This window comes from Triturus cristatus, chromosome 6 (genome assembly GCF_964204655.1).
Source record: "Triturus cristatus chromosome 6, aTriCri1.1, whole genome shotgun sequence".
NCBI classification, from domain to species: Eukaryota; Metazoa; Chordata; class Amphibia; order Caudata; family Salamandridae; genus Triturus; species Triturus cristatus.
Genome location: NC_140589.1, coordinates 1,014,205,489 through 1,015,200,849, shown reverse-complemented (window position 1 = coordinate 1,015,200,849; position 995,361 = coordinate 1,014,205,489). Strand labels below are relative to the sequence as shown.

Genomic DNA, 995,361 nt, shown 5'->3' with positions numbered 1-995,361 from the left:
TACCACTTGCTTTGGGCTGCATTCCCAAGCAATCCGACTCTGGGAAGACCCGATCCCGGAGCGCCGGGGGGCGCTACTGGCCTAACACCGTCCACGGGATGAGCTTCGCTCAGAAGGACTTGGGCCCCCTGAGCGATGCCAGGGAGTCGGTCTTTTGTATGCCACATTTCCCACGCCCGCCGCCGGGCGGGGATTCGGCGGTCGGCTCTTCCCTCTTCACTCGCCATTACTGGGGGAATCCTGGTTAGTTTATTTTCCTCCGCTTAGTAATATGCTTAAATTCAGCGGGTCGCCACGTCTGATCTGAGGTCGTAGTCGGAAGAAAATGCCGGAGCATCGGGGGGAGCTGCCGTGGGATGCCAGGCCCCTGCCGGAGCAGGGGCCTGGCGTCCCGGCAGCACGTGCGCCCTCTTTCCCCAGATCGGATCTGGAGGGGGTTCACCCTGCCCAGGAAGTCGGCTGTGGAGGTGGTCCCCGAGGTGCGTGCGCGCGGGCAGCCAGCGGGATACTACAGACAGCCACACAGCCAGGTGCCCCAGTACAAGCCCGGGGCAGACCGGACGCCGGACCCCCCCTCCCCGCCGAGGTGGGGAAGCGGGGCTAGATGGCAGGACCCGGTGAGGGACCCTGCCACGGGCGATCGGTGGGTCTGACCTTGTGGGGTGACGAAGGGAAGCAGAGCTAACCCTGCGACGGCCCCAGCCACATCCCAGGGAAGCCCCAGGGCGATTGACGATCGGGCGACCCTCAGACAGGCATAGCCCCGGGCGGAACCCGGGCCGCAAGGTGCGTTCGAAGTGTCGATGATCAATGTGTCCTGAAATTCACACTAATTCTCGCAGCTAACTGCGTTCTTCATCAACGCGCAAGCCGAGTGATCCACCGCCAAGAGTCACAGGCAACTTTACGAAAATGTTCGTCCAACTGCGGGCGCAGGAGAGGCGCGAGGAAGGCCATGCCATCCATCCACTACCTGCGTGGCGAGACGGCCCAGGAACCCCGTTCAAAGCTTTCCCTCTGGGAGTCAGACTGCACCGTTGGGAGAAAAAAACATTACCAGGCGCTCAGCCTGGGAGTCCACACAGGTGAGAAAGGGTGCTCCCGGTGCGACAGGAGCAGACAGCCTCGCAGCCGCCAGTCCCTCCAGGAGTATCCGGGAGGGACCGCGCGAGTCTTCAAACCCCTCGGCCCGGCCGCACGGGACCGGGTCAAACCAGATACCTGAAAATAAGGGAGGGTCGCTCCACCTGCACATCAGCCGTCTGTCACCGGGTGGCCCCAAGCCATGCTGGTGGACTGGCTTTGTTCAGCCCACCCCACCCTTGCCTGGGTCAGAGGCGCTGGAAGGGAAGAGTCAGGTGGCTCCCCATCCCGCACGCCTCCCACCAAGAGGAACCAGTGTCCCCTCGCAGACCCTCGTCGCCTTCTCTTCCAGGCCGCCCTGTCACGCAAGAAGGGCCACTTCTCGGTCACCCAGATCCCGGTCGGGCCAGGACGTGGGTGCCAGAGAGCCCAGCCAGCAGCAGAGCCTTTCGAGGGGGGGTGGTACCAGCCCAATGATGCACTGCCAGTCAATTTTCCCCCACTGTGGGTGTCATGCCGGGTGAGCTTAGGTTCCATCTCGGGAGGGTCTACCACTGTGCCCCTCCCAGAGAGGGACAGGGGCCGCCCCCCCATCCCCGGTCCCTTGTGCGTCAGTCGGGTCCTACCCGGTTGAAGAGGCCCGCCGAAGGCCCGGTCCTCACGCAAGCGCCCCATGCAGCCACGGACCGCTCCACCAGCTGGGGCATGCCAGGGCAGGGTCGGGTCCTGTGCCTAAGGTGTGTGCTTGCAGGAGGCAGCCGAGGGCTTCAGGCTGGCGCAGTTGGTCGCTCAGGCCGCTCCACCGGTAATGATCCTTCCACAGGTTCACCTATGGAAACCTTGTTACAACTTTTACTTCCTCTAGATAGTCAAGTTTGATCGTCTTCTCGCCGCTCCACCAGGGCCGTTGCCGACCCCGGCATGGCCAATCTGAGGACCTTACTAAACCATCCAATCAGTAGTAGCGACGGGTGGTGTGTACAAAAAGGCAGGGACTTAATCATCAAGAGGTTATGACCAGCACTTACTGGGAATTCCTCATTCATGGGAAATAATTGCAATCCCCAATCCCTATCACAAACGGGGTTGAGCGGTCTACACACACCTGTCGGCGAAGGGTAGACACGCGCTGATTCATTCAGTGTAGCGCGCGTGCAGCCCCGGACATCTAAGGGCATCGCAGACCTGTAATTGCTCGATCTTGTGTGGCTGAACGCCACTCGTCCCTCTAAGAAGTTGGACGCCAATCACTGGGGGTCGCGTAACTAGTTAGCATGGAGGAGTCTCGTGCGTTATCGGAATTAACCAGACAAATTGCTCCACCAACTAAGAACGGCCATGCACCACCACCCACAGAATCGAGAAAGAACTGTCAATCTGTCAATCCTTTCCGTGTCCGGGACGGGTGAGGTTTCCCGTGTTGAGTCAAATTAAGCCGCAGGCTCCACTCCTGGAGGTGCCCTTCCGTCAATTACTTTAAGTTTCAGCTTTGCAACCATACTCCCCCCCGGAACCCTAAAGACTTTGGTTTCCCGGAAGCTGCTCTGCGGGTCATGGGAATAGCGCCGCCGGATCGCTAGTCGGCATCGTTTATGGTCGGAACTACAACGGTATCTGATCGTCTTCGAACCTCTGACTTTCATTCTTGATTAATGAAAACATTCTTGTCTTGCACCGGGCCAAGAATTTCACCTCTAGCGGCACAATACGATTGCCCCTGCCGTCCCTCTTAATCATGGTCCCAGTTCCGAAAACCAACAAAATAGAACCGGAGTCCTATTGCATTATTCCTAGCTGAAGTATTCAGGCGACAGGCCTGCTTTGAACACTCTAATTGTTTCAAAGTAAACGCTTCAGACCCCCAGGACACTCAGTCAAGAGCATCAAGGGGGTGCCGAGAGGCAGGGGCTGAGACAGGCGGTAGCTCACCTCACGGTGGGCTGCCAGCTCGATCCCAAGATCCAACTACGAGCTCTTTAACTGCAGCAACTTTAATATATGCTATTGGAGCTGGAATTACCGCGGATGCTGGCACCTGACTTGCCCTCCAATGGATCTTCGTTAAAGGATTTAAAGTGTACTCATTCCAATTATAGTACCTCGAAAGAGTCCTGTATTGTTATTTTTCATCAATACCTCCCCGAGTCGGGAGTGGGTAATTTGCGCGCCTGCTGCCTTCCTTGGATGTGGTAGCCATTTCTCAGTCTCCCTCTCCGGAATCGAACCCTGATTCCTCGTTACCCGTGTTCACCATGGTAGGCACAGAAAGTACCATCGAAAGTTGATAGGGCAGACATCCGAATGAATCGTCACCGTCACAGGGACGTGCGATCAGCCCGAGGTTATCTAGAGTCACCAAAGCGGCTGGGCGAGCCCGGATTGGTCTTGGTCTTATAAATGCACGCATCCCTGGAGGTCAGTGCTTGTCGGCATGTATTAGGTCTAGAATTACCACAGTTATCCAAGTAACAGATGGAGCGATCAAAGGAACCATAACTGATTTAATGAGCCATTCGCAGTTTCACTGTCGCGGCCGTGTGTACTTACACGTGCATGGCTTAATCTTTGAGACAAGCATATGCTACTGGCAGGATCAACCAGGTAGCCGCACCGGGGTAGGTTCGAGGGGCCATGTGCCCATCTCCCCGGTCGGCAACCTTCGCACACCTCCCTCTCGGTAGCCTGCTGGGGGGAAGGAGCCCGCCCACCTGGGCAGGATGGCTGGCTGGAGGGGTGTGGAGAGGTGTGGTCGCATGGGCAACGGCAGGCCCAGCCGTCTCCCCTGGGAGGGAGAGGCAGGCCGAGGTGCAGCCTGAGCGAGAAGCAGAGGTGCCGGGACCTTGTGGCGGTGGCACCCCTCTGAACAGTCCTTCTGAGCTTCTGAGGAAATGTGCTGGGCGGAGAGGGGTGACGGCGTGGCACGCGGGGCCTACAGACAGCAGCACCCGAGGGCCTGGCACCACCCGACCCCTTCCGCTCGGGTCAGACCACTGGGGGGCACGAGCTGCCGGGGCCGCTCAGCCTTCACTCTGCTGGGTAGGGTAAAGTGCCTCCCGCCAGGCAGCAGGCCCTCGAGTTGGATGGTCCATGCGGGGTGGAAGCTCTGTGCTTGAAACAACAGCCGAGGCTGGCAAAGCAGTCCATCCCTAAACGGACCAAGAGTGCCCAATTGATCGGAGTACGGCTGGGGGATGCTGGCTTCGCGTCCCTGCCTGCTCCCGGGGCGAGCTGGCTCAGAGGAAAGGCCCATCGGGAAAGGGCTGAGCGGCAGGCACAGACCCGGGCCCCTGGGGGCCCCGGTGGGCCCGGATGCTGCCTTCCCCGGTCTCGGAATCGCCAGACCTCACGGAGGTCTGACTGAGCAGGCTCGAAGGAAAAGGACTATCGGGAAGGGGCCGAGAGGCAGGTGGGTACCCAGGCCCCTGGGGCCCCGTAGGCAAGCCCGCATTCTGCCTTCCCCTGTCTCACAGAGGTAGGTCTGACTGACCCTCTCCCTAGTAATCTGGAGGAAAAGTACCCCCCTTTCTTGCAATCCGTGCACACAAGCTGACAGAGGGGACCCAAGGCGCGAATGTGCCCCACCTCCTGGAGATCACGCTGGGATCGGGGAGGCAAATGAGCCCTCATCGGAACTTCCAGGGAAGCCCGGCCATCTGGTCGCCCCATAGGAAAGCATTGTGTGCAACCAGATGGCCGAGGGGATAGGTGCGACCAGATGGCCGAGGGGAAAGGTGCAACCAGATGGCCGGGTTTGAAAGGGAAACCATCTGGTCGCTCTGTGCCCCAACGAAAGAGTGAGCAGGTGCCGGGGCATAGGGGACCGAAGGCCCAGGGCCCCAGCTGGGCCCCAGCCATGAAAGATGCGAGGGGGACCCAACGGGCCCTCTGACCCGGGGCCCGCGTACACCTTGACAAGCAAGGGAGGCCTACATGGGACCAACCAACCCCCTTCCTGGGCCCTTGGTGGAGCGCCAGGCGACGGGGCCCAGGGCCTGAACATCTGACCCGAGACCTGGCGGGGCCCCTGGACCCAGCCTGGGCTCCCAGGCCCAGAGGCGCAGGGGAAGCCTCCCCGGGCCCGCCGGACGCCATCCTGGGCAACCTGCACGCAGCAGAACCAAGGACAGAGCCCAGGGTGGGAAGGCTGCCCTCCCGGGGGCCCTCAGGGGCCCTGGCCAGAGCTCCTGAACCCAGCCAAGCAAGGGGAGGCTCTCCGGGCACAACAGAACGTCCCGGGCCTTTGGCAGAGCGGCAGTGTAGAGATCACACTACAGCAAGTGTAGATCCAGCAGGCAGCTCCTTACATTACACTGCCAAAACAGTAATACCAATTATTTTAGAACATTGATGGACAGGCACTCTAGGTTCTACTTGGAGATTCCATTTCATTACATAAGTGATTAACATTACACATCTTTTCCTTTATAGAAAAGAAAATAGAAACAAATTAAATCATAGACAACTTAATAATAACAATGAATAGAACTTAACACTAAATCATTTTCAGCAACAATGGGATAATTACAATGCATCACTTTGAAAGAACAAAAATCATTACAAATGCATGACTTTGCAGACATTTCCAATTCTCCACACCGATCCATTCTCCAATACATCCTCGTTACGTTTGACTTCAACAACCTTCAATGGAGTAGAAAAATTACTGTCTCCCTCTATTACTACTCCACACTTCTTAGTAACAACCCAATCACCCACAGCAATGATAGGTTATTTTACACCTTTTCTTATGTTATAATACTCCTCCGCACACCTGTTTCACCGAAAACTCCAGCTTTAATAGCTTGATGATCCACCCAGACACGATCTTTGGAAACTAACAGACAGGATTCTCCTTCCTTCCCAGTTCTCTACCCTTCAAAGAAACAAAAGGGGAAACTCAAGTGACAACATGAGGTGTGGTTCTGTGTGCCCAGACCAATTTCTTTAACTCTTCTTTCCGTGATAGTCCATTGGCCAATGACAACTGTATGTTGTCCATAATTAAACGGTTAATTCTTTCAACCATTCCATTTGCTTGTGGTCTGAATAAAGCTACTCTCTCATGAACAATTCCCCACTTTTCCATAAACTCTTTCATTTTTCTTGAAACAAACTGTACACCATTGTCTGATACAATGGTCTTTGGCACACCTTCTTCCAGAAAAACATCTCCTAAAAATTCTATCATACCCTTAGAATTAACTACACTCAAGGGTTTTAACACAAACCATTTGGTATGGTAATCAGCAAGCACCATGATAAACCTATTTTCACTACCCTACTTACTTACAGGACCAAGAAAATCCATTGCCAGCCTTTCCCAAGGCCTTGCTGGTATTTCAACACACTTAAGAGGGGGTTCCCTCAACGTTTTCACTTTATCACTGTTGGCACAGGAATAACAATGTCTGACAACATGTTCAACCATACTATCTAACTTAGGCCACCAATATGTTTGTCATATTCCTCCCAGGATGCCCCTCATGCGCTAGCTGCACAATTTGATCCCACAGTGCCATAGGAGGTACGATGCGACTCCCCCTCATCACCTTGTTGTCCAGAATGCTCAACTCTTCTCTAACAGTCCAATATTCTTTTACCAGCTCATTTCGACTCACATCAGGTTGCCATCCATTCCTAATATTTTCTATCACCTTTCTCAACACCAAATCTTCTTCCATGGCAACATTCCACTCTTCCTTCTTTAACGCTACACATTCATGAAGTGCAAATTCAACATTCACATCAGCTTCTAAATGTACCATTTCAACTATTTGGTTTTTGGTAGGCAAACGTTATAAACAATCTGCTACTACGTTCTTTAGACCTTTTAAGTATTCTAATTAAAAATTGTACTCTAGAACAAATAAGATCCATCTCAAAATCCTCTGGGTAACTCCACCTTCTAATCCTCTCCCTCCCTTGAACAAATGCACTAGTGGCTTATGATCTGTTCTAACTTTGAAAGGCAAACCCCAAAGTAAATATTTAAAATGTTTGATTCCCCAACAACATGCAAAGGCTTCTCTTTCAATCACCGAATAAGATCTCTCAGCACCTTGCAATCTTCTGGAAGCAAATCCTATAATTCTTTCATGCCCATCAACAACTTGAGTCAATACCACTCCTAACCCCACGCCCCTGGCATCCGTTAGTCAGGTAAGTTTTTTCTGTTACTTTAAAATGGCTCAAGCAAGGAGCACCTATAATACATTCTTTAATTTTCTGGAATGCACCTTCACATGCATCGTCCCACACAAATACTACATCTTTTTTCATCAACAATCTTAATGGCTCCACTATCTCAGTAAAATTCTTTACGAACTTTGAACAATATTCAGCCAACCCAAGGAAGGACTTCAATTGGTCTTTACTCTCTGGACAGCGTGCATCACTTATGCCTTGGACAATACTCTGTTTAGGTTGTATACCATCGCAAGATATGACATATCCTAAATAAGTAATACTTTTTTTTCCAAAATTGAAATTTTTCACATTTAACAGTCAACTCATACTGCTCCAAATACCTCATAACCTCAACCAGCAATTCGTCATGATGTGATTCATTCTTTCCAGCTATCATGATATCATCTTGGAAATACCAGACATCATTTAAGCCCTCAAATATTTTCGTCATCACCCTCTGAAAAACCACTGATGCGAGCCCAAATGGCATTTGTAGATAACGGAATACACCTAATGGAGTGACAAAAGATGTCAGGTGTCTGGAATCCTTGTGCAAACTAATTTTGTGATACGCTGCTGTCATATCAACGACCGTAAAAATGTTCCCTCCTGACATGGCTGACAACATCGCAGAAATATTAGGGAGTGGTTGTCTGTCAACCCAAATATTTTGATTAAGATCTATATTGCATAACCTGATCTTACCACCCTCCTTGGGAGCTGCGACAATTGGAGCCAAACATTCTGATGATTCAATGGGCTCAATTATTCCTTGGTTCAACAATTTATCCAACTCCCCTTTCAAAGATTCTTTCAGCAGAAGAGGGCCATTGCGTACCTTATGTACCACAGGAATTGCTCCTTTTTTAAGAATGATTTTATGAGAAAAACCTTTAAATAGACCTAAGTCATCACTCAGCACACGGGGAAATTTCTTCACCACCCACTCGTCAAATATATCCACGGAATTCACATTTTGCGACTCAGGTAGTGACACTATGACAGGGTCCTTTGCATTAGGATTTAAAATTATTCCCAAATCCTTCTGATGACGCCATCCCAAAAGGTTAGACCCATAATCAGTTAAATACACTCGACCATATACTATTTGTCCCTTGCATGAAATATTCATCCACCTCATATCTAAAATTTCTATTTTTTTTCCCCCATAACCTACTGCTTTATGTCTGGTTCGGACCAATCATCATACAATTCTTTAGATAATGTGTCTTTTGACACCAAGGTATACATACTCCCTGATTCAACCAACATTTTCACATGTAATTTATCCAAACCCACAATGCAATGTGATTTCTCTAGTTTCTCATCACTTTCTTTGTTTGCAGCATTAAATTTGTTGCATGTATATCATTATTGGAAACAGCACATTCTTCATCATGAACAGGTAAAAATATTTCAGTAACACTTTCACATACTTCCTCAACCTCTTTAACGCTACTTTGTTTATATCTAGTTCTACACATTTTAGAAAAATGTCCTTTTTTCCACAATTACGGCATACAACTCCCCTTGCTGCACATTTAAAACTCGTCGCAATATGCCCAGGAGCTCCGCAACGGTAACATTTCACCTCTCTTGTAGCAGTTTCTTGCTTTCCAGCATTATTCAATACATTCTTCTTTATTCCATCAGTGTCATTCTTTGCAAAGTCTTTATATACTGGTTTTTGAACTTCATAAATAGGAGAGCACTCTTTTTCAACTTTAGTTCCAACTTTCGACGAGGTATCCATTTCCTTCAACCACTTAGATGCTTGCTCCATTCCTTTGACAACTTGAGTAGTTCCCTCAAGATTGAGATCTTTAGTTAGCAATTTTTCTCTTACCCGTTTATCATTGGTACATCTTACAATCTGATCCCTAATGAGGGAATCACTCAAATTCTCAAATGTACATGTCAGAGACAAACCATGTAAAGCTGCTACATATGTATCGATATCTTCTTTACACGTGTAAAGAACTTATGTCGCTCCATGACAACATTAATTTTAGTAATAAATCGTTCATCAAACATCATTATGAACATTTCATATACATTGTTAGGTTGCCCATCTCCCATACCCAGGGATATTTCTGGTAAATTTTTATATAATCTTCTTCCCTCTACCCCCAGATGGTGTAACAAAATAGCTTGGCGCCTAACAGGTCCATATCAATCACCAACAATAGCTAATATGTAAGAAAAGAACAATTTCTTCCATTGTGCCCAAGGAACAGGTGGTGACCCTGGAGTAGCTAAAAACGTCGGTGGTGAAGCCATGGCTTGGTCAGACATGTTGACTGCAAGAGAAACTAAAATAAAAGACTAAAACAACTAACCAAAACAAAAGAGTAAAACAAAAGATTAATAAAATGAACTAACACAATGGACTAAAACAATAAATATTCTAATCCTTATGTGTGTTTATCTTGAGTCCATCTTCTGTGTTTCTTTTGTTGATATTAATTTATTTTTTCTTTTTAGTCTTTCTTCTTAGTTTATTATTAAACCAGTCTTATTTTTATCACTACAGCGCCCCAGTTGGACGTGAAGGAAGGTAGGTAATGTTATCTTTAGTTTGTACTTATATAACCTCAATGACATATACTCAGTAGAATTAGATTTGCACTTGTTAAATATAGATCACACATGCCTTTGAAAACTTCACACAGACATCTTTATATGATTTATAATGTTGAGGATGTACTGTGTCTTTAAGTCTTCACACAATTTCAACTTCCCATATGTCAATATTCCAATGACACACAGTTCATTATTTTTCACTGCTTTCGCCAGTTCAAAAGGAGATGAGGTAAGCTCGAATACTTTACACTGGGAGGAAATGCGAGAGTGAAGAGTTTGTTATTATTTTATTTCAGTTATTTGGCAGAGTTGCGCACTCGAGGAATGAAGGATTACTACATTGCGGGTCGCATGCTGCATTCGCGACCGCACTTCTGATCTTCTTTTAAATGCGTACAGCTTTCCTTCCCTCATGCAGTCGCGTGTTGCACTCGCGACCGCGCTCCCGATTTCTTTTTAAATGCGGTTTTCTTCACTCACGCCTGACACTTGCGTGTTGCACTCGCGACCGCGCTCACAATTTCTTTTTAAATGTGCTCTTCTTCGCTCGTGCCTGACACTCGTGTGCTGCACTCGCGCTTTCAACAATGCCGAGAGCTTGTCACGTGCTAAAGAGGGCAATTTTCAAATGGCCACAACCGTAATGATGGGTACATTTCCAAAAGAAGACAAATTATCTTCCATCCACAACTTTTTTCAAGGCAAGGCAAACGTTTAAATCTCCGCCACGTTTACTTAATTAAAATAACACGAATTAGGCGATCTTACCGCAAATGTAGATCGTTCGTTCAATTTAGTCCAAGGTTGAGGATACCAGTAGTCTGCCCCCTGCGCAGACACAGCTCGTCGCCAGAAAATGTAGAGATCACACAACAGCAAGTGTAGATCCAGTTGTATTTATTTCAAAAGGGTTCCTCAGCAGGCAGCTCCTTACATGACGCTGCCACAACAGTAATACGAATTCTTTTAGAACATTGAAGGACAGGCACTCTAGGTTCTGCTTCGAGATTCCATTCCATTACATAAGAGATTAACATTACAGGCAGGCTAGGGGATGGGGCCCAGGGCCGGAGCACCTGAACGGGGCCTGGAAGGGCCCCTGGACACAGCCGGGGCTCCCAGGCCCAGAGGCGCAGGGGAAGCCTCCCCGGGCCGGCCGGACACCATCCCGGGCATCCTGCCATGTGGCAGGACCGAGGACTGAGCCCCTGAGAGCCCCTGAACCCAGCCAAGCAGGGGGAGGCTCCCCGGGCACGCCAGAACCCCATCCCGGGCATTCGGCGGGGTGGCAGGGATGGAGCACCTGACCTGGGGCCCAGCAGGGCCCATTAACCCAGTCGGGGCTCTAGGGCCCGGAGGCAAAGGGGAAGTCTCCCCGGCCCGCTAGACCCTGTCCCGGGCACCCTGCCACGCAGCAGGACTGAGGACAGAGCCCGGGGTGGGAAGGCCACCCTCCCCGGGGCCCATGAGAGCCCCTGAACCTAGCCAAGCAGGGGGAGGCTCCCCGTGCCCACAGGATCATATCTGTGGCAGCCTTCCACGGGGCAAGCCCGGGGACGGACCCCAGGCTGGGGAGGCGTCCTGGCCCGTCCAGCTGCTGGCTGAGGACATAGGCCGAGAGAGGTTCTGGAGTACCCTGTCCCTAGTAATCCGGAGGCAGGCTACCCCTCTTTCTGGGAACCCGTGCACACCGCTAGACTGACTGGACTCCCATCTGCCTGCCCCGAGCCGTCGTGATTGGGCTCCCACCTGCCCTTGCAGGGCTCGGGGTATCCGCTTCCTGAGGCCTGAGGGATCCTGGCTGGGTCTCAGGCACGGGGAGTACCGCGGAGCTCTCGGGCCCGGACGCCCGGGGTAGGACTGCCCATGACCCATGGAGCCCTTTCCGGGCACTTTGCCACGCGCGGGCCGGAGGAGGGCGCCCCGGACGGTGGGGTGGTGTTGTCAGGGCCCAGCCTATCTGGTCCCCAGCTGAGAACCACCAGCCCGGTAGGGGTGTTCCAGCATACCCTGCCCCTAGTAATCTGGAGGAAAGCTACCCCTCTTTCTGGAAACCTGTGCGCACCGAGTGACGGAGGGGACCCAGGGCGCAGAGGCACCCGACCTCGTGGAGCCCCGGCTGGGATCGGGGAGGCAAATTAGCCCCCATCTGGACTTCCAGGGCAGCCCAGCCATCTGATCGCCCCATTGGAAAGCATTGCGTGCGCCCAGATGGCCGAGGGGATAGGTGCGACCAGATGGCGGGGACCGAAAGGACTCCTATCTGCCCGCCCCGAGCCTTTGTGGGAGGGCTCCCACCTGCCCTTGCAGGGCTCGGGCGCTGCACATCCTGTGGGCTCGGAGACCCCAGCTGGGCCTCAGGCACGGGGAGGCCTGCAGGAGCTCTCGGGGCCCGGACGCCCGGGGAGGACTGTCCAGGACCGATGGAGCCTGTCCCGGGCACTTTGCCACCTGGCAGGTCAGAGGAGGGAGCTCCGAACGGTGGGGAGGTGTTGTCCGGGCACAGCCCATCTGGTCTTCGGCTGGGAACCGCCAGCCCGGGAGGGGTGTCCCGGCATACCCTGCCCCTAGTAATCCGGAGGAAGGCTACCCCTCTGTTATAATGAAAGATGTCTCGTAGACAGGTCACGTAGAACAAGTTATAGGTTTATTGGTTAGTCACAAAGTCCATGTAATGTTCATATAAAGCCCATGTAGAACTCCTGTAAAGCCCCAACAGGAGCAGCCTCCCTGCTGCTCAGCCCATCTCTTCCAACTGCCATCTGCTCCAATCCCACACACTCAACATTCCAAGTGACATCACTCATGGCTGAGCAGCAAGGTACAGAACAGTAATCAGGAAGATGCACCAACTAACAACAATAGGTTATAGCACATCTCCCTTCCTTAGGAAAACTAAGCAAAAAGATATAAATGCATTAAGTCAGGATAGCACAAAATAACTTAGCTTGCATAAACAAGAATAAACATCCTGAAAGAATTAATAAGAAAATACATCAAGCAATTGAATATACATAAGGCACTCAAATTAGAAAATACTCGCAAGAAAATATAATGAGCCCCATCCCCCTCCCTAGGGAAACTAATTCGATGGGTACTCCCCACCAACAAACTAACAGTAATAGGGTAAACACACCACCCTATAGGGGAAAACACCTCCCTTAGAAACTACAACAACGTAATAGGGGAATCACACCTCCCTATAGGGGAAAACACCTCCCTTAGACACACAGGACATTGTAATAGGGGAACTCACCTCCCTATGAAACTCAGGACATTGTAATAGGGGAACTCACCTCCCTATGAAACTCTGAACACCGTAATAGGGGAAAACACCTCCCTATAGGGGAAAACACCTCCCAAAAAAACTCACCGAACATTGTAATAGGGAAAATGCACCTCCCTATGATACTCCAAAATTCAAAATACTGTAATAGGGGAAAAACACCTCCCTATAGGGGAAAACACCTCCCAAAGACTCACCAAACACTGTAATAGGGTAAATACACCTCCCTATGATACTCCAAAATTCAAAGCACTGTAATAGGGGAAAAAATACCTCCCTATAGGGGAATAAACCTCCCTTAGAAACTGAACATCAAGATCTATCCACACTATAAAAGGAAAACACACTACCCTAAAAGGGGCAATACCTCCCTAAAAAAAACTCAACTCCAGAAATGGCATTTGTAGTTTAGAAAACAGCAAAATTAGTAATTCCAGCACAAGCAAAAATTGTGACATCATATAACATTACTACAGAATCTACATAAATACAAGGACACTCTGTTACATTGAATGTTACATCCACAGCTGCTTCTATGTGAGAAACAAGAACAGTCTTACCGTAGAGTTGCTGCAAAATGTCCCATAAATATTTGAACTTGGACCCAGATGTCACCCTGCATTAAAGCGATTACACTGAGCAATTACCCTTGCTCAAAAAAATATCCTTCTTATAGCCCGTAGCGCGTAAAGCATAAGTGCATCAAACAAAACTATATCTTGAAAAAACGGATGCACAAGGATTCTACGATGTGAAGAAAGTACATTACCACCACTGTTGGCCACAGACGGTTGCACAAGGATCCCACGACGTAAAGAAAGTTCAATACCATACAAAGTTGGCCGCAGACGGTTGCACGAGGAAAGTCAGGTTGTAACCGCAATGAAGCAAAAGAATCACCGATGTTGAAACAAAACTTCCACATGCTCCGTGACAGAGACAGAGGAGACTGTCAACTCTATGAACAATGGTGCCTCTATGAACACACCTACCTAGGAGGAAAACTGCAGATTTCAAAAGTACGAGAGTAGCTGTAAAACGTTGCTGCCCGTTAATGACGAGATATTCATCAACTTTATCAGCACGATGCGTGGTTGGCAAAGCAGGAGCATTATCAGCTTGTAAAACGTTGCAAACCCACAAAATGGTGGCACGCAATACGACGGTAAGCCGGGTGGCCGCCGGCACGTCCGTGCATGCAAACGTGTAAACGCAGGCCAGAAATGCAGCAATGACGTGAACAAACAGATCTCAAGAAGCTGCGCGTGTACAGTAACAGGTGAGATTGCTCGTGCTATATTTGTATATTTGAATGAAAGAGGTGTGCGCGCTCGTAACGGCCACAGTCTCGTCCAGGCTCAACTCAACCCAAATAAAAATGCCAAAAATGCCAAAAACGCCTCACCAGGGGCACCGGTGCCCGTGCTCATGTCTCCTCAGTCAGCAAAACATCACATAGCAAGAATCACTGCACGAGAGCCGCAACTTTAGACATGCAAAAGAACATGTTGACCGAAAGGCACTCTGGGCACACGCAGCGGGCGAAAATCAATTCCAAATCACCCAACTGTTCAAATATGTGACACATCGATGTTCACGCTGTCTGCAGATTCCGAGGCACGACTAGCCTCTACTTCTTTAAATTAGAGTAACGACACCAGGGGTTTTCTCAGATTACTGCTGTCAAGCACCCCATCAATCCTCAGGGTTCTCGTAGGTAGGCAGCAGGAACTAGCACTTAAACAGTAGGGCGACCGATGGAGTGGTCACTGGTGGGGCTCTTAAATGTCAGCTTCCCCAAATACACAGCTAGTTCCAGTTCCAGTTAAATTTATTTACTTACATCCTTAGTTCCAGTACAGTTTCCATCAGCAACACACAGGTTCCTTAAATACCAGCTTTTAATTTCTCTTGAAGATCCTTTTTTCTTGTAAATCCTTTAAGCTTCACAAACCATTAACCTTGAAGTAGTACATGCGTTGGTTCCTCCAAATCGTCGCCAGTGTTATAATGAAAGATGTCTCGTAGACAGGTCACGTAGAACAAGTTATAGGTTTATTGGTTAGTCACAAAGTCCATGTAATGGTCATATAAAGCCCATGTAGAACTCCTGTAAAGCCCCACCAGGAGCAGCCTCCCTGCTGCTCAGCCCATCTCTTCCAACTGCCATCTGCTCCAATCCCACACACTCAACATTCCAAGTGACATCACTCATGGCTGAGCAGCAAGGGACAGAACAGTAATCAGGAAGATGCACCAACTAACAACAATAGGTTATAGCACCCTCTTTCTGTGAACCCGTGCGCACCGCAAGACTCAGGGAGCCCTGGCTGGGATCGGGGACGCAAATGAGCCCCCATCGGGACTTCCAGGGCGGCCCGGCCATCTGGTCGTCCCATTGGAAAGCATTGCGTGCGACCAGATGGCCAAGGGGGAAAAGGTGCGACCAGATGGCCGGGACCGAAAGGACGCCCATCTGCCCACTCGAGCAGAGCCATCCCGGGAGGGCTCCGGGTCTCTGCACCAGGGACTCTTGTCCCAGGCAGACGAACCCTTGGCATGCCGCAGGAAGGGGGCTCCCACATCGCAGGCCCTGACCGAAATCCAGGCCCCGGGCCGGTCCCTGCTTCTCAACCCAGCCATACCGGGGAGATCGGGGAGCCTGCCCGGGCACATGGGACCCCTGTCCCGGGCACATGGACCCTCAGCTGGCGGCAGGACGTGGGCTTGTTTTCCACACATTTTTTCCATAATTCCACGTAGTGGCATTATGCCAACTCTGCCCAGCCCTAATATATGGCTGAAACCAACCCGCCAATGCAAAGAGCTTTCTTACATCCTTTCTGCTTAAAACAATGGGCTTTTATTTAGCTAGGTAGGACCTGTCTGAGAAAATGCCCCTTTTTGTGTAGTCACCCCCATTTTGTTTGCTGAATTTATTTCTGGGTTTTAGTGGTCAGTGTACGTGCTCTGACCTCTGAGACACATAGGAATTGGCTAATTCCTGACTGGTACACTTATCTCTTCAATAAGGCTATAGTATATGTTGTTGAAACTACAAGCATAGCATGGAAAGTTAAATGTCACCTGTGGGCTGCAATACATATTGTGCAGTCTACTTGACTAACAGGGAAAACATTGCTTCAGGCATACCAGTGTAGCCTTATTGCTGTTGTTTAAACCTATAGCCATCCCTGTCAAGATAACCCTTTAAACAGTGCAAAAATATTCCTTTTAAATATTAATGTCACCCTCATGTAGGCCTTTCAGCCCACCTGTAAGGTGCATAGGTTTTAAAAATGGGGCATATAGAAATGTAGTTCAACCTTGTTCCAACAGTGACAAGGTCCAAAAAGCTATTTTCACTGTCGAAGGCCCTGGCTGTCATATGAGAAAAATAGAGTACAGATTAAAATATTAATTGTATATCCTAGAGTTGGGACCAGCTAGTCAAATATATAACCCATTCTTTTTTATTTTTAATAAAGGCCCAATTCACAGGTGAAGTTGAATTTCTAATAAGTATTTAGGAAAAGTAACTTTTTTAAGTTTACCTTTTCCCTGCCTCAAGCCTCTGAGGCTAATTTAAATTAGCAATCCAGTCGCTGTTAATAAATAGCTTGACATTAATGAGGTGTGAAAACTGCTCCCAGAGCAGGGACAATGTCCTGGGATTGGGGGTGTTTTCTTCCCTTGACAGGAAGACATTTGGAGCTGGCCCAGAGACTTAACTAGTTCCAAAGGGGCTTGCCTTCTCACAAGTAAATGCCAAATTACATCTGAAAGGCCCCAGCCTTTCTCATCGTAGTCAACCAGCCTGGCACCAAACCCAGTGGGAAGAAATCTATCCTGAGAACTGCATTTAGTGACCACGGAGAAGAGGACTGGTCATTACCCTGGCCACACCTCCAGTTGGGCACACAGACTCTGCACAAGGGGAGAAGGGTTTCCCCATCTTGGATTTTGAGAATAAGGTGCATTGTGGGATTGTTTGATGTAGGGCAACCAGGAAGTAATAAAAAAATGGGTAGGTTACCCATGGGAACTTCTACTTCATCGATTAGGGAAGAGCCAGGAGTCACCCCCACCCGCTAGCTGGTGTCCCAGGCAAATCATCCTCAGAACACTTTCGGGACCTGTCGAAGAACGGAAGAAGGGCTGCACCTTCAGTTTGGGACCTGAGAGGAAGCCAAAAAGGCTGAACCTTCTTCCACTTAAACCCAGGGGAAAGAAGTGGGCTCGAAGGGTCAATTGGCTGACCTCATTTATGACTACAGGGACATAAGTTGTGTGCGGTCTTTTCACTGAAGTGCCCAGTTGACCAGTGGCTATTGGACCTGCACTGAACCATGCTGTTGGCCTCTACTTGACACCCTGAGAGTCTCTCAGTGCCTTCACTGGGGTACTGGGGGGTTTTCTTCAAAGAACACTCCTGTGTTTGTTTGTGCACCAGAAGAAAGTATGGAAACTTTTGAAAACTTTTCCTCACAAGCTTCTGCAGGGTTTGCTGTAAAGAGTATACAACTGGCATTTCCACAGAGTGGGATTGAAGTTCAGTTTAGTAACACTCAAAGGTACCAGGACCTCCTAAAAAGACAACTAAGACCCATTGAGCTTTGAGACCTAAAACATTTTCTGGGAGAAATCGCCAAAGTCCCAGAGCGCCAGCAGAACTAACCTGCTTCTGGTATCTGGCCTATGGTTCCTCAGCAGCAGCAACAATTTCAGCAGCGGCCTGAGGATTTTTCCTCTCAAAAAGTGAGAAAGTTCCATTGTACATTAAGATTTATAAGAAATCTCAATACTTTTCTTGAAAAAAGTGACAAAGTCCCATTCCGACGTGGAACTTCTAAACGTTTTCAAATGTTTTGACTTCCAGGCTTTCTCCTCGACTAATCCACTTGGTGTCTTCGAATCTGGCTCCATTGCCTTCAGCCGTAAAGTAGTGCACCCCAGTCTACAGCTTCCATACACTATCACTGGCGCTCAGTGGCATTATTTTTCACTTCAATCTTTTTTATATCTCCAGTTCCTTTCATTGAGTTTTTGTCATTTTACTTATTCAATTTTTCTAAATTTTTATAAATTGAAGTCGGATTTTTATTTTGTATGTTATGTTTTTTACTTTTTATTCGTTTTGGTACTTCTAAATGTTTTACACATTTTCTTTACGTTAAGCCTATCTGTTCTGTGCCATAGCTACCAGGGGTTGATTCCAGGTTTAAATTATTTGACCTATGACAGGACCGAAGAGGTTAGTGCCTTTTTTACTTGTGGTGGACAATCATCCATCCTGTTCAATAATTCCCTTTCTTAAATCCAGCTTAAGCACTTCCCTGAGTTTTGCACGGACGATAACTGTGAGGGAAGGAGAAATTCACCAACCAAACCCAAAAATGATATAGAAAGATCAGCAGAACAGCTACTAAGAACCTTGAGCCATTGCCTCTGGGTGCTGTGCCTGAAGACTGTATGAGCAGGATGTTAGCAGAATCCACTGTGTTGGTCTACCAGCAATGTGCAAGGCTGGATTATTTGGCAACATTGGCTAGGAAGAAAACATATCATGATTATCTAGAGTAAGCCAGAACCATCATTAGCAGTTCAGACCTCTGTTAATGATTGAATTGGATGCACCACTCCCAACCTAGCAGATGAGCATGACCTTCAGACCTTCCTGAAGAAGAGAAAACTTTATCACAAGGATTCTGAGACTGCCCTCAGATAACTTCTCTTATTAGTTCAGACCCTTAATACTGCAACCTCGATCTGAGGTCCCAAGACCTGCCTTGAAACATTGCACTGAAGGAACTTATGAGCTCATTCTGAGTCCTGCATTCATTTTAAAATCCTCTGAGAAGTCAAACGCAAATTGAATTGTGATTATTTTTCCTGGGGCTGTATTACAGAGAGGGCACACTGTCACATAGCATGCCCTATCATAGCAAACACTCTGTTCACATGGCAGGCACAAACACACACCTGCACTGTGAACTGTGTATTAATGAAAGGGCAGACAGCTGTTTGGAGCAGCTGGTCGGCCTTCCACTGCAGTCGAAGACACAGCAGAGGCATAAATATCAAAGGTTCACCAGGTGCAATTGCACTGGGGTCCAGAGGTTTGAGGGACCTACTATACTCTTCATATTGCTCCATCTTACACCTCAAACAGCAGATATGGTGGACAACTTTCAGGCATACTGGAAATATACGGCAGGAGAACACCACATTATGCGGTAATAAAAGACAAAATATGCAGCAAATGCGGCACATTCTTTAATAGTATATTACTTCACACATGGTAATTAATACTCTCTGGGAAAAGAGTTCACCTCTTTGGTACCAGTTTAACAGCCAAACGCAGAAATAAACAACTGAAAGATGATCAGTTAACCTTGGCGAAGGCCCTTCCACTGTGTGCCAACATATGTCCCAGCGTGATTAGTATTGTTTGATCCGTTTAAGTTGCAAACATTTTTTTTTGTTAAAATCTGCAGACTATGCAGCAGATAATGGATTATGTGGCCAATCCATAAATGTGCAAAGAAGACCACTGCTGCAGAATCAGATCATTCCAGCAGCCCTGCCTATTTTCCTTGCTTGCACCAAGGCCCATGGGACCCATGCTATCCCACTGAAAGGTAGGCAGAGATCCCCTTGCATGTGGGTGCAGTGATTACATACACCGGCATAGGCTTGCCTGGGCATCGTTGGAACAATTGATCTCTCCATCTTTTGGAGGTGCACTGACATAAAAGAGGCACAATCAGAGCGCCTCCTGATAGCTTCTTTGCCATTAGCACCCACATCTGACGGAAAAGGATTTCTATATTTCAGTGCTTAATTTGAGTCTGGGTTGTTTGGTGCTCAGCGCCAACACTTAATCATCTGCACCCGCGCTTTTCATGAGCACCAGTTAAGGACACATTCATTTACAGGGAGATTAAGTGATTTGCCCAAAATCATGAGATGTTGGACTGATGCCGAAACTCCACCCTAGTTGCCCAGAAGTCGGCAGCTCTGGCAATTATGCCACATCCTCTCCCTACTTTCATGGTTAGTGTTGGTTCTGTTTTAGGCAGCGCTAACAGGAAAAATGGGCCGGTGCAAGCTGCCTCCTGACGAGAGCTCCGGTACCTATTTTTTACAAATGAACCACTGCCTCATTTGCATGGGGCCACAAACCCATGCAAATGTGGGGATTACTCCTTGGGGCATATTCACAAGGAACTATCGCTGACTTAACGGCACTTTATCGCAGTCAAAGTTGCGATAAACTTATTGCCCCAATCACAAGCTGATACTAACAGCCCACAGCACCAGTTTACCCATGATAGCAGCAGAAAAAAACATTGCCACGGATGACCCCCGCAACTATCGCTAATGAGATGCAGAGTAGGCGTTCCCGTGCCAAAAGCCACAACAACACCAACGAACAGCCAGAACTGCTATGAGAACACAAAACAGGTGATAGGGCATGTTAGCAGCAGGAAAATAACACCTGTTCTGACCTGGTCCTGGTGCTAAGTTGGACCACAGCCTGCACCACAAAAGAGAGCCCAGCCCACAGCCACATCGGAAGGGCAGAAGATGCCATGGAGCCACTGGTCATGCAGCCCAGACACCCAAGAGGGCCACAACACCCACCGCCACCACCCCAGGACCCCATACAGCACCCGGAACACCCCCTCCAGACAACCACCCAGGCAGCGCTGACAAAGACAGCGGACCCCCAGGAAACACACCAGCCTCACAGACCCAACACCTGACAATGTCATTGCCCAATACAGGCTCAAAAGGACAACCATCGCACGCATCATGACCAACAACGCCCAACAGGCAGACGGCACCAATACATTAAACAACCAACATCCCACCCCACACAAAGCTTCTGGCTGTGCTGCACCTGTTGGCCCCTGGTACCTCCCAACCAACACCCACCACAGTCCGAGAAGTCACCCAGCTAGCCACATCCCAGTCCCTCACACCTCTTCTGGACATCACCATCAGCCTGGTACCCCAGTCCCCATACGTCCAACATAATGCGCAGGATCCGCTGGAGGCCAAGCAAGGACCATATGCCATAGCTGGATGAATGCACGTGTTGGGGGCAATCCACAGCTCACATGTCCTACCTGTGCCCCCTGGTGACACAGCACACAATCACGGCAACAGAAAGCACACGTCTCACATCAATGTGCAGGCAACAACCGAACACCATGGAACCTCCACCGATATCGGCTACAAATTCCCCGCCAATGTGCATGATACCTTCATCCTCCGACAGTCCATCAGCACCCAGCGTTACCAGGGTGGCACCAAGGGAAATGCACAGGCCCTTGGCAAGTACAAAATGAACACCCCACCCACCTCAACTCCACAACCATGCAACTCACAACATTGGCAATGCAGACGACACAAAATCACAACCAACATGCAAAACAACATGCCCACCCACCGGACACAACAGAACAACTCGCAACGGTAACCTGGGCAAGCCGTGAACATGAGCCATCAACGGCATGGCACCCCAGCCACACAATAGCCGAATGTGGGGAGAGGTGGCAACCAGGCATGTGTGGAGGAGGCAAGTCACCCATGAATGGGAAAGTACACAATGGCAAGAGTGGTGGAGATGTGCTGGACAGACTGCAACATGCGGAACACACCCATATCCATGGCAACATACACCGCTGGTATATGGAGTGTAGTAGACGGAGGACGCAACCATGTCACCCCAGCCAGTGGGGGAGTTCGCGGAAATGTTGCCTGTTACGTCCCCCCATGAGTGTGAGCAGAGTGGGATGGCCCGGGGTACGCCAGGCCAGTGTAGGGGTGTGAATAAAAGGCACGTAGTCCTGGGCGTAGTCCTCTTCTGGAATGTCTCTGACAGGGCGGCGCCACTCACTAAGCCACGAGGCCGACGCCATCCTCGTGAGCGGAGTTGCCTGCAATCCTGTGTGCCTGCCATACCCCTGCCCGCTGGACCCCGAAGCCGTCAGGCCCACCCCTGTGCAGTCAGGCCACACTGATCACCTTCCGACACCGGCATGTATAAAAGAGGGCCCACCATGTGCCTGTGCAAGCTCCAAGTCAGAGGGCCGCGTCATTGGCAGCCTCTCAGTCCATCACAGCCCCCACGATACAGGCCAGCTTTAGACCTTTCTCATTAACGTAATCTACTGCCACGTCCGGCCTACACTACGGTCAAGTAGGTCACACATTTGGAACTGAGTCTTGATTACACGATGGCAGAATACATATGTTCATTGCAGAGTTTACATCAGTGTACTCCCTTCGACGTGGTGCCACCAACTCGGTGCATAGCATCACAACCACACGTGTCTGTGGGCCTTCGCGGGCTATTGCCCTCGGCCTACGCTGCACACGAGTAGGTCACAGAATTGGAACTGAACATCGATTTTTCAACGGCAGATTACATATCTTCGCACTCAAGGAGATGCGTGAGAGGATGACGCGTTGCAGCCCGGAGGGAATAGGATCATCGTTACGGTGGTGATCGAACACTACCGACAACTGCCCTGTTGCCACTAACTTTGTGCATCGTGAGCCAACGACAGGTGGCCGTGGGCCCTTGCTGACCACTGCCCCCGGCCTACACTGGGGTCGAATAGGTCACACACACCTTCTAATTCAGCCTTGATTTGTTTATGGAAGACTTCATGTCATTGTACAGGTCTCATCACAGACTGCATCCCCTTTCAGCCCCGGTGCCAAGATGTCTGTACCCCGAGACCCATGGTCACTTTCTGGTTGGACTTTGGGGGCGACTGAGTCCATGGACTTGGGGTTTTCGTCGCCATCATGGCAGTAATACTGACTTTGTGGCAAAAACGAGGCCGTGGTATTCCACCCCACCATTTGCTGCTTCCGGATAACATCAGACCTTTCTCCTCATGACCTGGAGGACACCTTCCACTGTCCTCCGCAATATACACCTTGGACATTGATGAGGACACGCTCAGGTCGCATGGCCCATCTGACTGCACCGCAAGTCACCGTACCGTGGCAGGGTGCCTCTGCTGGCTGCTGTGCATCCGGGGCCACTAACTCTAAGCTGGACATGTCCGGGACTTCTTCTTCTGGGGTATTGGATGGTCTATGAGGCGATGGCCTTAGTGTCATTAACACCATGTGTCTGTGGCCTCTGCGCTGTCCGCTGCCTCCAGCCTAATCTGCGGACCACCAGGGCTCAGACATGAAATAGAGTCCTGACCGGCCCGGACGTCGCATCACCGCAGGAGGCACATGCCACCTCCGCCAGGACAACCTTCAACCGCCATCTGCAAGAGTCGAAACGGTGGTCCTGACACACCTACGGAGTTGCAAAACACCTGTTGAGGATGCCATCATCAGACTGATACCTTACTCAGCACTCCAGGTGCCACTGACTCAGTGCCCCGCAAGCCATCGTCTGTTACTGATTGTGGTTTGTGCTGTGGAGAGGCTGCACAGCAATGTCATCTCAAGCAGTGTGGGAGACCTGGGACTTAATTGAGGAAGCTGATGCAGGTCTAACACACCACACTGCATCTGCATCAGGAATATCTCAAAGGGGCACAATCCAAGACGTTTTTCTTCACATGAGCGCACTCATCTCTAGTGCCCCAACCACAGTGCACTGCAACTCATAGACACTTCTGGTTGCATGTTGTATGTCCTCTGGACTTTCTCTGTCTCCCTCCATGGTGCTCAGCAGTTGACTCTGTTATGCAAGTGTTTTCAGTTCCCGTTGCACTGGTGTCCACTGTTCAAGTGGTTGCCAGCACCAAGCACTCCGTGCGTGCTGGCTTACACTCACCCCACACACATCCAGCATAGGCGTCACTGTACATGTGGCCCTGCCAATAAAGGGGAGGGGCGCATGTGCCTGTAGCCAGTTAAACATGATATCTGCGTGTGTCCCTGTGGTCTTGTATGCATGAGGGCCCTGGGCCCTACGACATTACATTGTGCTGTGTACAGCGGATGCAGACATGTCACTGCAGGCAGCGGTTTGGAGCTTGGACATGTAGTTTTGTCGTCACCCACTCAATTCGTAAGGGGAGTGGGCTGGGCCATTGTAGGCAGAGCCGATGTGGGTGTGTGACTGCTATTTGCGTGCCCCAGGGCATGGTTCTGTACTGTAAATGTGCATCTGCATGTGTCTGCATGTGTCTCTATGGCTGTATGGGTCTCCTTTGTGGGGTGTGCGTGGTCCCTGAAGTGTAATGGACACCAACGTATGTGATCTAGTTCACCTTCCATGGGTTCGGACCCCAACCACGCCTGTTCGGCCACCTCCTTTTGGCAAGCTGACACATGGCGGCTTGCCATGTGTGGGTGGCTGAAGTGTCGTGAGCCAGCTGTGCTTGTGGGTGCTTCCTGCTGTGTGGTCTGTTGTAGGCTCTGTGTCCTCCTCTGAGTAGCTTGGCTGACCGGGTCCTGGTGGTGGGTTGCGTGGGATGTCCATGGTCTGTTGTAGGGCATCATTGTCGAAGGTGTGGTGGTCCTCTCCGGCATCACAGATGGGTTGTCTTGTGTGCTCTGCTGGAGGTGTTGTGTGCCAATGTGAAGGGGAGATGCATGTTGACATTATATCAGTAACAATATAAGATGCTGGAGGCGATATATTGATGATATTTTCTTCATATGGACAGGTATGGTTGCAGATCTAGAACTGTTCATCAAGTATCTGCATGAGTGTCAGTGTGCTCTGACCTTTACCTTCAATATGGATAGAGAGACGATTCCATTTTTGGATCTGAAAATCAGACATAATAATAACCAACTGAATGTAACTCTCTATCGTAAACCAACAGATAGAAATACTCTCCTACAATACAAAAGCTTCCACCCTAGAGCTCTTAAAGATGGGCTGCCTTATGGGCAATTTCTAAGACTCAGAAGAAATTGTACTGAAAAGGTGGACTTCTTTTGAGAGGCTAATATACTGAGTACCAGACTGAGAGAGAGGGGCTATCCGAAAAGATTGGTCAAAACCTCTATAAAACGAGCATGGTTCAGCCCTCGTGAAACACTTTTGGAAAACACAGTGAAAACAACCACCACTCAAACTGTCTGTGTAACTACTTTCTGTCCATTGAGTACACAAGTTCAAAAGACTATCAAAAGACATTGGCCCACACTTAATACTCTTAAAGTTGGTCAGGAATTACCAATGTTCTCCTTCAGAAAGGGCAAAAATATAAGAGACCATTTGGTTCATTCTGATACGAGTATTATTAAAACCCAAACCACCATCTATGACCTTTGGTCTCTTCCTCCAGTAACAGGTCACTATAAATGTGGTAGCTGTGTCGCGTGTAAGATTATCATGGAAACCAAATCCTTTTCCCATGAGAATATAAATCTTACCTTACGCGATTTTTCTAACTGTTTGACATCTAATGTTATCTACTGCATTTGGTGCCCATGTGGCCTGATTTACATTGAACAGACCACCCAGCCAGTGAAAGCACGCATTTGCCAACATCGGAGTAGAATACGGTGCTTGACAGACAATGCCCCTCTGGTCGATCACTACAAAGAGAAAGCTCATTCACCAGATGATATAAAATGGCAGGTGATAGAAAAAGCTAGGTTGCCTTCCAGAGGTGGTGATATTTCCTTACTTCTACAATCTTTAGAATGCAAATGGATTGATAAATGTCAATCTACACACAGAGGATTGAACAGCCTAGAGGAATGGCGAAGGTTCATTAGTCTGCATTGATACACATTTAAAAACTTGAGTAGGGCTCTGCTCAACTGTGTATCTATATTCTCACTGTCTAAAAATAATTGTTTTCATTAAAACGATGGAATAGACCGAGATTAATGATGTAGGCTGCTAGCACAAAAGCTGAGGATCATATCTCTCTCTTGTCTTAAATAATTATCACTGTATATATTGGCATTCTGACTTTGATTTTTATTAAGAATGATTTCCTCTTTTTATATATAAAACTGTTTTATTATTAATCAATGGTTAAGTAAAAATCGAATGCGCAATATGGCAGAATTGTAGAATCATGTTTACATATACACTGAAAAATTGTAGAATTTTCATAACAGTGATATATATTATTTGTGCAATATTCATTGTAAATTAATTGTTAACCAAACCAAGGTGATTCTAATTATATCGCTCTTGAATTGCCTTGATGTAGAATATTTTAAATTGATCAATGTCGGTATTGGTCGCTTTGTCATTCAAAGATGGCCGCTGATGAATCTTTGTTGCCGGCTCCCTTTGCGCATGTGCGAGGAGACTGGAACCACAATTTAAGATACTTCCGGGTTGCTGTTAACCTTGCAGCTCAATTGAATTCCTACTGAGTATTAGATCGTCTGACGATTAATTTGTTTCTCCGCGTATCCTGCCTTCCAGAGTCATCCTACCTCCGTGAAGAGAAGCGCTAAAATGTGAGTGGCGTCCTATTGTATTGGTTTTCCCCCCCGTTGCGTAATGCTGTACGAAATAAATCTGCCATCAGCTATGTAGCCGTTAGTAATTCCCGTGTCCTTGTTTCAGCGTTCTATTCCATACACGCTGCCTGATTGAATCTACGGGCCCACGCCATTCCGATCGTGTAAGTGGCAATTCTGTTGCTATACACCAATTTACTTTGTGTCGTAGTATGAGGCGCGCTTAATCATTAATGCCCCTTTTTAAGGTTAACATTACCGTACTCTCAATGGGTTATCTAGTTCCATCATATATAGTTGAGTTGCTCTCTTGTTCTGGTTGTAGATGTCCCAACCTGAAGCCATCGTCAGACCGTCATAGTCCTGCATAGAAAGGAGCGACTAGTAAGACATGTATACAGAGCTAGCAAGTCCTCTATGAGTAGGTGTCATTACGATACTTCCGATGAGGCTTTACTTAATTAGTCTCCTTTACGCACCTTACTAGTCTGTACTCTTATTTTAGATTGACATCACTTCTCTAATTAAGGTTGTACATTGTGTAGGTACTTATTTGGCAATGAGTTATCAATGACCTTTTTCTAATATAGGCCCCCTTGAATACAGCCAAGTGCCTTCCATCGCCCTGCCTTGTCTAGTGGTTCCGGTACATAACATTGTGGATATACAAGAATAATCGATAGGTAAGCCATTCAGTACCTTGGAGCCCAGTAATTAGTGTTTCACGTTTTACTACTTGCACTGATAATCCCCTTACGTTAGTCCCCAGATAAGCTGTCCTGAAGAGACCCCATACCAAGAGTGGGTAGAAACGCCGTTGAAACTGACAAAGAGGGGGCAAGAAAGATTCATCGTATTATTGGAAGCCCCTCGTTGTTGTTTTAATGACCTTTTGGTTCAATTTCACTTAATTTTCACCTTTTTTATGCTATGATCACCTCACTGGGACGCACTGTTTCATTGTTCACTATATTGTGCTTGTAGTATAACAATATAATTGTTATTGTGGTAAGATTGTTAATCACAGTCTCGGAATATTAAATAAATTATATTTACTTCGGCTGAAGTAAATAACCTTTTCTGGGTTCCTTTAATATTAATCTACAGTTATCTATGTTAATCGATTTTTGCAGATTTCAACTTATCTGAAAAGTTCTGTTGATTTAATCAGATGTGAGTACTTTCTGCTCTCCATTGACAATGTGGTATACTTAATAAGTTCCTTGTGGACATTGTTTCTTGCTTTTCGCAAAATACCCAGTTCACAAGGACATATGGGTCGCTCTTGTGTTTTGAAATATCGTTGTGCATGTGTGCCATTGTGCCCATCTCCCCCTGTCCCCCCAGCCCCTGTTGGTTACTCTCCCTGTTGATGTTGTGTCAGGTCCTCTCGAGTTGTGTCCGTACTCCCTTCTCCTTGCACCGTCTCCAGACTGATGACTGTGGCCTCGGTTTCCTCCAGCTCATCCTGTGGAGCAGGACTGCCACCTCCTGTCGTCGTTGCTGCCTTCCTATTGGCAGCGAGTTTGTGCCTGGTTTCGCTTGTCACGTCATGCCGGCGCCTCATGGCCTCCTGGATTGGCCCCCTCGGCACTCCGACTGCATTCCAAGTGGTCTGCTTGTGGGTCAGTTGCTGGTAGTGTTCTGTCGCCTCCCTGATGCTGGTCTTGTTTTCTTGCGGTCTGCACCCCGTCTTCCTCTCCCTCTTCTCCTTGGCCTTACCCGACCCCGTTGTTCCTTGCTGGTGGTCTGTGGGAGTTGTGGGTTTGGCGTTAGCCTCTGCGCTGGGTCAGATTGCATCCATGTTGCTACATGCTTTGGCTTGTTTCTGGTGTGTTGTTTCTGTGTTTTTATGGTGCATTTTCCAGCCAGACGCATGGTATTTGCAGGCCTGTGGCTGGTTTTAGCGACGTTTTGTACCGCGATTGTCCTCGTCGCATTTTTTGCGTTCGCGTTTCGCATTTTTGCGGCGTAGTGTTGGATTTTGCTCAGCCACTTGACGCATTATCTGGTGACTATCGCATGCTACCGCCACATTGTGAATACTTGGTTGGCAAGGCGTCATTTTCCCGCGTTGGGCTGCGATGTTGAGAGTTGCGTTAGGCTACTCTTGCGGTAGTTATCACACGTTCTTGTGAAAATACCCCCTTGTGTTTGTGCTAGCACACAACTTGCACGGCGTGATTTATTACTGAAGTGGCCATGCAAGCCTCTCAGGCCTTTTGTAGTGCTATAAATGCCTCAGAGGCACAACTAAGAGCTGCACATGCCCTGGGCCACTTATATGTCCCTGTGTCCATATTCATGATGACGCAGTTCCCAGTGATATCTTTTGGTGGAAGACTTCCCCAAACTTTCCTCTGGTAATTTCTCTTGAACGTGTCCCACTGTCGGGAAATTCAATCCTGAAACTTGAGAGGAGATAATGAAAAACAAGCATTTACAATGCAATGGTCTCGGCATTGTTAAAGTTAGAGCTATTGGCATTGCTCATGACATTATTTTTGTTTATGTTTTTGTTTTTAAAACATTTAAAGAAACGGCATTGTTATTTACAATGTCAATAGCTTAATCTCTCTCAAATGCGAGACCTATTTTTGTGCAGGTTTCCTTCCTGCCCACAAATAATCATCCCCTCAACGCAGGCACCCTTGCACCATGGTACAAAGGTACCTGTGTTGGCACACGGCAGCGCATCATGTGCCAGTGCAGGCGAAAAGGACAGGAATGCGTTGTATCTGATAGATATAGTGCATTCCTGCCCTTTTCGTTTGCCATAGGGCAGAGCAGCAAAAGCAGCTAACAGCAAAGCACATTCGTAAGACCTCACGTTGCTGAGTCTGGCCATCAGGGAAGCAAGCACGCGTTGTGTGGTCATTCTCCGCTTGAGATATTCCACCCTACCAGCCAACTCACAAGGTGCCACCGTGTGACACGATATCGGCGCCCATCGGCGATGAGCCGATATCACACGGTGGCAGAGAAAACGAGCTGAAAACCAATGTAAGTTGTGGTTTTCCAGCTCGTTTTCCCAGGCTTCGAACTCCGGCGTACATTGAGGGGTGTTGATACACCGAGGACATCGGCACCAGCCTCAGAAAGCTTTATGGGGGTGGGGTTCAAAAGTATCCCTACAGTACTTCTCGGCACGCTCCCTCTTCCTCACACGGTGACATTTTTTGTGCAAGTTGGCAGGACGCTTCATTAGGTACTGTGCTTGTGCAACTCTCCTGGCATACTGGCGGCTCAGAACTGCATGACTGTGACGGCATCTGTTACCCCGGCACAAATGTGCATGTCGTTTTTACCAGTCTGCTTGGCGCGAGTCTTACCTCTGTCTTACCGGCCAACCCGGTGTGAAGCAGCGCTGATGAATGTGAACACTTGGTAAATGCATCATGTTGGCACCGCACTCGACAAACCACTAAGGGAACAGAACATTAGGGAGTTGGAAGCTGCCAGCGATTGAAACTGGCTAGCAATATGCTTAGTGCTGCTATAAGTGCAGAAGGTGCCCCGGCACCGGAATCCGCTGCTGGATCCCCTTCATGAAGGACTTTGAATATATTACCGAGATGAGGGAGGAGGGCCGTGCTACACCACTGAGCGAGAAATATCCAAATGTATGCAAGAGACGGGTATACAACCTGGAGCTGTGAACACCAGCCCGCATTACTTATTCGAAAAGAAGGACGTTTCGCGAGCAGTACCTCGTTGGGTGAAAACCTGTGCCTCGGGATTTAAGTCTAGACAGCCCACTGAATTGAAAATGCATCTATCCGCACATCGGTATTTTTGAACTGTGAAAAGCAAACCTAAAAAAGTATTTTCAAATATTTTTTTGTAATTTCAGAGTATGCCACGTGCAAAACAATTTAGTGCTCGGAATTTTTAAATGAGTTTGCACCTCTTACCCAGTTGTCTCTACACACAGCTAAACACATGAAAAGCTTCGGCACTTGAGACCACGCACAGTCTCCATATACCCGACCTCACGACGGGCCCAAAGGACTCGGCCTCAACATACTTCAATTTTCTTCATCTCTGGTGCACTTCTTGGCTCTCCATGAGCACTTAGGCCCAGGTTTCTCACGATGCACGTCACGTTACACGTACGATGAGTAGCGAGAGGGGACATGTGAGCCAACTGCCTGCAAAATGAGCCCCCACCACGGCTCCCCAAAACGTGCATTAATTCTCCACAAACAGCGGCCGCCTCGCGCACTCTCCTGTTGCGGCGTCTCGCAGGCCGGCGCCCGTTAGGCTCGGGGCCCGGCAGACGGTGCAGGCATCTTTCTCTTCCAGGGAAGTAACACATTGACAAATGCTGCGCCGGCTCCGAGTAAACTCGCAGCGCTGAGCCATCCATCCAGCTCACCCCGGCTCCCGGAGGAGGGCGCGCTGCTCGCGGGAGGCGGGAAGGAGAGGGCTGGGGCTAATGCTCCACCCCGCTGAGGCGAGGAGACAGGGCGCGCCAGCAGGCTGGGGTGAGGCCCGGTATGAGGGAGGCAATGGGGAGCATGGTGGTAACGGGAAAGCACCAAGCCGAGGGAGGAGTACACGCCAAGACATAAAGGACGGAGGTCTGTGGTGCGTGAGAAACATGTCAAAGTAGGAGAAGGCGGAGCAACACACGACAGCCGGGGGAGAGGACGAGCACACCACCGCCTTTCTCCGAGGTGAAGCAGAAATGCCTCGGAGAAACGCAGTGGCGTTTTCGGATTCGGGGGCGTGTTTTTCTTTTTCTCTCCTCTTGCCATTGGCTGGAATGTTTACATTCCAGAGGAGAGAAAGAATTGAAAAAACACGCCCCCGAATCCGAAAAGGACGGGGCTTGTTTGGAGAGACAAACCTCTTCTCCAATGGCTGACCAGCATTTAAGAGGCCAGCCAATGGAGAAGAGGAGAGAAGAGAGGCGGGTTCAAGCCCCTCTTCTCCAAGTCATTAAATCTCATGAGCGAGACTGCGCAAGCGCAGCCTTCGCTAGCCGAGACCTAAAGAAAGGGGGTGGAGGGTTCATCTAAATGAATGACCTCACTGAGCAGCAGCGCCTTGAGGCGGGATTACCCCCGCACCTCGCGTGTCAGGCGGGTTTCGCCGTTAGTCCTTGCCTGCTCTGCGGCGCTTTCGGTGTTGTGACAGGACCGTCCGCAGAAAAGCTAAGGTTTGACAGGAAAGAGCGCTGCCCGAGGTTTCCCTCACCGCTTCTGTAAACAAGTGCTAGACCTCCTCGCAACCCTCGAAAATACTGGAGGGGAGACAAAGGCGGCGCGCTTGGTCCCTCAGAAGTGTCCCTCAATTGTAATTGGTTTTACTAAAAATAGCACAGTGTCTCCTACAAAGAAAATATCTTGACTTAATTGCATAGGGCAGGAACTTTGCCCCTCTGACGCATCAAGTATTACTAAGCACCTGCTGAAGGTATCGAAATTAAAGCTTTAGCTCCTAGGTTGCAGTCCCAGTGAGGCAGCACAGTGGGTTCAACTTTGCTGTGGTTATCTGTGCCTAAAATAAGGATCACAGGCAGGGTCACTGATTTCTGTGCTGCGATGTTTCAACATATTTATGGATTTACTACACTACCCAAATCATTCTCCACGAGCTGCTTAATTTGAATATTTCAACTGTAAAAAATGTTAAACTGCAGAACGTGCCACAGGGTGCAGCGCACTGGCAGATCCTTGCTGCACTCTGTATTTAGGTGTTGAACTGGTACTAATGAGGTCCAACTTTTACCCAAACATTACCAATATATGCTAAATGTTGAAATAGTGAAATAACACTACCACACAAAGTGTTGCATTACATTACATAATTCCAGTGGCCCTACTAACAAGCTGCATGCTGGTTAAATAGCAATTTGGATAAAAGTGTGTGAGCTAAAATACGATTTTAAATGTGGAAGTCATAGATGAAATGCGAGAAAAGCTGTCTCAACCTTTCATCCTGATTATTACAATACAATTGGAACCTCTGGTTTAGGTAATACAAGATTTTAATCAAGCTCTAATACATTTTAGTTTGAGGTCTGCCCAGAAACGGCAATTCTTCTTGGTGTTGTAGCCACATGCCCTTCCACGAAGGAGAAATAGACTTTGTACCTTCCAGGACTGGTACACTGAAGACAGCAAGGGGCCTTAGTCCTCCATCTTGTACTGACCATGCCGATGAGGCGCGTGCGGGGTTACATTCAGCTTATATGAGTTGAACCATCAGTGTCTTCACTCTTTCTGCTGGCACATCCAGCATGCTCAGGTGTAGCCCAAAGTCACACCTTGCCTCATCGTCATCCTCTTGACAACGCTACTCATGCTCCAACCGGTAGCAGGAGCACCCACGTCTTTGTAGGAGATCAAGTTTTACCGCCGGGATCGCGGATGCCGCAAATCTTCTAGTCTGAATATCGCTATATTGCGAAATAATATTACCGCCTATTCCATTGAGGCCTTCGGATGGTCCAAATGTATGGACTTATCATTCTTGAATTGTACGGACGTTACCTCTATTAGATCCGGACCGTGTCATCTGCAGCACTGGCAGCACGTTATCTCATAACTATATTCCAATAGATTCTTGCTGGTTCTACCACCCCAATACGGGCGCTATTTTTGACTTAAAATCCCGCCTAGGACATTGACCCAACTACTATTCTATTTAAGACTGTTCTATAAACATACATGTAGAAGTCATCTCAGGCTTGGTGCCTGTATTGAAAGATTAACCCTCCAAACCAGCGGTTGTCAATATTGAAATAATACCAGCACCTCCACTACATGACGTTGGAAATGAAGTTGTGTTTAGTACTTGTCGCCTTCTGAAATATCCATCTTGTACGCCCTGAGGAAGGAACCTATATAAGTTATATAGGATCTCCGAAACGCGCGTTGGCGCCTGTCTTGTGTTTTATTTTTTGCCTAACTGCTCTGTATATTTTGCTTTGTTCTGGTTTAAATTCTTTTTCTCATTATTGTCTCCACTGTTTTAGTTTTTGTATTGTATTATGTTTTGGTGCTATGTATTAATGTCATCATGGTGTGTGCTGTTGACGATATGTTTGATTTTTGTCTTATTATTGTGATTTAATATGTATTACATTTTACTAATTACAGAAATGGACATTTATATGTCTTTCAAAAAAATGAAAAAAATTATCCAATAAATGAATTGATCAATTTTTGTACACCGTTGGTCGTGGGCGTTCCTTATTATATGGACATACTGCCTAATATTGAAATATATAGGTGTAGGAAGTCCTGTTGTGTTTAATAATGCAAGATAATTGACTGCATAATGGTCTCTCAAATACTTTGATGGGTTCTGATGACAAAATAAACTAAGGTACTAAAAGCCGTGTGGTTTGTAAATGTCACCACAAACTCTCAATGCCTTTGTTGCATCACAGAACACGTCAGCCAGTATGTATTTTTTACATTATATCTTTATTTAGTTTAAGTTAACTCGAAAAAGCCGTTTTTTAAACAGGAAGATGTATGTTCTCTGGAATACATTGTTTGGAAATCTTTAGTGAAAGGAAGAGCAAAATGTTTATGCTCTTGAGAAGGCGTGGATTTTGTGACTTTAAGATATGACGATCTATTGAGAAGCGCAAGTGTCTGCAAAATGAAAGTTTTGGAGCTGCCATCTGCAAAGTTCATCTACTAAATGCCCCTGATTGCAATTAGAACAATCAGATTCTGTTTACCGTTTGAAGAAAATAATTCTGAACAAGTAAAGATTAATGTTGAAGTTTTGCAGCGGGTTTTGACGCTTTTGTCAAGCAAATTAGTTGTCCATCTTAAAACAAATTAGACTCAGACGGAAACAAGCCCTCACATTGTCTAAAATCCATAATTTACATGAATTATGTCATGTCCCGTCATATATTCCATAACACAATTTATATTACAAATAAGTTTCCGAGTGGAAATAATATAATAATAACATAATATCCTACGGACAGTACAAGAATAAACAATCATTGACAAAGCCAATAGGTCTAGTCTTTCAAAGACCATCCAAAACCATTTGGCCTTAGCAGTGGCAATAGAAACAAATCTTCTCACCACTACAGAACAGCATTGGCAAAAACAGTGCAATGACATAAGTGCACAGATGCATAATCATGCCACCAATCATTACTTATAAGTTAAAAAATGGCCTCCGCTACAGCCATTTTAAAAATAAATTTAATTTATCATTCCAAGATGGAAAGTGGTAAATTAAAAATATATACGTTAAACACTTTAAAGATAAAGGAACGGTCAACTAGCAAATTGCAGCTGCTAAGCGCTCCAAAAAAGCAAAAAACATCAAAAAATGATGGCGTGGGGCAGAAGCAACATGAAGTCGAAAGGACTGAGGAAGAAAATGGTGGAGCGCTGGGGAGCTGAAAAGCAATATACGAGCTGGAGTGAGAAGAGGAGCAACATGGAGAGTGTGTGGGCTAGTGATGTGAGGGTTATAATACACCCGGAGGAGAGAGCAAGGGAACACATACACTACCTTGAAGTGCTGAAAACAAAAAGGGAAAGTAGATCTCAGGTGTAAAGCCTTGGAAGGACACAAGTCAACCTTCAAAAGGATTGCAAAGAAGCTAGAAATGTGATTTAATAAAATCAGAGCAAGTGAGATTGGGAAGAAAGCGCACCCATAGCAAGTGGAGGTCTGACACAAAACCCACTGTAAGGGTAAGTATTTGTATTGTCAAAAAGCTGGCTATAGGGAATACTGTCTTTTTGACAATTTTGCAATATGAAGAAAGTCAGTCTGCCAAGATTTTATTTTGGAGAAAAGCCAAACCAATGAAATACCTTTTTCACCCCAAACATTTTTTGTGGGAAAGCTAAACTTCAAATAGTGAAAAAGGGTCATTGTAGTCTTTCTTCTATGTCTACCAGGTACTCAAAAAACAAAACAGGAAGAAAAAAGAGGAAGACAATACAAAGCTTAGAAGGCAAAAGGGGGATGGTGTTTAGATGGGGGAAGCATTGGTGAGGTATGGAAAGTAGTTAAACCAGAGAAGAGTGTAAACAAATCAGAGGGGGAGATAGGAAGAGGAGAATGGAGAAACAAGAGAATTCCCTCCTGTATAAACAAATAGAAACACATTGAAGAAACAACTATTTTTTCAAGGGAGACTTTCACCAGTTCGGTTTCGTAAAATTGGTTAAAGCCATTCTAAAAGAAAAAATTCAATGAGAAGGGTTTGAATAAATAAATTAATCAGAACCATTTTCTTTATGTTTGTTTTTCATGGAAATCACATACCACCATCTGTAGGGGAGACTTAACAATGAGCTGATCAAGCTTTTCTCGATACTGGGTCTACTTGTATCAAAACCTCCACTATGTGATTAATCAGAATACCTGAACAGCTTTAGGACTGAATATAAGGCAAGTTGGATTCACTCAGCCACTATATATCCTATTCAAGACAATGGCATAACCGTATTTATGCATTTCACTGTTCCTTTGGAAAGGAGATTGGTCAGCCCTTTGAAGGACAAGAGCTAGAAATATCCTTCAAAAGGAAAAACGTCTGAAGAACATTTTTGGTGGAACTCTGAGAATGGAAGATGCAACATACTTTACCAATGAACAGTTCTCTTGTACAAACTGGATCTCATTCACTCACATACAAATAAGGATTATCTTCATCTTTCAAGCATAACACTTTTAACAGTTTTACTTAATCTGTCAGAAATCTAGTCTGAACCTCTCTTTCACATGTCCCGCAATTATATGTTATCTTAATCTGCAGTGTAACAGCACTCATGCGCCAATCAGATTTTTACGCTTGGTGGAACAACATGCACAGAACTAAGCGAGGCTTTCTATGTGCTAAAAGGTTACTTTTTAAGTGCTTGGCAAAAACTAGCCATGGTGAGCGGTGGGCAGAGAATTGAGTTCCAGATGGTGGGGATGAATATAATGGATTGGTGGCCCCCGATTTAAGCTTTATCAAATATAAGCAACAGAGGTTGAATGCACATTATGGGGTCAACTACAATGTCGGTCGTAAAGCCTCCAACCTTGGGTCGGAAGCTTTACGACCAAAATCATAAGGTTCAATTCCGACTGGCTGATTACGATACATCCGATCAGAATTGAAACCAGCCAGTCATCCCGGCTAGCTTCCGACGGGCTCAAGGAGCGCATCAGCCAGTCGGAACCAGCCCATAATCCATATGGACTGCGGTTTACGGAGTCCGGATTATGATGCATGGTTTTCGGCAAGAAAGTGTGTTTGAGGACCCTAGCAGGGCCCCCTTTCCCTAGCGGCCTCCGGTTGGGGGCCGAGGGGCCACCTATGAGCCCCCTGTTAATCACCTTGAGGTGCCTGCCACACAGTGCAGGGATTAACACAATCTCTCATTTTTCTTTGGGAGCTTGTGTTGCAGCCAGTTTATGACAGTAACACAAGCTTCCATAGAGAAATGTCGAATGTGACCACACCATGTGCAGTGGCACCATAATTAGGAGGTCGAGACAGCAGACCGGAGGTCGGTTGGACACGTTTTGGCCACGTTGTCAGTCGAAGGAAACTCCAACCAACATCGTAATAGGACCCTAAGTCTAGAAAATAAGGGGGCAGACTCTTTTCAATGAAAATAGAAGTGGGTCCGAAGATGGATCTATGGATAATACTTTTATCACAACATGGATGCAAGAAGGCCAAGAAAGACTAAAGGAAGTAGCAAGGTGACGCAAGGGGCATTAAAGGGAGATACCTGATTCTATACAGCTTTTCACACAGAATCAACCGTTCTTCTACTTCCAGTAGAGGGCGGGCCAGCGCTTGTCTCACTCATATGGCACACCCTATGTGAGTTTATCTCACAAAGTAGTTAGTAATAACTTCAGAGCAATATTTAAGCACAAGAGTCCAGTCTCTGGGATACCAACAGCACTCTCTTCGTTTCAGCTGTGCTAATTACCGTAATTTGCAGTTAGTTTCTATTTCTCAACTGATTCAGCAGTCATTGTGTTCCAACATTTTACCATGACGAGACAAACAGAACAGCCAATCAGATGCTCATGCTGCAGGTACATGCTCTCCCATATACGTCGGAACAACACGTTCAAATGGGCACATTGACCATTACAATACCTCTTTTCTAATTTTGAAAAGGAGGTTTTTTACTCTTAAATTGAGTTATTTATATGAAGATTCTCATGTGAGAAAATCTACAAGCAGGCTGGGGAGCAAGGGCGTAGCTATTAACAGTGTAGCAGGTGCAATGACACTGGGAACCAAGATTCCGAGGGTTTCTTCACACCAATTATATTTGTGCTTAAATAGGTAAACAAAAGGACAGGAAGGCCTATTGTGCTTGCTGGCACCAGGGCTCCTAGCATCTTTGTGATGCCACGGGTGAGGAGTGGGCAATGAGCGGGTGCTACATAGCAAGAGTATCATCTGATGCCACGGATGAGGAGTGGGCAGTGAGTGGTTCCTCCATAGCAAGAGTATCATCTGATGCCACGGATGAGGAGTGGGCAGTGAGTGGTTCCTACATAGCAAGAGTATCATCTGATGCCACGGATGAGGAGTGGGCAGTGAGTGGTTCCTACATAGCAAGAGTATCATCTGATGCCACGGATGAGGAGTGGGCAGTGAGTGGTTCCTCCATAGCAAGAGTATCATCTGATGCCACGGATGAGGAGTGGGCAGTGAGTGGTTCCTCCATAGCAAGAGTATCATCTGATGCCACGGATGAGGAGTGGGCAGTGAGTGGTTCCTACATAGCAAGAGTATCATCTGATGCCACGGGTGAGGAGTGGGCAGTGAGTGGTTCCTACATAGCAAGAGTATCATCTGATGCCACGGGTGAGGAGTGGGCAGTGAGTGGTTCCTACATAGCAAGAGTATCATCTGATGCCACGGATGAGGAGTGGGCAGTGAGTGGTTCCTACATAGCAAGAGTATCATCTGATGCCACGGATGAGGAGTGGGCAGTGAGTGGTTCCTACATAGCAAGAGTATCATCTGATGCCACGGATGAGGAGTGGGCAGTGAGTGGTTCCTACATAGCAAGAGTATCATCTGATGCCACGGATGAGGAGTGGGCAGTGAGTGGTTCCTACATAGCAAGAGTATCATCTGATGCCACGGGTGAGGAGTGGGCAGTGAGTGGTTCCTACATAGCAAGAGTATCATCTGATGCCACGGGTGAGGAGTGGGCAGTGAGTGGTTCCTACATAGCAAGAGTATCATCTGAGTTTTTGAACACCAACAAACGTACCAATTTGTGGATATAAACATATGCTCACTGACCTCTTCTCACCTGAGAAAATTATGATTTACTAATGTCAAGGGCAGAAATAAATCCCTTCCCAGGGTCAGATTGGAAAGGGGACATCCTCAAAATTAGTGGAAGTTCGTGAAACATATTTTGTCCATGGGGGGAACATGGAAAAACCAAATAACAATAGGATTTATTTTGCAGTGGTACAACAGATTTTGTCATGGGAAAAATATGTGCATGTTAACACATGAGAACATTGAATTCACAAATGTTTTCCAGCAGCGCAACAGGAATCTTTTGAGTGGTGTAGTTTCAGGAGTAAGCTGGAAATATGTTGTAATTCCCAACATTTGGAAATCTGCACCCCTGAGAAACTGTAAACCTGCGGGAGCAGTGTGTGGGGCTTGTTTGGGGTATGGAGGCTACTCCTTCTGCTCAGTCCATCTGCTTGAATGCACTATAAATTAGCTTTGCATTGGAATACTTTTTGAAGGAATCTTTTATTCTCTGACAATTACAGTGGCCATCACAGCTCTCTTGTACATTAGGACAAAGGTGACACTGAAAATCACATAATAATCACACCTCCACTGCCAGGACAGTAGGCATCACAGAGACCATGATGCCAGTTGTACGTCAGCCAACCAAATAGTCAAAGGCAGATCAATGATTCACATCTGTCATTGGTGTCCAAAAGTGTTGGTAAACAAAGGAACCGATCTCAAACTTGTAACTAGTAGTGGCTGCCCCTTATTATCATTTCATCTTTCCCTGCTGAGGCAGTTTTGCGGGGTGGGGCTGCTCTGCTCACAGAGGAGCAGGGGAACAATTGCTGGACACTCTATAAGTGTGCATGACAGCTTGGCTGGCCGTCTTGGGTCAGCCAAACACTCATGAGCAGTTAGCATGTTCTCCACCATGCTGTATTACAGCCTGGGTGGAGAACATGCACAGGCCCATAGTCCCCATCTTAGCGCCAAACCGCGGCATTCAGACCAATCACAACGCTGCTATCAGCAGCATCGTGATTAGATAGTGGAGCCTGTGTGTTTCCTTGCTTCCTGCTTCCATTCCGGCTACGGAGAGGCGACGGAGGAGGGATGTAATATTTTTCTACACCCCCCCCCCCGATCCGTACCAGTCCCCGCTGGTAACGAGTGTACTGTAAGAGGGGTTCACATGCAAATGGGTGTTAATTGAAAATCCAGGCATCACGTCAAATCGGAGCCCACCACATTTCGTCACCATAGGGTTTGATATGGTATGGATTTACTGTGGGTATCCTGTCTTCTGTACGGAATAGAATCGTATATATTTCTGTTAATACATGGTTACACCATAACTCTTCACAAAAATGATTTAAATCCTTGATGTCTTGCTCTTTCAAGTTCATTGCAGATCAGAATAATAAAAGCTGAGTTGCTACTGCGAAAATAAGCACATCAAACAGCATTTAGACATTCTCGCAAAACGATATTACAAGCAATTTAATGTAAGTCAGGGTTTGAAATATTGTGGCTCAGTTTGTGTACAACCATTTAGAGATTCAATCTTTCCAGACATGACCTATAGCATGGAAAAAAACTAAACATGTTGCCATAAATATCTTTAGGCGTTCAAATAAGGCACAAATCCAGATTACGCGTTGAACAAGTAGGTTTATTTAATAATGCAGACTCCAGCCACATCCATGGCTCCATCTCTTCTCAAGGGAAGGCCTCAACTGACCCCTTAATATTCCACACACCAAGAGTAAACATGCAGAACACTGCCAGCCATACATTCTACATTCCAGTGCACCAGGAAGGAGGCCACATACCTCCTTTCTGCTGATCATTTTTTGTTTTTAGAAAAACATACCAGAATAAGGAAAAGACAGTTCCAGTTTCCCTTGTTTAAACTGCATCTGTAATGATGCTCCACTACATGTCTTTCACCTTGACTGCTGGCAACAGGTATTGTGATGTACAGTGGCAGGCATTATGGGTCAGAATAAAAGGACAGGAAGCTTGCAGTGATTATTGTTAGATTCTGGCTGCTGTGACATCAACTTTCATGTCATATCTGGGTCTGCTCAAGGTCAAATCTTCAAACTCTCACCCAGGCAGGGGACCTCCACAGTGTTACTTTTCTTCACAGTCATTTGTAGAGCAACCACTCCAGTATCGGCTGCTACTGAGCGTGGGTGGTGAGACCAGTGGGGACGGGAGCAAAAAAACACTTACCTGGGTGCCAGCGGGTACCGCCCCCTCACCTCTGTCGTCTTATGGCAGCAACAGGAAGCACACAGCTTGGCACATATGGCCAGATTAAGGATCTTGGCGCTCATTTTAGGGGTTCCTCCTTGCTATAAAATGTTACATTGAGTAGGGAAAAGGGGATGCGGATAAATTGAGATCGAAGATGACACAGGCTCATGCATGCTTTGCCGCTTTATTAATCTGTTGCTGACTGTACAAACATACATCCTCACATAAAAGGACATTGTATTTGATTTCTCCTGGACGTACTCCTTAAGGAACTGGGAGAAACAATGGGGCATATTAACAACTGCCAGCGTAATTATCGCTGGCCGTGCTTAGCGGTAATTATATTATCGCAGGCTATCTCTGGTATTTATCCCCCTGGTAGCGCGTTATTAACAACGCGTTACTCCAGAGATAGCGAGGTTATCGCCCTTTTGCAGGGAACATCGCTGGTTTTCCAGCGATGTTCCCTGCAAAAGGGCGATAACCTTGCTGATACGACAACAAGGTCGTATCAGCATAATCCACCCCCTATGTTAGGAATGGCTAAATTAGGATTTTAGCAGACGTTAGGTGCTAAAATCATGTGGGCTGCCTTTTAAATATCGCGATGTAAACATCAGCGATATTTGCAAGGTAGTCCATCTTGGGTACGCCCAGTAACGCCCACTTTGCATCTCATTAGAGAGGCAAAGTGAGGCGTTGAGAAAAAGGGTGCTAACATGCGATTATGCATGTTAGCAGCCTCTTGTAAATAGGGCGCTGGTTTTATCTCCGCTTTTTCGGCTTTGAAAGCCAAAAAAGCGGAGATAAAGCCCTTGTAAATATGCCCCAATGTTCTTTATTTAAAAACAAATAATTATAAGCTATCTTGCTTTTGTACCACATGGTTAATTTTTCAGCTGCAGACTCACAGTGAGTCACACTTGCAAACTTTTACTATCAAATCTGGGACAGAAAGGCTGTCACGTGCTCCCTATTCCCAGCAGCTGCGGAGGCCAGCTCCCATATCTGATTTCACGCACGGCTGCTCCTCTGCAGAGCAAAAAATGTTTACCAGCTTGTCGAGTATGACTGGGGTGCAGGAACCGGTGAAGGCGCACAACAAGTAAAGGGTTGCTGCAAACCCTTGGGGAAGCGGATGAGTCCTATCGAACATTCATTCAACCGACAAAATACAGAATCACAAACAACTGTGTGAAAACTCAGATCCTGTCCACTACTTAAAAACATAACGTCATTCCTTCTATAGCTTCTGCTGCCACGGTATTGTGCCTTTGTACTTATTTAAATAAAAGTTACCAGTTATCGGCCACATTAAACCTACCTGTAATAATCATAACTTCCATTTAAAAGAAAAGTGTACTCGGATATCTTTCGTGAAACTGTTGGGGCTGTGATTAGAGCTACAATAGATTAACACAAGTGCCATGTACAATGTGTAAAGTGTGGCTCTCATACTATGCTGAAGTGGCATCTGCAGTTTTAATTGGTGGCATTTCTCTTACAAAAATGCTAAATCCAAAGTGGTATACCCCAAGGGCCTACCTTTTTAATATTTACACATCTCCTTTGGCTGAGCTGTTTTGACTGTTCGAGTTTAAAAGCACCTCTTATGCTGACGACACACACATTTTCGTCTTCATTCCCAATGATCTGATCCCAACTATGGGGCATATTATCAAGACAAGCGATAAAATTATCGCCGCTTTAGCGGCAGAAAACTGCCGCTAAAACGGCGATAATGGGCTTGATAATATGCTCTATGGAATTCCAATTGAAGCTCAGGTTAGATGTGAAGGACGTCTAACATGGGCTTCAATTGGAATTCCATAGAGCATATTATCAAGCCCATTATCGCTGTTTTAGAGGCAGCTTTCTGCCGCTAAAGCAGCGATAATTTTATCGACCTGGCTTGATAATATGCCCCCTAATTTCTTCCTGTATATATACAAGGTGGGGGCCTAGATGTGCCTAAAGTGTCTGAAGTTAAATGAGGACAAAACAGAGATCTTTCTGCTAGGCACACCCTCCATTTCTTGGGCCCCCATCTGGTGGCCCAGTGAGCTGGGTTCTTTTCCTGATACTGTTAGGATTGTGAACAGCCTGTTAATTCTCTTTGATAAGATCTCTTTTTCCAAAGTCATATCCAAGGTGGCATCTAGATGCTTCCTACTGCTGCACACTCTTCGGTAAATCATTTCTTTGCTGCCAGCCATTCACCAGAGACCCATCATCCAGGTTCAAATTATGTTTTGAATGGATTATGTCAACTCTCTATACTGCAGGCTCCCTTCTTATCTGTTACATAGGCTCCAAATCATACAAAATGCCACTACCTGACTGCTTCTCAGCCTTCAGCATGACTAGATATCTGTACGCTGTGCAATGGTTCCTGTACAAAGCGGTCAAAAGTCAAAGCCCATTGTAGCATCCATTGGGCTCTCTGCATCTACAGTACTACCTACTTTTAAAACAAGTTTTCCAGATATGAGCCTTCTCGATCTTCTGCAACTAAGGCTGTGGTCTAACTCCTCAAAATTAGACTTTCCAAGCAAGGTGGCAAATCCTTCTCCTATTTGCTCACTAGAAAATTTTCAGGAGGTGCTACAGTCACAGAGGAGCTGCTGCGCCTCGAAAAACAAATCGATTGTGGTAGTAAAGACATCATAGATACAAAGCTTTCCAAAGAAATCAATAAATTAACAGGGAAACAGTTATTGTATCAAATGGAAATTTGGAGCAAAAAAATTCAGGCTTTAAGGAAAAAAGAAAAGATGATGCCTACCTTACAAATGGACATTACATGATCAAAACTGGATTGCCTTGCATCAAGCTGCAGCTATCAGAAATTCTAGAAAATATTGAAGTCTAGTGACCATTAACTTCGGGTTCAAAAGGAATGCAGGGTGCTATGCTGCGCCAGACATTTTAAAAGTTGACTAGTGACATTCTGCTATTGATTGCTGCAAGGTGACAATTCAGTCCACATAATATAAACTTTCACATTGATAGACCGGGAAACAAAAGAGACAACAACATTAAATACATGAATTTATTTCAAACTATGAGGATAGAATAATTCCTTCTTTGTCATTTAAAAAAATGTGACTATCGCATAAAGACAAACTTAAGTTCACGTCATACCCGCTGTACTCAAAGCTGCAGTTCTCTGACTTTAGTAGAGCACACACATATGTTGCACCTTCTTCTACTTGAATGCTGCGGTACCTGCTAGTTAGACAGGTTCATAGTAAAAATGAAACATACTATAGGGATCTACAGAACTACTTTTCAATTGGAATAGGTGCAGCACAATTTAGATTTCCTTGCCTCATAATTTAGTCAACCTGAATGCATAATTGGCCCTTGACTGTAACATAATTCTAAAGCCCCTGGTTATACGGTACAAATTATATTCTACAAATCGATCATTTGTGTAAGGGTCTGTGTCATTGCAGAACAAGTCCTTACCTGCATGGCAAGGAGGTCCTCCTTCCAGGCGTCTTGTTCCTGAGCTCCATTCTTCCTCGCATCACAATCACTCTCTTAGGAAGAGGGCGACTCTGGCAATGTCAGTGGCTCCTTCCACCACAATTGTCACAGATGCTCCACACATTTACATCCCCCACCCATTCCTTTCGGGACAGCTGGCCCAGTCACATGCCTTGATCACTGCAATGAAGGTGGGTCAGGCACACACTCCGGATCCCGGGCAGTGAGCTTGCACAACCTGAGTAGAGCTGGGGTAGCCAATACCTCCTACCTAGACTCAGCCTACAAGGGCCACCACCAGGGCACTAACACTCAGACAATGATGGTGAGCTCACCCCTGGCCTGAAATCAGCCAGGGACTATCTAGCAGGCCTTACAAGGATCAAAGCTGAATTCCTGCTCACCAAAATAGGCCTGGCACTGACTTTCATAGATTACATATTCAGTAAGCATCAAGGCCACTTTTCCAACTGTTTATTTTGGACATTGGAGAGGGTCTTTTTCTGCAAGGGTGTATGATTCTTCGCCTACGGCCAGGCTCGAGTCAATGTATTTACCCCTACACAGTACTGTCCAGCCCTAAAAGGTTTAATAAGCCCTGGTTACATTGAGGAGAGGACACTTTGGCAACCTTCTTAGTTGGGCTTGCAGCAGCAGAATTTTGATCCCAACCTGCAATACTGTAGGAGTGCATCATAACCATGCATAGTCAGCGCTCGAATATATTCTGTTTGATTAAATGTTACTAAGAAAAGATAGGGTATTGCATATTTAAAGTACTCCATGTGAAAATTAATGAAACTTATGACTGTGTGCATAGAAAATGAATAATAAAGGTATTTGTAACACATACACCTTGATATTTTAGAAGAAGTTAACGTTTAGATGTGTCTCATTGTGATCATTAATACAAATATGGACTTTTGATAAGGTCTCAGCCTGGGATCATCATGGTTTTATAAATGTTAAAGGATGCTTCATGTGTTCCTGCCAGCAGTTTGCTGCTCCTGTTTTTCATGACCCTCAGTTTATTATGATTGTAAGCCAACTTTTCATGAAAAGACCTGTCAAAACGGATGCAGCTGGCTTTCACACCAGTAACTCTATCCAAACCATTTCATCACCATCAGCGGCAAGTTTGGGTCCCATTTCTCTGCCACTGTAGACCTTTTCTTATCCATGCAGACACTAGCTTGTTTTGTTTTGCATCTAGTCCATCTCATTGAATATACATTTGTGATGCAATTACCAGGTTTCCCGATTTCATCTTCGCCACACTATGATACCCTCAGCAGAGCATGTCAATATGCTGCACTCTTTATGACATTATGCATTATGTGCTATCTTTGGCGGTGTGGGATTTGAATGAGATCGGCTTTAAATTAACTATGTGTGTGTGTGTGTGGACTAGGAGTGCTCATCTGCAGGAATTGTGTTTACTGTCTCAGGCAGTGATCCTGTTCATGGTTAATTGTCGTTCAGGTTGTATCAATGCTGTATTCCTTATTTTTGATCCTGCGCTGGAGTTCTGTTCAACAATCATATGCCTTCTATTTCAGTGTCCTGTGAAGAAACTGAGAGGAGTAGGAACACACAAGGTTGAGGTTCTCTTTTTATAAAAATGTCCCTTGTATCGCCCTCATGAAGCACCACACTCTCTTCTCCAGAACCCAGATACCTAGAGTTACATTTAGAGGTGGACCAGAACATCCATCAAAAATTGGTAAAGGCTCCATTCACCTACCTCCCATAACCCTGCCTCATGCAAAGGTTGGGAAATTATGAATGCTCGATGGCTGAGCCTGCCCTCACTCTACCGTTCGGGAGAACTTCTGCACAGCTAGAACACCAGTATAGATGGTGTCAGAATGCCTCTCCCTTTTATGCTGAGCCTTCTATGCCACACGCACTGGCTTTTTTCTTGTTTGGGACTGCCACCTCTAGCTTGGTGGTGTGAGAGAAGAAAAAGCAAAAATGTATCTCATGCACTGTGAGAAAACTCTAAGAATTTAAGGCATTTTAATGTTTTATTTTCTGAGGAAAACCTACCTCTTTAGTGGTCTGTTTTCAGAAAATACAAAATGGCTCGCCAGTCAGACATGCTGCCATTATGTAGCAGGCTTGATGATACTCGGTTTTATGTGGCAGCTCCTCCAGCCATCATAGCAGGAGTGGTTTTGGTGAAACAAACCAGCCAATCCAGTGGAGTACTTCAAATAGTGCGGCTGGAGGCATGCACCAGCCCTTTGACAGCCATCTTGCCAATGCCAAGCTCTGAACGAGGGCCTTAGCCTTCGTCAAGCCTGGAGAGTTGGCCTATATGACAAACCCGTTTATTGTTAATCTCCTAAAAAAAGTTCCACTGCACCTATCAGACATTGCATTCTTTGCAGATCTCTTACATGACATGCCACAAAGAATCTGAAAATCTCAATCGAACAAAAATAAACACAAAGAACAAAAATATGTGTGATAGTCTTACCAATTCTAGAGAAGTCACAAGTGAGAAAAAAACGACGGAAAGCGGTGAAGCAATTTCTGAACAGAATAATTCTATTTTTAAGGGTAGAGATTTCCAGAACAGAAGATCTAATACCTTAAGCATGTGCTTACCATACTTTGAAAACTGACCAATGAGAAGCTTATTTAGTTAATCCACAACACAAGGCCGTTTGTGTTTCCCAGATACATTAGCCAATAATGCTTTGTTAACCAGCGATTCGTATTAATCTTTTTAGAGAAGTAGACGGTTAATGTGCGAATCGAGACAGATTTTGCTTTCCACGTGGCCGCCTTCCCTCCATCATGCTGGTCTAAGCCCCTTTCAAGAATAAAGCTATTACTGCTCAGTGCTGGAACGCGTGCTGCTGCTGTGGTACTATGCACCGCTATCCAGTGCAGTTTACTATCTCTGATTCTGAGGCTTATATGAATGGAACGGGAACAGGTATAAAAATATATATAATATATATAACTACTTTATTAGAAATTGCCTAAAGTAAGACCACCTTTGGCGATAATGTGAAGAAAGTAGCTAAGTGCAGTTTTCAAGTAACTGATGAATTTGGATCAGTTTAATTTATATCAACATCTGTACGTTTTTCTGTTTATTCAAGGGATAAACCATAAAAATGCATTTTTAAGTCAAATAGAGCATATTAAACAAATGTTGTGGATTGAATAATATTGATGCCATGTTGTTTTGAATATTTCCAAGGTGCTCAGGGCCAAATAAGCCATTTTTGCACTAAGTCATTTTGACGGTGCGCTGCAGACGAAGGGGCTGATTTCAAAGCACGATCAGATGTCATGACCAAAGCATGTCCCGTTGTAGTCGTGTTATCCTAAATTGCACATGCCTACAAAGCTCTCCACGATCAGAATATCTGAACCACCGCCTCGCCTTTCACATAGCCACCAGACAACTCCGCTCCGCCCAAGTCTTTCTGGCCTCCGTCCCACAGATCCACAAGACCAGAACCAGAGGAAGATCCTTCTCTTACCTTGCAGCCAAGACCTGTAACACCCTGACCCTCCACCTCAGGCAATCTGCATCGTTGACACAGTTCAGGGAGGACCTCAAGACCTGGCTCTTTGACTGAAAACCCACACCCAGACGGATCAGCAAACCCCCCCCCCCGCCCCTCCCGGTCTCAGGGCCAAAAGACCCTCACGGATGAGTAGCCATGCTCTACGAACTACTGATTGATTGATTGATTGATTGATTGATTGATTGATTGATTGGTTGATTGAAGGTGTATTGGGCTGGTTTGAACAGTTTCATGAGGCTTGATTTTGGTTCCCAACCCAGCCCTCGAAATGATGACTTTACTTGATATGTGTCTGGGTATGGAAAGTGTTTCCTTGGGATCTCAATCTCAAAATTACCCCAGATTATATTTCTTTGGAGGGCTTTGGGGAGAGAAATGTATTAGAGATATTAGGAACTGTCTTCCTTTCTATGACCTCAGCACAAAAGGTATCCTATCACCTGACCAAAAGATTCCACTATTGTGAAAGAGGTACCGTAGGAAAACGATCCTTACCAACTATATTAGTGACATACTTCATTCAGGAGTGGCCGGTATGCTGGAGGAGCAGGGACTGTAAGGGGCAATGCGGATCATTTTAGACATTTGCCATTGGAATTTGTACTTTTATAATTAGCAGTTTTATTTGGTTTTTTTGTTTTATTGTAAAGGGCGAAATGTGTTTCTACAGGGTCTTTTGGGGGCAAGTTTGGTCACTTTATTGCTGTACAACTGGGTTACTTGTCTCCTATTTTGTTTTTATTTCAAGTCATGCCATATAGCCAGAATTGTTCATACAGTTTCATACAGTTATTACCACTATGCTAGGATGTGTATGTATGTGTACTATTAACAATAGTGCAGGTTCCTTGGTCGTGGAGATCATTTCTGATTTTGCCAAGTTGTTGTATAGCCACTTTGGATGACTGTGTGTGGGGCTTGGTAAAGGAGATACACCGTTGTTTTGATTCTGCATACTGTTCGTTTTGTGTCTTGTTACACCGTACCTACTGGGTAAGAGTGAAGGGTAGAATTTGTTTCGCCTTTTTGCGGGTGTGTGGAATTTGTTATTCTTCTTCCACCCTACCTATGGCGTGAGGGTGAAGGGCGTGTTTAAGCCAAATTTTGTCAGTGAGGTATTGTTTTTCTCTCACTGTGTTTAGGGTGACGGGTTGTGTTAGCCCCTTATGTTTCCTTGAATAGTGTTTTTTTCTTATGCTTGGTGTGAAGCCAGATTTTGTAGAGTGAGTGTTTTGCTGTTTTTCCCTTACTGCTTGATTTGGTGTAGAGTTTTGCATTTTTACGTGTTCCGTGTGGAGTGCCTTTCCACACGTCCCACCCTCACTTCGGGTTTGGGTGAAGGGTTGAGTTGAAGCCAGATTTTGAAGAGGGAGTGTTTTCCTAGTGATTGCTGTTTCTCTTACGATTTTATTGGGTCTAGAGTATGCACTTTTCATGTTCCGTGTGGAGCGCCTTTTCACACGTACCACCCTAATTTTGGGATTGGGTGTAGGGCAATTATTTAATGCCATAGATTGTGTGTGGAGTTGTGTTTCACACGTATCACCCTTCCAACGGATAAGGGTGGAGGGCATCATTTTTATGCCATTGGTGTCTTGTGGAATGATTTTCCACATTTTCGTAGTTCTTGTTAGACTGGTTTCCTACCACGCCTCTCAGTCGTTACCCTTTGTATCTCTTTCTTGTTGGCCTGGCCAGCCAGCTTGTTTTTTGGTATCTGGGTTTAGTTTGTGTTTTGTGGTGTGGTAGTGTGTGCATTTCCTTGGTTTGTTTCAAAGGGCGATGATGTGTGTATATTTCTTCTTATTATCTTTATTTTATCATTTGTTGCACACATGCATGAAATGTTTCCATCTCTCATCTGCATGCTTTTGCATCTGCAGTTTGCTATAATATTTATTGTCTTGCATTTGTTCTGATGTCATTGTGTTGCATGTAATAGTTTTATTGTCATCCTTTGTATGCACTATTTTTAATGGCTCCTTTGTTATCTGTGTAAAGAAAGGAGATATGTTATACCTGCTGCTTAGCCAGTGTGTCTGTTGAGTGGAATGTTGGTGTGAGAGGTGGCAGTGGAATGTTAGATGAGAGAGGGTGTCAGTTGGAGGATGGGCTGAGCAGCAGGAAGGCTGCTCCTGGTGGGGCTCTGCTTAACAACTAATCCTGAATAAATCTACTTGAAGAACATAATTGGATTGGACCATCTATTATTTATTACAGCGGGTTCGGGCAGGGTGGGGGGAATGAGCCCTAGGGTTTGCGGGGGGGTGAAAAAAACTTACCTGCAGTCGTCCCCTCGCCATCTTCTGCTCTTCTTCACCGCTTCCAGATGGCACAGGCTCCCAGAATGCCCTGCGGCCATCCTGCAGCTGATCCTGAGCATAAGAGCAGCTTCAGGATTGGTCTGAGTGCCCTCGATTTACACTGCAGGACAGACTGAGAGTCTGTGCCTGCTCTGTCCATCACAGCTGCATTGCTGAGTTGGAGAGAGCTTTCACTGCGCATGATGGTGTGGCCGGCCAGAGACGGGAGTGCACTACCACTTCCCTCAGTGCCTGTGACCGCCAGGCCCCGCCCCCAAGACTCATCAGGAAAGGAAAAATAAAATAAGTGTTGTTTTCCTTTTTCCTTTCCTGCTGTTTTTGGAGGGGCGACACTCCAGGAATTCCAAACATCTAGGCATTTCATTTATATGTTTACATTCATTTATATAATAAATGCCTGGATATTTGGAATTCCAGGAGTGGCTCGTGTTATTTTTGGAAGCATACATATATACATATATGAATGTAAATTCGTCTTTTGTATTCCTGCCTTGATTCGACGAAAGAACGGACCCAAAACTTCGGTGCCAATCACTGAATCTTTATTCCATTAATTTCATACTCTGTACCAGTCCGCCATGACGCGTTTCAGCCCCCACTCGGGCCTTGATCACATACATATATACGAGCACATGGATAAACCTTGAATGTTTCCGTCAGTGGGAGCATAAGGATTGATGAGATAAAGGAAAGATAGCCCATTCTGGGCGGTATGGCTAAAAATAAGCAAAATCTCCCAAAAAAGAATAAATTATAAGAGATTTAAAAATATGAAACATAACAATAGGTGGAATTGCACTATGCTCCAATGTATGAACTAAATATACTAATATGAATTTGTAAAACATTGAAACCTTTGTACATATGCATGTTATAAGATGGTGCCGACATTGGAATTAAATGATTGTCTGCTTTCACTGTTGCCAGCATGACTAAATGGGTGGGTATAAAAAAAAGTGAAAATATGGCAGCTGCCACCATCGAAAAAGGCGCATTGCTGCAACGCGTCTGTGTATTAGTGCACAAGGAATCCAATAAAAGGAATTTCTTTTTCCCGCGAGTGCTGATCATAATTTGTCTGAGCCGAATATAAATGTGAGTGCACACTCGCACGACCCGGCACCCGCCCGCGAGTGCAGAAGTCTTGGTGAAAAATGAGTTGGAGATATATATATATTTCATGGACAAACAGCTACATCTCAGCCCACCACCGTCACGATTCGACTGCAAGACTTGCTCATGGTCCACTGTTACCAACCCCTGAACCCTAAAAAACAGTTTAAAACCCTTACCACCCGAAATCCTTACCCATCCCTTGAGCTTTAAATTCCATTTTTTAAATCACATAATTGGGACATTAAAAAGCATAACTGGGTGGTAAAGAACCACATGGTAAAGTACCAAAAGAGGCCTGTGTGGTTCTTACATGCATGGTAACGTCCCACGCAGTAAAGACCTCAGGGTAAGCCCTGTATACAATGAGACGGTGCAAAGTCTGTCAAACAACAGCGTCTCATTATATTTTATCAAACGTCTGTAGCTCTACCAAGGGTGGGGCAGGAAGCATTGGAGAGCTGAACTTCCCCACCCTGTGCTTTCGTTTTTCCCCACTCTACCTGACAATCATGCAAGTCCACATACAGCTCTCTCACTTAGTGATTGACAAAGCTAAGGTAGGAGCTTGAAGGGCCAAGCAACGTGCCACCCTCTTTGAAAAACTAGCTATATCTTTGTCTACGCAGACTCTGAGAGACTGACAGACCTGGCAGCGCACTTCTAGTGGGGATTGACACATTTCACATTTGATCCTCTGGTGAAATACCCACTGGCATTCCAAATGTAAAAATTCTGCTTCTCTTCCCTTCTCAGTTTGTGACAAGCAAGGATGGTGTCAAGTGGGGTTCTGGTTTCAAGTGAGGTTCAGCATTTGTGACCTGGTGAATATCACTATATTATGGTCGAAATATCAACATTCATATATTTCAGGATCATGTATTAACTAAGAAAACTAATTTGGAAGTCACTCTATATCTGTAGATTAATGTTTTGACCACAATATTGTAGTACACTGCCAACTTGCTGAGTGATTAGCGGAACCATTGAACTTTGTGCGTGTTTTCGACATAATGATGGAAAGCTTTGTATAATGGCTGCTCAGGTCCATGCTGAACCTGGGGGTCTGCATGGTTTGCCTTCCTATTTTACCTGCCCTAAGATTTTTGCTCCTGAGCTAGTGAGCTGGACACCAAGATTCTGCAATGGAGTGAGGTTATTGGGTCTGGTGGTGCATTTCACATAACTCTCGAATCAAAGACCCTCACAACTCACTGCACTGGGAGCAATCAATTCTGTACCCACTGCATACCGGAATTATTGCATTTTGGTAAACTCCAAAGTGCTGGAAGGCAATCGTCACTGTAACCATTGTGCTGGCTTTTTGCCTCTGCAGACTTGCAGACCCATCATCTGCTGAGACCAGTAGGAGAGGAGATTGATGCCAGCCAGTCCGTGAGAGCTGGGCGCTGTATCAGGATTTTGCAGCTTACTGGTGGGAACTAATGCTGTTCCCCAGAAGGCCCTGGTGGGAGGTGCCATGATGGCAGCAGTGGAGGAGACTGTAAATGCTAGTGTGGGACAAGCCGATTCAGCAAGACCTGTGCAGTAGTTGCTGGGGCTGCTCAAGGCTCAGCAGCCATGGGCCAAATGAGGAGGGGGACAGAGAAGTCTGCCTAGTGGGCATTGGGGTCTAGAGACAGTGCAGCTCAGAAGTACGATGGTTTGTTGGCAATGATGCCACAACGCTCAGCAGACGGAAGATTCATGAGTATCTAGAAGACCTGCAGGAAGCAAGTCCTCTAAAAGTGTGAGGGAAAAACACAGTCTGTCACTTAATGCAAGACTGAATGAATGTCAATTTTCATTATGGTGGGGTGAGCAGAGGAGCTGATGCCTGCAGGATGGGTGCACTCGTGATTACTAGCCATTTTTAGGTCTCGGCTAGCGAAGGCTGCGCTTGCGCAGTCTCGCTCGCGAGATATAATGACTTGGAGAAGAGGGGCTTGAACCCGCCCCTCTTCTCCCCTCTTCTCCATTGGCTGGCCTCTTGAATGCTGGCCAGCCATTGGAGAAGAGGTTCGTCACTCCGAACAGGCCCCGTCCTTTTCGGATTCGGGAGCGTGTTTTTTGCAACTTTTCTAATTATCTCCTCCAGCCAATGGCAAGAAAAGAGAAAAGAAAAACACGCCCCCGAATTCGAAACCGCCACTGCCTTTCTCCGAGGCATTTCTGCTTCGCCTCGGAGAAAGGCGGTGGTGTGCTTGTTCCTCTTGTGTAATCCGTCGCTGGACCCCCTTACTGGAGTAGCTCTGGCAGTTGTGGCAGTTGTATCGGGGACTCTGCACTATCCCTGGTGCTTGAGCCAATCTCTGCCTGCTCACAGCTGCAGGCTCCCCCGTAGTCGATTGCCCCGTCCCTGCCTCAGCATGGGGTCAATTGCTGTATGTAGCAGGAGTCTAAATAAGAAGCGCTCTATAAAAACAGACCTAATTAAAACATGTATATACACATCGATTCTGTATTTTGTATGTGAGAAAGAAACAAAGCACCCTTTTAAATATATGTTTTGTGTTGTAAATATTCTTGATTCCTTAAGAGCGTTCCGTTTCCTTAATATAGATCAAGACAATCGTTATGTTCTGTTTCATAGTTTAAGAGATCCATTCCGTTCTCGTTCAGTGGACGTTGTGCCATTCAAAGATGGCCATCTACTCTACACGGAGCTGCATTCGGTGAGTGTTTACAAACGTGTCCCTTTTCCATGTCGATTACCCTTCTGTTCTGTGTTATGATGATTGCAGATTAACAAGTCGTCGGTGACAGTGGAAGTCTGTGAAGCTAGGCTAGTTGTCCCATGCCCATCTTCTTGCAGTGGTGATGGGCACTCGCCTCCTTTAGGCATACTCCGCGCGCCACCCACAGCACCAAGCTGGCGACGGAGAGATCCCCGAGGGCAGGGGCAGCAGCGGCGCCCGCAGTTCAGGCAGCGGCGCTTCCCGCCCTATTACGTACAGCGCAGCTTCAACCGCCGCCCACAGGGGCCTTGGCCAGCACCCCGGCGCACAGGTAACTACTGCACTCCACACTGGGGTTCGTGGGTGTCCTCCCTCCCTCCCAGGTGGGAATGGTCCCTGAATGTTGTGAACTGCCGTCAAGGCGCAGCAGCATCAGCGCAACCCTCGCTGCTGCACCCCACAGAGCCCGCGTGGTTGTGATACAGGGAATCCTTTACTACTAACAACTGAAAATTGCTCTAGCTTTAACTGCACAATTTCGAAAAGGCAATTAGTGTGTCTTTTTTTTCCCGTGTAACTTTGTGGAAGAGTGCTTTAGGATGTGGGGAAGAATAAAACTCAGTCTGTTGTTTTTTGGGGGAGGGGGCAGTGTCACTCTTACTGTAAAACCATTTCGACATGGAGTCCATGTAGCAGTATTTATTTGCTGTCTAATACTATTGGAGGGTTTGTTTGAGCAGTACAGCTTATTTTATAGCGGAAAAGTGATGGATGGTTAGGTAGTTGGAGATGTTTGGTGGGATAACGTGGAAAATAGATTGCTGAGCTGTTCGCCAAAGGGATATTGGGAAGCTATCAAAAACCGCTGGTAGAGTTTAGGGTCTAGAAACAAGGCGCATTAGATCTAAAGAGGATGAAAAACAGTTCCTACCCTCCAGTATGTGATAGTAAGACAATATGAGTGGGGCTATCAATAGTGTTAAATGCAGCATACCAGTAGAAAATAATGATTTATTGTGGAGAGGTGATTGACAGTCTTTATCAACAAATTAACATATTTTTGTCAGTTTTCATTAATATAAATAACAGTTTAGAAAAAACTGGGTTGAATACAGAAAAGCAAAGTCAAGTATCTGTTTTAAATTTGAGTTTTGATGATCTGGATGGACTGTTTCTTTTGGCACCCAGCTAGCGATCACTTTTGAGTCTTGCTATCTAGCATTCAGCAGTGGTACAAGCCTATATGATTAACCGGATGCAGCATCCTTGCTTATAGACCAATCACAGTACTTGTGGCCTACTGTTACAAAATATAAATATTTTCTGTAGGAATAACTGCCTGGCACAGCAGATGTAATGGGGCCATAATCTGAGGGGAGATAATGCAGAACGTGGACAGAAACCGGTTTCAGTGCGGGTCCTTTTATATAATAAAAACATCCTAGTTGCTAATCTTTTGTGGTACGTGAAGTAAATCCATAGAGAAAATACACTAGAATCAAATCATTCCAGTTGTTCTGGGATTACACAACATGAAGGATGCACGAAATATCCAAGTAAAATCCAGTCTCTTTTTTTTTCCAGTTTAATTTCAGGCACTTCTTTTGGCATGTAGGTGATTAGTCTTCAGGATGAGTCCTCTAAAGCATAACAAGTCCTTCTGTTTGTCCCCTTAAACCCAGGAAACAAAAATAATGTCATGAGCAATGCCAATAGCTCTAACTTTAACAATGCAGAGACCATTGCATTGTAAATGCTTGTTTCTCCTGACTGTCAGTGGGAAGCTGTCCTGGATCTGTCATACTTGTCAACTTGAAGAACAATCTCACCGTGTGAGGAGGGGGTGGGGCCTTGAAGGGGCAGGGCCTCGTGCCAAGAAGTACCTACGAGGCACTTTTGACACCCACCCCACCCACATGCACCCTCCTCCCCAAAAGAAGAAAAGAAAAGCTTGCTGAGGCTGGTGTGAATGCCCTGGGGTGTTTTCACACCCCTTAATGAAAGTCGGAAGTTCAAAGCATCAGAAAAAGAGCTGGAAAACCACTAATTACAGTGGTTTTCATCTAATTTCCCCGCCACCGTGTGATATCACCTCCTCACTTAGAGACCCTGTGATCTGAGAGACCCTGTGATAGGAGCCGATATTGTGTGCCACACAGTGGCACTGTGTGAGTTGGGAGGTATGATCTGTAGCCAGGGTCAGCTCTAGGGCGGTGCGGCCGGTGCCATCACACCAGGTGCTGACTTCAGGAAGCACCGTGTTTGTAAGCTTATTTTGGTTTTGAAAGCTCCTGCTGCCACCCTCCCGCAATTACCAGACAGCAATAAAGATATCAAGATAACTCTGGTGATTAATGTTCTTCCTGGAGAGAGATTGGAGTTTTGTCTAGTTGAAGTTTTGACTGATCATAAAATAGCACAGAGGATTAATGTGCCTGGTGCAAAGAACGTGTACCATGCACATCACAAAGTGCATATCATGTAAATAGGTAGGTCAGTGGATTACTACTATTTTTCTAGGAGACATTATTTTGTTATTTGCAGTTTATCAGTTAAAATCCTGATATATAGAACAGTGAATTATTAACAACCATCGAGGAACTGCATGCACACTGCAAAGTATAGATTAGAGCATAGATTAATATTGCAAAAAGGGTTCCTTTGGGTAGAAATCAATTCTTATTATTGAAGAGAACCCTGAACTGTGGTGTTCCGTTTTCAATTCTGAGTTTGTGCTTCTCCAGACCAAGCACTCCTAAACTATACTGCCTACCAGTATGGATGACCTGTCGCTCCTACACCTTGTATTCCTCTGGTTTATGCAACATTTCCTATAAGCTGATTGACACACGTGATTGATTGTCTCTGTGTAATGTGCGTGTGGTGCAAATTGCTCTGACACCCTGCACTGGTATGAGTGGTGCGATATAACAAATTAAATGCATTAAATCCCTGGCAAGCTTTCATCATGGCAGGCCTCAGCATTCAGAACATAGTGTAACCCTCTTTCCTTTGCCCAAGGAGCTATGCGTTTCTGCTTTCTTGTCATTTCTCTGACGTTCACATTCTCCATTCTTGTCCAGTCTGTTCCTTCTTTTTCCTTTCATTTCTTTCCCCTCTGCTCCTTCCTAGTTTAATTTTGTTCTAAGTTTAAGGAAGTGTGATGCTGGTGGGTCTGATCAGGGCCGGCTTTAGGGCAGTGCGACCGGTGCCACCGCACCGGGTGCTGGCTTCGTGGGGGCGCCGTGTTTGAAAGTTAATTATGCTTTTGAAGCACCTGCTGCAGCGTTTCTTTTCCCAGCAATTACCAGGCCTCACATAAATGTCAAGATAACTCGTGTGATTAATTATCTTCCTGGAGAGAGATGAGCATTTTGTATAGTTGAGGTTTTGACTTAGGTGAAGTTAGTGCAGAGGGTTAATATGCCTGCTGCAAAGAACGTGTACCAAGTGAATTACAGAGTGGGTATGATGTAAACAGATCAGCAAGTTACTGCTTTCAAAAGAGACATCCTTTTGTTACTTGCAATTTATAACTTAAAGTCCTAATATAGAATAGTGAGCTATTAACTTTCATCCTAGAACTGCATACACACTGCAAAGTATACATTATTAGAACATTGATTAATGTTGCGAAAAGGGTTAATTTGGCTAGAAATCGATTCTTATTATTAAAGAAAACTCCCAACTTTGCTGTTTCTTTTTCGACTCTGAGTTTGTGCTTCTCCACACCAAGCACTCTTAAACTATACTGCCTACCAGTATGGATGACATTCGACTCCTACACTTTTAGTCCTTTGGCTTATGTAACATTTCCTATACACTGATTTACACAGGTATGATTGTAACAGCAAACTAAGATGTGGGTTGTGACTGCTTGGGGGTGAAGGAGTCATCAATATGTTCAAAGTAGGTCATCTCACCACCCCTAATCTGTGGTTGGATCCGGTGTCTGGCACTGGTTACTCCCAGCATTTGCCATATTTTATTTGCATATTTCAATATGTTGCGAATGAAGAAAAAAACAATTCTTTACGTTTGTTTTGGAGTACGGGGTGGGTATATTAATCAACGATAGGGTTGTCAAGGCAGGCGGGGATGGGGAAGGGACCACAGTACTAGCTCCATGCAAATTTTGTGACAACGTATATGAAATCTACCTTGCTGGGGGGCTGCATGTAATGGTATGCATGACACAGGCCATGCAAATGTGCGGAAATGTATAGGTGTTCTAGGGTATTTTGATAGACAAAAGATTGGTACGGCCTTTCTTCAGGAGACAAATCTGAACTGTGAGGTAGAACTGAATATTGCAAAGGAATGCCTACATGATACTTTAAAGATATAAATAATAACTGCAGGGAAATGGTCACTACAGACGAAAAGACATGGCGAGCTACTAAGTTGTACTTTCACTCTTGAACACATACCGGCAAAGCTAAAAAAGCAAGAACTACTGTAAAAATAACAGAAACAGAAAAATCGCATCGTCAGAAAATTAGGCAACATAGTTTTGTGAATTGCCTGAGCACAAGCTAAAATACCGATGAAGAAAACTCATCTGAGCAAAATGGGGCTCAGAAAGGAACAAATCTATTATGCTCGAAGAATTCCTCAGACGTTTAGTGGTGTTTTCCAGCCAGTAAGGACTTGTTTTGTTTTAAAGGTAACGTGTGCAAAACTGTGAGTAAAAAGGAGCACACGACACATGATATGTAAAGGTTATTTAGATTAGGAATTATAAAGGACTCAATTTACATCTGTTATTCATCTTATTTTGAAAAGAGGTAATCTGATCTTCTGGCTGCCGTAAAACTAGACTTCCTAGGCAAGGAATACTTTCCAATGTGTGATCGAAAGGGGGCAAGAGGAGGAGGGACTTGATGGGGAGGGGCCTGGGAAGTAGGCAGGGCTTTGGAGTCTGGGCACCACCTTGGCAGCTGAACAGGATGCAGCAAGCTCTTGAGCTTTCTTGTGATCCTTAAAGGCAAACGCACTTTCCTCAACAGCACAAACAAAGCAAGGCATCTGGGGAAATCTCTCCAGTCCAAAGGAAGTTGAAAAATTGCTATGGATATTCAGGGAATCCACACACGAGCTAGAAAACTAGTGTGAGTATGTTTTTCTAGCTCACCTTAGTATGGTCAAGTCGCTTCACGATGTCACTATGCAGTTTGCAGAAGCCATGTGGCCTATGGGACATCATATAAGTTAGCTGGTTTGAAAGACTGTAAATCATCTAATTAGTCTATAGGATAGCAATTGATTTCCAGAGGACGCAGATTGAATCCAATAACAAGAACTGACATGTGAGATAATCAGACAATGACAACACACACAATTGTCAATGCTTCTGCCCAGGGCCGGCCTTAGTGCTGGTGGTTCCCTGTGCAACAATGTTTGTTGGCGCCCCCCATGACCACCTCCACCACGGATTCTCTCACTAGCACCTTTTAACAGTGACCAAGTCTCCATAACCACACTCTCTCAGATGCATTGATTTAGTTATATAGCGCCACTCATACCAGTGTAGGGTGTCCGAGCACTTTGCATCACAAACACATTGCACAGAGACAATCAATCATACGTGTGTAAATCCGTGTATAGGAGATGTTACATAAGCCAAAGGACTGAAAGTGTAGGAGTTGAATGTCATCCATACTGGTAGGCAGTATAGTTTAAGAGTGCTTGGTGTGGAGAAGCACAAACTCGGAGTCGAAAAAGAAACAGCATAGTTCGGAGTTTTCTTTAATAATAATCGATTTCTAGTCAAATTAACCCTTTTTGCAACGTTAATCAATGTTCTAATAATGTATACTTTGCAGTGTGTATGCAGTTCTAGGATGAAAGTTAATAGCTCACTATTCTATATTAGGACTTTAAGTTATAAATTGCAAGTAACAAAAGGATGTCTCTTTCGAAAGCAGTAACTTGCTGATCTGTTTACATCATACCCACTCTGTAATCTACTTGGTACACGTTCTTTGCAGCAGGCAGATTAACCCTCTGCACTAACTACACCTAAGTCAAAACCTCAACTATACAAAATGCTGATCTCTCTCCAGGAAGATAATTAATCACACGAGTTATCTTGACATTTTTGTGAGGCCTGGTAATTGCCGGGGAAAAGAAACGCTGCCGCAGGTGCTTCAAAAGCATAATTAACTTTCAAACACGGCGCCCCCAGGAAGCCAGCACCCGGGGCGGTGGCACCGGTCGCACCACCCTAAAGCCGGCCCTGCTTCTGCCCACAGCAACACCAACGCACGAGGTGTTGAATATGGGATTCATGGAAGAATAGTTTCTCCTCCAAGCACCCTGGACATTTAAACCATATGCAAGGCTACCAGATTGCGCTCAAAATTCAAATTAAGAGAATCACCTACCCTGTTGAATATCTTCAAGTTTGCAAAGGCAGTTACAAAATTAAGTTGACCACTGTGATCGTCTGTACTGGACGAAGTAAATGTCTTATACCTTTGATCCCCTTAGTAAGCCTCTACCAACCTTCCACAGAAATGTACTTTCTTTCACTCTGGATGTATCTGAAAGTTTAGTCAAGATATGTCAACAGACAAAAAGGGCTCTGGAAACCCCCAAATTGCATTTCCCGTTCATTGCTCCAGAGGAATTGACTGGACTCACATGACAGGAAAAACAGCAACAAATTGCAAAATGTTACAATCTGAGGGCAGTCAGCACTTAATTCAATGTTGGTCTTTTTGAACAAGGTGTGAACCTGGGCTGTTTGTTCGGCATTTGCAGTAAAAAAGGAATTAGGAAAAAGTGACCTATTTGGCTACCATTATTTGTTTTAGGATTTCTATAATTAAATAGTCGTTTGTTTAGGATTTTCTGTAAAGTGCTTCAAAAACCCTGTTCAGCAAAGGCCGTGTCTTTTTGTTTTATATAATAATTTATTTAAATTACAGCACTATTGCCAACATAGGAACAAGAACAAGCACTCAAGCCTTTTCTCCTTTATCCATTTTCAGTTCTCCATAGGGACAGTTATGATTGCTGCTTTAGTCATCCTTGGTTCCTGGGGTAGAAACGGAAGATCAAGATCCTAGTCCCAATGGCATCTTCATTCTTTATAACCTTTAACTCTGCCTTTTCAAGTTTGAGCCCACCTCATTTAATTTAATTAGTGAAGCAAATTCTGGCCTCGCCAACCCTTCACAAGTCTCCATACACGCCGGACCACCCTGCAATGGCCTTAGGGTAGGTTTAGGTGTATCTGAAGTGTGTCATGGTCTCCTTGGCTTGGTTTGTGTCTTCCTTATGAAGACGATGACATAGCTTTCACTTCTTCATTATAATAAGACGCTTGCCTGCAGTAGCAGCCCATGGTGTTGATGTTTTTTGCTTTCTGTACCCTGGAACACTCTATCTCTGGTGCTCTCCTGACAGACTGATCTGTCACTAAAAATACAAAGTGGGGTTCTGACCTGCTTGCTAACTATCATATGTCAAAGAGCAAGCCTGAACAATGGATTATATTTCAGGATATAGATAGATATAAAGAATCTTCTTTCATGTATATTTGAAAATCTATAATAGCTGAATATAATAGCTGACTAAAATGTGATTTTGGATTTAATGTGCGTTTAGGTGGCATTCAGTGCTTGTATAATAAATGAGTGGTATTCTTTTTTTAGGAAGATCCCCTGATGAAGGGCCCCGCCCAAAATCCATTGGGGTCTTTGTAATTGGTGGAATACTTACAATGCACTGTGAATTGTAATGTGAGAAGAACTGTAAACATCACTCACCCTGCATTCGTGACCCCGCATGTTATTAGAACGCGGCTGTTACAATGACCGTGTTGTAACAGCGCAATACAATTACCCCGTAAGTCCAAACCACGACTTGCAGAGGGGGGGAAAAGGTGTTGGATTTAAAATCCAACACCTTCCCTACTGTCCGCACCGACTGGTGTTGGAATAGCAAATCTTACTATTCCGACATCCAGTACCCATCTCCGAAAGCTGTGGTAACGACCTGCGGGGTAATGGTATTGCGTTGTTACAACGCGGTCGTTCTAACGACCGCGTTGTAATAACATGCGGGGTGAGGGAAAGCGGGAAAAAGGAGTGCTATTCGAGAAGAACATTACCTTTGTGAATCTGATTAAGAATAAAAAGAAAAAATCGGGTCACAATTTGATCTACTATAATTACTAAATATAAAGAACATACTTGAGGAGTGCCAGGCTTTCCCGTTTTTTCCTGGTTGGAGAATGCCTATCCACACGTATTTTGGATTTAACACACAGTTGCATGTGTACTTATTGGATAAAGAAGAAATGGCTGGTGAGGTTTAATTGAAATTCACTCGCTCATTTTATCGGACATTTCAAGAGACTTTCTACAGGTAGAAAAATGATTGGTAGAGTTTTCTGCTACCAGCCAAATGCTATTTAAATATATGAAGAAGGTAAAAACTATAGTGACTGCCAGCTTGCCACCGGTAGCTAGGATGTGCAGATTAAACTGGAAATTCGACCTGTGAAAATAAGCCCCTTTTAAATATTAAAACATCACCTCTAAGTTGTTCTTAAATGCCCATAAGGCAGTAGGACGTGTAAAGGTTTAATGTTAATAATGTCTTACCATACAAAAGCCCTCAGAGGTATTTTCACTCTAGCAGGGGCATCTGTTCCATAGTAAAGCATTGGGATACATTTTCAAGTTTAATATTTACTTCCTCTACTTAGGAAACAGCTAAGAGTTCATATTTGGACTTTTTCAAATATTTATTACAAGCCCAATTCATTGTAAAGTCAGATTTGTAATAAATATTGTAGAACAGGTACTTTCACAAAAGTTACCTTTTGGCTGCCCAACTCTTCTAGAAGCCCATATGCATTAACTACCAACTGTCACCCAGGAGCTGAATAGCTCACCTGATAAGGTGTGAACTTGCTCCCAGAGCTCTAACAAAGGTCTTGGGTGTGGGAAGGTGTTCTGTTTCTCTGGCAGGCTTAGCATCTGGGATGTGCCCAGGAACTTAATTAACTTCAAAGGGGCCTACCGTGTCATAAGCAGATGTAGCTGCCACCTTCATGTACCCACCTAGCCAGTCAGTCACCCGGGGCTTTGCACAGCGGGAGATTCTGCCATATTGGTTATGGGCAGAGAGGGGCACCGTGGGATTGTTCACAGTAAAACACACAGGAGGAGGTACAAAAGTAAGTAGGCTCACACCTGGGAACCTTTGCACAATTGGCTAAGTAGTGGTCAGGAGTTTCCACCACCCACAAGCTGGCACTGGGCATAAATGTGACACCCACGGAACCCTCCTAAGGTCACTTCTGAAGCTGTGGATGAGGGAAAGAGAACTGGGCCTGTTCTCTATGACCTGAGAAAAGCCTTGAAGACTGGACCTGCTCTCCCTGTTGTACCTAGGACAAAGATGTGGACTTCAAGTGTCATAAGGCTGACCTCCTGTTTAGATCACATGGACACAACACATTTTAATAGGCATTATCGTACATTTCCATCAGACCAGTTACAACTGGGCCTGTCTTGGAACCTGCTGGTGCCCTATACTGGAGTGAGTCTTAACTGCAAAGTGCTGTCCCCAAGGTTCTGTACCCTTGACTGCTGACAAAGTGTACTAATCCTAAAACATCCATTAACAAGGGACGTAGACACTTTTTGCAAACTTTTTGCTTTGAGAACTGATGTGGGACTGGAGCCAACCTGCCAAGCCGATCCAACAAAAGTGCATTTCCACTGGGCTAAAGATTCAGGTTGCTCCCGGTATGTTCTTCTCCAGAGTAGCAAATCCGATTCAGCGGGACCTGGCAGAGAAGTTATCTAGCGTTGTGGAGCCCTCTTCGACTACAGCCTTGCCTTACACTACTTGCCCCACTGGAAGAATCTGAGCTCCAACGAAGGGACTAATTCTGAAAGTGGAAAACTTTTTAGATGAAGACGCGAAAGGTATCTGGCTGGTGAAAGATCTTTGCTGGGTGCAAAATTCTAATTTCTTCCACTTAGAGCTTTCCGTGAAATGTCAATGGCTTCACAGAGGCCTCGTCCAGTGGTTCTCTGACAACACAAAGCCGTCTTTGGCCACAGCCTGCTGCCTTAACCCACTGAGGATTTTTGACTTACATTCCAGAGATTAAGTCTGAAAGTAAAGCTCTTCTCCAGGATGAACCTGGTCCTTGTATCCAACCCACGTGTCATTGCAGGTGGCCTTAAATATAACCCATGTCAAGTGGAACCAGATGACTGCAGTTGGCGAATAATGTTTTTTGAAGCTATTTTGAACCTTAAGCTTGAAAAATCCATAACTCTGGTACTACGTATTCGATTCATTTCGTTTTGGTGTCATTTTTTTTTATTTTATTGACTATGTTTCTAAATTGTTTTGAGATTAGTCTTGTGCTATGTTTTGCCTTTATTCATGTTTTGGCTCGGGATAAGTACTTTACACATTGCCTCTAGTTAATTTTAGTGTTGTTCATTTTTATCCATGCCGTAGTTAAATAAAATCATACATGAAAAATAAAACAATATGAGTAAAAGCAACTGTAAAAAGTTCTCATTAAGGTAGCAAGTACACTAGATGATATATTTCAAGCATGGACCAATAACAACACGCAAATAATTTGTCTGATTAAATGTGCTGAGAACTAATAAACAGGAAGTTATGGTGCATAGTGCATTTTTGACTGGTAAGTCGTTTTCCTAATTAAAGTGCAACAGTGCTGTACTTAATGTGCACATGCAGAAGAAGTGAGGGCCTTGTATTGTCTCCAAAGACAAGCCTGGGCCCTTTCCGGTATTTAACAATCATTTTCAGCTGCTGCCCTCAAGTTTTTTTCTGCAATGAGGATAAAGTTCAGGAAAGGTGCTGCAGGAGGAAGATACATCACTTGAAGACATGCCATTACTGCCTGCCTGCTAGAGCGAAGAACCAGACAGGTGAACAGAAGTTTCCCAAGGTGCAACTCTCATTTATTAAAGTCTTGCAAATGCAGGATATGTGTATGATGGATCCCCTATTTTTGCTGCACAACCCGCAATTAGTACCGGTTGTATACATAACCCTTTCGGGGTACATTCTAGAGTGTGAATCCTCCTGTCCTCTGATACTGCAGTGGGCCCTAGCCGTTAGTTTCTACCATAATATGTTCCTGTGGGCCATTATACTTTTATACAGCATACACTGCCCCTCATCGGTTGTATACTGTGGCCCCTCTGACGGTATCTTTGAAATCCGTACTTTATGAAAGTCAATGTAGAGATTTAAAAAAAAAGAATGCTCCTGGGAATAGAATCGAAGGCTGGTTTAAAATCCACAAAGCAGAAATACAACATGATTTTCCTTGTTATTGCTTTATTAGTAAGGGTTGCAAGTGAGAGGAGATTTGTTGAAGTTCCAATCCCTTCTCTAAAGCTCCTTTGGTGCAGCAGAACTATTTACTACTCTTTTGCCCATGTCCCTAGGTCTTTTAAAAGAAGGCCTGCAAAGTATTGTGCCTATTTGTCAAGCAGGGATGTTTGGTGGTCCTCTTTGTTTGATTGGTCAACTAGAGCCTCTGGACAACAAATGTGGTATAAGCCAGACTGGCCTGAATTGTAAGAGGTTCAAGGCTTGTCTCATTGCAGCCATGGACCGTTTGCTCATGTTACATTACATTTTGGCCAGGCTTGTTGTATACTGCTTCTGGTGACGCTGTGGTGCCAATGTGTGCCAGCTTACGTCGGCCACTCTGTTGCGGCCCTATTGATTTTGCTACTATGCCTTGCTGTGCTAATATATGCCTTACAGTTCAGGCCAGACACAATGATGTTCCATGTCAATCTGGCTTATACCGCATTATTTGGCTAGAAGCTCCAGTTGAACAATCACTTGTACAAGGCCACAAAGTGTTGTTTTCCACAGGCATTTTGTCTCAGGCATAACTTCTTATGTCCAGATGATGATCCTTACATCTAGTTAAAGGGATCGAAACGTCATCGACTACAGTACCATGACTCAAATTGTTGTAACTGTCTATTTGTTCATGTGAGCATGGGCACTTAATTATTTGTGTCATGACTATTGTGTTTTCATTTCTAGTCAAATGGAAACGCTCTGAGCTTAGAAGTTGTTAACTTCTCTCTCGTTTGTAATTCCCCCTTCAATGGTTTTTACTTTAATTTAATAATTGCATGTAACTTTCCATTTTGATACCAAACATAAACTTCATTTTATCTCTATGTATCAATGCTTTCTGGTATTTTGCAAGTAAGGGACCCCTGTTCCTTTAGAAATACTTACACCCTTGGTCCCTTAGTACCCCTGGGTTTCCCTTGTCTGCCAAAATATATCAGGTAGGATTCATGACCCCTTAAGGTATACACTGATCACATCTTAAACAAGCATTGGTAGCCAATAGGTCTCGCCTTTGGGACCTTATAAGTGTTTAGCCATGCAACACTTGATGTTGTTGCACCAATGATATTGTGTTGGATAACTAAACACTTATAAAGTCCCAAAGGTGAGACCTATTGGCTATGCCAATGCTTTTTACTATCTGTGGTTCATTCATCCCTCTGTGTGAGTGAGCCCTTAATTTACCTGATTGCATCCATAATTTAACAAAAAAAACTTACGTTGAAATTATGCTCTGGTTATGAATCAAAGGTAAAAGGCCACTAAATTTCCCCAGTTATGATAATCGACCCAGGTCCACTCTCATGACCTCAGACGACTCAGATAACCTCCTCAAAGACCTCACTATTTTAAAAGCGGTTGAACAACTGTTAGCAAGTAGATGCCATGACGTTATGGAGGAGAAATGCTGCTGCAGTTAATCACTAGCAGTAAATGTGCTTTTACTGTGAGTAAGTGAACTTGTAGGCACATATGGCCGAAAAACTCTTGACGTGAGAACTGCATTGACCAGTTGTGTGACATTTGTTGCCAATATTCGTTTGTATCTGACCAAGAGGGGGTTTAACAAACATTGTTTTGCAAACAGTGCTGTCCCTGCACGTTTAACGGTGTGAATATGCAGCTACATGCATGTTTAACAGAGTATTTCTGCTGCAAGCTAAATTCAGATGGGCACACATTTGACAGCTTGTCCAGTCTGAAGTTACCAGATGTCTCCGTCATAAGGACGCAGGGCTTCAATCCTGGGTTTTTAATTCAACAATCTAATGCATTCTGGGAGTTGCAGTCCTGGTTCTGTACACTTGACCTAATAGAATCAATTTACCTGAAAATAATGAAGTATAGGTAGTGGTGTAGCAAATCATCCGTGGGCCCTAATGGAAGCCCCACGTCTCCAGGGTTGATAGTACAAGATAGCCACAGTTGAGGTGCAGTAATTCTCTTACAGCTCTGGGCCCCGTCCTACTGCACCTGCTGCACAATTGATAGCTATGCTGCTCTGTGTAAAAGAAAAGCCGAGGACTTGAGCATTGTGTCCTCGGTTACTGAGTCATTTGGTAACCATACCAGTGCCTCTGTTATTTCTGACAGGTGTAATTCCCTGGGTTTGTGTTAGTTTTAGATAGTAATCTTGCGTTAATCTAGCTGTTTTTACATTTATTTCTTTATAACATCGAGAATATAGCATATTTGATTTTCACTGGACAAAATGCGAGCATTATGTTGCACTGAAAAACATTGGAGATAACTATTTTAGTAGAGAGTAAAGTAGAGAGCGCAATTAATGGGAAATGTTAAGTGTTGTTGTTTTTTTAAAAATCTTTCTGCATTTTGTATTGAGTAAAACATAAACCTTTTATATTTTTCCGCGTGCCTCTGCGCACTTATGATTAAATCTGGCAAATTCAGGTTGACGCCTGATTGAGGGATGCTCTGGCGGGCTGCAGGAACTTGTTAGAGTGGGAATGCCGACCGCTAAGTAATGTTAATGGTACCAAATGACTACGGCATTGCCAAAGAGAAACCCGATGATTTCAACGACATGCTTCGATTCAAGGGAGGTTGGAGGTCAGCGTGCGTGTATTTGCAGGGTCCCTCTGCTAAATTTATACCATTTATAAGTTACAGAGTGAACTCTGAAGAGCATCTTGCTTCCTGAGCCTATCTGTAGTGCCAGAGACATATTTCTTGCACACTTTGTAAGCTACGCCGCCATTGTAAACCCGAGTAATAACAGCAGCCAGTAAAAGGTTTAGACAAATATCTCAAACAGAGAAGTCAGCTGTTTGTCCCATTGAAAATGTTTATTTGCGTTCTCACAGACTAAACAAACCGTAGCACCTTCTGAACTATCATACACCCTTTTGTGACGCGATGGCAAAAGGGAAAGCAGGGGTGGGCGCGCGCTACGGCATGCACGCGAGTGGTGCGCATGCAAAAGTGAAAGTAATCGTGCTCCAGATGGCGCCTCAGGTGCTGAAAGCTGGCGGCTGCGCGCGTTCACGCGCACATGCATGCAAGTTTGAAGCCAGCAAAAAGCCTCTGCTAGCACTTTGAAAACCCCCTTACTAAAAGTCGAGCAAGCAGCTCATGCGCTGCTCTAGGCTCAACCTAAAAACTGTCTCCTCTCTACAGATGGCCAGATAATGTGCTCCTCCAAAACCACACAGGTTTGCCCAAAGTACAACAACTTGGACGTAGAACTGAGAAACTAACCAAGTCTGCATTTGTCAGGGGTTGATTTGAATAAATGCATATTCAGACTTCATTTGACTAATAGTTCTACTCAATGGAACTCCCACCACTCTAGACACAGACACCAAGTTCTACAGTCCCTTCAGGCCAGGCTTTCAGTCCTACTGCAACTTGCTCAGAAATTTACCAAATTCCCGTAAGAGAGCTATGGCTCATTCTCCAGGATAACCATTTCCAGAATACCCTAAAGTAATGACGCAACACCTCTCTCATAATGTTCCTCCCACTGTATGGATGTGACATTTCACCTAAGAGTGGTCAAAGTGCATGCGAGAGTACATGTAAAACTGTGTCCTGATTTGCAGTTAACTCCTTAATTAAATAAATACATACATACATTAAAAGACGACTGACCTGGAGGAATTAAAACAAGGAATAGGGGTCTTTTGTTAACTTTACAGTATCCAGATTGTGTTTCCTATTTGCCATTGACACAACCAAATGCTATTTCAAATATGTGAGTCTCTCTTTACAGTCTACATTTGAAATGTACATTCAATTTCGTGTCAGTCTGCTTTAAGTGAACAAACATTGGCTTTGTGGCAACTGCAAGTGACTAATTTCTTTATATATGTGAGATTCTTTGTAATAAACAGAAGCTTTAGACATTTTAGCATTTAAGATATCTAGTTATGACCCAGTAGAAGACTCATTTCTCATTGAACTGACGCCTTATCACTTTAACCGAGATGGTGAAGGTGCAGTCACCCTGGACACTATTTTGAATCAAAGCGACTTAAGTGCTAAAAAAGCAGACTTCTATTAAAGGAGACACATGACTATTTCGAGGAAGGAATGAATATCAGGTACCAGGAACTCCTCACTGATTTACCTGAAGAAAAGATCATAAAAATACCTGGAAAGGCAATCAGGGATTGGTTCAATGTGCAACATAATAACAGATAGTGTCTGTTGTATTTGGCGTGCCTGGACATGCCATCAATAAGACTGACATAACACAAACTAAAAACACATCTGTGGAATAATAGAGTTTCGAAGAAGACCACGTTCTTGGTAACTTAAGAGATTAGTCTCTCAACTCTTGTACCAACTCGCCAAGACCGAGTTAAGTCCGCTATTGTCCTTACTCATATGTATAAACCTTCCGTGTTTTCATACAGCCAGAGATCCTCACTCTCAAAATGCATTTAGAGGCCACCTTTAATTTTAAAAAAATCCTCAGTTAAGGACCAAAGACAAAGGGCCAGGGGCCAGATGTACAACCGTTTTTAGCGGTAGCAAACAGAAAATCGGTCCGTTTGCAACCGCCAAAAACAGTTGTAGTATGTACAAACCCTATTTTGCGAGTTGGTAACCTATTACTGACTTGTAAAATAGGGTTTGCGAGTCGCTGTTAGGAAGGAGCCTGCCAAGGGCATCCCTGCCTAATAGCAAGACGCACTGGTATGTGCGATTGTTTTGCGATTGCAAATGCAGCTGCAAAACAATCCCAGTTGCCACCTACTTCAAATAGGTGGTAAGCCAGTCACAAACGGGAAGGGGTCTCCATGGGACCCCTTCCTCTTTGTGAATGTATGCGAAAATATTTGTTAAGATCAGGCAGTGGGCCCAAGAACCACTGCCTGCCCTTAAAAAATGTAATGAAAAACTTTCATTTGTTTTCTTTTAAACACATCCAGTTTTCCTTTAATTACTGATCCCCAGCACACGCAATATATAAATTACATAAGTTGCATTTGTTAGTCACAACAAATTTTCAAAAATAATCAGTCCAAGTTATTTCTTTGCCCTTTTATTCTTTCTTCAAGCTTTTCTTTGTGAATAGATTCCAATCCAACACGTGTTTCGTCGCATCAGTATGGTTGTACATGCAATTTTTTCAAGGCTAGGTAGAGATATGATACACAGTCACTAATATAGTTACAGTAAGGGCTAAATAATGACAATGTTATTCTTGTGGAAGACACTCCACCGTGACAGGTTCACCTGTTGTTAATTTTGCCATTTCTTGCTGTGTTGGTACATGCATATAAGTGCAGCCATGGTTTGCAAATCACACAAAAGTGAGGTCGCAACAAAAAGGTCTGAGGATGCTCCATTCCTGGACATCTAATAATGATACCCTTGTGATACGATATGTGCTTGAATATAATTCTATTTGTATATTAGCTAATCATCCGTTACGCACCAATGTGTCACAAAGTGACAGAAGAGAGAACCAAAACCACTCGTGAAAAGCAAGTCACACGTAAGTGAGATACGGAAATCAACCGACCTTCATTATTCACTGTTACAACGTCTGTAACCAAAATCAAGAGAACACAAAACACATCAGTATATATAGACCGAACTAAATCCTTTCAATAGGTCTTAAGCCATTGCCATTTTAAACATAGAATTTCCAAAATAAACCTCTCAGTACCCCGGCAATATTGTCAGATATGTCCCTTTACAAAATCGTTTAACTTTGCAGTTAGAGAAAGAAAAGTATACACCAGTCTTAAAAAAATTAGAAACAATTTGTCAGAGGCATATCCTGATATTTGAAGTCTGTCTTTGACAGCACAGCAAATGTGAGAAGATAAAACAACGTTAGTGGTCATCACACACGACATGATAAAAATTCCTACTTATGCTCAATACAAAGAGAACGCTCTCCCAACATATCCTATGCAGGGTAGCATGTTACTACTGTAGGCACTTAGGGCTTATAAGCTTTATAAATGCTGTAATATAAGTGATGAAGTCAATTAGTGCAGCCTACAGTGTATGAATGCTGTATGTTTTTCCTGACAAAATCATTAATGTAACAGATTTTTTGCAACGTTTTGCATTTTTATTTTCAAAATAAAAGAATACTTCAGGAATGCAGCTAGGGAATTCAGCTTCCATGGGTAGACAATGGGGCTTATTTACAAGCCCCTTGTGCCACCGGTACGTCACTTTTTCCCATGTATGTGCTTTAATTAGGAACTGTGGAAGGTACTGATCCATTATTTTTAAAGATTTTTTTAGTTATTTATTCACTGTAACTTCAGGATAAATATATTGAGAAAACCAAACATTTAGACGAGGATGAAGAATCGTGTAACATCTTTGTAATATTAAAGCTAATTGAATAACAAATGTGGCTTAGCTTGTTAGTGCCTGGCTGAAAGTATGCTGGCATGACTATGTTCAAGTGTGGGTGACAGAGTAGTTTAATATAGTGCGTATGGCTGGGATTTCTTTGATTCTATCTATGGCTCAACGTTTTATGATTGTGTTCAGATTTTTTTTCTTTTTTGTTTTAAGGCTCTCCTCAGTTGCTTCATTGGGGACGCTCTGTTCATGGATTTAATGCAATGTTTACGATTTGTAAGAGATCGGTGAGTGGTGCAGCCAGCAGGATCTCTTGTACAGCACATTCCTATGAACTCAGGGCAAGACAGAGACCAACAAATCTTGAATTATAGATAGTGAATTTGGCAAAATTTCTTACTATCTGATGCCAAAGAATTTAACGCTTCCATAGAGACTAGTAGGCCCATTATCTCCACTGATCCGGAGATTGCTACCTCGGACTATCATGTCTGATCCAACTCTGTAATAAATAGCATAGTGCCTTTAAAAACCTGCAGCTTTCGACAGAGCCACCCCATCACACGTGGAGGCAGAATAATGCTACTCCTAAAAAACAAATTTATAGAAAAATTGTTACAAAAAATATAAAGAGCTGATTTTTAATGCAAAGACCATCTATTTTACAGACAAAATAAAGTCTGCACCAAATGGTCCCAAAGAATTATTTGCCACAGTTCAGGAACTAGCTATTCTCCCAGATAAAAAATAACTCATCCTTAGACCAAGCTTTCTGCAACTTGCTAGCTTCTTTCTTCCAAGAAAAAGTCTGTGACATCTACAATACTTTCTCAATGAATCAAAATATGAGAGGTTTGTCTGATAACACTGTTAGCTCCTCCACCTGTGGCAATCGCACCAATAGGGACCAATGACTTCCAAAGGGCATGTCTGAAGTTAATTCACCAAGAATAATCCACCTGGCTCCTGAGATCATAGCCCAACATCTTACTGACTTCATTAATCTTATTTTGAAGACGGAGACTTTCCTAAGCAACGGAAAAAGGCCTCCAACCTTGATACATCAAATACCAGCAACTATTGCCCTATTTCGCGTCTCCCACTCACTGGCAAAAATCATTGAAAAATTGATAAATCAAGAACTTACCACCTTTATCAATAATAATCGCCTTCTGGACCCAACTCAAAATGGCTTCAAGAGCGAGCACAGTACGGAGCTGGCCCTGATCACCGATGCTGGGGCGATCAGATGTGAAATTGACAAAGGAGAAAACGCAGCATTACTACTATTAGACCTCTCTGCAGCTTTCAACATGGTCAACCATAGCCTATTGATAAACCGTCTCCAACTGATATGTATGAGTGGCTCAGCTTTTTCTCTCTTGAAATCTTTTCTATTAGAATGAGCACAATCCGTTGAACTGGGCAATTTTGCATCACCTCCCTTCAGACTACCTTGTAGTGTTCCTCAGGGTTCTCCGCTCAGTCCTTCCCTCTTTAACTTATATGTCACACCCTTGGCAAGTCTTATTACATCTTTCAGCATTGCTATGGAGTTCTATGCCGATGACACCCAGATCGTTGTCTCAGTGGCTAGCAACATTAAGGATACAGCAGCCAGGTTTCATAACTGCATGCAAGTGGATTCTGGATAATTGCCTGAAAATCAGCTTGGGTAAGACCGAGGTTCTTCACTTTGGATCAAACAACTCTTTTTGGTCACCCAACTGGTGGCCTCACGAACTCGCATTCTCTCAACACCACCTACAAAAGCAAAAACTCTGGGAGTAATCTATGATACGGCTCTATCCTTTAAGCACCAGGAAAATGCCACCACTTCCTTCACCTTCTAAACCCTAGAAATGCTCAGGAAAGTCTTCCCATTCATACCCAATGATCTTCAAAAAACAGTGGTCTCCGCTCTTATCCTCTCTAGATTAGACTATTGCAATACTCTCTCTGTCAGTCTACAGAAAGGTCTCCTTAGGAAGTTACAGGTTCTCCAGAATGTGGCTGTCCTACTTTTGACAGGAATTGCCATGCATCAGTCTGCCAAGGAGGCACGTGCCTCCCTTCATTGGCTCTCCATGAAGAAACTGATAGATTTTAAAGCCCTATGTATCGCTTTCGGGGCCTTACACAACTCTGGACTCAAGTACCTAAAGCAGCGGTTCCATCAGTATGTACCACCAAGAACTCTCCGCTGCTTCACTTCCAATCCTGTAGAGGTTCCTAAGGTTCCTACATTCCGGTTATCGAAATGGGGAAACAGATGTTTTCTTACCACTACTTCCAAACCATGGAACATCCTTCCTGCACATTTAAAAAACTCCTCAAAGCTGCTCCCATTCAGGAAGGCTTTCAAAACATGGTTATGTACTCTTTAGTCACTGACTGCAACAAATCATAGGACTCTGCTGTATTTCCGTATCTCTGTCAAATTTATCTCCCATCAGGCTAATGGCAGCTAGATGCCTTGGGCATTAGTTTGCGCTTTATAAATAAAAAATCTAATCAAATAGAATAAAGCATTCCCTACTACCTCACACTTCTGTTTAAACCCAGCAACAGGAGGCGGTCAATGTAATTTTGTGTCGATATTTCAGTACAGCAGCATGGCACAGTAGCTCTAGGAATGAAACACCAGCTAACTAAAAACAAGCATTGGCATAGCCAATAGGTCTCGCCTTTGGGACCTTATAAGTGTTTAGCCATGCAACAGTTGCATAACTAAACACTTATAAGGTCCCAAAAGCGAGACCTATTGGCTATGCCGTGCGGCCCCAAAAGTGAAAGTGATCGCGATCAAACATCAAAGCGGCCGTGCTGCTGCGAAAGTGAAAGTAATCGCGGTAAAAGTGGTGTGCGCGCCTGCGCACACGCACTGCAGCTCCAGGCTGGCCTGGTAGCACTTTTTGGAGCCCTCTCAATAAGTCTCGCCAGACCAGCGCATGCGCTGGGTCAGGCGAGACCTAATGACCCTGATATGGCTTAGCTAATGTGCACTGTGCAAGTACAGTACTAGAGTAATATCTGAACCAGGCTAGCCCTTTCCAGCTCAGTCATTTTGAAAGTAAGACATCCACACTACAGACAACAATCGACAACCACAGATCGAACCTTCCAGACTGAGCTGACGTGAGGCTCGAGTACTGGGAGTACACTCTAGTTTGGTCTTCTCTGCTGTTTTCACAGCTCAATCTCTTTGTTGGCCACCTTTAGTACCTACGTGACTGGCAGGGTGAGCTTTTGGAAAGAATGCTGTCTTCACAGGGCTAGTCCCCACCTACGTAGTTGTAGTTTCATTTTTGCATGTTGCCAAAAAACAAACGGCAGGTCAATTTTCAAAATGTCTTCCTGTTATTGGTATGTGTGAACATCTCTCTAACGTGCGACAGATATTAGTTCATTTGTTTCGGCACCAGGTAAGATTACTAAAATGAGAGCACTGGAAGCCTAGCTATTGTAAATTTGATATTAAATTATTATTTTAACAGAAAAAAATGTCATTTCTGGTGAGAGCAATTTTAGGCAAGTTTAATATTATTTCATAGGTGTCTTTGTTGTAAACTATGCGTTTTTTTGAGTCAGTGGTTCACAAAAAATAGCTGACATTTTATCTGTCACATAATTGGATTTCTTCAGGTCAGGCTGTAACAGCACAAGAGCTCCTCCTTGAGGTGGAGTTCTACCGAGGACACAGAATGCTGAAAACTACAGTAGTAGTATCTTTGAGGTTGTGTTACAAAGTTTAGATATGGCTCCCTAGGTGGGACCTAAGTCGTTTCACCCTCCATTTGCTTATTTGATAATTCCAAGAACCCAGTGGACAACCCCTTGCATATTCCTCACAAACTATTGTAAATGTTGTTGTTGCTATTATTGTCACTCAATTTTTTTTATTAGGAATTTCATATTTCAGTTTTTGGTCATGTTGAGATTATGGTAGCTCAGTATTTTTTGATTGTTGTGAGTATTGACTTGGCAATGGAGTAAAATGAGCAGGCAGTGGTGTATCAAAACTTAAGCGGCCCCCCTGCAAATTACATGGAGGGGGCCATGGGACCCAGTGAGAAGCTCTCAGGCCATGGGACAGCTTCCTATGCACAGTGCCCTGGACAGCGGCGTAGCTTGGTCAGTAAGATTGGGGGTTGGATCTTCTGATTTTCTGACAATCACGTCAGCATATCATGTCAAAATACATAAGAGCACATAAGAGAGGATAAAGGGGCAGTGGGAAGGGAGACGAATGTGGATTGATAGGGATAGTAAGTGAGAGAAAACAATATTTAGCAATATAAGCAACATTTTTGAAGACTTTCAAAGCGAAGAAGGAGCTGGAGTGTGTGTGCTTTTTTGTCAGCGTTTATGTAAAAATTCTTTGTGAAATCCGAAAGACATCTCAACATACCCGACTGAAAGCACCTGTACCCAACTATTACCTGAAAGTACATTTCTTAGGGTGGGGTAACACACCAAACCCCCGCCTGAAGCAATGTCCCTGCCCATGGAGCTCGGGCTACCCCCGCACCACAGGGGTTGCGGGGGCTATTGTAAAGCCATTGTTGGCAGGGGATTTCCTTGTTCAGAGACCCACCTTTAGAGTCTACTGTCTCCGGTGGATTAACCTGCTGATGCAAGCACTTAATGATAAGGGTAGATTATTAGTGCATAGTGTTCAGTCACAAGGCGCGGGGTTTCTTCAGCATGAAGGATTCTCTTCAGTAATGCTTGCAAAAGGTCAGTGCGCTTTCACATGAAAATACATAAGGAGCCTGGTGTGGTACCAGAATTTCATTACCACTATGTTGTCTGACAGAAATATTGTGTCCTAAATAATTTATAAAAAGGTCGCCCCATTGGAATTAAAATAGAACATCTACAGCCAATACGAATATATTTTGGAAAGGATATTTAGAAAACGGTAATTGTTGCCGACGGTATTGTGACACACTGGTTTTTGTTACGAGATGGGCTGTGCAGAATTACTGTGTGGAATTCTGCTGCATCCAATCACAAGGAAGCCATTGTTCCAGGACCCATTTTCTGGTCGCAGGAACACCAGATCTGATTTTACCATCCTTAAACATCAGCCGACAATATCAAGTGAGGCTTTGGCTTAAACAGCAGCCAAACCTCTGTCTCCGTCTCAGCCAATTTTGATTCTGACAACAGCGAAGTATGTAACGCACCCCATGCCAGGGCACCTTGATCCCCTTCACTTTCAATCACCCTTCCTCCACCCATGCTCAGCTCCTGCTCTCCACTCACATTTACTCAGGGCAGGTGGGAGATATTAGTATTATAACCCACCAGATTTGAATTCTGTGCGATTTTACACCATGTAATATTGGGACTGTATATTATTCCCCATTTCTATGGGTTTGACTCATAATTGCACATATTGGCAGGGTATTACCATATGGCACTGGTAATTATGGGTTCAGAGTTTGTATCCAACAAGTAACATGCAACTTTTAATAAGGTCCACAATTGTTGCCATAGAGCCACCAAAAGTTGTATGACAGAATTATTAGAAACATTTATAGAATTTTAACAGGAATATGCAAATTGGGTGGTATGTACTTCAGCCGGTACTTTAAATGGACACTTACTGTCTGACTTCTGGTGCTCATTTTAACAGGATTGGGAAACAGGGCTACATTATTATAGAAAGAGGAGAGCAGGGCAGCAGATTGTTGTAGGACCATCATATGTGTTATTTGGAAAATTAACAGATATCAAGAACAAATCCTTCATTTTTAGGTTGTGCTATGCTTGTGAAATCTCTTGTATTTTATGTAACTTAAAAGGGGGATCTTTTCAGTTCCCATAGCTGAATTACTATGCTCATTTACTTTTGTGTGGAAGTGTTTTTGTTCTTTCCCTGGCTGCACACATTTACCATACTTCTACTAAAGCCGCTCACACTGTTTATGCCCCATTTACTGTCAAGATAGGATCTCTTCCCAGGGAAAAGGCTGACGCTTCTATGTTGGAATGCTTGCTTTTTAGGTCGAGCCTAGCGCAGCGTGCATGTACTGCTCTAGGAGAAGGGCTTCTTGGAATCCCTCCAGACTTAAATAAAACTCATGCGTGTGGCTTTAGTTTTGCCACACATTCTAATGGCCTTTGCGTGAAAATATGCAATTGGCCAAAGGAAGGTGCATGTCCCGCCTTCTCTCTAAACGTTGACTCCCATGGCCTAGCGGCCTCGGGAGCGAGCAGCAGCGCGGCCGGGTGCCTCCTGCCTTCCTTAAATTCGTTGCAGCGCACCACTCGCAGGCTTGTTTAGGTTGGTCACATTACGTCCATTTTCAGTGCACAGTCCAGACGGACCTAAAAAGGATAGGACAAACTCTCTGCCAGCAATACTGGCTGAGGCAGTGTGGTCTCCTTCCACTGTTAATATATTTAACCGTTGGACATTAGCACCCCCTGATGTCAATGACGAAAGACTTGACTTTTGTGACACTTGGAGCACGGTGGCATTTGGGGTCCGTGCACTGAGAGCTCATTAGCCCACAGTACAGCTATCTTGTGCGGCCTGCCGAGGAGACTCGACTACAACTGTAACAATTTTGTGAAAAGATGTGATTTATCTCGGTTTTAAATTGCGCCAATCCCTTCCGGCCACTGGCAGCACCAGACGTATGGTCGGTCAGGCCAAGATGGCTGCAGCTCGGCCACTATTATAAGGTATGTAACAATACCTCGGTGGCACATTAGGTAGAGCTTCGGTGAGCAACCAGATTGCAGTTATGGGTTGGCACCCTCGGAGGATTTTTTAATGAACTTTTTTTCAAGGTTTGCAAAAACACAAACTATATATAGACTAGTACAATACGCATAACAATAATTTAAAAAATGAACAATAAACCCCCAAAAATACGGAATGCAACCTACCTCGGTTTGTGGACAATCGCTGGCTAGGCCACGCCAACAGCACTCATGGCAGTTGTGGTAACGATCAGACCAAAGGTAGTTGCAGACCAGACCGTGCCTACGACAACCAAGGTAGTTGCAGCCGCTAACTGGGTCTACAATGATCATGGTAGTTGCAGCCCCTGTCCAGGCCTACGATAATCCCTGCAGTTGCAGCTCACCTCCCAGCCCTCGATGATCAACACACTGGTCAATTCTAGCTCACTCTCAGGCCATCAGGTTTCGCTGGATGTCCCTCAGACATCGGGGACATGCTGGGTCTCTCTCCTCCTGGACAGTCTCTCACTCCTGCATAGCCAGGTGCTCTCCTGCCCTCTCCCGCAGGCAGGATTCTAGGTGCTTCAGGCTCCTTCAGGAGTAAGTTCAGACTTCAGGTGATGTCCCATCGCCTCTGGGAGACTGGCTATCAGGCAGACACCAACCCTGGTTGCACATCAATCGTTGAGTACTCTGCAGAGCACTCCCTTGACTTGGTCATAAACAATTCAGAGCTAGAACTAAGCTGGGTAGGATAAGATTCAAGGTTATACACAACTTTGAAACAGGCAATGGGTATCCACTGTCTCAAACTGCAGAACCAGTTTGGGGCTCAGCTGTCTTCAGGGTGCTTCACAGCCTTTGTGAAGTGTTATCTTCTCAGAGTAAGTAGGACTGGTGATATCTCCAATTTGGTGCACCCACAAAAGAGGAACAATGAGGTGTGAGGTATCGGCAGCTGGCAGTCATCAGCCAAACTGAAGGAGCAACCAGGGACTGATGATAGGGCAGGCCTCAGAAACGTTCTCACTGCTCGCAAGAGAAAATGGATCCCACCCCTTACGCCTAGCATCCACCAAATGGAAGGGCTCAAGAAGACCATTCAGAAGTTCCTTGCTAACAAACCAGGTCATAAACTTTCTAAAGGTATTGCTGTCTCTATCCTTCTCACTTCAGTGCCTGGTCCTCCTCTCTCCATCAACATGCACGTAGGATGTACACTTCCACTATCTGGGAGAACAGTCCACATTTTACATCTTATGCTATGCCAGGCCAAGGGCATTCAAAATGGATACCACTGGCCTCCATTATTCAGCTTCACTCACACACACAGTTTATCAACACACATGCTACATGCACTACACGTTACTGACTACACATATACACAATACGCCAGACGGGGGAGCGTCGTCCAAACCGCGTGCATTGCCGCCCGTGCACAAAAGCAACAAATGTGCTGAGCGCACCGGGCCCTGCCAGAGAGAGCGGAGAGTGGGCACCAGATCACGTTACCCAACCTTACACGGCTGCCTGACTGCCACAAACAATACGGAGCGAAAGGTGAATTCCGATCCCTGTGATTTCAGAGTATGTTGGTTTGATAAATATCACACTCTTTTCCTGGTTGACTATGATTGGAGCTCAGCTGGTAGGTAGACACAAGCATTGACAAAGCAATTCCTGCGTGAGAGTTAGTGCACGTCAGTGTGTACCAACGAGCCTGTTGGCTTTGCTAATGCTTGTTTCTCCGGCAGCATAGGTGTTCCATAATGTTCCTCTCCCACTTACCATGTACGCGAGCCCATACTTAGTGCATCAGTACCCTCAATGTGAATCCGTGCTCATGCTCACAAGCTCATCTACCTCTTTCCTACCCTACCCTCGCTGCATGACTAACCACTTATAAGGTCCCAAAGACGAGACCTATTGGCTATGCCAATGCTTTTTATTACTTAGTTGTGTAAGTTTAGCCTTTAGACCATTTGTGGCATTTCCTATTCATGGCTCAGTTCCTTTCTTTGCACTTTGTAGGCATTATTGGATTGTGTTTTTTCAACGTAATCTATTTGGTAATTATGATCAAATTCTAAATGCTGTAATAAACATTGCACGGTGAAAATTAATATACAAGAGCAATGCTATATTTTAGTACTAAACAGGTAGCCACAAGTGCAGTTACTTTGCAGACAACAGGGTCGTGAGTTGAATGGTGCAGCTGGTGCAGAAGCACCGGTCCCAAAAGTTGTCAGAACTCCTCTAAACACATAATATTGCTATATTTGACTATGAAACAGGAAGTCACAATTCCAATTACCTTGCAGTTAAAAGGGACTTGATTTGAAGGGTGTAGCAGGTGCAGTGCCACCAGGGCCAAAAGCTCTAGGGAATGCACTAGACCCAGATTATTGCTACAATTTTAAACTAAACAGGCAGTCAAAAGTGCAATTATCTTGCAGACAAGAGTGCTATGACTTCAGTGATGCAGCAGGTGCAGTGACACCAGGACCAAAAGCTCTATGCACCCCACTAAAAACCTGCTATATTTTACTACTAAACAGTCAGTCACAAGTGCAGTTACCTTGCAGACAGCATGGTCTTGATGTGAATGGTGCAGCAGGTGCACTGGCACCAGGCCCAAAAGTTGTCAGAACTCCTCTAAACACCTTCTATTGCTATATTTTACTACTATACAAGCAGTCACAATTGCAGTTATCTTGCAGTTAAAAGGGGCTTGATTTGAATGATGCAACAGGTGCAGTGTCACCAGGGTCAAAAGCTCTAGGGATCCCACTAAACAAAGAATATTGCTAAAGTTTACTACTAAACAAGTCAGCCATAAGTGCATTTTTCTAGCAGGCAATAGGGTCATGATTTGAATCGTCCAACAGGTGCAGTAGCACCAGCCCAAAAGCTCTAGGTACCCCACTAAACACTGAATATTTGTATATTTTACTACTAAACAGGCAGTCACAAGTGCAGTTACCTTGCAGACAACAGGGTCATGATTTGAATGGTGTAGCAGGTGCAGTGGCACTGGGCCCAAAAGTTGTCATAACTCCTCTGAACACCTAATATTGCTATATTTCTCTACCATACAGGCAGATGCAATTGCAGTTATCTTGCAGTTAAAAGCGGCTTGATTTGAATGGTGCAGCAGGTGCAGTGTCACCAGGACCAAAAGCTCTAGAGGCCCCACTAAACACAGAAAATTGCTACATTGTACTACTAAACAGGCAGGCACAAGTGCAGGTATCTATCAGGCACTAGGGTCATAATTTCAGTGGTACAGCAGGTGCAGTGACACTGGGGCCTAAAGCTCTAGGAACCCCTCCAAACACCAAATATGGCAATATTTTACTACTAAACAGGCAGGCACAAGTGCAGGCAATAGGGTCATGATTTGAATGGTGCAACAGGGTCAGTGGCACCGGGGTCAAAAGTTGTCATAACTCCTCTAAACACCAAATATTGCTATCATTTTACTACTAAACTGGCAGTCACAAATGCAGTTATCTTGCAGGCACTAGAATGGTGAAGCAGCTGCATTGGCACTAGGCCTACAAGTTATCAGAACTTCTCTATACACAGAATGTTGCTATTACATCAATTAATAACATTATTTCCCTCTTTCAATTTTGCTATTACTTACAAACACTATACCACTAGTCACAGCACAATATATTGCCTTTTTGTACATAAACATGTCTTAACACTTAAACAGACTCTCTGTAACTCATATTGTACTACTACTTAGCAAGCTACAACTTACAACAAAAAACTGCTTATTATTAATCACATAGGTGAAACCTAATGCATTTACCAATGCTTGTATCTGGTCCAATAAAAGCCTACCAATATCCCAGTTTTAAACAGGAAAACACTACTTATGCTTTGTTAGACACTTGGTAAGGAATAGTGACATTTCAACCATATTAGGAACTGTATAAGGGTTGTATGATGGAACCACGCAGGCGTTTAACACGCATGCCAGTTCCACACAGGCGGAACAATGAAATTCTTAACCACGTATATGCCTTTACCACGCCTGCCTTTACAACGACTCATGCGTTGTTAAGGCATTTATGGTAAACACATATCCTAGGTTAAGAATTCACAGGTAAGTCTTAACCACCCAACCCCGGCCCCCAGTCTGAGTTCCTAAACTACCTCACTCCCCCCAGCCCTAGTAACTTTTTCGCCCCCACCCTCCCCATATCCCTAAAAACGACCCCCTAATCCCTAAAAACTACCCTGCCCCCTCTAAGCCCTAAGAGGTATTAAGATCCCTGCCCCCCACCCTGAGCCCTAAAACGGCTCCCAAGCCCTGAAAACTACCCTGTACCTCCCAGCCCTAAAAACTACCCCGAACTCCCCTAGCCCTAAAAACGTCCTCGAACCAACACCAACCCAGAAAACTACTCTCGGCCCACCCCACTCACCCTTAGCCCACAAAACAACCCCAACCCACCCCTCAGCCCCACTTAAAACAACCCCGACCCACCCCGGCCCACAAAACGTTCCAGACCCATCCCCCAGCCCGCAAAACAACCCGACCCCCCAGCCCACAAAAGTATCCCAACCCACACCCCCAGCCCCACTTAACACAACCCCGACTCACCCTCAGCCGACAAAAAAACCAGCCCCACTTAAAATAACCACGATCCACCCCTCAGCCCCACTAAACTCACCGCAATCTCTTCCTCCTTTCGTCTGAATGTAAGCCCTACCTCGCATATGCCTTAACCACGCACATGCATGGTTAAGGCACATGTGCGGTAGGGCGTGCGTAGTTCAGCCTTCTTTGTAAAGGCTGTTCATTGTTCAACCTTTGTGGTAAAGACTGCTTCCCCTTCATCAGAGGTGCAACAGTGCCTATTCGCAATGGCATTGGAGGTGGGAGGGAAGAATCGAGGCAAGTGCCACTTAGATGCAGAGTCAGCAAAAGGCACGACTGACCCTGGTGCACCAGATAGGCTGTTGCAATGTACGAGTCATATCAATCACACATGCTGCTCTCACCACAAATACGATTGGCTCTTGCCACATATACAGTGGGTGGACTTACTTCACTAAAATCAATCTTTACTTTTGTATCAACCTTGGAATGTTAAAAGGCTGTGTCTGCCCTATCAGGAATTCCAACATGTGGATTCCACACAGCTTTTGCTCTGCCTCCAAAGGAGGTATGCCAGGCTCCCTCTTAGCTCCATGTCAGCTCAAGAGGTGATGCTACAGCTCTCATCGCCATTAATAGCCCTACCACAGCCAATAGGTGCGAAACTATCTTTGCATTATGGGTGTTTTCTAGGGGTGGGCGGAATTTGCGAAATCCACTTTCGCAAATTATCGCGAAAATGTTAAAAATTATCGCAAACACGCGGAAATATCGCGAAGATGCGGAAGTTTTGTTCCCGCATGTTCGCGAGATTTTCTGCATGGTTGCGGCTCGCCAACTTACCCATGTGGTTGCTCGCGGGCGTGGCAATCTTGTTTTCAGTTGTCTCGCGGTGCATGATCGTGAGAAGAAAGACGTGATCGCGCGACGCATGACGTCACTGCGGGCGCGAACTGTCGCGAGACAGCGCAAATGGCTAAAAACAATACAACATCTCATGGAGAACGCGACCGGATCAAGAAAACTTGTCGGCGAACGCAGGGATTCAGGTAAGGCGATCGCGCGCACGCGAGAATGTATTATTTTACAGCGCGAGCAAGAACCAAATTATCGCTAAGCTGCGGAATGCGGAAATTTTGACATTTTCACGCTTTCCGCGGAACGCGAAAATGTCAAATTATCGCAATTTCCGCGAACGGAACGAAATTTTAGCCCAGGCCTAGTGTTTTTTCAAACTCTTGGACATGTAATCATAAATGCCCTGAATATCTACACATATGGCATATCTGGGCTCAAATGGGAAAATGAAGAAGGAGCAGCGAGACAATGACACAGTACAAAACAACAGTGCTGTAGCAGTCATCCCAGTTTCCAGCTCTTCCTCTCTCAGAGAGAGACAATGTGATTAAACTAGTTTACTAAATGAGCCATTCTGGGTCCCAATATCACATTATACCTTGTTCTTCTCTTTGCTGAACAATTACCCATCACCCTTCTTCAGTCCTGCAGGAAGGACCTGGCTGAGTCCATCTGTGAATACATAGAGGGCATGCCCGGGTGTTCCACCCTAAGCCGGGCACCCCGACATAGTTTCAAAGGTGCACTCTGTAAGATGTTAAGTCTTGGGCATTCAATACCATATTCTTTTTTCTCTCCACCAGGGCTTGCACAGGGCATGCTAACCTTCCCTGCTCATTATCCATTGTTCTCATTTCTCCAGTTAGGACTTTCAGATTTTGTTCTATAGACTTCACTATACTTTCCACTTTGTCTGTTTTCATCACTAGCTCAGTGTGTAATTCTCTAATGGACCAGAAAAGAATCTTCTTATGTGCAATCAAGCCAGCTTCCTTGAAGAAGTCCTCTATTGCTTCTCTTTGAGTCTTTCTCTATCTTCCACCCTTGGGTTCGAAAATGTCCCCTTTCCTGTGCATCCTTACTAACATGGCGAATCTCAGATTTTAAACAGCGCGAGCAGAGTTACTGTACCTGGATTTCTCAGGTATCCCTCCTGTCTCTCTCACATGGCAAAGAGGTTCTCCGTGCAGAGGTGCTAGGTTGTCGATCCTGATTTACCCTTTGCTGACTAAGAAATTGCCCCTGAGCTAGTTAGATGTCTTTAACTCCCTCTCCTGCTCAATCGCCCCCAGTGAAACCACCAAAAGATCGCTATGGCCTGTCGCACACGTAGAAAAACAATCCTCTTCTCTCTGTCTCCTGGTGCCTTAGATACTCTGGCATCTCTTGCTAGATTCATGACTATAAGCCAGCATGCCTCAAACCGCCACCATGGACACTGATGGATTCATGGGTTACATTTGGGTTGTGGGCTGGAGTTGTGCAACACCCACCAATAATTACTGTCAGGCGGGAGATATGTCCAAGGTGACTGTTCAGGTCCGGTATGTTCAGGTTGACTGTTCATCTTTCTGATGAGTACGATGATGTAACAAGGCTCAGGGCAGGGTGCAGGTGTGATCTAAAGTTGGCAATCTTTGACAAGTCTCTTGTTTGAGCTGGATCAAATGAGTCCTTGGTCAACGCATCCATCCTTTTTGCAATCATTTGGTCAAACATTCAATGAGGTCTCCACATCCCCAAGTACCCTGCTGCTTTCATGCATTGTCAGGAGGGGCCTGCATAGTGGTGCCAGTGGATGATGATGTTGGGTACTACTGTGCTGTGTGTGCAAAAGTATGTGAGAGTCCGTGAACATGAGTATGGGTCTGTGCGTGCACATGGGGGTGCCTGTATCTGTCACAATGGGTGTATTAGCAAAGCTATTAGTTTGCAAGTCATGAATGCCTATGCGAATTACTTCTTTGTGTTGGGAGTTAGTTGGAGCATGTGTGGCTGTGTATGTACCAATCAAGTCTTTAATTGTTGGAGGCTGCCCTTCAAATGACTTTTCGCAATGCTTCTCGTGAATCATTGAGGCATGGAATACAGTGCTGCCCAAGAGGACTACTTGTCCGACAGCAGTGACAGGAGCATCCACATCAAGTGATGATTCCAGGGATGCCTGCCCGCTTTACCTCACACCATGAAGACTGCACTAGAAGCTTAAGTAAAGGAAAGTGATGGCGGTGGAGCTTAGCCAGTGGTCCATGTAATGAGCACTACACTAGTTACTCTGTCTGGAGAGTTTGCTCTAATGCACCAGCAAAATACATTTTGAGCATTATTTAGAGTTTGGTGGTTGCAAGACATTCACCAAAAACTTGCGGATGTTCCACTCACCTAATTTAAGTTTATACAAATGTATATTTATAGCATTTAAAATCGTATATACTACCCTAAATGGGGTGGATGGGACATCTGGCATATTTTTGGTGGATGTCCCTCATCATCAAACTGTAAATAACCCCCTGTACCCTTCCACCCCCACGTAGACTCCCATACTGAGCCACAGTCTTCTTACCTGCTTGAAACCATGCTTAGGTATTGATATCCTCTCCAAGGTGGGCTTTGAGGGTATCTGAAGGCACAGGGGAGTTGTAAAGGCTTTAGAAGTGTAGAAAGTGCGGCACTAGGGACCCCCTGCAAGTCCTGAACAAAAGAGTAATGATGTATTTTGGCAAGTCCATGCTCTCTTGGCTTGGAGGCCTTTGAATCTAACCAGAAGGGGCCATAAACTCCTAAAGACCAACAGACAAAGACAAAGTAACTATTTCATCATGACCATTGATTCCCAAAAAATTGTGCTTTGAAGATTCACCGACATGTCTCTCCTCCCCCCTCCCCATTAGCAACAGGACAACTGGAACCGCTAGACTCCGAGGGCCCTAAACAGTTTAAATCAAAATCGGAGATTTGAAAAAATATGAATTGGTGAATGTCTAAGTAACTGGGGGTGGGGGGGTTTGGGTTGGAGTTGGAGAAGAGACCATGAAAAAGCACAACTACTAGAGGCCATGTTCAAGAGCTACTAGCCTTGAATTCCAACTGGTATAATATGCAGGATGAAATTCAATGCTCCATCTACCTTGCACATAGTCTTCCAAAGGAAGGAGACATTTCATCTGCAAATGTTACCCTCCTTTTATGTAACAATCATCAGCCTCAGGTGATATAACACCCTTATAATCTGTCAACCAATGTCACAGAAACCATGGGTCAATGCTTGTCGAGAGTAAATGGTGTGAGGCTCTGGTGTGCTCTGGAACCAACCCTGAGAGGATAGCCAGCTGCCTTGCTCTTCAAGAAACTATTTAAAACGGACTTTTCAAACAAATGTTTTTCGCTCAACTAGAAAAACACAGACCACGGTTAGGGGCACCCCCTCCCTCTGGTCTAGGGCCTGCACCCTGGTTCATGAAAATGTTAAAATTATGCCATCAAACATGTATTTACTGACGAAGAAAAGCTGATATTTCAGGACAACAGCTATGATTTTTTTCCATGAAAAGTATAAACTATTGTTAAGGAAAATGAGTTTTATTTCCCATAATGCAAATATTGTATTTGATAACAGAATATGTGATTGTTAATATAAACTGAATAGCTGATGTTTAGGAGCACAATGATTATGCTGGTGCTGCCTGAAAGTGCATAAATGTAACCTAATCTAAATGAGTAGATTAGGATTCGGGATTAATTCCCTGCAGAGGGTTGTGGGGGCTGTTCCATCATACTCAAGCACATGTCTTATATCCATATATTCATTTGAAATGTAATGATAGTTGGTGATAATGGTGGGTGCAGTTTTTCTTTGTTTTGCCCCGGCCATCCATTGTAAATCATTTTTTGAGAAGAGTCTTAACTGTCTGCTGTTTGACCCTGTAAATTCTCCATAGCTTGAGTGACAAGAGCTGGGGCGTTGTGAGATGTGATACTGAATACTTAGGGTGGATCACACATGGCAAATTATTACTTGAATTGTCCGGGGACTCAGGCAGTGCATTAAGAGGAGTAGAGTGTGTTCGTATCAGAGGACATATGGGATCTCAGTGGCCTTCCGTCACATCACCGTTCAGCTACTCTTAGTAAAGAAGCATTGTGAAAACCATTGGGCCTAGCACTGGCCACCAGGTTGCTGTATTTGTCAATGCTTGTTCTGTTTTTTGTCATGTGTTTTGCAAAACAGTATTGTTGGGGAAGTTGCCGGCCCCCTGTCAGTCTAAAAACAAATTGGCTAAAAGCAAAAATATTTTTGGGGTCTTAAAAGCAGAGGTAGCCCCTTGCACTCAATGAAAGCACTTTGTGTGAGGATGTGCTCCTTGTGAAAAGGTAAAATGCTGTCACCCATGGTGAAGTTGGCAATGGCTGAAGAGGGTTAACGAATTACCACATCATTTATGCTGTAGTGGGTGTAAGAAAAAGGAATGGCACAATAACAGAACAATGGAAAAAGAGGGCTGAATGAAATCCTCTGTAGGTATTTTGCACATATCATTTTAATAAATCTTGGCTAATGCCAGATGCAAACATGTTTTCAGAGGTAAATACACACTGGAGGAAGTCGTATTTGCGCATTTTGAGAAGTTCATGGCTCACCATTTCTCAAAGTTCATCAGCCACATGGCATTGTGATACCTCTGTGGATGACTCTGTGGTATGAGAACTGAGTTATATTAAACCAAAGTATCGTTATTATTAACTGACTTAACAATGGAAGACTGAATGAAAACTTAGACGTGGGCAGGTGTCACTTTCAATGACATTTAGTAAACAGCAATTGCTTAAAAAAGCACTTCGAACTGTATGGGCCCGATTCACAGAATTAACTTAAGACAAAATCCTAAACTTACTACTTTTGGTATTCACAGAATGCACGTACTACTTTTGGTATTCACAGAATGGATTTACGACTACTAACTTTACGTCCGCACTCAGGCCGGAAATTCTGGCCCAGAGGCGGAGCTTCCTGCCCGGAGGCGGAACTTCCGGCCCAGCGGCGGAGCTTCCGGCCCGGAGATGATTTCGGTCATGGCTAAATCTCCACCACCAGCCGGAATCCCCACCTCTGGGCCAGAAGCTCCGCCTCCGGGCCGGAAGCTCCGCCTCCGGGCCAGAATCTCCGCCTGCGGGCTGGAATCTCCGGCCCGAGTGCGGACGTAAAGTTAGTAGTCGTAAATCCATTATGTGAATACCAAAAGTAGTAAGTGCATTCTGTGAATACCAAAAGTAGTAAGTGCATTCTGTGAATATCAAAAGTAGTAAGTTTAGGATTTTGTCTTAAGTTAATTCTGTGAATCGGTCCCTATGTGTCTGGGACACAATATTTTAAAATGCATTTTGTTATTTGGGCAGTGATGCTTCGAGTTCTAAAATTCAAATGTGAACGTAATATAGGTGAAATATTCGGTAAGGACTGATTGAGCTACTAGCCATATCCTTTCTCAAAAATTTTTTTTTCAGATACGACCCTAGTGACGATTGAGTCAGATGGTCTCTTGTTCTAGCTCTTCTGGAATCTCAGAGTGGAATGTTATATCTTTCCTCTGTCCTCAAATGTCTAGCTGTACTCAATCACCCAGTGCATAAAAGAGGTAAGGCCAAAGCACACCAGGAAGTAGTGAAGGAGGAGGAAACTATTGCAAATTTTAGCATTACGAATGAAAAAAGGAAACTGGTGACGTTAAAATTTTGGGGTTTTAACTCTCGACATGACAACATTCTTCCTTCACTAGATGGCTTGTGCCCACAATGTGAGACAGTACACAAGAGACACCACAGAGATCTCACCGCTAGCCTACGCTTCGCTCTCTGCACACTTCTCGAGTTTGACCGACATGCTGAAAGCCAAACAGCAGAGTGAACTCATCTGGGCTTGCAATTCAATCAAGAGGTTTATCAAATTTTGGGGCACATTTGTCAAAGTTTCACGCAGTGCAACTCACCAAGCCGCCTTGCTGTGCTGTGAGAAAGGGAAAGGGCAGGAATGCGCCATATTTAACATTATTTGTCTCATTCATGTTCTTTTCTTGCACTGGCTCCCTATGTGCTGCCTAGTGTCAACACAGGCCCTCTTGCACCACGGTGCAAGGGTGCCTGTGTTGTAGGCAGGATTATTTTTGTGCCGGAAGGGACACCTTCCTGCACATAACCAATTATTTAAGGCATTTTCCTCTCTCCATGTGTGCTGCAGAATGCAGCACGCATAGAAAGAGGAAAAATTTGAAGAAATAAAGGTATTTCCTCTAATTACGCATCACCTGGGGAGGTGTAGCATTTTAACTCATTCTCATGTCTTCCACTAAAGGTTAATATGGGAATGCTCCAAAATCCATGGGTGGATGCTTGGGAACACACACGCTCCACCCATGGAACGCCTCCCTGGGGAAGAGTGACGCACTGCCTTGCGTTACTCCACATTTATCAAGCCATACAGGGCGAATCAAGGTGGCCCTTCGTGGCTTGATTAATCTGGCTTAGTTGTTGCATCGCCATAGCTCCCTCTTGCGTGGCACAAGGGTGACACAGCACAATGATATACTGTTTACTTCATTTTGGTGACTATCACTATCGTTTCACACACACGCAATTACGTTGAGCACGTTATCATGTGACTCAACCTCCAAACACTTCCGCATAAATACAAACACGCTTCACCAACGCGTAACTCCCGGCAGAGTCCTTGAAGCAGCACAACGCGTTGTTCTAGTAAGTCACCATTGAGAAGTTTTTTGCTAAGCTTCATTTCTGCCGCGCTTGTTGCACTTTTAATTATTTTAATTATACAATAGTTTTTACGATTGCCGGCACCATTGCCTCCCGAGAACCTGTCACTGTTTACTGTAAGAGTCCCTATTACGAGGTTGGCAATTAGGGACTACAGCCATCGCAATTATGATTGCATGGTTCAGAATACAATAACAAACAGTGCGTTACCACTGGTGATAGAGTATTTGTTATGTGATTCAATATAGCCATTTGTGCTGTCTTGTTGAACATTTATTTTTACACAAGTAATGCAATCATGAAGGTGTGTCTTATGTGATGGTGTCTGTACTATGAGCTAGACCTAATAAGCAGAGGAATACATTCATTTTAATTTTAATAGCATATCGAGCGTGATGTAAGACTCTGAAGTCGGTCGAGTTGACACACACGAAGTATGCTTTAGGTAAGACAAGAGTTCTTTCTAACTACATGATTTTTACCACCATTTTGAGCAATGGTCACATGGGTGAATACTATTTGAAGAGTATTATTAGAAGTTTTGTTGTTTTTCAGAGCCCGCTGACCTATTACGTTGAACGATTGTCCGTTTGAAGGTCAAGAATTTGAGGCCTAAGTATACACTTTTATTATGATTTGAGCACTGATACCGCAGAGTGACTATCTTTTGATCCTCAGGAATGCCTTGAACAGCTATGTCACCTGGGCAGAAACATGTTGATCAATAGATAGGGTACATTCAACCCTATACTCACTTGCTTTTTAATTACCATCATTTAGGCAGGAAGAATAAAATTGTTGTCCCTAAATTGAAAGTTTTTAACCATCACTTCTTTTCAATTTATTATTTTGCACTCTGCTCCTCCTCACCTTTTCGAGTTGGTAGATCCAACGTGTGCTTTTGCACTCCTGCTCCTTCCCCCTCGGGTCAAGTCGTAGCCCACACGGGGTACCTTGCGGTCCCCGTGTGCTGGAGGAACCCAATGATGAAGCATGTCACCCTCGGGTGAGTGAGGGTTTTCGTCCATAACTGGCGCATGCCCAAGCTAACAGTTGGTCCTTAGTTTTCATTGTGCTACCCTGTCTACTGTTTGTTTGTAAACAGTTCAGGTGGTTGGTGCAGTGAATGCAGTTTGTATGATTCTCCCCAGATCACGTTTTGCTAGTCAGGGGGAACCACCCATACTGCATAAAACACCCAGTCGACTTGTTTCCCTGGTCAGTCTGATCAGCAAAGAGGGGCAGGGTGGACTGGCTTTAAGGGCAATCAGGCAGTGCCTGGTGGGCTGGTCTGACAGATCAGTATGTGGGCTCTTTTTTTCAGTTTTGGGCCAGTTTTATGGCCAGGTGGGCCAGCTTTTAATGTTTATTTCATATATATTACCACTTGTTTTATATATATATGCTTTGGTAATTTGGGCCACTTTCATTATAGTGCCCAGGCCTATTTTTGTCCCAATCTGACCCTGAAGTGGAGCAGTTTTAACTGTGTAGTTTCGCTCCACAAGTGGGTTGACAAAAAGGTAGACTATTCCCTGTTTCACATTGACAAAATGTTTTAGCCCATTCCTGTTTACGTGTGCACTTGCAAAGATACTGGGTCTCATTTTACACTTACTGGTACTTCAGTCAGACTTACACAAGCATGTGGAAACAACCCATTTATTGTAGCACAACTAGTTTGAATCTATATCTATATATTACAGTGTTGGGGTAACAACTCTGTAGGTATAGTTAGGATGACCAGAGATAGTGATTTGTTTGATTTTTGTCCCTTAATAACTTTGTACCCGTTTGACGAATGTCTGTGAAACTTTGCAGACCTGGAGCCCCCGTTTCAATCTAGAAGTCCTGCGGCATTTCATCATAGGAGTGCAAAGAAAACAGGTCGGTCTCAAAACTGGTATAAAATCCAATGTAGTTTACATAGACTTTTGCATTTAGTGTCGTGCAAAAACCGTCATTTGGATTTTGACGAGATTTAGAAGGGTTATACATTATGATGCTAAGGTAATTCTGCGGGTAAGTAGGGCAAGTATTTCATAAGTTTTAAGTGCTTTTAATTTAGTTATAACTGTGGGTGAGGTAGCACCTGGGTACTACCTAAGTATATAGCGATGACTGTCATTAGCTGATTGGCTAATGACTGCCTTTACAAAAGTTAAAGGCAGCAATCTTGGCTTTAGCTTGAGATTCCCTGTGTTTTGTGTTATGCTACTCAATGTAGGTAAGTATTAGGTTTGTTATTCTTCCCATACCTATTACTAAAGTGGCAATAGGTAGAAAAGAATATTTATAAGTTTATATAGATTTTTTTTAAAACAAATACGGAGCAATGCAGAAGTGTTGTGGTACCCCCAAAAAATTACTCCTTAGGTACCCCAAAATATTTTGGGGAAAAATACTATGAAAAACTATATTTTAATACTAGAGTGTGCTAAAGTGTTTTTTCTTTTTTCCCATATTTAAATATGCACAAAATAGGTGTACAGAGTAGCACGTTAATTCGTCAAAATTACCACGTTAGCACGTTACTTAAAAAAACGCAGTTCACTGCACACTGTTCTAAAAATATAGGGAAAATTTAACAACAAAAATGTCAACCTCAGAAAAATATTTTGGGGTACAGCTACACTCCTGTACTGCTCCGTAGCTCTCAAAAAAATATCTAGAAAGTTATGAATAATTTGCGCTACCTATTACCACTTTACCAAAGTGGTAGTAGTAGGAGTAAACATAAACAAACCTAATACTTACCTACATCAGGCGGCGTAACACACAACACAGGAAGATTGTATCTAAAAACAACATGGTTACCTTTAAATTCTGTAAAGGCAATGATTAGCTAATCAACTAATGATTTCTAATAACTATGTACTGAGGTGTTACCGCAAAATACCCCCATATTTTGCCACAATACCACAATAACAAATATTACTAGCTTTAAACACATTTAAACTTATAATTACATTACTTACCTGCACTACACAAAATAAATGTGTGCACCATAATATGTAATCCTGACAAATCTAAACAAAATACGACTTCCCCTTCAGCCAACCCCGCAAAACGTTTAGTCCTCCGACAATTAAACTGCTGGATGACGTCATACCTATACTATTACAGCATGAATGTGTACACCTACAATTTGTATTTTCTTATAATTTGAAGCTATCAATATCTTGATAGATGTGTACTTCCTCGACACACTCCTCTACTGAATCGCAATTAACACTGTAACACATGATACTATTGTATGGTGTGCTGTGCAGAGAGGCCTAGGAATTCTAGTGCATGAATATGAATGCTTTCATGTCACAACGAAGGTTTGTTAGAAACTCGCACTACCTTCAGCCTCAACTTCAAAGTTCAAAATTGTTATGATCTCTCATTCAAATTACAAACTCACCCAGAAACCTAGAGGAGACTCATTCCACAATATGTGCCATACAAGACTTCTGAGATATTGCACGAAAACAAAACTGCAGAGTCCCAAAATGTGTTATAGTAAACTGTATGAAATGTCAACAGGGACTGTATTCCTGTCTTGAAATGCCTAATGGGTTCTTCCTTTCATAGTCAAGAAAGAGAGCGGGAGAGGTGTGTCCTGAAAACCCCTACTTTCCATTGCTCACAAACCTGCCTGTTTCTAAAGCTATGACCAGTGCTTAATTTGTGCTGGGTTTGCTGGTGCTCGGCACTGGCACTCCATTGTTAACAGCGGCACTTATTTATGACAGTCCACCACATGGTGGCACTTTCTGTCTATTTTTGAGAAAAGCACATCAGTTTAAGAACTAAATACCTTCCCCTTCCTTCCTTTCTCCTCTCTTCTCCTCTCCCTTCCATTCCCTTCTCCCATACTTCTCCCCATTTCCTCTCTCATTGTCCTCCATACATCCCCCACTCCCCACCCTTCCTTCCTCTTCCCTAATTCTCCCCTCTACACAGTTCTCTTCTATTCTCACCCATCTCCTCAGCTCCTCTCCTCTCGTCTTCTCTCTCCCATGTCCATCTTTCCTCCCTCAAATCTCCAGCCTCCCTTGTTTTTCTCATTCTCCTCCCTCTTCTCTTGCTTCATACCTAACACAGTACAATTCAGCACTTATCTTACAACACTATTATAGCACATCATTCAGGATCAACCAGGTAGTCACACCTGCCGGAGAGAGAAGGACCTGTGTGCCTGTCCCTGACCTACCTTTGCATTCCTTGGGAGCCTGATGTGGGAGCCCCTACTTGCCTGCAGGGGGGCTGGGTGTACAGGGCAGTCACATGGGCACCGGTGGGTCCAGCCTGCTCTGCGATGACAGAAAGAAGCGATAGGTACAGTTGCAGGCTGAGCGAGGCACAGGGTTGCCAGTATGAAAGGCTGGGACATGCCAGGGAATGATTGTTCTGAGATGTGCTGATGAGAGAAGGGCAAAGGCATGGTGCACAAGGCCAGACCACCAGGTGATATCTAGGACTGATGTCACCCAACCCCATACACTCTGGTTAGACCAATAGTGGGCCAGTTGTCAAGCTACTTAGCCTTCACACTGCTGGTTGGGGGGGTCCCCTGGGGGTACAGAGCAGGGAAGCACAAGGTCTCATTTCACTATGAGGGAACGATGATGTACCTTGTTCCTATTAATCCGGAGGAAGGCCACCTGCCTTTGTTGTAATCTGTGCACACCAAGTGACAAACAGCGCCATCTGAGTGAATGCATCTGACCTCCTAAACCCTGGCTAGGGTTAAAGAGTCATAAGCTCCCATTGGGGCTTCCAGGACAGTACAGACATCTGGGAAGGCCATGCATTCTTATGGCGAGCGCAGAGGTGTGGGCTTGAAGTGACCAGATTTTGAAACTTGAAGGACGGCCGGGGACTCTGGAGACTGGGTTCTCATACCCCAGCTGGACCTCAGGCACCGGGCTATGAGGGGCGTCATGGAACTCTGACCCAGAGCCTTGACACACCTTTTTATCCCAACCAAGCAGTGGAGCTCTGCGGTGCCTATGTGACCCCCATCCCTGGTGCTTTGCCACACATTGGTCTGGAGAATGCAACCAAGAACCAAGGGCTTCCAAACCCCAGGGCCAGATGGAGCTCTGACCCAGGGCCTGGTCAGAGCTTCTTAGCATAGCATGCAGGGGGGGCCAACCGGTGCCCTCAGAACAGCATCCCAGGCACTTTGCGACACGGTGGGCCAGAGAGTGGAGCCTACAGTCTGGTGGCTTCTATCCTCTGAAGTAGCTGGAGCTCGGACCCTGAGCCCAGTAAGGGCTTCTTAAACCTGTCCCTGGCCTGCATGACCCAGTCCCGGGTACTTTGGGGCATAGTGTGCTGAAGAATCGAGCCTATGACTAGGGCTGGTCAGTGCTCTACTGTGATACCCAATGAGAGCCTCTTCACCCGGTCAAGCAGGAGAGCCCTCCCCAGGCCTGCAGGGCCTTGACCAGGACACGCTGTGATACAGAAGGCCAACCAAGGGAGCCCAGGGCTGTGAGCTTGCACCTCCTGACTCTTACATGGGGCACAGTCAGAGTTTCCCGGACAATGTAGCTCATGGATTACAGGTGGACCCCAACCAGAACTTTGACCTGGGTCCTTGGCAGAGTTTTCCATCCACTGAAAAGAGAGACTTGCCATCTGGTCTCTGGTATTGGGCTACCAGGATCCATGCACCATGCAGGGAGAGCAACTGATGGACATCTGTTCACCCATACCTTGCCCTCCTGATTTGGAGGAAGTCCATTAGCCTTTCATGTAGTCCGTAAACACCGAATGACATTGGGACATTCAAGTAAATCCCTGACTGGGTCTGAAGCTTCAAATGAGCAGTTACTGTGACTTCAAGGGCCGCACAAAATCCTGAACTCAGTCTCACACCTGGACGTGGCATGTTTTATTTATTCAGTTTAAGTACTGAGGGGCATATCAACAACAACCGGCGATAATTATCGCTGAGCGCACTTAGCGCTCGGATAATTATCGCCGGCTAGCGCCGATTTTTATCGCTGAGATAGCGTGCTATTAGCAACGCTTATCTCATCAGCGATAAAAATCCTAGCGCTAACTGGCTAACGTGAGATTATCGCTGGAAACCGAGCGATAATCTCACGTTAGCTAGTTGATAGGGACTCACAAACTTAGCCATGATATCCACCTTCCATAGGATATCATGGCTAAATCAGTCCTGAAGCAGGCGTAAGGAAAGTAGCGATAACAGGGGTTATCGCTACTTTTCCTGACGCTATGCTTCATAGCGTTAGGCTTGCTGATAGGAGAAATGTCGCTTAGCGACATTTCTCCTGTCATGCCAGGTCAGGAACGCCCACTTTGCATCTCATTAGAGATGCAAAGCTGGGCGTTAGGAATCCTGACACTAAAGCAAGGTTTCACGCGTTAGCGTGGCCTTGCTGATTAGGCGATAAAATTATCGCCGCTTTTCGGCGATAATTTTTTAGCGCCTGCTTGTTGATATGCCCCAATGTTCGCATGGCACCCACGTGGGTGTGGTAAACGTATCACGTGCATAATTTTGCACCCCGTCACTTACAATATCTCATACCCCTAATGGTTAAGCCGCTGGGCCTCACCACAACCAAAAGAGGATGCCTATGTAAAGAAAGTAATGTGACTGACATACACTGACTTCCTTGACTGTGTTCCCTGGAACAGGCCGTGCACATAAAAAAAGTTTTGGCAGAGCTCCCTCCACGAGAAAGAAACGAATTTTATTTATCAGGCCAAATGTTTCTTAGGCAATAAAGTGTCTGTTTTGTTTGGACATATAAATATAGCCGGCTTCCTAAGTGGACCGGGCAGCCGGTAAATGTGGGCGGAGACTGTTCGGGGCTGGGAGCCTGGGGCCTTTCCCAGGCGGATCCTGTGTGTGCGTCATGCATTGTCTCCGACGATTACTCTGTTAATGTCAAATCCAATACCAGAGGGATGCACCAAGGGACAGACGGAAAAGCGCCATACCCCCTCCCCCCCACACACACACAGGAAATGGACGTCTCGCGCGCATCGCAAATCTGGCACCGGGCAGCAGAAGGAAGCAGCAGAGCGTGTCAGCGGTTCAAAGGTCAGCTCCAAGATCACAATTGAGAACTTGTTCCACTTTATAATTAACCCCGTCTTTTACAGCTCTTGTTCCCCACTCCCTTGTTGGAACCATTAGAAAGATAAGCTGATGCAGGGAAGTAAATTGACTAGCTGGATACCAAGAAGGACGCACCATGACTGTTAACCCTTTCCCTATGCATTTTTTTCTGCAGTGTTTTTCATATAGAGCGAACACGACAGGAAGGTATTGGAACGCTTTACATAAGCACCAGTTACATTACACAAGGACACATTCATTTTTGGTAGGCACAAGGAGATTTGCAGAGAATCACACCTGGTTCCCCACCTGGTTCCCCAGTTCCAAAGACGGCGGCTCTGGCCCTTAAGCCACACCCTCTCCCACTTTCTGAATCTACACGAATTCTTTGGTGCATCTTCCCCATTATTCTCCTGGACAGTGAACTTTACTGGAATGACTGGCTAAATAACCATGAGCATCATTTATTTATGGAAAATGTCACATATTTATGAATTACTCGGTTTCTACGTGCCATTCCTGTCTAAATGCTTTCACAAAGGAAGAGGGAAGTTATATTCTATAATTCTCTCAGCAATATACTTTACTTCCGTTTTAATGTTCCTTGTGCATTTTTTCTCCTACGAATATCTTAGATTTTAGTCTAATTTGTTCTCGATTCATTATATCTAACTCTTTCTAGGTATTTTGTTTATCCCTACACCACCAACTAGTGACGCGACTGCACAGCGCAGTATGAATCAGTACAACAGCAACTAGTTTCAGTGTTTACATTTAAGAGTTCAGAATAGCAGCTCCAAATTTTCAATATCTTAGTTGGTGTGAGTTATTGGGGCGCAGGTTAAATGCTGTCATTTTATGTAAATGGATACTTGTATAGCGCACTACTCACCCGCAAGGGTCTCAAGGCGCTTGTACGAATACCGCTGTGGAACCCATCCTGGCTTTCCCTGTGAGGCGTCCACTCCTGGGCACCCCCAAGGTGGAGGCCAGGCATCCTTTAGCGTTGTGGGGGCCGTTGTGGAGATTAAGCAAGCTATTGCCCAGAGTTGGACTCCATGATTGGAATAGGCACCGAGGCGAGAATTATGAGGTCCGTGAAATTTTGAGCCCAAGACCCGCCGGGGCGAGGAATTGAACCCTGGCCCCGGGCCAGACCTCTGCATCAGGGTCTGCCGCTCTAACCATTGAGCCACACTTCTCTCTAGGTATTTTGTTTATCCCTACACCACCAACTAGTGACGCGACTGCACAGCGCAGTATGAATCAGTACAACAGCAACTAGTGACAGTGTTTACATTTAAGAGTTCAGAATAGCAGCTCCAAATTTTCAATATCTTAGTTGGTGTGAGTTATTGGGGCGCAGGTTAAATGCTGTCATTTTATGGCACAGTTCTTTCACACCTAGTCAGTGCTTAATTTGTGAAAAAAGTGCCAGGGCTCTTCTCCAAAGGCCACTGCAATCTGCACCACCCTTTGCCCCTTCCACAACTACTAACCGTTGCACTCCTACAAGTGTGACAGTTCAGACTATTTCAGGCCACCCAAAGGTATAAGAATGGCATGGGCGTCATGTATTAGTCATTTTTGATGGATATTGAATTTTAAAACTCTGTTGTGCTCATCTACAAATTATTCAGACAGCGCCACCATGTGGTGGAGTGTTGTTCATGCCAGTGTTGACAATTAAGTGCCGGTGCTGCGACCTGGAAAACACTGACTCAAATTAAGCACTGCCAGTTACATGGACTGGCCCGAATGTTTGTAAATAATAGATATTACCTAGTACAGTGATTCTTAATCGATACTCTGGGGACCCCTGGGGACCCGCAAAACCTACTCAGGGGGTCTGCGACTGCTTAGGAAACAAAATATATATTAACAGATTAATAAAGTAAACATAAAGAAAGAAGCAAAACGTACAACTGAAAATTGAAAAACCTTTCTGTAAAGGGGATGGAATTTGAAATTGGAGGCTAAAAGTTAAGGTAGTACCCTCAAATTGATTTGTGGAAGCAAATGAAGAGCATCAAACAGAATATAATATGGGCAATGAGAGGAATTTAGAAATACTCCAACCATCTATCCTTCTAAACTTTAGATGTTTTAAATATTTATTTGTGAATTAAATTAAATATGTTATCATTTTTGTATTTGTTTGCTGAAGGCTTGCTTCTGTATATTTTGTGTATTGTTTTGTGGTTCAAATCATTGAAAATATTTAGAGCGGGGCAATGATTTAGTGGGGCTCCCAGGATACAATAACAATTTATACGGTGTTTCCGATTTCCAATAATAATTAAGTGGGGGTCCTCAGAAGTCAAGAGGTTTAGAAACACTGTCCTAGTATTTTACAGAGCCGTTCAAGCTGGTGGTTAATATATTTCTAAGCACTCACAAAAAGGAGAACCATGGTATGCTTTTATAAGAACCCAGGTTCTTCAGGTTTAAACATCAACAACGCAGCTTCTGCTCTCTAAAAAATCTTTGCTCCCTCCTCAATTAATGTTTGGGGAGACAACAATGCCAATACGAAAGACTGGTTGAGGGCAGAAAACATACATTGTGGCAAAGATGAGTATGAGGAAAATCTGACTTAAAAGAAAGCTAATTGGAGTTGAAAGCTCATCTTTTTAGAGAGCACCAACTCCTACCCACTAGGAACCAACATATAACATACCTCCTGTAAATACCATAAAGTAGATTACATTGCTCACATCTGCTATTCAGCGCTCCATCGCCATCTAGCTGGGTTTGTACTGTATAAGGACCATTACACATTGGTGTGCGGTCACATTATAACATGCAATATTGCAACCACGGAATCGAGTGCCACAAAATCTCCAAGGTAAGCAGACATGGAGTTAAGAACAGGAAATAAATACCTGTCTTGATGATTTCCCGATAGACAATAGCCTGGCAATATTTTTGTACAGTGGTATTGTTGACCGCAATTGCAGGTAATCGTACTTACAACATACCAATTGTGTAAGGAACCCAGAGGCTATCTTTTTGGTATAAAAGAACCACACCGAAAACTAGATAGTCAGAAAAGAAGCTTCCACACTGACATAAGATGCTGAGATGCCTGCACTCAGAAACTCCAGCACGCAGTGGTCTGGCACCCCTTGCGAAGTGTCCAACTTGAAACTAAGACGTGGTCCTTCGTTCTCTCCCATCAGGTAATGGGGTTTGCTCTTTCCTGTGGGATTCTTGGCTTTAAACCCACATACGTGCTAGGTACACTTAGGTACACTTAGATAGGATCTGCATAGTAGGAGTACGCTTGATTACCTTAATCTCTATATGCATGCATATATTCACTGTTTTAGCACCATGGAATTCTACCTTTTATTTACTCTGTTGGTGCTTATAACCGTATGCATCTGTTTCTGTCTAATGATTGTCGCAGCAAACATGTTTTATACTAGAATGACGCTGGTTCAATAATTGCTTATGGAAACATCCCATCATTTATTCCGTGTATCTCTGTGAGACCAAGTGAGCACCAGTGGCTGAGTGAAAAGTAGTGTACTGTTTCCACGATCCTTGAAGGATCAAGGGTTGTCATGTTCGATAGTTTCCAGAAAGTATTCGCACCTTGGTAAGGTTAGGGTGCTTATCGTGATACTGTGAGATGGCTGGTCTAAAGGCTAACATATCCTTTGAGGGTGTCTGGAATCAGTCTGGACACCAATCCCTTAGTTTATGTTGTCTAAATGCGCAGATCCTACGCATTTTTAGGAACTACACAACAATTTAAAGATAGACACGCAAATTATAATCATAATAAAAGCTAACCAGCTTAGCCACGGGGCAGTGCAGTGCTTTACGCCCATAGACCAAAAAGGGGGTAATCAGAGAAGGCCCAATAATCCATACAGTGACATGCACCAGGCAGAGATGCATTTGAATGAGTAAAAGGATATAAAAGGGCAAGAATGTGAATTGGTGAAAAAAATTGTAGAAATGCACCATTTTAGTTTATTTCATTTGTATTATATTGTCAACTGCTGGACAAATACTTCCTATGAAGGAGGAAGGATGTGGAAGAGCAATCTAATCTGGCAACCTGAGCAGAACCTGCACAACTTTAAAAGGCCCAGATTCCACCTACTCCTGCTAAGCTGAAGGAAGGCAACAATTTGAGCAGGGTTCGTACCCCAAGCCCCACTCAGGCTCTTGAAGGCGGATGAGCACCTGTGAGGCAAACCTAGTTGGGACGTAGCTTAGACACCCCAGCTAGAGTCTGGCAATATGCATATAGGTTTTTGCCCTGACAGCACAAGAACAAATTGACTTGCCTTGTGTTACCCAGCTGAAATTAGCCCTCCATGTGCACCCTATGCTTGTAGACCATTTTCATTTCTAATTTAGATATTGAGGCCGCCTCCTGTCTGGGAATTTTCTCCCTGAACAACTTTCAGGTCTCCACCGAGACCTGGATTAAACCATCTTCCACCCCTGCCATTGCTTTGGCTAACCCAATTTTAATATCCATAGCGAAGATGTCTCTAATCAGGATGCAAGATTATGTTTGCAAGATCTGACGGCCTGTGGACTGGTTAAAATCAATTCTGCTCCTACCCATATAGCGGGTCATACCTTGGATCTTATCCTCACCAATTCACAGGACATTAAATGTGGTGAGACTTACCCGCTCACCTGGTCCGATCATTCATTAATAAACTTTCAACTTTTTAGTCCTATTAATTATTTTCCGGTTGCAACTACTACTCCGGCCACTCGTCAGTATAGACCTTGGCACAAATTGACTCCTAATCATTTTTCCTTGCTCTTTTCGATGTGGGAAAGGGATACTATGCTTTGTGATGTCAATCAGCTGCTCGCCCTTTTTAATTCTACTGTGTTTAATTTGCTCGATAAAGTAGTCCCCATGAAACCTCTCACTCATCCTCCTAAAAACACCTCTACTGAGTGGTATTCGTCTGTATTACGAGAGGAGAAAAGCTCGTGCAAGAAGCTGGAGCGCGTATGGCGTCGTTCGCATAATGGGCAAGCTAAATCCAACTATAAGGCTGCAATATCTAATTATCACAATAATATTAAAAAGGCTCGTAAAATGCACATTGCATCTGTATTGGAGCACGCAGGCAACAATTCCAAAATGCTTTTCCAAATTGTAAGAGATTTTACTAACCCTAAATCCTGCGAAACTAGAGATATCTCCTCTCAAACTTTATGTGATGATATTTCCTCCTTTTTCATACAAAAGGTTGAAAATATTTATCAAAAAATCACTCTATCCAATACTACCTTTCCAGTCTCTATTGCAGCTTTACCAGATTTCGTCAGTGAAAATTCTCAATTACTTGTTTTTCCCAATATTACCATCACAGAAGTAGTATCACTCCTGGAATGTACTAAATCTGGATCCCCGCATGATATCATCCCAGCTAAGATTGCATCTAAGCTTTCGGTTCAGCTTGCTCCTCCCATATGCTCTATCATCAATAGTTCTTTGAAATCTGATAGTCTCGCCCAAAGTTGAAAACATGCTCAAATTATTCCCATCCGTAAAAATCTAAAAATCCCTCCTGCTGAACTGACTAATTATCGTCCGATCTCTTTGCTCCCTCTACAGAGTAAGCTTATTGAAAAACATATTAATAAGCATTTATTGGCATTTATTGAGTCCACTTGTGCACTCGATATCTCCCAATCAGGCTTTCGTGCTAAGCATAGCACAGAGACTGCTCTAGTGGAAGTAACGGACAATATTAGGATGGCTCTGGATCAAGGTCAAGCGGCACTTTTGGTGCTGCTTGACCTTTCAGCAGCATTCGACAGTATCTCTCATCGAGTATTGCTGTCCAGATTACAGGGGCTTGGGATCAAAGGACTTGCATTGAAGTGGCTGTCAGATTTTCTGACTAACAGAACTCAGGCTGTGACATTAGGTTATTTTACTTCCGCTCCCTCACAAGTCACCAGGGGTGTCCCCCAGGGCTCATGTTTGAGCCCCACTTTGTTTAACATCTACGTGACCCCCCTGGCTAAACTTATGAGGAATCTGGGGTTTAACCCTATTTCTTATGCAGATGATACCCAACTCCTCTTCACCTTTGACAAAAAAAGATCAGACATACAACAAATTTTCTCCCAGGGTATGATGGCAATAGCTTCTTGGATGAAAATAATTTTTTTCCAATTAAACTCTGATAAATCTGAGATTATGTTGTTTGGGGGTGCTGCTATTAGTTGGGCACCAAATTGGTGGCCTGAGGAGTTGGGTAAAGCCCGTACTCCTAAGGAGGAGGTAAAAAACCTGGGCATTAAACTCGATATAAAACCTACTTTGGACACTCACATTAACACAACTGTTGGCACCTGTTACCATATTTTGAGTCTCCTTAGGAGAATTTTTCCATTGCTCCCTATTTCCACTAGGAAGACCCTGATTCAGGCACTGATTATGAGCAGAATTGACTATTGTAATGCCCTACTACTTTCTACGCATGCAGCCTCATTGGGTAAATTACAGGTCATACAAAATACGGCAGCTCGCCTGGTAACTGGCTTACCTTCTAGGACCCCCTCTTTGCCTTTGTTATCTAAGCTCCACTGGCTACCAGTAAAAAAAAGAGTGGAATTCAAAATGGGCTGTATGATATTTAAGGCCTTAAACAAGCTTAGTCCCTCCTATCTTGCCAGGAAACTTACTATCTATACTCCTGGATGTCCACTCAGATCGGGTGCTAAAAGACTTCTCTCGATACCGAGAATCAATAAGGCCCGTACTGGTGGCAAAGCCTTCTCTTATCTGGCTCCAAGTTTTTGGAATAGCCTTCCTCAATACCTTCGCGCTGAAATGACCCTTCCCCAGTTTAGAAAGTTGATGAAAACCTATCTTTTCTAATCTTAGTGCTGGGATAGTCATCTGTTACAAGCGCAGAGATACCCCTTGGGGTGATTCAGCGCTATATGAAATTATAAAATAAATAAAATAAATAGCGAATGACATTGTAGAGTAAGAAGAGAGAATACACTGAAAGGAGACTCACAGAGCTTCTATATTGTGGCTAGGACTGCAGCTTGGCACTGATATGATAGTTTTCAGTTTTCTAAATCTTAGTCCACCTCTTTTCTGGCATGTGAGCCGTGTGATTTTTGTATATATATGCCCTCATTACTTACTTCCCTTCCAAACTCATTTGTCTGATCTGTTCTCACTGTACTCCACCCCCACCAATTAACTCTGCTTTCTCCTCTAGCTAGAGGCCTTTAAACTTAAAAACTAGTAACCAGTAGGTGTCCTTTCCTGGACAACTCCTAATTCAATATCCTGAATGCTGGCTCCAGCCACCTCGGTGCATTCATTGGGTCTATTGGATACTGAAGCTTTGGTCTAGTCTGGTAAAGCGAGCCTTTGCCTGCCTTGTTCATGCCAGAACTTTAGTCTGGGTTACAAGGGTACATTGCAGGGAAAAATCAGACTACTACTTTATGGCTGGTCGTTATGTTTCGGTCTAGTCTTGCTGGTTCCTGGACACTTAATCCCAGGCTGCTGACTCTTCGCATTGCACAGATATGATCTGCAATCTGCCTTTCTCATTATTAAACAATGCAAGTACGCTGAGCCCCGCTAGTACGCCACACCACATTGATGGTTTGTTGCAATGTCTCGGGCAAGTCTTGCTGAGTTCTAGGGAATTGGTCCCGTCCTGCTGACCCTTTCCATTGTGACGATATGATCCGCAACCAGTCTTTAGCAGCATTAGAAAAATAAACTATGGTGAGCCCTATCAGCCAGGGAAAATTGAGATTGGTCGAAATGACTTGTATCTTTATGTTGAGTCACAGTTGTTGAGACAGACTTTGGCCCCTTGGATCAGTATACTTGCAATTATTGAGTGGAGATTTCAGGAGGGCCTGTGCAAAAACAAATGTGATATTCCTTATGCCCCACGGCTACTTCTCTGGTCATTCCCACTGTAGGAGGGGTAGTACCTTCCGCAGCATGTTATATTGATATCTGGTTACTTTAATGTCTGCATTCACCTTGTGCGGAACTTAGAGCAAAGACTATCCTTGCACATTTTTTTTACATTTTGGGCCAACATGAAGCTTAGTAGGCAGACCCTGTCAGTGAAGTATTGTATGTTTTTCTCTATAGCAATACAAACCTTACGTGCTGGACCAAAACAAACTCAGGTGACCTTCATTCCAGCATTCATCAGTGGATGTGGTCCAGCTCCCACGGCTATCAATTTAATGGAAGATCACCTGCATGCACTCATGTAGTATGTAAAGAAAGCTCTCTCTGATGGCTTCCAGAGATATGGTTATTGTGTTTGAAATATTCATTGTATTGCTTGGTTATCTCACTCTCCACAATCTTGCTGCGATCTGGGAGGTTTAAAATGAAAGAGTAATCAGCTGACTCCCAGGGATCAGACAAAAAACTTTTTCAGAAGGGGGATTCCTATGGCATTTTTCTTGGCCATTAGTTCTGAGATCTGGCTAGGGCTGGCTTTAGTGCCGATGGCTTCCAGAGCAACAACCTTTGTTGATGCCCTCCCCCCATGACCTCCTTGGATGATGGAGGGAGCAAATGGGAGTATTATTATTGGAGTGTGGGGCCATGTTTATAAAATAGACCCTCATGCACTTCAATATACCACTTAATAGGAGGTGGAAGATCACCCACCAACTGCCAATAGTATGAGGTGAGACAATAAATAGCCTTTTAGCTGATCTAAGTCATTGCTTGGAAGATGCAGATTACAAGCCAGTGGTGGTAGGTAGTTGACCCAAAGTCCACTCTAAATATATTGTTAACAGTGAATCTTTTGACAACAGACAACTAATCCTGCCTGTAGAAAGACCTAGAAATAATAAACTGAAAACTTTTTTTACTTTTTATATTTTTTAAGATTTCTATAGTTTATTTCAAACATTATATCGCCTATCTCATAACAAAACAAGTGTAGACATAGTTTGTAGGAGTGCTCATTTTCATTTTTAATATGCATAGAACAAGTGTCATAGTTGTATCAAACTGGGGGCCTGGTTTTAATCTTGGTGGAGAGGAAACATCATCGCAACAGCACTTGTGTTCCCTCCCTGCCAAGACTATGGTCCACCCCCTGGATTTAAATTCGGTGATGACGACAGAAACTGCTCCATCTCTGCCATGGTCAAACTCCTCCGACGGACTGATAGAGTAAGGGCTGCACTGGGATTTTTTTTAATTAAAAAATGGAACTTTAACATATGCTTTCATCATGCTTGACGGAGCCGTCCAGCAGTTACAATGCATTGCCAAGAACCGCCATGACTATTAATTTACTCCATCGCCTGGCGGAGGAGAGTCCAGACGCCAAATGATAAATCGGGCCCTGAGACTTTTAAACTTACTGAGTAGTTGAGTGTAATTTTAAAACACGAAGAGATTGCATATCACATGTTATCACACTGTTATTTACCCTTAGTGTCTCTAGTCCTCAGACACTGCTGCAATCCATTGTAGCTTCCTTTGTACAATTGAATCTACAAAGACTGCTAATTTGTGCAGTGAAGACTTTTTCCAGATGCTGTCAGTAGGTTTGAAACTCAGATTCAGGATCTAAGAGTAATCACACGTTTTCTTTCTTTTTTTAAAAATATTTCTTTATTGAGCATTTAAATAAGTTGTTCAATGGATAAAGTGAAATGTCACCACTATGCAGTTTGTGCCGAGAAACCCAAACATAGGAAACTCAGAGTCTAAAGAGAAACAAAATCACCACAACCCAAGAATGCCTGGTTCTCCACCCACAGCCTCATCTGATGCCAAGTCCCCTCCATGACAGTTCCTCACTCATTATTCTCTTTTGGTTCAGCCTAATAGCCTCCCAATCCGTCCTTTCCCGACCCTTATCTCCCTGCACCCAACAACTGACCAAGTATGGAATTGGTAGTGCTACATGCGAGTGTCTCTAAGGATTGTAGCTTGTACACATGGCCATCTGTGGGGTCTTGAGTCTTCTGAATGAGCAATAGAGCTGCTATCTGTCTCCTCCCCTCTACCACTGTGATATCTCTGTGGAGTAGCCAGTCCGCCATTCTATGGTACTCCCGTCTCTTGTGGTCCCTGAGGTGCACACGTAGTGTGAAGTGTAAGACCCTCTATCACAGGAATGCTGGAAAGCCCCCTAAGTCTATTTGCTATGGTTTAAGGAGGTGAATAAACACCTCCACACATCTTCGAATGTCTGGAGTCGGTCTTTATAGCTTATATTTGCATTTTTCATATGTAGCTTGGCAGAAGAGTTCCGTCGGCCATTCTACGTGCGCGGGGGTATGAGTGGTGCACCAGTGTCGAAGAATACATATTCTGCTGCCATGAGAGCTGTTGCCATCCACCGCATCCATGAAGAAGAGGCATCATCAACCTCTACTAGATCATGTAGAAGGGCCAGTTTGTCAGATTCTGTAAAGAGAAGTTGGTTAGTGTTATTCAATGTGTGTCAAATGTCTGCCCAATTATTATGGAGCTGCCCACAAGACCACAGAATATGCTAGAGGTCACATCGAGGCTGGGCACACCTCCAGCAGTGATCATCCACTATCAGTCAAGCTCTCATAAATGTAAACTGGATCCAATACCAACTGTGGAGCACCTTCAAATAGGTATATTTCATTCTGGCCTCCCGAAGTGCTCAGTCATGAGACATCGAATTCTAGAGCAGCATGTTGAGTCCATGAGAATCTGGTACAGGTTTGTGATCATGCCTCTGGATTTTCCCCAAGTAACCATTTATTTATGAATTGGTGAGTCCTGCGGCAGGTCGGCACCTGGGCCAAGGAAGGTGCATATGCAATTTCGTAAAGGACCAGATTAGTGATTTGTGGGGTGCATAGTCTGCGCAAAGTTCTGGAAAGGATTTAAAGGTATCCTTGCCTTAAAGGTCCCCTATATCCCTGTTTCCATGTATATCCCACGAAGAATATCTGACCATCCATGACCCAATTCTGATGCATGTGTTCGATCATATAGGGGGTCCCTGGTGTAATGCTCCATTGGTCTTTAGGGTCCTGTGAGAGTCCCCTCCAAGGACAACCACTTTGCACTCATCGGGGCAGGCACGTGATGGTATTCTGGGGTTTCCCCACAAAAAGTACCCTAATATGGATGGGGCTGACGCTATTGCACGTTCGATTGATACCCACTCTGGCTGCTCTGTGTCGTCTGCCAGCGAGTGGACTAACTGTGACAGATGATGGTCCAGGTACAATAAATACATGTCCCATAATCAAAGTTCTCTGGCCAGTTTGTCCGCATAGCAACCTAGAGGGTTTGAGGTGGTGTTTTCTTTCTTCCCATGCAAACTGTTTTATCTTCTTATTGAGTGTTTGGAGCAGATTTTTGGAGAAGGGGAGCAGCTTGCTGAACACAGTTAAATCATGGAGTTATGACCATCTTTTTCATGTGGACCCTTCCCCACACTGAGAGGTGTAAGGAGGATCATCAGTCTTGGTCAATAGTGGGGTCAGATTGTCACAGAACCATGTTTTACAGCCCTCTGTTAACAACAATGCCTGGATATTTCAGTCTGAAAGCTTTCTAGATAAAGCCAAATTTGTTGCCAGATTGGATTCTAGGACATTTGGTAATGGGGAATGCCTCACTCTTCCCCCAGTTGATCCTGTACCCTGAGAATGCTTAATAGGCATCAGTTGAGGAAATGTTTCTAGAAGAACGGCTGGGTAAGAATCCCAGTCAATATGGGAACAGGTGCCGTGGACACCCGACACATAAGTGTAATCCCTATCTCTGGGATGAGTCAGCCGCCATAGACCTATCAGTCCAAAGTCCATCATAATATCAGTCAGGATCACATGGCTCCTGTCATTGGGTTTATCACAACTGCTGGTCCGGTCAATAACAGTATCTAGCGTAAGGTTCCAGTCCCACCCACCACCACCCTGGTGTGCCCAATTTCCACAAAAAGCCAGGACAGAGTGGATAGAAAGTGGGTCCTATCCCACATTGGATGCATACGTGGATCCCAAGACTACCATCTGGCCCATCATGCTAAGCTTGACGAAGATGTACCATCCCCGCCATCTATCCGGGTCCTGAGACATATGCACTGTAGCGTTCTCATTATAAGTATGGTTGTGCCACACTTTTTAGTAGAGTGGGACTCAGCTGTTGTGTCAGCCCTGTCAGCGTGATTCATGCTAATAACCGTCCCCACCCAGTCCTTTTTTAATTTGTCAGATGCCACTTTGGAGAGGTGAGTTTCCTGCACCAATAATGTCTCCCTCTTTACCCTGTTGCATCCCCCCGCGTGCCTAATAACTATCATACAATAGTCCTCAGCAGTTGCAGACGTAAAGGCAATCTGATTCACGAGGTCAGTCGGGTAGGGGGCCACAGAGCTACCGCTCAGAATTCAGGTATCTTGAGGGAGAGCTCGCCAAGCAAGTCCCACCCACCCTCACCCTCCTTGCAACACTTTCAAGGAATGTAAGGCAGTGCCTACTCCCACGTCCACAATGCTGGCACTCCCACCCTGCACGCTTGCCCTCTCACCTTGTGCCGCAGAGCAAACGCAGTTCAAACCTTAAAGGGGAATCGAGACTTGTCCCTGTCCCTGGAATTAGCTGGAGATGAAGCCTACTCATCCCTACCCTCCCATTACTTCAACACCGTCTCTAGGCAGCATCTCTCCAGGACAGGATCATCGTGGCTGGCCGTCTGAGTTGGAGAGCTGTCCACTTCAGATTGGGTGGCAGCAGTCGGCCCCTCTCTGGAACTTTACATTTTCATTGCTCTAGAATCCAAGGTGTCTAGGAACTGCTACACTTCATCCAGGTCCATTAATTCCCTGTGCACACCATTAATGGTGAGCAGCATTGTTGCTGGTACCAAAAGGCAATACTGAATGTTCAGTTTCTTGATCTGTGACCTGAGAGCTAAGATTTCTTTTCCTATGGCACGTGGTATCACTGAAGTCTGCCATTATGTAGATTTTCCAGCCTTTGTAGAGGAGCGGACCATTTTGTTTCTTCGCTGCCGAGATCAGTTGCTGAGCCTGTTGATGTCTCAAGAAGCCCACTATGATAAATCGAGGGATCGTTTTGTGCCTGTCCCCTCTCAGATGGATGTGGTGGACCCTCTCAAAGTCCAGTGGAGGGGAGAAAACTAAGCCCGTTAGTTCAAGCAGGAGATTGGATAAGAAGCTCTCCATATCATCCACCTTAGCACCCTCTGGCACTCCTGTGGAGCAGACCCGGTGTGATCTTCGACATCCACTAGTTTTCTCTGCAGCATCCACAGCTCCTCGTCCACCTGGTCCACATCTGGTTCCTGCTCCAATATCATTACACAATCTTCTAAAGCCATCACCTTGCGATCGATCATTGCTAGGTGCATATGAAATGTCCCCAGGTCTGTCAACAAAGATTTGAGATTGTCAGCCATGGACTTAGGGTCCTCATGAGGTCAGCTCCCTCATGAGGGTGTCTAGTGTAGTATCGGCCATGTCAGCGCAGCAGGGGTTCAGCTCACCCTTTACAGCTTCTGAAAAAAAAGCTGCTGTGTCACTTTAATTTTATTGTTTACTCTAGGAGATTTGGCCTTCAGAGGTCTCAAGGTCGGGGGGAGAATGATGTGGGAGGGGGTGCAGGAGAACCAGGAGGTCTGGAATCCTGCCGTGTATGGACTTCCACAGAACCAGTGAGTGATAAAATGAAGATGCTGAGACAGATCGTAATATGACCCCGGTCACTGAGTCCCCCCCCACCCTGAATGGCAAAAGAGTGCTCCAGGATTCAATGTAAGCTGCTCAGATTCATGGCTGCCCAAAGACAAAGTTCTGCAGGTAAGGGATCACTCTCTGATGTGGAGTTGAGTTCCATAGGCGAGGGACCATCTTCTGATTTCAAAAGCCGGGACAGTGCCTGACTGTCAGTCTTGGTGCACCGTCAGTTCTAGGGAGGGGTGCCGTCATTCAGCCAATAGCACTCCCTCTGCTGTTGTTAACTGCCTTCCTGTGAAGCTGTTGTCCCTGCCTGGGGGCTAAGCGAGCATCAACCAGATCTAGGCCTGGTCTTAAAGAGTTGCGCGCCTTGGGAACTGTACTGCCTATGGCACCTTGTCATCCTCGTGCAGGGTCTGGCCCATTAGCACTTAAACCCAGCCACTGAGAGAAGGCACTTATGCACAAACTCGAGGGGGCTGGTGTGTGTGTGTGTGTGTGACAGAGTCCTCAATTCCCTACCTCCTTTACTCCATCCTGGTCGGACCCCTGTCTTTGTGGGTGCAGCCTTTTCCTGTGCTCCTGCCATGGTGCGGTCCTTTGGAATGCATGGTTGCAACGACCCAGGCACCTGCAGTGGGTATTAGGGCGTTGTTGTACAGGAAATGAGCTGAAGGGCTAACTGTGAGTGGGGGGGTGGGGGGATAGCAGCTCCTGACAGGTTCCTTGCTATGGAGGCCTCGGCTCCTCCACGGTTTTACCCTCACAGTCGGAACTCTCACAGCATGGGCCCCGGCCTACTGCATGTTCGGCTGCATTGGCCAACAGGCCAGATACAGCCAGAGATAATTCAGGTCACACCAGAGTCTGCTAGATGCAGTTTTGAAAAACTCGGTGCCAGGGTAGTGCGAGTGGGAGCTAGCTATCCTGGTCACGGTCAGACTGTGCACTTAATCACACACTTTCAAATTAAATAACCAACCAGAGCTATATCTTTTACAAGGGAGAGGTCTTTATTAACATTAAAAATTTATAGCAGGTGAAGTGCTGGCCTTCAAAAACAAACCAGATGGTTCTTGCACTTTCTGAAGGTAGTTTTTATGCAAAAAATAATTTAATGTGCTTAGCTCCAAGCAATTCAAACAACTATATATATATATATCTGGATGGTGTTATAGTGTGGAGCAGGTTCGTGATGGCTATCTCTAGACTCGTTTGGCTGTCAGTCCATATACTATGACATTGTCTACAGGGTCTGTTTAAGTCATATTGATGGCTTCATTTTCACTTCGGTGGAAGTTGAACGCTCCTATAAATTGTCAGTGCTCCCATCCTGTCAATCTTGCGGTTCCCCTCTATCATTTAGCGTCAGAGGACTCAGAGGGTTTCTGGAAGCTAAGACCTCAACTTCTTCCGGGCACAGAGACCCTTGACCTTACACAGAGACACTTTAAGGCATGGGCAAAGTGGGCTCTAGCCCAGGGCCCCAGCCTTTCTGGGGCCCCCTGATAGAGTCAGCTCTGCCCTGCAGAGAGTCGTGCCCTAATGACCTTGAATAATTCTTAAACAGATTGTTTCAAATATGGTTTTCCTTTAATTTATTTTAATGTGGGTGATGTGTGAGACGAGTCTGTTAAAGACATTTTGCAGAGAAATGTTGTTTTCCATGTTTCATGCAATACCCAATCAAAAGTTTCTTTTAGATCAAAACAGAACCTTCATATGTCAACAGAGATTATTTGTAGTAGTATTAGTGAGCTGTCACAATATTAAAAACACTCCTCACTATCTCTAAATATTAGATGTAAACACAGTTACAATTTGGACCAGTGTGCCTGTTCACTGTCAGTGACCTGGCCAAAGAGGACATGAAAGAGCTGAAACTGGATCATGAATTCAGAGCTCTTCTGAGCGGGGTCCAAAAAATACATCTGGCCCAAGGCCCCAATAATTCTTAAAATGTCCCTGACCCTTACTGCTCTCAGTCACTGTGCTTCCAGGTCACATTAGCTCTGACCCCACCTCATTGAGAGCGGGACGACCATCACTGGAAGTGCCTGCCTTGGTCCACTAGGCTAAGCAAGGAATACTCACAACGGCCCCCAACACAAGGACACAGTTCCCGGCATATGAAGGCCATTGATTTTTACAAACAGCCACTTTTAGAACTTGTTTGTGTAAAAGAAAAAAGAATGCAAAGTGGGTGAAAAAAGATTATATCTGCTCAGAATGCAACCCTGTGTACAGTGACAGATACTCCACAGGCAGAGAAAGGCTCACAAGGTGGCCAGGGATGCATAGATATGGTGGGAGGTCCCCTACCAAGGTGAAGGAGACCAGGATACTCATGTAAGACTGTCCTGACAAGCAAGCCGACAAATACGAGGTGAGAATGAGACTGAGGGAATGAACAGGATGCGCAATACTTTAGGGTGACTAAATCCTTCTCCATGTTCCCTAGTTTAGACTAGTGGGCAGTCTTTAAGTATCCTAGAGAAATTTATTTACAGCCACAATAGTAAGAAAAGTTCCATAAGAATTTAATGTATTTCCCAGTGGGAAATAGTCAGGCCTCTGTGCCAGAACATCAGAGTTCTGGGCTTCATGTTCTAGGCTTCATCAAGGCAGCTAATGTCCTTTTATTTTTAAAAAAGAATGCCAATACCAGCTCCCTGAAGCAAGGAGTATATCTTTGCATCAAGGACATGTGTCTAGTAGTGAAACGTAGTAAATTTGAAAAGAAGTTTTTCATTTCAGGATAAGGAACACTACAGGTTCACAAGATGGTCATCCTTCCCTTCACTCCAACCGCTCCAGCTGCACTGCTTCAAAGCTCCAGAACGTGCAGACGAAGAGATGGAAGGAAAGAAAGGTTACATACAGTAATGATGCACGCGAATACAAAGAATAATAACAAGAGAACACAACAACATGTTATCTAAGTGAACTGTTGTGAAAGCCAGAACATCTCAAATGTAATGTATTCTATGTAGTTCTTGAGTACACAAAATCTTCCATCATGAAAAGGAAAGGGTGAAATGATTTGTTAATTTGATTTCTGATTTAAGGTTATTTGCTTATTAACTCCTTGAGTGCTCTTGACGGCTCCCGGCCATCATGAGTCACAGTAGGCGTGTGCTCATGACGGCCGGGAGCCGTCCGAACGTTGCCGCTCCGCCCACACGGTATTAATTCCCCGCCTGTGCGAGAGAATTAATTAGTGGGCGGAGTTCGGACGGCTCCCAGCCGCCATGAGCACACGCCCACCGTGATTTACGAAGGCCGGGGGCCGTCCTGAGTACAGGAGCACCACACCCAACCCCGCCCCCTCTCGCACCGCGGCCGAATTTGCCCCACGGCGAAGGGGTTAACTAGTTTTAAAGTTATAATAAACAAATATTATTGGATACCTAAAACACACAAGAACACAGGCCACTTATCTGTATTTTGTTGAGAATCCACTCTCCTATTTCCACACAGAACCACTTACACCATTATAACGCCAAGTAATTGCCATGCATGTAGACCTATCAGTAGTATACACACGGCCACTAGACTTATGCTACAGGATAGAATAAATTGTGCGGCAGCAAAGGGTAAATTATGTGGCAAAATGCAGCACATTTTCAACCAGCATTATCTCATTAGTTAGTCATTTTTACACATTAACACTTCATGGGCAAATGTTTCAATTTATTACTATATAGAAACTTTCTAAATAAAATAAATAAATAAATAACAGAAAGTAGACCTCCCTCTACCCAACCAAAGGCCTGCCTCTGCACGGCAACACATACAGCAGAGTTTTTAGTAACTTTGGATGCGTTTGAACTAAAAAAAAAATGTTAAAATATGAAAATGATGTAGGAGACAATGGATTATGTGGCAAGGGCAGCAAATATATAATAATGTGAAAAATACTTCAGATGCAGAATTGCAGAATTCTAGTGCCCTGGCCATATCCAGTATGAAAAGGAAAGAGTGCTACACCAGGTCAATGGAATTAAAGATGCCAATTGGAATAATATGCATCAAGCACATTATAATACGTCTGTCATTTGTCCTGGTAGTAGTATAGCAACAATAGGCTCAGGGGGTATATCTCAGTGGGTATGAGCACAACTAGCTGAAAACTTATCACCCAAAAGTGACATTTTACCTCACACAGAAAATTCAATTTTAGCACACCATTGAACCAACAATAATGGAGGAAGGGAACTGATCAGAGTTTAATAAGGAATCAAGTACTGCTCTAAGTCTAGCCCAAACCCGAGTTGAATAAAGGACAATTATTTGTATTGGAAATTAACTAGCACGCACGGTTAATCCAAATGCTAAGGGTCTGAATCATATAAACAGATTGCCTCAGAGGGGCACTGGGATCCTCTCCTCAATCAAGGCCTCTCTTCCGGGGTTCTAACCGTGCGCCTTATGGTGAAGAAGCTGTACCTGGAGAAGGCCTTCGGTTTGCTGAGCCAATCACAAGAACCCTAACCCTCTTTCCAGCAACTCAATGACATCATAGCCAAATGGACAGAGGCAACAATCAACAAAAAGGAAGTGTGTTTCGCCTTTGCTCATGGAACATCAATGGCCTAGCCTCAAAAGCTTCTGATCCTGACTTTCTGCAATATTTCAAAACGTTCAATATAATCCTGTTGCAGGAAACATGGCTGACTGAACCATTACATATACACGGGTTCCACTCCTTCACCATACCAGCTACAAAAGGCGGAAAAAACGGTCACTGTTCAGGTGGGCTGGCAACTTATATTTTGACAACTACCATACCTACAGCAGCCACAGTCGATCCAGGAACAGAGGTTGCATTAGCAACCAAACTCACTCTCTCTCTGGCAGACACACAGAAAAGAAGTAACGATTGTCAACACATATATCCACCCTAAACGTTTAGCAACAGATTTGGTGAAGCTATTTGGCCAAATAATTACTTATACAGGCAGCACTGAATCATCAAATATCATTCTGTCGGGGGACTTGAATCAATACCTATTGGGATCATCAGACGAATATGAAGCAAGATTCCAAACTTCAATGGAAAAACCAACAAGACAAACAGAAGCCTTCTCGAGGACCAGGAACACGCCAATCTTAAGGCCCTTAACGGAAGATTCGCAGGCGACACTCCTCCTGTAGCCAGTTATTATACTGCAACAACTTCCTCGATTCTGGACTATACCTTTACTATTCTCTCGTTGTTTTCTTTCATCATCAATTTCAGAATGGGGACAAGGGAGATAGGGATCATCGCACACAAGAAATAACTTAAGTCGCAACTGCTCCCTCTGGTATCCAGTTTGCCTCAGTCTTGTGCACCATCTATACGTCAGACTACAAGAGAATTAAATTCACGGCAAATAACATTGAATCCCTGTCAGAATCGGCATTAAATCTCATACTCTCATATCTGACCATTATGGACTACATTCAAATCTGGGAACGCTTCACCAACATGCTCAGCGAGCTACACGCGCCACAAATAAAAATAAAGCAAACTCTGCCATTCGAGCAAGCGAAAAGGTTAACTGCAGCACAAGGCGCGCAAATTAAAAGCCTCGAAAGAACCATAAACAGCTCAATAAGATCCTTGCACCATGATCCTGGGAACCTCTTGCTACTCTCCTCTGTGCGTCAACAAAGAACTAATCTAAAGAAGTTGAAATGGGGCATTACCAAAATCCCTGAAGATGACACCTGGGCCAAACTTCTTCAAAACCTAAAACAAAATGACAGCGCCCGTTTCTGGAAAATGGTGAACACAATCATTAACCCGCAACGTGGGAGAATTCCATCACTCATATTAGAGGAAACCTGGGCCATTTATCTGCACACCCACTTCAACTACTTTACAGCAGGCTCCCTTCACCAGGACCAGAGCAGGGCAGCTTCAACTGACCGCGATGCTGCTAATCTAATAAACAACAGAGTCTCATATATTTCCTCAAACGCAAATCAACTTCTGGAGGAAACGTCAGACAAAGCTGCGCATCTGTTAATTAAGCAGCAGATCACAAAGGGAAGAAAGGAAGGGGCACCAGGCCTGAATGGAATCCCGTCTGCTCTGTTTAAACAGAGGGCGACAGAGTGGGCAAGAATACTTCATCCAATATTCCTGGAAGTGAGACAACGTGGCGTCAACCCTGATTCATGGAAAGGCTCCACGATCATTCCTATCCACAAAAGTGGCAACAAGACTTCGCCCGGCAATTATCGGCTGGTGGCACTAATCGATAATAAGGCAAAATATTTTGCGGGCACGTTGTTGGAAGAGTTTACAGCCTGGGTGGACACAAATGATATAATTCCACTAAATCATACAGGCTTTCGTAAGAAAACTGGCACAACAAAGAACATCTTGACATTATCCCTGCTCATAGACGCCACAATTTCGAAGAAAATGCAGCTGCACCTTTGTTTTATCGATTTTAGCGCCGCCTTTGACAATGTGGACAGATCAAGACTATGGGCGAAAGCTGGCAAGCAGGGGGATCCCAAATGCTCTCTTAAAAATGATAATGCTCCTCCATACCGATACCTGGGTACAGGTTAAACTTGGCACAGGAATGCATTTGACAAGGAAAGTAAAAAAAACGAAGGGCCTCAAAGAAGGCTGCGTGTTATTCAACTTATTCATGGAAGACCAGCAACTCTCACGCAGCCAGGATGGGGGGCACAACTCTGTCCAATATCCTTTACGCGGATGACGTAATCTTGCTCAGCCACACAGTAGTAGGCTTGCAACATCTTCTCAACAGCATGCAGGACTACGCTGAAGCAAACAAGCTGTCAATCAACTTAAAGAAAACTAGAACTATGTCAATTAACAACAAAAGGAAGGCAGAGAGAAGCTGGCAACTGGGCGGCACACAAATAGACTCAGCGGGAGTCTATAAGTACCTAGATGTTTACATTGACAAAAAAGGAACATTTGCCCGACACCTAGAGGAGATTAAAAGAAAGAGGTTGGTGCTAGCATTAACCATGAAAAGCTTAACATCTAAACTACTGGGCCCAACATTAAGTCCCCTACTGAAAGTAGTAGCACAGGCGAAAATTCAACCCACAATTACTTATGGCAGTGAAGCCTTAAGAGGTAGAGATGCAAAACTGTTGGACACAACCTTAGTAAAATCATACAGAACCACGTTTAACCTTCCAAACTACACTTCCCCGGCGCAAATTAGGGTGGATTTCGGCCTATTGAAGCAATCATGGGCCAGATATGGTGCATATATCAACTGCTGGAACAAAATTAGACTATCGGCCCTCAAAACTCTAAATCAGCTTCTATGGCAAGATCTTCAGCAGAGGGAGGATTCTCCTGCAAGAAGCTATCTCCAGGAGGCTCTAACATGCACTGGACTCTTGGCCCTTTGGAACACCCAGATCCACCATTCAGCTTTTAGGAAATTAGTGTGGAAATCCTAAAAAAAATTGGCGTTGGTGGAGGACAAAGCAGCTTTTTCAGCAAGATCGCATGTCTGGATGACTGTGAACAATTACAAAGTCTTGGCCCCTTAAATATATTTCAATCTGGGCTACCCGAAATCACAGAAATTAAAATTCTTAAAACTTCGCCTTGGCTTGATCACATGCACTCAGAACCTTCCAACATGGAAGAGGGAGACATCTCGAACATCTTGCAGTCTGTGCAAAAATGGCCAGGGCGACATTACCCATTTATTATGCTCCTGCAAGGAGCTGATACAGGAAAGGAGACAGCTGCTAAGAGTCCCCCTAAACCAGAGGAATATTCGCTCAAGGAGACAAGCAGTTTTGGCATGCTTTGACCCAGCAACACCTCAATTAAACTGTAGACTAGTGAGATTCCTAGATGCAGCCGAGAAGAAAATGCAATTGAATGCCCAAACTCCACCTAGGCTAAGGGGAAGCCGCGACTACTGTGTGCACTCTTTTAACTATGACATGAGACTGCCACCAATAAGGTCAACTTGGGAAACCTCCATATAAGCACTTGAACTGGACTCTCAATAACGTCCCCTTTTGGATAATAGCACTGCCCAGACAGAGTAATGAAGCCGGGCAGAACGCATAATTTACATTGAGAGCTATGTGTATGAAGAACAAAGCAATTTTTATTTGATAGTAATTTAACTGTTTTAAGCTTTTAAGGATACATGAATTTTGTACATGTGTAATTATTATCTTATCATGATTTGATTGTATTATCTGAAATTCGTACTGCAATGGTTTTAAGTAACTATGCAAAAATAATTAAATTAAAATAATCCAACCATGAGGAACATAAATTTAGATTGTCATGATCAAGATTTTTAGGTGGCAAGGAGCACCAGCGAGGCCTGGAGCACCCATTGTATCCATTGAGTCTCAGTGGCAACCAAGAAATTGGAATTTGGGCTTACGATCCAGACAAACCTTTAAAGTGCGGAATCTCTGAACTATATGAGTTAGACAAGTTGTCCAAATGGTTCTGGAATCATGGCAGACACCCCCCACATATGAAATTTATGTTAAATAGGGAAACCGTTGTGTTTCTTTCAGGCCACTACACATAATCCAACTCCCTTTAAACCGAGCAGTGCAAGTCTTAGTCTTGGCCTGCTCGCTATCCCTTGGTACCTCCTTTTCCCGCCTCTACCCTTATGTCCTCCCTCCTGGTGCTTCTCCTGGCTTTTGCCAGGTGCCAACTGGCAGCCTTTGTGATGCCCTCGATATTGTCCTGCTGCACTTCTATGTGCTTCTTTTTGCCCCCTAGTGTTTTGTGTTTTGTCTCCCTCCACCGCCACTCCTCTCTCGAGCGATGGTAGTAACAGCTGCGGGCTTTGCCAACACCAGCTTTTAAATTCTGGTAAAATTGGCAAAGCTAATAACAGAGATTGTTTCTTTATTTTCTTTCCAATATAGATGTAGTGCTGTACTGCCATGTCGCATCACACAAGAAAGTACCCATGTAGTGTTGCATGGATTCTGCACATACACAGAACTATGCGCAGGAAACCAGGACCTCGGTGTGTAGTGGTGTACCAAAAAACCCACCTCGGTGCCCAGAACCCCAGTCCGACTAGCTATAGTGTCTCATTCGTTCTCCGTGCTACAGCGAAGCTACCAATGATTAGACATCCTAGAACATGTCACTTCGACCCTCTCAGGAATCGCGGGAACAAGAACACTCTTTTGTTCAAACACTCATACTTGTCCACAACGTGAGTAAACAGAGACAAAGTATTAGTTTAAAATGTTTATTTCAACTAACGTGCTCTATAATGCAGTACACGAGCCAATACTAGCAGCAAAATGCATAAGCACAATATAAACAACATTGTTACAATTCCATAAAGCACGAAAGGTGAAACCATATTATAATGACGGTGGAAACAGGACTACAGCGCATTACCACCCTCCTCGTGCTACAAGCTAGTTTATTATAATTATAGAAGACCTCTAGGCTTTGTCAGGGGGACCCCATACCTCCAAGTGAGATGCAAGGATTTACATCTACAGACAAACACAGCTCTTCTTTGTTGGAATGATTTACTCCAAGTGCCTTTTCATGCATGTAATGCCATAGTAAAAGCACCTGAGTTTCAGTAGTGCAGCTGTGTTCTATGTTGTGTCTATGGGCGTGGGACTGACCAAAGTGAATCAACGGCATACATTGTTTTTCGACCTTGAACACGCTGTGCAAACGAGGAGCACAGTGTACAGCTAGATGTGTGAAAGGCAGACAGTTCTCATGTGAAAAAAGCGCAAGCAGAGTATTTACGAAAACAGAGCCATGTAGGTACGTATGCAAAAAAGTGGCAAAATGGCGGCCAAGCATATACTAACTTATGCTAACTTAGCAATGTCCACTGGTAACCCCAAGTCCTCACTACAGTAGAACTCATAGAAAGCAATGTTTTCTATTCCTTCAGAAGGGCCCGCACATCGCATGGCACTATGTGACAGCACACTATTGCAAATATTGCATTTTGCCACATGGCCGCCATCTTAAAAGTATTGAAAAAAAATTCTCTACTTCATCGCACACACACTATTGGCAAATGAGTTGGATTAGCTTTGCCAATGTTTGTTTTGTTATTGACATGTCACTCAGGTTTAAAAAGTAAACATTGTACATTTTCAAATCAGTGCATTTCTAATAGGGCTCTGTAATACCTGCGAGAAAAACTCTTCTTTTCAACTAACTCATGTATGCAGCTAGTAAGACCATCAAGTACCTGGAAACATCAGGACGCAACAATCACTTTAGTGAACCTTTTCCTCGTATACCGCTCAGATCTGGCATTCCTTATAAGCTACCATCTACATACTCCCAGAACATGCTAGCTCCAGGAAAGAAGACAACTTAATAGAGACTAGAATCTATCGACTGAATTTCATCTACAATACTGTCCCTATGGTGTAGAAAATTCAACCTGTGGAATCCCCTCCATATTTAGAGTGCCCTCCAGAAATTGTAGGATCTTCACGTACCACTGAACTCCAAATCAGGCCTGTAGAAAATGGATTCTGCCCATTTAAGCCCCCAGGATTTTTCACATTTGTCTACCTAGTTTTTGGACTTTTACTGTGAGAGTGTCTCACTATCTAAGTCGCACTCAGTAAATTCATGCTAAATCGACTGAGAGTGCTAACCACCAGTGTCTGTCTATTATGATAAGGCTGCTGCTGTACGGCTAGGCTCTGTGCTGGTTACACTATCATCTTGCGCAGCCTGGTATATGCACACAGGTAGCCTGTTGCAGAGGGGTTGCTTCAAGTATTGGTACTGAGCTTTGGTCGGCCTTATAATATGAGTAGGCATTCACAGTGTAGGTCTGGTGTTTACTGAATGTGTGTGGCGCTTACAATGTATTACATATTATATTCAATATCTACCCTAAAGTAGATTCACTCCACGTATACCTACAGTGTCCACTAAGGTATCAATTTGGGGGTAAACAGGCACTCAGAGTGTAGATTTACAGTCCCTAACATCATATCTACATAACATATGACACTTTAAGAATTGTAATACTTTTATTACAAGACCAGAGGCTACCATTATGCATAAACATTTTATTGCTGCCCCAACATGCAGCCCCTTAAAGAACATAAGACACATCATAAAGAAAACATTCCAGTTTAGAACTTTCAAAACAGTGTGTAGCTCCATGTCACTAAGCATATTCCTCTTTTATATGCTTCTCCTTAACAAGTTAAGTACTATGATTTACATGGAATTTGCTATGTCTTTACTTTGTGCTTTATTTGTTATGCATTCCCTCCGTTTTCACTGATCCAGAGAGTACTGTTAAAGGTTTGGAATGAATGATGCTGCATCATTCTAGTAACCCCCTTTTGGACCTCTAAGGTTTGGTGTCCTGGGTTAATGAACTAGCAGTAGAAGTCCCCCGTCTGGTGCCAGTGAGTGTGGTGCTTTTAGAAGGACCAGAAGGAGAGGAGCATCCTTTAGTAGTAGACGGAAACTTGAACCTTCTTGTTTGAAGGATTTCAGGGGATCTGGCCTTCCCTGAGAGGCTAAGAATCTGCTGGGTGAATCACGGGCACCAGGTACCAGGAAAAGATACAGAGGAGTGTGGAGGAAGCGGTGTAGTTGGTTCCTGGAGAGGAATTTGGATCTCATGGAGGTTCCAGCGATAGACGTTGCAAATTACCTTGCTGAGTTGTTCAATTCAGGCTTGTCCTCTAGAACGGTAAATTGTTACAGATCAGGTGTCTCAGCAGAACATTCCTTGGTAAATAATTTTGCTATTGGCAGTGATCCTCTAGTCCACAGGGCGATGAAAGGAATAAGACTTAGACGGCCACCTAGAGCTCGGTATGACTCCTTATGGAACATCAATCTAGTTTTTGACATTTGTGTCTCCTGGCCAGATAATACGTATCTTTCTTTGAGATAAATATCCTGGAAATTAGCTACTTTGCTCTGTCTAATTTCTTTTAGAATAGCCTCACACGTTAAGGCTCTAGAGGTTTGTAATAGGTTTTATTCCCCAGACTGAATCTAATTTGAAATCTGGAAAAGGGCCAAAACCATCTCTAATAGTATTTTCTATTCACTTTTTAAAGACTGCAAGAAGGTCTGTGTGGTGAACTGCATGAAAGTTTATGAACAAAGAATGCTGGATTTTAGGCCTGATGGAGAGGATCAATTGTTAATTTCCCATGTGAAACCTTATAAAGCAATATCAACAGCTACTATTTCATGGTGGGTAAAAGCAGTGATATCCACGGCTGGAATCATTTTGGCTAAATTTTAAGCTTACTCCTCTAGAGGTGCTGTACCTAGTTAAACATTTTGGGCAGGTGGTACACTTGCAGACATTCTAAATGCAGCATATTGGTCAAGTGCTAGTGATGGAGCAAGGACCCGTAAAGACGAGACTTGCTCGGAAATAATCCTCTTGTCTAACACACTAACATGTTATTAAATACGTTTTGTGAATAACTAATACGCACCACACAAATACAAGGGTTAGCGAAGCTTGCTTATGTGTTTACCAATATGAATAACATGAACAAAGGATTAAAACTGCTTTAAACGGGGAAATCTTTGCTGCGCATGCGTCAACTGCATCTACGCAATATGACGAGTTAACACTTGGAGGGAAATTCTTGTGCATGAGCAGAAGGCACTAAAATGCAGTCTTGAAGACTCGCGTGCATGGCACCTGCTTAGCTGAAGCGAAAACCAAACTATTTTACTAATGCTAATGTGGGGAATGTATTAATAAGTAAAGGGGAATAGAGTAGAGGTAGGTGATAAACAGTGCGACCATTTATTTGTGAAAGTAACATTTGTTCTTTTGACCTTATTACTAGCGCGCATTCGGGCCTCTCATGTATAACTGAAGTAAGATGAGTCATGTGACGACTGCACATGTCAACTGAAAGTGAACCCGGAATGATGACTTGGAGTTTGAACAAAAGTCAAGGTCGCAAAGTGTCTTAGCCTGGGAACGGATGGTGAAAAGTTCAACAGAGTGGACTTACATATTGGACTATTAACAAATGTTGCAAATGAAATGTGAATGCGGGTGGGAAATAAAAATAATGAATAGAAGTTAAGGGATGGGTTTGTGAACAATGGTTTAACTGAATTAGATGACATGTAAGCATGGTGTGATGATCTTGCCCCCTTGCCTGACCAATTAGATTTCGTGTTTTTACGATATTGAAACTTTAGTGGGTGGTACATGAAGAACGAAAGGTATAATTGAGATAGCTTTAGGTAGTTAGTAAACACAAGAGATGAAGAGATGCAAAGCTCTGGATGCTGTCTGTGGAGCGGGAGATGCTGATGCTGGGAGAGATGCTGTGAGATGCTGATGAAGAAGCCAATGCAGAACCGTCTATCCTAATTTAATTGGGTTAGATAAGAAGATCGCGGAAGAATCTCGAGGAGGAGGAGAGTGTCAGAACTGAGTTGGCCTCAGGCCTGTATGGAGACGAAAATTTGACCTGCACCCCCAAAGACCTCATGGTGGCGACGCAACCGTCGGTATTTTAGAGAGGTCTACTATCCTGTCCTGAATCCTGTTCTGAAGTATTTGTCTCCCGACCTATCCCGGGAGACCCTTACCAGCCCTTTGGCCAGGGGGTTGGTCTTCACACCATTCTTGGTAACTATAATTTCGTGTTATTTGTAGATGTTCTTTTCTCTCTATCCTCTCTTTTCCTTTGACATCGTTCATTGAGTAAGATCGTGTTATATTTGTTTGATCATTTAATTGAACTTTCTCTCCTAAGAATGATGGTGAATGCACTGTGTATTTGAGATGGTTCACATGAGTTTGAAATTTAGATAAAGATTTAAAATGTTCCCGAGTCTGTGGTTATTTCCTCTACATGAAATGAGAGAGTTAGTGTTAATTTTCACCATCAATTAGTTCAACTAATGGTCCATCGACAAGAGGAAAGAAATTTTTGATCAGTGAAAGGTTAGTTAGGAATAAGATGTAACTAATCCTAAAATTGTGAAAATCCTAAACTTTGACTCCATCGGTTTACTCAATTGTGTGTGTTTATGGGCCCAGGTGAGTATATGGTATTGGAGTATCTGTTGTTGGTACGCCGCTGGATCAGTTTTCTGGTAGCAGAGTTATGGTTATTGTTGACTAGTTTGGTGAAGAGTATTGATTATTGATTATTGATTTATGTTTAACAAAAGGGTTAGCGTCTTTGTTTTATGTTGTCCAGAATTCTCGGGAAATTAATAACAGGTGGTGACAGAAGCCATACTGCAGTGAGGTTACTTGTCTGTTGGAATAATACTGAGAAGCTACGTAGGGCTGACAGTATTAAACTAGGGACTATTTCGTATAAAAGTTGAGAGTGAATGATAGCAGAAGGTTCGCTGTTGAAACTTTGGTCTTATTTCCTAGTAAGGGTAACACTGAAGGAGTAACAGGTTCTCTCGAGCTTGAATGAAGGGTAAACAGAGGCTTTACTCGCAGTAGAAGAGGAGCAATTGTGAGACTGCAGAATAAGTCGAAAATCTATTCTTTGTTTAGTGGAACAGGCAGAGTTGCAAATGTTTTTATGTCGTTTCTAACAGATTTTTTTTTCAAGAAAAGTAAAAGAAATAAGTTTTCGTATTAATTTATGAAGGGAGAGTCAGGCGCCGGAGTTGTACTGATGTCACAGAGATGGGATTGGTTGAAACAGCGGGCGTGAGACAGAAGCTGATTTTAAAGGAGAGGTCAGTAGTAAGGAGCAATACTGATGTAATAAAAGGCCACACTGGCATTGGTCAGACCATGAGTGTGAGCCTAAGTCTGTTTGGATGATTGATAGAAGCCGCACTAGGATTGGTCGACTAAATTTTGTATGTTGAATTCTGATTTGACTGCTGGTGTGAGTCGCACCGATAGAAGAGTTCAAGGGTTTGCGGAATATTCTTTCATATATCGTTCATCTAGAATGTATGGAGAAAAGAGAAAAATGTTGTTAATAAAGAAAATTAAGAATTTCTTTGAGAAAGATAAGCCTGTGTTGACTGGAGAGGGAATTCCTATTCCGCCACCGAAAACACCTGCTTCCTTTATGATGATGGAAAGAGGATATCATACTTGTGTATGGTTGGAGAATTTGATAGAATACACAAAAGGTGATGGAGTTTTCGCTTTTCCTGAACATGGTACGTTTAATGGGAGAATTCTTCAGAATTTGAGAATGAGGATGAATGATTTGGAACCAAGACCTAGGTTAACTCAGAATGAGGCTTTGGAAAGAATGGGAGACTGAATCATATGAACAAGGTATTGGCATGAGTCACATGAAGGTCAGATGAAGCAATGGTGAAGAGCTATGGTGAAGAGCTATGGTATCAGAAGGTTTATACCCAGTGTTATTGGCTGAGGAACAGTTGGAAAGCAAGTGTAAGGAAAAGACAAAACACATGAATGTAACAGAATGTGGTGAGTCAGATGACAAATTTTTGGAGGACATTTTAACTAAAAATCCTCCACCGTATCAAGAAGGACCCAGTAGAGTCACGCTCTGTGCACCGGTAATGGGAACAACCTTAATCCCTCAAATTTTACACAATACATCGGTAAATAGGGTGCTGCAAGATAAAGATAAAGACATAGAAGCATTAAATAGAAATAGAGAGGAACTAATACAGAAAATAAGTCAATTGAATTTAAACCCTGAAGCATTGACAGTACCAGTGACTATAGGTCCTGTTATCCCAAACCCCAAGCTGTAACAACTCCTTCGAGTAATCCTAGAAAAGAGATAGTAATATCTGATGATCAGGCCAGTGAGTGTGATTCAGTCATTTCATTAATGGACCTTCCAATAAGAGAACCCATAATTGAAACACCAAAAAGAGCCACACCTGGAAGTTTGAAAGAAAAAGGGTCTATGGTGCCTTTAGGAACCAGAAGCTCAACAGCGGTCACTCCAGAGGATTTAGAAAGATGGGCACAGGGAATAGAAAAGCTAAATTCAACACCAAAGATCTTAGATATTTACAAATTGGAAGAGATGATAGCTGGAAATGTGGGAATAGAAAGGTCGAACCATTACAATGAAGAAGAGTTGTTGTTTATATGTAGGAGTATATACCAGAAATTCAAAATTGTTTCATGAGAGATTGACAGAGCTTGCTTCAGAGATTGGAGTAGATATAGAGAAATCAAAATTATTACAGGACCCATATTGAGTGGAGTTTACTGACAAGGATGTGGATAATATTAATGTGTCTGGTAAGCTTGCTTATGTGTTTACCAATATGAATAACATGAACAAAGGATTAAAACTGCTTTAAACGGGGAAATCTTTGCTGCGCATGCATCAACTGCATCTACGCAATATGACGAGTTAACACTTGGAGGGAAATTCTTGTGCATGAGCAGAAGGCACTAAAATGCAGTCTTGAAGACTCGCGTGCATGGCACCTGCTTAGCTGAAGCGAAAAACAAACTATTTTACTAATGCTAATGTGGGGAATGTATTAATAAGTAAAGGGGAATAGAGTAGAGGTAGGTGATAAACAGTGCGACCATTTATTTGTGAAAGTAACATTTGTTCTTTTGACCTTATTACTGGATAATATTAATGTGTCTGGTAAGAAACTACATGTAAAAGAGTTAATGAATATGTTGCAGAATTGGGGAGACATTGACAAGTGGAGGACTAGGTGGACAAGAAAGAAGGAAGAAGCACAAGCAAAGGAAGCATCATCTGTATTTTTATTAAAAGAATCAGAAAAGGCAGAAAGATTGTGTCCCATGAGAGAGGTTCATGGAGGTGGATATGTTCATGTTCCATGGAGTAGACAGGATATTTTGTCATTTACAATCTATTTCCCTAGTTTGAGAGAAAAGCCTGTTGAATGGTACAAACAGGTTGAAAGATTTGTAAAAGTTTCAAAGGTTCTGTTGAAGGCTCTCGATGGGTTGTTTGATATCGTGGTACCAGCTGACTTATGGACAGAGTGTAAGATCGTAGTTGATTGGCCAAGTGAGGCGTATGCTTGAGAATCAAAAACAGGAGCACCATCAGAGGAGGTGATGAAGAAATATCACCAAGTAATTACTTTTCTGAAAGGGAAAATCCCTCCTAAAGAGACAGATTGGCTAAAAATAGATAGAACAACTCAAGAGCCAAATGAGTCTGTGCATGCATATTATGAGCGGTTATTGCAGGTGTTTAAGCAGTATAGTGGTTTTGAGAATATTGGTGATAAGGATATAGGACATTTTGTGCATCGGGTTTGTGTATGGTCTGAAACTGGAGATTAGTCAGATGATTCAACAGCACATGTTGTGCTGGCAGAGCAAGACGATTGACGAGATTTTGAAATATGCCAAATATTGTGGAGATGACATTGAGGCAAGGCATAGAAAGCTAAAAGAGAAAATGATGTGGGCACAAGTGAAATTGGCAGAAAAGCAGGAAAATAAGTTGAACACCCACACTGATAGTCAGGTGAAAGAGCAGAATCAGAATGATCATGCTGCGAATGGTGGTAAAGTAAGAGAACAAATGAATAGAGAGGAAGCAAAGAAGAAGTTTCCTTGTCAAGCGTGTGGAAAGCTTGGACATTGGAAGAACGAGTGTAAGAGTATTCAGAATAATAATGGGCCAAACCAAAATTTAAATCCACAGATGCAGAATGAAGTGATTATAAATCAGCCGCAACAGGTATCAGGTGCCACCAGCTCCTATGCCCAACTCTGTGAACCCTCAAAGACACAGTGCGAATGCCAGATTTCACGGAGAAAGTGGTAACACAATATTTGTTTACAGAACAATGCTGACAAAAGGGACTATGCGCAATGACGGTGCCTGAGGGGAAGGAAGAGGAATACGTACTTGGCGCATCCTTGCCGGTAGACCAGTCAGGTCCATTTATCGATGGGAAAGTGGAAGGTAGTGATTTCACTTTTTTATTGGATACTGGTGCTACCTGGTCTACTGTGAGAACAGCAGACATCCCAAACCTACCCCTCTCGGGAGAATCTAGCCAAGTTGTAGGAGTATTGAATCAACAGATTAGATCCCCGATCACAAAACCAATGGAAGTGCATATTGGAAATGTTAAAGATACACATCGGTTTGTAGTTTGCGATTCCAGTCCAGTAAATCTGTTAGGAAGGGATCTGTTGTGCAAAATGAATTGCACGATCTACTGCACACCGGATGGTGTTGCTTTCCAAACCCTGATGAAGATGTTGTGTATAAAATGATGCCTGCTAAGCAAGGTACTGAGGTAGATGAGATGTATTCATTGATGACTGAACATGAATTACCAGAAGAATTAAGAGCAACAGTAAATCCAGAAGTGTGGGATTTTACAGGAAAAGGTATTGGGCTGATGTCAATGTAGATCCAGGGAAAGCAACAGTGAAAGAAGGTGTGGTTTATCCAAACAAACCACAATACAAAATGAGTCCAGAAGTGAAAGGAAAGGAATTGCCGCAGAAATTGATCGAATTATTAAATAAGGCATTTTAAAAGAAATAATGAGTAGTCCTTGTAATTTGCCAATAATGGGACTTAAAAAGCCTAGCGGAAAATACAGGATAGTGCAGGATCTGAGAAAGAGCAACAAAATTGTAGTGCCTTGTTGCCCCGTGGTGCCAAATCCAGCAGTGATTCTTTATCAGATACCCTGGAATGCAGACTGGTTTACAGTTTTTGATTTGTGCCAAGCCTTTTTCTCTATTCCTTTGCACCCAGCCAGACAATATTTGTTCGCCTTTAAGTTCAAAGACCGTGTCTTGGCATGGTGCTGAGTTCCTCAAGGGTATACAGAGAGCCCCTCGATTTTTAATCAAATCCTGAAAAAGTGTCTAGAAAAATTGGTCATGCCCAGAAATTCAGTCCTGGTACAGTACATTGATGACCTACTAGTGGCATCAAAATCACGAGAAGATTGTGTCACTGACACAATTGCATTACTGAACCATTTGGCTGATGGAGGACACTAGGTGTCTCCAGAAAAATTGCAGTTTTGTCAACAAGAAATTAGGTATTTAGGCCACAAAATAGAAAGAGGAGTTAGAAAAGTTACCCCAGAAAGAATAAAAATAATCAAGCAAATGCAACTACCTCAGACACAAAGGGAGGTGAGAATGTTTCTTGGAGTAGTTGGGTACTGTAGGCAGTGGATTATTGAGTTTTCCCTGCTGGCAAAACCATTGATTAAGTTAACTCGGAAAAGAGCGAAGGACCCGATTGTCTGGAATGATGAGTGCGTGAAAGCATTTGTGAAATTGCGAAATTGTCTGTGTGAGGCCCCTGCCTTGGGCATGCCTGATTATACGAAAGAATTTGCACTGTTCTGTTGTGAGAGAGAAAGTTGTGCACTTTCAGTTTTGACTCAAAGGCATGGATTAAGCCCACGTCCAGTAGCATAGTTTTTCTGCTACTTTGGATCCTGTGGCCTCAGCTTTACCTGGCTGCTTAAAAGCAGTAGCTGATACTTGTATGAGTCTGGAGCAAAGTGAATCGATTGTGATGGGACATCCAGTCAAAGTTTACGTCCCACATTCAGTTGAGATTCTTTTGACAAGAACTCGAACAAAGCACCTTACCCCTAGTCGAATGACTAATTATGAAAGAGTGATTTTGGGAGCGGAAAACGTGACAGTAATAAGATGTACGATGATGAATCCTGCCATATTTTTGCCAGACCCATGTTGTGAAGAAGTGAAAGATGAAGTGAATCATGATTGTTTGGATGTGACTGAGATGTGTACCAAACACCGTCCCGATATAAACGAAGAGCCCCTGAAAGAGCCAGATCATGAACTATTTGTAGATGGCTCATGCATAATAACAGAGGGAGGAGGACTCAGTGCAGCATGCGCTATATGTAAAGTATCGGGGTCATTGAAACATCCTGTTTACCGGGAGTCAAGTCTGCACCAGTAGCCAAATTGGTGGCTGTTAGACCTGGTACCATTGGCGTGAGTCTCCCTTCTATTTTTTCTGATTGTCTCCTCTGTTTTTGATCTGTTTGCTGGTTTTAGATGCTTTGGGCACTGTGCCACTGCTATTCAGTGGTACAAAAGGGGGTGGTGAGGGACGGAGATCAGAACCAATCAAACACTCACACCCAGTCAACAGATCTGGGTTTGATCCATCACCGTTCTTTAGCCCACTCTGCCACCCCAGTTCAGACATGGCCATATGCAAATCAGTCTGACCCTGTGCCTCATGGGAACAGTCCAGCCCGAACTGCCAAGCCATGCCTTCCCTGGACCAGAAACAAGCTTCCTAGGACCGGTTTCTGGCATTTCAGCCATCTTCAGCCAGGCTTGCTTGAATCCAGTGGCAAAGTGAGCAAGGGACTCACGTCTGAGCATACCCTGCCAACTTATGGCGAACAAAGCGGTACAAAAGGGGGTGGTGAGGGACGGAGCATCAGAACCAATCAAACACTCACACCCAGTCAACAGATCTGGGTTTGATCCATCACCGTTCTTTAGCCCACTCTGCCACCCCAGTTCAGACATGGCCATATGCAAATCAGTCTGACCCTGTGCCTCATGGGAACAGTCCAGCCCGAACTGCCAAGCCATGCCTTCCCTGGACCGGAAACAAGCTTCCTAGGACTGGTTTCTGGCATTTCAGCCGTCTTCAGCCAGGCTTCCTTGAATCCAGTGGCAAAGTGAGCAAGGGACTCACGTCTGAGCATACCCTGCCAACTTATGGCGAACAAAGTGGTACCAAAGGGGGTGGTGAGGGACGGTGATGGATCAAACCCAGATCTGTTGACTGGGTGTGAGTGTTTGATTGGTTCTGATGCTCCGTCCATCACCACCCCCTTTTGTACCGCTTTGTTCGCCATAAGTTGGCAGGGTATGCTCAGACGTGAGCCTGTAAAGTGCGTCTAAGGGCTGCCATTGCAGAGCCTGTGTGCAGTCTAGTACTGCCATGTCAACTTGGTAAGTTCACCCACTTGCCAGTCCCAAAACCTTCCCTTTTCTTCCTATCAGACACCCCTAAGGTAGACCCAAAGGCAGGTTGCAGTGTAAGCATAGGGTAGGACATGACCTGTAGAGTGTTGCATGCCCTATAGTGAATTACAGCCACTTCCGTTTTTCACTATTGTAAGGCTACCAGTCACAATAGGCCAGAATGGGCAGTTTGATTATAACACATTATAATCCTATCTGACCCAGGGAACATGGTAGAAATTCGAGTTTAGTATGCCTAAACTCAGAATGATAAGTGCTGCTCCGACTTGCAACGTAGACCTGCCATTGGTCAGCGAACGACATCGTAAGCCTGCCATAGCCGTGAGCGCTGCTCCAACTTGCGACGTCTGCCCGATGCCGGCTGCTCTGCCGCATATACTCCGAAGCTGACATAATCGCCGAGCCGATCGTCGACGTGGGTGGTCATGAATCCATCGACATCGTGACATCGTACGAAACCGTGGTTTCGGTGCCATCGTGACGTCACCTCCTCTCCGGTCAGCAACCGACGCCTCCCCTGCCTGCGCAAGCATCCAGGTCCCGACGCATCATCTCCCCCGAAGCAAGGAACCAACGCCGCAACGCGCCAACGACGCCGCACCTCCCCGATGCCGTGAGCTGTCTTTGTTCTCACTTTTCCAAGGTACTGTTCTTTGTGGGTCTGTTTTGACTCCGGGGCCGACGCGGCGCAAATCGCGGTCGGCGCCATACTTTGAGATTTCTTTGACATTGACGTCGTGATAAGTCCAGTTGGGGGTAATCTGTTGCTAAAGACTGCTTTTAAGTGAATAACCTATTTTTTAATTATTTCTACCATCTTGAAGAATTATTATTGAGTACAGTATTGTGGATTTTTGTTGTTTATGGTCTCGTGATAAGTCTATATAAAGAATACTTATTTTTATAATACAACCTGTGTGGTGTCTATCTATAGTGTTGTCACAGTATTACTGTATGTTTTCACGAATGCTTTACACACTGCCTCTGAGATAAGCCTGTCTGCTTGTGCCAAGCTACCAAGGGGGTGAGCAGGGGTTATCCAGTGGTGTAATCCCCTTTCCTTGACTTAGAAGCAAGGGTCCCTATTTGGCCAAAGGTACCTACATCTGCCAACTAGAGGCCCCCAGTTCTAACATTGGTGGTCAGCGGTGAGGATTTGGACCTGCATTTGTGACTCACATACAGTAATTGGTGTACTCTACTAGTGAGTGCAGACCAAACGTGACGGCATATTTTTTGGTAGATTTTTTTTTCCTTGGACTTATTTTTCCTTAGAACTGCCACTTCTTACTGCCATGAGTAGACCAGCATCTCTTGCATTTATGGATCTAGATTTTGAGGAAGAGAGGTTGGAAACCTTCACTTTGAAACAGCTCAAGCATCTCTGCAAGAAATTGAAAGTTGCTACAGTAGGCATTTCCAATAATGATGACTACCAAAAGGCATTGAGGGCCTGGGCAGAAGCAAGAAATGCCCCTGAGTTGGTGGTGGAGACAGCTGGGGATGCAGATGGGCAATTGGATAGGCCAGAGTTTCCAGCCAGGGAGGGTACAGTCCCCACTTGGCAGTAGCATCTCTTCCAAAGACCTGTCCCCCAGAGAGCTGGAAGACAGGGAGAGAAATAGGGTGCACAAGCTGGAGATGGCTAAGCTTAAGATGGAGAGTCAGAGGGAAATAGAGAATAACACGATGTCCTTGGAGAGAATGAGAATGGAGCATGAGAGGATGTTGAGGGAGTTATAGATCAAGGCAAGGGGCTTAGAGATCAATCCCTCTGGTGGCAGCGCACCATCTGTGCCTTCCGAAGGCAGGGTATATATCCCCAAGGATGTCATCAAAGATTTCCATAAGCATGAAGATATTGGGCAGTGGTTTGCAGCCTATGAGATAGCAATGTTGGCCCACCGGGTCACTGAGAAGGATTGGGGAGCTGGGTTGTGGGGCCGCTTTGTGAGTGAGAGGAGGGATACATTGTTAGGCCTACCCAGTGAAAATAGGATAGCTTATGCCCACATGAAGGAAGCCCTGATGACAACGTATGGTTTGACCCCAGAACTCTATAGATAGAGGTTCAGGAGTTGCAAGAAGCTGGAGGCAACCACTTGGGTAGAATATGTATCTTTCTTTTGCAGAGCTATGGATGGTTGGGTGAAGGGTAGCAAAGTGGATACTTTTGAAGCGCTCTATGATTTGATTGCATGGGAGCACTTGTCTGCTAATTGTTTTCCACAGCTACGCCAGCACCCTATTGATAGCAAGCTAACTAACCCTAGGAAGCTTGCTGAGGAGGCGGACCGCTGGGTCAGTACCAGGGTCCACAAGGGTCATGTGGGAAATTCCGCCAAAGGTGGGCAGGGTCCCCAGCAGAAGAGTGAGAGGGACAAGGATAAACAGAGGGAGTTCCAGAAAGGGACCCAAAGTAATTCCCAAGGGAAGGGTTCCCAGCCTCCCCCTGAGAAGCAGGAGGCCCGACAGGTAAACCTGTTCAGAAGGGCCCCTACAAGTGCTTTAAGTGTGGTCAGGTGGGCCACCATTGGTATGATGCACAGTGTCCCATGAAGGATTCCAAAGCACCACCCCGTGCACCACCCCGTCAGATGGCGAGTGTAGCCCTAGGAGGGGAGGAGATGGATGCCCAAGGTGGGTGGGGTCCCGCAGAAATGTTGAGGCTTTGAGATGGTCCCTAAGACCCAGCTGCCTGATAACACTAAGAAATACAAGCAGAGGGTGACCATCAATGGTCATAGGATGGAGGCTCTGAGGGACACCGGGGCTAGTGTGACAGCTGTCAATTGCCGGTTGGTGTCCAAGGAGCAGGTTATACCCTTATGTATTCTTCCCTGTAGTTGCCGCGGACAACTCGCAGAGCCAGTGTGAGGTGGCTCAAGTTCCCTTTGAGTGGGGGGGGTCTCTGGTACTCTTCAAGTAGCTGTGAGACCAGCCATGCCTGTGGATTGTCTGTTGGGCTAAGGTGGAGAGGAAGTCTCATTTGGAGATGTTGGGTCAGCCTGAGTGGGCGTGTGTGACCACTCGGTCTATGGCAGCCAGTAAGGGTGTTCAAGAGATCCTGGAGCCTGAAAGTATGGCCCAGGAACCTGCCTTAAAGAGAAGAGGTAGGGGGCGTGGGAAATCAGCCCCCATTGTTCCCACGGTCCAGGAGGAGGCAGACCTTGAGGGGGATGGCCTGGAACCTACAGGAGAGCAAGTTGCTGAACTGGGGGACCTGCCTGAGCTGACCCATTGGCAGCAAGAAGGAGGTAGCTCCAGGGAGGAATTTTGTGCAGAACAGAGGAAGTGCCCTTCTCTTAAGGGTTTGCGGCAACAGGCCACAAACCAGGCGGCAGGTGATCAGTCTGGAACACATTGGATCTACTGGGAGAACGACCTCCTGTATAGCGAGCCTAAGGTTGCTGAGCCTGGGTCAGCCCGTGTGCTGGTGGTACCCCAGCGCTTCAGAGCCTACCTACAGGGGTTGGCTCGTGATGTGCTTTTAGCTGGACATCTGGGGCAGGACAAGATATTTGAAAGGCTTTTCACCCACTTTTATTGGCTCCAGATGCGGAAGAGTTCAGACACTCATTATAGGACATGTCAAACTTGCCAGGCAAGTGGGAGAAGTGAAAGGCCATTTATGGTCTTGTGATAAGTCTATATAAAGAATACTTATTTTTATAAAACAACCTGTGTGGTGTTCATCTGTAGTGTTGTCACTGTATTACTGTATGTTTTCACAAATGCTTTACACACTGCCTCTGAGATAAGCCTGTCTGCTCGTGCCAAGCTATCAAGGGGGTGAGCAGGGTTTATCCAGTAGTGTAATCCCCTGTCCCTGACTTAGAAGCAAGGGCCCCTATTTGGTCAAAGGTACCTACCTCTGCCAACTAGAGACCCCCAGTTCTAACAATGGCCTAAACAAAGGCATGCAAAATTGGGCAAAATTGGAGGCTAACCATATTTACAGATAGTCAATATTTTTTCGGGGTTGTGCATGACTTCGGCCAGCTCTGGATGCAGATGGGATTTCTGACTTCTTCAGTATCCCCTATTAGAAATTGCAAAAATGTAAAAGAATTGTTGGAAGCAATACAATTGCCAAAAGAAATAGCAGCGGTCAAGTGTGCTGCTCACCAGTCAGGAAATGACTATGTGGCGGCAGGTAACAGATATGCTGACCAAATTGCTCAATATTGTGCAAGAAAGAACATGGCACTAAAGAGAAATATTGAAACAAATGAAATCACCTGCCAACTTTTTCTCACCTCTAGAGACATGGGATGAGGTTAGACAGTTGCAGGATGAAGTAGAGGCAAATGAAAAGGATATCTGGATGAAATGAGGTTGTGAAAGGAGGACAGAAGATGATGTATGGGTATACACCGATGGCAGACCAGTTATGCCAGACTGCCTACTCTCTTAAATGGCAAGAATGTATCATGGAGACACACATGTTGGTAGGAATGCAATGATCAGACTATTTAGACAGAATTGGTACAATCCAAAGTTTAGGGTAGTCGCAGAGAGCCTTTGCCAAAGATGCTTAATTTGTCAGCAGCAAAATCCAGGCATGATGACAGTGGTCAGTTGGGGAAAAATTGGAAGGCAGAAGGACCATTCACAAGACTGCAGCTTGACTTCATAGAGTTGCCTCCGAGCAATGGAATGAAGTATGTCCTTGTCATAGTGTGCTTGTTTTCACAATGGGTAGAGGCATATCCCACTAGGAGAAATGACAGTCTCACAGTTGCTAAGTTACTGTTCAGAAAATTGATTCCTCGTTTCGGTTTCCCAGTCACTTTGAAATCAGATAGAGGACCTCATTTTAATAATGAAATAATTTGATTAATCTGTGAAGCATTCAATATTGAACAACAACCGCACTGTGCATACCGCCCAGAGGCTTCTGGAGTGGTTGAGCAACTAAATGGCACAATCAAGTCAAGGTTAGGAAAAGTGTGTGCATCAACATCACTAAAATGGCCAGATGCATTGCCTCTTGTGTTAATGGGAAGTATTCCTGACAGAAAAACAGGATTGAGTCCCCATGAAATACCTATGGGAAGGGCAATGAGACAAGCATTTATTCCTGGACATAAATTGATGAGTGTAACTGATGATCTGGTATTGGACTATTGTAAAGTATTGGCTGACCTAGTGCGTTCTGTCTCTCACCAGGTTGGAGAAGACGCAGTTGCCAGGCAGCCAGCACAGGCACATGATTTGAATCCTGGAGACTGGGTGGTAGTGAAGAAACATGCCAGAAAGTCGTGCCTAGCACCCAGGTGGGATAAAACATGTCAGTCATACTGGTCACTACCACAGCAGTGAAGTGTGCAGGTTTACCCAATTGGATTCACGCTAGCCATATCAAAAGAGTTCCAGGCCCTAATGAAGAAGAACAACAACTGAGTGAACCAGTTGAAACAGCTGAAGGTTGTGAAGTCGAAGAATCTAGAGTGATAGATTCTAAAGTAATAGACGAGGAACAACCGAGTACAAGTCAGGAGGAATGGACACCAGTGATTGACATACCTGAAGTTGTTATTCGGAGAAGAAGAAGAACCAGATTAGAGAGACAGAAAGTAGTGAGGATCAGCTAGGTGTAGAAGAACACGCTCGGGAAGAAGTGAACAAAGCTACTCGAGACCCTGACCAGGACCAGACAGGGAAAGAAGAATATACTAAGGCAAAGACAAACAGAACTATTCAAAGACCTGAGCAGGGACAGACAGGAGAAGAAGAACACGTTCAGGCAGCAGAAGAACAAATTGCAGAAAGACCTGAACAGGATCAGATAGAGGAAGAAGAACAGGTTCAGGCGGATGAAGTAACAAATATAAGACCAGAACAGGAACAGGTAGAGAGTGATTCAGAAGAACAAGAATAGATTGTGCCTAGACATACCGAAAATAAGAGAACTTTAGAAAGAGACGAGGAGGGTGTAAGTGCAGTTCAAGTTAAAAGGGTCAGAAAAGGTGATAACTTGCCAAGTGGAGTGAAAAGACTGAGATACTATCTGAGAAAAACAAACGAAAGACCTGAGCAAGTGAATGAGGTTACTAGTCAAACTCAGTCTAAACAGTCAACTGTGAGAAACACACGAAAAAGCCCAAGACTGAGAATTTTGAACAATAAATACAAGGCTCCTGAGTGGACCTATGTAATATTAGAAGAGTTCGAGAATTTAGATTTAAGTGAGGAATCAGAAGAAGTAGATGCTGTACAGATTGATGAAAGAAAAGTGAGATCACCTTAAAAATAAGAGTGAATTCCCACGTGAAGAAAGAAAGAGGAGAACATATCTTCTCAAATGAAAATGGCAAGAAATGAAGTCACTGAGCAACCGAAACGAAGTTTAGGACGAAGATGTTGTAAAGCTTGCATATGTAGTATTTTAGCAGTGATCTTTGTATGGTTATTTTTAACAGTAGCAGTACCTTTACTAATGATAACAAGTAAAAAGAATGATACAGATACTAATGAGAAAGCAGCTATAATAAAAGGAGATAGAGTAGAATTAGAAGCAGCAGACGAAACAGATTTTCATCACACAGTATTAGATAATGACACGTCTTTAAATGTTTTCACAACATTGTTATTTCAATATATAGATACAATGGAGATTAGTGATTGTTATGTCTGTATGAAATTACCAGCTTCAGTATCAGAGGGAGTCACATATCACAATTTACCGTTAACATATGGTATATCATGTAGTGTTTTAGCAAGTCTGTTTTATGCAACGGGAAAACTTCAGTATTATTATTCAAACTTAGATGTAGTATTTTCAGAGCTTCCTATTCGAAAGAATATGAATCCAGTACTTAGTAGCCAAGATGCACAGTTTATGGGTGAATGTTTCTTAACAATGAAATAAATAGATATAGTTAAGGCACACAAGAATAATTTAACATGTATATTACATGAAGAAGAGAAAGTTTCTTTGAATTTAGTTGAGAAAAGGAGACAGGATTTCCAAAAGAAAGCTGCTGAATAGAAAACCTTTGTACCGCCATGGGCTGAGAAAGAGGGTATTTATGCAACTGGCAAAGCTCATGCTACGATGTCCCTGGACTTTGTGAAGAAAGGGAAAACCTGCCTCCATAGACTAAAGATAGATTATAATAACGTATTTAATGGTTCCAGTGACTGTGAACACAACTTCCTAATTTTGGGAGGTTGGGGACTAAAAGGGGGAACTGATCCAGTTTTTCCTGGGATTTACTACGTGTGTGGAAATAATGATTGTTATAAGTTACCTGCATAGTGGTATGGAAGCTGCTACTTTGGGATAGTATTTCCGAAAATTTACCATGTAAAAAGAATCACTGGAAACAATGAAAACACTAATGGACTAACACTGAGAAAGAGAGCTGTTTTTTCAGAAATAGTAGGTGACATATTTGGTGCATTGATACCTTCAGTGGGAGTCATTCTGAATTCACATAGAATGTGTCAATTGTCAACAGTAGTTGACCGTCTCTCGACTGATACTGCTGGGGGTTTCTTGATGATAAATACAGAGATGGTTGCAATTAGGTCTATGGTTTTACAAAATCGACTTGCGCTTGATATTTAATTAGCAAAAGAGGGCGAAGTCTGTGGAATGCTGAAAGTTCAACATTGTTGCACTTACATTCCTGACAAAAGTAAGGAAATTAGAGGGTATATTAAGAATATTACAAAACTTCATCAAAATGTGAAACCACTGGAGGTTGACAGTGTATGGGAAAGACTAACAAAGAGTATTTCTTCAATAGGGACTTGGTTTTCTGATTTAGGGAAAAGTATTTTAGGTCAAATAATTTATTCAGTAGTTAGTATAATGATGATAGTTGTAGCAATAATGATTTGGTGTAAATGTTGCAGAAACAAAGGAAAGGGAAGAAAATATGAAGTGAATGGGAAAGGAAAGAAAAGAAAGAGGGAATACGAGGAGATCCAAATGGAGGAAGTGAAAGGGATGATATACAAAAATATGAAAGATTTAGAAGATAAATATGAAATTAAGAAAGAAAAAGAGGAAAATGAAAATGAGAAATACTGAAAGTTGCCATCTGAGAAGGGATGAGTAATTTTGTGATGGCTCAAAATGCCATCAGAGAGGGGATTGATGGAGCAAGGACTCGTAAAGTAGAGACTTGCTCGGAAATAATCCTCTCGTTTAACTAACTAACATGTTATTAAATACGTTTTGTGAATAACTAATAGGCATCACACAAATACGAGGGTTAGTGAAGATTGCTTATGTGTTTACTAATATGAATAACATGAACGAAGGACTAAAACCACTTTAAACGGGGAAATCCTTACTGCGCATGCGTCAATTGCATCTATGCAATATGATGAGTTAACCCTTGGAGTGAAATTCTTGCGCATGAGCAGAAGGCACTAAAATGGAGTCTTGAAGACTCGCGTGCATGGCACCTGCTTAGCTGAAGCGAAAAACAAACTATTTTACTAATGCTAATGCGGGGAAAGTATTAATAAGTAAAGGGGAATAGAGTAAAGGTGAGTGGTAAACAGTGCGAACATTTATTTGTGAAAGTAACATTTGTTCTATTGACTTTATTACTAGTGCACTTTCGGGCCTCTCGTGTATAACTGAAGTAAGCTGAGTCATGTGACAACTGCGCATGTCTACTAAAAGTGAACCCGGAATGATGACTCAGAGTTTGAACAAAAGCCAAGGTCGCAAAGTGTCCTACCCTGGGAACGGATGGTGAAAAGTTCAACGGAGTGGACTTACATATTGGACTATTAACAAATGTTGCAAATGAAATGTGAATGAGGGTGGGAAATAAAAATGATGAATAAAAATTAAGGGGATGGGTTTGTTAACAATGGTTTAACTAAATTAGATGACATGTAAGCATGGTGTTATGGTCTTACCCCCTTGACTGACCAATTAGATTTTGTATTTTTACAATATTGAAACTTTAATGGGTGGTACATGAAGAACGAAAGGTATAATTGAGATAGCTTTCCTAAGTTAGTAAACGCAAGAGATGAAGATATGCAGAGCTCGGGATTCTGTCTGTGGAGCGGTAGATGCTGATGCTGGGAGAGATGCTGTGAGATGCTGATGAAGAAGCCAATGCAGAACATTCTATCCTAATTTAACTGGGTTAGATAAGAAAATCGCGGAGGAATCTCGAGGAGGAAGAGACTGTCAGAGAGGGGTTCGACAAAACCGTTGGTATTTTAGAGAGGTCTACTATCCTGTCCTGATTCCTGTTCTGCAGTCTATGTCTTCTTACCTATCCCGGGGGAACCTAACCAGCCCTTTGGCCAGGGGGTTGGTCTTCACACCATTCTTGGTAACTATAATTTCGTGTTATTTGTAGATGTTCTTTTCTCTATATCCTCTCTTTTCATTAGACATCGTTCATTGAGTAAGTCTGTGTTATATTTGTTTGATGATTTAATTAAATTTTCTCTCCTAAGAATGAGGGTAAATGCACTGTGTATTTGAGATGGTTTACATGAGTTTGAAATTTAGATAAAGATTTAAAATGTTCCCGAGTCTGTGTTTATTTGCTTTAAATGAAAAGAGAGAGTTAGTGTTAATTTTCACCATCAATTAGTTCAACTAATGGTCCATCAAACAGAGGAAAGAACTTTTTGATCAGTGAAAGGTTAGTTAGGAATAAGATATAACTAATCCTAAAATTGTGGAAATCATAAACGGTTTACTCAATTGTGTGTGTTTATGGGTCCAGGTGAGTATATGGTATTGGAGTATCTGTTGTTGGTACGCCGATGGATCACTAGCATCTTTGTGAAATGTCACCTTAAATCAGTGGAGCATGTGAGCAGTCTAGCACTGGGGAGCTTTAAACATGCATAATGATAACCTCAGTGTGGTATCTTCTATTTCTATCGTAGTTACCGTGTATGTCATACTGGTGTTGTTGCCACGTATGACATACTTGAGTTCTGTACAGTCTAGGTGTGAGGGAGTTCTTGGTTAGCGGTTGGAGCTGATGGGTTGTCTGTTGGATAGGATCTTTCTTTGAAGAATAAAGACATCTTCTTCAACTTGACTTTGTGGGAGCCTGCTTTAATTACCACACTTGCGTAGTCGGCAGCCCTTTCAAGAGGAAGATCCTAACACGCGTCATTCTCCTTGGTGATGGTAAGACTGCAAGTTATATGGCTGCATCTATTTTCTATTTCATTGACAAGAATCTCACTTTTGCGTTAAAAAAACGAGCTATTTTAAAGCGGTAGCAGTTTCCGACACACAGCGCTCACTTATCATCTCTGGGAGGATCAGAGTGTGAGTTGGGAGCCATCGGTGTGCCATCGTTGTGTACTGTTTATTTGCTCGTGTCTTTGGAACCTTCAAAAGACAGAAAAGGGTCCTGCATTTAACTAAGAGTGCAGGTATCGTTTGATGTTTTTTTTGTCTTTGCCGTTTTGAAGTAATCAATGCGCAATCAGTTAAAAAGACTTGAAAGTAAACAAGGATTCCAGTGAGATACTTACTCTGCACGCGACGTTCCAGTTCCTTTGTGGCGCGTTCGTCACGAAGAGGAAGATTCAAGGAAACGTGCAACGCGTGATTCTTGACAACGTAGAGTGCGTGATGACCTGTTTCGACGTGGTTGCTTAGCTACGGGTCTTTGCGTCTCCGTTCAAGAATCGGTAACGAGGAAGTGTTCTTCAGACGTGATCTTCGCATTTGGGGTTTTGCTTCAGCGATGCGCACGCTACACTTGTAGGTTGCTTAGCTACGGGTCTTTGCGCTTCCGTTCAAGAATCGGTAACGAGGAAGTGTTCTTCAGACGTGATCTTCGCATTAGGGATTTTGCTTCAGCGATGCGCACGCTACACTTGTAAGTCTTTGAATTGTGACGTGTTGCCCAAGCGATACGCACGCTATGAACTTTGAATACAAATTTATTGAGGGGAACTAAACCGGAGTTTCACACTTGTAAGTCCTTGATTTGTGACGTGTTGCCCAAGCGATACGCACGCTATGAACTTTGAATTTATGCATCTACATAGTAGATAAACATTTCTGCGCTTGCATTACTTTGAGTGCAGCATCAAGTTAGTGTCACAGCATGCAATAAGACTAAGATTTTTGGTTATAATATTGATTTGTATCTAGCATGTTCTAAACTCGTACTGTACAGTTTTGTGCGTTGTCTTTATAGCTTGGTGCATTGCTTCTGCATAGTGGATGCCCATTTCTGCGCACGTATTGATTTCAGTGCAGCAACACGTTGGTGTCGCGGCGTGTGATGACACTAAAATCAATGGTTACGACATCTATAAGACCTTGACTCCAACCTGCGATGTACATGTGGTTAAGGTTAAGTCAGTGACTAACGTGTTTGTTCTTGTGATGCTGAGATAGTAAAAAAAAAAAAAAGAAGGGATTTATACATCAGGTGAAGCATTGGAAGTGTGGAGCAATGCAGAATGTCACTGCTGTCCCATTTTTCTTGGCTTCTCCGGGTGAACCCCCAATAAAGTGGAAGAAATGGAAAAAAGTTTTTGAAAGATATGCGAGGGTATGTGGTGTGTCTCTAAGTGCAGAAAGGAAGACGTCGTTATTGCTCCATTGTTTGGGGTCAGAAGGGCAAGATGTTTTTGATCATCTACCTGAACTGTCTACTGTTGAAGAACGAGGTTTAAATGATTATGAAATTTGCATATGTAAATTAGACAAACATTATCTACCTAAAATAATTACAATCTTAGAAAGGTATCACTTTGGCAAAAGAATGCAACATGATGAAGAAACTGTGGAAAGATACTTAACTGATCTGAGGAAGTTAGCTTCTTCGTGCAAATTTGAGGGGCTAGTTGATGAGCATTTGCGTGATCAATTCATGTTGGGTTGTAACATGGACAAAGTTAGGGAAGAACTTTGGCTTAGGGATGAGCCTAATTTGGATGAGGTAATTGCTGTGGCAAAAATAATTGAGCATTCGTTGAAATGTGTTGCCATTATTAACAAAGATAAGTCAGTTAACTCCAAGGTACAAAGTGTGAATGAAAAGAAGGCTGCTCTCAAAACAGAAGACAGGGAGAAGTTTGTTAATAACAAAGGAAGGATGAATAGCTCTACTTCCTCTTTGAGATGTTATAGGTGTGACAAATCAGGTCATCTTGCAAATGATAAAAAATGCCCTGCTCTAAATAACGTCTGTAGCAAATGTAAAAAAAAAGGGGCATTATCCATCGGTTTGTAAAACTAAACCACCTCCTACAGTCAAAAGAATAGATGTATGTGAGGGCGATGGTGCTTATACGAGTTATGATGAATATGAGTGTGGTCAGATCATCTCGGAAATTGGTGGTCTTGCTAATAAGAGGTCATGCCCGTATGATGAAATTTTAGTTGATGGCGTTTCAACCCGTGTCCTATTCGACTCTGGTGCTAAAATAACGATTGTGTCCAATGAATTTTATATGAGCAAGTTGAGACATAAGGTGAATTTGTTGAAACCTGACATAACGCCAGTGGCTTACGGAGCAGAAACAATAAAGCTACATGGTTATTTTTTGGGTATGATTGAATATAGAGACAGGATGACTTCAGGAAAGGTTTATGTGTCAAAAAGGGGTGATAGTCTGATAAATTGGATTCATCAGGGTGAGCTTGGTGTTTACTTAGATCCCAATTCTGTTCCTCAAATATTGTTGAAAGACCAGGTGTGTGTTGTTGAGAAACCTAGTGATTGTGAATTCACGAGGAAGTTGAAAATGGAGTTTCCAAAGGTATTTAATGATGGTCTAGGTTGTTTAAAGGGTTATAAACATAGGATTAAACTTAAAAATAATTCCATGCCTTCATCTTGTAAAGTCAGGGGAGTACCTTTGTCTGTTAAGGATGAGATGGTGAAGGAATTGGAGAAGCTAAAAAAAAATGGGATTATTGAAGAGGTGGAAGGAACTGAATGGCTTTCTCCGGTGGTCGCTGCAAGGAAAGCCAATGGGGATTTGCGTCTATGCATAGACTTGCGCCAACTGAATAAGAATGTAGTTGTGGACAGATATCCTTTGCCTAATATCAGTGAGTTACTAGTATTATTGGGTGGAGCTAAGGTTTTTAGTACGATCGACCTAACGTCAGCGTATCACCAAATTGAACTTGAACCGTCTTGCAGAGATCTTACGGCCTTTTTAACGCCTTTTGGAACATTTCGTTTCATTAGGATGCCTTTTGGTCTTGTTCTGCGTCTTCAGTTTTTCAAAGGGTTATGGAGAGCTTGCTTAAAGGCATTGAAGGCGTGTGTATTTACCAAGATGATATCCTGGTGTTTGGTAATGACACGGAGCAACATGATACTCGTCTTAAAGATATTCTTTCTAGGTTGAGCAATGGCAATTTGACTATAAAGATCGAAAAGTGTAAATTTAGAACAGATTATTTGAATTATCTTGGACATAATATTTCTGGAAAAGGAGTTAGACCAAAGGAAGACTTGGTTTGTTCGATTCATAAGTTGTCCGCACCTAGCTCTAGAGATGAGCTTATGAGTTTTCTCGGCATGATTGAGTATTATGCAAAATTTATCAAAGGGTTCTCAGAACTAACAGCAAATATGAGACTTCTTCTTAAAAAAGGAACTCATTTTGCGTGGTCTAGTGCAGGTCAGGAAGAATTTTTATCTATTGAAGAGAAGTTAGCGAGTGCGCCGTTCTTGCAGAGTTTTGATTCTAATCTGAGGTCGATTTTGACAACTGATGCAAGTAAAAAAGGGCTTGGTGCCGTGTTACAACAGATGAGTCCTGAAGGGATAAAGACTATCATGTTTCTTTCGCGTGGCCTGAAAGAACCAGAAACTAGGTATTCGGTGGTCGAGCGTGAGTCTTTAGCAATCTTTTGGGCTATAAAGAAATTTAAAAAATTCCTGTGGGGTGTTGATTTTGAGGTTAGAACGGACCACAAGCCATTGGTGGAGATTTTTGAGAATAAAGGTTTGGATTTGATATCAAGTAGAATTACTAAATGGATAATTGGTCTGCAGGAGTACTCTTTTTCAATCAAATATATTCCTGGTGCGGATAATGTGGTTGCGGATGTGTTTTCAAGATTGGTGTTTGAGGATGGTAGTGAGTGTAATGATTTTGATGATTGTGGTGAATGGGTTTGTGCTGTGGAACCTAGTCACATTTCTCAAGAGAAATGGTCTGATGAGGTAGCAGGAGATGAAACTCTCAAAGAGGTTAAGAATCTGATTCAGAGTAATTGGGTAAGCGCGAAATGTGGTTCGGATGGGACTAAACCTTTCTGGTATGTGAGGGATATTATTCAAAGGTACGAAACTGATTCCCCCGGAGAAACTTAGAAGTGAATTAGTAAATTTGGGTCATGTTGGACAAGTTTATTGAGAGACAAATCCGTGACTGTGTTTTGTGCAATGTGAGTGATAAATCCAAAGTACCCAGGGTACAACCCATGGTTGTTAGGTCTCGACCCAAGTCACCATGGGATGATATTTCCTTGGATATATTAGGACCAATTAACATGTCAGATTTATCTCTTGGTCATAATTGATATGTACTCTCGTTGGCCTGAGGTTTTTTTTTTAACTAGTATTGACTCTACGAATGTTATTAAGTGTTTGAAAAAGTTGTTTGGTAGAGAGGGGTTGCCTAAATCGATTTTATCTGACAATGGGGTACAATTTGTCTCCAAAGAAATGGAAGAATTTTTAAGTTCTTGTGGGATTTTGCATAAAAAATGTGCTCTCTATCATCCCGAAGCTAACGGGATGGTGGAGAGGTTTAAATAGAGTTTTAAAAGAAACGATTACTCTTGCTAAAGCTCTAGCTCTGGATTGGAGGAGTGAAGTTCTTAAAAAAATTGAGGAATATAGAAGAACTCCTCATTCAACTACAGGGAAACCCCCATTTAGAATTCCAAACACTAATTTGGAGCCGAGTTGGGTTAATGAGTATAGTGTGAGCAAGGGTAGAGTGGATGTGTGTGATGAAGATGAACTGAAGGAAAGGGAAGATAGTAAAGTCAATAGAAGAAAGATTCATTTTGACAGTAGGAATTGTGTCAAACTATTAAAGGTAAAGATTGGTGATTTAGTGGCGATCAAAAAACCTGGACAAAGTGGAAATGCAAATCTAAAGTATTTTAAACCTATGACTGTTATTAAGGTATTTAGGAGTGCTATCAAGACTCAAGACCACCGTGTATGGAATCTGAACAGAGTGGTAGTTCTAAAAGATGGTCACGGCAAGACGAATGAGAGAGATGTTCACAGAAACTTAAAAGAGGAAACTACTCCTGCTGTGGGTGTCTGACGTTCTTTGAGATCTTCTTCACGGCCTAATAATTTAAAAGACGGCGACCTGGAGGCAGCAACATCGGCATCATCGGTGGGAGTCCGTGTGAAGTGTGAGCTGCTAAACACCTCCCGCAGCCGTGAGCGAGAGTCTCAGAGGTGATAGGCGCAGGTGGCAGGCGTGCTCTGAAGCGTCGATTCTCCTAGAGATTCCCTCAGCTGTAAGAGGGTGCGAGCGGGAGCAAGGAGTGACGTGGGCCGAGAGCCGCGAGGGGCCAAGAGAGCCACCCAGGGACCGTGGTGAGGCTCCAGAGGTCGTGCTCTGTGCACTGTATACTGAGGATACTATGGGAAATCAGAGGTGAGTAGGGAGTCTACCCCAGGCTGTGAAAGTTTCTGAAAGCAACTGCATATCAAGTTGTTCACCCTATTCAGACACCAGAGGGAGTAATTCTACTTGCACTGTCCTTTGTTTTGGAGTATTTTCTCGGAGCACTGCCTTTGGGCTGCCCTCGTTCTCTGGCTCTCCTGTTGTCGGTCGGCACCCCCTGGTTGGAGCTGGGGACTGGGAGCCGGAGCCGGAGCTGGTGCCGGAGCTGGGTGCTGGGATCTCATGTTGGACTGTGCCAGTGCCAGTCTGTGCTTAACAGCGCGTCGGTGGCAGCGCAGCAGCGGGGAGCAGGAGGGCTCACTAGGTCTACCAGGGTCTACAGCAGCCCGCTGACGGAGAAGCTCTACGCCAGTTACAGTCACCCCTGCCACCCCTGCCCGCCCACTCTGGCACTCCATTTGCCCTCACAGGTGACTGTTTTCATCGCCTTTTTCTGTGGAGTCCTGCGGAGTATTTCTGGTTGTTCCTTTTTCTTTCTTTGCCCTTTACCTTGCTCCTGGCTCTTCACTCTTCCTGCCGCCGCCAAAGCCTTTTCCATCTTGGCGCGGCCGCAGAGACGGGGGAGACTTCAAGGTCCAGGCTGCTCTACGGCAGGGTGGGGGCCGCCAAAGCTGACCCACGCACCTGCAGGCATTCTGAAGACGGTCAGCCCCCACGCTGGGGCACGTGCGGGTGACACCGGACTAAAGCTTGTGCAAAGGGCGGGCCCGTTCGAGATCAGTGGAGACCGGACCGGGCCACTTCTCTTTGCGTGTCACTTTTTACACTTTTTACATTTGAAATAGCTGGGTTCATTTGTAAGTAGTTGCTTGTATTGTAAAATGTCAGCATGCGAAAGTAGAAGCAAGGTAGCAAACCCAAGTGGGAGCTTAACAGGGACATTGGACAATTTCATTATTAGGGCAAATTCAGTTATTGACCAGGGGATCATCTTAATGGAGCGCCGGGTTTCTCAAGACCTTGCCCTGGCAAAAAGATCTTCTATGGGACATTTTGCTAACGCCCGCACCCCAGATACGCTTTTACGATCAAACACCTTTGTCGCCCCCGTACATAGTCCGCTTACCCCCCAAGCCCATTGCCCCATAGCACCAACTGATCAGCTTCAATCTTCTAGGGATACAGCGACCACTTTGGTGCCCACTAGCAGTTTACCTGATGAATCAAATACCAGGCAGACGCAAGGGAGGCGTGAAGGGGCTATATCGAAGAGGAAGCGGGGGTCAAATGCTGCTGCTGCTGGAGGCAGGAAGCTTAAACCTGCCAAACGAGTTAGCATCGGCAATACACCTCCAAAGGGTTTAGGCGCCGAGGATGTGCATCAAACAGAGAAAAAAGGGTAATCAACGCCGTCTGAAACTATCACAGATACGATTAAATCTGTTGATGCACCACTGGTACCGGAGGATTTAGTTCTTGCTAATCTGGGATCGTTGCTAAGGTCATCTTTTAAATCATTCGAAGATAGACTGACACAGATTGAGCAGCGGTTGCTCAACATTGAGAAAGCTACATTGGAAATTATGGACAAGATCAAGTTAAATGTGCTGTCTTTGGGTAATGTTCAAATGAATCCCGTACAGGAGGGGGCTGTAACATATAAATCTACCCCACCTCTAGCACCACCCACTCTAAATGTATCTACAGCTGAACCACCTACTCCTGTGATATTACCCGCTAACAACTCAATAGGGGTCAATGCCATTATGTCTAAAGAAACCTCGCAGGATTTACCCGATGCAGGCCCCTCTGTGGATCTTAGAATTGATTTACCTCCAGAATCGAGCCCATACCTGGTGGTTTTAACTGGGGTCCCTAAATTAAGCAACCAGAAGGAGGAATCATTTTTGTCTTTAAAAAATAAAACCATTGATTGGCTTAATAGAAACAGACCACTCCCCCGTAATATCTCCAGCGAAATCCTGATGGTGCGCAGGTTGTCCTGGGTGGGGCATGGGCCAAAAACTATACAAGGTGATTGTGTGCTGGTGAATTTTAGTGACCCACGCACTGTGTGACATATCTGTAATTGGAGTCATCACAGTCTTGGCTCTTCGATTCAACCCCTCCCACTGTCATTTTTCTACCCTGCACCACATCCCTCAGATTCGAAAAGTGAATGGACCTTAGTAAAGCATCATGGTGCGGGGAGGGTGGTCGGGGGTCGGTATGTGAAATCGCATACACCTAGTCAAACACACACACTAAATAGGTATAGTAGTCTAGAAATGGTTGATTGACTCCACCAATCCAGGGATGAAATTTACGGGGCATTAGAAAGTGGAAGCACTATAGACCACAAGGTAGCCACTGAGTCATGTAGCAGCCAAACATCTTGTGCCCCCTTATCGCTGACGAGGTTCGCCATCGCAGGCTACAATGCCAATTCATTAGGGAATATGACCACAGCCCGAGTGCTTAACTCAGCTGCAAGTAAGGAATTAGCCTATAACGTTATTTCCTGGAATATTGCTGGGCTGGCGGGTAAGGTTAAAAATCCAGAATGGGTAGGATTTATAAGATCATTCCCGGTGATCTGCTTGCAAGAGACATGGCTGGTAGAGAGTGATATATTCTTAGAAGGCTATAAATGTTTTTTTGTGCCGGCTGAACCGTCACGTAGCGGCAGAGCAAAAGGGGGTTTGGCCTTGTACATTGACCTAGCCTTGTTCTGTGTTGTTAAAATAATAACTACTAACAACACTGACATACAAGCAGTGACAATAAAAAGAGGGAATAAAACGGTGACCCTGATTAACTTTTACAATGCTGTAAGTCCAAGAGGGGAATGTAGGATCGTTGAACTGGGTGATTTCATTCGGAATCACTGTGAAAGTCTGTTCCACCAGATCCTCATTATGGGGGACTTCAATGTGCACCCTTGTGGGAACTCTATGAATACTGCAATGGGAACTTTAGGTTGCCATAGGATGGGGGGTATTCACTTTGAACACTCTGGCCGGGGAGACATGCTGAACCAATTATTAAATGAAGTTGATTTAATTTCAGCTATGTCTTTGGTTGATGTTTGTAGTTATCAGCCTGTTCCCACATTTAAAGGACATTTTGGGTTTTTTTTATTGATCACATCCTTCTCTGCAAAGGCCTACAATCAATAATTTCAGGCTTTAAAATCCAGGAAAACGCATATAGTGATCATAACCCTGTATGTATCTCAATGGTTGGCAACCTCTTAAATTTACGGGAAAAGACGCCAACCTGTGGTGTCCTGAAATGCACGGATGGAAGGCGTCACCTAAAATGGTCTAAGGTGAATTTGAATCAACTATATGATAAGATCCATAAAACCCGTGCCCCCGAGTTATCATTATGTGTGTCTTCTGTATCCCTTCCCCCAGATATTCTCTTAGCATTTGACGGGATTGTTTTAAAAGTAGGTGAAATGTTAACTGTACCAACGTCGGGCCCTCCTTGCAGGGACTGCAAATGGTTTGACCATTCCTGTTCAAAAGTTGGTCGAGAGCTAAAGGCGGCTTTGAAGATTAGCCCTAGGGATCCCACATTGATCAGGTTGTTACGCCTGTCCTATAAAAAGGCCTTGGCAAAGCGCAAGGCAGAAATAAAGGACAAAATTTGGCAAGATCTGTTAGACCCCAATACCCTTTGTAACAGCGAAAGATTCTGGGGTATTATCAACAAACCCGTGTTTGATATGGTAGGGGATGATGAGTGGGTATCCCACTTTAGTTTCATCTTCAACAGCAATATTCCTCAGATAGAGGTAGACAGAGGTGATCAAAGTGTAACCCTACCACATTTTACAATTAGCGAGGTTGCGAAGGGTATCATGGGGTTAACAAGTAACAAAGCACCTGGCCCAGACTGTATGCCCCCGGATTTATTTAAATCCAAAGTATCTCTTTGGGCGCCAGTTCTTACTGCTGTGTTTAACGCAGCTGCAGATCATGGCTGCCCCAGGTCTTGGGGGATATCTACGATAGTGCCAGTATTTAAGAAAGGTGACCGTAATAGACCTGTTACAGGCCGATCTCGCTTATCGACTCTGTGGTCAAGGTAGTGGGTGGAGTAATCCTGAACAGGTTAACAGCCTGGGCCAATGAGCACGGGATCATCTCCAGAATCCAATATGGGTTTCGGCCTTGCCACTCAACAATAGCGCAATGCCTTAACCTGTACATGGTCCTAGGGAAATATACCATGGCTCGGCAAGGCACCATCCACATGGCGCTCATGGACCTTTCCTCCGCGTTTGACTGTGTCAACCGGGGGAAGCTCTGGGAGGCCATGGGCGCCATGGGGGTGGAGCCTAATTTGGTTAACCTTCTGAGGGACCTGCATCAGGATACCAAGGCCAATGTGAGGTATTCACAGGATCTAAGGGTGTCGAGGGATTTTAGTGTTCATAGGGGTGTTAGGCAGGGCTGCATTTTGGCCCCCTTTCTCTTTAATTTATATATTAATAATTTGGAGGAGTTTTGAATGGTACCGATTACCCCTATTTTGGCCGCAAGGGTTTGCCTGTATTATTATATGCGGACGACGCCGTCCTCTTGGCTAGGACCGTAAGAGGTCTCCAAACCCTATTAAACTCTTTTCATAGTTTCATGGAAGCTCGTGACCTATCGATTAACAACACTAAATCTTTTATAATGCAGGTAGGGCAGCGCCCTAAGAAACCGTATTTATTTAGGGTTAATGAGGAGAAGGTCCCCACAACGAGAACATTCTCTTATTTGGGAGTGTTATTCGATGACCAGTTGAAATGGGGTCCACTACTCCAAAGGAAAAGGGGGGAGATAACTCGGGTTAACGCTGCAATATTTAATTGTGCCAGGAAAATGGGTAATCGACCTATTGCTGCACTATTAAAGATTTATCAGGCAAATAGTGTGGCAATAGGGAGTTACGGCAGTGAACTTTGGGGGTATGCGGCAGTTAATGATATCGTGGTGGCAGAAAATATCTTCCTGAAACAATTGTTGGGGGTTCCAAAGGGGACTCCCAACCATATAGTGCATAAAGAAACTGGTACACCTTTTATTAGTGACATTCTAGCACTACGGCCACTAACGTTTTGGTTAAAATGTTGGCTAAATAAAGATCTGGTTTTAAATCACCTACTCCTAAGGGAAGCAATATCAATGGATAATATGCTTAAAATTCCTTGGCTAAAATATCTGAAAGACTGCTTTTCTGTTATGGGGCGCTCAGAACTTTTTTTTAATCCTGAGTCGATTAAACTTGCTGATGTAGAGTTTGTGAGGAAAACCTTTTTCTTATCACGACAAATGAATCGTGAAGAGGTGGAATTAAACAAACCGAGTGTTTGAAAACATGCCATGTTGAAAACTACACTTTTAATGGAGCCTTATTTATCATGGCCCTTGTCGGGCTTTGAGCGATACCTGTTAATTAGGTTCCAGCTGGACTATTTCATCTTCTTTTAACTGTTCCAAGGGGTTGTCCTCATGGTCAAGTGTTACCAAACTGCGGCTGCGACAATGAGTCTCCGCAGGATTTGGTGCACTTTTTATTTATTTGTCCCTTTTACGATTTACCCCGGAGGTTCTATCTAAAGCCCCTTTTAAAAAAACAGAATTTTACCCGGGTTAGACCAGCCCTTTGTTATTTACAAATGTTAAACCCCGAAAGTACATTATATTTGACTGGTTTTCTAAAAACTGCCTTAAAACTCAGAAACAGCAGGGCGAGATAACTGTCTAGAATTGCTGCTATTATGAAATATGCTTAATTGTGTCTGTTGTTTTTATTACATATTTTAACACTTGGGTATTTTATCTCTGTACATCAAGTTTTTCTTTTGTGCATTATTTTTTATCTGTCATTGTGCTTTTATGGTTCTTTCTGTCTGAAAAACCGAATAAAGATTCCTATCTATCTATCTATCTATTAAAGATTATGTTCAATAACGTTGTCATTTTCTTATTTTTTTTAATGTTCTTTTGCTTACATTGTTTTGTAGGGAAGGGAGATGTGTGGTATCTTCTATTTCTATCGTAGTTACCATGTATGTCATACTGGTGTTGTTGCCATGTATGACATACTTGAGTTCTGTAGAATCTAGGTGTGAGGGAGTTCTTGGTTAGCGGTTGGAGCTGATGGGTTGTCTGTTGGATAGGATCTTTCTTTGAAGAATAAAGACATCTTCTTCAACTTGACTTTGTGGGAGCCTGCTTTAATTACCACACTCAGGTCTTGTAATAAGTTGGCGATTCTCCAATTCCCATACTGAGAGATTCTTGATTTTATTTAAGACAATGGAGGCGAACATTATATAATTCCCACCACTCCTAATTCGCACATTTTTTCAAATGTGCAATTAGAGTTTGTTGACTTGGTTTATTGTAATTTTATCATTAACCTGATATTACTTTACAGAGGTAAATGATTGTTTACGTCATATCACTTGGTTTTTCATATTACTTGGTTTCTTCTTTCTTTCAGATAATTCCTTGCAGGAAGAACCTTTTCAGTCAAGCCAAAGGAGAATCTTTCATTTCGTCACAGCCTAAAAGAGGAAAATGATTAGTGTCATGGAGCTCTATACTGTTTTGAAATTTCTAAAGGGGAATGTTTTGTTTATGATGTGTTCTATGTTCTTTAACCCTTTCGATGCGCATGACGGAGCGGTTCCGTCATGCGCGTCGGTTGCGCTGTGCGCATTACGGAACCGCTCCGTCATGGCCCCGCCCGCACACAGAATCCGCGCCGTGCTGAAGGGGTTAAAGGTCTGCATGTTGGGGCAGCAATGAAAGGTTAATGCATAATGTTAGCCCCCATTGTTTTTAATGAAATCAATATTCTCTCTGTATGGTAATTGGAGAATCACCATTCCCTGGCTCAGCTCAAGTTAATTACTCTGCTCTCAAGTTGGAGAATCAAAGACCTCACCACACAATAAAGCAGTTAACAGTAAATTTGAATGTTAATCAGCTTTGACCTAAAGACAATAAGGCCAGACTTCATATTGAGCAGGCCGAGACTCCATTTTCTGCCAGGTCATTGGTATGTCTCCCTTTGAAGTAGATGCTGTCTATCCTAATCTTTCTAAGAACCTGTGAAGGTGTCAAGTCATCCCGACAATGTCATCGATAAAATCAGCTAATCAGTCTGGGACAAGTGTCTTGTTATCTTTATTTCAAGGTCAGCTAACGATAATAGAATAAACAATATAGTCTGAATTGATGTGTGTTTAATATTTTAATTTATACAAATGCATCTCAGACTAGTACATTGATGCACACAAGTTATGTCCGTAATTCCTCAAAAAGCCCCCATTTAACATAAAATTATCAACAGTATAAAAGGCTCATTAAGTGGCCATTGGGTTTGAGAGTTCCCTTCCTCCCAGATTATCGCACGCAAAACTGCCAGAATAGCCTGACAAAGATTACCAGATTGCTATACAGTCACAACATGCCGTCTTACGCAGAGAGATGATACCATGCCAAGTCCCAGTGGAGGGGAGCTCAGCCTAGCTGATGTTTGTTTTCCCTTCAAGGGAACACTGTCTTGCAGCTACTGAGCTTCTTACTGTGAACAAGTATGAAGTGACCTAAATCCTAAAACACTGTAGATGCAAGTAAAGCTACTCCATGCTCTCATATTATAGTGCATAGGAGTAGACTTTAGGGTCTTACGTTTAAATAATATTCTGTGTGATTATTTTACATGAACTAAGCAACAGGATTAGACGATTGAAATAGAACACTTTTAAGCATAAAGTGTGCTTCTCTTACTGCGGTGCTGGTGTGTGATATTATAAAGGATAAAATTGGGTTTAAATTACCACTGCGTCGCTGAACTCTTTGTTAAGAATGTTGAAAAGCCTGACGAAGAGTGAATATTTGTTCATATATTGATTATGACATTACATTTCACACATTCTCCTAGTTAGGAACCTTAACGTCAAACCAGGATAGCACAGCGGAATGTAACTAGGGGTGTTACGCACCGAGACTCTATTTCCCAGATACCCCCGCACCTCCAGATCGGCTTCCCCATTAGCAGCTGGCACACCACAACAACGCTCTCTTGCATGCCGCGATGACATATCCACACGCGCCGCACAACTAATCGACGACCTCAGATGAAACAGGGAGTAACATCAGAAGCAGGTAAGATGTGAGGCCCGGAGGATATGAAACAGGTATTCTCCAGGGCGAGAACTCTTGATAATGTACGACTCTGTGGTACATCTCATGAGGTTGTTTTTACCATGGCTATTCTGTTAGTAGTACCTTCCCTGCTCCCTATGAAATTAACCAAACAATTAAATATAACCACATGCATACTTTTCTCTTCTTACAGAGTTTGGCTACAGGATCTGCCATCCCCAAGACCTTATGGATCCATAAAATATACTTGGGCTCTGTAAGTCTTAGTACTTATCCGTCTTGCATGCGAGTGTGTACCATGCCTCACACTACACTCTTCATGGTTTTTGTTATATGAGTGCTTACAGTAGAGTGTATCTACATAAATAAGTAGTGGAGTGATGGGTATTCACTATTGCATATGACTTGATACATGCACAGTGTACTGATAACAGCAATGAATACGGTACACAACAGCACATGTTTGTGCAACTATGTGAAGAATGACAAATGTGTCTCTTTTTCCGTTTAAGACAACCAAGGGAAATCCCTGATCTATAGTTTGTGAGTATGTGCATGGTTTCACAGAGTGATAATTTCACACCGTCAAGCTATTTTGTAGAATGGTAAAATACCACTGAGAATAGGGATTAAAAGAGAAACCGGTCCTGTAAAAAGCCCAGTGACCCAGAGGGGCAATAAATAGGGTTGAAACATGTGGACCTCTGATGTATGGGTCATGATATTTATAACTGTTTAACCTTGCCATAGGTATCCAGGATAAAGAATAGACTAGAGAAACTTGCTGGTAATTTTACTTAGAGATTCCTTCATGGTAAGAGCTCCGCTTACAAATTGCATCAAGAATACCCACTCACACTAGGTGCAGTGGGTAAGGATCCAATGATGAAGCATGCCACGGGGTGGTGGTTGTGGGTGAGGATCCTTTTATATTATCTAATAGATTCCAGGGTCCCACTATTCACCACCCATACCTTTCTGGGGGCAAATAACATAGGAAAACCCTCTCACCTTGATAGGATTTGTATTGACTGGGAAGCTGAGGGTGTCCTAGATCTCTTGCTTTTCACTCCCCTTAGTGATACATTGTAGTTACTTTCAACAATTATGATGTCCATTCCTCAAAAGTAGAGACAAGAAATATTAAAACCCCAGTCTGGCCTGATTCCCAGTGTTGTGATTTAAAAAAGAATATTACAAAACTAAGGCAAAAAAGGCCAAATCCGAAATTAGGGTTAGAGTAAGAACATCAGAGAAACTAGAGTAGCATATTCATCTTTAATTAGGAGGAATAATATGTTCTATTATAAATCTAAGGACAACTAACGATACAAAGCATTCTGGAGATGTGTCCAGAAATGAGCTGCTAATATTAGTTCCCCGGGTGCACGGTCCCAGAAGAAGACTGGGTCAGATATTTGAGTGAATCACATGCAAAGAAAACATTTTTATCAATCACCAAAACAAATCGCTATCCTGAAATCTAGACAGATGCAGTATTTAAAGCAATTTTAAGAGAAATCAGTCAATCCATCAGTCAAGATTGGTAGAGCATGGCTAATCACCCGTACAGTTATCCAGGCGCTAGGTTCTTGCTGGGCTCAGTCGAAAAGCCAGGTCTTGAGTCCCTTTCTGAATTCTGGGAGAGAGGAAACTGCTCGTAGGTGGATGGGAAGGTCGGTCCAGGACTTGGCGGTGAGGTAGGAGAAGGTATGTCCTCCACTGCAGCTTTGGCAGATGCGGGGAGTGTGCATCAGGGAGATAGAGCACAGGTGTCTGGAGGGTTGGTGGAAGTTCAGGCGGTGGTTGATGTATGCTGGTCCTTGTCATGGAAAGCCTTGTATGCATGTGTCCGCATCTTGAATTGGCATATTTTCTGGATGAGGAGCCAGTGGAGGTTCCTGAGGTGAGGGGTGATATGAGTCTATTTGGGGAGGTCAAGGGTGATTCTGGCAGCCGAGTTCTGTATTGTCTGGAGTCTCTTCAGATGTTGGGTGGTGATTCCTGCATAAATCGCAATGCCGTATTCCAGCTAGCTGGCTGGTGGCTAGGACTTGAGTGACGGTTTTCCTGGTGTTGTCGGGGAGCCATCTGAAGATCATTCGGAGCATGCAGAGGATGTGAAAGCAGGGGTAGGAGACTGCATTGATCTGGCTTTTCATGGTGAGTTTGCTCTCCAGGATGATGCTGAGGTTGCAGGCGTTGTCTGTCAGTGTGAGTGTGGGTGCAAGTTGTTTCCAAAAATCAGCACTTAAGTCTTGTCTGTGTTGAATTTCAGGCAGTTGGTCTTCAACCAGTCGGCAACACTCATCATGCAGTTGTGGAAGTTAGTCCTGGTTGTAGAGCGGTCTTCTGAAAGCAACAGGATGAGCTGGGTGTTGTCTGCATAGAATATGATGCTGATGCCGTGAGTTGCGACGCTGTTCGAGATGGGCATCATGTAAGTGTTGAACAGGGTCGGGCTGAGGGATGAACCTTGAAGGACACCGCAGACAATGCTCTTGGGTTCCGAGGTGAAGGGTGGTAGGCAGATTCTCTGGGCTTGTCCGGTGAGGAAGGATGCGATTCATTTGAGGGCATATTCCTGGATCCCGATGTGGTGGAGTCTCTTGATGAGGGTGTGGTGAGATACGGTATTGAATGCTGCTGAGAGGTCGAAGGAGGATCAGGGCCGCTGTTCATCCTTGGTCGATGAGGGGTCTGATGACGTCAGACAAACCTTCATGTACACTTTGCATATTCTCCATGCAGGTTGCATTACAGCCTGCATGGAGAACATGCCCAGCCTCCCATTCTCTGGCTAAGCGCTGAACCACGGCGTCAAGACCAATCACAACGCTGCATTGCAGCATTGTGATTGGCTATCGGGAGGCTGGGAGCTGGATGCTTTCTGCCCTGGAAGCGGACGAAGAGAACCGAGAGAAGGCTACGGCGGCAGACAGGCAAGTGTTTATTTTATTTTTTTCATCATTCCCTTCTCCACCCCTTTGCCCCTTCCCCTGCTCCCCCACCGCCGTTAAATGCCAGCCGCGACTGGAAAAAAATGCCGATCTTTCACATGGTTGATTGGGGAGAAGGTCATGTACATATTTAGACATGATTCTTAAAAATAAATTGGAAAAAGCATCTTCACAACTTAAAGAAACGGGCATTGACCACAGTAGAAGGCCTAAAGAAATTCAATGGGGACTTTTGGTGCCGATCGTTAGATTCAGAGTACATGGCATATCAAGCGGTTGGTCTCCCCACAAATGTCATATGATGCTGAAACTTTATGCCTGGGTTTAAGGCGAGACTGAGATAAACAGTTATCTGCTCCCAAGTTGCAGGTGTTGTCGACCTTTGCTCCAAGGAAATATGCCAGAGTGTATTAATGTGGAAAAAAATCTAATAGAATACCTCAACGGGATTGCTGAGTATTTTAAAATAAATGATTTAAAGATTGAGAGGCCCCACTCCTATCTAAGAAAGAACTCAACAAAATAAGTTCTAGACAATCTAGGCTTAGTGATCTAGCCACAAAGTACGCCTGGGAGTTCTCTGGCAAGACAAAAAGATATACCCATGCTTCTCATAGTTACCTAATTCTGAATTATGCATGATAATATTGAAATTTCAAAAAGGTCTAAACCTATTTTCTGCCCACCACAATGCACTAAATTATGTTTGAATTGAGATTGTACTTGTCGTTGTGGGTTAGGGGTATGCTGTTCCAATGTATATGTATTGATTTATTTATATATTTTATAACCTCAGGGCGTATATTTTATTAATCTGTTCTTATTGAGTGGAGGATAAAATCCCTAGCCTGAATAATTATCCCTTAGAGGGGGTCCCCCATTTTTTGCAAGAGATGCTATACAGTTCCTACCTGACATGATGTAATTTTTATTGGCTGCCATGGCATGGGAAAATGAATTTTAATGAGATTTTATGTGAACTTGTTGTTGGTGGATGAATTAATATCTCGTTGTTCAATAGACGACAGTCTTAATAAACATTATTAATTGTATCTGATTGCCTGATTCATAAACCTTTCCCCAATGCACATCACAGTTACCAGTCATAAGGCAACAGCTGCCATCAAAAAGGTGTACTTATGCCTATTTTTCCTATGCCTGGTTACTCTACCCACTGTGTGAAGTACATATGTTTGAATCATGATACTCATATCAAAAATTAACTTTCGTAAATCTCATGTTTTATGTTTAAAATATTTCTTTCGACCACTTGTGAAAAAACTCAGTGACTGGTGCACTCTGACACACTTTCAGCATCACCCACAAATGGATCTATCAGGAGCAAGTTACAATGTGCCTAAAAGTGTTGAGAATTAATTTAAATCTTTTGTGGGAATCAGTGCTGGAATGAAGGGGGATCCAGCCAGATCCCGGATATAGCAGCTATTAATGAGCCAGATTGGGAATCCATCTGGCCCCAGTGAAATTTGTGGTGCTGAATTTATCCTGGTGTAATTTGCCAACACTAGGACCCAATTCAGCAGCACCCGCATGATGTGTGCTTTTTCTTTGAAGTAGCAACATGCAGGCGGAAGGAGGGGGGGTTCTTATTTTAGATTCCAGCTTGGTCCAAAATAAAGGCAGAATTTAAAGCGCCACCAGCCCTTCTTTTGTTTGAGTATAATTGTGATTGCGGTTCTCTGTACTAATAAGACTTTGTTGCTACCCAAAAAAACTATTTTTAACGTCCTTCGAATAATAATAGATTGAGAAAAAAACAATAAGGTTCTAAACCCATGCCTTGCAGTTTGCATTCAGATCCTTAATGCCAATTCATTGCTCACTGTTCTACATTTGAAGGATTGGAATTTATGAACTGCAAGTCATAAAGGGATCTCCCTGTCAAAAGTATGAACCCATTTACCTATCTACATAAAATACAAAATTAACCATCTATGCTACCTTATGAGTCACAACTCGTATCTCTCCAGAAACTACATTAACGACCAGAGTCATCACACCATTATTATTATTCCCTGAGATTTACTGGGCACTCACATTTCTCTGCAACAGGTGCCTTAAACCCATAAGATGTTTTAAAATGCGGCCTTTGGAACCAGGTAAGCCAGGACACATTTACTGTCACATTTCTCCTTGTTGTCAATTTCTTTGTGGCAGAGTTTTTAAGATGAAAACGCATAAGTTGACTGTCGAACTGCTTTTCATAACTCCACCATGCGTGACTCCACCCCAGTTTGTTGCTACACCTTGACTCCCAATTTATGGTTCTCAGAGTAAAGTTTTTCCATTTGCACAGCTAGTGTGAACTCACTAAGTTATGGACACTCTTCAAATTGTGCATTTCAATGGGTAAAAGTAAAAAAAAAAAAAATTCTATCCAGCACTTTGAAAGAACTGAACAGCAGTAAAGAGTTCTATATTAATAAGCATTGGCAAAGCCAATAGGTTTCACCTACGCAAGAGCTATTGGCTTTGCCAATATCTTTTAGCCATATTGTACAGCAGCGTGGAGTGGATCAGAGTAGAGTGGAGTGCAGTGGCATAGCGTAGAGTGAAGTTGAGAAGAGTGGCTTCAAGTGGAGTAGAGTAGAGTAAAATGGTTTGGAGGGGTGTAGAGTGGCATAGAGCCATGTAGAGTTGAGTGGCATAGTGTGGAGGGGCATAAATGAAGTGGCATGGCGTAGAGTGGTGTGGAGTGGTGTGGAGTGGAGTAGAGTTGTGAGTAGAGTTGTGTGGAGTTGAGTGGAGTGGCTTGGAGAGGCGTAGAGATGAGTGGCATAGAGTACTTGAGTGCATGTAGAGTAGAGTGGCATAGCGTGAAGTGGGGTGGAGTAGAGTGATATAGAGTATAGTGGCTTAGAGTGGCATTGTGTGGAGTGGGGTAGAGTGACATACAGTGGCATTGTCTGGAGTGGCATGGCATAGATCACAGTGGCCTAGAGTGGACTGATGTAGAGTGCTGTGGCATAGAGCTCAGTGACATAGTGTAGAGTGGGGCAGAGAAGAGTGTAGTGGCATAGAGCGCAGTGACGTGAAGTGGCATAGAGTGCAGTGATGTAGAGTAGAGTGCGATGGCTTAGAGTTCAGTGGCATAGGTTGCAGTGGGATTAACTGGTGCAAAGTAGAGTGGCATATATTGAAGTGGTGTAGAGTGGTGAAAAGTAGAGTAGAGTGTCATTGGGTGCAGTATTATAGATCGGAGTGGTGCAGAGTAGAGTTGAGTGGGGTAGAGTGCAGTGGCAGAGAGTGCAGTGGTGCAGAGCAGATTGGTGTAGAGTAGAGTGGTGTAAAGTGTAGCGGCACAGAGAGGAGCTACATAGAGTGGTGCAGAGTGGAGTAGAGTTGTCTAGAATGCATTGGGATAGAGTAGAGTGGTGCAGACTACAGTAGAATGGCATAGACTGTATAATGCAAGGGCGCAGAGAGTAGTGTTGTAAAGTGGTGTAGAGTAGAGTGGCATGGAGTACAGTGGCATAGAGTAGAGTGGTGCAGAATAGAGTAGCGTGGCATAGAGTACAGTGGCATAGAGTGCAGTGACCTAGAGTAGAGTGGTGTGTCATAAAGCACAGTATAGTAGACAAACAACAGGAGTATAACCCATATACCAGGTTGAGATCTGGGTAGATAAACGAAAACTAACAACAATGTCTCAACTGGTATCATTAAGGAAGACAATTATATATACATGTACAAGACATTACAGGAAGGAAGACGGAGACTTGTGTTGTTTTTTAGAAAGTGCTCTTAGTTTTCATAAAGCACAGTGGCGTAGAATGCAGTGGCGTAGAGTGTCATTGAGTGCAGTGGCACAAAGTACAGTGTTGTAAGGTGCAGATGCGTGGAGTAGTACAGTGTAGAGTACTGTAGATTACAGTGCATAGAATGCAGTGGCCTTGAGTAGAGTATTGTAGAGTGCACTGTCATAAAATGAAGTGGTGTAGAGTGGTGCAGAGTAGAGTGCAGTGGTGCAGAGTACAGTTGTGCAGTGTGCCATGGCATAGAGTGCAGTGACGTAGAGTAGAATGGTGCAGAGAAGAGTGGTGTAGAGTACAGTGATATGGAATGCAGTGACATAGAATAGAGTGGTGTAGAGCAGAATGGCATACAGTGCAGGAGCGAAGTGTAGAGTGGTGCAGAGTAGAGTGCAGTGGCATACAGTAAAGTGGTGCAGAGTAGAATGGCATAGAGTGCAATGCGTAGCGTGCATTGGCATAGAGTAGAGTGTCATAGAGTGCAGTGGCACAAAGTGAAGAGTTGTAAAGTGCAGTTGCGTGGAGTGGTGTAGTGTAGAATACTGTAGATTACAGTGGAATAGAGTGCAGTGGCCTAGAGTAGAGTGGTACAGAGTAGAGTGCCGTAGAGTGCAGTGGCATAAAGTGCAGTAGCGTGGAGTGCAGTGATGTAGAGTGGAATGGTGCAGAGAAGAGCAGAGTGGTGTAGAGTGTAGTGGCATAGAGTAGGGGGTGTAAAGTGTAGCACAGAGTGCAGTCGCATAGAGTAGAGTGGTGCATTGGTGTAGAGTGCAGTGGTGCAAAGTAGAGAAGAGCGGCGTACAGTACAGTGGCATAGAGTGTACTGGTACAGAGTGCAGTGGCATAGAGCAGAGTGCAGTGGCATACAGTGCAGTGGTATAGAGTGCAATGGCATAAAGTGTGCAGAGTAGAGTGGTTTGGAGTGCAATGGCATAGAGTAGAGTGGTGCAGAATAGAGTAGAGTGGCATACAGTGCAGTGGCATAGAGTGCAGTGACCTAAAGTAAAATGGTGTGTCATAAAGTGCTGTAGCGTAGAGTGCAGTGGCGTAGAGTAGATTGGTGTGGAGTAGAGTGGCATAGAGTGCAGTGGCATAAAGTTCAGTGTTGTAAATTGCAGTGCATGGAGTGGTGCAGTGTAGAGTACTGTAAATTACAGTGGAATAGAGTTCAGTGGCCTAGAGTAGAGTGGTGCAGAGTGGAGTGCCATAGAGTGGAGTGGCATAAATAGCATTAGCTATATAGAGTGCAGTGACAGAGTGGTGCAGAGTAGAGTGCAGTGCTCCAGAGTACAGTGGTGCAGTGTGCAGTAGTATAGAGGCAGTGACATAGAGCAGAGTGGTACAGAGTAGAATGCAGTAGGATAGAGTAGAGTGGTACAGAGTAGAGTGTAGAAGAGTGGAGTGGCATAAAGTGCAATGGCGTATAGTGCAGTGGTGTAGAGTGGTGCAGAGCAGAGTGCAGTTGCAGAATGTTCAGTCACGCAGAGTGCAGTAGCATAGAGTAGAATGGTGCGGAGAATAGCAAAGTGGCATAGAGTGCAGTGGCCTAGAGTAGAGTGGTGTAGGGTAGGCTGGCATAGAGTGCAGTAGTGTAGAGTAGAGTGGTGCTGAGTAGAGTGCAGTGGAGTAGATTGTAGTGGTGTAGAGAACAGGGTAGGGAGGGGTAGTAGAGAAAAGAAGAATTATGGAAGGGGATTGGTGGGAGGAAATAGAATTTACATGGACACTCATATGGAGTGCTTGAACACAAAGAAAATGTAGCTCCAAAAAGGGAACAGTGGGTGGATACAAGTACTTGCTCAATGCTCCAGGGGAGGGCCAAACAGTAGAAAAGGACATGACGCTGGCATGGCATGACAAATGAGGATGAAGGAAATGAGAGCGATGCAGCAGCTACAAAATGGAAAGCTATGGACGGCTATAAACCCACTATATGTAAACAACATGTCTCTCAGGGAGGCAAAACCTAATAAAAACTATCACTGTTTCTCTCGTCCATAGAATACAAGAGGCCTTAAACAACTAAAGCAAGCGCTTATCATACAGGATTCATCCCGGGCTTCTGCCAAGCCACGGTTAAAATGTGGAAGCGAATACTATGAAACTGGTTCCCCGCGAAAATCAAAACAAAATTCTGCATAAAATTAAACTGTAAACTGTTCAAATCATCCATGACGTCTTTCTTATCTGACAGATTATCTGACAGCGGTGACGGCGCTGCACCATAAACCTTTAGACTCTGCTCGAGTTACGCTTTCAGGACACATCGAAAAGCCAGCTTTACGAAATATAATACGTCTCGAAGGAATAATAAATAATAAAAAGCATAACAAACCGCAACCGACCAAGAAACTAAACATGGGATAGCATGAGGCTGGAAATGAGTTTAGGTGGCGTGCACGGTCATCATGAAAGGGTCTGAAAACAAATCAGAATTATATTGCCACTATGTCTGTTTGCAGATCAGGAAACCTTTACTACAAAGAAAGCGGTGACAGCATTTTAAGGCAGGAAGAGGGAGCAAGGGAGGACAAAAGATAAGAAAAAGTGAAGAAAGACAGGAGTGAGGTGAAAAACCTGGGAAGAGACGAAGTTGGGAAAGTAAAGAGGAAGAAAGGAAAGAGGAAAGTAAGAGAACGAGGGAGAGGGAAGCGAGGAAGGGCATGAGATACAGGGGAAGAAGGAGAGGAATTTCGAAAGTGAAGACACTGAAAGAGAAAAGCACAAGGAAGTGGCTAGCGAATGGAATATGGGAACGAGGGAGGGCAAGGGAAACGAAATAAGGGTGGGAGGCAGTACAGAAATATTGAGAATGGAAGAAAATACAGAAAAAAGGAGGTATAGAAAAAACACATAAGTGGGTAGAGTAGGGGAGGAAGGAAGGTTAGACGTAAGGAAATCATGGAGAAAGGAAGAATCAAAGATGAAAGGAAAGAATAGGGAGGGAAAGGAAGAAGGGTTCAAGGAGGAAAGTACTAGTAGTGAGTTATGAAGTGTGTAAAGGATGGGTGGATTCACAAACGGGGAAAGGAGGGATTTGGAGGTGAGTGAGAGAGGAAGTGGAAACAGAGATGAGAATAAATGGGAGTTGGAAGGTAGTCAGGAGCCATTTTTTGGTATTTTGGAAACAAACTCCCCTTTGTTTCTGCAAAGTAAAAAAAAGTAAGGGTCGCGGTGGGGCCAAAACGGCATGGCGCGGTGTCAAAATCTACCCAGTGATAACAACTTATAGGCGCAGGGCCTCTGCTGACCTGGCAGTTTGGCGGCATTCTAAACGACCTCTTCAGTGTTTTAATCTTACGGTTTTCATGTTCTTACAATGTGACCAGCTCGATTCAGATGATAAAGAAAGAACTGCTGACGTGTCTTATTATAGTCACACATTAAGCAGGCTTCAAGAGTCACCTTATGTAAACAGTAGAAGTGGAAAGACGCTATGTGTCTGGTTTTGAGGGACACAAAGTAAAACTCTGTGTGGGGCATGTTCGCGAAGTCCTGTCACCATCACTCACAGAGCCTGACTCAGCGGTATTTGCAGAGCCGCGAGCGCCTCGGTGAATGAGTCACGCGCCGCAGCAACTCCTCGAGGTCAGAGTGCAGAGCCGCGAGAGTGCCACTTCCTTTGATGACCAGGTGTACAGAGCAACAGATGAGAAACGTTATCCAAATTATCGCCAGCTGTTAAAAAGAAGGAAAGTGATGTAGTTCAGTCAGGTAAGACCTTAGGATCCGTGTGAAACGGAGTCAATTGCGATTGTTTAAATACACGATGGAGTCAGACCTTCCTAAAATAAGCAGCTATTCAAAGAAAGCTCATTCCGAAACGCCTCTTTTGGGGTCAGTTTTGGTCTCTCCATCCACTCACATTAACTCATTCAGGGGCATATCAGCAAGCAGGTGATAAAAAATTATCGCCGCTTTTGCGTCCGTTTTCGGACGAAAAGCGGCCATAATTTTATCGCCTTTTCAGCAAGGTCACGCTATCGCGTGAAACCTTGCCTTATCACCATTCCCCTTATCGCCCATCTTTGTATCTCTAATGAGATGCAAAGTGGGCGTTCCTCCCCAGGATAACGAGAGAAATGTCGCTTAGCGACATTTCTCCTATTATCAAGTCTCACGCAAAGCAGCATAGCGACAAGAAAAGTAGCGATTACCTCTGTTATCGCTACTTTCCTTATGCCTGCTTTGAAACTGACTTAGCCATGATATCCTATGGAAGGTGGATATCATGGCTAAGTATGTGAGGCCCTATCAGCAAGCTATCGCCAAAAGTTGTGTGATTATCGCTGGATTTCCAGCGATAATCGCACATTTGGCAGCTTGCGCTCTAAATTTTATCACTTTGGAGATAAGCGTTGCTAATAGCACGCTATCTACGCGATAAAATTCATAATTGGCCGGCGATAATTATCCTCCCGCTAAGAGCGCTGAGCGATAATTATCGCCGACCTTTGCTGATATGCCCCTCATTTCCTTTACTCTTTTTAGCCCATTTTGTTTGAATTTAAGGAAGCGCTTTTCAAAACCACCATTTATCTCTTAATGCTGTTCAAACGGCTATCTCGTGTCTGTGCGAATTGGTAGACATACAAGTATGCTCTGTGATATTGTCTTTTGTTCTAGGGGCTTTGCACGAGAGAAAGTGTGTCACTCATTTAGAGATTTTGAATTAGGAATCAATGGTACCAACATTTTAACCAAGACTGTAAAATATATTATGAATTTTTAAATGTTAATTTGTGATGCACTTTTATTGGTTTAGTTTGATTATACACTGAATAAAGATAGATAGATAAATAGATAGATAGATAGATAGATAGATAGATAGATAGAAAAATAGATAGATAGATAGATAGATAGATTGATTGATTGATTGATTGAACTCATTCATTCATTAACCAATAGACATACAATTTGAGGCATGGAGTTGTTGTAGAAGGAAAAGGTAGAGTGGGCATAGCTTAGACTTTGATAGGTACTGGAGGGATAGTTTTTAGCAGCAGGGAACTTCCTGGATAGGGCCGAGCATAACCCTTAACTCACTCTCTCATTAGCAGCAACTACCCCGATGCCCTACCTAACTTTTGGTGGATATGGTTTCCACTCAGGAACGGGCTCGTTGATGGAGCATGCCACTAATCAGTGAATGATTGTTTAATGTCTCGGTTATAACAATATTCACATCTCCAAACCATTCACTACCCAGTTGGCTCCAATCTTCGGTAGAATGAAAGGGAGCAGCATTACCTGGGATGGTTACTAAGGTGTGAATGGCAAATTACCAATAAGAGCCCTTACTAGTAGATGGCACCCATCGACCAGCAGTAATTGTCCAGTTTGCTCTGAGGAGCTGGAGAATGATATCCATGTTATATTCTTTTGTCCTTCCTATGTAAAGCCCAGGAAGAAGTGGATCATTCCCCTGTGTAGAAACTGGGGGATTAGGCATTGCTCATCTTCTTATCGAATATTAAAAACTGACCTATCCCCACTAACTGTTTTTGCTGTTAGTAAATTCTTAGCTGCCATGTGGAACATCAGAAGATCTCTTGTGGCAAAATGAGTTTGGTCCATCAATGTTTAATACAAGGGGCTCGAAGGTTATAAATGAGGAGTGCCATCTCCGTAGATATAATGTATAAATGAGGAAATTGTTATGATTATTAATTATGAGCGGAACTTTATTATAGATTTTATTTTTTCTAAATGTGTTAAGATTTGCTGTGTAATGCATTGTAATCTCTTTTATGACTTTCTAAGTCGAAATAAAGATAATATCAGATCAGATCAGAATGGCAAATCACTATTATCCAATGGATTGTGCACATTGTGGGTAAGCCACGTTACATTTGTAAGCTCAGAGATGACTCAAACAAAATAAAAGATTTGCCTGAGCATGGATATTCTGCTCTGTGGCTAGCAAAACCAATCACATTTAACCCATAGGAAGCTGGACAAGTTGAGGCACAATGAGGTACCTTGACCTGCAGCAGACCTCCCTAAAGTGGAGGCAAAGACTGAACGATATAACTTTTTACTCTAGGCTTTCTTGTTTACGGCAGTGGTGTAACATTAGCCAACGCAGGCCCTGCACTGCGGGGGGCCAAGAAGCTTCAGGGTGCCCACTGTGGCACTGTGCATGAGCGGCGGGCCCCTACTCTGAAAGCTCCTGCCTGGTTTGGGGGGGGGCCCTGTACTTTGCAGGGGGGCCACCCTCATGTTTCGTTGTGCCACTGGTTTGCCATGCTTTAATGTGGTTCAGCCCACACACAGAAGTTTATGAATAAGTCACTCACTCGAACACATCACAACTCGCCTCATAGTAGTTCAGTTATGCAATTAACGCTGCTCCTGATTGAAGTTACTGTAGCTAGTCATTGTTGCTAACTGAGTTTCTTCGCTGGGTTTTCTGAACCAACATTTCCCTCTGTAAAACCACATAAAACCGCACACAAGCAAATAGTCTTTTTACTAGTGCAAAACCACGTCTGTTGGACTAAATAGGTGACTCTACAGATATGCAGGCATTTACTCAAATCAATGTTTTTGTGTGCTTGAATCGACTCCCAGAAACAGGAAGGAGGTTTTCCAGGGCTGGAATACTCCAAACGTTTTGCATACCAATCATCACAGGGGCAAAATGGTTCCCTCACTTGAAACGCCTCAATTTTCCCCTTATGAAGCTAGAATTCAACTAAAAAGTGCATGGATGACGCACAAAGCTCTGCATTCCAACAGCCCAAGTTATCGCACCAATGAGCTGGAGCTGTCTGGAGGCTTTAGACCCTCTAGAAGCTCCAGTACCTTACTGCTAAAGCCAGAACATTTCATCAGGAAGGAAACCTACAACAGAGCTGTCTCTGGCCTCGCCCCTAGAATCTGGAACTCTCTCCCCCCTGAAATAAGACTGACCCCTCCACTACCCCCTTAAAAAAAATAAAGTCAAACTCTTATTTATGAACACATTTCTGGTATAGAGCGTCAGAATTCTGCTTTTCGAGCATATTGTTCTCCCATGAGCCTGATGAACATTTACTATGCTTAAAGATTTGTATGTTGTTGCCTCACCTTACTTGTAAAGCGCTCTGATACCTGCAAGGGTCACGTTTGCGCTATGTAAAACTATTCAAATAAATAAATACCCAACCATTAGTCATACATTTACCCCTGTCAAGGAATAAATCACCCTACCACGGTGCCAATTTATTTTTCTCCGCAGAGAAAATAAGGAACTATGCATTTGCAGACTCGGGAATGCATTTTGTCACGTGCAATTGTACCATTGTGCATGTGTAAGTGACTGCTTCAGCATATGATGACGTTCTCAAACTTTTTCTAGGACTACGTCCGAGTCCTGGACAGGAGTACGTACCTGTGATTGTTACAGGTTTTCATGCTCACTCTGGTTCACCTAAAATATCGAAAAACTGCACCCATGCAGAGGTAAAACCTACATGTGCAGATTTTTAGGTCTCGCCTGACCCAGCGCATGCGCTGGTCTGGCGAGACTTATTGAGAGGGCTCCAAAAAGTTCTACCAGGCCAGCCTGGAGCTACAGTGCATGTGCGCGGGCGCGCGCGCTGCGCTTTACCGCTATTACTTTCACTTTAACGACCGCTTTGATGTTTGATTGTGATCGCGATCACTTTTACTTTCGCGGCCGCTATGCATAGCCAATAGATCTCGCTTTTGGGACCTTATAAGTATTTAGTTATGCAACTTTTGCATGGCTAAACACTTATAAGGTCCCAAAGGCGAGACCTATTGGCTATGCCAATGCTTGTTTTTATTTCTGTAAGTGCTGGTTTTCCTTTGGCCACAAGTAAGTGTTAATTTACTCTTAACTACTAAAGCCAATGGCCACATGGAACCCTGAATAAATGAGAACATGCAATATTATTTTTCTCTTATTATATCTACTGCATGCCACACCCAAACACAGGAGGCTTTTCAAATAAAGTGCAAAAAATCTTGGGGCATATCATCAAGGGCTTGCGATAGACTTATCGCCGCTTTTAGCGTCCGTTTTCGGGCGAAAAACAGCGATAACTTTATCGCACTATTATCAAGCAAGCGCTAAACTGCTTTAGCGCTTGCTTGATAATGTTAGCGACCGTTTTCAATCACGCCTTGCATGTCATCGCTAATGACATGCAAGGTAGGCGTTCCTGACTTAAAGTCCATGAAAACGGTCGCTGACACAACATTGCCCTATTACCAATGCAGTCCGAATCCAGTGACGTGATAAAAAAACGTGCACTAAGCGCGTTTATCGCATTTTCCTAACGCCTGAATAAAACATGACTTAGCCATACATTACATGGGAGGTGGATAGTCAGGTTACGACCACGCTTGCCTATTAGCAGGCTTTTTTTTATCGCACTGGGTTTATCGCAGGATTTTAGCCGCTAAAACCCGCTATCGCTGGCTTTCACATCGCATTTTACCGGCGCCTTGATAATAGGCCGCTAATGATGCGATGTGAACCAGCGATAGACGGCGATTAAAAAAAAATGCGCTACACGCGCTTAGCAATATGTATCGCGTTTTGTTGGTAATATCACCCCTAGTTCTTGCTAACTCGTGCAAGTAGGAAAGGCCGAGTGGACTCTTTTGGTCCAAAGTTCATGCCTTCTGCAGAATCTCTTTGCACCTCTCCCTCCCTTCTCTCTGTCAGCACAGGGTGTTGTTGCCAGCTGGCAGCGCTTGAAGAAAAGAGAAGCAGAGGTAGCATTTCAGGCACTCTGGAATCCCAGCAAGGGATTTCCTTTTAACTCCAGGATTACCCAGGGACACATCGAGGCAGCTCCCGGGTTGTCATGACCCCACTACTCATGATAGTTTTCCTCTAACTGGGACTACAATCCGGAATTTGAGACCCCTGTTTATAGCCTCTACTCCCAGCCCCCTATTTTCACCACTGCCACTATCTGTGACGCCTTACCATATTTTGTGATTCTTCCTCCATTTCCCAAACCTCCACTTACACCCCCCCCCCCCCCACCCTGCTTCTGCTCCAGGGCTGGACTGATAACCACAATCAGCCCCGGCAAATTTTGTCAGACCTGCCCCCAGAGTGCACGTGCAGAGCGAGTTTCAAGGGGTCAAAGGGGAGGGCTGAGGAAGGAGTGGGGGTTCCCTCCACAAGAAATTAAAAAGAAATGTAAATATGGTACGTTTTACAAAACATTTTCCATCATGGTACCTTGTCAGATCATTGAATGGTTAGACATTGGCGATAGGGATCTTTGGCCCGGTGAATGAATAGTTGGTGTGGAGGAGTAGGTGGATGAATTCAATTAAAAATGAATGACAATGGCAGTGAATAAGGGGGTATATTCACAAGAACGTGTGCTAAACATCACCGAATGCTAACGCAACTTTACACATCACAGTCTATCGTGGGAAAAAAACCCTGTGTCAACGTGGAATTCACAACACGGCGGTACCATGCTCTAGTCCGCCGAAAATGCGGCCAATGTCCGCGATCAAACCACCTCGACGGAGATAAAAACACAAACCCCAATGCTAAAAAACATGCGATGCGCCAAAGCGCGATGAGGAAATAAGCAATAAGCAGCACAAGGCCAGCAATAAACACATGGCAGGCGGGAAAAATCACTATAAAAGTAGAAAAAACACTCAAACACAAACTGACCAAAACCCAAGCACCATGGAGGAAGCCGGAGCATGCGCAGAGGACGAGCGCAACCCCACAAGCATCCCGGATGACCAGCCTGGGACCTCGGGGACAGGGAAGGGCAAGGACAAGAAGAAGAGGAAGACAAAGTTCAGTCCGCAGGAAAACAGGATCCTAGTCACAGAGGTGATGGGACACCATCAACAACTGTTCGTTACCTCCAACGTGTCATTGGGCACCAAAAATGGAATATGGCGGGACATCGTGGGCAAGGTGAATGCCGTCAGAGAGCACAAGAGCTTAATGGACGAGGCCAAGAGGCAATAGATTGACATCAAGTGGAAGACCAAGGAGAAACTCGCAGCCAACCAGAAGGCAGCAATGCAGACTGGAGGTGGGAGCCCAGCACCAAAGCTGGTGCTGGATGACATGGACGAGCTGGTGTCGACAGTCATTAGTGTGTAGACTGTGGCCGGAGTCTGGGAACGTATACTGCTCGACAGGAAACAACACACCCGCAACAGGGTGAGTGACCACCAGGTACTGGGGGGCCGGGTGGAGATGGCCACAATGGCACACATGCACAATCAAGCAGAGCACAGTGCACAACCACAATGACTCTGGGTCATGGCCCTGATCCACAGACTATCACAATGTAATATGCCATGCTGTCTGAATGTCAATATGTAACATGCGGCTACATACATAAGGACACATTGTAATACACCATCTCCCCTTCTGCAGGGTCATCGTCAACATCTCCTGCAGAGCAGTCCCAGCCACTCTTCACTGATGACGAGGAGGACACCCCCAGCATCGACACCCAAGCCCTCCAAGACATCATTGACATCATCCGCAACTCACCTCCAGGATCAGGGCAGCCCAGCTACATCGAGGAGACCCCATCCACTACCCAAACCATCTAGCAGGTGGCACCCATAGCCCCGGCAGTCTCCCAAGACCCCCAGGAACGAGAAACAGCCTTAATAACGAAGCCTTTACAACGAATGACCTGAACAACGAATCCACAACAGCGACCTTTCTATGAACCACGACATCATTAACCACGACTTACACGAACAACGACTTTCCTGAACCACAAACTCACTGGCCACTAGATGGCACTATTGTTATGTTTATTTTTGTTATTTTTCGTAACCATGGGAATCCCAAATAGAACGAGCCTGGTGCATTCCGTCAAGCATAACACAAGAAAAAGCAAAATTAAGGAAAAGCCTTTCCCCAAGTAGTGACACTGACAGAGGAAAAGAAATTGTTATGTTTATTTTTGTTATTATTTTTCGTAACGATAGGAATCCCAAACGGAACGCTGGAGCCTGGTGTATTCCATCAAGCATAACAAAAAAAAGGAAAATTACGGAAAAGCCTTTTCCCCAGGGGTGACACTGAGAGAGGAAAAGAAATTGAAATAAAAGCAGTACGTTGTACGAAGTCGGCACCGTCCCCACTGGACGTAGAAATCTGGGGAACATAAGAAAAAAGCAAACAAACAAGCTCCTTCCTCCTAAAACGTTTTAGATTTGTATGCCCTGATGCACTGCCTGTAATCTCCCACAAATGATCATTAGTTAAATATATGTCTAAAGAGTCGTTACAGAGAAAATAAGAAATCTATGGACCATGTCTCCTCAAAGACAAATATATGCAACGTATGTGTATTTATTTAAATATATGGTGATGAAAATCTCTGCTTTGCGCTTCTATGTGGACACTGGGGTATGTTCAAAGTTTCTCCTTGCATCGCCATCTACCCGGCAGACAACCCCGCAAAGAGGCTGTTTTCTCTGTTCAAGGACTCACCCATGAAGAGAGCTACCCACCAAGCTCGTAATTGTTAAAGGCTGTCAGCGAAATGAGCCCCAAAACTCGGGAGAGAGATCGGCTACAAAAAAAAGGAAATGCGGGCATTTGATTTTCTGTCCTTTCTGTTTCAGAGCAAAAGGCTGCATTTGAGCGAGGCTTTTAAATCCCTTTTAAATATCACAGCTTTGTATTCTTTGCACAGCGTTCATCTGTTCAAGCTGTTGCATCTGGCGTAATTGGATGGTTTCGTTTTTACATTATCTGTGAATGGTATATTCAGGAAATGAGCAAATAGAATAATTTTCGTTGTTTAGGAAGTAGTTGTTAAAAATGTTGTGGTTTGGAAATGGTCGTGGTTTAGCATTCGTGGTTTAGGAATTCGTTGTTAAAGTAGTAGTTGTTAAATCATACATCCCCAGGAACAACACATGGCCTTCCAACGCCGTATGCTGGAGGGCCAGAGGGTAGATGGCTGAGCAGGTGTAGGTGGAGTTCGGCATTATGGCTACCAAACTGGATGCCATCCATGGATGTATAGGCCCGCTCCATGGTCTTCAACGAGCCCTAAATGACATTGCTGGAGTCATGACACGGAGAGAAGAACACCTGTCCGCTCAGAGTGGCTCCAGCGATGCCAGCCGTGAGCTGGCACACGTGCAGAGGCTCATGGAGGACATGGTGCAGATGGAGGCAGAAAGATTGGCAGCCACCGCTGCACATCAGCGAAATGTAGCTGGGATCTACCATGCCCTTCAGATCCTCATCACGGCATTGCTGCCACAAGGCGTGGCGCAGATGAATGCTGCTGCCCCCACACCATCCACATCTCCGCCCCCTGGTGTGTCAGTGCCTCACAGTGCGGCAGGCGCATCAACTCCGGCACCTGATGTGTCACTGCCACACAGTGCGACCGACAATCCTCCTCCGGCCCCTAACGTGTCAGTGGCACACAGTGCCGCAGCCGGTACTGCAACACCCACAGGTGGGGAGAGCACACAAATCCGAGGATGAGGACGTGGATGGGTTTAAGTTCAGAAGGAGGCACTAGCATTCATTTCCGCCACCTGGCCTGTTTCTGCTTGGTGCAGCACATGGCCCCATGACCTTCTACTGACCACCAATACCCTCTGTTGCACTCACCTTGGCCCGCGACATGGACTGCCATTTCCTGTTCGATGACCAATGACATGGCGACCAGACTGCGGACTGTACCCTTCCTCTTCCGTGTACTTGTCATCCCCGGATGGACTCTGAGTGACCCTCCACGGGCCCATATTGTGTGGTGTGCTTGGCATGGCCCTGTACCGCTCCAGCTGTAAAACTCCACGGGATGTGCAATAAACATCCAGAAACGCACTGCTGTGTCATGTCTTTCACCATTCATGTATGAATGCGTGTATGGATGTAGGGACAGTGATTCCCCTTACCCCAATGATGCTCATCTAGTGGGATGCCAGTCACAGTGTGCTACATTGCCTATTGTGTTCTGGGTGCAGTGGACACTACAACAGGGACACACGCATTAGTCACTTCCTTGTCCGGAGCCCCCGAATCATTGTTGCAAGCCCTGCGCTGGTCTGGCGTACGCTTACGTTCCGAGGGGGGGCTCACATAGTTACCTGTCACAGGCGTACTCGCTGGTGGTGTGCAGGTCACAGGTCTAGTTGTCAGCATGTCACGGCCACAGGTTTGCACACACACCACACCCATCCGGCACAGGTGTCAGAGGCCATGTGACCCTGTAAATGTAAGGGGCAGACAACGTCACATTCCCCTCTGCCGGTGGTGACTGGATGACGGACGCTCCACGGTTCTCAATCATAATGGGCCCATGAAGTTAGTGGCACCCGAAACCTTGCGGCCGTCACGGGCCTGCCACCACGTGGCGCTGACTGGGGTTGCACAGGGTTAGTGGCACCCGAAGCCTTGCGCCCGTCACAGGCCTACCACCACGTGGCGCTGACTGGCATTGCACAGGGTTAGTGGCACCCGAAGCCTTGCGCCCGTCACAGGCCTACCACCACGTGGCGCTGACTGGCATTGCACAGGGTTAGTGGCACCCGAAGCCTTGCGGCCGTCATGGGCCTACAGCCACTACCAAAACCAAGGTATCCCGACCCCCTACTGGCCGATTTAAAGTACCAAGAAGGAAACCTCGGTCATGAACATTTGAGCCCACGACTTTTCTCAGTTCTGCGAGGGGCACGCAGTAAAAGCATAGAGCACAGGGCAAACGGAGAACACAATGTATTGAGGGTACCCGTGGACAGAAGCAGGTCCACACTGGAATGGAGCAGGGTATCCAGGACAATAAACACCAAAACTGGAAGACCATGACACACTAAGCACAATGAAACCCCACATAAGAACTTATTGAAAATCTGTTCCTGGAACATCAACGGGCTGGGAGACAAGACTTCTGACCCAGAACTGCTAGCCTATCTGCAGAAATTTGATATAATTACGCTTCAGGAAACATGGAGCGAACTACCTACGGCTCTGCATGGTTATAACATGCTCCATTTACCGGCAACTAGAAATGCAAAATTTGGTCATAACAAGGGAGGCCTTGTTACATACACTTCCATAAAAAGCATTTACGCAATAGAACCCTTACTATACAATCTAGCGCCACCAAATGAAATGCAAGTAAACCGAATTACCCTACAGGGGAAGACAAGTAAAGAACATATAATACTTGTAAATCTCTACCTACACCCACGTGACACAAATAAAGGGAGCCAACAACTAAAGGAGGAGTTGGTGAAAATTATAACAGGAGAGAAGACAAACAATTGGGTAATCACCGGAGACTTCAATTTAAACATGCTGATGAGACGAGCTAACGATATCTATCCAGAGGAGGATCCATTTGCGTGGGAGGAAATGCCCCAAGACGTCAGCACAGTTGGAAGAATTACTAACACCTCGAAAAATCTACTATCGTTCCTAGAGCAACTGGGTGTACGTGCATTAAATAGCAGATTCCCGGGAGATCGCCCGCAAACAGCAACATTCAATAACACTGCAACCAGGTCAACAATTGACTACACATTCTGCTCTTGCAGCATGTTCACTAAAATAAAAAACTTTTGTATCGGGAGCGAAGATTTTAGCGACCATCTACCCCAGGAAATCACGGTAGAAGAGCCATCACTACATAAACTGCCCCCAGCAAAAACACTCTGCTCAGAATTTACCAACAATGAAAGAAGAGTAAAATGTAGTACTAAAAACCCTGAAGGTCTACTCTCTCGAGCAAAACAACTCTGGGGAGAAGGGAAGGCATCCACCCCCGATATAATTGGATGCTGGGAGGCATTCACAAACGCCCTACGTAATAGCTATGGAGCTATAAAGGGTAACCCTCCAAATGAGAGAGAAAAACAACAGCAAAATCCCCGCCCCGGCCCCACTATACGGAATAACATCAAATTAAAAAAGTTAAAAACACGGATAAATTTCACACTGCGGAGACTGAAGAAAGATCCTTCGGCATTGCAAGAGCTGAGGCAGTTGAAAGAGACTCGGAAAAAAATTATCTGGCAAAATAAAAAGGAAGCCGAAGAAACTCTTTGGGCCAAACTTCTGCATGACATTAAGAACAACAACAGCGCCCAATTTTGGAAGAAAATTAATGCCCTATCTAATCCTCAAGGACAGTGTATCAGTTCTAACGTCACAGAAGAAGCTTGGACTACTTTCCTTGAACCACATTTTAATAAAAATCAGACCCCCCAAACTGGCTCAAATACTCCTGTGTCCAGCATGGAAACCCAACCGTCCCAGCTGAATCTGATTACAGAAAACGTGCATAACTGTACAATTACAATAACAAACACTCAAATTCACAAAAGTATCTTGAAGGGTAGACTTGAAGGAGCTCCTGGACCTAATGGGATTCCGCCGATATTATTCAAACAAGACCCTGAATTTTGGGCTACTGCCCTAAAACCGGTTTTTGATAGAATCCTGCAGACGTCAATAGTACCAACATCATGGAGAGGCTCAATAATCTCTCCTACCTACAAAAAAGGCAACAGGAATGATCCAAGGAGCTACCGATTGGTAGCCCTTTTGGACAATGACGCAAAATATTATGCCGGGGTGCTCCTCCAAGAATTAACAACATGGTCTACAGAAATCAAAGCAATACCTTACAACCAAACCGGCTTCTGTAGAGACATGGGCACTGTTACGAACATCTCTGTCCTCTCACTAATGATGGACGCTGCACTTCTAATCAAACAACCTTTATACATCTGTTTTATCGACTATATCTCCGCATTTGACCATATAAACAGAAACATTCTGTGGCAAAAACTAAAAAAGCTAGGTATTCCACCATTGCTATTAACACAATTAATCCTTCTGCACAGTAACACCTGGGTACAAGTAAAGTTGGGGGCAGGAGACCATCTATCAAAAAAGATGAATACAACCTCTGGATTAAAACAAGGGTGTGTATTAGCCCCGACACTATTCAACCTATTTATGGCCGAGCTCTCAATCAAACTTAATGGAAGCAATGCGCATGCCCCGAAGTTGGGAGGTTGCCAGTTATCTAACCTCCTATACGCAGATGATTTAGTTCTCATCAGTCGGACACCCATAGGATTACAACGCCTGCTGGACATCACATCTCAATACTCAGAAAACAATAAATTAAGTATTAACCAAGATAAGACAAAAGTCATGTGTGTAAATTACCGGAAAATAAAAACAAAATACAACTGGCACCTGGCAAAACACAAGCTCAAAGTCGTCCATGACTACAAATATCTGGGGGTTATGATAGACAGCAGAGGCAATTACAAAGCTCAGTTCGATGCAATAAAAAAGAGGGGGTTAATAACAGCAGTAGCTTTAAGAAACTTGAAGAATATAACCGCTGGACCAAGTTATCTCCCACTGACCAAGGTGATTCAGGCCAAATTGATACCATCAATCACCTATGGAAGTGAAGCCATGAGAGGGGGGGATGCGGAAATATTAAATGGCACCATTACAAGAGCACTGAGAATAATTTTTGGGTTGCCTGGATTTACCTCTCCGGCACAAATGAGGTTGGAATTTGGGATACAAGGGCAGGAGTTAGCCAGAAAAGGAGCCTTTGTTAAAACCTGGTTCAAAATAAAACAAGCATTTACAATGCAATGGTCTCGGCAATATTATAGGTAGAGCTATTGGTATTGCTCTTTTTTTTTTATAAATGGCATTGTCATTTCTATTGGCATTAGCTTTTTTTTTGCATATGTGATACCTATTGCATTAGCAGAGAGAGAGTGACTTGCGGTGAGGGATGCAAAAAGAACAACTGACGGACAGAATGTTTCACAATGTCAAACATTCACCCCAGTACAGAGATCTGCGCCTGAAGCCATCGTTTTTTTTTGCTCCCCATGCCATTCCAGTGCTAGGTCTTGGCATCAAACACAAGCAACATTTACACAAACACTCTTTTAGGCATCGCACTGTAACTCGGAACAGGTAAAGAATCCATTCCAAACACCATCGACTTAATAAATGGTATACTGCCACCACTGCTCACCATACATGTCTCTCCTTGGCCTGGGAGCCAAGCTCTCATGATCAATATCGCGTTTGGGCCCAAGGGTATACACAGGATTTCATGGACAGAAAGAAAGCAGGGGTGCCAGATTCTTGGTTGCTGAAATCCACGGTTCACCGCCAGTCAAAATTAAAAGACGGAAGAATGTCAAAATATCATTACAATACCATTAGGACTTATTTTATCCTAAAATTAAAGAGCATGGCGGGATAAGAAATAGGGCTTTTATATCATTGTTTTCCACCGAAAGAAACGTCCTTTATCACTGAAACTACTAAAGACAGCGATGAATAATAGGCATTGTTTACCATTGCACACATGCTCCTTAGTGTCAGCTACCATGAAGCCCCTTAGGGGTACGGGTGCTATGCTGAATGAGATTTGCATATAGGTCAGAGGCACAACTAGAGTCACATTTCGGTGGGGGGGAGGGGCTTATTCTTCCAGCAATAGGCAGAGTGGAGTGTGGAGATGAAGGGGTGAAAAAACATCAAAGCCTCGTTAACACGTAAATGGTCTTTTAAAGACCTGTGAAGTACTCGGGTGCGGCTGCGATAAGCTCAAAACCTGACTGTGTGTCAGGTCGTGAAGCTGTCTCAGCCTTAAGCCCTCTGAGTCCTATGGGCACAGCAGGGTGCGAATCAAGCAAGTGTCGTGAAAACAATACCCACATGGATCTTAGAGAACGGTCACCACATCTTTCCAGGCTCCGGTTACGCCAGGTATGGCTGTCACAACCGACTTGAGCAGAAGCTAGGAGGGCCTCCCTATCAATTATTAACAGACGTGATACAGTCAAGATATAACCCCTCCGCCCATAACATTCCTCCCGTCAGGAAGGACAGAGGATAACGAAACAAACTGCCCCTGCCCGGTGCGTAACCACCCATCCTAGGAAGACCTCCAGCCAAGCCAAAACACCGGCAGGCAGCACCAAAAAGTGCAGACAGACTCACGGGCAGAACGCACAGCCAATAGCACTTTAGAATTCTGTGTAGCGCGCTAGGATTGGGTGAGGTGCCCCCCGATCCTCCAATCTGAGGTCATTTTACAGATTTGCGGAGCCTCCCGCTCCAATTCCAAACCGACTCATAGAATATGTTCCGCCTAGAGATTAACGACTCGGAAGTTCTAAAGTTATGGCCAAATGAATCCGTTAAAACATCAACAGCAGCTGTAAAGCTGAACTCCGTGTGAGTAGCGAACATGTGTTCACTTGAAGAATGAGGACATTGGGGATAGAAGAAGTTTGAGTGCGTTAAAGTGAAAGCATTCGGGCAGTTTAAAAGCATGTTATGTTAAATCGTTCACGAGATGCTACAGTCCCAACCAAGCATCTTTTAGTATTGTAGTACTGTTTACTTACAGTTAACTCGTGCACCCCTACCAAGAGCAGGGGTAGAGGACACCATGAACACCGCCGCCTTTCTCCGAGGCGAAGCAGAAATGGTTCGGAGAAACGCAGCGGCGGTTTCAGATTCGGGGGCGTGTTTCTTTTTCTCTCCTCTTGCCATTGGCAGGAGGAGAGAAAAACACGCCTAAAAAAGGGCGTTGCTAAAAAGTGGAAAGAACAGCAAGAAACACGCCCCCGAATCTGAAAAAGACGGAGCCTATTTGGAGGGACGGCTTTCTCCTCCAATGGCTGGCCTCCGTTTAGGAAGCCAGCCAATGGAGGAGAAGCAAAAAGAGAGGCGGGCTAAATAGCCACTCTAGGAAACATTAAATCTCCGACTTCCGGTTCTGCCTTCGGCAGACCGGTAGTCCTCGACCTAAAAAAGGGCAGCCAGGAACGCTGAATTTTTACTTGTGGAGAGAAGTGGAAACAACAGGATCTTGCCCAGCCAGACATTACTTGAACACTGCACTGGACCAGCTGGGGCTACGTCAACTCTGGGCATGGCTAGCTTCAAGAAAATTGTAAACAAGATAGTCAAAAAAGAGTCCATTTTACAAGATAAAGCGACCTTGACAAATCGCTCATACGGCTGGCTTACGATACAAACCTATAGGAAAGCGACTCCTCAAGCCTACCTCCTTTCTAACTTCTCTAGAACTACTAAAGAAAAGTTTTTGAAATTTCGGCTAGGCCTATTACCGACGGCATACCATCTGCCTCCTTGGCTGCGCCCTCCTAAACCGGCAACGTGTCGTCTTTGTGGTGAAGGAGAGGAGGACATAGTTCACATTCTAACGATTTGCCGTGAGCTGATGCGAGAACGCCGGTTACTACTTAGGCCTATTTTTAATAAAAACCAATTACGGTCGTGCAGACAAGCGGTGCTTGCAAGCTTCTCTGGTGAAGACATTCAGCTAAGTTGTCGCCTAGTAAAGTTCTTATCTGTAGCTGATCTTCGTTTTAAAAATAAGTGTACTGTAACAGTGTTTTAAGTTCATTACCTCAAGCTTTTTAGCACAAGTAAGTGCCCTAAGAAAATCATCAAAAGGTCATTCAAATGGCCATCTTTCATCCTTATGGCGGCACTATGCACTTTAAATATGTATTTTAAACTTGCACACCATGGCCTGATATCATTTTGCAGTTAAGACTCTGTTTAGGGGGGTAATTTTACCTAACAAATTGCTGCTAATATTTCCAATAGAAATGAAGAAATAAGATTATGGGCTACAAATGCAGGGGGAGTGGATATTCTGTGCAATTTTAAATGTGTGTTTTTTATTAGCTGTTTATCTTTCCTTTTTTATTATCATGTTAATAAGAGATGGTCAATTTTTTTTTTTTTTTTTGTAATGGTTTTAATTAACTGTACAATAAACATATTACTTACTTACAACCACGTGGCACTGACTGGGGTTGCACAGGGTTAGTGGCACCGAAACAGCTGAGCAGGTGTGCAGCCTGCGATGATGATGTGTGCACTGATGTGGTCTCCGCCATTGATGACTCAGGACTCAGTGTCATATGTGGGACCTGCTGGGCCGCGGGGCAGGTCCGCATTATGTGGACCATGCCATGGTGGCGAGACCGGGCCTGGAGCTTTCACGGGCACGTGGTGTGCCCACTGATGGACACACTGGTGGCAGCAGATGAGCAGTGGGGCCTGGATGCTCAGGGGTGGCGGTGTCTCTCTCTCTCTCTCCCTTCTCTCTCTCTCTCTCTCTCTCTCTCTCTCTCTCCCTTCCTTTACTTCCCTCTCTTTGGCTTTCTTTCCTTCTCTGTTTCTCTGTGTCTCGCTCCTTTGATTTGTGCATGACACACGTCCTAATTTTGTGCTTTATTTTCCAGGCCGTGACGTCGAGCTGTCCCTGACGGACCCGACGAGAGTCTTTCGCATTGGTGTTTTGTGCTGTATTTCAATAAAGTGTTTGGTTGTTTCTTCAGTGCTGTGTGTTTCTTGATCTTCTGGCCACACATGTGTGTTTATTTTTGGTAATGTGCGTCATCATGTGCTTTTTCCAGCTCTTGTGTCGTGCACGGTATGTGTATGTCCTCCGGGGGGAGTGGGAGGTTGGGGAGGTAGGCTGGGGTTGGTTGCGGTGGGTGTTGTGGCCCTCATGGGTATCCGCATTGCATGATCATTGTCTCCATGGCATCTGTGGGTCTTCCGGTGTGGTTCTTGGCTGGGTTCCCTCTTATGCTGCAGGTGGTCGTCCTGCTTAACACCAGCCAAAGGCAGGTGTTAATTCCCTGGTGCTACCGCAGCTTATCGCCTATTTTTGGTTTGCATCGCAGATCTGGCAGTTCGTTGTGAAAGTGGTGTTGTGGTTTTTTCGTGTGTTTTTGCACGAGAACGCCTACTCTGCATCTCATTAGGGTTAGTCGGTGGTGTCCACCGTGGAGATACAATTTGGGGCAGTTATCACAGGAATAATGGCGATATCTGCAGTTTGCACCAGTTTGTAAATGGGGTGTTAAATCTGTCACCACTTTTGATGCGTTAAGGTGGAGATAAATCGGAGATAAGTCCTTGTGAATATACCCCAAAGACTTTTAACTATGTGGAGTGCATGACCTCAATTTATATAGCGCTTACTACCCCATAAGAAAAAAAAGAAAAAGGATAAAATTTGAAATAGAACAGGAGGAAAGTTGAAATAAACCACGTAAGAATACAGTTAAAATAAAAGAATTACTAAGCATGAAGATAACACCATGGTAATGAAAAAAGGTGGAAGCGGCAGAAACTGGGGAAGAAAATGCTGTGGAAAAAGAAGTGTTAAATATGGAAACAAAAAGCATGAACTAAATGCACAAAAAGTTTTCCGGGCATTGAACGAGTCAATAAGCAAGTGGCAAGGGATCTGGGTGGAGGGGAATGGAATGACATAGATGGCCTTCAAGTGCTGAGGCGGGCACAGAGCGACAAAATACTAAGAGGAATGAAGCTGACCAGGGGGAAAGTAAAGACAACAGGGGACACACAAGTTTAAGAAATGAAGCAGCATGGGAAATGGCTACGGTGAATTCAACCTTTGTTGAGAATTGGAGCAAGGAAGAAAATGGGAAAGACCATGCGTTATGGACAGAGATGCAACTAGAGCCAAATTTCGGGGGGGGCTATTAAAAATGTTGGGGTGGGGGGGCTAATTCTTCCAGCAATAGGCATAGTGGAGATGAATGGGGTTAAAAAACAACAAAGCCTTGTTAACACGTAAATGGTCTTTTAAAGACCTATGAAGTACGTGGGTGAGGTTGCAATAAGCTCAAAAACTGTCTGTGTGTGTGTCCAGGAAGCTGTCTCAACCCGGGCTGAGACACACGACTGGATGTGGGGGGGCTGAAGCCCTTTGAGTCCAAAGGGCGTTGCGCGCCTGGTTATGGACACTTAATAAACAAGCATTTGTAATGCAATAGGTCTCGAATTTGCGAGAGTTTATGCTATTGGCATTGTAAATGACAATGCCTTTTATTTATCTGTTTTGCTAATCAACACATAAATAAAAGACATTGTCATTTACATTGCCAATAGCTCAGACTCTTCTAAATGTGAGACATATTCAAAGAAGCGGCCGCCATTGTCCTGGGCTGCTCCGAAAGTGAAAGCGCGCATGGCGCTCTGAATGTTTAAGGAAAGCATGTAGGAGAAACTTATCAAAGAAAATAGTCCTTACAGACTATAAAAAATTCGTACCATGTAACAACCGAAGTAAAAGGGCCAGTCCTCAAGGGAGGTTACAAATGAAGACAAGGGGGTACTAAGGAGGGACTAACAAGCCCATTAACGAATCAGAAGCCAGCATTTATGAAGGCCAATGACACAAGCCAATGACAAATATGGGCAGAGATTGGGCGGGGCTTCTGTTCCATGCTCCAATACAGCATGCCGCAGAGCAGCACATGCACTGGCCAGGCTTGACCTACAAACAAGCAAGCTGAAATTAAGAGGTACAGTGAAGGAAGATGTGCCATACACAGCAGTACTCGCCCTAGGTAGGTCTAGCAATGTCACCGAGTGGAGTGCAAACATTTGCAAGAGAAATCACCAATTCTGGAACACCGGCTTCAGAGAAAAAAACGGTGCACTAAGCAAGTGTGGGTTCTCTGGTTTTCATTTTCATTTCTGAGTTAAAACATCACCCTCTCCAAAAGCTACCATCACCAGTCCTTATGAAACATAGACATGCCAGGGTGTATTTAACTCATTTAACTCATTTACTGCCTCAAAGAATTATACGGAAATCACTATGCTTTGATTGAATAGGGAGAGAGAGTGAGATAACCATGTAGTGGGTGAAATGCATAATGTGAAACCAGGAATTCTTGCATAAATCCCACCTTCCACTTGACTACACTGTGTGATGCTATGCAGTTACTTTTTTTTTTACAGCACCCCCTTTTCCTTCATCATCACATAAGGTTGCCACCTTTCCCTGAAAAATACTGGCCTAAAAAATAATGGTGTGAAGTGTTTTTCCCCTTTTGTCAGCCAGCCAAGACATTAAAACCATGGTCATGCTGGTAAACAATTCCAGCATCTTGAACTAAAATCAGTTTGAGGTGTGCACTGCACAAAAACAAAAGACTATAATTTCATATAGTAACACCCTAGTCCACGTATAGGGGGCAAAAGACAGCTGACTTTCCTCTTGGTTCATTTACAGCATTCTATGTAACTAGAACATATTGCTTTAAGTAGGGGGCGCTAGAGGGCACACAGCAGAATGGCTGACTGTTAAGGCAGCTCCGCCGGTCAGGACCATATCGCGGCAAATGAGATCGTAATGCAGGTCACCTACCTTTCTTAAAAAGAGCATGAACGCGTCGGAGGTGCTGGGACCTGGACTGCTGGCACGGTGAGCCTGGGGGACTGCTGCAGCGATCGTTATTTTTACTCCAAGCACCGATCTATCTGACGGCGGGACGATCGCCAATGCAAAATGGCGGCGCCCTGCGGCGGAAAACTCCTCTCCTACTGGCTGCGATTATAGAAACCTAACCGCAATATACAAGGTTGCAGTTCGGCCCCTGCGTGGTCGGAGCTGTAGGCGAGCCTGTTAATGTCGCCCAACCTGCTGCTATTCACAGCGTGCCCCCTGAAGTGCCCGGAGAAGGTAACGTGATGGATCAGGGTAAAATGGCGGCTTCGCTCTCTCAATGAGGCCGGCTGCGGGGCTCCCAATCAGACGGCGATTACGGATATGACTGCGCAAAGGTTGTGTTGCCAGTCGGAGGTGCGGATGACTAAGCTGCGCAGAGCCTGTGTGTGGTGGGTCTGACAACAGCCTGGACGGGCATCCCCGTTGTTGTACTGTGATATGTGCCCATGACCCACCCTCCACAATCACACTGTAGCAGTCCTAAATAGCATAAAGGAGACCCCTTCTCATGTGAAGCACCGTTCCCTCTTCGAGCTGCATCTCGGTGCCAATCAGCGCGTGAAATGGTGGGAGAACGTGGCACAGTAATTGCGACCTCGCGACGGATGAAGGCTGGGGAGGCGACGACTGGTGGCGCTGCGGCGGTCATCCAGACTACCGCGCTACTCTCTTAGCGACAGTGGATGACCACGGGCCTCGGCGGAAACGTGCTGTGAGTAGCTTTTGAGCGCAGGTAATAACATTGGGGGTAATCATCGCGGGAGCCAAAGCGACCCCGGCTGTGCAGGCTGACAGCCAGCGCTGGCGTAGCTTGGAGGCGCGACACCCACTGAGGCACTATCGCGGACTGCTGCCAAACTGTAGCAACTAAGGGATCTGAGGTGCGGCAACAACATAGTAGGTGGTGTCAACGGCTACCAGGTGTGGGATCGACCACTTCCAACATGGGGAAGTCGGAAAAACAACAGTCCAAACTTTCCTTTGATGCGAAACGCCCGGCGAAGAGCGTGCCGGTACCACTGGATGCTGCAATGGAAGGGGGAGCTGAGGCAAATCACCCTATGGAGCAAGCACTGAAGGCAATACAAGAAAGCCTGCAAGATATCAACGGTAAGCTGGACTCTTTAACAAACCACGTAGATAATATATCATCAAAGCTGGACAAGCAAGGTGAGCGACTGGATGAGGCGGAGAAACGTATCTCGACTGTGGAAGATGACTCGCAAACCACAGCGCGCAAATGTGCGGATATGGAGAAAGTGGTGGAGACCCTCAAATCAAAGGTGGAGGACTTAGAAGCGAGATCACGCCGCAACAACATCCAAATCGCTGGAATACCAGAATCCACCAATAGTGGGCGCATGGAGGCATATGTGGAGGGCCTACTACGCGAGGTGTTTGATGCTACACAGTTATCGGCAGTCTTCATAGTGGAGCGCGCTCATAGATCGTTGGCACCGAGGCCCCCACCAGGCGCCACGCCAAGACCAATAGTGGCCAGGCTTCTGAATTACAGGGACCGTGACGCCATATTGCGTATGGCGCGAGATAAGCAGCGAGTAATGTATCAAGGTAACAAACTGGCGTTCTATCCAGACTTCACCATGATGGCGCAATTGGCGTGCAAAGAATTCAATCCTGCGAAAAAACGACTGAGGGAACTGGGGGTGGAGTATGCAATGCTCTACCCGGCTCGACTAAGAGTAACAATGGATGGCAAGTCATCGATGCTACACTCACCTAAGGCCGCGCATGACTTCATTAAACAGCTGGCTGAACAACGCAGGGAGCGCAGACACGCCGAACAGACCCGCAATTCCGAGTGAGCCTCGCAGGATAGATCTCCTGGTATGGAACATGCGAGTCCACATAGCAGGAATGCCGACACTGGTTTGACTTGGGAATGTAAACTGCTGGGTGCCTGCTGTGCTCCGCTAATGCTTCCTGTAAGGTCAGTATGCTTTCCATACTATCCAGGAAATGCTGCGGGAGATTCCAGACGGGGAGTAACTTGTGTGATGGAAGCTGATACTAGACATTGTTGGCCTGTCTGATGCATCGCAGCTCTGTATATAATGGGTGGTGGTGAGCATCGCAGATGGTCCGGTTCTGGTGGCAATGGTGGCTGTGCCGAGTTGGGATGCGGCGGGGCCCTGTTGTATTTGGCTAGACGTTGCTGTGGAGCATACGGCAACTGATATAAACTATCACCTACTGCGCTATGCGCCGTGCTCCTTCACTCCCTAGCCTACTCCAGACTATGACATATGTATCTATGGTGACATTGAAACAATTGCCCACTCCTGGGCTCTATATCACCTGCAGTTGTAATGTGCATCTGACCACATCCATATTGTTGGATGGAGGCGTGTGCCCTCAGCGGTACCCTCATGCGGGTGCTCCCCACAAAATGTTCTTGAGATGTTGGTTGTCTCTGTTAGGGATTTGGCTTTGGCAAAGTTGGGGTGCTGAAGTGGGTGGGGGGAGGATGGGGAGGGGGATTGTTATTCAGACTGTCGAGTGTGTGTTTAAGTGTAGCTTCTCAGCAGAGCAATTGTATGAAAGCGATTATCCGCATTTTACAAAGTCCCAGATGAAGTACCTGCAGGCGGCAGGGAATTTGTTTTTGGATGATGTTTTAATGTGTGCCAATGTCCGCAGCTAGCTCACGTACCGCCCAGCTTAATCTAATGACATGGAACGTAAGGGGGCTAAATAACCCCCAAAAAATACGACAGGTATTTGCTTATTTGGATAGGCTGCATATCGACATAGCTCTACTTCAGGAAAGTCACATCGCCCCTGACGCTCATAGCACCATTGGGCAAAAAATGGGCGGAGGCGATATATAAGTCATCATATTTTTCCGATTCTAGAGGGGTCGTTATACTGGTGAAAAAGGGAACGCAATTTCAAATAGATAATACAGTGAGGGATGAGCTAGGGCTCTACGTCATCATAACTGGAAAGCTCCGAGGCCAGCATATTGCCGTTGTTAACACCTATGGCCCGAATGTAGATGACCTTGATTTCTATAGAGAAATATGGCGGCAAATACATGCGCTGAAAGGCATAATTATACTCTGGGGCGGGGATCTCAACGCTGCTCTGTGCGACAACTTGGATAGATCAGGCGCCTCTAGAGAATCGCACCAGAGAGCTGTGGCAGTATTGCACAACATTATGAAAGAAGAGGGACTAATTGACATTGGTCGCACTCGTTACCCAGAAAGGAGAGAGTCCACACATGTTTCAGCAGCCCACAACAGTTGGTCTCGTATAGACTACTGGTTGGGGACCAGTGACGTACTGCTATGGACTTGAAGTGTGAGTCACATCCCTAGAACATTATCGGATCACAACCCTGTGTTGCTGTCTATCGACATACAACACTACATGCCACCACCATTCACATGGCGTTTTAATTCTAAAGCACTGCTGGACACCACATTCACAGATACACTCAATAAGGCCATAACTGAATATTTTGATTTGAATACACCTAGCACGGATGACCCGGGCCTATTGTGGGAGGCTTTTAAAGTTACGATCCGGGGAGTGTGCATCAGTACCAGCGCAGGCATCTTAAAGGATATACGCAAGCAGCTCAGTAAAAGGGAAAAAACTCTGCAGGCACTGGAGCGGGAATACACCAGCACACAAGAGATCAAACTTCTGGGGGAGATTAGGACAGTACTCTCTGAATACTACTCATATGCTGAAGACGAACTGAAGTATATCACAAAGCGTCATGTGGCACGGTCATATGGTGAGGGTGGTAGGCCGGGTAAGATATTAGCAGACAAGATATGTGCGCATAGGCCACAAGAGTCCATATTAGCGCTCAAGAATCAGAAAGGGGAGTTGCTGCAAGAAACGCAGGGAATACTGGGGGAATTTATGAGAACATAAGGGGATTTATATTCAGCGCGTAGATCTGCTGAGGCGGCGGAAGTTCAAGAATACTTAGAAGATATTGCGATTGCATGGTTATCTGATACGCATAGGGAGTATTTATCTTTAGCCATCACTGTGGAGGAAGTTACGGTGGTTATTCACTCCCTGCCTAACGGCAAAGCCCCCGGCCCCGATGGGTTCACATGCGAATTTTATAAGGCGTTTGCAGGACAGCTGGCACCTCACCTAGTTGAAATGTATGGTGATGCGCATGATAAATTAACACTCCCACCAACGTTACGAGAGGCTGTGCTGATCGCACTCTTAAAACCCAACAAAGACCCAGAGAGTAGCGACTCATACAGGCCACTGTCCCTTATAAATGTGGATACTAAAATACTGGCCCAATTGCTTGCCACCAGGCTACAGCCCCTAATGACAATACTGGTACTACCGGATCAGTCTGGATTTATCCCGACGAGATCGACCACACACAACACCAGGACACTGTTTGTGCTGTCGCATTATTTAACCCCTAGCACAAAGGCTGTTGCGGTACTCCTAGATGCGGCGAAAGCGTTCGATTCCATTGAATGGCCGTACTTATATACTGTATTAAGCCGTATGGGATTTCCGCCTATCTTCCTGCGCTGGGTACAGACTTTATATGCGAATCCTACGGCACGGATCAGGGTGAACGGGTACATATCTGTGGTCTTCCCAATAGCTAGAGGGACGAGACAGGATTGCCCGTTGTCCCCATTGATATTTGCGCTGGCTCTAGAGCTCCTTGCTTGTAAGATCCGGCAGGGCCATCACTACTCGGCGCTTCAATTCCCACAAAGACCGCTGCATATCTCCCTTTATGCAGATGACATGATGTTATACGTGAGGGACCCGGAGACGAATCTGGCCCCACTGCTGAGAGAATATATCCGGTTTGGTCTACACTCAGGTTTGCAAATTAATTGGCCCAATCATTAATAATACCGCTGACGGACTCCACGGTCCCACATTCAACTGAATTCCCGCTGGAATGGCAATCAGAACCTGTTAAATATCTGGGGGTGTGGTTTCATCGAGATCCCGAGGTGGTGCTCCGCTATAACTATGGCCGGGCAATTGCCACCCTGGAAGACAAAATCGGGCGATGGATTCAGCTGCCTCTGACATTAGCGGATCGCTTAGCTATTGTCAAAATGGTTATATTACCGAAATTATTATATCTGTTCAATAACATCCCAATTACTCCCCCAGCACAGGTTTTCAAAAGTATCTCCACCATGGTGACAAAATTGATTTGGGCTGGCAAGCAAGCCCGTATTAATTGACATACACTAACATTGCCATACGCGCGTGGTGGGTTCACGGTTCCGGACTTCCTGTTGTACTTTTTATGTGCGCAAGCACAATTTGCACACTACTGGTATCATAGTGTCCCGTTTCTATCTCATGTTGCAATAGAGGAGGGGGATGCGCTCCCAATACCATTGAAAGCAATTATCACGCATCATAGATCTCCACTCCATGGCCGTGACAATAACACTGTAGACACAACAGTCGCTGCATGGCGCAGAATGGGGAAATTGGCAGGCAAATACCCGCTATACGCACAGGCATTGCCATTGTTATATCATCCCGAGCTATCAGTCACGCAAGAATAAGTGGGTCAGAAACAGCTGCGACAAGCAGGCATAGACAAGATGGGGGAGCTTCATTGTAATGGATCTTTCAGAACGTTAACTGAGCTCTCATATATTAGTAACCAAACAACTTTATTTCGATTCACATATTATAGGCTTCAGGAGACGATCAAGACACTGTACCCCTCTTACCCGGAGGAGCCATCGCAGATGTCAACCCTGCAGTGGTTGCTCACTACGCCCAATAACAAACATATGGTTTCCAATCTGTATACTAAGCTACAGGAGGACATTGACAGCAAAACGGCACAGGCGATGGGGAAATGGAACGCAGTACTTGATATCCCTCTCACAGAGGAAGAATGGTCCAAGGCATGCGCTCTGACTAGTTTGCTTACGCCTAATGGTAATTTGAAAATGATACACTATAAATATCTCCACCAAACATACTACACACCAGCTAGGTTGTATGCCTATGGCCTGCGATCAGAGGCGACCTGTAAGCGCTGTAGAGCAGATGGTGCAGATTTCCTACATCTGGCGTGGGGCTGTACGGAGGTGCATGAGTACTGGTTGCAGGTTACTGTGGAATTGGGGAAAATGGTGGGTGGAAGCATTGATTGCACGGTTCGCACATGTTTGTTGGGCCTTGTTCCAAGTTCGGAGACGTAAGTTCTGTGTGGTTGCCTTGTTAGTGGCAAAACGTAGAGTATCCTTGTGTTGGGACAGTAAAGTGTTTCCAACGATTCGGCAATGGCTCCGCGACCTGACATACTGTAAGGACACGCTCCACACTTACATGGAGGAGTTGCCTACCGATGCCAATCCAAAAGATTATTGGACATACCTGACTGACTATTTGAAGGAGGTTACCTTGGATTGATTGGGTCTTCCGTAATGCCTGGGGTATATGTGACTTGTGGATTAATTGCCAGATCTGCTGACACTGTAAAACACTTGCTGATGTGCTACAGTCTGAAAGTTTGTTTTTCTTTGGTTCTGTATATTGTATGATTTTTTTTCCTTTTGAAATGCCAATAAAAATAAATATAAAAAAATAAAAAAATAACATACTGCTTTAAGTATGGAATGTTGCCTGTACTACTCTAATATGGAAAAGGTAATATATAAGGAGCAGAGAACTGTTGAAGCGTCTCACTCATGGGGTCTTGATTAGGCCTGGGTGGAGTTCTGCTACACGGAACTCTGCAAAGTGGCGAAATAACGTTGCTCTGCTACGCGGACCTCCATGTGCAGGCGGAGCTTGCCAGGCACTTGTTCGTGTTGCCATGTACAACCCAGAATACGTCTTCGCATTGCAAATAACGTACTAACGGCACCACACAGTTCACATGGATGCAGCCATCTTGTTATTCTACTCTCTGCTATGGTTTTGGGTTTATTTTCACAATTCCTCTTAAATTCTTTAATCCTCCCCATTATAAACTTATCTACCTCTCATTTTTAGGTCTCACCTAGGCAGCGCTTACGCTGTCTCTTCGAGACATGCTGTATTCAGGATATGTGCAAAAAGAACAATTGATGGACAGAATGCAGAACAATTTCACACATTCACCACAGTACAGTGAGATCTGGGCCTAAATCCATAGTTTTTTTGCTCACCATGCCATTCCAGTTTGAACCCAGCCATATGCAAATCAGTCTTGACCCTGCGTCCAATGGGAACAGTCAGGCCTGAACTGCAGGCCGGGTCCTCCCTGGACTGGAAATAAGCATCCTAGGGCCGGTTTCGGGGTTTCACCCCTCATCAGCCAGGATAGCTTTACTCCAGTGGCATGGAGAGCACGGGACCCACATCTGGGCATACCGTCCCACCCGGGGGGGGCAAATGCAAAAAGAACAATTGATGGACATATGCAGAACAATGTCATACATTCAACACAGTACAGCGATCTGGGCCTAATTCCATAGTTTTTTTAACTGCAGTCTGTCCATCAACTGTGTGTCTTTGCTTTCTTGCCCTAAGTGCGCCGGGGATGAGAGGTGAAACCCTGGAACCAGTCCTAGGATGCTTGTTTCCTGTGCAGGGAGGACCTGGCTTGGCGGTTCAGGCTGGACTGTTCCCATGAGGTACAGGGTCAAGACTGATATGCATATGGCCAGGTCTAAACTGGGGTGACATGGTGAGCAAAAGAATTATGCATTTATCCCAGATCTCTTGACTGCGGGTAAATGTTTTGATTTGTTCTGCATCCTGTCCATCAGCTGTGTGTCGTTTGCTTTCTCGCCCTAAGTACGCTGGGTATGCCCAGACATGGGTCCCGGGCTCACTGTGCAACTGGATTCAAGCTATCCTGGCTGATGAGGGGTGAAGGCACTATTTTCTTAAATGGCTTCAGGCAGGCCACACACTTGGTCCTAAGCTAGGTTGGCAGTGGTTACTTCACTCACTAGAACTTCTCACATTTATATGAGACCATCTATAAATTTCCCTTCACCAGCTCCACACAGAGTACAACCTAAGTTGAAATGAATGTAATAATTCTTTTGTCACATTTCAAAGCTACTAATTGTATATATGGACATAGCTATTTGAATATACTTGTAGAACGGTCTTGCATGCAATGCATTATGGGTAGGGTGGATTTACCATATCTTCTGTAGGGTGCAGAACCATATGTGACCAAAAGAGATCCCCTTTTGGCCACATATGATACTGCACCCTGCAACATGGCTAGGTAACAAACATTGCCATTTATAATGCCAGTAACTCCAACTTTGTAGACATGTAGTGCTGGTGCCTTGCTCACTAGGGACCTCTAGGTGCAGCTTGCGGTACTGCACCTAGACATGCAGTGCTGGTGCCTTGCTCACTAGGGTCCTCCAGGAGCAGCTTGCAGTACTGCACCGAGACATGTATTGCTGGTGCCTTGCTCACTAGGGACCTCTAGGAGCAGCTTGCGGTCCGGCACAGAGACAGGCAGTGCTGGTGACTTGCTCACTATGGACCTCTAGGTGCAGCTTGCGGTACTGTACTTAGACATGCAGTGCTGGTGTCTTGCTCACAAAGGACCTCTAGGAGCAGCTTGTGGTACTGCACTGAGACATGCAATGATCCTGGCTCACTACACAAGCATTTGCAATGCACTAGGTCTCGCATTACTAAAAGTATGAGCTATTGGTGTTGCATTATTATTTGCAACGCCAATACCTCAAACTATCAGTGATGAGAGACCTATTGAATTGTAAATGCTTGTTATTATATTAGTGTGTGTCTATGTGTTGGTGCATTTTACGTTTCTTAGGGGGAAGGTGGCTGTGACGTGGAGTTGAATGACAGGTGGTCCATGTTGGAAGATGATGTGTCCGTGGATGTGGTGCAGTTGATCGTTTTGCTTGTGGATGACGGTGATTCTGCCTCCAGGCTTGTGAAGTTTATCTTGCCTGGAAATCTTGTAACCAGGGGGTGAGGGGGCTGTGGTGATGTCAGGTGCCGATGCAGGTTTCTTCCAGGTTTCCATGAGGAAAAGCAGGTCAGGGGCATTGGTTCTCACTGGTTCTCATTCTCACTTACAAATGCACTTTCACACATAAACCGTTTCACACTCACTGACACTGGGTCCTAGTGCAACTGCTGCACCACTGATAGCTATATTGCTGACTCACTTCCATTTCCTCATACAATCTCCATTCACTCCTAAGCACTCACACAATTTAACTCACTCCCTCGTACTCACTTTTACTCATTCATACATACTCTCAAACTCTGACTTCTACTCACTTACACTATAATTTACACTCACAAACACGCTCACACAGCAAACACACTCACACAAACACATTCACTTAGTCCCATTCACTTTCAATCACTCACAAACACATACATACATGAACAGTGAAGAAAACATTTGTTTTGACTTACCATGTTTCCTTTGCAGCAGAGTCGACATTTGGTGCTGGACATTGGAGCCAACAAGCAATGAGTCCTAACAAGGAGCATGCCAGTGCAGCAAAGGCAGCTTTGAAAGGGAAAAGACCCATCTCAATCCCTCTCCCGGATTCTTCATAGGACTGGAGACAAAGCCCTATAAGAAGCTGGGGCAGTGCTGAGGATCCTGCCCCTTCTGCCCTGTGTGGCTTCTCATTGGACTCAGAGAAGGTGATCTGCACCCTGGAAGCCACATTTTAGCTGATATACTATGCTGCCTGAGGTATGAACAATATGTCTGCTAAATAAAATGGATTGTACCTGTGTGAGGTGACCATATTTGAATTATGCCCCTCAGAAAATGCGCAATCCAGCCTTCAACCAACAGAGTGTTGAGTTTTAACAGCACTCTGTAGTTGGGTCAGGACACCTCAGGAGCCTGGAGACAAGGTCAAGAGGACTGACCTGAGCACTGGCAGGGCTCACAAAAACATGAAAGTTGTCTCTTCATGAACACTGCTAAATTAAATAACGCTCAGTGTATGGACTCAGATGGGCAAGGTGTAGAATGAGGAGGCTCACAGGAGGCAGGGGGGTTGGCCTTGAAGCCCCTGACAAGTAGCCACCACTGCATGTACATTCCCCTGTAATGTTATTGGCCTTGCAGTGTTTTTAGCTGGATGTTTGTTACCTTGGGTCCAATCTCTGGCTGAAGAAAAATGACCTTGAACCTGATTGTTTCCTATTGAAATATCAGATGCAGCACCAGTTCTAAGTGGATACTAAACTTAACACCAATTGCCAGGAGCGGCCCGTGCACGTAAGAGCGGTAGGGTGGGGTGAGGGGAGATTCGACAGACGATGACAAGGGAAAATTAACTATTTATTTAATTTTCTCTCGTCATCGTCTTTTGAATTTTCTACACCCTGCCCACCACTCTAAACTGCACGGGCCGCTCCTACCTATTGCCACTGCTGTTGAATATTAACTGGACCTGTGAGCCCGATATCCAGGCTAAACATTGATTTCAAGCTCTGGGCACAAGAGAAAAGAGTAGGCCAGGGGCAGGAAATCTATTGACCCTTCCTTAGAGTCGAGACCAGACTCATGGAATGACTGTGACCACTGTGAAGTTCTGACAGCACCCAACATCAAGTAAGGCTAAAAGTAGAGCACAGAGACACATATTACAAATGGAATCACATCAAGAGAGAGTTTTTGGGGCATATTATCAAGGTCCGCCGTTAAAATGATCGCCGCTTTATCGGCAGAAAGCTGCCGCTAAAGCGGCGATAATGGGCTTGATAATATGCCTTTGAGAATTCCAATAGAAGCCAATGTTCTGGTGTCAACATGGGCTTCTATTGGAATTCTCAAGGGCATATTATCAAGCCCATTATCGCCGCTTTTTTCTGCTTTTCCGATAAAGCGGCGATAATTTTAACGCCGGACCTTGATAATATGCCCCTTAGTTCTTTAAAACCTATGCATATACTATCTCGTCTCCTTCTGGGCTCAATGCCAGACATTGTCGTTTAATGTGGAGTCTGGGAGTCCTCACAATTCTTAGGCATATCCAGTAAATGGTCTGACATTTGTAAGGTGCTAAAGTTGTTTAAAATATGTGGTACTGAGCCAGAGACACTGTATCATATTACTGTGGACTATCTTCCTCTCAGGAACTAATGAATGTTTTTTTCTTACCATGTTGTATGACCCAGCGTTGTTACTGGTGATGCTAGGCATGCTGTGTTTGAGGCATTATCCAACATAGGAACTTGTTATAAGTGTGCTGTCGGGTAAGGTATCATGAGAAGCTGCTGTTTTACAAGAGCCTAAAAAAATGAGAATTATGGGGTTGCTGACCAATTGCATAAGGTTGAGCATGGCACGTGTGCAAATTTTGTCATTACTTTTACTTATTGACATGAGAATAACGTATTATCAAAAACTAAAAGAGAATCACATAGGCTAGACCCTGAATTTGATTTGCAGATCACTCTGGGGTTTCTTTTGCCTCATCAAAACACAAAAATGACCTGCTGCAGCATTCGAAAAGTGAAATTGTCTCCCACTTGGGGTGGTACCAACATTTCATTAGTCAGAATTTCGCCTGAGTTAAATATTGTGCCCCAAATATTCTTCCCAAAAATGTCACTCTTTTGGAGATTATTTTAGAAAACCTGCGCCAAGTAGGACGATATTCTTTTAAATGATAATGAGGACACTATTTATGGCAGACAATATTTTTGACAAATAAACTTTTGGCTTACAACACTCCCTCATACACATGCACAGATATAGTTGCGTATGACACAGCCATAAGTCTTTTTACCATGGTACTTAACCTTAAAGTGATTGAAAGTTTCCTTAGATATAGCAAAGCATGGACACTCGTGTTCTTGTGTGCTATTTACCCACATTACCCTCCAGGAGTAAGCCTTGACTGCGTACCTCATGATCCATGCATTACCCGAACCCCAGGTGGAGTACCCAAACTCAAGCCAACAGCCTGGAATAATGGTAAGAAAGTCAGACCTCTCTTGGGCATAGGTCCTCCCTTTTTAACACAAATCTTTCTTAGTGTCCACTATATCTTTAATCATTGACAAGATTGAATGTATCAGACTTTCCCTCATGGGTACCCTTGTTTATTATTCATCTTCTTCTGGCCCATGATATGTAAAAGGCAGAAGGAGATGAGTGAGGTCATGTGTTCTTCCTAAGAATTTAGGTCAGTAAATTCTAATACTCACAATCTGACTCTTCTTGGTCAAAGTACTCCTTCAAATGTGACCATACTCTTGAAAAGGCACCATACTGGGTACCGTAAAGAACCTTTTTGTTTATTTATAAACATCCTTAAACAGGTTATGTTGTGAAGGAACCCCCAAAACACACTCATCCTGTGTGATGCCAAAGCAGTGCCACTCAACTAGGTTGGGATTCTTCCACCATGCTGGATAGAGGGAAGATCATTTTCATTGAGGCGATGAAGATTAAGAATTAGAGTTGTGAAGATTACTAGGTGTAGTGAGGTCATTACCTGCGCTGCATTCTCCTGGGAAACAGCTGTTACAACGCAGTTGTTACATCGCGTGACTTTTACAATGCAATGCCTTTACATCGCAAGTCATTAGATCGACTTGTTCTAGATGGCACTCCAACCTAAGGAATAGTATAATTTACTATTCCAACACCTTCCCTACTGTTGCGCAGTCGATCTAATGACTTGCATTGTAAAGGTATTGGATTTTAGCAATGCGGTCAATGTAACTACCGCGTTGTCATGGAACGCGATGTTAAAGCATGCATTGTAGCATGCTATAATCCATTCTCCTCAACATAGCATTTCATTCATGAGAAAATAACCACACGATATTCTATCATTGTGGAATTTTGAAGCTTTTATATTGGTGTACTAATGACATACAAAATGCAATTTTATACATGATCCTACATGTCTGCATATATCTCCATTTTGAACAAGATGGTTACCATGTCTGCCACTCACTCCTGCTTTGAACCTACACACATCCTTCCTTACCCTTAGGCTTCACAGAACACAGTTGAGCTGATGTGATAATAAACCATTATCTCATCAGCTCAACTGTGTTCCTCTGCAGTAGTTGCCTTGCTCATGTTGTATGTGCAACAAGTATCTATCTCATTTGGTTTCTTCACTGGGTTCACAAATTCGGAGAAAGCTTATTGTCTAAATGATTCATATTTGTTCCAAAATCTCCGGATGGCATTGAGGGTGTTGAATACCTTTTTCATATAAGAACCCTTTGTTTTGGGGGGTGAACCAGAGATTTTCTGAGCTCTCCTATACTGCTAGGGATGCTGCCCGATTTTCTTATGACTTTATTGCCCATGGAGACTTAGAATTTTTCTTGATTTCTACATATGGTGTATAATTTTGCATTCCGAAGCCTCCAGGGCGTTGACTATGTACCCCTTATTTAAAATGTTTGCAATAAAACTCTTTAACTTTTAATTGATCTAGAACTCATTTATTGAGTGGGACCCAGTACTTAATGAACTGTTTTGCTTTGCTAATTGATAGTCGGAAAGGGTACCTGAACGCGGAGAAACGTTGTCTTATGAAATTGACATTTAGCACCACCTCTGATCCAGTAAACCGTGAGAGACTACAAAAAGGTGACTTTTGGGGGGTCCAAATTTTGAAGAACTGTTTTGCCCCCACAAATCTTGGTAGCAGAGGATGGTGCATGTTAAAGAGCACCTCCTTTTTGCTAAGAGGCCCTTGTTCCTTTTATCACTGATGCTCAGTACAGGGAATAGTGGGTTTTCCGGTGGAGTTCCAGGTGTCTAGATTTTTACAGAGACATCTGAATTGCACTGCTGTTCCTGAACGATTTGGAGTGTAAGTATAAATAGGGTGTAGTGTAAGTATGAATTGTGAGTTTCTGAGGTTTTGTGGTGTGCTACTGATGTCTTGGGTTTCTGAGATGGATTATTCTGCTGTATGTGAGGTGTGGAAGAGGTTGACCATGACTGTCTCAATGTTACGTATTTATGCACCAGGCCAAGACCCCACATTAAGGATGAACCCCTTGATGAGCCCAACTTTGTAATCTTTAGAGACAGCTCAGGTTTAAAAGATAGTGAGGAGAATTTGAGAGCAGCTTACACTGTTTGTACAATTCAGAAGTGGTAGAAGCCTCCTGGCTTTGAGGGGTTTCTTCTGCCCAAGTAGCAGAATTGATCACCCTTACATATGCTTGCTATCTTTCCTCACAATTGTGAGTGACTACATATATGGAGAGTCAGTATGGCTTTGGTTAGGTCCACAATTTTGGACAGTGTGGTCACAAAGGAGATTCATGTCTTAATTCAGATCACCAGTCCAGAATGGGGAATATGTGATGAGATTGTTAGAAGCATTACAATTGCCACATGAAATTGCAGTAGTTAAATGTGAAGGAGTGGAAATTATAATGTTACTGTTGCAAACAGATATGCCAACAAAGTTACTCAGTATTGTGAAATTGTAGCATGTGCATTTAATGAAGAATCCACAACTGAATCTGATGAGGACACCATCTTTTCAATGCTGTTGTCAGTAGCTGATACTTGGGAGGAAATCAAGAGATTGCAGGAATAGGTTTCTGACGTAGAATAGCCAGGATAGATCAGAGCACGATGTGCTAAAAATGCAAATAACATTTGAGTTTCATCTGATCGAAGACCTGTGCTACCAGATAGCCTGTTATTTCTCATGACAAGACAGTTTCATGGCCCCGGACGCATCAGAAGGCATACAATGGTGAGATTATTTAGGCAGAACTGGTTTAATCCCCAATTCAGAGTTTTGGCTGAAGAACTATGCGATAGGTGTGTGCCATAACAGAAGATGAATGTAGGGAGAAGAACCCCTGTAACAGTGAGACACATAGGACTATGAGGAGGACCTTTTAAAAGAAGCAAGATTGATTTTACTGAAACTCGTGTTTGTCATGGGCTGAGATATATCCCGGTTATACTGTACATTTTCTCTCAATGGGTGGAATCTTACTCAAAACAGAGAAATGACAGTCTCATACCAAGGCTTGAAATTCTGGTTTCTATCGAGTCAGACCAAGAACCCATTTTAATAACAAGGTCCTCAGATTGCAGTGTGTGGCACTTTGAGTGGAACCGAGACTGCATTGCTGCTACTGTCCAGAAGCTTTAGAAAATAGTCGAACAGTATAATGGCACACAAAAATCATGTTGGCCTAGAGTTTATGCATCTACTTACCTGAAATGTCCAGATGTTTTACTATTAGTATGGATTGGTCTTCGAAGCACCCCTGACAGAAGGACAGTATTGTCTCAACAGGAGATACTAATGGGACATGCTATGCAACTACCTGCTGTGCTTGCACATGCACTTGTAAATATCACAGATGGCATGATTCTGAATTATTGCAAGGGGTTAGCTGATGTGGTGTGTTATGTTTCTCACCAGGTTGGCGCTGTCACTGCCACTCCGAGTCAGGAGCAGTGTCACGACCTTAACCCCGGCAACTGAGTCCTTGATAAAAAGCATGTTCCAAAATCCTGCTGAGAGTCAAAGTGGAATTGACCCTATCAGATGATTCTAATCACTAACACTGCTGTGAAATGTGCTGGGATACCCAACTGGGTACATGCATTTCACACCCAGAGAATGAAGTGTCCGCTTGATGATGTGGTGACATTTGAGCCAGGTCCAAGACATCCTGTGTCCATATGTCCTGAAGGCCTAGAAGGGGGTGATGTTCAGCAGAATTCCACACCTGCCCAATATCGTGAAATTTCCAAAATGAGATGGAAGTATCCCATCAAAATGAAGATTTGAGAACTGATAGTAGAGGAGCTGCTGGATTGCCACCAGAACAAATGAACAATCCTGGTGCAGAAACAAGTGTGAGGGAGGAAAGACTGCAATTGAGATCAGAATTTTCAAATAGTAGGAGACAATTGAAATCTAGTGTGTCGTTTGAACAAATGCAACAAACCATGATCGCAACAACAGTATCTAGTGATATAAGTGACACAGACGAAGATCAACAGACACCAAGGAGATCCAAGAGAGCAAGAATACCTTGTCGTAGGTATTCAGCACTGGAGTGGACCTACTACACAGAGAATGTGCCTAATGCAATGGATCAAGATCCCAATGAACTGAGATCAGAATCAGTTAAACCTCCATGACATGTCACACTAAGAGAGCTTTTGATTCAAACACTTGAGACAATACTATAAAATAAGGCTTGACAATTGATGTCGCACAATGTGTATTTGTAAAGCACACGTTCATCCAAGGGTATCTTGGCGCTGAATAGCAGATGTTTATTGTTAGCCAACTTAATGGTACTTATTTTAACAACCTCAAAAGGATGAAAGGCTGAGTGGGCCCGCTGGGGTTTGAACCTTTGAACATGAGGTCAAACACAGGCCCCTTCAGTGGACACATTCGTTGACTAAGCTACCAGACCCATCTGATATCTAGTTGTGTCAATTCAGCTAGATCTGATTCTACAAATAATGAACCGTGTCTAAATCAAACTATAAAGATTGTGATAAATGAGCATGACAACTACTTTATAACAAAGACAATAGAAAACAATTAAGTAGAATTTCCTAGGTCCAAGGTTGTAGTAGAAGAGTAGGGTTAACACATTTAAAAGAAGACAGGGTGGGGCTAGGGATGTCTCACGGAGACTATTGTATATAAGGTGAATGAAAGAAACACAGGTTTGCTCAATTTGCATAAATAGAGGTCAACACAGAATATTGAATCTGCCAACTGCGATATTCTACTAAAGGTCTGACTGTAGAAAAACGTGCGCCATTACCAAGGCTCAGTGTAGTATACTAATTGCTGTTACATGAATAGTTGTTATGTTAGTAATTGTAGTTATTTTAGTTGGTAGGGGTTTCACCTTAGAGCTGGAATCTCTTAGATCTACACCTGCACCTACATCAACTGCACATACTGTTGATAAGAGAAAATTAAAAGCTTCGTTCATAGATGCTTTAAATGGAGATTTCACATCCAATGTTTGTTCTAGGTTAGTTCATTAATGCACCCAAGCTTTCGATGCTAAAGATTGTTATGCTTGAAAACATTTACCTTTGTCAACTCCAGAGTATGTACCCTACCATTATATTCCACTTTCATATGCAGATACATGTAGAATATTGCTTAGTTTGTTTTATAGACAGGAATGTTTTGAATATTTTTTTTTTCTTCAGATTATGACCTGATCCTTTCTAAAGTACCCCTTCGGGAAAGAGTGAACCATCATCCACAAGTTAAGAATATGGACGTAGCTTGGTATTTCTTTAGATCCCCTACAAAGGAAGCCATTAGAAAATACATTTTTCCAAGCATTAGACAACAGGAGAGCTTGTGTGTTTCATTAGGCTAATAAGGAAGAAGATGTATTGAAGAATGTTTGGAAGGAAGAAGAAGATGAATACAAAAAGAAAAGGATATATCTCAAATTAAAATTAGAAGACAACAGAAAGGAAAATTATGTGTTTATAAAAGGAAAAGTCAGTTTAGGAAAAGACACATTAAGATAAGTAGCTGTGAACATATATTGGAAGATCTTGGAGAGCCTTTTCAAATTCAAAGTTATTCCTGGAGTCTATTTTGTTTGAGGGCAAGATGCATATTTTGCTGGTTGGGAGGGTGCCTGTTAATTAGCTTTATTGTTTCCTAAAGTGTAAGATGTAAATGGCATAGATGCTCTAACAAGGACTTCTTCTCACAGACATTCACGCAGTACCATTGAGGGAACACAATTGTAGATATTTTTTAGAGAAATCATTCCCCCAGTAAGAGTAGTTCTAATGACAAGACAATTAGAAAGCTCGCTACAGTAGTAGATAAGTTACCCCACTACCCCTCCCACCCAGTCCCTCCACCGCCCCACCTCACCGCCCCACAGCGTTACCTCTGTGAGCCACCACAGCTGGATTGAAACTTTAGAAATAACCAGTGTGTTAGGAACCTTAGGCAAAGGAGCTTCTGCTATAAGTAACTGGCTTGGAACTACCAAGAGTGGATTTTCAGGGGTCATATTTAATCCTATATTAATTATTGGCATTTGCCTAATATGCTTATTTGCTTTGTGCACAGGATTTAGATGTTACCTAACAAGGAAGAAAGAAGCACAAAGAGAAATACAAAGAAGAGAGGAAATCGAAATGGAAGAAAGAAAGAATAAGGCATTCAAGAAGCTGAAGAAAGGGGAAACTTTAATGGGTAAGATGGGTGACTCAGCAGGGAAGGAAGGATTAATTTGTGAGAAAATTATGACAGCTATTCTAACCATCGGTGGGGGACAAATATTTATTCATTTGGAAAATAATGATGAGGACTAAATGATTATTGTTTCTGAATAAAATTATTTAATCTTAGTGGAGTGCCACTAAAAACCATTAACTCATTCAAATTCTCTTTACTAACTTTTATACTCTTATAAAGGCCTAAATAAATTCTGTTGATATTGAAGGTTTGAAATAGATGATTGCTCCTTTTAAATTCTCTTTGCTGACAAACAAAGGTCCCTACGACCAGTGTCGGGGGTTATGTAATGATCACACCCAACGACAGAGATTCAAGCATTCCCGCGCTTTCAGCTGTGTCCAATCGCACAAAGGTAAATCACATTCAAGGGGTGAGGAGTGGGAGGTTCAAGGTGTGGTTTGCCTCCAAAGTTCATGAACGCCCACACACGCATTAATTTGTTGCCATTGAGATACTCCTCTCTAACCTCTTTTCACAGTGGAAACCGTCTGTGGTTATTCCAAGAGAGGGCCGATGTAACTCCCTTTCCAGGGGTGAGAATGGCAAATTAAACGTCCCCTAAACTTTGTGGGTTGTAAGGGAAGGGTTTCAACAAGGACAATATTTTCTGCTGTCTGTGCCTGCTACTGCTAGTGTGTGTTGGGGGGCGTCACTCTTTTTTCAATAATCCACAACCCTCACTTTTTATCCGGAGTGCCAACTCACATCATTTTACGATCACATTAAAAATCCAATATGGTAGAAAAGCGTCCCAGGGATTTTGCTCTGCGACCTATGCCTGCGGAAGTATTTTATCCTGTTTTCCACTCTCCGTCAAAAACCCAATAGAGAATGTCAATGCACCTACAAAAAAGAGAAAAGACCCAAAGCTGGTGTGAGATTTGAACAGAAGTGCATGTTAAATTAGATTGCATGAGTTCTGCAACCAAACAACACAACCGTAAAACAATACTATCACCAAAGTATCTCATGCATTACATTGTAAGACACAAATATCTCATGTGCTGCTTCACAATGTAAGACTAGCTAAGTAGATGTAAAGGTACTAATATCAATATTATTACCTTCACCTCTAGGTAATATACGATGGAGTGGATGTGATATTATTGTAGGTCAGTATTATCGACCTTGATATAGTCTCATACAATCATAAAGTGGGGGGTGAGCGAAATTATAATTTCAAAGCCAAAGTTTTGGGATGTAGAGAAACTGCACCTTTGAAAACATGTAAAGTTTGTCACCTTTTGAAAACTTTACATAACATACGGGTACAATTTGAAGGGCAAAATATTTTGTTGAAAGATAATTCCTGCAAACTTTTTATGGGAGAATTCTACTGGAAAAAATAAGTCTTCTTTTTTCTCCTGCAAAACGGGCCATCGCTAATGACGTTTTTAACAAAACTTCGATTAGTTGACTAAATTAACTCAAGCAAAGAAAACTGGACCAAACAGAAAACTGGAGATCAGAAGATCGACTGGAACAGCCAAGCTGTTCCATTTAGTGAACAACAAATTTCCAAAGGTAATCTAGAAGGACATGTCGCCAAGACCCTCAATGAAAAAGGTGAACACTCGCAAAACACTTTCACTTGAGGTGAGCAACAATAACTTGAGGACTCACAATTGCTAGCTGTCATACCACATTCATATTCAACATGAATAACGCCTATTAATGGACTGACTACTACTGTCATTAGGACACCAAAAAGCGGGAATTTTCACTAAAAGTTAGCTGTCTCAAATATTGGTCAATGTCCTATGAAAGCACTTGATTCCATATATCTACCAGCACTTGTGCACTATGATGATGTGCCAAGAGCCAGCAGAACCAAGAAAGAGGACTGAAGTAGCTGTCACACTTCTTTTCTGAAAGAGTATTTAAACTCTACCCTCAGTAGCCCAGTGATAGGTTCCCTGCTCTCACTGGCCTACCTAAGGCTCCACAAAGACAGCAACAACCACTTGATGATCACTACTTCCCACCTCAACCTGCCAAAAGTTACAGTATTTACAGCAACAGTGAGGCACATCAACCAATCAAAACACTGACAATTTGAGATCATTTATTCATTAAAATCTAGGTTTGTCATGTTGTTCCTGCCCCTTAATCTAGGCCCTGTCTCGGACAGGGAGCCTGCTGCTCGCGCACTGCAAATGAGGAGATTCTCATGCTGGATCATTGGGGTGTACTTGTGCTCAAGCACACCGAAAAGTCTCTTTCAGTCCCCCTGCGCTATCAAGTCACAGAAATGAAGTGACACCATTTCAGCATCGGAAATATGACATATGTGCTGACGTCAAAGTAATCATCACACGCATTTCAAAACAAGCATTGGCATAGCCAATAGGTCTCGCTTTTGGGACCTTATAAGTATTCAGTTATGCAGCACAATTTCCTTGGTGCAACAACGTCAACTGTTGCATGGCTAAACACTAGTAACATTAGTAAAATATGGATGCTAAAATAAAGAGAGCAAAGAATCCCAGACTAAAAAATAGAGGCTAAGAAAAATCATAGTTCATTAAAATAAAACTTATACCATGGGCTCTTAAACTAAGGTCTTGTTTGAGGTCACTGTGTTTCAGTGTCAAATTCCTCAACTCATGAACATGTTTGCCATTGAATATTCAGGGACTGATATTCATGGAATATTCAGATGTTAACAGTGTCTATTAAAGTGCACTTCCTCTTCTGGCTTCTGCTTCAGATGGATAGATACGTTGATGCTTAGCTAAATTAATGTTTATTAAAATATTTAAATCTATTAGATATGATGCTCATAAATTTGCCAAACCGAGCTATCTCAGACGTAATGTGGGTATTAAACCCTCTGAGAAATATCCCATTTTTGTTTTTCTAGAAACATTGGTTTAAGGATAGTTTGCATGCTAACAAGAATTCTGGCACAGTAGGTGCAAGATGGATTAGCTTCTATAGTTGCAGAATCTAAAATGATGGGTTTAATAAAAATAATAATAATAATACTTTATTGCGTGATTTGAAAAAACCATTGCAAGTACAAAATTAAAATGTCAAGAAAATTTCATTTAAGATAAGACTAGTTTAATCCTGTAAGCTAAGAGATGTCAAATTGTGCCTGCCAGGACGTTATGCCGACAGGGTTGCTGACTGGGGATCCCTCACAAAGTTTTTTTTCAGCGTAGGCCATGAACCTTACCAGGGCACAGTTTAGTTTGGTGTTCTTGGGGTCAAAGCAAGCCAACACTGCTTCTCTACAAGTTCTGATCTTTCTTGTGTTCCAGTAATTTTTGAGAAGGGCCCGTCTGTTGGTCAGTAGTTTTGGGCATAGACATATGATGTGTGTGATGTCTTCTTTTTGGTCCCCACAGAGTCGGCAGAGAACTCGTCCACGTTCTTTTTTCCATTTAGGCAAATGAACCAACAAGTTAATGACTCCCAGTCTCAATTTTAGGAAACTTAATTTTGTTCGTACAGAAAAGGGTATGATTAGATACTGTTGTGAGGTCGACAAGGCGTATGATTGCAGCGTCAGCCACCCGTGACTTCTTTTAGCTAGACGAGCCTTGTCTTCCACTATTGAAAGATGTTTTGTACTTTTTTTCGCTAGCCGTTTGAATTCCTTCTGGCTTATGTGCATATTCCAGAGATCGTTTAGACCTAAAGTGGTTAGGCCTTTTGCCAGGTAGTTGTGTCCTGCTCGCCATTTGTTTGTGTCAAGACTAGCCCACAGGTGGATGCCTAGACTTCCCTCCTTAGATGACCGTAGCTTGTGACAGCACACGAGGAAAGTCATAGCTCTTGCAAGTGTTTGCTGGCAGATTCCAAATTCCAGCCTGATTTGTGCCGGAGATGTTTGAGGAGGTAGCTTGAACACTGATCTGTAGATCTTTGAGATTATTTTTTCCAATTGGCAGCAGTCTAGTCCTTTGAGGACTTCACTGCCATAGGTTAGGGTAGGAATGATTTTCGCCTGGGCGACCTGTAGTGTGGGTGCAAGAGTTGGACCTTGTAGTTTCTTTTGAATTGAGCCAATTGCGAAGGCAAGTGCAGCACCCTTCCTTTTTTGTTCTTCTAATTGAGATTTATATTTCTCATTGTTGTTGTATGTGACTCCAAGGTACTTATGGCAGTTGGATTCGACAATGCTTTCCATATTCAGGGTCCAGGACAATTTCTTGGCTTTCCCTGGACAAACCACCAGAATTTTGGTCTTTTTGTTGTTGATCACAAGTTTGTTCTTTTTTTAATATTCAAAAGTGGCGTCCAGGAGCCTTTGCATTCCGATCTTTGTTTTACTCAGCAAAACCACGTCGTCGGCGTATAAAAGGTTTGACAACAAGAGGCCAGTTACTTTGGGAGCGTGGGAATTTACCTTATTTAGGGCTTCTGGAAGATCGGATAAAAATAAGTTGAAGAGTGTCGGGGCCAGGACACAGCCCTGTTTTAATCCTTTTCCCGTTGGAATTGGGAGGGATAATTTTGAGCCGTCCCCGACCTTGATCCTGACCCATGTGTCCTGATGTAAAAGTTGTAAAGCTCTTAGGAGGTTGGCTGGAATGTTGAGACTGGACAACTTCTTCCAGAGCTTAAATCTGTTCACATTGTCGAAGGCCGCTTGGAAGTCAATGAATCCCATGTACAGTGGGCAGGAGCTGGACTTGGCTTGGTCAATCAGACAGGAGAGGTTCATAAGATTGAAAGATGTACCTGTGTTTTTTGTGAACCCAGTCTGATTCGGTGGAATAACAAAATTGTCATCCGCCCATTCCCTAAGTGAGCTAAGTAAAACTCCCGCAAAGTACTTAGCTTCATTATCGATGAGGGCGATGAGGCGATAATTCCTCGGTGATTGTTTGTCCCCACCCTTAAAGATTGGTACAAGAATGGATCCCCGCCAAGAAGGCGGTATGATGTTATTCTGCCAAATTGAATTGAATAAAGTGCTTAGCTTCCCAGCCCAAAAGGATACATCGTCCTTGAACAGGGCTTGAGGGATTCCTCCTGGGCCTGGAGCCCCATCCTTCCGTCCCTTTTTTATCAGTTTTTCAATCACTGCCTTCTCGATTGTTATAATTTCTGTACCGCTTTGAGGCGGAAGGCTCTCTTTTATTGTTTTCATTTTGGATTCATCATTCCGGCATACTCTCATTTGCGAATTAGTGATGTTCGAAACAAGTGCCCAATCGGCTTCTTCATTTGCCGCTTTGTGTTTGACTTGCGGCCTCTGATTTAGGATGATAGCATCCTGATTGTTGAAATGGAGATGGAGAAACGCTGCCCATTCAGATTCCAAGATGCCTGATGAAGCAACATTCGATGCACGCCCAGAAGCGTTGTTGATTGTCCTCCAAAACCTTGCAGAGTTATTCGTTTTAATGTCATGCTGCAATTTCACCCAGAACGAGTTCCATTGATTTCTGCGTAGCTCTCTTTTAGCTTTCTTTAAGTAGCTGCGGGCCACTCTCAATTTTGTTAGTTTTGTTAGGTCCGTTGGATCGCTTTTTAGCGCCCGCCAGATTTGGTTCATGGATCTTGTTGCAGCTTGTATTTCACGATTCGAGTTGGGCATCTGCTTCAGCCCAGTCTGGATCGCGTGTTTCACTGGTTGAGCATGTTTTTCGGAGAGGTCAGTTGCAAATGTTGACCAGTTGGAGATTATGTCATCCGGGCGTCTATAATGGTGCTCGATAAGTCCTTTGGCCTCTGTTGCTACTTGTTGCAGATTATTGAAGGAACATTTGATTCGTTTTAGGTTGATTGTAAAACTCTCAGATGGCAATGCCCTTCCTTCTTCAAGTTGCATGACCCTGGTCCTCAACGATATTACTTGGGGACAGTGGTCACTTTCAGTTCTGCTCCCTAGACTGAAATCTGTTATTTGTTGGAAAAGAGAGAGGGTAGCGAATGTGTAATCTATTAGTGAGGTGCCTTTTTTCGATATGTAGGAGAAGCGAGGAGGCTTGTCTGAGGGAAAACGACCATTAAGTGTTCTGAGGCCCAAATTTTCGAGATAGCCTTGGAGGGATCGTCCCTTTGGATCGTTCTTATGCCTTCCTGGATGGACCAACTGTGGTATCTCCCAAATGCTGTCGTGTGATTTGGTGACCTCGTTTTTCTCTAAATCTGACATTAGCCACATATTAAAATCACCTGTTAATAAGATTTCTGGATCAGAGGGTCCAGTTTTCACTCTAACTATTGTCGCAGTCACTTCATCTATGAAGGAGTGCCTTGATGCTGTAGTTGGACGGACGTAGGCGTTCATTAAGATCAAGATCCGGCGTTGGCCATTTCTAGGGATATAAGAAATTCCCACACATTGGTGACCATGTGATGAGCCCGGAAGATCCCAAGAGGTAACTGTGTTTTTTATTGATATGTAAATTGCAAGGCCGCCGCTTCCTCTTCCCAGCCGATTCAGTTTTTGGGCTGAAATGTGGTGAGTTTTGAAACCTTCATTATGCTGTGGTTCGAAAAGCCATGTCTCTTGTAATAATAGTATGTCAAATTCCTGAAAGTAGGAAATTGTAGCGTTGTCCTCAAGTTTGCTTGTTAGACCATTGATGTTCCATGAACAAATTCTTAGGGAGGGCGTAACGTGGCGGTTGTGTTCAGTGTACCAGCCAACCATGACCATGTTGCGGCCTCTTCCGGATCCCTGAGTGGTGAGGAGCCGTCATCTCTTTGTTCCCTCTGTTTGTGAGCAAGGGTGGGAGTTTTGTTACGGGCACCCCTGAGGACCGAATATACTGCGCCCCTCCCTGGGCGTGTGTGTTCCTCGCCGTGGCTTGCCTGCAGAATGTGTGGGTAACCCGTTACCCTGCCTGGTTTTATCTGTATGCCCCATTGCTTGAAGGTATCAATTTGCCCTAGGATGTTATTCGTTACCTCTGCTGAGCTCCAGGTGACCTTTGTTGTTTCATTTGTTTGGCCCGGACTCGGGTGCAATAAATTCTATTGATGTTATGTCGTGAGTGGTTATTTGTTTTGACAGACCTGATGCTTGGATCAGCTTCATGATGTTGCCACGATTTAAGACGTCATGGCTACCTTTTGACTGGTATTCAGGATAGAAATAAGTAAAGCAGGTGTCCCCCCTCGCTGCTGTAGTTAGCGTCCTTGGGGTTGCCTCTATGCTTTGTGCACTAGACGTGTGATTTGTTTTTCGCAGAGGGCCCATGGCTTGGTCTTCATGTGGTGCTCCTGCGACCTTTTCTTTTAGCCGTTGACCGTCAGCCCCTTTGCTGCTAGCTGGAAATGCGCCCTGTTGGTTGTTGGCGTGGCTGATTGTAGATACTTGGTTTGAGGACATGGTATAACCGGGAGAATTTGTCGTAGGGCAGGCTGTTTGGCTTTGATTCGTGGTGTTCTGCTTAGTAGGTATGTGTGGGGAAGCCGGGTGGATGTTTGTGGATTGCTCTTCTGTCCCACTGTGCGCCCTTTTACCTGCGGGTACCATTACTGGGTCCTTTTCCATTGATGGTGGACCGGTGCCCCTCTTCCTTTTTTTACTGTCTGGCGGAATTGGTTGTTCTTCCCTTATAATTGATGGCATGGCAGGGTGTTTTGGAGTGTCAGCCCCTGTAGCAACCGGCCGTCTAAGAGAATTGAACATAGGGTAGAGGCTTAGGTCTTGTTTCCCCCTACTCATTTTATTTCGTCCTTTCCGCTTCCTTTGTTTTTTCCCCTTCCCCAATAGTACTCCCTGCTCTTGTTCTGTTGAAGTAAGGCAGGAAGAATTTGCTTTGCTATTAACCGGGGATGATTGTTGTGCCCTCTTACGGCTCACAAGCCCAGGGGAATCTAGGGGTTGGGGGAAATTGGTCCGTTCAGCCCCACTTAGTCTTGAGTTGGGAGCTGTTGTTACTTGTGGATCTTCGCAAGGGTCTCCTAAGTCAGCGTCACTACCTTTTCCGGGTATGGATTTGGCATTTGTGATTTCTTTAAGGTCTTCCACTAGCTTTTCCATTATCCCTGGGAGTGAGCTGAGTTTCTCTACTATTGGTATACAGTCACATCCTTGTTGCGGACGGTCTGCCGCTTCTTGGGCGCGTCTTATCAGGCTGTTTAAGTTTGAGATCCTGTCGTCAATTTTGACTATGTACACGGCTAGAGTGTTTAAAAGGCTGATTTGTATGTCCATTTTGTTCGCCTGATAAGTCATGGCATCGGCTGACTTTTGAAGAATGTCAAGGGCGGTGGCCCATGCCTTTTCTTGTGAGGGGCCCGCGCATTTGTCCTGCCTTGGTGATACTGATGGCGGCGGGTGTCCAAAGGTGGTGTTCCCATATGAATGCAGCATATTTTCCCATTCTTTTGACTCGAAGTAGGAGAGTTCTTTGGTGCTGCCATCTACCTCGAATACATCCTCTGTAATCCCAGTGGGATCTGATTTCCTCTCTCTGTATTGATCCTGGTTGGCTAGGTCTGTTGCCCCGTCCCCGGGGGTGGTAAATACTCCCTCCGTCCTGAAAGCCGTGGGACTCGCCATTTTAAGGTGCTTTGGAGATTCGCCGTTTTTGCTACGCGAAATACTGAACTTAACTTTGTTTTGCGAATAGCTAAGTTTGTTTGAATCGTCCAAGTTACTTTTTTTTTCATCCATTTGTTCTACTTGTCGGTCCAGTGACTTGTATGCAACGTTAGACTTGGTAGCGTGAGAAGGTGCTGAATTGTGTTCACACACTTGCTTAATTGGAGAGGATTTGTTTGCTTCCTCTTCATCTTCTCGTTCTTCGGTTGGTTCTATTTGTAGGTCTGGTGACTTATGTGCAGCGTTGGGTTTGGCGACGTAAAAAGGTGCTAAGTTATGTTGACACACTTGCTCAATTGAAGAGGACTTAAGTGCTTCCTCTGGTGGATTAGTAGTGACGCTAGGTGACGTATAACTGCTTCGCAAAATCCTAGACCCCACATTTGCCACTGAGCTTCCCTTGATGACTGTCACTAAGGGACTTAGGGGGGTTGGGAGGCCAGCGATGTTCATGTTACTTGAGAAGATCGCTGAACCAGCATCTTTTAAGAAAGTAAATTTTGACGGTATCTTGGGCTGTTTGTTAAAGGTTTTACAGGCCATCCTATCAGGGTCCTTACAGGTGGATTGGGGCGTGCTGTCAGTTGTGCTGTCAGTTGTGGGTTCTAAATCACACAACAACAGATTAGATACAGGCTCAAGGTCTGTGTTAACAGTGGTTTGTTTTCCTCTGCTTTTCTTTTTCTTTTGTGGGTCCAGAGCCCTCACTTTGCCAGATCTCATCTCGGATGGGCCAGGTGTGGCAGGAGAGTGTAGCAGGAGGGTGAGTGAAGTGCGGGGCCCCCTACCTGCAGATCGACTTCAACTTCAACTTCCTTTTTACTGCCTTTCTGCTTGTTACAGGTCACTGGTCACAGTCAAAGGTCGCAGGTGCTTGCTAAGCCGGCAACACACAGGGCAACGGGGCTATGGGGAGCAGTGCTGGTAGATAAAACACCCCTCGCCCTGTTCGCTTCCCTCGTCTTTACCAGTCTCGTCTCCCCACTCCACTCTCCGCTCTCCACCTGCTAATGGTAGAGAGCACCAGTGTTGTTGCTCAGCCTTGCTCAGCCTTGTGCAATCGAGTGCAGACTAATGTGGTGACTCGTGAGGCCGATCTTGACCACCTGCTGTCGTTCTATCACCTCCTCCTCCTCCTCTGGTGTAACCTCTTCTGTGCTCGAACCCTGTGGTGGCACGGACAGAATCTGACCTCCCTCAGACCTCCCTCACCAGGGCAGCAGCACAGCGGGACACGGCTGCTCCTCTGCTCGCCGCTATCACCTCTCTCCTCTGTGTCCTGCTCTGCTTGTGACACTCACGGCTCGCTCGGCTTGCTGCCAACTTCGCTGCGGCTCACTGCGTCGGGTGATTTTCGCGTCCGTGAACAGGAGCTCCTTTGCTCCCCGCCGCTCTGCAGGCTCTGTAAGCGCCCCTTATGGTGGGGAAACGGGTACGGATATGGCTCCTACACCGCTGCGGTACAGAAAAACCAGAGCGGATCCAAAACGGAGAGCCTCACCGCCACCTTACCGCCGCTGTCGTAGTTAGAGGCTCACCGCGTAGCTCACCGATGCGTTGCCGTGGTTGTAATTACGGCTGCGGTGGTGGCTCAGCAGTTGGCAGCTAGGCAGCTTCGGTGACAGCTTCAGCTTCTGCGGCCTCGGCTCGGCGATTTCCCCGGCCGTTCACAGCCTTCACCTCCGCTCCACGCACTCCACGCACTCCACGCACGCACCTCGCTGCTACTGAGAAACGTGGACTGGATCAGCCTTTTCCGTGGACTGGACAACCTCGAGTGCAATGAGAGCGCAAATGAGTGGTTGCAATGGCATTGTTCCTTCAACCATAAGTAGTGTGAAGCAAGATGTCTCAGCGAGTTAAACACTTCACTCAGTCTTCCATCCTTCAGGTGTCACTACAAAAACTACCATGAAATAGAGGAAGCAACAGAGATAAGGAGTGGTTACACATGGCAGAAATGCGTTATCTATCGCTATATTAAAGATATCAGTCATTACATCTTACATCTTCGTGATGGCCACATTGGAACTAGCCAAATTAGTAACAAACTGTTGTGTAATGTATGAAAATAGAAATCAGGATCCTGCCTGGTTGCACTTAAGGACCTGGAGTGATAGTTAACAAACCCTGCATTTTTTGTTAGTAAGGTGAGCTTCATGCTCAAGGGCACGACTTACCTCTGGCATGCAAAGGACATTACAGGTTTTAACAGATGCAGGATAGAAGGCCCTTTCAGTATCACTATATAGCAGAATTAATCTTTTGGGAACAAAGGCAGATCAGAAATGTCAGAAGAGGTTTACAAGCGGTGGGGCTGGTGCAGCAAGGGAGTGTACGCATGTATATTCCATTGGTCAGTGGTCTGACAACAACTAGCTCTATACACGAAGCAGGTTATTCTTTGGAATATAGCATTACTACGCGAATCAAGCAATACTTGTTACCCAACAATTGAAAACTGCACATATGCAAATTATACTCCTCTCCTATTAATGTGTTTGCATAAAGAATACTCTGCCACTAAGAGCACGGAGAGTGAGGCTGCACTGACAGAAGCGAAACCCCGAAAGCTTATCAAGCGTATCGGAAAAGACAGAATAACAGAGACAGTCTGGACTTCAGGCACCAAAGCGAGCGCGTTCACCGAATGTCACCCGTCCTTACCAGACAGTGAGAGAGCACTTCTAGCTAGAGGAAACATGACTGCACAGAGAGCAAGGACACCGGGTGCACTTCCCACTATAGTACCCTTGCAAGGAGTGAAAAGCAAAATGGCCACTATCCTCCACCGGAACTTCCGGCAGCGGAAAACAGGCTGAAGTGGAAAGCTCCGGGTACGGCCTTCAAATCTGGCGGCTCTGTTGGATACACAGAGATACTGGTGCAGGGAAAGGAAAACAAACGAGTTGTATGTCTCCGAAGGTCAAGCTAAGAACAGGGACTGGTTGAAAGGAACCTGGTGAGAACCACGGGCTGCCTGCGGGTACTTGTTCTGTTACTGGCGGGGGGTTGGAACAGATGACTGGGGAAGGAGTTACCGCAAAGCGGCTTGGCCGCAGAATGAGCCTTGTCTCTCTTCGTGCCGCCGCCTTACCTGAGGCTGGTAGTGGCTGCCCCCTACATGAGCGAATGATGGGCTGCACTGCTCCGAAGCCTGAGGCACCTTTCTCCCCCTGGGTGCCGGGCGCGTTGCACGCAACTAGGAGTGGTGTGCCAGAGCTAGGCGGCCCGGTGAGTGACAGGCCACGTCTATGGAGCAGCAGTGAGTTTCCTGGGAGTGAGAGTTGGCAGGCTGCTCCTCGGGCAGCACGCTAGGCTCAAGCTGCTGCCTGCTCCCAACAAACGGTTGCAATTGTCCCCATGTATTTGAAAGTGAAAACGCGCACATCATGCTCAATGTAAACAAGAAAGTCTTGTGAGACCCTGGAAAGATTGGTTTGCGTAACGAATGTCTCAGCGACACATTTAATGTGTGAACACTGGTAGGTTGCATGACTTCTCACAGCGCTCACATAAAAAAACAAGTGGGAGGGGTGGGGGAGTGCGGTCGAGAGCACACACAGCGTTTCCCTTGTGGGAGCGAGCAGGGGCACCATCTGGTTGCAAGTTAATTACAAACAGATGGTTTCAAAGCTCGCTCCCGCAAGGGAATCGCCAAACGTGCACGCGTTGCCATTGAAAGCAATGAAATGCATGCACGTTTTAAAGCGAAAAACCGAATCGATTTCAAGTGGTCGCCTCCTGTGCAGCACATGCGCACTGCATAGGCGAGACCTAAAGAGGGCATTCTTTCAACAAGAGTGCCCAGTCTACTAACAAGCTTTTAAGGGGAAACTAGTTTCCGGAGGGGAAAGATAATACAGCGTTGAGTGTGTTTTCAGGAGCCCTTTCACCACTTTGAGCATCACATCCACGTACTACCTTATCAGTGTGCAGGACATGAACATAATATCCTCTGAATGATAAATGCTCAACGCTGACTGACTCACTCTGATGTAAGTCCTTTTTAAGATGCTGTCGCTGGAAACCGATAAGTCTCTCAGTCTGCGTCGGGGAGCATATCTCTAACCAGATATGCCAATGTATGAGTGAGGCATGTTGGAAAGGAGAGAATCTACTGCCCACTGTCCCCAATTAGGATTCCCTCACTAGAACACCAAGGATGTTTTTGGGGGTGTTGAACCCTCTTGGCAAGGGGGCGAGCCCTCATTGGTGGCAACATCATTTTGAGCATTTTCCCTTACCCTGTGGACCATGTGGGTTAGGCTTTCCCAGGAAAGGGAAAATGGAAGCCACCATTTACAGTCTGGCATCAGTGCCCACGGGCCTTGAACTGCCACTGGGTGATGATAAAGGCGACAGTCTCTCTTCTCAAATGGGACCCCTCTACATAGCGCTCCTGTTCAGAGATTGCAGCACATCACATGCAACGTCCTTAAAGCACAGACACTTTCATTTTCCACAGCTCTAATTATTGTTGGACCACATAAGTTGTGTGAATTTGCTCACCCACAAATTTTCAAAAGTGCAGGATGCTGAGTTAGGGTGTGTGCATTTTGCAGAGGATTATAGGCCGTGCATCACAAAATAGGAATCACATGAAATTTGCACATGTTGACCACTGGACGTGCAAAACCATTGCTGCACTCTTTTCTCCCATGTGTGCCAACTTCTCTGCCAGAAGAATTTTGCCCATGAACTGTAATCCTATTTAAAAAGCATATTAATGCCCAATCACAATTATCATCTGTATTGTTTTGCTTTGTTGCTTCTTTAAATATTTTAACTGTAATTGCATTTCAGTTAGCCTTGAAGATGTGTGTGTTGCAAGTTGAAGTCATTTTATTCCTCATCTGCCCCTGTAGGTTTATTTTCCCCAGTCTGTGCAGCCCATGCTTATGGATTGGTTTGAATTTGTATTTGAATTTATTAAACATAAGTGATTCTAGACTACAATGCTGTGGAAGATGCCATAACCGCCAGATGCTGTCAGTTATATTATAAAGTTCAGTTATCCCAGTGGGGAAAAAAAGGTAAAATGACAAGTGGGCAGAATCTATGAATAGAATACTCCACAAGACAAAAAAAAAGATAAGATAGCAAGGGCAGCCGTGGAACTGCTTACGAGCTCCGCTGTGCACAGGCACAGGCGAGACCCACCCCCATAAAAGGTGGTGGCAGGATGGCCAATGCAAGGAGGAGATCACTCCTATGGGTGTATCAGAAAAGTTGTACCTAAGAGGGGGGCGGGGAATAATAATGTTCTGTGTACATGTAAGAGATGTATAAGCGGCGCCCGGCAGGGCGAGCATATGGCTACTTGTGCTCTGAAAGATTATGTGCAGTGATCCTATTTTGCCTACTGCCAATAAAAGTCTATATTTTTAAAAATCATTGAATGCTTGCATTATGTTTTGCCTCAGGTTACCTTTTTCTGCTTTTGCTACATTTGTACATCATTCTAACTTGCAGAGCATGGCATCCTCATTCTCTGGTCATATCACACACACTTATCAGTATTCTCAGTGCATAAACATTTTTAAGAGTACCTCTGCATACTACCTGGCACACAGTATTTGAGGAGTCAAATTTTAGATAAAAAAACAGACATGGCCCCTCCTTGGATGACTGCTGCTCAGGTCTTAAGTCAAATAATGGAGGAGTGCGCCCGAGCTGGTCCTGATGGTGAGATCAGTGACACCTTATAGATTTGTGAGGCGCTCTGTTTGACGTACCATTGAACTTATTAAGGCTTTTGTGCCCTCATGATACCAAACAATATTGATTGTTTGTGAAACCGCCAAAATCGATGCACACAAAAACAGACATAAGCTCAAGCTGGCTGGTATCCACCAGCCCAATGGTACCAAGTGAAAGTGTGAACAAGTATTGATAAAGAATTTTTTTAATGTTTGGATCTAGATTGCTTCTCTTGCAACAACATCTTAAATGGAATTCACTAGAGAACGATCTTGTTACTCTGAAGGAAAACATGCTAAGGGCGACCAGCTAGATGTTTAGTGGACTACTGTATAATATAAAAGTAAGAAATGTGCACTTAGCACTTGAAAATGTAGCTTTAGTGGCTGAATATCTATAGTCACCCTTGTATTCCCCTTTACCACTGGCACTCATACTGCAATAGTGAAAATCAAAGCTCTGCTCTGAAGATTTTCATCATTCCATTGGTTAAAATTTAATAACTTTCCCCTAATTTCTCTTCCCCTGCCTTGTCTCTCAGTTACTTGGGCCTTGGTGAGTAAGCAAACAATAATGAGGAAGGATACAAGAGATGGGCAGATGCATAAAGAGGACAGTACTGCAAAAAACGTGAAGTGGAGGGAGAAGGGAGTAGGTGACAGAGATGATGTAGAAAGATATGTGAGGTGGGGAGAAAAATAAAGTAAATACAGAAGGGTGAGGCCGATAGAAGGAGAGATAATGAGAACTAGAAAGAGGAAGCAGCAGATAGTGAAAGAGAGACATAGTAATAGTGTTAGAAATGGGGTTTCTGGTTCACTAGGGTGTGCACCTAAGCCAGGCAGAACCCACCACTGTAGTCAGGGCAAGTAAGTTACAGACCAAAGATAACCTGTGCTCACCCTCTGGTAGCTTGGCTCAGAGCAGCCAGGCTTATCATCAGAGGCAATGTGTAAAGCATGTGCGCAACACACTCACACAGTAGAACAATGAACACATCACAAAAGAGACTCCTCACAGGATTTTATAAATAAATAATGCATAAATTGTACGTAAATCATAAACCAAAAGATCATGAATGAATAATTACTTTGCCCATTGGACAATTATCAAAACATCACAGTTAGTGCAATAATATAAAGACTTATATGTTGCACACGTCATGAAAACACCATCTCTGCGCATACAAATGCAAATTCTGAAATAATACTCTTTATCCTGACAATGCAAGGCAAAACGACAAATATCATAACATCAAGGCATGAAAGCCAGCAGTTAGGTTAGGGGGAAAAACCACGACTCACCAAACATCATTGTAGTACATAAACCCCCAGTATTAGCGACGCTCTGATCATATACATACTCCAGGATAACCCTGTTTATCCACTACAAAAGGAACTCACAATGATTAAAACCGTGTGAGGTAATCTAGAGATAGCCATCAGTATTCTGCACAAATCCTTAACAGAACGATATCCATACCATCTGTACTTTCAAGGGATATGCCCTTTTACATACCACAATTCTTGAGGGGGCAGTGCTGCCGAAGTTGCCGCGGGTCCCTGTAGGGAGCACACGACAACAAGTAGAAGTGCCCCAACCACGAGGTTTCCCAATGCGGGAACCCCTTCTCGCTGTGCTGGACAATGAGGCCCATTCCAGATACAATCAGCATATACAAGCACTCGACAATCAAAAATAAAACAGACAGCTGTAAGGTGCGGCCCTCTTCTCCAGACTGCTCGGGCCAGACCGTGAAGGGAATGCCAGCAAGTAGCTGCTTGCGAGGGGTGCTGAACCATGTTGAAACCATGTGGGTCCGGGCAGCTGCAGTGCTGTGCTGTGCAGCAGGCATCACTTTGTAGAAGGTTGCTGTTGGGGGCCTCGTAATCAGGGCACCACTCACCTGATCTCTCCTCTAGTGCAGGGGGGTGTGGTAGAACAGTGCTGGAAACCCCGCAGTAAGTCCGCAGAGAGATGCACCGGTCTGTGGGGCACACAACGGATTCCTAACAATTAAGGAACCCCGAAGTGGATTCCTGCTTATGGCCCGGGGAAGCTACTGAGTATACATCAGGATAGAAGCACTCCAGTAGGTCCCTGCTTGGGCCCCAGTGCACTGCACAGTGCACAATGGATCAGAGCAAAGGACTAAACAAAAAGGCACGCTGAATGCCACAATCCACACAGTGCGCTGACAAGGTCACAGGAGTCTTCCTGGGCCCCTGAACCCCTCACAAGAACAGGGGGAGGCAAGCCTACAAAACCCTGGCAGACACTGGGGCACACAAGCAGGAATATAGGCAGCAGGCCAGCACACAGGATCATTGTAGTAAAGAGGCAGTCCTTCTTCTAGCCCAGCAGGACACAAGTCAGCACAAACAAGTGAATTCAATGGTGGTTCTTCCTGGCAGCATAACAGTTCCTTCTGGCAAGGTGCAGTCTGTAGAGCCAGCAGCGTCTGGTGACAAGTCCATGTGGTGTCTACCACCATGGAGATCATTCAGTATGCAGATGAATCCAGATGCAACCCTGTTATACCCCACCCTCCCTGTGTGGTAGCTGTCTGGAAGGTATGCACAAAGCCTAGCTGTCACTCTGCCCTACACGTTAATTGGAGTCAGGCTGCAATGCACAAAGTGTCATAAGCATATAGAAATACCCACTTTCTAAAAGTGACATTTCTAAAATAATAGTGAAAAATCGACCTACAACAATAATCAGGATTTATCACCACTATTCCAAACATGGCAATGCTACTCTCTACAGATCAGAAATTACCACTTAAAGACATATGAGGGAATTCCCAATGCTGACCTGTGAGAGGAGCAGCAATCACTATAGTGAAAAACGAAATAGGAAGTTTGTCATTACCAGGACATGCCACACAATAAGGGCACATGTCCTACCTTTTACCTACACAGACCCCTGCCCTTAGGACTACCAAGTCCCTACCTTAGCAGTAACCTATATGTAGTAAAGGGGGAGTTTCTGGCTTGGCAAGTAACTTTAAATGCCAAGTCAATGTGGCAGTAAACTGCACATGCAGGTCCTGTAGTGGCAGGTCTGAGACGGGTTTTTAAGGTTACTTCTGTGGGTGGCGCAAACAGCACTGCAGGCCCAGTAGTAGCATTTAATTTACAGGCCCTGGGTACACGGGATACCACTGAACAAGGGACTTACAGGTAAATTAAATATGCCAAACAGAAGTGAACCAATCCCTTCAAGTTTAAAGGAGTGAGCACACGCACTTTAGCACGGAATAGCTGTGGTAAAGTGCCCAGAGTCCTAAAGCCAACAAACACAGGTCACACAAAATACAGGAAGAAGGCAAGACATTTGTAGATAACCCTGCAAAAAGAGCCAGGTAAAATTTCAGAGTGCAGTAGAGAGACAGAGATAAGGAGAAGGAAATGTAGAGAGAGACAGAGAAGTACTGTATTCCCTGGGGTGAGAAAGACCGAAAGGTAATGTAGAAAAAAAGGTGAATTAGAGAGAGGTAAACGCAACAAGAGTAAGACATAGAGAGACTAGGCGAAAGCAAAAAGATGCAAGGTAGAACGCGAGTAAAAAGAGGAGAGGTATAGAAAACGATTCAGGTAAATAAGGTAGAAGGGAAGTGCAAAACGTAGAGAGAGGGGTGACCGGTAGAAAAAAGAAAAGTGGTGAGAGATATACATGAATAGAGAAAGAGAGTTGAAGTTTACAGAGAGCTAAACAGATGTGAGATACAAAGGGGTGAGGTAGAGGTATCTCTAAAGAAAGAGTTAGAGAGAAATAGGTGAGGTGGAGTGGAAAGTGGAAATAGAGAAGGAGTTGCAGGGTGTTTGTGTAAAAGAGAGAGAGAAAGAGAGAGAAAGAGAGAGAGAGACAGAGACAGAGAGAGAAGGGCAGATGGGTCAATGATACTGAAAAAAGGGACTGAGGTAGTGGAATAAAGGTAGGCAGAAAGCAGTAAGATATTTATAGAGGTGAAACAACAGTCACAGGGGTAGAATGAGAGAAAGATGAAGTGGAAATGTGAGGTTGTGAACTAATGGTTAGGTAAATTAAGATATAAGTTAGTGAGAGAGAGAGTTGGGGCATAAAGTGATGAGGTAGTGAGCGGGATGAGAGAGAGAGAATTAAAACAGAGGTGAGGGGTAGTGGTGAGGTAGAGAGAGGGTTGAAAAAGATAGAGAAAGGTACGGTTGTAAAGACATGGAAAGAGAAAGATAAAGAGCTGAGGTAAAGATAGAGATGAGGTTTTATGCGAAGTAAGTACATGGAGGAGAGATGCAGCGAGGGCAGATGTAAAAAGTGCCGTGAGGTACAGAGTGATGGCCGAGGTAGAGAGAGAGAGTTGTTATTCAGAGAGGGGGATCAAGAGTGATAGATATAGATAGAGGCAAATAGAGTAATAGAATGGGGCAATGTCCTGAGAGAGAGGTAGAGAGAGATGAGGTTGAGTGAGCTATATTAGTTATATTGAGAAAAAGGTGAGGTAGACAGAGCTGCGATGAAAAGAGAGGATGGATACATAGTGAAGTATAACTAAAAAAGAGATGTTAAAAGGGAGGGTTATGGTAGAATAGGTGGAGTGAAGTAAGGAGAGATATAGCATACAGAATGCATTTTTTTCAATTTTTTTTACACCAACTGCCTGAAAGTGTAAGTGCTATGGCTGGGCAGCCCAGGCATGCACACTAAGAGGCAGCTGCACAAGAAGGAAAAGCAGCAGTCATATTTATGAAAACTGGGCTGCTGCTGAACACTACCCCTGCACTAGTGCACACACATGCTGCCTAGCACACCGTGCAACCTTTGCACCATGCTACAGAAAAGTAGGTGGGCTGTCTAGCATATGATTTGCAATGTGTTGAATGTTTGCAGAAATTAAACATTGCCCCTTCTTTGTGCATGCTTCAAGGAGGTGTTCTTTCTGATGAAAAGGCCAGTTTGACTATATTTGTAGATCGGGCTTTGCATCAAAAGCTATGGGTGCTTGCACTACTCTGCCCAAGTTATACCCAAGTAAAACTCCTTTGATTCAGAGTGGCACACAGCAATGCAAAGCACTATTTTTGCTTTGAAAGGGCACTTTTCCATTGCAAAATAACTTTTCACTTTAATGTAAATACCCAGAGTTTGATCTGCTTTGCATTACTTTGAGTGACTTTCCTTGGTGCAAACCCTTTGGAAATGCAGCCTTAACTTTCTGTTAAACATGTCAGGAATTTTGACTCTCCCACTCACTTTACCCACAGGACCAATGACCCCCTTTGCCCATTACTTAAAATGTCTCTAACTGAGTCTGCTGCTGAGGGAGAGGGTCCTGGATATGAATATGGAAGTGATTTTCAGTTGTAGCACCAGGAGATAATGACTCATCTTCAATTTGCTGTGATGAACATGAAAGACAGTGTCATAGTAGCACAATCTAGAGTGCAAATAGGTGCCATACAAAGCACATCAAGGATGCATACTTGGCAGTCCTGTGATAGATTTAATCTTTGAATTGTTCCTTTCATGAAAGATGCTGGTTGTAAATTCAATACTGCAAATGTTATGCACATTGACTACTTCCTACTTTTGTTGGATGACATGTTGCTTGAGGAAATTGTATAGCAAACAAATCTGCATGCTCAACAGTTTTTGAGGGACCATAGAGACACCTCACTCAAGGGCCCCTGCTGGACTCCTGCATCACTTGGAGAGATGAAAACCTTGGGGGGTCCTTGGATTGCTCCTGGGGATATTGCATCAGATCAGTTTTACAGGTCTGCAATGGCTTGGGCAACACCCAGCTTCCCATCTGCCTTGAGCTGAGACCTTTTTTTCCTTTGGTTATGTAACATATGCTGCATTACAATGGTAACTGTAACATTGCCACTGAACCATCCAGACTATGACAGATTTTTCCAAATTTGGCCTCTCATTTAACACTTCCTCACCAAGCTTCCTGGGATTTGTGCTCCAGGGAAGAATATAGCAGTTGACAAATTGTTGTTCCTTTATGAAGAGAGGCAGCGTTTCAGGCAGTATATAACAAGTAAGAGAGTTATGTATGGCATCAAGCTTATGTTGTATGAGAGTTGCTCTGGTTGCATGTACAGCATGAGTGTATACTGGAAGGATTTGCGTGTAAGTCCTGCTGATTGTCCTTCCTGATTAGGGTCTGGTGAAAATAGTGTGTGGAATCCTGCTCAGTCACTTTTCCAAAAAGGTTATAACATTTATGTGGGCAATTGCTATACTGGAATACATCTGTTGAGCAGGCTATACAACCTCTGCACTGTGGCATGTGGGACAATTCAAGGTCAAAGTCAGGATTTCCTCAGGAGCTTGTTTTTTAAAAAGCTCCACACATTTCAGTGCAGCGCATTTCCTTGCATTGCGTTGCATTGCAATTATTACTGCGTATGAAATTTTCAGACAGACGGGAAGTTCATGTGCTCACTGCAATCCATGATGACAGCATTTGTCCAGTCACAGTTTTGCATCAGTTGGCAGAAGTGTATGTGCCAAACTGTATACTTGATTATAAAAAGTACATGACTGCAATCGATAAATACCAGCTACTCCAAATGTATGGTGCGGCTCGTAAAACTTGCATATAAAAGTTGTCTCTCTACCCTACCCATGTGGCAATGTACAATGCCTATGTTTTCCTCAGTATATAAAAGGAAAACTGATGTGTTACTTGGCAAGGAATGGGGCAGGACACTCATTGCTGCTGTCCCCAGTAACAATCTAAGCCAGACCTGTGCCTTCCAACTTATTTCACTTTATATCACACAAAGGTGAAGGTCTGGGAAACTGACTAAAATAGAGAAGTCAGTTGATGAGTTAGTATGTGACTTTTAACAGTCATGAATGGACACATACCTTTCATGGTCTATTACTTAACTTGGCTAGGCAGCATTTTCCATTGTTTCATGTAAGTTGGAAAATCTTTCTAATAGTTCTCACTCAAATAATCACCATGCCTATACCTGTTTTTCTTCCTAGCTTAGATATGACCCACTGTGTCTTCCCTCACTCTAGTATATGGGTACACATTGGTCATACTGTTGGCCTCCTTGATACCTTCATGCTCCTTCACAATCGGGCTGATGTTCCATCTGCCATATTACAGGTGCATTTTAGTTAATGGCAAAGTCTAAGTAAGGTCTTAAGTCTTTCGGGAACTGCTGTTAAGAGAACTTAGGAGAGTGTGCCCCAGGTTTCTTTAGCACTGTATTCAAATGTAGATATGCTCACACTCTCCCAGTAATGATTTATAGGATATTCGCCACTACCCATCAACTTACTACCACGCAGTGGAAGGAGTTGGCTTTTGGCCGTTGTCATATGGATTTTTGGCGGTCACATTTCCAGCCAGAAGACATTTCCAACTCAAGGAAGGTTCCTGACAAACACAGTGAGTGTGCAAAAGGAAAAAGAAAGACAATCCCTACTGAGCTGAAGCAGGCCATGGGAGGCTTTAGGAAAGGTTTACCTGGGTACCCACACAATATTTATCAGGACTCAGAACAAGAAAGAGATATGAAGAGATAGTCAAAATTTAGCCTAAACTCATTTTCATTGTGATCTTGTGTAAGTAGAAGGCAGAAAGTCAAGACAGGAGTGTCACACAGATAACTAAATTCAGCACTACTCACATAGGTAATTCTTCAAAAACATACCTCTCCAAACTCGCATGGAAGCACTTAACGCTCATTGAACTCATGCGCTGTACAAATGCCAGATGCCACAACTAAAGGAAATTTACCAGTCCTAGATGGAATGATCTGATGATTAAGCATACTACACTATGTGGGTGAGGGTCTACCTTCCTACACAACTTCTCTCCCATAGGCTCGAGAAACAAAATAAAACAAAGTGGAGGAATGTCATGAGTTCAACTAATAGTAGAATTTTGGTATCTGTGCTGTAAGTCTCACATTGCCTGTGATAGAAGAACGCTTCATGATACATACTTCTTCAGACTAAAATCATACTTGACATGTATGGATGTGCTTTCTCTATGGGAGAGGAAAGGTCTGAGACCAATTGTGACTTCATACAGGGTGTGCCTGGAGTATTTGGGCCCCAATCAGAGACAAACTAAGGAACTCTAATATTCCCAGCTATATCTTACAAGAGAACACTTGGTTGAGTCCAGGTTAATGGTCCTTGTATAGACTGAGCACATATTTTCTTACCAAGATCACACAGCAAATGTCAAAGTATGATGAGGCAGAAAAACTCAGGAGCATATGGGGAGTCGCAAACTTCTTACCATCCTTCACTTCCATACTTCTCCTGATAAAAACTGCACCCCTCAAGTGTGGGATAGTCTATTGCTTGAGATACAAATGGTTCAAAACAGTAACTGTGAAAGGACTGCTTTATAGAGCATTGACTTCAGGTTGTCATCTTTTTCATTCATTCTTGTCTGGTACAATAGGCCCAGCCCAAGAGTGGGGTACAGTTTTCATCAGAAGTGGTGTGTTGAAACACTAGGCGAAAGGACCATTTGAGGCTCCTCACAGATTCACAAACGTGCCCTTAGAAGTGAGTAAAATCTGTAATTTTAGCTAAAGTTTGATTTTTTGCTGGACATTCGTGGTTAGAAATGTTGCATGATCTACATAAGCCACCCTACCCAGGACGCCACCAGAGGCTACTTTTCTGAAATGTCTGTAGTTGGTAGGATTCCCTGGGTGCCATTCGATCATGGCCTAAATACCACAGCTCTCCACATCACCTAAAGAATTTAAATTCCAAGGAAAAATGTTGATGTCACCATGTTGCATGTGGGGAGATTTCCTCTCACGGGTGACTGACCCAGCCACACAAGTGGGTTAACATATTTTATAGGGAGACAAGTGGGATTGTTAGATGAGGGGACTTTTGTAAATCTCTGCAAACTCCGGAACTTACTTCTAAGAAATATGTGGAAATTCTATCACTTTAGCCAAAGTTCGATGTCTGCAGGGCATTCTGGGTAAGAAAAAGTGGTGGGATCCTTGAAAGCCACATCACACTGGAATCCCTGGGTTTCCAGTTTGCAGCAATGTCTGATGTTGGTAGGTTTCCCATGGTGCAGGCGATCCTGGGCCCAAAATTTGCAGCTACCCATTTTGACCAAAAAAATTAAATATCAAGAATACATTTTGATATCTGCATATTGCATTTGGAGTCCTTTCCTATTACAGGTGATAAACCCAGACACACAAGTGAAGTGCAGACTTTGTTATGAGAAGTGTGGGGGTGACAAGACTTTTGTGGATCCCCACAGAACCTGGAACTTTCCCTTTGAGAAATAGGAGGACATTTTTTAACTTTAGCCAACATTTGATGTTTGTAGGGCATTCAGTACAAGAACAATTTGTGGGATCCACATAAGCTACAATATCCTGGACTCATCGTAATATCTGGGTTTTAGAAGCATCTAGAGTTGATAGGTTTCTTTTGGGTACTGACTGACCCGGGACCCAAATACCATAGCTATCCACGTCACCAGAAAGAATGAAATTGAAAGAATAATCTTAATGTCTTCCCTATTGCATTTGTGGATTTGATATTATGGGTGACTGGCCCAGCCACACAAGTGGGGTATCATTTCTATTGGGAGAAGTGTGGAATAGGTGTGTGGCATGACTTTTGCTGCAGCGTGCAGATTCCAGGTCATTGTATCTCAGAAATCTGAGGTAAATTTGTAATTTTAACCAAAGTCTGATATTTACAGGGCAGTCAGCTTACAAAGAAGTGGTGGTATCCATATAAACTACACCTACCTGGACTAACCTGGGTGTCTTGTTCTCAGAAATATCTGGGGATAGTAGATTTCCCTCGGTGCTGGGTGACCCTGGGCCCAATACAGCAGTTTCCCACATCACCATAAAAATTGACATTCGAAGGAAAAATCTTAATGTCTCTATGTTGCATTTGGGGACCTTTCCTCTCAAGGGTATTTAACCCACCCACCCAGATGGACTAACCGTTTTAATTTGTAAAAGTGTGGGAACACAGAGTGGTAAACCATTTCTTATTACCTATCGAATTTCAATCCACTTTTCGGTTTCAGATGTAAATCAGTGTGAAAGAAAGAAAATATTTTGTAAACCTCTTTCTGAATCAGATGATATTATGGACAACTCCAAATTCACAGTTCTACAAATAACCACTATTCCAAAACCCAGATTCTTGGCATATTTCAACAAACATTGGCATAGCCAATAGGTCTCGCCTTTATGACCTTATAAGTGTTTAGCCAGAGCTATTGGCCTTGGCAATGTTTTTAAGCTATGATGCTTAGTGGTACTGAGGTGGTGGTGCTGTATTGGTGCTTAGGTGTAGTGGAGTATGCAGTGATGCTGAGTTGTTGTTTTGCTGAAGTGATGCTGATGTGGTGCTGCACTGATGCTGAAGTGGTGCTGCGTTGGTGCAGAATTGCTTTTGTGGTAGGGTTGTGCTGGTGCTGAATTATGGCTGCGCTGGTGCTGAGGTGTGGCTGAGGTGGGGCTCTTTTGACGCTCAGGTGATGCTGCACTGTTGCTGAGGTGGTACTGTGCTGAGCTGATTTGGTGGTGCAGTTGGTGCACTGGTGGTGGTGAAGAGATGAGGAGGTAGTGCTGTGCTGCTGCAGAGATGGTGCTGCTTAAGTGGTGTGTGCTGATGATGAGGTGGTGCTGAGTTGGTTCTGCACTGGTGCTGAGGTGGTACTTAGTGATACTGAAGAGGTGCTGAGCGATGATGAGGTGGTGGTGCTGTCTTGGTGCCTGTGTAGTAGAGGGATGCTGAGTTGTTGTGGTGAGGTAATGCTGATGTGGTGCTGCGCTGATGCTGAAGTGGTGCTATGTTGGTGCTGAAGTGTGCTGAGGTGGTGCATTGGTGCTGAGGTGGTGCTGTGCTGGTGTAGGAGAAGGTGAGGGATTTGTGTGCTTTTAACTAGTGGGAGAGAGGGCCAGGGGAGGAAGCTTGTACTCCTTTGCAGATTGCTGTACATTAAAGCTTTGGAAAATGTTAGATGGGCTGGGGAGAGGTTACCTTGCCTTAGACCTGCACATTATCAAATACACGTATTGTGTGCGCTTGTAACAATCTATAGGCAAAGGTGAGGGAAGGAAGCTTGCAGTACAATACGATTGTTGGGGATCCGGAGTTTAAATATGTTAGCTGAGTTGGGGAGAGGTCACCCTTCAGTGGTAATGTGCAGTGGAATTAATAGGGATAGGTCACCCCTCAGTAGTAGTCTGTAGTGGAATTAACAAAACCTGTGGGTATTTATTTATGAAATATTTACATCCAAACAGTAAAGTGGTGTTCTGGCACTAAGTATGAACACCGGAAAGCTTGCAACCTTGCACGCTCCAAACTGCAAAGTCTTAAATTGTAAAGTTTGAAAGTGCACAATACGTTAGGGCGCGGTTTAGCTAGCTTGAATGAAACACCGAAGCGATCCCAAAAAGAAATTAAACGATTCCAAAAAGAAATTAAACTTGAGGTGTGCTGGGGAGAGGTCATTATAATTAAAAAATCCTTGTTTGAAAATGTTAGCGATGCTCTGTAACATGAAAGCAATGCCTACATTAATAACCATGAATACAAAACCGCTCCAAACTGTGCAGTTCTTGGTGCACAAAGCAGTTGTGAACAGTATAATTAAACTACTGTAGGAGGCCAAAAAAGCCAGAACACTCCGAAGTGGACAGGTTTATTATTTAGAAAAAGGGAGTCATTTAGGGTGTATTTACAAAGGGTTACTTAAAAAAGCAAGCATTTACAATGCAATCGGTCTAGCATTGGTGAAAGTTATAGCTATTTGGCGACGTAAATGAGAACGTTTTTTACTTCGGTTTTGTGGTTTGGAAGCATTTAACACTGCTGGGCAAGCTACTTAAATAGTTTGAAGCTTATAACCTACATGGAATGCTGACAAACATTTACTTCTGCGCTTGGAGGAGGGTTGGCAGTGGGGGCTGGCAAGTAGAATTGTGGGGGGGCGAAGGGTTGGGCTGGGCTGGATGGCATTGGGTGAGTAAGTAACTCCCAAGTTCACTTGAGGTATGTTGTGTTAAGAAATAAGGGGCATATCAGCAACAACCGGCGATAATTATCGCTAAGCGCACTTAGCGCTAGGATAATTATCGCCGGCTAGCGTGGAATTTTATCGCTGAGATAGCGTGCTATTAGCAACGCTTATCTCAAAAGCGATAAAAATCCTAGTGCTAACTGCCTAACGTGAGATTATCGCTGGAAACCCAGCGATAATCTCACGTAGTGTTGCGTTAGCTTGCTGACAGGGACTCACAAACTTAGCCATTATATCCACCTTCCATAGAATATCATGGCTAAGTCAGTCCTGAAGCAGGCGTAAGGAAAGTAGCGATAACAGGGGTTATCGCTACTTTTCTTGCCGCTATGCTTCATAGCGTGGGGCTTGATGATAGGAGAAATGTCGCTTAGCGACTTTTCTCCTATCATGTCAGGTCAGGAACGCCCACTGGGCGTTAAGAATAGGTGCGCTATTGCGTTAGCGTGACCTTGCTAATTAGGCGATAAAATTATTGCCACTTTTCGGCCGAAAACGGCCACAAAAGCGGCGATAATTTTCTATCGCAGCCTTGTAAATATGCCCCTAAAAATCCCTAGGAAACAAGCAAGGTATCCAAATATGTATTTTTGTAATGAGTTTTGATCTGAAAGTGTTTGTCCACTGAGGAAAAACTAAAGAGGGGGAATGCTCCCAGCTCCTGCTGCTTGAATGTTAATTACTTGATGCAACTGCTGGGAAAGGAAATGTGAGATCGGAGGACACGCCCATTCTCGAGGCCACGCCCATTCCGGGGCGACGCCCACTTCCCTTGACCTTTTATAATCGCAGCGTAACTCTAACGCGCCAACATTTGAAATACTCCTGAGGCGGAAAGCCGGGAGAACTCTGGCCGATTATTTTAAAACTGTGATTTTACTCTGTGTTTTTTAAAAAGTACTTTGCACTTACCTGAGCTCCTCTGACCTAGTTGCAGCTAGTTGCAGTTGGGATAGCACTAGCTCAGCTGATTCGAGCGTTGTTGGAGGTGGAGAATCGCGCTGCGGCCTTCGCGCGCTTGACCCCCCAGACACGCCCATTCTCGAGGCCACGCCCATTCCGGGGCGACGCCCACTTCCCTTGACCTTTTATAATCGCAGCATAACTCTAACGCGCCAACATTTGAAATACTCCTGAGGCGGAAAGCCGGGAGAACTCTGGCCGATTATTTTAAAACTGTGATTTTACTCTGTGTTTTTTAAAAAGTACTTTGCACTTACCTGAGCTCCTCTGACCTAGTTGCAGCTAGTTGCAGTTGGGATAGCACTAGCTCAGCTGATTCGAGCGTTGTTGGAGGTGGAGAATCGCGCTGCGGCCTTCGCGCGCTTGACCCCCCAGACACGCCCATTCTCGAGGCCACGCCTCCCGCCCCTATATCAATGCGCCTTCCCCGGTCGCGCAGCGGGCGAGCGCAGCGGGCGCGCCGTCATCGCGCCGAAGTCGCGCCTAAGTCCAGCCCGTCTGCGCCCGTCCGCGATCGTACTCGGTCCAGGGCCTTATCCCATGCCCCTCGGGACAATCACATACGGTGGAGTAAGCAGGAATTACTTGCCTTACGCCGTAATGTGAATGTTTCTTGCAAGCATAAACTCCGAGCAGAAGACAACATAGGCTGCGAACACTGCCACTTCTCCTATGATCTTGGTAGGAATACGAACAGTAAGGACTACATCATGCACTGCGGACTGCTTAATGTACGCTCATTAAGGAAACACAAGTTAGATCTATATGACTTACTCACTGAAAAGAACTGGGACCTTGTATTCCTAACAGAAACGTGGTTAGACAATGAGTCTACATCTGATGCCCTTGAGGCACTTCCAGTAGGATATACAATACACAGACAGGACAGACCCATAGGCAGAGGAGGGGGCATTGCAATTGTAACTCGAGAAAGCTTACAATGCCAATTGGACAGTTCTCCCACCCTGGATTGTGAGGCAGGGAGTTTCACTATTAAAGTGACTAATAGCCATACGATAAAGGGCATGCTAATCTACAGACCCCCAGGCCCTATAGCCAAGTTTGAGGAAAGTCTGGTTGAAGGCATTATGGAGACTGCTTTACGCAATGATAAATTCTTGGTACTCGGAGACCTTAACTTACACCTCAATAACCCCTTAGATCGCGCCAGTAAGAATTTCAGTCAGGCTTTAGGTGCCCTCCAACTGAATCAAATTGTTAGTGGTCCGACACATCAGTTGGGTCACCTGCTGGATCCCATATTTGTAAACTGGGGGGAAATAGAAGCTAAAACCCCTATTCCCATCCCCTGGTCGGATCACTATCTAGTCCCTTTCTCCATTCGTATTCCTGGAAGCACACCCCCGCAGCCAACATTATTGTATCATCTTAGGCGGAATTGGGCTACTTTCTCCCAGCCTAAATTCTGCGAGGCACTGACTAAGGGGGGGAGCCCGGGGGGGGAGGACGCCGACACAGCTAACACTAATCTTTGCAATCGCATCTCTGAGGCACTGGACTTTACAGCTCCTCTTCAAAAAGCCAAATCCGGGGGTCGTGTTCAAAAAACTGCCCCATGGTTCAACGTGGAATTAAGAACCATGAAAACCACACTGAAAAGAGCCGAAAGAGATTGGCGCAGGACTTTCTCCAAAGAATCTAGAGCCACCTACTTGACTAACAGACGACTTTACCATGGTCAAATCAGGAAATCCAAAGCAGCATACTATGCGTCTAGAATCAGTGAAGCTGGTAACTCAACGAAAGAGCTGTTTTCACTCTACAAAACTCTTTCGAGCGGAAAATCAATCAATGCCCCAGTTGATTGTTCCCCCGAATCATGCAATAAAATTGCAGATTTCTTTTCAGAAAAAATAGCCAAAATCTATTCAGCGTTCCCAACGCAGCCTATAACTGGGACAGAATTTGTCGAAAGCCCCAGGGAATGGGGAGATAGACACAGACTGACCCACTTTTTCGTCCCGCCCCCAGAAGATTTCCTAATAATTTGTAGATCTGTGAGGTCGGGTTCTCCACGGGACCCTACCACACCTAAACGTCTAGCGGATAGTCTGGTGGTATTAGAACCCTACATCAGACATCTACTAGACGTGTCTTTTAGTACCATGACAGTACCTAAAGACTGGAAAAAGGCGGTGGTCCTACCTTTAAGGAAGAAACCTACCATTAGTTTTGAGAAACTTGAGAACCTGCGGCCAATTTCTCTCCTACCATACTTAGCCAAAGTAGCCGAAAAAACGGTCAATCCACAACTGATGGATTTTGTTGAAAAAGCCACATTATTACACGATACTCAATTCGGTTTTCGTCCCCGTCACTCTACAGAATCTGCATTACTGACGGCGGTGGAATCCCTACGTCAGGGGGCGGATGAGGGTCACACCATGGCCCTCATCCTACTGGACCTGAGTGCAGCATTTGACACTGTTGCTCATGCCAACTTGCTACAGTGTTTGAATAACGGAGGAATATCTGAGGCTGCACTTCAATGGATCCAATCGTTCCTGACTGGGAGAAGCTTCCAAGTCCGCCTGGGTGATCACTACTCTAGAGACATAGGTTTGGGACAGGGCGTTCCCCAGGGATCGTCCCTGAGCCCAACTTTATTTAATCTTTATGTCTCTCCAGTGGCTTCAATTGCCACGAGTCATGGATTGGAAATCGTGTCATATGCCGATGACACACAGTTGGTTATCTCCCTCTCTCGAGCGCCCGGACTTGCTATGGACAGTTTCAGAGCTTGCATGCAAGATCTTGCAACCTGGATGTCCACTAATTGCCTGAAATTAAATGGCAACAAGACCGAGGTACTCGTGGTGGGGGGGAGTCCTTCCGCCTGGTCGTCGGCATGGTGGCCCCCAGGCTTAGGGCAGGCACCTATGCCCCGTCAGGAAGTTAAAAACCTGGGCGTATGGCTCGATGCTGACCTGTCTTTTGGACCCCAAATAAACCGAGTGGCGGGTGTCTGCTTTAGCGTTCTAAAAATCTTACGCACGGTCCTTGCTCTCCTTCCTATGTCCGCCCGGAGAACGCTGGTACATGCCCTCGTGACATCGCGCCTAGACTATGGCAACCTTTTGTACTTAGGAGCCACCTGTAAGGCAATAAACCGCCTCCAGGTATTACAGAACGCGGCAGCCCGCCTCATCCTTAAAACTCCTAATAGATCGGATTCGAAAGCTGCCCTTCACACTCTCCACTGGCTGCCAGTGAGAAGCAGAGTGGAATTTAAAGCCCTCTGTACCTGCCATCGCATTCTTGCTCGGAAAGCTCCTAGACCACTCCTGAACCTTGTTATCAAGTATGTACCTTCTCGCGCTCTGCGCTCTTCTCATGGAGGTCTACTTGTGGTCCCTAGGGTCAGAAAGGCTCGTATGGGTGGACGCTCTTTTCGCCATTTGGCAGCGAAGCGCTGGAACGCCCTGCCTCTTAACCTCCGCCTAGACCCCTCGGAATCCAGCTTCCGGAAGAATTTAAAAACTCACCTTTTTTCAAAATAGTCGTGCCTACTCCTCACTACTGCTCTGAGTCTCTCAGCTGTAGCGCGGGGACACGCTTCTAGCGTAACCAAGCGCTTTATAAACCTCCCTAATAATAATAATAATAGGAGGACGAACAATGTATGGGCTCTGCACCACAATAACGTCTGCGAGAACAGAGAGGTTGGAGAGGAGTGAGGGCACTGATGCAAAATATGCAGAGACAAATGTGGCAGGCATTGGAGCTTGCACCAAACTTTTTATATGTACGGACACTTGCTATACTTCTTCATGCGAACAACAAAAGGTGCGCCCCCTAAACAAGGCTGCTCTATTCCTCTCAGTGTTACCGTCGTTCATTACACAAAAATCTGGGTAAACTGCCTGACCTGTGCAGGTTGTTACTGTATGTCTCAGAATTACAAAGAAGAAATAAAAACAAAACGCGATACGATAGGCAGCTATTTACTGGGATTTCACTCCCTGTGAACGCCCTTAAAGCAGAGCAAAGCAATGCAGAGAAAGATACACGCATCCGACAGCATGGAAACTAGCAGCTGCTGCCCATCAGACGCGTGCAAGAAGTAGAAGGGGTTAACGGCTTACAAAGCGGCTGCTGTGCGTTCTCGTCCATCTGTCTGTCCCGCGGCCGCCTCTCAGTGTTGCGATAGAGCTCAGCCAGAACTCCGGCAGAGACTGAGCATGCTTAGTGCAGGCAGCCGCCCGCACAAGGAACTGCGAGTGGTGAGCTACCCGCCTCCGCCAGCGTCTAGAAAGTTGGAGCTGCTTGGAAGCACAGCAACCAAAGCAGGCTGTAAATTATGGAAAAAATGCTACTGGCCGGGGATGCAGGTCGAGGGATTATGTAAAGCAGAGGGTGTGAGTGAGGGAGCGGCGACGGACAGGTGTGGGTGGAAGGAAACAAGCAGCCGATAGAGAAAAAAACATTGTTAAGCGCAGAAGGACAGGCACACTGGATATATTTGTAATGTGAAATGTTTAAAAATCACAGGAAAGCATTCAGTGGGCATGAAGCACATCGGTGCATACATTTATAAAAGATCTGTAAAACATGTTGCAAAGGTGCAGGAAACCTGAGAATTGATACAGGACATATAGGGAAACAAGTATTTCGAAAAACAAATGGCCCCTGCATGCGCCGCTGTTTCGGAACGCCTGAGCCGGCTAGAAACAAGCGTGTGCATGAAAGTTCATTAAAACAAGTGTGAGGGACAAACACCCGTGCTTGTGCTGCCATCCACCTTGCGGGAGCGAGCAGCATGGCGCGAGAGACATATGTTGTCAATTACAACGCACACCGCTGCTCGCTCCCGCAAGGTGGATGCCAGCACAAGCACGAGTGTGGGGAAAAGGAGCAGACCGATGGCTAAAGGCCCTCCTAGAGCAGCGCATCGCACTGCGTAGGCGAGACCTAAAAATGCCTATATTGCTTTCGTGACCTTTTTTTATTTCTTAGATTTTACCTTTTAAGTTGATGCGTGGTCGGTATGAAATGAAAAATAATTATAAGATGAAGCTCAGTTGATGGCTCTAGGTATCACTTGTTTTGGAACAACCAGCAAACACTATAAATCCCTACAAAAAGAGAACTCTAAAAGACGTATCAGTATGTTACGATGCAAATAGGCAATCAGAGCAAAACATTTCTCACCAGTTACTATCACTGTTTTTTATGTCCATGATTAGTTTCTTTGAGAAAACCTTGAGCGATCCACACAAATGACTCCTTGCTGAATTCAGAGGTTTTTCTACTTTTCTGACATGTACAGCTTTCACACTCCATCCATGGGTTTACACCGCACATACCACTAGGTAAACAGCAAAAATAGAAATCATTGACTGCCACGGGCGCCACTACTATTATACGACAGAGGAGGACCAAGTTATCTGGCAGTGTTGACTAAATTATTGTGCAAGAAAAGGAAAATTGCACAATATAATGTAGTACATTTTCTCATAGCTTTACTTCATTCATTTGTCAATTTTGCACATGATAATACTCTCTAGGCAAAGGTTTTCACCTCATTAGGATCAGTTTAACACCCAAATAGAGCAATTATGTGACCATTCAACCTTTGCCAACGGCCTTCCACTGCGTGGCAACACGTGTAGCTGTGTTTTTACTAACCTTTGATCTGTTTAAAATAGAAATCTTTTCTTTTATTAAAGTCTAAATTATGCAGCAGATGATGGATTTGGTGGCAAATGCAGCAAATCCATAATTATGTGGGAAACACCTTGGGCCCGATTCACAAAGGTAAACTTACACTTTATGTAAGTTTATGATTTTTTCCAATTCACAAAGGTATTTTACAAGTAGTATCTTTACGACGCTGCTGTTTCGACACACCGTTTGGTGAATGGGTCTACTGGTCGTGACGTCAGATTGTGGTTGACCCTTATGCACGTTAGCTGTCAACACTCCACCAGAACAGTAAAAGAGGCGTTTTTCTCTTCCTGGAGACTTCTGATGAAGAGGCAACCACTCCCAGGTGTAATGCCTTGCTCTGAAACGCTATGAGTCAACAGTCTCAAAACGAAACTGTGAGAATTCTGAGCACAGCAGAAACGAAAAACACCTATAGGAAATGCCTAACGCATCAGCAACCTGTGTAATGTCTATTTATGGTGTATTACAAGAATTAACTTCCATTGACAATGCTGTTTAAAAAAGAAAGAAGAAAAAGTCGACCTTCTTATCTGTAAAAATGTCATGCACGTTAATGGAGTTAAAAGGGTAATACTGTAAAGGGAGCTTAGGGGAATAGGGTAAAAAGAACACTCAAAAGGCTGCAAACAAAGCCAAATCGAAGTCTAAGGCCCACAGTCACGTAACTGACAAAAGAGTCAGGAATACCAGGGGAACTGGACAGGAAGAAAATAATAAAGGTGAGGGATGAGACGGTGAACAAACTCTGCTGCAGGTGGAGAGCCAACCCAACATTAAACCTTGCCAAGCAAAGTCTATTTGCCTAGCTGGTGTTTAAATAGCGCCTCTGCTAGTCTCGACATGGAAGCACGATTCCTCGACCTCAGAGTCTCTGTCTGCCCCAGGGCCCGAGCCTCTACAAGCCAGTCTGTTACAGTCTTAAAAGAGTAATAGCACAGAAAGAGTCCAACATTTAATTTACAGTACCGGTTCAACCTGTAATTACAAGAACGGGCGCCAACTTTGCGCCAAGGCGACAGATCTTTGCCACCGTTTTTCGAATGGAAGCTAATTTAAATCATCAACGTTAATCAGTTCTTCAGTGTAGTCAATAATGATACTTTTGAATTGGTTTCAAAAACCCTTCATTCTCATAAAGAGATTAGTAAAAGTCTTTGATCTTTTTATTCAATTAATAAGTCAGATAAACTCAGTTCACAAAGATGTATCAAGCAAAAATATGGTTAGAGTCATTAGTATTGCAAAAATGACAAGCATGTTCCATAAAGTAAATAATCCCTCTTCTAAACAGAAGTTCGGAATCAAAAGTTAATAGAACCCATCCAGAGTGTGAGAAAAGAGTGAGATCAAAGGACCATTAAGTAAAATCAAATCAAGTAGTCAAACCCCCTTAAAGAGCAGTTCATGAAACTCAGCCTAGTCTCAAAATCCAAAAAGCATCAAAATACAGTTGCAGGCTTGGCATGAATAGCATTGAACTCCGGATATAACACAGTGCAATTAGACAAATCAAGCCTCAAAAAAGGAAATATATGGGGCAGCAGATGCAGCAGTAGCTGCAACCATCAAGGATAATAGATGAATCTCTTCATGAGAGTTTCTGGGTCTCTCGCTCCTAACTCCTCATCCCCAACTGAAATCACACCCTAAACAAGAACACATGTAAACAACATTGTTGCAGGTTAGATCCCTTCGGTCCAATGGAAAGACAATGAGCAGGCTTCATTTGTGTTCCCAAGGAAGCTAAATGCAGAGTTTATTCTACCATTTATTCAATGTTTCACTGCATGACAATTAACTATACTACAGACAGAAACATTTACTTGCAGATTTCTAGTTATGCACTGCTTTTCGTATTTCGTGTAAGGGAGAATTATTGTAAAAATATACAATTCTCTATTCAGTATTATAAGAACACAAGATAGATAGGAAGTTCAAGCTTGGTGAAAACAAGAACATTTAGCTTAAAGAAGATAATACATTTTATAAACCCAGAAAATTCTAAGCAAGTCATATCAAGGTCAAGCTATCAAATACATGTGTGCATAATTCAGCTATTTCTAACGCTTCTATTTGTTAAACAGAACTATAACTAAGGCCTACCAGTGAATAAGACTGCCTGATGCATTTTGCACATTTTGACTACATCTCATTTAACAATGTGTGCTCACGCTAATATCTATGGCCACAGATCAGCTATGTCTCTTCTTACAATGATTACACACCTGGAATATCGAAGGGCAACTTTTATTATTCACCATGTGATTGAAGCTGCCACATATATCACAGCCGCGCTTTCTCGTATCTTGCACACTTCCCTTTGTTCTTCGTATTGACTGTTTGGCTACATCAACTACATTTGATATTGCATTCAAATCATTCTTTGTGCACCTCTTGAACATACTTCTCTCATTCCTTGATAATCCTAGCAATACCAATCACCTGTTTCAACATGGTGTCTCAATCAGCCGACTATCATTCCTGTCTTCAGCAGAATACAATCTTGTTGCATCTGCTTATATAAAATGTGTTCATATTCACAAGTTACAGCCAGGGCCCTTATTTCAGCCATCTACAGAACAAAATATTCTCCTCCCTTTGACTCCTACAATAAAATGTGTGCCTTTCTAATACTACCTTAACTTTCTTCTTATCTGGTACACATTCACACTTGCCCAAATTTCCAATGGTGGGTCATTTTTCTCTATCTTTTAACCCTCCAGCACCTATAAAATCCTTCAGTACAGTTGTGGAGTGCATTCCTTTTTTCATAATATTAGCACATGTGCTTGGAGCAAACTTGCATTCATCTCTCGTTCAATGTTTGCATCTCATGGTTCAGACAAGAATGGGAGGGTGACTGTACATTAGGCTTTTGGTTTGTTTGACAAGGTAAACAATGAACAAATGAAGGACAAATTAAACCGGAGTTTCCCTCAGTATGGTAGAATGTTGTGAAACTCATGCTGGTGCTCACCAGGCTCCAATTACTCTGTACACAGCACTCATACTCCTCATCGGAGCTTGAAAATGTGCTTGCACCACCACAATACCAGGCCAAGTGTACTCTCTCACTGAGGTAATGCTGATTTACACACAGATTCACATGTATCCAGGATCATCTAGAATATTTGCTGCTAGAACCCTTTGCACATAAGTTTCATGCACCTGCATTGGCACTTTAGGATAATCCAATGGCCGTTAATACAAAAGGGTTCAGCACTATACAATGTAATATAAACGTGCCACATCAAAGTTCAAAAACAATTAGCACACAAAAAGACTTCCGAATCCAAGATGTGTGTTTCTTGTAGTACTTTCTCTTTATTTTTCTTAAAAGGATTTTTCTTTATTTTCCCAAGAACAAATGATCATAACCATAGCCAACGCGTTTCGGCTCACAAAGAGACTTCTTCAGGACTTCACAGTATGGCATAAAGTGTGTTCATTGAATGACTGTACAATTCAGACGTTTAAAACTCCAATGTTCGGTAAGCTTCTATTCATTGTAAAATCTCAGCAGTGGCATGATAACCAGCAGCTTGTGGGGACCTCGGGTTTTCTGCTCGAAAAAGTTTCATGCACCTGCATTGGCACTTTAGTATAATCCAATGGCCGACCTGCAATGATCAAACATCTGTTTCTCTTAGCACCCACTCTTCACCAGTTTGATCTGTCCTGAAGAAACTCAACAGATGTTGGTACATGAAAAAGCCTTTATTCAAGAACACCTAATTACAGCAAAGCAAACAGCACCAGGCAAGACTCACATTCAGCATCCAAGTGCTACTTTTTCAAACATTCACACACCACATTCTCGTGGCACATATCAGTTCCACGTACCACACAGTCCTCATCCCACACCCATTGTTCCATCTTTCAAAAGCATGCCACAGAAAGGTTCTTAAATAGGTAGTGTCGGTTAGTAAGACAATGCTATAATGTGTGCCAGTGGTTGCAGACGTTGGGCACTGGCACTCATTTTTGGCAGCATGAATTCTATTTCATCATCAGACATTGAGTAAAACAGAAAATGGCAGAAAAGAGATAAGGATGAAGAAAGAAAAATGTACTAAGGACCAGGAGGAAGACTCAGAAAATATCATCTGAGTTGGATGTTGTAGTACTCAGCAGAAACAGAACTCAAAGCCAACGTGCTATGGAACAAATAGGAAGGACAGAAGATCATGCTGTTCAGAAGTGGGTGAGGTAGGATTTACTAGGAAGGAGTTACGTATAGTGTTCCTTGGTGCAATTTCATTCACTCATTCAAAAGGATTGGCAAACTAATTTTGGAATGATTGGCAGCCAAGCCCATTGGTGTTTAATGAGTAAAGGTCATGTTCTAAATCCGTCCTCTAGGATCCAGTTGTGCCCAAAAGTTTGTATAAAACGTCCTCCTGGTTTTCCTCCAGAAGAGCAAGACTCACACCTAGCAGCCTACTCTTGGAAGTGGAAATAAATTCATTCATAATCACTTCCCTCCACAATTCACAAATGAGGCTCCTAAGGTACTGCACACCCAATGTCCTCTAACATCCAAAAAGTCAGTAAAATACAGCACCAACCTGGTGTGAACATGTGGTACAATGACAAGATGCCTGGTCTCTGAAGAGTAAAATGTACATGTGGTAAGATGTAAATTTGTATAATAAAATGGCAGAACCAAGGAATCATTTTACTCTCTTCTTCTTTACTCATCACTATACTTCCATCAGCATACTGTCACCTTCTAGGCTCAACTAACGCTAACCTCACTACTCTTGCCTACTGTACAACTCTTCTGTCACTTTCTCAGGTCTCCCAATGCCATATCAATCTCCTTTCTCACTCAGGACCTCTTTCTTTGAACAGCCACAGCTAATATGTGACCATACCAACTCTCTCCTCGCACCACCTATACTCTCTCCACCTACACTAAACATTCATACCTTGATCTCCCTCTTCTTCCACTCACCTTCACCACTCATACTTGCTTGCCAAACCTATCCAAACATACCCCGTTTGCCAAACATTCATCGGTCACATACCATAAACCTATTGCCATTCCTAGCCACTTCCTCTGCTACACCCCATCAGTTATAGGTCCCAGCATGACCCAGTCTCTTCCTGCACATGATATCACAAGCTAACACTTCAGCAAGCTGCCCCTCTCTGACTCACAGCACACGCTGACCCCGGCTTCACATCCACTTGCCCCATTCCATCACTCCTCTTTTTGCCACACCTCTCCATACACATACACATACCATGCCATCTCCATACTCTTCACAGTGGATGGATTCTTTCAAAGTTAAGTGAGCACCCAAAGTTGAGCCAAAGAAAAGTTAAGAGGGGTCACACTCACATATGCAAACACACACACACACACACACACACACACACATACACATACACATACACACACAATTTAGCTCAATGTTTACTTCTCATTGACCCTATTTCTTCAAATCTAAGTAAGTACCTGGAGGTGTGCTAAAAGCCAGTCGAAATAGGGTGACCTTGTGTAGATAAGGTTTGTTGAATAAACCCACATGTACCTGAGATTTAGAGATGATCCATAGACAGTGATCTAGGGTATAGTTGCAAGTCATAAGTACTAGCACTGCCTTTAGAGCTCCCCCCAAAGGATCTCAACACTAGGTTGCAAATTTCACACAAAGATCAGATGACACAACATTTGCCAACCCAAATAAAACCACTGCTGGCCTGCATGTACATGAGTTTGGAAGGTCACAGGTCCCCTCTATTTGGAACACTCTCCATGTGGACTAGCCACTAAAGACAAATAGACCAACCAGATAAACGCGCTATAAGTTGGATGATCAGATGAAAATTTTTACTTTGGGAACTAGCCCAAATCCAAAGCTACAACTTTCAGATTGCAATTTTAAACAACACCACTAAAGTGCCAAAACTCCACATAATTACTGTATGCTGCGACATACAATTTATCTGAATTTTGATTTACTGTAGGAAGATGGATAAATTAAGCCTTCCTAAAGAAATGAAGGAATGTTATAGTACTTATACCCATATAGTTTGGTGTCCATACAGTGTGAGGTACAACAGGAATCTGTTCTCTCCCTGAATTTGCACACCAGTCTACACGGAGACAATCAAGTGAATAGCAAGAATGTGACAGATGGCTAAATTTACAAACTATTAAGGCTACACTGACAGCAGATCCCAAGAGAAAAGACTATTAGGGTTCGACAACAAGCTGTAACTGGAAAACCTTTCTGTGGCATATTCTAAAAAGAGTTTCTCAAACTACAACCCAATCCTGATGCTAAAAACACAATAATCCTGTCTTTCTCTGTCATAAGATGGTATAATATTGTGAGCATTATTACTTTATTTTGGTTTCCTGTCTTATCAGGAAGGAGCCTAATCTTTCAGGTTCTCATCTTGCTGGATAGTGCTGAACTGCCACCTACAGTATAATCTGTGTAAATAATATTTTAAATGATGAATTCCTTTGTTAAATAAGCCTCCATTCATCTTCCTCTTCACTGGATAACAACACAATTGCTGTATTGTATGATTTTATTCCAATTCTGCTTAAGGGTTGCATAAGACTTTTGCTGAACACAACACTGACAGAGCGTAGAAATCTTACCATTTAACTGAAATAGGGGTTTCCTTGTTAACCCCTATCTTTAGCACCGTCATCTTGGGTTGGGGTGAGGGTAACACACTACTTAATCCACTATAATATATCTCAGGGAAAGCTGCATGTATGTAAAGAGCACATGTTTGGCTAGATCAAGAGTCACATTCTGTTAACTGCTGATACCATAACTGAAATTATGCTAACCTTACATGCAAACTGAATTCTCAATGCACCAATCTTGCTATATCAGATTTTTATAGATTTTGAGTGATGGTCTTTGCCGTTACACCTATTTCTGAAAGTAAGTTAGTGGTTCTATTTTATTCGCTAACCATTATAATATGTTTGTGCTACATGGGTTCTGACTAACTGGTGAACTCCGCTCCGCTCATGGAGTTTGCAGAGTTTTCTGCACTCCGTGTTACACGGAGCTTGCGAAGTTCCGAAAATCCACCTCCCATCGAGATTTTTCTTCGTTCTCGATCGTCCACATCAAGTTAGCGAGCGCGAGAATGGAAAATCAACCTCCTGGTGAGATTTCTCAATGCAGGCGGTCAGATTTCTCATTGTGAGTGGTCGTGTATGATCGCGACCGCTCGCGTTGAGAAACCATCCGTTCACGTTGAGAAAGCTGCTGCACGAGTAAAGATCTAATTGAGCTGCAGAAAGGAAGCAGTGCCCACTTGCGCTGCGCAGTGTGACGTTTGCGATGATTGCACAGTGCGGACAAGCACCTGGCACTGAAAATAACCACAAACAGCATTTATCTAACGCACTCCGCTGCTTGCAGTGCTCCGTGCAGTGCGGTGGAGTTTTTTATGCGAAACTCCGCAAACTCCGCCCAGGCTTAGTTTGACCTGCTAAATCACCACAGATTCTTTTATTTTTGGCCTAGTTTTTAGATCTCTTCTGTGAATGTCTAACCCACTGTAAGCTACTGTGAAAATGATTTTGTGATGTAGCCACCAATGCCTGCATTTTAAAATAAGGCCCACTGCTACACAGCTTGGGTAGAGGCAAAGCGTTGGTTACAAAGGAACATGTGTGCACACATGTGGATGACTGTTGCCTTACTGTGGCTGGCATTTGTGCACAGGTGGCTGTGTTACACATGGGACCCAGAGTAAAATGGATATGCCCTTGCAGCCCATATAATTTAGTTGGGCATTCAAAAAGAAAAAGCTCCATTTCTTTTTTACTAAAGTGCTAGTCTGTAGTGCTGTATGTGCACTTGAGGTGAAAACTGAGCAAAATATAATTTTGGAATGGCTCAATGTAGAAAAGTGACAGACTTGACTTTTCTATATTTCCATGGGTCCTGAGCACATATAAAAATGCAAATGTGCTAATATATGCATTCATGGTTGAACTTTCACATTTATTTTTAAGATTCAGGTTCTGAGCTATCCTGTTAATTATCTGTTGGCCAGATGGCATTTCATAGCATCTTCCTCTACAATAGGCCCATTTACGAGGGATGAGCAGTCTCCCAGGCAAGGAGGAGAGTGGGGGAAGACCTGAAATACTGATATACCTGTCACATAGGGTATTGGGGGAACAGGCAGAACCTTTGAACCATTCAAGCTAGGGCCTTCATTCAAAGGGGTGGGTTTCAGATACAAGGAGTCTTCTTTCGAACCACCACTTGATTCTGCCACCTTTACAAATCCCAGGATGCTGCGCAAGGGTTGGCTCTTGAGATTTCTACAGCTCCCTGCTGCTAGGAGGAAGCAGCTGTGTCCAGGAGCTGGGTAAAAGCCCATAAAAAACATCCAGGAAAGAACAGCACAATTCTAGAAGTCAAGAATCCCCGGATAAATACTCATGGTTGCTTGAGAACACCATTAATAGCAGAAACCTGAAAGCCCAACAAAAAAAATGCCTAGGGATGAGAAAGCTGAGATCTTTTGTGCCACTCGTCCTTAGTATACCCAGAGATTCTAGGCCAGAAAAAACCTTTACCACACGCCGATGTTAATTTCTACTGCCCCTAGAGGGCATTTGGCCACCTGGGTATTGCGGGCGCTAGCCAGAAACAAGTGTGTTTGCTCTGCAATAAAGCAGAACGTTTTCCCTCAACAGGGTCCACACTTCCTGCAAACAATGGGTGCAGGGAGTCCCAGGACTTGGCTGAGGTGGCTCAGAAAGTTGGAGGCTCCACAGGTCTTTAGGGCACCAATGCTCTCTCTGCCTCCATCATTCCCTGCCACTGCTCCCTGTGCCCCTGGTGGAGCAAAACTGGCACCTGAGAGCTGGCAGAAAGCTCAGGAGTGGAAGGTGGCTCCCCCACTGGCACCTGTGGGAGTGTGACCAGCCGGCATGAAGCCAGACTAAACGGGCAGGGTAGCGCCCCTAGGCAATCTCTGCGTAAGTTCCTCACATAGGCTCCAATAGAGAAAGCACTGCAGCAGGAATCTTTAGTTAAAACAAGAGGAAATAAGCATTGGCATAGCCAATAGGTCTCGCTTTTGGGACCCTATAAGTATTTAGTCAGAGCAATGTCTTTAAGCTATGTTGTGGAGCAGCAGGGGTGCTGTGCAGCATGTTGAAAAGTTATAATAAAAAAGTTATATAAGCATGCAGAGGAGCAGAATCAGCATTTAAAAGTGGATGGAGCAGGGTTTAAAGTGTGCTGGGTCACGTAAGTCTTAGACCCGGTAGTAAATTAAAATAGACATTGAAAAGTGGCCCTATATTCATGTCCTTAAGTTCCCCTGCAAAAACATTGATCCAGTGTCTGCACAATGAATGGAAGTTCTGAAAAGCAGGTGATGAGACGGGCCTGCTCTCCATTTTGCTCTCACACTCAGAGTGAAAAAACAAATCTTAACTCTGCAGCATTGCCACCCTTCCCTGCCTTTGATGCAACTTTAACGAGGCTCGTTATAGTTCTTTCACAGTCTCATTATGTCAGAACTGGAGCATTTTAAATCTTATCTACAAGGAAGCCGTAGATGTTGCTTATTCATCTTATGCAACTAATAACCTCTGTTAAAGCCAATAGTACTGGCTTGTTGTAGGTATAATTTTACTTGTTGTAATATTTATCTGGAGGCAATGACAGAGGCAGCAAAATACCAGCCAGGCGGCGCACTATGCTAAGCACAGATTTATATAGCTTACATGTTTTTAAGCCACACCCTTAATTACATTAGCCATGCCCCTTTGAAAGACCACCCCAGTTTTTTCATCCCACTTAAAACCTTGCTGTCAGGTCAGTATGTAGGCCGTTTTTTGGGCTAGTTGTTGACCTGCTTTATGGTCAGGTGACCCATTTTTTACTATTGATTTTTATGATATTAAAGCAAACATTGCCTGCAGCAAACTCAAATCAGTGCGGTCTTCCATACCTTACAAAAAACCTATATAGCATGTCTTTTCAAGTTTAAAATTGCCCTTGTTTGCAAACATGGGACACTTTTCTAGCTAACTAACTCACTAATGGGGGCCCCTTTTATTTTGGTACTGGGGCCTATTTTCTTTCCCAGTCTGATGCTGCTTGTTAGGCAGGGCCACTAGAATTATTTGATTGTGTGGCAGCGGCGATTTCTGCATAATGATGCATTTGAGGCATTTGCCACATAATCCATCATCTGTTGCATAATCTATAGATTTTAACAACAAAATTGCTTTCTATCTCAAACGGTTCACAGGTTAATAAAATGCAGCGACACGTCTTGCCGCATGTGGAAAGGCCCTTTGAAAAGCTGGAAAAGTCAACCTCCTGTTTCCCACTGCTAAATTTGGGTGTTAAATTGGTACTAATGGGGTGAAACGAGCGCCCAAAATTGGCAAAAAAATGAAGTAATACTATTCCAAAATGTGCCGGATTATGCCACATAATTTGTCCTTTCGCGCCATATAATTTACACACCCTACCACATAATTTAGCCCTCTCCTGCCGCATAGTTCCAGTGGTCCTGATGTTAGGGTAATCCATGGCAGTGATATTGTTACTGTTTTCATTTCACATGCTTTACTCAATCTTGCATTCCCCAAGTGTGCTAGCTATTTCCAGCATGTGTGTTTCTATAATTCATTTCACAGCATATTACTCTTGGATGATGCACCCTTTGTACTGAGTCACCTCCATGTGTTTATAACGGACTACAGATGAGCACTTGGAGTTGAAACTGCAGGCAGTACAAATTTCACACTGTGCTTGTCTGTGAGTTAAAAAGGTGTTACATGATCATTCAAAATATGGCCTCTCTGCAGAGCACAAAGAGCAATGGTCCTGCATTCCAGTTATGATTCTATGTAAATGTGTGTGAAGGAGCTACTTAGTGGTCAAAGCAACAAGGTGAAAGGAAAATAATGTATTGTTGTTACTCATTTAGCTTAAACAGCTAACAACCAATGACAAAACCCAGTCGTGCCCGGCTTGACCTGGAGTTGTGGGGGTGGGGGTTTGGTTTAAATTTTTTTTATTTTTTTTTAAACTTTCCTCAGCCAGCCCAATCCGATCCTGCGTCGTCTCTGCTTAGGGGGTCCTTCACTTCGCCAACCTCAGGCCTTCCATTTCCAGACTCCTGTTTTCTTCCACCCACAATACCTTACCAAGCAGCTCACCAAGATCCTGGCTCTCTGCATACCCAAACAATGCCTAGTTTCCATCCCCCTGCATTCTGGTCCTGCATTTTCAATATGTAATTCAAACTACGATGCAATGCAAACTACGATGTTCATAGGGGCATATCAGCAAGGGCCGGCGATAATTATCGCTAAGCGCACTTAGCGCTAGGATAATTATCACCGGCTATCGCTGCTTTCTATCGCAGAGATAGCGTGCTATCAGCAACGCTTACCTCCAAAGTGATAGAAATGCAAGAGTTAGCTGGAAAACAGTGTGATTATCGCTGGAAATCCAGCGATAATTGCACTGTGACCGGCGATACCTTGCTGATAGGGCAGGGTGGTCTTAGCCATGTAATCCACCTCCCATTGGATTACATGGCTAAGTCAGAACTAAAGCAGGCATGAGGAAAGTAGCGATAACCATGGCTAGCGCTACTTTTCTTATCGCTATGCTTCTTAGCGATTCCCTTGATAATTGGAGAAATGTCGGTTAGCGACATTTCTCCAGTTATTTCGGGAAGGAACGCCCACTTTGCATCTCATTAGAGATGCAAAGCTGGGCGTTCAGTAAACAGGCGCTAAGGCAAGGATTCACGCGATAGCGTGACCTTGCTGATATAGCGATAAAATTATCGCCGCTTTTCGGCCGAAAACGGCGGCAAAAGCGCCGCCTTGTAGATATGCCCCATAATTCCTTCTGTTTAGCGGAAGTCTCTCTAGAAGTTATTAAAGGGGTGTAGATAGAGGGACGCAGATAAAATGGTGAAACCACTGGAGTGTATGCGTACAAAAATATTAATATCAACCGCCTAACACCAGCCACAATCCACTGATAAGGTTAAACCACTAACAGTTGACAAATATGGTTGCTAGAAAAAAAATGTTTCTGTAACGAGTTTCAGTACACTTTGCCCCACATCTTTTATTTCATTAAACATTAGTTGAAAACGTTTTGAATTAAAATGGCACAATACAGTGATCTAAATGTAAATGGTGGCTGTCCCAATATCTTTGCTTTTTCGGAGTTAATGTGAAAGCAGTGAAAGTGTTGAAATGCACCACTGGAAGTAGCATGAAGACAATGTACACTAATATTCAGGGATTCTAAATACTCACGTCCACCTACTGTAAAGAAAGTACAGAATAAACAGTAAGACGGATGACAAGTTGTTTTTTAAGTTTTTTTAGTTATTGAACGAGTTCTGTTGTACTTGGTGTATTAAATGTTGTTAAGAAAAAGCAATAAAATGTTTGAAATAAAATAGGCTTGAGAAAAGGGGGCAAAGAGTTGCATTCTCGAAATAACTTCAGAGCAAATATTACAGGGAAGACTGTGAAGTGAAACTAAAAGATATGCATCAACACTGAAAAGATTCTATTGATTAACAGTCACCCGCAGAAACAGGACAGAGAAAGAATGCACCCGGGTCATGGTATCCTCGGTGTAGTCTGCTGCCAAATTCACAGTACGCGTTTTGGGCTACTCCACTTACTTAGATTTAACTTGGCTAAAACCTGCAGGAAACCTGTTGCAGATAATGCATTTTCATCACAAGTGACCATAGTCAGGTCTGCGCCTACACCTGCTCCAGGTGCCACAGAGGTACAGAGGGAGCAGTGATGGGTCTGCAGCGGTCGGCACTCTGGTAGCCCTCGGGTGTGGGGGTCTCTGGGTCTTCTGCTGCAAGTTCCTCCTTGGGGCCCCCCGGCACTAACGCTGGCCCGTGCACACAGCGCCCTGATCAGGGCTCCCCAGTTTCTCTCCTCAGGTCCCACCCATAGCACTTGCGGGAAGGGCACCATCTCACCCAGGTAAAGGTTATTGCGAAGAGGGAGCATCCGGTACCGGCCAGGCACCTGCGTCAGCTCCTGTAGCATGGAAGGCACTGCAGGGAAGTACATGGAGTACCCCCCTCGAGCCTTCATAGCTGGGCTACAGTGGAGCCCAAGTAAGTTAGTCGAGTGCAGAGCCACCGAGTCCGCAGCCACCAAACACAGGTTTGCAAGTCAGGCCCAGACTCACTCGCCGAGCCCATAGCAGTTGAGCTCAACTTTGGGTGAAATCCAAATAAAGGCTGGCTAGCTGAGGCCAGAGCAGTCTATGTTAGCTGTTTAGCTAAGTCTTGAGAAGCGTTCCCCTGCAGAGTCTTTTTAAAACTATTTTAGTAAACAGTAAAATTGTAAACAGATATGCTGTTGCCTGTGCTGCTTCAAATTCCCTAAGACTCAGAGACCCTTCAGAGCGCTTTCCATTACACAAGGAACTCACATCGTATTGGATGCCACCCAGTGAGTGATCTTCACATGACTCGTGAGCAAGCTGTTGCTTTGCCCTGGCACGTAGAAAATAACTCTACTCAAATTTACCCCGGAGAGCCAAATAATTAATAACAATAGGTAGTGGTGGTTGTCATAGCAGCTTTGATCAGAGCACAACAGCTGGTCTTTTCCGGCTTGGTAAGAGTAGGGAGGGACCAATGGTGCAATAAAATGAAAACAGCTATATGTCTGATTCTGAGCACGCACCCACAGTGCAACACAAGCAGGAAAGAAATAAAAAAATTGTCCACCAAGCAATAGATAAACAACCAAGGTGTAAAGGTACAGTACTTGGTCTCTGCTCCATAGGACGAACAAAAGAGAAAAAGGAGGGACAAAGAGGCAGGACTGACCACTAGCAAACGAGGATTTTTAAAGGACACAATCGAAAAGCAGGGGTATGGCTTTAAGCCCACAAGAGAAGTGTTGTGTAGTTCCTAAGAATACATAGGATCTGCGCGTTTAGACAACATAAACTAAGGGATGGGTGTCCAGACTGATTCCAGACACCCCCAATGGATATGTTAACCTTTAGACCAGCTAGCTCACAGTGCCACTATAAGCCCCCTAACCTTACCATGGAGCGAATAGTTTCTGGCAACTATCAAACCTGACAGCCCTTGATCCTTCAGGGATTGTGGAAACAGTACAGTACTTTTCTTTCAGTCACTCATGCTCATTCAGTCTCAAAGAGAAACACAGAATAAACAATGGGGAACTTTTCAATAAGTATTTATTGAACCAGCGCCATTCTAGTTTAAAATTTGTGTGCTGCGACTACCACTAGACAAAAACAGATAGATATACGATTGAAAGCACCAAAAGAGTAAATAAAAGGTAGAATTCTACCATGGTGCTAAAACAGTAACTATAAAAAAAAAATGCAAAAAGAACTATTGATGGACGGAATGCAGAACAAATCAAAACATTCACCCCCAGTCAAGAGATCTGGTTTAAATCCATCATTCTTTTGCTCACCATGCCACCCCAGTTTTGACCTGGCCATATGCAAATCAGTCTTGACCCTGTGCCTCATGGGAACAGTCCAGCCCGAACTGCCAAGCCAGGTCCTCCCTGGAGCGGAAACAAGCATCCTAGGACCGGTTTCGGGGTTTCACCCCGGATAGCTTGATACCAGTGGCATGGAGAGCACGACACTCACATCTGAGCACACTCGTCCCACTCGGGGCGACAAATGCAAAAAGAACTATTGATGGACGGAATGCAGAACAAATCAAAACATTCACCCCCAGTCAAGAGATCTGGGTTAAATCCATCATTCTTTTGCTCACCATGCCACCCAAGTTTAGACCTGGCCATATGCAAATCAGTCTTGACCCTGTGCATCATGGGAACAGTCCAACCCGAACTGCCAAGCCAGGACAGTAAATATATGCAGGCATATCCATACATAGCAATAATCAAGCGTACTCCTAAAATGCGAACCCTAGCTAGGTGTACCTAAGTGTAGCTAGCATGTATGTAGGTTTGAAGCCTAGAATCCCCCTAGGAAAGAGCCAACCCTATTACCTGAAGGGAAAGAATGAAGGACCCCATTTTAGTCTCAAGTTGGACACCCCATAAGGGCGTGCTGGAGTTTCTGCGTACAGGGACTTCAGCGTCTCATGTCGGCATGGAAGCTTCTCCTCTGGTTTTCTTAGCGAAGATGTGGTGCTTATATACCCAAAAGGTAGCCTCAGGGAGTCTACCTAGAATGATACTGTGGGCCTGTCGTTCAAGGATGATGATAGAGGTGACTTTTGTACAGTTATTATACAGAAGATGGTAACCCTGCTGTGATACTAAAAAATTTAATTTTTTTACACAAAATATTCTTTTACATTCAGTTGCTCCCTTCCGATTCTCATTCCGTTTTCAGGAAAGATGAGTGTGATTGTGTGACCCATTTATGAATGTATTTGATGTCTAAGAGGCATTCTCTTGATGTGTTGATCTGACTACCCTGAGAGTCAAGTGCTAAAAAGAAGTACCTGGTTCCCATTTTGGGGGTGTGGGGACACTAGAGGCAAAGGCCTCAGTTGTTAAAACTGGAGCCTGTACCTTCTTACTACCCTTGGATGCTCCAATCTGAGGTTCTCACAATGAAAATAAATTAATTAATAAATAACCAAAGAGTCAAATAAATAAATTCCTGCATATAATTAATTTTAAAAAAAGGTATGGATTGCCAAACAATTTGTCCCCTTTTGAATAAAACACCACATTGATTCCTTTATTTTTATACAAACAAGCAGTGCGCTAGTCTTTGCGAGTCATTGCACAGTAGTGTTTTCAAGGTGAGTATGTTTTTCATACTGGCAATGTTTGATATGAACTTTATAATTTAGCTCTGGGATTACATGATGGGGGCATATTTAATAGAAAATGACACAGCAAGGCGCTCCAAGCCATTTTGCTTCGCCATTAGGAAAGCACAAGGATGCGTCGTATTTACAGCAATTTAACGCATCTCTGTGCTTTCCTCTGCGCTGGCGCACAATTGGCTGCCTAGCGCTAACACAGGCACCCTTGCACCATGAGGATTGTTTTTGTGTAGGAAGGTGTACCTTCCTGCACAAAAACAATCATTGATTATGTTGTCCTCCTTCTATGTGTGCTGTATAATGCAGCACACATAGAAAGAGCAAAAAACTAGGAGAAATAAAGGTATTTTTCCTCGTTGCGCCACTTTAACACCTCCCCTTGAGGGGCGTTAGACTGTAACGCATTGCCAGGTTTACAAAACTTTGTAAATTGGTGAATACCCCAGAATCCATGGGTGTTGCGTGGGAACACCCACAGCAGCACCCATGTAATGCCACTTGCACGCAGATTAATGCATGGAAGGGGGCTATATTTACAAGGCCATAAAAAGCCACGCAGGGTGGCTTTGCGTGGCCTTGTAAATATGGCTCAGCACTGTGCCCCGCCGGAGCGTATAAAAACGGGACGCTCAGGTGGCGCAAGGGCCTTGTAATTATGCCCCATAGTGTTCAGCACTGCATATAAAAAAAAACATCTAATTATTTTACCCTTCCTAGGCCCGATGAGCAGTTTCCAGCCTTTGCTCTATTAAGACCATCACCATTGATGACAAACGACGGGCGCTACAGCAGAGATGTTAGTGACTTTTGGTCGTTGGGTCCAAAGCCAAGGCCCTACTGTTTGGCGATTTTGGGTCTGGTTAACAGAAATGTGGGATGAGGCATTTTTACTGAGCTCATCATTCTTTTATCACTATGGTTACCAAATGACTGTATGTCATCGCGGGTACCTTGATTCCAGCCCTGGCCTTTTAATCGCTGCATTTAAGTATTTGGTCGAAATGGAACAATTCCAGCAATCTGAGATTCCTTCTCTCAGAAGGCTTTGAGCTGTAAAATGTTAACCAAAGGCAGGTGAATGGCTGTTTTCAGTTGCACAAAGTCATCCATAAAATCTATTTTTCTCAGAACCGTACCTATAGAACTTCTCCCACACTAAGTTGAGCACAGGGCGACGAATCCGATTCATAAGGCAACGAAATTCTTTAAAACATCGAAATAAGAAGCACATAGTGGGGAGGAGAAGGAACTCTATAACCCCATCAAGCAGCAGGCATTGTTTACAACATAAGTCCAACACGTGCTTCAAACCGGGCATGAAATACATCACTGTGGGAGATTAACAAGGGCGGCTTAACAATAGCATGTTTAATAGGAACAAGAGCCATGACTGATTATATTGAAATTGCCTGAGGTTTGGTGAAGGTTCTCTTCTTATACTGTATGTTTAACAAGCACTGGCAAAGCCCATCAGTCTGGCTTTGAATGACAACCTTTATGCTTTGTCATGCTTTGTATAAAACATTGTCCTGGGAGCTGCTGGGCCCTCAACAATATTAAAATAAACATTGGGAAAAAAAGAAGAAAAAACATTTGGGGCTCAAAAATCACATATTGCCAGAGGAGTCTGTAGCACTTACCGGAACTACTTTTTGTGTGAATATGTGCCTTGTGAAAGAGTAGACTGCCATAATTTACAGTGAAGTTAGCTAATAGATGGTGTGGGTTGACTCATTGCCCTGGGCTGCTTGCTGTATGTGGTGAGAGAAAAATGTAAATGACACTACAGCAGACAATGGATAACAAGGAAAAGCCACTATAAGTATATTATATATTCAATTTTCCTAAAATCAAAAGGTATTGGCTAATGCAATAGGTCTCACATTTTTACTTAGAGCAGTTGGAGTTAAAAATAATGTTTTTTACTTTTGCTTTTTTTACTTGCAGTGGATTTATTATATTTGCCTATCACTGTTGCTAAAGGTATAAAAAAAATTGTCATTTTCAGCACCAACAGCTCTAACTTTAACAAATGCACGCTCCTTAAGCAAGCACACGCTTGAGTTTGCCGATTTTATGGACTCAGAAGCAATTGACATAGCGTTTGTAACGGAGACCTGGGCAGATGAATCATCAAGCCCAGATCTAGCTATAGCCATCCCAACAGGTTTTACATCTTCAGGCTAGATGAAGTGGGTAAAAAAGGTAGCAGCATAGCAGTGATATATCGGAGTAGCAGGAAAGCAGCCTTTTTTAAGTCAAAGTAATACCATAATCGTAGGAGCCCTGTCCTTTAAGATTCAAATGAATAATCAATATACATTTAATGGTTCACTCATCTACCGGCCCCCTGGTCCCAGGGCAGAATATTTATATACGCTGAGCCAGTCATTGGACGTCATTTCGCAGTTGCCCGATTTTACATTTTTAGGCGGCTTCAACTTACATTTAGAGGACCCTCAGGATAGGGATGCTGTCCATCTTACAGATATTATGGAAAGCTTAGGTCTATCCCAATGTGTAACTGATGACACACACTCAGCAGGTCATCTGTTGGATGGGGTATTCTCTAATAATGACTTTCTCCGGAGTCTACCCTCACTGCTGGTCTTACCAGAAAGTAGTTATGTTCACTCTTAACCTTCAGCAATAACAATCTGAGAGTGAACCGAAAGTGAACCTCAAACGGTTTTGTGCTTGGAACTCGATTTCTGCAGATTCCCTGGAAAGATCCCTGACCCAGAAATCTCTGCTGTTTAGCAATGACCCTAACGTGGCGGCAGGGGCTTTTGCGCAATGGGTCTATGGCTCAATCGATCATTTAGTACCTGAAAAAACACATCTAAATCGTAGATCTAAAACTTCTGAACCATCGTTTTCAGAACAATTGAAGTTACAAAAACAAGAGTGCCACCGGTTAGAGAGAAGATGGAGACTCCACTACAGCACTAGTGACAGGGAGCCTTACAAACATACCTTGATAACTTATAAAGGGCTAATCTGTAGGGAAAAAACTTGCAATTACACCACTGCCATAGAAGCATCCAAAACCTCTTCCAATAAACTGTTTGCCACAGTAAGAAAGTTAGCTAAACCCCCAGAGGTTATAAATACTAACATGAGTCAAGGTTTCTGTGACTCTTTAACCATTTTTTTCAGGAAAAGGGTCAAGGCAGTTTACAGCAATTTCACTGGGACCCCCTCACCGGGCGTATCTCCAGCTCAGTGCCCACTGGCCATCGATGACATCCTAAAGGATGCTCAAGAGACCATCACTGAAGCCCGCAATTCCCCTACCATATAATCTTTTTCACCTTTGACTCTGACAATTGGTCTTGCATTAGTTTGAGTTATTGGCCTTATAAATGCCAATATTGTTTACCTAGCCATGTTGCAGGGTGCAGTACCATATGTGGCCAAAAGAGGTCTCATGGGACCTCTTTTGGTCAAATATGGTACTGCACCCTGCAGAAGATATGGTAAATCCACCCTACCCATAATGCATTGTATGCAAGACAGTATCATGAGTACTTTCAAACAGCTATGTCCATATATACAATTAGTAGCTTTGAAATGTGACAACATAATTATTATATTAATTCTGGATTAGGTTGTATTCTGTGTGAAGCTGATGAAGGGAAATGTATAGAAGGTCTCATATAAATGTGAGATGTGCTGGTGAGTAAAGTAACCACTGCCAGCCTTGCTAAGTCCTGCCTGAAGCTCTCTAAGAAAATAGTGCTCTGAGGCTGTAATTAAAACTTAGGGAGTAACAACACATGTAACAGGGTGTGTCCTCATGGGAGGTTACAAGAAGAGACAAGGTGGTACTAAGGAGTGACTACCAAGCCTATTGACCAATGAAAAGCCACCATTTTCAAAGGACAGGGGCAGGAGCCTTTATGCCCATTTTCTGAATACAGCTTGGCTCAAAGGGACAGCGCAAGTGCTGACTAGCCCAGACCTAAAAAGAGCACAACCATACCAGGGGAAGGGTGGAAACTATTTGATGTCTTTGTGTTTTCCAACCTGTGTTTAATGCAATACCTTAAGCAGGTAATCTAGAGACTAGAGAAATGGTGTTATTGTGTGCCACACCTATAGCACTATGTACAGTTCAAACTCTTTTCTCAGCTTCTTATTTGCTGATGAACTTGGGCCTGGTATTTTTAAATTTCATGAGGCACAATCCTGTATTGAGACTATGCCCACATTCTTGTCAAGGCCTGGCATCCTGTGTAGGGGTCTTTGTGCTGGAAGTAGGTGAAGTGGTTCAAAGTGAAAGCCAGTAGTGAAACAAAGGCCCCCGCAGCCCCTGCAGTGCGGGGGGGGGGGTGAGCTCCAGGGTTGCCCCCCAGCACTGCACCCTGCCCTTAGAGCTCCTAAGTGAGTCTGGTGGGGGGCCCCTCCATGTACGTTGCAGGAGCGACCCTCAAATTTCGTTACACCAAAGGTGAAAACCTGTCTCGCACTCTTGCATTCATGTGCACGTGTACGGTTATATCTCTGCACCTATGTGATAGGACCTGCGGCAAACCTTTACATTGGCCCTTCTTTCATCACTTGGTTCCACATTCTGTTCAATGTAACAGGCATGGATAATCAAACTTTTTGGGTCTATATGTTACTTTGTGGGTGCAAAGGTGGTATGGTTAATTGTTAATGCCACATGGTTCAAATGGAGAGGGTTTCGGCTAGTGGTCTGATCCAAAGTCCGGTAAGAAGTGGCAAAGCCAGGGCAGGACTAGGAAGCCAAAGCAGCCCTGGATATTTTCTTGGATCAGCCCCTGCCTGGCCCTGGGAGGCTAAAACCGCTTGTTTGCTTGCTGCTTTTGTTATTGGGGGCCAGTAACACAGAACTGTTGCAAAACAAAATTGGCCCCCACTGCTTCAAAACCAGCCTCCACCATTCCAGCCTCCCGGGGAAACACCCAATGCATGGTACGGCCAGTCCGGCCCTGGGCGTACCAGGGACGCCATAAAATGGGCCAGCAGATAACAATAGGCAAGGAAACACAGTCATTATTTTGCTGCGGTGCTCTAGTCACACACTGGGCAAAATGCAACTGCAGGTGCTGCACTATTGATAGCCACGTCCCTGCACGTCACAGTCCTATTTAGTGACCCTCTAGTAACACCAATTGTGGCATGAATGATTTACCTGGTAAATTTGACTGTGATGGAAAATACACTTGTGAAACTAATGGGTAACTTGCCAGGTAAACCATGAAAAAGCTGCCATGCAGCACTATTTTTGTTTTTCAGAACTCAGAAAGCCTGCTTGAACATTTCAGAGTTATCTGTAATTCCTCTTTTAATTGTTACAAAATAAACTATCTGTAATTGCTATTGGTCAACTAGTGAAGCATAACGTATTGGCCCAGTCAAGACAATAGTAAAGAGAGGCTACTACATTTCTTGGTATCCAGTTACCTATTTGTTTGTAAGTTAGTCTTTAGGCAATTATAGGAAGGAAATATCTATTCATGCCAAGATGAGGCAAACATCTTAGTTCTCGCTTATAGAAAGCTATAACATTCAGATGTCGAAAGACCTATTGCGTGCAATATCAAAACTTACTTTAGGATTTAGTTCAATTTATTGAGTCATTTTGGTTGGCTTTCTTTTCAATCGTATTAGCTTACTTCCTATGCAATGGCTTCCCTTTCCTTTTCTTGTGTTTGTCCTTTTGTGGAGCTTCTTTAAAATCTGTTTGATTAGATGACTTATGACTTACATTGGATTTTTTTTTCTTTTGCTTTTAGTACCAGTGGCATAGCTAGACCTTTGGCCACCCGGGGTGATCCCTGTGTTTGCCACCCAGTGACAGTCAGAGCAGGTAAGGAGGGGCTGGCGACAGATGCCGACGAGCAGGGGGTGCAGGTGACAGACGATGAGCAGGGAGGTGCTGGCAACAGACAATGAGGGAGAATAAAAAAAAGAAAACTTACCTTGTGCTCGCCACTGCCCCCCAGCTACGCCACTGTATAGCGCACCATCGGAGAACATGTGTTTTATTGCTTTCCTCTCCTCTCCACTGTGTTGTTTCCTGCTTGAAATCCCCACCCCCGCACTGTCTGTGTTTTTTTCTCATCCCTAGCTCGTCTGTTGCTCCTCCTACCTATCACTATCCCACTTTTTGATCTCCCTTCCATTTCTACCCCGCTCAGAACCACCGCTCATCATCGGCATTTACATGCTCCCCCATTTACACAGCTCTTCTGTTGCTCCCCCACCTCTCCTGATTTCTCCTTTTTGTTTACACTTGGATTTTTTTTTTTTTTTTTCACTTTTTAGGAGGGATTGGTATATGCACTTTGCTACTGGGTCGTCCTTTATGTACAGGCATTTCCAACTACCTTTTATTTTACTTTTGTAATTTACTGCTCCTAGATGGGCATATGCCACCATAAAAGTGTAAATAAAAAACAAAATGGCCACTGTGTCATCATGTATGCATGTGCATATGTGATGATGGATGCACACACATACATCATTATGCGGTGGCCATTTCAACAAATTTTTTTGCAGTACTAGTCAGCATCGGCAATGAGCACTGGCAAAGTCAAACGGTTGACTAACACCTTTCAAATGTGAGATCTATTGGCTTTACCAAACTTGTTAAAGCAAATAGTTATTTCAGCTCAAGAGATACAGTCTTTGTTTTTATCAGTCAGGAGTCTCATTAGTAGAAGGCAAGTTTTTCTGTCACAAACAAAATGGTTGCCTGTACTTGTACAAAGTCTGGTCACTTTGAATATGCGTGCTCTATCTGTTGAATGATATCATTTGATATTTTCATCTGTGTGAAACTGTGCGTATCAATTCCCTTTAAAAAAACACAGTAAAAAGAGGTTATGATTACACTACAAACCACAAACTACTAAAATGCAACGGTAGTGCTGAGTTGTACAAGCCATAAAAGTGATGTTCACAACTTCACGCATCAATGGACTGGAATGTGGCCTGAGCCTTTTCCAGTGACTCAAAGCTTTACAAACATTTCACCCATCACATCTGTGTTATCCTCACACATGACATCACTGATGATATTTGAAATAATATCAATCATGAGATGTGACTGATAACATTGATATAGTCAGGGTAAGAACAATATGTGATGTGAAGTGTGTGAACAGGAATAGAGCACTGGAAATGTTTCACGATCACACTCTGTACTCCCAAGAAACTGATCAGGAACCAATGCTGCATGCAGTTGATTCTGGGAGGAAATTATACAACATCAAATATGACACTTATCAAAAGTATGAGCACACAGAGGGCAATGCTCAAGGCCGTAGGCCACACAATGTGAAGCCTGAGCCCAAAGTGTGCCTTTGACCACACAATACACTCATCCCCAGTTCCTCTCAAATCTACTCTGCACGGCCTTTGACCAAGAGCAGCTGGTTTAAAATCTCACATTTCTGGGAGATCTGCACAGAGCTTTTGGCCTTATGCAGCTGTCCCAATTTTCTTTTTAAATACCAAAAATGGAAGTCCAACCAACTGATTATGCAAGTCCTTCGGCCATGCAATGTGTGGACTGAGCACAAGTGTGGATTTCGCCCCACCTATAATAGTGATGTCTTTTAAAAATTATTAGGTGGGGGTAGAGACTGCTGTTGGGTTTCCCAATAGCTGAACTACATGGCATGCCTGTGCTCTGTCGGATGTGTGCTAGACATTCTAACCAAAGGTGTTGTGATGGCTATTAGTACGTGGTCAGTTTCCAGCCCCTCCTCTGCTTCCCATATATACCAATATGGTGTAAATCATTACCCTCGCTCAAACATTATGCACATCTCACGCCATAGTGTGGCTGCAGAATGTGCCCATGTGGCTAATACAATACAGCAATCCGTACCTTTCACAGAACACACTTATGCTGCAAATTGAAAGGTTTTTTCCAATTTGGTAAGCCCAGTGCAGATAGTCTGTGGTCTCTCAGAGCTTTGAAAACAGACAAGAGCCAAGTCAGTGGTCAGTTTAAATTTGCTTCAGACCTGCCAGAAACTCTTTCAGGCTTATGTGTATACGTTTGGTACCCCACTTGGGAGTGTGAGATATCAATAATATTCAACAAAAATATTGTTAGAAGAATTTATTGTACACTAAACTAGTGCATGTACCATGGCTGGCAATTATGGCAATAATAATAAAGCATTAGCACGAGCAATTATTACAAAGTTGAACAAGTACATTATCCCTAACATTTTAGGCAGGGCGAGTAGAATCTTCTATTCTTTTCTCTAAAGTTTTCTAGAAATATATCCCAATCCCTTTACTCGGGCTAGCACGGAACAGAGCAGCCTGTATGGTGCCAGTGTTCTGACTTCATCGCCAGAGCTCTCCATAGAAACAAAGCCACCAGCACCACCCCTCCCAATAATTTGTTTTAGGTTTGTGAATGGGGAAACTACATTTCAAATAACAGCAAACATTTCCTGCCTAACATGTATTTCTTCAAGCCAAGATTTAACCATACAAATAACTAATGACCCAGCTATATTTTTCATACATTTATTACATTTTTATGATTTTTATTATCTCTTTTTGTCAAATTTCAGTTGTTTTTTCTTGTTATTATGTCTCTTCTTTGTCTGCATGTGATTATGTTGCTGAATGTGGGGTTGCATGATCCATTCTTTAATATCCAATTTTCTTGCCTATTTTTTCATATTGTTCTGTAGGGTTATTCACTGGTTCTATTGATATCTATGTAATTCCATTGCACACTTCCAGTGACTGGCTTGGGATTTCAAGACTGGGCTGAAGTAGATTTGAGCGTCCCATGGCTGTGTTGTGGATTGAGATTTTGTCCTTTCCCTCCAACTCTAGAATAGATATTCCCATGTGCAGTCACTCCCACATTTACATCTGCACATCCCACATTTTTCCACACACAAAGGATGGGAAAGACTTATGCACAGAATTCTAACGGAACCTTTGTGAATGACCATTCAAGAATATATACGCTAGTACCACTGTAATACTATTCCTGATTGTCGTAAATGAATTTGTTACTCTGCCAGTAAGATTTACAGCTAGTTTTGAATGGTGTTTAATGTCATTCATTATTCAATATGTCAGGGACTACCACAGTACCAGATAAACAGTTTTTCTCCAACGCATAAAATCATAAATGTCTCAACAAAGAAATAATGAGCCAGTCAAAAAGCTGAGCCAGGCAGATGCCTGTTCCACAGAAGATACAGTGCCTCTCTGATGTAGGGATCTAACTAAATAAACGTTCATATCATATCCCCCACAAATATCAGCACCTTTAATTTCCGTGCCAGTGTGTCAAACAACCTATTAATGCAACCATGCCAGTCAACAGGCCATTTCTGCTCATTATGACAGAAGACATTTCACAGTGTGTGATGGCTGCTCAGGGTGCCTAAGGCAAATTTCTGGAAGGTCTGACTAACGGAGGTAACTCTGCTGTCTGAGGCCTGGGTCTCAGGCGCTGAAATTCTCAGTTAGTTACTGGTGGTGTCATGGTGCCAGCTTCTACATTGCTCGAGTATTAAAGGCCCACATTGCCATGATAGTTTTCTTATTGCTACAGGGTGTGAAACACCACTGACAGGTCAAAAGCCACACTGGCATGGTACGTATAGCTCCAGAAACCAAACTGTACCTGTATGTAAGGCAAAAATTCAGTGCAAGCTTCCACATTGCCTTGTGTCTACAGGATTCTTGGCAATAATGACAGAATCCACATTGTCCATGTATGTACAGCATCATTGTCACGCCGGAATTCACAGTACACAGTACACAGTACACAGATATGTACATTACCACCGCCCTCTACACCGGAACCACCGCCAAGCTCCAGAAGAGACTCCAACGGATCCAGAACGCCTCAGCCAGACTCATCCTCGACATCCCACGACACAGCCACATCTCCGGACACCTAAGAGACCTGCACTGGCTCCCGGTCAACAAGAGAATCACCTTCCGTCTCCTCACCCACGCACACAAAGCTCTTCACGACCAAGGCCCGAGCTACCTCAACAACCGCATCAACTTCTACGCTCCCAAATGACACCTCCGATCAGCCAGCCACGCCCTCGCCGCCGTCCCCCGCATCCGAAGAACGACAACAGGAGGAAGATCCTTCTCCTACCAGGCCGCCAAGACCTGGAACTCCCTCCCGACCGACCTGCGCCTGACCCAGGACCACCTCGCCTTCAGGAAGAAGCTCAAGACCTGGCTGTTCGGGCAGTAGCAGCACCCCCCCCCCCCCCCCCCCCAGCGCCTTGAGACCCTCCGGGTGAGTAGAGCGCTCTATAAATGCCTATGATTGATTGATTGATTGACCACCACCCAGTGGTTAAATTGTAAAAAAATAAGTGCTTGGGCTCTCCTTGGGTGGCACCTTGCACCAGCCCATTTCTCCTGTTACGCTACCTAAAATGGAACCAACTACTTACCATAAAAGTGGGGATAGGATGTGGCGCAATAGCCAGAGCTACCGACTTTGGAGCTGGGGAACCAGGTTCGAGTCTCGTTGTCGGCTTAACATCCTGTGATTCTGAGCAAATGACTTAATCTCCCCACCAATGGATTAATGTGTCCTCAACTGGTGCTTATGGAAAGCGTCAGTGTTGATGATTAAGCACCAGTGCTAAGCACCGCAAACCACAGGCTCAATTTAAGCACTGCCACCACGCCAGAAACCAAACTGCCCTGGTATTTATAGTTTAATTCCAATGCAAGTGCCATAGATAAGACCATTGCCCACTCAAATCCCCATCCCTGTGCATTGCCTTCTATGCACCGTCTTCCACTTCCAGAAGTCTGGACTGCAACGTGACTGCTGGTCATGGGTGGCACCCACCTGAGGGTACGTTCACCCATGGCTGACCTATGGCCCGCTATTCTGTACTTGTATGCAATAATTCACAGAAGCCCTAGATTCCTTCTTCCTCTATTAATCCCCTCAATTAATCACCAAGGAAATAACGTTTGTGCACATTTCACCCACCTTGAAAGATATGCATTGCCTCCTTCTCCCTGCCAGAATGCACATTAAAGTTGTTATGTTATCTGCGAGCCACTTCACCCAAGAAACCTGATTACCTTTCCATTAAACTCGATGCATCTGATGAAAAGTACTACAAGGTGCACATCCCTTGCAAGGTTGGACAACCAAATGACTTATAACGAATGCATAGGCTAACAGGCTTTTTGGGCATTTGGACCTAGACATTCGAATAGCCTTCCTTTACACATCCAGCTTTCTCCCTCTTTATGACCGATCTCACACTCAGCAGTCGTCCTACAATCCTAGACAATTTCCTCTTCCTCTCGTCTTTCCTTGGAGATAATAGATTTCTGTTCTGAGCTATTGCATATTATCTTATGTTACCTAGATTTATAAACCGCATTGCTACCCAATCTCGGCTTCCCAGCGCTAGTAGACATAAAAACAAGAGGTCTTAAGATGTCTAACTGAACAGGTGCGTCTTTAATTGCTTTCTAAAGCTCAGAAGATTGTGGTTTGCTCTCAGATGTATAGGGAGGGAGTTCCATAGTTTAGATGCCAAGAATGTAAAGGATATAATGTTTATGTGTATTGTGAACATACCTACATGACTATCACATGTGAGATATGTATTGCGCTTCCTATGAACAGGGCTCTTGCGCCCTCCCTGGCTAGGGTCAAACTTTATTAACCCCTTCCATGCTGCGCAAATTCCGCCGCTGTGCTGACGGTTTCTTGCGCGGGCGTGGTCATGACGGAACGGTTCCGTCATGAGCACAGCTCAACCGTGGCTCATGACGGAACCGTTCCGTCATGAGCACCGAAGGGGTTAATACATCCAATAAAAATAAATACTAATAGAGTTCCTCCATGGTTCCCCATGTTCCGCCTCCACTCCAGTCTACTGCTCCCAACACCAACAGGTCAATTTACTAACTGATTGCTTTATCGGGTCCGAAAAACTAGCTACCCGAACGAAGGGCGCTGCTTTGAGTCAGGGGATCTCTGTGCATGCACTTGCATGGTGTCCTGACCAGAACAGAGCCATAGGCACATGCAATCTAAAAACTGCCCCTTGCAGAACAAAAACCATAATCTTTAGGTGTTCCAACTCTTGTGTAACTTTCTGCATGGCATTTAATCATCAGATTCTGAAGGATATATAAAAGTGAAAATCACGGTCTGGTTTAGGTGTGGATAACTTCCCCAAGAATTGGAATTGAGTCTCCAGAAATGCAAAAGTGGGTCCATCCCTAGGGATGGAAAAAAGAATAGCATGACGCACAGCGCAGCGCCCACATCAAACCATCTTCCATTCTGTCGGTGAAATATGATGAGCCACAACTGAGAGCAGAAACAGGAGCAAGGCGCCAACCAGTAACTTTTGGGGCTCCTTCCAAATCCCACCCTTTTCCAAGTCAGACGAAAATCCTGACCTTCAAGGATAAAAAGAACAGCCAACGTTTCTTCCAAATGCCACGTTGACCATAAAAGTACTCCAAAGCATGAACTTGATCGAGGATAGGGGTTTTCTGAGGTACAAATGTTCACATTTTCTGAGGATGGCAAACCATTTAGTCATCGCATCACTTAGAGCATTAAATTAAACCGAAGACAAGAGTCAAGCACTCATAACACAACATGACAGCCACATTTTGGATCTTGGAGAATACAGATCTGAAAAGATGCACTGATCTAACACAATTTGTGGTTAAATTGGCAAATCTCATGTGCAGTACCGCCAGTTGAAACTAATTTGGATATGCTCTGACAACAAACAACGTGCTAATCTTTTTAAGGTCTGTGTCAGTAGTTCCTGAGGTCTGGTCTAGAAAGAAGGCAAAAACCATAAAACCTGGAGCAATCTAAGCCCTTGAGAAACCTGTAACCAAAAAAGACCATAAAAGGCTCAATGATTCACAGACGACCATCATTGCCAAGGCATCCATACGACCTCTTTGTAACCGCATGGCCCCCTCTGCACTATTCAAGGCTCTTCCATATGATCTGTTCCCTGCAACTTCACATCTTGTTATTGCAACAGACCTTCACTGACAGCCTAATAATCTATCATGGCCTCACATTCCATTTTGAATCCTCGACTGATCTGCAAACAACTGTAAAAAAATGTTGTTAAACTATTTCTTTTGTATAACAGTTAGTACAGTCCACATCACATGACAATAAAATGTACAGGCCCATGAAATACATCACCTCGCCCCCATTTAAGAAACCTTGAACCATCATTTCCCGCTGGAACTGTAAACTTTTAAGAATGTTCAAGGCAACAGTTGCTGTCTGTCAGTCACCTGAAACTGTCTATATACTGTGTGGTGGTCATACTAACCGCTTGGTGTTAAAAAATTCTCAGGGATGTCAGACAAAATGTTGATAGAGTCATCAGCATCGGGATCAGGACTATCTCGTTCTTCACAAAGTTCAAAAAACAGCTTAAAGTCCTTTTCCTCAACCGCTCCCTCCCGAATGGATAGCTGCCATCTATCCGCTATCCCTGTTCGTAGTCTCTTCCTGACATTGTAGCCCTAAAACTTACCTCCTCCCTGCTATTTGTCCCCCAACTGTTCCCCCCTCCATTAATTGGTTCAACCCCAAGACAACGTGCACTCTATGAGGTTATCTCAGGATTCACGGACTACCTCAATGCTGCTCAGCACACTTGGACTTCTGAACCTATATGTAGAATACTGCTTTATTGTATCCACCCCAAGACAACGTGCACTCTATGAGGTTATCTCAGGACTCACGTACTACCTCAATGCTGCTCAGCACACTTGGACTGCCGAACCTATATGTAGAATCCTGCCTTATTGTATCAACCCCAAGACAACGTGCACTCTATGAGGTTATCTCAGAACTCACACACTACCTCAATGCTGCTCAGCACACTTGGACTGCCGAACCTATATGTAGAATACTGCTTATTGTATGAATCTTGGTCAAAAACTGTTGTGAAGTGCTCCGATACCCTCGGGTCTGGCTAGCGCTATATAAAACTCCTTAACCCCTTCGGTGCTCATGACGGAATGGTTCCGTCATGACCCACGGTTGAGCTGTGCTCATGACGGAACCATTCCGTCATGAGCACACCCGCGCAAGATTCCGTCAGCACAGCGGCGGAATCTGCGCAGCATCGAAGGGGTTAATAATAATAATAATAATAATAATAATAATCAGCAATATAGTTAAGAATTGTATGTTCACTACTTATGTAATCCCAGTCATTTCATTTTCTTCTGGGGAAGGATCCTCTTGCCCGGGTTATTTAATCTCTACTTGGGGCTTCCACCTTGACTTTTAGGTTATCATTGCTCACCAGCATGCTGAGGCTACACAGCACACCAGAATGTGTCATCAGCTCGCGGCCTTAGATAACTGAGGTGATGTTCAAACACAAAGAGAACTAGTTTGGCCTTACTCTTTGTCTCATTAACTATACTTAAAACCCATGCTCCTGGCCTCCACGTCCTGTTATCTAGAACTCCAAGCTTGGCTATCGAAATTGAAAGAAACCAACATCAATACCTCAAATGTTTCCAAAGGAAAATCATTAGGTTCCCACTGAACTTGACACTACTCCGATATGTCAGTTTAAACAACAATGCAGGTAAAATCAGTGGCGTAGCAAGGGAGAGGGGCGGGGCGGGCGGCAGACCGCCACGGGCGACACAAGTTTTGGGGGCGGCGATCTCCCTCCACCCCCCACTAGTACCTGCTGCCATCGCGGGGCGGCAGACGTGTGGGAATTGCCAGCCCCTTCCCCCTGCTCTTACATGTAGGCCGCCGCTGGAGGCAAACACCTGGGCTGCCACAGGCGGCCAAAGGTGTACCTATGCCACTGGGTAAAATAGAGAAGTAGCTCGTGACTCAGACATCCAGAACCTGGTACAGACCATACTGATATCTAGGATAAAGCATGCGAATTTACTGGTCCCCAAAAAAGCTTTCCTCTAGTCAGGGAAACATGTGGTAGGTCAAGTGATCACTGGAGCCTAAAGACCGGCTGTACCACTTTGAAACAAGTCTAGTGCACCACAAGTGACGCCTCCCAGATGCTAATTTAATCTTTAATACAGATTGCATCCCCTACAGACCAAGCAAACCAGTCTACCCTTCTTGCCTCGTTGAAAGGCATCATGGTATTCATATACTCTGAAAAAGACACGCATGATGCTTGGATACACCTGACTTGAATGAAACAAATACTCATTTAATCCCCCAATCTACACCCTCTAAGTTACTCTATAGCAGTGGTTTTCATACCTTTTCTGCCTTTTGATCAAACAAGATTTTGGTAGGACCCACAAAAAGAAAACAAGCATTGGGAAATCCAATAGGTCTGCCTTGGTGTGCTGGTGCAATAGTTATTTTTTGTAACTTTTTTTTCACTATTGCAAGCAGATGCCACAGAAAACAAAAATAAGAAAAGAAACAAGAGCGCCACCGGAATGTGTTCACCACACGCTTGTATTAATAATAAAGAAGTCTAAATGTAAAACACATTCACTGGTGTGACGGTTTCACTAGTGATGTTTTTTGTTTTAGGTCTCGCTGAGCCAGCGCATGCGCTGCTCTGCAATACATTTAGTGTGTGGGCTTTTAAAAGTCCTACCACACGCCTTTAGCTGGCATAGAGCGTGCGGTTACGCGCACAAGCGCGCGCGCCTCGCTCCGCCTCTCTGTCTTTCTCGCGCTTTAAAGCTCCTCCCCCACCACAGAGCGCGTCGGAGCCTGTTCATTCACTTTAAGCGCGCCTTTAATTGTTTAAGTATGGCACCGCTTTTCTTTTCATTTCTTTCCCGAACGCACACAGATTTCCGCTGTATCTTTAAAGACATGAGTGATGCAGTTTAACATATAGCATGGTCTAGCACCTTCATTTGTATATGAACGGCACAACATTCACTTTAAGCGCTCCTTTAATTGTTTATGTAGGGCGCCTCTTTTATTTTCATTTCTTTCCTGAACGCACACAGCAGCCTGTAATTGTTTAAGTATGGCGCCGCTTTTATTTTCATTTCTTTCCCGAATGCACACAGATTTCCGCTGTATCTTTAAAGACGTGAGTGATGCAGTTTAACATATAGCATGGTCTAGCACCTTCTTTTGTATATGAACGGCACCACATTCACTTTAAGCGCGCCTTTAATTGTTTATGTATGGCGCCGCTTTTATTTTCATTTCTTTCCCAAACGCACACAGCAGCCTGTTCTTCCCCCATCCCCCAATCAGCCCCTCCCGCTGTTCACTGTTGAGAGATCTCGCTGTCCTGTCCGACCCTCATCTACCCACCCCTCCTCCACTCTTAACTATTTGCCTTGCTGCTGTCTCCTGAGCGCCCTTCACTTGTCACAGCAGACAATCTATAAGATATGTAACCTTTTAAAACCAGCATCTACAATGCAATAGGTTTCCCATTACTGAAAGTTTGAGCTATTGGTGAAGCAGTAATATTTGCAAAGCCAGTATCTCAAACTTTCAATAATGCGAGCCCTATTGCATTGCAAAACTTCTGATTTAATGTGGAGTGGGAAGCAAGATAACGACTAGCGCCATCTTGCGAACTGTCCGCGGGCTCCTTGTTTACCTTTTCCTCCTTAAAGTGTTCACCTGTTATTAACTCATAGCTATCGCCTTGCTATACTTGTGAGATCCTGCATGACTGCGCAATCGGCCCACATCTGGAAACTCCTAACAAGCTCTATATGCTTTCGCTTGCTTAGTTTGCTGGAAACCTTCATGCTGTGTTTTTAATATAAATCTAGAAATTCGGTATTTACAAGCGTTAGGCCGCATACGTATCTAGACATTAACAGCGTCACTTAGAAAACAGCTCCAACCCTTCTCAATCTGAGACGCTGGTGGGTAATGAACTTTTATATTTGTTATTGATATGATTAAAACAAAAAAAGGTTGGGAGAACTCTTAAAGCCCTGGGGTTTGTGTAGCTCATCATTGAGCTCAAACATGTTCTTTTAGCAGCATTACAGTCGTGCCAGCTTTATGAAAACCGATGAGAGATGTTTTATGAGGGCAAACATGTCAAATAGACAAATTAGCTTTTCTCCTAAATTGGGACAGCTGCTCTCCTTGCTTTTAGTTTTGTTAGTAAATGTTACAAAGATTTATAAACTGCACTCCTTTTTGTATACTTTTCCTACTGTTTTATTAAGTCAAACTCCAAAGACATGCTCAAGTTGAATGTATGTTTGTTTTTAGTTCTTGGTGAATTGGTGGACAAGGTAAGCAAGATCTACCTTGTTAAAAGGAGGGTTGATTGGGTAAACCTCTGCAAATCCTCCTTAAATGTTCTTGTGGCTGGCCTAATAGTGGATCGCGTTCCACAGCATGGATCCAGTCAAATACAGGCTATGTGCTTGGCACTGAACTTTGAGGTTACCCTCATGTAAGGGTGTGTTTGGAAACAGCCATGCAGCTAACTTCCATAAAGTGGTATCGTCTGCTGCTGGGCATGAGCAGAAGCTAAGCACAGCTAGCATTCACTTTAAGCGCCCCTTTAATTGTTTATGTATGGTGCTGCTTTTATTTTCATTTCTTTCCCAAACGCACACAGCAGCCTGTTCTCCCCCATCCCCCAATCAGCCCTTCCCGCTGTTCACTGTTGAGAGATCTCGCTGTCCTGTCTGACCCTCATCTACCCACCCCTTCTCCGCTCTTAACCATTTCCCTTGCTGCTGTGCCCTGAGCGCCGCTCGTTTGTCAAAGCCAACAATCTCTAAGACATGTAACCTTTTAAAACCAGCATCTGCAATGCAATAGGTCTCCCATTACTGAAAGATTGAGCTATTGGTGTAGCAGTATTATTTTCAACGCCAATAGCTTAAACATTCAGTACTGCGAAACCTATTGCATTGCAAATGCTTTTTTTAAATTGCAAATGGGTAATGTCCGCTCTATATAACAAGCTTTTGCAATGTAATAGGGCTCGCATGTACGCGAGTTTGAGCTATTGGCATTGTACATGACAATGCCTTTTATTTATGTTTTGGTTTTTAAAACATAAATATAAGGCATTGTCATTGACAATGCCAATAGCTTAAACTTGCATGAATGCTAAATACTTATAAGGCCCCAAAAGCGAGACCTATTGGTTATGCCAATGCTTTTTTAAAGTGTTTCAGTTGTGCCATGTTTTTTTTTTTTTTTTTAGATAGCGACAAGAAATCTTGACCCAACCGAGCACTCAGATTGCAGGTAGCTTCTCTGTCACAGTGTCTCTTAGACAGTATAGGACATCAACTTTAACAAGCACTGGTAAAATCAATAGGTCTCTCCTTTAGGACCTATTGACTTTGCCAATACATGTTGGTGAGGCTCTACAGTTTCAGGCGTCTTCCGGATGCACTGCTGTTACTGTATCGTCAAATATAAATAAATACATTTGTAAAAGACGCCATGAATCGGCCGCTTCTGGCCAGTTCGGCATTCCACTGGTTCTTGCATCCGTGGTGATGTATGTGAGCAGAAGCAACATGACACGGACACCCCTTTCTTTAATATCTCATTTACTGATCCAGGATAATGGATGCCACACGGCTCGGTAAATAAAACAATAAATATTTTTTAGAGTAAAGTGCACTGCAGAGGGGTTAAAGGAAGCACGAATGTGGGGAGCAGGTGGGGCGCGGATGGTAAAAGTATTGCACCAAGAATAGAGCAACAGGAATGAAAGGAGGAAAACCCCACATGGAGATAAGAACACAGAGCACGCGCGCGGGCTAGAGGAGAACATGGCGCGCGTGGGCTTGAGAAGGAGCATGGAGAGAAGGAGAAGCACACACAAGTGACAGGGACACGGAGAACTGGACATGACACACAAGGAACATCATGGAACGCGAAGGGTGAGAAATACACGAGAGAAATACGCAGAAGGCAGGAGTGGGCCTTTGGGGGTAGCACCAGGCGCGCAACACCCACTGGACTCAAAGGGCTTCAGCCTCCCCCCTGTCGTGTGTGGCAGCCCGGGATGAGACAGCTTCCTGGGCGCACACACAGCCGCACCCGAGCACTTCACTGGTCTTTAAAAGACCATTTGCATGTTAATGAGGCCTTGCTGTTGTTTCACCCCCTTCCACTCTGCCTATTGCTTAAAGATTCAGCCCCCCCCCCCGAATTTTTTTTTACCCCCCCCCCCCCCCAAATTTGGCTGGAGTTGCGCCTCTGGGTAGCGCGTGGGGGGAGAAGGCAAGAGAACATTCGCACACCTGACCCTGCTCTTAGCTAATACTTCGGGAAAGCAATTGCACAAACCAGTAAGGGCGACCTCCGCACTGAAAATCGACTTGCGGTTTTCACTCCAGTGCCCTAAACCTTGTGTTTTTTTTGTTATTCTCCCACATTCCTTTTTTCAAGCACCCGCTTGTTATTTTTTTATCAAAACTATGTATACATACAGACGTCTATTTTAGTTTTGTATCCTATCCTCTGTTCTTTATTCTGTGATACAACAGGCAAGTGGTTGAATGCAAATACAAAAAAAAAAAAAAGAAAACCTAGTCTGTGCAATATACAACTGTGGAAATACATTGTTGCAAATTCAATGTATCGGATTAGCATTGCGGCCGCATACAAGTATCTCGACCCCTGACCCAGACGTTATGTTTTAAGATCGCATTACAAGAAGACGACTTCATAAATAACACATACGTATGCTAAATGAAGAACATTCGCCCAGGGAGCCTGCTCGAAACTCGACCCCTCTGGAGTAGTGTCATCCCGTCGCTCTGGCATTTAGAGTCGGGTTGAAGGACGGCTACGAACAGCTACTAACAAAAGAAGAGGCGGCCTCCGAGGGCGCAGTGTCAAGCTGACGTGGGCAGTTGAAAGAGAAACGAGCACTGCTAATTAGCAACGGAGAGTGTTCTCCTGGGAGTTCACCTCAAAGAGCAGATACTCAGATAGAAGACGGACAAGGAAGCAACCACAGTTGAAACGGTGGGGGTGTTGGAATTGCAGATAGTAGATTAACATACAATTTCAACACAACAAAACTGTGGCGGCAGAATGTTGTGACCAGGTCACCTTTGTGATCATGCCTGTCCAAAAGTGGCTTTGCACTTAGCATCTCATCTCAGTGGCACAGATATGGTTAATACAGCAAGTGGAGTGGCACCGGACACAGGGGCATAATCCCCACTGTTGTCCAATCTTCATTTTCTTTTTAATACCCGAGTAGTGGGTAGGAAGACTATTGTGCTTGATTGCATCATGTCACTGGTACATCCAGTGGTGTGCTGGTCAAAAGGAACCAAAAGCTGTTTGCTGGGCAATTCAACACTGTGGTGCAAGTGACCAGTCTACTCTCAACCAAGGGCGGAACCCGCAGACAGGGCCTCCAACCCTTCAGGGTGGCCCCAATCCCTTTATGGGTCCCGTTCAGCCCCCAGTCTATAAATGTTTGAGAGATATTCTAGACAAGGCTAGCTTGCCCCCCAAGTTACAAAGTATTCCATAAACCTAGGCTAAGCGGGAGAGGAGGAGGGGTGGGTGTGATAAATAAAGAGAAATGGAACTTTGCCCCTATAAATGTTGATGAAGTGGAAGGCACTGAAATGTTAGGATTCTGCCTCAAAGATGCCAAAGGACAACTGTTTTCTGGCTTAGTGTGCTATAGACCCCCCGGAGGATTGAACCCTTAATACCAAGCTCTGATTGACACTATATATAATATGTCACTCACCCATTTCAGAATGATTATTCTGGGAGATTCCAATCTCTGTGAAAATGGGAATCTTGACTTGGCCTTGAAAGAATTATTACAAGCATGTGAGAATATAAACATGCAACAATTGGTGCGACAACCAACACATCATGGAGGCCATGTTTTAGACTTTAGGGGGCAGATTTATAAGCCCTGTGCGTCACTTTTGCGCCGCCGTTGCGTCACTTTTGTGACGCAGCGGCGGCGCAAAGCCAGCGCCATGCTGCCGCAGATTTACAACGCGACGCATCTAGGGAGATGCGTCACTTTTTAAAACTTGCGCCACATGTGGGGGTACCTTCACAGGGGGGGGCGTTCCGGCGCAGGAACGCCTCCGAAAAGTGGCTGAGTGAAATCTACAAGATTTCACTCAGTCACTTTTCCGGCCATGCTGCGTCAAATCCCTGCGCCTGCTTGAAGCAGGCGTAAGGATTGACGCAGCATTGTACCGATAGGGCACCCCCGAGCCTTGCTGGAGCTGCGTCGTGCTTGCGACGCAACTCCAGCAATGTGCCACCCTTCTGCCATCAGATGCATCACGCATCTGTTTATCCTTGCGCCACGATGCGCTGCATTGTAAATGCGGCGCATCTATTGTGGCGCAAGGGTAAACTTGCGTGACGCATCTTCCCTGGCGCATCCATGCTGATTTGCAGGGATGCGCCAGGGAACATAAATGTGCCCCTATATTTGCAAATCACAAGGAGGTAGTGGTGGTAGAAATACTACAGCTGTGTTGGACTGATAATTTTTTTATTCACTTTTCGTTAATGCCTCCCAAAGTGAGTAATAAAACGACTCACTCGGGTAATACTCGACAGGGAAGGGAATGGGCTAAGCTGCTGAAAATGGAACTATTCCTGTTACGCACTAAAAAGAGCTCTTTTGACATTAGTAAAACGGTGGAAGAAAATTACCTTCATTTTTGTGGCCAGATTAATCATACCCTGGACCATCTGGTACCAGGGAAAAAGCTAAAATATAGGGACAAACCATCAGCCCCATGGTATAATGAGGAATTAAAGGTACAAAGGAAAAAATGCAAACAGGCAGAGAGGAAATGGCAGAAACTCTATGAGGAAAAGGATAAAATAGCCTTGAAAATAGCATTGAATACATATAATGGAACAATTGCTATGGCTAAAGCCGAGTATTATGAGAAAATTATCCTACAGGCACCTAATAGAGTTAGAACCATATTTAACATAGTGAAGGATCTATCGAAACCCGATTGTGCGAAAAATAAGTTCGTAGCCACGCATGAGCTTTGCGATGGTCTTGCAGGGTTCTCCGAGGAGAAAATTAATAAAATCATTGATGGCCTGGAACTTAACAAGGTAGCTAGGATGAACAATGAAAACAGTTCATTTGAATCAGTGACAATAAGGAAGCAGAATGAGGGAGTAGATAAAGATAAACAGGCAACTCTGGATCAGTTTCAGGTCCCCACACAGGAACAATTTAGTAAAATAGCTTTAAGTATCTCCTCTGGATTGCCTCTGGACCCTCTTCCGCATAGGTTGTGGAAATAATTCAATCTAGAGCTATTTCCTTGGCTTTACCAAATCCGCTGTCAGTCTCTGAGTAGCGGTATGGTCCCTGGTTGCTGGAAGAAGGCTGTAGTGACCCCCTTATTGAAAAAAGCCACACTTGGCCCTCTTTGCCCAGAGAATTACAGACCTATCTCTTTGCTGCCATATCCAGTAAAGATCCTTGAGCGGCTAGTCAGCAAAGCTCTCTCACAATTTTTAGAAGAAAATCATATATTAGATGAGGTTCAATTCGGGTTTTGGCCTCCACACGGAACGGAGACAGCTTTGGTGACAGTCCAGGATGGGCTACGAATGCGGGCTGCCATAGGCCAAGCGGTCATATTAGTTTTACTGGCTATGTCAGCCGCATTTGATACGTTTAATCATAACATTCTACTCAAAAGGCTTAAGGGATTTGGAATCAGCAGCATGGTGCTCAATTGGTTTCAGTCATACCTGTCAGACAGACAGCAGGCAGTGGCTACTCCAACCTTTGTATCCAGAAATAATTCCATACAGCACGGACTCCCTCAGGGATCAGCAATAAGTCCGATCTTATTTAAGATTTACTTACGCCCACTTAGCTCTATTATCAAATCCTTTGGAATTGAAGTAGTGAACTATGCGGATGACACACAGCTTGTCTTCTCATTAAAAAGGCCTCAAGCAGTATCATTGGAAAGATTCCATGAGTGTATGTTAAGAACCACAAACTGGCTCAGGGACAATTCACTACAATTTAATGGAGATAAAACAGAAATTGTACATTGCACAGCGAACAAAATACCTCGCCCACTCCCAGTTGACTTCTGGCCTACTCCAACAGACAACCCACTGACTTATCTAAGACAGAGCGTAATCTGAGGGTATTATTTGATAGTAGTCTACAATTAGACTCACAAGTAAATAGAACCATTGGCACCTGCATGTCTTTGATCAGAGCTTTACGGAAAATACTTCCGCTACTACCATCCTCCGCTAGGTCACAGGTGGTGAGGAGTGGCATCTTGAGCAGGCTGAACTACTGCAACACCTTGCTACTTGGAGCAACAATATCTCTGATCAAAAAGTTGCAGCGAATTCAAACAGTACATAGAGTGGAACCCAGATCACTGCAGAGCAAATTCTCTTGGTATGCTCCAGCCAGAAACCTCCGTTCATCATCAGCAAAACTGGTGTCCATAGCCAGATTTAAGAAAACCTGGATGAGAGGCAGATCATTTAGCTCTGTAGCCTTGCGTCTGTGGAGTAAACTACTGCTCGATCTCAGGCAAACTGAGAATCTGCTGAATTTAGAAAGAAGCTGAAAACATGGGTCTTTCCCAGGGACTAATGTAGCTATGCACAGCGTCTGTAGGTTAATCTCAGCACCAGAATACCCGTTGGGTGACAGAGCGCTATACAAGTCCAACACACAATACAATACAAGGGAGCCCTTATCACATTCTGCAGGTAAGCCCCATCATTTTGCGTTACACCAAATCTCTCAACTTTTCTCACAGTCTTCCTCAGGTCCATCAGTGGATGCAGAATGATTAGCTCCACCAAAAAAGCAAAAAATAGAAATCCTGCTCTTCGACTTTGTTAATTAAACCACCTTCCCTAAACCTAGGTCTGAGAACCAGGAAGCTCTGCCCCTACTTCCAATCGCTTGTAAAAAAAAGCAAGCAATATGTGTGTTCTGTTTGAGAACAAACTATTCTTTACCTCCAGGTGAATGCATCCATCATCTACATTTGGGAAAAAGGGATTTTGCTGATGCTCCACTGCTTTCAGAACATTTCCCGAAGCCTCACTGTGGTCATAGCACAGCTTGAGTGTTGAAACAGCGTCTATACCATCTTCCTTCCACGTCGTTCTCAAAACTCAAGAGCATTCCAAGCTATGCAGCTCAATTGTTATGAAGCCTGAAGTAACACAAAAACACAAAAAGGGCACTGAAATCCCACCGCTGGTCCACTTTGCACTGAACACAATCTCCTTCATGGTCACCCACCACACTTTCAAATAAAAGTGTTTGTTAACACCAAAAATGAAGCCTCAGATCCACCAACTAGTGCCTACTGTTGATCTGACCATACACATAGCAGAGATGTGATGGTGGATCTCTCCATCTCCAGCGCTTCTCCCTGTGGGAACCCCTACCTCTTAAATTGAGACTGAAAAATGACTAGCTCAGTTTCAGAAGATCCTTAAAGATTCATCTCTTCATCGTATCATTTGGATAACCATGGACTTTTACAAGAGCCGTCTACAGTTGGCTTCTGAGGTCACTTCTGGTCAGACACCTAAGAATGACTTCATATCTTCGTCCAAGCTCTAATGACTAATGCGTATTCAAAGCTTTGGACCTGATTTAAAGTTTGGCCAGCAGAGTACAATACATCAGGGCGGAGAAGGAACATTACCTCTACCACCATGACAGACTACCGCCTGCCAAATGACTGCTGGCCAATCAGTCATCTTTGTACATTGAGGGGAACTGCCTTTGCGGGGGTTCCTTACAATGCGCTACAAGTTTAGTGGACAGCCCCCATCGCTGTTCAAGTCCACAACTACTTTTTATAAACTTTTTTTTAAAAACAAATTCCCAAAGTGGAAATTTGTGTTCAAGAATCAAAAACGGAGTGAACGCACACCCTGGGAATTTTCCTCCACAATGTGAGGGTCATTTTTGTTTATGGTCTGGTACGGCCTACCGCCCCCTCCTCCCCTCTGCTGTGACAGAAATCAACTTAAATCTTTGTTTGGAATAGGGGGTCGTAGACCCCCGATCGTATTTATTAACAACACACACATATTTGCAAACAAATATACAATTACGCAGAAATGACAAGACAGGATTCGGTACATTTGATTCATTCCTAGCTTTAACAAAACTCTAATACATAATGTTCCTATCCTAGTCTAAGAATATTGCTGATCACATTTCTGCGTATTCCTTTGGGCCTACGGCAAGGTCAACACGCTGGCCCCTCCCCCTTTAATCCAAATTGTCCCGCGCCCCCTAACCAGAGTGCGCATGCGCAGGGGGCCCAGCTGACCCGGAAGTACTTCCCACCAGGCAACCCCCATACGTTCAAGACTTACTCCATAAGGGGGCCATGCAGACAGCGCAGCTCACTTACGCCCGCGTGCGGGGTGGCCAACCAGACAACGGAAAGCGTAACCCCCCTTTGGCCCCGCACCGTTCCAACCACCGGTTGTAACTGCCCCTGGAGTCTGGTGAGAGCCACATGTCCCTCCCCTCTGGGCGCCCCACTTAATAAGGCGCTCCAAAAGATTAGTAAATTTAGTCTGTGATTGCCTTTTTAGGTCTCGCCTGAGCCAGCGCATGCGCTGCTCTGCAAGACATTTAGGGCCATATGTAGGTAAATTACATTTACCGATTCTTAAATACCGAATTTTACCGATTCGGTATTTATGAATCGGTAAATGTAATGTAGGTAAAAAAATACCGATTCGGTAAGTGTCGGTATTTTAGAATCGGTATTTACCGATTCGGTAATGGTAACTTGTATCCCATTGATTCCTATGGGCCAGGAGGCCCATAGGAATCAATGGGAAGCCAGTTACCATTACCGAATCGGTAAATACCGATTCGGTAATGGGGGGTGCACAATCAAGGGTGGCAGGGTGTCACAGTGACACCCTGTTGCACCCCTGATTCCTGCATGTGGGCACATGTGGCACACATACATGCCCTAAGGTCATGTGTGTCTGCCACATTGCACACATCTAAGGGCCAAATGATGCATTAACTAAGACATTCGTCATTTACCACCAACTTTCAGTTGGTGGTAAATAACGAATCCACACTACACCCACACACTCCCCCTACATCCCATTTCAGGATTCGGTATTTACCGAATCGGTAAAATTACCGATTCGGTAATTTTACCGATTCGGTAAATTACCGAATCCTGAAATGTCCCCCATACATACAGAAAGCCTGAATACCAGTCGGTAACGTGATTTTTACCGAAAATCGTCCGTTACCGACCGGTATTGGGCTACCTACATATGGCCCTTAGTTAGTAGATTTTCAAAGTGCTACCAGAGGCTTTTCCTGGCCTCAAGCTTGGGTTCACGAACGCGTGCACGCGCACAGCCGCCATCTGTCTTTCCTCCGTCACGGGTGATCACTTTCACTTTCGCGCTTGCTGTCTGAGTGCATAGCAATGATGGCCGCTTTTATATGTAGCCCGACAACACACTGCGTCTTTAAAGCAGAGCCTTAGCGTGGCGTCCACCCTCCCCTTTGGATTTTAAATATACATTTTTTTACGCAGCCCAGCATCCGAGCTTCAGCATTGGTGGCCGCGTATGTTATATATAGGGCACCCGGTTTTATGGTATTTATTTTTTTGCCATTTCCGTCTGTATTTATCCATATTTATTTTTTTCTAATTTTATCTGTATTTATCCATATTTGTTTTGGGTTTTGTGAAAAAATTAGGCTGAAATTAGTATATTTCCACATCTATTTAACCAATATATATGCACTCATGCTTGAATGTCTGCTATGTTTCAGTGCTGTGAACACTCACAAAAGATAAATCAGTGCACTTATATGAAAATAAGCAAGTTTCGGTATCTACCTTGTGCATATCTTCTGCTGTTAAAGCCTCTTTACTAAAATTTCTTTCTTTTTTAACCCCCTTATCTATCACATCTACTGGCCTGGCAGTTATGGCAGACAGTATTTTGAATTACTCAAAAAGCAACCCAATTTCCATTTTTATCCACATTTAAAAATAAATACAGACAAGAAAATGAATGTTTTCTGTCTGTATTTATCTGTAAAAATCTGTAAAAACGGAAAACAGGGAGCCTTAGTTATATACAGCCCCGGGGACGCTGCGCTTGTTTTTATTTTCAGCATGCCATGTACACATTCACAGTGGCGGGAATGCACCTTTGTTACTGCATGGCTCGCTTTTTTCCGGTCCAGCCACAAGGAGCAGAGGCAGAGTCGGCTCCTTCATATGTGAGGAGGTAGGCGGGGCGTAACGCAGCTCTTTTCGCTCCCTCAATTGCAATGCAAAAGGTTTTGTTTCCAAGATGGTGTCTTCCCAGCTCATCAGCACTGTTGCAGATGGCTTTCCTCGAGGTATCCAGTTGTCCTGGTAAGTGTGGGGATCTCCCATCTGCTCGAGTGAATGGTGTCACTGCCTTCTGTCAAACTGGGTGCGCGAACCATGTCACCTCGATGTTAACTTTTTTCTTTTAGGCCGTTCTCTCGTCACGTTCATTCAGACAGTCTCCTCATTTCCTCTTACCCAATATTTTTACTTGCGTGTACCGAGCTTCTGCCGGTCCGAATGTTTGTAGATCATTTTACATTGAGTTTGCAAAAAGTTCAATCACAAAATCAAACAAACCAAAAACATAAATGAAGTGGGTTTATGCCGGCCACGTTCCCGGGGAGGGTAACACGGATTACTTTCATTCTTTACAGCTTTCCCCAAGGGCGCGATATAAAACCTTCCAATAGACTACAAATATATTTTGCAATCCTGCTCGCAAGAAGCTCCTCGCAGCCCAGGTATAAAGCACTATCAAACACCCCTGATAATTAACCCCTTCCTTCCTACCTCTCCAAACAAATGAAACAAGCATTGGCATAGCCAATCGGTCTCTTCTTTGGGACCTTGTGAGTAAAAAAAAACTGAAGTGTAAGACTTCACGTTTACATTTACTGCGTCCTAAATACGAAGTAACTGTAAACGTGAAGTCTTATACTTACTTACAAGGTCCCAAAAGCGAGACCTATTGGCTATGCCAATACTTGTTATACTTGCTTGTAATATGCCCTGCTATCGCAGTACCAGGGTATCCAAAGACCTCATAGAATTTATTTTCATCCTGATCGCTAGTGCTTTTAAAGTAAATGGCATCCACAGCATTCTCAAAATGAGCCCCTACCTAGCACTGCTGCTTGTACCTGTGCTTCATAATTAACATCCACAGACATCTCATAATACGTGCTCCTCCCGATGTGTCAGGCACCGCGATACAGACACAGGACGCCAATGGAGCTCTCACAGTGTGCCTCATGTTGACTTGCATTATCCAATGGACTTCCAAGTACTGAAATATCCATCAAGCTCTCACGTTGGGGCCTCTAACTAGATCTGCAGTATGAAACAGGACCGCAGCTGTAGGATACCAACAGAGCTCCCATAATGTGACATTCTGTGGTCTGAGTATGGTTACCTCAATACTGGGACACCCACAGAGTGCTCGCGAAGCGCCACTACCCTGAACTGTATTACAAATGAGGCATTACACCTAAATAGGGTGCTCTGAGCGCCACATAGTCTAAAATATACAGTATAGGTTGCTTAATAGTTATTTCTGAACTACTTAGAATGGACTGCAGTGATCTGTGCCCCTGCCAGGCTATTTTTCCTGGCCTTGAATAACACTGCACGGGAGCAGGCTGCTCCTAGCAGTACCGAAATAGATAATAAAAATGAATGAACATGTTTAGGGTCTGTTTTGGAGGTGTTTAGCATGTTGGTTTGTGTTGTTTTCCTCCACAAGAGATCCCTATTTTCAGCGACCAATCCGACCTGTGCATGGCGACACCCCATCACCAAGCCCATCACCCTACCCCTCGCCTTTTCCCAAACCTCTGTTCTCGCTCTCACCTACTTGTGCCGTGTGTTATTTGCAGTGAGGAACAGACATAAGCTTGATCCTAGTCCCTGCCTTCTTGCCTGCTGAGCCCAACCCTGATTGACATGGCATAAAAAATTGTGTTGATATTAACTGATTGAGGTCCTTTCTTGAGAACAGCATTTGGTTTTGAGGTATTTCCCTTCAAAGGTATCTGATCATCCATTAGTTTTTTCTGATTTCACTGTATTACACCAAACAATTCCAGGTGGGACCTATACACCCATGGACATGTGGTGTCTGATCACTCCTTAGATCTGTACAATTTACTTGGCTAAAATTGTGTACTCTCGGGATGGGTCTCCCAGACCCATATAATGCGGTCTCTTGAAAATCATTAGGGAGGTAGGGTAGTGGTTAGCTGTCAAATCACTATAACTCTTTCTATATATTGGAACAATGTATGCTCCTCCCTATGACTCAGGAGGTGTACTGGATAATGAAACTGCATTAGCTATTTGTAGGATGCACCTTAGCCAGGTCATTGGTGAGTTAAAAAAAATATCTGCAGGCACCTTACCTTCACCAGGTGGCTTATTATTGCGTTGAGCTTCTAACGCCACATATTCTTCATGAAGGGTGGAATGATTATCCTTAACTGGTAGGTTAATGGGTACCCTGCATCTTATTTCTTCCTCCTGGGTGGAATCATCAGCATTGGACTGACACAGAAGAGCTCAAATCTTTGAGAAGCACTCAAACCATTGTGTTCCATCTCTGATAACAATTACACTTCTATCTGATCCCAGGGTACCTTTGGACACTATCTCCCAGAATCCTTTCAGATCTAATTTTCAATTCATCTCCATTAATATTTCCCAGTTAGCTTCCATTAACTTAATTTTCTTTTTCATCAATACATTTTATAATCTTCCTTTCTTTATATTGCTTCAGCCCGGTCATTCTTATGTTACCTAATATCACTCAATAACATAAAAATTTGATTTCCAACATTCCTCACACTTCTCATTATAACACACATGATGCTGGTGAATTTTTGATTGCCTTCCTGGCTTAGACAATTTAATGTGAATGTTCTCATTGTAATTCTCATGAAATCTTAGAATTTTGCGTGGGGGTGGGTTAATTCCCTCTAGTATCCGCATTCAACACCTAATAACATTCCATTAATATTTCAGGTAGCAAAGAATCTTTATCATAATAACCCATTTAAAGTCTGTAGGAACTGCACTGACCTTGGTTAGCTCAAGATTCAAAAGCAACACATCCCTGACTGAGAACTCTGTTATTGAGAGACAGCTCACACAGCTTGATAAGTACAGTATAATCCATGCTGAACTTCAAGATAGCCAGCAACTTCATCTGTGCTTCAAGTTGTCCTTGCAAAGAATTGTTATTGAAATTGTACATGTATTAATATAGCACTTACAATCCATGACGAAGCATTAAAGTACTTTTTAAACAAGTTGCACGCTACTCCAGAACACAAGATTAGTGGCTAGAAGGTTAGTTAAGTTATGTTTGGTTTTTATTTTTGCATTAATTTAGTTAGGCTTGCGCTCTTGATTTCTTGTGTGTTTAGTAGAGTTTGGAGTAGGGATGGAATTATAGGAATGGATTTGAAATGGGAAGTTTTGAGTATGAATAGAACGATAGGAATGGATTTTAAAAGGGGAAGTAGTAAGTTGTTTGTGTAAGTAGTGGCCAAGTGTGCTTGTTAGTTGGGAGGCATGGCTAAAAGGGTGGGGTGAAAGTTTGAGAAAGATGTTGAGGAGTTTATAGTAGTCAGAGAGGTTTGGGATGAGTCAGAGGGAGGAGGGATGAAAAGGACAGAAAGTTTACAGGTACGGTATAGTTAGATTTAGATTTCACTCATACAAAACCATTCAAATTCAGCAGTTTTAGTTACCTGAGCTAACTATAATTTATGCCCCAACAATGTACTGCTTATGACCTCACAGATTGCATCACTCATGACATGGTCAATGATATCACTCATGACATCACTCATGAAACCTCAAATGGCATCACTGATGACATCACTAATGACATCATCAAGTGAGTGCAAGGGTTTTTAAGAGTTTATTGGTGCTAAACATATCTACTAACCTACTACAAAGGTTAGATTATAATACTAGTTGTACTACTAACGTGTGATCTCAGTGGGTGGGTGACTGTATCTGTGTGTGAGTGGGTGTGTGAGTGGCTGTATGGGTGTGTGAGTGCATGCATGGGTGACAGAATGGGTGAGTGAGTGGATTCCTACTAGGTCTGTAAGTGAGTGTGAGGTTGTGCCAGTGGTTGTATGGGTGTGTGAATGGATATCTGAGTGGTTGCATGATGTGTGAGTGAATGTGTGAATGGTTTTGTGGGTGAGTTAGTGGTTGTATGTGTGTGTGAGTAGCTGTATGGGTGTATAAGTAGGTATGTGAGTAGATGTGTGGGTGAGTGAGTGGGTGTATGAGTGACTGTTGCTGAGTGAGTAAGTGTGTCGGTGGCTGTATGAGTCAGTGAGTGACTTTATGGGTGATTGAGTGGGTATCTGAATAACTATATCAGTGACTTATTGGGTGTGTAAAGGGCTGTATAGGTGACAGAGTGGCTGTTTCAGTGAGGGTTTGCTTACGTGTGTTGGTGTGTGAATGGTGTTGTGGTTGAGTAAGCAGATATGAGAGTTCTTGTTTGGATAAGTGAATGGGTATGTAAATGGTTGTGTAGGGGTCTGAGTGAGTGTGTGAGTGCTTATATGGGTGAGTGAGTGGCTATTTTTCAAGGCTGTATGGGTGAGTGGGTGGGCATGTGTGTGACTGTAGGTAAATAAGTAGGTGTGTGAGTATCTGAATGGGTGAGTGTCTGGCTGTGTGACTAGCTGTATGGGTGACTGGTTGTGTGAATTGCTGTATGGGTAGTGAATAGTTGTGTGAGTGGATGTACGAGTGAGTGGGTGGGTGTGTGAGTGGCTCTATGGAAGAGTGAATGAGTGTGTCAGCACTGGTGTGTGTCTGTGAATATGTATGTTAGTGGTTGTGTGGGTGTGTGAGTGGGCATACAAAAGGTTGTATGGGGTGGGAGTGGATATGTGAGTAGTTCTGTGGATGATGTCATTACTGATGTCATTTGAGATGTCATCAGTGATGCCATCAGTGGTGTCACTGACCAGGTCATGAGTGATGTAATATGTGAGGTTATAAGCAGTGCATTGTGGGGTGTAAGTTATAGTTAGCTCAGGTAAGTTTAACGGCTAAATTTCAATGGTTTTGAACAAGTGAAATCTGAGTCTAACTATAATGTCCCTGAAACCTTTGTTTTTTTTCAGTGAATTTCTATGTTTTTTAAAATTCTATTTCCTAGCTATACCGTCCCTCTAATCTTTGTTTTTTTCACTGAATTTCTAAGGTTTTTCAAATTCTATTACCTGACTAAAAGGTCCTTGTAACCTTTGCTTTTTAAGTGAATTGCTATGGCTTTTTAACTAGTAGTCATGTTTGCAGAGTGATGGACAAAGGGGGGGTCTCTGAAGACCTCTCCGCAATCCCCCTGCGTGTAACTTACTGGAGGTAACAGGAGGGCTTTTTGATCCCAAGCACCCTCAGCATTCAAGAGTACTTTATCTCCCAACCAGTAGTGCACCAGGAGGTGCATTTGCAGAGTAGTGGAGAAATGGGGCAGGTCCTCCGACTAGCTCTCAGTAATCACGATGTGTGGGTCTTACTAGAGAGAACAGGAAGGATTATTTTCCCCCAGTGACACTCTGCATCGAAGGAGACTTCATCACCAATCCAGTAGTGCGCCATGACGCACGTTTGCAGAGTGTTGTAGAAGGGGGCAGGGCCTCCAACCACCTCACGGCAATCCAATTTTATTGGAGGTAACAGGAGGGGCTCTACACCCCCAAGGACCCCCAGCATCCAAAGGGGCTTCATTCGACAACCAGTAGTGTGCTCGGAGGCGCTGTTTGCAGAGTGGTCGAGAAAGGGGGCGTGGCCTCCGAAGTGCTCCCTGCAATACCACTGTGTGGGCTTTACTGGAGGTAACAAGAGGGTCTGTTGGCCCTCAAGGACCCTCAGCAGCCAAGGGAACTTCATCCCCCAACCAGTAGTGCACCAGGAGGCACATTTGCAGAGTGGTGGAGAAAAGGGGGAATGGCCTCTGAAGACCTCTCAGCAATCCCCTGTGGGGGACTTACAGGAGGTAACAGGAGGGCTTTTTGGCCCCCAAGGACTTGAGCAGCCAAGGGGACTTCATCGCTCAACCAGTAGTGCACTAGGAGGTGTGTTTTCAGAGTGGTGGAGAAGGGTCGGGGCCTTCGACCACCTCGCAGCAATCCCGCTGTGTGGGACTTACTAGAGGTAACAGGAAGGCTTGTTGGCCCCAAGGACCCTCAGCAGCCAAAGGGACTTCATCCCCCAAACAGAAGTGCACTAGGAGGCGTGTTTGCAGACTGGTGGAGAAAGGCGACGTGCCTTCAGAAGACTTCACTAGAGGTAATAGGAGGGCTTGTTAGCCCCCAAGGATCCTCAGCAGCCAAAGATACTTCATTGCCCAACCAGTAGTGAGCCAGGAGGCATGTTTGCAGACAGGTGAAGAAAGGGGGCATGGCCTCAGAAAACCTCTCAGCAATCCCCCTGTGTGGGACCTGCTGGAGGTAATAGAAGGGTGTGTTGGTCCCCAAGGACCCACAGCAGCCAAGGGGTCTTCACCCCCAACCCGTAGTGGGCCAGGAGGTGCGTTATCAGAGTGGTGGTGAAAGGGGGTGGGCCTCCGGTGTCTTGCGACTGCTTTTTTTTCTCCATTGGTTAGGGGAAGGGGCCGCCCCCTTCCCTGGGGGGATTTTGGCCCTTGGGACCCACCCTCCATGGCCAGACCTTTTTGAAATGGGGAAGAGGGGGCCATGCGGCCCCCTCCCAGGTCAAATTTGGCCCTGGGAACTTAATTCCCTGGGGCCTGGCCTATATTTTATTTTCAATGTTTTATGTTTTTATGCCGGGAGCCGACGTTGCTTTTACACATTAGGTGCTGCTAAAAATGCAGAGCCCTCTGTGTAAAAACAAATCTTCTCCGCTTCCAGCAAACAGGAGCATTTTTGAATGCTCCTGCTTGCTGGAAGTGGAGCGTTTGCAGTGGCTTGGTGGGAGCGGTAAAGCTCCTGCCAAGCCACAGCAAACAGCTATGTCCCAGGGTGAGCACACCAGGGCATAGCAGGTGCCGGCCCTGGGGGGTGGTGGTTCCAAGGGCCATCTATGCCTCCAGAAGTGGGACTGCGGGCCACCTCCTTTCTTTTGTTTTTGGCCCGTCATATGGAAGTTGTGGACCCCAGGGCCAAGAACGGCCTGGGAGAGTGGCAGTGCTGGCCCCACACAGTGTTTAAAAATAAGATGGCCCTGGAGAGGTGTTGGTCCCCTGGGCTTGGGGGGTCCCTGAGGCCCCTTAATACATATTCATTTGTGCCACAGGGAGGTAGGGGTCCCTGGGGCCGGGGGGGCCAAGTGGCCCCCTCCATATTAATGCACTGTCCCCAGGAAGGTGGTGGTCCCTGGAGCATGGGGGGGTCCAAGAGGACCCCCATTTCTGTTTGGCATATGGCCCCGGGGAGGTGGGGGTCAGAGAGGCCCCCCATTTGAAAATGAATGAGCACCGGGGAGGTGGTAGTCCCATGGGCATTAATAAACCTCAGGAAGGGGGCCTGTGCGCCCCCTACTTTATTAGCAACAAGCCCATGGGATCTGGCCCACCCAGGGCCAAATAACTAACGAATAGCGGGAGCCCGCGCATCATTTAAAAAAAATGTTTTTGAGAAAAAATGCTTTGTTGGCCCTATGGGGTCCATGTGGAACCTTCCCAAGAGGCCTATGGGATGCAGCTCAAGCCGAGTCTGAAGATGGCTGCCAACATTTCCTTGTTTGAAGCATACGCAGCCAATCAAATATCAGCACAAGGTCGGAAGGGGTTGCGGATCCTCTGAGTCCCTGTATATATATTTGAAAATTTCTTTAAATAACTCAGTTTCCACTGAACTGATTTACACCAAATTACAAAAAGGCATTTCCCTGAACCAACATCTATCTTTCTGCTAGATTTGGTGTAATTCCGTTCAGCAGTTCAAGCTGTAGACGTGTATCAGTTCCTATGGAAATTAACATGCGGAAAACGCATTTGGGAACCCTCCCTTTTTCTCGTTCCCCACTTGACGTATCACCCCGAAACCAGACAAGTGAGCGCCAAACTAGTTTTGAAATTTTGTGCTGATTTATCATACAATGGCAAAGTTATTGGCAAATGAAAAAACACTCTTCCTATGGAAACTACATCCTAATTATAACTACCTACTGGTGACCGCCATATGGGGGTGTGTGTGTATATATATATATGTTACCTACTGGTGGTCACCAGTAGGTAGTTATAGTTAGGACCATCAACAACAGAGGAAATTTAGAGAAATGCCCACGCTAGTTCCCAGATCCCTGTTTTCCCTTCAGGGAATAGTCACACATTAGGTTATACACTGAGAAAAGCACACTCTTTGCATCTTAAATGTCCATGCAAAATTATTTTATTATCGTCCATCCTTGTTCAGACACGAAACAAGTTATCTTCAACTTTGGTAGAAGTAACATTTGAAGTACATCATATGCTTGATCACAAAATTCTCTTTACACAGTAGTGGTACAGAACAGCCAAGCCAACACGTGTTTTGCAAAATTAATTTGCTTCTTCAGGGCTTCAGAATTTCAGTCCCTTCATAGTAATAGTCTTCTCAACTCTTGATAAAGGGATCCCAGATTTATCCTGGCAATATGCACTGTATAATATAGACTTCCAATATCAGGAAAAACCTGAGAGAAGAGGTGCAGCCGCTATTATGTTCATTGGGCCTCGATTTCCAGAAATTTAAAAAGTGATGAAAGGGATCAGGTTAGAGGTCTCCTGACCCCATGGGACTAATGGCGGGGTCTGTGAGAGACCCCTCATGGGCAAGAAATTGTCCAACAAACCAGTTTTTTCCATGTGTTTCTTGCGGATCCTCACAGATTTGGGTGGATTTGGGCAGATCTGCAGATCCAAACCCCAATTTTAAAAAAACATACACTCACTCACAGACCCACACACTGACTCAAACACGCACTCACACACGCACATAACCACTCACACAGACACTCACATACCAATACAGCCACTCACAGAACCTCAAAACCACTAACTCACCCACTCACTGACCAACACAGCTTTCACACACACACTCACACACCCACTTACACAGTCACACAACTGCTCAAACAGCCACTCACACACCCACACTGCCACTCACACACCAACTCACAGATCCACAAAATCTCTCACACTACCAGACAGGCACTCACACACCTACTCTCATACCCACACAGCCTCCCCACACCCACTCAAAGACCTACACAGCCAGTTACACATGCACTCACACACCCACCACAGTCACACACCCACTTACACACCCATACAACCACTCACACCCTCCTTCACACAATCCTTCACACACCCAGGTTACAGGGACATTATAGTTAGGAAATTGCATTAAAAAACCATAGCAATTCACTGAAAAACACAAAGGTTATGGGAATGCTATAGTTGGGAAATAAAATGTTTAAAACTTTAGAAATTCACTGAAAAAACAAAGGTTACAGGGACATTACAGTTAGGTTCAGATTTTACACACACAATACCATACAAATTCAGCAGTTATGGGTAGAGTTATCTCAAGTAACTATAATTTGGGCCCTAAGGTAACTATAACTCATGCCCTTGCCACGCACTGCTTATTACCCCACATATTACATAATTCATGACATCTCCTATGACATCATTGGTAATATTACTGCAACATTTACATTATTGATGAGAAAACTGTACATGCAGGGGCATGAGTTATAGTTACCTTTGGGCACGAGTTAATGTTGGCTGGGATAACTATAACCATAACCACTGAATACATGTTCTCCAGTGCTGGGCTTTGACCTAAAAATCACTGGTATTGATCTAATTCAATGGGATCGGATGAAAGGACATTTGGCTCCAATGCTTTTTTGTGGCATCCGTAATTTAACCCCGGGGAGGATTACAATAAACAAAGTTTGTTTTATCTGGTTTTTATCTGTATTAACGTGCATTAGATTCTTGAGTGTGTGTGGGCCTCTTGACCCTTCTCAGATGCATTGCAGCAAAATATATAGTGTCAATACAAACATCAAGCTTCAAACAACAGCACGCGCCCTGGCTACAATAAAACAACATGCATCAGCAACACAGGCTAGGGTGTGTGGGGCTGGAGAGTGGGGTGTGTTCTAGCATACAGTGTTCTAACCGGAGGTAGAGGGAACAAGATTAAACAGTGACACTGACAGCATATGAAGGATAGCTGAGCTCCAAATAGGGACGACGGCAACCTGAGGAGTGTTTGTGGCGGGGGTTCTGGGGGTAGACGCATCGTTTAGCTGAATTCTATGGTTTATCAACTTTGTATAGTGGACACCTAGCTGCAAAGAGCTGTCGAGCACATTACAGAGAACATTTTCTTGTAACCCAGGCATTGAAACCATCATATGTGAAGGATATTAAAACCGCTCTCTGCAGTCTGCAAACCTCACGGTGTCATGGGTTGGGATGAGAGGGGGTGAAAGTCAAAAGGAGGGTACTAGATAGTACCCACACAATTTCTTCTCTCATTACTGAGTTAGAGTAAGAATGAGCAAGAGTGAGTTAGAATGTATTTAATAGTGAGTGCAACATTTTGCCACTGGGATGTTGTATGGATTTTTTTTACAAAAAGGGGTCAATGGAGATAATTTTTGAAATATGGGGGCTTTGCATATTTTGACAAAAGGGGGTCTGCTCCTGGGGAGCAGCAGGTTTTATTATGTTGGCACACCATGAAAGGACTTGAATCTCTAATGAGTGCCATTTTAGAGTCATGGCTTTTTAGCACATTTATATGAAATTTGTACTTCAAAATCACTATTTGATCTATTTTTTCAAACGTTTCCCTAGACGGTAACCCCCAGGGCCTCCAACAAGGAGGTCTGATTTACTCACTTCACATGCATGTCAGAGCCCTTTTACAGGTGGTATTTAAAATAGACATTTGCCTATGATGTGTTGTGTTGTTATATCAATCATACAGCTATTACAGAACTTCAGCGATCTCAGTTATTGTAACATCACTGTCAGCTCAGAACACGGGCATCAGTTCCAGATATAGGATGAGAGGTCATATGATGTCACTTCCTGTGATGTTATTAAGGCTAAAGGGGGTTTGATTTCACTTGTGCTACCCCAGGCATTTTGGTGACCTGGCGTTCATGCTGCAACCATCTGCTCACATTAAGTAGAGTGGCAGACTAAGTTTGTCATGCCCAGTAGGAGATGAGCCGCTGCCTTGTGGAAGACTGTGTGTACTAAATTGAACTTTGGTGTTGTGTGTCATTTCCACACAGTGAGAATTCAGTGTTATAGTGCATTTGTTGGAAACCCTATACAGAGTCATTCCATACCAGTCTGTACATGACTATCCTGATAAGTTAATGCTTTGGCGTAACATAGGCCCCTGCAGTGCGAGGGGCCCAAGCTCCGGGGGTGGGGGGGGGGGGCATCAGCACAGTACCCTGGCCTGAGAGCTCCTGCGAGGGGACCTTCCATGTAGTTTGCAGGGGGGGGGGCTCAAGTTTTGTTAGGCTAGTGAGTTGATGGCACACTCAACAACATTGTAAGAGTATTATTCAAGTACAGGATGCAGTCTCCCAAATTCGACATGATCCGCAAGGGTCAGTAGCTGCATATACTTGCCTGGGAGTTGTGTGTTGATGGTTGTATTTTTTTAACACAAAACTAACATGGATAACAATAAGTTATCTTCGACTAATTATTCTTTACTTATTCTTTTTTTAATAATGGATTTCACAAGGCTCACAAAATCACCCACTTGAACTTGGAAGTAAATACATATTTGTTTCTTCCTGTTATTCTTAGTTTTGAGTCTTTTAAGGCAGAGGTTCCCCACTTACCCCCTTGTCTTATTTTTCTTTTTTAAGGGGAATATATTCTCCCTTTCACCCTCCCTGATTCACCCTCTCACCTGTCTTCACTACCCCAATGCTGCTCCTTCCCACTTTAACCAGTATTTTCTTTCCACCTACCAAATCCCTCCTAGCAACCTTCCCCACTTCATCCATACCACCCTCTATCCTGTCAACCCATCCCCTTTTCCCTTATTTTATCTTTCCCACAAATTATTTTGTTTTCAAGGAAAAGAGATTTCTTCATCGTGATATTTCTCATGTCAACCTGATTTCATCAGTCTTTTTCCATTTTGGAAATTCGTCCAATTCCGGGTTCACTGTGCCTACCCTCAAAAGGCGGGCTCGCAGAACCCCCCTGGCATGCGCACCTGCATAAAAACGTGTTTAGAGGACGTGTTTTCTTCGTTGCTGTTGGAGAATTAAAGATGCTGAGTTCGTTTTTTTTCTAAAGAAAGTAACAGTTTTCGTTTTCAGTTTTGCTTGGCGCCACTCCGCCATTCTGCTTTGCCTTCGGTGGCTGCTCATGAGAATCTTTGATGGTGGAGATATATCTTTTATTTATGAAAAATAAAAAAAAGACTTTGAAAGCAGATGACGGCCGTAGGAAGCTGCCTGGAAGCTTCCCTGAACAGAGCCATTGACCGCTATGACCTATATCAGGAATATTGAGTAGGAGACGCAAAACGAGCAACCACCCAGTGTGTCACCAGGCAACAAGGACATTGATGAGTCATGTAAACGTGTACATAGGCAACTCGGAGAGTTTCGAAGTCATCCTAGGTAAATTACAGGGTTTGGTAAGTTACGATTTAATGCTTCTTTAGAAATGTGTGCATCTGTTTTTTCTATGTAGGCCTGCATCTGTGCGAGCTTGCGTGCCAATTTTTGAGTGCCTACATGTGGTTTGTCTCAACTAGTTTCCTCAACAGAGGAAAGAGGAGCGGGGGGCGGGGGGAGGGGGGTGGGGCTAGGAGCTAGATCGGAAGGTCTAGAGCCCGTGCTCCTATGGATAGATCAAAGTCTCAACAATGGGACTTCTGTGGTTTGTGCCTGTCGTGTGGTAGATTTGTGACCATGTTTGTCTACGTGTATTTGTAAATGTATGAGGTAAAAATAGCAATTTAGCCCCCAGCAGTTGTGTGCGTCTCTTAAATTCCAATGTTTCATGTTAAACATCCAGGGGCAGATTTACAAGCCCCCTTGCGCCACTTTTGCGTCACTTTTAACATGGGAAAAGTGACGCAAAAGTGGCGCAAGGGGCTTGTAAACCTGCCCCCCAGTCTTAAACAAACCCTGGCTGTATGGGATTGGGTTACTGATTTTGTACATAATGAAAAGCATAAAGCTTCAGGTCAATGTTCACTATGCTAGTTGCAATGCATCCAGGGTAATACTGCAAATCAATCATCAGTCGAGCTGTGAGGAAGTATGTTTTGATTCTTGTTTAGGATTTTAGTGGTTAATTCGCCGGTGTCTGACTTTTCAGGCAAAAAACTCAAGCTTGTAACCTCTTGCGAAGAAACAACTGAAATAACCGTGTGACACTAGTGCTTGCACTTTTAAAAGGTGTCACTGGTAAGTTATGAAACTTACTTAAGACACACTCTGGTTAAAAGTATTTAGACAGAGAAATCTTACAAAACCATTCCAAAATTACTAGAGAAAATAGTCATTTTTAGATCGAGCCTACCCGACAGCACAAGCTGATGGTTGTGAAAGGCATATTAGGGGCTAACCAAAAACACACACAGGCTTGCAGCCCATTGATTATCATTGATTGGCTTTACTGTCACTCTTGTTTGCCTGATCCTAATTTGATCGCTTGCCTTGTGCATTTTATGCTGTTCCTTCCCCTGGAGCATCGCCAATTTACTTGTGCCGTTCCACTGCTCCCTGTCACGGAACTCAGTTTTCCTATTGTTTTAAGCGCTCCACAGGAGTGGATGTGTTTTTCAGCTGCCTCCCTAGTGTGCTTCTCATCACCCTCTTTCATGTTCTACGGTGCTTTCTCTCACCTGTTTGCTTCTCCCCAGCCCCACTCCATGATGCCCTATCATCATGTGCTTCACCCCACATGTTGCTTTCTCGCCTGTGTGCTTCTCCTTCTCTGTGTTGCTCTTTCTCTTGCCCATCTGCTTTTTTTCCTCACATGCTCCACATTTTGGTCTCTCTTTCGTACCTTTTCCACTCATGTCTTCCATGTTGGTTACCCACTAACTCCACCCTCCATTTTGCGTCCCCCCACCTGCACCCCCCATGTTGCTTCCACCCGTGTTGTTTCTGCACTCCATGTTGCTCCCCCCCACGTGCTTTAAAATAAAAATAAAATAACAAATTTTCTAGTTATTTACCAATACAACTTGGATCAGTAAAGGAAATGTGTGGCGCTTGCACATTCTGCTTTTTTCTTTTTTAGCCATCCTGCCCAGCATTGGGTATGCAGTACAGCATCGCAAGAAAACAATAGGTCCCAAAGGCGAGACTATTGGCTTTGCCAATGCTTGCTGTATTTGACCCTATATAGAAGGTAATTCATACAAGTTTCTCGAGGCATTGCATGAAGTAGCTTGTGATGTGCAGGTTACACAGACCGCTGCGGTAAACATACAACCTCCTGAGCTATTTCAATTAGATTGGCAGTTTTGGTGCCATGTGCCCTACTCGCCAGGAGTCCTAACTTTACTACTCCTAAACTGAGAAAAATCCTAACTTTCAGACTTTCGGTATTCACGTTAGGCATTTAGGAGTCCTAAAGTTAAGACTCCTAACTTCTGTGAATACCGAAATGAGTAAGTGCCTTCTGTGAATACCAAAATGAGTAAGTGCCTTCTGTGAATACCAAAATGATAGTAAGTTTAGGATTTTGTCTTAAGTTAGTTCTCTGAATCGGGCCCTCAGTGCCTGGGGCCCTCTGAAGGACTCAGTGCCTGAGTTGTTGGCTAGTGCAAGTCAGGAAAGAAGCCTCCTGAGAGCCACATGAATGCCTCAGTACTTGGATATTAGTGCATGAGGCAAGTCAGAGCTCCAGTGCATTGCAAAAAAACTCTATGAGTGTCCCCACAGTAGGGCAGCAGTGCATGTCAGAACAGATGCCATCATAGGAGCTCTGCAAATGCCATCAATGCATGTATTGTAAAGCGTTAAACGATATTATTGTTGCTATATCATGTGCAACACAAACAAAAATAGAGCAGCAGCTCTACTGCTCCCTGTAAATTCATAATTGATATTAGAACATTCATTGGAGTGGTGAGTGGGTGCGCCTATGGAATCACCAATAATGCAGCCTGTCACTACTGGTATAGACTCTAAACTGCAACTCTCACAGCAAGCAACCAAATATTCATTTGGACCAGAGAATGAGACTAGTGAGCGACCTGGCACATTTATGTGCCAATAATATTACTTGCCTTCGAGCCAGTCAATAACCTTACTTATTGCACCTAGCCTTCCATTTTTGCACTGGCCTATGTCTTGTGAACAGGTGACACTTAATGCCTATTCCGTAGTGGTACTGACTTGTGGGGGAAGCAATTTTACAATCTGACGGAGCCCTACATCCATTTATGGTAGGAGGTATGGGGTGAAGAAGATGGGGATTATTATGATGCAGGCCCAACAAGATGGCAGCTTAAAACCTGGCAAGCTCTCTTTTCTAACACACGTTGGCAAAGTCAATAGCAGGAGCTACTGGCTTTGCCAATATGTTTTAGTTATGTTTTACACAAATGTGGCTGCTGTTCAGCATGGCTAAAAGTTAGTGGGGTAAAGGAGAGTGGCGTGGAGTGTAATAAAGTGGAGTAGAGTGGAGTGTTATGGAGTGGTGTAGAATGGTGTAGAGCAGAGTTGAGTGTCATGGAGTGGAGTGAAGTGGAGTGGGGTGGAGTGATGTAGAGTCTTGTGAAGTGTCATGGAGGGAGTAGAGTGTTGTAGAGTGACTGGACGTAGAGTGAAGTAGAGTTGAGTAGAGTGTAAGAGTGGAGTAGAGTGTCATAGAGTGAGGTGGCATAGAGTGTCATGGAGTGATATAGAGAAGAGGGGAGAGGTGTAGAGGGCCTTGCAGAGAGTGGAGTAGAGTGTTGTAGAGTGGTGCTGAGCAAATAGATTGTACAGACTGGAGTGGCATAGAATGGAGTAGAGTGGTGTAAAGTGGATTAGTGGAGGCATTTCACTTGAACATAAATGCCTACAAATGTTGTTTATATCACTTCCGGTAATGAAAAAACACCTTTTAAGACCTCAAAGTGTGCAAATTGGACATTTTCATTCACTTTTAACCCTACCCCAAATCTTGTATTTAGTCTCTCTGAAAGCATGAAAATCACTTTAAACATAAACACTTTTAATGTAGAATGGGGTAGTGTGTTGTAGAATAGAGTGGAGTAAAGTTGCAAGGAGTGGCATAGAGGGAGTTGTGTATAGCGTTGTAGAGTGGAGTAGTGGTGTAGAGCAGTACAGAAGGGAGTGTCATAGAGTGGAGTAGAGTTTAATGGAGTAAAGCATCACAGGGTGGAGTATCGTAGAATGTGGTGTCATAGAGTCAAGTAGATTGCCCTAGAGTGCAGTGGCTTAGAGTACAGTGGTGCAGAGTAGATTAGCATAGAGTGCAGTAGTGTAGAGTGCATTGGTTTTGAGTAAAGTGGTGCAGAGTGCTTTGGCGTAGAGTGCAATGGTGTGGCATAGAATAGAGTGGTGTAGAATAGATTGCAGAGGCATACAGTGCATTGGTGTAAATTACAGTGGCGTAGAATAGATTGTTTCAGAGTAGAGTGAAGTGGCATACAGTGGAGTGGTGCATGGTAGAGTAGAGCAGTGCAGGGGAGAATGCTGAGGTATAGAGTAGGATGGTGTAGAGTTGTGTAGAGTGCAGTGGTGCGGAACAGAATAGAGTGGTGTGGAGTGATGCAGAGTTTGGTGGCATAAAGCACAGTGGTGTAAAGTGCAATGGCGTAGAGCAAAGTGGTGCAGAGTAGAGTGGTACAGTGAGCAGTAGTGTGGAGCTCAGTGGTGTAGAGTAGAATAGAGTGGTGTAGTATGCATGAACACAGAACGTAATGGTGTAGAGCGGTATAGCGTGCAGTGGCGGAGAGTGCAGTCTTGCAAAGTAGAGTGTCGTAGAGTGTAGTGGCATAGAGTGCAGAGGTGTATAGCAGAGTAGTGCAGAGTTGAGTGGTGCAGAGTAGACTAGAGTGGCGTAGAGTGCAGTGATGTAGAGCACAATGGTGTAGAGTAGCATATAGTGTTGCAAAGTAGAGCATAGTAGGGTAGAGTGCAGTGTGCAGAGTAGCTGGCATGGAGTGGAGAGACGTGCCTTTCTGTTTTACTTCTTACTAAAGTAGTGTCGAATGCATTGGCCTAGAGTGCAGTGGATTAGAGTAGAGTGGGGTAGAGTGGCATAGAGCACAGTGGCATAGAGTAGAGTGCTACAGAGTAGACTAGAGGGCATAGAGTGGCACAGCATAGAGAGCAGTGCCGTAGAGTGCTGGAGTGGCGCAGAATGGAGCAGAGGAAAGTGGCAAAGAGTGTAGTGATGTAGAGCAGATTGTTTCAGAGTAGAGTGAAGTGGTATAGAATGGAGTGGTGTAGAGTACAATAGCATAGAGTGCAGTGGCATAGAGTGGAGTTTCCTAGAGTGGAGAAGAGTGTCGTAGAAGACAGTGGCATAGACTAGATTGTTTCAGAGTACAGTGGCATAGAGTGGAGTGGCGCAGAGTGGAGGAGAGTATCGTAGAAAGTAGTAGAGTAGATTGTTTCAGAGGAGAGTGAAGTGGTGTAGAGTGGAATGGTGCAGGGTAGAGTGCAGTGGCATAGAGAAGTGGCATAGAGTGCACTGGCGTAGAGTACAGTGGCAGAGAGTGCAGTGTTGCAGAGAAGAGTGGTAGGGGTGGCATAGAGTGCAGTGGCCTAGACTGGGGTAGTGTAGAGTGCAGTGACAAAGAGTGCAGTGGTACATAGTAGAGTTGGGTAGAGTGCACTGGCATAGATTTGAGTGCTGCAGAGTAGAGAGGTGTAGAGTGAGGTGGTGTAGAGTGCAGTGATGCACAGTAGTATAGAGTGGCATAGAGGGCAGTGGTGTAGAGTACAGTGGTGAAGAGTGCATTGTTGTAGAGTGGCATAGAGTAGAGTGGTGCAGAGTGGAGTAGAGTGGTGCAGAGTAGAGCACAGTGACCGAGAAGGAAGTGGTGTTGAGTTCAGTGGCAGAGAGTGCAGTGGTGCAGAGTAGAGAGGCGCAGAGTGGAATGGCGTAGATAGAGTGCAGTGTCATAAAGTGCAGTAGTGCACAGTAGATTAGAGTGGCATAGAGTGTAGTGTTGTAGAGTGCAGTGGGGTGGAGTAGAGTGGCATAGAGTGCATTGGTGTAGAGTAGAGTGGCATAGAGTGCAGTGGAGTAGAGTGTTACAGGGGAGAATATAGTGGCGTACAGTGCAGTGGTGCAGAGTAGATTGGCACAGAGTGCAGTGGCACAGAGTGTATTGGTTTTTAGTAAAGTGGTGCAGAGGGTATTGGCATTGAGTGCAGTGGTGAAGAGTACAGCAACATAGAATAGAGTGGCATAGAGTAGTGTGCTGCAGGGTAGTTGCAGTGGCATAGAGTGGCATTCAGTAAAGTGGAATGGTGCGAAGAGGAATAGAGTGGCATACAGAGGATTGTCTCAGAGTAGGGTGCAGAGGCGTAGAGTGCCTAGGGTAGAGTGCAGTGGTGCAGAGTAGATTAGAGGGGCTTGGCATACAGTGCGGAGGTGTACAGTGAAGCAATGTAGAGTAGAGTGGTGTAGAGTCTAGTGGCGTACAGTGCATTGGCATAGAGTGCAGTACAGTGGCGTAGAGTGGTGCTGAGTACAGTTCAGTAACAGAGTGCAGTGGTGTGGAGAGGAGTGGCATAGAGTTCAGTGGCAGAGAGTGCAGCATTGCAGAGTAGAGTGGCATAGAGTGAAGTGGTGTAGAGTAGAGTGGAGGGGTGTGGAGTAGAGTAGAGTGGTGCAGGGTAGAGTTCAGTGGCATAGAATGGAGTGATGCAGAGTGTAGTGGCATAGGTGTAGAGTAGCGTAGAATAGAGCGGTGCAGAGTAGAGTGCAGTGAAGTCGAATGCAGTGGCATAGAGTGCAGTCTCATATGCCATAGAATAAAGTGGAGTAGAGTTCAGTGGCAGAGAGTGCAGTGTTGCAGAATAGACTGTCACAGAGTGCAGTGGTGTGTAGTAGAGTGATTTAGAGTGCATTGACATGCAGTGCTGTGGCATAGAGTGGTGCATGGTTGAGTGTGATAGAGAGCAGTGATATTGAGTATTGTGGCACAGAGTAGAACAGAGTGGAGCAGAATGCAGTGACATAGAGTGCAATGACACAGGGTGGGCATATGGTGCAGTGGCGTAAAGTGTTGGAGAGTAGAGTATAGTGGCATAGAGTGCAGTGGTACAGAGTTGATTGGCATAGAATCCAGTGGCATAGAGTGCAGTGGTTTTGAGTAAAGTGGTGTAGAGTCCATTGGCGCAGATTGCAGTTATGCAGAGTAGAGTGCAGTGGTACAGAGTAGAGTGCAGCCGCGCAGAGTAGAGTGGAGTGGAGTGGTGCCAAGTGCAGTGGTGCTGAATGCAGTTATGTAGAGTAGAACGTTTCCGAGTAGAGTGACTTGGTGCATGGTAAACTGCAGTGGCATAGAGTAGAGTGTTGCAGAGTAGGATACAGTGGCATACACTGCAGTAGTGCAGAATAGAGTGGCATAGAGTGTATTGGTCTTGATTTGTAAAGTGGTGTAGAGTGCATTGGCATAGAATTGAGTTGCCTGGAGTAGTGTGGCACAGTGTGGATTGCAGGGGCGTAAAGTGGAGTGCCATAGAGTGGAATGGTGCACAGTGGAATAGAGTGACATGGAGTGCAGTGGCGTAGAGTGCAGTGTCACTGACTGCAGTGGAATAGAATGTAGTGGCAGTAGAGTGTAGTTGTGCAGAGTACATTAAAGTAGCTTGGAATGGATTGTCATATAGTGCAGTGGCATAGAGTAGAGCAATGCAAAGTAGAGTGGCGTAGAGCGTAGTGGTGTAAAGAGTGCTGTAGCGTGGCAAAGCGTAGAGTGGTGCAGAGTAGAGTGCAGTAACAGAGTGCAGTGATGAAGAGAAGAGTGGCATATAGTTCAGTGGTAGATAATGTACTGTTGCAGAATAGAATGGTGTAGAGTGAAGTGGTGCAGAGCAAAGTGGAGTGGTGCAGGGTATAGTGGAGTGAGGAGGAGTGTAGTGGTGTAGAGTATAATGGCACAGAGTGCATTGGTGTAGATTGGCATAGAGTAGAATGGTGCAGAGAAGAGTGCAGTGGCATAGCATGCAGTGGTGTAGAGTCCATAGGCATAAAGTAGAGTGGAGTAAAGTTCAGTGACAGAGAGTGAAGCATTGCAGAATATACTGTCATAGAGTGCAGTGGTGTTTATTTGAATGGTGTAGAGTGTATTGGCATGGGGTGCAGTGACGTAGAGTGAGGCAGAGAACAGTGGCGTAGAGAGCAGTGGCGTAAAGTACAGTGGTGCAGAGTAAAATAGAGTGGCATAGAGTGCAGTGACGTAGAGTACAATGGTGTAGAGTGGGTGTATAGTAAAGTGGCGTAAAGTTTTGGAGATTATAGTGTAGTGGCATAGAGTGCAGTGGTGCAGAGTAGATTGGCATAGAGTCCAGTGGCATAGAGTGCATTGGTTTTGAGTAAAGTTGTGTAGAGTGCAGTGATGCAAGGTGGAGTGCAGTGGTGCAGAGTAGAGTGGAGTGGCGCAGAGCAGAGTGGTGGTGAACAGTGTTGCGCTGAGTGCACTGGCGTCAAGTAGATTGTTTCAGAGTAGAGTGGAGTGGTGCACATTAGAGTAGAGTAGAGTGGTGTTGAGTGCACAATACATTAGAATGGCGTAGAGTGGATTTTCAAAGAGTGCACTGGTGTAGAGTGGAGTGGTACAGAGTAGAGTGCATTGGCGTAGAGTGCAGTGGCGTAGGGTGCAGTGTTGAATAATACAGTTGTGTGGGGTAGAGTGCATTGGCATAGAGTAGAGTGGTATGGAGTGGAGTGACACAGAGTGAGGGGTGTAGAGCACAGTGGTGAAGAGTGCAGTGGTGCATTTTAGACTAGTGTGGGGTACAGCGCATTGGCATTGAGTAGAGTCATGTAGAGTACAGAGGCATAGATTGAAGTGGCTTAGAGTGGAGTGGTACAGAACACAGCGCACTTACACAGTGTGGAGTGGCGTGGAGTGGCGCAGTGTGGAGTGGTGCAGAGTAGAATATAGTGGTGTAGAGTAGAGTGGAGTGGGTTAAAGTGAAGTATGCATGGTGTGGTAGCATACTGCCATTGCAGACAATACATCTTAAACTGAAATGACCATTACATTTGTACAGACATACAATTTTAATGATAAAAGAATACAACGCACAAAGAATAAAGTGTGGAAATGCCTTTTCCTAGTGTACTGATTTATTTTGATTGAATTGAAATATTTGTTTCCACCACACTTCAGAATTACCCAAAATGTTCCTCATTTGTGCTTTTTTAATTCTAAAATACTCTGAAATATCTGCACAGTTCATTTACAGATATTTAAATCTTGTTGTACGCTAAAAATAAAATAACATAGTACAGCTTTCCTCAAGCAGTTTCCCATTAACCAGCATGACTGTCTCATAAAACCTCTCACTTTGAGGTCTGAGAAAGAAAAGTAAACACCAATTTTATTTGAAGGACAGAGCCTGACATTTGGCCTATGTCTCTGAATGCACAGCAAACGTGACACGATAAGAACAAGATTTAAAGGACTTTTTACAAAAATCAAGCACAAGTGGAAGAATACAGTAAATATGGTTTGGGAAAGGGAAGGGACGAACTTAAGCTGGTCAGCCCAAAATAAACAGAGCCTGCAAATAGAAAGCAAGCAAATGTGAGTTACAAAGCCAGTGGTAAGCAATGGCGGAATGCATTCCCAGGCAAGCTTTCCCAAACTCCCCAAGATTTTGTTAGCCAAACCAGATAGCTGCACAGACTGGTAGACTTCGGCCTAAAAAGTGCATGAAACAGAACAGAATTGAAGACCAAAATAGGTAAGCCCACACACTATGGATGAGAAGCAGGCAATCTCTTTTGAAGAGCACATTGTTTTTTCCTCTACATATTTTGTGGGCTTCAGAGATACCTGCATGCACAAATGTGCATGGACAAGACTTTAACTAGAGCACCAAAATTAATACTGAATTAATGTAAGTGCAAAGTATTCAAATTCATATATATGAGCTTGAGGGTAACAGGGTGAATCAAAAATGCCATAGCTATTACACCCATACTGCCTAATGCATCCTATAGCTTAAACATCAAGGCAATGTTTGCATGTACCGTAAGTGATGTTTATGCTTTTAATGCTGTTCTGATGACTGCTACACAGCTTGCAGTACTTATACTATAAACAAAATGAACAACCAGAGCTCTGTGCATTCCACTGTCCTAGATATTTTTGTTCTGAGGAAAAATTGTTTTGTTATGGGAGGAACAAGGGGTGGGATGGAAAAGATAACTTGAAAGTACTGTTTGTTCTTATTCTTGTTTTACATTGTTATGTTTTCTTTTTCACTTTAGTTTACACTTTTAAGTAAGTTTACTACTTTTCGGTATACACAAACTCCATGTGTAAGTTACTAATGAGAGAAAAAGTATTAAGTCCAGCACTACACATGGCCAACTACTGGCACTGCAATACCCTCCACATTCAAAATAATATCCTCCCAGTATAGTTGCCCATTTGCGACCCAGCCGCTCTATCCGCTCTCCCCTGTACTATCGTTTTTAGTTGGATCATCAGTTGTTTCTTGGGAAATCTCAGACTCACATGCCCCCCCCCAACTGTTCTGATCACAAAGTATGTAAATAACACCCACTCAATGATTTAAACCACCTTCTGGTCTATATTTAATATATATAAATGAACCTTCATATCTGTCACTATAAAGATGTATTCACATGTATAGTTTTGCAAGATTACATGTCCAAAGAGGATATGGGTGTGGTTTTGTGGTTCAGTTGTTAGCATTACTTCCGCATTTTAGCACGCTGCGTGATTCTTGGCAAATCACATTTTCTTTCTGTGCCCTAGAATCTATATCCAACAGAAACTGGGAGTGCTTAGAAACGGGTGGTTATGACCTACTTTATTTTTAAAGACTGGTGGTTTTACTGGTGCCGTACCTGTATTTCCCAACAGGATATCATCCATTTCAAAGGGGCATTTACCAAAAATGTTGCCCTCTGCTTAACTGCAGTGTGTTGGAATTTCTCAGTACAACCACCTTGTGTGTTTTTTGAACCTGTATTCATCACAAGATGACTGTACCTATCATGGCACACAACCACTTGTCCTTGCTACTGTACTTCCTTAATGGGAGAATGCCTCACTAGTAGGGTGAGTATACTTTTATCGTCACCTTGACAGCGTAATTAAGAAGCCTGCTGCACCATTGACAGTACAGTGCTCGCATTACTCATCAGGGCTCCACACTTTTCAGGGGACGGACAGTATTTCTCTATAGAGCTTTGACACTTTTAATATCACAGTACTGATACTTGTTGGCAAGGGTCCTTTCCCACTACAAAAGCTATGCTTTATAGAACCCGCACAGTGCATTGGCGCATGGCAACCAGAAGTGTGCCACTGCTGGGGGAGGGAAAATGTGCCATATATTACTAAATCAAAAATCAAAAATAATTATTGATTTTGGTTCCAGATCTGAGACATCCACATATAGTAATCACCTTATTTCTTCACCACTAACTTTAGGGGGCGGGGGGGGGACTTGACTTGATGTGAAGGCTGCTGGTAAGTCATAGACATGCCATGAAAACAGCATTGGGGCTCGCAAGGAGGGCCGGACTGGCCGTAGCGGACACCGGGCATTTCCCTGGTGGGCCGCCAGGGTTAGGGGCTGGTTTTGGGCCACCGGGGCCGATTCTGCTACAGTGCCGTTTTTGCAGCATAGCAGCAATATCGGCCGCTGTAACAAAATCGTCTGAAACCGGCCGTGGCAAACAGCTCGGCCGCACCCCCAACACCCGCGTGGTCCGGCCGAGCACTTTGCCAGGGCCAGTTATGGTTCCCAGTCCGGCCCTGCTCGCAAGCACCCCTGTTTTAGCCCATTATTGGTATCCACCTTTAAAGAGAGACCCAGCTTTCCTCCCGGCAGGACTTTACATCAAGTAGAAGAGTGCAGAGTGACTATTAAATGCAACAAACATCGGAGTATGCCAAGAGGTGTTCCGTTCTTCCAAAGAGTGGCTGGATCTGTTGACCAGGTTAAATGCGGTGGAGAAATCAATGAAAGCTTCTTGTACATATTGCCTTCTTGTACACACATTGTTATGCGTGAAAAATTGCAATATTGTCAAGTGTGGCACATTCCCGTCTGGAACCTGCCTCCTCCCTTGGCAGGGTCATTTTTTCACGGACCCAACTTTGCAAGTGAACTAAAATGCTTTTTGCTAATATCTTACCACAGCATCAAGCAATGCTATATCTCAGTAATTAGATACCTTATGGTGCATTTTTCTCTATCCCTTTGATGCGAGGCAGTGCAACAGCTTTGGTTGCTGTGCTCCTTTACGTCACAGAGTAGTAAACCTTAGCCCCGCTCCTCTTGAGGTTTAGAGCGTCACATTACTTGAAAATATGGGAGCATATTAGCAAGGACATGCGATATTTATCGCAAAACGCGGTTAGCGCATTTATTTTTATCGCTGCCTATCGCTGGATATTTTAGTGGAGAAAACATGCTATTAGCAACGTTTATCTCCACTGTCCTAAAATATCCAGCGATAGTGGCGAAATGCCTGAAAATTACTGGAAATCCAGCGATATTCACGCATTAACGCCGTGGTGGACTTAGCCTGAAGATCCACCTCCCATTGAGGAATACAGGTTAGTTAGGTTTCCAGCAGGCGTTTATTAAAAGTGATAATCGCGCTTAGCGCGATTTTTGTTATCGCTTCGCCTGCGTTGGTAAGAGGCGATAGCTGTGTTATCGACTGCTTTCAGTCGTTAACAGTTTGGGTACGCCCACTTTGTATGTCATTAGCGAAAAATATCACTGACATGCAAAGCGGGCCCCAAAACGGACGCTATCGCCTGAAAGTTGTCGCTAACTGCTGTTAGCGACAGCTTACTGATAGAGCGATAAAAAAATTGCCGCTTTAGCGGCAAAAAGTGCCGCTAAAGCGGCGAAGAAGCCCTTGCTAATATGCCCCATGGTGTTTAATGATTGGAATGACTGGAAGTGCCTCAAATCTCACTGCAATTCTTTTTCCTCACATTGGCAAATTCATGTTTGAAGCAAGTGATGTATAACTGCAAGAGGGCGAGATATTAACACGAAGCACTTAAGCCTGCAAGGGTCTTACTGGTTCGTTAAATAATTGGACACTCCTGATTGAGATGTTTACAGTCACAAAACATATGATGATAAAGGAAACCAGATAGTAGTACCGGTATTTCGCATATTATTAATATTGGGACCTCTAAAGACTCCCGTTAGCCATTCTTCAGAGATAAATGCCTCCAATTCAATCCATCTTTTACACATGCAAGTGTCTGCCAGAATTATTACACAAACGCTGGCAGTGCCAGTTGGTCTGGTATTTGCTGCCAGCCGTTTGGTTGCTTTGTTTTGATATGTTTTTTTAATAAAACATTACTGTGGGAGGTGCCAGGCTCTTGCCAATAATAAAAAAAATGAAAAAAAGCAAAATTATTGTTTTGGTCTTTAAAAGAACTTTTCATTGCCTCAGTAGTCCCTGACACAGAAGGGAAATACTTTTAGTGTAGTTGTGCTCCTTGTGAAAAAACTAAATATTGTTACACTCAGGGATATGAGCCAATGCCTGAAGTGGGCTGACCCACTGCTCAATTCTGTATGCTGTGTGGAATTAAGATGTGACTGACACCACAATAGAACAATAGATGAATAGGTCTGGTTGAAAGGACATAAAAAAATGCTAACAGTATGATTGCACTAAAATCAAAGGTCTTGCCTAACACCAGACCTAATAAAATAATAACTCACAATGAAACTTCGACAATGTGACATTTTCTTCTTGGACCTCAAAGACCATTACAGTTTCACCCACCCCAGCATGTCTTCAGAAAATCCCATGCATTACAATATAGGCAGCAAGCCAAATTTTTGCTTGGAGTTGAGTGGCTTGATAAGTCATGAGTGACGCAACTTAGCGCAAATCACAGCATTGTGTTACTCTGTCCTAAGAAGATGTTCCATGGGCGTTGCGCGGGTGCTACCACACAACTCTCATGGATGTTGACGAATTTCCAGATTTACCATTACTGGTAGACCTGGGAATGGGTCAAAATGATATGTCTACCCAGAAGAGGTGTAACAAGGAGAAATATCTTTATTTCTCCTCGTTACTTCCTCTTTCTATTTGTGCTGCATTCTGCAGCACACATAGAGGAATATGCCTCAGGGGATTGTTTTTATGCAGGAAGGTGCGCCCCTTCCTGCACAAAAACAGTCCTGCAAGCAACAGAGGCAGCCTTGCACCATGGTGCAAGGGTGCTTGCGTTGGTGCTAGGCAGCCCATTGTGCACCAGCACTGGGGAAAGGATAGGAATGCACCATCTTGATCTAAATATGGCACAATCCTGCTCATCCTTTATAACACAGAGCACTAAGTTGATGGCTGTGCTGGGTTACATTTTTATTAATATGACCCTAAATGTTTTAATTTCACATTGACATTGATATGTAACATGCAAACTAACTGATTGTGCATTATTCCTGTTTAGATTGACTAAAGCAAATGTAGGCCTGTATTTTTAAATGGCGATCGTCTAGTTGCCATCTTGCTTCACACAGTGTGTCTTTCTTGTTTCTAGGAGAAGTTGACTCCACGTGTACTATTTTGATGTCACTTTGGTTTTCTTTTCTCATGTGACATTGGCTGATGTGATCCATGTAGAATGCACTAACAAGCAGCTGTTACAATGCACCGGTAGAGTACAGCCTGGTTCAATGTATCTCATTATGTTAGAGATAACTGTAAGTTTGAAGGACACTTAGAAAATCATAATTGTGTAGCAGTTTGAGAAAATAATGAGTTTATATTTTCTAAGTGTGCCGTAACCTGATTGGTTAATTATATTGGAACCATGTGTAGGTCCTAGCAAAAAGTGTATGCATTTCCTAAAAGTGGAGAATGAAAGAGGGATCACCAAAAATGATAGGTTGTCCTCTAGAAAGGAAGGGAAAGGGGAATCCCTCCTTTCGGAATTAGAGCCCTCATACACCCAGCACGCTGGGTGTCATGCTTCACCATATGGCATGCTCCTCGTCAAGTCGGTGCTGCAATACCTGACGGGCTCCCTATGAAGGGGCTCTATGGCGGAGATCTTGTATTCCTTTACCGTTTGGTGCCATGGGTGTGAGGGGCCTACAAGTGTAGATGTGTTTATTGTGAAGGTCAATAGACAGTGCAGATTAAAACAGGGAATGGAAGGTCAGGCAGAACAATTTTAATAACCCTGGCTTCCAACCTGATTAAAAAACGGAGTGCGACTGCCTGAAGTAATGTTCGAGGGTGTTGCGCTCAATCTCGTATGGTCGACATGTTTCGTGCCTTATAGTCATGAAGATCTGGCGGCAATTCCTCAGGACCTAGTGAGAAAGTAACTATCTACACTAAAAATGTGGTGTTGTGGTGTACTGACCTAGATGTACCACATGTAACACCGAAGGTGAAGTACCTGTCGATGTAGCGGCCAACCTATTCAGACCTATTCGTCCATATGAGATTCAGAGCAACACTCTGGAACATTACTTCAGGCAGTCGCCACTCCGTTTTTAGGTCTCGCGTAGCGTTAGCAGCGCGCATGCACTGCTCTCGCCATGCGAGGGCTTCTTGAAATCAATACAGATTCCAAAGTCGTGTTTCTGCACCGCCTGCAATTTTCATTTGTGCGCGTCGTTTGGCCTCACAAATTATGCAAAAGACAGTGCAATGATTGCACTGGAGGCATTTCAATCCCTCCTGGTTGCCACCCTGTCCTCTTTTGGCCACGCCCACCGGGATTGGATCTTTTACTTGCGGCGTTAGACTCTTTCCTTCAAATTAGTTGGTAGGCACTTTCTTTTTCTCATTCGTCCACGAAGTGCGATGCTGCAGCACGCGATGCTGCAGCACTAGGCCCTTTAAATTGTATGTTTTTCATTTTCTTTATTTCTTTAATGAGCACGGAGCACTCACTTTTTTATTTATTTATCTTTTCGCAGCGTCCACTTCAGGGACATCGCGCTCTGGTTTTTTTTTTTTTAACTTTAACACTGAGCACAGCGCCCACATAAAGGACACCGCGCTCGGTGTTAAAGTTAGAAAAAAACGAGCGCAGTGTCCTTCAAGTGGCGCCGCGCTCTGTTTTAAACTGAAGTCCCGTATACCGCCTATTGTTGGCGTTCTGAAAGCGCCTCCTCATTGCCTGAGTGTCACATGAAAGCAAAACATATAATACCTATTATTACACGTTATTTTCAGCCATTGTGAGACGGGTGTCTCTCGCGATCTTGAACGAGTAACTGAACAAAAACATTTTAAAACAAATGGCAAGTTACCGGGCTTAGCATTTTCCCTGCCACTGAGTAAATAAAACGTGCAAATTGCGTTTCAGGCCTGTTTTGTACGTTACGATTAAGGGATATTGTGGAGCGCTGCGCTTTATTCGTCTCATTCATAGTCGTTCGCGTTCAAATGCTCTTTGAGGAAAAGACTCCCGTGCAGTAATTTGTTTCCTCGGATAGAAGGATTTTGTAGCGGTGCCACTTGGGCAGGTTCCAGGCGCCAAGATGGACTGATCCAAAAGAAACACTGACTATACAAATTAACCCTAGAGAGACTTGTTGCATCTCATGTGGCTATGCTGAAAACCTGGCATAAACTACACTCCCCCTGCTGCTCGCATTTATTTTTTGCAGTTTTATATAGCGCAAACTCAGTCCAGAAGTGTTTAAATGAGAACCACATTTAGTTACACAAGGTCATTCATATTCATGTTTTTCTAGGCACGGGGAGATTAGTGATATGCCCAGAATCACAGGGTGTTGAGCTGACGCCAAGACACGGCCACGATTTATGTACCACAAGTCATGGCCCATTAACCGTGGTAATACATCTTGGTTTGTTTAGTTTGCAGCAGTTAATTTATTATGAAAATAACAAGTAAACCTACTCAGTAATAGAAAAGTACAACAGTAAGTGTTAAGTTATTGTAATTATTTTTTTTATCAATGCGTCTACAACTACCGAAAATAACGTTTTGTAAAGACCACAGGGTGGCAACATCAGGTATAAAATTGAACTTTGTTTTTTGTGGTTGATGTATTATTGCCTTTACAATGATAAGAAAAATACCAATTCCACAGTTTCAAAATGTCAGAGCTGCTGGCGCTGTGGTTAGGTTTTTTGGTAATGTAAGCTTTCCCAAGGTCGCAACCCACGGGTTTAAATGCCGTACAACGAGGCAAACAAATAGCTTCATCTTCCCATGCCTAATAAATGTAAACAAGCGGTGCCCTTGTAAAGCGCCCTGAGGCGCTTGGTCAAGTTCGCACTGTATAAAAACAAAAAAATAAATAGAAAAATTAAACAATTTCGTAGGAGCAGCGCCATCCTTGTTTACGAGTTCTGGCAGTTGACTTAACCTTTGGTAAGACTCCGGCAAGCCAGAGGAAACCAGCAAACACCTGGAGGACGGAGGGGGCAGGTCCTAAGGAGGAGGCACGAAACAGAGCATTGTAGAAAAAAGACAAACTCTGTGTCTGGGTAGGGGCGTAACGCGGGGCGATGCAGCCCCCGTGGTGCGGGCGTACCTTCCAGGAACCTCTGTTTAGCCTAAAATCTACGGGGCAGATTTATGTTGCACTTGCGCCACTTTTGCGCCGCCGTTGCGTCACTTTTGTGACGCAGCAGCGGCGCAAATCCTGCGCCATGGTGCGGGGTATTTACAACGTGACGCATCTGGGAGATGCGTCACGTTGTAAAGCCCTGCGCCACATGTAGGCGTTGCAGGGCAGGTGGGGGCGTTCCGGCACAGGAATGCCTCCTAAAAGTGGCTGAGTGAAATCTACAAGATTGCACGTACTGAGTACCTGTGCATTTTCAATCTGAAAGGAAGAGTATCTGCACTACCCTGCAGGGGTGCAGAACTTTTAACAGGAGAGTACTTACACTTCTCAGTAGGGACCAGGCATCTGAGGACGAGTACCTGCACTTCTCTACTTCCACTTAAAGTATTGGTAGACATGACAATAGAAAGCACACCTCTCTCCAAACAGGGCAGATGGATGTGGCTAAATAATGCTTGGTGAGATTAAGCTGAGTGGGCTAAGGTTCCTGCTGCCAGTCTAATGAATTCAGAACTCCTCACGCAGGCCGGGATCAGATCACCCCCATTCCTTCAAACAGCCATCTCACACCAGAGGAAAAGTGCAGCAGACACTACTTGACCGGGTGAGTAGTGCAATCAAGATTCTGTGGCAGCTAAAAGTTGAAACTAGATTGGGAAATAACTTGCCTGTGTGGAAAACGTTTAATACTTTAGGGATTGGTAAAGTACCAGTCAAATTCGGACTCCTGAGGAACACATGAACATGTACAAGTATTATCCCCAAGCGAGGCTGTCCGCATAGGTGTAAGTTCCAGAGGGCAGGAATACCGCTCGTGAAGCAGCAGTTTCAGTATTTCCTCTGCTGTTGTGTGGACGGCCTGTGGGTGTCCTCGCCAGCCTCTGCCAGGCGGTGCTGTGATGCCCTTATTAGGTCTCGCCTGGTGTTAGCAGTGCGCATGCACTGCTCTCGCCATGCGAGGGCTTCTTGGAATCAATACAGATTCCAAAGTCGTGTTTCTGCTACGCCTTCAGTTTTCATTTGTGCGCGTCGTTTGGCATCACGAATTATGCAAAAGACAGTGCAATGATTGCACCGGAGGCATTTCAATCCCTCCTGGTTTCTACCCTGTCGGCTTTTGGCCCCGCCCACCGGGATTGGATCTTTTACTTGGGGCGTTAGACTCTTTCCTTCAAATTAGTTGGTAGGCACTTTCTTTTTCTCATTTGTCCATGAAGCGTGATGCTGCAGCACACGATGCTGCAGCACTATGCCCCTTAAATTGTATGTTTTTTCTTTTCTTTATTTCTTTAATGAGCACGGCGCCCACTAGGGACACCGCGCTCACTTTTTTATTTATTTATCTTTTTGCGGCGTCCACTTCAGGGACACCGCGCTCTGTTTGTTTTTATTTTTTTAACTTTAACACTGAGCGCAGTGCCCGCATAAAGGATACCGCGCAACGGTGTTAAAGTTACACCGCGCTCACTTTTTTATTTATTTGTCTTTTGCGGCATCCACTTCAGGGACACCATGCTCTGTTTTTTTTTTTAAGCTTTAACACTGAGCGCAGCGCCCGTATAAAGGACACCGCCGCGCTCAGTGTTAAAGTTAGAAAAAACGAGCACGGTGTTCTTCAAGTGGCGCCGCGCTCTGTTTTAAACTGAAGCATTTCAAGGCAGCGCCTGCATAAAAGACACCACGCTAAATGTTACAGTTAAAAAAAAAAAGAGCGCGGTGTCCTTCAAAACTGCGGAATACTTTCACCAGAGAGAAACTGACGGCAACAATCCAAGAAAATCTGGTAAGATTTAAAGGCTTTCACAGCCCATGTTAAAAATGACCCCTAACGTGGCTGCTTAGTATGTCCCGGAGATGATCAAATGCTCCAGATAAGCAGCAATGCCCCCTACCCTTAATAGTGGAGGACTGACAGAGGCGCTTGTAATATCTGAATATTATGGTATTTATGTTTGTCTACAGCAACATACTATTACAATTAAGTGTGACATTTCTGACTGTTGTGGCTGCTGGCATTCTGTCCACAGACAAATTATTTCCGGCGATATTAAAGGCCATTTGCCACATTTACCATAACTGCTGCTGCTTTGTTTGTGCTACTCCTATTCTTGCACCCACAGTTCATAGAAGTTGGCCTCATCAGGATGTTCTGTGCTCATAGCTTAAATATACTGCTCTGTTGGTAGTGTTCTGCTCACTGTGGCTCAGATCTTGCTGGTTAGTGACATTCTGTACAATAGTCCCAGCCTCACGAGTGGTTGAGAACTGCTAGAAAACAAGCATTAAAATGCAATAGGTCTCGCCTTTTTTTAAGTTAAAGCCATTTGCTTTGCTATACAATACCATTAGCAAAGGAAATGACTTTAACTTAATAAAAGGCGAGACCTATTGCATTTTCAATGCTTGTTTAATCAGGTTGGAAGCCGGGGTTATTAACATTGTTTTGCCTGACCTTCCATTGCCTGTTTTAATCTGCATGGTCTATTGACCTTCACAATAAACACATCTACATTTGTAGGCCCCTCACACCCACTGCACCAAATGGCAAGGAATAAAAGATCTCCGCCAAAGAGCCCCTTCATAGGGAGCCCATCAGGTATTGCTGTGCCGACTTGACGAGGAGCATGCCCTATGATGAAGCATGATACCCAGCGTGCTGGGTGTGTGAGGGCCCTAATTCTAATTCTAATCCTAATTTCTAGAGGACAACCTATCGTTTTTCGGTGATCCCTCTTTCATTCTCCACTTTTAGGAACTGCATACCCTTTTTTGCTTGGATCTTGACTGGGCACGTATGCTGGGCCTCTTAAAAGCCCTCAGTCCCCCTTCTTTGATTGAAACCATGTGTAGGTGTATCAACTTTCAGAATTTGCTGCCACACTTTTAGATGGGGCAGACCAGGTAAAAGTGTCAGAGACTATTTTCATGTTATCTATTAACCCCTTCAGTGCCATGCCCTTTCCCCGCCCTGTGCCGGGCGTTGCATTAGCGGGCGGGGTTCATGACGAGATAGTCTCGTCATGGGCACAGCGCAACCGCGCTCCATGACGAGACCATCTCGTCATAGGCACTGAAGCGGTTAAAGGAGATATTTGTTGTGGCAGCCAAGAAGAACCCTTTCCTTTGATGAAGTTAAGGTTATGAGTTGAGGTTGGTCTCTTCCATCAAAGATGAGCATCTGCTCCAGTGACACCGCTGGCACTGACGTTTTCAGTTTGGACTTGATTTATTTACCTCCGATTTCGATCTGTTTTTGTCAACAGGAATTACTTGGAGGGAAACTTGATGGAAAAGCCTTTACACATTTCACTCAGCTCCAGTTTATCTGCCATCTTCATTAGATGCTTTTTCCAACTTCCAACTACAGAAGGGTTTGTGACTCGACCAGCACCTCAAGTAGAATTGGATTTTGTGATGGCAAAATTAAACTGACTCATGCACACTCCTTCTGCTGTGAATATTTAGGACAGATCTGTTTCTAGGATGACATTTGGTGTTTCTTTGCTTCCTAGGTTTTCTCTTAATCTTTAGGATCCTGCCTGAGACAACGCATGCACTGTTTCTTGCAATGTATTGTGTATGCATACAGGGGGGGCCTTAGAGCCCTCCCATTGCATATCATTTGTTGACTTCATTTCCGTCTTATTTGCTGGCTCTTGTTTGGTCAGTGCGAGCAGGCTTCACTTTGGCTTCACTTTTTGTTTGTGTGTTTCCCCGTCCCAACAACATGAACCAAGTATGGCTTGTGTGTTTTTTTAAGGGGGGCGGTTCCTTCCGTAGTTCCACTTTCAGTCTTGGACTAATACTTTCTTCTGCTTGTAGCTCTTTGTAAGTGTGTATGTGTTATTAGGTTGTCTTGTTTCTGGTTTTGCTCAAAGCTTTTGCTTTCACTACTCTTTTCTCATGTTCGTCCGTCCCCTTTTGCTTTTCATCCACCATTCGCTGCAGCATAACAATACCAGCAGGCCACAGGTTGTTAGCGTCGCTTTTACCAATGATTTTAAAATACATTAATGGATTCGCGCTGACGCTTCTTGCTAATCACTCATTAAGGGACATATCAGCAACACCCGGCGATAATTATCGCTCAGCGCTCTTAGCGTGAGGATAATTATCGCCAGGTAACGAGGATTTTTATCGCTGAGATAGCGTGCTATTAGCAACGCTTATCTCCTCAGCGATAAAAATCCTCACACTAACTTCCTAACGTGAGATTAACCCAGCGATAATCTCACGCAATGTGGCGTTAGCTTGTTGATAGGGACTCACAATCTTAGCCATGATATCCACCATCCATAGGATATCATGGCTAAGTCAGTCCTGAAGCAGGCGTAAGGAAAGTAGCGATAACAGGGGTTATCGCTACTTTTCCTGACGCTATGCTTCATAGCGTGGGGCTTGATGATAGGAGAAATGTCGCTTAGCGACATTTCTCCTGTCATGTTAGGTCAGGAACGCCCACTTTGCATCTCATTAGAGATGCAAAGCTGGGCGTAAAGATTCCCCACGCTAAAGCAAGGTTTCACGCGTCAGTATGGCCTTGCTAATTAGGCGATAAAATTATCGCCGCTTTTCGGCCGAAAACGGCCGCAAAAGCGGCGATCATTTTTTATCGCCTGCTTGTAAATATACCCCTTAGTTTGTAACAAAGTTCTTTTTTGAAACGTGTTTCATGATCTATAGGATGTCTTGGGCATGATTAAAAAGAAATTTGCAAAAAACAGGGTTTGTTTTAAATTTGTTCATGCTTGCACAAGTAAGGGTTGGATAGAACATTCTAACAGGAAAATTATATTCGAAAACACTTTTTGGCTTGGTAGGCCGCTTTGCTCTGTAGATTAGTGTGTACACTGTAACAAAGATTACTATCAATAAACAACGAAGCCAGTGTATAATAAGGGGGCACTCAAATCAATGTGGTACATCAATCAATCGAGCCACAAGCCTCAGATTCCCTGTGAACCGTTATGTTCATTTGGAATATGCTTGGCAACAACAGAATAATACCCAGTGGGTATGAAAAGCCCTCACTCACCAACCTGGTCGGTGACATGCTTCATCATCGGGCTTCCACTGGGACGACCGAATGTCATCCCAGTGTGCTGCGACGCCAGGTTACTGCGGAGCTGGGTTGGTTGTGTGGGGAAAGTGAATTTAAAATAACCAATTAAGTCAAAAAGGAAACTTTATTAATTTTGCTTAAAAGGCAAGGAATAAAAAGGAGTGAGGGTCAAAAAAATAAAGGACCTGGTTCACTCCGTGGCGGTCAACATGTTTCTGCCTCAGAGATTGTTAATCGGGCATTCGTCAGGACCAGGGGGGGATGTGCGTAGACCCGGTGGTGTGCACGCTCTAAGGTACACCCAACCGTGGGCTAATGTGTGAAAAATCAAAAAAAGCACACTAAATAGTGTGACCTCCGCCAGATAGGTTAATATGGGGAGAGGAACGAGTTTACTCTGATGGTTACAATTGACAAACAAACACAAAGACAAAACATAAAAGAATTATTAATGTCTGTCACACAAAACGGGCTCAATGGATCAGCACAATAAAACTGATGTGCTCAAAGGACAAGTGAGTGCCTTTAGGTCTACCACAGGTGCAGTAAATTGTGAGAAATTGTGCACCTAGGTATAGTAGAATATCGGTGTAAGGACAACGGTTCGTCGTCCTCTCAGTAGTGACTAGTAGTCAATGATCGGAACGCAGGTGAAATGTAGTGGTGACACTCAATGCATAAAATCGCGCTAGGGATAGAGTTGACTGCACGCGATGCTTATATGCAGAAGAAAAGGGGACGGGTCTTACAACGAGGCCTGTCCGTTGGAAGCCTCATGGGTCCCGGTAGGGGGGTAGGAGCAAAATGGCACACCCTGCATCAAAGAGGAGAAGGAAGAAAGACAGAGTTCGTGTCAGTATCACGAACGAGTGAGAAAGCGGAAAATCGCTTACCTTGTTGGTTGAGGAGCGGTTTAGTATTACTTACACCCTTGCTGCTCTCAACCCGCGTTATGCCTAAACAGCCTCTTGCTGCCGGGCCCGGAGAGTAATGCACCCTGAGCGGGCGTGTTCTTAAAAGGGACCTCGAGGTGAATCCCCGGTGAAGTGGAGAGATGAGAGCTTGACCCTGATAGGGTGAGTAGCTCAGGCTCGCTAGCTGATTGGCCCATAGGGAGCCAATCAGAGCGGCGAAAACGAAAAAGGCAAGAGAGTTCGTTGCGCTTAGTAGCGATGGCAACGAAGGGATCGGAGTGTGAAGTACCGTCAAACTTTATTGACACCAGCGCTATGGGGGTCTGAACAGACCGAGAGCAAAACCCCGTGCGTGTGCAGCTTAGCTTAAGTAAAGAAACGGATACCATAGACCGTTATTGGCACAGGAACTGGGGAGTCTAAACGGACCAGAAACAAAGCCCCGTGTGTGTGCAACTCAGCTTAAGTACAGAAACGGAGGTGAAATTGACTGGAGTGATGTTATGGGCACGCGCAGGAATTCAGAGATATCTAGTAATGCGTGCATGGACAACCAGTGGTGAATCATATTTAGCAATGGAACAAAAAGATTACCAATTCGTAATCAATTAAGAAGTCATCAATTAAGACGACATATACCCCTAGGCCAAATGGTGTTGGCAGATGGTGGAGAAAGTTGGTAAAAATAGGGGGTATTTTTTATAGTGAGTGGTGATAAACAAGAAAGTGGGGGACATTAAAGGATATTACCCCAAGGGACATTGTCATTGAGTCCGTGGAGGCTAGTCCCCAAACGGTACACCCACCTCTGTTCCCTTTCAAACAGCACTTTGGGGATATTATAACCGCTTGATATCTCTTCTATCACTGTCCATCTCAGATCGTTGGTAGTGTGGTTTGCAGAGAGAAAATGTTCGCTCATTCTGGTTGTGGTGCGTTTGCACCTAATGTTACTGCGGTGTTCACATATCCGGAGTCGCACCTTTCGTGTCGTCATCCCTACATATCGTAGGTCGCAGGGGCAGGTAATGAGGTAGACCACATTCATAGTGTTGCAATTTGTGTGACCCCTTTGAGTCCAGGTCTTGTTAGGTTCTAGCTCAAGGGTTTTGCTATGTGTGGTCAGGTGGCATACACTGCAGTCAGAGCAGGGGAAATGCCCAGTGACCTTAGGGAGGCCCCAAGCTTCCGTTATAGATCTCATTGGGGTCTCACGTGGCAGCAGTGGTCGTGTGTGTACTAGATTGTTGCGGAGGCTTTGTGCGCGTTTAAATGAGAAGAGGGGTTTGTCCCAGTTGCGGTTTGCGCTGTTGATTATACCCCAATGTTTGTTGATGGTCTTTTTGAGTTGATTAGAAAGGGAACAGTATGTGGTGACACACGTAAGTGGGATAGAGGTAGTATCCTTTGTGTAGTCTGTTAGGAGTACATCCCTCGGTTGGTTTCTTGCACGTTTGTAGCTTCTGGATAGGAGGGGTGAGGGATACCCTCTCATACTCAGTTTAGTAGTTAAATCCTGAGATTGGCTCTTGAAATCACTCAGGGTGGTGCAATTCCGACGTAAGCGGAGATATTGTCCGTAGGGTAGATTTTCCCTTAGTGGACGCGGGTGAAAACTGGTGAAATCGAGGAGATTGTTTCTTGAGGTGGGTTTGTAATAGGTCCTGGTTTGAAAGGACCCTCGTACTTTTGTTATCACCACGTCCAGAAATACAACCTCAGTGTCGTCATATGTATGGGTGAACCTCAGATGTGGGTTCAGGGTATTGATCCATTGTAGGAAGGATTGGAGGGTATTGTCACTACCTTGCCAGATCAGGAGCACATCATCAATGTAGCGCTTCCATAGGGCTATGGAAGAGCGATAGGGGTTTGAATTAGGGAGGATGAACTTCTGTTCAAAAGCATAGACGTACAGTCCCGCTACACTTGGAGCAAAGGTACTCCCCATGGAAGTACCCGTGGTTTGGAGGAAGAGTTGACCCTTGAACTCAAAGAAGTTTCTCTTCAAGGCTAGAGTGGCACACTGTAACACGAACTCTTTAGTTGTGTGGTATTCCCAGGGAATCGAGTCTAGAGATTCTTCCAGGACCCTGATGGTTTCGTCCTGGGGAATGCTTGTGTATAAGCTCTCTATGTCCAACGTTGCCAGTATAGTGTGTTCTGAACATGTCGTGTTATTGAGTAATTTCAGAAGGTCCTTTGTATCCTTTAGATAGGTGGTCGATTTCTGGACCAAAGGTTTTAGAAAATGGTCACAGAACTGGGAAAGAGGTTCAAGCAGAGAGTCGATCCCCGAGACAATGGGGCGTCCGGGTGGAGGGACTCTCTCTTTATGAATTTTAGGGAGTGTATAAAAGTAGGGGGTCTTCCCCGGGCCTTCTGTAAGGAATCGTGCTTCGGCTCTGGTAATGACACCCTGTGTTTGTGCCTCTTCGACCACATTAAAGATCTCTCTTTTAAGCCCCTCAGATGGATCATTGGGCAGTGGTGTATAGTTGAGGCGGTCGTTCAATAGGCGGAGGCATTCCTGATCGTAATCGGTAGAATTGAGGAGCACCACCGCGCCTCCCTTGTCTGCTGGTTTTATAGTCAAGGTTTTGTCCGCACGGAGAGAGGTGATCGCTCTATACTCTTCCGCTCTCAAATTTTTAAAGGTAGTTGGGCTGATAGTATTCTCAATTTCAGTAAAGACTGCTCTTTCGAAGGTAGTGATCTCCACAGGGATGGTGTGTGGAGGGGGATTGAAAGTCGACGGTGGTCGGAAGGGGGTATCCCCTACGTCCAGGTCGTTATCATTGTTCACTCGACTTTCGAAAAAAGCTTTGAGTTTGAGCTTCCTAAAAAATGCTGCCAATTCGCAGTGAAGGCGAAATTTGTCAGGGCGGGCTGAAGGAACAAAACCCAATCCCTTTTCCAAAACCGACCTCTCAGGGTCTGTCAAAGTCTTGTTTGACAAATTGACGATCAGGCTGTTGAAGTGCTCGGTCCCGAGGCCAGCAGTTCCTGGGCTTGTTTGCTCCGTGTGTGGTTTCCCACTGGATCGTCTTGTACCCAGTGTACTCTTTGGTTGTTCCCTCTCCGCCGGCCTTTTCCCCTTTGGCCCCTCTCTAAAAAATGGGGCTGTGGAAAGGGGTTGGGGGGGTACATTGGGGAAGTAAACCCTGGATTCCAACCCATCTGCGGGCCAAATGGGTAATTGAAAGGTATGGGTTGTGGGCCCATAGGACCTTGTTGTTGGGGGAAGCTTACCCAGGGCGCTTGATTAGGGAAGGGACGTGACCTTCCTCTTTGTCTACCCCTTCTTGATGGTCTGATGCTGCCGCTGCTTGAGCCACTGCTGTTTGAGGAATCATCGTCTGTCCCGTAGGAGTTCATTTCGGTCCTACGTGTGGACACAAAGGCCGGGTCAGCATAGGGGTATACTTTGTTAAATTCAAATTTTTTGAGGTCTTTCTGAAATTGGTTAATCTTACTTTGTGTGAGGTTGTCTTTGTACTCGTTGATGTCTTTGTTAAGTTCATCAAGTCTTTTTTTGAAACCAGTGAGTGTTGCTTTAAATTGTGTTTCAGTTTGAGTAATCTCAATCATAATCGCCTCAGAAAGTCGGACGGCTGTTTTAATGATTAAGACTAACCAGTCTCTAGTACAGTGCCATGCTATCATAGCCCAGTCTTTTCTGAATGTGGGATCTTCCAGAAAGATGCGTGGGGCGTTGGTAACTAGTAAGCCCCTTGGGGCTGTGTTGGTCCGTAAGTACTCCGTCAGGATCGTACCATGAAGAATTGTGCGGATTCGGTTTTTCTTCAACTCAGAGAGTTGTTCCCATTCACTAGCATGTGTCACTGTTTGTGATATGGATGGGTCCGCGAAAAGTGAGGGGCGTGCTAGAATAGCATCCACCTCAGAGTCAGAGAACGTGCACACCACCGGGTCTACGCACATCCCCCCCTGGTCCTGACGAATGCCCGATTAACAATCTCTGAGGCAGAAACATGTTGACCGCCACGGAGTGAACCAGGTCCTTTATTTTTTTGACCCTCACTCCTTTTTATTCCTTGCCTTTTAAGCAAAATTAATAAAGTTTCCTTTTTGACTTAATTGGTTATTTTAAATTCACTTTCCCCACACAACCAACCCAGCTCCGCAGTAACCTGGCGTCGCAGCACACTGGGATGACATTCGGTCGTCCCAGTGGAAGCCCGATGATGAAGCATGTCACCGACCAGGTTGGTGAGTGAGGGCTTTTCATACCCACTGGGTATTATTCTGTTGTTGCCAAGCATATTCCAAATGAACATAACGGTTCACAGGGAATCTGAGGCTTGTGGCTCGATTGATTGATGTACCACATTGATTTGAGTGCCCCCTTATTATACACTGGCTTCGTTGTTTATTGATATTTAACCGAGGGGACTAGCCGTGTTGATCCCTTCCTCTCCTGTTGTTTTTGACAAAGATTACTATGCCATACTATACAGTGACAGCCCATATCATGCTATACCATATCAAACCATGACAGTTCATAACATACCATTCCATGCCATACTATACCATGACAAGCCATACCATACCATGTGATACCATACCATAGTATGCAATGACAGGCCATACCATACCATGCCATATGTTGACATACTTACCATACCTACCTATGCCATGCCATACCATTCTACACAACAGCAGGCCATATCATCTAATACTTTACAATGACAGGGCATATCATACCACACCATATCATATTACACAACGACAGGGCATACAATATCACGTTTTACTGTACAATGAAGGTCATTCCACAGCAAACCATATCATACCATACATAAAATACCATACCATATCATGCCATAACAGACCATACCATACCATTCCTTACCATACAATGCAATGAGACAACACCCCATGCCATACTATACAGTGACATACCATACCATACTATACCATGCTAAACCATACTATACCATACCGTACCATACCATACCATAGTATACTATACCATACCATACCATACCATACAATGCTATACCATACTATGCCATACAATACTATGCAATGACAGGCCATAACATACCACACTATACAATAACCGGGCCATACCATAGCATAGCATGATGTCTCATATACTATACCATACCATACCATACTGTACAATGACAGGCCATACCATACCATACCATTTCATACTATACAATGGCAGGCCAAACCATATCATACCATACCATATTAAAAAATGAAAGGCACACCATACCATACTGTAGCAAACTATACAATGGGAAGCCATACCATGCTATAAAAGGACAGGCCATCCCATATGTTAAAAAGGCCTGAAAAAGGCAGGTGTTAAAACAGTGCATGAACAAATATGAAGCTTAAGACCAAGAAGACCAATAGCCTGTATCAATCAGTAATCTTTATCTGCTATAAGCCTCAATGTAACTGTGAACAGTTTATGGAGAGAGCAAGGGAGTAATCATCCCAAAACATTGACAACAAGCACATGTTGGAAAGTTGTAAAGATTGGAGAAGTGTTTTAACATGTGGCTACACTGAATGTGACTCGCAGCAACTCGTTTTATTTCTTCTGGATTCTTTCTCTTTTTTTCTGTTCCCTTTCGCTTTGTAATCATTTAAACATTATATTGTACCTTTCATTGAAATTGTTGTAAAACGCTTTAGTTAGAAGCATTATAAAAATACCAATACATATGTAAATAAGACGTGCGAGTAAGGCATTCCTAAAGTGTAGCCAGTTGTCATTGAGTACCTTAGACGACTTCTTCATTTCTACAGCATGCACTCTTCTACGGCTCAACTATCCTTCTCAATCCAAATAACAGACTAAAATATCCACAGCTCAAATTACTTCATATTTCTCTATACTAATTCAACACTAATCCTTTATGGGTTCCGGAGTAGCGTGCTACTCACCGAAAATGCGCTTTGACGCCTCGTCAGGGGTAGTAAGCGCTATATAAAGGCAATTACAATTACAATACAATATGTTACTATATTATACCACGGTATACAATGACAAGCCATACCATACTATATACTGTACAATGACAAGCCATAGCATATCATACCACATCATACTACATAATGTCATGTCATACCATACCATACCATACCATAACATACCATTCCATACCATATCATACCATGCCATAACATACCATGCAATAATAGGCCATCCCATTCCATTCTATACAATGACAGACCATACTAATCCATACCATACAATACCATACCATACCGTACCATATCATATCACATTATGTGAGCTATACCATACCGTACCATACTATAGAATGATAAGCCATATCATACCTTACCATATAATATTATACAATCACAGGCCATATCATACCATACCATATAATACCGCATTATACAATCACATGGCAGAACATACTATGCCATACTATACAATGCAGGCCATAGCATGTCTTCCCATAATATACAATGACGGGCCATAACATACAGTATAATACAATGACAGGATATGTCATACAATACAATGACAGGCCATACGACACCATACCATACAAAATATACAATGACAGGCCATAGTATAGTCACAATATACTATACTATGCAATGACAGACCATGATGACAATAACAGGCAATACCATACCATGCCATATTCTACAGTACAATGATAGGCTACATTATACCCTACCATACCATACCATACTATACTATACAATGACAGGCCATACAATACCATAGTATATCATACCACATATCATAGCATACCATACCTTGACAGGACATGCCAAACCATATAATGCAATGACAGGCCATACCAAACCATCCAATAGCAGCTGCTTTACCCCTTCTCTGTACTCGATGCTAACGTGTTTAACAGAACAAAAGAACAGCCCCTCTCATGTGTGTCCACCATTTGTCCTTCAAAGGCGGCTTCCCCTTTGAAGCTTGCCTTTTGGGTTCACACTCTGAGTGGCTTCCTGTCAAGGAGATGTAACGCCTCTTCCAACAGCAGGCCTCTATTGTGTCCTCTCCTGGAAGTGGTTCACTCCTTTCCCCAGGATGGCAGAAGGTTGTCTTGTGGTCAGAATCTGAAAATGAATGGCCACTGGAAAGCTTCTGCAACTAATTGGCAACTTTCTAAAGTCGCCTTTTACTCGAAAGTTACATTAAAGTCGACTTGGGCCTCTAGTCAGGTTTAAGGTAATGATTCTTTTGATACCTTGAAGTCAAGTGGATTTGTCTGCATGTAACCCTGCACTTGTCAATGGGGCTACTAGCCTTTTGACGTTAAAAAACCTGAGGTTTTTACTGTTAGAACATATAAAACATATGTCCTGCATTTTAATATATAGCTTAGGGATCGACAGGCCTACCTTAGTGGTGACTTATATATATATTAAAAAGGGAGGTCTGGGCTTTGTCATTAGTTTAAATGGCATCGTTAAGTTAGCAGTTCTAAAACTACCCAACCAGTCTGCTGTGGCAGGCTGGGAGATATGCTTTACTTTGCCACAATCATGGTGGCACAATAATTGCTGCAGCCCATGGGGGACACTTTAACTTATAGGCCCTAGGTACCCCTGGTACCATACACTCGGGACTTATAAGTAAGTTAACTTATGCCAATTGGGCATAAGCCCATCAAGCATAAGGGTCAGAGCACTGGCACTGGGTCTGGTTAGCAAGCGACAGTGCACTTTCAGAGTCGGAAAACCAGCAGCATCAACCCAAAACGTTGGAGGTGATTATGCAAAAAGAGGCATTTCCTTACCATGTCATTCTTGCCAATAGTAAGAGAAACTTCCAATTGATGTGAGTCCAGGAGTCACTTTATTAGTTGGCTTGTTATTTCCACAGTAATAGGAAGATTTATTCTACCAACTGTCATGGAGCTATTCATGAGCATGTATTCACCAAAAATGCCAGAAGTAGTTCAAGTGACATCACACACCCATTGACCTTAATGACATCACAGCAAGTGATATCATTTGACCCTTGACCCTGATGTTTTCCAGGATGGAACTCTAACATCACTCTCACACTCTCTTACACTCATTCTTATTCATTCTCACGCACTCACTCGCTTTAAATTTTAATCTCACTCATACTCAATCTTACTTAATGACACTCAGGCCCAGGTTTACTAATGCTTTTCACGTGTTTGCATCACTTTTGCGATGCAAACCTGGCGCAAATTGTTAGGGTGGAGTTTGCCATCTAACATAGGTCCTGGTTTGTGTTGGATGTTATGCCAAAGTTACACAAATTGTGCGATGTGCTGCTTTGCATTACTTTGCATCAAAGGTAAGGGTGGGCGGAGTTGGTGGAGTGCCACTACGCAGAGTCCCACGGAGTTGAAAAAAACTCTGCTCCGCTCCCCTCCACCTACAATAAAGATTTCAAAAGTAGGAAATAAGCTCTTACCTGCTCTGGGGTCTCCGGGCTGCACTCCTCCTTTCCGTGGTCTCCTCCTCGCCAACCGCCATCTCGCCAGTCGCAGGAGGAGAGACCACGGTGAGGAGAAGGGCAGCCCGGAGACACCAGAGCAGGTAAGTGTTTATTTCCTACTCTTTTTGGGTGTGGGGCCTACTCCGCTCCGCCGGGTAGTTGGAGTTTTTCATAGAACTCCGTGGTCCCAACAGAGCGCGGAGTTGCCAAAACTCTGAAAACTCCGCTGGCGGAGCAGAGTTTTACACCCAGCACTAGTCAAAGGGCATTCCAAAGGTAGACTCCTTGAGGCAGGCCTAACAAGGAGAAATATTTTCATTTCTTGTTTTTATGACTGCATTTGCTGCACTATACAGCACACATACAAAGTGGGGTAAGCCTTGAAGCATAGCTTTTTGACTGTCATATACACACATAACATTCATTAAAACCATGTTTACTTACTAAAGCTGTCACCAAAGGTTCTGTTTCAGCTAAGTGTGCCCCATTTTTTTATTACACTAATAATGAATAAAAGAATATTATTCACTATTAGTATAATGAAAAGCAAGCAGAATATAAGGAATGCAGGGCCACCCTTGTGCTCTTGGCACTTATTTTACCACCTCTGAAGCCAGAATTGGAAAACACAGTGCCAGGGGTTGTGAGGGGCAAGCCAAGGTTCACAGCTGCGGCCCCTGGTGCCCCCAAAATGACATCCAAAAAAGCCATTCCTGATTGCTTCAAACCTGTTTTCCCAGGTGGTTCTGTCGTAATCCACTGACACAGTGTCCTTTTTCACCTGGCATTTCTTAATCATCCTCTTCCGTCTCCTCGCTTAGTTTCTATGCCATGTTTAAAGTTAATCTTACTTTTGAACTTGATTTAAATTACAGTCAGATTAAAGAGGATGGGAGAACAGGCAAAAAGACCGTTGACTAATTCCTCTAGATCAAAGCTGTTATTGAATTTTGGTGAGAACAGTACAAACTCTGGGTCAGATCTACTAACATTTTGCGTCATGGTTGCATTACTTTTGTTGAGCATCCATGACGTAAAATGCTAGAAGATATTTAAAAAGTCAAACAAGGGGCGATTTGCACTGTCTTGTGTGCCTTTGTAAGAAAAAATGAAGACAATGCAGAGGCTTGCACTGCATTGCGTTACATTTCATTCTGGGAGGCATTCCATGGTTGGAACATGGGTGTTCCCATGCATCCACCCATAGATTCTATGCAATCCCAGATTTACAAAGGTTTGTAACAAGGGGATTTCATGAAATCACTGCTCCTCCCAGAGGATGGTGAAACGAGGAGGAAAATCTGTTTATCTCTTTGTTATTTCCTCTTTCCCTGTGAGCTGCATCCTGCAGCACACATAGAAGAAGAAAATATCTCGAGATATTGTTTTTGTGCAGGAAGGTAACTCTTCCTGCCCAAAAGCAAGTCTCCTTGTAATGGAGGCAACATTGCACCGTGGTACAAGGTTGCTTGTGATGGCACTAGACTGCCTGAAGTGAACCATGGTTATGAGAGAGCAGAAGCAGATATGGCACATTTCTGCTCTCTCCCTTTCATGTAATGCAGCACAGCAAGTAATCTTGCTATGCTGCGTTGTGGGAAAGGTTAGCATATCTGGTCTTCTGTCTTTTTTGGTCTGTGTTGTAGATAGTTTTTGGTTATCCATATTTGCTTCTTTTTCTGTTACAACCACCAAACTAGGACCCTTTGATCATTGGTGGCTCCTCTCTTGACCATCCCTTCTATTACAAAACAAAAATAGAGTGGTGGAAGACCATTTTGAGTTCACAAGGCTAAGATATGTAACTCAATCACTGCTAGGACAAGAGTAATTTACAACCATCTTATGTTTCAGACAGCATTAAATACTTAGCTCTCGTTAGGCTCATAACAATTATATGATATGATATCATTAGCTTCTAAATAATTTATCTTGCCTCATCTCACAAGACCTAAGTCACTTTCAATAAATATGTAGTTCTTCACACCCATGTCGTGAAGCATTCTGATTCGCATAAGGTTCCTGGGGACCAATTCAGAGTGCATGGTACCTCTTTGCTCTTCTTAAAGCGTAATTTATGCTCCAAACTCATTTACAGAATAGCCATCTAACACACTCCTTTTCTCCCTGCCTCTCTCCTTTGAGAAATTACACCACTATGCATACCCGGGTAATCCACCTTATGCATCGTGCCCATCCTAACACCAGTTTATCCCCTTCATTATGTCATTTACGCTAAGAATGAGTTTCTCAGCTCCTCTCACCCGTAAATATTTAAGCAAATGAAAAATTGCCCCAAACTTCAGGCCACCAAAAAAAGGGGAGAGTTTCTCCTGACCCTATTTTAGGGAGAACTGGGGAGGGATGAGAGGAAAGAAGAAGGAGATGGGGTAGGTGGTGGTGTATGTTAGTATCCAAAACCAAACGGAAGTCAATGTGTCAAGTATTCACAACCTCACGATCACGACAAAGCTGTATGAGAATCTATTTGAGGCCCTAAACCTTACCTCTTTAGGCACTTTAAGGTGGCACCCTTGAACACTTTATACCACGTTGCACTCTGTCAGTGCTCACAAACATTCAATCACCACATCACTACATGTGTCTGCTTCTATTAAAAGGAACTAATGTGTCTTGTTCCCATCTTTTAGATTACTTCTAGCCTATGTACAGCATATACCAATGCATTAGTGTCATTTGGACACTGGCACATTACCCTAACCTGACCTGTGCTCATTTCATTATGACTACAAGTCAAATGCGTTCTATGGTTGTCCATTTTGGTTTGAGCCATTGGGCTTCAGCTTTCAAATTCTAAAGGGGAGAGGATGTAGCCTAACAGCTAGGCCAGTCGATCTCAAATCTGGGGAACTGGGTTCGAGTCTCGGCAATGACGCTCAACATTCTGGGATTCCAGGCAAATCACTTAATCTCCCCGTGCTTAACAAAAGTGAGTGTGTCCCTGAGGAACGCAACTGGTGCTCATGTAAAATGCTCTGATACTTGATGCCTTCAGGTCAAGTTTGCGCTATATAAAACTACAGGGGGAAATAAGCAGCAGTTCATCATCACCGAGAAGGTTCTTGTGGGAAAATGTTGGCATGAAGTTCACTTAATAAGTTGTGCAAGCCGTGTTTCTTTCACCTGTACCAGCATCACAGACACTGCAAGAAAAGGGAAGTGTGGAAAGAAGGGCGACAGGTCCTGCATATACAAACATCAAGAGGCAGAGACTTCCCACCTCATTGTGAGCCTCGCAAACCACCAGTTCCTCTTTTAAAGGTCACAGCGTTCACCCATTTCAGCAGCACTGAAAATGTAGTGTTCTGTGTTTTGAAAAAGAATATCATGCGAATATGTCATCCGAGATTAAAGAAGTATCTGTATGAGGCAGTCATCCCCACTTCCCTAAATGACTTGCAAAGTGGTCGTCTGCTTCAAATAGGCCAGAAGTGTTGCATTCTGCCCATTATTAGGTCTCACTACAGACCACCTTAGCTGTCTGGGTTACCCCATGGTATCAGTTATTGAAAAATTACAATAAGAGGAAGTAGTGTCAGAGAGGGGGTTTGGGGTCAGTCCCCTTCAGCCATTGGCTTTCATGTGTTTTTCATGGTTTGTGTTGAACGGAAAAGTATCTCACACAGTGCAGGGTATGCATGCCTGCCCTGTGTGCCCCAACTGTAATGATATCTGGATCCCTAATGCTGATTTTTGTGGTCATGGTTGAAAACGAATCATGGTTTGTACTATGACATAGGCCTGTCTCATGGATTACTTTTTTTTGGACCGGAATGTGTGCCCAAAGTGCTATCTTCATAGTGGTGAATGGCTACTGCCTTTACTAGGATTTAAGCAGCACAGGCGCAGAAGTGGCAGCATACTGTGTAGTGATCTGTAGGAGTGAACAGGTCCTTTTACCTGTGACACTGGAGTGAATCCTACAGGCTCACTCGTTTATAGTTTCGCTGCTGTATGCCTAGCTCACCTTTGGCCTACATCGGTTTGGTGTTGAGTGCTGTGTGGTGCATGTGTGGTATACATGTGCTGAGGGTCTGTGAGCCTGTGAATGGGACAATACAGGAATAATGCAGTGCTGTGCCGTGCATGTATGCTATAAGCATGGGCTGGGTAAATGTGTGCCTGTGAATGGTTCAATACATGAAGGATGCAGTGCTGTGCAGTGCATGTATGCTACATGCATGTACTTGGTGTATGTGTGCCTATGAAGGGCAAAACACATGGAAGACTCTGGGTTCCATTTTGGGAGACCCAGGCCTGACTAGAGGAAATATGAGGAGAGGAAGAAGTGGAATCTCCCGAGACAGATTTGTGGATTGCTGCATTTCTATAAGCTGGGTGGGACACACTGGAGGAAGTGAGAGCCAGGTTCTTCAGTACACTTCAAAGGATGCTCTTTGATTTTGAGAGAGGTCACGGGGAAGGGGCCTGGGCACATATCAGGAAGAAGGTTGGGCTAATAAGAGAATCATAAAGACTTGGGCTGAGCCCCTGTGGTAACTTTTTGATGCGTATATCGCTATGGCTGACATCCAGGTGTGAACCTTTAGTCACTCCCATGGTCTGTGTTGTAGTGCTATCAGATTTAGAGTTACTCCTGCAGTGACAACCTGCTTTCTGGAGGAAAGGTATGGCAGAATGGGGGATATTTCAAAAGGAAGTAGAGCCCCAACATAATCTTCAAAGACTCAGACTCCAAACCACATTTGGTGTCTGGGAATAGACTATGAGAAGGGGAGCTTAAGTCCCCTAAAATTATCAACTGTCAAGCAGCCAGTCGAGCTGTGCGAGGAGGAGAAGCTTTGCAAGACTTCTGCCAGTGACCAGGACTGGGGGCCACAGCCTGCTAGTTGGGTCAGGGGACATCACCCAAGGAATCCCAGAACACCTGACCTTGGAGCCTTTAGCAACCGGTGCCTGCCTTTTTGCCAAGAACAGTGTGCTCTGTGAGGGAGAGCAGAGCTTTGGAGGGAGCGAGGTTCAGTGGGGGATCCTGGTGTTTGAATTCCTGTAGTGAGGTATAAGAAGACGACTGCTGAACTAATCGGGTGTTTGCCAGTGTGCAGGAAAAAATCAGTGACCCCGTATGCCAGAGGATGGCTGTCATGAAGTGATTCGTGACCATTGCTGCACTGATCAGGTCATTGCCCATGTGCATTTACTAAGTCGGGGACCCTGCATGCCAGGCGGTACACCCATGAAGATTGCTGCGTTGGCAATCGGGCCATAGCCTGTGTGCAGGACCACGTCAGTGACCCTGTATGCCAGGAGAGGCTGCCATGATAAAAATGCTGCCGTGCCAATCAGGCCATAGCCCATGCACAGAGGAGGAATGGTGAGCCACATGCAGGGCAGGCTTTAGTACTGGTGGTGCCCTGTGCGACAATGTTTGTTGGCGCCCCCCCCCAATGACCACCTCACCATGGATTCCCTCACCACCCCCCTTTGACAATGCACCCCAAGTCTTCAAAACCACTGTCCTTTAGATTCATTTAGTTTTATAGTGCCACTCATACCAGTTTAAGGTGTCAGAACACTTTACATCAAACATACATTGGACAGAGACAATCATACGTGTGTAAATCAGTGTATAGGAAATGTTACATAAGATAGACGGCTACCATGTGTATGAGTCACAAGCCATCCATACTGGTAGGCAATATAGTTCCAGAGTCCTTGGTCTGGAAAAGCACAAATTCTGAATTTAAAATGTATTGCCATTGTTAGCGGTTTTCTTCAATAATAAGAAATTATTTCTACCCAAATGAACCCTTTTTGCAATATTAGGATAAGGAAAGACTGGGCAAAGAACATGTAGCTGTAATATATTCCTTGAAGTTTGCATGCAACTCTATGAGGATGGTTAATAGCTCACTGCTCTATATTAGGATTTTAACTTTTTAACTGCAAGTAACAAAAGGATAGCTCTAACAAAAGCTATAACCCATTGACTTATTTATAGTGTATGCACTTTGTGATCTGAATGGGACACGTTCTTTGCAGCAGGCATATTAACCTTCTGCGCTATGATGAGTCAAAACTTCCACTACTGGACAAAGCTATGGTCTCTCTCCAGGAAGCACATTAATCACCTGAGTTATCGTGACATTTTTATTGATGCTTTAAAATTGCTGGGCCAAGAAAAGTGGCATCTGGTACTTTTAAAACAATAAACATGGCGCCCCCACCACAAGTCAGCTCCTGGCGCGGTGGCACCGATCGCACCGCCTTAGAGACGGCCCTGGCCACATGTCTGGGGCAACCGTGAAGTGTAAAAGAGCACGGTCCGGTCAAGACTGTCATTAGAGGAAGAAGGCTGCTGTGATGATATGAGTGGACCCAAGCCATGACAGAGGACACGCACCAGGACCGCCACGCCTCCCTCCCCCTACAGTATGATAACAAGCATTTACAATGCAACGGTCTCGGCATTGTTAAAGTTAGAGCTATTGGCATTGCTCATGACATTATTATTGTTTGTTTTTGTTTTTAACAATGCCGTTTATTTAAATGTTTTGAAAGCAAAAACATAAACAAAAATAATGTCATAAGCAATGCCAATAGCTCTAACTTTACCAATGCCGAGACCATTGCATTGTAAATGCTTGTTATAGATGCGGGTGCACGTCTTTGAATGTATGTGTAAACCTTCATTAGTGTCGGTTGCTCCTCTCTAAGACACACAGACCTCACTCTCACATGGACAGACAGACGTAACACGTTCACATATCCACCCACTCCCACACTTTTAGCGACAAAGTCCCACACATCAGACACATACACACACACACACTTCCAGACATCTCAGCGCTGCTAACACATAAATACACGCAGCAGACATGTGACATATAACATAACACAGCAAACAACAAAGGTGCACAAATATACAATTGCCAGCTATAGTACCCAAACATACCAACTGTGCATCAGCAAACCTTGCACAGAAGCTAATGTTGTGCACAAACATGCAGGCAAACACACTCATGTGGAAAGAACTCCTACAAATGAGCAAACGCACACCCACGTTAAGTGCGCCCAGCTAATCAACAGAACTGCCCATGCCAGAAGACACAAAAGTATGTCACAAGAGCCACAGTCAACCATATTGGCGTCGCTCCACGAAACGAAAGCAAACAAGGCTGCTCTGATCACACACAGATAATGCAGCACTTTAGTCTGTCGAGATGTGCTGAACCCTCCGTTCCCACCCCTCGACCGAGCCACCACCCACAGCACAGACCAGAAGGAATGCAGGCAGCAGGGGGTGAGGGGGGGGGGACCCGCAAAGTACAATATTCCGAAATTCTTCCCAATTACGAAGAAGCTTAATTTGTTTCATTGTGCAGCCAGCCGGTGACCCTGGCAGCTGACACTTACAGATCCATGCAGCAGGAGCCACGTGACCCGCCGTAAGCATGGCAACTCTAATGAGCTTCATCCGGCTGCTCCAAAAGAGAAAGAGGGTGGGGGGGGCTTCTCTCGATGCCTCGCGCATACAAAAGCGGAAACAAGCCCATCAACTCTGTTCTTCGACCAATGAGAGCTGCTCTGAGAAAGCTCGAGGGTGTGAACGAAGGCGCGAGACAGAGAGTGTCGAGCGAGCTTCTTGAAAACATACCCTACACCCTACACTGGAACCCTGGATGATGCCCCGCCCTGGACAAATAACTTCTAGTAACAACCACTTCCCCCACAGCTCTCCACCCCCTGTCAGATATGCGACGCTCTGGTATCGTTTATCTGGCTGTTTTATAGTAGCAGTGTGTTTGTTCTTTCGCGTGCGTGACGGTGAGACCGGTTACACCTCAATTAATCTCACTAACAGGAGCAAACAGTGCGAGCCTCGCTTACCATGACTTGTATCAAATTCGTATGCAAGCCTTTAAACAGCTACGAGAAATACCGAATTAAACAAGCCGAGGGCACCGGAAGACACCACCGCCTTTCTCCGAGGCAGAGCAGAAATGCCTCGGAGAAAGGCAGCGGCATTTTCGGATTCGGGGGCGTGTTTGTCTTTTCTCTCCTCCAGCCATTGGCTGGAGGAGAGAATGAGACTTCTTGCAAAAAACACGCCCCCCGATCCGAAAAGGACGGGGCCTAATCGGAATGACTGACCTCTTCTCCAATGGCTGGCCAGCATTCAAGAGGCCAGCCAATGGAGAACAGGGGAGAAGAGGGGCGGGTTCAAGCCCCTCTTCTCCAAGTCATTAAATCTCGCGAGCGAGACTGCGCAAGCGCAGCCTTCGCTAGCCGAGACCTAAAAAGCAACAGGAGTATAACCCATAGACCAGGTTGAGATCTGGGTAAGTACATGTAAATTAACAACAATGTCTCAACCGGTATTATTGAGAAAGACAATTTAACAAGTATGTACAAGACATTACTAGGACAGAAAAAGGGAGATTCGTAGTTCGTTGTATAATGTGCACAGGGCATCATATATTGAAAATGGGAAATTAATTTACACAAACAATCCAGAACAGTTGTATCAGCACTGTAGGCAAAAATTGCAAAGGCAACCCAAAAACTTTGTGCACTAATGTGCTCGTAACACAAAAAGGTGACGGCGCAAGTGACAAGTGAAGGAATACAGCGGAAGGTGCAACGTGAAAAAGTGACTATTATGTACAAGAATATATGGTTCATCAAGGGTTATTCACAGTAATTAATCTTATTTTACAGTCATTTGGAATGAACCAACGGCGTTTCGATCCTAGTGATTTAGGATTATCTTCAGGACAGGGTTGCCGGGTCGAGGGTGCTGGCTAGGTAGCAAGAGGCAAGCGAGAAGGGGCAGCGTAGTATGCCCGGGTGGGGTTGGGTGGCGATCAGGTCCACCGGGTACAAGGTCCGTGGAAGGAGCGCAATGGTGATGGCATCCTCAGTTGGTAGGGAAGGCGCAGAGGAACCAGAGGACCTGGAGCCGGTACGGGTGATCCAGAAGCGCTGGCGGTGCTGTGGTCCCAGCAGTCGTGGCAGAAGATCTGCACTGGGTCCTGGGGACAGGGTCGGAGCCCCGATCCACTGTCAGTGAGGGTATGGGAGAAGTGGGTCCGGAGGGTCTGTCAATTGACAGCTAAGGACTTTATTCTGAGGAATGACTGGATAAATGAGTGATTACATCACTACTGTTCAGCCAAGCAACTGGCTCTCACTGGCTGTGTATCATTTGTGCATTAATATGTCCTGTAATCTATCAAACCCATGTTGAAATTCTGTATTTTGAGCAGGCCCACGTGGCACCTCTTTTCTCTGAAGCTGTTGAATGATAAGATAAGTTGGAAATCTCACTGCCTCATGTCTTTATTATTTTTAGACTTCCGCAGTAGTGCTTTTGTTAGACCGATGCTCTTTAGATTACAGGGGTGACATGTATCTTGAAAGTCAGTGTGTCTTCTCTGATGTGTTTACTTTACTTAAAAGACAACATTTAATTTGCTAATGTATGGCTTTTTTGTTTAGGAGCTGCTTGCTGTTTGGATGGCTTTGCGTCTCATATAGGGACAGTGCTATTCGCTAAACGCCATTGCACATTTATTTGTTCCACTTTACAGTTCTGATAACATTCTGGGTTTATGGCTTTTTTGTTTTCAAAATAAAGAAACGCATACATACAGGATTTCGCAAAGATGCAACACACTGTCCCTTTTTCAAAAGAATCTGCTATGCAATAGTTTACTGTGCCTGTCACTTATGTACACCACCAACAGCAGAAATGCTATTTTCTGCCTCCTTATACTAATATTTCTCTTTGAGGGTACAGGTCAACTTTGCTAAAGCAATCTCTTCTGCAATCTGGCGCTACTCCCAGCTTCCTCCTTGCGGTAGCCCAATATTTTGTTTCATAATGAGATTTTCTTTCTAGGACAGATGAGCATAACACACACAAAGTTGCCCAACTATTACCAAACATTTCCTCTAACAAAAAGTCTGACCTATTTGCTTTGTCATTGTTTGTTATTATGGCAGCTGCACATTAACATTTTCATACAGGTTATTTCAACCACGACGAAAAGGGGAACCCCTGTATGAATAAAGGTAGAGCAGCAGGGGATAAATCACAAATAAACACAAAAGACTCTTCTGTACCTATATGTTTTGATACCTCGCAATAAAGTTGATTATTGAAAAAGACCACTCTTGCTAGACCATGCCGTCAAATTATAACGCGAATCTGATATCAGGTTTGCGTTATAATTTGACGGCATGGTCTAGCAAGAGTGGTCTTTTTCAATAATCGACTTTATTGCGAGGTATCAAAACATATAGATACAGGTTATTTCATGCAGGTGTTATGTAGTTCATCTCCACCTTTCCTCTTGTAACTGTAGGTCTAGCCATGAGGCTAGCATCAATGTAGAGCTTGCTCCACCTAAAGCATAGAAAAGTATTAACGCGCAACGAAGCTCAGAAATAGAAGAGCGCCATGGAAATAGCAGTTGATTTTAAAAAACGATTTGATGTCCTCAGTGGTCAAATCCTTTCAGGAGATGTTTGCAAATTAGAACCTCTCTCTGAACTGCAAAACACTGGTATGAAATTGCAGTGATGGCCGCCATAAGCAAAGGGTGGTGAGGCGGGTGGGGTCATCCGGGAGGGAAAAAGACAATAAAAAAAAATACTTACCTTTTGCTGCTGGCCGCCTCAAGCATTGCGTCCCGCCGTGCCGCCTCTCCTCTTCCTGCCTGGTCCCAGCAGCCCCTGGGTCTGAGCAGGCAGGAAAGATGCCCTGCTCAGATCAGGGAGTCTGTGGGGTTTCTCCAGCCCAGCAACTCAATGCAGCTAGACTGGAGAAAACATGAGTGTTTTGGTCGGCCTGAGAACACACATGAGCACTGAGGGAGTGGAGCGAACTAGCACTCCTTCACCCTGCTCCCATGCCTCGGCCTTATCCCTCCCAACACCGCTGGCTAAGGGCCGGCAAATGTAAGAACATCGTTTTATTTTACATTTGCTGGCTCTGAGCCAGGCAGTGGGGCGTCGCTCTTCCGCCATTGTGGAGGAGCCACCACTGTGAAATTGTATGTCCTGCATGATAAGCATTCTCAATTGATACGCAGAATAACCATTTTTAGGCAGGCTAAGTAAGTTAGAAAGTATGGGGCATATTATCAAGCACGGCGTTAAAATTATCGCCGCTTTCGCGGCAGAAAACTGCAGCTAAAGCGGCGATAATGGGCTTGATAATATGCTGCAGAGAATTCCGATAGAAGCCCATGTTGACACCAGAACATGGGCTTCTATGGGAATTTTCAAAGGCATATTATCAAGCCCATTATCGCCGCTTTAGAGGCAGTTTTCTGCCGCCAAAGCGGCGATAATTTTAACGCCGTTTCTTGATAATATGCCCCCATGTCTTTTTCTATTCCTTATTTGCATTCTTGCTTCTTTCCCTGTTCTCTTCTGGTCTTTCCAGCTTACTCTTGCTTTCGACATGGGTGCATAACTTCGATGACATGTTTGATCCCGTTCTTTCCTTCCCTATGACCCTATGAAGCTATCTTTGAGCTCTTGCACATGGCAATATTAACTGTGTTATAATAACATAATATATCAAGTCCTCACCTTTAAAGTAACCAGCAGTCGCATTTTTAAGCCTTTGTCTTTTTTTTGTCCAAATTTGTGCTCTTCTGGCTTCTCAACAATGCTGTGTAGAGTCTCCCTTAAGTTTCTCGTCAATTCTTTAAATTATCTCCACACCGTGCCCCCTCTTCTCCTTGTGCTTCCTTCTAGCTGTACCTAAGCCCTGAAACATCCTTTCTGCACCCATGTATGCTGTGGCCATTCAGATATATTTTTTGCATCCTGCTGAAAACCCATCTATTTTCTAATTCCCTTTATACAACTGGCAGCGTTTGCAGTGAGACACCTCCTGTACCCGCTTGCAAAATGATGTTTTGTGACATTGCTCAATTGACATCGTACTATTTTGCTTCAGCAGCGGCGCGCAAGGGCCATCTGGTTTTCATCAGCGTACATTTTTCCTTCATTTCTTCCTCCCGCCCCCCTTTCTGAGTCTCCTTCCCTCTCGCTCTCCTCCTCCTCCTCCTCCCAGTCCAGTCCATCAGGCTTCATCACCTCTGCTCTCCATGCTACATTATACACACTTCCCCCACTCGTGTTTCTCACTCCACCCATTCCCCTTATCCGACACAACTATCTGATCTATTTTACTTGAGATGTTTGAGGGAGGGGCGGGGCAGTGCACGAGGGCGGGAGCAGCAGCTGTGCTCAGAGCACTTTGCTGCCGCTGTCAGCCTGCATTACGGTGACCCGCAGGGAGCAGCAACAGTTTGTTTTCATTTATTTCTCCCTGCGACCACCCTTCTGGAGCTCGTGGTATAGTACCATGGGTTAATGTGCCTGCTGCAGAGAGCTGACTGCTTTCCTCGAGGCAAACCACTTGCTCGACCCGTCCCAGTCCGGATTTCGAGCCAACCACAGCACCGAGACAGCCCTCATCGCAGCCACCGACAACATCAGGATCCTGATGGACAACGGAGAAACAACCGCCCTCATCCTCTTGGACCTCTCGGCAGCCTTTGATACCGTATGCCACTGCACCCTAATAACCCGCCTCTTCAACACTGGGATCTAAGGAAAGGCCCTGAACTGGATCACCTCGTTCCTCTCCGACAGAACCCAGAGAGTTCGCCTCCCTCCCTTCCGCTCAGCGGCCACTGAGATCATCTGCGGCGTACCCCAAGGCTCCTCGCTCAGCCCAACACTCTTCAATATCTACATGAGTCCCCTCGCCGCCATCGCACGCAAGCACAACATCAACATCATCTCCTATGCCGACGACACCCAGCTGATACTCTCCCTCACCAAAGACCCAGCCACCGCCAAAACCAACCTCCAGGAAGGAATGAAAGACGTCGCAGAATGGATGAAGCTCAGTCGCCTGAAGCTGAACTCAGACAAGACGGAGGTCCTCATCCTCGGACAATCCCCATCCGCCTGGGACGACTCCTGGTGGCCCACAGCACTGGGCTCCGCGCCGACACCCTCGGACCACGCACGCAACCTGGGATTCATCCTGGACTCCTCCCTCACGATGACCAAGCAAGTCAACGCCGTGTCGTCCTCCTGCTTCAACACCCTGCGCATGCTCCGGAAAATCTTCAGATGGATCCCCACCGAAACCAGAAAGACCGTCACCCAGGCCCTCGTCACCAGCCGACTGGACTACGGAAACGCCCTATATGCAGTAACCACCGCCAAACTTCAGAAACGACTACAACGCATACAGAACGCCTCCGCACGACTCATCCTCGACATCCCTCGCCACAGCCACATATCCGCCCACCTGAGAAACCTGCACTGGCTCCCTGTCAGCAAGAGGATCACGTTCAGGCTTCTCACCCACGTACACAAAGCGCTCCACAACATGGGCCCCGAATACCTCCACAACCGCCTCTCGTTCTACACTCCCACCCGCCAACTCCACTCCGCCAGCCTCGCCCTCGCCACCGTCCCACGGATTCGTTCTCCTACCTGGCAGCCAAAACATGGAACTCCCTCTCCTCACACCTACGACTGACCCAGGACCATCTAACCTTCAGGAAACACCTCAAGACCTGGCTGTTCGAGCAGTAGCAGCACCCCCCCTCCCTTCAGCGCCTTGAGACCCTCACGGGTGAGTAGCGCGCTCTATAAATGTTTTGATTGAATGATTGATTAATTCAAATCAGCCCGGGCACATTCAATCCTACTGAAGAATATGAAATGATGCAATATATTCAAGTGCGTAATGTTGGTACTGGGTGTATTTAGGCTGAGGTTGAGGCAGAGCAATTTGTAGATGACCTTATGTATTATAATGTCCACTTTATTCTTCTGCAGAGCTTTGTGGGCCGTGTAATATTGAGGAGATATTGCACAAGTGCACTTTCAGATTTTCACAGCGTTTCTGACTTTTTAGCCGCTGCTAGAAATGCAATATATTTTTTAGGTTTGCTTTCTATTTTATTTTAGTTTTGGGAAAACGTGGTGAGGATTCGTAAACATATTTACGGAAAGGCAGCGCAGTCCTTAAACATTCTGCACAAAAATATGCAGAAGATTGGCATAATATGGTGATTGATGAGAATAGATTGCAAAAGGCCTGCCACCAGAGTAAACCCCAACGCAACCAATGTTGACAGAAATCAGCGCATATTTTTTGAAAAGCCCCTTATGCAAAGAATTGTGCTCTTTATAAATGAAGAGAAAGTCGCCAAGATGAGAATTCTATTTTATATGCCACAATGAGTATTAACTGATTCACATGATGATTTTGTTACTACCTGAGCATGTGGCTAACACCTTGTAATCTGTCTGTTATTTCATACCTATGGTAATTGTGATGGATTTTAATCAGTTTTTAGTTTGATAAACTTTTAAATTATGAATGCTTATTTGTAAATGTTGAATGATATTTCTTGTGCTTTTATGACTTAATACTTGAATCGAATAAAGCAAATATTGATTGATTGATTGAGTATTACAAAATCAACGCATGCTCCCAATTGTGTTCTTATTGGTCGGGCCATGGTGAGGTTGAATGGATCACAGAGTTTTAGCAAAGCTGATGGTCTGGCTTACAGCGGTGTCTGTTAAGGCTACGATCAGCGTCTGTGTTGCGCAATGGTCTGGCGATGTTTTTTTGGGGTCACGTAACGTTAACGTAAGCCAGGATTGGCTGATGGTGGTGACTGATGCTTGGTGAGGTTATCTTGATGTTCTATGGATGTTGATATGCACCAGAATGAGTCACTGTGTGCCAAGCGTGAGTTGTTTTCAATCACTATTCTTCGGATTTCCTCAGCAGCCCCGGTAACCTGGTGACTTGAACAGGATTCTATTTATTAAGGATTATTTAACCTGCGCGATCACAGGTTGTGCCCTCAAATGTTGCACAGGCCTTCATCGCAATTGCTGCCCCATGGATGAGTCCTAAGTCTGCCAACCATGCCGTGGAAGGCAGCTTTGCAACGCAAAGTTGTTATTGATGCCGATCTAGCGGTCCCACTCATTAATTTGGCAATAATGCTGTATGGGTGTGCAAGGAATGACTGACAAGGATGGAACGCAGGTCCCTGCACTGCAAGGTGGCTCCTCAATCCTTCAAAGGGACCTGTGGTGTTTCGTTGAATCTAGAATCTGGAACACTGACTGTGTGTCAGATTCTAGAGGAGACGGTTAGACCCAGGTTTACTTGTATGGATGATTTCTTTGAAGCTCTGTACTAATAAAGCTTCCTATAACAACTAAGGCGTGCGTGGAGACATCATTATTACATTGGCGACGATCGGAGAACAAACGGAAAAGAAATGGAAAAGTAAACCTGGAGTCCTGTGAGCTGCAGATCAAGCGACCGTCAATCTTCGAAGTGAGTGAGCCGGTACCGCGTCTGATGCAAGAGAAGCATAGCGGAAGGCGGTTGTCGAAAATCCGGTGTCCACAAGAGCTTCGGTGAGGCACATAGTTATTTTTAACTATTTCGCTCGAGTTCAGGGCTGGAGTGAAGCTCTGCGCAAGCGCGCGTTCTTGCGTGATGAAGTCATAGACTGGCGGCCATACTTTGGGACACATTCACGTAACGTGTCGGCCATTTTAAGGCTACTACGAGTGAAACTGTACGTGTACATCGCTGATGTGCACAGCATCTGTATTAGAAACAGGATTTTGGTGAAAATACGAGCGGAACATTACATGTACATCACTGATGTGCAGAGCAATTGGATTTTGAGTTAAAATGTTGCGAAGAAGATAGTTAAGGTGCAAAATTTTAACACCAGTTATATACATTAAAAAAAGTGATATTCAGTATAAATAAAGCACCAGTGAATTCTTGGCTAAAATACATTTAATTTGGTATAAATGGAGGGTTTTAGTACTCCCACTCCATTTTTGACATCTCCTGTTGAACCAGTGTTGGAATATACTGATAAAAGGAAACTGGCCATATTAAAACATTGTTTGGGTGCTGAGGGAAAATATGTGTTAAGCCATCTCCCACCCTGTTCTAATAGCATTTCATCATCAGAAGAGGATGCTGATGTTTATGAAGAAGCCATTTCGAAATTGGATAAACGTTACATAAAAAAAATCAACGAAGTAGTGTCACGTCATAAATTTCTTAGCAGAGGTCAGCTGGTAAATGAATCTATAGACACATTTGTAAATGACTTAAGAATTCTGGCATCCAAATGTAACTATTCTTCATTTCATGATCAAATGCTGCGAGATCAAATGGTGCATAAAGTTGTCAATGTGAAACTTCAAGAAAAATTACTGGCTGCTGAAGATTTGACCTTGGATAAGGCCATGGATATTGCTCATCGTTTCGAAGATATGGAGTTGGGTTTAAAAGAACTTGCTGAGCAAAAAGCATCACAAGTTAATGCGGTCAAGGTTATGAATGCTGCGGATTCGACAGCTAGCAAAGACAAATTTAAAACTCAAGTTACGCAAGAGAAGAAAGAGTATATATGCTTTAAATGTGGTATATCAGGTCGCTTGGCTAACGACAAAAGGTGTCCTGCTATAGGTCAAGTGTGTAGATATTGCAAATTAAAAGGGCATTATACTAGGATGTGCAGAAACAAAAATAGGATACGAAATAAAAGTTTTGAACATAAGACGCAGAAGGATGAGCATATAAAAGAAGTTGAGGATGCCATTAATGATGATGAATTCATGTTAGCGGTTTATGAAATTAATAGCAATTTGAAAGATGCCCCATTATGTACGGTGTCCATTGGAGGAAAAGATGTGAGGGTAATGGCTGACTCTGGTGCTAGACACACACTTATAGGAGATGAATGGATTAAAGAATTTCCTGATGTGTGTCTATCACCTCCTGATATCAAATTGGTTGGCTATGGTAAGAAACCCATTGATGTAATTGGTTATTTTACTTCCACTCTTACATTCAAAGGTAAAACCATTACTTCAAAAATCTATGTGGCTAAGGAAGGTTCGTGCCTTTTGGGATGGCCTCAGCAAAGAGATCTGATGATTAGGTTAGACCCTAATCATCCGGATCAGGTTCGGGGTTATTCGGATTTGATTGGGCAGATCGACATTGATCTTGCGTCTGAGTGGGAGAAAAGATTTCCTAGTGTGTTTTCAACAACAAAGTTGGGGCTTTTAAAAAAGTTTGTGCATAAAATATTGTTAAAACATGATGCTGTACCTAAGGTCCATAAAGTTAGGAATGTTCCATTACATTTAAGAGAGGCTGTTAAGCTGGAGCTTAAAAGGCTCTGTGATTTGGATATCATAGAAGAGATTGAATCATCTTTGTGGTTAAGTCCAGTGGTAGTCGTGCACAAACCTAATGGCAAAGTTAGATTATGTGTGGACTTGAGGGATCTAAATGACAGTGTATGGGTGGATAGACATCCGTTACCAAATATCGGTGAGATGTTCACCAAATTGAAGGGTGCAACTATATTTTCTACTTTGGATTTGTCTAATGCTTACCACCAGATTGCATTACATGAGGAAAGTAAACATCTAACGTCTTTCATTACATCTGAAGGTGCGTTTAGATACAAGAGGATGCCTTTCGGGATAATTTCGGCATCCTCTGTATTTCAAAGATTGATGCACAAGTTGTTTAAGGACATGGATAATGTGTTGTATTTCCAAGACGACATTTTAATTTTTGCTGCCAATTCCACTGAACATACGGACATATTACATAAGGTTTTGTGCATTCTCCAAGATAATGGGTTAACTTTGACTAAAGAAAAGTGCAAATTTGGTGTAGAGTCAGTTGAGTATTTAGGGCATTCAATTGACAAACGTTGGGTGTCGCCCAAACAAAATTTAATCAGGACTATTGAACAAGCTCCTGATCCACAGAACAAAGATCAGTTAAGATCTTTTTTAGGGTTAGCTGAGTACTATGCTAAATTTATACCATTGTTTGCTGACAAAACGGAGCACATGAGAAATTTATTAAAAAAAAATGTTTTTTTTGTTTGGGATGACAATTGTAAAAATGAGTTTAAAATGTTAAAAGGGATATTTCATCTGCACCTGCTTTAGCCACATTCAATACTGCGTTTGATTCAATAATTGTTTCTGATGCTAGCAATGTTGGGTTAGGCGCAGTGTTGATGCAAGATCAGAATGGGCATTTAGTCAACATTGGGTTTGCATCAAGACCATTGAAGGGTGCAGAATGCAAGTATTCTACTTTGGAAAAAGAAACACTTGCTTGTTGGTGGGGGATAGAGTATTTTCGGAAGTATGTCTATGGGACCACATTTAAAGTCAGATCTGATCATCGTCCGTTGGTAGATCTTTTCACAACAAAAGGTTCACCCCCGTACCTTCATCTATCAGGACCACGAGGTTTAGCGCTGGGATACTTTTGGGTGACTACGCGCTCTATAAAAACCTAAAATAAATAAATAAATAAAAATAAAGCTACGTCTAGGATTGCCAGATGGCAATATAAATTACAAGATTTTCATTTTCATGTCGAATATATTCCAGGCGTGAGGAATATTTTGGCAGATTGTTTGTCAAGGTTGCCAGTTGTGGATGACAATGTTGTAGGAGAGGATTGCGATCTGGAGAAGGTGGTTTCTATTTGTGAGGTGTCTAATGGTTGTATTCAAGAGAAGGAGTGGAAAGTTGCATGTGGGAAAGATGTTGTTCTTGGGGAAGTGATTAAATACGTCAAATCCAGGTGGCCTAAGAAAGCCGAGGTGTCGGAATGGGTGCGTCCATTTTGGCAAGTTTCTCATGAGTTGTCTCTTAAAGAGGATATTTTAATGAGGGGTCTACAGTTAGCGGTCCCAGTTGAGTTACAGCAAACAGTTTTAGACATGGCCCATGAAGGTCATCCGGGAATGACAAGCATGAAACGTAGAATTAGGAGTGAATTCTGGTGGCCAGCCATGGACAAAGCCATTGAGCGCAAGGTTAGGGATTGTGTAGAATGCAGTGTAAGTGATAAATCACAAAAAGGTTTGACATATGATCATCTACCAGTGTCTAGGCCAACTAGAGTTTGGCAGTCTGTGTCTTTGGATATTGCGGGTCCTATTTGTTTAGGTCACAATCCAGTGTTTGCTATTGTGTTAATTGATCAATTATCACAATGGCCAGAAATTAAAATTGTGCCTCAGGTGACTTCTAGTGTGGTTATTAAATTTTTGACTGAGGTATTTGAAAGGGAGAGTTTTCCAGAAATTCTGGTGACGGATAATGGGGTACAGTTGATTTCTATGGAAATGAAAAGTTTTCTTGAGAGACATGGGATTAGTCACAAACGTGCTTCTGTTTATTATCCTCAAAGTAATGGGATTGTTGAAAGGTGGATCAAAGTTTTTAAGTAAGGGTTACAATTAGTAATTTCTAATGGAAAAAATTGTAGTCAAGCTATCAGTGAAGTCTTGTGGAGTTACAGGAATACTCCTAGGAGCACGGGTGATGTGTCACCTTTTGAGAAGATGAGGGGGAGGAAGTGCATATCTAATTTGAGTCAAGGCTGGATGAGAGATATAGGTACTTACAAGGGTGACAGGGTTGGAATGGATAAAAGTGGTTTGAGTAAAGATGTTATCTCTCCAGTTAGAATCAACGATTGGGTTCGCGTGAAGAAAGGGAGGTTGGTTAAAGCTGGTGAATCGCGTTATTCTCATCCACTAAGAGTACTTCGGGTTGGTCGTTAGGTGGTTGAGTTATCTGATGGAAATGTGTGGAGTCTATCCAAAGTGATTAAGGTACCACAATTCTTGTGGCCTGATAAAGAGGCATCTCGATCAGATGATATTGTATTACCCAAATTGTCTGACAATATCACCAATTGGAGAAGGGGTGTTTCACCAAAAGTCAGTGGTTTGGTAAAAGACCATGTGCACAGGTCAAGACAAATGCCTGTTAGATATAGGGATTATTATGTAAGTAAGAAATAATCATCTTCATGTTATTGTGTTAATTGATGTAGGTTATTTTGGTGCAGTGTAAATATTGATCAAATTGTTTGCATAATGGGTGTGTAATAATATATTAAAATGTTTGTTTTTTATTTTTGTTTTGTATTTCTAAAGGAGGGAAATGTGTGGTGTTTCGTTGAATCTAGAATCTGGAACACTGACTGTGTGTCAGATTCTAGAGGAGACGGTTAGACCCAGGTTTACTTGTATGGATGATTTCTTTGAAGCTCTGTACTAATAAAGCTTCCTATAACAACTAAGGCGTGCGTGGAGACATCATTATTACAGGACCCCATTCAGCGAAAGGCCAAAAATATCTGTGAGATACGGGAGACTCTGCAGCTCCTCTTCACATTCTGCAGGAGGGCATCGTTTTGCATTACAACACTGGTTTACAGCACACCCGAGGTAAGTAGCCTAGATGGCAGGGCATTGAAAAGCTTGTTGTGTACGCCTAGTGGGTGTTTTGTTTTGGTTATGCTCCTACAATAGCCTTAACAAACCAACTTGTTTCATTTGTGAAGCAAAGGAATTTCTGTGTTAAATCCTTTAGATGACTTGCAGATGATGACGCCATTGGACGTCTGTAAAAGAATGTAGGCCAGAACCTTATATTTAACAGAGGCAGACTGGCCCGAATGGAAAGTGGGTCTTTCCCAACAAGCAGGTGCCTGTAAAGTTCAAGCAGGGCTGGGGAAGAGCCAGACCTGTGAGGGGACTAGTTCTGGGCCTGGTTACACAATCTGGACCAATCACTGGGTTGTATTTTATCATTCCAAGGTCCATACCAAAATAATGTGCAGAAGTGAGTCAGTCTGAATTGCGCTGAGATCCTAACCAAACGTTGGTGAGCTTTCCCTAGTTAAATCTTAAAATTGTTAGGTGAAAGCACACTAAGAAGTATAACAAGCATTGGCATAGCCAATAGGCCTCGCCTTTGGGACCTTATAAGTATTTAGTTATGCAGTACAATATCCTTGGTGCAGCAACATCAACAGTTGCATGGCTAAACACTTATAAGGTCCCAAAGGCGAGACCTATTGGCTATGCCAATGTTTGTTTTATATGTAGTCAATCTAAAATAGCCTGCAGGTTCAGAGGCTGCTGAGGAGTTTTAAAAAAGAAAACAAGGGTGCTAAGATAGCTCATAAAAGGAATCAGCATACAGTGCCATTCTGATAGGAAAAGCAGTTTTTAAATCCTTCCCGTTTCCTTGCAAACGCTTGAATTTCTCAGAATGACCTGCATTGTTTTTTGATAGTTGTGTTAGGTTACTTCTGCTAAAATAAAAAAAGGTGTACAGTTCTATGAAGTTGATTGTTTGATTAAAGAATGTATGTATTTACTGGTCTGAATATCACAACTGTAAAAACAAATCCAAGCAAACTGAAAACCGGTATTCTATGTTAAAGGTGGACATCAAATAACGTAAGAGGCAAGGCAAAACATTGGCTATTTGTTTATACGGCTTAAACTGTACAATGAGGTATATCCATTGACAATACGCATGGAATTATGATGCATAGATACTAGTCTTACAGTGTATCCCGAAAGTCACTCATCATAAAAATCATTCTGCACCTATTCCCTTCCAATTTAGAGGCTCAAAAAGAAGACTGCAATGAGAGAATGAAAAAAGGAACAAATAACCATAATAATACCCCCCAAATAACCCCTTTGGAAGATCTATATTACCCTTCTGGGTGCAAAACTGGTCACTTTACATATTCATTTGTCTTGTATGTAAATCCAAAGAAAAACACAATAAAAGAAACCCATTTCTGAGAACCCAAAACAATCGCATTCAGTGAAACAACAATGTAATAGGAATAATAGGTTAAAACATAATGGGAAAAAACAAAGTGCATTAATATTCATTAAAAAAATAATAATAACCTTAAATTAATCAAAAACAAATTGTGGACCCATAGTGATCCCTCTTACAGAACATATTTTTAATAAAAAAGATTGTTACCAAAGGTAATAAGGAAACAGAGAGGGAGACAGGGAATGGAAAGGGTTAATAAACAAATGAGCATACATAATAAAGGTCCCGCAAAAAACAGGAGCATTGGGAGGGAGAAAATTAACTAATTTCAATAACAATGGCAAAAGAGTGAATTGAGTGGTGAAACCTGAAAAACACAAGAGAGGAGAGAAGAAAGAGAAGGAGAGACTGGAAGGAAAAAGGAACATCAGAGGTAATGAAATAATGCAGAGGAAAGAGGTAAGGCAGGGGTTAAGTTATACCGTATACCCAAAGAACCGGCAAAAAAACAAATTGATACATCACCATGTGACAGCATGTGGGAAGAACAGTAGAGTGAAGGGAAAAGCATCTATGCAAACCTTGTAGAAATGCCAACAGAGAGAACCCATTTTCAAGATTAATGGCAGTCACATCTACAGAAAAGCATGTAAAAGACGATATGAAATCAAATCCGTTATTCTTTCTACCACATGGCAAATTACATCCATGTTGAAAATTCTGAACAAATAGTTTAGGTGAAATGGTTTTTCAAAGTTGGCATTCCATGAATATAAAAGAACAAAGGTACCCAAGCACACGCAGAAATAAAGTTTACATAAATTATTGCGTCAAGTAGAACATGTAACACAATAAGTGAATCTCCGTTTCTTTCTTCAATTTAATATTCTTGATCTCATAGTAATTTTGCAGTCTTCACAGTGGTTTCCAAGCCAACACGTGTTTCGTCGCCTCTAGTATTATTGTACATGCGACTTGTTCACGGCTGAACACTGTCTAGTTATCAATCATTTATGTATGACGATAATTCCAGGTCATACAGACAATCGACGGGGGGGGCCCAATCCTAGTAAGGTAGACGAATTTCTTCGGTAGCTGTGCTCAATATTTAAGGAAGAGTTCACATCTCCGAGTAGTGGAGAATGTATCTGTTGTATGCGACTGCCCCCATCCGCGTCTGGCTCCAATTCGAGTTCAAAGAAACGGAGATTCACTTATTGTGTTACATGTTCTACTTGACGCAATAATTTATGTAAACTTTATTTCTGCGTGTGCTTGGGTACCTTTGTTCTTGACTTTTGTGGCTCTGGCCACAATCCTTTTGGGAGGCTAGTGGTTCTCCCCTACCCTTGAGCACCGCCACTGATTTAGAACGTTACTAATACCAGGTGTACTCACTACAAGCGCCTAGTCTCTATTAAAAATACCACTGCCTAGTTCAAAACATTCCATGAATATATTTTTCTAAGAAATCACAAACAACCATATCTGTCCACAAATAACTACAAGCGCCTATAAAAATAAATTTACTCCAAAGCACGGCTGGGGAAGGCTTGTAAAGCAAACAAGAAATGCATATTCTTACAAAATGTTCCTATGTCCACTGATTGGAAGGGGGCACCAAATGATGGACAGACTAGGGGCAAAATTGTGGAAAGGTTAAGTTGGACTTATGCGGGAAATCTAATTCATAAACAGCTTTGACACAGCATTAAATAACTACAAACAATGACATTGCCACAAGAATGTCTGGCATTTCCTTACCAAAATTACATATTTAGACTACTCATGTACTCTGTAGTGCCATACCACTTATATTTTTAAATCTGAATATAAGACCATTTTGCAAGTGTGGCACTTGAATGTATTTTTCGTGGGGCTGCATTTTTATTGAAGGGAAATGCCATGCTTAAAAGGGCAAGGCTTGTTGTCCAAATTAGTGGACAGGTACTGAAGGTGCCAATTGGAGTTATTATTTCATTTTTCATCTTAGCTATTCACATCCCTCTGTTCAGTTCCTTATTTTTGTGCCTCAATCTGCTGCCTGCAAAATCCAATTTCAGTTCAGAAGGGGGATAGATATTACTGCAGGGTGTTGAGTACATGTGCAGATACATACTTGGGAGAATTTCGTAATTCGGTATATGTTTGCTTTAGCTGTTACATGCAATGTGTTTCCTGTCTTATAATACTGCAAGTTCAGCTCCCATTGTATCCCATTTTTCTTCATAATTACTATCACTGTCACAGTTTACAGATGTTCAGAGCAAAAGAGGAAATAATTTCTTGAGTACCGGCAATATATAATCATTTTCTTCAAACCAGAATCTCCTACTATATGTTCTTCTAAAAAAGTAACTTACCCAAGGAAATCTGAGCATTGTGGTGGGTATTCTAAAGCCACTGTAAAGTTGTACTGGATTTCACAGTTTAAAACAATGTTTAATGCGTGAGAGCATCTTTAAATGATTGACTCACCTATGAAGGGGCTTAAAGAATATTTCCGACCCTTCTCTATGGCCGCAGGTTATGGGTGAGCAGTTGTTAGGGTGTTTTTATTAATTAGATAAATAATTCAGTTACGTTTAAGCTAGCATTACTAGGCCACAGCCAGCTTGCATTGTCGTCTATTCACATGTGCAGGAAGAAATGTGCCCTTTGATTTTATGTGAACAAACTTTTTCACATGCATGTGTTTCTATATGTGCTTTTTCATTTCAGAAAATCAGTGAAATAGAACCCTAATCCACGGTCTCTTCATTTATATACTTTATTAATTTGTCTTTGTCTCAAAGAAGCTATGTCCACAATGTTCCTATCTTTTCAAGGTCCTTTGCTCGACCCTTTCGTAGGGACCATTCATTAGTTGAACTGTCTATTGTATTTCCGTATTACATAAACACCATTTCATTGCTCTTCATTTGCTATGCACACCTCATTCATTAATATGAAGAAGTATGTGTTTCTAGATGTATCTTATTGAATATATCTTATGTATTAGGATATTCATTGGCTTACTAGAATGATACATTGCTAGTTCAACCATATTGTGTCACATCTCACCACCAAATGTGTGTGGCTTTTCTGCCTAAAACCCTATAAAAGGTTATGTTTTGAGAAAATGTGCCAGCCTTTCTCTTTCCATGACAGTATCTTCATTTGTAACATTCTGCAGACTCTATGCTAGTCTGTCAGTTAATTTATACTACATTTTTTCTGGCTTTTCTTTGGAGGAAGACTCTACGTGGGTCCTCTTGTTGAACTATAATTAGTTCTGGCTGCCTGCTTTCTTTAGAGGTAGACCTTATATTGATCTCACATTATTTCTTGTTAATTTCTATTGAGACATTGACTGCAAATGATTTACCAACCACATTTTGCCTTCTGTAATGATTTTAATTTTGAAAACATCTAGAAGGTATAACTTGGAACTCTGTCTTGCATAAGTTTATTTGATTGGCTTGGACTTATTTTAATTAGAGCATTGATACAGTCAAGCGCAGTTGTGACTTATATATTGTACCTGCTGCATAGGAGAGAGGAGAATTCTAAGCTCACTGTGTTAGGAACATCACTCTCAGTGCTGGTTCATTCCATTGAGAGATTTTGCACACTAGTTTTGCATAGCTTGAGAAGTTTTCATTTTGCTTAATTGTGACATTTCCTGGATTTCTGTGTTCTGATGTGTGACATTTTGAGGCATTATGTGTTACATTTTCATGTTTGCAACACAGTACCTTGTCTGCCAAACTCTAAATCCACCCCTAAGTCCCTGCTCTAAGCGAATGGCTACAGAAACTGTGGGACATTATACCAATGGAGAAACTAACTGCCTCTCTGGAAACCAGGCTGCCTCAATTTGACTGAGTACCGGCACTTCTCAGTTTTCTCCCCCTGAGTACCGGAACTTGTTTTTGGGCAAGGATAGTACCGGTTCTCCCAGAAGCAGCAGGGCTCAGGCCCTGAAGTACCGGTACGTGCAACGCAAAAATTACTGAAAATGATCCTTTCAGATGAGCGTGTTTATGTGCAGCTCTGGCAGGCAACGGGTAGTGTATTCCTGTGCTGGGATGCTCCTGCAGTGTTGGGTTCTAATTGGTATCACAACAAGAATGAGGATGTGGCCAGAGCTGCCGACAGTGGAACTGGGGAACCAGGTTTGAATCCTGATGGCGGCTCCGCACCCTGTGATTCCGGGCATCTCACTTAAGCAACGATGACCGGAGCTTAAAAAAGTATGCTTCGATGCAAATGTCCTGATTGTCATGTAGAACGTAGTGATGCCTATGGGTCAAATTTGCGCAATATCAAACTGCCAAAAATTAGGCCATGCACGTATGACAGTCATAGAAGCTGATGCTTGCCATTTCTCCTATGTACGTGTTGGGAGCCGAGGGTTCGGTGACCAGGCTGAGTAAGGAGGTAGTGAGCTGAGGCACAGAACACACAAACGGGACTGCAGCCACATGTATAACAAAGAAAAAATTGAAGGTCGCCTCAAATGCGCACTTTAGTTTTCTTGAATGTATACGTATGTGCCTATGTCCACTGCCACATGCCCACATGTAGTGGCAGAGCTGGAAACCACAAGCTAGCACTTACTGCCTCTCACGCCCAATTCCAGAAGCAGAAGGATTAGAATTTGAGTCTCATGGTGTCAGTTTGCAACTATTGAAACTACACCCTTTCAGCAGTGCTACATCTTTAACTTTTTGTTGTACTATACAGTGTTTGTTTGAATGGTTTAAAGTTCGCCAACCCATGATCCACGCCAATTTTTTTTTAGCTTTTGTTAAATGCCTGTTTCACAGCCACGTCCCCAGACACACCCCTAACTGCCCACCCAGTCTAATTAGTGAGTAATTTCTCATTTAAAGCACTGCGTGTATGCGCTTTCTGTCCCACGAGTTTCGTGAACTCTACTGCCTGACCAACCTTCAAATTCTTCACTTTACCCCAGGAACCCCAGTGACCCATACAGATGATGGAGCTGCTGGTGCGACTGCCAGGTCTCCTACCCCTGATGCCAAACCCGGACCATTTTGACATCGCAAGGGTATAGTGTCTTACCTTCCATTTAGAACTGTTCTAGTCTCTTCCTTCCCTGTGTGCACCCCTCCGCTTATTCTCCATTGTTATGCCTCAATGGCAATTGATTGTAGGTGAATGTGTGTGTTACCTCTTAAAAATAATAAAACAGATTTGAACCATAAATCCGACCCTAAGTAATTTTCTTATAAAGTCGGGGGGTAATCATAATTCATCCACCTTTCAATTTCTAGTTCATCCACCTCTAAATTTCTAAAATAGTGAAGTGATGAGCTTCTGGTTCTGATCATAGCACCCAGTAAGCACGAAGACTACCTGAGTTTCATCTGTGTTGTTGTGATAATACATTCCCATATCTTTTGAAAAAGTTTAACAAATCTGAAGAACAATTATAGGATCCTGTGGCCTGTGTTTGAAGTATGCTTGCTTCCTGTGGTTCTATTACTCAGGAAAGGCTTAAACTATTAACCTGTAGGGTCAAACACCACCATCACATGTGGTACTATATTCAACATGGTTCATTGGCATGACTGCTGAAGGCTGTGGACAGGGCTGACAACATCAGCACATCTACATATCCATCAAAGACATTCAGTTGAAGACTCTATGTCAGTCCCGCTGTTAGGTCTCACAGCCGACTGTTCATCAACCATAATGGCATGACCCTCAAGATAGTCTTGGAGTTGTATCACAGCAGCATTCTCCAAAGATTTTAGACGAATAGGGAGGTGAAGCGATATGGTGATTTTTCAAGTGGTAAGAGAGGCCCAATGTGGATTTTTTTAGGAATGGTGGGGCATATTATCAAGACGGGCGATAAAATTATCGCCGCTTTAGCGGCAGAAAACTGCCGCTAAAGCGGCGATAATGAGCTTCATAATATGCTCTATGGAATTCCAATTGAAGCCCATGTTAGATGTGAAGGACATCTAACATGGGCTTCACTTGGAATTCGATAGAGCATATTATCAAGCCCATTATCGCCGCTTTAGCTGCAGTTTTCTGCCGCTAAAGCGGCGATCATTTTATCGCCTGTCTTGATAATATGCCCCGGTGTTTGTTATGCCTTTCTGAGTTCCTCAGAAACGATAACTATGTGAAAGGAACCTTTAATAAATTCCAAAATAATTGGCAGGATCTTCTCTACACAGTCTCATCTGTTCCAGAAGGATACGGATAACTTTCACAGGTTATCAAATTTAACAATGAAATGATCTTACTTACACTCCTTGAATGAGAAAAGTGTGCTCAATCTATGCAACATCTCTACATATTACAGTGACATATTTTACAAATCCTGTTTGATTTCTGTCTCATTATCCAGCCTTATTACTGAGAATTTGTTGTTGAAAAGCTGTTGCAATTCTTCGCTCAAAGCAACTGTTTTCTTCACCGCAGAGCTGTCTAACAAAATGTTTCCAGCATTTACAGGACTGCTTGGAGCCAAATGAGCTATAACAGGACTAACAGTTGTAGGTGCTGCCAGCATGTAATACTGAGCCCATGGCCCACACTAACTGTAGGGAAAATCTGATCATAAGCAACGTTCACTTTATATCAAATTTATTCAAAGAAGGAAATATTCTGAATCCATGCAGATCACTTGTAACACTGTGATCAGCTTTCCTAACAAGTGTGACTTTTAGGGGGATTGTTATAAGTGTTGTTTTGAGATCCAAAGTAAATTCTGCAGACCTTGATATTTGAACATTTACCAAATGCCACCAACAAATTTGCCAACCAAAGGAGTCACTGGATTAACTTTGTTTGGGTTGCTAAGAAGCTATGAGAATTTGGGATAAAAGTAATTTTAAACGAAAGGTTAGGACAAAATTATTCTTTTCAGTTGTGTAGAAAACATTATAGGCCTTTACCTGAAAATAGACCAGAAGCAGATAGCACGTTCCATCATGGGCACCCTTGAGATTAGAAAAGTAAAACTAACAGTTCCAAAATCAAACAACACAATTGAAAACAGCACAAAATGTTCTTGGTCAAGAGGGATTACCTTCATGTCATGGACAAGTGATAAAGGGATCTATGGAAGCCTAAGGGAGTAACTCCACCAGGGGGCAGATGGTGGAGGTTCAGGAAGGAATCCTAGGTCCTCCGATCAATTCTCTCCCACCACAGAGAGAGGAAATAGCTTACAGCACCGAAAACTACAGAAAGAAGGGCATACGAACAGATCGGGCCGGTGCAGCATAGAGCTGCTGGCTCACCAAGCAATGGCAGTGCACTAATGCTCCTCTTCAGACCTGTTAGTGTTCAAGCTTCTTGGTTGCAATAGAAAGATGAACCTCTAACCATGGCTGTGCTCTTTCTACTAAAACAGATTCTCATAGCTGCAGGTGTCTTAGCTAGATCTGCTGCTCTGCCCATTATAGTCATGTTGCTGCGGCACTGATCCTTCTGGATCTCAGTGCCGCCTCCAACACAGCGAACCACTCCATTCTGCTTTTTAGACTAGCAGAAATGGGTATGAAGGGCACAGCCTTGTCTTGGCTGAGCTCCTTCCTACATGGCTGCCCCTTCCAGGAGCATACACACCAAAACAGGTCCACATCACACCATTTAGTTTCCGGGGTGCCACAGGGCCCCACCCTAAGCCTGATTCTATTCAATTCCTATGTAAGACCTTTACCTGAGATTGTGGAATTTCATGGGCTTACATTGTTTTTGTATGCAGATGATACCCAAATTGGGGTATCCCTTTCATTTAAGGAAAACCACAAGGCAGAGTCCCTCAACACCTCTCTTGCCCAAGTTTCATCTTAGATGAATATGAACTCACGGCAACTTAATAGGGACCACACGGAGGTTCTGCTGGTGGACAACCACCCCCACCTATGGGGTCCTCATCTGTGGCAATCAACTATGTGTATAACCATTCTACAGTTCAAGTAGTAAAAGATAAAGGGGTTTGGCTTGATGACAAGTTATCTATGAGCCAACAGATCGATAAAGTAGCTGCCCCTCGTTTTGATATTCTTAAATGGATAAAGAAGATTTTGGTATGCCTCCGGTCCCTCTGCTCAAAGGACTGTATTCCAGGCCCTGATGATCTCCAGACTGGACTACCTTAATGACTTGTCCCTGGGTGCTGCAAAATCTCTGCTCAAAGGGGTTCAGAGATAACAAAATGCAGCAGCACACCTTCTCCTTCACCCACCCAGATTCACCTCTTCACCCAGCATGTTACATACTCTTCACTGGCTGCCAAATGAATGTCTGGTCCAATTCGAGGCCTTATGCTGTATGCAGAAGTTCTTATCCAACACAGGACTATGTATCTGAGACGTCTAGTGTGTCTTGGTATACACCAAAACGCTTGATCAGCTCTAGTCATCAGGAGCAGGCAGTGGTTCCTAGAGTTAAGAGAGCCTGTCAAGGTGGACGGGCATTTGCGTATCTGTGACCAAAGCTGTGGAACACCTTGCCACAAACACGGAGAGTTTGTAAATAGCTCATAGCCTTTCGCAAATTGCTTAAAACATGGATGTTACCAGCTATTTAATAATAGCTAACCTTCGGCTCTGTAGAAATGCTGGTTATTTTTGGATTAGTTAGGAGGCTAGCACTACAAAAACTTTTTTGGGTAGAATGCGTTTTACAAATCACGTAGATTTTAGCATTATAGAACAATGTCACAGGCAGGCCATCCCTGCTCTGGGATTTTTACTAAATTGGGGGTACCTGTATATATACTAATTTGGGGCTTCTGAAGGCAAATAAATGTGTCAAACCACAGAGGAGTCACTTTTAACAAGCGAGTGGCTGTCCACTTGATTCAAATAAATTATTTTTGGGCTTTCTGCAAGGGAAACATTGCAGGGACAAAGGGACAGGCGGAATTTGCTTGTGATGAGTATTGGGACCAAATATCCCATTGTTTGTTCAGGCCCCTAATGCTGGGGTTGGGTTGAATTTTCTGCCTATGATCCTCCCCATTACTTGGGTATCCAGATTTTCTCAGAGCTCTAGGGGCCGTATTACGCACTGGCAATGTTTTCATCCGGCGCACCTTTCAAAAGGCGCGCCGTGCTCAAACAATGCCAGTGCGCCCTATTATGATCTGTGCTCTGCCCCCAGGCCAGCCGCGAACTCGCGCTGGCCCCAGGGCAGCGCATTCATGTGAAAACACGAGCAGCTGCTCCGTGTTTTCACAGTGCAGGTGGCACCTGCCTGCACTTTCAAAGGGGATGTCTGATGGGTCCATGGAACCCCCTTTACCCCCTGCAGGGCTGCTGTCAAGAGGCGCACTGACAGTGCGGCAACTTTTAAAGGGCGCACTGTCAGTGCGCCTCCTGAGGGCTTCTTTGACTCATCACCAGCGTCTGTAATATGGCGGTGGGTGCAGTCAAAGGAATTCCCTCATTTGCATAGGGCACGCCCCTATGCAAATGAGGAAACACCCTCTGAAGGTAGCGCTGGCGCATTAAGTATTATGTGCGCCAGCGCTATTGGTATTATAGAAGGGAACGCACAAGCGTCTGCGCCCCCTTCTATAATACCAAGGTGCCCTGGGGGGGCTGCAAAGCAGGCGCAATCGCCCGTTGCGCCCCCAGGGCACCTTCTGTAATACAGCCCCAGGTGTACTGTTGCAAAAGTACACAGAATTCTACAGCCAGCAAAAATACAGGTTCCATCAAAAGGCAAAAAGCCCAGCGGTAAAGGCAGATTTTCTACATACAGTGACGTTATTCAGGCTATGTCATGACAACACAGATATTTGTGACCAGTTGCAGTGTGGGTGGGGAGAAGACTGCGAGAAATCGTGGGGGTTGAGGAGTGAGAGCGACACAGTGTGCATATATTTCACGTATTCAGCTTTAAAGAGATGGCAAGCCTATGCACATTCGCAGGCAGCAAAACCTATATTGTAGTGACAAAATGCATTTCTGTTTTCCACTTACAGCAATTCTGGAAGCATTCCAGTTCCCTTGGGCACATGGGCAGAAATCAAGTGCTCATGATAACACCCTATTTGAATGGGCACACTTATTTATTCCTACTGCTAAGAACTTCACCCATTCATTACCTCCACTGTCTTTGTAAGCAGATGGGGTATCAAAACTTTGGTGGAACCGTTCCGGTTATCCAAATAGAAGGAAGGCTAAAATGCCAGAGAAAGGGCAACTGACGATGATCAAGACTTTATAACAAGTGAAATCCCTCCACACTGAGAAGTGCATATTCATTCTTTAAATTTCTTTCATTGGGTCACAACAAAAAGGTTATATAACATGAATTGTCCCGCAAATGTTAGCATTGATCTAAGCAGTTACAAGCTCTTCTATCAATACTTCTGCATGAAGGTTTACACACTATCTGCTCACTACACAGAAGCACAGTATTGATATAACTATCAACAAAGCAGGAAGGATGTATCACTTGTGATGTTAAGCTCAGCAGCTATCCATATGATTGTCAGTGGACCATTGCTTGCGGATGGGTGTTCCTACTATCCAAGGCATTGTTGCATATCTGTTGATCTAGGGTAGCATTCCCCCCACAAGCCTTGCTGTTTGCTTATACCCATCATCCCCTTTTTCTGAGTGTGTAGGCCTAGCACACACACTTGTAGTGTTCACTTTCAAGGTTTGTTGAGTGTTTTATCAAGGTCTTCCACCATCACTTTCAAATGGGATTTCAACACTTAGCAAATTAAGGCTGAAGAATACCGCAAGAGTCTTCAAATCTGACGCACTTTTTGGAGATAAAGGGGCAGATTTACAAGCCCCTTGCGCCTCATTTGCGCCGCCGTTGTGTCACTTTTGTGACGCAGCAGCGGCGTAAACCTTGCGCCACGTTGCGCCCTATTTACAACTTGACACATCTAGGGAGATGCGTCACAATGTAAAGCCCTGTGCCACATGAAACCTGCGTCAGGTTTCATGTGGGCATTACGGCGCAGGATGGGCGTTCCCTCGCAGGTACGCCTCGTAAACGTGACGCTGTGAAATCTACAAGATTTCACGGAGTCACTTTTACGGCTATGCTGCGTCAAAACCCTGCGCCTGCTTGAAGCAGGCGCAAGGAGTGACGCAGCATGATAGGCATAAGGCGCCCCCGAGCCTTGCTGGAGCCGTGTCGCGCTTGCAACGCGACTCCAGTAATGCGCCGCCTTTACGATGGGGGATGCAACACGCATCTGCTCATCCGTGCGCCACGGCACGCCGCATTGTAAATGCGGCGCATCAGTGGTGGCGCACGGGTGGTTTTGCCTGTCGCAAGTGTTCTGGCGCATCCCTGCTGATTTGCAGAGATGTGCCAGACCTTGTAAATATGCCCCCTAGTTCTGTGCAACTTAACTGGGGTGGTGAACAATTTGTGCAAAGGTTTTACTGGTTCAGTTTGAAACTTGCTGTACAGACAAAAGTACAGGCAATGTGTTAATAAGTACGCCACTCTGCTTTTGTGTCCCTCTTTATCTACTGTTCTGTAATTGACTTAAAGCCCATGTTTGCGCTACAGTTCTTGTCTTTTGGCCCTTAGGTCTGAACTTCAGCTGTGGCCAGCTATACGGGTCTGCACTGCTGTACGCTACGCAAAATTACATTTTCCTTCACTCCCAATGCGATCCAGCTACTCCCCCTAACATGAAGACTGATTACAGGGCTGACACTGGTAATTTTACAATAATAATATATAACATATGGCAGGGCCACTGACTGTAAATGTCCAATTGGATATGTGATATAGGTATGGGATTGTGAAGTACGATTTTTAAGATCAATGTCCAGAAATATGTTGCTTTGAATTTCAGTATCACTCTGTAGGCTGTTGACCTGCTATAGTTTACTCCTATATATGGAATTCAATAGTAAATGCTCCATTTATCACCAGGAGTAGGTGGCAGCAATTAAGATCTAATATACAGTTCATTGGTTGTTTTGACTGAAACACATCAATCAAAAACCACACTATGAAAACTCATGTTTCCTTTGGGAGATCTTGAAGTTTGCATTTTTATAGTTTCCAGATAGTTAAGAAATATTTGGGAAATACCTGCAAATTCGTTGTGATATTTGTGCTTCTTGTGACACGCTAGACTATGAAATTCCTCTTTTTTTATCTTTCCTCAATAGGTACTGGGGTTTTGTTCTTTCTTGGTTCTAATCCTACCTCCCCAATGATGTATCATGGTGGTTTATTCCACCCTTTCATGATTTTAAAAAAAAAATGAAAATAAAAGTATATATTCATACCTCCCCAAGCATACAATCTATATCTCCTGGATGGTTTGGTTTCTTCCAGTCCCCGGTGTAGTACCAGGTCCTACAAGGCTCAGTACTTGTCATGATTCTTTTTTACTTTTTGTACGAATCTATTACTTTCTATCATGTCTGTTCACAGATGTGCTCTCCCTTTTACACTGATAGCTATCAAATCTTTTTTAGTTTCACCTCATTTTTTGCCTCACTCCAGGAATGAGTCTTTTTTGACATTTTTGGGCAGAAGAGTCCTGTCTCAATGCTCAGTATCTAACACGTTACCCCAGTCAAACTGAGGTGTTGGTTTCTCTCCTGCTTTTCCTGCTTGCCCTGCTGTACCTTTGGCTTCCTTCCCCACCACACTGGCCCACTCAAACATCGTACATAATCTAGGTTTCATATTTAATTCCCCTTAAAACTTTTCACCTCAAATTGCTTCTGCGATTAAGACCTGTCATTTTCTGCTTTACAGTATTCGTGAGCGTAAACATTTCATTCCCTTCTGCTTGAGACACCGTTTGCAAAGATATTCTGATTCTTTGCCACCTCAATAGCTGTGCATTTCTTTCTGCTGGCCTACCTAAAATGTTTAAGAACCCTGCTTCAGATAACCCTAAATTCCTGTTGCACCCTCAAAGGTAGAGTATATTTTCTATACATGTAGTTATTGGCTACGCCATTTGAACTCCCTTTCCCTTTCCAGAACAATGTAGTGATATTGGCTTGCTATGACCCCCTCTTGTAGGAGAATTCATTGAGGTCCCCCCACCGCCTAGCTCCTGAGTCCAGTCCAGAGCAAGCAGCCAGACCTCCTAGTGTGGACACATACAGATCCAGATGTGACCTAACAGAGCCCAGGTTTTCCTTAAATCTAGAGCTTTTCCTTAATCTATAGCCAATCTAGTAAACTCTCCTATAGATGTGTGTTTCACCACTTAAGAAGATAGTGACTGGATGTAGTATTGGGCCTAGCAACATGTGGGTAATAGTGCTGCTAGAGCAGCAAGATGTTCCTTAGAACACGGAGCATGTTGCAGGGCTCGAGGAAGATAGTGGTGGCAGTTAATGGTTGTGTGGGACAGGTGGGTACTCCCGCGTGTTTAGTTCATAAGTTAAATAAAATTATTTTGAAATTTGCAACAACCACGCCCTGTTTCACCCGAGCAGTTGTGGACTACATTAATCCTTCCTCAGTACAATGGATAGATGACTGAGTTCATTTCCAACCACTCTCTTGGTTAAAGTGGATTTGGAAACTCATATTCTATTGTGGAGGTAGCTGCTTCAAGCCAGCCTCGCTATATGAGCCCAGGGGAGTTATGATAGCTCTGCCCTTGGGGAGAGATTCAGTCAATAGATGCCACTAGAAAAGCATCGCCACCATTAGCCTCCACAGCCCATTTGCAGGTGGCCACCTACCGCACTGCACGCCTGAGGTCTAGGCACTACAGTACTCTGTTGGCATGTCGCCTGGCCACCTACCGCACTACACGATTGAGGTCTAGGCACTACAGTACTCTGTTGGCATGTCGCCTGGTCACCTATCACACTACACGATTCAGGTCTAGGCACTACAGTACTCTGTTGGCATGTCGCCTGGCCACCTATCACACTACACGCCTGAGGTCTAGGCACTACAGTACTCTGTTGGCATGTCACCTGGCCACCTATCACACTAAACGCCTGAGGTCTAGATACTATAGAACTATGTTGGCATGACGCCTGGCCACGTATCACACTACACGCCTGAGGTCTAGGCACTACAGTACTCTGTTGGCATGTCTCCTGGCCACCTACCGCACTACACGATTGGGGTCTAGGCACTACAGTACTCTGTTGGAATGTCGCCTGGTCACCTATAACACTACACGATTCAGGTCTAGGCACTACAGTACTCTGTTGGCATGTCGCCTGGCCACCTATCACACTACACGCCTGAGGTCTAGGCACTACAGTACTCTGTGGCATGTCGCCTGGCCACCTATCACACTACACGCCTGAGGTCTAGGCACTACAGTACTCTGTGGCATGTAGCCTGGCCACCTATCACACTACACGCCTTAGGTCTAGGCACTACAGTACTCTGTTGGCATGTCGCCTGGTCACCTATCACACTACACGATTCAGGTCTAGGCACTACAGTACTCTGTTGGCATGTCGCCTGGCCACCTATCACACTACACGCCTGAGGTCTAGGCACTACAGTATTCTGTTGGCATGTCACCAGCCCACCTATCACACTAAACGCCTGAGGTCTAGATACTATAGTACTATGTTGGCATGACGCCTGGCCACCTATCACACTACACGCCTGAGGTCTAGGCACTACAGTACTCTGTTGGCATGTCGCCTGGTCACCTATCACACACACGATTCAGGTCTAGGCACTACAGTACTCTGTTGGCATGTCGCCTGGCCACCTATCACACTACACGCCTGAGGTCTAGGCACTACAGTCTTCTGTTGGCATGTCACCTGGCCACCTATCACACTAAACGCCTGAGGACTAGATACTATAGTACTATGTTGGCATGACGCCTGGCCACCTATCACACTACACGCCTGAGGTCTAGGCACTACAGTACTCTGTTGCCATGTCGCCTGGCCACCTACCGCACTACACGATTGAGGTCTAGGCACTACAGTACTCTGTTGGCATGTCACCTGGCCACCTATCACACTACACGCCTGAGGTCTAGGCACTACAGTATTCTGTTGGCATGTCACCTGGCCACCTATCACACTAAACGCCTGAGGTCTAGATACTATAGTACTATGTTGGCATGACGCCTGGCCACCTATCACACTACACGCCTGAGGTCTAGGCACTACAGTACTCTGTTGGCATGACGCCTGGCCACCTATCGCAACACACGCCTGAGGTCTAGGCACTACAGTACTCTGTTGGCATGACGCCTGGCCACCTATCGCAACACACGCCTGAGGTCTAGGCACTACAGTACTCTGTTGGCATGTCGCCTGGCCACCTATCGCAACACACTCCTGAGGCCTAGGCACTGCATTACTCTGTTGGCATGTCATGTTCTACACTGCCCCTAGAAACTTTAACGCTGCATAGGAAGCAGTGGGGGGGGGGCAAGGGCAGCATTCCCTTTCAAGCCGGTGGGATGACTCCTGTGGTGCTGATGGGGGCGGTACCCTCTTTTGCAGCCATGCAGCATTCCCTGCTTCCACCCTCCAGGCATGCCCACCTCCTGCGCCCGCATGGTCACTCCTGTGCCATCAGTCAACACTGCAGTCGGGGCCCGACTGAGGAGTGACCTCAGAAAAACATTTCTCGGATGACGTGTCAGTGAAAGGTGCTAGTTTTACTATATATCCTTGCAAAGAATCGTGTCCTTCGTCGGTGTCTACAGTTCTTTCATGCAGACCAAACCCCATTGTTCAGATTTTAAGAGATTATGAAAGCATTGGAGCGCCCATCTTATATTCTCTTTTTTGTTGTTGCTCCTGGCCACACCCCCAACGGTAGAGTCTATTGTATATTTGTTTGGTTATTAATTTTGCTATAGTGCGGACATAAACCAGAGATGCTGTAGCACTTGACAAGGGCAGCCATGAATTATGGCGTTACATTCAGCCTGTACAACCAGAGGGAGAAGACAAGGTATATAAGATTTCAAAAAAAGTCCAATAGCATTAGGCGAGGCATTTTTTAGGCATCCAACCATCTTGCAGACTAATTCACTAGCTAATACGCAAGAAAGTTATGGGAAGAACGGAGACACCCTCTCCTACCAAAATAAACATGCAAAATTGAAAGATATGAGATACCATCACCACACATAACCTAGACTCTGGCTATCCAGCAATATGCAGATCAAACCTGATACTTCAAAAAGAGACTCGATCAGATGTCAATCTCAGGTCCCAAAAACACCCACACACGTGCCTCGCAGAGAGGTGGCAACGGTAAATTAACAAAATCTAAATACACGCACTACCTAATTATATGCACCCACCTGTCTTACGTTTAAGCTCTTAACAAAAGTCGAACCTTTCGCATAAATTAAGAACTTACACCGGTGCCAAGCTCCTTAATTATAGCTTGGTCACGCTGTACAACAAGAAATCAGGGCCCACAACGCATGCACTTTGAAAGGGCCCATTGATCGGCAGAAGCGCTGTTCTGAGGCGTGAATCATCATGCCGTCTAGATCCCGGCGCTTCAAGATGTGCGCTGACTCACCATCATCTGTCTAGCCCCAGCATCAAGTGATTTGGCTGAAAAGACGTGTCCCTGCGCTCCCTGCACCACACAATCTGTGAGTTCTTTAAATTGCGCATGTTTTTAAACCAAAGGCAGATTGCCACACAACGCTGGTCACATAAAAGGCCCCGCAGACAGCTCCGCTTACTGGAACTAGGCCGCTCCGGAAAAAAACAACACAAGGTGGCTTCGGCGAGACACCCGCACCTCCCTTGAAAGGGACTTCAAAGCGCGGCCAGCGCGCGACCGCGCAAACCAAGACTGGATTCCCGCAGACATTCGTGATAAATCAAAGTGAGGTTTAGGGGCGCACTGATTTACAGCGGCGCCGCATTTCGTGTGACACGTCTCCCTATGGTATAGACAGCGTCTTTCTTGTCCTATAATTCCGCTATGAAAGTAAAACGGCCTTTCCAATCCTAGATAACCCCACAGTCCCGCCCAAACCCACAAACAATGCTCGGAACACTTAATGAGGTTTTTCTTCTCAAACATGACCTTGTCACCTTTAATCACTAGCACAGCGAACAAAGCACAACGCCAATCCACCATGCATATATATAGATGAGATAAAGTACCCTCTGCAATACATTAATAGGGTAATGCAAGTCACAGAGGACTTTCCTTACATGGTCATGGAACTCCCATGTGATTTGCAATGTCCTTTTGACATATAGCAGTGTGTATATTATTTCCTTATAATACATGGTTACACCCACTCTTTCCCGAAAAAGATTAGCAACCTTCATATTTTGCTCATTCATATGGAGAAGTGTGGTTGCAAATGTGTAAAATAAATGTAAAATCTGTAGAGCAGAATTAAACACACTGAAGTGCAGCTCGTAATTGGTTGCAGAGCATATTATACACTGTAATTTAAGTCACTTTACAAGACAAACTATAGTTCACAATGGGCCTCATGTAGGTAGCATACCAGTTACCACTTCTAAAATACCGAACGATACCGAATCGGTATTTTAGAAGTGGTAACTCGTATGTAGGTAATGAGTCGGTATTTTTTACCGATTCGTTACTATTCGGTAATTACCGAATCGGTATTTACCGATTCGGTAATGAGGCATACCTTCCTATTGAGGGGAAGGTATGCCTCATTACCGAATCGGTAAATACCGATTCGGTAATGGGGGGAACACTTGCAAGGGTGGCAGGGTGTCACATTGACACCCTGTTGCACCCCTGATTCGGCCATGTGTGCACATGTGGCACACATACATGCCCTAAGGGCATGTATGTATGCCACATTGCACACTGCTACGCGCGTAAAAATGCATAAATACATACTGTCATTATTTACCACCAACTAAAAGTTGGTGGTAAATACCGACTCTAAAACACACCCACACACTCCCCCTACATCTCGATTTTGGTGTCGGAATTTACCGAATCGGTAAAATTACCGAATCGGAAAAGTTACCGATTCGGTAACATTACCGAATCGGTATTATTACCGATTCGGTAATTTTACCGATTCGGTAAATTCCGACACCAAAAATTGTCCCCCTACATACCATTAGCCAAAATACCGGTCGGTAACGGTAAAATTACCGAAAATCGGCCGTTACCGACCGGTATTTGGCTACCTACATGAGGCCCAATGTGTGGTAAAATGTGCAGAGAGATTCTGCTTTCTTGTAATGACCTACAGCTGTGGAAAAAATAAACATGCTGACATAAGTGACTGCTTTCTGCTAATGATTGTTCTTTTCAGGAAAACATCTCAGAAGTTATAAAACGATAGTTATACGTTTCATTGGTTAAACAGTTGTGATTCTATCTGTTGCCCTGACTACCCCACTGTCTGCCGGCTCTGGCAACGGGTACTGTACTGTGATATCATAACCCACCGGTAATAGTTTATTACAGTTGAGTAGCTATAGCATGTTCTTATTACAGATGACTAATGATGTCACCAGTGGACTGTAATGAGAGAACGAAGTCAGGTTCTCATTCAAGGATTGCAGACTTCCGTGTATTATAAGAAAACGTTTCTTAAAATAAGACCACGATAAAAACCAATGAGGGTAAGGGGTACAAGACCACCTAGGAGCCTACGTCAAACAATGGGATACAGTCTCTGTGACAGTCCACGTTGTGTCCATTCCCTTCAGAGACATTCTGCTCTGTTAGGGCAATGAGATATTTTCACCCCAAAATAGTTTTCCCCAAAATACACCATTTGACCACATTGATGAAAGTGACATCATCACATGCCTGTGAGCTGACCATAGGCCATTATATGTTTCTTCAACAACACTGAGAACCTGAAGCTACGAACAAAAAGTGATTGGTATCAAAACAACTGCTACCAAAACCAGCATAACATATGCCTGACTTGTAAATGACCGGAAGCCAGACTGATTAAATCATGTGTGTTGCAACACAGCTCAGTGGCATAGGAGGGTGCCATGGCTCCTAATGCAAAGAATGGCCATGGACCCCCCCCAGTGTTTGGTGTTAAAAGTCAACAATAACTTTGTGGCCCTCACTCACCTGACCCCTGGCGTCATTTCACCTGCTGCTCTGATTGCCACGCCCCTGCCTCGCGAAGAGCAAGTGTTTCTGTCAGTTGCTTTGACAGCGCAACACAGCCCGCTCTTTTATTCACGTAGTGACAAAAAGGAGTGAATGCCTCCGTAAATCCCGGGGGCGACTCCAGTTCTATGCGCAACACTCCTAAAACAAGCAGGGAAGGTACTCACCAGCTACAAGCGGTGTCTATGCTACGCCGAAGCGGCAACATGCACGCCAACGCGACATGTAATTCAGTGCAGTGCAGTGTTAGGCTTAAGCAGTGTAAAGCTTTCTTTCTGTTTTATTTTCTCTCACAAATATATAAATTCGAGCTCTCTTCGTTCATTAAGCAAAATGCTGCAAAATTACCTCTCCACCCCCAGTCTTTAATTGGAACAAAACTGCGAGTGCTGACTCACCAACCGCAGCTTCCTCCCCTTGCATTTGCTTCATAACTTCTGAATAACTCGAGGGGGCTGGTCCAGTTCCCACGGCCTCTGTTCGTCTCAATAGTAACTCTTCCAGGAAGCATATACCCTCTCCTGATACCAGGGGTGGTTCATAGAATTATTTTTAAACAGGCCCTTTCTGCTGTTTCATCCTTTGCTTCAGAAGATTCGCAGTGCTCACCTGCAAAATATGAAAAAAAAACATTTTAATGACAGAATGTAAATTAAATTGGGCCTCTGGTGTACGAAGCTGCTTTTTTTCCCAATCAGCCTTTAGCAGGGTGGGTTGAGCAGAGTGTTTCATTTTCTCTGACAGGCATCAGTATTTGCACAATTACCAGAATTTGTTCTGAAAACTGCAACAAACTGAATCTACACACTTTGGGGGCTGAATCACAAAAGCATGTGTGACTATGGGAAGCAGTTCTACAGGAGTACACTCTTTTACATACTCTGGTAAAGCTGCAGGGCTTTGTAAACTGGGCCCAAAATGTCCAACTCCCCATTAATGAAAGTGCAAAGCGGGTACAGTCCTTTCTATTTATATGAATATTCACCCTTTGAGTGTATTTGTGAAGCAATATATTTGCACCTGATTAACATGCATGTACCTATGCCCCTTGAAGTAGGGGATCATATGTCACAGTAAGTTATGCACTCTAAAATGTATAAATAATGACCAGGGAGAGTAGGGAAACAGCTGAATTAGCTTCAGTAGAGAGGGCCACTCTATATAAAAATACAGGAAAACTTCCACACAAACACCAGCAAAGCGCATGCACAGAATATCTGCCCAGAGGTTTTGTTGCAAATTTCTGCCTCAGATTTGCTTCTCTTTACTTACACTCCACTTATCCATGTGGCCACTCAACATACTGCTGATAACATTGTTTCCTTAAGTTATACTCCTGACATTCAGAAGTTCTCACCATACACTTCTGGAACCTGGGGTCAGGCCACACTGATTAGGTACAAAGGTTCATCAGATTACTTTTATATTTTTTAAAGTTTTACCTTCCTTATGTCTCTCTTCCATATTTCCAATACCCAAAGATAACCTACAGCTGCATATTGCGCCTGTCCCATAAGGAATCAGCACCTCCAACTTAATAGGCTTCATGCATAATCATGTTAGGGCCACCAAATATGGCAATGGCAAGCTAACCTAAAACACACAAACCACAGATGAGGATGACTCTTGCATCCTGATAGTTCTGGATCTCTCAACTATCTTTGACACTTTCGACCATTTCATCCTCATCTAGACCCTGATGTCTCAAATGGGATTCAATGGCAATGCCTTTCACTGGTTCTGCTTCTGCATATCCAATTGACACCCATTTGTTCACCTGGTCACCTCTAGGTCCCAGAAGATACCTATTACTTGCAGAGTCACCCCAGGTTCCATCCTGTCCCCATCATCTTCAGCCACTAGATTATGGCGCTGGGAGCACTACTCACCGATGATAGCATCAAACTTCATGAATATGCCAATGATACACAACTCTGCTCAAAGTCTCCTTTGTTCTTAATGACAAATGCCTCAAACAATGCCTGCATCACATGTCAAGCACCTCCACGAAGTACAGGTCCACCATAACAGCACCCCTGGAATTTGCTAAGGACAAAAAGCAGCAACTAGCCAAAACCTGGATCAAGATCATGAACCTTGGCAGCTTTGAACCCAAACTTCATTTGAACTCACCTTGGACACAAACCGACCCTCTAGAACACACTTCAAAGAAAATTAAGATGACCTGATACCAGAAAGTCAAACCACAGCCCTAAAAAAGCAACTTTGGAACTCTCATTCTAGTTCACCTACTGCCTCATAGATCCCACACTGGTCCCTGTTAAGGGCTTCCTACATGCCACAGCACATCTCATCCGTGGGTAGAGGAAATATGACCACATCAACCCCATCCTGATGGAACACCTCTGGCTTCCCTTGTTGGCCTGCACCACCTTAAAAACCATCTGCATGAATTACAAATCCATAACATCCAGCACCCACTAGCATGCAAGGCCACCATCTTTGTTTGCTCTCACACTAGGGATAAAGAAGTGTAAAAAAGAAAGACAAGACAACAGGGGCGGTATTACACATAGGGCATACTTTCCCTGTTTGCATCAGAGCGCACCTTTAAATAGGTGCATCGTGTGCAAACAGGGAAAGTGCACCCTATTACAGTGAATTTACTGCCCCCAGGGCAGGTGCAAACTCGTGCGGCCCTGGGGGGGGGGGGGGGGGGGGGCAGCGCATTCAAGTGAAATATGGAGCAGCTGTTTCAAAGATGCTCCGTGTTTCACTATGCAGACGGCAACCCACCTGCACTTTAAAGAGGGATTAGAGAACCCTCTGCAGGCAGGAGCAGTGAGAGACTGGACCCGCTCGCAAAGGAGTACTTGACCTGTGTTACCTGCAGCCTTCTGGAGCACAGCACGACATTGGCTTCATTCGTTGGGCATTGGAATCTGACCGGGGAGCTGCTGTATAGGAGGACGGGACTGCGAGGACCAGCAGGCTGTGCGTGTTCCATCTAGCACACCTGCCGCCTCTTCCCGCGACTCCGCCCCCTCTATCCATAGCCAGTATAAGACCTGAAGGTATTACGCGTCAGCGGGACGCGTGTGCGGGACATCACCCGGGACACAGCCCGGACTAAGGGCGGACCCTCTGAGACCCTCCGAGGCCGATCGAGGCTGGGCTGGGCCAGGAGTGACTCTGCTGCATCGTGGTAATTGGGAGTTTCTTCTTCTTCTTTTTAAATATTGCCATGGCCTCTAGTGAGAATGTTATGCCTGGGGAGAAACCAAGCCCAGTGGTAAATGGCCCCCTTGACAGATATTTTAAAAAACCTCTCATAACGGATAAGGAGCTGGACACTACCTTGGAGGAGCGCAGACTAGAACGTCGTCGCTCTATTGATAACATGAAACGTAGAGCTCCAGAGGTTGCTTCCCCAAACATTCCTGTTGTCGATAGTGGTAGTAATGGTGTAAACGACACCCCCCTCTCGCAAGAGGGTGTTCCGCTATTGTTACGTGATTGTTCGCCCACAAACTGTGTCCCTAGTGTTCAGGTTATTAGCAATTCTCTCCCCCCACATGCCATAAGTCATTCTAAAATTCTCAATACGCGGCTTGTGGGACGGGGGGTAGGAAAAAAGGCTAAGAACCCGAAAAAGGGGATTATTCACGGCCCCCCTCCCAGGAAAAAAAGGCGGAGGGTGGGGGTGATCAATGGCCCCAGGACACAGCATTCTGAATTTGGCCACTATCTTTCTAATGGGTCTGTTTCAGGGTCATTAATTGGGCCAGATCATAGCCAGATGGCGGCCATTAGTACCTGTTTAATGGCTGTGAACCCTGTCGTGACCCCCCCAGAGCCTGTTCTATCAGCTGTAGATATCCCACAGGCGCCTATTCCCTTGGATTTTTTACCCCAACTGGGGGACATGATTAGTATTCTCCTTTTACCCATTACTGACACCTTAAGGAAGCTGGAGTACAGGCTAGAGAACATCGAATCTACATTGAGTAATATGGCCGTTGTAGGTAAGGTTACAACGGATGGTACCAGTAAACAGGCTGGAGCCCCCCTTATAAATCCACCTAGGGAACTTCCTGATCTCAGTAGGAATGTAATGCAGACTGTGGGCCACCTAGCCCCGGATCAGGGCAGAAATGGACCTTTGTTGCATAAGGGACATTTAGTTAGTAAGCCCGTTATGGATTTGGTGGAGGAAGCCAGTATTGCCCCAGTAGGGAGTACTGTTCAGGCGCAGGATAATCCAAGGTTGGAGGGGGTCCCTGGGATTCATGGTCTTCGGGTTGATTTACCCCCAGAAGCTGCACCCTTAGTGGTGGTGTTGACTGGGGTTCCTGTTTTAGCTGATAATAAGAGTGAGGATTACGCCCAGCTAAAAAACAAAACTATCCACTGGTTAAGAACATATAGACCTATAAATAGGAAAGTAAACAGTGAGATATTGCATGTTAGACGTCTCCCATGGCTTGGTGGAAGGAATAAAGACGTCGATGGAGATATAGTTCTGATTAATTTCAGAGACCCAGAAGCGGTAGCTCTTATATTGAACTGGCCCCTGGGCAATGGTAATAGCCAAATTCGCCCTCGATCTTTGACCTATTTTTATCCCAGGTCCTTGGTTTTCCCCACATCCTATGTAAGGAAAAATCATTCAGTTTATACAAATGACCCCACTGCCCTTTATGCATCAAATCAGCGAATCGATCACCAAGGTTGGAATATGGTTCCCTTTAGTGGCCACAGGAATAACAACATTCGGAGAATGGAGCACCTGAGGCCTTTTACACCTTTAGAATTAGGGAACAGGTTTGATGTTCTTTCCAACATGGATGATTGTGATTGAAAATTACAGTGCGGGCAGGGGAAGAGGGAGAGTCAAATTGGAGGTGGAGTTGTGGGGAACGTTACTGTGTTACTCAATGTGGTTGATGACCCTCAAAGCAGTGATGGGTCTCTTCAGGATGTGGAAAACATTACTATAAGAACTTCTAATGACCCAACTGTGTTAGATACCACCATATGTACTGCCGAAAAATGCATGATAAATCCAACTATACCATCGGCCACAATAGTTATTAACTCATCCCAAGTAGCCTTAGAAGAGAACCTTAGGGCTATTACGTGGAATATAGCCGGGCTAGCCTCTAAGGTAAACACCCCCATATGGGCTGACTTTATCAAACAAGGTTATGATATTATTTGCCTGCAAGAAACTTGGGATAGGGCTGAAGTACATGTTGAGGGCTATACTTCCTTTAACGTGCAGGCTGTGGCATCCCAAGCCGGTCGAGCCAAGGGTGGACTCGTGACCCTGATATCCACTGCACTGACTGAGTTCTGTGTTAGTGATCATGTAGTTCTAGGTGAACATGCCTCGGTTCTGCGTATGATCCATAGTGGATACAGAGACTTAATAATAGTGAACTTTTATAACAACATTGCCGGGCACAAACAGGGAAAGTTTATTTCTGACATAGAGCAGGCCATTGATGCCTTTTTATTGAGTACACCCAAACCTGCTGCCATCATATGGGTGGGAGATTTTAACATTAAATCATGTACTTATGCACTCAAGGGGGCGTGTGGCCATAGGGAGGAGTACTCGGGAAGGGAAACAACATGTGTATATAATCATTTCCCGCATAACAACTATGGTAGTGCTCTGAATAACCTATTGGCCAAATATGACCTGGACCTCCTAGAATGTAATAAGAACAAAAACAATGTTAGATGTCCGACATTCCATGGGAGGAACAGCCAATCATTTATTGATCATATTATGATATCTTGCTCTGTAGCTTATATCAATGTTTGGGTGATTGAACAAGAGGTCAGTGATCACAATAGTGTAACCGTTGAACTATTGGGTTGGGGAATCAAAAGGAATACCTTTGGTCAACCAATTCAGGATATTGTTGCAGAAAGACCGAATGGGATGAGAGTGAAATGGACAAAAGTTGACCCCACTAAACTTGTTGCCAATGTGATCACAAACTGTTATGGAGAGGTTGAGTATTGTTTATTGCTGGACCCATGCCCACGAATTCTGTTATCCAAATTCCTAATTATTTCAAAAACCATTGAGAAATCCCTGACACACAAACCTCGGAATCCAAGGAAAGTTACGGCGGTGTGGTTTGATGACCATTGTGCTCAGTCATTAAAAAGGCTAAAAACCTCACTTGATGCCACTCCAAGAGACGTTTGTAAGATCAGGGAAGAGCGCCATAACTATAAAACTGCACTTTCTATTAGGAAGAAGGAATTGCAGGATGCGGCATGGGAAAAATTAGATCTGGCTGCAGATACTAAAGATCATAAACTTTTTTGGGACACCATAAATAGTCCATTCCTGAAGAATGACAACGTCCCTGAACTAACCTCGCATGTCAGTTGTCAGGCCTGGATAGCTCACTTCACTGGGATTTTTAATTCCGATTTTACCTCTGATTTTACTTCCGTTCTTAATTCTAATGTCTTAACTGATACTCCAACCTGTTTTAAATGGGAGAAATTACTGTTCTCGGTGACTCTAAGTGAGGTGACTGTGGCAATTGAAAAGAGTAAGGGGGGGAAAGCCCCGGGTCCAGATGGGGTCCCCGTGGACTTTTTCAAATCTGAAATTGTTTTATGGGCCCCCATTTTAACCCGTTATTTTAATGCAGCAATCGAGGACGAGTTACCAACCTCATGGGGTCAATCCATCTTAGTACCTCTTTTCAAAAAGGGCTCTAGGGCCGAAGCACGAAATTATCGCCCAATTTCACTTTTAGACTCGTCGTTAAAGATTTTGAGTCGTATACTTCTGGTGAGATTAGAGACCTGGGCCGAGGACAATAATGTTCTTTCGCCTATTCAGTTCGGGTTCCGAAGGGGTCTAGGAACTATGGAGCAGTGCGTGAACCTTGAACTTATCATCGGCAAGTACACTAAAGCCAAGGAGGGGAATTTGTTTATGTGCTTTGCCGATCTAAGTTCTGCATTTGATTTAGTGGAACACGCACTGCTCTGGCCAGTACTACTTGACATGGGTGCACCACCTGAAATCATCCACCTCTTGGCCAGAATGTATAGTAATCTTTCAAGTAAGGTTAGATTCGGAACAAATGGCGAATGCACCCCCCTTTTTAAAATTGGTAGAGGGATCCGACAAGGGTGCGTGCTTGCCCCCCTTTTATTCTCACTTTTTATAAATCAGGTTGATCAATTTTTACAAGAATCTTATGCTGATGCTCCCATCATTAATGGAAAGCAAATACCCGTCCTATTATATGCGGACGACGCGGTCCTGATTTCCAGGACTGCGAATGGGTTGCAAAAGTTAATTGAGAAGTTTCATATTTTTATTCAGGGCAGAAAGCTTAAAATTAACAAGGGTAAGACTATGACTATGACTTGTGGCAAGAAAATATCGAAAAACAAGTCATTCTTTTTAGATGGGGATAAACTTGAAGCAGTCCGACATTTCTGCTACTTAGGTATTACCTTTTCAGGTGATGGGAGATGGGTAAACGAGCAATCCTGTGTTGGTCTGAAGATGACCAGAAATACAAATTGCATCTTCAGATTCGCCTCCAAATTGGGGGGTCGTAGAATCCGAGAAATGATTTCCATCTATAATTCAAGGTGTATGTCCTCTGCCTTGTATGGAGCAGGGATATGGGGATATAATCGTCAGATTGCTCTGTCCATCCAGCAAGAGGAAAACAAGTACCTGAAACGATTATTATGCCTCCCCGCTTCTGCCTCAAACGAGATTACCCACAGAGAGCTAGGCATAAATTATGTCGCAGATCTGATTGCATTGCGTCCCTTGTCCCTATGGCGGTCCATATGGGCCAAAGAAGAAACTAGGTTTACCCAGGAAGTAATTTTGGATTGTATTAAACTAGATTGGCATTCGAAAATCCCCTGGCTAGAACATATTCACTCCTGGTATAAGACTCTCTTTGGCCAGGATATTTTTAAAGATATTTTAACAACATCGGTTTTAACAAAGCGTAACCTTAAAACCACCTATTTGGACCATGCAAAAGGGACCAGAACGAAGGAGTATGCAATGCAAAGTACATTCAAATTATACTTGGAGTACAACCTTAGTACAAGACTCCCACCCTATCTTACATTTGTTAGTATTAATTCTCATCGCTTCGTTCTAGCACGCCTGAGGCTGGGAATAGTCCACCATTTGGTGGCTTTCCCAACTGTAAAAAAACCCGGGTTATGTCTGTGCCCATGCGATGGGAAATCTAAACAGAGCATCTGTCACTTTTTACTCTTTTGTAATTTTTATACTGGTTTTAGAAAGTTTTATTTGAAGCAACTATTTTTAGAATATAAGATATACAACACAAGAGCCGCAATACAATTGTTGTTTGATTTGGCTTCCCCGAATGTGTGCTATCGCGTGGCCACCTATATTTTAAAATGTACCTGGCACAGGAAATCAATTATTATATGATTCCCTCCTTTCGCTATCCCCGTTCACCCGCTGGCTATTATATTTTACGACTATTGGTGATTTACTGTTAATTACACTGTTGTTGTGTATTTATTTTTGTATTGGCATTTGCACAAACTTTTATTACAAACAAACTGCTGCTAAATGTCTAAACTGAATTAACTCCCCCCTTAATAACTACTACTAGAATGTACCTAATGATTAAATTTAACCCTGTACACAAAGTGATATACTTTACTGATTTAACAATATTGGCATGGATAGTGATGTAATTTTAAATGTTTCATTATTTAACTTTCATAAATTTGATTCTTTACCGTTTTAATGTATGTTGCTATATGGTTGTACTTGTACATACCGAATAAAGCATTCAACTAACTAAGAATATGCCAATGATACACAACTCTGCTCAAAGTCTCCTTTGTTCTTAATGACAAATGCCTCAAACAATGCCTGCATCACATGTCAAGCACCTCCACGAAGTACAGGTCCACCATAACAGCACCCTTGGAATTTGCTAAGGACAAAAAGCAGCAACTAGCCAAAACCTGGATCAAGATCATGAACCTTGGCAGCTTTGAACCCAAACTTCATTTGAACTCACCTTGGACACAAACCGACCCTCTAGAACACACTTCAAAGAAAATTAAGATGACCTGATACCAGAAAGTCAAACCACAGCCCTAAAAAAGCAACTTTGGAACTCTCATTCTAGTTCACACTACTGCCTCATAGATCCCACACTGGTCCCTGTTAAGGGCTTCCTACATGCCACAGCACATCTCATCCGTGGGTAGAGGAAATATGACCACATCAACCCCATCCTGATGGAACACCTCTGGCTTCCCTTGTTGGCCTGCACCATCTTAAAAACCATCTGCATGAATTACAAATCCATAACATCCAGCACCCACTAGCATGCAAGGCCACCATCTTTGTTTGCTCTCACACTAGGGATAAAGAAGTGTAAAAAAGAAAGACAAGACAACAGGGGCGGTATTACACATAGGGCATACTTTCCCTGTTTGCATCAGAGCGCACCTTTAAATAGGTGCATCGTGTGCAAACAGGGAAAGTGCACCCTATTACAGTGAATTTACTGCCCCCAGGGCAGGTGCAAACTCGTGCGGCCCTGGGGGGGGGGGGGGGGGGGCAGCGCATTCAAGTGAAATATGGAGCAGCTGTTTCAAAGATGCTCCGTGTTTCACTATGCAGACGGCAACCCACCTGCACTTTAAAGAGGGATTAGAGAACCCTCTGCAGGCAGGAGCAGTGAGAGACTGGACCCGCTCGCAAAGGAGTACTTGACCTGTGTTACCTGCAGCCTTCTGGAGCACAGCACGACATTGGCTTCATTCGTTGGGCATTGGAATCTGACCGGGGAGCTGCTGTATAGGAGGACGGGACTGCGAGGACCAGCAGGCTGTGCGTGTTCCATCTAGCACACCTGCCGCCTCTTCCCGCGACCCCGCCCCCTGCAGACCGCTGAAAACTCCTCGCGGCCCCCGCTTCGCGGGAGCCGCTCGCAAAGGAGTACTTGACCTGTGTTACCTGCAGCCTTCTGGAGCACAGCACGACATTGGCTTCATTCGTTGGGCATTGGATGACCGGGGAGCTGCTGTATAGGAGGACGGGACTGCGAGGACCAGCAGGCTGTGCGTGTTCCATCTAGCACACCTGCCGCCTCTTCCCGCGACTCCGCCCCCTCTATCCATAGCCAGTATAAGACCTGAAGGTATTACGCGTCAGCGGGACGCGTGTGCGGGACATCACCCGGGACACAGCCCGGACTAAGGGCGGACCCTCTGAGACCCTCCGAGGCCGATCGAGGCTGGGCTGGGCCAGGAGTGACTCTGCTGCATCGTGGTAATTGGGAGTTTCTTCTTCTTCTTTTTAAATATTGCCATGGCCTCTAGTGAGAATGTTATGCCTGGGGAGAAACCAAGCCCAGTGGTAAATGGCCCCCTTGACAGATATTTTAAAAAACCTCTCATAACGGATAAGGAGCTGGACACTACCTTGGAGGAGCGCAGACTAGAACGTCGTCGCTCTATTGATAACATGAAACGTAGAGCTCCAGAGGTTGCTTCCCCAAACATTCCTGTTGTCGATAGTGGTAGTAATGGTGTAAACGACACCCCCCTCTCGCAAGAGGGTGTTCCGCTATTGTTACGTGATTGTTCGCCCACAAACTGTGTCCCTAGTGTTCAGGTTATTAGCGATTCTCTCCCCCCACATGCCATAAGTCATTCTAAAATTCTCAATACGCGGCTTGTGGGACGGGGGGTAGGAAAAAAGGCTAAGAACCCGAAAAAGGGGATTATTCACGGCCCCCCTCCCAGGAAAAAAAGGCGGAGGGTGGGGGTGATCAATGGCCCCAGGACACAGCATTCTGAATTTGGCCACTATCTTTCTAATGGGTCTGTTTCAGGGTCATTAATTGGGCCAGATCATAGCCAGATGGCGGCCATTAGTACCTGTTTAATGGCTGTGAACCCTGTCGTGACCCCCCCAGAGCCTGTTCTATCAGCTGTAGATATCCCACAGGCGCCTATTCCCTTGGATTTTTTACCCCAACTGGGGGACATGATTAGTATTCTCCTTTTACCCATTACTGACACCTTAAGGAAGCTGGAGTACAGGCTAGAGAACATCGAATCTACATTGAGTAATATGGCCGTTGTAGGTAAGGTTACAACGGATGGTACCAGTAAACAGGCTGGAGCCCCCCTTATAAATCCACCTAGGGAACTTCCTGATCTCAGTAGGAATGTAATGCAGACTGTGGGCCACCTAGCCCCGGATCAGGGCAGAAATGGACCTTTGTTGCATAAGGGACATTTAGTTAGTAAGCCCGTTATGGATTTGGTGGAGGAAGCCAGTATTGCCCCAGTAGGGAGTACTGTTCAGGCGCAGGATAATCCAAGGTTGGAGGGGGTCCCTGGGATTCATGGTCTTCGGGTTGATTTACCCCCAGAAGCTGCACCCTTAGTGGTGGTGTTGACTGGGGTTCCTGTTTTAGCTGATAATAAGAGTGAGGATTACGCCCAGCTAAAAAACAAAACTATCCACTGGTTAAGAACATATAGACCTATAAATAGGAAAGTAAACAGTGAGATATTGCATGTTAGACGTCTCCCATGGCTTGGTGGAAGGAATAAAGACGTCGATGGAGATATAGTTCTGATTAATTTCAGAGACCCAGAAGCGGTAGCTCTTATATTGAACTGGCCCCTGGGCAATGGTAATAGCCAAATTCGCCCTCGATCTTTGACCTATTTTTATCCCAGGTCCTTGGTTTTCCCCACATCCTATGTAAGGAAAAATCATTCAGTTTATACAAATGACCCCACTGCCCTTTATGCATCAAATCAGCGAATCGATCACCAAGGTTGGAATATGGTTCCCTTTAGTGGCCACAGGAATAACAACATTCGGAGAATGGAGCACCTGAGGCCTTTTACACCTTTAGAATTAGGGAACAGGTTTGATGTTCTTTCCAACATGGATGATTGTGATTGAAAATTACAGTGCGGGCAGGGGAAGAGGGAGAGTCAAATTGGAGGTGGAGTTGTGGGGAACGTTACTGTGTTACTCAATGTGGTTGATGACCCTCAAAGCAGTGATGGGTCTCTTCAGGATGTGGAAAACATTACTATAAGAACTTCTAATGACCCAACTGTGTTAGATACCACCATATGTACTGCCGAAAAATGCATGATAAATCCAACTATACCATCGGCCACAATAGTTATTAACTCATCCCAAGTAGCCTTAGAAGAGAACCTTAGGGCTATTACGTGGAATATAGCCGGGCTAGCCTCTAAGGTAAACACCCCCATATGGGCTGACTTTATCAAACAAGGTTATGATATTATTTGCCTGCAAGAAACTTGGGATAGGGCTGAAGTACATGTTGAGGGCTATACTTCCTTTAACGTGCAGGCTGTGGCATCCCAAGCCGGTCGAGCCAAGGGTGGACTCGTGACCCTGATATCCACTGCACTGACTGAGTTCTGTGTTAGTGATCATGTAGTTCTAGGTGAACATGCCTCGGTTCTGCGTATGATCCATAGTGGATACAGAGACTTAATAATAGTGAACTTTTATAACAACATTGCCGGGCACAAACAGGGAAAGTTTATTTCTGACATAGAGCAGGCCATTGATGCCTTTTTATTGAGTACACCCAAACCTGCTGCCATCATATGGGTGGGAGATTTTAACATTAAATCATGTACTTATGCACTCAAGGGGGCGTGTGGCCATAGGGAGGAGTACTCGGGAAGGGAAACAACATGTGTATATAATCATTTCCCGCATAACAACTATGGTAGTGCTCTGAATAACCTATTGGCCAAATATGACCTGGACCTCCTAGAATGTAATAAGAACAAAAACAATGTTAGATGTCCGACATTCCATGGGAGGAACAGCCAATCATTTATTGATCATATTATGATATCTTGCTCTGTAGCTTATATCAATGTTTGGGTGATTGAACAAGAGGTCAGTGATCACAATAGTGTAACCGTTGAACTATTGGGTTGGGGAATCAAAAGGAATACCTTTGGTCAACCAATTCAGGATATTGTTGCAGAAAGACCGAATGGGATGAGAGTGAAATGGACAAAAGTTGACCCCACTAAACTTGTTGCCAATGTGATCACAAACTGTTATGGAGAGGTTGAGTATTGTTTATTGCTGGACCCATGCCCACGAATTCTGTTATCCAAATTCCTAATTATTTCAAAAACCATTGAGAAATCCCTGACACACAAACCTCGGAATCCAAGGAAAGTTACGGCGGTGTGGTTTGATGACCATTGTGCTCAGTCATTAAAAAGGCTAAAAACCTCACTTGATGCCACTCCAAGAGACGTTTGTAAGATCAGGGAAGAGCGCCATAACTATAAAACTGCACTTTCTATTAGGAAGAAGGAATTGCAGGATGCGGCATGGGAAAAATTAGATCTGGCTGCAGATACTAAAGATCATAAACTTTTTTGGGACACCATAAATAGTCCATTCCTGAAGAATGACAACGTCCCTGAACTAACCTCGCATGTCAGTTGTCAGGCCTGGATAGCTCACTTCACTGGGATTTTTAATTCCGATTTTACCTCTGATTTTACTTCCGTTCTTAATTCTAATGTCTTAACTGATACTCCAACCTGTTTTAAATGGGAGAAATTACTGTTCTCGGTGACTCTAAGTGAGGTGACTGTGGCAATTGAAAAGAGTAAGGGGGGGAAAGCCCCGGGTCCAGATGGGGTCCCCGTGGACTTTTTCAAATCTGAAATTGTTTTATGGGCCCCCATTTTAACCCGTTATTTTAATGCAGCAATCGAGGACGAGTTACCAACCTCATGGGGTCAATCCATCTTAGTACCTCTTTTCAAAAAGGGCTCTAGGGCCGAAGCACGAAATTATCGCCCAATTTCACTTTTAGACTCGTCGTTAAAGATTTTGAGTCGTATACTTCTGGTGAGATTAGAGACCTGGGCCGAGGACAATAATGTTCTTTCGCCTATTCAGTTCGGGTTCCGAAGGGGTCTAGGAACTATGGAGCAGTGCGTGAACCTTGAACTTATCATCGGCAAGTACACTAAAGCCAAGGAGGGGAATTTGTTTATGTGCTTTGCCGATCTAAGTTCTGCATTTGATTTAGTGGAACACGCACTGCTCTGGCCAGTACTACTTGACATGGGTGCACCACCTGAAATCATCCACCTCTTGGCCAGAATGTATAGTAATCTTTCAAGTAAGGTTAGATTCGGAACAAATGGCGAATGCACCCCCCTTTTTAAAATTGGTAGAGGGATCCGACAAGGGTGCGTGCTTGCCCCCCTTTTATTCTCACTTTTTATAAATCAGGTTGATCAATTTTTACAAGAATCTTATGCTGATGCTCCCATCATTAATGGAAAGCAAATACCCGTCCTATTATATGCGGACGACGCGGTCCTGATTTCCAGGACTGCGAATGGGTTGCAAAAGTTAATTGAGAAGTTTCATATTTTTATTCAGGGCAGAAAGCTTAAAATTAACAAGGGTAAGACTATGACTATGACTTGTGGCAAGAAAATATCGAAAAACAAGTCATTCTTTTTAGATGGGGATAAACTTGAAGCAGTCCGACATTTCTGCTACTTAGGTATTACCTTTTCAGGTGATGGGAGATGGGTAAACGAGCAATCCTGTGTTGGTCTGAAGATGACCAGAAATACAAATTGCATCTTCAGATTCGCCTCCAAATTGGGGGGTCGTAGAATCCGAGAAATGATTTCCATCTATAATTCAAGGTGTATGTCCTCTGCCTTGTATGGAGCAGGGATATGGGGATATAATCGTCAGATTGCTCTGTCCATCCAGCAAGAGGAAAACAAGTACCTGAAACGATTATTATGCCTCCCCGCTTCTGCCTCAAACGAGATTACCCACAGAGAGCTAGGCATAAATTATGTCGCAGATCTGATTGCATTGCGTCCCTTGTCCCTATGGCGGTCCATATGGGCCAAAGAAGAAACTAGGTTTACCCAGGAAGTAATTTTGGATTGTATTAAACTAGATTGGCATTCGAAAATCCCCTGGCTAGAACATATTCACTCCTGGTATAAGACTCTCTTTGGCCAGGATATTTTTAAAGATATTTTAACAACATCGGTTTTAACAAAGCGTAACCTTAAAACCACCTATTTGGACCATGCAAAAGGGACCAGAACGAAGGAGTATGCAATGCAAAGTACATTCAAATTATACTTGGAGTACAACCTTAGTACAAGACTCCCACCCTATCTTACATTTGTTAGTATTAATTCTCATCGCTTCGTTCTAGCACGCCTGAGGCTGGGAATAGTCCACCATTTGGTGGCTTTCCCAACTGTAAAAAAACCCGGGTTATGTCTGTGCCCATGCGATGGGAAATCTAAACAGAGCATCTGTCACTTTTTACTCTTTTGTAATTTTTATACTGGTTTTAGAAAGTTTTATTTGAAGCAACTATTTTTAGAATATAAGATATACAACACAAGAGCCGCAATACAATTGTTGTTTGATTTGGCTTCCCCGAATGTGTGCTATCGCGTGGCCACCTATATTTTAAAATGTACCTGGCACAGGAAATCAATTATTATATGATTCCCTCCTTTCGCTATCCCCGTTCACCCGCTGGCTATTATATTTTACGACTATTGGTGATTTACTGTTAATTACACTGTTGTTGTGTATTTATTTTTGTATTGGCATTTGCACAAACTTTTATTACAAACAAACTGCTGCTAAATGTCTAAACTGAATTAACTCCCCCCTTAATAACTACTACTAGAATGTACCTAATGATTAAATTTAACCCTGTACACAAAGTGATATACTTTACTGATTTAACAATATTGGCATGGATAGTGATGTAATTTTAAATGTTTCATTATTTAACTTTCATAAATTTGATTCTTTACTGTTTTAATGTATGTTGCTATATGGTTGTACTTGTACATACCGAATAAAGCATTCAACTAACTAAGAATATGCCAATGATACACAACTCTGCTCAAAGTCTCCTTTGTTCTTAATGACAAATGCCTCAAACAATGCCTGCATCACATGTCAAGCACCTCCACGAAGTACAGGTCCACCATAACAGCACCCTTGGAATTTGCTAAGGACAAAAAGCAGCAACTAGCCAAAACCTGGATCAAGATCATGAACCTTGGCAGCTTTGAACCCAAACTTCATTTGAACTCACCTTGGACACAAACCGACCCTCTAGAACACACTTCAAAGAAAATTAAGATGACCTGATACCAGAAAGTCAAACCACAGCCCTAAAAAAGCAACTTTGGAACTCTCATTCTAGTTCACACTACTGCCTCATAGATCCCACACTGGTCCCTGTTAAGGGCTTCCTACATGCCACAGCACATCTCATCCGTGGGTAGAGGAAATATGACCACATCAACCCCATCCTGATGGAACACCTCTGGCTTCCCTTGTTGGCCTGCACCACCTTAAAAACCATCTGCATGAATTACAAATCCATAACATCCAGCACCCACTAGCATGCAAGGCCACCATCTTTGTTTGCTCTCACACTAGGGATAAAGAAGTGTAAAAAAGAAAGACAAGACAACAGGGGCGGTATTACACATAGGGCATACTTTCCCTGTTTGCATCAGAGCGCACCTTTAAATAGGTGCATCGTGTGCAAACAGGGAAAGTGCACCCTATTACAGTGAATTTACTGCCCCCAGGGCAGGTGCAAACTCGTGCGGCCCGGGGGGGGGGGGGGGGGGGGGGCAGCGCATTCAAGTGAAATATGGAGCAGCTGTTTCAAAGATGCTCCGTGTTTCACTATGCAGACGGCAACCCACCTGCACTTTAAAGAGGGATTAGAGAACCCTCTGCAGGCAGGAGCAGTGAGAGACTGGACCCGCCTGCAAGGGAATGCCCGGGGGTCCAAAGGACCCCGTTTATCCCCCTCCAGAGGGCTGCCATCAAGGGGCGCACATGACAGTGCAGGATCATTTTGTGGCGGAATTTCAGTGCGTCTCCAGACAGCTTCTTTGCCTTTGCGCCCGCATCCATAAAACAACACAGGCACAGAAATTCCCTCAGTTGCATGGAGTCATGCCCCATGTAAATGAGAGAACGCCCTCTTGCAATAGTGCTGACGCTAGATGTGGACCAGCGTTATCTATATTACAGACAGGCCGCACAAGCGCCTGTGGCCCTTTCTGTAATACCGAAGTGCCCCGGTAGATGCACAAAGCGGGAGCACATACCCGTTGCACCCCCGGAGTACTTTCTGTAATACGGCCCCAGGCCTTCTCTATCTATGCACCAGGATCTCCATCTATGCTCGCAACATTTGAAACAACATCCCTGTTCCATCAAGACAGCCCAGCAATGCACCAATTTAGGAAATATTTGAAGAAGCATCTCTTCAAAGAATTCTAGATGAAGATACAAAAACAATCCACTTCTACCCAGCTGCTTATTCAATAATTTGTTGCCTGTATTTTTGCTTTTGACCTCTTACAGCACTCCGCTGCCTTTTGGCTAGATTTGCACTTTACAAATACGTGCTTGCATGAATGTATACAAATAGAGTTTCATGAAAGGCCAGAATCTGTGATGAAGGCAGCAACACTTCAGTGATCCTGTTCTTCCCTTGCCTATCAAAAACTGCCCTCAAATACCACAAACATCAAACCCTGATCTTAGAGAGGACTACATTTAATGTATTTACATCATAGATTAGTGTTTAGCTCACAAGACAGTGGTTCAATTCCAAACAGGTTCCCTTTGAATGTTGCCCTTATTCAGTTGGTTTTATGTTAAGGGCTTCCAGAATGCAGGTATGTGGCAGGAAACATCATATTAACAGTATTTTGTTAATCATACCCCGTCATGAAAATGTTTTGTGCATTCTTTGTTCTCTTTTTATTCTGTCTTCCGTTTTAAAATAATGATCCCAATGTAAATACATTTATTTTCTCACAGGCCCCCTTCCGAGGTGTCGTATCATTGAAAGGAACAGTTACCTCTCTTGTACACTATCTGTGTCTTCTTTGTAAATGTCCACTTTTTGTTTCTACTAGCTCCCAGATTTGGCATGATAAGGAGCAGTGGCACATAGACAGACAGGGGCATATTTACTAGAAACTGGCGGAGCGCGGAATTGGTAAGTCAGTTTCAAAACGCAGGGATGCGCAGGATTTAGAAGAAAGTGGCGCACCCCTGCATTGGCGTGGTGAGCAAAATAACGATGGATTAAACCCAGATCTGTGACTGGTGGCTGAATGTTTTGCCAATGTGCAACATTCCGTCCATCATCTTGTGTGTTTTGCTGTTCGCCCTATGTGGGAAGGATATGCCCAGACGTGGGTCCCGTGCTCACCACGCCACTGGAGTCAAGCTATCCTGGCTGAAGAGGGGTGAAACCCCGAAACCGGTCCTAGGATGCTTGATTCATGGTCCAGTGAAGACATGGCTTGGCAGTTCGGGCTGGACTGTTCCTATGAGGCACAGTGTCAAGACTGATTTGCATATGGCCATGTCTGAACTGGGGTGGCGTGGTGAGCAAAATAATGATGGATTAAACCCAGATCTGTGACTGGGGGTGAATGTTTTGCCAATGTGCAACATTCCGTCCATCATCTTGTATGTTTTGCTGTTCGCCCTATGTGGGAAGGGAATACCCAGAAGTGGGTCCCGTGCTCTCTACGCCACTGGAGTCAAGCTTTCCTGGCTGAAGAGGGGTGAAACCCCGAAACCGGTCCTAGGATGCTTGATTCCGGTCCAGAGAAGACATGGCTTGGCAGTTCTGGCTGGACTGTTCCCATGAGGCACAGTGTCAAGACTGATTTGCATATGGCCATGTCTGAACTGGGGTGGCGTGGTGAGCAAAATAACGATGGATTAAACCCAGATCTGTGACTGGGGGTGAATGTTTTGCCAATGTGCAACATTCCGTCCATCATCTTGTGTGTTTTGCACCCCTGCGTTTCCCTTAGCACTGGCGCTAAAGAAGCATGTTGGCAAGGGTGCCTGCTTTTCAGAGGTGATTGTTTAAGTGCCGGAAGTGACACCTTCCTGCACATAAACAATCTTTACAGACAATTTGCTGTTTCTATGTCTGCTTCAGAATGCAGCACACATGAAAAGAGCAAAATACAAGGAGAAATGAAACATTTCTCCTCGTATCGCCTGCTTAAGACCAGGTATTCCCTGGCAATTTTTTTGGTGCTGCCTCATTCCTTGTGAATATGGGTCTTCGTCAAAAAGCACTGGGAGTTGCGGCGGAATGCCCAGCACTACAACACCCATTGCACGCCCCTTTCACACTAAGTGCTGCGTGAATAGAGGCATTATTTACAAGGTGACGTTGAGCCAAGTTAAGTGGCTTAATGCCGCCTTGTAAAAAAGGTGAAGGACTTGACACCACCAGAACGTCGGAAAAAGTGATGTTCTGGTGGCGTTAACTCCTTGTAAATATGCCCCAAAGTGATTAACCCAGGATCACACAGTTAGGTTATGGAACAAGAGTGTGAGTACATCTCCAAGCATATTCCCAGCCCAAAATTTACTTTCTTGATCACCCCCCCTTCCTCCCCCGCCACCAAGACACACACAAGCAAAGTGCCTATAGTCATCCTGGCCCTGATGATACTAAAAAGAATAGCAGACTATACGTTCCCAGAATGCAGTATAGCGTTAAAGCAGTGCCCCTACCTTCATGATCCGTCCTTCTCCACACGTCTAACCGAATAAACAGAGAGCACACACTGAAGCCGAGAGGCCACCACAACAAGCACAGAGCAATGCAGATGAACGCCGCCACTTGAGCGACCTCAAGATGGCTAATCAAGATTGTTTCCCACGCTAGCACTCTAAAATAGCACTACAGCCTTTTGGCAGTTGCACCACCCAGAAATGCTCTAGTCTCTGTCACAGGAAGCAAAGCAAGCGTCCCCATTAGAAGACTATGTGAATACAGGCTCCTCCAACCGGAAGAGCATGGGAGCCAGATGACCTTTCTCAGAGGGTGATGGGAATCTACTAATCAGAGACTACTGTAATATTGACTGGACATTCAGCTTCATTTAAGGATACTCAAAAAGGACAAATACGTTGATGTAAACTCTTGAGTTAAAGCTATGGCTGAGATCTGTTAAAAAAGGTGAAAATGCTGCCTCACGTTACTCCCTTGGGGGTCAGTTACAGGTACTAAGGGGTATCAGTTGCTTCCCCTGACTTGGCTTTTGTTTACCTCCTGGACAGTTGAATTGCAAAGAGAGCAATCCCTCCGATCTATCAGAATGTGTTGTAACAAACCAACTTTATTTTTCTAAAATCCTACATTTTAGATTACAAAGTGATTTTTCTTGTTTTCTTTCTACTGCCAACCAAATAGTATAACCCAATATTAGACTTATGGCTTTCAATAGATATTTCTATTTTTGAAAAAAAAGGTAACTTTTGAGGACTTTAAGTGAACTGCAACACATCTGCGATTGAAAAGTACACAAAGGGAAATGTATAATACGATCTTATATTGCCATCGTGGAGGTAACTATAACTCGTACCCTAGAGTAACTATAACTCGCTCTGCCGCCATGCACAGTACTGTTAACATTGATGTCATTTCAGATGGTGCAATCACGTTATCAATGATGTCATAGAACATGTCAAGAGTGATGTAATATGTGAGCTGATAAGCAGTACATGGCGAGGGTGCAAGGTATATTTCTTTAGTGCAAGAGTTATAGTTAGTAGAGATGACTATAACTAGTGAATTTCAATGGTTTTGTTCATTCAAAAAGAAATGTTCTAACTAACATTTTCACCTAACTATAACTCTCCTTAACCTTTGTTTTTTAAGTGAATTTCTGTTTTTTTTAATGCAAAGTAAGATGTTAATACCATACCTAACTATAACATAAAATAATATTTTATTACCATAAATAATGCCAACCCCATGCTGTGCACAGCCCTTGTCTGTGTGCAGCATGGTGTTGGCTGCGGCCAAGCCCTGTGTCCAACACCTCACGGTGGGCAACTCCACACCTCATGCTTGGCATGGGTTAGTTTCAGGGGCGGCCTGCAAACAGGTCCTACGGGCAACCCCTACTGAGGAAACAACCCCACACCGGGAATGGTTTTGGCTGTGCCCCTTATGGAGTTGGCCGTAGGGCCTGGCCTATTGCCAAGCTCTGCGTCCAACCACTTGTGGGCAACCAACCCCAAGGTGTGCACGGGCTGCAGCCAAGCATAGTGAAGGATGTGCTGCAGGTCTGGCCCTGCACCCAATCCAAATAGTGTCCAACCCCCCCACTGCGCATGGATCGTGCATGCACAGGGCCTGGGTTTCATGTGGGGGCGGAGCCAGCTGCCATGTTGTAGGTCGCCAGGAGCCAGAGTTACTCGCTAACCCATGAACCCCTGGCCACTCCAGACACCCGCATCTGATTCTACCAGCCAGCCTGCGTACCTCAGGGACCTGGGAGTCACTGGGGCCCTAACATAATCTTATCAGAGCCCGGATGTCACCATGAGCCCATGGGGAAGACTGTGATCAACAGGCTGGAGGCCGCACCCAAGATGACGACCCCATAGTTGCGACCGGACTGCAGGGCCTAAAACAGAGCACAGCACCCCTTGCTGCAGTAAAGACGTGGCAATTTGGGGGCCCAGTGACTGCTTTGCCCCTAGGGTGCCCCGGGCGGTATCATCGGGAGTCAGCATGGGATGAGAACCCCTCCCTTTTCTGCCCTGCACATCATAGCTGCAATAGCTGGCATAGCGGAGGTGGAGATCTCTTCTTCCAGACTTCCTCTCTTTCCTGTATCAATTAAGGGGCTCGCTGCATCCCTTGGGGCCCTGACTGTGGATTGTTCGCCCGACCGCTAACTGGGGCCCGCCGCATTGCCTATCTGGTGCCAGCCTCATCACTGTGAGGTGCCTCTCTGGGCCAGCAAAGGTTTGTGACTGAGGATCAGCTCACCTTGCATAGAAGCCCCTTTGGGCTTCAAGGGCTCCGAGGATATCCGTGCAAACCCATTGTGTAGTCTGCGGCTGGTAAGACAGGGGACTGGTGCAAGCAGGCCCCCTTACTACCTCTACCGGGGCTAGACACACTTGTTGGTTGTAGGGCCCCTGAGAGGGTCTTAACATCGGGAGCAGCTTAAGTGTCCTTGGGGGAGCGGCAAGGTCAGCATTTCCACGCTCCCTGGCGAGGTGAAGCCTAGTTACCTGCCCTGTTCACTTGCTGCCCCATTCTCACTTCTCTCTCGTTTGTCTAGGTGGGCAATGGACTGCATGCAGCATCATAAGGATGCCGCTCCCCCCTGGTGCCTCTTATGAGAGGATCAATCCATGTGCTGGGGAGGGGATGCCCCTACCATGGACTCTAAGGTAGACGGACTCCTGGTGGCGATTGACGCCACAGAAGAGCGCCAGGAGGGCAAAATGGACTCTATTGCATGAGCTGGGCCTGCTCTTGGAAGATGTCCAGAAGGTGGCTTGGAACGGGTTAGCACCCTGGAACCTGAAACCGAGGTCACAACAAGTCTCCTAACTGATCTGGAGGCACAAACACAGTGGTTTGCTGCCCGACTGGATGATTGGGAGGGAAGGGCCCGTTGCCACATCAGGGTTGATGAACTGTCTAAAGGAGTAGAGAGCACTGATATGCTTGTTCACCTAGAGGACTCGCTACAGGAGGTAGTGGCTCCCGAGGGCTTTTCTAAATTCTATGTCCTGGAACGAGCGCACAGGTTCCCGGCCTCGCTTCCTAAGCCCGATCCCCACTGAAACTCGTGGTGGCCCGCCTTCTCAATTTTTGGGATACAGATTTCCTCCTCCAGAAGGTCCGAATGCACAGCCCACTTGCAGTGGAGAATGCGAGGGTATTACTGTACCAAGACTTCACCCTCCAGGATACAGACGCAGCATGTTTCATTCCTGTCTGTCAAGCGTCACCATAGAGAACTGGGCCGGCCATACAGGCAGAGGACAACACTCACTTCTTTGTCAATCTTTCTGCAGTGTGTCACTGGCTGGAGAGCTATGACACAGGTTCAACACACCCAGATCAATCAACTCCTCACCAATCGACTCGCTGAAGTCATGTGCGTTCTAGATTCCGGGAACCAAACCAGCCAACTAAGTAACAAGCGACTGTGGAACGAACAAGAGCGGTGGAGGTGGTGGCTCTATGCGATCAGGTGGAAACTCCTTGCAACTGGATGCCCAGTTTCCTTGGAGCTCTCGGGACTCTGTAATACCTGGGCTGGGGGATATCCTGCAAGAGGTTACCCATGACTCCGTGGATGACATTGTTTGATTTCCTGGGGGCAACGGTTCTTGTTTACTTTGTACAGTGGTGTGGTTATGGGGGCCTAATTCCCAATGTCTTTGTACTATGTGCAGACTCTGTATCATAAACTGGCTCAGGGGTCCTGGGCAGGGGTGGAGGACTAATCCTCATGCTGTCTATTTTGCAGAACTATGGGGCATATTCTCAAGAACGTATGATAATCATCACAAAATTAACTTAACGCAACCTACAACATCGCAGTTAATCGCGGGAAATTTACGCCGTGTTAACCAAGTAGTCACAACATGGCGGTACCATGTGATAGTCACCAGATAACGCGTCAAATGGCCGCGTTAAAATCAACGCCACGCTGCAAAAATGCAAAACCCGAACGCAAAAAAAGCTGCGATGAGTCCAAGAGCGATACAAAAAGCTGCGAAAAACAGCCACAGGCCTGCAATTCCCACGCGTCTGGGGGGAAAATGCACTATAAAAGCTGAACAAGAAAAACACACCAGAAACAATCCAAAGAGTGCAGCACCATGGATGCACCCTCACCCAGTGCAGAGGCCAACGCAAACCCCACAAGCCCCACAGACAACCAGCAAGGTACAACAGGGTCGGGGAAGGCCAGGGAGAAGAGAGAGAGGAAGACGGGGTGCAGTCCACAGCAACACAAGACCAGTGTCACAGAGGTGACAGAACATTACCAGCAACTGTTTCACAATCAGACTACCTGGAATGCAGCCGGAGTGTCGAGGAGGCCAATGGATGATGCCAAGAGGCACTGGCATGACCTGAAAACCTAAACCAGGCATAAACCCGCTGCCAACAGGAAGGCAGCAACGGTGACAGAAGGTGGGAGTCCTGTGCCACAGGAGGAGCAGGAGGAAATGGAGGCAAGTCATCAACGTCCCCGGTCTCCCACTCTGCATCAGGTGACATTGCTGCGCAACCTCTCAACAGCACAAAACTCAATCAGTAATGGTCCATGTGTTGCGGTGCACTGAGTCATTGGCACCTGGAGTGCTGAGCAGGGGATCAGGCAGATGATGGCATCCACGACAGGCCTGAGCAACTCTGTTAGTCTGCCAGTACCACTGTTTTGACTCTGGCAGATGGTGGATGGAGTTGGCCTTTGCGATGGTGGCGTGTGCCTCCTGCGGTGATGTGACATCCAGGCTGGTCAGGACTCAATTTGATGTGTGAGCCCTGGTGGTCTGCAGTTGAGGCCGGAGGCAGCGGACAGTGCTGGGCCACATGCACATTCATTCAGACAGGATTCCTGACGTGAACTGCACAGAGTTAGTGGCCCCAGATGCACAGCGGTCGGCACAGGCACACTCCCACGGGACGGTGACTTGCAGTGCACTGAGGTAGGGCCACGTGGACTGGGCAGGTCCTCATCGATGTCCGAGGTGAATGTGGTGGAGGGTTGCGGGGACAGTGGAAGGTGTCCTCCAGGGCACGATGCAGAGGTCTGATGTTATCGAGAAGCAGCAAATGGAGGAGTGGAAAGCGACAGCCTTGTTGCCACCACCAATTCAACAGCCACATGAGGGTGAAAACTACCCCCTAGTCCATAGACTCAGATTGCACCAATGTACAACCAGAGATTGTCCATGAATGTCGAGAAACAGACTTAGTGGCACCGGGGCTGGGAGGGGGTGCAGTCTGCGATGATGCTGGTACACTGATATGAACTCCGCCATCGCTAAATCAAGACTCTGTGACCTACTGGACCGCAGTGTAGGCCGGAGGCAGCGGTCAGCAGTGGCCCACAGCTACATGTCGTTGGCTCGCAATTCACAGAGTTAGTGACACCAGGGCAGTTGTCGGTAGTGTTCGATCACCTCCGTAACAATGATCCTATTTCCTCCGGACTGCAACGCGTCATCCTCTTACGCCTCTCCTTGCGTGCAATGATATGTATTCTGCCTTTGAATAATCGATGTTCAGTTCCAATTCTGTGACCTACTCGTGCGCAGCGTAGGCCGAGGGCAGTAGTCTGCGTAGGCCCACAGACACGTGTGGTTGTTATGCTATGCACAGACTTGGTGGCACCACATCGAAAGGAATACACTGATGTAAAATCTGCCATGAACATATGTACTCTGCCACAGTGTAATCAAGACTCAGTTCCAAATGTGTGACCTACTTGACCGTAGTGTAGGCCGGATGCAGCAGTAGAGTACGTAAACGAGAAAGGAGTAAAGCGGGCCTGTGTCATGGAGGCCGTGATGGTCTGAGGAGGCTGCCAAGGTCACGGGCCTCGGGCTTGGAGCTTGCCCCGGCACGTGGTGGGCTTTCCTTGACACATGCCGGTGTCGGTAGGTGATCAGTGTGGCCTGGCTGCGCAGGGGTGGGCCTGACGGGTTCGGGATCCAGCAGGCCAGGGTACGGTAGGCGCACAGGATCACAGGCAACTCCACTTATGAGGACGGCGTCGGCCTCGTGGCGGGGTGAGAGGCTTCGCCCTGGCAGAGATGTTGAGCATTCCGGAAGAGGACCACTCCCAGGGCTACGTGCTTTTAATTAACACCCCTATGCTGGCCTCGCATACGCCGGGCCATCCCACTCCGCTCACGGTTACGGGGGGACATAACAGGCAACATTTCCGTGAACTCCCCCACTGGCTGGGGTGACATGCTTGCATCCACTGTCCAATACACTCCATACACCAGCGGTGTATGTCGCCATGGATATGGGTATGTTCTGCATACTGTGGTCTGTCCAGCACACCGCCACCACTCTTGGCATTGTGTACTTTCCCAATCATGGTTCTCCTGCTTCCTTCACACATGCCTGGTTCCCACCTCTCCCCACATTGCTCTATTGTGTGGCTGAGGTGCCATGCCATTGATGGCTCTTGTTCACGGCTTGCCCAGGTTACCATTGTAAGATGTTCTGCCGTATCTGGTGGACGGGCATGTTGTTTTGCATGTTGTATGTGATTTTGTGACGTGTGCATTGCCAGAGTTGTGCGTTGCATGGTTTTGGAGTTGAGGTGTGTGGGGTATTCATTTGGAACTTGCCTAGAGGCTGTGCATTTCCCTTGGTGCCATCCTGGTAGCTCTGGTTGATGATGGACTATTGGAGGATGAACGAATCATGCACACTGGCTGGATATTTGGCGATGACGTTTGTGGAGATTCCACGGTGTTCAGATGTTGCCTGCACATTGATGTGAGACGTTTGCTTTCTGTTGCGGTGATTGTGTGCTGTGTCACCATGGGGCACAAGTAGGACATGTGTGCTGTGGATTGCCCCCAACACGTGCGTGCATCCAGCTATGGCGTATGGTCCTTGCTTGGTCTCCAGCGGATCCTGCGCATTGTGGTGGACGTATAGATACTGGGGTACCAGGCTAATGGTGGCATCCAGGACAGGTGTGAGGGACTTGGATGTGGCTGGCTGTGAGACTCCTCCGACTCTGGCGGGTGTTGATTGGGGGGTACCATAGGCAAACAGGTGCATCACGGCCAGCAGCTTTGTGTGGGGTGGGATGTTGGTGCCGTCGGCTTGTTGGGTAATGATGTTCAGGATGCATAGGATGGTTGTCTTTTTGAGCCTGTAGTGGGCAATGACATCCTCTGGTGTTGAGTCTGTGAGGTTGGTGCGTTTCCTGCGGGTCCGGTGTCTTTGTCTGTGCTGCCTCTGTGGTGGTCCGGGTGGGATTCCGGGGGGGGGGGGGGAGGGTGTTGTGGTTCTGGGTGTGGTGTGGGTGGGTGTTGTTGCCCTATTGGGGCCCCCGGCTGCATGTTCAGTTGCTCGGGGGCATTTGTTGTTCTTCATGTTTGCTTTGGGCTGTGCTCCCTTGGATGCTGCCGGTTGTCATCCGACTTTATACCAGGTCTGAGCAGGTGTTAATTTTCTCTGCTAACACACATTATCGCATGTTTCGTGGTCTTTTCGCTGATGTGGCTGGTCGTTGAGAATGTTGAGGAGTGGTGTTGTCACGGCTTTTTGCACAGGAACGCTTACTCTGCATCTCATTAGCAATAGTTGCCGGGGTCATCTGTGGCGATGATTTTGCGGCTGCTATCACGGATCAACTGGTGTTATGGACTGTTTACACCAGCTTGTGAATGGGATGATACATTTATCGCAATTTTGGCTGGGATAAAGTGCCATTAACTCAGCAATAGCTCCTTGAGAATGTGGCCCAATGTCTTATAAATTTACTGGTTTGGCTGGTCTTTGGTCCCGCTCAATTTCTCCAGTGTGGACTGGGATGGCCTGGGATATTTGTTAGGCATATTGCCTCTCTTGCTTGGACAGGACGTGTATATGTCTTAGTCCAGGGGAGGTTACAGGTGGGTTTTGGGTTTGTTATTGGGGGGGTACTTCCCAATGTTGTTCTGCTTGTTCTGGTTTTGACAGGTGTGGTTGCCGTATGGATCTGTACCTAGAGATACCGTGTGGCGTCAGTTGTGGGCATCCTGTGTCTAGCCCTGGGTGGCAAACTCCACTTCGTGGGCAGAGTTCAACATATTTATGCCACTTCACCCAGCAAAAACTCTGCCTACGCTGCGTGGCGGAGGTTACTGGTGCTTGGCTGCTCACCCCCTACAAATGTTGTGTTATCCTTTAGTTTTGATTGTCTGTGCAGTCCCACCCCCCAACATACAGGCTTAAGGAGCTAGCTGAATTAAATCACTAATGGAGGCATTTAGCCTGATAGCCTGTGGCGGTGGGCTTTTTAGTATCTCGTTTTTAAGAATGTTGGCTTGTTCAGAAAGCAGACTTATGTTTTTCTTTTTACACACAGCTGTGTTTTTCCACACACGTAATACAGAAAGTGCACAGCGCCATGTGCAAGTCACACTCTAATGTTCGGAAAGACTGTTTGCCTTCAGCTTCCGTCCTCATGTGTCCAGTTGGTGGCCAAGTCACTTCCAGACTTGGATGTTGTAGCAAGCACTATGCTGCAGCACCGGTGGAGTTTGGGGAGGTTGTTCTGCAGTTTCTGTCCTGATCCCCACCAGCCATCAGCCCAGCAACTGGACAGCCATGCTGGTGGGCCAGTAGAGAGGACCCGAGTCCGGGGTTGAGAGGTCACAGGGCCCACTCCATACTCTGTGGCGCTGGTAAGCATCGCTTCCTTTTCCCTTCTGCTGTGGTGGGTGCTACTCACTCAGCCTGACCTAGAATTCTGTGCCGCCCGAGCACACACGGTTGTGTTTTATTGTGCATGGATATTTAATAGTGGGTTTTTCCAAAGTATTTCCTAATAGCTGTTCTTAATGTGAGCTGAAAACTAAAATGTGTCCAGCCTTATTGGTGATTACTGCAGTGTTATGTATCTTCTGGTTGTACATACAGAAGAACTTGTTTCTCTTTTAACTGGGGTGGATGATTTTCCATTGCGAAGCCTGGGTATGCTGTTCTCCAGGGGCAGAGCTCCCCCTCTTAGGGCTTCCAAATGCCCGGGTACCACCACCCCCCTGGGGTTTGTTCTTTTTCAAAAAAGCGGGGAGGCCCGTATGGCCTCCACTGCTGCTCCAGGAACCACCACCTCCCCAGGGCACAAATAGATTAATTTAGGGGGTCTGTTGCGGATAACTGGCCCCGGGGACCACCACCTCCCCGGGGGTAAATACTTTAAAGAGTGGGGCCACATTTGGCAGGGAGGTAAATGTTGGTTCAAGGAAGTGCATTTTGCCTATTTGGTGTAAATCCGTTCTGTAGTTGTTGAGAAATGTAAGAAAAAAATTATAGTGAGGTCTCTGGACACGGAGAACGCGAAAAAACAGTTGAGCTCATGCAGGGAAATGCACAGCTCTGATTGGCTGCCAAAACTTCAACCAGAAAGTGTTGGCAGCCATGTTAGGATTTAGCTTCACCGAGTCTAAATAAAAAAATTGAAAATTAAGAAAAGGGGACAGGGTAGGAATACCCTGACCCCCAAGCCATGGTCTTCGGGTCACCCTGGGACACCGCCATGGCATAAAAGCACTAAAAAAAAAGTTACAGCGAAATCGCTCCCGTGCTTGCTTTTAAATAACCCCCGGATGGGCCAGGTCACGGGGGCATATCATAAATATAGAGGGGGAGCACAGGGCCCCCCTCCTAGGGCTTATCGAAACCCTGGGGACTGCCACCTCCCCAGGACACTTTTTATAATGTCGGCAGGCGGGCCCATTGGGCCTGCCCGCAGCCACGGGGAGTGCCACCTCCCTGAGGCAATGACAGTAATATGGGGTGACCTCGTAGACCCAACTTGCCCCGGGGACAGCCTCCTCCCCAGGGCTAATTACAATAATGGGGGGGGCTCGCAGACCCCCCTGCTCCGGGGACCACTACCTCTCTGGGGCTGTTTATATTTGGCTTTGGGGGGGGGCCTCATGGACCTCATCGGGCCCCGTGGACAACCACTTCCATGGGGCCAAACTCTAAAATGGGAGGGGGGCTGCGTGACCCCTCCTCCTTGGCCGTTCTCGGCCCCAGGGACCGCCAACCCCAGGACATTGCAGTTTGTTATAGCTTGGCGGGAGCACCGCTCCCACCAAGCCATAGTAAAAAGTGCTTTGTTTTGAGCAAGCAAGAGCATTTTGCTCTCGCTTGCTCAAAGCGGAGCACACTTTGCTTTTACACATAGGGAGCTGCATGTTAGCAACTCCCTATGTGTAAAATCAATGCTGGCTACCGCGGGAGGAAGGGAGCCGGCCGAAACGGGGGCCATTTAGTACTGAAGACCAGGCCCCGGGGAATTGGGTCCCCAGGGCCAAAATCGTCCCACCTCCATTTCAAAAACGTTTACTCTTTTTCTTTTAAAAAGGGCAGGCCTTGGGGGATGGTGTCCCTGGGGCCAAAATAGGCCTAGGAGGTGGCCGCATTCCACCCCTCCCTTTAAAAGTAATTTTAAAAGCAAGGGAGGGCCCCGGGGGATCAGGTCCCCTGGGCTGCATGGCCCCCTTCTCCATTTCATAAAGGTATGGCCTCGGGGCATGGGGTCCCCGGGCTGTAATCCACCCAGAAAATGGGGGCTACGCAGCCCCCTTCCCTAAAAAAAGAAAAAAGCTCGGCAACTCGCTGGAGGCCAGGTCATGCCCCCTTGCTCCACCACTCTTCAAACTCGCCTCTTGGGGCGCTGCTTGTTGGGGGATGAAATTCCCTTGACTCTAGAGGGGCAGAGGACTAAAGTGGACTTCTTCCCCCAACCATTAGTGCGCCAGGAGGCATGTTTTCAGAGTGGTGGAGGAAGGGGGCATGGCCTCTGACAAGCTCTAAGCAATTCAGCTGTGTGGGCCCCCAAGGATCCTCTGGAGCCAAGGGGACTTCATCACCCAACCATCAGTGCAGCAGTGCAGCAGAAATAGTGCATGCTGGTAAACACAGTCCCAAAATGTAAATCACTGAGCAATGCTGCTTCAAATGTCACATAAATATATTCAAACCCTTGATAAGGTGGATAGAACAATGCGCCTTCGTCAAACCTCATGAGAGCGACCCAAGAGTCCACATGGCTTCACAATCACAAAGCCACAGAACCGCCTTGTATGATCGGCGGCGATGCGCTTCAGCGGCCAGACCAGCCGTAATATTTCTTTTTCACGTTTGTCCACAAACAAAGCGCACTCCTCACCGGGACAAATAATACAGGCTCAGCTTCGTGCACAAACACAGCTGTGTAGCCCATTGGAGGGCAAACATAAGTATTTATGGGCGTGTCACGTACACAAGCCTGTTGTCGAAGCCTCTGAAGACGAGCTATCAGCTCAGAAACGCGTCAGGCTTTTTAATGGTTGACAAGAGAACTGTAACCTTATCGGGAAACAAATCACTACCTTACCTGAACAACGCCATTGTGCGAGACGCTGGAGAGTGCGCTTTTGCCTGTGGGCATTCAGGAGCTTTGAGATTACATGCGGGAGCCCAGCCATAAAAAGCACACCACCCCGAGATGTACGGGGGTCCTGGGGCCCAAGATCTTTCTGAGCCACGTAAAGGAACCAGCGCCCTGTGGGATTATGTGTAAGGACAAGCTTCCGAGGCCCATTCAGGGCTTTTAATGACAGTTTTGAATTATTGTGTATCCATCCTGGATTAATCAACGTGACACGGACTACAAGGCCCAGAGAACATTGCGCACAAACACAGCTGTGTATCCCATTGGAGGGCAAACATAAGTATTTATGGGCGTGTCACGTACACAATCCTGTTGTCGGAGCCTCTGAAGACGAGCTATCAGCTCAGAAACGCGTCAGGCTTTTTAATGGTCGACAAGAGAACTGTAACCTTATCCGGAAACTAATCCCTACCTTACCTGAACAACGCCATTGTGCGAGACGCTGGAGAGTGCGCTTTTCCCTGTGGGTATTCAGGAGCTTTGAGATTACATGCGGCAGCCCAGCTGTAAAAAGCGCACCACCCCGAGATGTACGGGGGTCCTGGGGCCCGAGATCTTTCTGAGCCACGCAAAGGAACCAGCGCCCTGTGGGATTATGTGTAAGGACAAGCTTCCGAGGCCCATTCAGGGCTTTTAATGACAGTTTTGAATTATCGTGTATCCATCCTGGAGTAATCAATGTGACAAGGACTACAAGGCCCAGAGAACATTGCGCACAAGCACAGCTGTGTAGCCCATTGGAGGGCAAACATAAGTATTTATGGGCGTGTCACTTACACAATCCTGTTGTCGAAGCCTCTAAAGACGAGCTATCAGCTCAGAAACGCGTCAGGCTTTTAAATGGTCGACAAGAGAACTGTAACCTTATCGGGAAACAAATCCCTACCTTACCTGAACAACGCCATTGTGCGAGACGCTGGAGAGTGCGCTTTTGCCTGTGGGCATTCAGGAGCTTTGAGATTACATGCGGCAGCCCAGCCGTAAAAAGCGCACCACCCCGAGATGTACGGGGGTCCTGGGGCCCGAGATCTTTCTGAGCCACGCAAAGGAACCAGCGCTCTGTGGGGTTATGTGTAAGGACAAGCTTCCGAGGCCCATTCAGGGCTTTTAATGACAGTTTTGAATTATTGTGTATCCATCCTGGATTAATCAACGTGACACGGAATACAAGGCCCAGAGAACATTGCGCACAAACACAGCTGTGTAGCCCATTGGAGGGCAAACATAAGTATTTATGGGTGTGTCACGTACACAATCCTGTTGTCGAAGCCTCTGAAGACGAGCTATCAGCTCAGAAACGCGTCAGGCTTTTTAATGGTCGACAAGAGAACTGTAACCTTATCGGGAAACGAATCCCTACCTTACCTGATCAACGCCATTGTGCGAGACGCTGGAGAGTGTGCTTTTGCATGTGGGCATTCAGGAGCTTTGAGATTACATGCGGCAGCCCAGCCGTAAAAAGCGCACCACCCCGAGATGTACGGGGGTCCTGGGGCCCGAGATCTTTCTGAGCCACGCAATGGAACCAGCGCCCTGTGTGATTATGTGTAAGGGCGAGCTTCCGAGGCCCATTCAGGGCTTTTAATGACAATTTTGAATTATTATGTATCCATCCTGGATTAATCAACGTGACACGGACTACAAGGCCCAGAGAACATTGCACACAAACACAGCTGTGTAGCCCATTGGAGGGCAAACATAAGTATTTATGGGCGTGTCACGTACACAATCCTGTTGTCGAAGCCTCTGAAGACGAGCTATCAGCTCAGAAACGCGTCAGGCTTTTTAATGGTCGACAAGAGAACTGTGACCTTATCGGGAAACAAATCCCTACCTTACCTGAACAACGCCATTGTGCGAGACGCTGGAGAGTGCGCTTTTGCCTGTGGGCATTCAGGAGCTTTGAGATTACATGCGGCAGCCCAGCCGTAAAAAGCGCACCGCCCCGAGATGTACGGGGGTCCTGGGGCCCGAGATCTTTCTGAGCCACGCAAAAGAACCAGCGCCCTGTGGGATTATGTGTAAGGACAAGCTTCCAAGGCCCATTCAGGGCTTTTAATGACAGTTTTGAATTATTATGTATCCATCCTGGAATAAACAACGTGACACGGACTACAAGGCCCAGAGAACATTGCACACAAACACAGCTGTGTAGCCCATTGGAGGGCAAACATAAGTATTTATGGGCGTGTCACGTACACAATCCTGTTGTCGAAGCCTCTGAAGACGAGCTATCAGCTCAGAAACGCGTCAGGCTTTTTAATGGTCGACAAGAGAACTGTAACCTTATCGGGAAACGAATCCCTACCTTACCTGAACAACGCCATTGTGCGAGACGCTGGAGAGTGCGCTTTTGCCTGTGGGCATTCAGGAGCTTTGAGATTACATGCGGCAGCCCAGCCGTAAAAAGCGCACCACCCCGAGATGTACGGGGGTCCTTGGGCCCGAGATCTTTCTGAGCCACGCAAACCAACCAGCGCCCTTTGGGATTATGTGTAAAGACAAGCTTCCGAGGCCCATTCAGGGCTGTTAATAACAGTTTTGAATTATTGTATATCCATCCTGGATTAATCAACGTGACACAGACTACAAGGCCCAGAGAACATAGCGCACAAACACAGCTGTGTAGCACATTGGAGTGCAAACATAAGTATTTATGGGCGTGTCACGTACACAATCCTGTTGTCGAAGCCTCTGAAGACGAGCTATCAGCTCAGAAATGCGTCAGGCTTTTTCATGGTCGACAAGAGAACTGTAACCTTATCGGGAAACGAATCCCTACCTTAACTGAACAACGCCATTGTGCGAGACACTGAAGAGTGCGCTTTTGCCTGTGGGCTTTCAGGAGCTTTGAGATTACATGCGGCAGCCCAGCCGTAAAAAGCGCACCACCCCGAGATGTACGGGGGTCCTGGGGCCCGAAATCTTTCTGAGCCACGCAAAGGAACCAGCGCCCTGTGGGATTATGTGTAAGGACAAGCTTCCGAGGCCCATTCAGGGCTTTTAATGACAGTTTTGAATTATTGTGTATCCATCCTGGATTAATCAACGTGACACGGACTACAAGGCCCAGAGAACATTGCGCACAAACACAGCTGTGTAGCCCATTGGATGGGCAAACATAAGTATTTATGGGCGTGTCACGTACACAATCCTGTTGTCGAAGCCTCTGAAGACGAGCTATCAGCTCAGAAACGCGTCAGGCGTTTTAATGGTCGACAAGAGAACTGTAACCTTATCAGGAAACGAATCCCTACCTTACCTGAACAACGCCATTGTGCGAGACGCTGGAGAGTGCGCTTTTGCCTGTGGGCATTCAGGAGCTTTGAGATATATATATATATATATATAGTTTAAAATATGAAAAAACATTCCAAAATAAATTAAAACCTGTAACTATGAAAAAATATTTAAACTTAAATTGCCCAGTACAATCAGTGCAACAGTAGGAAAAGTGTTGGATAGCAAAATAATAAAATTTACTATTGCAACTCCAGTGAGTGCAACAGTAGGGAAAGTGTTGGAAAGTGGAGGTGTAAAAACTACTATTCCCACTCCAGTAAGAGCAACAGTAGGGAAAGTGTAGGATAGCGGAGAGGTAAAAATTACTATTCCCACTCCAGTGAGTGCAACAGTAGGGAAAATTCTGGATAGCGGAGGGGAACAAATTACTGTTCCAACTCCAGTTGAAGGAAGTGAACCAATTATGGTCACCCGGGTCACTCTCAGCCTTCCATACAAATGAAGAGGCGGTCAGACAGGAGAGAATACAACGTAAGTAAGCTTTATTCAGGATACACTCGAGTGGAGTCCAGTCTGACCAGCCTCCTTGGATTGCTGCAGAGGGACTGACTTCAGCAAGCATGATGATACAATAAGTATAGTTCAAAACCAATAAAGACCCGCCCTGACTGGAAATTTCCAGTTGGTAGCTGGTAAACAAAGGAGATACTGAAAGATGGGTTTCGATCCTGAGACCGGGCACATGCTATCTCTGCACCAAGGTCACTCTGTCTGCACCCGCCGCTCTAAGGGTGGGAGCAGGCCTATGTAGTGGGAAAGGTATGTACAGACAAAGACAGTGAATTCATTAGTACAGCGAAGCTCAGCCTTGGAGAAATGAAAACGATTGCAGCTGCTTTCAGCTGGGGCAGAGCATGAGAGAGACAGTAAATTTCGATCAGGACTCAAAATGGCGGCTGGAAATACAATGGTGACGCGAATGCTGTCTTAAGACATACAATGCATGGATAACTCAGCTGACACATTTTCATTCCAACACAGTGAGTGCAACTGTAGGGAAAGTGTTGGATAGCAAAGAGTTAAAATTAACTATTCCCACTCCAGTGAGAGCAACAGTAGGGAAAGTGTTGAATAGCGGAGGGGCAAACATTACAATTGCCACTCCAAAGAGTGCAACAGTAGGGAAAGTGTTGGATAGCAGAGAGGTAAAAATTACTATTCCAGCTCTAGTGAGTACAACAGTAGGCAAAGTGCAGGATGGCGGAGAGATACAAGTTACTATTACCACTCTGGTGAGTGCAACAGTAAGGAAAGTGCTGGAAAGCGGAGGGGGTAAAAATTACTATTCCAACTCCAGTGAGTGCAACAGCAGGGGATGTGCTGGATAGCGGAGGGGTAAAAAAATGTATTCCCACTCCACTGAATGCAACAGTAGGATAAGTGTTGGATAGCGGAGGGGTAAAAAAATGTATTCCCACTCCAGTGAGTGCAACAGTAGGGAAAGTGCTGTATAGCAGAGGGGTAAAAATTATTATTCCCACTCCAGAGAGTGCAACAGTAGGGAAAGTGTTGGATAGCAGAGAGGTAAAAATTACTATTCCAGCTCCAGTGAGTGCAACAGTAGAGAAAGTGCAGGTTGGCGGAGAGATACAAGTTACTATTACCACTCTGGTGAGTGCAACAGTAAGGAAAGTGCTGGATAGCGGAGGGGTAAAAATTACTATTCCAACTCCAGCGAGTGCAACAGCAGGGGATGTGCTGGATAGCGGAGGGGGTATAAATTACTATTCCCACTCCAGTGAATGCAACAGGAAGGAAAGTGTTGGATACCGGAGAAAAAAAAATTCTCTTCACACTCAAACACTTAGAAAAAATATATGTATATATTAAAAATTATAAAAAATAATAAAATCTGATAAACACATTTTTTTAAATAAATCAAAAAAATAATAAACATATAAAAGGACATATATTATAATATTAATTACATTAAAAAAACTACAAATAGTATGTAAAATAAAATAATAAATACATTTCCCAAAAAATAATTCTTTTAAACTAGAAAACATTTACAAAACAAAAAAAATAATTAAAACATAAATGTATTTATTTTATTTCCTACTCTATAACACCACACCAATAACAAAACACTTCAATATTTTTAAATAAATGTATTTACATAATTAACATAATTAATAATGAATTCAAAAATATTAACAATAAAAGAGACTAATAAACATTAATTGACTACACACACTTTAACACTATAATATCCACAACACACATCTAAATTAAACTATAAAATAATAAAACACAATTAAAACTTATTTTAAAATTAAAAATTATTACTATTACAACTAATAATTAAATAATTAAAATGGATTTAATACCCACCCTTTACCCCTTTAAGAGTAAAAACAACACACAAAGAAATATACAATTACCCAAAATAAATATTGAAAAATTACCATTGATTAACAACTAAATATTAATTAACTAAACACAAGTTTCCCACCCTTTACTCCTATAAACACCACAACACACAACTAAAATTAATTACACAATTACCATAATTAATTACAAATTAATTAATTAAAAATAATTAACAACCAATTATTAATTCATCAATTAAAAATAAATTACTTCACACCCTTTACACCTATAAAAGCCACAACACATACCTAAAATGAATTGCACAATTACCACAATTAATTACCAATTAATGTTAAGTGTGTGTTGTGGTGTTTATATGTGTAAAGGGTGGGAAGTAATTTATTTTTAACTTATGAATCAATAATTGGTTGTTAATTAATTTTAATTAATTAACAACCAATTATTGATTCATAAATTAAAAATAAATTACTTCCCACCCTTTACACATATAAACACCACAACACACACCTAACATTAATTACACAATCACAATAATTAATTACCAAATAATTAACTACAATTAATTAACCACCAATTATTAATTCATCAATTAAAAATAAATTACTTCCCACCCTTTACACTTATATAAACCACAATACACACCTAAAATTAATTACACAATTACCATAATTAATTACCAATCAATTAATTAAAATTAACGACCAATTAATAATTAATTAATAATAAAGTACTTTACACATTTAACACTATAAGATCTCGATTTAACAAATATTAATGAATACAAATTAATCAATAAATTTAATATAATTATATTACTTCCCACCCTATTCTCCTATAAACCCACAACCTGCTACGGAATTAAAAACCCAAAATTCAAACAAAAACATTTATAAATTTCATATAATTAAATTACTTCTCACCCTATAAACCCACAACCCGCTACGAAACTAAAAGCGCAAAATTCAAAGATTTTTTTTTTTATAACTACTAAAAATTTATCACCCCTATATTAAAAATACAAATAATTCTTTAAAAAAACCATAGATTACATACATATAAAATATATACTAAATTACATTACAATAATAAAAATAATATTTTTAACAACTATGGTGCCGATTAGGATCCTGTAAAAAAATTCCCCGTACGACTCGTATCCGGTCTTTTTACCGTACGAATCGCACAAGTGCCGTACAAACTGCCAAGTACGATTCGCAGGGTAAAAAGTCCATACGAATCGCATTGGGAATAATTCCCCACACGTCCTCGGGTCGGAAAATGTGTCTGACACATCCTCGGACGATTTACCGTACAAATGTGAAAAGTGAAGTCCGACCGCGCAAGTACGATCCATCCCGTGCGTCCGATGTTACAACCGGATGGAAAAAACACCGTCCGCACCGAACTCCCATAGCAACCATGGACACATGTGCCCGCATACGCGCCCAACACTCCCCCCAGCCCTCCTATGTTCGAGTCGAATCCCCACCCGTGTATGTACGAGACGTACCCCCACCCGTGAATGTACACCCGTGTATGTACACCCGTGTATGTACGAGACGTACCCCCACCCGTGAATGTACACCCGTGTATGTACACCCGTGTATGTATGAGACGTACCCCCACCTGTGTATGTACACCCCCGTACGTACGGCCCGTACCCCCACCCGCGTATGTATGGAGCGTACCCCCACCCCAACCGTGCATGTCCGGCCCGTACCCTCACCCGCGTATGTATGGAGCATACCCCCACCCCAACCGTGTATGTACGGACCGTACCCTCACCCGCGTATGTATGGAGCGTACCCCCACCCCAACCGTGTATGCACGGACCGTACCCCCACCCCAACCGTGCATGTCCGGGCCGTACCCTCACCCGCATATGTATGGAGCGTACCCCCACCCCAACAGTGTATGTACGGACCGTACCCCCACCGCAACCGTGCATGTCCGGGCCGTACCCTCACCCGCGTATGTATGGAGCGTATCCCCCACCCCAACAGTGTATGTACGGACCATACCCACACCCCAACCGTGTATGTACGACCCGTACCCTCACCCGCGTATGTATGGAGCGTACCCCCACCCCAACATTGTATGTACGGACCGTACCCCCACCCCAACCGTGTATGTACGACCCGTACCCTCACCCGCGTATGTATGGAGCGTACCCCCACCCCAACAGTGTATGTACAGACCGTACCCCCACCCCAACCGTGCATGTCCGGCCCGTACCCTCACCCGCGTATGTATGGAGCGTACCCCCACCCCAACAGTGTATGTACGGACCGTACCCACACCCCAACCGTGTATGTACGACCCGTACCCTCACCCACGTATGTATGGAGCGTACCCCCACCCCAACCGTGTATGTACGACCCGTACCCTCACCCGTGTATGTATGGAGCGTACCCCCACGCCAACCGTGTATGTACGGACCGTACCCCCACCTCAACCGTGTATGTCCGGGCCGTGCCCTCACCCGCGTATGTATGGAGCGTACCCCCACCCCAACAGTGTATGTACGGACCGTACCCCCACCCCAACCGTGCATGTCCGGCCCGTACCCTCACCCGCGTATGTATGGAGCGTACCCCCACCCTAACCGTGCATGTACGACCCATACCCTCACCCGCGTATGTATGGAGCGTACCCCCACCCCAACCGTGTATGTACGACCCGTACCCACACCCGCGTATGTATGGAGCGTACCCCTTCACCCAACATCGCGCATGTACGATTCGTACCAAGCCAGAGACAAGGACAGCACTGTACAACAAAATGGCCGATGTACACACCGTACACACGGTAAAAACACACGTGCACAACCAGGACAAAGCAAAACAACACAAGAATACACTATTCGAATGGCACAAAGCCACAAAACATGTCCAACAAGCACAAATACAACACATTCACTGACCTGCAACTGCCAAACTCCCAAACAGAGGCCCAAAACACAACCACTCCTTATAACACACCCACCCAAAGTTCAAACACAGCCACACCCACCAATGGACCAATAAAAAGGGCCCACACACACAAACCATGAGCCTTTGCAACAGACTCACTGCTGCCAGACCCCACAGACAACCTACAGCACCATACTTGAACCTTTACTACACCTTACACTTGCACACCTTCACACACCCACCTTCACAAACACCCCCTCATCACATTCACACACACACCTGCACAACCACACCCACACACCCACAACCATCTTCACCCACACCCCCCACAACCATCCACACCCACACCCCTCACCATGCCCACTAACAAGAATCCAAAGTTCACTAGCCAAGAGTTGGAGGTCCTTGTCGACGAAATCCTCAGAGTCGAGCCACACCTCTTTGGAACATTGGTCAGACGGACCAGCATCTCCGAAAAAACTGCCATGTGGCAGAGGATTGTCGATGCTGTGAATGCTGTTGCGTCCACCAGAAGGACCAGGCATGAATGCCAAGCCAGGTGGTACGATCTGCGGAGGAGGGTCCGAGCCAAAATGACCGACGACCACAACCAGGCCAACATCACTGGAGGAGGGCCGCCCTGTAGACGCGTACAATACCATCCCTGGGAGGAGAGGGTGATGGCCATACTGCCGGTGGTGTCAGTGGACGGAGTAGAAGGACTCCGAGAGCCGGGTGAGTACACAAACAACTCACCTCACATGGGGGGAACGTCTTCCACAACCAAACACACAATCATGCACGCAACCACCCCAAGCTATCGCATGACTCAACCACACTCCATGAACACGCACATGCCACTAGCGCCACCATGCCCCATGCACCCAGCTGGACAATGCCAAGTCACAGGCCACAGAAAACACCAACACAAGACACGGTAAGCCGGATGGCGGGAGTGTGGGCCCCAATAATCCCATAGTGCAACTCAGAAGCAGACAACAATGCCCTCTGCCCATATGGCCTAGGACACAGCCAGACAAACAGTGTGTCCCCACACAGGAAAGACTTGCCAGCAAATGGCGGACGCCTTGCATTAAGACATGGGGGTGAAGGCACTTTTTGCACATGACAGCAGCTAATGAACAGCCAACACTGTGAAAGAGTGGCAGCACACACCACCACAGCAGCAGCGCAGACACAGACACTACACCCAATGGGTTCCTGGAGATCAGAAACAAACTCACATGAACAAGCCAAGGGCCATTCAAAGATCTGCAAAAAGTGTGTGCCTAGGAAGCTGGGCTGAGGTGACAGAGGGTGACACACAGAGGGAGGGAGAGGGGGAGAGAGAGGGAGGGAGACACAGGGAGACGGACAGAGGGAGGAGGCTGACACAGGGAGGGAGGGAGAGGGGGACAGAGAGGGAGTGAGAAAGGGAGACACAGGGAGACCAATGCAGCCTTGGGTGGTGTGGGAATGTCTGCTCGTCAGCAGGTGGACTGCATGCATGTAGACAAGGGTGGCCAGTGCCTGAATCCCCCTCTCTACTCCATGGCTAAACACTGGGCCATGTCTCAACCTGTGCACCAGCACAACGCCAGCTACCTGCATTATATAAGTGTGTAGAACAACTCCATGTACCCACGTACAGTGCAACACGGAAGGCGCCAATGCATGGCTTGCCACACCTGCTCACTCCACTGCTGACTGCAGTCACAATTGACGCAGCAAGTAAGACTGTGTCACACATAGGTAAAGTCTCAAAAGCTGTGGCCAAGGGACATACTCATGCACAAGTGCACTGTCAGTGGAATGCAAGACATATCCAAATACCCAGAGGAAATGTGCCAACTTTGAAACCAATGAAACATGGATGTTGCATGGAACATAAATAACATTGTCTCTCTCACACACAGGTCAACGTCGTGGATCACCCCCCAACACTGGGGGGGAAGACTCACAGGACCCGGCTCTGCGGGATGACGCTCCCACCGGCAGCGATGACTCTCACCACTCTGTGGATGACCCCGACCAACCTGGCCCCTCTGGTGTCCAACCACCTGCAGCACCTGCGTCAGGTACAACTGGGCCAACCACCACCCCCACTCCTGCCACATCCCAGGAGACACCCAGGATCCCTGCCCCACCACCAAAATGCAGCCAGGCTCACCAGGAGGGACACGGTGTACCGGGCACCCAGGAGGAGGCAGGCGACAACGCTAATGCCACCCCTCAGGGGTCCCGGAGACCCGATGTGCCCACAAGGGCGGGCCAGGTGCAAGTGGGCAGGGGTGGTGGGAGTGGAGGACGGCGGAGGCAAGAGCCTGACCAGTTGGCTGCGGAACCGGTATATTCCCATGTCAGAAACATCCTGGACACATACCGGCAGGACACCATGGGCATGGGCCAGGTTGTGTCCACCCTCAACGAGATGAAGGGGACCCTCGAGGAGATCAAGACCCAGCAGGCCCAGCAACATGCGGAGCAACATGCCTGTCTACTGCGACACCAAGGGCGGATGGAGGACAGACAGGCTGAGCTTGTGACGGTGTTCACGGGAATTCACCGTACACTCCGTCGGATGGCCGACAACATGGGCAACCCTCCCTGTGCCACCAGGCCAAGAACATCACCACCCACAGGGAGGGATCAGGAGGAGGAGGAGACATCCGACGGAGCATCCCAAACATCGTCACGGCCTGCTTCTGAGGGTTCCCGCAGGAGGGCGGGTCATCCACGGAAAAGACCGTGAGGGTCGGCGCAACAGCACCATCTCCCAGGACACCTGGCCTGGCACCTGGCCCACTGGACCAACAGCAGCACATCAGCAAAAGACATTCTCTGCCACATGGACTTGCTGGTCACTGTCTGACCAATGTTGACAAAGACTGTGGCATGGACTCTGATAATTTCCAATGGCAAGGACACCAACTCCCCCAGTGAACTTTGGATTCCACACACCCGGAAAGCCCCTCTTGTCATACCCCCCCCCCCCCACGTACCCCAACACAAATAAAAACTTACACGATCAAGAGATGATGCCTACATTTTGCATTATTACCTTACATGTGTCTTGTAAAGTCTAACCATGCCTGAGTTCTCATATGACTTCAACCATCCATACCCTGGGGCCTGAGTCTGGCACAGAACACACATGGGTCACAATGTATTAGGCAAGACAGACATGGAGCACCATACACACCCGTGATGGGCCCAACCAGCTGAGGGGGTGGCCGCACAACCGTGCCGACAGACATATTGAGTACAGCGACGGTCATGCGCAGAGGTCAGGGATCATGTGGAGTGTCCTGGGGGGCACCCAGGTATGTGTAGACAGGTGGCAGAACCATGTCCTGCAAGCTTGAGTCAGGTGGATGCAGAGAATGGTGGCCTGGCCAACGTTGGATGCATGGGGATGGCACATGTCACAATACACACACAGTCATGAACATCATGCACAATACAGAGTCTAATCCCACACAAACAGCTTGCATCTTGCTACTCTACACATAGACACATAGCCACTATCACGGAAAACCATGCCAGACATGCCGTATGCCCCGTGGCAACACACCAGCATTGACTGAGAAGAGGCACCTTGGAGGCATAGGGACACCTTTATTAGTCATGTATTCAGGAATGCAGAGGCAACTCGGAGTAGACATACACAGGTCATGTGGAGTAACATGTGGGTCCAACACTGGAACCCCCCTTCTGCAGCACAAATGCGTGATAGCCATGGAACTGGCACACAAGTGTCGGGTAACAGCTAAACAGCCCCTGCTGCTCACGGAGAGGCTGCCATACACCATTGATCCTCTGATGTGGAAGTCCCACACCATGTCAAGCCAATGCAAACCGTATGTGTCCGAGGGCAGTGTTACACACATTGATGCCATCATCACAATCCACTATCCCATCACAGATGACTGTCAACAAGTCTGACCATCTATTCAGGTGTACCCAGCTACATGTAATGTGTCCCATGGTGAAGCGACATGTCTGCAGAGGAAACAAACATCGACAGGGGCAGTGTGCACACATCGTAAACAACTGCCATACCCAATACACCCCTGATGCATTCCTTACCCTAAGGAGACTTCCAAACTTGTCCGTGCGTGTAACGCTGAGTCAGCACACAATGACGTGTCCATGAGGAATAGCAGTGCCACAACAATGCAACCAGCAGACGGTATGCGCAAGTACCTGGGGATGAGAGACACACAAAAAGTCAGCCACAAAAAGCACAGCCACTTGCATGTGCATGTACTCGACACATGTAAGGATGACAACATGCTAGGTCACAATTATGACTGGGGAAATACACACATCACTGGCACCATCACTCGAGTGACACATCCACACGCACCTCTGACTCACGTGGCATACATGCAGATGGACACACACATCGCAACACATGCCACACGGGGACCAATGCGTGCACACTCAGACACTGGTACTCACCACTATGCAAAGAAGTCGCATATGAGCCGACTCCGGATGTCCTCCTGTGGAACCACATCCTCCACATCACTAGCCCCATTGCCAAGCCCTTCGTCCTCCACGGGTGGATGGTCCTGATCATCTTGATCCAGGATGAGTGGCACAGCTTTCTCAACTGCCATGTTGTGCAGCATGCAGCAGACCATGAAGATTTTGCAGACCTTCGCCGGGGCATATGGGAGGGCGCCGCCGGTCTTGTGGAGGCATCTCAATCGGCTCTTCAGGAGGCCAAATGTCCTCTCTATCACTCGCCTGGTCCGGCCATGGGCGGTGTTGTAGCGGAGCTGGGCCGGCGTGCTGGGGTTGCGGAGAGGTGTGATCAGCCATGGCATGTTGGGATAGCCATACATGGAAACCACATGGACATAAGTATGACAGGAGAAGCGGTCGGGCTGGAAGTCTACGCAAAATACAGGACAGACAGACTGTACCCACCAACAACACATGCTCGTTCGTTGCGCAGCTGCGTCATCATTTCAGGCACCCTGCTACGCCTCATGATGTAGGCATCGTGTGCTGATCCTGGAAAACGAGCACAGACATGTGAAATCACCATGTTGGACAGACACACCACAAGGGCATTGATGGAGTGGTAGTGCTTGCGATTCCTGTACGCTACCTCCTGTGCCTGTGTGGTACCAAAGCCACATATGTCCCATCTATGGACCCAATGACATGGGGCATCCCTCCCAGGGCATAGAATCCACGCTTGACCCCAGTCAACTGTTCAGGATTTGGGAAATGGATGAACTCATCCAGGTGAAGCAACATGGCCTCTAGGAAATCATGCAGCACACGGCTGAACATGCTCTGGGACATGCCACCAACATGAGCTATGGTATATTGAAAGGTACCCGTGGCAAGAAAATGTAGGGCTGCCATTACCTTCAGCTTGGGTGTCAGTGCCGTAGGATACCTGTGCAGCGGTTGCAGGTGTGGTGCCAGCCTTGCCGTCAACTCCTCAATCAATGGTTGGGGGAAGCGGTAGCAGCGTATACAGTCATTCTCCCGCATGTCAGCCAAGTCCGGAATTGGTCGGGGAAGAGGCGGCGCTCTGCAGTAATTTGGAAGTGACAAGGAAGAGTGAGTGCACTACGACAACAATTTATATGTACTGAGCACATGTTAATCTGTCAATACACATATGCTACATACGGAGTCAAGTATGTGCTACATGCCCTGGACACGTATGGCTGCCAGGTGACACTCCTACCAAGACCCAGCTACACACGGAGATTGTGAACCTCCACATGCCATGGCATGGGACTAGCTGTGTCCCAGTGTGAGTGAACAGCCAGACGCAACACAGGAGTGACATACATCAACAAATCAGCAGAAGTAGGATGTCGATTGCAGAGACAGGTAGCGGAACACTAGAGCCACAGGTCACATGACATTACACTAGGACAGCCCACACACCTTGCCATTAAGGTGTACATGTCATGACTCACCACACATACATTGAGAGGATGCAGACAGGTCCTTGTTACGCCACTCCGTGTCCCATGCATACATACACACCTCACATCCGATACCACATGTGGCTTGGTGTGCGTAACAGTGTGCCATGTCCATCTACACACAGACACATGTTGGTTGCTGCAGCAGCTGATGCTTTTGAGGGAACACCAACATCAAGCTAATGGGAACACACCACACATACATGACATAGACACATCGTGCACCGTGGGTAGTCACGTGTCTGGGAGTGGTATCCCCTGTAGCGGGCATCAGGGGACACTTGCGTGTGTTGTTGACTGTGCCATGCCAGTGACGCTCATCCCAAGTGTGCAGTACGACATGCACACATGTCAAAGGTGTGAAGGGCATGCCTGGCACATATTGCACCGTCACACATGACATCTGTACACATCTCATCATACATCTATTGCCTTCTCGACTCAGGAGTAATGTGCCACATCACAGCCTTTCACACCTGTGCCCCACACATGTAGTACTGCCCATACAATGCCTTGATGTCCATCCATGGACATGTATGTCAGCTCCATTCCTTCCTGTGTGCTGCCTGTCACCACTGTGATGTGTGAAAGGCACCGTACATTCGCTCTGAGGGCCGGTGTACGTTCCCTATCACTATGCGAGTGCTGCCGTAGGCCTACCCATAGTGATAGTGAGCGTACAGGCGCGTGTACGGTCCCTATCACTATGGGTACGCATACGCGAGCACACCCATAGTGATACGGACCGTACACGCGCCTGTACGCTCACTATCACTATGGGTGTGCTGGCGTATGCGTACCCATAGTGATAGTGAGCGTACAGGCGCGTGTACGGTCCGTATCACTATGGATACGCATACGCGAGCACACCCATAGTGATACGGACCGTACACGCGCCTGTACGCTCACTATCACTATGGGTGTGCTGGCGTATGCGTACCCATAGTGATAGTGAGCGTACAGGCGCGTGTACGGTCCGTATCACTATGGGTACGCATACGCGAGCACACCCATAGTGATACGGACCGTACACGCGCCTGTACGCTCACTATCACTATGGGTACGCATACGCCAGCACACCCATAGTGATAGTGAGCGTACAGGCGCGTGTACGGTCCGTATCACTATGGGTGTGCTCGCGTATGCGTACCCATAGTGATACGGACCGTACACACGCCTGTACGGGCCGTTGCTATGCATTTGGGGTGCCCTAGGGCCCCGGAACGCACCGTACCTGTGAGTGAATCTCCAAATTACATAGGGGACACATGAGGGACAAGTATAAAGGCCTACATGCATGCTGGTTGTCATGGAGACCAAGTTTAAAGTATGAATTTTTATCTGCAGGTGCACAGCAAAAGTCAGTTTGAATGAATCTACTTTCTTGCAATGTGGTTCTGGAGTTGACATCATGCTCAAGAAAAAAAAATACAAAACCCACTGACTGTGCTAGGTTTGAAGGGATTGGAGGAAACATAGGATGCAAATGTGAGTGACCAATCACTCTGTACTCCTGAAACAGGCCAGCAAGGCAGATATAAGGCAGCCAGGTCCCATGAGAGAGAACTTGCCTGCACATCTTTGGATTCTACGACCCAGCTGCTGCTCCTGATTCCCTGGAACCATGTCAAGGTCTGTGGAGAGGGCACAGCCTTTCACCCTGTAGGAGAACCTGGCATTGCTGGATGTGATCCTCCCACAGTACTCCCTGCTGTATGGGCGACCAGGGTATCAGGTGAGTGCAGAGTCCACTAGCACAGACTGTGTCCCTTTTTTGTGACTGTGACTTCTGGCATTGTGTCCAGGTGTGACACACATGCAATGTACTGTAGGGGGGGTCGCAGGGGGGGGAATGCCTGATGTCTCCCAGCCAGAGCATGCTGTGGTGCATGTCTACCGTCCTCACTTGCATTGTGTTTACTGTGACAATCACTGCATGGTGCATGCCACATTCTGCCTGTCTTATCCTCCTGGGAATGTAGCCTCTACAGTCCTCATGTGATTCTGTGGTGAGCCCAGTGTGATAGGTGACTGTACCCACAGATGTGTGTTAGTTCTGTTTACCTGTGCTGAGAGTGTCCACATGATGTGTTCGTACCCTGGACATCGGTGTGTGTGTAAGTCCCCTGTCATGTGGGTGGGTGCATATGTGGAGTGTAGCACCCAAGCTACATGAGGGATGGTTATACCCTGCCCATCTGATGTGAGCAGGGAGCAGTGCTGTGTGTCTGACGTCCAGAGCCAGCCCCACACCTGTGAGCCCCCCCCGTCTAGTGGCACATGTGCAGAGTGAGGTTTGTAGCTGCATTTGGCAATGGCAGGTGAATGTCCTGTGCCTGTGTGTGTCTGTGTACTCTGCTGAGGTAGCGTCAGTGGCCTGTGGCATGTGACTGCTTTGAGGTGCTGCACATAATCCTGGTGTAGCTTGTGATGCACAGTGTGAGCCTGGATCATTGATTGTGTCGTTGCCCTCATTCCACCTGTGTACTTTCAATGGCACGTACTGCTTTTGCCCTTCCCCAGAGGATCATGTCCCTATCACAAAGGTGCAATGCGTTGGATGCATACTATGCCTTGTTGTAAACAGCAAATTTGTTCTAATATGTGTCTCTGTGACATGTGCCAGGTGTATTGATGTAGTGTCACTTGTTCATCCTCACAGGTAGGCGCCTCTGCAAAGAAGCAGATCTGGATGAACGCCGTCAGTGCCGTGAGGAGGATGGAGGGTCGCAAGCGGCGCCTGGCCCAGGTGAGGAAACGCTGTCAGGATATCCGGTGCTGGCCGCGGAGGATCGCACGGGTCCTGCTGGGGGACTAACCTGAGACCCATAAGAACCGCGGGCGCCGCCGTCTGACCCACATCCACAAGCGTGTGCTGGCGGTGGTCTTTCCAGACTTGGACAGGCGCTTACAGGAGAAGCAGCAGCAGGAAGGGGGTAGGTACATGTGTGTTTGTTGTGTGTCACCAGCATTTGTAAGTGCACAGTTGCATGGATACACTGCCAGGGTTTAAAGGTGCTGTGCAGATCCTGTTACCCACAGTATAGCGGTGCTCTCCTGCCTCCTTTCCCCTCCTTGCAATGTGTTCCCTGGTCTGTGTGTAGTCACTCCTTCACAAGGTTATCTAGGCTGGCAGTTTATCCACGTGAACAATGCCTGTAGCATCATGTGTGGGGGTGGTGTGTAACAGGTTTTGGGACCTTGCCTGTGCCCTGTCCAGTTCAGTACTTGTGGGTTCCATGTCAGGTGGCACTGATGCTGAGTCCAGACATGGGAGTTAGTCTCTCAAGTGTCATGCCTTACAGCACGCATGTCCTATGTTGTGGCCTGTGACATGATGTGCATGAGTGTGCGATACGCATAGTGCAGGGATGGTGGCGTGTGTTGCAGTCATTCCCATTCAGGACCATGGAGTTGTGTGGCCACTACTGTCCCCTGGGGCATGTTTTCCTAGGTGTCATGTGTGCCATCACAAAATGTGGACACTCTCAGTGTCTACAGCATAGGTTGTGCTCTGTGCCATTGTCCCCTGGCACCATGTATATTGACGTCAAATGTAGTACAAGTGTCCACTGTACAGCCTGACCTGATTTTCCTTGTTCATACTCACGGTGGCCAGTGCCTGTGTGTCTTGTTACAATCATCTGATGATGACCATTTGTACATGATTATTTGGACAGGCGCACCTTGGGTATTTGGTGTCCAATCTTGCATTTATCCAGCCCATGTGTATTTCACCCAGACTAAGAGATGTAAGTGCTTCCTGTGTCTCAACAAATTGTCTCATGTAGGGGGTGGTTGGTGCGGGCAAAGCCTACATGTCAAAACCTGATATCTCCTTGCTAGTTCTGGCCAGTGTGTGATGTTTGTCTGGACATACACTCAAGGTGCAGTGAGCCAGTCATGGTGGGCATGTTTTCTGTATTACCTATGCAGCATGTGCCTAAAGTTCATGGATATGGTCCCTGCTCATCCCTATTTTCGACAACGCTGTGTGGTGCAGATGCAGTGCTGGATTGTCCCCACAGCCTGGCTCCTCTGTCAAACTCCATTTCATGTCATTTGCTATTGTGTCATGCTCTCCATAGTTTTTCAGTGGCATGGTTGGTCAACCAACTCTGTGTTGCAGGGCCTACATATGTACCTTGTTTTGTAGATGTTACTCAACTTTCTTTTCAGGCTATGCACTGTAACCTATGTAGATTGGACTCATGTGACATATGTATACAGGTGTATGATTAATTGCTGTCTCTTCACCTTGCCCACAGCATCATCGGGGGACACGGAGGGAGACATCAGCACAGACGGAGCGGAGGGACCGAGCACCAGTGCCAGCGGTGACATCTTGGCTGGCACATCGAGTGGAACTGAGGCGGAGGGGAGTGAGGCCGAGGACCTGTCCACTGCCACCACAGAATATGAAGCTGACGGGTCCGAGGATGAGCTCTCCGAGTGGGCGGAGGCTGCACCAGCAGCTGACAGCGGCACAACATCTCTCCCCGCCCCCTCCATTGCCATCAGCCGCCTCCCACTTCCTCGTGTCCCTTCCCAGCGTGCCCAGTCACCGCATGTCTCCTTCCTGCCAGGCACCGCACCCCCTGCCCCTGTCTCCACTGCTGCCGCCAATGCCGAGTCTGTGGACATCCAGCGGCAGTTGCAGGTTGGTCAGGCTGCGATGCTTAATGTCCTCCATGGCCACAGCCAAGTGCTGAACAACATGGAGGCATACTTGGAGGGCATTTTCTCATCGCAGGCTGACCAACGCAACTTGCTGAGGTCCATTGACTCGACACTGACTGCAGCAGTGGGTCTCCTGCAGCGCTACGTCCAACCCCCTACCCCTGACCCATCCACACTTCCCACTCCCATGCCTGTCCCATGTACACCCAGACGTCAGCATGCACCCACCACAACAGACACAGGCACCACACCAGCAGGGAAGGTCAAACGCACACCTCCTGGCACGCACACACAGGGTGAAGTAGGCACACCCACTGGGTCGGGGGCCAAACGTAAGACACACAGCCAGAGTGGGAGTCCGCATTCCACAAAATCCACTCCCTCCAAATCCCCTCCCCTCAGCTCTCCTGGCCACAAATCCAGAAAAGACTCCTTCATGGCCGCTCTGTCCCTGAGCCCCACAGTGACACCACCCCGCAAGCGGTCAAAGGAGTCCCCGGTCAGGGTGGTTGAGTCCCCCCCCTGTCCACACCCTCCCCCAGTGGTGCTGCGACCCATCCCTCCGACCCCCCCCCCCCTCCTTGGGGCCTGTGGTTCCTTCGGGTGCAGGGGAGTCGCTGGAGGACCTTGCTAAGGTGTGCAGCGCCATCCTGACCTCCGCCTTTGGTGCTGCCCCACCCCCTGTGGTGGAGTCCTCCGTCCCTGCACCCACGACGCCTACCCTTCACCCTCATGTCCCTGCGGTGCCTGGTCCTTCCCCCCCCACATGATGCCCCCCCCCTGGAAGACAAAGGAGTCTGACTGTGCAGGCAAGCTAGGGCACTGCTGGGAGCACTCTGCACACACCCCTCCTGTGTCTGGGCACTGCTGGGAGGACTCTGCACACACCCCTCTTATGACTGGGCACTGCTGGGAGGACTCTGCACACACCCCTCTTATGACTGGGCACTGCTGGGAGGACTCTGCACACACCCCTCTTATGACTGGGCACTGATGGGAGGACTCTGCACACACCCCTCCTGTGTGTGGGCACTGCTGGGAGCACTCTGCACACACCCCTCTTATGACTGGGCACTGCTGGGAGGACTCTGCACACACCCCTCTTATGACTGGGCACTGCTGGGAGGACTCTGCACACACCCCTCTTATGACTGGGCACTGCTGGGAGGACTCTGCACACACCCCTCCTGTGTGTGGGCACTGCTGGGAGCACTCTGCACACACCCCTCCTGTGTCTGGGCAGTGCTGGGAGGACTCTGCACACACCCCTCTTATGACTGGGCACTGCTGGGAGCACTCTGCACACACCCCTCCTGTGTCTGGGCAGTGCTGGGAGGACTCTGCACACACCCCTCTTATGACTGGGCACTGCTGGGAGGACTCTGCACACACCCCTCTTATGACTGGGCACTGCTGGGAGGACTCTGCACACACCCCTCTTATGACTGGGCACTGCTGGGAGGACTCTGCAAACACCCCTCCTGTGTCTGGGCAGTGCTGGGAGGACTCTGCACACACCCCTCTTATGACTGGGCACTGCTGGGAGGACTCTACACACACCCCTCCTGTGTCTGGGCACTGCTGGGAGGACTCTGCACACACCCCTCTTATGACTGGGCACTGCTGGGAGCACTCTGCACACACTCCTCCTATTTCAGGATATGTACGCTTAGAACATACACGGGTGTGGGTTTGCTCCATGCATATGGGGTGGGGGTACGGTCCGTACGTACACTGTTGGGATGGGGGTGCGCTCCATGCATACGGGGGTGGGGTACGGTCCGTACATACACGGTTGGGGTGGGGGTACGCTCCATACATACGCGGGTGAGGGTACGGGTCGTACATACACTGTTGGGGTGGGGGTACGCTCCATACATACGCGGGTGAGGGTACGGCCCGGACATGCACGGTTGGGGTGGGGGTACGGTCCGTACATACACTGTTGGGGTGGGGGTACGCTCCATACATGCGGGGGGTACGGTCCGTACATACACTGTTGGGGTGGGGGTACGCTCCATACATACGGGGGGTACGGTCCATACATACACTGTTGGGGTGGGGGTACGCTCCATACATACGCGGGTGAGGGTACGGGTCGTACATACACGGTGGGGGGTACGCTCCATACATACGGGGGTGGGGGTACGGTCCGTACGTACACTGTTGGGATGGGGGGTGCGCTCCATGCATGCGGGGGTGGGGGTACGGGTCGTACATACACGGTTGGGGTGGGGGTACGGTCCGTACATACACTGTTGGGGTGGGGGTACGCTCCATACATACGCGGGTGAGGGTACGGGTCGTACATACACGGTGGGGGGTACGCTCCATACATACGGGGGTGGGGGTACGGTCCGTACGTACACTGTTGGGATGGGAGGTGCGCTCCATGCATACGGGGGTGGGGGCACGGGTCGTACATACACGGTTGGGGTGGGGGTACGGTCCGTACATACACGGTTGGGGTGGGGGTATGCTCCATTCATACGCGGGTGAGGGTACGGGTCGTACATACACTGTTGGGGTGGGGGTACGCTCCATACATACGCGGGTGAGGGTACGGCCCGGACATGCACGATTGGGGTGGGGGTACGGTCCGTACATACACTGTTGGGGTGGGGGTACGCTCCATACATACGGGGGGTACGGTCCGTACATACACTGTTGGGGTGGGGGTACGCTCCATACATACAGGGGGTACGGTCCGTACATACACTGTTGGGGTGGGGGTACGCTCCATACATACGCGGGTGAGGGTACGGTCCGTATGTACACTGTTGGGATGGGGGGTGCGCTCCATGCATACGGGGGTGGGGGTATGGGTCGTACATACACGGTTGGGGTGGGGGTACGCTCCATACATCAGGGGGTGGGGGTACGGGCCGTACATGTCCGTACCCACGCTGTTGCATGCTTGTGCGGGCCGTACCCAGGCCTTTGCCACGTGGGTACAGCCGTACCGCTATTGTTGGGGTGACGTAGGTGTGGGCGTGGTACGACTCGTACCCACGCTCTTAAGGCGTGGGTACGGGACGTACCTGTATTGTTGTGTTACCGGTTCGCGTCGTCAACCACTTCCGTTGTGGCGGACGCTGGCTTTGCTGGACACGCCCCCACCCCCTCGTAGTGACCAGGGCCTGGGGGTCAGGTATGTCCAGGGCATGTGTGCTGTGTGACTTGGGTGGGGGTTTTGTGGCCTGCCCCTGCTCCTGCCCCCCCCTCCTTTCCCCTCTCCCTTTGTTGTTCTGACCTTCTGCGGCGTCTGCGTCGTAACCTGTAGAGGAGGTCGACTGCTATGAGGGCCGGGATGTCACGTAGGTTCGGGTCCATGTCTGTCCGTCGCGTGCAGGTACTCCTTGTTCGCGTCGTCCTGATTTCCCGGCAGTTTTTGGCTGCCGGAAAATATTCTCCGTGCGGGATGACGTCGGTGCGAATCGTACTTCCTGGTTCGTGAATGGCAGGCTGCGCGCGTCCCGACGTGACGTCGGCACTTTCCCGGGTCACATTTATATGTATATTTTCGTCGGTCGGTGTTTTGTACGATTCGTACGGAAATAGTATTTCCGTGCGAATCGTACTTCCATGTTTGTATCTTGTTCCAAACGGGTACGCGTCGGACGGAGAATATGCTCCGTCCGACGGTTCGTACCCGGTTTTTACAGGATCGTAATCGGCACCTATATTTTTACAAACGATATAAAACACTGTGATAGTTTTAAAATCGATATTACTTATCTTAAGTCGATATTCTTGACCACGATATTCTTGCTGTCGATATTTCTGACCCACGATATTAATGACTCGATATTTGTACAACTATATATTTTGTACTCGATTTTCTGTCTCTGCACCCCATTGGTTGTAAGGGTCCCACAGGAGTACAACATGAGTATGGCAGGAGCATGGAAAGTGGAAAAACATAATAAAATTGATAACATACATTCAGTTTTAACATTAAAGCATACTACTGAAAAGTCACTGCAAAATCTAAAGTCAAAATTTACATTATGCTTAATTTTGCTTATTATATTTTACTTTACATTAAAAAAACTAGAGGTGGGTGGAACTAACAGAGTTTCACTCCACGGGATTCTTCTGAGTTACATAAAAACTTTGCAAGATTCCATGGAGTTCTGCGAAGGGTCAGAAAATATTCATGTTGGACTGCTCGCCCTACAATTCAGCGCCAGTAGCATGCGCAGCGCTGAACAATCAGCACAAACGGCACCATGCAGTGTGCAAGAGTGCGCGGCTATTCAATTTGATTTTGCTGTCACTCTAGTAGAAAATCTACTCTAGCGGCAGCATATCTACTCTAGAAGCAGCCCTCTGACCACCCACATTAGAAAATCGCTCTAGTGCACGTCAAATCTCACTCGCCACCTCGAATTTCTGACGTCGTGTGGGACAAAAATTATACCATGCGGTGATTGGCCAATTTGGCCGGAACTCTGCGCTACTAAAGTAACGTGGGGTTACCAAATTCCACCAAAACACAGAGTCACCAAATTGTGACAATTCTGAGGGTAGAATGAACAATTCCACACACCAAAATCCCTAGAAATTCACTGAAAAAAACCAAAGGTTAAAGTGATGGTTAGGTATACAAAAAATAACTTATCTTACTTTGTTTTAAAAAAACTAGAACCAAAGGATAAAGAGACATTATAGTGAGTTGATAATGACAGTCGTAGTGTGGCATTTGAAATTTAAAAAAACAACTGAAATTTGCCAGTTACATACAGTTCAGCAAGATAACTATAACTTGTTCCTCCGTTTGCACTGCTTATGGCCTCACATAATTCATCGCTCACACAAACAACGAACAGCTTCTGCCTCCTCATCTCACTCCACCTACCTTCAACGTTTGACACGGTCAACAATGACTGCCTCCTAGACTTACTTAAATACAGAATGAGGTTTTCTGGAAACCTAGGAAAATGATTCACATCTCTTCTTCGAAACCACCAACAATGAATCAAACTAGGAGGATGACAATCTAAAGTGTCCCTGGTAAGAAGGCATGAAGCGGTATGATACTGCCATGAAAAAGACAATATGCTTTCCTAGCAGGGACTGGAAAGGTCTGCTGAGGAAAGCCAACACTTCCCCAATATTCCATCTTGAAGGTTCCTTTGACCCGGCGAAACAGGTGGAGGATAACTATGCCACCTTCTGTTCAAACATTAATGACCAACTCGACCAGCTTGCCCCTCGGAAAATGATTGAAAGAGGTGGCAAACCCACAGCGCCCTGGTTTAATACTGATCTGCAAAATCTAAAACTTGGTTGTAGACAGGCAGAGCAGAAGTGGAGTAAGGGGTACTCTGACATAGACAAAGCTACCTGGAAAGAGAAAATGTCTAGTTATAAGAAAAGTATTCTCTCTGCCAAAGTTTAGTATTTTGCAGATATAATCCTGAGGGCCCCTAATAGCTCCAAAAGCGTCTTTAAAATATTGAATTATATTGTCAACCCCGCCTGCACTAAAAATAAGGTCCTCCCTACGCAGGAACTCTGTGACAGTCTGGCTGCTTTTTTTTTTACAATAAGATGAGGAAAATCCTTGAAGGGCTAGTGGAGAACTGTATAGTTGATGAGGCTACTGGCCTCCCACAGGATGGGCAGGAGGACCTGAGAGTGATGAGGAAGACCTCGGTTCAGATGCCTCTCCTAGATCACTTTGATATTCCTTCTGTTGAGGCTTTTGAGCAAATCGCTCATGGGGTTTCTTCTGGCTCATCTTTAAGACCCTTTTCCTCATAGGGTCTGGAAAGCGCTAGGCTCTGAACTTTTTCCTCCACTACGGCAGTTGTGTAATCAATCCCTGTGTAGTGGGGTGGTTCCCTCTTGTTGGAAACAAGCGGTTGTTTCCCCCTTATTGAAAAAAACCCTCACTTGACCCAGCCTGTCTTAAGAACTATAGGCTCATTTCACTCCTTCCATATCCAGTGAAGATCATTGAGCGCCTTGTGAGCAGGGCACTCTCCCAGTTTCTGGAGGCAAATGGTCTACTGGATGATGTTCAGTTTGGATTCCGCCCAGGACATGGGACGGAGACTGCCCTGTTGACTGTTTTCGATGATTTGCGTTTGCGTGCAGACAAGGGTCAACATGCCATCTTGATCCTATTAGACCTGTCTGCCGCATTCAACACGGTCAACCACAAGGTCCTCCTCGAACGATTGGAAGGAGTAGGGGTAGTTGGCCAGGCACAGAAATGGCTCCATTCATATCTATCTGATAGATGTCAGGCCGTGGCTCTCCCCCATTTTCAGTCAAAGTTTACCAAGATCCACCATGGTGTGCCGCAGGGTTCTTCAATTCTATTTAACATATATATGCCTCCCCTGGTGGATGTTATTAAATCCTACGGTGTAGGCCATCCACATTGGAGAACTTCCATGTCTGTATGCAGAATGTGGTTCATTGGTTAAGAAACAACTCTGCAATTTAATGCAGATAAAACTGAAATTCTCTGTATTGAGGGTGGGAGAGTGCCCTATTCTCTTCCGGGATACTTCCGGCCTATTCCTGCTGATCCCCCATTGGTACCATCCAAGTCGGTTCGCAATTTGGGAGTTTCTTTCAATGGGAAGCTGACTTTGGAAACTCACGTTAATAAAACCGTGGGGAGCTGTTTCTCCCTTATCAGGATTTTGAGGAAAATACTTCCTCAGCTCCCTGCTCACACACGCTCCTTGGTAGTTAGTAGCGTGATTGTGAGCCGGTTGGATTATTGTAATTCTCTACTGCTAGAGTCTCATAAGTTTTTAACTGGGAGACTGCAGAGAATTCAAAATATGGCAGCTAAGCTGGCTTTGACACGTCCACACCAATCTTCTTCCTCTCAGGCCCTTGCGGAGCTGCACTGGCTCCCTATAGTGCAGAGGATTCATTTCAAATCCTTCTGTGTTGTGTTTAAGGCACTGCACGGTTTGGGGCCTATACCATTGCAGAGTAAATTTTGCTGGTATGCCCCTCCCCGCTGCCTTCGGTCCTCCTCAGCTAATTGGGTGAAAGTACCCCTGATTAGAAGAGCTAAGCTGGGGGGGCAAGCTTTCAGTGTTGCTGCCGCAAGACTTTGGAATAAGCTACCCTCGGAGCTGCGACAGATTAAAGATCTTTTGCCTTTTCGTAAACAAATAAAAACCTGGCTCTTTCCCAGAGTTTAATGCCTACGTTCTGTCATAGACATCTTTATCGTCGTTTTTTTTCTCTTTAGCGCCAGGATGCCCGACGGGTTGCAGTGTACTCTATAAATATGCTTTACATTACATTACATTAAAAGGGAGTTCCCCCAGGACCCAACATCTCCCCCATGATTTTCAACCTGTATATGAACCGTTGACAGAGATTCTCTAACAAGTGAGCCTGACATACCACATTTATGTAGATGAGGCTAAGCTGTTCTAGAAGATTTCCTTCATGGAATATATCACCCGACTAAATGACACTCTAATGAAAACACAAACATATCACTTTAAATAACACAAAAACTGATTTTCCGCCGCCTCTTAGCTCCCACCCGAAACAAGAATGGATTAAACAACTATTCAACCTCTAATGCCCCCCTGTAACCAATAACAGGAACTATAAGCTTCAACCACATCATATGTTCTCTCAATTGGCTCCCACTTGAAGCTAGGATCAAGCTGAAGATAGCATGCTTGAAACATAAAGCCCTGCTCTATAATCCAACCAAGTACCTTACAAATGAGATACTTGTAAGTTATTATGAATTGTAAAAATAGCACTTGATCCCAAATGTTTATGAACCAACCCTTATTTAACAAAAAAAGAATTTCTAGTGCTGCAAAAAACCACCATCACACATATTTCTGAAATGGGTACACATGTTGATGGTCAAATTTCATAAACGGTTAGGAATATCAGGGCATATTTCATGCCATCCCATGCAGAGCAGCACAGCAAGTGAGCCACCTTACTGCGCTGCACTGCGTGATAGGGAACGGTGCATTCCAGCCATTTCCCCTGCGCTGGCGCCCTTTTGGCAGCCTATCGACAACGCAGGCACCCATGCAATCTTCCAGAAAATGTCATTAAAACCATGAAGGATGCATTTCTCAACACCACTAATGTCAAACAATGCTCTTCTAACTTAAATGAAAAAAGGACAACATGAACATCATCTGCTACCCCATGCAAACCTTTCTCCCTATACTGTGTCAAAGTGGACAGACAATGCTGTCATCACTTTGATGTTCTGTACCTCAGTTCTTCGCAACCAAGGTCCAAAATGCACCAATTTTGATTCTCCAACGACTATATCATTGGCACTCTCCAACCAGATGCCACCTCCTAAGACAGCTAAACAGATGACAGCATTCAGCTCCATGTCCTCAACATCACATTGCAAGCCAGTGTGGTCATCCAAACATGCTTGTAGTCCCACTCTTCAGAAGCCAAGTGCTAATCCCCAGTCATAGTCCCTAGATTTTATAGAAAGCAATTATGCCACTCAGAGGCAGGAGAGGAAATAGTGACAATAAAAGTGCCGGATGATCTCCTGTTGATGAAGATACTTCGTAGAATCCAAAGAAGAGGGATCATGGAAGCCAAGGGAGGATACTATACCAACATCATAAATACAGCCTCTAGCAGGAGTATGTAGGAGAGTTGGGTCTGCTATCCTATGGTCACCCCAAATTTTTGCTTTTTGCTTCACTGGTTTTTGACATATTGAAGCTGTGGGCCTGCTAATCAGACCCCCAGCCTGCTGTTCTCTCTACTAAATTCACACTATGCACTTTAGGTGCATAACCAATTGGAACTAGATCACCCTGTGAGCCCCTTGTACCAGTGTACACTAGGTACCCAGGGCATTGGTGTATCTAAGGCCTACCAGGGGCTGAAGCATGTATTATGCCACCCCTGGCCTGGCCTAACAATTTGACACAACTGGCTGATCACTCAGCTGGGGTAAGTTGGTGTAATCACCTCTTACTTAGGTGTAGTATACCTATACCTAACCTTAAATGGGACACATATTAACCTATAAGTCACTCCTATGGCAGGCCTTAACAATCCTGAAAGCAGAGTGCTTGGTTTCATGTGAGATGGTGCTCTGGCATGAGCTGAGCCTGTCTGCAGTGATCGGAACCACTTCCTTTTACTGTTTCCAGATATCGCCATATACTCTTAAGTGCATTATGAACCTCGCGGTTAAATGCTATCTTTGGTTTGGCTTTATCAAAACATGTCGAGTAAGGTGTCATACGAATTGGAATACTAACCCCTCGCAATTCTGGCGACGGGGTTAGCATTCCACCCTTCTAGAGGGACACGACATGTACAGTACCTGAAACCCGGGTAAAATCAGACATAGCCTCAGCTCCACAAAATGGATGCTGCCACCACAGACACAAGTCTGCCCTCCTGCTGCTGGGAGTCCTTCCAGCTTGGGAGACGTGGACAAAGGGTTTCCTGCCAGGGGAGGTGCATGCACCACCCCAGACAGGATTTTGTGTATTGGTCAGGTAGGGCTTGAATAGAATGAGACATGCCTGAGGCTCACAAGGAGCCTCGGTGCATATGCCAGTTCAAACCGGTCCTGGGGCACACCAGCCCCGGACCTGGGGCGAGCTGGACAAAGGATTGGGGGTGTAACCACCCCCCTTCCTGGTCCCACCCATAGGGAGGGACCTAGCAGGTAGTCCGGCCCCTAGAATCCGCTTAAAGGTAGGAGCTGGGTCCTAAGACTTCAGACATCCTGGAATCAACTTAACCACAAGAAGAAGACGGGAACTTCGACACTCTGCTGCACAGAGGACTGAAGGAAATCTCCCCTGTGGTCAGGGAGTGACCATCTTGCTAACGCAAGCACCAACCAGCTATCCAACGTCTGCTTTGCCGCCGCCTCCTGCCAGAGCCCGAGCCCAGAGCCCGACAAGAACTGGACCTTCAGACCTCTCACCGCCCGATCCACAGTCCCTGCAAAGAAGGAACCTGTGGAGGCACCGAGACACGTGGAGCCAGCCATCTTGGAAGACCGACGACAAGCTGCAAGCGCAATGACAGAGGCTCCCTCCAAGTTGTGCTTTGGGTCCTGAGAAGCCCAACACCCGAGCAGCATCTGCACCAAAGGTGAGCCCTCCAGCATCTCCACGATCTGCGTGGGGCCCCTCTGCACTTTGCATCTCGACGCGCCTGCCCGGTCCCTGGCCCGTTGGCTGGTGGCCATTTTGGCGACCTATTTGAAAATCAACGACACTGGTCTGGTTGCTCCAGACTGGCCCTAGCTGCTCTCCAAAAGAGCAGCCCCTCTGACCTTGCTGGTCAGAACAATCAGCTTACATCTCTTTCCACGACTCCTGCCTTTGCCAAGGCTTGTTTGCTTCTTTCGAGTCGCCGACACCGCCGACAGCGAGAACCTGCGTGGGACAGCCCGTGAACCGACTCCTGGACGTCGTCGACCTTCAGGGACCACGTGGCTGCGGAGACAAGCTACCCCTCATCACCTGTTTGCACCCGACATCGCCTGGTACCTACCTGGTGCCACGCCGGTCACTGGCTAGTGACTGTGAACACTGTCCCCTCTGCTTTCAGGTCTTCTACAACTCCGATCCACCCTTGGATCCAACGCATCTCTTCTGGACCGACCGCCTGCAGCATCTTTGTCATCAGGCTCCATTGAATCGATAGAAGAAACCCAACGCACTTCGAGACCTATGCACCCGCTTCCTGTGGGTGAGGTAAAGCTGGCACTCCGGTGCCCAAGTGTAGAGAATCATCTCTAGTGTCTGTGTTTCAAATCTTAAGATCGTAGTCCACCCAGAAGATCCTTTCTGCAGTAACTTTGTAACTTTTACGCACCCATTGAAAACCTATGGGAGCACGCGTGTGACTTTACACACTGCCCACGCGACCCGTGGACCTCCTGGTCACTAACTAAAGTTAGCTCCTTGTAGGACCAGCGATTCTAGAGGCCCTAGGCCTTTTCCCTTTCCTGTTCGTGGTACTTATACCACTATTTTAGTATATGGTTTGAGTGGCCACCAGGGCCCATCCATATAAAGTGCAACTTCTGAATATTATAACATTGTCTTGTTTAACGATTTGTGCTCCTGTGCTCATAAAGAGTCTAGGGGATACTTTGAGAAATAAATACATATATATTTTGAATATATATCTGTGTGGTGTCCTTTCATTGGTATAAAAGGGGGTTACATTTGGTAAAACAGCCTGCTTAACACGCTTTAACGAGTTTAGCCTCAAAGACTGCTTAGCCTACGCTACCACTAGGGCAGCTAGTCTGAAAAGGTTGACTTACAACCACACCATAAGGGTTGCTTGGCATGGTACAAGGTGGTCACTTTAACTAGTGAACATCATATACCAGGCCAACTTCTCACATTGGTGAGCAGCGGTTGGATTTGAGCTTGCTGTGTTTTACCATTGTAATCTCTTGGTTACCAATTGAAAGATCACATAGGTACCTGTAGGTACATATAAAACAAGATAGATATACTTAAGTTCTACTGAACTTAGTTGTTGTAGAGCAAAGGGAGTAGCACACCCTGACTACAACTACTAGATAGGTTTAGTAGGTAAACCCAAGTGTAGGTAGATTGCAACACATCCGCCCACACTTAAGAGCAATGGAGGGGGCAGAGGGGTCCAAGGTACCCATCTCTGTCGAGAGTGACCCCCAGAGGGCACCAACTCTCTTTGCTACCCTAAATCAAAATGAGCTCAGGCAGTTGGCAAATATCAGGGGCCTTAAACAGCCCAAGAACCCTACTTCTGCTGAACTCAGAGAGCTTTTGCAAGCTGATGAAGATCAGAAAGCTCTCAAGAAAGCCTCCCAGTTAGGCCCCTCAGGGACTGGAACAGGAGGCCCCCCTTCTGAAGATGCTACTGAGGTACCCCTTTCCAATAGTCACCCCTTAGATGAGATTCATACTACAGAGGATGAAAGTGATAGGGATACAGATGGTAGTGAGGATGAAGGGAGAAATAGCCCAGTGCCAAGTGTTATACTTGGCCCAGCTAAACTAAGGCTATTGGGGACTGACAATGGGATCATCCCATTGGATCTCCCCAGTGGACTTAACCAGGGGCTTGGGAGGCAAAGGAATCACTCAGGTGACTCTAATGCTTCTCATGCCTCTAGAGGCTCTCAAGGTCACTCCAGGAGAAGAATGACCACCCCTCAGAGGAGGGAGCATGAGGCCAGAATGCAGGAAGCCCAGCTGAGGATCAGGAAGCAGGAGCTTGAGGTAGCCCTGATGGAAGAGAAACTGAGTAAGGCTAGGCAACCTAAAGAGAGTCGGTCTATACCCACTGGTGGCAGCATTGTCCCTAAGGACAAGGATAGGGTCTTTGACAATTGGAACCTGTCCAAGGTTGTGCCCCCCTACAAAAGTGGGGATGACATCCACAAATGGATGACTGCTCTTGAGAGAGCCTGCAAAGTGCAGCAGGTTCCTGAAGACCAGTGGGCAGCAATCTTATGGCTCTCCTTTGAAGGTAGAGGCAGAGATAGACTCCTCACTGTTAGGGAGGAGGATGTCAGAAACTACAGAGTCCTGAAGAGTGTCCTAGTTGATGGGTTAGGCTTAACCACTGAACAGTACAGGTTAATGTTCAGAGACACCCAAAAGACACAGACTCAGGACTGGTCTGAATACATTGAATGTGCCACTAAGGCTTTGGAGGGTTGGTTGCTGGGAAGTAAGGTATCTGATTATACAGGATTGTACAATTTGATGATGAGAGAACAGATTTTAAATAACTGTCAGAACCAGCAACTGCATCGACACTTGGTTGACTCAGATCTGACCTCTCCCCAAGAATTGGGAAAGAAGGCAGACAAATGGGTCAGAACCAGGGTTAAGCAAAAGAACCAGAACCAGGGCCAAGGGGGTGATCAGAAGAAAACAGACCAAAAGGGTGGAGATCAGAAACCTAAAGACCAGAAGTCTTCAACACGGCCCCAAACTAGTACTAACGAGGGTGGGTCCCAGCCTAAAGGGAAGAAGAAAGAAGGTCCAAAGAAACCCTGGTGCAAACATTGCAAGAATACAACTCACTGGACTAGTGATTGTAGGAAGGGTGGAGCCCCCAACACTGTTGCCCCTAAGGCACCTTCTCCCAGTACTACTGTTAGCAGTGTTGGTCCCCAAACAAAGGGTGTAGTGGGAATCACTATGGGAACTGAAGGAGATTCTGACTTAGACAGAACCCTGACACAGGCAGTCTTGATCTGTGATGGGGACATGGATTTGTCCCTGACTGTGAGCCCCAGTAACCTGGGCAAGTACAGACAGACTCATTTAATTAATGAAAAAGTGGCTCAAGCCTACAGGGACACATGTGCCAGTGTCACTATGGTGACACCAGGCTTTGTGGACCCTGGACAGTACATACCAGGTGAGAATTACCTGGTGACCAATGCCAGCAATGCCACTACTTCACATAGTGTGGCAGTTGTTAACTTCTCATGGGGAGGGGTAACTGGCCTCAAAAGGGTTGTGGTTAGTGCAGACCTCCCAGTAGAATGTTTGTTGGGCAATGACCTAGAGAGTTCTCTATGGTCAGAAGTGGAGTACAGGACACATGCAGAGATGTTAGGTATATCACCACATGTCCTTGCTGTGACCAGGTCACAGGCCAAAAAGTGCCTCACTGAACCTCAGGTCTTGGATCCTGGAACAATGGACCAAGCACCTACCAAGAAGAAGAACAGGAGGGTTAAGGATGTGCCTTCCCCCCTGCCTCCAAGTGATGATCAGCCTTCCCAGGAAGATGATCTAGAGAACCCTGAAGGAAGTGTCCCTGAAGAGCTTGAACCTGATCAGGTTGAGTTTCTGGGGACAGGGGGGCCTTCCAGGGCTGACTTGGGGCAGGCTCAGTTAACCTGTCCATCTCTTGAACCCCTCAGACAGCTGGCTGCTGCTGAGGCTGCTGGGAATGCTCAAGGTACCCATAAAGTGTATTGGGATGAAGGGCTCCTTTATTCAGAGGCTAAAGACCCCAAGCCTGGTGCAACCAGGAGGTTGGTTATACCTCTGCAATTTAGGGGCTTCCTTCTTACCTTGGCCCATGATATTCCTCTAGCAGGACACTTAGGCCAGAACAAGACTTGGGACAGGTTTGTCCCTCACTTTCACTGGCCTCACATGAATGAAGATACAAAGGAGTTTTGTCGCTCCTGTGTGACCTGCCAAGCCAGTGGCAAATCAGGTGGCACAACAAAGGCCCCCCTGATACCACTACCTGTGGTGGGGGTCCCCTTTGAAAGAGTGGGAATAGATATAGTGGGTCCCATGGATCCTCCCACCGCATCTGGGCACAGATTTATACTGGTGGTAGTGGATCATGCCACCAGGTATCCAGAGGCAATTCCCCTTAGGACCACTACAGCTCCTGTTGTGGCCAGGGCCCTGCTGGGAGTATTCTCCAGAGTGGGGTTTCCTAAGGAGGTGGTTTCTGACAGAGGTACCAACTTCATGTCAGGATACTTGACAGCTATGTGGAAGGAATGTGGTGTCAACTACAAGTTCACCACTCCTTATCACCCACAATGCAATGGGCTTGTTGAGAGATTCAACAAGGCCCTAAAGGGTATGATCAAAGGATTAACTGAAAAGCTCAGGCGAAGATGGGACATCCTTCTACCCTGCCTTCTGTTTGCTTACAGAGAGGTCCCACAAAAAGGAGTTGGCTACAGCCCCTTTGAATTGTTGTTTGGGCACCCTGTAAGAGGCCCACTGTGTTTAGTGAAGGAAGGATGGGAGTTACCTCTCAAAAAGCCTAAACAAGACATAGTGGACTATGTACTTGGTCTCCGCTCCAGGATGGCTGAGTATATGGAGAAGGCATCCAAAAACCTTGAGGCAAGCCAGGCCTTACAGAAAGCTTGGCATGACCAAAAGGCTGTCTTGGTTGAGTTTCAGCCAGGACAGAAGGTATGGGTTTTGGAGCCAGTCTCCCCAGCAGCACTCCAAGACAAATGGTCTGGACCCCATACAATCCTGGAAAAGAAGGGAGAGGTTACCTAATTGGTGGACCTAGGAACTCCCAGGAGTCCCCACAGGGTACTCCATGTTAACAGGTTAAAAGCATATGTTGACAGGGCAGACATGGGCTTGCTCATGGCTACAGATGAGGGACAGGAGGAAGAGAGTGACCCTCTCCCAGACCTGTTGTCTCAGAACCCTGAGGATGGTTCAGTTGAAGGAGTGACCCTTGGAGGCAACCTCACTGAGCATCAGCAGATTGAATGTAGACAGGTTCTACAATCATTTCAATATATGTTCTCCTTGATACCTAGTCAAACTGACTGGTGTACCCATGTGGTGGACACTGGTGACAGTCTGCCTGTGAAGAACAAACTTTACAGACAACCTGACCACGTCAGGGACTGTATAAAGGCTGAGGTACACAAAATGCTGGAACTGGGTGTCATTGAACCCTCAGAGAGCCCCTGGGCTAGCCCAGTGGTTCTGGTCCCCAAACCTCACACCAAAGATGGCAAGAGAGAGATGAGGTTCTGTGTGGATTACAGAGGACTCAATGCTGTCACCAGGACAGATGCACATCCTATTTCAAGGGCAGATGAGCTCATAGACAAACTAGCTTCTGCTAAGTTTTTGAGCATATTTGACTTGACAGCTGGCTATTGGCAAATCAGATTAGCTGAGGAGTCCAAGGCCAAAACAGCATTCTCAACCCCAGGTGGGCACTATCAATTTTTGGTGATGCCCTTTGGTCTGAAGAATGCACCTGCCACCTTCCAAAGGTTGGTGAATCAAGTCCTTACTGGGTTGGATGACTTTTGTGCAGCATATCTTGATGACATTGCTGTCTTTAGCTCCACCTGGGAGGATCACCTGATACACCTGAAGAAGGTACTTGAGGCTCTGCAATAGGCAGGCCTCACTATCAAGGCTACTAAGTGCCAGATAGGGCAGAGTAAGGTTGTGTATTTGGGCCACCTTGTAGGTGGAGGCCAAGTTCAACCACTGGAGAGTAAGATACAATCCATCAAGGACTGGTCTCCTCCAACCACCCAGACTCAAGTTCGAGCTTTCTTGGGCTTGACTGGGTACTACAGGAAGTTTGTTAAGAACTATGGGTCCATTGTGACTTCTCTTAATGATCTGACATCCAAGAAGATGCCCAAAAAGGTTCAGTGGACAGTAAGCTGTCCAAAGGCATTTGATGACCTGAAGAAGGCCATGTGCTCTGCACCTATCCTGAAAAGTCCTGACTACTCCAAAGAGTTTATTGTCCAAACAGATGCTTCTGAGTTGGGTGTGGGAGCTGTGCTGTCACAACTTAATGTAGATGGTCAAGACCAACCCATTGCTTTTATTAGCAGAAGGTTGACCCCAGAGGGAAGAATTGGTCAGCTATTGAGAGGGAGGCCTTTACTGTGGTGTGGGCCCTGAAGAAGCTGAGGCCATACTTGTTTGGCACTCACTTCAAGATTCAGACCGACCATAAGCCCCTCTTGTGGCTAAATCAGATGAAGGGTGAAAACCCCAAACTGCTTAGGTGGTCCATTTCACTACAGGGGATGGACTTTACAGTGGAGCACCGGCCAGGTACAGACCATGGGAATGCAGATGGTCTCTCCAGGTACTTCCACTTAGGACATGAATACGAGACTGGTCAAGGCTAGTTTAATGTCCCTGCGTTTGGGGGGGGTTGTGTAGGAGAGTAGGGTCTGCTATCCTATGGTCACCCCACATTTTTGCTTTTTGCTTCACTGGTTTTTGGCATATTGAGGCTGTGGGCCTGCTAATCAGACCCCCAGCCTGCTGTTCTCTCTACTAAATTCACACTATGCACTTTAGGTGCATAACCAAATGGAACTAGATCACCCTGTGAGCCCCTTGTACCAGTGTACACTAGGTACCCAGGGCATTGGTGTATCTAAGGCCTACCAGGGGCTGAAGCATGTATTATGCCACCCCTGGCCTGGCCTAACAATTTGACACAACTGGCTGATCACTCAGCTGGGGTAAGTTGGTGTAATCACCTCTTACTTAGGTGTAGTATACCTATACCTAACCTTAAATGGGACACATATTAACCTATAAGTCACTCCTATGGCAGGCCTTAACAATCCTGAAAGCAGAGTGCTTGGTTTCATGTGAGATGGTGCTCTGGCATGAGCTGAGCCTGTCTGCAGTGATCGGAACCACTTCCTTTTACTGTTTCCAGATATCGCCATACCATATACTCTTAAGTGCATTATGAACCTTGCGGTTAAATGCTATCTTTGGTTTGGCTTTATCAAAACATGTCGAGTAAGGTGTCATACGAATTGGAATACTAACCCCTCGCCAATTCTGGCGACGGGGTTAGCATTCCACCCTTCTAGAGGGACACGACATGTACAGTACCTGAAACCCGGGTAAAATCAGACATAGCCTCAGCTCCACAAAATGGATGCTGCCACCACAGACACAAGTCTACCCTCCTGCTGCTGGGAGTCCTTCCAGCTTGGGAGACGTGGACAAAGGGTTTCCTGCCAGGGGAGGTGCATGCACCACCCCAGACAGGATTTTGTGTATTGGTCAGGTAGGGCTTGAATAGAATAAGACATGACTGAGGCTCACAAGGAGCCTCGGTGCATATGCCAGTTCAAACCGGTCCTGGGGCACACCAGCCCCGGACCTGGGGCGAGCTGGACAAAGGATTGGGGGTGTAACCACCCCCCTTCCTGGTCCCACCCATAGGGAGGGACCTAGCAGGTAGTCCGGCCCCTAGAATCCGCTTAAAGGTAGGAGCTGTGTCCTAAGACTTCAGACATCCTGGAATCAACTTAACCACAAGAAGAAGACGGGAACTTTGACGCTCTGCTGCACAGAGGACTGAAGGAAATCTCCCCTATGGTCAGGGAGTGACCATCTTGCTAACGCAAGCACCAACCAGCTATCCAACGTCTGCTTTGCCGCCGCCTCCTGCCGGAGCCCGAGCCCAGGGCCCGACAAGAACTGGACCTCCAGACCTCTCACCGCCCGATCCACAGTCCCTGCAAAGAAGGAACCTGTGGAGGTACCGAGACATGTGGAGCCAGCCATCTTGGAAGACCGACGACAAGCTGCAAGCGCAACGACAGAGGCTCCCTCCAAGTTGTGCTTTGGGTCCTGAGAAGCCCAACACCCGAGCAGCATCTGCACCAAAGGTGAGCCCTCCAGCATCTCCACGATCTGCGTGGGGCCCCTCTGCACTTTGCATCTCGACGCGCCTGCCCGGTCCCTGGCCCGTTGGCTAGTGGCCATTTTGGCGACCTATTTGAAAATCAACGATGCTGGTCTGGTTGCTCCAGACTGGCCCTAGCTGCTCTCCAAAAGAGCAGCCCCTCTGACCTTGCTGGTCAGAACAATCAGCTTACATCTCTTTCCATGACTCCTGCCTTTGCCAAGGCTTGTTTGCTTCTTTCAAGTCGCCGACACCGCCGACAGCGAGAACCTGCGTGGGACAGCCCGTGAACCGACTCCTGGACGTCGTCGACCTTCAGGGACCACGTGGCTGCGGAGACAAGCTACCCCTCATCACCTGTTTGCACCCGACATCGCCTGGTACCTACCTGGTGCCACGCCGGTCACTGGCTAGTGACTGTGAACACTGTCCCCTCTGCTTTCAGGTCTTCTACAACTCCGATCCACCCTTGGATCCAACGCATCTCTTCTGGACCGACCGCCTGCAGCATCTTTGTCATCAGGCTCCATTGAATCGATAGAAGAAACCCAACGCACTTCAAGACCTATGCACCCGCTTCCTGTGGGTGAGGTAAAGCTGGCACTCCGGTGCCCAAGTGTAGAGAATCATCTCTAGTGTCTGTGTTTCAAATCTTAAGATCGTAGTCCACCCAGAAGATCCTTTCTGCAGTAACTTTGTAACTTTTACGCACCCTTTGAAAACCTATGGGAGCACGCGTGTGACTTTACACACTGCACACGCGACCCGTGGACCTCCTGGTCACTAACTGAAGTTAGCTCCTTGTAGGCCCAGCGATTCTAGAGGCCCTAGGCCTTTTCCCTTTCCTGTTCGTGGTACTTATACCACTATTTTAGTATATGGTTTGAGTGGCCACCAGGGCCCATCCATATAAAGTGCAACTTCTGAATATTATAACATTGTCTTGTTTAACGATTTGTGCTCCTGTGCTCATAAAGAGTCTAGGGGATACTTTGAGAAATAAATACATATATATTTTGAATATATATCTGTGTGGTGTCCTTTCATTGGTATAAAAGGGGGTTACATTTGGTAAAACAGCCTGCTTAACACGCTTTAACGAGTTTAGCCTCAAAGACTGCTCAGCCTACGCTACCACTAGGGCAGCTAGTCCGAAAAGGTTGACTTACAACCACACCATAAGGGTTGCTTGGCATGGTACAAGGTGGTCACTTTAACTAGTGAACATCATATACCAGGCCAACTTCTCACAGAGTACCAACGAGCAATGTCAACAACACAATTGAGCCATGTCAAGAAACACATCAATGATAGTTGACACACCAACTGACTCCCTGACCGCACAAGCCTGCAACACACTTGAGTAAATGCATTGCAATACTCTCCCTATCGATGAACTCTTAAGACTTCTCAATTCGCTCAGGCCGCATAATGAGAAGATATTATCATTCATTCGTCATTAATGACATCTGTTACAGGTGAGGCACCCTGATAACTCCACAAGATTATTAATGATTCCTTCATAGAAGGCATAGTTCCTGATTCCCTCAATACCGATCAGAATTATTCTTTACTAAAAAGGCCATTCTCAACTACAAATACTGTGCCCGCTAGTGTTCAGACACCAACATCTTTCCCCGGACAAGGTAATCAAGAAGGAAGTTTCTACTTAATAACACAAGTAAATCAAGACTGTCGTCCTCTTTCAATACAACTGCGCTGAGCAAGGACCTTAATAAATATATGGTTTATGATTCAGTAATTGAGTCTCAGCATACCTGAAAAATAAAGTCCCTGCTCTTATATGGCCCATAGGCTCTGGACCTTTGACGCAGGTGAGAATGAATCAGAGGCTGGAAATCAAAAGTCAAATTACCCACCACAGTCAAACAACCATGTATAAAATATGGGGAGTTAATGATGAGATTTTTTATGTGAGTTTAAAGGGTTTTATTCAAATCTTTAATAAGTATTTCTTTATTAAGCATCTAAATGCATTCTCAATACAACTGGGAACATATAGCATAAATTGCGTTCCATATAAGGAAAGCCCTATGCTAAATTTTATTACGAGAAGAGTATCTTGAACCCATAAAGAGTTCACATCAAGAGAGGAACACATAAAGTTTTAAGCAATTCAATTAGTACTTCTCATGAAGAGAAGTTCAGAATTCAGTGGAGTCTCAGAAAATATAGCATAGGTTCTGGTATGGAAAAAATGTCTGGGTTAAGGTCTGCTCAGAGCACAGGGCTTCATAGCGCAGAAAGTCCGAGAACCTGTTCATCAGTGGAGAGTCTGATATTGGCATCTGCAAAGAAAACTCTCTCTTTCTAGTCTAGGAACACACACTAATATAACATGTTGATATCTACAACTAATACAATTGTTGCAGTAGTCCAGCTTCTTCAACCATTGGGATCGCAATGTCTTCATGGGAAAGGAAAGCTTCCACCACCTCCGTTGTTTTGAAACAAAGACTTACAGATTATTACATTTTAAATGCAACACTTCAGTCAACATTATACAAGTCGTGGTTTTGCTCCCATCGATTTTCACCATGCATAGCAAAACAGTGCATGGTTTGTTGCAGGGATTCTGCCCAAAACCAGAACTATGCGCAGGATTATAGAACCTTGGTGCTTAGGGACTGAGTAATCCTACTACCTTAGTACCCATGAGCCCAGGACCGACTAGCTGTTGTGTCTCACTTGTTCTCCTACTTACTCACCGAGAAACAAGTGATTAGACACCCCAGAACACAACACTCCAAGATCGCTCAGGAATCACGGTATTAGGACACACCCTCTTGCTCGCACACTTGTACTTTTCCACAATAAGATCTGACAGAGACACGAAACAGTTAAAAATATTTATTTTAACTAACGTGCCCTAACATGCAGTATACGTGCCACAACATGCAGGAAAATGCATAGTACAAATACAGACAGCATAGCAGCTAATCCATATATCATGAAGGGAGATGTCATCATGAAATGACAATAGAGAAAAGACAACAGACCTTAACCTCCCTTCCCTTGCTAAGAAGCAGTATTATTATATATTAGAAGATCTCTGGGCTTTATCAGCAGACCCCATACCTTAGCCTATAGAGAGTAGATCTACAGCATAGGTGCTGTGTCGCTCTTCTCCCTGGAAAAGTCCCTCTCAAGTGTGTGCTACCTATTCGTGTATTCCACTAATACAAAAGTAAGTTGTCCCCAACAACAGCTGCATCGGTGTTTTGTCTAGGTGCTAAGGCCTGACCAGAACAAAATAACAAGGGGCATTGTTTATCGACCTTGCTCACAATGTTCAGACTAAATCCCAGGAACCTGCAGAGAGTAAACACACCGATGAGCCCTCATGTGAAAACCTCTATAGAAAGTGTTACAAAAACAAAGTTGTGTAGTAACGTCCGCAAAGCAGTGGGCAAGCTGCAGGGTGCTCATGCTAACTTAAAGAAAACGACAATGTCCCCATGGGCCATGTGACAGGTTAGGTCTGTCCTTCTGTAAACCAAATCATCCCTTTCTCACATGTTCTAACTTATACATTTTCTTTCTGAAGAAACATTTAAGTAAAACTTAACTACATTATTTAGTACACTATTGTATTGTATGAGTAATATCTCTATGGCAGGTCGAGAACTATCTTTTCTTTAGTTAAATCATTTGGTTCAGAACATTTTATCAATGAGCTCTTCACATCTTCACATTACCAAGAATGCTGACCTAAGGACAGTAAACATTTAAAGAAAAACTGAATTCTAAAGTAATTCTAACTTGACATATCTTGCTATGAAAGCTTAGTGTTCCCATTTGTCATTTTAAAATGTGGCTTCTCGTTTAAAGGCTACACGTTATTTCTACACATTAATTGCATGAATTTGTGTTTATTAATAAAAAGGTTTATCACAATCATTCAGGATTCAGACCACAGTGCAATATCGAGCCAGCAACCATCCAGGTAGATAATGACATCCTCCGCATTACCAGCAATGGTAATCACTGAGTCGACATCCTTTTTGACGTATCTGCAGCATTTACCGTTGTCAGACATTAAGCCCTGTCCGACAGTCTCTCCTCTTGAATAAGTTTTGATGCCATTGCACTGCAGTGATTTGCTTCATACCTGGCCAACAGATACAGACTTGTCCAGATGAGCTTACCCTTCAGGTTTACCCTGTTTCCAGTATTTTTCATCTTGTACATAGAATTCTTGGAGCACTGCTGACTTGCAACATTATCAGGATCCATCAGAGTGAATTTGTTCATTTGTTTTTGCCCAATTTCGCGGTGCAGGAGAATTTAAAAAACAGGTAGATTTCACTTATTTCTAGTTTCGCTGAATAAGTGCTCTCACCACTACCCGTAAGTACAATTACTTCCCTCATTTACCTTGTTCAGCAGCCCATTATATTAGTTGGGTTTATGTTACTGTGGTAAATGAAGATACAGGGTAGCCAGTAATATAGGTGAAACAGGATAAGGTTATTCTCAAGCTAGGAGTCTTAGCTTACAGGTAAACATGGTAGTAAGGAAGCAGGAAGGACCCACCGGGAGCAGCGGCCGTGCTGCTCAGTCCACGCATTCCGACTGAAACCGCTTCAAGCCATGCACACATCAGCATTCTATTACATCACACTCACACTGACTGAGCAGCAGGGGGTATATAACTAAGGAGAGACTGCATGGCAAGGACATGAAGATACCACAGTTACGTATGCAAACATACATACATTTATACATAAGTAATGAGTCCAGCATTCAGTTTCGTCCCACCCAGACATCAATGTGTACTAATGCCTTCCAAGCCACAAACTTCAATTTCCTTGGCATACATTCTGTGAGCATGGAGAGTCCTTCCATCGTGGCTTGTACCTAGCCCCTAACAGTCACGATGGATTTAGCAAAAACATTAGACTCTGAGCAAAACAACATTGGAAAATCAATTTCAGATTTAAATGGGAACTAACATGAAGACACTTTTTTCTACTTTTAACAGGAATTGATTTTTTTACAGTGAAGTGGTAATATATTTTTGATGTGATGAATTCCAAGTTTCTTTTAAAAGACAAATGAAATTCAATTACTACAGATACAGGTGCCGATTCCGATCCTGGAAAAACCGGGTACGAATCGTCGGACGGAGCGTTTTCTCCGTCCGACTCGTACCCGGGAAAAATACCTTACAAACATGCAAGTACGGTTCATAAAGAAACACCATTTCCGTACGAATCGTAAAAAACACCGACCGGCTAAAAAATACATACAAATCAGATCCGGGACACCGCGTATGTGACATTCGCACGGAGTCAGGCAGCGTTTCACGGATCAGCAAGTACGATTTGTACCCACAGCACTTCGCACGGCAACATTTTTACGGGACCCAAAAAGTGCCGGAAAAGCTAAGTACGCCGCGATGCATGACGAAAAGGGGGCCCGGTACGCACCGTACCCCCATCCCTACACGTCCGCACCGTACCCACAGCCCCCCCATGTACGCACCGTACCCCCACCCCACCCCCGTATGTACGGCGTGTACCCCCACCCCACCCCCGTAGGTACGGCGCGTACCACCACCCCCATAGGTACGGTGCGTACCCCCACCCCACCCCCGTAGGTATGGCGTGTACCCCCACCCCACCCCCGTAGGTACGGCGCGTACCCCCACCCCACCCCCGTAGGTACGGCGCATACCCCCACCCCACCCCCGTAGGTACGGCACGTACCACCATCCCCGTAGGTACGGCGCGTACCCCCACCCCACCCCCGTAGGTATGGCGCGTACCCCCACCCCACCCCCGTAGGTACGGCGCGTACCCCCACCCCCGTAGGTACGGCGCATACCCCCACCCCACCCCCATAGGTACGGCACGTACCCCCACCCCACCCCCATAGGTACCGCACGTACCCCCACCCCCGTAGGTACGACGCGTACCCCCACCCCCGTAGGTACGGTGCGTACCACCACCCCCGTAGGTACGGTGCGGACCCCCAGCGCGTGGGGTCCGCACCGTACCTACGGGGGTGATGGTACATGCTGTACCTACGGGGGTGGGGTGGGGGTACGTGCCGTACCTACGGGGTGGTGGTACGCACCGTACCTACGGGGGTGGGGTGGGGGTACGCGCCGTACCTATGGGGGTGGGGTGGGGGGTACGCGCCGTACCTATGGGGGTGGTGGTACGCGCCGTACCTACAGGGGTGGTGGTACACGCCGTACCTACGGAGGTGCGGTGGGGGTACTCGCCGTACCAACGGGGGTGGGGGTACACGCCGTACCTACGGGTTGGTGGTACGCGCCGTACCTACGGGGGGGTGTTCGGCGCGTATGCGGGCACATGTTTGGACGTCTCCATGGTTGCCATGGGAGTTCGCTCCATACGGTGTTTTTTCCATACGGTTGTGCATTCGGACGGACGGGGCGGATCGTACTTGCGCGCTCGGACTTCAGTTTACCGATTCGTACGTAGAACTGTCCGGGGACGTGTCGGACACTGTTTCCGACCCGAGGACGCGTCGGGGAATTTTCCCAGTGCGATTCGTATGGATTTTTTAACATACGAATCGTACTTGCCAGTTTGTACGGGACTTGTACGATCCGTACGGAAAAAAATACGGATAGGATTCGTACGGGGAATATTTTTAACGGATCGGAATCGGCACCATAATGTGATTTTTTTTACACTTAAGATAAACTTAAGGGGCCCTTTTCATGAAAAAAAACCACAAAAGTAGGGGCGGAGAATTACGTTTCCAAATGTGCATACATTTACATTTTGGTACTTCTGCATATATTACTTTGTGAAATGCTTCACCTGTGAATATACACAACTGGGCAGCACAATTCTCGCCCTGTCCCTCACACCAAATCAGCACACTACTTTCAGACTAGTCTTCACTGTTGGAGAATAGCGGCCTACTGAGACTATAGACTATGTAGCGCAAAGAACACCTACCTCAACTTTGTTGTATGTGCACGTTATTACCGTAGTTTAGTTATGGAGTGTCTAGGGAAAGGCAGGGCCACTGTGCGATAAGCTCAGAGCTCTAATAAATGTACAGAAGTCTTTTTCAGAATTCCTCCAACTTTTCTATAATTTTGCCCCATTTTTCTTTACTAGAGTACCAGTAATTGACCCAGAATTCAACCTAGACGCAAAGGCCATCTCTTTGTTGTTAGCCAGTGCTTGAAAGTGGGTTGACCGTTCCGGATACCAGTTTTGGCTCCTACTTCTGAACTGGATCTGGGATCCGTCCGATCAAGGAAATATGCTGAATCTGTCCTGCTGTCATTTTCCGTCAGCAGGACACAGTTCTGCAGTGCCTGCATATCATCAGCATTCTGTTTGGTGCATCAACCTGCAGACAGTAAGGGGGCTTTCTTATTTTACCTTTCAGGCAGGCACAAACAAAAGTCTGACTTTGAGGGCCATAAGCCCTTCTTTTGTTCAAGTATTACCTTGGCTGTGAGTCACCTGCAGCTGAATATCTAGATGCCAATGTAATGGTGGAAAACAAAGGCACATAGCTGATCACTTCTCAAGTACTTTAGAGAAACTATGACTTGGAAGCAGGTTTTTGACACTGATCAACGCCTCTGTAGGAGATATGTATGCACTGTAAGAATTTAAGATTTATCTCTGTACTAGTAATTGCACTAATAATTATTTAAATGGCACCTACCAATTTTTAATTTTGTTCTTTTATAGTGCTACTAATTCCGGTGTGGGGTGTCAGAGTGTTTACATAACACAGAGGCACAATAAATCATACAAGGAGAGGATGTGGCTTTACGGCTAGAGCGGTCGACCTCGATACTGGGGAACCGTGTTCGAGTCTCGGCAGGGACGCTCAACATCCTGTGATACTGGGGAAAATCACTTAATCTCCCCGTGCCTCACAAAAAATGAATGTGCCCTTCTGTAAGCAGCGGGTGCTCATGTAAAGCGCTCTGATACCTTCGGGTCAAGTTCGCGCTATATAAAACTTCGGGGGGAGAAAGTGTGGAAATCAATATTCAGGAAATGCTACACAAGACAATGAGGGTTATAACTTGCAGGAATCACATATCATCCACGCTTGAGGATATGTTAAGAGTGAACAGGCAGGAAAAAACTAAATTCAGATATAAAACATAACACAATGATTGGAGGTGGCTGCACAAATAAGACATTATTAATTTCCAGAGGAGCTCTTCTTTGAAATCTTTGATCAACAGCAGATTGAGAAAAAAATAAGTAAGGATCTAAACCCATAACTCACGGTTTGCATGCAGCTCATTGATGTTGGTAAATAGATCACTTGGCCTACATTAGAAGGATTGCAGCTTATGAACTGAAAATAAATATGATCTCAGTGTCAAAAACAGTAGCCCACTTACCTATCTAAATAAAATAAAAATCTGGGATCTGAATGTTACACAATGTGCTTTGCAGCCGGCACATTAACCCTCCACACTACTTTATAAGTCAAAACTGTGATTGGACAAAAAAATAGAACTCTCTCAAACTATCTGGCACACAAGGATCTATGCAGCCAAAATACCCAGTCAGATATTTTAAAATGCAGCCTATTTGTGACTATTTAAGTAAGCTAGAACAGATTTGTTATCATGTGTCCTAGCTTTCAATTTCTTTGCAGCAGATTTAGTTTTACATAAATGTAACAAATTGAATGTCAAACTCTGCTTTTCAAGCTTCACCCCTTTACTCTGCCACACTCTGACCCCCAATTTATGGGTCACAGGAGTAAATGTGTTCCAGTTTCAGCACTGCTGATAGCAATCATTGCAAATACTCTACATCAACTTTTATGCACAATGTCCAACGTACGTTTTACGAGTAATATGTGTAAAATCAGATTAATGTGCAACCGTCTGAGAAATGTCTTATTTTAAGACGAATGTCCCGGGCTGACCACCCCGAGCAGAAGTGTGAACTTCTCATGCCCTCAGCTATGAATGCGAGCACCGCGGACAGCTGTGGTAGCGGGGTCTGGGAATGCAGTTCGTCGATAGCCATCTCAGAAAAGGATTGGCCAGTGAACGCCCCAGACACTGTGCACGCGTTACTAGCCATATCAAATGGCCGGAGTTCGGTTTCTGTAACGCGATCGGCAGTAAATCTCATTGCGGCCTACCCTGCGTTTGGCTCTCGGCGCAAGGAAGTGGCCAATATTCCGGCCGAGGAGAAAGGGGCGGCGCGCGCCTCACAGGAACTATTGTAACGCGGGCGCGAGACGTCCGGAGGGCCAAAGGAGAGTCTCGTTCCTCCAGACGTGTCAGTGCACGCAAAGGGACAGCCGTGGTTGTTGTCGCCTTTGATGACTAATGAATAACGAGCGGGTGTCTGGATCCACGCACTCAGTTCCCGCTGAGTGAGGCCAGCCAGCTTCGTGTTACCACCGATAGTCGCCGCAGCTGGTGGAAAATCTTGTTTTTTAAATGTGCTAAATCTGCACTGCTCCACCTAACAAGGAGCATACCGACGCAAAACATACATGATAACATGTTAGTGCAGTGCAGGGAGTCGGGAGAATGTATTTTCCCCACTGATTTACATTAAAGCAGAGGCAATCTAACTGAATCAGGTATTTATAACAGACAATCAGCATTTTTTGGCAGTTTAATAACATATCACAAACAAAAACAGAGTTCTACACTAGGGCAAAAAAAATTGTAAACTCTGTTTTTGATTGCGCTATGTAAAAGTACCAAAAATAAAATGTGGAGGCCTGTCACATGAAACAGAGTTCTACACTCCGGCAAACAAAAATTGTAAACTCTGTTTTTGTTTGCGCTATGTAAAAGTACCAAAAATAAAATGTGGAGACCTGTCACATGAAACAGAGTTCTACACTCGGGCAAACAAAAATTGTAAACTCTGTTTTTGTTTGCGCTATGTAAAAGTACCAAAAATAAAATGTGGAGGCCTGTCACATGCTCTAATCTCCCCTCCAACAATTGAGAATAAAGAGTTGACTTTTGATGACAGAGAGGTAGATTGGAGCTTGCTTAACAGGTATCGACATTTGATTTTATGCTTTTTTTCAAAACTGAATCAGGTTTCTGGATGTAGGAATTGTGGAGGCGGGAGACTAGCCTTGAAATCTGTAGTCTCTTGCCTGAATCAAGAGGGTTGGCATGTATGAAAACAGGTCTGCGTACAGGCCGAGTTGCCATGTGAATCGACTTTACAGTCGGTAGTATGCGATTTTTTGGGATTAAAGGGATAAGTCCCTGTTCCAATTCCCCATTAGCACATTATTATCTAAAAGGGGCACAGCTGGAAAAAAACTTCTCTCATTAAGTCCTCCTCTGCATTTAGGTCCACACGAGAGGCCTAAAGTGGCACAAGGCAAAGAACCTGGTTCACTCAAATAAAGGCTGCTTGTGTTTAAATCGAACCTTCCAGACAGTGTTTACCAAAAGACCTATTGTGGGCTTAGCAAGAAAATACAGGGGTTTCCAGTCCACTCGTGATTGGTTGGCATTGCCCCCACTCTCATTTGTTTGCTTTGTATTATTCAATGACTTTCCTTGTTCCAGCTTGTCCATCTTGTAGGAGGGGGGTGGGCGCACACCAGGCGTGCAACACCCATTGGACTCAAAGGGCTTCAGCCCCCCCCCCCGTCGTGTGTGGCAGCCCGGGATGAGGCCGCTTCCCGGGCACAGACACAGCCGCACCAGAGCACTTCACAGGTCTTTTTTGAGTTCAAAATATTTTATTAAATTTTTCCATAATATTAAACAAATACAGACAATACAGAAAAAAATTTGATCATAAGCGAAAATACCTATGTAAAATAAGAAATTTCAAAAAACAATTCTAAATACAATAGGTAAAGAAGTATAAATAATCAAGTAAAGGAGGGATGACAAACTAAAAAGAAGGGAAGGAGCCATGAAAAATTGCGATGTCAACTTATTTAGAAAAAAGAGCTATAATCATCATAGAAATCTTGAAGTAGAATGACTGTAAAACGGTGGATCAAGTATAAATAAACAATTATAAAGATAAGTATATATCAATAGGTAACCAGAAAGAGTGAAACAACTTAGAATTATGATTGATCCCTTGCCGGGATAATTGAGCACCTCTTCTTGTAAAAATGACCCATGACCACCAAGCATGAACCGATAAAGACGAAATATCCTTCCAGCAAAAAGTAATGGACTTTAAAGCAGCTGACAGTAGGAAATTAAACAGTTTACCTTCTAATTCAGATAAGTTATGCAAAAGACCAACAGATTTACATATTAATATTTCGTAAGAAATAACATCATGAATATGAAATATTTGTTGAATAATATCCCAAACATCAGACCAAAATTTAAAAATTAATGGACATTCAAAAAGCATATGTCGTAATGATCCAGGAAGTAATTTACAATGCCAACATAGGTCGTCTTGCATCAATTTAGCACGAAATAAACGCACTGGGGTCCATAAACAATTAAATAAAATATAAGAATTGGTTTGGTAAAGTGAAACAGGCAGCCATCCTGAAATACTATTAAGCCAAACAGCCATCCAAGTATCGTTGGACAAAGAAAGTGAAAGCTCAGCATTCCAGAATGTTGAAATAATATTTAAATTGTTTCCTATAGAACTAGATAATTTCTTATATAAAATAGAGACAGTATGCGATGACATAGAGATAGTTCGAATATATAGTGCTAAATCTGCTTTAACATTAAACGGAATACCATGAGGGAAAGAGTCTAAAATTGAATTACATAAAGATTCATATTTAATCAAATCAGAATGAGGTAAACTAAATTTCATTTGTAAAGCTTCAAAAGAAATAAAAACATTGTCAAAATAGATATCTTTAAGATACAAGGCACCAGCTTTAATCCAAGCATTCCAAAAATTAACATTTCTATTCAATTTAATCACATTACTATGCCACAGTGACAGATCTTCAGTATGATTCATAGGGGTCAAAAAAATTGAATCTAGGTCTTTAAAAATGAGTTTAGCGGATTTAATAATAACCGACTTATGCACATATGTTGACCTATTGGACATTGTTAGTAAGGCAGTCAATGGAAAAGGAGCCACAAGAGACTGCTCTATATGAAGCCATGTAGGTTGGTTATTTAAAGAGGAAGGAGGAAACCATATGGAACTTTGTTTCAGTATAAAGGCCTTGTGATATAGAAAAAAGTCAGGCACGCCAAATCCAGCATTGCATTTAGGTATTTTTAATTTCTTATAAACAATACGAGCTGGTTTATTGTTCCAGAGAAATTTGGAAAGAAGTCTATCAATGTCTTTATAGAATTGTAATGGAAATTGAATAGGAATCATAGCAAGTGTATAAAAATTTTTAGGAGCAATAGTCATTTTAATGGAGTCCATTCTACCCCACCAAGAGAGGTGCAGTGAAGCCATTTAGATGTTTTATCTTTGATATAATTCAGAATAAAGTTACTATTTAATGTTAATGTTGCTTTTATGGAGGACGCAAATAGAATCCCAAGATATTTTAATTTATCTTTTTGCCACACAATATCAGCCATGGGTAACATATCAGGAGTACAAAAAATGTTTAAAGGGAAGAATTCAGTTTTATTAATATTAAGTTTATAGCCAGAAACCATGGAATATTTTGCAATAATGTCTAATAAGGCAGGCATTGAGGATATAGGTTCACTAATAAATAACAGCACATCATCAGCATATGCTAAAGTTTTGATATTAATCTCCTTAATCTTAATACCTTTAATATCAACACATTGTCGTATATGAGTAAGGAAAGGTTCAATTCCAATGAGAAATAAAAGTGGAGAGAGGGGACAGCCTTGTCTCGTGCCTCTAAAAAGAGAAAACTGACTAGATACTTGGCCATTGATAAATAAACGAGCAGTAGGGGCATAATACAGAGCAGAAATCATGCGTATAAACGAAGTACCAAAATTAAATGATAGTAAGGTTTGAAATAAAAATTGCCAGTGAATTTTGTCGAAAGCTTTCTCTGCATCCAAAGCCAAAATTCCTGCAGGGGAACTTAAAGTGGAACTCTGTTCAATAACATGTAATAAGGTTCTTGTGTTATTTGTAGAATATCTATTCTTCATAAAACCGGATTGATCAAGATGTATAATAGAATCCAATACAGGAGCCAGTCTGGAAGCAAGTATTTTAGCATACAATTTACAATCTTGATTAATTAAAGAAATAGGGCGGTAATTTGAAACAAGAGTGGGGTCTTTATCTGGCTTAGGAAGAACAATAATTAAAGCATCAGTAAAGGAACCGGAGACCGTTCCCGAAGAACCAAAAAAAGTAAAAAGTTGAAATAAATAAGGCAAAAGTTGGGATTGGAACTCTTTATAAAACTCAGCTGGAATACCATCTGGGCCAGGGGATTTTTTTTTTTAATAGATTTAATAGCAGCTAAAATTTCATCTGTAGTAATGGGTAAATCTAGCCCAAGCCTGTCCGAGTGTGAAATTTTGGGCAAATTACATGTATTTAAAAAAGAGTCCAAAATGGAGGGATCATGAGGATCAGGCTTATTATATTAAGTAGAATAAAAATCCAAAAATTCCTTAACAATATCATTATGAGATATTGCAATATTACCATTAGGGCCGTGAATTGAGGTAATTTGCGTTTTATCTTTTTTTATGCGTAAGTAATTAGCTAAAAGCTTCCCAGACCTGTTGGCATTAAAACGGAATTTAGCCTTAGAGTTAGAAATTTGGATGCCAGCTCTTGTACTAAGAATTGAGTTAAATTCATATCGAAGTTTTTGAAGCTTGACTTTATATTGAGGATCATTTGATGAAATAAAAAGCCTTTCAAATTTCGCAATTTGTTTTTCCAAACATCTAATACGAGCGTTGAATGTTTTATTTTCATAGGCCATAATTGAGATAGTTACACCCCTAATATAAGCTTTAAAGGCGTCCCATCTATTGACCATAGAAGTGGATCCTTCAGGATTGAGTAAAAAATAGTCTTGAATAGCATTTAAGATTTTAGGCTTATTATGTTCATTAAGAATAATTCCAGTATTCATACGCCACCTAGTTTGGTTTGCAAAAGTTGAAGTTAAGTTCAGAACAAACGAAATCAAGGCATGATCTGAGATGTCAATATTACCAATCTTAGGAGACTTAACAGATTGAACTAGTTGTGTGGAAATTAAAAAATAATCAATTCTAGAATGTGAATTATGTGGATTAGAGAAAAATGTAAAACATTTTTCCGTAGGGAAGTGCAAACGCCAAATGTCAACTAACTTGGTGGTATGAATAAATGATTTAAAAGCATGAAAAACCTTAGGAGGGCGAAATTTAGTACTGGACATTCTATCCAATAATGGGTCAATAATAACATTAAAGTCACCTCCAACAATTAAAGGAACTTTTCCCAGTTTTAGAACCTCAGTGGTAATATTAGACCAAAAAAGAGGGTCATCCGCAGTAGGACCATAAACATTGAGTAAAAATAAGACTGAATCATGAATTTTAATTTTGGCTATAATATATCTTCCATCTGTGTCCGAAATTTTGTTTAAGACTTGGCAATGTAACTTTTTTGCAACAAAAATAGCCACCCCATTTTTTTTACCAATAGCAGGTGATGAAACAATAGTATCTACCCATTTTTTCTTCATATAAGTTAAGGTTTTGTCATCTATATGAGTCTCTTGAAGAAAACAGATATCTGCCTTACAACTACCTAAATAGTCTAAGATTTTTGTACGCTTAACTGGATGACGTAAACCTTTAACATTTAGTGAAACAACTTTAATATTGTGATTATCAGCCATAATGAAGAAAGAAGGAATAAAAAGGATCAAGAAGAGGAGAAAAAGAGAAAAAGGAGAACAATGATAAGAGAAGATAGTAGCTCCAGAACAAATAAAAAGAGGTGGAAAAATTAAAAAAAAAGAGAGAACAACAAACAGGGTACAAACATATCAAAGATGAGACGCACATACGCTCAACAAGCATGACCGAACCGTTGGAGCCCAATGTAGCATTGATCCATTAACCTGTCAGAAAATTATGTAAATTAGCTGTAATCAAGTATTAGAGTCATGAGTATCCATGGACTGCTGTGAACGCTGATCCAAAAACTGACGTAAGTCATCAGGATGTTGAAAAGATTTTGACAGATTGTCTTTCCAGATACGCATTGTTGAAGGGTCAAAAAGACCATATTTGAAACCAAGACTTCTTAGCTGAGGCCGAAGAGCAGAAAATTCCTTGCGGATTGAGACTGTTTCCTTGGCAAAGTCTTGGTGAATAAAAATTTTATTCCCATTAACCATCAAAGAAGGAATATCTCGTGCTGCCTTGCGAATCAAAACCAAATGATGATGCCTGAGGACTTTGAAAATCATTTGACGAGGTTTTGTATGTTTAGGATTGCGGTGTGAAGGAATTCTGTGGGCCTTGTCAATCTCAAATTTTTCTGGAAATTTAATTTGTAGAAGCCCAGGAATCAAATTTTCCAGATACAATCTACAGTTACCATCCTCCACATCCTCTGGTAAATTAAAAATGCGTAAATTGTATTGTCTGTTACGATTTTCTATTTCTAGAAGTCGGGTAGACAAAGGAGATATTTTAGCTATCAGTGGAGCGAAAGTCTCAAGCTTAGCCTTATTATCGTGTATTCTAATTGTGTTATCAGAGATTTTCATTGACAGACTCGCCATTTCCTTTCGAACATTTTTAATCTCTGAGGCAATGGAATCTGTGTTGACACGAAGCGCTTGAATTTCCTCTAAAATTAAGGCTAATGAGGGTTCTGTAGACTATACCGCCTTTGATTTAATTGGCGGAGGCGAAACCTGTTGCTTCCTTTTAGGATGAATATTTTTATTATCCATGTTGATGTAGTATAGTAATGATAACTTATAAAATAAAATAACAAAATTGCGAAAATAATATCCACAAAGCAAGAAGATGAAGGAAAAAATATTGCAGCAGTGAGAAAATCCTTATTAAAGCTGGTGCAGCAGCTATAACTGGCTATGGGAGTGGCTAGGCCCAAACCAGGCCCTTTCCTGAAGGCTTGCTCCGCCCCCTGACAGACCAGGCAGGGAATACCTGAAGGTAGAACTGGAAGCAGAGGCTGGACACCGAAAAAACGCCTCCAACACCGTCCAAATCCAGAATAAATCACAGCAATCGGCAGGTAAGACTTTCAAAAGCCAAGCGACCTCATTTGCGCCGCAAAACTGACAGGATTCGTCGTTTTTAATCAAAAAACGGGCGAAAAAGCGCCGGAGCTCTCTAAACGGCGGCCATCTTGTTTCGCGCGCTCGCGCAACTCCCCACTTCACAGGTCTTTAAAAGACCATTTGCATGTTAATGAGGCCTCGCTGTTGTTTCACCCCTTCTAAGAGCCCCTGCTGCTCCACGCTGCCTATTGCTTAAAGATTCAGCCCCCCCGAATTTTTTTTTTAGCCCCCCCCCCCGATATTTGGCTCTAGTTGCGCCTCTGGCGCACACTACCTCACACTCCAGCACTCAGTTTGCCCCGATGCATCATAATAAATGCAGTGCATGATAACACTTTCTTCGGTGTCAGGCTTTAGTTTTTCACCCTTGTTGGTGCAGCCAGTGCTGTGTATCCATAGACACGTGTTTCAGGATAATTTTCCATTTATTATGATGCATCGGGGCAAACTGAGTGCTAGAGTGTGAGGCAGTGTGCGCCCACCCCCCTCCTATTTGAAAAGGCCCCCATGAACTAACGAACTGACGACCTCTGGTTGATGCACCTGCGCCCAGCGAGTGGTACTGAGACCTGAGAAGACTTTGGGCAGCAGCTGCAGCACCCCCCAGAAAGTGTTGCTCTCTACTGAAGAAGGACAATTATCCTGAAACACGTGTCTAGAGATACACAGCACTGGCTGCACCAACAAGGGTGTAAAACTAAAGCTTGATACCGAAGATAGTGTTATCATGCACTGCATTTATTATGATGCATCGGGGAAAACTGAGTGCTGGAGTGTGAGGCAGAGTGCGCCCACCCGCTGCTATGTGTCCATCTTGTGTTTGTCCTTCCCCTGGAGCATGTGCAGTTTTCCGTCTCTTTGACTGACTGGCTTCGATCCTTCCACAGTTCGCTATTAGGGGATTTTTTTTTCTTAGGCTTTCTGTGAGAGTTCATGTCTTTTCCAGCTCTCTCTTTCAGGTGCTTCTCCCTCACAAAATACCCAACCACTGCGCTCCATGTTGCTGTTTCCCTCGTGTTGCAAGCATTCTCTTATGTGGTTCGCTCCCACAAAACATTCTTGGCCGTGCTCATATTGCTTTCTAGTTTATTAGCTTAAGCACTTCTCCCCTTCCCCTTTGGTGCTTTCCCACACGTGCTTGCTGCTTTAATTCTCCCCCTGCCTACCCTCAATTGTTTGCCTCACATACTCTTCTGGCTACCATTAAAAAAAAAGAAAATCCGTAGGAAAGGAGCAGCAAATTGCCCCTACCTAACAAAAGTTTGCGCTACTTCTTTAAAAAAAATTAATTAATCTATAAATAGTGGAAAATTAGATTACAAAAATGGCACTCATGTCACTTTGCAGGTGCACGTTGGTAATGACGCTTGCGCATGACAACAAAATGGCATAGCCACTGTGGCCATATTATCACTTGCTTTGCTTCTTTTTTCGCATTTGGCTAGACTCCACATCATCTTGCCGATGCTGTACAGTTTCGCTAAAGTCTTTGGCAAAGTCAATTCATTCCTAGAGTCAAGGTTGATTGGCTTTCCAATGCTTGTTTTGTACAGCTGGAAATTAAGGCTCTCTGTAGATTTGTAATATTATCACAATTTTCAATTGTGTCGCTGCTGGGGGTTTACTGAGATAGGGAATAATTTTAAATGGAAAAGTAACTTGCAGAAACAGCTGTCCTGCAAGTTTTTCCACATTTATTGGTGCCGACAGTACAAACTTTGCACTGGTGCTAACATGGACATTATTGTCTATGCAGCAATGTGATAATAGCACACATTTGCAATGCAATAACATCCCATCACATTTACTCAGAATAAAGAGATAAGCGTGCAATAATCTATTAAACACACAATGATCACTCAATAAGGACCAAATAGCAATAATGGGCATCACAAATTTAAGTTCAGGAATGGGGACTAAACTGCTGGCTCTCGGATAACTGGGTCCTTATGCACAAATTGTCCCTGATTCAAAGGAGTTTAATCAAGATGTTTACACCTGTTCTGAGCAGGTCTTAAATATCGGTGTGGAAGACCGTGGGAGTCAGTGTTGTAGGGTGTGATGAGGCAGGGAGAGTACCTGGGAATGTTGAGGCTCTAAGTTCTCTGAGTGAGCATTGTCTGCTCCTCCCATGGTGCCCGAGGGTGCCCACACTCTGCCTCTGCCCTGCCCTAGTTTTTCCAGATGTGGATCCTCACCAGATTGAACTGGTCTCATGATTCCAGACCTGAGAATTTCAGAAGAAATACCCAGAATTGCCTAAAGCAAAATATGGCCGTTGGGACACCACTTTGGGTAGGGTGATCAGGCGTCCCTGATTTGCACGGACAGTCCCGGTTTTTCGGCAGCTGTCCCGGCAGATTTCAGGAAATTAAGCTCATGTCCCGGTTTTTTGAGAGGGCCGGCTGAAAAGGGTCGGAGGTATTTTTTTATGTTTCGCAAAGCAGGGATAGTTAGCAGCTGTTATAGGAAAGCAATATAATTAACAGGCATGCATCTGGCTTTAATAATGGCATTTTTAATGTATTTTATTACTGCCTTGTCAGTAATTTTCTGCTAAGGAGCACTGTCATTCTGTGCACTGTGTTGAAGTAAAACTGTAGTCCTTCTTCTATTTTTGGGAAATGTCTCAGTTTTTTGCTTTAAAATTCTGGTCACCCTAACTTTGGGTAACTCGCAATTGAAACACTATTGACAACAGGGCTGCGTTCTCACTCACCTTCTTTGCAGTTGTTAAATTCACGTGGGATGCTTGTCATGCTCATTGAAAAGTTTACTTTTCATAAATATTTATCGTATTACTAGTAAATAAATGCAAAGCATGTCCTGGGCAAACACAGATCTTGTGTGTGCCAAGTAATAGCTGTGTCTCACAGATTGTTGTCTGTTTGTAATGGCAGGGGTGCCCAAAGGGCTACCTCATAGTGGTGAAAGGATACTGCCTTTGCCTACAGTCGAGCAGCACAAGTCGGTGGTGGCAGCATACCGTGTAGTGCTCGGTAGAAGTGTACAGACTTTATCACCTGTCACTTGAGTGAGGCCTACTGGCTCACTCATATAAAGTTCAGCTCCTGTGTGCTTAACTCACCCTTGGCCTACATCAGGTTGGCATTTAGTGATGTGCAATGCACATGTGCATGTGCTGGTTGTATGTGGGCCTGTGATAGGTACAATACAAGGAAAATGTAGTAATCTGCAGTACGTGTGGATTATATGCATGTGGTGGGTTCCTCTTTGGGAGACACAGGGCTGACTGGAGGAGCATGGGAGAGTAGAGAATACCCCCAGGCCGACTTGTGTACTGCTGCATTCCTGTGAGCTAGTGGAATACACTGGCAGAAGGTAGAACCAGGATATTTAGTATACTCTAAAGGGTTCTCTTTGATTCAGTGAGAGGTCATTGGGAGGGACCTGGGAACATCTCAGGTATGAGATGGTGCTGATAATGCAATCATAAAGAGTAGGTCTGAGGCCCCGTGGCAACCTATTGGTACACATGTGACTGTGGTTGACATCCAGGTATGAACCTCTGGTCATTCCCATGGACTGTGCTGTGGGGCTATCAGATTTGGAGTCGCTCCTGCTGTAACAGACCACTTACTAGAGGAAGGGCAGGGCAGAGGTGAGGGCACTTCAAAAGGAAGCAGACCATCAACATAAAGTTCAAAGACTCAGACCATAAATCACAATCAGGACCTGATTACAACCTTGGCAGTCGGACCGCCAGGCCGCAGCGTCAGTGATAGGGAGAAAGCCGCCAAGGTAGTGGCATCCTGACGGACATATTTTAAGTAAACCACCTGGCTGGCGGTGGGCCGGCAGCTGTCCTGCGGAGGTCTTGCCGCGGCAGCATGCTTCGGCTCACATAATGAGCCTGAAGGCAATGCTGCCGCACTTCAGCACCTGCACTGTCATGTGCACACTGTTGCCATGCACCATGTCGATTTGCAAAAAAAGGGGTACCCCAATAACGTTTCCTAAATTAGGGTCTACATAACATGTGTGAGAAAACATTTAGGAAACATAATAGAAAGTGGACTTGTAAATATACATTTAAGAATATGCAAACACCCAGACATTAGTCAATATCAAAATTCACATTTTTATTATTATTTTCTAGTAGTTCATTCTATTATAAAAAATTGAGAATTATTATATAGAAAATTATACTTTCAGTTGTATATCCATCACATGATTTTTCAGACAATTGCTAATCTTTGTACTTCAAACATGCTTGTGCATTCATACTTGTCTGTCTAATATCGCAAGTTTTCTTTAGAATTATGATTCTTCAAAGCAAATACTGTTTAGGAATAGAACAATAATCAGTTGTATCAAAACAGTCAAATCAATGAGTTGGATGTAACTCTATTTGATGCTTTTTCTCTAGACAGGCAGTATACTCTTATTCGAATCATTATCACATCTTTTGACATCTGAAATTACATAAGATGAGCAAGGACATTCATATATGCCATGGCTAGGAATGGAGTCCTATGCGCGTTTCGGCATTACGCCTACATCAGGTAGCCATGTACGATTTGAAAACCTGAAATCAAAGATTTAAAAATGTTGGGGTTACATGATATCAGTCCTACTTGGATTCATACATCTCAAAAAGCTATTGTTTGTTCCAAGTGGTTCCATTGTCACAGAAAAGATTTGCCCAAGCCTGGAGGAAATTCAGGTGGAAGTTCTATAGAAGTAAAAGTATTTAAGAAGGAAAAAAAGGAGCTTAAGGTAATGGTGTAGGAATGGTGTTCACCCATGCATGTGACTGCCATGATACAAAAGGGTTCCAAATTATAAAGTGCCTGTGCAGTAGTGCCGAAAAGTTAGTATCTGAAGTCATGCATGTACCTAATAATTTCAGAATTCGCAGTTACCTTATAGTGGTCAGAGAGTTCATGGGTCAAAGACTGCTCATAGAGCGTAGTGTAAAATCAAGACTTGAAGATTTGTCCTTCTGAATTTAATTATCTTTAGCAACAGAACAAAGAGAGGAGTTGGTTGAAAATTCTCTACATATTCTGAAAATGGCACTAAACTGCTAAGAAGTATGAGATTAAAAAACCCTACCCATAAAATGGGACATGTTGGAATCTCTGTCTTGGTATTGGCCCAATATTGGTTCCCTAAAAAGAGTATATATAATTGACTGTTAACTAAGGCATATCAATATTTTTATAATAAAATAATTTAATTTATTTTATTTTATTTATTTCTATTTTTCAGGGTTAGGGTGGTATAGATCTGCCTCAGATATAGTTAAGATGGTCATCTATTGATTTTCAGGAGTTGCTCAATTGTTATATACACCGTAAAACAGGTTATAAGCTTAGCCCTTCGTATTTATTAGCTGTTACTACCGAGTCTGGACAGACGCCTACTTTCTTGTGGGAGTGCCACTAACTGTAGCGGATATCTCTTACCCGTGGTCTAAAGATGCACAGAGTTCCCGGGTCTCCGAGGGAGAGGCTGCTGCATCAACAGGCCAGAAATACAGGTGCTCCGGTGCCAAGCATACTTCGTTGTAGTGTTCAGAAGCTCGTCTGAGCTTCTCTCCGCGTCTGTATAGGTTCTCTAGATTTGTGGGGAACGGATCATTGTGTGTTACGGAAGTCGCTTTTTTATTTAAAAATGTGCAGCGCACAGCAAGTGCCAATTCCAAAGCAGACTCCTGATTGGATGACGTAAGGGTTAACGTAACGTGAAGGGCTGCAGTGCTCTGTAGATTATTTGGGAAAAGATGGACACCATCTTAGACACCATCTTAGTGGTATTGCGGGGTTATATCCAGTTGCCTCCAATGTAGAATTCTTGGTAAATCGCTATTGCGGACAACTTAGTAATGCATCAAAGATATCTTAGACTATACATGAGAGTAGTTTTTTGGTCAGAATTTACAGCATACATCATGCGTTATTTTCATAGTGGCCTTCCGTTGGTTGACGTAAAGGTTAACTTGATGGTTGATTAACGTAAGGGGCTATAGTGCTCTGCAAGTGTTTGGGTAAATATGGCGGCCATCTTGGTAGTGTTACAGAGATATATCAAATCACCTAAACTATAGATGTCCCAGTAAATCGATATTGTGGCTATCTTAACGGTATAAAAAAGATTTTGTGGCCTAATTATGATTCTTCAAAGAGCTCCTCATGTAAAAGCGGTATAGCTATATTGAATATTTTAGTATTTAAAACCGGTGCTATTTAGGTAGTATCTCAAGAAGTCTGAAATTGACATACCGTTATATATAACTGTTGGGGCCATCTTAAAAATAAAGATGACATATAGAGATTGATTAAGGCTATTTAAGAGACTCTTGATTCAATGACATCTTGAACTGAAGCGCACTATAAATTGTTTAAGTGAAAATAGTATTAAGATGGTATCATGGGATGCCTAAAGTTTGGATGCCGATGGCAATAATTATGTCAGCCATCTTAACGATGTGGCATATGGGCATCCTAGGTCTAGTTTTAGGACAACTTTGTTCTCTGTATGGTTTAAAAGATGTTTTTATTGTTTAGCAGATAGGTGAGTCATAAGTAATCTGTGGTCAAGGTCTATACAACAGGATGTTCCAATTTCCAATATTAGTTAATCATCTGTGTTGATGGACTCTGTTCACTTAATAAATCAGACTGTAAACGACTATATCTTTGTCTTATTGTAACATATTGAGTCATCAGGCGTTGTGAAATCTGATTGCCTGGTCCCAAGGAATTTCACTGTTCATGCCATTTTGATGTAAAAATCCAAAAGACTTCCCTATGTTTTTGTATTTCTGTACTCGGGGTGCCTTTAATATGGATTTTTTCGAGGATAAGCCATCTGATGTCCTCGGTAGAATGGTTTGCATCCATATAGTGTTTTACCAGGGGGCATTTACTTTTTTTGTTCTGATGGCAGATCTGTGCTCAGTAAGGCGTGTTGTCATCGGGCGTGAGGTTTCCCCCACATATCCCTGATTACAGGGGCACAAGATTAAATAGACAATTTTTGTTGTTTTGCAGTTCGTTAGAGATTTAAGCGAAAAACTCATATTATTCAGAGTGTATGTCTTTGTTTCTACGGCAAACTGACATGCCACACACAACATGCATTTATAGTTTCCTATCGGTGGTGTATTACCACAAAGTGTTCTTCTTGTAGGTTCTTTTTGGGTATTTGTTATACGTGAACGCACTATTAAATCTTTAAGATTTTTATTCTTGCGATGAGCAAAAAGAGGTTTTGGAATTAAGATGGTTCTATCTCTTGTGGTATTTAAGATGTGCCAATTCGAATTTCCAATATAACGGATTTTGTCATTTATTGTAGAGTGGCGTGTAAGAAATACCAATCTGTTGTTCTCTTTAGGATTTTTAGGAATAACAGATGCTGCCTATCGTATTACCGTGCTCTCGTGTAGGAGTCACGTACTAATCGACTAGGTTAGCCTCTGGCTATGAACTTAGCTTTCATCTCAACTGCTCTTGTGTCATAGTCTGTCAAATTGGTACAGTTCCTGTGTAGCCGCAGGAACTGTCCAAAGGGAATACTGTTTTTTTGTGTTTTAGGATGGCAGCTATTGAAATGGAGCAATGTATTGCGAGCCGTAAGTTTTGTGTAGAGATCATCTTCCAGATTTGGCCATTCGCTTTGATCATGATATCTAGAAACTCCACGTTAGTGTTACTGGAGTTTGCTGTGAAGAGTATGTTTGCATCACAAAGATTTAGCCAGGTGATAAACTCAATAAGTTCATCTGGCTCGCTTTCCAGATAAAAAAGACGTTGTCTATATATCTGGACCAGCTATTGATGGACTCACTGCATAGGGCGATTTCATTGTAAATAAATTTGAATTCAAAGAGGGCCATATATATATTGGCCACTGTGGGGGCGCAAGAGGTCCCCATACTGACTCCCTTGGTTTGTTTAAACAAGGACCCATTAAACTCAAAAGTGTTTTCCTGTAAGACAATGGTGAGACATTCCATGACAAAGATCTTGGGGCAATCGATTTTAAAGGTTTCAATAAACCATATGACCGCCTCTATAGCCCCAGACTTTGGGCTATTACTGTATAGGCTTCTATGTCCATAGTTACCATACCGTGTCTCATTTCATTGAAAGGAAGATGTTCTACTTTGTTAATGATGTCTCTAGTGTCCGGTATGTATTACCGTATTTTGTGGACACGAGGTCTCAATATGGCATCCACAGATTTAGAAAGGGGTTCAGTAACAGACCCAATGGTGGTTACTATGGGTCTGTAGGGGGGATTTGTGCTATGCTTATGAATCTTTGGGACCCGATAAATAGCTGCCATTCTTGGTTTGTCTACATTTAAGTGTTGCCATTCTTGCTCACAGATGAAATTCTTATCGAGGGCTTGCGTAGTGGTCTCCAGAATTAGTTTAGAGACACTCTTCGTGGGGTCCACTTTTATTGGTATGTAGTGTGCTGTATTAAAAAGCATTTGCTGCATATTGGTGACATATTGGATGGTATCCATGAGGACAATGCCACCGCCTTTATCACAACATTTGATTGTTATGGGGTCTATTAGAATGGCGGGCGGTGGCACCATCGCGGTGCCTGCGGTGGCAAAAAATGCCTTTTTCCACACGCCAGCAGCGGGCCTCATGCCCGCCATATTAGTATGGCCAAACACAGCCCTCAGAGACTCACCTCCATGCGGAATGACGTGCCGTCCGCTGTACAAATCAGGATGCCCCAAAAAGCCAGTCGCACTGCAGCAGAGAAACCGCCCAACTAGAGACGGCCGAAGCTCGACAGCGGAGCCCGAAAACTGATTCCCGGTCCCGACCGCAATGGATCCAGCTCTTCACGTCTTTCCGGTGCTGTACCTAATACATCACCAGCAACTCATGGACCATCGCGGACGCCGCCGCAGGTACGCAACAACACAATCCCGCACACAACCACAACACACAACTCATGGGCTGATACAGGGTCCCTGGTCACACCAGACACCCTGGTGGGAACAGGAACACATCCACAAGTGTACCCACACATGTCCTACCTGCCACCAAGTCACTCTTCCACAGCCAGGTCACACATCACCGCGATCTACAAGTAATGTCCCGGTCATGTCACCGCAGCGGTGAAGATAAGAGGAAAAATGCACACAATGCAGAAGGAAGGGCCAGTGCCAGGCATGGGCAGGGCATAAAGTACACAGGGCCACACCTCGCCACTCCACACACTGCCCCCCACATGAATGGACATGCCATGTGCACCCCCCTGTGCAACCCCATGGTCAACACCAAGCTTGGTGAATCCACACCCTGCACCACACAACAAACAACCAGGGAGACAGCCACAGCAGGAGTGGCTGCAGAGGAACACACAGCACAGAAGCACTGGCCGAGGGCAACCCACACACCACAACAACACCACATTCATGGCATGAAAGCTGAGTACAAGCACAACATGAACACACACACATACAATGAAAAAACATCCTACTGGACACACAGACATACCCCACACTGACACACAGCCACATACACAGACCACATGCCACCAGCAATGGAGCAAAACATATAGGAAAGCCAAAGTGAGGTGCACACAAATGGAAGGCCAAGGAGACAACCAACAAGCATGTGTACATCACATGCAAGACAAGGAACAGAGAACAACACCCTCACCCCATCAAAGCACACATGGCTGGCACAGTGAGTGAACCCAAACCACAGTCACCTCAGTGCAACAACTCAGGGAGACAGCAAGGCAACCCATGTATAGGCACAGGGATGAAAGGAAGGCTCTGAAGTCAAAATGTGAACAGCCACACATATGTACACAACAACTTCACAGGAGTATGCCAACAACACACAGGGCACATTGACACACTCCATGACTGTCAAAACACAATTAGGATTCTTCACACATACCCCCTTCACACCTGCAGCACGCAACCCCAGTGTCAGACACACAGAAGGGTGTCAATAATGTCCAGACAAACAATCACACTCCCTGTGGGTGTCCACACACAGGGATGCCAGAACCAATGTCTGCACAAAAACAACAGCCAAACACATAACTCAACAGAAACACACACAGAACCACAACAAGACCACACATGACCTGTGCAGCAAAACTGTGGGAAGGCTATGAGAGCACAGACACAACAGGAGTGCATAACCTCATCAGTCATGAACAATGCACAGACAACATACCACAACACAGACATGAAGTGCACCATCACAAAACAACACAGCCACATTAAACATACAGCAGATGTACATGACAATACATCACATAGCAAACACAGCAGGACATCAGGGGATGCACACCAGGCCAGGACAAGGCAACATACACCCACAGCACTGCATGCACAACAAGCAGTGTGTGCACACAAAACATAACAGTCCCACACAGCCATGAGTGACACACCATAAACACCCACAACAACAATCAAAATAGCACACTGACAACATCACAAGTCAAGCAGTACCCCAGCATATACACATACACCAAACACAACACCCACAGATGCTCAAGTCTGGGTCACAAAAGTGGAAACAACTTGACCAGACGACTGGGCAGCACGACCAGTTGAACTGCGCATGAGCAACCATGACTGCTGAACAGTACTACAACAACACAGATAACTAATTGAGGTAATGCCATGAGTGGCACAGTGCTCCTGGACAAAGATCTGCATCACAAAGCACAGTGTCAAAAAAGAAGTGATGGGGAGGCACACACACATCCAACACAAGGGGGCAGCTGACATCAAAGTGAAGTGGTGTGCACTTCAGTAGTGGACATGGCAGGAGTGCACCATACACAAATAGAGGGAGTGCAGACTTACAATGTTAAGGCATCTGAAGCACAGATAGGGGATGGTATGACACCACACACCACATGCCACACTGGAGGCAATAAAGCACCATGTGACAGCAATGCATGAACACATCACACCCACGATGTCAGTGTGGTTGAGCAGGTATGCACAGTGAGTACACACAGTATCAAGACACACAGCTGTTCAACAAAACAAAACCCTGACTTGCCAGTCACACACTCTGCGTACTCACAATTGGCAAAAGCAACAAGTAGGAGTCAGCCAGAACTGCAAGGACACACCAACACACTGCACAATGCACAACATACAACTCACACATGTGCACACAATCACAATCACAGGCCTGAACAATCACATAAACAGGCACTCTACTTCTGGGTGACACATGTGTGTAGTTGACATTGCACAGGCACACACACAATCACACTTACGACAAACACACCCCCTTCACACTGCTCACTTCTTGACCACCCAAGTGCACACATTGAAAGTAACCCATGTGACTAGGATGACTGCCCATCACAACATGACCATACACCTACACTACTGGGCACACAGAAAGTAAGAACACACATACATGATGACCCTGGCCAGCTTGCCTGCAATCCTGTGGAAAGAATCCCACACTGTGCTGGCAGTGCCCCCCAAACCTGACATGTGTACAATATAGCTAACATGAACAAAGAATGATAATGATAACGGTATTTCATCGAAAAACCACCATCATTGCACCCACAAGCATCAGAGACAGGAGGAAATGAAGTCCCTATCACAACTGTAAAAGCTAGAAAAAGTGAGACAAGCCATTGGCAATGTTGAAGTGGCATACAGAGCATGTAAACCATATACACTAATGAAAAACTGTATTCAGTAAGGAAACTGACAAAACAGACAACAGGAACTGTCTTTATTCACAAATTGCACAGATAGGTCCCATTAGAGAAGAGCAAGGCACAAAATGCAGAGCTTGTCCATGAGAAGCTGCAGAGGCAGGAGGCAAACAGCAAGGCCAGTGGCCAGTCCAATGTGCAGATGAAGTACAAGAGAAGCTGCACAGGGAATAGTTCAACACAGCAAGGAGCAACAAGGCCTGTGGTCAAGTGCAGAGCAAGTCCATGAGAAGCTGCACAGGCAGGGGGCACACAGCAGTGAACGACAAGGCCAGTGGGCAGGACAAAATGCAGAGCTTGTCCATGAGAAGCTGTACAGGCAGGGGGCAAACAGTAAAGGCCAGTGGCCAGTCCAAGATGCAGATGAGGTACACGAGAAGCTGCACAGGCAGGGGGCACACAGCAGTGAACGACAAGGCCAGTGGGCAGGACTAAGTGCAGAGTGAGTCCATGAGAAGCTGCATAGGCAGGGGGCACACTGCAGTGAACGACAAGGCCAGTGGTCAGGACTAAGTGCAGAGTGAGTCCATGAGAAACTGCACAGGCAGGGGGCATACAGCAGTGAACGACAAGGCCATTAGGCAGGAATAAGTGCAGAGCGAGTCCATGAGAAGCTGCACAGGGAATGTGTGCGACTGTACCCTGCCATGGTCAACAACACAGTCTGGGGTGTCACGATGAGCAGCACAGGCTCCGCTGTGGGAGAGACAGGTGTGTGAGGTTGACCAACATTCAGACTTGGCTGTCAGTCGGACTGGGAACTGGCTGTGTGTCTGGCACAGTTAAAGCACTTAACTGGGGAGAGAGAGGCCCAGCTGAGGTAGAGCTATCAGTGGCTTGGCAAGCTGGAGGGCTGCTTGGACCAGGTGGTGTAGTGGCACGAGGAGGTGGAGTCATGCAGACGTGTGACACAGTGTGGGTGGGAGATTGTGGAGGGGTGCCTTTCCACTTCTTGGGGAATCTAACTGGCTTGCCTGACTTTGGATCAATGGGAAGTGGTGTGGACACAACAGGCACACTCAACACCAAGGCTACAGCAGGTGCAGACGGTGGCCCTCCCTCTAGGGACGTGCTGGATCCAGCGGTACGCTTCGCATGGCCTTGCCTTTGACCCTCCATCCCCTGTATACCAGGTGTTCCCCCTACAGTGCCTTCCTTTCCCTGCCTCACTGGGATTGGAATGGGAGTCGAGTTAGTGGGTATATCTGCCTTGGAGCCCTTCTTATGTGTACCCTCGGCAGACACCACCTACTCAGTGGGCACGGAAATTGTCTGCTTGTCTTTGCGAGACGCTTTTGGGACAGGAGAGTCCTTGGCTGGGGATGGCTCTGAGCTATGTGACACTGAGGTCTGCTTCTTTGTTTTTTGGCCCCTGGTGTCGCCTAACAGGCTTTTGTCTTTGCGCTCTGGGGTGGCTTTGGTTTTCTGTGGGGATGGTGTCTGCGGCCTGGACTGCTTGGGCTTCTGCTGTGTACAACGTGTGCTGTATTGTGACCTTGAGGTCTGTGGAGCGTGGTCAATATCGCCAGACGTGGCCACTGGCATGGGGGTGGATAAAGGGACTGGAGCTGGACTCCGAGATTGCGCCAGTTGAAGGGCTGCAGTCACTGCGGAGGACAAAGACTGGACAGTCCGATGCAGCCCACCCATGTCTGAATGTATGCCCTCCATGAAAGCAACCACCTGAGCCAATTTTTTGTCGTAGTCTATGAATGCATTGAGGAGAGCTGTCTGGCCTACACACAGCTGGTGCAAAAGGACCACAGACTTAGCACTGATGGCAGCAGGGGGGACAGGAGCAGGGGCTGCGGTGCCTGGTGTGAAGGACACTCTTCCCCTCTTACTGGTGTGAACACGGGCAGCACCAGAGGAAGTGGCTGGGAGGGTGGGCGCTGTGTGGTGGAAGATGATGCAGAGTCTCCCTTCCCTGTGCCCACCAACATGGCTGAGTCACCGCTGGCATCAGATGACTTTGAACTTTGCGTCTCAGGCTGTGATTCCTCCAGCAGACTCCTGTCCCCCTCTGATGTGCTGGTCACATCTGTGTCACTGGGCTACTGTGCAGCTGTTGTGCTTGTTTCCCCACCACTGGTGTCCGTCCCCTGTCCCTCCGTGACCACGGGAGATGCTGCACAAGAGAGAGAGATGTAGGGTCAGTTCAGTGGCAGCAACAGAACAAACATATGCAAGCAACGCAACCATGAAGATGACTAAATCTAGATTTTGCACGTGTGATGACCACACAGCAAAACATCCTGCATGTGGCTCAGTTCAAACAGTAACACAAATAGCGCAGACCTGAAGGCCACCACCCAGAATGCTATTGAAATGCCCAGTACTCGAATTCCCTTAGGAAGTACAGGTAGGACAAATACATGATAGCTGCACCCAGCACAGAGGCCACTTACAAGCCACTGCATCACACTACCAACATCACATAGCCCAGCACTGGCACAGGCTGTGTGTACATGCAGCCAAACACAGCCAAAGTCACCCTTCCCAGAATACTCACCCCTAAGTTGCTGCTGATGCTCCTTCAATCGTGCATCCAGCTCAGGGTGTGTCATGGCCAAGATGCAGCACATTAGTGGTGTCATGCTGCGCTATGCCAACCTGCCAGTGTGAGGGAGCAGCCCCAGTGTCATCTCCGCAACGTTCTCTGCCAGTTGTGAGATGTCGTCCCACCTCTTGTGGCAGTGGGTGCGCCATCGGTTTGAGACACCCAGAGCCTGCACCTTGCTCGCAATGGCCCTCCACCTGGCTTTACGCTGGTGTACTTTGACCTGCAGGCATGGGAGACAAGAGGGGACAAACATCAGTGACACTTTGTCATGTAACAAGATCACTCAGGACAGTAGCATGAAACTGACTCATCCCAAATCCACAGATATGTCTTGCAGAGACCGGAATGCATCTCACATGATACATCTGCATGTGAGAAGTACACGTAAATGCATGCACAGGTGAGGGGGGACACAGTACCTGCACATCTCATATACAAGCAGGATGTCAGCACAGAAAGCCATGTGTATTCTGCCCACATCTACTGTCCATTTCTAGGTAGAGCAGGACCTACATCACATATCAACATGTGTTTGGGGGAGACTCACTGTGTCCAACACTGCGCAGGCCTCAACGACCTTGCCCTGTGAATAGCTCACTGTGTCATGTATGTCACATTGAGGGACATGATCTCACAAACCCACACCCTTCTCACAGGGCCAGTCGTGTGCAATCTACAGGGCTGAGATGGCTCATTGATGGAGAGTCCTGCAAAAAACACACATGTAACACTCTGTACATTCAGTGATGTGTCCTTGTCAGATTGGGCGGTGACTGTGCAGGCCAGGTGGGCTCACACTGAGATGGACAACAGGGACCCACACAGCCATTCACACAAGCAATCACTGTCCTGACTCCTGCATTACCAACTTGCTGTGTCACTGTATGGCTGACAAGACAACACATGTCCCTCCAATCTTGATGTGCAGGCAGGTAAACGTGTGGAGTAGGGCACACCCCCCTTCACCCTAGGAAACAGCATGTTAGGCAGTGCATGACACAACCCCACACTCTCAGGCACATACTGCATCAGACCGACTACATGTGTGCCCCTCCTGTACTCTCACCCCCACTGTTGAAGACTTACCATGACATTTGGGGCACCATATAGCCTTGGGTACTGTGCGAGCACCTCGTCCACCAGGACCTCCACCTCCTCGCTTGTGAAGGGACTGGCACGGATCTTCTCAGTCCTTGCCATCACTGTGAACATGAGATAGCAGCGGCGGCTGTGGGTGGTGAGGGGTCTCAGGCAGCAGTCCCTGGAGGCAGCAGCAGGTGAAGGGTCTCAGGCAGCGGTCCCTGGAGGCAGCAGCAGGTGAGGGGTCTCAGGCAGCAGGCTCTGTGAGCAGTGGAAATGTGGGGCTCTCTCCCACACATATATAGCCCCCTGGTGTTGTTTCAGTGGTTCTAAGCTGCTGCAGTTGGTGTTCCAGGTCAGCCTTTTTCAAATGCATCCAATGACCGGCTCCGCGGTGGTGGAGCACGCCTACCGCGATTTTCAAAATTGCATCATGCTACCGCGATAGCGTATCCCATTGGCTGTAAGGGCATGGTTCATGGCGGTGACACAACGCAGGGGCCAGGCGGCCGCTACTGCGGTGGTGCATCTTTCAATTGCATCCAATGACCGGCTCCGCGGTGGCGGAGCACGCCTACCGCGATTTTCAAAATTGCATCATGCCACCGCGATTGCGGTATCAATTGGCTGTAAGGGCATGGTCCATGGCGGTGACACACCGCAGGGGTCAGGCGGTAGCTACCGCGAGTTGGGTGCCATACAGTGACATGTGTGACCGGGATTTGGGTGGCGGAGCATGCCAACTGCCATTTCACCATGTGCATATGCCTATCACTACCGCGATTGTGTCCCTGGCATTGGCGGTGACACACCGCAGGGGCCAGGCGGTAGCTACCGCGAGTTGGGTGCCATACAGTGACATGGGTGGCCGAGATTTGGGTGGCGGGTGACTGTGACAGCACCAATGGACACATCATGCTGTGTCAATGGCCATCTGGCAGTCATCCACAGTGCACAGTGGCCACATGGTTGATGGCACGTCATAGTGCACACAATGCCAATGTGCCATGTACCCACTGCTGACTACACATGCCGTTTTTGTGTATGTGATTTCATTGATTGGCATGTACTCCATCACATGTTATTTGTGATATTGATGGGCCTGTACACAGGACAGTGTTGTTATGGACTCCCCAATGTGTACACATGTCAAGGTGTAAAAGCGCAGGGAAAATCACTGCAATGTTTTTCAAGATGAAGATTGTCCATATGTGCCTGTTCGCTTATGTTTGACCATACACACACTCGTCATGTACGCTCAGCCTGTGGTCATTGTGTTGTTGATGTGTGCCAGGTTCGACTAACGCCTGAAGGTGTGTCAGGTGCAGCAGCTAGGTGTGAGACAGTGGTGTTGCATTTTTACACTAATGCTGGATGATATACTCCCAGGCGTGCCCATGGTGAACATGGAAATATCCATGTGTGCATTCTCATATGGCGAGTATGCTTTGGAGGTACTTGCTGTGTGTCAGTTGACGGTTGAGCGATCAGTGTAGCTGAAGGAGTCCCTTCATGTCAGCTAGTCTGTAACAAAATTTTGATGACAGTCATTGTTGGCGTTGTGTCCGCCAAAATGTGGGATGCTGTGCCCATCTCATGATGTATTGCACTGACATATGTCCACTTTAACCTCAACTAGGAGGAGACCAAATCTGCATCGTCCCTTCACAGTGTTGGCAGACATGGAGAATGAGGAGATCATCCAGAAATTCCGTCTAGATAGAGCCACCCTACTGACCCTTTGTGCTCAGTTGGAGCCCCACCTGCAGCCTCGCCGAACATATCCAACAGCTTTCACCCCCACGTCTAAGGTGATGGCGGCACTGCATTTTTTTTGCCACTGGATCATTCCAGCACACGGTGTCCAGCGCAGGTGGGATGTCACAACCTATGTTCAGCAGAAAGTATATAGCTATACCGCTTTTACATGAGTAGCTCTTTGAAGAATCATAATTAGGCCACAAAATCTTTTTTATACCATTAAGATGACCACAATATCGATTTACTGGGACATCTATAGTTTAGGTGATTTGATACATCTCTGTAACACCACCAAAATGGCCGCCATATTTACCCAAACACTTGCACAGTACTATAGCCCCTTACGTTAATCAACCATCAAGTTAACCTTTATGTCAACCAACGGAAGGCCACTATGAAAATAACGCATGATGTATGTGGTAAATTCTGACCAAAAAACTACTATCATGTATAGTCTACGATATCTTTGATACATTACTAAGTTGCCCGCAATAGCGATTTACCGAGAATTCTACATTGGAGGCAACTGGATATAACACCGCAATACCACTAAGATGGCGTCCATTGTTTCCCGAATAATCTGCAGAGCACTGCAGCCCTTCAGGTTACGTTAACCCTTATGTCATTCAATCGGGAGTCTGCTTTGGAATTGGCACTCGCTGTGCGTGGCAAATATTTAAATAAAAAAGCAACTCCCGTAACGCACAATGATCCGTTCCCCACAAATGTGGAGAACCTATACAGACACGGAGAGAAGCTCGTACGAGCTTCTGAACACTGCGGTGACGTATGCCCGGCACCGGAGCGCCTGTATTTCTGGCCTGTTGATGAAGCAGCCTCTCCCTCGGAGACTCTCTGCACTCTGTGCATCTTTAGACCACGGGTAAGAGATATCCGCTACAGTTAGTGGCACTCCCACAAGAAAGTAGGCGTCTGTCCAGACTCGGTAGTAACAGCTAATAAATACGAAGCGCTAAGCTTATAACCTGTTTTACGGTGTATATAAGAATTGAGCAACTCCTGATAATCAATAGATGACCATCTTAACTATATCTGAGGCAGATCTATACCACCCTAACCCTGAAAAATAGAAATAAATAAAATAAAATAAATTAAATTATTTTATTATAAAAATATTGATATGCCTTAGTTAACAGTCAATTCTATATACTCTTTTTAGGGAACCAATATTGGGCCAATACCAAGACAGAGATTCCAACATGTCCCATTTTATGGGTAAGGTTTTTTAATCTCATACGTCTTAGCAGTTTAGTGCCATTTTCAGAGTATGTAGAGAATTTTCAACCAACTCCTCTCTTTTTTCTAAATTAAATTCAGAAGGACAAATCTTGATTTTACACTACGCTCTACAAGCAGTCTTCGATCCATGAACTCTATTACCACTATAAGGTAACTGCGAATTCTGAATTTATTAGGTACACGCATGACTTCAGATACTAACTTTTCGGCACTACTGCACAGGCACTTTATAATTTGGAACCCTTTTGTATCATGGCAGTCACATGCATGAGTGAACACCATTCCTACACCATTACCTTAAGCTCCATCTTTCCCTTCTTAACTCCTTTAACTTCTATAGAACTTCCACCTGAATTTCATCCAAGCTTGGGCAAATCATTCCTGTGACAATGGAACCACTTGGAACAAACAATAGCTTTTCAAGATGTATGAATCCAAGTTGGACTGATATTATGTAACCCTGAAATTTTGAAATCGTTGATTTCAGGTTTTCATATCGTACATGGCTACCTGATGAAGACGTAATGCCAAAACGCGCATAGGACTCCATTCCGACCCTTGGCATATATGAATGTCCTTGCTCATCCTATGTAATTTCAGATGTCAAAAGATGATATAATGTTTTGAATAAGAATATACTGTCTGTCTAGAGAAAAAGAATCAAATAGAGTTACATCCAACTCATTGATTTGACTGTTTTGATGAAACTGATTATTGTTCTATTCCTAAACAGTATTTGCTTTGAAGAATCATAATTCTAAAGAAAACTTGCGATATTAGACAGACAAGTATGAATGCACTAGCAGGTCTGAAGTACAAAGATTAGCAATTGTCTGAAAAATCATGTGATGGATATACAAGTGAAAGTATAATTTTTTATATAATAATTCTCAATTTTTTATAATAGAATGAACTACAGGGGTTCCTGCCATGAAAAGGTGGGCACAAAGGCAATTTGGAATAGGCACAGCCGGGCTGGCATTGGCACTGCCTCCATTCCCTGCCACTTTCCCCACCGCCGTACGATACAGGATCCTGGCGATGGCAGTGGTCTTCTGTTGGTCCAACCCCCATTTCCGTAATCAGGTGGTCGGACCGACGAGGAGGCAGCATTCGGACCCCCACTGCGGGTATGGCAGATTTGGAACCGCCCTTCTTGGAATCATGTCCTTAGTGTCGGGAAATGGGCTATAAGAAAGGGAGATCAAGGCCCCAAAATGTGCCAACTCTCAAGTGACCAGTTAGGCTGTGTGAAGAGGAAAGGCTCTGCAAGACTTATGCCTGTAACCAGGACTAGAGGCTAAAGCCTGCCAGTCTCCCAGTTAGGTTAGGGAACATCACCCAGAGAATCCAAGACCACCAGACTTGGGAGCACCTGTGCCTGCCTGCTTGCCAAGACCAGTGCCCTGTGAGGTAGAGGAGAGCACTGGAAGGAGCGACGTCCAGAGGGAGTTACTAGCAATTAGATATCTGAATCAAGGTGTGAGGAGACAGCTTCTGCATCGATCGGCTCATAGACCTGTGCAGAGGAGAGTTAGGAACCCTGCATGCCAGGTGGGGCTGCCTCTAAGATTACTGCATGCCGTTCAGGCTGTAGCATATGTGCAGAGTGATGTCGGCGACCTATGTGGGGAAGATCCAAGAAAACTTACTGGCAGTGAAGGAACCTCGAGGACCCAAGCTGTTGACCCACAGGAATGCGCATGATGAACTCGAAGACACCCAACTGCTGACCCAGCAGGGCTGCATGTACAGTACTCACCGGAGACAGCCACTGCAGCTTCCATGCCCGCAAGGGAATGATCTCAGAGACTTTAGTAGTGCAGGTCCTGCTGGGTAAGACTGATTAACAGTCTAGGAGGTCAAGGGGAACCTTGCCGGTACTATAGCGCGTTGGCGCTGGGACACTTCTGACTTTAATTAGAGTCACAGTGGGACTCCTGAGACTCGGACTGCTAGTGGGGCTTAACCTGCATGCCACCTATAGTGATTAGAGAATAACAATACCACTAGCTAGAGGGAGTGAGACTCAGGAACCACCTATTGAAACACTAGAGCCCTCACCTCGGTGTACTGTGTGTGTTGCTTAAGAATGCTGTATTTTACTTTGTGTTTGTATATAAATACTCTTTTTTTTTTAAAGCAAGGATTTGACTGGACAATCATTTAATGCTGCTATTGAATGTATTTTGGGTTGTGAGCCTGTGTTCACCCCATGTCTACCCGCCCACCCCCCAAAAGGATTGGGTTCGTCAGCCTACTCTACCACTTAGAGTCATTTCATTTGCTGAAGGGGTACTTGGCCTAGTTGCTCATGATCCATAGTCAGTTGCTCCGCGGGATATCTGGAGTAAAAGACAGTAGGGGCCCGTATAGGGCGTGCTACCGGGCGGTGACGTGGGGCGGGGGGTAGTAAAATGCGGCATACGGCCGAATTCCGGTAAGTAAAGAAAAACAAGCATTGGCATAGCCAATAGGTCTCGCCTTTGGGACCTTATAAGTGTTTAGCTAGTTCGCTGGGTCAGGCGAGACCTAACAAGAGGTATTAAAGCACACCCAATCCTGTTATTACTTGTGTGTTCTTGTTTTGTTTTTGAGAAAGTAAAGTATTCAAAATGTATAATAAACAAGCATTGGCATAGCCAATAGGTCTCGCCTTTGGGACCTTATAAGTGTTTAGCTATGCAACAGTTGCATAACTAAATACTTATAAGGTCTCAAAAGCGAGACCTATTGGCTATGCAAAGCGGCAGTGTGGCTGTGAAAGTGATCGCGAAAACGATCAAACATCAAAGCGGCCGTTTGGCCGCCAAAGTGAAAGTAATCTCGGTAAAGCGCGGCACGCGCGCCCGCGCACATGCACTGTAGCTCTAGGCTGGCCTGGTAGCACTTTTTGGAGCCCTCTCAATAAGCCTCGCCAGACCAGCGCATGCGCTGGGTCAGGCGAGACCTAAAAACAGAAATTCGTTGTGCGAGCTGCATCGCATTTGGCGATGCAGCTCGCGCAACAACATTTGTTGCGCGAGGCCGCTACTGGTAAAAGACCTCAATCGTCACGGTTGGGCCCAGGACTCCTGCTTGCCCCGTTGCCCTCTGAACGGTGTTCTGACAGAGCCTTACCAGGAAGCCTCATTTATTAGCTACAAATTAACTTCAAAATTCATTATTCTGAATTGTAATTATGTGCTTCATAACTTTTTGTCGCCAGAGTACACTTTTCACTTGTTTGTGTATGATTGTACTTTTATATTTACATGATTGTACATTTCTGTTTTATGGATCTTGCCCTTCTGAAGTGCAACTATGGTTCTGGTAAACAAATAAACTGTCTTCAATACGAATACGAAATACAACAAAATTGAAGTTGATATTGAAAAAAAGTTTTAATTAAAAAGAATATTATTAAAGCCCATAGCACCCGTTGTCTGGAAGTTTCAATTTTGCGATATGTGCTTATTCTTGCAATTATCTTAAGCAAATATAATCATTTTGAGTTCTCAAATAAGCAGATTTGGATAGTAAATCTGTTTGCTTGTTTGTGGTCAGGCTCTTACATGTCAATGCTGTTTTAGACTGAGTTTTTTTTTTAATTTGTACAGTTGGGTGTCTAGAAAAAAAACTGAGGATTAAGTTGAATGAAAAACAGTGATGTGTTGAGACAAGTGGAAATGATTCAATCACCAAAGAAGTACTTGGCTACAAGATTTATGAGAATAGAGATAATTATATGAGTGCTCTACCAATTAGGGAGTACAAAGTAAATTGATAATTGCTTTGAGAAGTTGGATATATTTCAAGCCGTAATTTATAATATATACTTTTGGGATTCTATTTTTCTTGTTTTTTTTTTTAGGAATCTAAATCCACTAAGAACTATAAGTGAAATCTTCTATCTATGGTCTTGATTCATAAAACTCTAATAGGGAAAATTGAAAACTTATTTCCTTGGGATTGCACCAGCTTTTTGAAGCCGATTTCAGTGTTTTGGGGATTACCAAAGCATCCCATCAGTAGGCCAGGAAATCTATCATGGTCAGAGATTTCCTAGAATATTCCATACTCCAGCTTTGTACAGTGCAGATTTTTCAACATTTAGTAGAAAGGTCTGCATGAGTACATTTTTAGCACACATAATTGGTTTACCTTTCCCATAAGAAAATGTGTTTGCAGGATAGCAAACTACCTGCAAGAGGAATGCAAATACACAAAAGTGTAGAGTTTATGGGTGATTACTTAATGTTGCAGGATGGCAAACACACAGATGGCCACAGTCCTGCACACAGTCCTTAATTTGTAAATCAGCAAATTCTGCCATAGTGGTCGAATTTCAGCATTAGTAAGCACCTTCACATTCAGAATTCTACTGTTCCTGATTCTGTGAATCAAGTTGCAGAATTTACAAATACATATTGTGTACAAATAATAGTGCAAGGATGTCTTTGTGTAGAATCTGAACCCCAGTATAGACTGCGCCCCAATAAGCACTAATAAGAAAAGTCACCCGGCACATGTTAGTTTTGCTGCATGCAAGTTGTAAGGGGAAAACAGTAATTATTAGCTAAATAGCATGTCAAGATAATGCTATCTCTTTCATGGGCATGCATGCATGACCTAAATTGATGTGTGCATCTTTCAAATTCTCTGTTCTTGTTGTACTAGGGTGAATGTTTGACAAAGTGCAACATTCTGTCCATCAATTGTTCTCTTTGCATTTGTCAGCCCGAGTGGGACGGGAATGCCCAGACGTGGTTCCCGTGCTCTCCATGCCACTGGAGTCAAGCTAGGCTGGATGATGAGGGGTGTTGCCCTGAAACCGGTCCCAGGATGTTTGTTACCAATCTGGTGAGGACCTGGCACGCAGTTCGGGCTGGACTGTTCCCATGGGGAACAGGGTCAAGACTGATTTGCATATGGTTGGGTCAGAATTGGAAAGGCATGGGTAGCAAAAGCAGTATGGATTTAGGCCCAGATCTCTGTACTGGGGTGAATGTTTTACATTGTGCAGCATTCTGTCCATCAATTGTTCTTTTAGCATTTGTCACCCGAGTGGGACGGGTATGCCCAGACGTGGGTCCTGTGTTCTCCATGCCACTGGAGTCAAGCTAGCCTGGCTGATGAGGGCTGATGCCCCGAAACCTGTCCCAGGGTGCTTGTTTCTATTCTGTGGAGGACCTGGCCTGGCAGTTCGGGCTGGAATGTTCCCATGGGGAACAAGGTCAAGACTGATTTTGATATGGCTGGGTTTAAACTAGAAAGGCATGGGGAGCAAAAAAACGATGGGTTTAGGCCCAGATTTCTGTACTGGGGTGAATGTTTGACATTGTGCAGCATTCTGTCCATCAATTGTTCTTTTTGCATCTTTAAAATAGTCTGTTCTTGTTGTTTGTCTTAACTTAAAAACACGCAAAGACAAGGAGTAGAAAAAGGCACTACCACGTAAGGCTAATTTTTACTTAGCCTTCTTATATAGGAAGCGGTTGGTCAAAATTAAAGTTCTCCATATATGGCACCCCTGGGAATGCATAATGCAGAGCAAAATGATCCCAACACACACCATGATTAATATGTATCATAATACACTGAAATGTAAACCAACTACACCCAATGACACGTTCAAAAGAATATGGCACTCAATGAAAGGAAAAATGTGTGTCAAGGGGAATATGACGTGTTGAAATAAACATGACATATGCCGAAATTCATATATCGTCACTTATCTACGAACAAACGTTGGATCAGGAATGGAAAGTTTTAATAAAAAATAAAATGTAGGTTTTCCTGAATATCCTTGGAAATCCTGCACGAAGTACCCTTGAGAAACAATATGTAGCAAGAAAATGTTATGCCGTGCATGTGGATTAGCCAAAGAATGAATACATTTGGGGAATGTATTTTAGCTCACGAAAGCACACCCCCAGTTAGTAATTCATACCATTAACATTTGATGTAATAATACAGAATTGCTTTACCATCTATGACCTCACCTGCCATGCTCAGTTATAAAAAGTGCTAGTAAGTGACTGATGGATATGCCAGTATATATACAAAAGCTACAAAAACACAGCTGCCTTGTTTCAACTCCAATAAATCCCCCCAACACTCTCTCTACACTTCTAACTAAGAAGAATCTATTATCCATCCCTGAGTGCCTTACATCCAACATGAAAAGCTACAGCATCCATAAAGAGTCCTAAAGGGTACCACCCGCAAACCCTTCCATGAGCCTCGCCTTATTTCTGCTTTTGAGCCCCTACAAAGTATGCATTTACTTGTGATTTTATTATCATTTACATATATGTTAAAATGCATGATTTTATCTATTATTTCATTTACGGGGAGTGGCGCAACCAAACTTAAGGGGGGCCCACTGCAAAGTACATGGAGGGCACCCCTCCAGAGTCAGGAGATCTCAGGCCAGAGTACTGTGATGAGGGGAGCCCCCATACCGGGACCTATGTTACGCCACTGTTTACGGGTATTCACAATATAGTGATGCTTTCTTATAGGTTGATAGTATATCAATGAGTTCATATGCTATACATTCACATATTATAATATTTAGCTAGAAACACAGTAATCTTAGACAAATGTACAAGAGAATTCACACTTTTCTCTTATTATTATTATTATTATTTATAAGTTTTATATCGCACTAGCCAGACCCGGGGGTAACAGAGCGCCTTACATACATAGGTGCATAACATAGCATGACAGAGGGATGCATACAGATAAAAGCCAAACATTATAAGTAGTCGTACATTGCATAGCAGGACATAATGGTGCATGAGGATATAAGCAGCACATTATAATTAGGCATGCAGTGAAGGGGTTGAAAACAGTCCGGTCTCCCCTTATCCATGATGGATCACATCGTACATCACAATTTGCAAGGCTTGTTTCACTCTCAGTAATGCTGAGAGATAGCATATAAGGTATGAGCGAGAGCCCGTCGAGGATAAGAAAGCTTCAGACATTCTAGTTGGACCATCTCTTCCCATAACAGTCTGCGGCATGGGCACATACTGGTTAAACTGGCGCTTGCTGGTGCTAGCTCTCTGCTTCTCAAAAGAAGAGCAACATAACATAAATGAAGATTGGCCTTGCTTCTCTGAACATGCTCCAGACTGGAAAAATGCTGAATTATGAGCATGAGTAAGTATATATATTGTTGAGAGCCATTGCGGAAGTTCATATTTCTGGCAAGTTTCTGCTGCTAATGCACACATTAACTAGGGCTAGAAAGGAAGGGATGATTCCAATCATATATTTCTTTCAAAGATTGCCCATCTTTATACTCTGAAAATATGTTGACAATTTTTACTGTTTTTCTATGCGTTGCCTTTATTTTATTGACCATAATGTTTATGTCTGCAATATCTTTATTCATATACTCTACACCACAGCTTTCCAAACTTTTCATGTTGGTGACACACTTTTTCGACATACATCATTTTGTGACACGGTAACGCAGTGTAGCGAGCGAGCTGGAACCCCCTAAAAGGGGTTCCGCGGGTCCTTCCCCCGAGAAAAATTTGAAAAAAAAGAGGGCACATGGTGCATTTTCAAGCAAATTTGAGAAAGCAGGAAGGTTAATAAAGCAATTTTGAAACGGTTGTTTCCCAAATCTATCAAACATGATAGTTCTTTGTTTCAGGGTTGGAAGTGAAAACGCAAATTTTCCAAGCCTATGAAGGGCCATATTATAATTTTACATTTCAGTTTTGAAGGTTAAAATGACACATTTTCAACTTCCAGTATTGCTTGTGAAAATGGTCCATTTTCAATTTTGAATAATTGTTCTAGGTTTGAGTACAAATAAAATATGTATGCAAAGGTACGTACATTGCATAAACCTTACGAGGGAGCAAAGGTGTGTTACTGCCTCTGCTCTTCCGGCTGTTGGGCTAGTGCTAGTTCTTATTACTGTTATGGTCTGTTTGGGATGTAACAAATGCATTTGTCCTAAAATGTAAAGAAATTAATGATTTCAGGTTGGGTATAGGAAGAGAAGAAGTTAGATTTTCCGTGTTGGAATAAGTGGCTTTATTAGTGTTAAACGTTGAGAGTTAACATGATTACCTCAAATATTTCGTCTGTAATGCAACTGGTGCTCCTCTAAATCGGTATGGTACCTTTGGGTCGAGTTTGCGCTATATAAAACTACAACAACAAAAAAGGTTCTTTTATGTTTAGTTTGAAGTGAGATGGTCTTGGTCAGGGGTGATGTTCCGATTTTGTGTGGATTCGTGTATTTCTGGGATCCCGGCTTCCTTTGTTCAGACCCAGATTCTTCATCCTCCGCCCAAGGTGAGGGCCATGTTCCTACTGTTGCTCACAGGAAGTAGGAGTGTTGGACTTGCGTTCACGCTGAGTGAATTCTGAGGGACCTGGGAAAACTCCAGCCAGTGTTGGGAGTCTCCCTTCCCATCTTAGGTTCCATCTCAGTAGCCCATCCCATTTTAATTGGAGACAGCCTCGTTAAGCCCATCTGTTCCCTTCAGCCCTGTTGTCCCTGGGATGCTGGGAGACCCGCTCTAATTAGAAAACAAATTGTGCTGCTTGTGGGGCCAGGGCAGGGGGTGAGTTGCAGCCAGGTGCTCAAAAGGCAAGCACAGACGCATTGTGATGGCACAAGCTCTCTGGAGGCAGCTGCACTCACAATGGCAGACCCGGCTTGAGTATGCACTCGAGGACGGAATGAACGGAGGCTGGACTGGAGCACAGCGCCAGGATCTCTCTCACTGTTTCAGTTCAATGTTGGTAAGTGTTATTGAAAGTCTGCAGTCAGTCAACTTTACTGGGCAGAGAGTAGTTTAAACTACAGAGCGCCAGCCACGGGGCAAACAAACACTATTAGTGCTGGTCAGGGGTCAACTTTTAACCGCATCCTTTTTATCGAACGAAGCTGCGCTCTTCGGAAATAATGTCTTCACACCAATGCCTGTCTCTCGCTTAAGTTTACTCTCTGATATCTTTTCTGTTTTCCCATTTCAATGCCTGCCTCTGTCCCACTTGTTTTCCCCATCTTCTCCTGTCCCGGCCAAAATGCAAACGATTCTCACTCCCTTCTGTCTCTGAGACTCGCCCCCTCAAATCACACTCTAACCTTCAGCTCTCCATCCGAATCGTACCCCACCATACCATGGCATATAATAATGCTTATCGCGTGACTTGTAGATTTAGAAATATTGCCGAAGCTAATCAGATTATTTTACAATGCCGCCCTTGCTGGCCACTTGTTGATGCCCCTCGCATTTCCCAAATGTTCAGAGTTAAATTAAATAATTTAAGTGGTGACATTGTTTTTACCCGATGGTTGCGGGAGCACCTGGGCTGCCACTCCTGTCAAAACTGCGCCGTACCGAGCGCATGGAACGGGGAGCAGAGGCGGCTCTGAGGACTGATAGTGCATTTGACGCGCACGGCAAAGGGAACGCTCTCCCTCTCCTTCCTCCGCTTACCGTACTGCGTCACTGACAAGCGCAGTCCTGTTCAAAAAGTGAATTTTACCGCATCTGGTCGACGTCGCGCGACACACCAGCACATGGCAGGCGACACAGTACTGTGTCGCGACACAGAGTTTGGAAAGCTCTGCTCTACACTAATGCAGGGCTTTAACATATCAGTAAAGCATTCTAAATTAACTGTGGATTTCATGAGTGTTTGCATCTGTCATGGAAAGGTGTTCCAGCAAATCACAACAAAATAAATGCATTCCTGGCATCTAAGATAGGATTGGTCGTTACCCAATATGCTTTCTCTCCAGGTACGTGACGGAAGATGCGTGGATCACTGCCTGTCTGTCTTTTCTGGTCAAGCAGGTAAGTTGGTTCGAAGCTGTGCTGCTTGAGAGCTAATAAAAGTTTACTGGGCTGCATTTACAGACAGACCTCCAGAACTGGATTCCGGACGTTTACCCGGTGGGCCGGGGGGAAGGGGGGCAGACTTGTACCCATGGGGGACAGTTTTGTTACTGGGGTCAATTCTGAAGCAGTGCTGTAATATCAGCCCACTGTAACAAAAATGAGAGTGGTGCTTCTCACCAGGACCCAAACTCCTGGGGCAGGTCGAGCAGCAATCTGCCAGGGCTGGTTGCTGTTCCCAGTCCGGCCGTGCAGACCTCTAAAGTCATATCAACCTCAACTCAAATACAACAGAAATGGCCACAACAGCAAAACAGTGCCCCTAAAATAGATTTTAGAAGCACAAGTTGAATGCCATTATTAACTAAAGCAAATGAAGCCAGTTTGCGATTTATAGGTAAAGGAATTCCTAAGGAGTCTTTTCGGGATCTATTCTACCATCACTGTACATCAGAGACCGCACTCAGCAAGATCTGCTGATCTCTTTGGGATCATACGACAACAAATTCTCTTTATCAGAGCACTCCCTTTTAGTTTCTGGACTCAACTTTAACCCCCGAATCCTGCCAATAATGCTCCTCTGCAAGGACCTCCTCATTGAATGGGGCCGCAATGCCTCCCGCAGAGCTCTGGCTGGATCCACCAAGTATTATAAAGGCAGAACCTGTGAGGTTTGGGCAAAACTGCGCCTATGTGCATTGGCACTGAGGAGCAAATGGCTGGTGGAAGGGCCTACAAACATAGGAGGTCTGCACAGTGACGACGACAGCACAGTGAATAATTGCTCACAACATTATTTTGTGAATTACAAGTAAGCCTAAAGAAGGTGCTAGTTGTTTAGGGTTGTTTAGTGCATGCTCAAGAGAACGCCTAAAAGAGGTATAAAAGCTGATCTGAAAAGCATTTCCAGGTCAGGAACTCTAAAGGAAGATGGTTGCTTGGAAACCATGCCTGCCTCGGAATTGGTCTGTCTCTGTTTCATGAAGCTCTTCAACGTGCAGCTGTTTCCAGGTGGTTGTTTTGCCCCTAGGAAGGCACACTTTGTTAAATCTTTTAAGATGCCTTTCATTAGTCAGGGACATCTCAAGGAGCTTCATTTCACTCGCTGCAGCCAGTCATCCAGATTAAATTCCACGACGCTCTGAGGGAATCATGAGCTAAAGACAGCTTCCTCTTTGGCCACTGCATGATTTGTGCTGGGTAGTGATCCTTAGGCCAAGATTAAAATTCTGAACACTTACATAGCAGGAAGGGCCCTAAGAGTATTGTCCACAAAAACCTTACTTAACAGTGATCCTTTTCTTGTACCCCTTATCTGGTTTGCAGAGTAACCCACTAAATTTGGTGTGCATTCAAACTTAACAACATAGGGGCGTATGCATCAAACGATTTTTTAATCGCCCACGCTGCGATTCGCAAAATTACAGCGTTTGCGATTAAAAAATCGCTAATCGGAATGTATGAGCCAATATCCCATCGCAAAATTAAGGAATTGCTAATTTAGCGATTTCTTAATTTTGCGTAAGCATTTAAGAAATTGCAAATTGCGATTTCTTAAATGATATGTAAAAAGCACCCAAGTTGTGCGAATTTTCCTCAAGAAATCGCAAATTACCACCAACTTCTAGTTGGTGGTAATTTGCGATTTCCTTTCAAAATGCACTTTTTTGAATTTTACAAAGTGCCACGTGGCGCTCATACATGCCCTTAGGGCATGTATGTGCGCCATATGCACACACATGCTCATTTCAGGGGTGCATCAGGGTGTCATCATGACACCCTTGCACCTTTGAAATTATTCTCAAATTGCGATTAGCAAATTGCGAATCGCTATTTGAGAATTACTTCCCATTCATTCCTATGGGTCTCCTGGCCCATAGAAATGAATGGGCAGGTATTCCTTAATTGCGATTTCGCAATTTGCTAATCGCAATAAAGGAATTTTAAGAAATCGCTAAAATTTTGCAATTTTTTAAATACATCCCGTTTTGCAATTCTCAAATAGCGATTCTTTAAAAATCGCTATTTGAGAATCGCAAATGGAGATGTTGATACATATGCCCCTTAATACCTTACTATGCCTGACATTTGTCATTTGAATGTATGTGACGACCATCATTTTTAATACGAATCTTTCAACATTTAAGGGCTGGCCCTTCTCCATGACAAGGCATACATTTTTATTGCAAACACATTCTGGATTTCAATACTTTCTATGACACAGTAATTAAGAATTTTAAGCCAATGCTGTGCCATAGCAGGTCTTACAATTAGGTAAAAACTAAGACGTAAACCAACGGATTCTTTACAGCAGACCGGTTTTAGTACTGCCCATGCTTGTATCATTTTTGTGGTACCACAGTGTTTCCAATACCTTACGAAGATGTTTGTAAATAATTTTTCAAGCTCAATTGCATGAAGGTACTTAGTTAAAAAGTGAAATTGGGTGTGTTATAAAAATCCTCACTGTATTTGACCTCAAAGACATGGTTCATTGTAGAGTTTACCCTCCTCTGCGTGAGAACAGTTAAACACCAAGGATGTGACCCCCTCTTTTTGGGAGAGAAGTTACAAATTATGCGGTTCGCAATTCATTGTGGGAGAGCAATTTGTGGAATTGCCTAACCTTGGAGAAAGAAGCAGGAAGCAAGTGTTGCCGACTACAGGGGAGGAAAGGATCTCCCACCCCTAGCCACCTTCAGCAATTAACCCGAGAAAGCGGTGGTGCTGGAACACTTTTTAGAGTGGGGGTGCTGTCACTAATGTTAAATCCCTGTAGTCATGGGGATTGTGAAAAATCCAAGTGTCACACAAAGTGAAGAAAATGTACCATTCCCATTCAGCAGGAGAGTGGTAAGGGTGTGGTATGTAGCTAGTGGTGCATTTTGCATCACTGGTGAGGTAGTACACTGTCATTTACAGACAGCACATTTTCTGTTGAAATGGCCAGGACATAGACATACAGTTTTACTGGCAAAACTATATGGCACAAAAAATGACAATGTGTGGAAATCGGGTTTCAGTGAATATTTATTGTTTGCTCATCACCAAGTAAAGGGTCTTGATTTGTTTTGATCCTATTAAAGTCTTTAGGCCAGATTACAAGTAAGGCGGTCCATTTGACAACAGTACCTGTGCTAGCGGTCCGAGGCCACCACACTGCGGGATCGCTGGCATATTCTGACTGCTGCAGACAGACCGCCAGACGACCTTCTTTCACCGATACGAATATGCTGTCGGTGCTGCAGCCATCATCACCGAGCATATTCTGAGTTGCAATTTCACCGCCCTTTTCAGGGCGGTGAACTCGTCATGAAAAGGGTAGCGGAATGGCAACAAACGGGGCCCTTACAGAGCCTCTTGACGAATTTGGCTCTGGGGTGCATGCGGGGGACACATGTAGTGCCTCCCTGGATTTGCACCCCGCCTTCCTGCATGGTGTGGCATAAATGCCACACCACACAGGAAGGTGCAGTTGGTGTTCTGACTGCTACTATGAGCCTAGAAGACCACCGTCCTCAGACCAGTGCAGGACTGCTTGCCAGACCAGGATTTAACTCCTAATCTGGCAGGCGGTCACACCACGAGTTTGGCAGTCCTACAGAGAACGATGCGTTGCACCGTCCGCTGTCGAACCACCAAACTCGTAATAAGGCCCATTGTTTCCATCAGACTTCAGAATTTAAAAACAAACAGCTTCATTTGTGCTTTCCTAATTGCTAATGGCTGATTTAGTTTGAAATATGTGTATAGGTCATTCTCAATATGTAAATGTTGTTGTGTGTTTAGAAAAAACTGACATGCTACAACCTTTCCTTTGGATTCCTTGGATACTTGTACTCCAGTAGAATTGTCACCGGGATCACTTTTACAAACTCCTCTCACTTTGCAGCCAGAGAAATAGAAATAAAAGTACACTCTAGTTTCCAAACATGCAGAAATGTGTCAGAAGACACAGCATGATATTTGTCCTTTGCCATTGACTGTCTGAACATGCAGCAATGAGACAAGATAAGCACAGCATTTCAAGGCATCTTTATTGCTAATGAACCTTCGGTACTCCAGCATGATTATTTCTGGGGGTGCTGCAGTGCCCCCAGCACCTCTACTTCCAGCGCCTTTGAAAGCTGACAACCCTGCGCCCTAAGGAGACCCACTCACTGGCAAGCACTGGACTTCGGCTGCTGACAGGCAGCTCTTCACTCGGGGCTGACTCCCAACACGGCTGAGACAGGAGAAGGATTCACTCAGACAGTGGCGTAGCTGGGGAGGGGGCCATCCACCCCGGGCGGCCATATTTTTGGGGGTGGCGGGAGTCGTGTTTTCGACTGCCGCCATCCCCAGGCCCCGAGAACACGTCGTCCGTCGGCCGCCAGCCACTCCCCGGAACAAGTCATCCATCGGCTGCCAACACCCCTCACCCCCCTCCGCTCTTTCCTGCACCTGGGCAGCAAACGTGGGGCCACTGCACTCAAAACGTGCTTATCGTCTCCGAGCGAGGGAGCAATGGTACGAATGTTTTCTAAACAGGACTGTCTTGTACAGTTCCCACCTCTGAAGTGTAAAAGAGAATTGGGGGGAGGGGGTAAAGATGAAAACGAAAATTAGGGAAAAGGAAAAGAAGGGATGCAAGGAAAAGAGAACAAAGGGTAGTGAGAGGATATTAGGGAGGAGAGATGCCTGAAACGGATGGGAGGTGGGGGGGTCATTGGTGAGGAGCATGTGAAAGGAAAGAAGAGAATAAAATAGGAAGAAACACGGAAGTGAGGCACAAGAGATGAGGCAGGTCTGATTTTCTCTTAGATAAAATCTTTAAAAACTGTAATCATCAGTTAACCTTCATTACATGCATTCATCAGAAGTGTTATTGGTGCTGAGGGCAGATTTACTAAGGTACAGTGCAAGGTTCCTGTGCTGTGCAAGGAAGAGAGAGAAGCCTACTGCCATATTTACTAAATGGTTCCTGCTTCCTCCTGGTCTCTTCCCCTACAGTGGTGCACATAGGGGCAGTCTTGCACCACACACAAACCTTTGTGCCATATTGCAAAAGTGTGTGTGTAATGTCTAGCAACGGTTTCATATTGGAAATAGACCATTCCAGTGGTTATACAAACTTTAAACCATTTCACCCATTGGATGTGTTCCTACAGTGCATTACATATGCAATGTGTGAACTTGTTGGAGAAAAACATATATTTCTCAAGCTTTGCAAGAAAGATTTATTTTTTGATGCACAGCTTGTCTGACAATTTTAATATTTTAACAACAAAGATCTGGCACAAATAGGCACTCTTCAATTTTGCCAAGGTTGGGAAGAGGAAAGATAATTTTATCAAAAACCTCAATCACCTAATTAATGTCTTGGTGTGACCCAATCTAGCGTGCCTCATACTCTAAAACATAAAGGAAACAGATAAAGTGAAAGACTGAACAGTCAGTACTTTGAGAACAATTTCTATTTTATTTAGTTTACACATACCACCAGCTTCCAATGTATATGTGTAAAAAAGTGTGTAAGAAAAGAGAAAGTATCTCACGTGCGCACCACCAGAGGAGCTACTGGCAGGTTCTCACCAGCTTGCCCACGTTTGTTTCAACATTGATAACTTTCTCAAAACAGAGTGATGTGTCCAGTGAAGAGACTAGTTTAATAGACAGGGCTTTGTAAAAAAATATAGGTACTTGTACCACCCATGTAAAGTCCCCTTGACACAAAGCGAAGCACGGCAGCACAGAGCACTACTTGCGCTGAGAAGGGGGCTCTTTTTCAGGGCACAAACATTTTGTGCTGGAAAGTAATTGCCCTTTCAGCTTTTTGTAACTTTGGCACAAAGGTTTGAAACAGCTGCCCCTCGCTGTCACTACCACCTTCAATACTGCCACATTCCACTGTTTGAGGTAACCGCAATTAAGACGCCGGCTGTACCACAGTCACTCCAAATCATGTATAGCTGTTGGGATTGATATAGCCGTATCTTTCTATAGTATGGCTGTAAAGCTGTGTTCATTCATTTAAATGATCCACAATATTTCTACAGAAAGTACAAACAGGTTTAATGTATTTTTTCAGTAACAATGGAGGAGATCGCTTCTGCTTCCTGCAGCCACCTAGAAAAGTGCTAGTGCGCAGGTAGATAGGTTGGCAAAAGTGCAGTGCATAAATATCATGGCCATTCTTCCATGTATCTTTCAAATATGCATGTACATCTATGCACTTTCAGTTCCTGTTTGTGTTGAAATCCTGCCCCCCCCCCCCCCCCCCCCAGTAAAGGCAAACTCAAATGAGCCTTTATTGCTGTCATTGCACTCAATTGCATCTTATATTGAGAAAATTAAAACAAGAGACTTACAAAGACAGTGGCGAAACGAAACTTGAGACAGCCCCCCTGCAAAGTACAGAGATGCCCCCCGACCCAGTCATAAGCTCTCAGGCCAGGTGCCTGCTGCCCGTGGACAGTGCCGGCCAGTGCGTGGTGCGTGATTGTGTGCAGCCGTGCATGAGTGCATTAAACTAACTGGTCCCAGACCCAGTGAGTGTACTGTGCTCTGCGGAGGCCCCTTGCAGCTCGGGCCCTCCTGTACCGTGGGGGCTGCATGGGCTAATGTTACACCATTGAACAAAGACGGTTAAGGGCCTCATTTATAAGGCCATAGCGCCACCGGTGCATCACTTTTTTTTGGCTCCCCGGCAGCGCAGTGTGCCTGTCCATATTTACAAGGCCTTGTAAAGTCACCTTGCGTGACTTTTCCTGTCCTTGTAAATATGGCCTCTTTCACACATTACTTTGCATGAAAGGGACATTCCATGCGTGTGGCTGTGGGCGTTCCCACACAACATCCATGGAACCGGACATAGTCCCAGATTTACAAAGTTTTGTCAAGATGGGAATGCATCAGAATCCTATGCCTCCCCAGCTGAGGCGTAGAAGTGGCGCAGCAAGGAGAAATACTTTTATGTCTCCATGTTTTTTCCTCTTTCTATGTGTGCTGCACTCTGCAGCATGCATAGAAATAAGAAAATGTCATCAATTATTGTTTTTGTGCAGGAGGGTACCCCTTTCCGCACTAAAACAATCACCCTCACAACGCAGGTACCCTTGCAACATGATGCAAGGGTGCCTGCACTGGTGTATGGCAGCCAATTGTGTGCCAGAGCAGGGGAAAGTACATGGATGCTTCGTATTGATATTAATACAACGCATCCTTGTGTTTTAAAATGGAGTGCAGCGCTGCACTGCGTCATTTGTTTGTAAATAGGTCTACAAGGGCTGCCGGTGCATTCACATATTGAAAGGAACCAACCTGCGGCGCAAGGGGCTTGTAAATAAGCCCCCAAATGTCCTGCTAAATAAGAGGTGCAACAAACGCTCTCCCAAGCCATGCCCTGTTGCCTTGTTGCATAATGTGAATCTGCAGGGCAGCAAGAAGCATTGACTGTTTTGCTCTCTATCCTTTTTGTGTACTTTTATAAAAAATAAAATAATAATAATAAAGTCCGAAATAGACAACATTTCTCTAAGTCCACTGAGTACCTCTTCGGTTTTGCGAGCCTAATTTTCGGTCTTCTCGAGTGCCCCGGGGACACAGCAAACAATTCTAATCAACAATCCTGTGTGTTCTTATGGCCCCTTACCAAGGTATATTCCTCAAAAGGTGCACAGGTGTGTGCAACGTGGGATTCCAGTAGGGCGGCCAAAGGCAAATGTGTGTGACAGAGTAACAGGCTGGTGTCTTTTCCCACAATGCCCTTATTTCGTTTTCAAGTGTTTGCTGATGAACAGGTTTGAGTTAATTCTCCGCACCGTGCACACTTTTAGGCCAGGGTTTATTTGATGATGGAGACGAACATGGTTCGAGCCTCGTAGGGCTGACATTAGTGGGTATTTTTAAGAGGCACTTTAAACATCACCCCAGGCTTATGCCAGTCACAAGCAGAGTACACTGGCACATGACACAGAGAGCCTTACCACTTTAAGCCACAAATACAATATACAGGGAACCCCACTTTCTTCGCACTGATGGCAAGCCTCCCACACAGAGGCAGGCATAATAAGCAAGCAAGCAACATGATGCAGTGATGGTTTGGCGTCTCTTAAACTACTACCTACGAGCCACTAACAGGCTTTTTTGACTTTTTAAGACTTAGGCCCTCACTACAAGTGGCCTTTTATAGTCTCAATTGTGTGGTAACTGCTGATACCACACATGCCGGAACTAAACGTTTTGCGGCTAACACCACTCCCTTGTGTTTTCCCAGATACATTTTGGCAGGCCAAACTTGCCGACATTTACTGGGGAAAAATACCTACTATTTACCAGACGATGCAGATGTTGGTGCAGCAAGCCCCAAAAACAATATTTTAATCTCCAAAAATTTGCAATAGCTGATATATTGCATGAGATGACCCTGTGGAGTTAGATCAGGTGTCTCCAACATTTTCTGTAATAAGAGCTACTCATTTTCACTTAAAATGATACGGAGCTGCTGATATTGTGAGAGTGCTAATAGTGACCAAATCATGCAGGATTACATTAGTGGCCACACCATGCAAAATTGCCAGCAGTGATCACTTCAGTGCATCAGGCAGGGTTGCCAGCAGTAATGTGAAGAAGCCATTACCAATTTGAAATGCCAACTCTACATGGTTAACACCTGTTAGCTGTGATGCCCCTAGAACAGAGGTTATATTTTTGGTAATACATCCACATGCCCTCATGATTTACCACTCAAATATCACCTTAAATATATTTTAGAAATCCATCTGTTTTTCTTTAAACATCAGCTTATGAGTCACAAAACCACACACACCGTCATCTCGGATACACGCTTTTCAATTCTGGGATGCATATGTTAAATTCATCCAAGCAAAAGCTTCTTATTTAGTAGGCTGAGGTGCACACAGGTGAGCTACTAACAGGTAACTGGAGAGCTACCAGTAGGTCACAAGCTACTTGTTGGAGAAGCCTGAATTACATTTTATTGGGAGCAATAAATATCACACCAAACTACGCTGGTAAGGAGGATTTAAGGTGGTACTACTTTTTTCTTTTAGTTTTCCGCAATGAGCATGCTGGTAGGGATAGAGGCCGCACAGTGGTAAGAGCAGGATAGGGAAGTTTTGCAGGTGACGGTGAGGCCGACTGGGCCCAGTGCACATTAGAAAAGGCAGCTGCTGTCTCGGGAACCAGTGATGTACAGGAGGCAGAAGCTGCCAACCACTAGGTAGGGGAGAATTCCAGCATCAAGTGAAAATCCAAGAGTGAAGAAAATATTGCACAACTGCTTGAAACAGAACTAAACCCAACTCATATGCATACAAAAGCAGCATTTCCGCAATTTCCTAGGCTGGGATTGAGAATCACTCCTGGATTGGTTAACCTTGCCTCCATGGGTGAGATGGGCAAAGGGTCCATATGGGTCCTCCCTAGTGAGCAGGAGGGAACCAGAAAGGTCTTACACTCTCTGACGACCTGCAGGATGGGTTGGCATGGCAGCATGCACAGAAGCACATGATGGATGGGGAAATTGGCATGCATCTAGTTCCAAACTCCGCAGTGCAGTGATAGACCCTTTTAGTGTAGTACCAGGGAGGTCACGTCCTCTCAGGCACTTTTAGTCCTCTAGATCCGAAACATTCATTTAGGCCTCCCGGTCTACCCTAAACCAGCTCAAATGAACATCTCTCAGTTGGTGCACAGGAACTTAGAGTTTGGATCCAGTCGGTTGCTCCCTGTTTAATGGTGCCTTTCAGACATCTTTATATATGTTGCTGAAGTTCACCTTTAATGATAAACACTGGGAGACCATATCAACCACCTTCCTTGTGACAACTCCTTATCCTGACCCTTTTCCGCCCTTTCCTGAGTTTTCTAATTTATGAAGATTCTCTTATAAGGACTTCCTGACCCTTTCAATCTCTATTCCATCCCCACCCTCTACCTTTTCTAGTGTTCTCATCTATCATAAGTTTGTTTTGTGCTCTTTGACCTGTATTTTTCATCCTCCCCTTTCACATGTGTTACCATTTCCATTCTGTGAGCTCCTGTTCCTGATCTCAACGATGTTATGAGGATTTTGACCTCCAAAGAGAGCCCTCATCTGATATTGTAGGATATCAATTTCTTTCTATGGCTGCCCCAGGTCAGCTGGGAAGGTTTGATCCGAATATTCCGGAGGAGGTACAAGAGATATTACTTAAAGTTAAGTCAGGGTCTTTGGGAGATCCCTGTGAGCACAAATATTTTGTGTCACTGTTATTGGTGCCATATGCCTCAGATTTGTTGAATCTGTCTTTGGAAACGGCTAAGGTGCCAATAGCCTGGAAGTTGGCATATGTCTCCCCTATCTTAATAAAACCTACAGCAGAGCTGGCTCATTATTCTAACTTCTGCCCGATCTCGCCACTTCCTTTTCCTATTAAGATCATAGAGAAACTGATTAATAGACAACTCTCCCAATATTTCAAGAACAATCACTTCTTGGGTCCCTCTCAGTCTGGGTACAGAGCAGCCCATAGTACGTAAACAGCTCTTTGGCCACTACTGACACTATTATGACCAGTTTGAATGAAGGCAGATCAGCGATGCTGATTCAGCTAGACCTTTCTGTGGCATTCGATACAGTGTTATTCAGAGACAGTATTGTCTCAGGGTGCATGCTCACGCATTAGCTAGGCTGAGTGATTTTCTTAAAGCTAGAGAACCCAAGTGGTCTCTATTTCTCTGTTCAAATCAAGGAATGTGATCAACAAATGTGGGGTACCCCAGGTTATCCTCTCTAAGTCTCACACGTTTTAATATTTATGTGGCCCCTTTGCAACGATTGTGTAATCCTTTGGATTCTAGATCCTGTCTTAAGCCGATGATACCCAATTAATGATTTCATTTGGACAAGAATGATCAGAAGATTGGTGGCCTTGTGAGCTGGGAACCACCCCTTGCCCACAAAAGGCAGTACAAATTCTGTGCACTCTTTTGGGTGACAGGCTTTCTATGGCTGATCAGGTTAAGCCAACTTGTAACTCTTGTTTTTGAATTTTTCACCTGCTTAGGAAAGTATTCCCTTGGCTTCCCAGTTGTAGAATATCCATTTCTCAAGCCCTCATAATTGGTCAATTAGAGTATGGTAATGCTCTACTGGTTGACACTAACGAGGCTCTCTTTTCAAGGTTGCAGGTGATTCAAAATACGGCACCCCGCTTGATGTACATACTTTCTCCTGGTTCCCTTTCAAAACCTACCTTAAGATCTTTACATTGGCTTCCGCTTAGAAAGTGCTGTCATTTTAAACCACTTTGCCACTCCCACAGAGCTCTGCACGATGAAAGCCCAGCCTATCTCCATGTCAGAATTAGATTCTACCATCTGGTTAGGAACCTTAGATCTGCCAGTACTGCACTGGCATCCTCTTGTGAAATGTGAACGTCTGGCAGCAGGGGGTGTTTATTATCTTATCTGGCTACGCATCATTGGAATATGTTGGCAACCCAAAATTGTTCCTGTCAAAATTTTATACTATTTAAGAATTTGCAAAAAATGTGGCTATTTTAAGGTTTTAGTCAAACAGCACCCTCTTCGGTGGTAGCATTAGCGCTGGGATACTCCTGTGGGAGTGAGCTGTCACATTTTATATAAACCATTAACATAACATAATAGAACATAATATAAGACAACACATCATAAGATAGCATCCTTCACAGGTTGTTTCCCCCACCACTTGCTGTCCATCAAATCCCTCCTTAATCCAGTGAGAGGCTGAAGTGGACACATATTTCATCTTTCTTCTAACAATCCAAACCCTCCTGTCAACTCCCTGTTCAAGCCCTGTCACCATAATCACTTGTCACTGCTGATGACCCATCTATCAACCTCTGTGTGGCCTAAATACCAAAACCCAATGGATGCTGAAACAGTGAAATTGAAGCTGTTTACAATTGTGAGTTGCTCTGTATTAAACTGTAACAGAGATAAAGACCCTGGCTGTAATGTTCTAACTAGACACTTCTTCGAAGAGTGACGGCTGTGGTGACGGCCACATCTCATAGCCAGTGATAAACCACTCAGATGTAGAGTTCTGGATAGGCTTGTTGATGTCAAGGAATTACTTGGCATCAAGGCACAATCAGGGCAATCTACCAGGTCTCCTTTACATGCAAGTTGTTTTGTTGTGGTGAGCCTACCCTCAGTCTTGGTGTTTCCCATATCTGGCTTCGGTGGGTAGATCCACTACCCACACAGTGAGCTACCTTGCTGGTGAATTACCCCATCCTCTTTTGATACCGACTGGAGCTGCGCTGGTCGACTTGTTCACCCGCTCAAGAGCACGGAATAAAGATCCATGGAGCAAGAGCCAAAGACTCACTGCCCTGCCTAGAGCCAAACAGGCTAACTCCGACTCACCAACTGCCCCTCCCACTGTAAGCACGCCACGATACTACAAAAATAAATAATAACTTTGACCCTGTAAATTCAATTCCACATAATGTAAATGTTGTAGACTTGTAAAGCGCACAGCTGCCCCAGCATAAGTCTATCAAAATTCAAAGAATCAACCAAAACCTAAATCTGGTAAAATTGGGGAAGTGCAAGATGTGGCAGCATGAATTACCCACTACTCTACGATCGGGAGAGAAATCCCTTCTTGTGATTCCCCGTTTTAGGAAAGCTCGTACTGGTGGTAAAGCCTTTTTCTACCTAGCTCCCTACTACTGGAATCATCTTCCTTCCCACCTTCGGAAATGTTCGGACTATTTTCCTTTAACGGAACTACTTCAAACTGAGCTTTTCTCTAATTAATCCGCTCTGGTCTGTGCCATCCTCTCCATTGGTGTGGAAATACCCCTTCGGGGGTGATTAAGGTGCTTTATAAATTAAATAAATAAATAAATACTTAGGGTCAAGTAATTACAATGATCCTATTTATGGCTGATTCTAAAAATAAAAAATTAAAACGCATACTCCTATGAATTACAAAATGTACTTATTTTTCAAAATTGTAGTGTGCCTGGCTTATACCTGATAGCACTAACCCTTCTACTGCAAAATGCCCACAAAGTGAAAAATGTACAACCGTAGAGTATGCTTAAATGTGTGATGCAATATTTATTTTTCTTCCTCTATTTTTTCACCACAATGAAAACACCTTTCCAAGAAGAGAACACCCCCACAAAATATTGCGTTCCTATCCTAACTGCACCACTAACTTCTACCATTATTGGTGTAAATTAGGGTGTGCCTTTAAGTTTGGAAATGCATCTTTAAAAAGTTAGTCAATCCCCCAATGTGTCTAACGTATCATATGTTATGGGGCAGTGGCTCTTAAAGTTTTGTCTTCTGTGGACCCCTTCTGAATATAATTACTTGAATCTGGGACCCCCAAGGAGTAATTATTGAAAGCTGGAGACACCTAGCCTAAGCAATTTCTACAAATCAAACTTCAAAGCAATACACAAACATACAAAAACAAGTACACACTGAATAAATGATCAAATAGTGAAATATTTTGCTTAATTCCCAATCAAATATAGTAAATGACTTTACATTTTCAATTTTACTTCTATATATGTAAATACTTTATATTAATTTGAATGCATTAATGTTAATATAATTTGATTGTGAAACAGTCCTAGATCACCTGAGTTGCCTTTGTGGACCCCCAGGGGTCACAGGACCTCAGGTTAAGACCCACTGTTATGGGCAATATCCTGACACTCTCTGGGGAACACCCATGTTTCCAAGCCTTTTCTGGGGTGGAATATTACCAACAGCAGGCAGGTTTTCTATTGGTTTAAGTAGAAATTGAGCTCGCAAAATTGCCAGTATTTGTCATCTTACAGAAGGAGATGCAGCATTCCCTGCCCAGAACTTTTATATAGGGAAATAAAGAAATATGAGAATCGTAGCCCTTGGAACAAGGTGATTTGAGCTACTTAAAAACACATGTTAAAGCGCTCTCTCTGTTTGCAGTGCTGATGGTTCCACCGTTCTGTGGCATCGCCTTCAGGTGCTGTAAACCCTGACATTGCCTTAATTTCTAGTTTAAAAGAGCAGTCGAAAGTTCCAACATCTTATTAGTTCAATATGTCAGGCAAGGAAGCTCTCTCTGGAGCTGATCACTGACTGTTCTGTGAACCTTGCAATATATCAAGGGCAATCTAAGCGTGTGTAATAACGCTCGTGTGCACAATAATCTGTGTAATAAAAGGGCTGTTTGAAGACAATCTTTTGCAGTTGGTGCCACAATTTCAACTCCTAATTGGCAACCTTTTTGACCATTAATGACGCAATGCAATAAAAAATCTAAATTTATTTTAACATGAAACAGCAAAGAAAAAAAGAAAAGATATTTTGTGTATTTGGCACAAACATAATTTTTTTTAATTCCTCTTTTGTAATATTTAAGGTCTGGCTAGAGACAGGTTTAGCTGCCTCACAGGGCCATAGAGGAGGCATACTAAAAGAGGCGCGAAAGGTCCAACGTCCTTTGTCATTGGTTGCTGTGTCCTTCATGCAATGCCCAAGCCACACTCATAGGTCATTTTTTGGTTGTAACTATCATACACGCCGTATCAATTTCTTCAGGCGACAAAGATGGGGACTGCTTGTCCCAGCAGCCCTTTAGGCTGTGTCTGTGACCACGCCCTTCTTCTTGATTGGGCCCTTTGAACCTAAACTTCCTGGTCACGCACTGCCCTCTCCATTGGTGCGAGAGTGTGCCCTATTGCCGCTGTGCCCTCTGTCTGCTGCCCACAAGGGGAGGGGAAGGGGGGGGGGGTGGTTAGAAGCCCACCCTCTAGGATCGGCTGCGCCTCCCGGTCAGCGTTAATTCCTTTGATACTTTTGTACACTTTGAATACTTCTCTTTAATGCTGTCCCATAAGGGAGTAGAAATGGAGACAACAAGGAAAAGTTTTTGGTAACTCAGCAAGCTCCAGAGTAGTACGGGCATAAAACGGAACAAAATGCCAAATGTGTGTGGGGGTGGTGCCATTGACGTCCTTCATATTATTGACGTCATGGACGATGCTATCTCTTTGTTGCTTGCCAGCTTGTATAGTTGGGAGCTCGAACTCACCATCCTCCAATTTGTAAGGGACGAGAGCGAGAGAGACTTGTGTGCATGTATTTGTTGTGGAACCTCAAGATTTTTTTGTTTATGTTAGGCATTTGAAATAGCATGAAATAAATTCTGGGATTCTAGGCCAAAGCCATTTACCAGGACAAAAAAATTCTGTCAGCAGGAACATTTCAAATACAAGGTGCTCTACACACAACTGCACTGCGTTTTATTTACCGAGCTTGGAAGCCGTAGAAGTGTACTATGAAGTGTTGTATTAAAAAAAAAGGTCATTATTGAATGGACGCTCAGGGCCCGATTCACAGAACTAACTTAAGACAAAATCCTAAACTTACTACCATTTTCGTATTCACAGAAGGCACTTACTCATTTTGGTATTCACAGAAGACACTTACTCACTTCGGTATTCACAGAAGTTAGGAGTACTAATTTTAGGACTCCTAAATGCCTTCTGTGAATACCGAAAGTCTTAAAATTAGGATTTTTCTCAGTTTAAGGAGTCCTAAAGTTACTATTACTAAACTGAGAAAAATCCAAATTTTAAGACTTTCGGTATTCACAGAAGGCATTTAGGAGTCCTAAACTTAGGAGTCCTATCTTTACTACTACTAATCTGAGAAAAATCCTAATTTTAAGACTTTCGGTGTTCACAGAAGGCATTTAGGAGTCCTAAAGTTAGGAGTCCTAACTATACTACTACTAAACTGAGAAAAATCCTAATTTTAAGGCTTTCGGTATTCACAGAAGGCATTTAGGAGTCCTAAAGTTTAGAAGTCCTAACTTTACTACTACTAAATTGAGAAAAATCCTAATTTTAAGACTTTCGGTATTCACAGAAGGCATTTAGGAGTCCTAAAGTTAGGAGTCCTAACTTTACTACTACTAAATTGAGAAATATCCTAATTTTAAGACTTTCGGTATTCACAAAAGGCATTTAGGAGTCCTAAAGTTAGGAATCCTAACTATACTACTACTAAACTGAGAAAAATCCTAATTTTAAGACTTTCGGTATTCACAGAAGGCATTTAGGAGTCCTAAAGTTAGGACTCCTAACTTCTGTGAATACCGAAATGAGTAAGTGCCTTCTGTGAATACCAAAATGAGTAAGTGCCTTCTGTGAATACCAAAATGGTAGTAAGTTTAGGATTTTATCTTAAATTAGTTCTGTGAATCGGGCCCTCAGAGATTAAATGGAATGTGAGCCTGAGCATCAAGGTTTTCGGATCCCTCATGAAATTCATCATAGACACCCATGCCTGGCGTTCCCAGACTTGACTCCCAATATAAGAATTAATTTATTTAGGGTCAATGTTACGGAATATTATGCTACAGATGATTTATAATGAGCGCACTGCCATCGAAAGGCCTTTTGGCAGCAGACGACAGACCGCTGTGTGAGTGCAATAGACAGGTTTAGCCGACGTGTGGACTGAATAGGATCCGTATTACCTGGCTGGACGCAGCTTGCACCCACAGATGTAACTCCCCTTAATAAAGTTGTGATGGCTCAGTGGATTAAGGTGTCCACTATGTTGCTTTGTAACTGACCACGTGATCACAGGTTTGAATGTGGTTGAGAAACCTCTTGGCGAAGGTGCACTTTATCAATGCACATTATGTTCAGCCTGCAGTATATAGGGGCAATGGGTTACTACACTGATTGGTGACTACATTATTTGTGAGATTTATATTGATTATTATTCAATGCGAGATTCATATTTTAGCATAATACATCGTGAATGAGCTGTATTTCATGGAGGCTTCAAATCTTGCTTCCTTTTTCATATTCTTTAACTTATGAACTGAATAGTCTGAAGTCTATGGGAACATTTAGCAAAGTTGCCACTTGGGTTCTAATTCTCAAACACTTCCTTTAACATCCGAAGCACAGTTTGACTGTACTTGCAACAAAAGCTGTTACGTAATGAAACAGATGCTTGGGAACGAACTGTCGGAAATTCGAGAACATGATCTTGCATATTCTCTGAGTATCTTATTGTTCATTTTACTAATCATACAATGGATTTAAGGTACCGACGTAACATGAATTACTTAATTCTTCTGGATTGTATACTTTTACCTACTACATCATCCTCATCCTATTGAAGACAACCAATGGGACAGAGTGGTCTGACATTCCTGATGATGTCAAGGGGTGTCACTCCGGAACTCATGGAGTATAATTACACAGATTATGGAACTGAAATAGGCTCATCCATTTTGCAGCATTGAGACTGACAGCTTGGTCTTCTAAGGACAACACGAACTGTGACGTTATACTGCGATCTGCTGCTGGCTGGTATGCTAGCGTAGTGGAACCTTTTCAGCTGAAAGGGCTTGCGTCATGCTGCTGTGACTTCAATGTTAAAGTGACGGACTGAGACAGATTTCTGTCTTTGCAAACTAGAACTGGTTACTTGGAATATTCTGAACTTCCCTAAGGGTTTGTATGAGGCTCAGCTGATTTCCTATTAAACAAATTGCTAGAGTTATCCACAAATCTTAATCAAATTCTTTACTTTGGCCTTGGACCTCGCAGAGTTTGATATTGCTTTAGTAAACCTATTTTGAGCTTAATTTAGAATTGTATGACATTACTTAATGTTCTTACCCTTGACTGAATAACTAAACTTTAAATTTTAAACTAAACTCTGCTGATTCTGTCTCATTACTTGCTTGTGGGTAAGTTGTTTGATTGGTATACTTTAAAGTTTATGGATTGATTTCCCTAAAGTTAAAGTTATCGTTTGGCTATAGCAATTATCTTATTCCTAGTCCTCATTTGATAATTGCTCATCCTGCGAATATCCAGTCCCTTTCAGCACAGAACAAGAACCATTGAAGAACCAATTGAGTATGAATAGTAGTTAGAGGTTTGAAGAAAATAATATAAAAATACAAGAAAGAAATTATTTTGGGCCCAGTGCATGACGCTACTACACAACTATGCCTAGGATGTGCAGGCATTCCTGTGAGCACACAATCAGTGGCATAACGAAACTTGATGGGGACCAACCGCAAAGTGCATGGAGGGGGCCCCCCACGCTCTAGATCCTGTCAATAACTCTCAGGCCCGCCCGTGCACAGTGCCGGAGGGGGTGCCCAGGAGCTCGGGCCCCCGCACCTACGACAGCTGTCCGAGACAAATGTTACACCACTGCACACAATAGGCTTTACCACTCTAGTCTCTGTAGCTCATCAACAGGAGTGTTTGGGTAGTGCCCTCCCCCTCTGTGCAATATTCATAAAAACATGATTTTTGTATTTTCTGGAACCTGCCAATGTGGAGGTCAAGCCCTTCTGGCGTCTCTAGGCTCCTGATAACAGGAGGAGGAAGAAGAGGGAATGGATGGGGCTGATGCATGGCCCAGCTACTGAATACTGTCTAAAAACACGGTACACTGTAGAGGGATGTTTTCGAGTTGCAGTGCTCGTAGACAGCTAGCTCTCCTGTGAATTTGACAAAAGACCCTGAAGTCCATGGTCCTGCTGGGAGCACTGTTGATCAATTTGAGAAGAGGAGCTGTGGGAGCCATGCTTGCTAATAAAAAGGAGTCCCAGCGGTGTCTACTCAGCCCTCACAAAAGCACTATGGAAGATTACAGGCTGACAGCTTTAAATAAAAGAGCATTGCCAGAGGAGGACTAGAATACAATCATCTGAAGCTATGGGCCCGATTCACAAAGGGCCTCCGTACTCATGGCGGAGGCCCCACAGGCATGGTGGTTGGCCAGCACTCGTCGCAGGATCTCAGCATTAAGAAACTGAAATGTGGAGGTCCCGTCACCAGTGCAGGCCTTCCGCCATGAGTGCAGGCCTCTGCCATGAGTTCGGAGGCCCTTTGTGAATCTGACCATCTGTGTCCCAGAGGGAACATAAGTGCTACATTGAACCACGGTGAGTACCTTCCATCACTGTACCCCATCCACAGCTTTCTATCCCGTTGAGTGCCGCTGACTATCCACAACTGGACGTTGTACGTGCTTGTCCCCCTGCCAGGCCTCGGATGGATTTAGCAGGGTTATCAGCTAGCTCTCAATTTCTAATATCCTCACAGTGATCTGCAGTCATCGAGCATTCTTATTACTTGAACCCGATATCACCATTGGGCCCCGGATTCCACTGGACATACCCTGGACAATAACCACAGTCCTGTGGAAACTATAATTGTAGTCCTGAGAGACTAGCTAATTTCCTCTCGAAATAATCTTCATTGTGTTGAGGTGTGCTCTCTGATATTTGAGTGGTGGTATTGTGTTGGGTCTAAGGAAGCAAAAGGATTTCCACATAGATTACCTGAGGAGCTGCACCCAGAACAACAGAGCAGTGCGACCAACTTTCCATGTGCAAACAACATTCTTTCACAGCTCCCATGCAGTCCTTGCTAAGCCCCAAAGTTCCCCATTGCCCATGGAATACTCTACAAGGGGGTCCAGAAGTACAGGCACAGCCACTCTAAGTTGCCATGCAGAGATGCAAACCAAAGAGAGGGTGGGCAGATATTCTAATATCGTAAGAGGAGTGGCGAAATAGTGTGGGTGGCTGTTCAAGGCAGCGTCCACAGTCCCTGACATTGGGACAGACGTCTTTGAAACCTTGGGAATTTAAGGGATAGTTGATGGAACTGCTTGGGACAACTTGATCTCCAACTAAAACATCAAGCCTTGAGTACCACCAGTTTCATAGCTTACAATATCCCTTTACCAGAGCCAAAAGGCAGATGTTCTTCATGGGCCAGACCCTTTGTCAAAGCCAATAGGCAGGGTTTGGATGATTTTCAAAGGCCTGCATTGCATTGCAGGTTATTTTTCAATACTAATTTTTATTTTCATGTTTTGTGTTTCATTATGCATAGAATAAAACCAGGAGCAGTCGGAGTGGTAACCTTATTGAGCATTATTGTTGCCTCAACTGACTTCTGAGTTTCTATCTCTCGCCACCTTCCTGAACTAGCCTTGGACTGCTCTGCTTTCTTATCCTGAAAGTCAGGTGCTTCAGGTGTGCACTTGGTGATCAGTTTTGGGTTCAACAGGTGAAACGACCCAATTGTCAAAGTAGGAGCCCAGTTGCTCCTATTTGCCCTGTGATCCCGACCAAATCTTAAATGGGTGCTTTGTGTTTTTAGTAGCGACTGCTACCAGATGGGTGTGGAGGGGTGGGGGGGATGGAAAAAAAAATAGGACTTAACTGAAATGAACAGACAGCCGCCTCTCCTCCGTCCTCTTTATCTTCCGTCTCCAGTCCCGGCCGGAAGCAGCAGCAGGAAGCACCCATGCACACAGTCTCTCCTGAGCCAATCACAACGCTGCAATGCAGCGTTATGATTGGTCTGAGTGCTGTGGTCCGGCTCTCAGACAGAGACAGGGAGGCTTTGCATGTTCCTCACCATGCTGTGTAATGCAGCCTGGTGCGAAACATACAAAGTGCGCAGGACTGCTTGGCCAGCTCTAGAGGGCCAGCCAAGAAGTCATGCGCACCTAGGGAGTGCAAACCACTGCTCCCAAGCGCTGCCCAGCCCCACGAGCCATTCCTTCCATAGGAAAATTAAAATGATAATAACGATACGTTATTATCATTGTATTTTTCCTTTTTAACAGAGGGGCAACGCTCCTCCGCCTTAGGGGCAGCTACGGTGTGTTTTCTATAGAGTGCTGGTATTTTTAAAAATCGAACACAATATATTTAAAAGTAGTGAAAAACTCTACACAAGTAACTTCATTGGTAGGATGGTTTGACTTGGAAAGTCCAGAGGTAATTACAGAAATGATCTAATGCTTCTGCCCCACTGGGAACCTCAGCTCTACCTTTTTGATCTAAAATGGAGACATGTTCACCAAACAACACCACCATTTTAAGATCTGGTGTGAGCCAAGACCTTTGGATTTTTGCTAAAGTTATATATGCAATATGCTTATTTATAGGGGTTTTCACAAAGATTTCTTCAACCTTATGGTCTGTTGTAGCATACAGCATAGGGCAATGGGTCAGCCCACTTCAGCCACTGGCTAACTTCCCTGTGAGGGATGGCAGTCTTCCTTTTAATAAGAAGCAGATCCATATACAAATTAGTTCTTTTTAGTGCCAGGGCCTACTATGACAATGTGTGCTCTTTGAAATCAATAACATATTTTTGCTTTTGGCCAGTGTGTTTTTTTTTTATATTGGTGAGTGCCTGTCAGCTCCCACACAATAATGTTTTACAAAAACCACGACAAAACAAAATGAACATTAACAAAGCCAAAAAGCTGTAAGCCGTTGCAAGACCTAATGGCTTTGCAAATGTTGAATTGTGTTCAGCCAACATTCCCTTCCCAGTGCATTCTGGTTCAAGCAGGTGCTAACCAATCTATTCTTCTATCCCTCACTGCCATTTTTTTTCCTGGCAGTGACACACAGGAAATAAACGGCATTACACAATCTACTCTTACTAGTGGGGCCGGTGAAATGTCCTTCCTTTGACAGCCCCTGCTCCATTGGGCTTTCAGATGAAGTTTTCCATCAACAGAGCCATTGACAGAAAACTTAGGGCCACATGCATCAACGAGAAAACTGGTCGCAAACGGGCAGATTAGCAGAATCTGCCCCTTTGCGACCGGTATTTTTGCATTTGGCATGCATCATCCCAAATGCAAAAATCGCAATTTAAGGAATCTCTAAATAGCGATTCCTTAAATTGCGATTGCATTTAAGGAATCCCAAATTGAGATTCCTTAAATGCAATGCATTAAAGTTAAAAAATTAGCGATTTCGCTAATAGGGGGAGCAAATTACCATGAAGTTGAACTTCATGGTAATTTGCAAAAAGTTTCATGTTTTTGCGCACACACATGCCCTTAGAGCATGTGTGTGTGCAACATATGTGCACAGATCAATTTCAGGGGTGCAATAAGGTGTCATTTTGACACCCTTGCACCCTTGAAATTGCATGAGCAATTTGCGAGTACATACTGGTACTCGCAATTTGCTCATGCAATCTCCAATTCATTCCTATGGGCCTGGAGGCCCATAGGAATGAATGGGACGGCATTCTTTAATTGCGACTCGCAATTTGCGAGTCGCAATTAAGGAATTTGTAGGAATCGCTATTTTTAAAGCGATTCCTACATGCATAGGCTTTTGCAATTCCTTAATTGCGATTCCTTAAAAATCGCAATTAAGGAATCGCAAAAGTCTTTGTTGATGCATGTGCCAGTTAGTCCACACATCTCTAAATGATGCAGACGGACTGAGTTGCAATGGAATACCCTGGCTGCCAAATTCTAAATCAGGCCTTCCTGATATTTCTTTCACTTCTATTTTTTTTTAATTTATTCAAACTCACTTTACGAACACAGAGAGACTACATACGTGCAGACATACTAGAGAAGCGTATATTCACCACAAGCACTATATAAATGCAAACCCTTCCCTCTTCTATCCCTCCACTATCCTTTTTCAATCCAAATAACAAACTCACAAGTCCACTGCTCCAACTAATGTCATATCTCCCTGTGCTAGCTAATTCACCACTAGTTCTCTTTGAGTTCCGGAGTAGCGGCTACTCGCTGAAAAAGCCTCGTCAGAGGTAGTAAGCGCTATATAAATGCAATTACAATTACTTACCTTCCAAATGATTTAAAATAGTGCTTTTAACGATTGTTTAAATTACAAAATGATGTGTATTCCTCAGTCATACCGATAAATCACGCCCACAAGGTGTGGAAGCCTCTGTTGACAGTCATCTCTGAAGAGAAAAGCAGCAGTCATAGTTTCATTCTGATTATCGCATTTTGGCCGCTGTTTACCTGCAACCAGTCTTACTCTGTGTCACACTTTCCTTTGTTTTTCTAAAATGAGAAAAGACTCAAGCCACCTGCAGGTTGGTGGGAGGAGGGGCATTTCCACAGAACAAGGACATGTCATTGAGAGCGCACGTGCTGGCGAGAATGTTCAAAGTAGCAGTAACTGAAACGGAGCCACACTACAGCTTGAAATACTATACTTTTAAGCCAAAGCACCCATGCAGCGAATGCGATCCCCCGGGGGTTAATGATACGTGCCCAGTCTAGCAAGACAGGACAGGTGAAAGTAACATCCGGGCCTAGGATTACTTTTTCAGGGCTGGTATCGTGAAAGGAATATGCCTTGGGGTAGGAGGCAGCCATTGCTGAGAAGGTGCGCGCCCAGGTGCGCAATACAGATCGCTGCAGCCCCTGGCTTGTAGGGTGGTCCCCACCTATCAGGCGCCCTTCCATTCAACCCAAAGCCTCTGAATATCGGTGATTTATGCAGTCCTTGTTGTTAAAACTTTATTCGGTTTGGCAATTACAAACCATGAAAGCATTTACATATAAAAAGCAGTGAGATTATTACAGTTACTGTCATTTCAATATAAAAAAGAGGACGAAAAACATTTAAAAAGGAAATATTTAGAAAAGTAGATTTTTTCCTACTAGTTAAAAATGTGCAAAATTGCGGTCATGGGTGCCTGTTAGTTGCGTATACATTTTGCTATAGGTAAAATTCAAATTTTTTGAAATCATACTTTCAGTTTGTCAGAATTCGGTTTAAAGGTTGGTTCTATGCCGCACACAGAATTTTAAGAACTTCGACATATTTGCTACCACTAGTGCTGAGTTTAACGTCTGAAGAGCCAGTAGAGCTGGACGACACTGCTTGAGGGCGAACAGTTTGAGTAAGGGTATAAGATACAGCTTTCTAGGTACGGTGTAAAAGTTACAAAACATGATTACGTGCAAAGTCGACTGGGGGGAGATATCGTCACAAGGACACGGAGTCAGTTGGATGGCCCAGTCGTTTGTCGACGGAAAGCACCCATGCAGCGAATGCGATCCCCAGGGGGCGAATGATACGTGCCCAGTCTAGCAAGACAGGACAGGTGAAAGTAACATCCAGGCCTAGGATTACTTTTTCAGGGCTGGTATCGTGAAAGGAATATGCCTTGGGGTAGGAGGCAGCCATTGCTGAGAAGGTGCGCGCCCAGGTGCGCAATACAGATCGCTGCAGCCCCTGGCTTGTAGGGTGGTCCCCACCTATCAGGCGCCCTTCCATTCAACCCAAAGCCTCTGAATATCGGTGATTTATGCAGTCTCAGGAGCCCCTGAAGGTGGTGCCTTCTGCAGGGGGCATCATCTTCGGTTATGCCAGCAGCTCGCCCGTCATAGGGTATGAGACAAGCCCATCAAACAACCCAGGCAGGCACTGTCTTCTCAAACAAACCTGGGATCTAAAAGTGGAGACTTCAAAACTCATTGATCAGCCTGGATATTATAGATTACATATTAAGTACACACCACACTCGAGATGTAGTTAAAAATGACTTACATTGTTTAACCACGGTTTTCTGATGTAATATCTCTCCTGCAGTAAACAAACACTTAGGGCCTCATTTAGAGTTTGATGGGAACTGAAAATCCTCCAATTTCTGGAGGAAATTATCAATATGGAGTAGAATTATCAAGCTGAATTTCCTCCGCCTTAGGGATCCTACTGTGCGGAAAGTTCAGACTGTGGATTCTACTCCGTATTTAGAGTGTCTTCTAGAAACTGGAAGATTTGCAGCTCATTTAAACACTAAGGGGCAGATTTACAAGCCCCTTGCGCCACTTTTGCGTCACTTTTAACATGGGAAATGTGACGCAAAAGTGGCGCAAGGGGCTTGTAAATCTGCCCCTAAGTAAGGCACTAGACGCAATATTTAAAGTTTGACAGTAATGCGGTATTTGCCAAAATCCCAGGTTATCCTGTCGCCCCAACTTTCATTTCTCCACTTTCCTTTACATCTGACTCCAGCTTAGGACATTTAACCGTCTAACAAATTTTAAATCCTGATCGTTAGTGCCTTTTCTTCGATTTGGTCTGTGAGTCAAGTAGACTAATCCAGTTGTGATCAGAATGGGTTTTCATATCACTCCTTGTAAAAATTGGGCCACTCCCTGCAAACCAATGAGGAAGCATTTACTATCCTCAGAATTACTGGCGTCGTACAGATGGGACTGGATTCATATAGACTAGTAGGTGGTCCATTTATGAATATGGAGCCAACTGTGTCTCAAATACATAAAAAGAAAGTTATTATAAAGAATGAGAACTAAGTAAATTGATAACAGCAGACAAGCACCTATGGATGTCCAGAAAGGCTGCTACTATATATGGGAGCTATCGCCAGATCCTCCCAAGACTATACTCCAGAAAATAGAGTCTCTTTTTGTAATTGTTCAATTTATCTTGGGAGAACAGGGCCATCTTTTGTTTTAATTACTAGTTGGCAAAAGCCCACAGATATGATGGACATCTTGGCATGGAACTCTTTCTGAGGCATCATTGTGACATGCAAAGGAGCTACACAAAAAAGGGTCAGTGAAACAAGTTGAACGCTAATCTCCCTCCTCCTTAAATATAAGGACAGAAAAGACACAAGAATCATGGAAATAATAGAAACTGGCATATTCTATATTCAAAAAACTGACAGCAGTGTCTCAGCAGGACTTTATGCTTGCACTATGGTGACTGTTTCATACCACGTCATTACGGACACTGTTTCCAGTTTTGAACCTTTTATCTGCAAATTATTGATTTCATGTTTCAGTCCCCAGTTTATCTCACTCTACTCCAATCTCGACTCGACTCCATCCATCTCCTCTCCTCAATCCAATCTACCCCACTCCAATCTATCTACTCCAGTTCCAACCAATCTACCCAACTCTACCACAATCTACCACACTCCATTCCACTCTACTCAATCTACTCCACTCCCCTTCACTCCAATCTACCACATGCTAATCAAATTACCCCACTCCAGTCCAATGTAACTCACTCCACCTCAATCCACCCACTCAACCCCACTCCAAACTTCCCTACCCAATCCACCCCAAACTACCCTACTCCACTCTACCCCATCTTCTCCAGTCTGCCACACTCCACTCCAATATACCCCAAACTAACCCAATCTACCCCCACCAATCTACCTCACACCACTCTATCCAACTCCACTCCAATGTTCCCCACGCCAAACTACCTCACTCGATCTACCCCACTCCACTCTACCCTACTCCACCCCAATCCATCCCACTCCAATCTACCCCACCCCAATCTACCCTACCCCAATCTACACCTCCCCAAACTATTCCACCCCAATCTACCCCACTCAAATCTACCCCATATACTCCACTCCAATCTACCCCACTCCACCCCACTTTGCCCCACTCTACCCAACACCACTGCAATCTAATCTACCCCACCGCACTCTACCCCACTCCAATCATTTTTCTCCAATCTACCCCAGTCCAATCTAGCCAAGTCCATTCTACCCTTCTCTAATCCATCCAATCCACCCCACTCCACCCTAATCTATGCCACTACACTCCTCTCTAATCTACACCCCTCTACTATTCCCCACTCTACCTCACTCCACTCCAAATTCGACTCCACTCCAATCTATCCAACTTCACTCCACCCCACTCAAATCTATTCCAGTACACCAAAATTCCATTCTACCCAGCTCTTCCTCCCTCCACTCAATGCCAATAGTACCTGCTCCACTCTGCCCCAATATAATCCATTCCACTGTACCCCAATCTACCCTATTCTAATCTACTCACCTCACCCTCACCCCATTCAACGCCACTGACTTTTAACCATGCTGAACATCAGCCACACTGGTGTACAACATGGCTAAAACACATTGCAAAGCCAAAGAAAAATTGTCAAAGCCTTGCTAATGCTTGTTTCTATTTAGCCGGTCACCTCGTGTGTGCGGTAGCTGTGACTAGGTGTGAACCTATCTTTAAGTGCCTACGCTTGTAAGGTCCATTCTTTACACTTTTCACATGATGTCCCTAGAGTACCATTTTTAAATAACCTTTTTATTAGACTATTGACAATGGTTGTAATCATTCTTATTATTAGGGAGGTTTATAAAGCGCTTGGTTACGCAGGAAGCGTGTCCCCGCGCTACATTTGAAAACTCAGAGCAGAAGTGAGGAGAGGTTCAGTTATCTTGAGAAAAGGTGTGTTTTTAGGTTTTTTCGGAAACTGGATTCCGAAGGGTCTAGGCGGAGATTAAGAGGCAGGGCGTTCCAGCATTTCGCTGCCAAATGGCGAAAGGAGCGTCCACCCATGCGGGCCTTTCTGATCCTAGGGACCACCAGTAGACCTCTGTGAGAAGAACGCAAAGCACGTGAGGGTACATACTTGATGGCTAGGTTCTGGAGTGGTGCCGGCGCTTTCCGAGCAAGAATGCGATGACAGGTACAGAGGGCCTTGAATTCCACTCTGCTTCTTACTGGCAGCCAGTGGAGACTATGAAGAGCAGCTTTGGAGTCTGATCTTTTGGGGAGTTTTAAGATGAGGCGGGCTGCCGCATTCTGCAATACCTGGAGGCGTTTTACTGCCTTGCAGGTGGCACCTAGATACAGTAGGTTGCCATAGTCCAGGCGTGATGTCACAAGGGCATGTACCAGTGTTCTCCGGGCGGACATAGGGAGGAGAGCAAGGACCTTGCGTAAGATTTTTAAAACGCTGAAACAAACATCCGCCACTCGGTTTATTTGGGGTCCAAAAGACAGATCAGCATCAAACCATACGCCAAGGTTTTTGACTTCCTGACGGGGCATAGTGCTGTGCTGACTTACTTCGTGAGTAGGGACATTTTGCACTACTTCTTATATTTTTTATCATGATGAAACAGCTATGGGAGAATTATTACATCCATATTGCTTCATCATTTGCATTGCACAGTGTGTTATGCTCTTCTGCATAACGTATTAAATTGTAAACTGGTACTAATTCCTTGTACTTTGCTTACTACACACATCCACCTCCTAATAAAACCGGCCAGTACTGCCAGAGTTGAGAATTTATGTGTTAATGTGTTCTGGTGGATGAGCCAAGATGGTCGACTGAGCAGACATATCCTTCTGTCGCTCCTACCAAGCAGTACCTTAGACCCTACCTCGGTCTTCGATTTGCCTCCTTGGGGGCGTAATGGGGCAGAGGTACTTGCAGCACCGATTGGCGCCCACCCACTGTGTTTGACAAAGACGCGGGCTGCGGAACATGATCTACAGCTTTGCTGTGCTGTGGGAGGCGATGAACTTGAAAGGGTGATGCCGGTAGATTACCCTGGGCCCCATCGGAGGCCGGCCTCTCAGCTAGAAGCAAGGGGCAAGCGGCACCTGGTGCAGGGATGATGGCTGGGCTGCGCTGTGGCCTTGAGGGGAGTGAGCTGCATCGGGCCTCGGCGGTGAGTCAGCAAATTGATTTCACGATTGCATGCACTACTGGTCCTACACACTGATAGGCAGGGTTGGGATGTAATAAAAAATCGGCCCGGGCACGCAAAAAAAAGGCCTACATTTTGCATATTGCCTTTCCGCAAAACAGTTCTTCGGCAAAGCTTTATAAAAAGAAGGGGGGGTCACTGACAGAGGCATGTTTTCTTAACTGTACTGCATGGATTAGTTCACACTGGTGAAACACACCTGAAAACAAGTAAGGCCCCTTCTGCTCAGGCCACCTGCCCCCGCTCAATATACATACATGAATGGGCCTGCCAGCGAGAGAAAGGGAGTGACACCTCTGTCCGTTGTTAAAAGGGAGGTCATGGATGACCATCTGCCTCCAGAAAGTCCACCAAGGGCCCAATTGGCTGCTGGCGTCATCTCAACAACACAGACACGGCTCAAATCGGCCCCCAGGCTGCCCAAAAAAGCAGTCCACAGCAGGAACTGGAATACCGCCCCCTTAGCCATTGCCCGAGCGCCCGCCTTACCAATCCGACCCTGCTTATAGGCGTATGGCTACATTAAAATCCCACTGGGAAAGAGATATGGGGGAGGACTTGGGCGAGGGAGAGTGGAAGAGTATCCTTAGTAACCGCAGGAAGGTCACCAGCAATGCTCAATTTAAATTAACTTACTATAAACGTATACATAGAGACCAAGGTGAACTGCTACGCAGACTGGTTCCGCCCAAATCGTATACTTTCCCCTAATGTATGGTAGCAGTGAGCATATGTTTGCACATGTGGTGCACTTGCCTGGGGGTGCGGGACTAATGGGGAGAGTTGATCACACACTGAGTGCACTGACTGGGATTCCGTTGCAGCCAACAATACAGTTGTAGCTATTGGTCTATGTACCCCGCTCTAAGCACACCAAAGTAATGATCAAAGTGGTGGAACTAGTATTGGCAGCGGCAACACTTTTTATCACATTGAAGCGGATAGCTAGACACTTGCCAACTAGATGGTGCTGAACCAGGAAATGCATCCGATGGGTACGAGCTGGATGTGCAGTGCGGCATAGGCTGTTATACATAGGGGGTGGTCGGTGAAGACTCATGGGATGGGACATGATAGAAATTCAACTGCAACAAGCAGAAGACGAAGCAGCCCAAGGAGACAACCTGCAAAATGACGCTGAGTAGCCTGAGTGAGAGAGATGGGAGGGGATTACAATGTGCAATGAACTGATGTGATGTTACTTTTGCTAATGTATGGAGGTGCCCGTCAAACCAGTGGCCATATTATATGTGCATAAAAGTGATGTGATTCTTCCATGTACAAGGGTAGGTAGGCATTTAAGGGATTGCTACCTTTCTTTAAATATCAATAAAGAAATAATAAAAAAATAATTCATGAGTTCCATGCATTAATTATGATATGTTTTTATATAGGTATTCGAGCAATTGTGAGGGTGGGATGCACACCTTTCTTACATTTGCTTGTCCAAACTTTATTCCGTTAATCAAGGAATGCATGCAGACTGGTAAATGGTGCCTTGCCCAATTGGCACCAGGTTAATGTCAACAGTGAGGTATGGGGCATCCTTCTTGCCCGTACCATCATGGCGATCACATAATTAGTCCATTTAAATGAATTATAATCACTGTACTCGTTTTAAACCAATTTTTTAACATCCTTTCAAGTTACACTTGTTTTACAAGCCACACACGGAATGGTTTGCCATTTCCCAAATTTCTTATGTTCCAGCTGTGCCCGTCCGGACCTCTTGAAAGAACATGACCAATGCAGTAATTCATCCAAGACAGTGTTTTATTAACTAAAACCCAATGCATTTCGGGCAATCAAGTGCCCTTCGTCAGGGGTCACTGTAAATAACAAACACAATAATAACCATTACCATTTGTGTAAAACACAACAATATATTATACTTTAAACTGACATTCACAAATTCGTTTTTCAAAATGCGTTTTACAAAATGCCATATTTGCAATCCAGCCATCTCTTATTACCCCACTCTATCTCCCTCAGACAGTACTGATAAGCTCCCACCGTTCACCTTAATCGGTCCCTTGATACTAATGCATTCTTCACTCTATACCATGTGATTACTCAAAACCTGCTCAACAATCAACTTTCCCATGTTTTTCCCCACTTCCCTTTCTCTTTCTCAAATTACATTTTACACTTGGAACTGGGCTTGCCCTATATTGCAGACTCAATACAATTAGCCCTAATTCTCCTGTGGCACTCAATCTAGTGGAGGGACACAGTGACATTGACACAAACAATAACAAGCATTGGCACAGCCAATAGGTCTCGCCTTTGGGACCTTATAAGTGTTTAGCCATGCAACAGTTGCATAACTAAATACTTATAAGGTCCCAAAAGCGAGACCTACTGGCTATGCCAAGCGGCCGTGCGGCCGCGAAAGTGATCGCGATCGATTGCGATCAAACATCAAAGCGGCCGTGCGGCAGCGAAAGTGAAAGTAATCACGGCAAAGCACGTCGCGCGCGCCCGCGCACATGCACTGTAGATCTAGGCTGGCCTGGTAGCACTTTTTGGAGCCCTCTCAATAAGTCTCGCCAGACCAGCGCATGCGCTAGGTCAGGCGAGACCTAAAAAGGATCTGCTTAAGCATGGATAATCGCAGAATGTCTAGGTGGCTTGTTTACGTAGAAACAGTCCTGAAGGAAATTGGCCTCCCAGAATTATTTAAGGACCCACTGGCATGTAGAAAGGTTTCAAAACAAAAGGTCACTAACATGTTTTTATTGATGGCGGATTATAAGCAAAAGCAAGAGAAACAAGCAGACCGTCCCTTTCGCCTGAATCTTCCATTGATAGAGGGTACTTCTACCTGGCAAATGTTACTGGCCCACAACATAGATTCATATTATTGAGGTTTCGTATGAATATGATTCTACTGATGGTAGGTTATCCTGATAAAACCTATAATCGTACAGATTTGAGTTTGTGCCCATGTGATAACCTCTCAATACAAACTGAACTGCATGTAGGTTTATTCTGCAGGCTCTATGAGAAAGAAAGGAACGACTATCTTAAGCCAATTTTAAAGCAAGGGGATTTTAACCAATGTCAGGTCGCATTATATATTTTAAGGTCGTTACCTGACCCCCTGGTATGCTTTTCGGTAGCTACGTTCTTATGGTCCTGCATGAGAAAGAGGAAGAGGGGGGGGGGCTGTCAAAACGTTTGGGCCAGCCATTCGGTAATTTCTTTGCACAATATATGGGGCTGCTTAGGATACAAGAGTTTTTTAGCATGTAGAAAGATCTTGTTGTTGCAGGGTTTTTTATTCAATGATAAAATACGTATTATTTATTGTTCTTATTTAATATGAATTCTTATCATGTATTTATCTGTGCTTTTATGATCGTTTTTAACTGGATCGAATAAAGAATTCGACTATGACTGACTATGACTAAGCTTCTGTTTTTATCTGCTTTTAGTTGAGTTACAAGCCGGGTTTCTGGGACTATTGGGTTGCAACGTATTATGGATATTCAGATTTACTATATGTCAGCGTAGGTGCTTGAAGCACATAACGGCAGTGTCAGTCAACTTTAGCATACAACAACCATTCTGCTCTCAAATTTGATGCAAGCATAGTGCCACAAATTATACCAACAGCTTATTATGTATGCAAAGGGGGTTTAACAGGACAAGAACAGTGCAGACCCTTGTAGGTGTGTGGGCAAATACAGATCTGCAAAAACAGCAGGACCTTGTTTTGCATGAAATCATTAAGCGGTAGGAAACCAGGGGTAAACAAGGAGCAAGTGGAATATCACGATATTCATGGGCGTAATGCGTAATATCTGCAAAATTACACTTTTTTCATGGCTTACCCTTGGATGGGTCTCCACGCTCTGAAATGTGTACTGGAGGATGTACCTAGAGTACAAATCTCATTGAAAGCATCACTGGCTCACCTTTGCGCCTCCCAGGAGGAGATCTCTAATTTTAAAGGTGATACTCTGTCATGGAGCAGAGGCCATGACATCACTGATCTGACCCGCAGGCCGGCTAACTGTAGTTTTGGGTATACATGACCTCATTAATCTCTTGAGAAAGCAATAGCTCAAACCTATCAAGGGTGTATCAGTCATTTTCTTGTAAACTTCTAGTGCAGTAGTATACTGGAATGCCGGATCTTATGGAAAAAAAGATGAAGTCTAAGGGGGTACCTGTGGCCTAGCAAAAACTAACTGTCCTGTACGGGGAACAACCTTTACAACGCAACTTTTACAACGCACTACACTTACAACGCAATTTTTACAACGCAACATCCACTACAACGCATTCCATTACATCGCATGACACTACAACGCATTTTTAAAAACTACCTTTACAACGCATTCCATTACGTCGCATACTACCTTTACAACGCATACCATTACAACGCATAATATTACACTACACTATCCAACACTTACCCTACTGTTGCACCCCCTGGAGTTAGAATAGTAATTTTTACCCATATACTAGCCAACACTTACCCTACTGTTGCACCCCCTGGAGTTAGAATAGTAATTTTTACCCCTATACTATCCAACACTTACCCTACTGTTGCACCCCCTGGAGTTAGAATAGTAATTTTTACCCCTATACTATCCAACATTTACCCTACTGTTGCACCCCCTGGAGTTAGAATAGTAATTTTTACCCCTATACTATCCAACACTTACCCTACTGTTGCACCCCCTGGAGTAAGAATAGTAATTTTTACCCCTATACTATCCAACACTTACCCTACTGTTGCACCCCCTGGAGTTAGAATAGTAATTTTTACCCCTATACTATCCAACACTTACCCTACTGTTGCACCCCCTGGAGTTAGAATAGTAATTTTTACCCCTATACTATCCAACACTTACCCTACTGTTGCACCCCCTGGAGTTAGAATAGTAATTTTTACCCCTATACTATCCAACACTTACCCTACTGTTGCACCCCCTGGAGTTAGAATAGTAATTTTTACCCCTATACTATCCAATACTTACCTTAAATGCAATGTAATATTATGCGTTGTAATGGTATGCGTTGTAAAGGTAGTATGCGATGTAATGGAATGCGTTGTAAAGGTAGTTTTTAAAAATGCATTGTAGTGTCATGCGATGTAATGCAATGAGTTGTAGTGGATGTTGCGTTGTAAAAATTGCGTTGTAAAAGTATGCGTTGTAACGTCATACATCCGTCCTGTACATTGAGACAGAAATTAAAGTCACCAACAAAGGAAGTTTGGCTGATAGTACCCAGACAGTTAATAAATGCAGTGCTCTGTGAATGTTGAAGTGACAAAAATATTGGTAGGGTCATGTAAGTGATTTTTGCAGTTGTGGTTCTCCCATTCTCAATTTTACTGATAGCATAAGTAGGCCATTGTTTCTAGATAACATGTAACAATGGGTGGTAACACTGGACTTTCTGATTCATGTCAGTTATCGCCACCCCAGTTACTTACCTCCAGAAGTTTTTGACCTGGAATGGTAAATAGGTTCTGGAAGTAGCAGGACCTTCATCGTCTGTGATTTCCAAATTTTGGGCCCTTTCCAACACAGTTTTCACTTGCTATCAGCAGATGGAAATTGGTATGTAAAAGCGATTGGGTTTACCAGGTGTGTTCTTGCATCTGGTAAACTCGTAATTGTGCAGGGTGGTAATTCAGAAAAAAAGTGGCATTACCACGCCACACAACTCAGACAATTGATTATAATTAGGATAGTTAGTCAAAAATGTAGATTCTGTCTAACAAGCAAAGCATCTATCTCTCCACTAGGCAAAGTTGTGGTTTCGGCAGCAACTTGCGGACAGAGAAACAAAGAAAGATGAACTGTAGCCCTGCCTCTCTGCATTTGATCGACTGATGAGATCATGAGTCAGTTACTTCGCCAGCATGTACCTTCATGTCCTCACATAGTAAAATTATGTGAACTAGGAAAGAGACTAACACCCAGTATTTAGATCTAGATTAAAAAATCAGGCCAAAATGACACCTCCATGATAGACACTGTAACTTAAATTCTAAGAGTAACAAAAAAGCATTAGTAATATTAATCGGTCTTGTTTACCTTTATATATAGGAGAGATCGAATGACATTGTGAATGCTTGTTTAAAATAGTCTTTAATGTCTGCCAAGATAGATGTTGGATCTTCCACATTTCTGCTGCAGTTTTCCTAATCACCAGTGTCACTGAAAGGAAATAAACTCCTGCTGTTTAAAGGTGTCTTTGTTTGCAATGTTGCATTCGGAACTGACGAATGACTAATGTACCCACATCAAAACCAAAAAGCTAGGGTGGGCATTGAACAATGAAAGGGAGAAAAGCAACAAAAATCAGCACAGCATTTAAGACTGACATAAAAGCCATCCAATCTTAAGTGAGGATTGGCTCTGTGGAGTATTGTATACAAGGCTGCCTCCCAACAGACAGCTTGAGCTGTTTGTGGATAGATCACAATCAATGTGGACGAGTTGTAAAAAAGTTCAGCAGGTCAAACATTATATCAGAGTGGCTACTGCTAGAGAGACACAATGATATGATTCAATCTTCTTTAATGTTTTCTTTAAGTGGAGAACAATAATGTACGTTTATAGATCATAGCTGAGTAGTGGAACAGAGGCAGAATGCGTCTTCATAGTTGCCAATGGGTGAGCTATTATCATGAGCTGGTAGAGGTTGCAACAGATGGAGGATTAACAATTGGTGATAGCCAAGATATGAAAAGTAACCTTTACCCAAACCCTCAACAGACTCAAATAGGTTACTACTTCATATTAGGAGTATGTAATATATGGAGGATGAAATCACAAAGTCGCCTTTCAGAAAAAAAACATTCTACCCGATATTTAGATAGATAAGTGGAATTTTATAAGGGTGGGTGTTTTTTTTAGACTCTGCGCTCCACTTGGAAAGCGGAGTTCAGGAGAAAAGTAAAACTCCGCCTCCTGCATCGCATAGCGGAGTTTACTGGCGCCGGTCTATGTACCATGAGGCTCCCAGTCCCAGCCCAGGCTCCCTCTGGCTACTCCCTCATTAACGCCCACCGTCCCTTACAGTAGAGAGAGTTTGAAGCTGCCCAAGGCCGTCAGCAGCGGTAAGAGGAGAGCTGAGGCCTGAGACACTATTCAGTAGAGACAGCGAGACGAGGTGGCGGAGACACCACAGGCAGCAGAGGCAGGCGCAGGACTAATATATTGGAGGTAAGAGGGGCGGAAGAGACTGCTAGGAGACCATGGGTTGGAGCACAGCCTGCATGTGAGTGGTGGTACTCTTGGGAGCGGACACTGCATGCATGTGAGAGTCTCACACAGGGTGGTGAGAGCACTGATAAATGCGTAAGGAATTGAAAAATAGGAATTTTATATTCACTGTTGATTAAAAAAAACTTATTACTGCCAGCATTTCAATCGCACTATGGTCACCCCCTGTATGCCAACAGATATATCTTAATATATTTCGGTGCAATACCATATGTATGTACAATACTGTAGGAAGTGTAGCAAATGTAATCATAGCTCTGGCGACGTATTTGCAATGTCCTGGCTCCTTGACCTTGTGTTATGAAGAGCTCAGAGCAACCCCTAATTAAGAGGTCTTTGATAACCCGGCAGTGGCTTCACAGACCGACAGGACTGCATGCAGTGCAGGCTCTTCTAAAGCACCTGGGTTTTTATTCCCGGAGCAGGAGTTGGTCGAGAAACCTCGAAAACGGCGAGGAAGTCTCTGGATTGCTAAAATGCAAGGTGCTTCTCCTCTGGACAGTCACACCATAAGTTTGTGAAAGACCCAAGCAAGGGGTCAGGCTGGCCTCATGCTTCATGCATCACCAGCCGGGCCGCAACCAATCACAGACTGGAAGTAGATCGCAGGGGTTTGACACACATTCTTGGTAGGGCAGAGCAGAACTCTGCAGAATTCCACTGAGTTTTTATGCAACTCCGCAGAATTCCGCATAGTGCAACTCCAAGGGCCATATTATCAAGGAACGGCGATAACTTTAGCGGCAGGAAATTGCAGCTAAAGCGGCGATAATGGGCATGATAATATGCCCTTGTGAATTCCCATAGAAGCCCAGGTTCTGGTGTGAACATGGGCTTCTATGGGAATTCACAAGGGCATATTATCAAGCCCATTATCGCCGCTTTAGCAGTTTCCTGCCACTAAAGCGGCAATAATGTTATCGCCGTTCCTTGATAATATGGCCCCACAAGCTCTGCCCACACCTAGAATGTAGTGCCTGGTTTAGATCTTGGTGGACGGGTTACTCCATCACAACAGTGACGAATATCCCCTTCACCAAAATATAAATACCATAGGACATAAAGGGTGGGAACGGGATATCCATCATCGTTGTGCTGGAGTAACCCATCCACCAAGATCTAAATCAGGCTCTGCCAAACTGACGGAAATACTATCTCTGACACAGGTATAATTCTACTTTAATCAAAATCAAAAGAAGCCCACTACGGTAGTAGTGTCTTTCCTCCCAAATTAGGTATGTTCACATTGGGAGTTGTCTTTTTTGAGGCGACACTGGTGGCAGAAATTCCATCATACCTTTAGAAGGTTGCTCAACTAAATGGGGCATTGGATTATACCATCCAAAAAGGGGGCATTATAAAGGTACTCACAAGGCAGGTCCCTTAACATGTTCGATGTTGTTTCCCAGCTTGCATATCTTTAAAAAATTTTTTTTTATTAAGTATTACAATAGAGTAATAACAAACATTTCCAGCACATAAGATATTACACAATAAGTGTTACATAGTGCAGCACATTGCATCATACAGCGTATCATCCAAATCGTATAACCATGGAGTGGAGGTGATTCACGAGTACATTCTACACATCAGTTGTCAACAAATCAAGGTGTCCGTTCAGATAGACAGTGAGAGGTTCCCAAAAATTAGAAGGCTTCCAAGCGGTAGGTAGTTCTTCTGCATATATTAAAAAGTTATCTCTACAGTACACAGAGTCCATTATCCATTGTTTCAGAGCAGGTGCTTTTTTACTGTCCCAATGTATCGCCATTCTGCGTTTCGCCAGGAGTAGTGCTATGGCAGCACATTTTTTCTTAACAAATTTTAATGGCAACACGTGACTCAATACGTAGAGTGTAGAGTTCAGAATCTTTCCCATTAGATCTACCACCTGTGTCCAGTATGTTTATACCTGTGCACATCCCCAGGCAAGATGAGCGAAATCAGCTTGGTCCTGTCTGCATCATTTACAATTTGCGTTATCTCGTAAACCACATGTGTAAAATTTTAATGGGGTACAGTAGGCCTGATGTAGGTATTTGTAATGGATAAGACGTAAATTCCCATTGGGAGTAAGTTAATCTGTTAGTGCACAACATGCTTGCCAGTCTGCTTCACTAAGTGGTGTGTCTAGCAGTGTGTTCCATTTTTCATGGGCCTTTACCGTACCAGCGCTATTCTCCGTCTGTATAGTCCTATAAAGTTTAGCTACCATGTGGTGATTATTTGGGCTGGTTATGAGTAATTGCAGCGAGTCAAGTGTAGGAGGTTCAGTGAGGTATGAAGGGTACTATTTCTTCATTGCTTCCCGTAGCCTATGGTAGGTGAAATGAAATAACATGGATTGGTTACATGCTTCCTCTGTATTGAGTGACCGATAATGAGGGGTGTTGCGCTAGGTGCATGTTTGGGGCATAGAGTGGAAGTTTGTTTGCCATTTGGCCAAGTAGTGGCCATGCGTTAGACGTGGTGCGGATTGTGTTGATCTCTTGCTTGGCTAGGTGCGGTCGTCTATGTGTCAGAACATTGGCAAAGTTGACAGGGTTGGCGTCACCCTCTTCCACCGCTATGTGTGGCATATATCGAATTGGGTGATACCAATAATAGGCATATTGTGCCTGGGCACATAAATAATATAAAAATAGATGAAGAACCGCAAACCCACCCGAAGCGTATGGTAAAGTTAGTGTGTGTAAGCATATCCTCGCTTGTTTGCCTTCCCATATTAATTTTGTAAGAAGTGCACGTAACCTGTTGAATATTCGGGTAGGGGGGTTATTGGTATGTTTTTAAATAGATATAGTAGTTTGGGTAGGATTACCATTTTTATCAGGGATATTTGGTCTGCTAATGAGAGGGGGAGCGTGATCCACCCACTTATTTGTGTTTCAATTTTATCAATGGCAGTACAGTAATTTGTTCTTAGTACGATTTCTTGATCGCGGTGAATCCAGATGCCCAAGTACGTAATGGGGTCTGTCTGCCACACTATTGGAAATTCCAGCTGGTGTGGATGGGTAGCTTCAGTCAGTGGTAGTATGGCAGATTTATCACAATTTATCTGCAGGCCGGAATGTCTACCAAATTTGATGTATTCTCTAAGGATAGGGGCCAAATTTGTGTCCGGGTCACGGACATAAAGCACCATATCGTCCGCATACATTGAGATGCCAATAGGACGAAGATGCAATCTCAACGCAGTGTGTGCGTATCGTTGTCGTATTTTACAGGCCAATGGTTCTATCGCAATGGAGAATAATAGAGGTGATAACGGGCAGCCCTGTCTCGTGCCTCTCTGTATATTAATTACTACCGAGATGTGACCGTTCACTTTTATATGCGCAGTTTGTTTGGTATATAGCAACTTGATCCAATTCAATAACATAGGTGGCAAACCAATCCGTTGTAAAATTGTAAATAGATATGCCCATTCAATAGAATCAAAAGCTTTGGCTGCATCCAGGAGGACAGCCGCCGCTTCCATCTCTGGAGTTAGTTGGTGCAGGAGCGCGAATATGGTGCGTAAATTATGTGATGTCGATTGATTTGGTATAAAACCAGATTGATCCGGTGGGACCATGAGCTGCAATAAGGGCTGTAGTCTGGTGGCAATAATCCTGGCCAGTATCTTAGTGTCAGTATTTATTAGGAAAAGTGGTCTGTATGATTCCCCACGATCTGGTGGTTTGTCTGGCTTTAATTAAGCCACGATCAGAACTTCCCGTAGTGTCGGGGGGAGAGTCTGATTATTATAGGCTTCGTCATGCATTTCCCCAATATGGGGGCTGAGCAGTTCCGCAAAGGTTTTCTAAAATTCCCCTGTAAAGCCATCTGGCCCTGGGGTTTTGTCAGCTTGCATATCTTCATATAAAAAACTGCCACAATTTCAGTTGCCATCTTTCATGGTGCAAGTACCACCAAAAATGATAGTGGTGGACGGGTCTCCCTAAAACTGAGCAGCCAACCCTTTTCGAGTGCAATGAGAACAAAGGTATGGGGGACCCAAGAATGAAGTTGATGGAAAATATATCATTCATACAAAACACCACCTTAAAACAGGGAGATGGGACAACACTTTTTATTTCTATAAAAAGTATTATAAAGCGCGAACAAGACCCAAAGGGGTATCAGAGCGCTGTACCGATTTGGCAAAAACATGGGTAATCAAAACACAATGGGACAGTGGGAGAGGTTAAAAACAAGGGAAGTACACAGATCCGGTCAAGGGTTGGAGGGGTATGCTCAAGCAGAAGGGCCCTCGAGCACGATAACAATTAAATAGACAAGCATACAATAAATTGCACCAACAAAGTACTATATGAAACAACATTATGACAGAGCAAGAGCATGAGAACAAGTCAATGCTGTTAAATTTCGTTCAAGAATAGCCGTTTGACAAGTTTCTTGAATGATGCCGTGTAAGTATTGGATCTGATCTCGGGAAGCAGGGCATTCCAGATTCTTGGAGCAAGAACGGTGAAAGCCCGATTGTAGGATCTTTTCTTTTTGAATCTGGGCAGTTTCAAGAGTAGGGTAGATGTACTTCTTAGGTTCAGGCCTGAGCCCGAAAGTTCAAGCTTATTTGCCAGGTAGACCGGGGTGTTGTAATGTAAGGCTTTAGGTGTCAAGCAGGCTATGTTAAAGCAGATCCTGGCTTTCTAGAACCAGTGATAAGTCTGGCTGATGCGCTCAGGGTGGTTCTGAAAGGGGCCAACCTAGCTTTGGGAAGTCCATCAAGGGTCTCCATACTATTTTCCAGTCAAGAGATCACCAGGGATTGAACCGTGGGCCTGATGTCTTCGGAGGGAGGAAAGGCTTGATTTTTTTAAGGGTGTTAAGTTGAAAGTTGTCTCCCCTAATACCTGCACTGATGTGCCCTTGCATGTTTAAGTGTTTGTCCAAGGTGATGCCTAAGGATTTAGCAGCGTCTACCACATGAGGGGTGTAGTTAAGAGCAGTGAGTTGTTTGAGCCAGTCCAGGGAAGATGCCGAGTGATTGGGGGGGGGGCAATCAGAAGAAATTCCGTTTTGAGAGTATTTAACAGAAGATGGTTCTGAGCTAACCATTGTTGGGTTTGTGCAAGTGCAGCATTTAGCATTTTTATGTCCTCTTGAGACGAGATCTTCAAGTACGTACAGTTGCGTGTCATCCGCATACATGTGGTACTGAAAGTTGGAAAGGTTCAGAATGACAGAAAGTGATTCCATAAAAAGGTTGAAGAGAGTGGGCAAGAGCGCAGATCCTTGTGGCACTCCGATCATGACAGGGGTACTAGAAGCAAGGGAATGGTTAACTTTGATCCTTTGTGTGCGGTTATGTAGGAAGGAGGCAAACCAGTTTAGCACCGAGCCTGAGAGACCCATCCTGTGCTGAAGAAGAGCAATCAGTTTTCATGTTTGATGGTATCGAAGACTGAGGACAGGTCCGGAAGTATCAGGAGACAAGGGACATTTTGGTCAAGGGATCTCAAGGCGTCATCTACAATGTGCGTTAGTGCCGTTTCAGTACTGTGTACTGTTCTGAAACCTGACTGATAGGGGTCAAGGAGTTGATATTTCTCTATGTGGCTGCATAGCTGCGAGTGGACGCATTTTTCGAGCAATTCAGCTAGTGTCATGATGCTGGTGATAGGTCGGAAGTTGTTAGGATCCGAAAGATCCACGTTGGGCTTCTTAGTAATGGGAGTAACTTGCCCCGCCTTGAGGCAATCGGGTATCTTACCCTGTGAGAGGGATTCATGAATGATCCTGGACCAAAGAGGGAGAAAGGGCGAATTGAGCTCTTTAAATAACTTAGCAGGTAAAGGATCACAGAAATGTTTGGAGGGTTTAAGGGACGGCATGTTGTGTAGAAGCTCCATGACATCTGGGAGAAGAAAGGAATTCCAAGAGGTGTTATTTTTGAGAGAACAGCCAAAGGGTGAGGATATTACTGAGGGTTCCACCAGCTCATCTAATAATGCGGAGAGGTTTGGAGGCCTATGAGTTGGGGTGATAGGAAGTAGCTCATTTTTTCTTGTTTTTTCAGAGAAGTGAACTGTGAAATGTCCCCACTAGGGAGCAGGGACATGGTAGTAGAGATCAGGTTGGAAGAATGGTTAGCTTGTTGCTTGATGATTTCAAAGAGATTCTTAAGTCTATTTTTGGCTCCATCATGCTGAGCCCTGAAGTGGTCAGTTTTAGCAATGCGGATGTGTTTTTTGTAAATACTTTTCACTTTCCTTAGTTGAGTGAGACTTGTAGTGGAGGGGGTGTTTCTCCAGAGTCTCTTTGAGAGTCTAAGATTGTGCCGCTCATCATTTAGGGCACCATTAAACCAAGGTTTGGATTGTTTGACAGGAATCCTTTTGAGTTGCTTCGGTGCAATAGTATCAAGAATGTTAGATACAGTGTTAATGTAGTGATCAGAGAGATCGTCAAGGTAGCTCATGTTGTGAGGTGGCTGAAGTCTATTTTTAGTGATTGGAGTTAGCAAATTGATGTTGAGGTCTCTCATATTGCACGTCAGTTGTTTAGCTTTAAGGGTTTGGCCCTGTCTACATAAGACCTTTTCCAGGATGTGGAAAGGAATTAGATGATGATCCGACCAGTCACAGGGTAGGATGTCGCCTAGTTGTATGCTATTGTCTTTGGCAATTATATTGGCGAGAGTGGCTTCCTTATTGTGGGTAGGACCCTTACAGAGCTGTGAGATGTTAAGGTCCGAGAGAAAAGCCTTAAAGGAACAGACTAAAGGATCATTTGAGTCATTCCAATGTAGGTTAAAGTCTCAGGGGAAGATGCAGCAGAGTTGGTCCGAGCTCGAGCTAATGACCTCCATGATTTGCTCTATGAAGTCCAGATTGTCACCCAGAGGATGATAGATGATAGATCGAGGGCAGCACACAAACCTTTTTGCCCTTGTTACAGCTTTTGGTGACCATCTGTTCACAGGAGGATAGTGCAGAACAAAGCGATTGCTTTATGGTGAGGTTGGAGTGATGAATTCAATTAATGCCCCCCCCCCCCAGTTTTAACAAGTAGATCGCGTCTGATAATGGTGTAGGCAAGGGGGATTAGGATGTCGAGAACATGGGAGGAGGTACCATTGAGCCAGGTTTCAGTGACAATCAGCAAGTCCAAATATGGCGAAAAGATGAGTTCCTAAATATCGGCTGCATGTTTCACAGCTGATGTACAGTTGAGTAGCATTGATTTGATGTGAAGGTTGGAGGTGATCACTTCATGATGAGAGGTGGTTAGTTGGAATAGGTTTACTTTGTGAACCGATCTGTGATTGACGCACAGTTCCCTGTCAGGGTCCGAGGTGATGGAGAGTATGTTGAGAGTAGGGTAGGAGGAGGAAAAAGTCCTTGAGTCAGTGTACGAGAGTAGAAGGGCGAGAACGTCCTCCTCAGATAGATGAGGCAAGAGTCTCTGGGGTCTAGAAAGATGGTTAGGTAGAGACCTCGATCTCTAGCTGGAACTAAGAGGGGAGTGGAATGAGGAAAGACCATTAGCCGCATAGAACATATTCTGTGTCTTGTGTTTATTGGTTCTCTGGGAGGGGGGAGTAATCCAGAGCTTCTCCATCTTCAAGGAGAACAGCAGTATGCTCTGCATGATCTCTTTGACAGCAAGGAGATCCTGCTTGAGGTCAGAAATCTTCTCCACTGTGTAGCAAAGAAGGCGGGTGAGGGTGTGTGAAGGTTATGGGTCAACGGACTAGAGGCAGCAGTTCGATCCAGAGCCCTCAAGTTGGAAGATCCTGAGTCTAAGGGTAGAATAACAGTGATAGTGATATCCTGGTTGTTAATGCTGGAGTGGTGTATCGCACCCCTGTTGTTGGAGCGTGCAGTGGGTGACGAAGGTGACGTGTGATTTGAGGGAAGGAGTGTTAAGGGAGGAGTGGGGCTGTGGACATCAGCTTGGAGGAGGGCACTAAGTTCGGACAAACCATAGCCCAAGAGAAGTATAATAGGGTTGTCCGGGTTAAGGGCGTGGGAAGTATACACATCCTCCATGTTGTTGGAGAGATCCGTGCATAGAGTAGGTACAGATGGGGACGTAGGATTAGGGGAGGAGGAGGGGGCGTAAGGCACAGAGGGAGAAGATCTAGTGGGTGGACAACTCTGATGGAGGGTGGTCAGGTTAGGGTTAGTCAGTGTGTTCTTATTCCTTAAAAAGACAGAGTCAAAGCACTTGAGGTTCAGGTACGAGGCTTGAATAAGGATGTTCCCTTTATTGTATAAAGAGACTGTCAGCTCTGCCTTAAGGGGGATGGTAGCGTGGTTAAACAGAAACCGTGGGGTGTTTTGGTCAGCTGTTTAGAGCAAAGCTCAGAAGTTAGAGCCTTTCCCCACTGCTCCCTTCTGTTAGTGTAATAAAAGGAGATATGTCACCACACTGCCCTTGCTGGAGATATATGTGTCCGATACAAGCGTTTCTGGCCAATGCTTGAGGAGATTAAGGAGGAGATAGGAATATATTAATTTTATGGCCAAAGTTTTATTAAAGCCCTCCTCTTATTCATTCCCAATGTGTACTTGAGGATACTGGAATTAGAAATCAAACAAGGAGGGGTGATATTGACACATACAATTGGTTTTTATCCTTCTATCCTTTAAAGACATACAGGAAAGCTGGTGAAAGGACTGCTGCACTGCTTCATAAAGGTGTCAGGATGTAGCCTTAGGTACTCAAAACATCAGACATTCTTTATTTTAGTAATGTGAGATTTTATAAAAGTATTGCCTTCCAGAAGTAGGATGACCGTCTGCTCATACTTTTGCCTCAAACTGATCTGTCAGTCCAGCTAATACACATTCATGGAATACTAGTTACGCTCTAATGCTACGCTTCAGCAGTGAGACCGACAGGCATGCACGGAGCACATTTTAGTGACCACACCCTTCAGGGCATTGCAGACACTATTTCCAGTCCTGGACTTTCAATATATTCTGGCCCATCTTTATCAAAGTTTTGCAATGCCCTCTGCCCACACAAGAGGCGCGGTTGTAACGGAAAACCTAAGTGAGATTTATCAAGCCACACAAGTCCTTGCAGTACTCTGCTGCAGGGAGGTGTTCCAAGGGTGGCGTATGGGTGTTCCCACGCATCCACCCATGGATTTTACCACATTCCCAGATTTACCATTAGTGGTAGACCTGGGAAAACAGGCACCCCTTACAACATGACGCAAGGGTGCCAGCGTTGGCGCTAGGCAGCCAAAAGTGAGCCAGCGCTAGGAAAGGACAGGAATGCACTATTTAATGTTAAATACGGTGCATTCTTGCCCTTTTACACAGAGCCGCAAGGTGGCATGCTATGATGCGTTGACCCTCTGTATATTTTAATCTTGTTTTGCTTACACTGAACTAATTGGACAAATACACCTGAAATCAATGATTTGCAGGTGAAAACGAAATGTCAGGACTGGAGTGAGGTGGCCACTAAAGAACACATTCGCACAACAGGAAAATGCATACAGCAAAACACTCCTTCCCCATACACATTATAGTGCCACTCAGACACAATACTGAACCACCTCATTCACAAACCCATGCCACTGTGCAACACAGGAAACAGCATTCCCCTTACACATCACAGTGCCCTGCAGCAAGTCTTACATGCCCATTGTCTCCGGACCTAGAATTATCAGGTCTGGAGTTTTTGTACCGTATAACTTTAGGGCAGAACATACTATTAATAGGAACTTGGGCTATTTCACCAAGAACTAACCCTCATACAACTTGTAATGAGGCCCTAAATGTAAAAAAAAACCACTTTTAACAATTGCTATAGATTTAGATAGTAAGGACTGGCTGTTCTTACAGAGGTCACACTTTAAGAGGAGGAAAAGGAAGGTGGCCTGGACTTTGGAAATGTTGGAGACAATGTTGTAGAGCCAAACACAGCAGCATCTGAAACCATTCTATTCAACGCTCAACCTGCATCCCTGCCACCAGTAATCCACCACTGAATAAGAGCAACTTCACCAATACAATCAACTGGAGCTACAGGGCAACTGACACCATTGGCTACTCAATGACAATGGTATACGACTGCTACTAGTGCAAGATCCACAAGGCGAGTGGGGGGTTACGGTGCCACACCATCACACCAAGATTTTAGATAATTGGAGAATTCTATGCTGTCGGTCAGAATTTAAATGCTGCGTATGCATTAGGAAAGCGAGTTGTAGGCCTAGGAAAAGTTACAGAGGAAGACTTTAGGTGGAGGAATTTAGGTCCGCATTAGAGGGACAAAAATGAATCGTTACACATATGTAATGGCATTAAGTGGAGTAGAGTGTCGTAGAGTAGAGGGGCATTGAGTGCAGTACAGTGTCGTAGAATGGAATGGCATAGAGTGGAGTAGAGTGTTGTAGAGTGGAGTGGTAGAGAGTGGGGTACAGTGTTGTAGATCTGAGTAGAGTGTCATAGAATGGACTGGCATGGTGTGGAGTTGCCTGTCATAGAATGGAGTGGAGTGGTGTAGAGTGAAGTGTCATAGAGTAGAGTGTTGTACAGTGGAGTAAAGGGTCATAGAGGTTTGTAGAGTGGAGAATAATAGTGTCATGGAATGTAGTGGAGTAGTATGGAGTAGAGTGACACAGTGGAGATGCTTAGAGTGGCGTACAGTAGAATAGATTGGTGTAGAATGGAGTAGAGTGGAGTAGAATGGCATAAAGTGGAGTGGAGTAGAGTGGTGCAGAGTGGAGTAGAGTGGTGAGGTGTGAAAACGAGTGGAGTAGAGTAGGATGGCTTAGAGTGGAGGTGGGGGTGCAGAGTGGAGTAGAGTGTGGTGGAGTGAAGTTAAGTGTCATAGAGTGGATCATCGTAGAGTGGAGTGGGATAGAATGGAATGTCATAGAGGGGAGTGACATACAATGGAGTGGCATCGAGTGCCGTGGCATGGAGTGGAGTGGATTATAGTAGAGTGGATTTGCATGCCATAAAGTGAAGCAAATTGTCATAGAGTTGAGTAAAATGTTGTAGAGTGGAGCAGAATACAGTAGGGTAGAGCGGCGTAAAGGGGAGTAGAGTGGCATAGAGTATCATGAAGAGCTGTGGAGTGGAATGGTGTACACTGGGGTGGTGTAGGGTGGAGGAGTGTAGAATAAAGGGGCGTAGACTGGAGGGGCATAGAGTGTTGTGGAGTGTTCTGGAGTGTAGAGTGAAGTGCTGTAGAGTGGCATAGAGTTGGGGGGCGTAGAGTGGAGGAGTGTAGAATGGAGGGGAATAAAGTGGAGAGGCATAGGGTAGAATGCAGTAAAGTGTTGTGGAGTGGAAGGGCGTAGAGTGTTGTAGAGTGGAATAGATTGTGACCAAGTTTAGGATCATAGAGTGGAGTATCATAGAGTGGAGTATCGCAGAGCAGCCACGGTCCGTGCAGGTAACAGCGGAGGGGCCAGGTAAGGGGGGATTTCGATGGATGATGCAGAGGGAAAATTAATTATTTATTTAATTTTCTCCCAGCATCGTTCCTCGAAATCCCTCCTTTCTAGGCCCCACCGCTGTTACCTGCATGGACCGCAGCTGTCGTAGAGTGGATCGGGGTACAGTGGAGTCCAGTAGCAGAAAGTGAAGTGTAGTAAAGTGGAGTGACGTAGAGTGAGTAGAGTGGAGTGGAGTAGAGCAGAGTGGAGTGGCTTAGCGTAGAGTGGAGTAAAGTGTTGTAGAGTGGAGTAGAGTGTTGCAGAGTGGAGTAGAGGGGTGTAGAGTGGCGTAGAGTGGAGTAGGGTGGCCTAGAGTGGAATAGTGTGGCATAGAGTATCATTAAGTGGAGTGACGATGACTGTTGTGGAGTGTCATAGAGTGGTGTGAAGTGTTGTAAATTGGCAATGAGTGGAGTAGAGGGCAGTGGGGTAGAGTTGAGCAGAGTGGAGAACTGTAGAGTGTCATAGAGTGTTGTAAAGTGGAGGGTCATAGAGTAAATGGGCGTAGAGTGGAGTAAAGTGTGAGGAGTGAGGCGTCATAGAGTGTGGTAGTGTGGGATTGATTGTCAGAGTGAAGTGTAATAGTGTGTCATTAAGTGGAAGCGAGTAGAGTATAGGTGTGTAGAATGAAGGGGTGTAGAGTGGTGTAGCGTAGCAGGAAGTGGAGTGCCGTCAAGTGGCATACAGAAGTGTGTCATAAAGTGGGGAATTGTAGAGTGGAGGGGCATAGAGTGGAAGGGCAAAGAGTGGAGGGGCATAGAGTGGAGGGGCATAGGGTGGAATAAAGCGTTGTAGAGTGGAATGGTGTAGCGTAGAGTGGATTAAAGTTTCATAGATTGGAGTAGAGTGGAGCAACATAGAAGGGAGTAGAGTGGTGTAGCAGTGTTTCCCAAACTGTGGTCCAGGGACCCCCTGGGGTCCGTGACACATTCCCAGGGGGTCCGCAGGCAGCAGTTTAAAAAGCACTACAAAGTTCCTTGTATAATTAGCAGTTTTCGAGCAACAATAAAAGGGTCAAGAAAACGCCAGTGATTAATGTATCTGCTGGAGAGAGATGAGTTTTGTCCAGTAGCAGCATTGACTTATCTAATGTAGCACAGGGGGTTAATATGCCTACTGCAAAGAAGGTGTACCATGCAATTTAAAAAAAACAGTATTTTATGTGCATAGGTCAGTGGGTTACTGCTTTTGTCACAGAGATTCTTTTGTTACTGTGCAGTTCATAAGTGACAATCGTAATCTAACACAGTGACCTATAAATTGGCATCAAAGAGCGGTTTGCAAACTGCATGGTTAGTAATTTATGTTTTTTCCCCAGTCTTTCTTATCCTGATGTTGCTAAAAAGGTGTATTTGGGTGGAAATATGTTTTTATTGGTAAAGTCCATGCTAACCACTATGTTATGTTCTGAATCTTGAGTGTGTGCCTCTCCAGACCAAACACTCCTTAAAAATGCCTATCAGTATGAATGACATGTGAATCCTACACCTTGTAGTCCCCTTTACCATATGTAACATTTTCTATACACTGATTTACACGTATGATTCATTGTCTATATGCGTGTGATGTAAAGTGCTCTGACATCCTACAATGGTATGAGAGAGGCTATGGAGAGATGAGAGGCACTGTTGGAGGGTGCTAGTAAGGGAATCATTGAAGAAACCCAACAAAGACTGTTGTATCCTGGTGCATAGTAAGGTCTTACTATTCTTTCAAAGCCGATGCAATTAAATATATAGTGATAAATGTGTTGTAGACTGCACTATTGTATCCTACATTTTTGTGGGGAGGAGAGCGTCCCAAAGCCCCCTTTGTAGTGGTCAGGCTCACTCACTGCACTTGGTGTGCACCGCATGGGGACTGGTCTGAAAATATTTGCCATGGCTGCTTTGGGTTTCCAGTCTGGCCTTGGCAGGAGCAGGTGACTCGTAGAGCGAAATAAAATCAACCATTTAAAAGTTAGTCACGGAGATGCAGCATCAACCTTCCCATTACAATTTGTAGTTTTTTGCAAATTCTTTCAATATAAAATACTAAGGGGGATACTTACAACAGAAGTGGCGGAGCATGTCGTTAGCCTCTTTGGCTTAACGACACGCTCCGCCACTTCAGAAACGCAGGGCTGCACCATATTTACAAGAATATGGTGCAGTCCTGCGTTTTCCATTGCACTACACTTAGCAGTGTAGCACCAAGGCAGGCACCCTTGCGCCATAGTGCAAGGGTGTCTGCGCGCAGGGGAAGATTTTTTATGTAGAAGAAGGTCCCCCTTGAAATCTTGAAATGCAGTTTTGTCACTTCTATGTCTGCTGCTTAATGCAGCACACATGGAAGTTAAAAAAATTCTTTTTTTAAAAGATTGTTTATTTGCAGGAAGGGTCACCTTCCTTAACATAAACAATCCAAGGCGTTTTGCTTTTTCCATGTGTGCTGCACAAGGCAGCACAAACAGAAAAAGCAAAAACGAGGAGAGAGAAACCATTTCTCCTCGTTTTGCCAATTTAAGACCAGGTTTTCCCTGGTCTTAATTTTGACCCTGCCTCCTATTTATGCTGCCCTTGTAATTAGGGGGCAGCGTCAAAATCAATGGGTGTTGCGGTGGAACACCCACTACCCACCCCTTTCACGCTAAGCATTGCCCAAAAGGGGGCCTTATTTACAAGGCAGTGTTAAGCCACGTTATGTGGCTTAACGCTGCCTTGTAAATAAGGTGAAGCTCCTATTGCCACGGGGACGTCGGAAAAAGTGGCGTTCCCATGGCGATAGGGGCTTGTAAATATGCCCCTAAAATCCTTAGTAATTCGAGTATTTCTTTTGTGTGCACATGTGTGTTTATTTTTTTCAAATTACTGTTTTAATGTTTGAAATTTAAATCCTACAAATTGCTTGGGGGTCCCCGGCTTCCAGTGGTGACTCAATGGGGGTTCTCAGGAGTCAAAAGTTTGGGAACCACTCGTGTAGGGTGACGTGGCATAGAGTGGTATAAAGTGTTGTACAGTGGAGTGCATAGAGTGGAGTCTCATAGAGTGGAGTGGCATTGAGTGGAGTAGAGTGACATAGAGTTAAGTGGCATAAGGTGACTTAGTGTGGTATAGAATGTCATACGTGAATGGGGGCATAGAGTTGAATAGATTGTTGTAGAGTGGATTGACATACAGTGGAGTGGAGTAGAGTGTCATATAGTGTAGTGATGTAGAGAGGAGGGGTGTATAGTGGAGTGCTTTGGAGTGCTGTAGTGTAGAGTCACGCAAAGTGTCGTAGGGTGGAGTAAAGTGTCATACAGTGAAGCAGAGTGTAGTGTCATATACTGAAGTGGAGAGGAGTGGAGTAGAGAGGAGTGGGGTAGCATAGCATAGAGTGGAGTAAAGTGTCATGGAGTGGCATATTGTGGAGTTTTGTAGAGTGCAGTAAAGTGGCATGAATTGGAGTTGAGTTGAGTGGGATAGAGTGGAGTGGTGTTCAGTGGCATAGAGTGTTGTAGATTGTTGTAGAGTTGAGTGTCATTGAGTGGTATGTCTGAATGGAGGCTTGTAGAGTGTAGTATGGCAGGCTAGAGTTAAGTGGCATAGAGTGGTGTAGAGTGTCACACAGTGGAGTGGCATAGAGTGGAGTATACTATCGTAGAGTGGATTGGCATAGAAAGGAGGAGTGTACAGTGGAGCACCATTGAGTTGCATAGCATAAAGTGGAGTAAAGTACTGTAGAGTACAGTAGTGTGGAGTGCTGTAGAGTGGAGTGGAGTTGAAAAGAGTGGAGTGGCATAGCGTAGAGTAGAGTAAAGTGTCATAGAGTGGAGTGGTGTAGCAAGGAGTGTTGTAGAGTGGAGTAAAGGTGCAGAGCATGTAGTAGAGTGGAGTGGCAAAGAGTGTCAGAGAGTGGCATAGAGTGTTGTAGAGTGGAGTGGCATACAGTGTTGTGGAGTGTCGTACAGTGTAGTGTCATAGAGTAAAGTGGCCTAGAGTGAAGTGGTATGGAGTGGTGTAGAGTGGCATAGAGTGGTGAGTGGAGTGGTGTAGAGTGGCTTAGAGGGTCATAGAGTAGATGGTTATGGAGTGTTGTAGAGTGGAGTGTCACAGAATGGAGTGTCAGAGTGGAGTGGGGTAGAGTGGAGTGACCTAAAGTGAAGTAAAGTGGCCTAGAGTTAAGTGAACAGGTGGCATAGAGGGGCGTAGAGTGTTGTTGAGTGGAGGGACGTGCAGTGGCATAGAGTGAAGTAGAGTGCCACAGAGTGCAGTGGAATAGAGTGTCACAGAGTGGAGCGTCATAGAGTGTCATGAAGTTGAGGGGTGTAGTGCATAGAGTTCAGTGGAGTGAAGTGTTGAAGAGTGGAGCATCATAGAGTGTCGTAGTTTGGAATTGAGTGTCACAGAGAAGAGTGTCATAGGGTGTCGTGCAGTGGAGGGGAGTATATGGGGTAGAGTGGACAAGCATAGAGTGGTGTAAAGTGGCAGGAAGTAGAGTGGCGTAGAGAGGTGTGTCATAGAGCAGAGAGTCCTAAAGTGCAGCGGGTAGAGTGGAGGCACGTATAGTGGAGTGTCATAGAGAGGAAGGGGGTGGAGTGGAGTAAAGTTTCATAGAGTAGAGTGGCATAGCATAGAGTGGAGTAAAGTGTCATAGAGTGGAGTAGAGTGTAATGGCATAGGGAAGTAAAGTGGCATTGAGAGGAGTGGCAGAAAGTGGTATAGTATATTGTCCAGTGGAGCGTCATAGAGTGGAGTGTCATAGAGTTGAGTGGCGTAGGGTGGAGTGGCATAGAGAGGAGTAGCCTAGATTTAAGTGGCATAGAGTAGCTTAGAGTGGTGTAGAGTGCCATATAGTGGAGTGGTGTAGAGTGACATAGAGTGCAGTAGAATGCCGTGGAGTGAATTGGCATAGAGTGGTGTAAAGTGGAGTAGAGTGTTATAGAGTGTAATGACGTAGTGGGGAGCCACATAGAGTGGCGTGTCATAGAGTAGTGTATTGTAGATTGGAGTAGTGTCATAGAGTGGAGTAAAGTGACAAAGATTGAAGTAGAGTGTAGTGCCACAGAATGGAGTGGAATGGAGTAGAGTGGAGCAGAGTGGAGTAGCGTAGTGTCAAATGGAGTAAAATGTCATGGAGCGGCATTGCGTGGAGTTTTGTAGAGTGGAGTAAAGTGCCATGAATTGGAGTAGAGTAGAGTGGTGCAGAGTGAAGTAAAGAGGCATAGAGTGGAGTGGTGTAGAGTTTCATAGTGTCGTAGAGTGGAGTGTGACTGAGTATCTTAGAGTGGAGTGTCTTAGAGTGGAATGTCAGAGTGGAGTGAAGTAGAGTCATAGAGTGGTGTATAGTCGTGGAGTGGAGTGGCTTAGAGTGGAGTGGCGTAGAGTGGAGTAGAGTGGCCTAGAGTTTAGTGGCATAAAGAGGCATAGAGTGGTGTAGAGTGTCATACAGTGGAGTGATGTAGAGTGGCATTGAGTGACATGTAGTGTCATTGAGCGGATTGGAGTAGAGAAGAAGGGAGTAGAGTGGAGTGTCATAGAGGGGAGTAAAGTGGAATGGAGAGTAGTAGAGTGGAATGGTGTAAGGTGACACACAATGTTGTAGAGTGGCATAGAGCATCGTAAAGTGTAGTGTCGCGGAGTGTCGTAGAGTGGAGTGGCAAAGAATAGAGTGGTCTAGAGTGAAGTGGCATAGAGTAGGGAGTGGAGTGGTGTAGAGTGGCACAGAGTGTCATAGAGTGAAGAGTCATGGAGTGTTGTAGAGTGGAGTGTCAGAGTGGAGTGTCATAGAGATAAGTGGCATAGAGAGGAGAAGAGTTGTACACTTGAGTGGCATAGAGTGGAGTGGCCAAGAGTGACCTAGAGTTTAGTGGCATTGAATGGCACAGAGTGGTGTAGAGTGCTGTAGAATGGAGTGGCCTACAGTGCATGGAGTGGATTAGAGTGTCATAGAGAGGAGTAAAGTGTTGCAAAGTGGAGTAAAGTGGAGTGGATTAGAGTGGAATAGCATAGCGTAGAGTGAAGTAAAGTGTCATAGAGTGGAGTTGTGCAATATGGAGTGTCGTTGAGTGTAGTAAAGTGGCGTGGAATGTAGTACAGTGGAGTGGCGTGAAGTGGCATAGAGCATCGTAGAGAAGAGTGGCAAACAGTGTCATGGAGTGTCATAGAGTGGAGTGTTATAGAGTGTGGTGGCATATAGTGGGCTAGAGTGAAGTGGCATTGAGTGGCGTAAAGTGGCGTAGAGTAGAGTGGAGTGAAGGAGCGTGTCATAGAGTGTTGTGGAGTGAAATAGAATGGAGTAGGATAGGGTGGAGTGTCGTAGAGTGGAGTGTAATAAGGTGGGGTGGCCTAGACTGGCGTAGAGTGGCATAGATTGGAGTAAAGTGTCATAGAGTGAGGTGGCGTAGAGTGAGTAGAGTATTGTAGAGTGGAGTGTCATATACTGTAGTGGAGTGGAGTACAGTGGAGTAGAGTAGTGTACCATAGAGTGGAGTGTCATCTAGTGGAGTGCCCTAGGGTGGAATGGCATAGAGCAGAGTTGCTTAAAGTGGGGTGGCATAGACTGGAGTAGAGTGGAGAAGAGTCCCTAAATAATACCATGGGAATTGATAGCTAGGGTGCTGGCCTGGCAGTTCGGGGTGGACTGTTCCCATTGGGCGCAGGGTCAAGGCTGATTTGCATATGGCTGGGTCCAAACTGGAATGGCATGGTGAGCAAAATGACGATTGATTTAGGCCCAGATCTCTGTACTGGGGTGAATGTATGCCATTATTCTGCATTCTGTCCATCAATTGTTCTTTTTGCATTTGTCACCCCAAGTGGGACGGGTATGCCCATAAGTAGGTCCCGTGCTCTCCATGCCACTGGAGTGAAGCTATCCTGGCTGATGAGGGCTGAAAGCCCAAAACCGGTCTTAGGATGCTTGTTTCCAGTTCAGGGAAGACCTGGACTGGCTGTTTGGGCTGGACTGTTCCCATTGGGCGCAGGGTCAAGACTGATTTGCATATGGCTGGGTCCAAACTGGAATGGCATGGTGAGCAAAATAATTATGGATTTAGGCCCAGATCTCCATACTGGGGTGAATGTATGACATTGTTCTCCATTCTGTCCATCAACTGTTTTTTTTGCATTTGTCACCCTGAGTTGGATGAGTATGCCCAGACGTGGGTCCCATGCTCTCCATGCCACTGGAGTCAAGCAATCCTGGCTGATGAGGGCTGAAAACCCGAAACCGGTCCTATGATGCTTGTTTCCAGTCCAGGGTAGACCTGGCCTGGCAGTTCGGGCTGGACTGTTCCCATTGGGTGCAGGGTCAAGACTGATTTGCATATGGCTGGGTCCAAACTGGAATGGCATGGTGAGCAAAAACCAATGGATTTACATGCGCACTTAGGTTTCTCCAGCTTGGCTGCATTTAGCAGCCGTGTTGGAGAAACCCCACAGACTCAATGCAGAGCAGAGCAGATCATCTTTCCTGCCTGCTCAGGCCAATCCCCACGCTGCTCTGCAGCACAGAGATTGGATGGGAGTCTGTGTCCCAGGACCCAGGGGCTGCTGGGACCAGGAAAAGGCCAACAGGGGTGACGTGACGTGGGAGGCAGCCAGCGGCTTCAGATATGTTTTTTATTATTATTAACTCGTCCCCCCACTCCCACCCCATGTGCGCTCCCCCTCTCATGCTCTCCTCACCTGCCTCACCACGCTTTGTAAGTGGCAGCCGCCACTGCCAGCAGGGTCACATTCAGAAACAAAGCTCGGGATCGTTCGGACCCTGGGGTCTTAGAGTATTGGCCCAGAAGAAAGAGGAAGGTAGTCAGATCCTAGGATAGCGTCAAAGAGATGGTCCAGGGATAGGTGCTCTATTTGGGGTGGGGTGGGGTGTTGCTTACAAATGGACAGAGAAGCTTCTTCCGAGAGATGCTCATAGGAAGGTGGAGAGTTATTGGGGCTCATTTTTTTTTAAAGGCAATTACCACAGCAGATGTGGTGGCACAGGTGCCAGGATTCTGTGGGGCCACAGCACCCCAATTTTGGACAGCAAAAAAGCAGTGGGAGCCCTTTTTACTTGCTAGCTTTATAATGTCAAAGTCCCCCTTGTTCACAAGGAACAGAACCCGAGGAACACAAGGTGAGAGATTGGACTTAAACTCCTTATTCTTTGTATAGAAAGGGGCAGAACGCCTGCTTTGTGCCTAAAGCCTAGGAGTGATGGACCAGCGGAGTGGAGGGTCAATGAAACCCCAGTTATGGATGTTTTACTAACCTTCCTTGCTTGCATTAGGGCTTAGTGCACCTTTGTTGTGCCAGTGGTGTTTTGGGTTTGAACTAATGGCAGCGAAAATTGGAGTAGAGGAACTATATCAGCTGGGCTTCAGAGGGATAGCAGGATGGGGGATAGTGCAAGATGGGGTCCATCATTTAAGCAAAGGGTAAAGGAGACTGCCCTCTTTACAAGCCAGTAGCTATCACTAATGAAGCTGAGGCAGTGGAACTAGGGTCCAGGACTATGAGGGACCCACTGCATCACAAATATGGCAGTCTGCCTTTACAAAAGCAGCACAGGGGTTTGTTTTCCTTGCCAATGATAGGGCCGAGGAAACCTTTGCTGCAAAGAGGGGCAACACAGAGTTCATTTTTTTCTGAAAGAGAGAAAGTCTCAGTTTCAAGATTGGAGTGATCTGCAGGCATGATGGGAAGAAGTGAAAGAGGCAGAGGTGACAGCCTGCTATTAAGGGCCACAGCTACCATTACTGCAGCAGGTGTAGTTGCATTAGGAGCCAGGCTCCCAACACCCCAACTATGTCGCCTAGTGTTTTAGTCAATTTCAGTTTTTTAATATACTTCCACTTTTATAAATCTCACATTTAGTGTGGATTATAAATTACTAAAAGTCTGATGAAATGATCTCATAAGCTCCGCCCCCTGGGCTCAGCCCTGCCCCTCCTACTCCTCCTATTCTTGTCATTCATTTTTGGAGTTCGCCCAACTTCAAACCATTCTGCTTACAGGGGATCGGCGCAAAAAAGTTTGAAGACCTCTGTGCTAGTGACTGCTAGCTTGCATCCTGCCACCTCCTCGAGTGCTTGCATTGGACTGCACAAGGAACTACTTTACACCTGTAGCCCCACTGTGTGCTCCAGCTTCTTTTTTTCCCTGTGTATCCCTATGATGTGCGAACACTTTATACATTAGCACATTAAATCCAGACCTATTGGCTTTGTGATTCCTGTTTGTGTGAGTCTCTCCAGATCTGCATCAAACACTGCAGGGTTAAATGTTCGTCACCATGCAGTGCCGCATCTTTTCTCGGCAAGGGGCATCGTAGCTAAGTGTTTTGTGGCTATTGTGTAGGAGCAGATTATTTATGTATTATCTGATTATCTGGTTGCGGTGGTACAGAGATGATACTCTGGGAAAAGGAGAGTAAAGCAAGAAAGGGCAGAGAGGATGGAGAGTGTAGATGGTAGGCAAAGAGTAGTTTGCTTTGCAGCATGTCATTTTTGAGGAGAACATAGTGAGGAGCGGGCTAAATTCGAGCTAGTGGTTGCTGGTGTAGTCCACTGAAGTCATTTCTGGGGATGGCAATTATTTTCCCATATTGGATATTAACGGAGCAAAAAAGAGAGGGAAAAATACACAAATTGGAAAGATAGAGGAAGAGAAAGACGGCAAAACCATCACAAAGGGAATAAGCAGGAACCTGCAAGAGTGAGATAAAGAGGCAGGAAGGGTCTGGTAGTGGATGAAAGAGGCATGCGCTGGATTTGAGACTGCCAGCCTGGGTAGATGTTTAATTGCTCTGGGCACCTGCTTCTGAGCAAAGTTTCTGACACTGGAACTCTTTCAAATTAATCAATGGTGACAAATACAGCGAAGGGAAGAGGTGTGGCACCGTGGCTAGGGCGACTGACTTGGGTATCACGGTTCGATCCCCGGCACCGGCGGCAGATTAGCCCAGCACCATGTGATTCTCGGCAATAGCTTGCTTAATCTTCCCGACGACCCCCAGCGCCTAGAGACCCTTACGGGTGATTGTTTACGCTGTACAAATGTAGATTATTATTATTATATTAGTCTGATGTATGAAAGAGACAGACGTGAATGGGAATCAATAGGATTGTATAAACAAAAAACATGAGTACAGACCAAAAGCAGACCAAGGAGACATCAGACGACGAATTCAGAGATCTTCACTTTGCACATCAGAAGGGGAAGAGGTCAGGTTACAAGAAAATAAATACAGGAAAAAAATTGAGACGAATGACTCTTTATAAACAAAAAAAGAGTTACACAAAGGCAAACAGCAGGCTATAGTGGTCTCTCAAAGTCAGTTGGACGGGATCCCTGGAGGCTTACCAGGGAAAGAGTGCCAGGACGGCGACTGGGAGAGGGCAAGCGAGTCATCCTGATCTCCAAATGTGAGGGAATGAGTTAAAAAGAGAAGAGACACATCTCTCAACCCATGCCAACATTGTTTGAAATAAAAAGCAGGAAGTTGGAAGCAAATATCACATAAAATAACAAGTGGGGAGGAGAGAAAAGTAATCAAAGTGGGGATGTTTGTATGAAAAAGCATCACACACAGTGAGAACAAAAAAGTAAAGTTTAAGACGCTCTGATAAAAACTGAGCAAGTATTTAATGGACCAACAGGTCATGAGTATGCATGCCTATATATTTTCCAACTTCTGCACCATGACATAATTACCTGTATGCCTTAATTCGAACCATGCTTGTTTACTTGTTCAGGTCATTGAAAACTCATCAAGAGAGACATTGAAGAGGTATGAGAGGGGCAAGCACAGTGGTAATATGGATCAGGTACACATTGCACTGCCGGCTTATTGCCCGAGCAGCAAATCTAACGGTGAACCAACACTCAACACAGGACACAAGGTAAACAAGGTAACCTAGTCCTCAGTTGGAGGTCATGGGATCCATTGACTCATCAGCGTCCTTCGTCAAAGAGTAAAAACCCGCTGTGAAGCGGTATCCCAGAAGGGTTGCGTTTCACGCGCGGGTTCTCTTGACCCAACTGCGCACCCTCCAGAAAATCAGGAGACAAGCTGAAGGGCTCAGAAACCAGCGGCAGAAAGAAAATGAGTAAACACATCATAAATAAACAATAGCATTGTCTACCTGGGGGTAATGTAATCCTTCATGACCTAAACAAAACAAATGGAGTACAAAATTGGATAATGCTCGTGTAACAACTAATTAGATATTGACAGGCGTCTGAGGGTCACCTTACTCTGTAAGGTTAAGGTGTCAAACGTACCATTCACGCTCTGAGTGTCCATAACCCTTCACAGAGTAAACAGCAAGGAATTCTTGCCTGAACTATTTGAAAAACATTTGTGACACAAGGTTCACTGACAAATACAAACCCTGCCTCTTACAGCCTCAGTTAGTACCTCAACCCTCAATGAATCGATCTCAATACCCTGGAGTCACTACTATTGCATTCTCTGGTATCTCTGTAATTTAGAAAGTCGCATAGTTGTGAGGGCCAGGAGAGTACCTATCACTAGTGCAGCAGGAGTGGTTGCATGGGCTCAGGGATTTGAGGGGCCCACTACACCCCAATTATGATGGCCCTTTATTTTCCAACCATTATTTACAAGCCCCTCGCGCCACCGGTACGTCAGTTTTTCCCATATTAAAAGTGAAGCGCCAGAAATATTGTCTATATTTGAACTTTGTTTATACAATGTATACTGATGTTTTACTTGGCATTTCATCTCAATAAAGCATTCTAAACTTTTTTTAAAAAGTGACGTGCCAGTGGCCCAAGGGGCTTGTAAATAAGTCAGCCATTTTACTTGCTTGTATTAGGGTTCCTAACTCCCTTTCTCCAGCATTGCTGACGGCATAATTATTGATTAATAATGAAATATTAGCTGTGTGCCCTTTAGATTGAAGGATATGAGGGAATCCGCTCTAGTCAAATTAACTTTTGAAAACATTGCTGGCACTTTGGTCAAAATACAGGTCAAGATTTTCAAAGGCTGAAAGTTACGAAGATGTCAAGAGAGCGCTGGAAAGTCTCTGACCCTCAGCCGGCAATCGAAAAATTATCCTTGGTTATGTGTAAATGCAGCAGACAGTGGGATTATGATAATCTGTCTAGTCAAAATAAACACCTTGGGCCAGATGTATGACCATTATAAATTGCGCCTCGCAATTTGCGCTTGATGGCGAGTTGCAATTCACGAGGCACAATTTACAATGGACTACAGTGTCAGAGACACTGATTGCGATTCCCAATGGAGTCTCAAAATGCGAGGCTCATGAATATTAATGAGCCACTCGCAATTTGCGACCCCATTGGGAATGGCTGGCCCTCCCAGGGATGGTGGCCTGCTGGACTCAACAGACCTCCATGTCTGGGACTGCTTGTCAATAAAGCAGTTTTTTTTAATGATACGGGATGCATTTAAAAGAAAAAAAAAAGAAAATGAAACGTTTTTGTTTAATTTTTTAAGGGCTGGTAGTGGTCCCTTGGACTTCTGCCTGCCCTTAAAAAATATTTCAGAGCCAGTCACAAAGGGGAAGGGCTGCCCTGGGGACCCCTTCTCTTTTGCGACTGCATTACCACCCTCTTGAAGAAGGTGGTAATTTGCGAGTGTTTTGTAACCACAATTGCGGTTGCAAAACATTGGTATATGGCTTGTGACTCGCTTAGTTGACTTTGTGGTTGCCAACACCATACCAATCAATAAACAGGAATTTACTGACACAGAAGCTGATGGTGTTCTGACACTTTTGGGAGCTCCTATCACCTGCATTGTGACTGGAAGGTGTGGTGAGATTGTGGATGTTGGGGCAAAGACCGTCTTTTGATAGCCCATCTTCAAAATGTATACATTTATTTTAAGTCTTTAAGATGTAACATCATTGAAAGGAGAACTGTAGCCATTTACGGATAACTTTTTATTACAGTATGCAAGAGGCAGAGTTATCAACACTTTGCACCAGTGCAAAGTCACAAAAGGGTGGCACAAACCTGTACAAAGTGATGATATGCAATTTATTTTTCAATGCAAATAGCGCTTTTCGCAAATTTGCATGAAAGTGACATCACAAGGGCAGTGCAAGGGCAGTCCCACAATACTATCCATGTTTTTGGCATCAGAGCCCTGTATGCTAAAAATGTTGCACACGACTTCGTGCCAAACGATAATGCATCCTTGAGGCAAGCGCTATCAAGGAAAAATTATTTTATTTCTCCTAACTTTTCACACATTGCATGTGAACTGCACAGTACCACACACATAGATTGTGGGAAACATTATGTAAGTGTATGTATACAATTATATGGTATTCCTATAGAGCAAACCTACCCAAAAGGCAGCAGATCAATGTACAAGGTCAAAGACAAGCATGAGATGATGTTTAATGCACTGTGATGCCTAAGCACTGAATTTCATACCGGCAGCGGCGGCCGGCGCAGGTAAGCTCGGTGAGGCGTGGTGTGGGAGGGGTGACTGGTAGTCGACAGACAATGGAATAGGTCAAATTAAATAAATAAATAAAACCTATTCTGCATACTGGAAGTGTTCCTTACTAGCACAAAACCTATGCTAGACAGCACACACACACTCCTTTGCACTGTGGTGCAAAGGAGTGTGCATGGCGCTAGGCAGCCTGAAGAAGTACCAGCGCTGGGAAAGAGAGCAGCAGCACTATACCTTAGTAAACATGGCACTACCCTGCTTTCTCCTCGGAGCACAGCAGAGTGCAGTAACTTTCATTGCTGTGCTGCCTTGCGCTGTAAGTTAGTAAATCTCTCCCCAGGTGTTGTACCGTACACATGTTGTTGTGCTGTGAACATTCTTTGGTGTCATCGCATTCTGGTAATAGAATGTGATGACATAGAGAATGACAGTTTGATGGGAGAAGCAGGAGAGGGCAGTTGACTTGTTGTTTGTGCGTTGCCGGGGTCTTTATGTCAATAAAGTACGACATTTAAAGAACTGAGGGGCATATTATCAAGCACGGCGCTAACATTATCGCGGTTTTAGCGGCAGAAAACTGCCCCTAAAGCGGCGATAATGGGCTTGATAAGATACCGCAGAGAATTCCCATACAAGCCCATGTTTACACCGGAACATGGGCTTCTATTGGAATTCTCAAGGGCATATTATCAAGCCCATTATCGCCGCTTTAGAGGCAGTTTTCTGCCGCTAAAGCGGCGATAATTTTAACGCCGTTTCTTGATAATATGCCCCTGGATATGTGAAGGTCAACACTTTGTATCCTGCAAAGTAACGTAAAGTCATGCAGAGCAGTGCAAAGTGCTGTTAATGTATTGACTATCCAGCACAAACGTTTTTATGCTGGAAATAAGCTCTTACAGTAACGCAGATATCGCTTTGCACTGCTTTGCATCACTTTGAGTCAAGAGGTAGTCCAATGGGAGGTTCATTAGTCTTGCTATGCGACTGAGCTTTGCACCCAAAAAATAACCCCACCTAGAGTCATGCAATCACAAGGAGAAATGTTTGTATTTCTCATTACTTTTCACACATTGCATGTGTGTTGCTCTTCATACACTACAATGTTGGAAACGTTCTAAAGTAAATCTAAACATTGTGTTTTGTACTAGCAGTGTGCCATTCCAATATAAAATCTGTGCTTCACAACACACACACACCTGTGCATTATGCTGCAAAGGTGTGCATGCATGGCGCTAGGCTGCCTGTAAGAGTGCCAGCACTGGGTTAGACAGCAGCAGTACCATCTGTTAGTACTTCTGACACTTTCCTCTATTCTTTCTATCCATTAATCTTTGGCTGCTGTTCTACCTTGTGCTATACATTAGTAAATCTCCTTCTCAATTTTATTGATCACACATTTGCACATTATACAAATTAGCATTATGTTGCACATATTTTACACAATAACACAAACAATTATTATTGTTTATTATGACACAAAGCCTATGACCAAATGACATTCCATAAATCAAAACCAGCGAATGTACAACTGAAGAAAGATGCCTTCATCTTACAACGTCATGAATCTGGATGAACCATTGCCTCGTCCCAAACTAGCTATTTGTTGGCAAGGATCATCTTTTGCATAGTGTACCTCCTGAGTTTTGCTGGCTCTCAACTATGTACACTTGGCCCCACTAACCAATGGTAGAGAGCCTGTGTGCTCCCCATTCAGCATGATATCATTTGCATACACCAAATTGGCAGATTGTCCTCAATGAAGGGCCAAGGAGAGAGCAGCATTCTTCACACCAGAGGGGCACTTGCAGTTTTAATGTATGCCCTTTGGTTGAAAAACTCCATTGCCTCCTTGCAGAGGTTAGTCAACCGGTTCCTGGCTGGCTAGAAAGCTTCAGTGCAACCCACCTGGATGACATTGGTGTCTTCAGCTCCAGCTGTACCACCACAAAGAAGTGCTTCAGGCCCTGCAACAGGCAGGCCTGCCTATCAAGGAGAGTAAGTGCCAGATAGGGCAGGGCTCAGTGGTATATTTGGGCCACCAGGCTCGTGGAGGCCATGTACAACCTCTCCAGCACCAGATAGAGACCAATCTGGCTTGGGAGCTTCCCAAGAAGTAGACTGGAGCGAAAGCCTTCTTAGACTTCAATAGATATTACAGGAGATTTGTTAAGGGGTATGACACCATTGTTGCCTCCTTGACAGAGCTGACTTCCAAAAAGCTGGTCTGGACAGAGGTGTGACAGAAAGCTTTCGAAACCTTGAAGAAGTCATGTATTCAGCACCAGTGCCAAGGCACCTGTCTTTTCAAAAGAGTTTCTTGTTCAGATGTCTCTGAGTTTGTCAGAGGAGCTGTTCTTTCACAGCAAAAACGATGAGGCCTGTAGCCTTCATCAGTAGGAGACTACGGCTAATACCCAGGAACAAAGGTTCTAAACTGTTGAGGTGGGTCATCCCCTACAGGTTATGGACATTACAGTGGAACATTCCCAGTGCTGATGATCTTCCATGTTTTTCTATCTTAGCAATGAGAAGTCTAATGGGGGCCCCCCTGCCTTATTGGATGTATGACGTTACTACGCACACTTTTACAACGCATGCACTTACAACGCATTTTTTACAACGCATAATCCATTACAACGCATGACATTACAACGCATGACACTACAACGCGTTTTTAAAAAATACCTTTACACCGCATTTCCATTACAACGCATACTACCTTTACAACGCATACCATTACAACGCATAATATTAAATTGCATTTAAGGTAAGTATTAGATAGTATAGGGGTTAAAATTACTTTTCTAACTCCAGGGGGTGCAACAGTAGGGTAAGTGTTGGATAGTATAGGGGTTAAAATTACTATTCTAACTCCAGGGGGTGCAACAGTAGGGTAAGTGTTGGATAGTATAGGGGTAAAAATTACTATTCTAACTCCAGGGGGTGCAACAGTAGGGTAAGTGTTGGATAGTATAGGGGTAAAAATTACTATTCTAACTCCAGGGGGTGCAACAGTAGGGTAAGTGTTGGATAGTATAGGGGTAAAAATTACTATTCTAACTCCAGGGGGTGCAACAGTAGGGTAAGTGTTGGATAGTATAGGGGTAAAAATTACTATTCTAACTCCAGGGGGTGCAACGGTAGGGTAAGTGTTGGATAGTATAGGGGTAAAAATTACTATTCTAACTCCAGGGGGTGCAACAGTAGAGTAAGTGTTGGATAGTATAGGGGTAAAAATTACTATTCTAACTCCAGGGGGTGCAACAGTAGGGTAAGTGTTGGATAGTATAGGGGTAAAAATTACTATTCTAACTCCAGGGGGTGCAACAGTAGGGTAAGTGTTGGATAGTATAGGGGTAAAAATTACTATTCTAACTCCAGGGGGTGCAACAGTAGGGTAAGTGTTGGATAGTATAGGGGTAAAAATTACTATTCTAACTCCAGGGGGTGCAACAGTAGGGTAAGTGTTGGATAGTATAGGGGTAAAAATTACTATTCTAACTCCAGGGGGTGCAACAGTAGGGTAAGTGTTGGATAGTGTAGTGTAATATTATGCGTTGTAATGGTATGCGTTGTAATGGTAGTATGCGTTGTAATGTCATGCGTTGTAAAGGATTATGCGTTGTAAAAAATGCGTTGTAAAGGTAGTGCGTTGTAAAAGTTGTGTTGTAAAGGTTGTTCCCCGCCTTATTGTGGGTTGGGGACTGTGTAGGAAATTACCATCTTTTGTGTGATGTACCCCCAGATTTTTGCCTTGACTGTTTTGCTGGCTGTAGAACTCTGTGCACTTTATCCCTGCTAAATAGTAGTAACATGCCTGTGTGTTCCCCCTTTCAACATGATGACAGTGGTATACCCTTAATTGGCATATTTAACTTACCAATAAGTCCCTAGCAAAGGGTACCAAGAGTTAAATGTCACCAGTGGGATTCAGCACTCATTGTTCAACCCACTAAAGTGACAGAGAACTGCCCTGTGTAGCAGAGTTGTGCAGGTTTTTAACTGCAAATTGGACTTATCAAATAACCCCTTTTGACAGACCCAAACCCTCTTTTTGCATATTTATAAGTCACCCACTGACTAGACCTTCTTCCTCACAATGCAGACACTGCATCACATTTAATAGTAGGACATGCAAATGTTTAATGCTAAACATGTCCTTACAGTGAAAAGGCCCAAAAGACTATTTTTAATGTAGCATGGCTGACTGTTCCATAGAAAAGCTTTGGGTCCAATATTACATTTAATATTGCTATCTCTGCTTACGAAACAGCTGCAGACTTCATTCTTGGACTTTTTAAAATAATATGTATTACAAACCTAATTCATGTTTAAAGTCGGAGTTCTCATAAGTATTTTAGAACAGGTACCTTTACAAAATAGCATTTTAGATACCTAAATCCTCTAGAAGCCCATTTGCTTGAGCGTCCAACTGTCACCCATGAACCGAATACAAGCTTTGATGAGGAGTGAACTTGCTCCCAGAGCTGAGAAAAGGCCTTGAGTGTGGGGAGGTGTTCTGTTTCTCCGACAGGCTACCTATCTGGGCTTTGAACAGGAACTTACCTAACCTCCAATGGGGCTACCCTGTCACAGGGAGATGTTCTTGAGACCTAGGCTTGCACCCTCTCTTTGCCACCCTAGCCAGTTAGGCACTAAGCGCAGAGGGAGATGAGCTGCCCACAGAACTGGTTTTGAGTGACCACAAAGCTCTGCTTGCTCATTTTCCGAGCCACACCTTAAGGTTAGGCACAGGAGCTCTGCATAGGGGAAGATAGATTCTGCCATGTTGGTTTTGAGTAGAGATGGGCACTATGGTACCCTTTGCAGTAAGGCACACAGGAAGTGCTGCAAAAGTTAGTTGGGTTACCCTTGGGGTACAGTATTACATTTAATATTGCTATCTCTGCTTAGGAAACAGCTGTAGACTTCATTCTTGGATTTAAAAAAAAAAATGTATTAGAAACCTAATTCATGTTCAAAGTCGGAGTTCTAATAAGTATTTTAGAACAGGTTCCTTTAGAAAATAGCCTGTTAGATACCTAAAGCCTCTAGACGCCCATTTGCATGAGCTTCCAACTGTCAACCAGGAGCCGAATACATGCTTTGAAGAGGAGTGAAGTTGCTCCCAGAGCAGAGAAAAGGCCTTGAGTGTGGGGAGGTGTTCTGTTTCTCCGGCAGGCTACCCATCTGGGCTTTGACCAGGAACTTAACAAACTTCAAGAGGGCTACCCTGTCACAGGCAGAGGTAGATAAGACCTAGGCTTGCACCCTCCCTTTGCCACCCTAGCCAGTCAGGCACCAAGCCTAGAGGGAGATGAGCTGCTCACAGAACTGGTTTTGTGTGACCAAAAAGCTCTGCTTGCTCATTTCCTGGGCCACACCTCTAGGTTAGGCACAGGAGCTCTGCATGGGGGAAGAAAGATTCTGCCACATTGGTTTTGATCAGAGAGGGGCACACTGGGACAGTATGCAGTAGGGCACACAGGAAGTGCTGCAAAAGTTGGTGAGGTTACCCTTGGGAACTTTCACCCCATTGTTCTGGGAGTGGCCAGGAGTTGCCCCCACCCACAGACTGGTGCCAGTCATACGTGTGACACCCACAGAATCCCCTCAGATCACTTTTAGACCTGTGGAAGAACAAAAGAAAACTGGAACTGCTCTCTGTACTCAGAGTAGAGCCTTGAAGACTGGACCGACTCTCTATTCCTTGTACCTGAGATAAAGAAGTGGACTCTAAGGGTCATAAGACTGGCCTGCTGTTTGGGCTACAGGGACACAACAAGCTCCAAGAGGCTCCTCTGGGCTGGCCCTAGTCCTTGCTGCTGGCCTTTGCTGGAGTGAATGTTGACCTCCAAATGCTGTCCCCAAGGTCCAGGACCCTTGGTTGGTGTCAAAGTGTACTCCTCCTAACAAACCTTGAAAACTGGGATTTAGAAGCTTTTTAACAACTTTTTGTTTTGAGAAACAGCAGAGGACTGGGACCACCCTGCCAAGTCGATCTGATCATGGCGCTTTGCCACTGGGCCAAAGATTCTCATGGCTCCTACTACTTTGTTGTCCCCAGCACCAAATCCCCCTCAGCAGGCTTCCGCAGAGAAGGTATCTAATCTTGTGGAGTTCTTTTCGGCTGTCACCTTCTACCTTGCACTGCTGAATCAATCCAAGCTCTCAAAAGGTATCTAATTCCAATGGTAAGACCAGGCAAATGCGGGAAAAGTATCCAGCTGGCGAGAGACCTTCTTTTACGGGTGAAATTCAAATTTCTCTAGCACGGAGAGTTTCCCATCACAAGTCAATGGTTTAACCAAGACCTCGTCCAGCAGATATCCAGTGGCATTAACACAGCTTGCTGTGTTGCCCTGCTGAGGATTTTTGACTTTCATTTCACAAACAAAGGCCCAGATTTTCTAAATTCTCACTCAGCACAGCTCCGAAGCCAAAAATTCTGCACTGTGTGAGAAGGAGAGCAGGATAATACCATATTTACAGAGATATGGCACTCTTTTTCCCCTCTGCTTAGCTCCGGTGCAGAAATTTGCTGCCATGCATACACCTTTGCACCATAGTGCAAGGGTGTATGCTTGAGTGTAGCACAGGTTTTGAACTGGAATTATACCCTTGCCTTGGAATGCCCACTTCCTGCACCCTGAGTGGAATTTACAAGTGCTTCACACTAGTGGCAGAGATATCCACCCTCTTAAATGCATAAACACATCCCAGGAACCCCTTCATGGCAGGAGTAAAAAAGTTGGTTTAGTCATAGACTTAAATTTCAAACAAATTTATCTTTGTAAATAGCCCATGCAGGTCTGTCAGATTAAATGTTTGCTAATGATATACTGACATACAACCCATCATAGAGATCAACTTTAAGTTTGGCCTTTGGCGTCAGTGCACCTCTCTGGAGAGTCCACTTGTTGTAAAGATGCTAATCAAAGCTTTAACTACCCAGAGGGAGTGATCCTCAATGAAACCACTTACACGTATCTTTTCAAATGGGCCACAGCTACCAAAATATTGATCTGAGAAGGCGTGGGAGGACTCTGGGCACCACAAATACTGACCTCTTCAATCTGTTTCAAACGTTCAGACTGTGAAAATAGAAGTGTCTTTGCCTTCTTTGCCAAACTTCCACTCATCCAACAAGCCTGGGCACAAGCACCATAACTACTCAATCCCTAAATACACCTGAGCCAACAGAAACAGGAGTAATATTTCTCCTTGCACACTTTTGGTTTGCAAAAGAAACAAAAGAAGTGTCTTTGGGTTCCAGATACGGTTTACATTTATATGTCCAGTCCAGCAAAAGCGTAAAGATTAGCTCAATTAGAGCTGTGTGCTTCAGGGGGAATGCCGACTAAATGTCCGACTCTCTTTAGTATTCATACTTGTGTTGATATAATGAAGGGATGAAACAGACAAAGTAGAATAATACCATAAAAGCTACCTGAGAATAAGACGTTCCCTTCAGGAAATAGAATATCTCTCGAGTTTTTGAACACATTCATTAAAACATCAATATTAATAAGAGGTTTTTTTAATGAGGGACTACGAAAAAGTATTGCCCTTCTTTTGGGTTACAGATGGACCTTAAATCAGTGGCATACCCACTTGCACAGCAGCTTTTCTGCAGGGCCCCCTTTAGGGATGTGGGCCGAAAAGAGAGTGTGTTGGGTTTGCTATGCAATATGCATGGAATAACCACTAAGCAGTATGGTTGAGTGTCAACACAAATTGTTCCTTCCTGGAAAAACACTTATTTCATCACTTGGAAATGGGAGTTGCAAAAGGCAGGAGTGCCTTGCCAGCTTGGTAGAAGAAATGGAACCCCCCTCAAATTTTAGAGCGGTGGAAATATGTTTTTCCACAGGGATAAATAGGTTGCCAGTGAAGAAAAGAGCATTACTGTGCAAATATATGTTTCTTCTTCACTAACTGATAATGTTGCCCTGCAGACAATGTACATTAGCAGCCTGAAAAACGGCTGTCACTAGCGTGTGGGGTCAGAGAGGGAATTATGCCCCAGGACCTGTGCTCCCTTTACCTCTACGCGCCCCTGAATCCTAAAAACCCTTAATCTCTACCTGCTCCTGAAAACTCAAAAAAACTCAGAGCCCTCTTTGCTTCTACCTGCCCTTGAATTGTAAAAACTGATACCTCCCTTTACCACTTCCAGCCCCTAAACTGTAAAAATCCCCTGTAATAATTGGATTACAAGTTGAGGGGTGTAAGTATCCACCACAAGTAATAATGATAATCCTTGTCAAGGTGAACCACTAAAGTCAGTAATTAAACCTCAGTTTTGCCCCTAGAAAATATTCCACAGAGCAGCGGGCTTATCGCAGATGCGATTTGTTAATTATTTATGCAGTACTAAAACAGTAATAAAGTCGAAATGCAAAACATTAAAGATCCCAAAATGAGTTAGAAATGCAAAGTAAGATTTATTAAACAAAATGACACAAAAGTGACAAAAATCCTTGAAGGGGAATCAGAGATGTGAATTTTTAAAGGTTTAAGTAGAAATAGCGCCATGAAGCACAAAAAACAAATGATAATCAAATGGTCACAGTTGCCCGGGACCTAAGGGCATATTGACAGTGATGAAGCATGGAGCGCATACACCAACCAGGTTCGTCCTGGTCAAAGAATTTACAATGTGACTTTAGTCCTTTAAGTCCCAATCTACCACAGCAGTATACTTCTTCAAGCCGGCAGGACCTCAGGAAAGGAATGTAGAGACTCATAGGGTGACAGGCAGTGTCCAGACCAGGTCCAGTTGCCACTGATCAGCTGGACACTGCAGAAATGGCCTGTTATTGCGTGCTGTATCCCTGTAGCTTGAAGAGGAGATCCGCCTTAAGACCTTTGAAGTCCACTTTGTTGTCCTGGGTACGGGAGGGAGAGGAAGTCCAGTCCTTTAGGGCTCTTCTCAGGTCCCAGACAACAGGTTCAGTTCTCTTCTGATCTTCTACAGGTGCAGGAGTGTTCTGAAGTGGGTTCTGAAGATGCCACACTTATGCCTGGCCTGGTGTGTCTTTTGCTTTCTCACCCTGAGTGCACCAGGTATGCCCAGACGTGGGTCCTGGGCTCACTGTGCCACTGGGATCAAGCTATCCTGGCTGAAGAGGGGTGAAACCCCGAAACTGGTCCTAGGATGCTTGTTTCCGGTCCAGGGAGGACATTGCTTGGCAATTCGGGCTGGACTGTTCCCATGAGGCACAGGGGCAAGACTGATTTGCATAAGGCCAGGTCTAAACTGGGGTGGCATAGTGAGCAAAATAATGATGGATTTAACCCAGATCTCTTGACTGGGGGTAAATGTTTTGATTCGGTCTGCATTCCGTCCATCAATTGTGTGTCTTTTGCTTTCTCGTTCCATATAGAGGCAGCAAGTTTTGTTACATCAAAAATAGCTTTTATGTTTTTTCATTGTAAGGACACGTGGAATGTTAAACTTCTACATGTCCTACTTTTAAATACCTTACTCCCTACCCAATAACCAATAGAGATATAGTTGGGATGATTCATTATTATTTTAAAAGAAGGTTTAGGTCTGTTAAAAGTGTTTATTTAGACCAGTTGAATTTGAGTTTAAAACTACACAGCCAGGCCTGAAGCCATGCTTTACTCTGACACTGTAGTGGTTAGCACAATGAGTGCAGCAGCCCACTGGTGACATTTAACTTGCAAATCCTGGGTATACTTTGTACCATATATTAGGAATATATTAATTTTTCCATGTTGGAAGAAGTTAGCAGGGGTAAAGTGCACAGAGTTCAATAGCAAGCAAAAATAGGATTCAGCAAAGAGACCCAAAAACTTCCGCAGTGGCCCTGCAGAAAGGGCATATTTCCACCTACCTCCTCTTAACTCTACCTGCCTATTGAAACCTAAAAACCCTTTTCCACCATATATCACTGCCCACCCCTGAACCCTAAAAACCCCTTTTAAGCCCTTACTACCCTGTATGCTTACCCACGCCTGAACTGTAAAAATACCTTTACTGAGCTCAGTACTCTCGTCTTCAGCCCACACCAGAAACTTAAAACACTTAACATCCAGCACACTTATAAAAATTACCATGCTTTTTTCACATTTAATCTAATTAGTTTGCAGAATTTAAATAATGTGTAAATGACAATAAAATATAGTTGCACACTGTGACTACATGCCTGCTTTTCTATTTCACTTCAGTACTATACAATTGAATAACTTTATCTGAATCTGCGGCTCACAGGCCAGGGGCAATTTGTTTAAGGTCATTTGAAAGTCCCCAAGGCTGTCCCTGTCTCCCCCAGAAATGTAATGTCCCCTACACCACTGGTAGACACGAGAATCATTTCAGCAGAACATACAAACGCAATATATATGTGTCAAGAGAAGCCATACTGTTGAATCTGATGAGACAGAGGATCTAGCGGATCAGGGAGGAAAGTCTGATAATCTGGGCGAGCTGATTTTTGTGACTAAGATTAGAAAATTACCCCAGAGAGCAACGGGACCGATTCACAAAGGTAAACTGAGACAAAAGTCTAACTTTACGACTTTCGGTATTCACAAAGGGCATTTACGAGTAGTAAAGATAAACTTTTGTCTCAGTTGAACTTAAGTTTTGGTCTCAAGTTAAACTTTTTAGTCTCAGTTACACTTAAGACCAAAACTTAAGTTCAACTGAGACAAAAGACTAACTTAACTACTCGTAAAGGCCCTTTGTGAATACCGAAAGTCATAAAGCTAGACTTTCATCTCAGTTTACCTTTGTGAATCGGGCCCATAGTATTAACAGTTGAATTGATCATCAGCTCACTCAAGAGTAAAACCAACAGAGCCGGACCAAAACCAGAGAGAAGGACAAACCTAACCAACATAGAAAAAATCTGGTTTCTAGTACCCAGTTAGGCAAAAGGCTCTGGGACTATGGCCGTAGTGAAATCATTTTCTCAGAATAAAATCATTTTTAGCCCAAAGAATTTGATCAAAAACGTTATCATCAATATCTGTTATCCATTACTATTCATATGCCTGTAATATGACCTCGCATGACGATTTGATGGTGGATTTACTAGAGACTATATTGCAAGGTTTATAGGGGGAGCGATAATTTAGAGAGTATGTCAATGGGTACCAGGGGGCATGGTTGTACTAGGACCGTTGTTCATTTGGGTTTTTAAGGCAGTGTTGATTGCTGACTGTACTGTGCTTGCATGATCTTAAATGTTAATAAACATATCTTACAAATCAATATCTGTTATCCATCCATGTGGCTAGATATGTTCAAGTAGATCAGCCTTGATTGGTATGAAATTAGAGTCACCTCTGAGCCTAAATTCAAGTAAATGGAGATTCCGCTTTCTAAAGCAGAGGAGAATGCTTTATATTACTTTTCTGTAGCTTCGGGGCCTTTTAATTTTCTGTAACCTGCAAGAGCGCGGACACGCTGAATCTATTTTGCAAGACCGTAATATCCCTTTTATATATTCAGCATAAAATGCATGTAATGTGAGAAAGTTAAGCATTTCAATTGTTTTTACCCACGTTATATCTGATAGCTTGAGAAAGGTATCGACGTTCACATAGGACAGTGAACTCAGCAGTGATAGCCAGAGCAACTGTTCATTTCTAATGAAATCTTACTACACTTTCATGACCAATTTAACACAAATACGTTATGCCATATGGTTTCATTGTGTGTAAAACAGTTGTCATTTCATGTATGTAATAAGGCAGTGGTTCTTCACCTGTGGTCCTGTTACCCCCGGGGGTCTGCAAAGTCTACTTATGGAGTCCACAACTGCTTAGAAAATGTATTGATATTAATAGACTAAAGAAGTGTATATAAATAAAGAAGTAAACTGTAAAATTGAAAATTTTAAAACGTTCTATAAACGTGAAGGAATTTGAATATGAAGGCTCAAAATTAAGTTAGAATCCTCAGACTGATTCATGGGAGCAGTGCAAATGCATCAAACAGAATATATTATAGACGGTGAGTGTCCGACGTTGAATTTAGAAAACCTCCAACCTTCCCATTAAAATTAGAATTTAGATTTTTTGGGTATATGTGTTTTTGAATTAAATAAAAAATTAATAATTTATTAATTTGTTTGATAAATGCATGTTTCTGCATTTTTTTTATATTGTTTTGCAGTTCAAATCATTGAAAGGCTTATGCCGCTTCAAGTAATGATTCTGTGGGGTTACCCGGGTTCCAGTAATGATTAGGTGGGGCTCCACAGAAGTCCAACGGTTAAGAAATACTGGAATAAGGTATTCCATGTCAAACACTGTTTGTTTAAAGCAGGTTTGTGATTGAGATGCAACTTTATTAAAAAGTCTTGTACATCCTACTGAGGTGGTTGGGATTGGTATGAGTGGTATTATATATGAATTCTTGAGTATGCATCTGTAGTGTAGGGGATATGAAGTTAAGTCGAACTGAAGGCAACAGCAGTGCGTCCACTAGGGCACAGGAACATGGCCCTACCTGCTGCCAGTGCAGCAAACATAAAAAATAAACCAGTAATAACATTATTTTATTACTGTTTAATTTTTCAGTGCCGCGGGCCAGCCCGAGCCAAGTGCTGGGGTGGAGCCAGAACTGCTTCCTGGCAGCAGGGGAAGAGGAATGGTGCACATGTAAAGTTTAAAGTGCGTATGTCACTTTGGCCGGCTGTCTTGCGACGGCGAGTCTGACATGCAGACTTTAAACCTCTCCACCGAACTGTCTTAGACAGCTTGGTGGAGAGCAGGCGCATGTTTCTTGGCAAAGTGGCGGGCGTAGGGAGATGGGGGGACCGGAATGAACAGCAACAAAAAATATTACAATAACCTACCTGTTCGACGCTCCAATGCTCCTCTCTGGCTCCGTCACCGTGCACTGCAGGCACGGGCTGACAGAATCCCCTGGGCCAAACCTGACGCTGCATGAAAGCAGCGTCAGGATTCGCCTGAGCTCCGATGATTTGCACTACCAGGGAGACTGGGAGCTTATGCCTGCTGGTCTCTCCAACCCAGCAATGCCGCTGGGTTGGAGAGAGCTTCAGTGCGCATGAGGGTGTGGCCAGCATGAGACAGCCGTCGAAACCCTCATGCACACTGACAGCTAGCGCACCTACAACTCTCCCTCTGCCTGTCCTATCCGTTGCCCCTCCCCCTAAGCAACCCCATGGAGAAAAATAAAACGATAATAAACCCAGGTTTATTATCGTTTTATTTTTCATTTTTTAGCTGCTGGCGGGGAGGGGGCGACGCTCCTCCGCCATAGCGGAGGAGTCGCTGCTGCTCTAGTGCCTCTAGGAGCGTTGAGCCAGCCTGCTCTAACCAACCGTGGTGCCTCTCTCATGCTGGTCAACAGCATGAGAGAAGTGTCTGGATTAGTTAGAGGAACTGGTTCCTTGCTGCAGAACTGCGACCGGAGAGTACTGGAGTAGGTAAGTACGTGTTTCTTTCTTTTCATTGATTATACTGTTTAATTAGCTTTTTATATGCTGCCAGGCAGTGTGAGAAACACGCACTGCCTTCCGCCTCAACTCCAGAGCTCTTAATCGAGGCCTGTTATGAACACTGTTCATAACGGACCACGATTAAGAACTTTGGGGTTGCCCTAAGGGCATTCTTGATTGCCCGCCTGATCGCCTCATTACTTTAAAAAGGGATCAGCCGCCACTGACTAAAGGTACAAACTTTCATAACTAGCAGTGCTGTATGAAGTGCTGTTTAGAAAACTATTTTATAGCACATTTTAGTATGTTAGTACTATGTATAAATTAAATGCCAACTTTATAATCAATAGCTACATTCACTGTATTTCCCTTCTATATTCGTTTGCCTATGCAGTGCGAAAACGTGAAGATGTAATGTGAATAAGAAACTGACTATGAAATAGAATCAACAGTTCAAAGGGAATTCAGGTCTTTAGGGGCGCAATTAAAAGCCCTGGCCCCCACATTTGTCCCTCACCCGGACCATAGGTTAGCCTCATCACTTCTTCCCTGTTGAAAGTGAGGGGATCTCGAGTGGGGCAGAGTTAACGTTTTAAAATGGAAGGTTGGGAGGAAAAAACCTAGGCCCACGTGCCAAAGCATACAAGAACACGCAGTGAAAGTCGATCAGTGCTGTTTGCTTAACCGCCTGGGTCACAAAAACCTAAAGAACATTTATTTTTCCTCAAAATTGGCTCTAACTGTCATTTTAGCAATTTGGAAGCTTGTTTCACAGTGTTACTCTAAGTATCCTAAGCTTATTACACAATGGGGGTCCCTGTAGGGATGGTGTCATATATTACAAATGAGCGATCACAAACATATACCTCTTCAAAATCAAAACAGAGAGACATAAATCGAAGCTCTGGAAACAAAAGTGCGCTAAAGCACACATGTGACAATAATACAAGTAATTAATACTGCCTGCCGCTGTCAAGAGCAGACAGATGAGGCGTTCTCTATGACTAGAAGAGTTGTGTATGTTTGGCAGCAGAATCTGGCTACGTTTTATGCTTATCAAGTAACACTCAAATAAGTAGAAAGAGTAATACAGACAAAAATACGGAAAGAGTCATTAGGTAACCCGCAGGTACCCCGAGAGACAGCCCAAACACGACATATGGCTACGATACTGAGCAAACATGTTTAAACTACATTGTTATCCAACTAATTATGTTTTTTTTAAATTTCAGAGTTATATATTTATTATTTTTTTATTTGACTTAATTTTATTTTTAACTTTGGCACTATTTAATAACGTACACCATCTTTGCCTTAGTGTTATCAAACATTTTTCTAGCCTAACAAGGGCCTTAAATTGCAACACACTCTGAGTAAATATCCTTTCATCTGGCCAATATTTGATTGTAAAGTGAAGATGCTGTCATTTGACTATGCAAATCGTGCAGGATTCTGATGAGTTTCTCACAAAAGTAAAACAAAGCGATAAAGCCGACCGAGGTGTTGTTATCTCGAATGCTCTGAGTCTGGCAGCGTCGGATTGGTAACGTGGGCATTCGGGCAATGCCCGAGGGGCTGGTGTCCAGTTCCAGCTGTGGGTTGCTTTTTTGAGCAGTCAGGGGGGCGATTTGGTGGTTTTTGCGTTGTTCGGATGCCGCCAGCGGCCCAGTGGGTGCCTGAGTGGCCTTTCTGGAGGTAGATGGGCATCCATTATCACCCTTTTACAAACGGGGCAGTGGTGTCACTCCCTTACTCTAGCTAGGCCGGCCCATTAACATATGCATATTGTGCGGGGGCCAGAGCAAAAGTGGCCTCACTTGTATTCAGGTGTGTTTCACCATTGTAAGCTTATCTGTGCATTTTTTTTACCCCCCCCTTTTTTGTTTAAAACGTGCCTGTGTGCCAGCGTTGTGGAGTGTGCGGTGGGAGACGGTGTCAAAGGCTGCAGCGAGGTCTAGTAGGATGAGGGCTGCCGTGTGCCCCTGGTCGCGGAGAGTGCGGATGTCATCTGTGGCGGCTTGGAGGGTGGCCTCGGTGCTGTGGTTGCTGCGGAAACCGGATTCCACAGCAACCAATCATCTCCTAATATACACATGGATCGGCTTGGGTGTTTTGTTGTGATTGTGGTCATTTGTATGCACATACATACCTCTGAGCCTGACAGATCCCTCACTGACTAAGCTGTCCAATTGACTGACATCCCTGCTGACGGACAGGCTATTAGCGGTGGTGATTTTAATGCTCTTATAGACCTGTCCTGGACTTCTTCAGGAGAAGGAGTGCATCCTCTATGACCCCCATTGTTGGGTGGGCACAATCCATGGGCCTGTGTGATGCTCTGCGAAGGTGGCACCCAGATGGAAGGCAAAATGCAGTCTTCTCCCATTGTCATTCTTCCTTCTGCTTAAACTTTTATTTCCTATCTTCAGCTGAAATGGTAGGTTCATATACTCTCCCAGCGCTTGTCAAACCACTTGTCGAACCATTATCTGGTGAAAATTACATACAGGACAGGACCATTGTCGGAGTCCAGGGGATGCCATTTCAATGCTTGGTGACTGAGAGAATAACGGTCCACAAACATGCTCAGTAAAGGGATGGGGTCTGAAGTAGGGTGGCTGACAATGTTGAGTAGAAGAAAATACTTCATTCAAGTAACACAGCTTTACCCCCGACCACTGAAAAACAGAGACATTTGAAATTCCTTTGAGCAACTCAGACATCAGTCTTTGAAGAACGGATGCTGCTGACACCAACCCAAACGGCATGTGGCACTACTGGAATGTCGCTAGAGCTGAAACGAAAGCTGTGAGATGACGTGATTCTTCTGCCAACACTACCTGACGGTAGGCAGATGCTAGATCAAGCTTAGTGAAAAACCTGGCCCCAGAGATAGTTGACAACATATCACCAATCTTGGGAAGAGGATGAGAATCAACACATATATCTTTGTTGTGTGATCTGAGGTCCACACAAAGCCTCAACTCACCATTCTTCTTATTGGCACGACCAAGGGGAAAGCCACAGAGAGGATTCTATAGGCTCAATAATTCCTTTAGTCTGTAGACCCTCCAATTCCTTCTTAAATCATAGGGCACGCCGATACAGCATTGGTCTTAATCTTTATTTTGTGTTGGAAACCAACAATTTTTCCAAGCTTCCCTGAAAGCACCCAGGGAAAATCATTTAACAAAAGTTCAATATCATTTGAGTCTCTAATTGCCGAGACCTGTTCTTTTGTCCCCGGACGCAGGATCATACCAAACAACCCCTGGTGGAACTATCCTAAGATGTTTAACCCCATAACAGCAACATACATTATGCCACAGATGCGTCTCCCTTTGAACATCATGGTATCTTAAAAAAAAAACCTTGAGATCGATCTTTCTGCCCTCATAGGAAAGGGGAGAGCTATCAGGTCGAAACAATGATCGTCCAGGCCAATTTTGATGAAATAGCTCTTGTGTATACATGGTGTTTCTGGCACCAGAATCCACCAAAAGATAAAGCTGTTTATCACCCACTTGAACATACACATAAGGGTCAATGCACATTTCTTGCTCGGTTTGGCCCACCTTATCTTCTCCCACCACCACAACCATATCACGTACTTCATGCAATAGATTCTCTACATCAACCTCGCACTCAGCACTGATTGCTGATACTCTGGTACCTTTTCGTTTCAGAGATTGGCAAACCTTAGCAAAATGCCCAGATTTCCCTCAAAGCCTACATTGAGAATTTTTAGCCGGGCACACCCAACTTCCCTTTAATGTTGAGGATAACCCATTTAGGACAACTGTAGGATTAACAAATGATGAACGAGACGAAGAAGAAGATGTAGAAGACATTCTATACACTTTTTCCTTGTCAAGTCAAGTCAAAGTATGCTTTATTCGAATTTCATTCATAAAAGCAAGAACAAATACAATATAAAACAAATACATACAACAATTTAAAATGGAATTAAATTTCAATCAATGACATCAAAATATAAAGCACACTTCTTGAAGTTTTCTGACTCAATTACTAGGCCTATATATACGTACTATTCTATTTACATTGACAAATTGTTTTTAAAATATGTTAAAATGTACGAATAAGAATAATTTAAAAAAGGCATACGAGATAAAAATGCAGAGGAAAATAACATAACAGAGAGTAGTCGAATGGCTAGCAATCTCTGTCTAATCAAGAGAATAGTCAAGTGACTAGCAATCTCTTTCTGATCGACCACGCCCATCCTAAATACTTTGCGGTAGCTACTGAAATCCATGTCAAAGTGCTGGTGCATATAATACGCAGAGCCACGATACTGCTGGTTGTCCCCAGGTTTTTGCACATTGGGGACAACCAGATACGCCTTGGCACCGCATAAGATCTGCAAGAAAATAAAAAATGACCAATGGTCTCTTTAGTAATACCACAAGCAGGACAGCTATCACAAGATCCACCTGCCCACTTAACTGTCAAAGATTTAAGGGGAAGTGCACCTGCTCTAAGTTGGAAGAGAAGCTTCCTTTCTACAGGCCTGGTTATGACGTCCCAATAGGGTTCTAAACAGGGATACATTTTAGCCTCCAAAAATTCACCAGTCATGGAACCAGCACTGGAGCTGCTCCAGTGCCGGGAAGCAACCATCTCCCAGTAAGTACTCTTTAAGGTGCTTTTGGATGGGAAGAGTGCTCTTGCAGGGTCTTCCCAGAGTGAGCACATACCAAGCTCGGTCAGGGAAATCTTTAGTGATTTTAACCATCCAATTTTATGGTATACATCAGATCTTATAATATCTGAAAAGCCCTCTGCGTAATGATGGAGCACAGGAGTAGTCCACAGCCTACGCCAATACATAATCAGGTGGAGCTTTACCAAATCTGAAACTGCTCTTCTTCCCAAATCATATTTTAAGGGCAACAATGGGGTGCTTTTGGGGACACCAGTTATAGCCCTGAGAAATTTATTCTCCGAGGATTGGAGTGCAGTCACCTTCTCAAAGCCCCAGAGCTCGGCGCCATAAAGTGCAGAGCCTAGAGCCTTTGCTTCATAAACCTGCAAAGCGGGTTTAACAGGTTTGGTTAAAGATTTTCTGTGCTCTGCACAAATAGCACCAGACAATTGCCTATGTCTAAGTGTAGCAATATCAATATGGTGCCGCCAGCTCTTCTCGCTAGATATGTGTATACCTAGATAAGTAAAAGTATTCACTACCTCTAGCGGGCGGTTATTTAAAGTAATTTTAGATTTGAAACTACGATGGGGGTTAAAGATCATAAGTTTTGTTTTGGCTGTGTTGACCTCTAAGGCATACTCCCCACAAAATTATTCAAAAATAGACAAGGCACGTTGCAAGCCGCTAGGAGTTTTAGATAAGATGAGCGTGTCATTTGCAAACATTAAAATGGGGATTTTAGTCCCAGCTAAAAAAGGGGCATCCACTTGAGCTGAAAGCATACGACCCACAACATCATTAATATACAATGTAAAAAGCACCGGAGCCATCGAACATCCCTGGCGAACTCCCCTTTCAACAGGGAAGTCCGCGGTTACCGAACCCAGCCCCCCCCCACTGGATTCTAGCATAGTTAGATTCATGGAGTCTTATTATGAGGGATAATAACTCATTTGGGAGTCCCTGCTTCTTGAGGACCGACCATAACTTAGAACGAGGAACAAGGTCAAAGGTGGCCCGCAGGTCGACAAAAGCCGCGTACAAGCTTCCCTCACCCAGCACAACAGTCCTCCATTGTAATAATGTAAAGCGGAAGACCTGGTCCACTGTACTTGTGGATCGACGAAAACCTGCCTGAAAGGGTGAAAGAGCATTAAACTCCTCCGCCCAGTCCAGGAGCCTATTGACGATCACACGTCCCACAACCTTTTGAATAGTGTCTATGAGACTTATTGGTCTATAGTTACCCGGCTGGGACCGGTCGCCTTTCTTAAAGATAGGTATAATTACTGCACCCTGCCAGGATGTTGGTACCTCTGCACCCAGTGCAATTGCATTCATGAGAAGATGAATGTACTTACCCCAGCGTTCTTTATCAATAATAAATAAATCAGCTGGCACTCCATCAAGACCAGGGGCACGTCCACAAGCCACTGAGCCAAGGGCTGTCATTATTTCTGGAATACTAAAAAAAGTTTCCTGGAATTGATCTACACTAATTTCTGGGCCCAAATCGAGACTATTTGGCTCAGCATACTGCTCTCTAAAAAATGTTACCCATTCTTCCTCTGGCACATTGTTATGCGGGGACTCCGGAAAACCCCGATTTTCCCCACCTAACAATGTGCCAGAATAGCCGGGAATCCCTTCTATCACTGGCCGCCTTTAACTCAGACCAGTGATGCTCGTCCCATTCTTTCTTTGCCTTGGATATACTAATTTTATAATCCTTTCTAGCTGATTGGATTACTGCGGGTTGACCGCCCTTAATAGCTTTACCCAAGGCTGATCGTGCTTCCCTACACTGGTTGTTGTACCACTTGGCAGGCTTAGGAGCTCTAGCTCCATTATTTTTTGCCGGTTTAAGGAAGTAGTCTTTAATTGTACAAAAGAGGGTATTATGTATTCCTACTACCTTATCTAAGCCAGTCCCAGGTGAATTGCAAAGCTCTATAGCCAATATTGCTTTATCGACCTGACCACTAATGTTAGCAATAGCTTGATGGTTAGTTGCTATATTTTCCCACCTTGGTCTGCGCAGGTCGTTAGTGGGAACAATCAGGGGAGGGACGAGCTCAGAGGAGCCAGCAGGCTGGTTAGTATGGGACCACCATTTGTGAGTAGCGCACAGGGGATTGTGATCACTCTCTATCCTCCCAACAACCTCCATATCGCATATCAAGGGCCATAGTTTAAGACTACATAAAACGTAGTCAATTCTACTATTGTGTCGCCCATTATCAAATGTACTGGTCCCATTTCTGTCACTACTAGTCCTTCCATTTAGAGCTCTTAAGCCCTTTTCGTAACAGAGGGCGTTTAAGGAAATAACATCATTGGTCCAACGCCCAACCGGATTGAGCTCCAATTTTGGAACTCCCCATTGGCGATCCTCTTCATCCCCGAAAAGGTCATCTCCATTAACTAGGGGTTCAAATGTTCTATTAAAGTCACCCGCAATGACGATGTTATTGTTTGAAGAGTAGGTATCAAGGAGGCTACTCAAGGCTACTAGAGCCTCGGACCTCCCTCCCCTATTACTCCGAACGTAGACGTTATAAATATCCAACGTTCCTAGTTTTTCAAGGTTCATTTTAATTAGTTGGATATCTCGGTTGTTAGTATCAACAACTTTATTAGATAGTTTTAGACTCTGGCGGACCCATGTAGTTAATCCCCCCATAGGTCTCCCCCTAGGTCCTTTTAATGCGGGCACCGAATAATTCAAATATCCCTGGGCAAAAGAGGGTTCACATAACCAGGTCTCCTGGAATATGCATAAATCGAAATTATTAACAAAACATACCCAATCCTCAGATTCCAATTTGGAGGGCAGCCCGGCAATATTCCAGGAGAGTAAATTCCCCGTGATAGCCTTGATGCCTTTTGCCAGACAATTGACAGGTGATAAGGAATCTGGGACAGGGGAATAATTGATACAAGTGTCCACGCTTACTTCTGGTACTGGGTTTCTTAACTCATTAAAGAACGGAAGTGTATCGGAAGGTAGCTCATCAGGGACCGAAGACGAAGCTTTGGGACTAATAAGTCAATCCACGTCTTCAAGATTTACTAATGCCTCATAGCTATTTCTGATCGGAATGGGAGGATTAAATTGATTACAAAATGAAGCCCCAGAATTAATATTAGGAGCTATCTGAGTTCTAGGATAGAAATAGGTCAATTCCCAAGTAGTAATAAAAGACCTCGTATGATTTGTATGCCAGTCAAGAATGTGGCTGACAGCTCTAGGGTCCCTAAAATTGATTAAAATGATGTCCCCATTTATATTCTTTGGTGTATTTCCCAGCCAGGGTAGGCGCCGAACATGTAAAATTTCCCCATTGATATACGAGGGAAGAGGGCGGTTCTGGCCAAGTCAGTGGATCACCTTGTTTTTTAACTGCAAATATCCCTCTGTTGTACCATCCTTTAAGGTAGGAACACCCGCAAGGACTACTACAAGAGGGACAGCCTCTGGTGGCAAGTCGATAGAAAAAGGCCCACGTGGCTTTGCAGTAAGAATTGAATTGCGTCCTTTTCTATCACACATTGGACCTTTTTGTAACGGGATATTTTCTCCCGGGTGATTGCTGGCATTACTTGGGACGATGGGTTGCATTAATTTGGGGATAGTAGTTCCACCTACATTGGTACTAGTTACCTTATTAATGCTCTGATGGGTTTGGGAGATGGTCTCCAGTGGTGGTGCGATAAAAGATGATTCAGCAAAAGCTGAAACAATAAGGGGCGCTGTATTTGATTTTAGAGAGTCCGTAGTTAGTTCCCTTTTGTTACTCATTAGGAGTTCTACTTTCTCCAACCTTTTTTCAATTGTTTTTAAGCTCTCTACAATAGGTAAGATGAGAGATTTCAATAGTTGATCTAAATTTCCCATTAACTCTGTAACAGTTGTATCATTTAAAGGACAAGATACAGACTTGCCTGAGAAGGATGTATTAGTAGTACAGAGTGTAGAACCTTGATCTGTATGTGCCAGACCAGAATTGCGGCTAGGTTTTTTTTTGTTCCTTGATGACTCAGAGTCTATCTTTCTCCGTTTTCTAGGTAATGGGCCTATAGATTTAGATTGCCTAGATGAATTAACCTTATGTGGTAGGGGCATGTTAGCTTGTAGTGATTGCCCATTCGATACGACTGGCTCAACAGTTAGGCTAGGAGATACAGATAAAGCAATTGAGGACAGATCATTCGGTGTCTCAGCAGTGATTACATTTCGAGACAATGTGGCAGAGTCATTATTACCTAAGAGAAATGAAGTCCCTTTATGAAGAAGCCCACTTATATCTGGAGAAGTCGTTACATGAAGAGGGGTCGCAGGTGGGGGCGTACTTTTAATGAGCTCAATAGAATTACGACGCCTCGCTCTTAATTCAGCGAGAGTTGCCTCACGATCTAAACCCGAGTTGACTTTAAGTAAATAGCCATCAAGGGTACCCCTATTAACACAATCTGCCATGTCAAAGCAGCTTAAAACGTGCTCCACTAATACAATGCATACAACAGAGAATAGGGAGGACAACTAACATATCACTATAAAACACAAAATAGCATGCCAAAGTTAAATAAGAACAGTACAAGCTACAGTCAAGGGAGTGAGCCCAGCCCGGCCTCCTTCGGCTCCTGAGGGCTACAGAGGGCCCGCCCTTTGCCCGGGCTTAGCCCGGCGTCGCCCGCGCGCGTCCCGCGATGCGGAGGGAGCCTCTGCCTTTTCTGCGCCTCCGGGCGCGAAGACAAGCGGAAGTTGGCCGCAAAGCAGCCTGGGAGCTGTAGTCTCCCCCTGTCGCGGGCGCGATTGCGTTAGGCGCCGACAGAGGAGACACACAGCGTCAGCACCCCAGGAGCGGCAAGACGGCAAGAGGATCAGCAGCAGGTCCGCAGGTAAGTGATGCAGCGCAAAGGATTTCACCCCCGCTCCACCGAGGGAGCCTCTGCCTTTTCTGCGCCTCCGGGCGCGAAGACAAGCGGAAGTTGGCCGCAAAGCAGCCTGGGAGCTGTAGTCTCCCCCTGTCGCGGGCGCGATTGCGTTAGGCGCCGACAGAGGAGACACACAGCGTCAGCACCCCAGGAGCGGCAAGACTGCAAGAGGATCAGCAGCAGGTCCGCAGGTAAGTGATGCAGCGCAAAGGATTTCACCCCCGCTCCACCGAGGGAGCCTCTGCCTTTTCTGCACCTCCGGGCGCGAAGACAAGCGGAAGTTGGCCGCAAAGCAGCCTGGGAGCTGTAGTCTCCCCCTGTCGCGGGCACAATTGCCTTAGGCGCCGACAGAGGAGACACACAGCGTCAGCACCCCAGGAGCGGCAAGACGGCAAGAGGATCAGCAGCAGGTCCGCAGGTAAGTGATGCAGCGAAAAGGATTTCACCTTTTTCCTTGTCATTTTTGGTGGATACGGCATTAACACGATCAGCAGTTTTGTCCTCAAGTTCCTTTGCAGATTTGATAGATGTCTCTATCCTAATGCTATCTGTCAAAGACGGGTTACCTAAAAGACGCAATTTCTGCTTGATGGATTTATCAGTACAGTGGCAGATAAACTGATCGCGAATTAGCTGTTCTGCAAAATGTATGAACTGTCATTCTGCTGCCAACTTGCGAAGAGCAGAGATGTTAGTGTCCACATCTTCACTTTGTTTTTAAAGTCTTTAGAAAACCCAATGCCTTGACACCACCAAACTAGGAGCCACACCAAACCTATTGGCCAGTTTCTTTACAGCTTCTTCATAGACGTCTAGCTCCAGCTCCCCTTCGATTTGAACATGAAGGTAGATGTATAAATGTGGATCTTCCCTCAAAACCCAACTAGTCCAATAGTAAATATTTTTTTCTTTCAGTTCTGTATCTAGATGCACCAATTGCCCCCAAATACGTCTCAAAGGAACATGCCAAAGCCTCCATTTAATAGGTGGATCACCTGTGTCTCCCAAAAAGGTGGTGGTGGATTTACAGACTGCATGGTATATATTTTCTTTATGCGCTTTTCAATGTACCGAGAATAAATTTGGATGCACAGATAAAGATTCTTGAGAGAAACCAAGAACAATAAAAAAACTTAAAAAAATAATTTACCAAAATATGTTTCCATATTAGTACATCCAACCGTAAGTGTCTAAACTGAAACGTTGTAATCACAGACAAACTCCACGATGCGTGGAGAAGGGAACAAGAGGCGCAGGGTTCTAGGAGCTAGCAGCCTCCAATACTAACTGTTTACCACAAAAAGAGCTGCTCCTAGTATAGTGGCCCTATTGAGGTTACGATTACATTGTGAGTAAGGGCATCTCACAAAATGTGACAGACTGGTCTCGCACACCACCTGGTGTCATGCTTCATCATTGACCAGTCCTCGCCCTCTAAAACTTTGGTTTGATAGAGGGCGGGCATACACCTGATGACAGGGATGCACTTCTAAACTAAGTGGGGGCCCGTGAGGATGTGAGTGAAGATAAAAATCTTTATAGTTATTTTAAATGCATTTTAATGTGACTAATAACTATATGATATTAAAATCAGTGGACAGTGTGTGGGGGATTTATTGTCCCCTAGCCGTCATGTAAGTGGTCAACATGTTTCTGCCGTGTTGGCCCAAGTGGGTCCAGGGCATTCATCAGGACCTAAGTATAAAGATGGGGGCTCTGTTCTTACCAACTGGTGGCAATAAGATACCACTGTGCGGGTGTGGCCTGTGCCACTCTCCACCTCCAAAACGGCTACCAAATGTCAAGTCTAGATATAAAAGTGCAATCAATTATATACACAGCTGTAACAACTGGGTCACAAGAACATTATATATATTTTTTTAAACAATGCATGCATCGGTTCAGTTAAAAAGTGAGTGACTACTCATGTGACATGTGACACTCTATATGTGTACACAGTTACAGAAAATTAGTAAAGTGAGAAGAAACATTGCCTTCTAGAGAGCAAAAAAACCCGAAATCAAATGCCTGAAGCGTAGATTAGACGAAAGTTGTACTCTAGTGCAAAAATACCAAAGTAGACCCAACCTCATAAGGTGGCCACCAGTTTGGCTTGATGTTTCTATAGTTAATAGGTACTTTCAATATAGACACAAAGTACTTGTTATGGTCCCAATAACTTAAGATGGCTGCAAATGTTCCTCCTCTTGTTTCTAAAAGAGATGGGGCTTGTACAACTCACATGTGTGTCCTCGACGCATGGGCGGCTTTCCCCTCTGGGCTTGGACCAGTGCTCCGCCTCCTTCAGCCACCCGCTGATCACCTTGCTAGCAACGCGGTAGTCTGCAGGGGGTCACACTCCGTAAACATACTGTGCTCGCAGGTCAGAGACCGTCACTGCAGCCATAAACATAGATCCGCACCACCTGCACAGCTCAATTAACTGCGGATCAAAACTCCTCTTGGCTCGGCACTGACCTGGGCAAAAGAGCAATGAAGGGACCACCAATGATGCTTGACTAGCTCTGACTCTCGGCCACAGGTCACGATGTGCAGCGGAGTCCAGTAGAAGCGAACTGCAGCGAAACCCGCACTGAATGGCTCAGGTAAGTGCCAATGGTCCCGATGCACTTTTTGTAGCACGTGTTGAAAAGGGGTTTACCACTCAGGTCCAGTTCGTCGCCACGTGAAGTAAGCTGGCTGACAACCTAGAGTAAAAGAAAATACTTTATTTAAGTAACACAGCTGTACCCCAGACTGCTTCAGGCAAACAGACTGATGGCAACCACCACTCTCTGGAACTTAGCAAAGCCATGTTCCAAGAGAGAACATCCTTTTTTTCACGTGCGGAGAGTGAGAGAATGAATCGGACAGTTACGTTCTCCCAAATAAACTTTTTTTCACTAAAGGCAACTGTTGCCTGCGACTGTGTTCCCCACAGGGGTTACAGTTTTTTCTTCGAGATGGTCCTACAAGTGTACCTCCTCTTGATTCTTTATTCTGAGGCACTTGTGATATCATTAAAAGCCTTGCGTTGGGTTTTTTTTGAACATTAGTGTGTTCAAATTTACCCTCTACTAGATGCCAAGAGGAGGTACACTTGTAGGTATTTTTAGTGTATGTATCAAAAAATCTGGTTCGCCTCTTAACCAGTGACCTACTTATAAGAACTCCCGGTATATCTATGGTTGAGTCCGCCCAGATAGTACCATCTTATCTGGGTGTGGAGGTAACGCCGATGATGAAGCATGTCACTATTATGTGAGTGAGGCGTTTCCGTCAATATCTTTGATATTCCATCTGACTAAAGTATTGTAGGACCATCTCGAAGAAAAAACTGTAACCCCCAAGAGAGAACATACCCACTCAAAGCAATACAAACATAGGCAGTGAAGGTAGGAGCATGATGTGACTACAGAGTCCTACTTCGACATGAGTATTGGGTCGGTAGACTTTGCAGTTAATGTTTGGGAAGCCATTAAGGTAGTGGTCCAGAGTCATATTAAGCCCTAATAAGGGGTGGTAAAACTGGATGAGATTAAGCAAGGCCATTACTGAACTGGAACACCAAGTCTAAAATTTCAAGAACAGAACTGCCCGCTCACAAGAGGCCCAGGTGCATAGATAGTTGGATACTGCAGTAGAGGAACCTCAACAGCTTAGACTGGGGAGGCCAGACTGTCTTGGCTGGTCATTCAATACTGGATTTACGAATGGGGAAATAAATCAGGCAAATTGCTCTATTGGCTGTCGACACAAATAATCTCACAATTTGACAAGGGGATGGCACCCTGATAACGGATTCTGCCACTATTGCAAAACACTTTCCTGTACATCCCTCAATGCTGCACGCCATCTTCCATTAGCTGAATGATTAAATCTACTAGCACATGAGCTGATAGTTCAGACCCTAGATCTAGATAAAAGCATAAGCTTAACGCCCCCTTGACACTCAAGGAAATTCAAGAGACAATTACAGGTCTAAAAGTGGTAGGATGCCAGGCCCGAATGTGTTTCCTACAGAATTACTTCAAGAAATACTCACATCAGCCCCACACCTACTAGCCTTGTAGGAAAAGCATTAGGGGTAAGACAGTTGCCTCTTTATCTAAGGGGAGCCATAATTGTCACTGTTTCGTAACATGGGAAGGACCCAGATGAATGTTAGTCATATAGGCCAATCTCCCTGATCAACTCAGAAGCAAACTCTTGGCTAAAATATTAGCGACATGAATAACACATATGGTAAAATACTTGATAAATAATGGTCAGAATGGTCTTATGCCAAGGGAAACACCATTGTATAAGGTGACTTCAAATGGTTATAGCTGGTGCAGCTGACCTTGCAGGGGCGGCAGCAGCGGTCCTTGTGGACTTCCAAAACACATTTGATTCTGTCCACCAGCCTTTTATGTTCTATATCCTGGAGAACATAAACTATGGGTCGAGCTACCTGTAATATGTCAAGCCTTTTATCACTACCCATGATTGCAAGTTTGAGTGAATGGGACACTGTCCCCATGCTTCCGATAGAGAGAGGTATGAGTAAGGGCTGCCCTCTTCCGACCCTTTCCTTTGAGCTTGTTGTTGTGACACGAGCAAAATGGACCTAGTAGATTGCAGGATTGTGCAACTAGATGGCACTCAGGCCTCAAGGATCTGTCTTTGCTATACACTGACGATCTCCTGGTGTACCTAAAGAGAACCAAATGTTAAGTACCTCAATTCCTAGAGATGTTCCGTATTTAGGTAAATGCATCTGGCCTCCATATCAATCATGCTGAGTCACATTAAATCCCAAGACACCCTGAGTTTCCTGCGAGGGAATGCCTGGGAAGCCCATGTGACTATTTCATACACTGCAGTATCTATATGACCACAGATCCGCAGATATGCTGCACCTTTAATATCTCCCCCATATTGGTACAGACTAAGCATGAGCTGCTTACTGGGGACAAGCTCCACCTCTTGCTGATGGGCTGCAAGCACTCTTTAAGATGGTAACACTCCCCAGGCTCCTCTGCGTCCTTCAACATTTCCCTTAGATGCTGCCGGACACCCTCTTTACTAACATCTGTACTATTCTCACTAGATTCCTAAGGGCCCATTCTCAACCCCCAGTCTCGCTAGCAAAATGTACTCAGGTCCCATATGATGTTGGGACTGAGGTACAGCACCTTCACTTGTCCTGCTGAGGCTCACAGTTAGTGAATATAAATGACTAGAATTTTGGGGACGTCTCGGACTCGACATACAGATTAGAAAGCGAGCTCTTAGACTTGGAAGCTGGAGGCGATCCGATATGGCTCCTCGGTTTCTAGGGGGATCACTGAGCCTACTAGAATTCCACTGGTTGTCTGCCATAAAGCCTTAAGAAAAATTAAACTGTTCAAAGCATTTACAAGTGAAAGTCCGACATGGCGGGCTACATGGCTACTGCAAGTCTTGGGTCCCACTGGATTTGGGTCCTGAGAACCTAATAAGTATTTCAACGATCGTAGATGTCTGGGCGAGAGGGAATCTTCAATCAATCACCAAATTGACAGTAGAACATATCTTACATCCCTTCCAGTTCCTTTAGTAACTTGAATTCCATCTGCTCACATTATCACCTACTGTACACACTGCCAGCATTTATCCTGTTTGAATCTAAAATTGCCAAGGAGTCACTCACTATGAAAGGCATATCACTTACCTATAGATCATTACCAATACACTCCCCTGATCCTTTTCTACAACTGAAAAACAGATGGTAAACAGATATCAGTCCTTTGGAGGATGACAGGTCGGTTCAGGCGCAGATGGAGCCTAGATGTCGGGGCATATATGTACGAATTGAGAATGTTACAGTTTAAGTACTTTCATTGCTCCTATTTTGACCCTATTATGGGTTGGCACATAGAGACGTAAGCACCTCTCCATCACAAGCTGTGGTGAGGAGCATGCAGACTTCTCTCATATGATCTGGCCATGCCCAACAATTGCTTGCTACTGATCTGCTGTTTACACTAAGCTTGGTGAGGTTATAAGCTACCCATTGTCCTCATGGCCTACACACGCTATTCTTGGCATTAAGCAAGAAAGAGCGGATATCGTGGGGGCTCGCCTACTTGTAATGATGAACAAGAAAGAGTCAATCCTGCGGGGGCTAGCTTGCTAGTAATAAATTGCCTATTGGTTGCAAAATGAGACCTAGCTAGCCACCCAACCACTTCTGATACCCCTGAACTGGATGTGTGTACGCATGGGATGGATATTGGCAGGGCCGTTTCTAGGTGTTTAGCCACCCTAGGCGAGATATGAAAAATGCCGCCCTCTCCCTTTTACTACATTCACTCTCTCCCCCGTCATCCGGGCTAGAAGAATTAATGCATTAGATATTCCCAAACTCATGTTTTTGGCGCCCTCCCCCTTTTGCCGCCCAAGGCAGCCGCCTAGTCTTGCCTAATGGTAGAAACGGCCCTGGATATTGGTGTTATGGCTGAAGAATCAGTCTACAAGGCCCAAGGTTACCCACACAAATATCGTAAGGCATAGGATCCACTGTTGAATCATGAGAGATGATGGGAGCTTCAGAATGTGGGACAAGACACCATGGTATTGGATGTATGACGTTACAACGCACACTTTTACAACGCATGCACTTACAACGCATTTTTTACAACGCATAATCCATTACAACGCATGACATTACAACGCAGGACACTACAACGCATTTTTAAAAAATACCTTTACAACGCATTACCATTACAACGCATACTACCTTTACAACGCATACCATTACAACGCATAATATTAAATTACATTTAAGGTAAGTATTAGATAGTATAGGGGTAAAAATTACTATTCTAACTCCAGGGGGTGCAACAGTAGGGTAAGTGTTGGATAGTGTAGGGGTAAAAATTACTATTCTAACTCCAGGGGGTGCAACAGTAGGGTAAGTGTTGGATAGTGTAGGGGTAAAAATTACTATTCTAACTCCAGGGGGTGCAACAGTAGGGTAAGTGTTGGATAGTGTAGGGGTAAAAATTACTATTCTAACTCCAGGGGGTGCAACAGTAGGGTAAGTGTTGGATAGTATAGGGGTAAAAATTACTATTCTAACTCCAGGGGGTGCATCAGTAGGGTAAGTGTTGGATAGTATAGGGGTAAAAATTACTATTCTAACTCCAGGGGGTGCATCAGTAGGGTAAGTGTTGGATAGTATAGGGGTAAAAATTACTATTCTAACTCCAGGGGGTGCATCAGTAGGGTAAGTGTTGGATAGTATAGGGGTAAAAATTACTATTCTAACTCCAGGGGGTGCATCAGTAGGGTAAGTGTTGGATAGTATAGGGGTAAAAATTACTATTCTAACTCCAGGGGGTGCAACAGTAGGGTAAGTGTTGGATAGTATAGGGGTAAAAATTACTATTCTAACTCCAGGGGGTGCAACAGTAGGGTAAGTGTTGGATAGTATAGGGCAGTGTTTCCCAAACTGGGGTCCGAGGACCCCCAGGGGTCCGTGGCACATTCCCAGGGGGTCCTCAGCCAGCAACTTTAAAAGCACTGCAAAGTTCTTTGTAAAATTAGCAGTTTTCAAGCAACTATAAAAGTGTCAAGAAAATGCCAGTGATTAATGTACCTGCTGGAGAGAGATGAGAGTTTTGTCCAGTAGCAGCTTTGACTTATCTAATGTGACACAGACAGTTAATATGCCTACTGCAAAGAACGTGTACAATGCATTTTAAAAAACAGTATTTTATGTGCATAGGTCAATGGGTTACTGATTTTGTCACAGAGATTCTTTCGTCACTGTGCAATTCATAAGGGACAATCGTAATCTAGCAGTGTCCTATAAACTGTCATCAAAGAGCTGCTTGCAAACTGCATGGTAAAAGTTAGTAACATATGTTTATTCCCAGTCTATCATTACCCTGATGCTGCTATGTTCCCACATCCTGCACATGAACAATTTTGTAATGCTGTTTTGTCACTTCTATGTGTGCTGCCTAATGCAGCACACATGGAAGTTACAAAACGTCATTTTTTATTAAAGATTGTTTATGCGCAGGAAGGGTCACCTTCCTGAACATAAACAATCAAAGGTGTTTTGCTTTTTCCGTTGGAAAAAGAAAAAAACGAGGAGAAATAAGGCATTTCTCCTCATTTCGCCAAGTTAAGACCAGGTTTTTCATGGTCTTAATTTGGGTGCTGTCTCCTATTTAAGCTGACCTTGTAAATAGAGGGCAGCGTCAAAATCAATGGGTGTTGGAATGAAACGCCCACTGTAACTCCCACTGCCCACCTTTTTCACACTAAGCATTGCGTGAAAAGGGGCCTTATTTACAAGGCAGCGTTAAGCCACAATAAGTGGCTTAACGCTGCCTTGTAAATAAGGCGAAGCCCCTATTGCCACAGGAACATCGCTAAAAGTGACGTTCCAATGGCGATAGGGACTTGTAAATATGCCCCTGAAATCCTTAGTAATTTGAGTATTTGTTTTGTGTGCACACGTGTTTATTTTTTTTGAATTACTGTTTTAATGTTTGAAATTTAAATCCTACAAATTGCTTGGGGGTCCCCGGCTTTCAGTGGTGACTCAATGGGGGTCCTCAGGAGTGAAAAGTTTGGGAACCACTGGTATAGGGGTAAAAATTACTATTCTAACTCCAGGGGGTGCAACAGTAGGGTAAGTGTTGGATAGTGTAGGGGTAAAAATTACTATTCTAACTCCAGGGGGTGCAACAGTAGGGGTGCAACAGTAGGGTAAGTGTTGGATAGTGTAGGGGTAAAAATTACTATTCTAACTCCAGGGGGTGCAACAGTAGGGTAAGTGTTGGATAGTGTAGGGGTAAAAATTACTATTCTAACTCCAGGGGGTGCAACAGTAGGGTAAGTGTTGGATAGTGTAGTGTAATATTATGCGTTGTAATGGTATGCGTTGTAATGGTAGTATGCGTTGTAATGGAATGCGTTGTAAAGGTAGTTTTTAAAAATGCGTTGTAGTGTCATGCGTTGTAATGTCATGCGTTGTAATGGATTATGCGTTGTAAAAAATGCGTTGTAATGGTAGTGCGTTGTAAAAGTTGCGTTGTAAAGGTTGTTCCCCCATGGTATTACAGGTTCCATGGTGAGAACTTTAATATATTGATCTTACCATGGATTGTTGGAATGTAACTCTGTACTTTTCCTGTATTTTATCAATAACAATCAAACCAATTTTATTAAAAAGAAACATGAGGAATATCTAGGTTGAAAGTAGGTGAAAGTATTTGCGATTAACATGGGACCTACAGTATGACACGTTCTACAAGATATGTAAAGGTATTACATTTGATATGACAGGCAAACAGTAGAATCAGGTTGGGACTGTGTTCTTCAGGTGCAAATCATGCATCTGCTAATTTACAATAGCAGACAGTGCACAAATTGGTGGGTGCTAAATTTTTGGCTAATTACGACATGAAGACCCCAGAAATGGAGAATTGCATATAACATGCGTACAAATCCGTCCATTACCTGTTGCACAAAATGCCAGATTGCACTCTTTTCACCTGTGATTTCTTTGCATCTGGTTTTTGCTGCTGCTTACAAGATTGGCAATAAATATGCAGATGTTAACGTTCCAATGAGACTGTAAAGATAGTTACTGGAGCACTGGAATGACATCAAACTCCTAATTAGGCTTTGTGCTTTTAAAGATTGGTGTAAGGTATGGGGTTGATTTGCTGTCTGAAAATGTATGATCTCTTTAACATAAACAGTAGCTCTGCTGTTTAAGACTTTAAGATGTCTAACCTGAAAGATTGCTGTCTGTGTGACACTGAGAGATAGTTATGAGATGGGGCATTGTTGAGTGCAAGTGCTTTGCGTGTAGAGTGATACTCTAACTGGTGGATCAGAGGACTTTAAAGCAAATGTTGTCTTCCATGGGTAGGCTTTGATAAGCCTTGGTAAAATGGTGGCCTTCTCTCTGGCCTACAAATAGCCTGTGACCAGCATCCTGGGCTTTTTGCAAGTGTGGAATGAATTCAGCACTGTTTACAAAAAAATGATTTACTTAAGGTAGGTGTTAAGTGCTGACATAAACACTAGCTCTCTCAAATCCAAAGCTATTATGTGGATGACTTTTTTGACATAAAACTGAAATATTTTGTTGGACATAGTTTTTACCAGAGACTCAAGGGTAATTTCTTCATCTGGAATTATAATAGTGAATGCGGTGACAGAGACATTTCTTGGTTGAACAGTGCTGAAGATGTTAAGGGAGGCAGAGGAGTTCTTGAGGTTTGGAAGACCAAAGAGAAGAACAAAGAATAGAACTTGTTGTTGCATTGAGCTGCAGCCAGTCAGATCTCATACAGCTCGCAATTTAGCTAAAATAGTCGATACATGTTTGATTTGATTCAGGAAAGACATCTAACTGCAAACACATCTGGGTACCACCATCCTAGGATTTGGCTTGCAGCACCAAGCCTGTGATTACACTTAAAACAGTAGAAGAGACAAATGGGATCCCAATGGAAAACATCAAAAAGTCATTTGGAGTAGACTTGAATATCCCAATTTTCACTATCATCTACCCGTTGGATAGAGACAACCTAATCCATTTAAGGGCCTTTGTCAAAGTCATAGTCATGGGGAAACGTCTGTCTAAAAGCAGGTGATGGGGCACAATGAAAAAAGTTGCATTAATGTCCAAAAGAATCAGTAGTGTTGTCTTCCGTTCTCCTACAGTACAGTTGCATCATCCCAGCTTGATAGCACTGCTGATTCTATCCCACTCCCTAGGCACAGGAGTGCTTGACCAGGTTCATCCTAGACAGAGACATGCCTGATCACAGTTCATCAGTTAGTGGTGTACGAGATGGGACAGGAATTGACGGTACACAACCTTTCCACTGACTTGGTATTAATGAAATGTTGATGGGTCTTCCAGGTCAGAAGAGGTTGGTTCAGCTGTGGTCTGAGTGTGGCTCTGTGGCAAGAGACGGGCATTTCCATACTTTGTAACAACGTATAGCTTATTCAATATATAAAAAGGACAATGGAGAAAGCATGTTTATTTAGGAGCCAATCAAGAATGGTGATTATTGCAGCTGTTTAGAAAGTAGGGAGAAACTGTTTGATTTTTTGGGATGCTAAAAGTGAAAGGCCTTGTGGTCCCTGGAAACAAATGGGGGTAACTCAGGGTCTGGCACATGTGGGATCCTTTCAGATTTAGCACTCGCTCAATACAGTACCCTTATCCTTTCAGTTTAGGAAATAAGGTATTCAAAAATGGTATTGCAGATGGGTTGTGTTGGTATAATTTTCAGGATGAGGTTGGACAGTTAAGTAGTAACTTACCATTCAAAACTGCTCTTTGATATAGTTCTAGACATTGTCCATTTTTTGAGGTAGATGATTAGCTTTGATAGAATAAATCATTATTGCCATGGGCCTTGATATGCTCTTTCTAAGCTTTCCTTTGGTTTTCTGGAGTTTTTTCAACCATTTGGTTTTGAGCTGTCTACTTTTGATATGCTGTGCTTTCTGTTCAGAAGTGTTCCAACTGTTCTTTTTGATTTGAGCCATGCATGGTTTCAATTGGGCAGTCAGGTTCATAGACTGCCTATTAGAATTTATATACATTAGAATTAAAGGTCCCTCCAACCAGTCGATCACAAACTACCAGTAGCTCCCAGACACCTTAAGAGTAGGTCACAGTCTTAAGTACATTTTTAGGTCTCACCTAGCATTGCAGAATGCATGCGTTGCTCGCTCTGCTAGGCATCTTGTTTTAGGGTATGTTTTAGAAGTAGAGTGGAAGCCCCGCCCATCTTTTTCATTGCCTGGCATCATCGTCCATAGTAAATGCTGGCTTCTGATTGATAATGAGGCTTCTTCGTCGCTCCTTGTTACCGCCCTGTCTCCTTTTTGGACCGCCCATCAGGACTGGATCGTTTACTTGTGGCGTTATACTGTCTCTTTTAATTACTGGATAAGCACTTTTTTTTTCCATTCGCGCAATGGGCCTTCTGTTTCCTGACTGGCGTTGGCACCAGCTTGGCCGCCGAACCCCTGCACATTCCAGCTGCGGGCTGACATTCCGGCGGGTAGAGCGCCTGACACGCAGTGGAGGAATGTGGCTGTGGGGGCCGGAGCCAAGGGGCTCTGCGGCCGCGCACAGCCAGGCTCCTGTGCATCACTGCCGCCTGCTGCCTCCCTTGTGTACCGTGATGGCTCCTGGTGTGCACCCTCCCTTGGGCTCTGGTTGCAGCCAGCTACTCAAATCTGCACCAATGGCAGGGGCCTACCCGTGTCCTGCGGAGTCATGATTGCGGTGCTAGTGCCTCTGTGAGTACTGATGCAGCACCTTTGAAGTATCCGAGCACGGTAGCTTCCCCTCGCTCCACAGGAAGTGCACTGTGCCGCGTCTTCCCCGCCATGAGATCATGAGGGCCGCAGGGGACAGTGGCTCGATGTGTCATGGAGTTATCATGGGCAGTGGGAGGGGGCCTTCCATGCTGACTGAGAGAGGTCCGCATTTACATGATGGTTTACGGCCTGGAAGTGTTTGAAATGAAGCCTTTGGCATTTGTTGTCAGCCTATTGTTGATGGTTGTTGGTGTAAGAGGAGGGTTAGAGTGTGTGTGTGTGTACGTGCGCACGTACACGTGCCATGGTCACTTGTCAATATGGATTCACTAAAGGTGAGGGATGTTTGCTAGTGGCTAACTTGCTGACTGCCGAACCAGGAGAACTGACTTCCCTGCTTATTCTCTTGACGAAAAATTTGTGATCCTGGAGACATCAGTTTGCCCCCACGTGCCGTGCCTCAGTTCATACACGTTAAAAAAAAAAAATCTTCAGGCATATTCACAGTTTCATGCGCCATCTCTAGTGTACATTGAAGTACTCCTTTCAACCAGTAAGCTCCCAGAAGACAGAAGTATTCTACTTTGTGAAACTATCTTGGATTTTTCAACCCGGCTTTCTTTGCAAGTGTTTTTGAATTTATGACATGGTCAACATCGATTGGATTCGTCTTAGCAAAATAGAGAGCTTATGTGAGTTGTTACCCTATTCAAAATAAATACATGAAAAATAATTCAACACTGACCATCGGGGGTGTTTTGTAGTGCAGCCTCGCTGCCCACTGAGAGTTGTGAGATGGCATTGTTTTTTTGAATAAATGTAAACAAAAAGAGAGCGAGGAAAACAAGGTAACTTGTCCTTTTTCCCAATGAATTTTCAGAAACAAGATGGACAAGTACATAGGGAAGGTAACTTGTAGCAAAGGTTTTTCGCCGTCACCTGTTGAAGGAGAATAAACAACTATTTGTAAGAAACCCCTCACCCACCTACCTGGTAGGTGGCATGCTTCATCATCGGGGCCCAACTGGATTGGGAGTACTGAGAAAATGAGGTCGTTATGCCTCTGGTATCCGATCGGTTAACCAAGTGGACCCGATCGGTTGAACATAGGTAGAACGGACCCATCCCCCTGGTCAAAACGGACCAGAGGGGACGTTACTTACCGATCGGATTCCAGAGGCATAACGACCTCATTTTCTCAGTACTCCCAACAAAGGTTTTGGTGAGTAATGATCGATAACCACCACACTCACAGCACACTTTAGGGTGTGTGCTGATATTTCACATCACATGTGGCCTCTCCTATTTTTAGGCCACTCACAAAATATTTTTTGGTCCTGAAGAAAGCCTCAAGAACCATCTGAAGGCTGAAACTAGTAGACCTCACTTATAAGGGATACCAAGGCAAATAACAAACCTTAGTAGAGATCCCGATTATATTTTTACTCATGTCCTGGGACCCTTGTAATAAATAATTGTTGTCAAAAGGGCATTCTCAGAGACATCTTTAACACATAGTTGCACGTCACATATTAAGTCACTTTCTTCACACAACAACCTGCTCCGCTGTAAATCAGGCGTTGTAGCACAGCTGGGTTGCACTAGGCAATCCAGTTGGGCCCCGATGATGAAGCATGCCACCTACCAGGTAGGTGGGTGAGGGGTTTCTTACAAATAGTTGTTTATTCTCCTTCAACAGCTGACGGCGAAAAACCTTTGCTACAAGTTACCTTCCCTATGTACTTGTCCATCTTGTTTCTGAAAATTGTTTTTTTGAAAGCACAAACTCGACTCGAAGGTATTGGAGCGCTTTACATGAGCACAAGTTACAACACAGAAGGACACATTCATTTTTGGTGGGCACGGGGATATCAAGTGATTTTACCAGAATCACAGGATGTTGATGCGACGCTGAGACTCAAATCTTGTTCCCCAGTTCATTAGTCAGCAGCTCTGGCCGTTACGCCACATTCTCGTGATTTGTTGAACGGAGAAACCCATTCATGTTCTAGCAATTGACTTGTGAGGACTGAGGTGCCCTTGGAATCTCAATGAACCTATCTGCCCAGTGTGTGCTGGTGTGCTGATGGTCCAGTTCCCTGCTGGCGAAAGAAGAAAGTGGTCTCGGTTTGCTTGGAACAGCAGTGTCAATGTTAATAGTGAGAAACACTTAAAGAAGAGTGTAGGGAACTGCACAGTGCCAAGAGGGCCGCCATCTCCTGCCTGGAATGGCCATCCTGGTGCTTCGCAGATGCGTGTTGACAACACTGCACTAATGTACAAAAGCATCAGTGTGACACAGTGGACTCTTGGTTCTTGCATCATATTATTCAGGCTAGTCAATTGTCGCTGGTGTTGCTGTTGCAAGTCTTAGCACGTTGATGACCATTCAGTGACTGAGAGCAGTTGTGTTGTCTTTTATATGGAGCTGACTGTCTTTGATGAATAATTGATGAATTGTTTTTGGGAAGTAAGGGGCAGATTTATGTTTCCTGGCGCATCCCTGCAAATCAGCAAGGATGCGCCAGGAATGATGCGTCACGCAAGTTTACCCTTGCGCCACACATGATGCGCCGCATTTACAATGCGGCGCATCATGGCGCAGGAATAAACAGATGCGTGACGCATCCGATGGCGTAAGGTTGGCGCAGTGCTTCAGTTGCGTCGCAAGCTCGACGCAACTCCAGCACTGTTCCAACCTACCCTATCCCTAACATGGTGCGTCAAGCCTTACGCCTGCTTCAAGCAGGTGCAGGGTTTTGACGCATCAGCGTTGGGAAAGTGACTCAGTCAAATCTTATAGATGTGACTGAGTCACTTTTCAGGGGCGTTCCTGCGACGGAACATCCCCCCCTCTGTCGACACGCCCACGTGAAACCTGACGCAGGTTTTACGTGGCGCAGGGCTTTACATCGTGACGCATCTCCATAGATGCGTCACGATGTAAATATGGCGCAACGTGGCGCAGGGTTTACACCGCCGCTGCGTCACAAAAGTGATGCAACGGCGGCGTAAAAGTGGCGCATCTCCAATATAGATCTGCCCCTATGTCTTTAGCTCATGCAATTTGAGTCTTTCTTAGACATCTGCATCCAGTGATGGCTTTTAACCGTCCAGTCACAGAACAAGCATTTGCAATGCAATAGGTCTCGCATTTACGCGAGTTTGAGCTATTGGCATTGTAAATGACAATGCCTTTTATTTATGTTTTAAAAAATAAAACATAAATAAAAGGCATTTTGTCATTTACACTGCCAATAGCTCAATCTTGCGTGAATGGGAGACCTATTGCATTGCAAATGTTTGTTAAATAAGTGCAGGGTCACATTTTCCTAATAAAGTAAAGGAAAGGCTGTGTTTATTTTACATTATTATCAGCAGGCTGCAGATAGCATGGCCTGATATTGAGCAGTGCTCAGGCGGAGTTATAACCCGGGCTGGGGTACAAAGTTGAAGAACTGAAGCACTGAGGTATTTAATTCTTAAACAAAAGTCCTTGTCAACTCAATATTGGAGGGGAGGACAAAAGGGTGTTTCTGGATGCTTTTAAATTGGAGAAAATTGAAATGAAAAGTTACCTTAATGATTAAGTTTACTTTTAATTTTCTCCCATTTCAAAGTTTTATCTTTACAAACAGCAGACCTCCTGCTCCCAGTGGCCAGTGGACACTGTGTCATACCTATAACTGAGAAATACAGTAAATCCTTTGAGTGTGAAAATGTTCCATACTTTGAACAGTTTTGCAGAATATGTTTTCTGCACTTAAAACGTCTCCCATTTTAAACAGAAATGGCTGTATGTTTGTGTTACACATGTAACAGTGCCACATATGACAAACGTATGTCCTGTGCCACAAAAAAATATGACACAGGCTAATCCGCACACATGTTCATTCATCCCCAAAGACCATGCTCTCACTGACACACATGGCAGACCCTGTCATAGAGCCCCTAGTCAAAGTATTTTTTTCAATCATATTATCTAGCTCTATGGGTCTTAACCTTAACGTCAATGGAGCTGGGCGTGGTGGTGTCTGATAGCAATGAGCGAGTTCTTTAGCCTTCAGTAGCTCATAATTATTTTCACTGACCAGAAGTAGCTCTCACTACAGAAAAGGTTGGAGACCCTTACATGACTAAGAAAAATGATCCTCTGCTATTTAGTAATCAACAGTGGGGTCTAGAATCACATTTATAAGCTGAGATGCATCTCTTTTTGCAGTTGATGGAATACATTATTATGTTTGGGTACTAAAGATAAGCTAGTTACTCTGTGGGGAACCATTATGTGGTCAGGCACAAGAGAGAGATTGCCCTTTGGAGAAAATTTGTTCCAGAGAATCACTTAAACAGTGAGTGAGGAAATGTATGCGTGGTGATGGTGAATGGATGCTAACCGTTCAAGTAGGATTTAGGATTGTTCACTTTTCTCCAGACAAAATTAACAGTAATGTCCTCCAGTACCGGATTCTGAGAGTGTTACTTCAGATGAGGGGGGAGGGGGCAATGTCACTTGAAATGTGGAAAACACAGAATGTGAACTGAAGGCATACATCATAGGCTAATAAAAACATTGTTTTGTCTATAACAATGATTTTACTCATTTGAATATCTGCAGTTCTGTTATTGCAACATTTCTTGAAGGAAACAATATGTAACTTGTTTCATGATATAATACCCTCCCGCCGGAGTTGTCATGGTACACAATGTTTTAGACTTGGGAATACAGCCTTCAAGTATCAGGAAAGATTCATAGATATGCCATGCTTTGATGACATAAAGAAGTTCCAAATGAAGGGAAAGTATATGGTAACAAATTACTAGATTGTACCATAGACCTGTTTTTTCCCCACATAATTTGTGGTCAGCATATCTACCAAATAGCTACATCTGTGTGGATATGTGCTGTAAATTAGCTATATGGCCATTTCAGTTCAACATTTGCTGCATGCAGGACCCCAATAGACCTTTGTGGGTGATGTTGGGATTGCCTTGAGGATCAATAAATATTCAGGCATTTCATGAATGTCCAATGAGAACTGCTAGTAAAACATAGGGCTTCTCTACCAGTTTATTTGGGTAACTGGGCTATAAAAATGGACCATTACGTTTATTTTTTTAATATTTTCTCAGAGGAAACCCCCAGTTCCATGTTCAATTGGCTTGGCTATATAGCTTTGCTCACTTACTTTGTGAAATTCATAAAGTGTATATTTATGCAACCTGCTTAAAGGTTTGGCAGAGCCATTACCTTTCACTCAAATTTAAATGTTGCAATGGATTATATTTCTTTTTCAGGCTAAAAGCAAACTTAAAATCCGTCCCAAGAAAAGTTGTTTGATAAAATATATTGTTTGATCTCTCTTTCTAGAAACGTGGCTGGAAAACCCAACTGGGAAAATTGGCGAAAGTTAGAAGGATCACTGAGGTCTATGCTTGTTTGTAAGCATAAGACTGAAGCTGATAATTGAGGTTCACCATGGATCAAACATCCATTGGAGGAATGAGGAGGTTGGCTTGTGATCAGGTGTGGTGGATCTGTATTGCATGTAGAATGAACTGTGTGCAAAAACATTTTTTAATCTACCTTCACTACAACAACATACCAGGGAAACTTCCCATCAGGATTTGCATACACTTAAACTATCATACAGTCACCAAGGGCCATATGTATGAAACTTTGGTTTTGCGATTCTCAAATAGCGATTTTTAGAGAATCGCTATTTGAGAATCGCAAAATGCTATGTATGTAGGATTTGCAAATAATTTTGCGAATCCTACATATTTCTTAATTGAGAATTGCAAATTGCTATTCACAATTAAGGAATACCTCCCCATTCATTCCTATGGGCCTAGAGGCCCATAGGAATGAATGGGAATACATTCTCAATTTGCGATTCTCAATTAGAGAATCGCAAATTGAGAATGCAATTTCAAGTGTGCCAGGGTGTCAAAAGGACACCCTGTTGCACCCCTGAAATGATATGGGGTGCACATGTGGCGCACATACATGCCCTAAGGGCATGTGTGTGCACCACATGCCACTTTGAAAAATGCAAAAATATGCATTTTTGAAAGAAATCGCAAGTTACCACCAACCTGTAGTTGGTGGTAATTTGCAATTCCTTAAGGCCAAATTGCACTTTTTTGGTGCTTCTTACATTGCATTTAAGGAATCGCAAAATTTGCGAGTCCTTAATTTGCACGCAGATTTGCATTCATACATACCACTTAGCAAAATTGCGATCGCAAACAACGAAATTCGGTGAATTTCGGCGTTTGCGATCGCAATTTTGCTTGATACAAATGGCCCCTAATGGTGTGTCCTGTGCATTTAAAAACTATTTCTCATAGTTATAGTATTGTCGTTGAGCCTCTGTTTTATTTTTTATTTAGTTCTTTTTTAATCAATGCATTTATTTGTTTTCAATACATAAGCTATCAAATTATATCTACTCTGCATAACAAACTTTACAGGAACTAAATAATTAATTACATGAAATATGGAGGCAGTAATCTTCCCAATTAATAGTCACTAATCCCTCTTAGAGATAATAAATATTTATATGTAGTTTCCTCATTTTTCATGGAACTTGTCTCCCCTTGTCCTATTGTTCATTGATACTCTTCCCAGCTAATGTTCTCATCTCTTCCGTTGAATCCAAAATTTGTGGGTTGCTAGTCAATTTCCAGTTTGATTCACTTGATGCTTTCCAAAAGTAAATACCTTTCACAGTTCTACAGATACATCTCAGTGAGGCTAAGTTCGTTTAATATGATGGGCTAATGATTTTTCTTCAGGTTTGTTCTTTTTTGGTAAATCACCCCATAGTTCTTCGACTTGAGGACAGTCTACCAACATGGGCGCTGGGAATAGGGGTTCAGGGGGTGCTGTAGCACCCCTTGAATGCCCAGGCAGGATTTCAGAAGATAAATAAGCAATAAAGATGCTTTTAAATTTTGATTTGAACTTGTCACATTTGCTGTGGTTCTAAGACAGAAACAAATGTATTAATACGCTCCAAAAAACTCAAGACACTTTACTTGGTGATGTGCAAATGAAACATATCCGCTGACACCCCAAACGTAATCTATAGTGTGTGTCCTCCATAGTTTTAGCAGTAAAACTGCATGCCTGTGCACATTTAGTAGCCATTTCAATGGATATGTGTTGTCTGTAAATGACAGTGCACTATTACACCATGTGTTAGTATTATATTGGCAACAGTGTGCTCCAAAATGCACTACGGGCTACAGACCACATCCTTTGCACTTCCTGCTTAATGCGCATGACTCATTTGCCACACTTGTTCTTTGCGTGACGCTTGTATATTTCACAATCCCTGTCTTCAGTAAGGCTACATCGATGGCGGCACCACCACCCTGAAAATTGTTCCATTACTATTGTCTACCAACACATACTTGTATGTGCCCTTACCCTTATTGCACCACCAGTACTTTCCTGAACAAGACAACATCTGTTTCCGCATTTAATCCAGAAACCCAGTGCACCCAAGACATTTGTTGTTGTTCTAGGCTATGCTGTAGGTGGATGTGCGTCACTTTGTACTCTTCCCCAATGAGTTTTACAGATATTTGCTCCCATGTCCTCAGTCTATTCTCATGGACAAATTACAATTTAAGAATTTTAAATGTCTTCTATTTTCTTTTCTATTACCCAAGATACATTCTGCCTTCCAGCTCAATCCAGTTGTTGTAATCTACTTGCTAATATAATGCACCCTCCCCATTGTTGTTCTCTGCCTTGCTGCTCAGCCATTGGTGAGGTCATTAGAATGCTGAGAGTGTTTGTGCTTGAAGAAGGATCAGTTGGAGTGTATGGGCTGAGCAGCAAGGAGGCAGCTCCTGGGTGGGGGCATTACATGGAACTTACCATCTTCCTGTAACCTGTAACTGAAGATACAACTTGAAGAATACACATATAACCTTTTTCTACATGACTTCTCTACTTGGCACGCTTTGTTTTAACACCAGTTTGCCATTTCAGTGTTACACCATCTTCTCTTAATTAGAACATTGGAATGTTGAGCGCTCCATTGAAAACTATGGAGGGCTCTGGGCTTCTAATGACCAGTAGAAGCCCTGAGCATCAGCATTCCAATGTTTGCTCACAGCTGTAAACAAAGGACTCACAAGCCCTAGGAGATTTAAACCCAACCAGGGTCTGTGAGGCCTTTGCTATACAAATTAGAACATTCTGCCCTCTGGGGGAGGGGATGTTCTAATAGCTTTAGAGCCCTCCGTAGCGGGCTCGACCAGCCATTAAAGGCCCACTTCCTTGTTAAAGGCCCTTGCTGAACTCTGGAGCAGGCCTTTAATGGCTTGTCGAGCCTGCTACGGCGGGCTCTAAAGCTATAGTAGGGATTGTTCCAGTGCATCTTCATAGCTTCTTGATTAGCAAATTTATACTCCACCTGAGTAAGTTGCACGAAAAGTAACCCTTTTCTCAGATTTGTATCTAACCTGTCCCATTTGGTGGTTACGGGTGACTCGCCTTGTTTTGTACAGCCACGACAGTTGAGTAAGGAACACCAAAATAAGTTGGATATAGCCCGAAAAGGATAGTAGCTAGGGCTGGAGAGCTTCTCTGTTGAATGTAATGATTTACAGATTATCAGACACTAATAATCTTTTTTTGCAGTTTTTGAAGAGTGCAAACCTGACCTAAGGGCACCAGAGTGCTTTTCAACCGAATCTGACTATGTTACACCCTTTTTTTTTAAACCGTTAGAGACGAGAGATGAAGTGATTTTCCCTGAAGCACAGGATGTTGAGACCAGAGTAGGACTCGAGCCTGTTTCCCCATGTTCCAAGGTTGGCCGGTACCAGACACTAGGTCAGATCTCATCATAACAAAAGCTAACACAAGTATACAAACTGTATACTTTCTTTCCACCTTGAATCGTTCCAGCGTATCTGCAACCTGTAAAAAGAGAGAGAGAGCCCGCGCAGTGTGCGAATTATCATTATCGAATTACCATCCCACATCATTGATTAGTGTTGGAGCCATGTCATTAACAAACAATGTGGGCAGCAAGAAAGGAAAATTAAATAAGAAAGTGGGACCAAGCAATTTTTATTATTATTGGCAACTATAGAACGTGATAAACTGCTAGGGGAAAAGGCTTTTCTGGTTTGATACTCTGTGTTCATGTCTGTTATATTTCAATCAATTTAAAAAAATCTCTTCAGGTATTGTAAAGTGCTGCACCGCCCCCTTCTGTGACAGAAGTGTATAACCAGGTGTACATTTCCAGAGCCTCTAAAAACTTTGAAAAACCCCACAAAGTACGGAATTAAGGTCTTTCAAACAAAGCAATTTCACAACAGAAGTGGAGACAAAAGACGGGACTCCAGGCGCTACAGCGGTTATGAAATTGGACAGATTTAACAGGCCTGGTATTTTCTTTTCTCAAACACCTTTCTATAAATAAACTGCTAGTCATGTCCTTTTCGCAGTTTTCTATACAACGATTCGGTCTGTCCTTCCTTGCCTGCAGCACTCTGCTGGCCTTGGGTTAATTAACCCTACGCCTCCCATAAATAAAAGCCATTACTTGCGAGTGCCCTTAAGTTTCAATATGCCTTTACTCGAGTAAAACTTAATTGAAGACCTTTATGCGCCTTTATCTATTTTCTTGTGTTGAGATTAACCTGATTTGTACCACAAACAATAATGACATTGGGCGCAGGTTCAAAATTCATGAAATTGGCCGAGATTTACTAATATTCAATGCAACGCAGCCCTGCATAAAAATCTGTAGCACCGCATTGAGTGAACCACATAAAAACAAGCATTGGCAATGCCAACAGTTCTGGCTGTAAAGGAATCTTGTATTGTAAAATGAAGCATTACAAGCAGATAGCATGGGAATGGATATGTATTTGTGTGGAAGCAAACAACTGTGCAATAAGAGTTTAGGTTAAATAGTCAGGCGACAGTTGCACTGTCAAGCCAGACCTAAAAGTCCATGTAGGTTAATGTCTGCCCTTTTTCCATCTGTTCTTCTGCATAGAAAAACAACATAAAGTATTTAGTTATCTAAGACACTTTATTAGCTTTACAATGTCAGGTGTGGGCCTCTGAAACTTCAAGCACAGGCAGCTGGATAAACAAAATGATCACAGCTGCGTGGAGGGCATGCCTTTTTTTTTTAGGAAGCACACAACTTCTGCCCAATCCAAACATGTTATCCTGGCTTCCAACATGTGAGCGAAGCCAACGCTCCTCTCTAGTGAGGCTCACATAATTGTCTGGCAACAGCTGTGCTGTCAAGCCAGACCATAGAAAGCGTGCAGCACTGGAGTTACTAACAGCTGTTCACTAGAGGGATTTGGCCGAGCTCTGCGCACTATGGTATAAAGGCGCGGCAGCATTGTTTAGTATGAGATTTGTAGTTGAGGCGCACCCACCAGAACAATCGGCAAAGGGTAAACTGTGAAGGATGTGTACGTTTGTTGTGATTACACATCTTATCAGTAGGAATATCATGTGATATTCCGCTTCCTTGGTTACAACCGATTTCACTCTGCGCTGGGATAGCACGTAAATTCAATTTATGATTTTTAGTAGATCTCGCTATGTCAAAAACTAGGGGTGTTTACACTGAATAGCCCATGTGAAAACTCAGCGATTGGTGCTCAGCATTGCAAAACCAGTATGTGCTGTACTTACATCAACTGTTCACCGCAAAACATACTTTGTGCTATGAGCTGAATGACGATTCCGTTTGCCGCTTTCCTTAGTGTAGCGGGAGCACCTGTGCTAAAAATAAACAATCTGGGCCTTATCATCCTTATCTAAACAGCATTTAACCCCCTTTGCCTCTCCCTTGTAATGGCAGTGAGCTGAAGCCATGCCTGGGTGTCTTGAAAGTACTTCACTGCAACAACCTGGGAGAGGCCCTCACGGAAATGGAATTCTTGCAGACTCCCAAGACTTCCACGCAATGGTGAACATGCAATTACCATATATTATATGAGTACATACTCTTACCCAGAGCCTACACAATACACTGTAACAAAGTGGACCTTAAAAATGGGGGGCCTGGTCCTGATCATAGACAAGTACCTTAGAGAAGACCAAAACCTAATTTTAAAACAGCTGAACATGTGGCACTGCAATGCATGAAACGTGTTAAAATCTCCATGTTGGCTGCTGTTATAAATTCTATCCTGGGATTAAAAATTCATTTTCCAGAAGAGTTCCACGAATACATTTTCTGTTTCAAAACCATATTCATCCGTATTCTGGTCCTTGGTGTCTAGAGTCACTGAATCGAATATTCTTCCAATCACACATATATTATTAGAAGAAATATCCATCTTGTGTGTCAGACATGTCCACAAATTACTACAAATGTGGCGGAGGTCACCATCTTTGAGTTAAGTGCTCGCTGCTGACATCTGTATGATATACAGATTTTACGTTCATATATTTGCTACGCCAGTTCGGCCTCTGAACATCAAGCATACGAGATGACCACTGCGCAAAAGCCTACCAGAGAAGCCAACTGGAGCTACATGGTGGTAATGGAGGTAAGAAACCAAGTGTTCGGCTGTTACTCAAAGATGGTTAAATACATAAGAGGTCTGAGGAAAAAAGGAAGAAGATTCCACAAATTTGAAGCCAAAAAGGAAAGGGATCTGCCTCCAGAGCAAGAATTGCAGATTTCCTGGAAAGTAGATAGATTTACTGAGGATGATTGAAGAACAATAGTTGACTGATGTCTAAAGAAGTACGTAGATACAGTGACACGGTGCCATGGAAGGCCTGGTAACAAGGTACATCTATTTGAAGATGATTCTTTTATGAACTATTCGCTAATGAAGTATGGTGAAAGAATGAGCGATGGATTCCCTATGACATATGACACTAGGATCAGATGAGTGGCAGCATTTTCGGAAGGATCCATTTTGAAAATAATGTACTAGGGAGTCCTCAAATAAAACAAGACGTCATAATCTGTGTAGACACTATGACTGGTTCACATTATTCTTATGGCTAACAAGAAGGATAGGCAAGCTTTTTCTCAAGGTCTGAATGCAGAGGAAACCTCTGGAGATAAGCTTGAGTTGCAAACTTGTGGCTTTACAGGCAGTGCTGAGGCAAGTTTGAAAGCCAGGTTGAGGACGGAAGTGATTAGCTTAGGAGCGGGTCTCACTTTAGGGCCCCCACTCAACTAACTATAAATTAGAGGACTCTCATGCATTCCAAATCTCTTTTGCCAGGATTCACCGTTAGAGGGTTTCAACTGAACCAGATGGTAAACATCGTTAGACTTTCTTTAACATATTGTTGTAGAACCTGGTTGTTGGTGTCATGAAAAATAATACACCAAAATCTCAACAACACTTACTTATCCATTCTTCATTTCACCCGCTCATAAACTCCAAAGTTGTGTCCGTCATGAAAACACTACATCGTCCGTCATGCCATCAGCCCTATCTCGCAAGACTAACCAAGGCTAACCAAAAGCTCTGCAAGTCCTTTAGCCAACAATATTTGACAGCTAGGACACTGACTGCTGCAAACAAAAATGCAACCAGGAGTAGCATTGTACTTTAACTAACCAACTTCCCAATTACAGCGGCAGAAAATACAACTAATATCCAGAGCTTTCAGTGAGATGAAAAAACTTGGGGGGGGGGGGGGGGGGTCTCTCTAAGGGGCGTGGCTTAAAATCTGTGCTTAACATAGTGTGCTGCACAACTGGTATTTTACTGCTTCTGTCTTTGCATCCAGATATATAATACAACAAGTAACATTATACCTACAACAAGCCAGGACTATTGGCTTTGTCAATGTTTGTTAATTTCATAAGATAAATAAGCAGCAACTATGGCTCCCTTGTATATAAAACTGGAAATGCTTTGGTTCTGAAATGATGAGACTGTGAAACAACTATACCAAGTCTCTTTGTCGTTACATCAGAGGTAGTGAAGGGTGGCACTGCTGCAGAGTTAAGATTTCTTTTTCATCCTGATGGTGAAGGCAAAAATGGAGAGCCCAATAGGGATCCACCTTAGCACCTGCTTTTCAGAAGTGCTGGTGGGGAGCACCGCAGGACCTGGCCCACTTAAGCCACGCTAATATCCACATTACTGGCATATAAAAGGAGACCAAATGAGAGGCAGAAACTGCCCGCTAAAATGGCCCTCTCGAATGTTGCCTGAGACGGCGGCAGGAGACACGGGCGGCAAATCGTTTCTATTGGAGGCAACCATTTAATCCAGCTTGACTGCTTTGTTTCTAGGTTGAGTGTTTTTCAAAGAGCATTTAAGAAGTGAGTAGCAGGGCAGGAGGCTGCTTTGCAGACGACTGGGTGGCTGTGATTCATAGCCAGAGACGTTTTAAGGCATGGGCAAAGTGGGCTCTGGCCCAGGGCCCCAGACTTTCAGGGGGCCCCTTATAGAGCCAGCTATGTTCTGCAGAGAGTCATACCCTAATGACCTTGGGTAATTCTTAAACCAATTGTTTTAAATACCGTTTTCCTTTCATTTATTTTAATGTGGGTGATGTGTGAGTTTTTTAGGGGCATTTTGAAGGAAAATGCTGTGTTTGTTTCATGCAACATCCATAAAAAAGTTTCTTTTAAATCATAACAGGACCTCATATGCAATAAATAGAAGGGTGTCACAGAGATTATTTGCAGTAATATTAGTGAGCTGCTGCTGTGTTAAATATTGAAAGCACAAGTCACTATCCCTAAATATTAGATGGAAACACATTCCAAATTTGTACGTGTGTACCTGTGTGCTGTCAGTGAATATTAAATTAAAAGTTGCTCTAAACAAAATACGTTCGGCCCAGAGCCCCCAAAATCCTTAAAATGTCCCTGTTCATAGCCCCTCCTAGTTCTCAACGCATATTATCATTACCTTTAAAAATAAAATGCGCACTGCATTTCATTTGTTCAGTATCAGCTAAAAGTACACATTTTAACTCTGCTATCCAAGGTCACTCGATGTTTCTATTGGAAAAAATATTTCACTTTCAGAGGGTTCTAAGTGCAATGATTACTTAAAGTGTGAATGGGATACACAAACAGTAGTAGAAATAACATCTCAATGTTTTGGACCACTTTGTGTCTCATACTATCTATTATAAAGGTTGCTTTTTACATATTGCTCAAGCAGCCAATTCACAGCAAGAATACAAATATAAAACAAGCATTGGCAATGCTAGCTTATAATTGCACTGTCGAACCAGACCTAAAAATCCATCTAGGCTAATGACAGCCCACCTCCCACTAGTGCTGCTGCCAGAGAAAAATGCCCTAAATAATCTAGTTCTCTAAGACACTTTAATAGCATTACAGTGTCATGTGTGTAACCCTGAAAGTTCACCCTCAGCCAACTGTATAAATAAACAAAATGATCACAGCTGTGTGGAGGGAAAGCACTTTTTGTGGAAGCACACAACTTATGCCCCGATCAAAACATGTATTTCTAGTGATGCTCACATAATTGTCTGACGACAGCTGAAGTATCAAGCCAGACCATAATGACCCCAAATTGCATAACCATGTCATGCGTGTAATATGCAGTGGTTAATTTGACAAAAAATAAGTGTTGGGACCCTCGGCGCGAGGCCACTGCAGCTTCCATGACCCATTGCCCCAATCAGTGCACCAATGACAGTACTAACACAACTACTAATTACCACACTCCTACAAGTGTGGCAATTCAGACTATTCTGTGCCCGTAAGGCTATAAAATGGCTTGGGCGGCAGGTCACTCTTAATGCATAATGAATGAAGAACTATTGTTGTCATCTTGAAAGTAGACAAACAGCACCACCATGTGGCAGACTGTCAAAAGTGCCGGTGTTGACAATTTAGTGTTAGTGCAGAGAAGGAATCCACTTACTCAAATTAAGCCCTGGCAATACTTATAGCTGATCGAGTAGATGCATTTCATCAAACATAAAGGGTGATGGGACGATTGTCTAAAAACTCGCAATCACTCGGGAAGCAACCCAACCCATCAATCTTTGCCTCAACATGCCACTTCAAGTTAGACCTAGCCATATGCAAATCAGTCTTGACCCTGCTCCAATAGAAACAGTCCAGCACAAACTGCCACGCCTGGCCCTCTCTGAACCGCAACACAAGCAACCCAAGACTGGTTTGGCCCTGAAAAGGTCTCATCTGTCGGGAACAGCTTGGTTCCAGTGGCACAGTTATCAAGGGACCCATCTTAGGCACTTAGGGCGTTACATCAAACACACATTAGACAGTACTGCACATGGAAGGTTAGGAACAGCACAATGTAAATTGCATAATTGAAAATTGATAAATTAGGCATTAAAAAATAAATATTTTTTTGCAGATTGCCAAATAACTATGATTCTAAAGCATGGCAAAAAACGGAGTCCCATCAGAATCGAAAATAAGACACAGTCTAAGGACAGACTGGAGGGGGGAGGGGGGGTCCACCATGGCATGGTCTTCTGGATGTATGGCTAGAAGACATACATTTTTTCAATAGGGTAATAAATGTGTTTGCCTGCCTTCTCCACTGATATTTCCCTGTTTTTATGAAGAAGAACAATAATGCACATTTCTGTGTTTTCTTCAAGACATTTCTTTAAAAAATGGGCACAAAAATGTATTTTCGGGGATTTGTAGAGTAGTCACAACAGACAGAGGGCACTGTTACAAGTGGGCCACAAAACTGCCCAGAATCTCTCTCCCACCAAGACTTACCAATATTACCCATATTTGTAATGCTGGGTGGGAGAGGATTTCACCCATTACAAGTAGGACCAGGTGGGTGCTTCAAGAAATGGGGAATTACAGGGAGTATTGAGAATTTCAAACTTGATTCCCCTGGTAATTTGCCATTTTTCCCCCGAGTTTCATCCGTACGATTCGGCCGCTTCACTTGGGAATGATAATGAAGCCAATAGAAAGGTTAAAATAGGGGTTCTCGCCTTTACCTAACTATAGACGTTGCTTAGCATGTCAGGCTAATATGTCAGACCTTGCCTTCTGCTTCCCTAGGAAAATAATTGAGAACAGTGGCTGGACTTTTTCTCTCCCTTATTGGCACTCATGGATTGAAGTTGGGGAACTGGGTCCACATTCGCAAACCCTCTGATTCAGTGAGTGACATAACAAAAAATAATTGGGGCAAACTCCAGAATGTAAAGCAAAAGCCCAGAGTTTCTCATATCTCACAGATATTCATTGGCCCCTTGAAGGTTTGAGGAGGACCTGAGTGGTTGGAGGCCCATCTGCGCAGCAGGAGCAGCACGGGCTATAGATTAGGTAGATCAGAAGGTTTGCAAGCACTAAAACCCTCTTTCGAATATACAAAACCTATTTAACAATAGGATAAATGCATCCTATTTTATCCAAATCACTAAAAGCATTTAGGAAATCATACTAAATCAGCTGTTGAAAGGAGTGTATTTAGGGAGGTTCTTCTCAATTCCTTCATAGGTTTATTATCATACATTAATTCTTATGATTTTGCAGTCATGCATTTAAATAACTTAGTATTTTTTAATTACGTAAATAACCTTAATACAGCATAGCATTTATAAGAATCCTGCCATCAGTCTTAATTTGAAAAAAATAAGTGCTAGGGATGACATTTTTTCTTAGGAGCCCATACTTGAGTGCCAAATGCCATTGTTGGAACACCAAGGTTGCCTAGTCTTTGATTCCACCTCATGCCCCTTTCTTCCACCACCCTACACTTCATGCCTTATTATCTCACTCCAGTAGATTGTTTTTCATCCTTCCTTTATCCCTTTCTCTTCCTTCTTTCTCGCATTCCAGCCTTTCTCCCTCTTGCTTTGGATCAAGGTCTGATGATCAAAAATAAATCCCAGTCCCAAAAAAAGAAAACTGGTGCCCACCAAACCCCGGCACAAATTAAGTACTGCACCACTTCTGCTCAGAAACATATTAGAATTACTTTAAATAAAAAAAATATGAACCGGGATAATGTCAAGGGGAAGCAATCTAACATATCTATAATGTCTTTGTTGATGACTTAAGCTGCTCGAAGCAAACGTTTTATAAAATGCTCCCATCAAACAAAAACACACAAACATACTCGAGACTCAAAAACACCTGTTTTTCTAGTTAAGCAGAAACAAGCAAATAGTCACAGCAAAACCCAGCACGAAACCGCAAGGGACCTGAAGCAGCAGTGACTCATTGCTTTGCTTAGCGCACTGTAACATTCCTGTAAAAGAGCTGCCAGCCACCTGCAAGCCTCCCCAGAAAGGCTGATCAGCAGTCCTTTTGTCTTTGTAAACACCGCCATAATTATCTGAATTTACTCTGCCCAGATGGTTAGAGCCTTCCTCAGGAAGCCTTCGTACTTAAACCCTAATGAGTAAGGAAAGCTGGCAATCCCCTCCCCCCTTCCTCGTCTGTGGGAAACCACGCACGCCACGCAGCAGTCCGCGCGCGGATCTGACCGCGCGTGCCCTCTTTTCACGTTCTACCACAAACAGCTGACACGGCAACCCCCACACCACGTTACACCGTGAACTTCATCCTGGCAACATGGAGTCCGTAAGGACAGGCCCTCGCCACAATACCGCCGAGCTTTGTTAGGGGCCGCGCCATGTTGTCAATTTTTCAAAGAACTGATGCAACCGTGATTGTGTGTGCAGGGGTTTATGCCTTGTGGGCTACACTGCCATGACACATCTTTAAGCGTGGAAAGCTGTGTCAACACAGCGCAGACCGCAAGTCCAAGACTCCGGCTAATTAGATGGATTTGTATATGTTTTGTGTGTTTTAATTATGCATCACAGATCTGGGTAACCATGTAGATGAAAACAAAAATATATCGTGTTTCTATTTAGGATAAGACAGCTGCACATTTTCGTCCAGTGGCCCCTTTAATGGAGACGTAACATTGATTCAAATATGGTGTTACTTTGAGACTTATGACCTGTGCGCGAAAAGGGGTGAATATTGGTACCTAACACCAAAATGTAAGGCCCTTTTACAAATGGTTTGGAAGGGAGTGGAGTATTTACCACTTGCGAAAATACATCCCTTCTATTCCAAGTTTGAAGAGACACATCATGTCCAATAGGTATCTTCCTCACCTAATTCTGCATATTCCACTCTTTTTATGGGGCTTTCACACCCCAATGCATTTTGGCAGGTTTGAATTGCCAAATTGTCTAAGGAGTGATCTTTTTGCACAGCTCGAATTCTTTCTATACCTGTGCATAGTCTTGTTTCCATGGGGATTGGGATTTAGGGCCAGATGTACGACCATTTCATTTTGCGAGTTGCTAATTGCGATATTTTTGCAACTCGCAATCAGAGACTCACAAAATGAAATGTACTAATGTGTCTCAGAAACATTTAGCGATTCCCAATGGGGTCGCAAATGACCTGTCTCATCAATATTCACGAGGCAGGTCACAATTTGGGACCCATTGGAATGGCCAGAACTCACAGCGATGGTGGCCTGCTGGGGTCAGCAGACCACCATGTCTGTGATTGCTTTTTAAATAAAGCATTTTTTTTTAAATGCAGTCCGTTTTCCCTAAAGGAAAATGAACTGTATTTAAAAAAGAAAAATGAAAAGTTTCCTTTTCATTTTTTAAGAGTAGGCAGTGGTTCGTGGGACCACTGCCTGCTCTTACAAAATGTTGACACCCACATTCACAAAAAGGAAGGGGTCCCTCTTCACCTGGTGAATGAGTTACCACCTCCTTCACGGAGTTGGTAAAATAGTAATGTTTTGCGGCCGCATTCCGGTCGCAAAACATTCATACATGCCCCTGCGACTCGCTATTAGGAAGGGACGCCCATGGCATGCCCCTTCCTAATAGCGACTCGCAAACCCTATTTTGCGATTCGGTAATAGGTTACTGACTCGCAAAATAGTGTTAGTACATGCTAGTAGCGGTTTTAGCAGTTGCAAACGGCCCAATTTTCAGTCTGCGACAGCTAATAGCGGTTGTACATCTGGCCCTTAATCCCTTTGTTTGCTATTGCAAAGTTGTGTATTGTTAGGTACAAAACACTTCTTGTAATTCAAAAAAGTCATTCTGACTCACAAATGGAGCTTTGCAACCCATTCTGAATCACCAATGAGAGGGAGCATGAGAGGGCACCTCCCTCCTGTTTGCAGTAGCAAGGGGATATATCAGTGCATTGTGACTGTACAGTTACCGACCCACCGTTGGCATGGTAACTGACTTTAATAGCAGAAAATGTCCTGGTGGGACAGCTTCCTGTATGATAATCCTATCACCTGTCATCGGTGGTAGGAGACAAGAGTGCATGGATTCACTGCATGCTCGCGGCAATTTCTTCCCAGCAAGTAGTTTTTTTAAAGCAGTACCTGTGCTCCTAATGCATACAAGGTGCTTTAAATAAAAATGTTCACATGCTGGCAAGGCAAAACACAGGGATGCAGGCCTGGAAGCCTGTTGTTCATCACAGACCTCCATCCCCCTTCATTCACAGCAATTTTTTGGGGGGAGGGGGGGTCACAAAATGTGATTTCCCTCATTAATATTCATGAGGCAGGAGGTTTTGCCATTGTCTATGAATATATATTTGCGATGCCAAGGATTGGTACATTCGCCCTATTCTAATATGCCATTAAGGTACAAAAATGGTGATGTACCCACTAATACGCAACCTGCCCAATGATATAAAATGCACCCGATGTTCTACCAATCATTGAAAACTGGCTATTGGAGATGTTGCTTGTTTCAAAGAAGGAAAAAGCAGTTTTGAAAAAGCAGACATACTGTAGAAATATCAAATATTTTGATACCACATTAGAGATTTGAAGGTTATCATTCTTCCAAGCGTGTTGTTCTTCATTTTACTGTTCTGCTGTGGGAGGTGTCAGGTAAATATGATTAATAATATTGTTAGTTATTGTTATTGAAGGTAAATTCAAATGCTTTTGTGTTTTTAATATATTAATAAAGTCCTTACTGTTTATAATAACAGATACTCTATTATGTATTGAGGAGGATACTGATATTGTGTTGTGTGTTGCATATATATTTTATATAATAGAAAATATTATTTTCAGAAGTGTAAACTTTAGTTCAAGAATGCACCATCATTGGTGGTAAGCAGTGGTTGAGGTGGGTGGGATCAGAGGGGCACAACATGCCCATACTTTTTAAATTTAAAGAAGCAAGTTCCCCTACTTTCTGTGAAAAGGCAACTATCCACGGACAGTTAATTCCAAGAGCTGAAATGCTTCATCTGCAATGTAAGGCAGGGAGTCTCCTGTAATGTGAAGGCAAAGGTGGGCAGACTGCTAAGAAACCCTTCTTGCCAGGGTGCCTGCTTACCTGAAAGAAATGCAATGTGCTTGCATTTATATTACATTTAAGCTGTGTGTTATTTTATATGTACATACCTGAAGATGATAGACTGAAATTTTTTAGCCATGCCTTCGACCCTGCCCCCACGCTTATACACCCCGCCCCATTTTGCATCACAATTCCCTTACTTTTTTAATGCAGTTTGACCACTGATGGTAAGGGAGGCTAGGGAGTTGTCAAGAGACCACAAAATCGTAGTGACAGGAAGTTGTGAGGCACCCTGGGTAAAATGTAGTTCTAGAACAGACCAAGACACCACCCTTTCAGCATGCCCAGCTTGAGCGTTGGTGGTAATCGGTATGGAAATCTTTGTTGATGCAACTCCCCCATGATCTCCTTCTCCATGCACTGCCCAACTATTACCCTTCAATGGGGTTCCTCATCTCACCATTGCCCCTCTCTCATATTTATTTAATTTCTTTCATACCACTATTCATCCCAGTGTAGGGTATCCGAGTGTGTTACATCACCCACATATTATACAGAGACAATAAATCGTGCAAGTGTGTACATTCATGTGTTTCACTCAGAGTCAGCCGTGGCCCGTGCAGGTAAGAGTGGTGGGGCTGGGTTGGGGGAATTCGACAGACGACCACGAGGGAGAATTAAATATATAATTAATTTTCCCTCATCGTCTGTAGAAATATCCCCACACTCGGCCCCACTGCCCCGCTGCCCCACCCCTCTTACCTGCAAACAATTTGACTGCTGCTCGCAAGTCAGAAAACTGCTTGAATCAAACTGTGCAAAAATTGGCCGTATTTTTTGTGCAGCAGATTCCAGTGAGCCACCGAGATATGCTGCAAAGATAAAAGGTGACAGGCCCAGAGACTGACAATCTAGCTGGGTGCTAGGAGTCTGGCAGTGGCGCCTCTGTAGCAGTGACGGCCCGTGTAGGGCGTTTTACCGGGGCGGTGACGTGGCGCAGAGGAGGGGCAGGGTGGGGGGTTGCAAAATGCGGCAAACGGCCGATTTCAGGTAAGTTACGAAAAAAATTAATAAAACGAATTTCGTTGCGTGCGCTGCATCGCCAAATGCAAAACAGTTTATGTCACCAAAAATGTGTGTATATAATTTAGCAAAAATGCAAGTATGTGTCGTTCCTGTTCGCCCCATCTACTACACTTTGCCACCCTCAACTTCCTCTTGTTACCTTCACCCCCTTCTTGCACTAAACTCTCCCCTAGGACTACTTGCCTCCTCTCAAGCACAGAAAGCTATTAGTACAGTTGCAGTGCATGATTCCCTGTGTGTATCTGCTAGCTCTTCTGTGCATTAAAGAAAATATTAAATATTTCAGTATACAATCTATTGTATTAAAATATGCAAAATAGAAAAAGATAGGAATTGCCAATACATTTTGTTAAAAATAAAAACAACATGTCTCGAAGCCCTTTAGTCTAACAGGCATTTAATGCAAAAATAGCAAGCAAGCAAGCAGCAATATATATATATGTTGTATATATATATATATATTCTTTTTTGCATAATTTATGCGTCACTCTATGCCTGAAAGGGTATTGTTTTGACTTATACTGGGTGCTCCCTTGTGTCTGGACAAAGCTATACCTCTCTGAAGAGTTCTAATTAGAGCGAAACACTGTGTCAGGGGTTGCTTTTACTCATTTTAGGTTGGCTTGGTTGGTATTTTACCAATTCGAAGCTGTAATACTGTGTCTGGAATGGTAATTGGCTTTCGTCATTTTACAGCTGGACATGGACAGCACTGTGCTAGTCCTATGCTTAAAGACTTTGCTGTAGAATTGGCAAAAGACTTTGTCCCTTTCTATCTCGGCGTGGATGCCACTGTGCTTATCCTATGCTTAAAGACTTTGATAGAAAAGCAGACATTTGAGGTGAGCAGATCTAGAGTGTCGCTCGTGTTGAGAGTGCTCTATACAGGAGCTGCTTTTCACCAAAACTTGAGAACAACCCAGAGTTCTCACCTTCTTTTTTGCATATATATATATATATGTCCCCATTTCGAATCTCTCTACACACGAGAAAGAGTGGGCACTCCAGGCATGGTAAGAATACATTATTTTATTGTTTACAGCGTTTCAGTCGCCTATACATATATTTCCTCTGCTATCTTTCAAAACAAGTTGATAGAACCTAATCACATGACTTGTTGAATTCAGGAGAAACGTATCTAATGAGTAGGTGACAAGATCTTCTCCCAGAGGATGCACAAGACACCTTTCAAAAGAAGATATTACCATTAATACAATACTGGTTTCATTATTCTCCTAAAACCCCACTTCCAACTGCAACTCTGAAAACAAGCTACACTTTTCGTAAATGTGCAAATACAAGCACTGAATAAAATGGATTTCCGGCCTTCTGGAGACATGAAACTTAGAGAGGATAACTGAACTGAGATGAAAAGACACTTCAATAGGAAAAACATCCATATATGACTCTAAAATATAGCGCTAAACTCAGTAACGGATGAAAAAACAATAATGCTGATGTACATATGTAATTATTTTTTCACAGTTTCTAATTTGTTCTGTTTTAGTTCTTTCAGTGCATTTAAAAGGTCCTTAAAACATCAGCCTGTATTTTCAATTCATTAACTGCATTTTGTAACTTATGAAAAACAAACATTATTAAAAATACTGTCAAATCACTGTGCTCATCAAATCTAGGAAGATCACAGATTCCTCATATTGACTGATGTCATAGGCTACTTTCTAAATAAAACCTATGATTATTATCATATACACATGGTTGGGTGAAGAATTCTCACACGCTTCGGCTGAGTTGTGTCTGTTTAGGGCTTGTTCAGGGCCGTACATGCCTTGACAGGGCATTCTCATTATGTAAATAAAGAACAATAGTTCAGTGGGATTCTTTTTCATATGTAATTAGTCCAACTCTCTCTCTTGGTATGCAAAATACTTTGCTCCATTTTTACTCAACAAAATCAATTAAAATGCAGTTAGCGCAGTGCTCAAAAGTGCAGTGGTGTGCAGTATTTACATTGATCCATATATACAGTGGGATGTTATAAAAGGTTTAGAACCAAAAAATTGTCTGACAAATATCCACAGTTTTCTGTCTACAGGTTAATTGAACAACAAACAATCATTTTGACATTGCCAATGTTTCGACCCCTCTATCAGTTTCAAGGGTCTCTTCAGGACAAACAGTGCCTTCTGGCACTTCATCTCCAAGTAACGTACTTATTCCTTGTGCTGGAGTATCGACTCAGTGATAGACGTCTGGTTCACACTGTACAAAATCCAATGTGTAAACGTGCCATTTCTGATCACGCCTGCGCATCGCGGGAAACACTGCGTCTGCCTCTGATCACTCAGACATTAAAGCATGTATTGCTCCATTGAAGTAATCTAGGGGCATATTATCAAGAACGACGTTAACATTATTGCTGCTTTAGCGGCAGGAAACTGCCGTTAAAGTGGCGATAATGGGCTTGATAATATGCCCTAAAGAATTCCAATAGAATCCCATGTTCTGGTGTGCACATGGGCTTCTATTGGAATTCTCAAGGGCATATTATCAAGTCCATTATCGCCGCTTTAGCGGCAGTTTCCTGCCGCTAAAGCGGTGATAATTTTAATGCCTTTCTTGATAATCTGCCCCTTAGATTTTTCTACAGTTGTAAATTGCTGATATATTGAGCTGCACGTTTGTGAACTAACAGCAGCACAACAGAAGATATGCTTTTGAGTCCTATTCTAAATGCTGATTTACATTTGCCATATATGGATACTTTTCGCAAACCTGATCTTAACTCTGCACTAACGTTAGACTTAGTTTATTGATATTAGGAACCATGTCTGCAGTGAAAAAGCATCAAAGACAATTAGCTATTTAAAGCAAACAGCAGAAGCATTCACTGTCTGGAAGTGATTGATATGGCCTACTTTTCTCAAAGTAAGTTTTTATTTCCTGGCTTTACAGGGCACTTGTTACCTGTTGCTATAGCTACCACTAATTTAATATAAACAGATAGACTTTGGTTGTTTGGTGTATCCCTCCACTTCCTATGGAGTGCTTCCATTGCAATGCATAAGGGTCTATTTTACAGTTGTATATTACAACACCAGTAACAAAGAATTCGTCTTACGTAAGTGTTAAAACATAAATATCCAATATTTAGTCAGGCGATAACTATGCTGCAATACTGATGTGCTAGCTTCTATTTAACATATTTATTAGTAGCACTGGTGCTACTGTTAATTAGACATGGAGAAATCACAGTGCTATTTTAGTGCACCTTTACTCGAAATTGTGGTGTTTTTGGGTCAGAGGTTTTTCTGTGTACTCCTTTTTTTATATCACTTTTACATTGAAGTCAGGCTGTTGAATACTCCACACAACCCTCTTCAATTAAGTTGTATTTTTCGGAGTAGATTTATTTTATTTGTCAAGTGCTCTATAAGTGGATAACTTACCTGGGGGGCATAAGTTGATAAAGAGTGAATGCAATCCTGAACCAGATAGAAGCTGGGAAAGGTGGAATTTGTGTCTTACAGAGCCCATAGTTGAAAAGAACTGGAAGCACATTTGTGAACTGACAGGTGCGCTAGGTACAAAAGGTAACTTGCGCATTATACATTTTAAATATATACATCAGGTATACTATACGCCTAAACGCTTACACAGCTTTGGGATACGTGAAACTGATTGCTGCACACAATGTGGTCAGGGGGATGCTGATTTCATGCATTTAGCTTGGAGATGCCAAAAGGTGAATGAATTCTGGGAGGAAGTGGTGCAGACTTTAGTGAACATGACGACAGCGGACATACAATGCACCCCGCTTGTTTGTCTACTCTGTTGTGTGCCACACCTCAGAAGTGTGACAGGGAGATTTGTACGATTGGCTTTAATGTTGGCGGCACAGAGAGTGGCGGTGGTCTGGGGGGGCGGCGTAGACCTAAAACAGAACAATGTTTAAAAGACCTAGGTGCCGATTACGATCCGGTAAAAACCGCGTACGAACCGTCGGTCGGAGCGAATTCCCCGTCCGACTCGTACCCGGTCGTAAAACTTTACAAACATGGAATTACGATTCGCACGGAAACACCATTTCCGTACGAATCGTAAAAAACACCGACCGACGAAAATATACATACGAATGTGATCCGGGAATGCTGCGACGTGACGTCGGGACGCTTCCAGGCAGCGTTTCATGAACCAGGAATTACGATTCGAACCGACAGCAGTCCGGACGGCAATATTTTCACGGCACCCAAAAAGTGCCGCAAAAGCGAAGTACGGCGCGAATCAACCAGAGTAGGTGGCCCGGTACGCACCGTACCCCCCCCCAGCCCCCGTAGGTACGCGCCGACCCCCCCCAGCCCCCGTAGGTACGCGCCGACCCCCCCTGTGTGTACACCCGTGTACGGTGCGTACCCCCCGTGTACGTTCGAGTCATACCCCCCCGTGTACGTTCGAGTTGAACCCCCCCGTGTACGTTCGAGTCGAACCCCCCCGTGTACGTTCGAGTCGTACCCCCACCCGTGTATGTACGGTGCGTACCCCCCCGTGTACGTTCGAGTCGTACCCCCCCGTGTACGTTCGAGTCGAACCCCCCCGTGTACGTTCGAGTCGAACCCCCCCGTGTACGTTTGAGTCGTACCCCCACCTGTGTATGTACGGTGCGTACCCCCCGTGTACGTTCGAGTCGTACCCCCCCCGTGTACGTTCGAGTCGAACCCCCCGTGTACGTTCGAGTCGTACCCCCACCCGTGTATGTACGGTGCGTACCCCCAGCGCTACGCGGGGGTTCGACTCGAACGTACACGGGGGGGTACGCACCGTACATACACGGGTGGGGGTACGACTCGAACGTACACGGGGGGTACGCACCGTACATACACGGGTGGGGGTACGACTCGAACGTACACGGGGGGGTACGCACCGTACACGGGTGTACACACAGGGGGGGTCGGCGCGTACCTACGGGGGCTGGGGGGGGTCGGTGCGTACCTACGGGGGCTGGGGGGGGTCGGCGCGTACCTACGGGGGCTGGGGGGGGGGTCGGCGCGTACCTACGGGGGCTGGGGGGGGGGTCGGCACGTACCTACGGGGGCTGGGGGGGGGTCGGCGCGTACCTACGGGGGCTGGGTGGGGTCGGCGCGTACCTACGGGGGCTGGGGGGGGGTCGGCGCGTACCTACGGGGGCTGGGGGGGGGTCGGCGCGTACCTACGGGGGCTGGGGGGGGTACGGCACGTACCGGGCACCTGTTTGGACGTCTCCATGGTTGTTATGGGAGTTCGGTGCGGACGGTCTTTTCACCATACGGTTGTACATTCGGACGCCCGGGATGGATCGTGATTCCCCGGTCGGACTTCACCTTTCACGTTTGTACGGTGAATCGTACGAGGACGTGTCGGACACATTTTCCGACCCGAGGACGTGTGGGGAAATATTCCCAGTGCGGTTCGTATGGACTTTTTACCAAGCGAATCGTGATTGCCAGTTCGTACGGCACTTGTACAATTCGTACGGTAAAAAGACCCGATACGAGTCGTACGGGGACATTTTTTACCGGATCGTGATCGGCACCCTAGTGTATTGTAGAGAGAATATGGAACTATATGCGGAAGAACTGCCAGTAATGGCTAGACCCCGAGATATCTGGGAACCATTGCGGACCTTCCTACTGGCCAGGACGAGTGATGGTGAGTGAGGAGTTTTGATAAAGATGCCGAGGGCACTGATGGAGGAACAGACATTTGTACTAGAGAATGTGACTGCACTCTGATAAGACTTTGTAATTCTTGATTACGTTTTGTAAACAGATGTTCGTGGTATGTTTTTTAAATTTATTTTTTATTTTTGCGTAATCCTGTTTGGTTTTTATTATTTGCTTTGTTATCTTTAATGGTACACATTGCTCTCTGCTGGGAGTATTGAGAATAATGTGAGATATACGTTTATGGTCATTGCTATTTTATGTTTGTTTTGTACATGTGTTAAATATTTAAAAAACTTACCTGGGGGCATATCAACAAGGGCTGGCGATATAATTATCGCTGCTATAGCGCCCGTTCTTGGGCGAAAAGCGGTGATAATTATATCGCATTATTTACAAGGACACGCTAGCGCATGTTTCCTAGATTCAGCTCCTGTTTTGTTTACGCCTCGCTTTGCTTCTCTAATGAGATGCAAAGTAGGCGTTCCCTGCAAAAACTAATGGGAAATGGTCACTAACTGTCCTTCTCCGTATTTACAATACGGCCCGGGACACCCATAGCGATATTAAAAACAGCGCTAACCGCTGTTATCGCCCGTTTTGTACGTCTGCTTTTTTATGACTACCCTATCTTTGACATGGGAGGTGGATTCAGTGGCTGAATCCACATCTCCCTATCATCAAGAATCTCCCTAATGCTGCGGGAATATCGGTGGATTTCCAGCGATATTCCCGCATAACTCCGCTTTTGATGGATTATTTATCGCTCTGGAGAAACGCGGTTGATAACGCGTTATCCAGGCGATAAATTCCAGCGATAGGCGGCGATAAATATTAAAGCGCTAAACACGCTTTGTGTTATTTATTGCCGTCTGTTGCTGATATGCGCCCAAATACCCACATAGAAATTGCCATCTATGCAAGTTTGAAGTACGCAGACATTGCTAGGATTACACAAAGCAATATTTCATTTCAGTTTTACTCTCAAAAATGTTTATTTTGGGGGGAGGGCAAACATGCCACCACACATGTCAAAAATAAGAAACATTGGCAAAGCCAATTTTTCTTGTTGTAACACGTGCAAACACAGACATTCACAAGAACATATGTGTACTCACCTTTGTTTGCATTCGGTAGCACATTAAAGCCAGGACTATGAGCTTTGCCATAGGCTGAAACTTTACAGCACACCCATATGCGACCCACTGTTACCAATAATGCAATATATACATAGATTTTAATAATAATAATCCACATTTATAAAGCGCGAACAATCACCCGTAAGGGTCTCTAGGCGCTGGGGACCGTCGGGAAGATTAAGCAAGCTATTGCCCAGAGTCACATGGTGCTGGACTAATCTGCCGCCGGCGATCGAAACGTGATCCCCAGATTCCGGAGTCAGTCGCCCTGGCCGCGGCGCCACGCCTCTTCCCTTTTGCTCCACCCGAAGGAGTATTACTTTCTCAACTCATGCTATTGACTCCTTGATATACCATTTTACCTCAGGTGAAGTGCTGGTATTGGAATGCACAAGGGTCTATTTTATAACTTAAAAATGGGAATTGTGGTACTGGCACCGGTATTTTAGTCATGGGAAAATCACAGGGCTATTTTAGTGCACTTTTATGGAAAACTGCGGGGTTGTGGACCACATTTGTATCTGTGGTGTAATCCTTTCATGTCACAGTTACATCGTAGGCAGGCTTTTGCTTACTCCAGCTCAACCCATTTAATTATGTGGTATTTGTGTGGGGAAAGTTTATTATAGCTGGCAAGTGCGGCGTAAATGGATGCCTTCGCGAGAAGACAACACTGAAAGTCCCGGCACTGCATGCTAAAAGTAAAGTAACCACACGTTGCTTGCTTTCAACAATGCAATATATTCCAGTTAGTTTCGTGCATCGAATAATGCATATTTAATGGACGCAACTGTGCTATCAGATATGCCAAGAGTAACAAGCGTTGGCAAAGCCAATAATCGTAAGCTTTCTTCCTCTCAGATACGTTATCATATTCCACACCTAAAAAGGTTGCAGCTCTTGATGGCCAAAAACAGGCCTGTGTGCATGAGTGCAAAAAGAACAGGCCAGACACTATACTGAAGGTGATTAAAGCCACCCTTCTTCCCGCGCTAAGTTATGGGCTTCAGGCCTTTCCTGATGCAGTCTTGACCATGCCCAGATCACTATCCACAAACGAAGCTTTCGACTCCCGAAATATATACACAGGGCAAGACTACAACTTGAGCTGGGCCTCACAAGACAATCCCTCTCTTGTGAGGCAGACACCTTGAAGTACTACATAAGGGGACTAAAAGCCGCAGACAATACTCTTAAAGCTCACCTAAAAGAAACTTTCGCCAGTTTCGGGAACCCATGGAATTGACAAATTGTAAAGGCCATAAGATCCCTACAAATTGATGAATCTACATTAAAAGCAGACTGTATTCCCTACGCAGTCTGGAAAAGGGCCATAAACAAGCAGGCAAGATAAATCTCCTACCAGATGGACTTTCGGGCACTAAAATCGACTACTATCTTGCTTGCTTTGAATGAATCGTACCTCCCAGGGTACCGCAACCATACCTTTTTGACAGCTTAAACGTGTTGGTCCACAGGAATATCATGTTTATGCGCCTCCTAGGCCTGCCAACCATTGCTTTTAACTGATGGGCCCCACGTGGAGAGGAGGGGGCGTGCAGACTGTGCAATTACAGGTCTGAATCATGGCTTCATCTTTTGTGCTGCTCTCCTGTCTTAGATGCCCCTAAAAGAGTTCTCCTAAAGCCATTTTATCAAAAAGGAGAATTAACACATGCTTGGAGGCATCTGCACTTTGAGTTATATGAACAGACACTCAAATGATCGCAAGGTCCGGAAAATACATGAGAATCTTGGAGGACCTACTTTCTCCTCCTATCGCCTCTCCCAAGCTGATCTCTGCTCCTCAAAAACTTATTGCTGACTATCCTATACTACGTCCTAGGGTTTTCTCACTACATTAAGTCATTATGTTAATTATATCTCTGATTTTAATGTTTTTTATTTGTAGTTAAGGCCACTGTGTAAGTTTGCCTTCTGAATAATGATTTTTAAATGTGATGGCCAGTTTGGCCCTGCTACTAAGGATGTAAAGACGTTTTGGAGGCATCTCCATTGCAATGGTTTTAACTAACTGTGCAAAGAAGCTAATAAATAAATAAATAAATAAAAAACTTGGCAATGCAAAATGCAGACACAGGCAAACAAATGCTTGAATTTCAACAAGACGTCTGTAGGATTTGCAAGCGAGCAGGTCGTAATCACCTATATGAGCCGCTGTCTGCCAGAACCAGGAAAAAAGCACACCACTATCACAATGGAACTGCAAAGAGTGCGAATCCAAAAAAGTGGAGATATCTCCAAATTTCTGCATATTTGGGGTGGCCTATCGATCGCTGCTTCGACCTGCAGCCTCTCGGTCGTAATGCACCTGCCGCTATCTGTCTGCATACAAAGTTTATCTCATCACTATATCCTGCGGCATCCTCCCAGCGGCACTATTATACACACTCATGTCATAACAGGAACCGTGCCCCTAATCAAGGGTTTGTCCTTAGCCCATTGTATTGTATTGTATTGTATTGTAATTGCATTTGTATAGCGCTTACTACCCCTGAAGAGGCATCGAATCGCTTTTTCGGCGAGTAGCATGCTACTCCCGGACCCATAGAGGATTAGTCATTGCCTCACCCCTACAGTTACTCTGCCCCTCTCTGTCTCTGCATCATCAGAACACCACCACTGCTGTTCCTCCTAACTTACTCCACGCACTGATGCTAAAGCATGCTCTGTCCAGTGGTTTCCGCCAGCAGCAAGGCATTGCAAGCACCACCCGTAGACTCTCAAATAAGGTTTTGCATTCGGCATACTGCCCAGCTTGGATGATATCAGCCAGAATGTAGACCTAAGCCACCCTACACTTTTTGTCCTCCCTTATTTGTTGAAGGCCCTTGATATGGTTGGACACATGACCCTGGTAGACCATTTAGAAAACAAGCATTGGCATAGCCAATAGGTCTCGCCTTTGGGACCTTATGCATGTTAGCCATGCAGCACATTATCCATTACATTGCATTAGCCAATACAAAATATCAACGTGTGTACGTGCATTGGGGACTTCTACGTAGCATGTTACAAGCAATCCCAAGCAGTGATGTAATGAGCAGGTCCTCTCGGCTTCCTTTTACTAGAAACACTTCTCCGCAGTGCTGCGAGCTGTGGCATTTCTCAGGAGCAAGCAGGGGCTCTGTAAAGTGAGTCCCTGCACTTCCATATCTCACTAACATCCCTGATCACAGGAAAAAAACGATCACAATAAGGGCTCAGTGTTGTTACAATGGGGAGACAGGTCCTTGCATTAAGCGGTTTTCCGAGGTAACCATAAACGATGTGACAACATTTTATGTGCAATAGAATATTGAAAAAAGCATGCTTGAGGAAAAGGTTAGTATCAGTACAAATGAGATAAGACCTGAGTGTTTTTAGGTTATGATGACGTTGAGAAGCAGGCACCCCAAAGCAGAAATACACATGTCAAGCCTGCCTTAAGGTGCCTTTAGGCCTAAACTGAGGTTAACTTGGTGACTTTGCTCCTTGCTCAAAACATGTTAGAGCTTTCGTTTGAATATGTTTAGTGGGCACTTTCGGTGCACCCTAATGTTTGGGCCTCTCCAGCCAATGAACAGAAGTGACCGAGGGGAAAAACAGAAGAACATGGCAAGATACCGAGAGAGCAAGGCAGACACTCAAACAAATACTCTGTAACAACCCCAGACTCAGTCAGATAGAGGGAATGGGAATACACTAAGAACGACAGCAGAGGAGAGGCAAGAAAAAGGAAAGATGTGAGGCACAGTACATAGAACAAGATCTAAAAAAGAAGCAGAGGAATGCACAGAGACATAAGGCGCAGAGGTTAACGGAAGAAGAACGACATTAGATGGCATACATAGAAAGAAACAGTGAAAAAAAAACAACGGTCAACAGAAAAGTGGAAAAGCTGTAGAGCCAGAACATATAGAAAATGAGTGATTGACTTTGCTAATCGGCTGGGTGTGGAAAACAGGATGGGTGAAGGGAGGGCGAGTGTAAACAGAACGTTTAACAAGCGCGGCTGCGAATGCAGCTGCAGCATCCCGCGAGTGGTGCGCGCTCGTGAGCCACTGCTCGTAACAACAAGCCATAGGTTGGAAGTCCCGCGAGTGGTGCGCGTGCGCTCACAAGCCGGTGCTCGTAACAGCAAGCCATAGGCTGGAAGTCAGTCCAGAGCGATTCCAGGAGGTCCTTTTTCCTAGCGCACCGCATGCGCGCTGCCTAGGCAAGACCTAAAAATGATTCAGAGAACAGCCTTAGTCTGTTTCAGATCTTTCTTTATACATCGCTACTCACACTAACAATATATCCATAATATGTAGAGTTCACATTAAAATCTTGTGGGGTCCCATTGGAGGTTGTCTTAAGAACCACTACATTCACTGACTCAATGTGCTCGTAATACACCACTTTTTGTCAACTTAACCCTGGTCTTGAGCACCACTTAGTTCAAACTTGATGTCCACATTTGGGCCACTACCAGTTGAATGGACCAAAATTAACTTAAGTGTAATGACACCAAAATAGAGTAGTCAAATCAGTTACCACCCCAATTTGAGACTAAGTAACAGATTATTGTCTTGTGGCCAGAATACAGCCCCTAATCATTGATACATTATTTACCAACTTGCAATTTGGAAGACTCACCCTTAACAGGCCCCTTCAAAATTGTGATTCGGCATGGATTTTTAACGCGTTCCAAAACTCATAATGCAGTTATGCACTCCAGGAAAGTCGTAAAAACTTGGCTTTTCCCCTGTAATCAGTAGTCACTATTCCCACTGTAATGAGTAGTCACTGTTCTAGCCTTTTCAATAGCAGCTTTTTTTCTTTCTAAGGAGAGGTTTAGCGCCAGGATACCTGTTAGGTGACAGTGCGCTCTATAAATACTATAACAAAATAAGTGTGTTACAACAGGCAAACACCCTTTCCCTCAGGGAATGGAGCAACTAAATCACTTCGTACATCAGGGCCCGGGTGCCTTATTTCGACCAAAACCTGATGATGAAGCCTCAAGCCTCACTTGTATATAGGTCTCGCTACTACCATCTACGGTCTATTTTGAAACTATTCTCTTACATTTAAACAATGACAGTGGGACTTAAGCAGAACCGATTCCATCAATGTCTGAAGATTAAGCTACAAAGACTGCAGAATTGAGTCATGTGCCCTCTTGCTGGACTTTGAAGTAGGGACCATATTGTTCTGACTCCCCACTTGTTGCCCAGGCTGATGGTGGCTCAACATGTAGACTCTAAGGCGTTCTTTCTAACATCCTTGGTCTTTTACTGCAGGGCCCCTTATTTTACTTTGAAAAGATGATAGAGTACTATCAGTGGCAGCCGGCACTTATCAGAGTTGGTGAGGCAAGGGGGTGTAAAAAAATTAAATAAACTACCTTATCGCTGTGTCTCTCCTCCGTCTCTCCTCCATGTCAGGCCGGAACAGGAAGCACCCAGGTTCCCGTAAGCCAACCACAACGCTGCAATTCAGTGTTGTAATTGGTCTGAGCACTCTGGTTTGGCGCTCAGATGGGGAATGGGAGCCAGGGCATGTTCTCCACCCAGGCTGTATCACTGCCTGAGTGGAGAACATGCAAAGTGCGCATGACTGTTTGGTCTGTCTAAGACAGCCGGCCAAACATTCATGCACACTTACAGAGTGGCCACCATTCCTCCCCCTGCTCTGTGAGCAGAGCCCGCCCCGCAAAGCTGCCCCAGCAGGAAAAAGTAAAATGATAAAAAACATTGAGTTATTATCATTTTATTTTTCCTATATTTACACTGCTGAAAAGCAGTGGGGCGATGCTCCTCTGTCTTAGTGGATGAGCCGCCACTGAGTGCTGTCCCCACAGATCTCAGGAACTATTGGAAATGTATAATTACCAATAGTTCCAGGAATTCTGAAATCTCAATTGGGAAGCAGGTTTTTGAGCCCTGGCCCTCTAGCTACAGAAAGCCTACCCTCCATCTTGTGGTCCATTGACAATAAAACGTTTTTCAGAATAAAAGCTCAGATTCCTGTGCACGAGCTAGTCATGGTATTTAACATCAATAGGTACTTCTTATGTACACGCACTTTAAAAATATTATGAACAAAATGTAGCAAAATATAAAGATTGAAACGATGAAGATTGTTGTGTTCCTCAAGGAATGTAATGACCTTAAAATACCGTAGCTCACACCAAATTATATTGTTGAGAACTCATGTTAGAAAGGGAAGCAGCTAAATTTGTAGGTTTCTGAAAATATGAGCAGAAAGGATTGATGCCATAGCTGGACATTTTGTATGCATAGTCATCTGGTCAGATCGCTCATCCCATTACCTCAAAGGGAAAGTCGCCATAAGAGGTTGTAATAACCTCAAAAAGCATTTGGGGGCATATCATCAAGGCCCGGCGATAATTATCGCTAAGCGCACATAGCGCTAGGATAATTATCGCCGGGTAACGTGGATTTTTATCGCTGAGATAGCGTGCTATTTCCAACGCTTATCTCAAAAGCGATAAAATTCCAAGCGCTAACTGCCAAATGTGAGATTATCGCTGGAAATCCACCGATAATCTCACAAAGTTTGGCGAAAGCTTGCTGATAGGGCAAGGCATACTTAGCCATGATATCCACCTTACATAGGATATCATGGCTAAGTCAGTTTTGAAGCAGGCGTAAGGAAAGTAGCAATAACAGAGGTTATCTCTAGTTTGCTTGTCGCTCTGCAGGTTAGCGTGCCCATTGATAATTGGAGAAATGTCGCTTAGGGACATTTCTCCAGTTATGTCAGGGCAGAAACGCCCACTTTGCATCTCATTAGAGATGCAAAGCTGGGCATTCAGAATACAGACGCTAATGCAAGGTTTCACGCGATAGCGTGACCTTGCTGATTAGGCGATAAAATTATCACCGCTTTTCGTCCGAAAACGGACGCAAAAGCGGCGATAATCTTTTATCGCCTCGTTGATGATATGCCCCTTAGTATGTTTGTGAGAGCCTTGTCTTGGAGACAATGAGAGTAACAGACTTCAGGAAAAATGAAGTAAGTAGATAATGATAAACCTGTCGGATTTAACAGGATCAATTTGGTTCTTCTGTTCCTATCCGAAGGTATGAGAGAGGGTTTTTCTTTGATTCTGATTTTGGCGCCTTTGGCACGATGTCTATGATAGGAAAATTGCAAAGAAAGGGCTATGATGCAAGCAGTTATTAATAACATACATTTTAGTACGGAAGGTTGGTGAGCGACTGAAAGCTTTAGCCAGGCTCGTGCCAGATGCCTGGCTCCGACTCAGCTTGAGGTCCTCTTGGAACCTCAAGCCAAGCCTTCACAAGAGGCAATGTGGCCTAGTGGCTACAACTGTCAACCTTGCAACATGGGGAACCACATCCGAATCCCATCATAGTCTCCACATACTGTGAATCCCTTCAAATCTCACTGTGCTGCAAATAAAAGGTGAAGTGTTCTTGTCTCCTAAGGCAAAGTTCGAGCTATGTAAAGTTCCAAAAATAAAATGTGGTTTCTACGTGGCACACACGCTCTAATCTTAACCTCCAAGAACTAAGGACAAAGCATTAGCCTTGGATGACAGAAAGAAATACCCATTTTGTGTCTGAATTGCAGACTGTGAAACTGGAAAACCTGGGATCAGTCTCAGATTCCCTGCTTCACCAAATTGTGTGATCCTAGACAAATGATTCATTTCACCAACCCCCTTTTTTTGTTCACTATCACATGTGAGTGCAACTTTGAAAATGTGGGCTCAGGATGAGGGCTGTACGCAAACATCCCTTGTGCTTGATTTAATAGCCTATAATGTTGCTCCATCTTTAATAAAATCCTAGGCCACATATAGGGTAGATATTACAATGGACTTGCCCCTTACACTTATAGCAATGTTCCTCAGTTCATGTTTAAAAACTCTCACTTTAAATAAATACTTTTCAATGCAGGGACGTAATCTTATGTACTAAAGTGAAACACTTCTGCAAGTTAAAAAAAGATACTTTTTTTTATGTTCATGACATTTTTTGTACACAAAAAAGTATTGCAGACCAGTGATAATATCCTGTAACCAGCCTGAAAATCCAGGCTCACTACCTATCTTTCGTTAATTAATTAATTAATTAATTATATATACATTTCAGGCATTTTGCTAGATATTTCGAGTATTTGTAGCCTTATGCGAGCACATGTTTGTTTTGACATTCTGTTATGAGTGCCCACATGAAGTAAAAGTAACACGTGTCTCTCTTCCACTTGGGTGTCAGAGAATCACACAGAGGGAGAATGACGGAGGCACACAAATCTCTACTGTCAGCTATTAAATGTGGAAAAAAGTGGGACAGGTTTCTTCAGAAATATTTACATGACTGATGTTTCTGGGATTTTGTATTATAGACTTTTCAATGGCCCAAAAATATGGTGGATGGAACGTTCCCACTGAATACTGATATTTTCTCTCATTCTTATTCCGATGGTTGTATGTGATATTATTGTAAAACGATTTCATGGAACACCATTACCGAGAAATCATTTCATCTAAATTGTTTAATGGAATTTTCAGAATGAATGGCATTTACCATTTCATAGAAACCAATTTATCAAATGTCTTTTTGATTAAAATTGCCTTTTGCATGCTTATTTTTTAAGGTGTAAATACAATGCTGCAACCAAAGCATTGTCTTTGGGGTGTTGGCAGAATCATAGGGTCTGATTCACAAAGGGTCTTCGAACTAGTGGTGGAGGCCACGCAGTTGTTCGGGAATCTCTCGAGTGCGGAGACCCTGCGGTCAAGGGGAATTGCCACACTCTGGGCAGAATCTACACAATGATAACCATTCCATAGATTCTGTCCCTGGTGCGAAGAATCCCCCACGGCTGCAAGGCCTCCTCCACGAGTGCGGAGGACCTTTGTGAATCAGGTCCCTACTGTTGTCCATGAATATAGCCTCATAGCTATACCGACCATTAAAGGCCCGCTCCTGCGTTAAAGGCCTGAGCCGAAGGCGAGGGCCTTTAACAAGGGGGCGGGACTTTTATGGCCAGAATAGCCTAGCTACGAAGGGCTATAAAGCTGGTAGAACATTCAGCCACTAGAGGGTAGAATGTTCTAACAGATAAAACAAAGGCCTCTCGGAGTCCGAGGGGGATTGAAATCCCCTCAGGCTCCAAGAGGCCTTTGTTCAAACAACATTAGAATGTTGCTCTGCGGCTTTTACCGGCCCGTAGAAGCACGGAGCATGGAGTGCTCCACATTCCAATGTTCTAATTGCTCTTACATTACTCTGACAGCTTTGGTCATCTCTCAGATGCAGATGACGCTTCATTGCCTTTGAAATTACCCAAATAGAAATATCATTTTACGCGGCATACTCCGCTTCGGCTACCAGTCATAATAAATGTCAGCTTAGGACATTGGGAATAAAAGCATGACGTGGTTCTCAGGCAAGAGCAGGTCGTGCTGTTCTTATTCAGGGTTGTGAGGCGTGAATGGTCCTGTCTGCTGAACCAAGTCAATTTACTGTCCTCCATAAATTCATACTGCTTCTAATGAGTCTCAGGCAGCTGTGCAAGTGTTGTTCCTTCATCCGTCAAGCACGTTGCCAAATTCTGTTCAGGAAGAAACGTGATTTTCATTTCTAAAATCACTAAGATTTACGGTAAAATAAAATAACTAAGGTTTCCCTTTTGCCTACTCCACTGTACTCTCCCTATCTGGGACACATCTGAACATCCAATGTCTGTTTGGGCCCCATATACATTTTTTAAAATGATAAAGAAACTGAAAATTTGAAACCTCTCTCTGTTAATACCAATGTTTCGTTCTTACAAATATGCTGTCCTCAAATAGGTCTAATATCACAATTATTGCAAAAGCACCAGCCAGATTAGTCTCTGTTGGGATTTTTTCTGTCTAATTGATAAGTGTGCTAATTCTCAGTAATTATTTAACCCATTTTATTACTTTTAATTTGTACCATTAAAAAAAAAAAACATTAAAAGCGATTGGGCAACTCTCCAACAGCTGGGTATACATTACATATAATTGCATTATTGAAAAATCTTCATGTATTAATTTAGTATAAAGGAGGAAAATCTCATCCACAGGCACAGCCAGAAAAGCAATCAAAAGGCGGCCATGGTTTTGCATGGAGAACTGCCCTCCAGGGAGCCCAGAGGTGTAATAAGGTCACTCCCAGCAACATCCTCAGACTTTGTCAAATTGATTCAGCCATCTTCCACTAGCAAACACTTTTCTTTCTACCGGCATGTACCAGCCGCAGAAAAATTATTGAGAAAAATGTGCTGCAGAGAAGCGTCAGGGTTATTGCGATTGTGGCAAAGTTCTGCAGCGCTATCAGTTTGATTGCCTATCTTATCGCGCGACAGAGACACCCCTTGTCCGTGTGGTGGATGGTATTTTCCAGGTTCCTGGTGCTGGAGATGCTTGCTTGACTATGTTGCTGGACCTCTTTACTGTCTTGGGACCTTGAGGCAATGCACCCTAATCTATTTTTGTACTTTGGCTTAGAGTGAACGCTTGGAATGGTTAATATATGATACATATGCTAGATTTCAGACTGCCAGGAGGGATGCTCAAATTAACCCTGTTGCCTTTGATGTGTTTGGCGCCTCCTGTGGCCAGCCAGGGATACTCCATTAGCCCAATGTTCTTGCAGTGAAGTTCTACGTGCTACTCTTTTGGTTATTGAAAGTGTAAGCAAGCATTGTTAAGGAAAATCGGTCTGTCTTAGTAATAAGTGAAAGAAAGACTTCTGCTAGAGATTGGTTAGTTTATGTGTGTGTGGTTGTGTTCGTAGGTGAATAGTTGAATGCAATAAAAAGTCAATTTTAGCATAAATGGGTAAATAAATATGCGCATGGGTGGTTGAGCGGCTGCAACACTACATTAACGGATGTTTTGGTGAGTGAGTGCATGGATATATGAATGTGAGGTCATGGATTGATTAATTAAATATTGGATATATGAATAAGTGCATTGTTAAATAAATGGATAAGTTGAGGAGTGAGGGCATGGATCAATGAAAAGGTAAATCAACGAGTGAGTACACTGATGGATGAATAAATGCCACATGTTAGAAATGTTTGCATGGGCTGGGGTCATACAAGTATGACAACATAGCATACATATGACTGATGTGGAACGGAGTCATCCAGTGAAGAGGGTGAAGCAGAATTTGAAACAGTCCACCTGCAGATGTGGTTGAAACACAGAACAGTGGGTGGAAAGTTAATGGAATGTCCACTTCATAGCCAAAATAAAGGATAAGAGAAGGGTAGACGTTATAGTGTGGAATAAGGTCAGACTGATCTCAGAATGTGCCACCTGGGAGGAAATTAAGGGGCATATTATCAAGGACCACGTAAAAAATTATCTCCGGTTTAGCGGCAGAAAACTGCCGCTAAAGCGGCGATAATGGGCTTGATAATATGCCGCAGAGAATTCCAATAGAAGCCCATGTTCTGGTGTGAACATAGGCTTCTATTGGAATTCTCCAGGGCATATTATCAAGCCCATTATCGCCGCTTTAGCGGCAGTTTTCTGCCGCTAAAGCAGCGATAATTTTAACGCTGTGCTTGATAATATGCCCCTATGTGTTCCAAGGGCACAGTGAATATAGCGATGTTCAGAGTGATGCTAGCTGTTATCACCTGATGTGAGCTATTGGCAAACATGAAGCAGACAGCGGCGGCTCCTCTGCTAAGGCGGAGGAGCGTGGCCCCACTGCTCTGTGAGCAGTTCAAAAAGGAAAAATAAAATGATAATAGCGCAATGTTATTATCATTTTACTTTTAGGTAGTGGCTCAGTTCTAGGTGCAGTGCAGGGCGGGACTGGGCTGTCCAGAGCAGGGGCGGAGTAGTGGTCATCAATTTAGCATGCAGGACAGTTTAGCCAGTCGTCTTGGGCCGGCCAAACAGTCATGCGCATATGCATGTTCTCCACCCGGCTGTATTGCACAGCCTGGGTGGAGAACATGCACAGGCCCCCAGTCCCTGGCTGAGCACAAAACTACGGTGCTCAAACAATCACAATGCTGCTGTCATGCTGGTGACAGCAGCATTGTGATTGGCTAGGGAAGTCTGGTAGTCTGTGTACTTCCTGCCTCCTGCTTCTAGTGTCAGTCGACCGAATAGGACCGAGAGGCGGTGACCAGCTTGCAGGTAACTATTTCTTTTTCAATCCCTGCCCAGCGCCACCTGCGCAGTCGCCACTGGAAGCAGACAGTTCTTCATTGAATTGAGTGCACATCCCTCCTTCGTTTCTCAGAACTGGCCCACCCCTGCAGTAAATCAGCCTTGTCCTGGCTGTTTAAATTTGAAGTTCCCAGCAGCCAGTGGTCACACTCCAGGTTTCCAATGTAGCCTGCCTTGAAGAGCTCCTGAGCTCTCTCATAACAATTTCTTGTGCAGTGCTGGCTGCTGATTCACTGCCAAACAGGGAATGAGACCGGGGCCAACACGAACAGCAGTTCTACTAGGCATCCCGCACATAGGTTGCTATGAAGCTGTCCATGCTGCCAAGCTTTTCAGAAGAAATCTATGGGTGGCAGAGTTCATTTGCTGTTCATCGTGTCAAAACATGACATTTAAAAATGAAATTGCAGAGACAGGCTCTGTTGCTGTGGAAAATGTCTCTTAGGTAGCAGAATGAGGTATATGGAGAGAGGTGAGAGGATTTCTAGAACCTTGTTGTTGACTGCTGGGAGCGGTTGGCTGGCCCATTTGCTGTGGGTGACTCGATTATATGAGAACCCCCAGTTAAAAATCCGATAACGTTTGGCAGAAAAGAGCAAGTGGTAGTGTGTGAAAGTAGTGAGTTTGAGTCTAGATTCATAGTTGTGTTTCTTTATTAAAATTCTTATACAAGCTCCTCGTTTTATTTTTAAGCGCTGGTCACTGCCAAAGAGTGACAAAGGAATTCTCCATTTTGTAGATAGGGCGTGTCAGAGATGAAGATTTGAAAGAGGTTAATATTAATTTTGTGCTGTTCCAGTATCCAATTTGAAGCCTACACATATTTCAGGGCTCAACCAAAGTTGCTAACTGTGCTATCCATGACAGTGGAGGATGTGGCATTATAACCAGAGGTGGTAACTTTAGAACTGGGGAACCAGGTTTGGCTCCGTGTCGGCTCAACTTTCTGGGATTCTGGGTAAACCACTTACTCTCCATGGGGCATATCAGCAAGGAGGCGATATAAAATTATCGCCGCTTTTGCGTCCGTTTTCGGACAAAAAGCGGCGATAATTTTATCGCCTTATCAGCAAGATCACGCTATCGCGTGAATCCTTGCATTAGCTCCCTTTTCTGTAATGCCCACCTTTGCATCTCTAATGAGATGCAAAGTGGGCGTTCCGTCCCAAAATAACTGGAGAAATGTCGCTAACCGTCATTTCTCCAATTATCAATGGGCACGCTAACAAGCATAGCAATAAGAAAAGTAGCGCTAACCTTACGCCTGCTTTTAGTTTGACTTAGCCATTATATCCAATGTAAGGTGGATATCATGGCTAAGTCTGCCCTGCCCGAACAACAAGCTATCGCCAAACTTTGTGAGATTATCGCTGGATTTCCAGCAATAATCGCACAATTGGCAGTTAGCGCTTGGAATTTTATCGCTTTTGAGATAAGCGTTGCTGATAGCACGCCGGCCCTTGATGATATGCCCCTGAGTGCCTAAAAAGGAATGTGACCTTGTGTAATGTAACTGGTGCTCATGTAAAGCGCTCCAATAACTTTGGATTGAGCTTGCGCAACATAAAACTGCAACAAAAAAAAGTGACATGGTGTTTCATGCAAACAGAATGTTAAAGCACATAAAGATTGCCACACTGATGACACATTTTTCACACTTATCACTCTTTTTCTCTGTCCATGCCTCATAAAAAAAGACCCTGATGCACAACAGGCGCCTCTGCTCCCAAAAGAACTTCTACACACTGCAAAAAAATTGATATCTGACTTTAGAACAGGATGGAGAAAGACACATCTGAACTCTGTGGGAAGAAAATCAAACCTCTGTGTGAAAGGCTATTGATTTTAAAGTACATTTTTAAGCCAGGGCCGGGGTGGATTAACCTGCAGATGCAAATTTCACAACAAAGACCCAATAATCACTCCATTTTTTTGTTCTCTTATTCTTATTCTGATGGTTGAATGTGATATCATATAAAACCTATTTAATGGAAAACAATTACTGAGAAATCATTTAATCTGAACTGTTTAATGTTAATTTAGAATTAATGTTATTTACCATTTCATGTGAACCAATTCATAGAATGTCTTTTTGCATGCTTATTTTTAAGGTGTAAATACAATAGTTCCAGATCTTAATTTCAGAAACAGTTTTGCCAGAGGTATTTAATTCAGTTCTTTGCCTTACGGGACATTATTTCAGATTTATATATTTTACATTGTCAATTTCTTTGGATGCTTTTAATTTGCTGACCGTTCACCATCCCTGACCCCTCACAACCCCTCACCACACCTAAAACTACATCCATCACTGAACCCTAAAAGCTGTTTCTACCCCTAAACAGCACCCATTCCAGACACATAAAAATCCCTCACTACACCTAAACCACACCAATCCCTGGCCCTGAGCTACTGCCATCACTGAACCCTAAAAGCCTCCACACGTTTACTGAACAGTAAAACCTCTTGCGACTCATAAACTCCACCCATTCCTGAACCCTAAAAAACCCTTTCTACGCCTAAATTCCACCCATCCCTGACTTCTTAAAACCCCTCACCAAACTCTCACTCCATCCATCCCTGAACCCTAAAAAAAACGTCACTACCCTTAAACATCAACCAACAATAATCCCTAAAGTCCCTTCACCACCTCTACCCTGCACCCAATCCTGAACTACAAAATCTCTTCACCACCCCTACCCTCCACCCATCACTGAACCTTAAAATCCCTTACCAGCCCTAAACTCCACCCATCCATGAACCCTAAAACTACATAGCACCCCTACACTCCACACATCCTGGAACCCTAAAAAACACTTCATACAAGTTAACTCAACCCATCCCTGATACCTTAATAAACCCTCACAACCAATGCTTTCCTCCAATTTGGTTTCTCATTTTTCGTTTTTCCATTAATTCACATACATCAATTCTGATATCTTCATTGAAAAGACTTTGATTTTTGGATACTTTCACCCATCACTGAAAAGCCTTTGGTTGATGAATACCTCCACCTGTCATTGAAATGCCTTAGGTTTTTGGATACTTTTATTTCCTCGGACTAGCAATCCCCATTTCATTTTGGTGTGCCCACGTAAGCCCAGGACCCCTGTTTTTTTTTTTTTATATATATATACTTTAGGTATCATTTTACTAATTATACCATCAATGACATGTCAAAAAACAGTTCCTGAATAATTTGTCTTGCATGAAAAACCGTGCGATACAGTGTACAATGTGATACAACCAACCACCAAGCGATGTCATTATTACGCTGTACAGATCCTTACCCTAGACATTTTATACTAGACACTCCTACACAAAGTATCACCCCAGCACATTCAACCGTACTCCCGGATAAATAGAAACAGTTTATACAGACTGACAGCTAGCAATTCAACCCACCCCAGTGGGCACTACGCTATCAGGGGTGCCATCAGGGGTAGCAGACTGCAAAATTTGTAAATATGTTTTCAGTGGATCCCAAATATCCTTAGGGTGAGACCTATGTGGAAGCAGTGTGGCATAGAGTTCGCAATTCGTATTGCAGTATGTGAGATTGGCAAGCCATGCGGCCGTCGTAAGAAGGGATCTACTGCCCCATCTCAGTGCTATCTCCCGTTTGGCTAAAAGCAGAGCAAGTGCTATGAATTTGCGTAACTTGGGGGCATATTGTGCACATATCCCAAGAGGGCAATTTCGGGAGAGGGTTCAATGTCTAGTGAGATCATTTGGGAGAGTGTTGCAAAAACGGCCACCCAAAACTCCACAATCTTGGGACAAGTCAATGTTAGATAGGGAAAATCCGCCTGGGGGCTACCACATTTTTGACAATTAAGGGGCCGGGAAGGGTCAATGGAGTGGAGTTTAGCCGGAGTCATATAAACTCGCCAGAGGAATTCAAAATGGAGAAGTTTGTGTCTGCTGTTGAGAGAGACTTCACGCGATTGCGTTCAGCAAAAGGATCACTGGTCGTCAAGAATAGGGTGCCCCAAATCACATTCCCATGCCTCTTGAATCTTAGTGTCATGGCATGGGTCCAAGGTCATGCTCGCCTTGTACAATCTGGAAATCAATTTGTGTCCATCAGAGTTGGCTATCAACGGGGACAGAGGTGTGAATGATGGGGGTTCCAGGGGGTATTCCGACATTTTAGCACGGAGGGCGCAGCATACCCTACTGAAGACGAACCTGTCCATAAAGGACAGAGTTGCACCTCGACCCTCACCCGGGTTGTCAAAAACATGACCATTGGGAAACAGATCTCCAAACTTTGCCATGGCATGGGAGCGGAGCACACAAATTACTAGGTTCTTTTCAGTTATACCAAGCCACGGATTACCTGCCAAGGGTAGATTGGAGTACAGGGAACCATCCCCAAGCACACGTGATAGCTTGCGCCATGCCCAGCTCGTAGTGGAAACAGTCTGAATATCCTTGAGGTCACGGGGGAACCCTAGGGGGAAAGGCACGTGAAGTGGAGTAGGATGCACAAGGTCAGACTCAGGTCTACTGTAGGGGATCTGGGTGGTACCATGAGTGCGCAAAGCTACTCTGAGCTACCAGGTAATACATTTGGAAGTCTGGGGTGCCCAGACCACCTCTTTCATATGGCAATATCATGGTGTCATACCTTATTCTGGCGTGTCCCCCCCCCCCATGCAAGCCTAATGAAATGAGACCGAAGTGTTTTGAAAAAACTGTTTGGGAGGGTAAAGGGAATGTTGTGGAACAGGTAGAGAAACTTCGGAAGTACCACCATCTTCAAGAGCAATCCTTCCGGACATCGACAGAGGGAGGTTTAACCAAAGCTCCACCTGTGCTTCCAGGGTATGTATAGTGGTTCCATAGTTCAGCCGCACCATTTGGTCTGCATTGATGTGAATCTGTATACCCAAATTTCTGACTGCGTCATGGCACCATTTTAATGGGAATTCACATTCCCAGTCCATGGTGGCCGCTGTTAACAGAAATAACTCAGATTTATTCCAATTGATGCCTAAACCTGAGTAGCCCCCAAAACGGAGTACCTCCCTGATGAAGGGGTCTAAATTATCTTGCGGACGCCGGACATATAGCACAATATCATCCGCGTAAAGTGAGATAAGAAGTGGTCCCATCTTAAACTGCAGCCCTCTATGTAGATGTTTCTCCTGAAAGTGCCAAACCAAGGGGTCGAGAGCAATGATAAAAAGTAAAGGAGACAGCGGGCAGCCCTGTCTAGTACCACAAGTCAGAGAAAGTGGGGCGGAGAGCGTTCCATTTAAGCGGAGTCTGGCTGTGGGCCGCGCGTAGAGCAGTGTAGTGAGGTCTACGAAGCCCTTGGGGATGCCCAGTTTTCTCATCACGGCCCATATGAAAGGCAATTCCAAAGAATCAAAAGCCTTTTTAGCATCCAGCAGAACTGCTGCAGCCGGGAGCTCTGGTGTCATGCGATGAAGCACCGCAAACAGGGTACGCAAGTTTAGCGCCGTGTGCCTATGTGGAACAAAGCCCGACTGCACCGGGATATGATACGATCTAAAAGCAGGGCCAGCCGAAGTGCAATCATGTTGGCACGGACCTTATAGTGCAAATTCAAAAGCAAAAGAGGCCAGTAAGAGCTGCAATTCAACGGGTCCTTGCCAGGCTTAGGTAATAGGACAATAACGGCCTCACGGAGGGTGGGAGGTAACGATTTATTTTCCAGGGCCTCATTATAGACCGCAAGGAGATACGGTGCCAGTATGTCTTTATAGTGTTTATAAAATATACCAGTGAAGCTGTCCAGACCCGGAGCAGTAGTGCCATTAATGGCATCTATCAAGAAAACAAAAATCGTGTGGACGTATTATTTCTCCAAATCTCTTTAGATGAACCCTTTTAACTCATAAAGAGGGTTTAGTGTATTTATTTCACTTATTACTTTCAGCATTTGTCAGAAGACAAACATACAAGACATTAACTCATGTCATAAGAACAAGACATACATTGTGATTTAACATTTCATTAAATCATAAATACCAAACAAATTGACATTTAACAAATACATAACAACTAATTCAACATGAATGACCAGTCCTTAAATAAGAAAAGAAACAATAGCGGTGCAGACTTTTTCTCAATTTCTATTACTGCAACCTGCTAAAACTAGCTATTCGACAATGATTTTGCAACAGGCTAAATGCCTTGTTTGCACACTGTATCATTCAGTGGGGTCGTGATGGTTGCGGCTAGCTGTATGTGGTCGACGAGTTTTTGAACCCTGTATTTGTTTTGGGGTTCTCTTCAGGACCAGGACTTGGTCGATCTCTACAATATAATAACATATTGTGAAGTTGTGAGTGTAAGTTATAGACTTATATTAAAACCTACTGCATATCGTTCCTTTTTGGGGTCTAATCTTACCTTTTGGAATAGAGAGTTCTGGCAATCAATAACCCAATGGAAAGCACTGTTCAATGTATTAATCTGAAAAAGTACTAAAGTTGACAATGTTTGGGTGCACTCTAACGAATATGCACACTTTGTGTGCACTGCTTAGCCCACGTAGTGGGGTCAAATAAACTGTATACAAAAGAGTTGCCAAGTTCTGAGATCTGGAATAAACTTATCTTGTGTCTTCTTTTCTTTTTCCACAAGCCAGTAAATCCCTGTTGTGTGCAAGCTACGATTTTTTAGATTCAAACGTGAAAGCAAAAGAATTCGCGCCGCATGATGTATCTTAACCTGCCAATACATAAATGTGGGGAACGCAATGTAAGAACTTGTATTAAACCTGTGCGATGTCGACATAAATCAAAAGGGACACGGGTGAAAAAAAGAGAGAGACTCACTTGGGCGTGTGAACCAAAATTCACGCTCAAATGCGGCGTAGAGGCAGACGTCTCTTCATTATGTGACTTTGTCTTCTGTAATTTCAAGAAGATCGAGAGCTTTGTATAAACAACGTGAAACAATGTTGCGCACGGGTGTGAAACGCGAGCTTACATGCTCCGTTAAAAACTTGCCTAAATTCTTTTGAAAGCGTATCAGTATTCTCCCTCTCTGGTTGAGTGTGTGTGTCTTCTCGGTAGCGCGGAAGGCTAAGGAAACGTTTTCAGACATAATTAGTGGAATGCCCTCAACTGAACTAGTCACATGGATGGAGCGTGGAATTCTGGTCAGAGTAGTTGCGTGTATGACGCTGAACCACTTTTGTGCTTAAAGCGTATCTAGAACTTGCCAATTTATTTTGTTTGAATGGAATTTACAGTCTGTTGACTCTAGACATTTCATTCAGTCCACTGAGTGCCGTATTAAAACGCATGATGAGGTAAGCTTCTTTTTGAAGTATCATCCTTTCTATGTCACCACCTCTCGGGTTCTGTTTAATTGCACTAAGGACCATCCATCTGAAGTCCTTCTCTGTGTGCTTTAGTGCTTCAAAATGAGCGACCAGGGCTGCATTGGCCACCTTGTTCTTAATCCTGGATCAGTGTTGGGTAATACGGTATCTGATCTCTTGTGTAGTTTTGCCTATGTAGATAAGTGAACACGGACAAATAATGGCATAAACCACATTCCGTGACTTACAATTGGTGAAATCATTGTGTTTTCACCTGTCATTCTCGTTGGTGAATTCAGTGCCTTCTATGGTGGTACTACAGGCATGATAATTGCCACATTTGTGGTGGCCAGTCATTGGTGGTAAGTTAAGAAAAGACCGCAGTGATTCTGATATTTTTGGGGGGTCATCCGATGCTCTGATTAATCGCTGACCAATATTGGCATTCTTTTTTAGTGCAAACAGTGGGACCTGAGGTTCCTTGTCAGAATCCTTTATCAGATGCCAATTTTGGCGTACAATCTTCTTGAATGAATTCGTAAGTGGGCCAAATGTAGAAACGCACACCAAGCGAGTCATTGTTTTTTTGGCTGTTTTGTGAGTAGGAGTTTGCATGAGTGCTTTAATAACTTCGACGGATAGCCTTTTCTTTCAATTTTACAGTCAAAATTTTGGAATGTATTTCACAATCTTCTCTGCGTGTGCAATTCCTGCGAACACGCAAGTATTGTCTGTATGGCAAATTATCCTTGAGGCTTTTTGGGTGATAGCTTTTGAAATTGAGGGCCGGGTTCTTGCCTGTTGGCTTTGTGTATAACGTTGTAATCAAGCCAGATTTAGTCGGTCTAACCTCCAGATCTCGGAGTGTGAGGCTGGTAGTACTGTGAGCAAGACTGAATTGTATGTCAGGGTGTCGTTCTTCAATCATTCATGGAATCTATTCAGTTCATCTTCTGTCCCAGTCCTGATGCACCAAACGTCATCTATATATTTATACCATTGTGCCATACAGTGGTCGAAAGGGTTATTGTTATAGATGAATCGTTCCTCGTACCAGGCCATGTACAGGACCGCCATCTCAGGCGCAAAAGGACATCCCATGGCGGTACCTTTCACTTGGATGAAGAACTCAGATTCGAATTTAAAATAGTTTATTTTCCATGATAGTGAGGCAAGGTCCACAATGAATTTGGTGGGGACACGGTGGGGTCGTTCCCTACTATCCAAGTATGATTCAAGAACATCCAACGCCTCATCCTGGGGAATTTGCGTGTATAAGGGCACAACATCAAGACTTACTAGTCTGTGTTGGTCAGGGTTAAAATCAAAACCCTTGACTTTGTTAATAAAGTCGGTTGAATCCCTTAGTTATAGTTAAGATGTTACATTGGGCAAAAATTCCTTCAGAAATACATCTACGTACTTTGAGACGGATTCCAGCACCGAGTCGCACCCAGATACTATGGGACGACCCGGATGTGAAGTTGTATTTTTGTGACACTTCGGGAGAAAGTAAATCACAGGTGTCCTTGGGTGTTTCTTTATAAGATACTTGTGTTCTTTAGGGCCAAGAATCCCTACTTATAGTCCTTCATCAGCGAGATTTTTAATTTCGTTCTGGATTTGTTTTAATGGGTCTGCCTGGATCTTCCTGTACCATGTCTGGTTATGAACATGTATTCTTCTCTCTCCCAATTATGCTTCACATGCCCAAACCACCGTGGCCCGCCCTTGTCGGTTGGTTTGATAACCACTTCTTTGTCCTCTTGAAATTCCTTGATAGCTAGTCTTTGGGGAGCCGATATATTACTTTTGACATACGTCTTTTTGGTCCCAAGGTGATTAAGAGAGGAAAGGACTTGTTGTTCGAAGGTGACAATGTTTTTAGGAATAGTGTGAGCTGGAGGACAAAAGGTTGATTTGTTTCGGAGACCTGAAACTTCCAGTGTGCTTGTTGGCTCCTTATCTTTAAAGAAAATGTGCTGTCTAATTTTTCTGAACAATTCCATGGCTTCCATTTTGAGATGGACCAGATCCTGTTTTTGACTGTTTTGACCTGGCCATATGCAAATCAGTCTTGATCCTGTGCCTCATGGGAACAGTCCAGCCCGAACTGCCAAGCCAGGTCCTCCCTGGACCGGAAACAAGCATCCTAGGACCGGTTTCGGGGTTTCACCCCTCTTCAGCCAGGATAGCTTGATTCCAGTGGCACAGTGAGCCCAGGACCCACATGCTTGTTTCCAGTCCAGGGAGGACCTGGCCTGGCAGTTCGGGCTCGATTGTTCCCATTGGGCACAGGGTCAAGACTGATTTGCATATGGCTGGGTCCAAACTGGAATGGCATGGTGAGCAAAAAAACAATGGATTTAGGCCCAGATCTCTGTACTTGGGTGAATATATGACATTGTTCTGCATTCTGTCCTTCAATAGTTCTTTTTGCATTTGTCACCCCGAGTGGGACAGGTATGCTCAGACGTGAGTCCCGTGCTCTCCATGCCACTGGAATCAAGCTGTTCTGGCTGAAGAGGGGTGAAACCCTGAAACCGGTCGTAGGATGCTTGTTTCCAGTCCAGGGTGGACCTGGCCTGGCAGTTCGGGCTGGACTGTTCCCATTGGGCACAGGGTCAAGACTGATTTGCATATGGCTGGGTCCAAACTGGAATGGCATGGTGAGCAAAAAAATAATCGATCTAGGCCCAGATCTCTGTACTGGGGTGAATATATGACATTGTTCTGCATTCTGTCCTTCAATAGTTCTTTTTGCATTTGTCACCCCGAGTGGGACAGGTATGCTCAGACGTGAGTCCCGTGCTCTCCATGCCACTGGAATCAAGCTGTTCTGGCTGAAGAGGGGTGAAACCCTGAAACCGGTCCTAGGATGCTTGTTTCCAGTCCAGGGAGGACCTGGCCTGGCAGTTCGGGCTGGACTGTTCCCATTGGGCACAGGGTCAAGACTGATTTGCATATGGCTGGGTCCAAACTGGAATGGCATGGTGAGCAAAAAAACGATGGATTTAGGCCCAGATCTCTGTACTGGGGTGAATGTATGAAATTTTTCTGCATTCTTGTCATCAGTAGTTCTTTTTGCATTTGACACCCCGAGTGGGAGAGGTATGCTCAGACGTGAGTCCTGTGCTCTCCATGCCACTGGAATCAAGCCATCCTGGCTGAAGAGGGGTGAAACCTCGAAACTGGTCCTAGGATGCTTGTTTCCAGTCCAGGGAGGACCTGGCCTAGCAGTTCGGGCTGGACTGTTCCCATTGGGCACAGGGTCAAGACTGATTTGCATATGGCTGGGTCCAAACTGGAATGGCATGTTGAGCAAAAAAACGATGGATTTAGGCCCAGATCTCTGTACTGGGGTGAATGTATGACATTGTTCTGCATTCTGTCCATCAATAGTTCTTTTTGCATTTGTCACCCCGAGTGGGACAGGTATGCTCAGACGTGAGTCCCGTGCTCTCCATGCCACTGGAATCAAGCTGTTCTGGCTGAAGAGGGGTGAAACCCTGAAACCGGTCCTAGGATGCTTGTTTCCAGTCCAGGGAGGACCTGGCCTGGCAGTTCGGGCTGGACTGTTCCCATTGGGCACAGGGTCAAGACTGATTTGCATATGGCTGGGTCCAAACTGGAATGGCATGGTGAGCAAAAAAACGATGGATTTAGGCCCAGATCTCTGTACTGGGGTGAATGTATGAAATTTTTCTGCATTCTTGTCATCAGTAGTTCTTTTTGCATTTGACACCCCGAGTGGGACAGGTATGCTCAGACGTGAGTCCTGTGCTCTCCATGCCACTGGAATCAAGCCATCCTGGCTGAAGAGGGGTGAAACCTCGAAACTGGTCCTAGGATGCTTGTTTCCAGTCCAGGGAGGACCTGGCCTAGCAGTTCGGGCTGGACTGTTCCCATTGGGCACAGGGTCAAGACTGATTTGCATATGGCTGGGTCCAAACTGGAATGGCATGTTGAGCAAAAAAACGATGGATTTAGGCCCAGATCTCTGTACTGGGGTGAATGTATGACATTGTTCTGCATTCTGTCCATCAATAGTTCTTTTTGCATTTACCTAAATAAACAACCTTAAATCATTTTGGAAATTTTGACTCACCTTTGTTGAGCAAAGTTTCTTTTTTTTAGCCTTAACAAAGTCAACCAACCCTCACACTGATCAGATTCCCAGCATTGTAACTTTTTTTCTTCCATGGGATTTCTCAACATTCTTCCTAGCCTAGGCATACATTTTATTTTGCAAGTTGCAATTTAAATCGCTAATTAGCCATACACAATTTAATCCAGATCGAGGTATTTTTCCCTTTCAACATCTCAAAAGGTGTACAATTGGTTGCATTTTGAGGCATACAGTAATGACCATAAATATCCTGCTATGCGTTTCTCCACATCCAAACTTACGTTTTTTTACTAACTGTACTTTTAAGCGTCTCAACGAATCCATTCATATTAGGCGAGTACAACACAGTGCAAATATATGCATCGCAACACTTAAAAAAAAATATCCAGACAGTTGGTGTGAGCCATTATACATGTAACTGACCGCAAAAAAACCTTCTCTTAGGAAACATTTGTTGAAAGACTTGATCACAGATTCAGTATTGACATTATTTAACCACCCTACTTGAGCCATTTTTTAAAAGTAGTCAATGAGAATAAGGGCATATTAGTTTGCCCACAGCTTAAACTTACTGGGAACTTAGGGGCATATCATCAAGGCCATGCGAGGATAATTATCGCTGTCCAACTCTGAATTTTATCGCGGAGATAGCGTGCTATCAGCAACGCTTATCTCCAAAGTAATAAAATTCAGAGCGCAATCTGCCAATTGTGCGATTATCGCTGGAAATCCAGCGATAATCGCACAAGGTTTGGCAAAAGCTTGCTAATAGGGCAAGGTATACTTAGCCATGATAGCCACCTTACATAGGATATCATGGCTAAGTCAGTTTTGAAGCAGGCGTAAGGAAAGTAGCGATAACAGAGGTTATCGCTACTTTGCTTGTCGCTCTGCAGGTTAGCGTGCCCATTGATAATTGGAGAAATGTCGCTTAGCGACATTTCTCCAGTTATGTCAGGGCAGGAACGCCCACTTTGCATCTAATTAGAGATGCAAAGATGGGCGTTGGGGGAAAGGGCGATAATGCAAGGATTCACACGATAGCGTGACCTTGCTGTTTAGGCGATAAAATTATCGCCGCTCTCCGTCCGAAAACGGACGCTAAAGCGGCATAATTTTATCTCCGGGGCTTGATGATATGCCCCCAAATAAATCCATAGCTAACTCAGACCGAGGTGACTCTGGAAACTTGTGAGGTTGTATTTTACCAGAAACCGTTTTCAGGGTTTTGTCCCAGTTCATACATTGAAAAACATTGCTCACAAACATCCTAGCCTGACTATCCATACAAGGCCACCAATATGTAGATCTGATTTTCCCAGCAGTCCCAGTTTGCCCTCTATGCCCTTCATTAGCAGCAGTCATCGCTAAATAACTTTGCACCATTTGAGGCTATTTCAGTTCCAGCAGCAACATAAGCCTCTGCCATTATACCTCAACCCAGCCTGCAGCATCAACCTTATACCATTGCATGGGTCCATACACCTGACAATGCACCTCGTTCTGGCATCCTATTATGGAACACCCCAAGGCCGTAGATATGACAGAAACTGCTGATAACATGAAACAACGCATCTACAGGTAACACAACAGAATGACATGGAATTTATAAACATATCTGCATCCAACAACAGTTGACATCAGCCACTATCATTGTTTGCATTCGCGCTTGGAAGCTTTCCCTTCAGTGACCTTTCGTAAGAGTTGGTTGTTTAAAAAAACAAAAAAAACTAGTAAGGATAACAGTCAGTCAGTCACACGTACTGCTGTCAACCTGAACAGCTTCTGTAATTGTTTCTATTTCGATCGCTGTGAGTCACAGTGGCTCGAGCTGTCCTTAGGAGACCTCGTAGCGCCATCGGTTCCTAATTTTTTGAACCGGAACTGGCTGCTGCCCTTTGAAATGCATGTTTACAGAGCCAACAATAGTTGATTCGTGCCCTTTTCGTGTGGTTATGCGTTTCGATGCGGTCTGTTTCCCATTTTGATGGCTTTGTGGCTGCCCCAGAATAGAGAAAACATAGCACGTCAAAAAATGAGCGCCACTTTTTCAATGATAGGGGAACACTGCCCCCTACAGGTCATAAGTAAACATGCAAGTAATTATACTACTATCAATTAATATTGCAGAGATACTCCATAGTGTGATTATTCACCGATTCAGGATTGTTATATATATCTGTAATTCTTTAATCAATTAGGTCATGGAACAATTTTCAGAGTACTGGTGCTGCCATTAATGTTACCTTTGCAGACAGCACTTCTCCACTGAAATAGCCTCCAAATTTCTAAAAGCATACAGTGACAAAAACTACATAGCGCACAAGCAAACGATAATGTGTGGAAATCAGGTGTTAGCGAATATTTATCATTTGCGCATCACAAAGTAGAGTGTCGTGATTTGTTTTGCTCTTATTAAAATCCTTGTTTCCACCACTGTTCCGAATTACAAGAATGTGCTAAAGAACACATCCTTCAGCCTTGCCTTTTACACCAGCAAGATTGTCACATAGTTAATTTTTAAAAAATCCTCTAATTTTGCAGTCAGAGAAAGAAAACCAATTTCCATGTACAAGGAATAAGCAGCAGTTTGCAGTGGCGGCTCCTCTGCAATGGCGGAGGAGTGTCTCCCCACTGCCTGGCTCAGAGACAGCAAATGTCCTTGCATCGTTTTATTTTGCATTTGCCAGCTCTGAGCCAGCGCTGTAGGGAGTGGTGGGGCTGAAGCATGGGGGGAGGGGAGGAGAAGTGCTACGGGGCACTCCCTAAGTGCCTGTGTATTTGGCCAGTGGTGTCAGGCCGACCAAAACATACAAGCGCCCTTAGGTTTCTCCAGCCTGGCTGCATTGAGCAGCCGGGCTAGTAGAACCCCCCCCCCCCCCCAAGACTCCCTCGTCTAAGCAAAGCATCTTTCTGCCCGCTCAGGCCAATGCCTCTGCTGCAGCAGCACGGGGATTAAATGGGTGTCTGTGCCAGGGGCTGCTGGGACCTGGACAAAGAGAGGCAGCGCGGCGCGATGCTAGAGGTGGCTGGGTGCTAAAGGTAAGTAAAAAAAATAATATATATATATATTCAATGAAAAAACCAAAGGTTTCACACATGTTATAGTTAGCTGGACATTTCACTCGTAAAAAACCATTGAAATTCCCCCGTTATAGTTAGTTCAGCTAACTATAACTCGCGTGCCCGCAATGCACTACTGATGATGTCACATATTACATCACTCATGACATGGTCAGTGACATCACTCATGACATCACTGATGACATCTCAAATGACATCACTGATGACATCATCCAGTGAATGTGTGTTTTTCTGAAAATTAAATATGTTTAATATATGTATATCTCAAGGTCGATGGAAGAATAAATGAGTATATAAGTGTCTAAATTGATGATTTGTTTTTGAAAAATTGATTGTGTAACTGACTGATTAAGTGTATCTTTATGAATACATGGCTAAGTGAGTAATGTTTAAATGTGTAAATACCTGTATCAGTCTCTCACTTTGTATATAAGTGGCTTGAGTAGCTACATGAGTGTCTATATAGGTTATTAGTTGGTTTTTTGAGTATCAGTATGAGTGTCTGAGTGTCTTCATGGTTCGGTGGGGGTTATTATGTAGTGCATAGGTGCATGAATGAGTGACTCACTGTTTGTATGTGTTGAAGACAGCATGTGTGTAGGACCGTATGGGTGGATGAGTGTGTGTATGGGTGTGTTAGTGAGTGAATGAATGTCTCAATAGTGTCTTTATGAGTAACTACATATGTTTTAAACTAGTATATATGACTATTGGTGTATATAAGTAAGTATATGTGCGAGTGAGAGATTGGAAGAGTGCCTGTATGAATAAGTATGTGTTTCTATAAGTGATTATTTAAAAGACTAAGTATGTGTAAGTTTCTGTAAAAGTAAGTGTGGTGGTGTGTGTATAACTGTATATGCAGGTAAATGGATGTTTGATTCTTTATTAGCATGAGTGACTATGTGTGAGTAACTCTATGAATGAGTGGCATTGTGTTACAGGATGTTTAGGTGTATGAGTACATATGATGTGTGAGTACATGTATGAGTGACTGTATAGGATTGTTGGTGGATGAGTGGATGTGTATGTGGATCTTAGAATTACTGAATAGGTTGTTGTAACTGTTATTGGTATGTCCATTTTTTTGAAAATTTCAGTCTCTATTTTTAAATGTGTGTATCAAAGGTTATATTAGGGTGAGAGGAGGTCTACCACTCTATCACAAGGAGGATGTCATCAGTGATGTCATTTGAGATGTCATCAGTGATGTCATGAGTGATGTCACTGACCATGTCATGAGTGATGTAATATGTGACGTCATCAGTAGTGCATTGCGGGCGCGCGAGTTATAGTTAGCTGAACTAACTATAACGGGGGAATTTCAATGGTTTTTTACGAGTGAAATGTCCAGCTAACTATAACATGTGTGAAACCTTTGGTTTTTTCATTGAATTTCTAAGGTTTTTTAAATGCTAATTCCTAACTATAACGTGTGTGAAACCCATGGTTTTTTCAGTGAATTTCAAAGGTTTTTTAAATGCTAATTCCTAACTATAACGTGTGTGAAACCAATGGTTTTTTCAGTGACTTTGCAAGGTTTTTTAAATGCTAATTTTTTTTTTTTCTTCTTTTTTTTTTACATATTTTTATTTTAATTTTCTATCCTTTTTTAAAGACTATGGTTAAATTTTAAAAATTCTACAATATGTTTTTATTTTACATTTTTTTTAAAATAAACAGGTACAATTTATTAGCAATACATTTTTTCCTTTTTTTTTTTATTTTTTTTTTTTTTACCGTGCGCGTACGGTAAGCGCACGTCTTGCTGTAATTACGTTAGATTTTTACGCTGTTTGCGTTCATTTACGCAATTTGCGTAGACGCACGTCACGCGCGCATAGCGCGTAACGCGTACGCTGCACGCGCACATTACGCGGAAGTGAAGGGGCGTGCCTGTTTTGCGCATGCGCGCGTGCGCGTGTCTTTTTTACGCGCATGCGTACTTTTGCCGTAAGCGCACCGTAAGCGTACCGTAAGCGTACGGTAGGTCATGTGATCATGAAACACAACTTTTGATTGGTTGAAACTACTTTCAGTTCTAGAACTCTCCTACACCACACCCATTCCCCTCATTTCTGCTTGTGATCCCTTAGGAGAAGGAGCTGGGTTGTCTTTGTGATACGATGGCAGAACAGCAGAGCTCTTCTGAGAGTGAGGCTAGCAGCACTACCTTGAGGCAGAGAGCGAGGAAACAAAAGACCTCTTACGTATGGGAGTATTTTTCTTTTCCAGAAGGCCAGCAAAAGGTAAATGCACCCTTAGTGACTTGTAAGCTGTGTAAGCGTGTACTTTCAAGAGGGAATCCTGACAGGAAGTATTCCTTTGGGAATCACACCATGATGAGACACCTTAAGGATGTACACATAAGGACACATGCTCGACTTACTGAAGGTAACCCTTCAGTAAATCAACCAAGCACATCCACAGCAGCTCAGCCTGGACCATCATCTGCAGTGCCGAGTCCTTCTTCTGTAGGTCAGGTGAGCCCTTCATCTGTGGGGGGAGCATCTCCTTTTTCTGGTCCTCTGGAAATTAACCCTCGGTTTGCGAGGGTTGAAGTACGGTGCGCCACTTGTCATGATCCAATTAGTTATAGGGAGACCAGTATTTCCCTAGTGAACAGTAAAATAGATCAGCACACTTGTCGTACCATCTAATATTCCCAATCTTTCTTTCCTCTGTCCCTGCATGAACACAACGGCTCTTTTAAGAGCCAACCTTACCTTTCATCTATTTTTTATATATGTTTTTAAAAACGTTTTTTTTTTTTTTTTTACCGTACGCGTACGGTACGCATAATTTTTTTTTTTTTTTTAAAAAAACACTAAAAATCAATTATCACATTACAAGGTCCTTGAGAGACTACAATTAAAAACTGAAAATGTGATTGTAGAGAAGTGGAAAAAAGGGACCATGATATTATTGACTTACCATACCCACTCAAAAAAATATTTATTCATTTAAATTTTTTTTTAATTGCTTTAAAAATGGTTCTAGTTTTCGAAAATTTTCTATCTCAATCTGAAAAAAAAGAAAAAAGTATTAATATTTAATAAAACATTTTATAATACAGTACACATATTTACATATTTTTCAAAAAATATTTTTGCCTTTTTTTTGCTGTTTTCAGAATATATTGCATTTCACTATAAATTGTGAAAGCAATTGCATTCATCATTTAACAGCAGGCAAAAAAAAAATTAACAATCTCAAAGATTGTTTTAAAAAAGCCCACAATCTCTTTTTGCATAAACATAACTTTATAGAAATGCATAATATTCTTAAAAAATATCATCTAATATCAATACTTATTTCTTTAAAATACCGTCTGATATTTTTGTTTCAGAAGTATAATCACAATAATATATCTCAAATAACTCCACAATACATCGGGTTCCATTTCCTTTAGGCCAAATAGTAATTTTAAAATTCTTTTTTGGTTAAATTTCCAATGGTAATCCAATAAAAATCTAAAGTTTAAATTGTACAGATCTCACCGATTCTCTGTAACATTTTGGTTTCCGAAAGATTTATTAATAATTAAATAAGTCCACAATAGAATTGTTTACCTTTCCGCATGGCCAAATAGTAATTTTAAAAATCTTTTTTGAAAAAATTTCCAATGGCAATCCAATAACATTCCAAAATTTAAATTGTGCAGATGTTACCGATTTTTTCTAAATTTTTGGTTTTCCAAAGTTTCCTTAAAAAATGGAAAAATTCCACATTACAATTGGTTACCTTTCCATTAGGCCAAATGATAATTTGTTAAATCTTTTTATTTGTAAATTCCAAATGGTAATCCAATAAAATGGTAAAATTGTTTTGTCCAGATGTTGCCAAATCTCTCTAAAATGTAGGTTTCAGGAAGATTAGATAGGAATTTGCTAAATCAAAAGGCAAACGTTGCTTAAAAATCAATTGGGAATCATTACACAGTGTCCAGCCTTTTTCACATTTAAGATAAACTGTGTAATGACCAGAAGTTACAGTAGGTCCATCATGGAAAATTATTGCAACTGTTACAAAAGTTTTTCCTGAAATTGATAATTGCTGTCCTGTAAACTTCTTTATTAAAGTATCCAATTTTGAACCATCAGCTCTACATCGTTGCATCATTAAAATTACATACTGTCCGTATTCCTTTAAAATTAATGTTGATAACATGTCAGATTTACACTCACCGCATTGCATGCTATGATTAGCATCTTTAACTAATTTAGCAAAAGTGACTGTTTTACTCTCTGGCAATGTTAAATAAATAAACCTTTCATTATCAACATTAGAGCCACATATATTATAACAGTTTTCACAACTATGTTCCCATTTATAAGAGAGACCAAATAAATTTTCAGTGGGAACCCCTTCTTCTTCCAGTACCTGAAGAAAATACATCAAGAATTCCTGTGCGTCTTGCTGTACATTTTGAGAAAACTGTGTTCGTCCTGAACATACATCTAAAAGTTTTCTAATTTCAGTAGCACTTTCTATTTGAGTTTTATCATTACTCAGCTTTTCAAAAAGGAGACTCAGCACAGAACAGAATCTTTTTCCCTGATTTACTATTATCTGCTCTTGCAAACTTTCCAGATAAAATGCAACATTCAGCACTACATTAGCGTAGCAGTTGACACCAGAGCTATTTTCAAAATGACATCCTACAACCTGTTCTTCATTTTCCTTATTCTTTTTGCTTGCAATTACATCACTCCTCTTTTTTTTCCTCCTCTCTACATCTTCATTACAGATATTCTCATTTCTCCTTTTACGAGAAACTACACGTTTCTCCAACACAGGATACTGACCTAAATGAGGAGCATAGCTTCTTCTTAATCTATTATACTCCTTTACACAATTTGTATCAGCACTAACTTTTGAATCATCAAAGTCTATCATGAATAAACCTGATAATGTTTTCACTCGTGACAAAGCAACATATGCCATACCTTCTTTGAACACAGTTGAACCAATGTTCACAAATGCACAATCTACAGTCAATCCTTGAGACTTGTGAATAGTTACAGCATATGCTAGCGAAAACGGAAACTGCTTCCTACGTACATATAAGTCTTTCACAAGCATGAAACGAACTGAACAACGACAAATGTCTTTAACTTCTTCTATCTGATCACATTTTATTTTTAAACATTCAATTCCATCTTTTTTCTGATAATTAATAAAACCCACAACTCTTCCCATAGCTCCATTAACTAAACCTTTTTCAACATCCAAATTTCTCCTTAAAAATACTCTACAGTTCATGCAAACATATAGATTTTTTTCTAATCCAGCTGTTTTGGAAATGTTCTTCTCTAGTGAATCCAATTTATTTTTCAGTGTGCCTGTTAATGTGACAGTAATTCTTCCATCCTCAATTTTGTCCACTGCTTCCAATTTCCTGATATCTTCCTTTTCCAATTTCAAAAGCTCCTCATTGAATATTGAGCATTCACGTAGAGTTGGCATTAAGCAGATGACACTTTTGTTTTCTGCAATGTTCTTGTATATCTTCTCTGCAATTATTTCTTCCTTTGGAAATAAATTATGTAGCAGCCGACTCTGTAATGCTTTTTTGCCAGCTTCAGTGAGTAGTCCAATTCTGATATCTTTCAGAATACTTCCATATTCTTCATCGTTTGCTTGCCTCATATTAGTAGTAAGTTCCTTGTACTCAAAGAAGGACCAAATATTTGTATTACCGATGCTTCCCAATGACTTCTTCGTGTCTTCATGTGTCACAGTATTAAACACTGGTTGTCCTTTAACTGGAGTAAGTTGCAAAAGATCTCCAAAAACTATGACGTGTTTTCCTCCAAATAACACGTCATAGTCTGTCTTCAGAATTTGCTGCATTCTTAAATGCACAAAGGCAAGCATTAAGTTTGATACCATGCTCACCTCATCAATAATGAGAACTTGCATCTTCTTCAATACTCTTGAAACTTCCAAGCATACTTCTCCAGTTAGCTTGTTGTATTGTATTTTGTTCTCATGCTCCACTGGTAACATTAGCAAACGATGTAAAGTGATTCCTTTTATGTTATATGCTGCTAACCCAGTTGGAGCAGTAACCACACAAGACAAAGTAGAATCCGTTTTTTGCTGTAGGTAGCTTCTGATGACTTTTATTAGGAAACTTTTTCCAGTTCCAGCTTGTCCGCTTACATACATCCTGATTGGATGAAATGATGTGCATGAGCACTCTTTTTTTTCATGTAGAAATCCGTGATCAATTTTGTTTCTGATCTCTTCATAAATTTGTTGCTGCTCTTCGTTCAGTTGTCTTTCCAAATTTTGTAAGTCTATAAATTCTTCTTGAGCTTGATTCATAGCCGTTTCCACTTCATTCATGGCTATTGATGCTTCATTGTTAATGATTGGTTGTCCTAGGGGATCTTGACTGAGTGTTCCTGAACTTTGGCTGTCCTGAGAACTGTCTCTAGCTATTTCTGCTGCAATTGTAGTTTCCTGTTCAATTTCTTCATTTAACATTTGCAGATAAGTTGTGAATGTATTGCATTGTATGCTGTCTTTGCAAGCATTAAAAGAATCTTCATAGCTTTGAAATTCTCCCAGTAGTTCATCCTCTGTACGCCATGGTTTAAACAGCTGTAAAAGAGCCAAGTAGTAAAATTCCTTTTTGTCAGTAGTGTCGCAACTCAGCTTCCGGTGATTTATCAAACTTCCTTTTGTTTGTGTCAGGAACGCTCCCGTTTATGCTAGGCATCATGATGACAAGGAAAGACATGTCTCCATAAAGATCCCGGCAGCCAAGTATCCGCGTTGGAGGAGAATTAGTCCTGGTTGGAGGTCCTTCTTGTGTGCAGTTATTGGCAATTTGAAGCACCCCTTAGCAGGGGATTGAGACTCGACTGTGTCCACTTTCAGTGGTGGTGCGCGGTCTAGTAGTACGCCCTCGAGACGCTTCGGAAGAACTGATGCGCATGCGCGAAGATCGCGCGGCGCACTTCAACGATTTGAAAACCGTTGACAGGAGCGTTCTCCCTCAGCGCTTCTCGTCAACCTACTGAAGTACCTCAGAGAACTTATAAGACGACTCAAAGTTATCAGTAGGGAAGTAGCGAATGCTATCTTGTAATTCTTGCATGTATATTAGTTTTCTCAAGCCTTTTCTGAAATTCTTTACCAGAGAAACAAGGTGAAAACCAGAGCGGCTTCTGACCTCCGTCGAGGGAAAAGGCAAGAGTCGAAGTTTGGTAAGGGGAGTTGCTTCTGTGAAGAGAAGAGCCCCCGTTTCACAAGTAAGAGTGTTCAAGTGATTTTCAAAGTCCACGTTTGCAGACTAAGAGACTGTTGGTGATTAAGAGTAGCAGTAACAAGGAATCATTCAACCTAGAGCTCTAGAGGTTATCAAGAACTGAACCCAAAAGAACTAAGTTATGGTTGGACTTCCCAATTGATTGAGAACTACTTATGAGGAACTCAGTATATTCTTCTATTTAACCTTGAGGGATACACATGTTGTCTATGTGAGAAGGTGACATTCAAGCTCTTGGGAGTTTCCTTCCAGTCGGTCAGATAATTACACAATCCAGACAAGGCATATAGAGAGGAGCTAGCCTCAGCTGGGACTCAGGTAAATAGGTATAAAATAGAAAGAGAGAGAGCAAGAGAGGTAATTGAGAACTTTGGGCAAGTTTATGTTGTGTTCTCTTTTGCAGGTGACTTTCTTTCTGAACATAGAAGTGAGGAGAGCGACCTGAGTCCAGAGGCAGTCTCTCTTGTTTTGTCTTCCACTTCCCCTTTCCCCCGGGCTGAAGTCAGTGACAGTTGTCTTCACCTGTCGCTGGCTTTGGCAGGAAGGAATTGGGACTAGTCATCTGCCTCCGAGGGAATCGACCCCCTGCCGTTTAAGCAGTTCTGACAGATTGAAGTGCCTACCTCTTAATTGAGGATTGCAGATTCCCTCCTGGGCAGTATGGCTGAGGGTATAGATTTAAAATCCTTGACTAGTATTTTGACCAATATGCAGGAACAATTAAATAGTGCCCTAGACGATAACAAATCCCTGAGGGAGGAAGTTAAGAGGTCTAGTCATGAATCCATGCAAACAAGGCAGAAATTAGATGAGTTGGTGGCTTCAGGGTCAGTTCTTAAGGGTTCCCTACCTACGTCAAGTTACCCCTCCTCTGCAGACATTTCCACTCAAGTCATTCACGCAATCTCGCCAATCATTCCTTTGGCGCCCCCAGAAAGATTTGGTGGAGATCCTCTTAAGGCGCAAATATTTTTGACCCAGTGCTCGTTGCACTTTTTATGTCGCCCAGTGATCTTTGCTGAAGATCAATCTAAAGTGGCCTTTATCCTGTCGTATCTGAATGGCGATGCAGCTGCCTGGTCTATGTCTCTGGTCACCCGGAATGATCCAGTTTTGTATGATTTTGAAGGTTTCAAAAAAGAATTTTCAAGGATTTTCGATCGACGCTCTGCATCCCAAGCCACGGATAATGAGTTGTTAGAACTCAAGCAAGGATCTCGAGACCTTGTAGGATATCTGGCGCAGTTTAATAAATTGATTGTAGAGACCAATTGGCCTGAAGAAAAAAGAGCAGCCATATTTTATAGAGGATTGAAGGATGAACTAAAAGATGCGCTCGCCCAAATTCCTCGAAGACCCACAGAAATTTCAGAACTGATTGATTTGGTGCTACAGCTCGATCACAGACTGAGTGAGCGACGTAGTGAAAAGAAAAAAGACTTTCGACCTTTTCCTCCTCGCTTTGACCGAGTTAAGACGGAAACTCACAAGACTTCAGACGGGGCTTCCACCGAAGAACCAATGCAAATTGGATCCGTCAGAGGGCCCCTGACTAAAGAAGAAAAAGAGCGTCGACGAAGTGCACAACTCTGTTTATATTGTGGATCAGCAGGGCATTTTGTAAAAGAGTGTCCAAAAAGACCAAAGGTTTCTCAGCAGGGAAAAGACAAGCTTCACCCGTAGAAGGAGCTGCGCGGGTGGAAGCAATTACTAAGTCAGCTCTAGAACCTCAGCAAGTTGTGAACACTTTACAGTCTGCCGCTCCCCATTTGGTAGTCTCCTTTACCATAAGTTTTCGAGGATTGGAAATAAAGAAGGTCTCAGTGATGTTAGATTCAGGGGCTACCGGAAATTTTTGTGACATCAATTATGCCCGCCAGCAAGGAATCAAGTTTGTCAAAAAAGAAATTCTGGAGGCAGTGAGGGCTGTGGATGGTACAAATCTATCTTCAGGACCTATCACCCACGAAACTGAATTAGTTCGATTAAATGGACTAAATGGTCATTCGGAGTACATGACGTTCAATCTAATTGATGCTCCTCAGTTTCAATTAATTTTAGGACTTCCGTGGCTGACAGAGCACAATCCAAGCATAAATTGGAGCAAGAGAACAGTTGTCATGGACTCCCCCTTCTGTAAGGAAAATTGTTTCAATGATCAGATCCAATCTAAAGAAGAATCGCCAGTTCTAGGTCTGGTCCACCATCCAGTTCAAATTTGTTCAGTGGAAACCAAAGAAATTCCATTTGAGTACAAGGATCTATCATCAGTATTTGACAAAAAAGAGGCCGAAAAACTCCCCCCTCATCGCCCATATGACTGCAAGATTGAACTAGAGCCTGGGGCAGTGCTCCCGTGCAGTCGTATATATGCCCTTACCGAAACTGAGAATCAATTTTTGAAATCTTATCTAGATCAATATCTAGCAAATGGATTCATACGCCCCTCCCAGTCCCCAGTTTCCTCTCCCCTATTTTTTATCCCCAAGAAAGATGGAGATCTTCGAGCATGTGTGGATTACAGAGCCTTGAATCAAGTGACTGTAAAAAACCGTTACCCTCTTCCTTTGATCTCAGTGTTACTGGATCAAGTAAAAGATGCCAAGGTGTACACTAAATTGGATTTAAGAGGGGCATATCATCTGATTAGAGTGGCAGCTGGCGATGAGTGGAAGACAGCGTTTCGCACCCGTTATGGATTGTTCGAATATCAAGTAATGCCATATGGGTTGTGCAACGCTCCCGCAGCCTTTCAGCATTTGGTAAATGATATCCTCGGAGAATTTTTGGACCGAGTGGCGGTGGTGTACATCGATGACATTTTGATTTTTTCACAAAACAAGGATGAGCATGTGCAACATGTGCGAGCCATTCTCACCAGGCTGTTTGAAAATCACCTTTACGTAAAATTGGAGAAGTGTGCGTTCCATGTTGAAAGGGTTGAGTTTTTGGGTTTTGTGCTCACCCCTCAAGGCGTCAGTATGGATACCACCAAGGTGAAGGCAGTGCAAGAGTGGCCATCTCCAACGAATGTCAAAGAGATTCAAAGTTTTTTGGGATTCTCCAATTTCTATCGAAGATTCATCCCAAATTTTTCCCGCGTGGTAACCCCCATCACTTGTCTCTTGAAGAAAGGAGTGAAGTTTGTCTGGGGAAAAGAAGCTGAAGAGGCTTTTCAATTTTTAAAGAAATCTTTTACTCAGTCTCCAGTTTTACTGCATCCCAAGACGGAAGATCCATTCTATGTAGAAGCAGATGCTTCGGATGTCGCCATTGGGGGAATTCTCTCTCAACGCCATGCAGACACCGGACAACTTCACCCAGTAGCCTATTTCTCCAGAAAGTTGACTCCACCAGAGTGTAATTATTCCATTGCCGACAAGGAGTTGTTGGCAGTGAAATGCGCTTTTATCGAGTGGCGACATTACTTGATGGGAGCTAAGCACAAAGTCACAGTGTTCACTGACCATCGAAACTTGCAATTTTTAAAGTCTGCTCGCACTCTGACTTCCAGGCAATTGCGATGGTCCTTGTTTTTTGCGGACTTCAATTTTGTGATCACTTTCCGGCCAGGGGCCAGTAATGCTAAAGCAGATGCACTCTCCAGAATCGACTCCAATTCCCAAGAAAAGATCCAAGAGTCTCAATTTATTATCCCGGAGGAGAAAATTATATCAGCCACAAACCCTTCAGATTTTTCAACTGAGATTAAGAGATCGATGACTAAAACAGAAATGAATCAATGGGCCTTGGAGGAAGAAGGTAGAGAACTAAAGAATGAATTACCTTACTATGAAAATCGTCTTTTCCTTCCAACAAAGGCTCTCCAGGAAAAGGCCCTGAAGTCCTGCCATGACAATCTGTTAGCGGGTCATAAAGGAATTTGCAAGACAGTTGAATTGGTGGAAAGAAATTTTTGGTGGCCAGGGATGAGACCGCAGATACGACAGTTTGTGTCCACTTGTGAAAGATGTTTAAAAGGGAAATCAGACCGTAAGGCCCCGCAAGGGTTGTTAATGCCATTGTCCACTCCACCACATCCTTGGCATACGGTTTCTATGGATCTGATTGTAGATCTCCCTCCAAGTCAAGGATTTAATACCATCCTTGTAATGGTAGATACCTTTTCAAAGATGGCTCATTTTGTCCCACTTAAGAAAATTCCCAATGCTCCAAGTTTAGCTCAGTTGTTTTCCCAACATGTTGTGAGGTTACATGGGATTCCAAAAGTTTTGATTTCCGATCGAGGCTCGCAATTTGTTTCCCATTTTCGGAAGGCCTTCACTAAGAGGTTAGGAATAGATGCCCGCTATTCCACTAGTTTTCACCCGGAAACAGATGGGCAGACAGAAAGGGTGAATCAAGACCTAGAACAGTACCTCCGGCTTTATCTCTTAGATCAAGGGGCAGAGTGGTCAGAGTTGGTGTGGGCAGCAGAGTTCGCCTATAACAATGCCAAGCATTCATGCTCCAAGATTGATTCGTGAATTTCATAAAGCCAATCCAGCAAAGCCTAGATTGGGGGAGCGCTTTTTGGTGGGAAGTACTGTCAGGAACGCTCCCGTTTATGCTAGGCATCATGATGACAAGGAAAGACATGTCTCCATAAAGATCCCGGCAGCCAATATCCGCGTTGGAGGAGAATTAGTCCTGGTTGGAGGTCCTTCTTGTGTGCAGTTATTGGCAATTTGAAGCACCCCTTAGCAGGGGATCGAGACTCGACTGTGTCCACTTTCAGTGGTGGTGCGCGGTCTAGTAGTACGCCCTCGAGACGCTTCAGAAGAACTGATGCGCATGCGCGAAGATCGCGCGGCGCACTTCAACGATTTGAAAACCGTTGACAGGAGCGTTCTCCCTCAGCGCTTCTCGTCAACCTACTGAAGTACCTCAGAGAACTTATAAGACGACTCAAAGTTATCAGTAGGGAAGTAGCGAATGCTATCTTGTAATTCTTGCATGTATATTAGTTTTCTCAAGCCTTTTCTGAAATTCTATACCAGAGAAACAAGGTGAAAACCAGAGCGGCTTCTGACCTCCGTCGAGGGAAAAGGCAAGAGTCGAAGTTTGATACGGGGAGTTGCTTCTGTGAAGAGAAGAGCCCCCGTTTCACAAGTAAGAGTGTTCAAGTGATTTTCAAAGTCCACGTTTGCAGACTAAGAGACTGTTGGTGATTAAGAGTAGCAGTAACAAGGAATCATTCAACCTAGAGCTCTAGAGGTTATCAAGAACTGAACCCAAAAGAACTAAGTTATGGTTGGACTTCCCAATTGATTGAGAACTACTTATGAGGAACTCAGTATATTCTTCTATTTAACCTTGAGGGATACACATGTTGTCTATGTGAGAAGGTGACATTCAAGCTCTTGGGAGTTTCCTTCCAGTCGGTCAGATAATTACACAATCCAGACAAGGCATATAGAGAGGAGCTAGCCTCAGCTGGGACTCAGGTAAATAGGTATAAAATAGAAAGAGAGAGAGCAAGAGAGGTAATTGAGAACTTTGGGCAAGTTTATGTTGTGTTCTCTTTTGCAGGTGACTTTCTTTCTGAACATAGAAGTGAGGAGAGCGACCTGAGTCCAGAGGCAGTCTCTCTTGTTTTGTCTTCCACTTCCCCTTTCCCCCGGGCTGAAGTCAGTGACAGTTGTCTTCACCTGTCGCTGGCTTTGGCAGGAAGGAATTGGGACTAGTCATCTGCCTCCGAGGGAATCGACCCCCTGCCGTTTAAGCAGTTCTGACAGTTTGCTTCACCAAACATCCTTCCTCACCAATGACTTTATATTTTCCATTGTTGATGTCTTCTGCGGCTTTCCGTGAATAAATGTAGTTCTGCAGCACTTCATAGAGACACATGTTCTCTAGATGAAGACTTCTCTTGGGATAATATGTGTCCAACATGTTTGATTTCAAAATATCTGTACTTTCTGGGTCATTCTCGGCCAAATATTCAATTTCTCCAACAGATTTCAGTACCCGATTTCTCATTGCTGCAAGGCCTAAACTTGCCCAAATTATTCTTCTTGATTTCGAGTAGAGACTTGCAGAAGATAACCTATCTGAACATTCGTAGGATCCAATTTCTCGATGCGATAACATCTTCAAACTGAAACTGTACAGCTTCTTACTGACAGTTTTCTCGTGAGAAATCTCTTCCCACATTTCCTTCAATTCTGTTTTTTCTGATTTCGTAATGTAAGACGTTACATATCGAGCAACAGCAATGGAATTGTCAGCTACATACTGTATATCCATGTTAGCGTTCCACATGGATAAAATCACTGGGTTGTAGTCATTTATATTTTTTGATTCTTCTTTTCTTGTAAGGTTGTAGGTATTCTTAGGTGATTTTCTTGTGATAGTATGCCTCACAGATGACATAAAACTGTTAACTCTTCCATTTGAAAGAACAGGTCTAGGAAATCCAAATCGACATTTAGTGTAGTATTTATCTTTGCTCTTGTATTTCCGTCGACAGTATTTTCCACACCGATGACTTTGGAAACGTAAAACTTGCTCCTTTAACTTTTTCTCTTCTGTGCTTTTTGGTATAGCACATGTTGCATATTCTTCAATGTAAGATAACACTGCTTCATCAGTATCTGTTCCAAACTTTGGGGCATTCTTGATCCACAACAGCATATGAATATGAGGAGCACCTCTTGCCTGGTACTCTTTTCTCCAAAAGAAATCCACTACTTCTCCTAGAGGTGGATTTTTTTTATTGCAGATGAAGGACATCATAGCCTCAAATCTATGATTGAAATATCTGCAAACATTAACCGGATCCAATGAGCACAGTTCTCCTGCTGTCTTGTATTCGATGTTTTTAATGTTTGAATTTGCCTCTCGTAGAAAATCCAGTAAATCATCCCAAGCGTACTCGGCACAGCTTAGGGTAACGAACCATGTTGGTGTTCCTAAATTCCTTAACATGCATTTTAATTCACCATGGCGTCGGTACCAATATTCATTTGTCCCACGCTGACAAGCCATCAGATTGATCAGTTGTGTTTCCAAATGATCATCTCGGTGCTGCACTTTCTCCATAAAATCCTTAGCAGACACATTTTGCAAATGTACTCCACTTTTTAAAATGTGATTTACTGCATAAGACAATGCAGACAAGTCGCTTTCAAATAAAAGATGGAACAAATAAGGAATACTTTGTCGAAATCTGGGATCTTCAGCATATAGTCTTGTAGTCCGATACTCAGAAGCTGGAATCTGTTCTGGACGTTCATCGTATCGTCCTCCTTTTCCTTTAGGAAACAGCTGGGGAAAACATCGAGCTTCCAAGCTCTCCTCCCATACACTCACGGGAGTTCCTTTTGCTTTCTTCATCTGAAATAGATCAATATTGTCTCCCATTTTTTCTTTTCAATGAAGAGGATGTATGCTAAAATGTTCATAAATTTCTTCTTCCTTTGACTTGTCCACTTTTTCAATTTGTCCAGTTGGTGTTTCTGTGTCTTCTTGTAAATCTTCTTCTTCTTCTTCTTCTATATAAATTGATTCATACCATTTGTTATTCCTTTTCAAATACAAATTTGCTCCTTGTACTTTCCGTACATCTACCAGCTCCTGCCAAATCTTCTTATTCTTTGTAGGTACACCATTAACCAGAATAATTAATGGTTCAGTTTCCAAAGTATCCGCATCAATAGTTTCCATATTTTTTTTCAAATCCAAGGGCAAATACACCACTCTACCTTTTAAACCTCTCAGTAAATCTGAAGGAGGTAATTTACCAGTTTTGGGCTCCATACGTACTATGGTCTGGAACGGATGAACACATTGAATGAGTATAGACTCATATGTATTTAATTCAGAAAGTTCAGCAGGAATAGCATCCAATTCTAAATTATTATGTACAGCTCTGGTCGGCATTCTATTTTCCTCTAACTTGTTGTAACAGTATTTACAAATACGCTGATCTTCACCCAATTCAAAACAATTTTCAAGAAATATATATGTGGCAAAATCCTTCCACTTATAATTATCTTCATTTTCACTCTTTCTGTAGAGATCAACATTCCTAGTTTGTTTTCTATAATGAGTTCTGCGGCAACAAATACAAGTAATATTTGGTCTTTCATTAGAGATTATTGCAAATTTTGTTATGTGATCATTAAATGTCTTACTTACAGAGGGTTCTACATTCTCTTCCACTTCTTCCTCATTTACTGTGTCCTTCTCTGCACTGTTTTGTTCAGGACCAAAGTAACAAAACTGAATTTCATCAACAACCTTCTCTACATCTGATACCGTTCCACGGAACAGAGCCCTATTCAATTCATCTAACTTTATTGCTGGACTTTTAGCAAAATACAACCGTCTCACAAACTTTCTCATTTCAGTATGATGAACAGCCAGCATCCTAAAATGATGGAAAACACTATTACACACTTTTCTAGATAGACAAGCCAGAGAATGACCCTGCAAACCAGTATTCTCTCTCACTCTGCATGGATCCAGACTTTGAAGCACCGTAATCTTCTGTTTTACACTTTTTTTTACTATATTCTCTTAGAAACTCACGAAATTTATCAATAGATTCCTTAAGCACAGTGCAAATACTACTACAATTCCAAGTGTACACTGGGGCTTTAGGACGTCTCCCCATAGCCTCATCCGCCATCACTTGTACCTCATCTCTTGGAACCATTATCTCCTTCTCCATTATGCAACCATTTTTCACTTCATAAGCACGACCTCTGGTGTCAACTGCATGCAGCAAACTATTACTTTGAAAATAACTCTCTTCATTAAAAAAAGGTTCACTACTTGAACTATGCATCCATTTTCCTAAAAACACTTTAGAAAAGTTTGTTCTGTTCACTACTCTTTTCCTTTTGCTATGTGATTTCAGTACCATTTTGTCTAATGTACGCATCCTATTCAAAATTAAAATGAATAGTTTCCTTTTTAATTCTAATGCCTTTGCTGCAATGGCTTCAATTTCTTTTTTTCTCTTATAAAACTTAGCCTTTTGCTTATATTTCTTCACATCCTTTATCAAATTGGACATAACTCTTCTCTGAAACATTTTTCTACGTATCTCTTTAAACGCTGTTTTTCTGTTTAAGTTAATCTTTTTAGTTGCAGAAGGTATATTTGCATTAACTAAATTCTCAATTTTTTCCTGTCCTTTTCGATTGAAATCATTCTTTCCAGTACAGACATTTTGTACATTTTTCCTTTTTTTGAATATGTTCTTTAGAAAAAATTTTGTCTGCTTACCAGAAGATTTTTTCTTTTTCCCAACATGAGCATCTTCAACTAACTTAGGTCCTCCAGTTGTCTTCAAATATAGGTTTTTTTTGTGGTCTTTTTTTACTCTGGATTTTGTAGGCATCTTAAATTTTGTTCACTGCTCTTCAGCAATACCTGAAAAAAACTAAAAAAAAAATCCTTTATTTTATTTAAATATATTACTACATTTGTTTTCACATTAGTCACAAAACGAAATTTCTTTGCCAATTTGAAAGCACACTTACTACTCTTTTTTTTGGCAAGTGATAATCACTTTTACAGACTGACACATTATGAATCCACTTTTCAGATTTTTTAAAAAGCACATGTCCAAACTGCTTTTTCAGACCAGCACCATTTGTAACCTGGGTGACTGCCTACACTCCAGCAAGGGCAACCAGCCTTAGTGATGCTGAATGTATTTGCATTACTGACTGAAACCTCAAACCCCACTCGCTTGTGAATACTGTGCATGATTCCACATGGTAAGCAGCTGGGTGTGTGCTAAGAGTCTGCTTCTGCACCAAAAAATGGCTCCCCCTTTCCTTCTAATGCAACTGTGAAATCACCAGAGCAATACGCAATAAATCTCTGCCTGTAATTTCTCTTTGCACACAGAGTCATGTTTTCACATTAGTCACAAAACGAAATTTCTTTGCCAATTTGAAAGCACACTTACTACTCTTTTTTTTGGCAAGTGATAATCACTTTTACAGACTGACACATTATGAATCCACTTTTCAGATTTTTTAAAAAGCACATGTCCAAACTGCTTTTTCAGACCAGCACCATTTGTAACCTGGGTGACTGCCTACACTCCAGCAAGGGCAACCAGCCTTAGTGATGCTAAATGTATTTGCATTACTGACTGAAACCTCAAACCCCACTCGCTTGTGAATACTGTGCATGATTCCACATGGTAAGCAGCTGGGTGTGTGCTAAGAGTCTGCTTCTGCACCAAAAAATGGCTCCCCCTTTCCTTCTAATGCAACTGTGAAATCACCAGAGCAATACGCAATAAATCTCTGCCTGTAATTTCTCTTTGCACACAGAGTCATGTTTTCACATTAGTCACAAAACTAAATTTCTTTGCCAATTTGAAAGCACACTTACTACTCTTTTTTTTGGCAAGTGATAATCACTTTTACAGACTGACACATTATGAATCCACTTTTCAGATTTTTTAAAAAGCACATGTCCAAACTGCTTTTTCAGACCAGCACCATTTGTAACCTGGGTGACTGCCTACACTCCAGCAAGGGCAACCAACCTTGGTGATGCTGAATGTATTTGCATTACTGACTGAAACCTCAAACCTCACTCGCTTGTGAATACTGTGCATGATTCCACATGGTAAGCAGCTGGGTGTGTGCTAAGAGTCTGCTTCTGCACCAAAAAATGGCTCCCCCTTTCCATCTAATGCAACTGTGAAATCACCAGAGCAATACGCAATAAATCTCTGCCTCTAATTCCTATTTGCACACAGAGTCATGTTTTCACATTAGTCACAAAACGAAATTTCTTTGCCAATTTGAAAGCACACTTACTGCTCTTTTTTTTGGCAAGTGATAAACACTTTTACAGACTGACACATTATGAATCCACTTTTCAGATTTTTTAAAAAGCACATGTCCAAACTGCTTTTTCAGACCAGCACCATTTGTAACCTGGGTGACTGCCTACACTCCAGCAAGGGCAACCAGCCTTAGTGATGCTGAATGTATTTGCATTACTGACTGAAACCTCAAACCCCACTCGCTTGTGAATACTGTGCATGATTCCACATGGTAAGCAGCTGGGTGTGTGCTAAGAGTCTGCTTCTGCACCAAAAAATGGCTCCCCCTTTCCATCTAATGCAACTGTGAAATCACCAGAGCAATACGCAATAAATCTCTGCCTGTAATTCCTATTTGCACACAGAGTCATGTTTTCACATTAGGCCCTTAAACGAAATTTCTTTGCCAATTTGAAAGCACACTTACTACTCTTTTTTTTGGCAAGTGATAAACACTTTTACAGACTGACACATTATGAATCCACTTTTCAGATTTTTTAAAAAGCACATGTCCAAACTGCTTTTTCAGACCAGCACCATTTGTAACCTGGGTGACTGCCTACACTCCAGCAAGGGCAACCAGCCTTAGTGATGCTGAATGTATTTGCATTACTGACTGAAACCTCAAACCCCACTCGCTTGTGAATACTGTGCATGATTCCACATGGTAAGCAGCTGGGTGTGTGCTAAGAGTCTGCTTCTGCACCAAAAAATGGCTCCCCCTTTCCATCTAATGCAACTGTGAAATCACCAGAGCAATACGCAATAAATCTCTGCCTGTAATTCCTATTTGCACACAGAGTCATGTTTTCACATTAGTCACAAAACGAAATTTCTTTGCCAATTTGAAAGCACACTTACTGCTCTTTTTTTTGGCAAGTGATAAACACTTTTACAGACTGACACATTATGAATCCACTTTTCAGATTTTTTAAAAAGCACATGTCCAAACTGCTTTTTCAGACCAGCACCATTTGTAACCTGGGTGACTGGCTACACTCCAGCAAGGGCAACCAGCCTTAGTGATGCTGAATGTATTTGCATTACTGACTGAAACCTCAAACCCCACTCGCTTGTGAATACTGTGCATGATTCCACATGGTAAGCAGCTGGGTGTGTGCTAAGAGTCTGCTTCTGCACCAAAAAATGGCTCCCCCTTTCCATCTAATGCAACTGTGAAATCACCAGAGCAATACGCAATAAATCTCTGCCTATAATTCCTCTTTGCACACAGAGTCATGTTTTCACATTAGTCACAAAACGAAATTTCTTTGCCAATTTGAAAGCACACTTACTGCTCTTTTTTTTGGCAAGTGATAATCACTTTTACAGACTGACACATTATGAATCCACTTTTCAGATTTTTTAAAAAGCACATGTCCAAACTGCTTTTTCAGACCAGCACCATTTGTAACCTGGGTGACTGCCTACACTCCAGCAAGGGCAACCAGCCTTAGTGATGCTGAATGTATTTGCATTACTGAGTCCAACCTCAAACCCTTAAACTATTCTTTTTTTATACCAGTACACCTTAATTTATTGTGAAAACATAGTCCATATTATTTTACATGTTCCTCACATTTAAATTTCTCCCAAAACAGAAAATAATAAACACAACTTCAACAAAAAGAATTGCATTTCTATTATTCATTTCTTAATTTACCATATACATCCCCTCTCAAACTCTAAACTCACCTTTAAAATTAGTTAGTTGTGAAAGAAATGTGGCACTCAAACAGCAGATTATCAGAGCCAGGATCTCTGTTCTTTACACCTCTCTCCTCTCAGCAGAACCAGATAATGGCAAACTTTCCCTCTCTTTTTCCACATATATACATGTTAATTTCAAATCTCAGTGCTTCCCCCTTTTTTTCAAATGTAATCACACATTTCTATTGGTTGAAAACCAACCCTTTTCCAAAAGTACTCTTCCCCCAACTTGACTTCTGCCTAGTACCCTTCCCCCAACTTGACTTCTGCCTGCTACCATAGCAACAGCTCATGGAACACTGCTGTGTGGAGTTAGGTCAGAAGTTCGCCAAACAATGTTTCAATTCCACAGAGCAAGAGTGCTTGACTTTTCTAACCTAACAGCAAATCCATAGTACTGTTCTTTGGTAACACATTTTTCTGTACCAATACAAAACATGCTTCTATAAATTTACACATACAGCCTAGTTTTTAGTGTAGAATGGTATGAAACAGCCAATCAGTTCTTTTTCTAAAAAAAAAATATGTATGCCTCCATTTCCAAACTGTCTTTCATTTCTTTTTACCATTCTACTGAAATACACCTCCTGAGTGCATCCAGATCTCCTTTGAAGATGTACACAGTGTGGATTGTAGGACACAGCTATGTCTTCTGGAGTGAAAAGTTTGCAGAGAAAACAGGTATGGTGAGAGACCTTGCTTTGCCAAATGTAGACATTAAATGGATTGGTCAGAGAGGGTTAAAGTGGCACCAATTGATGCCATTGGTGAAATCCTTCATGCAAAACCAACACCCTGACCTCATAATAGTGCACTGCGGTGGCAATGACCTAGGCACTTTGACTGGGGTAGGTCTGGAAATGCTTATGAAGGACACCTTTGCACAACTGTTTTCACTTTTCCCTAAAACTGCCTTTGTGTTTTCTAACATATGCCAAAGGCAAAAATGGAACTGGTCCAATCATTTCTGTCCACAGATTGACAAAGCAAGAAAGCACGTCAACAAATCTGTTTCTGCTTTCCTCCGTGACTATGGTATGGGTTCCATTTACCACAACAACTTGCGTTACGACATGCAAGACATTTATAGAGGAGATGGTGTGCACTTCAATGATGAAGGGAACAGAGTCTTCCTCTTGAACCTTAGACTCTGCATCGGTACTTACTTGTAGGTACCAATTAAAAATCACTTCATAAACACAACGGCTCTTTTTAGAGCCCCCTAATATCTAAACACTTAAATCTGCATTTCATTTCTTTTTTTTTTTTTTTTTACCGTACGCTTACCGTACGCGTACCCCGCGATTTTTTTTAAAATCAATAAATGTTTTCTTTGTACTTTTCTGTCCTTCTTTGACCCCCTTACAAATGTTAGGGGGTCTGTAACTCTCCTCCTTGCCCCCTTTTCTTGTTATCACTCTTTTTTTTCTGAGTGAAACACACGAAATGGCGGCCGCCGCTTCCTGGTTTCGGCCGATTCGAATGTTTACTAAGATCTAAGAGCCAATCAGAATCGTGCTCGCGCACGCCACCGTACGCGTACGGTAAGCGTACCGTAAGCGCACCGTAAGCTGGCTCAGATATATATATTGATTTAAAGGCTATTTTCTCAGAATCTACTGAACAGATTTACACCAAACCTACAAAAGGCACTTCCTTGACCTGAGGACTACCTCTCTGCCAAATTTCTAGTAATTCTGTTCAGCCGTTCGGGCTGTAGCCCTGTCTAAAGGTCCTATGGAAAAATGCATGGGAAAAACGCGTTTTGGGACCCCCCTTTTATCTCAGCCCCCGCTTAACGAATCCCCCCGAGACTTTCAGGGAAGGAGCGGAGCGTAGCGCCCCACCTATTTTGAAAAATTCGCGAGGATTTGTCGACCGGCGCCAAAGTTATTCAAAATAGAATGTTGCGGATTTCCTATGGAAACGTGGTCCTAACTATAACTACCTACTGGCGACCGCCAGTAGGTAATTATCTACTGGCGGTCGCCAGTAGATAGTCATAGTTAGGACCGTGTTTCCATAGGAAATCTCAAAATTCTATTTTGAATAACTTTGGCGCCGGTTGACGAATCCTCGCGAAAATTTTCAAAACGAATGGGGCGCTCCGCTCAGCTCCTACCCTGAAAGTCTCGGGGTGATTCGTCAAGTTGGGGCGAGAAAAAAGGGGGGTCCCAAAACGCGTTTCGTAACCTAAAAAGAGATCATTGCAATCCCAAGGGTGCAGCAAGGGTGGGCACTGGAAGAGAGTGGACCAGGAAAACATGAAGCCTCAATTCTCAATAACAACAGGAGTATGCTTTGAAGTTATAAAACTAGAAAACACGTGGCGCTGAGTTTGGTAAGCAACAAGGGCAAGCCATGCAATTATAGATCAGAAGATTCAGGGGTGCCAAATGAAGTATCCACTGTAGCTGATCAAACCGGGAAAGAGGAGGATCCACTAGTGCAACAAAAAGTAATGGAACAGGGAACTTGCATGGCTGGTACTACTCCTAAGAGCTCACCAATTATATCAAGATTGGAAAAAAATTAACAAAAAGCCGCTTCCAGAAGTCGCTTCAGGGCAAAATGTGTTTCCTGTTTTTACCAAAGTGGGGTCGATCTCTGATGTGTTCTCCATCTCTAAACCTTTGGCAAATATTAATATTATGAGCAGCCTTGGTGAAACCGCAGCCTCTGACACAACGATACAACCGAGGCCACAACAAATTGAGGACCAGGAGGCCCTGATATCCGACCTGATAACGCGATTTCAGAGTGGGCTGTCACTGAGATGCCCGAAAATCCAAAGGCACAAACTAAATGGAAAAGTCACCACTCACCTGCCACCCCACTTGACAAAGGGGTCACTCGCTCGCGACTGAAAGATGCAGAGGCAGCCATATTTCAAATGCCAGGAAACAATCTGAAGGCCAGCTGTTGCTGGCCCAGACATCACAAACAGAACATTGGCATGCTCATGAGTTATTAAATGGAGTGAAGCCCGTAGTTCGGACAGGAGAGAGTGTAACAGAACTAATAAGTAGTAAATATTAACCATGTCAACCGCTCATTAATAATTCCCTTGCTTATGACCAGGGTCATTGGAATTATGCATCAGGAGAGGGCCGAATTATGCGGCAGGGTTAAGTAAATTATGTGGTAAGAAAAGGCTAATTATGCAGCATAATGTGACACATTTTGAAGTAGTATTATTTCATTATTTCGTCCTTTTTAAACTTGACAACACCGTCTGGGCATTGGTTGCACCTTATTAGTACAAGTTTATTACCCAAATATAGCAATAAGCAACAGACAGGTGGCCTGTTCAGCTTTCCAAAGGACCTTCCACTGTGCGGCATCACATGCCGCTGCATTCTTAGCAACGTTTTAACCGTTTGATCTAGAACCAGATTTATTTTTGTTAAAATCTGCAGATTATGCGGCCAATGATGGATTATGTGGAAAATGCGGCAAATCTATAATTAGGTAAAAATCGCCACAGCTGCATAATTCCGGTGGCCCTGCTAATGACTCAAACAGAAAAAGCAAGCTAGAAAGCGCTACATAAGAAGAAAGGCCGCAGGTGGTACCCCTTTTTCTGCTTGCTCCAGCTGCCAGATGGCAAATTTAGACAATCCTGGATTAGTCATCCATCGGTAGAGGCACTATAACCCCAAAACTCTGTAGGGAGCCTAGTCTACCAGACTGAGACCGACAGTGCATAGACAGTTTACAGGCACCACAGGAGAAGTGAACAAAAGAACTGAAATTCGATTCTTAAACAAGAATATAATACCTCGTATCACAGCAGAAAAACATAGGCTGGAAGACAGAAGAATATAAATTGTTTACCCATCCAGGGTTAAGTACTCGTCGAGTTTTAATATCACAAATCAGCAAAAAAACACTCTAGATGTGGTGCCAGAAGAGCATCCTCGAGATCCTCAATCCTACATTGAACAATTGGTTGCTTTGATAGTGCAGTTTTCACCCCACAGAACAATTTAACTATGTTTAAAGACTTTACATCAGGTAGAAAGGAATTTTTTCCCCAAAAACTTCAGAAAACAATTGGGCCGGGCTATCTGATTCTATCCACCATCAACCCTAGTGTAGCCCCAAGTCGGGAAATTATTCTGCTGACTTTGTGCTCTTGGAACAGTAGGGGCTATAAAAATTTGAAATCTTCATTTGAGTATTTAAAAAATATGTATGATCTTTTAAAATAGGATGCCTACAGGAAACTTGGCAAACGCTCCCAAATCCCTGGCCTCATTACATAAAGTATCAATCTCAAGCACTAAAGTCACAATTTGTTTATTTATTGATCAATATATTTATTTATAAACTTTGTGAATTTTATTTTACTCTTATTACTGGTTTTAAACGTATTTGTTATATTAGATTATTATTTCAATGTTATTATAGTTTTAGTTATAATTTAGTATCATCGTTTGGGTGGTTTTGTATGGTTTTTTTGTAGTCGTGTGGGAAGAGTATTTAATTTAAAGGTATTTATATTTTTTGCATTGCCAAAATGATTTTTTACATGCAATTTCATTTATTTAGATAGTATGTATTTATCATTTAAATATTTTAATAATTTTTGGTTGGTTGGTGTTTAAAAGTTAGTATAAAAATGAATAAGTGGGCTGAGAATAGTAAATCTAACCCCTTCTAAGTCTAATACTCCCATTGCTTTTGCTTACGTTGGAGTGGCAAAAGTAAATCTGACTTCTGCAAAGTCCAATCCTTTCCCTACTGTTGTTTATATTTGGGTGTGAATATTAAAGCGGACTCCTTTAAAGTCAGACAATTTCCCTAATTTGCTTGTGCTGGAGTGCGAATAGTAAATGTAACCCCTTCAAAGCCAACACTTTTTCTGCTGCTGCTTATATTGGAGTGAAAATAGTAAATCTAACCCCTCCAAACTCCAACTTATTCCCTGCTTTTGCTTACATTGGAATTTCTCTTAAGCCTGCTGATTGTATATTTCCTATTTTATGGTCTTTTTAATGACCAAATAAAGATTATTGACTGACTGACAGGATATTCTGGAGTCAGAATATTGTTGTTCTAGGTACTCTGTCATACAAGTGTAAACATGAGGGCACTTCAGGAGCCTATCAGAATTTTGTAATCTTTGGACACAGATTTTGTCAGGTATGGTAAAAATATAAATTCTGAATTCCCATTTCTGAGATGTAAGTTTAACAATCAGCCATTATTGATATTGTGTAAAACTCCATGATAAATATGTCCTGTGATATCTGTGCAGTGTTTCAATAAAAATGAGTTAAAAAATAAATACCTTCCTAATTCCCAATCGAAAGTGAGCCTAACCTTAGTTTAGAGACGCTATTGCTGCTGATCCACTATAATATATGAGTCTCTATACACATAAAGGATAAAGAAGGGATAAATGTATTACGGCTCCTTAATGCCATTACAAGTTTTGAATGAGATGACAAAAACATGAGAAAGTATGGTTTGTAATATCACCAGCTCCTTATAGCCAGTTACCTGCTATGCATGTATTTATATGGCATGTTATATAACATGTTTTTTTCAAAATAGTAAACTCTATCTTGAAAGGAGTACTACAGAATACTATAATATTTTGTACATTTCAGGACCTCTCACTGCAGAGTGTAAACAAATAGACAATAAAGACAATTCCTTTTTTGTTTAATCTGTCTCTGTGTTTGGGAGCACCAGTAAGGCACTCTCATAATAAAGGTCCAATAAACCAATCATGATTTTGTAATTAGACATAGTCTGACACTTTACATAAGTCAGTGGGTTTATATATACTGCTGACATCTGAGGTGATCTGTAGGCTGTGAGTTTAATTAACAGCGGGGCAGACTCAGCATTCTATAGGCCCTAGATCGGACAGTTGAATATTACTAAATTGAGTAATAGTAATAACTGTTATTCAAAGGGAGAAAAATAGCAGCTGTGTGTCAATAAGCTTTATGTTAAAAATTCATTATTAACATTATTTTAATTCAAGGTACAAAAGGTTTGGTGGACAGCCACTATCAGTTTTGACAGCCATCCATCAAACTTTTAACATTCATTGTTATTCAAAAACAAACTCCTAAAGTGGGAGTTTGTTTCTGAAAAGCAAAAAACGAATAACCTCCACATCCTGGGAGGGCTTCCTAGGTGTGGGCGTCACTTTTTTCCTGACCCTCACTGGCAGTTTATTCCTGGCGGTGACAGACAGGAATTAAAGGAAAAATCCATAATAATACACACATCGTCATTACGTAACTTCAGATTACAAATATTTAGATAGAGTCAATCGAGAAAAACAGCAAGAATAAAATACATTTCTTTGTGTAATATTCAGTGCTGAAGATGTAAAAATGGACTAAAATGCTTAGTAATAATTAATAACCAGTTACGAGTTGTATTGAAGTCATAACGATAATGCTGCAAATAATTATATATACATTAGTATGGATAAACCAAGAAGCTTGTATTATGAAATTAGCAATGGATATTTAAATAGAGGACCTATAAGGTGAATTACACAGTGATAATGCCTTGGAATGTGATCTGATGTTGCATGTCCTGAGCAAAGAAATTGACGACTGTTTCCTTGGAAAGTAATATAATGAATGAAAAATAGAAAGTGGGTTATTTTTCATGGGTATCATCAATACATAGATGGACACCAGACAAGTGTTGAGATTTATGCAATTTCGTAACCTCCTCTCAATGTTGGGACTGTCCAATCAAAACTTAACCATAAACGCCTCAAAAATGGGGAGATGCACAACCTTCAGACAAGGTTTGTACCCCTGATATCATTAATCCATAAACCCTCTTGGCCTCTACAGAATCTGGTCCAAAATAGAATTCTGTGATCAGGAGATACATTTTTGTAATCAATAGAGAACATAACTTCAGGGCAATCAAGGCTAAGACATAAATTCTTAATGTGTTTGAATCAGGGAAGAGATGTTGCATTGTCGTTTGAGAGAATGTCTTTTGAGAGAAAGTGCACAACACTATTTGGATTACCCTAAATCCCAATCTAAATAATAATGGTATAATCTGTGCTTAATAGAAAACACTGCACACGCCCACTTCTGCATGAAGTAATAACAATTTAGTAAAGAAAGGAAGGGAAAGCATAGTTTTTTAAATTAATTTTCTATGTGTGCCAGCATACTTAACCTTGAATGCCCTTGTGATTCAGCCCTGTATAGGCTACTGCTTAGACATTTTGCATTATAAATCTGGATTCATGCAGATATTCACCAATTTTCCTATTGAATGACCTTAAACCCACTATGGCTGAAGACAGGATACATAAGCCTAAATCCACTTCTCCCACAAGCGAAAATCTTACCCTTAATTAATCAAAACGACAATTTGGTATCTTTTAGGTATATTGACCGTATCATTATTTTTTCGACCACACAACTAGAATTTTTGCATTTGTAACATTAATAGTTAATTTAGATTGTGAACAGAATTGAATGAATCCAGACCAAGGGTCTGATTTAGATCTCGGCAGATGGGTTACTCTTTCATAACGGTGATGGATATCCTGTCTGCCAAAAAGTAAATCCCATTATATCCGCCGAGATTTAAATCAGGCCCAAAAACTGTAACTAACCATACTCAGCGCAAGCACAGAGAATGGTGGCATTGTCATTCCAAAAAAGAGTAACCATGTCCTAACTTATCCTAGGAACATTACATTGAAACCACTGCAATTCACCATCCAAAGCATTAGCAGATTCATTAAAAAGTAAAGGGGCAAGAGTACAACCCTGACAATCTCCCTATTTAATTCTCTAATCCTTAGTGGAATTACCATCAGTATCAAAGTGAATCCAGGCAGTAGAATTGAAGTGTTGTAATCAAACCAGTCAATAAGTCTGAGTTTACAACTTAGTTCAGTTCAAGTAAAAGGGAGTTCTTTGTGTCAGACAAACCTGTCAGAAAATCTCTCAATCACAAGAGGCATGCAGGGAACCCCTTATACCCTAAAAATCAGCATGCACACACAATAGTCGATGGTACAGATTTTTCCTACACTCTATGTACAAACTCAGCCGTATGTTTGCATATTAGGGCAAGGCTCAAATACACCAAGCCTTCTAAAGGCATGGTTTAGTTAGTTTAATTGTACAGCAATTTGCTAATATGCAAGTCATGCAGTGCCTTCCCACATACCTTTTGGTAGCTTTCTGCGCTCCCTCGAGCAACCAGTTCCTTACTCCAACACTTATGTACCTTTTCCAGGCATAGTTCTCAATGGAGCTTGGGAGGGGTCAGCTTATGCTCGTCTCCTGTAAAATGGAGGATATTGAAACATTACATTGTTGTTAATTAGTATATGCAGAAGCTTACTACTACTTTCCTTCCCTCTTCCTGCAGGGAGAAATAAACAAGTTCCTGTCTCTCTCTCAAAGGTATCTCTTCAGCTGTAAATTTCTCAAACAATGTGTGTACAACAGAATACACATTTTCCCACTCAGTCCTGTTTAGAAACAAAATGGCAACCCAAGCACACATATATTTACTACAAAAATAAAATGACAATCTACAAGCATGATCTCTGTTTCTTGTACTTTTACTTGCACCTCAGGTGCACAGCATATGAACACAAAACCAATGTTAAGTAATCATGCATTGCATGCATGTAGGCCTGTAGTGCATGCAACTCTACACACATGAAAAAATCCTGAGACAAACATTACTCCAGCCCTGAAACCTATGGGGGTTTAAAGACAGAAACTAAGAAAGGGATGGGTAAAAGGTGAATTGTCTCCACTGGTCTTCGGCAGGTAAGGGATCTGCAGGAGAAGTAGTGGTTTATTATAATTCAAAGTCCAGTTCAGAGAAAGGCCAAAACTGTACTGTGACAATGTCATTTTTGCACTTTCTTCACGTTTTTCGCTCTACATTGCCACCTATGGCATTATTTGATTTTTCTAATTTTAAACTGTGATGATATAGTGATGCTGAAAGATTTTGGAAATAAACTTAAAGTTACTCCACAATGTGTCAATTTCTCAACTTATTTCACTTGTTAATAGACTTTTACATGCAATTACAAAGGCGGAACCACAGAAAGGAAGTAGGACTGGGCAACAGAAGAGCAACAATGGCACAAGTATGCTATTAAAAATAAATCAGTAATAAAGAGAGCTCAAAATGCTCCACTATTTACCTATGTGCATACAGTTTTGATAAATCATAAACCAGCATATATGTGGAATAATAGAGAAAAGCAGAAAAAGAAAGCTATTTCTGTTGTAAAAGAAAGATTATTTAAAGGACTTGAAACTATACATCAAAATTTTCTAGATAACAGATAGAGTGTCAGTTTTTTCTACCAATCTTGGGACCTTAGAGTAGATCTCCATAAATCGATTCTCCAGTACAGTGCTAAATTTGTATAAAAATAAGTGTCAGGGCGCTCGTCAGGACACCACTGCAATTTGCAGCACACATTGCCCCTCTCATGTTGACAATGATAGTAACAACACAACTACTAACCATCACACTCCTGAAAGTGTGACAATTCAGATATTTCCAGGCCCCCAAAGCTATGAGAATGACTTAGGCGGCAGGTAATAGTAATTTTTAATGTATATTGAATTAATATTTGACTATTGTTGTGGTCATCTCAGACTGCGTCACCTTGTGGCAGACTGTCACAAGCGCTGCTGTTGACAATTAAGTGCCGGTGCAGCGGACCGGAAAACACCGGCTCAAATTAAGCACTGCTCCAGTAGGAATTTTATTGGTATTTATTTTATTTTGCAGGCCATTTACTGTCCATTGTGACAAAATGTAGCCCTTGGTAACGAGTGGCCAGTAACACCCATTGTTTCCTCCATCCAAAATTAATACAATCCCAGTAACGGTAAATTCAGGGGGCTGTAATAACTGGGATTATGAGTTTTTGGGGAATAACATGAGGAAATTGTATTTACTGTGGCAATTTTCACATTTTTCCTCAACATCTACCCAGAGATGGAACCTTCTTCAAGAGGTTGTAATCTCTGAGTGTAATATCGCTGAACTTTTTCCATTTAATTTATAATTCCGATGAGTCCAGTAAATGTGTTGCCGGGCCAATCGCAATTAACAGGCCACTGATAATTAGGGCTTTAGTATTTTTAGGTCTGCTATGAAGTCCACATTTATTTAAAAACCCAGCAAATTAAAAGCACTCAACATCCCAAGAGGATGTAACATGGTAGAAGAAACGCCGTCCATCTAAATGGCAAAGTTGTATTTGGAGAGACTTTTATACGTTTTGTTTCAATCTGCATAATAATGCTTTGCCTTAATATACACAATCCATTAAGTACACTTAGGTTAATGACTAATGAATCATTATATTTTAAGGTGCTCAATTCACCCCATTGCATCTCCCACATCATGCTTCAAGAGGGCACATCAGCATGGGGAAACAGAAGTGTCGGTACACGTTCCATGAAGTCTATCAGACCTTTGGGGAGTCTCTGATCTCTTCTGACCCGGAATATTCCAAATTCCTTTGCTTTTGACCATCCACACAGATCTCTAAGCCAATTTTGTAGCAACATGGGCTCAGCACACAGCCACATGTATCAATCCGGCATCTTGAAAGCACAAGTGCCAGTATCATACACCTCTCATATGAATGTATATCATGTACATAAATACTGTCTGACATCAATATCCAGTCCTAAATATTATTTACAAAAATATCTTCTAATAGTGTATATATTTTTAAATAATAAGTCTAAAGTGGCTGTATTTTAGATTATGATAACAATATTCTGGTACTGCAGATCTTACATATTTTTGGTGTGAGCTTAAAATGGGAGATCCTGAGTAAGCATGTCTTAGTGGGACTGATCTATTTTATTGGCCATTGCCTCATCAATTTTCTCTAGTACGTGTCCACAGATAGGACAGATAGGAGCGACCTTTGACCCTGTCACCAGGCAGGTCGCTCCCCCCATCCACTATGCAGCCCCCTGTGGGTTGAACCTCCGTTGCCACTTTTGCCGCCTGACTGCTCGCTCCCTTTTTTATTCTGTACCCCTGCGCTTGCCTTTCTGTGCCACATTTTTTTTTCATTTTGTGCCCCTGTGTTTTGCTTTCTGTACCCCTGTGCTCTGTTGTCCCTCTCCTGCCGTCTTTTGCCGCCGTTTTTTCCCCGGGTTTTCCCCCACCGCTGAGCCCCTGCGGCCCCACCCCCTTCACTCCCATTGGCCGCCCCGCTCCCACCTCCCAGCTGCTCCTCCCTCCCTCTGCCCTCATATGGAGGCCGACGGCACGCCGCTGGCAAGCCCGCCTGCGCCCGTCCGCGCCTGGACCGCACCCAGCGCCAGAACCCCTGGACCCCGCACCCCCCGCAATGCCAGACTGCACTACGACGCAAGCACCCTCCACGCACTCAACACCAGTCGAGACCACCCCTGCTACCGGGCCACCCCAAAACACACCCAGGGGACTTTCACCTGCCGGAACTGCAGATTCACCAGCACCCAACCCACCACACCACCAGCCAGAGAACCCAACCACCTCCGCTGCATCCTCCTCAACACCCGCTCCGCTCGCAAGCACGCCATCGAACTCTGGGACCTCCTAGACTCCACCGCCCCCGACGTCGCCTTCCTGACGGAGACCTGGCTGAACGCCACCTCAGCACCAGACATCGCCATAGCCATCCCACAGGACTACAAGATCTCCCGCAGAGACCGCACCAACGGAGTGGGTGGAGGAATCGCCATCATCCACAAAGACTCCATTAAAATCTCAACGAACACCGATGACACCCTCACCACCGCCGAGCACATGCACTTTCAGATCCACACCGACCCCAACCCCAACACCAACCTCAGAGGAACTCTCATCTACAGACCTCCCGGACCCCGCCCACAGTTCAGTGACACCATCGCCGACCTCATCAGCACCCACGCCCTCGCTTCCACGGACTACATCCTCCTCGGGGACCTGAACTTCCACCTCGAGAACAACAACGACGCCAACTCCACCGCCCTGATCGACAACCTCGACAACCTCGGACTCAAACAGCTCGTAACGACACCTACTCACGCCGCTGGACACACGCTCGACCACATCTTCTCCGCAAGCCCCAACGTCTCCTTCAACCACACCACCGAACCACACTGGATCGACCACAGATGCGTCTACTTCACCTTCAGAAAACCCACCACACACCACCGCACCCAACAGCTACCACACCGCTGCTGGGGCAAGGTCACCGAGGACCAACTGACTACCGCCCTCACCCTGAGACCACCCACCGACCCCACCGACCCAGACACCGCCGCGACCAACCTCACACAGTGGATAAACGACTGCGCCAACACCCTTGCCCCTCTCAAGACCTCTACAACCAACCACACCAACAAGAAAGCCGCCTGGTTCACCGAGGACCTCCGGATGTCCAAGCACACCTGTCGGAAGCTGGAGAAGAAATGGCTCCACGACCGAACACCAGACAACCACACAGCCCTCAAGAGCGCCACCCGCAGACACCACCAACTCATCAGGACCGCCAAGAAGATCGCCTTCAAGGACCGCCTAGACAACAACGCACACAACACCAAAGAGCTCTTCAGCATCGTGAAAGAACTCTCCAACCCCAGCTCCAACACCAACGACATCCCGCCATCTCAAGACCTGTGCGACTCCCTGGCCACCTTCTTCCACCGCAAGATCACCGACATCCACGACAGCTTCAACTCCGACCCCCCCCGCACCCACCACCGAGTCCACCACCCCTGCGACTACCACTCGCACCAGTCGCCTGACCGTCTGGTCCAGCATCAGCGACGAAGACACCATCAAAACCATGAACTCCATCCACTCCGGATCCCCATCAGACCCCTGCCCTCATCACGTCTTCAACAAAGCCAGCGCAACCATCGAGCCCCACCTCCGGAAAACAATTAACTGTTCCTTCGAGACAGCAACCTTCCCAGAAAGCTGGAAGCACGCCGAGATCAACACCCTTCTGAAGAAGCCCAAGGCGGACCCCAAGGACCTCAAGAACTTCCGGCCCATCTCCCTGCTCCCTTTCCTGGCAAAAGTGACCGAGAAGATTGTCAACAAACAGCTGACCCGCTACCTCGAAGTTAACAACATCCTGGACCCTTCCCAATCCGGTTTTCGCAGCAGCCACAGTACCGCGACCGCCCTCATCGCCGCCACTGATGACATCCGGACCCTGATGGACAAAGGAGAAACAGCCGTCCTCATCCTCCTGGACCTATCAGCAGCCTTTGACACGGTCTGCCACCGCACCCTATCAGCACGCCTCCATGATGCCAGTATCCAAGAGAAGGCCCTGGCCTGGACCACATCCTTCCTCTCAGGCAGAACCCAGAGCGTCCGCCTCCCACCCTTCCGCTCCAAAACCACCGAGATCATCTGCGGCATCCCACAGGGATCCTCCCTCAGCCCGACGCTGTTCAATATCTACATGGCCCCCCTCGCCCACGTCGCACGACAACACAACCTCAACATCATCTCCTACGCCGACAACACCCAGCTGATCATATCCCTCACCAAAGATCCCCACACTGCCAAAGCTAACCTCCACAGAGGAATGAAGGCCTTAGCCGACTGGATGAAGGACAGCAGACTGAAGCTGAACTCAGACAAGACAGAGGTCCTCATCCTCGGACCCACCCCATCAGCCTGGGACGACTCTTGGTGGCCCACGTCACTAGGCACAGCCCCGGAACCCACGGACCACGCACGCAACCTGGGGGTCATCCTCGACTCCACTCTCTCCATGACCAGGCAAGTCAACGCCGTCTCCGCGTCCTGCTTCAACACCCTCCGTATGCTCCGCAGGATCTTCAAATGGATCCCCCTCGACACGAGAAAAACCGTTACCCAGGCCCTCATCACCAACAGACTCGACTACGGGAATGCCCTCTACTCAGGAACTACCAACAGCTCCTGAGACGATTCCAACGCAACAACCGACTCAGCTTCCACACCCCCACCCGAAGCCTCTGCTCAGCCAACCTCGCCCTCGCCACAGTCCCCCGCATCCGAAAAACCACCGCCGGTGGCAGATCCTTCTCCTACCTCGCCGCCAAGACCTGGAACACTCTCCCCACCATCCTACGACAGACCCAGGACCTGCTGGCCTTCAGAAGACTCCTCAAGACCTGGCTCTTCGACCAGTAGCACCCCCCCTCCCCAGCGCCTTGAGACCCTCTCGGGTATGTAGCGCGCTTTACAAATGCAGTGATTGATTGATTGATTGATTGATTGATATGCAGATATATGAGGACACTGCCATACAATGTCGAACAAGGTGGCGTTATCTCCCCCACATCAGGGCCATCTATTATTTCCAGAGGCATCAATCTTGTGTAACAGATATGGGGTGACATAAGTGGAGCACGATAAATTAAATTATGTCCATGGAAAACATCGCTATTTCTAGGATAATTATCGCCATTGTGCTAAGTATTGTTATTACAGTGGTAGCATGGTGATAATTATCTGCGATAGCCGGCGTTAAACATTTTAACGCTAAGAGCTGCCAGCGATAATTATAGCTGGCCGTTGATAATATACCCCATGGTTGTTCAGGCAGTTCCATTAGCTCTAATCATATTTCTCTATTCTCATGAATTCTAGATTTAGGAGTGTATTCATTTCTATCACTCTTGATGTTCTTCGTCCGATTTCGAGTTCTGCTCCCTCCATATGCAGAGATAATTTATTGGTCTCAGAGCATGGTCTCAGGAACACAGAAATAGTATGTCCAGACCTCTGAATTTACCTACAGCCATTCCAGTTATCAGGCTCTCCTTGATGCATTATGGGCCTGATTTTCCAAAACAATTGGGAATGTGCTGCTGTGTGTTTCACCCTGCATGTAAACTGCATTCCCTTTTTATTCGAATTCACATAGACCTATGAGTTTCCCAGGGAAGCTGTCTAGGTTGTAATTTCTCATGAGTACTCCTGGACAACTCTGGCGAATTCATGTTTGCTGACATATGAAGTAATTTCTGCATGTGGAGATAGATATGCTTGGAATACATTTCCACATGGGAAATTGTCCTGGGTGAGTTTAATTGCAATGTGGAATTCCCATACATAAGCACCGACTTTCCAACTTTTGTGGCTTTCCTTTCCCATTCCCACCACGAAAAACTGATTTACGTCTACCATTGAAAGGAAAACATCTCTGATCTTTTCTTGGGCGGAAATGAGCAAAGACAGAGGGGCATATCATAAACAACCGGCGATAATTATCGCTAAGCGCACTTAGCGCTAGGATAATTATCGCCGGCTATCGCTTGTTTTTATCGCGGAGATAGCGCGCTATCAGCGACGCTTATCTCCAGAGCGATAAAAATACCCGAGTTAGCTGCCAAATGTGCAATTATCGCTGGGATTCCAGCAAAAATCGCACAACGTTTGGCGCTATGTTGTTGATAGGGCACGTCATACTTAACCATGATATCCACCATCCATTGGATATCATGGCTAAGTCAAACTAAAAGCAGGCATAAGTAAAGTAGCGATAACCGCGGTTAGCGCTACTTTTCTTATCGCTATGCTTGTTAGCGTGCCGAATGATAATTGGAGAAATGTCGGTTAGCGACATTTCTCCAGTTACTTTCGGAAGGAACGCCCACTTTGCATCTCATTAGCGATGCAAAGCTGGGCGTTGTTGAAACGGGCGCTAAGTTAGCAAAACACGCACTAGCGTGTCTTTGCTGATAAGGCGATTAAATTATCGCCGCTTTTTGCCCGAAAACAGATGCAAAAGCGGCGATAATTTCATAGCGCCGCCTTGATGATATGCCCCATAGTTTGTGAATAGCAGCCATCGAGTGCTCTTTTAGGTGTTCATAAACTTTTATAGCATCCCAACCTCGAAAATCCCACTACTTACCCCCGGGAGAATATTTACTCACACAAATGTACAAGCATTAACTCCTTCCGTGCTCATGACGGAACCACGCCGTCATGAGCCACGGTTGCCGTGTGCTCATGACGGAGTGGTTCCGTTATGCTGCGGCCATTGGCGGCCGCGCCGCCCACGCGGCGCTAATTCCCCGCCTGTGCGGGCGATTAGCGCTGTGGGTGGAGTCATGACGGAACCACTCCGTCATGAGCACAGCCCAACCATGGCTCATGACGGCGTGGCTCCGTCATGAGCACCGGGCCACCGCGCTGCCCCACGCACCCCCCAGCGCTGCGGCGGATTTTCCGCCGCAGCGAAGGGGTTAAACCACGTTCTTTTTGAGTCACAGACGCAGATACACAATGGTTCACATGGTTGTTTTATGGGGTAAACAGAAACTGCGCTAGCAAATAGCTTTCTGAATCCTCCCTATCAGTTTAAATATCTATTTTAACCTCTCAAAATCCAGTGCTACTAAGAGGGGCCTATAAAACCCGAGTTAAACTGTTATGTGTCAGGGTCTGTTGAGGGATTTTTTCATGATTTTCTTTACCTTTAGCCCATCGAACACCCAGGATCAGTAGTGACTATTTCCCCAATTGACGATATTCACAAAGCTAAAAGTGCAAGGTAATTTCAATGGGTCATATTACAAACTAAACACTGGGTGGCGCTAATGTGTTTTCTAACGCAAAATGTCGCTTCTAGAAGTTTGTTATAGGTCTGACCCACACAGTTAGTAAGCCTAACGTAATCAAGAATATTAATAAATAAGAAATACATACATATACATACATAGAGGGCTTGGGTCAGTCTTCTTCATCTGTTACCACCAGCTGTAATCTTCGTTCTGCTTTTGCTCACATAGCATTCAGCATGGGACAATGGGCCTTCCCACTTCAGCCACTGATGCACTTGCAGTCTGAGGGGCATATTTAAAAGAAATAGTGTGCAGTGCAGCACAGCAATTCACCTTGTTGCGCGGCACTGCGTCCGTCCCTTGGCCAAAGCAGACACCCTTCAATCATGGTGCAAAGGTGCCTGCGTTGCATGCAGGATTGTTTTTGTGCAGAAAGGTGCCCTTTACCTGTGTGTGCTGCAGATTGCAGCACACATATCAAGAGGAAGTAACAAGGAGAAATAAAGATATTTCTCCCCATTACGCCTTTCCTAGGGAGGTGTATCTTTTTGGCACATTCCCCGGTTTAAAAGATCTTGCAAATCTGGGAAAGCACCAAAAACCGTGGGAGTTGCGTGGGAACACCCACGGAACGCCCATGGAACTCTTTCCCAGGGCAGAATAACGCAACTCAGTGATTTGCGCTACGTTGTGTTACTCCAGATTTTTTGAGTCACTCAAAGTGGCTTCGAAAATCTGACTTACAGTTTGCGTCACTCTTGCACCACAGTGCGTAGTGCAGGAGCTACGCACACCCGGACATAAATATGACTCTGTGTGACCCCATTTTGTCAGATCTCCTCCATATTGGCCTAAAAAGAAGTGAACTCCAGTGCCAGAGCTGGTAGGCAATTACTTAAGTTGCCGATGTTTTTTCTCAATATTCATTATCCTTCTTTCTATTTTATTTTTATCATAGTTGTATGTTTAAACTATGTTTTCAGGTTACAGTAATTCAAAGTTTAAAATTATCAGTGTAGTTAAAAATAAAAATCATCCATTGTGCCAGCATGCCAATGTCAGGCATATTATCTTTGCCAAACCTTGTTTATATGCTATTTGTAAAAAAAAAAACCCAAAAAATTGCTCAAAATAGAATTGCTTATTTGTACGCCAAAGTGCACATTAAGCAAAAAGCCACTTTTAGAAAATATGTGTGCATAATTTATAGGTCCTTAATCCTGCCACACACTAGTATTAGGCATCTTTAATGTACAGAGTAAAAACATTATCAATTTACGCTGAAAATATGTTAGCGTCACCCAGCGCCTTGTAAGTAACTGAGCCTGTGTGTGTAAAAAAAACTTTCAGTCCTTAAACTTTTTAACTAGTGAATACCAGGGGAAGCTTTCTCTGTTGCGTTCTCAGTTGTCTTACTTAGCTTTTGGTTTCATTGATGACATAGCTCTATTTTCTAACAACAGACAGTGCATCCTGGAAACAGCTGCATTTTTAAGATAAAGTTGTTTCTCTACTCCTCATGTGACATAAAGTGGCAGCGTCAGCGGAGTGTTCAGGGAGCTCAGACTACATGTTAAAGTTTTATGACGCTGTATTAATTCCACTGTTGTTGTTTCCTCCAGTATGTAAGTGAGGTTACCTGGGAACGTGTTGTGTAAGTTCTAGGGACAGTACAGGTAATGTATTGGGGGCTTCGGTGAGGGGGTACACAGATGTGAAAACCATACCCAATGTTTAAGAGACCCCAAAATATAAACACGACAAAAATAAAAAGAAGAGCAAAAAAGTAACCTTACCAACACCAATTTAGCAGAGTAGCAAAAACAAGTATCTGGGAACACTCAATAATGGAGTTCTAAATCAGGGAAACTTTAAAGGATTTTATTACAAAACTCACAAACAAGAAATACAGAATAAATGTAATATACGTTCTACTTCTGCCCACATAGCATTCAGCATGGGACAATGGGTCTTCTCACTTCTGTCACTGATGCGCTTGCACTCTGAAGGGCATATGTAGGAAATAGTGGCGTGTTGCAGCAAGTCACCTTGCTGCGCGGCACTTCGTCACTGGGAAAGGGCAGAAATGCACCATATTTAAGGAATACTTTTCCCCATGCGCTGGCACACAATGGGCAGTCTAGCGCCAATGCAGTAACTCTTGCACCATGGTGCAAGGGTGTCTGCGTTGCATGCAGGATTGTTTTTGTGCAGGAAGGGGCACCGACCAGCACAAAAATAATCCTGAGAGGCATATTTTTGTTATCTGTGTGTGCTGCAGAATAGAGCAAAAATCACCCTTACCAACATCAGTTTAGCAGAGGAGCAAAAACAAGTAACTGGGACCACTCAATATTCGAGTTCATGGAAAGATTCAGTACAAAACTCACAAACAAGCAATACAGAATAAATGCCATAAAGACTGGAAAACAGAGTTCTACAGAATAGTCAAAAATCGGAAATCACTCTATGTCCCATATGAGCAGCAAAATCACAAAAGGGTCGGGCAGCCTCCCGACTAGAATAGAAAAGCATTCAGAAAAATCAGACTCACATCAGAATTAAGGGGATCCTATGTACAATTCTTGCATAACAAATTAGTAAAACAGCAAATTCATCATGGTAATGTCGTAGGTAACAACTCTTAAGCAAATCAGAAGTGTGAACTCCATTACCTTAACCCCTTCCCTGCTCATGACGGAACCACTCCGTCATGAGCCACGGTCGCGCTGTGCTCTTGACGGAGAGGTTCCGTCATGCTGCGGCGTTGGCGGCCGCTCCGCCCACGCGGCGCCTTTTCCCCGCCTGTGCGGGCATGTAACGTAAGTGGGCGGCGCCGTGACGGAACCACTCCGTCATGAGCACAGCTCGCCCGTGACTCATGACGGCGTGGTTCCATCATGAGCACAGCGGCGCCGCGCTCACCGAAAAAAAACCCCAGCGCCGCGGCGGAATTCGCGCCGCGGCTAAGGGGTTAACACATAAGCACTATCACATTTTAAGAAAGCATCCAGCATCTTCCATGCTACTGCCACCTGGAAATGTTCATACAAAATATGGTACTTTTCAACAACATAACTTCACACAAATGAAGCACAGCCTAAACAGCAGAACTAAAGCAGAAAGATCTTGGAAGTTGCTACGAGAAAATGAATTAAGAACTTTGTATTCATAACTGGAAGAATAATCCATTATTTCACGTGTCATTACTCTGCTCAGTTTGTAATGAAAGAAGGTGCATAGGGAAATAGGATGGAGGGGATGAATACAGGAGTGAATGACAGAAACAGCATCTATTCTATCCAAGATGGCATTTTCACATAAGTGTGGATCACTAAATCATATTAAAAAATACACTTCCAGACATCATATTAAACTTGTTTCAACTGTAATCGTGTTAACTCATCATTTGTACATTGGATCAAAAACAAAAAATATTTATATGCATTATTCATTGCAAAAAATATGGATTTAGAAAAATGCTTCCACATTCCCCCCTTCTGATTACTCTATATTCTCTAAAAACCATTAATATCTTTATTAACCAGGAAATCATTTAGTCTGCGTCACTTTCTGATTCTTTCTTTCGATAACAGCATTTGATGTGGCGGGGAAAAGGAAAGATCAGATTGGCATGGTTATGTGAGATGCGGAAAAAGCCTTCGATCAGGTCACCTGGGAAGCACCCTGGAAGGCAATGGCAATATTCGGGCTCAAAAGCCGGTATATTGCAGTGGGCCAGAAGTTATATAATAATCCTCCCACAATCATTATGGGTGGCATCTCGTCTTCTCAATCTTTTATACATAGAGGTACACATTAGGGATGTTCTCTCTCCCCATTTGCTCTCTATATGAAGCCGTATATAAGGCATCTCCTACTGAACAAAGGCATTCAGCTAGTAAAACGAAATGAAGAAGATCTAAAAGTCATGGCATATGCTGATGGTATTGCAGTATTTGCTATTATCCTCTGGCTTCCCTGGTGATTATATCAAAGGAAGCGGAATCATTTGGTTGTTTTTACGGCTAAGCTTAATCTTTCTAAAACACAGATAATCTTGAACTTTCAATCCCAAAACCTGATACCAACAGCTGTCAGGATGGCCATATACTTGTGCGTTTGGCTGAGTGGTTCAGTCGAAGAGATTATCTCGCTTAATTACGAGCCTCTGCTGAAAACAGAAGCCGAAAAATTGCGGCTTGGGCATCGGCTACTTTTTAGTATTCTGGGGTGCTGCAATATCATTAAAATTAATATATTGCCCAAATTCCTTTACCTATTTCGTGCCATACCTCTCCGCTTACCAGATTTCTTCTTTAGACGCTTATAGAGCATCATACGCAGCTTTATCTGGGAATACAGGAGAGCAAGGCGCGCCATTAAGTTTCTTAAGCTTCAGTACAGACAAAGGGGCTTTAACTTACTAGATTTTAAGTTATATTACTGCGCTCCATTTGCTGGCTGAATACAGTCTTTTGACAAGGATCGAGGCCGGCACAACTATGCTAGGATATCATTTAGCGCTTGGTCCCGATATCAGATACATACTCCACAAACTGACAGATCCTAATTACTTCAAGAGGGTCAGAATAAAGTTAGAGATATAGCTCAGATTTGACGGGAGATCAGTTTCAGGTACTCGTTGCCTGCTTTACATACATACACCCCTTATGGGACAATCCTATGTTCCCAGACATTATTCATGATAAGGTGGGAAAAGCATGGCAACAAATGGGGGTAATGAATGACTCACAAGGGTTTCGGACATTCACTCCACTGTGGGAAGTGTACGGGCTCCCACACCACATTTTCTTCAAGTACTTACAGGTGATTGATCAAGAACCACCTAAAATCTTCATCTGTTTATATTCAACAAGGGCTGTATTCACTATAGGTTTGTTCTATCAGAAGCTACTCTCATACATCCAAGAGGACAGTCTGAGGATAGCTTCAAGATGGAGTCAACTTTTAGCTCTTGAAGTTACAGTCACAGAAATTCCGGAGACCCAAACTGTGTTAGAAAAATCAGTGGTATCTGTCAATCTTAAGTTACAGCAATTCATAGCCATCTATGGGGCATATTATCAAGACAGGCGATAAAATTATCGCCGCTTTAGCGGCAGAAAACTGCCGCTAAAACGGCAATAATGGGCTTGATAATATGCTCTATGGAATTCCAATTGAAGCTCAGATTAGATGTCCTTCACATCTAACATGGGCTTCAATTGGAATTCCAGGGAGCATATTATCAAGCCCATTATCGCAGTTTTAGCGGCAGTTTTCTACCGCAAAAGCGGCGATAATTTTATCGCCTGTCTTGATAATATGCCTCTATATGTTGCATTATACACCTAGTCGTATCTGTAAATGTGCGCAGTCCCAAGCCACGGAGAAGTGATACTGTCCAAAGTGCCGCCACTATGCCGCGGATTTATCTCATATATTTGTGAAATTCTCCTTGCTCAATATTTATTGTTAGAACCTCGGCTCAGGTGTGGACTTCGATTGGGAATACAAGATCTTCTGTTTGGGTATAAAGGGGGATTTGACAAATATCTTGGCTCACCACTAGCAATTGCATTTGTTAGTGCTTGATTATGCATTGCCCGGGCTTGGATTGATCCCCTTCCGCCGAAGCTTAGTGAGTGGTGGGCATTATTACGACCAATATATGAATGTGGACAAGCAGTTGCTAAAGCAGGCGGCCCTCGTTTAATCAAGACATTTTAGAAAACCCGGACAAGGCTCCAGTGGGTCTGGGAAATTTATAAATTATTATTTATTTTTCTGCTCTTATTTCTCCTTTTTTCTTGTATCTTCTTTCCACCCTCTAATTTGTCCCAAGTGTTATAAATTTGACTGCCCATGTGTGATATGCTTTGTGATCTTCCTGAAGAAAAAAAATGAAAAAAACTATGGAGTTAGAAAAACGCTTCAACAGTTTCCCCTTCTGATTACTCTATATTCTCTAAAACCCATTAATAGCTTTATTAATCAGGAAATCATTTAGTCTGCGCCACTTTCTGCTTCTTTCTAGGATTCTCCAGTGCCATCTACAGCTGGTTGTACACACAATTCTGAATATACTCCATCTCATGCTCCTCAGCTCTTTTCCTCTTTAGATAACCCTTATTGGTTCTGTCTCCACACTTGTTAAACATGCACTCAGAAAATGTCAGCAAAAGAAAGAGGACAATTGCACAAATCATTATAATTATTACAGGTGTTAAGATAAGTCTTAATGTACTCCCCCCCAAAATAAATTATCTAGTCATTCACCAACCTTGCTAAAACCCTTTCCTAAGTCACTAAACGAAGAACCTACTGCTTCCAATTGGCCATACTCTTCAGAAAGTTCATGCAAGATATTAGTTTTATTAGTAATGTAAGAATTAATAACCCTACTATTATCTGAAATAAGGCCAACACTTCTTGTCCTTTGTCACCTTTCAAACTCTGCCTTCCTTTACCAGGAGGCTATCCAAGACTAAGAAGTTCTGCATAACCATAGCCCAAATAGCAATTTTCTCTGTATGTACCTGTTTCAATGTTCCTGCTGTATCTACTGCAAGGCATCTCATTTTCAAATCAATCACTTCCACACCTATAGAATGATTTATAGCACCTAAAATATCTAAAACTAATTTTCACTATTTTCATGCCAATTTCAACATCCATTTCACTCTTATGGTACACTCTAGGAAACACTAAAGAAAGATAACAAGATCCATTACAATTATGCGGCAAATTGGATTAGGTAGTCTTGCGTCAAACATAATAAATTCCTCTTAAGATTGGCTTTGTACCTAACAAATATTTCCCACTCAGTTTATAACTTCTTTCACACACATCTCTCAAAGGTCTACATCACCCCATGCTCCATTCACCCCTTTGTTCTTGAGCCATCCTTAACATAGGATGTAAATTTGAAAGTCTAAATTTTTCCTCTTCATTATCTGTTCCATTATAGCCTTCTTTCCAATCTCTCACAACCTTCACTCCTCTCTCATTATATTCCCTAATGAAATGTATTATATTTATGAGCTCTGTTATCTTCTTGTATAGGTAAATCCTCTTAAGACACATTGAAAACTGTTAGCTAAGGAGAAAGAAATTCATCATTATTAAATATAGCAACTTATGCTTTACATGAAAATTCATAAGACATTAGAAGTTCAGCATATGTTTATCCCTCACAGGCAGAAGTAGGAAGAACAGTACAAACAAAGCACCCTTTCCCATTATAATAGTTCTGTATTCATGTATCTTTTTAATAAAGATGTTATCTTGAAATCTCCTAAGCTTTCTTTATGCACTAGCATATCATGTTTCATTTAATTCTTAACAGTAGTTAATGCAACGTTCATGGAGGGGTGTTCCACTGGAGTCAGTAAGCACAACTAAGACTAATAATATTGTTTATATTATCATTACCCAAACAATTTTACAGTATTTGAAACAAAAACTATCAGAAAAATTCAAAGGCAACAAAAATGTTTTTAGAGCAATAATATAGTTCTTCTGATTTTAATAAAACAATAATAAAAAAAACTTTTTCGTTACTTCTTTCAGAAGTTCATGCCGGTCTGTGATTTAAAGTTGTTGCTTTTCACTTCAACCTTGTCTTAACCCTTTCGATGCTTGTGACGGAGCAGTTCCGTCATGCGCGTCTGTCGCGCTGTGCGGATGACGGAACCGCTCCGTCACGGCCTCGCCCGCGCACGAACCCTTCAGCACAGCACGGTAATCCGCGCCGCGCTGAAGGGGTTAACAGTCTCTTTATTAGTTCTAGGTGGTTCTTCTTCTGTCTCTGTTCCACTCTCAGATTCACTTTTAAATTTGTACTAACAATGATTCTCTGAATTGTAACTTTGTAACTCTGATTCTTCTTCCGACACTGTGGCTAGATATACCTGTTGAGGTGAAGCATATACTCTATTTTGGACTCTTTTTCTTGTTGACATTTTGGCAACAGGTGAATTACTCCCACTGGTTTCAGAGTCAAATTGTCTCTCAAACTTTTCTGATTCACAATGCTTTAGTTTGCAAGCTTTATTCTATGGAATATCTTCTTCAGTCTTTGCCTGTTTTTCTTCACTTTCTAAATAACTTGAATTTGTGCTTGAACCTCGATCAGCCTTGTGTGCACAATGTTCTGCAAACTGCTTTCTTCCTTTGGGGGTTCTAGCAAGTGTTATTTCTCATTGTTTGGATCGGAGAATACTTCTTCTTTCTGCCAGTCATGCTTTTGGCTCTTGTACGGTGACAGCCCTTCACTCATCTTTGTTTTGAAACTGGACTTTAGGCTTTTCAGGTTCTTCAACAAAGCTTTCACTAACCTGAATTTGCTATGATTTAATTATTTCTTCCCCAGTTTCAAAGTTCTCATCCCCCTCTGGATCCGTGCTATGAAATTGAGCTTGATTTTGAATTGCACTTTGTGCTTGACTATGTAGGCTAATGTCTGATTCAGTGGTTGTTTCTACCACTTCTTCTTCTTCTGCTGCTGATTTCACCCTTTTCATATAAGCAGCATGGATCCGCTGCAGCATTCCAACACATTTTACCACAGTTTTGATTATCAGCATTTCCTGATAGTGTCCATGCTACCGCTCTTCCAAGCAGTTCTTTTTGGCATGCTCCCAGACTACTATCAGTCTCCAGGATTCACAGTGTGCCGGTGATATCCTTTGTTGCTTCAGTTGCTACATTTACCTACATATCACCATATCAGTCCGACCTTTGCAGTAATCTAGCATGATATCTTAAGTTACTGAAACTGATACAGCTGAAAAAATATAGTCAAGTCTCGTTGCACTTCCCATGATAACCTCATGTGGTGATAAACCAGTTTTACTGTCAGGAGTACTTCTACTCATTAAAACAAGAGAAAGTGTGTCAGTCCACTTAAAACCAGTTAAAGCATGGAGTATGGCCAAGTGTGATTAAATCAATTCCAGTTTTGGGCAACACATTTGACCACTAGAATTTATTTTGGCTGCTGTATGGCTTTCAATAAATCTACTATGTAAGCACTTTACTTTATAGGAGTTCCAGAAGATGTCATAAAGCCCTCTGTGACCACAGTTGACTGCACTCAAAAACCATATTGGCTGTCTGTATAAACTCACGTTCAAATCTTCTGATAGGTAACAATCTCTTGTCTATGCTTGTAATTCTGCCACCTGTGCAGAAGTTACATTAGGCAGGGAATATGCTTTCAGGGTCTCCAAAATGGAACATACTGCATAGGGAGCTCACAATGCTCTGTTTGGTCTCTTAAACAACAGCCATCAACAAATAATGTCAGATAAGCCATTTCCATATATATTTAAAGTATGACCCATCATCTTCCTTCACTTTTTTCAATGGCAACACAAACAGCTGTAACTGATTTTAAAAATCCAGGAAGACTTACAGCTGCTGGATTTAATACTGCTGAAAGGTACGTCACTGGTCACGTGAACCCAACATGCCTTTGTGCTAGGATTGACAATGTACATCCATCTTTTTCATGACTAAACAGGAAGAAAGTTAAATTATAGTCTGGTGTTCCCAGTACTACTGCATGGCACAGACTCTCTCTCAATTCTTTCAATATTTCAGTCAAATCTTTGTCAAATGGAACTAGATCTCTTATGTCACTGTGGACCAGCCTTACCAAAGGCTGTGCAATCAAACAAAAGCTTGAAATCTGACCACAGTCACCAACAAAATATCCGAACCTCCCTTTGCATGGTTGGTGGCTCATTTTCAGATTTTCAGAAACATGGTACTTTGAGTCTTTCGTCACACCCTTTTCAATATGGGGCCCTTGATAGATGACTTTTCTTTTAAAGTATTGTTGGGGAAACCTTATGTCAATGGTCAGCCAGTTGATTTACTCGGGCATTTACATCAAATTTGCAGTACTATTTCAGTTTGGATGCGACTAAGAAATCATCTATTTACTGCACTAAGACTGAGTTACTGGGCAACCTTATATTTTCTAGATCTTTCTTCAGGATTCGACTAAAGATTGAAAGCCTTTCTGTATACCCTTGTGAGATTCTGCACTGCACAACAAATTTATTTTGAAATAGAAACGTGAAAAGATACTGGCCTTCCTTTCACAAAGGCACTGAGAAGAATGATTGGCATAAGTCACTGACTATATGCCATTTTGCAACAGAAGGAATTTGGAACAAAATTACTGCTGGATTCAAATTTGGTACCACTTGACAACATGGGATGACAATTCTGTGTATCTTTCTCAGGTTTTGGACAATACTCCATTTTCCACTTGGTTTCTTTATCCTCATCACAGGAGAATTGCCAGGACAATTAATACATCCCAGAGGATTCCCTGCTCAATCATTTTTTCCATCAATGGCCAAATTCCTTCCTCTGCCTTTTCGAAAGTCTATATTGTTTAGTTCTGGGGCAAAACTGCATTAGATCCTTTTTATTTTAACTGGTTCAGCACTTTAAATCAATACAGTCTCTTTTCCAGTAGAATCCCATACCCCATCCTTGACAGTATGTCTTAAGTCCAGAGGTAGGTCTTCTTTGTCAAAGCCGGTAACATTGAACTCTAGTCTCTTGTGATATTATTTTAAATACTGAATCCTCATCTTATGTTTCAATCACAACACCAATAAGTCATGCAATTCCTTTTGAAAAGCAAGTCTCTACCCAACAGGTTCTCAGAACTTGAATCACTCAAAATGAGCATGTTTGTAATTTCCAACTAACCAATATTAACTGGGACTTCTGCTGTAACTTGATTAACAACGTAGTTTTTACTGATCCCTACAACTTGGACTTCTCTTCCCTAGAGGGGTAGGTTTGGTATTTTCATAGAATGAACTGTAGAACAGGTAGTCTCCGTATCAATTAAAAATAAAATGTGATGGCTATTGACTTCTCCGCCAACATGTGGGCAGTCCTCCTCTCCCATCAGGCACCGTTATTGTGAATTTCTCCCTGCTAAATCATCATTTAGATTCAATGGATTCGGTTGGTACCCTGTGCTATATGGCATTGTATCTCTCATATTTTGCTGCATCACTGGCATAGAAGGCATCAACATCCAAAATGGTTTCTGATTCTGTACACCCTGTTCAGAAATTGGCACAATTGGAACCATCAAGTTTATCTTCTTCTGGGGACTAACTTCACAATACATTGAATTCTATTTGGATTCTGGCAACACTCTTCTTTCCAGTGGCCGGTTTTCCCACAGATTTGACAGCCGGTGTTTCTTTTCCAGGTTTCAACATTCACATTCATCCTATCATTATTTATCATTCTTCTCCCACCACCTTGCATTTGCATTGCTCCAGCTCTCATTTGTGCACCTTGCATTTGATTGATCACATTCATTCCAGACTAACCATAATTCTTATTTGAACCCTTTTGCTTCAAGGATTCTCTCTCCTACCACTTTGTTTGAGTAATAATCAATTTTTCGTTAATCTTTTTATATTTTGTATCAAATCACTACTGTATTTCACAGCTTCAGGATCTCATCTATGCTTTTTTATCTGCCAACATAATTCACTCTGTTGTATATCATTATAAAGTTCTGACCACAAACCCATAACAAAAGCAGACACAAAACCAGTGACACCATCTTTCCCAGGATCATAGACTTCGCTGTGTTCCTTGAAAATATGCATGAGCCGCTCATAAAAAATATTCAATGACCCCTTTGCTTCCTGTGAAGTTCTCAGAATGTTCACCCAATATTTCCTTTTCAGGCACTCTTTTTTTCAACTGCCCGGTTACCTGTTTGCACTTATTGGCTACTTACTCAAAAGGAGCATTATAAGGAGTAACCCTAGTTAGCTCTTCAGTTGGCCACGCAACCACTGCCATACACTCTGCACACAAGTAACTAGGAACTACAATCTCAGATTATGAATTTAAATCTACCACAAAACATGTGATGTTTGTTACCCAATGCACTTCTTTGTACCAATTCACCTGTGCCTCTCGCAATTTTGGAAAATGTGTGGTAAAACATTAAGATTGGCCTTTGTCCATGGCACATGCACAAGATTCCCTCCATGCACTCCCTTGATGGAATTTCCATAACCATTCCACTCATAGTATCTGAATCACTTGCTGAACCTGTTGTAGTCCTTTTAATCCCCTTCGCTTTCTTTTAACTTGCCATTCCTTTCTGCCACCTTTCCTTGTATTGCTTCAGGTCACTCCATTCCCTTGTTTCTTTCTCAATTACATCTTTAATATGAGCTCTCAAAGTGATTAAGCCCATTTCTTTAATTTCATCATGAGGCAAATCCTTTTAAAAACTTTGCTTCATATTTTTCATTCTATTGATGTTCACCTCGCATTCGTCCGCTAGCTCCTCTAATTTATCATATGGCTGATTTCCACACCTACCTGCTTTTTTGATCAGACATCTCATTTCATTGATGTTGTATGTCAATAAATTGTTTAAATCAATGTTTGACTGTACATTTCACCAAATTCCAATTTTAAAATTCCAATGTTAACAGTTTTCGGTGGCTTTTCTACCACTACTACCTTAACAGGTAGACTGACTTTCACCTGAGAAACAGATTGGGTATCCCTACTAATATTCGGCAAAGCTGTCATTGCCATTCCAATTGATGGACTTGGTACCACAACCATAGGAGCTTGCACTGTTTTGCCATCTCTTCTCACTCCTATGTCCCAAATCAGAAGAACCATTTGTTCTTGCTGCACTAGATGCATACAGAGGAGGTCTGGAATTCAAAAGATCATTAAGGGAATTATCCTCCTCACCAGAATCATTGCCCTGCTTCCCTCGTTCATTTGTTTTGTTTTGAACATTTGTTCCTTTAACTATGGTAGATAAGCTCTTAACCCTGGTATCATATTGTCTCCCCAACATTTTTGTTGTCAATCCCACTTTCTCTCCAGCCACTGTCTGAATGAACCCTTGACTAACTTTGACATTTTCTTTCTCTCCTTCTCTGTAGCCATTCAACCTCATTTATTTAGTGCTCCATATTGTGTTAGTCTGGGCATTGACTTTATCTCAATTATGGTTTGTTAGACCTGTCAGCCCTTTGGGTGGTCCCTCCTCATCATTATTTATTTTGTCCCACTTTTGCCTCAAACCCTGTTAGTATTTTTCCTTTTTGGGAACCACCAGACTTTTTAGTGTTGATGCAGGGTCAGGGAGCCATTTTCCCTACCCCTGGAACTTCTGTCTGAGGGCCTGAAACACAAAATGGTGGCCACCCATTGTCACCTGAGACATAGCTGGAACCTACTAGTACCTTCCAGAACATTCTAGAACCCTGTGACAGCGTGAGGCAGGTTTAGAATGTTGGGAAGCCAGCTCAGAGTTGGCAGTTGGAGTAGGCAGTTGGCACCTGACTGGAGAGGAGAGAGGACAGAGAAACAGAAGGAGGAAGGAGTAAGGCAGCAGGGGTGGAAACTTGTGCCTGGAGTGGGGTCCAGAAACCCACCCTTGATACTAGTCCCTACTGACCAAGCCCAGCCTAAAGCCCTGTGTGGGATAAAGACCAGAAAATCATCTTAAGGACCTGAACAGCCGGAACAGGCCTTAAAGGAGAAGAACAGCAAGTTCCTGACCTGTTTGGTGGAATCCTCCTGGAGACCCGACGTCGAGAAGCCTGGAGACCTGGAGCCCGAGGTGGAGAAGCGGCGCTGACAGAAGGCAGACGTCGTACCCGGAGCCGCTAGAGGTCGAGTGAGGGCGCCGACGGAGGTCGTGGAGAGACACCGGAGGTCGAGTAGAAGTCACCTGAGGTCGAGGTGAGGCGTCGACGGGGGAGTGAAGTCCGCCCTCCGGAGTCGCCGGAAGCTGAAGTAATGCGCGCAGGAGGTCGGGAGTGGAGATCGCACTCCGGAGTCGCCGGAATCCGAAGTGGAGCCGACGGAGGTCGGGAGTAGAGGTCGCACTCCGGAGTCGCCCGGAAGCGGGGGAACCGTGACCCTGTGACGCCGGAACACGACATCGAGCCGAGGCCGCCCAGCGACATCCATCCGGAGCCGCCTCACGGCATAGACCCGGCGTCAGGTAAAGCAGATCGACGCAACATCGAACCGAGGCCGGCCAGCGACATCAATCCGGAGCCGCCTCACGGCATCGACACGGCGTCAAGTGGAACAGATCGACGCGACATCGAACTGGAGCCGCCCAGCAACGTCGACCCGGCGCCGAGCGGAGCCGATCTTCGTGAAAAGGGCAGTAAGTGGTAGAAAGGGCATCTGAGGCCCTGTGGAGCCCTAAAAGACCATTCTTGGGGCTAGAGGGGTGTTAGGACCAACCTGAGAGTGCTAGGGGGTGAACTGAGACTGGTGCAGGGACCTGTGTGAGGGACTGTGTAGTTGGAAGAGTCAGAACCTTAGGTTTCCCTCATTCTACCTCAGCTTAGGCCCCAGCCTTGACCACTCTAGGTGGGACATCCCCAGGCCACCCCAGTGACCATAAGCTGTACTTGGGCATGGTACAATCAATCTACCTCATAAATGTGATCTGATTTGCAATTGCTTGATGGCTTATAATATTTATTGAAGGTGTTTTATTTATTGTCTGACCGTATTTATTCCTGCCTTGTATTTATTGTCTGACAGTATTTATTTGCCCTATGTATTTATCGCACCTCTATTTATTCCTTGTGTATTTATGACCTAATCCTATTTATTGCACCTGCAAAGTGTTAATATTTAATTGACCTGCTATTTCTGAAGAAAATCCTTTTGTATTGTATTTGTGTCATAACCCTGCAACTAAGAGAAAAATTAAGATAAACACAAAGAGATTCTTTCATAAATTTTTACGGTGTAGAGTCGTTTTTGGAACGGATGAACGCATGGTTATTGTGAGGGTGTTCCGTACGCTTAACACGGTGCCTGACCCCCGACCGCTCGAGCCAAGCTGCCCCTTGTGTTGGGAAAAACCGGGTGACTGCTAACCCGGTTGCCCGGGGTTCTCTAACATAATTGGTGTTCAGCGGTGGGATAGAGCTGTGCTTGCGTCCACTCGACAATAACTGTGGGTAGTCCATAGGCCTACACCGGGAGTTTTCTCAAAGCGGACTTCCTAATTCTGAGTTTTGTTTTTTCCAAATTTACTCTGGTGGTGGGAGGAGGTGTTACAAAAGGTACCCCCCTGCATAGCTTCTGTAAACACCTGTCTTCTATTCTGAGTGGGCAAAATGGAGTTTGTGTTGGAAGATTTGGAAACTTACACGGTGGCCCAACTCAGAGAGTTTTGTCAGCGAGAGGGGGTGTATTGTCCCCCAGGTGCCAAGAAGGCTGAACTCCAGACCAGCTTGAGGGCTTGGGGGGAGGCACGACGGGAAAGTAAGGCTGAGCAGGAGGACAGGGATGGAGAGCCTGATAGCGAGGGGGCTGGGTTGTACCAACCTGAGGTGGGGAAGCTGTTAGCGGGGCCCAGAACACTTTCCAGGAAGGGCAGCACTGTCTCTAGCGGTGGCTTATCAGAAGTAGAATTAACTGACCGGAGGGAGAAAAGACAGCTCACATGGAAGTTGGCGGAGCTGGAGAAAGAGAAGGAGGGACAGAGGATGGCTCATGAGTTGAGGCTGAGGGAAATAGATCTCCAGATCCTACAAGTCGGGGCACACACTGTTCCTAATGGTGGCAGCAAAGACAAAGAAATCACCAGGGAACCCAAACCCTATCTGCCAAAAGACATAGTAGCTAGCTATAGTGCAGGGGATGATATTGCCAAGTGGCTAGCGGCCTATGAGGTCTCTTTAAGGGCCCATGGGGTGCCAGAGAAGTACTGGGGAGGGGGATTGTACAAATACATGCCTCCAGCTGGTAGGGATGCATTATTGGCCCTAGAGCAGGATGAGCAGACCCACTACCCCACCATGAAAGTGGCGCTCGTAAGAAAGTTTGGACTAACACCCGAGAAGTACAGACAGAAGTTCCGGGGTAGCCACAAACTGGGCACACAGAATTGGGTGGATTTCCTGGACTATGCAAAGAAGGCATTAGAGGGTTGGATACAAGGCAGTGAGGTGAGGGACTACGAGGGGTTGTTTGATTTGATGTTGAAGGAACACCTGCTCGAAAAATGTTTCCCTGAACTGCGTCAACACCTGGTGGATAGCAAGCTGACCAATCCCCGGAAGCTTGCTGAGGAGGCGGACATTTGGGCTAGTACCCGGGTGTCCACAAGGGGGACTGGAGGGAACTCTCAAAAGACTGGACAGGGCGCCCCCCAGAAGAAAGAGGGAGGGGAAAAGAAAACGGAGTTCTCTAAAGGCCCCCAAAATAGTTCCCAAGGGAAGGGAACAGGATTCACCCCTAGGGCTAACCCACCCAGAAACCCTAATCCTGGCCAGAGTCAGCAGCCAAGGGTTGTCCATTGCTTCGAGTGCGGTGGCGTCGGACACTATAAGGGAGATGCGAGGTGCCCGAAAAGACCACCCCCTCCCATTGGAGGAAAGGCCTCCGGAGTAGCTAGTGTAGTGCTCGGGGAGGAGATGCCCTTAACTAAGGGAAGGGAGTGGGCGGGTGTCACTTTAGTGTCCCTGGGAGAACGGGAGATGGTTCCTAAGATCCAGGTGCCTGCAAATACCATAAAGTATGGGCAGTGGGTCACCATCAACGGCCAAAGAGGGGAGGCTCTGAGAGACACAGGAGCCAGTATGACTATGGTACGTAGCCAACTGATGTCTCCAGAGCAGGTAATTCCCGATGTACTCCACCCAGCCGCGATGGCTGACGGCAGAACCGGCCACTATCCGGTGGCCGAGGTTCCCTTTGAATGGGAGGGGGTTGCAGGTTCACTTCGAGTTGCCGTAAGCCCTGCCGTGCCGGTCGATTGTCTACTGGGGAATGACATGGAGCACAATGCTTGGAAGGAGGTGGAATACCGGACTCATGCTGAGATGCTGGGTACACCTGACTGGGCCTGTGTTAGCACAGGGCCCGCGACTACCCGGAGAGGGAGTTTGTTTCGACTGGAGCCTGGAACAAAGGCACAGCCGGCTGCCGACCAAGGGAAGAACCGAGGACAGGAGGAGCCTGCCTCGGCATCCGCGCCCCGTGTGACGGATAGGCCACCAGAGGTGGTGGACCAGGAGTCCGCGGTGGGGGATGTTACCAAACTGGAGGACCTACCCATCCCGGCCGAGTGGCACGTAGAGGGAGGGCCGACCAGGGAGGAATTCTGCAAGGGCCAGAGGGAGTGCCCTACCCTTGAGGGACTGAGGCGACAGGCCGAAGCCCAGGCAGCAGGGAACGTTGAGGGGAACTACAACCTTTACTGGGAGGATGGCCTCCTCTACAGTGAACCCAAGGCACCCCTACATGGATCGTCACGAGCCTTAGTAGTCCCTCAACGTTACCGAGCCTTCCTACTGGAATTGGCTCACGAGATCCCCTTGGCAGGACACCTGGGGCAAGACAAGACCTTCGCCCGTCTTGTCCCACACTTTTATTGGCCTCAAATGAAAGTGTCGTCCGACACCTACTGTATTTTGGGGGCCTTTAGAGAACTCCGTTTTCTTTTCCCCTCCCTCTTTCTTCTGGGGGGCGCCCTGTCCAGTCTTTTGAGAGTTCCCTCCAGTCCCCCTTGTGGACACCCGGGTACTAGCCCAAATGTCCGCCTCCTCAGCAAGCTTCCGGGGATTGGTCAGCTTGCTATCCACCAGGTGTTGACGCAGTTCAGGGAAACATTTTTCGAGCAGGTGTTCCTTCAACATCAAATCAAACAACCCCTCGTAGTCCCTCACCTCACTGCCTTGTATCCAACCCTCTAATGCCTTCTTTGCATAGTCCAGGAAATCCACCCAATTCTGTGTGCCCAGTTTGTGGCTACCCCGGAACTTCTGTCTGTACTTCTCGGGTGTTAGTCAAAACTTTCTTACGAGCGCCACTTTCATGGTGGGGTAGTGGGTCTGCTCATCCTGCTCTAGGGCCAATAATGCATCCCTACAAACATGTGTGTCTTGCCAAGCCAGTGGGAAAACAGGGGTGAAGCTGAAAGCTCCCCTGGAACCACTTCCTGTCGTTAGCACCCCCTTTGAAAGGGTGGGCAACGACATTGTGGGTCCATTAGATCCGCCTACTACAGCTGGTCACAGGTTTATCCTGGTTCTGGTGGATCATGCCACACGGTACCCAGAGGCTATACCTCTAAGGACCATTACAGCACCTGTTGTGGCTAGGGCCCTGATGGGAATCTTTACCCGAGTGGGTTTTCCCAAGGAAGTTGTGTCCGACAGGGGGACCAACTTCATGTCAGCATACATGCGGGCCATGTGGAAGGAGTGTGGAGTGACCTACCGGTTCACAACTCCTTACCACCCCCAGACCAATGGTCTGGTGGAGAGGTTTAACAAAACCTTGAAAGGCATGATCAGAAGTCTGCCTGAAAGCCTGCGGAGGAAATGGGACGTCCTCCTACCCTGTCTATTGTTTTCCTACAGGGAAGTGCCACAGAAGGGAGTGGGCTTCAGCCCCTTCGAGCTTTTGTATGGGCACCCTGTGCGTGGACCTCTCAGCCTGGTGAGAGACGGATGGGAAAGAACTCCCAGAAAGCTTCCCCAGGACGTGGTGAGCTACATGCTGGCCTTCCGAAGCCATATGGCTAAGTTGTGGAAGCAAGCTTCTGACAACTTGGAGGCCAGCCAAGCAGTAATGAAGGCGTGGTATGACCACAACGCTCACCCGGTGGAATTGGAGCCTGGCCAGAAGGTGTGGGTGATCGAACCAGGAGAGCTTAGCGCCCTCCAGGATCGCTGGTCAGGACCCTTTGAGGTATTGGAGAAGAAGGGTAAGGCTACCTACTTGGTGGATCTTAAGACCCCTCGACAGCCCCTACGGGTGCTGCATGCCAACCGCCTCAAACCCCACCACGAGAGGCCCGAAGTCATTTTGATGATGGTGACTGACGGAGCAGAGGACGTGGAAAGCGAGCCTCTCCCCGATTTGTTTGCGTCTCAAGAGAAGGATGGGTCGGTGGAGGGAGTGATTCTCTCCCCATCTCTAACTCCTGAACAGCAGGAGGACTGCCGCCAGGTCCTGGGACAGTACTCTTCGTTGTTCTCCCTTGTTCCGGGTAGGACTCACCTGTGCGTCCATGATGTGGACACAGGAGACAGCCCACCTGTGAAGTCCAAGATCTACCGGATGTCAGACAAGGTGAAGGCCAGCATTCACAGTGAAGTCACTAAGATGCTGGAGCTAGGAGTGATCGAACCTTCCAGCAGCCCCTGGTCCAGTCCGGTGGTGCTAGTACCAAAAGCCGCACCACCGGGTGCCCAACCGGAACTGAGGGTCTGTGTGGACTACCGGGGACTGAACTCAGTAACCAAGACTGATGCTCATCCGATCCCAAGGGCGGATGAATTGATTGACCGGCTGGGAGCTGCCCAATATCTAAGTACCTTTGACCTTACTTCTGGGTACTGGCAGATCTCTCTGACTGACGGAGCTAGGGAAAGGTCAGCCTTCTCCACGCCCAAAGGCCACTACCAGTTCTGTGTGATGCCCTTTGGGCTCAAGAACGCACCTGCCACGTTTCAGCGTCTGGTGAACCAGATCCTCACTGGAATGGAGAGTTTCTCTGCTGCTTATCTGGATGACATAGCCGTCTTCAGTAACAGCTGGGAGGATCACTTGCGTCACCTGCAAGCTGTTCTCCAGGCCCTGAGACAAGCTGGTTTAACGATCAAGGCCAGCAAGTGCCAGATCGGGCAGGGGTCGGTAGTGTACCTTGGACACTTGGTGGGTAGGGGAGCGGTGCAACCCCTCCAGGCGAAGATCGAGGCCATCATGGCCTGGGAACCCCCCAAGACACAGACTGAGGTCCGAGCTTTTCTGGGCCTCACCGGATATTACCGCCGCTTCGTGAAGGGATACGGTACCATTGTGGCCCCCCTCACGGAGCTTACGTCCAAGAAACAACCTCGACGGGTAGTCTGGACGGAGGCTTGTCAGCAGGCCTTTGTAAAACTGAAGCAAGCCATGTGCGAGGCCCCGTTCCTACGGGCCCCAGACTTTTCCAAGGAGTTCATTGTCCAGACGGATGCATCGGAACATGGCATTGGGGCAGTGTTATCGCAACTCAATGAAGAGGGTCTGGATCAACCCGTGGTCTTCCTATCCCGGACACTACTTCCCAGGGAACAGAAGTGGAGTGCAATAGAGCGTGAAGCCTTTGCAGTGGTATGGGCCCTGAAGAAGTTGCGGCCATACCTGTTTGGCTCGCACTTCCTAGTTCAGACCGACCACAGACCCCTTCGTTGGCTGATGCAGATGAAGGGGGAGAATCCCAAGTTGCTAAGGTGGTCTATCTCCCTACAGGGAATGGACTTTCAGGTGGAACATCGGCCTGGAGTGGACCACGCCAATGCAGACGGTCTCTCAAGGTATTTCCGCCTTAGTGATGAGAACTCCCAAGGGGTTGGGTAGCTCTCCCCACTTTCAGCTGGGGGGGGACGCGTGTTAGACCTGTCAGCCCTTTGGGTGGTCCCTCCTCATCATTATTTATTTTGTCCCACTTTTGCCTCAAACCCTGTTAGTATTTTTCCTTTTTGGGAACCACCAGACTTTTTAGTGTTGATGCAGGGTCAGGGAGCCATTTTCCCTACCCCTGGAACTTCTGTCTGAGGGCCTGAAACACAAAATGGTGGCCACCCATTGTCACCTGAGACATAGCTGGAACCTACTAGTACCCTCCAGAACATTCTAGAACCCTGTGACAGCGTGAGGCAGGTTTAGAATGTTGGGAAGCCAGCTCAGAGTTGGCAGTTGGAGTAGGCAGTTGGCACCTGACTGGAGAGGAGAGAGGACAGAGAAACAGAAGGAGGAAGGAGTAAGGCAACAGGGGTGGAAACTTGTGCCTGGAGTGGGGTCCAGAAACCCACCCTTGATACTAGTCCCTACTGACCAAGCCCAGCCTAAAACCCTGTGTGGGATAAAGACCAGAAAATCATCTTAAGGACCTGAACAGCCGGAACAGGCCTTAAAGGAGAAGAACAGCAAGTTCCTGACCTGTTTGGTGGAATCCTCCTGGAGACCCGACGTCGAGAAGCCTGGAGACCTGGAGCCCGAGGTGGAGAAGCGGCGCTGACAGAAGGCAGACGTCGTACCCGGAGCCGCTAGAGGTCGAGTGAGGGCGCCGACGGAGGTCGTGGAGAGACACCGGAGGTCGAGTAGAAGTCACCTGAGGTCGAGGTGAGGCGTCGACGGGGGAGTGAAGTCCGCCCTCCGGAGTCACCGGAAGCTGAAGTAAAGCGCGCAGGAGGTCGGGAGTGGAGATCGCACTCCGGAGTCGCCGGAACCCGAAGTGGAGCCGACGGAGGTCGGGAGTGGAGGTCGCACTCCGGAGTCGCCCGGAAGCGGGGGAACCGTGACCCTGTGACGCCGGAACACGACATCGAGCCGAGGCCGCCCAGCGACATCCATCCGGAGCCGCCTCACGGCATCGACCCGGCGTCAGGTAAAGCAGATCGACGCAACATCGAACCGAGGCCGGCCAGCGACATCAATCCGGAGCCGCCTCACGGCATCGACACGGCGTCAAGTGGAACAGATCGACGCGACATCGAACCGGAGCCGCCCAGCAACGTCGACCCGGCGCCGAGCGGAGCCGATCTTCGTGAAAAGGGCAGTAAGTGATAGAAAGGGCATCTGAGGCCCTGTGGAGCCCTAAAAGACCATTCTTGGGGCTAGAGGGGTGTTAGGACCAACCTGAGAGTGCTAGGGGGTGAACTGAGACTGGTGCAGGGACCTGTGGGAGGGACTGTGTAGTTGGAAGAGTCAGAACCTTAGGTTTCCCTCATTCTACCTCAGCTTAGGCCCCAGCCTTGACCACTCTAGGTGGGACATCCCCAGGCCACCCCAGTGACCATAAGCTGTACTTGGGCATGGTAAAATCAATCTACCTCATAAATGTGATCTGATTTGCAATTGCTTGATGGCTTATAATATTTATTGAAGGTGTTTTATTTATTGTCTGACCGTATTTATTCCTGCCTTGTATTTATTGTCTGACAGTATTTATTTGCCCTATGTATTTATCGCACCTCTATTTATTCCTTGTGTATTTATGACCTAATCCTATTTATTGCACCTGCAAAGTGTTATTATTTAATTGACTGCTATTTCTGAAGAAAATCCTTTTGTATTGTATTTGTGTCATAACCCTGCAACTAAGAGAAAAATTAAGATAAACACAAAGAGATTCTTTCATAAATTTTTACGGTGTAGAGTCGTTTTTGGAACGGATGAACGCATGGTTATTGTGAGGGTGTGACGTACGCTTAACACGGTGCCTGACCCCCGACCGCTCGAGCCAAGCTACCCCTTGTGTTGGGAAAAACCGGGTGACTGCTAACCCGGTTGCCCGGGGTTCTCTAACATGGTTTGTCTCAGGAAAGCCAGCTTTCGAATGTTGAAGGTCCCCTCTAAAGTAAACTCCAAAACTTTAACAGATTCAGTATATTTATATCATTCAGCAATCCAGGTACAAGTATAAAACCCAATGTCTGTCATTATTTTGTATGCAGGCATTCACTAAACAGGTCTGACCCTCAGTAGCAGGTATAACAGAAACCTTACGTTTTTCAGTACGTTCTCCAATATTCTCCATGAAAACAATCTCAAAATCACAACAAAGAATTAGCAAACACCAACCAATCCCGTTGTGGCTCTGTCAAAGGCCAACCCATCACAGCACAGTTCTGACAGTAACTAACCAATGATAGTGCAGCTGTGTGCTGATGTCTCACCGGTCCCAGTGCAGCTCCCTGGCTGACTAACCAACCACAGTGCGGTTTTGCCGTGTATGAGGAAGGCAATTGCAAAACCTTTCTATATAAATTTTAAGCTAAATAAACTCTTGCTGCTCTACCTAAATATGAAGAAAGTCAACAAGTTAAGGTAAAATAAGTGAAATCTCAAACTTCGCAGCAAAAAGAGCAACAAAACAGCACTCTTCACACTACAGTTTAAAGTCACAGTTCACACTAATTATACTCCCGTCCAGAGGCAATCCACCCTGATAATGCTCTTACTAGTGAAGAAACATCAACCCAGATTAGACACACAGTCCTGAAAAAACAAAAACTCATTAGTTTATAAACCTCTATCTGTGTGCATGCGGGGCATCACACTACACACTACCTTATGACCCCTCTAGTTCCTTTGAAGTTCTCAGAATTTTCACCCAATTTATTTCCTTTTCAGCACTCTTTTTTTCACATGCTCAATTAGCTGTCTGTACTTATTGGCTACTTCCTCAATAAAAACTTCATTATGAGCAACCCTAGGTGGCTCTTCATTTGGCCATGCAACCCCTGCCTTACACTCTGAAAACAAGTGACTAGGAACTACAATCTTGAATAATGAATTTAAATCAGTCCACACCACCCGTGATATGCTTGTTAACTGATCCACTTCTTTATACCACTTGTCTGGTTCCTCTCGCAAGTTTGGAAAATTTGTGGTAAACGCATAAAGAACAGCCTTTGTCCATGGCACATGCACAAGGTTCCCTACATCCCCTTCCCTTAATGGAAATTCCAAAACCACATACCAGTCCTGGAGTCTGAAAAAGTTGCTGAACCCTTTGTTCTCCCTTCAATCCCCTTCACTTTCTTTTTATATGCCATTAATTTCTTCCACCTTTCCTTGTATGTCTTCAGATCACTCCATTTCCTTGATTTTCTTAATTAAATCTTTAATATGAGCATTTATGGTTCGTATAAGGAAAACCAGCTTTCTAATGTTGAAGGTTCGCCATAAAGTAAACTGTAAAACTTTTAAGACTTTATCAGAATCATTATATTTATGCCATTCAGAAATCCAAGTATAAATGCCAATGTCCGTCATTATTTCATATGCAGGCATTCCCTAAGCAGGTTCTGACCCTTAGTAGCAGGTATAATAGAACCATTATGCTTTTTCAGTACGTTCCCCATTATTCTCACTGAAAACATTCTCAAAATCACAAGAAACAAACTAGGGGAAAACAACCAATCCCAGCTAGGCTCTGTCAAAGGCCAACCTATCACAGCACTGTTCTGTCTGCAACCAACCGATGATAGTGCAGCTTTGTGGTGACATCTCACCAATGCCAGTGCAGCTCCCCGGCTGACTAATAAATCACTGTGCGACCTCTCCGCGTAAAAGACAATTGCAAAACCTTTCTAAATCAGTTTTAAGCTAAATACACTCTGTCTGCTCAACCTAAATAAGAAGACACACAATCCTGAAAAAGGAAAATTCATTAGTTTAGAAACTTCCATTGGGGTGCATATGGCACCTTGCACTACACACCACCTTATGCAGACAAGTAAAAACACAATATCTCAATATCTTTTATTTTGATTAATCTAATAACCAAAAGAAACCAATAATGAACAAAAAAATCACAAATATGAATAGCACATCAACCATACAGTGATTAATTCACCAACTGAATCCATGATCAAAATTGCATATCAAAACTCCTCACAAAAAGCATAGCAATCTATTTCAGAAACTCATACCTCAAAGTGGATTTGGCAATTCCCTGCTGTTGTAAAGCTCAGCACTAGGGGTCATTGGTGGCTTCAGTGGACCCAGTGACAAACTCGACTTCAATTCACGCTTCCTCTTTTTTGCCCTAGGAGTCGAGCAGTAGGTGGGAGTGCTTTTAGTCGGTATGGGTAGGGACCTGTGGTGTTGGCATAAAACAGTGTGGGTCTGCGCGATCCAGGCAGTAGTAACCTGGCCCTTTGGTATCTGTGCTTGACATCCTGCTTTTCTGCCTTGCTGAACTGTTGTTCATCTGAGGCTTTTGGAGCTTTTGGATTGCTAGGGAATATTAGTTATTCTCATAGTGCATTGCTGTTCCATTGGAAGTCTCTTGGAGGTATACAGGTTGTCAGTGTAATATTGAACCTGCTATGTCTTTCTGGTTGACTTTTGGCTTTCTGCAGACTCTTTGAAAGAAGAGATAGAAAGTTATTGAAGCCTAAAAAATGTGCAGGGTCAAATGAGGACTAAGTGAGGCCTGCTAGGCTAGGTCTTCATGGCTCACAGGACTGACTTTATGTACTAGAGAATTAGAGTATCGCACAACTGCATATCAAACCACTTCTATGGAGGTGTCAGACCCTATAACAGCCTCCCAAGTGGTTTCTGAGCCAAGAATGGAGATTTATTCCAGATTTCCTCTGTTTGTTGGAGAGCAGAAACCTTGAGCAATCTGAGGTAAATTTTATGGCTTTGGATCCTGTCTGAGAGAATGTAATGATACATGACTTAAAATCTTCATCTAAATTTTGGAGGGAAATGAGATGCTGGATCATTCCCCGTTAAAATCCTCATCCCAACTAAGAACAAGCTCCTGAGGACAATGGCTACCCACATGCCTCTCTTCAATTATATTAATGATATTAATGATTCTCATGGTTTTCTATTGACGGGAGTGAATCAGTATTTTTTGATGGGCTGATTTATGTATTGAGGACTCACTTTCCGCAGACAAACTCTTGATGAAGTACACTTCAGTTTTAGAATGATGGAACTCATTTTCCAAACCTTGAGATAATGTCCTCAGATCGTGGATCCATCAATCTCTGGTATGATGACCTCAATCCATTTGGTGCTATCTTCTTTGTTGAAACCGACTAATAAGCAATTAATGGTTCAAGGACATTTATTATCAATGCTATCATCAATATTGAAAGCACTTACTAATAAAGTTCTGCATGAGGTACCAAGTAATCTTAAAATGGAATCTGAAGCGTCCTTGATTTTGAGTTCTATGAATTGCTTCACACAGGCTAAGAGGTCAGTTTTGGAGGATAGGCTGTCCACTCATAGTTGCAGAATACCTTTCTCAAATAATGATCTAGTGACAATTGAGATCTTGGCCACCAGTTATGACATTTCTAAATCGAAGGCCTTTCTTTCGCCTGTTTCAGAAATTAGACAAAGGAGAAGACTGAGAAGTGACTTTGGTTCAAAAGGTGAGAATGGTTAAACCAGATTTAGATAATGACTTTGATAGTACCGTTCAGGGTGTTACAGTAAGGAATGATACTAAGAATGGTTGCCTAGAAAACATGCCATGTCTTGCACTTCCCAAGAATCAGAAAAATAATAAACATACTAAATTATGCAGAGTAAGAAAGAAACTTGCAAAGAAAATCAGATTTTCAAATCATACTGAATTAGTTACGCCACAAGATCTTAGGAGGATCCTGTGACTAATATCTCTTTATCTCTTTATCTGATGGTGGGTCTTGTTCGCTGACTGGCAAAAGTGATGATATCTCCCCGTTGTTCGGTGGAAAGGGAAAAGTTCTAGACCTAATCTAAATGAAGTTACGTTCACATATAAAATTGAGTCGGGGTCAAAAAAGTGTGATTTTGTTACCTTGCAGGGTTCAATGTCCTATTGTGTTCATTTATGTTTTTTTAAACTTATAGAGATTTTTCCTACATCTAATAAACTTTCATGTCCAAACCGACAGGCTGTTTTGAACCAATTCTTCAATGTATACAACCTTGGACCTATTTCTTCACAAGACATGGCCTTGGTTGAGCTAAAGCCTTTTGTTAAAGAGGGTCAGGTCCTTTATGAGTCAATTGAAAATTTTTCCTCAGAATTAATTTCCTTCTTACACATTTTAAAACATAGGGTCTGATTCACAACCATAAACTTTTGTGTAAGTTTATGATTGTTGCTATTCACAATTTACAAGTAGTATTTTTACAAGTGCTGAGTCTCTACACTTGGGGGCATATTATCAAGAAACGGTGTTACAATTATCGCCGCTTTAGCAGCAGAAAACTGCCGCTAAAGCGGCGATAATGGGCTTGATAATATGCTCTATGGAGTTCCAATTGAAGCCCATGTTCTGGTGTCAACATGGGCTTCTATTGGAATTCTCAAGAGCATATTATCAAGCCCATTATCGCCGCTTTAGCGGCAGTTTTCTGCCACTAAAGCCGCGATAATTTTATCGCCTGTCTTGATAATATGCCCCATCGTTTTTTTATGTGCAGAGACTCCGCATTTGTAAAGATACTACTCGTAAATCACTCTGTGAATAACAAACAATCGTAAACTTACACGAAAGTGTAAGTTTACCTTTGTGAATCAGGCCCTCAGTGTCTGTGTTTTTTAAAGGGTTATAGAGGTCCTCCCTGTAAGCTGGAATGAAAAGTCTAGTAGGCCTTCTTTAAATTAACCCTACTCATACCCTCTAGTCCTTCATCACAGTATATTTTGCCTAGGAAGTAAAAGTCATTAGCGGCCAATTTTTCAGTAGTTAATATGAATGGCCGCAGACAAGTAAATGAGAAAGTGAAGAATGAAGCTGTTACAGATGACTTTGACTTAGAGGATAAACCATGGTCTTGGCTCCCCAATGGTCTTGGCTCTCCAATGTATTTAATTGTGCTCCTTCCTCATAGTACTCTTTGGAAGCTATGTAGCTGGAATGTGGCTTGGCTGCAACGTCCCCTCACATTGGATAATGTTGGTGTTTACTTTGCTGATGCTTTAATTATGTGTTTACAAAAAACTTGATTTAGACATTTCCTTAGTTTATTGTTGCCCTGCCACTCACTCAGTTGGAGGCCGCCCAGTGGGGGTTTATCCATTTGTTAATATCCTTTTTCACATATTAAATCTCACAACTGGTTGCCATTTTATCACATGCTATGGTTGTCTATTGCTCCTTTATGGGATCAGATGACTTTTGTATGCATTTTTATTTTGTAACGTTCACTGTAGTCTCACTATTAAGTATGTACTTTTATTGCATAATCTTCAAGTGGTTCTTCTAAAATTCCCAACACCATTCCCAAATCAGTATTAATTGCAGCAGGAAACATTAATTTTGAGATTTACCACTCTAGCTTAAAGGGAAGTAGGATTTATGGAATTAGGGGGCATATTATCAAGGACGGCGTTAAAATTATCGGCGCTTTAGTGGCAGAAAACTGCAGCTAAAGCGGCGATAATGGGCTTGATAATATTGCCTGGAGAATTCCAATCGAAGCCCATGTTCACACCAGAACATGGGCTTCTATGGGAATTCTCAAGGGCATATTATCAAGTCCATTTTCGCCACTTAAGCGGCAGTTTTCTGCTGCTAAACCGGCGATTATTTTTAACGCCCTCCTTGATAATATGCCCCTAGATTCCATATGGGGTCTTACTCCACTGTCCCTCCCAAGTGCTGTGTTCGCTCTAAGCATCTATTAATGTGGGCTTTGGAGTTATATTTTGCTCTAATCAATGACAGATTTGAAGAATTGAAAACTAACACTTTTACCTGACAAAGAGGCTCACACTGTTCCCTGGATGATCATGCTTTGACCTTAAAGTTAAGGTGAGGGATATAATGGTGTCTCCCTTTGAACTACAATGCTGTTCAGACACTATTTGTGTTTGGAAGGATGTTCTAAATTATAAATGACCAAAATGGCTGCAAAAATATTTTAAAGGTGTTGCCTATTAAAATGGACATTCTCTTTTTCGAAGCTCTATAGAGTACGTTGCCAGAGACTTTTTTAACTAGACTAAACATGCCTAGTGCATCTCACAAGTCATTAAATAAACCTCCATGCAATAGACACAGTAAAAATATATTATGTTTGAGAGGCAACTAATCAATCAGGTCGCAAAGTACTGGTTTGATCTCCAGTCAGCAGTTACTCAACGCAATATGCCTAAATTTCTGTTTCTGATATTGAAAAGTATAGGTCAGAAAAAAAAACTCCTGATTTGCAAATGTACTTGTGGTTTCTACTTGAGTAAGTGTAGTATGCAGGTTCCATACTTCAATTATTACAGTAAGTTAAATACATCAACTGTTACTATTTTGCCTGATCCGAGACTGCTCTCCTCCACTTCAATTTCTGGCTGACTTGAGTTCACTCAGGAAGAAATTGTGAAAACAATTTTAGAACTTCACAATAGTTGAGCTCAGGAGCCAGATGGGATTCAAGCTTGCGTTGTTAAAGCTGATTACTCCTTATGGGCTGGAATTCTGAATCCATTATCTGATCATTGTCTAATAGCAGATAAGATTACCTAGCCTTGGCATAGCAGTCACGTTATTCCTCATTGTAAAAAAAGGGGATCGTAATCTGCCCAAAAATTACAATACAATTGCACTCTGAGATGTCACTGGTAAGATTTTTGTGAAATGTTTATTAAAACACTTAACAGCCTGCGTGGGTGCAGCTCAGCTTTTGCCAATTGAGCAATCTGGATTTCCTAGTGCATGCTCCACCACATATAATTTTGTGTGTCTGTGTATGATGAATGAGAAGTATGTGAAACTTCGTAAAAGCAGCACCATTGGCTCTGTAAACAGACCTACACTTTGCATAAACGTATGCGGGGGCATATTAGCAAGGGCTTCATCGCCGCTTTAGCGGCACTTTTCACCTCTAAAGCGGTGATATTTTCATCGCCCTATCAGCAAGCTGTCGCTAACAGCTGTAAGCGACAGCTTCCTGGCGAAAGCGACCGGTTTGGGCGCCACTTTGCATGTCAGCGATATTTATCGCTAATGACATGCAAAGTAGGTGTTCCCAACTTCAAGGCAACTGAAAGCAGCCGCTTACTCACCTTCCCCCTATTGCCAATGGCCGCGAAGCGATGAAATAACTTGTGCTAACCGCGATTATCGCTGCTTCCTAACGCCATATAGAAACCTGACTTAGCCATATTTCCAATGGAATATGGATTGTCAGGCTGAGACCACCTTGGCTTATTACCAAGGATTTCACTATCGCAGGAATTTCATTGCAGGATTTCCAGCGATAGTCAGGCATTTCGCCGCTATTGCTTAATTTCTTATCGCCTTGGAGATACGCGTTGCTGATAACACGCTATCTCCGCGATGAAAACCAGCGATAGCCGGCATTAAGAAAATGAGCGCTAAGCGCGCTTTGCAATATTTATCGCAAAGCGTTGCTAATAGGCCCCTAAAGGTGGTATTCTGAGTGAGTCACGGTGCCTGTTGATGAGGTTGCACTCGGAAAATTGGTTAACGGTACTATTGGGTAACGGAAACACATATTCTGATAATGCTCTAAAATAGGGATGTATTTTGTTTGACCCTTTGTTACTTTCTTCATATTTTTCTGACTTACCGTTTTTATTAGGTAAAGTTGTCACTCACCCCCCCCCCCCCCCCCCCCCCCAAAATTAGGATCGAGGAAATCTCTACCCTGTTGTATGCTGATGACCTGGGTTTTTATGACTCTGACTCTGATTGGTTTACAGAAACAACTTTATATTTTAGCCTCATTTGCGTTAACTCATAATCTCTCAGTTAATAAGAAAAATACTAAATTATGATTATGTGTGAAAGAGGGCTTTAATAACCCCAGCCATGGTTTTATCCAGGGGGTAAAATAGAGGTTGTGAAAGAGTACACTTATCTTGATGTGAGTATTTAAAATAATCTCATGTGGGATCATCATCAAGATAAACTTCAGTTTTCTAAAACAAAGTTGACACGTATTGGTTCACTGCAAATGTTTAATGCACAGGGAAAGAGATGAGCAATTCTTATAAAGGTTTATGTAGGAAATGTTCTTCCTGTAGCATTGTATGGCTTGGAGGTCAGATCTATGTCCTCGCTTAATAATGTGTCTCACATTGAACCTGAAATGTGAAAGCAGTAAATTGTCCTTTGTAAATGGAGCTCAACTGAAATGATACGCCTTGAGCTTGACCTGGATTGGATGATTTTTTAAAAACCTCTTTACAGGGTATTCTTTACTTTTTTCAATTGTTTTGAAGCCCAGGAAAATTGCTGAAAATATCCTAGGGAGAGAACGTTCACAGAATAGGAAAGGAACTTCCACCTTTTGTAAAATATATTCTCATAAGCTGAAACAGATGGATCTGAACTATGGAGAGGTGCTTTCAACCAAAAATAATAGTATTTTGAAGCTTTGTTTGAACAAATTCACGAAGATGAAAAGCTTTCATATTGATTAGCACCATTGTTCACAGATAAAATGATTATAATTGAATCATATGTTTGTAAGCTGTAGCATGATGCATTTCTACTCGAAGGCTTATATGTGACCTGCTGTACAAAGAATTTTTAGGGAAATTAAGTTCTGGCAAATATCAGTGGGAAAACATATATAATAGATTAGTGCGGGAGCAATTCCTGTGCAGTTCCATTGAAATAAAAAACAAAATATATCTGTTAAAAAGAAGGAGAAGCAGAATTAGGAAGAAACTTAAAAAAGAAAAAGAGGACTCTCTTTGGATAAGTTTACGGGAGGCTGTTGCTCACGGCAAAGTCAGACAATTTTGGTCCCTTATTGGTGAGGGTTGTGGAGTCAGAGTTAGTCCTCTCCCTATTCCTATTGCTGAATCGTCATGGATCTCCTTCATTTCCAATCTATATGCTGGGAACGGCGCAGTGTTGGGAAGTGAGCTGCCATTTAGAGCCATTCAAGACGTTGAGTTTTCCATTGAAGCACCTTCAGAGAAAACCATTGAAATGGCTATTAAAGATATGCGTTCCTCTGGAGCAATGGGGCCTGACGAACTTCCCATCTCGATATTGAAGTTAGACCCTGTTTCATGGAGCAAGATACTTTTTCCTTTATTTAGAGCGTGTTTCCGTAGTAGAACGGTGCCTTCTTCTTGGAAAGGGAGCATTTTGGTTCCTTTATTCAAGAAAGGCGATAGGGATAAACCAATGAACTATCGCCAAATAGCCCTTCTTGATGCTATCGGAAAAGTTTTCTCCAAATGTCTCCTATCACTAATTACTGATTGGGTTGAGGTGAATCAGATATTACCCCTCGAACAAACTGGTTTCCGTAAGGGGCATGGTACTTTGGATAACCTTACAGCCCTGCAGGTTATTTTGGATAAATACGTAAGAGTTCGGGGAGGAGGAGTGTAGGCAGCTTTTATTGATTTCTCCACAGCATTCGACAAAGTAGATCGTCTTTTGCTGTGGAGAAAGTTAGCAGTTTTGGGTATGCCCCCACTTCTATTAGACCTAGTTCGATCCTTACATACAGACACTTGGTGTCGAGTGCTACAGGGTGGAGAAAGGGGCTTATCACGGGCTATACCATCTATTAATGGATTAAAACAGGGCTGTCTTCTGGCACCATTACTGTTCTCCCTGTATATTGCTGAGCTTCCAGCTTCACTTGCATCTTGTGTTGGCATAGCCCCGGTAGTGGGGGGCTCTTCTATCTCCTGCCTTTTATATGCAGACGATATTCTTATCCTAGACTTAATTCCTAAAGGTTTAGCTAATCGTCTGCAGGCTTTACATCATTTTGCAGAGACCCACTTCATGAGGATAAATGCCCCAAAAGTAAAATTATGTGCATTACAGGGAGAAAAAAATCGAAATCTGAGAATTTTGGCTGGTCAGTCGGTGGTCAGAAATTGGAGGTGGTTAAAACATATACCTTTTTAGGAAAAATAATTTCTTCAAACCTGAGTGAGAAACCTCATATCGATAATAATTCTCGTAAAGCCCTGTCCCAAGGTAAAAGTTTGAGTGCTCTTTATTCCGCTACAGGGAGAAGACACTTTGCATGTTTACTTGAGGTTTATAGGGCAAAAATTCCATCAACTCTCCTGTATGGAATAGAAGTGGTCGATTTAAAGCATTGGGGTTTTCTACAGACGGTCGAAGGAAAATTATTAAGGTCTATAACCTCTCTTAATTCTGCTTGTTCTGTAGCTTCCTGTAGACTTGAGTTCGGTCTTCGTCGCAGCTGGGTGCAGGGCCTATCTGCCTTAATACGATGGGTCGCCAACCTCGCTAGAGGTGAAATGGGGACTCTGAGAGCCCTTCTCAAGGGGGAATTGTTGGGAAGTTTTAAAGAGTTCTCCCAAATTGTTAAAAACCTCAGAAAGGCTGTGGCTCTTCTGGAATTAGATGAGAGCACTATTTTTATTATTTCTCCCTCCCAGCTAAAATCTCTTCTGAAACAGGCTTCCTGGACTCTTTGTTTTATGTTGGACAAAAAGTCCATGGTAGCTAAGAAGGGAGGTGTTCTTCTGACTAATACATATCTAAGGAAGTTTGTCCAACCTTATGTTATTTGGAATTTACCTCATGGTATTCGGAGATTTTGGTTCCTCTTGAGGCAGGACCTATTGCCACTTAATACTCTTTTGGCAAAATGGTATGGGTCCTCTCCTTTATGTAACTTATGTAATATGTCTGTACAGGATCGTAATCATGTATTGTTTATATGCCCAGTATTGCGTCCACTTCGCTTAAAGTGGTTAAGATCAATATGTTTGCAATTGGGTATTTTGGATATGAACTCATTTCTGCAGGCTTTATATACTCCTCCAAATGAAATGTTTTGCTTCAATATTTTTAACTTTTTTAAAGGTTTTTTAGCTATTTATTGATGAAATATGGAGGTTTGTGTCGTAATCTGTCTTTTTCAGCGGAGAGCGTCGTAATTGTTATTTTTCTTTGGGAATATGTTTCTATATTTGTGTACTTTGTATTTTGTTTATGTGGCCCTCTTCGGAGTGCCAAAACATAATAAATAAAATTGAATATATATTGTTTAAAAGGGAGGGGGATTTATTTTCATTCAGGTTGTCAATATTACGGTGCTAAGATACAGGATATGAATCATGTCTTATTCTTCTGTCCAGGACTTTTTAATATGGAAATACATTTTATTTATCTGGTTATTTTTATACATCATTAGTAACGGACAAGAAGGCACTTTATCTATTGTTAAATCCACCTACTGTGAATGTTAGCTATCGTTTTATGAACTTTTTCAAGTCCTTTTTTGTACTGTAATGTTTTACTAGATTTTACTGGCTAATACTGATGTATGTAATTTCGCATATTTTTGATCTTTTGTGTATTTATTTCCAATATTTGAGGTTTCCAGTGTCTTCTGTGGAAGCTCTTTTCTGAAATAAACAAATAAACTCTTCACAAATGCACATGCCATCCATTAATCAGTTCACCCTATTCATACTTACACTGCCTATTGTTTAGGGATGCACTGCAAGTCAGACCTCCTGTAGAAGCTCTGGCATCAGCAACCACTGGTGGAGTTCCACAAAATCCACTATTCTCTCGGAATGGACATTAGGAACTGAGAGAACCCTTTGGGAACCTTTGCAAAGAGGTGGTGTTCTTAAATGCGCAACCATCCTCTGCTACCAAATTTGTGAGAGCAAAACTGTACCCCATTATCTGGGACACCACAACATTTGAACTACCCAAAGTTTTAGCTTAGAGGGTTTTCCTACGATGAGAAATGAAGCAAAAAGGCACCCCTCTCAACATCAATTTATCAGAGTGGCAAAAGCAAGTAACTGGGAGCACTCAAAAACTAAATTCAATATCAGGGAAATTGTAAATGATTCTATTTCAAAAATCTCAAAAACGAGCAATACAGAATAAATTATATAAAGGCTCAACAGAGTTTTACAGAACAGAAAAAAGCAGAAATCATTCTTTATTATGATTAAAAAATGTTATAAAGCGCGTAGTCACCCGGAGGTATCCCAGCGCTAAGAACCCTACCTCTACAGGTCAGAGGGCCGGGAAAGGAGGGAGGTAAGGGAGGGGAGGGGGGGTAGGAGATCGGGGTTCCGGAAGAGCAAGTTGCTTTTAGGGAAAAAGGTGGGTTTTCAACCGCTTCCTGAAGTGTAGGTAATGTGGTTCAATTCTCAGGTCGCGGGGGAGTGCATTCCAGAGGCGGGCGGTGTGGACTGAGAAACGTCTTCCGCCTGAACGTGCCTTCTTAAATCTGGGAGTGATGATGAGATTCTCCTTGTCAGAACGGAGGGATCTAGAGGATTTATAAGGTTTGATAAATTTTCTGAGAATAGGAGGGCCTTGGTTTTGCAGCAGTTTGTGGGCTAGGCACAGGGCCTTAAATTTGACCCGCTCCCTAATTGGGAGCCAGTGAAGGAGTTTTAGTGCTGGTTTGGCAGAGGCTCTGGCAGGAGTATTAGTGAGAATCCTTGCGGCGACATTCTGAATTCTCTGAAGCTTGTTCATTGTTGCTTCAGGGGCGCCCAAGTAGATCACATTGCTATAATCAAGCCTAGAGAGAATCAGGCCTTGAATTAGCAATTTTTGCGAGTTGAGGGGCAAGAGGGGCAGGATCTTCCTCAGTGATTTCAAGAGCCCGAAGCACGTCCCGGCTACTTGTTTTGCTTGCGTGGTGAACGAAAGGTCTGTATCGAGCCACACGCCTAAGCTTTTTACTTCTTGTTTAGGGTCAGGTGGGGGACCCAGACATCCTGGCCAGATGTTCGGGGAGAGAGTGTGTCCTTTCTGGCCAAGGAGGAGAACATCAGTCTTTTCTCCGTTCAGTTTTAAGGCTGAACTGTTCATCCAGCGTTGAACCTGCGTAAGGCAGTTAGATAAATCTGCTGGTTGTTGGCTGGGATGGGATAATGACACAACTAATTGTGTGTCGTCAGCATAGCTGACGACGCTCACTCCGAACGAGGTGATAACCTCCTCCAATGGGGCCATGTAGATATTGAATAATGTGGGGCTCAGGGAGGAGCCCTGAGGCACGCCACATTGGAGGGGAGTTTCGGAGGAGCAGGTGTTGTTTTCTCAGACCTGGAAGGTGCGTTGGGCCAGAAAGGATGACAGCCAGGATAGGGCGGAGCCTTCCACACCGACTCTCTTGAGCCGCTTAATGAGAAGTTGGTGGTTGACGGTATCGAAGGCCGCACTCAGGTCGAGGAGGATCACTGCCACTGATCCTCCTTCGTCTAAGAGTGCTCTGGCCTCCTCTACCGCTGCCAGGAGGGCGATGTCCGTGCCCTGCCCCGGACGAAAACCTGTCTGTGAGCTTTTTAGTCTGTTGTTGTCCTCCAGGAACTGTGAAAGTTTCTTGTTGGCCAGTTTTTCAGCAACCTTGCTGATCCCTGGGAGAAGAGAGATTGGCCTAAAATTAGCCAGGTTTTCGGGATCAAGGGAGGGTTTCTTCAGTAGTGCTTTAACTACTGCCGCCTTCCAGCTCGGGGGCACGACTCCCTGTTGGAATGAGGCGTTGATCAGGTGGGTAAGGGGGGGAACAATGATGGAAGCTACTTCCTTAAGGGTCCGAAGCGGGGCGGGGTCCGTGGGAGATCCGCTTTTAATGGAGTTTAGAGTATTTCCCACTTCTTCGATAGTTACTTGACCCCAAGAGGGGAGGCAGATGGATGTCCGAGTTTTCGGGGGGTCGTTTTCCTCGCACGAACTAACAGGGGGGATTGAATCAAGGATTTTTAGTATCTTTTCTTGAAAGAAGTTGGCCAACTGATGGCATTTTTCCTGATCAGCCTTAGGATCCGGGGGGTTTCTCGGTCCAGGATCTGGGGTCTTCAGAAGTTCTTTTAGAATGACGAAGGATTCTTTACTCGAGCATACTGCTTTTTCTATTCTCTCCTGGAAGAATGCGCTTTTGATCTTACGAATGGATGTTTTGTAAGTTGAAAGGGAGGTAGAGTAAGCGTCTTTGTTAGCTTTGGACTTATCTTTCCTCCAGGAGCGTTCCGTTCTCTTACATTCCTGGCGTAGAGCTTTGAGCTCTGGGGTATACCACGGAGCAGAGGACACTCTTTTGGTATGCTTAAGAGTGTCTGTTTTAGGTATTAGTTTGTCTAGCGAAGATGTGATCCAGGAATTAAACTGTATATCGGCCGTACCAGGCTCGATGGAGAGCTCAGGGATGGTGTTTGAGAGAGTGGTGGCCCATTCCATGGGTACAAGTTTGTGCCACCGTCTATCGGTGACCTGGATTTTCGTAGTTTGAGGGGTTATAATGGGGGCATCCCAAGAGATGGGGACTAGGAAATGATCAGTCCATGGCAAAGTCAGGGGTGGACTGGTGGTGATGTTAGCGACATTGGTGAGGACGGGATCTAGTAGGTGTCCCTTATCATGGGTAGGCTCATTGTTGACCAGTCGGATATTAAATGATGACAGGTCCTGAAGAAGATCTGAGGCTATCCGATCAGTGGGGTCCATAAAGTGCAGATTCAGATCACCTACGATAAGGAAGTTAGGAGCAGAGAAGGCTAATTGTGAAACCGATTCGGTAACGGCATTAAGGAATTTCCCAGGAGCACCTGGAGGGCGATAGATCAGTAGTCCCGACAGGGTGTGGGCCGGGGAGGTTTGGATGGAAAATTGGCAACTTTCACAGTCTTCGATGTGAGCGTTGGAGGTTCTACAGATAAGCTACTCTCTGTAGATTAAGGCTAAGCCCCCTACTCTCCCTCTGGGTCTATGTAGGGCTTGACAAAGATAGCCTGAGGGGAGAGCAATGACGATGTCCGAGTCAGAGCTGTCAGATAGCCACGTTTCGGTAAGAAACAGCGCGTCTAACTCCTGATCTTGTATTAACAGGTTGGTCTCGTGTGCATGCTTAGGAAGGGAGCGGCAGTTAAGAAGACCTATCTTAAGTCCGAGTTTGGCTGAGTTTAGGGTGGTAGGATTACAACGCCTACAGTTGGAGAAAGGTTTACCTTCGGTGTGCGTGTGGTGACAGGGCAGAGTTTTTTCCGGTTGGAGAGCACGGAGCATGTCTCCTGAATATACCAAGCGGTCAAGAGGTGGATCCGACCTCCCAAATGAGCAATGAAATCACAAACGGGTGGGACACCTTCCCAAATACATTTGGAAAGTCTTCAGAAACATCAGGCTCACCCCCCACCCTGCATCACGAAGTTCTAATGTACATTTCTTGCATAACAAATTAGTAAAACAGTAAATTCATAATGGTATGACCATAGGTAACAACCCTTTAACAAATCAGAAGTGTGAACATCATTTCCTTAACAAATAAGCACTATCCCTTATAAGAAAGCAGCCACCATCTTCTGTGCTACTGCCATTCAGAGATGCTTGAACAAAATATGAAATTTTTCAACAATATCACTTCACACAAAATAAATACCTGTCTACGGAGCAGAACTACAGCAGAAAGACATTGGAAGTTGCAACCTATTAGGAACGCTAGAAAATTAAAATGAAAGCTTTAGTTTCAGTACTGTGGAAATAAACCATTACATATGCTGTCTTCGCTCTGCGGAATGTCTGAGGGGAGAATATGCTCAGGGGAACTAGATGGGAGAAGATGAAAACATGAGTGAATGGCAGAAACAGCGTCCATTTTATCCAAGATCACATAAATGTGTCATTACTATATCGTAGAAAAAAGCACACTTCCATATATCGTATTGAACTTGTTTCAACTGTACTCATGTTAACTCATCATTTGTGTATAGGGCAAACATAAAAATAATTTTTATTCATTAAAATGTATTGCATAAACTTATAGATTTAGAAAAACGCTTACACACAGACAATGTCTTCCTTAGGGAATGCAGTGCTAATTTCCCTCCAAATGCGTCACTGTGTCGGGTTGGTTCTTTACATTACCAAAAATATTGTTGCACCTGCCCTTTGACTATTTTTTGCAATCTGAGAGGCCTTCCTTGTATTGATTTACATTAAAAATAATGTATCATTACAAAACTTTTATCAGGAATAGGGAATTACTGTGGATATCGGTGTTTCCATGCGAATTTCTGCATGTAATGCTCAAATTTCAGGCACTTTTTCACAAACGTATGTTGCCAGGTTTCACCTGTTAAAATATATCACTAGAAAACGCATATGGTATGATATTACCATGTTCCTTGTAATACTAATTTAATCAGAAAATTACTTTTTACAGTAAACCCTATAAAGAGTGCCTTAGTGGGTAACATTGCCAGATGTCTATCTCAGTTTGTGTAAGTACCTGCACAGGAACTAGACCAACTCTCCTCCTTCACTGTTTGTAATTTTCACAGACTGAAGGCCCGATTCACAAAGGTAAACTTAGACTTAAAGTCTAAGCTTAGTCCTGAAATCTAACTTTAGATCTGAAGTTTAGACTTCAAACCTAAGTTTACATTTGTGAATCGAGCCCTTCCACTTCAGGCCTAAAGTTAGACTTCGAAGGACGTATTACACAGAGTGCCCCAGGTATGCCACAGACATATGCGCCCGCTTTGTGTGGCCCTGGGGCACTTTGGTATTACAGAAGGGGCTGCAGATGCTTGTGTGGCCCCTTCTCTAATACAGATAGCGCTGGCACACATGTAGCTCCAGTGATATGATTAGACTCCAGACTCACTGCCCAGGCTCATGGCTCAAGGATGCTTTCTGAATCTAGATATGGGTAGTTGGTGTTGTCTTCCAAGTATGAATTTCAGGAATCTATGAAAGGGAATGAACCAATGAGACATGAAACAAAAAGGTTATCGGCCTCTCAGACACTGGAGCACTGCCTCTGACAACAGGAGCACACTGAAATAAATAAAGCACAACACACACCCTCAGATGTTGAGCTCCATGAAGTAGCATGACTGTGGCCAGTCCCCCTGCCACCACCTAGTCAAAATATTATCCACCCTTGAGTGCTATGCAGGTGATCCTCAGAAACGGAACGCTCAACATGGCCTATTTTCTTTGCATGCTGCCAGTTTTACAGCCATAGAGGACAGGGTGCCATTATCCTCTATCCCCTATCTGGTGGTGTTGCGGCCTTACCCATGTAACCAGTTACAATGAACAGTTTGATGCTGTCTGATGTTGATAGATGTAAGGGAGAGATGCAGTGTTTATTCAAAAGGTGCACCCTTACTGTAGGAGAGTGGAATCTGACTAATGGTTGCCCCCAACTTTTTGCCTGGTATTTAAGTGGTTTTTGACTAGTCTGGCTGGGATCCTGCTACCCAGGACCCCAGCCTATCTGCTTTCTCCCTAAAACTGTTGTGAGTACTCTAGGTACAAACATAATTGGATGCTGGGCATGCCCTACCAGTCCCTGGTAGATGGTACCCTAGGTACCCAGGGCATGGGTCCCCCAGTAGGCCTACCAGGGCTGCAGCACTTATTGTGCCACCCTGGGACAGCCACCCAAACTGACACCACCAGGCCACTACTGTAGCCTGGGTAAGGTGGTGCTAGCACCCCTTACAGGGATGTAGGTACCCTATGTCCCATACCATTACAACACATATACTCTCATAGGTCACCCCTATGGCAGGCCCTGGTAATCCTACAGGGCTGGGTGCTGAGGTATGTGTGAGGGGGGACCCCTACGTGAGTAGGACCTCCCTGCAACCTTCGTAAAAACGTTACTGGGTTGTTTGTAGTGTAGCCATACCATATACTCTTACCGCATTATAAGTTATTGCGTCATCGCTGTAACTTGGGACTGGCTACACAGAACCATATCGTGTTTGGTGTCAAACATGAAGGAATCATACCCCCAGTCCAGCCATGGGCATGGGGGCACGATTCCCCCTTGCTAGGAGGGTGATATGGGAAAAGCGGTAGAATTTGGAAACCAATTTAAAAGTGCACATGTACCACAAAATGGCTACTGTTCGCCACCTACACGACTCTGGCTGGCTGTTGCTGGGGAAAACCCCAGCCTCGCCATCTGGACAATAGGGCTCCTGTGGCAGGGAGGTGCCAGCACCTCCCCAGACAGGATATGTGGATTGGAACAGGGTGGGTGCACCAAAAGTCCATTCAGAGTTGCACGTAGGCAGCTGCAGAGCCCCAATTCTGCATACACCGCCTGGAACCGGTTCAGGGGCATCCTGCCCCTCGCCCAGGCGGGAAACACACAAAGGGGAGTGGGTGTAGCCACCCTTTCCCGCCTCTACTCTGATTGGTAGGCTCTATTTTGGACCATCCCCTAATCTTGGGGATATATGGGAATAACTTTGCCCTAGAGCCTTAGATTCGTACAGGACTTCACAGAACTGACCTTCGACGAGCTGCTGCCCAGCTGACTGAAGAAATCTCCCTTGGGATAAAGGAGTTATCCCCCTGCTTGGCAGGCACCTACAAGACTACAAGATACCCGGTTGGAACTTCGTTGCTCTCACGACCTTCGACGCCTTCCAGCGACCTCGAGGTGGGTCTCCAGTGCATCCCAGCGTCCTGTGAGCGTGCCCAGCAAGTCTGAGCACCCTGGACCACGTGGGTGTCAAGATCCCCGCATACCCCGAGACACCGGCCACCTCTTGTCCAGCACACGACCCCGACCAGTGGGGAAGTTGTGCTTTGGCCCATTCTTGAGCCAACCTTCAAGCAGCATTTGTGCCGACCCTCAGCTCCCTGGCCCGCTCCGGTGGCCCGTGGGAGCCCTTTTACGCACTCCATTTTGCTGCCTTCCGCGGTCCCTTGTCTCTCGACTTGTGGGCCCTGACGGAGGACAATCTTCTTTTCTAAGAGTTCCCCTGGTTGCTCCAGGCCTGCTCTACGCTCCCTGCAAAAGAGAGCACCCTCAGACCACGTGGGTCTGCACCAGCAGCTGCTTTGTTCATCTTGCGTGGGTTGCGGTTGCCAATGCTTAGTGGATCCAATCGGGACACTAACACCGCAGCGACCCTCAGCCGACGTGGGACAGTCGCCCTCCAGAAGCTGGCCTTCCTTGAAGCCTCCCGGAGCCCGTGACTGCAGAGCCCAGCTGTACCTTCCACACCTGAAGCACCCGACATCCACGAGCTCCTTCCTGTGAGCTCCCTGGTCACTGTGCTGTGACCCAGACTCTGTCCCCTCTGCTTTCAGGTTCATCTTTGCCTTTTCTTCAACTTTAATCTTCACGACTTCAGCGACACTTCCAGCTAGCAGCAGTTTGGACTCCTTTTCCATAGAAAATCAGCCCGCGACCCGACACCAGAATCGACCTATGCACCCGGCTTCCCTGGGGCAGGTAACAGTGGTACTTCGGTACTTCCGTGGTGGTGGGCTCTCCAAAGCCTTAAGTCTCAAGCCTTAACTTTGTACTGTTGTTAGAAGTGTCCTTAAACCTTAATTATTCAACCGCGACATTCTCCATAGGCTAACATTGCGATCCCGACAGCAACTTCTCGCACTGCACACGCCTCCCGTGGGTCCCCTTCCTCTTAACTGTGGGTGGATTCTTAAGGGGCCAGCGATCCTGAATGCCCTAGGCATTGCCTGTAGAATTGTCGTGGTTCTTATACCACTATTTTAGTATATGGTTTGGTCCCCCCCTGGGGCCCATTGATTTCTGTGCTATTTATTGTGTTTAGAAATGCTTGTTTGAATTGTAACTTTGCCACTAGCCACATAAAGTGTCTGTGGGATTCTGTCTAGAATAAATACATATATTTTATATATATACCTGTGTGGGCTACTCTTTCATTTGGTTATTCAAGAGGTTATTATGGTAAAACAATAAGCTTAACACTCCTTCAAGACTTAGCCTGAAGGCTGCTCTCCACAGCTACCACTAGGATAGCTTTCTTAAAGGTTGTCTTAAACCTATCATCAATAGGAGTCGAATTGGACTGGTGCAAGGTGTCCCTATAACTAGGAACAGCATATGCCAGGCCAACTTCTCACACTTACCCAATCCTTGGACAAGGATTTACTTGAACTAAGGCAAGACAAGAAGAAACTCATGATGAACTTGACCAGCTTAACCAGATGGTTTTACAGGAGGATAGGTCACAACAAAAGACTATGACAGCTCCACATCTAAAACCACTTAACTTGAGGATTAATCAATGTATTCTTTAACTTTATTAGTATATGGCGGACTGCAGGAGAAGACAATTGGACTGCAGGAGGAGACAGCTGAGCTTTAGTGAGACTTGTAGCTGAAAGACGATCATGAGCAAACCCTACCTGGGTTCTCCTGAACCAATGCAAATAGAGGACTGCAGGAGGAGACAGCTGAGCTTTAGTGAGACTTGTAGCTGAAAGACGATCATGAGCAAACCCTACCTGGGTTCTCCTGAACCAATGCAAATAGTGGCTCTTGACCTCCTCTTACTCATGGTGAAAGAAAAAAGAGTGGCAACCTATGTCTTTATAGCATGGTTCAGATAACAGTTTGGTTAAGCAGTGTCTTAAACGCTCTGTGAACTGAAATGGATAAACCCACAGAACAGTAAGGGAAATAGACCTGCTCAGCATCAATGTGAAGCTATATGGTGAGCACTCTACCTGTCAGCATACGCAGTCGACAAATGCAAAAGCAGTTGACACTAAGGGCCTCATTTGGATGTCGCTCGGAAAGCCTCTGACCTCATCCAAGGTTTGGCTTCCAACCGCCTAAAAATGATGTAGGCGGTCCGAAGTCAAACCGTCTGGTATTCCGGCTGGATTCTGACGGGCTCAAGGAGCCTGTCGGCCAGTCAGAACTGGCACGTAATCCCTTAACAACAGCGTTTCCGCTGTTGGGATTATGATTTCGGTTTCCCACAGGCTTTTCATGTTGGGCTTTCCGACATGAAAAGCCTGTCGGAAAGCAACTTTGGGGGACACTAGCCGGGCCCACATGTCTCCGGTAGGGTACCTGAGGTGCCGCCCAGTAAATCCCCACACAGTGCAGGGATTTACACAAACTTCCATTTCCCTATGGGAGCTTGTGCAGCGGGCGGAAACAACCCACAGCACAAGCTCCCATAGAGAAATGGATGTTTGTGACCATACCATGTGCGGTCGCATTGTAATTAGGTGGTTGGAACCGCCGACCTATAGTCGGTCAGTTCCCACACCGAAACAGTATCCCGCCCGACATCGTAATAAGGCCCTAAAGATCTTCAGCTTAACAAATCCTTGTTTTAAAAGGGTAAGAGCTGCCCAGTTTGTGGGTTCTGATTGGTGCTGCCAGCTTGTTTGCTGTTTTGGGGGTGGTTAGAGAACAGGGCTTAACCGTCACCACTAACACCTAACACACTTTACAGTAGAAAATAGCTTTGCACTCAACTCAGAACCCATCGCACAATTTTTTATTTAGGTTATTATTATTTAATTTATTACACTAATCAAACTATAAAACTATTTAAGAAACCATACCTTTTTTAAACCAATTTGAAAAGGAAGATATGGGTTTCTGTATTTTTTGTGGGACACTGGTTTAGAACTTGATTATTTTTTGGGAGTTTCATTTAGATACAGTAAAGGTGTTTTGAAAGTATTTTTTAAGTAACTTAGTTGTAGGTAATTTTTTTAGTCAGTCAGTCAGTCATATAGCTTTATTGCGACAACAAGTTTCATAAAAGCATCATCCTTCATACAGTTCAACACTAAAAGTACAGATTGTTATAAAAACCTAATAGTAACAAAATATATAAAAACCATCAGGGCAAAAAATATTAGCAATTATTCGTTTCGTGATTTATCAAAGACAATAAAGGATGAAGCCCAAATTCAAAAAGGAAAATAGATTCAAGCTTACAATGGTAATAAAATTCAATCAATATATATTAAAAAGTGAATTAAATAAAGTGACAGTGCTTTTCAACTCATTTAGGCTATTTGAAGGCAAATATAAAATGAGATTAAAAGTTCAAAATAAAATGTCAGACCTCCGTGCGTAGAAATCGGGACCTAACAAGCCAAGCACAAATGAGGTATTTTGCCACACCACAAGCAAAAAGGGTTCTTGGGTCCGATTTTAGAATTCGCAAAGCAACACAATGATCGGATGTGCCCAGCTGCCTACAGATGGTTTTAGCCATCTTGATCTAGCTTGGTTGTATGCTGGGCATGCAAACATAAGATGGGACACACTCTCTTTCGGTGCCTCACAACAGGCACAGCTCGCAATTGTCTAATACGGGGGGGGCTCCACTTTGCAGATAAATCGTGAACCAAAAGGGAGCCAACCCTAAACTGTATGTAAAGCACCCTATCTATTGGTTTCTGAATAAAATCTAAGTATGGTTCTAGAAATATGTGCTGCTTGTGCTGATAAAAGTCTTCTGTCAGCCTCCAAACTTTAGGATTACTGAGTTCCTGTCTATCAACCCAGGCCCAGTATAATCTTTTGAGGTCAACCTTGCTGGGCGGGGTTTGGCCATCCCAGGATTCTTTGAGGCCTAGGGTGAACAATAATTTCTTGGTGTTGTGACCCTGTGATTGCTGTCTAAATTAATTACCTCTGTGAGTGCAGCAGCATATTTAGTGAGTTTGGTGGTCCGCATAAGGCGTCCCCAAAAAAGCAAGGGGCATAATCTGGAAATATCTCTAAAAGAGCGTCTACTAAAATCACTCATCAGGGGTTTAATTGGCACATTTCGAGGAAGCATCACTAGTTCTCTTAAAAACTTGTTTTCAGATCTACAGATTTTTTTAAGAAAAGCATTGGGAGTGGTTTTTTATTTCAAATACAACTAAAAATAAAAATGTAATTTTTTTTAAAAATAATACAATTCATATATATGTTTTAAATTCAATTGTTTATGGATTTTAAAAGCTGTGATGGTATTGTTTTATATATGAGGCAAATGTTCATTTATTTTAAAAAACTGGATGATATCTAGAAATAAACATATAAAGAAATATAAATCAAATGTAAATATAAAATATAACTTAATATTTAGACAAATAAGAGATCATTGATTATATGAATTAAAATACATGATTTATTAAAAAAATCTTAATAGTAGTAGTTAGGAAATTGACACCCCACACCCACTCCATTAAATGGCAAGGATATGTTGTTTCTCCAATGTTTGTTGGGCCAGAGTTTGAATAGTAAATATGTGCCCACTCACTATTTATGAAAGTGGTTAAGTAGTTGTTAACATTTTTGCAGATTATTGTTAAAAAAAACAGTGGTATATACTGCTTTGCTTGTTGGGCAGTAGTGGAAGAATTTAATGGACATTGTTATTTTGGTCTTGATAATATACTGTGTATTTTTGGTTGAAGGTTGGTGAGCATGTTTTAGATGTACTATCCATCAAATAATTGAACAATCTGGGTTAACATGGGGGATTATCAATATCTGCATATCTTTTTTGGTCCGTAGTTGCTCTATTCTACTTCTGCAAGATATTTTGCATTTATGATTAGGAACTGATTGCTGTTGGTCTACCAAGTGTGTTGGTATTCTAGTGGCATTCTCTTTTATAGTGGTTCCACTTTTAGCCATATAGCTTATTGAGGCATATTTAGGGTGTGAAGAATTTTAAGTGCAAGGTGGGTGATTATGTTCTACAACATTTTGTTACTTTACTGTTTATTGTTGAGTCACTGCAATAACTATTGTCACAGTAACACATGGGGCGCTTACGTTGAGTGCACGTTTGTGCTGGTCTCTTAACTGTAAGTATACCTTAAATATGTTAGGAGTGGTTTACCTTTCCCTGGATGGTAAAGCTGAGCTCAATTGTCATTTTGGGATCTGCTGGTAACGTAAATAAAATAGACATATTGCTTTTGGTATGGTTTTGCAGAAATAGGTGGTTATATTTAAATTCTTGTATTGACTGATATTTAATTGCATTTCTGAATTTGTTATTACTTCTCTTTAGTTTTGAGGATTCAGAAAGCTGCAGAAATCTTCAGTTATATTTGAAATTTTCCTGCTCTTGGATAGGTTTTTTGGTGTGTTTTTCAGCAGTGTTTCTACAGGGAGAATATAAGAAAGAAAAACATATAATTTTTTTAATATGAAATAAACTGTGTTTCTGAAGGAAGTTTTACATTTAGTTACCCATTTATGTTTTTTAAAAAATGCTCTTCATCCCAGGCTGTGTTTTCTTTCCGCGCTGGGACCCCAATGACCAGGAGCCTTTGTAGCTACAGCGTGCCTAAAATGCACCAGCAGCCCTGCGGCCGGCTTAGCTGCCAATGCCTGATCCCGGGTCGTGTTTTCTTTCCGCACAGGGACCCCAAAGACCAGGAGCCTTTGCAGCCACAGCACGCTTAAAAAGCACCTGCACCCCCACCGCCGGCATAGCCGCCAACGCCTGATCACGGGCTGTGTTTTCTTTCCGCACTGAGACCCCAATGACCAGGAGCCTTTGTAGCCACAGCAGTCTTAAAGAGCGCCCACAGCAATCAGTGCAGGACACGTGTGGGGACGCGCCAGTGCCGTGCCTGGGCTAAGCCCGAGCCAAAGGCAGGCCCATACATCGCCCGGAAGAGGCTCGGCTGGGCCACCCCCCAAAGTCGGGTGCTCGATCCTCCTGTAATCGTTTCAAGCAAAAGGCGGAAAGCACAGATCATTGAATCAGGTGGCGAAGGTATTAACACCTTAGACTCTTTCCTATTGAGGGCGATGGATGTGCTTTCCAAGGAAATACAAATAACGGAACGGCGCCTTTTGATGGAAGAGGTACGATCCAGCTCTGATATAAGTGGATCCTCGTTAACTGTGTTAGCACATAAAGCATCCCCTAATCCAATCTCTACTTCTGATGTTGCCTTGTACACCCTCCCTGAAGGTAGCCCGCTGATTGAACCCCCAGGAAAACAGAAAAGGGTAAGGGTGAGAAAGGCATCCACATTATAGGCTGGAAAACCCCCAAAAAGTACTGCTCAAGCTATCTATGAAGATAATCTTCGACTCTCTTCGGGGGGTTTTGGTGCCATTGGCTAACGATCTATACCAGAAACTTTAACAAACTCTGTCTCTTGTCCTGCAACCACTCCTCAACAGACTTTCAAATGCTGAGGAATCGCTGACTTTGCAGTGTAATAACTTCCCGAGTTCTAATCTAGGGAGGGAACGGGGTCCAGGGGAATATATGCCTAGCTCTGAACAACGGGAATTATTACCTGTGGGGTTCAACTATCCTGCCACTCCCATTGCTCTGCCTCAGGACCCTACATCTTCACATCAAAGACTGTCACGACCATCCCCTGCTATTATTCCTAATGCTAACCCCCTATTGAAAAAAGTTTTTAACCCTGTGAATAGGCCTGGTCTGAGGTTACCTCTAGAGGCCTCATATCCACCGAAAAAACATACTATCCCAACCATTCCTATTATAGAGCAGTCTCAATCAGGGGAGAGGGATATTGATACTGTCCCTGCTACAAGAAGTGGCCCTATGGGTATGTGGGATATTGGTGATTCTGATAGAAAGCATCCAAATTATCATGAGGAGCACCCATATAAACAAAAAGTAAGCATAGCTCTTCCTCCACCTGCTAGCCCATATGTTATAGTGCTAACCAATACACCAGAATCAAGACCTGACCAAGAGGAATTCACTGAGCAGCTAATGCATTAAGTGCTTCTGTAGTGAGGTCTGCAATTTATATACGTACATTGCTAAGTTAGCATAACCGCGTTAGATGTTAGAAAGCCATCTTGCCACTTTTTGCTGCTTATGCACACGACACTGCAGTTACATGTTATTATTTGAGAAATGCTTGCTCGCCTTTTCTTCACATTAGAACTGTCTGTTGTTCACATCCCTAGCCGTGAGCTGCGACCTTGATCTGAACATTGTGTAAAGAAACAGTCTGGGTCGCTAGACGGTGCATGTTTTTGGGTTCAGGTTGATCGGCCCACTATTTAGCCATAACACGCACACAGCTGCAAATACCTGAGAGTCGAGCGCGTTTAATATTGCAGGCTGCATGCTTAACACATTCATTCGGAAGAAGAGCTTTTCCAGGAGCAGAGTACACCTGATCCTGTGATGTGATTCCACTAAGCTGATCTTTACGGTATGGGGTTCCCCATTCAAGCCTAGAGACCTTCTACTAGTCTAATAATATTAGTTTACTAAGCGAAAGGAAGGTGGCTGTATTCCACTATCATTATATTATGATTTCTCCTTTCATTTTCTATGGTATTGTAACTAAGCTGATGGTTTTGATTTTAATCATTTGTCTGCTTATGTTAGCCATAGTACTGCATCTTAGGACACGAGGTTTATAAAATAAACTCATTTAACTTTACAGTGTCTTTGTTTACTCTTGTTGTGGACTGAAATGAGAATAACAACGAACAGGTATTTCTGATTCCCACCATTCCTGAGAATACACTAAGTCGCTTGTTCTGGGTTGTCTATACATTGGGACCGCCGAGATAAATACGGATAACGAATGGGACACTGATGCTGGTCGGATTGGGGTTCTGGGTTCTGAGGTGAGTTTTTGGTACACCACAATTCACTGAGGTCCTGGTTTCCTGCGCATAGTTCTGTGCATGAGCAGAATCCCTGCAACACTTCATTGGCTTGATACATTTTCGGGCAGCAGACTTAAATTATTCCAGTACCTCATTATGGACAGAAGAATAAATTGGGTGGGAGTTGGGTCGAAAGTTATAGGAGGGGATTGTATTGTTTTGAAGTTTAATAACCAGTACTTAGTAGGCGATTTGTTGAAATCATTGCCATCCACTCCCTCTCTTGACTCTGAGATCTGTGCCCTCCCGTTAGACTTTTTCTATAAACCCCCTGATCTTTCTTCAACCGTACACCATAACATCAAACCTACACATTATTCTTATCATCCTGTAACCACACACCTCCCATATATAAACCCTCAAATACCCCTTAGTAACAGATTTATGGTACCAGGGGACATGGCTGATTGTGATTGACTTATCGAGCCACATATATTGTTACCTAACGCAATAGTCAGGACTCCAGTTCCTCATCATATATCACAAGCAACACTGTGTATACATTGTGATAGTTCTCAAGCGGCCCAGGGCTTAGTCCACTCAGTAAGTGAAAGGGAGCATGCAAAAAGCATCTTCTGGAACATAGCAGGATATAAGCAAAAAAAGAGCAATGCTGAATGGCTGACCTTGATAACTCGATGTGACATACTGTGTATTCAGGAAACCTGGGCGGGTGAGCAGATCCACCTAAATGGGTATCGCTCATTCTAGACTCCCGCTATACCATCGTCTGCAGGTCGTTCTCGAGGTGGTTTAGTTACACTAATTTCTTATACACTTACCTTAAAGGTAATAACTTTCTTAAATACTTCACCATACTATCATATTATCCTCTATGAGTGTTATAACGGTAGGAATTGGATTCTCATAAACTTCTACAATAACAACTTTGAAAGTAATAGAGCATTGATTTTGGACCCAATAGAAATAGATATCACTAAATTGGTGAACGTCTCCCTGTACCCTTGTGATATCCTCTGGCTGGGCGATTTCAACGCACATACCTGCACTAAGGTCAATTTGCCAGCATGTGGACTGACCGATGAAGACGGGAAGCCATCGCCCATTTCTGTAACAACGACTTTGGTAATACCCTTAAAAGGTTATTAATAGGCAATGGTCTAGTGATAATAAATCCACCTGAGAATAGAATGGGCCATCTGAAGTTTACATTTTCTACTCACTCCTATTTTTCAACCCTTGACTACATTTTGGTATCAGAATCATGTATAAACCATTTCACTAACATAAAGATTACTTTTAATGCTTTTAGTGACCATGCTGCAATCACTTTTAACATCTTCCTAGAACAAAGTCAGAAACCTCATAGAAACTTAGTTTCGAAACCTGTGATTGTGAGAAAAAATGGGGTTGTCTTAAAGTGGGAGAAAGTAGATACAGTGAAGTTTATTGGAATCATTGTAGCCAAAATGGCACTAGAGATCTTAACTTGTCTCAACCCAAACTCAAGCAATAATGATATTTCACTAGCCTTCGAGCAGATTTTACTCGAAATTAATATTAACCTGTTCTACTCCACTTTCACCGAAAAACGTAAAGAGGACTCTTGGTTTGACAAGAAATGTGCTAAAGCACTCAAAAATCTCCATGTGGTCTTGAAGGCCAACCCTAGAGATGTGAATCTTGTGAAAGTCCTAAGGCAGACATACAAAAAAGCGAGGTCAGCCAGATTAAAATCACTAAAGGAAGACCTGTGGGCTTAGCTACAACATACCGCCGCCTCAAACAATAGTCTGGATTTTTGGTCTTTAATTAATGCTCCCTTGTTAACAGAGGAAAATACGATCTCTTTAGACACCCATGTAGCTGACGAGGACTGGATAGCACACTTTGAAGGGGTTTTTGTGAATTTGGAGGAGGGGTACCGATCTTCAACCATTGCTGCCAACCTGTAATGACGGAGGAAATCTCAACTTTACTTTGGAAGAAATAATGCATGCCCTAAAACAGTTCAAAAGATTGAAAGCCCAAGGACCAAATGGGGTCCCAATTGATTTCTTTCTAAATAACCAAGAACTGTGGGCCCCACTACTCACAAATGTTTCAATGTAATTGCACAGAGAAGCGTTCCGGCTTCGTGGAAAAAATAAGTCATAATCCCTATCCATAAAAAAGGTGCTAAGGCAGCCCAAAAAATTACAGGCCCATCTCCTTACTGGATTCCACAGCCAAATTGATGGTCTGGATACTCTTAAATAGACTGGAGGATTGGGCAGAGGAAAAAAGTATAATTAATCCTAACCTTTGGGCTCCCCTACTGACTAATGTTTTTAAAGCAGTGGTGATTGGTCCCATCCCAGTAACCTGGAAGAAGGCCATTGTGGTTCCAGTGTTTAAAAAAGGTTATATGAATTATGATACCTGTTATAGGCCAATTTCTCTTATTGATGCCGCAGAAAAGGTGTTTAGTAGGGTCGTTCTTGCCTGGCTTGAGGATTGGGCCACCAACACAGGGGTCATGTACAAATCACAATAAGGCTTTAGGAGGGGGACAGGTACCACGAGCATTGCCTCAATTTTTCCCTGATTTTGGGCAAGTACATGAAGGTCGGGGGGGTTCTACCCACCTGTCCTTCATGGACTTGTCCAGTGCCTTTGATACAGTCAATCGGGAGAAATTGTGAGCACTAATGGGGAAAATGGGTGTTGAGGAAGCACTGATTACCCGCCTGCATAGGCTTCACGCTACCACCACTGTTACTATAAAATATGGCCCGCAAAGGGAAAAGACCAGGCCTATTGTCTCCACAGAAGGTGTTCAGCAGGGGTGCATTTTAGCTTCCTTTCTCTTTTTAATTTATACCAACGTCCTAGAGGCATTTTTATTAGACAAGGAAATCGATTTTCCCCGAATTGGGGGCAATCCGGTCCCGCTACTATCATATGTGGATGATACTGTGCTGATGGCCCTGTTAGCAAACAGTCTCCAAAAATCCCTCAACGCCATCACAGATTTTATGTTGGCACTTGATTAAAAAGTCGATTTTATTAAATCATACACTATGGTCTGTTGTCTTAAATCGACTAAAACTAGAAGTTTTGTGGTAAGGGATAAGAGTATTGATCAACTGAACAATTTTAAATATTTAGGAACATTTTTAATGTTAATAATAAGATGAATTGGGAACCACTTGTTTTTGCAAGGGTGCAACATGCGGGCAGGGTTGTGGAGGGGCTCTTCCACTTTGCCTGAAAACTGGGACATAAGCCAGTGACAGAGCTGGTTACCTTCTACAAAGCCAAATGTTTGTCGGTTGCATCATATGGGGCAGACGTTTGGGGTTACCATAAAAGTCGCCACTTACAGGTCAAGGAAAACAAATTCATAAAAAGGCTATTGATGACCCTAAATAGCGCCCCTACATTCGTTTGTCATCGTGAGTTGGGGCTGGAACTTTTAGAGGTGTTATAGATATCACCCCTTTGCTTTTATGGGCAAAAATGTGGCTGTCTGAGGAGTTAATGCTCTCAAAGGAGGTTATTAAAGATTGTATTAATCTAGATAGAGCATTGTTGATTCCTTGGCTCTGATTTGTCAGAGATAAAGTCCACACATAAGCCTAGGGCATTATTTTGACAATCCTGCTAGAATCCATATGAATGTGAAAGTCATCATAAAACAGGCACATTATTATAGGGTAAACAAGCACCGCTCAAAACTTGAGGTGACAGGTCTCCCATGTCTGTTCCCTGCCCAACAGCAATTCTATCTAACATTCACCATAAATGTACAGACACGATTTTATTTAACAAAATTTCGCTTATGTACTTTGCACTTTTTATTGGCTTTCCTGAGACAATCAGGATGGTATGACAAACGTATGCCCTGGCATGCGATACTTTGGCAGCTCAGAGCACTTTGCACCTTATGCTATTTTGCCCACTTTATAAAGAGCCGAAGGGGACATTTCTAGCCCCACTGTTAAGAGAAATCAGGCTCTTTCCTTATATTGAGGGCTTTAATTATGTGCATTCTCTGGCTAATTTGGCCTTATGCATTGTGGTTTCTAATTATATTAAAGTTGCAATGCTATTAGGAAACGTTATGAGCCATGATGTCATGAGCATGATGGGTGATACATCTAGTTGTGTTAAATACTCTGTATTGTGGACTATATCCTTTTTTAAATTATTGATTTTTTATGAATTTCTTTTTTAATAGTTTTATCTATTCCGCTGTGTAAATAGGCCATGGAAATTTTAATCTGTAATGTTTGTTGGCAAAGTTTTATGGGCTCTGGAACCGAATAAAGTTACTTTTGAGTTTGAGTATAATAATCCCCAGCCAATATGGCTTCAGGAAAGGAAAGGGGACGGTGGACCAGTGCCTTAATCTACATTTAATAATTGTAAAATATACGGCGGCAAAGCGTGGCAACCTATACATGGCTTTTATGGATCTGCCAGCGGCTTTAGATTGCGTAACGTATTCTAAATTGTGGACAGTCATGAAGGCCATGGGGGTTGAGACCCAGATAATTATTTGTATGTATGTATGTATTCTGAGGCTGTGGCTCTTATCCGATTTGGAAAGAAAGGTGAATGCACTAGACACTTTAGAATTACTTGGGGTGAGGCAAGGGTGCGTTCTCGCCCATTTTTTATTTTCCCTATATACAAACACTGTCCAATCCACTTTACTAGGGTCCACTACAGACGTTCCATCCATTAATTCAATTCTAGACCCGATACTCCTCTATGCAGACGACGTGGTGCTGCTGGCACGCAGTCCCAACGCACTCCAGTGACTACTAGATGAGTATGTAAACTTTATGGATAATCTGGACTTGAAAATGAATCATACTAAGTTCCTTTGTTCTTGTGGCAGGCCCTAGACCAAAGAAGCAAATTAGAGGTTGTGGAATCTTTTAATTATTTTGGGATTATGTTTGATAGGGAAAGTAATTGGCAAATTATGATAGCCAACAGAGCAAACCTAATGGAAACAAATATAGGAGGCCTTTTCAGATTTGTAAAAAAATTGGGAACTAAACCGCTATAGGTTATTAAAAATATATATGCTGCAAAAACAGTATCTGTCGCCTCCTACGGGACAGCCGTTTGGGGTATATTTGACACCTCTAAGCTCCAGTGTATAGAGGATAACTTTCTGAAAAAATGGCTTCTTAACCACAATCTTGTGCCAACTATATTTGTCATCTTGAGCTGAACGTGCCATACATCACAGATAAGATCCGTATTGCCCCGATCCTCCTGTGGCACTCAGTGTGACGAAAAGAAACCTTAGCTTTAACTAGACACATTGTAATGGACTACCTGAACCTGGATGGCATAGGAAAAATAAAATGGTTAAAATACGTTGAGACAATTCTACAGGCTATTGGCTTACGTAATATAGGCATCCGATTTCATATATAACAATAACAAAAAAATACCTAAAGGCCCACCTATTAGTTAATTTTGATGAAAAAAGATTTGATTTCAATTTTAAATTGTGTACTGTCAGACAATATCAAATGGTACCTAGTAAACATAATGTTAAATCTTCTTATCTATCATTTGTTTCAAATCTACAACTTAGATACATAACACTGAGATTTCACTTAAATTACATCCTTCTAAAGCTAGGTCAACCTTCTGAAACGTATGTGATTGATGCACTGCCACTTTGTCCTCGTGACATGCAATCTACACAGAATGATCTGCATTATATATTCTTCTGCAAATGTTATATTTACGAAATAAACAGATACATTCTCCCTTTTATGCGAAAGTTGGATTTTAGACAATGTCACCCAGCCCTTTATTTCCCTAAATCATTACCAAACTGGAGAGGTGTGGTGCAGCGGCCAGGGCAGCTGACTTCGGAGTACAAGGTTCACGGTTCAATCCCCGGCGGCAGCTCAGCTCAGCACCATGTGACTCTGGGCAATAGGTCACCTAATTTCCACAACATCCCCCAGCGCCTTGAGACCTGTAAGGGTGAGTGGTTCGCGCTTTACAAATACTGATTGATTTTATATGCTTTTGCTTGGCTTCATTTTATTTATCGGCTCTGAATAGGAGGAGATTAACTTATTTTTGTGTATAAACTATGAGCAAATCTCTATGAACTAAGGGTTTTCATCTTGTAATTTTTATCTTGACATTTTTTAAAGTGTTTTTTAGCTTGTTTTTAATTCATTGTGCAATAGTCTGTCCTACTTACTGTTGAACTTGCTTGTGTAGAATACTTTTTATGCCAGTACGTTACCGGTAAAATAAAGTTATGTGACTGACTGACTGGATTGCTTGGTGTCCCTCATATTTATACATATTTATAACTGCTAGTGTTTTTCATTTTGTTAATTAGTGCAGTTTTAAATGTGATTGATTTAGTTGTTATGTTTTTGAATTTTTTGTGGAAGTTATTCTTTGTTTGGTAAACACTTATGTTCCAACTATGGTTAAAACATGTATATGCTTAATCAATAAGTTTGGTGAAAATATGCATGTCATCTATATTTTTGTACGGTGTCATTGTACTTTTTAAAAGTTGATCATTTAAATGTCTATATTTTTGGTGAAGAAAGGAAAACTGCCTTCAAGTTGAAGTTCTTCCTCTTTCCATCTCAACTCTGCAATGCTCCATCAGTATGTCACCAATGTCCATATTACGGAAGTATCAAAATATGTCAAGGGAATTCACCCATGATGGCGCTCCTGCTGTCACTATCAGGTCAGACCAAATAAGGAAGTTTATGACTGGTTTAGGGCATGACATAGGGTAACCTTGCTATATTAATGTTGCGGTGAGTGGTAAACCTGGTAATGCATCAAAGGATACACCTCCCCAGGTAAGACGTAACGAGGAGAAATGTCTTCATTTGGTTCTTTGTCTTTTAAATCCTTTTATTTCTTCAGTCTGCATTGTTGGATACAGAGTTTTGGTCCCATTTTTTTCATCCTATCACTATCCCATATGTTGCCTTTTTAAGATTACACATGTTTGCCTTTTTCAATGGAAACCTTGGTTTCCAGACCAGCAAAAAGCCGGTTGCAAAAGGCAGATACATCCACTGGTCTTTTGTCAATCGGGATTTTGATGAAATGACAGTGCACTGCTGAGAGGTTCAGTTTTTAACATTTTCTGTACTTGTCTTTGCTATTGTGAGTAGTCTTTCTATTGATTCTATTGAATGCCAAGTTGATCTTGAAGGCGATGTTGTGATGGTTGATCCAGATTTTTAGGAAGTTACTGCTTACCAAGGCATGTCATGTGTGGAGGTGGGAGAACAAGGTATCTAGGGCCTCATTTATGAGGTTTTGCTGTAGGGCAAGACTTTCAAAATAAAGAGGGAGAGAGAGGGTGTGCGTTTTTGTCTCTGTGTATGGAAATAATCCTGGCGAAATTCCCCAGACACCTCACCATACCTGACTGAAAGCACCTGTCCCCAATTATTTACAAGAACATATATTTATTAGGGGGGGTGTAACACCCCAAACCCCCTCACCCCAGAAGCTATGCCCCTGGTTATTCCTGGATGAAGAAACCAAAGCAGGCCAACTGGAATGTGGGAAATACGAAATTAAACAGTGAAAAGCCAAGAAATAGAAACACATAGGGGCAGATTTACAAGCCCCTTGCGCCACAGCATCGCAGGCCTTACTGCTGTGCTGCCCTACGGCAAAATAAAATGGCAGGAATGCACTGTATCTATGAAATAAGGAACATTCCTGTTATTTTCCCCTGCACAGACGCACAATGGGCTGCCATGCACCAACGCAGGCACCCTTGCACCATGGTGAAGGGGTGCCTGCGTTGCGGGGATAATTATTTTTCTGCAGGAAGAGAAACCTTCCAGCACAAAAACGATCATAAGAGGCTTTTTCCTCATTCGATGTGTGCTGCAGAATGCAGCACACATATGCAAAGGAAAAACAAGGAGAAATGAAGATATTTTTCCTCATTACGCCTCCCATGGGAAGGCATAAGATTTTGGCGCTGCCTCAGATTTCTCGTAAATCTGGGGCAGTGTCAAAATGCCATGCATGTTGCTGGGAACGCCTCCAGCAACTCCCATTGCACGCCCCTTTAATGCAGAAAATTGCGTTAAAGGAAACAATATTTACGAGGCAGCATCAAGCCAAAAGAAAGTGGCTTAGTGCTTCCTCATAAATATGGAGCAGGCTCCTGCACCACAGAACATCACAAAAAGTAGCGTTTCGGCGGCCAAGGGGCTTATATGGCCCCTATTTTGTCCCTTACAAAATAAGTTGGTCCAGATATAAATTGTTGGAGGTTGAAGGCCTCCATTCTAGAGCTGTTATATTTGGTAATTGATAGATCCTGGTTGTCGAACCATATCTCTTAAACTCCCCAAGAGTGTATCAGGTAGATTGTTTAGCATAACTTTAGACACCGCATCCAGTTAGTCACCTTTAAATTTCCTGTTGCCTGGAGGCGTTCTGTAGTTTAAGAAGAAGGAGCAGATAAGGGGCATATGTATAAAAAAGCCATTTTGCGAGTCCTTAATAGTTATTTTTTGCGAATCGCTATTAAGGACTTGCAAAATGCTAGGTATGTAGGAATCGCAATAATAATTGCGATTCGTACATACTCCTTAATTGCGAAGCGCAAATTGCGATTCGCAATTAAGGAATACCTTCCCATTCATTCCTATGGACCTAGAGGCCCATAGGAATGAATGGGAAGACATTCGCAATTTGCGAGTACCCATTAAGTACTCGCAAATTGCGAATGCAATTTCAAAGGTGCAAGGGTGTCAAAAGGACACCCTGCAGCACCCCTAAGGGCATGTATGTGCGCCACATTGCACTTTGAAAAATGCCAAACAGTGCATTTTTCAAAGAAATTGCAAATTATCACCAACCTGGAGTTGGTGGTAATTTGCGATTTCTTAAGCCAAAATCACAGAAATTGGGTGCTTCTTACATTGCATTTAAGGAATCGCAATTTGCGATTCCTTAAATGCATTCGCAAAAAAGGGAATCGCAAATTTTGTGATTCCCCATTTTGCAGGGGCCTTTTGGGATGATACATCCCAAACGGCTAATTCGTGGTCGCAAACGGGCCGATTCTGAGAATCGGCCCATTTGCGAACGGGAAAAGTGCTTGATACATATGGCCCTAAATGCTGGCAGTGAAAGGTAATTTACTATTGAAAGAATAGATTTTGAAGTTGTTGTAAGAATATGGAAAAACCATTAATACTCACTACGACGTGACTTTTTACACATGAAAGGAAAACGCCCAAATCAAGATTTATGTCCAGGGGCGTAGCCTGATTAGTAAAATCGAGGCAGTGTAAGCTTCAGATTTTCTAACTATCACGCTAGCATATAATGTTAAAATAGAAGATTTTGTGTGAGCTTCAGATTTTACAACAATCCCACTGGCAAATAATGCTAAAATACAAGATTTCGTAAAGTAACCAATATATTTGAAGACTTTCAAAATAAAGAGGGAGAGAGAGGGTGTGCGTTTTTGTGTATGGAAATAATCCCGGTGAAATTCAACAGACACCTCACCATACCTGACTGAAAGCACCTGTCCCCAATTATTTACAAGAAATATATTTATTAGGGGGGTGTAACACCCCAAACCCCCTCACCCCAGAAGCTATGCCCCTGATTATGCCTGGATGAAGAAACCAAAGCAGGCCAACTGGAATGTGGGAAATACGAAATTAAACAGTGAAAAGCCAAGAAATAGAAACACATAGGGGCAGATTTACAAGCCCCTTGCGCCACTTTTGCGTCACTTTTAACATGGGAAAAGTGCCGCAAAAGTGTCGCAAGGACCTTGAAAAATCTGCCCCACCGTATTTTGATGATTACGAAACTAGTGCCTAATCTAATGGTGTTTCAGTGGTGGGTGAGACTGACAAATGTACCCCGAATGGAATGGTAGAGGCAAAGTGCAGTGATCCAGGAAGACTGTGCACTTGGGGGCATATCAACAACAACCGACGATAATTATCGCTGAGCGCACTTGGCGCTCGGATAATTATCGCCGGCTAGCGCCGATTTTTATCGCTGAGATAGCGTGCTATTAGCAACGCTTATCTCATCGGCGATAAAAATCCTAGCGCTAACTGGCTAACGTGAGATTATCGCTGGAAACCCAGCGATAATCTCACGTTACCTAGTTGATAGGGACTCACAAACGTAGCCATGATATCCACCTTCCATAGGATATCATGGCTAAGTCAGTCCTGAAGCAGGTGTTAGGAAAGTAGCGATAACAGGTGTTATCGCTACTTTTCCTGACGCTATGCTTCATAGCGTGGGGCTTGATGATAGGAGAAATGTCGCTTTGCGAAATTTCTCCTATCATGTCAGGAACGCCCACTTTGCATCTCATTAGAGATGCAAAGCTGGGCGTTAGAAATCCCCACGCTAAAGCAAGGTTTCACGCGTTAGCGTGACCTTGCTAATATAGCGATAAAATTATCGGCGCTTTTCGGCCAAAAACGGCCTCTAAAGCGGCGATAATTTTTTATCGCCTCGTTGTGAATATGCCCCTTGGTTTGTAAAGTTGAGAGCAGCGGCGGCTCCTCCACCGAAGCGTTGCCCCGCTGCTCTTTGTGCAGTGAAAGAAGGAAAAACAAAATGATAATAACTGAACATTATTATCATTTAATTTTTGGTAGCTGCGGGGCTGAGTTAGGGCGGGGTGGGACTTGTGGCTCAGGGAGGATGAGTGGACCATGCACATTAAGTGCGTATGACTGTTTTGTCAGCCGTTTTGGCCGTCCAAGCAGTCATGTGCACTTTGCATATTCCCCAGCAGACTGTAATCAACAGCCTGGTAGGTAATATTCACAGGCTTCCTGTCCCAATCTGAGCACCGATCCACGGCACTCAGACCAATCACAACGCTGCACTGCAGCATTGTGATTGGCTCAGGGGAGCCTGTGTGCCCGGGTGCTTCCTGCAGCCTCTTCCGGACTGAAGTCAGGAAGAGCAGAGAAGCGGAGGAGAGATGTGGCCAGCGGATAAGGTGGGTGTGTTTTTTTTATATCCCCCCCCCCCTCACTATTCCCTACTAGCCACCACTGGTTGAGAGATTATATGATGGGAAGGTGTAGCATGTAAACAGGATGGTGCCGTGCACGTGGGTGGGAGGATGCCTTCTTGTGAATACAAGTGAGCAAGGAAGCCACAGGATTATGGTGTGGAGTGAAGATAAAGCAGAGGAAATGAAAACTGATGAAGTGGAGAAATTACCTCGAGGATGCTCATGAAGAAAAGGTTGAAAATTATTGTAGCATAATGTACAAAGGTTTGACCCATGGAAGATTCGCAAAGGCTATCTCAGAAACTGGAGGTAAGCTGTGCATGTTCCTGTTACCTGGTAAGACTGGGATAGTAATTGTTCTTACACTACGTTTTCCTATGTGCAGGTATTATGTCACTCTGTTTCGGAATTGCTTATCCAGAATTGATTGTGGAGTGTCCTAGTCAGTAGAGAGTCATTCGCTGCCAGAGCTATCAGCTTGCTGTTTTTGATAATAAATATATTTATCACTGTATTGGAGGAGGGTATTCCTGAGTGCGTGAGTTTATGCTCAAGTAATTTAATGAGTGAATATGGCATTTTATGCAACGTACAAGCAGTCCTCCACACCATGTCAACAACATTGGAACAAGGTGCGATGTGACACACTGCAGTAAATAAATGGTAGTACATTCAAATAGGGATTCATTAAGAGGTACCTTTGAACTCTGATAGCAATAGTAGCTATAGCCAGCCTCATCAGTATTAGGAGATCATGGGGAACACAGCAGGGGCGGTATTACAGTTAAGGTGCTTTTAAAAGGTGCACCCATTGCAAACACTGAAAATGCACCTTATTACCATGAATGTGATACCCCCAGGGAAGCCGCGAACTTGCACTGCCCTGGGGTCAGCACATTCAGGTGAAAAATGGATGGGCTTTAAAGCAACCCGCCTGCACTTTGAAGAGGGATTAGAATTCCATCTTGCAGGTGGGTGCAGTTAGTGACTGTATCCGCCTGCAAGGGGATGTCTGGGGTGTCCATAGGACCCCCTTTACTCTCTGCAGAGGCTGCTCTCAGGGGCGCATGGACAGAGCACCACCTTTTAGGTGGCGTACTGTCAGTGCCCCTTCTGACAGCTTATTTGCCTCTGCGCCCACGTCTGTAATACGATGCGGGCTCAGTGGCACATGGATTCCCTCATTTGCATGGGGCATGACCCCATGCAAATGAGAGAACGCCCCCTGCAGATAGCGCTGGCACTTTATGTGCGCCAGCGCTATTAGTATTACAGAAGGGGTAGCACAAACATCTGCGGCCCCTTCTGTATTATCAATGTGACCCGGGCGCGCAAAGTGGGTACAAACGCCCATTGCGTCTCTGGGGCACTTTCTGTAATACGGCCCCAGGTCTCTTTACTTTCATACAGAGATCTTGGCTGCTGAAAATATCTAGAATCGCTGAGTGAAAATACAGAGGAAAATCAGACCATACTGGGGCCAGGGGCGGTTTCTCCATTAGGGCTCTGGGCTGTGCCCCACTGAACTTCCTACACATTACTGTACACACATTAAATAGATCGATTTATTTAGAGATACAATAGTATCTCTAAAGAAATAGATGTATTTAAGTCTGAGCTGTATGTTCCAGGCTGCCTGCCCCACATCTCTCCTTGACCCAAATACAGAGTCGCTATTGTGTCTAGGATTCATGTAAAGAACAAGAGACAGTACATGTAAAGAAGAATTGTGTTGAATCTAATTTATCTATGTCACTGATGTACGTCTTGTATATAAGTGCACCACTACTTCACTGATCACCATACGTCACATATTCTCACTATTGTCACAATCTTTTCATCCATAATTTAGTTGTATCTGTGACAGCCTTCTTTGGAAAAACAAAACGTAAAAAGACCTTATCTTGGCAAATCCACTTTCTCTGGTGTGTTCTTATCGTAGAGCTTCAATGTCTTTTCTTGTTTGAAATAATTTATTTACATTTGTTGTGAAATCTATTGAGACAATTTGTTTTTTCTCTTGACAATAATATAAACTGATCACAGCAATTGTATTACCCGACAGGACCAATTGTTTTCTGTGTCACATCGCTCTGAAGCAGGAGATGGAAGCCAGGCAGTAAATCAACTTTCTGAACAGTGACTCATGGCGCATAGCTTACCGCTCTAAAGCCATTCATTACTATTGTAGTCAATGGTAGTATCCACTATAGGCCAGTTTCAGCATCACAATTTCTGGCGTCGGAATCCCCATCCATGCGTGAGGGCATGCATCCATCATTCACAGTCATAGATCGCATCCTTTCCCGTTCTTCACACGTAGGAGTGGATGCAGGCACATGTGATTTGGTGCCTCGTCCTACATAATGGTAAGAGTTATAATGCTAATCTTGTGCTATGTAAATTGTGCTGTAACCCCAGGTCATGCTAACCTCCCCCACTGTGACACCCCAGGCCCTGGATGCACATTGCTGGCTGCTTTAGAATTAGAAATGCTCTATTTGTTCCCCCCGCAAAATTGATCCAAAAGACAAGCAAGGTTTTTGTTCCCTTCCGATTTAAGTACAAAGAATGTTGAAAACGTTGAGGTAATGCATGTCAGCGATTTAGTTCCTCTCTTATTTCACATTTTACTTAATCTTGCATTCCCCAAGAGTGTTAGCTATTTCATCATGTGTTTCTGTATTTTTTTCCGTGCATCTTACTACTCTTTCACAGTGCATACTTTAAGTCATGCCAGGTGTTTATGAGGAATTTTGATTGAGACCTCTGACAGTGAGGCTGACTCCAAAGCAAAGTGCCTGCCACAGGTTGTGATGGAGCAAGGTTTCACATCTAAAGAAACGTGCTTGTATACAATCCTCTCGTATAACATGTAATAATGTAACCAACCTGTCCGTGAGTACTAAAATTGCACCACATTTTACATAATCATATCTAGGGGAAGCTTTTCTATGTGCTGTGTTAATAAGTAACTCAAGTGTACTAAAAAATGGCCTCTTAAACGCGGGAATTCTTCTGCGCATGCGTCTACCACATCACGTGGTGTGACGTTCTTCTGTCGCATGGGGGAAATATTTGCAGCTGCGCAATAGCTTATAATAGGGCTGCTCCAAAGTAACATACTGATGCGCATGCGGAGCTGAAACTAATCTATGCACGTACTACTAAGCTATTAATGCGAAAGATTTATTAAATAAATGGGGTTAGAGTAGAAGTAAGTGGTATACAGTAAATTCATTTAAATTGTATTCTAGCATGTCTCTCTTTGACTTTATTAATAGTTCGCATTTGGGCCTTGGAGGGTGACTGATGCCCTCATCCTTTGTCGCAACCACGCATGCGCCTTACATCTCTGCTCTCAAGTCCATAAAGTCATGAGACGACTGCCAAACCCTAAGCCCAGCAAGGACATGGGAACTCAATTTTCTGAACCCCACGAGAGGAAATTAAAGAAACATTGTACCAGAAATTTATCGATCATAATCTGAAATGCTTGTGGGAATAAAGCTTGTGGGTATTAAAATTAAGGCGCGGGGAGTTAGACGATAGACTAAAGAAAATATTGCACTTGGTATGGTGTGATGTCCTCACCCCACTGCTTGGCCCAATCAAATTGCAGGTGAACATGGAATTGAAACATTTGGGGGTGGATCATACACTTGTATTTGGTATAGCAGAGGTAAGTTATAGATAGTTAGACACACTTGGTGCTGAGATGTTGATGCTATGCTGAGACGCTGCCCGATTTTGCTGCAATCTGACTGAAGAATCCTACACTAGTGAAAATTCGCGGAACAACCAAGAAGGCACATCTAGGATGGGGTCCAGACGTGCCCGAGCCGGGGAGAGTAGCACCAGGGAGGGATGTAATGCTGGCATTGCACTAGAAGAGGTCACCTTGCTCTGTTCCGAACCTGCCCTGAATTCTTGACTCTTTGATGTCGGGTCCTCACACCATTCTAGGTAAATATATCTGTAGGGTAACTGCTTCGTACTTGCTCTCTGTCCTTTCTCCCCTCAGGTGCTGTCATTGCAAGAATTTATTAATGCAAACTGATTATAAGCTAATTGTACTATTTTACCTGATGGAGATTTCTGCCACATTCATGTGTATTTGATTTGACTCACAAAATCATTAATTCAGATAAACTTTCTGAGTCTGTGGTTCTTTAAATAAAAGTTAAATGCATTATTGTCTTTCCTCCCTATTCTAATCTACTACTAGATCTTATCGAATGTACATTTACTCAGGAGACAGGAATGGTAAGAATACTGATGTAAAGGTTTCCTAAGGTAAAATAAATTGATGACCAGTAGATATTTGCCAGCTCAGTGTATGTATGAACGTATATGGGCCCAAATGAGTGTTGTGTGTATGAATGTGTAGAGCTGGTAAACTCCGCTACATCAGTTTTACTTGGTAGCAGAGGCATGGTTAGTATAGTTAGTTAGGTGAGGAGTATATTTGAAATTGTGAATCATTGATTTATGTTTAACAAAAACCCGTTATGTGCTGTTTTATGTTTTCTGGAAATTCCCGGGAATATTGAATAGCGGGTGGTAAATGGAAGCCACACTGCAGTGAGGTTACTGGTCTGGATCGAGAAAAGTGCTGAAAGTTACGCAGGACCGGAAGCACTAAGTTAGGGAAAAGTTCTTGTATGCTAGTGAGAATAATTGATAGCGTGGAGTTCGCTGGTGAAAGTTTGGTATTATATCACCTAGAAAGGGTAATACTGAAGGAGTAGCAGGTTCTCTGATGCTTGTGTGAAGAGTAAGCGGAAAGGTTTTACTCGTAGTCTGTGAAGAGTAAGCGGAAGGGTTTTACTCGCAGTGAAAGAAATCTTACTATTCTTTGAATTAGTGGGTCAGACACAATAGCGAATGTTTATACATTGTTAATTAATGAAAATTGTGTGAAAAGTTGTGAGAAAATAAGTTGTCGCATTACCTTGTGAAGGAGGGGTCAGTTGCGGGTGTTGCACTGATGTCATTGAGAGCCGCGCTGGGATTGGTTGAAACAACGGTTGTGTGGTTGATGCGAAATTGTAAAGGAAGGGTTAGTTGTAAGGAGTAAGACTGACATCACAGAAAAGCCGAGCAAGCATTGGCTGAGCGAGCGAGCAGAGTAAAAGTTGATTGGTACTCAGAATAGAAAACGCGCTGGCATTGGAGAATTATTCAAATTAAAGCAAGTGTTTGATTGGTGTAGGAGAGTAGGGTCTGCTATCCTATGGTCACCTCAAATTTTTGCTTTTTGCTTCACTGGTTTTTGACATATTGAGGCTGTGGGCTTGCCAATCAGACCCCCAGCCTGCTGTTCTCTCTACTAAATTTACACTATGCACTATAGGTGCATAACCAATTGGAACTAGATCACCCTGTGAGCCCCTGTACCAGTGTACACTAGGTACCCAGGGCATTGGTGTATCTAAGGCCTGCCAGGGGCTGAAGCATGTATTATGCCACCCCAGGCTTGGCCTAACAAAGTTGACACAACTGGCTGATCACTCAGCTGGGGTAAGTTGGTTTAACCACCTCTTACTTAGGTGTAGTATACCTATACCTAACCTTAAATGGGACACATGTTAACCTATAAGTCACTCCTATGGCAGGCCTTAACAACCCTGAAGGCAGAGTGCTTGGTTCCATGTGAGATGGTGCTCTGGCATGAGCTGAGCCTGTCTGCAGTGGTCGGAACAACTTCCTTCTACTGTTTCCAGATATCGTCATACCATATACTCTTAAGTGCATTATGAACCTCGCGGTTAAATGCTAACTTTGGTTTGGCTTTATCAAAACATGTCGAGTAAGGTGTCATACGAATTGGAATACTAACCCCTCGCCAATTCTGGCGACGGGGTTAGCATTCCACCCTTCTAGAGGGACACGACATGTACAGTACCTGAAACCCGGGTAAAATCAGACATAGCCTCAGCTCCACAAAATGGATGCTGCCACCACAGACACAAGTCTGCCCTCCTGCTGCTGGGAGTCCTTCCAGCTTGGGAGGTGTGGACAAAGGGTTTCCTGCCAGGGGAGGTGCGTGCACCACCCCAGACAGGATTTTGTGTATTGGTCAGGTAGGGCTTGAATAGAATGAGACATGCCTGAGGCTCACAAGGAGCCTCGGTGCATATGCCAGTTCAAACCGGTCCTGGGGCACACCAGCCCTGGACCTGGGGCGAGCTGGACAAAGGATTGGGGGTGTAACCACCCCCCTTCCTGGTCCCACCCTTAGGGAGGGACCTAGCAGGTAGTCCGGCCCCTAGAATCCGAATAAAGGTAGGAGTTGTGTCCTAAGACTTTAGACATCCTGGAATCAACTTAACTACAAGACGAAGACGGGAACTTCGACGCTCTGCCGCACAGAGGACTGAAGCCAATCTCCCCTGTGGTCAGGGAGTGACCACCTTGCTAACGCAAGCACCATCCAGCGAATCAACGTCTGCTTTGCCGCCGCCTCCCGCCGGAGCCCGAGCCCAGAGACTGACAAGACCTGGACCTCCAGACCTCTCACTGCCCGATCCACAGTCCCTGAAAAGAGGAGACCCGTGGAGGCACCGAGACACGTGGAGCCAGCCATCTTGAAACGACCACGACAAGCTGCAAGCGCGACAACCGAGGCTCCCTACAAGTTGTGCTTTGGGATCTGAGAAGCCCAACCCCCGAGCAGCATCTGCACCAAAGGTGAGCCCTTCAGCATCTCCACGATCTGCGTGGGGCCCTTCTGCATTTTGCCACTCGACGCGCCTAACCGGTTGCTGGCCCGTTGGCTAGTGGCCATCTTGGCGACGAACTTCAAGAAATACACCACTGGCCTGGTTGCTCCAGACTGGCCCTTGCTCCCCTCCAAAGGAGCAGTCCCTCTGACCTTGCTGGTCAGAACCATCAGCTTATTTTGTTTTCCACAACAATTGCTTTTGCCAAGGCTTGTTTGCTTTGATCAAGGCGCCGATACCGCCGACAGCGAGAGCCTGCGTGGGACAGCTCGTTAACCGGCTCCTGGACGTCGTCGACCTTCAGGAACCACGTGGCTGCAGAGACAAGCTACACCTTTCCTCCTGTTTGCACCCGACATCGCTTGGTACCCACCTGGTGCCACGCTGGTCACTGGCTAGTGACTGTGAACACTGTCCCCTCTGCTTACAGGTCTTCTACAACTCTGATCCACCCTTGGATCCACCGCATCTCTTCTGGACCGACCGCCTGCAGCATCTTTGTCTTCAGGCTCTATTGAACAGATAGAAGAAACCCGACGCACTTCGAGACCTATGCACCCGCTTCCTGTGGGTGAGATAAAGCTGGCACTCCGGTGCCCAAGTGTAGAGAATCATCTCTAGTGTCTGTGTTTCCAATCTTGAGTTCATAGTCCATCCGGAAGATCCTTTTTGCAGTAACTTTGTAACTTTTACGCACCCATTGAAAACCTATGGGAGCACGCGTGTGACTATTTGCTCTGCACACGCAACCCGTGGACCTCCTGGTCACTAACTAAAGTTAGCTCCTTGTAGGCCCAGCGATTCTAGAGGCCCTAGGCCTTTTCCCTTTCCTGTTCGTGGTACTTATACCACTATTTTAGTATATGGTTCGAGTGGTCACCAGGGCCTATCCATATAAAGTGCAACTTCTGTGTATTCTAACGTATTCTTGTTTAACGATTTGTGCTCCTGTGCTCATAAAGAGTCTAGGGGTTACTTTGAGAAATAAATACATATATATTTTCAATATATATCTGTGTGGTGTCCTTTCATTGGTATAAAGGGGGGTTACATTTGGTAAAACAGCCTGCTTAACACGTTTCACGAGTTTAGCCTCAAAGACTGCTTAGCCTACGCTACCACTAGGGCAGCTAGTCTGAAAAGGTTGACTTACAACCACACCATAAGGGTTGCTTGGCATGGTACAAGGTGGTCACTTTAACTAGTGAACATCATATACCAGGCCAACTTCTCACATTGGTGAGCAGCGGTTGGATTTGAGCTTGCTGTGTTTTACCTCTGTAATCTCTTTGTTACCAATTGAAAGATCATACAGGTACCTTTAGGTACATATAAAACAAGAATAGATATACTTAAGTTCTACTGAACTTAGTTGTTGTAGAGCAAAGGGAGTAGCACACCCTGACTACAACTACTAGATAGGTTTAGTAGGTAAACCCAAGTGTAGGTAGATTGCAACACATCCACCCACACTTAAGAGCAATGGCTGGGGCAGAGGGGTCCAATGTACCTATCTCTGTTGAGAGTGACCTCCAGAGGGCACCATCCATCTTTGCTACCCTTAACCAGAATGAGCTCAGGCATTTGGCAACTCTTAGAGGCCTTAAACAGCCCAAGAACCCTACCTCTGCTGAGCTCAGAGAACTCTTGCAAAATGATGAAAATCAGAGAGAGCTCAAGAAAGCTTCCCAGTTAGGCCCCTTAGGGACTGGAACAGGAGGCCCCCCTTCTGAAGATGCTACTGAGGTACCCCTTTCCAATAGTCACCCCTTAGGTGAGATTCACACTACAGAGGATGAAAGTGATAAGGATACAGATGATAGTGATGAGGAAGGGAGAACTAGCCCAGTGCCAAGTGTTATACTTGGCCCAGCTAAACTAAGGCTATTGGGGACTGACAATGTGATCACCCCATTGGATCTCCCCAGTGGACTTAACAAGGGGCTTGGGAGGCAAAGGAATCACTCAGGTGACTCTAATGCTTCTCATACCTCTAGAGGCTCTCAAGGTCACTCCAGAAGAAGGATGACCACCCCTCAGAGGAGGGAACATGAGGCCAGAATGCAGGAAGCCCAGCTGAGGATCAGGAAGCAGGAGCTAGAGGTAGCCCTGATGGAAGAGAAACTGAACAAGGCTAGGCAACCTAGAGAGAGTGGGTCTATACCCACTGGTGGCAGCATTGTCCCTAAGGACAAAGATAGGGTCTTTGATAATAGGAACCTGTCCAAGGTTGTGCCCCCCTACAAAAGTGGGGATGACATCCACAAATGGATGACTGCTCTTGAGAGAGCCTGCAAAGTACAGCAGGTTCCTGAAGACCAGTGGGCAGCAATCCTCTGGCTCTCCTTTGAAGGAAGAGGCAGAGATAGACTCCTCACTGTTAGAGAAGAGGATGTCAGAAATTACAGAGTCCTGAAGAGTGTCCTAGTTGATGGGTTATGCTTAACCACTGAACAGTACAGGTTAATGTTCAGAGACACCCAGAAGACACAGACTCAGGACTGGTCTGAATAAATTGAATGTGCCACTAAGGCTTTGGAGGGTTGGTTGCTGGGAAGTAAGGTATCTGATTATACAGGATTGTACAATTTGATGATGAGAGAACAGATTTTAAATAACTGTCAAAACCAGCAACTGCATCAACACTTGGTTGACTCTGATCTGACCTCTCCCCAAGAATTGGGAAAGAAGGCAGACAAATGGGTCAGAACCAGGGTTAAGCAAAAGAACCAGAACCAGGGCCAAGGGGGTGATCAGAAGAAAACAGACCAGAAGGGTGGAGATCAGAAATCTAAAGACCAGAAGTCTTCAACAGGGCCCCAAACTACTGCTAAGGAGGGTGGGTCACAACAACAATCCAAGGGAAAGAAGAAAGAAGGTCAAAAGAAACCCTGGTGCAATCATTGCAAGAATACAACTCACTGGACTAGTGATTGTAAGAAGGGTGGAGCCCCCAACACTGTTGCCCCTAAGGCACCTGCTCCCAGTACTACTGTTAGCAGTGTTGGTCCCCAGACAAAGGGTGTAGTGGGAATCACTATGGGAACTGAAGGGGATTCTGACTTAGACAGAACCCTGACACAGGCAGTCCTGATCTGTGATGGGGACATGGATTTGTCCCTGACTGTGAGCCCCAGTAACCTGGGCAAGTACAGACAGACTCCTTTAATAAATGAAAAAGTGGCTCAAGCCTACAGGGACACATGTGCCAGTGTCACCATGGTGACACCAGGCTTTGTGGACCCTGGACAGTACATACCAGGTGAGAATTACCTGGTGACCAATGCCAGCAATGCCACTACTTCACATAGTGTGGCAGTTGTTAACTTCTCATGGGGAGGGGTAACTGGCCTCAAAAGGGTTGTGGTTAGTGCAGACCTCCCAGTAGAATGTTTGTTGGGCAATGACCTAGAGAGTTCTCTATGGTCTGAAGTGGAGTACAGGACACATGCAGAGATGTTAGGTATATCACCACATGTCCTTGCTGTGACCAGGTCACAGGCCAAAAAGTGCCTTACTGAAACTCGGGTCTTGGATCCTGGAACAATGGACCAAGCACCTACCAAGAAGAAGAACAGGAGGGTCAAGGCTGTGCCTTCCCCCCTGCCTCAGAGTGATGATCAACCTTCCCAGGAAGCTGATCTAGAGAACCCTGAAGGAACTGTCCCTGAAGAGCTTGAACCTGATCAGGTTGAGTTTCTGGGGACAGGGGGACCTTCAAGGGCTGACTTGAGGCAGGCTCAATTATCCTGTCCCTCTCTTGAACCCCTCAGACAGCTGGCTGCTGCTGAGGCTGCTGGGAATGCTCAAGGTACCCATAAAGTGTATTGGGATGAAGGGCTCCTTTATTCAGAGGCTAGAGACCCCAAGCCTGGTGCAACCAGGAGGTTGGTTATACCTCTGCAATTTAGGGGCTTCCTTCTTACCTTGGCCCATGATATTCCTTTAGCAGGACACTTAGGCCAGAACAAGACTTGGGACAGGCTTGTCCCTCACTTTCACTGGCCTCACATGAATGAAGATACCAAGGAGTTTTGTCGCTCCTGTGTGACCTGCCAAGCCAGTGGCAAATCAGGTGGCACAACAAAGGCCCCCCTAATACCACTACCTGCGGTGGGGGTCCCCTTTGAAAGAGTGGGAATAGATATAGTGGGTCCCATGGATCCTCCCACTGCATCTGGGCACAGATTTATACTGGTGGTAGTGGATCATGCCACCAGGTATCCAGAGGCAATTCCCCTTAGGACCACTACAGCACCTGTTGTGGCCAGGGCCCTGCTGGGAGTATTCTCCAGAGTGGGGTTTCCTAAGGAGGTAGTTTCTGACAGAGGTACCAACTTCATGTCAGGATACTTGACAGCTATGTGGAAGGAAAGTGGTGTCAACTACAAGTTCACCACTCCTTATCACCCACAATGCAATGGGCTTGTTGCGAGATTCAACAAGACCCTAAAGGGTATGATCAAAGGATTACCTGAAAAGCTCAGGTGAAGATGGGACATCCTTCTACCCTGCCTTCTGTTTGCTTACAGAGAGGTCCCACAAAAAGGAGTTGGCTACAGCCCCTTTGAATTGTTGTTTGGGCACCCTGTAAGAGGCCCACTGTGTTTGGTGAAGGAAGGATGGGAGTTACCTCTCAAAAAGCCTAAACAAGACATAGTGGACTATGTACTTGGTCTCCGCTCCAGGATGGCTGAGTATATGGAGAAGGCATCCAAAAACCTTGAGGCAAGCCAGGCCTTACAGAAAGCTTGGCATGACCAAAAGGCTGTCTTGGTTGAGTTTCAGCCAGGACAGAAGGTATGGGTGTTGGAGCCAGTGGCCCCAGCAGCACTCCAAGACAAATGGTCTGGACCCCATACAATCCTGGAAAAGAAGGGAGAGGTTACCTACTTGGTAGACCTAGGAACTCCCAGGAGTCCCCACAGGGTACTCCATGTTAACAGGTTAAAAGCATATGTTGACAGGGCAGACATGGGCTTGCTCATGGCTACAGATGAGGGACAGGAGGAAGAGAGTGACCCTCTCCCAGACCTGTTGTCTCAGAACCCTGAAGATGGCTCAGTTGAAGGAGTGACCCTTGGAGGCAACCTCACTGCCCATCAGCAGACTGAATGTAGACAAGTTCTACAATCATTTCAACATCTGTTTTCCCTAATACCTAGCCAAACTGACTGGTGTACCCATGTGGTGGACACTGGTGACAGTCTGCCTGTAAAGAACAAGCTTTACAGACAACCTGACCACGTCAGGGACTGTATAAAGGCTGAGGTACATAAAATGCTGGAATTAGGTGTCATTGAACCCTCAGAGAGCCCCTGGGCTAGCCCAGTGGTTCTGGTCCCCAAACCTCACACCAAAGATGGCAAGAGAGAGATGAGGTTCTGTGTGGACTACAGGGGTCTCAATGCTGTCACCAGGACAGATGCACACCCTATTCCAAGGGCAGATGAGCTCATAGACAAACTAGCTTCCGCTAAGTTTTTGAGCACATTTGACTTGACAGCTGGCTATTGGCAAATCAGATTAGCTGAGGAGTCTAAGGCCAAAACAGCATTCTCAACCCCAGGTGGGCACTACCAATTTGTGGTGATGCCCTTTGGTCTGAAGAATGCACCTGCCACCTTCCAAAGGTTGGTGAATCAAGTCCTTACTGGGTTGGATGACTTTTGTGCAGCATATCTTGATGACATTGCTGTCTTTAGCTCCACCTGGGAGGATCACCTGATCCACCTGAAGAAGGCTCTTGAGGCTCTGCAAAGGGCAGGCCTCACTATCAAGGCTACTAAGTGCCAGATAGGGCAGAGTAAGGTTGTGTATTTGGGCCACCTTGTAGGTGGAGGCCAAGTTCAACCACTGGAGAGTAAGATACAATCCATCAAGGACTGGTCTCCTCCAACCACCCAGACTCAAGTTCGAGCTTTCTTGGGCTTGACTGGGTACTACAGGAAGTTTGTTAAGAACTATGGGTCCATTGTGACTCCTCTTAATGATCTGACATCCAAGAAGATGCCCAAAAAGGTTCAGTGGACAGTAAGCTGTCAAAAGGCATTTGATGACCTGAAGGAGGCCATGTGCTCTGCACCTATCCTGAAAAGTCCTGACTACTCCAAAGAGTTTATTGTCCAAACAGATGCTTCTGAGTTGGGTGTGGGAGCTGTGCTGTCACAACTTAATGTAGATGGTCAAGACCAACCCATTGCTTTTATTAGCAGAAGGTTGACCCCCAGAGAGAAGAATTGGTCAGCTATTGAGAGGGAGGCCTTTGCTGTGGTGTGGGCCCTGAAGAAGCTGAGGCCATACTTGTTTGGCACTCACTTCAAGATTCAGACCGACCATAAGCCCCTCTTGTGGCTAAATCAGATGAAGGGTGAAAACCCCAAACTGCTTAGGTGGTCCATTTCCCTACAGGGGATGGACTTTACAGTGGAGCACCGGCTAGGTACTGACCATGGGAATGCAGATGGTCTCTCCAGGTACTTCCACTTAGGACATGAAGACGAGACTGGTCAAGGCTAGTTTAATGTCCCTGCGTTTGGGGGGGGGTTGTGTAGGAGAGTAGGGTCTGCTATCCTATGGTCACCCCAAATTTTAGCTTTTTGCTTCACTGGTTTTTGACATATTGAGGCTGTGGGCCTGCCAATCAGACCCCCAGCCTGCTGTTCTCTCTACTAAATTTACACTATGCACTATAGGTGCATAACCAATTGGAACTAGATCACCCTGTGAGCCCCTGTACCAGTGTACACTAGGTACCCAGGGCATTGGTGTATCTAAGGCCTGCCAGGGGCTGAAGCATGTATTATGCCACCCCAGGCTTAGCCTAACAAAGTTGACACAACTGGCTGATCACTCAGCTGGGGTAAGTTGGTGTAACCACCTCTTACTTAGGTGTAGTATACCTATACCTAACCTTAAATGGGACACATGTTAACCTATAAGTCACTCCTATGGCAGGCCTTAACAATCCTGAAGGCAGAGTGCTTGGTTCCATGTGAGATGGTGCTCTGGCATGAGCTGAGCCTGTCTGCAGTGGTCGGAACAACTTCCTTCTACTGTTTTCAGATATCGTCATACCATATACTCTTAAGTGCATTATGAACCTCACGGTTAAATGCTAACTTTGGTTTGACTTTATCAAAACATGTCGAGTAAGGTGTCATACGAATTGGAATACTAACCCCTCGCCAATTCTGGCGACGGGGTTAGCATTCCACCCTTCTAGAGGGACACGACATGTACAGTACCTGAAACCCGGGTAAAATCAGACATAGCCTCAGCTCCACAAAATGGATGCTGCCACCACAGACACAAGTCTGCCCTCCTGCTGCTGGGAGTCCTTCCAGCTTGGGAGGTGTGGACAAAGGGTTTCCTGCCAGGGGAGGTGTGTGCACCACCCCAGACAGGATTTTGTGTATTGGTCAGGTAGGGCTTGAATAGAATGAGACATGCCTGAGGCTCACAAGGAGCCTCGATGCATATGCCAGTTCAAACCGGTCCTGGGGCACACCAGCCCTGGACCTGGGGCGAGCTGGGCAAAGGATTGGGGGTGTAACCACCCCCCTTCCTGGTCCCACCCTTAGGGAGGGACCTAGCAGGTAGTCCGGCCCCTAGAATCCGAATAAAGGTAGGAGCTGTGTCCTAAGACTTTAGACATCCTGGAATCAACTTAACTACAAGAAGAAGACGGGAACTTCGACGCTCTGCCGCACAGAGGACTGAAGCCAATCTCCCCTGTGGTCAGGGAGTGACCACCTTGCTAACGCAAGCACCATCCAGCGAATCAACGTCTGCTTTGCCGCCGCCTCCCGCCGGAGCCCGAGCCCAGAGACTGATAAGACCTGGACCTCCAGACCTCTCACCGCCCGATCCACAGTCCCTGAAAAGAGGAGACCCGTGGAGGCACCGAGACACGTGGAGCCAGCCATCTTGAAACGACCACGACAAGCTGCAAGCACGACAACTGAGGCTCCCTCCAAGTTGTGCTTTGGGATCTGAGAAGCCCAACCCCGAGCAGCATCTGCACCAAAGGTGAGCCCTCCAGCATCTCCACGATCTGCGTGGGGCCCTTCTGCATTTTGCCACTCGACGCGCCTAACCGGTTGCTGGCCCGTTGGCTAGTGGCCATCTTGGCGACGAACTTCAAGAAATACACTGCTGGTCTGGTTGCTCCAGACTGGCCCTTGCTCCCCTCCAAAGGAGCAGTCCCTCTGACCTTGCTGGTCAGAACCATCAGCTTATTTCATTTTCCACAACAATTGCTTTTGCCAAGGCTTGTTTGCTTCGATCAAGTCGCCGACACCGCCGACAGCGAGAGCCTGCGTGGGACAGCTCGTGAACCGACTCCTGGATGTAGTCGACCTTCAGGGACCACGTGGCTGCAGAGACAAGCTACACCTTTCCTCCTGTTTGCACCCGACATCGCCTGGTACCCACCTGGGGCCACGCTGGTCACTGGCTAGTGACTGTGAACACTGTCCCCTCTGCTTACAGGTCTTCTACAACTCCGATCCACCCTTGGATCCACCGCATCTCTTCTGGACCGACCGCCTGCAGCATCTTTGTCTTCAGGCTCCATTGAACAGATAGAAGAAACCCGACGCACTTCGAGACCTATGCACCCGCTTCCTGTGGGTGAGGTAAAGCTGGCACTCCAGTGCCCAAGTGTAGAGAATCATCTCTAGTGTCTGTGTTTCCAATCTTGAGTTCATAGTCCATCCGGAAGATCCTTTTTGCAGTAACTTTGTAACTTTTACGCACCCATTGAAAACCTATGGGAGCACGCGTGTGACTATTTGCTCTGCACACGCAACCCGTGGACCTCCTGGTCACTAACTAAAGTTAGCTCCTTGTAGGCCCAGCGATTCTAGAGGCCCTAGGCCTTTTCCCTTTCCTGTTCGTGGTACTTATACCACTATTTTAGTATATGGTTCGAGTGGCCACCAGGGCCTATCCATATAAAGTGCAACTTCTGTGTATTCTAACGTATTCTTGTTTAACGATTTGTGCTCCTGTGCTCATAAAGAGTCTAGGGGTTACTTTGAGAAATAAATACATATATATTTTCAATATATATCTGTGTGGTGTCCTTTCATTGGTATAAAGGGGGGTTACATTTGGTAAAACAGCCTGCTTAACACGTTTCACGAGTTTAGCCTCAAAGACTGCTTAGCCTACGCTACCACTAGGGCAGCTAGTCTGAAAAGGTTGACTTACAACCACACCATAAGGGTTGCTTGGCATGGTACAAGGTGGTCACTTTAACTAGTGAACATCATATACCAGGCCAACTTCTCACAATTGGTCATCAAAATAGAGATCCCGACAATAATAATAGATAGTGGAGTTTGTATGTACGATCCAACCTTAACAGGGACTCGACCAGATAGAAGATTTGTAGGGTTTGCTTACGAGCAGTACCTTAACCAGCACAAGCACGCAATGTACGGAGAAAAGAGAAAAATTACTTTCATGCAAAAGGTTAAGAATTATTTCAAAAAGGACAAACCCATTAAGAGTAGAGAGGGGATTCTCATTCCTCCTCCAAATGCGCCTGCATCATACATGATGGTGGAGAGAGGCTATCATACTTGTGTGTGGTTAGAAAATTGGATAGAATACACAAAAGATGATGGAATACTAGCATTTCCTGAGTACAGAGGTTTTAATGGAAGAATATTATACAATTTAAAAACACGAATGAATGAGTTAGAACCCAGGCCTAGATTGACTCAATATGAGGCTTTAGAAGAATGGGAAATGGAAGCTTTCAAACGTGACAGGCCTGAAGTAACAGACATTTAAGCAAATATTACCCGAAATTTTCCAGAGAGCCTAGAGATTGTCAAATGAAGCAAAGGAGACAGGCCATGGTGGCACAAGGGTTATATCCTGTGTTAACATCAGAAGAGCAGATGGGAAGTAAATGTACAGAGAAGACCAAGAACTTAACCATGATAGATAGCGGAGAAACAGAAGAAGGGTATTTAGAGGACGTATTGATGAAAAGTCCTCCACCTTATAATTAAGGATTTAATAGAATGACCCCTAGTGCCCCGATAATAGGAACACCTTTCGATTCCACGGTTAGTACATGACACCGCAAACAGTGTGTTTCAAGAAAAGGAAAATGAAGCAATAAATAAGAATAAAGATGAACTAATACAGAAAATAACTCAGATGAATATACATCCTGATGCCTTGACCATACCAGTGACCATAGGTACGGTAGTTCCATTATATGGAGAAACATCTAATTGTCCTAAATTTCCTGTAATGCCTACTCCAAGCATAGAACCTAGAAAAGAAAAGGTAATAATAGATGATCAAGCTAGTGAATGTGAATCAGTAATATCATTGATGGATTTGCCTATAAGAGAGCCAATAATGGAAACTCCGAAAATAAATTTGCCCAGTTGTTCAAGGGAAGTAAGACTAGAAACTTCATCAGGAAGCAAAAGCGCCACTATAGTAACCCCAGAAGATATAGAGAGATGGTCTCAAGAAATAGAGAAGCCAAAATCACAGCCTAAAATATTAGACATTTTCAAATTAAGAGTAGAATTGGAAGAAATGGTTGCTGGAAATGTGGGTCTAGATAGGCTAAACACATACAGTGAAGAAGAATTACTGTTTATTTGTAGAAGTATTACAAGAAATACAAAGGTATTCTATGAAAAACTGACCAATTTGGCATCAGAAATGGGAATTGACATAGGGAAATCAAAGGTGATGCAAAAACCGAATAGAGCAGAATTTTCTGATAAGGATTTAGAAAACATGAATGTGACTGGAGGAAAATTGCAGCTCAGAGAGTTGTTATTTCTGTTACGAAAATGGGGAGATGTTGAAAGATGGAGAGTTAGATGGGCAAAGAAAAAGAAAGAATCACAGGTAAATCGAACGGCATCTGAATATGTCATGAAAGAAACAGAAAAAGCTGAGAGGTTGTATCCGATGAGAGAAGTACCCAGAGGGGGGTACGTACATGTACCATGGACTAGACAGGATATTTTGTCATTTACGAATGATTTTCCAAAATTAAGAGAAAAACCAGTAGAGTGGTAAAGACAAGTTGAGAGGTTTGTGAAAGTTTCAAAGGTTTTATTGAAGGATCTGGAGGGTTTGTTTGACATAGTAGTACCTGCAGATTTGTGGACAGAATGCAAATTACTGTAGTTTGGCCTAGTGAGGAATATCCAAGAGACTCAAAAACAGGAACCCCATCAGAGGATGTAATGAAAAAGTATCATCAGGTAATCACCTTTCTGAAAAGTAAAATTCCCCCGAAAGAAACTGATTGGGTAAAGATAGACAGAACCACTCAAGAAAAGGATGAGTCTGTACATGCCTACTATGAACGTCTTTTACAGGTGTTTGAACTGTATAGTGGGTTTGAAAGTTTAGACAATAAAGACATGACTCATTTTGTGTACCGATTTGTGTCTGGGCTGAGATTGGATACATCTCAAATGATTAAGCAGTACATGCTGTGCTGGAAGTCAAGACCCATTGATGAGATTTTAAAATATGCAAAATATTGTTGGGATGAAATTGATAGCAAACGAAAAGCGTTAGAAGAAAAAGTAATGTGGGCTCAAGTAAAATTAGCTGAACAGCAAGAACTCCAATTAGATAAACAATCAGAAAATCAGGGAAGAATACAAGGTCAGAATGATAATAATTGGGGAAAGCCACTGGGAAGACTAAATCGGGAAGAGGCAAAGAAAAAATTCCCTTGTCACGGGTGCGGGAAGTTGGGACATTGGGTAACGCCCCAAATCAAAATTTAAATCCACAGAGGCAGAATGAGGTGTTAATCAGCAAGTCATCAGCAACAGGGTATAGATCTTCAGAGTCAATTGCCACCTGCCCCTAAATCAAATTTTGTGAGTCAAGCCAAGTACAGTGTGGACGCCGGCTATCCAGAAGGAAGTGGTAAGAAATTTTTTGTAACATCTCAGTTTCTTTTGCAGAACCCACTGAGTGATTATGATCAAGAATGACAGTGCCCGAGGGGGGAGGAAGGGGAGTGTGTAGTTGGCGCATCCCTACCGGTAGATCAGTCAGGGCCTTACATAGAGGGTAAAGTAAAGGGAAATTATATTACCTTCTTGTTAGATACTGGCGCTACCAGGTCTACTGTGAGAACAGCAGACATTCCTAACCTGCCCTTCTCAGGAGAAGAAATTCAAGTTGTAGGCGTTTCAAACAAAAGGAATATCACTCCAATCACCGAACCCATGGAAGTGCGAATTGGTAATTTTAAAGAAATGCATAGGTTTGTGGTCTGACTCAAGCCCTGTAAACTTGCTTGGAAGAGACCTGTTGTGCAAAATGAATTGCACTATATGTTGCACACCGGATGGTGTTGCAATTCAAACCCCAGATGAAGATGGAGTTTACAAGTTCATGTTAGCTAAACAGGGAACAGAAGTAAATGAATTATATTCGATGATGACCCAAAATGAATTACCTGCAGAAGTCAAACAGACTGTAAATGCAGAAATATGGGATTTTACTGGAAAAGAAATAGGATTAATGGCAAATGTAGATCCCGTAAAGGTGACAGTGAAGCAAGGTGCTGTTTACCCGAACACCCGACAATACAAAATGAGTCCAGAAGTAAAGGCAGGTGTCGCTGCAGAAATAGAGCGATTGGTCGAACAAGGCATTCTGAAAGAAATAATGAGTAGTCTGTGTAACTCACCTGTAATTGGTATTAAGAAACCTAATGGAAAATACAGGGTGGTTCAAGACCTCAAGAAAATTAACAAGATTGTTGTACCATGCTGCCCAGTAGTGCCTAATCCAGCTGTGATTCTTTATCAGATACCATGGAAAGCAGGATGGTTCACAGTGATCGATTTATGTCATGCATTCTTTTCCATTCAACTGCATCCGGATAGCCAGTTTTAATTTTCATTTAAATTTGAAGAGCATGTTTATGTGTGGAATCGTGTGCCTCAAGGGTACACAGAAATCCCTTCAATCTTTAATCAGATTCTCAAAAGAAGCCTTGAATCTCTTGTATTACCCAGAGAGTCAGTCCTGGTGCAGTATATTGACGACCTTTGGTGGCGTCAAACACACGATAGGACAGTGTTACTGATTCAATTGCATTGTTGAATCATTTGGCAAAGGGTGGATATAAAGTGTCCCCTGAGAAACTTCAGTTTTGTAAAAATTCAGTTAAATACCTGGGACATCAAATAGAAAGAGGAGTTAGAAGTGTGACTCCTGAAAGATTCAGAATAATAAGTCAAATGCAGTTGCCACAAACTCAAAAAGAAATAAGAATGTTCCTGGGAGTTGTAGGGTACTGTAGGCAGTGGATCGTAGGGTTTGCTTTAATAGCTAAACCTTTGATACAGTTGACCAGAAAAAGAATGAAAGATCCCATAGAATGGGATAATGAAAGCATGGGAGCTTTTAGAAAATTGCGGGAATGTTTGTGTGAAGCTCCTGCTTTAGGAATGCCTGACTATTCAAAGGAATTTGCATTATTCTGCTATGAGCGGGGTAATTGTGCACTTTCAGTCTTAACACAGAGACAAGGATTAATGAGAAGGCCTGTGGCATATTGTTCTGCTACACTGGACCCTGTGGCCTGCCCATTACCAGGTTGCCTAAAAGCTGTTGCCGCCACCTGTGTAAGCATAGAGCAGAGTGAGTCAATTGTGATGGGATACCCTGTTAAGGTATATGTACCTCATGCAGTGGTGATTTTACTGACCAGGGTCCGAACACAGTACCTAACTCCTAGTAGGCTGACAAAATATGAAAGAATAATACTGGGGGCTGAGAATGTGACAATAGTAAGGTGTACTGTTCTTAACCCAGCTACCATACTACCTGATCCACATGAAGAGGAAGTGAGAGATGAGGTTGAGCATGAATGTCTGGATGTGACTGAACTTAGCACCGAACCTCGTCCTGACATCCAAGAAGAACCTTTGAAAAACGCAGAACATGAGCTGTTTGTAGTCGGCTCCTGCATGAGACACGAGGAGGGATGATTAAGTGCTGCTTACGCTATATGTACATTAACTGGAATAGTCGAAGCATCCTATTTACCAGATGTCAATTCTGCACAAGTCGCTGAATTAATAGCTTTGATTAAAGCATGCAAAATTGGGAAAAATTGGAGAGTAACCATATTTACTGACAGTAAATATGGTTATGGGGTTGTGCATGATTTTGGCCAACTGTGGATGCAGAGGGATTTCTTGACTTCTTCAGGAACAAATTAAAAATGGAATTTTTGTGAAAGAATTAATGGAGGAAATTCAATTACCAAAAGAGGTAGCCGTGGTCAAGTGTGCTGCTCACCAATCAGGAAATGACTACGTGACAGCCGGTAACAGATATGCTGACCAGGTTGCCCAACATTGTGCAAAGCATAAGATTGCCTTAAATAAGAAAATCGAAACTTGTGGAATCAGCTGCCAACTTATGCTACTTGCAGGAGTGGGAACCTGGGAAGAGGTGAAAAGTCTGCTGGATGCAGTAGACATGAGAGAAAAGGAAGAGTGGGTGAAAATAGGATGTCAAAGAAGGGCAGGAGATGGTGTGTGGGTTTGTTATGATGGCAGACCAGTCATGCCAGACAGTATGCTTGCACCAATGGCAAGAATGTACCATGGAGACACACATGTGGGCAGGGATGCAATGATTCAGACAAGATTGGTTTAACCAAAAGTTCAGGTATGTAGCAGAGAGCCTTTGCCAGAGATGTTTAAGATGTCAACAAATGAACCCTGGCAAGAAAACTGTGGTCTGCATGGGAAAGATTGGAAAGGCAGAGGGACCTTTTGTGAGACTCCAGTTAGATTTCATTCAACTGCCTGCTTGTCGAGGATTGAAATATGTACTTGTCATAGTTTGTTTATTTTCAAAGTGGGTGGAAGCATATCTGACCCGAAGAAATGACAGCTTGACAGTGGCCAAACTTTTATTAAGAGAATTCATTCCTAGATTTGGTTTTCCAGTAACGATTAAATCAGATAGAGGGTCTCATTTTAATAATGAAATAATTCGACTAATCTGTGAAGCATTCAAAGTTGAACAGAAATTGCACTGCGCTTACCGTCCAGAGGCTTCTGGAGTGGTAGAACACTTGAACAGCACAATCAAGTCAAGACTCGGAAAGGTGTGTGCATCTGCTGGAGTGAGGTTTTCCTTAAAATTCGTATACCTCCTCCATTTTATCGTGTTAAAATTAAAACGAATAACTGATTAATATTGATAGTATTAATGGTTTGCTGTGTTTGAATAATCAACATTACTAATTAGAAAATATATGTGGGAATCGCATTGGCATGGCTTGATTGATACGTAAACTAATTTCGTACGCATACTAATGTTAGATACTTAGAATTTGCATGTTATATGTTGCTTTTGTGATGTGATTTGTGAATTGTGCTTTTAATGTGAGTATAAACCGCAATGCATGTTGCTTTTGCTAGATAAATACACACACATAAAGGGTTTAGTGAGGGAATAACATTTTAATAGTCACTTCCATGTATTAATTACATTTTTTGTTTCTTTGCTCAAGTTGACTTTTCTGGAGTGGCCACAAAATGGCTGCCATCCCTATTTGACGGACAGACGATATACAGAAGTCACTGGGTGAAGTACGCCTGCGCTAAAAGATGAGCAACAATAACCTCGTCCTGACCCCAGGCAGACTGTCGCACCGGGATGGGTGCCAATCTTCAGACAATGGACTTCCTTAAACTAAAAACTGTTATAATTGATGACACCATGGACACAATCCCGTATGAGAACCAAAATGCCTTGAATGGACAAGTAACTGTTGCAAATTATTAGTAAATTGAGAATTACATCTAAAGAAACATCTAGTGTATGGGAATCAGGAAGAATGATCCTGGTTCCACCAATCAAATTTGTTTAAAAACATGTATTGTAACATTTTGTTGTTGATTTTATTATAAAAGAAGTAGAATATAGAGGGTCAGTGCGCTTTTTACCCGATTTCCTGACGTTATGCTGACGGAGAGGATGGTGACACTGCTGGACAGCTGCTTACCAGAGACTTTGGCGGACTGATCAGATGCTCAATTAATTTACGAACTGATTGATCGATTTATGGGCATAGAGACAAAAGATCTGAACTTGACATAGAGGACGTCATTTAGCCAGATTAGGTAAATATGCGAATCAAAATATTGAATGCTTTATGATTTTCCTATGCGTTATTCAGATAAATATTTCAATACATTATAAGAACTGTGTCGGGTTATTATTTTAGAAGTGTATTGATGTATACCGTTTAGAAGAATTAAGTGCCGCTCTACCCAGCAACTCAGCTGATCCATGGCCTATTCATGGGATGAACTACTAGGTTAAAAGTTTAGATCCTGGTGAAATAGGGAAGAATAGGTGAACTTATTACTCATCAGGGATTTGTGGATTTCCTCCCATTCCAGCATATGGAATAAAAGAATTCCCTCTCGAGTACCATAGATCTAAAGAAGAATGAATGAATGGTGTTATGGGCCCCACCGGTGAATGAGTGAATGAATGTGGTCGTAGAGATCTGTGGTCTGTGACGTAGAAAGGGATTTGGTTTTCAGCGCTGGAGCAGTTTTCTGGTAGCAGAATGATGGTTAGCTATTGTTTTGGGTTTAGTAACGATTGCTTGTAAATAGCTTATTGATTATTGATTGGTATTGGTTTATGTACTAACACTCTATGTTGAGTCGCGTCGAGTTATATGTGGTTTGCATGGTTTCTGGGATGTAGGAAGTCGGAAGTTTGTAACAGTTCCGTAGTAGAGCAGAGGTAAGCGCTGCTCTCGGGAAAGACGGGATTGTGGTTGCCCGTAGGTACACGGGAAGGAAACGTGTAGCAATTGAAGTTACACGGCGCATTGTCTGGGTTCGATCCGGCAACATCGTCGTGTGTTGTCATTAGGGATATTTTCTGTGTAAGAGAAGTATGAATGTTAGCAAAGGCTTACCTGTGAAAGTTTGATCTCAGGTACCAGGAAACCAAATGGCATACCGATAACGCTTACTACTGAAAAGGTAGCAGGTATATTCTGAGCTTGCAAGAAGGACAAAGTAGAGGGAAGCGCTGCTTTGTTAACGAATGGTATATTCTGTAGTAGGGCAGAGGTAAGCGCTGCTCTCGAGAAAGACAGAAGTCTGTGTGAATGATCTACATTTTCCCTGTATGACAGTGTGTGTGTGAAAAAGGCATTCTAATTAATGGCAAAACTCTAGTGTAATTTAATTCTAGAGAAGCGGTTAGTTGATGCTTGATAGAAGGGTGAAGTAGAGGGATGTGCTACTTTATCAACGAAAGTACTAATTCCGTAGTAGGACAGAGGTAAGCGCTGTTCTCGAGAAAGATGGAATTCTCATGAGAAGGGTCTTTTGCTGTTCTTTGGTAAGCGAATCAGACAATGGAGATGTTTTTGTGTTGTTACTAACAGAATTGTAGAAATTGATACAAAAACTTACTGCGCGGATTTTGTAAAGGAGGGGTAGACGAGAGCAGAGCAGAGCTGTCGCAGCGGCTGCTGACGTCAGAACGACCGCGCTGTGATTGGACAGTAGGTTGGAGGCGTAAAACGCTCCGCATTGGTGCGATAGTGTAAAGCCGCGCTAGGAGTGGGGGAATACAGAGTGACGTAAACGCTCCCTGACTGGTGAGTTAGTGTGAGTCGCGCTGAGATTGGAGGATTGTGATAGTGACGTAGATGCTCCTGATTGGTGCGTTAGTAAGAGTCGCGCTGTGAGTGGACTGAATAGCGGTACCATTGTAAGAAGACTAAACGGTACACGGAAATCGAGAAAATGTATTACCAACCACCAGAAAAGAAGAAATCGTGGTTTGGGAAAATTAAAAAGTGGTTCAAGAAAGATAAACCAGTTGAGACTATGGAAGGACAGTTACTTCCCCCACCGAAAACACCCGCATCTATAATGATTGCAAAATATGGGTATCATACTTGTATTTGGTTAGATAGTTGGGTAAAATACACCAAGGACGATGGAGTCCTGGCGTTTCCAGAACATGGTTCCTTTAATTTGGCTGTTTTGAGAAATCTCAGAGACAAAATGATGGACTTAGAACCAAGACCTAGACCGACGCAGTTTGAGGCATTGACGGAATGGGAAGATGAAATGCATGAACGAGAAAGGCAGAGAAGTGGTAGGGGTTACCGATACATGTTCGGTAGACCATACAGACATGAGACACATGACGACCGGATGAAAAGGTGGCGGAATGCAAGTATGACTGAGGGTATGTTTCCTGTGAAAATGATATGATTGAAGGGAGAAAATGCACCGAGAAAAGGCGTAATGTGGATTTGAGTGGATATGAAGCGAATGAATCGGAAGATGATGTTCTTGATGATGTGTTTTACAAAAACCCACCACCGTATCAACCAGAACCAGAAGCATTGTCACCAAGTGCCCCAATGAGAGAAACATTACGAACAATTAAAACAGAGACTATGTCACCAGAATTAGGGAAAAGTAACTCCGCAAGAGAGATAGAAAAACAGACAGAAAGTAGGGTAAATGGTGAAAATTCAGTAGAACTGGCCAAAACTACCCTAGAATTAACCGAGAAAATAAGAGAATTGACCAAAAATCTAGAAGCTGTAACAGTTCCAGTAACGATAGGTCCAGCAATGCCCATATTTGAGAAACAAAAAGATACTGAACATTGTTTGACAGTGCCGTACAGAAGCCAAAATCTAATTGAAAATACTGAACGGAGTCAAATTGAGAATCCGTGGGGACCGACAATAAATATGTTTGAACCGAGTGTTTCAAATAATCCATTTGTAAATCAAATTTATGCTGAAAAGAGTAGAATGACAGGGGAAACATTATTAGAACCACAAAAGGCTCCAGAACAAAATAATGTAGATAATCCAGTAGGGCCCTCTGTAGAAGAATTAAGCGAATGGCTCAAAGGGCGACAGAGAAAGGATCAAGAATCCCAGTCAATAGATGTGGCCAAATTACGAATGGTATTAGAAGAATTAATAGTAGGAACTATCCCTACTGAAAAATTGAAAAACTGTCAGGATGAGGAATTGTTGTTTCTCTGCAAGAGTGCAACGTGGAGAGCGAAAAACTTGCAAGAAAGATTAGAGGAAATTGCAAACGAAATGGGAATAGATTTTGACAAAGTAAAAGCACTACAAAAATCTTATCGAGTTGATATCACTGAAAAGGATATAGAGAACATGAATACTACAGGAAGGATAAGTCAGATTAAGGATATAATCGGTTTGTTGAGAAAATGGGGAGATGTGGACAGATGGAGAAGTAAGTGGTGTAAAAGACGCGATAATACTACAGAAAAGACAGCTTCAGCATTTCCCGTTAGAGAGAAAGAAAAGGTAACGACAGAATACCCCATGAGAGAGATTCCAGGAGGAGGGTATGTACATGTTCCATGGACAAGACAGGACATTTTGTCTTTCACAAATGATTTCCCTCGACTATGCGAAAAGCCCGTCGAGTGGTACCGGCAGGTCGACAGATTTGTAAAATTGTCAAAGGTATTATGGATAGATTTGAATAGTCTATTTGATATAATAGCACCAGCAGATTTGTGGACAGAATGCAAGCTGATGATAAATTGGCCCACTCAGGAGAATCCTAGGGACCCTAAGGCAGGAGCTCCCGACCCAGAAGTAATGAAGGAATATGAGCAGGTTATGGCATTTCTGTAAAATAAGGTACCTCCTAAAGAGACCGATTGGGTAAAAATTGACAGAACCCATCAGGAAAGCAAGGAGTCAGTACATGCATATTATGAGAGGCTAATTCAGGCTTTTAAACAGTTCAGTGGAGATGAGAACCTGAGTGATAAAGGTTTGAGTCATTTCGTATACAGATTTGTATATGGTTTACGCCCAGAAATTGGTGATATGATAAAGCAGCATACAGTTGATTGGCAAAATAAGAAAATAGATGACGTTTTGTGACATGCAAAATATTTCAGCGATGAGATTGAGGCAAAACAGCGAAAACTGAAAGAAAAGGCAATGTGGGCACAGGTAAAGGTGGCTGAACGACAGGAAGCTCAGTTGATAGAAGTGAACAATCCAGGAGTAAGACCAAGATATGGCCCTGGGAAAGAGAAAGGTAATATAGAAGAAGCTAAAAAGAAATTCCCATGTCACAATTGCGGTGAGTTAGGGCATTGGAAATCCGAGTGTAAAAACCCTCCAAATACTAATATTGAAAATCGATCGTTGAATCCACAGGTGCGGAAAGAGGTGGGCGGTCAACTGCAGCAACAGCAGCAGGTGGTTACCTCTCAGAATCAGGTGCCAAAACCACCTTTTCCACAGAACAGAAACTCACAGAACTATAGTAATGAATCGGGATTCTACAATGAAGAACAGGTAAATAAACCATCACGGGCTCGCACTGTTTCGCAGTATTGGCTGCAACACGATGAGAGTGATTCAGAAATGAGTTAATGACGGTGCCGAAGGGAGGAAGAAGAGTGCGTACTTGGCGCAACTCTAGAAGTAGACCAGACAGGACCATTTGTAGATGGGAAGATTAATGATGATAACATTACTTTCCTAGTGGACACTGGCGCTACTCGATCTACTGTTAGATCAGCTGATGTTAAGAATCTTCCTCTTTCGGATGAAACAATCCAAGTAGTTGGTGTATCTAACTGACAGTTAAAAACATACCTTACAGAACCCGTAAAGGTTAGTATAGGGAAATTTTCTGAAATGCACCGATTTGTGGTATGTGACACCAGTCCTGTGAACTTGCTAGGTAGGGACCTGTTGTGCAAGATGAATTGCACTATATTTTGTACTCCAGATGGAATAGCTTTTGAAACACCAGATGAGGATGTATTGTATAAAATGACCATAGCTAAGAGGGAATGTGAGAATATTGGAACATATGCAGTATTTAATCCAGATGAACTGCCTAAAGAATTGAAACTGTCTGTAAAAGCAGAGTCTTGGGATTTCACTGGAGAAGATGTAGGGCTAATGAGAAACGTAGACCCAGTAAAAATTACTGTGAAAGATGGAGTAAGTTATCCGAACATTCCTCAGTATAGATTGACACCTGAAATAATTGAAGGAGTAACTCCAATAATTGAGAAAATGATCAAGCAAGGAATTCTGAGAGAGATAATGAGCAGTCCATGTAACTCACCCATAATGGGCATGAAAAAGCCAAATGGGAAGTTCAGAATAGTGCAAGACCTGAGAAAGGTGAACAAAATCGTTGTGCCATGTTGTCCCATTGTACCAAATCCATCAGTGATTTTGTATCAGATTCCCCATGATGCAGAATGGTATACAGTCATTGATTTATGCCATGCGTTCTTTTCCATCCCATTGCATCACGACAGTCAGCAGATTTTTGCATTTCGGTTTGGAGACCGTATTTTGGCATGGTGCCGAATCCCACAGGGGTATACAGAAAGCCCCTCAATATTTAATCAATTATTGAAAAAGTCATTGGAAAGTCTGCAAATGCCCGAGAGTTCAGTACTAGTACAGTACATCGACGACCTCCTTGTGGCGTCGAAAACTCGTGAAGCTTGTGAAGTAGACACTATAGCCTTACTAAATCACCTGGCAGATGGAGGACTAAAAGTGTCCCCAGCCAAACTGCAGTATTGTAAGAAAGAAGTACAGTATTTGGGACATAACATTGAAAAAGGATTGAGGAAAATAACAATAGGCAGAATCAGAATCATAAAAGGAATGAGAGCCCCCATGACTCAAAGAGAAGTGAGAATGTTTCTGGGAATGGTAGGGTACTGCCGCCAGTGGATCAGCAACTTTTCGCTGATTGCAAAACCTCTGGTACGGCTAACAAGGAGTGATGTAAAAGATCCCCTTGAATTGAATAAGGAAGAATTAGCAGCATTCAAACAATTGAAAGATGGATTGTGTGAAGCCCCAGCATTGGGTATGCCTTATTATGAAAAAGAATTTGAGTTATATTGCAGTGAAAGAAATGGATGTGCACTTTCTGTGTTAATCCAGAAGCATGGAAGATTGAGGAGACAGATTGCGTATTATTCATCGATGCTTGATCCAGTAGCCGTAGGCTTACCTGGTTGTCTGAAAGCAGTAGCTGCAACATGTCGAAGCTTGGAGTAGAGTGAAGCAATCGTAATGGGATATCCTTTGAAAGTGTTTGTACCTCATGATGTGGCGATTCTTTTAACAAGGAGTCGTACTCAGTATATGACACATAGTCGGCTGACTAAGTATGAGAAAGTCATATTAGGTGCAACAAATGTGAGCCTTGCGAGATGTGTGAATGTGAATCCAGCAACGTTATTACCTGATGCTGAGAATGTGGAAGTGAGAGATGAAGCAGATCATGATTGTTTGGATGTGCTTGAGTATTGTACGAAACCGCGACCAGACATAAAAGATGTACCTTTGGCAGAAAATGATTATGCAATGTTTGTTGATGGGTCATGTTTGAGAACAGAAGAAGGAGTGCTGAGTGCAGCATATGCAGTGTGCGCGGTTGCAGCAGTGTTGGAAGCATCTTATTTAAAAGGAGTAAAATCTGCTCAAGTAGCAGAATTAGTGGCTCTGACTCGAGCATGCAAAATTGGGAAAGGCGTGAGAGTGACTGTGATAACTGACAGCCAGTATGGCTTCGGAGTTGTCCACGATTTTGGGCAATTGTGGCTACAAAGAGGTTTCCTAACCTCAAGTGGAACTCCTATAAAGAATGCTGAAGTGGTTGGAAAGTTGATTGAGTCGATACAGCTGCCTAAACAATTGGCTGTGGTGAAATGTGCTGCCCACAACCAAGGTGAGGATTACGTTACTGTCGACAACAGATATGCCAATGACATGGCACAGTACTGTGCCAGAAATCAGTATTCAGTCAATCGGGCAAAGGAGAGAGAAATGACTTCCTATTCCTTAATGTTTACTAACGTTGTAGGGACATGGGAAGAAGTGAGACAATTGCAGGAGGAAGCAGGAGATGAGGAAACAAGGCAGTGGGTAAAAGCAGGATGTGCACCAAGGGAAAAGGATCAGGTGTGGGTCTATCGAGATGGAAGACCAGTCCTGTCAGATAGCATGTTGTCTACCATGGCACAGATGTATCATGGCCAGGGACACATAGGGAGAGATGCTATGATCAGGTCGTTCAAACAAACCTGGTACAACCCAAAATTCAGAATTATATCAGAGAGTCTATGTCAGAGATGTCTAATTTGTCAGCAATACAATCCTGGAAGAAAGACAGTGGTGAGCCTAGGAACTATAGGCCGAGAAGGAGAGCCTTTTACCAGAATGCAGATATATTTCATTGAGATGCCAACATGTAACAGATTGAGGTATGTTCTGGTCATAGTCTGCCTATTCTCCAGGTGGGTAGAAGCATACCCGACAAGGAGAAATTATGGATTGACAGTAGCAAAGCTGCTTTTGAGAGAATTCATCCCCAGGTTCGGGTTCCCAGTGACCCTTGAATCAGACAGAGGAGGGCATTTCTATAATGAGATTGTAAAATTGGTCAGTGAAGCATTGAATGTACAACAGAAACTGCACTGTGCCTACCGACCAGAGGCATCTGGTGTGGTTGAGCAAATGAATGGTACAATCAAAAACAGAATTGGAAAAATGTGTTTAGCCACAGGAATGAAATGGCCTGATGTCTTGCCTCTAGTTTTGATGACCATACGTGCAACCCCAGATAGAACTACAGGGTTAAGTCCTCATGAAATAATCATGGGACGTGCAATGAGGCATGCTTACATACCAGTCAACAAACTGATGACGATTTCTGATGACATGGTGTTGGAGTACTGTAAAGGCCTGGCTGACGCAGTTCATTCTGTGTTTCATCAGGTTTGAGCGGATGCCACCACCCTTGAAAAGAAGCCAGCCCATGATCTAAGCCCAGGAGATTGGGTGAGGATAAAGGTCCACAGAAGAAGAAACTGTTTGGTTCCCAGGTGGGAAAAACCAAGACAAGTCATTCTGACCACGACAACAGCTGTAAAGTGTGCTGGACTGAAAAACTGGATCCATGCCAGCCATACTCTGAGAATACCAAATCCAGTGGATTGCATGGAGAAAGAGTATTATGACGAATCAGAGTCAAGTACTGAATCAGACAACGAAGAACCAAAAACACGAGAAAATCCTGAAAGGGGGGAAAAGAAACCTAAACAGATTCTAGTTCCCAGAAGTGTCTCTCTGAGAAGAAGACTGCAGATTTTGGACAGCTCAGATTGTGAAGACGAGCAAAGAAAGAAAGGTCCTAGAAAAGAACCTAGAAAGAAGGAAGGAAAAGACAAAGAGGAAGCAGTAAAAGAAATTCAAAGAAAGCAAGTCCCAGATGAAAAACTGAGAGAAATTCCACCTGAAATAATAGAATTGAGTGAAGAAGGGACAGATACAGAGAGAGAGGGACAGATTGCGGAAGACCCCCGAGGAGGTGTAGGGAACTGCAACATCCAGCTAGGTGAAGGGACAAGTAGTCAGCAGGAAGATTGCGTGTCGGAGAACCGAGGAGGGAATGAAGTACGGAAACCAGAACAAGTGGTGGATAAAGAGACAGGTGAAAAGGAAAAGCAAGTTGGGACAGAGTCAGAAGAGAGTGAGAACGAAATACCTGAAGGTCGAGTTCTGAGAAAGAGAGCTTGGAGAGAAGAAAAGAATGAAAAGAATGTCAAAGAAAATAAATTGAAAAGAACTGTAAAACCAGAAGTTTGGCCGAACAAAATAAAGAGACTAAGATATCGATTGTCTCGAGTGAAATCACCAAGAGCTGAACAGGTGAATGAAGTCACGAGTCAGGGAAAATCAAAGGAGGAAGAAACAGTTGTAACCAAAGAGTCCGGAAGGACAAGAAAGCCTAACCAGAAGTATAAGTCGCCGGAATGGACATATGTGGCCTTGCCTGAAGAACCCCAAGAGGCAGACAGTCAAGGAGATCCAGAGGAGGCTTTACTGAAAGTGGTTAAAGAAGAAGAAGAATCAGAAATCCTGAGAGTTCTCTTGTCCGACATTGGAGAGGAAGAAGCGGAGATTCAGGAAATTCTGTATCCCGATTGGGAGAAGGAGGCAAAGGACGATGAGATGCCAAACTGAATAAACAGAGAAGCTGTTGATGTGGAAAACGATAATAAAAGAGAAGAAGTAGAAACTAGTGGAACCAAGTAGCAGCTTAGAAGCTTTGGGTTAGAAACTGGTCACAAAGTAGAAGAGGCTAAGTCAAAAGACACGGTCTATTTTAGTAAAGATGGCTAACATAGATGGTAGTAAAAGTAGATGTACATTCATGAAAAGATGGTATAAAACATGTTGCTGTTGTACAGGATTATTAATGCTTTTATGGAGCATCCTAGCTCTTGTAATATCATTTAAAGTCACAATAGATACAATAGAAGGACATGGTCAAAATAAAACTAAAATAAGTAAAATTTCAAAGGTAGTACCGACTGTAGAAACAAACATTCATTTGCATAAAGATAGGTCTATTAACGATTTCTCTAATAATATATTTTCAAAATTATTGTATGAATATGTAAAGACTATGGATGTAAGGGACTGCTACGTCTTTATGCAGTTACCTGCTTCTGTGGCAGAGGGAGTGACTTATCATCACCTTCCAGCTACTTATGGAATAACATGTTGTGTAATAGCTAGTTTATTTTATCAGATAGGGAAATTCAAGTATTATTTTTCAGATGTAGATAACATTTTTGCATTAGTGCCTGCTAATAATAAGCTAAATAAGGTAAAACCTGCTAAAGTTTTAGGTGAATTTTTCTTAGAGACTAGTGAACTAACATTAGAAGCTGTGTTTAAATATAATTTGACATGCAGTTTGCAGAAAGAAGAAAATACATTTTTGAATATGGTTGAGGAAAGAAGGCATAAGATGCACAAAAAGGCATCAGAAGGAAAGGTTGAGAAAATGGCTTGGGACATAGAAATGGAGAAACATCTGACAAAAGGAGAGTCAACACCAACAATAGCTTTAGATAGGCCTCAGAAAGGAAAATTTTGTATAAGAAGGAATCAAACTGCATATGATAATATTTTTGTAGGTAATAGTGAGTGCCATGATACATACCGAATCATAGGTGGATGGGGATTTAAAGGTGGAAGAGATCCAGTATTCCCTGGAATATATTTTATCTGTGGGAACAGGGCATATTATCGTTTGCCAGACCATTGGTATGGCACATGTTATGTAGGCCTGGTATTTCCAAAAGAACAAGTTACTTACCTTCGGTAACGATGTATCTGTAAGAAACATTAGTTAGTTAGATTCCTCACCTTAGAATATCCCCAGGCGTCAGACTGGATCCGGAAGATTTTTCGTCAGCAATACCCCTTGCGCGTCGCTAGGCGTCGTCTGCGGCTCCGCGTCCGTCGTCGGCGTCGTGCGCCGGAATGACGTCGTCGGAGTACTTAGACGCCGCCCTCGCGCGCTGACGTCAGTTCTTGTACATAGCCTTCCGCGCCAGGAACGCAGAGCCATGCAAAGACCGACACTGGTGCCAAAAATAAAATCTAGGGGCCTGAAAAGGATAACCTTAACCCTAGATGTCGGTTCGCAGAACGGGGAGGATGGGTGGGTCGGTGAGGAATCTAACTAACTAATGTTTCTTACAGATACATCGTTACCGAAGGTAAGTAACTTGTTCATCTGAAAGAAACACGTTAGTTAGATTCCTCACCTTAGAATAGATACCCAAGCAATACCAACCCCGGTGGTGGGTCTGCGAACCAAGATCACACCAGAAAGTCCTGGAGGACAGAACGGCCAAAGAAGCCATCCCTCCGGACTTGGCTGTCAAGGCAATAATGCCTGGCAAACGTGTGTAGCGAAGCCCACGTCGCCGCCTGACAGATGTCCTGCAAAGGGACTCCCCGTCCCAAAGCAGTAGTAGCCGCTGTGGCCCGAGTAGAATGGGCGCGCAGCCCAACAGGAGGGTCCTTTTTTGCCAAAGAGTAACAAATTTTGATGCACAAAATGACCCACCGAGAGATGGTCCGTTTGTGCACAGCTTTCCCCTTCTTAGCACCCACGTATCCAACGAAAAGTTGGTCGTCCACCCGGAACTGCTTTGTGCGGTCCAAATAAAAGGAGAGCGCACGTTTTGGGTCCAGACGGTGGAGCCTCTCTTCCTCTTTGGAAGGATGCGGAGGCGGAAAGAAGGTGGGCAAGGTGACAGACTGCCCAAGATGAAATGGAGTCACTACTTTCGGAAGAAAGGAGGGACGAGGCCGAAGGACAACCTTGTCCGGATGAACAGACAGAAAAGGAGGCTTTGAAGATAAAGCCTGGAGCTCACTCACCCGTCTAGCCGAGGTGATGGCTACCAGAAAAGCAGTCTTAAGAGTCAGAAGACGAAGAGGACAATTGTGAAGAGGCTCGAAGGGAGCGCACATCAGGAATGTCAAGACCAGATTCAAGTCCCACTGAGGCATTACAAAAGGGACAGGAGGGAACGTGTGAGTAATGCCTTTTAGAAAGCGTGTAACCACAGGGGACTTGAAAAGAGAAGGCTGATCAGGAAGCCGCAAGAAGGCAGAGATGGCAGCAAGATAACCTTTCAGGGTGCCCAGGGCAGAGCCCTGCCGGGCCAAAGAAAGAAGAAAGAGGAGAACCTCAGAAAGAGGGGCGGAAAGGGGATCCACAGCCTTTGCTGTGCACCATGCCACAAATTTGTTCCACCGGCAGGCGTATACCGTCTTTGTGGAGGGACGCCTGGCTGCCAGAATGATATCACAGACTTCAGAAGGCAAGTCAAATGGCATCAACTGCCGCCGCTCAATCTCCACGCATGGAGGTGGAGGCTGGACAGGTTCGGGTGGAGGACCGTCCCCTGCTGCTGCGACAGAAGATCCTCCCGAAGGGGCAGACGTATCGGGGGATCGGTCAACATACTGAGTAGCTCGGGATACCAGTATCTTCGTGCCCAATCCGGAGCCACCAAGATGACTTGGGCCCGGTCGTGCCTGATCTTCTTCAGCACTCTGGGCAGAAGTGGTATAGGCGGAAAGGCGTACAACAGACCGCAACTCCACTCGTGACGAAAAGCGTCGCCGAGCGAGTGCCGCCTTGGAAATTCCAACGCGCAGAACTGCTGACATTGCGCGTTCTCTTCGGTGGCGAATAGATCTAACCAAGGCTCTCCCCACTGCTGAAAGAGACCTTGCGCCACTTCGGAGTTCAGACGCCATTCGTGATCCGTCATGCACCGGCGGCTGAGTTCGTCCGCTCTGGCGTTCAGAGAGCCCGCCAGATGTTGAACCACTAGGGTGATGCCCTGGTGTTCCAGCCACGTCCAGAGGCGCAGAGCCTCCTGACAAAGGGTCCACGACCCCACCCCGCCCTGTTTGTTGCAATACCACATGGCGGTGGTGTTGTCCGTGAACACCTGCACGACACTGCCCCTGACAGAGGGAAGGAAGGCTTTCAGTGCAAGTCGGATCGCTCTCAACTCCAACAGGTTGATGTGGAGACGAGACTCCGCCGGAGACCAGAGGCCTCTGATCTCCGCCTCTCCCATATGGCCACCCCATCCCAGGAGGGACGCATCCGTCACTACGACATGCTCCGGTTGGGGAAGGGAGAGGCTCCTGCCCATGACCCAATCGCGGTCCGTGAGCCACCACCGCAACTGCTGTGCAGTGCCCTCCGAGATCAAGACATGGTCGGACAGGTTGCCGTGATGCTGGGCCCACTGAAACTTCAGGTCCCACTGCAGAGCCCGCATGCGCCGCCCGGCGTGATGCACTAGTAGGATGCAGGAGGCCATCAGCCCCAGAAGCCGCAACACTAGCCTGACCGAAACCCAGGATAGAGGCCGAAAGATAGGAATCAGGGCCTGAATATCCTGGACCCGCTGTTCCGGTGGATAGACCCGGAACTGCGCCGAATCGAGAACCGCTCCGATGAAGAGGAGCTTCTGAGAGGGACTCAGGTGTGACTTCGGCACGTTGATGGAAAACCCCAGCAAATGCAGGAGATCCGCCGTAGTCTGGAGGTGGGAGACGACTGTCTGGGGCGAGCCCGCCTTCAACAACCAGTCGTCGAGATAGGGGAAGACTGGAACCCCTGATCTGCGCAGATGAGCTGCGACCACCGCCATCACTTTTGTGAACACCCGAGGGGCACTGGTGAGGCCGAAGGGGAGCACGGTAAACTGAAAGTGCTCTTGGCCCACCGTGAACCGCAGGTAACGCCGGTGGGCCGGCAGGACGGGGATGTGGAAATATGCGTCCTGCAAGTCCAACGCTACCATCCAGTCTCCGGGGTTTAGGGCAGCTAGAACCTGAGCCAAAGTCAACATCTTGAACCGTTCCTTCCGGAGGAAGGCATTGACGTTCCGAAGGTCCAAGATAGGGCGTAGGCCCCCTTTGCCCTTCTTGGGAACCAGAAAGTAGTGGGAATAACAACCACGACCTACTTCTGGACTCGGAACGCGCTCGACGGCCCCCTTGGCCAAGAGGGCGGAAACTTCCTCGTGGAGAAGATGCAAATGATCCCCCGAGATACGGTGGTGCTGCGGTGGCATGGCTGGAGGGGTCGTCTCGAAGGGGAGGGAGTAGCCCCTTCGGACGATTTGCAGCACCCACCTGTCCGATGTGATGGACCGCCAGTGGAGCAGGTGATGGCGAACTCTGCCGCCCACTGGCGTGGAATGGGCCTGAAAGCTCGGACTAGGAAGGCTTTGAGGCGGATGCTGCCGGGGTGGATGTGGGCTGACCTCGTCGTCCTCCAGATCCGCCTCGGCGGAAACCACGTCCGCGACCGCGCGCAGGTTGGTTCTGCGGCTGGTGGCTAGGCGCACGTGAGGAGGCACCCCTTCCTTGGCCACAAAAGGGGCGAAAAGCGGAAGATTGCGACCGCGGAGCCGAGAGGCCCAAGGACTTGGCCGTAGCCCGGGAGTCCTTAAAGCGGTTCAGCGCACTGTCCGCCTTCTCGCCAAACAGGCGAGTGCCATCAAACGGCATGTCCATGAGAGTGCTCTGGACATCGCCGGAAAACGACGTGGACCGCAGCCAGGCGTGACGTCGAAGCGCCACTGAGGTGGAAATGGCCCTACCCAGCGAGTCCGTGGTGTCAAGCCCACAACGTATAGCATGTCGCGCGGCATCCCTCCCATCGGCCAGAGCCTGGGTAAGTCGTGTCTGGACCTCCTCCGGACACAGGGGCAGCGCGTCCTCCACCGCATCCCACAGAGAGTGGGAATAACGGTCCAAGAGACAAGCAGTATTCAAAGACCGCAGGCCCAAACTAAGGGAAGAGAACAGTTTCTTGCCAAACTGCTCCAGTCTCTTGGAATCCCGGTCCGGCGGGGCGGTCGGGAAAGAGGATTGGGAGGTGGAGGCCTGGATAACCAGGCTCTCAGGGGTAGGGTGTTGGGACAGAAAACTGGGGTCGCCCGGAGCAGGGCGGTGGCGCCTGGCAACGTTCCTGTCCACAGGAGGAACTGTGGAGGGCTTGGACCAGGTGCCCTGTAGAACGTCAGTGAGGGCCTCATTGAATGGCAGCAGAGGCTCAGTGGAGCTTGCCGCAGACTGAAGCACCTCAGTGAGGACGTTCGTCCTCACAGCCACGGCAGGTAGCTCGTGCCCAAGGGCTGCGGCCGCCTTGCGCAGCACCACGGAGAAAGCAGCACCCTCCTCCGAAGCCACAGTCGGAGGAGAGATGAATCCAGTGTCTTGCGAGGTATCCAGACCACTGGCCTCCCCCAGTTCATCTGCCCAGTCCTGGGACAGTTGGGCCTGAGCGGCCATAGGATCCTCGGATCCCTCCCAGTAGTCCCCATCATCCGACTCCTGGTGTAGAGGAGAAAGTAACGGAGCCGGGCGGTAGACAAAATGTGTCTCTAGCGGCGTCGATCTCGGACCGGGACTAAACTGGGGCACGGCGTCGAGCGGAGTCGACATCGAGAACGGGTCCCTCGGGCGCTTGCGGCGTCGAGGCCGGAGCCGTCAACGGCGCCGGGGCCGGAGCCGCCGGCTGGCAAGGCAGCCCAGTCGGGTCCGCGGGGCCCGAAGGCGCACCAGCGGGCGCCGACGGCGGAGCCAGGTTCCTCATGGCCGAGAGGAAGGCACTGACTTCCGCCGGCGTCGCGTTAGTCCCAGGGACCGGAGGGTATGGGGACGGACGCGGCGCCTGCGGCTCCGCCGGAGCCGCGGGGGTGGAACCACCCTGACCCTCGACCGAGTCGCGCGACCGGCGAGGGGAGTCCGAAGAGCGATGTCGCCTCTTGGACTTCTTGGAATGCTTCGACTTACCCGAAGACTTGGATCCCGACGACCGATGGTGATGTTGGCTGCGGCTCCGCGACCGATCCTTGGACCTCCTCCTGGACCGGGATCGAGAGGCGCGTGGAGCCGAGTGGCGAATCTCGAGAAGCTTACGGGACCGCTCCCGTCTAGCCTTCGAGGTCAGGGCCTTGCAGTCCGAACACGACTCCGCGTCGTGATCGAGGCCCAAGCAGTAAAGACACCGGCGGTGATGGTCCGTAACCGACATCAGTCGGCTACAGTCCGTACAGGCTTTAAACCCAGACATCCTACCGGCACCGGTGTCGAGACTCGATCAAAAAGGATCAAAAAAGTTAGTCAAAAATTGACTAAAGGGGTAGCTCTCCCGGATCTGCGCTTACTGGCGCGGAAAAAAGAAGAACTGACGTCAGCGCGCGAGGGCGGCGTCTAAGTACTCCGATGACGTCATTCCGGCGCACGACGCCGACGACGGACGCGGAGCCGCAGACGACGCCTAGCGACGCGCAAGGGGTATTGCTGACGAAAAATCTTCCGGATCCAGTCTGACGCCTGGGGATATTCTAAGGTGAGGAATCTAACTAACGTGTTTCTTTTAGATATCTCTCACATAGACAGAGAAGAGGGTGTAAATAGTTTAAATAGTCATTTAGTGCGTAGAAAGAGAGAATCTTGGGCAGAAAATGTAGGTGACATCTTTTGTGCATTGATACCAGCAGTGGGAATAAGTCTGAATGCAAATAAAATTAGAAGATTATCTACAGTAGTGGATCGCTTGTGAACAAGCACTGCTAATGGATTCTTATTGGTTAATACTGAAATGGTTGCCATGCGTGCTATGGTAATGCAAAATCGACTTGCCCTTGACATTCTATTGGCAAAAGAGGGTGGAGTCTGTGGAATGCTGAAAGTTCAACATTGTTGCACTTACATTCCAGATGAGAGTAAAGATCTAAAGGTTTACATTAAAAATATTACTGAATTGCATGATGAACTTGTACCACTGGAGGTTGAAGATGTATGGACAAGAATGGGAAAGAAAATTGCTGCTATTAAAAATTTCTTAGCTAAAATAGGTAGTACTTTTATAGGTAAAATTTTGTTTCCATTAACATGTGTGATAGTTGCATTATTAGTGTTAAGATTAGGGTGTATGTGTTGTAGAAATAAGAAAACAAATAATAAAATAAAAAGAGATAAACTTAAGAGAAAAGGAAAAGATCCAGAAAAGGATTTAGAAGAGATAGCCTTAAATGAGTGGAAAGAAAGTATGTACAAAAAAGCAAAAAGAGATGAATATGGAGAAACTGAATTATGAGCTATGAGTAAGAAGTCATTTCAAATTTCCGTAAAAGGGTACTAAATTTGGGTGTTGTATGGTGATAATATCATCAAAGGGGGGATTGCTGGAGTGAGGTTTTCCTTAAAATTCGTATACCTCCTCCATTTTATCGTGTTAAAATTAAAACGAATAACTGATTAATATTGATAGTATTAATGGTTTGCTGTGTTTGAATAATCAACATTACTAATTAGAAAATATACGTGGGAATCGCATTGGCATGGCTTGATTAATACGTAAACTAATTTCGTACGCATACTAGTGTTAGATACTTAGAATTTGCATGTTATATGTTGCTTTTGTGATGTGATTTGTGAATTGTGCATTTAATGTGAGTATAAACCGCAATGCGTGTTGCTTTTGCTAGATAAATACACACACATAAAGGGATTAGTGAGGGAATAACATTTTAATAGTCACTTCCATGTATTAATTATGTTTTGTGTTTCTTTGCTTAAGTTGACTTTTCTGGAGTGGCCACAAAATGGCTTCCATCCCTATTTGACGGACAGACGATATACAGAATTCACTGGGTGAAGTGCGCCTGAGCTAAAAGATGAGCAACAATAACCTCGTCCTGACCCCAGGCAGACTGTACCCGTGAAGGTCGCACCGGAATGGGTGCCAATCTTCAGACAATGGACTTCCTTAAACTAAAAACTGTTATAATTGATGACACCATGGACACAAACCCGTATGAGAACCAAAATGCCCTGAATGGACAAGTAACTGTTGCAAATTATTAGTAAATTGAGAATTACATCTAAAGAAACATCTAGTGTATGGGAATCAGGAAGAATCATCCTGGTTCCACCAATCAAATTTGTTTAAAAACATGTATTGTAACATTTTGTTGTTGATTTTATTATAAAAGAAGTAGAACAGAGAGGGTCAGTACGCTTTTTACCCGATTTCCTGACGTTATGCTGACGGAGAGGACGGTGACACTGCTGGACAGCTGCTTACCAGAGACTTTGGCGGACTGATCAGATGCTCAATTAATTTACGAACTGATTGATCAATTTATGGTCATAGAGACAAAAGATCTGAACTTGACATAGAGGACGTCATTTAGCCAGATTAGGTAAATATGCGAATCAAAATATTGAATGCTTTATGATTTTCTTATGCGTTATTCAGATAAATATTTCAATTCATTATAAGAACTGTGCCGGGTTATTATTTTAGAAGTGTATTGATGTATACCGTTTAGAAGAATTAAGTGTCGCTCTACCCAGCAACTCAGCTGATCCATGGCCTATTCATGGGAGGAACTACAAGGTTAAAACTTTAGATCCTGGTGAAATACGGAAGAATATGTGAACTTATTACTCATCAGGGATTTGTGGATTTCCTCCCATTCCAGCATATGGAATAAAAGAATTCCCTCTCGAGTACCATAGATCTAAAGAAGAATGAATGAATGGTGTTATGAGCCCCACCGGTGAATGAGTGAATGAATGTGGTCGTAGAGATCTGTGGTCTGTGACGTAGAAAGGGATTTGGTATTCAGCACTGGAGCACATCCACCCCACTGGAATGGCCTGATGCTTAGCCTCTTGTTCTAATGGGACTCAGAAGTATTCCAGACAAAAATACTTGATTGAGTCCTCATGAAATACTCATGGGAAGAGCAATGAGACAAGCATGTGTACCAGGACACAAGCTGTTGAATATAACTGATGACTTGGGGCCATATGTAGGTAGAACGTGTTTTGCGATTCTCTAAATGCAATTTTTAGGGAATCGCAATTAGAGAATTGCAAAACGGAATGTAGGTAGGATTAGCAAATAATTTTGCGAATCCTACATATTCCTTAATTGCGAATTGCAAATTGCAATTCGCAATTAAGGAATACCTCCCTATTCATTCCTATGGGCCTAGAGGTCCATAGGAATGAATGGGAAGACATTCTCAATTTGCGATTCTCAATTAGAGAATCGCAAATTGAGAATGCAATTTCAAGTGTGCCAGGGTGTCAAAAGGACACCCTGTTGCACCCCTGAAATGAGCATGGGTGCACATGTGGCACACATACATGCCCTAAGGACATGTGTGTGCACCACATGACAGTTTGAAAAATGCAAAAATATGCATTTTTGAAAGAAATCGCAAATTACCACCAACCTGTAGTTGGTGGTAATTTGCGATTCCTTAAGGCCAAATTGCACTTTTTTGGTGCTTTCTTACATTGCATTTAAGGAATCGCAAAATCTGCGATTCGTTAAATGCAATTGCAAAATAAGGAATCGCAAATTTAGCGAAATCCTTATTTTGCACGCAGATTTGCCTTCCTACATACCACTTAGCAAAATTGCGATCGCAAACGCCGAAATTCGGCGAATTTCAGCGTTTGCGATCGCAATTTTGCTTTCTACATATGGCCCTTGGTTTTGGAGTATTGCTAAGAGTTGGCTGACAGCGTGCATTCAATCTCTCATCAGATTGGGGAAGACGCTTTCAACAGACAGCTGAGCCACTCACATGATCTGAATCCTGGTGATTGGGTAGTTGTGAAGAATCACACTCGAGAATCGTGCCTAGCACCAAGGTGGGATAAACTGCATCAAGTTATTCTGACTACCTCAACAGCTGTAATGTGTGCAGGGTTGCCTAATTGGATTCCTGCATGCCATACCAAAAGGGTGCCAGCTCCTGAAGAAGAAGAGTTACAATTGAAACCAGAAATCGGTGGTGCTGAAGGTTGTGCAGCTGAAGAACTTCCTATAGAAGATCCTGAAGTAGCTGCCCAAGATCAACCAAGCACTTATCAGGATGACTGGATGCCAGTGGTGGACATACCTAAAGTACTTATAAGAACTAGAAGTCAAACACAGTTAGATAGACAGGAAGAGAGTGAGGACCAGACAGGTATAGAAGAAGTCGCTCAGGAAATTAGGGACACAACTGTTAGGGAGCCTGAGCAGGAACAGATAAGGAGAGAACAATATACTCAGACAGAAGAAACTCAAAGCACTGTTCCGGAGTCTGAGGACGGACAGTCAGGAATTAGAGAAACCGTTCAGGCAGAAGAAGGTAAAGAGGTAAAAAGACCTGAACAGGACCTGATAGGCATAGAAACGCAAGTTCAGGATACAGAAGAAAAACCAGACATCACTAATCCTGAACAGGGTCACTAATCCTGAACAGGGTCAGATTAGGGTAGATGAACCCATCCAGGCAGAACAGGCCTAAACAATAAGTCCTGGACAAAGTCAGATAGTGAGGAAATCTGAAGACGAAGCTGATCAAGTTGTGCAAAGATCTAAAGAAAAGAAAAGGAGTCTTGAAGATCCTGGCAGTGCAGTGAAGTTTAAGAAAAGTTGGAAAGGTGATAATTGGCCGAGAATTATCAAGAGACTGAGATATCAACTTAAGACAATCAATGAAGAGCCTGATCAACTAAATGAAGTAACTAGTCAATCTGGACCTTCCAAGGTAATACCAAAACTAAGAAGTTAAAGATTAAAGACATTAAATAACAAGTTCAAGGGTCCTGAATGGACATATGTTATTCTTGAAGACTTTGAAAACCTCGATATAAATGAAGAAAGTGATGAAGAACTGAATGTTGAACAAGTTAAAGAAGAAGTGAGACCGACCTGAAAGAGAAAAGCACCTAGGGTGTTATCTCATAAAAGGTTCTGAAGTTAAGAAGATATAATCTTCTTGCCCAAGATGTCTGATAATAATGTTGCCGGAAAACCAAAACAAAGCTGTATAAAGAAGTGTTGAAGGATCTGTATATGTAGTTTAATATTAGTCCTCATAATATGGGTGGTATTAGTAATAGCTATTCCCTATCTAATGGTTACTGACAAACAAAATAGTACTAACCCACCTACAGAAGTTGCAAACCTTAAAGGAGATAGAGTAGACTTAGAAACACCAGATGAGTTAGATATACACCACACTGTAGAAAAGAATGAAACTGATTTAAATGTATTTGCAAATCTCTTAGTACATTATGTAGAAACTATGGAAGTTAGTGATTGTTACGTTTGTATGAAATTACCAAGCTCAGTAGCTGAAGGGGTGACTAATCATCATTTACCATTGACCTATGGTATTTCATGTAGTGTACTAGCTAGTTTATTTTATAGGACTAGAAAACTGAAGTATTATTATTCAAATGTAGATGTAATATTTTCAGAAGTTTCCATGCGAAAGAGCATGAACCCTGTCCTTAGTACTAGAGACTCACAATTCATGGGTGAATATTTCCTAACAATGAAGACAATAGATATAGCTGATGCACATAAACGCAACTTAACCTGTAAATTGCACGAAGAAGAAAATATATTTTTGAATTTAGTAGAAAACAGGAGACAGGATTTCCAAAGAAGAGCCTCTGAACCGAAACCTCAGATACCTAAATGGGCTGAAAGGGAAGACCTTTTAGTTACTGGCAAGACTCATGCTGCTATGTCTCTGGACTTTGAAAAGAAAGGGAAAATCTGTCTCCATAGGCTTAAAACAGAATATAACAATGTATTTATTGATTCCAGTGAATGTGAACATAATTTCTTAGTGATTGGGGGTTGGGGACTAAAAGGAGGAACTGATCCAGTATTTCCTGGAATGTATTATATTTGTGGAAACAAATCCTATTTTAGGTTGCCTGATCATTGGTAAGGGAGTTGCTATTTCGGAATAGTATTCCCTTAAGTCTATCATGTTAAAAGAATCACTGGAAGCAATAACAACAGTAATGGACTAACAAGATATAAAGAAGCTAGTTTTTCTGAAATAATAGGTGATATATTTGGTGCATTGATACCTTCAGTGGGGGTTCTGCTAAATTCTCGGAAAATATGTCAATTGTCAACAGTAGTGGATCAGTTATCTACTGACACTGCTGGAGGATTTATGCTCATCAATACAGAATTAGTTGCTGTCAGATCTATGGTTTTGCACAATCGACTTGCCCTTGATATCTTATTAGCAAAAGAGGGTGGAGTCTGTAAAATGCTGAAAGCGCAACATTGTTGCATGTATATACCTGATAAAAGTGTAGAAATTGGAAGATATATTAAAAATATTACACATTTGGAAGAAGAACTGAAACCACTGGAGGTTGACAGCGTATGGAAAAAAATAACAAATATTTTTTCCAATCTTAGTAGTTGGATTTCTAACATAGGTAAAAGTATTTTAGGTCAAATATTATTGCCGATTATGGGCATCACTTTGCTAGTTCTAATGATAATGTGTTGTCGTAAATGCAGTGGGAAAAGGAAAAGGTACGAAGGGAATGAGAATGGTAGGAAGAGAAAATTAGAAGAAATACGACTTGAAGAATTGGAGGGAATAACTACAAAAGAATGAAAGGATCACAATTTAAGAAAGATAAGGGAAGGAATGAAACATTTGAAGACATCGAAATGGTAGAAAGCTAAAGTTGGCATCTGATTTAAATAGAATTTAGTGATGGCATAAAATGCCATCAGAGAGGGGATTGATGGAGCAAGGTTTCACATCTAAAGAAACTTGCTTGTATGCAATGCACCACATTTTACATAATCATATCTAAGGGAAGCTTTTCTATGTGCTGTGTTAATAAGTAACTCAAGTGTACTAAAAAATGGCCGCTTAAACGCGGGAATTCTTCTGCGCATGCGTCTACCACATCACGTGGTGTGACGTTCTTCTGTCGCATGGGGGAAATATTTGCAGCTGCGCAATAGCTTCTAATTTGGCTGCTCCAAAGTAACATACTAATGCTCATGCCGAGCTGAAACTAACCTATGCACGTACTACTCAGCTATTAATGCGAAAGATTTATTAAGGAAATGGGGTTAGAGTAGAAGTAAGTGGTATACAGTGTATTCATTTAAATTGTATTCTAACATGTCTCTCTTTGACTTTATTAATAATTCGCATTTGGGCCTTGGAGGGTGACTGATGCCCTCATCCTTTGTCGCAACCACGCATGCGCCTTACATCTCTGCTCTCAAGTCCATGAAGTCATGAGACGACTGCCAAACCCTAAGCCCAGCAAGGACATGGAAACTCAACTTTCTGAACCCTACGAAAGGAAATCAAAGAAACATTGTACCAGAAATTTAGCGATCATAATCTGAAATGCTTGTGGGAATAAAGCTTGTGGGTATTAAAATTAAGGCGCGGGGAGTTAGACGATAGACTAAAGAAAATATTGCACTTGGTATGGTGTGATGTCCTCACCCCACTGCTTGGCCCAATCAAATTGCGGGTGAACATGGAATTGAAACATTTGGAGGTGGATCATACACTTGAATTTGGTATAACAGAGGTGCGTTATAGATAGTTACACACACTTGATACTGAGATGCTGATGCTATGCTGAGACGCTGCCCGATTTTGCTGCAATCTGACTGAAGAATCCTACACTAGGGAAAATTTGCGGAACAACCGAGGAGGCACATCTAGGAAGGGGTCCAGACGTGCCAGAGCCGGAGAGAGTAGCACCAGAGAGGGGTGTAACGCTGGCATTGCACTAGAAGAGGTCACCTTGCCCTGTCCCGAACCTGTCCTGAATTCTTGACTCTTTGATGTCGGGGTCCTCACACCATTCTAGATAAATATATCTGTAGGGTAACTGCTTCGTACTTGCTCTCTGTCCTTTCTCTCCTCAGGTGCTGTCATTGCAAGAATTCATTATTGCAAACTGATTATAAGCTAATTGTACTATTTTACCTGATGGAGATTTCTGGCTTATTCATGTGTATTTGATTTGACTCACAAAATCATTAATTCAGATAAACTTTTAAAACTCCTTCTGAGTCTGTGGTTCTTTAAATAAAAGTTAAATGCATTATTGTCTTTCCTCCCTATTCTAATCTACTACTAGATCTTATTGAATGTACATTTACTCAGGAGACAGGAATGGTAAGAATACTGATGTAAAGGTTTCCTAAGGTAAAATAAATTGATAACCAGTGGATATTTGCCAGATCAGTGTATGTATGAACGTATATGGGCCCAAATGAGTGTTGTGTGTATGAATGTGTAGAGCTGGTAAACTCCGCTGCATCAGTTGGCCTCTCTGCAGAGCATACAGAACAATGGTCATGTATTCCAGCTGTAATTGAAATTCTGTGGAAATCTGTGTGAAAGAGGTACACAGATGTCAAAATATATAAAAGGCAAAAGGAAAAGGAAATACATTGCTTAAATGTGAGTGAGTGCAGTGTGTGTTTGGAAGTGGTGAAGTGAGCGAGATGCGAGGAAGTGCATTCAGGGAAGAGTGAAAAGAGGTGCTGAAGAGGAGAGAGAGGCGGTTGAAGATGTGCAGATGGACGAGATGTGAGAGAAAAAGGGCATACATATCTAACATAAAGTGCACATAACTGAAGGCCAAAACTCCTTCCAAAAGTCTCAATACTATTTAATTCAGAATTGAAATATTTCCAATTGTAATTATTTATGACAAATCATTGTTGTTACTCATTTATCTTAAACAACTAACAACCTTTGATAAAGTCAATCATACTGACAGGTTTTAGGTGTATGTCAGTTGTTGTGTTATATATCTGGATGCAATTACATCTCAGAGAGAAACCAAAATACCAGTCGGTGGCACACTATGGAAATCACAGAAATGTATTTTACATGTTCCCTTTTAGAGAGCCCCCACTTAAAGACCTGCCTGCACATATTTCTATATGACTGCTTACAGCCAGCAGCTGTGGGTGCTTCCAGATACCTGGTTAGAGCATTTTCTTCCCAAACTGATGCCGCATGCAGTGCAAGACACTGGGAAAGCACACACATTAAAGCCCCTAAAGTTGTTGCATTGTACAATTTGCACATTACAATGACTGTTGACCATATTAATACAGTAAGGTATGGGGCAGTTTTTAATGTGTTTTATCTTTTAAGACTAAATGTTCCCACTGTTTTGTAAGCCGTGCTTTATCACTAAATTAATATGATTTCAAATACACTCTTTGCCAATCTTTTTTCAATTTTCCTGGGAAGCAGACCACCCTGGACCCCAAGTTTGTTCAATAAGCATGCTAGAGTCGCTCACTACTTACAAGTCATACCCAACTTTTACACAACACCACTTTTAAATTTCACCAGCCACCACTGATCAGACCCTGAATTGCCAGCAGTAATATCTAATTTCTCCGCTGATGCTGAGGGTTCAGCCTGGAATCACTTTCAACCAAGGGAGTTAACAGGACCCCAGTATTGTTAAATTGGGGCAGAAAATGAGTTCCCTCATGACCAAGGCTGTTGTAAAGAGGAACTTTGCTCATTTTGAATGCATTGAGTTTTGGTGAGTTCATTTGATTCTTTGGGCTTCAAGAATGTTTTTCAAATTTGCCCATCATACCAGCAAAGTCCTTGGAACAGTGCCTTAAAAATTCTATATGTGAGCTATTTTGAAGTCCATAAAAAGCAGATTCACAACAATAGCCACAAGATGGCGCTTTAAAGCCACATTGGCAAATTCTGCTGCTAACTGAAGAAGTGACCTTCACCAGTTAAACCGGCTCCTTGTTACTGTGGTTCCTCTCCGACATTTGAAATCTCTAATGTTTCCTTTAGTTCAGAGTTCTTCAGTAAATTTATCAATTAATTAAAGTATTTGTATTTCTGATTTAGATAACTCGTAATAAAATGTCCTAGTCATGGATCATAACAAGCATAGGCCTCCTGAAAAAGTCAGCCGCCTCAGCCTGTGTTTACTTTGTGTTATTCACATATTGCTTGGCCTACATTCAAACCTATTGATTGGTTGATTGTGTCAGTTATGACGTGGAATTTTTCTTTTTACAGTCATTTCATTGGGGCAGTAGTTGTATGAGACTGCTCTGAAAGGGGCAGATTTCTGTTTTTCTCCCTGTGTTTTAATGCCTAAAGTCTGATTTCGTTTTTCTACAGCTTTAATGATCCATAACCGATACACATAGTTTACATAAAGCTTTTTGTGACTCAGCGTTGGTGCACAATGACAAAAATAGTTTTTTTAATCTGGCAGGCGAGGGACTTTTTCATGCGGACTGATATATGCCTCACAGTTGGGGGCGTAGGAAAGCATAGATGTTTGTGAAAACGTATTTGCTATACTGAAGCACTGATGAAGGGGCAATAAGTATGCTCTCAGTTCAAAATATGATAATGCATGAATTGGCAAAGCTCGTAGGTCTGCTTTTGTATAGTGCATGCATACAAAGGCACAGAACATGCATGCCAATGCAGTTGCACAATTACACGCAGATGGAGAGCAAAAATTCTCCAGATTTCTACAAACGCAGACAGATCAACATACACATGGGCTGAAATTCAGAGACCAAACGACGGATAGGTACCTATGCGCACACAAAAAAGGACAACGTCAAGCACTGAATGATGCATGCATATAAAGGCAAATATTCAGTTCAGACCTCCATGCACACACACCATGTATCCGTGTTCACGGGCAGAAGCAGAACAAAACACTGTAGATCAAAATACATAAAGGCAGCAATCCAAACAGAGATACAGGTATATGTGCACATGCAGACACCTATGAGCACAAACAATATACATACAAGTATTCAGATACACACAGATTAACACACATGCATGCATACATTTGCATACAAGCAACAGCGGAGTAAAAAGAAACACAGACAAAACACATGCAGATCAATCAATTGCAGACCACCTGCATGCTGTTGCACATGGCACACAGAAGAACGGGTATGTATCAATGCATGGGCTGATAACTGATATGTTAGCGGATAAGTGGAAGGCTAGATGACTGTATGAGAGGAGGTGTGAAGTGAATCTGTAGATGGATCTTGTGAGGGTTAATATGGATGAAAGAGCGAAGGTCGATGGATGGGTGAGAATCTGAATAGATTGAAGAATACATGCATCTGTGTGAGTGGATATGTAGATGGTATATCCTTCTATCCATGCGTTTACGCAACAACTTACCCACTCAATTATCCATCGTTACACTCACTGACTCTTTTATTTTCCCATTACCCATTCACTCATCCATCCAATGCACTTAGTCAATCATTGATCCATGCACTTACTCACTCATCAATTATTTTTTTCAATGATGATTACGTTTAGTTTATAGAAAATGTATCAACTGCAATAAAAACATTATTGATAAATTACTCATTGCCACAATTAATACATCTAAAGAAAGCAATGAGTTAAAATTATAGGAAGAAATCACCCAAAGCATTTTGATTCATACTTTTGTACACAAATAAGAGAAAGATCTAAAACTCTGATCAACTTCATTCCTGAGGGGTGAACCTTATCAGTTTATCCATGTATTTACTCCTCAGCTATCCATTCTTCCAGCCATCAGCTCATTCTCACAGTCACTCATTTACCCTTGCAGACAATCACACACCATAACTTGATAATATATGAAGAAGAGCTTTCAATTACAAAATGAGGCAGATCTACCAGCTTTGTCAATGCTCATTAAAATCTATCACCAAACTAACATTTCTCATTCAGGTCATGGAAAAGTAAGTTGAAAGTTATTCCAGGAGCAAATGTTATTAGGCATTATTAATATATTTTTGCATTTTTACACAACATTCGAAGCTGCCATTCTTAAACTTTGGGGAGACATCCTCGGATCTAAGCACCAAAGTCACTCTATGATTCTACCTATTGAGATTTCAGCTGCATTTCATCAGAATCTGCTGTTGCAGACACTCAGAGGGCACAGTAGGACTGGCGGCTCCTTAGATTTGGATTGATTATGTGTACAAGAGAAATCAGATTACTATAGGGAACAACGATGTATTAGAATAAATACGACATCCAGTGAAGATTACTGGTTATTCAGCTGTACGTTTGAGTACCAGTAGAACAATCATTACTACTCCGCCCTCTCACCATAGCTCTTCAGTATTAGGGAGAGTCATGACAGGGGAACAAGCAGCTGTGCTGGCCCCTCCCTTGCCTAGGACATGCATATCTGGCCTTTCATGCGGTAGTTCGATCTGTTACTTTCCCCAGAAACATGATCAGCACTGAATGTTGAATTCTGCCCTGTCTCTGGCTATATTTCCTTTCTTTGTCTTTATTAGATATGTTTGCTTCGATTGGAATGTCCCAGTAGGGATGGCTTGCTTCGGGAGTCCTTTTGAACTCACACACAGAAACCTGTTTGGTATGTTTACTCGTTATCGGTGTGGGCTTGTGATGTGGGATGATATCTTGGAGGTCAGCATGCCCTTTGAAGGCTTTCTGTGGCTCATGGGGCCAGTGACGTCATAGATCCCGTTTTTTGGGGGGGGGCGGAGAGGGCAGGCAGTGGCTACTGGGCTCCAACCGATGTGGTTGAGGTCAGTTGCCACTGGAGTCCTGGGGTCCAAGTATAACCAAGTACAACCCTTCTTACAGGTGGCCCTCAGGGTACCAAGGGCGAGCAGTCTAAGGCCTCTCAAGGAGCAAGGGCTCAAAACTCAACAATCAACCAAAAGACAATAATTTAGTGTCCAGCCCAGTGCTTGTATTTTTGTAAAAGACAATACTGGAATACCACAATAAAACTAAACACTACACAGAGTAATTAGATTAGCCATTTTAGGATTGTATTCCTCTTGCGTCCTCATTGCGCAAAGGCCTCCTACTACAGTATTCTCTCCCCACCCAAATAACCTCACAATTACAGTTCCACTGATTTGGTGGCAGAAGCATGAATTAGCCACAGGTGAGGTTAAGCTGCTATTCACCCTAAGGCGTTTAGGTGCACAACTCAATCAAGAGCTCTTACTCCAGATGAGCAGAAACGTTCAAGCCATCGCTCTCAACGTCCTTGGAGCGCGTCTCAGAGCATTGCTCTGGTCACAGTTCAAGCCTCATGGTACGTGCTGTTGATCCAGCAGGTTGAGTGATGCTACAGGTGGAGTCTGAGCCTTCCACCTTCATGGCAGCCTCTCCTCTGGACCCACATTGATGGATGACTGAAGCATGGCAGGTCCAGTTGTTACTGTACAACTTCTCCAGCAGCTGCCGCCTCGCAGGCCATCTGGCCCAAGCCTGCAGTGACACATCAGTATGCTTGGAGGATCACGGCATGGCAGATTCAGGCGTCATGGCACCATTTCTCTAGCAGTTGTGGCTTCCAAGGCCAACAGGCTTACGTGAGTAAGAAAGTGTATCTGTGGCCTCACAGGCCAACAAGGATCCACCCAGCAGCAGTGCGTAATTTGGAAAATAATAAGAGCCAGGGCTCTCGTTGGGAGGCTACTGCAGCTTACACCACACATTGCCCCTGCCATGCTGCCAGTAAAATAGCAACAACACAATTACTAACCATCACACTCCTGCAAGCATGACAATTCAGATTATTTCAGACCTCCAAAATTATAAGAAAGGCTTCAGCAGCAGGTAATAGTCATTTCTAATGTATATTGAATTAATAATTACCTGTTGTTGTGGTCATCTCTAAATTAGCCAGACAGTGCCACCTTGTGACAGACTGTCACATGTGCCATGTTGATAATTAAGTGCCGGTGCCGAGTACCGGAAACCACTGGCTTAAATTAAGCACTGCCCAGCAGAGACAAGTCTTCCTCTGGTGTCAGCAGCAGCAACAATAGCTTGAAGCTCAAGACTTCTGTCAGCGGCCTCTGCCACAATTAATTTGGGGAAGTTTTGGGGCAGTTCATAGCAAAATCTTTGCAGACAGACTGGGAGACTCATGTTGCTCCTAGCCTCTTCTCCAAAGTAGTCTGTATTTCTAGGTGTTCTTTATGCTAGGGAACACACTTTGATTCTCCCCCTATAACGTCTCCACACCTATAGTGCCAGCCAGAGTCCTTCCATCTCTCACCATGCAGGCAGGCCTCTAGGCACTAGGTAGACCATCGGCTCCTCCAGCAGAAAATGGAGACTTCAGGACATGTCCTATCACTTTTGGGAGACTGGCTGATAGACAGACACCAGCCCTGTTTACACAGAAACCCTTACAGTACTCTGCAGAACACTCACTTTTTTTTAACAAGCAGAACTTGGGACTGGAACAAAGTTGCATGGTCTGGTCAAGGGATGAGTATCTACTGTCTCAAACTTCAGAACCAGTTTAGGTTTGTTCTCCCTGTCAGTGCCCTTCTCAGGCTGCTCTCCAGACTCAGTATTTGTCTAAAGTGATGCTTCTCACAGCTGGTTGCACTGGGGCTTTCTCCAAGCAGTAGCACCCATCACATGGGCCTAATGAAGCATCAGTTTTCTTCACCTTGTCATCATCAGTCTTTGCAAAGAAGTTGTCTGGTCCAGAAAATAGGGCTGGCCCCATAAAACCTCTGCACCTTGAGCAACAGAAACTGAAGTACCACCCTTCAACTTTGCCATATACCAAATGGCAGTGCTCAGTAAGAACCAGTCAGCAGCCCCTTGCTAACAAAGTCTTCATTGAATTTCTAAAGGTAGCCTTGTCTCCATCCTCATCATGTCAGTGTCTGTATCTCCGCATTCCTGTCACAGAATTGCAGGAAATACACTTCCACCATCCATAGAAGCTGTCCTAATCCTTTATCTTGTGCCATACTAGACCAGGGTATTCACAATGGGTCTTATTGGCTGCAGTATTCAGACTCCCTCTTTCTTTCTTTATCTCTCTCTCTCACTCACACACATAAACACATACACAAACATACATATAGTCCTATTACCCGTGTATTGTATCACACACTCATTGTACATGTACACAGTTGACAGACACACAGTAGAGATGTAGATGATCAAATCTCTGCCCTACAACCTCCACTCTATATACTCAATTCACAAAAATGTAGGGCAACCAGAAGAAACTCACTTGTACTTCAAGGGGAATTCTCCTATTTCTGGTATTTATGGCATGTTTCATCATCGGCCAGTCCGCCCCACCGAGTTTGAACAGTGCCAACCCAGTAGTCTCAACCAAAAGTGGAAAAGGGAGCTCAGAATAAGGTGATTCTGGTCAACATAGGAGTCCAGACATTCTTCAAATAAAAATAAAACAACCTCTGTGTAATTCCAGGACAATATCCTTTATTAGTAGGGTGCACAGGGTACGGTTAAAAAAAGAGATAGTTCTTCTGTAAATAATGGGTGTAGTTGAGTAACAATGGCTCAACACACCCCAACTCTGTCTAGTACCAACATGTTTTGGCCCCTTGTTAGGATACCTCCCTAGAGCAATCCGCCAGTAATTACTGGTCAGCTCAAAGTTACTCATGTAACAAGCAGCACCCAGACAGTCCACGAGCGGACCAGCAGTGAGGATTAGCTGTGCATTTGTCTTGGTCACCTCATTGAGGGCCCTGAAATACTCACAAAACCTCAAGTCTGTTGATCCTTGCTTGACTACCAAAACTACTGGACACGCCCAAAAGACTATGGGAAAGCTCAATCACCCTCAAGTCCAACATCTGTTAACCCTTCCGTTGATGCACTGCTGGACTCAGAGAGACATTCTATATACAATGTTCTTCACTACCAAGCTATCCCCTTTATCAATTTCATGGACACAGATGTGTCATCCCAAGGGTCTGTGAAAAAATATAGGAAAAACATCCCAACACCTTTATCCGTTCTTTCTGCTCTTGAGGCATTAGCTCAGGAGCAAGTGTTATCCCTCCACAGAACTCTCCTTTACATCACCATATAGGAAATCAGGAAATAGCTTACTGTCTTCTTTAGCCTCCTTTGTCATTGACGTCATGCATACTGTGAAATCCCTCTGGAGGTATGTTTTAAGCTGCCTCACATGGAAAAACCTCTTTGGCTCCCTTGGGGCACCTGTATCCACTAAGTAGCTAAACTTAGAAATGTTCTGCAGTTTACCTCTTGTCCTTCAACCCTCTAGGATAAATAGGCTTCAGCAGCAACAACCCCTCACCCTTATGTTACTAATTTAGCACGGTTCCATGATGGAATATCGTTAACATAAATATCGTCAGAAATAAATATCGTCACTAAAATATCGCTTACATTAATATCGTCATCCTATACTTAAACAAGGATTCACACAAATATCGATTTTTTTTTATCGACAACCCTAATATCGTTCACACTAATATCGACAACATAAATATCGACTACTACATGATCGACTTTATTTTAAATAACATGACCTTAGACATATATATCGACTACACTAACATCGACGACCTATCTGCTTATAGAAATATACAAAAAATATCGTCTTTTTATTACCAACTCGATATGCACTATTCTTTTATTTTACACACTTTTTTTTAACTATTTAACTTTACAAAACTATTCACACATATAATTATTTAACGGTTTTCTAATTCTAAATAACGTTCTCGACCAATGATTTTGAAATTTCACTAATTGAACCTATCAAAAGCTACCATTAATTAACTCACTAATATAAAAACAATTATACACTTAACGTAATTTACCATTTTTGGGCCAAACTTGGAGAAAAACAGTTACCTTGCTGAGAGAAGAAAATACAAACCTACGACTACAACTACAAAACGTCATACTACACTTGAAGTAAGTAAAATCCCATTGCTTTTTTCATTCGAACTTAGCATAAAGTAGATAAACTCCCTAAATTAAAAAGTGTTCTTCTTTAGAGTGAAAAAAGAACATGTTGAACTTATCAACAACGACCAGAAACTTACATGTAAAAACATTTATTAACTACCTTATCCATGTCTACTTAGATAGCTGACAAAAATTATTTAAACTTGCTAAGTAAATGTACAATTTACTTCATATATTAACAACTACTATCATCCAAATACTATAAGTAACACAATGATTAGAAAAAAAAAATGAATGCTGCACTAGGTTGCTGTCCAATAGCACAGGCGCAAAGGAGGATAGTTCAGTTAATCCATGAATGTATAGGCAGCATACGTGGCAACTGCTTCCAACAAAAAATCGTTTGCAGGGCCACTAAAAGTCTCAGCCATCCAATTAATTAAAGAAAAGGAACATACGTGTTCTTCAACCATCGGAGCCTCTAGCACAATCAGAGGGCAACCGGAATGTTCCTCTAAATAGCTCATAGCCAAGAAGTCGCAGGCAGCCGTTGATATGTCCCAATTACCCAGGATACCATGCGCCGCACCACAAGCCATAATCCGGACACCAGAACAGGCCAACTCATGAGACACTAAGGGCCTCATCAGTCGATCGAAATCCGGCACCGGAGACACCGTGTTGGTCAAGCACAAATCCAGAGGCCATTCAAAGGGATAATCCAGGCAGTGAAATACAGGTTGCACGCAGGTGAAGTAGGAATACCTGAAGGATAATCCATATGCCAGGCTTAAAGTCGCCAATGGCAGAGTACCATAAAAGTCAAGCATCCTATCGCGAAGAAGATGCAGACGTGACAGGTGCTCGTGTGGCACAGAAACAGCAGCCATTCCGTAGTATGAAAAGTAAAAGCAGCACACCTGCCACCAGCGCCAGAAGCAGCGGAACACCTCCAAAGATGCTCGAGAAAATCGAATGAAAAAATGCCGGAATCACACCAAAAATAGTTTGGAAAGAGGTCACGAGGCCTGAGCCTACAAGTTTAAAAAAATGAGCCAGGCCGGTCGTGGACGAGGCATTGAAAATAGTTAGGATCAAAGCTCCGAAATGTAGGGGGAGGTCAGTATTCAAAACCGCCTGTACCTCAGTGCGCGTATTAGCAACGTGAAGGACAAATGTTTCACGAGAGGAAGTCAATGACACCTCTTTTTGGAACAATACAGCTCTTATTCTGCTCAACTTGTTGAACTCTGCTTTCAAGGTTGGAATCGAAGGCCAGATGGAAACATCCAGCCGCCCGTGCGGGGGTGAAAAGAGAACATTATTGCAGGAGACAACCCTCTCCGATACAGTTACTATATATGGGATTCCCACTAACATCCCGCAGCAAGCTTCATTATTCAAAATTAAATAACTACTGTTTGCAAGCAGCGTCAAAGAAGGCGTAATCACAGGCACTGGGACACCTCGTAGGACGCAGGCCAAAATCGGGGCTTGTACATTGCATGCACCGTGTAATTGAATGTGCCTACATACCAAGGAATGATCTGGTGTCGTGGTACATTCCTCACCCTTCAGATAAACCTCAGTTCCGTCCCTAGTACATCTATACGTAAAGGGGAGGGACCAAACCTCATGTATGAAAGCGGTGCCCAGCTGTTCATATCTACCCAGAGCATAATGTTTCATACAAGACGTAAACTTAAGAAGTGCGAACGGTAGAGTTATCAACCCGTATATAAGCCACGTGACTGAATTGATTTCCGCCACAGAGAAAGGTAACGGTTCTAATTTTTCAATATGTAATAATGAATATTTAATATCTTTCATGGACATAAATAGCTGCTTATCAGTAATGTTAAAAGGAATGAATAACGATGTAGTGCTCAAATAGTCCCAAGGGACCCTCCCTGCCTTTAACGTCTGCAATGTCCATGCAAACTGCATAACAGAACGCAACTGGTTTTGACCATTATATAACACAGACATATCATCATGCACAATATCAACAACTGACGAAACAATATTATCTAATGTATAAATTCTGGAAGAGAGAGTGCTAATGCTGTTATCTATAACGGCTAAAACCTTTTCCATGTTTGCTTGGTCAATAGCTCTCAATCTTGAAGCCGCCTCAATTTGCGAAAATTTCCACACTTCGTTGTAAATAGCATACGCCCACCTTTTGGTTCTGCCACCCACAGGACCTTTAACAAAAGAATTCAAATCTATTTTGTCATGTAACTTCGATAAATGAACTTTGACAGATGCTAAGGTGGAATGTCGCAGCCAGGATTGACATAACTTTCCCACAGAATATGTAGTTACAGTATGTGACGACTCAAACCGAGGGTCTACGCGTTCCAGAGGACTAAATACCCTTTTGATCAAAAATAAATTGTAAACTCAGGGAAAGTTCTGGATAGTAAACCATAATAAATTACTATTCTAACTCCAATCCAACATAAGTCAGGGAAAGTGCTGGATAGTAAACCATAATAAATTACTATTCTAACTCCAAACATAACATAACTCAGGGAAAGTGCTGGATAGTAAACCATAATAAATTACTAATCTATCTCCAATCCAACATAAGTCAGGGAAAGTTCTGGATAGTAAACCATAATAAATTACTATTCTAACTCCAATCCAACATAAGTCAGGGAAAGTGCTGGATAGTAAACCATAATAAATTACTATTCTAACTCCAAACATAACATAAGTCAGTGAAAGTGCTGGATAGTAAACCATAATAAATTACTATTCTAACTCCAATCCAACATAAGTCAGGGAAAGTGCTGGATAGTAAACCATAATAAATTACTATTCTAACTCCAATCCAACATAAGTCAGGGAAAGTGCTGGATAGTAAACCATAATAAATTACTATTCTAACTCCAAACATAACATAAGTCAGGGAAAGTGCTGGATAGTAAACCATAATAAATTACTATTCTAACTCCAATCCAACATAAGTCAGGGAAAGTGCTGGATAGTAAACCATAATAAATTACTATTCTAACTCCAATCCAACATAAGTCAGGGAAAGTGCTGGATAGTAAACCATAATAAATTACTATTCTAACTCCAAACATAACATAAGTCAGGGAAAGTGCTGGATAGTAAACCATAATATAAGTCAGGGAGAGTGCTGGATAGTAAACCATAATAAATGACTATTCTAACTCCAATCCAACATAAGTCATGGAAACTGCTGGATAGTAAACCATAATAAATTACTATTCTAACTCCAAACATAACATAACTCAGGGAAAGTGCTGGATAGTAAACCATAACAAATTACTATTCTAACTCCAATCCAACATAAGTCAGGGAAAGTGCTGGATAGTAAACCATAAAAAATTACTATTCTAACTCCAAACATAACATAAGTCAGGGAAAGTCCTGGATAGTAAACCATAATAAATTACTATTCTAACTCCAATCCAACATAAGTCAGGGAAAGTGCTGGATAGTAAACCATAATAAATTACTATTCTAACTCCAAACATAACATAACTCAGGGAAAGTGCTGGATAGTAAACTATAATAAATTACTATTCTAACTCCAATCCAACATAAGTCAGGAAATGTGCAGGTTAGTAAACAAAATAAATTTTTCTATCTAAATTATTTTTTAGACCCTATTCCCCTATAATACCAAAATAACGCTTCTTCAATATTAATTTAATATTTTTTATTAATATTAAAAAATAAATTTCGTGTAAAAATTGTAATTTCGATGTTAAATTTTGATTTCATGATACATTTTTAATTTATTAATATTTTATGCAATTTTTAAAGACTATGGGCCTCATGTAGGTAGCCAAATACCGGTCGGTAACGGCCGATTTTCGGTAAATATGCCGTTACCGACCGGTATTCAGACAAGTGAGATGTAGGAGTCCAAAAACCACTTTTCGGTAAATATGAGGCGGTAAATACCGATTCATAGTTACCGAATTCTAAAATACCGATTCATATTTACCGAATACATTATTAACGAATCGGTAAATATGAAGTGGTAAATATGAAGTGGTAAAAATTGAAAATGACATGTAGGAGCAGTCGGTAATTAAGAAATCCAGGAAAATCGGTAAATAAGAGTCGGTAATTAACACGGATGGAAAGCAGGTGGTAACCATCAACAATGCACATAAGCAATCCCAAAATGCAACAGCGTGGACAACATGGCCGCCATGTACGTCATTGCAAGGCGCCTACGTCTACAGGCAGCAGGACTGAGGGTGTGGCGACGGGAGGAACAAATCTACAGACAGCGCATCACACTATTCCAGCTGACTGATGCAGAGATACATGAGAGGTACAGGCTACACCCCGAAACCATCATGGACTTAATCAGGGACCTTCACCCACTCTTGGACCAGCCAATAAGAAGGGCGCACGCCATACCCCCACATGTGCAGGTGCTCTGCAGCCTACATCTGTTGGCATCCGGCAGTTATCAGGTGGTGATAGCTGCGGTGGGTGGGGTATCCCAGAGTTGCCTGTCACGTTTCTTCAGGAAGTTCCTGGATGCCATGATGCAGAGAATGCACCACTACATCAGCTTCCCAAACACACAGGCTGCACTGCAGAAAACAAAAACAGACTTTTATCACATGGCACAGTTCCCCCATGTCATCGGCTGTATTGATGGTACACACATCCCAATCTGTCCTCCAGCTGACACAGAGCACATCTACAGGAACAGGAAGTCCACCCACTCCATCAATGTGCAGGTGATCTGTGATGCAGGGAACATCATCACAGATATTGTTGCAAAGTTTCCTGGGAGCACCCACGACTCTTACATCTTCCAGAATAGTGGGATCTACACACGACTGAGAGCCGGAGAATTCGGAGAGGGATACCTGCTGGGTAAGTAACAGTGACGCCCCTTGAAACCTGCAAATCAGAGTGTATAGAGGCATGTAACTGATGGTTCCCTTTTACTCATCCAGGCGACAGTGCATATGCATGCCGTTCATTCATCCTCACTCCCTACCTACACCCAGCAACCCAGAGTGAGAGACGATACAACGTGGCCCACAAATCTACACGCAATGTGGTGGAGCGCACGTTTGGACTGCTGAAGAGCAGGTTCCGCTGCCTCCACAAGAGCGGAGGCGCACGCCAGTACAAACCCATCACCTGCTGCAAGATAATTGCCACTTGTGCAATGCTGCACAACCTTGCCACGAAAAAAGGTACAGATGTGGAACTAACATATTTTGAGGACAACGAGGATGAGTCAGGCCAGCCAGAGGGCAGCGCAGCTAGAGTGCCAACTGCAATCGATGGGAGAGAGAGACGGGCAGAGATCACATGCAACTATTTCTGAGTAAGTGAGGGGACACAGCGAGTCGTGAGAAGTCATGACGTAGTTTAATGTGGCACCACGCCATGAACACATGAACAGGCCAATCTGGCAATATGCCATCTATACAATGAGTATGTCCAGGGTTACGTCACCCAATGGCAAGTGGATAAGCAGGGCCACATCAATGTTTGCGCATACGCGCTGCAGTGGTGGATTGCACGGCCTGTGCATCCTCACTAGAGCCAACCCCAAGCCGCCTGCTGCTCCTGCGTGCTTCGGGGACGGGGGGTGTGATGCTGCTGCTGGTGTCGATGCTCTCCACAGCATCCCCTGCAGCAGTTGTCGACGCCTGACTTGTCAATAGCACCCCTAGTGCACTTGTCACCTGCACCATCCCCCGTGACAGGTCGCTGCAGCACTGTGTTAGGCCCTCCTGCATCGTCACAGAGCGCCGGCAAAGTAGGGAAGTCGCAGTTGCCAGACGGTTGAGTGCCCTGCTGGTAGTGTCCCTTCTCTGGCGTTCCCGGCGCCGTGCTTCGATGTCAGCATCTAATTTGCTGCACAACTGCTGGATTGACTGGGACATGTCCCGAATGCCCGCAGCCATGCCGCCAATGTTTGTGTCCATGTTGACTAAGCTTGTCCTCATCACCCGCATGTGCCTCTGGACTGACATTACTGCCTTTGATTGCAGGCGCTGTTGCTTCAACATTTGGCCCTCGAGCCCCAAGAAGACACCATGGCCGTCAGTGGGTGCTGGTGGACTCTGGACACGCGACCTGCGGCGCCCTCTTGCTCCCGTCTGTGCTGCCTGTGAGGTTTGGGGCACAGTGGGATGGCTCCCTTCCTGGGGCCCGGTGCGGTCTTCTGGGCCCATGCTGTCGTCTGACGAGGTGTCTAAGGCTCGTAGCCTGGCTGCTGGACGCCTCCTCATTCTCACACCTGCAAGCGGAGATGTGGCCGGTGAATCGAACATGAGTGGCGATGCTGGCTCTGGTGGTGGTGATGCTGGCTCTCGGTGAGGTGATGCTGGCTCTGTGTGCGGCGAGGCTGGCTGCGTAGGTGGTGCGGCTGCAAGTGGGCCTGCTCCCTGGTCTGCACTCGTGCTGGCTAGAGGTGATTTTTGTGGCCGGTGTGCCGTCTCCCCTGCAGCCTGCCCTGTACTGCATGATGTCACATCTGTGGACAGAAAAACAACATTGGCTCAGTGTCCCCGAAGGGCTGCATTGCAAGCGTCACAATAAATCATTTCACATTCCAATCTGTCCTCTGTCTCCTTGTGCCTCGAGTGCGTGACATGCCTTGTTGCCCTGTGACATTTACGTCATGGTTAGTGTTGCCCTGACTACATCTCCCGGAATGCATTGCCTGTCTGCACTGACACGTGTGGACTGCAGTGTGATTCTCGTGTCACAATGGGGGATGTGGGATAGGGGTAGGGGCGGCTACATTGCTGTGCTTTCGTCTTACCTTGGTGTGTTGCGGCTCTGGCAGAGCTGTCGGCGTCCCCAAGACCCACGACGCTCTCTTGCTCGAGTGTGGCCGCCACCAGCTCCTCCAGTTCGGTGAGGGCAGGTGCCCTGTTGGTTCCACCTCCGGTCTGGCTGGCCTCCTTCTGGATGTCGCCCATCTTCCTCTTGGTCACAATCCTCAGGTCATACCAGCGCTTTTTGAGGACCTCAATTTCCCTGTGGGTCACTCCCACAGCATTGACCTGCGCCTGGATGGCCAGCCATATGTTGCGCTTTTCGGCCTCAGGCACTTGCAGGGATTGCCTCCCAAACAGCTTCTGGTGCTGCTTCACCACCTCCTCCACCAGCACCTGGAGTTCCTTGGGGCTGAATTTGAGCTTCCTCCTCCTTTCCCCTCCGTCTTTCTGTGTGCTCTGGCTGGACATGCTGTTCGTTTCCCGCTCGCACATGCAACTGCTCCCTGCCTCTCCTCTGCACTCCGAGCCTCTCCAGGGTCGGCTAATTATGTACACCTGCCTGGGTGTGGCCACTTCGGCTAATTGTGTACACCTGCCTGGGTGTGGGCAGTTCCTGGTTGGGTGGGCTGTCGTTGCACAGGATTAGCTGTTTCGTCAAGTCATGTGATGTTATTTACCGAATCCGTACGTACCGATTCGGTATTTTCCGATTCGGTAGATACCACCTCGGTATTTTCCGATTCGGTAGATACCACCTCGGTATTTTCCGATTCGGTAATTATCACCTCGGTATTTACCGAATCGGTGAATTCCGATTCGTATTTACCGACTGTTACCGAATCGGTAACTGTTACCGAATTTTTACCTACATGTAACTTACCGATTCTAATTTACCGATTCGGTACGGCTCGGTATTTAAGAACCGGTAAAATTTATTTACCTACATGAGGCCCTATATTTTTAAATTACTACCCACCCTAATCCCCTAAAATACCAAAAACCCGCTCCTAAAATTTTTATTTGAAATTTTTAAATTTAATTACAAATTTAAATTCGTAAACAATTAGAAATTTAAAATAAAATTTTTAATTTCTTAATTATTTTCAAATTTGTTTATATTTTATAATAATTTACTATTCTAACTCCAATCCAACATAAGTCAGGAAATGTGCAGGTTAGTAAACAATATAAATTTTTCTATCTAAATTATTTTTTAGACCCTATTCCCCTATAATACCAAAATAACGCTTCTTCAATATTAATGTAATATTTTTTATTAATATTAAAATATAAATTTCGTGTAAAATTTTAAATTTCGAGGTTAAAATTTGATTTCATTATAAATTTCAAATTTATTAATATTTTATACAATTTTTAAACACTACATTTTTAAATTACTACCCACCCTAATCCCCTATAATACCAAAAACCCGCTCCTAAAATTTTTATTTGAAATTATAAAATTTAATTACAAATTTAATTTCGTGAAGAATTCGAAATTTCAATTTAAAATTTGGATTTCTTAAATATTTTCTAATTTGTTTATATTTTATAAATTTTTTAAAAACCAAATTTTAAATTACTACCCACCCTTATCCCCTATAATACCAATAACCCACTACTAAAATTTTAACAATTATTTTGTAGAAAATATTTTTTAACACATATTATTACTAGTAGGAGTTTTGTAAGTTTTTTAAAAACATAATACATATTTTTTTATAAATTTTATAACAACTTATATTTTTCTGTCGATATTATATGAAACGACATTTTCTTCAACGATATTCTGTTCATCGATATTTTTTTATGACGATATTTTTGTCATTCTCACGAAACGATATTTTTTAAAAAGATATTTTCTATAACGATATTTTTCACAGTCGATATTCTTACCACGATATTAATGCTAGTCGATATTTTCCCGTCGATATTCTATCTTTATACCATTTAGCACTGCTTTCTGGTCATACCACTTCTTCATCAGCTGTTGACTTGCCTGTTTTTCTTTGCTTGACTCGTGCTGTGCCATCAACTTCCTGACTTACATAAGCCACCACATCCTCTGAGAAGTTCGAAGGGACTGAACTCTACCCTCTTCTGGAAAGTGACTGTAGGTGAATAAGAGACATGGCTGAAAACCCCACTTTTCCTGTGGTTCTCTAGCAGAGGTCCCATCATACTCTTAAGGACCTTATTAAACCTTTCCATCAGCCCATTAATTTGTGGATGGTATTGCAATACTGTGAATTGGCACCTATTGGGCCTGGCCCTCTCTGCAGAGTCACCTCCAAAGTTTTTGCCTTCGCCTCTCCAGTTTCTAAACCTGTTTTTGTTGGCTATTAGGACCTAGTGCAATATACCACTGTTAAACAGTGCTAAAGTGATTGTGCTCTCTCCTTTAAACATGGTGACATTAGATTACACCCAATTGGCACATTTAATTTACTTGTAAGTCTCTAGTAAAGTGGTACTACATGTACCCAGATCCTGTAAATTAAATGCTGATATTGGGCCTGCAGCACTTATTGTGCCACCCACTTAAGTAGCCTTTTAAACATGTCACAGGCCTGGCACTGCAGCCTGTATGTGTAGTTTTAAACTGCCAATTCGACATGGCAAAACAAAAGTTTTTCAGGACTAAATCTTCCTTTTTAAAACATATGTGTGCCCCTAGGGTAGGCCCTAAACAGCCCAAAAGGCAGAATGTGTTGCATTTAAAAAGCTGGACGTGTACTTTTAAGTTTCAAATGTCCTGGTTGTGAAAAACTCTCCAATTAGTTTTTCACTATTGCAAGGCCTACCTCTCCCATAGGATAACAATGGGTCCCGTATTACATTTAATAAGTGATAACTTTTGTTTAGAAGCAGGTAGGAAGGTCAGGAAGAATTGTAATTTAAAGCCCTCTTTAATGTTAAAGTCCCATATTAAGTCACAGATCTGAAATGGCACTTTTAGAAAGTTTACATTTTCTCGTCTTAACCATTTGTTGCCAACAGTCTGTATCCTGGGTCAAATTACTAGGTGTAGTTGGCAGCTGGCAGTTGTGTATTTCTCCCAGACAGTATCACAAAAGAGCATCTGATTGTTGGCAGGCTGACTCATCCTGACTTAATGGGGCGGACAGAGCAGTCACCCACCACACTTGCACTTCAAAGGCACGGGGCCAACACACTCACAAAGGACTTCACACTAGCCTATTGTGCCCCCTGACAGCCTGGGACCAGGGCTAGGAAGCTTGAAATTCCAGATACCTATGTAGGGGCAAAACTCCAGAAGCACCAGGTATAAAAATGTGATCCTCAGACCAACTCTTCAGTACACTCCTAGACCTGTGGATACTACAGAAGAAGGACGTCCTGCTGCTTGAGACCTGCTCTGCTAGCTGAGAAAGAAGACTGGATCTGCACCCTTAATCGAAGGCTGATGTGACTCCAATGGTCAGCTGACTGACCTCCTGTTCTGAACTACATGGACACAACAAATGCCAGAGACCCCTCTGCAACTGCTCAGCTGACCTTCTGCAACTGGACCTGCCTGAGCCCTGCTGGCCACTGCTGGAGTGAGTTCCTGATCCCCAAGAGATCCCAGGTCCCGGACCCTTGGTGTGGCATCAGTTGAGCTCTTTCATGAAGAGAAGGAGAATTCCTGAAATTATAGGCTCTTAGCCACGGTGGACGGGCTCATCTGGGCTCCTTCAAGCAGTAATCTTGCCACCCGCTCCATCTGCCAACGCGAAGCCCCAGTGAACCCGACTCTTCGCACTACAGCAATGACGGCAACACAAGATCTGCACTTCCCACCACAGCATTGACAGCTCTTCGTGATTGCCAATTTGAATCTCCAGCACTGACTGTCCGCAACGCCTTACAGGATGTTTGTGCTACGGTTACAACTGTCCGCGAGCCCAGCCTGCTTTTCATGCTCCAGCATTATCATTCACGACTTTCTCCCTGCTCCTTGCGGCCCCTTCCACTGAGAACAAGACTCTTTGCGCTAGACTCTAGAAAGTAACTTTTTTAGCAGGACTAACCTGATCCCTGTGTCCAGCCCGTGGTCCATCGTTGTCAGACTGAACTGGTGACTTCTACCCAGTATTGCACGACCAGATAACCCCAAGTGGCGTTTTTTGCTTTTAGGCGCTATACTTAACTGAAATGTTTAAAACGGCATATATCTGGATGTACTGATCTATAAAAATTTACTCTCTTTTTATAAACTGTTGTGGGATTTTTCTTGTGTGGTGTTTTCATTTTATTGCTGTTTGCATGCTGCATAAATACTTTACACATTACCAATAATTTCAGCCTGACTGCTTTTGTGCCAAGCTACTGGAGGAATACGCATAGGTTAATTTAGTGGCACTTTGTGGTTCACCCTGAAAAGGACTGTGACTCTTGCTTGAGTAAGGTTTCACCCCCATCATTCAAAAACCCAATTTCTCACAGCACACAAATTAACATTGACATTAGGCATTAATTCCAATCCAATAAATGAGAGACATAGGCACAAATCAAATATATTTGCACTTAATTAGGAATGGTCCTCCTACCATTTTTAAAGTCTTCCTGTTTGATGAAACTTCAAAATGCTTACCAGGAGCAGAGTGAAAGAACTCTTTGCAAAATACTAGAAGACATTGATTGGGAGATTCCAGATGGACAAAGATATAAAGGCTGCTGGTGAAAATGTATGGAAGCAGGTGGCTTCAACAGAAGCCATACATGAAGATCCTTGAGATGTCGGGGAAGAGCAACACACTGCTCAACCCAGGTCAACAACTCCCCCAACAATCAGGATGACCAGCCAGAGTCCCAGGGGAAGAGGAAATGCAGATTCAGGGTCTCATTTATGAAAAGTGGTACATCGCTGGGGAAAAACAGTGGTGCATCACTTTACATTGTGCCATACTTGCTACACCATGGATGCACCACATTTACAACAATATGGTGCAGCCCTGGGTTCTCCCCTGACTTGGTGCTAATTTCAGCTGCCTAGCACCAATGTAGTCACTCGTGAACCATAGTGCAAGGGTGCCTGCATTGTGGGAAATGATTGTTTATGTGCAGGAAGGTGTCCCTTCCTCGTCTACAGGCTCCCTGGCCACCACCCACCCTTCAACGATGCCATTGTAGACCTCATTGCACCCCAGGCCCGCATCCACCAATTACATCTCACTCGGAGATCTCAATTTCCACCTCGACAACCCCAGTGACCAGAACACCTCATTTCTACTGGAGAACCTCGACCCCGTTTTCTCCGCCAGCGGGAACTTCACTACAGCCACCCCACTGAACTCCCTGGACCGACCACCACTGCGTACATCTCGCCTTTGCCATGCCCACCACACACCACCGCCCTCATTACCCCCCGTCGAACTCAGAACAAAGGTACGGAAAAGCATCTGGTCAACTTCCTCAGCACGACCACTTCGCCAACACCTACAGACGCCAACACTGCAGCGCGCAACCTTCACCAATGGATCTCCAACTGCTTGAACACTTTTAAAAGGTGCGCCCGGCATAAACAATGTCCGTGCGCCCTATTACAATGTATGAGCTGCACTCAGGTCAGACGCAAACTCGAGCTGCCTTGGGGACAGCGCATTCATGTGAAAACACGGAGTGGCTGCTGGCAGCCGCTCCATGTTTTTGCAGTGCAGGAGGCACCTGCCTGCACTTTTAAAGGAGATTAGAGATCTCCTTGCAGGTGGGTGCAGTCTGTGACTGCATCCGCCTGCAAGAGGATGTCTGGGGGGGTCCATGGGTCCCCCCTTTGCCCCTGTCAGAGGGCTGCTCTAAGGGGGGCGCACAGTGAGTGTGCCCCTGAGAGCTTCTTTGCCTCTGCACCTGCATCTGTAATATGGCGCAGGCGCAGAGGCAAAGGAGTTCCCTCATTTGCATAGGGCACACCCTTATGCAAATGAGGAAACGCCCCCTGAAGGTAGCGCTGGCGCTTTAAGTGCACCAGCACTATCGGTATTACTGAAGGGGATGCACAAGCATCTGCGCCCCCTTCTTAAATAGCAAAGTGCCCCAGGAGCAGGCAAAGCGGATGCAAACGCCCGTTGCGCCCCTAGGCACTTATTGTAATATGGCCCCAGGCAAGCAACACTCTAAGAAAGCTAGCTGGTTCACTTGCACCCTCCATGAGATGGAGGAACAACAAAACCCTGGAAACCCACGCAACCTTCAAATCCGCCATCAACGCACACCACCTTCTCCTAAAAACCACAAAGAAAACGGCCTTCCAAGACAGAATCAACGCCAATGCACACAACAGCAAAGAACTCTTTGCCACCATCAAGGACTTCGCCAGGCCCAACAACGAGACCACACACATCCCACCCTCCCAAGACCTCTGTAACAAGCTCAGCACCTTCTTCCACCACAAGATCAGGCAGATCTATGACAGATTTGACACCCAAGACCCTGCCACTATGCTTGCCACCACCGCATGCAACCACGCCGCACTCCAACAGATCATGCTTGACTGGACTCCTCTCACCACAAGATGACACACTCAAGACTATGGAGAGTATCCACTCAAGAACCCCATCGGATCCCTGCCCGTACCACATCTTCCATAGATGAACCGCCTCAAGCGCCTCCCAGCTTCGTCGCACCAACAACAGCTCCATCAAAACCGCCACCTTCCCTGACAACTGGAAACACACAGAGATCAACCCCCTGCTGAAGACACCATCCGCCGACCTGACAGACCTCATGAACTTTAGATCCATCTCCCTCCTTCCCTTCCCTGCCAAGGTCATTGAGAAGTCAATCAGCATCCAACTCTCCAAGTTCATTGAAGAGAACCATGTCCTGGACACCTCCCAATCTGGCTTCCAAAGCAACCACAGCACTGAGACCACCTACTACGCTGCCACTGACAAAATCCGATCCCTCCTAGACGGGGCAAAATCACAACCTTCATCCTACTGCACCCTAATCACAAGACTCCACGACGCCAGCATCTGCAACAAGGCACTGGAATCGATCCACTCCTTCCACACTTTCCGAACAAAGCAAGTCAGACTATCCCCGTTCATCTCAGAACCTACAGATATCAGCTGTGGAGTGCCCCAGGACTCCTCCCTGAGCCCAATCTTTGTCAATGTCTATATAGCCCCCTCACAGCCAATCGTCAGAAGCCACAGACTCAACATCGTCTCCTACGCAGACGACACCCAGCTGACTATTTCCCTCACCAATGAGCCCACAGCTGCCAGAACCAACTTTCACAATGGAATGGAGGCCGTTGCTACCTGGATGAAAGACAGCTGCTTCAAGCTCAGATCAGACAAGACTGAAGTACTCATCCTGGGATCCACCTCCTCAACCTGCGACGACTCTAGTGGCCTGCCGCACTTAGATCCCCTCCCACCTCTACGGACCATGCACGCAACCTTGGCATCATACTGGACTCCACTCTCACAATAAACTGCCTAACCAATGCAGTATTCTCATCCTGCTTCCACACTCTCAGCCTGTTCCGAAAGACATTCAGATGGATCCCCACTCATCACCAGCAGACTCGACAACGGCAATGCTCTCTATGCTGGTGTCACCCAGAAACAGCTCAGGAAATTACAGAACGTTCAAAACGCTGCAGCCAGACTGGTCCTCGACATCCCCTGCCACAGCCTCATGACACAACACATCTGACAACTCCAGTGGCTCCCAATCAACAAGAGATTCACCCACCTTCAAGCTCCTCTCACACACCTACAAGGCACACCACAACACAGGGCCAGAATATCTTAAACACCGCCTCACTTTCCACACACCCGCTGGAAAACTCCGCTCCACCCAACTCTCCCAGGCTTCTGTCCCACGGATCCACAATACAAAACCCGGAGGAGGATCCTTCTTCTACCTCACCATCAAGAACTGGAACACCCTGCCCATCCACCTCAGGCAAGCCACGTCGCTGACCCAATTCATGAAGGACCTCAAGACCTGGCTCTTCTACTGAACCCTCCACACCCAGACAGATCAGCAGCCCATCCCCCCTCAGCACCTTGAGACCCTCACGAATGAGTAGCCCCACTATGTAAACCCCTGATTGATTTATTGATTCCTGCACAATATCAAACAGATCCGCAACGCAGGCACCCTTGCACCATAGTGCAAGGGTGCCTGCATTGTTGCATGACAGCCCATAGTGTGCCAGCGCCGGGGAAAAGGGCAGGAATGCCCCGTATCTTATAGATACAGCGCATTCCTGCCCTTTTCTTTTGATGCAGGGCAGAGCAACAAGATTCCTTATGGCACTGCCTTGTGCCAAAACCTCATAAACTAGGCCATTATATAATTGTGTTAACATCATTTTTTAAGACCAGGTAATTCCTAGCTGTAAAAAAAGGCCTTGAATGTGACTTAGCTGCAGTTTTTCTTTTTTAGTGACATACAAGGAATTCCTTGTAAATATCGCATTGTGTGTTTTGCAGGAGTGTTTTTGTGGGAACGCCTACCATGCATCTCATTTTTGGTAAGTCATGGTAACAGAAATGGCTCTGTGAACAATTCACATTAACGCTGAAAAAAATGCAGCTAACTATGCTTTGCCCAACTGGTAAATTTGGCGATAAAAATAAAGCAGTCGTAACATCAAAAAATTGACATTAGGGCGGCGTTAACTCCTTGTAAATATGCCCCAGAGTTTCTTGCACCAAGCTGGCTACTCAGGCCTTGGTTTTGAGTGGGGTAGGTTTGGTTCCAGCATTGCAATTGCAAAGCATGTCTCGTGCCACAGGTGAATTTCAACAAAACATCTTGTCCCAACTGAAATCTATTAGACAACAAACTATTTTCAAAAACCTATCATGAAATGAAACACGAAAAGAAGGCTTTACGAATTGCCTGTTACTCAAAACACTTTTGTTTATTTCATATTCTTATTTTTTGTGTGAACAGCAATTTTAATTTACAAAAAACTATACATTACACATACAAATATATTCAAATCCAATGACAACAAACTAGACGATACCCTAGCGGATTTTTACATTCAATCATCAAGCATTCTTGGCCAATCCATTCATACCAGAAACTCACATACACTAAACTGAACGGTCCTTTTGACACCTCTCCCTTTTAAACAAAAATTGTTATCCGCACTTTATGCGTATTGTAACATTTTCTTTCTTCATATACAATTAAAGAACCACAAAAGCATTTAGGGCAGAGCTTTCAAAGAGGATGTGCGAAGGACCGACTGGTCGACGCGTTTCGAACCTCTATCTTTATGAGGTTCTCCTCAGGACCAATCAATTTCTGCAATACAAATAAAATAAACATAAATGAAAAGACCGGTGGACAGTTTAAGAACTCAAGACAGCCCCCACCAGCGGCCTAGCACACCCACCTTACGAACAAGTGTCAGAATGGAACCTTGACCTGCTTTGGCCTTCAAACGATTCAACCAGCTAAAGCCGGAGCTGTGGAAAACCAAAAACAAAAATGTACCCACTCATATTGTCATTCTTTCTATAACATGACAAACAAATACGGACATCACAACAGCTGCACTAATTTTCGCTCACCCTGCAATCTGTAGTCTGACTCATCAAATGGGCTGATGTAATTTTTCGTGCCAGCGTTGTTTTGACTTTAATTAGTCGTGTCCCTTTCCTGAAATTAGAAATCAAAATGAAGGACGTCGTCATTAGGAATGTTCAGCTAATTCTGACGGCGCTGGTGATTAAAAGATGTGAAAAACGGGGGGGTCAATCCTTCGCTTACCTAATTTTCTCTCAATTAACGGCGTGCCGCGAGCCCGTGCATCCGCATCAGGAACACCTCGCCCGATCAGGAAGTGAATACGATGGATTTCATCGGGTCAAAAAGCTGCCCTTGGCTCATGGGAACTGTAGTCACTTCTAACGGAGAAGTGGGAAATGTAGTTCTCTGCCGGAGTGATGCCGACCTGGCATTTTTTTTAAAAAAAACGGTGAACTTGGTGAAACGAATTCTGCAAAGCTGCGCAATTGTTGTAGCACTATTATGTCCATTACTGTAAGGACGATCATAAAGGGCATATTCAAGTTGTGATCGGTCTATAGATCTCAGCTGTTTCGTTGAGACCATTAGTTGTCGTATTGAATTTCATGATAAGGAAAGCCTCTCGTTGGCTCAAGAGTCTCTCCAGGTCACCGCCACGTGGGTCTTTCTCAATTTTGGACAACACTGTCCACTTGAAGTCTTCTTCACGGTGTGTCATCAAGATCCAGTGGCTTACTAGCGGAGCGTTTTCAACTCTCCGTCGAATCCTCGACTTATGCTGAGTGATGCGCTGCCGTACTTCCTGAGTAGTCTTTCCTATATAAAGTTTTGGACATGGGCATGTTACTGCGTACACGACATTCTTGGTTCTGCAGTTTGTAAATGTATTATGTTTCCAATTGATGCTATCAAAGGTAAAAACGTCTCCCTCTAGGGTTTGTTCGCAACACATGCACGACCCGCACCTGTGATGCCCAACGATTGGAGGTAAGGCTAGCAGACCTCTCAAGGTAGGGGGCTGCTGTTTGGGCAAAGCTGCTCTTACAATGAAATTTGCTATACTTTTTTCTTTTTTGAACGCAAAGAGAGGTGGTGTAGAAAAATCCTCATGGAGGTCTTTGATCAGGTGCCAATTTGAAAGGATCAGTTTGCGAAGTTGGTGTGAGTTAGGGCAAAACGTTGTAACGCAAACTGGCCTATTAACCATCTTCTTTCCTTTGCTCTCCAACAGAGTTTCCCTTGGGGTCCAAAATATTCTTCTTTTTGTGAACAATTCCTACGGATCCGTAGGAACTGTAGTTGGAAATGTATGCGATACATAGATGATATCTTTTTAATTTGGTCTGGGACACAACAACGACTAGACGAGTTTGTAGGATGGCTTAACGAACGATCAAGAGATATCAAATTCAGCTGTTCGGCATCCAATCAATCAATCACATTTTTGGACGTCAAAGTAGAGGGGCCCGATTCACAGAACAAACTTAAGACTAAATCCTAAACTTAGTACCATTCTGGTATTCACAGAATGCGCTTAGTACTTCTGGTATTCACAGAATGAACTTACTACTTTTGCTATTCACAGAATAAACTTAGTACTTTTGCTATTCACAGAATGGATTTACGACTCCTAAACTTACGTCCGCACTCGGGCCGGAAATTCCGGCCCGGAGGCGGAGCTTCCGGCCCGGAGGCGGGGCTTCCGGGCCGGAGGCGGAGCTTCCGGCCCGGAGGTGGGGATTCCGGCCGATTTAGCTATGGCTGAAATCTCCACCTCCGGGCCGGAAGCTCCGCCTCCGGCCCGGAAGCCCCGCCTCCGGCCCGGAAGCCCCGCCTCCGGGCCGGAATTTCCGGCCCGAGTGCGGACGTAAGTTTAGGAGTCGTAAATCCATTCTGTGAATAGCAAAAGTACTAAGTTCATTCTGTGAATAGCAAAAGTAGTAAGTTCATTCTGTGAATACCAGAAGTACTAGGTGCATTCTGTGAATACCAGAATGGTACTAAGTTTAGGATTTAGTCTTAAGTTTGTTCTGTGAATCGGGCCCCTTGATTCTGAGGGTCAACTAGAAACCACACTTTTCAGGAAGTCAACTGATAGAAATAAGGCACTCCATTACACCAGTAATCATCCTCGAAGCTTGAGACAGAATCTACCATACGGACAGTTCCTACGGATCCGTAGGAATTGTTCACAAAAAGAAGAATATTTTGTCCATGCTAACAAACTCAAAGATCGTCTGATGGATAGGGGATACCCGAAAAAATTACTCAAACACTCCCTTAAAAGAGCTTGGTGGACCCCAAGGGAAACTCTGTTGGAGAGCAAAGGAAAGAAGATGGTTAATAGGCCAGTTTGCGTTACAACGTTTTGCCCTAACTCACACCAACTTCGCAAACTGATCCTTTCAAATTGGCACCTGATCAAAGACCTCCATGAGGATTTTTCTACACCACCTCTCTTTGCGTTCAAAAAAGAAAAAAGTATAGCAAATTTCATTGTAAGAGCAGCTTTGCCCAAACAGCAGCCCCCTACCTTGAGAGGTCTGCTAGCCTTACCTCCAATCGTTGGGCATCACAGGTGCGGGTCGTGCATGTGTTGCGAACAAACCCTAGAGGGAGACGTTTTTACCTTTGATAGCATCAATTGGAAACATAATACATTTACAAACTGCAGAACCAAGAATGTCGTGTACGCAGTAACATGCCCATGTCCAAAACTTTATATAGGAAAGACTACTTAGGAAGTACGGCAGCGCATCACTCAGCATAAGTCGAGGATTCGACGGAGAGTTGAAAACGCTCCGCTAGTAAGCCACTGGATCTTGATGACACACCGTGAAGAAGACTTCAAGTGGACAGTGTTGTCCAAAATTGAGAAAGACCCACGTGGCGGTGACCTGGAGAGACTCTTGAGCCAACGAGAGGCTTTCCTTATCATGAAATTCAATACGACAACTAATGGTCTCAACGAAACAGCTGAGATCTATAGACCGATCACAACTTGAATATGCCCTTTATGATCGTCCTTACAGTAATGGACATAATAGTGCTACAACAATTGCGCAGCTTTGCAGAATTCGTTTCACCAAGTTCACCGTTTTTTAAAAAAAAATGCCAGGTCGGCATCACTCCGGCAGAGAACTACATTTCCCACTTCTCCGTTAGAAGTGACTACAGTTCCCATGAGCCAAGGGCAGCTTTTTGACCCGGTGAAATCCATCGTATTCACTTCCTGATCGGGCGAGGTGTTCCTGATGCGGATGCACGGGCTCGCGGCACGCCGTTAATTGAGAGAAAATTAGGTAAGCGAAGGATTGACCCCCCCCGTTTTTCACATCTTTTAATCACCAGCGCCGTCAGAATTAGCTGAACATTCCTAATGACCACGTCCTTCATTTTGATTTCTAATTTCAGAAAAGGGACACGACTAATTAAAGTCAAAACAACGCTGGCACGAAAAATTACATCAGCCCATTTGATGAGTCAGACTACAGATTGCAGGGTGAGCGAAAATTAGTGCAGCTGTTGTGATGTCCGTATTTGTTTGTCATGTTATAGAAAGAATGACAATATGAGTGGGTACATTTTTGTTTTTGGTTTTCCACAGCTCCGGCTTTAGCTGGTTGAATCGTTTGAAGGCCAAAGCAGGTCAAGGTTCCATTCTGACACTTGTTCGTAAGGTGGGTGTGCTAGGCCGCTGGTGGGGGCTGGCTTGAGTTCTTAAACTGTCCACCGGTCTTTTCATTTATGTTTATTTTATTTGTATTGCAGAAATTGATTGGTCCTGAGGAGAACCTCATAAAGATAGAGGTTCGAAACGCGTCGACCAGTCGGTCCTTCGCACATCCTCTTTGAAAGCTCTGCCCTAAATGCTTTTGTGGTTCTTTAATTGTATATGAAGAAAGAAAATGTTACAATACGCATAAAGTGCGGATAACAATTTTTGTTTAAAAGGGAGAGGTGTCAAAAGGACCGTTCAGTTTAGTGTATGTGAGTTTCTGGTATGAATGGATTGGCCAAGAATGCTTGATGATTGAATGTAAAAATCCGCTAGGGTATCGTCTAGTTTGTTGTCATTGGATTTGAATATATTTGTATGTGTAATGTATAGTTTTTTGTAAATTAAAATTGCTGTTCACACAAAAAATAAGAGTATGAATAAACAAAAGTGTTTTGAGTAACAGGCAATTCGTAAAGCCTTCTTTTCGTGTTTCATTTCATGATAGGTTTTTGAAAATAGTTTGTTGTCTAATAGATTTCAGTTGGGACAAGATGTTTTGTTGGTTAGTTTATTCGGCTCAGTCCGGCTGATTATTTGAGCCAAAGCCCAGTTTTGGTTTATACAGGTGAATTTCAAGCATTTAAATTGCACCTCAAGCCACTGTTTAGGGTGGCCTGTTTTTGGCTCAAGGGTTAATGGAAGGTCATGTGACAATGTGATATCAAGATGGTCTTCTCTGTAGGATTGTGGTGATGGCTGTGCAAAAAGAATGCCGTGAGCATTCAGCATGAATTATATGCTGGTCCATAGGAAAGTGTGTGGATAAGAAATAAGTTGAAGGTTGAATTGTTGTCTGTATGAGCTGTGTCATCCGTGTTCATATAAGTTGAGGCATCATCAGGCGGTCGAGCACTAAGTTGGACAACCGTGTATGCGATTTTGTAATTTAAAAAATGTGTTTTGTTATGCATTGTGGTGGTTTAAGTGAAGTATTACTGCTCAGATGGGAAGGTCGATGTCAAGATATAGCTTTTCATCTGTGTGTAAAGGACCACATTGAGTTCTGTTGCAGGGGAAGCGGTGGATTTGTGGAATTGGGCATGCTGGTGTGTACCCAGTGTTTGTATGCGGCTTATGACAACAGTGTGTGGAGTGGAATGGTGTGCGGACCCAGTAATAATGAAGATATAGATGGGAAAAGTATCGCAACCCAGAACTCATACTTGTAGAGTACATATAAGTGGGCCATGGACATATAAATGTTTCACATCCAGTCCTCATAGGCTTGTAGGATAAGGGAATGTAGACTGAGTTCTTTTAAGTGTTTTAGGCCTTGCCTGCCCATGTGTAGTTTAGGGTAAGTGTGTTTGGGGCCAGTTCTCTAGCAGATAGTGAGAAGCAAAGGGCATTAGTATCCTGGGTCACACTACAGTATAATAGAGGTGTAGTAGCTTACATTTAGTGTACTTTTCTATTGTAATAGTCATTGAATGCAGCACCTTTGTATGTCATATTGAATGTAATGGTGTCATGTAGAATGGTGGGGAAAGAACTGGAGCAGCGAGAGAGCTGGGAGCTGGCACAGACAGCTGGATGAGATCTTCTTCTAATAAACCTCTTATTTCAACTACATATAGCTACTGGAATCCTTCGCTATACCAGATGCCACAAGAGGTCTGTAACGCTTCTCCATTTTGAGTCCTTTTAATTTATAGTACAGGTTTTCAAACCACTATGTGGGCTTATTCCTTATGACTGTAATTAATATTTTATTGATTTATAGAGCTTTATATAACGCGAACATGATCCAACAGGGCATCTGAACGCTTTACAAACGGCCAAGAAGGAACACACACTAACAAACAACAACAATCACGATAGTAGTACAGGATATGGCAGTTCTGAAGTAGTGGGGGAGAACCACCTCAAGTCCAACAGACTGATCAACAAAACAAGGCCATAATGTCAAGTGATAAACGCGGGTGTAGTCACTGTGCCTTATTGGGGTCAGGAGAGTAGTGATCATGAGAGCTAGAGCAGAAATTATTTCATCATTAGCACTTTTTGAATGATGCAGTTGAAGGGTTCATTCGGATTTTGGGAGGTAAGGAATTCCAAATTCTCAAGCAGGCTCGAATGTAAGGTTTTGTTTTATTAAATTTCTGCGGTTTCAGCACTAAGGAAGTGATACTTCTTGATGTTCTGCCACCAGACAGCTCCAGGTTTTGTGCAATGTACCTCGAGGTGTTGGAGTGTATGGCTTTGTGGATCATGCAGGCTAGTTTTATTTGAATTCTTGCCTCACATGGGAGCCAGTTTAGGTATTTCAGATCAGGCATGATGTGGTTATTTCATTAGGATTCTGTGATGAACCGTGAAGCAGAGTTAAGGGAGGCCCTTAATAGAGCCAACTTTGACCTAGGGAGGCCGCATAGGAATACACTTCCATAGACTAACGTGGAAATCACTAGGGCTTGAACAGCTGACTTGAAGTCATCAAGGCGCAGGAAGGGTTTAATTTTCCTTAAGATGCTTATTTGGAAGTTCGCTCATCTGGTAGCTGTACTGATGTGCTTCTGCATTTTCAAGTTCTTGTCTAATGTTATTCCCAGTGATCTTGTTGAATCTACTATGTGAGGTAAGCAATTAAGAGCTGTTAAATGTTTCATCCATTCAACGATATCAGGTGCTGGTTTGGGTGGTGTGATTAAAAGGAATTCCATGTTGAGAGCATTTAGTTTCAGGTGGTTGTAGGTTAACCTGTTTTTTTGTAGAATTGTGTTGAGAGACCTAATACCTTTGGGGGAGGAGATTTTCAGGTAAAGTTGGGTGTCATCAGCGTACATGTGATAGTTGATGTTTGATGATTCCAGAATTTCGGTTAAAGGCTCCTTGAACAGGTTAAAGAGAGTGGGTGAGAGCGTGGAACCCTGTGGTACCCCTGATGTGACAGGTGTGGAATTGGACAGGGACTGATTAACCTTGATCCTTGAGGATATGTTGTGGTGGAAGGAGGCGAGTCAGTCTACAACGGAAGCTGAAAGCCCTATCCTGCTTTACAATAACTCTAAAAGGCTATCATGTTTGGACGAATCGAATGCTGACGAGAGGTCGAGGAGGATTAGTAGCAAGGATTCATTTTGATCAACAAATTAGAACCCTTGTTTAAGAGTCAGCGTCCTGCTTGGTTCATGGGACTTGGGTATTTCTATACCTTACAAATCGATATTTTTGCTTTCTTATCTTGCATGGATGGACAGCTTGACATAGAGAGCCTTAGGGAATCTGCCTGTCAATGGCTCCATTAGATCCCCAACCCGGCCATTCGGACTTTGAGCCACGTAGGGTAAAATCCATCCTGTCATGCCTTTCAATCTGGTCTACGAGGGTCACTCCTTTCAGAGACAATGTCATTTCATTGCCATCTGTACCAATCATTGCATGACAGAGGCCCTGCATGTCAGTCCCACTTCACTTTCTCGGAGACCATCTCACAACTTTAGCTCTAAACTAACAAATGATTAAAAGCTTTCATTCTCTCATGCAATCCCTTGAGAGCACAGCTAGCCAGTCAGATGACAGGTCTACCCCTAGTCATGGTTTAACCCATTACCTTATCGGGCCTTGCATCACTCTTTCTTCCTGGCGGAGATAAATTGTCAAATTCCTCTGAGGTCTTTATTCACATACATTACGACAACAGTCTCATACACATACCTGCAGGAAAGATGGCCCTACACACTTAATAGGAGTAAAACATTTCGCACACAGGAGAGACACATGTAGTGTGTAGGAGAAGTGTATAGGGACTAGTCAGGCAATGTGGCATCCGATAGAGTAAAACAGTTCAAATAGTTTAATCGGGCCCACTCAATAAGTACGTTTTAGATCAGTAAAATGCTAAAGGGTTTAATTACAAAAGTTTTTTAAAAAACAGTACAGAAATAATGCCCTAAAGTGTCACAGATGCCGACTTATACAGAGTATGAAAAATCAGAATTAGAAATCCCATGGCATCCTTACTAGAACAACAGAGTCTTCAGGCTCAACCCCAAAACCCAGGCATTCTTATACACAATTATCGGATCACAAATGAGTACAACTACTAGATCATCATGGTTTGAGTGAAAAACATCATCTCTTTGGCAAATTAGAATAGATGGAAAAAATACACGTCATTACCTTAACACATAAACGCCATCTCATTTCAAAACGTTATTCATCACCCTCTAAGCTAATACCATCCAGGAATGTTCTAATATGAAACATCTACACAATGGAACTTTCAACAAATGAATGGACTCACAATTTTAAAAAAAGGTAGCGGAAGGGGCCTTGATAATGTTTCAGGAGAAAGTCTATTTAAAGTAATGTAATCATAACCATGGAAATAAACCATAACACGTCAGCTTGTCATATTGTAGGAAATGTGGCATAACTATAACACATTAATAAACACACTTCTATGCATCATATACAATTAGCTTCAACTGTAATCATAATAATATTGCCTATATATTCAGTATCAAATGTGAAAAGTTGCAATATTTTTCATTATTAATGCAAAAAATATAAACCCTGAAAAAAATCTAACAGTATCTGTTTTCTTCCAGGACATTGATTCGAAGTATTGTTAGTCTGTGCATTCCTAAAGCAAAGACCAACCCAATAGCACAATAACTTGTAAGTTGCTATGCTGCACAAGTAATAGGATCCTGGTTTCAAGTATTTCAAACATTCAATCACTTGGCAAAGCATACACATAATGCATTCCTGTGCTGTTAGGGAACTCTCCTTTGCACATAACAACAATGTTAGAGAAAGGTTCCCTTGAACACCAGTGACGCTTGTGTTTGTGCTCAATTAGGCTTTATTAAAAGTGTCTCTTGTATCCAATATTGACAGAAGGACATTTACTAAGAACAGTCATATGTCAGATATATTAGATTATTATTGGCATCTCGGTGGCAGCGCCTAGAGACATCGTGGTGCTATATTTGTGCTACATCAAAGCGATATCTCACTCACTTTGCTGCTTGCAGTAGTAATTCTTAGCCCCCACTTGATAAACGGGGAGGTAAACTTTTAGCACGTGTATTCAGAGTGTGAAACACAACCATTCCTTGGCTCTCTCTCTGTTCTGATCCAAGGGAAGCGATGAATTCATTCTGAACAGGGTAGATTTTTAAGAGTTGTGCCTAAAGAGAGTAACACCCTGACACCTATACACCCAGATTTCCCATCCTGTCAGTAAATGGCATTCATGATGGGAAGAATATGGACCAATCCCGCCATGACTCAGAGATGAGAATGCATGCAGAATACCTTCTCCTCTCTTACAAACCCCACAATACGCCCTCCAACATCAACATGTTCATAATGATATGATTAGACCGCATCTCTGGACCTCATACAGGGCACCCAACTCCCCCCAGGACATGCTACAACCACACACTCGCCAACCAGACAAGTCCACCTGTACTGCTCCTGAGCGTTACAGTGCTACAATGCCACACTGATGGCAGTTGTACGCTACACAAATTCTGGAAAACACATTAAAAAAATGAGTAACTAATATTATAATTCCACCACACATATTTAAGACCTGTTTCGATGTTCCAGGACAGTTACCCCATAGGGGCCCACATGCAGGGAAAGTCTTGGGTGCTTCACCAATGTACCTGTGCAGTTACCTCATTGTGCAGGGCTAGCTGTGCAGACAGACCTCAGCAAATTAAATTTACAAACTGGAAAGGCAAATAAGTAAATGTACAAGACCCTAAGAAAAATATGTCTAGAGGTTCAGAACAAGACCATAACTTCAACAAAAATAGTACAGATTTCAGAAGGAGCAGAAAGCCAGACTTTTGTGTGAACTATAGTGCATAAGTCATTCACGCTTATTGTCTATTTGTCTCATTGTCCATTTGATGTCACGCAGAAGCCCTCAGTGAAAAACATCCCAATATTTTACTGTTCCCCATTTATAATTAAATGTACAATACATGGGATTCTACAATCCCTGTATAAAAGCACCTTTCTAATTTCTTTATAATAGGTGACTTGTGACACACCAAGTCACCTATTATAAAGAAATGACATAGCTGCTCAACTATAATAACCTATTACAGTTGAGTACTGATGTCACAATGCCTGCTGTCAGAGCCAGCAGCTGAGGGCAAAGACGGGTCAGGTCATGGAGCATAAGTAAAGCAGTTGTTTAAAGAATGATTATTAAACATTGCTTTTCTTTTTTCTGCTCTGTTTTTCCAGCTGTAAAGTGACAAGCAGAGAGAATATATTTATAGTAACAAATTTGTTTTTTTTAAATTCCTTAGGTAATTATAGAAAAGTTAGTATCTTTCTGCATTTCCACACATTCCAAGCTACTGCACTATTTTATTTTTAAAAATAACTTGTCTTAAACAGATTCTAATATCTTTTTTCAGCAAATATCTGTCAGCTTTTTGATGTGTGTAATTTTGCACTAGAGTTTCTATTTTTATTAATCATCTTTGTAAACATGCTTTTTTTTTACATGGAGGAGCTACCACCAAGGATTTAAGGGCTTTGTGGGAAAATTGATGATGTCACCATGTATTATAAGAAATAAAGTACCACTTGCTGTACATTATAAGGAAACTGCATGTCACCTCAGAGTTCTATCACCTTATAAAGGAGCTCAACCTTCAGCCTTGTTCCTTTATATGGTCATGGAACTCTTATGTGACTTGCAATATCCTTATGATGCACCACAGGGGTTACGTTATCCCATATATATTTAAACTTGTTTAGCACACTGCACAGAAAAATAAAGTATAAACCATTTTCATATCCATACCATTTTTATCTACAACTTACTATAAGAGCAAATATTTGGATCTATGCTTAAACATTCGAATATATAATTGAAATAAACCAGCATGAAATAAAAGGAATGGGGGGGGGTTCTTATGTTGACGATGGCAACGTTTTAATGCGACCAACAATTGTTGTATCGTTTATTGTATGTATTCAGTAACTTTCAAAAACAGAAAATGAAAATAAATGTTCTTTTCAAAAAAACATTTGAATATATAATTATAACATAATCATGGCTCATTATGAAGCATACAACGAAAAGCCAGGCACCACTGGAAATTTACTCTAAACATTACTGGCAACACTAAAAATGCCCTGTCAAGCGAAAAATCACAAATCTGTTTAGCAACCAAAGTTATCGTATCTGGCCTCTACATGGTCGTTCCCACTATAGAATGACTCCATACAGAATACTGCAAAAAACCCATATGGATTACAATACATTACAAACCCAAAAAAGCATAAAAATATGCAAGACATCACAGGAGATGAACAATGAAGAGTGAATGATTGCAGTTGGTAGAAGGTGACCCTAAATGCCAAAAAAAGGCAATCCCTTGTGAGTTTTCCTTCACTCAACTAATTAGCAGTTTTTGCTAGTGCCAGACACTTGTTTCTGCTGGAAAGGTTGACATTGATGGCATAGGATAATCCATCTCATGGTTCCATTAACTTCTATTAGCCAAAAATCAGCGTGTCAAGCACGCCTCAATCACTCGCACTTGCTAAGGGTGACTTAGCTAGTCAAAAAGGGAACAAGGATGACCTTTTTAAAATCTGAATGACCCTCTATTTTTTATGATTTAACATATTGCTGTAGAATATCATTCTTCAGTCCTCTGGTTGTCTCTCTACCACAGTCCAAATCTCGATGAAATGTAGGTGGCTTCATCTGAATACCACAAAACTGAGGTTTTATAGTTCTGCATTCAGGGTAGTTAAACTTTGACAGATCAGATGTCCAGCTCCCTTCATTTGCACAAACCAAGGTTGAAACTCTTAGGGTGACATGTGATAAGGAAAAACCCAGTTTCTTCAGAGGGCATCATAAAAAAAGCTGCACCTGTCAACTTCAAAGGCACAGCAGAGTATTTACTTTACTCTTCAGACCCAGCATCTCACCTCTCCCACCTCTGGGCTCCACCACTGACAACACGTTGTCCTTAGTATCGCGCACCACCACATTAGTTCACTCTGCAAACTTCTTTCTATATTCTTGGAAGTTAGGCATGTTTTGACACCAAAATAGCCAAACACTATTACTCATGCTCTACTCACCTCCTTTATTTAGACTCTGACAATACTGTTTAGCAGGCATTCTCCATGCAATCCTAACCCTTACCAAAGTAATCTTATATCCTATAGTGAGGCTCAGATCTACAAAGACAAAATGAAATCACGTCGCTCCTGCAGTAAAAGAACTACATTGGTTTTGTGGCTCAGCCAGAACAAAAAGTAACATCTGCTGTCTGACAGAAAAGGCCTGAACTTGTGCACCCCACCTTATCTGCTCTGCCGGATCCAGAGGACTGAGGAGGAAGGCAAATGTTCAACTAAAAAATATGAAGCTAAACACAGCTCTGGCACTAACACAATTCTACAGTGGAGCCGCAACCTGCTATGGAACTGCACCAACCTCCTCACCTTCAGGAAACTGCTGAAAACACATTTCTTCTATCTTCATTCAACTAATCTTGCATCAACCACAACAATGCTATAGAACATTGAAAATAAAGTAAATAGCTCAAGATAGTCTTCAGAAGCACCTCCTTTGAAATGGCTTCTGTAATTGGTATTAAGTCTTTGAAACATACCAAGTGATTTATGTCTGCTTTTCTCGAGGCCTATCTGGCAACAGCAATATCTATAGGTTTGATGGAGAAGAACAAACATGGCTGCCATACAAGGTTTAGCAATCCAGCCCTCCACGGGTGTGGTACACACCCAGGCAGGGTTGGGTCCATCCATGGAAAGAATACAAATTATTGGGGCTGAAAAAAGGAAGCCCCATAAGGAAAACAATTTATATATATTGTATCAACTTGTTGAACTTATCACACAAAATAATTTTGAAAGCCTAAATAGTAGGCTATCACATAATCCTTCATTTTTTAGACTTCAGTGAATTAGAATTAGATAGTCATTCCGCAGTCCCCGTGCTAGCAAGGTTTTTGGAGGTCAAGCTGCAATGTCTGTCGGGTACATACCTACTTTCACATAGGAGCAGTCAATTCAGTAAGGAGAAAGCTGGTCTCTATAACATTGTAGACTTCCCTACCAAATTAGGGCCATTGACTGTGCTTATGTCCCCTTTCTTAATGGACATACACATGAAAAGGCATTTAGGAAACAGAAAATTAATTAATCGATAAGTGTTCGGATGGTAGGTAATGAGGCAATTCAGATTTTGGTCATGTAGCCTGTTGTACCACATTAGTGCCAACTCACAACACTTTTCATGGAGTAAATTGTTGTGGTTTTTTATTGCATGCAACATACTGACACAACAAAAATAATAATGACCACAACGTAACTGTGCAATGGAAAAGCTGGTCAACAATCAATCATTAGGTTTTGTGGAATGGCATGAACTCCTTCATCCGGTTCAGTCTGGCATCAGATCTTCACTCAGCATGGTATCAGCGCTGGTTGAAATATCTGAGGCAATACGTGGAAGCTTAGACTCCGGGGGCAGGGCAGCCTTGATCCTTTTAGACTTATCGGCTGTGTTTGATAGAGTCCTGCATTCCCTGCTCCTGGCCCGCCTTCAGGTTATTGGTGTGAAAGGGTCAGCCTGGAATTTGCTTTAATTCTACCTGGAGGATAGAACCTTGAAAATCTGGATCCTGCCCTTTGTGGCTGGCCCCCAGGAATTGGCTACAGGGTTCCTCAGGGCTCTGTATTGAGCCCCCAGTTGTTTAACATCTATGTGTCTCCCCTCATTCAGCTAGCAAGTGAACTCAGAGCCAAAGTCATCTCATCTGCTGATGATACTCGCCTCCTTTTCTTCTGGAATAAAAGTGCGACTAGCTGTATCCATGCCAAAACCTGCCTGACCGCAACTTTTTCTTGGCTAGCGCTAGCCCAATTGAAAGGCAATGAGGACAAGACAGAGATCCTCCTTTTCGGAAATTTCCCTCTGCAGTATTGGTGCTCCTTTTGGCCAGAAAAGTCCCCCTTGCCTTCACCACACAGGGCCCAAATAAGAACTTGGCGATCTGGTTCGATGAAAAACTGCTTCGGCCCTCAGATTAAAAGATTATTGGGAACATGTTTTGGAATCCTGAAGGCACTGAAAAAATTCTTACTGCTCCTCCCTACTAATGCAAGGAAAACTGTCACTCAAGCCTTGATTACATCATGCCTCGATTACGCCAATGCGGTATATGCCGGTCTGCCTGGTTACCTCTTAAATGAACTTCAGGTGATTCAGAATGCAGCAGCCAAATTCTTACTTAACCTCTCTTAAAGGGTGAGCGTTAGGCAGCACTTTTGTGACCTCTCTGGTTGCCGGTGAAAGAGAGGGTGAAGCTTACATTTCTGGTAGTTGTTCACTCCGCCCTCTATGGTCATGGTCCGCCCTATCTGAGAGCAAGATTTTGTCCCTATGATCCGACTAGGCAACTACGCTCTTCTACCAAATTAATGGCATGCATCCCCAGGTTTTGCAAACAGAGGACTGGTGGCAGCTCTCTGTCACGGATGGGGGCTGTAGCCTTGAACCAACTCCCAGTGGAGTTGCGGGCGAGTGACCCGAAGGTTTTCAAAAGGAGATTGAAGACCTTACTTTTTAAATAGTCTTCTGTGATTCGTCTAATTTCCCCGCAGGGCACGCGCTGGGACACTCCTTGGAGTAGCTGTGCGCATTACAAGTGCTGTTTAAATTAAAAATAAAATTATATTTTCATCCTCAACAGGAAATAATGCGTATAATTTGAAGGGGGGCTACTGTTATTGGTTCCGAATTCAAAAGTCTAACATAGAATTGAGGTGTATTGTGGTTCACATGTGAACTAGAAACACATTTGAGTGCACATGTGATCTGATGTGTAAACCGAAAAAGGCCTGTGCTGCCTGTAACAACTAGTTAAATTCGTCCATGGGAAGGGCACATAGGTCCAGATAACAATTTTCATGATGTGCCTTTTTTGAAGAAAGTAATGAGAGTCAAAAAATCTTAGAAGACAGCTTGCAATTCATGCTTTTGAATACGTTGTTCACACTTTACCTATACGTTTTTCCCAAAAATATGTTAAGCGTCACTTATGTTTTCAGGTGTACACAATGTTCAATGTGAGAAATGACCCCAATGGAACCGTGTTTTATTCTAGTTGTCGTTGGCGAAAAAAAAAATGTATTTGCATCCTTTTGGCAAAGTTAGAGCTCTAATAAATTAAAGATGTCGGGGCTTATTTACAAACCCCTTAAGCCACAGGTACATCACTTTTTGTGACGCACCAGTGGCGCATTTTGCTGCCCCATATTTACAAGGACACCCAGAGCCACCCTGCGTGGCTTTTCGTGTCTGTCTAAATACGCCCCCTTACATGCATCCCTTTGCGTGAAAGGGGCATGCCATAGGTGTTGCTGTGAGCGTTGTCATGCAACACCCATGGCTTCTGCTGCATTCCCAGATTTACAACCTTTCGTAAACCTGGGAATGCGTCAGAATGATACACCTCCCTAGGGGAGGCGTAGGGAAGTGCAACGAGGAGAAATGTTTCCCTTCTCCTCTTTTTTCCCTCTTTCTATGCTTGCTGCATTCTTCAGCACACATAGAAAGAGGAAATCACCTTTCGTGATTGTTTTTGTACACGAAGGTGTCCTCTCCTGCACAAAACAATCTCCCCTAAAAGGAGGACACCCTTGCACCTTGGTGCGTTGGCGCATGGCAGCCAATTGTGTGTCAGCGCTGCGGAAAGCACAGGGATGCAACATATCATTATAAATATGAGGCATCCCTGTGCTTTGAAAGTACTGCGGCACAGCAAAATTGCTTGCGGTGCTGTGCTGAGTAACTTTCTTGTAGATTAGGCCTGTTATATTTAAAAGTAAATTTTTATTTTGAATTTCTTCTTTGTTGTGGTGATGGTTGAATGACAGCATCGTGTGCAAATATGTGAAAGCTTCAATCCTCTTATTTCAATAGTGTGCAAGTGGTACATAGGTAGCATATTTGAAGGGAATGTAATTGTTGTTGTAGAGAGTTCTAATGATTGTGGAAGAAACATGGTTCAGTTCTCACTCTAAGCATGAAAATTAATCTGCTTGTAAACTGCAATCTTTCATGAAAATGCAGTAACAATAGTGGCAAAGATCATCGAGTTATAAACCTAAACTGTATCCTAAAATTTGGATTCCCGTGAAGTTTGCCACAAAAATGCAAAATAAGTGGTACAGAGTTAATGCTATGAAGTTTCTTTGGTCAATTAAATACTACAGCTTGTCGGAGGAGTCTCTAGACCAGTCCCATGTTTTTCACAGCTGTGTTGCCCTATAATAAGCAGCAATGCAAGGGACTCTGTATCCACCCAGTTTTGGGGAGATAGGAAGCTTTGTTTTACAGTTATGTGAAGACTCTTCCATCTTCCCTTGTGCAAACTTGTTGAATTTTATTAAAGAAATTTCTTAGGTAGCAGTATGGGGAGTGCCTGAAACAGAAACAGAATTTTAGGGAGAATCAATATTTTTATTAATCATATTGATTCAGCCAACCCATGAAATGTCCTTTCTAATGGAGTCTGCCAATGGGGCGAAGTTGGCCTAGTAGATGCCTTCCCATTTGGACATTAACTTAAGGACTAAGGGGCATATTATCAAGACAGGCGATAAAATTATCGCCGCTTTAGCGGCAGAATACTGTAGCTAAAACTGCGATAATGGGCTTGATAATATGCTCTATGGAATTCCAATTGAAGCCCATGTTAGATGTCCTTCACATCTAACATGGGCTTCAATTGGAATTCCATAGAGCATATTATCAAGCCCATTATCGCCGTTTTAGCGACAGTTTTCTGTCGCTAAAGCGGCGATAATTTTATCGCCTGTCTTGATAATATGCCCCTAACTGAGTAATGAAGCTGTTCACCCCTGGAAGGGGGCAATATTTTAGAGGGATTTTAGATAGTTTCTGGACACTATTAAATTAATGCTTCTTATTTCAAGAAATTTATTTTGAAATCTGAAACAGTTTCAAATCAATCTAATTCCACTAGCAGCAGCAGTAGGGTTGACAACAGATCTGATATGGATACTCAGACATCATCTGCAATAATTGTAAATTTGAAAGTATCAATGCCTATCACAATCCCATGTTGAGGAGAAGGTTCCATGTACAGGGCATATAAGAGAAAGGAAGGGGCAGCCCTATGAATCTCCACCCTCTGTGATTTAGACATGTTTGTAATCACAAGAGGAACTCCACAGTGTGTGGAGGGGGGAACGAGAGGCGCGGGGTTCTAGGAGCTAGCGGCCTCCATTACAAATATTAATCACAGAAAGCTGCTCCTAGAGTAGTGTGACCCTACTACAGTTCTAGAATTGTTGTGAGTTGGGACATCTCACAAAAAGTGACGGACTGGCCTCACACACCACCTGGTGTCATGCTTCATCATCGGCCAGTCCTCGCCCTCCAAAACCTTCGTTTGATGGAGGGCGGGCATACACCTGGAGACAGGGATGCACTTCTAAACTAAAGAGTGGGGGCCCGTGGGGTGGAACGTGAGGTTAAAAATCATTATAGTTACCAGAAAAATTATTTATTGTGACCAATAACTATATGATAATAAAAACAAAAGGACGGTGAGTGGGGTATTTAGTGTCCCCTAGCCGTCTTGTGCAAGGTCGACATGTTTCTGCCTAGTTGGCCCGAGCGGGTCCAGGGCATTCATCAGGACCTAGAGTTACAAAATGGGGCTCCGTTCTTACCAACAGGTAGCAAGAAAGTACCACTGCGCGGGTGTGGCGGGGGCCACACTCCACTACCTAATTGGCTTCCAGCTGTCAAGCCTATAGGGGAAAGTGAACAATCAAATGTAAAGAAAAAAACTGTAGAGAAAGGGTCAAGATATGAAAACATTAAATGGAAAGATACACGCATGCGTAATACCTTACGGTGAGTGACTAATCACGTGACATGTGCCACTCTATGTGAGTACACAAACATATCGAGAGTCAAAAAGTGCTCTCGTAAGGCTTACCCTAATTGGAACAACTACTTGCCACATGGGGGGAAGGGAGGAGACACTCCTGTTCAATCTAAAGGGAGAGAAGGAAAATATAATAGTCAACAGACTATAAGTGCCCAGAGAATGGACCCTTGCAAGCCTGCACGCAGGAAAAAACCACAATCATTCATACTGTAACCCACCAGAGGGGTTAAGTTACGTAGTATTAGCATTCATACTCTTACTGTCTGAGGCGGGGTGTCCCGTGTTCAGCCTATGGTGTTGCTCCTCATCCTCCCGAATGTGGGAGTGAGACCGCGGGGTCGAGTTTAAATAGTGTGCTTGATGGTTAGATTAGAATCAGCCTGATGTAATTGCGGCTATGAAGAAGTTCCTGGTGCGTTATTTCCGGAGTCAGGAGTGAGCGTGAAGGGGATGCATGCAGCGCGGTGCCTGGTTGTGCAATGGCCGTTGAAAATGGCCAATCATATCGTCCCGGCTGCAACGTGAGCCCAAATAAGGGTGGCGAGTCAGCGAACCCGCCCACGGAAGTCGTCACGTGTGAGCGTGCGCGTCCTGAGTTGTCTGGGAAACGCAAAGGTGACGTAGTGAAAGTAAACAACGACACGTACTACAAAGCCCAGTCGAGGGTGTGGAAGTGGGCGTGGGCCAACATGCAAAGCCCGTAGTGCTTGTAGAAACGGGGAGAGCGTAGGGGGTTGTCAAGGTGATGTGAGGATTGCGTGATGCAACGGTAGTGATCCGCAACAGACCCCCTACAACACTCAGAGCTAAAGTTGCCTACAACTTGGTTAAATATGAAAGAGCGACTCAAAGATGGGGGGGAGGAACCAAAAAGCCACAGAGACGTGCGTGGAGTTAGTGTGTTGTCGAGCAGCTTCTGTCTCTCGGTTTTTGTGCTTAAGAGTAAGGGGGGACAAGGGGCGATATTACCAAGCCCTAGAGGCGCAATGGGAGACAGATGAAGGGGGATCGGTTATCGTAGCCATAGAATGTATTACCAAGGGTATGGTACAATAGACAATGGCACAGAGGGGAGGCCAGGTTCCAGTCAAAGACGGTAGATGTACATAGGTAGATAGATTATCTATGCAGTTGAAGCCATGGGATGTCGTCGTTAAGGCCCTTCTCGTGGGATCGCAGGCGGAATACCCAACGTTGTTCTTTAATATGAAGGGCTTTAGAGAGGTCAAATCTGCTTCTGTTCATGACTTTGAGGATGGTCCAACGGAGGTCAGTGTCTTTATGGTGTTTTTCCAAAAAGTGGTGTGTGAGTTTTGTATTCGTTTTTTTGCATCTTATGGTGCTGCAATGTTCATTGATGCGTACCTTGATTTTTCTGGTTGTCATGCCCACGTACTGGAGATCACAGGGGCATGTTAGAAGGTAAACAACATTCTCGGTATTGCAATTGCTAAATTTGCGGAGTTGCCACGGTTTACCTGTGCCTATGTTGACTTCTTTGGTGTTGGTAGTAAGCTTGCAGGAAGTGCATCCACCGCACGTGAAATGTCCCATCACTCGTGGTTGATCCCAAAGCCTCTGTTGTTCCGTGCCCTCTGTGGTTGGCATGGTGGCGTGAACAAGTTGGTCTCGCAGGTTTTTGTTCCGTTTAAAAGCAAAAAGTGGGGGATCCCACTGTTTTCCGGCGCTGTTCAGGATGTTCCATCTTTTCTTGATTATCTTCTGTACTGTGTTTGAAACAGGGGTGAATGTTGTAACACATACTGTTCTATCAGTGTTCTCCTTTGTTATATCCTCCAGTAGTGCTTCCCTAGGTTTGTTCCTTGCTCGTTTCTTAGCCTTACGTACCATTTTTTTGGGGTAGTGGCGAGCAACAAGTCTTTTCTCAAGGTGGGTTGCTTGTTCTTCGTATGTGGAGATATCAGAGCAGTTTCTTCTAACTCGAAGGAATTGTCCAACCGGGAGGTTCTGTCTCAGGGCCTTGGGGTGGTAGCTCTCGTAGAGTAGAAGACTATTTCTGTCGGTGGGCTTGTTGTGCACTTTAGTGGTAATCCCCTCGTTATTCATAGTAATGTCCAGGTCGAGGAAGATAGCGTGGTTCTTATTGATTGTGTGGGTGAACCTAAGGTGTACATCTTTGGTGTTAACCCACTGGACAAATCTTATTGCTTCTTCCTCTGATCCATTCCATATTATCAGCACGTCATCTATGTAACGCTTCCAAAGTCTGAGATTTTGTAGGAATGGATTGTGTGGGTTGTGGATGAAGTCGTCCTCAAACTGTTGGACGTACAGACAGGCCATACTGGGGGCAAAAGTGCTCCCCATTGAAGTACCAGAGATCTGGTGGTAGATGACTTTCTCGAATTCAAAGAAGTTCTCCGTGAGCGCAAGTTCCGCACATTCCATCACAAAATGTTGTGGGGTTAAAAAATCCCACTCTCTATTAAGGATGATGTTTTCCACCACTTCCAATGTGCGCCTCTGCGGTATGCTCGTGTATAGAGCTTCTATATCCATGGTTATCAACCAATCATTGGTTGTGTCCACCGTGAGGTCTCTGAGGAGGCAAAGGACATCCTTCGTGTCCCTAAGGTAGGACGAAGATTCCTTAACAATAGGGCGAAGGAACCAGTCACAAAACTGTGATAGAGGTTCTAACGCTGATCCTATCCCGGACACAATTGGTCTCCCTGGAGGGGGCGTCCGGTTTTTGTGGATCTTCGGGAGTGTGTAGAATTTGGGCATTTTAGGTTCCTCATTTATGAGGAAGTCAGCCTCTTGTTTGGAGATCCAGTCGTTGTTGAGCGCTTCTGTGACCATGCTTCTGATCCTGGACAACAGTGGGCCTGTAGGGTCAGTCCTGTGTACGGTGTAGTTGTTGGAGTCAGAGAGAAGTCTGAGGCATTCCTCTCGGTACATATCGCTGTCCATGATGACTATGGCACCCCCTTTGTCAGCTGGTTTTATGGTTAAGTCTTTATTACTACTTAGATTTGTGAGGGCCGTGCGCTCTTTACCAGTTAGGTTGTCAAACCCACGAGTGTTCCGGAAGTCAATATCTTCAATGTCTTTAAGCACGGCCTGTTTGAATGCAAGTATGTGGCAAGAAATATTCTGATTAGGTGGTTGGAAGGTGGATTTTTTCCGCAGCCCCGTTGACTTATTTCCTATTTCCATGCCCTCTTCCGTGTCTCCGAAGTAGTCGGGGAGTTTGATTTTGCAGAAAAATTGAGCCAATTCCATGTGTAAGACAAAGGGGTCGTTTTGGGGTGTGGGAACAAATCCCAGACCTTTAGAAAAAACGGTTGTTTCATCATGCGAGAGTGTGTGTTTACTGATATTCACTATGTTGGTTGCTCCCTGCTCATCTAGGGCATCTCCACTCTCCCTCTGCTCCTGGTTACTACTACATGGGGTGGTTGTGGTTGATCTTCCCATTGGACCCTCGTGTTTCTTCGTTTTTGGCGGCCTCTCCCTCTGCCACGGCCCTGGAATAAAAAAGGCGGTTGGCCTTGTGGAAAGCCAAACCCTGGTTGGTAATATGGTTGTGGCCAAAAACCAAAGGGTGGGGGTTGGGGTTGTGGAACTTGCATCATCGGATGGTGGTAGCCCATAGGTTTTCGGAATTGTGGTCCTGTGCTCTCATCACCGCTACTGTCACTTCTTTCCTCTCCAGAGCTGAATGTCCAGTTCTGGGGGGTGGGTCTGAACCGTTGTTTTCTCCCTGGTTGTTGGGGGGCTGGTTTATCATAGTGTTCGTCCGTGACGTAAGGGTAAACCGTTTCTTTACTAAATTTTTGTACATCCTTCCGGAGTTTCGTAAGTTTCGACTGTGTAAGGTACTCTTTGTAATCAGAGTGATCTTTGTTGATTTCCTCAAGTTTCTTCTTAAAGGCTGAAAGCTGGACCGTTGCCTTAAGTTTACCCTCACTCTGTTGTATCTCGATAAGGAGGGCATCTGCCAGTTGTCTGGCGGTGTTAATAATAAGAATGAGCCAGTCTTTTGTACACTTCCAGGCAATGCTCGACCAATTAATTCTGAACTCCTTATTGTTAAGGAACAATCTTGGTTCGTTGCTGACGATAAGGCCTCTCGGGCCGTGTTCTTCCGGAGGTACTCCGTCATAAATGCCCCATGAAGTGCAGTGCGTATTTGTTCTTTTTTCTTAGAAGAGAGAGCTTCCCATTCATCCGAGTTTTTGACCGTGTTGGTGACTATGGTTTCTGCTAGTAGAGATGGTGTGTTGAGGATCTTTGCTAGAATCTCATCCCCGAACGAGAGTTCGGTATCCATGGTGCAAGTAGGGTAAGGGGAGTGTGATAATTTATCACACTTTGGAATAAACTGTTTCAGTTCGGGGGGCAGACACAGACGGGGCTGTCCGCTTGTTCTGGTCGGAAAGATATGCGGCTCAGAACATCACCCTATCCTGAGGGAGTGGTACCCCTAATTATGTTCCCACAGCCAGTAGCTGTACATAAATTGTAATCACAAGAGGAACTCCACAGTGTGTGGAGGGGGGAACGAGAGGCGCGGGGTTCTAGGAGCTAGCGGCCTCCATTACAAATATTAATCACAGAAAGCTGCTCCTAGAGTAGTGTGACCCTACTACAGTTCTAGAATTGTTGTGAGTTGGGACATCTCACAAAAAGTGACGGACTGGCCTCACACACCACCTGGTGTCATTTAGACATGTTTACCTTGATTCTGGCATAGGGACAATGGTAGCAAGCTCACACTGTATTCATGTAGTTCTTGTTGAAAGCAAAGACGCTCTCAGTCTATTTAAGAAATCCCCAGTCACCTGTATTAAAGGAATTTTCTGCAGCAGGCATGAGAAGCACAGTCTTTTTCTTGATTCTAGAGGGCGCTTCGATAATCTTTATAATTTTCCTCGTGTTGTGCCCCCACCCTCCTGCCCTCAACAAAGCCAGCTTTATCCGTGTGGATGAAGTGTGGAAGTACCTGTTTAAGTCTAGTGGCCAAACATTTGTTGTAGATCTTTTTATCAATGTTTAACAGAGATATGGGCCTACAAGTCTCTCATTCAGTTTTATCTTTCCTTGTTTTTCAGGTTACCAACATTTTTGCTTCAGCCATTGTTTACAGTATTTTATATTGAGTGGAACACAAGTTGAAGAGATGCTTCATCAATTCTAAAAGTTTGGAACAGACTTTTTGTAAACAATTGGGGTGAAGCTGTCAGGCCCCAATGCTAGGGAGCCTAATGCTTCCATCTGTTGAATAGATAGGTTCTCTATGTGTCTATTGTTGATATATTCCAAAGCATCATTCAGTTTGAAGATAGGGCAGTATACAGCTCTTAATAAAATCTGTGGAATCTCTCTGCCTTATCTTCATCCCTCTTTAGACGTGAGCAATTTTCATCTTTTGTTGCTTCAATGTAATTTTGAGCACTGCGTGCTTTTAATCTGCTTTGTTTCCATTTTTTTCCTATCTGCTTTGTTTCCATGTTCAAAATATTTTTTTAGTTTAGTGAGAGAAAATTCTGCTTTATTTAGTTCTAGCATTCGTAGTTCACCTCCGTACCCCAGAGCCTTTTACCATGCTTTCTGAGCTTGTGTATATTTAAATTTCTGCACTTTCTCCAGGATGTCTAGGAGAGACTCTCTTGATCCCTCACAAACTTTCTTTAGCTGTGCACGCTCAGTAAATAGTGCTCCTCGAATCACTTCTTTTAGTGCATCCCAGGTTGTGTTGAAGCCACAGACTTAAGGATCATTCTGGCTTAAGAATTATTCTATTTGATCAGTTATATTTTTTTATGTATTACTGGGTCCCTGAGTGTCCCCTCACTCAGATTCTACGATGGTTGCATTTTAGCTTGCTCCCCCCTCCCACCAGGATATTCAACCTACTACTGAAGCAAGGTCTGATAAGTAGATCATTCAGCAATGTTAACGAGCTGCTGGATATTATGATCTAATAATAGCATGTCTATTTTAGCATATGCAGAGTGGTGCAGATAATGTACTTTCTGTAGAGGCCCACTTACCATATATCAACTAGACCCACCTCACTTATCAAGTCTAATCCTTCTTTGGAGAGAGCCACAATTCCTTTGTTCCCATTTGCTGCCAGTTTTATCATTGGACCTGCTGACTACCAAATTACAGTCTCAACCTACTAGAAGAGAACCTTGTGTATACTCCATATGTTTTGTACTGTTGCTTTGAGAAAATGTTCCTGGCAGGTACTGTGACTTGTGCTACTTTAGTCCTTCTGAGACTGCAACTTAGCAGTAGCCAACTTCCTTCATTGTCTGCATATATTTCACTCAAGAAGCTAGCATGTGGGGCTCATAGAATGCCCACTCCTCCACTTTTTGTTTCACTGGGAGCTAACGATTGTGCAGTGAATAGGCAGGAGAATAGTCCCATTGTAATTTTTCTAAATGTCTGTAACATCATGGCTGTTTTAGAAAGAGTATTTAGAACCTGAAGGTTAAGGGAGATTAATTTAAGGTCTCATTGTGGCATGCTATGTGTAGTGCATAATATATTTCTGTGTTTTAATGTGTGAATGCTGTGAACCCTTAGAACCTGTCTTCATTAACCCTACTTTAACGCAACCCCCTCTAGCGGAAGTTAAACTTTTTAACAAGTTCCTTAGCAGACTCACTGGTGGCTTTCCTTTAGTCCCCCAATTCCTTGCTAACCAACCCAGCCTCATTGTACATCACTAGAATGTATTCTTTGAAGTTCTCCTCTACTGTCCGACTGGCTGGTTATCTTTTATTTCTTTACTTGGGGTTGTCAGTACAGCTTTCTGTGCCTTGCACACTGCTTCCTCCCACTCCATCTTGCAGCCTCCGACAAAGGGCATCTCGAAGATTTCTCTAGTCAACACAAGTCCATTCTCATTGTCTATATGGTGTCAACAAATTAGGGTTTGTTTATATGTCATTTGGTCGGAGGAGACATCTAGGTCCAATGTCTGGTCTGCCTCCTTAAGGATTTCAAGTGATGCATTGTTCCCTTCTAGACAAACATGGTTCTAAATGTTTGTCATTGCTTCTACGAAAGATGCAGTTCACTTTAAAGGCCCTACATTCTAGATGGTGATATTTGAAAGTCCAGAAAAAAGAGTATTTTGGCACCTTTTGAAAAAAGTTTTTATTCTGTTGCGCTGCTGTCCTCATTTTCTCCTGTAGGTGAAAATTATGCTCTCTGATGACAGTAGGAAAGTGCCACTTTTTGACATGGTAACCCCCACATTTTGCTCACTGGTACAGCTGTTGTAGATTGGTAGTGCACTGGGTCCCTGCTAACCAGGCCTCAGTGCCAGTGCGCTTTCCCTAGACTCAAGACAAATGTTCAATTGTAACCTAATTAGCAAGGACTTAAGCACCCCTGTTAGTCACTAGTAAATGGTACCCCTGGTACCCAGAGCATGGGTACTAAAGAGAGCCCCTAAGGGCTGCAGCATGTGTTATGCCACCTAAGGGACTCACGTACAAACAGCATATAGACTGTCATTACAGGATGCGTGAAATGGTGCGAACCATTCTGAAAACACGACATGGCACACTCCCTGTGTCCAATGCACCCGGAACACTGCATGTACTATATGTAAGTCACAGCAGCAGGCCTTAGAGTCCTAAGGCAGGGGGCATTATATTACATGTGAGGGCACATCTGCATGAGCAAATGTGTCTCTGTAATGCCTCGTTCCATTGCTAACGATTGTAAGTGATCAGGAAGCCATCATAAGGTATGTACTGGGAACTGGTCGTTACCCAGCTGCATAATGACTTCACTGAAACTAGCGATGTTTGGAATCAAACATCTTGTCTTAATAAATACATACTGTGAGGAGGAGCCAAGATGGCGGACGGACAGGACGTCTGAGCTCCCGGCTCCGCAGCCCGTCTGCTGTTTACATGACATCCTGATCTTTAATCCTGCCTACAGCGCAAGCAAATGTAACCACGAATGCGCTGACACTTTCCGCATTCCTCCGATGTCCCCGCCGGCTTTTTTGGTCGAGGATTCATAGAGTTTGCCGACTTTGGACTTTGCCCACGCACTCTGGCCCGACCACCGCCACCGGACACCGCTTATCACGTACGGTGAGACGACCTGGGGCCGGACCGGCGCCTGGGGAAATGTGACCGGCTGTGAAGTGGGCGGCTTGGCGGAGCCTTCTTCGCGACGGAGAGAATTCCTGTATGATTGGGTCCGGGCTGGCGAACCTTCCTTTGTCATGCTACCAGCGGTCAGAGCGGTATCCGTTTTAGAGCGCCCACCACCCGCATTGCTATACAGCCGAGGGCTCTCACATCGTGTGAGCCCCGTATAGCGAGCAGTATCTCTTCTTGCCTTAAATGCTATTCCTCCGTCCAATGGAGTCACCCTCACCTCTCCGATGTGGGCTGACTGCAAAAATGGTGGCGGTGCCGGTCTACCTCGCCGGAAAGACGGAAGCCTCCATATCTTTGACGCAGGCTGCCCTGCCTACTGTCGAGCTGGAGGGTGTCCCGGCGGCGCCTTTGCATACTGCCGACATGCTGAAGCGGGGAGCAGACCTGACCTATGGTGATATCCTTCTAGCCCTGGAAGACTTGGGGGCGACACTGTGGAAAAACACTCGAGAACTGGAGCGGAAGATCGATGTCGCTATGCCATCCAGGGAACTACTGCGGTTGTCTGACCCCCCAATGCCTCTCATTCCCTTCGAGGCGGATACAATGTTGCGACAGGGGGATACTGTGGAACGTCCTCTCCCTGGCTACAGTGTCGAGTGTTCTTTTAATGACAAAGTTGCAGATACAAAGCTCCCTTCCACTTTACAAGCTGAGACTCTGCCTCTGCAAGTGTTGCCACGGCTTCCTCAACATCGCCGGAGTGTGTGCCGTTCTGTGGGGAAAACTGTGTTGGTCACTATCGATGTGGTGATGGTCTATGATTGGGAACTCTCGCTTCCTCTTCCTCTGCGTCTTCTGTGCCGGGAGCGGCCATCTTGCTCCTTTGTTCTGCCTGAGATACACTCCCAGCGGTGGCCATGCTTGGTGGGGTTTCAGCGTTCTGGCCAGGGCTGATGTTGCCTCCCTTGATGATCCTGCCTGACCGCCTGGCATGACCCGGACTAGAATATTTGTCTATGTATCTGATGTGCCGCATGCGTGTAATTTGCTATTGTTGATTGCGGGGGTGGATCTGTGGGGCCACTTAGGATCGGGCCAGGGCTGGGCGATTTCCTTTAGTTTGCTGTACGTATTGGCGGGCGGGGACTAGGATGGGACTGCTAATTATCTGATTTATTCGCACATTTGGAATGGAGTCTCCCCACCTGCTGCTTTGCTTGCTACTTCAGTTGTGCTGACGATACTCAGGGTGGGGGATGCTTATGGGGCTGGTGGTGACCGGGAGTATGTACAATTTCCTCCTCCTGCCTTCTCTGGGAGTCGGAGACTGGGATGTTCTTTCCCACTCTCCAGACTCTCTTTCCCACTTGGGGTTCTTTTGGGGCGACAGGCATGCCTATTGGGGGGGGGTGGGCCGTGGCCTTCCGCTGGTATGCAGGGTGGGGGGATGGGATGTGTTCTATGTCTTTTCTTTGTCTCTATGGCCCTCTTTCTCATTCTTTCTCTCTTCTTCTTCGGTTTCTTTCTCTTCTATGTTTCTTTGTTTCTTCGGGGTCGGGGTTCAGTGTTAGTAGGGAGTTTATTGTGTTCTATCATTCTGTGGTATAGCGTTTGCTCTTAGTTCCTGGATGGTGGCCACCTGTTTCCTTACAAATGCCTTCCTATATAACGCCTCCTTCTGGGTGCTCCGTGAACGGTGATGTCTCTCCTGGTCAGTGATCAGCTTCGACTCTTTTCGTAGTTCACTACATTGTACTCGACAAAATCATAAAATTAAACCTTTTCTTATCCTGACATTATTGTTCTATGTTCTACACGGTACTTTTCACTCAGAGATTGCTTTAACGGCGCTCTGCCCAATTGTTTTTTTTTTCTTTTTTCTTCTTCTTTTATCCTTTTCTGATATGTCATAGCGGCCGGCCCCGAGGGGTTGTAGGCAGACGCTGTGTATTGTGCATTTACCAAAATAAAGGTTTTAAAAAAAAAAATAAATAAATAAATAAATAAATACATACTGATGCCAGTATCTGATTTTATATAACATGCACCTAGAGGGCACCTTAGAGGTGCCCCTGAAACCCTACTAGTCACAGAGTGTGTTGGCTGACTGGTATCTTCCAGCCTGCCACCACAGATGAGTTTCTGACCCCCTGCAGGTGGCAGACATTGTTCTCTGAGGCCAAGAACAATGCCTGTCTGGCAGAAGGTGATCACACCTCTTCTAGCAGGAAGGCTAGCAGATTAGCATCTCAAGGCCAGAGGCTTCAAAGCCTCTACCACTTTTGAAATTTAACAACAGCTTCCCCCCAGACCTGGGGAATGTCACTTCCATCCCTGAGGCCATTTGGCACCAGAGTCAATGGGAAATTAGATAGTCAGAAGGTGTGTCACACTCACAGGCAAGGCACACCCCTAGGGCAGGTCACCTGAAGTGGACAGTCAAAGAAGGGATTCACCATCTTGTTTTTTTTTTAAACGAGGAACTCTGGGTCAGGATTATGCCCACTCTGTACAGGAAGTGGTCATATAGAGGGTGCAGACACCCCTGGGGTAGGTAACCTATTGACTATTGCTCTGCACTCACCCAATCACCCCTAAATTCAGTATTTAGGGGTCTCCCCAACATCAGAGCGACAGATACGCCTATCTGGGAGCAGAAGAAGGACAAAAAAAGAGCTGACACAGCAAGAACAGAGGACCTGCTCCAAAATTGGTTCCAAACCCTGCCTGGCTGCTGTCAACCACGACAATTGCAGAACTGACTCATCCAGAAGCTGAACATCCTCCCCAAACCGTTGGAGGTCTGTCAAGCGCTTTAAAAACCACTTAGCATCTCCCTTGGGGTGGAGGAGCCATCCCCCTGCATCTGTAGACACCAACCGCACTTGTCTGGTACTTCCTTTTGCTGGCCTCTGATATGGTTCATATGGTTGGTTCCTCAAAGTTAAATTTTATGATTCTTCACCAGTGGATAAATTGCTGTTCATTAGCCCAAAGGTATCTCAGAGGGCATTTGGGAATGGTGCACTATCAGTACATGGTACCCATCTTTTGCCCGTTCTATGAATGATCGGTGAGCCCGAACCTGATCATGATTTCCCATGTCTTTCCCACCTCTCGGAGCTGTGGCCTGTACCAATTTTGCCTTTTGTTGATATGAGATGGTCAAGAGCCTCTTACGGGTCTCCTGTGACCCATATCGCATGCTTTGACTGGCACTCCTCCAAGCCGCCAGGCAGCACTCACGATGTCCCCTTCTATGGGGCATCCAATCATAGGGATCGGTGGCATCAGTAATGCTCTCCCTCTTTCACGTTTTTGGTGGTGCAGGGAAGACCCAGCCACCTGTTCACAGCTGCAGGCACTACCTTAGGGATATTCAGCAGCTCTGTGCAGCAGCCATGTTAGAGATGCTGATATATGGTCGACATCTCCTGAGGCTTGAGCCGGGAGATCGAGACTGCCGCGCTGTGCTTGGTATTTTGAGTGCTGTAATTGTTGACACTGGTGGCTCGTACATTTGTTTCTCTCACAGAGTATTTTTTACTGTGTTTTATCCTGAATGAATTTTAAGTCAAAATTCACTTTTAACATCCTTTTAATACTTTGTATATTGAGGCTGATCTTACCGCTCACTTCCTTCTTTTTAACGTGTCCTCTGCACCGCAATTACACGACTCCTGCCCGCCCGCCCGCCATCTTGGAGGTAACGCGGGGAGCAGTCTAGTGTCTGCTCCCCACACACTATTTAGAGGGCCATGGCGCAAGAGCGCAGCGGGCGCGCGCAGCGGGCGCGCGCAGCAGGCGCGCGCAGCGGGCGCGCTGTGGCGCGCCAAAGGTAAGCCCGTTTGCGCCCGTCCGCGCCAGGACGTCGCCAGGCGCCAGGGACTATGCCACCTTTACAGTTAATTCTAGTAAGTGTAAACTAGTATATAGTGGTGCTGAACTTAGGCTTATTTTTGCTAGGTCGCCTCTGATTAGCTTGTTATGCCACAATATGCGGCCACACTCTTTGGAAGGACCCATTTCCTGCGCACAATGTAGAGTAACTGGGAAGCTGAAATCCTACAAAATGTTCCCTCAGTACATATTCCTGGGCAGTATGATACCGGGCCCTCTGCGTCCCCGGATATCAACATGACCAGCAATAGTTATATCCCGACTCCTAAAACCCCACAGCACAACCACTGGAAGGGCTTTTTAAGTAATGTGAGATCGCTCCCTAAACACTCATCAGAGATCTGGGATTTATTAACGACCGACTTATCTGATGTGGGTTTCCTAACTGAGACCTGGTTGAAACCCACCAGTGGCCCAGATATTAAGATTGCCATTCCTGATGGCTATAGGATTCAACGGCTCGACAGACCGCTGAAAACCGGGGGGGGGGGGTTGCAATCATTCATAATGATCGCGTAAAAATTTCTATTTTAGACCAACGCACTAATGCTCAAATCGAAATCTTGATCTTTAAAATGGAAATGGTTACCCATGACTTTTGGAGAGGGGCACTGGTCTATCGCCCCCCTGGCCCTATAAAGGATTTCTCCTCTCAATTAATGGAATTAATAGCCCCCCATGTGATTGTTTCTGAGAATTTCCTATTATTAGGTGACTTTAATATACACAGCGACAATCTTTCGCTCCCTGAAATATCAACCTTTGTCTCTGATTTATCCACACTGCATCTCACCAAAAAGAATGAGGGTCCCACACACACGGCTGGTCACACTATAGACATCATTTTTTCCAACTCTGACCGGCTAACTTGTAAAGCCCCCCGCCCGATGTGCTGGACTGATCATGCACTTATCAGTTTTCAAGTGCAGTACGCTCTAACGTCCTCTTCTATGGCAACACATATCCAATTCTCCTATAGACAATGGTCTAAAATTAATCCGGAGTCTTTCTTATCTGCTTTTATTCCTCCCAGGTATCCCCCGACCAATAATATTGAGGATAATCTTACCCTTTTTAAGACTACTGTTTTAGCCACCATTAATTCTATTGCCCCTGTAAAGATATGTTCTAAAGCCCCTAGGAACAATCTGGCGGTCTGGTTTACTCCGGAACTACGTACAACGAAAAGCCGATGTAAAAATCTGGAAAGAAAGTGGCGGCGCACCCACCAAGACACCGATAAAGCAAACTTTAGAGCAGTGCTAACTCTTTATCATAAAGAAATTAAACAAGCCCGCAGAACATATATAGCTGCGCAATTAAGGCTAGCAGGTAATGCGCCTAAAATCCTCCACCAAATTTTGCAAGATTTCACCTGTCCAAAAGCATGTGATTTGGACAACAAGCACTCTCAGTCTCTCTGCAATAAAATCAGCTCTTTTCTCATACAAAAAATTGATACCATCTATGACAAATTTTCTAATACCTGCCATACTTCATTGTCTGACGACATTGTGAAACCCCCTATTGGCAAACACGCAACCTTACTGACCTTTCCTCCCCTCTTACGGGATGAGACCGCTACACTATTGTGCAATGTTAAATCTGGCTCTCCCGTAGATGTTATGCCTGCAAGAATAGGGACGTCTCTTGCTCACGCATTAGCAGACCCTGTCACCCTGCTTTTTAACTCCTCTTTAAGTAAGGGGCTAGTTCCCCGCTCTTGGAAAGCTGCACAGGTCATCCCGCTACGCAAAAATAACAAGCTTCCTATGGATGATCTCGCCAATCTTCGCCCTATCTCCCTCCTCCCTTATTTGAGCAAGGTCCTCGAGAAGTATGTGAATAAACATATCTCGTACCATATCGAAGCGACTGGCTACCTGGACCCGTCCCAATCAGGGTTCCGCGCAAACTACAGCACCGAGACTGCTCTGGTTGCTGTTACCGATTGCATTAGACGGACGCTCGATCAGGGACAATCTGCCATCTTGGTCCTTTTAGATCTCTCCGCCGCTTTCGATACGGTTGACCATCTGACCTTGCTCGAAAGATTAAGAGGGGCAGGATTAGGGGATACGGCGTTCAGCTGGGTAACTAGCTTCCTTACTGACCGCACACAAACTCTGAACCTTGGCCCTTTCCGCTCCACCACCGAGTGTTTGACCAAGGGCGTGCCACAGGGCTCTTGTTTGAGCCCTACGTTATTTAATATCTATGTGGCCCCCCTTGCTTCTCTCTTAAGATCTCTTGGGTTCAACCCCATATCCTATGCGGATGACACCCAACTTATCTTCCCTTTTGATAAATCTTCACTGACTGCTCAAACCTGTTTCTCCCAAGGTATGCTGGCCATTTCGGAGTGGATGAGTGGTAATTTCCTGCAGCTGAATGCCAGCAAAACGGAGATCATCCTCTATGGCGATGCCCCCATCATGTGGTCACCAACTTGGTGGCCATCTGAGTTGGTGCCCGCTCCGCTGCCTAAACTCACAGTAAAAAACCTTGGTGTTCGCTTCGATCAGGCTATGTCTATGAAGGATCATGTTTCGCACACCGTCGGTGCTTGCTTCTTCACACTGCGCCTTTTGAAGAAAGCTCTTCCTTATCTCCCAGACTTTTTCCACAAGACACTTGTCCAGGCTCTGGTATTAAATAAACTGGATTACTGCAATGCCCTAATGGTCGCTGCCAATGAATCTGCCCTCAACCGTCTGCAAGTGGTGCAAAACACCGCAGCACGATTGGTTACCAAAGCTCCAGGCAGATCCGCCTCTATCCCGCTGCTTCGGCAACGACATTGGTTACCAGTGAGGAAACGAGTCAAGTTTAAACTCTGCTGCCTGACTCACAAAGCATTGTGGGGCCCCGGCCCTTCCTACCTGACTGAAAGGCTCCTCCAATATATCCCCAATCGCGATCTGAGATCAGGCTCTAAATCGCTGTTATTCATTCCGAGGATAAAGAAAGCACGGCTAGGAGGTAGATCTTTCTGCTACCAAGCTCCATTGGTCTGGAATCAGCTTCCCCTCCCGCTCAGACAGTGCTCCGATTACCTCGGGTTTAGAAAGTTACTAAAGACCACCCTTTTTTCAGAATGACACCACTACATTATCCCCGCACAGTTCTGCCAGCACCGAGAGACCCCTTCGGGGGTGATTCACACGCTTTACAAACTATTTAACATAACATAACATAACATATATAAAGTGGACAACCCAATACACCCTTGAGGGCTTGGGTAAAAACAAATGTACTGGTAGAAGGATGCCTTCAAGGGATTTTTTTAAAATACTCAGTTGTATGATTTTTTATTATTCAATATAGGATAGAAATATACCTATAGATCAAATCTCTCTCAAAGTTCATGTATTGTAAGCTATACACTATGCATTAGTCATATGTATGTGCATCACCTCAACATAATTAGAAGGAAAGAATACATAAATAATCGAATAAACAAATAATCAAATAATCAAAAGAAGCAAAGGGTGTGTAAAAAAAGACAAATTTATATCAATGAATGGTATTCAGGGTACCTAAAATGTAGACAGCTATACATAAATTGGAAGGAAATAATACACTCAATGGTTCCTTCACTCAAAAATAGATCAAACACTTTTTCATGACAATACTCAATAATTATATAGAAAACAGTGTGAAAGTCGACGTTTCGGTCTTTAGGTTTCACTTCGTAAGACCATCTTCAGGACAAGTGGATTAAAAGTTGACCCCTGGAAGTCTAATCTTTAACAAATCCAGTGTAGATGTTTCCAATCTCCGCTTTCAATAATCAGTGGTAGATTGATAACCTCTTGTAGTCAATCTTATTTCAACTAATCAGAAAGACACGTGTCTTTTAGTTCACAGGAAACGAGTCGTATATCAATCAACCCTCAAGGCGTACAAATTCTATTTGGAGTGTTACTTATTTTAAATGGACATTTTAGCGAATTTATAAGTCAGGGGGCTTAAAATTCCAAAAACGGAGTGCCGGGTAAATCTCCCCTCAAGGCGTACGTATCTTCCTTTGAAGATTACTGACAATAATTCAGCAGACGTTCGGGCAGCATGAAGTCGAATAACACAGAGTGCTTGCGGCTTAACGCTATTTAAACTTTTTAACCGTAAAAAGCGGCGAAAGCGGGATGGCCGATAAATTGAAATCTGAACCGATCAGATTCCTATATTGAATAATAAAAAATCATACAACTGAGTATTTTAAAAAAATCCCTTGAAGGCATGTTAGAGATGCATCAGAGGGGCCATGAGTGTGCCTTGCTGCAGGTGTGTCGGATTTCTCTTTAGTATTTCTCCTTAATATTTCTCTAAAATCATCTCACACCAATCCTCTGTTGAAAAACGCATCCAGGCAACCGGAGATATTTATGGATGCCGCGATTAGGGCTTAGAATGATGACAAATAGCGGAGGGTCAGGCGAAATGGTGCAAGGAGAACCCTACTCCATGTCTGTCTTGACCCCTGTATATTTGTAAAGCATAGGTAACAAAATGTAATGCAGGCGGCTGGGCTATCACCCCAATCCTAAAAATAGCACCCTTTATGTTAAAGATAAAATCAGTGCTGCCTCTTCTACCTGCTTTCATGTTCTCAGTACTCTAGGAAACACTGTTCCATTCATTTTGAAGTCCTACAATCCGGAAGTCATCTCTGCATGTGTACTTTCTCAAATAGACTATCACAATTGTCTTTATTTGAGCCTTCTTAAACTTGTATTACATAAACTTCAAAGGACCCAGAATTTGGCAGTGAGAAAAGTCCTGTATTTTAGGTTTGATCATTTGTACTCAGCCAGAGACAACACCACCAGCTCTCAGTGAAGAAGACAGTCTGCTTTAAAAACCTCTGCATTATAGAAATCCTGTCTTATATAAATATCATAATCTATATATTGTTTACAAAAATATTGTGCCATTTAATGTAGATTTACTAACACACCTGGTTTGTGTCACTGGTTTAAAGGTTAGAATTGAGATTTAATTCCCAGCGTTAAATTTTCATGCTGGAATGTCGCCATAAAGTAGTGCAAAGTAGCGCTATGCACTGCTTTTTTTATTAATTTGGGTCAAGGGGGCGTACCATGGATGGTGCATATGCTTTTCTGTGCAACCATCCATGGTTTTTGATGCAAAGTCTTAGAATATCTTAGACAGGGCTTTGTTCCAAAAATAACGTCTCTTTGAGGCTTCCATTAACTTGCAGAATTTTTTTTATTTCTCCAAACTTTTCATACTTTGCATGACCGCTGCACTGTACAGCACACATGCAAACAATGAAGGAAACGGGTTAACCTATGTCGTAGCAAAGTGTTTGGTACTGCAAGGTCCCCTTCTAGTACAAAAGCTATGCTTGACATCTTGCACACACCCTTGCACTATGAGTAACCAGTCAAACCACACCAGTCAAACAATCAAAGCACTGCACCTTAGCTCTGCCGGATATTAGCTTGGCTAACTTGCTATCACCAGTGGTACCCGAGTACTCTGTAGCAATGGAGCAGTGGCTGGAATTCCTAGACTGATAAATATATTAAATATATTAGGCTCATCCTTCTCAGAGTCTACCTCACTTGCACACCTGAGTTTTGTTGCACCGCATCTTCTGGAGAGCAAATAAAAACACCTCTAGGACGGGCCTAGACCTTTCCACATAAGATCTCCTCAAGCTGACTTAGCGAAAAGGAAGTAGGATCACAAATATTTCAAGATAGATAGCCCAACGTCTCACCTTGGTCACCTTAAATGAGAAGAACCTCTCCTTACATTCACTTACAGATGCAACTAATCAAGCATACCATCATGGCCAACACACCACCGGAAGGTTATAGCTCACATTGTAGCTATACTCAATCTTGGACCCAAGAAACTTTAGCTGCACAACAACCTAGAACTAAGCTGGGTAAACTGTACACATTGCTCCAGTTCTCAAGCTTGGACTTACCCCCAGCACCGACAAAAGCAACCTAACTGACATACTATTATGCCTGAAAGCCTACCCATGAAAATTAATGGGTGACTTTGTACACAAAGCTACAGTTCTTCAACTGAACCAACCGTGACCCAATCACCATCAATCGGAACAGTTTTTAAAATTCAGAGTCCACTATTAGGGCTAAAGACAAAAGGGCATATTTACAAGCCCCTTGCGCTGCATCACTTTTTTTGACGCACCAGTGGTGCAGTGTGGTGCTCCATATTTACAAGGCTACACGTAAAGCCACCATGCATGGCTTTTCGTGGCCTTGTAAATACGGACCCTTTCTACGCAGCACTTTGCGTGAAAGGGGTGTGCCATAGGTGTTTCTGTGGGTGATCCCATGCAACACCCATGGATTCTGCCAAATTCCCAGATTTACACCATCTTGTAAACCTGGGAATGCGTCAGAATCCTTGGGGAGGCGTAAGGCGGCACAATGAAGAGAAATACTTATATTTCTCGTTGTTGTTTCCTCTTTCTATGTGTGCTGCAGGAAAACACCTCATGCAATTGTTTTTGTGCAAGAAGGTGTTCCTTTCCTGCACAAAAACAATTTCCCCTTAAACGCAGACACCCTTGCAACATGACGTAAAGGTGCCTGCATTGGTGCATGACAGCCAATTAAGCGCCAGCGCTGGGGAAAGCACAGGAATACTCCATCTTGTTGTAAATATGACACAACCCTGTGCTTTGAAAGTGGCGCTGCATGAACATTCTTGTAAATATGCCCCAAAGAATTTGACTCCTACCCTGGTTTTTCCGTTGTGTGGCTAGTGCTTAATTTGTGCTCGTATTTGCAGGTGATGGGCACTGACACTGATTTCTAGGGACCAGGATTAATTTTTTTACCATCAGTCTTTGACTCAAAACAAGAGAGGTACAGGCCGAAGATGAAGAAAGGAAGAATACCAAGGTAGGAGAAAAGAGGCGCAGAGAGAAAGAAGAGGTGAAAAAATTCCTGGAAAAGTGAGATAGGAAGATTACGGCGGTGAAAGAAAGAGGCATGAGTGTAATTAATATTAGAAAGTCTTAACATTCAACAAATCCCGGCATTCAGCTGTGCCAGAGGGGGTGTTAAACAAACGCTGGCCTACCTGCACTTATGTTTTTTTTTTTTAATGAAACACTTGCAAGCTCTGTTTGTAATATCATTATAACCTTGATGTATCAAAAAATTAAATACAATGAAATCAATATGCCACTATTTCTATAAAATGAAAGCCAGCACTTATTCTACCAAGTATTTTTTTATAATGTTTGGCGTGTACATGGCTCTGAAGCCCAATTGAAAGGCCTGGGGCCTACTCTACAACACTGCATAAAATAGCCATGAGTAAATAAAAGGCAGAGATATATATTAAGGGGCAGATTTACAAGTCCCTTGCGCCTCTTTTATGCATCAGTTGCATCACTTTTGTGAAGCAGCGGCAACGCGACAACCAGCGCCATGCTGCGGGGTATTTACAACGTGACGCATCTGGGAGATGCGTCACGTTGTAAAGCCCTGCGCCAGAAGTAGGTTTTCCTGCGCGGGGGGGGGGGCGTTCTGTCACAGGAACGCCTCCTAAAAGTGGCTGAGTGAAATCTACAAGATTTCACTCAGTCACTTTTGAGCCCATGCTGCGTCAAAACCCTGCGCCTGCTTGAAGTAGGCGTAAGGATTGACGCAGCATTGTAAAGATAGGGCACCCCAGAGCCTTGCTGGGGCGCTTGCGACGCAACTCCAGCAATGCGCTGCCTGTACGGCACAGATGCGTCACGCCTCTGTCCGTTTTTGCCCCATGGTGCGCCGCATTGTAAAAGCAGCGCATCCATGGTGGCGGGGCCGTGACGCACAATAACTGGCGCATCCCTGCTGATATGCAGGGATGCGCCAGTTATTGTAAATCTGGCCCTAAGAGTCCAGCACAAAAGCAACCACATCCAAAAACAGTTCTCAAATTGAAAGAAAGGTGTAAGAAGTACTTGCACCCAAAAGTGATGGCCAAAACTAACATCTGCAGATATGGCGAACAATACCATTCAGACGCACACACTTCATGAGCTAAATGTACCTCCCAGTGAAAAGTGACATTGCGCAACTCCAATTGTCTTTGCAGTGGCGGCTCCTGGAGCAAGTGTTGCGGGGCAGTGGGGAGGGGTGGGGGAGGGGCAGGGTGGGGGTAGTAAACTTCGGAATGCGGCCAAACAGAGGTAAGTACATAAATAAATAAATAAATAAATAAATAAAACGGATTACATTGCGCACGCTGCAACGCTAAATCGGTGCTGCAGCGCCCAATGTAATTCGTCGTATTCATTTATATACACAACTCTGTTTGGCCGCATTCCGGTGTTTACTACCCCCACCCTGCCCCTCCCCTGCCCCGCACCACCACCCCACAGCACTTCCTCCAGGAGCCGCCACTGTGTCTTTGTGTGTCTGTGACTGCTTGCTGGGTGCTAAACGACTGGCACCAAAGTTCCTACAAAAATACTGCATTTGGGGCAGCACTACACTTCCATGCCTCACATGGCGAGCTCAGCAGGCATAAGAGTAAATAAACAAAGGGAGTGATTGGCCACTCTAGACAGACAGCAGCCTGACACATTCTGCGCCAAAAAGTAGAACCAAAATGTGTCTCAAGCATCTATGGACGTGCACACAGTGCTTAATGTGTGTTGGGCTAGGAGTGCGAGAGGGAAATGCAGAAAAGGTAAAAAAGGAGGAGGACACTAGGACAATAGTGAAGAAGGGAGAAAGCAGGGATGAAAAAGAACCTGCAAGAGTGGGATAAGGAGACAGAGATAGGAAGTGTAGAGTGGTGGAAGAAAGAGGCATGAGGTCGAATCACAGCTAAAACTTAGCTTTTTTGGAATTCAGCACCCCCTCAAATTTGGCAGAGTCATCAGTGGACTCCTAAGAAAAACTTTGGGCTTGTTTTTACAAAATAGGCGCTACGTGCACCCACAAGCACAGTGTGTTAATTCTCAGAACATTGAGCCCACACAATAATTGGGCCCACTGTTGTCATTATTTCATGTTAAGCAATCCCTTTAACATGCATTGCAACCTTTTCATGACTGCAGCCTTCACAGCGACCACTTCCTATGTCAAAGGAAGCGGTTGAATTTTCTATGAACTAGAGCGTTAAAAGATCTCACACCAAGATTGGAAACAGCAAATATATCACACTGCTATGCATTCTGCAGTTACTACATTGGAGTCCTTCTGCCTACTGCATAATATATAGATTATTTGCCCACTCCTGGATAAGGCACAATTGGGACTTGGGGTTCAGCCGACCACAGGGTGGTCTTCCCCCCCCAGGATAGTTTGGGGAATGGAGCAGTCCAACGACTGCTGGGGTATGAGCTATATTGTAGCCCAAGGGTATAAAACTTGCCATTTTCTTGCTACCAGACATCAGTGGATGAGAGTAGGATTTGGGAGGAGGAAAACACAATGGGGCCCAAAATCATTGGACAGAAGAGGCTTTTTGGGAAGAGTACCAGCATTAGCAAGGAGGTGCTTGGCGCAGGTGGTGTTGGGGGGCAGCAGGTACTTAGCCGCAGGGAAACTGGGGGCCAACACACAGGGTGGATCAGAAGGGGGGTCTTGAGAGCCACCACACAGGGGGCAACTAGTGAACAGAGCATAGTCCACTTGAGATGTGGTCATTTCAGAAAGACACTAGCTATAGATTTCTGGATTCACTACAGATGTTAGGGCCATATTATCAAGGACAGCGTTAAAATTATTGCCGCTTTAGCGGCAGGAAACTGCCGCTAAAGCGGCGATAATGGGCTTGATATTATACCCTTGTGAATTCCCATAGAAGCCCATGTTCACACCGGAACATGGACTTCTATGGGAATTCACAAGGGCATATTATCAAGCCCATTATCGCCGCGTAAAGCGGCAGTTTCCTGCCACTAAAGCGGCGATAATTTTAACGCTGTCCTTGATAATATAGCCCTCATTTGTAAAAATCTAAGTGCAAGGACCTGAACTTTTTCTTAGGAGCCTGGTGCCACTGTGCCTAATGCAAGAGTTTTACAATACCAAGGCTGCTTAGTCTTTATTCCACCTCATGTGCCCTTCTTCCACCACCCCAAGCTTCCTGTCTGTTTATCTCACTCTTGCAAGTCTTTTACATCCTTGCCTTCTCCACTAGCCACTATTTCCTAAAGTTTCTCTTCCACCTTCTTTCTCCATCTTCTTCTTATGCTTCCTTTCACCTTCTTTCTCTCCATTCTTCCTTCCTCGCTCTTGCTCTGGATCACAGTCTAATGATGTAAAGAAGTCCCAAGCCTTAAAAAACATGAATAGCGGTGTCCACCACCCGCAACCAGATATATATATTATGCACTGGCGATTTCCAGCCGGCCATGGTCCAGGTGAACAGTATTGTGTAGAAGAAATAATATATGAGTTTTGAATGCAAGCTGCCTGCAATAACTCTGGAGAAGCTGAGCTCAAGCTATGCAAAGCAGAGTAATCTGAAGAGCATATTCTCTATGTAAAAGTTTTACACCTAGCCTTGTTATTGCAAATAAAAAAACATAAGATATCTCAAGTGACAAAGAGAGAAACAGGTCTGAAAAGAACCCGCACTTCCTATTGCATTTCACTTTGTCAGGCCAGTGAAACCCACAAATGTAGGGCACAAAATAAAGTGCTATTACTGAACCTTGGCATTTCATGCTGATCACAAAATCTGTTGAAAAACGTTAAAAACATATCTGTTGACTTAATATTCCTCGAACTAGCTTAATGCTTCCTTTATTTTTCTTTCTCTTCTGTTGCATTATTCTAGTGCCAAGATGCAGATCCGGTGTATGTCTGTGCTTTAAAAGTACTCTTTTCATTCATTAATTCATTTTCATTAATTTACAAATATCTGTCTTTCCCGGATTGTTAGTATGGAACAGGTAAAAATTCGAAGCTGTCTTTGTATCTTCTTCATGTGAGAACAATGGGGAGGAGGAAAAACACAACTCAATTTTTCTGGTACCTAGAAATCAGATAGCCCTTTCTCAGAAAAATATACCTGACTCTCACACTTTTTTAAGAAACTATTGAAGAAGTGACAAATAAAGCAGCCATCTCATTCATGATTCCAATGTAAGTGATGGTGACTGATGGAGCGACTTTCCTAACTTTGCAAACTAAAACGCATTTAACTGAAGAGCTGAATAACGCATGTGTAATAAACACAAAATTTGTAGTAGGTAATCATATATTTTGGCATTCTAAGCACACAAATGAAGTGACATAATGTACTCATTTAAGTTACGATATAGAAGAGATAAGAAGATCAGGGCACTCGAAAAAACTGCACCAATCAAGAAAGTATAATACAGTGTTGTAAATGAGCAAAGATGTGGTGCAGGGAGCCAGGGACGTGACCTTCATACGCCCCTAATATTTGGTGTCACCCAAAAAAATGCGCAAGACAGAAGTGGCTCAGCACACAACTTAAATACGGATATAATGGACAAAATTATTCGTCACAATCAATAAACAAACAGATGTGTAGTGTATCCCCAAAGATTCACGATAAACTTCGAAGTCTTGAAGATGAATTTTTCTTTATTTGGTAGTTCAGATTTTTCATTTAAAAATACAGCATACAGTTCATAGCCAGTTCATAGCCGACGCGTTTCGTCCCTACGGGACTTCTTCAAGGCTCGCGAACAATAATTTTAATAAAATCCACACAAGTTAAAGTTTTCCCATTTTCTCTTTTCCGTAATTATGTAGTCAGATGTCTAAAATCTCAGTATAGTGCTCCGTGTATGCAAAAACCTCGACCTTTTTGCATACACGGAGCACGGACCCTGTGGTTTTGACCATATCACAGGATCAAGGCTATCGTACCTTTTTTTCTGTACTTCCACATCATACAAATACTGGGTCTTTGCCAATACTGAGATTTTAGACATCTGACTACATAATTACGGAAAAGAGAAAATGGGAAAACTTTAACTTGTGTGGATTTTATTAAAATTATTGTTCGCGAGCCTTGAAGAAGTCCCGTAGGGACGAAACGCGTCGGCTATGAACTGGCTATGAACTGTATGCTGTATTTTTAAATGAAAAATCTGAACTACCAAATAAAGAAAAATTCATCTTCAAGACTTCGAAGTTTATCGTGAATCTTTGGGGATACACTACACATCTGTTTGTTTATTGATTGTGACGAATAATTTTGTCCATTATATCCGTATTTAAGTTGTGTGCTGAGCCACTTCTGTCTTACTCATTTAAGTTAGTCTAACTAGTGATGCAATAATAAATGTTGATTTTACACATTTGGGACAAGGGTTCTGTTTTCGCATTAAACTGTGGTAATGCATGAGATGTCTTTCTCTCTCCACTGCAGATGCTGTAATTTTCCAGAAGCTTTGTGTTAGCTAGTGAATAGGCATTTGTTATGTATTAGACAACTGATAGTGAGGTTCTCAACAGGAGGAGAAGAGATGGCAGGAAACGGGACTCGTGGGAAGAACTGTCTAAACCACAAGATGTGCTTTGTGTAGCAATTCAAGTGCTCAATTCCAAGCTTCACTGTGAAGACGTGAGAAACTAGGGTGCATAGCTGCTCCCAGAGTTTGCTGAGGATTGCTTGGTGGGAACGGGGAATGCAAGATTTGTTGCAAATAAAGCTTGGCAGAATAATATTACTGTGTGTTCCTTAGTTTAGTCAGAGGTAGGAGACACAACCCATCAAGGCACTTCCCTTTCCTCATTCAGAAGCAAGTTACATAGCTGAAAATACTTTCCAGCTTTTGCTAAATTCCAGTGCTAAGGTTTCATGCTTTTGCATTTTCAGAACCCTTCTTTGATTTTCTGAAAGTGACACATTTCCTTATTTACTGAAGAGGACTATTTTTTAGGCAGACGTGCACAGGTTTACATGTGAAATGGTGTCACTCACAGAGATGAGAGCCAATGGCTGAGGTGAGCTGACCCACTGCACAATGCTCTATACTGTAGTGGGCCAAAGCAAAATTTGAATGACCCTTAAACAGTCCAGTAGAGGAAGATGCCTGACCAAAAGCCTCATTATGCCCATATATGTATCTATTTTTATTCTTAATTTTTGTAAAAACAAGGCTGGCGAGACAATTTATGCTGTCTTTAGCTGACCTGAAAATAGAAAAGTTGGACACTTGGGTCATCGTTCCAGATAGTTTTAGACGTACATAGGTTTAGTAAAGAAATAGGCAAGGTTGCGTCTCATGGCATTAAAGGTCAACTGGCCCTGGTAGCAGGGGAGGACTGATGGGGTAGGATTTTTTTTTTTAAAGGACAATGAAGAGGTAGAAAAAGAATAAAGCCTGTGCTGACCAGTGCTTTTTCAAATAAATGTAGCCCAGGTATACCTTAACCACACATAGGTTTGAATAAAACATTTTATTGAATTTTATTTATTGAGTTAAGAGAAGATTTACATATAATATGTATATTATATGTAAATCGTTTCTCACTTTGTAAATCCAGCTATCTCAAGAACATGCTAGTTCCATATGCCACTTGTTCCACAGAAACATTTTTTTCCCTTCCTGTATATTCCATATATGCAGTGCAATGCCAAGAATAAAGTGAAAAAAGCACAGAAACACAAATATAAAGACAATGCCGTGAATAGCGGAATAATCTGGAGCATAAAACACTTGTTGACACTGTAAACTCAAAATATAGGTATAGATATTTTTGACTATCGGTGAAGATGAAACTACATAAATCAACACTACAAAGTTCACAAAAGTTTTGATAAATTCAGGTTTATTCACATGAAGATTAGAGATAGTGTTTCTTGACATGAGTTGGGTCAGTGACTTGTACAGGAACATCTGAAGCAAGGAACTGGAAAAGACCTAGAGCAGTGCAATGACCCACACTAAAGGAAAGAAGGATTATAACACCAAAACGTCCCTAAGACACAAGAACAAAGATGACCTACCAAGAAAAGAACACAACTGCTTCCAAATGCAGCAAATACAAAGCCAGAACCAAAATTGTCAACCTCACCGATAATCAAAGCTTATATATAACTATCACTAAAGGAAATTAAAAAAGAGGTGCTGTCAATCTGAATATTAAGATATTAGGAAAGAAAACAGGTGGCGTATTGGACGCTAAGAACACCTCCATAGAACACACCTCAAACTTCAAATTCATCCTATCCAAAATGTCTCTTTATCCTTATCCTTAAATCTTATCTTTATGATTTGGAGTTCTTAGGACAAAGAATCGCGTGTCTGAACAAAGATGGCAAATTAAGCCGGAGTTCCCGCCACCGACAGCACAGCCAGCGGAAATCCTGATCTCTGGGAGCCACTACACCCCAACACCAAAATGAATGCCTGCCCTCGCTTAGTGCAGAGGTGTGAATACGGATGAAGGTCCCGGATCCCCAGCCTCACTAGACGTGGCCAAAGCAAGGTGTTCTTTGAGGTGGTGGCAGCTAGGTTGGTGGTTATCTGCTGGGAATGACCTGAAGCTCGGGTAAGCCCGACACGCACTGCAGGAGCCAAAAGTACCCGACAATCAAGATCAAGGCACTGGTGAACGGAAAAGAAGGGGGGGACCCACCTGCCACATGAGACAAGGCCTGTGTAGGGCTCCCGGGTGTGGCGATGGCTAAGATGGCAGGTCAGCTAAGGGCATAATCCAACCTGACAAGCATTGACCACAGGCTCTGCAATGGCCAGGGAGTGGCTGAACACCCGGCCCTACTTGGCACCAGTGAGCAGAGGTACATGGATGGATGAGGGCTTCCCAAGAAAGGGTCCAAACAAGAGGGGGATGGGAGCCCCTCAGGAGTACCAGGCCTGATCCTGAAGACAAGGAGCCACAACTGTTCTGAAGGATGTCTAGTATGGACCATGTGCTATGTGGGGGTGCATGCTGAGGCCTATAACTCCTGAAAGAGGACCATGGCGGAAGCGGTGTTGTGTGCCAATAACAGACCAGGCTAGACACTGGCGCAGTGATCCGAGAAGCACCTTGTGCTCCTGCTTAGCCCATACATAGCATCAGAGAGGATGGAGTAAATCTCGATAGGATATCATCCAGAGAAGTCCTGGCTGGACTAGTGACACTATACACCAAAATAGTCATGAGTCGTGAGATGCCCCGCAAGTGGGTCCAATCCTCCAACCTTGATCGATATGCTTTCCGCCACAACCCGCAGGAGGAGCCCGGCAACCCAAACAGCATGACCGGGACCCTCCAAGGGACTCAGACCCCACCTTGAAGAACTTCTACTGGCGGCCTCGGAATCAAGTTCAGTCTTGGAAACCAAAATTGATACAATGGAAGTTGATATAAACTTGCTGAGAGCTGACTTACACAAAATGGCAGCCAAAGCGATGGTGGTGGAAGGCTGTTTGGCAGAACACTTGGACTCAGTCGCTACCTTCAAAACGGAGGTGCGCTGCCTCTCCATTGAAACTCAACCTCTGCATGCAAATGCAAAATACGCCAAGGGCAGACGTAGGCACAATAACATCCACCTGGTGGGCTTCACAGAAAAAGTAGAGGGTCAGAAGGTCAAGCAATTCATACAACACTCTATGAAAACTACAATCGTCCCGGAAGATCTCTCCACACAATTCACCATTGAACAAACACACTGAGCTCATGGAGCATCACCGAATCTAGGAGCCAAAACCCAGAAAACTGATTGCTTAGGGGCTCAACCACAGAAACAGGGATGCAATCCTTAGAGCAGTCCATCAACGCAGTTCAATACGGTTTGATAATCAGACAATTATGTTATACTCACGAGCCCCATGCGCAATGGCACATACTTGACAAGGCCAAAATTGAACTGGGAAAAGTAATATCCAACACATGATTATCTTCCCATTAAAACTTAAAGTTATCTCTAAGGGCTGCTGATGGTTCTTCATGACACCAGAAGACGTGGGTGGGGGACTGGAAGACTGCCAGCCGGTTGTACGATAGAGATCCACTGGCTTCCAAATTAAGGCCTAAACCGGAACATGGAATCCATGTCACCATGGTCTAAGGAGACATGCATCATGGAGACCGAGTTACCACACGATGAAGCCGCTGACACCCACAAGACACAAGGCTGTCAGGGGAGCCAGCCAGGAACATGAACTGTAGGGTTGCCGGCTGTGGCAGGGGGGCCGCAGGAGAGGCATGATGTCACATGCAAAAGCCACACAAACCCAACATCCCAGTTGAAATGGGAGAAGCATTGTTGACTCTATTGTTTCTTTCCTTCATTTGATTTGCTAATGTTCATGTTTGGGCAGCAGATACTTGAAGCGCTGGTGAGGTGGGTAGATCAGAACCCATGGCATGAGGTAGTAGGGTGGGGGATAAGTGTTTTTCGGCAGGCAGACAAGTTGGCAGCCTGGGATGCCGTGTAAATGATCCTGGAAGCAATGGTGGAGGGACGACGAGATTAGCCACCTGTGGAAACATACACCAATAACATAATGGAAAAGGATACAATAGACCTTTAGATCCTTAAATGGAAAGTTAAAGGAATGGGCAATATGATGAAGTGAGGATTGTTCGCAAGATATCTGGTGAGACAGGAGCCAGACCTGATACCGCTCCAAAAACCACACTTGATGGACAATAATTGTGGATTCCTGGGTAGGGGTAGGTGCAAGGTTTGAGTCCATTCGGGCTTTACATTGGATTTTCTAGAGGTAGACATGCTGGCCCGCATATCTTCCCCACTTAGGGTTACACACATGTGGCTTACCCTCGGGAGAAATGCTATGCTGCCATAATAAGGAAAAAAAAGAGTTGGAGATCATAAGTGGCCTAAGTTGGGAGGTCAAAGTGAATAAAATATGGGGGCGTGGCTTGGCCGGGCAGCAAGATGGCTGCTTGTTGAGTGGGCTCTGCCGGCAGGGCTCATAATCCTGCATTAATCCTGTGACATCGGGGCAAATACGCTTCAGGAAATCGTGGGCCATATCCAGCTAACCTAGAGGAGTGCGCAGAGCTGTGCACAGCTGCCCGAGGCTGACTTGTGTGGTAGATACAGCCTGGCCGCTGCTATCCCACCTGTGATGGTGGACGTTGCTCCCGTCTTCTACTGAGCCCCGTAACGAGGAGTGTCCTTGGAGCTGTGGAGCGGCGTGTCCTGGGTGGGGGCAGCCGCAGTGATGATTGCGATGCCCCTAGTGGACGGCGGACACTGTTGGGCTATACACTGCAGCGAAGCACGAGCAGCACCTTGTCATCCCATCGCCACCAGCTCCTCTGAATCTGCCACCCACCTGCCGGGGTGAGTGCTGCACATTTGCCGGAGAGACTTGGATGCCCTTGACTGTGCCTGAACTTGAGGACAAGAAATCCGCCTACTGGCGGGGGGCTGAGGCAGTGGCCTCCGGAATTGTGCTGTGTCAGGCAGAAAGCCACGAAAGGAAGTGGCCTGACGGATTGCCGAGCGACTGTCTGCTGCTGCCCGGAGCAGTCGTGGGCCTGTTGAGTTCCTGCTGAGGCTGCCTAAACACACCTACACACCTTCCTGAGCTGGGGTCGAGATCACTGAAATTTGCCAAGGTGGCGCTGGCTGGCCCTGCGGCCTATTGCGACAGGCCAGATCCATACTGTGTGCTGAGGCGGGGAATCGTTTAATCACTGAGGTGGTGGCCTGTACAGCCCATGCACCGGAGCGACCAGATCCTACCCCCTGCATTCATGACTGGAGGTGTTGGAGAGCGCCAACGTGAGAAAGGCTGCGGCAACCCCAGAGCGCGATATCGTTATGACTGCCAGGCCCAGGCTGATACTGAGTGGCAGAAGAGTCAATGATGTCCAGAAGTGACTGAACGACGACTTTGTGAGTAGGCCGTTAGGCTCTGGGGTGCGGCTGGCCTGGGGCGCGGGCGGGCCTTCCCCGGCATCAAGGCACTGTCTCCCGTGATTGCTGGTGATGCCCGTGGCCTGTGAGCTGGGTCGGCGACCCGCACGGCTCGAAGTGCTGATTGGGGTGGCGGGGGCTGGCACTGATGCAGGTTTGGGATGGCTCGGGGCGCTGGACACCCAGACAATTTGACCCTCCATTTGTGAAGAGCCAAGTGGACACACACGAGACCAGAATCGATGCACATGAAAATCGCGCCTTGGATGCCCAGGAATATCAAGTAGACTCCAAAGAACATTTCCTCAATATGGAAAAAGTACTAACAGTAATCAAGGTGAAGAACATAGACTTGGAGGTGTGGTCCCGGTGTAACAATCTACGCATTGCCGGAATTCCTGAGACCACGGCCATACCCAAGATGGAGCCATATGTCGAGTGCCTGCTGCGTGAACTGTTCATCACAGCTCTCTCAACTGTTTTTGTGGTGGAGCGGGCGCAAAGATCCCTAGAGCCAAAACCACCTGTCGGCGGCACACCCAGGCCCATAATTGCGTGCCTATTAAACTATCCGGACAGAGATTCCATACCAAAAGCTGCCAGAGATCACGGCCCCATTAACCATCAAGGGAATAAAATATTCATCTTTCCATACTTCACCCCCTTGGTCCAAGCTGCACTGAAAGAGTTCCTCTCCACAAAACGCCTTCTGCAAAGTGCCAAAATCCTGTACGCAATGCTCTACCTGGCAAAACTGAAAATCTCGCAGGAGGGACAGTCCCATTTTTTCACGGATGCCAAATCTGCCCACAAGTTCGCCGAACATGTCTGCTCCAAGAGACAACTTTCCAGCTCGCCTCGGCGAACCAAGGCCGAGAACAGACTGAGTGACAATTACAGTGTAGTGTGCAGCCCTAGTCTTGCGGACCAATTCATGGTACTCTTTAATAGCACTTCTATACTGTGTTTTAGCCAGCGGTTCGTAGGAATGTCTCCAGGCACGTTCCAATACCTTGCAGTTCATCTTAACAAAGGTCAGGGACTCGTTAAACCATGCATTGGCATGCACGCTTTTTGGGTGGGTGGGTGAGTTTGGACGGAATACAGGTGTCCAGTGCTTCAGTTACCCACCCCTGAAAGAAAGCATTGGCCTCTTCAATGTTGTCTGACCTTTCTGGGAGCTTATTTTTGAGGGCCGCTGCGAAGGAGGCCAGGTCCAACCTATGCCAGGGGCGTTTGAGTATGGGATTGTGATTCGGCTGCAATTTAGGGCCTGCTACAGAGAGCTGCACAGATATTAGAAAATGATCCGTCCAAGGCATAGGGAAGGGGGTCTGTACTACCAAGGACAGAAGATTAGAGAAAAAAGGATCAAGAAGATGCCCTGCAGCGTGGGTGGGCCCCGGGACCATTTGAATCATTTGGCAAGCTGCCATATTGTCCAGGAAGTTACAAATATCAGGTGTGTCCTGTGACTCAAGGTGTAGGTTCAGGTCTCCTATAATATTAAAGTTAGCAGTTTGGAGGGCTAGTGTGGGAATGGCATTGATCAGGGCTTCTTTAAAGGTTTTAGATGGGTCCGGAGGACGATAAATGAGTAGCCCTGCAAGAGTACAGTTAGATGTGAGTGCGATTTTAAAGAGTGTGCTTTCGCAGTCAGCTTTGGCTCTTTGAGTGAGGCTACCTGTGTACGCTGCTTTATGTATAATTGAAATGCCTCCCCCTCCCACCTGCTCTGTTGAGGTTGCCCATTGTATACCCGGCAGGGAGGGACAGGGCTGGTATGGCCACCGAATCCTCAGAGAGCCAAGTCTCCGTTAAAAATAAAAACATCTGGAGACCGTTCCTGTTGAAGGTCAAACACATCAGCATGATGTTTCGTCAAGGAGCGCCAGTTGAGACTACAGAAGGTGTGAGTCTTATTGATAAGGACAGAGGCTGTTGGGCGCAGGCGGGTATGAATCTTAGTGATAGGGACAGAGGCTGTTGGGCGTGGACAGGGGCTAGCCCTGAAGGCGCACTGGCAGCATTGTGCGGGGCAAGCATCTGGGGCCAAGTTATAGTCCCTACAAGCAACTGCACCCTGCAGAGCAAGCAGAGTTGCGCATGAGTAGACTAACCTGGTAGGTGTTGGCAGGGCAGAGTTCCTGGTGCCTGGCGATGTCCAGGCGTGGACTGGCTTGCCTTTGGCGCACCATTCGTTGCACCAGCGGTGCGTCCGCGCTGCAGCGTGCATTCAGTGCCTGGGGGCACAACAGGCTCATCCTGGGCTGATCTCTGATTGGCTAGGAAATGCCAATCAGAGCAAAGCACTGTTGATAGTTCTAAATACCCAAAGTCAATTGCAAAATCAAAGCGAATCAGGCAGCAACTGTCATTAAAAATCAAGTTCTGAGCAATTTCTGTGCAAAAAGGCGTCAGAGTACAAGTTTAAACCAATAAAACACACAACATGAGCTTAGGTAACACCCCCCTCGCAACAATGCAAGCCACCAGGCCCAGATTCAACTGGGCAACTGATCTCTAGCCAATAATTCGTGCCATATGAATATGGCCTATATTGCTATAAATTCTGTCAAGGGCTAAATCCCTGGTCAAGAGACGGAAGGCCTTTGCCTAATTGCCCTTTATGCAAACTGATTTATTGTGCCTCAATGAAAAACTTCAATGTAATTTCTGACACAGCTGTTATCATTGGATCTAGAGGCTAAGGAAAAGGGGAAAATAAAGGTGAAAATAGTTGATATCTGAGACGCGTTCCTTTCTATAAACTTCACCACTACAACGGTAAACAGAGGACAATACCAGCAGACATTAAAACATTTTTATGGAGGTTAGCCACTATTTTTATAGGCTATGCCCAAAACAAAATCCTTCATCATTGATAAGAGTGGCGGCCGGATTTGCAGTAAAAATGTAGAAAACAATTAGAGTAACAAAATGTAGGCTACAAAGAAGTAACATACACAAAAAAATTGAAAAGGAAGTAAAAAGTGCGGGGTCAAGTGATGGGTTAGACTTAGAGGGACGTTTAGGATTATGTTTAGGTCATGTTTTGTGGTTGAAGTTGGGGTAAGATGGTGTATGTGATGATAAGTAAAGTAAGCTGTATACATTAGGTTTAGGGTTACAGTAGGGGTAGTAGTAAGCGTTATGGTTAGGATTGGAGTACTTTTTAAAGATGGGGTAAGGTTTGGGTTAGGATAAATTTAATTTAGGGCTTGAATTAGAGTTATAGTAAGGTGTAGAACAAGGGATGGTGCGAAGGTTAAGGTTGAAGTCAGGGTTAGTGTTTAGATTTGGGAAAGGGTTTGAATATACAGTGGAATATACAGTGGAACTAAGGTTAGGTTAGGGCAAGTGGTTGGGTTTGGGTTAGGATTAGGTGAGAGTACTGGATTATGTACAAAGAACACTTGCACTAGAGATGGTGCAGGGTTATGTGGTTATCCACCCATAAAATAGAAGAGACAAAATAATGTAGGGGGAAATGTTTAGGATTAAGGAGGGAGTAGTAGTTATGTATTAGGCTAAAGGTTAATGTATTTATAGTTTCAATTTATAAATGTAGTTGCAAAAACTCAAAATTATTACTTTAACATTGTTTGTCTTCCATCATCATACATGTTAGTCAGATCATTTTAATCTCTATTTTTTATTGCTTCATTTTTGCACTCTACTCTTTTGCACTCTACTACATACAATCAGCAGTAGTGTGAATCATCTCAAATCCATTGAAGCTTGAGACAGTTACAACATATTTTACGTGGCCTGAAAATAAGGGAGGAGGTCTATTCGGGGATGTTGGAAATTGATTAGAACCATAATGTCTGCTTATTTACAGTTTCAGTTGTCATAAACTGATCAAGATGTATAAATCTGGTCAGCGAACTCTGAAGACTGCCATTGTGGGTCCATGACTAGAGGTTGTTCCCCTTAGCAGCGTACAATCAAGAATGCGTTAGAATGGTTGCATTGCATTTGAGGGTGCTCTGTGGATCGACAGGAGGGCATCAAGTACCTCTTTCAAAAGATCATGAGTCTGGTGCATCATCTTCACTAAGTCATGCATTGAAGACTATATTGTTAACACTGAAAATGAAGGTGCTTCCTTTTACTTTAGAAAGGAAGCACCACCACTGCAGGCACCTCCAGCATTTTTAGAGTGACAGACACAGCTCTTCGGCATGCCACAACCTAATGGCCTATTCCACGGAAACAAAGCTTATGGGCTTATCAAACATTTTCAATTTTGTTATGCGCAAGGAAACCAGCAGGGCAAAAGGAGATGCATCAAGAGTGTAGACTCCCTGTGGCTGGTGGGAAGGGAAATACAAGATCCTGAAGGTAGTTTTGTAAAGCAGTAGTACCTTAATGTTGTTCGGGAAAACTCTATAAAAGAAAATTGAAAAAAAAAACACACAAAAAACAGAATGATAATTACAGAGGGTTAGCAATCCCTGTTTCTTTTGGGTTCAAATAGGTCCAGCCTTTGCAAGGCACAATTGCAGAAAAGTCTGGGGCACTGTCTCCTCATGGAATATTGCCACATTGCAACTGAGGCCATCTGCTAGCACATTGTCCTTTTCTACTAAGTGGGATATAGTGAGTGTCCTTCAACACTTAGTTAGTGTGTGCGTCAAGCATATGTGCAACCTTGATCTCCAAGAGAGGGCCAAAATGCTCCAAACCCACGCACATACTTTTCAGTTCATGAAGATTGACATCCAACTTGCTCTCTGTAGCATGGACAAATGTGATTTGCAAGAAAGGTCCAGCATGTAAGCACTTAACCCAAACTCTTCAGTGAGCGAGTTAGTCCACTGGTAGTGCAGTCACTCGCAATGTCAGGTAATCAATACCACCTCAACCTCACGATCCAGCACCATCTGCATCTTTTGATCATAGGACTTAGATGCACCCTTGAGTTTGCGCCGAGGTTAGGGTGGTATTTATTACCTGACATTGTAGGTAACATCACTACCAGTGGAGTCTTGTCAGAGTGGTGGTCCACTCCATCCACTGGTCTAGTATATCACTTCTTTTTATGGTTGATAATTTTTTGTGACGCACGCAAACTAACCTTTATATCACTATGGTCCTGATGAAAGCTGTCACACCTCTAAGGAGGGTAGGAGGCTGAAACCTGTTGACCGTCACTGCCCTATGACTAATTGAATTCCCTCCTATCATAGTATAGTTTTTAGCCCTAACCTTTGGATGCCCCAGTAACGTTTTTGGCCTACCTTGGAGTTAGTTTTATCTCACACACTCTTCTTTCTTCTTTCTCTGTCCTCACCACACCCTGCTCATCTACAGATTTTAGAAGACCTTTTCTAATACTGAAAACATTCCTCAGCTCCTCCTTCTCAGTGAGGGGGTTGTAGCGGGCATTGGGATCAGATTCACAATGTAGGAGGTTACCATATGATGAAGCACGCCACCTATGGGTGGGTGAGGGAAACCGTCCTGTAAAAGGGGAACTCTAGCACACCTCCACTTCATCTAGACCAAGGGGCCCTTGTGTGTTTTTGCTTTTGGTTAATGGGAGTCATCCACTGCTGGTCTTTAAATCTCCTCATACCCTGTCCTTTGTGTCTTTATTAGGGATCCACCTTATAATATCTGATAATACAGGTATTGAAGTTAAGGAACACTTCCCCTATAGACATGTGGTGCTATCACTTGTATACCCTTTACAAATACCATGGGTGTCAAGTTGAGCAAAAAAGCATTGTTTTAAATTGGAAGTCCTCTCGCTGACCACATAGTGGAAGAAGCTTCTGTGTCTTTTGTGGTTTGTGTACCGTCTTCCAGCTGGGGTACCTGTAAATGACTACGCCACCCACGGAGCTTGGAATCAAATATCTTTATTCTTCTGCATTTAACTACAAACTCAACACTCTAAAGCAGGGTTCTCCAAAGTCGGTCCTAAAAGACTGGATCCATGCCAGATTTTTAAGATAACTACATTTATCTGAATGGGGATGGCCTAAAAATCTGGCATGGATCTGGACCCCCAGGATCAACTTTGGAGAACCCTGTTCTAAATCAACCTTCACTGCAATACACTCTATCCATTACGTCAGAGCTCTACAGATTTCATCAAGAGCCAAAAGGGTTCTGTCATAGTTAACTTGCAATACACTACATCTTCCCTTTTTAAATGAAAACCTACCAATTTTACAAAATATATACAGCTATATACATTTAAATCTCCTCAATTAGTCTCTGTGGTTCTGTAATTGTTCGTCCTGAACGTTTTGTGTGAAATGGAGACCGTCCATCATCATGATCCATGATCTGCTCCAATGGTGAAAAGGCCGCAGAAGTCACTGGTGCTTCAGAATCAGTCCCTCCTTCATCATGGAGATCGGGTGATCAATGAATCAAACACCAGAGGTGAGAAGAGCCTCTGGACTTACCAGGGGGCTGGACATTCTCCGCTTGGAAAGGTTGTGCATCAACGGGAGCATGAGATTTTCTTTTCTTCATCCCCCCGGGGGGGCACTCTGTCTCCTCTCTCAAAGATGATGTCTTTCGCATGCTATCTTCCTTCATCATATGCCTTCATCTTTTGTTTCTGGACCAAGTCCCTCATACAAGTTACAATCTCATCTCTTTTTCTCTGATTGGTTCACTGAGGTATCTTGATTGTCATTGCTCTCCCGAATATCAATGTTGCTTGATTTTCACTGGTGGTCGAGAGAGGTGGTGAACGGTAAGCTCTCCATGTAGAGTTTAACACAGTTTGTAAATAGAGCTTCTCAAGGGTAGCACACTGCACAGCTTTCTTTATCATGCTCATAAATCTTTCAACCAGTCTGTTGGCCTGCAGCCACAGAGGAGTGCTCTTTGATGCTTTATATTCAGATGCTCTATTCTGACTATTATATTGAAAGGCGTGCCATTGTCATATTTTAGTATGGCTGGAACACCTCATGTCGCAAAGATGCCATCCAGTCTCTCAATAACTCGGTCTTGAATGATGGAGGAGAGATCCTCAATTAATGGAAATAGCAGGTATTCGTCCACAATCACCATCAGTTGATGTCCATTGTTGAGTGGACTGAAAAAGTCAACTGCTATTCTCTCCTAGGCATGCTACAGGAGTTCTAACATGTTTAGGTTGTGTTGAGTAACTTTTGTAGATAGGCAGTTGCATAAATGACAGGCTTTTAATTCCTTCTCAACTCGCTCATCTAGATACAGAAACCAGACTCGGTCTCTTAAAGCTCGTTTCGTGGCAACAATTCCCTTATGTCCTTCGTGGGCCACTTCAATAATTTTCTGGCGCCGACACTAAGGAATCAAGATTCTCAACTCTTGCACTATAACTCCTTCTTGAGTTATGGACCGTTCATCTTTGACATTTCCTTATTTTTGATATTCACCCTCACTCACTCGACCTGAGTGTGCTGGTTCCATCACTGATGTGTGATTATATCTTTTGAACTTTAGCATGTCACTATTACAAATTCAAAGTTCCCTCAAACTGTCTAAACCATCTGGGTTCTTTTGATCTGTTTTTTTCAATGCGATGCAAAGTTTTTATTGTCACTTAACACTTCACTTCACGCACCCTCACTTATGTATGTGTGAGCACTGTATATAATGTATACTCTTGAAATGCAAAAATGACAGAAACGGAAGCTACTCCATTTTATGATGTTAAATAAAATGTGATGCCTTCCTCTATTCTTCTGTGTCCTTGCATACATTTCTGAACTGGATCCGACTGGGTTCAATATATCAATGAATGTAATTTAATTATTCTTAAACAATTGTAGCCTTGCTACCTGAGGATCCTTGACCTCACCAGACCACTGTCTTTCTGAACTTTTACTGGATGATGCACAATGTCATAATTGTACTCATTTAACCGTAGTCCCCAAAGTTTGATGAGAGGAGGCATCTTGGTCTTTGGATTGCACAATACGTTTAGTAAAGCTTGATAATCAGTTACCAGCATAAAAGGCTTTCCACACAGGAATACTTACAAGTGTTAACGCAACCATACCACAGCTAAACCTTCTTTTTCAAGCTGTGAGTAAGCACATTCTGGTTGAAACAAACTCCTACTCGCATATTCCACAATATGCCTTCGAGCATTCATGTGTCCACTGTGCTGTGCAAGGATAGCACCAAAGCCAACTGAGATAGCATGAAAAACAACCTCTCTATGAAGTTTTGGATTGAAATAAGCCATTTCAGTAGCATTCTCAATAGCTTGTTTGATTTTCTTAAAACTGTTCTTATGGGGGGCGTGGCCAACTGCAAAGGGAAATGGCCGCGCGGTAGCCGAGCTCCGTTGGGCCACTCCAGTAATACCCGTCGAAAACAGTGTGCCCTGGCCGCCATCGCCTGATTTTGTCTTCGGCAGCCTCATATCCCCGGCCCTACGTCCGTGCCAAGTTTCGCTGACATCCGAGGCCCCAGCGAGGTGAGGCGGGTGCCGATCCGTCTCAGGGACTCCTGTTGCACGGTGCTCACCCTTCTCCATCCTGGGTGCTCGCGGAACTCGACGCCGAGGTCGCGGCATGGTGCGAAGGCCCTGTAATAGCTGATTGGGGCCGGGCCTCGCTCTTCCACACGACTGCACCGGGGCCGTCTCCGCTCATGCCCCTGAACATTGAGGCCGTGATATCTCGCCCCCCATGGCAGGCAATCTCTTTGGGGCCATAAATTCCTGCAGTTTCGTCGGAGGTGGCCGGCGAGGAGACAAGGCCTGAAGTTTGGTGCGCCCGACATCTCCGTTTAGCTGTGCCCCTCAAGGGGGTAGTGAGATTGTACGACCGGCGGTGAGTTTAAATCACCCGCTTCTTGCCTGGGCCCCAGACCATTTATACGCCTTGTTCTTGTGCCTGCTGTGGGGACTGGAGGTGGCTTTGTGGCGCTGACCATTGGGGACTTGAGCCAGTGTTCCCTTGGACGCCAAGAGGGGGAGGCGGCTACCGGGTGCTCCTCTGGTGCCCTATCTTCCCTGTAGGGGACGGGGGCAGAACACACTTTAACATTGTGGCCTTGCATCGCTGTGGATTGGCCCTCGCCCGGACTTCCATAGGTTACGGGGAGCACCTAGCAGTGTTGGGGTGGCCTGGAATCCTCAGGATCGTACGTTGCTCTAAGGGGTCCACCTCTCGACACCCTCACGGTCTGGAAAGATATACACAGACTCCATGAGGTGATCAAGCGGGGGAAGGAAAGGATGGGGACAGCGGGGAGGGAGACCTGTATAGAGAAGAAGACAGATATCAGCACTAGAAGACACTATGCTTTCCTATCCTTCCCTTTTGTGCCCTCCCCTCCAACCCTAGGGAACCTCACGTACCTCAGGGTAATGTTTACTTCGAAGGGAGGGTCTTTCCCCTCCTGTTCAAAGTGTCAATGGCAATTCCTAAGGATCGATATCCCGACCCCCAGCTCACTCTCACCACGAGCGACAGCGTAGGAAGAATAGACAGTTAAACGCTGTTCGTAGCGTTCATCAGAATAGAAAACATAGGTCTGACCTGCCACGAAGGAATCCTCTCTTCATGCAGGTGGAAGGTTGCTTCGCACGTAAACCTGGTAGCGGGTCCCCCCAACGGAGCAACTAAGGGGCGAGGTCCTGTCCTGCCACCCAGTGCTGTTAGTCAAAACAGTGGTTTGAGGAGAGATTACCAGCATTCACCGCCACGTCGGCCCCACAGCACTGCACGGATTCAAAGTAATCAGCACCCGGGCGGCGTCTCCGGAAGCACTTGAGCGCTTCCTGGATAGTACGTCATCACGTTTCCCGGCGTGCCGCAGGGGTGCTTGGGTGATGTAGTTTACCTAGCGTCCACAGCGCATTCTCGTGCACCGTGGCATTGTTCACCGTGGCATTGTTCGCCCGTCTCCCCTCCTATGCGCTATTACAGGACATCCTCCTCCCGAGGAACACTGACACGGGCAGGGTTTATTAGGAAAGCGCTTGTGGAACATCTTGAGAAATCTAGGCGCGTGCACTCCTTCTGCGGGTTCCCAGGAATTCTCTTCCTCTCCGTACCCTTTCCAGGCTATGAGGTACCACAACTTGGTACGATGAATCTTAGAATCAAGGATGCCCCGAACCTCATGCTCCTCTTCCTCATCTACTAGCAATGGAAGGGCCCCCTTTTTTCTTGCAGCCCCTGTGGGTTTTAGCAGGGAGGTGTGGAATGTGGGGTGGATGCGAAGAGAGGAGGGCAGGGCCAATTTCACCACTACAGGGTTTATAAGCTTTACTATCCTATAAGGGCCTATGTACTTGGGGTTAAAGACACTGTGTCTTTTGAAGCGGATATTCCGAGTGGATAACCAGACATACTCCCCGATCTTATAAACCGGACCCGGACGTCGGTGTTTATCGGCATAGGCTTTGTATCTTGTCTTTGCCTCCTTTAGTATCTTCTGCGTGTTTGCCAGCGTTTTCTGTATGTGAAGTATTCTCTCCTTCACCTCGGGTATGTATGTTGTGTTCTCCGGATGTATAAACGGCAGGAATCTAGGGTGAAAACCGTAGGTACAGAAGAAGGGAGAGTGCTTCGTGGAGCTGTGGGCGAGTTATTGTAGGCTATCTCGGTTAGCCATAGACTATCAACCCATGCTTCTGTGGCCTGATCCACGTAGCACCTCAAGTATTGTTTTGAAGTTTGATTAACCCTTTCTGTTTGGCCGTCTGTTTGGGGGTGAAAACTTGTGGACAGATTCAGGGTTATTTTCAAAGCTGCACACCAGACCCTCCAGAATTTGGCTGTAAACTGGGACCCTCGGTCCGAAACGACCCTCTGTGGCAATCCGTGGAGACGTACCACATGTATAAGCAACACATGGGCGAGCTGACCTACTGAGGGAAGAGTTTTGCAGGCAATGAAGTGGGCCATTTTTGTCAGATAATCAACGACCACTAGGATCACCATGTGCCCTTTATCTGGTGGCATGCCTGTAATGAAATCCACAGAGATATTTTGCCAAGGCTTCTCAGGGGTGGGAAAGGGTTGGAGGAGACATGCTTGACATGTATGTGACGTCTTCATCTGGGCGCATGCCAAACACTCCTTGATCCATAAACTGAGGTCAACGTTTATCGCGGGCCACCAAAACTGGCGTTGTACTTTCTCCACGGTCTTTTCTACGCCGTTATGTCCGGCACTGGGAAGGGTATGGCACCAGGAGAAGATACGTTTTCTCAAAGACGGGACTGGAACCAGCAGTTGTTTTCCACGAAGAGGCAACCCGTTCTTCAGTTTCCACTCCGGGTGTTGGGCCAACCATGTCTTCCACTTGTCTGTTTTCATGCAGCGCGCGATGCTCTTCAGGAAGGGTTCCGTGATAGTTGCGCCGATGACCTGGAGAGGGCTGATGATGGATGTTTTGGTGCTTTCTACTGGTAGAGGAGCGCTAGATTGGCGGGTGAGGGCCTCAGCCTTTTTGTTGTCTTTTCCGGGTCTGTACGTAACCACGAAGTTGTATTCCGCAAAGAACAGGGTCCATCGCAATTGTCGTGGTGAAAGGTGTCGTGCTGCTGTCATGAACTGTAGGTTGCGATGATTGCTGAACATCGTAACCACATGCTTGGCTCCCATAAGGTAGTGACGCCATTCCTGCAAGGCATCTTTAATCGCCAGAAGCTCCTTTTCCGCAATGGTGTAATTGCGTTCCGCTGGGTGAAGTTTACGGGAGCGAAACGCCACTGGGTGCAACTGCCCCGTATCAGGATGTCTTTGTGACAACACCGCTCCAGCCGCGTGATCCGAGGCGTCCGCCTCCACTATGAACAGTTGTTCGGTATCAGCATGTACCAAGACCGGGGCAGAGATGAAGGCCTTTTTCAACGCATAAAATCCTTTTTGAGTGTCTGTGGTCCACTGGAAAGGAACCTTTTTCTGTAGTAAACTGGTTAACGGAGTGACCAAACCAGAGAACCCTTCAATGAATCGACGATAAAAATTGGCAAACCCAAGGAAGCATTGAATGTCTCTGACAGACGTGGGAACGGGCCAATCCTTCACCGCCGCTACCTTTCTTACGGACATCTCCTGTCCCCTCGGGGTCAACATCACGCCCAAGAATTCCACAGTAGAGACCCCGAACTCGCACTTGCTTCTCTTACAGTAAAGGTGGTGTGTCTGCAAGGTCTGTAGTATGGTGCGCACATGAGTGACGTGACTCTCTACCGTGGGGGAGCATATCAAGATGTCGTCGATACACACGATGACGAAATGATCCAGATATTGGCATAAGACATCGTTAAGAAAGAATTAGAACGCCGCAGGCGCGTTGCACAGTCCAAAGGGCATGACGAGATACTCAAATAGTCCATAACGTGTTTTAAAGGCCGTTTTCCACTCGTCGCCCTTTCGCATCCTGACTAAGTGATAGGCCCCTTTAAGATCCAACCTGGTATATATAACGGCTTTTTGCACCTGCTCCAATAACACCGGGATTAATGGCAGAGGATAACGGTTTTTTATTGTTATAGCATTTAATGCTCGGAAGTCAGTACAGGCATGCAAGTCGCCGTTAGCTTTGGGGATAAAAAACAAAGGAGAAGCCGCAGGAGACATGGAATTACGGATGAACCCCAGCGCCAAGTATTTATCCAAGTAGGCTCGAAGATGGGTGTTCTCAGGTTCGGTGAGCGCGTACACCCTACTGGTGGGTACAACCCCCCCCGGCACTAAATCGATTTGGCAATCGTATTGCCGATGAGGAGGAAGCGTCTCGGCCTTTTCCTCATTGAAGACTTCCACATAATCCTGGAATTCCCTGGGTAACGTAACCGGGTGTTCGGCTGCGGTTGCTACGTGATAGACGACTGCCAAACACTGCGATGGTCGCTGATGCGGGGGTCTACAATGTACGAAACAATAGTCAGAGGTAAATAGAACGGTGTTATCCCCCCAATCTACCTGAGGATTATGTAACCTCAGCCATGGTAACCCCAATATTATCCCATATTGGGGGGCTTGAATTACATTAAATGTGAGCCTTTCTTAGTGACCGAGCTCATGACGGACGTCCACGGCTTTCGTCTGAAAACTGATAGGACCAGCAGCTAGACGTTTCCCGTCGCCTGCAAACACCTTTTCTGGGGTCTCTTTTTCTTGTAGTTCCAGACCTATTTGGGAGGCCTGTCTTTGGTCTATAAAACATCCCGTAGCTCCGGAATCCAACATTGCCTTTACTTGACACCACTCGCCATTAATCCATAAGGAGAGGTTAAGGAAAAAATGTTGTTGGAAAGTCGGGGAATTATTGCTCAAGGAAGGGATATAGGTTATGCTTGAAGAATTCCCTTCTCCCATCATCAAGCATGCTCGTTTCCCGATCCCCCTTCAGAGGTAGCAGTCAGCTGTCTGCAAGTGTCAGTGCGCTGGGCTTTGTTTCGCAGAGTACATTCTTTAATGTAATGGCATTTTTTCCCGCAATAAATGCAGAGACCGTTCTTTCGTCGGAACTCCCTTTCTTCGCTGGTGAGTGTGGACCAGACAGCCCCGACTTCCATCGGCTCTGTTCGGGAGACACTCGAAGGGGCGGAAGACCGTGGTGTTTCCAAGCGCCAGGAGCTTCTGTCTTTCCGTTTGTTTTCCCCCTTTCTTTCATTCAGGCGATGGTCCAATCGAAGCACTAACTTGATAAGATCCTCACACGTTGCAGGTTGGGGTTCGATTTGGGCCAGCACATTATTCATCTCCTCTCTCAAGCCACGGTGGAAGAGGGCCGCTTGCTTGGCCTCAGGCCATTCAGTTTTGGTGATCAGCCTCCGAAAGTCATTGAGATAAGAGATAAGATCCCTATTCCCCTGTCGTAGTTCTAATAAATCTTTATCAGCCGAGAGAGTGGCCGCTCTTCGGTTAAAGGTTCTCTCAAAGTCCCTGAGAAACGAATCCCAGTTGTACAACAGGGGGTCATCTCGTTTCACTAGAGGAACCGCCCATTGGGCAGCATCCCCCGCCAGATAAGAAATCAGGAACGCCACTCTTGCATGATTGGTTGTGAAGGCCTTGGGCTGACAGGAAAAATGCAGCATGACCTGGGTCAGGAAGACCTGAACCTTGCTACCCTCCCCATGGAACCACTCTGGTGAGGCTAAAGGAACGGGAGTGGGTATTTCTACCACCAAGGGAGCCGAGTGCGATGAGACAGGAACGCCTGCACTGAAAGGGTTCCTCTGCATTCTATCGACCGTGGCTTGTAAAGCTGCGGTCTCTGCACGGGAAGCTACTAACTCAGCCTGGACTATGTGCAAAGGAGCAAGAACGTCCTCTAAGGTCGCCATGGCTCAACGTACGACTGGGAGGATAGAATTCGTGGGCTGATTACTCTGTTGGGGTGGCCTGGAATCCTCAGGATCGTACGTTGCTCTAAGGGGTCCACCTCTCGACACCCCCACGGTCTGGTCAGATATACACAGACTCCATGAGGTGATCAAGCGGGGGAAGGAAAGGATGGGGACAGCGGGGAGGGAGACCTGTAGAGAGAAGAAGACAGATATCAGCACTAGAAAACACTATGCTTTCCTATCCTTCCCTTTTGTGCCCTCCCCTCCAACCCTAGGGAACCTCGCGTACCTGTAAAGAAAAATAACAGTGACGCTGAGGCAGGTACTCATGCAGTGTGGGGTAGTGCTCAGAACTGCATAAAAAAAGAAAGGTGCATTAACTACAGATCACGCCCTTCTAACACATGAGTGGCAGCCTTGAGAAGGAGTTAGAGATGCAGTCTCGACCTACCACTGAGTTACAAAGAATAGGCATATAACAGGGGAGCGTAGAGCCTTCCATCCGCTCACTCACTGATCCCCTGCTCGTGAAAACATAACAAACATATAGATCATTTCCCAGTTGCTCGCGTACACCCACTCAGCAAACGGTAGGGATGGTTCCACTCATATCCACAATACGTCTTGGGAGGTGCCTGCACTCATCCAGCTCACATAAACCAAAATATAAATGTCGTTCCCAATCAGTGCTTAGGCGTTCTCTGTATCGCCTTACTTTGCATCACGCAGAAGCCTGATTGGTTACAATGTCGCGATCCTTGGAAATAGGAACTCAGGGTAATGTTTACTTCGAAGGGAGGGTCTTTCCCCTCCTGTTCAAAGTGTCAATGGCATTCCTAAGGATCGATAACCCGACCCCCAGCTCACTCTCACCACGAGCGACAGCGTAGGAAGAATAGACCGTTAAACGCTGTTCGTAGCGTTCATCAGAATAGAAAACATAGGTCTGACCTGCCACGAAGGAATCCTCTCTTCATGCAGGTGGAAGGTTGCTCCGCACAGAACCCTGGTAGCAGGTCCCCCCAACGGAGCGGATAAGGGGCGAGGTCCTGTCCTGCCACCCAGTGCTGTCAGTCGAAACAGCGGTTTGAGGAGAGATTACCAGCATTCACCACCACGTCGGCCCCACAGCACTGCACCGGATTCAAAGTAATCCGCACCTGGGCGGCGTCTCCGGAAGCACTTGAGCGCTTCCTGTATGGTACGTCATCACGTTTCCCGGCGTGCCGCATGGGTGCTTGGGTGATGTAGTTTCCCTAGCGTCCACAGCGCGTTCTCGTGCGCCGTGGCAATGTTCCCGCGTCTCCCCTCCTATGCGCTGTTACAAGCAGGCGCAAACCGACAGGCCGGTGTGGGTTGACACCCAAGGCAGGCAGCGGCGAGTAGCCGGTTGGGCCTGGCCTTCCACCCACCTTTATCGCTCTACTGACTTGGGCCCCAAACCAACACTATGGCGACAGGCTGCATCGGTCGCAGTGCTGTCCAGGCCCAGCTCGACAAATTCGCGTGGCAGAAGAGCCAGGAGGATGATCAATCAAACCAAAAGCCCCCCGGGGAGCGGATGGAGCACACACTGCAGGACATTTTATCCGCTATCACAAATGTTCGTACCTCCCTAGAATCTAGCATCGCCACAGTAGCCAAAGAGGTGGTCCTCATTAGAGCAGACATGAGGAAAATTTCGGACCGAGTTGGAGCTGTCGAAGCTACCACTAAAGAGCTGAAAACCGACTCGGACCTTCTCAGGCGCCAAGTGTCCGAACTCCAAAATGCGCAAGAAGCCCTTACCCTGCAGCTTGACGACTATGAAGGCTGTATGAGATGTAATAACGTTCGAATCCTGGGTGTGCCAGAGCAAGCGGAAGGGCAGGCGGCCGACCTATTCGTGGAAGAATTGATTCTTCAGCAGCTTCAGCCACGGGGCCTCGCCAAGTGCTTTTTTCAATTGTGCTTGCACATTGCGTCCCCGGGGGAAACACCTAGACCTGGGGCGCCTCTCCTGCCTCTTTTGGGAAGGGTGTTTAACTACCGCAACAGGGATGCCATTTTACAGAAGGCGAGGGCGGCCCCACCAATAGTCATCGACAAAAGCAAGGTTACTTTCTTTCCTGATTTCACCCTGCAGGTCCAAAAACAGCGGCGCAGCTTCCTGGAAGTGAAGCGCGCTTTGAGAGACCAAGACATTAAGTATGCGATGATGTTCCCGGCCAAGCTACGGATCGAATCGGAGGGTATAGTATAGTTCTTTACTAGGCCTGAGGACGCTTTGGACTGGCTCGAGGGTTGGAGAACTGTTGGCAAGCGCTTCCACATGTCCGTGGGCGGCACTGGGGGCCCTGGCAGACGAGGACTTCAGCAAGGATCCCCGCCCATGGATGAATCGATGACTCGGAGTCCAGAAGGTTGACGTGTATGGAACTGCAAGTATGAATGCCCACTGATGGAGGTGGAGGACCCCTTCAGAGCCTCCCATATAGACACTGACTGCCCTTGATTGCATTATTCCTTATTTTGTCTTGCTTTGTTGTATATGGTGCGCACATTGGTTATCTATTGCCAGCTGCCCTGTTATGGGAGTGTTGGTTCAGTCGCCAAGCTACTACAGCAGGTTTATTGTGATCGTTCAAATTATTTACTCTGGTGTTGGTTGGCCGGGGTGACTGCAGTTCTTATTCACAGTTGCTTAAGGGAGTGGGGTTGTTTTACGTTCCCCAAACTGTTAAGGGTGGGCGACAGGCACTCTGCAAGCTGGGGGTGGCGGGAAGTTGTTTGCCAGTCATGCTGGGAGGTAGGGTGGGGGGAAGGTGCTGGGATGGGGTGGTGACTGGGGGGTGTTCTTTTCGTTTTGTTTCTGGTACTTGTGCACTTTTGTTTCTTGCTAGACCTCATCCAGCTGAGTCCACTGGCTCTATACTATATCGCCATTTCACTGCGGCTCACCACTTATATTACTGGCTTCAGTCCTCATCGCCAAGAGCAACAGCTTTAGTTCTTGGGATGACATCTGCTCACCGGCGGGTGGTCCCCTGCGCATGGTGTTTTCATATTTGCACATATTACACTCCATCCTTGCCACTGAGCTGCAGCATATGTTTATTGGGTCCGTCGCCCCATCCTCGCCACAAAATTGTCCTTGTTCCACTACACCTATGGGACCACACCTAGCACTAAATATAATCACGTGGATCGTTAATGGCCTTGGGGACAAGATTAAGCGGGGGGTTGTTCTGCACTATATAAAACATCAGGCACCGGACATGGTCCTGATCCAGGAGACGCACTTGATTGGCAATTCCTGCGGGCAATGAACAGATAGGGTTACCGTATGTTTGGGCACTCAGGGTTCACCTCAGGTTCACGTGGTGCGGGGGTGCTCATACATAAGGGATGTCCATACATTGTAGATAAGACTTGGAAAGACGACCAAGGCAGATATTTTGCACTTTCTGGCACTTGGGAAGGGCAGGTAATTAATCTGGTGTCTGTTTTTCCCCCCCCCCTGGACTGCAGCGTCCTATCTTGCAGGATATTTGGGTGCTCCTGCTTGACCTTCCAATTGGTATACTGGTGTTGGGCGGCGACTTTAACCTTGCAATGGATGGTTCTAGGGATCGCCTCCCTCCCAGGAGTGACCCCCAAGGGGGATCCCAGCTATCCGAATTTGTGTCTGCGCTGGGCCTGGTAGATGTGTGGCTTAATTCTACTACCACACAATTTACCTTCTATTCTGGTGCTCACAATAGTCAGTCACGTATCAATCATGTTTTCACGCTCGGTCAGGTCAGGACATCCAGTTCTTCGTGGCTTCCAAATGTCTCGCTCGTGGAATATCAGATCACTCCCCGATCCTTACGACACTAACCATGGGGCAACCCAGGCGCCGCTCTACCCTCACAATAAACTTGTGGGCACTTAAGGTGCCTCACATCAAGGAGGCTCCCTTAAGGACACTGACTATTATTTCAACAAAAACGTAGGGTCGGTCTCATCACCTTCTGTGATCTGGGGGGCTTTTGGCACAGTTATTAAGGGTAGGGCTTTGTCACTCATGTTGGGGCACAGGAGAAAACTCACTAGACGTGTGGTCGAACTTGAGGAGGATACACTCGCAAAAGAAAAGGCCCTGGCGACGGCTCCTGATGCGGAGGCGCAACACTCGCTGGATATGGTGAGACTAGATTATCGGCAGCTTCTGACTGAAGCGGCTAAGGCCCGACATACCCCACTCTACATAAAATATACGAACACGGCATGCGTACGGGCAGGCTTCTGGCATGGTTGGAGAGAAAGGAAAGAGCATCTAGGTGGGTACACTCGCTTCGTGGGGCAGAAGGGGAACTGCTCACAGATCACCAGGAAATCACTAACGCTTTTCCTACATATTTCTCGTCGGTGTACACACCGGCTGAGAACTCCCAGTCTGCCATGAATTCGGAACTTATATCGTCCATTAAGGTCGCTTGTCTGTCCACACAAGATAGGGAATCCCTTGAGGGCGACATCACTGACACTGAACTTCAGAAAGCCATCCAAGATCTGCGCTCAGGCAAAGCTATGGGGCCCAATGGGCTCCCAAGCGAATTTTTTAAGCCGATGGCATCCAAGCTCTCGCCCCACTTATTATGCATGTACACTGAGAGTTTCGATACTGGGGTGTTACCCGCTGAAGTCCAGCCGGCATTGATAGTGGTTATACATAAACCAGGCAAACCGGCAGCGGGCTGAAAGTCTTACCGTCTGATTTCCCTCATTACGGCAGAGGCGGAAATTCTGGCAAAGCTACTGGCCAACAGGCTTCTCCCGTACCTGAATGGGTTGGTACACCCTGACCAATCTGGGTTTATGCCAGTACGTAACACAGCGTTGAACTTACGCCGTCTAAATGGGGTCCTGGGAAGATTAGACACCATAAAGGAGGATGCAATCCTGCTGTCACTTGAGGCAACAATGGCCTTTGACAGCATTGAATGGGAATTTCTTTTTGCGGTCTTGACGCGGATGGGGTTCGGTCCCAATTTCATCAAAGGGTCAGATTACTTCACTCTCAGCCGGCCGCGCAAGTGGTTGTCAATAACCATGTATTGGGCGCGTTTCCACTCCAACGGAGCACCAGGCAGGGATGCCTCCTGTCACCCCTTCTCTTTGCACTGGTGCTCGAGCCATTGGCGGTTTGGATCAGGGGAGATCCGATGATCAGATGGCTGAAATGGACCGATGACCACGAAGATCGTATTTCCTTATACGCGGACGACATCCTCCTTTACCTAGCCTCGCCCACGCAGTCCCTTAACCAAGTCCTAAATATTTTCCACGTATTTGGAGCCCACTCCGGATATACGATCAACTGGGCCAAGTAGCAGCTATACATTCTGTGGGGTGATCCTCCGCGTAACCAGAGGGGATATAGCATACCGGTGGCCTCGCAAGGCTTTTAATATCTCGGTATCTTCATCACCCCGGACCCGGTCTTGTTCCACGAGTCCAACTTGCTTAAGCCCTTGACCCGTCTCCGCTCTGATGTTAAGCTCTGGCAGTCCCTTATCTCTCCTGGGATGGGCTGCCCTTTTTAAAATGCTGGCGTTGCTACGCTTTCTTTATGTGCTGCAGAGCTTCCCTAACACGATCACCGGCGCTTATTTCACCGGGTTGGAGGCCATTGTGCAAGAGCTGCAATGGGAGGGACATGCACCACGCATCGCCCTTAATAAATTGACGATGGGATGGTACGATGGAGGCACTGTGTTGCCAGACATAAAGCTATATTATCAAGCTTCTCAGCTTATCGCTGTCAATAAGCGAGCGCATGGTGAGCACGATGATCCGAACTTTCTTACCGATCGTTGGCTCTTGGAAAGGGATGGGTTACAATCAAGCGCTTTACATAAACCCATGCAAACTCCACCTTACAGGGCCCACAGCGCGCACAGTAGAGATCTGGCATGGGGTCGACAAATAAAGGGGTTGGAATAACACACTCACTAAGGCCACTCCACTATGGGAGCCTGATATGCTGGGTCAGCTTAGCAGGTGCCCTGGTTTTGATAAGTAGGACATGATAGGGATTTCATCGGTAGGAGACATGTGGGTGAAAGGTAAATTAGCAACGTTCAAAGATATGCAGGCTAAATATCAACTAGTTCAAACGGAGGCTTACAGGTACCTACAGATTAGTCACGCTATTACTGCTGCCCTACCCAGAGACGGCACTTTGACCGCATCTACCCCGCAGGAGGATAGACTGTTACTCGACCCTATGCCCACAAAAGCCATATGCCTCACATATAAGAAACTACTGAACAACCGGCTGGACCCCATGACCCGATTGCGCCAGCGCTGGGGGGAGGACCTTGGAGACATTGACGATGAGGACTGGCGTGATGCTCTGGCGTCCCCTAGAGAGGTGGCCATTCCACAGCGCCTGCACCTGGTACAACTGAAAGCCCTACACCTTGTCTACTTGGACGCACGCACCCTGTTTAAGATGGGCAGACGGCCCGACCCTCTGTGCCTCCGGCGTTGTAACTTGCTGGGCACTTTCTTTCATACATTGTGGGAGTGCCCCAAAATGCAAACAGACTGGGGGAAAATTACGAAGCAGATGGAGAGGGCATGTGGTAAATCTTTGAAGGCTACCTCCCAGCTCTGTCTCCTCAACATGTGGGAAGCCACGGATCTCACTCAGGCAGAACAGACATGGGCTTCCACTGGGTGGTCCATTGCGAAATGAAACATAGCTCAGAAATGGGGGGTGGAGACGGTCCCATGCCTGAAGGACTGGACAACTGACATGGACAGGGCAAAGATTGCCGAGAAAGATGTCTTCAAACACAGAGGGTGCCCAAAAAAATGGGATAAAAAGTGGGGGAGGTGGAACAAGTATAGAGGCGACCTGTGTGTATCCCCTACCATTGAATTGCAGCGAAATCAACGCCTCCTCTTGGAGGTCTCTGCCTTTGAGGACACACTCCCACCCTAAAGTACCGATATGCTTGCCCTATTGTATGCAGCAGAGGGGGGAGGACTCCTACTGAGTACAATGTTAGGTCTAAATGCAAGGTGTTGCCAATGTTGTTAATGATCCTCCCGCTTTTGATGGAAACTGGCGTGATGGACTATGCACATGACGCTCTTTATTGACTGTAAGTGGCGTGCTTTTACAGTGGACTCCTACATTATAGTACCAATAAAAATTGTTTAAAAAAAAAAAACTGTTCTTACATTCACGCGACCAGGGGAATCAAACTTTCTTTCTCGTCAACTCTCTCAATGGAGTACTTGCAGTGGCAAAGTTTTGTTCATATCTAGAACAGTGGCTGGCCAAGAAAATAAATAAATGTACCATTGAAACATCTTGTGAGGGATCATCATTTGACAGTTCTTGTACTTTAGCAGGTCAGGAGTCATACCCTCATCAGAAAAGATATGGCCAAAGAATTTTTACTTTGTCTTATGTAACTCACATTTGTCTGCATTCAAAGTCAAACTTGCCTTAGCCAGTAAACAACATAGGGGGATATTCTCAAGAACGTGTGATAATCATCACAAAATTAGCTTAACGCAACCTTGCATATCGCAGTCTATCGCGGGAAAACAACGCCGTGTTGACGGAGCATTCTCAACCCGGCAGGCCCATGCGATAGTCCCACGATAACGGGTCAAATGACCGTTTTAAAATCAACGTGACGCCGCTAAAATGTGAAACACGAACGCGATAAAAGTTGAATTGCCCCAAATCGCGATACAAAAATCAGCGACAACCAGCGACAGGACTTCAATTCCCAAGCGTCATGCGGAAAAATGCACTATAAAAGCAACAAAGAAAACACACCAAAGCAAACTGCATAGCACCATGGATGCACCCGGACAGAGTGCAGAGGACAACCCGAACCCCACAAGCCCCAGGAAGGACAATCCAGGAACCCAGTGTTCGGGGAAGGGCAAGGAGAAGAGGAAGATGGGGTTCAGTCCGCAGGAAGACCGGATCATCATCACGGAGGTGATAGAACACCACCAACAACTGTTCGTCACCTCCACTGCATCATTGGCAACACAAACGGAAATATGGCAGTCCATCGCCAACAACGTGAATGCAGTTGGACTGTCGAGGAGGTCAATGGAGGAGGTTAAGAGGCGCTGGCATGATGTGCAAAGCCAAACCAGAAACTAACTGCCAACAGGAAGGAAGCAAAGGTGACTGGAGGTGGGAGTCCTGCGCCACAGGAGGAGCTGGATAAGCTGGAGTAAATGGTGGCCACAGTCATCAGTGTGGAGACGGTGGCAGGAGTTGGGGGTCTGGACACAGCTCGATATGACCTGGCCCAACAGCAACAGGGTGAGTAACGACCAGGGACTGGGGGGACGGAGGGAGATGGGTACAATGGCACACATGCACAATCATGTAGAGCACACTGCACATGCACAATGATTGTGGAACATGTCCCTGTTACCCTTGGCACACTGCAGCACACATACAAACACCAAGTAGGCCCCCGTCCACTATGTGCACAAATGAGCCCCCCTCCACATCACAACCTACCAATGCACATGTGCAGAATCCAGGAAAGCAACAGCTCTGTGAGCAACACTGACAATGCAAGTGACACTGCATGACCGATAGCATGGCTGCAGTCAGAATACATGACCTGGTGCACGAGACGACATTGAGGTGGCTGAGTGTGGACCACATCCGTAAAGGAGCAGGTCACACTCTGACACATCCACGTGCACCTACAACCCATGATGTCAAAGACATATCTGCAGACAAACAATGCACAAGAGTAAAAAATCTGTCCAAGAGCACAAATGACCCAAGTCGCAAACATCCCAGCACCCAAAAAGCACACAAGTCAAAGGCACACCGCTGCATATGGATAGGGGCCGCTAAATCAGAGCTGCAGGGGCGACTCTCCCACAATGCAGCACACACACATAGCACTAGCAGCACATCAACATTGATGACAATGTGGGACAAAGTGCAACACTTACACCACAGGACAGAGGACACAACTGGTGCCGCTTGTGCGTAGAACCTGACCAATCACATCTGGTATTGCATGACATTGTGAGATGATAATGTATGAGTACAACCACACATCCATCATGTAGTCAAAATGTCCACTGTTTCCCATCAAATAGCCAGCTTCACCAAAACAGTCACAATGTACATTGTCATGCAGTCTGTATGCAAACATCTACAATGCGTCAACCTACATGGGAGACACACTTTTAACCTACATCTCCCCTTTACATTGCAGAGGGACAATCAACACCTCCTGCAGAGCAAACCACACATCTCTTCAGTGATGATGAAGAGGACACCCTGCACTTTTGCTCAGACACCCTCCAACTGCTAATGGACAGCATCCGCACCCCACCCCCAGGAGCAGGGCAGCCCAGCTGCATCGAGGTGACCCAACCTCTGCACAGACCACACAGCAGGAAGCACATACCACCACAGCTGGCTCCCAGGACCCCCATGACCAACACATGGAATTCCAACGCCGTGCGTTAGGGTGCCAGGAGGAGATGGCTGATCAGCTGCTGGTGGGGTTTGAACTCATGGCAGCAAAACTCGATGCCATACGTGGGTGTCTGAGTTCCATCAGGGACCACTTACAGTCTCTAACGGACACCCACTGTCCGCACCATGCTCTCCAAAAATCCTTGGCTGACATCGCTGGGGCAATTACTCGGATACAAGAACTGTCTAGTCAGACAGGCTCCAGCGATGACAGCACAGATGCGGAGGACAATGGAGACCATGGAGCCGATGCAGGCTGGAAGTATGGCTGCCACGGCTGAATACCAGCGAGATGTAGCTGGCATCTTCCATGCCTTGCAGTTCCTCATTTTGCCATTGCTGCCACTGAGCATGTCACAGATAACTGCTGCAGGGACATCGACGCACACATCTCCGCCCCCTGATGTGTCAGTGGCACACAGTGATGCAGCCATAACACCCCCACACACACCTGACACACCGGACACAGAGGACATCTCAGAGGAGTAAGATGTGGAGGGTAATGACTGTGTGAGGAAGGAGGCAGTAGTATCCATTCCTGCCATCTGGCCTGTCCCTGCCTGGTTCAGCCCTATGCATCATGCCCTGGAACAACACCTCCCACTGTCCCCCTAAACACTCTGCGACATTCACCTGGACTGCGACATGGACTGCCGTAGCTGCTCTGGTTAACAATGACACAGCAATCCGGCTGCAGACTGAACTCTTCCTCTTCAGTTTAACTTTTCATTCTCCCAAGGACTCTGGTTGGCCCACCACTGGGCAACCATGTAATGTGGGCTTGGCATGGCCATGTACTGCTCCAGCTCCGACATTCCCCAGAATGTGAATAAAACATTCCAAATCACACAGATGTGCCATGTCTATGTTCACTCAAGTATAAAAGTATGGATGAATGTAGGGACATTGATTGCACTACAAGGTACACCCTGGTAAATGACATCAATGCGCATGTCTGACCCTGAACCACATGGCCAATTAGATGACTGTGAAAGTGTGAACTAGCTGTGGCCTCATCGCACATGAACAATAATCTCGCAACCCCCCAACATAGGCCCACGTCCATGTATTAACTAGGGCTGTGTGTAGGAATGTCACAATTGGTAGCAGGCCTGAAGTGGTGTCCCCCATCACATGTGACAACAGAACGTCTCTTCGCATACCTACTCACACACATCTGTGTGGACACAGTCTGTTTTGATGGAACACCTTGATCTACATGGCAAGAAGTTGGACACCATACTCACATTGCTGAAGACACATATGTGTACGGTTCTGCCAGCAATTATCCCAACCACAATGTCTGGCTCACAGAGGTGAAGCTGCCAATAGGGACCCACCCCATTGTACAGGCGTCGGTCAGTCCCTCCCTGTGTACGGACAATGCTCATTGAGGCACACGATTTATCATCCTAATTAACACTCATCACAGTTGAACACCAGTGAAGTTGCGCAGACTTTATTCGCATGTGCCTGTCAGTACGGGCAAGACAATTGGCTCAACATGCAGACCAATGCTTCAGACACTAACAGACAGCATAGGAACATGTCGAGGTGCAAGAAATGGGGAGGCAACAATGAACAAAAATCATTACGAATGGCAACGCGCTCAGTCCAACTTGCCTTGTTGGATGAGTCATGTGATGTTTGGCGTCTGCTCATTGCCCCTTGTCAGGGGACACAGCTCACAGCCCATGGTTCTGCATAGTGCTGTACCAACGGACTGCGCCGACTGCTTGTTCTGCTGACAGTGAGCAGGTGAAAGGGTCCTGCAAGGTCACATGTCGTACTACATTGCCATGTGTGTACTCTCCCCCCAGCAGTATGTCCGATTTCGGAACGTTGCCAAACAATGCTGTGCAGCTCCGCCCATGGGACTGCATCACTTTGCACAGGTGTGTGTACACACGCGGAGGTCCACGCACATGCATTCTGAGTCCAGGCAAAGGCAGACATGTCCACTGTTGTGGTGGGATATGTGACCATTTCTCCAAGATGCAACAAGGTGTGGGGACCTGTGCTGTGGGTGACAATCAGTTGTGGCTGCAGGAACGTAGTTACTCATCCATGAATGCGAGCGCAGTTTCATGGGCAATATGTTCCAAGAGTACATCGTTGTCGACTTCAAGCAACACAAGGGAGAGCCAATCCATTAACTGGTCCGGGCAGCTGTGCTCTGTCCACGCCGTTTCACCAATCCGCAACACAGCCCAATATGGGAGCGCCTTGATGTGGTCACTGCACACGAGGAGTTGTGCAGTCTCCCATGCACTGCTTAATGATAGGCGGTGAGGTATATCCTGCGCAAGCATATAGTGGTAAAAACAGTAAAGAAGCAGAAATATCACAGAGTTGCATCTAAGGGAACAAAACAGCCACCACCCAACGCTGTTAACTACAATTGATGTCAATTGTAAATGTTCAAAAAAGGATAATAGTTCCCTGAGCAAACTTAATGTATATAAAACTTCAATTGTAGTTCATAGAAGTTATCTCTGAATCACAAGTTTGTGTGTCTACAGATGAAAACCACGTCCGATCTTCATCTTCCTTTGTAGTCTTTGATTACAGCTTTGACATTGTCCTTAGGAGACTTGTTTAAACAAAAGGCGCCTTATTATCCGGACGAGAAGTAGTCCAAGTCCATAACTTTTTTTGAAACAGAAAGGTTTATTTCATTCGGTCATAGAGAGAACAGCCAACACGTGTTTCGTCTATGGTTGATATTCCAAAAGACTTCCTCAGGGCTGTAATAAACAGATATACAGCACAATTACTGATTCTATCTCTCTCAAACTAAACGGGTTACAAACCTCCACCTAGCAGAGAAAACCCGTGTTTGTGAAAAAATCGGAAAGACCAAGGAAATAAAAGCCAAAGTGTGACAAAAGATGTGTTCAAGTCACCCAAACCACCACAGTAACACTCGATTAAAAAGAAAAAGAAAAAGGAAAACGCCAAGTTTAATGTCAGTAGTATACACAAGAGATCGTCCAAAGATACAAACCAGCCAAGCAACTAAACTAGAAATTCCACCGTGTGTAGAAAGGAGCCGAACACTTAATCCAAGTGATTCGTGAGCACAGAAAAGGTGACACCATATATAAATATGTGTCAACGACATCTAATTCATAAAATCATAGAGCACTCACCCTAGTTCCAAATTACGATTAACTTTAACTGGAAATAATGAATAGGGTTGGCCATATATATAACTGCCAGCCCGACAGAATACTTCCTTAGCAAAGTGCTCCGTTGCCTAAGATAAAATGAAAAGCATATATGTATGCTTAAAAGTATTGTTATAAAAACCAAAAAGGTCCTAACCATCCAACAAACGACAACAACAGCATTAGTCGGAAAAATACGTTGTTAAAAGTATTCGTAAGCAGTCTGATCACATTTGGCTAGAAAGCCATTAAGCACTCCGACAATACCATATCCAACCTTATTATACGTTTAAATTAAACCGAAAAGCATATAAAGATACCTAATGTCTAAAAATCCATATCTTACCTCCAAATACGAGGCAAAGAGTAGAGGCGTATCTTGCCACACTCAATTGGCGTCTTGCAAACGCGCCATGTTTTTTTCATATATCTATGAGAGGCGAGTGCTCTTCAAGGTAGAAAAGGGACTAACAAGGATATTTGTGTCTCCCATGCACAACTGCCAGCACATACGCCAAAGATCAAGGCATCCCATGCATGGGTATCCCGGTTACACTCCTGTTTGTGGGCCAACAGGGGGCACACACACGTCATAATCCAGTTCAGCTACCGGTGTGTTTGATAGGCAGACCTCCATGGGCCACTCGAATGTGCTTGATCGACAGTGGAACCAGGGCTGGACACAGGTGACGTATGCAAGACTGAAACTCAGTCGGTAACTGATGCGCAACACTGGACAGATGCAGCATTCGTGCACGGTACAGTTCCATGTGACAGGGGTTGGGCATGTGCCCGGGACTGCCTTCCATTGCATTTGTTGGTCTCGTAGCACCGGCACTCTTCTAACCGGCAGCAGTTATGTGGATGATATGCCACAGCTCGGAGCAATGAGTCGTATTTGTGTGCAACGTTTGGACATTTTTTTTTTTACTTATGTGTCGAGGGCATCCCATGCAGGTGTACCTCAAGCAGAGAAAAGTGTGTGTGTGGGGTGTGGACAAGTTGGTCTTTCATTAGCGCAGTTCGTGGTGTCGGAGTCATCAAGTTCTGGTGTGGTATCTCTCGCAGGGGGTGCCAGCCACATTCAAATCCAATGTCGGAAGCTCAGATGTCCTTCCACCTTGTGTATTGGGACAAAGGACCTTTCACCCCTAATATCAGTCTGACTACTGCTTGCATTTCAAAAATGTGATGTGACCTTCGCGTTGAAATAGATGCCAGGCCTTAGACTTAGTGTGCACTAATAGCGATACACACGCAACAGTTGGCATGTATGTTCCAAGAGCCCGATTGGCCTTGCGCTCCTTGTACAATCTCTCTCTTTCTCTGTCTTTCTCTCTCTCCCCCTCTCTCTCTCTTTCTCTGTCTCTCTCTCTCTCTTCCGCTCTCTCTCTGTCCTTTGATGAGCGCATGACACACCTTCTTATGCAGAATTTTGTCTTGCAGGCTGTGACTGATTGTCAGATTGTCCTGAGAAGACCCGCCATGACTCTTCAGAATAGTTGTTTTGTGTTTATTCTGAATGAAACAAATTATTTGGAGATTCTAAGATGAATGTATGATTCTCCTCTTTCTGACCACACAAGTATGTTAGGTGTTGTAATTGTGCGACATCAGGCTATTCGTTTTGTCCGCGGGGGGTGCCCGGAGTAGGGCCCCGGGGGCGGGTGGTGTGGTGGGGTTCTGGGGGTGATGGAGGTGGGTGTTATTGCCCTCTTGGGGCTCCGGGATGCATGGTCAGTGTCTCCATGGCATCTGTTGTTCTTCAGGTGTGGCTGTGGGCTGGGCTCCCTTTTCTGGTGCAGGTTGTCGTCTGACTTTACACCAGGTCAGAGCAAGTGTTAGATTTCTGCTGCTAATGCGCCTTCTCGCCTGTTTTGGGATCTTATCGCAGATCTGGCTGGTCGTTGTGAATGTTGTGGAGTGGTGTTGTCGCAGCTTTTTGCACGGGAACGCCTACTCTGCATCTCATTAACGATAGTTGCCGGGCTCATCTATGGCAATGTTTTTTGAGGCTCCTATCCCAGGTAAACTGGTGATATGGCCTGTTAGCACCAGCTTGTGAATGGGGCGATAAATTTATCGTGACTTTGGTTGAGATAAAGTGCCGATAACTCGGCGATAGATCCTTGAGAATATGCCCCATACTTGTGTGAGAGCCTTATCGTGCTCTTTTTGGGTAGCTCCAAAAACCAATATGTCATCACTATAATTAGACTCATTCATGACAGGCTATATGATATGTCAAATGATGTATTGAAAAAGTTATGTAACTGATGACACACCAAAGCTTAGCCTTTTGTACTGAAACAGACCAACATGTGTAGAAAAGGTTGTAATGTACCTGCAGTTTTTTTTTATTTTAAATTTTTTATTTTAGACATAAGTTTAATAAACAGAAAAAAGAACACCAAGACTACATTAGTTGTCATTCCCACCACCCCCAGCGACTTCCTTCCCCCCACACTCTTGATCCAAAAGACAGTTAAGCTTAACATTTCTTTTTAGGCCACCTGAATTTAAGAGCAGCCACACGACTTTCCAAAATAATGATATTATATACAAAACATTTCTCCTTCACTCCTTTACCCCCAGCTGGATTCCACCGATCCGTCATCCCCGTTAATCCTACTGATTAATGGCACCCAAATATCGGAGCCTTTTTTTATCACTTGGGGGTTAGATCCAGACCAAATCCCAGCATATCTCTGAGCCGTTTACCATCTCGGTTTGGAGAGAAGGAAGTTTAGGACATGTGGCAAACATATGCACGCTGTCAGCAGCTAAGGATCCGTACCATGAACAATGCACACTGAAGTTACCCCCTATCTAGCTATTCGTGCAGGTGTAATATATAAATTAAGCCATGATTTAAAGCATTGTACTTGAAGATTAGCCGAGATAAAGGCCGTCTGACCGAGCAGGAGCGAGTCCTCACATTCTCCGGCCCCTGCTTGCAGGAGGTCCTGCCAGCGATTTATATGTTTTAATAAATCATCTCCCATTTCTTTATTTAGTAATATATAGATTGTAGACAATGTTGGCCACGCTCCCAACAAGGTGTCCAGTAAAGGGACCTTGATACAGCTAACTGCTTTCTTAGCCAGGAAATCCCTTATCTGTAAATATTTTTAAAAGTGATTATTCCCTAGCCCATATTTTTCCTTAATTACGTCAAACGAGTACATCGTCCTATCTTCCATTAAATACCATAGGTTCCTCACTCCTTTCTCAGACCAACATTTCATATACCCATCATGAAATATATCTGGAAGTAAATTGTTGTTAGCCAAGGGGGTATATCTATGGACTCTTGTAAGATTCCATTTTTTTCGGATTGCGGTCCAGACCCTGAATGCCCCCAACAGTGTCTTATATTTGACCCTTTTAAAATAAGCGAGATCAATATGGCGCATAAGACAACCTTGAGCTTCTATCCCATATATTAACTCATATATAGAGATATTAAATTCCTCCACCGTCTCGCTATTGTCTCTTCCCAACAGTCTGGCCATCTGCTGAATAGATGCAGCCCAGTAATACAATTGAAAGTTTACAACCCCCCAAACCCCTCAGTTTCTTGTCAGAGTCATAAATTTTAAGGCTCTTCAAGGACATTGTCCGGCCCATAAAAATCTAGAATTCAGCTGGTTTAAAGCTTAGAACCAGAATTTGCTAATTTCAACTTGGATGGCTCTAAAGAAATATAAACTTTTTGGCAGAAATAGCATTTTGATAACGTTGCTCCTGCCTAACGGTGTGAGATGTAAGTTATTCATTCTAGTGAAATCTGTTTTAAATTTATGCAATAGTGGTCCCAAATTAAGTTCGACAATTTTCGCAACATTGGCATTAATCTCATCCCCAAGATACCTAGCATTCTGGATTACTCGTGCATCATCTAGATCTATTTTATCATTTTTCACAATTTGTGTTTTACTATCATTGAGTTGGTACCCTGAGATATTGCCAAAATGATTAGCCTCTCTTTCTATCTCCATAAGAGCGTCACAAGGGCTGGGTGTAATTATGGTCAGGTCGTCCGCATAAGCTAAGATCTTAGTGTCCCCACCTATAGTGTGTATAACCTGGATCATTCCATTCTCTTCTATTTTCCTTATTAATGGGTCGATGTAAAGGGCGACCAACAGGGGGAGCAAGGGCAGCCCTGTCGCGTGCCTCGTGATATCCTGATTACATCAGACATACAGCCCATCATAGCTATTCTGGCAGTAGGATCACGATACATAGTCTGGATAGCTCTAGTGAACCCTTTACCCAACCTCTTTTTCTCCTTGGCTGCCCATAAAAAAGGCCAGGAGACCCCATCAAAGGCTTTTTCTGCATCTAATAATATTAGAGCCATAGGGTCTCCGGTAACCTTGGAGGAATCAAATAGGGTGATAGTCCTACGAATATGATCCGTTGTGCCCCGACCTAGGACAAAACCATGTTGGAAGGGAGAAACTAACTTCTTAATGACTATGGCTAGTCACTTAGTAAGAATTTTGGCATATATCTTTGTATCACTATTGACCAGCATAATTGGTCGATATGAGACCAGTTCGCTAATAGGTTTACCTTTCTTTGGGAACATTACCATATTAGCTAAGTTCCAGGACTCGGGGGCCTCCTCCCATGATTGTGCCCTTACAAATATCTCTTGCATAATTTTCAGTAAGTGTGAAGTGAATTTTTTATAAAATTCCCCTGGTATTAAATCAGTACCAACAGCCTTCCTTACCAGATGGTGTTGATTTGATCGCCTTTCTTACTTCCTTTGTTTTTATGGGTGATTCTAAATTTCCTCTCTCTTCAGGGGAAAGCTGTTCCATGGAGAGACCATTCAAATATTCTTCTATTCCTCTATCCTCTGCATGAGTGTCCTCTGTATATAACTTCTGATAGAATTTTTGGAATGCAGAGAGAACTGCTGCCGGCTCAGTAGCTATACCGCTGCTAGGGTCTCTAATTTTGGCTATTCTAGCTTGTACAGCCTTTTCCCTAGTGCGGACCGCGAGCATATGGCCTACCCTTTCATTGTTTTCATATGCCTTGCTACGCCAAGCCATGAATCTTCCTGCAGATTTCTTGATTGAGATCTCTGTAATTGTGGATCTAGCGAGCAATATCCTTGATTGAGCTGTCTTAAGGTCTCCCCAATTGGAGATAGCTTCTGTCAAATGTGTTTCAGCCATTGCCAATTCCTCATATAGTGCATGTAAAAGTTTCTTCTCTTTATTTTATTCTCCCAACCATACTTAGACGTTTCCCCCCTGATACCTAGACAACATTGAGTAATGACCCACCTTCCCGTTTTGTCCGAGCTGGACCATGGGAACCTAGCTAATCCTTTCCATGCCATCACTGCCATCCCTCTTGTCTTTGTATCTTGCGTAGTGCTGGAAATCAGTTGATAGCCTGCCAGCTCCAATACCTCCCGTCTATTGGCTTTGATGTGTGTTTCCTGAAGGCAGATAATATCGGCCTTCAAGAATTGGACATCCTGACTAACTCTCCGTCTTTTTTGCGGGTTGTTTAATCCACATATATTAATCATAGCTATTCTAAGCTTGCTCATTAATCAGAAAAAAAGTACAACCAGCATGTGGGATACCCACACCAAATTACATGTGCCTGACAGAATTAAAATAAAAACCTTCCAATTTTTCATTTGGATCCCACCCCCCATACCCACTCAAAAAAGCAAAAAAGGTCTGTAGACACTTGGGATACCTCTTGCGCCCTGCTGTGCCCTTAGCTGCTCCCCGCCAAGGTTTAAGACAAAAGGAATGAGAAGAACCCGAAGAAAAAAGAAGAAAAATAGGTCAAAAGAAAAAGAGAAAAGAAGAGAACAAAGAGAGTCCCTAGCAAGACTCTACCGGTATCCAACCGAAAAAACATCCTGGTATATGTCTCACCCTAGCACCCTGTAGACAGTAAAAAAATAGTTTGCCCTTATTTTGTCCTCCTATTTACGTGTAGTTCCTGCATATACTCCTGGTCTTGTATCTCTGCGGTGAATACCATGCTCGTGCCTCTAAATTTGACCTTGAGTCGGGCAGCGTTCATTAAGAAGTCCTTACAGCCCAGTTTCTGGAGAGGGGTGATTAGCTGTCGGAGCCTCCTTTCCACCGTAGTATGACAAAAGTCTGGTCATACAAAAAAGGAGTGCCCCTCAGCTACCCTCCTTGCGTCGGGTCTGGCTTTCTCAAATATTGTCTGGCGCAGGAGAAAATGTCCCAAAAATATGAGAATGGCTCTGGGTTTCTCATTTTGCCCTGCTCTCTTTTTTAACATCGAAGGGAATCAATGTACCCTCGGCACCTCTGATTTCCAGTTCCAGTGAGCAAGTTCAGGTAAAGCCCTCTTGAGTAATCTCAGAACAAATCCACGTGTATCTTCCCCTTCCGCTTTCTCTTCGATCCCCAGTAGCCGCAGGTTATTTCGCCGTTGCCGGTTTTCAAAGTCCTCCAATTTCCAGAGTACATCAATCACCCTGCTTTCCTTTGACGCTATTTGCTGTCCTGTATTGTCAGCCCCGGCCTCAAGCTGCACAATGCGCTCCTCTAACTTATAGTTCGTTCGGATTATTATTATTTTTTTTACGTATCTTTATTAAGCAGCTTGTAAGCACAAAACATACAATGCGCCAGCATCAGGGATAAACAAATCATCTGTGTCCAATATGTCATTACAAGCCAATATTTACATATTGAAGAAGTAACCTCATCAAACAAGCCCACCACCCTCACCCCCCCCAATCCCGGTACTAATACATAAGCTTAATACGCCTGGCGATAGCTCAGTGTGACATTTGACATAACTCTAGTACAGTCCTATCTCTCCCATCTCATATAAAAAGCTTGGTGTTACAAACAATCATGCCCAGTCTGCGTTCCCAAGAAGATACCCCGTTAGTGGGGCCCAGAAGTCCTTACGGTGCGAGGCCTCAGGCAGCTCCTCCGCATAAATTCCCAACTGATCCCTGCAGTGAAGCAAATCCCGGATCCATCTCTTAACAGTAGGGACTGTTTTCATACCACAATACTGTGCCACAGCCCGCTTGGCAAATAGGGTGGAAACAGCCATCAGCCGCCTATTGCAAGGTTTAAGCCTCTGTACCCAGCTCAGCAGACATATAGCAGGGATACACTCCACAGGTTCCATTACCACATCTGTGAGCAATTGCATGACCTTTAACCAAAATGTATATACACCAGCGCAACTCCAGGCCAGGTGTATAAAATACGCATCCGCCTGCCCACAGCGCACGCAGCATGCACATTCACGCAGGCCAAACCATCGCAATTGAAGCAGTGTATAATAGAACTAATGTAGGTATTTAAAGTGGATTATGCGAAGGTTGCAATTCGCCATCAAACGCCCAGTTAACGTACAACAGAATTTCCAGGCATCTTATGATAATGCGGTGCACAAGACAGCATTCCACTTGTTATATGAGGGGGATTCACTGATATCAGTATCCCTAAGGGCCGCATTGTACAGCTTGGTGATCAGGCCCTTACATTCCCCCCCACCAGCACTGCCCGCAGTGCAAGCAGCGTGTGCGGCTCGGCCGGATATGCCAGGTAAATATAAATATCGTGGATTGCCTGTCGCACCCGCACATACGTGAACCTCAGCATAAAAAAGGCGTTGCGCCTACCCGGCAGGTCCGGCAGCAGCCGGAATTGGCAGTGGCTATGTAAGTCACCTAGTAGGGTAATCCCCACCTCCTCCAGTGCCTTCAAGGCAGCCGGTTCTTGTGCAGCAGAGATGCCATGGTGCGCGGCAAGCTGCAGCACTGGTGCATATAAATAATCCAACTGTGCTCTTTTGGCCAGAGTTATCCATGCCCAGGCTGTGCAGTGAACAGGACTAATTTCAGCACACGGTCCCCCACCCCCCTCCACTCATCAAGGCAGCTGCAACCAAAGGCAACGGAAGCACCGAGTCCGCCTCGACTGCAGTATGTGGCTGGAATCTCTGCGGATAGTACCATAAATGTGCAAACTGCGCCTGTGCGCATAAGTAATACAAGTGCATGCCGGGGCCTCAAAACCACTGTTCTCAAACGGCTGCACCAACACACTCCAACTGCAACGGGGCTTCTTACCCCCCCAGACAAACGTTAGCAGGGTTGACTGCAACATGTTGAACATCGCAATATTCAAACGGATGGGAATGTTGATGAACAAATAAAGAAGCTTGGGTAAAAAAGACATTTCTATGACCGCTATGCGATCCGCAAGGGAAAGAGGCAGTTTAACCCAGCGTGCAGCTTGATCAGTAATCGTGTTAATGGCACGGCACGGCCATAATTAGCTGTGACCACCACCTCTGGGTCCCTGTTTAACCATATTCCCAAGTACTTCACCGGGTCAATTGACCACTTCAAGGGAAAATCTAGTTCTATCTCTCTGGTGCCAGCCGTCAGCGGAAACACTGTAGACTTAGCCCAGTTAATGCCCAGGCCAGAGTATCTTTCGAATTTGACGTATTCTTGCAGTAGTTCCGATAAGTATATGGTGGGTTCGCGGACGTAGAGCAGCATATCATCTGCAAATAACGACACCACTAAGGACCGCTGTCGAAACTGTAACACTGCCTGAGCATGCCGCTTTCGCAACTTGCACGCTAAAGGCTCGAGTGCCAGCACAAAAAGCATGGGTGACAGGGGGTAACCCTTCCGCGTGCAATTTTGATAGGGAAGGTGTCAGAGACCCAGCCATTCACACGAATTCGAGCCACAGGTGCAGTGTACAAGAGATAAATCCACTTTAAAAAGAACGGTGGCAGGCCCATACGCAGCAAGACTGTAAACATATACTCCTACTGGAGAGAATCAAATGCCTTGGCGGTGTCTAGTAGCATCGCCACCACCTGAAAATCCTGCTCAAAATAGTGTAAGGTAGAGAAAATAGTGCAGAGGCGGTGCTTCGTAGATCTCGAGGACGCAAAGCCCGACTTGCCCGGAAGGACACGGCTGGGACTAATAGCTGAAGCTGAAGTATGGTGGCATCTTGGCCGAGGGGTCGGTAGGAGTCACATGCATTTGCCGCCTTATCCGGCTTCAAAAGCATGACCAATAGGGCCTTCTTAAGGGAGGGAGGTAATGTGCCCAAATCGTACGCCTCAGCAAAGACATCCAACAGCTGCGGCGCCTTATCATCCACATAGGCCTTATATAACTCGCTAGGAAGGCCATCCAGGCCCGCCGCTTTGCAAGTGAGGAGCGACATAATAGCCATTTTTACATCATCAACACAAAACGGCTGCGTGAGGTATTCCCGTTGGTCAAGTGACAACCAACCCAGCGCCACATCCTCCAAATAAGCATTAATTTCAACTACAGGCGGTTGATCACGTTCTCCATACTGTTCTGAGTAGAAATCCAGCACCACTCTGCTAATGACTGAAATGCCAAAGTGCGCCTCTCCCTCCCTCTCCAGCAGTTCGGTAATGTAAGCCTGGCTACATGGAGCCGTCAATTTCTGTGCCAACGAGCGGCTGGGACGCCCCCCTCCCCGTAATATCGAGCAGTGCTCCATCGGGATCTGTGCACCATTTCTTGGTCCACTGTCTCATTATGTTCGGATACGAGGTCACGGTTTAAAGATAGTGTTTCGGGGACAGAGTTCTGAGCGTAATCACACTCCAGAGCGGCTATTTCTGCAGCGAGCTTCTTAATTCTGCGGCGCAGATCTTTGAGGACCCCAGCCTGTGCTGCAATGCATACCTTCCGAATCGTGACTTTAAACGCTTCCCATAGGACCCCCACGTTTTCAACCGTTCCTTCATTTTCCTTGAAGTAATTATGGATTGCTTCCCCCACTGTATGCTTAAAAACCGGGTCTGTCAAAGAAGACGGTTGCAATCGCCATGAGAACAGGGGTCTCTCGCAATCAGGAACCCTCAGTTCAAGAAATACAGGTGAATGATCAGACAGAGTTTTGGCCAAATGTTGAACATTGACCACCCAGGTGCACATAGCCTCCGATAACAGCCAATAATCCAGCCGGGACCATGTACCGTGGACAGTGGAGATAACAGTGCTTTCCCTGGCACCAGGGTGTCTCATGTGCCAGATTTCATGCAAGTTACTAACGTTCAGTATTCCTAGGAGAGCATCAGTGGATTGTCTGTGTCGCACAGAGCCAGAACCCTCTCTCTCCACATTCACATCCAAGCAAGTATTAAGATCCCCCCAAATAATTTCAGCAGTGGGTAAAGCAGAGACCCGGCGCCACACATCTGCAAAGAATGATTGATCATCCACATTTGGACCATACACGTTAACCAAAAGCACACTCGTGCCACCAAGCGTCCCATGTGCAATAGCCAGCCGGTCCTGCTCGTCAATGTCTGTGCTATGGATTCGAAATGGTATACCCTTCTTGACGAGTATCATCACTCCCCGTGAATATGAAGAATAAGAGGAAGCTACCTTCACCCCCGCCCACGGCGCATCTACATTTGCCTCAGAAAGCTTAGTGAGGTGGGTCTCCTGCAACAGGGCCACCTGAAAATTCAACCTATCCTGGCAAGCTATCACAGTACAGATCTTCTTGGGACTGTTAAGACCACGAACATTCCAAGTGAGAAATTTTAAATCACTACCCATCAGAAGCATACAGGTTCGTGGAATAGCATTTAAAACATGTCGCCAGGGAACATACCTAATGCAATCAGAAAGTGTCAACTGTACCCATCCCACCAACCTCCACAGACCCCCCCCCCCCACTTTGGCACCCCCAACTTGGCAAAGCCATCCCAATCAAGGCGAAACAATCCCCAACAAGAGCAACAAAAAAAGAGCATAGTGTGGGGGTCTCCCATGTAGGGGGCGTCAGAGTGCTACTACCCTCCCACTGAGTAGGAGGTGACTGATCAGGTCTAGTACCTGTGCTACATCAAAGAACAAATACATAAGCTTAAGGCATCCAACCCAGCGTGATATGTATTGTAAAAGAAAAGCCCCACCCTGTCCATATATATGGGAAGCAGTAAACGTCGAATCAAAACATAGAAGTGGAGGCCCACCAGCAGGATGACCCACAAAGCAGATACAGCACAGCCCACAATTAAACTCATTGTTCCTCCTCTTCATGCTCAGTCGCGGCCTCGCGTCAGCGCTTCTTTAACTGTTTTGCGTGCTCCATCGCTGCCTTAGGGGTTGTGAAGATTTTGTAGTTCCCCTCCAGCCCCAAATGGAGACATGCGGGGTACAGCATAGCGTATGAGATGTTTTCGGACTGTAGGAATATTTTAACTGCGCCAAACTCACGGCGCGCAGATTGGACATCAACAGTAAAGTCCGGAAAAAATGACAATGTATTCCCCTGATGGCAAATATTACCTTTATCTCTAGCCAGCCTGAAGATGACATCACGGTCCCGGTAATTCAATAGCCGAGCAATTGTAGGGCGAGATGGAGCACCCGATATCAGCCGCACTGCCAAAGAACGGTGGGCGCGCTCAACTATGAACATAGAGGACAAGTGCTCACGACCAAAGATTTCTTTTAGTAGATTCTCGACAAAGGTCTCCATCCTGCCAGTGTTCTTGGATTCAGGAAGGCCCGTAATCCATTATTCCTACGGGACCTGGCCTCCAAATCTTCATTCTTGGCCTGTATGAGCACCAAAACCTTTTCCATATTAAGGGCCTTACTGGCAACCTAACAGTCCATCCTCCGTGGTGTAGACCCTCTGTTCCACCTCCCCTATTCTTGCGTTTTGCTTTTCCAGTTGCGAAGACATGTGATCCAGTCTATGGTTCATAGTTGACATACTGCCTTCAATAGCCTGGAGGCTTTTTTGCATTGCCAGCAACGTAAATTCCAAATTGGGTGGGCCCTCCCGGGCCCTCGCGGGCCCTCCCCCTGTACATCAGCCTCAGAGTCCGAAGCCGCTTTGTGCTGGGTCCTACCTGACTTTCGCGCCTCAAACGTGAGGTGGGGTTGCAACTTGTCCGGCTTCCCCATAGTGGATGGTGGTGGATACAGGTAGAAACCAACAGTTCCTACAATAGGGCAGCACCCCTCAAAGGCACTTGTGGCTCTGGTTCCAGCAACTGGCACAGGGCAGGACTAAAGCGGTGCAATTAGCCAGTAGCAATAGACTCTCCCTGCAGCAAGTGAGGTACCAGCCTCCCAAATACACCAGCGATCAGAATCAAGCCAGTTCAAGAAAGTGTGAAAGAGGCAACTGTGTAAGGCAATACTACAGGATTACATTTGAGTCATCCCACCCAGTAGGCCACAAATGTGTGTGCATTCAGTACAGCCCAATGCACCCGGGGCACAGTAATAATGGACTTATAATTACAATCCAAGGCACACTCCCACCATAGGACGACACCTCGTGACAGCTCTTGTGCCGCAATCCCCTGGCACCAAGCAAGTAGTAGGTTTCTGGCGAGGCGATGGGCTGGTGGTAGGAAAACTCCAAATGTTGCATTTGGGTGTTATGTCCCACACTCACCCCAGCAATCAAGTCCAGGCCAGGGCAGAGAAGTGAGGGAGAGGCTTCAGTATGAGGCAGTTAGAGCAATGTAACAGCAGGGCCAGCCCTCACAGCAGGCTGCAGATATTTACTCTAAGGCAGAGAGCTCCTGACCACAGAGGCACAGAGGGGCCGTGCTGGCACCTCTATCAAGGGTACATCCCCCCGGGAGGAGACACTGATGGCAAAGCAGGCTCCACACTCCCCAAACCGCACTACCAAAGCCCTCTTGGTACTCCGCAAATTTCTCAGGCCTTGGGCACGGGAGAGAATGAAGTGATCAGCCCGCGAAAACACAGTCACTTGAAAATGGGCCCTCCCTGCCAAGCAAGGATTGAGACAAGAGCCAATGCAGGTGGGTCCCTGCACGCAACGTGCCATGCATGCAGGCCGCAGCCGGCAGGTTGTGACCCACCGCCCAGACCCACACCACCTCCACAACCGCAGGCCTAGGCGAGAGCCGCCCCCCACCTACCGCAGCCCGCAGCAGGCACAGACGATGTCCCGCGGCGGCAGACTAGGACCTCAGGTGGGCACTTCAGGCTCCTCCAGGCTCTGCGCCGCAGTCGGATATCGCTCCCAGGGACCGCAGACAGTGATTAGCCAGGCACAGAGTCATTCCGGAGCCTCTGATCAGCCTCGAGCCCCCTCAGCCAGCAGCCCAAGGATGCAGTGGCAGGCAGCCGTTAGTAGGACACTGGGCACAGTGCAGTCAGCGCCACTCACGCTATGCCAGCGGAGCCCCGGCCGGTGCTCCGTTTCAGTACGGCGCAATGGCGGCCGCCATTTTGGCCGTGCAGCAAGCAAGGCTCCTCACACCGCTTTCTCCGTGACCCAAGGGGCCCTGACAGTTCTAATAACTCCCTCCAGATACGGGTGCCGCCCTCCATGAATCCCATGGATGCCACAATTTAATGCAGATAATGGGCAGATAGTGGATCAGCCGGGCGGAGCGGCACTAAGATGTGGCCATCTTGCCTGGCGCCCTCTAGCGCCCGCGTTTGGAAATTTCTGAGCACGTTTTGTTACGTGCCCCCTGGAGTTTCTTTGTCGCCATATGGGCCCTCTTGTGTTCATGGCAAGCTTCTGTCTGCATCTGTTTGGGCGTTAAATAGTTTAATTTCATAGATGGGGGAGATTAGTGCTGATTTTGGGCTCCATAGATAGTTTAGGAGCATCAAATTGTATTCCATTCTCCTCGTCAGTTTCTATCCCAAAGTGGGTAGTAGAGTAATCCCACTTTAACTGACTTGTCTGGCTGTTATCAGAGTTTGTGCCCTTATCTTTGCCTGTGCCTCTGGTACTTCTCCTATTGGTGCGGATGGGTATGCGCCTTTGAGTATCAGGTCTCAGGGGATAACTGCCACTATCCTCTCCTGTGATCTCAGCATCTGTGCCTTCAATCTCGCTGGTGTTGGTGAGTTCAGACTCATTGTGTCAAAGAATAAAATTTGTTTCCAACTGAAGTCCCTATGCTTTTGCCATCCATATGGGCGCCGACCACGATATTTAGATCCCGAGAGTTCCGAATGCTCTGCACTTTTTGCATAGGGGTATTCGCTTGTGACCCATTCCTTTCATCCTTGCTCATCTCCGTTTCAATGCTTGGCTCAGCAGTCACAGTATTCATGTCAGCTAGGTTTGCTAATTTCCCATCCGAATTTGCAGCTAATAATGTCCCAAGGGGGAGCTTTCCTGTATTTGTAGGTTTGCCAGCTGTGGACCCTTCAACACTCTCTAAATCATTAGTAATTTTAGAAGCTTTTGTGTTGGATTTACCTCTGCTTGTTAGTTTTGTCTGGGTGCCGGTGAATCCGCGACTGGTAAACATCCCAGGAACAGTCAGTTGTTTGGGCCTGGTTGCCGTGTCGACCAGACGCTGCTCCTCCTCTCCCAAGCCGGCAGAGAGGTTAGCGTCCACGCTCTTACCCTCCGCAGTTGTCCTCTGGATTGACAGCTTCCCCTTCGCTCCTCCAGCCGCTCCGCCTTCCTTGAGTGGAGGTTTCGACTTTAGGGGCATGCCGATGAGCATTGGAGCAGCCGCGTTCTTCCTTATGGGAGCTAGATACCGTAGAGCACTCCAGGTCCACCGGTGCAATTTCTGCCTTGTTCCGGAGACGCCGAGAAAGATTTTCTTCACCGCGCGGGCTAACAGCGCTCCAATTCCCTGCTCCGGCCTTATCCGGCGTTGTGTCTATCTTAGGATGTTCGACAGTAAGTTTTTGTCAATTTTATGGGTTTACTTCATATTGGTTTCTCCGTGGCGAGGTAAGCGGCTCTTACAGCAATCACACAGCCGCCATCTTGCCTCGTGTACCTGCAGTTTTCTTTGAGTTCCAACTGATGATAACCTTTTTTCAAATCAAGAAGATAGAAAACCTATTCACCATTTACGTGTGTCATCTTGTCAACAATGTGCAGCCCTGGATGTTGTTCTTGTTCAATTGCCTTGTTTGCCTTAAGCATGTCAACGCATATGCGTATCGCTCCTTCATTGTCCTTTTTGGGTACTACCACGATGGGAGTAACCCATGGTTTAAGTAACAATTCAAGTTCCTTTTCAACAGTATCTTGTAAATGAAAAGCTATTTGCCTATGTCTTTTTGAGCAGCAGGACTGCCATCCTCATTAATATGCAACTTTACTTTCATAGTCTTAAGCTTTCCCAACCATGAAACAACACAGGGCACTGACTTTCTATTTCATGGTGAGCATGTATATAGTAGTTCATGGAAATCATCACCATATCAGCAGCTGTGCTGAGGTTGAGTAGACAGGCATTTGACGCTCTCCCTTGAAGCACATGGATTGGTGCTTGCACCTTCATTTTCTTGTGCTTCATCATTGCTACAAATTAACCATGACTTTTTAAGGATGTCGATACAGCCCATCTATGCACTTTGGTTTTCAACAGCATAAATTATGGTAAGGGGTGTAATTCGTATATTTCACCTCAGGCATGTTTATCGAAGCACCACTGTCGATGATGAAAGGTATCGCACACCATTTACTTTCAGTGTGCTCTTCGGACAATGTTTGAATGACTTTGGTGATGTGGCATGTCGACTTTTTTTTGACTGACATATTTTTTTGCATTCTGCCAGCCCAATATTCCCATGTTTTTCTGAAGTAAACCGAGATCGCACAACCATCTTCTTCACTTTCACTTGATATTGATATGGAGGAACTGTTTGACAATGATTTAGATGACAATTAACTTTGTTCCCTGTCGATCTGTTGCGCCTGACTTCCCCTCAGGGAATTGTGGGTGATCATCGAACGCTGCTTCTAGAACGGCAGCCATTTCGTCTCCGCGCTGTGATGCACTTGTTTTTCCCTTTGCACTGTCACAAAATGGTTTTCCTTCCCATAGCCCTTACATATCTGGCCAAAGACGGGACATTTGTCATCATGTGGAAATGGAAATCCACATCTAAAACATAACTTCTTTTTATATGTAGACATCACCTTGTGATTGTCATTCTTTTGCTTTGGCTTGCTTTTCACGCTCATGACTGATTTATTCTCTGCACATTCAGCCTCCCTGCCTGCAGCTAGTTGATCAGCACACTCCTCAGCTCTAACAACCATTAACACTCGTTCCAGACTCAGAGTTTCTCTCAGTATTCTCTATCTGCATGAATCAGGCAAGCATCCATCAATGGCTCTGAGACATATGGCCTCTTTGTCAATAAATTCACTGAATTTACAGTGTTTGATGAGTGTGTCAAGCCTTTCTACAAATGTATTGATGGTTTCACCAACGTTCTGTCATTCTTGACTGAAAATATATCTTTCATACTTAACTTTTGACATTGGATTGAACTTGAGATTCAAGGTTTCTTTAAGCTGTCGGTATTTGAGATTTCTTCATCAGTTTGCAACATTTTCTTTACGACTTCCTTTACACCATCACCAGCAAGATGTTTGAGGTATTTGATCATCGTTTTGTTATCAGTCTTTTTGAGTGCATCAATGAAATCTTCAAATGTCTCTATCCACTTAGTCCATCGTTCACCAATATTTTTCATTTTGGCGGTATCAAATGATGATGGTAGTTTCAAGAAAGCAACAGCGTTGTAGACCAGTGTTTAACTTAATGAGGCGGGATGTGGCGGTCTTTCAGCCATTGTTTTGAACTCATTCTCTCTGAGACTCTGTATCAGACATGATGATAACGGGAAAGGTGATTTTCTTCTTGGTCACCATCGGAACAACAACCTGCCACTATTACTAACCCCTCACTGACTTTCACTCTTCAAAGAACTGTGGAGTTGTTCTGAGCCCCACTCAGCAGCTTTGATGACTCGCCTCTTCAGGTAAGGGAGGCTCTGTAAGCACAACCCCAGGCACTTCTCTTTGGGCTGCTGTGCCCAGTGTTGCCGTATGAAGAGTCTTTAATTACTTCTGGTAAGCAGACAAGTTTCTTACATCTACGTCACTTGGCTCCTGGCGTCTCTGTGCACTTGCTTACACCTGGTTGATCTCTGCCTTGCAGCACTTATAATCACAGCATTATCTTGCTCTTGGCCGTTACTTTCAACTTTTCGACACCAGCTTGATCTTTGTTTTGCATCACTCATAAGCGCAGCATTATCACTCTGTAATACGTATGGCACTATGTTGCGTAGTAGCACGGTACCTTTATGTATGGCCTGACCAATAGGGTCTTGACTAACGACGTGTGGATTCTCTTTATATGCTTTCACTTTCAACTGCTTCACAGTGGCTTAAACTGAGTTTTGACTCCACACGCATTGAACGTTGATTAAATACTTCGACAACGACACACGTGGCATGCACAAGCAGTTTGCCTAAACCTCAGCAAACTCTCTGCGAGAGCACTGTCAATCTTTGGGTTACTTATCCCTTATCTTGTCACCATTTGTAACATCTTTCCAGCCAAAGTAACACATAAATAACACTGTCACACATGGAGCTTGGTATTACACGTCTTTATTCTTCCTTGTGTAACTGCAAACTCAAAATTCTAAAGCAACCTTAACTGCAATACACTCTATCCATTACATCATAGCTCTACAGAGTTCATCAGGAGCCAAAAGGGTTCCATCATTGTTAACTCGCAAGACGCTACAGTTTAAAGGTATGCATCTTATTTTGTGAGATAAAATAATCCGGGGAGGATATGGGCTAAAGTGGCTGCATCTGTTAGGGCAAGTGCTATTTTGGTTAAAACGTCTAATAGTTAAAGTGTCTGTCTGACAAAGTTTCAATATTTTAAGAGAATGTGTGACAGAGTCCATGCCTTCTGTTACCCTCATGTCAAAAGCAACTGAAACGTCCATGGGTAATTATTTCAATGTCTCTTAGTAGCTCCCCATCAGCAATATGAGTAGCAATTGAGAGTACTATTTGCATCAGCAGGCGTAAGGTCAAGACTATTAGTACCAAAAGTATTTCCATTCTCAAGTATTCTTTGGATAATTGTCCTAGAGATAATTTGGGAAATGTTGCCAAAATGCTTTAAAGCCGCCTTCTTGCAAATTGTAGGGACACACAGCAGTTTGCCCAAAGTGCAGACCATACTGGTTATGCAGAATACAGAGGCAGAAGTGTCCCTATTCATCCCAGCCATCCCATTTCCAATTGGTTTCAAAAGAGGATCCAAGTTGACTGGTCGTAGAGCAGTCAATCATAGTGCATAAAATTCCCTAGAGTTTCAGGCAATCTGCGTGGCTGCGATGCAACCAATCAGAACTGGTCTTTAATTTATGCTCATCTCTGGTTGGTGAATGTATAATCAGCTTGGCAAAATCACATGTTGCTTTGCTTGACCAACATCTCTTTCAAAGAAGGTTGTGCTGTGCCATGGTCATGGCCAGTGCAGCTGGAGTTGAAAGCAATTCTAATGCAATGGAAATTGAGTACGAAATGAAGAGATTTCTGTCTCGTCAATTGGATTGCAGAATCAGGCTTTTTTTAGAAAATAAATCACTCTGATCTACCCTCAGTGAATGGAAGCAACAGTTATTGTATCTGCCCCTAATATTGGTGATTCCGTTGTTTTGATGGATGGCTCTGAAGTGTCCGTTGAGAAGCCGGCTTTTAGTCGTGGTCCAAGAAACATAAAAAGTTTGCACCCCTAAAGCATTTTGTAATTCTAGTTTATGGCCTTTATTAGAACGGGAAGGAATTAAGCAATCATAATCAGCCCATACCCAGTATCTCCACAAGCCCAAAGTATGTAGGAAAGCTGCTCAGAATCAGTGTCAACAATGTTTGGAAAATCTGTCAGAGAAAATGTCTCAAAGCCATGAATATCATCTCCAGGAAGAGATAGTGATTGCACTCAAAGATCATGATGCTTGCTTCGATGTCTGAACATTAAGTGTTAAGAGTAGGGCTGGCATAAGAGAGGCACTGCCTGTCCACCACTTGACCACCTCCTAGAGTATCGGAGGAGCAGGCAAAACTCCCCAAAACAGCCCTGCATCCCGACCTCCCCACCTGCTACTCTGCACACCATGTAGCATGACCACAGCCTCTTGTCATAATAGTAAAAACATCTCCAGATTAAAGAAAAGAACAGAAACCGTCCCCATTATTAGTTACAGTTCTAAAGTGTATTATTGAAAACAATGTGGTTGTCTGTCAAATATCGAAGTCAAGAATATCGTACTACACATATATGAATCCCACACTATAAACTACCAGCATATCCAGCTTCCCAGAGCCGGTGTAAGATCATAGAAAGTTCTGAAATGGGGCTACTGCACACCAGGCAACAATTTATTCCCATATATTAAAATTATACAACATAATCTTTGTTGATTGCACAAACTAAGTGATCCAATTTTCCCAACTAAGGGGTGGAAATACACATCGCCAAAATGAGTATTTACCAGGTCTGTAACAACCACAGTGTCAGTACATTACGTTCCTGCATTTAAGATTGGAACAAATGTAGCTCATTAGTAAGAACATTTCAAACTCGACCAGTCAAGCCAGTCAGTAGCTGAGACAGCCAACTGTAGGAGTTGTTAATTTAAAGCCTTTCTATTTCTATACAAATGCCAACCAGAAGGGAGATGAAGATTTGAGTTAATAAGTGTTCCACTGGCTAGGAATATCCCTACATAACACCAAGATGGGTGCCATAATATGCCTGCTCCTCACGAATGCTACAGGCGCCTCATTGATGAAGTAGATAAACTGCTGAATCCCTTTAGCTGATAAAAAAAAAAGAAACTGATTTTCACACTTCTGAGAGAAAAATGACAAATGTTCACCATCTGTGCTAACTATACATTAAAAAGTTATGTGAGATAAATAAATGAAAAGACTGAGTTACTGCATCATAAAAGCATGCATATAAAGTGTTGCGTATGGGGCACCATACATTAAATAAAATAGGCTCATATTTTAACCTGTTTTAGCTGCTCGTCTAATATGTATGAATAAAAAGGGTAAATGTGACGTATTTAGGTGTTACAAGATTTGTAACTATTCTTATCAATTTAATGATGTGTTTGAAGAATTATTTGTCTAATGTGGTTTAGAGATTAGCGTGTAATATTGAAGGGGCTCATGTGTAAACTCCATCTCTACATGCATGAAAATGTTCACCAAGTGAGAAAGAAGAAAAGGGTGCTGCACGTTTATACTAATGATAAATGCTTCAAACCTTTTAGGGAATAATCGTCATATATGCAATAATGAGGATTACTAGAAATGAAATAAATAGTTTATGTTTTAAAATCATTTTAAATTTTGGTACTTTGAAATTGTAGGAATATTTCATAGATACACGTGCAAATTGCAATGAAACTATGATGCTTTATGAGTGCTAATGAGTTAAAAGAATACATAAAGATCCCAAAGGAAATGAATGAAATGTATATTTCTATTAACTTATATTCTATATTTCATGAACCAAATTCAATTTAGGCTTGCTTTTTCTAAGTTTGCATGCTTCTGTTCTCATGGTAATGCTTCGTAAGATTACAATGTGAACTGAAACTATGTCTCAGAGGGAGCATTCTCATGCGTATACTAGGACTGCTCGCAACATTTTCTTTACTTTGGGAACATCTGCCATGAGAAACTGTCTTCTTGAACTCACTCATGTGCTTTTGCTTAAAGACTATTGTTCAGAAATTATATATACTGGATGGCTTGACAGTTACGTGATGATCACCACCTTTTCGCTATAATATGTGTCTTCATGCTGGATAACAATCATTCGATACAAACTGACCAATGGTCTCACCAGAAGAGGAACCACGGAAAGTGAGGACTTATATTAAACATTGGAGTAATGGAAAACACACACACCTGTATGACAGATCATCATCTCGCTCTTTTTGTGAACTGAGAGAGAAAACATCCGTTTCCTTGCAGACTCTATTGGCTTTCCTTTGGCTGACGTATATGCTGTGTGTGCTAATCCTGGACTTCTTTCCTCATGGGAGAGAACACTTGAGCTGATATGGTTCATGTCCCTCCCTGAACTCTAGAGCTTTGACAATTGATGGACCTCAAGAGATTTACTTGATTATTCTGCATTCCTAAATTTAATGCCTAATATTAATGCATTTGCTCTTCTAAATTTAGTGATAGAAATCAAACCTCAACTAAATCCTTTTACTGTCTCCATGATTTGTCTCAAATATTGAATGTGCACCCCAATTGGGGGCATATTAACAAGGGCTTTATCTGTGATTTTTTTGGCTTTAAAAGCCAAAGAAGCGGAGATAAAAATATCGCCCTATCAACAACAGGGTGCTAACATGCAAAATCGCATGTTAGCACCCTTTTTCACTAAGCTTCCCTTTTCATCTCTAATGAGATGCAAAGTGGGCGTTCCAGAGCAAAATAATAGGAGAAATGTCACTAAGCGACATTTCTCCTATTATCAAGCTTCACGCTAACCCTGTTAGAGACAAAAAAAGCAGCGCTAACCACGGTTAATGCTGCTTTTTTACGTCTGCTAATTTTCATACTTACCCATGTAATCCAATGGGAGGTGGATTACATGGCTAAATCCACCATGGGCTATCAACAAGGATATCCCTATCCTTGTAGTTTTATCGCTGCATTACCAGCGATAACCTCCCAAAATGCCGCTATCGCTGGATTTTTTATCGCCTAGGCGGTTAGCGTTGTTAATGACGCGATAACCAGGCGAAATTATCCAGCGATAGCGGGCGTTAAAAAAATTAGCCCTTAGCGTTAATTTTCCCTGTTCCTTGTTAACATGCCCCCAAATTCTTAATGAGGAATGGGAATTCTAATAGAGAGATCGCTGGACAGCAGATTCTAATGTTACTCTTTTGCATAGCTCAAACCAAATTATTGGTTTGCATGATTCTAGTTCGGCTGAATTTCTTCAGGAGATTTGGTCTAGCTGTGATAATAAAGTCGGGTTGAGCAGTGGTGTGAGTGTCAATAGAGTAGCGCGTTGCAAATGCTTAAAGCTTAGATTGCGGTTCTGTGAAATGGCTGCTTGAGGTTATGCAAAGTAAGTAAAGTCCATGTTTGAGCAATGTGCTTTGTGTACTTATATAGCTTAGCCTTGAGAGTTATATATATGAATCTAATTACAAGTTTGTAGGTCAGTTATCCAATTCCTGGTCCTCATTTGATAAAAGAATTGGATCCCCTAAATCTGACTCCTCTCGGCACAGTTCAAGATTCATCGAAGGACCAAGTGGATGAACCTCAGGTATAGTGTTAGAAGATAAAGTGAGACAAAGTAAATGGGCCCAGTGGCACTAAAACAGTTATTCTGGTATCTGGTATCAGAGGATGGTTTATCCGTCAGATGAAGTTAGGATATAGGGGGTCCCTAATGAGAGCCTTATTGAAGTCCCCTGTCCAAATATGCCCGCCCAAGCTCAAAGCTCATGTACGATTGAAAGAGAGCAGGTGCCAGTAAAGTCCATGTTTGAGCAATGTGCTTTGTGTAGGAAAACTGAAGTTGTTATTGGGTCTGTCGTAACCTAAGATCCTGGAATATACACCTATGGGTGGTCTCAATGTGGCATACGCTGAGTAAGTTGTCTGCTGTGTTTCGAAGCTGTCGGCAGTACCACAATGAGAAGGGAAATGTATTTGTGTGAGTGAGTGTTACAGTTGTTACAATTGTTTTCAGTGCACGGTGAACATATTGCATCAGCCTGAGTGAGATCGCGCTGGTTGAGGTCTCACTTGAAGAGTATGGAAAAATAGATTGGATCATTGTAGTTTGCTAGACTTTTTGTGTGAAAGGATCTGTCATTTCTTTAGTGGCGCAGACAGAGTTTTTTTTTTAAATAACTTGCATTGTGTAATGTTTTTGCTTAGATGAAATGCACATGAAGGATTGTAAAGGAGGAGTAGCCGCTGTAAGGATTGCGATTGACAGAGGATGCCGCACTGGTATTGACTGGTTGGTGTAACGATGCACTGTTCTATGGTGACTCCGTCACCGTGGGTCCCATTTGTATTGGCAGTGAGGTAGGTAAACAAGAAAATGTAGGGGAAATCGATTGAGCAGAATTATCTGTAAAGGACAAACTTTAAATTGTAGGGAAAAAAATTAACTTCTGAAAAATGTAAAGAGTTTGATGTAAGAGGATGCGTCATACTCACTTGGGGGGAGTACCCATACCACCTGAGGGTACACCAGCATTGTGGATGACTCGGTAGAAAGGATGTCAAACATGTATATGGCTTGGAAATTGGATGAAATACACTGAAAATGATGGACCATTAGCTTTCCCGCAATATGAAATATTTTTTGTCAGAATTCTTGAGGAGACAATGATATGAGTTTAAACGGCCTCCTAGACCTATGCAGTTTGAGGCGCTTAGTGAATTGGAACATATAGCTCATCAAAAGGAGAAACAGAAATGTCAGGGAAGGTACAATAATGCTTTAAACTGATATGTTGATGATAGATGGGATACTCAACAGAAGGCCTGGAGAACAGATATATCAGAGGAAACTAGAATATATCCCATAATTGTTGCAGGAAAGAAAAATGGAGGGAAGCGTAAGAAAAAGAAAAAGCATCTTGAGGAATCAAAAACACTAGATCCAGCTGGAGATAGTGATCATGAATTCGATGATGAATTATTAAATGAATTATTACTGAACCGTCCACCACCTTATAATGAAGACCAACCCCAGAGCTTAACAAACTCTTATTCAGGAATAATTCTTGATACACCTGCTGTGCCCATAGAGCCGGTTCTACACACCCCCTTCACTCTAATGGTTGGGAATATAGGGATATCTGACATGAATAATCAGACTGTTTTGAATGTACCAGATGCTTTAACTGTCCCAGTGACTATAGGTCCTGTAGTTCCCTTATATCAGCCTGGGAATAGAGGGTAAATGTACATACATTGTCTGTCCCTACTGGTATAAATGGTTCAACTTCTACTCCTGCAGATTTGAGATTGAGACAGCCCACCCAGATGCCTTTAATTCCATCTCTAGCTGATATTCCTTGTGGAGTTAGTGCTGGTTCGAGTGTACATTCAACTCAATTAAATTATTCTAGCAGAAGGACAGGACAGGCACAAACTTTCTATATACTTGAGAATGGTATGGTAACTCCGCCAAGCGTAACTCAGAATACTACAGGAAAAGTTATTTCGATGTGAATGCCAAATTCTGGCGTAGCCCTTTTACATTCTACACCTGTTGCAAGAACGGAAGGTCAGCATAAGAGTTTATTAGGCGATACAACAGAAGGACAAACAGGTCCTACCGCTCAAGAATTTGATGATTGGAGGATTGCAAAAAGGAAGTGATCCAATTTTCCACAATAAGGGATTGAAATACACATCGCCATAATTAATATTTACCATCTCTATAACAACCACTGTGTCCAGTACATTACATCCCCGCATTTAGGATTGGAACAAATGTAGCTCATTAGTCAGAACATTTCAAACTTGTTCAGTCCAGCAAGTCTGTGGCTGGGACAGCCAACTGTAGGAGTTTATTTATTTAAAGCCTTTCTATTTCTATACAACTTCCATCCCTACATAATACCCAGATCAGATCCACAACATGCCTGCACCTCACGAATACATTTACAGGCACCCCTTTATTCGTGGGCTAGATAAGGGTTATTAGTTACAGGACCATAAGATCATCATTACTCAATATGGGTACAGTTCATATACCATTTTAGTTCCTAAAAACAATACATTTAAGGTCAACATAGCTCAAATTACACCTGTCAGGAACTCACAGAAGGATTCCTGAAAGACTTAAATGGTAGTATTTCTGTGCCACAAGTCTTGAGAAAGGAGTTGAAAACTCCACACAAATGGTGGGCAGTGGGCACATTGAGGTATAATTTACCTTAAAAGTCCCAAACATGCATATGTTTGTTAGCATGTACAAACACTGATCAAACCAAGTCTCAACTCTTAAAATAGTCAGAATTTTGCTCCAGAAAATGGCTGGAGTAAGTTTCCTTTCTGTGTGGGGAGGGGAACGGATAAACTCCAGACCTGGAGGGAATGCAGGGAAGAGGATTCTTAATGAAGAAAATATATCTTTCCTGTCTTCTTTTTTGGCAAGGGGAAAAAATCTTCTTTTTCATAATATACAAATCTAGATTACATGATCGCTTTGAAAATTTATATTTATTTGATAAATTGATTTTCTGATTGATTAACTTGTAACTTTGATTACATTGTTAATAAACCTTCATGGTTTGGAAATCATCCTCTCTGTCATTTTCGCAGAGCCAAAATGGTATAGCTGAAATGGAAATATTGTACTGATGTTAGTTCCTTTCGTACATTTTCGGTCGACAATCAAAGGTCCATATGACCAGTCGTGCAATCTAATAGATGACTATCATAGAATACTGAGGTACAAAAAATGCACCAGATCACTGTAATTTGAAAAGCCTAGCCATTTCCTTCTCACATTCACAAACATATGAGTAACATCATATGTATTATTAAAAGAAAAAGGTGAAACTTGTCAGGAAATACAAATATGTCGCAACGTAAGAAGGTAGATTAAGATCACACTCTATGTGTGACACTAGGTAGTCTTCAAACTGATTTTTCAATAAAATTAAGATAGTAAGGGCAAAGAGTTAACATAAAATTCAATGTAGTTCTTAAAACCAATTTAGAATATGAAAAATGTAGAAATTATAGGAGCATTAGTAAATGACAGTTCTCTGAACATGAATCGTTAGATGCAGGGTTGGCAGAGGGCAATGGTGTAGCAAGAGTGTCATTGACACTCAAAGAAGCAAAAGAAATGCCCCCATCACATTTTGCTAAATAAACACCCATACCTGGAGCCTAAAGAGTTCCCCACAGCCCTGAACCTAGTGCTCCTGCATCTGGTGTACTACTGATGGCTGGTCAGTCACATGGGGTATTATCTATATACCAAACATGGAAAACGAAGGAGAGATACACACCTGAGGGACACAGCTAGAACACACATGCACTAACACGGAATGCTTAATCAAAAAGAAAAGAAAAAAGTTGTTTCCTAAACGTGAGCAGCGGAAGTAAACAACACAAGTAAAGAGGCTATGCTCCATTGGAGGGACAAACACAAGCTGGATAAAGCAAGTTACCAAATATGAAGCAAGCAAATGAGAGTGTCAATAAAGCTAACCAATAATAAGCAATGTGAGGATTTAATGCCCACTGTAAGTTTTTGGTAAGCTGACAGTAGATTTGTGTAACAAGACAGCTTATGCTGTCTGGTAGTGTTGTGAGTTCCCTGTGGTGCCCACTGTGGTTCTCCACTAGGTTAGCCTAACTGTAGATTTTGCTTTGCACACATTACAAAGTAACACACTTATATTTGGACCACAATATTATTTCAGAAATACACTGTACTTGTTTTTGTTATACAGCACTTCTTCCTGGGACTTAGTCTGGACATTTCGTACAAGGTCGAACAAAATCATGCCCTGTTTTTCTCTTTGGTCGGTCACTGACACATAAACATAACAGAGAGACCCAGCTGCTGTTTTCTAGCATGGCATTTCATATTATATAAGTCGAAACTTTCTGTTTTGAAAACAGAGAGGAGGATTTCCAGCAGAGGAAAAGGTCCCGGAATGAGCGCACCAGCTCTTCGTAAATCGGAGATGCAGACCAGCTAACGGTAAATGGCAAGTATGGGGCACGCTTCTAATCTCAGAGATCTCCGATATATCTCTGTGCTCATGTAGGCTCAACCTATAAACCAGAAACACCAGTTAACTTACCTGAAAGACATTTTTCTCCCCTGCAAACAAATCATACAAATCTGATTGTCAGTGGCTTTTACCAGTCCACGGTCATCTCCAATCCAAAGAACTATGGTCACTTCATTGAGCGATGGACAGAGGTGGTGCATGCAATGCCACCTATGTTTAGAGATATACAGGACCAAACCCTTATGCCCAATTGGAACAATGCAACAACAATGGTTCCATGGGATTCTTTTCTTATGTGTGTAAATCCAACCAAAATTCACTACCTACATCATCCTTCAGTAATGCTCTCTTTATTCATAAACAATCCTAGGAACATCCTAAACATCAAGTGAAGTGCAGACGGAGCAGTGCTCAAAAAGTGCAGTGAAGTGCATTTACAATGATCCATATACACAATGTAATGTCCGAGAAGTTTTAGTAAATAAAACAGCCCAAGATATAGTTATAGATTGCTGAAAACAATATAAACAAGCGGACAATCCCAATAAAACAGTTGACATTTCGACCCTCTTGTTTAATTCATAGGGGTCTCTTCAGGACAAACATGTTGTCTGGCATTACACCTCCACGCAGCCCCCGTATGTTCTCTGCTGAGGTAAAGCCCAGGACATTATCTGCATCAATGCTGTCATATGTGCACAGATTGCACTACAACAGACCTACAAGTCGTCTTCTCGCTACTAGAGTCGAGTCCGCTCACTGCGACATCTCCCTGGACAACCAAAACACTCACTCACATGACCACCAGCATATGCTGAGTAGTAGACTGATGAATGAAAGAAAATTAACTAAAGAGAGTTTGCAAGGCTATTTATGGAGGATGGATTCACACACTGTGGAAGGGCTACAAGCAATTCTTAAGGTATTTTTATGAGTGGACAGAATTTTTATATCCTCTTTAATCTTGATTGACAGGATTCCAAATGAGTTTGGAATGGAAGGATGCAGGTGGCGATGGACTTTGGATTTTCATATTGTAATAATGGTGGGACTGGGTGATCATGTTTCAAAGTAAATATTGTGGAGTGTGAGTGACAAACTGTAGTTTGGAATCTAGCCAACTGGCTTTGAAATGTTGGACCAGCGCGAACTTGCCAATTAAATACAATGGACTGAGTGATTTTTTTTTTTTTACTGTGCTTGTACTTTTATTATTAGAAACGTTATAATTGAATAAAGTCCTTTAACTGAGTGAATTATTTCACACGAAAAAACTGGCCAATTGGCAGCTATAATTGAAGAAGAGAATGAGGGTTGGGGTCATCCAAATGAGAGCCACGTGAGAGCTTGATAACCTGATGACGGCATTTCTTGTTGAACCCCATCAGCACAAGGGGCATGCTTTCAATTGTTTATGAAAAAGGTATAATTGATGGACAGAATGCAGAACAATGTCATGCAATCACCCCAGTACAGAGATCTGGGACGAAATCCATTGTTTATTTGCCCACCATGCCATTCCAGTTTGAACCCAGCCATATGCAAATCAGTCTTGACCCTGTGCCTAATGGGAACAGTCCAGCCCGAACTGCCAGGCCAGGTCCTCCCTGGACTGGAAACAAGGATCCCAGGACCAGTTTTGGGGCTTCAGTCCTCATCAGCCAGGATAGCTTGACTCCAGTGGCATGGATGGCACAGGACCCACGTCTGGGCATACCCATCCCACTTGGGGTGACAAATGCAAAAACAATTGATGGACAGAATGCAGAACAATGCCATACATTCACCCCAGTTCAGAGATCTGGGCCTATATCCATCGTTTTTTTGCTCACCATGCCATTCCAGTTTGAACCCAGCTATATGAAAATCAGTCTTGACCCTGTGCCCAATGGGAACAGTCCAGCCGAATTGCCAGGCCAGGTCCTCCCTGTTTATGAGGTGCAATAATTAAATGGTGGGGAAGTTAAAATACGCCAGACTAAGGAAAGCCCCTTAACCATGCTTGAGGAATACATTTATGTATCTTCTGGAACCAAACTAGAAAAGATGTCTCAGACTAAGAAAAACTTAGAGACACAAGAAACCCTTGTGACAATTGTTGCCGTTATCTTATCTGTGGAGCAAAGAACCTAGGTCCTATTGCACAACTCACTGACGTGCCAAGAAGCCCATTTGCCTGTGCTACAACACAATATGGGGTATATGTGCAAGGAAGTGATGGACCCTGCGTTAGCCTTCTTGGCTTAACGCAGCGCTCCCCCACTTCTGAAACGCAGGGCTGCACCGTATTTACAACAATACCGTGCGTTTCCCCCTGCGCCGGTCCTAATTGCAACTCCCTTGCGCCAACGCAGGCACTCTTGCACCAAGTTGCAGGGAAAGATTGTTTATGTGCCGGAAGGTGTCCCTTCCTGCACATGAACAATCACCAATGGTGTTTTGTAACTTCTATGTGTGCTGCAGAATGTTGCAACTCGTCATATTTTTTAATGAATGTCTATGTGCAGGAAGGGAAACATTTCTCCTTGTTTCACCAGGGTAAGACCATGTCTTCCTTGGTCTCTCATTTTAGCTCTGCCCGATGTTCATGCCACCCTTATAAATATGGGGCGGGGTCAAAATCAATGGGTGTAGCGGCTGAACGCCCACCACAAAACCCATTGCCCACCCCTTTCATGCTAAGTATAGTGTGAAAGGGGGCCTTATTTACAAGGCAGCGTTAAGCTACATTAAGTGGCTTAAAGCTGCCATGTAAATAAGACGAAGACTGTATCGCCACCACAACGTCAAAAAAGTGACGTTATGGTGGCGATAGAAGCTTGCTTGTAAATATGCACCAATGTCTGTTAGCCCGTGTGCATTGGTGCCTTGTTTATCTGTGAGTTAGTCTACATGCATGGACATGCCTGAGTATGTGTGTATCTGTGTGCGTGCTTGCATGCTTTTGTGTTTGTGTGTCTTTGTATGTGTTTCTATTACTAACAGTGGATATGCATGGATGTGTATATTTGATGGTGTGTCTCAGGGTAGGACTGGGACAGAAAATAGGCCAGGCACCAAAACAAAAGTGGCTCCCATTAGTGAATTCGAAAGCTAAAAAAGTGTCACGTTTGTACACTGGAGCAGTTTTGAAGTTGTGAAGACACACTGTGTATGTGCAAGGTATGGAAGACTGCACATGCCTGTTCTTGCTGTAAACAATGTTTGTTTTAATATCAGGGAACTCAGTAGTAAAACAAACCCAGCAGACCAAAAAAATAAAAACACAGTCATCCAAAAAACAGGCCCACACACTGACCTGTCAGATGAGACCATCGGGCACTGCCTGATTGTGCTCTAGGCCAGCCAGTCAGCGGACTAACGAGACTTGAGGGCCCCCCTGCAAACTACATGGAGCCCCCTCCCCCACTCTCTGGAACCAGTCATTAGCTATCAGGCCGTGCACAGTGCCTGAGGGGCCCCCAGGAGCTCGGGGTCTTCTCACCCCGCAGGGGTTCATTATTGGTATGCCACTGAGTCCAGTCCGACCTTGGTCTGTCTCAAGGGTGCATTTTTGAGTGTGCATCTTTTGTGGCTCTGACCCAAAGGTGACAGCCTTAGACCATAATTCCCAGTTACACAGTAAAAGAAGCACCCAGAATTACCAAAACCACGGACTTCCGTAATTCCGGTTTGGACAATTACCGTAGGATTACAAGTTTTCATTTACGGAACGAGACGAGGAATGAAGAGACAGCGGGAGTCCGCGTTTGTCCCCGTTTCTCTGAATTTCGGGCCACTTTCCCCGGACAGAATTCGAAAGGTCTGCCCTGTTGAAAGCTACATATGGGAAAACCCCAAAGGTGGGGTGTAACCCTAAACCTGTATTCCTGATACGCGTGGAAACTCCCATTTCTCCCTTGAACGGAAAAACAAGCACAGACTAGTCATAATTAATATGGAGAAGGGAAAGAGCTATATATTTTGACATCAGGGTATTAGAGCAGCACAGGTGAAATGAATTCCTTAAAAACGAATGTACTTGTTCCATGAGGCTGTTTGCACGGCTGCTTGTGAGGCGTGTAGTCCATTCATTGGTTGTAATGGAGTGTGGCGCAGCAGCGTAATGAATGGGCTGTGGAACTGTAGTTTCGTATTTCTCCATGGTAGCTGAAACCCGAGCACTGGACCCGGTCCGGGTCCTATTCAAAGGACGCACTTTTGAACACATTCACTGATGATAGGCCGACCGCACTACTTCCGCCCACGCTGCCAGCGAATGCCAGGTAGCTCAGTTTCATTGTTCAACATTGAAAGGTGACTTCAGGCGGGATAGAACTGCTGCTCGCTAGGTGGGTCTTACTTTCGTTCTTGGATCTGACTTTGTTGGCAGCACAAACTTCATATTTACAGATGTTAGAATTGTCTTTGTGGATCCTGGCTTGTTTGGCTCATTTATTGTTAAAATGACTTTTGCCTCATGAAGTGTCCCTCATGGGCATAAAAGATTAACCAATGGTGTTGGCAGCCGGGTAACTTAGGGCCTTTTTAGAGACAAACTCATCGTCCACAGTATTATAATTCTGTTATAGCCTTCGGCACTTGTATTATTTTGGACGGGATATCCGTCACGGTTTGACAGGGTATTGTATCTGCCGAACTCTAAATAAGGTGCTTATGCAAAAATCCAGAGAAAAAAGAAAGGCACATAATGTAGTTGTTAGAAATGGGGTGCTCTAGTTGGTAGAGGTATGTACCTTGTTCAAGTAGGGACCCTGGCTTCTAGTCAGGATAAGGGAGTTACATACTTTAGATAGACCCTGCTCACCCCCTTGGTAGCTAGGCATGAGCAGACAGGCTTATCCCAAAGGCAATTTGTAAAGTATTTTCACACAGTAACACAGTGACAACACTACAAATGGACACCGCACCAGTTTAGAAAAAAAAGTATCTTTATCTAAACCAAAGTAGACCAAAACCTCAAAAATCCAACATACACAATTAAAAATATGACTTTTAAAGGTTTTCAAGCAACTCTGTCCATAGAATTCTATGGATACATGATTTTACACAGTGTACCTTTAGCTGCATCAAAATTCACAAAGTCAAACAGCTGCAGAGAAGGAAAGCATCGAAAAACAGAGCGATGCATCAGTTCCTGAGTCCTTGGGGAGGCGATGCAACAGTTCTGCTGCATGCAGGAGAAGAGATGTGTTGAATCCGGACTGTAGGGGGAAGTGATGGGTCGATTCCAATACTGTTCTAGTCTGCAGGTGATGCATCGAAAAGGTTGTCGCACAGGTGCGATGCGCAGAAATCCAGGATGCGCTGAAGGTTGATGTGGTGGCGGCAAACAGTTGCTGCACTGATTTTCTTAGCTGCGGTCCTGCAGTGCATCGATTCCTTCAGCCACACAGCAAGGTTTGCGTCGAGTTGGTGATCTCGGACTTTGGAGGTCGGTGCACAGGACTCGTGCGGCAGATTTTTCAGCCGCTGAAAGGCGCTGTGTCGATTCTTTAGTCGCACAGCAGTGGGCGTGGAAATTCTTCCAGCACAGCGGTGAGGTTTTGGGAAAAACAAGCCCTGGAAGGGCGATGAGTCAATTTTCTTAGTTTCTTCAAGCTTTTTCAGCTCCCAGCAATAGGAACAATCTCCAGAGACCCAGAACTGAAACAGGAACCTTCTGGCAGGTCAGAACTTCCTTGCTATGTAGTTCAAGGAAGCTGGTGGTGAAATCTTTGTGTCCCTGAGACTTCATAATAGGAGACAAACACACACAAGCCCTTGGAGATTCTTCACAAGCAGGTTCACAGCAAAGTTTCAGTCTTTGTCCTCTCCTTGGCAGAAGCAGCAACTGCAGGCCAACCCAGTAATGCAACACACGGCAAAGGAACCGTCTCCTCCGCACAGTTCTTCCACTCTTCTTCCTTGGCAGAGGTTCCTCTTGATTCCAGAAGTAATCTAAAGTTATGGGATTTTTGGTCTAATATTTGTGCCCCATTTTCTCTTTGTAGTCTTTGTTGCAAGAGTCTCTGAGCTCAGTAAAAACCAGCTCTGTCCTCCCTGGTCCAGGTTCACTACAGGAGGTGAAGACAACATTGAGCAGTGCAGAAACAGCATATTCAGGTGCTAGTGAAAACTCCTCCCACCACTCTATATACAGAATGGTCCATTCAAACTGGCTATTAGTCAATCAGGAAAGGGAGGACACACCTAAACCCCCCTTGTGACTGTCTAGAGCAGTGTTTCCCAAACTGGGGTCCGAGGACCCCCAGGGGTCCTTGGCACATTCCCAGGGGGTCCGCAGGCAGCAGTTTTAAAAGCACTGCAAAGTTCCTTGTAAAATTAGCAGTTTTCGAGCAACTATAAAAGTGTCAAGAAAATGCCAGTGATTAATGTAACTGCTGGGGAGAGATTAGAGTTTTGTCTAGTGGCAGCTTTGACTTATCTAATGTGACACAGAGGGTTAATATGCCTACTGCAAAGAACGTGTACAATGCATTTTAAAAAACTGTATTTTATGTGCATAGGTCAGTGGGCTACTGATTTTGTCACAGAGATTCTTTTGTCACTTTGCAATTCATAAGGGACAATCGTAATCTAGCACAGTGCCCTATAAACTGTCAAAGAGCTGCCTGCAAACTGCATGGTAAAAGTTAGCAACATACGTTTATTCCCAGTCTATCATTATCCTGATGCTGCTATGTTCCTACTTCCTGCACATGAACAATTTTGTAATGCCTTTTTGTCTCTCCTATGTGTGCTGCCTAATGCAGCACACATGGAAGTTACAAAACGTCATTTTTATTAAAGATTGTTTATGTGCAGGAAGGGTCACCATCCTGAACATAACCAATCAAAGGTGGGTTTTTTTCCATTGGAAAAAGCAAAAACGAGGAGAAATAAGGCATTTCTCCTCATTTCCACAAGTTAAGACCAGGTTTTTCATGGTCTTAATTCTGGTGCTGTCTCCTATTTCAGCTGACCTTGTAAATAGAGGGCAGCGTCAAAATCAATGGGTGTTGGAGTGAATCGCCCACTGCAACTCCCACTGCCCACCTTTTTCACGCTAAGAATTGCGTGAAAGGACTCCTTATTTACAAGGCAGCGTTAAGCCACAATAAGTGGCTTAACACTGCCTTGTAAATAGGGCAAAGCCCCTATTGCCACAGGAACATTGCAAAAAGTGACGTTCCCATGGCGATAGGGACTTGTAAATATTCCCTTAAAATCCTTGGTAATTTGAGTATTTGTTTTGTGTGCACACGTTTGTTTATTTTTTTCGAATTACTGTTTTAATGTTTGAAATTTAAATCCTATAAATTGCTTGGGGGTCCCCGGCTTCCAGTGGTGACTCAATGGGGGTCCTCAGGAGTCAAAAGTTTGGGAACCACTGGTCTAGAGTGAATGCACATACCCAGCTCCTGTCACTCCAAAACCAGATGGTGAATACGGAAACAGGCAGAGGCACACAAAATGGTAAAGCAAGAAAATGCCCACTTTCTAAAAGGGACATTTTCAAACACAATTTAATAAGCATTTGCAATGCAATAGGTCTCGCATTTGCGAGAGTTTAAGCTATTGGCACTGTAAATGACAATGTCTTTTATTTATATGGTTTGATATTTAAATCATAAATAAAAGACATTGTCATGTACAATGCCAATAGCTCAAACTCTTATAAATGGGAGACCTATTGAAATAAGCGTCCGCTATTGTCCCAGGCTGCTTAGAAAGGGAATGCGCGCATGACGCACTGAATGTTGGAGGAAAACATGTTGTACCTCCAGTAGGAGAAACTATTTAAATAAAATAGTGCTTACAGACTAAAAAAGACTCACTGTGTAACCACCAAAGTACAAGGGGCAATCCTCATGGGAGGTTACGAATGAAGACAGGAGGGACTAACAAGCCTATTAATGAATCAGAAGCCAGAATTTACAAAGGACAATGACAAATATAGGCGGAGAGTGGGTGAAGGTTCTATTCCATACTCCAATACAGCATGGCTCGCAGAGCAGCGCATGCGCTGCCCAGGCTTGACCTGAAAATGTTTATTCAGAGGGGGGCACACACCATGGCTTTGGGAGAATTTTGTGTTAGCAGTTTCACTCTTAGAAGAGGATTGACTTCGATGTGGAGGGCCAGTCTGGGAGAGAGAGTCCTGTCGTCCAACTGCCCCCCCTTCCCGGTCCCCTTTGCTAACAAACCAAGAATTGAATGCAGATAAATACATTTTCCACAAAGACATTGGTGAATATAGGCACTTCTGCATCAAGATGGTCTAGGAAAGCTGGAGAGGGTTGCTCAGTGAGAGTTTGTAGGCAGGAGTGAGACTACATTTGCAAGATTAAAAGACTGTTATCCTTTTGGGGACAATGGGTTCACATGCTGAGGCAGGGTGGGTTCCTGAATTGGCAATTGGTGTCCGAAATGGCAAAGCTGTCATTACCTTTTAGCAGAATGCTGCATTGTGCATTGAAGGTTTTGGTGCCTACCCCGCTTTATATTTTAAGTTGAGAGGGAGCCTACCCCATATTGTCCGCCTGGTGTTTTATTGATGAGGCGGGAGCCCACCCCAAGATTCGCCGCCGCAGCCCGAGCTGTTCTGGAAGCCTTCTCCGGGCCGCTCTTAGTGCGACCCGGAAGTCAGGCAACCTTGCCTGGGACATGGGCGGGGCATAGAGCGCACGGCCGGAAGTGTCCGGGGCTCCCGTGAGCTGAGGGAGCCCCTTGTGTTGCAGCTCGCGTGTAGGAGAAGCGAAGCGGGAGCCCACCCTGCACTGGCAAGCCATAGAGGGAAGTCCAGCGAGAGCCCACCCTGCCTTCGTGAATGCCGCATGGTGCGGCCGGAGCAGGATTTCAGGCGGGGCTCCTGTGAGCAAGACGGTGCCCCGTGTGTTGCTGCGCCACAAAGAGTGACCGGGTGAAGAGGCAAGTCCCCCCTGCCATCGAGGAGACCAGCCAAGGAGCAGTGCAGAGTCCCCACAAGAGCCGGTGAGTGGGGTTGAGCGGGAGCCTGCAGGTGGTTAAAGAGGCATGCTGTATGTGGCCACCGGCTGATAATGCATGTAGCTGACGTAAGCGCGCCACGCCTGGACAGGAAATGTGCACGCGTATGGTGCGAGCAAGAGTTGTGATAACGCTGCGAGCCGTACACGTGCACATCTCCTGTCTGTTAAGCTTCAGCACAGACAGTTGATGTGCACGCATATGGCTTGCGGCGTTATTACAACTCCTGCTCACACAATACGCGTGCACATCTCCTGTCCAGGCCTTGCCGTACGCGTGCACATGTCCCGTCCCCCTTCCGACCCAAGTTGACAATAATAGATCTCGCATAGCGAGCTGCAATTTGCGCTGCATCGCTAGGCGAGACCTAAAAACCACCATAACTAAAAGGTGTGTCATTAAATTAGAAGTTCAGAGAGACTAAACTCCATTCTCTATCTTGTCCCAATGGAAAGTTACACTTGTAAGATGTTACAATGCAGTTTCCATGTTAACCTATGGGGAAAACAAGCTTTTAAAAAAAAAAAGATTTTTTAATGTAGATTTATATAGCGCGAACTCGACTCGAAGGTATTGGAGCGCTTTGCATGAGCACCGGTTACATTACACAAGGACACATTCAGGCACGAGGAGATTAAGTGATTTACCCAGAATCACAGGATGTGGACGCGACCCCAAGGCTCGAACCTTGGTTTCCAGCACCAAAGCCATCAATCTAGCCAGCGGACCACATCCTCTCCCTTTCAATCGGGAAAAACAAAATGCACAGTATTTCACTATCAGGATATGCAAAACACACCAGCAGATGTCCTACCTTTCACGTACACTGCACCCTGCCCATGGGGTTACCTTGGGCCTACCTGAGGGGTGCCTTACATGTAAGAAGAGGGAGGGTTAGGGCCTGGTAAGTCAAAACTGTGCGCAGACCCTGCAGTGGCAGGTTCGAGACACATTTACAGGGCTACTCATGTGGGTGGCACAACCAGTGCTGCAAGCCCACTAGTAGCCTTTGATTTACAGTCCCTGGCACACTCAGAGCACTTTGCTACATACTTACCAGTATATCAGATATGCCAATCATAATCACAATTTACACAGTGAGGATATGCACTTTAGCACTGATCAGCAGTGGTAAAGTGCCCAGAGTCCTATAGCCAACAAAAACAGGGCCATAAAAATAGGAGACAAAAGGCAAAAAGGTTGGGGATAAACCTGCAAAAAGGTCAATGTTGTACAGTAGTGTACCACGTGATTACATGAGTATAAGGCGCAGTGCAATACATGCATGCCTTCATCTTGGCACACGGTGCAGTGTCAGGAGCTCAATAAAGAAAAGGCTGCAGTAATGCTCAGATAGTCCAGGTCAGCTCTACGACCCCAAGCCCAGTGTCTAGGCTCTACACATCAGCACAGTCAGGGGCACTCCCTACATTTGTCAGAAGCTAGGCAGTAATTCAAAGAGGACCTCAGCTTTCGGTCAATCCTCTTTGTTACCTTATTATTATTATAATTAAATTTGTAGAGCGCTCAGCTACCCGTAGGTTTCCCGGCGCTAAAACCAAAGAGAGGAGGGGAAGGGGAAAGCCAGTTAGATGTTAAATAACCAGGTTTTAACCTGTCTGCGAAACCTGAGATAGTTAGGTTCGAGTCGCAGCTGAAGTGGAAGAGAATTCCAAAGAGCAGGAGCGAGCCAGGCGAAAGAGCGGCCACCCATTCTAGCTTTTTTAATCCTAGGGACTGAGAGTAGGTGTTGGCTAGAGGAGCGCAGATTGCGAGGGGGACAGTATTGTTCAATCAAGGGATTGAGATAGGGTGGAGCCAGGCCGGAGTTTATTTTATGTATGATACACAGGGCCTTAAATTTAGTACGGTTTTCAATGCGGAGCCAGTGCAAGGTACGTAGGGATTTGGAAGTGGAGGATGAGGCAGGAAGGTTGCACAGTAGTCGTGCTGCCATATTCTGGACAGTCTGGAGTTTGCGTATCACCTCTTTGGGGGCTCCCAGAAAAAGAATGTTCCCGTAGTCCAGTCTGGATGTAATTAAAGACTGGACCACAGTTTTCTGAGTGTCAGGGGAAAGCATCCATATGATTTTACGCAGCCACTTGATGATAGTAATACAAGTGGAGGAGGTTTTAGTCGCATGATTCTTCATGGATAATTGGTCGTCAAAGATGACACCAAGATTGCGTGCTGTTTTAGACGGGGTGGGAGAGGTGCCCATTTGAGAGGGCCAATGTTGGGGTCCCCAAAGGGCGGTGTTGTGACCAAACAGAAGGAGTTCTGTTTTGCCCCCGTTCAGCTGTAATTTGTTGTCTGACATCCAGACTGCGATGTTACTGAGTCCTGTACGGAGGGAGGAAAGGGAAGAGTGAGAGTCGGCGGAAAGAGAGTAGAGGATCTGAGTGTCATCGGCGTACGAGTAAATAGTGAGCCCCGCATGCTCCGCAATAGTTGCCAAAGGTCTGACGTACAAATTGAAGAGCAAGGGGCTCAGGATGGAACCCTGCGGAACACCGTACGCCGATGTAAAAGTGTGAGAAATGGAGGAAGAAGAGAAGACCTGAAAGGTGCGGTTGGAAAGAAAGCTGGTGAACCAGTTGAGAGCCATGCCGGTAATACCAGAAGATCTGAGGGCGTTGATAAGAATCGGGTGGGAGACCGTATCAAACGCGGCACTCAAATCGAGCAGAATGAGTGCCACGGTTTCCCCTCTGTCTACACGGGATCGGATGTTTTCAGAGACCCCTAATAAAGTGGTTTCTGAAGAGAAGCCAGATCTGAAACCCGATTGAGAAGGGTGTAAAATTCCATTTGCTTCAGTATGAGTAGACAATAGAGAATAGATATGTTTTTCCAAAATTTTAGAGAAAACCGGGAGAAGGGAGATAGGACGAAAGTTGGATGGAATATTAGGGTCAGCGTTAGCCTTTTTTAACAGAGGCACCACCATAGCGTGTTTCCATGCAGATGGTACAGTAGCGTCTCTCAAAGAGGCATTAAGAAGGTCCATGATGAGTGCAAGGGAAGAATTATCCAGCCTTTTTAGTATTTGAGGGGGGAGAGGGTCCAGCGGGGAGCCGGATTTAATTTTGCTGATAATGTTAGAGAGAGTGGAGATGTTAAGCGGAGCCCATGTGTCAATCCACTGTAAGAGAGTGGGACAGATTTCGCGAGGGGACCTGGGATCACATGAGATCATGAGTTTGGGAGAAGTTGAGGGGGAAGGTAGGGCCGAAGTAAGGGATTTATCCACTGGAGTCACGCAGTCTATGGGACATGGGGCAGACGGATAGGGTGGGGGGGGGAGGGATTCTCAAAATTAGAGTAAATGGTGTCGATTTTGGCGATAAAGAATTCAGCCAGTGAATTGCACTGACTGGAGTCGAGGCAAGGTGGTTTGGGCTGACACAGTGCACCTGACAGAGTCTGTACAGTTTTGAAAAGAGCTTTGGGACGATTTTGGGCTTCGAGAATGGTTGTATTGACATATTCGACTTTAGCTATTTTGCATAAGGAATGGTATTTGATTAGGGCGGCTTTGTAACTTTGCTTGGAGCATCGATCGTATTTGATGCGCCATTTACGTTCAAGGTTTTTGCAAATAGTTTTTTCTGTTTTTAAGGTGTCTGTGAACCATGGTGCGGGCGGGCGGTGGGGATTCTGCCTTTGCATGCGTTGGGGTAGACATGCATCGGCAGCCTGTGTTAGCCAAACGTTAATAGCCTCATTGGCTCCAGTATTGGTGACTTCTGTGAGGGGTCTGGTATTCTCAAGGTGGGAAACAAATTTATTAATGTCAAGCTTGTTCCAGTTTCTGAATGGCCTCGATTCAGTGGGGTTAACAAAGGTGTTAGGTTGATGATCAATGGTGATGGTGAAAGTTACCAGAAAGTGATCAGACCATACCATAGGTATGGAAGGCTTACATTGGATAATTTCTAAATTAGAGAGGATGGGGTCCAGGAGGTTCCCTGCTTTATGCGTGGGGCCCGAATTATGTAGAGTGATGTTAAGAGCAGCCAGGTCCTGTAAAAGATTATTGCTGATGGAGCAGCAGGGATCATTTAGATGTAAATTGATATCACCAATAATTAAAAAGTTATTAGAGTTCAGAATTAAGGGTGCTAGATGCTCAGGGAGGGAGGAGGCCCATGAACTCGCTGAGCCGGGGGGGCGATAAATAAGCAAGCCGGAGAGAGTGAAGTTAGGGGACAACGAGAGCTTAAAAAGACCTGCCTCACTGTCAGGTAGTGTAAAGTCTTCCCATTTACAAGAGTAACGTCTGTTGTAAATTATAGCTATCCCTCCACCGTCTTTCATACCCCTGTTTTTACCGACATAGGTGTAGTTGTCTGGTAGGGCAGCTGCAATATCCGGGCCACAGTGATCCTTTAACCATGTCTCGGTAAGGAATAGAGCCGCAGGTTCCTCCGAGACAAGTAGATCAAAGATTTCACTCTTGTGTTTGACCAAGGATCTGCAGTTCAGACTGAGCAGAGTCCAGATCTGAGATAGGTCAGTGGCTATATAATTGGAGCTTGAAAAAGGAACATCAAAAGAAGCAGTGGTGGTTATGGAGGGGAAGGAGGTAAGGGGAAGGTAACACACAGGGCAAGAGCAAGGAGCATGGTGAGGGTTTAGAATAGTGCAACATGCAGGATGAGGAGACCTAAGTCTAAGGAGAGCCTCCTTAGTGTAGGTGAGTGATGGTAGAGGGGGTATGCGGCCAGGGGTCCTAGCCCCTAGTCCCGGCCCGTCGCGGACGGGCGCAGACGGGCTTGCCTTATGCGCACCTTCGGCGCGCAAACGGCGCTCCCGCTGCGCTCGTCCGCTGCGCTTCCTGAAAATGCACATTTATATAAGTGCCAGAAGGTAAATTGGGGGGCGTGGCCTCAAAAGTGGGCGTGGCCAGCGGCCTCACCGGCGATGGCGGCGGGAAAACAGTGTAGGGACAGGTCCCGTTAAAATAAGCACAGTTTTAAAAGTACAATTTATAAAAATAGGTTCGCTGTGGTGCCAGCTCCCGGCTTCCGCCTCAGGAGAATGGTTTAGACAGCGCGCTAGTAGTCAGCGCTTTAAGTACCTGGGGGCCGGGGGGCGTGGCCTCAGAAGTGGGCGTGGCCAGCGGCCTCACCGGCGATGGCGGCGGGAAAACAGTGTAGGGACAGGTCCCGTTAAAATAAGCACAGTTTTAAAAGTACAATTTATAAAAATAGGTTCGCTGTGGTGCCAGCTCCCGGCTTCCGCCTCAGGAAAATGGTTTAGACAGCGCTCTAGTAGTCAGCGCTTTAAGTACCTGGGGGCCGAGGGGCGTGGCCTCAAAAGTGGGCGTGGCCAGCGGCCTCACCGGCGATGGCGGCGGGAAAACAGTGTAGGGACAGGTCCCGTTAAAATAAGCACAGTTTTAAAAGTACAATTTATAAAAATAGGTTCGCTGTGGTGCCAGCTCCCGGCTTCCGCCTCAGGAGAATGGTTTAGACAGCGCGCTAGTAGTCAGCGCTTTAAGTACCTGGGGGCCGGGGGGCGTGGCCTCAAAAGTGGGCGTGGCCAGCGGCCTCACCGGCGATGGCGGCGGGAAAACAGTGTAGGGACAGGTCCCGTTAAAATAAGCACAGTTTTAAAAGTACAATTTATAAAAATAGGTTCGCTGTGGTGCCAGCTCCCGGCTTCCGCCTCAGGAGAATGGTTTAGACAGCGCGCTAGTAGTCAGCGCTTTAAGTACCTGGGGGCCGGGGGGCGTGGCCTCAAAAGTGGGCGTGGCCAGCGGCCTCACCGGCGATGGCGGCGGGAAAACAGTGTAGGGACAGGTCCCGTTAAAATAAGCACAGTTTTAAAAGTACAATTTATAAAAATAGGTTCGCTGTGGTGCCAGCTCCCGGCTTCCGCCTCAGGAGAATGGTTTAGACAGCGCGCTAGTAGTCAGCGCTTTAAGTACCTGGGGGCCGGGGGGCGTGGCCTCAGACGTGGGCGTGGCCAGCGGCCTCACCGGCGATGGCGGCGGGAAAACAGTGTAGGGACAGGTCCCGTTAAAATAAGCACAGTTTTAAAAGTACAATTTATAAAAATAGGTTCGCTGTGGTGCCAGCTCCCGGCTTCCGCCTCAGGAGAATGGTTTAGACAGCGCGCTAGTAGTCAGCGCTTTAAGTACCTGGGGGCCGGGGGGCGTGGCCTCAAAAGTGGGCGTGGCCAGCGGCCTCACCGGCGATGGCGGCGGGAAAACAGTGTAGGGACAGGTCCCGTTAAAATAAGCACAGTTTTAAAAGTACAATTTATAAAAATAGGTTCGCTGTGGTGCCAGCTCCCGGCTTCCGCCTCAGGAGAATGGTTTAGCCATTGACCTTGACGTTAATGTCTATGCAGTGAGGGAAACACACCCATCGAAGATAAGCAAAGAGAGGCTTAATTTAACTCATTAAGTATACAGGAAGGCCGGCAAGGTGCCAGCAAGTAACAGGTTTTTTGGGTACAAGTTTGCTCTCTTCCTATCTTTATAAATTTCCACAATCTTTATAATCTTCTCAATGTCTTCCTTTCCCTTATTTGTGTTTTCATCCTCATGCTTTATGTGTGTGATGTCTGAGCATCAGGGATTCAGACTGTTATGTGATTTCCGCCCACACATGACTTCAGTGAGACCCCAATAACTTCATTCGTGGTTTATCTGTGTGAGTATAACACGTCTTTGATTGTTGTTTCTGCGAAAGTATTACAAGTTGCAATTTGTATTTTACACTTTAGCAGTCTGATCAACGGTGTTTGATTCCGTTGCTGTCTAGATATTCTTTAATTTCTCTGGAAGTGAACTGGATACTGCTGTCTGTTGTGGCAGTCTTTGCATATTAAATATTTTGTTAAAAATATTACGGATCTTGTGATTTCAGGGAGAATGTTTTATTCAATCTATTTGCTCCTGTAATCGACCAGAAGAGATGCATACCTCAGCGCTTGTGGTAAGGCATAGATTTGATGTATGGAGTCCAGCCCTTCCTTTCTCCATAATTCTTCTCGGGTTTCAACTCGTGTTTGTAAAGCACATGCGTGACCATGATTGTTTCGTGAACACTCCTTCTTGTATGAAAAGCTCTACATTTACCTTCTGTTGTAATGTCATTTCTTGTCTTCCTCCTTTTCACCCTGTCTTCCATCTTTGTCCAGCCTGAGTATATTTAGAATATTATATGATGTCACAGAATGTGGGGTGACTCATGTGAGTCAGTTGACTTCAGGCTGAGCAGAAGGAAGCTGCTACTGGTGGGGCCTTCATACCAACTTACTTACTGGCCTACCTACCACCTTGGCTACCTACTTTATCACCTCAGTAACTGAACCATCTAATAAACTACAACCTGGAACCACTACCTGGACTCTTGTGAAGTTTCTACTAAGACACCTTCCAACATAGTTGCTGTGTTAAATTAATATTTCTTCCAGGTCTGTATATGCTAAATTGTATTCATGACCAATACCAAGAACTTGTCTGCATATAGCACTTTCTTCCATGCAGCCTTTGTTATGTTTGACTGTGTCTTTCCCAATTCTTCTAACCTTGCTTGCCCCATTTGATATTCTGTATTATTTTTTTTTCTAATGGTACATCTGGTAGTCTTGAAAGATAATCCAGCAATTGTTTTTATTATCCAGGCAAGTATTCTACTGTGTATTAATATTCCTATAATCTTGATGCCATACAAGCTAGTCTTGATGAGACATTTGTAGTAATGGGGACCACCAAAATGTGACATATGAAGGTGCAATTCTAACCAGAAAGAACACTTCCATCTTCTGAGAAACACCAACTTATCGATCTCCCAACTGTACTTCTGATTCCAGGTTCAGTTGGAAGGTACCATGTCAGAGATAGAACGCGTAAACAGGGCTAACTTAAAACCTACCACACCTAAACATGTATTACAGATGTCATACACAACGACCTATACAACACTCCCCTTTATTTGATCAAAAGATACTAAGTTGAATACAGTCAACACTCATTCATAAATCAGTCTCCTTGAAGGTTTTAAATACTGGGTTAAACTTTGATTTTATCAGCTATGTATGTTACTGATCATAGTTGTGGTGAGGACTAAGATAAGACGCATTTTAGTGATGACTCTCAATATGGTCAAGTGCAAGCTCTTCATCACCACAAATTTGGCCACCAACATTTACCAGTTGATTTTTTTTTTTTTTTTAATGATAAAATTACCAACGGACTTTCATTGTCACTTTCAGAATCCATATAGTTTTTTCCATTTAGACATTCTTCTCACAACCCAATGACTGCTATCTTGAGTAACCACAGTACTTTGGTGACGGGGAACAACCTTTACAACGCAACTTTTACACCGCACTACCATTACAACAAAACTTTTACAACGCATGCGATGTTACAACGCATGCTTTTACAACGCAAGTCTTTACATCGACTTGCACTAGATGGCGTGCTAACATTAGAAATAGTGTAGTTTACTATCCAAACACCTTCCCTACTGCAACGTGGACTGGAGTTAGAATAGTAAATTACACATTTCTAATGTCAGCACGCCATCTAGTGTATGTCGATGTAAAGACTTGCGTTGTAAAAGCATGCGTTGTAACATCGCATGCGTTGTAAAACTTTCGTTGTAACAGCATGCGTTGTAAAAGCATGCGTTGTAACGTCATACATCCTTGGTGACTTTTATATCTTTCATGGAACAAAAGAAATTTGATTTGCCTTATACAACATGATCTGAAGTTCCTATTGTGACATGCTATCCTGCTTCTATGTGGGCGTGTGTTGTTTGCGAGGCTTTGATGGTACTTTTTTTGTATTGCTCTTGTTTGCTTTGAGCTTTACTTTCCACATTGATTTGGAAAGCACTTGAACATGAGGTCTTATGGATCCATTGTTTAGCCAAGGACAAATATTTGATAAAGGTTGCCTTCCTCTGGCAAGGGAAAACGGACTTGTACCAGTAATCGAATTGTAGACTATGCCCACAGGCTTTCTTTAATAGTATTAATCCGATCTGCTTTGGTTGTGTCAACCTAGTTCACATGAACACTTGAGAGTTATATATATTTTTTGTGCAAGCTGATCTTTCCTTCAATAGTACTTCTGCAGGGAAATAGCCAATACATCTATGCTGCTATCATCAAACGAAACAGTTCTGACATCAGGTTATCTTAATTTGCATTTGACCTGACTAAGAGTTCCATTAAATACTTCCTTAGTGATAACGATGAAAGAAGAACCCGAATCAGTCATAATTTCCAGGCTCTTATCTGGCACCAGAATCATTTATTTGATATTTTCACATTCAAGGTCTATGTCATTATCTTCACTGAAAGGTGCAACTTTAGACTTAGATTATGTATGGCACTCCTATAGACCTTGGCAATGTGCCCTGTTTGCTCCACACTTTACATTATTTACCTTTTACCAGGTAGTTCTCAAAAGAAGCAATGTAGAAAGCAGTTCCACAATTGTAAAGTTACATGAGGGCAGATCTTTTAGCTTCCCTGAGTTCAAACATTGGAATTCTTTACCACAATCTGTCTGGAAAATTGATACACTTCCTGCTTTCAGGAAAACCATTAAAACCTGCCTTTTTGTTACATTCATCACTTGCTAATTTCTCGGCATTCAGATACAGCAGCAGGATATCTCTGTGAGTCGCTTTCATGGTGTATCAAGTTCCTACTCATTCATTCTTGATTCCTCTTCCCTATTTTTTCTGCTTTCAAGTTTATCACCCTTCGTACACAATACTATATATTCGGTTAACTTTTCTTTCAGCTCTATTTTCAGTAACTTCTTTGACGCATGAAGCAGATTGTTTATTCGCTTTAGCCGTCTCAATCTAAATCACAAGCTCCCTCAGCTGGAACATCCATAGGTAGTGCCTACATCTTCTCGGCCGCCGGAACCAAGAAAGTGTAATAAAATACATTTCTTTTTGTTGACTGGTATCCCGTAAGATACATTAAAAAGTTCACTTTTCACCTAGTCCAAGGAACGGAGGGATCCCCCTTAGATTATAGGAATTTCTGAGGCTGGTCAAAATGCATATAGTTGGAAAGAACATGAAATAATCTGTCTGTGTGTGTATATTCTTATATTACCTACTGGCGGTCGCCAGTAGGTAGTTATAGTTAGGACCCCTTTTCCATAGGAAAACCTCAACATTCTATTTTGAATAACTTTGGCGCCGGTCGATGAATCCTCGCGAATTTCTCAAAATAGGTGGGGCGCTACGCTCCGCTCCTACCCTGAAAGTCTCGGGGCGATTCGTCAAGCGGGGGCTGAGATAAAAGGGGGGTCCCAAAACGCGTTTTTCCCATGCATTTTTCCATAGGACCTTTAGAACGAGCTACAGCCCGAACGGCTGAACAGAATTACTAGAAATTTGGCAGAGAGGTAGTCCCTAGGTCAAGGAAGTGCCTTTTGTAGGTTTGGTGTAAATCTGTTCAGTAGATTCTGAGAAAATAGCCTTTAAATCAATATATATATCTGAGCCCGCTTACGGTACGCTTACCGTACGCTTACCGTAAGCGTACGGTGGCGTGCGCGAGCGCGATTCTGATTGGCTCTTAGATCTTAGTAAACATTCGAATCGGCCGAAACCAGGAAGCGGCGTCCGCCATTTTGTCTCTCGCACTGAGTGTTGTTTATCAAACATGATGGCCAAAAACATGTTACGGGGCTGTTTTGACAACTCCCTCCCACATAGTCATGTTGAGGGAGTCCCCAAACATCCCCCAAGAGCAAAAACGGTTTTATTTTTTTTTCGGCAATTTCGCCGAGTACGCTTACCGTACGCTTACCGTAAGCGTACGGTAAAAAAATAAAAATAAAAAAAACACTATCCACACTTACCCCACCCCCTGTGCTTTTGGTGGCCGTAGGCCACCAAATGTACAGGGCTTATTAATAGGTAAAAAAAACTAAATTTTGGCAACATGAAATTATAAAATCGAAATAAAAAAAACACTATCCACATTGACCCCACCCCCTGTGCTTTTGGTGGGCGAAGGCCACCAAATGTACAGGGCTTATTAAAGTTGATAAAAACCGTGCACGGAACGAACTGCGTTAAGTGGGCGCGCACGCCTCGAATGGCGTAAAGTAACTTAGCATTTAAAAAACCGTACAAATTCACTGAAAAAACCATAGGTTTCACACACGTTATAGTTAGGAATTAGCATTTAAAAAACCTTGCAAATTCACTGAAAAAACCATAGGTTTCACACATGTTATAGTTAGCGGAAATTTTACTGATAAAAAACCTGTGAAATTGCCCCGTTATAGTTAGTGCTGGCAACTATAACTCACGCGACCGCAATCTTCTGCTGATGACATATGTGTCTTTATGAAAAAAAAATATTTGTAATATATGTATAGCTAAAAATGTATGGAAGAAGACATGGGCAAATAAGTGTCTAAATACAGTATTAGCATCAGCAGAGGATTGCGGTCGCGTGAGTTATAGTTGCCAGCACTAACTATAACGGGGCAATTTCACAGGTTTTTTATCAGTAAAATTTCCGCTAACTATAACATGTGTGAAACCTATGGTTTTTTCAGTGAATATATATATATATATATATATATATATATATATATATATATATATATATATATTCCGTTAGGTGGGGTGTCCAGCAAATGAGCCGCACTCGAGTCAAGGTCAGCCTTTCCCCAAAAGCTATTAATGGTACAAACAGTGACGCTTTTCAGTCCATTCAGAAATCTGACAGCAGCCTGACGCGTTTCGGTATTATCCCTTTTTCGAAGGCTTTCGGCAGTCAGTAGGTGCGCATGGCAGGCTTTATCCTCCCTCCGTTTGCTAATATCGTACTCCCTGATTGGATGCTCGTAATTAGACTGTACGTTGCATTCTGGGGAGTGGAGTCCGCTAATGAATATGCCCACCAATGTTGTTAATTAAAAGCTCCGGATGAGCCCCAAAAAGCACACTGTCCTCATCCATGACACTTGCCCCACAATGAGCTCAACATCCTTAAGGCTCCGTGGCCTCCTCCATCTGGGGTGGTGCGTGCTCGGCGGCAGGACGGCCGCCAGTAGATTCCGTTAGGTGGGGTGTCCAGCAAATGAGCCGCACTCGAGTCAAGGTCAGCCTTTCCCCAAAAGCTATTAATGGTACAAACAGTGACGCTTTTCAGTCCATTCAGAAATCTGACAGCAGCCTGACACGTTTTGGTATTATCCCTTTTTCGAAGGCTTTCGGCAGTCAGTAGGTGCGCATGGCAGGCTTTATCCTCCCTCTGTTTGCTAATATCGTACTCCCTGATTGGATGCTCGTAATTAGACTGTACGTTGCATTCTGGGGAGTGGAGTCCGCTAATGAATATGCCCACCAATGTTGTTAATTAAAAGCTCCGGATGAGCTTGTAGTAATTTCTGAACTACAAGTCATCAACCTCTCAAAGAAAGTCCTCACGGAAACTGAAATGGAACTTCTTAAACGTGGCCTAAATTTCTGTCCCACTAGTGGCCTGGACCTAGCGGAAACAAGAATAGATCTATACAAGTTTGTTAGAAAAATCAAACTAGCGAAACTGTTCACTGAAAACCCCAAAATGGCCAAATTCAGCAGAACTACTACAACACCGAATATGGATCTAATTGCACAAGATGCAGAACACTTCATTACCCTAATGGAATTGGATAAAAATCCGGAAGAAGAGAGAGGGGACCTACAAGCTTATTGTGACCAATTGGGAGCAGGAAGCAGCCGGAAGAAATCGCAATCTAAATTCTATCCGCAATTGCCACACGGAAACAAAATTGATTTGTTTCATGAATGTGTGATACGTGATCTTTACCAACTTAACCACTCAAAAAAACGAGACAATTTAACACATGAAGAACGAAAAGCGTTGTCCGTTTTAAAAAATGATGACACCATCGAAATAAAAATGGCAGACAAGGGAGGGAACGTCATTGTTTTAGACAAAGAGGCATATATGAAAGAAGCATACTCACAACTCAGAAATGAAGAATACTATGAAAAATTGAAAACTAATCCCACAAAGAAATGGAAAGAAGAACTTGACATCAAATTGGACTTATGGAGCAAGCAGAGATTACTAGATGAGGATGAAGTGAAATATCTTAAAACGGAATATCCCAAAATGGCCACAATTTATTTTCTGCCGAAAATACATAAGAACTCAAAACACCCACCAGGAAGGCCAATAATTTCAGCCAAGGATGCCCTATTGGAACCAATGGCCAACTTTTTAGATGTGTTCCTTTTACCATTTGTCAAGGGTCTCCCTTCATATCTTCAAGATACAGGACATCTACTGAGACACCTACTAGACACCCCATGGCACTCGACATACAAGCTTATAACTATGGATGTCATATCACTATACTCCAACATCCAGAATGACATTGGACTCAACGCTTGTAAACACTTCCTGTCGGAGAGAAACATCCAATTTACCAACCACAACAAGATGTTGTTAGAAATGATCCAGATGTGCCTAGAACAGAATTTGTTCATGTTTGGGGAGGAAATTTTTCGCCAACGCAAGGGTACAGCTATGGGATTTTCCTTTAGTCCATCGTACGCCTGCCTAACCATGGGTCAATGGGAGAAAACCTGGGCATGGAGCATGGAAAATGATATCTTTGTCAATAAAACCATAGCCTGGTTCAGATATATCGACGACTTGTTGATTGTCTGGGAAGGAACAGAGCAGGAATTTGCGGATTACTTCGAAATATTGAACAACTCATATTTCAATTTGAAATTCACATATAACATCAGTGACCAGAGAGCGGTATTCCTAGACACTGAAATCTATATCTCGGAAAATACTGTCCACACCACCTTGCACCGTAAAAACACTGCGACCAATGCAGTTCTTCACGCTGGGAGTTTTCACCAAAAAAGTCTAATTGATAATATTCCTTACGGCGAATTCCTGAGGATCAAAAGAATTTGCTCTAAAGAGGAGGAGTGGGTAAAACATCGAAATCAAGCTATAACCAGATTCAAACAAAGAAACTATAGCTCGAAGACGATTCAAACCTCATTGCAAAAAACGACGACCATCAACAGGCAGGACCTGTTGAAAGAAAAACCTAAAGAAACAAACGAAGAAAATAAAATAAGGTTTATAACAACTCACTCCACGGAAAATGCAAAGGTGATGCAAATACTTCGCAAAAACTGGCATATCCTTCATATGGATGCTACTACAGCTGCAATAATGGGGGATCACCCAAACATAACGTATAGAAGGGCTAAAAACTTAAGAGATCAATTGGTTCACAGTCACTTCAGGAATCCTAAGAAACAAGACACTTGGCTCAAACCCAAAGGATTTTTTAAATGCACATGTTGCAAAGTTTGTGCAATCGCACAAAACACCAAGGAAGTACTTATGGCAAATAAACGCATGTGGCAAATCCAACAGTTGATCAACTGCAAGACCCAATTTGTAATCTACATTATTGAATGTCCTTGCTCAATGAAATATGTGGGGAGTACAAAATGCGAATTGAAAAAACGCATCTTGGAACACGTAAGGGCCACAATCAACACCGATAGGAGCAATGCGGTGGCAAAACATATGGAGAAGGCACACAAAGGAAACTGGAAAGATCTTAAATTCTATGCCATTGAAGCAGTGGGAACACATCCCAGAGGAGGAGACCGTGAAAGAGTGATGAGGCAAAAAGAATCGAAGCATATTCTAAATTTCAGAACTTTGACCCCCGATGGTCTAAATCAAGACGAGGAACTCCATTACCATCTATAAACTGCAGAACTATCTTTCATTATGAGTGACATTTTCTGTAACTGTCAGCAAATTGAGCTGTTTTAGCTTTAAAATTTAATTTTTTTTTATTTTTTATTTTTTATTTCATCACAGTTTGGGTGGGCTCGGGAGCACTGGGCAGAATAGTATTAATCTCAAAGAGAATAAAAATGAAAAATAGACTGGGAGGAAATCTAGAGACACAACACAGCCTGACAAATGAGGGCCCACCAGAGGGCAAACTCGACACCTAGCTGGGACTCATATTGCTTAAAATTAATTATGAGTGTATCACCTTGGTCAAAAAAGATGACCCACCAGAGGGCCATATTCAATGCAAAATGAATAGCAATTCAGGTATATCAATGCATTGTTAACGAAGGTTGTCGCATTATGTGTATTTTGCTATCACCACTTTGCCTCCTTACTCAAGGGCAATAATCCCAGTTCTTGTTTAACTTAACTGGTAACAGCGTAATTTTTTAAGTTAAAATTATTTGGACTTCATTTACCAGAATGCCTAGATCCGGAAAAGGAAGTGATGTCACTGTTGATTGTAGAGGTGGATTTAAAACAAACAAAAAAAGTTTTAGCAAAGACCAGTCTCGTGAACAAGGTCCCTGGTGGGACTGAAACGCGTAGAGCTTTTCTAACTGGCATGCTGTAAATAAAGAAAGAAACTTGACGATATGAATTGGCGACGATCTGTTTCTTCCGGGAGTGCGCGAGAACCCAGCCCTACGGGGAAACGAATGAACAATTTGACCACGGCCTGACCCTGCCGTCTCTGAACGCACCGCCTGAGAGCGCCCTGTGATTTCCGAAGTGGGTCGCTTTGCAGAAATATATATATATATATATATATATATATATATATATATATATATATATATATATATATATATATATATATATATATTATCTACTGGCGGTAGCCAGTAGATAGTTATAGTTAGGACCATGTTTCCATAGGAAATCTGAAAATTCTATTTTGAATAACTTTGGCGCCGGTTGACGGATCCTCGCGAAATTTTCAAAACTAATGGGGCGCTCCGCTCAGCTCCTACCCTGAAAGTCTCGGGGTGATTCGTCAAGCGGGGGCTGAGAAAAAAGGGGGGTCCCAAAACGCGTTTTCCCCATGCATTTTCCCATAGGACTTTTAGTCGAAGGTACAGCCCGAACGGCTGAACAGAATTACTTGAAATTTGGCAAAGAGGTAGTCCTCAGGTCAGGGATGTGCCTTTTGCATATATGGTGTCAATCTGTTCAGTAGTTCCTGAGAAAATTGCAGTTAAAAGTACATAAATATCTATAAGCGCGCACCGTGCGCGCACCCTGCGCGCACCCTGCGCGCACCTTAACGTGCGCGAGCGTAATTGTGATTGGTGGTTAAATGTCAGTCAACATTCGAATCGGTCGAAATCAGGAAGTGTCGTCCGCCATTTTGTGTGTGACAGTGAAAAAGAAAGGTGGAGAACGTGAAAAGGGGGCAGGGTACAGAGTTCCTGACCCCCTAGCTTTTGTCAGGGGGTCCCTGAAGGACCCCAAAGGGTGAAAAAAACATTTTTTATTTTTTTTAAATCGCGAGGTGCGCGCACACCCTGCGCGCACCGTCGCGAGCTGCGCGCACGCTGCGCGCACGGCGGAAAAAAATAGAATTAAAAATCAAGTTTAAGTGTTTAGATGTTAGGTGGCTCTAAAAAGAGCCGTTAATTGAGGAACAAAAAAATGAAAAAAATTATAGGAAAATGCTGGTGTCACCATAAGAGAGAAGAGCATTGCACGCATTGCACCGTATATGCACCCTCTTGAACAGAGGGTGCATATCCAGAGGAACAGAAGCAGGTGAAGCTGCCGCCGCAGATGAAGTGCTCGGCTGAGCTGCCGATGATGTGCTCGGCAGAGCTGCTGCGGATGTGCTCGGCTGAGCTGCTGGAGGGTCGTCTCTAGCAACTCAAGCAAAAGCCACAGGATGTACTCCTTTAACGTGTCTGATCATAGTGAAAATACTAAAAGAGTATTTATTTTTAGGATCTCCTCTTGATAAGACAACACCACAAATAGTGCAGGTGACTTTTGGAGCATTCACCTTCTTCCGCCCCTCTGAAAATGTAAAAAATTGCCATATAAAAGATTCTTTCTGTTTCCTCTGTCTCTGTAGCACAAGGGTCTCCTGCTCACTCCCAGAAGATGACTGCTGCTCTGCCATTCTCAAGTACTGGAGTACTGGAAAAGCTGCTCAGCTCCTTCTCCCAGGGAATCAGAAGAAATAATGAGTGGGTGTGGTGTTGGAAGTTTCTGGAACTGAAACTACTATAAACCAATGAAAAGTGTTGTTTCTTAATCACATTACCTGAAACTACTATAAACCAATGAAAAGTGTTGTTTCTTAATCTCATGACTTGCCGTGCGCGCACCGTGCGCGCACGGAGGACGCGCACATGCGCGTATGGAGCACGCACGCATGCGCGTACGGAGCACGCGCGTACGGAGCATGCGCATGCGCGTACGGAGCACGCACGACGTACGCATGCGCACGTGCAGCATGTACGCATGCGCACACGGAGCAGGTACGCATGCGCACACCGTGCGCGGACGGTGCGCGAACGGTCAGAAACCCTTAAAAAAAAAAATGTAAGTGTTTATAAGTTTATAGAAGATATTAACTATGCTGTTCAACTTTATCCAAATAAAAAAAAAAAGAGCTGAGCCATTCCAAATTACAGGATACAGTCAATCTATAACTATATACATAGGTAGCTTATTGTAAAATACATTTAAAAAAAATATAATAATACATTCATAAATTAGCATTTAAAAAACCTTGCAAATTCACTTTAAAAACCATAGGTTTCACACACGTTATAGTTAGGAATTAGCATTTAAAAACCTTGCAAATTCACTGAAAAAACCATAGGTTTCACATACGTTATAGTTAGGAATTAGCATTTAAAAAACCTTGCAAATTCACTGAAAAAACCATAGGTTTCACACATGTTATGGTTAGCTGGACATTTCACTCGTACACTACCATTGAAATTCCCCCGTTATAGTTAGTTTAGCTAACTATAACTCGCGCGCCCGCAATCCACTGCTGATGACGTCACATATTACATCACTCATGACATGGTCAGTGACATCACTCATGACATCACTGATGACATCTCAAATGACATCACTGATGACATCACTGATGACATCATCCTTGTGTAAGAGTGGCAGACCTCCTCTTATCCGAATATAAACTTTGATACACACATTGAAAAATACAAACTAAGGTTTTGAATACTATAGAGATACCAATACCAGTTAGAACAACCTATTCAGTAATTCCAAAATCTACATGCGCATCCACTCATTCATCAACACTTCTATATAGTCACTCATACATGTACTCAGTCATCATATGTACTCATACACCTATACATCCTGTTACACACCTACACTCATACATAAAGTTACTCACACATGCAAATAAACATCCATTTACTTGCATGTACAGCTATACACACACCAGTACACTTACTTCTACAGAAACGTACCCATATTTACTCTCTAAAACAATCAGTTATAGAAACACATACTTATTTATACAGGAACTCTTCCAATCTCTCACTCTCATATATCCTCACTTATATACATCAATACTCACATATACTAGTTCAAAACATATGGACTTACTCATAAAGACACTATTGAGACAGTCATTCACTCTCTTACTCACCCATACACATACTCATCCACCCATACTGTCCTGCTCACATACTGTCTTCAAAATACATACAAACAGTGAGTCACTCATTCATGCATCCATACGCTAAGTAACATCCCCCACTGAACCATACAGACACTCATACTGATACTCTAAAAACGAACTAATAACCCATATACACACTCATGTAGCTACTCACCAACCCATGCAGCCACTTATACACAAAGCGAGACGCTGATACAGATATTTAAATATTTAAACATTACTCACTAATACTTGTATTCACTAAGATACTGTTAATAAGTCAGTTTTACAATTCATTTTACAAAAAAAACCATCCATTTAGACACTTATTTACCCATTTTTTCTTCCATTAACCTTTAGATATACATATATTAAAAAAATTATTTTTCAGAAAGACACACATTCACTGGATGATGTCATCAGTGATGTAATCAGTGATGTCATTTGAGATGTCATCAGTGATGTCATGAGTGATGTCACTGACCATGTCATGAGTGATGTAATATGTGACGTCATCAGCAGTGGATTATGGGTGCGCGAGTTATAGTTAGCTGAACTAACTATAACGGGGGAATTTCAATGGTTTTGTACGAGTGAAATGTCCAGCTAACTATAAAATGGGTGAAACCTATGGTTTTTTCAGTGAATATATATATATATATATACATATGTTCCAAAAGTGCCTCAGCAAATGAGTCCGCACTCCGTTGCAAGTAAGAAAACATTCTTTATTTAATTACAGCAGGCAGCTTCCCTTCCCGTCTCTTTCCCTTTCTGGCCTGACGCGTTTCAAAGAATTCAGTTCATCTTCTTCAGAGTCCATAGCGAGCATTTGAAAATTAACGTGCGTGACTGTAGAACCCTGCGTGCTCCTTTAATTCATTAACTGGCCTCTGGTGTGCCCCCAGTGAGATTGTGAGATTTGCATTGCACGCTGGTATCTGTAGTGTTTCTCCACAAAATAAAACCCTCCAGTGGGTTCAATTGCTCACCTTCATTAAAAGGGACATTTCTGCAGCCCACATTGAGCCTCTGGAAAAGACTCTGCCTCCTGTGCTTTGTAACCTGCAGTGCCAACATTCAAGGTTATTTTGTTCCTCGCATGGCCCCATGATCATTGAGGTGGGTGGTGAGTTGACTCCACGGTCTGAAGCACACCATAAACATGTTCCAAAATTGCCTCAGCAAATGAGTCCACACTCCGTTGCAAGTAAGAATGCTCGCTATGGCCTCTGAAGAAGATGAACTGAATTCATTGAAACGCGTCAGGCCGGAAGGGAAAAAGACGGGAATGGAGGCTGCCTGCTGTAATTAAATAAAGAATGTTTTATTACTTGCAACAGAGTGCGGACTCATTTGCTGAGGCAATTTTGGAATATATATATGTGATCAAGGCAGAGGAGCTGCCGAAACGCGTCATGGTGGAAGGTGTGCTTGCATAATAAAATCTATTAAGCACCAAGTTGGGTCCATTCTCGCTTTTTCCAGCAGCTGAGCAAGGAGAAGTAGAGCGAGCGTTCTGCTGATATATTACCTACTGGCGGTCGCCAGTAGGTAGTTATAGTTAGGACCACGTTTCCATAGGAAAACCTCAACATTCTATTTTGAATAACTTTGGCGCCGGTCGACGAATCCTCGCGAATTTCTCAAAATAGGTGGGGCGCTACGCTCCGCTCCTACCCTGAAAGTCTCGGGGGGATCCGTCAAGCGGGGGCTGAGATAAAAGGGGGGTCCCAAAACGCGTTTTTCCCATGCATTTTTCCATAGGACCTTTAGAACGAGCTACAGCCCGAACGGCTGAACAGAATTACTCAAAATTTGGCAGAGAGGTAGTCCCTAGGTCAAGGAAGTGCCTTTTGTAGGTTTGGTGTAAATCTGTTCAGTAGATTCTGAGAAAATAGCCTTTAAATCAATATATATATCTGAGCCCGCTTACGGTACGCTTACCGTACGCTTACGGTAAGCGTACGGTGGCGTGCGCGAGCGCGTTTCTGATTGGCTCTTAGATCTTAGTAAACATTCGAATCGGCCGAAACCAGGAAGCGGCGGCCGCCATTTTCTGTGTTTCACTCTGAAAAAAAAAGAGTGAAAACAAGAAAAGGGGGCAATGAGGAGAGTTACAGACCCCCTTACATTTGTGAGGGGGTCAAAGAAGGACTGTAAAGTACAAAACAAACATTTATTGATTTTTAAAAAAAATCACGGGGTACGCGTACGGTAAGCTTACGGTAAGCGTACGGAAGAAACATGGCGTGCGCGAAGGAGATTCTGATTGGCCCATAGATCTTAGTAAACATTCGAATCGGCCGAAACCAGGAAGCGGCGGCCGCCATTTTGTGTGTTTCACTCAGAAAAAAAACAGAGAAAACAAGGAAAGGGGGCAATGAGGAGAGTTACAGACCCCCTAACATTTGTAAGGGGGTCAAAGAAGGACAGAAAAGTACAAAAAAAACATTTATTGATTTTAAAAAAAATCACGGGGTACGCGTACCGTAAGCTTACGGTAAGCGTACGGTAAAAAAAATAAAAAAAAAAAAATGAAAAGCAGATTTAAGAGTTTGCTCTTCATATGTCCTCCATGTGCGCACGGTGCGCGAAGCGCATCGTGCGTTCATGGCCCATCTAGCGTAATGTGGGCACGCGGTGCGCGAAGCGCACCGCGTGCTCACTGTGCACGCACGGTGCGCGAAGCGCACCGTGCGCGCATGGAACGAAATGCGTTAAGTGGGCGCGCACGCCACAAATGGCGTAAAGTAACTTAGCATTTAAAAAACCGTACAAATTCACTGAAAAAACCATAGGTTTCACACATGTTATAGTTAGCTGGACATTTTACTGATAAAAAACCAATGAAATTCCCCCGTTATAGTTACTGTAGGCAACTATAACTCACGCGACCGTAATCCTCTGCTGATGACATATGTGTCTTTATGAAAAAAAAATATTTGTAATATATGTATAGCTAAAATTTAATGGAAGAAGACATGGGCAAATAAGTGTCTAAATACAGTATTAGCATCAGCAGAGGATTGCGGTCGCGTGAGTTATAGTTGCCTACAGTAACTATAACGGGGGAATTTCATTGGTTTTTTATCAGTAAAATGTCCAGCTAACTATAACATGTGTGAAACCTATGGTTTTTTCAGTGAATATATATATAGATAGACATATATTCGTCAACCGGCGCCAAAGTTATTCCCAATAGAATGTTGCGGATTTCCTATGGAAAATAGGTCCTAACTATAACTATCTACTGGCGACCACCAGTAGATAATATATATATATATATGTATACATATATACACATATATATATATTCATCATCACATCATCAACCTTCTTTATTATATACAAAAATCATAAAAGTCAGACACGAAAAAAAATACATTTCATAAAAAGTATAAATCTGATAAAATAAGTTAGATTGATTTCAATACGCCCAAAAGATAGCGAGATAAAAATAGCACACTGTGGGAGTGGTTAAGAATTGAAACAACAGTAGGCAGGTCTCACTTGGTTAAAATTCATGTTCTTCAAGAGTGGAAGTATATATTTAAAGTGCAAATGGTTGTATTTCGACCAGACCATGACTATGTGCAAGGTATCGTTAATGGAAACATTATTACAATCATACACAGGAAGCCTAGAGTCAAATCAAACTACCATGATTAAAAGGCACAAGCTGCGGGAGTAAATTAAGTATGAAGAAAGTCAGCAGTTGTCTCCAGTGACTGGGCTTGTCCAAGGTGAGATGACATGCTAAAAGCTTTTTGAGAGCTGAAGCCTCCCGATCTGCTGCAATCTTAGCTCTGAATGCTTCTTTGACCCATCTTTTATCGGTGTGATCAATGCCACTTGGATCATGATAAAGTTCTGGTTACCCTAAACGTTTCATTGTAGAGAAGACATAAGTCAGCCAAGGGATCAGAGAAAATAACTTATCCAGGTTCATGCAATCTTGCATGATCAATCTGTTGAAGCCTAGCTCCTCCTTGCACCAAACTGAAAGCTAAAGCAACAGAGGGCAGAGTTGAATACAATCAGTCACATGCACCATGCCCAACTCTTCATGAACAACCTCAGAAGGTATACTTTATGGGACCCATAAGAGGCCACTGAGGAATTTGTTTTCCCCCACTTGGATCGGGGTAACTTGCCTACATCCCCAATTTCCACACACATAGCTAGCTATTGGGATACACTTGGCCTTGAATATATCCAGGACTGTTTTTATATGAGTGCATCCCAGTCAATAGGAGAAGTCTCCAATACAAAAGATTGCCCTGTTAAAAGCAGCCATATTGTGATTTATTAAAGGATGCCAGCTGAGACCAGAGTCTAATTGAACACCCAAATAACAAAACTTGTCAACCTGGCTAATATGATGACCGCTATGCGCCATAGGGGCGTCAAGGTGAGGGTCTGTGAGACCTGATTCTAATTGATTAATGTAGACGATAAATAAAAATGGCGCAAGTATGCAACCCATGCGAACTCCTTGCTTTAGTTTAAATTGTGGTGTGCATTCACCATTGGGGCCATTTCCTAGCGGTCCCTGTGCAAATCACGCAAAAATGATGCTAGGGCAGGCTCTACGTTTATCTGAGCCACAACGGATCACAGCCTGGAGCAGTTAACTCGATCACAGGCTGACTTGAGGTCCATGAAGGCCAGATGGATTCCCCCTCTTAGCCTTGGTATACTTGCAAATCAGCAGATAGAGATTCAAATTTTGCTAGAAAGTGCCCATTCCCGGCCTAAAACCATGTTTCAGATCGAACAGGATATTATGTTCCTCTGCCCAGTTAGAGAGTCGCTCCAGCAGGATCCGGCCTTTGATTTTTACCTCTGAATCAATAAGGGATATTGGTCTATACCAGGCCGGATCTAACCTGTTTCCCTTTTTAAAAACTGGAACTATAACTGATTGGCACCGTTGGTAGGAGGGAACCTCTAATGACTGCATTTAAATGCTGAGTTATTAAGGGAGCACAGAGATCAACACAAAATTTGAAAAGATCCCCAGGGACTCCGTCTGGCCCTGGGGACTTGTTAGAGGGAAGATTAGTGATCGCAGAAGTCACCTCAGTCAATCGAACTGTAATAGGATAATCCTCCTTGAGCCATCTGACAGGGTGGCCTCTCCCTCTTGGCTATGAATAGCCTTAACATGCTCAACCCTGGCTGGTGAAGTAATAGTGAATGCTTGGATAGAAAGTTGATGACCTTTGAACAAGGGGAGATTAACCACTTGCCAGAAGGCAGCACTATCCCTCAACATGCTAGCTGTAAGGACATTCTCCCAGGCCTCTTCTTTGAGTTGAATCTTACATTCCTTGCAGGACCTACTATATACTGCCCTGGCTCACTTAATCTTTTCCTGACACACAGCTGTTTCGTGCAAGGCTTTCAACAGATCCTTGTGTGCCTTTGAGCATGTTTTATCAAACCATCTAACTGGTCGAGGCGTTACAGGGCCAACCGGTCTGCTAAGAGCCGATTTGATAAACCTGCAGATATTTGAGAAGGACAACATGATACTGTGAGCTGAGGTATCCTCATTCTGTCAAGAAAAGAGATTGGTACTACAAACAGATGACCAGGTTAGAGAGAAAATAAAAAGGGACAAATGAGGCCCACGCAACCATCGGCCCTGATCGACAGAGAGTACTGATTCCTTGTAGGAATAGGCTATGTCATTGAGCATTTTGTCCCACATAAAATCGGATGATAACTTGTGGTCATTCACAACATTGTCCCACATAACCTTGAAGTCTATAAGAGCTGACAATAAACAAAAAGATACAAATATATAATCTATGGTTGTGCTAAGGCCTCCCCCCTTGAACTTGGGGATCCTCTCAGTTGAGCCCTCTAAACTCGGGTCCATTAAATGAACCAAGTTACATTCAGAAATAAGACTGTTCACATTCTCCCCTTGCTGTGTGTGAAGAAGGTGCACCTGATCAATGACTAGATTTACATTCTCAAATGCATCATTGATTTGACAAGACAAACAAGGATGTAAATTAAAGTCCCCCAACAGCATTATCACAGTAAATACAAATTCCAAGTGAAAAAATATTTTAAACTAGAGACAGTGTCTACTTCAGACCTAGATATAGCAGGATTATAAAAAATGTATGACCAAGAGTCGATATTTATTTCTAAAGGTTAAGAGAGTACCCAAAACCTCCTTCGACTTGGACCTAACAGGTTCCACCATGCAATTAAGACTTAGATTCACGAAAGTGACGAGGCCACCACTAGCACGTCCACTGGACGACAAGGTGGCTGGAACGGTGAGTGAGGAATAGCCATCGAGATGGAGACAATCACCTGCATCCCACGTCTCCTGAAGACAAACAATGTCATAAGAAGTCAGCATTTTGATCCAATCAGCATCAGCTAGCTTTCCCCATACCCCAGCAATGCTCCAATTAAGAACCTTTAGGATTGAGGGACTACTGGCTACCGGGAAGTTGGACAGGTCCTCATCAGGGGGGGCAGGACCCAATCAATCAGGGCCAGACTGGCCGTAGTGGGCACCGGGCGTTTCCCCAGAGGACCGCCAGGGAAGCGACCGGTTTTGGGCCCCTGGGGGGCCATTTTTGTTACCCGTTGCCAGTTTTGCAGCATAGCTTCATATCGGCCCCCTGTAACAAATTCAACAGAAACCGGCCCTGCCAAACAGCTCAGCCACAACCTCTTTCCCTCCCCCACGGGAGCAGGCCGAGCAATTTGCGAGGGCCAGTTTTGGTTCACAGTCTGGTCCTGCAGTCAATCAAAGTCTTCCAGCTGGCTCAAGGATTCAAAGCGGTTACTGAGAGGTGTGCTTGTCATTTTGCTGTGACGAGTATAATTGACCAATCCATCTTGTAATCTGCGCTGGCCGGAATGCTGCCCTCCCTGTTCCAGAGGTCTTTAAGTGCAATGAGGATAAAAAAAGCTCAATGGGAACCCCGAGATGCAAACCCTGGAGGCTAAAAGTATGAAGGATGCATCCAGCCCATTCAGTATTATTAAGTTGATGATGATACAGTCACCTGGGAATACCTTTGGGGAGAGGCTGATCCAGCCAACTCTACGTGCCATGATGAATTCCTTTGACAAGAACTGGGCTGAGGGCTCAGGAGAATGGGCCCTGGGTGATAGCCAGTACACTACTTTGTTCTTTAGTTGCTCATAATTTTCCAGATTCTCCTTTCTTAGGTGCGGAACGTCCATCAAAATGACAACATAAGGGGTCGCTGCTGGGGGCAGCTGAATTACATCAGTGAAGGGGTAGACTGTGGGCACAGACTTAATTAACAAAGGTTGGGCTGCTACTGTTGGGCCTTTTATCAGGTTGCAATTAGGCGGCTAAGCAAAATGAGGAGGCCACTGATGAGCTGGTTCTCCGGAGCATATGGGTAGTGACGTTAATCGTGTGGGACGAGCGGCCTCATACACAACTGCATTGGGAAGAAAGGGCTCCGGGCAGGTTGAGGAGCCCTGATAAGGGCCTGTTGCAGTGTCTGTAGTCGTAAGAGAGTTAGAAATAAGACCAGAAAAACGGAGCAATTTTCAAAATGTGTATGAGTAATGTCCACTGAACCTTGTAGACTTCCGACTGAGGACGCCAGAGCAGTGAGCCGAGGTCTCAAGAGTTCTAGGGCTGAAAGAAACTTGAGTTCCAGATTGTGGATCTTCTCTACTAAAGTGCGCTCAGTCTTATTGGCCCCAGAAGCAGTGTAGTTGTCTGTGTTATTAACAATAAGGGGCTTTGAGGTAAGCTTCCTTGTGGCATTGTCAGACTTCCTGCTGATTTCTTTAGGGAATGACTGCCCTGAGTTATTAGCTTTACGTCTGGCTCCTAGCCTCTGGGTGTCCTCAAGTTCCTTGGTGGCATAAGGTTCCTAAGTCTTGGGGTGAGCCACTGTGGTGTTAGAGTTTGTGGGCAGATGTGGAAAGGGGTAAGTTGAGTTAAGTGAGAGATCAGGAATGGCGGCACCAGGGGTAGCTTACCCCTGCTCTGGGTCATCTCTGGATATGAGAATGGCTTGGTGGTTCGAGGCCAATTCAACCTCTGCACATGAGATTTCATCTGAGAGCATGCCTACTGCCTGATGGACAAAGGACAGAATAGATGTGCTGGCTCTTGGTCTGAGCTATTGAAGGATTCAGCTTTCCTCTTCTCTATGCTTGAGGTAGCTCAGTGGTCCCTGATTATAAGTAATCATGAGCCTGGTAGCAGCAGTCAATGTCTGTCTAAAAAACCCACAAAAAACCCACCAAAATAAAAATAAGCGGCAATCACCAGCTCCAGAAAATATCTTTGTAGAAAAAGTACCAGGGGGGCCCGGCCCAACCTCTTCCAGGCGCTGACGGGCGCAGGCCATGCCAGCCCTTGACCCGGGCTTTGCCCGGGCGCATCCCACATTCCTCCCTCTCAGAGGGACCCACAGCAATAATGTATGCGCCTCCAGGCGCCAATCTGATGCGGCAAGCTGCAGCGGTAGTGAGGGAGTCTGGGGGCTGAAGTTAACGTCCCTCCTGTGTCCTGAAGTGGTTTATTCATATAACAATTAACACTCTAACAAGGAAAGAATGGTGATTCACAAGGCTGCTGGAGCGGGTATTACAACATTTTGTATACCCCCCCATTCTGCATATTTAGGGGAACAGCCATTACAACGCGGGTTATACCACGCGTTGCTATTACATCGCATGCGTTACAACGCATGAGATGTTACAACGCGTGGTAAAACCACGCATACCATTACATCGCATGTGCTTTTACAACGCATGCAATGTAATGTGGCGGCTATCCAAGTCGTTGTGAGGAAACTCAGGCTGTTTCCTCACAACGACGTGAAGCAAGCAGGAAGGAGGAAGCAGGATCCCACGGCGACGCTGGAGAGGAGAGAGGTAAGGGGGTTTGCGCTTGGGGTGGGAGTTAATTGTTTGGGTTTAGGGTAGTGTAAAAGTGGTGTTCTGTGTGTTTTTTTAACGTTTTAGTGTGTTTTTGTAGTGTAATGTAGTGTATTAGGGTTTAGGGTAGTGTTGTAGTGATTTAGGGTAGTGTTGTACAGTTTGTGTAGTGTAGTGATTTAGTGTTTTAGGGTTTAGGGTAGTGTAGTAGTGTTTGTGTAGTGTAGTGTTTTTTTGGGTTTAGGCTAGTGTCGTTTTTTAGGGTTTAGGGTAGAGTAGTAGTGTTTGCGTAGTGTAGTGTTTTAGGGATTAGGGTAGTGTAGTGTTTGGGTAGTGTGGTGTTGTAAGGTTTAGGGTAGTGTAGTGTTTTAGGGTTTCGGGTAGTGTAGTAGTGTTTGTGTAGTATTTTAAGGGTAAAGGATAGTGTAGTTTTTTAGGGTTTAGGGTAGAGTAGTAGTGTTTGTGTAGTGTTTTACGGTTTAGGGTAGTGTTTGTGTAGTGTAGTGTTAAGGGTAGTGTAGTGTTTTAGGGTTTAGGGTAGTGTAGTAGTGTTTGCGTAGTGTAGTGTTTTAGGATTTAGGGTAGTGTAGTAGTGTTTTAGGGTTTAGGGTAATGTTGTAGAGTTTGTGTAGTGTAGTGGTTTAGGGTAGTGTAGTAGATTTGAGTAGTGAAGTGCGTTAGGGATTAGGGTAGTGCTGTACTGTGCTTGTGTTGTGTTGTGTTTTAGGGTAGTGTTGGGGGGTCGTGTAGTGTAATGTACTTGTAGGGAGAGGACTGGGGCGGGGAAGGGTTGTGTAGGGGTACGGTAGTCACTTACCTTGCAAACTAACCACAAATATAGCTTTACCACGCATGCCTTTGCGTTGTAATGGCATGCGTGGTAAAGGCATATTCGTGGTAATAGTTTGCAATGTAATGGCATGCGATGTCATTGACATCGCGTAGTAATACCCGCGTTGTAATGGCATGCGTGGTATTACTATGCGATGTAATGACATACATTCGCATATTTATATTAATCCGAATAATCTATTAATTGTAATATTATTAATCCGTTTGAAGTGATAACTCACCAATTATATTAACAAAAGAATTACTCGTGGGATTTGCATTTTGCATGGCTAAACTAATTGTATACTAATATATGTACGTATACTAATGGTAGAAAATTAGAATATTGCATGATATATGTTGCTTTAGTGACGTAATTGTAAATTGCACCAGATGACATCACTGGGTGAATATAAACGCTTTAAATGTTGCTATTATGCTAGGTAATTACATACACATAGGGGAATTAGTGAGGGTTTAACATTTTATTAGCCATTTCTATGTTTTAATTATGTTTTGTGTTTGTTTTGCTTAAGTTGACCTTTTGGGCCTAAGAAAAGATGGCCGACTGAGATACACGACGTGACTGCTACCGTTTTACGAGGTCTTGGTTGAAGTGCGCCTGCGCCACCGCCAGCAACAGTGGCCTCGTCCTGACCCCAGGAAAGATGTACCAACCAAGGTCGTACTGGGAGAGTTGCCAGGACCACAAAACAAAGGACTGTCTTTAAAACCGAACCAGCAAGTGCGATGACTTAACCTAAAGGACTATGTGAGAACTTTACCGAATTACCCCAAATCCACCAATCAGGACTGGCTAAAAAACTGATTTTTGTTACATTTTGACGTTAGTTTCATTATAAAAGTGGGAAGACAAGGCAAATTAGTAATTCCTTCTTTTTGAGCGAACTTTCATTTTCCTGACGTTATGCTGACGGAGAGGACGGTGACACTGCTGGACAGCTGTTATCCTGAATCTTTGAGAGACTGAATTGCGGCCTGACTTTGATGAATTTAAAGATTTTTCCACGACTTGACTGACTTAGAGGACAATTAATAGCCAGATTAGGTAAATATGAAGTTCTGCGGTTTGGACGATGATTTTCTAAAATTTGCAATTAATTAGATAAACGATGCTTTGATTAATAGACATATGTGTTGAGTTGTTTTTTTGAAGAAATTAGATTAAGAGAAGAGCATGAATAAAAGAATTGAATTACCAAATTACAATCCAACTAACTGATTCATCGCCAAATGAGGGGAATATCATGAGGTTTGAAGTTAATAAAGGTATTCAATGTATATTAGGGTTTAGGTGAAAAGATATTCCTTTCATGTCAGCGTATGGAAACTTATCCCTCCCGGGAAAGCAGATCAAAGAAGTTTGAGTGTTGGTGTTATGGGCCCCACCAATGAATGTATTGAGTGAATGTGTTATTGCGATATTTGGTCTGTGACGAAGGGAGGATTTGACATTCCACGCTGCATCAGTTTTTCTGGTAGCAGGATGATGGTTGTTATTGTTTTGGTTTGGTGAATATAGCTTGTAAATTGCTTATTGGTTATTGATTGAGATTGGTTTATGTATTAACACTCTATGTTGAGTCGCGTCGAGTTCTATGTTGTTTGCACGGCTTCTGGGATGTAAGAACTTGGAAGTTTGTAACGGTTCCGTAGTAGAGCAGAGGTAAGCACTGCTCTCGGGAAAGACGGAATTGTTGTTGCCCTGTAGGTACACAGGGAGAAACATGTAACAATTGAAGTTGCACAACGCATTTTCTGGGTTCGATTCGGTGACATCGTCGTGTGTTGCCATTAGAGACATTTTCTGTGTGAGAGAAGTGTGTATGATAGCGAAGGTCACCTGTGAAATTTTGGTCTTAGGTACCAGGAGTCCAAATGGCATTCCGATAACGCTTATCACTGGAAAGGTAACAGGTGTTCTCTGAGCTTCCTAGAAGGATAAAGTAGAGGGAAGTGCTACTTTGTTAACGTATGTCATAATTCTGTAGTAGGACAGACTGTTCGCTGTTCTCGGGAAAGACAGGATTCTGTGTGAATGTATTACATTTTCTCGTGTGAAAGTGCGTGAATGTGAAGGCATTCGTGTTAATTGTGAAACTCTAGTTTTATTTCTCAGGAGCATTGGGTCTCCAACTATGTGTCTTAAATTCTGGAGAAACGGTTAGCTAATGCTTGTTAGAAGGGTAAGGTAGAGGGATGTGCTACTTTATCAACGGAAGTAACGATTCCGTAGTAGGGCAGAGGTAAGCGCTGCTCTCGGGAAAGACGGAATTCTCGTGAGAAAGGTCTATTGCTATTCCTTAGTTAGCGAAGCGGACAATGGTGGTGTTTTTGTGTTGTTACTAACAGAATTGTAAATTTGAAACAAAACTTACCGAGTGGATTTTGTAAAGGAGGGGTAGACAGGAGCAGGAGCTGCGGCAGCGGCTGCTGACATCAGAACGACCGCGCTGGGATTGGCCAGTCAGTCGGAAACGTAGAACGCTCCAAATTGGTGCGTTAGTGTTCGCCGCGCTAGGAGTGGAGAAGCACAGGGTGAAATAAACACTCCGGATTGGTGCGTTAGTGTGAGTCGCGCTGGGATTGGAGAATTGCAATAGTGACGTAGACGCTCCGGATTTGTGCGTTAGTGTGAGTTGCGCTACGATTGGACAGAATAGTGGTACAGTTGTAAGGAGAGACTAGCGATACACGAAAAGACAGGATAATGTGTTACGATCCTCCAGAAAAGGAGAAAAAGTCCTGGTTTGGAAAAATTAAGAAGTGGTTTAAAAAAAGACAAACCGATTGTGACAAGGGAAGGACAGTTGTTTCCTCCACCGAAAACCCCCGCATCCTTTATGGTTGCGAAATATGGATATCACACCTGTATTTGGTTAGACAATTGGGTCAAGTATACTGAGAAAGACGGAGTTTTGGCTTTTCCAGAACATGGTTCATTTAATTTGGCAGTTTTGAGAAATTTAAGAGAGAAAATGATGAATTTAGAACCAAGACCTAGACCGACACAATTTGAAGCATTGACAGAATGGGAAGATGAGATGCATGACCGAGGAAGACAGAGAAGTGGCGGAAGGTATAGGTACATGTTTGGTAGATCATACAGACATGAGAATCATAATGATCGGATGAGAAGGTGGCGGAATGCGAGTTTTACTGAGGGTTTGTTTCCCGTAAGAACTGCAGGAGAAAATGAAGGAAGAAAATGCATAGAAAAGAGACATAATGTGGAATCGAGAGGGTATGGAGTGAATGAATCAGAGGATGATGTTCTTGATGACATGTTCTATAAAAATCCACCCCCATATCGGCCAGAACCAGAAATATTAACCCCAAGTGCCCCAATGAAAGAAACTGTACGAATCATAAAATCGGAACCAGAGTTCCAAGATTTGGGAAAAAACGATTCCATTAGAGAGGTAGAAAAGAAGTCCGGAGGTAGACTAAATGGTGAAAATTCAGCATAATTAGCAAAGACAACCTTAGAATTAACAGAGAAAATAAGAGAATTGACCAAAAATCTGGAAGCTGTAACAGTTCCAGTGAGGATAGGTCCAGTAATGCCTATTTTCGATAAACAAAAAGATGTCGAACATTGTTTAACAGTCCCTTATAAAAGCAATAAACAGGTTGAACAGCCAAAGATGAGTCAAAATGATAATCCATGGAGACAGACAATAAGTATGATTGAACCAAATGTTTCAAATAATCCGTTTGTAGGCCAGAATTGTGCAGAAAGATGTATAACAACAGTGGAGTCAATATTAGAAACACAAAAGGATTCTGGACAAGGAAATGTAGAGAAGTCAGTAGGACCATCTATAGAGGAATTAAGTGAATGGGTGAGAAGCTTGCAAAAGAAAGACAAAGAATCTATGTGGCCAAACTACGAATGGTACTGGAAGAGTTAATTGTAGGAACTATCCCTACGGAGAAATTAAAAACCTACCAAGATGAGGAGTTGTTATTCCTGTGTAAAAGAATAACGTGGAGAGCAAAAAGTCTCCATGAAAGATTAGAAGAAGCGGCAAATGAAATGGGTATAGATATTGAAAAGGTAAAAGCCCTACAGAAACCATATCGAATAGATTTCACTGAAAAGGACATTGAAAATATGAATACCACAGGACGAATGAGTCAGATTAAGGAAATAATTATTTTGTTCAGAAAATGGGGAGGTGTGGACAAATGGAAAAGTAGATGGTATCGAAAACGAGATGATGTATCAGATAAAACCTTTTCAGCTTTCCCTGTTAGAGAAGGTAGTAACAGAATGCCCTATGAGAGAAATTCCAGGAGGAGGATATGTACATGGCCCATGGACTAGGCAAGATATTTTGTCTTCCCCCAACTACGTGAAAAACCTGTCGAGTGGTATAGACAGGTGGACAGATTTGTAAAATTGTCCAAAGTATTGTGGATTGATCTAAACCGCCTGTTTGACATAATAGTACCAGCAGATCTATGGACAGAGTGCAAAATCATGATAGATTGGCCAACACAAGAATACCCAAGGGATCCAAAAACAGGGGCTCTCAGACCCTGAGGTAATGAAGAAATACGAACAAGTTATTGCGTTTCTGAAAAACAAAGTACCTCCTAAAGAGACAGATTGGGTGAAAATTGACAGAACACATCAGGAAAGCATAGAGTCAGTACACACATATTATGAAAGACTGATCTTGGCTTTTAAACAATTTAGTGGAGATGAAAATCTGAGTGAAAAGGATTTAAGTCATTTTGTATACAGATTTGTATATGGTCTACGTCCAGAAATTAGTGAGATGATAAAACAACATACTGTAGATTGGCAAAATAAGAAAATAGATGAAGTATTGAGACATGCTAAATATTTCAGTTACGAGATTGAAGCAAAACAGCGAAAATTGAAAGAAAAGGCCATGTGGGCATAAGTAAAGGTAGCGGAGAGACAGGAAGCTCAATTAGCAGAACAAGCGAATAATACAGGATCAAGACAAAAATTCAGTCCTGGGAAAGGTAAAGGAAATATAGAGGAAGCTAAGAAGAAATTTCTGTGTCATAATTGCGGTAGGATAGGGCATTGGAAATCCGAGTGTAAATTTCCCCCAAGTACTAACGATGAAAATGCATCATTGAATCCACAGGTGCAGAATGAGGTGAGTGGTCAACCACAGCGACAGCAGCAGGTTGTAACACAACACAATCAGGTGCCAAAACCACTTTTTCCACAGAGCAAAAATTCCCAGAAGTATAGTAATGAAACGGAATTCTACAACCGAGAACAGGTAAATAAACCGCCGCGAGCTAGCGCTGCTTCGCAGAATTGGCTGCAACGCGATGAGAGTGATTCAGAAGAGGGTTATTGGCGGTGCCGAAGGGAGGAAGAAGAGTGCGTACTTGACTGTTTTGAAGTCTTTGATGCCTCGTGGGTAGAGTCTTTTGCATCCCCATTGATCACCTTCCCTTACAAAGCTAAGATGGCACAGCAGACTAAAATGTGAAGCTTTCACTAGCACCATTAGGAAAATGAAAGAGCCTGCACACCTACTAGGGTACCTAGTGCAAAGGTAAACTAGAAGCTGGGCATTCCCAGGTCAGTGAATGGTGTCCTTGAAGTGCTGCCCCTCTTTAGGTACCCCTGGGCTATCAGTAAAGGCTTATTCAGGCATTGTCATGAACAATCTTCACCCTTCTAATGGCTAACACTAAAAGTTTAGAATATTTCAGGTTGTAAACTTTGTTTTGGAACTTAGGATTCTTACATTTTTCATTGTATATTGATATAATATCACAACGTTATTCAGATATATTCTTGTAAGGTTCTTATACAGTGAAATTCCTTCATGAAAAGTGTATGGTTAGGAGAAATTAATTCTTACTGCTATCTACATTTCTACACTGCTTAATATCCATGGTCTCCAGGGTAGGTTCTATTTTTTTAACATATTTCTACTCTGCTGATTTAGAGGCATTCAGGTCTGGACAATGCACTTCAGGTTGGGCCTCTAAAACAAGTTTTAATTCACAAAATATGGCCTCTAAAAATAGTTGCAGGTACTCAAAGTGAAGCATCGAGAACTGTATTTGGCCTGGGGCATATGGCACTTGATATAACACTCTTGATGAGGGCCCCAGAACTAACTATAATACTTCACATCTGTCCTAATGGGCACGCGAATCCTCTTGTAAAAGTAGTTATATACTGCAGGCAATGCATGAGCAACTGGACACAATACTCAAACTAGAACTTCAAGCACTTGATAAACTACTCTGATGAGGGATCCAGAACTTGATACAACACTGCAAATGAAACTTCTAGAACTGGAAAAGGTCCTTCGGATGTGTCCTCCATTGCAGAACACAATACTCCAGATGAGGCTCCCACAGCTGCATAAGAGCTTTGCGAGACCTTTAAAGCAGGACACAATAATCTACATAAGGGCCTCAGAGCCTGGCCCAACTTTGTACTGTGTCTGTGATAGTTGCTTGCACTGGTACTGTCTATACTGTAACTGTCCTGTGTGCATGAAAGAAACTTACACCGCTGCAGCCTGTGCTAAGTGTGAAGGAACTTTGCACTAACACTGTCAATGTTCAACCTATGTATGGGTGAAGCTAGGTAAATCTTTTCCACTATATAAATACCAAAGTGATTGACTTTGTCAATGCTCGTTTGTTTTTCAAACAATTGATTATGATGGAACAAGTTAACATTTCTGCAATGCTGCTGTTTTTATGCAACAAGCTGATCCACTGTAAACAGAAACAGTTGCTTTCCTTTAAGTGCTGATACCCAGAAAGTCCGTACTGGCCGCACCAGGCGTTTTCCCGGGAGGCTGGAAGGGTGGGGGCCGGTTTTGTAACTGGGGGCCTGTTTTGTAGCAGTGTAGCAGTTTTAAAAGAGCCCCCTGCAGAGTTCCTTGTGTAGCCAGCAGTTTTCAGACAACAATAAATGTGCCAAGATAACTCTGTTTATTAATGTTCCTACTGTAGAGAGATCAGAGTTTTATCTAGGGGAGGTTTTGACTCATCTAAGGTAGCACAGAGGGTTAATATGCTTGCTGCAAAGAACGTGTACCATGCAGATCACAGACGATATTTTATGTACATAGCCCAGTGGGGTACTGCTTTTGTCACAGAGATCCTTCTCTTCAGTTCATGAGTTACAATCATAATCTAGCACAGCGAGCTATAAACTGCCATCAAAGAGCTGCATGCAAACTGCATGGAACAGGTTAGAAAGGTATGTTTTCCCCCAGTGCTGCAAAGGTGCCTATATTGGTGCTCAACAGCCCATTATGCGTCAGCACAGGGGAAAAGGACGGAAATGTGTGGTATCTGATAGATACAGTGCATTCCTGTCCTTTTCTTTTACCATAGGGCAGTGCAGCAAGTAGGCCTGTGTCGCTGCCCTACAGCAAAACCTCATAAATGTGGCCCGAAGGGGCTTATTTACAAGCCCCTTGTGCCGCCGGTGCGTCACTTTTCAAGGATGAAAAAGTGACATACCCGCGGCGCAAGGAGCTTGTAAATATGTTCCAAAATAGCGCTAAGTTCATCACTTTGCTCAACGTAGCTGATTTTCACACATCTGACCCCAAGTCCTGTTTAAGCAGTTAAGCAGGGCTTTTTGCCATACTATGTTTACGCATGCGTTTGAAGCCTCTGTTAAAAAAAAATATTTTCTGCAGTGAGTGAAAGAGGAGCAAGGTTCTCTCCTAAATTTCCCTTCTGAGCACTTTTAGATGCCAATCACTGACTTACTTATGTGTACTTGGAAGCGGGTTGGAAATGAGTGCATAGTTCCAATAAACCTTTCCACTCAGATTGTGGTGGGGACTATAGAGGGCACAGTATCGAATGGTCACAGAGAGAGGGTTGGATTTAATATTTGCAGTTGCACATCTGCATACCTTGCAGATATTCACACACGCATGCATGCACATTCACACACACACACACACCCACTGAGTTGGATTTAGGTAGAGAAAATCTATCTAAACATACAGGGGCGGCTCCTTCTAAATGGCAGAGGAGCGTTGCCCCATCTCCTGCAAGCGCAGCAGGAAAACACCACTATATAAAATGGCATAATAATGCCATTTTATTTATTTGCCACCAGCTCGCACTGTGTACATCATGAGCGTGAGGCAGGGGGGTGGGGCTTAATCCTGCTGTTGCAGGATTACTGCTGCCCCTGTCAGTGAGCATGTTGGGTTTGCCGGCTGGCTATCTATGGCCAGCCGCCCAACATGCCTACTGCACACCTAGCAATCCCCAGGCTGTGATGCAGCTCGGGAGATTGCTGGCACAGGCCCAAGCCTTAAAATGAATGCTGGGTTAGGCTTCACCCTCAATCCTGGAGATGCTCTCATGCTGAGAGCAGCTCCAGGATTGGTCAGGAGTCGCGTTCCACTGGGCAGGAAGGGAAGTCTTTTCCTTTCCTGCTCATGGACGTTAGACCAGCATGGCCAGGTGTGCCCCACTGGGCGGGAGCATCATTGAGGTGAGTTGGGCGCATGGAGCCCCCCTATATTTTTGTATCGCCAGCCACCGCTGCAAACTTACCCTTTCATATTTTGTCCCTTAATATCCTGATCACAATATTATGACCATCCGATACTGTGTCCTAGATATTCCCAATATACAGCTTCCAGTCAAACCATCTTTCCGTGTACATGCACAAGAGTTCCTGATTTAGTAATATTATTAGTCTAAGACGGCTAAGTGCATGACACTGTGTATCAAAAATACTTTGTAGTGCTTTTCTCAACAAAGTAAAAACATACTGCATTAATACCGAGACTTGAAAAAGAAAGTGTGCCCTCTTAAGATTTTATGGTCTTACATATCAAGACTGACCATAATCTAGTCCTCAAACAGTTCTAACAATAGATATATCTAACCTCATGGAAAAACACACACGTTTCAATTCATCATTGTTTATTAAACCAAAAATGAGCTAACATTCCGTAGTTATGTGTGGAGGTAAGTACACTCCATGATTCATCAATGTGAGAAATCTACTTTAATAGTAATAACTTGAAAATAAACAATACCTTTACAAGTATATCAGTCTGACGGTTCTCTTGGGAGGAAGTCCCACTCACTCCTGTATGAGGTAATTATTTGAAACACAGCTCCCTTTAAGTCCTGAACAGCATCTCAATAAGGATGCCTTCTGCTTTTGGCCATTGCAAAAACCCTGTTTTTTTTATTTTCCAGTCATTCGGTTGTATATTTAAAGGTGCACTTTAAATCATCATTCTGGTACATGATCCATTTTGACTGAGCTTTAGCTGCCAAACAGAGGGTCTCACAGTTTCCTCTTGAATTGGTTGGTGCAGACCGGATTTCATTAACAAGTGAAATGTGTGTGTGTTATTTGTTGCAAAAGTTAGATTTATTCACTGTTAGAACTTGGTGAGGATTATATGAACTCTAGATACAATTAAATATGTAAAACCATAAAGATGGTCACTTTATTTTTCGCATCACTGTACTCGGTGCGATGCAGGCGGCTAAGCGACTTAGGGAAAATGCCTGCATGCCTATAGGGCCTGCCTATATCTATTTAAATGTGTATTCCAGCTTTTGAAAACTCTCCAAAGTGGTTCTTTATGGAATCCCAGCACCCTTCTTTATGGAATCCCAGCACCCTTCGTAGGTCACTTGTTAAATTATTCCCTTTTGCTGCTCAGGATTTTTCCTACACCACAGTTTTTGCCATGGTTCCTTGAACCTCCGTTACCGTCCATACCTCGGGCTCATAGGGAGTCCGGAACTTCCATCTAGGGTGCCGATCCTTAATGACCACTCGATCTCCAACTCGAACCAGTGGGTCTCGGGCTCTTCGGGACTCACTCGCTTTCCGGTTCGTTGCTTCTCTTCTCGCCTGAATAGCCGCTCCGTCTCTCTCTGCTGGGGCCCACCCTGGGTCGGACGGGATAATGTCCCGCGGGGCTCGCTTGCACAGGATGTGAGCCGGAGCACATTTGGTAGTGCTGTGGGGGGTTTGGCGGTACACTCCGAGAAACTGGTATAGAGCTGCTTCTGGGTCTTCTCCATTCTCCACGGCAATCCGCAGCGCTCGATTGAGCGTTCTCATTAGTCGCTCCACCTCCCCGTTTGCTTGGGGACATAAGGGAGTGATCTTCCGGTGTCAGATCGCTAGATTTGCAAGATATTCCTGGAACTCCTGCCCCTGGAAGGGGGGCCCATTGTCCGACTTGACTTCTTCAGGCAGCCCCATAGTTGCAAACACTCGGTCTAGGACCCTTTTGACATGAGGAAACGCAGTTGACTCTATTACCTCGACGACAGGGAACTTCGAGAAGGAATCGACCACGACCAGCATGTGCCGACCATCCAGGAAACTTCCAAAGTGCATGCTGCGATGCGTCCACGGCGTCTCACACGCTTCTTCGGTGATCACTGGAGCAGGTACCGGGTCCCCTCCGGTGATGGTGCAGGCGTGGCATTGTCGAACCATCTCATCTACTTTCGAGTCCATCGCCGGGAACCAGACCTTGTTGCGTAACCGGGCCTTAGTCTTGGCCATTCCCTGGTGACCCACATGCGCCAGCGCAAGAATTCTTTTCTGGGGGCTTTCAGGGACCACAATGAGGCATCCCCTCAGACTGACTCCTTCTTTCCCCACGCTAAGTTCACTCCGGACCTGCCACAGTTGTTGGCGAGCATGGCTGACCTCTTGTCGCAGGGCACGTGCCCCATCCATGAAGCGGGCCCATCCATTGCTGTCCAGTGTCCGGTGAACGCAAGCGAGGGTGGGGTCCTCCCGAGTGGCTTGACTGATTTCCTCCAGCGTCATGACCTTGGGACATGCCCCCTGCGTGATCATGCTAACAAATGCTTCAGTGCCGCACGTGTCCTCCGGTGCGGCGGACGGTGGGGTTGAGCCCGGGTGACGGGACAGATAGTCCGCTGGGTTGTGAGCTCCTGGCCGATAAATTACCTTAAAATTGTATGCCTGACGCTGCACTGCCCACCCTTCAATCCTCGGCGGTGCTAGCCTCGACAGTCCGGTGAACAGCGGGAGCAGTGGCTTGTGATCCGTTACGACGGTGAAGTCCTGTCCGCACAGGTACAGATGGAAGTGCTGGCATGCCCATTTGATAGCCAGCGCTTCTCTTTCGATTTGGGCATACCTCGTTTCGGTGTCGGGGAGGGCCTTGCTGGCATAGGCAACGGGCTTCCACACTTCGTGACCATGCTCCTGCAGGAGGACAGCACCGAGGCCCACCGGGCTGGCATCCACAACCAACTCCGTTCTCCTCCGAGGGTGAAAGTACGCCATGATCGTCTTGTCTAGGAGCCCCTCTTTGATATCTTGAAATGCCTTCTTGGCCTCCGGTGTCCACTCCCAAGGGTGATCGTGGTGCGTGAGAGCATGTAGAGGCTCTGACATGGTGGCCAGATTGGGGATGAAACGCCCGCAGTACGTAGCCATCCCAAGGAAACTTCTCACTTCGGTGGGACTGCGAGGCGTGTGGGCGGCTCGGATGGCTTCAGCCTTCTTCGGGTCTACCAGGAGTCCTTCACGAGTGAATGTGTATCCAAAGAAGTCCACGCTGTCTTGGTAGAAGGAGCACTTGGCTTTGTGTAGCGTCAGCCCACATTCTGCCAGTCTCTTGAGCGTGGCCCTGAGGTGAGAGTGATGCTCCTCCAGCGTGTTGGAGAAAACCAGGATGTCGTCGCTAAGGTTAATCACCCCTTGCAGTCCGGACAGGGTCTCACGGATCACATTTTGGAAGACCTCAGCCGCTGAAGAGACTCCGAAGCTTAGCCTTTTATACCTCCGGAGGCCGACATGAGTCGAAAAGGTGGTGATGTATGGGCTACCCGGGTCTAGCTCCAGCTGGTGGTAGCCGGCATTCAGGTCCAGCTTTGAGAACCATTTTGCTCTGTTGAGGTCCGCCACGATGTCGTCCATCGTAGGGGTGATGTGCCGCTCCCTCTTCACCGCTGTGTTGGGCAGCCGCATGTCCACACAGAGTCTGATGGCCCCCGGTTGCTTGGGCTTGGGTGCCATGACCAGCGGGGACACCCAGGGGGTGGGGCCGGACACTTTTTCAATGACGTCCAGCTCTTCGAGCTTTCGCAGCTCCTCTTCCACTTGAGGGCGTAGGTTGAATGGCACCCTCCGATGTCTGAGGGCTACCGGTCGTACGGACTGGTCTATATGCAGCTTGAATCTCTTGCCCTTGAGTTTCCCCAGGCCGGTGAAGAGTGTAGGGAACTCCTTGAGTATGTCCTCAGCGTGGGAGTCATGAATCTGGTTTGCAAAGAACAAAAGACCTAGGTCCAGCTGAGTAAGGTCCCTTTCTTGCCTTCCGTGACATGGAACTGCGTCTGAGTCGAGTATCCCCCACTGGCGATGGTAGCGCTGATGACGCCACGGAGGGCAAGAGGCTCCGTCCCTCCATACGTGTATATTCGTGCCCTGGATGGCGTCAGGGGGGGTCGCGGTGACAGGCGGTCATACTGATCAGAGTCCATCACATTGACCGATGCCCCGGTGTCAATGAGGGCTTGTATCTCCGTGTCTCCTACCGAGACTGAACACATGGGCGGCGGCCTTCGCCGGGAGCCTGTGCGGCTGATGTAAGATACCACAAACACCTTGTCATCTTCGTCTTCATATATTGGGGGCCGCGGCTGTGGCTGGCGGTCCTGGCTCGGCAGCGGGTCCTCATGCGAGACCTGGCGCACTTGCTGTGGCCCGAACCTGGGTCTCGACAACGGCTGTCGGAATCGCCCACCCCGGCACACTCTGGCATAGTGATTCCTCCTTCCGCAGCGGGAGCATGCCTTCCCGTTCGCCCCGCAGACGGCCGTTGCCGGGAGGTCGTCCCCGCTGTACCCACACGACCCTCCTGGTGCGGGTTTGGGCGTTTGGCGAGGTGTGGCGGGACATCTTTAAATCACTTCCACCTTTTCTTCCTTGATGGGTGTGTTCTTGAACCCCGATCCCGTGGCCACGGGCGCATGTAGGGCCGCTTCCATTTCTTCCGCTCGGGCGTCGGATAACTCATGAGAGCAGGCAAGTACTAGGATCTCATCCAGCGAGATCCCTGGCTGCCGGAGGATCACCTTCCGTAGGAGCTTGGAACGACAGCCTAAGATGATCTGATCCCTTATCTCCACTCTTTGGTCCGGGAATGGGCACGTGCTGGCCAGCCGGCGCAGCCACGCGTAGAACATGTCAACGGATTCCGTGTCGGTCTGCCACGCCCTCCGGAACTTACATTTCTCGAAATCAGGGTTGAGCTGTGGGTCGAAATGTGCATTCAGCGCAGCAACCGCTGCGTCGTAGTCGTCGTCGTTCCCTGTGTTGGGAAGCGTGTCGAACAGGTCATAGATTTCAGCCCCTCCATAATAAATGAGTAGTGACCACTCTACTGTCCCATCGGTTTCCAGAGTCCCTTTGAAATAGTGGTTCAATCGCCCTACCCATGCTTTCCATCTTGGCGCAGCAGTAGCCGGATCCGAGGTCTCGCTAAACGGTGGTAGCGGTGCAACCGCGGTGTGGGTGACCATTGGTGGTGGTGGTGGATTGTTGCCGGTGTCTTGATTGGACCCACCAGCTTGCGGTGCGCCTGCACCTGCCGCAGGTACCGTGGTCATCATGTGGCTGTTCTGGGTGTTACTGTGGTTTTATCAATGCTTGTTCAACTCAGGGTAGCCTTTTCCCCGCCTGGTTTTGTGGCCTTGCCAATGCTTGTTTTTTTTCAGCTACTCCCTCCTTTCTTTTGGACCTGATGCCTTCTTTATTTGTCCCAAATCCTGCTACACAAGGTGTGAGTTAAGCATCCAGGCAGGCAGGAGAAGGACAGCCCTGCCAAGGCCCCCTCCCAGAGATCGGCCGAGTCAGCCGGGAGCCAGCGCGAGGCGAAGCACCCACGTGGACCCCAGCGCCGGGGGCAGCAATAGAGCAGGACACAGATGGGGCGTCAGGGCAGCCACTCACCCCTCTCACAGCGTGCAGTGCTGAAGGCAGCCGTTCGACAGCAGGCAGCACGCGGGTGGGCTCCGCGATCTCCAGACTGCATCAGGTGAGCGATGGGAGCGTCAGCATTGCGGGTGGGCTCCGCACGCTCCGAACTAGCCGGGCCTTCCGACACACATGCGAGGGCGCGACCGGCCTCGTCGCCAGTGTAGCGCGGTGGGGCCTAGGTCGCAGTTACTACGCAGGATGCGAAGTAAAGGGCACACACACCACAGTATTGCGCTCTGGGCTGGAAGACCACGTGCGGTCCCACCCACGTTTATTTATCCCCTCGGGATGAGCCCACCCGAGGGGTGTATGGATGCGTGTCGTAGCGCATCATTGTTTTAGAGAGTCCGGGTGGCTCTCTACACTCTGATTACCCCACTTTGGGGTGCATTCACCGAAGCCTTGCTGCCTCTCTGGCTAGTTTGGTGATAAGTAGCTGCCAGGCACTACTACAAGAGGCAGTGTTAGTGCAGAGGATCAAACATCACTAAGATGGTTTCAAGAGGGACACGTCATGCCCTCGGCTTGAGAGCACACGTCATGAAACACTTTAGTGTCGCCTTCCATTGTACCTTCTGTTTTATTGCGATATCCAGTGCAGGCTTCCGGTGTGAGCATGCAGTTAAATTGAATTTCTACCTTATTGTGGCCTCCTTTGATCTGCATGTGCCACTATTATTGCAACAGGCGCTCAATGGAAAATGGTAAACAGTGATTCAATAAATTCACTTCAACATAATAAAAATAGGTGATTACAACTAGGTATAGCTTGTTGGGGATGTCCAGGAGTAAATTTGTTTATTTATGTTAATGGCATCGCAGTGTTTTAGGTTGGCTGAGGTTTTTAACTCGTCTTCATGGTCGCTGAACTGGCATTAAAACCTGCTCGGCTCACTTGAATGCTTGGAATTTTGGCTGGTGAACGTGCGTCAAGGATGCAGCAGCTGGCATTTGTGCCTTACCCCCACCCCACCCTCCACCACCTGCCTGTGTGACACACTCTGGCACTGTGCATGGGCATAGGCAGGGCTTTAAGTGGGATGAAAAAACTGAGGGGTCTCTCAAAGGGGCGTGGCTTAAAACACCTAAAAATCTGTGCTTAGTAGTTGAACCCAAGGGACCCTCAGGATTCAAGGGGACTTAATCTCCCAATTTACAACACACCAGAGGGCCCGTTTGCACAGTGGTGAAGGGAGGGGGTGGGCCTGATGTGATAAGTTTGCAAACGTGCCCCGTGGTTCATTTTAAGTTGGGGGATTAAGTTCCCTTGTATCTTGAGGGTCCCTGGGGGCAACTAGCCCACCAGGTACCTTCAGTAAGCACAACAGAGTTGTGTTGCAGTGAGGTGAAAAAAGGGGTGTGGCCTCGGACAACCTCTCTGCAACGCAGCTCTGTGGTGCTAACTGTAAGTATCTGGTGGGCTAGTTGGGCCCCAGGGACCCTCAGGATTCAAGGGGACTTAATCCCCCAATTTACAACGCGCCACGAGGCGCGTTTGCACACTTGTCACATCAGGCCCACCTCCTCCCTTCACCACTGTGCAAACGGGCCCTCTGGTGTGCTGTAAATTGGGAGATTAAGTCCCCTTGAATCCTAAGGGTCCCTTGGGTCCAACTAGCCCACCAGGTACGTCCAGTAAGAGCCACAGAGCTGCGTTGCACAGAGGTGTAAAAGGGGGCGTGACCTTGGACCACCTCTCTGCAATGCATCTCTGTGGCACTTACTAGAGGTACCTGGTGGGCTAGTTGGCCCCCAGGAACCCTGAGGATTCAAGTGGAATTAATCCCCCAACTTTAAACCTGCCAGGGGGTGCGTTTGCAGAGTGGTGAAGGGAGGGGGCGGGACTGATGTAACATGCGTGTACTTATCCAATCACTCCGCCAAAACCTAAGCACTTATAAATTCACTATGCACTCTCCTTGCAGTACTCTAATCATCCAGTCAGTACCCATGGACTCATGCAATGACCCATGCACTAACACATGCACTGCTACAACACCCTGAGCACTACCCATGCAGTCCAGCCATCGCCCTGTCAGTACCCATGCACTCCTTCAATCTCCCAGCCAGCACCAGGTACTTATTCAAACACTCCACCAATACCCAAGCACTTATAAATTCACCACCCACTCGCCTTGCTAGACTCTAATCTTCCAGTCAGTACCCATGTACTCTTGGAATGGCCCAGGTACTAACACATGCACTGCTACAATCCCCCAAGCACTTCCCATGCAGACCTCGAAACACCTACACACTACTGATTCACTCCTCCAATTACCCAGGTAGTACCCATGCACTCCAGAAATCCCTCTGTCACTACCCATGCACTCCTCCAATCACCCAGCCAGCATTTTGTACTTATCCATTCACTCCGCCAAAACCCAAGCAGTTATAAAATCACTGTGCACTGTCCTTGCAGCACTCTAATCATCCAGTCACTACCCATGTACTCATGCAATGATCCAGTCACTAACACATGCACTGGTGCAATACATTGAGGACTACCTATGTAGTCCAGTAATCTCCCTGGTACTACCTATGCAGTCTTCCAATCACCCAGCCAGTCCTATGTCCTTATCCAATCACTACACCAAAACCCAAGCACTTATAAATTCACCATGCACTCTCCTCGCAGTACTCTAATCATCCAGTCACTACCCATGTAGTCATGCAATGATCCGGGCACTAACACATGCACTGCTACAATCCCTGTGTACTACCCAGGCAGTCCTCTAACCACCTACACACTTCTCACTCGCTCCTTCAATTCCCCTGGTAGTACCCATTCAGTCCAGCAATCACCCTGTCACTCCCTGTGCAGTCTTCCAGTCACGCAGCCCCTACCATGTACTAATCCAAACACTCCGCCAATACCCAAGCACTTATAAATTCACTCAGGCACTCTCCTTGCAGTATTCTAATCTTTCAGTTAGTAACTATGTACTCATGCAATGATCCAGGCACTAACTGATCACTGTTACAATCCCATATGCTCTACCCATACAGTCCTGTACCCACTTACACACTTCTCATTTGCTCCTTCAATTCACAAGGTAATACCCATGCAGTCCCGCAATCACACTGTCACTGTCTGTGCACTCTTCCAGTCACCCAAACACTCCTCTAATAGCCAAGCACTTATAAGTTCACCACACACTCTCCTTGTAGTACTCTAATTATCCACTCAGTACCCATGTACTCATGCAATGACCCAGTCACTAACACATGCACTGCTGCAATACCTTGAGGACTACCTATGCAGTCCAGTAATCTCCCTGGTACTATCTATGCAGTCCTCCAATCACCCAGCCAATCCTATGTGCTTATCCAATCACTGCGCCAAAACTCAAGCACTTATAAAATCACCATGCACTCTCCTTGTAGCACTCTAATCATCCAGTCACTACTCATGTACTCATGCAATGACCCAGGCATTAACGCATGGCAAGTACAGAGGAGGTCATGCTAATCACAGGGGTATCCCAACGCATAGTGTTCCCTAGTGTATGTAGGTGTTTTCACTGTATTCTAAGTGTCTTTTAGCATAGCACTGGCTCTAGGCCTGGTTAGTCAGAGTCAGTTACCACCAGTACCCATCAGCAAAAAGTTGGGGGCACAGGAGGACTTTCTGCTCCTCTGTTGGTTCTTTCTGCACATCTCTTCTTCCTGCACTTTTCTTCGTCTTTCTGGACTTCTGTTGCCTCTTTCAGCTTTTGTCTTGCTTCTTTCTGCGCTTTTCTTCCTCTTTCTTCACATGTTCTACCTTTGTAGGCATAGTTAGAAATTAGCATTTAAAAAACCTTAGAAATTCACTGAAAAAATCGTAGGTTTCAGGGACGTTATAGTTAGAAATTTTCATTTAACAAACCTTTGAAATTCACTGAAAAAAAAATAGGTTTCAGGGACGTTATAGTTAGAAATTAGCATTTAAAAAACCTTAGAAATTCACTGAAAAAACCATAGGTTTCAGGGACATTATAGTTAGTTGGAGATTTCACTTGTACAAAACCATAGAAATTCATCCATTATAGTTAGTAGACCTAACTGTAATTCACGCCCCCGCAATGCACTGCTGATGACGTCACATATTACAATTTTCTTTTATTCAGTCCAGCATAAACGCACCACCGCCATGACGCGTTTCGGCCTACCAGAGGCCTTGATATATATTTTTTTGTAAACAAAGTTTGTGCCGCACTCAAGATTCAAAGTTCATTGGTTTTTATTTTCAAATCACCATTAAGCCTCCTTCTGTGAGACAAACCAATGCGTTTCAGCCATAGGGGCCTTGCTCACGGTAGTATATATATTTGTTTAATTATTTTTTTCCAACGTATTCTGATGTATTTTATATTGGTACTGTTTCTAATGTACTTTGATGGTTTTTGTAACCGAATACAGTGTTGATTGATCGACACATACACACACATGAAGACTCGTTTACTTATGCCATCTTAAACAGCGATTAAAAATCAGTACTAAAGAGATTGATTTGGGGCAGTTGCCTATCTAAAGTCATGTAGATGGATATATATGTTTTGGCTCTGTTTACGTCAAAGCACTATCACATGCTAATCCAAGTTAGCCTTGACTCACAAAGTCTCTAGTATCGGTATATTGCAATGGACGTGTGTTTCAAAGGCGAACTCACTATACTATCCAGCTACTTTGGGATCTCTTCTTTCAAATGTGTGAGGTTTCAAAGCCAGAGATAATTTCTCTACAAGTAGCTACAGCAAAATCTCTGCAGCTTGCCCCAATGTTTTTCTCAACAAGGTCTATTGCTGTCGTCTTTAGTTTTATGTTTTCAAAAATCATAAATCACTTGCCCAGTGCCTTCTCTGGGCATGGAAGTTTCTGGAGACTCTACATGTGAGGGTAAGAGTCCGGGCAGAGTGATCTAGGAAATCATAAAGGAAGAGGACAGCACCCACTGAAAATGTTAGAGCACGTGATGTGAGGCTGGGCAAAGAGCGATCCGGGCAAACATTATGAAGAGGACAGCAACACACCTGGGCTGTATTATACAAAGTGCAGCGGTGGCGCAACAGGCATGTGCGCACGCATTGCGTGCCCCTGGGGCACTTGGTACTACAGTAAGGGCCACAGACGCTTGTGCGTAATATGTATAGTGCCAGCACTATCACTAGAGGGTCCCATGCAAATAAGGAAATCCCTTTGCCTTTTTGCCTGCACCTTATTATTGACACGTGTGCAGAGGCAAAGAAGCTGTCAAAGTGCGCCACCTGATGGCATCACTCTAAAGGGGAGAAAGGTCATCCTATTGACACCCCTAGACATCCCCTTGCAGGCGGGTGCAGTCACTCACTGCTCTCGTCTGCAAGGGGATCTTTAACCCCACCTTAAAAGTGCAGACGGGTTTCTTTTTTTCTGCACAGTGCTTCAAAACCGCTCCTTTTTCAAATGAATGCGCTGCCCTCAGGGCAGCGCGAGTTGGCGGCTGGCCTGTGGGCAGCGCATTTAACATAATGGGGCGTACTTTCCTTGTTAACGATGAGCGCATCTTTTGAGAGATGCGCTCGGCGCTAACAAGGAGAGTGCGCCGTATTCTACAATGAGGCCCCTGGTGAGGAACATAGCAATGGGCTGTAGCAGTGTGCTGCCATTTTGCAAAGGAAGTAGCTGTTCAAAAGGACATAAATACTGACACCCTGGCCATAGACAGGACAAATATAGCGAGGAAGGCTTTGCAGATGTTCTGGTTAGTGCAAATTTCCGAAGCGGTTGTCGCTAGGCAATGCAAACAAGCACTGGGTTTTTGATTCACAACAAAACTAGGAAAAATACAGACGTAGATCTCCACCTCTTACTGGAATGTATTTTTTTTTTTTTTTATCGATTCACAATCATTCCTAGACTTTCCCTACAGGATTATATTCCTACTGTGTGGTGTTCTCCTTAGCAGAGAAGTCCACCCAAGGGGAACAGGACCCCTGAGTAAGTGCACTTTTTTTTTATCTGTCATGAAAATAATATTTCCCCTTGGAGAAACCCCTGTAATCTTCTCGACATCACAGGGTGTTTCCCTTCATACCCCAGCGCCGCATACCTTGTTGGTTGTGTCCGCGGTCATATGACCGTGGAATATAAATAAATGGGCAGGACTGCGCATAGGCAGTTCCACGCCAGACCACAGCCTGTGTGTGCATGTGTTGTCACTGCGCCAAGCTCCATCGCCTTGCATAGGCCCAGAATCATAGGCGAAGCCACCAACATAACAACCCCTATATTCCCAGCACATCTAGAGGTGATCTATTCCCCTTCCCACCTTGGAAGTGCATTCACGCCAGCCCTTTGCTGGAGTATATTTCAGACCCTTTGATGGTGGGAAGGAGAAGGATTAGAATTTGAGATTGCCCACAAACCTATAAGCTTGTGGACTTTCCCAAACTTCCAAGGCAAATCACACCTTAGACCCTTTTGAGAGGGTTTTACAGCTCAACCATCGCCTCACCTGTGATGGAGATCTCAGGACCTGTGAACAGGTTTATGTCTGCCAGAAATCCCTCTGCACACTGGGAGCCCTCGCGGGACAGCACCTGCAAGCTATGCTGCTTGCCTTTGAGGCAGAGTGCATCATACGCGGGCTGTGGGTGCACCACGTAATTCAAGCAAACTCCGAGGATGGGCTATAGAAAAGGGGATGAACGGTCATTATTTTTCTTTTCTCTGTGCCTCTAGACACATTTATCCTCGTATTGTTCCGGTAAATAAGTTCATGAAGCAAGCTGAGTTTCCAAGGAGGGTTAATGTCAGCCCAATAGCAAGAGAATCTGGCATTTGTATCTGAAAGGTTGTCTCTGCCCTCTCTACTACAAGGAAAAAAACAGCCAGTAAGCCAAGAACTACATTTTTTTTTTGATAATCAAATTTTTATTGGTGTTTTTCAGAACAAAAATACATCGGTAGCAAATCAAGTACATTATTGAGATGAATTACATTCGAGAAAAGCCGACTGGAACTCACGACGCACAGGTGGGATGAATACAATATATGTTTACAGAAATACATGTACACGACACATTCGAACCCTTCATGCGGGTAATAGGTTGAACCATTTGCCCCACACCTTGCCGAATAGTTCGGGGCAGCCCCGGGCCTCAAAGAGGGGCTCCTCCTGGGCCCCACACCAGTCCACTCCCCGCCTCCATTTCCTCACAGTAGGTGACTTGGCCTGACTTGGCGCTGCTATATCCCACTTCGCCACCGCCAATGCCGTTCCCAGGAATCGCTTATCGGTCCTGGATCCATCGAGGTCATCAAACACCCCCAAGAGCAAGCGTAATGGGTCGTGGGGAACCTCCCACCCAAGTGCCCATGTGAGCTCAAGCTCCACCCCTCTCCAGAACAGCACCAGAGCAGGACACTGCCAAACCACGTGGTAAAAATCTGCAGGAGCGTGAGTGCAGCGCGTGCAGGCCGGGGAGGGATGCATGAGGGCACTGTGCAGACGTGCTGGAGTAAGGTATGCCGTATGGAGGTAGTAGAGTTGGACGAGAGACAACTTGGAGAGGGTTGTCAAGGTCTTGGTGGCCATAAGGGCGTCTCTCCAATCCGCCTCCTCCAGGGGGCCCAACCACCCTTCCCAGCAGGCTCGGAGCCGATCAAGGGACGCGGGGCCATTGTTCACCAGGGATCGGTAAATCCGTGACACCCCCCCTCTGCTTAGGTTCCCCATCATCATCTGGGCCTCCAAGGGGCTAAATTCCGGGAGAGAGGTGGGAGACGGAATGTGTGTGTGGAGTGCATGCCTCAGTTGCAAGTACCTGTAAAATTGGGAGGGAAGGAGGGAATGGCGTTGTTGTAGGTCTGCAAAAGATCTGATATGGTCCCACACCCAGACGTCTCCGAGTAACGAGATCCCGATGAGATCCCAATGACAGAAGTCCAGGAGGGATGAAACCTCCTGCAGCCAGGTTCCACTCCACAGGGGCGTCTGTTTGGTGAGTTTCTGGTCCCATCTTACAAATCGGAGGGCTGTACGCCAGGCCATAAGCACCGTCCTAGTGATTGGGGGCAGAGCCTGCAGGTACACTTGGATCTGCACAAAGTCCATTGCCCTGAATTCCACCTGGTACACCGGGTCGAACCAGCCACCCAGGAACCAGTCGTGGATTGCGATGAGCCAGGTAGTAGAGGCAGAGATTAGTCACCCCCATGCCCCCATCAAAGCGGGGAATGCGGCAATGTGGTAGAGATATTCGTGGCCTCCCGTTACCCCATAAAAACCATGTGAAGATGCCATCTAATTCCCGAAACCAGTTGCCTGGAAGGTGGGTGACGATATTTTGTAATATATAAAGGAAGCAGGGGAGGACCATCATTTTAAAGAGAGCACTTCTGCCCAGGGGGTTGAGAGGGAGGGATTGCCATTTCCTGAGGTCCGCCTTGACCCTGGCAACCAGGGGCATAATATTCAGAGCCCACTCAAGTTCCGGAAGGAGGGCGACCCACACACCCAAGTACTTGAAGGATTTCCTGCGGAGAGGAATGGTCGTTTGCCAGTCAAAGCGCGCCCGGGATGGATGTAGGGGGACCAGGGTGGATTTCGTCGGGTTGAGTCGGAGGCCGGAGACCCGCTCAAAGGCAGAAAGGGCATCCAGGCATCTGGGACCGATGTTCTATGGGTCCGCCAAAAAAAGGAGGACGTCATCTGCGTACAGGACTATCTTGCTAATCTGAGTCCGATCCCAGGCCCAACCACAGATGAGGGGGTCTTGGTGGATGAGGGAAGCCAGGGGTTCCATCGCCAACTGAATAGAAGTGGTGAGAGCGGGCAGCCCGGACGGGTGCCTCTCCGGATGGGGATCATCTCAGATAGCTCGCCATTAATGAGGACACGTGCCCTGGGATTACAGTGAAGGACCCAAAAAAGGCGACGGAAAGGGGGGCCGAAACCCATCTTCTCCAGCACGTCATCGAGATAACCCCAGCTCACCGTATCAAATGCTTTTTCAAAATGTATGAAAAGAGTAGCCAGGTACGGGGTGAGGTGATGACGGTGGGCAAGGGCCAGGTGGAGGCGGCGTATGCAATGTCGGGTGCCCCGGGCAGGCATGAAGCCGCATTGGTCTGGATGGACCAAGTCTTGCAGGTGGGGACGGAGCCGTTGGGCCACCGCAGTGGCAAAGATTTTGACCTCTGTATTGATAAGAGAGATAGGGCGATAGTCCGCACAGTCAAGGGAGGGTGGCTGTGTCTTTGGGATGACCCCAATAGTGGCCAGATCAGTTTCGGGCAGGAAGGATCCTTCATCTACCACATGCTTGAACAGCTCCGTTAAGTGGGGAACCAATTCATCACGATAGGTCGCGTAATACTCTTGGGGGTAACCATCGGGCCCGGGCGTCTTGCCGGATTGCAACAGTGAAATGGCTCCAGGTATCTCTTCTGGGGTGAAAGGACGGTCCAGAGTCTCTGAGGCCGTCTGGGGAAGGCAGGGCAGCTGGGTTTCGGTCCCAGCCAACAGATCCGCCAGGGAGGTCCGAGGAGGGCGGACTGCATAGAGGGCCGCGCAATATCTAGCGAAAGTTTGGGCAATGGCGTGGGACGTCACGTGGTGAGTCCCGGTTTCATCCCGAATCTCGTGGATGATGCAGTTAGCCTTGGGATAAGTGTTAGACCTGCCAGTCCTTTGGCTGTCCCCTCCTCACTTTTCTTCCTTTACCCTCTAATTTTTCGGTCCACTAGTTTTTTTGGTGTTGACGTAGAGGCTCTGGGTGCCCCATTTTCACTGATTGAGGGTGAGGCGCAAGGTGCTTCTCTAAAATGGAGGGAGGGAGAGAGCTCCTACACAAAATGGTGGCCTAAACTGTCACCTCAGAACCTGGGCCATAGACTGTCATGAGGGGTTCCAGAACCTTCTGGGCCACTCTGGCCAGTCAGGGCACAGACTATAAATAGAGGTGAGGTGCGTCGGCCATTTTGTAGAAGGTGTGACGTGAGGTAGTCAGGAGTAAGGCACTTGAGTGGGGAGGTGGATGCGCTAGAGAGGGAAATTGACAGTTCTTAGGGCCTGCTTTTTCTTCCCTCCTCAGCTGACACTACCCCCTACCTCTTGACCTGACCCTGCCCTCAGCCACTGACCCTGGGGTCACATCAACCTTATGCGCTCTTTGTCTAGCCAGGACCCTTGAAGGGAGACAGGGTAGAGGGTCACCATCATTGGCCAAATCCTCCACATCCCTGCTGTTGCCTGGAACCCTGGAATAACCCAGATCTAGTGACTGACAGCTTTTCTTGACTGAACAAGAATGTGATCATCGCCACAGACCCAGGAAATTGGCTGTCCGATTCGACTGCCCCTGAGCTACAGATCACCCCCCTTAATTTTGGCCACCCCCGCACTGAGATCCCTGAAGGAAACACTCACCGCTGCAGCCCAGGGTTTCAAAGATCGTCCCTTCTGTCACCTGGGGCTTGTAAGGAAGACCGGGGCCCCACTGTGACTGGATACGTTAGCGCGGCGCAGCCCAGAATTGTGAGGAAGCCACCGGAGGGGAATAGAAGGCCGCGTCAGGCCTTGAAGCCAGCAACACTCGTATCACGTGTTGGGGGCGGACTGTGGAGCGCCGCCCCCGCCGCTGCCCGATTGTGTGAGGAGGCCACGCCCCGCAGGCCGCGCTGCTTCTGGGGGCTGCGGGCGCGCCTCCCGGCAGCCACTAAGGCCGAGCAGAGTAGCGCCTGACCTTAGGAAACATTGTGTGGCCCGAGGACGACTCCACGTCCGCGCAACCCCCCCCCCGGACACCGCCAGAGAGTGAGGCCTGCCGGCGTGTGGAGCTCTCTGAGGAGCGAGTCCTCAACGGGCCGAAATGTCCTACCAGAGGCCCACAAGTATGGAAACCCCCGGGGAGGAGGGCGGAAGGCCGGAGTGGCCCTGGATTCGCCCCTCCCCGGGGAAGTCTCTCCTTGAGCCCGGTGAGCCCCCACTGCCCAGCGGAAAGAATAACTCGGCTTGTGGCCCCCTCCATTCTCACCCTGTGGAAGACGTGGTATTCACCTAATAAGCCGGGCACTTTGGGGGTATACAGGAGTCTGCTATTGAATACCAGTTTAATGTCCTGAAAGGCCAGATTTCCTGTTTCAAGGGAAAGCCATGTTCTATGCTGCAAAGACCAGCCAGGTGTCATGAGCATATTTAAGGTTATATTTCATACATAAAGGTATTGCCAGAATTGAAGTGCTATGTGCAGCGCTTAATGTAATAACCTGATTTCAAGCGTATTGTGATTCCTATGTGCAGCGCTAAATGTTATAACCTGATTTCAAGCGCATTGTGATTTCTATGTGCAGCGCTTAATGTAATAACCTGATTTCAAGCACATTGTGATTTCTAAGTGCAGTGCTTAATGTAGTAACCTGATTTGAAGAGCATAATGTATGCTATGTGCAGCACTTAATGTAATAATCTGATTTCCAGCGCATTGTAAATGCTATGTGTAGCACTACGTCTAGTGACTTTATTTAATGCGCTATTGAGTTTACTGTGCTGGACTGAATCACCAAGTGGCGCGCTTAATTTCATACCAGTCTAAAGCAGAATAGTACTGCTAATTTAGACACAATGATATGTTTTGATCCTGATATGCAGAAGATAAAAACTGATTGACTTCACTTGAAAGGGAAGGAGATACATGATATAAGGAAAGATAAAGCTTTTCTACCTTTTCTAATTATTTGGTGTAGCGTCATTTTTAGTGATGGAACGCTGGAGTGTGAAGTGGGTGTGTTGCAAGCACGACATGTAACACTGGAGTAAGGCCTTTCCACCTGAGCCAAGCTACCCTAGGACTCTAGGTCCAACAAGTTGGTGTTCAGCGGTGGGATACTGAGCTTGTGCTTGCATAGAGGGCCGCGCAATATCTAGCGAAAGTTTGGGCAATGGCGTGGGACGTCACGTGGTGAGTCCCGGTTTCATCCCGAATCTCGTGGATGATGCGGTTAGCCTTGGGATAAGACACTAAGTTATGAAGCAATTTGCCATTTTTGTCACCCCAACCATAGACGCGTGCCACCGAGGATCGTCAGAGCATTTTAGCGGATTCTAGCGAGATCCGGCGGATCTCATCGCGGATCAGTGAAAGCTGCCGAGTGGAGTCGTCGCTGTCGTCTGTAGTTTGGACTCCCTCCAGCTGTGCTGCCTGGTCTTCCAGCTGCACGAGCTGAGCAGATTGCTCCATGTGTGTCACGTGGACCAAGCCTCTGGCCACACCCCAAACCACAGCCTTGCCGGCCTCCCATAGCGTTCCCGGTGAAGGAACCGAACCCGCATTGGCTGAGAAATAAAGTTGCAGTTCTCGTCCGAGGGACTCGACAAATGTGGCATCCTGCAGGAACCAAGCGTTCATCCGCCACGTCGCACGGATGCCAGCAGGGGAGGTCCTTAGACGAAGGGAGACGGGGGAGTGGTCCGAGATACCCCTGGGCAGTATGGAGGCCCCGGACATCTATTGACAGTCCGTCACGGGCAGCAGAAACAGATAGATGTGGGAGTGGGTGTGATGGGCCGCCGAAGTGTGGGTGTATTGTTCTTTATGGGGGTTCCACACCCTCCAGGCATCACAGAGACCCCGGGCAGAGGACCAATCAGATAGGCGTTTTGCAGAGGCAAGGCGGGGGGCGACGGAATGCCACTCACATCATGCGATGGTTGCAGGACGGCGTTAAAGTCTCCTCCAACAACCGTCAGGCCTTGTGGGAAGGAGGATATCACCGGCGTGAGGCGGCGAAGGGTAGAGGCCATGGTGGCGGGGGGAATGTATGTGCACAGGAGACTAAGAGGGTGATCTTCGATCTTACCCGTCAGGGCCACGTAGAGGCCACCCCCCGGGAACCTCGTGTAAAGCCAGAGTGCCAGAACCCTGTCAAACCCATAGCGGGTGAGGAAGTTGCATTGTGAGCCCAGGAGGTGTGTTTCCTGTAGAAACAGGATGTTGGGCGCGTGTCGGTGGGCGCTGCGGAGGACAGCAGCATGCTTGATACGGTCAAGTAGCCCATTAACATTCCAGGAGAGGACGTGGAGGGTCTTATTGAAGGTGGAGGCCATCAAGTTAGGCGGTGTGTGGAACAGCGAACGCAAACGCGGATTTGCCCGGATCCCCAGGGAAACAACCTCCCGAGGCGTTGGGTGGAAAGTGTGTGAACTGGTGAGCCTTGTGTCGTCGGCGAAGGCATACATGTGGATGCGGCTACCGATAAGAACAAGAAATAGCGGCCCGTAGGCGGCTAAAAACAACAAACTGTTGGAAGACAACGGTCTTCCCCCCCTCCCTCGCCCCCCAACTCCCCCCACCCTACACTTCTGAAGAGGAAGCATCTGTCGCCCAAGAACTACATTTTATGTTGCATTTTACAACCCTGCGCTTTGGCACAATGACATAGATTAACATGTATGTTTTTCAGCCAACAGTATGTTCCATTGTGGTGCTAGAAGTTTTGCTTTTGGCAGTTTCATGATGGCCTTAAAACACCAGCATTCAAAGTGATGTTGCTAAAATGTCTACAAGTGTTATACCTGACATGGAGGCACTTGTGAGCCATGTTTTACAATTTTATGAAGTCACCTACTCCATTTGAAAACTACTTGTTTCACACCTAAAACCAAAAGTAAACTCTGCTCACACATTTTGTGAGGGTTCACACATTTTTACTGACATCGTGTATTAAAACAAGCATTTGTAACGTGGATCGTTTTTCATTTTTTATGTGGAGTAGAAAGTTTTAAATCAAGCTTCACAATACAGTAAAGGTACAACATGGACAGCCACGGTACAACATTTCCGAACACAAATAACAAGTTACAGGTAAGTGGCAGCAGCAGAAAGAACATCACACTATTCTCTCACGCAATCAGGACAGGTACAACACAGGTAGCTCATCCATTAAAAAGTGAATGAGAGGTGTTAAAGGACTGTTGTATAATTTTCGTAAACAGACAATGCCATACTGGAAGTAAAATACTCCTGCAAAAAACAGCCTCCTATACCTTCAAGTACTTATATAGGATAATACACCTACCTAATGTGGTTTGCTTTATCATCGGGTTCTACGTCTTGCACTGGGAAACATTCAAGAGTAATAGTGTCCACTCGTTGTACTGTATACTAGTTATGGGATCCCTTGTTTGGGTGAAGTTATGTTATTTGTGTTGATATTCATGTACTCTCTTTGTTAAACTTTAGAGCTATATTAAAATGTTATGTGGGTATTCTAGAAATATTTCTACTATGGTCATGAATGAAAACAGGAGTACTAAAAAACAGGAGGACTAAGCAATTATTTTTCATCAACATGTTTGGGTGGTTGAATATTGCCTCTCTCGGTTCAGGCATCTTCCCCAGGAATATTGGTTTCTCACATCAAATACTGTGTACAATCCCTGCTTCATAGGGCCTGTTCACCAGCCTCAGAAGAGGGGAGGGCCATTGGGAAGACTTGTATCAGGCTATTGTCTTGGTTATCAGCAGGCAGCATGTTTCCCAGGACTAGTCATTGTAAGCTCAGCCTGCTCTATGAAACAGACCATGCCAATGCTGCCAAGCCACACTTGCAGATGACTGGGTTGGGCATCAGGAGTGCATAGGCATTGAGACCAGGATTTATGTGCACAAAGTCAATCAATCTCCTGCCTCACTGCAATAGGGCAGTGGAAGTGAGGCACTGACTGCTGGGCCCTGTTATTCTCCTCAAACCCACCTATGTCGCTTCCTGTCTGAGAAAGCAGTGTTGTGGAGGCTTGAGGGAACAGCTCTTGGCTTAGCCTGGACCTTCCGCTCCTCTGCAAATGTCGGTGACTGTGTCTCTATTGATAACTGAAGTATGAACTTTCACATGAAAAGTATATTTTGGATTATTTCACTTTAGCGACATGGGCATCAATTCATCGAAATGCCAGGGATAGTGGAAGTGACAGCGCATACCCTTTAACCTCAATGACATCACAGGAAGTGATATCATATTACCCCAGACCCTGATTTTTCCAGGAAAAAGTCAACAATTGAGAATTAGCGTTGGATAGTATCACAAAGTAACGCAAAGTTGTGATGTGTGCCGCTTTGCATTATTTGGTCTCAAGGGGGCGTTACGTGCATGGTGCATGGAGGTTTACATGCAACCACCCATGCGTTTTGATGCAAATCCCTATCTACAAACATTGCTAGATGGGAATTTGCACAAAAATATAATGCCTCCTCGATGCAGGAGTAACGATGAAACGTTTTTTCATTTCTTCTAGTTTTCCAACATGCAAAGTGGGAAACGCCTTTAAGCATAGTTTTGATACTGCAGCAATTTTGGTGCAGCATTGCCTTGCGTCAAAGAATAGTAAATTAGAGCCTCAAACTCCCACAATCTCACTCTCTACTTGTCACTTGACTCACATTCACTTTCACACACATGCTTACACATACATAAGCATTTTCTCACACATATGTACTCTCTCTTTTTCATAAACACGCTCTCACACGCAAGCATGCATACAACATGCAAGTAAAACCTCTGTACTTTCCACAGCAGCCACTATAAGTGTGCCTTATTTTTTTTTACACTAATAGTGAATAATATACTATAATTCACTATTAGTATAATGAAATACAGGCAGACAATAAGGAATGCGGAGCCCCAGTGTGTTCTTGGCACAGATTTTTTCACCCCTGAGGCATAGGGCTGCAAAGGCACTGACAGGGGTCTCAAAAGGCAAGCAAGGGGTTGCAGCTGCAACCACTGTTGACCCCTTAATGATGTCCATTTTTAGCACCTTAGATTATATCACTGCACTTTTATTAAAATTAGTGAACCACACCCTTTCTGCTGTTACAGTTTTATTAATTACGTAACAGGCAAGTCAGCTGTTTTGTTTCCTCCTACGTAAGCCTTTTATTTTTTATAGCTGGAGCAACATCATGGTCCATTAAACCATACACAAGAGAGGTTGTACAGTGTGCATCCTGAACTATTTCAAAGTGCTCTCAGATTTGGTAATCATAGAAAAGCAGGGACACTGGAGAAAAGTAATTGCCTAGGATCACACTGTTTAGTCTAGTGTGGAAGTTGGGATTTAAACCAGGCTTCTTGATTAGACATTATGCAATTCAAATACTGGATGCATATCACATTTTGCCCCCCTTCTGCCCTGATTAACAAGTTAATTACCTTCAGTAATACCTTATATGGTAGAGACACTATCTAGCCGCAGATTCCATACCTTGGAGTAATCCCCAGGCGTCAGACTGGATCCAGAAATATTTCTTGAGCAGTGCCCCTGCGCACCAGTAGGTGTCGTCATTCGGCTCCATGTGGTGTCGTCTTCCCCAGGAGTGACGTGCGCAGTGCCTATATAGGCGCCACCTCAGCGCGTGCAGTTCAGTTACTTTTCACGACTTCTAACGCCAAAAGCGCAGAGCAACAAAGGACACTGACCACTGGTGTGAAATACTAGGGCCCTGAAAGGGGAAAGCCCTGCCCCTAGAAATCCATTCACAGAAAAGAGAGTATGGGTGGGTCAGTGTTGGACTTGGCCCTTTTTCCCTCATTTTTTTCGTTTTTGTAATGTTAAGGTGCAGGTGCTTACTTCTCCCAAGATGGCTGCCACCGACCCCTGCTACTGCAGGGTAGTCGTTTTTCATAGTAGCACCCTAGCTGCCAGGAGCTGGCTGGGACCCACAACAATGTTGCGACACCAGCCCGCCTTTTTGTCCCATAGTTAGAATGGGGAAGCTCCTGGAAGAAGCTGGAACCTTCTAGAAGGGAGGTGGGGTTTTACTTTTGCCGCCTTGGCTAGAGGTCACCTGACCTAGGGCTACTTAAGAGTGGGAGGGAAACTTGTGTGGTGAGTTGGCCATTGGGGTGAAGCAGAGCTGGAAGAATCCACCAGGAGTGTAGGCGGTAGGGCCTAGCCAGGGACTTATGCCTCTGAGAGTGACAGGATTTAGGTACTGCCTCTTAAGTGAGTGAGGTGCCCTGTGAATCCCACTGATCTTGCCCAGTAGTAGGAGGACCCAGAGACTCTCTGCCAACCTGACTAGGAAGGACCTAGTCGCCCTCTCCATCCCTACCCCTGTAACAGAACCCCTTAAGGGCGCCAGATACATCTGCGCCAAAAGACTTCATCTGTCAACTGAGAACTGAAACCTAACTTTAAGAACTGAGACTGCATGACAAGAGCGAGCTGCAAGCCTTGAATGCCAGAGCTGAGACTGCGTGTCCAAGCTACCCTATTGAACAAAATACTAAGCCGATTGCCAAGTCACCGGGGATCGACCAGGTACTAGCGCTGTGACCCCCGCGCTCCCTGCCCTGGTCTGGGACCCCCGGCAGCGTGCTCCGCTGAGCACTTTACCCCCATCCTTAATTTGAGCCCCCCCCTGCGACGACGAAGCCAGCGCACTCACCGCCGCAGCCTGGAGGCCTGGAGAAGTGCCCTGCTGTGTCGTGAGGCCCTGGAGGAGTGCCCTGCTGTGTCGCAAGGCCCAGGCGAAGCCCGGGGCCCCGTCGCTGCCGTCGCAGCCGTGTGAGGAGGTGCGCAAGGTCGGGGCCAAGTTCCCCCAACGTCGTGAGGACGGACGCCTGCTGACGCCGAGACGGAGGTAAGCCCGGAGGCCGAGATCCCCCCTGGTGCGCCCCCTGCTGGTCTGGAAACCACACCGCACTTGGCCCGGGTTGTCCCCTCCGTGGGAGTCCCCTCCCCTGCCTGCGCGACGGAGAGACCCCGCCGAGGGATCCTGTCCGTGTCCCCCCTTCTGTAATACTGAGCGCGGTGCTCTGTGAACTGCACCGGAGCATAGGGACCCGCTCCGCAAGTCCGGTCATCCTCCCCGCTGGAAGCCGCCCCAAGAACTGACTGACATTACCCTCGTGTGGCGCTCCACGCCACCGACCCTGCTTCCCCAGCCGGAGAGACAAGGAATGCGAGTAGCGCACTGTGTTATATGCTCTGCTCGAAAGTAATTACCTGTCAAGGAATGCGAGTAGCGCACTGTGTTATATGCTCTGCTCGAAAGTAATTACCTGCCAAGGAATGCGAGTAGCGCATTGTGTTATATGCTCTGCTCGAACGTAATTACATGCCAAGGAATGCGAGTAGCGCATGGTGATTATATGCTCTGCTCGACAGTAATTGTATGCCAGGGAATGCGAGTAGCGCCTTGTGTTATATGCTCTACTCGAAAGTAATTACATGCCAAAGAGTGCGCGTAGCGCATTGTGTTATATGTTCTGCTCGAAGGTAATTCCAAACCAGGGATCACGAGTAACGTGTTGTGTTATATGCTCTGCTCGAAGGTAATGATATGCAACTGGTTACGAGTAACGTGTTGTGATAACTGTTCTACGCAAACGTTTCCACATGCAACTGATTGCGCGTAGCGCTGTGTTTTAAATGCCTTGCTTCACAGTACTAGGGGCCAGTGGTCACGAGGAGCGCTCAGTTCGACAGGCGCCATGTTGATGAACCCAATGTTCCCCCTTACAAGTATTACGCTGTGTTAGACGGCCGGTTCAGGGACAGACTTTACCTAAGCGCGCACAGCGCTAGAATCTCCTGCATTTAACCAGCGAGCGTGGGTACATGAACGAGGTTAGGCACTGCATAGATATCACCCAGAGTGTCGCATGTACTGAACGATGGTATTATGATTCATGTATTACCTTGTTATTTCCTGAACTGCAACTGACCAGCTATACTTGGATAAACTTGAAGTATTTGCATAATTTAAACGGTGTGGCGTCCCTTATTGTGTGTGACTCTAGTCCATGAGAAGCGTGTGGTGTATGGTTGCTTAACACATAGCCCTCTGGTTGCCCGACCGGCTCGCGCCACGTTACCGCCCTTAGGGCCTGGTGACCCCAGGTTCCTACATTGGTGGCAGCGGTGGGATCCTTGGGACTTGTGACCATACAGCACCCTTCCGTGAGGCGAAGGGCGCCACAATTAAACGCCTATCCTACATTTTTTTTTGTTCCACAGCTCAGAAACCATTGTTGCTGGATCATTAGTTCCACTGTCCAGGTAGAGAGTGCAAGAAGCCTGGTTAGCTATTGACTGTTGCCTACACCCTAGGAATTTTCTCCTTAGTGTCTAGGACCCCATCTGCCGGAATGGAATCCCGGTTAGCTGACCTCGAGGGGTACACAGCGAAGCAACTAAGGGAGTTCGCGCAGGAGTTGGGGGTGCCTGGGATGCGGAGGGCCAAAGGGCCGGAACTCCGTACCGCCATTAGGGCATGGGTAGAAGCCCACCCGGACGGGAGAGGGGATGAGGGACAGGAAGCGCCAGAGGCACCTCAGGGGGAGAGCGCCCAGGAAGTCCTAGACATCTTGAATGTAGACATGTCTGAGAATGTGCCCCCAGGAAGACGTTCTGGGGCCAGTAGTAGGACAGGGTCCAGGAGGAGCGCGTCTCCACAAGAGTACGAGGACAGGAGGGAAGAGAGGCAATTAAAATGGGAGCTGGCCAGATTGGAACAAGAAAGAGAGAATAAGAAATGGGCAATGGAGGAGAGGAGGATGGCGCACGAGCTTCGGATGAAGGAGTTGGAGCTGCGTGCCCTCCAGATGAGTGTGTCCAGTGAGGACACTGGTGGCAGCATACCGGAAGCTCCACAGGAGCTAGAAGTTTATTTACCCCAGGATGACATCACCAGGGTGTCTGAGGAGGCATTGGGGTGTGAACCTGAAGGGGGTGGTGCAGGGATCTCCCAACCCAGCGAGGTGGGAGAAGTGGCAGATAGCCCAGCTAGGTCCCAGGGAGAGAGGGTTGTAGGGCCTCACGACCTATCTGTAGGAAGGCGTGAGACGGGGAGGTGTCCCGAGGTGCCCCAACCGAAGTCTCAGGGCCTGGAGAGTTCCGCAAGGGAGCCCCAGGTTGGGAGCCTAGGCTGTCCCGATGTACCATCCAGTGCAGGGGAGCCCCTAGTGTCAGGAGGACCCAGGGCGACTGTAACCAGCGCGCCTGAGGTTCTGGGGTTGGCCCAGTCGCAGGGTTTAGATCCTGTGCTGGGATGCCAGGCTCAGGGGTTGCCTGACCTGGCGGGTGGGGCCTCTGTTAACAGGGTCCCCCCGAAATTGACTTCCAGGGGTACCTTTCCCAGTGGGAGGGTGCGGAAATCTGGAAGGGGGTGCAGAGGGAGGAAGGTCTCGCCTCGGGCACCGACTCAGCCTAAGGGTTTAGACCCTAGGTTGAGGAATCAGTTGAAGGGTCAAGGCCCTGTACTGAGGAGACAGTGGTGGTTTGAGGGTGCCTCGCAGGGTAGGGTGAGGAACCCCAGAAGGAGAGTTAGGGGGAGGAGAACCTCGCCCCTGAAGGCTGGTCAGCCTAAGGGTGTGAACCCCAGGAGGAAGGACCAGAGGCAGTTTAGGACTGCAAGGAGGAGGACCGGAGTGGTCAACGGGCACTACAGGCCTGGGGCTACTGCCCCCCACTCCGCGAGATCACCCGGGCCAGAGACATCTGGATGGCCCAGGGGCCGGTCCTGGCCACAACTAGCTAGGGAGCCCCAGTGGGGTGGTTTCGTTGGTCCAGGGAGGTGTGTTAGGGAACCATTGGGTTCCAGAGCGGCGGAGAACCTGCGGGTGCTCCTGCCGTTGCGGGCCTGCGTCCACCTTTTCTCGCCCCAAGCAGGGAAGACCATCAAGGCATTGATCGGTCTACCCTGGCTTTCGGCTGGAAGGGGGTTATGTTGGACTTGGCCCTTTTTCCCTCATTTTTTTCGTTTTTGTAATGTTAAGGTGCAGGTGCTTACTTCTCCCAAGATGGCTGCCACCGACCCCTGCTACTGCAGGGTGGTCGTTTTTCATAGTAGCACCCTAGCTGCCAGGAGCTGGCTGGGACCCACAACAATGTTGCGACACCAGCCCGCCTTTTTGTCCCATAGTTAGAATGGGGAAGCTCCTGGAAGAAGCTGGAACCTTCTAGAAGGGAGGTGGGGTTTTACTTTTGCCGCCTTGGCTAGAGGTCACCTGACCTAGGGCTACTTAAGAGTGGGAGGGAAACTTGTGTGGTGAGTTGGCCATTGGGGTGAAGCAGAGCTGGAAGAATCCACCAGGAGTGTAGGCGGTAGGGCCTAGCCAGGGACTTATGCCTCTGAGAGTGACAGGATTTAGGTACTGCCTCTTAAGTGAGTGAGGTGCCCTGTGAATCCCACTGATCTTGCCCAGTAGTAGGAGGACCCAGAGACTCTCTGCCAACCTGACTAGGAAGGACCTAGTCGCCCTCTCCATCCCTACCCCTGTAACAGAACCCCTTAAGGGCGCCAGATACATCTGCGCCAAAAGACTTCATCTGTCAACTGAGAACTGAAACCTAACTTTAAGAACTGAGACTGCATGACAAGAGCGAGCTGCAAGCCTTGAATGCCAGAGCTGAGACTGCGTGTCCAAGCTACCCTATTGAACAAAATACTAAGCCGATTGCCAAGTCACCGGGGATCGACCAGGTACTAGCGCTGTGACCCCCGCGCTCCCTGCCCTGGTCTGGGACCCCCGGCAGCGTGCTCCGCTGAGCACTTTACCCCCATCCTTAATTTGAGCCCCCCCCCTGCGACGACGAAGCCAGCGCACTCACCGCCGCAGCCTGGAGGCCTGGAGAAGTGCCCTGCTGTGTCGTGAGGCCCTGGAGGAGTGCCCTTCTGTGTCGCAAGGCCCAGGCGAAGCCCGGGGCCCCGTCGCTGCCGTCGCAGCCGTGTGAGGAGGTGCGCAAGGTCGGGGCCAAGTTCCCCCAACGTCGTGAGGACGGACGCCTGCTGACGCCGAGACGGAGGTAAGCCCGGAGGCCGAGATCCCCCCTGGTGCGCCCCCTGCTGGTCTGGAAACCACACCGCACTTGGCCCGGGTTGTCCCCTCCGTGGGAGTCCCCTCCCCTGCCTGCGCGACGGAGAGACCCCGCCGAGGGATCCTGTCCGTGTCCCCCCTTCTGTAATACTGAGCGCGGTGCTCTGTGAACTGCACCGGAGCATAGGGACCCGCTCCGCAAGTCCGGTCATCCTCCCCGCTGGAAGCCGCCCCAAGAACTGACTGACATTACCCTCGTGTGGCGCTCCACGCCACCGACCCTGCTTCCCCAGCCGGAGAGACAAGGAATGCGAGTAGCGCACTGTGTTATATGCTCTGCTCGAAAGTAATTACCTGTCAAGGAATGCGAGTAGCGCACTGTGTTATATGCTCTGCTCGAAAGTAATTACCTGCCAAGGAATGCGAGTAGCGCATTGTGTTATATGCTCTGCTCGAACGTAATTACATGCCAAGGAATGCGAGTAGCGCATGGTGATTATATGCTCTGCTCGACAGTAATTGTATGCCAGGGAATGCGAGTAGCGCCTTGTGTTATATGCTCTACTCGAAAGTAATTACATGCCAAAGAGTGCGCGTAGCGCATTGTGTTATATGTTCTGCTCGAAGGTAATTCCAAACCAGGGATCACGAGTAACGTGTTGTGTTATATGCTCTGCTCGAAGGTAATGATATGCAACTGGTTACGAGTAACGTGTTGTGATAACTGTTCTACGCAAACGTTTCCACATGCAACTGATTGCGCGTAGCGCTGTGTTTTAAATGCCTTGCTTCACAGTACTAGGGGCCAGTGGTCACGAGGAGCGCTCAGTTCGACAGGCGCCATGTTGATGAACCCAATGTTCCCCCTTACAAGTATTACGCTGTGTTAGACGGCCGGTTCAGGGACAGACTTTACCTAAGCGCGCACAGCGCTAGAATCTCCTGCATTTAACCAGCGGGCGTGGGTACATGAACGAGGTTAGGCACTGCATAGATATCACCCAGAGTGTCGCATGTACTGAACGATGGTATTATGATTCATGTATTACCTTGTTATTTCCTGAACTGCAACTGACCAGCTATACTTGGATAAACTTGAAGTATTTGCATAATTTAAACGGTGTGGCGTCCCTTATTGTGTGTGACTCTAGTCCATGAGAAGCGTGTGGTGTATGGTTGCTTAACACATAGCCCTCTGGTTGCCCGACCGGCTCGCGCCACGTTACCGCCCTTAGGGCCTGGTGACCCCAGGTTCCTACAGTCAGGATGGAATCTGAAGCTAGATAGTCTTTACCAGATAAGGCATTACCGAAGGTAAGTAACTTGTTAATCTGATAGAGAAGTCTAACAGCAAATTCCGAACCTTAGAATAGATTCCCAAGCAATCCCTCCCCGGAGGTTGGTCTGCAGACCATTTTCACACGAGGAAGTCCTGCAGGACCGAATGGGCAAAATGCCCATCCCTACAGACCTGACTGTCCTGGCAGTAGTGCTTGGTAAACATGTGCAAGGTAGCCCAGGTTGCTGCATTGCAGATGTCCAGGACCAAAACTCTGCATGCTAACAAAGTGGTTGCAGCTTTAGCTCTGGTGGAATGAGCACACAAACCCTCAGGGTTTGCTTCTTACCCAATGCATAGCAGATTTTAATACAGGGCACAATCCATTGTAAAATGGTCATCTTCTGTACAGCCCATCCTTTCTTTCCTCGGACATACTCCACGAAGAGTTGGTCGTCCACCCAGAACTCGTGTGTGGTCAAGGTAGAACGACAACACTTTTTTTGGGTCCAGATGGTGAAATCGCTCCTCTTTCTTGGATGGATGAGGCGGAGCGTAAAAAGTAAGCAGAGTGATGGATTGGCCTATGTGAAAGGGAGTGGCCACTTTCAGGAGAAAGGAAACACCAGTTTGTCTGGGTAGATGTTCAGGTAAGCATGACATGGCCTGAAGCTCACTGGCCCTCTGGGCATATGTTATTGCCACCAGGTAGGCTGTCTTAATGGTAAGGAGCTTTAGAGGACAGTTGTGCAAGGACTCAAATGGAGCGCCCATCAGGTACGTCAGGAACAGATTAATGTTCCACTGAGGCATAATGAAGAGAGAAGGAGGAAACATAGGTTGCAAACCTTTCAAGAACCTATCTACAATAGGAGATTGGAAGAGGAAACGATGGGCAGGCAACCGCAGAAAAGCAGATATAGCAGAAACGTATTCCTTAACAGTGCCCATAGCTGGGCCCTGCTGGGCAAAGGAAAGAACAAGCAGGAGAACCTGAGAAAGCAGAGCAGAAAAAGGGTCAACTCGTTTCTCTGCACACTGTGCCACAAATTGGCCAAAATGGCAGGCATTAACCATTTTGGTGGAGGAATGCCTGGATGCCAGAATAACATTGCAGCCTCTCGGAGGAAGGTCCAAAGTTGTCAACTGTCACCACTCAATCTCCATGCAATAAGGCGGAGCATTGACAGCTTCAGGTGGAGAACCCTTCCCTGCTGCTGCAACAGAAGATCTTCCCAAACTTGCAGCCTGATCTGGGGACCAGTGGCCATGCTCATGAGATACCAGACTCTCCATGCCCAGTCCAACCCACAAGGATGAGGAGCAGGGTCAAGACTGATTTGCATATGGCTGGGTCGAAACTGGGGTGGTGAGGTGAGTAAAAAAACGATGGACCAAACCCAGATCCCTGTGATTGGGGGTGAATGTTTGCATTGCTCAGCATTCCGTCCATCATTTGTTCCTTTTGCTCATGGTAGTAAGAGGGCAGACTATAAAAGTTTGGAGGCTGTGTCTGACAGGTGAGTGGTGGACTGACCCAACCTTTGGCTGCCCGATCCACGGGGTCTGTGGATACTGCGTCCTCGGCCATGTAGAAGCTGGGAAACTTGCATGCCGAAGTGGCTGAGCATTAAAGACGCAGCTAGCAGCCCCTTCTGTGGCCACAAAAGGAGCAAAAGATGGATTGAGTTGATGAGGGACCATGGAAAAGCCCAAGAACCCGCCATAGCCCTGCTGTCCATAAAGCGATCCAGCACAGAATCCGCCTTGCCCCCAAAGAGATGGGAGACATCAAAGGATATGTCCATAAGGGATGTTTGGACCGCCCTGGAAAAGCCAGTAGTCCTCAACCAGGTGTGGCGCCGTGGGGCCACAGTCGACAAAACTGCTCTGTCCAATGAGTTGTGTTGTCCAGGCCACATCTAATGGTGAACTTAGCTGCATCCCTCCCATCTGCAACAGCCTGAAAGAGCATGGTCCGGGCCTCCATTGGAACCATTGGCAGCACCTGTGCAAACATATCCCACAGAGCATGGGAACAGAGGCCCAAAAGGCATGCAGTGTTTACAGACCGCAAGTTGTCCAGACTTTTAGATTCACGAACCAGCGATGCTGTTGGGAATGTGCCAGGATTTACATGATAAGTGGAGGCTTGTACCACCAAGCTCTCTGGGGTAGGGATATTCTTTAAGGAATTAGGGACCCCTGGAACGAGGTGGTAGGACGGGCTATAGCCCTGTTCACATGAGCCCCTATAGTGGGCTGGGACCAGGTCCCAAGCAGGAAATTAGTAAGCGCTTTGTTAAACGGGAGAAGCGGTTCTGAGGGGGACACTCATGGCTGAATCACTTCTGTCAAGACAATAGTCTTGACAGCCACCAAGGGCAAGTTAATGTCCAGGACAATCAACCACCCTCCTCACCACCATTGTGAATGAAGCTTCTTCCTCTGTAGCCACGTTAGGGGGAGAAAGCATGCCAGTATCTGGAGAAGTATCCAGTCCGCTGGCATCAGCCAAATCCTCACACCAGTCCAGGTCAGTATCATAATGCTGGTATTCTTCAGAGTCCAGTGACCCCTTCCATTGCTCCCTGAGTCCTAGCTCACAAGAATAGGACTCAGTGTTCTGCCTGGAAGGCATGGCTCCAGTTGTCTCCGGAGTTGGCCTCGGGCAACAACCCTTTAGCTCTGTGCCCGAGTCAGGGATATAAATGGAAATGGCGTTGCCGGAGAGTGCCTGCGGCGCTAGGAACGTCACCCGCGGGGCAGGCACCGGGAAAGGTCGTGATAGCATGACTGACACTAATCCAGATCAATCTGTGGCTCCCTGGGGCCGGACTGTAGCTGGAGCCACTGGCATGGATCAAGTAGGGTCTACTCCTGAATCTGCGAGGCCCGAAGGCGCTTCGGAGCGAACGGACCACTGAAATATGAGGTGCATAGCTTCAAGAAATTCTTATAATTGGGCTGGGGTCTCCAGCTCCTGAAAACTCGGGAACGCGTGGAGACAGCCCTGGCACTGGCCATGCCTCTAGTGATAATGCTCCCTCATCTCGACGGTAGAGATGAATTTGAACCACACTTAGACTTCTTCTGCTTCTTGTGGGAGCGAGACTTACCCGATTGGCCCACACACTTTGAGTGTGACAAACTCTTGGGACTCTGCGACCATCCCAGGTCCTTCCTCTCGACTGGGATCTGGATTGTTGTGGCGTCACACATCAAGCTGACAGGAGCTTGATGAATCGCTCCCTCAAGGCCTTCGGGTGCATGGCGCAACACGTGCAGGCGAGAGTGGTGGAGAGGTGGGGCCGGGTTGGTGGGGGATTCAGCAGACGACCACAAAAGAAGATTAGATAAATGATACATTTTCCCTAGTTGTCATCTGTCGAAATCCCCCCACCTGGCCGCAACACTCTTGCCTGCACAGGGTCGTGGCTGCTCGGAGCAGGCCTTTGGGTCATGGTCGCTCTTGGGGCACCAATGGCAAACAAGGTGCAGGTCCATCTCTTACATCAAGTGGTGACAGACGCCACAGGGCTTCAAGTCGGCCTTCTTTGATGACATTCCTGCCACACTAGGTGGAAAAAACCTCATAAAACCTTGACAAAACATCAAAAAAAGTTAGTCAAAAATTGACTAAGGGGTAGCTCTTCGCAGAGCTGCGCTACCTGCAGGACAGGCCTGTGCAGATAAGAGCGGTGGGGTGATGAGGCCGGGTTAGGAGGGGATTCGATAGACGACCACGAGGGAAAATTAAATAAATAATCAATTTTACCTCGTCGTTTTCTTTCGAAATCCCCCCACACCCGGGCCCACCGCCCCACCGCTCTTACCTGCACGGGCCACTGCTGGCTAACTGGCTCAGAAAGAAAAGAACTGACATCAGCGTGCTATGTGGCACCTACATTGATACCACGCACATAATTTTTGTTGCAGACGACGCCAACAATGCCACGCAGAGCTGAACGACATCACCTACCAGCGCGTAGGGGTACTGGTCAAGAATATTTTCTGGATCCCCTCTGGTGCCTGGGTATTATTCTAATCTAAGGTAAGGATGGAGCAACATTATTATCTATTAAACCATACACATGAGAGGTTTTTGTACAATGGACACCTTGAGCTAAATTAAATGTGATGATCACTGAAAAGGAAGCAGAGGGCAGAAAAGTAATTGCCCTGGGTCGCACAGCTTGGTCAAGCTAGTGAGCTGTGATTGAAACAAAGGTCTCCGGTTCAGGGCCCGCAATTAGTTTTGTCCTGGGTCCAATAAAAGCGTATTACTGGCCTGAGTATGTTATGCAAAGGCATTAAAATGATCCTTTGTTTGTTTGTTTTTATAACATGAGGCAATAGCAGTGTGTTCGACTTGGCCCTTTTCCCCCGAAATTTTTCGCTTTTCTGGGAAATCGCATGATGTGTAAATGCAAGATTGAAACCTGTGTGATAATGTACGCAGACTGAGTTTCCCCATTTTAAATATGTAATTTTTAAAATGGATGCCAAAGCTGTGTGGTTGCGCCGTTTGACTGAGCTGGGTTAACAGTCTAGTGGTTATTTCCCAGCAACCCCAGCTTGTGGAGGGAAGCCTGGCACCCAGGGTGCTCTACCCCTCCCACTAGGCCAGTTAGAGCCAGCCTCCCCAGACGCTTCTAGAAGCTTCTGGCACTGTCTGGAAGGTGGGGTGAGGGGCGTATAAAGGGCGGAGCTGGGCTGCCATGTGCTCAGTCAGAGGGTGGACCTGAGAGAGAGGGGACCTGCTGCCAGGGGTTACCGCCACATGGGCCTGTGTGCTGGGCCCTGAGCCTACCTACTCCCCCTCTACTGTCCCCAGGGCGAGGGAAAGCTATAGTTTATTTATTTTTATTTATTTATTTAGAAAGTTTTATAGAGCGCGAACAAGATCCTTGCGGATATCAGAGCGCTTTACATAACAGCAGCCTGTAAGAGGAACAAAAAACAGAGATAAGCAAGTGAACAAACATATAAAAACCATGATGAGGGCAAATATAGTGGTATAGAGGAATTACAACATGGTGCTGTCACATAAGACAGGAACTAGCGAACTCAGTTCTGAAGGGAAAGAGCTCAAGTAAATTTTGCCATGAGAAGCGCTTTGACTTCTTTTTTGAAAGCGGCGGAGGAGGCATTCCGTCTGGTTTCGGGGGGAAGAGTGTTCCAAATTTTGGGCGCCATCCCAGAGAAGGATCGATTATATGTTTTCTTTTTGTTGAACCTTTGAGGTTTCAGTAAGAGGTTTTCGGCACTCCTGGAAGTCCGTAGACCACCAGAGATTGTCAGTTTCTGCGCGAGGTAGCTGGGAGAGTTGTGGTGTAAGGCTTTATGAGTCATGCACGCCACTTTTAGGTGGATTCTAGCTTCAAACGCAGACCTGGAGAGACCTACGCAGGAGTTTTAGGCGGTAGGGCTTAGTCAGGGACCTATGCCTCTGAAAGTGACAGGTCTTAGGTGCTGCCTTTTAAGTGAGTGAGGGATCCTGAACTAACCCACTGATCTGGACCGGCGAGAGGAGAACCCAGGGGCGACCGGCGGAGACTAATTAGTCTACTGTCAGCCACCAACGCAACTTCCCCCCCTCCAGAAACCCTCAACAACGGGGCAGAAACCCGCAAGCGCCTCGTGGGACCCTGCAGAGAGAGAGCGCTATTTACAAGCTGCCTGCAGAGAGAGAGCGCTATATTCAAGCTGCCCATGGAAGGAGAGCGCTATAGCTGGTGAGCGCTATATTTGAATTGACTGTGTTAGCTGGTGGGACTGCCCAGCGCCGAGGAAGCGCTATACTCCATGGCCCAGGGGCGCTGTGTGGCCCGAAAGAATTGGTTATGTGCTAGCGCCGCGGGACCCCACCCCGCGTAATGGCAGCGCTCTGCATACTCGTTTAACCAGCGGGAGCCCACCCCGTGGTTCTGGCACCCGTGGAATTCTTGAGCAAGGAGTGGGAGCCCACCCCACGATCTGCTGCAGAAGCGGGAGCCCACCCTGCGTATTGCCGCCTTTTCTGTCTGAAACCGGAGTGGGAGCCCACCCCACGATCGGCTGCGGAAGCGGGAGCCCACCCCGCTTGGGTGCGGAAATGTCGGAGGGGGCCTACCCCTCATAGTGGGAAAGAAACTGCCGAAAATCACCGCCGCGACCCGAGGTGCCGTTGAGGACCACCGCTCTGCCTGCGGCAACCCGGAAGGGCTGCTGATCACTGGCAGGGGCGGACCCGCAGGAGGAAGCCGACCGGGAAGAAGAATCCAGGCGGGAGCCTACCCCGCACTGGACGGCGGCCAGAGGACGTCGGCGCTATCTCAGGGCTCCCATGCTGTGAGGGGAGCCCCGCGCATCTGCCCGAGAAGTCCCGGGTCCCAGGAGGGGGCCCGGGTGAAGTCCTGAGGTGAGGCCCAGGGAGGAGCCGGCCGGCGGAGCACTCTGGGAGGTGGGGCGCGCAAGTCCCGGGTCCCAGGAGGGGGCCCGGGTGAAGGCTATCGAGGCGCGGATGGTGGCGGGACTCCCCGTGAGCCGAGGAGAGCCCCGCCTGAACCTGGGTCGTCGGAGTTGCGGCCCTAAAAGAGCGGAGCCCGTCCGTGAGCCCGGTGAGTGGGGCTCAGCCTTGCTGGGTGGGGGTGTGTCGGGGCACATTGCCGGTGCCCGCCCCTGGTGCCAGGAGTCTAGTGGAAGTCCCGCATTGGTCCCCTGCACAGCTGCCCCACCTGACAACGGGCAGCTACAACAAAGGGGCCCTTTTGTTTTTAGAGTCCCGGAAGAGGGGCTCCAACAGGCCAGTATTCGGTTGGGGGCAGTGGTGACTGTTGTGGCCCCGGAGTGGGGGGGGCCCACCTATGTCCCTTGATGCCAGGGTCCTCTGGCTCATCCCAGTTGCACCGCGAGAGCCCGGGCAGCCGCACCGAGGGGGTAACACTGCTCCTGAGTCCCGGAGAGGGGCTCATACCCCGCCAGTAGCCTGTGAGCCTCATTTTGGGCACGCCCACAACGTTGGGACTGTTATAAGGTGACTCCTGCTTATGTGGCTGTGGCCACTGCCAGTGTGGCTTCTGCCTGGTCTGATATAGGCCAATGTGACTTATACAAATGTCCGTCCGCATAAGGGGCCTGTGGTTCGTGATGAGGTTTCTCCCCTAATGCTCTTATGCCTAGTGAGATGCATATTGTTGGGATGCCACGATGTCTCCCCAATGCTAGTGATTGGCTATGTGCGGCGCTGTATTCAAATGCTCTATTTAAAGCGCTACTGCCTTGCTATGTGCAGCGCTATGTTATAGGCTATGTTTTGAAGCACTAATGCATTGCTATGTGCAGCGCTATGTTTATATGCCATGTTCTGAGCGCTATTGATTTGATATGTGCAGTGCTATGTTTAGATGCCAGGTTTTGATGTGAATGAACTGCCTACTTTGATTCCTGCCTCAGGGGACCTTCAGGTTGTTAAGGGATATGGTCAGGTCATGATGTTTTTATTACAGGTGTCCCGGACTATTGCTTAAAGTTATGCCGTGATGATTTTCTTGCAGGTTTGAGGCTGATGGACTTATTTTTATTGTCTTCTATGTTGCAATGGTTCCGGCAGGGGCCCGATTGGCCCTGCCCTGTATATAATTCCCCCCTGTACCTTTTGACCCAGCGCCAGTTGGCGCTGTGTAGAGATTACCAGACATACTGTGTTTTGACAATACAAAAGTTATTGTTACCTAAACTGGTGTAGTGTCTCTTTTTGTAGTGTGCCTTGTGTGTCGCCTGTGTGTACAACGTGGATGCCTTGCACATTTCCTCCGGAGTTTGGCCCACCCGCTCTGCACCACGCTACCCGTTTCCAACACAGCGGAAACACCCCTCGTCATTGAACAGCTTACACCTTGGGCTGAACGAGTGTAATCGACCGTGTGCCACCAGTGCATTTAAAATTCTTGACAGGCATAAAACAAAAGAAAATGCAGTTAAAAATATACGTTGGTGAATAGGATGAATTGTGCACGACCGCGTCCACTATAATGTCCCTGCAGAGCAAAGTCATTTAAGCCTATAAAGTAGTTGTGTTTTTTGCCGAGTTAAATGCGTTAACCTGGCTACGACAGCACGACACAAAACCACCTGGGAGTGCAAATCCACAACCATTCCTCGCCGACACTCGAGTCGTTTGAAACGGAGTAAATTGCCAGCAAGGGAAAGAGGAAGCTTGCCCGTCGTTATCGTGTTAGTGGTTTCTCCCTCCTCCCGTAGCCCCCACCGCCCCACCACATACTTCCTCTTACAAAGTATCCGCGAACAGGCAAATTTAGGCGCGTTTCCTTTAATGCACACCCTCTGGATGTATTGTCACAAATTAAAATGTATGTCCGGCCAAATGTGTACTTTCCCTTGCAGAGAAAGAAACGCTCTGTCTGAAATACGGAAAAAACGGCAAGATTGAATCGTAAAGGGTTCTTTTTATTATGTACGAATCATTTATGCAGTAATGGACACACCGTGCAGAAATGAACATTGAAATAAATGGCCGGAGATCATGTGCACACTTTGCTTTATGTACCCGGCATGCCAATCGTTCCTTCTTGGAATTTTAGCAAACAACACATAGGATTCAGTACACGGACGCACACACACACACGTACACACACATATACACACAGTTCATTGCGAGTTCACATGAAAAACCATGCATTATGCAGCTCCTACAAAGGCAATTTAAATCCACCTCATATCTTTTAAGCTTACCTGTCCCGGTGGCATTTTCCAGTTCTGCAGAGGGTCTGAAAAGGTGGCTGAGGCCGAAGACAAAAAATTTAAAATCTACATTTCTTTGCATCTTCCTGCGTTAATTTAATGTTGCACTGAAGAACTGAAAGCCCTTTTTCCTGCACCTACTGTCCATGTCGCTAATGTGGTATGTGTTTGTGTCCAAGGAAGCAGTAAATATATTTTCAGCTGTGTGCACGGCTTGCACTCCCTGTCACCGTGTACAAGTGGGTGTGCCCTGCCCAGGCACCCGTGCAGTTCGTTCTCTATGTCACGCACGCCCATCCCCCTCACCTCTCTCCAGCACTCGCTATGGTGAAAAGAATTCACATTTTATCTTTTACTGCTTTGCTGTTCTGGGTCTCGGGGGAAGCTGCACCGTGCATTAAGCTTAATAAAATGCAAATTCGACCACAGCACCTGTTTAACTGTTTCAATGCTACATCGAAACTTTTAATAGTAGTGAAAAAATACATATGGAAGTGCTTTTTATTTTTCAGCATCCTGAAGTATGTTATTCGCTATCCTTTGCAGCGTTTTTACGTTCCTCTGTTCTCAGGGGATCTGACATATGCCAATGAATCTTGGGTCTTTTGACACGTGCCAATGAATCTTGGGTCTTCTGACACGTGCCAATGAATCTTGGGTCTTCTTAAACGTGCCAATGAATCTTGGGTCGTTTGACACGTGCCACTGACACATGCCAATGAATCTTGGGTGTTCTGACACGTGCCAATGATTCTTGGCTCTTCTGACACGTGCCAATAAATCTTGGATCTTCTTAAACGTGCCAATGAATCTTGGGTCTTTTCACACGTGCCACTGCCACGTGCCAATGAATCTTGGGTCTTTTGACACGTGCCACTGACACGTGCCAATGGATCTTGGGTCTTCTGAGACGTGCCAATGATTCTTGGTTCTTCTGACACGTGACAATGAATATTGGGTGTTCTGACATGTGCCAATGAATCCAGGGTCTTCTGACACGTGCCAATGAATCTTGGGTGTTCTGTCATGTGCCAATGAATCTAGGGTCTTCTGACACATGCCAATTAATCTTGGGTGTTCTGACACGTGCCAATGAATCTAGGAACTTCTGACACTTGACAATGAATCTTGGGTCTTTTGACACGTGCCACTGACACGTGCCAATGAATCTAGGGTCTTTTGACACGTGCCAATGAATCTTGGGTGTTCTGACACGTGCCAATGAATCTTGGGTGTTCTGACATGTGCCAATGAATAGTGGGTCTTCTGACACGTGCCAATGAATCTTGGGTCTTCTGAAACGTGCAAATGAATCTTGGGTCTTTTCACACGTGCCACTGCCACGTGCCAATGAATCTTGGGTCTTTTGACACGTGCCACTGACACGTGCCAAGGGATCTTGGGTCTTCTGACACGTGCCAATGATTCTTGGTTCTTCTGACACGTGACAATGAATATTGGGTGTTCTGACATGTGCCAATGAATCCAGGGTCTTCTGACACGTGCCAATGAATCTTGGGTGTTCTGTCACGTGCCAATGAATCTAGGGTCTTCTGACACATGCCAATTAATCTTGGGTGTTCTGACACGTGCCAATGAATCTAGGAACTTCTGACACTTGACAATGAATCTTGGGTCTTTTGACACGTGCCACTGACACGTGCCAATGAATCTAGGGTCTTTTGACACGTGCCAATGAATCTTGGGTGTTCTGACACGTGCCAATGAATCTTGGGTGTTCTGACATGTGCCAATGAATCGTGGGTCTTCTGACACGTGCCAATGAATCTTGGGTCTTCTGAAACGTGCAAATGAATCTTGGGTCTTCTGACACGTGCAAATGAATCTTGGGTCGTCTGACACGTGCCAATGAATCTAGGGTCTTCTGACATGTGCCAATGAATCTTGGGTCTTTTGACATGCGCCAATGAATCTAGGGTCTTCTGACACGTGCCAATGAATCTTGGGTCTTCTGACAAGTGCCAATGAATCTTGGGTTTTCTTAAACGTGCCAATGAATCTTGGGTCTTTTGACACGTGCCACTGACACGTGCCAATGAATCTTGGGTGTTCTGACACATGCCAATGATTCTTGGCTCTTCTGACACGTGCCAATGAATCTTGGTTCTTCTGACACGTGCCAATGGATCTTGGGTCTTCTGACACGTGCCAATGATTCTTGGTTCTTCTGACACGTGCCAATGAATATTGGGTGTTCTGACATGAGCCAATGAATCTTGGGTGTTCTGCCATGTGCCAATGAATCTAGGGTCTTCTGACACGTGCCAATGAATCTTGGGTGTTTTGACACGTGCCACTGACACGTGCCAATGAATCTTGGGTGTTCTGACACGTGCCAATGAATCTTGGGTCTTCTGAAACGTGCAAATGAATCTTGGGTCTTCTGACACGTGCAAATGAATCTTGGGTCTTCTGACACGTGCCAATGAATCTTGGGTTTTCTTAAACGTGCCAATGAATCTTGGGTCTTTTGACACGTGCCACTGACACGTGCCAATGAATCTTGGGTGTTCTGACACATGCCAATGATTCTTGGCTCTTCTGACACGTGCCAATGAATCTTGGTTCTTCTGACACGTGCCAATGGATCTTGGGTCTTCTGACATGTGCCAATGATTCTTGGTTCTTCTGACACGTGCCAATGAATATTGGGTGTTCTGACATGAGCCAATGAATCTTGGGTGTTCTGCCATGTGCCAATGAATCTAGGGTCTTCTGACACGTGCCAATGAATCTTGGGTGTTTTGACACGTGCCACTGACACGTGCCAATGAATCTTGGGTGTTCTGACACGGGCCAATGAATCTTGGGTGTTCTGACATGGGCCAATGAATCGTGGGTCTTCTGACACGTGCCAATGAATCTTGGGTCTTTTGACATGTGCCAATGAATCTAGGGTCTTCTGACACGTGTCAATGAATCTTGGGTCTTCTGACACGTGCCAATGAATCTTGGGTTTTCTTAAACGTGCCAATGAATCTTGGGTCTTTTGACACGTGCCACTGACACGTGCCAATGAATCTTGGGTGTTCTGACACATGCCAATGATTCTTGGCTCTTCTGACACGTGCCAATGAATCTTGGTTCTTCTGACACGTGCCAATGGATCTTGGGTCTTCTGACACGTGGCAATGATTCTTGGTTCTTCTGACATGTGCCAATGAATATTGGGTGTTCTGACATGAGCCAATGAATCTAGGGTCTTCTGACACGTGCCAATGAATCTTGGGTGTTTTGACACGTGCCACTGACACGTGCCAATGAATCTTGGTTGTTCTGACACGTGCCAATGAATCTAGGGTCTTCTGACACGTGCCAATGAATCTTGGGTGTTCTGACACGTGCCAATGAATCTAGGAACTTCTGACACTTGACAATGAATCTTGGGTCTTTTGACACGTGCAACTGACACGTGTCAATGAATCTAGGATCTTCTGACACATGCCAATGAATCTTGGGTCTTTTGAAACGTGCCACTGACACGTGCCAATGAATCTTGGGCGTTCTGACACGTGCCAATGAATCTAGGGTCTTCTGACACGTGCCAATGAATCTAGGGTTTTCTGACTCGTGCCAATTAATCTTGGGTCCTTTGACAGGTGCCACTGTCATGTGCCAATGAATCTTGAGTCTTCTGACACGTGCCAATGAATCTTTGGTCTTCTGATACCTGCCAATAAATCTTTGTTCTTCTGACACGTGCCAATGAATCTTGGGTCTTCTTATACGTGCCAATGAATCTTTGGTCTTCTGACACGTGCCAATAAATCTTGGGTCTTCTATCACGTGCCAATGAATCTTGGCTCTTCTTACACGTGCCAATGAATCTTGGGTCTTCTGACACATGCCAATGAATCTTGGGTCTTCTTAAACGTTCCAATGAATCTTGGGTCTTCTGAAATGTTCCAATGATTCTTGGGTCTTCTGACACGTGCCAATGAATCTTTGGTCTTTGGACACGTGCCAATAAATCTAGGGTCTTCTGAAAGGTGCCAATGATTCTTGGTTCTTCTGCACGTACCAATGAATCTTGATTCTTCTGACATGTTCCAATGGATCTTGGGTCTTCTGACGTGCCAATGATTCTTGGTTCTTCTGACACGTGCCAATGAATCTTGGGTGTTCTTACACGTGCCAATGAATCGAGGGTCTTCTGACACATGCCAATGAATCTTGGGTGTTCTGACACGTGCCAATGAATCAAGGGACTTGTGACATGTGCCAATGAATCTTGGGTCTTTTGACACGTGCCACTGACACATGCCAATGTATCTTGGGGGTTCTGACACGTGCAAATGAATCCAGGGTCTTCTGACATGTGCTAATGAATCTTGGGTGTTCTGACACGTGCCAATGAATCTAGGGTCTTCTAACACGTGCCAATGAATCTTGGGTCTTTTGACATGTGCCACTGACACGTGCCAATAAATCTTGGGTCTTTTGACATTTGCCAATGAATCTTGGGTGTTCTGACACGTGCCAATGAATCTTGGGTCTTCTGACACGACAATGAATCTTGGGTCTTCTTAAACGTGCCAATGAATCTTGGGTTTTCTGAAACGTGCCAATGATTCTTGGTTCTTCTGACACGTCCCAATGAATCTTGGGTCTTTTGAAAAGTGCCACTGACACGTGCCAATGAATCTAGGGTCTTCTGACACGTGCCAATGAATCTTGGGTGTTCTGACACATGCCAATGAATCTAGGGTCTTCTAACACGTGCCAATGAATCTTGGGTCTTTTGACACATGCCACTGACACGTGCCAATGAATCTTGGGTCTTCTGACATTTGCCAATGAATCTTGGGTGTTCTGACACGTGCCAATTAATCTAGGGTCTTCTGACACGTGCCAACGAATCTTGGGTCTTCTTAAACCTGCCAATGAATCTTGGGTTTTCTGAAACATGCCAATGAATCTTGGGTTTTCTGAAACGTGCCAATGAATCTTGGGTTTTCTGAAACGTGCCAATGAATCTTGGGTCTTTTGACAAGTGCCACTGACACGTGCCAATGAATCTTGGGAGTTCTGACACGTGCCAATGAATCTAGGGTCTTCTGACACGTGCCAATGAATCTTGGGTTTTCTGACACGTGCCAATGAATCTTGGGTTTCTTAAACGTGCCAATGAATCTTGGGTTTTCTGACACGTGCCAATGAATCTTGGTTCTTCTGACACGTGCCAATGAATCTTGGGTCTTCTGACACGTGCCAATGGATCTGGGGTCTTCTGAAACATGCCAATTAATCTTGGGTCTTCTGACACGTGCCAATGATTCTTGGGTCTTCTGACACGTGCCAATGATTCTTGGTTCTTCTGACACGTGCCAATGATTCTTGGTTCTTCTGACACGTGCCAATGAATCTTGGTTCTTCTGAAACGTGCCAATGAATCTTGATTCTTCTGACACGTGCCAATGAATCTTGGTTCTTCTGAAACGTGCCAATGAATCTTGATTCTTCTGACACGTGCCAATGAATCGTGGTTCTTCTGAAACGTGCCAATGAATCTTGGTTCTTCTGACACGTGCCAATGAATCTTGGTTCTTCTGAAACGTGCCAATGAATCTTGATTCTTCTGACACGTGCCAATGAATCTTGGTTCTTCTGAAACGTGCCAATGAATCTTGGTTCTTCTGATGCCAATGAATCTTGGGTGTTCCGACACATTCCAATGAATCTTGGGTGTTCTGACACGTGCCAATGAATCTTGGATCTTCTGACACGTGCCAATGAATCTTGGGTCTTCTGACACATGCCATTAAAACTTGGGTGTTCTGACACGTGCCAATGAATCTTGGGTGTTTTGACACGTGCCAGTGAATCTTGGCTGTTCTACATTGAGCACTAGAGCATCATACGCAGGTGTTGGCTCTCCATTAACCTCACCTAATGCTAGGTGAACCGGCTGCATTCAGGGCTTCTGAGGTAAGGTTGCTTCACTATATTTGATCACATATTCTTTCGTGTTAGCCTCACCAAAAGTAGTCCTCGTTTTTCAGCTCCTTCCTCCCCGTGTCTGTGTAAATAAATGTTGACTGCTTGTGGACACACCTAAACACCTCATGTTCACTGTGAGGCATCCTGACCGGGTGTATCAAGGTATCCCAGCATACTCCTGGTATCCGCTGTATGTCTATCTAGACTCTTTCCGATAGAAATCTCTATTCGCAGAATCCTAACCTTTTGAATGTTCCTTCAGGCTTCAAACAGGATCTGCAAACTTTTCAGCAGTAGCTCAGTGTGCCATCAGATAGCACTGTGCGGCTCGGCACTGACGCTGTTCTGAACCAGAAATGATGTGCAGAGCCTAAATAGGCACCACCCCTGCAGACAGATATCAGTTCCTTTGTTTCTGTGCTACCAGATGTGGATCTGCAGCTCCCTTCTTGTCTCTTTAAGACATTGACCTCAAAAAATGTCTTCAGTGTGCACGGTATTTTGTTCCCAAAAACAACAGGTTTTAAGCCCCGTAGGGCTATCACAAGCAAATATCTGTGACCAATGCCCACCAGGGATGCCTGTGGTGTCTGGAGTCGAATCAGGATTCCAAAGCCTGCACAATTGTGCATCAATGAACCCGAATGCAATTAGGGACCGCGAGACAAAGCTTTATATCACCAAGAATAAAAAGACTCCTCACCAGGACCACTCCAAGTTGTGGCCTGTGTCAAAAGTTCGATCACAGCCCTCACGTCAACATTGGTGCTCAAGAGGCCAATCTTCGTCATGGTCCAAATCGACAGGTAAGTCAAAAAAGAAGCACAAGAAATCAAAGCGGTAATCTGCCTCATAGAGCCACTCGCATTCATCTGAAATAGGCACTGGGTGGCGCCACCACTCTGGATCTCGCTCTTGAAATCAGCTGACTTTGGAGTCAATCCCATAATTGGTTTCGGCACAACCCGAGTTTCTGAGGCAACAGCCAGGCCACATCAGATCAGAGAGTTCCACGCTCCAAATCTTTGGATCACTACTGACTCCCTCTAGTGCATCTTCGGGCCCTCGGTGCCAGTTGGACCTTCCAAGACCCTCTTGTCTCCAGCTCAAATCCCAGCCCTGCTTCCGGCATTGCAAACTGCACTGGCATAGGGCACTTCAAAGCCAGAGCCTAATCCATGGGCGCCGTAGGAGGAGGTCCTGATACTTCTCACTGACTCCGAATCGACTCCTATCTCACCTTGACCGAAGACGCTCCCGATACCAACTGAGGCACCACTTCCCTCATTTGAATTATTGCCTTCAATAATAAAAACGCATAAATTGCATTACTTTTCCGATAGTGACTCAAACAATGAATACGAACTGGGTGATTACTTCACTCAGCCCTACCAGATTGATAATTGGTACAATGACTTACAGGAGGCTAGTGATTTCGATACCTCCCAGGAAAGCTTCTGAAACCCTTCTTCCATTTAATTAGGCACTGATCGATACCTTATTAGGGACTTGGGCAATGCCTTGTTCTGGCACTCCAATCAATCGACAAGTTGCCAGAGACCATCTTCCTGCTTCAGGCGACCCTGCTTTTCTCTTGCAACACCCTTCCCCCAAAAGTCTAGTGGTGCAAGCATCCACGAGCAGGGTCTAACACCAACACTTTCCCTACTGCTCCCCTCAACAAGGACTGTAAGGGGTGAACAAATTTGGGAAACAAGTGTTTTCCTCCTCTAGAAATCTTTATCTTTTCAATTATATTCGATTTTCACACCATTCAAATGTGGTGCCCCCGGGCCCTGGATAACATTAGTTTTTCGATAACACGAATCACGTGGAGCACGTGACCGTGCCACAAGGTGCAGTGGGCCTTTAAGAGCGTGATCCACCGTGTGCATTAGTTTGCACCACCATATTGGACACCCGTTTAAACGCTAGAGGACTTTCAATGATACGAGAACTTCTTCCTGTAGGACCGGGGGTCACCAGGCCCTGTGGGGGTAGCGTGGCGCGAGCAGGTAGGCATCCAAGGGCTTATGTGTAAAGTGACCATACAGCACACACATCCACTGAGACAGGAAACGCACGCAATAATTGACACCACACAGTAGGTTGAATAAAACCAATCAGTTTTATCTAGATCAACATTAGGATCAAAAGCATTTCATTAGGAATAGATTGGCAGTTCATTAAAACATCAAAACCTGGCATTGAATCAAAGCGCGACACCTGGTGATCCTGGGGAGCGTCAAACACAGCCTTTACGCAAAGCACTGCACATAGCAATTCATTAGCGCTTCAAACTTGGCATGTAAACATAGCGCTGCACATAGCAATTCCTTAGCGCTTCCAAACATGGCATATAAACTTAGCGCTGCACATAGCAATTCCTTAGCGCTTCCAATCATGGCCTGTACACATCGCGCTGCACATAGCATATCATTAGGCCAGAACTCCAAGCTCTGAACCTGGCAATCTAACGAAGTATTAACCCTAGCTTTCCCTGCGGGCATTAAGCGGGGTCTTTGAGACCACTCCTCAGCAGTCAAGCCGGAATATACCTTCTCACCAGGTAGGGGGGAAGTCACTCATGTTAATATCTTTGGATCCCCCCCTGTCCTTCACGTCCGGCACACAGTGACGGGGGCCATGGCCCAGTTTATTCACGCTCCGTGGCAGTGGGGGGCTCAGTGGCTTCACGATAGGTTTCCCCAGGGGAGGGGTGTGCTCCGGGCCTCGGGGGCCTCCCGCCCTCCTCCCCGGAGGTTACCTGTATATTCGGCCTCCGCTAGGCCCTTGCGCCGGTCTCTTCTTGGCGGGAGGGCTCACGGCTCCTGGAGCCCCTCCCGCTCGCTGGGTGAGCTTCCCGGCTCCATCCGGGACAGGGGAAGCTTAGTGGACGGGCCCACAGATGACAGCCAGGAGTCCCGCGTTGCGGGGCCTCCGGTAGATCTCCCTGTCGGCCCTCGATCTCCGCACCATTGAAGAGCTGTGGCCGAGGCACGCCTGCAGCCGCCAATGGCAGTGCGGCCTGCAGGGGCGCAGCCCAGAGAGCGAATCCTGAAGCGGCGGGGGCGGCGTTGAGGAGTCCGCCCCAGTCAGGTGACACAGGCTACGGCTTCAAGGCCTAGCGCGGCCCTTGCTGAGTAGCACCAGGCCTACCGAGGCCTTCACTATGTTCCAGCGGCCTTCTCTGCCCTGGGGGGGCTGCGTTAGATCGGCTGCAACGGCAGCGACGGGGCCCCGGGCTTCTCCGCGGGCCCCGGTGATAGCGGGGACAATCTTCTCGGCCCCGGGCCGCAGCGGTGAGCTGTTTCTTCATGGTATCCCCGACGGGGGTGGGAGAAATTAAGGGGTTGGCCTGCAGCTTGGGGGGTGGCGATTGGTTTGGCGCCCAGCGCCCCCTTTTCCCCCAGAGACGCCCCCGCTCAGGGCAGGTAGGCTGGGAGGTGGCAGGCCACACGCCAGTGGCAGAACAAGCTAGGGAGGGGGCCCAGGTTAAGTCAGGGAGCGCAGGAGTGGCACAGCGCAGGTACCTGGTGGATCCCCCAGCAGTTCTGTGGTAAGTTTCTGTGGTAAGTTTCTTTGGTAAGTTCTGTGGTAAGTTTCTTTGGTAAGTTCTTTGGTAAGTTTCTTGGCGCTGGTTGGATCTGGCGCCCTTAGTAGGTTTGTTCCTTGGGGAGGGGGGGTAGGCTGAGTTGGTGACTGAAGGGAGTTCTCAGTCAGGCTTGGTAGGTTGTCCCTGGGTTCCCCTCCAGCTGGGCCAGATCAGTGGGCTAGTTCAGGATCCCTCACTCAACTTAAAAGGCAGCACCTAAACCCTGTAACTTTCAGTGGCATAGGTCCCTGACTAGGCCCTACCGCCTAAAACTCCTGCGTAGGTTCCCCAGGTCTGGGTCGCCCCAACTGACTAAAAATGTTCCCTCCTTTCCTTAAGTATCCCTAGGTCAGGTGACCACCCTCTAAGGCGGCAAAAGTAAACCCCACCCTTCTTCTAGAAGGTTCCAGCAAGTTCCAGTTCCCCACTCTAGCTATAGGAGAAAAAAGGCGGGCTGGTGTCGCAACAAGGTTGTAGGGTCCCAGCCAGCTCCTGGCAACTAGGGTGCTACTAAAAAGGCCACTCCGCAGTAGCAGGGGCCTGTGGCAGCCATATTGGGGGAAGAGAGCACCGGCACCGTAACACTGATTAGCAATGGAAAGGCGCTCGGAGACCTAAGGCCAACGAAAAAGAGGGTGGAAAAAATGAGGCAAGGTCAAAAATACAGGGAAAGACCACCCTAGGGCTGACAAGTCTAACACGCGTCCCCCCCCAGCCGAAAGAGGGGAGAGCTACCCAACCTCTACGGAGTTCTCATCGCTAAGGCGGAAAAACCGGGAGAGACCGTCAGCATTGGCGTGGTCAACTCCGGGCCGATGTTCCACCCGAAAGTCCATCCCCTGTAGGGAAATGGACCACCTTAGCAACTTGGGATTTTCGCCTCTCATCTGCATGAGCCAGCGAAGGGGGCGGTGGTCCGTCTGAATCAGGAAGTGAGAGCCAAAGAGGTATGGCCTCAACTTCTTCAGAGCCCAGACCACCGCGAAGGCTTCTCGCTCGATGGTGCTCCGACGTTGTTCCCGAGGGAGGAGTCTTCTGGAGATAAAGGCCACAGGTTGGTCTTGGCTTTCGGTGTTGAGTTGCGAGAGCACCGCACCTATGCCGTGCTCTGAGGCATCCGTCTGTACAATGAATTCCTTTGCGAAGTCCGGTGTCGCAAGCACCGGAGCGGTACACATCGCGTGTTTCAGAGTTTCGAATGCCTCTTGGCAAGCAGCCGTCCAGATTACTTTTCGTGGCTGCTTCTTGGACGTCAATTCTGTCAAGGGGGCTACGATGGTACCATATCCCTTGACAAACCGGCGGTAATACCCAGTCAGGCCGGGGAAAGCTCGGACCTCAGTTTGGGTCTTGGGGGGCTCCCAGGCCATGATGGTTTCAATTTTGGCCTGGAGGGGTTGCACGTTACCCCCGGCCACCAGGTGTCCCAGGTAAACGACAGATCCCTGTCCAATCTGGCACTTGCTGGCCTTGATAGTTAGTCCAGCACGTTGCAGAGCCTGCAGTACCTCCTGGAGGTGCAGCAGATGGTCCTCCCAGGTTCTACTGAAGACAGCTATGTCATCCAGATATGCCGCTGAGAAGGACTCCAGGCCAGACAGCACCTGGTTCACCAACCGCTGGAAAGTGGCCGTAGCATTCTTGAGCCCGAAGGGCATCACTCTAAACTGGAAGTGGCCCTCGGGGGTGGAGAACGCTGTTTTCTCCTTTGCTCCATCGGCCATGGCAATTTGCGAGTACCCAGACGTCAAATCGATGGTGCTGAGGTACTGGGCTGCTCCCAGCCGGTCCACCAGCTTGTCTGCTCGTGGGATCAGATCAGCGTCTGTCTTTGTGACAGAGTTCAATCCCATGTAGTCCACACAGAACCGCAGTTCTGGTGTGGTGACCGGTGGGGCCGCTTTCGGCACCAACACCACCGGACTAGACCACGGGCTGCTGGAAGGTTCGATCACCCCCAGCTCCAGCATTTTTGCCACTACACTCTGGATGCTGTTCTTCACTCTGTCCGATAGCCGATAAGACTTGTTCTTTACCGGTGGGCTGTCTCCTGTGTCCACATCATGGGTATACAAATGAGTGATTCCAGACGTGAGGGAGAACAACGAGGCGTACTGCCCCAGCACCTGGCGACAGTCCCTCTGTTGCTCTGGGGTCAAGGATGGGGAGAGGATCACACCTTCCACCGATCCATCCTTCTCCTGGGCCGCCAGAAGGTCAGGAAGAGTCTCACTCTCTTCCTCCTCGCTCCCATCCGTCACCATGAGGAGAGCAAGCTCAGATCGCTCATGGTGCGGCTTCAGGCGGTTGACGTGGAGCACCCGATGGGGCCGACGGGGGTCTTCAAGTCAACGACATAGGTAGTCTGACCTCGTCGCTCCACAATTTCGTACGGACCAGTCCACCGGTCCTGGAGGGCGCTAAGCTCCCCAGGCTCCATGGCCCACACCTTCTGTCCAGCGTCCAACTCCACCGTCCGAGCGTTGCGGTCATACCACTCCTTCATGACGGCTTGGCTAGCCTCCAGATTATCTGAGGCTGCCTTCCACAGCTTGGCCATCTGGCTGCAGAATGCCAGCATGTAGCTGACAATATCACGGGGAAGCTTCTTCGAAGTCTTCTCCCACCCCTCCTTCACTAGGCTGAGGGGCCCCCTAACCGGATGGCCATAGAGCAGCTCAAAAGGGCTGAACCCGACTCCCTTCTGCGGCACCTCACGGTAGGAGAACAGCAGGCAAGGGAGGAGGACGTCCCACTTGTGCCTCAAGTCCTCTGTCAAGCTCCGGATCATCCCCTTTAAGGTTTTGTTAAAGCGCTCTACGAGCCCGTTAGTCCGGGGGTGGTAAGGAGTGGAGAACCGATAGGTCACCCCACACTCCTTCCTCATGGCCTGCATGTAGGCCGACATGAAATTCCTGCCCCTGTCTGACACCACGACCTTGGGGAATCCCACTCGGGTAAAGATCCCCAACAGGGCCCGCACCACCACCAGTGCAGTGATGGTCCTCAGAGGAATAGCCTCCGGGTACCGAGTGGCGTGGTCCACTAGTACCAAAATGAACCGGTGTCCCGCTGAGGTCGGAGGGTCCAACGGCCCAACAATGTTGATTCCGACCTGCTCAAAAGGGGTCCCGACCACCGGGATCGGTTCCAAAGGGACCTTCAGTTTAGTCCCAGTCTTGCCACTCACCTGGCAAGACTTACAGGTCTTACAATAGGTGTCCGAGGCAACTCTCATCCTGGGCCAATAAAAATGTGGGACCAACCGCGTAAAGGTTTTATCCTGGCCCAGGTGTCCGGCTAAGGGTATCTCATGCACCAACTCCAACAGGAAGGCCCGGTAGCATTGGGGGACCACTAAGGCCCTCGAAGATCCATGCACCGGAACCTTCGGCTCACTGTAAAGGAGGCCATCCTCCCAATACACGTGATAACCCCCAGTATCCTGATTGGCCACTTGGGCTTCGGCCTGCCGCCGCATGCTATCAAGCGTGGGGCACTCCCTCTGCGCCTGACAAAATTCCTCCCGGGTAGGCCCTCCTTTCACATGCCAGTCGGCAAGGGTCGGCAAGTCCCCCACGGGAACGACATCCACCTCCGCGGACTCCGGGGTACCTCCGCGGGCTCCCCATCCATCACACGGGGCGTGTCCTCCACCACATTCTCCTCTCCAAAATCGGCGTTGGTTTGGGCCATTATCCCAGGCTCCAACCTGGGTTGAGTTCCATGCCGGGCAGCCATGGACCGCGTGACTACGCAAGTCCATCCTGGTAACCCCAGCATCTCAGTATGGGCTCAAAATTCCACATCTTTCCTGTCGGTGTGCTCTAGATCGTTCCCTAGTAAGCACCCCACAGGCAAGGCAGGGCTCATCGCAACTCTCAATAGGCCTTTGACTCCTCTCCACTCAAAGGGAGCATGAGCCACTGGATAGTGACTCACACTGCCGTCAGCCAACACGGCCGGATGGAACTCCTCAGGGATCACCTGCTCAGGGGACACCAGCCACCTCACTACGGTGGTCATGCTGGCACCTGTGTCCCTCAGAGCCTCCACCTCCTCCCCGTTAACTCTCACCCTCTGCTGGCATTTAGCAGTGTTCGGGGGTAGGGACACCACTGGGACCATCTCTCTATCCCCGAGTGAAACCAGGGTCAGGCCTGTCCACTCCCCTTCCCTATCTAGGGGCAGCTCCACCCCAAGCGCTACACTTGCCATCTCTTCCCGCCCGTTGGGGCTGGGGGTCTCTTGCGACACTTAGGATCGCCCTTGTAGTGTCCAATCTCCCCACATTCATAGCACCGCACAATCCTTGGCTGGGTAAGTGGGCTTTGGAGAATTGGTCGGAGGTGGGGTCCCTACTCCTTTCCCAAACTGTCTAGTTTGTGGGCCTCTGGAGAACTCCACCTTTTTATCTCCCCCCTCGTTCTTCTGGGGGAAACCCTGTCCGCCTTTCGGGCCATCTCTCCCGGGGCCCTTGTGAGACACCCGGGTGCTAACCCAAATGACCTCATCCGCAAGCTCACGGGGATCAGTCAACCTGCGGTCCACCAGATGTTGGCGCAGCTCCGGAAAACACTTATCCAAGAGGTGCTCTCTTAAAAACAGATTATACAAGCCCTCGTAATCCTGCACCTCGCTGCCACGCACCCAACCATCTAGAGCCTTACGGGCATAATCAAAAAAATCCACCCAATTTTGCGTGGACAGCTTATGGCTGCCACGGAACTTCTGCCGATACCTTTCAGGGTTGAGGCCAAATTTCTTAAGTAACGCCTCTTTCATGGGGGCATACCTGACCTGATCCGCCTTTGCTAGGTACAAAAGGGTGTTCCTGACATTAGGAGGTATGTAGCGATACAGGCCACCCCCCAAGTTGCTTTCAGGTACCCCATGGGCTGT

At 44.7% G+C, this 995,361-nt stretch overlaps 1 long non-coding RNA gene, 2 other non-coding genes and 1 pseudogene across 3 annotated transcripts in view; all 4 read right to left on the bottom strand.

Moving 5' to 3' along the window:
• Positions 1-312, bottom strand: part of LOC146820932 (28S ribosomal RNA) — a 3,765-nt gene extending 3,453 nt beyond the window's left edge. The window contains exon 1 of the ribosomal RNA XR_014965078.1: positions 1-312. This exon is cut by the window's left edge and continues 3,453 nt beyond it. This is a non-coding gene — a ribosomal RNA (28S ribosomal RNA).
• Positions 313-741: 429 nt separating this feature from the next.
• On the bottom strand, positions 742-894 carry LOC146820931 (5.8S ribosomal RNA). Its single transcript, XR_014965445.1, has one exon. It is a non-coding gene; the product is annotated as a 5.8S ribosomal RNA (ribosomal RNA).
• A 995-nt stretch (positions 895-1,889) lies between these two features.
• Positions 1,890-3,687, bottom strand: LOC146820930 (18S ribosomal RNA; annotated as a pseudogene).
• A 362,225-nt stretch (positions 3,688-365,912) lies between these two features.
• On the bottom strand, positions 365,913-981,155 carry LOC146820929 (uncharacterized). Its single transcript, XR_014962644.1, has 4 exons — positions 980,895-981,155; positions 657,187-657,302; positions 564,205-564,670; positions 365,913-366,123 (listed from the first exon to the last, which is right to left on the bottom strand). It is a non-coding gene; the product is annotated as an uncharacterized LOC146820929 (long non-coding RNA).
• Positions 981,156-995,361: the final 14,206 nt, after the last annotated feature.